This window comes from Mauremys mutica, chromosome 1 (assembly GCF_020497125.1).
Source record: "Mauremys mutica isolate MM-2020 ecotype Southern chromosome 1, ASM2049712v1, whole genome shotgun sequence".
In the NCBI taxonomy this organism is placed as follows: domain Eukaryota; kingdom Metazoa; phylum Chordata; order Testudines; family Geoemydidae; genus Mauremys; species Mauremys mutica.
In genome coordinates, this window is record NC_059072.1 from 217594713 (window position 1) to 218748145 (window position 1153433).

At 41.1% G+C, this 1153433-nt stretch overlaps 2 protein-coding genes and 2 long non-coding RNA genes across 5 annotated transcripts; 3 read left to right on the top strand and 1 right to left on the bottom strand.

The window, feature by feature from the left end:
- The first annotated feature begins 137241 nt into the window (after positions 1-137241).
- NR0B1 (nuclear receptor subfamily 0 group B member 1) lies at positions 137242-143534 on the top strand. Its single transcript, XM_045004420.1, has 2 exons — positions 137242-138394; positions 140463-143534. Exons 1-2 carry the CDS (start codon positions 137836-137838, stop codon positions 140705-140707), a joined length of 804 nt encoding a protein of 267 aa, XP_044860355.1. The 5' UTR covers positions 137242-137835; the 3' UTR covers positions 140708-143534.
- Positions 143535-334370: 190836 nt separating this feature from the next.
- Positions 334371-830109, bottom strand: IL1RAPL1 (interleukin 1 receptor accessory protein like 1). Of its 2 annotated transcripts, none has more exons than XM_045009597.1 (9): positions 829905-830109; positions 792054-792240; positions 789610-789763; positions 599913-599987; positions 385426-385558; positions 379981-380126; positions 362744-362887; positions 338928-339098; positions 334371-337609 (listed from the first exon to the last, which is right to left on the bottom strand). In XM_045009597.1, the coding sequence occupies exons 2-9, from the start codon at positions 792222-792224 to the stop codon at positions 336891-336893; spliced, it is 1713 nt and encodes a 570-aa protein (XP_044865532.1). In that variant the 5' UTR covers positions 792225-792240; positions 829905-830109; the 3' UTR covers positions 334371-336890. The 2 variants fall into 2 exon arrangements, with proteins under 2 accessions (XP_044865532.1, XP_044865523.1); XM_045009588.1 differs by lacking the exon at positions 829905-830109 and adding an exon at positions 811263-811400.
- A 230770-nt stretch (positions 830110-1060879) lies between these two features.
- Positions 1060880-1077405, top strand: LOC123368335. Its single transcript, XR_006578741.1, has 3 exons — positions 1060880-1060957; positions 1063999-1064110; positions 1077113-1077405. It is a non-coding gene; the product is annotated as an uncharacterized LOC123368335 (long non-coding RNA).
- A 13102-nt stretch (positions 1077406-1090507) lies between these two features.
- LOC123368341 lies at positions 1090508-1092527 on the top strand. The gene is made up of 3 exons (XR_006578742.1): positions 1090508-1090626; positions 1091645-1091732; positions 1092484-1092527. It is a non-coding gene; the product is annotated as an uncharacterized LOC123368341 (long non-coding RNA).
- Positions 1092528-1153433: the final 60906 nt, after the last annotated feature.

Here is a 1153433-nt window from a genome sequence, read left to right on the forward strand (position 1 = left end):
ACAAACGAACATCCTCTCATGATCTGTTAATTCATGTGAAGTGAATCCAAGACTGTACCTTAGATTTCTATAGTAATTTGGGGGGGACCTCAGGGGATTACGCCACTTGAAATAACTGTATTTTCCTTAATAATTTTTTCTTATATTACTTCTGACTTTCTCATTTACTGGCATCTTTTGGATTATAGTTTGGAGTCGGGATTTATGTGAGTGAGTACAATAAACTTTACAACAAACCAAAATAAAATAATCAGAACTAATGTTTGGAGCTGGTCCAAACCTTAAAGTTTACTTTGTACTAATAATTAGCAATTATGTTGTGATTTACATGTTCAAAGCACTGTTCAGACATTAATTAATATTAATTTTACTGCCAATAAAGTATCGTTCAGTTGTTAATATGATTTATGTCATGCATTAAGATATGGAGCAGAATATGATTGTTCTGTTTATCTATTTAAACAAACAGTACAGGATAGTACAATTATTGGCTGCCTAGAAATAAACATTTTCTAATGGTGTTAGAAACCTTGACACAAAAAGAGCTTGACAGGCTGGTCAGTATCCATAATTCCCAGTAAGCACACACTTATGGACTTTTAATTTTTGTGCTTCCTGTTTACTGTTATTATAAAGAAAATATGAGTTAGTAAATTAATATGAATATTGCCTAGCTGAAGCTCCCAAACTGCAAGATTCAGACCCAGATATTCACAATTCTTATTCTCCCTTTCTCCCTCCTGTAACGGTTAGGCCATGTCTACACTACCAATTTTTGTCGACAAAAGTGATATCAACACCCAGAAGACGACATAATAAAAATTGGAATTTCATGTTCACACTTGCTCCCTCTGTCAGCAGATCACATACACATTGGGGGCACCATTGTCAACAGTGTGAGCATTGCACTGTGGGTACCTATCCCACCCCAGTCCTGTTGATAGGTGTTGTGAGAAGGTGGAGTGGGTCACGGTGCATCTTGGGACCTGGCTAAATGTCCCATGATGCATTGCTTTGTGTCCCAGCACTCCATGGGCTTCCGGCCTTCTTTGGCAACATTTTTGCAATGGCCATTCTCTCCTGTGCACCCCAACATCTTTGTGAGAAGGGATAGACCCCGCACTGCTCTCCTATGCTCTGTTAACTGTTATGAAGACATCACGGATGGCAGTGCAGTTAATCGTCAAGTTCCTAACTGAAGAAGACTTGCAGGCACCCGACATTCTGAGTGACATGGGTAGGAGCAACTTTAGATTGGCATTCACAAAGCAGCTCATATGGCAGACCGTCGCTTTGGGGCTTGGGAAACAAGCACTGAATGGTGGGATCATAACATTATGCAGATGTGGGATGAAGAGCAGTGGCTATAGAACTTTTGGATGCAGAAAGACACCTTCCTCGAACTGTGTGCACAGCTTGCTCAAGACCTGCGGTGCAAGGACACCAGAATGAGATCTGCCATCTCAGTAGAGAAACATGTGGCAATCATTGTGTGGAAGCTGTCAACTTCAGACTGCTACTGGTCGGTTGCGAATCAATATGGAGTGGGGAAATCGATTGTTGGGAAATCGATTGTTGAAGTGTGCAGAGCAATAAATCGCATCCTGCTACGAAGAACCATGACTTTGGGAAATATGCATTAAATAGTGGACAGCTTTTCAGGAATGGGGTTCTCTCACTGTGGAGAGGTGATAGATGGTGCATGCATTCCAATTTTGGCACCAGACCACCTTGTAACAGAGTACATCAATAGGAAGGGGTACTTCTCCACGGTGTTGCAGGCGCTTGTGGATCACTGAGGATGTTTCACTGACATCAACGTGGGGTGGTGCAGGAAGGTGGATTATGCACACATCTTCAGGAACACCAGCCTGTACAGAAAGCTGCAAGCGGGAACTTTCTTTCCAAACCCGAAGATTACTGTAGGGGATTTTGAAATGCCCATAGCGATCCTGGAAGACCCAGCATACCCCTTACAGCTGTGACTCATGAAACCTTAAGCAGGACAGCTGGACAGCAGTAAGGAGAGGTTCAAGAACAGGCTGAGTAAGTGCCATATGACAGTTGAATATGCCTTTGATAGATTAAAGATGTGCTGGCGATGCCTTTATGGCAGGCTAGACTTTAACGAGGATTATATTCCAATGGTCATAGCTGCGTGCTGTACGTTGCATAATCTCTGTGACACTAAGGATGAAAGGTTTGCTCAGGGATGGAGTGCTGAGGCAGACCTCTTGGCCGCTGACTTTGAGCAGCCAGATATCAGGGCTGTCAGAGGAGCCCAGAGGGGGACCATTTGAGTCAGGGAGGCTTTGAGGCAGTACTTTGACAATGAGTACCAGTAATGTATATCTCTGTAACCAGTGTTAGTTTTCCTAGGATGCAATGGTGTCGTTTTGGGCCTTATATTCCTGCAAGACAATGATTACAATGCCTGTGCATGTACTGGCAGTGCCTGCAATCTCAATTTGTAGAAAAAATTAAAGATGATTCACCATTTAAAAAAGGGGAAAAGAGCACTCATTCTCTGCAAGGGTTGTGGTGCAGCATTCTATGGAAAACATTCTAAAATTCTCCTGCACTTTTCCACAGGTGGGAGTCATTCTAGCAGATATCTCACTGCTGAGGGTAAGCAGGGAAGCGAGGATACATCTACTCCATGCTTGTGGCACAAGCGTCAAGAAATGTGCCTGTAGGTATCAAAATTCCTACAGCTTAAGTGCAGTTGGGACTGCACAGCCTCCTCTCCCCCTATACTGAGCAGATCCAGCAACTCTACAGTGGTCCAAGCAGGAGAGCATTTGCTGCAACAAGCTGCCATGGTCACCTGGGATGATGTGATGAGACCTATCCACACTGAGCCAGCAGGAAATGGAACTTCAAAAATTCCTGGGGCTTCTACGGAGGAGGAGCAGATGGACACATACCTGGCTGCAGGGCAGTGGAGTTCAAACCGCTGACAAGAGTGGTCACAATGGGCATTGTGGGACACCTCCTGGAGGCTAATTAAAGTGATGAAATCAAGCGTGGTGTCTACACTGGAACTTTGTCAAGAAAAATGTAGAGGAAAAAGATGTAAGTCTCTCATCAAGGTGGATGTATTTAGTTACCAAAACCGGGCATCTTTCCCGACAAAAGTTGCATTGTAGTGTTTACGCATGCACTGTTTGGTCGACAAAAGGCAGTTTTAGGTGACAAAACTTGGTAGTGTAGACAAGGCCTTAGTAAAGCACTCAGGAGGCAGTCTGAAGGGAAAGAAGGCACAGCAGTTAATAATTGCAAGAATAATCAGCTCAAAGGGGTTTGCTCGAGTTTCTGGAGATCTCTAGTTTACACTGAGAATGCTCAGATCCTTTAAAAAGCATTAGCACAGTCACGCCCATATTTTTTAGCTATTCTTACTCCTCCTAAACAGTAATTAAATAGTGAATTGTGGTCTAAATAATGTGAAGTCAGTATGGGGCTGTTAAACTGTATCAACTAAAGCAAGAATGGCTTTATTTGTTAGGTCAGAACTTTAGGTTCTGGGGTAAGATCAAGCCACAAACCGCCTCTCTCACCAGTTCTGTTTAGGGTGGCCAACTTTCTAATTTGTTAAAACCAGACACTGAGTGCTGGACCCTCCCCTGCTTCCTGCTCCGCCTCTTCCTCCCAAATCCCCACTCCTTGTTCCACCTCTTCCTCTGAGGCCCCGACCCTTGTTCTTCTTCTCCATCCCCCACCATCACTCGTTGCTCTCTCCACCTCGCACCCTCTGCCAGTTGAGCAGGGCTCTGGAGGTGGGGGTGAGTGGGGCAGGGCGGAGGAGGGAGAGCCACCCTTGGGGCAGGACGGGGGAGCCACCAGTATCTCTCTCTCTGCCAGAGCCATTCCTGAGTGTGCCTCCAGGCTCCAGCAGCAGCTGCTGCTCTTCCCACCCCCAAGTGGCAGTAACCAGGGCCGGCTCCAGAGCCCAGCGGGGCAAGCACCCGCCTGGGGCGGCCCTTTCCCGGGGGGGCGGCAGGCTGGGCCGGCGGACCTGCCGCAGTCATGCCTGCGGGAGGTCCACCGGAGCCCCGGGAGCAGCGGACCTGCCGCAGGCATGACTGCGGAGGGGACGCTCGGCCGGCGGCTCCAGTGGACCTCCCGCAGGCATGACTGCGGACGGTTCGCTGGTCCCGCGGCTCGGCTGGACCTCCCGCAGGCATGCCTGCGGCAGCTCAACCGGAGCCGTCGGACCAGCGAACCGCTCGCAGCTGCGGGAGGTCCAGCCGAGCCGCGCGACCAGCGGACCCTCCGCAGTCATGCCCGCGGGAGGTCCGCTGCTCCCGCGGCTCGGGGGCGCCTCCCGGGCATGACTGCTTGGGGCGGCCGAATTTGTAGAGCCGCCCCTGGCAGTAACTGGACTTCGTTAACACTGCTGACTGAACAGTGCCAGGTCCCCTTTTCAACCAGACTTTCCGGTCAAAAACCATACACCTGGCAACCCTAGATCTGTTGCCAAAGAAAACCTTTATATAGCACCATAGCTAGGCATGACCCTAAAGTACAGAGATAGGGACAGAGTTGTAGGACTGCAGTAACTGCAATAAGCTGCTTGCTTTGCCTGTGCTTAATGTCAGCAATAAAGAGTCTGAGAAATCTGAACTCAGTTACAGTAGCATTATATTTATACAATAATAATAAGTCACTCCAGAGTGCATTTCTGGGAGATGACTGCATTGCTCTGGTGACTGAAATCTCTGATCCCTCAGCCTTATGACTCACAATGTATCTTAGTGATGTTTTAACCTTCAGAACTTTTTACTGCTTAATACACACTGTTGAGTGCAGCAACATCACACTACATAAACTTCAGAAAATTCTGAATTAAAAGCAAATCCACTTGACCCATTTGAAAACAGAAATCCTCCTTCAATTAATTCCTCATAAACACTAAAGATTGTTACACACAGGTCTCTGACATACTTGCTCCTATTGAAGGAGTTAATCATAAAAGTCTATGCCTATAAATAGAAGGATAAAAAATACATTCTTTCCCTTTTGCTTTGTTACATATTATAAAAATATATGACATAACTGAGATTCATGTAAGTAGGTTTGGAAGATTTTTCATGTTTGCTTGAACTTAAAGATATAAACAGAGTTTGGGACTAACCAAGAATGGCTTTGATATCTCAAAGTAAGTCTACATGGCAAAATATCCCCATGGCAGCGAATGGCAAAGCCCAGGTTTACAGACTTGAGCTTGTTCCACAGTGCTAAAATTAGGTGTGTAGACATTTAGGTTGAGGCTGGAGCTTGAACTCTGAAGTTCAGGGGAAGGGCTGGGTTTCCGAGCCCAAATTCCAGCCCCAGCCTGAACATCTCCCAACATACCTATTTTTAGTGCCCTCGTGTTAGCCCCAGTCAGTAGATCTGGACTCTGAGGTTCATTGCTGTGGGATTTCCCCCCCCCCTGTGTAAACATACCCTTAGGGTCCAAAGCTGCCCTCTTGACCATCTTCTAAGAGCTTTGTGCAGGGCATCTAATCAGAAAGGTATTGCAGTGGGAAGGGAAAAGAACACTTTCTTCCATTGGGCAGCTCAGATGCATGGATGGTTTAATCTTGTGGATCTGCTTGTAATGAATTTACTGGCCATCCCCCAATCCCTCCTCTACACTGTTGTAGAAAGAAGCCGCACAGAGGAGCTGCACAGAGGAGCACAGTGCAGGATTTAAGTACTGCCAATCCCAAATATCCAAACATCTTAAAGGTAGACTTAAAAATGATGAGAGTTTAAGAAGAGGAGTTGCACTGTATTTTGTTTGGTTTTTGATTTTTTCACCTACCTCCAACTTGTGTGTGATTATCTCAGGATCAAAATTCAGTCTTCAATATGCATGAATAAATGCAGACCTCTCTGCTTACTGCTCCTTACCTCCACTCATCCCTCGAGCTGGGGAACTATCATTCTATCCCTCTCTATATCCCTCCTTCTTTAGACAGGATAGAGTGACAGATGCTACACTGATGTTCTCCTTGCCTGCTCCCCCAGAGACTTCAGTCTCCCACCTGCCCCACTTCCACATTCAGTCACCTCCCACATTTCCCTCCCTTTCCCTTCACAGCCTTTTATCCACCCCATTCTCCTATTCATCTATGCTACCTTCCACTGTTCTGCTTAATTTGCCTCCAGCTCCCACACACTCCTGTGTCCCCACAGTCTGCCTCTGGCTCCTAGCCTTCCCCCGCACTCCCCGTTCTAATACATTCTTCCTTTCTGCTGCCCACACAGTTCCACTGCTGACATCTTCAGATATTCCCCTGTTCCTTGCTTGGCACTCCCATGGTGATTATTTGGCCAGCATCTTTTCTGAGTGCAGGTTGGCTTCAGTCCCCTTGGAAACAATGGGGGGGTACCTGCATCTTAACTGAAGGCAACCTCTCTAATCTAGAAAGATTAAAGAATATGGTGGCTATCTTGAGGGCAGCCTTTTGCTTCAGCCCCATTGACTGTACATAATGGGAGATATCCAAAATGGCTAATGTTAACGACAAAATTTGAGAAACTGAAGCCAGAAATTCACAAGAACCCTTTAAAAAGTGCAAAATATTGTAACAGTTGGCAACATCGGGATTTTCAAGAGCCCTCAGCATTGACAGAAGTCTGCTTCCATTGAAGTTTATGGCAAAACTCCCACTGACTTCATAATGATAGACCAGAACTCAGTGCTGTTGAAAATCCCACCCATAGAATCTTGTTTCTGATATATCAAGCACATTTTGAGAGAACTGAAAATAATTAATTTGATTTAGTACTATGTTTATTACAAGCTCCAAAGGTTAAAATGGAGGACATGACTCTCTAGATTAGATACAGTTAGTTTTGGGGCAGAAAAATAATAAAGTATTAGACTGTTGTAACTAGACAAAAAAAAATAGGGCCTCAAGTTAAACACCTAAATCCATTTTCAGGAACCCAACAGGAGCTTCTTAGTGCTTAGGACTTTTGAAAATGTAGGGTACCTTTTTAGGTGCCTAAAAGTGTATGTAGAAGCCCAAATGTAGGCACCCATTTTTAATATATACGTACAAATATCTAGAGTTCATGACAGACACTTTATAAATAACTGTATGAGCATTTTACAAGTTATTGCCATACTAGTGCCCAAAACTGCAACACTAACCATTACAAAAATGATCTTATGACAGAGACACTATGCAATGACATATTCAAGTCTATCTGTTTGACAATAAATACCAAACAGCACAGAACACAAATAATAAACAATAATAAAAGTCCTCATTCTTTACTCAGACACATTCCTTTTTAATATTTAAATAAGATTCTTCCCACTTCTAGTGAACAGGCTTTATACCCATTAAATATATGGAGAACGATCTAAAAATCTTAATCATCTTTCACGACTATCTTCTCTTTTTTTACACAGGGAAACTATGTATGATATCCAAACAGTAACAGATGGTATTAACTTTGGCCAAAGGCATGTCTAACCCAATTTCATCAGATTATTAAAAAGGGGGGCACAGTGTTTTATGAGCAAATTAATAATCATACGTGCCCTGCCACTTTACCAATATTTTAATCTTAGACATTTCATTGTTGAGAATAAAAAAAAATCATTAGTCTGGTGTGTCAGATAACGCTGGAAGGGCTCTACCGAGATTGGTAACATTGATCATAAGAAGGGGAAATCTTTTGAGGCAGGCACAATTCTTGGTGCTTGGTGGGATGGCAAGCCGGGGCAGTCCTGGCTGCACCCTTTTTCAGGATGCCAAAGCGTATTCCCTCACACCAAGTGGGGCCAACTCTGCGATTGGTCCTCCTTTGCCCTGCCAAATGTACTTTGGGGAGCAAACACTTCTGTCAATGCTAGTTTTAAGATGTAATTGCATTCCTGACTTTGGACCATGAAGAGGGGGGAAAAGGGTGAGGGAAGCCTCCTTTTCCTCCCCTGTGGATTCATACAAAACTAAACACAATCTGGCTCATACTTTTTAGTATATACATTGTAGAACGCTGCTGAGAAATCTTCATCTGGGTTCTTCAGAATGTATACTAGAAAGCCCAGGTGTGTCTATCTGCAACAGTAGTTTGTAAACTTTTGATCTTTAAATTCTCTCTGCCATTTGTTACATACCAGTATGTAACTTTTGTTTTGGTCTTAGATCTTCTTGTCTCACACAAAATCCATTCTAGCCCATGAGGTTAATGGGAAGATTTGCAAATATCCCAGTAGCTATTAACCTCTTTGCATCATTAGCAACATCAAGTGATATGATGGAGAATCACCCTAACAGAACAATAATGTAAGAATATCTATAATAAATACTTTAAAAGATATCTGACTGTAGGACAGCCATCACTAAAGTAATTTACACAAATAATGTATCCTACCTTAAAGTTATCATCTTCTGGTGGTGACTGTTTAATGCATACTAAATAAGGTTCATATTAACGTGGAATCTCTTGCTGTCAGAAGAGATTGAAAGTTCTCTTTCATCCTTGCATATGAATCAATCAATTCAGATAATGAACCTTATTGTAATTTACATTAACGCTTCAAAGTAGATTACATTTACACTCACTTTAGGCTCCTTTATGCACATGTAGATTACATTTGCACTCACTTCAGGCCTTAATGTAATTAATTATCAGGCCTGAGCTTTAGAGTAGAAAATGTATTTAGCCTCCTCAGACCTCCCTCTTGAAAGCAGTCTGTATATATCCCCTGTTATTTAAACATAAAATGTAGTGCCCATTTTCTTCACAGCGCAGCAGGTTATCATATCACAGTCTGACAGACAGCCTGCCTTTACCTCTCCTACACTGTCTCTCTGATCCTTGCAACTTGCAGCTATCTTTTCTCCAACAGCTGCTGACATGAGTAAATCAGTTGAGCTAATCATTTGCATTATTATTTTGCAGGGAGTTTGAGGCAGTCACGAGGGTCATCAGCAACATATTCCTTTCATGTACAGCAAGGGCAAGAGCTATTCAACTGACTTTCCCCAGTGGAGTTATATGCTAGTTATATTAGGCTTTACACTAGCACTTTTGTTGGTCACCATCAGGGGTGTGAAAAAAACACGCCCCCTGATTGACGTAAGTTTCACCAACAAAGTGCCAGTGTGGACAGTACTATGTTGGTGGGAGATGTTCTCCCACCGACATAGCTACCGCTACTTGTTGGCAGTGGTTTAATGATGCCAGTGGGAGAGCTTTCTTCCCTCGGCATAGAGCGGCTACACAGGAGACCTTACAATGGCAGTGCTACTGTAAGGTCCATAGTGTAAACATAGCTTTAGTGTAAGTAAGCTCAGAATGTGGTCCTAAATGGCATAGCATGGTTGACTGGCTGTTGTGAGGGGGAAAAGGGAATCTCTGCTACTCTACCCATCCCCCAGTGTTTTCTAGGAAAATGACAAGGCTTTATTTGAGTGGTGTAGAAATATGAAATGACTAAATATTAATTAGGAGAGAAAATGATAGATAGGAGTCTGACTCTTTCTACAGTACAAAAGAATAGCTATTTTAAAAAATGGCTTCCAAGTACAGCTGTATCTCCAGTGCCAAAGGAAGTTATGTCCCATATACTCAGGTAGCACAAATGTTCTTGCTGAGCCCACTTTTTAAAAAGTGGCTGCTGCTGTAGCATAGTTGGAGCTACTAATATCACTGCTAATAGAAAATTCAATCACATTGAAATGGAAGCCTCCATTCCTATATATTTAGTGAACATTTCATCTGTTCGGCAATGTTCTGGTGATATGATGTCAAATCAGCTATGGAAGACTGTACAACATAGCAAGACTAGCATATGCACAGTGGAGAGGCTTTAGAAAGTTACTGAGTAGAGGTCCAATACTGCAAATCGATAAAGGTCCCTGGGAGGTACTAAGCACCCTCAGCTCCTATTATATACCATAGAAGTCGATGCTGTGTAGCATCTTCCAGGAGTGTTCAACCCCTCGCAGAATTAGCCCCGACCCCAAAAAAGATACAGATATTTTGGTGATTAAGTAAAAATATGCAAAGCAATTCTAAAATGCTCTCCCAGTCTGTTGTTACCAATTAACACCTCTAGTCAAGGCTAAAAATAAATTTGTGTTTTTTCATCTGAAATTCATTAGGATGTTAATTAACTAATCAAATATAACCTATTGAACAAGGACACAAATTCATTCAGAGGTTCACCTTGAACAAATAACAGTTTCCTCATATCACAAAGGACTTGCAAGTACAGGAGAAAACAATATGAGAGAACTAGTGTCAGGTAGGCCATCCTCCCCATGCACTCATCACCTTTAGCTGAAAAAAGGGAGAAAAGCTGGAAAAGGTGGGTAGGGGGAAAGAGTCCTGAGACAGTATTAAATAAAGATGACACCAAAATATTTTATAGAAATTACTCTTAAAAGCTATAGAATTGTTATGAGTGGGGTGAAACCTTGTTATAGGTTGAGTTAAATCCTCATTGAGATAAAGAGTGTGTTTACACCAATCAATGTAACTGTGACAAAAGGAATGAGTGAACCCACCCAGGAGTTTTGGACTGGGTGGGCAGAGGTGATTTTTCTGGGTATTTTTCTTTCTTTTTTTTGGCAGGGTGGGGGAGAGAGGAGGAGGGAGAATAAATTAGGGAAGACAGAAGACCAGAAAGCCACACAGACAGCCTGAAGGAGCACTGGAAAGTACAGGGTATGACACTGGAAGAAGTTTGGGGAAACATTTTTGGACTGAGGGTACAGGCTGAAAAGAGTGTTTTTGGTCCTGTGAGCCAAAGCTGTTTCTTGCTATTTGATTTTTTCTGTGTTCAGAGGCATAGGACTTCATATGTTCTCTATAAATAAACAAAACTGCATAAGAGAAATGCCTGACTATGACCATTTTCTTCTCCTAACTGTAACAACCCACTAGACCTCAATTTTTGGGGTAGCCACTCAGGTCAAAAGAGGTAAGATAATTTAATGAAGAGGAATATCCTCCCCATATCATTTTTAAACCATTCTCTAGAGCCGCATTTCTCAAACTGGGGTCCGCAAGGGTACTCCAGGGAGTCTGGGGGCCCCACTGATCAACTCCTTCCCCTCCCTCCCGCAACGCCTCCCTCTCCCTCCCTCCCAATGCCCCCTGCATGCTGGGGAACATGCAGGAGGTGCTGGGAGGGAGGGGGAGGAGAGGGTGCTCAGGGGAGGGGACGGAAAGAGGCAGGGAAGAGGAGGAGTAGGGGTGCAGCGGGGGTGGGAAGAGGTGAGGTGGGGGGCATTGGGGGAAGGGGTGGAGTGGGGACAGGACCTGGGGTTGAGCAGGGAGCTTGGGGGTCTGCGACAAAATTTTAAACCAAAATGGGGGTCCTCAGGTTACTAAAGTTTGAGAACTGCTGCTCTAGAGCCACATCAGCACACAGCTGCAGCCCATATGACGTCCTCAGGGCCATTCAGTTAGTATATATATTGTGTGGATGCAGCCTGAAGCACATATAACAGAGAACTACTGCTCTAGAGTGTAATAAAGCTTTATATCCCGGCTATAGAATTCTTTAGAACTGTTTAGTGAGGGGAGGGGATTGCCTGACAATGAGGTTTGGATTCACCTGGGGAAACTGATCCAGGAGTCTCCTGACAGAGGGATGCAAGATCATAAAGTGCAGGGGTTTTCAGCCATTTTCACCAGCTCAAGCACAGAGAAACCCCTGCAAGAGCCGGGTGGGGATGAGCTCTGTCTGCCTGAACACAGATGGTCTCCCAAAGGAAGGGTGAGCTATAGTGAGGGGTATTGCATTTAGGATGTTGTTTGTTTTCTATATGATCTGTGCTTTGTTATATCTTTTGTGCATGAAAATTCCATAGTCCAAAAGATTTTGGAGTACACGCTACAACTGCTTTAAAACACCTATCTAGACTATCTGCCTATAGTAAACTCAAATAAACCAAACTGGCAATTGTGTAATATTCACTTAAAGAAAGACTCCTTGCTCCTTTATCCAAAACTTCACATCAAGGAATTACCCAGGTGTACTGGAATGGAGATTATAGGCATCGATTCAGCAATCACTGAACTTTAGGTATGTGCTTAAGTGCTTTGTTAGATTGGGGCCATAATAGGTTTATTTGGTTCTCTGAAAAGTCATTGCTTGCTTCTTCATAAAAGCATTGATCATACTGAGAGTCCGATTAAGAGAAGAGTCTTATGCAATGCACCCATGTAAGTCTCTCTCTCATAATAGACCTAATGGGAAACCATATTGCTCTAGTGGTAATTCTCAATTGCAGCTGGATAATCAGAGGACAAGAGAGCAACCCAGTCTCCAAGTCAACAAGTGACAGCTGGAAGCATAGTTTGATACCAAGAAAGGCAAGAGCTGTGCAGCTGCAGTAAGACAACTAGATAATGAGAAGGAAAAAGCTGTGCAGAGTTTGGATGTGTGCATGACGTTCAAACTCTCTCTTCATTGAATGTAAGAGTTTAAAAAAATCAAGTCCTTTGCCTTAGGAAACAGACGTTATCCCTCCCTATTAAAGAGTTACTTATAAATCTTCGAAAACTATCTCAGCTGGAAAGATGATAAACGTCCCTAACAAATGTTTTAATAAAACGAGACAGTTTGTTGGAGCAACAAAGGAAAAGGGAATAGCAGCTACAAATTTTAAATGATGGTTTGACAAGATACAATATGATGGTGCCTCAGCATTTTAGAGATAAAAGGGTCTATTTTTATCACAGTGTGCGGGAATTTATGCATATAATTCCCCTTTTGATAATTAATCCTCTGTTAGAAGGAATTAGGCATTCCTGCTCTATTGCTAACGAGAATGGTGTGCTTAATTCTTTACACATCATGTAATACATTAATTACCAAAATAAAGTTATAGCCATTGTGCTGCACATTTTGAATGCAGAGCCTCACAACTGCAGTAACCGGAAGGTTTAGTAATTGTACAAAATTGCTTATTTTAAAAAAATATATATAAATTTCAATTCCACATTACTGTGCAAGGGGCTTGGAAGATTTTACAATCTCCAAGAAAGTCTCCGTTGAAAGGTGTGTACAATGAAACATTCATGTCACTGTCATCAGCTTAAAAGGCTGTGACTGGTGACAATCCCATCAAGCTAACTACAGAACATCCCTTTCATAGTAAGTCATGCTTCCACTAGGCTGTGGAGAAACAATAGGGTTGCCAGGAATTCAGTTTTCAACTGGAAAGCCTGGTCGAAAAGGGACCCTGGCGCCTCTGGTCAGTACAGCTGACTGGGCCACTAAAAGTCTGGTTGGCCACAGTGGAGCAGGCAGGCTCCATTCCTGGCTCCGGGGAAGTGGCCAACACGTCCCTCTAGCTCCTGGGTGGAGAGGCGGCCAAGGGGGCTCTGGGCATTGCCCCCCACCGCCCTCAGGCACCGCTCTAGCACCGGCTCTGCAGCTCCCATTGGCTGGGTACCATGGCCAATGGGAACTGCGGGGGCAGTGCCTGTGGACAGATGCAGTGCGCGGAACCCCCTGGCCGTTCCTCTGCCTAGGCGCTGGAGAGCATGCTGCCGCTTCTCTGGAGCCGCATGAGGTCAGTGTGGCCCAGAGACCGCACCGTGAACCCCCTCCCACACCCCAACCCGCTGCCCCAACCCTGACCCCCCTCCCACACTCCAAACCCCTTAGCCCCAGCCCAGAGCCCCCTCCTGTATCATAGAATCATAGAATATCAGGGTTGGAAGGGACCTCAGGAGGTCATCTAGTCCAACCCCCTGCTCAAAGCAAGACCAATCCCCAACTAAATCATCCCAGCCAGGGCCTTGTCAAGCCTGACCTTAAAAACCTTTAAGGAAAGAGATTCCACCACCTCCCTAGGTAACACATTCCAGTGCTTCACCACCCTCCTAGTGAAAAAGTTTTTCCTAATATCCAACCTAAACCTCCCCCACTGCAACTTGAGACCATTCCTCCTTGTTCTGTCATCTTCTACCACTGAGAACAGTCTAGATCCATCCTCTTTGGAACCCCCCTTCAGGTAGTTGAAAGCAGCTATCAAATCCCCCCTCATTCTTCTCTTCTGCAGACTAAACAATCCCAGTTCCCTCAGCCTCTCCTCATAAGACATGTGCTCCAGCCCCTTAATCATTTTTGTTGCCCTCCGCTGGACTCTTTCCAATTTTTCCACATACTTCTTGTATTGTGGGGATCAAAACTGGACACAGTACTCCAAATGAGGCCTCACCAATTTCGAATAGAATGCCGTTAGCCTTCTTGGCAACAAGGGCACACTGTTGACTCATATCCAGCTTCTCGTCCACTGTAACCCCTAGGTCCTGTACTCCAAGCTCCTCATCCCTGTCCCTACCCCTGAGCCCATAACCCCAGCTGGAGCTCTCATCCTCTCCTACATCCCAACTTTGTGTTCCAGCCCAGAACCTGCATCCCCAGCCCAGAGCCTGTATCCCCTCCCACACCCAACCACCTGCCCCAGCCCGAAGCCCCCTCCCAAACTCCAAACTCCTCTTCCCCATCCCCCAGCCTACAGCCCACTCCTACACCCCAAACCCCTCATCCCCAACCCCCCCGAGCCTGTACCTCCAGTCGGAGCCCTCATCCCCTCCCCACACCCCAACCCCCTGCCCCAGCACTGAGCTCCGAATTCCTTGGCCCAAGGCCCCCCCCAGCCTGGAGCCCCATCCCACACCCCAACCCCTGCCCCAGACTGGTGAAAATGAGCTAGTGAGCGAGAGGGATGGAGGCAGGGGGGATGTAGTGAGTGGGGGCGGGACCTCAGAGAAGGGGCCATGGCTGGGGGGGGCACGTGGGGCAGGGGGGGTGGGGGGCAAGTGTGTTCTGTTTTCTGCAATTAGAAAGTTGGAAACCCTAAGAAACAGAGGGAGAAAGAATCACAGTCACACTTTTTCTTGTCTCAGCCTCAAAACCACTGCAGAGTAGAATGCTCGTGCCTCACCAGCCCATTGCTCAAATAGTCAACAGAAGGAAATAGTGGTATAAATTAAAACAGAAGGACTTTCTCATTTTATGAGTAGGAAGGAGCTCCTTCTAGATACAAGAAATGGTAGGTATAGAATAATTAACTAGTACTGAATTTGTAGCGGTCATATATTAAAACAATCCACCATAACAAATAAAGGATATTTGATCCCAAGAAAGCCATTCTTTTCATTTGCTGTCTGTCAACCAGCCGTGTCTTGGTTTGAAACTCAACTCCAGAAATGTGATTTCTGAAGGGTTTACGAAATGTTGCTCATCCAACTGGCAGATTAAAAGAACAGATAAGGAGAATTTAGGTTAATATTTTGGAAGGTTTTGAAAGACACAAATGGTAATTAGGTGCCTAAATGCTATTAAAATCTTAATAGTGATAATGAGTATAGTGGGAATGAAAATTTTTAATTCTGTTGTTGCCATTTTTTATATGGCAGAATGTCTTCATGAGTCTTTAATACTTATTAGCATAGGAATGGAGGCAACATTCACATTTTACACCTACTATATATCAGTGACTTTCCTCCCCATAACAAACAGTTTCTGCTTTAGGAAGAGATGAATATATACCTTTGTGAGGGTGAACAATCAGACAACAGAGTGATTCAGTGAAGACACCGGTGTGAAACAGGGCTTCATTTTATCTCCCTTGTTGTTTGGCATTGCCCTAGACAGGATAATGAAGAAGTGTTTTAACAACACAAACACAGGTATAGCATGGGCAAATGCCAGAAGACCTCACAAAGTTACAAAAACAAGCAACTTGGCAGAAAAAAAAAAGCAGGCCAAGTGGGACTCAGAATTACTTATGCTACAACAGACTTCTTTGAAAACCAGATGTCAAGCAATAACATCACATTAGAAAGCAAAAATTCAAGATACTAAAACAGTTCATCTACCCATGCAACACCATATTATCCACTGGAGACCTCAAAAAGAAAGTGACACCAAGGATAGGAAAGGCATTCACTAAACTCAGCAATGTACAGAAATCAAGAGATATACAGTCCAGAGCAAAACTGAGAATTTTAAATTAAAAATAATCTTGATGCTAACACCTGGCTGTGAGAACTGGAGAGCTACTAAAAAAATGGAGAGAAAACTAGACACCTTTGAAAATAAGTGCCTGGGAAAGATTCTGGGCATTGGTTGGAAAGACTTCATCATCAATGCAGAGAACTGAGAAATCACAAACCATTATTATGTTTCCACCAGAATCAGAAGGAAATGCTGGACATATTTGGGCCATGTACTCCGAATGGCAACATCTAAACTCCCCCATGAAACTGTCAAGTGGAAATCAACTGGTGTGAGAAAATGAAGGCACCCAAGAGAAGCCTTATGAAGAATGCTTAGCAGGAAGGGCAGAATAGTTGATCTCAACCCCATATGGCAAATGGAAGCAGCAGAGGAATGGGTGAGAGTGGTTCCTGCCCTTTGCACCCACATTGGCATGGGAAGGATGTAAGTGAGACTGCTTATATAGAGAATAAAGAAATAAAATAATAATAAAGAAGCTTTGTAGTCAGCACATATTTGTATTAGCAAGATTGCCAAGATTTTCAAAATAGATGCCTAGATTTAGACTCATAAGGCCATATTTAGGCACCTAAATAAGCAGCTTGATTTTCAGAAATAATGTAAAATACCTGGTCAACAATTTAAAAATGGGTACCTAAAGTTAGGTTCCTAAATCTATATTTAGGCACCTAAAAAGTGGCTTGATTTTTCAAAAGAGATGAGCACCCAGCAGCTCCCCCTTTAATATTGCACCTTTATCATTATGGCCACTTTCAAAGATAATGAACGAGAGGCAAATTTTGGTTGTAACATTTGCCCTCCTCCCAGTTAGTTATATCTGGTACATTTCCCCTTCTTTTCTCATCTAAAAGTAAAATGGATGCTGCCAATTTCATTTATTTTTCATTCCCTTAATTATAGAAAATCCCCTACTGAAATATGCAATGCACCACAACATGACTGTTTCTAGCAGCTGGAAAATGGTAAGATTAAAATGGCATTTGTTTCCCCTGAGATTTTTGTTTCTTCAGGGAAAGGTCAGGACCCCAAATAATAAATTTTACATTCTTATTTATTAAAAATTGTGTACTTTTTTGTATAGTGCCTTTAATAAACTTTAGCCCTGAATGCTTTACAAACCCATGCTACAGTTACAGGGTTAAGTGATGAAGGGAGAGAAAGCAAGAAATACAGCAAGAAAGAAAATGTATATTTTCTCTCAGATCCCAAAAATTATTTGTCAGACAGTATATCGTATGAATAAACCTCAATGTTCAGATTCATTATGTGATGGATATCAATTAACCAGAGGTAGTTTTGAGATATGAAATAGTAAAATTGATGATTAATTTGAAATTGTGAAGGGCAAGCTTGTCACCCATCCCATGCACCTCTGCAGTAATATGGTGTGAGTTTCCCCCTCTTATTCTCCTGCATGGGCTACCCATTATCATGGGAGGACAGCCTCTGCAAGGGTTGCTAATCTTCCCATACACACAAGCGAGTGGGAAAATTGGGCAGACAGGAGCAGGGGCAGTGATGGATGGAGCCTTGAATTAGTCCCTACCTCTACAATGAACCAGCCAGCACAGATGACCTGACATGGAGGGGGATGTACACGTAAGTAGGCATATAGCTGGTGCAGATTGCTCCTTCCCTCCCACCCTGCTCCCCTGAGGACAAAGTGGGAATCAGGGACCATATTATGACACCTGGAATCACAATATAGTTTCAGATCTGCTCCTGGGGCACCTCAGCTGCTAGAAGAGGGCCTCATCCTCTCTGATTGAACTAACCTCGTTATCTCTAGCCTGCTTCTTGCTTGCCTGCAGGGCCGGTGCAACCATTTAGGTGACCTAGGCGGTCGCCTAGGGCACTAGGATTTGGGGGGCACCATTTTCTTCAGCAGCGACCGCGGCGGCCGGATCTTTGGCCGCCCTGGTCACCACCAGCATTTAGGCAGAGGGAGCTGGGGCAGGGGAGCGCGGGGAGGGCCGCCTGCAGCAAGTAAGTGGGGGGGCAGCATGCAGGGGAACTCCCTGCCCTAGCTCACCCCTGCCCCTCCTCCTCCCAGAGCACACTGTGGCTGCTTCACTTCTCCTGCCTCCCAGGTTTGCGGCGCCAATCAGCTTAGGCGCCGCAAGCCTGGGAGGCAGGAGAAGTGAAGCAGCCACAGCGTGCTTGGGATGCTCGTGCTCGGAGCAGGGGTGAGCTGGAGCGGGGGTGGTGCCTCAGGGCGGAGGGTGGGGAGCTCCCGGGGGGGCACCTCAGGGCGGAAGGGGGGAGCTGCTGCGGGGGGGGGGGGCGCCTCAGGGCGGGGGTATAGGGGAGGCCAAGGTGGAAGTTTCGCCTAGGGCGCGAAACATCCTTGCACCAGCCCTGTATACCTGCCCCTGGAAATTTCCACTACATGCATCCAACGAAGTGGGTATTCACCCACGAAAGCTCATGCTCCAAAACGTCTGTTAGTCTATAAGGTGCCACAGGATTCTTTGCTGCTTTTACAGATCCAGACTAACACGGCTACCCCTCTGATACTTAGTACCATGAGTATGCTCCTATGAATATGTACAACACTTTGCTTTCACTTTTGAGAAGAGTCATCACAACCTGAAATATTTTCAAAGGGGGCCTGTCAAAAAAAAAAGTTTGAGAACCCCTGACCTATGCTATTTCATACATGAGTGGGGGCCCTACAAGCATGTGGCCTGAGCTAATTCAGTGATTCCCAACCTGGGTACAGGTACGCAGAGGTCTTCTAGAGGTCTTCTAGATCAACTCATCTAGCTATTTGCCTAATTTTACAAAAGGCTACATAAAAAGCACGAGCGAAGTCAGTACAAACTAAAATTTCATACAATTACTTTTTTATACTGCTCTATATACTATACACTTAAATGTAAGTATAATATTTGTTGCAATTGATTTATTTTATAATTTAATGGTAACAATGAGAAAGTAAGCAATTTTTCAGTAACAGTGTGCTGTGACACTTTTGTATGTTTATGTCTGATTTTGTAAGTAAGTAGTTTTTAAGTGAGGTGAAACTTGGGGGTATGCAAGACAAATCAGACTCTTGAAAGGGGTACAGTAGTCTGGAAAGGTTGAGAGCCACTGAGCTAATTTTATAGCTACCAAGATGTAATAGTAGCAGTAACATTAGGTATCATATATATACTAGTGTGATTTTGTTTTCCTCCATTGGTTTTCATATATTTACTTCATAGGTCCAGATAAATTCTGTGATAGTTCACTGAGCTGTGAAGCTAACTCCTGTTATAGTTCCATGTGGTGTTTCACAGGAATTACAACTCTCTTCCCAAAGTATCGTGACTGTTTAAAAATATTACTAGCTGACAGAAGTGATGTTGACAGGAGTTCTCCAAACTGCTCAGCGGCTGCTTGGCCATTCTTTGTTATTTAAATAGCAACTGTTGCTTATCTTAATTATGCCAACTGGGCCACAGCAGGTTTCTGAAAGAGCCTAGCAGAAATCTGAATGCACATGGCTTTTACCTAGGAGGAGCAGAGATGGTAGGGTGCAATGACATTTCCCTTCTACCAGATTGTTGAACCTTGGAAAGGCAGTTACCCTTGTCCCTTGAGCAGTTTGTGTGCTATGTAATTCAGGGAGTGGAAATGCATACTGACACACTTAATAAAACAGTTCAGTGTTTTTGCATGGGCTTAATTTCATTCCTCTGAGGGTTTCGCTATCTATTAATCTGAACGTACGCTTTTAGATTCTCTCTGTATTACTTCCCTTCTCTTTCTCTTATATCCCGGTCAGCATGTTGTGCAGATTCCCAAACTCTCAGAGAGTGCTTGTCACCCCCAAGAGCACATGTAGCAAGAGACTGATTAGTATTGACCGCAGGTAACAGTTGGTGCACCGCCACCGCTGTGGAGGCCTTGACAGTTCCATAACCCTCATTCCTCTGCTGTCCCCTCCCTGCCTCCCCCTAACTCCCCCCTGTTCTCCTACTTGAACAAAACATCACATCAGCATTGTTTACTGCAGGATCTCAGCCAAGGAAGTCATAAGAAGACAATAGACATATAATCTGATAACCTTGTTAGCTGGATTGAATCAGAGCTTGTAACAAGGAGAAGAGTTTAGTGAAGTGGAATAAAAGTATTACAATATTTGTTGTCAATGGCCTTTCAGCTTTGTCTTTGAAAAAGTAGCATTTCTTGTGCTTTTATTTAAGATTAAAGCCAGGCTCAAGGACACTAAACAAAACGACATGTACAAGGTCAGGCATGACTTGAGGAAAATTTTTTTTTAAAACCCACAACAAATATTTACTGGGACAGGCATAGAGTTCTTCATTGTGTACAAATTGCAGACAACACCACTGCATAAAATGTTTTGAATTTCCCTTTTCAAAATCACTGCAAGATATTCAACAACATGTAGTGTGCTCTGCTTTATTTTCTTAAGGCTAAATCAGAGCCATGAGGACGGGGGTTCAAAAGGATCCAGAAGTAGAAGCCCTGGGCCCATAAAGGCCCTTTTTAAAAAAAATAAATAAAAATAAATAAACCTTCTTGCTTTTTCTTCCATTGTGGGGCCCCAGCCGTCTCTGTTTGTGCCTCAGATGGACCATTCAGGGTCCCATTTACTGCCCTGAATTGTGTATTTGGGGCCCCGATTAGTGCCCCATATGGTGTACTCTGGGCTGCATTTATTGTCCCAAGTATACCATTAGGGGCTCCATTTAATGCTTTGTAGAGTTTATTAATATCCGCAGCACAACAAGAGAGGGTATTAGAGAGATTATTTTAGAGAAACTGAAAAAAATAGAGTTTAGATATTGCAGACAGCAGGGAACAAAACCATGGAACTAAACATGCTGCAGCATGCAAAGATGTTCAAATTCAGAATCACCCGGTAAATCAATACATGTCTTTCATCCATGTCCTGCCCACTCACTGACTCTCGTTGGAGAAGCTTCTGCAATGGTGGTTCCCCAAGTTGTTCCAGTTTCTGGAATTGTTCAAAGATTGTATTCCTGGTTTTTCACTTCTACTGGTCATTGAAAATTCATAAGACCATTACATTAGAATGCCAAAGCATAACAAGATGGTCAGCAAAGATGGTGGTAATCCACCCACAACAGAACTGGGTTGAGATTGAGGTTTATGCTGGAACTAGGGTGACCAGAACACCCGGTCAAAAAGGGACCTGGCGGCTCCAGTCAGCACCGCCGACCAGGCCATTAAAAGTCCAGTCGGCGGTGCTGTGGAGCTAAGGCAGTTTAGTCCCTACATATCCTGGCTCCGCACTGCGCCCCAGGAGCAGCCAGCAGGTCCAGCTCTTAGGTGGGGGGCCACAGGGCTCTGCGCACTGTCCCCGCCCGGAGCACCAACTCCGCACTCCAATTGGCTGGGAACTGTGGCCAATAGGAGCTGCGGGGGGCGGTGCCTGCAGGCGGGAGCTGCTTGCAGAGTCACCTGCTGCACCTCCGCCTAGGACTCAGGAGTCAGACCTGCTGGCCGCTTCCTGGGTGCAGTGTGGAATCAGGACAAGTAAGAAGCCTGCCTTAGCCCCCCTGCTGCACCGCTGACTGGGAGCCGCCAGAGGTAAGCCCGCACTCCAACCCCAAGCTGCAACCTCCAGCCTTAAGCTCCCCACAACCCGGAGCCCCCTCCTGCACCCCAAGCCCCTCATCCCCAGCCCCACCCCAAAGCCTGCATCCCCAGATGGAGCCCTCACCCCCCCTTCACTCCAACCCCCTACCCCAGCCCAGAGCCCCCTCCCACACCCTGAATCCCTCTGCCCACCCCAGAGCCTGGAGCCCCCTCCTGCACTCCAAACCCCTCATCCCCAGCCCCACCCCAGAGCCTGCACCCCCAGAGAGAGTCCTCACTCCCGAACTCCAACCCCCTGCCCCACCCCAGTGAAAGAGAATGAGGGTGGAGGAGAGCAAGCCACCGAGTGAGGGGGAATGTAGTGAACAGGGGGCAGGGCCTCGGAGAAGGGGTGGGGAAGGGAGCATGGCCTCAGGGAAGGGGCGGGGCTAGAGTGTTTTGTGCAAATAGAAAATTGGCAACCCTAGTTGGAACTTAAGTTGGAAACTGATAGCTTGCAAACAAACATTTCTGAATTTTCGTTTCTTGTTTTTCTAAGACAGTGTACCATATTGTATACAAAAAATGAACATTGTGAGCAAAACATTGTACGGTCTGGACTTGACAATCAAAGAGCTCATGGTTTACTTGGAGGCCTTCAAGAAATTTGATTGGAATTATGGTCTTCAGGGTTCACTGTATATAAGAAAGCAGCTTCTTCATGGGCTGGAACATTAGGGATGACCACACAGTTCAAAAAGAGAATATCCTGAAGGAGGAAAGAATTAATAGGTGAACTTGCAACAGACAAAGGTTTATCAATTCCCCCCCAAAATTTTGAATATGAGGTTTTCAACCCAATCTTAGATACAATATTAACACAAGCACCTGATAAGATATGTAAGTGCAATGGAGTCAGGGAAAGGTTTGCCATTTTGATGGGCAGAGAAACTGAAAACTCAGCAGCAAAGACCTGAAGAGCCACACTCGCATCTTAGGAAGCAGCTTCATTGAGGATTTAAACTCCTGATAGTTTTGAGAACAAAACTGAGCTCTTCACCAGTTTTTGAAAGCAAATCTTAAAGGGGGACATGCAAATAAAGGTGCCTATTGATCTTCTTAGCTACATTCACAAAAGGTCTTTAGAACTGAATCTCCCTAACACAGAAACAGCACTGTGTATTTTTTGCTGTCTTTGTGTAACTATGGCTGCTAATGCAAGGCATTTCAGCAAGCTAAAATTAATCAAGACCTACCTAAGAACATCTATGGGGCAGGAAAGTTTAGCAAACTGGCAGTTATCGCTATAGGGAACTTAGGAGCAAGGTAGATAGATGGGCATGAGCAGGGGCGGCTCTAGGCATTTTGCCGCCCCAAGCACGGCAGGCAGGCTGCCTTCGGCGGCTTGCCTGTGGGAGGTCCCCGGTCCCGCGAATTCGGTGGCAGCCTGCGGGAGGTCCGCCGAAGCTGCGGGACCAGTGGACCCTCCGCAGGCATGCCGCCGAAGGCAACCTGCCTGCCGCCCTCGCGGCGACCGGCAGAGTGCCCCCCGCGGCTTGCCGCCCCAAGCACGCACTTGGCATGCTGGTGCCTTGAGCCGCCCCTGGGCATGAGCTAATTAACGAGATTGCTTCAGAGAAGGCTAGGAAAGTCCATTTGTAAAAGTACCTTGTGGTGAATGCTGGGGGGGGTTTTGTGGTCGGGGATAGATTTAAGTCTTTGAACTGGGCCTGGAAGACCCTTGGCACATCACTGGGCTAAACTGTGGCTTTGCAAAAAGCCTTAAGGAGTTCCCCTGCATGCTGCCCCCCCACTTACTTGCTGCAGGCGCCCCTCCCCGCGCTCCCCTGCCCCAGCTCCCTCTGCCTAAATGCTGGTGGTGACCGGGGCGGCCAAAGATCCGGCCGCCGCGGTCGCTGCTGAAGAAAATGGTGCCCCCCAAATCCTAGTGCCCTAGGTGACCGCCTAGGTCGCCTAAATGGTTGCACCGGCCCTGCAGGCAAGCAAGAAGCAGGCTAGAGATAACGAGGTTAGTTCAATCAGAGAGGATGAGGCCCTCTTCTAGCAGCTGAGGTGCCCCAGGAGCAGATCTGAAACCATATTGTGATTCCAGGTGTCATAATATGGTCCCTGATTCCCACTTTGTCCTCAGGGGAGCAGGGTGGGAGGGAAGGAGCAATCTGCACCAGCTATATGCCTACTTACGTGTACATCCCCCTCCATGTCAGGTCATCTGTGCTGGCTGGTTCATTGGTGTGAAAACCAAGGGAGGAGAAACTGGTTTTGTAGTTGGCAAGCCATTCACAGTCTTTGTTTAATCCAGAGCTGATGGTGTCAAATTTGCAGATGAACTGAAGTGCAGCAGTTTCTCTTTGAAGTCTGGTCCTGAAGTTTTTTTGCTGCAGGATGGCCACCTTAAGATCTGCTATTTTATGGCCAGGGAAGTTGAAGTGTTCTCCTACAGGTTTTTGTATATTGCCATTCCACTCATGGTACTGTCAACCTTACTTCTGCACTGGTGCTGGCAATGGCGCAGCCTTCAGAACTGGGTGGCCGAAGCACGGCAGCTGCTGTACCCTCCCCCACTCCCGGCAATATTTTTTTGTGATCTTGCGACCCCTGCTACAATAGCCTTGCAACCCCCTTTTGGGGTGGGACCCCCAATTTCAGAAACACTGGCATTGGTGAACCTTTAAAAGTTCAGAAGTTTAGTTCAGCGTGGGTTTGAGTACTTCTCAGAACACCTTATATGAACTCTGTGAAACTCTTGGGCTTGACAAATTAGGTTATAATTATCTCAATAGCATTTTCCTCACAAAATGTCAGTTCTGACTGCTTGTTCCTGATTGGGATGGAAATATTCTACTGAAAGGATAATGTTTCTTGCAATGTATCTGCAGTTCATCTCTGAATTGACTAGTAATCTCTGGGATCAGGCAATTCAGAAGTTGGCAAATTAACTTAAAAACAAGTTTATTTCTGCATTTTAGGCAAAGGTCAGGGGAATTCATTTTATCCAGATCAGTTCATCCACCCCTAAAGTCCAGAAGGAGCTTGAGAAGAAGATACATTGCACTGCTTATATATAACTTGCTCTGATCACAGTTCTGAACCTTAAAATGATGTTGGCCAAAATGTGTTCAGGGGTGATGAGTTTTCTGAGCGCTCTGTGTGGCTCGAAACTTGTCTCTCTCACCAACAGAAGTTACTCCTATGAAAGATTTTACCTCACCCACCCTGTCTTTCTGAGCCTGCAGAGATAATTTGAAATGAGTCATTTGAGATAATTACCTGCAAGTCCTAAAGGCCCAGCCAATCCACAAACAAGGGTCTAACTGCAGGTATATAGGCTCCTAATGAAAGCAGCCACTCCAGCCTGCTCAACACCACTTCCTTGTTGCAGATACTCCCTGCTACCTAGTAGTTCTGACTGAATGTTCCTGCCCCAGCTCCAGTCTGCTCCCTCACCTGTGCTTGCTCCCACCATGGCTGGTGGCCTGGCTGTCCTGACTTCATGGGGTGCTTTTGTTGAATACAGTCAAATTAGACATGTGATGTCTAATGTAATCAAGCCAGACATGATGCTGACTAGAGCTTAGTGGTCCAGAACAAATCATATCCAGCATTATGTCAGCGAACCATGATTAAACCTAATTTGTCCTGGTCTACACTGACCATCAAGTCATGGTCAGCCTCATATCAGCTAACTCAGTCGTTCACTATCATGTTCAAATATGCTTCTATTTTTAAATGCAGACAAGTGTTTACTGCTGCACATTATCTTCTGCAAGAAAACCTTGACTTGCTTTGCCAAATTCTGCTACCATGGACATTCTGTGCCAAATTAACTTCAGTGGGATCTCAGAAGGTGTGAGGACAGGAGTTTGCCTGCTGCACTTAAAAGCGTCAGTGCAAAATTTCTGTACTGGAAGTGCTCAGTAAAGTTCTCCATAGATTTCTACAGGGAATGTCTTGAAAGATCTGCCTGAAACATTGTCTGCATGGTATTTCTTGGGAATTCCTGCTGATTGTGACAGCAGCCCAAATGAACTGTAAAGCATTTTATTTGGTTTTATATTAGAGTGGATTCAAAATTTAGTTTTCCAATAAGAGAAGGGCCAAGAAGAAGGGAGAGGATGAGCATTATAAATATAGCTCCCCATTTGTGCCTTGTTATGTTCTGAGAGGACAGTTATGAAGTAAGTTCCATTATATGACTTATCAGTATGGCTACTGTCCCTTGTCTGTTTATCATGTCTCATGAGCCTTAGCTTCTGGAACATTTTGTAAATACTCTTTATTGGGGGCATCAAACTATTTTAGATTTGTGACTCTTGAAGTTCCAAGTCTCTTGTCTATAGACTGATCACCACTCAGCTAATGCTGGGCAGGATATTTTTTCTCTTTCCACATGCCCCCCAGTTTTTGGCTTTACTTTTATCACCATAGTTATGGACTCTTTTCAGAACTTATTAGCAAGGCAAAACACCCCCTGACTTCAAAGACACTTGTGACTGAGTAACAGAAAGTGAGGAGTGCTGAATACGGCTGTCAGTGAACACAACATAAGTGACAGGTTTCAGAGTAGCAGCCGTGTTAGTCTGTATCCGCAAAAAAAACAGGAGTACTTGTGGCACCTTAAAGACTAACAAATTTATTGTAGCATGAGCTTTCGTGAGCTAAAGCTCACTTCTTCGGATGCATAGAATGGAACACACAGACAGGAGATATTTATACATACAGAGAACATGAAAAGGTGGAAGTATGCATACCAACAGGCAGAGTCTAATCAATTGAGATGAGCTATCGTTAGCAGGAGGAAAAAAAACTTTTTGAAGTGATAATTAAGATGGCCCAGAGAAGGTGTGAGGAGAACTTAACATAGGGAAATAGATTCAATTGGTGTAATGACCCAACCATTCCCAGTCTTTATTTAGACCACAGTTAATGGTATCTAGTTTGCATATTAATTCAAGTTCAGCAGTCTCTCTTTGGAGTCTGTTTTTGAAGTTTTTTTGTTGCAAAATTGCCACCTTCAAGTCTGTCACTGAGTGGTTAGGAAGGTTGAAGTGTTCTCCCACTGGTTTTTGAATGTTATGATTCCTGATGTCAGATTTGTGTCCATTTATTCTTTTGCGTAGAGACTGTCCGGTTTGGCCAATGTACATGGCAGAGGGGCCATCTACCAACGTGATATATGCCATCATGTGCCAGCAATGCCCCTCTGCCATGTACATTGGCCAAACCGGACAGTCTCTACGCAAAAGAATAAATGGACACAAATCTGACATCAGGAATCATAACATTCAAAAACCAGTGGGAGAACACTTCAACCTTCCTAACCACTCAGTGACAGACTTGAAGGTGGCAATTTTGCAACAAAAAAACTTCAAAAACAGACTCCAAAGAGAGACTGCTGAACTTGAATTAATATGCAAACTAGATACCATTAACTGTGGTCTAAATAAAGACTGGGAATGGTTGGGTCATTACACCAATTGAATCTATTTCCCTATGTTAAGTTCTCCTCACACCTTCTCTGGGCCATCTTAATTATCACTTCAAAAAGTTTTTTTTCCTCCTGCTAACGATAGCTCATCTCAATTGATTAGACTCTGCCTGTTGGTATGCATACTTCCACCTTTTCATGTTCTCTGTATGTATAAATATCTCCTGTCTGTGTGTTCCATTCTATGCATCCGAAGAAGTGAGCTTTAGCTCACGAAAGCTCATGCTACAATAAATTTGTTAGTCTTTAAGGTGCCACAAGTACTCCTGTTTTTTTTACAACATAAGTGAGTATGTTTCTGTAGTATCACTGTAGGAGAAGTGGAGAAGCAGCATGCAGGGAAATAAGAGATTACATTGAAAAAGAAAGCCATTTGAATGTCTTCAAAAACCAGAATCTGTGTATTGTATCCCACATGTAATTTATCTAGATCAGCTTTTCCAATGGACTGTAACATTTAGGAGGCTGTAAGCACGTGTAAAACAATATGCTCTGAGCATGCACAGAGGCTATGAGAAATAATAGGTCATTTGTGTCATCTTGAAACCAGAGTGGACCTTTCCCCTTTTGTACCTCTCTTTTGTACCTCTCATTTATGTTTCTACCTTTCCCCATCATGCTCTGAGAAGGAATAAAACATGTTCTAGGAAATGTATTCAGATGCCATCACTGACTAAGGCAATAAATTCCACTCTTTATTTTTAAAAACAATGTACTAAAATGTATTTTGTCTTTTTTTTTTTTGCAAATGGCAATTGTTGTGACCTACTGTAAGCTTCTTAAACATTGAACGTCTGTTCAAAAAAAGCTATGTGTTAACAAAAGCATGAAGCCCCTGACATACATCTCCTTGGGTCACATTCATTTCAGTCTTTTCAATAGCTGCCTCTGATATTATTTAGCACAACCGTCCGTCTAGCAGCCAAATACTACTTTACTTTCAGAGCAGATACAAATACACTTTTTATTGTCATTATGAATTCAATAACATTTATGGAGAGTCAAACATGATCCCTTCAATAAAAGGAATGTCAGAGTCAGAATTTTAACAGACTGAATTTTAATCTGAACTGTTAAGAATTTTTTGTTTGAAACTGTATTTTTGTTTTTTGATATTATTTCACCTTGACAACACTCATATAGCTAATCATACCAATAAAGTCTCATAGACTTGAACTAAAAACACTGCATAAAGGGACATTTTCATCAAAATGCATTAGCCAAATATGTGTAATCGTCATGGTTTGGGTAATTAGTGACCCATAACTGGAACATCAAATGCTTCAGAGTTTTTGAGTTCTCTGTTGCCTTGAAGATTTTATTTCCCATATGCTGGTGACCTACAGAGCAAGAGCTGCCCTAGAGCTCAGGAGGCAGCCCACCTAGGGAATGTCTACACTTGTGGAATCGGTTTCTCCAAGCCCGTGTTTGAACAGCCACACTGCAAAATGATGGTGCTTGGAACAGAATCACAGTAGGACTCAGGTTCTGACTCACTTCCCTCCTACCAGGGTTGTAGGACCTGGTCCTGAATACTTGCTGATCAGAGTCAGACTGATTTGTGTGTGGACAGAAAGGGGTGGGGGCGTTGGGCTCAAACTGGAGTCAGAGGCCAGGCTTAGTATGCAGTGTAGACATACCTCTAGGAGCAACACGTTTGGGAATGGGAAATTCAAGTTTTGACATACAGCTCACCAATTCACTGAAAGTTTTGTGGCAGATTTTTTCTCAAAGTATTGTTTTTGAATGGCCTACTCATTGTTGCCTGGGCAATGAGAGCTCATACATATTGCAGAAGCCCACGTTCTGCAAGGAGACACTAGGGTAAGCAGTAATATAGAAGAATTATTAAGATTCGCCTCAATAAGGAGATAAGAAATGTAGAGTATTTGGTTATCATGTCACAATGAAGTACTATGCTTCCTGGGAGTACTGATACATAGAAGTGCAGTGTGATGCACTGATTTTCTATGTAGTTTAAAACCTTTTAAAAATAAATATATGTTTATGTTGGGCATTTAGGGCCAAGTTTACTAAAGTATTTAGGTGCTTAGAGATGCAGATAGGTGGCTCCCAGAATTTTCAAAAGTGCCAAGGTAGGATAGGCACCTAACCCTCACTGATTTTAATGTTAATTAGGCATGTAAACTGCTTAGGTGTTTTTGAAAAATCTGTCTTGATCCCTGTGTAATGGGGTAGGAGGCTGCTGTGGAAATATTATATCTGATTATATTACACTCCTCTTCATCTTGCACCAGTTTCATTCTTTGCTAAAGGACAGGCCAAAGTTTGCTTTTTTCAGGACTTTTCACAAAGCATTATACAGAGTTAAAATTTTGGCTAGGATATGTAAAAAACCTGATAAGTAGGCAAGAATAGATCTCAGTCAACTTCAAAGAGAGAGAAACAAACGTTTACTGCACACAGAACATAGTGTAAGTAGTATTTTGCATATTATGAATAACTTTTAAACAAAAGCTGTTAGTAAATCTACTTATGTTCACCATACAGACTTGCCCCTTTTTTGCTGTTACATATATTTAAATAAGATTCCACTATAGTTAACAAGGAGAATTCAGCAAGAAAGAGAGAGCAGCAGAACTATTCTGCAACAAGTATATGCAGACAAAGACAAGGAAGTTATCAAAATCAGCCAGAGGAGATGAGAGAATGGATGGAAAATAATGCAAGAGAATCTGAGGAGGAATATAAAAGAAGAAATTCTAAAAAGCTTTTTCTAGTATCTAAACTTACATCACAATTCATGAATCATTGTTGCTTTGTGAAGGTTCAAGATGGTACAATTTTAACCACAGAGGAAGGACGTAGAGCCCATTGAATGGAACATTTCTAGGCTGCGCTCAGTCAACGAGAACCACATAGTGAGAGATGTGAAGAAATAGCATACTTACCTATGTCGCTAGAAGTAATGGCCTTTGAAGAAGTAACTAAGGCCATAAACCAACTGAACAGTGGTAAAGTACCAGGCTATGATAAGATAGATGCTGAAATGTTAAAAGCTGGAGAGAAAGTGATGGTGAATTACATAGTGAGGTTGTACAGAATGGTTTGGGAACAGGAGAGATTGAAGAAACGGTGTTGAGTGCAAAATTCCTAAAAATGGGGACCAGCTTATTTGTGATAACTGAAAATGGGTGACACTCCTCGCTGTATCTGAAGAAGCGTTTTGCGTTATCATTTTGAATAGAATGAAAATTGCTGCAGATAACTACTTAGGGAATAATACGCTGGATTTAATCTGCTAGGTTGTGTTCAGACAAGATTTTCACCTGGAAAACAATTTAGAAAGCCAGGAGAAGATTGTTTTTAACTTTCTTGATTTTACAAAATCCATAGTGTATACCAGGGGTTGGAAACCTTTCAGAAGTGCTGTGCCGAGTCTTCATTTATTCACTCTAATTTAAGGTTTTGCGTGCCGGTAATATATTTTAACGTTTTTAGAAGATCTCTTTCTATAAGTCTATAATATATAATTAAATTATTGTTGTATGTAAAGCAAATAAGGTTTTTAAAATGTTTAAGAAACTTCATTTAAAATTAAATTAAAATGCAGAGCCCCCCGGATTGATGGCCAGGACCCGGGCATTGTGAGTGCCACTGAAAATCAGCTCACGTGCTGCCTTCGGCACGCATGCCATAGGTTGCCTATCCTTGATGTATACAATCCCCACTTCTCTTCTCAATTGTCATAGACTTTGTGATGAGAAGCAGAGGCGGATTAAGATTTATTCAGGCACTGGGCATAAAAAACATTTGCCCCTCCTCACACTTCAGGGGCCCAGGGGTGCTGAAACTGGGGGAGGGAGTTGAAAGATCATGGCCTTCCCCACTTTTAAAAGTGGGAGGGCTATGCTCACTCACTTTTTAACAAGTGTGTATTAGCCTTGGGCAAGCGCAGAGCAGTGGTGGCAGGGACTGCACTTCGTGGTGGGGTAGCTGATCAGGCGATCAGCTCTGAAGCCACAAAGCACAGCCATTGCTAGTGGCGCCAGCCTCTTCCCGGTGTGTGTGGGGGCTGAGGTGGGTGTTAGCCCCATTTCACAATGGGCCCTGCCCCCGGCTCCTCCTCTTCCCCTGGAGACTTCACCCCCTGGCTAGGCTGGAAAGCGGAGCTGGGCCATAGTAAGAACCATCCAGAAAGACATTTCCTCCCTGTGATACATTATATAATATTAGGCATACTACACAGAAGGGTGTCAAGTATCAGAGGGGGAGCCGTGTTAGTCTGGATCTGTAAAAGCAGCAAAGAGTCCTGTGGCACCTTATAGACTAACAGACGTTTTGGAGCACGAGCTTTCATGGGTGAATGCATCCGACGAAGTGGGTATTCACCCACGAAAGCTCATGCTCCAAAACGTCTGTTAGTCTATAAGGTGCCACAGGACTCTTTGCTGCTTTTACACAGAAGGGGTTTAGGCTTTCCTCTGAAGCATCTGCCATTGACTATTGTCAAGAAGAAGACACTGGTCTGTCATGATTTGCAATTCGTATAATCCAATTCAAAATAGATTTGATAGTCAAACTCAATAGTAAAATTTAAGAAACGCTGACATTTGCTCTATTTGTTTATTGCGAAGTAGCCATAAGCAGCCACATCCTATAGCCTTTACTTGTTGATATGACTGAGTGAAGAATTTGCAGGATTTAGCTCTATACAAGTGATGGTGAAGTGAAACATCAACTATTTCTTCCAAAGAAAGATAAGCCAGATCCAACTTTTCAAATAACGTGTTTTTCATTCTTAATAAAAATGAATAGCTTGTAACTTTATTGAGAATGTGTCAACTAAGAGATCCCCAAACAAGTCTGAATGAACTTCTTATGTGCCAGGGACTTCAGAGAGTCAGAAAAATCATTATATAATTCTGACTGGCCTCTGAAGGGCTCTTATATTTACACTAGAGTCGGCATTATCTTATTTCATGCCTTAGTCTGACCTTGTTCACCTAGATACCGTAGAAAGCAACCTTATTATTTTTGCACACTGCCAAATATGTCAAGGTCACATTTAATCAATTAAAAATACTAACAAAACTCCTTTGAACAAAGTCTTCTCTCAAGAAATATTACAGTTCTCCAGTGTGTTATGCCATTTATTTTATTACTTCTGCATTTTACCTTTCAGTTCTACGTAGTCTCATTTTCATTATTCTCCCATGAGACTGCAGCCTTTGCTCTGTACTACCAGTAGGAAAGCATAAGCTGGCTTTTATATTACATCTTGTCAGAAAGCATTATTATGTAGAGTGTTTGAGCTTATTTCAATGGCTTACTCCAATTACATTTAATTCTATGTTAGGTATTGCAGAAAATATTGTTTCTGAAAACTCATACTGCATTAAACCCCTTCTATGTTCTGATAATTATTTTTCCAGTACAATACAATCATCTTTAGCATTTTGTAGAAGAAAAATAAAGCGGGAGATTTTCAAAAGCACCTAACCAATTTAGGACTTTCAATGGAACTTGTACTCCTAAATTCCAAAAGCACTTTTGAAGATCTCCCCCAAAGCTTCTGGTTTATTAGGGGTCTCCTCAACCTTTTAGAGAGATACTTCCCTCCTTGTTAGACAATGTGTAGATTCAGCCATATATCTATGTTAGGTACTTCTGTAGCCCCCATTACCATAATATCCAAGTGACTTATAATAGTTGATGCACAGAGAAACCAAGTGACTTGCCCAGAGTCACACAGGAAATGAGGGCAGAGTAGGAATTGAACCAGCATTTTTAGAGTCCCAGACTAGTGTTCTGACCATTTGTCTCATAGGCATGACTTTTCTTTCAAACCGTTGATAAAGAAATGTTAAATAGTCTCAGGAATAAAGGGCACATGATTAACACTTGTCTATTCAGACTTGCTAGAAATATTGCAATTGTCTTTTCATTCTCTAATTTGTATTGTTTTCCTTTTATGTTTACAGTTAGTCTTGTAAGCTGTAATGGGTAGTTGAAGCTGAAAGGTCCTGACTGAAGTGGTAAAGTGAGACAATGTATTAACCGTTTACTTTTTACTTATAGTTTAAAACCAACCAAAAGTTTCCTTAGGAGCACTTTACAGTTCATAACAAAAGAAAAGGGAAAGAAAATCTAATAGCAATGGTTTTGGTTTTAGTTTTCTTTCATTTTCAGTACTGAAAAATCCACACCTCTGAGAGACATAGTTAAGCTGACCTAACCCCCAGTGTAGACAGCACTAAGTCAATGGAGGAATTCTTCCATTGAACTAGCTACTGCTTCTTGGGGAGCTGGATTATGTACAGTGACAGAGAAACCCTCTCATTGGTGTAGTGTCTACTGAAGCATGATGTGGTGCAGCTGCAGCACTGCAGTTGTGCCATTGCAGTGTTAAAAGTGTAGACATAGCCTCAGAAACTGAAAAAGTTGCAGCTGACCTGTTTAGCATGGTCCAAAGTGAGGGAACAAAAAGGACTTAAATAGCTATTGTCACAAAATACGCCATCAGTCTGCATATATCTAAACATAATAAGAACATAAGAACGGCCGTACCGGGTCAGACCAAAGGTCCATCTAGCCCAGTATCTGTCTACCGACAGTGGCCAATGCCAGGTGCCACAGAGGGAGTGAACCTAACAGGCAATGATCAAGGGATCTCTCTCCTGCCATCCATCTCCATCCTGTGACAAACAGAGGCTAGGGACACCATTCCTTACCCATCCTGGCTAATAGCCATTTATGGACTTAACCACCATGAATTTAACCAGTTCTCTTTTAAACGCTGTTATAGTCCTAGCCTTCACAACCTCCTCAGGCAAGAAGTCCCACATGTTGACTGTGTGCTGTGTGAAGAAGAACTTCCTTTTATTTGTTTTAAACCTGCTGCCTATTAAACTGCCTATTACCTTTGACTGGCTTATTTCAGAATTTGGCTTGGCAGCTGCAGTGTTGCCAACTCTCATGATTTTGTCATGAGTCTCATGATAATTATTGTTTTCCTTAAAGCCCCAGCTCCTGGAGTCAAGTGGATATGGGATGATTTCAGCCTTCATTCTTAAAGAAAAAGTAAGTTTCTAGTCTTCCTGGCTGTGGAGAAAGCTTCAAAATGTGACCCCGAGTGCACATTAAAGGGACAAAGAGCAGATGGCAAATAAAAAGAACACCAAATCTATTATTTTTACATGATCTCATGATTGTAAAGACAATCTCATGGTGAGCCTGACTCATGATTTTTGAGCATTTAGGGTTGGCGATACTGCAGATGGGGCATTTCTTCACATCTAATAAAATCACTATGGAGCATGTAATTTAATCACTGCCAAGGAACTAAAGAAGATACTCATCTAGATAACCAAGCTGTACTTATTTGCTCTTTGAACCCTTCTCTACCCATGTGAAGCACAACAGAATAGATAGGCAGAAGTCACAATATTTGGATCAGGATTTCAAAAATCTAGCCTGGTGCCTTCAGATGTGAGAGAGAGAGAGAGATACTCAGCTGGTGTGAACAGGCACAGCTCTGCTGATGTCAGTAGAGCGCCAATGACTTACACCAGCCACGGGCCTGTTTTGGATTTATCCTTTTATAAATATAGGTGTCATCTGCAAAGTTTGAATGTGGGTGTGCATTATGTATTTCCATTTCAAACATCCCCAACATTCAGGAATATTTAGATCCAGGGTTTTGTTCAAGCCCATCTCTATTTAAAAACACACGAGGGGAGGTACAAAAAGAAGAAAAAACATGAAATAAATGTCATCACCATGTTTCCTTCACCAGAAAAGGATTGGACGTTCTGAAAAACTAGAAAAGTACATTTTGTTATTATCTAACCATACACTTAGCCTCCCACCTGCCTCTACTGGCCCACATGGTAATAGGAATGAACAAGAGAAGAGATAGGAAAATATATTGTATATCGCAAAGAAAAGAACACACGTCTGTGAGACTATAACAGTGCGGCATGACCCACAGCATGTTATCTCTAAAAAACGCATCCCACTCATGCAGTGACATCATAGGCATTTTCAACACCTTTTAAAATGTACACAGATCCTCTGACCTTTGACTTTGTGTGCTTTAATGAAGGAGACTTAACTCAGCAGACAGACATACAAAAATGGGCCTGTTTTTATTCTTCCTCTGGTTTTCTTTTGTTGGATATGCTTTGAAGTCAGGGAAGCACATCAGAGACTATTTTCCAGTGTGCTGCAGAAGAGACCTTCAAATTCAGAAATAAATAGTCATTGCACTGAATCACGTTAACGTTTCAGTGGAGTGCAAAGATGTTGTGGTAAAGCAACTTCAAAAGTTATGCATTAAGCCGTTCCTGAATCATGGTTCAGGCTGTCAAATTTCATAGAAAAAAAAGGCCAAAGTCACAGGATAGACAGAGGTATTGCATTTTAACTTCTACCAGTTTCCGAAAATGCCTACAAATCCCTTCAAAAATGACAACAGCTATTCCCATCTTCAATCTGTCGGTCCAGCCTTCAAGGAAACACAATCACATCTACTACGTAGCCCACAACCAGGGCTGGCTCCAGGCACCAGCTGAGGGGCGGCCAAGGGGAAGGGGCGGCACGTTGGGCTCTTCAGCAGCAATTCGGCAGCGGGTCCCTCGGTTCCTCTCGGAGGGAAGGACCTGCCGCCGAATTGCCGCTGAAGAAGAAAGTGGCGCAGTGGAGCTGTTGCCGATCACGGCTTTTTTTTTTTCTTCTCCTTCCACCGCTTGGGGCGGCAAAAACCCTGGAGCCGGCCCTGCCCACAACCACCATGAAAGCTCTGACTCTATTCCACCTCCAAGCCACAATCCCACAAAGACTGTGACGATGAGATCACGCCATTCTATTGCTCAATCCCCATGGTAAGAAATAGAACTCGAGCCTACTTCCCAATGACTGAACATGCTGTCAAATCCCCCGAAGAAGTGATCTTTCTCAGGCTAAGAACTCCCAGTGAAAATACAAAAAATAATGGTGAAATGCCAAAAATGCTTAAAATCAGAGATGTTGAGAAAAGTCGTGGTTTCTGGGATAGCATGACTCATGTTGGACCTTTATCAAAAGCCCATACATTAGAGCTAAATTGTTATTATTGCTTGTATAGCGTAGCAGCTACAGTCATGGGCCAGGACTCCACTGTGCTAGGTCATGTACAAACACAGAACAAAAAGATGGTCCCTGTCCCAAAGAATTTACAGTTTGACAAACCACATTATTCAAGTAACCATCACTTGCCAACCCCAATTTAATGGTCTAGCTGCAAAGTCTTGATCCTGAGCTGGCCAACCACTGTACCTATCCACAGCCTGATTGATGTCAGTAGGGCTCTATGTGGATGCAGTATGCTGCCCAAGTAGAGCAACCATTAATAATGAATTATTCATTGACAAATTCCACCTCATTTTCTGCTGGTAAATTGTCCATGAACAGATTGTGTTTAATCTCAGATTTATTAATTGTTTACAGTTACTTTCTGTGACTAAATCTTGGTCCATAGACTGTTCACCTGCAGTTCATTGTTACCTTTCAATATTTGCACTGTTTTGATTGGAATGTTGCTGTATGGTTGAACCTTCCTGCCAAATACATGTGCACGCCAGCATGTTCATGGAAAGTGAATACAAAAGGGTCAAAAAGGCTTCAGAAGGCCAATTCATGTACAAATGTGAACAAATATATTTACAGAGAAATGTTTGCAGCATTATTCACCTTTAATTGCAATGCTTGATTTAAGGTGGCCTGAAATAAAGCAGCAACATTTAGTATTAATTATTATTTGTATTGCAGCAGGACCCAGCAGCCCTACTGATGGACCAAAATTCCATTGTGCTAGGCACTGTACAAACAGAAGAAAAAGAGCTGCCCCAAAGCTTACAATCTAAGTAGTATGTCATAGGCAAAAAAGGACACAACAAGGCAATTGAGTCAAGCCCACATACATCAGGTCCTTATTATTAGCACTAATAGTCATCCTAGTAAATGGCACTGGTGATAACTAAGCTTCTGGAACATGTTCCTTAAGATGCTACTATTTTTTAGAGATGATTGTTATTAAACTTTTTTTCTTTTTGAGTGGGAGGGGTTAAATCCTAGTCATGGATCAAATGCCATTTAGCAAAAATGTCTGGACTATCCAAAAATAGATGGTGCTTTTGTAGAGAAGGGTTTTTTAGATGGTGCTTTTTTTTTTTTTTTTATAGAGAAGAGGGTCCTATTTTAAGGATGTGAAAAATCAGTTTGGATAAAATAGGAACTAATTTTTTTTTAAGATTAAAAAGAAGGCTGCTGTTTTGTTTGTTTTTAACATTTCCTTGCTTTTAGCACTTGATGGTTTGGACCAAAACCCAGCAAAGGAGGCTATTTGTGTTCAGAGCAAAGGACACATTTAATTGAGAGAAAGAGCTGATCACATGGGTGACAGAGCTATGATTCAGCCATACAAACAGAATATTAGTCCTACTTATATGAGTGAATTCTCTCCTTTTCCCCACACAGTCTTTCTGAAAAAAAATGTCTTCCATTCATCTTACTGTAGTGCCTGCAGACCCCCAACTGAGATCAGCATCTCATTTTGATAAGTGCCTAACAAACACTTCTTGAGGACAGTCCCTGCCTGGAGGAGCTTACAATCTAAAAGGATGTCACAGACAAAGAGGAAAGAGAGGCACGGAAAGGGAAGTAACTTGCCCAGGGTTACACAGCATGTTAAGCCTTGCCTAGAGTAAGATTTAAAGCAGTAATGTTAGCAAAAACATGCTACTATGTTTTAAGACTGGAGTAGACAAGGCACACTGTCATTAAAACATACTAAGGTGGCCAGGTTAAAGCCTGGGCGCCTTTCTGGCTTTAACTCATCCTTTTTAGCATGTGTTCACTGCTTAATTTGTGCCAGGGCTGAACCTCAGCGCCTCTAGGCTTTGCAGTTCATAGCCCTGGTACCCATGGACTTCACGCATCAGTTCTGAATGTAAAAAAATTGCTTGAGACCTGGCACCTCTTTCATTACAAATTAAGCACTGCATGTGTTCAAGTCAGAGGCCAAGATTTTCAAAACTGACTAGTTATTTTAGTTGCCTCTGGGGTTGCCAACTCTTTAATCACAAACCCAAGCACCCTTGTCCCACTCCCTGCCCCACCCCTTCTCCATCCCCCCTCCCTCCGTTGCTCGCTAAGGGAGCCTGCCTTAGCCCTGCTGCGCTGCCAGACTTTTAGCTGCCTAAAATCTCCCATTTAGGCTTCAGTAGCCTCTGGGACATAGAGCCCGATTCTGGGAGACTCCCGGCGAAACCAGGAGGGTTGGCAACCCTAGGTCACTGCCCAACTAGACACCTCTTTCAAAGGGCTTGATCTTCTGAGGACGGGAGCTCAACACTTTCTGAAAATCAGGTCTTGCAAAGCCTCTCAGGTTGGACACCCAAAAGTGAGGCACCCCAAATTATAAGTAAGTTTAAAAAAAATCTGTGTCACTGTGCCTTGTCTACACTAGACTTGTAAAACATTATAGTTAACACGTGCTAACATCACAACCTAAATCCTGCACTAGTCAAGGGCTTAGAGCTGGGATTAGAACTTGTCCCCTGACCATGTGCAGTGCTCTATCCACTATCTCAGGTGAACAAGAGTTTGGGGAAAGAAGAAACCCTCCTCCTTAGCATCAGCACTACTCAGTGATATGTACTTCTACTGTGTCTTTGGCATTAATCATAAGTAATACCACTACTATTACAGTATGAACAGACAATAGTTTTGTGATCAATTTACAGTTAGGGCTGTCATCAAATTATATTGTAAGTCCTATTTTTTAGCCCCCTGTAACTTTGGCAAAATTGATTTGGCCTGAAAAATTCAGATTGTTTATTCTGAACAGACAACTTTAACTCCACCCTTACCCCTGGCCAGAGAAGTATCCTAATAACCACAACTAATAAAAATGTTTGAGGGGCACACAGGAAAGTCGTACTGGTTTTTTGAGTCTATGTATGGAGGGTAAATAGGATAGATTGAGATTTGAGGTAGGGGGTAAAGGCAATGCTAATGGTGTGACTCGCTAATAATGGGTGGGTAAACTGAAATATGGTCTCTGGGTGAGCCTGGGGACCAACATCATATGTTGGATGGAAGACGGAGAGTTTCTCATCTATTTGACACTGGGTAGAAATATAGAGGCAGCATGAAGATTTTTTCTGAATATGCAATATAATATTTTACCTGTGTACATGTAGGTGTTTATATGAGCAATGGGTGTTGTGACAAAGTTCCTTCTCTACCTTGGTGGGTCCTGCGCTTATTGGTGGATTTGCTTGCCTCACAGATTCACCCTGTGGGTCGGGAAACAGCTCAGAGACCTTCCCCTCTAGTAGAAGCCACAGTCCAGGTCAATTCCTCCTGTGTTTGATCAGGAGTTGGGAGGTTTGGGAGGAACCTGGGCCCACCCTGTACTCCGGGTTCCAGCCCAGGGCCCTGTGGACTCCAGCTGTCTAGAGTGCCTCCTGGTACAGCTGTGCAACAGCTACAACAAACTGGGCTACTTCCCATGGCCTCCTCCCAACACCTTCTTTGTCCTTACCACCGGACCTTCCTCCTGATGTCTGATAATGCTTGTACTTCTCAATCCTCCAGCAGTATGCCTACTCACCCTCAGCTTCTTGCACACCTCTTGCTCCCAGTTCCTTGCACACACTTCCTCTCCTCTGACTCCCCCTGGCCTGACTGGAGTGAGCCCTTTTATAGCATCAGAGGGGCCTTAATTGGAGCCAGGTGCTTAACAGCCTCACCTAGGGGGGAGGGATAGCTCAGTGGTTTGAGCATTGGCTTGCTAAACCCAGAGTTGTAAATTCAATCCTTGAGGAAGCCACTTAGGGATCTGGGGCAAAAATTGGTCCTGCTAGTGAAGGCAGGGGGCTGGACTCAATGACCTTTCAACGTCCCTTCCAGTTCTAGGAGACTGGTATAACTCCAGTTATTACCTATTACTCTTAGCAGGTTAATTGGAGTCAGGTGTTCTCATTAGCCTGGAGCAGCCCCTGCTCTGGTCACTCAGGGAACAGAAAACTGCTTATTCAGTGGCCAGTATATCTCCCTTCTACTACTCTGCTGTTCCTTCCTCTGGGCGGCGTCCACTGGCTCCCTTGACGCCTTCGAGGAGCAGTGGGCGCTGTCCGGGGTTCTCTGCTCGGTGGCCCCATCAGGTTCCCTTCGTTTAGCCCTATGACCTCACTCCTGATCCTGTTTTTTCATTAATTGTCCCCCGTATTTATTTGGTATCACAGCCCTGTGGATCCTCCCGTTAGGCTGGGGGGAGGTCCTTTCACAGTGGGCAGGCTTCGCCCGCCAACTTCCTGGATACCAACAGGACTACTCTGCTGTTACCAACCAGCCTGGGTCTATCACAGTGTATTCAAATACTTATCTTCTTTTAATTATTGGGTTCCTTGCTCTTAAATGCTTAGAATTTTTTAACTGTAATATTACTTGGTATTTGATCCTAATAGCAGCCTTAACTTAAAAATGAGGAGGTTTTTTGCCTGATTATCAACACTGATAATTAAGGAGGCTTAAGTTGGCTCATAGTTTGGGTTTAGATAAGCACCTAAAAGATTAGATAATTGCTCAGGTCTGCAAAACTGTGCAGGAAATCTCACAACACATGGTTCTAAGACTTCCAATCTTTCTTGTTGATAATTAGGGCAGTTTTACTACCGGAATGCCCTTTTCTCACAATATTTCTGCACTTCCAATTCCAACTGTGGCTGGGACCAAGAAACACAGACTCACAAGCAAAAAACCACAACTATCACCACCACCATGACGCTGCTGAACTTTGAGAAAGATTTGGCAAGAGTTCTAATTATATCTGAGCCAGTTCATCCATTCCTAATCAATTTATAAAACACCTCCAAGAAAAAGACTGCTGAAGGATGGGAAAATCCAACTTGGATTACATGAAAGTTAAAAAAAATATATGTATTCCAGAAATCATCCACCCATGACATCTGTGAACCAGGAAGTATAAGAAATGATTGTCCCTGAGCAATAGCTATATGCCCTTCCCCAGGTCCAGATCCTAATATGTCAGGCTGATAGTCCCCTTGCAAAAACTGTAGGAGAAAACAATTTTCAGGATTTCTGTATTCAGACTCAAATACAATGCACAGCCCTACATCTGATAGGCATGAACTTAAAATACAGCAACATCTCAGCTTAATGTGATCACAAGCTGTGGATTGGTCTGCTAGAATTTTTAGCTGTAAACTTGAAATGCCTGAAGTGTATGATATACTTAATTTCAATAAGCTGGTGATATTGCAAAGTTTGAATTGGAAAATGATTCACTCCTGGAGACTCTTACTATACAACAGACTGCTGATAAGTCAGACATGAAAGAATTTGTAATTCAAATTAAAAACTTGCTTCAAATAAGAGATACAAATTATTGCAGCTGAAACCTGAAGATTAGTGTTTTAAACTGTGAGAAGCCAGCAAGACTATGGTGTGAAATATAAGCAATAGATCTCAAATAAATTATGAAAACATGCCACATATTGCTAGGTTCTATAGTGAAGAGAGTGCATGATTAACTACCAAAAATGCTCATAGAATAAATAAGACAGACAAATTCAAATTGACCCTACAGAACATCAAACAGAAAATGGCAGCTATTGCAGACTTCCCTTCTATCCCCTGATATGCTTCCATGGAAGCGGTGGGGAGAAGATGGCACAGGATTTGGCCTCTGCATAAATGCACCAGCAGGGAGTTCCTTTTTGACAGGGGAGGTCTCTGTCTGGCTATGCAACCAGATCACAGAATCATAGAAATATGGGTCTGGAAAGGATCTCAGGAGGTCATGTAGACCAGCCTCCTGAGCTGAAGAAGGACTTAGAGATACCTAGATGATTTCTAAAATGGGTTTGCCTAACCTGTTCTTAAAAACCTCCAATGACAGGTATTCCACAACCTTCTTAGGTAACCAGTTCTAGTTCTTAACTATCTTCATTGTTAGGATGATTTTCCTCATATCTAACCTAAATCTTCTTGGCTGTAAACTAAACCAATTACTTCTTGACCTATCCTGGGTGAACTTGGGGAAAAATTTATCACTGTCCTCTTTATAACAATCTTTTACGTATTGGAAGACTGTTATCATGTTCCTCTCTCAGCCTTTCTTTCTCTAGACAAAACATGATCAATTCTTTCAACCTTCCTTCATAAGTCTTGGTTTCTATACCTCTTATCACAGGGTTTCCCAAACTGGGGTCGCCGCTTGTGTAGGGAAAGCCACTGGCAGGCAGGGCCGGTGTGTTTACCTGGCCTGTCCGCAGGTCCAGCCGATCATAGCTCCCACTGTCCGTGGATCGCTGGAAGCGGCGCAGGCTGAGGGACTTACTGGCCACCCCTTCCAGCAGCTCCCATTGGCCTGGAGCAGCAGGGGCTTTCCCTACACAAGCGGTGACTCCTGTTTGAGAAACCCTGTCTTATCCTTTTTGTTGATCTTTCCTGGATTCGGTCCGATTTGTTCATTGGTGCCCAAAACTGGACATAGTACTCCATCTGAGGTCCCACCAGTGCTGAGTAGAGCAGAACAATTGCCTCCTGTGTCCTACTTATGATACTCTGGTTAATACATCACAGAATTACATTTGCCTTTTTCATTGTTGATTCACATTCAATTTTTTGATCCACTATAATCCCCAGAACTTTTTCAGCAGTACTGCTGCTTAGCTAGCTATTTCCAGTTTTCTATTTGCTCGTTTGATTTTTCCTTCCTAAGTGTAGCACTTTGCGCTTGTCTTTAATGAATGTCATCTTGTTGATTTCAGACCAGTTCTTCAATCAAGATAATTTTGATTTTGAATCCTGTCCTCGAAAGTGCTTGCAGCTCCTCCCAGTTTGGTGTTATCAGCAAACTTTATAAGCATATTCTCCACTCCATTATCTGAGTCATTAATGAAAATATTGAAAGGTACAAGACCCTAGACAGACCCCTGTGGGGCCCCACTTGACACATTCTTCCAGTTTGACAGCAAATCTTCTACAACTACTCTTTGGGAATGCTCTTTCAATCAGTTGTGCACCCACTTTTCAGTAATTTAATCTAGACTATATTTCTCTAGTTTGCTTACGAGAATGTCATGTGGGACTGTGTCAAAAGCCTTATTCAAGTTCAGATATATCATGTCTACTGCTTCCCCCTATCCAGTAGACTGGTCCATCTGTCAAAGAAGGACATTAAATTGCCCCTAAATTGTAGCCCCTTTGTCCTGCCTGAGTAGTGCAAAGAGGCCCTAACTCACTGAAGTATCAATTCCATAATATTTAGTATTCATTTAAAAAGTAACTATTGCTGTTGGAGTACATGGATATTATTATGTAGTTACATGGACCAAAACCCTGAACATTTTTATTTGACCACAGTATGGCCAAAAGGCAACAGAAACTGGTCTAAATTAAGAACAATTGAGGTCAATAGAAGTATGCCAGGTTAAAAGTGGGGCAAGAAAGAGGAGAATCAAGTCCAGTGTCTTTGCTGCACTGGTGATCCAAACTGGACACCTATTATAACACAGAACAGAATTCCAATGAGTTTTCCTGGTACACTGGGCATGACACTGGGCATAGTTTGAGAGTTTATGCATAGCCTGGACCCCATACTGAGGAGGATAATAGGACCACATTTGTTACTTCATTCCATACTACATAGTCATATAGCTGACCAGTAGCCAGCTACAGGTCACAGTTCAGAGGTTTCTGAAGCATCTTGCTATACTTTTCCCTGTTCTGCATCATCATAATTTCTTCAGAGCACAGAGAGGATTGTCATGTTGCTGGATCTGCCACGACTTAGAATGTGACCTTCAGAAAATCACTTAACCTCTTTGTCCCTCTCTTTCCAGGATAATGGGGATATTAATTCACCTACCTGACAGGGGTTTAAGAACTATTAGATTTTTAACAGTGCTTTGAACTCCTTAAATGAAAGATAGTTTAGAAGTGCAAATATTAATCAGACTTTGCATTTCATAGTTCTTCTGTCCAATGATATACAAAGATTTAGTTAGCATTTATTAGTGGTGTTTTACACATGGGGTAACTAAGGCACAGTTAAGGTGAAGGGACTTGCCTATGTTTATATATAGAAAATTGATGGCAAATTTGGAATAGAATATAGATTTCCTGACCTGTTGTTCTAGGTTATGATTGCCAGGGCCATTCTTTAATCATTCGAGTATTAGTGGTTTTAATTGGCTTCCCCTTCTTTCCCTTTGGGGTTTCACAAATATTGCATATTTGTCCACCTCATCTGAGTTTGGGGGACTGCCTTGCTAAGTGACATCTTCTAGCAAATAGTATAGACACTTTTTCTTAATCATCACCTCATTCCTTTAAATGTGTCTTGGGGTCATCTTGTGGAGCTTTGTTACAGTCAAGAGCCATGTAGCGTGACCAGATGTCCCGATTTTATAGGGACAGTCCCGATATTTGGAGCTTTTTCTTATATACGCACCTATTACCCTCCACCCTCTGTCCCGATTTTTCATACTTGCTGTCTGGTCACCCTAGAGCCATGATATGTGGGCACTGTATTCCTATACATAAATAATAACAACTTGATTTTGGAAATAGAGCCCTCAGTTCAGCAAGAAATGTAAACATGTGAGTAGACCCACTGAAGTCAAATTAAAGTTATGTGCATGTGTAGGTGTCTTGCTGAAATGAGGTCCGATAAATTAATTTTCATCCCTGGAGCAATGTAAAATCAATGGAAGCTTTACATTGACTTCAGAGAACTTTGGGTCAGGTCTTTCAATAGCTCAAGATTTAAAATGAATATCAAAGAGCCTGAATGAAGCAATTCTGGTTCAGTAACCTACAGGACTGAGCCTTTAATCTGCTAGACTCAAAGCAGGTGACTCAGTTTAAGATGCTATATTAGAATTTCCTGATTTATATTCACACCGACTTTTAAATTTCAAAAATTGTGTTTAACCCTTAATATTCTGCAGATGGGTATAGTCACTTGCTTTCAGATAATAGATACACTAAAAATAAAACCTTGCCTTTATTTACTTAAGTATAGCATGTTTTACTGTGTCTGCTTTTGCTGAAATAACCAATTTAAATTTAGTTTTCAGTTTATTGGGGGAGGAGGGGAAGAATGCCAATTATATTAAATAAAAAAATTGCAAAACTAAGATTTATATTTTGAAAATTCAACCTGTAGTGCTTTTAATGCGTATTCTGCAACTACCCCCCCCCCCCCCATATTGTCAAGTGCTTATTCCTAGACGAGACAATTTTCCAACAACTAACCCTACCCATAACGTGTTATATTCTGGTTAGGACAGCTTCTGCATGACTATTCCTAATGTATAATTTCCCTCCTTTTTTAAGAAAATGGATTCCCCTTTTATAACAAATGTTTTCCTGTGAAATACGCGCCTCTCCTCTCCTAATATATATATTCCCTCCCACTTAGTATGCAGGCTAAGCAGAAAAGCCAAGCGTTAAAGGCCAGATTTTCAAAGAAAGGTGCAGACAGATGGAAGCCACATGCTTTATTCTGCAGCATTTTACTTTGTTTGGCCCAAAGAAAGGGAGAGAAACGGTGGGGAAGGGATGTGGATTTTAGCTTGAGTACTCTGTCCCTCCCCAGATGTAGAGAGTGCAGGGCAGGCCAACTCAGCTAGAAGAGCCCAGAAATATCCAGAAATAGGGTGTGGCTGTTAATAGACAGGATGGTTCTGAAACTGTATAGGAAAGTTTCATTGTGGGCAATCCACCTGGCAGGTCACACCCAATAACTATCTGAGAGCAGAGGCAATCGGGGAGGCGGAAATGGGAACAGGGCTAGTTTATAAACATAGGAGTTAAAGACAGCCTTGTGCACTCAGTCCTGGCTGGATCCACTACTGAGAGCTCGGTCTGTTCTGTAGGTTGGGTCCTCATACCTGTACCACCTTGGATACAGGTAAGTGATATTCCAGCTTTAGTTACAAGGGAAGTCCTCCATTAAGATAATGTTTGGTCCACTGCAGTGTGTTTTATCGACCTAGAGAGTGAGCTGAAAGTGGAGCATTTGTGCTCAATAGGGTAGGCCTACACTGCAATAAAACACCTGCATTTGGCCTGTATCAGCTGACTAGGGCTTCCAGGGCTCGGTTTGCAAGGCTATAAAGCTGCAGTGTAGACATTTGGGTTTGGGCTGGAGCCTGGATGTCTACATTGCAATTTTATATCCTCTTGAGCCTGAGTCAGCTGACATGGGTCAGCCACAGGTCTTTTACTGCAGTGTAGACATCTGAGGCTACAGAGCCTATGGGATTTATATCTACCTATTAACGAACGGCATTAAACTGGGATTTTTGACTCCATTAAAGAGAGAATAGGGGCAGAGCTCAGTGAGGTGAGGGCTTTCATGTTCTTACCTGGCTTAGCTGGCTTTATGGGGGAAAGATAATGCCCTGTAGCATGAGAACCTTATAGAGATTCAGGGAATGGAGATTTTATTAACCGATCCCAATACCTGTACCACTTTCCAGATTTCCATTTTACCAGCAACTGAGGAGACCAGTCAACTACTAACCGAAAGGCTGCAATACTCCCTGATCCCTCAGACTATTGATTGCTGACAAGGATCTGAAGTGTTTTGTAAAGAGCTGATCCGTTGCCATTCTTCTCAAGCTCTGGAGAGTCCAGGGGACAAACACTACATATTATGGTCACACTATAAAGACTGAGAAGTCATCACTGACAAAAGATCAGAGGGGAATGTGTTTATTTGTGTGTGCTAAAGTATAGAATCAAAGATGTTACATTGGAAGACTTATTTAGGTTTACTATTTCCTGTACCTACTGGCACATGAGGCAGCCAATTATCCCCACTGCTGTCTGTCCAGAGCAAGATGTTCAATTCCATTAAAAGTTGTCTCCGGGGTGGCAGTATCCTTTCTGACTGTGCTGCAGTAGGTCATTCTTTATCATCTACATCTTCTTTTTCCCTTCAGGTGGAATCCAACTTAAGACATACCTTGTGCATCTGACATGGGGTAGCCTGATGACATGGTCAAATCTCTGTCTAATTATTGAGTCAACATCTATTGACCAGTGCAGTGCACTGCTTCCATGGTTACACAATCTCTCCAATGAATTCCCAAGATTCTTCTTAAACAACACTGGTGGAAGGCACTCAGCTTCCTGTTGTATACTTCCACCACCTACCATGTTTCCAAGGCATACAGTAGTGTTGGGAGGACAGCAGCATTGTACAGTTTCATTTTAGTGTTTAGATGTATCTTCTTACTCTTCCAGATGTTTGACAAACAGAAAAAATGATCCACTGGCTTTACCAGTCTTGCTTTCACTTTTTTAGTGAGCTGGCAATTAACAGATATTGTACTTCCAAGATAAACTATGTCATCAGTTCAGTCATAGGCTTCTCTACCAATCACTTATCCATGACCCTTGACAGCATTCTCACCTATCTCCATGGACTTGATCTTTAGCCTACTGATATGAACGCTCACTTTAGCATCTTCTACCTTTATGCCCATAGAGAGTCTTTTCATTCCATCCAAGCTGATATCCAGTATGACTATATTTCCTGCCAAATCTAAGTCTATCAGCTTCTCTTGCCCAAACAATACCAGTGTCCTCAGCAGCAGCCCTCATTCTTTTATACGCATACATGAACTGGAGTAATATTTGTTCTTTCCTCTCCTCAATACTGCCTAACACTTAATTGACCTTTCTGACTTCTGCTGCACATTAAGGGACAAAATCCTTATCAGTTGGTTGGCTGGGAATTCCCCTCGACTAAAGGGAATGAGCAGATAGCACAGACTTGGCTACCTCAGCTCTGCACAACCCTACCTCCTGGCTGGAACAGAAAGGGCATGTGTGTGTGGGGAAAATGACTGAAGTGCTGGACTGCCACTGTATTCTGTCCTGGCCTCTGAAACAGATCTTCTGAGGCCGTTGCAGCCAGGTGCAAATTATAGCAGAGCTGAGACTACTCAAAGTTGTGCCAGGTACTGAACTGGTCCATGGCCAGCCCTAGATTCCAGGAGACACTACTGTGGCATAAAGTCACCTTTGTGCTCCTCTCCCTGTTGCAATGGACACAACACCAGTGAAGGAAAGGATCTGGACCATGCAATCACAGTGTGTTTAAATCCACTCCAGACCAAGTCCTCTCAAGATAAAGAGAGTAAAGATTTAAATAACTCTTCAAGAAATGAGTGCCTCTTGAGTAGCACAGACTTATCCTAATAAGAGCACAGTTTATATCTACGATTCAGTATATTTGTCCTCTGTTTAACCACAATTATGAGGGGAGGAGAGCAAGCAAGTACCTATTTAGAATTCCAAACCATCTTACAGGATATAAAAATATTAACAACCAAGTTAAAAAAAAGTTTCACTCAACTAGAAAAAGGCTACTAGAACAATAACAGTTGGTGTATTTCCTAAACAGAGAGATGCTTGTGGAAGACTCCCTGCTCATTCACTTTATCCTGGATGTGTGATTCTTTCTCCGGTGCTCTTCTTTATTCTTTTGTAGCAATTGTCGCACTATGCGTTTTGTGTCCCCCCCACAAGAGAAGTGACTCTAACGCACCTTACTAAAGGCATGATCATTTAAACTTTTGAGTAATCCTTATGCATGTGTGGAGTCCCATTGAAGTGAATGTTTTTTAACAACCCAATATTTATATTCGTGTATATCTCATTTAGTGCAGGCATCATTTCCTGCTTTTGTGTAGTTCCATTTTCTTACAAATGCCTTCTAATTATACATTCTCTTCCACTACTAACAGTTTTAGTTTAGAAATGCCCCAAGCCCCAACAAGTTATTCATAGTGAAAATCCTGCTGCTGCTTTAATATAATTGAAAAATTACATATTTCCACTTGGAACATTTAAACTGCTTTCAGCTTTCCTGGTCACTAATACTCACAAGGCCATGTGCTATTAGTTACTAAGGTAACATGAATCAGGAAGCATAGTCACAAACCTTTCAAGGCCAATACATTTTATAATATTTAATAGAGAATGTCACATTAACCTAAAACTTGTCCAGCGCATAAAAGAATACCGGTTTGAATGACATTTTTGAAGTTTTTTTTTCTTATGAAAAAAATACTTAAAAAAAAGAAAAAATCCAAACAAGCTGGCCACAGTCTCCAATCTGCCAGGTCTAAACTGGCCTGGGCGGCCTAGAAAGTGGGGGATGCCACAGTGCCCGGGAGATGCACTGGTTCATCACATCTTCTGCATGCTCATGGTCATCAGGGCTCTTAGTGAACTTCTCAGGGAGGGCAGTAAGAGAAATACTGCATCCCCAGGCAGGGGTGAATGCCCCCTGCTGATGACGCGAAGTGTATGAACTGCATCCTCTGTATCAGTAGAGATGAGCCAAGCTCTATGACTTCAGATGAGGAGAAGCAGAACCTCCACTCTAAAACCTGATATTTGGGGCTCCCATAAAGAGTGTTTCTCTTCCTATCATAAAGGATTTTGAACTAGATTCTACTAGAGAAGATACAGTCACCAGGTGTATGACAAATGCTTAATATTCCCAACAGGAAATAACATTAGCAACCTTAATAAGAATAAATATAGTTATCCTGTCAACATGTGAATATGTCTGCAAATAGCAAAGATATTCTCTTTTGAATATCAGAGACCAACCTGAAGATATATTAACATTTCCACAAACATGGGAACTTGAATGAAGGCTTTTCCCTTACACTATGCAACTTCATTGATTGAAGAGCACCTAACAAAAATCACCTTTTGTATTCAATCACAATTTGCAGCAACAATTTATCTAGGAAAAACTCTCCCAACTTTTAATAAACAAGTTTGAGATCTAATTCCTATTATCACATCTCCAAAAAAATAAAACTAAGACTATAGTAAAGTGGTCATTGTTAGGATATAGATATTCAGGCCTGTTTGCAAAGGCCTATACTTTAAAAATTTAGGTGTATTCTTATCACTTAGCTAGTTATAGAGGTATAAAAGAAAGAATCAAAATCACTGTCTGCCGGTGTAAAGGCCTTCTCTTACTGTGACAGTCTGAGGCCTTGTTCTTAGGCTAAGCCTTTGGCTAAGCAGCAAAGGCAGCCATAAACTGCGAGGTGGATGGTCACATCCTTACATTCCAAACTAGTCATATTGAAATAAGGTGCTATTGGGCTGTTAGAAATACAATCCTGTTCTGATATTCCTATCACCTCCAGAGAAAAGAAAGAGCCTAGAAGATGTAAAAGTAAACTTAGTTTGATAGCATCCTGTCTGGCAAGAACTCACTTATCAATAGCTGGGATGTGAAATCCTTATTTCTGTATTGTTCTATCACTGTAGTCTCCACATCTGAGAAAATAATCAAAGCAGAAGGAACCTAACATTTTGTTTCAGATTCTGATGTAGGATCTCAGTATTTTACAGCCTCTGTCTTCCTGGGAGGGATGAGAGAAAAGATGGAAAATTGCCTTCACTTAAACAAGATGCAACACTTTTGCAAAAATGTGGGAAAGATGATCCACAAGCAGACACAAGTATCAGAGGGGTAGCTGTGTTAGTCTGGATCTGTGAAAAGCAACAAAAAATCCCGTGGCACCTTATAGACTAACACACGTATTGGAGCATGAGCTTTTGTGGGTGAATACCCACTTGCGTCTGACGAAGTGGGGATTGACCCACGAAAGCTTATGCTCCAATACATCTGTCAAGCATACACAAGTTTATGGAATTTGATGGGGGAACGAGTCTTTATTCCCCCCCCCCCCCCAAATAAACAGCATCACCTGTTCTTAAAATCAAAAGGCAAGGTCTCTACAAACTGGAAAATAAAGCCACATTGTTTTTCCACCTGGGGAGGTAACACTTTCTGGTACCCGACACTTGCAGCTGCCTATTGCTTGTGCCCGTCTGAGGGTTTATTGTAAATGCTTGGTTAAGATTCTGTTTACTGACTGATGGGCTGTAAAAAAAAGGATTGTGGCTATGTCATCATGCTTGTTAACTGAAGTATCAGCTCTGCTGACAGAGAAGGTCTTATATTTAAAAGCATCTAAGGATTCTGTGAGACTGAGACCTTAATTCTATTAGATTTGACTGGTTTTTAGGGACCTGTGCTGTCACAAAGTGTCTTTGCCATTTCTTCTAGCACTAGACCTTTCAGACAGCAGGAGACACATACTCTTGTTTGTCTATGGAAATATAGTCAGAAGAATTGGGTTACAGTGTGTCTCCCTGTCAAGAGAAATTTATAGCCTTTAGAGTTTCTCTCATCCAAGGCTCATTGATTCTCAAGAGACAGCTGTGACACTCCAGATGTGACCAGAATAAACTAGCACACCTACCAGTTCTGTCATGAAGTTTCTGATACTGCAGGAGGCATTGTCACTTAAGGCTTAATAGCTGAGTAAAGCACTGACACCCCAAAAGGAAACAATATTTTGCCTTGACAGATATTGATAGGAAGACAGCTGTGACTAGCCTGTTATTCTCCCTGGTTTTGGTTACCCAGGGAAAAGAGGCCAAAGCCAATGAATATGATTTAATGGTTACCATGGGCTGTGGTTTTGATTACATAGTCAGTTATTAGGGATGGAACTCTTGGTCCTGATTAAGCTCACAGAGCAAAGTTTCTATCAACTTTATCATTTGACTAGCTACGTGTCTTTTTCTAGCATGAAAGCAGGATTTTCAAGCCTGCTTCTGAAATCTTTAAAAATGATTACTGGTCAGCTAACTTGTAATCGTCAGAGAATCCTTCGGAGCAGAGTTTCCCTTCTGATCTTTTTATATATAGCTCATATTTACAAAAAACGTCCAGAAAATCATATGGAAGACTGCTTGGTTCTGGTCCACTAAACAATGGTCTGAACAGCTAGTAGGAAGCGATAAATAGGTGTCAGTCTGGCCTGTCAATGATTTTTGCCTGACGTTTCTGAGGTACCTGGAAAAGGGGAGAGAGTAACTGTGGACCTCTCCTGAAGATTTTGAATGCATCTCCCCACAAATGCTTTCATGTGATACTCAAGAAAAATTCTAGAGTTTTGCAACTGTGGAGCCAGTCAGACATCTCTGGCTTCGGGAAACTTGTAAGTGCACACTGGGCATGCTCAGTAACTTAAACACAAGTATTAGCATAGTCACTCCCATAGATTACTTCATGATTAGAGTCATGCCCATGTTAATGATATGGCAAACACAGTGAACAGTGTTGTAGTGAGAGTTGTGGATAAGACACAATTTCGTCTGAATGTGTGTCCACACTAGAAAAAAAAAAGATCTTTTTTACCATACTAGCTAACACATGGTAACTAACACATTGTAAAATCCTAGTGAGGACAAGGCAGTTTGCAGCTTTCACACATTAATATTTACCTTGACGATGCTGACTCATGTGAAAACTACAAACTGCCTTGTCTTCGCTAGGATTGTACCACATTAGTTACCATGTTTGTTAGCCAACCTCTGGAAACAACCCTACTTTTTTCCCTAGTCAAGAAAAGCTCTCACCCCTTGATCCAGGTTCCATGTGTTTGGATAATGCCTAGGACAATGGGGCCTCTTTCCTGACTGCTCTATTAAATTAACTAAAAGAAAAACAGAATAAATGCAGGTATCCAAGACTCAAAAGCATGTGACAAACTGCAGAAAGACCTACTAAAGCTAGGGGACTGGGCAACACAATTATTAGCAAAAAATGGAATGTTGACAAGTGCAAGGTAATGCATCTTGTTCCTTCCACTCTGAATGCCACATGTGCTGACAGAGTCCAAACTAATAGAATCCACTCAGGGAAGAGAGCTCTGTGTCACCGTGGACAAGTTAATACGCTGTGACGGTTCAAAAATAAACATTAGAGTCTAGACTGTATTAAGAAAAAGATGTAGAATAATACAGAAAATGTCATAACTTCTCTGTCTTTGATTGCCTCACCCCACTGTCTAATCACAGCACTTTGCTTCACATTCTGGTTCTGGAACATTCACAGTATTAATAGACAAAAGATCTTTCTGTTGCTCATCATCTCCTCCTGTCCTATACCTCCCTGCTTGCTGCTGCTCATGCACGTAGAGAGGCAGGATGGTCTTGTGGACTGGGTCTCAAGACATGTGGGTTAAAAATCCTGATTCTGCCACAGATGATCTATATGACCTTGGGCAAATCACTTAATCTGTGCCCTTAACTCACCATCTGTGTAATTGTGGTAATAATCTTTACTTTCTCCCACACATTGTCTGATTGTCTATTTAGATTGCAAGCTCTTCAAGAGAGCTCTTATTACATATATGTACAGCATTTAGAATGATGCAGTGGATCTCTAGGAAATGCTGTAGTAAAAATAAAATAATAATAATAATAATAATAATGCTTATGCTTGCATGAAGAGACATTGCTACCCAAAACAAACATGCAGATTGGTCTTGTCATTCAAATGACCAGAGAAAAAGTGAATAAAAAGGGGTTTGAGCAGCAATTTGTTACTGATTAAATATTTTCATTATTCACCCAGCTTTGCTTCTGACACATAGAATGACATTTATGTAACTTGAAAACCTTCACCAGATCATTATTAGACCCATCTGGAAAACAGATTTCCATCCTGGAAGAAACTGTTAAATTTCCCTTCATTCCAATTTGGGATGAAAAAAATCAAAATTTCTAAATTTACTATGAAATGGAAATTCCAAAATATTTTGCTTTGGTAATAGCAAACATAACTTTGATAAAGTAAAAAAATTCCAGTATCAAACATTCAATAAATATAAAATATTGAAATATGTCCAATATTAAAAAGTAAAAGCTTTAGTTTTAAAAATTAAGTCAATTTCAATGAAACAGCATTTTCCGTTAAAAGTCTGTTCTGTCTGAAAATTTTCCAACTAGATCTAGCCATGGAGGGTGTGTCTACACTGCACCCTTCTTTCAGTAGCACATAATATATGTACACACGTAGTCCCCCTATCATGGGTCTAAACAGCAATGTAGATGATGAGGCACAGCTGAGGCGAGTAAAGACACACCTGAAGGGTGTAGGTATGTATGCAAATACACAGCCTACACAGCTCGCTATTTACCCAAGTCGTGCCTCCATGTACTCTGCTATTTTTAGCAGTATAGCATCTCACTGCCTCCTTGCTGCTGGAACCTTTCCACATTGCAGGAAAAAACTCTGGCAGTGGGGAAAGGCTCTGGCTGGAGGGAGGCAGCTGGGAAAGGCTGTGGCAACCCCCCACTGCTGGACCCCTTTCATGCTGAGGGGAAAGACTGCCTCCTCCCCTCTGCCAGAGCCTTTCACTGGCTCGTGTAGCTACACACAGCAATGTGGGCATGATGTGCTTTTTCACTGCAACTTGTAGCTGCACGTACATTACATGCTTCCGCCAGTGGCATATAGTGTAGCAGAGCCTATAAGCTGGATAGATAAGTCAGGGTAAGAGGCTGGAGAGTTAAACACTGAAAGCAAATGGCCTAACCACTCAACAATGAATGGCAGTCTGGACAGATGCAGCATACTGTGGCAGCACACTTTTTAAATAGACAAAATAAAAACAACATCTCTGATGGGGAAGGGATATGGGAGAAGCCAAGACTGAAATGAAGCTGCAGTTTCGGATCAAGCTCTCCCAGGGGTTAAAGAAAGTACAGAAAAGTTAGACATTTTAAACAGAACATAACCACTTCAAGGCTGATTCTGAGGGTTTTTATATTCTGCAGAGGTACATGTAACCCTTCTGCCCCTCTGAGTTGGCAGCAACAAGGGCCGGGTTCAGTATCCAGGGGTTCCGTTTCAATAACACAATGCAAAACCGGCTCGAGCCCCCACCCAGTGACCTGGGACAATTACCTACCACCCCCCCGGGCGCCTCTAGGAGGCAATACTTCCCCACTCGCAAGCACAGAGTCCGAGTGTAGCAAAATCCTTTTAATAAAGGAAAAAAACAATGCGGCATCACGTTGGAGAGACACCACAAACAGGACTATACACAAACCATAATAAAAAAACCCACCTCCAAGTACATTTGGCACTGTCCTTTCCCCCTTAGGGTCTTAAGTCCAATCACCCCAAAGTCCAACAACCCAAGAGTCTCTGTCTCTGGTCAGTGCCACCCCAGAGTTCAAAAGTTTATCTGCAGAGTTTTACCCCCCCAGCCTGGGTGGAAATGGGGGGGGGGGCACACGCAGGGTGTTAAGGGACACCTTACATGGGCCAGGGCCGACTGCCCCGCTTCTCTGTGGAGTTCTGCTGTAGCCTTCACCATGACTGGCTCCACTCCACCAGCTGTGCCACTCCTCCAGCCAACCCATGAACCGCATCAGCCGTCCACGCGAACCGCTCCACACTGCTCACTGTTCCACGGGCTGCGCCAACGTGCTGCAGACTGCTCCGCTCTGCCAGCTGCTTAGCAATCGATCTTCAGGCTCCCCCACTCAGTGATCTCAGCTCAGTAAGCTTAGCTCTTTTAGTGATTTCAGCTTGTAGTAGAGGAGCCCCAGTGCCACCTTGGGCCAACGTGAATTCAGGTCAGCAGCCTCCAGATGGACTCCTAAAGGATTCAAAATTAGCTCTGCTCTTTAACAGTGGAGAGAGGAGGATGTGCAATTGGTGTTCCAGGCCCTCAAAAGGGGCCCATACCATCAGGTACACACACCAGTCCCCCACCTCTCTCCCTTCACTGGGTTTTGGAACCCATGTCCCTTGTCTAGCAAGTACTATTTAATGTAGGTTGAGTCATTTCTGTCATAAAGCAGTCTCATAGTTCCTCATTCACATAATTAAGGTAACAGCCCTTTTTTTTCCTTCCTGCCCCAATAACAAAGAAATTGGGGATTCCACAGTGTGAAAATAACCATCCCATGCTGCTGTGTGTTATGCTAAGTGGAGTGGGTTTACCAATGCAAATGCACATTCCTAAAATTCCTTTGCCCACTCCTCATAATGTACTACCAGATGTCAGGGTAGATCTCATCCTGACTCTGCTTACATACATATTAGATAAAAATGGTTTATGATGGACATCAGTGTGACTACACATGAGAGTACAGTACCCTTTTTTCAATGTTCTTGTAGGTCAGAAACCTTATAGTAAACATGATATGTTTGTAATAATTTTTTCCCTTAAAGCCAGAAGAAAAAAAGGTTTAGGGCAGAACATAAATATCAAGGTAGCCTCAATGAAGCAGAACAAAGAAACTTGGTTTTGAACTGAATCTAACCTGTGGCTGTACAGAAAATATGTTAAAGTGCAATTCCGCCTTCAGATACCCTTGTGCAACTCCAGCAAAGCCTGTGGGGTTACATGGGTATGTGAGGGGGCAGAGTTTCGGCCACTAGGTAGAAGTTTCTAAACCCCAGATGCACGTATCTGAAGGAGAGTACAGAGCAAGGAAGATAGCACACCTGTGGGGTGTGGGTAAGTACGCTTTAGGCTGTGGCATGGCCCATACCTGTGCCAGTGTGCCATGTGGACTGGGCAAGGAGCATGTATCAGGTCTTAAGTTTCAATAGTCCTCCACCCCAATTCTCACAGTGCAGTGAACCATCTTCTTCCTGACCCTTACCCAATCTATAAAGGTCTGGTTTTCACAGATTCATTCCCCTAATGTTTTAAAGATGATTGTCTGACAGTTCTTTTAAAAATATTTTAACTACACATTTCATCTCATATTTTTACTAAATGTTATAGTTTTGTTGACTTGTGTGTGGCTCCTCCTTCCCGAGCATGATGGACTGAAAATGTTTTCAGGTTAGGCCCCACGATTCATAGCACATGAAATTGAATGGTGTATAACTGTTTGATGCCATGATACTGCAAACAATTTTCTGACTGTCCTACACTCATACACTACCTGTTTCAGAAATATTGGCAGTTCCAAGGATAGATGTGAAAAGTGCAATTAGTGTTAGGTGCTTACAGACAGCACTACTAGTTTTCAACACAGCAGAACTCTACAACAGAAAATGGGTGGATGAACATCTTTACAGCTTAGTTTACATCAGTGTTTCCCAAACTTGGGATGCCACTTGTGTAGGGAAAGCCCCTGGCGGGCCGGGCTGGTTTGTTTACCTGCCACATCCGCAGGTCCAGCCGATCGTGGCTCCCACTGGCTGCAGATCGCTGCTCCGGGCCAATGGGAGCTGCTGGAAGCAGCGCGGGCTGAGGGACATACTGGCCTCCACTGCCAGCAGCTCCCATTGGCTTGAAGCAGCGAACCGCGGCCAATGGGAGCCGCGATTGGAAGAACCTGCAGTCAGGGCAGATAAACAAACTGGCCTGGCCCGCCAGGGGCTTTCCCTACACAAGCAGTGTCCTAGGTTTGGGAAACACTGGTTTACATGAACAGAAAATCAAAACACAATGCCAGTAACAATACATGCAATGACAGTATCTGCCTCTACCCTGTGCATAAACAAATGCTGCTCCTCTTCTCTCTCCCCGCCAAAAAACTTGATTAGTGTCTGTGAATCTGTGTATTACAAACTGGTCCAGTAACCCATGATACAGTCATCAGTCTGTTGTGAGTGGACCCAATCAGTGGGTCCCACATGTTTCTAAGCTATTTGGATCTGGATAGAGTCTAGCGCTCTCACTGTAAGGCACCGCTTGTCTGAGCCCTACCTTGATGTAGGCTGCTGCTGCTGCCCAGCCACCTTAGACCTTGAAACCAGTGACTGAGACCTCCTGAACCCCTTCAGTCACTTACAACACACTCCCCAGTCACCTGGGCTGTCGGCTCTCTGGGTGTCTCGTTTAACCCCTTTAGGAACAATGTGTCAGGTGATGAAGGAAAATAGTTGTGGCAAAGGAATTTCTTAACTACAGTCAGTAAAGAACTCAAGAGTTCCAGATCTCTGAAAACAACAAAAGTATTGATGCACCCTTCCCTAAAGATGCTATTTATTCTACCTACTTCACCTTTAGTTTCCATAGTGATGCCAACTTTTGTGACTCTTATCATGAGTCTCACAATATTAAGGAATTTTCTTGAAACCTCAGCTTCTGGAGCCCTATGATTTTATGACAAACAAAAAATATTTAGCTCTCATGGTTGCAGAGAAAATCTTGAAAACATGCCCCAAGCTCAAAACCCAGAAGGCAAATTAAATAAAAGAACAAAAAATATTTTTAAGGTATCATGATTCTTTTGAGATGACTCACAATATTTGAATGCTTGTGATACATTAATACGGATACAGATACAGAATAATTGTGTTTGTAAGTGATAAGGGAAATCAAAATCACTTCTTATCTATATGGCAAATGACTTCCGGGCCTCACTGTTTTTCAGGCATTATGATTTGGAAAATCTCCTCTCTATATATGACAAATTCCTGGAGTAAGTGTACATTATCTCTTTAAAAGATATGGTCTAGCACTACCATAAGTCATTGAACTCAGTGCAGGAAACACTAGATGAAATTCTAAGGCTTGTGTTAAGCAGGAAGTCAGGCTAAAGGATCATAGCCTTCAAACCTTAAACCAAAAAAATGTATTAATTATAGGTGGCACAGGTAGTCTTCATGAAGGTGGTCTCCCACTGTTTGGGCTGAAACTTTTCATGCTTGATTGCCTTTTAAGTTTCAGTTTAAAAGTTTCCATGGCATTTATGAGAATAAGGTTAGGGAAAAATATTGGTTTGCCCCAATTAAATTCTTAAAACCCTTTCATTAAGAATCTCTAGCACCTCCATGCTTTGAAATTTAGCATGGGGATTCCCCAGGTATCGAGGTGCACACCATGGAAAACACACCCAAATTTGGCCGTAATAAGTCTCTGAAAAAATCTTAGTTTGCACATGCCCTGTAGAGACTTGTAGAGTTTGGTTGCTAAATTCTCTTAAGATTCTGTCCCTGAGCATGCCCTGAGCATGCTCCCACCCCTCATAGCTCCTACATGCTGATTGGACTATGCATGAATCATCCCCCACATAGTGAGCGAGCATGCTCTGTCTCAGGGCTGAACGGGACTTTTCCTGTAATTGTTGCCCTTGACTACCAAGGGCCACTGTGGTTCTGGACACTGGACCTGAGAGCTGGAAGACTGTCTCCCTGTTCTGGCCCCCGGGCAGTGAGGAAGAAAAAGAATCCAGTCTTCTGTCACTTCCTAGCTGTAGAGTGCTTAAGAGGGCAACCTTAACATTCTTCTAAGGTAGTTTTTGTATGTAATATGTGTGAACAGCATAAGATGGCATTAAAAAGCAAGTAACATACCTCTCAGAGTAGTTTTATAAAAAGTGGATTGCACTTGAAGGCAAAGACTGATTTCTTCTGTCTTAAATCTGACAATGCTAGCAACGGCAGATCAATAACCAGACATTTCTGTGGCTCTCGGGTGGTGATATTGCCCATCAATGGCTATTGAAAGTCTGATCAGGTGGTAAAGGTACCCTTCAGTCTGAAAGAAGGATTGCAGTGACAATGACTGCTTTTGGGACACAGAGTAAAATTAACTTCTAGGTTATCCCCGTCAAGGACCATTAAGTTTTGAACTATGAGGGACACTGTGAACAAGTCATATTTTAACCTCCCGTGAGCACAAAGCAGGCAGGTTCTCCTCCTCGCCCCAACAAATCTGACCTTCACTGAAATTTATGTGAAGATGAAAAGGGAAAAGAAGGCTGTAGCCCTGCCAAACTCTGATGATGTGACTCACTTTAATTACTGGTATTTGGGAATTAAACGGGCTAAGGCTCTTTTGGCAGTTTGTTTCAGGAAGAATGATTTAAGTAAGCTCTAGAGTTGCAGAGTACCTCTTACAGCAGGTGTTTAGCAAGGCATTCATTTTTCTTTTTACTGAATGTCCTTGTAAGCATAATAACAATTAGGAAGCTAGGGCTTCACATCAAAATCTCCTGTTCACATTGACATTCCTTCCTGGGGCTACTTCATCACTTACAATTTTCTCAACAAGCATCTCAAATGCCAGCTTCCAAAAATTAATTTTGACCAACATTACAAGTGGATGATTTCTTTAAAAGCAGAACATCTAAGGGTACAGTGGATACACCCTCAATAGGGGCTTTTTAATTAATTGAACATCTTTTCCTGAATGTTCTCTTGAAATGAAATGAAATAATTGGAGATATACCAATCTCCTAGAACTGGAAGGGACCTTGAAAAGTCATCGAGTCCAGCCCCCTGCCTTCACTAGCAGGACCAATTTTTGCCCCAGATCCCTAAGTGGCTTCCTCAAGGATTGAACTCACAACCCTGGGTGGTTGAGTCATGTTCCAGCCAAAATAGAAAAGAGGTGCAGAAACAAAGTGCGCTCTTCTAATGCCAACTATGTGGGTGTGCTTTCTGACTTTGCTGTTTTTCTTTTTCATATTATTTTTTAAAGGGAAAGGTGAGTGACTGAGGAACAGATATAGACACTGACAATAATATTACTTGTAAGGTATCCTGAAATAATTCAATATAGTTAGGTCATATTTCATATAGTTAGGTCATATTATATTCGGTGTACAAAGAATGACCATGTATTCATTCATCTAATTTGTCTTTAAAGTTAGTGAACTGAAAAACTTTAAAAAAATATTAAAATGTTTACAATGCAAACATAAAAATAAACATCTTGTATAGACAAAGTGGTTGATAATACTAATGCCTAAGAAGAATATTCTTCAGCAGTGTAGTCAGTGCTTGTGATGCAACATCCACTTTTGCAGGAGGAAAAACAGATCCCTGAACTCAAATTTTCAAAAATAACCAAAGGAAATGCTGCTTTCCACACTTTAATGGTAAGCTCCCTGGGGCTTTTTTTTTCTTTCTTTGTACAGAGCCTAGCACAATGGAGTCTTGGTACAAAATTAGCTCTTGTAGGCACGAGAGTACTACAAATCATATTTTTGTTTGTTTTAAAATGTAATTATGTGTGTGATATTTTAGATCTATCCATAGAGTAGAACAATTTTAAAACAGTTAAAAATATATTTAGACTAAAACTTCAGTTAAAATTTTCTAAATATGCCTTGCCCAGTGAATATATTCAGAACATAAATGTTCATGGATGACTTCCATTTTTGCAGTGATATCCTCTTAGCAGCTGTTTCTCATCAAAAGGAACTTTTTCTGTGAACCATTTAAGATTCCCAAGTTATCTGTTTAATATTCCCAAATACTCTCTTCTAGTATCAGACATTTAGGATTTCAGGAACATAAAATTTCAGGGCCATATTCAATACCTGATCCTGGAATTTGAGGGCACAACTAAAGTATTCCTAACTTTAGTTTGTAACTTACGCTCCAGTAAATGCTCCAACAAGTGCAGTCAGTAATGTGCTATAATCCACAGTGATTTGCACATTGCATATCAGGTTCGAGGACAAAATCACATTTTAAGCTTGTTCATTAAAAATAATCCCATTTTATTTTCAATAAGTGAGATTCATAATTAAAGACCATTTAGAAAACTTCCTCTTAACTTCTTCCGAAGAGATAGGAGATAGTATACCTGACTGCTGTATGGCATTGTTTAATGATGGATCTACTAGTATTGTGAATGGAAAAATATATTTTTTCCACAAGCAAGTAGCACTGTTTTTAAAATGTCATGTCAGCCCATGCCAAAGGTTCAGGTACGATGGAATAAACTAGTTTAAGCTATCAACATGTAAGAGCAGAAAATGAAAGAAAAGGCCATAGGAGTAAAAAAAAAAAAGGGTGAAAGATTAAATGGATATTTTGGTAAAGAGAGAGGATAAAACAGTTTCAGAAGAATAAAAACATAATATGACAGGCTGTGTGGTTTTAAAAATATACAGGGAAGACCAGTGAAAATTATTAGTCTTTCAAAGAGGGATTTCACAGGAAATCAAAGAAATTTGCATGATGATACATAATTTTCCTGTTCTAAAAAAAATCATTCGTCTTTGGCTCCGTACTTCTAAATCTGGTTCAAGCCTCCCAGCCTGGGTAGACAGACTCATTTAGCAGAGCTTGAGGTAGCGTGCTGAAACAGTAGTGTGGATGTTGTGGTTGTGGTGAAGATTCTCCCAAGTTCAAACCTGGGGGAGGGATCCAGGTGGGCTTGAGAGGCCAAGCTGTTGTCTGAGCTGCAACATCCACACTATTATTTTCAGCACTGTCAAATTGGGAGGGTGTATCTAGTGGGGTCCCGCAGGTGTCCATCTTAGATCTGGTACTATTCAATATTTTCATTAATGACTTGAATGATGGAGTGGAGAGTATGCTTATAAAATCTGCAGACGACACCAAGCTGGGAGGCATTGCAAGCACTTTGGAGGATGGGATTAGAATTCAAAACCACATTGATACATTGGAGAATTCAACAAGATGAAACTCAATAAAGACCAGTGCAAAGTGCTGCACTTAGGAAGGAAAAAATCAAATGCACAAGTACAAAATGGAGAATAACTGGCTAGGTGGTGGTACTGCTGAAAAGGATCTGGATGTTATAGTGGATCACAAACTGAATATGAGTCAATAATGTGATGCAATTTTTAAAAAGGCTAAAATTCTGAGGTGTATTAACAGGAATGTTGTAAGTAAGGGTAGGTCCATACTTACCCGCCAGGTCGACGCGGAAAGTTCGACTTCTCGGAGTTCGAACTATCACGTCTAATCTAGACGCAATAGTTCGAACTCCGAACGCGCTCCCGTCGACTCCGGAACTCCACTACCGCGAACGGCGGTGGAGGAGTCGACGGGGGAGCCGCGGAGTTCGATCCTGCGGCGTCTGGCCAGGTAGGAAATTCAAACTAAGGTAGTTTGACTTCAGCTACGCTATTCGCGTAGCTGAAGTCGCATACCTTAGTTCGACCCCCCCCCCCCCCCCGTAGTGTAGACCAGGCCTAAGACACAGGAGGTAGTTGTCCTGCTCTACTTGGCACTGTGAGCTTCAGCTGGATGTGCCATGCTTATGAAAGATGTGGACAAACTGGAGCAAGTCCAGTAGGGAGAAATAAATATGTTAAAAGGTTTAGAAAACCTGACCTATAAGGAAAGGTTTAAAAGAAACTGGGCATATTTAATCTTGAGAGAAAAAAAGACTGAGCGGGGAACCTAAGTCTTCAAATGTGTTAAGGGCTGTTATAAAGAGGAGGAGGAATCAATTGTTCTCCATGTCCACTGAAGGTAGGATAAGAAATAATGGGCAAGGAAGATTTGCAGCAAGAGAGATTTGCATTAGATATCAGGAAAAAAATTCCAATTGTAAAGTGATCTTGAATAGGCTTTAAATGGAGGTTGTGGAATTGCCATCGCTGGAGGATTTTAAGTACAGGTCAGACAAATCACCTGCTAGGGATGGTCTAGATTTAGTTAGTCCTGCCTCTGTGCAAGGGATGGATTAGAGAACATCTCGAGGTCTCTTCCAGTCCTACATTTCTATGAGTCTACTTAATCAGCACACTAAGTAAACAGGGAATTACAAGGCAAGAGTTCATAATGTATATAAACAGAGGTAAGACGCTAGCAAAACCACACACGAAAATTCACAAATTAAACCATTGGTGCTGTGCTCCTATTAAAACAGACATCAATAATAATCTAATAATGTTCAGCAAGTACATAAAATACCAACTTTTAACTGAATTACTCCTGTACATTTCCAGTGCATTTTCTTGTTAAATAAATCACATGAATAAAAAGAACTATTGGAAAAAAGAGTGGAGGGAGAGAGAAAAGTAGAGAAAGTGAGAGATGAACATTGTAACCGGGGTTTATTGCACGTTAATTATGGATATAAATTAGGGTTGTCAATTAATCAGTTAACTCACGCGATTAACTAAAAAAAATGAATCACAATTTAAAAAATTAATAGTGATTAATCACAGTTTTAATTGCACTGTTAAACAATAGAATACTAACTGTCCATTGTATCTTTAATAATTTTTTTAAAAAGCTCCCCAAAAAACGTTATTAAGGCTAAGATTTTGTCACGCATATTTTTAGTAAAAGTCAATGACCAGTCATGAGCAATAATGAAAAATTCACAGAAGGCTGTGACCTGTCCCTGACTTTTACTAAAAATATCCATGACAACATGGGGAGCCTGAGCATCTACCATGGGCTGGGTGCTACAGGGTCCACCGCCACTGGTGGCTCCCAGCTGTGGGGGTCTCCTCTGTAGGGTGACCAGACAGCATATGTGAAAAATTGGGACGGGGTGGAGAGGTAATAGGCGCCTATATAAGAAAAAGACCCAAAAAATCTGTCATAAACAGATAGTTACGGGTTAATGCCTCTTTTACCTGTAAAGGGTTAAGAAGTTCACCTAGCCTAGCTGACACCTGACCAGAGGAACCAATGGGGGAACAAGATGTTTCAAAAGGAAGGAGGGAAGTTTCCTCCTTTGTTTAGTCAGTTTCAGCGGGAGTGAAAAAGATCAAGGAACCAGCCTCTTATCAGAGTAGTAAGTTTTAGAAAGGAATAAATAGGTTTATGTTTATTTTCTTTGTAAACTGTCTTGGTGCCATTAAGGGAATTATCAAATTGGGTATTCTTGTGTGAATTAGAATTTTTGCCCAGGGGAACATCCTGTGTTTTCAATCTATTGTCTGTGAGGTTAGCTGATATGCTGTCTCCCAGAGGGTTTATTTTTTTTCTTTCTTTTACCTTTCTTTTCTTTAATTAAAAGCCTTCTTTTTAAGAACCTGATTGATTTTTCCTTGTTTTAAGATCCAAGAGGATTGGATCTGGACTCACCAGGAATTGGTGGGGGAAAGGAGAGGGGATGGTTAAATTCTCCCTGTGTTAAGATCCAAGGGCATGGATCGGTGTTCACCAAGGACTTGGTGAGGAAGTCTCTCAAGACTATCCAAAAAAGGGAGCTAGTTTGAGAGTGGTGGCAGCGAGACCAGATCTAAGCTGGTAATTAAGCTTAGAAGTGTCCATGCAGGTCTCCACATCTGTACCCTAAAGTTCAGAAAATCTGGACATCTGGTCATCCTACTCCTCTGCCACCATGGCGGTGGGAAGCAGGCAAGGGTCCCCTCTGCTGCTGAGGTCTTTGGAAGTCACTGATTCTGTGACTTCCATGACCTCTGTGACTAAATCACAGCCTTAACCATAACTAGGGGCTGGTCTACACTAAGGGGAAAAATCGATATAAGATACGCAACTTCAGCTACGTGAATAATGTAGCTGAAGTCGAAGTATCTTATATCGATAACTTACCCGTCCTCACGGCGCGGGATCGATCTCCGGGGCTCTCCATATCGACGACGCCACCGCCGTTCGCGGTGGTGGAGTTCCGGAATCGATATAAGCGCGTTCGGGGATCGATATATCGTGTCTAGATGAGACGCGATATATCGATCCCTGAAAAATCGATCGCTACCCGCCGATACGGCGGGTAGTGTAGACGTAGCCTAGGAGTGCTTAAATAATTTATACAGTCCTTATCAAAAACTTCAATTTATCTTGTGGATAAGGGAGAAGCGGTGGATGTGGTATACATAGACTTTAGTAAGGCATTTGATACGGTCTCTCATGATATTCTTATCGATAAACTAGGCAAATACAATTTAGATGGGCTACTATAAGGTGGGTGCATAACTGGCTGGATAACCATACTCAGAGAGTAGTTGTTAATGGTTCCCAATGCTGCTGGAAAGGTATAACAAGTGGGGTTCTGCAGGGGTCTGTTTTGGGACTGGCTCTGTTCAATATCTTCATCAACGACTTAGATATTGGCATAGAAAGTACGCTTATTAAGTTTGCAGATGATACCAAACTGGGAGAGATTGCAACTGCTTTGGAGGACAGGGTCATAATTCAAAATGATCTGGACAAATTGGAGAAATGGTCTGAGGTAAACAGGATGAAGTTTAACAAAGATAAATGCAAAGTGCTCCACTAAGGAAGAAAAAATCAGTTTCACACATACAAAATGGGAAGAGACTGTCTAGGAAGGAGTACGGCAGAAAGGGATCTAAGGGTTATAGTGGACCACAAGCTAAATATGAGTCAACAGTGTGATGCTGTTGCAAAAAAAGCAAATGTGATTCTGGGATGCATTAACAGGTGTGTTGTGAGCAAGACACGAGAAGTCATTCTTCCGCTCTACTCTGCACTGGTTATGCCACAACTGGAGTATTGTGTCCAGTTCTGGGCACTGCATTTCAGGAAAGATGTGGAGAAATTGGAGAGGGTCCAGAGAAGAGCAACAAGAATGATTAAAGGTCTAGAGAACATGACCTATGAAGGAAGGCTGAAAGAATTGAGTTTGTTTAGTTTGGAAAAGAGAAGACTGAGAGGGGACATCATAGCAGTTTTCAGGTATCTAAAAGGGTGTCGTCAGGAGGAGGGAGAAAACTTGTTCACCTTTGCTTCTTGTTTTATCCTTAGAGGCTATGGGAGGTTTAGGTTGGACATTAGGAAAAAGTTCCTAACTGTCAGGGAGGTTAAACACTGGAATAAATTGCCTAGGGAGGTTGTAGAATCTCCATCTCTGGAGATATTTAAGAGTAGGTTAGATAAATGTCTATCAGGGATGGTCTAGACAGTATTTGGTCCTGCCATGAGGGCAGGGGACTGGACTCGATGACCTCTCGAGGTCCCTTCCAATCCTAGAATCTATGAATCTATGACATTTATTAAATATTTTTGGATTTTTTCAACATTTTCAAATATATTGATTTCAGTTACAACACAGAATACAAAGTGTACAGTGCTCACTTAGTTTTTATTTTTTATTACAAATATTTGCACTGTAAAAATGATAAATAAAAAATAGTATTTTTCAATTCACCTCATACAATTACTGTAGTGCAATCTCTTTATCATGAAAGTGCAACTTAGAAATGTAGATTTTTTTTGTTACATAACTGCACTCAAAAACAAAACAATGTAAAACTTCAGAGCCTACAAGTCCACTTAGTCTTACTTCTTGTTCAGCCAATTGCTAAGACAAACAAGTTTGTTTATATTTACAGGAGATAATGCTGCCCACTTTTTATTTACAATGTCACCATAAAGTGAGAACAGGCATTTACATAGGACTTTTGTAGCTGGCATTTCAAGGTATTTACGTGCCAGATATGCTAAACATTTGTATGTCTGTTCATGCTTCAGCCACCATTCCAGAGGGCATGCTGATGACACTTGTTAAAAAATAATGTGGTAATTAAATTTGTGACTTAACTCCTCGGGGGAGAATTGTATGTCTTGGGCTCTGTTTTACCTGCATTCAGCCATATATTTCATGTTATAGTAGTCTTGGATGATGACTCAGCATGTCATTTGTTTTAAAAACACTTTTGCTGCAGATTTGACAAAATGCAAAGAAGGTACAGATGTGAGATTTCTAAAGATAGCTACAGCGCTTGACCCAAGTTTTAAGAATCTACAATTCCTTCCAAAATCTGAGAGGGACAAGGTATGGAGCATGCTTTCAGAAGTCTTAAAAGAGCAACACTCTGATGTGGAAACTACAGAATCCAAACCACCCATAGAAGAAAATCAACCTTCTGCTGGTGACATCTGACTCAGATGATAAAAATGAACATGTGTCGGTCCGCACTACTTTGGATTTTTATTGAGCAGAACCCGTCGTCAACATGGATGCATATCCTCTGGAATGGTGGTTGAAGGATGAAGGGACATATGAATCTTTAGCACATCTTGCATGTAAATATCTTGCGATGCCGGCTACAACAGTGCCATGCAAATTCCTTTTCTCACTTTCAGGTGACATTGTGAATAAGAAGTGGGCAGCATTATCTCCTGCAAATGTAAACAAACTTGTTTGAATGATTGGCTGAACAAGAAATAGGACTGAATGGACTTGTAGGCTCTAAAGTTTTACATTGTTTTATTTTTTAATGCAGTTATTTTTTTTATGTAATTCTACATTTGTAAGTTCAACTTCCACGATAAAGAGATTACACTAAAGTAGTTGTATTAGGAAGATGGACATCATACCAGAAGGACTAGTTGTATTACGTGAATTGAAAAATACTATTTCTTTTGTTTTTTACAGTTCAAATATTTGTAATAAATATAAAAATAAAGTGAGCATTGTACACTTTGTATTCTGTGTTGTAATTGAAATCAATATATTTGAAAATGTAGAAAACATCAAAAAAATTTAAATAAATGGTATTCTACTATTGTTTAACGGTGCAATTAATTGCATGATTAATTGTGATACTTTTTTTAATCGTGATTAATTTTTTAATAACTTGACAGCCCTAATATAAATTCAGATTAAGTTAGGATTGTATCTACTGTAATGTTATTTTCTACATTATTTTCTGCAGTGCTCTGGTTAGGTAGGAAGTGGATTATCAAAAATGCCTCACAAGGATTTGCTGGAGAGAGAAAAGATGTCTACTTTATCTCCAGAACTGGTCATTTTCTCCACTAATAACATTTCTATATATTCATGTTGTTATCGTTGAATAGTTGGCACTTTCCCAATGTGTGATAAGTGGATGAAAAATACTCTTTCAGGAGAAAGGTCAGTATGGAGCCTCACCATTTAATGTCTGATTCTGTGAGGTGATGCTTGCTAGATGCCCTCAATTCTCATAGACTTCCATGGCCTGAGTGCAAGGGCTGCTCCTCGTGGCACTAGCTAATGGGAGAGGAGAGGATATTGGATCTCAGGTAGAGTCTGCATAAGTCTCAGTTAGGAAAATAATTTTGTTACTATTTATTACTGGGCCAAGTCCTGAGGACTTTATCCCAGACAAAATTCCATTAGCATCAATGGCTTTGTGATGTACATGCCCTCCTGCTAAGAATACAACTAAACCCACATAGTCAATTCACATAGAGTTCTAAAAGCCATCACATGGTAACAGGTTCCAAATGGAGCTACTTTCACTTTGGTGAACTAAAGATAAAAAGGAGCTATATACTATTAGTTATCCCCCAAGCCATCTAGCACCTAACAACTAACATTTTCTGGCTGAGCATGCATAGGTGATCCTTTAAAAATACTGAATTCACTTCTTATACAGCATGGTTTTAAACCCATGTTTTTTTGATAAGCACAGGGGTGGTGAGAAGGGGACTGGCCTCTGTTTATTGATACAGGGCGATGCTGAGATTTAGCCCAGTGTTTCCCAAACTGTGTTCCTCGGAACACTGGTGTTCTGCACGATGTGAATAGGTGTTCCGTGAAAGAATCATAATTAGAAAAAAAGAGTCAATAATTTTTTTTTTTAATTTTAAATTTGGCATATTTGAAGTGTAGTTTACAACTCTTTTTGAATGACTATAATTTAACATAAAACTATTTTTCCGGTTATTGATAGATCTCATATTGAATATCATGGCGTAAAGAGAATGTGGCATGCAAGCATGTTTACGTCTACCCCTTTTGGGCACATTTCACTTAGTGATGTCGTACCCTTTCCACTTGAGGCTGCGCGAACTGCAGTGGTATGCACACACCATTCTCTTTACGCCTTGCTGAATATAACATAGTCACTCAACATGTTTCAAACCTGTGGGTCTTTACCGTGTGTGCAATAAGCACAACTAAACTAGCTTCGCTCGAAACAATATAAATATTTGTGACAAACAAAATTTGACAAAAATCAGTATTTCTAAATATTGTTAAAAGCAGCAAAGAGTCCTGTGGCACCTTATAGACTAACAGACGTATTGGAGCATGAGCTTTCGTGGGTGAATACCCACTTCGTCGGATGCATGTTGTTACTAAATATTGTTACTAAACCTAATCACCATGGATTTATGGCTAAAAGAAGGAACTTTGAAATGAAAAGCAAGTTCAACTGTAGCCAAAATAAACGAGCAAAATATTGTGACACTTCAAAGTGAGGATGAACAATCGCAGTCTTTTGTTGCTGAAAAATCTGTTAGTACTTGTGAGTTATCCAAGGTGAAAGAATTTCCACCGAAGTATATCAAAAAACAAGAAGCAGGTGTTAAAAGACCGAAACGAAAGTCTGATGAAAGTTATTTGTCTTTCGGTTTTGTGTGTGTTGGAAATAAAGATGTTCCTGATGCACAGTGAGTCGTGTGCAACAAAATATTAGCAAACAGTTCATTGGCTCCTGCTAAACTTCGTAGACATTTGGAAATTAAGCATGCTGAATACAAAGACAAAGATATAAGTTTTTTCAATAGGAAGCATGACTTACTTGGAAATTGTAAACTTTCGATTATTAAAATTGCTAAAACAGACAACAAGAGGCATCTTATTGAGTAAGTTACTGTAGAGCGCTTGCCGGAGAAGCTCACATTATTGGAGAAACGCTTATCAAGCCTTGCACAAAAGATACTGTAACATGCATGTTGAGCGAGCAATATGGTAAAAAAATTGATGCTGTACAGTTGTTAAATAATATTGTTGCACACTGTATAAAGATCTTGCCAATGACATAGAAAAAGAGCTAGTTTGCCGACTGAAAATTTGCCATGAGTATTCATTGCAGCTAGATGAGCTCACTGACGTTTCAGGACTTGCTGTGCTACTAGTATTTGTCCGATATAGATTTAATAATATTATTGAAGAGGACCTGCTCTTATGCGAATCTCTGCAAAGCAATACAACTGGAGAAGAAATATTCAACTGCATCAATAATTTTATCAGAAAGCACAAAATTAGTTGGGGAAAATATATCGATCTATGTACTGACGGTGCTCGGGCAATGATCGGGAAGATGAAGGGAGCTGTAACGTGAATCATAAGTGTGGCACCAGAAAGCACTAAGAGCCATTGTGTTCTATATAGACAAGCACTTGCAGTTAAAAAAATACCAGCATATCTGAAAATTGTGCTCGATGAAGCAGTACGAATTATCAGTTTTGTCAAATCTTGACCACTTCAATCCAGGTTTTTTAAAATTTTGTGTGAGGAAGTGGGTAGTCAGCACAAAGCGCTTCTTTTACATACGATGGCTATCCAGAGGAAAAGTGCTTGTGAGGCTTTTTGAGCTTCGTGGTGAACTACTGGTATTCTTCACTTCAGATAATTCAGGACAAAAATTTAATGACTGTCTGACAAATTCCTCATGGCTAATGAGACCTGCGTATCTTGCAGATATTTTTGCAAAATTAAATGAAATTAATCTGTCATTGCAAGGAAAGAATGTGACCATTTTTACTACAATGATAAAATTTCATCATTAAAAAAGAAACTGGAATTCTGGGCATTTTCTGTAGAACAGAATTACTTTGAATGCTACTCTACAGTACATGAATTTCTGACTGAAATAAATTCTACAGTCCATGAAGAAGTTTCCAGCACCATTTTACAGCACTTACGTGACTTGCAGGCCTCTTTATTAGAATATTTTCCTACAACTACTGATGATAATGCTTGGGTTCGAAATCCGTTTGTAATTACAGCCAAACCAGTCGGCTTTACTGCACACGATTATGAAAGCCTAATTGACTCATTTCTGACTCTGATTTGAAACAAAAGTTTAAGGATCTTCTGCTGAATAATTTTTGGAGCAGCCTAATAGAAGGGTACCCTAATGTGGCTAAACGTGAAGTTTGAGTGCTCCTTCCTTTTGCTACAACTTATTTGTGTGAGACGGGATTTTCATATACTGCAACAAAAAACAAATATAGGAATAGACTTGATGCTGAGCCTGACATGAGGATTCAACTTTCTAGCATTATTCCTAATATTAAGCGAATCTGTGATAGAAAAACGCAGAAACACCAATCCCAATAAATCCAAATTTTATTTCTGTTTATAAAAATAGATTTTCCTAGTAAAAATCTAATTTGTTTGGTGTTTGTGTATATATAAAAACATTTTTTTAAAGTAGAACACCATTTTTAATTTTGACTCTTGCATTTGATTATTGTACTACTTTATATGCGTTTTCCAGCTAGAAATTGTTAGTTCAAGTTATTTTACATTTGTATTTTTGCTTTTTTTAATAAAATAAAATATATTTGAGCATAAATAACACAATTTTTTATTTGAAAACCAAATGACTACAAAATAATATTATAAATGTTCCATAATAGGTTAAAAAGTGTTCTGTGGCCAAAAAAGTTTGGGAAATGCTGATTTAGCCTAACATTGCCAGGTGCAAATGCAGATGGCCATTCTGATGACATGCTCATGATGAGAATGATTTTTTTCACAGTGGGTAATCACCTTGAATTATTCAAAGTGCTGCTTCTCCCCTCCATATCTATCACCTATTACTGCCAGTTCAGATAAGTGGGTGTTAGGTGGTCGGGACATATTTCAGGCCAAAGTGGACTTTTACACATGACTTATAAACTCCTAAAAATAAAATAGGAATTTATCATGGAAACTTCAACTACAGTGGTGCTAGTACACATCACTATAAATAATAATGAGCTCTGAACAGAGCAGCATAGTACAGCCTCCTAGTCAGAGAAGGAAACATGGATTGGAATGCCCTGGGTTGTAATGTCTGTAGAAAAATAAATACATTTTTACTGACTCCACTCCCTCCACCCCCCCAAATCTCTCTCTCTAGGTGTTTCTGTGGTATCCCCCATAGTAATATCTAAAAGAGGAATATAGTTATGTAGTACTGGAATAACACAGGGCTGGTCTACACTAAGGGGGAAAATCGATATAAGATACGCAACTTCAGCTACGTGAATAACGTAGCTGAAGTCGAAGTATCTTATATCGATCACTTACCCGTCCTCACGGCGTGGGATCGATGTCCGGGGCTCTCCATGTCGACTCCGCCACCGCCGTTCGCGGTGGTGGAGTTCCGGAATCGATAGGAGCGCGTTCGGGGATCGATATATCGCGTCTAGATGAGACGCGATATATCGATCCCTGAAAAATCGATCGCTACCCGCCGATACGGCGGGTAGTGAAGACGTAGCCACATTCTCTGCACTTATATTTGCAAGAAAAAACAAAACATCTTATTTTTGCTTCAAGTTTTGTATAAAATTAAAAACTCTTTTCTAGGCAAAGAAGTGTCATTTCGCTGCTCCACTACCCTTTTCATATTATATCTGGTACAGCTGTTCCTCATCTTCACACATTTATTCCCTTTAATCTCCTTTTCTGTAATCATCCTTAACTCTCCGTCTGTCCAGTACAACACAAAAGCTTCACTCACCAGGGCTGCAAACATTCTGCTGAACTATACATGACTGTATAAGATCTTGCAAAGGCTTCCAGTTCTTGTGGCTTCTTTGTGACAGTGTCTTTGTTCCATCTGCCAGCTTTGGGTTTTAATGAATCTTCTCTACTTTGTTGCAGCACAGGCAGTCTATTCTGGCTTTTTTCACCCTCTTGAAGATCAGAGGGGTAGCCGTGTTAGTCTGGTTCTGTAAAAGCAGCAAAGAATCCTGTGGCACCTTATAGACTAACAGACGTTTTGCAGCATGAGCTTTCGTGGGTGAATACCCACTTCTTCGGATGCAAGAAGTGGGTATTCACCCACGAAAGCTCATGCTGCAAAACGTCTGTTAGTCTATAAGGTGCCACAGGATTCTTTGCTCCTCTTGAAGATGTTCTTCACCTTGACTTATCTTAATTTCTTTGTCCATCCTGTCTTTCCATGTGATAACTTAATCTTTCCAGCTCTGTAAAGCTTGTGTTCTCTCTCTCTTTTAAAAAAGACATTTAATCTAAAGGTTTTCTCTACCTCCCAACACTGTAGTATATAATGGCTATGCAAATAAATTACTTTGGTACAGCAAGATCCACTGTGCCCTTATATAAGACAGGAGCTATACAGCTACAGAAATACCAACTAAGCTACCCCTACTGTACTTACATTTATCCACAAGTGCATGGACCCTCCATGAACATATGTCATTAACAGATAGCTGAAGATCCAAGAATGATTTCACAATATTTGCCTCTTAGAGTGTATGTTGCTGCAATGCCATTATCATTATTGCCACTTTTGAGGATGGAGGGTAAATTGAAGCATAACCCTGGAAGTATGGTGGTACTGATCACACACAGCATGCTATTCACAGGTCACTGCACACAAGTCCTCCCAAAACATCAAAATATTCTGCAGACTCTGTATATCATGTATTTATACCATTAACTATATCTCACCCACTGTGGTGCATTTCATGGTTCTAGGAGTAATTTGCCTCCATTTCACATAAAGTTGCTCCTAGCTCTATTGTTTAATCCTGTAAATCAGTAATATCAGAGCTGAAACATCTTGAAACTTAGATCTTGAGGATTTATAATTTATCCTGCACGGTCTTTTGTCAGCAGTCCTTACTGTGGGCCTAGACCTAAAGAAGTGTTAAGTGCAGCTTGAAAACTTGTCTCTTTCACCAACAGAAGTTGTTTCAACAAAAGATACTAACTCATCCACCCTGCGTCTCCATTAGGAAGGACAGACCTTTACATCACGTGTAAAGTTTACATATACAACCAGTTGCGGATTGTCTGCCTTCCCCTTATTGCAGTGAAGTGTCCCCTGAGAAAGCAACATCGCCTTTCTAAGTGCTGCTTATGTGAAGATTGGTATCTTGGCTGTTAAGACACCAAACTGAGGGTCTCCAGAGCAAAAAGCATGAACATCTGACTGTACAGGTTGGACTGCTCTTGTAGCTGCATGTTGTAACAGGTGACATCCTCTGTGGGTGAGAGAGAGAGAGAACACACACTGCACAGTGACACCTTAGAGACTAACAAATTTATTTGAGCATATGCATATAAGCTTATGCTCAAATAAATTTGTTAGTCTCTAAGGTGCCACAAGTACTCCTGTTCTTTTTGCAGATACAGACTAACATGGCTGCTACTCTGAAACACTGCACAGTGAGTCACTAACATCTTCCCCGTAGAGAGGAGAAGTTGCTTCTGAAGTGGGCAAAAAAGTCCTGATCTAAAGCCAACTGAAGCCAATAGACTCCTATTGACTTCAATTTGCTGTGGATCAGGCCCTCAAATACAGTATTCAAGAAGTTCTTGGGAGCTGATGATGATATACTAGTAGAACAGGGTGGAAGAATGATTGGACAATCATGCAGGAGCGGCGCCAGAGTTTCTGGTGCCCTAGGCAGAATTCGGGGGGCGGCATTTTGTGCGCTCCCCACAGGGCATGCAGGAGCTTCCAGTTCCACTCCCGTTGCGCTGCCAAAGAAGGGCCCTCTGCCGAAACGCTGCAGGAGACAGCGGCAGTCATTGAGCTGCTCAATTGCCTGCCTCTGTTTTCCACGGCACGTCGGCAGAAGGTCCTTGTTCGGCGGTGTGATGGGAGCAGAACTGGAAGCTCCCGAGCGCTCAGTGGGGAGCGCACAAAATGCCCCCTCCCCCAAATCCTGGCGCCCTAGGGTCACCTAATGGAAGCGCCGGCCCTGTAATCATGTAGCATTGTATAAGTCCTGGCCAGTTGGCTGAGCTAAGCGAGGTTTTACACTTTACACAAAGGCATTTCCCAGTCTGTCAGTGCCACCATAACTTTTGAATGTTCCATCCAATCAATTTAAAATAAATCAGGGAATATTCTAAGCATCCGTTGGGAGAATCCTATTGATTTGGGTGAAAACTGGAAAACAAAAAGGGGAAAAGAGAAGGAACCCCTTGCATCTGGTTAGCAGACCCAGCAGCTTCATCTACTCTGTATGATCAAAAAACTGGTTAAGAACAGAGGAATGGCCATACTGGATGTGACACTCCAGATCATCCCAGGGGAATCCTGGACTCGCAGTGGACTCTTACCCACTCCCAAAGAATGCTCAAGAGTGGTGGGGAAACTGAGGCAAGGATGACTTATAGGTGTCTAATTGTTTTGACTAGAGCTGTCTTGTCTGTCTGTCACTTGTGCTAGCTAAAGTAAAGAGTAATTGTGTTAGGAAACCTATACAAAGTCTGTGTCTATTTGCTTCAACTATCATATGTCTCTGGAGAGAAACTGGAGTGCCCCCAAGGTAGCCGTTCTGGGAAAGGATGAGCTTCGTCATCTGGATTGTCCTGAGTGGTCAGCACTGGTCCTGAGGGCCTAGGGCAGCTGGACCATGAGGTCTTGCTTCTGTGAAGGAGTAACAGACTAAATGTGTGGCCAGGAAGCAAGCCAGAGAAGAGAGGGCTGTAGCCTCTGCAGACCCAGGGAAGGTTAGAAGCACCCAAGTCTAGCAGGGGGTACTTTACAATGGCCAGGACAAAAGGTTGCAGGGAATTCCCAAAATGGAGGAGGAAGGGAGGGAAGTACACAGAGAGCTAGAGTGGGGAGAAATGCAAGAAGCCTCTGGTGTGTGCAATGTACTTAGTCTACACAATCAACAGAGTGTGCAACTGTCTAGTTAGAAATACCATCTTAATGTTATTTGTGATCTTATGACAACTCCATTCTTCATTGTCTGCTTTTCTCTATTATCTTCCGCTTCTCAATGCTGTCCGGCGTTGACTCCTACAGTACTGTTCTTCTCCATCCTATGCTTCTCTTTTTTTCATTGCATATGTTTCATCTTGTTCATGCTGTTCAATTTTTCCATCGCTGCTCCCACCCATCCATTTATGATTGCCTTTCTACTTTTCACCTGACTTTTTCCTTCTTATATATTTTGTTTCCTAAGTGGTGAAACTTTGTTTCACTTTTTTTCAAGGATTCACTCTGTTCCTCCTCCTCTTCTTCTTAGTAATTTTTCAGTCACAGCAGGGTGTCAGGGAGACAGTTATGTATAAGTATTACAAATGTAAGAAAGCTGTTAAAATTGTCACCCTTCTGAAAGCATATTGCCACCTGTGAGAACATATTATGTAGACCATATATGATTGCAATACAGTTCAAATTTCATCATGTTATAGATAAGATGTTATAGGCTCTAGCCTTGACTAGACCATTTATAAGGAATGTGACTGAAGAGACTGAGAACCTTGTCATCCCTGTATTCTATATTACACATTGTCACTCTGTCAAGTCAAATCTAATGTAAATGAATCACATTAATCAGAAAATGTGAATTTCTATTTGACAAGCTAAAGGAGCATAACATCTTCAATTAGATTAGCTACCTAAAATTAGCTACTGACACAAGCAAGTATACATGGTCAATTTGCCTGCCCAAAACTGAAAATCAAGTAAGACATATTAGATAATAGATAGCCCCAGAGTGAATGCAAGGCTGTAACTCACTCAAGGAGCTCTGCTGATGTCATATGAAACTAAAGTGAATTCAGATCTATATTCCGTTTGGGGTCATCTTTGGTCTATGATTTATAATACATATTTTAACCTTTAAACATGCAAGGATCTGTTCATCAATAATTCAGTGTTTTGGCTGCAAGGCAGTGGAAGTCAAGGACTCTTTTATAGATGCATTATTAAACCTTCTGCTGATTTGGGATCGCAAATGGGAAAAATTGACCCTTCCATTTGTCAGTCTGAGACACTGCAGAAACACAGCATTTTCTATAGGTTATCCTAAGATGATATAAATATAGCTGGGGCCAACTGGAACAATGTACTGAATACACATCCATAGGTGGGCTGTAAGCTGCAGTAGGCATTTACTATCATATCGTAAAGGTTTTCATGAACAGTCTGATTTTATACTGTCGATCTAGCTCTGATCAGAGTGAGCAAATAAGTGGCTATGTTTTGATCTGATCCTTCTCCAGCACTGAGACACAAATGAGGAACCACTAGGTTTTCCAAAAGGTCAAGTTTTCCCCCTCAAAGACAGCTTTTTTTACATCAGAGATCAAGCAAAAGGACCATTTTTCCTGTTTTTTATTAGCTAAAAACTACTCACCAAACCTGCACCAGCAAAATTGCTCCCTACAAAGCTTTACGTTTGCTTAAGCAGGTATTTACAATATGATCATAACTATTTCCGTGTGCCTGCTCATTAAGTGGCCAGATTTGAAATTATGACCCTGAAAGTCCAAGGATGGGATTTTCAAAAGTGCTCAGCATTGGTCTAACTCTGCTCCTGTTGATGTCACAATGGGAGTTTAACCATTTTCTTTAGTGAAATCAGAGTTAGGCCATCACTGAGTGCTTTTGAGAACCCCACTATAGATGTTCTGATGGCTCTTGCTCTTTTATGCCTTCTAGCCATGTTCAGGCTTTTTCAAACTGTTTTGGACCCTTTTGGCTGCTCTGTTCATCCATTCTGAAATTAAAATATGGTAAATCTGACAAAGTTTTTGCTCCACAAGCTTGTGAGATAGCAGAATACAATATATGTGAAAATGTGGTGATACCTTTTTCCCCCTGCACAAGCTGTACCTTTAAGATGCAGAAAATGCCACACGTGTTACTGGTTAGTTTGTTAATCAGCTACCAGCCTCAATTTCTTTACTTCCAACTAGCCTAGGGAGTTTCATCTTTGTTTGCCAAACTTACACAGTTAAAGCCAATCATTAGGATTTATGTAGGAGACCAAAGATGGCATTAGTAATGTAATCAGTTTGTAGCGGATCGAGACTCACCGGTGCAGTGCCTCCTGCTGGTCATCTTGGGAATTAGCTCTTGTCCAGCCCAGAGCACCCTCTGCAGGCTGGTGTCTTGCCTGGCTTAGGGCCCCCGTGTCCCTCACAGACCCCGGCGTTCCTTACCCTGGGGTTCTGCCCACTGCAGTACCCCCACATACTGGGTCTCCCCTCCCAAGGGAACCCTCAACCTTCTACACCCCCCTTGCCTCAGTGGCTACTGCCAGTTGTCATCTAGCCCCTCTCACTGGGGCAAACTGCAGTCCGTAATGGCCACTCATCATTGGCAAGGGGGTTGGACCAGCTGCGTCTGCCTATCCCCAGGCTGCCCCAGTACCTTCTTAGGACTTAACCAAGGCCTCAGCCTGGGGAGTTGCCAGGCTGGAGCTCCCCATCACCTTTGCCCTTCCCCAGCACTGATCAGCCTCAGATACCCTTGCTCCTTTGGGCAGCTAGGTTCTTCTCTTTCCAGAGAGAGAGAGAGAGAGAGAGAGAGAGAGAGAGAGAGAGAGAGAGAGAGAGAGAGAGAGAGAGAGAGTTCCTGACCCAGCTCCTCCCTCAACCCTTTTATCAGGGCCAGTTGTGGCCCGATTGACAAAGCGGCCACAGCTGCAGCCACACCCAATCAGCCTACCTTTTTCAGAAGTGGGGCAACTGCCTCGCTACACAGTTTAAGAAATCAACACACTGACTATTGGGAGCATAGATGTTTCATAAACAACTTGCCATGTAAAGTATCACATACAAGGCTGAATTGCAAGCTCCTGTGGATTCTTGCTGCAGACCAGTTACATTTCTCCTTTGTGAAGAACAGGATGAAGAAGCAAATTTTGCATATTTCAACTGTCATGGGTGTTTCTTTAAGAAAAGCAATCCGTGGACTAATTTTCTTTAAAGAGGTGGCTGATGGAGGGTTCTTCTTAAGGTGACAACAGAGACTAACCTCCTCCAACTTTACCTATTCAACTGTACCTATCCCCTGCCCCCCACTGAGAGGCAGTAGTTAGGTCAACGGAAGAATTCTAGCACAGTCAACAGAGAGGGTTAAGTCAACTTAACTCCATCTCTTGGAGATATGGATTTTTCACACCCCTGAGCAATGAAGCTGGGTCAACCTAACTTTTTATGTAGGCCAGGTCTCACTCTCCCCACATGTTCGATAGGGAGCCTGGGCACTCAACACGGGGTTGTGAATTCTACTAGGCAGTGGGGCACCTAGAAGTCCCCCTAAGGAATTCCACTCTATTTGTTCCACTTTATTTTGGACTACAATAAGCAAAGCAAGTGTAACTTTCAAGAGTTTATTAATAAAAAAGCAGCAGTTCTCACACTTTTCATATTGTGGCCCACTACTTACAATGTGCTCTACTCTCAAATGTGCCTCTGCAGCCATGACATCTTGGGGGTCCATATTCATTGTGTCTCACTATCTTCATAGAACTTTATTCTCAAGTTTGCAAGTAAAAATGTTTTTTCAAACTGCCACCTCCAGACAGACAAGCCAGTATCCAACAGACAAGCCAGTTTCTTTCCATCCATACACCATCCCCACTCACAGGGGTCTGCAGGCCAAATTAGGTCCTTGGTTACACCTGTGCAATTGAACGGTCTTAAAATTACGTCTCCATTAACATCTGTGCAAACCTACCAAAGGCTAATGCGGTCAGTTCAGGTATAACTGAAAGCACAATTTGAAGGCAATAGGATTACAAGTATGACTAAGGAGACAATTCACGCAGCATGATCCAGTTAACAGGGCCCTAGCCTGGGACTCAGGGAATCTGCGTTCTACTCCCAGCTCTGTCCGACCTTGGACAAATCATTATCTCTCTCTAACTGCATTTCCTCTCGCACCCTTTGCCAACCTTGTGAGTGTAGATTGGGGCTCTCTCTACTATGTGGTTGCACAGTACAGTCAACAATTACTTTAATACAAATAATAACAACAATGCAGAACCCCCATTAATGGCAATGATGGGCAAAATAGATTAGAAGCTCCTAGATTTATTATTATTATTATTATTATTATTTCACTTTTATGCACATTGCCTCTGAGTGTACAATTAGCATTAAATTTGAGGAAGTGGAAATATTTGGGTTGCTGGGCAGTTACGCAGTAGTGTTAAAAACAGGGTGAGTTTCATTGTCATATCAGATAAGTGACTACTCCAGGGACTTTGCAAGCTTGCTCCCTGCTAGTGGAATAATTTCTTCCAATAAATATAAGGTTATTTTGTTGTTAGATGAGAGTTGGTCTTTATTCTGGATTGAGAGTTTGGATCTAATTCAGATGTCAGTCTAATTTCTTTTCCTACTACTCCCCTCCCCTCTGGATCCTCAGAAGCCAAGATAAACCGAATTAGACTAAGTAGAACAATTTTAGAGGTGCGCTGTAAACAGGAGGTAAGTTTCAAGCCAGTGTATGTCAGTCTAAGGGAGTCTGCATGTATCCCATAGAATCCTGTACACACACACACTTAGGTGCAAGCTACACCACCATGTTAGAGTCCCATAAGATAACTGAAGGTCTTGCTCTTGGACAGATAAACTTGAGGCCATAAAGTTGCACCTAAAATGAAAAAACTTCCCATCTTCCTCCCACAAAAGTCAGAACCAAAATTGAGAAAGTTCAATAAGGACAGTCTAGAAAACACTGCATTATCTCCTTGCAAACTTAACATACCCAGCATAGGAAATACCACCTGAGGGTTTCATATATCAGTCAGGGACAGAATCTTCTGTTCTGTAGCCTGAATGGATACCTACTTTCTCCCCATCTGCAACTAACTCCCTTTACTTCCTAGAAGATTTACAGGTCTTTACATCAAGACATTCCTCCTCCTCCTTTCCTGAGAGTGAATTCCCTCAGCTGTGACAATCACTTTGATCAAATCTAGACTTCTCCCATTTCTACTATACGCTCAAACCCTCTATTAACCCATCCTTCAATGAGGTTGGCAGCTTAATTATACCTAGAAAAATCCATTCCTGGTAAGGAGGAACAAACAGAATGAAGACTTATAGATCTTAAGGCCTGAAGTTTGACTTCTTGTATAACACAGGCCATAGAACTTCACTCAGGGATTTCAGTATCAAGCCCACAACTTCTGTTTGAGTGGTCACCTCTCTTTCAGAAAGATATCCAATCTTGATTTAAATATTTAAGACGGTGGAGAATCCACTATGTGTCAAGGTAAATTGTTCCAACAGTTAATTACCCTCTCAGTTAAATTCACACCTTGTTTTTATTCTGATTTATCTACCATCACCTTGCAACCAGTAGATCTTGTGGTCACGCTGTCTGGAGAGGTTCACGAACATGACTGCCAACCTCAGGGCAGACTGTCAAAAGTAGGGCAGATCCCCAAACTGGTGGTATGTTCTATAATTAGATTTCACCAACCCAGTAACAAATGTGAACTCCTGGATCACTGTAACACTTTTTCACTATGAAGCAGGTTTTTCAGACTTCAGATCATTCTTGTAGCTCTTTTCTGAACCCTTTCTAATTTGTCAACATTCTTTCTTGAAGTGTGGACACCAGAACTGGACAGTGTACTCCAGTGATGGTCTCACTAATTGTGACAGAAAAAACCCTTCTATTCACACAGAATAGAGAGTAATAATTACAGAGAGTAATAATCTCTGTACAAAATATGCCATGTGAGGTATCATTTGGAAATGAATAACATGCAGGTCAATAATACTGTATCTTGGTAAAATGTATGTAGCAACATTATATGTAAAGTTATGAATTGCCCCTCTATGATGATGTTAGCACGTGTTCAAAACCAGACAGCCGTGTCTAAGCAAAAGTTGTTAAACAGGTCTATCCTAAACAAAGGAATGTGTGTTTATTTCAATTTACATAAGTAGTAAATGGGGTCCTCAAAGCAGCAGGGGGAGGAGATGACAGGAAATAGAATAATTTGCATTTTAGCAAACACAAGTGGGGGAGGAAAGAGCATGGAGCTTCCTTCACCTCCATACTCCATGCTGCTTTCCTCATTGTTTGGATAAACTTTGCTTTGAGGGGTAACCTTCAAAATAATCCACTTCAAATGTTGACTGGACTATAAAAGAAAGAGGCAGAGAGCTCCAAGTTATCTCTTTCACCTAAGAAGACAAAGGCACCAGCACTTTTGGGTTTCTGGGAGAGATCTTGACCAAGGAAAGGATCAGGCACCATCTTGCTGCACGAGGAAGGCCATCTTCAACAAAACCTTGAATCAAAACTTGCTAGATTAAGTTTTAGATGCATGTTTTCAGTTTTATTTGCTTCTAACCATTTCTACCTTGATCTCTTATACTCAAATTCACCTAAAACCCTATCTTCTTTTCTTTTGCTTTATTTTTAATCTAAACCAATCCAGTGTTGTGTTTAAATTGAACTGTTTGGTGTCTACAGTTAAAATACCAAATTGTTGAATATTGACTCCTAACAGAAGCACCAAATGTTAATACCTGAACTATCCAGGAGAGAGCTAGACATTGCAGAGCACCTGTGTTTTGGGAAAATCCAGGAGTAGGAGCGTGTTGGGGTTACCCTGCAACTAGTAACTCAGGCTGGTGGAAGCCAGAGTGGGGCTGTAGACAGGCTGCTGGGGTCAGAGCTGCTGAACCAAGACTGTCTAGCACACAGATACTCAAGGTGCGACCTGCATGCTAATAGGCTGGTCGTGAGCAGCCCAGTTATAAGCTACAACAACAAAGCATTCTGAGGCACCCACTGTTATGGGGCAGGTGGTAACACAACCCCTCACTGGTCTGGATTGCAGCCCAGAATGTGACACACATACAGAATAAAAATATAGTGGCTGCCCAGCTACAGAATGAGTCGTGTGGGGGCAAGGAGACAAAATATGAGGAGAGTTCTCCTGACGGTGATCAATCGCCAGTATATGTAAGGGGTGAAGAGAACAGATGCACCAAAATGCAGGATTCCAAGTCAAATCATTCCATGCTCTTAGAGAAGAAACGGAAAGCCTCCAATCGCTCACAATTTCCTTAGACTGAATTTGGCCAAGTTATTTTTTTCCTTTGTAGATACCATTGTCTACCATAATTTATCAGCACCTGGGTTAAATTGTACTGCTTGGAAAAATGGCTAAAAGAAAGTTTAAAAATCCATATATGTATAAAAATATTAAAACTAAAAAAAGACATCACATCATCATTTAGTTTTTCTTTGGCAGTGGTATGTGATCTCTTTGGAAAACTCCAGTATACACCGCAAACCATGGGAAGAATGTGACCCAAATTAAAGCCCATAGTTAATCATTCAATGGAGGTTCAGAGGACACCGGAAAACACAATGTAAAGTTTTCTTTAATCATGACGAATAGCATTTTTCATGCACTTGACTGGAAATAGAAAAGATTAATTGTATATGGGAAAAAGTACTATTTTCATTTTCCATTTCAGCATTGCAGTTTTAATTTATCATCTCTAGTAGCTTTTCTGTGTTTGTCAGTTTCACTTCTATTTTCTTAAAAGTTAATTGGAAACTGAGGTTTCAACAATTTACAACCATTTCAGGCTTCACCTTTAAACTCTTCCTTCTCTAGCCACCCTTCCCGCACCGACTGGATGAAATCATGGCTCCGTGGAAGCCAATGGCAAACCCCCCATTGATTTCAGTATGGCCAAGATTTCATCCTATGCATTAATTTGAGGTGCCATCAGCAACCTCAAAGAAACCTAGGTATATTTATTATTTGTTTTTTAATTTTTATAGGTAACAAGGGATGTTTATGCCATCTCTGTTGTTGACTGATAATGTGACATAATTATAAACGGATTGTATTATGCCCCATCAAGAAACTACATTTACATACAGTTTACACTGAGCACAAGCCTGTACTCATATATGGCATTTACATACTCATCAGAAAGGGATTGTGTGTGTGTGTAATATAAAAATAAAATACATCAAGTTAAAACGGTTTAAAAAGTCTTTCATTTTATATTTCCTAGAAAAGGAATAGGCAACATCGTGACTGGTTGCATAACATAGAACATCCCTATTTACATAATTACCAAATAGGAAAGGTGAATGGATTGCTTAACAGACCCATTCAGTTTAATTGGTTTTTGCTCTGCATGTTGCTTAGGTTACAGACGCAATTAAAATTGTATTAAGCGAAGGAGCAGTTTACTTGGATCAAAGCCAAACAATGCTTGGGACTTAGTTACTTGATCATTGTTATTAACAGAGGACAGGACACAGTGTATATTAATAATCCACGCTATTATTGTTTTTCTGGCATGTAATTTTCTCCATAACAAATATACTCCAGATATTTGTGAACTAGCAATTGATGAGAGAAATACACAAACTGTTGCAGTGAACAGCTATCTGGCTTTCGGCATCAGGCAAATGAGTCTGTGTTTGACTTACCCATTGGAAACTCAGTTGGAGCTATGAACAATATATTTTTAAATTAACAGAATCTGTTTGGATTCACTTTGAAAAAGGTTCGAATCTGATTAATTTTTTAAAAAATCATTTATCCAATCATGCTTTCTGCTCCCAGCCTTTGGAGTTTGAGAAAACTAGGATGCAGACTACTGCCTATCATGCTGATCAACATCATCTTATCACTTTTGTGTACTCCCTGCAGTTTGTCTGTATCCACCCTTTGTTGATTGTCTTGCACTTAGATTGTAAGCTCTGTGGGGCAGGGACTGTCTTTTTGTTTTGTGTTTGTAGAGCACCTAGCACAATGGTGTTCTTGGCCATAATGGAAGCTCCCAGATGCAACAACAATAAAACAGGGCTGCCCAGAGGATTCAGGGGGTCTGGGGTCTTCGGTGGCGGGGGGCCCCCCGCTTCGGCAGTAATTCAGCAGCAGGGAGTCCTTCCACTCCGGGACCCACTGCCAAAGCGTCCCGAAGACCCGCGGCGGGGAGCCCCCACCACCGAATTGCTACCGAAGACCTGGCACTTCAGCGGCGGGTCCCGGAGCGGAAGGACCCCCCGCCGCCGAATTGCCTCCGAAGACCTGGAGCGGAAGAAGCTCCAGGGGCCCGGGCCCCACAAGAGTTTTCCGGGGCCACCGGAGTGAGTGAAGGACCCCGCTCCAGGGGCCCCAAAAAACTCTCATGGGGGCTTCTGCGGGGCCCGGGGCAAATTGCCCCACTTGCCCCCTCCCCCTCCGGGCAACCCTGCAATAAAATAAGTTGATGCTAACAACAGTTAAAAAATAAACCACCATTCATTTGGGTTTTTCAATAGGAAAACCTCCAGCATCATTGTTTTTGTCCAGCCATGGTGTTCTGTAGTTTTGCTAAGAAGAACATAGAATGGTACTGAAATATTTATTTCAAATAGCCAAAGTGAACATTCAAAATATACTCAGAATGAACTGAGAACATTTTAAATGTCATATTCAGAATACAGTTTGTCCATCTACATCCACATCTGGCTCCATTTACTAGCCAGAACAGTTACAAGGGTTGCGTGAGTTATCTGAACAATAGCTCATTAAAACAATAAAACTCCCCTTAGAATTTTTGTCTACAAAAGCCTCAGTCATGCAAGGTGCAGAGCACCTTCAGCTCCCATTAAACCAGTGAGACGAGAGAACGTGCAGTACCTTGCAAGATCAGACTTTGAGATGCCAGATTTTGAAGTGCTCAGAACCCACAATTGGGCCCAGATTTTCAAAAGAGCTCAGTTTTCTTTCAAGCTCGTAACAAAAGTCCAGGAGTGAAATCATAGCCCCACTGAAGTCAGTGGGACTAGATTTGCAGAAGTGTTTAGTGCCCAGCAGCTCTCACTGTGGCACTTATGTCCAGATTTCGACAGAGTTCAACATGCAGTGTGCTGAGTTATTTTGAAAATATGGCTACTTATTTTAGTTCCTAAATGGGAGCTGAAGTCCTTTTGCAAATTCTGAGCTAACCTCACCCACGTTGGCCATTCATATATACGGGTTGGTTTCCAGAAGGGACAAGAGGAGGGTGTGACAGGTTCCCCTCAGGGTGCCAACTGGAACTTGGGTACCACTGAGCCCCCTGACCCACCAGCCTGGGCTCCCTCTCACACTGTACTGCTGTGACAAGCTACAAAGCCCTCCAGGCTGCACTTTCACCAGCATACATACAAGTAGGGACACACCCAGCAACAGTTACAAGCAGGCGCTCTGACCAGCCCCTGCATGGGAAAGCTACTCCAAAGCTCCTCAGTATGCACCCCCCTCTGGAGTAAAATTATACCGTTTTGCGCTGTACAAGGAACTGTACCGCATAAGCTCATAAAATTCATCGTCTCCCTCAATGTGGAGAGGAATATGCAACAGCCTTTTGCCCCTGAGTTATGAGTCCCACATGCTGGTTAAGATAAAGCAAAAACAAGTTTGTTAACTACAAAAGACAGATTTTAAGTGATTAGAAGTGATAGCAAACAGATCAAAGCAGATTACCTAGCAAATAAACAAAAAACGCAAATTAAGCTGAATATACTAAATAGATTGGATATGAATAACAGATTCTCACCTTAAGAGATGACACAAACAGGCTGCAGATTCTTAAGGGACAAGCTGCACTTGCTTTACAGCTTGGAATCCCCAGGTGTTTTATGCACAGGCTAAAAATCCCTTTAGCCTGGGTCCAGCACTTCCCCCAGTTCAGTCTTTGTTCCTCAAGTGTTTCCAGGAGTCTTCTTGGGTGGGGAGTGAAGAACAACTGATGATGTCACTCCCCGCCTTATATAGGTTTTGAATATGGTGGGAACCCTTTGTTTCAAAGCTTGGTTCCCAGACCCGTCTGTGGAAAAACACTAACATCCCAAAATGGAGTCTAGAGACATGTGATGTTGCAGAGAAGAAGGCTGTCTGTAGCGTTCTCAGGAAGGCTCCCTAGGTGGGAGATAAGCATCTCCTAAGGCCTATTGTTTTTTCTAAATGGCTCATTGCCCTCAATAGGCCCTTCCCTACCCAGCTACCTAGACTGAAAACATCCTGTCTAGTGTGCGTTACCCAAGTGTAACTACATTTGAAATATAGATACATAGTCAATATTCATTACTTCAGACACAAAAATGATACATGCATACAAATAGAATAATAATATTCAGCAAATCTAACCTTTTCAATGACATCTCACATGACTTATTTTGCATAAAATACATTATAATCATATCATAATAATATCATTGTGAAGAATATTGGGTGCAGTGTTGCTTCATGTTGCTACTTTTTCAGCTTTTTACTTTACTTTTAAATAATTGTAAGATTATTGATCAACTAGGAAAAGTAGATTTATTTAACCTTTCTTCATAATAATAATAATAATAATAAAAAAAATGACCTACCCTCAAATACGGATTTGAATATACACTGCACTAAAACAGCTGCTAACATTCAATTTCTGTACTCATGAGTAAGATTTTCTATAACCTTGGGAACCAGCTATGTCAGACTAGAACCAATTAATAGTAAAACATACATTCCCTTAACCTTGGCGATGAATATGCTGCATAGGAAAAATATTGTCACTTCAATTCCCTTTACGCTAACTATGGCTGAAAAAAAAATACAAGAACAATTGTACTCAATTGCCTTGTCTTATCAACCACAGTGGAAAAGAAAAGACTCACCAGCTCTTTCCTGGACAGGAGAATTTGCAGAATTAGAGCTACTGTTTTAATGTCCTGCTAGTTAGTTTCAGCATCCATGATGTTACTATGGTGTCTGATCTGCAAAAGAGATAGTAGAGGTGTAAAAAGTATGAATTGGAAATGCTAGGAAGTCAATGACTTAAGCCACATGACTCAATATCTTCCAACATGATATTTTCAACATGATGTATGAAAAATTAACTACCTTTAACACTCTAGGGAATTGTGACTAATTCCCCAGTGCACTCCACTGAAAGTCCACCTACTATGGATCTGAATGTTCTGTTGATGTTCAAGAAAACAATGAAATGCAAGGTGCAAGAGAACATAAGAATAGCCATATTGGATCAGGCCAATGGTCTATTGAGCCCAGCATCCCGTCTTCTGACAGTGGCTGTTGCCAGATGCTTCAGAGGAAATGAACAGAACAGGGCAATTTATCAAGTGATCTATCCCCTGTCATCCATTCTCAGCTTCTAGCAGTTAGAGGTTTAGGGACACCCTAGAGCATGGGAGTGCATCCCTGACCATTTTGGCAAATAGCCATTGATGGGCCTATCCTGCAGAAACTGATCTAAAACCAAGATACAATTTTGGCCTTCACAATATCCCCTGTCCACAGGTTGACTGTGTGTTGTATAAAGAAGTACTTTCTTATATTTGTTTTAAACCTGCTGCCTATTAATTTCATTGAGTGTTCTCTGGTTCTTGTGTTAGGTGAAGGTGTAAATAACACTTCATTATTCAATTTCTCCACATTATTCATGATTGTATATACCTCTATCATATCCCCCCTTAGTTGTCTCTTTTCTAAAATGAACAGTCCCAATCTTTTCTTAATCTCTCCTCCTGTGGAAGCTGTTCCATACCCTTGATTATTTTTGTTGCCCTTCTCTGAAGCTTTCCATTTTTACTATATCACTTTTGATATGAGGCCATCAGAACTGCACACTCAAGGCGTGGGTGTACCATGGATTTGTACATGGGTGTTACGATATTTTCTCTTATTACCTATCCCTTTCCTAATGGTTTCTAACATTCTGTTAGCTTTCTTGATTGCTGCTGCATGTTGGGCAGATGAGTTCAGAGAACTATCCACATTAACTCCAAGATAGTTCTTGAGTGGTAACAGCTAATTTAGACCCCATTATTTTGTATGTACAGTCGGGATTATATTTTCCAGTGTGCATTACTTTGCATTTATTAGTACTCAATTTCATCTGCCAGTTTGTGGCCCAGTCTCCAAGTTGTGAGAGATCCCTTTGTAACTCTTTGCAGTCTGTTTTGGTTTTATCTATCTTGAGTAATTTTGTATCATCTGCAAACTTTGCCACCTAACTGTTTACCCTTTTTCCAGATCATTTATACATTAAACAGCACAAGTCCCAGTTCAGATACTTCAGGGTCCCCACTATTTACCTCTCATCACTGTGAAAACTGACCATTTATTCCTACCCTTTGTTTCCTATCTTTTAACCAGTTGCCAATCCATGAGAGGAACTTTCCTCTTATCCCAGGACTGCTTACTTTTCTTAAGAGCCTTTGGTGGGGGACCTTGTCAAAGTCTTTCTGAAAGTCCAAATACACTATATCCACTGGATCATCCTTGTCCACAGATTGTTGATCCCTTTAAAGAGTTCTAGTAGATTGGTGAAGGATGATTTCCCTTTACAGAAGCCATATTGACTCTCCTCCGACATATGGTGTTCATCTGTGTGTCTGAAGTCTGTTCTTTACTATAGTATTAACTAATTTGCCTGGTACTGAAGTTAGGGTTACCAGCATCTAATTGCCATTGTCACCTCCAGAGCCTTTTTAAAAAATCAGCATTACATTAGCTACCCTCAGTCATTTGGTACAGAGGCTAAGTGATAAGTTACATGCCACACTTAGTAGTTTTTCAATTTCATATTTGAGTTCTTTCAGAACTCTTGGGTAAATACCATCTGGTCCAAGTGACTTATTACTGTTTGATTTATCAGTTTGTTCCAAAATGTCCTCTATTGACACCTCACTCTGTGGCAATTGCTCAGATTTGTCACCTAAAAATGTCTCAGGTGTAGGAATCTCCCTCACATCCTCAGCAGCATAATCTGAAAACATTCTTTTCCAGAGATATTCTGACAGGAGACATGGGGTGAGTTTAAGAAGGCTTCACCTCGTTTTACTTGCAAAGTTCTAATGTTTATCATATAATGATACCTGGAGGTTAAAAAAATGAACAAACAAATAGAGTGATACGAACATTTTTAGAAACATTTTTTGTTCTTCCTGTCTAAGTAGTTTTTTAGCCCTTTGCACCAGTTTCAGTTACTTTCAACTGACTCAACAATCCCCAGATCAGCAGTCTTTCATATTTAATCCCTACCTATAATACTCCCATTCTTTCATCCCTTCCACCCAGCACAGCAAAACTCTCCTGACTCAATTTTCTTCAAAAGAGAGGCTTTACTGTCTCTACCTCAGCTTCATGCAATTCAGCAACTTCAGCTGTTGGATAAGCCCTAGAAGTCCATTGCATCAGCTGCCATGATGATCCATTAAAGGATCAAAACAGCAACAATCACCCACACCAATAGGATCTGGAGAACTGGGGGTGGTGCGGGCAAGCCACTGAGCTGAAAACAATGAAGCATCTTGGCCACTCAGGGTATGTCTTCACTGTAATTAAAATCCCCTGGCTGGCCCATGCCAGCTGACTCAGGCTCACAGGGCTGGTTAATGGCAGTGTGGACATTTGGACTTGGGCTGGAGCTTGAGCTCTGGGACCCTCTCCCCCCCAAGTCATCTGTGTCTCCAATAAAGTTAGAATTCAATCTAACTGACAAAGTCTGAAACTCCTGCTTCTGTGGCATATCCTAACAGTGGCAGTTTGGAAAGTGCTGGGGCCCTTTCATTGATGCCTGCAGCTCTCTCCTCAGACCAGACACTATAGCAATGGTCTTGATTATGCACATGTTGGCTTTTTGAGTAGCAGTTGTAGGAGCCCCAGAAGCTGCTGGTATCCATTTAACTAGGCTTATGCTAGGGGCAAGGGTTAGAGGAACAAAGCCAAAAACAGGTTTAAAATATGTCCAAAATCACAGGAAATCCACAAACCTGAAACAGTGCAGGAGAAAGATTACAACGTGAACCACTGATAAACTGAGAAAAGATACTTTGCTAGTTTGCTGAGCAAACATCACATGGAAGTCATAGAAAACCCCGATACTGCTTATGCAAACTTATTTACTTAGTTAATCTTGTCCACAGATCTTGCACAATATGCTTGACAGGAAATGGGAGAAATGTAATGTGTTTGCCATCTATTTTCCTCTAGAATATGATTAAGCAGCACAAAATAATCTTCTCTTTCATTTTCCTTTTTCTCCCCCTGCCTGGTAATGTATCACATTCTGTGTTTCAATAGCTGAACACACAAATTCATCCGTATAGTAATTCCTCTGAAGTCTGTGGGAAGAGTTTGACCAGTAATTTGCCATAAATGTATAAAAAATGTACAAGGCAGCAAATATAGTTCAGTGAAAACAACGAGGAGTTTTTGTGGCACCTTAGAGACTAGCATAAGCTTTCGTGGGCTAGAACCCACTTCATCAGATGCATGGAGTGGAAAATACAGTAGCAGGTATAAACACACAGCACATGAAAGGGTGGGAGTCGCCTTACCAAGTGGGGGTCAGCATTAACGAGACAATTCAGTTAACGGTAGGATACCAAGAGAGGAAAAATCACTTTTGTATTGGTAATGAGAGTGGCCTGTCTGGGGCTATACCACCATTCCTCCAACCCCAAAGGGTAACGGAGTGTACTTGCCCTGCGACAAACCCATAAACCCTTATGTCTCAGGAGATGTACATAAAAGCCTTTTCTATTCTGCAGAGAAACTGCATGTATATTCATATGCAGCAGCATAACTAACCATTTGTGACATTTCACACCGGTAGGCTTTTTAGAGAAAAACAGGAATTTAGGCCCTATTTGAAGCTACTTTAGAATACCGCCCTAACTGTGGACTCACTGCCATGCACCTCTGTAACAACCTATCTTTGTAATTTATCTTTTCCACACTCTAAGCACACCTACCTAATTCTCTTGCTTTGCCAAGGTGGATATAAGTTTCCACGTTTTCTTTTCTTCCCCTGCAGAAAGTGAATTGTCTCAGAGAATGCAGGTCCTGGGTCACAAGATGAAACAAAACAAAACTCTTTTCATGCCCACTTTTTCATGTATGCAGACATCTCCTCTGTGAATTTGTTCTTTTCATGCTTGTTAATGAAATCTACATGTTTAGTGCCTTGTCCCATGATTTATTTTATCTTCAAATACAGTACAGACCCATTTACGCGCGGTAGTGCCATGCCTCCCAGTGCTACCTATTTAACACGTGACACTCGTTAACACATGGTACAGGAACGTGCTATATGTAGTGCTAAAGATTTGCTCACTAACTCACTGACATAGAAATCGACAGGAAGTGCAGAGCGGAAACGTGTTGTACATCTTTACTGCCGATGGGGGGAAGTGGGGGAAAGGGGCAGCAACATTTGCTGTGGCAGCGCTTTAAGGATCCACAAAGCACTGCCGTGGCAAAGGAACATCCTTAAAGCGCTGCCGCGGCAGCGCTTGAATGTTGCTGCCCCTTCCTCACCGCCCCCAGCCCTCGGCTGCCCTGCTGGTAGGGACCCTACCGGCAGGGCCGCCGACGTGGGGAGGCAAAAAGGTGTATTCTAGTATGAAGTCTATTTATGGCTTTTTAGCTTGTTTCTAACATGTAATTTTCCCTCTTTGGGTTTTATTAGATTTCTACTTGTGTTTTATTCTTTTTTATCATTAGGTGTGATACTGGTAGTGGGGTAAGCCATATTTTGAGCCTATGGGAACACAAATCTTTTGGCATGAGAGTGTAAGGGCGGTTCCTCAGCTAGTATAAATTGGCGTACCTCTGCTGAAGTGAATAAAGCTATGCTAGCTTACAGCAGCTGAGGATGACCGGTGAAAGCTTTGCCTGGCACTGATTTAATGAGAGCTGATTACGCATAGGTTGAAAAATAATATGGTGTTATTCCTCTCAAATAAACAGAATGACCTGGTCTGAATATAAAAGGTAACCTGTTTTTATTCCTTATCATCAGGGCCAGATTAACCTTTTGTGGGCCTGGCCCCAAACATATTGGTGGGCCCCCATGGGGGCAATGGAGCATGCTGCTGGGGGGTCGGTCCCCGGAGTGAGGAACCTGCCAGAGGCAATGGGGCATGGCATAGCAGAGGTGGCTCCATTCCTCCCATCCCAGTGCAAGGGCACTATTTACGAACCAGCAGTTGCCAGATGCACAGTGGCCTGCCCAGACTTGTGCTGCCAGCGTGCCCCTTCCCTTGGGGGCAGGCCCATGCCACACCACACAGCCCCCCTACCCAACCCCCCGCAACTCCCTATAGCCAGAGCTCTCCCGGACTCACTATGCCCAGTGCCCTCTCCCAGAACCCCCCTAAAAATGCACAGCACCTTGCACACCACCCTGCCCAGTGCCCCCCTACCCACAGCCTCACCATAACTGCCCAGCACCGCCCAGAGAAGCCCCACTCCCTAGTGCTCCAACACCCAGAGATCTTCCCCCACCCCCTCACAGCCCAGCACCCCTCCAGACTCCTCCAGAGACCCACTCCCCTGTGTCCTGTCTCTCGGCCACTCTCACCGGCCCTGCTGGGAGGCGACTGTGTCTGCCAGGCTCAGCCGGCAGTGCAGCCAAGGCTGGGCTGATGCTGGGGCTGGGAATCATTCTGTCCCTTTGCCTGGAGCGGCCCAGCCAAACCCCCAACACTGTCCGCCCCCTCTCCCCACCTGGATGAGACTGGCTAGGTTTCTGCACCAGTCCCAGGTGGCTCAGCTGTGGGGAGACAGGTGGGGCCCCACAGATGGCAGGAAGCAAAGACTTCCCAGACCAGAGCCAGAGGTGCACTGGGGTCTGGCCAAGGGGAAGAAAGGAGCAGGGGGGTGGTGTCAGAGGGCAGAGAGGAGCCCTTGGCCGGGAGGCAGGCCAAGAGGAGCAAGTGGTGGGTGGGAGGGAGCCAGCAGGGTCTCGGGGCGCAGTGCAAGTGGAGCAGGCTTGGGCCCCTTCTGAACATGGGCCCGGCTCCATGGTAACATTGAAAACCCAGCACTGTTTATCATATGTGTGGAAAACAGAGAAAGACTGATTCTAAGGTCAGTAACTGACAATCCCTGCATTTACTGCTTATACATGTAGAAAGAGACTGATTTTGAGGTCACTAACAGCAGACAAACTCTGATGTAACAGCTATACTAATTTACTATTAGACTGGGAGCGTGAGCTTTGTATGACCTTGGCAACCACTACACCATATAGTGTTTATTGACATTATATACGTGAGCAACAGGGGTAGAGACAGGTGACTCCTGCTTGCAGTGATATTTTATCTAACAATTTATGTGCAACTTATTGAAAGATAAGCATAGGCAGCCTCTGTCATGGCAAAATAAAAGGGCTGTTTTTGATTAGGAAACAGACAAGGTAAAACTACTTCATTATTTACTCATTGAAAGAAAATCAATTGCTGGAACATAATCCTATTGACAAAACCTGCACAGCCCCTTGACCTATCAGCAGCATAAACAATTACAACACTAAAATAAATAACCATTCAGACCTTGAAAAGACACACTCAGTGGCCATTTTCCTCTTAGCATTAAAGTGTCACATTGCTATTCAGTTAATGAGTATTGTTTTTGAGTAGTTTATCAAAATGAGACATAGAATTCTGATTCCGATGTTCTGCTTTTATAAAATTCTCCAGACTAAGGCCATAAAAATACACACTAGTTTCCATCTCCAGTTAATACTATGATAAATACCTGTGCTCTAGACCATACATGGTGTTGATACTTTAGGTGCAACACGGAAGCTCTCCCTTAATACATCATATTCAGTGTCTAGTTTGTATGAGCTCCAACAAGATGGTGTTGCCCACTTTTCTCAGTTGCCAGGGAGAAAAAGAGCCACAACTCTGTGTTGTTCATTACGGCACAATAACTTTGGTTATTATCCAGTCAGTGGCCTGCATCCTTGCAAAACAGAGTTGTGTGAAATATTTGATGCTAAACTATCAACACTGCCTGCTTTTTTAAATCTATATGGAGCTTCCACAAACATGTAATATTTAAATATGTTTGGAATCCATTGTATTACATGAATGATTTATGTATGCAGTGGTGTTGTAGCTGTGTTGGTCCCAGGATACTAGAGACAAGATGGGTGAGATAATGTCTCTTATTGGACCAACTTCTGTTAGGAAGTTGATCCAGTAAAAGACGTTACCTCACCCACCTTGTCTTTCATGAATGATTTATGTATTAGTATGGACCAGGATTGTATGTAACCTCTCTCTAAGGGAGAGATGGGATGTGAACCCTGGAAAGTGTTAGAACTTCAGTGGACTATGCTGAACAATGGGCCGGCCAAGGATGGACTTTTGGTACAAAACAGTATCAAATGTTTTTCCTGGGGAATCTCTAGGGAAATTCCCCACTTCCGGTTAGGAAACAATCCAGTCTTTTGAAGCTGTGCCCTGAGGAGAGGAACATTTTCTGCTGATTAACTGTTCTCAGACTCTGAAGACCAAAGGGACAAGCTGTATAAAGGAAAGACTGAACTATTCAGGTCCGTGCTAGTTCTAAACGAAGACTGTTCTGAACTTGTAACCACAGAAAAACCTGTTGGTGGAGTCTGAAGGACTGATCACCTATCAGAGCCCTTGTTGGAGTTGGGGTGATCTCTGGTAAGCCTATTAGCATGCACATAGGTTATTTTATGGTTAGAATGTTTCTTTTTCTATAATGCTTTCACCTTAAGAATAAATGCTCTTGCTTTTAAAAGGCTGTGTGGTGACTTATAACTAGGGTTGCCAACTTTTTAATCACACAAAACTGAACACCCCTGCCCCACCCCTTTCCCTGAGGCCCCGCCCCTGCCCTGGCCCTTCTCAGAGGCCCCACCACCCACTCACTCCATCCCCCCTGTGTCGCTCGTTTTCCCCCACCCTCATTTACTCGCTAATTTTCACCAGGCTGGGGTAGGGGGTTGGGGTGCAGGAGGGGATGAGGGCTCCGGCTGGGGGTGTGGGCTCCAGAGTGAGGCCAGAAATGAGGGGTTTGGAGAGCAGGAGGGGGCTTCAGGCTGGGGGAGGGGTGGCGCCAAGGGGTTTGGAGTGTGGGAGGGGGCTCTGGGCTGAGGCAGGGGGTTGGAGTGTGAGAGGGGGTACCAGCTGTGGGCTGGGGTTGTAGGTTCCAGGGTGCAGCCATAGATAAGGGGTTCAGTGTGTGGGACGGGGCTGTGGGATGAAGCAGAGGTGTGGGCTCCAGGAGGTAATTTGGGTGTGGGAGGGGGTTCAGGGTGCAAGCCCCGGGAGGAAGCTTGGGTGCGGAAGGGGGTTCTGGGCTGGGGTAGAGGGTTGGAGTGTGGGAGAGGGTGTGGGGAGCGGGCTCCAGGCAGCGCTTACCTCAGGGGCTCTGCAGTAGTGGTGACATGTCCCTCAGCTCCTAGGTATAGGGGTGACCAGGCGACTCAGCGTGGTGTGCGCTGCCTCTGCCCGCAGGCACTGCCCCTGCAGCTTCCATTGGCTATGGTTCCTGGCCAATGGGAGCTGTGGAACTGGCACTTGGGGAAGGGGCAGCGCGTGCAGCCTCCCTGGCCACCACTGCACCTAGGAGCCAGAGGGACATGTTGCTGCTTCCAGGGAGCTGCTCAGAGCTTGGCAGGGAGCCTGCCAGCCCCACCAGCCGGACTTTTAATGGCCCAGTCAGCAGTGCTGACCGGAGCCGCCAGGATCCAACTTCTGGCAATTACAGCTGTTCATAGCTGTTGAAGAGAAAACAAAGCTCAGATGTTGGCCTGTTTAGGCAGTCTGACTTGCAGGGAACAGTGTAGCAGGGAACTGTGCAGCCCGGTCACGAGGGGGAGAGAGACATGGATCTCCACCCAGAAGAGGTGACAGCTAAGGAGCTCTGAGCCTAGAGTTGGTGCCTTTGCTGGACCTTGGAGGGGGAAAACAGGTGCAGTTCCCTGAAGCGTGACAGATGAGAAGGAGGAAGTTTCAAGGGATTTAACTTTAAGCTTTAGCTCCTTAAATTGTATTGATTTATTTAACACACACAAAAATAAAAATTCCCGCCAAACAAATGTTAAGTGTTAACATCGACATTCATCTAGTTAGTTCTGTTTCTCTGCTACTTGGGGTCCAGGGTCTATAACACCACTGCCCTCACTACTGCCCACTGCTGGCTCCCGAACGCCCATTGTACACACTTGCATCTTATTTTATTGGTGCCCACAACACAATTGTGCTTTGCTTAACATCTCCTCTTCCTCTTGCTTTGTCGATGGTGTCCCTGGTAATCACTCCTTTGGTATGCTTCTAAAGACAGGCACTTGAGATGCTGTTCTGGCATCAATTCTTCATCCAAACATACTTGTTTTATTTAGGAAACTTTTCTAAAACAACAAATGGGATACTTTAGCCATAACTTCTATTGTTGATTTGTGGGTAAGGTTACTATTACCAGTTCAGATGATTAAAAAAAATAAAATCTTCCTAGTACCAGGGGCGGCTCTAGGTATTTTGCCGCCCCAAGCATGGCAGGCAGGCTGCCTTCGGCGGCTTGCCTGCGGGAGGTCCCCGGTCCCGCGGATTCGGCGGCACGCCTGCAGGAGGTCCACCGAAGCCGTGGGACCAGTGGACCCTTCGCAGGAATGCCGCCGAAGGCAACCTGCCTGCCGCCCTCGCGGCGACTGGCAGAGCACCCCCACTGTGGCTTGCCGCCCCAGGCACGCGCTTGGCGTGCTGGTGCCTGGAGCCACCCCTACCCAGTACCCCCATTTAGGAACCACCCCATGCATACACTCCATCCATCTACATAGTAGTTTCTGTCCTGAAACCAGAGCCAGACCAGACATGAGAGAAATTCTGAAAAGTCTGTATAGAATTGTTCCGAGAGGGGGACACACTAATTTGTTCCCCGCTTCCCCAAACTGAAGAGGAACCAGGGAAGTTGTATTTGCTCACACAAGTTCTTCCAATTCCTTTCCTCACCAATAATTTAAGAGCAAGATTTATTCTGAGAGAAGCATACACTGAGCAAAACTAATGTAGAGAGAGAATACCCAAGTGCGATTTTCACATTATTTAAAAACAAAAACCAACCAACCAACAAATTTAAGGAGGTAAAAAGGTGTGTTTTCTTACACAACTCCTCCCAGTGCCCTCCCCACCCCCAATGGCACCTAATGCACTAATCCCCCTCACCAGTGTCCTCCTCACCAACCATGGTCTCAGGGGCTTTCACCAGGCTGCAGCTGGTGTCCTTTGTGAGACTCAGGATAGGTTCCTGGGTAAACCAGCGTCTGTTGGATGAATGAAAACCTCTTCACATTCCCTGTGGAGAGATGTGTGCCTGTTGGAGACTATAGCACCTGCTGTACTAAAGAGACTCTCCAAGTACATGCTTGATGGTGGACAAGATGAGTGAATGACAGTCAGTTGATACAATGTTGGCCACATATCCTTCCTCAGTTGCCAATAATGAAGATGGTCTGATTCACTGGGCACTAGCAGCATATCTTGTAAATATCCCTTCATCCGCTCTGTTGCAGTAGCAGCACACTCCTCTTCCTCAAGGTGGGAAGAGGCAATGTGGACCATCAATGTGGACCATCAAAATGACCTTTTTCTCTCTTCCTCATCAGCCATGGTGGGATTCCCTTTCTGCGGCACCCTCCTCTACTGTTGAGTTGCCTCCTGATGGTAAGTAAGCTGCTGCTCATGTTCTGGAGGGCCAGATTTCAATTGCCATGTTGCTCAGTCTTTTTTTTTTTTTTTTTAAGGGATATGCTTCCCTTGGCGTCCCTCTTGCCTGACAGAAAGGAAGTCAAGATGCTTTTAAATCTGGGGTCTACATATGACGCCATCAAGTAGCGCTCCTTGTCCCTGACGGCTTGGACATGGGGAGTTCCCTGAAGGAAGACTCTTTGTGTGTGTCAGTTCTCTCTCCAGCAGACACTGCAAGGGAATTATTTGGCTGATCCTTGAATTATCCATGCTAACCAGCTATGGGGCCTCATCAGAATGCTATAGGATGTCAATTAGCTTCTTCACCAGCAGCCACTGGGAGGATGACAAGTGGAGGCTGGCATTTGTCTGTCCTACATCTATGGGCCCATAGAAGATTGTTTACAATGTGTCTCTCTGCTCATACAGATGTTCCAGCATGTAAAAGGTGGAGTTCCATACATGGCTCTAGGCTCATTGCAATCCTATTTTTACCCCTTCTGAATACACTTTGCTATGGTCTGTTGAAAATTGCTGTTGGACTTAGCTGCTGATATCATGGAAAGCATTGGTGGCATCAGCCTCGCCTCAACAGTAGACCCAGTAGCTGTTTGCTTTTCTCCTAAGCTGACCTGTTGTGACACGTGCACTCTGTGATCATGTTCCCTGTGTTTCAGCATCCCTGATGTCCACACCCTTCTGGAGCCATGGCCCAGAACGACCCTACATCCACAGAGCTGGCAAATGGCAGTGGTACATCAAATCTGAAATGTTGCCTAAGCCAGGCTGATATTTGTTTAATATGTTTTGTAGGAAGAGGTATGGGGATCATAGCTGGTAACAGTTGCTGGTGAGAGAAATGTAATGTGGGAGCACTGCCTTGTCCCTGGTGTTCCTACCAAAACCACGTCCATCAGAAATGGAGACAGTGATTTTTCCCCCACCAGGGAGCTATGACTAACAACCAAATCCTTTCCAGGATTGAGATAGCCTTGAGGAGAGGAACATTTTCTGCTCCAGAGGAGCTGCCAGCCATGGAAAAAGTGGATTCTGCTGACTGCTCCTCCTCATGAGAATATGGCTTCCTTCCCTTCCTGGGATTCATGGTGTAGAGCTTCCACCACAGCTTTGCCACTGAACCGTCCAAAACCATGAGAGCTTTTCCCAACCCAACTTGATCAGTAGAAGAATGCTGCTTCTAAGCAGCCTCATGCTGTGGTGTGCCAGTTCCGCTAACACAGCTCTCCGACAGGGGCTATCAGAGGAATGGCGCAGCAATGGTGCTTGCAGTGGGAGCAGCATCAGAAAAAAAAAGTCTCTCTCTCTCTCTTTTTTTTTTTTTGGTTTGGAAACCAGACAACTGCTGCTGCCTGCAAGTCTGACCTGAAGTCCTCCTTCTACTTCCATGCTTTCTCTTCACCTTTCAGAACAGGGGGTAGGGCAGACTTTGTAACATGAAATCAATCAATATATCCTGCTTCACAGCGGCACCTGTGATGGGGAGGGAGGTGCTGAGGTAATATCTTTAACTATTACACTCCCCCTTTTCCTGCAGCTCACTTTAACTCTTTGCTGAAGCTCAGGCCAGAGGTCTGTCTTTTAAGGACCTTTCTGAAAGCATTACACTGAGTTAAACATCAGGACTATTGTATGTAAAAACCCTGTATGTAATAACAGTTCCCAGTCAGCTTCAAAAAAAGTATCATACAGTTTCTCAGCAAACAAACATTCAGAATGCACAAAAACACTGTAAATAGTATTTGGAATATTTATAAATAATTTCTTAAACAAAAGCTATTAGGTAATAAATCTACTGGTGGTTTTTATTCTGACTTGCCCATTTTGTTGCTGTTACCTATATTTAAATGGAAGGTTTCAGTATAACATCTACACCTCTGTATTTTAGCGCACACACAAACACATTCCCTGATTATCTTCTTTCACAGATGATTTCTCAGTCTCTATAGTGTAACATAATATGTAGGTTTCAGAGTAGTAGCCATGTTAGTCTGTATCTGCAAAAAGAACAGGAGTACTTGTGGCACCTTAGACACTAACAAATTTATTTGAGCATAAGCTTTCGTGGGCTACAGCCCACGTCAGATGAAGTGGGTTGTAGCCCACAAAAGCTTATGCTCACATAAATTTGTTAGTCTCGAAGGTGCCACAAGTACTCCTGTTCATAATATGTAAGGTGGGTTTTTTGGAGCTTGACAAGAATGGCAAGATCTCAGTTCTTTTGCAGAGACTTCAGACTCCTGTCAGCAAACAGTCTGAGGATCTCCACATCTAGCTGTATTCCAGTCCTTGGGTTAATAGTTGACTGGTTTTACTCAGTTGTTCTTGAAACAGAAGTCTGTAGCCTGTATCCAAAGTGGTACAGGTACTGGGATCAGCATACAAAATATTCATTCCTGCATTTCTGTAAGGCTGTCATTCTATAGGGTATTATCTCCCTAAATCAGGCAGGAATGTGCAAATCCTCACTTCACTGAGTGCTACCCCATTCTCTCTCTCTAACTGAGATGGAATCCCAGTTTAAAGCTGTTATCCTATAGCTAATATAAGTTCCATAGGCTCTGTATCCTCTAAAAGTGACTACAGAGTGGGTCTCCCCCCAGTTCTTCCTCTTCATCCATAAAATACGCCATGGTAGACCAAGTATTATCCTAATGAAGGGCATCCTAATGGAGGACATAAGTAAACTGGAATAGCACTGACATGTATCTGAAGTGGTACAGGTATTGGGACCAGACCACACAGCAGACACATCTCTTGGTCCTTCATATATCAGCCACTGAATCCACAGAGCTGCCTTCCCCCATTGCTCTCTGATTGGCTCACCTCTTAGATGGTGATTGGGTGTGACCTGCCAGGTGGATTACCCATAATGAAGCCTTCCCGAACAGCTTCAGAAACAGCTGCTGAGCATGTCCCAGTAACTGCCACACTTTACTTTTGGATGTGTCTGGGCCTTTCCGGCTGAGTCACCCTCTCTCCCCTCCTGCATGTCTGTGGAGTCACAGAGTGCTCCAAACTAACATCCATGTGTCTTCCCCCATTGCATCTCTCCCTTTCTTTTGGGTTTAAAAAATCAAAGGCTGCAGCACAAAGCATGTTGGTTACAAACCCAGGAGCTGTGGTGATCAGAGACAGATGCACAGAGTACCTGCTACTGGGAATCTCTGTTCCATTACAGCAAAATTCACCATCACTCAACCTTGATTTCACTGACTGATTCAGTGATTGAGCCCAGCTACCAATAGAGACCCACTGCTCGCACCATCATGTCATGTGGATAAACTGAACAAGTGCCCTCTCAACCAATGAAAGAACACAGGGCAACGCGTGGACAAGGCAATCCCACTACATTACATTGAAATGGAATTTCCCCCACATTTAGTCAAAACGAAATGAGAAAGTCAACATGAAGTGAAATGATGAAGTCGAAATGAAACATGCAGGAATTTTTTCTGTCAAAATTTCATCAGAACAATATGTTTCTGCAAAACAATTCAATTTTGACAAAACAGCATGTTCTGGTAGAAAGCTATTTCATCAAAAACATTTTGACCAGCTCTATTGACTAGTTAGTTTGTAGGCTTGTAGTCTTTACTACCTGTAAAGAGTTTTCTGCAGAAGGATTTTGCACAGGGAAGGTGCTTCAGAGGAAGAGCGACAAGAATTTTAGACCCGCATATTCTTATTTTGTAGGGGAAAACACAAAAAGAGCAAAAAATGGATTAAAATGCTTCTAGCAGGCCAGCAAATCTGGAAAAAAAACATCCACAAACAAACAAGGTCTGAGGAATGGGCTTCTCCTGTGACTGTTGTAACAGTTGCAAAAGCTGCAGCAAGGGAGGTGAATTATCAAACTGCAAAATTTCAAATCATGTGTAAGTCACTAGCATTTCCAAGTCTAGGACATGGAGGTGCCTTCTGTTGATTTTCTTCCCTTCCTTAATCCTAGAATTTCCATAGAAAACCTATGGTAAGAGAACATTACGGTTTTATGGCTTAAGCATTTAGAAGTTAGAAATGACAACGTTAAGGCTGCACCTGCACCTTTAGCTCTTTGTGAGTACGAATAAATGTGAGTTAGGGCCATTCAGTTGCTCTGGTGATGTGCTATAGAATTCACAGGATTAGACTCAAGGGGCAGATATTGGATAAATGACAGAATTAGACTTGCATCACCACTACTGATTTCACACGTGAACTTCCCAAGGAGATGGAAGATCTAAAATAGCGACAGACTCCAATATGTGAAGATAAAAATAAGTTGCCCTTATGGCGCATAAGAAGAAACCTCTTAGGCTTATAGTGTATAGTATAGTGTAGTGTGTTCCAGTGAGTTGAACTTGCTGCTTGAGAAAACTGTTTCCTTGACGTAGCCAGATCAAAATTTTCCTGGCCTTGACAGAATGTACCAATTAACTAGGTGTTTATCTGCTTCCACAACCAAATTAGGGTTGTAAGGGCATGCTATCATCTCTGCTGCTGTTCTCTGCAGCGTCCTTGTCTGGCATTGTGGTGGTTCTGGCTGCACTCCCTCTCCTAGTGGAAAACATTAAATATTAGGGAATTGTTCATGTATTTGAACAATCCAAGCTTTTCCATGATGAAAATGGGGTGTATTTATTCACACCTCCACAGTCAAAACTCAATTATCTGAAAATCACATTTGTCCAAGGGCGGTCATGTTCCCCTCATATATGTTAATTTGCTCTGTAAATCCCTTCAGTGGTCTAAGATCTCATTTATCCAGTGTCCCTGTTCCATTTAGATAATTGAGTTTTGACTGTTCTTAATTAAACTAATCAACATACGATATAGAAAACAAGATCCAACAATCTGCAAAAGATTGGCTCACCTTTTTACTACACCTCAAGTAACTAACAAGTAGTTGACCACAGCAGTTTCTACACATTTCTAGTAGAGATGGGTCCAAATCAAGATCCTGAATCTGTTCACCCCTAAACTTGAGGGTGAAAGAGTCAAAAAATCCTAACTCATATACAGATCAAAATTTCACACATAGGCCCTGTCTCTGTAATGGGCAGTACCACAGCCCAGGTCCAAATAGCTTCAAACCTGGAGTAGTTACAAATCCAAATCTCAAGTCAAGTGACTCAGGCCATGCTTAAATTCTACAATTTTGTCTCTGTTTTTGCCCACTCCCCTTCTGCCCTTGCACTTTGCCCAAGCCTGACTCACTCCTTTGTACTTTTATTCTTTCAGTCATCTCTGGGCCTTCTTTCATGAGAGTTCCCCACAAACAATCTGGATCTGGGAGACCAGCGTGGTTATTTTCTTCACCACCATCACCATCACTGCCTTCAGTGACATCTGTGCTTTCAGTGGGGTCAAAAAAGTATTAATCATTGGCCTCTGAACTGGGGTTAAGTGAATAATCCCCTTACGATCTGTACTGGGACTTGCACTGTTCAATATATTCATAAACAATGGAAAATGGCATACACAGTGAGGTGGCAAAGTTTGCAGAGGATACAAAATTACTCAAGATAATTAAGTCAAAGCTGACTGTGAAGAGTTACCAAGGGATCTCACAAAACTGGGTGACTGGGCAATACAATGGCAGATGAAATTCAGTGTTGATAAGTGCAAAGTAATGCACATTGAGAAAAATAATTCCAACAATACATACTGTGGCAGAGCTCTGACCTTGCTCTGGTGGGTCCTGCGCTTCTAGGAAGTTTTTGCTAGCCTCAGTGGCTCACTGTGACCCTCCACGTAGCCCTTCTCTCTCTAGGGCCAGGGTTACAGTCTACTGAGCCCTTTTCATCATAGGCCTGCAAGGAGGTTGGTGAGAGAACTCCCACAGTTTCTGTTCAGCCTCCTGTCCTGACAGGGATCTGACTTCCCCTTCCAGGAGCTGTTCCTGTAGTGGTGGGTTGGGGGGAACCCAGGCCTGCCCTCTACTCCGGGTTCCAGCCCAGGGACCCTAATGGTAGCAGTTGTTGGCAGCCAACTTTTCACTGCCAGAGTTGCTACATTTCCCTGGGCCACTTCCCCACAGATCTCCTGCTTCTCCCTTCTTCACCCTTACTTTAGGGCTCCTTTAACGATGTTTTAGGGTGTCTTCAGTAACCAGCCCTTCAGCCGCACTTCCTCTCCTCTGGCTCCCTGACTCCCCTGCCTGACTGGAGTGAGCCCTTTTTATAGTATCAGCAGGGCCTTAATTAGAGTCAGGTGGTCACATTAACTGAATGGCCTCACCTGACTCTTTACAGCTTAATTAGAGTCAGGTGTTCTCATTAGCCTGGAGCAGCCCCTGCTCTGGTCAGTCAGGGAACAGAAAACTGTTAATCCAGTGGCCAGTATATCTGCCTTCTGCTATACCCAACTGGCCTGGGTCTATCACAATACACAATGATGGGTTCAAAATTAGCTGTTATCACTCAAGAAAGATCTTGGAGTCATTGTTCTCTGAAAATATCTGCTCACTGTGCAGTAGCAATCAAAAAAGCTAACAGAATGTTAGGAACTATTAGAAAAGGGATAGGTAATAAGACAGAAAATATCATAATGCCTCTATATAAATCCATGTCCACATCTTGAATACTGAATGCAGTTCTGGTGGCCCTACCTCAGACAGGATACAGTGGAACAAAGATGATCAAGGCTATGGAACAGATTCCATACAAGGATAGATTCAAAAAACATGGACTATTCAGTTTAGAAAAGAGATAATTAAAGTGGGACTATGATAGAGGTCTGTACAATCATGAATGGTGTGGAGAAAGTGAATAGGGAATTGTTATTTTCCACTTCACATAACACAAGAACCAGGGGTCACCCATTAAAATTACTAGGCAGCAGTTTTAAAACTGTTAATCTGTGGAACTCATTGCTAGGGATGCTATGAAGGCCAAAATTATTAGTGGGTTCAAAAAAGAATTAGCTAAGTTCATGGAGAATAGGTCCATCAATGACTATTAGCCACGATGGTCAGGGATGCACTCCCATGCTCTGGGTGTCCCTAACCCCTAACTGCCAGAAGCTGGGACTGGACGACAGGGGATAGATCACTCAAAAATTGCCCTGTTCTTTTCATTCCCCCTGAAGTATCTGGAACCAGCCACTGTTAGAAGAAAAGATACGGGACTTGATGGACCATTTGTGTCACTCAGTATGGCCATTCTTATGGTCTTATGCTGATGGTATAAAACAGGGGTTGGCAACCTCTGGCACGCGGCTCACCAGGGTAAGCAGCCTGACGGGACAAGCCAGTTTGGTTACCTGCCGCGTCCGCAGGTTCGGCCAATTGTGGCTCCCACTGGCCGCAGTTCACTGCTCCAGGCCAATGGGAGTGGTGGGAAGCGGCGGCCAGCACATCCCTTGGCCTGCGCCGCTTCCTGCCGCCCCCATTAGCCTGGAGTGGCAAACTGCAGCCAGTGGGATGCGGCAGGTAAACAAACTGGCCCGGCCCGCCAGGGTGCTTACTCTGGCGAGCTGTGTGCCCGAGGTTGCCGACCCCTGGTATAAAAGAAAGAATAGAATCTAGCTCCTACTTTTTTTCAGGTATGCTGATTCTGTAATGCTAACACAAGCCAAAAATCATACAAACGTACTGTTGTCACTAAGGTAAGCAGATATGACTGAATATATATGGAGCAGAACTGTTGAGTAAAATGGTGACTTTTTCATGTACAATACGCTCGAGAATGGAGGCTGTTTGCAACTCTGAACAAAATGTTCTTTCAAATGTTTACAATTGAATATTAACTTAATACAGCTTTGAAGCTTTACTATGCAGAAAAAAATGCTGCTTTTATCGTCTTAATTTAAATGAAACAAGCACAGAAACAGTTTCCTTACCTTGTCAAATCTTTTTTTAAACTTTCCCATTATTTTATTTATTTTTTTACATTTAACACAGTACTGTCCTGTATTTGCTTTTCTTAGTGTCTCTCCTGCTGCCTGATTGGGTACTATCAGTTCCAAATGAGGTGTGTGGTTGACTGGTCAGTTTGTATCTCTGGTGTTCATAATTCTGAGATTCTACTATAGTCATTTTTTCAAAGCAGAATTGCACCTTGAATCACACTTCTTCCAAAAAGGCCGATAAACTAGTTCTCTCCCTAAAAAAAAGTATTAAGGGAAAATGTCCATACTTTGATCAGCCACAGTGTTTTCTTTAGTCTGTAGCTCTTTGAAGGAAGGATACTTGTCTCTTCTATTCTGTACAGCACCAAACATACTCTTGGCATTCTAACATTAAATAATAGTAAGAGCTCCTACAAAGCAATTTGCAAATATTTCAATCCAATATATCCCTATCATGTATCTGGAAAACATTAGCAATGCCAGTGATGGCATATCAGAGGGACCAATAACATCGTTTGTCTAACTTAAAGGTAAAAGAAAATCTAACGAGGTGTACAGCAGCAAATTTAATAGCATGTACATATATATTATATACAACATTAATCTATTATGAGATAGGAGTAGGTCTCTAGTTTTTATCTTGAATGTTAAAATGAGAACGTTAATGAAACCAAAAAGGCATTCTAAGATCAACAACTCAGTCCTTCATAATTAATGTATCTTTTTCTTAATAAATTAAAGTTACATCATTCAGTATCAAAGTTCCACTTAGGAACTCACCACAGAATCTGTTAATTTTGAATTCCAGGCACATTTTCATTCCATTTGCTTAATGTTAAAGTTTTAGAGAAGTGACTGCACTTACAAATGGTATTCATGGGCAAACTCATTAAAGTGGACAAAACAAAACACCACTGAACCCTACATGCGCAGTCTTCTCCCATCACCTCTCTTTTTGTTGTCTTTCATTATACGTTAGTGATACTTTCCCCTCCAGATCAACAGCTTATCATCATTTATTTCAACTCCATCAACTGTATGTCAAAGCTACAAGACATGATGCTCTATTACATCTCAGGTGTGGAGATAAAGCAAGCTCAAAATGCTGAGGTTTACACTTTCTGTATGAAGTGGGGACCTGCCAAGACGTTTGGGTTTTATCCCAAACGGAAAATACTTTTGCATTTTTAAGTCTACATATCTCCTTAACTGCTATCATGAGGGATTGCTCAGAGTTGATGGCCATAGTTAGATCCTTCAGAGCTATGAAACTCCTTCACCAGCATGGTTTTATTATGGTGACCATACTGTTAACACAGTCTGAAGGCATCTGAGTCAGCTCAGTAACATCTAATTCTGCTATCTGATCAAACTGAGCTTTTACTTTTTCACTCATTGCTAATCAGTCTTTATGTGATGCACATATTTTGGGTGGCACACAGATAACTCTATCAATGTGTTATATACCTTTAATGCATCCCAGTCACTCAAACATCACTACAGACTGCACTCACGATGTTAACAGAAGTAACACCTGTTCATCAAGTCACTGCCAATTAAAAACATGAGGAGAAACAAATAGAAGCTGCAGGTGTTGGATCCACCTTAGCAGCCAAACAGCAGAAGGAACTATTTTGAGAACAAAGGGTGGTCATAAGTTAAGAAAGGCACTGGGGTTTAGTGATAGGAGTTGTTGCCAGGAGTCCAGTGAGGGGAAGAATATACCTCATGGCACTTGATAGGTTCAGATAATTTACTCTAACCTCCTCCCCTGATTCAGGGTGTGTTTTACTAATTGGGTGTATGAGTGTATGGTTGTTGCTTTTAGTTGGAATTTTTGAAAAGCAAATCAGACAAAACTTAAACATAGGGAAGATGTAACAGTAGCCACTGCAGTTAGAGGAAACCAAGCTCTGCCATGTGGTAGGACTACAGTTTACTTAAAAAACAACCACACCAAAAGCCAGTGTTTGTTTTATCTTCCTCTGTAGCAATGAGGTTCTTTGCAAGCCTTAGTAATAAGGAGTTAAAATGGTTGAAACTAAAGTTTTGGGTAAGAAGCAGTTATTTTAAAAACAGCCTGCAAGATTGATATTTTACAATAAAAAGAACATAGGGTTTCACACAATAACTTTTTTAATAATTAAGAGAAAACTGGATCAATGTCAAGGATTAAATGATACAACAGTACAAAGTTAATATTTAATTCTCCATGAAGATAATCTGTTTTTTATTCAGACCTGTACATCTAAACGAAAGAGATAAGTACTAAAGACAATGTGCAAATACAATGATATTTTACTTCTTTTTATTGCTAAAGATGTTATTGTGTGCAGATGTTTCCATAAACATAAATAGTGCTTAATGCATTTAATACCCCAAGAAACAATGCTTTGTATTACAGGAGTGTATCTGATAACCATTTTGTAGCAGCATTCTCAGTATGCCTAATAAAACATTGGAATGGTTCTAAAACTGGGAGACATTTGAGGCACTATGGTCCCCCTTCATTAATACACGATTAATTGACAGACCAAAATCTATAATATGTAATGGCAAATCTACACCACTAACCCTCAGCTGAATAGCCTAAGCAATTGTATGGCCCTTGATAACCAAGATAAATTTTAACACTTTTCCATTTTGTACATCTATGATTTTCTCCCTTTCTTTGTTTGTACTCATAATATATACTTTCCGATATAAAGAAAACGTGGTCTCTAGCCTTATGTTCTAAGATATAGAAAACACTTCAACATTAATTTAAATGTTGGTTACCTTTATAAAGATTAGATAGATGAAAGAGGTGGAAAATGGAAATAAAGGTGTCATCATTAGGAACACACAATAGGCCAAATTTAATTCACCAGTGTGAACTATTGTAATTTTCCAGGTGTCTTTCAGTGATGCACCACCATTTTTGATAAACAATGCAATTTTTTTTTTTGGAAGAGGAACATAATATTTCTATTGTCCTGGGTTTCCCTTCAGATTTTCTTATCGTGAAGTCATTTCAGTGAAGAGTGTTTTTAGTGAAAAGATCACTTGACTATTCACAGTTTCTAATGTTTCCTGTATCCATGAAACATAAAGGGCAAATTTTGTCTAATTAATTATTTGCTCTAAATAGTATTTCCTAAATTCTATTAAGTGCCCTCATGCTCCTCTTCCAAATCTTTTCTTATAACTCATTTCTTTTGGCTTCCTTTCTAATCTCCTTTCTGGCTCTAACTCTTCCTGCTCTTAAAGCTTAACATGACCCAAAACAAACCCAACAAAGTTGGAAATAAGATAAACATGAAACAAACAGAACAAATCACGTCTTTTCTGTTGAATCCCTTTCTTTGCTGGCATATGTTATGTTACAATATAGGTAATTAGGGCTGTAAGAACATCACAACTAACAGGGATCATACCAATGGACCACATCATCCATCATCCTTGGTCAGAGTGGCCATTGACAGCTGTTTCAGAGGAAAATGCTAGAAACCCCAAAGTACACCTCTATCCCGATATAACGCTATCCTTGAGAGTAAAAAAATCGTATCACGTTATAGGTGAAACCGTGTTATATCGAACTTGCTTTGATCCGCCAGAGTGCGCAGCCCCACTCCCCCTTCCCCCGGAGTGCTGCTTTACCGCATTATATCCGAATTCGTGTTATATTGGGTCGTGTTATATCGGGGTAGAGGTGTATGCAGTTATAGACTCCTTAGGGCAGTGACCTGACTTTTTATATTTTGGTAAGAGTCATACACACATACAGTGCCATATAAATAATCAATCAGCAACAATTTACTTATTTTAAAATATAAAGCATCTTCACTTTGAACAACTGTTATAGTGTAAAAACCATAGCAGAACTGCTTATATATTAAATTTCTGGACCTTTGCCCTTCTCTCATCACATCATACAGTATGACAACTGCGTAAGACATAAGCAGTGTTTGTACGGTACATTTGAAACAGTTGCACTGATGATTAAGTATCATACACTGCAGTCCAGACATATTGCTGAAACACTGTCTTGTTGTGGTAATTAAGAGCTGCAACATATTTCTTCTCACCTTACCTGCCCCAGTCATCCCCCTACTGTTCTTAGTGTAAGCAGTGACATGTCCAACAACTCTTACCTAAGTTGGCACAAGAGGATGAACTTTGAGGAAAATAGAAATAAAAAGCTCTCTCAAAGTATCTTGTTAGAGCAGCAACTGGAGCAGTGAAGCAGAGCTTTACAAGCCTCAGCCAGGAGACGCACAAACTAATTAGAACAAAAATGAATGTATTTTATGCATGGCCCACTGCATGTGCATGGACATAAAACTTAATGGTGACTTATACGTAATACGCATTTATTTGCCACGTTCCTATTATTGGAGTGTTGATTTCTTGGCTGGTGAGTGGATTTTGTTGTAATGGTATTCTACTGCAGATGAAGATTAAAGAAATGGCTCCCATTTTCTAAATGCAGTGAGAGCATAACATCTTACATAACCAGGCTCTAGCACACTCAAGGCTTTGGAGATGAAGATTTGAAATTAATCGAGTTCATGGGCGGCATCATGGTCTAATGGCTAGGACACTGGACTAGGCGTCAAGCAACCTGGGCTCTAATTCCTGGCTTTGTTGGTGACTTTGGGCAGGTGACTTCTGATTTCTGTGCCTCTGTTCCTCCTCCCACATTTTATCATGTCTATTTAGATTGTAAACTCTTCAGGGCAGGGTCGGATTTCCCTATGTTTTAGCATAGTGACCAGCATAACTGGGCTCCAATCTCAGTTGAGGCCTATAAGTGCTAGCAATAAAATGAAAAAAATAAAATGAATGAAAATAATAGACAGTTAAGACTATGGCTTATCAATGTACTATGATCTTTGATGTACATTTAGGAGGTATGCTGTTCAGTGATGAACCAGCTTCAGCTTTCATGTGCCTTTTTTCCTTCAATATGTTTACAAATTCTTCTCTAGAGAAGTAGATGTGGCAGGAATAGGGGAAAGGGTCCTCCCCAGAGCAAGGTTCCAGAACTAGAACACCAGAGCTTACATGTCTTCCATGGCTACCTATCTGGAAGTGTGAGGGAGTTTGCTGAACCACTGCAGTTTCTGCTCTTACACATGTGGAATTTGCCCAACATTTACTGATGCTATAAAAACAGGCTGGTTTGGAAGCAAAGAAGAGAAAACTGACTTAGAGACAAAGTGAAGGCAGCGATAAAAAAATAAAATAATTATATATAACAAATGGAAGAAAGGGGAAGTTTATAGTAATTAATGTAAACCAGAAGATAGAAATTGTAGAAAATTTATAAGGGAAGCAAAGGGAAGAAGGATAATTCTATGACAAGTAGTGTTAAGCACAATAAATAGGAGTTTAATTATATTAGGAACAAAAAGAATCCTAACCATAGTACTGATCCATTACTAGATGGAAATGGTAGAATTATAAATAATGAATAACATGCAGAAGTATTCAATAAATATTTCTGTTCTATATTTGGGATAAAAACAGATGATGTATTCATATCATGATGATGATGAAATACTTTCCACTCCAACAGTAACCAAGGATGATATTAAACAGCAGGTACTAAGTTAGACATTTATGACTCAGCAGGTCAAAATAACTTGCACCCAATGGTTTTAACAGATCTGGTTGAGGAGCTTGCTGGACCATTAATGTTGGCTTTCACTAAGTCTTGGAACACTGGGGAAGTTCTAGACGACTGGAAGAAATCTAATGTTGTGCCAATATTTAAAGGGGATAAATGGAATGACCTGGGGAATTATAGGCCTGCCAGTCTGACGTTGATTCCAAGACAAATAACAGAGCTGCTATTATGGGTCTTGATTAATAAGGAATTAAAGGAGAGTAATATAATTAATGCCAATCAACATGGGCTTATGGAAACTAGATCCTATCAGAATAACTTGATCTTTTTCTGATGAGATTACAAGTTTGGTTGATAGTACTGTTGATGTAATATAGCTAGACTTCTATAAGGCATTTGACTTGGCATCATGAGACATTTTGATTAAAAAACTAGAATGATATAAAATTAATATGACAGATTAAATGGATTAAAAACTGGCTAACGGATAGATGACACAAAAAATTGGGGGAGTGGTAAATAATGAAGAGGATGGGTCACTGATACAGAGTGATCTGGATTGCTTGGTAAATTGGGTGCAAGCAAACAATGTGTATTTTAAAATGGCTAAATGTAAATGTACATGTCTAGGAACAGAGAATGTAGGCCATACTACATTATAACAGGATGGTTTACTCAGTGACTCAGAGTGGGAAGCAGTGACTCAGAAAAAAAATTTCAGGCATCACAGAATCATAGAAATGTAGGAATGGAAGGGACTTTCAGAGGTCAAGCCCAGCCACTTGTGCTGAGACAGGCCCAAGTAAACCTAGGCCATCCCAGAGAGGTATTTGTCCAACCTGTTCTTAAAAACCTCCAATGATGGGGATTCCACAACCTCCTTTGGAAGTCTATTCCAGACCTTAGCAGTTAGAAAAGTTTTCCTAATATTTAACCTAAATCTCTCTTGCTGCAGATTAAGCCCATTACTTCTTGTCCTACCTTCAGCGGATATAGAGAACAACTGTTCACAGTCCTCTTTATAACAGCCCTTAACATATCTGAAGACTGTTATCAGGTTCCCCCTCCGTCTTCTTTCCTCAAAGCCGAACGTACCTCATTTTGTTTAACCTTTCCTCAAAGGTCAGGTTTTCTAAATCTGTTATCATTTTTGTTGCCCTCCTCTGAACTCTATCCAATTTCTCCACATTTTTCCTCAAGTGTGCTACCGAGAATTGGACACGATACTCCAACTGAAGCTTCACCAGCGCCAAGGAGAGTATGACACTTACCTCCCATGTCTTACATACCAAACTCCTGTTAATACAACCCAGAATATTAGCTTTGTGTGTGTGTGTGTGTGTGTGTGTGTGTGTATGTGTATGTGTGCAACTGCATCACATTGTTGATTTATGTTCAATTTGTGAACCACTGTAACCTTCGGATCCTTTTCAGCAGTACTGCCACCTAGCCAATTATTTCCCATTTTGTAGTTGTGCCTTTGATTTTTCCTTATTAAGTACCTTGTGCAAGTAAGTTGTACTTGTCTCTATTGCATTTCACCTTATTGATTTCAGACAAATTTGTGTGTGACTTTCTCAGTTTCCTCCTCTGTAAATGGGCACAACACTTACCTACCTCATGAAAGAATTGGAAGTTTTAATTTATAAATATACATAAAGTGTTTTCAAATGCTTAGATGGAAAGGCACTATGTGACCGCAAAGTATTTATGATTATTGTGTCGTTCTGCAGAATTTGAAGCCAATGGAGCTATGCCTATTTACATCAGGTGAAAAACTGGCTCAATGTTTCTAAAAATTATGTTTAAGTCTATTTAATCCACAATGATAAATGAGTAGAACCAAAAGCAAATACCATTTTCTGGTACCAAGGTGATGGGGCAATATGGTTAGATTGAAAAAAATACAGGCTTTCTGCTTTTCACAACTGTGAAATTTTTCAGTAAATAGAGGGAGAAACACCCTCTTTACTTTTATTTCTTCTCTCTGAACTCAAACAAAATGAGCTAGAGAGCAAATTCAGTGGATCCTAGCTTCTTAAAACAGCTCAGTGATACTACAATTTGTCTGTAGCACCCTGCAGGTTATGAATCTGCTTCCCATCACTCTTGCTGCCCTCATGTCTTTATCATTCCTGAAAATGACTCACATTCTGTCTTTTTTCCTGCTCAATTTCTGATTCAGTGAATTGATTCGCAGCTCTCATTTTTGAATGAAAGGATTTAAGACCATCCCCAGACTAGTAATTTGAACATCAGTGTATAGGTGAAAGCCACCTACCAGTTCAGTTTTTTAAAATGCTACTCCCATAACCACTGAAAATGGGAATTGTATTTTGATGAAACAAATGTAGAATGCATTGCACAAAGACAATTCCTGCAGAGAGAGCTTTGAGAAGATCTGTGGACTCCAGAGCAAATCAAGTGAATGGGTGTGACTATGTTGTCCACTGAAGCATGAGATCTTTTCAGAAAACATGCACCTTTTTCAGCAGTCACCATGTCATGAACTTTTCAGACCATTAGCCATGCTATGAATATGCAAGAGCTACTTCAGAAGCACTTGCATTGTTCCAGCAATATACTGACTCACTACTTGGCAAAAGGTAGGAGTCAGAGGAATCTATATTGCAAGATGCAAGGGAAATAATTATGAGACACTGTATAAATATAATGTCACTCCCTAGCAAGTGTCTATGAAATCCCAGGGAATTGCTACAATGCAAACAAAAGTTAAAGGTTAGCTTGCTTGTTGAGTCACACCATTTAAAGCTGGAACAATTTCAAAAGTCCCCAGTGCTCTCAGTAATAATTCTTAATTCTCATCACCAGGAGAAAGAGAACAAGATGCTAAGGTCATCTGGCAACACAGGTAATAAATCTCATAAAATTGGAACATGCTTCTACCAGTTTACTGAATAAGCCAACAAAACAGGTTATTATAGGGACTCCCATTTAAGGCTGAATTATGAGCAGACAATTGACTATAAATTAAATATATTGCATACAATTTTGTGAAGAAATTGAGTATGTGTGCTCCTTTCCGTGTTTAGCATAAAAAAATTGTCTCTTTTGCACAATTCAGGGAGAAAGAAAAAACCACAACTCCCCTCTCCTCCACACCACTTCTATATTCAAAGCAATTGTATGTACTAGGAAAAAGTGGACATATTCCTAGGTTTGGGCCATACAGATTCTCCCCTTCTAAGGGTAATAAATCCCAGCAGTTGGGCTATGCACCATCATGAAAGAACCTGAGTGGCCACCACACATTAAGTCCTCCGCTCAGGCTAGCTGGGACTTCATGCTGTAGTAAGAGCATGGTTATCCCCAGTGGGGAGAGGAGAGGGAAGACTTTGTGTCACTGCGGAGTCAGGTAAGGGCTAGCATAACCACTCCACGGGAATAATATCCAGCCCTTCTTAGTCAGGATACTGGGCCTGGAGGAGGAGAAAGCATTAGGGGGTAAAAAAAGGGCACATCTTTAGTGCAGATAGTGGGGCTAGTTGGGAGGAAAAAATGTGTGTTAAAATAGGTTTCGGTTGGAGACTAGATGAATCAGGTGATTGCTACTGGGATAGAGACTTGGAGCAGAAAACAGGAAAATCTGGACCAGCTCCAAAGTGCACAATAGTCCATTACAAGGATATAATTTTGTCACGGAGGTCACAGATTCTGTGACTTTAATGGGCCTTCATGAGTTCTTCAGCTTCAATCCTGGCTACAAGAGCAGGCCCCACTAGGGTGACCAGATGTCCCGATTTTATAGGGACAGTCCTGATTTTTGGGTCTTTTTCTTATATAGGTTCCTATTACGCCCCACCCCCTGTCCTGATTTTTCACACTTGCTGTCTGGTCACTCTAGCTCCCACTGCAGGAGCAGCAGCCAGGGCTAGTTCAGTCCCTAGGCCAGAGCAGCTGCCAGAGCAGCCACTGGCGGTCAGCCCTCAGCAGCTGGACTCTCAGATTATTAGTCCCACCCCTGTCGGATATTTTTAGTAAAAGTCAGGGACAAGTCAGAGACTTCTATGAATTTTTGTTGATTGCCTACAACCTGTCCATCACTTTTACTAAAAATACCCATGACAAAATCTTAACCTTAGTCATTTCCATCCAGAGGCCATTTGGTAAAATATTTCACTGTGAGAAATAACAGTGATTGGGACTTTAGTGAGTGATCCATGGAATAGATAATATAGCCTAGGGTAAAAAGCAGCCCCCCATGCCCCATTTCCATCTTCTTATCTCCCTCTAAGCCTGCCCTGTTTTTATCCCTCTCCCGGCATACACACCAGGGTCTGTGCAGAGACAGCTCTGCCACATTGGCATAGTAGTCACATGGGTGCTGCAGAGGGTTTTTCTATGCACAGATCAAGGGGGAAAGGATGTAGCCCACTCTGATGGTCTTTTAAACTCATCTTACATGTTCCTCCTAGACCTGTTAAATTGGACTGTTTCGTTGACCAACATTGCTTGACTGAACAGTCTTATGGCACCCTGGAGGTTGATGTGCCACATCCCTGACATTCATGTTCAGCCTTACTTTGGGGAAATAAACAGCCGTGCTCCTTCTTCATTAGCTTGCTTCCTGACACTAAGTTAAACATGGATATTTTCTTCTGATTTTCCAAAAGACACATACAGTATGATGTGTGCTTCAAACCACATTTCAAACTTTAATCTTTTAGGATCTTTGAATGTTAGTTTCCATCCTGTCACATGGTGTCCTTGATCCTTTTCTTATTTCTAGAATAGTCCCAGGTTTCTTCATAAGAGAGTGTTTAGAGAAGGGGTCCCCAATGCGGTGCCTGCAGGCGCCATGGCGCCCGCTGGGGGGTCTAAAGTGCACCCGCATACTGCCCAGCGGACGAGCATCTGACGAAATGCCGCCGACAAGCTGCGTCATCCAGAGGCGTCGCCACCAAAACACCGCTGATTTTCGGTGGTATTTCAGTGGTGATGCCTCTGGATGATGCTACTTGGCGGCATTTTGGCGGCGACGCCTATTGACGTTGCCGCTTGTTGGCGGAATTTCGGTGGATGCTTGTCTGCCATCACGGTCCTCCGTGGCTTGTCGTCTGGCGCCCTCCAGACGAAAAAGGTTGGGGACCACTGGTTTAGAGGTACATTTATACCTTTCATTGCCTTTGTCCTTGTGTATTTCTGTCTCCAGGTAACGGGCTGTAATTATGCCACAGAGAACTATGGGTATGTCTACACAGCAAAGAAAAATCCGTGGCTGGCCCATGCCACCTGACTTGGGCTTGTGGGGCTTGGGCTGCAAAGTGCTGTTTCATTGCTCTGTAGCTTTCTGGGCTCAAATTGGAGCCCAAGCTGTGGGATCCTCCCATCTCGCAAGGTCTGAGATCCCAGAGTCCACCCCCAGCCTGGAAGTCTACACAGCAATGAAACTGTCCTGGCAGCCTGAGCCCAAGTCAGCTGGCATGGGCCATCCACTGGTTTTAATTTGCTGTACAGACATATCCCATAAGGCCAGATCACGTTGGACTGGGATGCTGTAGTGAGCCGGCGTGGCTCCCCTCCACCCCGGAGGAGGAAGAGCCCAGTCGGAGGCCAGAGTGGGCGGAGCTAGGGAGCTCTGAGCCCGCCCCTCAAAGGGTCAGGCAGCGACCCAGAACTATAAAGGCCGGCCTTCAGAGCTCAGTAGGGCCCCAGCCACTGGAGAGAACAGACGTCCCTAGGAGAGCTCGAGACTGGGAAGCCCCTGCGGCCCAAGGCAGCTGCCCAGACTGGCCAGAGCTACCCCACGCCCGCTACCCGGGGGAGCTGCCGGAGCTACCCTGTGCCAGCTACCCGGGGGAGTTGCCGGACCTGCCAACCAGCCCCAGCCGCGACGAACCCATGCTCCTGGACCCCGCAGAGGCCGATGTCAGGACCCAGGTAGGGCCCGAGAGGGAGTACGGAAGTAGCCTGGGGGCAGCCGACCCCAGTCTGGCTGCAGCGTTACCGGAGCCTAAGTCAGTGTGTTGCGGCCAGGGTCCCCACTGACTAAGCAGCAGATCGTCAGCCACTGCTAGGGCCCCGGGCTGGGACGCAGTGGAGTGGGAGGGCCTGCGTCCCCCCTGCCACCCCATTCCTGGGTGGCAGACTCCCCCTCTCCCTGGCCTGAGGAGACCAAAGCCTGTTACTGTTGCTCAGCCCTGCCTAAGGGCCTGAGCCTCCTGACTCAGTGTTTTTTGCCCCGCCCTGACCTAGGGCCAGGCTCATAGCTGTTGATACGGCTCAGCCCTGCCTGAGGGCCTGAGCCTCCTGCCCCAGTGCTTATTGCCCCACCGGAGCTGGGGCCAGACGTAACCACAGTGCAGGCGACTACCGCAAGGGCTGCCGAGGGAGATCCCGGATGGACTATTTCCCCGGACTCATCGGTGTGTAGTGAGCCGGCGTGGCTCTCCTCCACCCCGGAGAGGGTCGAGCCCTGGTGAACCCTTGTACAGATGCATATATGGATCTCCCTTTCCCCATGCAGAAAATCAGCCTATCCCCATCTTTCCTGACCCCTACCCCAAAGGCAGCCCTCTATGGGTTAAGAGAGCTACATGTGAGGAAGAAAATAGGATGACGATGTGTATGAAATTCATCATTTCTAACAGCACTGAAAAATTAATGGAGCCTGAAGGGAGGGTCGGGCAGCCAGGGTGGATGGACCTGGCTGTAGGGAGCAAATGCAGATTCTGGGGCCCAAGGCCCCTAGTGGCTTTGCAAGAAGGCACACCCCGTTTTCTTGATGGAACAATGGGTGGAAATTCATATGTGGATCTCTACATGGAAGTTTTACTGTAGGGAGATCAGGCACGCCATCAGCAATGCAGCACAGTAGACCAAATGCCATTCTGTTAAGACAGTATAAATGCAGAGTAATTCCCCTGAAGTTAATTTGCACCATTTGAGTTGAGAGTGGCAGTTGGACCTATAAATTAGCCAACATGACTTATGCCTTTGTAATTATTCAGTATTACAAGAAACTCAAGTTTCTCGATGCTCTGTTGATGGTGAAATTGCTCTAGTGTCTATTTCTTTTGATTCTAGAAAGACAAGTTCTCAGTTTGCCCTCGTTTGTTCAGAGAAGTCAACACATACTCAATATGACTTAAGATGTTTTACAATCAAGCTGTAATTTACTGCCACTGTGGTCCAGTGCATAAAGTATTGGACTGGCAGTCAGGAGACCAGGGATGAAATCCTGGCTCTATTGAAGTCCAGGAGAGTTTTGCATTGACTTCAAGGGGGGCAGAATTTCACCGTTGGTTTCTATTTTCAGTTCTGCTCCAGTTTGGCTGTGTGACATTGAGCAAGTGATTTCATTTCTATTCCCTCTCCATGCCTTTGTCTCTCTTGTCAATTTAGATTGTAAGCAATTCAGTGCAGGAACTGTCTCTTACTCTTGTAGAGTACCTAAGCAGAATGGAACCTCAATCTTAGTTGAAGTCTTAGTTGCCATCATCGTACCAATAATAAAAAGTGGACGGTATCATTGATGTAATCCATGAGCAGTCTATATTCTCATTGGGCCCAATTGTGCAATCCTTGTGCACAGAGATGAACACTTACTCACACAAGAAGTCTTACTAAAGAGAATCTTCTTGACAGCTGTAGACAACAGTATACATTTAATATAGAAAGCTGCAGTATACAGAGACAGTATTACACTGAAAACCACAGTGTATTGAAACAGAGTACCTGTAAACCAGACAAGGCAAAACAATTTAGAATGAGTTCTCCATTCTCTCTCTCGATATTATAGCACAAATATCAGGATTATCCAGTGTTCTATTTCTGTACTAGAAACCTAGTAAGTTACGACCCCAGGCACAACAGGGTGATTCAGGAAGACAAATGCTCACAAAACTCTGGCTTTTTAGTTCTCAATTCTCAAACTTTAATAATCTCAAACACAATTTTGTCACATTTAAGCTCTTGTTTTATGATGGTATAATTATTTCAGTCATTATCAGTGACATTGTAATGGCTGTCAATCGAAACATAAGAGAGAATAACATAATGAACACTCATGGATGTATATACATCACTTGCAATACTTTAAATATTCAAGTAGCATTTGCATTGACCCTGCAATGATTTTACTGAGGCTGTTACAATGCCAGCTGTATCAACCATGCAAATGTGAAGTCTTGACTGTATTAGAGCAACAGTACTGGAGATTCTAAACATTATGAAAAATAGCCAGGGACAGTATTCTTATAGTTCTATAACATACTTTCCACATTAGGGTCCAGAAGTGTTTTATATAAACACTATATACTAGGATCACATTTTCATCAGGGAAGTGTAGCCAACCATGGCATCAAATAATTTAACACCCAGATAATTTGAGAACGGGTTTCTTTTCACCTCTGCATTCCACCAGTTCTATGCCAGTGCAATTCAATTAGTACTGACATAGTTACACTGCCTTAACATTGTGGGGAATCGGACCCTACATTCCTTTTTGACAATCAAACCGTCAAAACCAAAAAACTCAGCCTGAATCCTCACTAAAATTATCTTTTTATCTTTTTTCTTTCTCATTCTCTCTTGAATTTTGTGCTTCTCTTTTTCCTTCCTCAATCGTTCCACCAGTTTATTCTGCTAGTCTTTCCTTCTCTCACAAAACACTCTTGTTTCTGAACTTCTCTCTCTGTCTTGTACTCCAGTAGCTGCCCATTTTTTGAGTTGCAGTGGTTTTCTAGTAACCTCCATTTTCCCTTTCTTCAAAGGGCATTATATGGCCACAGGACCTGGCTGTTGCTCCCTCAAGATCTCATTAACTCTGTTCTTTCATTCACCTAGAGAAAGTTGCTAGACAATGCCCCAAGGACAGACAGGGTATATCTACACTGCAGTAAAAGATCCACGGCATGGCATGGCTAGGGTCAGCTGACTTGGGCTCACGGGGCTTGGGCTGTGGGGCTACAAAATTGCCATGTACATATTTGGGTTTGGGGTGAAATCCAGGCTTTGGGACCCCACAAGGGAGAAGGTTCCAGAGCCCAGGGTCCAGCCAGAGCCTGATAATTTACACTGCCGTTTTACAGCCCCACAGCCTGAACCTGAGTCAGCTGACACAGGCCATCTGTGGGTGTTCTTATTGCAGTGTAGACATACCCACAGAGTGCTCTATATCTGTAGTATGTCTAGCTCCTGCTTCTCCCCAGGTGTGAGAGACCAGCCTCAGTTTGGAATTCTGATACCACTAGACCATCACACTAATTCCTTCTTCTTTTTGTGTGTCTTTCCACTGTGCACCTTCCCTTGCTTCTTGTTCCCAACCCTGTGGAAGCCCTTCTGTGGGAACTCCACAAGGATCTGCCTCCACTGGTGGAAATGGGGCACGAGGACAGATGCTGTCAATAGTACCATCACTCTCCAGTCCTATAGGGAATCCCAAAGTAAGTTAAAGCTGACTGAGACCACCTTTAACTTCCATTCCAATCCACTGCAAAATGAATTCCTCTTCCCTCACGAGGGAAGATTTACAAGGCAACAACATTCAGTAAGGCCATAATAGCAAAGCTCTTTCAAGAGCTGGGTTGCTATGGGAGTCGGGGGGAAGACAAATCTCCGGAGATTCTCTGGAATCCAGAGGTGTAAGCGTCAGAACCCTTTGCAGATTCTGCAGACGACAAAAGGAAAAACTACACTCCACTAATGGAAGAAGTCACAGGAAACGCTGTTATTTTAGACTCGGTTTGACACCCTCAAAAGAGGAATTACCAGCGTAAAGGACGACTCATCCCTAGCAAAATTATTGTTAATAATAATAATAATATCTGAAATTAATTCAAAGCAAACAGCCAAGTATACTCCTGGAACATCTCTCACGTGATTGCTAGATGCTTTAGGTATTGTGGGCTACAAGCAGCTAAGTGCTCACTTCTCCGAGTTTTCACCAGAGTGTGTTTCTGAGGCACTGCAGTTCTGAGATTAAAAGTTTAATGAAATGATATGATCTGCGGTATTAAAAGTGTAGAAAGAAGAGTGGTCCTTCAGAAGAATAAAAGATTTGAACTCAAAGACCTTTTGTATGGAAGAAATATACACTGGAGTGGTCACTCAATAATGAGCTTTTAGGGTTTATTTTTCCTCTCAGAATAAACGTTATTTTTCAATTGGTATATGTAATATACATTAAACACAAGTGGCTGGTGCACAAAATAAATGGTGAGGATCATTATTTATTTCCTCAGAGAACTCGCTCCCTTCATTCTTGAAAGATAACCATGTTTTCAAAGCAAAAACCTGGAATTACCTATCAAGATGGTGACAATGTGGGGGGAAATTTTATGTAATCAGGGAGATGCATGCAGGATGGTTTGGACAGCTGGGGAAGGGAGAGAAAAAAATGCCTTCTGCTCCCTTTTCGCACTGCAACCCAGCTGATCCCTTCCTTTCCTGCCCTTTTCAGAAAGTAACATTAGAACACACTACAGAAAAGGGAGTTTGGAGGGAATAATATTTATGACCTTGTGCACTTTTTTGCTTTCTCTGGACCCCATCCTGTCACTCTGTTTTCTTCCCCACTTTTTTTTTTAAATAAGGACTCTCTCATGCTCCAAGGCTTACTATATTTCTTGCTCTTTTCTTTCTGCTTCTTTATTCTCTTATCATCTTAGTGTTCTACTTTACTCAGCTTTCTGTATTTATCTTTTCTCAATCTCTCTCATTACCATTCCTCATTTTTTACTTTACTTGTTCCTCTTATTTATTCCTGGGGGTATTGTGCATTACTGCATGTGCGCAGAATTCATGGCCCCTGCAGATTTCTTTGCTTTCCCGCAGAAAAATGACAAAGGGAAGCCACAGGAGCAATCATAGACCCCTCCCTGCCAGTGCAGGCAGGTCAATTTGGACCCTTGGAGCAGCCAGTAGAGACATAAATCACCACTGGGATGGGCAGTCATGTGTGTGTGAGAGACAGAGAGACATACATGCTGTCCCTCTTGCTCACTATTGCGGCATGCTCAGCGTGGAAGGGCAGGCTTTGGGCATGTTTCTGGGGAGGTAGGTGTGGGACAGGCTCTGTCCCCTCAGGCAAAGCAGAATATAGAAACTTGCCTGCTTAGTGAATTGTTGCCATTGTTCTTAGTTAATTCTCCAGTAGTATAAAACAGGTGTAAATGTTTTAAGGCTCTCTTATATTGCCAGAGTGGCATAAAGGAGCCTTATTCTAAAAGACAGTATGGCCTTATAAATGCTTATGGTGCTTAGTGATTAGAACTGATCTAAATTTTTGGATTGAAAAAATTTCCTGTCAAAATATGCTCCATGAACTGTTTGCTACTGACCTTTCTGGAGATGGCCAATATAAATTATGAGTTTGAGTCCCCAGCCCTTGCTTGTTCTTCAGCTGCCTATGATGTAACACTGAGCATATGACTGCATATATTTGTTGACTAATAACCAAAAGTAAGGGTTAATACTAGCTACATTATTATTAGACAGAGGGGGTTTGAGGATTTTGTCCAGTGCTTCCCACTCCTATTCTTCATCCATTGTATTGTAGCTTAAATAAATTACCAAAATAATTGAAACCAGCGTGATAATATTGCATTATTTTAACAAATAAAATATGCAGAATGTTGCAGAATTTTAAAATATTGTGCACAAAATTTTTAATGTTTTTGGTGCAGAATTCCTCCAGGAGTATTTCATACACATACTCTCACCGTAAATCTACAGTCACTTTCTTCCAAGTTCTCACTGTCCTATATCTTCTAATTTTCACTATCCATATTCCTTTCTTCTTATCCACCTTCTCACAGCTACCTGTAACTCTCTCATCCTCCCTCTTTGATGCACCCCCGCCCCACAGCAGGAGCTCATATACTATGGTAAAGGATGCAGTAAAGAGAGATAACTCCTACTTACCTCAAACACCGATACCTATGTTTCTTCACATTGCTATTATAGCGGAACCAACGAATCCTTAATATTAACCAAATGTAAAGGGGATAGGTAGCAAGACAGCCCATAATACTAGTGGAGAGTTATATACAGCAACAGAAGAGAAAATATTAGTTTGCTTTAGCTCGGTATCTTAAATGAAACAGGACAAAAAATATAGACATTAAAAGATGTAATATATTTGCCATCTTTTAATTATAAATAAAACATGATTTAAATATTATGGCATTCTCTCATGGAAGCTCTCTAATTTCTAAAATAAATTGCTTTATTTCATGGAAGAACACAATTAGCCTCTTTCTGTCTAATCAGGGTTAAATCAATAGCCTCTGGCACCCATATTGATTAGCTGAACATGAAATAGAACATGATTCTTGTTTTTTTAAGAGGAGATTTATAGTATTGTTTTGAGAGCTAATGTACTCATATTTGTAGTGATTAAAGAATTTTAAAGTGTGACAGATGGACAATGTCCTTTAATATCTTGGACAAACTCTGTGGAATTAAGATAAACTTTATCGAATTAGGTTTAATACCTTTGGGATCCATTGTATTAAAAATGCAATTGTTTACATTTATTGTAGAATGGTATATAACTTTTCTAGGGTCTTGACTAATATAAATGTTAAGAACTTCAAAGGACTTTTTGAGACAATGCATGTAAAGTGGATTTCTTGAGAAATAACTCCTGGTGAGGGGAATGAAAATGACCCACTTGGACTCCATCCATTTGAAGCTATGCCCAGAGGAGAGGAACTAATTATCTGCTAATTACCTGCTCTTTTTGTGGGGTTTTGAAGGAATGATTCAGTGAGAGCCCATGTTAGGGGTGGGGTGATCTCGAATAAGCTTATTGGCGTGCATGTAAGGGTTCTTTTATTCTCTTTAATATTTAATTTTCTCTCTAGTGCTTTTACTTTGTGCAAGCCTATTTTATTCTTAGACATGCTGTGATAATTTATAACTGGTGGCAGTCACTCTGTTATTAGTCTCTGAAGAGACGGCAAGAGAAGCTCACTTAGGCAGCCAGTTTTCGGCAGGGAACTGTTCAGCCTGGAGATACCTCTGTCAGTAGGTGGACAGATGCGTGTCTACACCCAAGAGAGGTGACCACAAGGGGAAACAGAAGCCTGAGAGTGGGTGCCCTTGGTGTACCATAGAGCAGGAGTACAGGCCCAGTAGCCCTGATCAAAGTGAACCAAGAAAAATCAGGCCTAGCAGTTCAATTTTATACACGTGAAGCAATAAATATATCAGAGGGATAAATATTAGGGAGGGAGAGGAATTATTTAAGCTTAGTACCAATGTGGACACAAGAACAAATGGATATAAACTGGCCATCAGGAAGTTTAGATTTGAAATTAGACGAAGGTTTCTAACCATCAGAGGAGTGAAGTTCTAGAACAGCCTTCCAAGGGGAGTAGTGGGGGCAAAAGACATATCTGGCTTTAAGATTAAGATTGATAAATTTATGGAGGGGATGGTATGATGGGATAGCCTAATTTTGGCAATTAACTTGGCAACTGATTATAAGCAGGTAAGTATGCCCAGTGGTCTGTGATAGGATGTTAGATGGGGTGGGATCTGAGTTACTACAGAGAATTCTTTCCTGGGTGCTGGCTGGTGAGTCTTGCCCACATGCTCAGGGTTTAACTGATCACCATATTTGGGGTCGGGAAGGAATTTTCCTTCAGGGCAGATTGGCAGAGGCCCTGGAGGTTTTTTGCCTTCCTCTGCAGCATGGGGCACGGGTCACTTGCTGGAGGATTCTCTGCAACTTGAGGTCTTCAAACCACAATTTGAGGACTTCAATAACTCAGACATAGGTTAGGGGTTTGTTACAGGAGTGGGTGGGTGAGATTCTGTGGCCTGCATTGTGCAGGAGGTCAGACTAGATGATCATAATGGTCCCTTCTGACCTTATTAAAGTCTGAGTCTAATAGCAGAGTTGGGCTCTGTCAAGTTATTTTTGCCTATTAATAAATATGGACACATTACCAAAACAACTTAGTTGTTCACGTCATTTCAGTCATGAAGAGCTTAAATATATTTCTTTTCTTTTTTCCTGTACATGCATTTTACACGCGCGCGTGTACACACACACACACACACAGAGGCCAGGTCTGAGGAGGATGAAAAAAATCACACCCCTAATCAACATAGCTATGCTGGCAAAAGACAAAGTATAGATGCAGTTCTATCGGTATTGCTTATTGTGTTTGGGGAACTAGGGTAAGCTATACCAGCAAAAGAATGGCTGGCATAGCTATCTTGGGTAGGGGTGTGATCTTTTTCACAGTCCTAATGGATATAGATATAACAGCAAAACTTCTAAGTGTAGATCATGCCTCAGTATGTGAATGTCTTTTCCAGTGCAGACAGGGCTGAATGAGAGGGTACAGTAAGATTAGATACCCCATACACATGTTCTTCGAAAAGACAGATGACTAATACAAGATTTTCTAACAAAAAATGTGACCCTGACCCTTTCACACAAAAGAAAGAAAGCAACATTATAGAAATGCAGTGGTTTACTGAATTGTGCTGTAGAACTATACAATCAATGCTACTGGAGCTCTGGTTTCCCCTTTGTCAACTCTCTGATAGATGCATAATATAATAACTCTTTTTGTGTTCACAGAGACTGCTCAGTTAAACTAGTTTCACACCACTTATTGTGTGGGGAAAGAGAGAACATTTGACTCAGCAGAGATAGATACAGATAGACACAGACACTACCCTCTAGGGCTCTGTCCATGTTAAAGAAATTTGCACTTGTATAAGTACATTAATATAGCGACACCACTGCAAACCCCAAATAGAAGCAGCTTACTTGTAGCACTAGTGCAAGCCCTGTTTTACACGTCTATGATAGGAGTTTGCACTGGTGTAGCTACATCAGTTTAGTTTCAGTGTTGCAAATTTCTCTACTCTAACAATATAGCCAATCTCATGCATTCCAAAGTCAGGAGGCCTGTGCCAAAATATCATGAGCAAGCAACTGCTTCTTCATGGATCTGGATAGAAATATTAAATAGGCAGCTAAACTGTGAAACAATCAGCCTTTGGCGGTTCACAGAATAAAGATTAGAAATGCATTTATTTTATTCTTCTAAGCAGGGGTGGCTCCAGGCACCAGCATGCCAAGCGCGTACCTGGGGCGGCACGCCGCGGAGGGCGCTCTGCCGGTCGCTGCGAGGGCGGCAGGCAGGTTGCCTTCCGCGGCGTGCCTGCAATGGGTCCGCTGGTCCTGCGGCTTTGGCGGACCTCCCGCAGGCTGCCACCGAATCCACGGGACCGGGGACCTCCCACAGGCAAGCCGGTGCTTGGGGCGGCAAGATACTTAGAGCCGCCCCTGCATGGAGTAAACATTGCAATGCAATTTCTGGGTTAAATTCAGAGCAGGGGGTGCATGGAGCATCCCCAAATATTGCGGAGGATACCTTTACAAGCATTTCCTACCCACTGGTGAGCACTCAGGAGTCTTTGAATATGAAACCACAAATATTTTTTCTATTTGGGAGCTCAAGATAAACACATATTTAGATTAAATAAATGAAATTTGCAAAACTCATATAGCATCTGAGGGGTATGGCCAACCCCACAATCTCAGTTAAATACCCTGCTTGTTGGGACCCACAATTCTTATTCACAACACAATCCTCACTCACTAGATCAGTCAGACTCCATTGTGGTTAATTGGCTCCCAGGAAGCATTTCTTGCCAGCCTGTCTGCTGCAGTCAAGCAAAGTCCACACAACCAGATCTCTCTCAGGCCTGCTGCTGCAAGGTCAGGCTCTGTGAAGTCAGCTCCTCCAGTCCTGATCCTGCCACGGTCTGGTTCCACAAAATCAGCTCCACTGCAGAAACAACCTGCAGGTCTTCGGTCAGAGATTCCTCCAGTGGATGAGTCCCCAGCAGACCTAGCCAACTCCTGACATGCTTCCTTCCCCAAAGTCCGTGGTACAGGAGGGCACATCAATTTGTGCCAAGGCTTGCTGTCAGCCCTGACACCACTTTTCATACTGGGGCGGCACCCCAGCACCTCTTCTGTCAGTGAAGTGCAAGGTGCGACCTCGCATGTACTGTATGCTATTGCTTGAGCCACAGATGCCGACTTTCTGATTTCCCTTGGGGTGCTCAACCCCTGCTCTGCCCCAGGCCCCAATCTACCCCTTCCCCCGCACTCACCACCCTCCCCCTGCCTCTTCTCACCCGTTCCACCCTCTCCCCCGAGTGCCCCCTGCCCTCGCTTCACCTCTTTCTGTCCCGCTCCTCCCCTCCCCCCAGCGCCTCCCGCCCACCACTGAACAGCTGATCAGTGGCGGATGGGAGGGAGAGGAGCTGAGGGAGGCGCTGTGGGGGAGGGGGAGAAGCTGATTGTCAGGACCTGCTGGTGGGTGCTGAGCACCCACTATTTTTTTTTCTGTGGGTGTGTGATATTATTGACACAAACTGTGACTGTATAGACCATTGTTGCAACCAAGGTAATATAGTGGCACCAAATCTTGTACAGGAGAGGTCAAGTGAGGTGTCTATAAGGAGGTTATAATTGTGCTGTCTGTGTGAACGTACCATTTTTGTGTTTAGAGTTATAAGTATTGGCTCTATACTGTCTGTATTTCAAACTTGTGCTATGCTTCTGGGTGATACCCCAGACAATGTGGCTTCAGCACTGCCTAGCCTGCTTGATGGCCCATACAACTATATAACTGACCCATTGAGAGAAGGCAAATATACCTTGTGACTCAGGAAGGCATGCAGGGACATGCCTATGGACAAAACTCTAAGGTTTTTCCATGCCATGTGCTGGGTGGCTTGTGGTTGGAACAAAGAAAGCACAAGACACATGCAAGAGACTATAAAAGGCAGCTGCATCTTCTCCATCTTGTCTTCAGTCCTGCTTCTTGCCTCTGGAGGAACTTTGCTACAAACTGAAGCTCTGAACAAAGGACTGAATGACCCATCCAAGCTGTGGATTTAATCCAGAGACTTAATTTGAACATGCAGTTTATTCCATCACTGCTATAAGCCTACAAGAACTTTGCCATTACTGTATGTAATTGATTCCATTTAACTAATTCTAGCTCTCATTTATATATCTTTCTTTTTATGAATAAACCTTTAAATTCTAAAGGATTGGCAACAGCGTAATTTGTGGGTAAGATCTAACTTGTATATTGACCTGGGTCTTGGGCCTGGTCCTTTGGGATCAAGAGAACCTTTTTTCTTTTACTGTGATATTGGTTTTCATAACCATTCGTCCCCATAACGAGTGGCACCGGTGGTGATGCTGGGAAACTGGAGTGTCTAAGGGAATTGCTTGTATGACTTATGCCAGTGGGGTGAGTCCGAAGTCCTCTCTGTTTGGCTGGTTTGGTGTGCCTTAGCAGTGGAGAACCACCAGCCTGGGGCTGTGACTGCCCTGCTCTAAGCAATTTGTCCTGAATTGATACTCTCGGTTGTGTCCCACCAGAGGCAGCACCGTTACAGGGTGCTCCAGCGCCTCTCACAAACTATGCACTGATCAGCAGGCAGATCAGGGGAGTGGCTGGAAAGTGCCACTGGTGAGTGCTCTTTTGAGGACTGTTCCAGCTGGCATAATTTATGGACCAGGGCAAAGAATCAGGAAGCTGTAACTGGTTCTCAGTTTCTCCTTTTTCTCCTTTCTGCTAGACTGTCCTGGGTTGGCTGTGCAGGGTCAAGGGATACATTCTACATTAGCCACTTCCCTAGGTCAGACAGAACCAGTCAAGCTCCTAATCTGCATTTCCTGAGCATCCTACAGCTGGGCAGGAAAATAGAGCAGCCAGAGTTACTCTCACCTCCCTCCGTAAGCAGGTGGGCAGTAGAGTTGCTGCTAAGCCATTGCAGAAAGGAAGCGAGAGCAGCTGCTTAGTGCACAGCTGGCTCATACCAGAGCTGCCTCTGGGGCTGGGAGGCATGCAAAGGAAGATGGCAATTCCTACCTCCTTCCTAGAGCAATGGGACTGACTCAAACAGGCTTCAGTTTAAAAGTTGCAGGATGTGGCCCAAGAAACACACTTTCAGCTCATAACTACAAATTTTCTTTTTAACATCCTTGCGGCCCTAGGGCTGCAGGTTGGTGTCAGGTGACCAGGACATGGGCAGTCTGCCTAGCACAGGGTTTCTCAAACTGGGGTCGCCGCTTGTGTAGGGAAAGCCCCTGGTGGGCCGGGCCGGTGTGTTTATCTGCCCTGTCCGCAGGTCCGGCCGATCGTGGCTCCCACTGGCCGCGGATCGCTGCTCTGGGCCAATGGGAGCTGCTGGAAGTGGCGTGGACTGAGAGACTTACGAGCCGCTGCTTCCAGCAGCCCCCATTGACCTGCAGCGGTGAACCGCTATTTACATGAATTCTTATGAGGAAATTAGATTCGCTTAACATCGTTTCACTTAAAGTAGCATTTTTCAGGAACATAACTACAACATTAAGCGAGGAGTTACTGTACTACTAAATATCCCCAGTGCTCAGAAGCATGCTAGATGCTTTTCAGAGGAAACAGAATATGAAGGTTTTGGGTAGCTTGCTATCTAGAATTAGACACATCATGATGAGTGCAGGGAAAATAAGGAGTGGATGAGAATTTAGCTTCTCAGCAGGTATGTGTAAATTAGTGCAGATTCCCTTAGACACTGACAGAGGTTTAAGTATTCACAATGGTCTCTAAGTTCATGTCAAGGGCAGCAGGGGTCTAGGGTGAGTCTACATTTAAAAATGTTGCCAGTACATCTGTATTGGCAAAACCCTTCCACTGTAGATGCACCTTACGCTGGCAAAAAAAAAAAAATGCTTTTGCTGGTCTAGTTTATACCAGTTCAGAGAGCGAAATAGGATACACCAGCAAACACACTTTTATGCTAGTAAAACTGCATCTACATTAGGGTTTTTGCTGGCATAGAAATATTGCAACCAATATAGCTATACTGGCAAAATTTGCAAGTGTAGACTGGCATAATGTACACATCACCTCTGAATTTGGTCCTTTTAATCTGAAGCCTACATTGTACCTTAAATGCACAGCCCTGAGCAAGGGATAATATGTAAGCTGCACTGCCTCAGGACAGGAAGGATGCTGCACTGCCTCAGGACAGGAAGGACTCTAGCCAAGGGCTTAGGGGACCAAATTCCTATTCTGCCACAGACTTCCTGTGTCATCATGGGAAAGTCAGTTAGCTTCTCTGGAACCTCAGTTGCCCAGCTGTAAAATGGGGATAAATAGCACTTCTCAACTTCACAGGGCTGTTGTGAAGATAAATTCACTAAAAATTGTGAGGCACTTGGGTACAGCAGTAATGGGGAGCATAAGTACCTGAAATGGAATAGAACAGAACTGTGCCTCAGAGACACTGCTCAGAGATAATTTTTTCCCTGCTGCCCCCTTGCTTCTGAGGGTTGGGGGGAGAATTTGTTTCTGTGTTATATCTGCAGTCAAGGCTCAGCCCCATTCCTCACCCACCTCTTCTGAGGGCCCAAATTCTATATAATCTTGCAGATTTTTAAGGGAGGCTCTTACTCTACCTTAAACCTCTGATTGTGCCTGTAGTCCAAGTCACCATCTAGAACTAAATAAGTATGATTATGGGAATCCAAGGACCCGGTCCTACAAATACTTACATATATACTTAACCGTAGTCATGTGAGGAGTCCCACTGAAGCCAATGAAACTATTGAAGTGAGTAAAGTTAAGCACATGTGTAAATTCAGGATTGGGGGTCTAAATTAACAGAACTTAAAGAAATCAGAAGAAAATATAAATTGCACCAATTTAGACCTACCCCACTATTTTCTAAGACTTCATTAGATTCATCTCTGATTTTGGCCCAAAGAATCACAAATAGAAGAGGAGAAAAAAAAAAGATATGATAACTACATTGGAAAAAACTCTAGAGAATATATGTTAGAGAACAATTGTTTCTGGCAAAGGGAATGGACTAGCTCAGGGGTACTCAAACTCGATTGCATTGTGACCCCCTTCTGACAACAAACATTACTACATGACCCCAGATGGCGGGACAAAAGCCTAAGCCCACCTGAGCTCCGCCGATCCGCGTGTGGGGGCCAAAGCCTGAGCCCCACCACTTTGGGCGGGGGGAGGGTGAGGCAAAAGGGGTCCTGTAACCTAAGCCCTGCCACCCAGGTCTGAAGCTCTCGGGCTTCGGCCCCGGGCGGTGGGGCTTGGGCTTCAGTCCTGGGCCCCAGCAAGTCTAAGCCAGCCTTGGCGATCCCATTAAAATGGGATCATGACCCACTTTGGGGTCCCAACCCACAGTTTGAGAACCGCTGGACTAGATAACCAGAAAGGCATTTTTCATATCTAACTTCTGTGATATGATGAAAATTAAGGAGAAAATTAATTACATTGTTACAAATTTGCCTTTTCTGTGTGCCTGTTGTAGAGGGTCAAATATGAAATTCTTATATCTAGTGAAGTTTTCCTTCATTGTCTTTCCACTGCAGTAACACAACATGCCTGGCCATTTATTCTCCGAGGCATGTAGTAATACATGGCCACTATTATAAGCAAATAAATAGGTCATGGACCAGGTATTTGGAAAACTGGATAAGGACTCTTGAGTCAACAATGATCTGAAATGCTGGGCAGGTGCAAAATATATGATGTCTTGGGGTTGTCAAAAATTTTAACACCTACAGAGTTACAGATCAATTCTATAGGGGCTTCTGGATAACCTAAAATTGGATAATATGCATTTGGAAAATTGGTGTTTACTCATAATAAATAACTTGAACTTATACAGTACTGCATGCAAAACATACAACCTCTTAAGCCCGAGATATTGATAGACAAAGGGATGTTTGCCCACAACTATACCCATGAATGTCCATTAAGTTGGATAAGAACCATGGGTGTAACTGAAGGCTGTCTTACCCAAGGCTTATATTTTTTCAGAAACACAAAGCATGCACTTATATTTCCTTAACAAATTATTCCTTTTATCTGAAAACAGGAATTATTTTCAAGAGGTTCATTCCCAGTTTACACTGCTCTTTAGATCAAATCAGTTACTGAGACAACAGGTGGAGAGCACCGCTTACAACAAGCAACTCCCTTTCAATCTTTTCCAATGCTCATCTAATCAATAGAACAATAGCTTACAAAGTTTCCTTCTTGTGCAGCACAGACAATGAACTCTTTATTAAATGGATTACAATATTCCCTATAGCACATAATTAACTGAAATTAGTCTGATTGAGAAAGCACAGTTACTTATGGCTCGTTCACAAAGAGAAGAAAATCAGGTTTATACAGAATATTCATCTTTCCAAAGGTGCACATTAGGTCTTCCCCTCCCCAGATTTTTGTGATGATTATTTCCTCATTACACTGATCCCCATTGGAATCAAAAGCATTGATCTTTGGAAAGTGGGGGTTAAAGTGAATACTTGTGTTAACTGGTGATATAGTTCATACGATAATCTTAGAAATGTAGGACTGGAAAATACCTTAATAAGTCATCTGCACCGAGGCAGGATTAATACATTATTAGACCATCTCTGACAGGTGTTTGTCTAACCTGTCCTTAAAAAACCTCCGATGACTGAGATTCCACAACTTCCCTAGGTAATTTGTCCCGGTGCTTAACCACCCTTACATTTTGGAAGTTTTTCCGAACGTCTAACTTAAATCTCCCTTGCTGCAATTTAAATCCAATACTTCTTGTCCATTATGTCTTCTCCAATTTGTCCACAACTTTCCCAAGTGTGGTGCTCAGAACTTGACATAGTACTCCAGCATAGTACTGTGATTTTTCCTGCCACAAGGATATTAAATTTAATTATATTATGGTCACTATTACCAAGTGTTCCAGCTATATGCACCTCTTGGACCAGATCCTGAGCTCCACTTAGGACTAAATCAAGAATTGCCTCTCCTCTGGTGCATTCCAGGACCAGCTGCTCCAAGAAGCAGTCATTTAAGGTGTCAAGAAACTTTATCTTTGCATCCCGTCCTGAGGAGACATGTACCCAGTCAACATAGGGATAATTTAAATTAATTAAATTAAATTGATACAAGAACTAGGGGTCACCAAATGAAATTAATAGGCAGCAGGTTTAAAACAAATAAAAGGAAGTTCTTCTTCACGCAGCGCACAGTCAACTTGTGGAACTCCTTACCTGAGGAGGTTGTGAAGGCTAGGACTATAACAATGTTTAAAAGGGGACTGGATAAATTCATGGTGGCTAAGTCCATAAATGGCTATTAGCCAGGATGGGTAAGAATGGTGTCCCTAGCCTCTGTTCGTCAGAGGCTGGAGATGGATGGCAGGAGAGAGATCACTTGATCATTGCCTGTTAGGTTCACTCCCTCAGGGGCACCTGGCATTGGCCACTGTCGGTAGACAGATACTGGGCTAGATGGACCTTTGGTCTGACCCGGTACGGCCTTTCTTATGTTCTTATGTTCTTAAATCCCCCCCTTATTATTATTGAGTTTTTTATTTTAATAGCCTCTCTAATCTGCCTGAGCATTTCACAGTCACTATCACCATCCTGGTCAGGTGGTTGGTAACATATCCCTACTGCTATATTCTTATTATTGGAGCATGGAATTTCTATCCATAGAGATTCTATGGTTTAGTCTGATTCATTTACGATTTTTACTACATTTGATTCTACACTTTCTTTCACATATAATGCCACTCCCCCACCAGCACGACCTGTTCTGTCCTTCCAATATATTTTGTACCCTGGTATTACTGTATCTCATTGATTATCCTCATTCCACCAAGTTTCTGTGATGCCTATTATATCAATAGCCTCATTTAATACGAGGCACTCTAGTTCATCTTATTATTTAGACTTCTAGCATTGGTATATAAGCACTTTAAAAACTTGTCTCCTGTCTGCCATTACATGATATAACGGAATGAGAATCTTTTTTATTTGACTGTTTCTGATCAGACCCTGCGTGTATTTTATCATTTTCCATTCTCTTGTTCTCACTAGGACATAGAGATTCTCTATTAATAGATCCTCCCCTAAGGGATGTCTGAACCATGTGCTTCTCTGCACCTGTTGGCTTTCCCCCAGCCCATAGTTTAAAAACTGCTCTAAGATCTTTTTAATTTGAAGTGCCAGCAATCTGCTTCCATTTTGGTTTAGGTGGAGCCCATCCTTCCTGTTTAGGCTCCCCCTTTCCCCAAAGTTTCCACAGTTCCGAATAAATCTAACCCCCTCCTCCCTACACCATCGTCTCAACCACGCAGTGAGACTCTGCAGTTCTGCTTGTCTAACTGGCCCTGTGTGTGGAACTGGGAGCATCTTTCATAAGTGCAATACTTTACATTTGTCTTTGTTGACTTTCATCCTATTTGTTTCAGACCATTTCTCCAGTTTGTCAATATCATTGTGAATTCTATTCCTGTCCTCCAAAGTGCTTGCAACCCCTCTCAGCTTGGTACTGGCTGCAAACTTTACAAGTATACTCTCTAGGCCACTATCCAAATCACGTATGACAATATTGAATAGAACCAGACCCAGGACAGACCCCTGTGGGAACCTACTCTATATGCCCTTCCAGCTTGATTGTAGTTGAGTAGGCTTTCCTGAGCAGTTATGCACCCACCTTAGAGTAGGTTTGTCTAGGCTGTATTTCCCTAGTTTATCAGAAGGTATCACTTGCTAAGTCGAGATACATGACATCTACTGTGGGGGTTCTCAAACTGGGGGTCGGGACCCCTCAGGGGGTCGTGAGATTATTGCATGGGGGGCTGTGAGCTGTCAGCCTCCACCCCAAACCCCGCTTTGCATCCAGCATTTATAATGGTGTTAAATATATTAAAAACGTTTTTAATTTTTGGGGGGGGTCACACTCAGATGCTTGCTATTTAAAAGGCGTCACCAGTACAAAAGTTTGAGAACCACTGATCTACTGCTTCCCCCCAATCCACAAGGCTTGTTACCCTGTCAAAGGAGGCTATTAGGTTGGTTTGACATGATTGATTCTTGACAAATCCATGCTGACTGTTACTTATAACCTTATCATCTAGGCGCTTACAAATTGATGGATGATTTGCTCCATTATCATTCTGGGTACTGAAGTTAAGCTGAGGGGTCTACAGTTGGGGATCTCTTCTGTCCTCCACAAGTTCTCAAAAATAAGTGCTATTGGCTCAGAGATCTCTTCAGCCAGTTCTTTAAGTATTCTAGGATGTATTTTGTCAGGTCCTGCTAACTTGAAGATATGTAAATTGTCTAAATAATTCTGAATTTGTGCTTTCTCTATTTTAGCCTCAGATCCTAGCCCATTTACACCGATGTTCATTAGGTTAGTCTCCTGATCACTACTAACCTCTTTGGTGAAAACTGAAACAAAAAAGGCATTGAACATATTTAATAATATGGCAGAAGGTGAGTTTGTGGAAGACATAATTGTTTAAGAAGACTGATGGTATGCAAACAACACAATAGGAAGATGAAATAGGTATATAAAATACATAAGTCCAGATTTACCCAAACCTGGTGAAAGGTAGTGAAATTTCAACTTCCTGTGCCAAGTTGATTGACCTTTTTGTGATGGTGGGGGTATGCCACCCCCTACCCTTTCCTTCCTCAAGGTGTCTACTGGGGGATAGCATCTTTAAATCTCACCCAGTGTGTTATAGGAGCTCTGCTGGCAGAGGCTACTGAGCCTAGTACCCACTTCCCAGCTCTGCTGTCCTCTGTACCTCATAGTGCAGGGGAGGTTGCACCCGTTTACCCCCTTCCTCAAGGAAGCTGGCCTAGAGCCTGAAGTTAATTTAGCACTGGGAATGCAAAAAATGAAGATTGGCATAAGCAGAGGCATTTCCATCATATAATTCCCCGTTGATGCCAGTGTAACACCCTATATGTATGCGCCCCATGGGCCCCCTCCTTTGGGAATTCCCCCCAGCCTTGCCTTTCCCTTAGGGAAGTCCCACCCCTGCCCGGCCCCATACCACTCCCCCGGGGAAGAGCCCCGCGGGCCTCTCCCGCAGAGGGATTGGGGGAAACTGTGCGGGGACTCTCGGGTGCGAAACTGCCTGTCTGTCAACACGTGGCCTCAGGGCTCCGGTTCCGCGCGGCGCTGGAGTCAAAGGTCCCTTCGCAAACTTGCGGATTTAACAAGCGCTGCGCTGCGCGGGGCCCCTCCCGGCGCCTGCGGGCAGAGGCAGGCGGCAGCGTCCGGCGCTCCCGGGGAGAGGCGCGGGGCAGCTCAGCCCCTCGCCCCGCCGGAAAGGGGAGGCGGGAGGAGCGGGTGTATGTGGCGTCTCCCCTCCCACCCACACACCTGAGAGCAGCGCGGGGAGCGGTCCGCGAGCAAGGCCGGAGACTACAGCCCTGAAGCCAGAGGCGACCCGGAGCCGGCAGCTCGCAGGCTCCCTCTAGCCACCGCAGCTGCAGCAGAGGAGGCGAGCGAGAGCAGCAGCAGGATTTTTTTTTCTCTCTCTCTCTCTTTTTCAGCCAGTAATGAGCGGCTGCCCCCTGGCACGGCCGAGGCACAGCGCGGCTGCACACACGGTATAAATAGGCGAGGGGACAAGCGGCGGGAGCTCCCCGGCTGGCTCAGCCCAGCAGGCAGGAGGGGACCCTCCCCCCCCGGCGCCATGGCGTGCGTGGCCGGCTGCCGCTGCTGCACGGAGCGCAGGAGGCAGAGCAGCATCCTCTACAGCATCCTCAGGAGCGAGGAGCGGCCGGAGGCAGCGCAGCAGCCGCCGCAGGCGCCCCCGGGGCCGGGCTGCTCGTGCGGCTCGCGGCGGCGGCGCGTGGCCCTGCGCAGCCCGCAGGTGGCGGGCAAGGCGGCCTCGGCCGTGCTGGTGAAGACCCTGCGCTTCGTGAAGAGCGTGCCCTGCTTCCAGGAGCTGCCGCTGGACGAGCAGCTGGTGCTGGTGCGCAGCTGCTGGGCTCCCCTGCTGGTGCTGGGGCTGGCCCAGGAGCGGGTGCACTTCGAGACGGTGGAGACCGCGGAGCCCAGCATGCTGCAGCGGATATTGACCGACCGGCGGCAGGAGCAGCAAGGGCCGCAGCACCCCCAGAGCAGCAGCCCGCAGCTGCCCTCGGCCGGCGAGATCCAGGCCATCAAAGGCTTCCTGGCCAAGTGCTGGAGCCTGGACATCAGCACCAAGGAGTACGCCTACCTCAAGGGGGCTGTGCTCTTCAACCCGGGTGAGTAACCGGGGGTGCTGCTGCCGCCGCCGCCGCCTTGGGGAAGGGGATTCCCCCTTCAGCTGCACCTCCTGGGCATTCCCCCATTTGAGCCCTTGCCGGGGGGGGGGGGTAGAAAAGAGAGCGGGAGGCAAGGGGAAACTTTTGAAAGGTGGAGCTTTTTTCTTTCTTTTTTCCTCTTGAAGGGGGCTTTGCATTACATGCATTCCGCGGAAGGAAAGGGAGGCTAGACCTGCCGCCTGCCCAGGTTTCCCCAGGATTGGCTCTTTTTGGAGAAAGCTGTCCAGGGCTGTCCCATTTTATGGGCTCAGATCAGCCTGGGGTCCTGGTTTTTTTCCTACCTCAGAGGTGGCAACCCTAGAAGAGTGGCAGATTATCTTTTTTCCCTTACTGGTCCAACCTCCCAATAATTAGAAAACTTTGGCCTAAACTACACTAGAAAATGAGGTTGGTTTAACTACATCACTCCAGCGTGTGAAAAATCCACACCTCTGAGCAGCATAGACCATAAACCAACCTAAGTCCCTGTGATTCTTCTACCTAGCTAGGGCATCTCAGGGAAGTGGATTAACTACAGCAACAGGGGAACCCCTCCTATGAGCAAAGGTAGGGTCTACATTGAAGCAGCTGTGCTGCTTTAGCATTTTAAGTGTAGACAAGCCCTTTGCATGCTTGGGGAGAGGGGAAGAATAGGAGGTGGTGCTGTGGGGTCCTTTTCAGGTAGAGAGCGCTTTGTCCAGTTTAGAGTCTGAAAGCCACTGGTACTAAATGACCTGTCTCATGTCGTGGGCAGTATACATTTATTTCTCTTTCAGCCTAGTAAAAAAAATCTCTCCTCTTTCCTGTTCGTCTAGGCATTTGATGGGGGGGTCTTTCCAGTTACAATTCATACATGACTAATAACTAGCTAGAGTGCTTTTTATTTTTTGTTAAATAATTGCCTCTGAGGATTACACTACCTGTCCACTTTCTTGGTTACAAAAGATTAATCTATAGAGGTTGGTTAGTGATAGTAATAGACTGTATTTTTCTTTCTGAACTTGCAACTTTGCAAATTCAACTGCCGCACCACAAGCCATACAGTAAGCATTATGGTTTGGTTTCTTAAAATAATCACATGGTAATTCATAACTGTGGTTAAGAAAACTTAATGGATCAAAGTGTGGTTGATAAGGTTTTCAAAATAAAAAATGAACAAATCTCAAGATTTAGAAACAGAATCTGGTTAGATTAAATGAGGAAAGCTTGTATATATGTATGCATAGTTTGTTTAAAAAGCAATATTTTTATATAATCTCACAATAAAGTGAGATGTTTGTTAGCAGTTGATTTTTATTTTTAAAACCCTACCTGAAATAGAATCGCTTGTTGTGCTCAGATATACTACTGGAATGTTTTAATTAATATTGTCAAATTTAGACCAAGAGAAAAGGTACTGAACTTGCAAACAACTCCACTCCCCTATTTTGTTTTCTTTCTAACTAAACATCCTATCACATCTTGGAGTTAACTTGCTTATCTGCAATCTGGCGCTCGTTCCAATGTAGCTGTCAGCAGGACACATTAATATGAATAGAGCATTTCCTAGTGGTCAACAAGTTATTAGCAAACGTGTTCCTTTTATTATCTTTACTATTTACATGGCATATTTGGCACCTTGAAGATCGTTACTAGTAACAGTCTGTACTGGTTGTCCATATTTTATCACCTACAAACTATATATTTTTAAAAAATATGAGTATTGGAAAATATTGTTGCAATCTAAATTTGTTGTTGCATAACTAAGATTAGCACTGCATGTCCAGAACAGCAATGTGGTGAGATTTTGGATTGCACTGGTAAAATCTGTGCATATCTACGTGCACGTTGGATATAATAAAATCTCTAGCTGAATCATTTTAATGCAGAAAGGTAATTGCATTTGGCTTGTTCCTCATCTAAGAAACTTAATATTGATGTTTATGAGTTACCAATTAGCTGGCATGCTGCAGGATGGCCAACTTCCATGAGTTGTTTTATAGATTAAAAACTTTGTAAACGGACATTTAGTTTCCTGTTTTTCTTTCAGATCTGCCAGGGCTGCAGTGTGTACAGTATATCCAGGGACTGCAGAGGGAAGCACAGCAAGCTCTAAATGAACATGTCAGACTGATTCATCGAGGGGACCAGGCCAGATTTGCCAAGCTGAATGTTGTTCTTTCCTTGCTGAGATCCATTAATGCTAACGTAATTGCTGAACTATTCTTTAAGCCCATCATTGGAACAGTGAACATGGATGACATGCTGCTGGAGATGCTTTGTGCAAAGTTATAAAGGCATGTATACAAATAAATCCACTACTAAGGAATTCCTAGGGCAGAATAGTGTAAAGTACTGTAAATAAACTAACTTATTCTTTTTACATAGATAGTATTTTTGTATTCAATAATAAAATATTCAAGTTCTGACATTTAATTTTTATTAAACTTATTGTTTTCAGAATAGGATGTACAGCCATGAAAATATATGCCTTTTAAACCATTAATGAAGAGTTTTAGTTTCCAACGTGAGATGAATATTCTCTGTCTTTGAATGAAGGTCACACTGATCTGTGTTATGTTTTCAAAATGAGCAACCCCCACTTTTCCCCAAAGCATTGTTGTTTTACGTTTTAAGACATTTATTTGGAAAGCCAAAAACAGGATAAAAGAGCGAAATTACTTTGCACATTTCAGTTACATTAAAAAAGATACCTTAGTCACAGCAGTCTTTATAGTTGAACTATGGGACTTGTCCATAACCACTGAAGTCAGTAAAGTCTTTCTGTTGACTTTATCAGACTTTGGATCAGGTCTATTGAATAGTTAAGAGACCCATTTACCTACAGGCTTGTGTACATTGGGAAATTGACCAGAATAGCTATTGCATCATATATTATTCTGCAATAGTTATTCTGGAATAGCTCCTTGTGTGGACACTATATTGTGAAATAGTCACTTTATTCTGGAATAATTAGTATGGTTCCAAAACAGAGTAATTATTCTGGACAAAAATCACTGTTCATTACCATAAAAATTACTCCATAATAGCTATTGCAGTCAATTTTTCCATGTAGACAAGCCCTTAGATAATGTGTTGCAAACATTTCAAAATTGATTAAGAGGAATTCAAATACTTCCAAAGCCTGTGGCAAAATATTAAATTTAACATATGTTGGACTTTGGGAAAAAGATCTATGGCCTGGTCTACATTGGGGGTGCGTGGGGGAGGGGGGGTTTGATTCAAGTTGAGCAACTTGAGCTACCTGAATAATGTAGCTTAAGTCGATGTACTTAGATCGACTTACTTTTGTGTCTTCACCACGGTGAGTTGACTGCTGCCGCTCCCCTGTCGACTCCGCCTGTGCCTCTTGCCAAGATGGAGTACAGGAGTCGATGGGAGAGCACTCAGGGATCAATTTATCGCGTCTAGTCTAGACATGATAAAGCGATCCCTGCTGGACCAATCACTGCCCGCCGATCTGGATGGTACTGAAGATATACCCTCGGTCTTCTAAACAAAGCAAACTCTTTACAAAGCCCCAAGAACTATTGGTAGACCACAGTTGATTTGTTTCCCCCACTAGGCATTTGCTATAAAAACTAGAATTCAGTGGGCCAAATTCTGATCTTGGTTCCACCTGTGGAAACATAAAATTACTCCACTGAAAGTATGGAGTTACTCTGGATTTACCTCACTGTTACTGCAATCAGAATCTGGTCCACTGTGCTTAGTAACCTATACATGTCTCACTTAGGTTTTAAATTCATTTTCCTTATCTGCTTGTCTTAGCATATTGACTGTGCCCTCAACATTCTTTTTGTTCCTTTTCTGCTAGTTTGTTTATATTATCAAGGACAAATCAAAGTCAGAAAATGGGGGGAAAAAAAAAAAGACTTGTTAGATCATGTAGTCCACCTTTCTGCTAATGTGAATAGTTCCCTATAGCAGATCATTCCTGTTCTCTGATCTCACCCAGTCCCAGCCCTCTGCAGAAAAAATTTAAAAGGCATATAACATTAAGGCCCCATTCCACGCTAGGACAATAACCCACTGTTGACAATGGCTGCCTACAATAAGTTCTCCTGGCCATTGAAAATGGGTTAGTTTTAATGTAGAGAGGGGAGCGAGGAAACAAGAGAACCATTTTCAACAGGGCAAGTATGATAATTATCAAAGACCATGTTGAAGGCAGTTTTGGCCAATCTATATTATTAGCGAGGCACTTCCAATTCCTGCTGAAGAGGAGAGCTGGCATGGTCAGAGGAAACATGTTGGTGACAGTCATTATTGGCAGTGGATCATTTTTCTAGTTATAATGTTAGTTTTCTTACAGATTTTTTTTGAGCTAAATACTATTTTACTAGCAAGATTTAATGACAAAGCTAACTATAATGAGGGGGTTACAATTTAAAAACTAATGCTCAAATTGTATTTCTTACAAAATGGAATTAAAAGAGACGAGGTGGGGGAGGTAATATCTTCTATTGGACCAACTTCTGTTGGTGAAAGCAACAAGCTTTCAAGCTATGCAGACCTGAAGAAACGTTCTGTGTAGCTCAAATCTTGTCTCTTTCACCAACAGAAGTTGGTCCAATAAAAGATATTACCTCACCCGCCTTGTTTCTCTAATATCCTGGGACCAACACGGCTAAAACAACACTGCAAACAAAAAAGGTAAATTAAAACATATCATGAAATGATTTTTTTTTCACCTTTAAGTGGTTTGGGTTGGGGCTTATATTGCTTCTGTTACTGTGGGCTTTCTATTTATTAAAAGGAACTCTTTCAACAAAAATAATGGTCTTGTTGGTGATTAGCCCTCACACAGCCATTCAAGGAAGATCCCATCCTATACCCACTTAGAGCTGGCTTTGTAAGGGGTGGCCGTTAGAGCTGGTTGCACTGAAAAGGGCCTCTTTAGATTGGTTTAAAATTTTCTGTTTTTCTAACAAAATTGGGAAAGAAAAACATGTTTTTGTTTTTCCTTCTCCTTGCCCTGCCAATTCTCTCCTGCTTTTCCAGTAGCAAGTGGGGGGAAAAAAGGAAGAAAATTGAGCCGAAGTGCTTCAATCTAAGCAAAGCCAATCACTGATGGAATTGAAACTTTATGTAATAACTTCTCCTAATGCCATGTGTTTTGTAAAACCTCTTTAAACCATAATGGTGTTCCTAGCTTTCATGAAAGTTATTTTGGGAGTGGAGGTGGGGGGGCAGCTCAGAGTCTTTGCTAACCCCAACCTCGGTACATCCTATTTAAGGGCCAGGGATAATCACAGCCCCCGTGCCCAGAGAACGGCAGGGACTGTTCTCTGCATTCCCCTACTGGGGCATAAATTGTCCTAAAGATGGTAGGGCGGAGGGGACAGTGTAGTAAAGGCCCCGTATCCCAACCAGCAGAGTTGGCCAGGAGGAGCAGTCTGCATCATAGACGCTGACTCTGTGGCTGGAGCACTCACGGAAAAACAAACCAAAAAAAAGTGGGTGCTCAGCACCCATCCAGCCACAGCTGTTTGGCAGCTCAGAGAAGGGCTTATGAGAGGGCAGAGAGCAGCGGCCTCAGGGAGGGGGTGGAGCAGGGGTGAGAGGAGGCAGAGCCAGAGCGGGACCTTGGGGGAGGGGGGCGGGGCCTTGTGCCAGAGCTGGGATGGAGCACCCCCCTCGGGGAAAAGTAAAACACCACCTATGGTCTGCATCCAAATGGATTATTATTTGTAGTATTATTACTGGAGTGCCAATGATCTCCAATCATGGACCAGGACCCCATTGTGCTAGGTGCTGTACAAACACAGAACAAAAAGTTCCTCCCCAAAAGAGTGATAGCATAGCTTGCACGCTACAGAGCTTTGGCAGGGGCTGTGTCTCCTTAGAGACAATCTCCTCTGGAGCTTCCTCAGGAGAGAGGTTGCTCTGCACCACTTAGTCCTGGCCTGTGTCTTAAAGGCACAGTCAGGTTTTAAGTTCCTAAGATAAACTGACAGCTAAATAGACCAACAACAATTCTGTAAAATAGTTTGTATGAACATAGAATAATTGGCTGAGTTTTCAAAGGCCTAATGCTCAAATTGCTGGAATTTCCCTGTGTCTGTTTGTATGTTCTATGGTAACTTTTGAATGCTGTATCTGATCAACAGGGCCGGCTCCAGACCCCAGCGCGCCAAGCGCGCGCGTGGGGTGGCATTTTGCCAGCAGGGCAGCAGGCGGCTCTGGCGGACCTTCCGCAGTCATGCCTGCGGGAGGTCCACTGGAGCCGCGGGACCAGCAGACCTCCTGCAGGCATAACTGCGGAGGGTTCGCTGGTCCCGCGGCTCGGGCGGACCTCCCGCAGGCACGCCTGCGGATGCTCCACCGGAGCCACGGAACCAGCGTGCCCTCCGCAGGCATGTCTGCAAGAGGTCCCCCGGAGCCGCGGGACCAGCGACCGGCAGCGCGCCCCCTGCGGCGTGCCGCCCTGCTTGGGGCGGCCAAATTCCTAGAGCCGCCCCTGCTGATCAATTCCAAAAAATATCAGGGAACATTCTAGACATCAGTGGGAAGAATGCTATAAATTTTGGGGAGGAATCGGGAAATGAGAGGCACAGGTTGCCCTTTCCTGTGGTTAGCAGATCCACAGTTTGAAGTGCCTCTCCCATTGTCTATAGATCAAAGAACTGGCTGAAGGCAGCCATTAACACCTTTCAGCATAACAATTCCCTTAGCTCATCTCTGCCCATCTTCTCAATAGAGTTTAACCTGTTGACACCTTGAATGACATCTTCTAGACAGAGAACAGTAAAGGTGGGGGGAGTGCATGCAGCCCCTAGCATGGGGGAATGGGGCACACAGGATCCCTGGCAGGAAGGCAATAGGGGGAACCTGATAGAGGGATGGGGGAGATTGGGGACACACAGAGCCTCCAGCTTGGGGGGCAAAAGGGAGAATAGAGGTCAGAGCCCCTGGGAGGGAGGGAAGAGGGAACGTGGGTACACATAGAAACCTTGGTATGGGGGAGGGGAGCACAGAATCCCTGGCAGAGGGAAGATTAGGGGACTCTGGTATGGAAGGGAATGGGGTGCACACAGAGTCCCTGCCATAGTGATGTGAGTAAGAGTCCCTGATATAGGGGAGGCAGAAATGGAAAGGCACATAGAACTCCTGTTGGGAGGGGCAGATTGCAGGACCCTGGTATGGGGAGGAAGGAGGTGAGGGAGGAACACAGAGCCCCTTCCATGGGGGTAGAAAATGGGGAACCCTGGCATATGGTAGATAGGGAAGGAGGGCACACAGAGCCCCTGCGGTGGAAAGTAGTGGGGAGAGTCAGCCATTAGCCTGAGAGATTGAGTGGGAGTTGTAGGCAGTCCCTGAATCAGAGGGGGGTCGGAGAATGGCATACAGGGACCTTGGAAGGTGTGGGGAAGGAAATGGAGGAATGCAAGGAGATCCTGGTGGGTGCAATGTGCTCTGTCTGTAGAAGCTGTGAAGTGTGCGACCCTCAAGTTGGTTTCCAAGGAAGCCCTATAAGCCAACACCTTAGAAAATTGCATGAGAGATATGTGCATGCACACTAAATGGAAACATTTAAAATGTTTCTTGCATTTATGAAAATATGACATGGCAATTTTTTTCTCCTTCACAGATTCGTCTTTTTTTTTTTTAAATGCTCTATTAAATCACTTCACTCCTTGCACAAAGAGCTTCTGTTTCCTTGTAAAGGACCAAGGCCAGTCACTTAGACAGGTATCAAAGGAACAAATGCTGTCCCCAGTTCACAAGCCTATGGCGAGTAACCAGGCTGTATGCTAGAATTTTGACAGACCTGAACACTCCATGGACACTACTGCAGCCCCAACACTGCCTACCCTTCTGTGTAGTGTGCCCTCTTCACAGGGACGGTGGGGAGGGAACAGAGAAGCATGTGACTAGAGGCACCACATAGTAGCAATCCCTATGGCATGATGGTAGAACTGCTGACCAGCAGGTGGTGACTGAGTGCAGAAGCCCACCAGAATGCTTCCCATTTAAGGGCTATGGAACTTAAACATCCTGAGTTCAAAATCACTTCATTTTACAGAATACAGGGTGAGCATAACATGAGAACAGGCCTTCTAGCTACTATTTTCTGCTCTAGCTGCAAGTGGCAGAGGAGACCTGTTGGCAGCCTAGAGGGAATTATAATAGCTGGGTCTCATGGTCATAGGGAAATGTTTCCTGTCACTTTTGAGGGAGTGGCAGCGGGATCGGGGGGAAAGACATTTTTGCACCACAGACTGACACATGACTTTCTGTAGAAAGGGCTGGGTCAGCAATAATACAATGTTTCCTAACGCAGCTCACTACTTCCAACTGAACCTCTTCTGTGAGAATACAATGAATGAGCCTTCTCATAACAGCATCCTGCACTCAGACAGACATCTACCTTACAGTAGGAATGAATCAACTCTGATGCATCCAGAAGCAATATTATAGAAACACCTGTCCAGGGCAGAGTCTAAGCCAAGTAAAAGGGCTATACCGTTAGATGTGTTGGAGATGAGCCTACTAAAAGACTTCACAAATTATATTTCAGTGTCCACATAGGCAGAGCATAGTTAATGTGTTGGTGTGGTTTTATTTTTGATTGATTGTTTGTTTTTTACAAAAAAAACTGTCGATTTTTTTTGGGAGAAGCTAGGCTCCCAAAAGAATGGCCTTTTTTATTTGTTTGGGTTTTTTTAATTATTCATGTTGTCTTGTTGACTTCATTGGGGCTATATATGTCAGATCCACAGGATTGGGCTCACAACATGTATCTAAACAGTGTTCAGACATTTTGATAAAAACAGTTTCAATGACAACACACCATTCTAATGCTAAACAATGTGGCAAAACATTGTGGGATTTTGGGGGAAACATCATCTTCTGGGCATTACAAGGATACAATCTCGTCCTTGGATATGCTTGTACTGCTCTGAAGAGCAGCTCTAGAAAAAACAAAACAAAAAAAAAACCCCAAACCCACAACAGGCTTAATTATATGGAGTGTTAGAATAATTGGAGTTGGGATACCTTTTCTAGAATGCTCCCAAAGGAACCAATATAGAAGATATTAGTTAACATTCTAATATACATATTGACATTATTCCCAGGCACATTTAAATGAATCCATTATTCTCTCCCTAACACTGGTGCCCTGAGTGCTGCTCTCCTCATAAGCACATTTTCCCAGAGCTCCCATATTTCAGACATTTCAAACTGAAAGCAGCTTTTCCACAAATTTCATTTAGCAATCCTCATGGTGACAGTCCCTGCTAGATAAAGTCACTGCTGTCCATTTTGCCCAGTAATAGCTATTGCCACCTACATCAACCTAGACACCCAGCATTTCTAGCCAGGAGTGCAATGCTAGCAATAGTGAGTTTTTAATCACAAAGTGCCACTCAGCAGGGGTTTCTCTTGGGAGATACCCTTTCCTCTGAAGAGATTTGAGAAAATAAAAATCAAAAGAAACCTCATATTTTCAGTGAACCTGGTTAAGAATGTTTCTTATAGATAAGAATTAAATGGTATTTACTCTTAATCTTCTGTTTTCTAGTTTAATGTATAACCTTTGTTCAGCTAATCTTTCCAATAGCTTATTTTAAACTTTTTTTTTTTTTGGCAGCAGTTTGCTCTTACAAATAAACTATGGACACACAACACCAACTGAGCAATATCTATTTTGCACCGAAAGAAGAGGCCATGCAAATAAAGTGTGTATTTTCTGAAAGGAGTGTGTGTAGCGCATTGAATCTGTTATAAGTTGTCATTCATTTTTGTCTGTTTAAAGACAGAAGTACTTCCTCTAGTGCAGTGCTTCTCAAAGTCAGGCTGCCGCTTGTTTAGAGAAAGCCCCTGGTGGGCCGGGCCGGTTTGTTTACCTGCTGCGTCCGCAGGTTCGGCCGATCGCGGCTCCCACTGGCCACGGTTTCGCTGCTCCAGGCCAATGGGAGCTGTGGGAAGCGGCGAACCGCAGCTAGTGGGAGCCACAATCGGCCGAACCTGCGGACACGGCAAGTAAACAAACCGGCCCGGCCCGCCAGGAGCTTTCCCTGCACAAGTGGCGGATCGGCTTTGAGAAGCACTGCTCTAGTGGACATTCTAACATTATAGTAAACATTAAAAAACGTTCAGAAAGCCATTCAGTTATTTAGCAATCTTTCACCAAGAAAAACAAAAAGATAATAATTGAGAGATGCATATAAATACTATAACAAGCCTTTTTAAAATTTGGAGAGACATTGTTAGATCAGTGAAGTACATACTGCCTCCAGCTTTGTTACACGATCAAAATTAAGCATTGTGCATTTATGATGCATACAAGATAGATTCAAAGAGTCAAAACCACTAGAGAAGCGCTAAACTGTAGATTAACTTTGACTTAAATGTCCTTAAACAAACTAGACTACTGTGGACATGAGGCGATAAGTATTTGTCCATACGGTCCAGCTTAACACCACAAAATAAGTAAAGGGCCAAATTTACTGCTGGTATAAGTGCATCTCTGTTAAAGTCAATAGAATTGTAACTGCTTATGCCAGCAATGGATGTGATCCAGAATCTTTTATACATACACACCATGGTATAGTCTTGTATGTATACAATACATATATATACACACACACTCTCTCTCTCTCATATAAATGTATATACAATACAAGCACACATTCATTAAAGTCTGTGCATGGTTACATTATCAATGTATTACAACACTAAATCCAGGCTCAACTTTAAAAAAATCCGCTTTTTTGCTGTTATGTTATCATTTACTATTTTGTCTCATACACTGTAGTGCATATCTGTATATATATCCTCCCCCTGTTCTTCAAAAAAGTTGTGGTCTCTCTCTCTCTCTCTCTCTCACACACACACACACACACACACACACACACACACACACACGCTGATGTGTACAAGATAAAACAGCAAATTATAGCAGCATAATACAGATTTTTAACAAGTTAACTCTGGAATTAGTGTAATAGTAATAACAAAACCCAATAAGATTAGCTGTATGGTTTGTGAGGTTGGAGGCTCTCTGCTGGAGAAGGAAAACTACTCCAGAAAGAGAACAAGCTAGCCAACACAATGCTGAGTCCATGCAGGCCTGCCAAAGGCACAGGAGTCCAAGCAGCAACATGCCTTGCTGGCGACAGAGAGGAACCTAGACAATCAATTATATATGAACATAAACCCACAATGGAGGTTTTTAAGAACAGGCTGGACAAATGCCCATCAGGGATGCTCTTGACTTGCTTGGTCCTGCCTCAACACAAGGGGGATGGACTAGAGGGGGACCTCTTGTCCCTTCCAGCCCTAGATTTCTATGATTCAATGATTACTAACAAGGGCAGCCAGCTTATCTCAGCATACTAAACTAATACAGCTGACCTCATACCTTTATTAGACAGATATGCAATGGAAGTTGTTAAAAAGCAATAAAAGGCATCACTAAAAATCGCTAAACCACTCTGAGTAGAGACAGATATTCAGACGGGAAACTTTTACTCTTAGGGGAGACTGATGACAGCTTTCATCCCAGGATCAGGCCCACAATTCCATTTCTCCATTTAGCCTCAAGGTTTTTCAGACCACAACTCTCTCACAATTATCTTCAGTAGGTTTATATATTTGTAATTAAATAGAACTTTGTTAACAATTTTGTTGATGATGCATAAGGAGAAAGACTTCAACGTAGTCCACTCCTTCTTAGTTGTATTGGTTTTTCAGGATTATTAGGAGTAAAAACTTATTACTTTCTCAGAAGTGAGCAATATGACTGAATACCCTTAGGGAGCAAATCTGTTCAGTAAGAAAATGCCATTTTTACCTTGAATAGAGCCGCACACTTTCATAACCAATCGTTGCAGAGTGGAACTGCATTTACATTACAGGCCAGATCTTTATCAGTGGTTAATGGTTGCCATTAGTGTCAATGGAGCTATCAGGGCCGCCCCAGGCCCCGGGCCCCACAGGGGCCCCCACAAGAATATAGTATTCTATAGTACTGCAACTTTTTTTTTTTTTATGGAAGGGGCCCTCAAAATTGCTTTGCCCCAGGCCCCCTGAATCCTCTGGGCGGCCCTGGGAGTTATGTCAATTTACAGCCACTGGAGGTTTTGTCCTTTTTTCTATCATTGGGATAAATTAAATTTAAATAATTTTGTTCCTCTATCACTTTGTCAAGCATCAACTACATCCAATTTTATGTTAAAAAAAGAAAACAATGGAAAACAGAGTAAAAGTAGAGATGACAGAAGCGATAGTAATTCTGCCTCTGGAAAGGTACCCAAGACTGAAATGAGAATTAGAACAAATTTGTGGAAGAATTCATTTTTTCTCTTCTTGACAAGCTAGTAGTAGTTTTCTTGAAAAGGGGGAAGCCACCATTTTTATTTCTTCCAAAGAACACCATTTGATATAGCCCAATTTTAAGACTGAAGTTTGATTGTAAAATATGTGCTGGAAAAAACTAACAAACAAGACATTTGTGAGGAACAGAGCACTGGTTAACAAATATGTATATTAATTATCACTCTAAATGCATACCCAGAGCCACAGTGAAATGAATGCAGTGAAAGCTTTCAATGGAGTGGAATAGATGCTCCCAGCAGTGATGTTCACAATATCTGTATTAAGCCTCAACTATGTTAGTTTAACCCATTTTTTATACACACACCCATTGACCTAAAACCACTTGCTTACTTCAAACTACAAAGCAGTACACAGTGAGTATGCTTCATCTCTCCCTTGCATTAATTTTTTACATCTAGATCCCTTCACCCAGTGTAGAAAAAGGTTCACAAATAAATAAATGGCACTACACATTCTATTTCACTAGAGGCTGATCATGCCATCCTTACACACAGAAAATGCTCACTGATTCCAGAAAAAGGAAATGATGTTCATCACTGTCCAAGTAGGGACTCATGCTGATTGGAAGATCCCAATCTATTCTATTGTCCCTGTTGGCCACCAAACCTCAATTAAATAAGGTAAAAATTAAGCACAGAAAAACCCAAATGACTTTGGATTTACCAGAGATAGCCTTGCCAGAGCAAGTGCACCACAACGTGTAAAATACCTAGGAGTGACGGTACCTAGGAAATAAAACATATGGCTGTGATTATAAATACTCATGGCAAATAAACTTAGATTTGATGAGGTGGAATGGTATGACTGGGAGGAGCAAATGGTGAAATAATTAACATACTGTGTCATGGGCTGTTTTTTTTCCCAAGCTTCTCCTTGCATTTTGTATCATCCTGTCTCAAGGAAAACAAAAAACAAAAACAAAACCCAAAAAAACCAAAACAGTCTCCAGGTGTTCCTTTGGTATGTGATGATATGAGGGAAATTAATGCTCAAATAAACAGAACTGTTGACATGACAATTTTTTTAAACATAGCTATTAAAAGCGAAGGTGAAAAATACCAAAAAAATGAAGTAATGTTGCATAGGTGTGACAGTCTATTGTAGGTTATGAATTCCAGTATATGTACATACTGTTTTTCCGTGGATATAACTTTTATAATCCATGTTTCCCATTGGATCCATTTTTTTTCTTAAATAGCTCAAGTTTATCTTTTACAAGCAATAAGACAATTTCATTTCTCTTAATACTTTTATTCTGGTTAACTACATTCCTCTAGGCAGTCATTGCTTTTGCAGCCATAGTGCAATGAACTGTGCTTATTGACTGAAGTCACAAACATTCTAAACAGCTCTATTTGTTTAATTTGGCAAATCAGAATATTTCCCCTAATACCACTGTAGTAGAATTTGTTGGGAGGAGAAATCCTCAAAATAACTCCAGCATCAATTTTTTCAAGGGCATTTTTGACACTTGAAAAATATAAAATCTTGACCAGAAAAACAATTAAGAATACCCTTTAGGGAAGATGCGTGAACTATTGCGTGTGGGCAAGATGACTGAATAGGTATTTTCAATGTCTAATTGCTATAATTCTATGAAGTGTATTATGTAAGCAATTCATTACAATATCAGCAAGTACCATTGTCTCTTTATGTATGAACTTCTTTTAATGGCTGATTTTAATGTAGCTTTTACATTTCCTTTAAAAAAAGGAAAGTGCCAAGCACCTTTCTACCATATCAGTTCAAGTGGAATTAGTATTCAGAGAAGAATATCAAAGCAGCTAGTCTCTTTTGTTTGCAACATGCACAACAAAGAATGCCTTACATCAGAAGTTAAACACTATAATTACTGCAGACCATTTACTTCACAAATAGCATGATCTTTTATATATTAGGAATATTGCAAGATTATGAACAGCACCAGGAGAGATAAAAGCAGATGATGATGGATGTTTTAGAGGCTGGCAGAATCTGCAACACAGCAGGTCTCTTCTCCCCACATTTATCCTGCAATACTTTGTCAAAGGCAGCTCTCATATGTGCTGAAGAGACCCTGGGCGTTTCAAGTCTTGGAAACGCACAGTGATGCCATCACAAGTTCATCACACTCACGTAATAAAAAGCATTCTGAACATTTTTTTTTGTCATGGAAGCTCTGTGAAAAATAGAGATTGCTGCTTGTGTTTTTCCAGAGGCCCCCACAGCTCCTTCTTACAGGGATCCTGGGCCTTACTGTAATCTCAGCCCTGCCTCCAATAACAGACTGCCATTTCCTCTGCAGAATAATTAACATCATTAAGATACTTAAGTTGCAGAACCACTAACTGTGGTGCATAACCTATCGCTTAAATTAGCCTCTGTACCAGATGATTGGAAGGTAGATAACATAACGTCTGTGTTTAAAAAAGCTTCAGAGGTGATCCTAGCAATTACACGCTAGTAAGTCTAACTTCAGTACAAGCCAAACTGGTTGAAACTATAGTAAAGAACAGAATTCTCAGACACATGTAAGAATACGGTTTGTTGGGGAAGAGTCAACACGCCTTTTGTAAAAAGAAATCCTGCCTCACCAATCTATTTGAATTCCTTGAGAGAGTCAACAAACGTGGACAAGGTTGATCCAGTGGATCCAGTGTACATTGACTTTCAGTTAGCCTTTGACAAGGTCCCTCACTGAACGCTCTTAAGCAAAGTAAGTAGTCATGGGATAACAGGGAAGATCCTCTCATGGACCAGTAACTGATTAAAAAGCCGGAAACAAAGGGTAGGAATAAAAGGTCAGTTTTCACAATGAAGAGAGGTAAATAGCGGGGTCCCCTAAGCATCTACACTGAGACCTGTGCTGTTCAGTATATTCATAAATTATCTGGAAAAGGGGGTGAACAGTGAGGTGGCAACATTTGCAGATGTGATACAAAATTACTCAAGAAAGTTAAAGTCCAAACCTGACTGCAAAGAGTTACAAAGTAGGTGACTGGGCATAAAAGTGGGTGACTGGGCAACAAAATGGTAGATGAACTTCAGTGTTGATGAGTGCAAAGTAATGCACATGGGAAAAAATAATCCCAATTTGAATTTTGTCAAGAACAAATCATGTCAAACCAACTGAATAGCTTTCTTTGACAGGGCAAGAAGCCTTGTGGATGGGGAGAAAGCAGTAGACGTGTTATATCTTGACATTAGTAAGGCTTTTGATACTCTCTATCATGACCTTCTCATAAACAAACTAGGGAAATATAGCCTAGATAGAGCTATTATAAGGTGGGTGCATAAGAGGTTGGAAAACCATTCCCAGAGAGTAGTTATCAGTGGTTCACTGTCAAACTGAAAGGGCATAATGAATGGGGTTCCCCAGGGATCAGTTCTGGGTCTGGTTCTGTTCAATATCTTCATCAATGATTTAGATAATGGCATAGATAGAAACTTATAAATTTTGCAGAACTGGAGCATTATAGGAGATGATTGTTATCCTCCTGAAAGCCAGCAAGATGACAATATCTTTTAAAGAAGCATTTGTTAGACCCTTGATTAAGGAACCTCTCTCACCACAGATAATCTTTCCAATTATCACCCCATCTATACATTTTGGGGGTAGACTGGGACTACTCAAGCAACATCTGATTAAAAATTAATTGTGTGCATTCATAAACATCTGATACATAAAGCATGAGTCTTACTGCTTCCATGCTATTTGGTATGGTTATTGTTAGCTACTGGGATTACATATTATGCAATTTGTCTTCTCCGAATGCAGTGTCAAGTGGAAAACTAACTGTGGTTTAACTGAAGTCATAAACTATGACCACAATCTAATTCCAGAATGAAAACGGTGGACCAGCAATACAGACTGACTACCAATATAGAGCTAGAGCTTTAGCTGGTTTAAATCAGCACAGCTCCGTTGATTTCAATAACTTTTAAAAGGCAGGAGAAATGGATTTCAATGGAGTTTTATCAGTTCTTTTTCATAGATTCATAAATTCCAAGGCCAGAAGGAACCATTGTGATCACCTAGCTTGACCTCCTGTATAACACAGGCCATAGACTTTCCCCCCAAATAATTCCTATAGCACGTCTTTTATAAAAACATCCAATCTTGATTTACAAACTGTCAGTGATGGAGAATCCACCACATCCTCACCACGATCATCAAGCACGCATAGTGAACTGAGGACTATTGCACCAGTCAGAGTGACCAAGGTTGTGGCATCACACCAGTCATTGTGTAGTGAAGTTCCCAAACCTGGCTCAATCCTGTGAATCCCTGAATCTCTGGGGCAGCCCCACAGGTTGCACCAGATCAGGTCAGTGTGTATATCTCTTCACTCATCAATACAGAGTTTGAGACCACAGTATACTGGAGTCTTTTTGTCCATCCTGGCAACATGGCCAAAGACCTTGCAATGCCACTTTTGAATATAATGAGTGATTGAAGGAAGGCCAGGTCTCTTTGAGACTGACATTTTGCACAAAGTGAAACCACTTCATGCTCAGGAATCGGTGCTGACAGCAGATATGAATTGCCTCTAGCCATTCCAAGTCTGCCTGTATGAGAATCCACAATGACCCTTAGTAAATTGTTCCAAGAGTTAATTACGGCTGTTAAAAATTTACCCCTTATTGTCAGTCTTTGTCTGACCCATAATGTGACTGATAGATTTTTGCACAGGAGTCACAGCACATCAAGAGCACTCCATTCTCCAGGACGTTCCAGAGTACATTACATTCGCTTTTCAGCTTTAGTGCAATGTCGCAATATAACATCACTCAGTAAAACTCTCCTTGATATCTGAAGAGCTTAACACAATCTCCCCAAAGTGGCAAATGTGTTACCAATGGATCTAATATTCCAGACTGCAAGGTAATGTTAAACCCAATTACCAAGGCATGCTGTCAGCACCTGAAAACAGCATTTTTTTTTATTATGCCGCAGAGCAGCCATCTTAATTCCCCTTCACATCATTGTCTAGTGGGTTCCACAGCAGCTTCAGAGAATGGTGTGGTTTAGGTCAAATTGTCATCTTTTGCATTCACCTTCACAGCATGCTGAAAATGCTTACAATTATGACGCAGCCTGACTCTTTATAGTTGAGGTCATAGTCAGTTTAGAGATAAACTCTAAATAAACTCTGTTTCATCTCTAAATCTGGCTTGACCTGAATTTCAGTAGCCTGGACAATTTGTAGTAATCACACACACTATCACACCAATCTGAAAGCCACATACTTTTAGATTACTCCTAGCAAATGTTTAATAAGGAAGCTCTGGCATTGTGCCATTACCACTAACTTACAAATAGCAACAGCTATTCTATAGCAACAACATTAAGCAGTGCTAACTTATCTAACTGGAAAATTCCAGAGGAAAATCAAGCAGGAAGAATATATTATAACTGCTTGCACTGGAATTTAGTCAAGCCATTAGGGCTACCACTCCTCCTACTAAAAATCATACCATGGAATTTTCAATTGGTAAGGAACTGGATTTCACCTCTCCTCTTTAAGGTAAGCCCTCTAGCAGCATACAGTGTCCCCAACCACAATGTAAGGGTATTCGTTCAGTAGTGGCCCAGAGGGAAGAGAGCTAACTCATGAGTCACCAGCACCAAATGCTGGAATGACACCTGGACATTTCTGAGGCCTTTCACCCAAACTCCAAGCAGCCCTATCCCTGTGCAGCTTGAAAGCTCTGCTGTGGTCACAGCTCAAGGCTGCAGGCCAGATCTGAAATGTGCAATATAGTTGACATTTTCTTTAATTCTGTTATTACTTAAGAACAGTCTAAGGGGCAAACCAGATAGCTTGTAATGAATTGTAGCTGAGTTAACCAGTTCAAGTTTACGCCAATTCTTTAATGTTATTAAATGTATTTGTCATGCAAGGGGTCAATGAAAAGCTCCTGACTTACTGGTTATTAATATCATTGTTAATGTAGGTGCAAGCAACTGATGCAAAGTTAAGGACATAAACTGAAATTATAATTTTTAAAATGTGTTTGCCAGTCAGCCAACCGGAAGTTACTCCACCCTAGATAGAGGAATATAGTTTTTCCCCCTGGGAGAAACTGACAAAGTGCTTTGAAAGACAATGAGAATGTATTTACATATTGCATAAATAGACCCATCAAGCTAACAAGGGGTGGAGGCAAACCTCACACTATCACAGTGTGGTGGAGATTGACAATCACATATTGGGGGAGATGGTTGGGAGATGTCCAGGTAATCTTCACGCCGGAATTCAACATTGAGAGGGAATAAAACAAAGTAAGAGAGGATACAGCCGTGGGCAGAAGAATGGACATAAGGAGGAAGGGTAGTGTAGATACCAGTCTAATAGGTGATACTGGTGGTAGAATGTCTGTGCCTAACCATGTAAAGAATGCCAGTGAAGCCAAACGGCAAAAATTAAGATGTCTGTACACTAATGCGAGGAGCCTAGGTAACAAAATGGAGGAACTAGAGCTACTGGTGCAGGAAGTGAAACCGGATATTATAGGGATAAGAGAATCATGGTGGAATAGTAGTCATGACTGGAGTACAGGTATTGAAGGCTATGTGCTGTTTAGGAAAGACAGAAATAAAGTCAAAGGTGGTGGAGTAGCATTGTGTATCAATGATGAGGTTAACTGTAAAGAAATAAGAAGTGATGGAATGGATGAGACAGAGTCTGTCTGGGCAAAAATCACATTGGGAAAGAAAGCTACTAGAGCCTCCCCGGAGATAGTGCATGGGGTGTGCTACATACCGCAGGGATCTGATTTGGATATGGATAGAGACCTCTTTAATGTTTTTAATGAAGTAAACACTAATGGGAATTGTGTGATCATGGGAGACTAACTTCCCAGATATAGACTGGAGGACAAGTGCTAGTAGCAATAATAGGGCTCTCAGATTTTTCTGGATGTGATAGCTGATAGATTTCTTCACCAAGTAGTTGAAGAACCAACAAGAGGGGATGGGAATTCCACCGTGATTTTAACAATTTCCATCCCACCATCAACCTCAGCCTAGACCAATCCACACAAGCGGTCCATTTCCTAGACACTACTGTGCTAATAAACGATGGTCACATAAATACCACCCTATACCGGAAACCCACTGACCGCTATACTTACTTACATGCCTCCAGCTTCCATCCCGGACACACCACACGATCCATTGTCTACAGCCAAGCTCTAAGATACAACCGTATTTGCTCCAATCCCTCAGACAGAGATAAACACCTACAAGATCTCTATCAAGCATTCTTAAAACTACAATACCCACCTGCTGAAGTGAAAAAACAGATTGACAGAGCAAGAAGAGTACCCAGAAGCCACCTACTACAGGACAGGCCTAAAAAAGAAAACAACAGAACGCCACTAGCCATCACCTACAGCCCCCAACTAAAACCTCTCCAGCGCATCATCAAAGATTTACAACCTATCCTTAAAGATGATCCCTCACTCTCACAGATCTTGGGAGACAGGCCAGTCCTCGCTTATAGACAGCCTCCCAACCTGAAGCAAATACTCACCAGCAACCACACACCATACAACATAAACACTAACCCAGGAACCTATCCTTGCAACAAAGCCCGATGCCAGCTCTGTCCACATATCCATTCAAGTGACACCATCATAGGACCTAATCACATCAGACACGCCATCAGGGGCTCGTACACCTGCACATCTACCAACGGGATATATGCCATCATGTGCCAGCAATGCCCCTCTGCCATGTACATTGGCCAAACCGGACAGTCTCTACGCAAAAGAATAAATGGACACAAATCTGACATCAGGAATCATAACATTCAAAAACCAGTGGGAGAACACTTCAACCTCTCTAACCATTCAGTGACAGACTTGAAGGTGGCAATTTTGCAACAAAAAAACTTCAAAAACAGACTCCAAAGAGAAACTGCTGAACTCAAATTAATATGCAAATTAGATACAATTAATACTGGCCTAAACAGAGACTGGGAATGGTTGGGTCATTACACTAATTGAATCTATTTCCCTATGTTAAGTTCTCCTCACACCTTCTATAGGCCATCTTAATTATCACTTCAAAAAGTTTATTTTCCTCCTGCTGATGATAGCTCATCTCAATTGATTAGACTTTTCCTGTTGTTATGCATACTTCCACCTTTTCATGTTCTCTGTATGTATAAATATCTCCTGTCTGTGTGTTCCATTCTATGCATCCGAAGAAGTGAGCTGTAGCTCACGAAAGCTCATGCTAAAATAAATTTGTTAGTCTTTAAGGTGCCACAAGTACTCCTGTTCTTTTTGCGGATACAGACTAACACGGCTGCTACTCTGAAACCTGTCATTTTAGATTTGGTTTTGGTGAGTAGTGAGGATCTCATAGAAGAAATGGTTGTAGGGGACAACCTTGGTTCGAGTGATCATGAGCTAATTCAGTTCAAACTAGATGGAAGGATAAACAAAAATAGATCTGGGACTAGGGTTTTTTATTTCAAAAGGGCTAACTTTAAAGAATTAAGGAAATTAGTTAGGGAAGTGGATTGGACTGAAGAACTTGTGGATCTAAAGGCGGAGGAGGCCTGGAATTACTTCAGGTCAAAGCTGCAGAAACTATCAGAAGCCTGCATCCCAAGAAAGGGGAAAAAAATCATAGGCAGGAGTTGTAGACCAAGCTGGATGAGCAAGCATCTCAGAGAGGTGATTAATAAAAAGCAGAAAGCCTACAAGGATTGGAAGATGGGCAGGATTAGCAAGGAAAGCTACCTTATTGAGGTCAGAACATGTAGGGATGAAGTGAGAAAGGGTAAAAGCCATGTAGAGTTGGATCTTGCAAAGGGAATTAAAACCAATAGTAAAAGGTTCTATAGCCATATAAATAAGAAGAAAACAAAGAAAGAAGAAGTGGGACCGCTAAACACTGAGGATGGAGTGGAGGTTAAGGATAATCTAGGCATGGCCCAATATCTAAATAAATACTTTGCCTCAGTCTTTAATAAGGCTAATGAGGCGCTTAGGGATAATGGAAGGATGACAAATGGGAATGAAGATATGGAGGTAGATATTACCACATCCGAGTTAGAAGCCAAACCCGAACAGTTTAATGGGACAAAATTGGAGGGCCCAGATAATCTTCATCCAAGAATATTAAAGGAACTGGCACATGAAATTGCAAGCCCATTAGCAAAAATTTTTAATGAATCAGTAAACTCAGGGGTTGTACTGTATGACTGGAGAATTGCTAACATAGTTCCTATTTTTAAGAAAGGGGAAAAAAGTGATCCGAATAATTATAGGCCTGTTAGTTTGACATCTGTAGTATGTAAGGTCTTGGAAAAAATTTTGAAGGAGAAATTAGTTAAAGACATTGAGGTCAATGGTAAATGGGCAAAATACAACATAGTTTTACAAAAGGTAGATCATGCCAAACCAACCTGATCTCCTTCTTTGAGAAGGTAACAGATTTTTTAGACAAAGGAAATGCAGTGGATCTAATTTACCTCGATTTCAGTAAGGCATTTGATATGGTTCCGCATGGGGAATTATTAGTTAAATTGGAAAAGATGGGGATCAATATGAAAATTGAAAGGTGGATAAGGAACTGGTTAAAGGGGAGACTACAACAGGTCATACTGAAAGGTGAACTGTCAGGCTGGAAGGAGGTTACTAGTGGAGTTCCTCAGGGATCAGTTTTGGGACCAATCTTATTTAATCTTTTTATTACTGACCTTGGCACAAAAAGCGGGAATGTACTAATAAAGTTTGCGGATGACACAAAGCTGGGAGGTATTGCTAACACAGAGAAGGACCGGGATATCATACAGGAAGATCTGGATGACCTTGTAAACTGGAGTAATAGTAATAGGATGAAATTTAATAGTGAAAAGTGCAAAGTCATGCATTTAGGGATTAATAACAAGAATTTTAGTTATAAATTGGGGACGCATCAGTAACAGAGGAGGAGAAGGACCTTGGAGTATTGGTTGATCACAGGATGACTATGAGCCGCCAATGTAATATGGCCGTTAAAAAAGCTAATGCAGTTTTAGGATGCATCAGGCGAGGTATTTCCAGCAAAGATAAGGAGGTGTTAGTACCGTTATATAAGACCTCAGGCACTGGTGAGACCTCATCTGGAATACCATGTGCAGTTCTGGTCTCCCATGTTTAAGAAGGATGAATTCAAACTGGAACAGGTTCAGAGACGGGCTACTAGGACGATCCGAGGAATGGAAAACCTCTCTTATGAAAGGAGACTCAAAGAGCTTGGCTTGTTTAGCCTAATCAAAAGAAGGTTGAGGGGGGATATGATTGCTCTTTATAAATATATCAGAGGGATTAATATCAGGGAGGGAGAGGAATTAATTAAGCTTAGTACCAATGTGGACACAAGAACAAATGGATATAAACTGGACACTAGGAAGTTTAGACTTGAAATTAGACGAAGGTTTCTAACCATTAGAGGAGTGAAGTTCTGGAACAGCCTTTCAAGGAGAGTAGTGGGGGCAAAAGACATATCTGGCTTTAAGACTACGCTTGATAAGTTTATGGAGGGGATGGTATGATGGGATAGCCTAATTTTGGCAATCAATTTAGCAATTGATCTTTGATTATCAGCAGGTAAGTATGCCAAGTGGTTTGTGATGGGATGTTAGATGGGTTGGGATCTGAGTTACTATAGATAATTCTTTCCTGGGTGCTGGCTGGTGAGTCTTGCCCACATGCTCAGGGTTTAACTGATCGCCATATTTGGGGTCAGGAAGGAATTTTCCTCCAGGGCAGATTGGCAGAGGCCCTGGAGGTTTTTTGCCTTCCTCTGCAGCATGGGGCACGGGTCACTTGCTGGAGGATTCTCTGCAGCTTGAGGTCTTCAAACCACAATTTGAGGACTTCAATAACTCAGACATAGGTTAGGGGTTTGTTACAGGAGTGGGTGGGTGAGATTCTGTGGCCTGCATCGTGCAGGAGGTCAGACTAGATGATCATAATGGTCCCTTCTGACTTTAAAGTCTATGAGTCTATATTTAATGTTCATGCAATTACACTGGAGGGGGCAGGATCTAAATAATTTGCATTTTAGCAGACAACTCCAGCAAGAAACTTCCTTCATTAGGAGACTTCATGTCACCTTCTTGACAGCTTGAATGAACTTTATCTAGGGGTAACCCTTAGAAGAACCCATTTCAAAGGGTCACTGGATTATAAAGGAGAAGGGCAAAGAAACCTCAAGATATTTATCTTTCACTTAAGACAACAAAGGTTCCAGCTCTTTGACTTTGAGGGATAGATCCTGATCCAAGAACTGGGTCAGCCATCTTGAGGAAAACATTACATGAGAATTTTACCTCTAGCTTGTTAAGTTTTTGTTGCTAGAAACTGTTTTTTTCTTCTTTTTCTATGACTTTAATCCTTATACTTGCACTCATTTAAAACTTCTCTCTTTGGAATGAAATGCTTATTTTTATGTTTAATTTAGACCAATCCAGAGCTGTGTTTGAACTGAAATCTTTAGTAACTCCAATTAAAGTAACAGACTGTTGGATATTGACAGGGCAGGTGCAAGGATGTTTCCTGCCCTAGGCGAAACTTCCACCTTGCGCACCCCCCCGAGCCCTGTGGCAGCTCTCTGCTCCCCCCTGCCCTGAGGTGTCCCCCCTGCAGCAGCTCCCCACCTCTGCACTGAGGCACCCCCCCCGTGGCAGCTCCCCCTGGCCTGGGGATCCGTGCGACAGCTCCCCGCCACAGCTCACCTCTGCTTTGCCTCCTCCCCTGAGCACGCCATCACCGCTCCACTTCTCCTGCCTCCCAGGCTTGCGGCGCCAATCAGCTGTTTGGCACCGCAAGCCTAGGAGGGAGAGAAGGAGAGCAGGGCGGAATGCTCAGGGGAGGAGGCGGAGCAGAAGTGAGCTGGGGCAGGGAGCGGTTTTCCTGCGTGCCACTGCAGGCGGCCCTTACTTGCTGCAGGTGGCCCTCCCCGCACCCCCCTGCCCCAGGTCCCTCCGCCTAAATGCCAACGACAACCAGGGCAGCCGAAGATCCGGCCGCCGCAGCCGCCGCTGAAGGACCTGAAATGCCACCCCGCAAATGCTAGCACCGCTAGGCGACCGCCTAGGTTGCCTAACGGGTTGCACTGGCCCTGGATATTGACTCTTTAGAGGAGCATAACATTTCTCTGATTGTTCAGAGACAGGACTGGACATTTCTGAACAAACATTTTGGGTAAATTTGGGCTGGAGAGAGTGTGGCACCCGCTTACTAGTTGTTAAGCAAGGCTGGGGGAGACCAATGGAAGTCTGTGATATTGCAGGCAGGCTCCTGAATCCAAAGCACTGGACCAGGGATGCCCAATACATAGACAGAGCGCATGCTTGTTGCTGACTGTGGGAGTCCCAGGCATAGAACTACTGTAGTAAAGCTTTAAGGTGCTTAAGGGTTACAGGGTAAGAGGTGACTAACTCTTCATCTGTCTGGATTGCACCCCAGAACCTAACACCTACCTCCAGAGTAAGTGACTGAAAGAATTCCATCAGTTCTATATGTTTGTAATGGTGTCCTGGTGAATTGTAGCTGACAGACTCATTGCTATAATGTTTCTGGAAATATTACCATGCTATAAATGCATGAGTTCTTTACAAGAAGCACATTACAGTCAACATTTTTTTCACTTTTACATCTGTCATTATTTAAATGGCTGAATGCAATTTCATTGAACATGGCACATTATTACAATGGAATGTTTACCACAAAAAAAGCAAATAGAAGAGGACAAAGATGCTATATCAGCAAAAGAAAAGCATAGGAAAATAAATTTATAGAGCGAGACACTCTGTTAATATTATGATGTTAGAAGAGAGACTCCAATCTCTTTCTAGTCAGCAGAAAGATTCTGTTATTAAAAAAGGCAGAATACATGGAGTTACTTTCTACAATGCACAAGTAAATACCAATGGTTGCCACCAATGGTGGCCACGTAAAAGTCAATACCAGAACTCCCACTGAGCTCAATATATCCAGGATATCACCCCCAGCTGTTAAATGTTTCATAAAGAATTCCAAGTAAGATACACAGAATTAACTCCAGCTGAGATAAGGTCAACATCTTTCCTTGAGCAAGCTGAGATATGAGAAGCAATATATTGCAAGTCCAGCCACTAGATGGGGAATGGGGTTCTGTTCAGGATGTCTCTAGGCTCTGCATGGTCCCATGTAAAGTAAACTATACAGGAGATCTCCGTCTAGCACCCTGGGGGTGTATGGTCTGTTCTACAGCTATTTAGGTAATACTGGGATCAGACTACACTGCCACAGTTGTCTTCTCTAATGCATGGCTATGAGTTGCCAAATATTCCTCTTTAGATAGAGCCAGTTGAAAATCTTTGATAAAATCATATTCTGTCAAAATAAGCAGTTCCATTATAATAAAAATGCTTCATGAAATCATCTTGCTTTTGCTGGAATTCATTTTAGAAAAAATTACCCAATGTTGAAACATCCATTTTCGGCTTTTTTGGAACAAGACACTTAGATTTTATTTTGAATTTTGTATTTTATTCTATAAATAATATAATACAAAATAAAAATGTCAAAAAAATCTAAATGAAATGTTTAACCTACTACTTTTTTTAACCTTTCCTTTGAGAATGTCTCATTTTTTTAAGAGTTCAATACAGAATAAAGCTAGTTTTTTTTAAAAAATCTCAAAATCTTTTGCAAAACAATTTTGTTCTCAGTGCAGTACTGCTCCACTGACAACAGATAACATATTTGGTAGGAGGGAAAACAGCAGAACAAAGATAATGGATTTCAAGAAGACAGACTTTAGCAAACTTAGGGAGTTGGTAGGTAACATCCCATGTAAAGCAAGCCTCAGGGAAAACAATTTCAGAGTGCTGGCAGTTGTTTAAATAGACATTAGAAAGGACACAAGAGTAAACTATCCCACTGCTTAGGAAAGATAGGAAGTATGGAAAGAGACCACTCTGGCTTAACCAGGAGATCTTCAATGATCTGAAACTCAAAAACGAGCCCTACAAAAAGTGGAAACTAGGTCAAATTAGGAAAGATGAATATAAAACACAACACCACAAGCATGTAGGGAGAACATTAGAAAGGCCACGGTGCAAAATGAGATTAAAGTAGCTAGAGACAAAAAGGGTAACAAGAAAACTTTCTACAACTACATTAGAAGCAAGAGGAAGACTAAGGACAGGGTAGGCCAGAGTTTCTCAAACAGAGGTCGCCGCTTGTGTAGGGAAAGCCACTGGCGGGCTGGGCCAGGCCGGTGTGTTTACCTGCCCCGTCCGCAGGTCCAGCCGATCGCGGCTCCCACTGGCCACGAATCACTGCTCCAGGCCAATGGGAGCTGCTGGAAGCGGCGGCCAGTAAGTCCCTCAGCCTGCGCTGCTTCCAGCAGCTCCCATTGGCCCGGAGCAGCAATCTGCGGCCAGTGGGAGCCTGCGGACGGCTGGACCTGCGGACGGGGCAGGTAAACACACCGGCCTGACCCAGAACACCAGGGGCTTTCCCTACACAAGCGGTGACCCTTGTTTGAGAAACCCTGGGGTAGGCCCATTACTCAATGAGGGGGAAAGACAACAGAAAATGAAATGGCAGAAGTGCTAAATTACCTTTTTGTTTAAGTTTTCACCAAAAGGGTTAGTAGCGATCAGACGTCTAACAGTGAAAGTCAGTGAAAATGAGGCGGAATCAGAGGCTAAAATACGGAAAGAACAAGTTAAAAATTACTTAGATAAGTTAGATGTCGTCCAGTCAGCAGGGCTTGATGAAACACGTCCTAGAATACTCAAGGAGCTGACTGAGGAGATATCTGAGCCATTAACGATTATCTTAAAAAACTCATAGGAGTTGGGAGAGATTCCAGAGGACTGGAAAAGGGCAAATGTAGTGCCAATCTATAAAAAGGGAAATAAGGACAACCTGGTGAATTACAGACAGACAGCTTAACTTCAGAACCCAGAAAGATAATGGAGCAAATAATCAAGCAATTAATTTGCAAACACTTCGAAAATAATAAGGTAATAAGTAACAGTCAGCATGGACTTGTCAAGAACAAATCATGTCAAACCAACCAAATAACCTTTTTTAACAGGGTAAGAAGCCTTGTGAATGGAAGAAGTGATAGACGTGTTATATCTTGACTTTAGTAAGACTTTTGATACTGACTTGCATGACCTTCTCATAAACAAATTAGGAAATATAGCTTAGATAGAGCCAATATAAGGTGGGTGCATAACTGGTTGGAAAACCACTCCCAGTGAGTAGTTATCAGTGGTTCACAGTCAACCTGACAGGCATATTGAGTGGGGTCCCACAGTGATCAGTCCTTGGTTGAGTTCCATTCAGTATCTTCATACATGATTTAGATAATGGCATGGAGAGGGCACTTATAAAGTTTGCGGATGATACCAAGCGTGGAGGGGTTGCAAGTGCTTTGGAGGATAGGATTAACATTCAAAATTACCCGGACAAACTGGAGGGTACAATGGTCAGCTACAATGGTCTGAAGTAAATGGATGTAATTCAATAAGGACAAATCCAAAGTACCCCACTTATGAAAAAACAATTATTTGCACCCATACAAAATGGGAAATGACTGCCTAGGAAGGAGTACTGCAAACAGGGATCTGGGGGTTATAGTGGCTCATAAGCTAAATATGAGACAACAGTGTAACACTGTTTTAAAAAAAAGTAAACAACATTCTGGGATGTATTGGGGTGCAGGAATGTTGTAAACAAGACACGAGAAGTAATTCTTCTGCTCTACACAGCTCTGATAAGGCCTCAACTAGAGTATTGCGTCCAGTTCTGGGTGCCATATTTCAGGAAAGATGTGGAAAAATTGGATCAAGGCCAGAGAAGAGCAACAAAAATGATGAAAGGTCTAGAAAACATGACTTATGAAGGGAAAATTGAAAAAAATGGGCTTGTTTAGTCTGGAGAAGACAAGACTGAGGTGGGACAATGATAACAGTTTTCAAGTACATAAAAGGTTGTTAATAAGGAGGTAGATGAAAACTTGCCCTCCTTAACCTCTGAGGACAGGACAAGAAGCAATGGGCTTAAATTGCAGCAAGCTAGGTTTAGGTTGGACATTAGGAAAAACTTCCTAACTGTCAGGGTAGTTAAGCACTGGAACAAAATGCCTAGGAAAGTTGTAGAATCTCTGTCATTGGAGGTTTTAAATAATAGGTTAGACAAACACTAGTCAGGAATGGTCTAGTTTTTAGTTCTGCCTGCAGTGCAGGGGACTGGACTAGATGACCTACTGAGGTCTCTTCCAGTCCTACACTTCTATGATTCTATGTTTGGACCACACTTTCCCTTTGATGTTCTTTTATAATTAATAAATCTTGAGTCAGCCAAGAAATTATGTTGGTCTCTTGGGCATTCAGATTCTTTTAAGGGGCTTCTCCCTCCCATATAATACCCTTCTTCTTCTTTACCACCCTGGATAGGGAATTTATGCAATATTCAACCTGGGACTAAAAAGATCCCCATGGTACAGTACTAATATTTAAATAACAACAACAACTCTTGTACTGTCCCTGCATACTGTAGCTCACCACAATGGCTTCTATTTAATTGCTCAGGGGATTTATACAATGCAATGTTAGTTAAATCACACTTTACCAAGTAGCTAACAGCAATACTTACTGTCCAAAAATTATGTGGCTCTATAGTAAACTGCTACACACATCTTTTCCTATGCTATGCTCATCCTATACTTTCAAATTAAGAAAAACCCCAATAATATGACTGTGTACAGTGTAAGAATCTAACCATTTCTTGAGCTTTTGGTACTACTACATTTCCATTTTCAGTATTTAAAGCCCTCTTAGGAAATTCTGGGACCAAGAAAAAAGATTACTAGATTAGAAATCAGAAAAATCAAAGTGTATACATTTAGGAAAACATTGACTGCTCTGGTCCAGACAATATCAAATGCAAACACCACAATGTGCCAAGCTCCACATTGTGATATACAGCATCTGGCACCAAGTTTCCTGTCAAATCCATGCACTAAGTAGTGCTATAAGACTGATCTCTTCATTTTTAATTGATAAATAGCAAAATAAAGATACTAATGCTGTATATATAGAAAATTATTTCACCATTGCTAATTAGTCAGTAGTCTTTTACCAAAAGGGGATTAAAAATCTCACTTTTCAAATTTTTTGTACTGTCAGAATATTCTCACTTGAAATGAACTTGAGATGACTACAAAGGGGCAGCTCAGTAAACATCTTGTTTTTGTATTATTCCTCCCACCCCCACAACTTACATTCCTGAAAATTGTTCCAGTGTTCAGAACACTACTCTAATGTTCCTGAGTTCTAAACACCTGCAATTTAACATTGAAAGACAACTTTACAATAGGCTAACTTCCGTCACTCAACAAAGCACTTTTAAGAAAGAATTTTTGCTTAGGAAGAAGTGAATGAGAGTAGGCAGAAGAGTTTTAACAGAAAGCGTCATTATCAGCAGTATCAGGAATGTATGCGGCCTTTTCTGAGAATCTATGACAAACTGCACTAAACAAAATGAAATGTAGACAGCACATTTTTCATATGTAGAAGGACATAGATAGAAGCTTTGTGTTGTGGAGACACTTTCTTCTTCCACACTCAAATTTAATTCATAACATCCAGCATTCAGTTAAAATTGATCAGGAGGATCAGAAGTGTCCCCTAACACTTTATTCTTGGGATCCCATTCTCTCTCCCCCCCATTTCCTTTAGGATGGTGACATAGTCCCTACTTATTCTCGGGGGAGGACAGACCTATCTGATTGATCACCTGGTGGATGCTTGTGCAATGAGCTTACTTCCAAACCCAGAGTTAACGAAGCTCCACACCACTCCAGAGGCCAAGCCTGTTAACTTTCATTTGCCTGAGTTCCCTTAAACTAGGAAGTATGTGATGCAAGTTGCCCCCATCCTCCCAAATCTGGGTCTCCGCAAGGCTATCAAGCCAGACAACTGTGATGGAGAATTTTTAGGAGAAAATGGTGAAAACAAACAGCACAGAACAGAGAAAGTGATTCATTTGAGATATATCTTAACCCAGAAAGGGATTTCTACAGCACTAAGACACTAGATGTCAGACCAGAAGGTATGCTAGCTTGTATCAAATATTTGACAGCTGAACTGTTTAAACTTTTCTGTGACAAAATGCTATATTATTACCTGAACAGATATATTTCATGCATTAGCAATAAAAATCGCTATAATTGTAAGATCCACAAACTGGTAAACAGCTTTGTTGAAATTATGCATGCAAACTTTATGGAACAGCCTATCAACCGATCATCTGCCATTTGATGCATATTAATTTTATGCTCTACTGCTTCAGCTGCTATTTCATCAGGATGTTTACTGCTATTTAAGGCTATTACTTCACAGGGAAAGAAATATTATCATTATACATACGCATATATATTTATACAGGGCCCAGCACATGTATCAAGATTAAATACAATAAGGTACTGACTACAGTGTAAAACCTTTGTGAATGTGAAGCTAACCTTACTGGTGCATTATTTTTCTCTTTGAGGTTTTTTAGTATTTTAAATAATAAAAATAGAAAAAGGCCAATATAACTTGGGATATTAATACTGATTTGTGTTATGGCTCAAGCTTTTTTTTTTTTTTTAAATGAGGATGTAATTTGATTCTCAGGTAAACTAAGGATTCATAGCACTGACTTGAGCTAGGCAAACTGGTGACAGACACTAACTCTTATCACTCACAGGTCCAGGGATAGCCTTCTATAATTTGCTGGACCTCAACCAAGAAGTAAAGTTGGTCATGTGGAATTCATAATTATAGGTATCTGATAGAAATTATTAGAAACCCACACAGCCCTAACATGGTGTCCTCCAGTCAGGGATCTGGAAATACTTTATAAACAGAATCTTGTCCTGTAATCCAAGATTCTATCTAGGCTAAAATATTTGTGGCCTTCTGAGCCATGGATACTGGCTCTGCAACGGGCCACCATGTTGAAGAAACAGGCCATCCAGCTGCATAAGTAAAATGTACATACATATGCCTTTCTATATGGTTGTGGGGGTACAGAGTTGCTTGGGGGAAGGAGAGCTTACGTACATAAGTTCTATGCCTCCTGCACACCACAAGCTGTGTTCTGGGTCAGTTCTAACCCAATAAAGAAGAGCAGCATGCAGGAGTTACGGAAGTTCTAGGGGTATCTTACACCCAGATGACTCTGTAGAGACAGGAGACAATGTTGGAGGAAAAAACAAAAAAAAATTGTGAGTGAGTGGCTGAATGCCTGATTGCTAGGAAGGAGTGGAGTTCTCTGTAATCACTGGAAAGAGGAATACTCCTACTTTTCTTCCACCCCACTTTGCTTTTGGGACTATTCCAATTGAAAAGAGGAAAGAAACTCTCAGAACCTTTTTTAATATCCATTTTTGGAGATGAGGGAGGAACAGCTGAGAAACTCTTTGGCTCAATAGGTCCCCTCTGTTACCTTCCTCCCTGAGCTAGTTACACCATTTAAAACCTCACCTCAAGAGAAGAACCCAATTAGTTGAGTACCGCTACAGCTATGTAGTCTAAGGCTTGCAGAGCCACTGTGAGCCAAGAACACCTGAGGCAAATTTGGTCTGAATAGCACAGCCATGGGGACCAATGGAAAATGATTATTTCAGTGCATGTCCGGGCTAGGGGTCCTTGAAAAAGTAGTAAGACAAATCCCTTCAAATTCTGTCTAAAGATAATTCTGCAGAAGACATGCACATAGCAGACACCTGTTCCACTTATCAGACATTCACTTAGAATATTAAGTATATTCTATGAAATAGGAGAAGATATGTTTACTGTTATCAAAAGGCATGGAGGAAATTAGTAACACCTCATTAAACAGATCAACCAGCGCAGAATCATTTCCCCAAGAGGAAGTTCTTGTCTAGTACCTTTGCTGCCAGATATTAAACCAATAAGAGAGTGGCACCTGCTCAAGCAGCATAATCAGTCACAAGGGAGCTTAACTTTTGATTTCATTTCCGTGTGTCGTATTTCGTTACCACCTTTCTCTCCCACTTCATCAGAATACACAATTTCAATGGGAATACTTCTTTTTCCTTCCAGCTTTGCAAATATTAATCAATGTTCATCAGTGACAGTCTTAAAAGTAAGGGGGGGGGCTTTGGGACAGAAGGAGAAAACAGAGATATGTTAAGCTTTTATTAAAACTGGTATTTTCTATTTTAGGAATGAAAAACAATTTAGCTTGTTAAAAAAAGGGATGTGAATTTTTTGAATTAGAAGAAAGAGGTAGCCCCTGTATGTGGAGAACTGCTCAGGAAAGGATTATATATTTTTATGTAAACGATAAAAATACCATTGAGAAAGACAAGAGAGATGGAAAAGGCAACTTTAGTGGATTGGACAGGAGAATTGAATCAAGAGTGCCTCAGTTCCAGTCCCAGGTCTGACAGCAACTTGCTGTATAACTATGGGAAAAGTAATCTAACCTCTCTGTCTCAGTTTCCTTCTTCTATAAAACAGGGACAATATTTACTTACCTCATACACTCTTAACATGCTCCATTTGCTACAATATGCTCTCTTATACAGCGCATTAAAAATCAGCACCTATATAATTCCCAAACACTAATTTCAAGACTGAACACTAGGAGGCATTGCCTCTGATATTTTTGTACAGTATCCGACCCAGTGGGCTCCTGTGATGGGGTGGCTGCCCCACACACGGAGAAGAAGGGGCTAAAAGCAGCACCAGGGAGCTGCACAGAACCCACTAATCAGGAAAGGCGTATTGAGCCCACCAATAGGGGGCAGGCTTGCTGGAGCAGCCAATCAGGGCTGGCGAGGGCCATATTGTGACGCTCTGTACCTCAGGGGAACACACTGCACCTCCATGTTCATCCTTATAATGTGATTGTGTGGTATCCAGTGCAAAGTTTGTCATGTCAGGTGTCTTCAAAGGTCATGATGCACTAAGCATTGTTGTTATAGTAATAAGTTGTAATTTCATATATATAGTTATGAGGCTGAAAATGTGTCCTTATGACTTAAAACAAGCCCAGGCAAAAACTCTCCAGGAGAAGAGGGGCAGTTCACACCTCATCAGGGCATGTATGGGACAAACCCAGCCCAGTCTCACAGGAACAAAAGATGCTGGCCAAGGCAGCAACAAAGGATCCATTGGACTCTTGTGTGAGTCACCCCCTTCCCTCGATCAGTTTGGGACTACGATGAGGTAATGCTCACCTGACTCTCAAGGGGGTGGGACAAAGCCAAGAGGGAAGAAAGAACATGATAAAAGGGGAAACATTTGCCATGCTCTCTCTTTCCTCCACCTCCATCTACAGACACCATATCAAGCGACTGAAGTACTGATCAAAGGGGAGAGCCTGGCTGAAGAGCAACCAGCCAGCCTGTGGTGAGAAGCATCTACGTTTGTAAGGGCACTGAAAGTGTTAAGATCAGCTTAGAACGCATTTTGCTTTTATTTCATTTGACCAAATCTGACTTGTTGTGCTTTGACTTATAATCAAGTAAAATTTACTTTTGTAGTTAATACATTTGTTTGTTTATTCTAACTGAAGCAGTGTGTTTGGTTTGGAGTGTGTCAGAGACTCCCCTTGGGATAACAAGCCTGGTACATATCAATTTCTTTGTTAAGTTGACAAACTCTCATAAGCTTGCAGTGTCCAGCGGACATAACTGGACACTGCAAGATAGGGTTGTGTCCGGGACCAGAGATATTGGCTAGTGTCATTCGGTTGCACAATCCAAGCAGCGGCTGGCCAAATGTGCTCACTCACATTGCTGGGAGCAGCTTATATGCCAGAGGCTGTGCGTGAACAGCCCAGAAGTGAGGGTTTTCACAGCAGAGCAGGGTAAGGCTGTCTCCCAGAGTTGAGGATTGGAGTGACCTAGCAGATCACCAGTTCATATAACACTAGGGGAACATCACACATATATAAAGGGCTGCTCAGCAGCGCAGAGGGAAGTCTCCTAGATAGAGCAGTGCTGGGCAGGGTCAGCAGAGTTCAAGGGTGAGCTGCTGGCTCACCACTGCCAGGCTGGGGCCTTGCTACACGGGCTGAGAGGGTGCTAGAACTATGGGGGAAGTGGCCCATGGAAAATAGGCAGCAAGTTGGAGGAGGGAAGTAGGAGGCTGCCAGCTATAGGATCCCTGGGTTGGGATCCAGAGTAGTGGGTGGGCCTGGGTCCCCACCCCTCCCGCCTTGCACCACACTTGCTAATGAGGAGAATGGCTGGTATCCAGACTGCAGTTTGCCCCTGAGGCGAGGGGCTGGACCTTGGACTGCAGTTGGCCACGAGGCAAGGTGGGACTAAGGACTGCTGATACTGGAATGGAGGCACAGCTGGAGGATCGTGCCCAGAAGAGGATGCCACAGTCTGGGGAGTGACACAGGTCCCAGAGTGGTGGAGACAGCAAAGCGGGAGTAACGGCGAGTAACACAGCACCGGAGGAGGGCGCCCTGTGGAAGGACTTGAGCTAATTCCAGAACCACTAGCAGGAGGTGCTATGGTGATGAGTCTTGCACCACTACAGCTCCTGAATCCCGATTGGGCCTACTTTAATATAGCTAACAATTAGCAGTAATAGTAAGGAGTGGGTGCACAAACTGAGACCACTGAGCTCTCTGTTGTAATCTTCAAAGTGTTGCACAATTTGTCCCTTACCTCTTTTTCCTCCTAATTTCTTTTAGTTCCTCCCAGCTCCCTGCCCAAATTACATGACTAAACATTCTCCTCTCACTCAACCCTGCATCTTTCTCCCTGTGTCCCTTACACTCTTCTTGTCCCAGTCTGTAAAACAGATGACGACTATTAAAACAACAGAACAAGCAATCACTGTTGAATCAGCAATGCAGAAGCTAAACATTATTACAAACATCACTTGCTTTCTGTTGCATACCATCTTTTGTAGTCCATTTAGAATGTAAGCTCTTTGGAGCAGGGACCAAGTCCTCATTTATCTGTGAAATTCCCTGCACACATCGGACTTAAATATAAATAAAATAACATAAGAACTATGACAAAAATGAAAAGAAATACAGATAGCTGAGCTATGGACTCTTGGGACCAATAAGGAGATTGCATCGTTTACATATTATGCTTACACTATATTTTATATGAGTGTTACAAACAAGAGAAAGGCATGCATCACAAATAAAGAGCTAAGATCATATACAGAGGCAGTAAAACTGTCAGATGACATGGCAATCTAAATACAGTAATAGTGATGAAAACCTGATGAGGAGGCACCCAAGGGTTTTGAATTAACTCAAATATGAAATTGCAGAATACTAACTGTACAATGTAACCTATGCTGAAACAAGCCTGTGTACCAAATGACTGGAAAGTGACTATGTAAAGCTTTTTAAAAAAGGCTCCACAGGTGATCCTGGCAATTACAGTTTGGTGAGCCTAACTTCAACACAGGCAAATTAGTAGAAACTACAGTAAAGAACAAAATTGTCACACGCAGATTAACATGAGTTGTTGTTTAATAAACAGAACACCAATGGCTCAACAATCTATTAGAATTCTGTGAGGGCGTCAACAACCATGTGGACAAGGGTGATCCACTGGCTATACTGTACTTGGACTTTCGGACAGTCTTTGAAATGGTCCCTCACCAAAGGCACTTAAGGAAATTAAGTAGACATGGGAGAAGAGGGAAGGTCTGCTCACAGATCAGAAACAGGTTAAAAGATAGGAAACAAAGGGTAGGACTAAATGATCAGTTTTCACAATGGAGAGAGGTAAACAGTGGGGACCCCCAACAATCTGTGCCAGGACCCATGTTGTTCAACATATTCATTAATAATATGGAAAAGGGAGTGAACAATGAGGGGGCAAAATTTGCAGATGACAAAATTATTCAAGATAGTTAAGGCCAAAGCTGACTGTGAAGATTTACAGGGGATTCTTACAGAACTGGGTGACTAAATGAAAGGAAACTCAACAGTGGTAAATGCAAAGTAATACACATTGGAAAAAAATAATCTCAACTATACATATACAATGTCAGGTTCCAAATTAGCTGTTACCCTCAAGACAGACATCTTGGAGTCACCATGGATAGTTTTTTCAAAATTTCAGTTCAGTGGACAGCTGCAGTCAAGAAGGGATTGATCCTTCAGTGTGCCCACACCTTGAATACTGTGTCCAGTTTTGGTCACCCCAACTCAGAAACGACATAGTGGAACTGGAAAAGCTACAGAGAAGGGCAACAAAGATGATGAAGGGTATGGAATGACTTCAGTATGAGGAGAGAGACTAGAAAGATTAGGGCTGTTCATCCTAGAAAAGAGATGACTAAGGGGGTCTATGACAGAGGTCTAGAAAATCGTGAATGCTGTGACCCCTTTCCCACAATACAAAAATCAGGGGGCACCCCATAAAATTAACAGGGAGTGGGTTTAATACAAGTAAGAGGAAGTACATTTTCACACAATGCACAATTAACCTGTGGAACTCATTGCCATTGGATGTTGTGATGACCAAAAGCATAACCAGGTTCAAAAGAGAACTAGATAAGTTCCTGGAGGATAGGTCCATCAATGGCTTTTAGCCAAAATGGTCAGGGATGCAACCCCACACTTGGGGCACCCCATATTCCCCAGAAGCTGAGAGGGGAAGCCAGGGGTGGATCACTTCAGCTATCCTGTTCTGTACTCTACACCAGAAGCTCTCATATTGGCCATTGTCAGAGATAGAATACTGGGCTAGATGGGCCATGGGTCTGACCCAGTATAGCCGTTCTTATGGAGTCTTCCCCTCCCCCCCAAAATCAGTAGAAGGTTTAGGCTTTTAATTTTATTTGCAATACTGGGTTATTTTTACCCTTTCTGTGCTCCCCATGCATAGCAAGCCTGACAGATTTTTATTATTTTATTCTGTGGAAGAGCAGAGCAGGAGAATGTTCCATAGCATAGTAACTATGCCAGTAAAATGAGAACAAAATCCTCCCCTCTGCTTCCTTTGGAAAACCACAATCTCACATTTTATACTCACATAGTTGAAATATGTAATGTGTTACATATAAAAAGAAATACCTTATACAAATGTGTGCCTATGAAACACAATACTATGCTGTTTAAGCTTACTAGTGCAGTGGAATAATAGAATTTTATACCATAGTGAGCTATATAATTCTAGTACATTTCCAAGGACATTTTTCAAGGGCCTCTCCCACTCTGGACACACTGCTGAGGATTTGGGCATACAAGCTGGAAAGGGAACAGAGTGGGGTTGTTTTTTGAAACGGTCATCTTGATACTACACCGCTACCCCGATAGAACGCTATCCTTGGGAGTCAAAAATTCTTACCGCATTATAAGTGAAACCTCATTATATCAAACTTGCTTTGATCCACAGGAGTGCACAGCCCTGCCCCCCCTGGAGAACTGCTCTACCGTGTTACATCCAAATTCGTGTTATATTGGGTCACGCTATATCAGGGTAGAGGTGTCTGGGAGGTCACCTTGACACCCGGCTACTGGCATTTTCAAAACCTCACTGCTATATGACGGCATGCTCTCAAGGCACTGCTGAATGTCAGTTTCACCCCTCATCCAAAGTTACTCAAGACACAACCATAGTTCTCCCATCAGCCACCTGTTGCTTGCTGAAACAGTACACTGTCCTGAATTAATTAAAAAAACAAAAAACCCTCACATAAGTATGGGTCAGGAGACGACTTGTTTTAAAGAGTGATATTAAAACAAGCAGTTTTTTCCTCATTTAGTGCTCAGATATTGCAGCAGGTTGAACAAGAAGCTGGGAAGAAGCAGTTTTTATGTAACAGAGTCAGCATTTTCAAAAACTTGGGCCATTGAAACTGCCATTGCAACCCCATCTAATGACTCAAGTGGGAGCTGGGATCCCAGATGATTTCCAAAGGCAATTTTTGGTCATGCTCAAACTGCCTGTGCATCCAATGGAATTTTGAGCATTGCCCATGGAATTTTCCTGGTGACTTTGGGTGAAGCAGAAATTTACCCTAGTATACATTAGCATATGCAGACTTTTGCTTTGCCTATGCTGTTCAGGCCTCAAGCCCAGTAATAAACAGTCTATTTTTAAGACACTACTGGAGACCCAGCACCCCGATTCACAATCTTATCTTGCACCTTCGAGGACCCAAGCCAGTGGGCTCTCAGATAACTTGGGCACAACCAAACACCAGCTTTGAAAAGCCCTTGCATGGCCTCTTCTTTTTGAGTGCCTATGTGGGTGCTGAAATTGCTGTCTGTGCCGTCCCAAGCTTTTGAAAACCTTGGAGAATGTTACTTAGAAAAATACTAGAGCATAACAATGCTCATCATACTAATATAATGCAATATTTGTTAAACATCAGCAGAGTGCTTTTCACTCTATACAAGCCCATATAAGTCCTTATGCTACAAGCTATGAGTTCCTCCTGGGCAACTGTGTCTTCAGTTCCCGTGGCCTTGAGTCTAATGTTTTTTAAATGAAATTTGAACGTGCACATAATTCCAGTATCAATACACCTCTTCACACAGTGGTGTACAATCTTGTCAAGAGTGAGGGGAAAAAAGATGAAAACATAATAAAAACTTAGAAAAACCCAACCAAACACACACTTACCAGCTGAAAGAAAAGAGAAGTGCAATTTGCAGCAATCACCTTCAAAATGGCTTCCTTATGGCTGCAGCCCCTTTTGTCTCCCAGATTTAAAGGGCCACCAACCAGAAAAGCAAACTGAGACATACTCTATAAAAGGGTGAACACACATAAAAGAATTCAGTGGTAATGAGGTAATGGTAAAGGAAGTCATTCTTAGCAAAAGGCTTGAATGTCTTTCTAAGGATCATTTTCCAGGTACAAATATTCTAAGGTGTGATTTGTTGGAGCATTTTAGATAACTATGTAATTTGTTTCCCTTTTGTATTATGTTTCTATATAAAAATCCAGATAATTTTGAACAGCAGCTGCTGCTTGTATTTAGCATTTACTACCACTGCATCACATCTTTCTCCAAGTGTATGGAACCCCCTCTGCATAAGTCTTTCTCCACCACCCAAAATATAGATTCTTCCCACTCTGTAGTATAGAGCCACGATTTACCCCAGAACTGTTGAGATCTTCACACAACATTTATAAATATTTCTAGCCTGAACATGACAAATGGCTCTATGACTCAAAAAACTGGTTTGAAGCTTTTGGAGGCTTTCATAGCTTGCCATTTGTTGACTGTAGTGCAATAACACAGTTGGTAAAAGGATGTTCAGGTTGTAGCCTTGTGCACAGACCACTAATAGAGTCAGTGTTTTGACAGTCTTAATTAATGGTGAATGCACACTGCTGGACAACTCCAAATCTCATTCTCATAGTATGACCCTGGAAAGACCAGAAAACACTAACTAAGTGGATTCATGGTTAGAATTCAATGACCACCAATAGCTAATATTTTATATACCATAAAATAATAAGGGGAATTTGTCACATTGATTCTGCTGGAATCATAACACTCCCCCTTTTTAAAAAAAAACAACCTTGTATTATTTTACCACCTAAGGCTGTGATCATGGGGGCCTAAATAGGTGACCTCAGCATCTGAGTAGGTACTGAAGTAAACTGGTGATGAATAATAACCTCTATGCTTACTGATCTTGTCATATAGATGTTCTTCACCAGTGATATTGGGCACAGTTATATTTTGCACATGAGAATAAGGAATGGAACCTATCTGCCACTATCTGAACTGTCAAAAGCCTCTTGTTTATGAAAAACTGGCTAATGTGTCTCTCCTTACTCTTTTCATGGCCTTGTTTCATTGTTATTGGCCTATCAATAGGCACACAATTGCAGGATGGTAATAGACTGCAGTGCAATAGTCTAGCCTTTCCCCACTGGTCTGCTGGAATGACTCCATACACTGGGTGATTTCCCATCATACTGGTAACAACAGAAAGTCCATTTTCCCAACAGGCTTTCAGTTTTTTTAGGACCATGAGAATTTGACAAATTCCTGACAGGTACCAATCCCCTGGAGAAAGAGCTGTACCACACACTTTGCAATGAAAGTAAGCTTTGTACCTGACAGCTGTGTGATGGGTTATGCCCCTTAGTGAGTCACCTGATGTGCTGAGATACCACTGAGTCTACCTGTTCTGCCAGCCTGGGCCCCCTTTAACCTGTCTTGCTGAGCCAGGCTATTAAAGCCTCCTCTAACACACACACAGGCAAGGCTACACCCAGCTGAAGATCAGCTCTGGGAAGACTCATCTTAAGGGACTAACCCTTTCCCCTTCAGTTCAGTTTTTGTTTCCAGGTCTTTTTCAGGGTTTCTTTGGGTGGGGAGGCAGAGGAGACCCCTGATGATGTCACTCCCCTGGCTTATATAGCTCTTGTGTAAGGCAGGAACCCTTTGTCTTCTAGTGGAAAACCACTGGCATTTCAAAAGGGGAGGGGTATCCAGCACCAGGTGACTCGGACTCATGTGTCTGCACTGCTGTGGCTGTCTCCAGCATCCATACGAAGACTAAGTCTTTCACAGTCCATTGTTTCTGCTAACGGCTCATTAGCCTTGTCTGGCTTTTCCATTGTTGTACCTGAAGGGCTGGTTGGGGTTAACACGCAAAGTAACACATTTGGAATACAAATACTTAGTTAATATTCCTAACTTCAGATACAGAAATGATACAGGCATACAAAGTGGATAATCACATTCAGTAAATCATAACTTTTCCAATGATATCTCACATGAGACATCTTGCATAAAAACAACGAGGAATCCAGTGTCACCTAACAAATTTATTTGGGCATAAGGTTGCATAAAGTACATCTGTTATGTCATACTCATATCATAAGCATATTTTCATAAGGAATAGGGACTGGAATGTCACAAGCTGTTTTACCCTTTTGGTGTAGTTGCATTCTACTTTTGGCTTCACCCCTCCCCCCCAAGACAAAAGAGGAAAATAGAGGGGAACGATATTAACAGTGCATATTTATTCTTGCCATAAATCCTTAATTCACAGCCTGGAAAGCCACCCCTAAAATCTGGAATGTAGTAATCTGAAATAAAAAGATTGTGTTACTTTTATGTTGTCCCTTTGCTAGCTGCCCTCTCAGTCCCTTTCCTTATTCACTTTTTTCTTTTGTCTTTCATTATTTTCTTGTGTGTCCATTCCATTGTTTGTTTTCCCTCCTTTCTTTCCCCCCTTTATCATAATTTTGTCTTCTTTTCTGCTTCTCTCTCTCCCCAGGTGCTCCCCTATTTTTTCTCTCTCCTCTTCTTCCCCCCTACTAGCCACAGATTGCCTATAGTGTATATAGTTATGGGGAGATGCTACTATTCTATTTTCTATGTACTCCACCTTTCCAAGTAAGGCTACTCCTTCATTGTCTGTTGGTGGCACTGCTGAGTCAGTACAGAGGCAGAACATTACAACATCTCTGTGCTCTTTCTGACGCATGAAGATTCTATATTTGCTTTTTCTTTGTTTATCATGTCTCTTAATTTGAAATAAAAGCCACTAACAGTAAGTCTGTGTGTATGGAAAACATGGCATTCCCTGCTTCCTACTGACCTTCTCCTTTGAATCACTCCAGGTGCCCTGGGGTGGAGCAGGGAATTGAGTCAGTGGGCTCATTTGCCAGGTGAATGCCCCAACCACTAGGCTACAGGGCATTGTAGGATGGGTCTTTCTTTCTCTCTCTCTCTCTCTCTTTCCTGCTGGAGCTGTTCCACTTGGTATAACTAATCAATATTAATTGGCTTAGAGAAAGAGTGAGAATAACAGCTCAGTGGCTAGGGCATCTGCTAGAAGACCCATGTTCAAATCCCTGCCCCACAATGGGGGGGGAGGGGTATTCAAACCCAGGTTTTCCACAGTTTGAGTGAAGGCTCTAACCTCTGGGGGTCAAGTTAATAAGAGGGACACCTTCTCTTTCTTTGGGAGAAAGGGCTTAGGTGCCTCGCTCCAGACGGTCACCTAGCTCACCTATGATTAAAGCCATCTCTTGTACAGTCCAGGCATATTGGAGCTGGTTTTAAGGTGGCCTAATATGTCTTTTTGAAAAGCATCACAGTTATTTATTAAACTCTGTATATTTCATTGATGTCAGTACAGCAAGAGTGAAATCCTGGTGCCACTGAAGTCAGTGGGAAGTTTGCTATTGGCTTCAACAGAGCGAGGATTTGACCTCAAATGAAGTCCCTCAGTGTTTCAGGAATACTTTTATATCATTTGCTTAATAAGTGCCTCTACCCATCTTGCCAAGATTTGAAGTCCCAAACATCTGACTAATTTGGGGATTAAGACCAGAAAGTAGGATACAAATAAAACAATAGTAAATGTAATGATGGGGTGAGATTTATTTCTGGACAATAAGTAATGTTTTACAATGCAGGGTTTCTGCCGTATAATATTGTAATAACACCAGGTTTGTAGTGGATAAAGGTAAATTTGGCTGTAAAGTGAGAGGCTAGTGAAGAGGTATACAACAACCATATGTACCAAGGTTAAGCTTTTAAATGTTCAAATATGCATGAGAATAACTCAGCAGCAGCAGCACGGATGAATAGACAGTATGTGAACAGAATATAGATTTTATTCTTTCAAAGACAATCTTTGAGGAATGATCCTGATAAACATATGCAGATTAAAAGCAATAATAAAGTGAACAAAAATAGAATACAGACAAAAAAATTCACAGATGTAGTTTTTTCTGAAGGTTTAACAAAATAGAAACCCATAATTTTTGTTATCTTGAAAGATGATGTAGAAATTACCAGCCCATAGATTCTGTTCCTTGTTCCCACAAAGCACCAGACCACCCTGCTTCTTTACGGACAGCCACAAGCAAGTATGAGGGACAGGATCTGTGCAACACAGCTCAAGGGGAGTGAGGGCAGAAGGTGGTTTTACAACATGTTTCAGCACTTTTGTTCTTGACTCCTGCAGGAGCCAAAATGGCCCCTGGCATAAATCATCCCCATAGGCTGCTATAATTTATGGAGGGTTGCCTATGGGCCTCAGAGCAGCCTAGAATGCACTATGCTACCTCTGCCCTGCTCCCATTCTGGCCACCAGGAGTCTAATGGACATTGTGTGTGTGGGACAGAGGGCTTTGGGCGGGGGGGGGGGGGCTCTTCTGTTGACTCTACACAGCTCCCGTCTTGGAGGAATTCTCCTCCAGTGTCAGAAACTGTGATGGGGATGGTTAGGCTTAATGGTTGGAGCTGGAGCAGTCATGCCTAGGAGTTGGAGTCAGATTCAGTAAGCCAGAGCAGAGCTGGAGCAGGACTAGGAACAGGGCTGGAGCAGAACCAAAGCAAGAGCAAGGCTGGAGCTTGCTAAGATTCATGGAGTCTGTTGCTGCTGTCAGGCAGGAGCAAGTTCCAAGCTCTGGCATGACATCAAGCAGACTGAACTGCTTTTTCTCCTGTGAGGCTTATACCCTGTGTGGGAGTCACAAGACCCGTTTCTGCCTGGTGGATTGTCTGAAGCCTAGCACAGGATTGACTCATCACCTTACACCCAGTCACTTGTGACCTCTAATTGCTGCTGAGGCTGGAACAGAAGCAGAATCAACCTCAACATTTCCATAGTTTCTTTAAGGCAGATTCAACAGAAGCATCTTCCAGTCTGGCAGAAAGCATGAAAAAGTGTAACTGTGATTGGTGTTACCGTGACTGGAAAATGGAGCAGAGGGAAAACAACCTGTGAATGTTTTCATGTTCTTCATGAATTCCATATAACTTTGATCTCTTCTGCCCATGGACTCTACTGCTTTAAGGCTCATTCATGCAGTCTTTACACACTCCCACATGCCCCTAATTGTAAGGGATAGTTTGCTTTTTAAAAGAGTCTAAGATTGGGCTAGTTATGGGAAAGAAAAAAAATAGGCTGATGCCTGTGTGTGCAAGGGAATTCACCTACAGGATTTTGTTCATGTCCGTGTGTGCTTTATGTTATTCTTAAATTTGATTCTTAAAAAAAAAATAATTTTTTTTTTACACCTGACCACTTGATGCAGCATCTCACCTCATTTAGTAATGCCCTGGAAATCTACTGGTGCATCTGTCAACCTGAATGGAATGAGGGTCTATTCACTGATCCTATGTGGGTCTATGTTTGAGAAATTTGCACAAGTATTACATTGGTACAAACTCCTTATGCAGACACACTAAGCCAATGTAAAACTGAGTTTATACCAGTAATTTTCTGGATTTAGTAGTACTGGTTATAAACACGTCTACATTAGGGATTTACAGTTGTAGGTGCACTGATTTACTTGCATCAGTGCAGTTTTCTAATGTAGACAGGGCCATTGAGTCCTCTTGGTTTAACAAATATGGTAGAGCTTGAGCACGCTTGATCATGAACTCTTGCTGATGAGCTTTACTTCAATCAAGTACAGTAGACCATTAATTCTTTTCTTTGTCTTCCCGCACATAAACCACCTAGTATTTCTTGGATTCTGGGTACAAGTGTCTTTCAGATTTCATTCTCTATAATGAATACTCATGTCTGGGATGGTTATTATGATTTGTTTCATAACAACTGTAGAATACATGGAAAGGGTCAGAAGCAGCAGCAAGAACAGCAGAGATGCTAGCTAATAAAATTAATGCAAATGCATCCCTCAGAACCAGGGGCGGCTCTAGGGATTTTGCCGCCCCAAGCACGGCAGGCAGGCTGCCTCCGGCGGCTTGCCTGCGGAGGGTCCGCTGGTCCCGCGGCTTTGGCAGACCTCCCACAGGCGCCTGCAGGAGGTCTGCCGAAGTCGCGGGACCAGCGGACCCTCCGCAGGCAAGCCGCCGGAGGCAGCCTGCCTGCTGCCCTCGCGGCGCCGGCAGAGCGTCCCCTGTGGCTTGCCGCCCCAAGCACGCGCTTGGTGTGCTGGGGCCTGGAGCCGCCCCTGCTCAGAACGCAGCAGTATTTTTAATATATTGTCTTCAGACTCTGGCATATTGACTTGTAAATTGAAGCATCGTGCTGCAAACAGTGAGGCAGAGCTTCCTTATTAATTATTGCTTCCTAACCAGGTAGGTATCCTTCATGAATTCAGTGCAGGATTTGTTTGAGATTAGCGTGATCTTAAAATCACTAGCAGGAACAAAGCCAGTAGGATGGCAGGGTTTATATACTATTGCATTTGTCTGTAGAAATAATGATTCTGTGCTAGGACTGTGTGATCTAATGATCATGTTGAGACAAATGTGAAAGTTATCAGTGGTGGTGATAATGAGAAGAAGGAGTACATGTTACAGACAGAGGAAGAGTTAAAATATTACTGTAGAGGAAGAACAGGCTTAGGCTAACCCTTGCTCTAGGGTGACTGTCAGTCCTAGCAGGCCCTCCTGAAAATATCTAGGGAGGGGAACAGGAATGCATGACCTCAAGAAGGGATTAAGTAGCCCCCAAAAAACATTAAGAGGACTTTTTCATACATCAGCTACTAGGTCCTTATCCTTCAGAAGACAGTGAAAGATAGAGTCCTGGTTCATGGCTTCAGACTGGGCCCATGAATGTCCCATGCATTTTCTATGAGAGTTCCATGCATTGTAGCTATTTTCACAATAACTTTTGCAATTCTTTCCACTCTGAAGGTCAAAAGTCAGATTTGATAGTTAAGAACCCATGTGATCAAAGTCAGAGAAAATATTCAAACAAGCCATTGTGAAATGAAATTACCGAGAGCCAATAACTAACTCACAGCCACTGGTGATGGACTGCACACCTGCTGTATGGGCTAAATATTCAAAGATCCTGACTTTATAAAGGTAAATACATTTGTAAACAAAATGTGCTCCTGTGTTTAACAGATGTATTGTTAATAAGCAACCAACAAAAGGAAGACTGATCATACGAGTCATCCCTAGCATTCACTCCACTTTCTATTAAGATTCCAAAGCTGATTATGCAATTCCCAACCCTAGTCATATTTGGGGAAAATATACACAACCAACTAGAGGGACGCTGAAGAGCTCTGAAAATTGGGCCTTCAGAAATATAGGGAGATGAACTCAGATCCAGAACGTTCCTTCTCACTCTACAGCTGTGTGAAACTCAAAATCCACTCTCCCTTACCTTCTCATATATTGATATGAGCACGGACTGTGTCCTGCAAGGTATGTCCTCCACCTCTGATGTCATCCATCTGTCTGCTAAATGGTCTGCCCTCCCATCTTTTATCTCTGGCAGTGTGGGATCTACCAAGGTGAACCTGTTCTCGCAAACCAAAGAATCCAGCTAAAGGAGAGCAGTCTCCCCGTCTGTCCTCCTCTTCATTTTAGTGTTGGCCCTACCTATGCCAGCTGTACAGGCCTGTCTGTAATTCAGGGGCCTAGTGCATCAGAGAATGTACTGCAGCAGGGACCCTGCTAGTAAGTATGCAGGTTTTATTTTGCATGTTTTATGCAAATATTAATTTTCCTTTTACCTGTGACCCCTGTTTCTCTGGAAGCCCTGTACAGCCCTCAAAGATTTTTAGGATCACCCTGCAGACAAAATATTAGTCCTGCTTCTTTAAAATAAAGAATTCCTTCTCCCTACCCACCCCCAAGCACAGGATGTGGGGCACCCTAGAAAATGACCATGGCTAGAAGAAACTCTGAATAGCACAGAATGTATTTGTAATGTCACCAAGAGATAGTCAGAGCAATACTGCAGGATTCTTTTCTTTAGAAGAATGGTTTAAGTTAAATAATAGTACAGTTACAGAATATTATCCCCATATCTGGTATTCTTCACTGATACAGTAATGTGTCCTGTAGATGGTGCTCTTCCCTCACTATTTTCACTTTCCACTGAGACATGACACTCACATGTGATGTTCCCTGAAAAAATAATTTCTGTAATGTGTATTTTGTGCATCCTGAACTGCAAACAGAAAGAGGCGATCTCCTTCAATGTGAAATTAAAAGTAAAACTGTATTAAACTTTTAAAAATAGGACTAGGGCTGTACCACATTGCTCATGCTGTTTTAATGGAGTAGCTCATCTTGGATGAGTGGAAAAAGAACTTGCAATGCCCCCAATTTGCAGTAGGATTCCCTTCCTTCTGAAAAAAAAAACAAGACAAAAAATAACTCACAGAAGCCCAGTTTTAAGACATCCATCCTTTTTACTAAAGTATAATCCTGGCAGACATAAGAAAATTTGAGTGTTCCTTTTTTTTTTTTTTTTTAAAAGGACATTAAAATAACATTTCAATGAGTGAGAGAATGGATGAATTAATGAAGCAATAACTTACAGACAAAGTAATGTAAACAGATGTGTCCTACTTCAAAACAGCAGCTCATGTTTGATCAGCCTTTCACTGGAGATGTAGAGCTGGCAAGTACTCTGGGTATTGGACAAGGAGGATTTTTCCATCTGTGTTCTCCGCCATGCGACATCGCAGTGAACAAGGCCAGATAAAGTTTAGCACAAGATTAAAAGGAGAGGAGCCTGATACTGCAGTAGTATAGTGTTTGTTTGGCCTCATAATATTTCTCGTAAACAGAGCTGGCAGTGACACTTATAGTTAAGGTTGCCTACCATTTTCCATTATAAGCCCCTGTTTTCAGTTGCTTTTTCACTTTGCCAAACTTTAACTGTTCAGGTTGAAGTTTTCCATGCTTGCCCTGTGCCTCAGGCTGTTAAAGGTAAAGTTTTTTTCTAAACCATTTTTGGACATCTCTAAAACCTTCATCCTTTGGAGAATGGACTTGCAAGCTGGCAGAGGGATAGCCCTGAGGTCACAGAGGTGTCCTTCACTTCATTATGCATATTTACCCAGATTTGAACAAATTATATGCTTCTGAAGACTGCCTTTGCACATGTTCAGTAGGGTTTATTAGAGACTTGCAGGAAAACTCTACCAATATTCCATCTGCACTGAGCATGGCCCCAACCCTTGAGAGAGCCTTACAGGTCCATTATATTAGCACAACCCTAAATGGTGCACATGCTAGGGAGCAGCTACAAAACAGGAGAAGGTGTGCTTGACAGGGGCCAAGTGGCAACCAGGAGGTACACTCTTAACATTTCTAAGGACTGATGTTAACTTTGTGGATTTCAAAGTTTTATTATTGAGCAAGGCCTCATGCATTAAGAAGCTGGAAAGCATCATGGTCCCCATTTTATAAGAGAGATGACCAAGAAGCAGCCCAAGATCACCTCTAGCAGACTGAGTAATGTAATCCAGATGTTTCCTGTGTAGTTCCCAAGCCTCATCCACTTTTCCACACAGCCTTTCAGAGTGAATGTGCCAGATCTATATGCTGTCTGATCTATATCACACTCCCAACCAGAACAAGAACTAGAATCCAATACTCCTAATTCACAACATTTCCCTGCTGTCTAGCAAATTGTTTTGTATGCCACTGGCAAACTGTCACAACCTCTCTAGTGTCTGACTAGTCCACACAAAATATAACAGCACCACTGCTATTACTTTCTCCTTTAGCTCAAGTGGTAACAATATGGGCTACAGTTGTAAAGATTAGGATTCAGACACTACTGATTACACACATGAGGAATCAGTAAACATCCCCATCATGGAATATCTGCTTTTTAGTTTGCTTTTAAAAAAAAAAAGCACCGTGGTAAGTAAACATTTACGGTTGAAAATTCAAGTGCTCAAAAGTTAAGAAATACTCAAACTTAATTTGGCTGCTTATTTTATATGAATTATGATAGTCTAATAGTCTCGACCGGGTCCTGTGAGAGGGTATGCCCAGCCCACCCTCCACCCCAAGCCCTTTGGACCTTTTCATCGGGCCCCTGCCCCGTGGACCCAATCGCCCCCCCCCCCCTTCACCGTGAGCTGGCTGCATGACTTGCAGCCGGTTCATTTCCAGACCGCACCAAGGAAACATCTATACACGCTTGTGCTCCACACCCTTCACTTCCTCACCCTTGCGTCCCGCTCCAACACAAAGGAGCGGGACCTCCTGCCACCTCTAGAAGGTGAGGAGCCCTGGTGAGCCAGCCTATACTCTGCCCTGGTCCCGAGGCCTGCCAGAGATACCAGTTGGCAGCTCCTTCCTTGGGCTGTGAGCATGGGCATGTACTTGGTGCGGTTTACCCCATCCCAGACACCTGCCCCTCCTGCGGCGTGAGGGAGACCCTGGTGCACATTTACTTGGAGTGGGCCAGGTTGCAGCCCCAATTCTGGCTCCTCACAAATATTTTGTTCTGCTTCTGGCTGCACTTTTCCCCTCACCTCCTTATATATGCACTCCCCATCCGTGGCCCCACAAAGCCACGGGACCTCCTGGTCAGCCTCCTCCTGGCCCTGGCTAAAACGGCATCTATAAAACCAGGGAGAGGAGGTTGGTCGATGGGGGTCTCCTGTGTCTGTGGGGCCTATTTCCGATCCTCTGTCCATTCACACATCCGGGCAGAGTTCCTCTGGGCAGTGTCCACTGGCTCCCTTGACGCCTTCGAGGAGCAGTGGGAGCTGTCTGGTGTTCTCTGCTCGGTGTCCCCATCAGGTTCCCTTCGTGTGACCCTTTGACCTCACTCCCGTCCCTGTTCTCTCATTAGTTGTCCTCTGGAATTATTTGGTTTCCAGGCCCTGTGGATCCTCCCCTTAGGCTGGGGGGAGGGTCCTTTAGCAGTGGGTGGGCTCTGCCCGCCCACTTCCTGGTTCCCAATAGGAACACTCTCCTGTAGCCATCTGGCCTGACCCTGTCACAGCTGGTATGACCCCATTTAATTGAATGGCACCCCACCAGTGTAAAGGAATGGAGGATCAAGCCCTGTATCTCTATAATGGGTGGTACCAGATCTGTCCAGAATCCCTACTCTAACATAATGTGGCAGTCAGCAAATATCTAGTTTTCGTGAGCTAGACAACTACATAGCATCAGAGTCTGAGGACCTGGTTCTGATCTCATGTGCAAGACAATACTACTTACCCTCCTGTTTTTACATAAAGACTATTATCCAAAGCTAGAGCATATATGTGCAGTGTGAAAAATAGGTGAAATTAATGTGAGCCCAAACAATTCACATTTTTTGTTTGGTCTAACTCTGTGTGTGTGTGTGTGTGTGTGTGTGTGTGTGTGTGTGTGTGTGTGTTGGGGGAAGCGGATTGGAGGAATGGGAACTGCAGCTATGAAAAATATGAAATATCTAGTGAATTAACTTGGTGACACCTACTCCTATATTTTCAAAATACTGTCAAGATTTTAGCTGCACAGTTGGTATTAAAGACAATGGGAAGGATGCAGCTGAAATTGAATGTGCTTTGACAAATTTACCTTCTGGAAGAAAGCAGATATCTATAGTGTTGGTTGGAGGCAGGATGAGTGATTGTGATGAAAAAACTACATAAGTTTGCTTTTAGAGTTAGGCTTTGCTCCTCTGCCATTCTCGCTGTTGCTTCCTCACCCTGAATAAAATCTATGAAGGCTTCATACTCTCTTCCTGCTTCCTTTCCTGGCACAGAATTTCCAATTGCTTCCTAATCCACCTTCACTGCCTTATGCACAGAATCCCAATGGCTTCCCCACTCCCTGATGTCCCCTACTCTACACAAAGTATCAGAGGAGTCTCTTTCCTCTCTGCACTCTTTTGTTACTTTCTTCCCCTTCACACACCTTTATTCTGCTTTTCCCACAGCTACTCCTTCCCCATTTTATTTTCCCTCCCCTACACATGCCTCCTGATGTCTTTAGCATCTCCTCTTCCCACTTCTTCCCCTGAACAATATCGCCATTGTCTCTGACATTCTTCCTTACATTCTCTATAAAGACTTACCAGGAAGAAAGAGGCGTTGTTTTGCAATCCAACACAACTGTGAGCCTTGCTGATTTGAAGTAAAATAAACTAAAAGTGATTTTTAAGTGGTGACTCTTTTTGTTCTATTGTCTATACAGAGTTCATTGTTTTAAGTGTTACTTTTGAAAGAAAAATATTAATATTCTCTACATGAAATGCTCTTAGAGAAAAAAAAAGTGCCTCATGCATAGAACAGTGGCAGACTAATACAGATGAAATTACTTCTGTTATACATAGTGAGGTATTCTGTATGGATTTTACAATGAAAATGTTCTTTTTTTTTCTCTTTCTTTTTTTTCCCTTTCCCCTCTCTTCTCTTCTCGCTCAGTCTCAACTCTCTGCTCTAAAGTTTTCTTGACCGCCCCCACCTACCTCTCTCTCTAATTCACTCAAACCTTACCCCTGCATGTGGTAGATGAGCACTTTTCTTTGTAATACTGACAGCTTTTTCTGCAACAAGCTCTGTGGTCTTCAGTAGCATTTACCCATGGGCACACTGGCTTTTAACAGGCTTATTTGTTAAAAAGCCAAATGAAATGCTCTGTGATGCTCCCAACTGAGCTTTTTTAACAAGAAGTGAAAGCCAAATGTTGGCATTGTCAAAAGGTAAGCACGATGGATAACCAAAACTGATAGAGAATAAGATTGTTAAACAAAGTAGGGGCTAGAATCTGCAGAACAACAATGGTATCAAATCTAGATCACTAGTAAAAATGAGATGTACAGCATATTTTTTTAAGTAACACATGTATGTATGGAATATGTTAAAGGCAAATAATAGACAAATATTGTCTAAGCACATAAGTTTACTGTTTTTATATACAGTATTTTACACAAGGAAAAACTGCATTAAAATATTATACAAAATTGTTTTAAATCAAATTACTGTCTGAAGGAATATAGGATTTGCTCTCCTGGATTTGACCATTTATTTATCGATCCTTATATATGTGGCATTAGCTAATATCTGAATTCAGAGGAAAGCAAAACATTTCCATAATCCATCCAGTCAGCTATACAATGCCTAGAAGTAGTGATATTGTTATTTGTAGTTTTATTTCTGTATTCTCAACAAATTAGTTTCCTTGCTGTACCTTTGATATCAATGCAAATAGTTGCACATACTGTTTCTGGCCTGAGCCTGGGAAATACCTAAGACATGATTAATTAGCCAGGTGAAAGAAACTACCCAGCTGACAAAAGTAGTCATTGGACCAAATGACCTTTTGATGTCTCAGTGCTTGAGGTCAGAGAATTTGGCATGAGATAATCTGGAATGCTAAGCAAGGATCTACAGCTACTAAAATATTCATATTCTAAAGAGAGGTTATGTCTTCACTGCAGGGAACAGTCTGCTTATACCCCATGGTAGCTAATTTCAAGATAGCTACCTTGACGTCAAATCCTAGATGAGACAAGCTGTAGATTTTACCTCAATAGCTCACCTAGAGAAACCTCAGATGGGGGCTTTAGTATTAACCCCTAGAATTTTACATTGAGTTAGCTATGTCCTTGGGGGGGCGGGGCGGGCAAGAGAAGCCAGGGTCTCTTTGGTATGGTCACTATATCTCTCAGGATCTGGAAAAGGGTATAACCCTGGTGATGGTCAATCCCAGCCTGTGGAGGTGGGCTGTGACAGTGATGCTGGTTGGTGATGATGAGACTGCCCCCACTGAATCAAGCTGCCAAGTTCTGGCAGAAATAAAAAGGCGAAGAGGGGCAGTAGCTGTGTCACATCAAAAAGTGTCCTATCAAAACAAAATCCAGTGCCAATAACCCAGACATGGACACTTCCCCTCATTTTAAGAGTCAGGTCTAAACTATTATTGTTATTATTTGTATTACCGTAGCACCCAGGAACGTGAGTCATGGCCCAGGACTCCATTGTGCTAGGTGTGGTACAAACACAGAACAAAACAGTCCCCTGTCCCTAAAGTTGCTCAAGAGCATTTCCTATGAATGCAATCACTAAAAATCAAAGAAATCCACCAATAGAAGGATTTAAATCCTGCTTTAAGGGAAGATTTAAATGCATCTTTAACTGGAGAGTTGCTATTGAAATCCCCCCCATAAGACTTAAGGTACGTCCACACTGCTCTACAGTTTAGATTGGGGATGTGTGAATAGCAGTGCACACTAAAGTGCTGCGCTCTAACTCCCCTGTGTGGTTGCTGTTGTGGATGTGAACTAAAAGGTTCCTGGTTTGCATTGACACAGTCCTGTTTGAAGAGGATTACATTAATGGAACTGAGGAACCTTTTAGTTCATGCTCCTAGAGTCCACATGGAGGAGCTACAGTGCAGCACTATCCTCACCCTTAAAAGCAGCAAAGAATCCTGTGGCACCTTATAGATTAACAGACGTTTTGGAGCATGAGCTTTCATGGGTGAATACCCACTTCGTCGGATGCAAGTAGTGGAAATTTCCAGGGGCAGGTATATATATGCAAGCAAGAAGCAAGCTAGAGATAACGAGGTTAGTACAATCAGGGAGGATGAGGCCCTGTTCTAGCAGTTGAGTGAAAACCAAGAGAGGAGAAACTGGTTCTGTAGTTGGCAAGCCATTCACAGTCTTTGTTTAATCCTGAGCTGATGGTGTCAAATTTGCAGATGAACTGGAGCTCAGCAGTTTCTCTTTGAAGTCTGGTCCTGAAGTTTTTTTGCTGCAGGATGGCCACCTTAAGATCTGCTATTGTGTGGCCAGGGAGGTTGAAGTGTTCTCCTACAGGTTTTTGTATATTGCCATTCCTAATATCTGATTTGTGTCCATTTATCCTTTTCCTTAGAGACTGTCCAGTTTGGCCGATGTACATAGCAGAGGGGCATTGCTGGCATATGATGGCATATATTACATTGGTGGACGTGCAGGTGGATGAACCAGTGATGGTGTGGCTGATCTGGTTAGGTCCTGTGATGGTGTCGCTGGTGTAGATATGTGGGCAGAGTTGGCATCGAGGTTTGTTGCATGGATTGGTTCCTGAGCTAGAGTTACTATGGTGCAGGGTGCAGTTACTGGTGAGAATATGCTTCAGGTTGGCAGGTTGTCTGTGGGCGAGGACTGGTCTGCCACCCAAGGCCTGTGAAAGTGTGGGATCATTGTCCAGAATGGGTTGTAGATCCCTGATGATGCGTTGGAGGGGTTTTAGCTGGGGACTGTATGTGATGGCCAGTGGGGTCCTGTTGGTTTCTTTCTTGGGTTTGTCTTGCAGTAGGAGGCTTCTGGGTACATGTCTGGCTTTGTTGATCTGTTTCCTTATTCCTTACTATCCTCACCCTTGTAACCCAAACTATGCGATAGCTGTAGTTGTCAGACTGTAGATTCTTTGAGGCAGGAATCATCTTTTTATGAGTGTACAGAGCCTAGCAAGGAGAGATCCTGATCCCTGAGTGGAGTCTCTAGGTACTAACACAATGCAAATCAAATAAAATAATAACAATAATACACAAATATACAGTATATGTAGTGACATACAGTCTGACCTGGTGGATTGGCTGCTCAGGAGACCTGGGTTCTATTTCTGCCACTGACACTGTTATACTGGGTGACCGCTTCATGCCTCAGTTTCCCCATCTGTAAAATGAAGATAATGACACTGACCTTGGTAAAGTGCTTGATTGACTGATTACATGTGCTGTATAAGAGCTAAGTATTATTATTCATGTGAGAAAATTACCTCATTTTGGACACTTTTTTTAAAAAAATTAATGGATAGACTACAAAATGCCATAGGCCCAATTCTCCTCTGCCACCTGTGTTAATCAGAAGTAACTCCACTGAAGTTAAAATAGAGCCCAAAGTTCACTGAAAAAAAAGGGGGGGGTTTCCATTGACTTTAATGAGCTTTGGATCAGGATCTACGTGAGAAAAGAATCAGGACCTATGTTTTTTTCTTTAAAGACTATAACAAGTACCTGCCTTATTCTGTGCATTGTGGTAGTGAGGGGTATTTAATCATTATAATGTCTCTGCCTGAACGTCCCCTCCCACCACTAGGCACCCAGGAGATACACCTGCTTGGTCTTTATTTGTTTTACTTTCCTCAAGGTATGCATGAATGTAGAATTAAGACCAGTAGCCCCTGAAGATGACTGCAAGCTCTGTAATTACAATTCAGGAAATTGAGCCTGTTAGCATAGAGCAAAGAGCAACAACTCCTAGCTTGCCTCTCCAAGAGACCCACAAATCTTTAAGACTGAAGATATAAATGTTGCGTAGGAGGTTTCCACATAAACAAAATATATATCGCCTCTAAAATCATAACTACTGCTGCAGGCCTACCAATAAAATGACAGTGACCCTTCTGGGTTTTCCATAAATCATGGCTTGAGAGATTGTACCTTAGTTTAGTATATCAGTAACTGGCATTTTAGTTAAAGGGATTTTTAAAAAGGGAAATAGAGCTATTAAAATAGTTCATCTAACGCTGAAAGACACTAAACTCCCACCCCTTGCACATGCCCAGACACTCAAGAAACTAACCTTGTTTGAATGCCATGTATATCTCTTTCCTGCTGGTAATGGCATAATGACTGTCCTGATATTTTGAAAAAAGGCAATAGATCTCAGTTGGTAAGAAGGTGGGCTTCTCAAGATTACCATTGCTTCATCTGTGCTGTGAAAACTTGCATCACTGCTGAAATAGCAGCAGTGTCAACTATAAAAAGCTATCTTCATTTTCCAAGCAATGCTTCCCAAGGTCACAATGCTTTTACATTGTACAGTAGGCCCTGGTTTCTTTCTTAGAGTACCACTGACATTCTTTAAAACTGAGATTCCGTTTCACTCTCACCATTTTACTTATCTTAATTATATCACTGAATCTCTATTAAAAAACCCCTATTGCTCCAATTCTTTTCTACATTTTATTTTAACCCTTGAAGAATTCTGTCACAAAGTTTTATGCTTTGTGAGTTAACAAGCATTACCTTGGACACTCTACCTAATAAATAGCTCGATTGCTACTTTGTGAGCAACTGAAAGAACAGATGGATATTTAGGATATGAAGAATTCCACTTTGCTAGTATTATTCCAGACAGACACATCTAATGAATGAGAACACAAAGGCATGCAGCAGCTGTCAGCTGAATACGTGCCATAGTGCAAAGCACTGCTATAAATGCATTTGAAAGATTTATGCATTTCTATTTCTATCTTGGTATTCTCTGAGTGTATTTTATTTGGAGGATAATGTAGGGGGAGAGGGAATAAGGGCTGGAAGAAAATTAGATCCCAAATAACATCACAGATTAAAGTAAAACTGCTCATGAATTATCATCCTGCATAACTGAGCTACCATAAACTCCATACTGGCCAATGGTCCATTATAGTCTACTCCACTCTGGTGGTGACACCATATTAAAAAAAAGCAGGTGGGGCTCTTTAGCTCATTGTAGCTGCATACATGTTCAGTAGTTAATGCATCTTTGAAAGTCCCCCTCAAGCAGCTGTCATGCCTGAGAGGTTATTCAGTGACATTCCACTGCTGCTTGTTTTGGAAGCCCATACTGGCATGTACACGTACTATACATTGTGAGGTAGCAGGGCACGTGCCCCTGTATGAATCATGCATCAAGATTAAATAAATAGGCTTTGAATGGTGCACAGGACTATGATATAGTAAATTTATTTCACTTTGAATTCACATTTGTCTGAAGGTGGCGGTCCTCAATGGTTGAGCCTCCACTGTTCAATTTCTATAATAAGCTTTGTTATTCAACATGTCACTGCTAAGGCATACTTAGATGAAATTTAAGTCTACTTTGAATGACTCTTTACTTGGTGGTAAATCAGATAACTAATACACACATTTGGATCCCATTTTATTCCCAGACTCATTGATATAATAGCTTTAGAAAGGTTATCTACAGTTATCTTGTCTATCAGCTGGCAGGACCGGATTGCTCTCAACATCAAACCAATATGTTTTATCTAGCCTATTCTCGAGCTCTTCTAGAGATGGTAACTCAGTGACCTCTCTTGGCAAATTGTTCTGTTGTCTAATTGACCCTGATTTTGAAATTTTTACCGCATATGTCTAATCTGAATGAAATTTCCTTCTTTAACTTTCAGGCCATTGCTCATTATATCATCCTTAACCACCTTAAATAATTCCTCCCCATCTTTTATGTTACTACTTCTCAAGTATTTAAACATGGTTATCATGTCTGCTCTTTGTCATTTTTTCTCTAAACTATACATATTCAGTTCCTTTAATCTCACTTCAGAGGTCATGCCCACTAATCCTTTTATCACTTTAGTCACCTTTATTTGCACTTTCTCTAATTTATCAATGTCTTTTTTATAGTTAGGCCAAAATAGTACACAGTCACTCAAACACTGTTGGAGGGTGAAGGGTACGGATGGGAGGACAATGTGGATATGGCTTCACAGTTTATAGCTGCTATTCTATTTGATGAAAATACTATAAAGACTTATCAGTCTACTCCTTAACTAATTAGTGAGTTTAATGAGCACTGAACCTTCAAGTGCAATGCTAGGGATCAATTAAAACATCTGTGGCAACATAATTAACTCAAAATAATGAATCAGAGAAATTCCTTGAAAAATGGCACCTTCTTCAAAAGGTACGGTAAGTATATCATTTAACATGAAACCCATGCTTAGTATTCTGATAGAATCCTTATAAGCATGATTTTATATAATATGACAAGGCTGAATTTGTAGATGTTCTGAGCAACACAAATGACTGTAGAAGGAGCAGAATGTTTCTGAATTAAGAAAGACCTCCATGACAGTCAGTACACAGAGGGCAGATTCACAGTTGGCATATGACCATACATAGAGGTCAATGAGGGAGCGGCATTCATTTATGCCAACAGTGACTGAGGCTGTAAAGTCTTAAACTTGAAAAGGAGCTACTGACATTTAATTCTTATGTCAGGGAAGGTCTTAATTTAAAGAAAAATGCCCCCCCCCCAAGGCAAAATTGTGCTAATTGCCTCTTGCTTCTGACCCTGACATTGACCTCAGTATACCATTCCTAAGTCCAATTTTTCATTGTAAAACTTGTATTTGTGGTTAAAAATTTCTCCAGACTTAAACATAAAAGGGCAGGATACTGTACTGTATTCAGCTTACTTTGGACACAGCAGAGAGAGGGAGCTCTCAGGAAGTCAGTTATCCTCCTTCATTCTTTGTCCTTTTGCCTGACCAGTGTAGAGTAGGCTGGAGGCTGCTTTTTCAAAATTATTATTTATATTGCATAGGAGCCTACTGGGTGAGGGTGCTGTACAAACACATAACAAAAAAGACAGTCTGTGCCCCCAAAAGGTTACAATCTATGTACAAGACAAGAGACAACATATGGATACAGAGAGACAGACGGGGTAATGGAAATGGCAGAGGACTGCCACGGTGTCTTCTACACTACCCACCCTACTAGCCACCAGTACAGGGGCATGATGGGGAGAATGGGGGCATGCCTGGGGCACCACAGAATCCAGCTGCCAGACAGCCCTTGGGGGCCATTGTCTGCTTCTGTAAAATGGAACAGACTTCAGGCTGGGGTCTAATATCTAGTGGTCCTGGAACTAGGGAGCACAAAGGTGACTGAACTCTGCCTTTGCCTCAAAGTGGTCCTGCAATGAGCTCAGCTCAGTCAGGTGAGAGAATCTGGTCCATAGTTCAGAGCTCACAAATGCTGTATGTATGGTAAACGTAAAGAGCATTGGCCAAATTCTTTTTGACTTCATAGGAGTTACAGCGATGGTTGTAAAAGAGGACTTGGGTCATTTGACTTTTAACAAAGGCTTTCTCTTTACAGTGTTTATAATGCAGGAATTACTGGAAGTGTAAATACACACATAACCCAAGCACAGAAGTCTTTATTGCCAATACTACTTTATAGTCTCCAGCTTCTAGGCTAGGCTGGGTGTGACATGAAAGACTCCTGTCTCTGACTCAGTACAACATTTAATTCTTTAGTATTGAAATACTTTCCACACTCCAGTATCAGAGGGGTAGCCATATTAGTCTGGATCTGTAAAAAGCAACAAAGAGTCCTGTGACACCTTATAGACTAACAGAAGTATTGGAGCATGAGCTTTCGTGGGTGAGTACCCACTTCGTCAGACGCATGCGTATTCACCCACTAAACCTTATGCTCCAATACCTCTGTTAGTCTATAAGGTGCCACAGGACTCGTCGTTGCTTTCCACACTCCCTTTCACCTTTTCTTTTTGCTGAAGTCACAATACCTGTACTAAGTTTTTGACATCACATTAACTTCCATGGAAACAAACCAGCATTAGATAAACATGGGAATATGACTTCATTGTAGGATTAAGCAAAAAATAGAAACACTCCCAAGAACCAAAACCCCCCAAACCTAGGGAAAAAGCTCTTATACAACCACAAAGAGGGTGTCTGAAATAATCATGAAGTTAATACAGAAAATAACTGGCAATTTAGTGCTTTTATAGTAAAAATGCTCCCTTTTTTTCAAGTTTGTTGAAGTATAAAAGTCCTTCTTTAAAAGAGAGTCTATATACCGCATTAATGATAGCTTGGATTACGGCAGTGCATTTGGTTTGAGTTCACATTTAAAAGAAACCATTTTGCTCCTACTGAAGTAAGGCACTCAGCCGATGTGCACCTCCTATGCTGCTGAAGTTAGCTGGCTTGACCTGACATATTTTGAGAGAGTACTGAAAACAAGAGAGGAGCAGGTAAGATAGGAGAGTCGGATCAAGGATGATTGTGTTGAGGGTCTTGTAGAAAGGCAAAGGGGGTTATTTCATGTAATTGAATAGCATTGTAACTTACAGGCAGCTTACAATAGTCATAGAAAACATAGTTGTGGCAAATCACACAGCAACAAATATTACTCTCTATTTGAAAACAACCACAATTCAGGCTAGAGTCAGAGCTCAGTGAACAGTTTTCTAGAGTCTGGAATTCTTGTGAGAGCATCTGATAAGTCAGGGCTTGTCTATATATTGAGTTTTCTGGAATAGCTCTTGTGCCTCAAATTTGCAACCTACTTTTAATACCAAATAATTTTCAAGTCCAGACAAGAACTCATATGTATTAGGAGCCTGATTCTTCTCTCATATACATCAGTTTTACAATGAAGTATATTCATTAAGTTCAGTGGAGATACTCCTGATTTAGACTCATGTAACTTAGATCTGAATCATGCCCTAAGTCACAAACAATTTGTCATTTGCCTAATAATCAAAGCGAGTGCATCCAATTAGTCTTTATTCCAAAGAGTAAAACTTTTTAAAAAACATAGAAAGCCCATCAAAATTCTGCAAAAATCCTGACTGGAATTTCCAACTGTTCTAAGGTCAAGTTCCAATATTGCTGCTGAAATGAAAGGTAATGTTTGGAACATGATCACTGTGTCATAATCTCGTTTCAAACAGAATTTGTGTGTGTCAAGCCTGGGGCTGAGCTGATACGCGTCATGGAGCAACAGAGAGGTGCATTAAGCACCAGAAATACTGAAAAGAGCCTTTCTCATCATCTCCTCTGCTAAAACGTGAAGTACTCCGGACATTTAGATCATACAGGCCATACACAAAAAAAGCTTCCTTTGATGGATTCTCTTTTCCACAAACACATGAAACCCCAATTCATGTAAATACAGTTATGTGTATATATCCAAGGAGAATAGATCTTAATTTATAAAAGAGAAGGAAAAGAGGACGTGGTGGAGTGAATATTCTTGAAACCTCAGTAGTTATTTCTTCCTCAGATTGACTCCTTTTTTTAATTGTGAACACTATGATAGCACTGTAGAGTTCCTGCTTTCACTTTTATCGAGGTCAGCTTGGCACACAAACAACTTTTTTCAAACTTGAATTTGATCTTTCTCATGCCAAGTGAGTTTTCCAAAAATCTGCACTGAGGATGGCATTCTCCCCTGTGCTGAGTGGCCAGTGCAATTATGAATTCTGTGAGCCCCTTTGAAGGTTGGAGCTGGATGTAATGTAGGCTCGTTGTGGTGGTCCTGGCACCAAACAGCCCCTTTGTGGCGGGGATGGGATGGGGTGTCGGAACCTTGCCACTCTCAAGTTCACGCGCCCATCTCTCTGTGGGTGGCCAGTTGCGGTCTAATGGTCTTCTTCCACACAATCACCCCTTGGTCGGGGTAATGGGCCTAACGGCTAGAGTCCGGGTAACTCAACCCAAACATTTGGGTGGGATGGCCCAATGGCCAGGGTCCATATAAATTGCTCCCCGCATTGGAGCAGTGCGGCCTAATGACCACAGTCCATACAATCCCCCTCGTGAGTGAGGTAGTGTGGCCTAGCAGCCGGAGTCCAAGTAACTCACCCCAAGTGTCAGGGCAGTGTGGCCTAATGGCCAGAATCCATACAATTCCTGTGGTGTGGGGCGGTGGTGGTAGGGGGAGCCAGGCCCGCCCTCTCCACCAGGTCCAGACCCAGGGTCCTGGTAGTGGCAAGTTCTCCTTGCCACCAGCTTGGCGGGGATCCGCCCGCAACATGTCAAGCATCTGTGTGGCTCTAATGCCATTTGCCTCTAAAGTTCCCCATGGTCACTTCCTACCATAAATGCTGGGTTCTGTGCTTCGGGGGGTCCTCCGGTCTGTTCCCCTCCTGTGACGTACTCCATCTGGGCATCATGTGCGTCCCAGCTTGGCTGGCCTCTGGATCCTGGTGCGCAGGCTGTCCCTCCTCGGGAGTTGGCGGCGTGCCTCCTTCCCCTCCAGTGCTCAGCCCAGACTGAGCAGCTCTTCAGGCTTTTATACCTGTTCTCCAGTTGGCGCATGCTAGCAGAGCTTCCAGGGCGTGGCTTCCTCTGCTAGGAAGGAAGGGTTAAACCCTGCGATACCAGTGTGGGGCCACTCTGCCTCGTCACATTCACCTATCGGAGGAGCCTCTGAACCCTTTCAGAGGTATCCTGATTAAACAGCCCTCTGTGTTCTTTAAACTGCAAATCCCACGATACAATGGTGGGCACTTGGTAGGATGGGACTGAGCTTCCGGGATCAGAGGCTGCTGCAAGGGGTCGGCAGCACCCATTTTATGGGCAGGAAGCTGGAACAGAGAGCTGCTGCTTCCCTTTGGGTCTGGGTCGAGGAGAAGCTGTGACACAGTCCTGTGGGTGGGTTGCTAGGGTTGAAGACACATGACTAGGGTTAAGACTACACGACAGTTGCACACTTGTTGGTGCTGAGCCCTAGCATTTGGACTCCTCCACAGCTGGGCACGAGGGCAGAAGCTGGAGACTGTCAGTTGGGCAACAGATCTGAATTTGGCCTACAAACAATTAAGGAAAAGAGTGAGTTATCCCTCGGCTCTTGTTTTCCAATATAACAACTGTTACTGCCAGCTAACACTGTGCACGCTAAGCTGGTCACAGTACAAACTTGCCTCACTCCTTGTGCCATCCAGACTGCGTTTGGTGGACTTACAGAATGCTGGCCTGAACTCCTGTTCACCCAGCATGCCAATGCAAAAGAGGGCCCAGGACTATAAGCTTAAGGGAGGCGACTCTGGCACACCCACAAATGTATACAGTGCCGGTCTTGGCGGAGGCACCACCAACTATAAATACACATAGGAGTAAGATAACTACTGCAGAGGGTGACTAGAGGATTCCACCTAATTCCCCATCTCAGCTAGGCCCCGCATGATCTCTGTTATCTTTAATGATGCAAGATTCCCAGGTAACAGGGGAGAGTTGTCTTCCTCCGAGTAACCCAGAGGAAAGGTGGGTTACATTAATTATTGCACAGGCTGTGTGTTGGGCCTCTGCACACAGAGGAATTTCACCCAGATTCAACAATCTCAGCCACCAAAAAAATTATCAGATAGTTATGGGTTTGGTCACTCTCAGAGAGGCCACATTGGAAGTGGCATCTTACAAACATTGATGCATGTATTTATTTATTTATTTATTTGTAATTGGATACAGTAAAAGTAAGTAGTCCTATTAAGTAACTAAATGACAATTTTTGAGGTTATAATAATCCTTGATGAAAGCCTTGGCACTAGGAATATCCTTATATATAAAGCAATTGGTTCAATTTAGCTTTTCATCACTTCTGATGCAGAAGGGCTCATAACACACTGGAACTGTGGCATTTCCAACAGAGCAGATGGAATTGGATGAAAATGGCGTGAAATTCCATTTAATTATATTTATGCCTGTTCTTCCTATGTTTGAGGAGTTTAGATGTTTGCCTTTCAAATTAGAACAGTGAGTTCTGTGGGAGATGATCAAATTTGGTAATATTTAATTTTAACTAAAGGAAGGATTTCTAAGTCACTTAGTTATTGAGAATGATACAATACGAAAGATTGCTCCATCTTGTGCTCCCCTCTCCACCTCACCTAAAAACAAAACATTGTGACAGCAGCACCAAATAGAGCCACACTACAGTAGGCAAGGACGTGTTGCTATTTCCATTCTAAATGTCTGCTTTTTCATGACAGTCTCCTGATCTAGCAGGACTCACAAATCACAGTGCAAACTGAGGATCTCTTGTTTTCCTGAGTAGTCCATAGACTTAAAAACAGTAAGAAAATACTGTGATCATACATTTAATTATTGTGGTAGGTGCTATACAAACATATAACAAGAGACAGTCCCTGTCCCAAGGAGCTTACGATCTAAATAGACAAGACAGACAAAGAGAACATTATTATCCCCATTTTACAGATTCAGAACTGAGGTGCAGAAAGGTGAAGTGACTAGCTCCAGGGCACACATGAAGCCTGTGGCAGAATTGAGAAGTGAACCTAGATCTCACAGTCACAGTCACAGGAACCTTTTGGTTGAAGCCTGCAGCATCCACAGGAGGAGGTTACAGCCCAGCACTTTGATGAGCATTGCTATGCACACCCCCAAATTGTGGGGCCATGTAGCCATGTCCTTCGTTATGTTTGATCATTCTGAATCATGTAAACTATAGGGAGTTGTTTCGGTTTTGTATTTTTGGAGGGTTGGTGGTGGGTATTTGTTTCATTCTTAGCCAACTGGATCTCACACTGTCTCCCTCTGTGCTCTTGGCAAATTATCTTTGGGTTTTTTTTTAAATAAATATTTTGTGTTTTATTTTACTACTTTTTAAAACTGCATCAGTTGGCATCTTTTATGAGGGTAGCTCCATTGGTTGCCAGCACATTACCGCACAATTAGGTTTGATATCTTATCAGAGGTGGGGAACACAGTAACAGCAAACTTAAAAGGGCAGATTTGAAAACAATGAGCAAAATGGTTAACATGAGGCTGAAGGGCAAAGTAATAAAATTTTAAAACCATCAAGTCAGCCTGGAGGCCATTTAAGATCATTGTAATAGAAGCACAGATGGTGCGCTTACCTCTGAGCAAGGAAACAAAAACAGGGGGAGTGAAACTGGTATGGCCAAATGGAGGATTACATAACTTGATGAGTGTTTAAAATGCAACCTTTCAAAAGTGAAAACCCTGTGCTAACGGCATAAAGAGACTGGAACATGAATTATGACAGGTACAGTAATAATGTACCAAAAGGGAAAGAAACATTCCAAACAACAAATAGCAAAATATATAAAAATAAGTGATGAAGGATGTAGAGGGAGATTTTCAAAGGCATGGAGGTATATGTCCATACTACAAACAATAAACACCCTGTCCCCGCTCCCGAACCTTCAGCAGTTAGTCTCAGAGCCTGGGTCAGCTGATTCGGACTCATGCGAGAGGACTAAAATAGCAAGGTAGACATTCCTGCTTGGGCTGGAGCCCTGTCTCCAAGCCCAACCCTCTTGCCAGGTATCAGAGCCCTACAGTTTTTGCTTTTTCCTCTGTTGTGTGAGCATTGGGATGAAACTAAAGTGTAATAAATTAAGATACGAAAGTTAAAATTTCATTGGAGGAGGCCACTGAATCAATTGCTGTGTCTGGATTTTACTTTTAAAATCAATGTAATTTCATGGTCACCATCAGCAATGTGGCTAGCTATAAAAGTTAAAACAAGATTAACCGGTTCAGAGTCACCCAGGTTTTATGACACCAGAAAGTCCCCAACAGAGGATGAAGTTGTTTCAGCCATCACTTCTGTTCTTCTGGATATGATCAACACTAAGTAGGAATAGACTGCCCAAAATGTGGGTGGCACTGGCTGGACATGGGGGGTGAACACAGAGTGTCACTTCCCCACACAGCAGCTTCTGGCAGCAGAGATTCAAAGGATTCCCTAATACCTCCAGTCAGAACTCCAAACCACCTTCTCAGGGTTGAATCATATCCAGGGACTGGCCGTGGGAGGCCCATTTGACTGAATCTGGCCCATCAACTATTAAGCTAATGATTGTGGAAATCAAGAAAGAATTCCCCAACCCCGTGCTTTTGCACAACTGGATAGATGCATTATGGGTTGTGTTCCTGGCTTTCATCCGACACATCAAGTTTTGGCCTTTGCCAGTGGTTAGTCTATGGCAATTCCTAGTTTCCTTTTCCATTTCCCAGCTACCATTTTAACTTCTTTTTTTAAGTTCCCTCCTCACCAGTTCGGTACTTCCCTTCCCTGATCTCTGTTTGCAGATCCAATTTAGAAAATGTTAAACACCAGAAATCTCACACTTTCTGCCCTCCAGATGGCAGATTCAGTACTCTTTGACCTAAGAGTGATTTCTTAGTCACGGGGCACTGTAGATGAGCTCAGCATGAGGGAGCATCAGGTACTAGGGGAGAAGCAAAAAAAGGTGAGATTAGTTCTATTTCATGTTCGTCTAAAGATTATGCTGATAGTAACTGACCCATGTTCTTGTAGATTATACAAGAGGTTGAGAACCTAGGCAACTACTGGTAAAATTCCTGCTGTGGGGAAGCCCTACTAGGGTCTGTATGCAGTGTACCAGAATAAATAGCTTGTCTTCATATGGGGCCCAGTCATGGTCCCCAATCCATGAGTAGAGGATCTGTGCAAATCTCATGCCTCCCATACGATAAGGTGACATAGCCAGCTCCACAGCGTCAGTCCCACTTTCACCCTGACTCTGTGGAGGGCTTGCTGTGTGTCAGGGGAAAGATGTGGAACCCTTCCTCCAGGTGTTGTCAGCAACAAGGGCCAGGTTCCGACAGGGGCACCTCCTAAAACTAAAACACACCACCAGCTCAAGCCCCCACCCAGAACTTCAGGGAGTGCTAAATAACTTTCCTGGGTACTCTTAATAGGCAATCCTTTCCCACTCACAAGCACTGAGTCTATGTATGAAACAGGGACAACTTAATCGGGGAAAGGGAACACAACACAAACTTGGGGAAACAAACCCACAATATATCTAAATGAACGATAAGCAAAACAGAGCTTTTGTCAGTAGACTTAACTCAGCTCCCCATTTGTTATCCAATATGCAACTATCCTTTTACCACAACATGTCCCCCTGCTCTATCCTCATGGTCTACATGTGAGTGGGTAGTGTAGTTCCAGAACACTGAGATGTGCTCAGGCAGGCCTTCCTCACCAGAATTTGGCAAAAAATTCTCTCTGCACTACACCCTGTCAAACACCCACCTCTGTGTCATCTGCTACAGAAGAGTCCTCCTAATAGATTAAGAAAGGAGAACTAGTAGTACATTAGAACCTTAAGCAGAGATCTTGCCACTGGGGGTACATTCCTTCCCACCCTTTTCCTTACTCTCAGCTCAGCATCACTATCCAACCAATTCCGAGTTTGTGTTTGGCTATGATGACTCCTAAAGTGTTGCTCAAGGAATTCTGGGTAGAGAACTTATTGTAGTTTTCTTCCCTTTGTTCACCAACAGATGACAGCAGAGAACTCTTTACCCTCTAAAATTTAAGTCTTCAGAATTTACACATGCAAGATCAGGGGTGCTGGGCAAACAAAGTTAAGAGTGTACAGGCTTGGGGTAGGGAGAGGGAGTCTCTAACAGAATGGGTCCAACAGAGAGCCCATGTGGGATGAAAGCAAGAATAGCCTTATGTTCCCCCGGATCCATGAAGTCTGAGATTGGATCTAAATCTCATTCTGCAGTGGACAAACCCTGCCTCATGGTGGAAAGCTGGGATACTCCATGAAGAGAACCTCAGAAAGATTTCCTCTCCCTTACACGTGTTATTCTCAAGAAAGAGTGATCAAGCCCATATTTATGAAGGCAAATGATCATACAAACCACAAAAATATGTAAAGAAAGTAACAAATACACTCGTACTGGGAAGCTTTTGGATATTTAAAGTCAAGGAATGGTATTTTGGGGAGGAAGGAGAAGGTTTCACTGACTCTCCTCTAAAAATCATTATCCACTATGCAGATTCCTGCAACATCTGGATACAAAGTAGCAGCTTAGGTTCAGCATATCCTTTCATTTGTGATTTACATGAGGGTTTTTTTTAGCTGAAGTTTTAGGAGGGTTCTGCCACCTGCATGCCTCTGAATTTTTAAGGTGTTCTTTGTAGCTAAAGAGGTTTGTTTTCCATAATGTCACTAATTGCTTAACTGCTTCTCAAACATTTATGCAGTTCTATGAAAAAAAATAATAGATCCCCATAGGTTTTCTGGGTTCACTTTGATCGTGCAGTGTTGATTACTTGTTTTATTTTTAATAAAGCTAGCTAAACATTGATCTGCAGTGATTAGTACTTTTATCTAAACGGATAAAACATAAATTCAATGCAACTACAATATCAGCTGCAAGATAATGTATCTCAGGGGTCAGCAACCTTTCAGCAGTGGTGTGCCGAGACTTCATTTATACACTCTAATTTAAGGCTTTGCATGCCGGTAATACATTTTAACATTTTTTAGAAGGTCTCTCTATAAGTCTATAATATATAACCAAACTACTGTTATATGTAAAGTAAACAAGGTTTTCAAAATGTTTCAGAAGCTTTATTTAAAATTAAATTAAAATCCAGATCTTATCAGTTTAGTGTGATCCTTGCCCTTGCTTTTCCTTGCTGAGTTTTCCAATGTCTGGCACGTATTTGGATACTTTAAGCTGCACATAGGCTTCTGAGTGATCACTTGTTAACTGGCTCCGAGAGGGACAGAGGACAGATTTCATGTGTGAAAATACCTGTTCACACAGGTATGTGGATCCAAATGCTGAAAGCATTGCCAACGCAATTTTCTTCAGACAGTTAAATTTCACTGGCAGGGACGTCCAGCAGGTCAGAATAGAGGCCCCATGATCTCTCTCGGTAGCTTCAAGTGCGCTTCGCAGATCCACAAACTTTGATGTCCACAATTCTGAGCTTTTTAACTGAATGAGTTGCATTTCGAAATCTTCAACACCCATCTACTGAAATATAGACAAATCCAAGTCACTTTCGTCGAACTTTTCAGGTTTAATTAGAAAAGAAAGCATTGGGCCAAATCGCTGGAAATCTTGAAATGTCAGAAAATTCTGATTCCAGTTCTTGCATGTACTTTCCGGTCTCATCGACGTTGACAGTGCAACGTGTTGATAGGTCTTTTATGAGTTGGAAGTAGCGGAAAGTAGAAGTTTGAATATCCCTGGAAAAAACTGTTAGTTTCACAACAAATGCTTTCCAGGCTTCATAAAGATCCAGAACTGTTTGCCCTGAACCCTGGAGACAGAGATTGAGTTCATTTAGGTGAGCGGTGATATCAGTTAGAAACACAAGCTTACACAGACATTTGTCATCATCCAGTTCAGGGTAATTTTGTTCTTTTTCCGACAAAAAGGCCTTGACTGCATCAAAATAGTTTACAAAGCGCACCAAAACCTTGCCATGACGTAGTCACCGAATGTTGCTGTTAGATGGGATGTTGTTATAAGCTCTGTCCATCTCTTCTAGCAGTGCTTGAAACTGTCTGAGTCAAAGCAGATCGAGCAACAAGGAAATTCACAATTCGCACCACTGTATTCATCACACTATTAAGCTCTGAATTAGAAATTTTAGCACACAGGGTTTCTTGATGGATGATGCAGTGAAATTTGACTGTCGGATGGCCAATTTGATCTTCAGGTAACTTTACAAATCCCTTCTGTTTTCTGACCATGGCAGGAGCACCATGTGTTGTCACACAAAATATTTTTCTGATGTCAACTCCTCGTTCTTCAAAATGATTTACAAAACTTTCCAGTATATCTTCTCCCTTTGTTGTGCCATGCAGGGGTTTTAGGCAACAAAGTTCCTCTTGGATTTTATCAGAAGCACAATATTTTGCAACAAATGCCAAATGTGGAACGTCGTTTATATCCACGCTCTGATCAACTGCAACACTAAATACTGCTGTGTCTTTCAATGTAGTCATCTGCTTTTCCTTAATGTTTTCTGCCATTTCACTTATGTGTCTCTCAACTGTTCTGGCAAATATGGGCAGTTCTTTCATTCTAGATATGATTGTATCTTTATTTGGCAAATCATTGAACAAAATCTCAGAACTGCTGAGAAAAACTTTTTATGTATTCCCCATCTGTAAACAGCTTTCCGTTTTTTGCAATGCACGGTGCAATCTTGTAACTTTCTTCTGTAGCTTGATTTTTACTTACACTTAAGCTTTTAAAAACACTGCTTTGCTTCTCATAGGCTGCTACTGCTTTTGATTGATTCAGTCTTGTCTGCTTCGTCAAGAAAGGTTTTCTCATGCTTCGTTTCAAAATATTATCGAACACTTGATGTGCGACAAACAACACTTTCATAACAGAAAGCACAAATAGCATGGTCCTTCTTTTCAATAAATCCAGATGTGGCTGTCCAATCAGGCTGAAATGATCAGACATCTAGCTTTGCTTTCTTAGGAGCTGCCATTTTGTCAAATGTTCCCTTCAACTCTCAGTGGGGAAAAAAATGGCGATAGAAGGCAGGCACATGGTCAAATGCAGCGTGGCCTGATAGAAGCAATTTTAAGATGGGGGTGCTGAGCTGCACCCCCTCTTGCCTTATGTGCAACCCTCACTCTCCCAGGCTGGGGACAGTGGGCCATAGTGGGGAGGCTGCAGAGCACTGATCCAAGGCCAGAAGCAGAGCCCAGGGTGGCCTGCTGGGACTCCAGGCCGGAAAGCAGGCTGAGCAAGGCTGGAGATACAGACCCCAGCTGGCAGGAGGTCAGCGGCTGGAACCTCAGATCGGCAGCTGAGGTGAGTGGAACTGGCGGCTGGCAGGGCTGGAGGCCTGGACCCTGTCTGGCAGAGGGCCTGTGCAAGGTGAGTGGGGCTGCACTGCGGGGGGGACCCCAGCTGGCAACAGGCCAGCAGCGGGAACCCCAAAGCGGCGGCACACTGAGTGGCTCAGCCTACCCCCACTATGGGGTTTCAGCCACTGGCTCCTGCCAGCCGGGGTCTCAGCCCACTGCCAGCCTGGGGTTCCTTCACCCAGGCTCGAAGCAGGCACTGAGTGGGACTGGCAGTGGGACCCCAGCTGGCAAGGGGCCAGCAGCAGGAACCCCAGAGCAGTAGCGGGCTGAGACATATCTTTGAGACTATTGTATCAACTATATATATATATATGTTATCAGTAGTTGTATTCTCACTCCATGGGGGAGAGTTGCCAAGCATCCTCCAGGAAGTAAAACCAGCAGGAAATGGTTACTACAGACCTTGAGGCAGGTACACAACTCTAGAGCAGTACCGCCCAGGAGGCGGGGTTTGCATATACTGGCTCAGACCAGGTTCAAGAGGCCCAAGAGACAAAGAAAGAGTGTGGTATAAAGGGTGAGCCTGTTCTGGCAGAGGGCTTCTCTTTCTGATTCAACAAACTGACATGAACTTTCAACCCAGGGCAAACCCCGCTGGAAGGGTTTGAAGGATGTTGAAACTTACCAGGTGACTCCTGGTAAGCTCAGCATGCATTCAAGGTTTTGTTTTGTTTTATTTCTCTTTAAAGCTTCTGTCCTTAAATAAATATACTTTGCTTTGGGAAGGCTGGTCAATCATTGGTGTTCACTAGTCCCTTGAGAGAGAGCAAAACAACAGGTGCTGGTCCAATAAACACAATGAAGCCCAGAGGGATTGCAAGACTAAATCCGCAGTCTAGAGTGAGAGGGATGCTGATTCCCTCCTCATAGAGAAGTGATGGCTGGAAGCCTAAAACCTAAAAGGACACGGAGGGGGGCAGAGGTGACAGATTATAACTAGAATGCACTTTTAACAACAGTTAGGCAATTGACCTTGCAAAAAGGATCAGCTACGCAGGCACCCAGGAAGGCAAGATAATCTGTTTGTAGCGATGAATTTAAATAAAAGATATTGCCATGAAACAAAAGGGAAAATTACAAGCATGTGACTTTGGAATTTTCAGCCTTTCCCACTTGTTAGGGGAAGGCTGGAGAAGGGGGGCCGTGCAGCCCGGAGGCAAGTCAATTGACAACACAATAAATAAGTCAATTTTTTCTTCTCAAAATAAAATGTTAACAACTATTTCTGGTGCAAGTTCCTTGCAGAGTTTGATTCTTCTGAACAAGAATGGGTTTGGGGGTTTCATGAAGCTGGGTAAAGTGTTTAAGAGTAACTAATGATTTTGAAGAAGCAGCAAAGAATCCTGTGGCACCTTATAGACTAACAGACTTTTGCAGCATGAGCTTTCGTGGGTGAATACCCACTTCTTCACTTGCATCCGAAGAAGTGGGTATTCACCCACGAAAGCTCATGCTGCAAAACGTCTGTTAGTCTATAAGGTGCCACAGGATTCTTTGCTGCTTCTACAGAACCAGACTAACACGGCTACCCCTCTGATAATGATTTTGAGTGATTCCGTTTTTGGGTGACCAACCTGAGAGACCCTAAAGGGGCCTGCTTTCACAAAGTGCTGTACCCCTGCCTACTGAACATCAGATCCTGTTAAGGTGTCTTTAGCGGGGCACCCAAAAATGGAGTCACCCCAAATCACTTGTCACTGCTGAAAATGTAGGCCATAAGTAAGGCTACAATTTAGTCATGGAGGCTGTGGAAGTCACAGAATCTGTGACTTCAGCCTGCGGTGGTCGGGAGCTGCAGGGTCCCGCGCTGCCCACAGGGGCAGGGAGCTGTAGGGTACCCCCACCACATCTGGCGGCCCAGGGAGCTCCAAGCCACTGCAGGCGGTGGAGGTACTCTGCTGCTCCCTGCCACTGTGGGCAGCAGGAAACTGCTGCAGCTCCTGGCCCTGTGGGCAACGGGGGAACCCGCAGCTCCTGGCTGCCAGGGAAACAACCGAGCTCCCAGCTGCTGTGGGCCCCTGGAGCTGCAGACAGCTCAGCTCTCAGCTGCACCCCACAGGAGCCCCCCAGTTCCCAGCCCTGTGCAGCTGCCCCTGGGTGGGGACCCAATGATCCCCATTTTGTCTGTTATTTTTAGTAAAAGTCACAGACAGGTCATGGCTTCTGTGAATTTTTCTTTATTGCACAGGACCTATCTATGACTTTTACTAAAAATAACCATGACAAAATCTTAGCCTTAGCCATAGGTGACAGTGGGAGAAAGTAAAAATGGGTTCAAGAAGGTTATAAGCATCTCCTATCTTTACTATGTTCGTAAGTAAATCTAAAGAGGCACAAGCCTGGACATCTTTGATCAAATTTCTTTACAGGACATATTCAGGGTATGTAACATATAGCATCAGAAATGCAAATAGACTTCTCAGTTTAAATTCAAAATGTGATATAAATGCCCCCCTCCCTAGCCCACAGCCTCAGAGGTGGGAATGCTTTGTCTGGGCCAGCAGGGAAAAGAAAACATTTGGCTTTAAGGATTGCACATACTCTCTTCTGGACTTGAGGAGGCAAAGGTGGCTCTGGGGCTGATCGTTGGACAGAAGGGGGCAGCATTAGCCAGCCTATTGTGTCCTTTATATGCCCTTCTCCCACCTGGGAAAAAAGTCCCCCAGAACAGAGCAGGATTAGGTTTTGGGGCTTGCCTTTGGGCATCATATTAGTCATCTTTTGGAGGCTGAGAAGGGATTTTTCCTCCCTCACCACTAGATTGGCCAGGGTGGGTGTGACATTACTGAGGGTACAAATCTGGACTGCTGAACAGCTGCCTGGGGTGCCTTTTACACTGTTTTCCTGTCAGAACATCCACTCCTGGCCCACTCACACAGCCTTCAGCATGCAAATTCATTCCCAGCTGAACACATGAGCACTCTGACCAGTCACTCATGAATTACATACAGGGCAACACTCGCAAATTCTTAGTTCCAGCCTTGTTCCCCAGAAATGCATGTCTTACACTGGCCTGCACACTAGTGAGCAATGCAAGCTCATAAAAAGTCTGTAATTTCATCAAAGAAAAATTATATATGCACCAGACCTGTTATCCCAAATCGAGTTTTCCATACACTTAATCGAAACACGCCGGTTAAGATAAACAATAAGTGTATTAACTACAGAAAGATAGTGATTACAAGTGATGATGCATAAAAGTCAAGATTGGTTACAAAAAGAAAATAAGAGAGTAAAATGCTAATACCTAACTTAACATAGTAAGTGAAGTTAAAAGTAAAAGGTTTTGTCTCACCATATGATTTGCTAAATTTCACAGACTGGTTCTCCTTTCAGCCTGGGATGCCTCATCCCTTACTTCAGTTCTTTGAGAGCCACTGATGTCATGAGCATAGAGGTGGGAGGAGGAGAGGGGAAGTCAAGTGTTTTCCTCCCTCTTTATAATCACATTTCTTGTGCTAGAAACATCCTTGCTGAGTCATGTTGACACAGAGTCCATTGTGGATGTGAGGTTTGAATCGTCTCTGTGATTAAATGTAAATTTCTTGTTTACATCTTCCCCTCTGCTGGAGGATGGCTGGTTAAGTAGGTGATAGCTCTTTAACACATTTCTGGGATGCTAGTGTGTCTTTGTCTCTGAAAAAGTGGTTTGTGGGTGTGACCCAGAATTACAACATAATTCAGTAACAGTCGTTCAGTAGAATCTTATAACTTTGCATATAGTGTCACTACACATATTGTAACAGGATAATGATATTCAGCAGATTATGACTTTTCAAATGATGATATCTTAAAAGGCATAGTTTGTACAAAATGTATCATCATTTTGTAAAAGTGGTGACCATCATAGATTATCACAGTGGGGTGGGATTTTTTAATGTCCCTCAACAGCCCAGGGTGCCAGTGGGTAAATTAGGTTGTAAAATTCAATGTGTCCCAAATTTGCAAATGTCCATTCAGAGGTGCCAGAATCTTTTTTTTTTGGGGCGGGGGGAAGTGCTGATGATGTAAACCATGTATTTGGTGTTTGTTATTATCATTTCAAGCCAGGGGGTGCGGCAGCACCCTTAATTCCAGCACCACTGTGTCCAGTGCAGGTAACTGAAACCAGAACTGGAAGTGGACTAGGAGAAGGCCTCTCTTCAAGAAGGTGCGGATTTGGGTTGGGGCTCCTAATGTCTGATACAGCAAGGATACAACTCCATTTACTCAGCCTCTTAACCCTAGTACAAAAGGGAGGGTAGTGGGGTACTAGGATCATGTCAATCAGGTGAGGGGCTGATGGCAGCCCTCCACTAAATGGTACAGATTACAAAGGAAGGATGACGTGAACTGCACAAGTGATTGCTTGATAGTTCCCAGATGTGTTACTTCATAATATTGTGGCCTAGTTAGACTGCATCCCTGGTGTCTTGACTGTCTTCCTGTGGTGTCTGGGACAATAGGGCTCTCAAGGCTCACCCTAGCCTTCCACCACAGAGCCTCCGCAATGAGCACCACTTTGACAGAGGATAAATGGGAAGTGATCCTACTTGGGAAGCATGCAACTCTGGACTGCACTCGGTCAAAAAGCAATCAGCTCCGTGTTGGCAAATATACAGTGTGGGTCACCATCATCCAGGTGTAAGAGGCCATCATGAGTATCCTACGTGTGGCAAATTGCCGGTACTGTTATGCTGGGTCTCGCGCTTTCTCTTCTTTGGAGAAGGTTCAGGGCGCCATTGCTTGCCTCTGAACCGGTATTTTTAAGTACCCCACTAGTGTCCTTGAGGAGTGGAGTGGAGAGGGAGGGACCTGGGCCCGCCCTCTTCTCCAGGTCCCAACCCAGGGGCCCTGAGGTTAGTGGTGAACCACTTGTACTGGTGGTTCCTTCCCCTGGGTTACTTCCCTCTCCTGCCCTTCAGCTTGTTGAGGGGCTTCTTGCCTTCCTTCTACACAAGCCAGGTGCCCCTTACCTAGGGTTTTTGGACTTCTCAGCCCACTGCAGCACTCTTCCAAACTTTCCTTTTGTCTCTCTTCAAAACTGTTCTCTGCTTCAACTCCTTCAGACCGCTCTCTGCTCCAACCAAACCTTCCTGCTCCAACAACCCATACTGTCTGACCAGAAGCAGGGGTTTATATCATGTGACTCACTGCTGGTACTCTAATTGGCTTCAGGTGCTCTAATTGGCTTCAGGAGCTCTAATTAATCTATAGCAAACCTTCCACCCCTTGCAGGGAATAAGGCTCCCTGCTAACACTCTCCTGCTGCCTTCTGGCCATGCTGTATCACATACTGTACAGGACTGTGACTCTTAGCAGTGGGTAAGAAATAGATGGATTCACGGAAATGGGATTCCCGAACTGTGGTGGGTTAATAGATGGGAAGAATATCCTGATTCTGTGCCTGCCTCCATCTCCCCGTCCCCCAATTTGCTTCACAAACAGAAAGGGGTACTTTTCCAGGGTTAAGCAAACATTGGTGGATAATTGCGGAAATTTCACTGATATTAGAGTTGAGTGGTCAGGGAAGAAGTATGCGGCTTGTATCTTTATATATACAGGACTTTTAGGAAAGTTGCAAGCTGAAGGAAAGATTTAATGATCATCTGATCATCAGGTGCAGGATGACTGCTGAGTGTGCATTTGGCCACTGGAGCTATCTTCCAATGAGACTGACTGTCGGCAAGTCAAATATCCCTATTGTTATTACTGCATGAGGCCAAGGGGAAAATGTTACGGCAGGGGGAGGTGGAAGGGGGGGACGGGGTTTGCAGAGGCGGAGTGGAAAGGCTGTCTGCTGATTTTGAGCAGCATGACACAAGGGTAATTACCAGAGGCAAACTGAGGTACTGTGCAGCTGAGGGAGACCTTAAGACTATGAATTTTTTGACTCTTATGAGCACTTATCGATCTGATGTTTACATTTCTGTACTACAAGACAAAGAAAATAAATCAGAGAACTTAAAAAAAACAGAACTGCATTGTGAGGTAATAAACAATGAACAAACTACTGAAAAAGAAAGTGCAAGATTCTGGCTGCTCTGGGCTGCCTCACAGGTCAGTGTATGTGTACTCACAATATAGTCTGCTTGTTGCACATGAGAGGTTGACTGGAAAGGATACTGTTGCAGGAAATTCTGTTGTATATGGTCCTGGCCGTTGGCAGAAGGAGTTGTCCATGCAGCATAATGGCTGCTGGAGTGTAGGCCTTTGGATACTGTGCTCCACAGTACTTTGGAGCATCTCAGTTTATTGTCTGAATTCCTGCATGGTGACTTGGTGCACCTCCCAAAACACCTCTCATGCTTTTTGCCTTTCCTCCAGCATGCATTCCTTCCATTCCCTGGTCTCACAGGCGCCGCACTCAGAACTCTTAAGCCACTCAGAGAAAATGTCCTTCCTTGGCCATTTCTTTTTCCTCCTCCTCATGGTCAGTCTTTCAGCACTTGGTTCTCAAGGATACCCCAGTCAAGGTCTGGTCATCAATAGCCAGCCAGCCAGCCATTGCTAGATTTATGAGGCTTGCAGACATGAAGAGATAAGTGGCACAACTCCTGAAAATGTTTTCCATAAAGATCTGCATCAAAATACAAACAGGGCCACACTTGCTACCACTTGCTTCAGGGCTGTGTAACAATAGAGAGCATGGTGAATCTAGGAGGGTATTTTTCAAATCCTCTAGCTGTGTGGGGGGGAGCTGAAGTTGGTGAGTGACTGATAAGTCTAGGGACAGTGTAGTAAACACAGATGGACAAACAAGATGAATGGGTCAAGACAAACTGGAAGCTCCAAGAGTAAAGAAGAGTGGTGGTCACTGGCTAGTTTCCTGAACCGGTCCAAGCCAAGCCCCCTGAGCCAGCAACTTACCATTTCTTTCTCTTCACTGCCTCTAAGCATAGGTGCAAGTAACTTGTTCTGAATTTGGACTTTCGACCTACCTGGAAAAACAAAATATTGTGTTCGGGGTTAGAAGACTTGCATTCAGTAAGTTTACAACGATATTTCTGCAAAATCCTGCAGTATAAATGCCCAGTTACTGGATTGTTTGCAAGCACTCTTTTGCATTTTTAATGTATTTAATTTGAATGCTCAGGTGTTGGCTGGTGTGTATTTCTTTTTCGGTTTTGAATGTACAGGAATGTATTTGCATTGTGTTGATTGTATTAGTTCCCACCCGCCTTTGAATGCATCAAAGGCTTCTGCTAAAGTACGTATTCGGGAATGCTTTTTGGTTGGTTATAGTTTTCTTACTGTCACTTTTTGACCAATACTGTCAGTGCATTCTTAAAATAAACCAGCCATTCAAAAAAATAATTCCTTTGTTCCCTGCCTGCCCCATGGTCTGCCATCATTTTGTATGGGGGTGGGGAAACAGAGAAGGGAAGGATTAAGTTTGGGGGGCTGTGAAGAAAGGAAAACGAAAGCTATGCATAAATGGGGGCTAGAAAGTAAACCTACCTGAGTCCCCATCCTCTCTTCAGTGGTTCCCTCTGGAGAAGCTCGGGTGGGTTCAACTGGGTCTTGAAGAGCTCCTGGCTCTCCATAGGCTCTGCATCCTCCACGTCTCCTCCCTCAACAGGCTTGTTGTCTGTGTTCAGTTCTGGGGTGTCTTCCTTTGGATGCTGTGACATGTCTGCTTTCATTTGCAGGTTAGTAGAAGGGTCCCTGCTTCGTCTGGCATCTAGTGCCACATAGTTCTAGCAGCTGCTCTGGAGGACACCCTTAGACTGTTTGTTGGCCTCCTTTGCCCTGTGATAAGACTACTGCAATCCTTTCCCCTTTGCCCAGCACTGGAATGCCTCCCTGTCATACCCAGCTTCAGCATTACCCCTGCAATGTCCCTTTGAACCTCTTTATTCCAGTTGGACTTCTGCAGATGGGCTTGCGCTGCTCCTTCCCCCACATCCTGAGGAAATCCAGGACTTCTTTGCAGGACTGGGCACCAATAGGTGATTTGCCTGAGGTTCTCATAACTGCAGCTTTACCTGTAGCCATACCTATGTGTTCGCAAAGATGTGCTCCTAAAGGTAGGCTATCAGGAAGACAAGAGAGGCATCTTCAAAACACTTTGAAGATTTTAAAGGCGGGGTGGGCATCCGGTCACTGTGACCCCCTAGGTATCAGAGTTCAAAAATTCAACCAGAGCAGTCACTGCTGTGGGGAGAGCAGCATTATGGGATTGTTGCTGAGGGACTGATTGAACCAGTACAGGTAAGTCAGCATCCACATAGGCATTGTGCTGGCAGAAGAGTGCTGGGAGAGGACTTAATGCCACTCAGGGAGCTGGTTCAACTTCACTGACAGGAGTTCAGGGTTTTGCACGTAGAAATCAAAATTGAGTGTGGACACATGCAAGGTTGTGCTGACAGAAGACAAGTCATACTGGTAAAACTTTGTAGCATAGACCGGGCCTTACTGTTTACATTTTATTTTATTTATTTATTTTTGCAAGCTCAGGAGTTCTTGGGATCCAGCCTGGTCTCAGTTTGCCTTCCAGATTGCATTCCCCAGTCTGCATTCCCCATGTCAGGGAAACTTTTCTCAAATCTCTACTGGTGCCTGAGACAATTACCATGTCTCAATGCTTTTTTTTGTTAGAAGACCATGGTATGAAGTCTCCTTTTGCCACAGACTGATTTCTCCCAGTCAGTGAGCCAAGCCATCTAAGGATATGTCTTCATTGCACAGTTGGCCCAGGCTCTTATCTGGGTTTTAGCCCACCCACTCATCCGCACAGAAAAACCTTTGACTTACTTTTGGGGGGTGTTTTAATCCTGGCATGGCTAGAGAAGTGGGGATTGGCATGTTGGAGCCTAAATTCTGCTTTAATTCAGGCTGGAACACATCCACTTTGCAATGAAAACATCAGCGCTCATAGTCCTCCAACGCCAGGGGTGGGAAAAATACATTTCTGTCCAGCCCGCCATGACTAACATTTCTGTCTGGCCTCCTCTGCCCCCTTGCAATCTCCAAGTCTGGGCCACTAAAAGTCCTGTGGCGCAGCGGGGCACTCAGGAAGGCTGCCTGCATGCTGTAGCCCCACGCTGCTCCCGGAAGTGGACGGCTGCTGTTGGTATGTCTCTGTGTGCCCATGGCGGGGGGGAGGTGGCTCCATGCGCTGCCCCTGCCCCTGCCCCCAGGACTGTCCTCACAGCTCCCATTGGCCAGAAACCAGCCAATGGGAACTGCGGGGGTGGTGCTTGCAGGCGTGGGCAGTGCACAGAGACTTGCCACCCCGCTCCCCTGAAGAGGCACTCAGAGACGTGCCAGCAGCAACCAGCCATTGCCGCTTCCGGGAGTGGTGTGGGGCCATAGCATGCAGGCAGCCTGCCTCAGCCCTGCTGTGCCACAGGCTTGGAGCTACCTGTGGTAAGTGCCTCCCAGCCAGAGCCTGCACCTTGCACCCCCTCCCGCACTCAACCCCCTGCCCCAGATCAGAACCCCCTCCTACACCCAAACTCCCTCCCAGAGCCCACACCCCTCACACCATCTCCTGCACCCCAACACTCTGCACCATCCCGGAGCTCACCTCCTGCACCCAAACTCTCTCCCAGACTCTGCACCCCCTCCATTAATATAGTAGAAATGTGTGGCCCGTAATGACTTTCCGAAATTCATGGATTGGCCTCCCTGCAAAAATTATTGCCCACCCCTCTCCAATGCCCTTCTGAAAATTCCCCCCAAAGGACAGAAATTTCTCTCATAACTGACTGGGAAGGAATCCTAGAACATCACAGCACAAAACACCATGGGACATGCCCACGACTACACACACAGACATGTGTAGAAACTGTGATGACACAATAATTCAGGTACGGCTCTGTTGGGAGAATGCTTACGCTCAGGCTAGATTAAACCAGATGCAAATTACCTGGATTAACTGTGAAGTGAAAACATACCCTCAGAATAAGACCCTGGGATGGTTGCTCCATTGTCTGAGAGACAAGGTGCGGGAGGTAATATCTTTTATTGGACCAACTTCTGTTAGTGAGAGAGAGAGTAGCTTTTGAGGCACACAGACCTCTTCTTCAGGTCTGTATAAGCTCAAAAGCTTGTCTCTTTCATCAACAGAAGTTGGTCCAATAAAGGACATTACCTCTCCCGTCTTTCTAATTTCCTGAGACCAACATGGGTACAACAATACTGCAAGCTCCACTGTCTGTCAGTTAGACCCATTCAGACTTAACATATTGCAATCACAAAACCTTGTGTCTGTGGAGAGTGTGTTGAAACCGTGTTCTTGCTCTGACATTTCAACATACTGTCTCAGAAACCCTATACATAGAAAACATATTTTGGAGTCAGGACCACCATTCATCACCAAGCACCCACAAATATTTGATAAAAACTAGGGCTGTCAAGTGATTAAAAAAATTAATCGTGATTAATCGTGTGATTAAAAAAATTAATCATGATTAATCACACAATTAATCGTGCTATTAATAATAGAATACCATTTATTTAAATATTGGATATTTTCTACAATTTCAAATACATTGATTTCAATTAGAACACAGAATACAAAGTGTACAGTACTCGCTTTATATTTATTTTTATTACAAATATTTGCACTGTAAAAAAGAAAAAAGAAATAGTATTTTTCAGTTCACCTAATACACGTATTGTAGTGAAATCTCTTTTCGTGAAAGCTGAACTTACAAATGTAGAATTATGTCCAAAAAACAAACAAACTCTGCATTCAAAAACAAAACAGTGTAAAACTTTAGAGCTACAAGTCCAGTCAGTCCTACTTCAGCCAATCGCTCACACAAGCAAGTTTGTTTACATTTGCAGGAGATGTAAAACAGGTAAAACAGAGCAGGAGACATACAATTCTCCCCCAAGAAGTTCAGTCATAAATTTAATTAATGCATTTTTTTTAAAATGAGCGTCATCGGCATGGAAACATGTCCTCTGGAATGGTGGCCAAAGCATGAAGGCGCATACGAATGTTTAGCATATCTGGCATGTAAATACATAGCAATGCTGGCTACAACAGTGCCATGCAAACACCTGTTCTCATTTTCAGGTGATACTGTAAATAAGAAGCGGGCAGCATTATCTTTTGTATGTGTAAATAAACTTATTTGTCTTAGTGATTGGCTGAGAAAAGAAGTCAGACTGAGTGGACTTGTAGGCTCTAACGTTTTACACTGTTTTGTTTTTGAGTGCAGTTATGTAACAAAAAAATCTACATTTGTAAGTTGCATTTTCATGATAGAGATTGCATTATGGTATTGTATGAAGTGAATTGAAAAATACTATTTCTTTTGTTTATCATTTTTACAGTACAAATATTTGTAATAAAAATAATATAAATTGAGCACTATACACTTTGTATTCTGTGTTGTAAATTGAAATCAAATATTTGAAAATGTAGAAAAACATCCAAAATATTTAATAATTTTAAATTGGTATTCTATTGTTTAACAGTGTGATTAAAACTGCAGTTAATCACAATTAATGTTTTAAATCACGATTAATTTTTGTGAGTTAATCGCATGAGTTAACTGAGATTAATTGACAGACCTAATAAAAACAAAAGAGAGAGAGGGCTGGACCCATAAGGACTGAGGATTGCTAGAAAATCAAACCCAAATATGTTCAAACCAAAAAATTCGTTCTTTAATACAACATGCATATCAGATTATCCAAACAAAATGCAGCTTCCAAACTGTCTTCTTCATCTCCATACAAAATGAAATGAATTGAATCACTTCACAATAGCATGCAAAACAAAACCCAAATAAAATCTTGCAATTGCTGACTATCTGATTGCAGACAACAATGTATCTGATTGTGACAAACTATTTAATGATGCTGTGACAAGCTATTTAATGATGCTGCCCATGCTAACAATGCACAAGAATTAGAGAAGTCATGTGCAAGACAAGCATTTGCTGATATGTTTATAGCCCTAAATGCTCTTATTGTCATTTTCAGATTTGACACTGGAATCTATCCAAAGTAGATCTTGACTATTTCGAACACAAATTAAATCCAGCTAAGAACTAGATTCTATGAGCAGAGTGTCAAGCTAGATCAGACCACTGGTGTTTTGAGTGCAGTGTCCTGCTTCTGGCAATGACTGCTGACTGATGCTTCAGGAGAACTCAAAATAAAAAATAAAAAACCATAATGCCCTTGCATGCATCCGATGAAGTGGGGCTGTAGGCCACGAAAGCTTATGCTCAAATACTTGTGGCTAAGGTGCCACAAGTACTCCTGTTCATAATGCACTTGGTTATTTGTGCAGTGCTGTATATTGAAAATTCCTGCCTCACCCCTGCAGGAATAACACATTAGGTCTGATTATCCAGGATGGTAATCATGCTTAACTACAAATGTTATTAGTCATAACATTTTTAAAACCAGCTATAGCACATGGCACCTGGAGTTCCTCCAGCAGTGAATTCCAGAAGCTCTGTGAAGAAATATTTCTTTTAGTTCATCTTACATTTACCTACCATTAATTTCATTGAGTGACTTGCATTATGGGCACAGAATAAGAGACATAACATCATGAACTGCTATATCATTGTCAAGCCATGCCATCAGCCTAGATGAACCCCCATGGCTAGGGGATCTAACTCCTAGAGACAAGGCAGAATGTAGATTCAGTTTAAATGGTCTTCTGAATTTGTGGACAAAGTATAGTCCTGAAACTGAAATTCCCTTGACTAATCCCTAATATACATCATGTTTGAATTTATGGTTCCAAAAAACAAAACAAAACAAAACCACAGTTAACAGGTTTTACTAAAGAACTGTAATTAAAGATGGGAATCAAACAAGGCTCAGATAAATTCAGCTCTACAAAAGGGACCTGAAGCTGTCATCAAGGCACACAGTACTAGAATCCTACCTTTGTATTGTTACCTACCTGTGCAGGTTTGCACTGCCACTGTGCCAAACATTCACAATGAAACCCCGAACTGAGAAATACACTTGCTTTTCAGGGTTGATTAGAAATTCAAACATCAGAATAGGTAAGAATTTGTTCGGATTCACAAACTTTTAAAATGAACATGGGTCCAATTCTCAAGCAGAGCACGTCAGTTTATGGTTTTGTGTCAAAATCTTGGAATATTTGCCATTTCACATCATTTTGACCTAAAACTGGGTGAAATTTGGCTGCTGCTTGCTTTTCACTCCTTGAAAGGTGAAACTCAGGAGATGTGAACCCAGGTGGGAAAAAAATGTACATATGAGCTGTAAAGATGGAGTTTCACCCAACTTTAGTTTGTACCACACTTTTCTAAAATTAATTTGCTAGTTAGTAAAGGAAGAAAATAATCTCATTAGGACGAAGTGACATATACACTGCCTTCCAGAGTATGAAAAATCTCATTAGGGTTCAATTTATACTGCATTATTCCAGTTTTACATCCATGTAAATCTATTGGGATAAAGAGGGTTACACCAGATAGAATAGAGCTAGAGTAATTCAATGGCGAATCAAGCCCAATGTCTCTTTCTTTTGACCCACATATAAAACTGACCATGAAAGGAGATGCAACCAATCTAGACTTTATGAAGCACCTCTAAAATACTCATTTCCCATCCTTAAAAAGAGATTGCAATTCTATTTCAAATCAGACTTGCTCGGGTTAGGAAAGCCTGATGCATATGTAATATTTTCCTATTAATAAGAACAAATTGCTACCAGAAAAGAAATAAATCAGATGGGTAATAAATTAAGGTGTTCTCTTAAGATAATGCAGAACAGGAAATGAACCTAATGGTTGTTTAAAAAAATTTAGAAAAAGTTCTCTCTGAATATATTTACGAGAGAGGTTGTTTACTATTGCTTCTTAGGATGGTCAGTTCACACAGTGGAACTGGGCCAGTGGTTGCCAAGAAAATGTTCCATCCCAGAAACAAAACACATCTGAGCGCATCTACATGATCTGTGAGATGAAGGTTAAGAGGAACCTACATGCCCACGTCGTGCACACATCTCCAGATGGAAACTCTGTCAATTACCTGGAATAAGTCAGAGCTACAATCTAGCATGGTACTGGAAGCCCGCAAATTCCTGGTCCTCTGTGACCTCAGCCTTCACATAGACAATCTCAGTGACAGAGTAGTACTTGATTTCTTGGCCTACATGGAAACCATGAGATTCTCCCAGGCAGTCTCTGGATTTACATATGCAGGCATATGTTAGATCCTAACTTCAGTTTAGAACTGGATATTGGAGAGGTTACAAACATATCACTCTCCTGGTCTGATCACCTCATTCAAACAGAGATCAGAGATTTCCTTCCTTCCTTCCAAGATGGTGAGCAACCAAAGACATCTTAACTCCCTTGGTTTTCAACTTGTCCTAGAGGTTAACACAACAGTACAATCACCTGTTGCTCCCTATCCTCTATTCCTGGGTCCCAGGCTGTGCACTCTACCCATGCCAACTGAGACAATCACCATAGTTCACACATCTGGCAGATGACGAGCAGATGCAGAAAGTTAGGCCTTGTCTACACTACAAGACTATTTCGAATCAACTTAGTTCGAATTTGTGGATTCGACCTTATGAAGTCGAATTTGTGTATCCATACTAAATACACTAATTCGAATTTCTGAGTCCACATTCATGGGGCCAGCATCGACTTTGGAAGCGGTGCACTGTGGGAAGCTATCCCACAGTTCCCGCAGTCCCCGCTGCCCATTGGAATGCTGGGTAGAGCCCCCAATGCCTGCTGGGGGGAGAAATGTGTCGAGGGTGGTTTTGGGTAAGTGTCGTCATTGAACCGTCCATCACAACCTCCCTCCCTCCCTCCTTGAAATCGCCTGCGGGCAATCTGTTCGTGCACTTTTCTGGTCAGTGACAGCGCGGACGCCACAGCACTGCAAGCATGGAGCCCGCTGCGATCATCGCCGTTTTCTCCTCCTCGCACTTTATCGTCCACCTCTTCCACAGTCAGCTGATGAGAAATTGGGCTACTTTTCAATGGTGCTGCAAGCACTGGGGGACCATAGGGGACGTTTTACAAACATCAACGTCAGGTGGCCGGGCAAGGTTCATGACGCGTGTGTTTTCAGGAACTGTGGGCTGCTCAGATGCCTGCAGGAAGGTAGTTTCTTCCCGGACCACGAAATAACTGTTGTGGATGTGCAGATGCCTATAGTCATCCTCGGGGACCCAGCCTGCCCGCTAATGCACTTGCTCATGAAGCCCTATACAGGCGCCTGGGACAGCGACAAGGAACTCTTCAAATACCAGCGAGCAGCGTGACCTGTGACTGTTCAGTTTCTTTACAGAGAAGCTGAACCTGCCCCTGTTTCTTTACCCAGTTACTGTTGACTCTCCTCTTTGGTTACATACCCCGTTCACCCTGTTACCCCCACTTCCAGCACACGTGTAAAAATAAAATACATGTCCCATTATTACTTAACAAAGGTTTCTTTATTCATGACTTTTCGTGAAAGGGTTGAAACTGGGACGCAGACTGTGCTGGGTAGGGTGTGCGGTGATGTAAAGACCGCCTCTAAACTCAAGGAATGACAGGCTCCTGCTCCTAGAGCGGTCCGCAGTGCTGGAATGCTTCTTTCAACGGAGCCTGCCATCCCTCTTTATGGAATTCTGTGTGCGGGCGGATATGTGACCTTGTGGTGGAGGAGGACGGATACAGATTCCTCAGCTGCGTGACTCAGTGGTCCCGGACAAGGACCGCTGTATAAGATCTGTAACCGCCCTCCCCTGCTGCAAAGTCACATCTCCCCCGCCCACACAGATCCTGGAAAACACTTCCCATACCGACCAGGGTGCCTACTGACTGCACCGTGTGTGTGACCCACTGCTGATCCTGCCCCCGTGTCTGTACCCTGGGAAAGGTGACTGTCCTATGCAATTAACCACCCCCTTCCCCACGCCCCCCATTCAAACACAGTCTTCTTTGAAAAAACATAATGGAAACAGTAATTAACAGCAAAGCATTTTTATTAATTAAGTAGACAGTTAGGGGATGGGACTGGGATTGGGACTACTGTGAGTCTGGAAGTGAAGGACTTCGGCAAATGTAGGGTATGAGAGCTTTTGGGTACTTGAGCACTGTGCTGTGGTGCAGTGACAGTATTCACGTCCCCGGCCGCCCCTCCTCCTGATTATTTTCGGGGAGGGGGGTATGGGACTTTGTGGCGGGGGAGTGCGGTTGCAGATACACTGCAGGGTGTCTCTGTCCTCCTGCGGTCCTGCAGAACATCCACAAGGCGCCTGAGCGTGTCCGTTTGCTCCCTCACTAGTCCAAGCAGCGTTTCAGTCGCCTGCTTCTCTTCCTCACGCCACCTCTCCTCCCGTTCGCTGTGTGAGCGCTGCCACAGAGAGACGGTCTCCCTCCACTGGCTCTGCTGGTCCGCCTCTGCTAGGTAGCAGCCCATACGTTCCTCGAACACCTTGTCCCTTGTCTTTTTCTTTCGCCGCCTAATCTTTGCCAGCCTCTGCGAGGGGGATGCTGTGTCAGGTCTGGAGACAGTGGAAGCTGTGAGATGGGAAACAGGGAGTGAATTCCTTGCAAAGATACATTTTTGCGAACAATTAACTGAGTCTAGCCTGTGTCTGTGAATTCTGGGTTGAGACCCCTGTGCCTGCTGGGGCACAAATCATTTTCGCGGTGGATTCTGGGTAAATGTCGCCAGTCATTACTTCCTCCGGGAAAGCAACAGCAGACAATCATTTCAAGCCCGTTTTCCCAGAATTGCCCTGGCATACACCATAGCATGGCAACCATGGACACTGTTTTGCCTTTTGTGTATGTCACCGTATGTGTACTAGATGCCGCTGACAGAGGCGGGCCAGCAGCGCTACACAGCAGCATGCTTTTGCTTTTGCATGACAGCTGAGATGGTTACCAGCCATATTGTACCATCTACCATACCATAAATTGGTAATAAGATGGTAATAAGATGGGCATGGTTACCTGTCCTTTTGCACTGCACCATTTGGTGCTGTCATAAGTGCCCCTGGCCGAGCAGCCAGGGGCGCAAAAGCAAAAATTGGGAATGACTCCCTGAGTCAATCCCTCCTTTTTGGTATCTAAAAATAGAATCAGTCCTGCCTAGATTATGGGCAAGTGTACTAGAGAACCACTGTATCATAGAACCAGAGAGCACAGCTGCTCTGTGTCCGATCCTGCATAAATTTGGAGCTGTATGCTATTCACAAGGGGGTGCTCCTGCAACAACACCACCTGTTCATTCCGGCCTTCCCACAGCCTTCCTGGGCTACCATACCATTGTCCCCCCACTTGTGTGATGAAGTAATAAAGAATGCAGGAATAAGACACAGTGACTTGTTTGTGAGAAATGAGTGGAAGGAAGCCTCCAGCTGCAATGATAGTCCAGGCAGGACATTAATTACTGTGGATGAAGGAGCCCATCATCCCTCTGCTAGTCCAGGGGCAATTCAATCTTTTCTTTACACAGGAAGGGTGGGGGCTGATGGAGCTCAGCCCCCTGTTGCAATGATGAGGACGGTTAACAGCCATACTGCACCATCTACCATGAAAAATTAGGGCCAGGCGCCCTTGATCAACCTCACAGATGCTAGTACGCATGGTTACCAGTCCTTTTGCACTGCCCCATGTGCCAATAGGCTGATGTTGAGGACGGATACCCATCTTTTTGTACCATCAGCCATCCATAGCGTGGGGGGAGCAAGGATGTTGGTGTTGAGTGCTGCACCATCGCGTCTATCTGCAGCATTCAGTAAAGATAGGGTGACATGTAAAAGAGTCAACAGAGGATTGTTTTCACTTCTGGTTGTGGGTGGGGTGTGTGCGCAAATTGCCGAACTATGCCCTGACCCACCGCAGACACTGTGTTTGACCCTAGAAGCATTTGGAGCTCATCCAAGAATGCAAATACTTTTCGGAGACAGCAGGAACTGTGGGATACCTTGCGTCCTCATTCCCCCCTCCCTCCATGAGCGTCCATTAAATTCTTTGGCTTTCCGTTACGCTCGTCACGCAGCTGCGTGCTGAGTCTGTGCTATGCCGTCTGTCCGTAGATTTTTTAAAAATACTTTGGACCAGGCGTAAAATTACAGTAATTACCCTAATTAGATGCAGGAGTCTCCGAGCAAGATGACCCTGAGGAGGGTCACTGAAGGAGATAGAGAGCGCATGCTGCGTGAAAGCTAGCACGAACCAGGGCCCGATGCAGCCGTGCTTGGGGAGGCAGTGCTCCCTGAGTACCTCATGAAAGCCTTGCGCGGAAAACTGTGCTACCACGGAGCACCCAATAAGGCAGCTCTCCCCAGGAACCTCCTGCTGATGCTTTTCGATTAACGCAAGGAGAGCTTCGTGGAGATCTCCAAGGATGATTTCTGTTCTATCCCCATATCTAGACAGACCTCCTTTTCACACAGTTAAGATTCCTGTTATATTAAGAATAAAAGTTAACATGGTTAAAGCACTTACCGACTGCTCCTTCCCCTGATTCAGGGTCCGGGTTAATGGCCGGGGAGGGTTGTTGGGGGATCTCCGTGACGGTGATGAATAGATCCTGGCTGTCGGGGAAACCAGCGTTGTAAGCGCTCTCGCCTGCCTCGTCCTCCACAAACCCTTCCTCATCTTCCCCGTCCGCCAACATCACCGAGGAACTGGCCGTCGACACTGTCCCATCGTCAGAGTCCACGGTCACTGGTGGGGCAGTGGTGGCAGGCTCCGTAGCGTCCGTTTGCCGCTTTGATTTTTTGGTAGCCTTGTCTGGGGTCCTTGATTTTCACACGGCGCTGCGTTGCATCCCGCCTGTATCCTCTGTCTCTCATGGCTTTGGAGACCTTCTCCTAGGTCTTCGCATTCCGTGTTTTGGAGCGCAGCTCCGAAAGCACAGACTCCTCGCCCCACACACCGATCAGATCAAAGAGTTCCCAGTCAGTCTATGCTGGGTCCCTCTTTCTATTCACAGATAACATGAACTCCTCTGCTGGAGAGCTCTGCATCGTTGCAGGTGCTGCGGAGCTCGCCCCGATGTCCAGCCAGGACGTCAGATTCAAAGTGCCCAGACAGGAAAATGAATTCAAATTTTCCCGGGTCATTTCCTGTGTGGCTGGTCAGAAAATCCAAGCTCGGACTGCTGCCCAGAGCGTCAACAGAGTGGTGCACTGTGGGATAGCTCCCGGAGCTACTAAGTTCGATTTGCATCCACACCTAGCCTAATTCGAGCTAGCCATGTCCGACAGGTGGAGTACCGAATTCGAACTAAAGAGCCTTCTAGTTCGAATTAAATGGCTTCCTGGTGTGGATGGTTGAGCGGTTAGTTCGAATTAACGCTGCTAAATTCGAATTAAAGTCCTAGTGTAGACCAGGCCTTAGAATGCAAGTGGTGCAAGAAATATCATGAATCCCTCTGCTAGCAGCACAAACCACACTTGCAAGGACTACACTACTGCATAAAGGAAGCAAATGAGCCTTCTACTCCTCTGCAATCAATGTGTCAGAATCACAGCCAGTAGAGCTGTGACAGATATTACAATTGCATGCAGTATCGCTCAGGGAGCATATTGTAAGTTTATGAATCACTGTGGGCTGGGATGGTATGCCACAAATTGTTACCAGAGCTCCTCTGGGTAAAAATGGTGGAGGTGATTAAAATGAATCACTCAGGTTGCAAACATCTGCAGAGAGGTACCACTCCCAGGGGGAGGCTTGCATATATTGCTTCAAACTGGGTTTTACACGGAACAACAGACAAAGAAAGGTCTTTTTGATATAAATAGGCTGGTTTTAACCTGACTCAGAACCTTGGTTCTGATCCAGAAAATGGACAGGGCTGCACTTTGTCCAAGGGGAGACCCAACCCTTGCAGAAGTGTTGGAAAGACTCTGGCCTACCAATGCCCTGTAAGACTGATGGGTGAGTCCTGCTATGTTTAGTGTATGTTGAAAATGTTTCTTGTTTCTATTATGTTTCCTCTGTAACGCCTTTACCTTAAGAATAAATGTGCTTGCTTTGGTAACTGCTGGCAATATATTGTTCATAGCCCTCAGAGAGAAAGCAAAGCACGGGCCTCAACCATTAGGCCCACTTTCTTGCTGGGGGTATCACAGTGTAAGGCAGTGAGACGTGCAGCCTTAAGTAACTCAGAAGGGTCCCTTCCCAGAGACAGGTGGTGCCTGGAGACCTGAAGGGGCAGGTATGGAGTGGACCACTGAGGGAGGGGGAGGAGGTGGGGATACAGGCGCAGTTACCTTGAAACTATGACATGATCTATTTCACACAGTGAGACGGCTAATCAACTCAGACTGCATAACTGAGACACCAGACCTAAGCAACAATCACTGTAAAGATCTGTCAGCATACGACACTGGTAAGATCAAGAGAATGTGTATGGAGATAACTGAGAAAGAAAATTCCACCCCAGACCAGACTGCATTATCTGCCTCACCACCTCTGACTGCATTTGTCCCCATCATACATGCTGAAGCTCAAAAAGTCTTGCAAAACATCAGAGCCACATCCTGTGAAATGGATGCATGCCCTCCTGGCATGTAAAAGACAATGAAAAATGACAGTGCACATTACTAAGGGAAATAGTCACTGTCTCCTTCCAGAGAAGAACATCTACCAAGCTCTTTGAACAATGCAGTAGTTCACCCAGTCCTCAAGACACCAGCACCCAACCCTGAAGATCTCTCCATACTATCTCCAATCTCCCTTCCTTGGACAAAATGGGAGAATGTAGTAACCACCAAAGTCCAACAAGTGACATCAGCCAACATCCTGGATGCCTTACAAGCAGGACCAACTTCTGTTGGTGAGCAAGAGAGTAACTTTTGAGCCACACAGAGCACTTCTTCAGGTCTGTGTAAGCTTGAAAGCTGCAGGCACGACTGCCTCATGCCCCTGGACACAGGTAAGGTCTCCAAGCTCATACTGCTGGACCTCTCTGTAGCTTTTGATACATTAGATAAAAAGTACTACTAATACGCCTACATGACATAGCAGAATTAGATTGCCCAGCATACAGTGGCTACAGTTGTACCTCGCTAACAAAACTCAGATAGTGATGATGAGTAACTGTTCCTCTTCTCTGAAAGCCCTCACTCACAGAGACCCATACTATTTCCACTTCAAAATCTACATGAGAGCACTGGGAGAGATGGCGAGATGCTATGGGCACAGAAGCTACCAGCATGCCAATGACACTCAACTCATGGCTGACTCATTCGCAACCATCACCTTTACTAAAATGTCAGAATGCCTCCAAGATATTAGCCCTTGGATGAAGGCTGCTGGCTCAAGCTGAACCCAGGCAAGACCAAAGTGATGTTGGTTACAGGGGAAACACTTCAAAGAACTGGCCAAGACAAACCCCAGTTCAAAGTTGTGTAAGGCCCCAGGTTGCTGTTGACTTCTCTCTGAGCTTGAATGAGCAGGTAAGGTCAATTTCCAAACATGACTTCTTTCACCTATAGCTTGCTAGGAATACAGTTGCCACCTATCTGGGTTTTACCAAGACAGTTAGTTTTTTGGCTACTGTGTCCAGGTGCCATTTAGAGTTTCCAGGTGTTCGACTTTTGACTGGAAAGTCTTGTTGAAAAGGGGACCTGGTAACTCTAAATGGCACCTGAATCAAAAGACCAGTTACCCAGGATGGGTTGGGGGGAGGTTCCGGGCCATAAACCCACACCAGCCCCTGCTCAGCCAGAGCCACCTCTTACCTGTAGGCAAACTCCTTTACATGATCCAGTGAGTGACAGGGTGAGGGGAGGAGAGGAGCAAGCAATGGGGGCAGGACCTGGAGGGAAGGGACACAGAAGGGGGCAGGGCCTTGAGGGAAGAGGCGGAGCAGGGGGTGAGGCCTCAGGGGAGGAGGCAGAACAGGTTGGGGGCTCAGGGGATGAGACAGAGCAGGTATGGGGCCTGAGGATCCAGTTACCAGCAATTAGAAAGGTGGTAACCCTAGCTAGGAAACGTCATCCCTTTCCCCTGGCAATGGCCTGGCCACAGTAATCCATGCATTTGTCACCTCCAGGCTGGATTATTGTAACTCACTGTACCTGAAGGTGAATGTGAAGATGCTGCACAGGCTCTCCTGGCATAGAAAGCAGCTGTCCACCTTTTCCATGGCCACTATGAACACATCATGCTTATGCTCAAGTCTCTCAAATTCAGTCAACTTCCGAGCCCAGTTTAAGGCCTTGATCTTAATTTTCAAAGCAATTTAGAGATCAAGCCACAGCAAGATCAAAGACTGAATTTTGATCAATGAACCACAGCTGTGCACCTCTGGGACAAGGCAGATCACACAAACTCCAGGATGAAGCATGCGAGAGATGGGAACAAAGCTTTCTCTTTCAAGGGGCTCTGGCTATGGAACACTCTTCCAGAGGAGAGAAGGCAAATCCAGAGTCTGATCATCTTTAGGAAATAGTTCAACACCTTCCTCTTTGAGACAGACTTACCACCACCAGCGACTCTCAATTAAAACACCCCCTTCTGTTCCAAAACCCCTGCCAATTCACATATGGCAGTTTGTCTGGAGCTGAGGAAAGCCTTTGGGATGGCTCCAGAAGTTATGCTGTAGCTTGCTTCTGAAGTTAAAAATGCAGCAGGAATAGATGATGGGAAGAGAGGAAGATCTGGCTTAGAACAGAATACAAAGAATACTTATAAAGAGCAAGGCAGTATGTCACCGTTAAGAAAAGTGCTTATGTGTTCTTAATTAGATAATTACAGGAAGGGTTTAGAGCAGGTGAAGAGACCCACTGTAGAATTGTAAATTCACTGATAATCACACGACCTAGGACATAGCCACAGTATAAGTTGTGTTATTAGAATAACATATGGCAAATGAAATATGCAAAAGCAATGAAGGCTACATGTCTATTCTAAACAGAAAGGTGCGAAGAGTAAGGAAGAAGAAGAAGAAGAATGAACTAGAGTGGGAATGTTTCAGACATGATCTACTGCATAAGAGTGTCCAGGGAAAGTTAATTATGGGATTATGCTGACGCTTCCATTATTTTACATACACATCCATATTCCTGATGATTGCCTGCTTTTCCATATCCTGTTTCACTGCCTCCATCGAGCACAATACCTAGAGTCAGAGGGGTGCAAATGGCTGTAGCACAGCACAATGTGTCACAATGTAGATGCCAAGGGTAATAGCATCCTGACATTTAAAGACAAATGGCACTAATTTCAGACTGACTTTGCTGGGCATCTGCTGTTATATGATCTTCAGTTCTTGTGACAGATGAAAGGAGGAGAGTACTTTAGGTACTGCATGTGCCTCTGGCTGGAGATTGCCTAAATTATAAATTTTAGTTCCTCTCTCACAGAAGCGACCTGTTAGAAATGTTGCTTTATGCACCCTCTGTGCTACTTTAAGTTTAGAATCCTGCATGCCTTTGATGTGCTGAATCAAAGAAAAAAGGCAAATAGGTTATAGAGACCATAGTGCAACAACTTTAAGAGCACTCATCAGCTAGGGGAAGACAGACAAGCACAGGGGAGTGGGCGGAAATGATACAAAGCTGACTTTGAACTTGGGTGTCCCTCCCGGCCCCCACTGCAGTCAAATGCACTCTCAGCCAGATAGTGAGCAAGGAACTGGGTTCTGATGATCATTCAACAGCACAATTATGATACCTGTAAAACCATTTACTGTACCAGTAGATAGGTTTAGAGATGGTTAAGCATCTCTGTCTAGATGCCAGTGCTGTACGTTACAGATGGGCCATGAGGTGGCTAGGCAAACCCACCGCAAACAAATGTGGAGAGAATTATAGTAGCCTTGTGCATTTCTTTGCATCTGAGCCACTCTTGACCTTGCTTGGTATTGAGCCAGCCCCAAACTATGCATTATATTGGCACAACAGGGGAATAAAGACTTCCCTATGTCTCTGCTTGGACCTGCTCCAGTTACAGTGGAGAGAGCAGTGGTGACTAGCCTGACCCTCCCTACTATGAACAAAAAGGTAGAGAATGGAAGGAGCCCAGCACCCTCCCTTTCCAATTCCTTCACTCACCACCTAGAGTAGCTGGTCATCAGCACAGTGGGAGTAAGTTGTGCTACAAAAGTGGGTGAAGTAGTTTACTTCTCCCCACTCAGAGCAAAGATGAGCAGGGGAGGAATTGTAATGATGCTACTCCTGAGGCAGTGCAGCTCTGGGGGCTCACTTAGGACAGATGGTACAGTTACAATCTAGTACCATTATGACTTTTTGCAGCTGGACTCAGATGTTCCATTTGCCAGCACACCTGGAAGAGCCCACAGAATTAACTATAGGGTTCTATGGGCAATTTTAAATAAAATGCCGACTGGAAACGGAAGCACTGTGGAGATTACCGTTTTGTAGCTCTGTCCCTGTCCATTTGATACAAAATGTCTCTTTGTAAAGCCACAACTCCTTTGCAAAGTAAATGGCAGGGCTTTCCACCCACATTGCTCAGGTGTAAATGACTGCACAGGTGCAAGGCAGAGGAGAAGCAGTTCCCAGCTGTGCACTATTCCAATACAGCAAAGCCCACCCCATGGCAATAGTGGCCTGTGTAGCTCCTTTAGCTATCCAAGTGAAATTCATGCCTGTGCAGAGGGCTAACACAAGGCTGATGCACCACTTCAGCCCTATTTTGGTGGGAGAGTTCATTTGCTTCCAAATGGACCTTTTTCTAATATTCAGAATGGCTTGATCAGCTTTATTTTAACAAATAATTTTACCTGTCCCTACTTAGTTCTTTATTTGTTTTTTAAAAGAGGTTTAATCCTAACTAAAAATTATAATGCAACCAATGAGAATTAGTGAAGCCTAAGGGTTGAACAATCACATACATAAAGGTCAGAAAATTACAACAGTTCATGTTGCTTCGCCAATATTAACTCAGCCAGGTTGCTCATCCCAGACTTTTTTACAGCCAAATTTCAGAGAACAAATTCTTATTTGGATCAGAAATTTGGCAATTTGGTATTTGGAAAAGAACTGGCTAGTCTGAAAAACAGTGACTTATCTTATTGTTTATCTCATATTACTGAGTCATTCGATTATAGACTGAAGTCAGTGGAAAAACACCACTGTAAAACCAGAGTACGGCCCAAGCCTGATTACACGAAGCAGATGTGTAGTTTAACTCATGTTAGTAGGCCTCACAGGGATCACTCAGAACATTTGCTTAAGCATTTGTAGAATCTTAACTGAGGTATCTGATTTAGTTGGTGTTGGTCCTGCTTTGAGCAGGGGGTTGGACTAGATGACCTCCTGAGGTCTCTTCCAACCCTGATATTCTATGATTTTATGATCTGGGGCAGAGAGCGTCTTTTTTGTTCTGTGCTTGTACAGCAGCTAGTGCAATGGTGGCCTGGTCTCTGGCTGGGGTACTTGGTATTAACACAATACAAATGAATAATAATTGCTCTGGTGCCTGTTCCTCCTCTGCTTTGCCCAGTTTTCCCACTAAACAGTTTGGGGGCAGGCCAGGAACATTCACCCTATGCAAAGGGTGAGAACAAAGCCAATGACCATTTAAGTCTCAATGGATCCATCTACCCAGACCGCGGCAATGAGTCTCCCAGCCTGGGTTGACAGATTCAGATTTGCAGGGCTCACGCTAGTGCTCTAAAAAGAACTGTGTACACAGCGCTCTGAAGTTGCGGCTCTGGCTCTGACCTGAGTGGGGAGGGAGGGCTTCAGAGCCTGAGCTGCAGCCCACGCTGCAGCTTCAAAGCATTGTCTACACAACTATTTTTAAGAGCACGAGCATGAGTCTGCATGCCCATGTCTGTTGACCCAGCCTGGGATACTGGCAGCTGCGGGCTGTGTAGATGTACCAAATTAGTCCAGAGGATAAAGGTTTGGGTCAATTTCTATTCAAATCAAACCTGGTCACCCATCCCTATTGCCTCTCAAGAGATGAGAGGCTCTTCAAATATCAATTCTTAACTCCCCAGTATGTTTGCATGTCACTGTCTCACTCATGCAGAATATTTTGATTTTGCAATTGCTGTTACCAGCAGAGATGAAAGTGATCAACAGACTTAGAGGAGGTCCTTGCCAGGGCTTAAATACTCATGGCTCTTGCCATACTAAGACCTTCCTGCCTCATGAAATGTTATTTATTAGTGCTGCTAACACTGGCAGAACATTCAAATATTATTTTAACCTCTCAAATGGGAAAAAAGGTATATCATGACTGAACAATATGCGTGATCTGATTCATAATGATTCTTTATTCTTTTTTTGCTTTGTGCATGTCTTTATTGAAAGCTAAAATCAAGACAATGAAAGATGTTAGGAAAGATGTTTGGGCTTTTCTTTTTTAGTGTCTTTTGAATGCACAGCACACAGCTATCCGCTAACCACCTGTGACATTCAGAACTGCAAGAGAAAAATATGATATAAATGCCAGAGGCTTGATCCTGCCCTTAGATAGCGCAGGAGAACATCACTCCTTGTTCTTTAAAATCAGATTTTAAAGGGACCTGCCCTCAACTGGGAATTGGGAACTGGGAAAACTAATAGCTAGACCCGGTGGCAGCACACATTGCTGCACTACAGGAGGTGTCACTGCACCAGTGAATTGATGCAGGAAATTTTACCTCTACCTGTTATGCTATAAATGGGGTGTTTAGTTTTAGTTGAAACTGACAATTTCCCACCACAGGAGAAATTTAAGAACACGCTTAACCCGCATCCCCACCATCACCATACTGCAAATATACTAATTTTTCCCGTTGCAGAGGTAGTGACTGAGCTCAGAAGCTCTTTCACTAGAGGTCATCCCTGGCAGAACTGGGCATCAGAGTGGGGGCACATGTTTTATGTTTTTCAAGGAAAACAATTTAAAGCAGAATGTAAACAGTTTTTATTCCTAACAATGAACAATAATTTGCATGCCCTCCTCCCTCCAAATTAGAAAGAGAAACATTAAAATCTGCATTCTAACCTAGGTGTAATACACTGTTATGGGAAATGTCAGAATGCCCTGTTATATAATCATCATTAGGCAAGACTGTTTACTCTTTGGGGGAGGGAACATCTTTTTGTTCTGTTTGCACAACACCTAGCACATCTGGTCCATGACTGTGGCTCCTCAGCACTATGGTAATACTGATAATGATTCTGTTTCACTAATACACGGATGTGCAGTGGGGGAGGTGGCATAAGGGTTAATGGAACAGTCTATCCCATAACAAAACCACTTCAGAATGAGGGCTTGGCTACACTTGAGAGTTGCAGCTCTGGTGGAGGCTTTACAGCGCTGCAACTTAGTCACCTTCCACACTTGCAAGGCACATACAGCACTGCATCTCCCTGTCTGCAGCGCTGGCTGTACTCCTGCTCTGCCTTGGATATAAGGATTGCAGCGCTGGTGATACAGCGCTGCTCCGCAAGTGTGGCCACCAAAAGCGCTGTAATTGGCCTCCAGGGTATTCGGAGGTACCTGTTCAGCCACTCTGCTCATCAGTTCGGACTCTACTGCCCTGGCCTCAGGTAACCCGCCCTTTAAATGTCCCAGGAATTTTTAAAATCCCCTTCCTGTTTGCTCAGCCAGGCGTGGAGTGCAATCAGTGAATCTTTCCAGGTGACCATGCCTCCACGTGGCAAACGAGCCCCAGCATGGAGCAATGGTGAGTTGCTGGACCTCATCAGTGTTTGGGGGGAGGAAGCTGTGCAGTCCCAGCTGTGCTCCAGCCGTAGGAATTACGATACCTTTGGGCAGGTATCAAAGGCCATGCTGGAAAGGGGCCATGACCGGGACGCACTGCAGTGCAGGATTAAAGTGAAGGAGCTGCGGAATGCCTACTGCAAAGCCCGCGAGGGAAACCGCCGCTCAGGCGCTGCCCCCATGACCTGCCGTTTTTACAAAGAGCTGGACGCGATACTTGGGGGTGACCCCACCGCCAATCCGAGGACCACGATGGACACTTCTGAGCAGGGGGGGGGAGGAGGGGGGAGAGGAGGAGGAGGGGGTGGGGGGGGAGGAAACCGAGAGTGAGGGTACTGGGGTGGGGGGAGACACCCCGGAGTCCCTGGAGGCATGCAGCCAAGAGCTCTTCTCAAGCCAGGAGGAAGATAGCCAGTCGCAGCAGCCGGTACTTGGTGAAGGACAAGCAGAGGAGCGGGTTACCAGTAAGCGGCTTCTATTTTCAGGATGGAAATTTTTCGAGGGGGGGGGGGTTTAGGGCTGCATGCATGCCTAGACGTGGAATAGCCCATTGATGTGCTCTATCACATCACGGTAATCGGCCTCAGTAATCTCTTCAAAAGTTTCAGCCAGAGCGTGGGCAATGCGCCTGCGCAAGTTTATAAGGAGAGCCACTGAGGTCCTTGTCCCAGTCAGGCTAACGCGTCTGTGCCATTGTGCCGCGAGGAGTGGGGGGACCATTGCTGCACACAGGCAAGCTGCATAGGGGCCAGGGTGGAATCCGCATTGCTGTAGAAGACTTTCCCGCTCTTCCCTGGTGACCCGCAGCAGCGAGATATCTTCCAGGATAACCTCCTGTGGAAAATGTTGGGAGACTGTTCAGTGCAGATGCCCCCTGTAGCTGTTTGCTGTCCCCAATGCACAGAAACCCCTGCACAGCCCTGAAGCCCTGAAGCAATCAGTCCCCCTTACTCACCATTTCGTGGCTCCTGTTGGGTTCTGTGTGCTCTGTTTGGTATGGGAAAAGTATGCTAAAGTGAAGACTGTAAACTCCTTCACTGTGTGGGAATTACTGTCTGGATGAGATTATGAACAATGCTACCCCTGTTAACTGTTGCCATTTTTGCCTTTCGGAAAGTGTCCTTGACTGCTGGACTGCCTGTCTCCTCGATTGCTCAAAGGCTACAAAACCTCAGGAAGAAGCCACGAAAAAGCAAAGACGACATGCTGAAAGCAGTTATGGATCAGTCTGCCAGAGAGAGTAAAAATCTGCAAGACTGGAGGGAAAGGGAAAGCAGGATCTGCCAGAGAAATGCAGCGTCCAGGAGGAAAAGCACAAAGCAGCTGATAAGCATCCTGGAGCGCCAAGCAGACTCTATCCAGTCACTCGTAGGCATGCAGGCAGAGCACTACCGTGCCGGGCCCCTCCCAGCCCAAAGCTCTTTCCCTTGTGTTCCAATGTCAGCTCCAAACCCAGCATCCAGGTTCCTACCTCCACCAGCTGCCTCCAACACCTGTACGTTCACCCACCAGCCCTGAGAACTACGACCCTTACCCTATGCACTCAACCCCCATCACCATGCAGTATTTTCATCCTGAAGTGCAGCAGTCATTGCACAGCACTCCAGACAGGACATATTCAAACCTGTGACTGTACAGTTCACCACACCACCCCCATGCCCTTTTAGGTTCCCAAAATGTTGTGTGTCGGTCAAGAAAGTTATTTTCTTTTCAATAAATGATTTCTTGTCTTTGAAAACAGTCTTTATTATTGCAGAAAGTGAAAGATACCGTAGCCCAGGAAAGAAACAGGTACTGCAAAGCATTTTAGGAAAAATAGATTCCTACTAACATTGTAATCACTGCACTTCACTCCTGTTCAAGGCAACAAACATTAGTGTTGGCTTTCAGCCTCAAATTCCTCCCTCAAGGCATCCCTAATCCTTGTAGCCCTGTGCTGGGCCTCTCTAGTAGCCCTGCTCTCTGGCTGTGCAAATTCAGACTCCAGGACTTGAACCTCGGTGGTCCATGCCTGACTGACTGTTTCACCCTTCCCTTCACAAATATTATGGAAGGTACAGCACGCGGATATAACCGCAGGGATGCTGCTTTCCCCCAAGTCTACAGAGATCTCCAGCGCCCTTTTAAACGGCCAAAAGCACACTCCACAGTCATTCGGCACCGGCTCAGCCTGTAGTTGAACCGGTCCTTGCTCCTGTCAAGCTTCCCTGTATAGGGTTTCATGAGCCAAGGCAGTAACGGGTAAGCGGAGTCTCCAAGGATCACAATGGGCATTTCGACGTCCCCTACTGTGATCTTCCTGTCTGGGAAAAAAGTCCCGGCCTGCATCTTCCTGAACAGGCCACTGTTCCAAAAGATGCGTGCATCATGCACCTTTCCAGGCCAGCCTGTGTTAATGTCTATGAAACGCCCACGGTGATCCACAAGCGCCTGGAGAACCATAGAGAAATACCCCTTCCGATTAACGTACTCGGATGCTAGGTGGGGTGGTGCCAGAATAGGAATATGCGTCCCATCTATCGCTCCTCCACAGTTAGGGAAACCCATTTGTGCAAAGCCATCCACAATGTCCTGCATGTTCCCCAGAGTCACGGTTCTTCTTAGCAGGATGTGATTAATGGTCCTGCAAACTTGCATCAAAACGATTCCAACGGTCGACTTTCCCACTCCAAACTGGTTCACGACTGATCGGTAGCTGTCTGGAGTTGCCAGCTTCCAGATTGCAATAGCCACCCGCTTCTCCACCGTCAGGGCAGCTCTCAATCTCGTGTCCTTGTGCCACAGGGTGGGGGTGAGCTCAGCACACAGTCCCATGAAAGTGGCTTTTCTCATCCGAAAGTTCTGCAGCCACTGCTTGTCATCCCAGACTTCCATGACGATGTGATCCCACCACTCAGTGCTTGTTTCCCGAGCCTCAAAGTGGCGTTCCACGGTGCTGAGCATTTCCGTGAATGCCACAAGCAATTTAGTGTCATACGCGATATCATCAGCATCATCATCGGACTCCTCACTGTCACTTTGGAGCTGAAGGAATAGCTCAACTGCCAAACGTGATGTGCTGGCGAGACTCAGCAGCATATTCCTCAGCAGCTCAGGCTCCATTTCCCACAGAAATCGCGCTGCACAGAAACCGTTGGGAGAGTCACAATGGCGCAAAACGTGGACGGAAAAACAGTGACTGCTGGGATGTGAAACGATGCATCACGGGACGTTGGGACAGGAAGTGGAATGACCCGCACCCTTCCGTCCCCTTTCCACAACCCACGGCGCCAAAATGGGATGAGGTGCTGTGTGGGATAGCTGCCCATAATGCACCACTCCCAACAGCGCTGCAAATGCTGCAAATGTGGCCACACTGCAGCGCTGGTAGCTGTCAGTGTGGCCACACACCAGCGCTTTCCCTACACAGCTGTACGAACACAGCTGTAACTCCTAGCGCTGCACATCTGCAAGTGTAGCCAAGCCCTGAGTGTGGGAAATGAAGGTCACTATTATCTTGCCCTGTGTGGTGGGGATGTTAAAATGACTGTGACTCACTCAACGCTAATTGTCTCCTCATACACAGTGTGATTCCACTGGCGATTCATTTGGTTTTATTTGTTCAGTTTTCTGAGCTGGAGATTCCAGAATACAGGCCCAATCTTGGGCTGCATTAGAGAAGCTTTGGACTGTTCTGTTGCGGCAAAACAGCCTCTTTCCAGCTGCTAGAGCAGATGTGGGCCACATCTGGCCCACGGGACCGTCCTGCCCGGCCCCTGAGCTCCTGGTCGGGGAGCCTAGGCCCCGGCCCCTCCCTCAGTGTCCCCCGCTCCCTGCAGCCACACCACCATGTGGGGCGCACTCTGGCCTGCTGCTCCCACTGGGCAGCATGGGGAGCACAGCTGGCTCTGGCCAGGTGTTGTGGTTGCGAGTTCCTGCTGCTGGTAAGGGGGTGGGGAATGGAGGGGGAGGGTCAGGTAAGGGAGCGAGAGGTCCTGGGGGGCAGTCAGGGAGGAGGGGGCAGTTGGATGGGGCGGTCACAGGGATGGGGAACAGGGAGGGTTGGGAGTGGAAGTCCCGGGGGGCCTGTCAGGGGGCGGGGATGTGGATAGAGGTCAGGAGGGAAGTCAGGGGACAGAGAGCAGGAGAGGTTGGATAAGGGGGTGGGATCCCAGGGGACAGTTAGGGTTGGGGTTAGGGTTAAGGGACAAGGAGCAGAGGGTGGTTGGATAGGGGGTGGGAGTCCCAAGGGGGGGCTCAGGGGGTGGGGGTGTGGATAGGGGTAGGGGCAGTCAGAGGACAGGAGTGGGGGGTGGGCTAGGGGGCAGGGGTCCCAGGAGGGGACATCAGGGGACAAGGAGCAGGGGGGGTTGGGGAGTGTGAGGGGGGCAGTCAGGGGGCAGGAAGTGGGAGGAGGCGGATAGGGGGCGGGAGCCAGGCTATTTGGGGAGGCACAGCCCTCCCTACCCGGCCCTCCATACAGTTGCGCAACCCCAATGTGGCCCTCGAGCCAAAAAGTTTGCCCACCCCTGTACTAGAGGGTTCCTTCTGTGTACAGGGACCTTTGGGTGGACAGACCCAAAGGAGCAGCTCCCATATGCCAGAGTAGATATGGCTGGGACTCCCTTACATACTGACCGCTCGTGGCTGCTGTATTTGAGAGATGGAAATTGGGAAGCAGAGAGAAAGAGAGAGAATGACTTAACAGGGCCATGAGAAGGGAGAAGTAAAGAGAGACAACACATATTAAATGCTGAAGGTCAACACAGGGAAGTGGAACACAGGAAAACCAAATAGGAAGGGGACACAGGCTCAGCTCAGGGGTCAGAAGTTTGACAAAGGGATAAATAAAATCAAGTCAAAGTAAGGACTCTGTCAATTTGTTATACAAATTTTCATTCATTTTCTCCATCTTCGTCCTTGAGGATCAGAGAAAAGCGGGGGTCTCGAAATCCAGGAGTTAAATATTTATTTTTTTTCTCCCCTCTTAAGAGAACAAGGTACATTTCTGGCTCTTCTGTCCTGCCCTTCTGTCTTTCCTTCTTTCTTCCTTTCTTTATACACGGTACTCTGTGTCGTTCAATGGAATTCACCCAGTGGGGCAGGAAATCCTCAGCATGATGTTAGAATTTTAAGGCTCCAAGACTATAAACTGGAGATGGTAGGGTGATACATCTCAGCCTTATGCATTTCTTTCTTGCAAAGCTGGAAGACTGAAAGTCCCTGTAACGCTGGGAATAGTACCGGTACTAGATTACTAATCAGGAAGCAAGGCCTCGGAAGCAGGTAGGTTTTCTATTATTATCATTAATGATTTGTATTACAGCAGTGCGTAGATGTCTCAACCGAGATCAGAGCACCACTGGATTAGGAAATGTACAAATACATAGTAAGAGACCATCCTGTTCCCAAGGAGCTTACAGTCTAAATAGACAAGACAGATTAAGGATGGGAGGGGAAACAATAACACAGTCAGTTAAAGTGACTTACCTGAGGTTACACAGCAGGTCAGTGGCAGAACCTTAAAATCAAAACCAAGTCTCCAAATTCCAGTTTAGTGGCCAATCCATTGGATCATGTGTTCATTTAGAACACTGCTTTCTCTGCATGTTTTAAAGGAGCACTGTCAATTAAAAAGAAAAAGGTAAATATAGTTTCAGTTACTATACAGGCCTCTGATTCCTCCTACCAATTTTGTAGTTTCACAAACCCAAGTCCCTATTTTTCAATATTATTTTCTCCTTTGTTTCTGAGTGATAGACCCACGCAAACAACATGGAAATAACCAACTGACTATACTGGGGAAAAAGTGAACCTTTTTTTTGTGGTCGGGAGGGGCGTAGTCGGGCTGTGTGGGTGGAATGAAGGGGACAAGGAGGACAGAAGAAAGACAAGAGCACAAATGCAGGTGGGACTAAGTTAGGGAGGGCCTTGAAGGAGAGGATAAAGATAGTTATATGGTAAGTGAGTACATTAATGGAGGGATCTGAAGAGGGGCCGGGTGAAATGACAACAGCAGGTGAGGTAGGTCTTTTTGCTACACATTTTGGATTGATTGGAGGGATCTACATGCATATCTTGGACACTAGAAAGAACGTTGATTTCAATAGTTAAAGAAAAAATCAGGTTGGAACAAGAGTTTTGGCAGTGTGGATGGAGAAGAATGAGGGATTTTGGAGATATTGATAGCAGTAAGTGGAAGGATTTAGTGACAGTGCTAATGGGAGAGGAAAAAGAGACAGAAGTAAAAAATTACACTAATTGTGATGCGAGGATGGGAGAGTTGCCAACGGTGATGAAGAAGGGGAAAGTTTAAGTGTATGACGTATGAATGAACTGATAGCAAAAATATAAAGTGTCAGCAAGGTCTATGGAAGCAGGAGTCTCTAGTGCATGATTTAACTTGCTGAGAGTTGTCTAAATGTTGTGGTAATTAAAGTCTAAAGTGCTGAGCTTGGGTAACATTTTAGAGAGCCACTATTCTTGCTGTAATCCCTGGTTAACAAATAAAATTCTGATTTATCTAATAATATCTGGGATTTGGGTGATTAGTAAACAGAGGAGATGGTCGTAAACACAATACACTTGAACCTCAGAAAGTTCAGCTTTTATAGTGGAAATAGCCACTTTACAGTAATCCCACTAGTACTCAGTACACATTTCATCTAATGTCCCCCTCTACCTGGTAATTAATTTTTGTTAGTCCTTAGGTAACTCCTGTTGGTTTCCAACTGTCTGATGTCCTTATCTGGAAGGCTGTCCTAGCGCTGGTCTAGAAAGCCATTCTCTATGTTTGCCATAATAAAATATTTGCTTCTTTTAACTTTCTTCTAGCTGTAATTGTGAGTCTGATTCCCTCCCACCCTCCAGGTTTGAGTGACTGAGGCCTTGTCTTAAGTCAAACTACCGGGTGAGATCATTAGCCTGCTCTGGCCCCTACCTTGTATAAGAGCTGGAATAGTGAAGAGGAGTGGTTTCCAAAATGTTTAAGCTGAGTACCCCTTCCCAAATAATGTAGTCTACTGCGTATCTCCATCTGATAATATGTCTATGAAAACAGGGGGAAAACAAGTCTGTAAGGGATAATACAATATGTTATTCACCATTATAGGATTTTTCTCACATACTGCCTAACAAGAACTTCCATACCCTTTGGGGTACATGTATTGCAGTGTGAAAACCACTGTAGAGGGACCCTAAAAGCCTTCATCTGCCTGGAAAGTAGCGTTGGGCAAGTTATTTAAGCTCTCTGCCTTAGTTTTTCATTTAAAAACATCTGGATGATAATGTGATGCTGGTAAGACAAGTGCCAGCTCTGGGCAAGGACTAGGTGTCAGCTGAGAATTGACAAACTCGCAGCCAGAAGCCAGATCAGCTCACTTGTGTGTTAGTATAGTTCAAAGTAGATGTTAAAATGTGTAAGAATGTGTTTAATGTTTAAACTTTATGAAAAACTGGTAGGCTGTTACATGCACAGTTTTAACCCTGTTATGCCATAACAGCAAACATTTGCATTGTACAGACCCCTATAACTAAGTAACCCATCAAATGAGAAAGAAGCCTTATGTAATGAATAACTTTAACAGGAAATTGCTAACTCCAACGCATGAAAACCAAATGGTCATTGTGTGTGAGATCAAAGATTTTGTTAAGCTCATTCCTCCCCCGGCTCCATGAAGAAGGGACCTGTGTGGCAACAGATGCTGCCAGCTTCATTTATAAAAGCTTCGTGAAAAGCTATAAATATGAACACAAGGAAAAATTCTTTGTGGACTGTTTGGAGTCTAACAGGGCAGAATAACCGACAGAGAAGATGGAGATCTCCAGAGTTACTCTGGGTAACCCTAAAAGTCTTTTGGAAACCTGTCAGATTCCTACATCTCTGCTACCTTTTGAAATTATAGACTGTGACTCAGCTGTACGTATATTTTACCTGCTTTAACCTCTCAATAACTCTCATTTCCTTTTTCTTAGCTAATAAACCTATAGTTTGCTAACTATAGGTTTATTACAGGGATCGGCAACCTCTGCCAGCACCGCTTCCTGCAGCCCCCATTGGCCTGGGATGGTGAACTGCAGCCAGTGGGAGCCATGATCGACTGAATCTACAGATACGGCAGGTAAACAAACTGGCCTGGCCTGCCAGGGGGCTTACCCTGGTGAGCCATGTGCCAAAGGTTGCTGATCCCTGGTTTATTAGTTAATTTAGGTAATAGGTAATAATTGGAGATATACCAATCTCCTAGAACTGGAAGGGACCTCAAAAGGTCATTGAGTCCAGTCCCCTGCCTTCACTAGCAGGACCAATTTTTGCCCCAGATCCCTAAGTGGCCCCCTCAATGATTCAACTCACACCCCTGGGTGTAGCAGACCAATGCTCAAACCACTGAACTATTCCTCTCTCCCAGTTACTATAGAACTGGCTACCAGCATTGTCTTTGGTGTGAGTTTTAGGATGCAAAGCGACCTGTGCGATTGACTGGTCTCTTGGGACTGGGTGTAGCCTGACTATTTTGTGTTTTTTGGTATAAGTGATCATTTATCATGTAGTCCAGCTTGCCTTGGTTGCAAGGTAGACTGGAGTGTCTAAGGGGACTGTCTGTGACTATATTATAAGACTTTTGGAATTCAGGTTTGGTACTGGGTTGGTGAAATCTCATTATGGAACATACCACTGGCTTGGGGTGTCTGCTTTGCTTTTGATAGTCTGCCAGCCACCCCAGATAGCGTGACAGAGAATATTTAATTGCTTTCTTCAGAGAGGTATTTTGGGAGATCAGTTATTTAATATTTGGCAAAGCATTTTGCTATGTAATTGCTAAGTATGATTATTTAGCTAAAATAAGAATGCTGGTGATCATTTGTAACCATGGGTTTGAATCTGTTTAACACTAGTTTTAATAAATTCACTTTGACAATATTTACACCACCTTTGGCAGTTTTCAAGTGGTCCCAGTGAACATTTTCCAGCATATGCTTCCAGCTCAGTCAGAGAGTCTTCTCATCTCCTAGACTGTCAGGCTGCATCTATCAGTGGCAAAGTAAGGACTTATAATTCTTCACTGGCAGTATCACTGTTGGAAGTTATAGTGCAGAGAGGGTGCAGGCATTTTTACCACCATGTAATGTAACTTCACCGCTCATTTTAGTAAAAACAATTCTCTTAAAGCATCCATATGACATAATTTATAAAGTGAGAAATAAAACCATAATGGGGTTGAGCCACTGCCGGCAATGAAAGCCTTCCCACTGATTTCAGTGGATGTTGGATCAGGTCTTCTGAGCATATTCTCCTCAGACCAGATCTTTGTCCCAAAACTACTGTTGACATCAGTGCAGCTCGACTGTATATGAATAACAAAATCTGGTTCTGTATTGTTTTGCTAGAGATTATTGTGAACAACAGAATTTGGCTCTGTGCTGAGCTCCAGATTCTGAGCAACCACACAGTTCAATACTTAGGAATGAAGTCCAAGCCCATCTCAAGTTTAGCACTATTTCTTATTACTAGTACAGGGAAAGGGAAAGGCCTTGTTTTGGCAGTAGTAATACATTACAGTATGCTGACAAAATAGCAGAACTTTAATAACCAAAGATGGGCCATAGACATCCAGGCTGTCTTGAAATCCAGACCCAGACTTTTCAGAAGTCTGGGTGTTTGAATCCTGTTTTTTTTGTGTGTAGCCCATTAGAAAGACATAGGGACCAGTGGCAACATTCAGATCAAATTCAAAGTCCAGAGGTATTCAAATCTTTTCTTCAAATGGAGGCTCATATCTACTGTATGCAAAATGTATCAGCCTGTTATGGTACATTAAATCAGTATGATGACCTGACATTGCTATCCGTGAAACTAGCTGATCGAACTCAAGGACCTGATCAAGAATGAGAAAGCAGAGAAGTGTTGGTTTTGTAAATGAAAACATGTTTTGTTCTAATAATCTTTCTTCTTCCATGTCTCCTTCCCTATTTCTAACAATAAGTTCTACAGTATGATGTGACCTGACTTTCCAGCTGTTACATTCATGATACTTGTCTTATATTTACTTAAGACGATAAGTAAAATAGCTTTCTACATTGCTTCCCAAGGAATAAGAAAGAAAGAAAGAAAGAAAGAAACAAAAACCTGAAAAAGGCAGGAGGGTGTATTTATACTTCCATGACACCAGTATAAATCAGGAGTAACTCAAATTAAATCAATGGAACTACACTGGTGTGAAGCTAGTGTGAACGAGCTCAGAATCTGGCCCAGGAAGATTAATTAACCACACACCATTTCCAGCCTGTGGCTCAGCTGCACCTCACACACAGCTCTGCAATGCTGCTGCTGCTGCTCCTGTAGTTTATGCTGTCAGCAGAACTCTCAAGAGTGAAACACAGCCCAGTGATTACACTCATTATATCTATTATCCTAGATCCAACCAGCTCAACACAGGAAAGGAAAAAAGAAAGGATGCTAATTACTCCCTGGTTATGACTGTTGTGGGGTAACAAATTCTCACTTATGTAAGAACCCTATTAGCAAAACCAACAGAAATTTAAAAAAAAATAAATTGCTGACCTTTCTCCTCCCAGAAAAATGTGTCGCTTTCAGCTTTTTAAAGATCAAAAATAGCAAAAGCAGAGCATTTCTCCTTTGTATATCTCCGCTTGCCAGCTCCATTTGTTCAGTTATGTGCTTGAATAGTGACTAATGTTGCTTCCAAAAAAACATTTATGGCTTGATAAGCCTCACAGGTCACAGCCCGTTTAGTACTTTTCCAATGGCCCATCATTATTAGTAAGCATGGGTCTGATCTGCAAACCCTTGAAATTACAGGCAATCCTTAGATGAACAGACCTATTGCAGTCAATCAGTTCGCAGGCTTTTGTCTTCTCCCTCCTCCCCTTTTTGATTCCATTACACTAATCTAACAAAGGAGATTACAGTTGAAGGCCTTGTCCACACACAAAAGTTGTACTACTTTAACTTTCCTGATACAGTAGAACCTCAGGGCTTTAGGTAGGAGGGGAGTGCCGGTTTCAGCCACAGCGCCACACTACGCCTTAAATGGCTTTTTGTATGTCCATCTCTGTTCTTACATACCAGTCGTGCTCAAGCATATCAGGGTATGGCTACACTTACGGTTTGCAGCGCTGGTAGTTTGCAGCGCTGGTCATCCAGCTGTGCAGGGCCAGCGCTGCAGTGTGGCCACACTGACAGCTACCAGTGCTGCAGTGTGGCCACATTTGCAGCATTTGCAGCGCTGTACTGAGAGGTGCATTGTGGGCAGCTATCCCACAGAGCACCTCGTCCCGTTTTGGCGCCGTTTTGGCACTGAGTATTGTGGGAAGGGGAAGGAAGTGTGTGGGTCATTCCGCTTCCTGTTCCAACGCCCCGTGGTGCATTGCTTCACTTCCCAGCAGTCACAATTTCGCCGTCCACGTTTCTTGCCATTGTGAGTGCAGCACGCTTTCAGTGTGTGAAATGGAGCCTGAGCTGCTGAGGAATTTGCTGATGACTGTCGCCAGCACATCACGTTTGGCAGTTGAGCTATTCCTTCAGCTCCAAAGTGACAGTGAGGAGTCCGATGATGATATGGATTTGCCTAAAGCGGGTGACATGAAATTGCTTGTGGCAGTAACGGAAATGCTCAGCACCGTGGAACGCCGCTTTTGGGCTCGTGAAACAAGCAGTGAGTGGTGGGATCACATTGTCATGGAAGTCTGGGATGACGAGCAGTGGCTGCAGAACTTTCGTATGAGAAAAGCCACTTTCATGGGACTGTGTGCTGAGCTCGCCCCCACCCTGCGGCGCAAGGACACAAGATTGAGAGCTGCCCTGACGGTGGAAAAGCGGGTGGCTATTGCAATCTGGAGGCTTGCAACTCCAGACAGCTACCGGTTGGTCGGGAACCAGTTTGGAGTGGGAAAGTCGACCGTTGGAATCGTGTTGATGCAAGTTTGCAGGGCCATTAATCGCATCCTGCTAAGGAGAACCGTGACTGTGGGGAACGTGCAGGACATTGTGGATGGCTTTGCAGAAATGGGTTTCCCTAACTGTGGAGGGGCAATAGATGGGACGCATATTCCTATTCTGGCACCACCCCACCTAGCCTACGAGCACATTAATCGCAAGGGGTATTTCTCTATGGTTCTCCAGGCACTTGTGGATCACCGTGGGTGTTTCATTGACATTTACACAGGCTGGCCTGGAAAAGAGCATGATGCACGCATCTTTTGGAACAGTGGCCTGTTCAGGAAGATGCAGGAAGGGACATTTTTCCCAGAACGAAAGATCACAGTAGGGGACGTTGAAATGCCCATTGTGATTTACCCATTAATGCCTTGGCTCATGAAACCCTATACAGGGAAGCTGGACAGGAGCCAGGACCGTTTCAACTACAGGCTGAGCCGATGCCGAATAACTGTGGAGTGTGCTTTCGGCCGTTTAAAGGGGCGCTGGCGGGCGCTTTATGGGAAGCTAGACTTGGGGGAAAGCAGCATCCCTGCGGTTATATCCACGTGCTGTACCCTCCATAATATTTGTGAAGGGAAGGGTGAAACATTCAGCCAGGCATGGACCAATGAGGTGCAAGTCCTGGAGGCTGAATTTGCACAGCCAGACAGCAGGGCTACTAGAGACGCCCACCACAGGGCAACAAGGATTAGGGATGCCTTGAGGGAGAAATTTGAGGCTGAAAGCCAACAGTAATGTTTTTTGCCTTGACCAGGAGTGACGTGCACTGGTTACAGTGCTTTTAAGTGCCTGTGTTTTCCTTGCTGTTTGTTACCTGTGTTTTCCTTGGGGTTTGTTATCTTTCACTTTATGCAATAATAAAAACTGTTTCATAATCAAAGAAATCATTTATTTAAAAAAAAGGAAGTAAACAGGCAGGGGGGTTGGTTGTTGAATTGTACATTCATAGTTTTGCATATGTACTGCCAGGAGTGCTGTGCACCTCAGGATTGTACTGTTGCATGGTGATGGGGGTTGAGTGCAGAGGGTAAGGGTCGTAGTTCTCTGGGCTCATAGGTGACCGTACAGGTGTCGGGGCAGCTGGTGATGGTATAGGTAAGAACCTGGATGCTGGGGAATGGGACTTGGAGCTGACATTGGTGCATAGGGGAAAGAGGTTTGGGAGGGTGGGGGTTTGGCACGGTAGTGCTCTGCCTGCATTGCTACCAGTGAATGTATACAGTCTGTTTGGCGCGCCATGAGGTTTATAAGCTGCCTCGTGGTTTTCTTCAGCGTCAACGCCTTTCTCCTGCTTTCTGTTTCCCTCCAGTGCTGCATCTTTTCTCTCCATTCCTGCGCAGTTTTATTCTCTGTTGCACACTGGTTCATAACTGCCTTCACCAAATCTTCCTTGCTTTTGTTAGGCTTCCTTCTGAGGTTTTGAAGCTTTCTTTCAGTCACTGATAAGACCGGCCCAGGACTAGTCAAGGTCACTATAAAAATACAGCAAATGATACATTTTAAGAGAGCCTGCATTGTGTATAATCTGAAGTTAGTTTCAAGTCTCACACTGTAGCATTCCTCAGACATTTCAAACACAGCTAGAGAATTCACAGCCTCCCAGAAATGGTAATGGTAATTAACCCTGGGGTTCCTGCCACGGTTTGCCTGGGCAGGGTGCTTTTTGCTTCATGGGTACACTGCCTGTTTTTGGGCTTTGTTAAAGGCAGGCAGCAAGAAGCAGTTGGGGAAACCAGCACTGCCATGTCCCTCAGGAATTAACCCTGGGATTCCTGCCGCGCTTTGCCTGGGTAGGGTGCTTTTTGCTTCATGGGTACACTGCCTGTTTTTGGGCTTTGTTAAAGGCAGGCAGCAAGCAGCAGTTGGGGAAACCAGCACTGCCATGTCCCTCAGGAATTAACCCTGGGGTTCCTGCCGCGCTTTGCCTGGGCAGGGTACTTTTTGCTTCATGGGTACACTGCCTGTTTTTGGGCTTTGTTAAAGGCAGGCAGCAAGCAGCAGTTGGGGAAACCAGCACTGCCATGTCCCTCAGGAATTAACCCTGGGGTTCCTGCCGCGCTTTGCCTGAGCAGGGTGCTTTTTGCTTCATGGGTACACTGCCTGTTTTTGGGCTTTGTTAAAGGCAGGCAGCAAGCAGCAGTTGGGGAAACCAGCACTGCCATGTCCCTCAGGAATTAACCCTGGGGTTCCTGCCGCGCTTTGCCTGGGTAGGGTGCTTTTTGCTTCATGGGTACACTGCCTGTTTTTGGGCTTTGTTAAAGGCAGGCAGGAAGCAGCAGTTGGGGAAACCAGCACTGCCATGTCTCTCAGGAATTAACCCTGGGGTTCCTGCCCTGCTTTGCGTGGGCAGGGTGCTTTTTGCTTCATGGATACACTGCCTGTTTTTGGGCTTTGTTAAAGGCAGGCAGCAAGCAGCAGTTGGGGAAACCAGCACTAAAACACTCCCTCCATTTTCCACAGGAGTTAATACTTGAAGATATCTCCCTGCTGCGGGTTACCAAAGAAGCAAGGGAGGGTCTCCTACAACAATGCGGATTCCGCCCTGGCCCCTATGCAGCTTGCCTGTGTGCATCCATGGTTCCCCCACCCCTCCTGGAACAGTGGCGCAGACGCGTTAGCCTGACTGGGACAGGGACCACACTGGCTCTCCCTTTAAACTTGGTCACGCGAATTGCCTATGCTCTTGCAGAAACTTTTGAAGAGATTACAGAGGCAGATTACCGCGACATGATAGACCACATCAATGGGATATTCCATGTCTAGGCATGCAGGCATGCAGCCATACCACCCCCCCTCCTCTCCCAAAACCTTTGCATTGCAATAAAAGCTGCTTACCTGGGACCTGCTCCTGTGATTCTTCTGCACCAAGTCCCAGGGGCTGCGACTGGCTAGCTTCCTCCTGGCTTGAGAAGAGCTCCTGACTGCATGCCTCCTGGGACTCCGGGGTGTCTTCCCCCACCACAGTAGCCTCACTGTCTGCCTCCCCCTCCCTCTCCCCCTCCTCTACCGGCTCTGAACTGTCCATCGTGGTCCTTGGATTTACAGAGGGGTCACCCCCATAAATCGCATCCAGCTCCTTGTAAAACCAGCAGGTTGTGGGGGCAGCGCCGGATCTGCGGTTCCCCTCGCGTGCTTTGCAATAGGCACTCTGCAGCTCCTTTACTTTAACCCTGCACTGCAGCGCGTCACGCTCATGGCCCCTTTCCAGCATGGCTCTTGATACCTGGGCAAAGGTATCATAATTCTTACGGCTAGAGCGCAGCTGTGCCTGCACAGATTCCTCCCCCCAAACACTGATGAGGTCCATCAGCTCGCCATTGCTCCATGCTGGGGCTCGTTTGCCACGTGGAGGCATGGTCACCTGTAAAGATTCACTGATTGCACTCCACACCTGGCTGAGCAAACAGGAAGGGGATTTTTAAAATTCCCGGGGCATTTAAAGGGCGGGTCACCTGAGGCCAGGGCAGTAGAGTCTGACCTGATGAGCAGAGTGGCTGAACAGGCATTCTGGGATACATCCTTATACCCTGGAGGCCAATCACAGTGCTGGTGTGTGGCCACACTTGATGACCAGCGCTGCAGCACCAGCGCTGGAATCCTTATTCCCCATGCTGAGTGAGGTGTACGGCCAGCGCTGCAGCCAGGGAGTTGCAGCGCTGGAAGTGCCCTGCAGGTGTGGCCACTTACTAATTGCAGCGCTGGTGGAGGCTTTCCAGCGCTGCAAATCGCCAGTGTAGCCATACCCTCAGTCAGTGCCAGTGCAGAATTCTCCCAGTGAGCTGGGTGTTTCATGGACCCACAGACTGGCTAGAGCGTGAGTGCACCAGTTATTTGCTAGATGAACTGAATATTCATTGCCAGATTCCTGAATGAGGGGAAATGGTTCAACTTTGGAATTTATTCCATCTCTCTCCTTGTGTGTACTCAAGTGGGCACGGGGAGGGCAGAGCAGGTGCTGAGATGAGCAGGGCCACCCCGGGATGGAGTCCTACTCACCCCAAACAGTCCATGCTTGTGAAAGGTGCACATTGTATTGAACAGAGGCTTGGCTGTCTCCTTTGTCCTCCTGGACAGGAACTGGAAGGCACTTAACTCCACTCTTGTTGGAATGATATAAGGGCAGGACATCAGGGCTTAGTCTCTCTCTTTGTGGAAGAGAGAGATTTCCTTTGCTAGCATGGGACACAGCAGCCCTTCGCAGGGAAGGCGAGGAGTGGCTCCACCTGCATGGAATCCGTACTGTGACTAAGGCTCTCAAAGCACTCTCTTCCCTCTAGATATGTTTAACAATGAACACTGCCAAACAGAAACGTGCATGAAATATTAATTTCACTGCCATGCATATACCTGGGCTTAACATAGCCAAAGCACTCTCGATTGCAGGTCACCAGATTCAAAGCACAAGGGGCCAAGGAAGTGCCAGAACAGTTGCTGGCAGCCCTATGGAATCTTGGTAGCTAGGAGCAATATCTGTGGTGAAGGGAGCACCTGCACCATGCACCCTTTTAGCTTACAATGGCAGTTGAAGCATTTGGGGTGGGGGACTGAGGGGTTATCCAGGGTCTGGCCTACACCAGAACCCCAAATTTGGCTGTTCAGGGTCTTGCGATAGCTAATGAGTTATCTAGGGTGGCCTTTTACTGAAGGTCTGCGGGTCATCTAGGCCCCTATTAGGGATTCATGATCTGCAGGATGTGGGATGGTTTGGGCCTGGGCTGCTGGGATACAGAGCAATATTAGGAAGCCAGTGATCTTGCAGGTCCTTCAACAATTATTTGAGGTTCTTCCTGGGTTCTACCATTTGGGGGTGTCGGGAGGGGGTGAGGGTGGACACTTCAAGGCAGCTTTTCTGTCAGTTTTCTTCAGGGCCTTTCAGCTCAGTGTGTTCCCAACAGCCAAGGGAGAGTCTTTGGGGTAGGCTCTCAAACTATAAGACATGCAGTGGAAAGGGACTGTCTACAGCTCAAGATCTGCAATCAAAACCCAATCAAATTGGGGTTGGTGAGGCTGGTGTTCTGGTGCACTGTTCCTGTGGCTCAATGGTCACCAGGTGAGAGTCCCCGGTTCGTGCAGGGTTCCTTCCTCACCGAATTCCGGTTTGTGGGCATGTTTAGGAAGAGGCTGTCATTCCTGGACCTGCCACTGTGAGAATATGGCTCCACTCATTCTGTACAGGGGCCACAACAGCAGCGGTCGAGTTGGCTCTGGGGTCCATCAGAAGTCCTGGTTATAGGGCATGGTGATCCGATCCAGGGCCTGTAAGTCTTATATGTGATTGCCTGAGGGAAGACCAATGCCGGTGGTGGGCTGTAAGCACCACAGCTTTTAACCATGTGTGCTTCCTTCTCCATGTCTGTCACACAGAATGTATCAGAACACAGCTATAACTAGGGATATAGCATTTGAGGGCACAGCATTGTGCACTGGGCTTACAGGAGAGCATGTAGCTCAGCATGCAGCCGGGACTGAAACTGGATGCGATTTTGTCTTTGCCCAGCTGATGATACATGTGCTGAGACGAGCTCATTCCTCCTTTGCAGGGCTGGTGCCCCATTATCTACCTAGGGGAGAATGACCTGGGAACACGCTCTGGGCTCCAGCTGATTTGGAAGGCCAAGTGGGATAATGGACTGCTAGTGGACATATTTGTCAGTGTGGGGATAGTATGGTTGGAGAAACTAGCCCACAGGGTATGGCAGACTGACCTCTGCCTATGAAAAAGGCAGATAGGACCCACAAGAAGGCCAACTGGAAAGTAACAGCATGGCTGGAGTCCCAAGGTGGCTCAGTTATAAGCCCAGAGTGCGGCTGAGTTTTATCAATAGGATGGAGTGCATCTCTCTGATATAAGCACCAATCTGTTCCTGGATAATCTCGGTATTGGGTTGGTTGAACTTCTAGATATCCCATGCTGATGCTGGCTCCTCCTTGTGCCAGCTGCCCATTGCAGGAACTCACTGATTGCAGCTCCAGATCAAAAAGGTAACATAATGGGAATCCTGAGGTCATCCCTTTACAAGATGGAGCCACTGAGTCTAGCCCCCTGGGACAAATGCAAACGAGGGGCTGGGGTACTGCTCAGGTGGACCGCTGCATCAATAAACTTGATGGTGGTGCTGGCTGGGGATCAAGATGCCGTCTCACCTCAATTCCCAAAAGAGGGATGGATGCTACATGGTGAATGGAGGAGCCCAGAGACCCTTGTAGTGTGATGATTGGCTCCCACTGTGGCGGGAGCCCCAAGAGTTGGTAAAGGACCAGTGGGGTGTGTGTGAATGTGCTGGGCTGTCTCTTGACAGGAACCTTGGATCTAATTTGGCTAATAAAGTTGTGTCCTAGCTAAAATCCATACTGTGTGCTTGCCTTCTTTTGTATGAAGCACCTTTGTACTTAATTTAATTGTGTCCACCACAAGGGGATTGTACCTATTAAAGCAGTGCAACTTTTTAGTGTAAAGAAGGCCAAAAATGTATACCTACATGGAAAGGGGAATAAACTATACTAGTAAAAGTCATCTTTATACCTAAATAACTATGCCTGCACTAGGGGTTACACTGATATTACTATATTGGTTTTAAATAGCCACACCAAAAACTGACAGTTACAGCTGTGAAAAAAATGTTTAGATCAAGCTGACTATATTCTATATTGTCACCTTTTTGTTGAGTGATATGTATATCAAAAGAAAAAAAAATACAATTTTTGCTTTCTAGTAGCCCTGTGATCAGAGGAGCAAAAAATCTGAGATATTTTTTGTATCCCATTGCCTTCCTTACACTTGCTGCATGTAGTTTTCACATGTGGAGGAAAAAATTTTTTTTGGAGACTGATCTAAAGAGTAATTTACTAAAAATTGATTTAAAAATCAATCCACATTCTGCTACACTAAATAAATAAGAAACAATTAATGAAACAGTCATTGCTCCTCATTGAAACAAGTCAGTAATTTATTGTTTGAAAAGTGACTAATGAGCCGGTTCCTTTCACATTATTCAAAGTACAAACAAACCAGTTTTCGTTATATAATTCAAGTAACAGCAAATGAACTACAGACTAATTTCAGCTCCCCAAATAGTTTAGTTGTATGTATAATACATGTTACAGTGGGCTGATCAAAGGTGCCAAGCACTCATAAATCCCAATAAATCAATGTTAGCTGCAGGCACTTACCACCTTTCACAATCAGTTTTTCTTAAATCTTTCAAAGGTGGAACAGGTGGGATGAAGTGGTTAAAAGTCAGGCAGTCAATATTAAACTATTATAACAGCAAATATACCTTGCCACAAATTTATACTGTCTCACCTCTGTAATCGTGCATTTCTGACACTTGGCAAGAGAATTAACTTACAAAACACTACCCATAGTAGGTAGATGGAAGAACTCTTCTGTCCACTTAGTGACATCTAGATCAGGGCTTAAGTCGGCTTATCTGTGTGTCTCATGGGTGTATATTTTTCACACCCCTGAACAATATAGCTAGGTCAACTTAAGTTTTAGGCCTTAGCATCAACTTCAGCTTTTACATGTATATAGTTTTCCATGGTGGTTACAGGTAATAGTTTAACTGAAGTGGAACACTATCCTTAATCCTCCACTGCCATTCTAAGACCTGGTCTACATGACAACATTAGGTCAACATAAGTTGCCTTGCATCAACCTAAATGTGCACGTGTCTACATTTAAATTCATCTTCCATCGATGTAAGTTCCCTGCTACGGTGACACAGTAACACCACCTCCATGAACTGCTTTGAGCCATGGTCGATGTACTGAGGTTAATGCAAGGCGAGTGTAGGCATTGCCTTTCCTATGTCAACACTAATAGTCCTCCAGCAGCTGTCCCACAATACCAGATATTGACCGCTCTGATCACAATTGTGAACTCCATTGCTCAGGGGTCAGAGAAACCAGAAGTCGCTCTTTCCCTACCCCTTTAAAACCCTGCAAATTTTTGAAATGCCTTTTCCTGATTTTCTAGCTTAGCAAGCACCCCTAGCAGCTCTCCATTATTGTGTGCAACTGCCCAGCTGACCATGCCAGCTACACGCTCCGGCCTGGAGTAGACCAGAGATATTGGATTTCCTGGGGTTGCGGGGAGAAGAGGACTAGAGGTCTGTCGCATCTTACATGCATTTAACATGCACCATTTCAGCTTTATGCAGTCGGCAATAACAACAAAAAACAAAACAAAACAAAAGCGAAAAATAACAATTAATACTGTACCTGTAGTGCGGGCGATTCTGCCTGCCATTACACTCAATGTAATTTTGACTATACGCAATTTTCACTTTACGTGCTGACTGTGGAACGTAACTGCAGCGTAAGATGCAACAGACCTGTATCTGTAGAATTGTGCATATCTATGAGTAGATTGCACAGAGGATGCAGGAGAAGGGGTACAACGGGGACTAGCAGCAGTGCCAGGTGAAAGAAAAGCAATTATGGCAGGCAAACCATAATGGCAGGCAAACCAGGGAGGCCAACAGTTGATCTAATAGTGAGTCACAAACCTGCCACTTGTACAAAGGGCTGCATGCCATCATTGGCAGGGACCCCACTAACACCCCACAGACCACAGTGGATACCTCAGAGGAGCCCAAAACTCAGATCTCTAGTGTCAACAGCAGTGCTGAAGAGGATGAGGAAGAGGAGGAGAATAGGTGACATGGAAGCAGGGGGTGTTCTAGATATGCCATGAGCCAAACCTATTCGAGACTCCACCTCAGTCCCGGAAGTCGCATACGGGTGAGCCCGATGCAGGGAAAACATGTACAAGTATTTCCTATTACAATCATTAGCAGGACACAGTTATCAACTTTTCATTAATTTATTCATACTAGAAGAGAGAGCTGTACAACGAAGAGGTAGATTTATCTACTTTTCATTCTCATTTCCTTGTCGAGTTAGGCTCGGGGGGGCATGGGGATCAGTTTGTCCCTTGAATCCTCCTGAGAGATCTCAATGAAACTTTCATGGAGGTACTCTGCAGTCTTTTCCCAAAGATTTCTAAAGATGGCAACCTTATTTCTTCCTCCATGCTAGGATGCTTTCCCACCACAGTCAGTGATAACATTGGCAGGCACCATTGAAGTAAATGGGCTAGCGGCATGCAGGCCCAGGTGGCTTTGGGACGCCAGCAGCAGCTGTGTGCTCCGTGCCATTGTTACCCTTAGGAGTGAGTTATCAGCTAAAAATCACCATTATCTGGGGGAAATGGTGCCAGCATTTAGTGCCCTTGCTGTGTACTCAGCTTCATGAAACCAAGCAATTCCCTCCTCATTTCCCTCAGCCCTGGCAGGGGCTGGTGCTGTGAGTGTTTCCATCCACAAGCACTCAGAAGAAAAAGTGTCAATTAGCATGTGTGACACTGATCCAGAAAGGGTTAAGCAACCAGCAGGCTAAATGACCCAAGTTCAAAATTTAAAGGCATATTAGGAAAGTATATAAATGGTAATTAGGGCTATTCCTTATAAATAGCTAACATAGTCATGTTAGATCAGGGATGGGCAAACTATGGCCCGCGGGCCGGATCCGGTCCTTCAGGGCTTTGGATCCGGCCCGCGGGATTACCCCTGGTGGTGCTGCGGGCCCAGCGTTGCTCTCAGAAGCAGCCCCCGGGCCAGGAGGCAAAGGGCTCCATGTGCGCACGCAGAGCCCTCTGCCACCCCCCCCACCCAGGGGCCGCAGCACTTCCTGGAGTGGTGTGGGGACAGGGCAGGCATGCAGGGAGCCCCCCTGCCCTGGCCCTGGTGTGCGCCACTGCCACCCCGGAGCCACTTTAGGTAAGCGGCACCGGGCTGGAGCTCAAACCCCTCCTGCCCCCGCCCCCCAACTTCCTGCCCTAAGCCGTCTGCCTGTACCTCGCACCCCTCCTGCACCCAACTCCCTGCCCTGAGCCCCTTTCTGCACTCCTGTGCATTCCAACCACCTGCCCTGAGCTCCCTGCTGCACCCTGCACCCCGTGCACCCCAACTCCCTGCCCTGAGCCCCATCCTGCACTCCGCACCCCTCCTGTACCCCAACCCCCTTCCCTGAGCCCCCTCTTACACTCTGCACCCCTTCTCTGCCCCAATCCCTTGTCCTGAGCCCCTTCCTCCACATCCCGCACTCCACCCGCCCTGCCCCGGCCCTGCATACAATTTCCTCACCCAGATGTGGCCCTCGCCCCAAAAAGTTTGCCCACCCCTGTGTTAGATAGACTAGAGCTTTGAAATGTAGACTTGAATTAGAAAAAGATAGTGATTGTATTTGTCTGTGTTTACCTATATCTCGTTAGTGGTTAACAATATAATCAGATGATTCCTGTCTGTTACTATAGTCTATCGATTCAGAGATTAAAAAGGAATTGTGTAATAATATCATTGTCTTTATTTCTCTTTGAAGTTTGTAGTAAACTACCTATGCAATACTTAAATGGATAATTACCTTATGCTAATCATTGCAACTAATTACCTGTGTATACATAGGAAATAGAATTTACTTCAAAGCCACAGTGTATATTACCCATTCTTCATCCAATGAATGCCTGCTGTGTTGACTATTGTCAAGAGGCTGTCAGAGCTTGCCAGAGATATATAAAAGAACTCTTGGGCCCCAGTCCTGTATCTCAGATCTGCTTAAGCTTGGTTAGGGGCAGGGCGGCTCCAGGCACCAGCACGCCAAGCGCGTGCCTGGGGAGGCAAGCCACAGGGGGCGCTCTGCCGGTCGCCGCGAGGGCGGCAGGCAGGTTGCCTTTGGCAGCATGCCTGCGGAGGGTCCACTGGTCCTGCAGCTTCGGCGGATCTCCTGCAGGCGTGCCGCTGAATCCGCGGGACCGGGGACCTCTCACAGGCAAGCTGCCAAAGGCAGCCTGCTTGCCATGCTTGGGGCAGCAAAATACCTAGAGCCGCCCCTGGTTAGGGGAAACTTGAGTCACAAGACTGGGGTCTCCAGCTCCCAGTGTGGATTACGCTGCTATTTCTCATGGAAGAATTTGTGCAGATTCTGCATATGGACAGTCTACTGGATTATAACCTATGGAACTGATTCTGAAAGAACTTTATGCAACTCACCATCTCTACTATGAAACTGACCTAAAAACTTTATTCATATCGGTATGTATAGATCTTTAATCACAATCCTCTCTCTCTTTTCTTTTAAAAAAACTTTTAGTTTAGTTAATAAGAATTGGCTGTAAGCATGTATTTGGATAAGATCTGAAATATTCATTGACCTGGTGAGTAATGTGTCCGATCCCTTGGGATTGGTAGAACTTTATATATGGTAAATAAGATTTTAAATAATCATCATCGTATTTGACTTGGCTGTCTGGGTAGGAGCCAAAGGCCAGGTTGCTTTACAGGGGCTGTGTTTTTGGTTTCTGGGTAACTAGGAAGGAATTGTAGAAGCTGTTTTGTTGCTGGCTCGGTGAATCTAATCATTATAATAACCACCACTTTTGGGGATCGTCTGTCCTATTCTTTGCAGTTTGCCGTGATTGAGCAATCTCAGTGTGGTTCCTCCAAGCGCGCAAGTCACAGCGTGGCTTTGTTAAAAACTTCAGGGGAGCAAGGGAAAGACATTCTGAACCTTGACTTTCACTTTCTGTTGTTAGTATACTGACAATGATAGCTCTGTGTGTTTTATCTGGAGCCCTTGCCTTGAGGGGTTCACCTCCACACACATAGAACTCCTGAGCCAGATGAGAAGAAAGAAGAGGGTTCAAGATGCCATGTTCAGTGAGATCCTGCAAGCCAGTGCTGTATCAGACCATGAGCAGAAAGAGCAGAAATGAGAAAAGCCCAGAGTCCCAGCAGGAAGAGGAGAGGGAGATGCACCAGGACATAATGTGGCTTCTCAGGCAGCAAACACAGATGCTGCAGACTGTTGTGGACTTACACGTTCAATAGTTATAGGCTTGTCTCCCTTTTCCAGATTTGTAGATGTACACCAAGCACCACACACTTCCTAAAAGGCTACAAAACTTCTGGGACAGGAGAGCAATGAAATAGCTAATGATGGTGCCACTGAAATTTATTTAGTTAGATGAGGGAGCGTCTCACACCTCCAAGTCATGTATGCAGCATACAACAACACTGCATGGGTTAGATTTGAAAGGTTTTTCATTGCACCCATAAGTAGTAGAAACTTAAAACCAAACAGCAGCACCAAACACCTTAGTTTCTGGAACATGGTTCTGTGCCAGCGAGTGGGGTTCTGGAGCAACTTCCACAGTTGCAGACAGGACTGTCTCTACCCATACGCAAAATATGCAGCTGCATAGGGCACAGGAAATTTGGGGCACAAAATTTCCTGGTGCCCTGCGCAGCTGAGTGCTGCTCCAGCCCCTGCCCCTGCTCTGCCCCCGCCCTGCCTCTTCTGACCCCTGCTCTGCCCCAGACCCGCCCTCACTCCACCCTTTTCCCAAAGTCCCCACCCTTCTCCGCCTCTGCTCCACCCCAGCCCCGCTTCTTCCCACCCCTGCTCTGCCCCACCCCTCACTCCCCTGAGGACTGCATGCACCGGCGGTGGGAAGTGCAGCAACCCAGCCCCAACCACGCCACCGGTGAGTTGCTGGGGAGGGTGGTTCCTCCCTGCCCTCCAAGACAGCCTCACCCCCCCACCCCGCGGAGGTCTGGGTCCCCCTCCCCACGGGGCGGGGGCGGGGGGGGGGCTGTGTAGGGCCCCAGAATGGCTAGGGTTGGCCTGGTTGCAGAGTCACTCAGTCCTGATCTCATAGTTATGCACCACTCACATAATTTGACTTACCATACCCACAGTCATAGTTCTTTAGAGTCACTCAGGAATGCCTCTCTTATTTCTCTCTCCTTGACTTCAGTAGGAATCTTGTCTGAATAAAATGTAAACAAGGATTTCAGGATCAGGACTGACGAAAATAAGACAAAAAAATAAGAACCATAAATATTTTATAATGTGAAAGTTCATAGTTCATTGAAATGTAGTGCCGCAGATTTGGGGTTTCAGTATGGAAGCCTATGCAGTGAGAAGGGTATCAGGAAGTAAACAGTAAATATAATTACTGCCTAAAATAAAAGATATTAACATAAATATTAATAGCGCATATAAACAATTGCTGTCATTCCCTTTGTCTCAGCTTTCCCCATGCTCCTTGTTCACTGCAGCCACTCTCTGTGAGGTTTGGCAGCTTTTTGCTCTGTGCTTTAGCTCAAGTATCTATTCCCCTTTGGCCTCTCACCAGTAGTCAGAAGTTTTACTTGCCTTCTAAGAAAGGACCATAGTGAATTCCCTAGGAAGAACCAGAAGCTCTTTGTGTCTTTCTATGGGTGAGATTGTGCAAACTTCTATCACATGGAGTAGTCTCTTAAGTCAGGAATAGTCCTACTGAAATCAGTGAGCCTAGAATACTACTCAAAGGTGAGTAAAGGTGGCTGAATGTGGCCCCATGTGTTTGTACAGCTTAGTGTGACCAGATGTCCCAATTTTATAGGGACAGTCCCGATTTTGGGGTCTTTTTCTTATATAGGCTCCTATTACCCCCCAGCCCGTGTCCCGATTTTTCACATTTGCTGTCTGGTCACCCTAGTACAGCTACAACACAATGAGGCCATAACCACGGGTACTACTGTAGTATAAACAGTAAATAATAAAGATGGCAGAAGTAGGTTAAAGAAAGAATGTTTATTAGACAATTGAGGAAAAAGCAGGAATCATGAGGCACTTGGATAAATTAGATTTCTGTTTCTCTGTAGTTCTTCCACACCTTGTTTTCTATCTGAGCCCCTTTGAGGAAAACTTGGGAAGCTTGATAACACCAAAGATAAGGTTTACTCCCCCTTAATTTTTCCAGAGTTCAGATTCTTCCTTTCATTCTCCTCCTCCTCCTCTTTCCCTTCCCTGGCACATCCTCGGAATTATCGTTCCTGGATTCAAAACTACAGGGACCACCTAGGAATTAACTTCCCAATACAAACTGGGATAGCCATCTGCACCTAGCTTGATACACCACCACCATGCTAAGTAGCATAAAATATATTTAGGTCTAAGACTGCACCCAGCCTCCACTAAGTAGGTCAATATGTTATGGTTACAGTTCAGTGAACAAAACACTTACATCCTTAGACTTCTGTCTCTCTCCTGGAGGCGGTCAAATCTTTCTCAGCTTCTCAATGCCCTAGTTTCTCAGACACCCACCTTTGTTGTACTCTCAGTTACCTTTGAAGATTAGGTGTCAATCCCTGCATTACCATTTTAGCCTTGAAGTCCTCTTTTTATATTACTTCCCAGACAATATCATTTCCTCAATTTCAATATCTCCATGTGAGCTTATCACTCTATTTCCTTTTCTACACATCCTACTTTTGTACATAATTTGAGTGAGCGCCACCATGTCTAGATAAGCTGTTATCATCTAGTATTTCAAAGGAACTCTCTTTGCATTTGAGAGATGCAGGCCATATCAGTTATTTAATGCTATCAGAAAGTGCACATACAATGGACTGCCTTCCCCACACACTGGTTTATCCCCTGCTGATGAAGGCCTCTTGACATTGATATGGCTGCCCTTGTCTCACAATGATATTCATATTCCTTGTCCAGACTCAGGGAGAATTCTCCACTCTTCAGGGCATACATCCCCTAACTGAATTGTTAGTGGAATCAAAGAGTCATTCCTACAAATCCTAGTCTCTTTTGACTGTCAATTCACTTCATCATGCTAGTCTTGCATGCCCTGGTGGGAAGAACTTGGTCACAGTGAAGGAGGGACAAGGGAGTCAGAGTTCAGGTCAGAGGAAGTGGTGAACAAAAATTGAGGAGAAGGATGGTGGTGAGGCCACTGATTTAAGGCTTGTCTACCCATGGAGTTATCCCAGATTAACCCCTTGTGTGAACAATCTTATTCTGGCTTCACAGTGTTAATGAGGGATAATTAACTCCAAGTTTAGAAAATAGCATTGCTGCCTGGCCTGATTTTACTGCCTTTCCAGTTAACAGATTTAGTGTGCCATTCCCTCCTCCTATTTGGGACACATTAGAGTGAGCTACAGTTCACAACCTTAGTCCGTGCTGCAGTGCCATGTAAGAATAAGGTAAGGAAAAAAACAACATAAAATACATGTATTGTGTGTAAAGCGGTTCTCTAAATCATGTTAGTAATAATTAGCTATAGTCAGCACTAGGACCCCATTTGTTGGTGGAGGATGCGTGTGGCCAATGGCTGATTTTGCTGGTAGGGGTCTGGCTGTGACTGGTTTGTCTGCATCTTGGGAGTGGCAACCCTACTGGACAAGCCCTTACTGTTCAGGCTTGGGGGCAGTTTCCATGTTTCCTCTTGCTTCTGTCCTATTAGCTTTCCTTCTTGAGTAACCAATCATCCAGCCATAGGAATGGAATTGACTCCCAAAACATGCAATATTTAGCCTAATAAACACATTTGCCTTTGATCCTCATGCAAAATATATTCAGATACTATATTAAAGAATTACAAATAAAGGCTAGTAATAACAATTACATTTACATTAAATGTGATTTTCTTTTGTACAACAACTTAGACTCTCAAAGTAACTGCAAAACAGCTCTATTTAATTAAATGGTAAGAAGAACAAGAAATCCATTTGTAATAGAGAGCTTTAAATACTGTTCCATAAGTGTTGTTCTTAATCACATTGGGTTGTACCCTATTCTATGAATAATCCCACTGAAAATACTACACATGTAATAAGTTACTACTCATCATATGGATGGATGGAAGAATAGGCCCTGGACAGTGAAATGAATGTTTTAGTGTAAATGTATAATCACACTCTGTTATACCACTGAGGATCTAATTGTTGGAAGGGCTTGTTGAGACTTTAGCCTCAGCCCTAAGCAATGGGTGGCATGTAATTATCTGCCCCAAGAAAGGGATGCTTATTCAGAGAGTCACAATTCCTTTCCTACTTCCATCCTGCTCTAAGGGAGAAGTGAGTTATGTCAACCCTTGGAAGGGTTCAGTTTACTCTCTCCCTGCACTTAGCCACTACTCTGGTTAGTGAGTAGGGGGAAAAGAAGGAAGACTGCTCCCATCCCATCCCTCTGTAGTGCTTCAGTGTAGATACTAGCTATGCCAACAGTATGGGTTCCTCTGTTGGCGTAGGGAATCCAATTTCCTGAGAGGTAGTAGCTAGGTCGATGGAAGAATTCTTTTATCAACCTAGCACTATCTACACCTAGGCTTAGGGTGGATTTTTCACACTCCAAGAGATGTAGCTATGCTGATATAAGTTCACAGTGTAGACCAGATCTCACACCCAAACTCCACAGAGGCCAAGCAAGGTGATGTGGAAGGAAAATACTCCTCTGCTTGTCTTACACAAGATGATGATGATGATCGTAACAAAATATCCCCACATTGACAGTAATCTGGACAACCCATTAACATGGCCAACAATATCAGTTCTGTGATTGTTAAAGATTGGTCAGAAAATGGATACAGCTTTTGTTAACTGAGAAATAGTACTTTTCATCTGACCCAACAAAATAATAGACAAAGGTTAACTTGCTAATCGAGAGAAGGCATCTTACTTATTGAACTTCTTAAATTAGGTAGGTATTCTGTCCTACTCTTCTTCCAGTAACTGTGATAAATCCGTGATTGATCCATACTTGCAAGTGCCAGAGTTCAGTGAGATAATGGATACCGAAGAGGGAAAATCATTTCAGGCATATGATTTAAAAGCAATTACAGGACTGAATCAAGGAGGAATTGTTAGTGAACAAGATCCTTCACAAGAAGTAGTAATTTTAGTTCAAATAACAATCCCCATAATTGTGAAATTATATTACTTCAAAGATTGAAAGAGTTTCTACCATTATAAAATCAGGTTTTAAAGTTATGGGACTTGATTCCAAAACAGTGAAGTGTGAGGAAACTTGCCTAAAGAATGCGGAAAATTTCACCAAGCTTTGTTTGTCTAAGGAGAGTTTAGCCGAAATGAATATATAAAGTGAACAACCACCCTAGATTAAAAATAAAAACTATACCACAAACAAAATAAAAGGACAAAAAAAAAGAGAGAAATAGTTAGAAATAAGGCTAATGGATTTTGTAGAAAGATTGGAAAATGCACACCTAAGAACATGTGTTAAGGACTGGAATGGGAGTAGTCTGCCTAATGACCAGGTGAGAGTCTGGCTTAGTGATTGGAGCAGAGGTGACCAGGCCTAACAGCCAGAGCCTGAATCAGGAGCCAAGTTACCAAGTCCAGAGAGTGAGCTGGAGCCAAGAGCCAGAGTATCAGCCAGAGCAGGGGCAGGAGCAGAAACCAGGAGCCAAGGGGAAGAAACCAAGAGAAGGATCCAGGAACAAGGAGCAGGAGCAAGCAAGAAACAGACCCATAAAAACAGCTGGTGTGATATGCTATAGAGGAGCCATTAACCCAGCACTGCTGCAGGATTTAAGAATGTATCTGCTGGAGTCTTCAGCCAATGAGGAGGCCAATTTCATTAGCAGAATCAGCTGAAGGCAATGAGCTGGATCTGGGTTCAGCTGTGGGTCCCTGACACCTTGGTATATGCATTTAGATATTTGGCACAGTGAAACAAGCATTGTTGCATTTATTTCAACATGCGTTGATTTGAATGTATAATCCTGTATGAGCACTCTTTGGTGCATCTACGGCTCTATTTAGATTTTGCATGCAGGCAACCAGCCTATCTGAATGTAAAATTGTTAGACTGAATATTCAAATATACTCATAACTGCTTCTCCCATGGAAGAGCTGGAATCTCCAGCACTTGAGTCATTTACAACTTGAGTGGGCAAAGAACTGGAATATATTAGAATATAGGGAACAATCCTGCACTAGCCAGGCAATGAACTAATTGACTGAACAGGTTGTTTCCATCACACATTTTTAGGAATCTGTCTGTTAAAAACCTAACAATGGCTACATGACCCTCAATGGGGTTGCTACCAAAAATGCAATTATTAAAGAAGTTTCAGTAAAGAAAAAAATGTAATAAAGTTGTTTAAGTACTATTTATCGTCTTGGTCTGTTTAGCCAGAGGATGAAAATTTAATATAACAAATGAAAGACTTACATCAGACAAGAGGTACCTCTGAGATGCCTGTCTTGGAAAAAAAGGTAATTTCCAATTTTATCTTTGGTTTGAGATCTAATGTGGGTTGCATCTAATGATTATTGAAGGCTACAGAAATGGCTTTATTGCACAGAATTTTAATTTATAAACAGGATACTGTAAAGGGTGCCCTGAAGCCTTTTAAAATGAGAACAAACCTCTTTGTTGAAGTTTCATTATTTTATGATTACAGTTGTATGTTTGTCACATGACTTCAAAGAGTTTTAGGGATTTTTCTTCTAAACATCCCAGCTAGCCTGAATGAGGCCTAATCTCACAAGCCCAGCCTTAAAAACCTCTAAAGATGGAGATTCCACCACCTCCCTAGGTAACCCATTCCAGGGTTTCACCACCCTCTTAGTGAAACAGTGTTTCCTAATATCCAACCTAGACCTCCCCCACTGCAACTTGAGACGATTGCTCCTTGGTCTGTCATTTGCCACCACTGAGAACAGCCTAGCTCCATCCTCTTTGGAACCCCCCTTCAGATAGATGAAGGCTGCTATCAAATCCCCCCTCACTCTTCTCTTCTGCAGACTAAGCAAGCCCAGTTCCCTCAGCCTCTCCTTGTAAGTCATGAGCCCCAGCCCCCTGATCATTTTCATTGCCCTCCACTGGACTCTCTCCAATTTGTCCACATCCTTTCTATAGTGGGGGGCCCAAAAATGGATGCAATACTCCAGATGGGGCCTCACCAGTGCCAAATAGAGGAGAATAATCACTTCCCTCATTCTGCTGGCAATGCTCCTACTAATGCAGCCCAATATGCCATTAGCCATCTGGGCAACAAGGGCATACTGCTGACTCATATCCAGCTTCTCATCCACTGAATCCCTAGGTCCTTTTCTGCAGAACTGCTGCTTAGCCAATCGGTCCCCAGCCTGTAGCAATGAATGGGATTCTTCCGTCCTAAGTGCAGAACTCTGCACTTGTCCTTGTTGAACATCATCAGATTTCTTTTGGCCCAGTCCTCCAATTTGTCTAGGTCACTCTGGACCCTATCCCTACCCTCCAGTGTATCTACTTCTCCCCCCCAATTTAGTGTCATCTGTGAACTTGCTGAGGGTGCAATCCATCCCATCATCCAGATCATTAATAAAGATGTTGAACAAAACAGGCCCCGGGACCGACCTCTGGAGCACTCCGCTTGATATCGGCTGCCAACTAGACATCGAGCCGTTGATCACTACCTGTTGAGCCCGACAATGTAGCCAGCTTTCTATCCATCTTATACTTCATTCATCCAATCCATACTTTTTCAGCTTGCTGGCAAGAATACTGTGGGAGACCATATCAAATGCTTTGCTAAAGTCAAGATATATCACATCCACTGCTTTCCCCATATCCACGGAGACAGTTATCTCATCATAGAAGGCAATCAGGTTGGTCAGGCATGACTTGCCCTTGGTGAATCCATGTTGACTGTTGCTGATCACCGTCCTCTCTTCCAAGTGCTTCAAAATGGTTTCCTTTAGGACTTGCTCCATGATTTTCCCAGGGACTGAGGTGAGGCTGACCTGTCTGTAGTTCCCCGGGTTCTCCTTCTTACACATTTATAACTCGACTCATCTGAGTCAAATCATTGAGCTTAATGGAATTACTCACAGAAGCAGAATTACTCACATACAGAACTATTTGCAGGTGTAGGTTCTAATATAACTTGTCCATAACTGTTTACTTATGGAATAACGTTTTTCAGAGGAGAAGATTCTTCCTAATCCACATCAGTTAGCATTTTGCTTATATTAGAAGCATAAGGGTATATATTGCTTATACAAGTCTTTATCCTTTCTAACTTAACTGAAAAAGGGAGGAGGAAAGTGTGTGTGTGTGTGTGTGTATGTGTGTGTGTGTTTGTGTTGGGGGAGAAGGCTAGAAAGAGGGGGAAAAAACCTGAAAAATTTTAATATTGATTTGAATCAAATTAAATTGAAACATTTTTCATTTTAAAAATCAAGACAACTTTTCATTTCATTCTGATGGGGAAATATCAATTTGAAAGAATACAGCAATTTTCATAAGGTTTGAAAAATGATTTATTCCAACCAAAAAAATGTTTGGTCAAAAAATTTTGACCAGTTCCAGCTCTAGTTGTTTATATAAAATGTCTAATCCTTTCAAGAATCCTGCTAAACCCGTGGTTTCAATCACCACATGACTTTCACAGATTAATGTTGTGTTGTCTAACATAATATTTTCTTTTATCGGTTTTGAATGTCACTTTACAATTTTTTAAGTCAGGATGAATAAAAGTTCCCATCTTTACACCATTAATTATATTGTACATTTTGATTATATCCTCTCTTATCCAACTCCTCTCTAAGATAAAGAGGCCCAATTTTTTAAATCTATCTTTGTGAGTTTTTCTATGCCTATAATCATTCATTCATTCGCTGATCCCCCTCTATTTCTGCCATATTATTTCTGTGATGGGATGACCAGAAGTGGAAGCAATATGCCATATGAGGCAATACTATGAATTTATATAATGATATAATATTTTCATCTCACCCATTATTAATGTATCCAAATATTTGCTTTTTTTTTTTTTTTGGTCATCACTGTGAACTGAACGGAGATTTTCACTGAGCTGGCCACAAAGATTCCAAGTCTTTTTGCTGAGTGATTACTTAATTTAAAATCCACCAGTGTGTATGAGTAATTCAAATTATTCCCTTTAATATCCGCTATCTTGCATTTATCAACACTGAATTTTTCATCTGCCATCATAATGTCCATTTATGTAGATTTGTGAGAGACATGTCTAGTTCCTTGCAGTCTCCTTTAACCCCAAAATACCTAAACAATGTTTCATCTGCAAATTTTGCCTCCTCACTGTTTGTTCCATTTTCCAGATCATTAACATTATATCTATAACACTGATACTTATATGTATTCTTGAAGCACCACTGATAATCTTTTGCCATGTAGAAAACTAGCCATTTATTTCTAGTTTGTTTTAAGTCTCTTAGTTGGTCTCTAGTAGTCCATGATAATAATCTAACTCCCTGAATAGTTTCTCATGAGGGACTTTTTCAAAAGGCTTTTGAATAAATCCTAATGATTCTAAGATGTCTGATATATTGAACAGAAGGTAAAAAATCCGAAGCTAAAAGTAATTTTGAATTAGGTCAGCAAATTCTAAACTAACTAGTTAGCTAGAATAACTCACCTAAGACAACTCCGTTACAAGGTACAGAAGAGCCATGGCTGCTGGAACATGAAAGAGTTTAAGTATTTGAAGCACATATTGACAATAAATCTTTTGTGCTGCAAATCTTTGACCCATTAATAGAAAACATCTCAGCAGATGTTTTAAAAATGAGGGTTAGGTCGGTATTGTTATAGACATGATTCTAAAAGGCTGCCGATAAGGTGCTCTGTGAGAGTCATGACAGCAACAGAGAAAATCAATCTGGAAACTGAAAAAAGATGCTAGGCTTTCTATGACTGTTCAAAGTTTAAAGACCAAACTGACCAGAAACCACTAATTTCAGTACATGAGGGGAACTGGAGAGAATCACTGAGAATATAGTGATTATTTCTTCTGACGGTATATAAATAGAGTGACCAGACATCCTGTTTTTAAAGGGACAGTCCCGTTTTTTGGGACTTTTTCTTATATAGGCACCTATTACCCCCTCACCCTCTGTCCCATTTTTTCCACAGTTGCTATCTGATAACCCTATAAATAAATATGATTTGACCTGTGACAGATCAAACTCCCTGTCCGGATCCTGAGAGACACTGGAGCCACCTGAAAAGAGTCAGCCTCAAAACCCATCATTTCTTTTATGCTTCTTGAAAGTATTCAGGAACCAGGCAGGAAGATGTTGAGAACCTTGGAGATCAAGGCAACTGGAGTAGAGTATCCTACATACCTGAACCGCCTGGGGTGTATATATCATACCTGGGCTGTCAGAGTCTCCCATGTCTACACTGCTATTTTTAGCAGTAGGAATATCCCGCTACCTCACCCCTACTGGACCCTTTCCCCACTGCCTCCCTCCCCTCCGCCAGAGTCTCTTTCTAGAGTGTCTCTCTGCAGTGCGTAGCTGTGTGCCACAGTGACAGCACTACAGCAAATAGCTCCGAGTGTTGTTGTGTCTGTACTCTACGCTGGCATAAAGTGTAGACCTAGCCAAACAGAATGAACAATGTGATGGCAGCAACAAACATGTTAGTTCCATTTTTGGAGAGGAGATGGGTAAGGAGATCAGCTAAACGGAGAGAAAAATGAAGGGAGAGGAGGGGGGACACGTAAGGGGAGAAAAGAATAAGAGAGGGAAGTGTGGAATGAGACTGAGGTGATGAAATAAGGGGGAGGGGGAGAAAGGGTTGGAGCAGACAGGCAATCAGCTCAGGGCAGAGACAGTCCAGTCAAACAACTGTACAAAGTTCTGAGAATGTCTGAAGTTCTCTGCTTTGGCTGCTGCTGCTGCTCCTGCCACCTGGAGTCTCTGGCTGGTTCCTCTCTGCAGTTTTCCCCCCACCCCCAGGGTCAAAATGCAGGCGGAGAGGAAGCACCACTTGGATCCCAGTTTCCTCAAAGGGTGTGTGTGGGGGAGGGTGTGTCTCAGGGAGAATACTGGGGTGGGGGAGGGGTACCCCTAACTGGGCCCCATATTATCCCTCCTCCCCCCACCATGTGCAGCAGTGGCTGCTTCTGCAGTTCCTCATACTGGCTGGAAGCCCTAGACTTCCAATTCCATGGGACAAGAAATACCTTGTTGATGGAACTGGTCAAAAAACTGGGAAGGATTTTTGGGTGTGAAAAATGCATCCTGTTTTCAATAAACCACTATAAACAAGGAAAGTTTTATGCCCATCCCTATAGTAGTAGTAGTACCATCCATTTTTTCATGTCTGAATATTGATGATGTTACAGTAGAAGTAGAATGTTTGGAAGCCTTCTCCATCCATTGCTAGTTTTAAGCCCTCAGCAGCTGACTTCCCAGCAGGGCCGGCTTTAGGAAGTGCAGGGCTCAATTCGAACAGTTTTGATGGGGCCCTGGCAGGGATGACTAAAAAACACATGTAAAAAAACCACATGGGGCTTGTACTCACCTGACGGTGCTCCGAGTCTTCGGCGGCACTTCAGCGGCAGGTCCTTCACTTGCTCCAGGTCTTTGGCGGCACTGAAGGACCCGCCACCAAAGTGCCGCCGAAGACCCGCCGCCGAAGTGCCACCCAAGACCCGGAGCACCGCCAGGTGAGTAAAAATTAAAAAGGCGCCGCTAGCCAGGGAAGGGATTCTCACTGGGCGCGGGGCCCTCTTAAAGCGCGGGGCCCGATTCGGGGGAATTGGTGGAATAGGCCTAAAGCTGGACTTGCTTCCCAGTGATCTGCCACACACCGTCTAGCCATCTCCTCACTGGTCAGCCTCTACTGCGATGACCCATCACCATTCCTTCCACAATAATTTTCTCAACCTTATTTCCTCCTTCATGGCCCCCTTAAGCGTATTCCATTTAGGTCTTAAGCCTCTAGTTATAGGTTTCTGCCCTGAGAAAGGTGATATTTCTCCTCATCCAGACTGGGGATTTAGGCTGCAATTCCTCCTGCAATTCACTGTGATCAACTCAGTAAGTCTGAATTTAGTTCAGCACCTGCAATAAGTCCTGTTCTCTCCCAGAGATAATGATAGGGTTGACCAGTGACCAGACAGCCTTTAAAAGCAAAGTATTTCTTCATTTATAATGAAAGCATTACAGAGAAAACCTATCTTGAAAACAACAAAACTTGTATGCATACTTACCACATAATACCTATCTACTACATAAGAACGGCCATACTGGGTCAGACCAATGGTCCATCCAGCCTAATATCCTGTCTTCCGACAGTTGCCAATACCAGATGCCTCAGAGGAAATGAACAGAACAGGGCAATTATTGAGTGGCCCAGGCCCAGCTTCAAGCAGTCAGAGAACTTAGAGACACCCAGAACATGGGGTTGTGTCCCAGACCATCTTGGCTAACAGCTACTGCTGGACCTATCCTCCATGAATTTATCTAATTATTTTTTAACCCATTTGTACTTTTGGTTTTACATCATCTCCTGGCAATGAGTTCCACAGGTTGACTGTGAATTATGTGAAGAAGTACTTCCTTATGTTTGTCTTAAACCTGCTGTCTATTAATTTAATGCGGGGGAGAGGGCTAGTTTGTGTTATGTGAAGGGGAAATAATACTTTCTTATTCACTTTCTGCACACCATTCATGATTTTATACACCTTTATCATAACCCCCCTTAGTCATCTTTTCTCTCTCTCCTTGTATGGAAACTGTTCCATACCCCTAATCATTTCTGTTGCCCTTTTCTGAACCTTTTCCAGTTCTACTATACCCTTTCTGAGATAGGGTCACCAGCACTGAACACAGTAGTCAAGGTTTGGGCTTGGATTTATATAGTGGCATTGGGATTTAGTGGCATTGGGATTGGCATTTCTGTCTTATTATCTACCCCTTTCCTAATGGTTTCTAACATTTTTAGCTTTTTTGATTGCCATTGCTTAGTGAGCAGATGTTTTCAGAGAACTATTCACGACTTGATCTTTCTGGACTGGTAACAGCTAATTTAGACCTCATCATTTTGTATGTTTAGTTGGGATTATGTTTTCCAATGTGCATTACTTTGCATTTATCAACATTGAATTTTATCTTCCCTTTTGTTGTCCATCCATCCAGTTTTGTGAGATCCCTTGGTAACTCTTTGTAGTCCACTTTGGACTTGCCTATCATCAGTAATTTTGTATCCTCTGCAAACTTTGCCACTTCACTCTTCATCCCTGTTTCCATTTTATGAATATATTGAACAGCACTGTTCTCAGTACAGATCCTTGGGATATTATTCACTAAACCCCAGTTCAGAGGCCCACAATTTATAACTTTTGACCCCACTGATAGAGATTTGTCACTGGGGGCAAAAGTTGACCTGCAGAACCTTTTGCAGCTGGCAATGATGCTGAAGAAAATAACCATGCTGGTTTCCCAGATCCAGAGTGTGTCTACGGGGAAATCTCATGAAAGAAGTCCCAGAGATGACTGAGAGAAGGAAAGTATAAAGGGAAGGGTTAGGTTTTGAGATGGGAAATGCTGCACATTGACCAAAGGTTTCAAAGTGCTTCACCCTTTCAGCAAGGCCTGTCCCTCTTGGCTACAGTGACATGTCCCTTATTGGATCTGGTGAGAGTGACACCCCCACACACACCCAATATCAGGCTGGACACTTTATACCATTCTCAGTTCTTAGTTTGGTCATCTTTAACAAGTTCAGAACAGGATATGCAGTTTCCCCTGGGGGAGGAAGTGAAGGAGAAGTGAGGCTTCCCCAGACTTATTTAACTATATACAGGTTTGCATTAAATTATCCCCAGTGATTTTATTTCCTGACTGGGCATTCATGTTTATGTGACTCCCCCATCACCTCCACTACATTGCTTGCCTTGTTTTAGGGGAAAAAAGTAACCCCTTGACACCTGGTGGGTAACAATACACGAGGAGAAGGGAAGCTGAATCACTTTTTTCAGCAAAATTAAATCTGATGTTTTCCAGTTCTTCACAATCACACAGGAAAATGTTATCACAGCTGAACATACCACAACTTCATCTGGGATCAAGCACAATAAATTCAAATGTACAAGTCATGGAGTTCCTAGGACTGTAATAATAGGTAACTGACCACAGTTCAAGAATATAAAATTCCTGGATTCTGCTAAAACTTTCAACATAAGACATCTGAGCCTAGATATATACAAACAGATGAGCAGGATGTATTAATGCATACGAGGCATAGTTCATAGAGATGAAACTGCTCCAAAAGTCAGTGGGTGCCAGTGACTATGCATATTTAGGACTACTCAACTACACAGCTGCAATGTGGAAAGTTACCAGCTAAGCTTCTGCATAGTAGACATACTCAATTATCTGACAGAGGCATAATGAAAGGATGAATAATGACTCTGTGATCTTGGCAAAGAGCTTAAACCAATCAAACCAGATAAAAAATTATGGCAGATGCCCATGACCTTCATCACAATTCAAACAAAAAGACACTGAATTTGGAAATATGGTCACCAGCCAGAACAAGCTACAGTGATTAAAGGAATGTTACCTTGTGCATATTCAGTGAGCACATAAAGATCTGCTAAATGAAGCTGAGAACAGGAATGAGGAAGAAAATGGGCAGCTAGGTGATAAGAATGATGTGAGAGCACATACTCCAGCTCAAAAAGCTTAATAGACTGATCTGATTTTGTACAATATGTGAGAGACTGAATAGATTATATATATAAAAAAAATGCCTAAGGGCACTTTGATTTACATTAGATCCAGAAAACCATTAAAGCATCCAAAAAACCAGAGACCAGCTGATAAATGTAACAATGTGGAAGATCTGATTAATTTCTGTGATCATTTGTTGGAAAATGGAAAGTGCACGCACTAAAAAGGCAAGATGTGCTATATAGTATTGAAGTTAAGCAGGATTTTAACATTTATTTAGGATTCTATGCAGTGACATACTTCCCGTTGATTCATCCAGATTCTCACACACAAGTCCAGACAGACTTTGTAAAAGTGTAAACACATCAGTGTTACTACAATTTGCTGTTTCTAGTTTTTTTAACATTTGTATCGCAGCAGTACCTAAAGTCCAATTAGGACAAGGTTGTCTAGTGCTAGCTGCTATACAAACAGAGAAAATGATGATGCCTGGCTCAGAGAGCATACAAGCTAAAAGTGATCTTGAAACCTGCCTGAGTCATTAAAGAAATAGAATATGAAAAACTGTGTCACTCTTTCCAACAGCATTAAGAAAGATCTTCTCCTGCCACTGTCTTCAACAGCATTTGCATAAAAACTCTTCACGCCTGTGAATATATGCTTAAAATTCTTCTTCCTCCTCATTAAACTGAAAACCTTATGTATTTTCATGAGGCCTCTTCACCTGTATTATTTTTCTTCTTTTTAAATGAGGAAACCTCAGCATTGCTTCATTACTTTCTCTAAGCTTTGTTAATTTAAATTCCTACACTTGTCACAAGTTTCTTCTGTTTTTCCCATACAAAGAACAGGGTACTTTCAAACTAAGACCTTGTCTTCCCACAATTTGGAAGGGTGCAAAGGAATTTCTGTAGGTGTGGCTGGCTGAGTTTCTGCTGTAAGAATTGCTTTAACACTGCTGGGATTTTACTGCATTAATGATGATGTGCTAGGGTGCCTAGAGCCTAGGATAGGTATCTTTCTATTTTTTTTTAAAATCTAATTTAGCTTGAACCCAGTTTTAAAAACTAATTTAGCTAAACAGGTGTAAAACCCTGCCTGGGCACTCTGAATTCAACTTAAACCTGGTTTATATCAATTTAGATTAATTTGACTCCTCATCAAGGAATTGACTTAGGGTATGTCTACACTGAAAGTGAAGGTATGTGTGTAGTGTGGATAGGCATACAAACACTAACTTTCATTCAGTTATGTGGATAACACTAGTAGTATAGTGTAGGGATATTAAAGAAGGGTTATATTAAACATGGTTTATATGAGAAATGATTTATTGATTTATTGTTAATTAATACTTTATAACTTAAGGTTTATGTTAGAAGTAAATTTGTGATGATTTATTGATTTATTCTTAATTGATACTTTATAACTTAAGGTTTATGTTAGAAGTAAATTTGTGATTCCCAACATTTAGCCTCTAACTTGCAAGCCACCAGCTGTGTCTGTGTGAACCCTGCTCAAAGAGATACTTGGTATAAAATTTGTTAAGCTCAAAGAAATACTTTGTATAAAACTTGTTAAACATTAATTATCTCTAAGTAAGCCAAAACAGTAGCTGTTATAGTGTATAAATAGAGACCCCCCCACCCTCTGTAAGTTTTCATCTCACTTTATCTTTGATTGTTAAAAGACAGGGAGTCTCACATAAATTGGTAACACCCCAAAAAGCAAAGAGACAGTGAAATAGATGTGATTAAGATAGAGAATGTATGTGACTGAATGGTTAGGGAGTTACCAGTCTGAAGAATTCAGTGTTGGCTGAACAAGGTGTCAAGTGGGATCAACCAGATGACCCCCGGAGGGCAAACTGGAATCCACCCACCACACCTCAAAGGAAGGAAAAACAAAACATCTAATAACATGGAGCCAGCCATCTGCTGATTGATTTAGCAACAGCAGAATGAAGCAACTCCTATCAACTAACATAGGGAAAAATCCCTATAAAACTGGACTCTAAAGAATAAGGACTTTGAGTCTATGGTTCTGATACCAACCTCCAGGAGCATCAGATGCATCTGACACAGACTCGGCTCCATCCTCATGACCAAGATACCTGGCCAGTAACTTGGCATGAGCAACATCTAGGCTGGTAACTATAACATCTATACAGAACCTGAATGAATGATTGTGTGGATGAATATGTGTGTGTGTGTGTATAAGGAATAAGTAGTAATGGAAACAAGTAGGAAAACATTGTCTTTTGTTTTGTTATGGTATTTACAATAAATGTGGCATCTTTGCCTTATCCCTCTTAATAAGATCCTGCTGGTTTTTTTTTTATTATATTGGTACAACAATAGATGTGGATGCATAGGCTTCAATACAGACTAGCAACTGGAGGACAGGCCCACTGGAGAGCCTAGGTACCAACTATGCCTGTGCCACTACGGTTGTTACCCTTGCTAACCATCACACCAGCATTTTCATTGTAGATATATCCTTAGTTTAACTTGATCATATCAAGTTAGCTTAACATCAGAATAAGCCAGGTTTAAATCCCCTTCCATTGCAACTTTGAATATGATAAAGTCTTACAGATTTACTTCAGTCTGAAGACAGCAGACAAATAAAGAGCAAATGTGAAGTATGAAATCTTGGTCTTGTTGAAGCCCAGGACCCATGAAATGACATATACTGTACCAAATTACTTTCCCTCTTTGATTCATTGGCTGTCCTGGGGCCTGTCCCAGCAATTTTACAGATATACCCCCTTATCCAGAGCTGTTCCTAAAGAGATAATTTAGCCCTTTGCAAAGAGATTCTAACTGCAGCCTCCTTTAAACTTCTTTGCTTGCTCTTACCTTTTCTTTTTGCCTCTTCAACCTACCTGACTGCTTTAGCATCTGAGAGACATAGACCACTCCTTTGCATATTCCATTTTGACTAATCCCCCAACATTAGGATCGCACACACAGTTCCCAAGGTGACTGCATTTGTAACTAAATCTATCAAACCTCTCACAGAAAATCATTCATTTTATTCCATTTCCCTTGCCAGGGATTCACCTTGCACACTTGATGTACAGAATCCCCATTTTGGTACACTAAATAAGATCAAAGCTTACACAGTCTATTCCAGATTAATTTGAAAAAACTAATCAGATCATTATGTTTTAGATGGCATCTCCTGGGAGACTTTTCTTTAGTGAACCATTATTTTACACAGTTAAAGATCCATTCAGCTAAAATAAAATCAAACTTTGGAATTTTACAGCTGGTCCACTTAAATAGACACACCACACAGGCAATTTAGGGCCAACATTTAGATTTTGTAAAAACAAACCCTTACAAAACAGAAAGCCAAACATTTTTTCTAAAAAATATGGATTTTTTACATGACAATGAAAGTGGCTATTTTTAAAAAAGGAATAACATTTCCCAGTGTTTTAAATCCAGATGTTATTGCATCCTGCTAGTGTATGAGAACTAAAAAAGGGAACCAAATTAGAAGCTCGTTATAGATATATATGCATTTTACTTCAATGTCTTAGCTGAGTGAAATGCAAGAAAAACAGAATGTGGGGCCCGATCCAGCTTCCAGATGGAGTCTTTCACTGGAAGCTGAATAAGATCCATGGTGAAGAGTAAATTGGATTTTTAAAGCTATTTTACTTTTAACAATTGAAGCTGTTAAAGACATTTGCTTTTTTTTTTAAAAGAATCTTAACTTAAGAATGTGTCTAGCCTTCCAAATCTATCAGATGTAGCTATTGAAAATTTCTGATTACTGTTATAAAAAGCTTCATAAGAACAGAGGAAAAAATAATATATTCTCAATAAGACAAGCTCATTCCATTATTTTATCTCCTTTAAGGAAATAAGTGAGTAAGTTTTCATGTTTATTCATAGCTGCTGCTTTCATTTCTTGCTTTATTATGTGTCATGTTCATGCATTATCTAGAAGTGAGAATAAAGCTTTTTTAAAAAGTTCCAATGAAAAACATGGCTACAGAACAAATGTCAAAGCTTCACCAACCAATAATTTGACCATACTCCTTCTTCGGTAAATTGTGAACTCTAGCTCAATATACTCTAGGGACAAAGGTCCTGGTTTGGGGGCTTTTTTTTTGGTTGGCTTTTTGTGTATGTGTGATTTGTATTTTGCAGACTTCAAACATATGTAAGAAAAAATAATGGGTACATTTCAAATTACATTACAGCAGTCTGGTGATTTTTGGAGTAAGAACTGATACAGCAAGAGAAATGTTCCAGGTTCATTAACATCATTGATGATTAGAACAGAGCCTGTAAATGTTTCACTTCACCCCCTCTTAACAGTTGTCTGATACATCCTTGTACATTTTCTATAATACAAAGAAGTTAGGCAATTTAACGAAGCACTTAAGCACATCCTTAACTCTAAGGATGTCACTAATTTTAACCCCATTCAGCAAAGAACTTAGACATGTACTTATCTTTATACCTATGAGTAATGCTTTGTCAAATCAGAGCTTAATTGAGTTGCCTGTGAGCTTGACAGGTTATGATTTTTACAGAGTTAACAGGGTGCACTCTGTTGTTATTTTTATTATGCCCACCAAGAGTAATTCCTTTGTAAACTAAATTGTATATAATATGGGAGGCTTGCTGGGGTGACAGAGTGCAAAAGGGCCAGAAATGTAGGCAGCCATGTTTAGTGCAGGCAAGCTGATAAGAAGTTCTGAAAGTAATAACCAATGAGAGCAAGCACTTGCATTTTTACTTTATGCAGAAATAAAGTACCATTATGCAAACTTCTGACTCTGACTGGATCATATTAGTCTTCAGAGTAAGTTAATTTGCATAGTGTATAGTTATTGAGAAAAAACCATACAGTGATTATACAATCATAACCACCTCCTCTTTTGCCAGTGAGTCAGAATGCAGGGAATTGTCTTAACCTAGAAATAAATGTACACTTGTCGGTCAGCTTTGACTAAGAATTTCATTTCAGCATAATTCAGTTTAAATGTAGGATCTTTCTGATCTACACAATTTTTTTAAAAAAACCTTGGTTTACTTATCTGAAGAGCAAGAAATATATATAGTAGTATCAGATTATTTCATTTAAATAACTGTGGAGAATAAAGGAGAAATCAGTATTACTTTGCATGATTATGGGTAGCTCAGTTTATCTGCTTGATATTATTCTGAGTGTACAGAATTAAATCAAAGGAGGTTGTTAGGGAGAGCAAACGAAACAAAAAGATGATCAGAAAAGACATCATAAGGTAAACAACTTCAAGGGAGTTAAAGGAACAATAGAAGGATCACTATTTGGGAAGATACCTTTCCAGGAAAAAAATGACATCTGTTTTGCCAAGGCGATGCATCTAGAGATCAAAAGGACCATAAACAGATTAAAGCACACCCTGGAGAAAGAAAGTGTGTGGGAATTGAGTGGGCAACAACTGCTTGAGAAGAGATACTGACAGAGAAACTGCAACAGGTCTGTCTGTCTGTCTGTCCCTCCCAGCCCAGAAGAAGAGGTACCTGGGCTGAGTGGAATTTACCAATACTTGCAAGCAAAAGGATACGGTGTGGGTAAGACCCAGTTTTTTAGGCCTTCTGTTGTTTTAACCCTTTTCTTTGCTTATGTCCTGTAGTGTGAACAAACAATATGTTAGTTTTGAAAAAAGCTGTTTGGAGTCACTTGAATCAGCTGCCGTTCACTTCCAGCAAAGGAAAGTCTCCTGCAGGGACCAAGTCCTATTGGATTAGCCGGAGGAGCCCAGTTGGTAACCAAAGACACTGCAACCCAGAGATCCAGTCTAGGAATTGTTGAACTGCAGGGTTGCACCCTTCAGAAAGGGGAAGGCTGTTGAGCCTATCACCTGAGTGGTGCTCGACAGGAACTGCAAAGGGATCTAAAGCACCTCTAACCGTGACATTAGTAAAGAGATATTGAATCCAGACAATGCATGATATAGGATACTTGTGTATGTAATTTAGAGGACATACTCGTGAAATATAACATCTAAATAACCTGGCTTCGACTCTTATCATCTACTACCACTGCCTTCTTGATAATTCAAAAATTATTGGACTAAATTTGATATACAGAATTATCAGCCCTAGGCAATAGGCTCTCTCTTTGGATTACTACCACCCAGTATAGCATAACCACACTTGCATCACCCTTTACCTTCTAAGGGGATGCGAGAAGAGGATTTTTTTTTAATAAATGTTTTATACTTTAATTTTTTTCCTTTCCTCACCTTGTAGGCAGCTAAAGACCAAATTCACTTGTGGATTTGTAGACTTTCATAATCTGGTCAGGCTCATGTATCACAAGCACTGTACAGGGAAAATAATTTTGTTCTTTTAACTCCCCTTCTAAAACTTTTCCTTTAGCGGGGAAGCTATGTAAGGCATTTAGGAAATAACATCTTCATTACAAGTGTTAATGTGACATCTTATTAATCCAGAGTTATCATTAGAAATACAAAACCCCTTGTTCTAAGCAGGGGCGGCTCTAGACATTTTGCCGCCCCAAGCACGGAGGGTCCACTGGTCCCGGGACCAGCGGACCCTCGGCAGGCAAGCCACCGAAGGCAGCCTGCCTGCCGCCCTCCCGGTGCCGGCAGAGCGCCCCCCCCCCCGCCGGCTTGCCGCCCCAGGCACGCGCTTGGAGCGCTGGTGCCTGGAGCCGCCCCTGGTTCTAAGATACTAGTGGTTTTTTCCCTTTTGATTCAGTTATATTAGCAGAATTATCTTGCCTTTTAATTGTTTCTCTTTTTTTTGTAAGGTATGAATTGTGATTGCAATTATTTGGCTTCTCCACAGGTTTTTATGCTTTTGTAAGATTATATTTGTCTCAATAATTAGGTTACTAGCAGAAAGTATATTCTCTTTATTATCAGCAAATACATTTCTGCCAGGTCTTGGGGAGTTTGTTTCCTGCTTATAGATTTTTATTTTTTTACTTCTAAACTTTAACCTAGATCAGAGAGTGATTTAATGGCTCAAAAAGGATAAAAAGTTTGTCGTCTTCTGCTATGTGGAAGCCCATTTGAGGTGGTCAAGATGCAATTCTGCGGCTTCCACAGCCTTGAATGTAGATTCTATAATACACAAGGTCATCATAATGCTTCTTTTGGGGGGATGCTGTAAAATTTTAGTACATGGTCATTAACTAGACTACCTTTACTGAGAACAATAAAATGATAGGGCCTGTACTTCTACGTGTACCATCACTACTGCATGCCCAGCACTAATATCCCTGCATATGCAGGTTAATGTTTGTAAAGCACATGCTCACACAAAGAAGTTGGTCTGAAGCCCCAATGAAAGACAGACTACACAGTGTCATGTATGTGTATATGAACCCCCTATTTGCATGTTGAAATCTAAACCTCACTGCAGAAGTAGTACTAACTGTGCTGTCACTTGAGAAGTGCAGCAGACAAGTTGCAGGCCTCATGAGACCTTGAATTTTGCTGCGTGGAATTAACAGTTGTCAAGAATTATTTATTTAACTCATCATATTGAAATGAAAGACAGGCTAAGTATTATAACCAGTGGAGCTCTGAGTTACATTATTTTTAACTTTGTTATTTACCGTCCCTTTAATGGTTCTATAGTCAATGTGGCATTCTTGAAAAATGCCAAATTGACAGCTTGGAGACTGAAGCCCTCTATTTATCCACAGTTCAAGCACAGCATGGGCACCAACAGTGCAAATCTCTCTCTATTGCCCCACAGATTGTGTGTCAGCCCATTTCTAAAGCTTTTTGAGCAAGAGGGTAGTGAAATCTCCATGCCTATCTGCGTCTTGGAATCTTTTTTTTCTAAAAAATGCCAATGAGGGTGCCAATTAGCACCAGTTGTGCTGACTGTTAGATATGCTTTATGGATTCCTGTCCACAGAAACTGCACTGAGATTTAGATTTTTTATGTGAATTTTATCCCTGTGAAAGACTTAGTGGTTTATCAGTAGTGAGGATGCAAAGGAAAATGTACTCCCTCTTAGCTTCCTGTTCTCTGGCTTTGTGTAGACAATACATTTTTAGGGAGAGGCCACATTTGCTAGTACACTTCACCTCCTTTGTGCTCTCCTGGAAAGGCTGAGGAACCAGTATTTATTGGTGAACCTACTCCAGAGAATGTATCTCATATATTTCTGTTGCTTACTGTGACACTTCCCAGGGACACCTCATCATCACTTGCTCTTAGCTTGAGGAAGTCTTGTCTATGGCTCAGCTACCTGACTCCACTAGCCCCTGGCAACACAAGCACCACCGTCAGATCTCTGCAGGCCTCTCTTGCTCAGGTTAGCAATAAGCATGCACCAACTTCGAATCCTCCAATTGTCGCTCTGGAGTGCCCAGTCCCCGTTCCACTGAACACTCTCAGAACTGTCAGCTTTGCTACTCCCAATTCCAGATCTCCGCTCTTCTTAACACACAGTATTTAGATACATTTATAATGGACAGAAGAATAAATTATCAAAGAATAGAGCAGTGTTTCTCAAACAGGGGTCGCTGCTTGTGTAGGGAAAGCCCCTGGGGGGCTGGGCCGGTGTGTTTACCTGCCCCGTCCACAGGTCTGGCCTATAGCGGCTCCCACTGGCTGCGGATCGCTGCTCCGGGTCAATGGGAGCTGCTGGAAGCGGCGCGGGCCGAGGGACACACTGGCCATTGTTAGATATACATTTACACACACACACATAATATAAAAGAAGGCTAATATAGGTAAAAAATAAAAAAAAAATTATTATTATTTTTGCTTTACCTACTCAGTGTGAAACTTGTTGCTCTGTGACGATGTGGGGTATCTTCAACAAGCACACATCCGTGTCGTGTTCAGTGTTCATCCTGGCTTGGTAGTTTGTTTTCACTGATGTCATGGCTGACCTGCACAGCCTCAGCCCCTACCCCTCCATGGGCTGGCTGAGCTGCACAGCCCCAGCTCTTCCACCATCGTTGCAGGGCTCGGGCTTCAGCTTTCTGTCCTGGGCTGCAGCGAGTCTCTGCTTGGGGGACTCCCTGAAACCTGCCACAGACCCCCCACTTGAGAACCACTGCTATGGAGGAGAGTGAACCCTGGTATCCCCCGCCCCAATCTTTGCTGTTCTGTAGAGGATCATATTTTGTTGAAAATGTTCCCACTGTCTTGATCTTTGCTGACAGAATTTCTATCCCTATCCCAGCCCTTATGGGGGGAAAAGTAAAAGGGAGTCTTTTGTTAAAATTTCAGCTTGCTATTCAGGCACTTGTAGTTGATGTATTCTTTTCCTCTAGAACTAAATAATGCTTTGAATCTGAGCTGGTTGGTTCTTTTCTTTTCCCTTCTTGTTTCAACTTTGTAATTTCCTCTGCCCTTACTTCTTTTAGGAGATTTAAAAGAAGACTTTGAAAACAAATTGAATAAGTACTTTGAAGATGAAACGTGTCATGGAACTGTTAAATTTTATTATGATTAAATTGTGTAACTACAGTGCCTATAACAACATTGTTGCACTGAAGAGTGGTCTATTTTAGACAACCAAATGCAATTTATGTGTTTTTTTGGAGTTAACCTCATCTGTGTAGTACAATGGTGTGTCAATTTTTAAGAAGGATTTGCTGAATTCTTATAGGAAAATTGTATTCTCACTGAGCAGATAAAAGCAGGAACTAGCCCTATGTTCTTTAGTCTTTTATTAAGCCCTTCTAGTGCAGAGTAGTGAAGAATACAATTAGATAAATTTAGCTTTGAAACACTTCCTTGTAGCAGACAGTACTATAGGCTAGAGGGATTCTTTTAAAACTATGCTTTAGTTTCTCCTCTAGATTATTTTTCCTATAATCAAACCTAAATTCACAGCTGAATGAATAATGATTGCAACTACTTATGCCATGCAAAAAGCTTCTATAATCAGAGTGGGTTAGTGACTGAGTGACACCTCCCACCAAGTCAGCGTGGTGAATCAATAGTCTCCCATTCAGTGACCATTGGATCAGGCACCAAGGGTATGTCTGTACTGCACTAGCAGGGTATGATTGCAGCTTGCGTAGGTGTACCAAAGCTAGCTTTAATCTATGTAGCTAGCTAGGATCCTGGAGGAGTGAAGCTGTGACAGTGCTGCACAGCCCTGCCTAGAAGGCTGGTAATTACTGACAAGGCTTGCAGTATTGCAGCTTCAGTACTCTAGTACCCAAGCTAGCTTAGGTTATCTAACCATTGACTTCAGTAGAGACAGGATTTCACCCAACACCTGGAAGACACGACTTTTTGACAGCCAGACTGATTGGGCTGCAATATCATCACCCAAAGAAAAAGTGCTGAAAGTCCCATTAGAACAATTCTGCACAGAGATTAATATGATCACTTAGCAAGTATTTTCAATTTATAACTTCTGAATATACCAGTGTTCATTTTCCCCAGAGGTAACACAGTTCATTTATCTGTCTACATGTTAAAGTTGGAGTTAAGTTCTGACACGTTCAGCCTCTGAAGACAGTTTAACAAGACATGAATAATCTGAAATGACATGCAGGGAAATTTTGTTTAAACACAGAGGAATCAATAATAGCAAAAAAGATAAATTTAAAGAAGTACAAAGAGCCTAAAGTGTGTTGTATTTATTTTCAGAGGAGACAAAAGTTACCTTCCTGATTATGAAGAGTATTTGATAAAAATGTGGCTATTTCATTCCTCTAAAATGTTGTTGGCAATAAAATGATCTTGGAAAGTTTTTGTTTTGCCACAAATAGAAACAGCCAGAACTGTTTATTTCTAGGTAGTGTTTTCTCTAGGGAGTTTTGGATGTTAGCCTATGACATTCCAGGAGCAGTAACTGACATGAAGTCCTTGGTCTGGGGACTTGTTCAAATACACTGTTTGTTGTAAAGTAAACTATGTCTGACACTTCTTCTAGGGCCATTATTATTTTTCCTTGCCATATTTGTTAGCTATTAGGTACTGAAACTGAAAAGAGAAATAGTTCCTTCATGACATTGTGTACAATCATGTGACTGAGCATGGAGGATGTGCTCTAAAACCTTCATTATCCATGAAGGAGTACAGCTATGAAATTATGTGCGCAATTCTATTATTCATCTTAAGTGATATCAGTGTTTGCTTTTGGGCTGGCAAAAGTATTCCTCCTTCAATGGCGGTTATCATGAGTGTATAGGAGATATGCACCATAATCCCTAATATGGTAGCTAGGGAGCCCCTAGGATTTCCCAGCAAGCACCTGGTTGGGAAAAGAAACATTGATCTATAATGTGTGATTACCAGGATAATGAAGGATCAACCCTAGGATATAAGGGATCTTGGCTATCTATAGGACTTGTATTATGGTCCTCCAGTCCTTGCAAGACGACATATTGAAAAGAGTGCATGAGGGATACCAGGGTCTCAGAATGCTGGCAGTGAAGTTGAATGCCAGTGTGGTAGCCCAGTATAGACTAAAAATCTAAACCACAAGGTGCAATCATGTCAGTCTTGTAGAATGACCAGAAAGACCCAGAGAATGTCTCATACAAAATTATCCAGCTGGCCTTGGGAAATATTAATTTTAGACCTGGGTAAATAAAAAGACATCTGTTTGGTAGCCCTTAAATATATCTTTTTGGAGCTGTAGACACTTCAATAGGTCACAAGAAATGTTAAGCATGGGCCAGATTCTCAGTTTGTACAAATCAGTGGAGCTGTATTGAAGTCACTGATGCTACACTAAGACATACCAGTGGAGAAACCTGCCCCCATCTGTTTCATTTTGATATTCTAGAAGAAATAGTCATTGATGACAACCCCCAGTTTGCCAATTCTGAATTCCAAGCTTTTGGGATACAGTTTAATCACCCACAAAGAAATGGCTAGGTTGAGAGATCCCATTAAGACAATTGCACACTTTGAAGACTCGGTATTTGTTCTGGACAAAGCCCCATTCAAAGCCAAAACATAACCAGATCTAGATGAATGGCTAAACCTGCATCTATAATTCATAATGATCTAACTCACAACCCTGGGTTTAGCAGGCCAATGCTCAAACCACTGAGCTATCCCCCCCGCCCACCGTTATAATGATCTATAACACTGTTCTACAGCCAAAATGCTTCTGAAAGAAATGTAGTCCAACTTTACTAATTCTGGGTCACTGAGAACGAAAATGATGCTTAAAATTGTGGATTGGCTCTAGTTTTCAAGTTATGCTATTGGGTCAGTATATATGACCCTTGACTTGGGAATAGCGGAGGATAAGTGAGTTATAAAGGGAAGGGATCTCAATTTAAACCAGAAATGACTAAAATACATCTTTGACTGGATCTATGAATAAATCTATGACTGGGTTTGGACAGTACTTGCTTTTTAGGCAAAACAATGAATGAAGCTGGTATTGCGTCATACATGATATGAATTGCATCATGTTATTCCTAGAAGTCATGGATGATGCAATCATAATGAAGCTTACATCACTCTGCTGAACAAATTGCCCTATATCAGCTCTAGAAATCATACAGTGTCGTGCTCTCTTATTTGTCAGTGTTTGATTTTGCAAAGGGACACATTTCTGTTTAGCCAAAGTGAGCAGAGATGCCTCGTACTTGTGTGAACAGTGCAGATAACTTCTGCTATGTTTGTGGTGAAGTGACTTTTGCATCACAAAAGCGCAGTCTAACCACTATGGTTAAGAAAGCCTATCACCTTTATTTTGGCTGCAAAATTGGAGATCAGGACAAGAGGTGGGCCCCACACATATGCTGCAACATTTGTGCAACAAATCTTCGCCAGTGGTTGAACAGGAAAAGGAAATCTATGCCTTTTGCAGTGCCAATGATTTGGAGAGAGCCAACAGATCATACCAGCAATTGTTACTTCTGCATGGTGCCTCCAGTTGGAAAAGGTGTGTCAAAGAAGAAAAAGTGGACTGTGCATTATCCAAACATTCCATCAGCTATACGCCCAGTACCCCACGGAGAAGGACTGCCGGTTCCTGATGCACCAGAATCATTCTCACTTGAGTCAGACGAGGAAGAGGAAGAGGATGAAACTTCTGGTCCTGAACCATCAATGTCACAGGACCCACATTTTCTCCCATCCTCCTCCTCTGAACCACAACTTATAACACAAGGTGAACTGAATGACCTTGTCAGGGATTTGGAACTACCCAAGAGTAAGGCAGAGCTGTTGGGCTCCAGACTACAGCAGTGGAATCTCCTGGCAGTTGATGTTAGAGTTTCCATGTTCCGTGACCCTCAAAAGGATCTTGTCCCATTCTTCTTCATGGAAGGTGATCTTGTAGCCTGCAACAACATCGATGGTGTGATGGCAGCCCTCAACATCGTTCACGATCCAGATAAGTGGAGACTGTTCATTGATTCATCGAAGACGAGTCTTAAAGCTGTTTTACTGCATAATGGCAATGTTTTGCCATCAATTCCAGTTGGTCATACAGTCCATATGAAGGAAACCTATGACAACATGAAACAACTTTTGAGGTGCATAAACTATGACCAACATCAGTGGCAGCTTTGTGGTGATTTGAAGGTTGTTGCTCTCTTGCTTGGTCTGCAGACTGGATACACAAAGTACTGCTATTTTCTCTGCAAATGGGATAGTCGTGCAAGAGATTCCCACTACATCAAGAAAGATTGGCCACTCCAACAGTCATTGGAGCCTGGGAGGAAAAGTGTTCAGCATCCACCACTTGTTGAATCAAGGAAGATTTTGTTACCACCCTTACACATCAAGCTGGGTCTGATGAAGAACTTTGTCAAGGCTATTGACAAAACACAAGCAGCTTTCAAGTACCTCCGTGGAAAATTTCCAAGGTTAAGTGAAGCTAAGATAAAGGAAGGTGTCTTTGTTGGTCCTCAGATTCGTGAACTTCTTCGAGATGATGCATTTGACCATGCACTGCGTGGCAAGGAAAAGATGGCATGGAAAGCCTTCCAGTTAGTGGCAATAAATTTTCTCGGAAACAACAAGGCAGACAACTACAGGTTGTTGGTGGAAAACCTCCTCAAGGCATACAAAAGCCTTGGTTGCAACATGTCACTAAAGATACATTTTTTGCACTCTCATCTAGATTTTTTTCCACCGAACTGCGGAGCAGTGAGCGACGAGCATGGCGAGCGATTTCACCAGGACATTGCAACAATGGAGAAATGCTATCAGGGCAAATGGAGCCCATCAATGCTTGCAGACTATTGCTGGACAGTGACAAGAGATGCTCCATTTAATGAATACAAGAGACAAGCCAAGAAGCGCTGAGTAGACACTGAATAGGACTAAACTATGTACATAATAGTTTTTTGCCTTTTGTTTCATAATAAATTTTATTTATATAACCTAGGTTTACAATTTATGATTAAAACTCTACTATCTACACAATATACATAAACATAAAATGTAAAAACTTAAATAACTTAGAAACAGTAGCCAATCAGTTGTTTTAATTGTCATATTTGAATTCAGCACATCAAAATACATAATAAATTGCACATTTTATCTCTGAAGCAGATGACGTCTCAAAAATTGTAGACCAGTGTAATTTATCATCACGAAATACTGTAACTTGTTAAAGATTATTTATATAGGAGCCAGGGGTGGCTCCAGGCCCCAGCACGCCAAGTGCATGCTTGGGGCGGCATGCCGCGGGGGGCGCTCTGCCAGTCACCGGGAGGGCGGCAGGCTGGGCTCCGGTGGACCTCCCACAGGCGTGCCTGTGGAGGGTCCGCTGGTCCCGCAGCTTCAGTGGAGCCGCGGGACCAGCAGACCCTCCGCAGGCACGCCTGCGGGAGGTCCACCGGAGCCACGGGACCGGCGACCAGCAGAGCGCCCCCGCAGCATGCCGCCGTGCTTGGGGTGGCGAAATATCTAGAGCCGCCCCTATTAGGAACAACAAAGGAAAAGATGTGAGCATCTACCATTTCTTGAAATATATTAGGTAGCAGGCAGGAAGAGGTAAGGGAAGATCTTAGGCTGAAGATCTATAGTCAGAGAAATAGAGTAGATTTAGAAGAAAGCGTTTTCTTTAATAACATTTTTTTTCAGTGTTAGAAGAAATTGACTATTTCTTTATCATTGTCCCAGGACTCTAACTTCACATCTCAAAAGGCTACTTGCTGAACTTGTTACGTAGATGAGAAGGGCTGGTCAAATTTTCTTTCGAAACTGTATTGACAGAAAAGTGGTGGATTTTTTTTTCTCCACAAAGGCTTTAATCAAAAATGAAACACCTAAACACTGAAAACTTTTGGTTCAGAAATACTACCACAGTACATAATGGGACTCGTAGTTCAGGTGCCTCGTACCCCCATTCTTCTGCACGAGCCAGCTGCCCTGGTTAAATTACATCTCCCATGATGCACTGTAGCAGCTCAGCAACGGGGGAGACTGTGAGGCACCAGAGGAGACATAATTAGGGCCCTACCAAATTCATGGTCCATTCTGGTCAATTTCACAGCCAGAGGGTTTAAAAATTGGTCAATTTCACAATTGCAGATGTTTACAACTGAAATTTCATGGTGCTGTAACTGTGAGGGCCCTGACCCAAAATGGGATAATGGTAGAGGGGTGAATTGCAAAGTTGTTGTGTGGGGGGGGGAGGGTCCCTAGATTGCCACCCTCACTTCTGTGCTGCCTTCCTACAGTTAGAAGAGATTCCTGGAGGTGGAGGTGGGTAGGATCTCCTCCATGATGCTGGGAGCACCCCAGCTAGGGGGCTCCTAGCTGCTACTCCATGCCAGGGACAGATTAAGACAGGGCTCCTGGCCAATTTGGGGGCCCCCAGGAAAAATGGGTGCGCCATCCCAGAAAGAAGCTCCAGGGCAGAAGTGCCTATCAGGTTACCCCGAGCCCCGGCATGAGTTGCAGGGGAAGAAGCCCCAAGCCCTGGTGCCCCAGGGGTGTGGGGAGTGGAAGCCCTGAGCCTGGGCTGCCCCAGCTGGAGCAGCAGAAGAAGCTCCCGGACCAGGCTGCAATGAGCTCTGGCAGCAGTCGCGAAGTGGAAGCCCCCAGAGGACGAAGCCCCGGGCTCAGTGCCTGGTGCTGCTACAGAAGCTGTGGGAGGGGGATGTGGGGGACAGAAGCCCGGAGCCGAGTTCCTGGGCTGCTGCAGTGCAGAAGTGAGGCTGTACCACCATCATTTCTGTGCTGCCTCTGGAAGTGGGTTTGATCTCCCGACCAAGAGTGGCTGTGTAGAGGAAGGACAACTCCTGTTCCTCCCCAGCACGGCCAGACTAGCAGCTAGGAGCCCTGGGCTCCCAGCAACGAGGGAGATCAGATTTCATGGGAGAGGGCTGATTTCACCACATTTTTCACAGCTGTGAAATTGGTAGGGCCCTAGACATAATCCAGCCAAAGAACCCTTTGTGTAGGAGGTTGGAGGCATGACACACCTGAACTATGAATCTTAAGAGGCACTGTGGTAGTATTTCCAAACAGAAAAAACTTTCAGGTTGTGATTTTTTTTTTGAACACAGAAAAGTCAAGATTTTCTAGGGTGGAAAAAGAATCCCTCATTTTCTGACAGGCTCTATTACAGAGAACTTCAATTATTAGGGCTATCAGCCTGACATCTGTCTCCAGCCTTGAATTTACATATATAAAACTGATCATAGCAGTAATTTCCATGACGCTTTCCTCCCCCCTCCCAATATAAAGAGCAAGGGAAAAAAAACCCAGTCAGTGTAGTAATTATCCTAAAACACTCTTCTCCTAACTTTTTATAATTATTTTTATATTTTTACAAAGATAAAATCAACAAATGAATTCTTTACTCCTCTCTGGTCCCCATTAAACAAAACAAAACAAAACTGTAAAATTATCATCTAATTTCTTTAAAACTTCTCTCTCTGCTGTTTTATATTTTTAAATGTTAAAGAACAGAGAACAATGAAATCAATGAACTAATTATAATAAATACTCTTCCTTTTTGTACAGTATGTGTCAGAACAACCAACATCTTCATCAAATCAAAGAACTGATTAATGTAAAAAGTAAAGACTTCCTTAAGGAGTCTTCTCTCCCTATCACTTTAGCTATCTGAAAGGAAGATATGATTCTTGTGAGATGATCTGACACCTACTTTATATTCTCAGATAAAAACTACACTAATCTAAAGTTATGTTTGAGAGCATGTATACAAGTCACTTAGGGGTAAATCACATCACACGTATTGTAACTGTCCCAAAATCAAGTACACCTCTACCCCGATATAACGCTGTCCTCGGGAGCCAAAAAATCGTACCGTGTTATAGGTGAAACCGCGTTATATCAAACTTGATTTGATCTGCAGGAATGCACATCTCCCCCCGGAGCGCTGCTTTACCGCATTATATCCGAATTCATGTTATATCGGGTGACATTATAATGTGGTAGAGGTGTATTACATCAGATTTAAAGTTAAATTTAAATAAAATCTAATCTAGGGTGTAGAAATGCACAATTAAGGCGCTCAAACTCTGTCTTGTAGGCATCCCTAATATTAAAGAGGAAAACTTTGCTTACCAGCATCACTTAGGGTATGTCTACACTACAGGATTATTCCGATTTTACAGAAACCGGTTTTTCAAAACAGATTGTATAAAGTCGAGTGCACGCGGCCACACTAAGCACATTAATTCGGCGGTGTGCGTCCATGTACCGAGGCTAGCGTCGATTTCCGGAGTGTTGCACTGTGGGTAGCTATCCTGTAGCTATCCCATAGTTCCCGCAGTCTCCCCCATCCATTGGAATTCTGGGTTGAGATCCCAATGCATGATGGGGCAAAAACAGTGTCGCGGGTGATTCTGGGTAAATGTCGTCACTCGATCTTTCCTCTGTGAAAGCAACGACAGACAATCATTTCGCGCCCTTTTTCACATGGATTGCCCTGGCAGATGCCATAGCATGGCAACCATGGAGCCTGTTTTGCCTTTTGTCACTGTCACCGTATGTGTACTGTATGCTGCTAACAGAGGCGGTACTGCAGTGCTACACAGCAGCATTCATTTGCCTTTGCAAGGTAGCAGAGACGATTACCATCCCTATTGCACCGTCTGCCATTGTAAATTGGCGATGAGATGATGGTTATCAGTCATTTTGCACAGTTTGCATTTGGAAATTGGCGATGACGGTTATCAATCCTTTTGTACCATCTGCTGCTGTCATGGGTGCTCCTGGCTAGCCTCGCTGAGGTCGCCCGGGGGTGCATGGACAAAAATGGGAATGACTTCCTGGGTCATTCCTTTCTTTCTGTTTTGTCTAGAAATAGAGTCAGTCCTGCCTAGAATATGGGGCAAGTGTACTAGAGAACCAGAGAGCACAGCTGCTCTGTGTCAGAGCCCCAGAGATCCCGCAGAAATGATGAGCTGCATGCCATTCTAGGGGGGTGCAACAACCCCACCCGTTGCTGCATGCCATTCTAGGGGGGTGCAACAACCCCACCCGTTGCTTCCCTCCTCCGACACCCCTCCTGGGCTACTGTGGCAGTGTCCCCCCATTTGTGTGATGAAGTAATAAAGAATGCAGGAATAAGAAACACTGACTTTTAGTGAGATAAAATGAGGGGGAGGCAGCCTCCCGCTGCTATGATAGTCCAGGCAGTACAGAATCTTTTCTTTAGACATGAAAGCGGGGGGGCTGATGGAGCTCAGCCCCCAGTTGCTATGATGAGGACGGTTACCAAGCCTTCTGTACCATCTGCCGGGAATGACCGGGAGTCATTCCTATTTTTACCCAGGCGCCCCCGGCCGACCTCACCGAGGCCAACCAGGAGCACTCACGGGCTGATGATGATGATGGATAGCAGTCATATTGTACCGTCTGCCACCGGGAAAGGGATGCTGGTGTTCAGCGCTGCAGCACCCCGTCTACCAGCAGCATGCAGTAGACATAGGGTGACATTGAAAAAAGGCGAAAAATGATTTTTTTCCCCTTTTCATTCGGGGGGGAGGGAGGGTGTAAATTGACGACATACACCCTGAAACACCCGGGAAAATGTTTTTGACCCTTCAGGCATTTGGAGCTCAGCCAAGAATGCAAATGCTTTTCAGAGACTGCAGGGACTGTGGGATAGCTGGAGTCCTCAGTACCCCCTGCCTCCCTCCCTGAGCGTCCATTTGATTCTTTGGCTTTCCGTTACGCTTCTCACGCAGCACTGTGCTGAGTCCCTGCTGTGGCCTCTGTCTACCATAGCCTGGAGATTTTTTCAAATGCTTTGTCATTTCGTCTTCTGTAACGAAGCTCTGATAGAACAGATTTGTCTCCCCATACAGCGATCAGATCCAGTATCTCCCGTATGGTCCATGAAATTCAAAAGTTCGCAGGGCTTTTCCTGTCTACCTGGCCAGTGCATCCGAGTTCAGATTGCTTTCCAGAGCGGTCACAATGGTGCACTGTGGGATACCGTCGATTTGCGGCCACACTAACCCTAATCCGACATGGCAATACCGATTTCAGCGCTACTCCTCTCGTCGGGGAGGAGTACAGAAATCGGTTTAAAGAGCCCTTTATATCGATATAAAGGGCCTCATTGTGTGGACGGGTGCAGGGTTAAATCAGTTTAACACTGCTAAATTCAGTTTAAACGCGTAGTGTAGACCAGGCTTTCACTCCCATTGAGAAGAATAAGCGATGACAGCCATTTTGGATGAAGGTTGTGGAATTCTCTGTAGTAAGCTACTATTCTCAGCCTTTGCTGAAGAACAACAGCAAATATGACCATTAATACTGAAAGAAGTTCTCAAAATGTAGCCTATGTATGATAGTTTTAATTATACGGGAAGCTGAAAAAGTGCATTAGTCCATTAAGATCATTCAGGAGGGAAAAATAGTCTGACACAGGGTGCTACATTTCTTAAAGGATCCACTTAAAAAGTTAATTAGTTTGAATTAAAATTAACCAATTTGCAAGTAAATTCTCAGAAAATTAATTCTGTGTTCCAAGAGTAAGTGCTGTAATTTTGGCATGGAAATACTTTTTTCCACACATGACAAAGTAGTTGAATCCTTGCTTTAAGTGCAAAATTCAACTCAGTTTTGCATCAGTTTCTACAATGGGTAAAAATGCACTTCAGCTAGAGAGGTTGAGATCCCATTAATTCCTACAATTTCTAAAGATAATTAGCAGAGAAAATCACCTATTATTTTGACAGCCACAAACAAGTATCTAATGATACTCTAACACTATATTAGTAGTAAATGTAATGTTGACTAGGTGACCCACTGGTGGGGCAGAGAAGGGCTCATTTTCTATACAGACTCAAGCAATCTGAGAATGATCTACGTGGCATGGGAATTTTCTGTCATCACCTAGAGAATAACTTGTATTGGTTACAAGCTTACAGGGGCAAGGATCTTTTCTACTTCCATGTTTGTACATTGCCTAGAACAATGGCAGCGGTGTAGTCCTGAATGGATATCTACACCGCCAGTGTGAGCTAACATGCACTGTATGTGCAAGGTCATGCTGTGCAGAGGACACCATTTTGCTCTAAAATGGCATTCTCCGTGATGTGCGAACTCACACACGGTGCTACATGAAGGTCACGCTACGTGAAAGATGCCATTTTGTGATCTGGCCCCACTACACTAGTGACCAATGGTTAAGGCCTTTAGATGGCTTCCCAGCACAAATAATACATAAATAATAATAGTAATAGGAATCTTACTTTAAAACTTAAGATTTTCTTTGAAACACAGGGTACAAACTATGTCCTCTGTACCACACTTCAAGACTCTTTGCCACTACACTTCTATACAAGTGCACTCAAAACCTCTCAAGAGCTTTAAATAGGGATTGATAAAGATCTGTTCTGTCCATACACCCATTTTATTTGACATTTTTATATAAATTGCACAAAGTGGCACCACATGGCTCTCAAATTCTGTGGAGTCAGTATTTTTTCCTCTGAGTATATTGTGCATACTATCTTTTTTTCCTCAAATGTGAAGTTATTTCCTAAATAGAAACAATTATAAAATGGTACTGACTGGGGAATATAGCACATAGAAGCTTCTAACACCTGCTATTCTCAGCATGAAGTTTATTCCTGTAATCTGTTACATTGGAAGGAGCAGGTAGGTATAAATGGCCAATTTTCAGAATGGAGAGAGGTACATAGTGGTGTCCCCCAGGGGTCTGTTCTGGGACCAGCCCTATTCAACATATTCATAAATGAGCTGGAAAAAGGGGTAAACAGTGAGGTGGCAAAATTTGCAGATGATACAAAATTACTAAAGATAGTTAAGACCCAGGCAGACTGCAAAGAGCTACAAAAGGATCTCACAAAACTAGGTGACTGGGCAACAAAATGGCAGATGAAACTGAATGCTGATAAATGCAAAGCAATGCACATTGGAAAGCATAATCCCAACTATACATATAAAATGATGGGGTTTAAATTAGCTGTTACCACTCAAGAAAGAGATCTTGGAGTCATTGTGGATCTGAAAACATCCACTCAATGTGCAGCGGCAGTGAAAAAAGTGACCAGAATGCTTGGAATAATTAAGAAAGGACTAAATAATAGGACAGAAAATATCATGGTGCCTCTATATAAATCCATGGTACGCCCACATCTTGAATACTGTGTGCAGATGTGGTCGCCCCATCTCAAAAAAAGATATATTGGAATTGGAAAAGGTTCAGAAAAGGTCAACAAAAATGATTAGGGGTATGGAATGGCTTCCATATGAGGAGAGATTAATAAGACTGGGACTTTTCAGCTTGGAAAAGAGATGGCTAGGGGGAGATATGATTGAGGTCTATAAAAGCATGATTGGTATAGAGAAAGTAGATAAGGAAGTGTTGTTTACTACTTCTTATAACACAAGAACTAGGGGTCACGAAATGAAATGAAAAGGCAGCAGGTTTAAAACAAATAAAAGGAAGTATTTCTTCACACAATGCACAGTCAACCTGTGGAACTCCTTGCCAGAAAATGTTGTGAAGGCCAAGACCATAACAGGGTTCAAAAATTCACGGAGGATAGGTCCATCAATGGCTATTAGCGAGGATGGGCAAGAATGGTGTCCCTAGTCTGTCAGAAGCTGGGAATGAACAACAGGGGATGGATCACTTGCTGATTACCTGTCCTGTTCATTCCCTCTGGGGAACGTCACACTGACCACTGTTGGCAGACAGGATACTGGGCTAGATGGACCTTATGTTCTGAAGTAATGCATGGAGATATCAGTTTTAATCCTAATCTTTTTAAAAGCACCCGTCTGGCACTAGCACAATGTCCAATCACTCTAATTTCATGAGTATACTTTTTTTATTTCATTGCAATCACATTAGCATAAACAGAGCGTGATTGACATTGATGTTTGCCAGCAGTTCATTTTAGAGGAGAACATTTTCCTGTCTGTTTCATAATATCTTTTATTTGGTAAGCACAAGGAGTGGAGTTGTAAGAAAAGATGTGCAGGAAAATGTTAATGAGAATAAGATGAATATTGTATCCAGCTTTTGTTATGTAGACAGGAGAGCCAATTTACCTCTATGTGATCTTCATGCCCTGGCAGCGCTAAGTAGTAAGATGAAACAAAGCTATTTCCTTCCTGTTTAACTAAAAGAACCTGTCACATTAATCATTAAACGTGGGTCTTTCCAAAGGGTACCAGGGTTGTCACAGATGGCTTAGCACTCTAGAATAGGGCATTTCCACCCCTTCCCCATAATACAAAATTATGTCCAGACATTAAAGTACAATTAGGTAGTTGACCACATAAATGTACACCTTCTTACTGAAGCTTTTTTAACCTTGTCTGTCTTCACTATTATCTTCTTACTTTATTGAGTAGGTAGTTTAGAACTGCACTCTATTCTAGAGCAAAGCCTCCAGTGATTTCTGTTAAGTGTTTTTTCTGTTTTGAGTCCTGCAGACCTTATACAGCCATGGGAGAGCAAACTGGACTCTATTCTACCTCCTGCTTCATTGACAAAATTGTCAGCCAGGTATTGATTGCAGAGTTTTTATGACTGACAATGAGGTAAGAAGCTGAAAGAGCATAATTTGAGTTGCAGATCCCAGGCTGAGTTTGCAGTGCCAGTACTTAGGAGGAAAAAAAGTCTGATTTAAAGTCTGGGGCAGGGAAGATGCAGAAATCATTGAAATAGCAAATATGAAGCCCAAAAGAGTCACTTTTCTGATTACAACAGCATTTTAATTGAGTTTCCAAATACTTCACACAAACAAAATGCAAAAGAAGGCTTCTAGTTTATGTATGTCTTCCTGAATGGCCTAGAATTCATTGCTGACAGTATATAGAAATGAAATGGAAAGTTTTTTCACAGCATGAAAACTGCAGATGTGGAAGGCAAGAAGCTTAGTACTAATATAGTATCATTACATTTTCTTGACCCATAAAATCTCTACAATAAATTATTTAGCTCTGAAAACTCAGAGATTTTGAAATTGACATCATCCAACAGGCACAATAAATATACTATGAATGAGAGTTTAAGTATTCTTATTTAGTTAGTACTGGTTTATTAGGCTGTGGATTTAATTGGCAAATGTTAGTGATTCATCTGAAGAATTGATTGCATAAAATGAACAATAGAGACATTAATACACATCTTAATAAATTTGTTCTTTGAGTGAACCTTAAAGTAAAGAGTCTGTTGCATAAAACTGTATCTGGAAATAAAATTGCTAAGTGTTCAGTGTGAGTGATAGGTTGTTGTTGAAAAAAAACCACAAAATGGAGTCAAAGAAGTGTCAAGTAAGTTTGTGTTGCCTAAACCTGTAGATTAGGGACGAAGTAAAAAAAAAAAAAAGTTGTCACCTCTACTTTTCAAATGAAGTATCCATATATGGACCACTAGAAAGTTATGGAAATTTATTTTATAGAATAGCATTTGGCAGAATCATAGAATATCAGGGTTGGGAGGGACCTCAGGAGGTCATCTAGTCCAACCCCCTGCTCAAAGCAAGACCAATCCCCAACTAAATTATCCCAGCCAGGTTTTTGTCAAGCCTGACCTTAAAAACCTCTAAGGAAGGAGATTCCACCACCTCCCTTGGTAACCCATTCCAGTGCTTCACCACCCTCCTAGTGAAAAAGTTTTTCTAATATCCAACCTAAACCTCCCCCACTGCAACTTGAGACCATTACTCCTTGTTCTGTCATCAGGTACCACTGAGAACAGTCTAGATCCATCCTCTTTGCAACCCCCTTTCAGGTAGTTGAAAGCAGCTATCAAATCCCCTCTCATTCTTCTCTTCTGCAGACTAAACAATCCCAGTTCCCTCAGCCTCTCCTCATAAATCATGTGCTCCAGCCCCCTAATCATTTCTGTTGCCCTTCGCTGGAAGTGTGGTGCAAGGCTTTTCTGCTATTCTTAATTTGAAATATTATAAATACTACTAGCTAGGATTAGGATTATCCCACTACCAAATGCTATGAGCCAGTGATTTACATCACACCCCTGGGCCTTCTTTTGCCTACTCCAGAAAGAGATTCTGAAGAGACCTCACCTACAAATAAAGAACCAAATGTTATCACTATCTTCATGGCTGTATCCTGAGAAACTCCTAAAACATGCATTTAATGTAGCTGCTATTCCATCCCTAGTGCATCAATATCCATCCCCACCGCCTTTCTATCTTTTGTTTAACAGCCTCACAGGATAAATCTAACTTTTCAATACTTTGCTCTGACCATTTTGGCAAGCTATAAAACAAACAACCTCAGCACACATGAACACTCTGTGCTGAGAGGGCCACCTTTGATTTAAAAACAAAACAACAACACAGAATTGTCTTCCACAGATGGGCCAGAAAATAAAATGAAGGCAATATAGCCAAATGTTTTCCCTAGTCAAGAGAGGAAAGCTGTGGTGCTGGAATGGGGTAGCTGGTCTTCTGATGTTTGCTGTGCCTGTGGTTTCCCAGCAACTAAAATGCTGCCTGTGTTTTCCTGCCTTTTGCTATTCTTGTTTCCCTCCCCTTTGTGTATGTTTGCCTTAGAATCAAATGTAACAACAAAACCTGAAGAAATAAAAGCTACCACCTAAATTAACTCTTTCTCCAGCAAAGACATCTAATATCATCTAAAAAACTATCTCACACGGATAATTTTCCTTTAAGAGGCTCTGTACAAATAATGTTGTCTATGTGCCTAGTGGCAGCAGATATCTTGCCCTTCCAGGTTAGCTTCCTGCTGGAGGAAAATTCAATGACAGAGAGTCTAGTACAGGGGTCAGCAACCTCTGGCATGGGAAGCCACGGCCAGCACATCCCTCAGCCCACACCACTTCCCGCAGCCCCCATTGGCCTGGGACAGCGAGCCGCGGTCCACCGAACCTGCCAACGCAGCAGATAAACAAACTGGCCCGGCCCGCCAGGGTGCTTACCCTGGTGAGCTGCATGCCAGAGGTTGCCGACCCCTGGTCTAGTATATTCTTAGTGTGACTTGTTTTATTGACCCTTTAACTCCAGTCCATGAACAGAGGTGGCCACAAACAGCATGTAGACACTCCTCTTTCAAGGTTTTCTACCCAAACATGAATGCCGAATTCTCAGGAGTAACTGCCTCAAGAACTGATTCTTGTTGAGCAATTAAAGCAGACAGCAAACTTCTTTGCTGTTTGACTGGGCTGTCCCAAAGAATCATAACAATGGTCATATTGGGTCAGACCAATCCTAGGTCTACTAGCCTACTATCCTAGGTCAGGATTTGCTTCAGGGGGAGTGTACAGAACAGGGCAGTTGTCATGATCCATTCCTGTCTCCTCCCCTCCACCCCCACCCCAGCTTCTTGGGCTCAGAGATTTAGGGTGACCCCGAGCATGAGATTACATCCCTGACCATCTTGGCTAATGGCCATTGATGGACTTATCCTCCATGAACTTCATTCTTTTAAAAATCCTGTTATATTTTAGCCATCACAACATCCTATGGCAATGAGCTCCACAAGTTAATTGTGCAATGTGTGAAAAAGTACTTCCTTTTGTTTGTATTAAACTCGTTGCCTATTAATTTCATAGGGAATGCCTGGTTTTGGTAAATAAAAGGGCAAATAACACTTCTCCTAAATCATTAATGGTGTAGAAAAAGTGAAGAGTGACTCTCATCTCCCGTCATAGTCATCGTTTTCTAAGATAAACAGCCCTAATCTTTCTAGTCTCTCCTTGTACATTCCAGACCCTTGACCATCTTTGTTGCCCTTCTCTGAACCTTTTCCAGTTCACTATGTCCTTTTTGAGATGGGGTGAACAGAACTGGACACAGTATTAAAGTTATGGATTTATATATGGTATTTTCTGTCTTATTTGCTATCCCTTTCCTAATAGTTCCTAACACTCTATAAGCCTTTTTGACTACTGCAGCACAATGAGTTGGAGTTTTCAGAGAACTATCCATGGTGACTCCAAGATCTTTTTCTTGAGTGGTAACAGCTCATTTAGACCCCATCATTATATACAGTTGGAATTTTTTCTTCAATGTACATTACTTTTCAATTATAGTTGAATTTCATCTGCCATTTTGTTGCCCAGTCACCCAGTTCTGTGAGATCCCCATGTTATTCTTTGCAATCAGCTTTGGACTTACAAAATTATTCCAGTTAATTTATCATCTGCAAACTTTGCCACTTCACTGTTCAACATATTAATAAATGACCTTGAAAAGGGAGTGAACAGCACAGTTCTGAGTGCAGATCCTTGGGGGACCCCTCGTTGTTTTCCTTTCACCATTGTGAAAACTGACCATTTGTTTCCTATCTTTTAACCAGAAGCTGGGTGGGGGGCATGGATCAGAGTTCCCGACATGCTCCCTGTCAGTACCTGGCCCAGGCCAGGGAACTAATGATCCAACCAGCAGACCAAATTCAGTGAATTCTGGTAATGTGCCACTGGAGGCATGTTGTGCCTATTTTAAGAAGACCAGATACTGATTCATGAGAGGACCTTCCCTCCTATCTCATGACAGCTTAGTTTCCTGAAGGGTAACACAAAATCTATTTAGAATACATAATATCTTAAAAGACTGTACAGTGCTCACATGCTAAGAAACAGAACTTGTAAGACTATACTGAGCCCCACTATAAAATAATTAAGAGAAAATAATAAAAGATGTTAAAATGAACAATTAATAATATGTGGCTGTGTTGTTTTCAAACTAATGTGGGGTCACTCATTTTTCTAGAGACTAATTTCATAGTGCAGTCAAATATATGTTGGACTAAGTTATGGCACATAGGCATAGTTCCAAGAAGAGAGAACACAGAGCTGCACTGCTCCAGAAGAGGGTCAAGGAAACACAATTCCAATTCCAAGCACGCTCAGGAAGAGGAGACTGCTAATCCCTCTGTACACTGTGGAAAAGAAACTGGGGGGAAAGTGCAGGGTGTGTGTGTACAGACATGGCCCTGCCTTCTCTCCATTCCCCTTAGAGAGATGTACACACTTGAGGGTACATGGAGAGAGCACGTTACCTGATGAGCCCTATTCTGTGCAAGTACTATCTGAGAAGAGTGTCAATGGGGAGCTGGCTTTGTCGCAGCTTTTGAAGATCGCATCATAGGACTGGAAGGGTCCTGGAGAGGTCATCTAGTCCAGTCCCCTGCACTCATGGCAGGACTAAAGTATTATCTAGACCATCCCTGACAGGTGTTTGTCTAACCTGCTCTTAAAAATCTCCAATGATGGAGATTCCACAATTTCCTGAGGCAATTTATTCTAGTGCTTAACCACCCTGACAGTTAGGAAGTTTTTCCTAATATCTAACCTAAATTGCCCTTACTGCAATTTAAGCCCATTGCTTCTTGTCCTATTGTCAGATGTTAAGGAGAGCAATTTTTCTCCCTCCTCCTTGTAACAACCTTTTAAGTTCTTAAAAACTGTTATGTCCCCTGTCAGTCTTCTCTTCTCCAGAAGAAACAAACCCATTTTTTTTCAATCTTCCCTCATAGGTCATGTTTACTAGACCTTTAATCATTTTTGTTGCTCTTCTCTGGACTTTCTCCAGTTTGTCCACATCTTTCTTGAAATGTGGCATCCAGAACTGGACACAATACTCCAGCTGAGGCCTTATGAGCACAGTGTAGAGTAGAAGAATTACTTCTCATGTATTGCTTACAACACTGCTGAGAGTACATCCCAGAATGATGTTTGCTTTTTTGAAATAGCATTACACAGTTGACTCATATTTAGCTTGTGATCCATTATGACCCCCAGATCCCTTTCTGCGGTACTCCTTCCTAGGCAGTCATTTCCCATTTTGTATGTGTGCAACTGATTGTTCCTTCCTAAGTGAAGTACTTTGCATTTGTGCTTATTGAATTTCATCCTATTTACTTCAGGCCATTTGTCCAGTTTGTCCAGATAATTTTGAATTTTAATCCTATTCTCCAAAGCACTTGCAAACCCTCACAGCTTGGTATCATCTGCAAACTTTATAAATGTACTTTCTCTGCTATTATCTAAATCATTGATGAAGATATTGAACAGAACCGGACCCAGACTTGATCCCTTTGGGATCTCACTCATTGTGCCCTTCCAGCTTGTCTGTGAACCACTGATAACTACTCTCTGGGAATGGTTTTCCAACCAGTTATGCACCCACCTTATAGTATCTCCAGCTAAGTTATAGTTCTTTACTTTGTTTATGAGAAGGTCATGAGAAACAATATCAAAAGCCTTACTAAAGTCAAGATATACTACATCTACTGCTTCCCCCCATCCACAAGGCTTATTACCCTGTCAGATAAAGCTATTAGGTTCTTGACAAATCCATGCTGAATGATACTTATCACCTTATTATTTTCTGGGTGTTTGTAAATTGATTGGTTAATAATTTGCTCCATTATTTTTATGAGCACTGAAGTAAGTTGACTGGTCTGTAATTCCCCAGGTTGGCCTTACTTCTCTTTTTATTGATTGGCACTATACTTGCCCTTTTCCAGTCCTCTCAAATCTCTCCTGTCTACCATGATTTTTCAAATATAATTGCTAATGGCTCAGATGTCTCAGTCAGATCTTTGGGTACTCTTGGATGTGCCCGTAATTGCTGAGCCAGGGCACTGATACCGTGCTTTGTGGATGTGGCGGGGCGACGACTCACCGGTGTGGTGCTTCCCTCTGGTCGTCTCAGAAATTAACTCTTTCCAGCCCGGAGTGCCCTCTGCAGGCTGGTGTCTCACCTGCTGCTGGCCCCTTTGTCTTGGGGTTCTGCCCAGCAGTAACCCCCAATCGGGGTCTCCCCTCCCTGGGGAACCCCCAACCCTCTAAACCCACCTTACATCAGTGGCTACTGCCAGTCACCATTTAGCCCCCGTTCCCTGGGGCAGACAGCAGTCTGTAAACCACTCATCATCAGCAAGGGGGGGGTTGGACCAGCTGCCTCTGCCTATTCCTGGGCTACCCCTCTGCAGCCTTAGTACCCTTTTGTGGGCACTTAACTCGGCCTGCAGCCTGGGGCTTTACTAGGCTGGAGCTCCCCAGCTCCCTCTGCCCTTCCCCAGCACTGCTCCACCTCAGGTACCCTTCTCAGCTCCCAGGCAGCTCAGTCCTTCTCCCTCTAGGGAGCTAGCGAGAGAGTGTGTCTCTTTCCTTCTGGCCCACCACCCTCTTATGAGGGCCAGCTGGGCCCCAATTGCACTGGCTACAGCTGTGGCCGCTTTCTCAATCAGCCCAGGTTCTCTCCACCACAGCCCTCTCTAGGACTGCTTTAACCCCTTCTGAGCCAGAGCGGGGTGACCACCCTGCTACAGTGGACAATAAACCTGGCTGAACCTTTGCCACCAAACTGAGACTGTGGTCTGCTGGTGCAGCTAACACCAGGGCTCCACAAACAGCATAGGAGAAATGCACAGACCCACACACAGCATTAACAACACTGATAATAAACCACTGGCATATGTGGTGACATTGGCAAAACTAAATGCTTCTAGACACGGATGAGTTTTGGAGCTTTCAGATTTCAACTTCACTATAAAATACCATCCTGGGAAAGTGAATATCGATGCAGACTATTTATCCAGGGAACCTTTAAATATGGAAGCATACATCAGAGAATGCCCATGGGAATATGATCCTGAGAGCAGTTCAGCAATGGTTCAAGCTGTGATAGACCAAAATGAGGGTCATGTGGAGTGGATTTCAGTAATTATAGCAAATTTATCTACTCTGCAAGCAAATGAATACAACATATTGATCCTGATAGGAGAAAAAATAATTTCCCATGAGCTAAAAGGTCAGCTCAAACAAGTAATCCTGCAAATGGAAGAATTACAGAGCTAAAGAAAAGCAACAACAAACTGAGTCTAGAGGAAAGAAAATGGGGATCCTATGAAGTTTTATAGTTTCTAAATGAGAGAATCCAAGTGCATATTGATTCCAATACTATTTTGAGATGCAGATAGCCTATGAGATCCAACTTGTATTCTTAGGCTGTGTAGGAATTGTATATAAAAAATTGCATGAAGAAATGGTTTACTTGGGAACAGAACGAGTAGTGAATCTAGCAAGAGACAACTTCTAATCTAAGTTGCAATAGGACAGGGATTGGCAACCTTTGGCCCCCAGGCGGGCCAGGCTGTTTTTTTTTTACTTGCTGCGTCCTCAGGTTTGGCCAATCGTGGCTCCCACTGGCTGCAGTTTGCCGCTCCAGGCAAATGGGGGCTATGGGAATTGGGAGCCAGCACATCCCTCGGCCCCCATTGGCCTGGGACGGCGAACCGCCGCCAGTGGGAGCCGTGATTGGCCAAGCCAGCGGACATGGCAGGTAAACAAACCAGCCCAGCCCACCAGGGGGCTTACCCTGGTGGGCCACAGGCCAAAGGTTGCTGATCCCTGCAACAGGAGATAGCACATCATATTGCAAAATCTGTACATGCATGAAGCAAAAAAAGTCCTATGAACCTGTCATCTCTACAGCACCCCTTGCTATATACTGTATTTGCAGTGATTACCTTTATTTGGAGAGGAGTAAAGGAGGGTCTGAATACATCTTGTTAATTGTGGATAATTTCATAAATTTTGCCTAAAGCATACCCAAAATAAGTCTGGTAAATCTGATACTGAGAAAATCTGCAGTGATCTTGCAATAAAATGTAGAGTCCCTTCAAAGATGCACCATAACCAAGAAAAAGAATTTGAGAACCAGTTGTTTAAAACAACCACACACATAAACACAACTGCAGGAATACAAAATTTTAGAACAACTCCTTATCACCCTCAAGTCAATCCAGCAGAACATTTTAACCAAAATTTACTCTCCATTTTCAGAACTCTAGAAGACTACAAGAAATTGAACTGGAGTGAGTATCTCGTAGTATATATACCAAAATTGCACAGTCAGTGACTTGACAATTTTCTTACCCTTCTTTCCTTTTGTATGGGAGACACCCAAAGATACCTATTGACTTAATATTTGGACTGAGGCCAGATCAAGACTTACCATGAACATGTTGAGTGCTGGAACATAACAGACTTCTTTCATCTTCTTTCAGATTACACAGAAAAAAAAAGTCTTTTCCCCTAGTAACTACTATGGACAGGAAAGTCAGAGGACTTGAGTTTCAACCTGGCAACCACATATTGGTGAGGAATCTGTTAGAGAGGGGAAGGTCAGGAAAATTTTAAGTATTTTGAAAGTATCAGTGTCATATACTCATTAAGAGAAAAGGAGGATAAGATAGCCACTGTATGAGGTTAAAACAAAAGATGGATCAGGACCATTCATGAAGCCGGCTAAAGCCCTGTGCCTGTGTTATTTCTGAAAAGCAAAGTCAAAAGTCAATGGGAATGATGTTTCCAAAGCAGAGGGAGTGTATTTGCAGGAAAACCTGAAGGAAATGGAGATTGTTTTGGAGGACTCTGAAAGCTCAGGAAGGATGGATTTTGGAATTAAACCCTGTAATCGGGTGCGACCAGGGCTCGACCCTCTCCGAGGGGCGGAGGGGAGCCACACCGACTCACTACACACCGTCTGGTCCGGGCAGGTCCCCAGTGGTCCTGGGGCAATAAACATAAATCCCAAGGCGCGGGCCCTCTGGCTCGGGGCTGAGCAACAATACAGAGTTAAAGGGGCTCAGGCCCTCTGCTTCAGGGCTGCGCAACAATACAGAGTCCCAAGGCTCAGACCCTTTTGGCTCAGGGCTGAGCAAAGCACGAAGTTCAGGGAGCTCAGGCCCTCTGGTTCAGGGCTGAGCAGCAGTACAGTTTAAAGGGGCCCAGCCCTTGGTTCAGGCGGGGCACCAAACGCAGAGTCACAAGGCTCAGACCCTTTTGGCTCAGGGCTGAGCAAACAATCAGTTCAGTACATATGCCCGGCTCCTAAACCTGAGCGTTGGGGTGAGAGGGAGACTGCCACCGGCGAGTGGGTGGCAGGGGGGGACACAGGCCCACCCACTCCACTGCGTCCCAGCCTGCTGACCGGTCAGTGGGGATCCTGACCGAAACACAATGACATAGGTTCGGTTATGTCTGCAGCCTGACTGGGGTCGGCTGCCCCCAGGCTACTTCTGGTCTCCCCCTCAGGGCTTACCTGGTCCGTGGCATCGGCCCCCGGCCAGTCCACCAGCATGGGCTCCTCGTGCCAGGGTTTGGTGGCAGGTCGGCAGTTCCTCAGGGAAGTCCGGCCAGGCGTACTCCGGTGGCTCCTTCGGGTAGCAGCAGGGACGGGGAGGCTCCAGCGGCTCCCCCGGGTAGTGGGCGCGGGGAAGCTCCGGGAGCTCCTCCAGGTAACAGGCATGGGGAAGCTCCGGCCAGTCTGGGCGGCTGCCCTGGGTCCTGGAGGTTTCCCAGTCTTGAGCTCCCTGCGGCACATCTGCTCCCTGCGGTGACTGGCCCCTGACTGAGCTCTGAAGCCAGCTTTTATCATTCCGGGTCGCCGCCTGACCCTTGGAGGGGCGGGCTCAATGCTCCTTGGCCCCGCCCCCTCAGGCTTCTGGCTAGGTGCTCCCTCTGCTGGGAAGGAGGGGAGCCACACCGACTCACTACAGACCACTTTCATCAGTTGACCAGCTGCCCATCCTGTTGGTACAAGACAAGATATTTTACACTGAGAAACAAGGACACCATTGAATCCTGATGTAACACCGACAGACCCTGGTCGTCAGTATGCAGGACTGAACTTGGGATCTCTTGAGCTAAATGCATGAGCCTCTACTGCATGAGCTAAAAGCCCTATGGCCCTTTGCGAAGGCTGTAGAGCAGACTCATTTTATATCTTTCTCTAAGCGGTCTCGGTGCCACTCGATGGGACAGAACACCACACCCAGGTGGTGTGTGGGTTACACTGACACACGAGTATAAGTGGGTTACATTGACACAAGCTCCAGCCACACACTGCCATCTCCAGAGAGATTGAGGCCTACTGATCTTGAACTGCATGCCAATGACACTGTTTCAGAACATTTGGAAGCAGACTGAGGCCTGGTCTACACTATGTGTTTAAACCGATTTTAGAAGCATTAAACCGATTTAACGCTGCACCCGTCCACACTAAGAGGCCCATTATATCGATATAAAGGGTTCTTTAAACCGGTTTCTGTACTCCTCCCCAACGAGAGGAGTAGCACTAATATCGGTATTAACATATCAGATTAGGGTTAGTGTGGCCGCAAATCGACGGTATTGGCCTCCGGGCGGTATCCCACAGTGCACCACTGTGACCGCTCTGGACAGCAATCTGAACTCGGATGCAGTGGCCAGGTAGACAGGAAAAGACCCGCGAACTTTAGAATATCATTTCCTGTTTGCCCAGCGTGGAGCTCCGATCAGCATGGGTTGTGATGCAGTTCCAAATCCAAAAAGAGCTCCAGCATGGACCATACGGATGTGATCGCTGTATGGGCAGACAAATCTGTTCTATCAGAGCTCCGTTACAGAAGACGAAATTCCAAAGCATTTTAAAAAAAAATCTCCAGACAAAGGCCACTCAGCACACTGCTGCTTGACAAGCATAACGGAAAGCCAAAGAATCAAATGGACGCTCATGGAGGGAGGGAGGGGGGACTGAGGACTCAAGCTATTCCACAGTTCCTGCAGTCTCCGAAAAGCATTTGCATTCTTGGCTGAGCTCCCAATGCCTGTAGGGTCAAACACATTGTCCGGGGTGTTTCAGGGCATAGCTCATCAATTTACCCCCACCCCCACCCCCAGAAGGAAAAGGGAAAAAAATCATCTCTTGACTCTTTTAAATGTCACCCTATGTGTACTGAATGCTGCTGGTAGACGCGATGCTGTGGCAGTGAACTGTAGCATCCTCGCCCCCCTCTCCTGGTACAATATGACTGATATCCATTGTCATCATCAGCCTTGTGGCAGATGGTGCAGTACAGAAGGACTGGTATCCGTCCTCATCATCAGCCCATGAGTGCTACTACTTCCCAGTAGATGGTACAGAAGGGCTGGTAACCGTCTTCATCATAGCAACAGGGGGCTGAGCTCCATCAGCCCCTGCCCTTCATGTGTAAAGAAAAGAGTCTGTTCTGCCTGGACTATCATAGCAGCGGGATGCTGGGCTCCTCTTCCCCACACTGCTTAATGTCCTGTCTGGACTATCATAGCAGCTGGAGGCTGCCTTCCCCTCATTTTATCTCACTAACAAGTCACTGTTTCTTATTCCTGCATTCTTTATTACTTCATCACACAAATGGGGGGACACTGCAACGGTAGCCCAGGAAGGCTGGGGGAGGAGGGAAGCAACAGGTGGGGTTGTTGCAGGGGCACCCCCTGTGAATGGCATGCAGCTCATCATTTCTGCAGGATCTGACACGGAGCAGCTGTGCTTTCTGGTTCTCTGATACACTGGTTCTCTAGTACACTTGCCCCATACTCTAGGCAGGACTGATTCTATTTTTAGATACCATAAAGGAGGGATTGACTCGGGGAGTCATTCCCATTTTTGTCTTTTGAGCCCCCGGCCGACCTCAGCCAGGGGCACCTATGATAGCAGCAGACAGTACAGTACAGAAGGACTGGTAACCATCATCTCATTGTCAATTTACAATGGAAGCAGATGGTACAGAACGGCTGATAACCATCTCTGCTATCATGCAAAAGCAAATGAATGCTGCTGTGTAGCTGTCAGCAGCATCTAGTACACATACGGTGACAGTGACAAAAGGCAAAACAGGCTCCAGGGTTGCCATGCTATGGCGTCTGCCAGGGCAATCCAGGGAAAAAGGGCGCGAAATGATTGTCTGCCGTTGCTTTCCCAGAGGAAGGAGTGACTGACGACATTTACCCAGAACCACCCGCGACAATGATTTTTGCCCCATCAGGCACTGGGATCTCAACCCAGAATTCAAAGGGGCGGGGGAGACTGCGGGAACTATGGGATAGCTACGGAATAGCTACCCACAGTGCAACGCTCCAGAAATCGATGCTAGCCTTGGACCTTGGACGCACACCACCGAATTAATGTGCTTAGTGTGGCCGCGTGCACTCAATTTTATACAATCAGTTTTACTAAACTGGTTTATGTAAAATCGGAATAATCCCGTAGTGTAGACGTACCCTGAGCTCAGCCAGAGTAATCAGGAGATGAGACTATCCGTAGGAAAGCCTCAAAGATAATCAGTTAGAATTCAATGACTAAAGGAGATACTGTCATATGATCATAGAATATCAGGGTTGGAAGGGACCTCAGGAGGTCATCTAGTCCAATCCCCTGCTCAAAGCAGGACCAATTCCCAACTAAATCATTCCAGCCAGGGCTTTGTCAAGCCTGCTCTTAAAAACCTCTAAGGAAGGAGATTCCACCACCTCCCTGGATAACCCATTCCAGTGCTTCACCACCCTCCTAGTGAAAACGTTTTTCCTAATATCCAACCTAAACTTCCCCCACTGCAACTTGAAACCATTGCTCCTTGTTCTGTCATCAGGTACCACTGAGAACAGTCTAGAACCATCCTCTTTGGAACCCCCTTTCAGGCAGTTGAAAGCAGCTATCAAATCCAATTTTTCCACATCCTCCTTGTAGTGTGTGGCCCAAAACTGGACACAGTACTCCAACTGAGGCCTCACCAATGTCAAATAGAGGGGAATTATCATGTCCCTCGATCTGCTGGCAATGCCCATGCTTATACAGCCCAAAATGCCGTTAGCCTTCTTGGCAACAAGGGCACACTGTTGACTCATATCCAGCTTCTCATCCACTGTGACCCCTAGGTACTTTTCTGTGGAACTGCTTCCTAGCCATTTGGTCCCTAGTCTGTAACAGTGAATGGGATTCTTCCGACCTAAGTGCAGGACTCTGCACTTCTCCTTGTTGAACCTCATCAGGTTTCTTTTGGCCCAATCCTCTAATTTGTGTAGGTCCCTCTGTAGCCTATCCCAACCCTACAGTGTATCTACCTCTTCTCCCAGTTTAGTGTCATCTGCAAACTTGCTGAGGGTGCAGTCCACGCCATCCTCCAGATCGTTAATGAAGATATTGAACAAAACCAGCCCCAGAACCGACCCTTGGGGCACTCTACTTGAAACCAGCTGCCAACTAGACATGGGGCCGTTGATCACTACCCGTTGAGCCCGACGATCTAGCCAGCTTTCTATCCACCTTATAGTCCATTCATCCAGCCCATACTTCTTTAACTTGCTGGCAAGAATACGGTGGGAGACCATATCAAAAGCTTTGCTAAAGTCAGGGAATAACAAGTCCACTGCTTTCCCCTCATCCACAGACCCAGTTATCTCCTCATAGAAGGCAATCCGGGGTGGCTCCAGGCCCTAGCACGCCAAGCGCATGCTTGGGGCAGCAAGCCACGGGGGGCGCTCTGCTGGCGCCGCGAGGGCGGCAGGCAGGCTGCCTCCGGTGGTTTGCCTGAAGAGGGTCCGCTGGTCCCGCGGATTCGGTGGACCTCCAGCAGCTGAAGCCGCGGGACCAGCAGACCCTCCGCAGGCAAACTGCCGGAGGCAGCCTGCCTGGCATGCTTGGGGCGGCAAAATCCCTAGAGCTGCCCCTGAAGGCAATTAGGTTAGTCAGGCATGACCTGCCCTTGGTGAATCAATGCTGACTGTTCCTGATCACTTTCCTCTCCTCTAAGTGCTTCAGAATTGATTCCTTGAGGACCTGCACCATGATTTTTCCAGGGACTGAGGTAAGGCTGACTGGCCTGTAGTTCCCCGGATCCTCCTCCTTCCCTTTTTTAAAGATGATCACTACATTAGCTTTTTTCCAGTCATCTGGGACCTCCCCTGATTGCCATGAGTTTTCAAAGATAATGGTCAATGGCTCTGCAATCACATCAGCCAACTCCTTTAGTACCCTTGGATGCAGCGCATCCAGCCCCATGGACTTGTGCTCGTGCAGTTTTTCTAAATAGTCCGAAACCACTTCTTTCTCCACAGAGGGCTGGTTACCTTCTCCCCATACTGTGCTGCACAGTGCAGCAGTCTGGGAGCTGACCTTGTTTGTGACGACAGAGGCAAAAAAAGCATTGAGTACACTAGCTTTCTCCACATCCTCTGTCACTAGGTTGCCTCCCTCATTCAGTAAGGGGCCCACACTTTCCTTGACTTTCTTCTTGTTGCTAACATACCTGAAGAAACCCTTCTTGTTACTCTTAACATCTCTTGCTAGCTGCAACTATAAGTGTGATTTGGCCTTCCTGATTTTACTCCTGCATGCCTGAGCAATATTTTTGTACTCCTTCCTGGTCATTTGTCCAATTTTCCATTTCTTGTAAGCTTCTTTTTTGTGTTTAAGATCAGCAAGGATTTCACTGTTAAGCCAAGCTGGTCCCCTGCCATACAGTATTTACTATTCTTTCTACACATTGGGATGGTTTTTTCCTGCTACCTCAATAAGGATTCTTTAAAATACAGCCAGTTCTCCTGGACTCCTTTCCCCCTCATGTTATTTTCCCAGGGGATCCTGCCCATCAGTTCCCTGAGGGAGTCAAAGTCTGCTTTTCTGAAGTCCAGGGTCCGTATTCTGCTGCTCTCCTTTCTTCCTTGTGTCAGGATCCTGAACTCGACCATCTCATGGTCACTGCCTCCCAGGTTCCCATCCACTTTTGCTTCCCCTACTAATTGTTCCCAGTTCGTGAGCAGCAGGTCTGGAAGAACTCTGCCCCTAGTTGGTTCCTCCAGCACTTGGACCAGGAAATTGGCCCCTACACTTTCCAAAAACTTCCTGGATTGTCTGTGCACCGCTATATTGCTCTCCCAGCAGATATCAGTGATTCAAATCTCCCATGAGAACCAGGGCCTGTGATCTTATAACTTCTGCTAGTTGCCAGAAGAAAGCCTCATTCACCTCATCCCCCGGTCTGGTGGTCTATAGCAGACTCCCACCACGACATCACCCTTGTTGCTCACACTTCTAAACTTAATCCAGAGACTCTCAGGTTTTTCTGCAGTTTCATACCGGAGCTCTGAGCAGTCATACTGCTCTCTTACATACAATGCAACTCCCTCACCTTTCCTGCCCTGCCTGAACAGTTTATATCCATCCATGACAGTACTCCAGTCATGTGAGTTATCCCACCAAGTCTCTGTTATTCCAATCACTTCATAGTTCCTTGACTGTGCCAGGACTTCTAGTTCTCCCTGCTTGTTTCCCAGGCTTCTTGAATTTGTGTATAGGCACTTAAGATAACTCGCTGATTGTTCTGCTTTCTCAGTCTGAGACAGGAGTCTTCCCCTCTTGCACTCTCCTGCTCAGGCACATCCATTGTTTGAGTAAACATGTCTACCCATGTAAAATGTTAGGGCCAATCTTTCAACAAAAGCATTAGCAGGCTAAGGATTTGGCATTTCTTAGACTCTTTATTGGCACTGTTATGTATGTCATTAATACTAACCATCTTGTCAGTTTCTAAGTTAGCATTCATTTTTGGTCCATATTCTGTAAGATAAAGAACAGTGCTGGGCATACACACTGACTACACTGGGAATTTGACAACTCTACCTGCCTTAGTAGAGCAGATAAGCACATTTCGAGGCTGACATGAAAACTTGCAGATGTTCCCTATTGGCATTGGGTTGCTGTGAGCGCTAATAGCGGGATCTCAAGGTGCTGATGATACTCCCTTGCTCTGACTGGCTTGCCATGCATGCTCCCAAGCCAGGCAGACAGTTTGCACATGCGCCCTGACTGGGTACAGTTTACAGGGAACATTGGGAAAACTAACGGGGGACAAAACACACAATCTGGCACTCTTGAATAGGACAGAAGTGGGGTAGCCCCTCCCACTGTAATTCAAGCACTGAATATCATGCTCCTGTGTTTATCGTACTGGAATCTTACCATACAGCAAGAGCGGTCTCAAATTGGGGAACCAGTAATAGGGACACCTAGAAGCAGAGGCCACATTTGAAAATGCTGTGCCTTAGGCTTAGCATTCTGTAAAATAGGGGTAGTTATAATAATTGATTAATGGCTGTAAGACTTTAAGATACTTGAATTGAAGGTGCTCTAGAAGTGCAAAGCATTATTATTCACTGCTTTAAAACCATAGGAAAGGTCATGAAAGATTCTTTTACTGAAGTTGAAAACTTCTTAAGAGTCAGATGACCTTGAAATATAAGCTAGAGGAGCAATATGTTACATACAAAGTCATCTCAGACTTAAAAAAAAATTAAGGTAATGATCTCATCTGCTACCTTCAACATTTATAATCACCTGTGAGCTCCCAAAGCAGCCATTCTAGCTGCAGCTCCCTTGAGGCGCTCCCAGAGAAAGTGTTCTCATTAGAGCTACAGCCAGAGCAGGAAACTGTCAGAGTGGACGAGTTGCTTCAGAACCTTAGGGTGACTGCAAACCAAGGTGACAGAACTGAAAATTATTTAAATATATCTTTGCTTCCCACTGGCTCTAAGTATTGCAACCTAATCTGAAATTTTGCAACACACATTGTAGTTAGCATTGTATGGCCTTTTTAATCTTCAAAACTGCGAGCAAACTATTGTTTCATATTTATAATGGTGGTGTACTGTAAGTATTATCCCTAATTTAGAGATAGAGAAACTCAGGGACGGAGAAGCTAGGTATCTTTCTCAAGACAACACAGTAAGTCAGTGGCAGATTCAAAGGAGCTTCTCACAGCATCCTCACAGAAACCACTAGACATTGTTGCTTTCTCTAATATCAACAGAGCTGATAGTATTTATTGCCCAGTTTATCTTGCTTTCTGAATCTAACAGTGACAATCCCATTAAAATACACAGGAATCCTACCAGAACCTATAAACTATTCCCCAGCCTTATCTACTAGCTCCACATACATTTACTGTATTTGTTTGTATTAATTACCATTCTTGTAATACAACTGTAGGTTCATTTTTCCTGTTGAGCAGAAATGTTTCCTTGGTAAAGTCTTTCAAAGCTACAAGGAAGGAAAAACCTCACATGTACCACAGGGAAGAGGTTAACAAGAGGTTACAAGCATGAGTGGTAAGAGCAGTCACCTCAAAGTGAAGGGGGTAAGGAACATAGGGAGTAAATAAATGTATGGTCAACCTTCTTAAAGGTTATCAATCTCAGTGCATTTTTCATTTTAATACCTACACAACTGCACCCATAAAGCCAAAGAGTCATTTTAGATCCAGTTAAGTAATATAAACAAGCCCGGTAACCTTTCATGCAAGACTCTCCTACTTCCTCAGGGAAAAAGTAAATACATAAAAGAGAGAGTAGCACAGTGTAGTAGTGTAAACATAGAACTGGGACCCTGAACCTGAGTTCTAATTCAAGCATTAAGAAGGACTCCCATTAAAGCCTAGAGCAAATCACTTGGGGCCAGATTTTGAAAGGTATTCAGGTACTTAAAGATTTGGATGGGCACTTAGTGGGAATTTCAATTGCACTGAAATCTTTAGAGGCTTAAATACTTTTACCACTCTGGCCCTTAGACACTAGTTCTGCAACTTGTTCCACACAGGCAACTTCCTTATAGTACTGTAATACAGTCAGAGGGGATCTGCACAGAGCCAGAGATCCACCCACTCAAAATCAGTTGCAGGGCTAAGGCCTTATGCTCTCAGCCTCCCAATCAGTAAAATGAGGGCAGCAACAACATGTCTTCACCAAAGAGCATTGGTTCAAAAGCCGTGGATGATAAAAAGAATATTTTTTCTTCTGTTGCTGGTGAATGATACTAAGAATAGGAGCATATTAGCTAGTTGCAATGTATAGGAAACTGTTCTTCACCATTTTCTCAGGACTAAACATGCTGAAAGCATAATATAGCTAATACAATAAAATATATAACAGTTCCAAAGGCTTTCATTCCCTCTGAATATGCAAATAAATATGCATATTTTGAAGACTAAATAATAACTGTAGTTGCCGTAGAAAAGAGACCCTCTTAGCTTAAAATAAAAACAAAAACAGAAAATATAGTTAATAGCAAACAAGTAATACAAATGAACCAACCCCAACATAGAAGAAATATCCTGACATTTTCAACAAGACTTACCTGGAAAGAGTTCAGGGCAACTTCATAGACCTGCCTCCCCAAGGATCCACCTTCATAAATGATATTTTCAGCGTAGCTGTGCTCTGAAAAGCAACTGTGACCATTTTTCAGAGTAGCAGCCGTGACCATGGTATTATGAAGGTCCAAGACAGATTTCTTGAACAAGCATGCACAATTTACTGGTAAAATTATCATTCTATTTTCCTCTCAATTCAACTGACACATCAGAGACAAACATGACTTTTCCCTTCTCCTACTTCTTCTCCTGCAATAAATGTCCCATAGGCCAAATTATGCCTTCACTTACACCTTTGCAACCCCATTGTCTTCCAGTTATGCCCCCAGTGACAGCTGCATAACCCCATTACCTTCAAATTATGCTGTTAAAGGCACCTATGTAACCCCCACTGATTTCAGCAAAATTGGACAGGTGCCACTGATTAGAATGTAGTCCACAATTATTTTGATTATTTCTGTCAAGAAATAGAATCCCCAGCACACTCCTACGCAGCTCTGTAGAGCTAACAGGAGTAAAAAGCAGCACATCTCAGATCCTTAGAAAGTTTCAATGGGAGTTAGGTGCCTAAATGCTTTTGGGGATCTGTGCCTAAAATCTGGTTTTGTCACTGAAGTCAGCAGGTATTACTTTGATTACATGCAAGAAATAGGTTTATTACATTTCAAGGTAAAACTATATTTTAAGAGTTTGATTTAATCAGACAAGAGAAAAAAAATTCCAAAATAGTGGCTGGCACTTCATCCATACGCCTCACTATGGTGCTCCCTTCTTGCCCATTTATTTTATTCAGACAGTGTCAGGTAATGAGGGCACGTGAGCAGCCTTCATTGTGACTTTCCAGGGTGAGTTAGACTGCTAGTAATGAACAAAACAAACAAACATACTTCTGTGTAAAAAGGGGATACCACCCTCACAGAGTAAACATAATTGCATTTCAAATGTGGGTTTGGCATGGCCCACGCAGAAAGTTAGGTAATAAAGTTAAAGTGAATTCAGGCAAAGATAAATTGCTTGTGCCTGATTCTATAGTGAGCATGTAAGGAAGAGATAAAGAGGCTCATAAGAATACCTTAAGTGGTATTCCTTGTGCTATATTTAATCTGCACTAGGGCAAGTTTAAACCTAAGTAAATAAGGTACAGTTTATGCTTCCCTAAAAGCAAAATGCATCTTCTGAGGCCATATGTGGAGTGTCATTCCTATCCTCTAACAAGAGTAGGGCTGGCAGTAAGGGTGACTCTTCCTGACAGTTCTTAAATTAACTGTGGCCCTGGGATGATGGCAAGTCCTCTTCTCCCCACTGCAAAGCCCCTAACCAGTTGGAAATCAGGGGACATGGCTGGCCCTTTCTGAGATGGCAATGGCCATGCTGCTTCTGAACTGAGTAAGGGCTTCAGAGAATATAATGTAAAAAACCAGTAATATAAATTCATAGACAGGATCATCTCCCTTGGGGTCTTTGTGTAGGAGAAGCCCTCCATGCACAGAGCTCTCTCTTTAGACACAGCAGTAACACCTCCATAACATCAGCATCCACATCCTGGACTCTGTGGAGAACATCCACAGACAGATAAGGGAACGCCGGGTGACTCTTGCAGAGAATCCACCTAAAAGTTACTGCAGCTTCAGGATGTAACATCTTCTATGTAGTGTGTGCCCATTCTGTGCTTGAAGCCGCCTTCCCTCTCTCTCCCCTTCTGCTGCCCCTCCCCTCTCTTTTAGGAGGAGTTCCATAGGGATCCATCATCAGTTGCTTTTTTATTTTAAATAGAAAAGGAGTCGAAGATGGAGGGTTAGTCTGGTTTTTAAGTCTGCTGTCGTTTGTCACATTTAAATCAGATCCTTGCTGTTATTTAAATATTTGTTTAAAATTTTCACCCTTCCTCAGTTTTAATTAAAAGTTATAAAACACATTTACCCAAGAGATTAGATCAGAGCCATTCCATCCTATTTAAAATCAAGAAAGCCTCTGATAAGTCCTTGAAAACCCCTTCTAGTCTGTTACATAAATCTGGATTTAGTCAGTTTTTAAAAATGCTAATTATTTGCCAGAGAGACCAAAACAACTTTTACAAAGCTATGATGTTTTACTGGATAAAAACATAAACAGTTTGTGAGGTTTTAAAAGAGAGTATTATGTACCTAATAGATTGAAACAGTTCCTTACCACATGCTCAGGCCTATGGGGTAAATATGTATTTAGGCTGCCTTCCTTTTTTTAAAAACTGCAGTTCATTTGTTCAGAAGCTATGGATACTTCTTCTTGAGCCATTGTAATCTAGTGGCTAAGTTCATATTCACTGTTTACTACAAGTAATATTATTGATTGCTCAAAAGTTTATTTTCTGTAAACATAATCAACACAAATCAAAGGTCTCACCAGTTAATGTTACATTACATTTCAAGCTCACCTCAATTCCTATGCCATACAACATTTGCTTCATAATATGCAAACATACTCCTACTGCTCAGTTTCACAACTAACTTCCCACATAGGGCCACCCACACTGCACAACTTGAATACCTCAAACACATCATCTTAAGTGGGACCTCAGCAGGCAAAAATATCTCACTGGCAGACATACTTTCCCAGTAGAAGGATATAATGTACTGCTACTACGTAAAATAATAAGAGGTTCTAATTAAGCTTGTGCACTTCAGTGACTCCTACTTTGGAGCTGGTTGATACCAAAACGTTTAGAGAAGATATTCAACAGCTTTATAACCTGAGGATTTGTTTTCAGAAGGCAATTTGTTTTCTCCCTTAACAGCACAGGATGTGTTGCCAGAAAAGGACACATCCACTGATTTGCCAGTCGATGGCAATGTTCAGTGTATGCCCAAAGAAACTATGCCCCTAGGGAGAATTTGTTATGAGGGGTGACTGAGAGGCAGCTAGAGGAGGTATCTTCTATAGACCATCTTGTGCATCTTCTTTCATGGAACTTCCTCCTCTAGTGTCTTCTCATATCTTCAAGATCATTCTCTTACCTTGTACAGCTTGGTAGTAGGTAGTATTACAGCTTGTTGGGTACAGAATGATGATTTCCACAGAATGGAATCTGTGTATGGGATCCATTTACCTGCTCTTAAAGGAAGAACCCTGCTTAATGTTCTATTGGAAAGTGAAACACCTGCAAGACCTATAGCTAAATGGCTCAAAGTTACAGCTCTTCAGACCACATCTTTAGCCATCACTTCTATTTAGATGTTAATATCACTTAGCACTGCAGTGGTTTGTACTTACCATTTATTAGCCTTTATATATGTTAAGCATAGTGTACACCATGCTAATAGCTGTTATGTGTATGATATTAATATGATATATACATATGTATGTGCTGGGAAGTTATGTTAACTGAATGTATTATACTTTTCCTACTTTTCTGTTCACCCATATCAAGTATCCCATAACACTTTGCAAAGCTGAAGTCAGTTTTGGCATTAGAAAATAGGAAGATATCAAAAACAAGATACATGAGTCGTGTGTACTAGCAAAGGTTAGGACGTGTCTCTATGCCCAACTGACTTTAAATGAGCTATCCAAAACAAAATTTTAAAAAAAACAACACGGTATACCATGGTAGCAGAAAAACAAAGTAAAAGGCTTATTGGTCAAGGCTTATTAGTCTTGGGTGACATATCAAGCACTATCTTACTTGTGAAGACCTGTACTATAACAACAAGTGGTTTGGGGAGCATATTCTGGAAGCAAACCTAATGTGTCAGTTGAACGGTGCAAGGGCTTCTCAGAGGGGTGAGATGTGTAACTCCTTGTTATGTATTGATTTGTTTTAGTTAATAAACTTGGCAAAGCTTGGTCATTTGGTTTCTTGAACATTTTAAATATACAACTGCAAGAATTAGTCAAGCAATTGGTTAACAATAGATTCATTCTGTTTTGACAGGGACATTTGATTACACACCCCTGTAAAACTCACCTACCTGTGTGCATTCCACGTTTCCCAATTGAAGCTACTCACCGCCAGCCTCTCTTCATTGATGCTCCTGGTCCTCCCGTTTCAGTTTGGCCAGAGAGCAGGTCTTCCTGGCAACTTCCCCTTGTTGTCTTCATGTTTGCAGCATCACAGTTGTTTGTGACTATATTTTTTGTTTTGTTTTTTATTTAGCAAAATACTACATCTGTACAGCTTCTGGTGCAAATAAATGGCACTCTGACTTCTATAAGCATTGTAATTTCCAATCTGGAAATGTTAAGTTTCTCTCTGCTCCAATGGCAGCCATTTTGTCAGTTTGCATAAAATATACCTGAGCATTTTATTTTTGGAATTGTGAATGCAAGAGCATAAATGGCATTCAGGTATCCTTAAACACTTAGCATATAGGCTTACAAGCAAGTATGAAAATAGGTGATGCTCACAAGCCTTTTCAAGAGCCTATGTTTCAAATGTATGCAACTCATTGAACACATAAGATGGCAAGCCTGAAACTAAACAATTATATCTTCATTAATTACACACACAAATAATCTAGGCACACTGCAATGACCTCTGAAACACAACAACTTTGTTTAACAAACAAAACGCCTTGGTGGGAAAACTGTACGAAGGGGAGCAACATGCACATGAAATAGAGGGACACTCCATAAGTTTACCAATGTTACCCATGTACTGGCCAAGATTCACATAAAAGATAGGGAAATAAATTACGAAATTATGAACAGTGGTAGGAAAGACTGAGGGATGCAGAAATAAGGTTCTAGTCTCCTGGGTTGCAGGGTCCTGGCCTATGGCATGTGTGTCATGGGATGCTGAGGAGGATAACTGTGCTATGGATGAGTGGTAATGACAGGGAGGGAGGAAGAGGGGATGCTTTTAGGGTTGTTTAAGAATTGCATTAAAAAGAAGAAGTTGGAGTTGCTTAGAGGGCAGAAATACATAAATACGTTCACTTAGGATGAACATGGCCCAGACAAATTTACTTAGGAAAATCAGAAGACAGCCATTCTCAAATGGCTGAAAACGGATGAAAGGTGGAGGGCAATCAAGACAGCCCTTGTATGCAGTCACATATATGCCTTGCCATGCCACACTAAATATTTGGTTATGTTAATTCTGTCACCTGAGAGTTCAGGTGTTAGGGCTTCAAAGGTGCACACACAGATGTGTGCACAGAGGCTACTTTTTGAATATATGTGCACGTCCTGGAGTGCAGCATGGCCTCTCTACACTGCACCACCAATGAATACTATCGCTGTAAATAGCTCACCACTGAAGCATCTGCACTATATGGTGTCAGGTGGTTTTTTCCTCTGGCAGGGGCAGGCATACAGGTTCCTATGTAACAATACCCTACTGCTGCCATGGGGCTCATGGCAGGGGGTTACCTACATCTTGCTCTTATGCCCCACTGAGGCCATTAGCAACTGGTTCCATGCTTGGGATTGGCCTATCACAGGCTGAGGTCAGGCCTGGCTGAACAAAAAGGTCATCTCTACATTCTTTTTGTACCTTCAGGAAGCAAAAGAATTAAAACAAGAATTCCAAGTCATCTGAATATGGTACCTGGCCAGACTCCAGAGGGTTCAGGGGAAACATCAACAGCTATCCTCCAATATAGGCATGCAACTCTCATTGCCTACACATTAAAGTGTTAGAGCCACAAATGATAATATTCAATGTGTGTCCATTCAGGTGATTGCAGATGCAAAGTTGTGTACCATGTGGTGGCTATGCTGAGGCCCTTTTGAAGGTTTGTTTCTAGGCGCAGTCCAGCTACCATGAATCCTTGGAAGCATTTCATTGCTAGTCATTCAATAGCAACCTCAGGCACTACTGACCTGTTTGTGAAAATTTAGCTCAGCATAGCAGAGAGAAAACATGCATTTGAGCAAAAGAATGTTCGCAATCATTGCAACCCAAAGAGAATTTTAGACCGTTGGCTATCTATCTATGTGTTGAAGATTAGGTTAGTATTGTGTGAGCTGATGATCATAAATGGAGATGACTGTAAGGAATTCAACCTCCTCTGCATTCTTTGTAGTAGAGTTAGATGCCAATATTTGGGAAGAGAGGCATATGTTGCTCTCTAAAGACAGTTCTCTCACTTTTTTCAATTTCTTCTTCTTTTCAGGTATATAGCTCCATTTAGCTGCCAAACTCATCTGGATGTGCCTGATTTTGAAAAGGTTTAACATACAATAAAGTAATTTATACATCAGTGTGCATCTCGGGGTGTGTGTCTCTGAAATTCCAAGGGATGGAGTGTAAACATGTCAAAGAAAAATAGAGCCCTTTGTGTTATTTCATCATTTTTATTAATGTCCTTTTTAATAGGAATATTTTCAAAATGAAACTAAAGCTACATAAATATTTGCTGAATGTATACTGGGTCTCATATTTCCTTTGCACTTGACATGCTGTCAGTAAACATAACTCATCCAATGTATAATGTTTATTGACATCGTACCTGGGGCAATGGATTGTGTTGGTATCAGTGAAACCATGGTCATCTGACCAGAAACTCTTCAGGGTGTTGCTTATGTCACAGATTAAAATATCATGAAAAGCAGCTACTTTAGAGACAGCGTTCACAGAGATCACTCTTGGGAATATACAGGGCAGTTTGAGTTCAAGCAGGCCCTTCAGGCTGCAGGCTCCAGCTGCAAAGTTCAGTGGTAACACTGAGTTTGTGTGATTCATTATGTGATCGTATGATGGTAGAAGTGATCTAATCCAATTGCCATTTTTTTTTAGTGGAGAAAAAAATCCTGTGATTCTCATGGATTAGCAGGATCATAGGCACCGACTTCTGGAGCACCCACAGGGAAAAATTAGTGGGTGCTTTGCACCCACTGGCAGCCAAGCTCCCCATCCCACCCTACCTCACCTCCCTTTCCACCTCCATCGCCTCCCCTGAGCACACCTCATCTCTGCTCCTCCATCTACCTCCCAGCACTTGCTGCCGCCAAACAGCTGTAGCAAGGTCCGGGAGGGAGGGAGGAGCAGCGGGAACGTCATGCGCTCAGGGGAGGGGAAGAGGCGGGGCAGGGACAGGGATTTGGGTAAGGAGTCGGGGCAGGGAGGGGGTGGAGTTGGGATGGGGACTTTGGGGAAGGGGTTGGAATGGGGCAGGAGGGGGTTGGGCAGGGGTGGAGTCAGGGTGGTGCTGGGGGCAGAGGGGGCTCGAGCACCCACCGGTGCCAATAGAAGTCGGTGCCTATGGGCAGGATATAGCATATTCTACAGCATGGCATACTGTGGCAACTGGAACGCTAGCTCATTTTATCAACTTAAACCCCTGCTGCAACAAAATGTGGAGAAATTTGATCAAGCTTCCACAAATCTATTATCAATTAGTGCATGGCTCACTGTGCTCAGCATCCTTGTTCCTGGTCCTCCACAGTTACCAGAAAGAACCAGGATGTGTTGAAGCTGGGAACTTTACAAATGTAGGCACTTCTTGGTTAGGGAGTTCTCTAGTTGCTGCTTAAGGCATGTCCTCACACTATCTGGTGTCAGAAGTGAATGAATTCCTTTCTCTAAAGGAGGTGTCATGGGAGGGGGAGAGCAAGAGCCCCAGGATGCCAGTGTAGTGGGTAAGTGGGGAAAGTGGAAAATCATGGAGGAGACCTGTGAAAGCTGCAGCAGGAGAGAGGAAGAGCCCTGTCTCCACCACACGATAGAACCCATAACACAAATGGTTCTGTTAGAGTAGATTGATTTTGGCAGCTGGCCTTGCTGGCTCCATGGATATGAATGATTCTGGATGGCTTCTGCTCTAACAGAGAAAGCCCAAAATTATCTTGTAAATTCCCTAATTTTTGCCATGGGCGATGCTGATGATGATAACTATGTGCTCTGCCCCTCACTGATGAGGAAAAGAAAGAAAACTCCAAAGTGAAAGAGACTTTTGATACCCATTTCACAGGCAGACAGAATATTATATACGAAATAGCCCAATTTAATAGGAAGTGCCTGGAACAAGGGGAAACAGCTGAGACTTTTATTACTGTAGTTCATAGTCTTGCTGAACATTGCAAATATGGATTGATTAAAAGAAGAACTAATAAGACAAAATAATTGTTTGCATAAAAGACAATAGCTTCAGTTAGGCCAAGATCTCATACTAGTAAAAGCTGAAACAAAAGGAGGAATGCAAGAAACCATAGAGAAACAGCAATGTGACTTACATTGGGGCGGGGAAGAGACTGCATCAGACCATATTGACATAGTAAATATTTATAACATAAGAACATTACACAGCTAGAGAGTGGGAGACCAAAGAACTTTAATAGGAGGTGAGGTTGGTAAAGCTGTGAAAGATGAAGCAAGACACCAAGCCACAGCTAGCAACAATGATAGGGTTGCTAGCAACACAAGGACTACAGCTAGTAGAGAAACTGAAATGCACGAATGGGGAAAAGAACCAAACCGTACAGAAGATGTATCCACATGTCTTCACAGGGTTAGGAAAGCTGTGAAGGGGCTACAAAATAAATCTGGTAGCATCAAAGACTCCTTTTTCTTTCACAGCCCCACTCCACATTCCTATATCCTTGTGAGGGAAAGCCAAAGAAGAATGAAAGAGAATGGAAGATACAGGGTTTATTTCTTAGATAGAAGAGCCAACTGTGCAGGGATGATCAAAGTACCAAAGCCCAATGGCACAATCCAGATGTGTGTGGAACTTATATAAATTAATAAAAGCATGTACAGAGAAAGAGGCATGCTTCCTATTGTTGACCAGAGATTAGCTCAGTTATCAGAAACCAAAATCTTCTTAAATTTAGATGCTACAGCCAGGCTTTTGACAAATCTCCCTTGTTAAAGAGTCTGTACTATTGACTACATTTATCACTGTGTTTGGAAGGTATTATTTCAATCATCTTACATTTGGCATGTCTTCAGCACCAGAACATGTTCAAAAGAGAATGTCTTAGATTGTGTCAGTTTTGCTTGGCAACCTTTACCATGCAGATGATGTGTTTGGTATATGGCGGAGCTAAAAATGAACACGAGGAGCGACTACATATAGTTTTGAGACGCTTCCAACAAGCCAGTCTCATTTTGAATGAAAAATATGAATTTGGTAATGAGCAGATAAAATTGGTAGGACACATAATTAGGACTCAGGGAATTCAGCTTGATTTAGAAAAACTGAAGGCATTACTCCCCTTATCTGAACCCAAAGATGTTTCTGCTGTAAGAAAATTCCTGGGCACGACAAATCCTTTTGGAAAATTCGTACCAAATTTAGCTCATCCAAAAAACCCCAAACCCCACCCTTAAGAGATCTCCTTAATGAGCCCAATATGTTGATCTGGGGTAGCCCACCACAAAACCTATTTAATAAGTAAAAAGAACTGCTGACATCACCACCTATTTTGGCATAATATTCAGTAAACTATACAATAGCAGCAGTGGCGGACATATCTTCATATGGCTTAGGAGCAGTGCTCACGTGAAAGTAGCTAAAGGGAGATCAAAGACCTGTTATCGGCACAGAAACTCATGTCATATTTGTAAGACATGGAGTTTCTGAAGTCCTCATATCTGATAATGGGCCTCAGTTACTTCTGAAACATTCCTAGAAGTTGCACAGGACTTTGATTTTGAAAGCATACTGGTTGCCCACATTAACCCCAGAGCAACAGGGAGATGGAGAGCACTGCAGACTTTAAAAACACTTCTGCAAAAAAAATGAGTGGACTTCTATAAAGCACTCCTGGCATATTGGTCAACACTGCTTGTGTCTGGACTATCTCCAGCAGATCTTTTGATGGGAAGACAGCTAAAGATGCCTTTACCTGTGCCAGCAATACAGTTGAAGCCTAAGTGGTCTCTCCTGAAGGAAATTCAAAAATCGGGTGCTGAAATAAAAATTCAGCAACAACAAAACTTCAATGTTCAGAACACAAGAAAAGCACTACCTGAATGGACATTATGGAACAAAGTTTGGCTCTAAAACTCCTTGACATTTGGAACTATTTGGAATTTGGCAGAAACTCCCAGACTCTACATTGTGGAGACTCCAAAAGGACTTCTCGGGTAGAATCTTCAGTATTTCCCAACACAACAAAGAGAGGATGTAGTCCTTGCTGGTACTCTGTCAGGAAGTGAGCCCCCTACACACACCCAACAGAATTGAGAACATGGTCTGGAAGACTGATCTGACCCCTTTGAAGACTTGATCTTTAGCCTACTGGTCAGGACTATTTAAATGCAATTGATAAGGGGACATAGCGTAAATAATTATAAGGAATTTGACGTTTTATTTGAATTGTTGTGTATATACACATTGGTTTATCTTTCATACTAAAGGGAGATGGAGGGGTGGTGTTAGCATTCCTCATCCTCCACAGTTACCAGAGAAGTCTAGGATGAGTTGCAGCAGGGATCTTAATAAACAGGGGGATTTCCAAGTTAGGAAGTTTTCTAATTGCAGCTTAAAGCATGGCTCTGTGTTTATGGCCTCACACTACAGTCCAGATTTCCATCTTACAATGATGAAAATCTGGAGCAACACCACTGAAATCAGTGAAATTACACAGATTTAAAACTGGTGAAAGTGAAAGGAGAAACAAGCCAAAAGTTTCTTACACTTTTAAAAATGGTGGGACATGGAGATTCTAAGGAGTAAAAGCCTGGAGGAGCAAAGGGGGCTGATTCTGTCTCACTTACACTGGCTTTACACTGGTATAACTACATTGAGTAGTTTATTTATTTATACTACTGCTAGTGAGAAGAGAACCAAACCCTTTGTGTTTTGTTCTGAGAACTGATGAGTGAATTCCTCCTGATCCAACCACTGAATCATGCTTATGGACCTTAAAATTGTTATCAGTCTTTTAAAACATGTTGGATGGTTGCAAGTTAGCTTTTATTTGTACAATGACAATATTGCCTTAGTTCTACTCCAGTACAGTTCCAATACAATCCAAGATTGTACTCCCACTCCACACGTGTGCACATGCACACAAACGCGCGCACACACACTCACAAGGCTATGATCTTGATTCACTACTGTGTTATTCCAATTTTATGCTGTTCAGTTATTTCAATTGCATTACACTGGCATAAACTAATGCGGGGTGAATCAAGTATTAGGGTTTTTTTTTAAATAAACTCTTCCTCAAAGTGTGAGAGACCCTCTGCTATTTATACTGCACTAGCTACTTGCTTTAATATGAAGAAATCTATAAACCTCAATCAAAAGCAATTTGGAACTGAGTAGCTATAATATTATATATATATATATATATATATATATATTAATCCTGTATGCAAACTACAGACCGAGACTGAAGGGCTAATAATAACCAATTGCACATGAAAGAAAAGCAGATATTAATACTGCTGGGTTTCCCCATTAATAGAATATACCTTGTGTTAAAAATAAATTTATATGCAAAAAACTAGACCCTCAGCTCATCTAAACTGGCACAGCTTCACTGATGCACCAACTGAAAGTCTGGCCTAGTATGTCTATAAAATAAAATGACCGAACTGGAATCTTCCTAGCTTATCCTAGATTATTATTGGCAATAACTGGACAATTGGTTTTAAAAAAAGTTTGCATACGCAACTTATTCACATAATTTTATTTTTTGTTTTTTGTTTTTTTTTGTCAGTTCACAAAAGAAGTATTTAAAGTTGTCATAACCTTGCATTTAGCCAGTGAAAGAGCAATCTTGAAAGGAAAACATTTTTACAAACTGGACATATACCCTGTTTATTTTCTCTAAAAGTTGCACGCCATAAAGCAAGTAATTTTCCAGTTTAAAACCTTCTTCAGATATTATTATACAAAAATATTCATATGCAAGTAATAAAGGGTTTTTTTTAAAACATCCAACTTTTTTTAAACCTAAAGCAAAGTTACACCAAAAGTTTTGTTGTTGTTGTTATTTTAAATCTAGACAAAGTACACCTTGTGCTTTAACAAACCTACGGCATCATGTGCTCATATACTCTTTACAAGGATTGTAGTGAGTAGGCTCATGTCTCATTATTCATTAAATTATGCAAAAAGTATATTCGGTGCAGAACTTGCCTATTTTTGTGGTTTTTGTTTCCTTTAATCTTTGTGTGTGTGCGTGCACGCACGTGTGTGTGGAAAAGTTAAGGCAAGTGCAATCAAAGTTACAAAAATCAATATCTCTATTGCTAACATGTGCAGCATTCATATTTAGTGAGTGATGTCTTTTCTCCCTTAAGAATAAAAATCAATGAAAGTACAAAATGCTAAATATGTTATACTTGTTACAACAAGCTGTGCAGTTTAAAGTATCAAACATGGTAAATTTTTTAAAAGGTGTCATATACTGTAGGATAACATAAATATGCTGTTTAAAGTAACATACATTGAAATTGGGTAACATTTCTATCATTTACCTTTTGCTTTTCAGCAGCATGTATAGCATCACTAATAAAAATGCACTCTTATCTATGGCCCCTTTTATATTATTTAACTAAATATGAATATAAGTTACTCTCATTAGGTAAAATATTTAACATTCAGTACACATAATATAGTCTGTTGCATTTCTACTTAACTATAGTGTGTCTACCTTAATTTCAGTGGGTTTGCACAAAGTGTCTAAAGAAAGAGGCAACTTCTGCAGTTTTTATTCACGTGTACTCCTATGGTAAGCCTTGGAAGGAACATATGTATTGAGCTACAGTTTATATAGCATCAGTGAAAGACACTTGAAAAAGATAGAAATTCTACATCTTTAACAAAAATAGTTAAAATAGGAAAATCATTTTTACAGGTTTTTGCTTAATCTGCATCTTTGCTGATTGTGGGTGCCGATTACAAACTCTGGGCCTGATTCTGCTTTCCTTTACACCAGTTGTACGCTGGTGTAAGTGCAGTGGAGTTCCTTCTCCTTAGGGTTAAGTATGTGTGGAAAGATGCTCCCAAAGTCCCACATGGCATCCATCTATTTCTTTCCATTAAACAATCAGAAGACTGACTGACAGGTTTGATGATAAAGTGCTTTATTCGGACTCTCATTGAGCTGTTAATTTAGTGTAGTGCACTGCACTCCCAAGTACTATTATAACTGCAATTTTTTGTTGCTATATATAATTAATTATATATATATATACACATCCAGCTCTGATTGACATGACAACTAAAGAAACTAAATCTCCTTCAGTCCAAAGACACTAAAGATGGCGCTGAGCTAGGATATTCCTCTACAGAATTTAGTTTTGTTAAATTTTAGTCACAGTTCCATTGATTTGTTAAAGTGAAGTCTGCCTAATGTCACTCCTACCACTGGCAATTAATGCATGTTTCTTGTTGTAATAAGTCTCTTTGGCCATTTTGTCTAGTTATGTATTGAACGATGCATAGTAATGGTCTCTACTTTACCTAAAATTACCTACTTATGGAAATTGTGCACAAAGGCTCCAATCCTCCAAAGGTTTATGTATGGGCTTAACTTTGTGCACTGTGAATAGTCCCAATGGGTAAAGTTAATCATGTGCATTAAGCACTCATCTTTGCAGGATTGGGGCCTTAGGATCTGACTCAAAGTGAAGTCAATAGAAAGGTTCACAGTAAATTAACTGTTAAAAAAAAAGTTGAGACATAGCATCCTATTTGCATATTAGTGTCCAGCATTACCATTTCATACAATCAAACTTCAGGGGGAAAAATGCACTCCAGTGCCACTATAATCATTATATACAATGATGGGCCTCTTGGGGCGATCAAGCAGTGATTCAAGAGAATATGGTCATCCTGTCTCCAAACCCTTTAGTATCAGTAACAAAGCTTTGTAATAAGTATCTTTCAACATTACAGGAGAGGGAAATAAAACACCTGGTGAATTTTAGGTACCCAGTGTTCTACAGAGGGGTGATCTTTGAAATCATGATCAGATCCATTGCTTGTTGCATCCAGAGGCTGATTATGCAGGTATGAAAGGGCTTAATGTGGCAAAGGGAGGCAGCGGAAACAATTAACTTTTGCTGTGAATTAAAGGTGGAGTGGGGAGCAAAACAAGCAGCCGCCTGCACAGGACAACTTCACACAACCTCTGTTCTAGAGACGTCACAAGATACGGCCTTCAAAGGGAACTACGAATAAGGAAAAGCGGGCATGTCACCCCTCCTCCCCTCCTACCCCACCCCAAAGTGAGCATGACCGGTAAGTCAGTGTACAATAAGTATCTACATGGTCAAAGTTATGTGGAATGGAACCATGGGAATGGTGCTTTGGCTTCCTTTTCCTTCCCAAATCTATCCATACCTAGCAGTGGGATCACTACAAGTTTGCCTTGGCACTGCAAGACATGCAGAGCATTTTCATGTGAGCAAAGCCATTTTACTTGGACTTAGTCTACTTTTACAGGATCAGGTTGGTACTGTTTTATTTTACAGTGCTGTGAATGATTATATGACTGGATACATATCTTTGGAGAAAAAGCACATGCAAATGCTTTTCCATTTGTTGAAACCACTTCTCTTCTTGAGAGTCTATACGTCTTGTAAAGGGTTGCATTGTTACATTTTAAATGCTTTTGCTGAGTAGAAAAGGGTTCAGTAATCTAAAATAAGAAGCATGATTTCTTTGTAATTTTTGCAAATTAGAGACAATAAGAAAGCTGTGTGGATGTTTTTCTCTTTACTTTGTATTTACATAATTGTCACCATTTGATGCTTTCTGGGTTTTAGGAAGACCAGTGTACAACATTCTAATGTGATGCTAAAGTTACATGTATAATACTAATTGTTTTAATTGTCTACTTAAAGTGTCCCTAAGTACATAATTAGAGCAGCAGTGAGCTGTTCACCACAGAATTTTAATGCTGGCAAACAATTTCTTCCAAGTTTGTAAGTTCTTTGCTGTTCACCAGTTAAGCTTGTAATGAAGATTTTTTTAATTTTTTTTTTAAAAGAACCAAACATACACACACATACACTGTTGTTTACCTGTCACACAAGCATTGTAAAACAAATTTAAAACAGGCTTCCAAACAACAGCCTACAGCATTGCTGGGGAAAACAATCTATGCTAAGAATTGAAGCTAAAACAATAAGGTAAATCATAGGCATTAGTCACCGCATCATTGTTTTATGCAGGGGTGTGTATGAATCAGAGAAAGATTACACACAGGCTTAAAAGAAAGGGATGTTACCCCAAAAGGGCACTGTTAAGACATTGGGGATGAAGAAAAGGGTGTGAATTGTGAATACGAGTACTTTTACAAATTAAAAAGCTGCTCCTGCAAGTGACATCTACTCACCCAAATAGTCCCACAGGTAAAGAATGTTCATATGAGCCAGGCTTGAAGGATGCACCTCAAGCTTTGAATTTTATCTTGAGCACTGTAGAGACTGCAAGGTAAATGAAGGGGGCGGGGTGTGGGGGCCGGAACGGAAGGAATGAAGGTTAAGATCAGGAGCAGTGAGGTGTGGTTGGAGCACAGGTTGGGAGTTATTTGTCATCATACTTTTGATGTTTTCATCTTAACTTTGTAACTTGCTGGACTCAACTATAGTGTTTACCAGGAGTACCGAAAAGACTGGGGAAGGCACAATCTGTTTCCAAGTCTCCCTGTTGCGTTGAGGGGAAAGGACCAATGCTGAGCCTATAGCTGACCTGGCATATGTCACTCAATATGCTGGTGCAGATATGCTGGCCCACTTGTTGTGGCAGATGGAACAAAGGCTCCATCTGGTTTCCACCCTGACACAAGGGAGCAAACAGGGACCTTACACCCCTTTAGTCCCTTAAGTGCAAGCCAGATGATGAGTTACCCCTCTCCCTCAGTTTGCCATCTGTAAAAATTTCCCTAGCCTCCTCTGAATAGGTTGTGGAGATTAATTAGGTAACATTTGTAATGTCCTTTGAAGATGTGCGTGTGATTATTGGGCACTTATTTTTCCTGAAGAATTGATATTTATGCTATTTATATTCAGGGATGGGGAGAAAACTAAGATTTAATTAAAAGAGGAGGTAAGATTTTAAAAAGCAAATTAACTTTATCGTGAACATTTATGTTCGACCCTTGTTATATCCGACACCAGTCAGGGAGAAAATGGCATCTGTCAAACTAAAATGAAATGAAAATCTCAGTTTAACCACCGTAGTGTGGGCCTTTCTATAAACCATGTATTGGATAGGGATTGTGTACTTCATACAACATTCAAAACTAGCTGCCAGAATTCTTGAAAGCCATGCAAACTGAACTCAACAGAAACAAAAATGTGTTAATCAAATACTGGTTGGTTATGTAAAGATGTTATTGAGGAAATTGACTATAATATGTGAGAATGCTGTTAAGCTTCTGAGTCAAGTTTCTCATTGTTACAAACAGGACAAGCCCTTAACACTATATGAATTGTTTAGGCACATTGGGGAGAGGTTTAATTTTTTTTAACCACATACTGAACTGTTAATATGGCCACATCTTTCCATTTTTTTTTTACATTTTCTGGTTACTGAGTGTGATATAATGCACTGAAGTCTTGCCTACCCAGCTCATAGACACTATTAGTACAGTACAAAGACCAGACTTGATCTCAAACAGAATTAAAAACAAAACTGCAAAGAAAAAAAATCTTAATGTTCATTTCTATTGGTTTTACTTCCAAAGGCTCTGCAGATTCTGGAACACCAACCAAAGCTCAGTTAGAGAAGCGTGATGCTGCCTTGTCCTCTATTGGTGTTATGTCCAGTGTCAATGGGGAGCTGTTCAGCAAAATAACATGCCCCAAGAGACAGCATGGTGTCAATGCTGAATTCAACCTACAAAACCAGTGATACTACTGAATCATACATGAAGGGTGTAATGCTCATTCCTCCTTCTCCACTTAATGACTATTAACAGAGCTAGAGCTGTGGCAGAGATAAACAGCTAAGGAACTTGAAACAAGCATTATGCAGGGAGATACCAAGTGTTATGAAACTGCCCATGTTTGTCTAATTCCAGCCAAACAAAGCTCCTGTTCACTTATGAAGAGGGGTAGAAATGTGGGCAGGGAGGGTAAGAATGAAAATAGTTGTTCTGGATCATGCACTAAGCCTGTTATGGAGGAAGATTCTTAGTGCCAACAAAATTTTGTCTCCCTCTATGGATTTGTGATTTTGTCTCCCTATGGATGATTCCCCAACAACTATGTGTGCTGCTGGGTTACTAGCAAATGCAAAATCATTCAGCAGTGTGCTAGATATCAGGGCTGAATTTGTGACACTGTTGATCCATCTGCAGAATGTGGCACATGCCAGTTGCTTTATGCAGGTTGGACTGAGTTGCGGCTGGACTCCATAACAGAGGATGTCCATAACCCAATTAAGAAATAGGCTGATGTTTCCCCTTCTCCTACCTTGGCTTTTATTCCATTGGCTTTTCTTAGTGTCTGCTTTATTGTAATTCTAATAAAGTTTTTCCCAGGTTTGTAGATATAACAATTTTTTTTTAAGTTTGAGAAAAAAGGAAGCCTGCTCATTGGGCCTGTTTCCCCAAAATCTCATTGCCCAATCTATAATGTAAATGGATCATTAATGCATGCAATTCAACTAAAATGTGCATTTTAATCCGATAAGTATAACAGGTTTTCTAAATATGTAGAGTCTGATTATCTGCCATTATGTAATGTCTACTTCATTTTAACAGCTGGGTGCAAACAGAAAATGCAAGAATTTTGCATCTAAGGCTAAAAAATGTGTAACCTGAGCACCAGTCCCCCTGAAAGAAAGAAAGAATGCCAGAGCGTCTTATGATGTAGACTCCTGGGGTGAAATCCTGGCCCCACGAATGTCAAGTGGGAGTTTTGTCACTGATTTCAGTGGGGGGTGGAGGAGGAGTCAGAATTTTATCCCATCGTTAGTTGTAAATACATGTTCTTTTCTGAATCATTTTTCCTGATTCTCCTCTCACTTAAACCAGTTTTTACACTGGGTTAACTTCATCAACTGCAATAGAGTTACACCGATGTAGCTGAGAGCAGAATCAAGCCCAGAGATACTTTATCTGCAAAATAATCAGCTGCATGCTGTGCAGGCCTCCCTTTCAGTAAAGCTGTGTTTGAACCTCTACAAGGGGGATGTTTATAGCGAGTTTCCATGGGGCAGGGTGAGAAAGTCCTTTAGCTTTATATCAAGGAGTAGCCTGATAAGAGAATCTTATAATGATGGAGCACCGTATCTAGATACTTCATGTGCATTGACTCCATATACATACCCACAATTAGTGACAGATGGAAACCAGGCATAATAAGTTTTGTCCAATCACCACACTACAATTTTCAAAGATAAAGTGCTTTTTTTTTAATGGCTAACCCTTGCACTTGGCTGTTGCATGCACACTTCAGACTGCATTATCAAAAACTAGAACATCTGAACAAAAAAAGGATGGAGCCTAAGCACTAGGGCAAATTAATTTTTTTTCCTTTTTATTTTGCGTTCTAACAGAACTTTTGTCAAACATAGAGCACGTGAACACATGACAGTTTCCTTCACTGTTTCTCACACAGAGCTGTTTATAGAAGAGGAATACCTGGGAGGAATGTTTCTAAAGCCATAGATAGCTTCTCCATGTATTTCTTTTTTCATTTGTTTTGTTTTTGTTTAATAATATGACAAAGCATAATAAGAAAACTTTTCTTAAATAGTGTGAATATCAAATAGTATCCATCAATCCCTGAATCATGCTATTCAAAGTGCTTAAATCTACACTAAAAATAGAACAACAAAAAAGTACCCCCAGTGTGGCTAAAGAAACACCTACCAATGCCTAGAATGTGACTGTCGCCAGGTTGTTACACTCTATAGTTATTCCACATCCCAATCTTCATCTTAAAAAATATAAAGGGGAGGGACAAGGGAAAGATTTTACAATATTTTAATTTTTCTGGGTATTGGAAGAATTTAGAATCCAGTCAAATGAAGTTAAATGCCATCAGTTCCTGGCAGGCATCTATAATATAAAATAAATAACAACCATCTTACAATCTGAAAATAATCAAATCTGTAAAGCTGTCTTGAAATTCTATCTGCCCTGGCAGCTTCATTTCCATTTTGTGGATATTTGGCACATGTCCAGGGGGACACAATTGAAATAAAGAACAGATTGTAGAAAAGGACCCGAGCGAATTGTCAGAGAAAAAAACATTTTTCAGCAAATAAAAATCAGTGCACATCCCAAAGCTCCTTTAACTGGTTATGCAGATACTGAGAATTCTTGACTGTTACAACATAATAGTCGTTCCTCAGACATTGTCAATATTGACTTACCCCCACAAACGCCCACAAACTGCAGGTTACACATTTTTGACCAATCACATCTTACTAATGAGACCAAAATATTAAAACTTGTATTTTTTTGAATATAGTGATAATAAGAATGAACAAATCACACAACATCCATTATATTGGCCAAAACCAGTCAGCTGTTATGAAAATCCCTAACAGGTAACGAGTTGCTGAAATAATTTAAAAGCTGTGCATGTTGTATTGTTGATAAAAAAAGGGGGGGAGGCAATCTTCTGCTGATGGTCATTGGGGCACCTCCACTAGTTCCATTTACGCCAGCAGAGAATATGGCCTTTTAAAAGAAAAATAATCTAACTCCACTCTTTAAATTTTCTAAAATGGAAAGTGACTTTTGCATCATTTGAATGTAAATATGGGCAAGATCTTTATTCCATTAGTTCTAGAGATATCTGAACAGGGATTTTTTTTTTAAATCTGGGAGCAATGGCACACATGTAATCTGCAATCCTCAAAGATGGAATCATGCATTAAAGACCAAACTAGTTTATTTATTTATTCAATAAACTTAATGGTTTTTAATGCTTCCATGTCCAATTTAAATATTAATATTGTATAAATAAATGTTTATTCTTACAACATTGATGTTCGTTGGTATTCATAATTTCTTTTTTTACTACCTGAGTTCTTATTTAAGTCACCTTGAAATCAATAAGGTTTTACTTATTGTAACAAGCTAAAACAAAATATAAAAATGCTCAAATGTGACTATATCATTGAAAAGTAATTACAGTGATTGGAACATTCAAATACAAGGGGAATCCATACTAAGCTGGAAAGAAATGTTTTGCTCTTACTTTTTAGAAAAATCCATTTTCTATAATACAATGTGACAAACCATAGTTGATATTTGTCCTTCTACTCCCCTTTGGTTTGGAAGCCATCCTTGTAAACCTCAACAGGATTTACTGCACTTCAACACCGATTATCTTACCTATTACCTTACTTGTTTGACAATTGCAAATAACCTCATTTGCAGAATGTAAAAGGGGGAAAAGAAAAAGTCAAATGCTTAACAAAAACAAGCATTCACACATTCACACTGTTCCAGAAGTGATCGAATTAGGGTTGTTGCTTTATATAAATAAAAGGGATACAAATCAACTCATCTGTAAAACAAAAACAAACTCTACTTTCTACACACTCTGTAGTGGTTACTGTGAGGCAATTTATACATATTGGGTATATCTTGTTGTCTGACAAGCATTTACTGGGTTAAATGTTAGATGATCAGACTGTCTGTAGTGTTACCCAGCATGGGACCATCATAAGGGGAGGCAGGAGGAAAAAGTGTTGTCATGGGATAAGTAATGAAATTGGAGCTCAGAATGACTGGCGGGGTCCTCCTAAGAACAAAGGTTCTTCACAATGGTGAAATGCAGCAGGCATGGCCTTCATGTATCAGGCTAGGCAGGCCAACAAAATGGATGGTGCTTCTGATATTAACATAGCTTCGTCCAAGCATTCCCAAGAAATGTTTAAAAAAATTCTAAAACTATACTAATGGAGCAAAAAAGATTTCCTATCTATACAACAGTCTCTTCATTTAAAAAAACCGTAATATACAAATTCCAATGACGTATAAAACAAAGTCAAAAATGTGAATGGCAAGAGACATGGGTAAAACAGGAAGACTGATGCTACAAAGAAACTGCAAAAAACATATGTACAAGACCCTGTTTTTCCTCGTATTTTATAGATTGTAATGCATGTTTAACAGCAGCAGTCGAGGATGTAGTTCCAGGCACCAGACTGCACACTTAGCTCCTACTCCAGGGGGCTGGGGTCCCCCTTTGCATTTCTGTCACCAAATGACACTTGATATACTGGTCTCTCGTGGCAAGAGGGGCAGTATCGCACTGTTTGTGTGAGCCTCATCTGGATTCTGCTCTCTGTTAGTTTTTGTCTGCGGCCGCTGCCCATTGATAAGTGTCATAGGGATGTTGCAGTAGGTATGCTGGTTACCTATTGAGGTAAGAGGCAGGGTGCCAGTAGGAGGTACATCGTATTCATAGCTTCTATAATAGTGTTTCTGGCGCATCTGTGAATGATACGTATTATGAAAGGTGGAGCGCAGATCTGGATGGGCAGTGGCAAGAGCAGTGGAGGTGGCAGCAGCCATTGAAATTGCTGAGACCGTCTGCAGTTCCCCAAAGGGCCCCTGCTCACTGACATCTAAAACCTGCTCATGTGTGATGGGTTCTATCCTCTTAAAAGGCATTTCGTACTGTAAACGTTTCCAGAATTTAGAATTCAACTTGTTGCATTTTGGTCCATGCCATTTAATGACAGTTAGAAGCTTGATGGTATGTTTCAGGGCCTCCACCTCCTGGTAGTTCATAATTCCCCGGAGTTCACTGCATTCAATTAGTATCACTTTAATTTCTCCAGTGACTAGCATGTTCCGAAGCCTGGTTTCCAGTTCGAAGATACTCCAGCCTCTCCTTACCACATAATTTGGAGTCATGACGATGATCAGTCGCTTGCTTTGGTCTACACATCGTGCCACATCTTCAATGTAGGCTATAAAAAAGACAGTTGCTCAAGATCAGTCAAAGCAAATATCTCACCCCAAAACCTCAGTAGAAACAAATGGACTAAATTCTCCTGTCCAGGAACAGCTGGCTGAACACTGAAAAGTATTGATTGCATACATTCATTCAACTCCCCCTCCCCCCACATGAATAGGTTTCTATTCCTCAGAATATTTGGGTATTGGCTAACTTTTTGTACAATACCTACATCTGCATGTGAGCAAGGCTATGCATTATCATCATCAATCTTCTGTTTTAAAAGTCATTCTGTGCGGTAACAGAACAATGACCATGTGATTTAGGGGAACCAATCATACACAATAAACTCACAAGTTACTCTTGTGTAAATTGCAGGGTTGGACCCTCAGTCTATCTTTTTTTTTTTCCAGGCATCTACAATGTTGCCTCTTGTGAATTAATGTTCAGATTATTGCAGATCTTTTCAACAACTTTGCTGCTAATGTGTCTATTTTTTTCTTTTTAAGATAAAAGATTCGTTACTGCCTTTAGTAAAAGTAAATTAGAATAATCCAGTAAGAAAGTGGCAGTTTGAAAGCTACAGGAAGCTATGGAGATGGACTTTAAAACTTCTCACTAAAGCGGTAGCTAAAATTGAGCAGGACTATGCAAACTAAACATGAACAAGTAGTAAATGAACAAAACTAAGCACTAATTAGTTAATTTTGCTCTCTGTGAAGATCTCCAGTAGCCACACCAAAAACTCATCTGCTGTGAATACTAACAGAATGCCCTGGCATATAGCATTCCTTAAAAGAGCCACACATGCATCACTCCATTGTTGTATTACTTTCAACACAAGTCTATTATCCTCCCTATAAAAAGCTTGATTTGTTTCTGGAATAAGCAAAGGGTTAAATTCTGAGTCCTTACTCAGATTTTACTCAATGCACATTCAGGGCCATGGGAATCTGTCCAAGTATCGACTGAGTTAAAACAGATTAAGGACATCAGTATTTGATTCATAGATCGAAAGGCTCCTCACCAAACCCTACAAAATACTGGCCTTGTCATGCTTTCCTGTCTATGTCTTTCCTGAACCCTACCATCTTAACTGAAAATAATACCAACCAAATACGCAAGTGATATTTTAGGGAAGAACAGAGGCAAGCCAACAAATATATTAAAAGTGTACCCCAAAAATCAGATAATTTTTTTTAAAAAAATGATAGAGAAAACTCAGAGATAAGACTCTGAGGATATTATGATAGAAAGTACATTATTGGAACATATATGTATTTTCTGTTTTCCCCATATAGGAAACACACACACGGCTGAATATAACTTACTTCCAGTGGGAATCAAATCTCTATCTGGTATGAACAACTTGTACCCATAATGCTTTTCAAGCATATCTGGTAGGATCTCAAGAGCAAATCGTTCTTCTTCCCCAGTTTCTTGATTCCACTGGTCTGGATCCACTTTGGTATAGGATAGATATGCATCATAATCTTTGTTGTCTAAAGAAAGAAAGAAAGAAAATGAGGTATTTTGACTTGATCTTCAGACAATAATATGTTTTCACTAGATAATTTTGTGTCATCAGCAAATGCCATAGATAAAGAAGCTAGTTTTCACTTCCAGATATGGGTCCTCTCATTTATCCTGCTTTGACACTGATGGAGTTATGCCTAATTTACACAGATGTAAGAGAGCCCATGGTCTTACCCTGAAGGTGATTTGTGCATATATATTTGTATGGATGGATATAAAAGCAATCATTCACCTGTTTGTTTTTTGTTTTGGTTGGTGTTATTTGAGCAGAGGGAGATAATTCCACTAAAATAAGAAATAATATAAAGCCTTTTCCTGCCTTGAGAAAAGAAAGTAAATATCTATGTTAGTGCAATATTTGCACATTTAAACACCCAAAAGTCCAGAAATGAAATAATTAAAGTTAATTAGCATGCACTGCATGTTTGTACTGCAATATCTTGGACCACCTTAATACATGCAATGCCTAATATATATACAGTGGCCAAGAACTCCCAGTCAAGCCGAACTGTGCTCAGTGCAAGACTGGAGAAGTTGATGGAGGGCAAAGATGGCTTTATGTTGTTCTAACTTAAGTCTGCTGCCTAAAGTAACTGATCTAGCACCCAGTGCCTGCTTACTCTGCCCCACATCATGGGCCCAGAAGTGTTTAGTGTAAATGCTGCGCTATGCCATCCTCAGTTTTCCCTATGCAGGATGAAGGAGGGGTAGGAGGGCAGAATGTGACCAAATATGTGCAATATAAACAAATAAAGGGCCCAATGCTGCAAAGATTTAAACACAGACGTAACTTTACTTATATGAGTAGTCTCATTGACTGTACATGAGTAAAGCTACTGACATGGTTAAGTTTTTGCAGCATTGGGCCCCAATGATGCAATTGAAATCATAATTAAAATATTATGAATTTTCTGACTTTTGAGTGTTTAAATTTGCACACTTACTGCTGCCTTAATGTAAGATTTGTATTTAATATGGTCTTTTTCATTTCAATCTGAGGGGGAAAAAAATCACCCTTTTTGGAAATTTGCTTGCTGTGCTTACTTGTAAGACTGAATGAAAGAAGCCATCATTAATTTTCATTAGGAGGTCAATAATGGCAAGTGCTCTGGAACTAATTCAGTGGAATAAGAGGTCACATTTTGATTTTTGTTGTGAAGAAAGTAGAGAAAAATCAATGGCAGGAGTAATGAAATGTTAACATCCTTTAATTCTCTGGACAGTATTATGCACCAGCCATAGAGAATATCAATTGCTTGAAAAGGAGGCTTGATTGAATATTCTACTGTGTGCCATAAGTAATGTTATATTCATTCAATGCTGATTTCAGCTATTTACTAACAACAAATCCTTTTCTCACTTTACTCCTTTTTACATTTTAACAGCTCCTGTTTAAAAAAAGCATGCAGAATGCAGACTGCCTGTCTGTACAAAATGAATATATGACATTTTACATATTGTTCTTCTCCCTTCTCCCTGTGAACTGTACACTCTATCCTCTAACATTTACAGATGATACAAATCATACCACAGCCACACTAGCAACTTTACACATATAACATTATATCAATTCCCCATTATACTCTTTTGTACTTGAGCTGCATTTTCTTCCACATTGGAATCAAATATCAAGGAGCTGTGTTTGTGTGTGTACAACAGATCAGAAGAGCTCCCTGAACTATAAACACTTTCTTCCTGGATAATTCCTTCAGTCATGCTTCACTGCAGTATTTGGAATATCAAAATTCATCAAGACAGAAACAAGTCTCATGTCACAAACCAATGGCTTGTGACTTTACTGAATGAATGAAATAGGAGGCAGAGGCTGATTATAGAGGAGAAAGCATCTGATTACACAGAAATAGGTTGTATATCTTATATTATTAATCAGCAATAAGGTAAAGAGATTATTGGAAAACTACCACAACTAGCAGTGTGAACTTTGGTAATTTTACATTAAAAAAAAAAGATATTTGATTGAAAGGCTATAGCATTACAAGTAGCAACAATAATGATACTTGCTTGAGCATGGCCATGGTACTTTAAAATTCCTTGATTGGGTATGTGACTGCATTAATTTCTCTAGGGGATACATTATAAGGCATAATGAGTATTCAGACAAACTGGTTTGAAGGCATCAGGGCATTTCCTATTGAGACAGTTTGTACATTTCTAATCTGAGGGAAATTTGTTCGCATTCTGTCATGGTTTTCTTGCTTAAATGCAACAGTGTAATATTTATTTCAATAACACCTTTCTTCTATACTGTAGAGGGTCCAGCTCCAGTGTCTCCACTGACTGCAACTAGGGTACAATTTTACAGAGAGAGACAACCAGATCACAGGTTAACTAGAACCAGGCAGGTTAAAATTAACACCTTGACTTCCTACTATAAGGCAGAAGGCATCAAGCTCGGGTCATGGAGATACACAATACCTAGTGAACGTGTGTGCAGTATTCTGCATAATGCAAGGAGCAGGCATTCCTAATAGGACTTCATTTAGAATTCAGGGTAGTATATGTTTTCAGGTTTCTATACTGTAAATTTACGTGTAGAATTCAAGAGGTACTGAAGAATTTAAAAAAACTTATTAATCTCAAATCTGATTATCTTAAACACAGACTGTCACCTTACAAGTCATCATAGCAGTTAAGACGACTGGCTCTTGGAACCTTAGTTTTTCCATTCCATGTCTTGAGGCAAGGTTCTCTCCGCTGAGGGTCTCTGGCTTTGGAAATTGCTATCCTTAATTTTGTTCTTGCTTTGCTCTTTTCTGTAATTTAGGCACCATGACAAATGTGCTGTGGATCTTAGTAAAACAGAATTTATTTTTAACTATTTGTCAGAAAGAGTGACAAACAGAAGCAATTTGATCAGGGGTCGGCAACCTCTAGCACGTGGCTCGCCAGGGTAAGCACCCTGGGGGCCGGGCCAGTTTGTTTATCTGCCGCATCGGCAAGTTCAGCTGACCGTGGCTCCCACTGGCCATTGAGGGAGGCAGGAAGTGGCGTGGATGAGGGATGTGCTGGCTGCAGCTTCCCGCCTCCCCTATTGGCCTGGGACAGCGAACCATGGCCAGTGGGAGCCACGATCGGACGAACCTGCCGACGCGGCAGATAAACAAACTGGCCCAGTCCACCAGGGTGCTTACCCTAGCGAGCCACATGCCAGAGGTTGCCAACCCCGACTTAAATAAACAGGCAACATGATTCCTTTGACTGTCCATTTTATAATTTAGAGAGACAAGGTGTGGGATGCAATATCTTTTATTGGACCAACTTCTGTTGGAGAAAGAGACACAGAGCTCTTCTTCAGGTCTGGGAAAGGTACTCAGAGTAGGAGCACCAGAAGTGCCCTAAAAGAAGTGGGGCACAGATGCCTGAACCATGGTCCCACCCCCATGCAATGCCACTGTACTGCCCCTTCTCCCCAAATCCCCAACCTCACACCATCCCTGCCCCCATACCATGTCCCTGCATCACCTCTTCCTCTGGTCTGCCTGTACTGGCATGCCTGACTAAGAGGCCATGTCTACATACAAAATTAAGTCGACCTAACTTACATCAGCATATAGCTACCGCAGTAATTACATCACTTATGTGTGTCAACACTTTGCTCCTTGTGTCAGCGGTGTATGTCGTCACCAGGATAGCTTGTATCTATTGTACTGTTACTGTGGGGCATTATAGGAAGGCTCCTGAAAGCCAGTAACAGTTTACATAAACAACGCAGTGTCTACACTGATATTGCGTCGTCCTAACTACATTGACCTTGATGTTATGCCACTCATGGATGTAGAGTTTTTAAGTTGGCATAGCTGGGCAGTTATGTTGGTGGGAGCAAAATTTAAGTTAAACACTTATAGAATCAAAGACTCGTAGGACTGGAAGGGACCTTGAGAGGTCATCTAGTCGAGTCCCTGCATTCACGACAGGTCTAAGTATTATCTAGACCATCCCTGACAGGTGTTTCTCTAACCTGCTCTTAAAAATCTCCAATGATGGAGATTCCACAATCTCCCCAGCCAATTTATTTCAGCATTTCACAACCCTGACAGGAAGTTTTTCCTAATGTCCAACCTAAACTGCCTTGCTGCAGTTTAAGCCCATTGCTTCTTGCCCTAGCCTCAAAAGTTAAGGAAAACATTTTTCTCCCTTCTCCTTGTAACAACCTTTTATATACTTGAAAACTGTTATCATGTCCCCTCTCAGTCTTCTCATCTCCAGACTAAACAGACCCATTTTTTTAATCTTCCCATGTTTTCTAGACCTTTAATCATTTTTGTTGCTCTTCTCTGGACTTTCTCCACTTTGTCCACATCTTACCTGAAATGTGGCATCCAGAACTGCACACAATACTCCAGTTGAGGCCTTATCAGAATGAAGTAGAGCAGAAGAATTACTTCTCATGTCTTGCTTACAACAGTCCTGCTAATATATCAGGGAATGATGTTTGCTTTTTTTGAAACAGTGTTACACTGTTGACTCATATATAGCTTTTGATTCACTATGACCCCCAGAACTTTCCGCAGTACTCCTTCCTAGGCAGTCATTTCCCATTTTGTATGTGTGCAACTGATTGTTCCTTCCTAAGTGGGGTACTTTACATTGTCCTTATTGAATTTCATCCTATTTACTTCAGACCATTTCACCAGTTTGCCCTGATTATTTTGAATTTTAATCCTATCCTCCAAAGCACTTGCAATCCCTACCACCGTGGTATCATCAACAAAGATTATAAGTGTACTCTCTATTCCAGTGTTTCCCAAACTTGGGACGCTGCTTGTTTAGGGAAAGCCCCATTGTCATAAACAGATAGTTAAGGGTTAAGGTCTCTTTTACCTGTAAAGGGTTAACATGCAGTACCTGATGACCACCTGACCAGAGGACCAATCAGAGACAAGATAATTTCAAATCTCTGTGGAGGGAAGCCTTTGTCTGTGTTCTTTGTTAGAGTCTCTTTTTGGATCTAAGAGAGGCCAGTCATGTCTCCAAGTTCTCCTGGAGTAGTTCCTACTATTCAATAGTGAGTATTAATTAGAAAGGCGGATTAGTCTTATAATTTGATTTCTACATTTGCAATTGTGTGTTTGCTGAAGGAAATTCTTTATTCCTGTTTGCTGTTACTTTGCTTTTACTGAGAAAGAAAGGAGGAGGAATTCTCTCCAGAGATTGATAAGTTTAGACCCTGTATATTGTTCCATCTTGGTTACAGAGACAGTGACTTTCTTTTTTTTATTCTTAATAAATTCTTTTCTATTAAGGACTTGGTTGGTTTTTCCTTGGGTGGATTCTCAGGGAAAGAGGAAGAGGGAGATATCCCTCTGTAGTTAGATCCCGGTGTCTCTCCTAGGAAAAGGGAGGGGGGAGGAAGCATGGGGGAATGGTTTATTTCTCCTGGGTGTAAGAACTCCATGGATTTGGGGCTCTTGGGATCCCCAAGGATTTTGGGGAAGGACTGTGTCCCAATCCACGTACCTGATTGGGTGGTGGCAGCTTTTACTAGATCTAAACTAGGATTTTAGTTTAGAAGAAGGATTCGTGCAGGTCCCCATATTGGAACCCAACAACTCTAAGTGGGGGTAAGACCTATGACACCCATCCACAGGTCTGGACGATCGTAGCTCCCACTGGCCGCGGTTCATCGCTCCAGGCCAATGGGAGCTGCTGGAAGTGGCGCGAGCCAAGGGACGTACTGGCCGCTGTTTCCAGCAGCTCCCATTGGCCTGGAGCAGCGAACAGCGGCCAGTGGGAGCCACAATCGGCAGGACCTGCGGATGCGGCAGGTACACAAACCGGCCCGGCCCACCAGGGACTTTCCCTAAACAAGCAGTGTCCCAAGTTTGGGAAACACTGATCTATGCCATTATCTAAATCATGGATGAAAGTATTGAACAGAACTGGACCCAGAACTGATCCCTGCATGACGCCACTCAAAATGCCCTTCCATCTTCACTGTGAACCACTGATAACTACTCTCTGGGAATGATTTTCCAACCAGTTATGCACCCACTTTATAGTATCTCCATCTAGGTTGTATTTCTCTAGTTTGTTTATGAGAAGATCATGCAAGACAGTATCAAAAGCCTTACTAAAGTCAAGATATACCATATTTACTGCTTCCCCCCATCCGCAAAGTTTGCTACCCTCTCAAAGAAAGTTATTAGGTTGACTTGGCATGATTTCTTTTTGACAAATCCATTCTGACTGTTACCTATCACCTTATTATCTTCTAAGTGTTTGAAAATTGATTGTTTAATTATTTTCTCCATTATCTTTCTGGGTACTGAAGTTAAGATGACTGGTCTGTAATTCCCCAGGCTGACCTTATTTCTCTTTGTATAGATTATCACTATATTTGCCCTTTTCTAGTCCTCTAAAATCTTTCCTGTTTTCCATGACTTTTCAGAGATAATCGCTAATGACTCAGATATCTCCTCAGTCAGCTCCTTGAGTGTTCTAGGATGTATTTTTATCAGGCCCTGGTGACTTGAAGACACTTAACTTGTCTAAGTAATTTTGAATTTGTTCTTTCCTTATTCAAGCCTCTGATCCTACCTCATTTTAACTGGCATTCACTGTTAGATGTCCAAATTGCTACTACTTGCTACTAATCTTTTTGGTGAAAGCAGAAGCAAAAAAGTCATTTAGCACTTTTGCCATTTCCATATTTTCTGTTATTCCCCCTCCCCACCCCCACACACACCATTGAGTAATGGGCCTACCCTGTTCTTGGTCTTCATCTTGCTTCTAATGTATTTGTAGAATATTTTCTTATTACCCTTTATGCCTCTAACTAGTTCAATCTCATTTTGTGCCTTGACCTTTCTAATTTTGTCCCTACATACTTGTGTTATTTGTTTATATTCATCCTTTGTAATTTGACCTTGTTTCCACTTTTTGTAGGACTCTCTTTGGAGTTTCAGATAATTGAAGATCTCCTGGTTAAGCCGGGGTGGTCTCTTGCCATACTTCCTATCTTTCCTATGCAGTAGAATAGTTTGTTCTAGTGTCCTTAATAATGTCTCTTTGAAAAAGTGCTAACTGTCTTGAACTGGTTTTCCCTTTAGACTTGCTGTGCCTGGGATCTTACCCACCAACTCCCTGAGTTTGCTAAAGTCTACCTTCTTGAAATCCATTATCTTTATTGTGCTGCTTTCCCTCCTACCATTCCTTAGAATCATGAATGTTACCATTTCATGATCACTTTCACCTAAACTGCCTTCAGCTTTCAAATTCTACTTCCCTAGTTAGGTTGACATAAGCTGCATTACATTGACCTAATTTAGTAGTGTAGACCTGGCCAGATTGTCACAATTAAACACAAGGTGGAACAGACTGTTTAGCATAAGGAATTAACACATGTTGCAAGAGACCATTCGAGATGAAGTGAGACATTAACACTTCTGCAGTCGTAGAACAAAGGAGGGATAGTGGGTTACTGAGTGTTGTAATGAGCCATAAATGCAGTGTCTTTATTGAGTTCATGGATTTTTAATATCTAGCAGAGTTATGAATTTAAACTTCCACGATCATCTTTTGAAGGTCCTATGCAGGTTTCCTTTGAGGATGAGGACAGGGAGGTCAAAGATGGAGTGATCATTTTGTGAAAAGTGTTTGCTGATCGATATGTTTTTATCTTTTATCATTTTTCTGTGAGTTCATTGGGGAGCATAATGATTGATTTGTTTCACCCACATAATTGTTATTGCAGCATTTAGTGTACTGGATGAGGTAGATCACGTTGTGATTATGTAAGACAACTGGATCACAACTGCCATGTCCCCACCAACAGTCATAGGAAAAAAGAATCAGCTCACTGCACACTCAACAGTAGGCAAAACCACACTCTTGACCATTACATTGATTGGTCAGGGGAAAAAAGACTGACTCTGAAATCCCTAACAAATATTACATCCACCGTAATCTCTCTCTCTCTCAGAGCACAGCAATACAGTCCCTGAAATACAATCACCAGACAGTGACCAAACCAGCAAACAAAGTGGGTACCATTGTATTCCTCAACCATGATGACTACCTCAATGAGGCTCTCTGATAGCATCTATTATAAAGAACTTAGAGAAGACCTCACACTACAATTCACCCAGGAATTTGAGAGTGTATTCAAATCCTTCCCCAAACAACTCCAAGAGAAACTCTACAAAATCATACCCCACAAACCCACCCCAGGGACCTTCTACATGCTTCCCAAGATACAGAAATAAGGGAATCCAGGCAGACTCATCGTATCTGGCCATGACACTCTTACTGAAGGAATACTAGGACTCATACAAACCATCCTCAAACCACTCAAGGGGCTACTTTACTCCAGTACACAACCAACTTCCTCGAGAAACTCTACAACATTAACAACCTTACTCAGAACGTCATCCTTGCCATCATGGATGTCATCTCCCTCTACGTTAACATCCTTCACCTGGGTTGCAAATCAGTTGACACAAATTCAGCACATGAAAAAACAAAAACAAAACCAAAAACCCACAGCCAAAAGCAAAACATAGAGACATGATGACAATACAATTTCTTCTTTCAAATGAGAATTTACTAATTTCTCCTCATTAGCATAAGAAGTGCTATTAAAGCTGCCATCAGTGCATCTTCAGAATGAAAATGTGATTGATTGTTGCTTGCACTTTGGCTTTAAGTATAGATTATGCCATTTCAAAGATTTGTTTTTGTGAGGCTTGCATGCATTAGTGATAAACTGAATCACAGTCATTCACTGCCTGCTTCCTCCCACGCTTAGCAGGAAAAACACCTGCTAATTACCACACAAAGACAAGGAAGCTGAAGACTTCATCTGAATCTTTTTGTTGGTAGAGATTAAAAGCAAACTCTAAATATCACCTTTATTTGTGAGAGCTCAATTTCCTTTAACTATTTGAAGATTGCTCTTTCTAATTATTTATCAGGGTAGCACACCTTGCACCATATCAAGTTGGGCTGCACAATCACATTATATTACGTGAAGTGATTCAATCGACTCAACCCTACATGACATATGACACCCTATCATAGCCCCATGCATATTTATAAACATGTAGCTGTAGAGGGGGAAATGATTACTACTATAGACATTTTTGTGAGCTCTTTATTACATGACTCATTTGAAACAACTACAAAAATAAAGCAGGCAGCGAGGCAAGTTTGAACCAGTTTGCCCTCCCCCTCTCCCCAGCATAGCTATGCAATTGAGCCCCCAGCTGCAAAGCACAAGTTCAGTGTATAGCTTACTCCATCTTAGCCTCCCTCAACCAACTCTGCCATGGCAACAGGGGATGGCGGGTGGGACGGGGAGAGAAGGTTTTCATTAGTTCCCCACAGAGGGGACCAGTAGGGAATGGGTCCAGATATAGTGTGTGTAATTTCCCTTAGGGGGCTCAAGGTATCTCCATAGAGGTCTTAGTCAGCACAAAGCAGCTTGTATCCCCGCACTCTCTGTAGCAGTGAAACATAAAGGCAAACCTCTAGGTATCATTTCTACATTCCTGGTGTAGTGGAGGCCCAACGAGATGCATATTTGTCAGCATTGTTTAAACTGGCTCTGCAAGGTCGACATTAAGGGTGAAATGCTGGCTCCACTGAGGTCAATAGGAATTTTGCTATTGATTTCAGTGGAGGCAGGATTTCACCCTAAACCTTTAAAATTGGTCATCCTAGGGTACACTTTTTGCATAATCTTCATTTCCGTTAGTGGCCATTTTAACACCCTATGCACCCCCAGTAAGTCTCCAGAGTCATTGACCATCAGAAGCTATACAAGCTTCTTGGGCTGCAGTCACAGATGCTGTTCTGATTTTAAGGGGCAAGAACCGCCTGTGTAGTAGTCATTTAAATGGCTTATTGTAACTAGATTTCATAAAACGAGACCCAAACATTATGGATCTTTTTGCATCTATTATGCCCATGTGAGTAAATGGTTATTGAGCATGTAACTATGCATCTGTATGCATTCTCTTTCAGCAACTGTACATGCAAAAGGATTTGAGCCGATGCACAAAAGTTGTCTTACACTTTTCCAGGGGCTGAATGATAGACTCTACTTGGAATGAGTGCTATTATATGCACACCTTACCTATTAACAGGTTGGCCACCATTCAGCCTCCTGTGGCTTTTGAGGATTTAAATGGCCTTAACAACTGCAGATATTTTTGCTGAATCAGGCCATAAGAATTATACTTGTGGATAAAAGTCTACAGGAATATCATTTGATGGAGTGCATGTGAGTCAGTTGGTTGTGGTCAGCCCTATTGAAGCAGACCACAAATTCTGCCGTGTGGCAGATGCAATGTACTTGACCATGAAGCTGTTAACATGGAAAAAAACAATACTGCTTGGACAAATGTCACAAGTAGCATTGCTAGGTCCAGGGTTTACTTTTAATGAACTTTACAGCTAGTTAGGCTCTTCATCTCTCTCATGTCTCCTGAAATCCTGTGGAGTAATTAATATTGACTGCAGAAACCTCTACTAGATTGAACAGAGCTGATCACATGCAGATTCCTTTGCTGCTAAATGTAGCCAGCAAGCCACTTCTGACTTTAGCAGCTGTTCCATTTCTAGATCAATGGAAAACTTGATGGATAACTAATTCTCCTCCTTCCCCAGAGTACATTTCAGCATAGTATAGATTCAGACATAACTAGGATTTCAAGAAAAGAAATAGAAATAAGAGACCAGATTCATCAATGCCATACTGATTCAAAGGCAATTTCATACAGCAAACTTTGCTATTTTTAATTACCTTGGTCGATAAGAAATTATTTAAATAGGAATTGAGAGATTTTCCCAATGATTTTAGCCATTTCAAAACAATATTAACTAGTTCTAATTTGAGTGAGCTTCATAATTTGCTAATACACCGAATGTATTGCAGGCATGTATTTTCCATCTCCCTCAACATAGTGAAGAGTGTAATTGAAATGTTTGATTGACTACATGGGCATCCGGAAAATCTAAAAGTCGTGATGAATCTTTGCAAATTTAAAAAAGTTTTCTTCCCTTAACATTTATTGAAGGCTAATAGAAAAATGAAACTCATCATGCATTTAAATAACGGCGAGTCAATTTTAGTGTTTATGAAAATAAGGGACTGTTAGCATTGGGGTAGCCGTAGTGCAAGCATGTAATGAGAAAAAATCCCTAAATATAGCAGCTCAGCTAATATACTTCCAGCTTTTTGAACAAAGACAATTATGCTAATTTATCTGGTGGCTTTGTGACACGCAACATTTGGGATTACGTTGTTTCAATAGTGACTGAGGTTTGGATTTGAACTTTGTTCTCAACTGGTTAATGGCCCTGCTACATCTTACCCCCAGCCACACACATTTAAATAGCAAGTGAACCAATTCTGCAATGAGCTTTAATGTAGTTAATTTTTTTGCTACCTTCCAATCAATTAACTCTTGAATTTTAGAAGCCTAAATCTCATGATAAATTACTAAATTACACTGCTTCTAGGGTGTTTTATATGAATACTAATATAAACCTTTTCCCTAAAAAAATGAATTTCTGAAACACAGCTGATATTGCCTGAAAACAGGTAATAATTCAGAGCAAGTGAAAATCTGGTGTAAGAGGTCTGAAAGATTAATACAGTGCCACTATTGCAAACATACAAATTTTATCATCTATATTTTTGCTGACTTGCAATTGTCAAAACTCAAATATGGCATTGATAGATACACCAGACAGAATATTATTTAATTAACAAAACCAAACCGAGTAATCTATTATTAATGGTGGATCTTTTACTGAGCTTTATTCTAATTTCATATTCCTAATGAAATTAGAAAAAAAAAACATGTTTAGATGCACTCTCAGTTGCTCTCATTAACTGTAAAAATTTAAATTAAATTCTACTTCTGAAGATTTACTACTTGTTAAATAAAATATTAGATACATTAGAGTCTTAGAAGATTGATATGAAAACCCAAACACTCCGATAAGAGTTTTAGAGTTCTAAAAACATTATGACATTTAAAAGATAGTGATATTAACTATTCTCTCTATTGCTGAAAAATGTTTACCAGTCGAATGCAAAAACTACAAAAGGAATATTACTATAAGGTATCCAAAGAATGAACATGCACTATATGCTACCTGAGTGATCTATGAAAGGTCAACAGAGACTAAACACGAGTAAAAATATTGACTGCATTATTTTTTGATGAATTAATAGACTAATGCTATTTGTGAACTGGGAGGCAGCCTTACAAGGGTGAGGTTTGCTTTGCTTTTCTGGTCACAGGTGGGTAGCGTAGGTTGAGATTTTCTCAGTTTCCTCTGTTGAAGCCATTTTTGTAGAAATAATTAAATAGTCTGTGGGCAAGAGAAAGAAAGCATCTCTATAGCCTGCTGCTTACAGCCCTCAACAAGGAGATGGGAGACCCAGGTTCATGTCCTTGTGCCAGTGACTAATTATTTATCGAAAGTGGAACAACTTTAACAGAGAGTCCCACATCAGAACACCCCACAGTCTGGTGCTTAGGGAACTCTCCTAAGAGGTGTCGGAGAGTTCCCTAAGCACCTATTCCCTTTCCCTATTCAAATCCTCTCTCCCCATCAGGGAAACAGTTGAATTGAACCTGGGTTTTCCACATCCTAGCTGAGTGCCCTAACCACTGGGCTAAACCTTATAAGGGAGGCATTACCACCTCTTCCTTTGGCCACTTTGTGAATCCAACCTTGTAATGTTTCAGGTTGAATTAAATTGTTTGTTCCACCCAAAATAGATGTTTTCAATTTCCTGAAATTAGTCAGAATTTTCAAATTCGGTTTGAATCCAATCTCTCCCCCCCTCCCCCCCCCGAACTACCAGGAATCTGAAAAAAATTGTTATTTACTGAATTAGAATGAGGAAAAAATGGTTTGGAGACACAGACCCTCAGCCTCTGTCTTGAAACAGTCTCCAATTTTCCTTAGGCTTAAAAAAAAAATGTATGGAAGGAGTACAGTCACTCATGTCCCTTCCCTAACACACAGCACTACTAACCTCAAGTTAAACCTGCTAGATTGGGTTATTCCAGTGCGATCTTCAAATCTCTCATATCTTTGAGACTACTCTGGGTTCAAAAGAACATAATAGATGCTAGGGTGACCTTTTCTATTAGAACAGTTAATCTTATAAGGAACATTACTATGATAATGTTAATTCACCCACGAAAGCTTATGCTCCAATACTTCCGTTAGTTTATAAGGTGCCACAGGACTCTTTGTTGCTTTTTACATGTCCAGACTAACATGACTAACCCTCTGATACTTATTTTTTTGTGACTTTCAGTTAAAATTATGCTTAATTGCAATAAAAAAAATTAGGGAGACACTAACAATAGAACCCATTTTTCTTTTAACCAATAAGTTTCATGGATACAAGCTACAAACCCCCATCTGCAGATATAAATTGTCATTTTACTCTTTGAATGACATTTCAAGTGCAGCCAAATGCCTAAAACTAAAAAGATTTAAAGTGAGTCAACACAGTGAGAATATAAATTTTAATTAAGAGGAGAAATCCTGTTTTTGTATAATTCTACCACTAATTCTACTACTAACTTTTGGAAGGATTAAAGCTGCATTTTTGTCTAGCTGCTTTATTTGATAAAATTTGAAATTGAGCTTCAAGAAATAACATTTCTTATTAGCAAACTGTGCCTGCAGCCAATTAGAACTCATATGCACACTTGAGGTTGTTGCTGCAGTGTTATTTCATTGGTCCCCAGGGGAGATTCTGTAATTGGGAATGTGTCACTAGCTTCAGCAACAATCGCAGAGTTGTCATACCCGTATGGCCTAATCATTAACAAAAATACTTTCCAAGATGCCTAGACCATTTACAAAAATTATATCCCAAGGTATTAATAGCTAATTTATATTAAAAGATTCTCAAAGGTGTCTTTCTTTTTTTTTCATAATGCATGGGCTTGTCTACACATGGAGTTGTTCCTGATTACCTCCACATGTTTCAGAATAAGAAGTGCCTTGTTCCTGTTCAGCTTAACTCACAAACCACAGAAGTTATTAATAACTATTGTTGACCTTCTTTTGTCTTGACAAAATCTGATGTGGATGATCCCATGTGAGCCTTGCCAGTATTTTGCTGCAGAAGTGGGGGTGAAGGAGAAGGTGCTGTAGAGAGGTGGTTTGTATAAGCAGTCCCCAGTCCCACTTCCAACAGTGATTCCAAGACAGAAACTGCCCTTCCAAGCCGTCTACGTTAAGCATTGATTTGGCTCCCAGTGCCAAAAGCAATGGAAGCTCTCCTTTCCTTGACCTTCTGAATCAATGCAAAGCCTGGTGCGTTTCTCCAAGTTGAAGCTTGAGTTAGAGAGCTGATGAGGGCAACAGAGTTCTCATTTAGAGCTGTTATATCCTCCCCTACAAAGACCCCGTCTGAAAGATGCTGCCAGGAGGCACATCCAGTGAATACGCCACACAGCGAGAAGACTGAGGCAAGAGTGGAGGGACTGTTATGAGGTGAGAGAGGGCACTCTGACCTCCTTATCATCACATGATAAGTGAATGCATAACATCTGATAGCAGTTTAGTAAGAGGACTCCCAAGCTTCACTGGTACAGAGTGGCTCGTTCTGTGGGATCTCATGGGAGTGTTACAATGTCGCACCATCCCCAACTTAGCCAACATTATTACTCTAAAAAACTGAAATTGTTTCCACTGCATCCTGACAACAATATATTGTATTGTACAATCTTAGCCAACCCATAATGACAGAGCCATAACTAGGCAGTTTAGCATTTGGGGTGAGCAAGCATTTTCACGCCTCCTATAGTTTTTTTCATAGTTTTTCTACCTCATTTTTCTGCCTCTGTGGCTTTGCGCCCTAGGTGGCTGCCCCACTCACCCCACCCATAATGGGTGTTAGTGTTTTGTGAGGATGGCTCGGAGAATAGGTGGGTTTTATAGTATTAATCTGTTTATTTGTTTATTCAGCCTTTTCTATTTCTTATATTTCTTATATTCAGTTCTCCTACCCACCTGTTCCTTTAAATAAAGCCACTCAGGGTGGGCTGATCACCTTCTGCGTTTTCACTCTTCAGTTTGAGAGTTTATTGATTCCTTTAGACTGTAAGTACTGCTCCCTCTAATTTAAATTGTTACTCTGAGTTCAGCTGAAAAGTTCGTGGATTGTACTAAAGCCTGCCCACTTTGCTCACTAACTGGGGTGTGTGACTAATGGGTCTGGGAGTAGTAAGCATACATGGACCACCTCCTCTACTTGCCTTGGGTGTGGGCCAAGGCACCGGGGGAAACTCAGTCTTCCACTGCTTCTCCTGTCCCTTCCCTCCCAATGGCCTGCAGGGTGGGGGTAGGAGGAGGCAGTCTCCCACAGCATCCAGGCTCTGATTCGGTCCTACCTGATCCTGCTGCCTGTGAATGACTGAGCTCATGACAGACCCGCATGGACCTGAGAGTAGGAAGGAGGGATCATTTCTGCCCATTGCTGGATGGTAGCCAGTTTTGCTTTGCTCAAGCCCCACCCTTCCCCACTCTTATCTGGTGAACTGGATCTCTTACTATGCCAGGTACTAAGCCTATTGCCAAATTTTGTTTTGGGGACTGGAAGGGATTTTTCCCATACAGCACAATGGCTATATGTTTTGGGTTTTTTTTTTCACTTTCCATCCAGCACCCCAGAGCGCGAGTTTTTGAATTTACATTACATTTATTGCAACTTTGGCATTTCCATTGTGGTTGGTGGGTTAAAAAAAGGGTCTGATGTGAGGTTTCTGTAACCCACTGTGCATTTCGGGCAGGGGCCCTGACCATGACATTACATGGTGAAAGGGTTTGCTTCCATGTCTAACACAGCATGGGGCTCCCCTCATCTCATCTCTCCTATATCCTGCATGCAGGAGGGGAATAGGTTGGGACTCTGGCTTCCACCCAGTGTCCCTGAGCAAGCCTGGGGGTGTAGAAGAGCATGGTCTCAGACCCACTGTAGGTTTGTACAACCCAGGGCCACTGGAACAGTTCTGATGGGTAGTGTTTCCTCATTGGTTAATAGTTTAATGAAGTCATGATATCCACATTTAACCATATTCTGGCAAGCATGTCTCACTGTTTCTGTGTCCACATCAGTATTTAGAGACTATTTCTCCAGATGGAGATACCATATGGATTTATTGCAACTGGAATCTAGTATGTAAACATCTGCTTCAGTTGAGAAATGCCTTTCATTCAGTTTAATGAATCTAAGCCTAATAATTAAAGACTTTTGCACAGAGGATGGCACTGTTATCCAGAGGCAAGATTTTCTAGGTGAAATCCTGGCATGCCTATTGACTTCAATGGGGCCAGGATTTCACTCCCTATCAAGAGAGGTGTAACATTTATATACATATATACACGCACACACATATACATATACATACAATACTTTAAATATATGTAATATATACATCTAACATATATGTATATATAATGTATATGTAAAGCATCTTTCTTTTCTTGTTTCAAGACTTTTGTATATTCAAAGAGAAGAAAGGAGAAAGAAGTTATGGAATCATCTAGCATGAAGATTTTGCATTTTTTTTTGTTGATTCGAGTATACCAATTGGTTAAGTTATTACAATTATTTTAGTAGTGGGGAAAAAAGGCAATGCTGGAGATCATTCAGTTTCTAAGGTGGCCCTTGAAAAATATAAATATTAAACCTTTTGTGTAAATATTAACTGTTAAACTAGCTTTATAGCAGGATGGAAACTGGTATGAAATCTCTCACCCTGGGATTTGTGTACTCTAGTGGCACAAGTTATGTCATACCTTGTCAAGGTAGCTTCAACTAGCAGTAGACTGTAATATTATTATACTTAGCACTTACATAGAAATCTATGTATAAGATTTTTAAAAATACTTAGACTCTTAAATCTATGATTAGGCCTGATTTTCTACATAGCCTGATTTTCAAAAGTGTTGAGCATGCAGAAGCTCCCAGTAAGCTCCTATTTTTGAAAATTTTGGGCTGTTTTTTCACAGTGTTATAGAACATTCATTAGTTCTCTTAACACTCCAAAATATAATATGTCTACAATTAGCAGATGGGTAAAATGATACAGAAAAGACTTTCCTAGGTTACAGAGCAAGTCAGTGACGGATTCAGGATTAAAAATGGAGGAATTTCTGGTTTCCAAACACATACTTTTTCCTATATTACATGCTGCCCCCTAGTAATCTTATAGAGCTCTGAAAGTTTAGGGCACAATTTCCTGGTGCAAGTGCTGGAGGAACCAACTAGGAGCAGAGCTCTTCTTGACCTGCTGCTCACAAACAGGGAAGAATTAGTAGGGCAAGCAAAAGTGGATGGGAACCTGGGAGGCAGTGATCAGGAGATGGTCGAATTCAGGATCCTAACAAAAAGAAGAAAGGAGAGCAGCAGAATACAGACCCTGGACTTCAGAAAAGCAGACTTTGACTCCCTCAGGGAACTGATGGACAGGATCCCCTCGGAGAATAACATAAGGAGGAAAAGCAGCAAAGAATCCTGTGGCACCTTATAGACTAACAGACGTTTTGCAGCATGAGCTTTCGTGGGTGAATACCCACTTCTTCGGATGCCAAGAGGAAGGAGGAAAGAAGTCCAGGAGAGCTGGCTGTATTTTGAAGAATCCTTATTGAGGTTCCAGGAACAAACCATCCTGATGTGTAGAAAGAATAGTAAATATGGCAGGTGACCAGCTTGGCTTAACAGAGAAATCCTTGCTGATCTTAAACACAAAAAAAAAGTTTACAAGAAGTGGAAGCTTGGACAAATGAAGAGGGAGGAGTATAAAAATATTGCTCAGGCATGCAGGAGTGAAATCAGGAAGGCCATATCACACTTGGAGTTGCAGCTAGCAAGAGATGTTAAGAGTAACAAGAAGGGTTTCTTCAGGTATGTTAGCAACAAGAAGAAAGTCAAGGAAAGTGTGGACCCCTTACTGAATGAGGGAGGCAACTTAGTGACAGAGGATGTGGAAAAAGCTAATGTACTCAATGCTTTTTTTGCCTCTGTCTTTATGAACAAGGTCAGCTCTCAGACTGCTGCACTGGGCAGCACAGTAAGGGGAGGAGATGACCAGCCCTCTGTGGAGAAACAAGTGGTTCAGGGTTATTTAGAAAAACTGGACGAACACAAGTCCATGAGGCCAGATGCACTGCATCCGAGGGTGCTAAAGGAGTTGGCGGATGTGATTGCAGAGCCATTGGCAATTATCTCTGAAAACTCATGGCAATTGGGGAAGGTCCCAGATGACTGGAAAAAGGCTAATGTAGTGATCATCTTTAAAAAAGGGAAGGAGGAGGATCCAGGAAACTACAGGCCAGTCAGCCTCACCTCAGTCCTTGGAAAAATCATGGAGCAGGTCCTCAAGGAATCAATTCTGAAGCACTTAGAGGAGAGGAAAGTGATCAGAAACAGTCAGCATGGATTCACCAAGGTCAAGTCATGTCTAACTAACCTAATTGCCTTCTATGATGAGATAACTGGCTCTGTGGATGAGGAGAAAGCAGTGGACATGTTATTCCTTGACTTTAGCAAAACTTTTGATACCGTCTCTCACAGTATTCTTGCCGGCAAGTTAAAGATGAATGGACTATAAGGTGGGTAGAAAGCTGGCTAGATCGTTGGGCTCAACGGGTAGTGATCAATGGCTCCATGTCTAAGTGGAGTGCCCCAAGGGTCAGTCTGGGGCCGGTTTTGTTCAATATCTTCATTAATGATCTGGAGGATGGTGTGGACTACACCCTCAGCAAGTTTGCAGATGACACTAAACTGGGAGGAGCGGTAGATACACTGGAGGGTAGGGATAGGATACAGGGGGACCTAGACAAATTAGAGGATTGGGCCAAAAGAAATCTGATGAGGTTCAACAGGACAAGTGCAGAGTCCTGCACTTAGGACGGAAGAATCCCATGCACTGCTACAGACTAGGGACCGAATGGCTAGGCAACAGTTCTGCAGAAAAGGACCTAGGGGTTATAGTGGATGAGAAACTGGATATGAGTAGACAGTGTGTCCTTGTTGCCAAGAAGGCTAATGGCATTTTGGGCTGTATAAGTAGGGGCATTGCCAGCAGATCGAGGGACATGATCATTCCCCTCTATTCGATATTGGTGAGTCCTCATCTGGAGTACTGTGTCCAGTTTTGGGCTCCACACTACAAGAAGGATGTGGAAAAATTGGAGAGAGTCCAGCGGAGGGCAACAGAAATGATTAGGGGGCTGAAGCACATGACTTTTGAGGAGAGGCTGAGGGAACTGGGATTGTTTAGTCTGCAGAAGAGAAGAGTGAGGGGGGATTTGATAGCTGCTTTCAACTACCTGAAAGGGGGTTCAAAAGAGGATGGATCTAGATGGTTCTCAGTGGTACCAGATGACAGAACAAGGAGTAATGGTCTCACGTTGCAGTGGGGGAGGTTTAGGTTGGATATTAGAAAAAAACTTTTTCACTAGTAGGGTGGTGAAGCACTGGAATGGGTTACCTAGGGAGGTGGTGGAATCTCCTTCCTTAGAGGTTTTTAAGAGCAGGCTTGACAAAGCCCTGGCTGGGCTGATTTAGTTGGGAATTGGTCCTGCTTTGAGCAGGGGGTTGGACTAGATGACCTCCTGAGGCCCCTTCCAACCCTGATATTCTATGATTCTATGAATTTCCATGTGGATAATAGCTAGAAATTGAATATTCTGAGGGCTAGGAGTTGGTCGGGGGGAGAGGGGAGAGATAGAACTGGCACTTTCAGGGGATGAGAAGTACAATGAGAGCTGCTAACTCGGGGGAGAGGCAGGGAACTGGCGATTGGGAACAAAGGTGGCTTGGGTACATGACAACAGTGAAGCATGAGGGAGATTTTTTGCTGGAGAGTCAAGAAATAAGGCCTAGTTCCTTGGGCAGGGTCATGTGGTATAATCCAAATTTGAGGTTAGAGGGAGGGATCAGCAACTGTGAAGGAACACCTGCAGTAGCTTGATAGAATTTACTGAGGTTAAGTTACACTCACCCTAAGGGTAAAAAGCTTTTCTTTCAAATACATCTTTCAATCTACCCACAATATTGCAAAGGAATCAGATTGCAATGATGAGAAAAATGAATGCAGTTTTCTTCTAAGGCTGAGAGAGAAGAGAACATGATGAGCTTTGATATCCTGCAGGACTCACTCTCCAATCAGGAAAGAAACTGAACATTGCATTTTGAGGGATATCTTCTGCTGAGAAATTGAATTGGATCTAAATTTTGGAGTGTTTGGAATCCTCTATGGATTCAGCACACTGTACAAAAAGAGCCTGTGAATACGTTAATGTTTGCTTATCTAAATGTTATGCTGAGATATGACAGAACATGATGTAAATTATGGATAATATGTGGGCACATGGCTAATGTCCCTCAGGAGATATGGATAGGGAGAATTTTGAAAAATAGCATTTTGTGGAGAGCCTCTGGAAAGAACAGTGAAGCACAATGCCTATTTGTAATAAAAACTACAAAGGACAGGAACCTATTTCTACAACATCTTCCTATACAATGTGTAAAGTTGTCATAAATAAACAGATCAGGGTTAAGGTCTCTTTTACCTGTAAAGGGTTAACATGCAGTACCTGATGACCACCTGACCAGAGGACCAATCAGAGATAAGATTTTTTCAAATCTCTGTGGAGGGAAGCTTTTGTCTGTGTTTTCTTTGTTTGTCTCAAGAACTCTTTTTGGATCTAAGAGAGGACAGTCATGTCTCCAAGTTCTCCTGGAGTAGTTTCTACTAATTAATAGTGAGTATTAATTAGAAAGGCGAATTAGTCTTATGATTTGATTTCTATATTTGCAATTGTGTGTTTGCTAAAGGAAATGCTTTATTCCTGTTTGCTGATATTGCTTTTACTGAGAAAGGGGGGAGGGGGAATTCTCTCCAGAGATTGATAAGGTTATACCCTATGAATGTCCAGCTTGGGCTCATAGAGATTCTGTATTTTCTTTTTATTCTTTAATAAATTCTTTCTTTTCTTTGGACTTGGTTAATTCCTTCTTCTGTGGAAATTCAGGGGAAGGGGAGGGGGGAAGAGACAGTTCCTCCTGGGTTTGATTCAAGCAGTTTGAATCAGGTATCTCTTTCCAGGACTAGGGAAGGGGAGGGGGGAAGTGAGTCCCTCTTTGTGTTGAGTCAAGGATTTGACTCGGTGTATATCTCTCCAAAGTGGCTAGGAGAGAGAGAGGGGGGAAGTGGGCTGCTTCCCTGTGTGTAGAGATTCAAGGGGTTTGAATCTGGGTTCCCCAGGGGAAGCTTGGGGGGCAGGCAGTGTGTCAGACACTTTAACCTGACTGGTGGCAGCGAAGGAGACCTACCCTAGGATTTTAGGGTGGGGGAATACATGCTGGTCCTCACTTTGAAACCCCCCAGTTTCAAGTGAGGGTGCAGACCATGACAAAAGTATTGGTCCATAAGGCATTTCCTTTATGTCTTCCTACATGTGCATTAATTTTGAGAACTTAAGTGAAACAGACACTTATTGTAAAAAGTCCAGCTGCAGTAACTCCCTCAGTACAATAGGTTTTTCTTTCTGCTTTTGATGTACTCCACTTTATTCAATACATTATATTTTGTTTGGCATCTCAGAGTAATATTTCATTTAGCATATTACCACAGCTAAGCACATAACATTTTCTGCTGTTTTTATTATCTAAAGAGAACATCTTCTCTACCCGCTGTAATGGCAGAATCTATTTTACTAAGAAGACTGACTTAAATAGACAATTATATTAATTTTTCCCTCTTCAAAAACCTAACTCAGTTTCTTGTTAAGACTGCTTTGTGGTTACTATTTTTAAATGGGAGATTTGATCTCAGAATGAAGTTACAAGACTAGTGTGTAATGTTTCTGACCATGTGAGTTTTCAAATTCTAGAAAGCAAGAACCGCAAGCTGGAGAAGGGTCCATACAAAAAGAGAGGAGAGTTTGCTTTGTTGGTTGGTTCCTGAGGGAAGCACGTTCTACCAAAAACCTGTGTGATGCTGAACAAGTCACAACCTCTTTACGTCTCAGTTTCCTCATCGTGAGAGTAGAAATACTAATCTATCACACTGGGGTGTCATATGAATTAACACATTAATGTTGCAAAGCATTTTGTGATCTCTCAGTAGAAGGTGACACATTGATGCAATATACTGATATATTTGTGTGTGTGTGTGTGTAGCAGGTGAGATTACTTGATTCTAATTTTGTTGTTTGGGCACTCTCTCTTTCACATCTTTGCATATTTTTATACTATAGGGAGAAGTGGGTCAACTCCTGGGGATTTTAGGTGTAATGTGCACCATCCTATGACATTACGTAGGCCCTTACAATTTTACTGCCTCTGTTCATCCTCACTGTGACAGATTTGGCTAACATCTCCCATCTCACACACATCCCACTATAAAATATAACAGGATATCATCTATCCCAGGGTTTCTCAAACAGGGGTCGCCCCTTGTGTAGGGAAAGCCCCTGGCGGGCCGGGCCGCTGTGTTTACCTGCCCCATCCACAGGTCCGGCCGATCGTGGCTCCCACTGGCCACAGATCGCTGCTCCGGGCCAATGGGAGCTGCTGGAAGTGGTGGCCAGTAAATCCCTCAGCCCGCGCCGCTTCCAGCAGCTCCCATTGGCCCGGAGCAACGATCTGCTGCCAGTGGGAGCTGCAATTGGCCGGACCTGCGGACGGGGCAGGTAAACACACCAGCCCGGCCCACCAGGGGTCTTCCCTACACAAGCAGAGACCCCTGTTTGAGAAACCCTGATCTATCCAAACCTTGTATCTTCAATAGTGGCTAACACCCTTATTTCAATAGGGTTTTAGTAAATAAGGATATAGTGTACCACACATATGGTAGCAGTCTGAAACGGCAAGAACTCTGATTGAAGGCACATAGCCTAATTAATCAAAGCCCAGTGTTCAACCTAGTTTGCTATTCAGCTGTGACACTGATTAGTGTGGTTAGAGACAAATACAAAATTTTTCTTCAGTGGTAAAAGCAAGGTATAATTCAGATATAGGTCAGTGCAAATAATGCCAATTACTATTCTTTAAACTAGGTGTCTTTGAATCACCACATCTGCAGAACAACTAGTTTAATCAACATGAGCCACTCTCTAAATAGTTAAGTAATAAACTCAAGAGCATAGACTGGTGGGTAAATTCCAAAACACGCAGTACAGTTTATCAAAACTGATCAGCTTAAACAAAGAGCAAATTGAGATTCACTTCAGCCTCTTAACATTTTGGGGGAATATAATTAGAGGAGACACTCACTTGCTTATGGGGAAGTGAAGTTCGCTTTCAATATTGATAGAATGTTTGTAATTTACATTTGGTATTGGCAGTAAAAATCTAAAAGATATAGGTGTCTCCTGGAGATCTGCAGAGCAGCAAATGCAACAGTCAAACAATCATTGCTTCTAATCTGCTGTCTAGGGATGCATTTTCAATGCAGTGCCTAATGCAGTGAGAGAAACGCCACTGATGGTTGCCGCATTGTTAACACTTCTTACTCCACAATGAAAATTAACCACTTGAAAAAAGAGCCAGGCAAATGTAGAAAGTAGGAAATATACTGAGAAGCTGCCTTACCTCCATCTAGTTCTTCAGCTCCAAAATGATTCCTGTAGAAGAGCATAATCTCAATCTTGTAACACTTGTAGATAGTCACTAAACAAACAAGCAGCAGCAGAATAGCACCAAGCCCACCAGCAAGCTCAACTGTATACATCAGCTCTGCAAAGAATTATAAAATGTAATAACCACATTCAGAACTGGAGAAAGGGTAACACTGGAGATATTTTGCAGTTTGAAGATAACAGTAGAATACAAATAGAGGATTTTGGCACTTAATTTTCCAGATTACTGATGGGACACTTTGAGAAATGTACAGATAATGCAGTTTTTCCTTTACATATATGTAAATACCCTCGTACCACATTTTAAATAGGTTATGTGAAAAATCAGTCAAGTATTTTTACTCAATGTTCTGTGCTGGGTTTAATATATATCTGTATATCACTGTTTTGTTTGCAATAGATATATTATGTCACACCCCATTCATATTTTAAGCACATATAACTGCTCTCCTTTTGTGGAGCTGAAGGCAGACACAACCCTCTTCCTCCTATCTCACACAAAATATCAGAACACACAGCTACGTTTCATGATGGGTTTCTGTCAATTGCATTAGATTAAAGATAACCATTTTACTTTTTCAAAATATAAATAAAAATGTTTGTGGGATATGAAGACAAATCATCCTGGGAACCTCAAAATCCCATTCCTCAGTTATGTGTTAATATCTTTGACACAGTTTCCTGTTCATCTGTAATTCATCTCCCCCCCACCCGTTTTTCCCTAAACAGGGAGGTCTTTGGTTTAGATGTTGCAAATCATTGCAATTTGTCAGTTCAGACATTCAGATTCAGAGCATGACCGCTTTTCCTTTGTTACATTGGACCACTGGAGATTCACATGATAGATGGTGATCATTGTCATGCAGTTGAATCCCTCAGGATGGAGAATCCAATCAAATGCAGCCATATCTGTCTGACAGCAGCAATCTCCTTGGTGATGTCATTTATCAGATAATAACAATAACCGATAGTCATCATTGTCTGTTGTTCCTACTTCCAAGAGTTGAATACTCAAGAAAGCAGAAGTAACTCTTTTGAGTCCATTTTGTTATTATTCTCACTACTTTTCAAATAAGAAATCAGAATGCAAAAAGAAAAAAAAAATAGTGCAAAGCTCCAAAGGTTTGTTAGTTATATTAAAACTAGAGAGGCTCAGTAATTTTGTATACCCCAGGAAAATCCATTAATTTTAAATATTTCTAACCTCCAGTTTTGAAGAAGGACTGGGGCAGGACTTAGAAATTGAATGGACACATTTTAGCTGATAAAAAGCCTAACTGGAAGAGAATACAGAGTTCCATAAAGTAAACTTTATATAGTGTACTACTAAGGGACACTGTGCCCTATAAAGTCTTATCCTATCTTCATAACATTTGCCTCCATTTGAGCAGCATGTACTTGGGTTAAGTAATGTAAACCCTCCTGTTATCCAGGTAAATCTTTTTGGTTATGCATATGTAATAATACATTAATATACAATTTAATTAATACAATAAAAGATTAGAGAAAAGTTCCATTTAATTTTACTATGTTCTACCAATAAATGGACACTTTTTATTATTCTGATACACACGGCTGTTAAAAAGGTTTCATTGCTCCCCAAAGGACACTAAAAGTGTAATAAAATGAAATAAAAGTATTTACATTCCAGATAATTCTTTTCTAAACTGTGGAAAAAACTCCTTTGTGTTAACATTTTTAAGACCAGTGCTTATTATTTCATACTTTCAGTACTTTTCTGGTCTGTAGGGAGGAGGATTACTTAAAAAATACAGTTTGCATAGGTTAGTAATACAATATTTTAGAAAATAAATGGAGATGGAAATTACACTACACTGGCTTACAAAGCCTGTTTGTCATTTTGCACCACAAGTGATGCAGCTGTTCAGTGGTAACCAGAATATGGGGAATTAATATGCTACATTGCTAGGTGCAAAATATACCACTTATATGCCTGCTGTTAGGATATATTAAAGGCAAGAAAAACTTTACTATTCAAAACCAAAATGTTCCCCAAAATTAACAATAGAGCGATTAAATAGAAGACACTGTATGTAGTTGTCTTTCCACGATCAACTTGCAAACTAATATGCTCTATAAAAAGTAGTACTTTGGTCAATACAGAGTCTGTTTTAAAGTACATTTTCCACTGTTGGAATTATAAACCTCTCTAGAGCAAGTACAGCATGTATAGTTATTTCCTTTTAATAAAATCAATCTGAATTCATATAGCATTGCATCATAACCATTGGCAGAGCAACACAGCAAAATTCATAAGAGCATTCACTGATCCTAAGAGTATGTCTACACTGCACCTGGAAGCAGACCTCCCAGTCCAAGTAAACAGACGGGCACTAGCTCAGTTGCTCAAGTCAGTGCTAAAAATTGCAGTGTGGCCGTTGTGGTAGTGGCACAGGCTAGCCATCTGAGTACCAGCCCGATTGACCCCCTGGATCCGTACAAAGCTTTCCTGTGCCTTGGTTTCCCCATCTATAAAATGGGGATAACGATACTGACTTCCTTAAAGCACTTTGAGACTGACCGATGAAAAGTGCTATATAATATCTGGATATTGTTATGTAGTGACCATTAACACAACACTGTAGGCAAAGGTAGCAAGACATACTTGTCTTCACACTCCATTGCTTTATTCTATCTTTTGTATTAAACTTTGGGAATGGTTGCTACAGCAAGCGTTACACTGTCTTTGAAGTGTGATGTGCTTTTTCTGCTCAAGTTCAAGTTGCCTGGAGTGGCAGCATTTTAAAAAGGTTCAGTTTCAGCACAATTCCACATCAGAGGGAGAAACAAAAAGCGCAAACCTTTTAAAATCTGTTTAGCCTTTGTGTTATGATGTTAAAATTACAAACCTTGCCCTGTTTAAGGGACTGAGACTGAATGGTGAAAATTGTAAAGGAAAATTACCAGGCAGAACCTTAGGGGAACTGGCATTCTGTTAAACGCAACAAATGAACACGTGGCAAAGAGTTACATTCAAGAGCACAGCAATCATTTAGTTACAGGCAATTAACAATAGCCCTTCAGCAGAACAAGAACGGGTCTACTCTAAGGGAAAACACATTGATTACTGCTGCAGTAGTAGATTGGTTTCTGAATAAATTGCTTCAATTTAAAATGAGATTTGCTACAAGCATTTTGACCAATGGCTACATTTTTTCTGTTTATCAGGATGGTTTGGCCAAGCAATCCAGTGAAAGAAACAGCTAATTAAAATAAAGCACATGCCCTCTCTAAACATACAGAATGATATGGCTGGTAATAAATGCACTCATTTTACACTAATCCTACTGTAATTATCAGGTGCACTTCTGGGATGTATCTTTGATCTGCACCTGGCTTTAATTTTTGATAAACCTCCTCAGCAGTGGCGCACAGGTTATTTATTTATTTACCGCATTTGTACAGAGAAGTAAATCAAAGAAAAGATGTCCCCTGAGCTTCATATCTTAGACTCATTTGGCTTCCTTTGGAGACTAGTTGTTACTCTGTATAAAATTGAGTTACTAAGTACAAATTATGCTTCAGATATTCTGGATAACTATAAGTGGATGTGAAGGAGTGTACTGCCTGTTTAAGGGACAGACTGGACCTACAGTTGGGAAAGCCTGGGGTAATCAAGAAGCCTCTGCCCTGCCCTACGATAGGCCCAGGCTATATGAAACAGAAAGAGGAAACTAAGTAAGGAAAGGGAAGTAGAAGCCAGGCAGGCTGAAGTGGGTGGTGGTTTCTCTCAAGCTCCAGGAGACCAGCCTAATTAGACTGGGAGACCTGGTGTCGTGGACATTAATTTGGGGAGCTCTGAACCTGGATGCTGAGGGGAGGACCTAACAAACTGTTTATTGTAATTGCTTCTGTCCTGAAGCCTTATTAAAACGGGGTCATTTTGTTAACGTGTGTTGGCTTCTCCTTTCCTCAGGCAAAGCTATTACCGTGAAAAATTGAGGTGGGGCACACCTGCAGCACCACACCAGGCCAAAAGGGGACACATAGGGACTGCCAACACCTTTATAGTGGACATGGGATTTTATAGCTGTGTAACTATACTACTATGTCAGGCCTCAGTCTTGAAATGACTTACACAGATTTCTTAACTTTAAGGAGTGTGAGTAATCTCATAGAAAGCAGTGGGACTACTCAGACTCTCTCAGATTAAGCATGTACGTAATTCTCTGCAGCACTGAGGCATAAGGTACCTATTTCTGTCATTTCTATATTCTTACATGATTCTGCTTATTTTGGACAATCAAGCCCCACAGCTTGTATAGGTCAGCCTATACCTCCGAAAGTGTGGGTTGAGAATTCTTATATGGATTCTAACAATAATCAATATGATTTTGAAGGGAACTATTTCAATATACTGATTAAAATTCATACCCGTTGTGTTGTAGGATAAAGCACAAGCTCTACAAAAATGGTTTTGGCAGCTGAAGTAAATAGTAACTTGTCTAATAAAGTGAATTTAGCGTAGAAAAGAAATGTTCCTGATAACGTAAGGAGAAGGTTGGCTAACAGAGGAACATTTCCTTGGGTCATATGACAGACACTCCCACTGAAAAACAGGCAGTGTTTAGAATAGGAGAAAGAGTGGCACACACACATAAAGATAAAGTTGAGCGAGGAAAAGTACATTTTTTTGCAAATAAAACATTTGGACTGTACAATAATTCATCATTTAAATGTTTGGCATATGGTAGTGCATCTTCACAGAGCATTTGAATATGCAGATATACTATTTTATACCTATCCTTTCATGTGTAATGATTTCTATGTGCCAGTAAAATCTACTCTTATTTAAGACAACTGGAATAGGTTCATAGATATTGTTACCAGTGGACAATCACTGGTGAACACCCCAGAGTATGTCCATACTACAATCAAAAGTGTGACTGAAGCATATGTAAACAGACCTGAGCTAGCTAGTTCAAACAACAATAGCAGTGAAGCTGCGGCATGATGGGTAGCAGTATGCACTGTATGAGCTCTCCCAGGACCCTGGGTATGTACTCAAGTGGCTAGCCTGTGCTGCTGCTATAGCTTCACTGACATTATTCCAGCTAGCTAGATCAAAGCTAGCACAGGTATGTCTGCATATACTGCAGTCACATCTCCGATGCAATGTAGATATACATACTGTATTCTGTCCTCAGTAAAAGCAGAGTCTGAAGAGCTTAACAAGTTGACTACTAAGTCAAGAACTACTAAGAAAACTGTTAAAACTGTAGAAAAAGAATCTGATGTACGTCCCAATTGGCAACATAGCACTGCCCTGACAGAGACCAGGAATCTGGGAGCAAGTTTAGTACTCTCGCTAAGGTTTTCCATAGAGGTGCCGTACTTCTTGGGAATGAAAAGGCCAAGAGTCTTACTGATTTATGAAACAAGGTTATAGAATGTCTTGGGTTATATATTTGGTTTCAAAATATATACTGATTAGATCTGAGATTGTGTATAATAGTGACAGCAAACTTTTTTTTCCGGGGGAGTGGGTAAATCAGAGCGAAGATCAAATGTACGCCTATGGCTGTATATAAACTATATCTAAAGTAACTGTGAATCACACTAGGAAGTCTTAGAATTGTCCAACAAACAAAGAACTTGCAGGCTTCTTAGATGACTACTAGAATTTTGTTTTTTCTACAATCATTTCTTATTTAAGAAAATAGCTGGTGATAATTCCCATTCTGTTGCTCTTTCAGAGTGAAACCTGGAAAAAAGCTTTTGCTAGCATATAAACAGATTGTCTTGTATAATATAAGATATACAAGTTTAATACATTAACAAACATAGTGTTTCAGAGTTTTATTATAATGGAGTTTTGTTTCTATTGGGAACTTACATTTTTGCCTAATTGTTGAAGTCATTAGGAACAATTAACAGACATTCTAGTGTAAAAACCTGTTAGTAACATATCTCATATGATGAGCTCCCATTTGAAATCTTGGAAGTCTTACAGAATTTCAGTACATTACGGCAGAGGGAACTATTAGACCTGTAGTTTGTTTACAGAGGTTACAAAAGGAGTTGCTCCTTCTTGTCTCACTCAAGTCTGAATAGTCAATCATCACCATCAGTCTGTGGAATATGGGCCATAATCAAGTCCTAATGACTGAAAATGTTCTTGAGATGAGCAATTTAGCTTACTTAAGCTCCTTAACTCCTAAAACAGCATTATAGTGTCATGACAGTGATGCTACCATTAAAACTTTGTCAACAGATCTGCTATGAAAGCTGAGGAACTAAACTCATAGAATACTGGAATTTTCTGGAAAATGGAATTTTAGTACCATTATAAATATGGCAAACGAAATTAAAATAATCAAAGTAAATAGAATGTTTTGAGGTCAGACACAAACCCATAGAAGACAAGTCCTGAGTTAAGCTTGCCTATGCTTCCGCAACATGCGTTATCATCCCAGTATACTGCTAGACCTATAACGAACAGGAGTGATCTTCTATTCCATATAAAGCAAACAGTGACTTAGTTGAAACACTGATGGCTTGAAGAATTCTACTGAATATTGCTCTGAATAAGATCAAACAATATTTCTTACCTGTTGTGTATATGTGTGTGTGTGTGTATATGTGTGTGTGTGTATGTGTGATCTGACTGCACAATGAGACAGTCTTTCTACTCTGGTAAGGGAACTTACAGCCAATGCCCTATTCGGATCTTTTGGGCATGCCTTCAATAGTTTATTGTTGATGATTTCCATCACTGAAAACAAAGTGGTTAAACACCCTAACCTAACTAATGAAAATTATTTTATAAAATAAATAAATAAATAAATAAACCAACAACTAATGGATTACAGGCAATCGAGGAACTGAAGGAATACAAAAAAGCCCTTCCAGGGAAGAAACGATATAAGCCCTGCAGAGGCTTTAACTATTTTACTAGGGAACACTGTAGTCAGGAGAATTAGTAACCACTGATCCTGACCTACATAATGTATGTTCTCATACATGGATATTTGCACTGGTGTAGCCAGACCATAGAAAAGAATTAACAGGTAAGACGTCTGTTCTTCTGTGGTCAGTCTGTCACCAGCACAGAAGATGTTTACTGACAAACAGCACCTCCAAATACAAACAGTAAGCACAGACCTGGGAAAGAATTTTTTTAATTTATATTTTATTATTTTTTCCCTGCGAAATAAGTGAAGAACAGAAAAAAAGGGAAGGGAGGGAAAGAAAAGGAAGGAAACCACAGGGAGGGGAAAGGAGAACGACATCTGTTTCTATCTGCCAGGAACTAATCACAGGTTTGTAAAAAGTTAGATCAAATCTTTTCAAATTTGTCTGAGGTCACTTTTCTCTGAAACGTTACCTGCTCTGCAGCTGCCAGGTCAGCCAAGTCAATGAGCCAAATTTCTATCCTTGGCGGCAGTCTGCTGTTTCATCTAAGCAATAAGAGTCATTTGGTTATAAGCACTGCTCTAGAGAACCAAGCTCTCAGTGAGCTGGAGAGCTTCCAAGATGATGGGATATATCCCAAAACACAGTTCTGGGAAGTAATTTTTAAGGAGGTATCCATTATCATATTAATCGCTTGCCTACTTCTAGCCAAAAGGACTGTATCTTGGGACAGTCCCAAAACATATGAGCCAGCTTTGCTCTCGGAGACTCTCAATTCCAGCAGCAGTCTATTTTGGCAGGGCCCATGCACTGTAACCTGTGTGGGGACCAGTGTGAATGAAATTATTTTCTGCTCAATCAACCTTAATAGTGGATCGATAGTAGAGTTTTTAATGTTTTGCAAGGCACTTCCCCATTGGCTAGAGTTCAAAGACATATACAAACCTTTGTTCCAGGCAATCTAAATTAGGCAGGGTCTTTTGGGTCAGGAAGTCATAACAGGCTATATAGCTGGTTGGATGAACCTATGAAACTTTGTTTACATCAACAACAATCCTGCAGCCTCTGGTGCTCCCAGTGCATCAAGACCAAATACGTCTTTCAAGGGATGCTTAAGCTGCAAGTAATGCCATGCAGCTGGATCAGATAGTTTGTATTCATAGAAACATAGAATCATAGGACTGGAAGGGACCTTAAGAGGTCATTTAGTTCAATCTTCTGCACTCATGGAAGGTCTAAGTATTATCTAGATCATTCCTGACAGGTGTTTGTCTAACCTGCTCTTAAAAATCTCCAGTGATGGAGATTCCACAACCTCCCTGGGCAATTTATTCCACTGCTTAACCACCTTGACAGTTAGGAAGTTTTTCCTAATATCCATAGGCACCAACTTCTGCTCACACCAGTGGGTGCTCGACCCCCCTCTGCTCTTGGCCCCACCCCGATGCCACCCCTACCCCACCCTCTCCTGCTCCTGCCCCACCTCCATTCCAACCCCTTCCCCAAAGTCCCCACCCCTGTGCACTAAGTGGAGGAGGCGGAGGCAGAGGAGGAGGAGGCGAGGTGAACTGGGGAGGGGAGCTTGGTTGCCGGTGGGTGCAGAGCACCCACTAATTTTTCCCCATGGGTGCTCCAGCCCCAGAGCACCCCCGGAGTCGGCACCTATGCTAATGTCCAACCCAAACCTCCCTTGAAGCAGTTTAAGCCCATTGCTTCTTCTCCTATCCTCAGAGATTAAGAATTTTTTTTCTCCTTCTTCCTTGTAAAAAACTTTTATATACTTGAAAACTGTTATTATGTCCCCCCTCATTCTTCTCTTTTCCAGACTAAACAAACTCAGTTTTTTCAATCTTCCTTCACGGGTCATGTTTTCTAGACCTTTAATCATTTTTGTTGCTCTTCTCTGGACTCTCTCCAATTTGTCCGCATCCTACCTGAAATGTGGCACACAGCACTGGACACAATACTCCAGTTGAGGCCTAATCAGCGTAGAATAAAGTGGAAGAATTACTTCTTGTGTCTTGCTTACAACACTCCTGCTAATACAACCCAGAATGATGTTTGGTTTTTTTGCAACAGCGTTACACTGTTGACTCATATTTTGCTTGTGGTCCACTATGACCCCCAGATCCCTTTCCGCAGTGCTCCTTCCATTTTGTATGAGTGCAACTGATTGTTCTTTCCTAAGTGGAGTACTTTGCATTTGTCCTGACTGAATTTCATCCTATTTACTTCAGACCCATTTCTCCGGTTTGTCCAGATCATTTTGAATTTTAATCCTATCTTCCAAAGCACTTGCAACCCCTCCCAGCTTGGTATCATCTGTAGACTTTATAAGTGCCCTCTCCATGCCATTATCTAAATCATTGATGAAGATATTGAACAGAACCGGACCCAGAACTGATCCCTATGGGACCCCACTTGTTATGTCCTTCGAGCATGACTGTAAACCACTGATAACTACTCACTGGGAATGGTTTTCCAACCAGTTTTGCACCCATCTTATAGTAGCTCCATTTGTCCTTGCCTCTGCTGACCAGTCCCTTTGCTTCCCTTATCAATTTTTTACAATTCTACTATTATGATTAATATTCATTACTGTCAACTTCCTCTTTCTTCCATTTGTTATATATTACTTTTATTTTTTTATAGCTGCCTTCACTTCCCCTCTAAACCAGGCCAGTTTTTTAACCACTATGGCCTTCTTCCTCAATTGTGGGCATCTAGTAAAATGTTCTGAAACAATTCCCAATTATTATTTATATTTTTATGATTAAATTCTTCCTCCCAGCTCATCTGGCTCAGAATTGTTTTTAGCTTTGTGAAATTGGCCCTTTTAAAGCACCAAGTGTATATAAATGTATTTGTACATTATAAATGTGATCAAGTCATGATCCCTGCTACCTAAGCTACCATTTATTTTTCATCTGGTGATCAGTTCCTCTTTATCTGTCACAACAAGATCTAGTACAGAATCCCCCATGTTGAATGCAACACTTTTTTCAGTTAGGAGATTGCTGTCTATGATATTTAAAAATTCCAAGGATATGCATGAGGCCTCTGGCATATGTCATATGGCAATAGTGTTGTTGGAGTGCTTGAATGGCAGAAACTGATCCTCTAAGATCAATTGACAGACCCAAATTATCCTTTTATCTATCCACCCTCTCCACATGGCTTCTTGTCAATTGTCAACAATGCAGGTTGCCCCAAAGTAGAGCATCAAAGTGAGAGAAGGGATGGAATTTAATTTTTCTAGCCAGAGGGACCCATGTTTTATAGACAATTCTGTAGGTGACATTTTATGATGAAAATGGCAATGCTCTGTATCCAGTATTCCTGCCAATGGGAAGGGCTGTAACAACTCCTGTTCCACCAGCAGCCAGGGAGGGATCAGCTTTGTTGTGTTCTGGAGCCATAAAGCTGCCTGCCAGTTGGGGAAATAGAAGCCTCCAGATGTGACTGGGAATTACAATTTACATAAAGCTAATCTAGGTCTCCTCATCTCCTCCCCTGCCCCCGAAAATATTTTTAAAAATTCACTAATTTTCCTAAAATAAAATGGAAGAATAGTAACTTGGAGATTCTGAGGATATACAGTGTCCAGGGAAACACATTCATTTTGTTAATTTTACCTGAAAGGCTATCGTTAAGGGGTCTGCCCAAATCTCTCATGATCTGGGCTAATATGGACTCTAGATTAATTTTGTCCAGATTCTCCATTTCACTGGGGATGAGGATCACTAAACATTTCAGTACATTTAGGTTACCACCTAAAATTCCAAGAAAAATGTTTTGAGGGCACAGAAGGGAGTTTGGGAACAGTCTATCACAGCGGGACCGGCCTGAGATCTCAGTGACTGGAAAAACTGTGTGCCAGAGCCATCATACTACTTTGGCTGTGTTCTGTGGTGATGTGCAATGACTCCCAAGTGGCTGCCTCACACAGCTACTCCACCAAAGCTTCTATCTCACTCTGGCCAAAAGGCATCTAAACAAATGACTCTGGATTTTTGCAAAACCCCCACTTATGTGATTTTGATATACTGTTCTTGGTCTACTTAGGGTGATCCTGGCCTGGAACCTTGTGATCCCAGTCTGCGGCCTTTGGGCAGGATGAAAATTGCCTCTGAGTTTTGAAGGAAAGATAAATCTTAAGGGCCTTTCTAATATCAAAGGGAATGAAGGATTTCCTCTTTGGGCAATGGATGAGACAGATGTCTGGAAGAGTTGTTTCCTAATAAAGGTGAAAAGCATTAGTGAGAAAAGTGCTGTAGGGCAAGTCTGATGGAGTATCTGGTGTTGGTGAAAAATATAAGAGGAATTTTAAAAAGGCAGGTAATTTACCCATTTGCTGAGCGAAGCTCGCAAGCACAAACCTTGAAGGAATTAAAATCTCTACCCAACAGTGTGAAGTGGTTTGAAGGGAATACAAAATAAGGACAAGTACTTTCTTATTCTCTAGGAGGAAGAGAGAATTTTTATCTTGTATAGGACCTGTTCTATTGTCTCCATAGGGTGGTCCAAGAGGGCCTCCATTTCTCTTATGGTTTGATCTTCAGTGGGGCTGAGCATCTACAGCTTACAGTGACTTTAATCCTGTCATTAGTGGCTAGCTCCCTATGGATGCAATACTCAGAGATACGTCCATGAGAGGTCTCATTCATTAGCCTGGAGGAAATGCAAGGATGTGCCCACATTAAGCTTCTGTTTTCCTTCTGACTTCCTCATGGAGTCCATTTAGTTTTGAGCAACTTCTGCAAGTACCTTACTTTTGCAAATAACCCATTGACACAACTAAGATTGACTGAGCTGAGTAGAATCAGAGTGGAGCAATGGCTCCTGGGAAAGGAGAAAATTGACTAAAATATCTGAATTCATGTCTCTGACCTCCAGATTTTCTCCTTGGAGGTACATATTTTCTATTCTATGTAAATATCATCTGGCTCTGAGATGCCTGATCATATGGGTTGGCCTTAATGAGCTCTTGTTTTGTTTTCACCACCAAAAACAACCACTGAAATATCTGTGATGACATTCCAATGACTTTCTTTGTCTTCTACAGTGAAGGAGCTCAGACAAATGAAGCAAAATGAAATGAAATGAAATGAAGCTCCTACATTGCTGCACTCATAGTGACCAGCACTTGGATGAATGTTCTTGGGAGTGAAGCTAGTTGAAAGGGCAGGACAGTGAACTGAAAATGATTCTGATGGATATAGATTTCAGCAAGCTAGTAGGATTTGTAGATAAAACTGATTGAGATTGAGATTGGTCGATGCTAAATTATCTCTCAGGTCCAGTGGTCTCAATTTTTTTTCTTATCAACATCAGTATAATGTCCAAAGTTTGAACAAACAACGGATCCTTTTAAACCAGGAATATCTTATTTGAAATATGCCTGCTTAAGGGTGATGCAACATTACTTTTCTGGCTAAGACTACCTGTATTTTACCTGGGAGCTTTATGTAATGTTGATCTATGTTATTTGACATTGAAGGCCAGATGATATGTGAATTGATTTTTCTGACCTATGTTGGAAAAGCATGACATACCTTATCCACCTAATTTACTGCCATCCAGGTTAAGGCTGATCTGGAGATATTAGGACAGCAGAATTGCATGACTGAGAGCTGGTAGACTTGATGCATGGCTGTCTCAGTGGATGTCATGTACAAGTGAGATATTCCCTTCAGGGCTGAAGGAGTGAACTTTACAATATGACTCCTGAATTTACTTTTGAAGTTCAGTACAAGAAAGCTGATCTTTCTGTCATCATTCTGTTGATCTAGCCCAGGGTTTCTCAAAAAGGGGAAAGCCCCTGGTGGGCCAGGCTGGTGTGTTTACCTGCCCCATCCGCAGGTCCGGCCGATCGTGGCTCCCACTGGCTGCGGATCGCTGCTCTGGGCCAATGGGAGCTGCTGGAAGCGGCGCAGGCCAAGGGACGAACTGGCCGCCGCTTCCAGCAGCTCCCAGTGACCCGGAGCAGCGATTCGTGGCCAATGGGAGCCACGGTCGGCCGGACCTGCGGACGAGGCAGGTAAACACAATGGCCAGGCCCGCTAGGGGCTTTCCCTACAGAAGCGGTGACCCCTGTTTGAGAAATCCTGATCTAGCCAGAGTTCCTTACCATCTGTATTTTCTCAGCAAGAGAACAATGTTCTGTGGATGGATGAATGAACTAGGAGTACGATGTGTAGAAAACATGAGATCCTTTCTCCAGCCTTTAGATATTAGCTGGCCCTTCTCAAGCTTCATCACTGTGAAGGCGGGTGGTACTAATACTACAGAGGTCAGCAGAATATATTATACAAAGCAACAACTACTTTTTCTCTTCTTCAATTTTCCCATTGGAAAAGTCAGTCAAAAATTGATCTTTTCCTTCTGAAAATTCGGATTTTGACAAAACTCCATTTTCCAATGGGAAAATCTTTCATGTGAAATGTTTTGACCAGCCCTAGATTATAAAGATCAAAGGGAGCAGACCAGTTATGACAGGTAAGTAAACAAACAAGCATACTGGTGTGACCGCTACTGTGGAGCAAGAATGCAGTGGGGACAGTGGGCCAAGAAGACATGCATACAAGCTGCAAAAAAGACATTGGCTATGATCTGCCATAATAAAGGGGAAAATAGCAGAGCCCTGTGTCTTCCCCACTGGCAGATGGACCACAGAAAATGTTATAATGTTAGTTTATATATTTTGCTCCTTAATAATAAAAATAAAAATGTATGACATGGTGAAACATTTGATCACTTTCTTTATGGTGTTTTGTCTGCTAAAATGCACAGCCAAAGTTTTTCCACAAGTTAATGTGCAGTTAAAGGCTATCTTGTAATTCCAAGTTACCATGTAATTAAACATCACCGTGGAAGATTTGCTCTATGACAAAAGACAGTCTCACTTTTCAGGAGATACCATTATTCAAAGATATTGTCTTATATTATATTACTTATTATATTGGCAAGCTGTGGACCTGTTTCCTTGAATTTAAACCCCACAGAAATATAATACTGCAGTGCATGATTCACACATTATATATTATAAAACAGTCTACCATTAATTAGCTTGTGCTTGGTTGTCTATCAAAATCTATTTCTGGAGGGTTCCAAAATCTAGTTGAAGATGTACCAGATTTACAAATGATAAATGATAGACACCACTGATAATAAAATCAAGAAGCAGTATCGAAGAAGCATAATTCTCTTCTCTTGGATAAAAGGAAAAGAACTTGATCTGAACAATGGTGAAGTAAAGAGGTTATGTAAGCAGAATGCAGAATGGAAGTGAGGACTCCTATGATTCTCCTCCCATCCCTTCCACTACTGATATTCTTTGTTAACTTGGGCAAGACATTTAGGCCCAGATTTTTCAAGATATTGTGAGATTGCTGTACTCAGCATTATAACGTCTAACTGATCCTAAATCCCAAAGTGCCTAAATTCCTTCTGAAAATAAGATTTAGCCCCCTAAATCACTTAAGCATCATAACGCTGAGTGCAACACTTAAATACCTTGAAAAATCTGGGCTTTAATCTCTCTGTAACTCAGTTTTCCAATGGTAAATGGGTACACTACCATCTTCACAGGGACTCTCATGCTTCACACTTGACTGATGTTTGTAGAGCACTTTGTGGTCCATAGATGATGCTGATATTATTATGAGAAATAATACTTGACTCTTACGCAGTATAGCACTTTATATTTTAAAAACACTGAACAAACACTTTCAAGTATCGTTGTGATGTAGGTAAGTAATATTATCACATTTTGCAAATAGGAAAACTGACACACAGAGGTTAAGTAACTTGATCAAGGACACACAGTGAATGGCAGAGAGAGAGTTTTGAGATCCCATCCCTGAGCTCAGTTATTCTTACCGTGATATATCTAAATGGACTCTGGCTGTACTGCACTCTATTTGCAGAGTAATTTTACCATTTTCAAGGTCTCAGAGCACTTAGTGATCTTAACCTCAGGAGATCAGCCTTCACTGAGTGAAAGTTGTTTAGAATTAAACATCCGTATGATAATATATTACAGAAAACATCTATAGTTAGAGTTACCAGAGGGGTAGTGGTTTTAAATCAATGACTACGTTGAGTGATACAACTGGAAAAGGTCTTTGTTTAACAATAAGGCTTTTCATCTTTACTTTTTTTTAAACAGTGCTATTGCATTGTATATAGAGTTTATGAAGTTTTAATCCATTGTTTATGTATCTAATAAGCATTCCAGATCCAGCATTTTTATTTGTTTAAAAAGCAAGTTGCAAAACAAAAAAATGTCAGCAATTAAAACTTAAAACCTTAAAGTACCGCTCTAGATGTCTTTTAATGTTTGGGAAGAAAATTTCCCTAATTTATTGCTAGTTACTGATTGCACCAAATAATTAGAAATTAATAAATACACATCCCTAGCAGAGACTAAATGTGGGTCTAAACAAGGAACCTAAAACAGAGTGTTGCCATGGTGATTTACAGAAAACCAAGCAAGCTGTGCAAAGCTTGTCCTTCTAGGAGACCTGAGAGACTAGTTAGAATTTTTATCTGTCACGGTTAATTTCTCATTTTACTGAAACAGTTGTCAAAGTGCAATGTATGTAGAATGCTCATGATAGTACCTTTTGCATTTTACAGACCCACTAGGGTCACTTTTCAAACAAATATTTCAGATTCACAGCTATTTTTTAAAAAGTATGCCATTTCTAACTTTTTCCTCATTGTGATGATGATTTGATTTTCTGAATATTTCTTCATATACATGTCATCACAAGGCTACATGCTATGGTTTGTTTGCTATACTGACAGCTCCATGAAGGGAGACAGGAGGAACAGAGTGAATTTGCAAAGTTTAGGCCATGTACATTGCCAGATTAAAAGGCTAGCAGTGGCAAAACTCCTACCTTGGTAGGTTATATGTAGTGTTATAGTCTTACTGTTATTGCTGATATAGAAAAGTAACAGAAAGGGAGATTATAATTAAAAAAATCTATTAAATATCAATCAATTATTGTTTTTAAACTCATCAAAACTTTGAAATTATTTATCCTAAAAGATCCGTACATTAATTTTACTATTAAATGATAACCTATGGGGTTTTATAGTGTTTACTGAATTGATCTCATCACATGGGTTCAAACACCTCTGAATAGACCCCTGCCTACCTGCTGGTTTATTAATAAACTTCAAAGACGGGCTAGCTGGTTTAGAATAATGTCCCAACTCAATACTTTTAAGAATAAATGACAAAGCACCTACTGTATAAATGCCAAGCCAAACAGATCATTTGATTATTTCTATGTTCTTACCTCTTATGAGATAAGTGCTATATCTTAGTGCAGTAGAATAGCCACAAAGCATTATTGTACTATTATTTTGGAGTGGGTGGGAAAGAAACTTAAAATGTTACTATTTTTGATAGTTTCCCTTGTGGTCCCATTTTGGATTTACGCAAACTTCTCATGTGACAAGACTAAAACTAAAGAACTGACTGCTGCCTTAATGTAAACAGACACCTGAGAAACACAGTAAGAAACTGGCTCTTTAATAAAGGGGTTAAAAATAAGCACAATAAAAAATTGACACTGGTCTTGATCTTTCATTTCTTATTCAAGCCAATGGGATTTTGTTGGAGTATGGAGAGCATCAGGCATAGCACAGGTCAAAATGGAATACATTATAGGAGATAAAGTGTGCAAGTGGACTGAGAGTCTTGTTTAGCAAAGTGCTTTCTGTCTCATCCTAATTATCTCAGTGGGAGACTGCTGTGGCCATTAGCTAGGCTCAAAGCACCTGATATCAGTGGATAGTGAAAACAGGGAGACCTTTAGCTGTTTATCTCTCAATACTCTCTCTCAGAGACCTTTGGATTAAATACATTAGAACAAAAATCTCTGCAAAATAGGGTGACTAAGAAAAGGCAGTAACTTTCCTAGTGGGATTTTTATGTACATTTTTCAACAGGAATCTATTAGCTATAACTTTTCTAATATCTGGCCTTTTTTTTTTTAAACAGAAAATGATTAAAGTTATATTACTAATTTCCTGCCCTACTAAACTTTTGTCAGTTTTCACACCCATGAGTTGTTAAATGTATCTTGTACACAGTCATTATTAAAGTGTTATTTTATTATATTTCTTGTGGTGACAACAGTGGGCTTCCCTGGTTTATTTCATAGACCTTCACAGATGCAGGGAAGCAAACAATCAGCCTCTTTGCCTGATAAAGCTAAGGGTAGCCTCTGAAGGAAAGTTTACAAATACAACATCATTACAATATACAGTAGCTATGTTAAAAAGTCATATATTTACCCCTCTTATGTAGAAGAATGCTGGCATGTCTGCGTCCATTTCCATTTTCAACATAACAGGAGTAATTTCCTAGGTCCCCTTCTTCCACCGAGTCAAGAATTAATGAGATGGAAACCTCCTGTTCTCCAAGATGTTCTTTAATAACTCTACAAAAATGAAATAATTCAGACATAAGAGTCTTTTTGTACCATGTCTGAGCATTAGATAATCATAATATAATGTTACTCACAATTCGCAGCACTCTGCATCAAACCATAGCCAAATTTGAAACCAATCTTAATTAGATTATATTATGCTCTTTTCTTCCTCACTCCTAATGAAGAGGTTTGGCTTTGTAGCTGTTAATGAGAGCTGCAGTTAATTGTCTTCCTTAAGCAGCATGATGCGCACACACTGATAATATATTGAGGGCTGGAAAGGAGACCATGATGAGAAGTTCACATGCAGCTTAAAAGTAGGATCTGATCTCTTGAAATGATGGGATATGGCGTAGGCCTGGAGAGGTTCCAAATGGTTAATTCCAGGTCGAGGGTTCTACTAACGGTATGGTCCAAGTTTTGTTTTTGTCCAAAGGCAATTTCTGAGATGCTTTGACATTTCTAAAGGAAGCAGCATGGCCATTTTTATAGTAAGAAAAATCATCACTTCATCTTTATTTTACTAAGCAGTTATAAACCAGCAGTGAAAGGGGGAACAGTTAATGTTCCCTCGGTTAATATCATTTCAAGTGGATGATAAAAGCAAGCACTTCCTGAGTAAAAACCTCTTTGGATACCACCTGTCTTCCCTTTCTACCCATTGTCCCCTCACTAGTCCCAGCACTGGTTTTAAAAAAACAACCAAGCAAACAGGAAATTGCTTCAAACGCTCATCACCCACACTATTCACATGCCTAAAGAAAATGGAAAACACTCTTCAGGGTCCTCCCTGAACAAACACAGAACCAAGCCAGTTGTGAAGAGGGTTATCACTTCTTGAAAATGTTTAAAGCCCTAAATCTCTGGATGACAGGCTGTAGGAGAGCTTTAAATAAGAAATACAGCATAGCACAATTCTATATAATCTGGTGTATTGGACTTGAACTCTGTGGAATAAAATTAGAGTACACTCGAGTGAGATATTTCTGCCTCCACCTTTCCATCACCTGTGGGAGGTGGAACATGACTTGAATAACGTTGAATGTTTGCAAGGCCTTAGTGGTTTTGATATATGGTTTCCTCTGTTACTTTAATTTGTCTGAAGATATTGAAGCTTACTTTGAGAATCAGACCAGATTAACAAGGCTATGGAGTAGCAGACCTTTTTGTAAGAGATTAAATTTAAATATGCTAACTTTAGTCTGTCATAAGTATTCATTGTGCATAACATACATATAATCTAAACTGCATATGTAATTCATTAAGAAGTTTTTGCTGTCATTTTATACTGGTAACTATATTTTAAACACACACACACATACACACACACACTCATGCATTCACACACAGAGTACTGGTTTATATACTGTATGGAAAAAGGTTCTTTTCAGACCCATGTAGATATTTTAAAATCATATTGTACAGTTAAACCCTGTTATCTCGACGGCCTAGGGGTTTGCCAAAAGCCATCGAGATAACCAATGATCGAGATAAACCCCTATCCACCCCCCCCACCCCCTCCCTGCCCCCTTACCGCGCTGCCTGCACGTGGCTGGATCCGGCAAAGCGGAGCCGGGCGGACGGGCGGACGGGCAAGCGGAGCCGGCGGGCGGGCGGCAGGCGAAGCCGGGACCAGGTATGTGGGGCGGGGACGGGCAGGGACCAGGTATGCGGGCCGGGCGGGTGGGCGGGGACAGGCAGGGACCGGGTATGCGGGGCGGGGAAGCGGGGACCGGCGGGCGGGGAAGCGGAGCCGGCGGGCGGGCGGCAGGAGAAGCCGGGACCAGGTATGTGGGGCGGGGACGGGCGGGACGGGCAGGGACCAGGTATGCGGGCCGGGCGGGCGGGCGGGGACAGGCAGGGACCGGGTATGCGGGGCGGGGAAGCGGGGACCGGCGGGCGGGGAAGCGGAGCCGGCGGGCGGGCGGCAGGAGAAGCCGGGACCAGGTATGGGCGCCGGGTACGGCCGGGGACGGGCAGGGACCAGGTATGCGGGCCGGGCGGGCGGGGACAGGCAGGGACCGGGTATGCGGGGCGGGGAAGCGGGGACCGGCGGGCGGGGAAGCGGAGCCGGCGGGCGGGCGGCAGGAGAAGCCGGGACCAGGTATGTGGGGCGGGGACGGGCGGGGACGGGCAGGGACCAGGTATGCGGGCCGGGCGGGCGGGCGGGGACAGGCAGGGACCGGGTATGCGGGGGCGGGCAGGCGGGGAAGCGGAGCTGGGCGGGCGGGTACGCGGGGAACCGCCGGGCTGGGGAGCCGGGCGGCCGGGGAACCGCGTGGCTGGGCGGCTGGTAGGGGACAGGCAGGGACCGGGCGGGAGGCGAGGCGGAGCCGGGCGGGCGGGCGGCAGGCGAGCCGGGACCAGGTATGCGGGTCCGGGCGGGCAGGCGGAGACAGGCAGGGACCGGGTATGCGGGGCGGGCAGGCGGGGAAGCGGAGCTGGGCGGGCGGGTACGCGGGGAACCGCCGGGTGGGCGAGCCGGGCGGCCGGGGAACCGCGTGGCTGGGCGGCTGGTAGGGGACAGGCAGGGACCGGGCGGGAGGCGAGGCGGAGCCGGGCGGGCGGGCGGCAGGCGAGCCGGGACCAGGTATGCGGGTCCGGGCGGGCAGGCGGAGACAGGCAGGGACCGGGTATGCGGGGGCGGGCAGGCGGGGAAGCGGAGCTGGGCGGGCGGGTACGCGGGGAACCGCCGGGCTGGGGAGCCGGGCGGCCGGGGAACCGCGTGGCTGGGCGGCTGGTAGGGGACAGGCAGGGACCGGGCGGGAGGCGAGGCGGAGCCGGGCGGGCGGGCGGCAGGCGAGCCGGGACCAGGTATGCGGGTCCGGGCGGGCAGGCGGAGACAGGCAGGGACCGGGTATGCGGGGGCGGGCAGGCGGGGAAGCGGAGCTGGGCGGGCGGGTACGCGGGGAACCGCCGGGCTGGGGAGCCGGGCGGCCGGGGAACCGCGTGGCTGGGCGGCTGGTAGGGGACAGGCAGGGACCGGGCGGGAGGCGAGGCGGAGCCGGGCGGGCGGGCGGCAGGCGAGCCGGGACCAGGTATGCGGGTCCGGGCGGGCAGGCGGAGACAGGCAGGGACCGGGTATGCGGGGGCGGGCAGGCGGGGAAGCGGAGCTGGGCGGGCGGGTACGCGGGGAACCGCCGGGCTGGGGAGCCGGGCGGCCGGGGAACCGCGTGGCTGGGCGGCTGGTAGGGGACAGGCAGGACCGGCGGGAGGCGAGGCGGAGCCGGGGCGGGCGGCAGGCGAGCCGGGACCAGGTATGCGGGTCCGGGCGGGCAGGCGGAGACAGGCAGGGACCGGGTATGCGGGGGCGGGCAGGCGGGGAAGCGGAGCTGGGCGGGCGGGTACGCGGGGAACCGCCGGGCTGGGGAGCCGGGCGGCCGGGGAACCGCGTGGCTGGGCGGCTGGTAGGGGACAGGCAGGGACCGGGCGGGAGGCGAGGCGGAGCCGGGCGGGCGGGCGGCAGGCGAGCCGGGACCAGGTATGCGGGTCCGGGCGGGCAGGCGGAGACAGGCAGGGACCGGGTATGCGGGGGCGGGCAGGCGGGGACGCGGAGCTGGGCGGGCGGGTACGGGGAACCGCCGGGCTGGGGAGCGGGCGGCCGGGGAACCGCGTGGCTGGGCGGCTGGTAGGGGACAGGCAGGGACCGGGCGGGAGGCGAGGCGGAGCCGGGCGGGCGGGCGGCAGGCGAGCCGGGACCAGGTATGCGGGTCCGGGCGGGCAGGCGGAGACAGGCAGGGACCGGGTATGCGGGGGCGGGCAGGCGGGGAAGCGGAGCTGGGCGGGCGGGTACGCGGGGAACCGCCGGGCTGGGGAGCCGGGCGGCCGGGGAACCGCGTGGCTGGGCAGCTGGGGACACGGTGGGTCGGGGACGGGCTCGAGATATTAGGGTTCTGCAAATCGACATAACAGATGAGAAACCCATAAGGCAAACAGGGCGTTTGGCGGTTCCTCTTGTAAACCGTCCACTTAATAGGGTTGGCAAGTTAACCGAGGTCGACATAAATGGGTTCCACTGTACATCAGCGGTTCTCAAACTTTAGCAACCCAAGGACCCCCATTTTGATTTACAATTTTTCGCAGACTCCCCAAGCCCCCCACTCAGCCCCAGGCCCCACCCCCACTCCACCTCTTTCCCCTAAGATCTCATCTCTGCCCCATCTCTTCCCGCCCCCGCTTCACGCCTGTCCCTCCTCTTCCCCACCTCTTTCCAGTCCCTCACCACTCCTCCCTCTCCCTCCCAGCGTTTCCTGCACTCCATGGGACAGCTGTTCCCTGGGGTGCAGGAGGCACAAGGAGGGAGGGGGAGGAGCTGATCAGCAGGGCTGTCGGCCCTGGACATGATTCCACCCCCTTCCTAGAGTACGCCCCATCCCTGTTTCTTTCCCACCCTCCCAGCGCCTCCTGCATGCCTCTCAACAGCTGTTCCCTAGCATGCAGGAGGTGCTGGGAGGGAGAAGGAGGAGTTGGGGGCGGGGAGGAATTGATGAGCAGGGCCTACAACCCCCCCAGAGTACCCTCATGGACCCCAGTTTGAGAAATGCTGTTGTACATGATTTTCTAGGGTATGTCAACCAGAGCATTCCTAATGAATAGACAACCTCAGATTAAGGCAGCACTTTTAGAAGCAACACAAGAATATGATATTCCTCCTCAAGCAGCACAGTACATAAATATTCAGCAGGCAGAAGTAGACCATATGAAAGAAAATCATGGGCACTGGAAGACAAGCAACGTTCTTAAGGTCTAGTTCTTCTGTAATAATTGAATGTAATTCCTTTCACATATAATAGGAACAATAATATTTAGAAACAAAGGCCAGCTTTTGACACTTACAACATTTTATGCTCCATGGCTTTAAAAATGTATTTATTTGTGAGCCCTGTTTCCTGACATATTTATTTCCCTTGACATCTTTTCAGTAACCTTTCGGTGTTCAATACTGCAGTGTTTTCTGTTACTTGATGAAGCCATTGTATGGATTAAAATCTGTTACATCACTGCATTCCTATGTCATTTATTCTGATTTTGTGCTAAAACTGAGATGAGAATCCTGCCAACGCCTCCACTTTCTCTGTTCCCCCTTTCCAAGTGTAATCTACTCCACAGATTCATACTGGTGTAATACCACTGAAGTCAATGGAGTTGCACTGACATGAAACAGGTGTAACAGAAGAGATCAGGCCCATAGCCTTTTCATACTCATGTTAGTAATAAAATCTATTCCTTCCTTTTACACAGTACTATTCACTTTAAAAACAAATACAGTATTAATCTTGATTGAAAGAACAAAAATGTTGCTTTTTACCTAATATCGCTTTCCCAGACCCGATTTTCATCCAAATCTTCAATAAACTTCTCTCCTTTCATCCAGTAAATTAAAGGACTGACATCTCCACTGTATCCAAAGAAAGCTCGGCAGGTTAGGTTAGCAGAATTGCCTGTTACAGAGAATTAAAGAGAATATGTTATTTCAAAATTTGAAAAAAATATTTAATTTTTGGATCTGCTGCTAGAAACCCTTTGAACTCTTATATCAATCTGCAAAAATCATTGATTTGCATATAGTCAGTTGTAGCTTAATTTCCAACCAATGTTTAACATATTCTCTGGAAACAAAAAGAAGAAACAAATTATATAGAAATAGGGTCCAATCTTGCATTTGTTCACCGAGAGTTTGGATTTACAAAGAAAGCAGGATCAAGTCCGTAACAACTTGCTAGTGTGCTGATTTGCCGAACACAAAAATAGACTAAACATCTGGCCTACTTCCACGTTTTTCTATTCAAAATAGGTACAGGTTATGAAAAAATACATTTTCAATCAAATCCGTATTTGCTTAAGTTTATAGCAGTTACTATAACAGACCCCTATGGTCTCATTGCTATTTCTACTGCCAAGATACAGCCGTTAAAAGAAGAGGTGCTTCTTCCCTGTTAAGTTAGCCCTGCTGAGAACTGTCAGTAGGCAATCATTATGTGGAAGCCAAAGGTATGACTCACATTCCCGACCCAAGCCACTTCACTGAGTTGTGAACGTCAAGTGTAATGAATAATATATGTGTGTACTTATTCTATATTTTGTGAGCCATATTTTAAAATATTAACAGAAATCCACACAAGGAAAACAGGAATGCAACATGTGCAATGTTACTAATTTAATGTTGCTGCAGGAACCTTAATGTGTACAGTTTCTGACTTGCTTTGATATGATTTGATTGTGCAACCTTAACATTGCATTAATTCAGTTTCTTTTAATTTTGCACACAGAAAAAGTGACACTTGACATATACTGTTCATGTGAAACTGACTAATTGATAACGCTGGTTAGAGTTAGACATACTGCACAAAAGGTACACTGTTCATTGTCCCCATTCACCTCCGTAAAGGCACGTTGGTCTTAGCCTGTATCTACTCTTCTGAACGATTGTGTGCTCTTTTCCCTGGCAGTGACTATTTATCTAGAATTATGTGGTGGTTTCAGGAGTAAGGGCCTGTTCTTTCTTGCATGAGGAGAGTATTATCACTGATTCTCTGGGACTGTCCCTAAATCAAGATCACCAAACTTATCTTCAATCTATGTTGTCAATTTTTAGTCTTGGGTCTCTAAAGACCAGCAGACTAACCACAATGTCTGTAATGGAGTTACAAATAGAGATGAAATAAATGGGCCTACTTGCAGAGTAAGGTATTACTCAGCATGGGTTAGTGAAGAGGATCTGATTCTTAGAGAACACATGAAATGAATAAACATTTGCACAACTTATTTCCATTTTCCTTTGGAAACAACTGCAGGATACAGTTGCAATGCTTTTTGGGGGCATCCAGGATTATATATCACCTTGTTACCCCACTGCCTCAGAGAGAGAGATATGCTGGTATTAAACTGGGTATCAGCTCCCTGTCACTCCAGTCTGTTAGCCACACAGATAATCTTCTCAGAAGCTTTTCTAACGTGTACTTTAGCTTACAGGTTAACTTTAGGTGCACCCAAATCCCCAGGCCCCCTTGAAGTGGGCTCCCCTGTAATATCCAGCCCCTGCCACTGGACACACACAGAAATTGCCAAGTTTGCTGTCTCCAAAGAGACAGTGTATCCGCCAGCCTGCTTTGCTTAATATTACACCACTGATATGAATGTACAGTAAAAAGGGAATAAGTTTATTAACTAAGGCCTGGTCTACACTAGGACTTTAATTCGAATTTAGCAGCGTTAATTCGAACTAACCGCTCAACCGTCCACACCAGGAAGCCATTTAATTCGAACTAGAGGGCTCTTTAGTTCGAATTTGGTACTCCACCCCGGCAGGTGGAGTAACGCTAAATTCGACATGGCTAGTTCGAATTAGGCTAGGTGTGGATGCAAATCGAACTTAGTAGCTCCGGGAGCTATCCCACAGTGCACCACTCTGTTGACGCTCTGGACAGCAGCCCGAGCTTGGATTCTCTGACCAGCCACACAGGAAATGACCCGCGAAAATTTGAATTCATTTTCCTGTCTGGGCGGTTTGAATCTGACGTTCTGGTTGCACATCGGGGCGAGCTCCGCAGCACCGGCAGCAATGCAGAGCTCTCCAGCAGAGGAGTTCATGTAATCTCTGAATAGAAAGAGGGACCCGGCATAGACTGACCGGGAACTCTTCGATCTGATCGGTGTGTGGGGCGAGGAGTCTGTGCTTTCGGAGCTGCGCTCCAACGAACGGAATGCAAAGACCTACGAGAAGGTCTCCAAAGCCATGATACAGACAGAGGATACAGCCGTCATGCAACGCAGCGCCGCGTGAAAATCAAGAACCCCAGACAAGGCTACCGAAAAATCAAAGCGGCCAACGGACGCTACGGAGCCTGCCACCACTGCCCCACCAGTGACCATGGACTCTGATGATGGGACAGTGTTGACGGACAGTTCCTCGACGATGTTCACGGACGGGGAAGATGAGGAAGGGTTTGTGGAGGACGAGGCAGGCGATAGCGCTTACAACGCTGGTTTCCCCGACAGCCAGGATCTCTTCATCACCGTCACGGAGATCCCCTACCAACCCTCCCCGGCCAGGAACCCGGATCCTGAATCAGGGGTAGGAGCAGTCGGTAAGTGCTTTAACCATGTTAACTTTTATTCTTAATATAACAGGAATCTGAAGTGTGTGAAAAGGAGGTCTCTGTATATATGGTGATAGAACAGAAATCCTCCTGGGAGAACGCCACGAAGCTCTCCTGCCGTTAATCGATAAGCATCAGCAGGAGGTTCCTGGGGAGACCTGCCTTATTGGGTGCTCCGTGATAGCACACTTTTCCGCGCGAGGCTTTCATGCGGTATTCAGGGAGCACTGCCTCCCAGAGCACGGCTGCATAGGTCCGTGGTTCGTGCTAGATTTCACGCAGCATGCACTCTCTATCTCCTTCAGTGCCTGTCCTCACGGTGATCTCGCTCGGAGACTCCTGCATCTAAGTAGGGGAAGAAATGTTACGTTACGCCTGGTCCAAAGTATTTTTAATAAATAAACGGACAGACGGCATAGCACAGACTCAGCATGCAGCTGCGTGACGAGCGTAACGGAAAGCCAAAGAATCAAATGGACGCTCATGGAGGGAGGGGGGAACGAGGACGCAAGGTATCCCACAGTTCCTGCTGTCTCCGAAAAGCATTTGCATTCTTGGCTGATCTCCAAATGCTTCTAGGGTCAAACACAGTGTCCGCGGTGGGTCGGGGCATAGCTCGGCAATTTACGCACCCCCCCGACCCCCAGAAGTTAAAGGGAAAACAATCCTCTGTTGACTCTTTTACATGTCACCGTATCTGTACTGAATGCTGCAGATAGACGCGATGGTGCAGCACTCAACACCAACATCCTTGCTCCCCCCACGCTATGGATGGCTGATGGTACAAAAGGATGGAAATCCATCCTCATCATCAGCCTATTGGCACATGGGGCAGTGCAAAAGGGCTGGTAACCATGACAACCGTACCAACTTGCTTGGGACCGGTCGGTCAAGGCCGCCTGTTGCTAATTTTTCATGGTAGATGGTGCAGTATGGCTGGTAACCGTCCTCATCATTGCAACAGGGGGCTGAGATCCATCAGCCCCCACCCTTCATTGTAAAAAAAAGATTCAATTGCCCCTGGACTAGCAGAGGGATGAGTGGCTCCCTCCTCCACACCCCTTAATGTCATCTCTGGACTATCATTGCAGCTGGAGGCTTCCTTCCACTCATTTCTCACAAACGACTACCTGTGTCTTATTCATGCATTCTATATTACTTCATCACACAAGTGGGGGGACAATGGTATTGGAACCCAGGAAGGCTGGGGGAAGTACGGAATGAACAGCTGGGGTTGTTTCAGGAGCACACCCTGTGAATAGCGTTCAGCTCAAAATTTATGCAGGATTGGACAGAGAGCAGCTGTGGTCTCTGGTTGTATGATACAGTGGTTCTCTAGTACACTTGCACATAATCTAGGCAGGACTGATTCTATTTTTAGATACCCAAAAAGGAGGGATTGACTCGGGGAGTCATTCCCAAATTTTGCTTTTGCGCCCCTGACAGCACCAAATGGCGCAGTGCAAAAGGACAGGTAACCATGACCATCTTATTACCGTCTTCTTACCAGTTCATGGTATGGTAGACGGTGCAGTATGCCTGGTAACCATCGCTGCTGTCATGCAAAAGCATAAGCATGCTGCTGTGTAGCGCTGCTGGTCCGCCTCTGTCAGCGGCATCTAGTACACATACGGTGACATACACAAAAGGCAAAATAGGGTCCATTGTTGCCACGCTATGGCGTGTGCCAGGGCATTTCATGGAAAATGTGATCGAAATGATTGTCTGCCCTTGCTTTCCCGGAGGAAGGAATGACTGGCGACATTTACCCAGAATCCACCGCGCAAATGATTTGTGCAACAGCAGGCACAGGGGTCTCAACAAAAAATTCACAGAGACAGCCTAGACTCAGTTAATTGTTCGCAAAAAAGTATCATTGCAAGGAATTAACTAACTGTTTCCCATCTCACAGCTTCCACTGTCTCCAGACCTTCCACAGCATCCCCCTCGCAGAGGCTGGCGAAGATTAGGCGGCGAAAGAAAAAGACAAGGGACACGATTTTCGATGAATGTGTGGGCTGCTACCTAGCCGAGGCGGACCAGCAGAGGCAGTGGAGGGAGAAAGTCTCTCTGTACCAGCGCTCACACAGCGAATGGGAGGAGAGGTGGCGTGAGGAACACAAGCAGGCGAGTCAAGCAATGCTTGTACTACTGAGGGAGCAAACGGACACGCTCCGGCGACTTGTGTATGTTCTGCAGGACCGCTGCAGGACAGAGCCCCCGGCAGTATCTCTGCAACTGCCCTCCCCCGCCACAAAGTCACATACCCCCCTCACCCTAAATAACCAGGAGGATGCCCGCCCTGGGCCGTGAATACTGTCACTGCACCCCAGCAGAGTGCTCAAGTAACCAAAAGCTCTCATACCCTACGTTTGCATAAGTCCTTCCCTTCCAGACTCAAACAAGTCCCAATCCCAGTCCCATCCCATAACTGTGTACTTAAGTAATAAAAATACTTTGCTGTTAAGTACTGTTTCCGTCATGTTTCCTCACTGAAGACTGTGTTTGAATGGGGTGCGTGGGGAAGTGCGTTGCTAATTGCATAGGACAGGCACCTTTCGCAGGGTACAGACACGGGGGCCGGATCAGCAGCGGGTAACACACACAGTGCAGTCAGCAGGCACCGTGGTCGGTATGGGAGGTGGTTTCCAGGTTCTGTGTGGGCCGTGGGGATGTGACTTTTTAGCAGGGAGAGAGCGGGTACAGATCTTATACAGCGGTCCTTGTCGTGGACCGCTGAGTCACGCAGCAGAGGAATCTGTATCCGTCCTCCTCCGCCACAAGGCCACATAGCCCCCCGCACACAGAATCCCAAAAAGGAGGGATGGCAGGCTCCGTTGAAACAAGCAGTCCGGCAATGCGGACCGCTGTAGGAGCATGAGCCTGTCATTCCTTGAGTTTAGAGGCGGTCTTTACATCAGCGCACACCCTACCCACCGCAGTCTGCGTTCCAGTTTCGACCCTTTAACGAAAAGTCATGAATAAAGAAACCTCTCCTCAGTAACAGTGTGACATGTATTTTATTTTTACACGTGTCTTGGAAGTGGAGGAAACGGGGAGAACGGGGTATTTAACCGAAGAGGAGAGTCAACAGTAACTGGGTAAAGAAACAGGGGCAGGTTCAGCTTCTCTGTAAAGAAACTGAACACTCACAGGTCACGCTGCTCGCTGCACGCTGGTATTTAAAGAGTTCCTTGTCGCTGTCCCAGGCGCCTGTATAGGGCTTCATAAGCAAGTGCATTAGCGGGCAGGCTGGGTCACCGAGGATCACTATAGGCAAATGCACATCCACAACAGTTATTTCGTGGTACGGGAAGAAACTACCTTCCAGCAGGCGTCTGAGCAGCCCACAGTTCCTGAGAACACACGCATCAGGAACCTTGCCCGGCCATACGACGTTCATGTTGGTAAAAAGGCCCCTATGGTCCCCCAGTGCTTGCAGAACCATTGAAAAGTAGCCCAATTTCTCAGCAGCTGAATGTGGAAGAGGTGGACGATAAAGTGCGAGGAGGAGAAAACGGCGAGGATCGCAGCGGGCTCCATGCTTGCAGTGCTGTGGCGTCCACGCTGTCACTGACCAGAAAAGTGCACGAACAGATTGCCCGCAGGCGCTTTCAGGGAGGGAGGGAGTGAGGGCGTGATTGACGGTTCAATGACGACAGTTACCCAAAACCACCCTCGACACATTTTTAGCAGGCATTGGGGGGAAATCCCAGAATTCAAATGGGCAGCGGGGACTGCGGGAACTGTGGGATAGCTTCCCACAGTGCACCGCTTCGAAAGTCGACGCCGGCCCCGTGAATGTGGACTCAGAAGTTCGAATTAGTGTATTTAGTGTGGATACACAAATTCGACTTCATAAGGTCGAATCCACAAATTCGAATTAAGTAGATTCGAAATAGTCCTGTAGTGTAGACAAGGCCTAAGAAGGGAGAGTCTCAGATTCAAGTGAGTATTGTGTAAGAATAATGGAAACAGCAATGGTTACAAATAAAATAATAGACTAATCATTTTAACAGGCTAAAACTTGTCTAAGATAAGTTTATCACCTAAAGCAACCTCTCAGCATGACCAGCCCCATGGGTCAGGATCCAACTTTTATGAATGCAAAAAGCATGGTCCTTTTTGCTTCCTTGCTGGTGGATAACAGAGGGGTTCTCGTCCCTTCTTATAGTCTAGCAACCTTTGAAATGGATCCTTTTGAAGTGTACTTTGAAGTGCACTAGATAAGAGCCTCCTACCCCATCACTGGTTCTCCAGGGTGCCATCACCATGCTATTTCCACTTCCCCCTGTTAATTTGTTTTTTTCTGTTCACTTTACTAGCAAATGTAACTCCTATTGAACTTGACTCACAATGCTAAGTTTACATTAGAGGTGGGGAGATAACTATGTTCCCTCCTGTCTGGAAGGAAACCTGTTTCTACCTGTGTTTGGTGTTTAAAGATTAGTATCAGTAAGTATCCATAATTCTTCATATAGTAGTTAATATACACATTTCACAGTGATAGCAATGACCAGGGTGTTACTGGCTTTCATTTGATACCTCACACAACATTCTTTATAGGTAAATATTATGACAGCAACGTGTTAGTTGTAGTGAATTTATCAGGCTTGTTAAGAGTTGCTGACAGAATGTCAACCATCAGTGAGCCTCTGTGTCACAACTGTATGATAGCCAGATGGATAATTATTTAATAAGAGTCTTAGTTATCTTATTTTCCAGGAAAACATCTGGCTACCACCCTGCTGACCTATTCACAGACCTACAAGGCATAAAACCTTGCAATCAATGTTTACATTTTTAAAGGCAAGAGTCACTTATTACCTTCTTTCAGCTGTTTGGCAAGTGGATTATCATTGGTCATTTTGTGAAAACTTACCTTCACTCAGTGCAAGGTAGCAACAGCACGCATCACAGATCACACCCTCCTAAGCATACTCAGAGAAATTCCCTGACACATGCTGTCATGGGTAGTATTGCTAAAAATGGCTATCAAGATGGCATGAGTGTCCAAATAGTTGGCACAGAGAAGAGGAGAAGGTTAATCTAATAACCAGAAAGCAAGACATGGAATTCCTGAATAATGAAGCAATTTTGGTCATCTCAGGACGACCCCATGGAACTCAGCTCTTCAGCAGGCAGGGGGTTCAGATTTTCCAAATCCTGAAATAATTTGAGTGGAATGAGTTGAGAGTTGAATTAGAAGCTCAGCTAACACAGGTCAAATACAGAATAAACTTGGTAAGCTTTCAGGCTATATCTTTGTAACTTAAACTTTCTTGATGAGTTTAGGCATCACATGTAGCTTCTCACAGCAATTCTGAAGCAGGTTTATACAAATGACCTTTTATTTTCTGCAGGATTCCTCAGCTGTCACATTTCTTTTTCCATGTCACTTACCTTGACTTTGTCTAGTTTTCTAGGAAATAGACTTTTGCTTTCTCTAAGAGTACGTTATGTACCTGATTTCAATTTCCAGGAAGTACAAGGTAAAATTAACTGTTGACTATCAGTCCCAACAGAGGGTCAGAGAGGACCAGCTGCCCCAAAATTGTCCTAGCAGAGCTTTGGCAGGAAGTTTTGGCAAGGGGAAGGACACAGATGGCGTAAAATCAGGATAATCCCTGACAATACAATTATGATAAAAACACTTGTGTGGTAATTGTGACAAGGGAGTGCCTCCTACTCATTCACATACAGCCACTGGATTTTTATTGCTCTCAAGTGGTAAGAAGACACCTCAGTTGTTTGTCTAATCCAAAATACATTTCCTTTAGCAGATAATAAGTACCACTGTGGCATTCCCCAACTTTGTCTTAAAAGTCAGAGGGCTACCTACTGAATCACCGTCACTCCAGCACCTTGGGCTTTTTCCTGGAGCTTTCCTACCAAGTACAACCCCAGTCCAATACTTGTCAGTTTATTAGATCTGATAAGACCACAGCCTGAGGTAGTTTGGCTGCTGGCCAATTTACTCCTGAAGCATCAAGGTTAGGATCCATGGGGCGCTGAGCTCCTGCAGCCAGCAGAAACCTGCTGCACTGATTTCTGTACTCATTGGGCTCATAAGCCATTTATTAGTGTATATTAAATAAATATCAACCCACAGACATTAAACACTGTATTTTGTTAAGAAAAAAAATGTGTTAGAAAAGCAAAAGTTTAAAAGACTGAGGCTTTTCCTTGACTAAATTCTGAGGGATTCCCCCCTCCCCCATGAATAAAATATTTAAGTATGCTTTTAGACACAGAATTTAAAGTTCCTATTCAATATGATATATTTACATATGGGAAATAAATGAAGAAGGTTGTACTGTCCCTTAGTAATATTGTGCAGAATATTGCTGTTGAACTAGGGCCATTAATATATCAGGTGTTCAGCTGTAAGTTCATCTATTCTTTCTATTATAGCTGAGCTTCAAAATAAACCCATTGGAAAGGTGATTAGGAGATCACTAGGAAGGATCTAATTAGAAGCTAATTAGAAGAGGTGGGAAGCTGTCAGTTGGACAATTTCACTGAGGGGTCCTTGACTCTCATATAGTCTACTTCCCTCCCTTTGCTCTGCCAGAATCTGAATTTCATAGGGGTGGACATACTATAAAATTGGTCACAGTTGGGGGATGGAGTGGGGATCCTGCAGTCTCACTGAGAGGGACATCAAGTGGTGTCAGGCTATATCTCACCCATTGCTCTCTATGGTTGCTCCTTTATCAGATTTAATCATCTTTATGGCATGCTACAGGGCTATTGGCTTTTTTTCTATAGGAGTAGGAATTTGGAGAAAGAAGATGGAGAACAGTTTGTCTGGAGAGTAGAAAGGTCTTCATGGGCTTTTGGCTTTAATAATTGGTATGTTTTAAAATTTTTGTTGAGCATAAATGATTATTAGATGAGCATGTTTGCAAATCTAAGTAAATAAACTAACTCTAGAAGATGCTTTCCCTTTAGGCAATGTAGAAAACAACCTCAGAGGTAGTAATTCTAGGCCATTCACAGTTACCCTTAAGCAATTACTTTTGTAAATGATAATTTTTTAAAGCTTTGAACAACTGTCAAACTGCATGAATAACAGTGCACATCTGACGAGTGGGCATGTTATGGTTACTTTGAATGCTGCCATCTTTAATTTTCTTGTCAATGCAGGATTATTACTGTTTTACCGTCTATCCTTTTAAAGAGTCGAAATCCATGTTTAAATTTATTAACAAGGGCATTCACCTCTCTCTCTTTCTCTCTCTTATTGCTGTAGTTTACCATGAAATCTCAAGATAATGCTGTTTCCATGTGGGTCCTCAGTAATGGTTTTACTCAAAATGTGAGATGAGAATTATTAAAGTGAGACTACTAACCGACCAGCAAATGACTCTAGAAAGGACAGACAAAAGAGAGAGAGTTAAAAAAAACCCTGGATTGTTTCACTGGCAAAGAGTGAGGCTGAATGCAGATTAAGTTGAACAAGTGGAACTTTATAAAACCTTATGCATTGCTCTGTCCATGTGGCTGAGTTTCTTCCAGCCTGACGCCTCGCATTCCCTGCTTCTCTGGTGTCCCATCAATAATAGTACATCCAGGGAACATGGGCCCTCTGTCTCCAGTTCAAATAATAATGCTACATGAATATGTTGTGCCTTTCAGTACAAGTCTTTTCTTTATGTTCAAATAAGAATAAAATAAAGAAATTTAAGAGATCACCTACAAAGCAGCAAACATCAACTGTATTTGTCTGCCTTGTCTTTAGTTCTGAAGATGAATATGTTCTTGCTTGCTTTCTGTAAAAGCTAGAATAAATTGCACTGAATGATGCTTCAGCTTTCTGTGATAACGATGCACGGTCAGCTCTAACCAATTGGGTTCAGTGTGAGGCACTTTGAAATTGATCAAAACCTTTTTGCGATCTAAAATGGGAACAATCCTTGTTATTCAGCACACTTTCTACCAGGCCAGAATGTGAGGAAGACCCTGCAACAAAATGTATTAATTTCAAATGGCAAATTCCATCAGCAGAGACAACACTTATTTTAAGTACTATATTTCTCCAATTAGCAATGTTTTGGACATTTTCAAGCTGTTGCTAGAGTAGCTCCTCTCCACTAGAGGACACTGTCTGTCTTTTTAACAACAAAACCTTTTCTTTAATCAGAAGAAATTGCCCAGAGTATAAGCTCTAATTAAAAACATCAGCATCCAGAGAACCTGCTAGTTGCAATTAGCAACTAGTGAATGTTTTGTGCTTGAGTAAAATGTCATCTTGTACGGGCAGTTTAAATTACATTTGCACCATTAGTCATTCATGTTAGAATACAGTGTGATGGCATTCGCGTTACCCTTTGATTTGATAGACTGAAGGACAACCACTTCGGGAGGAAGCAATGATAATTTGAAGATATCTTCTGAAACTACAGCTTAACGGAAACCTCAAAGGTGTGTTGGACAGCTAATGTGTTAGACAGCCATGCCCAGCATCTAGGAAAATACCAAATTCAAACTATGATCATTCTATCAAAGGTCACTGCAAGGTCTTTGCTATAGGATTTCTCATGTTGGAAATACCCTTTGGAGAGGCAGTCTTTACATTTGGTTAACTCATTCCTTATGGTTAAATATCTCTTTAGAACACATAGACAACAGGAGAGAGGGAAAGGAACCAGGAGCTTCCTTGGCATTTATAGGCTATACTATAGTTGTGAGAAGAGAGGGGTGACTCCTGACGTGGAAAAGAGATTCAGAGTGTCCAGGGAAAATACCTATGAATTTCTTCAGTGAAGTAGTGTGTTAGCTATGATGTCCCCAATCTGGAGAAATTAAGATAATCAGAGGTTACCACTCCTATTTCACATATTTTAGCCAATACAATTGTAGAAAGTGAGCTAGTGTGCTGCAGGTGACAGTGCTGATTACCAAATCTACCCAAAGAGTGGACTGCTGTCAGCTGGTACTTAACATGCTGTATAACACCACACAGTTATTTTATTTTACATTTTCCATGCTAGGGAACTCTCAGAATTCTGTATCATGTTTTTATGATGGCTATAACAGGCAGCAAGCCAATTTATTCAGAACAGAGAGACATTACACATCATATTTAGAGGATCTCAATAAAAAGACAATATTTGCCAACAAATACTTACCAAATACTACAGTTATTTCTTATTCTCAGTATAGGAAAACTGCAATATGTCAAATGCTATTGTGAGGTAAGTACTGGCTTTTTGGTGATGGCAACTGTTTGATTCCTGGTGCTATGAGAGACAGGTTTGCCTGACGTGCTAATCAGAAATGTATAATCACTTATGGTGAGAATTCCAGACTGACTATTTCCAGTGGACTAATGAAAACTTTCATAAAACCATTGTTCCTGTAAACTTAACTCTTTTGCTTAGTCTGCTTGCTACCCATCCTTTTTTACAAACAAGTATTAATATGTAAAATGACGCAAATCAATCAACAACCCATTGCAATACTGGTAGAGTTTTTCTAAATAACCCTGACCTAGAAAAAAGCATGATTTTTGATCTAAGAAATCTATGTTAATATCTCCTTAAATGAGATCTTAAATTTGTAAAAGGCTTTGCCCTAACTGAACACCCTATGACCTGCCTGAGCATTAAAACATTAGGTAACATGTAGCTCTTGTGTACACACACAACATTGACAGGTTCCAACTATAATGTTTCTGACACAACCATCCCTGGGGAGTTTAGGCACCATATACAAAATGAATGGTAACAGCTTTATACATCAGCAAGGTAACTGGGCGTTCTTCTCTATTTTAAAACCGTCTTGTCAGTGGAATATTTCCTAGTGGTGGTGTTCCACAAGGAAATCATTTGAGGGAAAAGTCCCGGGTTAGAGAGATGAGTGTTACACTGAGTCTTGCAGATGCCAAGGCCAGGACTCATTCTAAATTTCCCTGGTATCCTGTTTCATAGCTTGGAGCCCTTCAGAGAGTATGCTTTCCCCCTGGAGTGAGAGATTCAGAAACGGTACTGTCAGCTGTATCATCGTTGAAAATGGCAACTGTCAAAGCGGACTGCAGAAGGGGAAGTGATCTATGAGATTCTTGGCTCAGAATGCCATATGTCCTCTCATATACGAACATTGTCAAACTAACCTTCATTTCACTGGGGTAAGAAAAGCCCTGAACCAATAATCTTGATTTTCCTAACAGCGGGCCTCTCCACTTGTTGGCTGAATGTCATGATGATGAATTATCTGGTCAGCCAATAGCTTGCCACCCCTCTCTCCTAGCTCTTCTGAAACAGCTGCTGGAGTGGAAGACAAATATTGCACTGGTAAAGCAAGGGCTGTTGGGGGGAGGAAAGAGTCACTCCTGCAGGAGTTAAAATATGCAGGTGACCCAGCATCTAGAGCTATCTCTGGGGGGAAGTGAGAGGCTAGGAGTGGAGAAGACAACAACAGCAGTAGAAGAGAGGAAGAGGTGGAAGCATGTGCTGGTTACTGAGCTAGAACTTGGAGTTCATTTATTATGAAAAACAAGCAAGTTGTTTTCAGGGTCTGTCATTCTATCGAGGGGTTTACCATGCCACCAAATCTTTTCAATGGAATTATTGCCCCTTAATTCACAGTTGCCTATAGTTATAGCATTAGCTAGTAGCTACGTACTTACACTTGAGTTCAAACGTTTATTCTGAAACCTCTTTTTTTCAGTTGCTCATACTTTTTTCTCTAACAAATTCACCCTCTAATGAAATTTTCCATGTGAGCTCTCTCTTTTTCTCAGCCAAAACATTAATTTCTGTCATGAAAGGTCTGACATTTTTAGTTGTAGGTTATGACAAAAATACTCTCTCCACCCAGAATATTTACACTCACAACTCAAAACCATGTATGGGCCTGAATTCCAGCTTTTGCTTGCTTTGTAGCCATATTGACAGTTAAGGGTCTATGTTTGAAGAAAAGGATAACAGTGATTTAAAAAAATTGGGAGTTTTTTAAATTTTGGCCATTTCAGACGTGTTTCTCTGCATTTTCCAGATTAAAAAAAACAAACACACACAAAACATACTGTCTCTGATTCTCCCTGATAATAAGCTTCTTTGCACCACTCTGGTGGCACAAAGCAGTCAGATAGCAAGTTTAATCAGCTTCCTCCATATTCTCCTTGTGTAAGGAACTCTGCAAGTGGCAAAGTGCAAATATGACAGCACTATGGCACTTCCCCTCCTTGCTTCCAGTGCAAGGGGCTGGGGGCAGGCATGGGTGAATGGAATGTTACTATGTTCTGGCAATCCCTGGTTTGGTTCCAGAATGGTTCCCACCCTGGGGCCAGAGGCAGCCTGGTGTAGTTTAAAGAAGCCTTGAACTGGCTCTGGATTGGGAAGCTCTTTGTATGTTTCTACGGTCTTCAGTTATGTTTGATTAAACAAACAAAGAGTAATGTAATTAAATTATTCCAGAGTTAGATGTATTTATCTGAAACATACTGGTAGCTAAAATGACTTGGATTTCTGAAAAATGGCTGTGATCCAACAACAGAGCTACAGACCTGGGCTCAGAATCACGAAGCTACTCGGGCACTGTAATGCTGAGTGTTGCAACCCTAGGCACCCTGCCATCCAATAGAATTCTCAGTCCTGAGTTAGGCTCTGTAGTGAGGCGGCGTGGCTCCCCTCCACCTCGGAAGAGGAAGAGCCCAGCCGGAGGCAAGAGTGGGCGGAGCTAGGGAGCTCTGAGCCCGCCCCTTAAAGGGTCAAGTGGCAACCCGGAACTATAAAGGCCGGCCTTCAGAGCTCACTAGGGCCCCAGCTGCCGGAGAGAGCAGACAGCCCTAGGGGAGCTTGAGACTGGGAAGCTCCTGCGGCCCAAGGCAACTACCCAGACTGGCTGGAGCTACCCCATGCCTGCTACGTGGAGGAGCCGCCAGAGCTACCCCGTGCCCGCTACCCAGAGAAGCTGCCGGAGCTACCCTGGGCCAGCTACCCAGAGGAGTTGCAGGACCTGCCACCCAGCCCCAGCCGCGACGAACCCATGCTCCTGGACCCTGCAGAGGCCGACGTCAGGACCCAGGTAGGTCCTGAGGGGGAGTACGGAAGTAGCCCGGGGGCAGTTGACCCCAGTCTGGCTGCAGCGTTACTGGAGCTTATGTCAGTGTGTTGCAGCCAGGATCATCCCCACTGACTAAGCAGCGGATCGTCAGCCACTGCTAGGGCCCCGGGCTGGGACACAATGGAGTGGGAGGGCCTGCGTCCCCCCTGCTACCCCATTCCTGGGTGGCAGACTACCCCTCTCCCTGGCCTGAGGAGGCCGAAGCCTATTACTGTGCTCAGCCCTGCCTAAGGGCCTGAGCCTCCTGACTCAGTGGTTGTTGCCCCGCCCTGACCTAGGGCCGGGCTCATAGCTGTTGTTACGGCTCAGCCCTGTCTGAGGGCCTGAGCCTCCTGCCCCACAGTGCAGGCGACTACAGCAAGGGCTGCCGAAGGAGAACTTGGCCGGACTATTTCCTCGGACCCACTGGCGTGTAGTGAGCTGGCATGGCTCCCCTCCACCCCGGAGAGGGTCGAGTCCCGGTGAACACTTGTACACGTGGTACCAGAAGTGGGGATCTGATCCCTTGACCCCTGTGAGAAAGGGCCGGAGGGGGAGATCCACCCCAGAGAACCATGGAGATGGAGCATTTGTTTAAGCTGCTGGAGGAGAATCAGGAGCGGCAGCAGAACGCCCAGCTACAGCAGCAGCAGCAGGCGGCAGCTGCCCAACTCCAACATCAGCAACAGCGGGATGCTGCTCAACTCCAGCAGCAGCAGCAGCAGCAGCAGCATGCTGCTCAGCTTGAGCAGCAGCAGCAGCTTATTCAGCAGCTCGGAGCCCAGCTGCAACAGCTGGTGACAGCTTTACCGCACCCCGTAGAACCACTGCCAGGGGATGGGGCTGAGGCACCACGCCCTGCCGCCCCAGTGTGAGTAACAAAGATGGGCCCCGACGATGACCCCGAGGCATTCCTGGTAACATTCGAACGGGTGGCACTGGTCGCTGGGTGGCCCCAGGACCAATGGGCCACCCTTTTGGATCTGTACCTAACCGGGACGGCCCAGACGGCATACCGAGGGCTGGCGACGGAAGAAGCAAGGGATTATAGCCAAGTAAAGGCCACGATCTTGGATGCCTTAGATGTCAGCCAGACATATCCCTCGGGCACCTGACCTCAGCTGGTGGCCCAAGCCCTGAAGGAGGCATGTAGGCGATGGCTACAGCCAGAAACAAGCACGGCAGAGGAGGTCACGGAACAAGTCGTCCTGGAACAGTTTGTGCACACCCTACTGGCCCGAGGACGGGCCTGGGTGCTTCACCATCGGCCGGCAACGTTGGCCGCGGCCTTCTCACTGATAGAAGACTTTCTCGCGGCCAAAACACCCGTGGGGCCCGACTTTCGACCTCTAAACCCCGGGCCCGAACGCTCTAACTTTGACAGAAAAGGGGACGCCCCGACCAGGCCGCGAAATCTTGGCCGCGGGCAGGACACCCGCCCAGGGTCTCGGTTCAGACATCCAGATACTGACCCTCGGCCCGGACCGGCACCCCCCGTGCCGGGGCCCTTGAGGGCCCACCTGAGTCCCCCTAGGAGTCCGAGGGGAGCCCCCTCCAGGGGTGGCCGCTCTGAACTCGGACCCTGTTTCTGTTGTGGGAAGTCGGGACACTTGCAGCAGGACTGCAGCTTCGGGCAGGTCTGTGCTGGGGACACCCGGGCTCGGCTATCACAGGCTCCCAAGATCATGGTCCCGGTAGTTGTCGGGGACCAGGCCACCCAGGCTTTGATTGACTCTGGCTGCGGTCAGACGTTAATCCGCCAGGCTCTGGGAACGATTCACCTGCAATGCATCCATGGGGATGTCCGGCCTTACCCTAGTGCTTGTGTCCCGCTGACGGTAGCTCACGTCACAAGCTAAATCGTGGTCGGCTTAGCCCCTCGACTGGCATACCCGGTGATTCTGGGGTGGGACTGGCCCGCCTTTGAGGAGGTCCTCTGGTCGAAAGGGAAAGCGCCAGGAGGCCCTACTGGAAGAGGTGGATGGGACCCCGGGAACGGAAGCAGGGACCGAAGAAACCGATAATCCCCTGCTGGAGCCCACAGTCGAACCCCTCCTCCATACTGATTTTTGCCGTGACCAGAGGGCTGACCCTACCCTTAGCCGGGCCTATGAACAGCTCGCGGCAGTCTATGGGACCATCATTGACCCCCAGCATGCAACCCAGTGGCCCCACTTCAAACTGCGCCGGGACCGTCTCTACCGGATTGACCGTGACACCCGCACGCAGGAACTCCAAACACAGCTGCTAGTACTGCGGTGTCACCGGCGGGCCGTGATGAGACTGGCACATGACATCCCGGCGGCCGGGCATCTGGGCCATGAAAAGACCCTCACTCGGATCTTGACGCGATTCTTCTAGCCCAGTATTCACCAGGAGGTGAGGAACTATTGTAACTCCTGCCCAGAGTGCCAGTTAGCCACTCCACAGCAAGTGCCCAAGGCACCCCTGGTCCCCATGCCTATAATAGAGACACCTTTTGAATGGGTGGCCATGGACCTGGTGGGCCCGCTCCCAAAAAGTGCTTCCGGTTTCCAGTATGTCCTGGTCATCATTGACTATGCCACCCGTTTCCCCGAGGCCATTCCATTGCGGAGTACCACTGCCCGCACCATCGCGAGGGAACTGGTGAAGGTCTTTGCTCGAGTGGGCCTGCCCCGGGAGATCCTAACAGATCAAGGCACCAATTTCACCTCCAGGTTGTTACAGCAGGTCTGCGAGCTCCTGGGGGTTAAACAATTACGCGCCTCCGTATACCACCTGCAGAAGACGGGCTGGTGGAACGATTCAATCGGACCCTCAAGGAGATGCTGCGGAAGTTCCCCATGGAGGAGCTACGCCGATGGGACCAGTTACTCCCTCCCCTGCTGCTAGCCGTCCGTGAGGTACCCCAGTCATCAACCAAGTTTTCCCCATTTGAACTATTATATGGGCGCCGTCCGCGGGGCCTGTTCGACTTAATGCGGGAAACTTGGGAGCAGTCCCCCTCTCCAACCCAGGGACTCCTGAAGTATGTCCTCCAGCTGCAGGAGTACTTTGCTCAGGCTGGGGCCTTGGCTCGTGGAAACTTAAAGACTGCACAGGACAGACAGGAGCGGACTTACAACCAGGAGGCGCAGGTGCGTGACTCTGAACCTGGGGATTGGGTCCTGCTTCTCCTGCTCTCGAGCAAGTCGAAGCTACTGGCCCGTTGGCAGGGACCCTATGAGATAGCTCGGAAGTTTAGGCCCGTCACGTACGAGATCCACCAACCTGACCAATGCAAAAAGACCCAGCGATACCATGTGAATCTGCTGAACCCCTGGCGGGACCGGGAGGGCCTGCTAATCAATCCGTACCCACCCGAGTCTGAACTGGGTCCTCGCGCGCCCCAGACAGAGGATCTCGCTGTGCCTCTGCTCGGTGACACCCTTACGGAAGAGCAGCGCAAGCAGGCCAACTGTCTCCTGCAGGCTTTCCAGAGAACCTTCACAGCTCTACCTGGATACACGACCCTGGTCTATCATTCAATCCAGACCGAGCCGGGGAAGGTTATCCGGGAAACGACCAGGCTACTGCCATACCGAATGTGGCAAGAGGTAGAAGAAGAGGTACAGGCCAGGCTGGCCTTAGGAGTCAATGAGCCGTCTCAGAGTGAGTGGCGCAGCCCAGTGGTCTTGGTACCCAAGCCCGCCGGCACCCCCGGTTTTGTATAGACTTCTGGAGGGTGAATGCCATCTCCCGGTTTGACGCCTACCCGATGCCCCGCATGGACGAGCTGCTGTGCCGCCTAGGGGAGGCCCGATTCATCACCACTCTCGACCTCAGTAAAGGTACTGGCAGATCCTGCTCGATGACACCTCGAAAGAAAAGACGGCGTTTGCCACTCCGACGGGACTCTACCAGTTCACACGGATGCCTTTCGGCCTCCATGGGGCCCCGGCGACGTTCCAGCGGCTAATGGACTACGGCCCCATCGAGACTATGCGGCCGTGTATTTGGACAATGTCGTGGTCTATAGCCGCCGCTGGGAAGACCACCTGGAGTGGGTAGCAGTGGTCCTGAGGTCCCTGCGACAGGCGGGGCTGACGGCCAACCCAAAAAAATGCCGCATCGCATGGCAGGAGACCACGTATCTCGGCTATACTATTGGGGGAGGACGAGTGAAGCCCCTTGTTGGGAAAGTGCAAGCCCTGGCAGCCTGCCCAACGCCGACCATGAAACGCCACGTCCGACAGTTCCTGAGCCTTGTTGGGTACTATCGGTGGTTCATCCCCCAGTTTGCCTCCATCGCAGTGCCCTTAACAGGGCTTTTGACAAAGAACGGCCCCCCGCAAATACGGTGGTCCCCAGAATGTGAAGATGCCTTCCGGACACTCCAGACGTGCCTTTGCCAAAAGCCGGTCCTATACAGCCCAGACTTCCACCGGAGGTTCATCCTCCAGACGGATGCCTCAGAGGTGGGGCTGGGGGCTGTCCTGTCCCAAGAAGTTGATGGAGAGGACCACCTGGTTCTATATCTCAGCCGTTAATTATTTTCCCCGGGAGAAGAACTACGCCGTGGTTGAAAAAGAAGCACTGGCCATAAAGTGGGCCTGTGATGCCCTACGCTACTACCTCCTTGGGGCTCTGTTCACGCTAGTCATGGATCATGCCCCCCTCCGATGGTTGATGAAAATGAAAAATAAAAACGACCGACTCTTGTGGTGGTAACTGGCCTTACAGCCCTATGCGTTCACCGTTCAGCATAGGGCTGGCAAGGAACATGTGAATGCAGACTTCATGTCCCGCCTTGGAGGGATGGAAGAGCCTGGCCCCGACGAGCGGGAGCCAGACTTGGGGTGTGTGTGTGTGTGTGTGTAGTAAGGTGGCGTGGCTCCCCTCCACCCCGGAAGAGGAAGAGCCCAGCCGGAGGCAAGAGTGGGCGGAGCTAGGGAGCTCTGAGCCCGCCCCTCAAAGGGTCAGGCGGCGACCCGGAACTATAAAGGCCAGCCTTCAGAGCTCAGTAGGGCCCCAGCCGCCGGAGAGAGCAGACCCCCCTAGGGGAGCTCGAGACTGGGAAGCTCCTGCGGCCCAAGGCAACCGCCCAGACTGGCTGGAGCTACCCCGTGCCCGCTACCCGGAGGAGCCGCCAGAGCTACCCCGCGCCCGCTACCCGGAGGAGCTGCCGGAGCTACCCTGGGTCAGCTACCCAGAGGAGTTGCAGGACCTGCCACCCAGCCCCAGCCGCGACGAACCCATGCTCCTGGACCCTGCAGAGGCCGACGTCAGGACCCAGGTAGGTCCCGAGGGGGAGTACGGAAGTAGCCCGGGGGCAGCCGACCCCAGTCTGGCTGCAGTGTTACCGGAGCTTATGTCAGTGTGTTGCGGCCAGGGTCCCCACTGACTAAGCAGCGGATCATCAGCCGCTGCTAGGGCCCCGGGCTGGGACGCAGTGGAGTGGGAGGGCCTGCGTCCCCCCTGCTACCCCATTCCTGGGTGGCAGACTACCCCTCTCCCTGGCCTGAGGAGGCCGAAGCCTATTACTGTGCTCAGCCCTGCCTAAGGGCCTGAGCCTCCTGACTCAGTGGTTGTTGCCCCGCCCTGACCTAGGGCCAGGCTCATAGCTGTTGTCACAGTTCAGCCCTGCCTGAGGGCCTGAGCCTCCTGCCACACAGTGCAGGTGACTACCACAAGGGCTGCCGAGGGAGACCTCGGCCGGACTATTTCCCCGGACCCACCAGTGTGTAGTGAGCCGGTGTGGCTCCCCTCCACCCCGGAGAGGGTCGAGCCCCGGTGAACACTTGTCAGGCTCCCACTCCCCTGCACAGTGCCTGGGGAGCATTAGGTGCCTAAGGAAGGCATCCTAAGAAGCCAGCAAGCCAAGCAGAGAGCCACCGAAATTAGCCAGGGGTGAAATGCAGAGGCTAAGAGTATCTCTACACAACAATTAAATACTCGTGTCTGGCCAGGGTCAGCTGAGACGAGCTTGCGTGGTTTGGGCTGCGGAGCTGTAAAATTGCTGTGTAGATGTTCAACTTTGACTGAAGCCTGAGACCTAAGATCCCCTGAGGGGAGGAGGGTCCCAGAGCCTGGGATCCAGCCTGAGCCCCAACATCTACACAGCAGTGTTTAGCCCTGCAGCCCGAGTCTTGCAAAGCCAGTCGCGGCCATGCTGTAGGTCTTTTATTCCAATGTAGATGTACCCTTAGAGGCCAGTTGCACAAAAGTCCTGAGGCATCTAACTCCCATTGATCTGGGCTTTTAGCACTGGACTGACAGATAAGAGACAGGTACTTCCATCTGTTTGGGATTCTTAGCTGTGAACCCTCACCTGAAGTTAGGTTTATGTCTACACAAACAAAAACCACATCACTCATGGCAATGAGTTTCAAGCTCTACACTGCAATTAAAAACCCATGGCTGGCCCATGCCAGCTGACTTGGGCTCGGGCTCAGGGCCTGATTAATTGCGGTGTAGACATTCAGGGTCAGGACCTTCCACCTCACAGAGTCCTAAAGCCTGTGCTCCAACTCAAGTCCAAACGTCTATACTGCAATTTAACAACTCCTTAGCCCAAGCCCTGTGAGCCCAAGTGGGTTTTTAATTGCAGTGTAGACATAACCTCAAAGCCTAGGCCTACAGACTTGTCCTCACTCTACTGTGCTAAAAACAGCAGTGTAGACATTCGAGCTCAGGCTGGAGATTGGGCTTTTCTTACCTCAGTGAAAATCTCAGATAGGGCTTAAATTCTCAGAGATTATTTCCCAGAGCCCTCCATGCTCTGCCCCCATTCAGGGCTCTGGGCTTCAGCTGCAGTGCTGGGAATCTTAAGGCTTTAACCCTGTGGAGTGTGGGGTGCCAGCTGAGGCTAAGGGCTTTAGCCCAATTGGGGGGGAGAGAGGGGTAGGCACTCAGGCTTTAGTCCTGTAGGAGGCGCTGGCGCTCGGGGCTTCCACCCTGCGGGAGGTGCCAGTGCATGGGGTGCACTGGGGCTCACTGCTTCTGCTACGTGGGAGTTGCCAGGGCTCCTGAAAATATTTACTGGTGCACCACTGTGGACAGCTCCAGTTGAATTTAAGCCCTGATCCCCGGTATTGTTAACCATGTTGCACTAAGTAGCTACTGGAATTTTATGGAGACACCCCAATCCACCCTTAACTGCAATGATGGTAATTTTGTAATAAATTACACTAATAATATACTTGCTTCCTTTTTACTTTGATTTCTTTTTTCCTGTGGTGGCTGTAGGAATAATTGATTTAATTTTTTTTACCAGAGGAGTGAAAGCTCAGCAAATAAAAATGTAGGAATTTTTTGTTAACCCTAATTTTTGTTCTTCCTGAACAGAATGTAGTGGCCTTAGCTTGGTCTCTGGTGGATGCTAGTCCACATCACAAAAATCACTGAACATCAGTCACTACAATCGGCTGCAGCACCACTAAATTCCTATAGCCTCACTTTTAGATGCGCCTTTGTACTTTTGCTGCACAAGGATAAATTCAAACTCTATCCTGGATGATGATTAATAACATATTTTTCTAAAAAACAGTTCACTCTGGGGAGCTGCGGCAGACAGCTTACTTTGTCAGAGCAGCATTAAACAAGAATATCAACAGTCTTTAGGGAGTGACTTACCATGTCAATTTACATACAGGCCATCAGAGTATATAACCTCCTGTGGCTACCTCTGTCCTTGGCTAATCAACTAATTGATTTCTTCTGAGATCATATTTAATTAACAATAGCATAAAAACTGATTTGTACTGTGCTATCATATAATACGTGCTCCTTTGGAAAGAGAGATCTACTATATTTGTATACCTCTATCATTCACTATACATATCAACTGCATACGAAATGCTGAAAATTCCAGGCACATCCAGGCATTTAGCATGTTATGTGGCTTAACACGCATATGTAGGAGCCTAAAAGTCCAGCTCAATACTTAACGGGCCATTCATTTCCTTACTGTACTTTTTCCAGTTTGGATGTGCATATCACTGATCTGGGTATGTCAAAGGGGGTTATTAGACATAGGGGAAATATTTTGAAAAACAGAAATTTATGGAGTCAGGCTCCATGCTGTTTATGAATAGTTCTCTCAAAATTGGGAATTTTGGAACCTAGCAGATATTGAATTATTTTCAGGTGACCAATGGGGTAATATAAGAAGTATCTGAAACTGCAACATATAACAAGTAACAAAATCATTACCTGGCTGCCTTCCTTCAGAGATCTGAATTTTTCAGCCCCTGCCAGGTGTAGCACACAGGATGTACCCATAGTCATGCAATCCAGCCAGGGAGCCCGGACCATTGGGGAAAAGGGGGCATCAGGCACCTGAACTATAATCCCAATGAGGCGGTATGGCATCACAGGAAAATGCAGCTTACTATTGAACTGATTCAAAACAAAACATTTTAGTTCAGTTCAATTAACCAAAATATTTGTATGCAGGTCAAGCTGACCTGAAACGAAGTATTTTGGTTTGATTTTTCCGTTGCAAAATCCCTTGATTTCTCTGTAGAAAAAATGAAAGATTTGGCAGAAGTGTTTCCTATTGAAATGTCATTTTGACAGAAAATTCCAGACCAGTCTAGTGCTTATGAAAGGTGCCGGATTGACAGTCCTGTGAATTGAATTCTCTTCTTAAACACAAAACAGACATATGACAGAAGTACCAGATTTCCCTCAGTGCTCAGCAAATGTGCCCCAGCCATGGCCTGCATCGACAACCTCTAAAGATGAGAGGGTAGTTCAGACTCTGTGTCCATTCAGTCTTTGGCCTCTTAGCTTAAGCTGCCAAAAAGGATGGCAAGTGTGTGATTTGGAGGCATGTCCACTAGAAACTGCACAGATCTTCATGCCGGTCAATCAAAAGATGAGGCAATTGCTAGTTCTTATTTGTTGCATCCTCAGAAATCACTGATGTTGGTTAGCTGATTAAATCTTAGATTGGCTAAATCAGGGACTCTCAGGGACCATATTTAATTTTTTTAAAGTTCATATTAATCAGTGTTGCTAATATTTTGTCATTAACAACTCACTTTTCAGGAGATTTTAAAAATATGGTATATCAAGTAACTTGACTGCATAAAAAGTAGATTTGAATACAACTTTATTTCAAACAAACCTGTGTGATTTTTTATTACTACTCTGATTATACTATTCTGTTTCTGTATTTTTCTGCTTCTTTTAATTATCTGCATCCTTAAATTTTTCATTTGCTCCCCAAAAGAACAACTAGAAGGGTAAATGTCCAAAATATTTCTTTTCCTTCACTAAGAGAAGTTGAGAAAGAGAAAGAGTTGAGAGGAAGGTGTTAATCTACAGTCATAATAAAATGTCAGTGTGCCCTTTTCTTTTTTACAGCCCAGGGAATTATGCACAGACAAAATCAAAATTATGCAAGGAAAAATCAAAATGATGGAAAATTAAATACTTTTTTTTTAGAAATTAAATGAAATATAACACTATTTGAGCCTTCTTTAGAAATACGTGCAGGTATTTTGTATTTATAGAGACATATAACACATTTTATCATTTTACTATACTACTGTATTATTCCTTGAACAACAAAAAAAGGACCCAACAGGTGTGATTTTAAAAACGTAATGAAGTTGTTAAAGAAGGATTTGTTAAACTGAGATTCGTTATATAATCTTCAGCAAAATGACCCTTTTTTTCCAGTAAATTAGATGCTCACATCTTTTCAAAGTCCAAGTGCAAAACAAAAGACAATTAAACAGAAGAATGCTTTGAGTCCTTGAGGTATCTCAAGTACTGTGCAATGTAACAAAATTATTGTGCAGTTTATTGGGTTCTTCTCTCATACTGCTTATGAAAATATTAGCACAGTAAGTAAAAAAATAAAATAAAGCATCAATAAGACTAAACCAATGAATTTTTGTTAACATCGTATTTTTAAATTCCAAGGTTGAAATTCAGTTTGTCTTCTGAAAGAGAACACCTGCGATCACAGAGGACAAGATTGTACAGTGAGTTGCTGCGCTCAGCATCAGCTGTGTTTGTTACAGTATTCATGTATCAGAAAGCAAATGTTTTCAAATTCAGATGACGGTCAGCTGTTAGTGACCAAAACAAGGGGATGTCAATTTCCCCTGACTGTAGAGCGTTCTGGATGGCGTCGGGTGTCACCTTCCTGGTATACAAAGCAAACTCCTTTGCTGAAATATCACTGAAACCAGGAACTGAAGCATAATCCTCCTTGATGTGAGACATCACAGGAACTGTTCTGGGGTTGAAAATCCTTACGCATTTCAGGAACTTAATTATGGGCTGCCCAAGCTCAGTATCACTGATGTACTACTTCTGCTTTTCAGCCAAATAAAAGAGGTGCACCAACTTGCTTCTTTGATCAATTGTTACATTGTTGACATCTTCAGTCCTGAGAAACCTTTGAATGGTTTCCTCCAAAAACTGAATGTGTGTCTCTAAGACACACATTCAGGTCTTCCATTTTCTCAAAAGCAAAGAGAGTATATGGTCTCTGGCTTTCAAATGTACCCATTAGATCAATGATTGGCTTGCATATTTTATTGATCAAACACGACACAATCTTCAGCATTAAACATTGGATTTCATCTGACAGCACAAAGTTCCTCCAATGAATGTGGTGCAGAGTTGCCACGCACACCCATTTCTTCTTCAGCCATTGTCACGCTGGGAACTTTTTGCCTGAGGTAATATAAGGAACTCATCTTTCTGCCCTTTACCATGTAGAACAGTTGTGAGAAAGCTTTTACTGGTGCATTGACATACTTGAGTGGCTTACAAAAACTTTCTCCCACCAGATTAATTATGTGAACAAGGCATGTTACCTGGATGCTATTGGGAAGCAGTCGAGAAGTACAGTTTTATAAGCTTTTTTCATATCCGCAGAAATATGCATGTGAAAGACAACCGCATTGTTGCAAGCAATTTTGTAACTTTGCACAGTCTGAATGACCACTTGAGACACAGTACTGTGATTTGTTTTCTGCATGAAGCGCGTGTCAGCAAGATAGGAGGATACCGTCCCAGTACTGTCTTTCACCAGTGGTGCGAGTAAAATGTTAAGTACATAGCGGCCCCCATCATCAGTCATTTCATTGAATATAAGTGACACATAGTTATCCTTCACTTTGTCCTTAAGTTTATTTATCTCACTGTTGTAGACATCTGTATGATATGCATCTTGAAGCTGATAACCTCCTGGAATTGCACCACCATTCTTGACTCGAGTATTTAGAAACTGGGGTACAAAAGGGTAGTCCATTTTCGTTAACAATATATTTGCAACGGCACAAGTTAAGACCTAGTCATGGACAACATCCAAGAGCTCACATTATGGTTGTGATGAAAAATGTTGAAAGTATACACTACATTTTTTGTGATTCACCCTGCAATGCAGTTTTTCTCTTTAAATGCTTCTGTGATTTGGCCAGGTGGTTTACACTTTTCAATTTTTTCTTATGGTCCATCACACGTTTTGCAAAAGAGTTTTCTGCCATCTTCAAATACTTGTCTAGGAAAATCTTTCACTCTCTTTTTTGCTGGTATATTTGCAATGTGGGACGTTTGTCATGGTAGTTTCTGCCAAAATCAATCAATGCTCCCTTGACCCTCAGTGTGATTTGATGCTTTTCAGAGTCTTTCTCTGTTAAGGGATATTATGGAATAGTATGTGACAATGCGTGGTCATATGTTTTATGTGTAAAATTACACAGGAGCATAATTGTGTAATTCCCCAGGGTGAACTTTTTACTTGGAGTAGGTACCCACTGGAGGCTATCTCCTACTGATCTTCCTACTTTGCTGCCGACCTTTGGCACGCTTCCCTCCACCCAACTCTCATGAGTGGAAATTACACATCTGCATGCAGCTGTACTAGAAAATATCTTCAGTGTATGACAATTGTGAATACACCATTAGGAACAAAAAGAACCCTACTAACATGTGCAAGTTTGCTGCTTATTACTACATTTAAAAAGAGTCAGTACAGTAAAAGGAGTGGTCTGACACTCTGTTTGCTAAAACTGTCATGCTCCGATGCAGCTGCGCTGCTGTAGCACGTCTGGTGAAGATGCTCTATGCTGACAGGAGAGAGCTCTCATTGGTATAATTACTCCACCCTCTGCGAGAGATGGAAGTTATGTTGGCTGGAGAGTGTCTCTTATGCTGGCAGGAAAGCATTATAGCACTTAGATTGCTGTAACTTGTGTCGCTCAGAGCGGTGTCTATGTAAGTTAGATCGACATAAGCAGTAGTGTAGACCTGCCGTGAGATGTTAGCTCAGCTCATCCTCTTCCCCACTGCAGTTTCCTTCTATCACTTGGAAATAAAATTAGCACCAAATACATTTATTTTCTTGTATTTTAAATCAAGAAAACATATACTTGACTTTGAAGAATTTGGAAAATGGTAGGGCTTAAAACATAAGCAATTTATCTTCTTTAAAGCTTTCAACAAAATCATCATCTCTCTATTCTTTGTCTGGTCTATTCAATATCATTTTCATGCTGTAGCATCTGCGGCCATGCCACTGAATGTCCTGAAGAGCTGAGGAATGCTCAGGCCAAAAACTTGAGGTGAGGCAGGTATACTATCTACCCTCATTATTAGGCTAAGGCTACACTACGAGCTAGGGATTTGATTCCCCAGCTCACATATACATACTAGAGATAGCTCAGGGAGAGGTAGTGTGAGTATAAACAGTAGTGTCACTGCAGTAGCAAGGATGGCAGCAGTGGTGGCATGGCTTAGCCATGCTGATTATATACCCACCAGTTTGAGGCAGATTTGTAGTTGACATGGCTAAGCCATGCAGCTGCTGCCCACTCTACCATGGCTACCCTGCTATTTATACTCATATTAACTCTCATCAAGCTACTGTGTGTACACAGGGTGGGGAATCAGATCCCTAACTCATAGTGTACACCCAGCATTTGTTGTTTTACCCAGCACCGTAGGACTTTAAGTTACTGGTTTTATTTCAGCTACGTTTTGGAGAGCAGGTGGTTGTGATGCTTTTTAAAAGCAGCTTAAACTAAAATAATATTTTCATGTAACCATTATAAGAGGTGAGAATGCAGACAATAAATTATAATAGTGATCTTGTTTTTGACTGTCTCAGAAAGTGAAGGAGAAAAATGTTACATGTACAAATATAGAAACAGAAAACAACAGGGTTATCAATTCCCAGGTGACTGACAATAATGTTTATGTGAATTCAATGTTCACGAAGTTGTCAGACTAACAAATCTAATTATTAAAGCCAGGCACAATATAGCTTCCCTACATAGCTCTGCAGATCCATCCTGAACTGCAGGCCCATTCCTAATCCAGTCCTAGGCCACTCCTGAGCACAGACTGCCAATCATACTGACTTGTGAAATGGATTTTTAATGTGGACAGACACCCACATGGGACTGCCAAACTCATTTCCATGTGTGAAATTCTAGAGCTAGGATTTAAATCCATGTCCCTAGAATTGGAAGGTGAGCATGTTTACTCTCTGCACAACCTAAGCCATATAATGGTGTTCTTAGGTCTATGGTGTACATGTACAATTCAGACTTTGTACAGTGAATTTTGTTGACCGGATAATCCGTAAATGCTGTTAGGAAATATTAGGTAATAAATCAGTTATGGACTTTTTGAAAACTTTAGTACGGTGCTTACTCATCAATCCTTTGGCATCTAAATGGCATCCCTGCAAACACTTGCTATAATTACAAACATTTTAAAATGAACATTCTTTACAATATAGTCCATAATGACTCTCCCTGGGGACTAATGATTGCATAATTACATATTCTTAATCTGTATTATATGCTCTCAATGGATTTTAAATCCAAATTTGTTATCATATGGAGGCATCATATGGAGCCTCTACAATGACATTAATGAAAAAAAAAACCCCACCATAAACAACTCCTACCTAGTAAGGAGAGTTGAGCCACCAGTGAGGAGATTTCAAGTCTGAGACTGCTACCCAGTCCCCTTGTTCCAGCAAGGCGGAAACTCAGTCCAAGGCTTCTACGGTTAACACGCTGATCACCACTCTCAGCTTGGCCCAATCGGTGGGATAGGTCCAGAGAGGGAGCACAAAGAGTAGATAGCACGGAGTAGGGAATCCCCTGAATTTCTGACGGTTCCTGTCAAAATGTTCAGGTAAGAGCATGGTGGGGCCTGTTCAGCTGGTGGGGAAATGGCTTGGAGTGCTGCATTCCCTGCTTCTAGTTGGGGTTCTCTGCCAGGAATTGCATCACCCAAGTCTGCAGAACATGGTTCTCTGCTTGGAAATGAGCAACTCCTATAGATTTTATGCCCCGTGGAGTTCACTGGGCAATGGGATGCCCACTCCATCCATATCCCCACGGGTCATTGGGCTCGGACAGGTTAGGGAGGTCTGGCTGCCCACACACAGGCTGGGGTGTGGGCAGCCAGGGCTACTGAGTGGAGTGGGAGTCAGATGCCAGGAACCAGAGCCAAAGGTCAGAACTGTCATCAGAAGCCAAGAAATGGAGCAGGGCTGGGAACAGGCAGGAGCTAGGTCTGTCATATAGTTGGCTAGGGATCCACCTAGTTGCACAGCCAACTTTCTGGTGTCCTCTCCAGGCTTAAGTAGTGCACCTGGACCAAACAGGGACCACAGGAGCACTGCCAATCAGGCTCCCTGCATGTGGTACATCCTGTGGTGCATGAACCCACAAGGCTCCCAGACAGTCAACTGCTGCTACGCTGGAGCTGTTGGGTGATGGCATGGATACAGCAGTTGTGCAGGGATGAGCAGGCCCAGGTTCTAGATCTATGGAGCCTTACCATTTTGAAGTCTCACTCTATATAGGTTAATGTGTGGTAGAAAGGATGGGAGGTGGAAGGGTCACATACTAGTTGGCAGGAGGTGCTCAAGGGATCTGCCTTTCTGGGGTGAGAGCACAATGAGGCCTCTTGCACATTAACTAGCATAAACTAGCATAAAGATCCATAAACCCTTGCATAAGCCTTCACTAGAAGGGCTCAGTCCTTGAAGAAATTCATTTTAACATAAAGAGTTGTCCTAATGGTACAAATATCTGTCAGGGATGGGCTAGGTTTACTTGGTGCTGCCACAGTGCAGGAGGCTACTCAATGACCTCTCAGAGTCCCTTCCCACCTTACATTTCAATGATGCTATATAGCATGAAATAAGGAGTTCAAAGGGAGTTCTATCTTCAACTACTGAAATAGGAGCTGTGATATAGTCCTTTAGGACTGAGGGCAAAAATGTGGGGAAGTAGGAGATTTGGAAAGTTCCAACCAGGATTGGGAAAAGCTTCTTAGGTAGATTTAAATCCAACTAGCCCACAAAAGACTCATCCAAACAAAATGTTTTTTTTGTTTGGTTGGTTGGTAGATTTTTTGTTTTTTTTTTAACATTCCTATAACCTAGAAATGACCAAAGTTGGGTTTTAAAAAAACTTTTTCTTACAAAAAAAATAATCTCTTGAGCTAGAACTTTCTATGTCAAGTACCAGCCTGGAGCTAATTTTTATGGCTGAATCACAACCCTCTGAAAGCAACATTTATACTATGATGAAAATGCTGACAGACTCTCAACTACAGCAGTGCTAATAATAAAGAGAAAGATCATATCTCCCTCCACAGTAGCCAGTGAATGTGTCTGTTCTAACAGGACGCACATCACAAAAGTGATGCCAATAATCAGCTTCATTAGTACTTGGCAGACAAGAAACAACAGCCTTGTGCCTTCTAATGAAAGTATGCACTACAGTTAACTAAGGAGTGAAATGATGGTGGCATACAGATGGGTATGATAAAGCACAACTAGAATAGGTAAACCTGTCCAATAGAAAGTCTTACCCAACTTGCTATCTTTTATGTTCCCAATATTCCAATCTAATTACACAGACAGTTGTGACTGATAGGTTTAATGACCTGTTTTTTACTGCAATGGATTCTGAACACAATTATATTACAACTTTATTTCATAGACTGTACCCCAAAACACTTTACAGAGTTAAATTATAGGGTTCAAGAATTAAATAATAACTAATGAGAGGGAGAAATTAAGAGGCATATGCAAAGTGAGAAAAGCTGTTTCCAGATGAGAGTTAGAAGGTTAGTGAGGCAGAGAGATACAGTATCAGATGGCAGGAACTGTGTTTAGTATTTGGATGACTGAGACAGGTTTTTGGATGACACAACACGGATGCCGCTGTAAGCCAACTTGTCTGTTTGCTCTGTCTCAGTCTCTGAAACTAGTACCTGTCCTTGTGTGGGTGACAGAATCTGAGTCACCAGGAAGTGTGGTAACTTCAAGTATTCTGCTGAAGCTTAACCCTTTACAAAGGGGAGGCTTGAGCAATGTCAATTTTTTTGGTGGAGAGTGAAGGGGAAAGAGTCAGGGAAGGGCAATGCTAGACAAACAGATAAAATTAAAGCTAGAGATGGCCTGTGAAGTAGAGTGGAGAAATTCCATTGAAGGTTTCAAGAAAAACAATTTTTTGGAAATGGATTTGAAAATCTGATAGAGTAGTTTGAAGAAAAGAATGTTTGTGACTGCATTTCTAGGTGTCTGGAAAGCATTGTTCAGAGCACGTATAGTCCAGAGCTCTGGAGCTTGCGGGAGGGCATAGATATGGACGCTGCTGTAGCCAAGCTGAGGATTTCAGAAAAGGCTGAGTTAAGGCAGTTGTGTGCTAGATAACAAGAACATTTCCTCTCTGCTCAAACTAACAGTGACCCCCCTCCCCTCATTGCTTTTGTGAGCCCACAACCACACTTTAATCCCCACCTTTCCACAAGCACCCTCTCTCACGGGCAACGTTCCTTTCTACTATGGCAAAACCTTTCATGGCTTCTGGCATCCTTTAGCTCTGGGTACTGCTAGATTCAAATATCCAATGTACTGAAATTTTCCTGGTTAGAGGCAGTCTGGGATGTGTGGTGCACCAGAGAGAGCAGGATCTGGAGCCCAACATGGAACTGAGAGATATACTGGACCCTTAAAATAGGGAGTGATCAGAAAGGAATAAAGAGAAGAGGCAGGAGACTGGAGTGAGCTGTTTGAAGTCAGTGTGACAGAGAATTTTTTCCCACCTATACAAAAGGATTTGGATAATTTTACTACAGGCAAATGGCTAAGGTTTAGGACTTGGGTTTCGTTTGTTTGTTTGTTTGACCACCACCACCAATAATAATAAGTAATTAATATCTAAGATCATACATGGTGTTTTTCATCCATAGATCTCATGGCACTTTAGAAAAGAGATCAATATCAAGACTGGTTAAAGTGAATCTTTCCTAATATGGCTAATATGTTACATATTTGAAAGAAATTTAAGTTTAAGTTTGAAAAGAGCATTTGCTGAAAAAGGCAGAAGAAAAAGGTTGACATGGCATTTTCTCCATAAATTGAGATTGAGTGGAAAAAATCTGGGTTTTTTTCGTTCATTTCAGTGATGTTTCTCAAAAAAGCTATTGGTTACAGAAATGTCACTTTTATGAATAAAATGCAGTTCAGTGACACAAGGGAACAGTGACAGCAGAGAATGCAGATGAGCTGCTGTTTATATAAAGAGCTGCGTAAATCCAAAGTTTTACTGAAAAAGGACAAAAATTGTAGAATCATACCCCCTCTTTGACAAGGTGGAAAAAATGAAACGTTGAGAGGGATAATCTGAAATGAACAGGCCAAATTATTGCTTTTTGGATATTCAAAAATAAATGCATAATATCTCATGCATCGAGGAGAATTTTTACACAGCTTTGGTTATGACCCATCCATATAGACACAATTATAACAGAGAGAAAGGATGTTCACATGGTTAATACACTGGACTAGGACTTGTGACATTTGGGTTCAATTCCCATCTTTGCTACATACTTCTCCTGTGACTTTGGGGAAATCATTGAATTTGTCTGGGCCTAATTTCCTCATCCACTGGAGATAACACTAATTTTGTTTCCCATCCTTTATTTGTCTTGTCTATTTAGACAGCAAGGTCATTGGGGCAGGGGACTGTCTACCACAATGGAACCCTGAGCTTGGTAGAGGCCTCTAGCTGTACATGTAACAACAACAAATACTAATAAGTAGTCATCACATTGGTTGTTTAGGTACTTTACATAATCATCTCAGTTTCCACATCCATTATTCTATAGCAGTTACTTGTCAGTACCAGTGGGCTAAACAGGCAAAAAAAAAGGAATATTTTTATGAATAAAAGTGCCAAGTTCAGTTCACTATGGTTCATGGGGCCATATTATTTGCAAATTGAGTATTAGGGAAATAATAAATAAAAATGAATGGATAAAAATTGGAAAGTATTGTAAACAACCTGTTAATGGATCCTAGGCTAGCGTTTATAAAAATGGAACTAAGAAGGAGCGCACTGTTCATCACCTTGATCATTGTGTTTGTATGCCAGATCGCCTTCTTTCTCCTTGTCTATTTTGCATTGTAGGCCTGAATCTGCAGACACTTATGCACATGCTTAATATCCTGCGATTTCAACGGGACACCTCACATGCTTAAAATTAAGCACCCACATAGGTTTGGAGGATGGAGGTTTTAGATTGTAAATTCCGTGGAGCAGGGAATCGTCTTCCCATAGTGGGTGCACACTTAAAGTTCTATTCCTAGATATGTTACTGGTTATAGATATATTCCCTATTTTCAATACAAGGAATAACTCTGAAATGGTTACCTTTAAAAATGGAATAATATTTCTAAGTGTACACCCACATCCTGTTGGATAGAGAGCTTAGCACATTTTGGACACGATTGTCATATTAACAATGATAATAATAAAAATAATCCTAATTTATGATAATTTGGAAAGTGTTTTGTGCTTGTATTTTTATATGTAGTAGGTTATTGTATGCTATGAAGAAACAAGTGTGCTACTAGCTATTGTTCTAATCTGCATGCTGTGATTCCACGGAGCAATTCATGAACATTTATTTTGGAGAGAGAGAAATGCAAGAATTTTGCTTTTATGATGGAATCTAATTGTGCATGTGTATACAAATCAATATAGGTGTGCCTGTGCTTTATATCTACAAACACACAATATTTATTATTCTAAATGTTACCATTATTTTAGACTCTCTGATTCTGATTTCCTTCCATCAGTTGTTCATGTATAAGAACTAGCTACACTTGTTAAAGAACAAAGAGGCCTACCTACTAATGGGCCTACTGAAGCCAATGGAGTTACACAAGATTTAAATGCAGACCAAAAATTGCAGTAATAAGAAATACATAAGAAAGGCTATACTGGGTCAGCCCAGTACCCTGTCGTTCAACAGTGGCCAATGCCAGATGCTTCAAAGGGAACAGAACAGGGCAATTATCAAGTGATCCATCCCCAGTCATCCAGTCCTAGCATCAGGCAGTGAGAAGCTTACGGCTGCATACCTGGCCATCTTGGCTAATACAAATGTGAACAGACTGAAACACACACCACAAGTGGTAGAAGCAAATACCTGCACAGTCCATCTCTAATTAATGTTAATTCTAATTTGTATTCAATGGTTCTAGTGCAGGTTTCTCAAACAGGGATCGCCGCTTGTAGAGGGAAAGCCCCTGGTGGGCTGGGCCGGTGTGTTTACCTGCCCTGTCCGCAGGTCCGGCCAATCGCGGCTCCCACTGGCCGCGGATCACTGCTCCAGGCCAATGGGAGCTGCTGGAAGTGGCCAGTATGTCCCTTGGCCCGCGCCACTTCCAGCAGCTCCCATTGGCCCGGAGCAGAGATCCGCGGCCAGTGGGAGCTGCGATCAGCCAGACCTGCGGACGGGGCAGATAAACACACCGGCCCGGCCCGCCAGGGGCTTTCCCTGCACAAGCGGCAACCCCTATTTGAGAAACTCTGAACTAGTGTATCCACCATATGTTCACTCATCTCTTTCCTATGTAAGTAATTAAATACCAAAACATATGAATAAAGATACATGAACCTGAGGCACTTTGCCTACTATACCATATCTGGCTCAGATTTTCTTGCAGATATAGTAATATAAATAGTACTTCTATATTGTATTCCAATCAAACATCTTAATGTACTTTATAAATGTTACTAAATTAAATCTCACAACAACCTGGTGATTACTGATCACTGACCTTATATTATATTGAGGATAATGCATAACTGTAACATGCTTTTGTGAGTGCTGAAATCCTGGCAATATTCAACGCAAAACTCCCATTAGTCACCTAGTGCCTTCTGATATCATGGTACTATGAAGGATTGTGCTATAAACAATGCAATCTCTTATCAGCTGGCAAAATAATGCCCCTCACTACCAAGGCCCAGCCAAACAGAAATAATACTGCAACTGAATAATAGTAATGCAGCAGCAGCACTATAGTTCAGGTTGCATCACAACTTCTGTTTAAAGGTCAAACATTATCCATCCTCTAAAACTGATACGCTTCCACTAAAACTTGGTGTGTCTCAGGGAAGTAGAGGGTAGATTTAGTCACCAAATCTTGAGGTAATTAGAGCCAGGGGTTCCAGCATATGAGCCCTGAAAAAAAATAGCCATTTTCCAAAAAAATTCACCTAGCTAGGGATCAAACTACTGATGTGATGTAGGTCTCAAAGTGGCCTCAAGAGATTAATTTATACCCAGGGTAGTACACGGCACCCACTAAGTCTCTGGGGACCCACATTGTGAATGGTGTTTATTGTGCAGTCTGTGAGGATTAAGGTGTCTATGCACCAATAAAGAAAAAAAATGTGAGAGGGTTTCTATGCAGCCATTTTATGCTTGCCTGGGTTTTTCGACGGAATGTTTCAAAGTCATTGCCCCAGTGAATACCCCAACACTGATGTTTCTAGTCCAAACCTTTGAGCTCCTGTAGAAAAAGATTTAATAATGTGCTGCAAGTTGTCTCCATTTTAATATTATGTGTTTTTATTTTATAGGGAGGTTTACTGGGAACACAGCAGGACAGTCAGCAGCCAGTCTAACCAATTTTTTTGTTATGCTGGGTGGGGCGAAGCCAGAGAGAGAGGACTTTTTGTGGGAAAGGTGCAATGGCTGCAGAAGGGGTGGGAAACTGGTGGTACATAAGCCTTGGTTGTTTGAGGAAATCTGTATTTTATTAGCTCACGGGGGAGGGACGGGGTAGAGTATTGCCCAATCTTGCGGCAGAGTAATGTGATGTTTCAAAAGACACATAGTGAGGAGATTTGGAACTGACAGTCTAGGTACCTTGATTACTGAGGGAAAAGAAATATGTGCACTGCCAAGGTTGCCAATGTGTGGATTTTGGACTATTTCTGGAACACAAGGTTGCAGAAGTTTGTTGAAGAGAAAGGAGTACACCATAACATGGGGTTTACTGATTACAGACCAATTTGGGTATCAGGTGGCCTAGTTTGGCATTCTGTTTTTCCCACTCTGCTGTGGCAGAGTAAAGATATGTGTGTTATTGGGGCGTTTGGGGCATTGCTGAAAGACGGCAGAGGTAAGGTTACAGAGCAACCGTATCTGTGAATTTCCTGGTTTTCAGAAATTTGAGTTTTGTTCAACTCACCATTCTTCAAGGGGATGACCTATCACCAAGTAGCCTTAACTCTGCATTAACATAATCTTTTGGCATTGAACATATACTTATTTAAGGTTCCTATTGCTTTGAGGCAGAAGTGTGAGTTCAGTTCGATGTTGCCCCACCATGCAAGGGGTCTTATATTGGAAAGTCATCATGGGATCTTTCTTCATATCTTAGAGATGAGCAACTGGAGTTTAGGTGGATTAAACCAATGAGATACTGGACCCTTCATCTCCGGAGAGAGAGGCAGGGCCATGAAGCAAATTTCAGCACTTATAATACTACTGACTAACTTATAGTACTCCTGCCTCACAGTACCAAAGGAAGGTCTCTGCATGAATACTGCATGTCTTCTATCTTTATGCTGATGTGTGATGATCATGATATAGAAGACAGTGGCCCAGAGTAACCAGTGTATGAACTCAAATGAAAGGACCAAATATTACACTATACAAAATTCAGTAGCTGGAGAGGAATCACTACTTACAAAAACAGAAAAATAAATAACCATGCCTGCAACAAAAGATTCTATGCTTGGAGTTGGGAGATGAGTATCAAAGGCTTTCTGTCAATGTGAAATGTAGTCATAGGAATACAGGATTTAGAGATAAGTAAAGACCTTGTAAATAATCAAATCAATTTCTTTGTTAGTTCAGGATATAGTCATCTTCCTTCCCACTCACTTATCAGATATTAAACAGATACTTTATTGGAGCTTAGCCAAAAGGCCGAAAAGAAAATTCCACAATTACTTGAGAGATCTAAAGAAAAGCCAAGGCTAATGCTTTTGAATTAAATGCTTCAGAATTCAGATCACATGTTTTAGTATGCTTTTGAATTCTCTGGAATGCTTTAGTCATAATGACAGAATTAAATATATGTTCTTCATTCATCCTGTGGAGACGATTTGCCCATATGTAGTGGATACTTGTTCTTATTCTGCCCATGGCCATCTAATAAGGCAGCCCCAGTAATGGTTCCCCACTCTTCTCTGCCAGTAATCTCAGTAGTTTGGTTGGATTCTTGTAATAACCTCTGTGGGTCCCAGGCAACAATTCAGCTTAAGAACAAATTCTTTCTTACTCCTCCTCTGAGCTCACCTAGAACACCCTGGTTTCTATGAGTTAAATAAAAAAATCTGTGCAATACTTGTAAGAAAAGCCTATGATTTTTCACATCTAAAAAAGAAGAATATCCAGAGAACATAGCAACATCAGACTTGACCTATTTAGTAATACTTTCTAGCTAATTCTTATCCTCCTAAGAAAAGCAACTTAAATTAACAAAACCTTCATGTATATAAATTGCCTGCAACTATTCAGGACTGGTGCTAAAAATAAAATGAAAATCGTAATTCTGTGTGTGAGAGACTTAGCTCTGATAGCAGAGAAAGGGATCTCTTTACAAGAGGGGTAGACCAGAGTTGTCTATGGTAAAGGGGAACAGACCTATAGGGCCATCTAGTCCATCACCTGGCATTGCAGGAACATCCCCAGGCAATTCCCTACAGTATGTATTCCTTTCACTTTTGCCATCTTTAAAGCATACAGTAGATAGGAGGACTGATCTATGTCTGTGAACATACAAAGCAGTCAAATTCTTTAAAACTCTTGGTGGCAACCTCTATAATTAAATATCATTCTCTCACCACTCTCTAACGCCTCCGTCTAGAGAAAGCTGGAAAGGTAGGTGGCTAAAAGCCCACACGCATTATGTTGAAATCAGTGGGAGAAGTGGGACTCAAGTCCCTTATAACCTTATAAATTCACAAATGTACTCCCTAAAGCAAAATGTATGAGATTTGTTTCATTACTAACAGGACAATCGCAAAACCCCACTAACAATTACTGTATAGCAGGGTGTCTCAAACTTCGTTGCACCGTGACCCCCTTCTGACAACAAAAATTACTACACGACCCCGGGAAAGGGGACCAAAGCCCAAGCCCCACCGCCCAGGGCAGGGAGGCCAAAGCCAAAGCCCTGCCTCCCTGGGGGGCACCAAAGCTTGAGGGCTTCAGCCCTGGGCGGTGGGCTTTTTTGTGAGATTTTCAGTACTTCCTTCTGTTTTTGTCTGGGCAGCGTACACCTCAAACACCACCATTTCTCATAGTATTTTAGCCAGGGGAGCCTAGGTCTCAGGCCAGGAGGTTATTCTACAAGTTCAAAATACAGTGGTCATACAAGCATACAGTCATTTAAAGGCTAATATCTCATGAAACACAAGAGCTAGGGAAAAGCAGCTTGCCAATGGCATGCCGATCCTTGAAATGGTCTATGAATGCTCAGGACAGGAAAAAAGTCATGCCACCACATGTACATTTAACATACACATTGTTGTGTGTTTATATTAGAGAGGAGCGTGTGGAAGAAGTGCTCCTTGAACTTAGAGGGGCAGGTGGTGCAGAATACTTAATTCCTCTCCAAACTCTAACCTGACAAATAAGGTTAAACATACTTACCGCTATGAGTACATTGAACTAACCAAAAAGATATATCAAAATACTCAGATATGAAACAATCTAAAAGGTAATTTAGAAAAAAAAATCTCTTTGATTTTTCCAAATGCTGAGGTACTACAGAGATGATAATAACCAGGTGACATGGGCAAAAGCATACTATTTTCTCACAAATGACTGACAATGCTTAACATTAATCCAACCCACATCCACCTCTGGACATGAAATCTCATCTTCAACCTAATCAAAGTTCTGATTCCCTACAGCATTTAAGCAAGTGCTTTAATTTAAACACATGAATAATCTCATCCTTACTCAGCAAGGCCCCTAACCAGCTGAAATCAGTTAGACTACTGACATTTTTCAAGTTAAGCACGATTCATCAGTACCAAAATAGCTAAACCTCACAAACTAAGTCATTTCCTACCTCAATATCAGCATAACAATGATCGTAGCAACATAACAAAAAAACAGTGAAAATATATTCTCACTTCTTTTTCTCTACATTTAACAAATAATAGCTTAATAATTAATAATAGTAACTAACATTTATGGCATATAGCTCCTTTCTTTCACAGACTGTAGCACTGTACAAATAAATTACAAATTACAGCCTGCTTCTGCAGAGTCTTATGTATGTGCTTAATTTCAAGCACCTGAGTAGCCCCACTGAATTAGTCAGATTCCTAAAGTTAACCATGCTTGTATGTTTCACAGCCTGGGAGCCTTAAAGTATCATAATGTTGGCTTGGTACAAAATGCTGTATAGTTAAATTTATATTAGGACTTGCATTTTCAGTTACTTATAACTTTTGGCAATTTTTCCCATTTCTTCTAAAATTGTACAAGCTTTATCTCCCTACAATGCTACTATGTTTGAAAAGATTGAGTAAAATCAGTTCAACTGTTTTTGAATTCTGTGTGGGTAAAAATATATATATCTTATCCACTTAAAGTAACATTGACTTATTTTTTAAAAACAAAAACAAACAAATGTGTGCTTTATAATTGAAAAATAGCTGAACTTTACAAGTTAGACTTTTTCAAGTGGCTAGTCCAAAATGAGGCTTCACCAATAGGCTAACGTCAATAAAGATAAAATAAAATGTTACTTTAAAATAGCAGACTGAATAATAGTTCTTATCAACTTGTAGATCATATAACATTTATACTATCTTTAGAATTAAAATACTATGACATTGTCACCATTTAAAGTCAACATTTGGCAAAAATTACTGTATAATAGCATTTGATATATTGTGTTCATTGTAATTATAGGACTATCAAGTACTTTAAATTCATAATATAAGCATTAGATATGTCATCTAGGACTATTTTGTGTTGATCTTTCATTATGGAGATCTGCAACTCTGCAATTACACAGAAAAAGAAATATAGAGATTAGTGTCCTAATAGCCTTATTTGATTTCTCTTAACAATTAATTACAAAAACATACATGAATATGATACATTCAGGTTAATATTTTAAATAGTGAGAAGTCAAGGAATGAAAATACTGTCCTCGGATATGTCCACACAACTTCCATTGACTTCAAAGAAAAAATTGCACATGTGAATAGAGATTAACGCAGAGCATTATACACGCACTTCACCATCAGTAAATGCAGTAACCTCAAGACTTGAAGGCTACAGTCATTAAAAAAGCACAGGGCAGAAAGTGATGAATACTATTATCTAAACAGGGAATTTCAAGTAAACAGATCCGGCGTTAAGACTAATACTCCTAGCTGTTGTTACATTGTGGAAAAAGCACTATATTTTTTCAGGAGCACAACTGGTCAGGACTTTGTTTTATGTCTCATCTAAAACAGGAAAGAAATGAGAGTGATGAAATATGGTAGACACTACCAAAACCCTTCTGGGTATATATGCTTGCTAGTTTGATTCAGCTGTGACTGAATACAATCTCTTCATTTAAGAATCACATACAGGCTAAATAAGCATACAGTGATCTGTTGATGCTACCCAGCATTGCCCCCTTTTGATTCGTAGTCTGATGTCTCTGAGTAACTGAATTCCAACCTCTGGAAAACAGTTTCACAAGAAAGAAGGAATACAAGGAACAGCAAAAAGAAATAAAGGAGGTGTGACTGCATTTCTTACAGAAGATTCTAGGTTATGAAATGACAGTAACTACTGTGGTCAGATATTTTATAGCTCATGAAAATACATTAAAAATAAATCTGGGATAATTTTGAAGTGTGGCGAGAAATCGTATTCAAGATAAATTCTATGGGGTCAAGTTTTCAACAACCTTCATAAAAAAATACAATATGCCTCTGTGGACTTACAGTACAATAAATCTGTTATGTAACTCTCTAACCAATCATAGTCAACATTAGGAGGACTTAATAATGATTCAATACCAATTTACATTACAAGAGCCATCAGAGGTCACTCCAGTAAAGAGGTGAAATGTAATATTCTGCCTTAGCTGGGTGCTCCCTTTTATAGGATTTAAATCACAAAACTTTCACTATTCATAGGCTAGCTCTGGGGTATCATTTAGAATTAACAGTGATGGCTACTAGCTTGGAATCTGATCTCTTTGACTTACAACACTATAACTGGATGACTGGTAAAACGGAAACCCCCCACAGAATGTTCAGATAGTGGGCGAAGCACATTACCTGAGTCAAAGGCAAATGACTAACACATTCAAGGACCTGAACATTCAGACTAAGTACTAGACTATCAAACAAAATACTTAAGCAGTTGTGAGAGAATATAGCTTGTTTTACCAATTTGCTCACAGGAGAAAGCAGGTGTAATGTGTCCCTTAACTCGCCTGTGTAGACTACCAACTTCATGACAGCATGGAGGAGAAGGCGAAACAGCCTTCATGGGGCCAATACTTCCTCTCTTGCACAGGTGGTGGGTGGATAGTGGGTGGAGTCTTGACTTTGTCCCATCCAATGCACCAGGAAACACAGCTAAACCAGTGTAGAAAGACAAGTAATCTGTGCCAGGTAAAGGACTCGCACAGACTTTCACTATGGAGCAAATTAGGGCACTCAGTCGCAATTTGGTCCCGATTCCCTCCTCATCCACTTGTCTGTTATCATGCCCGACCCTCTGCTGATGCCCTGTTAAATAGCTGTGTCCTATGTAGAGCTGGTTGGGAATTTTTCAATGAAACAGTTTTATATAAGAAAATGCTGATTAGTTGAAACTAAAACACTTTGCAGGAAGGAATTGGTTTTGATGAATTTTCCATTTCAATTTTTTCCAGATTTTAGATTCACAAACATTTCTGAGATTTTGAATTTTTTGTCCTGATTCTGGGCAAGAACATTTTTTGAAATATCAGAATTTCTCACTGGATAGGAAAACCATATCCCGGCCATCTCTAGCCCTATGTAGCTCCACTGGGCACTTCATTTCCTCCTCTGAAAATTCCTTGGCAGAAGGAATTCCTCACGTCTTTGTTTTCATACTAAGCCTTTCCACTAACCAAATTCCAGGGGCCATGTCAGCAGAATAGGAAGGATTAATGTACTAGCAGCTGTGGAGAACTGGATAATTATTTTTTTTAATGAATTTGGTTACTTTCTGTGGAGTCAGATTAAAAATGGTCATTACAGAAACCAGACATGAAAAGTATAACAATGGCCTAAATAAGGAGTATCTCAGGAAACACTCCAGCACAATAGCCAGGTTTATAGTTGTGAAGAAGCAACTTGAACCTTCAATACCTGTTTTTCCAAAGCTGACGAGAGAAATCCAAGGGACCACTAAGCCATTACTTAGTGACATTAATTTCCCAGATATAGATTGGAGCACAACAGCTATTAGTAATGGTAGAACCCTGATATTCCTGGAAGTGGTGGCTGACAGATTTCTTCACCAAATAGTTACTGAACCAACAAGATGTGATGCCATTTTAGATTTAGTATTGGTAAGCAGTAAGGACGTCGTAGAAGAGCTAGTTGTAGAGGACAGTCTTGGTTGATTTTGTCACAGTAAAATGAGGCAAAATTCACAGAACACTTATGGTAAAAATGTACAAAATCAGGGTATGGTCATAGCAACAAAAATGTGTAAGAGTTTAATTATACAGTATTACAGAGTACTGTGGAGGAGTTGACACTGACCCACAGTCTGAGTGGCCTGTTGAGGTGAGTCAGGGGGTGGAGGTAGCATCTCCTCCCTGAGCCCTTCTGTGCAGGGTTGAAGTCTGAGTCCCGCCCTAGGCTGAAGCCAAAGCCCAAGCCTCACCACCCGGTAACTTAGCTTCACTAGGCCCCCGTGGCTTGGGGCCCTGGGCAATTGCCCTGTTTGCCCCCCCTACTGCTGGTCCTGGATAGAATGGTGCATTTCAAGGCATTCTTGCTTTTTTTCATGGTTAAATGGTAAAATTTGCAGATTTTGTGATAGTGGTGACCTCCATGACATAATCATATCCACACTCATGAGCTAATTCAGTTTAAACTAAATGGAAGGATAAACAAACACTAGGGTCCCTGATTTTGAAAAATAAATAAGGGAATTTGTTAGGAAAGTGGACTGGACTGAAGAACTGAAGGATCTGAATGTGGAAGAGGCTTGGAATTACTTTAAGTCAAGGCTGAAGAATCTATCTGATGCCTGAAAACCAAGGAATGCGCGGGAGTGGGGGTATTGTAGGGAACGGTTACAGACAAAACTGATGAGCAAGTATCTCATATAGGTTAAGAGAAAGCAGAAAGCCTTCAAAGAATGGAAGATGGGAAGGATCAGCAAGGAAACTTCTCTCTTAGAAGTCAGAAAGTGCTTGGCTTTTTGCAGTTCTCATTTTTCCACTACAGAGTTGGACCATGCAAAGGAAATTAAAATCAATTATAAAAAGTTCTACAGTTCTACATTCTTTCTCATAAAGAGTAAGAAAAGAAGAAGTGGGACCACTAAACACTGAGGTTGGAGTGGAGATTTAAAGATAATCTAGGTATGGCCCAACACCCTAAACAAATACTTTGCCTCAGTTTTAATGAGGATAATGAAAGCTTCTGGGTAGTGGCTGGATGGCTAATGGAAACAAGCATATGGAAATAGAAATTACCACATCTGAGGTGGAAGTCAAACTCAAACAGTTTAATGAAACCAAAAATATTAAAGCAACTGGCATGTGAAATTACAAGCCCAATAGCCAGTATTTTTAATGTATCTGTAAATATAGGGGTTTCCCCTATGCCTGGAGAATTGCTAATAGTATCTAGTTTTAAAAAAGGGAAAAAATTGATCAGGGAAACGATAGGCCAGACCTCAATTACATGCAAGGTCTTGGAACAAATTTTGAAAGAGAAAGTAGTGAAGAACATGGAGGTAAACTGTAATTGGGATAAAATACAACATAGTTTTACAAAAGGTTGATCATGGCAGACCAACCTGATCTATTTTTTTGGAGAAAATAACTGATTTATTAGACAAAGGAAATGCAGTAGATCTAATCTACCTGGATTTCAGTAAGACCTTTGATACAATTCCACATGGTAAATTACAAGTTAAATTGGAGACGATGGGGATTAATATGAGAACTGAAAGGTGGATAAGGAACTGGTTAAAGGAGAGACTACAACGGGTCTTGCTGAAAGGTGAACTGTCAGGCTGGAGGGAGGTTGTTAGTGGAGTTCCTCAGAGATCAGTATTGGGACCAACCTTATTTAACATTTTCATTAATGACCTTGGCACAAAAAGTGGGAGTGTGCTAATAAAATTTGTGGATGACAGAAAGTTTGGAGGTATTGCCAACACAGAGGAGGACCAAAATATCATACAAGAAGATTTGGATGACCTTGAAAACTGAAGTAATGGGAAAAGAATGGAATTGAAGAGTGCAAAGTGCAAGGTGTGCCCTTAGGTCTAACAAGAATTTTTGCCATTTGCCAGGGATATATCAGTTGGAAGTGATAAAGGAGGAGAAAGATCTAGGTGTGTTGGTTGATCGCAAAATGACTATGAGTCATCAAAGTGATGAGGCCATGAAAAAGGCTAATGCAATCCTAGGATGCCCCAGGCAAGGTATTTCCAGTAGAGATAGCAAAGTGTTATTGCCATTATAGAAGGCACTGATGAGACCTCAACTGGAACACTGTGTAATTCTGGTCTCCAATGCATACGAAATATTAATTCAAAGTGCAACAGATGCAGAGAAGGGCTACTAGGATGATCAGAGGAATGGAAACCCACCTTACAAGAGGAGACTCAAGGAGCTTGGCTTGTTTAGCCTCACCAAAAGAAGGCTGAGGGAAGATATGATTGCTCTCTATAAATATATCAGAGGGATAAACACCAGGAAGGAAGAGGAATTTTTTTAAATTAAGTGCCAACGTTGACATAAGAGCAAATAGATATAAATACCATCAAGTTTGAGCTTGAAATTAGATGAAGGTTTTTAAGCATCAGAGGAGTGAAGTTTGGGAACAGCCTTCCAAGGGGAGCAGCAGGGCCAAAAAAACCTAACTTGTATCAAGACTGAGCTTGATACATTTATGGAGGAGATGATATGATGAAACTGCCTACAATGACATGTGGCCTATCTATGATTGCCAGGAGCAAAACCCCCCAATGGCCGGAGATGGGACAGTACATGGGGAGGACTTGAGTTACTATAGAGAATTCTTTCCCAGATAGATCTTTCCCTGGTGGGTCTTGCTCACATGCTCAGGATTCAACTGATTGACATATGAACGATAGGGAAGGAATTTTCTCCCAGGGTCAGATTGGCAGATACCTGGGGTTTTCATCTTCCTCTGCAGGTTGGGATATGGGTCACTTGCTAGTTTAAAGTAGAGTAAATGGTGGATTCTCTGTAATGTGAAGTCTTTAAATCATGATTTGAGAGCACCAGTAACTCAGCCAGATGTTAGGGTTCTATTACAGGAGTGAGTGGGTGAGGTTTTGTGGCCTGCAATGTGGAGGAGGTCAGACTAGCTGATCACTTTGGTTCCTTTTGGACTTAAAGTCTGAGTCTATGAGTCTTCTGGGCCTAAAAAGGGGAGAGGATTTGAGTGAGCTAACTGAGATGGCAGAAGGAGTGTTAGCAAGAGCTGACAGGCTGGCAAGAAAGCATACACAGAGACAGAGAGAACATGCTGTGAGCAGGACAGTGTGTCTCTCCCAGCAAGAAGTGGGGGATAGCTGGGCTGAGGGCACTTACAAAAGGCATTGGCGAGGAAGGATTAAGGTGTAAAACAGACTCATGTATAAAGGTTTTTCACTGTTTTTCCCCCTTTACTCTATGTGCTTTGCATCTTTGGGGGAATGAATTCACAATGCTTTGGTTTGGAGATGCTGTTTTGGAGTCACTTAATCAGTTCACTCACCACAGGCCCACGCAGTGAAAGTGCTTGCACTTGCCAAATGCATTGATTCGGGCCTGTTTTGTTTAGATGGTTTTGAAACAGGGGGCTGCAGCCTAGAGACCCAGTCTAAGAGAGTCTGGACCACGTGGTTCCACTTGGAATGAGGTACAGGGAGTCAGGTCTGTCTCATCAGGAGGATGCACTTGAAAAGGAGTAAAAGGGATCTAAGGTGCAGCTCAACCTGTAGCCGTAACACCAACACTTCACTCAGTACAGGGAAAAGGTAGAGATACCCGCAGTTTCATAGTTTTAAACTTCTTTCCTCCTCTGTTGTCTTGCTGTGCTCAGATTGGGAAGTATCAAGTCTATCTTATTTCTGGCTAGAAACTTTCTCAGATAAGTTTCAGTCATGATAAAGAAAGTTAGGAGTAAGGAGAGCTTTGTTGCTTGTGTAGTTTCAGCACGGGGAGGAAAAGCTTTACTCAGAAAAGAGGCAATCGGGGACCAAAAAAAAAAAAAATCAGAAGGAATTATTTCTTCATTGTCTACCACAGAGTTTTCATCTTCGTTATCAAATGGATGAGTGAGTACAATTTGTGTCTATACAAGTGCCTGTCCAGCATTTCGGGGTATTTTTATTTCTTATAAGAGCCACTGCACAACTGAAGAAGCCTTTCTGTAACTGGAAGAAGCAATGTGCACTAGGCAGGAGCAGATACTGAGGAGGCTCAGAAATAGCAGGAACGAGGAGATTTGGCATGCACAGGAGGTTCAGCAGGGCACGGTACACTGTGGGATACAATTTTTAAGAGTAGTCTTAAAATGCCACTAAAATTTGAACAACTCAGCTCCATTGTAGCCTATTAAAGAGGCTAATAAATCCCACTGCTCACCTGTTGATACCAAAAGAGGAAATGGGATACCTGGTCCCTTGAACTTAAGATAACTTTCTGTATAAGAAAGGAGTCGGCTGTCTGACTACTTCCAAAAAGAATCTGCTGTTTGCATTGGTTTGGGGAGTGGAGAAGGAAAGTGATGAATTAAGGTAGCAGAACTATGTTGGAAACAAACTGTAAGAGAAGAACCAGAGCCTGATTAACGTGAGGAGTTAAATTGCTGTTTTGCTCTGAGAGTGGCATTGTGATGTTGCATGTTTAGTGTGCCTCACTGACTCCAGATCTAATTTTGACAGTTTACAAATAAAAAAGATGTTTTTATCTAACTTTCCAGCCATGCAAACTCACCCTGTGCCTCACTATACCAGTTTTACAGAGTCACTTTCAAAACAGAACCACACTTTGAGGAGGTCTGGTGAAGTCACAGTCTGACATTTCAGAAAAGCTCATGATAAACATCCCAGATGGATAGATATTTATCTGAATCACACCAAGTGTCTGAACCCTCTAGGCTCAACTTTCATTACTAAGGCCCTATAAAAAATGACATTATGTTTGAAATGTTTTCTGGATTTAATAGCAGTCATGCACAATGGGATAGCATTCACTATTTTAAAACATATCTATCAATCACTCAAACTTCTATGAAGGAGCTAATGGACATCAACCAAAAAAAAAATCTCAGGTAAACTTGGTCAATTGTCCTACTCTTGAAAATTTAGATGAATTTGGTGGACCAGTAAGTTCACCATCATTAATATCTAACTAGTTTTAACTTCCTAGTGACAACATTCAGTCAGGAAATCTTTTTCTTTTCTTTTTTTAAACATCCATTTGCAATTTGAGTAAGATACACACATGCTGCTTCTTGGAAAAGAAGAAACTAGGCTGCCTTTATATTTTACAGCACAAAGTTGAAATTAAATGTGCTATTTTTCACCAAAATATTGTTTCCCATTACTGCAGAAAAGTGATGGGCCTGAGGGCCTCATGCATTACAAATCTCGTGTGCTTTAAATTGCTAGTAAATCACTTGCGTTTTTGCCTTTAGTAGTTTCTGCCGAGCTCAGCGTTTATTGCTTACAGCTGAATACAGCCATCTAAATCATCCATCAGATTTTTATAACCTACTGTAGCTTTCCATTTCATACACTGAGGAACTGGCACATTTTCAGAATGGGAATGGGGGAACACAGTCTTCATACACTAAATAGTACTATATATGCAGTATGTTACATGATTTTTATAGCAAAGGGGAAAAATACCGTATCATTATATATTTCCAGACACCTAGATCTGAGAGCATTTGCACTCATTCATACACACGGAGATCTAGCTTCTGACTTTTCCTCTGAGCATCATCCTACCTGTTTACAGGGCTGGTTAAATCTTTAATTTTTTCCTGTTTTGTATGTGAGCATGTAGGTGTATTTAGTTCTCAGAAAAGGAAGGCAATTTTTTTCTGCTCTACCATTCCATCATAGGGAAGATGAACTTTCACTCACCTGTGACTATGACCTCAGGAACAAAGAAATCCAGAACTAATGTATTTGCAGATGTTTTGCATAACAGGCTATAGTTTTTCCTTGTTTTAACTCCAGCTGTCTGATTACCCCCTGGCCCAGTTACTGAATAGAGTATTCTCAGAGGCTGCAATTAACTTGTGGTTAGAGTACCTCCTTTTACTGTTATATACGATGTAACACAGTGCTCTCAGTGATACCATATTCTGAAAGGATGAAGTTCATATCTGAGCATATGGCCTGCACCAGGCCTAAGCACCACTTAACTACCATTTAACATCTCAAAATGGGACATAAAGGGAGAAGAGGCCTTGGGTGAAATCCTGGCTCCATTAAGTCAACTGCAAAACTGCCAGTGACGTCAATGGAGCCAGGATTTCACCCCTTGTGCAGACAAAATAGATCTGAACTAGATGTATTGCTGCATGCTATATCAGTGGATCTAGTTGGTTTCTTAGACTATGTATTTCTTGCCTTTCAGGTTTTTGTTGATATTTATTTTCATGTAATCCGCCATACAGTGAAAAACACCTAGCTTATTATTTAGGTTTTCTATGCTTACTCTAAACAGGATTGGATTTCAAATTCCCATATTTTATTTCTTTTCCGATACTTCATCTTATCTTTGTATATAAATAATACTCAGAGCCTGATTTCTGAATTCTAAGATCATGCTTTTCACACAAGCTTTGTATTGGTATATGAACAAATTTGGTTGTAAAATTTTGTAGAAAATGTTGCAAAATCCAGTTTAGAGACTCATCTATCACACTTTTTATGACCTGTCTTTCCATATGGTGGATTTGTTTTTTTCAGGATGGGAAATTTCAATGCATTGCTTAATCAACATCAAGTAACACTTTGCTATTTTAGAGCAGTATTTTAGGTTCATGTGGCTTTTTTTTGGTTTTGTTTTAAACCTTAACTCAGTTGCTTTCCAGGACAGCATCATCATATTTTGCATGCTCAGTAATGGTTTAGAAAAATACAAACAGGAATTAGAAAGGCCTTATAGCCAAATGCTTAGTGCATCATCTTTATATATATGATATAGTGCATATGCCCTGGGGCCAAATTCTGTTCAGTTTATGTAGCCTCATTACATTCAGTGGGATTACTTATGTGCATTGGGTAAGCAGAATTTGGGCCTGATAGTACCTGAGGTAGGACTTCTATCCTTTCCTATATTGTTTTTAAAGTTTCCCCAGCCTTACACTATAGCCTTCAGGAGTTTAGAACGAGCTATGTGGAGGGACTCAATCATAGCAATTTTAAGTTAGGTGGGATGGAATAGATGTTTTGGTACTCACTAGCAATTCCATACACTGCCCATGACTTATGCAGCCTCCCAACTCTCATGGGCAATGTATTTGGCATACTCTGCTGAGAGCCAGATCTCTTCTCTGGCCTGTGAAGGAGAGCAGCTTCCTCTCTACCATTTTTTAAGGAGGGACAAATGGAGTCATAGAATCATAGAAGATTAGGGTTGGAAGAGACCTCAGGAGATCATCTAGTTCAACCTCCCTGCTCAAAGCAGGACCAAAACCAACTATATCATCCCAGCCAGGGCTTTGTCAAGTCAGGCCTTAAAAACCTCTAAGGATGGAGATTTCACCACCTCCATAGGCAACCCATTCCAGTGCTTCACCACACTCCCAGTGAAATAGTGTTTCCTAATATCCAACCTAGACCTCCCCCACTGCAACACGAGACCATTTTTCCTTGTTCTGTCATCTGCCACCACTGAGAACAGCCAAGCTCTTTGGAACCCCTCTTTAGGTAGTTGAAGGCTGCTATCAAATCCCTGCTCACTCTTCTTTTCTGCAGACCAAACAAACCCAGTTCCCTCAGCCTCTCCTTGTAATTCATGTGCCCCAGCCCCCTGATCATTTTCATTTCCCTCCACTGGACTCTCTCCAATTTGTCCACATCCCTTCTGTAGTGGGGGGACCAAAACTGGATGCAGTACTCCAGATGTGGCCTCACCAGTGACGAATAGACACGAATAATCATTTCCCTCAACCTGCTAGCAATGCTCCTACTAATGCAGCCCAATATGCCATTAGCATTCTTGGCAACAAGGGCACGCTGCTTCTCATACACTGTAATCCCCAGGTCCTTTTCTGCAGAACTGTTGCTTAGCCAGTCGGTCCCCAGCCTGTAGCGATGAATGGGATTCTTCTGTCCCAAGTGCAGGACTCTGCACTTGTCCTTGTTGAACATCATCAGATTTCTTTTGGCCCAGTCCTCCAATTTGTCTAGGTCACTCTGGACCCTATCCCTACCCTCCAGCATATCTACCTCTCCCCACATCTCAGTGTCATCCGCGAACTTGCTGAGGGTGCAATCCATCCCATCATCCAGATTATTAATAAAGATGTTGAACAAAACCGGCCCCAGGACCAATCCCTGAGGTTATTAGATCTTAAGTAGAGTCTCATTCAGCCTAGCACTATGTCCTTTCACCATTCAGGAAGGAGCAGGGGACCCTTGCCTCTTGCTGGCTATTCAATCCTCTCCACTAGGCAGTGGGTGGAGAGGAGGACAAAGAACTAGCACTGACTCAAAGGTAGTTTAGACTAGACATTCACAATGGTCCCTTCTGGCCATAGAATCTATGTACTCCTTAATATCCTGAATACAAATCCTCCTGAATTTCTTTTATTAGGGACCGACCTGCACTCAACTTTAATTGATATTCCTTCAAACAGGAAGGATAAAATGATGATGGAGGGAAAAGGCTCCTCTACACATCCATCTGCAGGATAGGAGGGAGAAATGTTCTCAGCTGAATGGTGAATGCAAACTGAAATAATAGCTCTGAGACATGTAGCTGCTCCTTTCATTTCAGTGGGTGTTCCAATCCCACTCCTGACTGCTTTAGAACCTGTGATTGTCATGTACTTCTTGTACCCAGTAGGTTGCAGGGCTGCTACTAGTAGGTCTGGCTTCTCTATCAGATATAGACTGAGCACAAAGCATACTTCTCACAGAGATACACACTAGACGTGTTCACTATGAGATCCTTTAATGCTCTGCCAGTTATGGCTAACATTAGCTTAAATATGCTATGTAACACACCGTGTCACCTAATGGCTCAATGGCATAATGCAGTTTAGCATTCCATTACACCTCCCCCTTTAAGTTCTACATTCCTATCATTTACATAATTGACACTATCACACTGTATTTAAAGTTCAGTATGGATCATTTTGTTAAGTGTCTCTGAATTGTACTGGTTTTCTAATGACGTGACCCATGTGTATAACAACTTGGTCATGTGGCTATCCACTAGTTGCAATTACTGTCTCTGGTCTATTTGGAATCCTTGAGTCTTCTTTTTGTTCTACATCTGCCACCTGTAGAATTTGCTCTGTTGGTTGTTCTTTCTGAGGAACTTCAGATGGTTTCTGTTGAACTCTTCACTGTCAGTATCAATCACAGATGATCTGGGAACTGAATTCTTTTTCTTTACAACAAGTGGAGTTGTTCATCCTTTTTCTCCATCTAATTTGAATGAGCACCGTCACCTGGCAGTTCTCTGAGTGATGCCTGTTGTAAAAGTGTTCATAAGCTTTTTCAGCCTTTTTACATGATTTGTCTACTCTCTTCATGTCTGATCACTTTTGAGATAGATTCTTTTCCAAAGTTGGAACAGTAGTTCAACAGGTGTTGTGCTGGACTATATCAATAGTTGCTATTGTGTTGATCTGTAACTCGGAAGAGCACAAAATGGATCTTCTGCTATAGGGTATTCTTGGCTATCTGTTCAGCTCTCTCAGCCTCTCCATTCACTTGTGAATAATGTGGGCTGCTAGTAATATGACCAAAATCATATTTCGTTTAGTGACAAATTCTGCTGCAGTGAATTGTGGTCTTTGGTCTATCTCTAGAAAGCTAGAGATCAAACTATTGATGTGATATGGATCAAAATAGTTTCAATCTGATGCGTTTTACCCACTAGTTATTTGGGGGACCCAAATTGAACATTGTATTTTAAAATATGTACAGTTTTACAATGCACATGTGCCAGTACAGAAAAATAGCTAGAGGGTTTCCATCCATGACATTTTATATGCTTTAAAGCTTGACTCTTGTAAGTGCTCTGAAATCCATATGGTTACTCAGATTGCTTTGAATTTAGTGTGCCTCATGTGGGCATTAGTGATCCATTCTGGAAAATCTGACCTAGGGCTTCCCAAGCTACAGCCCCATATCAAAAATATTTTTTTCTGCTGCCTTGTACTGTTAAACTGAGAGGAACTAATGACTGGATGAATCACAGTCCTTGTTGAGACTGACTGCTGTGAACTCACCCTTTAATTAACATAACTAAGGATAAATTAATCACAAGCCCTCACCTAAGAAAAAGGAGTTTTGGACTGAGTGATTACATTCCACGCAACTTGGAATTGTCACCCATGTCTCACAAATTACAGCAAGCCCCAGCCAAACTCTTTGGGGAAAAATTTAAACATGTCAATGCTTGCTAGGAAGGGAGGTGTATTAGGGGACAGAGGAGATGGGGCCGCAGCAAAGGGAGGGTTAATGGGGAAGGGATAAATAAGAATGGAGGGGAGAGAAGGTGGGCACTTACGTGATGCAAGCATGGAAGTTGGTAGGAGTGGAGGAGTAGGACACTGGGAAGGGTGAAGTGAAGGTGAGTGGCAGGAAGCCTGGGGGAGTATAGAGGCAAGCACATATGTCACCCCACATTCTCCACTCCCATGTGGATGCCCAGATCTGGGAGGCTCTTGCCCCTCTAGGTTCTTTAGCCATATAAATAAAAAGAAAACAAGAAAAGAAGAAGTGGGACCAGTATTCACTGAGAATGGGATGGAGATAAAAGTCTAGGCATGGCCCAACACCTAAACGAATACTTTGCCTCAGTTTTTAATATGTGTAATGAGGAGTTTATGAGTAGTGGCAGGCTGGCTAATGGAAGCAAGCATATGGAAGTAGAAATTACCAATCTGAGGTGGAAGTCAAACTCAAACAGTTTAATGAACCCAAATGGGGGAGGAGGAGGTGCTGGATAATCTCCATACAATAATATTGAAGGAATGGGAACATGAAATTCAAGCCCAATAGCAAGGATTTTTAATGAATCCGTAAATGCAGGGGCTGTACCCTATGACTGGAGAATTGCTAATATACTACCTATTTTTAAGAAAGGGGAAAAAAGGGATCAGGAAACTAGTTTGACCTCAGTTGTGTGCAAAGTATTGGAACAAAGAGAAAGTAGTTAAGGACATAGAGGTAAACAGTAATTGGGATAAAATACAAAATGGTTTTACAAAAGGTAGATCATGTCTGATCTCTTTCTCTGAGAAGATAACCAATTTTCTAGACAAAGGACATGCAGGGGATCTAATATACCTGTTTTTCAGTAAGACATCGAATACAGTTCCACACGGAACTGTAGTTAAATTGGAGAAGATGGGGATTAATATGAGACTTGAAAGATGGGTAAGGAGCTGGTTAAAGGGGAGACTACAATGGGTCAAGCTGAAATGTGAACTGTCAGGGTGGAGGGAGGTTGTTAGTGAAGTTCCTCAGGGTTTCAGTCTAGGGACCAATCCTATTTAACATTTTCATTAATGACTTTGGCACAAGTGTGACATTTTGGGAGTCTGCTAATAAAATTTGTGGATGACACAAAGTTGGGAGGTATTGCCAGAATGGAGTCATACAAGAAGATTTGGATGACTTTGAAAGTTGCAGTAAAAGAAATGGAATGAAATTTAATAGTGCAAAGTCATGTACTTAGGGACTAACAATAAGAATTTTTGCTAAAGGTGGGGATGTATCAGTTGGAAGCGACAGAAAAGGGGAAAGACCTGGGTGTATTGGTTGATCACAGGATGACTATGAGCCACCAATATGATGCATCCATGAAAAAGGCTAATGCAATCCTAGGATGCATCAGGTGAATAGAGATAGTGAAATATACCATTATACAAGGCATAGGTGAGGCCTCAACTGGAACACTGTGTGCAGTTCTGGTCTCCCATGTTTAAGAAAGATGAGTTCAAAATGAAACAGGTGCACAGAAGGGCTATTATGAAGATCAAATGAATGGAGAATCTACCTTATGAGAGGAGATTTAAAGAGCTTGGCTTGTTTAGTCTAACCAAATGAAAGCTGAGGGGAGACATGCTTTCTCTCTATAAACACACTGGAGGGATAAGGGAGGGAGAGGAGATATTTAAAGTAAGTGCCAATGTTGACACTAGAACAAATGGATATAAACTGGCCATCAAACAAATTTAGACTTGAAATTAGACGAAGGTTTCTAACCATCAGAGGAGTGAAGTTCTAGAATAGCCTTCTAAGGGGGGGTGTGTGGAACCTGAGCCCCTCTTGCTGCCCCCTGTGTGAGTGCCAGGATCTGGGGGATCAATGCCCATCTGCAGGGGTTGGACCCCCTCCCTACCACCTTCATGTGAGCTGGATTCTCAGGAGACTTTCTATTGGGAGGGGGGTCTGAATCCCCCTCCTCATACCCCATTTGAGCCAAGATCTGGGGAAGTCCTGACCTTTTGGGTGGGGAGCTGAGAACAGGTATACTTCATGCATATCATTGTAATGGAATGCTAAACTGCATTATATTGTTCTGCATATTCTAGACAGTGTTATATGTGATAAACTTTATTTAAGCTATCCTTAGCTATACCTGGCAGAACATTAAAGGATCTTATAGTCAACACATCTAGTGTGAATCTCCCTGAGAAGTAAGCACTGTGGTCTATATCTGATACAGAAGCCTGACCTGGTGGTAGCTGACCTTCAACTTACCATGTACAAGAAGCACATGACATGGTGTCAGAAATAAACTAGTGATGGAGAAGAACAGAAACAGAAGGAAAACAGCAACAAAGGTCGCAGGATCTCATCAACACACCACTCTCCAATACTCCACTGAACTTCAGCTTTGACAAACCTTCACATGGACAGTTAGTAAGCAGTATTTTTCAAAATTTCAAATTGCTACAAAGCTCCACCAGGAAAGGGAGATATTCAGGTATCTCCTTTAATTTATCCTACAGGGAAGCTGCACCACTGTAGCACTTCAATGTAGATGCTACCTATGCTGATGGGAGGGGTCCTCCCATCACTGCAGTTGACCCACCTCCCCAAGAGGTGGCAGCTAGGTCGGTGGAAGAATTCTTCCATTGACTTAGTGCTGTCTACAACGGGAGTTAGGTTAAGTACATAACCGGGTCGACCTTAACCCTAGCCACAGCTATACAGATAAGCACAGCAGTCTGAACTAGTCAAGCAGCGGAACGAAAGGCTGGAGCAACATGAAAAACCTGAAACTAGCTTAGACTATGTCTGCATGTGGAATGTTGCAGCGGCACAGATGCAGCACTACAATGGCACCACTGTAGCACTTCAGTGTAGACACTCCCTATGCCGATGGGAGGGGTTCTTCCATTGCTGTAGGTAATCCATCTCCCCGAGAGGCAGTAGCTAGGTCAGTAGAAGAATTCTTCCACTGACCTAGCACTATCTACACAGGATGTTAGATCAAAACACTTTATTTCCTCCTCTCACTCCCCAGGATAGGAAGGAGGTCTTATCACTCTGGAATGTCTGACCTCAAATTTAGGTCACTTTTCTCTCCTGAAGCACAGCAAATTTCAAAGGAATCCAACTAAGCATATCATTTTTAGAAGACTTAGGTCAACCTTTAAATAGAATTTATGATGCAATGTTAACTATATTGGCACCGCTTCACCATTATAATATATACTTTCTTCACCAATTGTGAAAACAACAATTATAAATCACTGGAACCTCAGTTAGGGATCAGGTTCCCAACTGTGCTAAACACTGTACAGGCAAATAAAGATAGTACCTTCCCAAGAGAGCTTACAGGCCAGCTTATCAGAGAGGATGGCTTCAAGTGAAAAAAAAGAGTGTTATTCTGCATGTTTTTCTCTCTAATTATACCTACATCTATGCATGTGCAATTGAGTGTTTGCAGAGCATATGAGCAGATAGTGCCTCATAATTGTATGTTCTAGGTATGGGAAACATTTTAAACATGTATGAGTTATATAAATTCATATTCTCTTCAATCACTTACTGAATATAGTATGTAAGAAAAAGTATGTATATTTCTTTATTAGATAAATTACATTGAAGTTAGCGTCAATATTTAGTTCAAACTGCTTAATAAATTCACAGAGGAAAAGATAAAATTGGAAATAAATGCTTAGAGGAAACCAATTTATAGATAAAAAGGTAATTGGGAAAAGCAATGTTTCTGAAACTAACGTCTCTGAGCTGAGGTAAGAATATGTACACAAATACTTATGATTAAAGTTTTAATATTACTGGTGTGTGTTTCAGTTTATTAAAAACCTAAAGGTTTTAGAAACAAATGTGAAAACACAGACTGGTGAACCATGGCGGGTTGCTGTAGGAAAAAAACAACAACTCTAAATTGTTCAGAATAATGTCTCATTTTAAAAGCTGTGTCTGTTTTACTGTTGCTAAAATAAAACCTACCAATCATCTTGATTTGTTGACTGCAGTAGTAACCACAAATGTTCACATGGAGGAAAAAACCTCAATAAGGAGCTGAGTTAAGGGTATTAATGACAGTTGCAGTTTGGAAACTTCTAATTGCTGTTTGGAAAACATCATAATTTATCTTAGCCAGTCTATCTTTTCTTTTAGTAGTGGGGATGCTACTGCAATTCTAGATATATTATTAAAACACGAACCATTTGATTTGTTATAATTTTTGTAATTCTCAAATTAAATTTTCATTCAAAGGATTTCTGGAAAGGATAAAGAATAAGTGCTTGATCAACAGTTGGTGTAAATTAATGTAGCTCCATTCTCTTCAAGTCAACTACACCAAATGTCATCAAGAGAGATTCTCACCCTAAGAGTCAAATTCTGCCCCACATGTGCACAAAGGGATCCATAAAAGAGGTGTAATTTGGTCATAACATGAATAAAAACATTTCATACTTCTACACCAAACTATTTGTGAAATTCAATTAGTGTTGCTGTTTCTGACTTATTGCTTGTTATCCAATTTCAATATTCAGAGGCCAAATCTTGCAGATCTTATGCAGGCTAAACTCTCATTGACTTAACTGGGTGTTTTATCTAAGCAAGGCCTTCCTTATGTAGCTTCAGATGTCAAACTTTTTGCATATGTGGTCTCTGTTTGGAAGCATTCTCTTCCATCTGGGAATTGTATACCAGATTCCCACAGTATCTTCCACGTTCAACTCAACATCTTTATTACAGTCATTTTAGTTCTGTGATTTGTATATTATATTTTCAATAGTTCTGGATTGGGTTATTTATTATTTTCTTGATATTACACCTCTACCCCGATATAACATGACCCGATATAACATGAATTCAGATATAATGCGGTAAAGCAGCGCTCCGGGGGGGGGAGGGGGCAGGGCTGTGCACTCCAGTGGATCAAAGCAAGTTTGATATGACACAGTTTCACCTATAACGCGGTAAGATTTTTTTGGCTCCCAAGGACAGTGTTATATTGGGGTAGAGGTGTATATTGAAAAAAGTCTTTGTGTGTGTGAAAGATGTTTTATAAATCAATAAAAAATATGGGAAGAGAGAGAGAACCAGGTACTTTAGTTATATGTGGTAATATTATGAAATGTGTATGGATAACAAGAATAGCATGTTTTATTCCTGCCTAGGGAAACTGTAAGTGAGAATAGTGGTCACTAAAAATAATCAGCTTTTGTTATTAGGGTACTTGCTTACACCACTGCAGTTAAAGGTTTATCAGTGTAACAGTATTTATATTGAAAATGCTAAGAAAAACAGAGCCAACAAAACAGAGATAATTATTGATATCAAATAGCTTAAAACTTCATAGCCTTTAGGATCAGCCATGTGTAGTGACAAGACAGCAAATGTGAAAAAATCAGGACGGGGCTGGGTGGTAATAGGAGCCTATATAAGAAAAAGACCATAAAATCGGGGCATCTGGTCATCCTAGCCATTTACTGCAGTAGTGCCACCCCAGGAGTAGCCTCAGCCACAATTCCTTCCCTGTACCTCTAGTGCTCTATCGGGAAGTAAATCACTGCAATTACAAGGGTCAGCTTACTTTCACCCTTACACCTGACCTCTGCTAGGTAGCATATTGTGGAGGCAGAGTCAAGGCTTCATTCACTTCCCAGCTGTCTCCACCCACTTGCTTGAGATGGGAAAGTGGCCAACCTGTGGATCCTACTCTTCCCCCCCAACCCCTGCCCCACAAACTCTTGGTCACAGAAAGCTCTGTTTCCCCATGTCAGAAGAGGTAAGGGAGGTATGCTTCCTTAGAGGTCTGATGATCAAGTAGGGCTAGATTACAATCCAGCCAGAAATTGTGTTGAGGATATTTGTGGAGTAGGCCTACTCAGTAATGATCAAATACCCAAAGGTGTGCCAAACCCAAGTAAACCAATATGGCAAATGCATGCTTCATGGATGGCAGAATTCACTCACCCACAAATGACTGCCCTTGTACTTACAAGGACTAGATGAGGGGCAGGTGTGGTTGGCAGGGGTGGCTCTATGGTTTTTGCCGCCCCAAGCACAGCAGTCAGGGAGCCCTCGGCGGCGTTTCTGCGGGAGGTCCGCCGGTCACATGGGTTCGGCAGCAGTTCTACGGGTGATCTGCCAGTCCTGCGCATTCGTCATACTCACCACTGAATTGCCGCTGAAACTGTGGGATTGGCGGACCTCTCACAGAAACGCCACCGAAGGCTGCCTTACTGCCACCCTCACAGAGACTGGCAGTCCGCCTCCTGCGGCTTGCCGCCCCAAGCACGCGCTTGCTGCGCTGGTGCCTGGAGCTGCCCCTGGTGGTTGATAGAGCCACATGCTATGCCCCTGCTCATCCACTAAGCATTCCACTAAGCATTCCATGCACCAAGGGTATAAAATCCCTGACATGAGCTTGCCATATCCTGTGCCCCTGTCACCTTATGTAGCAACACTGGTCCTAATGCCCAGCAGTTCTTAACACCTGGGAGTGACTGGGGATCTGGATGGAATGAGAGAGAACAGAGGATCCCCTACATGAACAAAATGTCTCCAAATTGAGGTTTCCAGAGCTGGTTCTTCTTTGTACGTACTTTTCACCAGTGTTAACAGTTCATATTCTAGCATTTGCATGTTTGGGTCAGCAATCCACATTTTAAAACCTTTCTGCATTATTGATTTGTTCTTAATATAAGAACACAAAGGAGCCATTAAGTTATATGACCTGACTTTTTAAAAAAAATCTATTAATATTTTTGCCTTTCCAATGTACTCTCTTAGATGTGCCACTAGTGAATCAAGTTCAACAGGGCAAAAATTGAACAGCTCTTCTTACCTCCTCCCCTCTTTTTTATGGCTGATAACAACACCATGTTCCATGTCACTCAGCATCTCAACTCCCTCCTTCAAACCTTCTTTCCTGCAGTCTCCTTGGAAATCTCTCTACCAGTGCACCAGGTGCCCAGCCTCCATTCTAAAAAATCCCTCCCACTTTTTATGCAAGGCACATAAATGCTAACCTGTATAATGCTGTTACTAAGAAACCAAAAATAAATAACACAAATTAACTATGTTAGCACCATCCTCTGAATCTCTCGGGGCATACAGAACTTACCCACACCACTACAACTAAAGGTTCATCAGCATTTGTGTCCAACATATGTGTCCAATCATTGTCTGTCTGTCTGCTAAATCCTTGAGGAATGGGTGATATTTGCTTGTACATCTTGTACACCACTGAGCGCACTGTCAATTCTCTCCAAACAACAACAATGATAATATGTATCAGTCAGACTCTTAGCATGTCCTGAGTTTAGCAACACATAAAATATAAGAGCATTACAAAAGAAAGTACAACATCTGGACGATGAGACTGGGCTGCCACAAGACAGGTTGTATAGATATTAAACTGATATTAAATAAAGGATATAAGATTTAGAAAGACACATAGTTAAAAATCAAAAGTCACAGCATGAAGCAAAATATAAAACTCAAAGAGTCAAAAAACCTCTCTAATTATATATCCAAAACAAAAAGTGACAGAAGATTTACTAACAAAATAAAATAAATCTTAAAAAGTGACAGATTAAATGATCTTGTATTGGTTAGAGTTTTCTCTCTCTTTCTCTCTCTCCCCATCAACAATTCTAAAAAGCTCTTACTATAGGTGAGTATAGCACTGTTATACAGTTCCTTTTTGGAAAAAGATTGGTTTTATACACACAATCTCTCCCTGGTCCTGAGTCTCCATATCTGTCATCATTTACACCTGTGCAAAGCATTCTGAGTTGGTGGCATTTGGCTCCCATATTATAAAGCACTTCATATGACACAAGGTAGTAAAGAATCTGGCTCTCTCTCTTCTCCCAGTAGTTAACATGATTGATTTGATTGATTCATTATTTTTTCTCACTCACACAGATACAAAGAAAGCATGTCATTAAAAGCTATGGTTACATAGGCTGATTTTCAGTTCGCAACCCCTTTTGACTTTAGTGGGACCTATAGGTGCTCACAACATCCCAAAATGAAGCCACTAGTTCCAGACATCCAAAACTAAGGCCCTAGTCCTGCATGGAGCTCCATGCAGCTGGACTCCAGTGGGGCTCTGAGTGGGTGCAGGGGACCATTGCAGGATGAGAGCCCTCGTATTTTCATGTACTCATTAATAAATAAAATAAATAATAATAATAGTAATAAAAACATTTCTTCCACTAAACTTTATGTCTGCCGGGGTTGCATGAACTGACAACAACAGATCAGCTATGCTATAGTGATTTACATAAAGGTAAAGGTTTGTGGTGGTATCAGAACTATGAAATTATTTGTTTTCACAGTTTCACTGATGCTCATTTTAAAAATAGATATAATATATTAATTCAAAGAGAAAATCCCAGGCTGATACAAGAAGCTAGTGTGATTAGAATAAAATAATTTCAGGCTCTCGTAATTGGTGGGCAGTGCTTGCTGCCATAGTGGATTCCCATGGATCTGATTCTGATCTCACATCAGTTTTAAACCAGTGTAATTCCATGGACTTTTATGGAGTTACTCCTGATTTACAGAGGTATACGTGAGATCAGAACCGGACCTTGTCCCATTGAAGTTATTGGGAGTTTAGCCATTAACTTAATGGGGTAACATTTTACCCCAGGTATCTTGGCCAACTTCCCTTCCAACCTCTCTCTCTCCCCCCGGCACATCCTCCCCCCACCTCCAATCTGCCAGGATAGAGCTGTTGAAGTTATATGCTCCTGTCCTTCATAAAAGAGGTTTCTGTTGTGATATGCAATTGATGGCCTGGCCACTTGGTAAAGGAGAGACATGGAGAAGTTCCAGAAGTCTGTCTAGTCTACTTTGACTGGAATGATAATAGCCATGTCATGAATCAAGGGACTGCAAACACAAAACAAAGAGGAGAAGGTGGTGTTTTAAGAAATCTGCCAGACAAGCAAAATGGTAATAAAAGTCTTTTTCTTCTTTTCTTAGGGGAAAAAAACCCAATATAGATCTGTCTTCCTCTGACAGAATTAGATTAAGAACAAGCTTTTTTAAATTTTTGTTTCAATTTTTTAAAAATATAACAAAAGCTTTTAAAAAGTCATAATCCATCATTGTTACACAAGATTTGTGGGTTATGCCTTCAGTGACATGAGAACAATGGATTAGGATTTTTAAAAAAAATCTAATATGTATTGCTATGCAATTATTATCACCTTCCTGATATTACAAAGAAATAAATGACAGGCAGAAGTTGAGAGAATTTAAGAAGCAGACATTTTATAATTTTTATCTATTCTTCATGATCATGGTATCTCACCCAAAGAAAAGTGATGTTTTTACATTCACTCCTCTGGTTATGCCAAGGAACTTATGTTAGCAGAGGAAGATAGATGGTTAAGTGAAATAGCCTTCTGAAGCTCATGAAGCTGTTAAAGGGCTAAATAGTGCATTGTGCTCGTTGGGTGTGCTCATCTTCTCTTGACAGTTGAGAGCACTCAGCAATTTACAGGTAATGCTCAGCACTATCCTGCATCTAGTAGGTTGATCCCTGTGCTCATGCAAAGTCTAATTGAAGACTGCACAGGTGCAGGGGTTCACTTGTACAGATTCAATTATAGGTTTTAGGCCTATATTTTTCTGCTGAGACTTTTAAAAACCCATGAACAAACAACAAAACAGATAGCAATAGTTTAAAAATCTCACACATAGTACAAGAAAAAGGATATAGTACAAGTAAATACTACATACATAAGTACATAGTAAAAATAAAAGTACATAGTACAAGCAAAAGTCACACAGATGGTACAATTACAATATATATTGCAAGAGTTGAAATGGACTCTCTATTCAACAGCAGTCCTTGGTTTATAAGAGACACTGAAAATTGAATATTGCAATCTGCTAATGAGCCCACTAAGCAGGCTAATATATTAAGATATCCACTAGACAGGCTTAATGTTAAGTACCTGAATAGTTTCATTACTTCAATGGAACTATCCATGTGCTCAAAGTTTAGCATCTGCTTAAGTAGTTTGCTGGATTGGGGTCTAAGTTTGGATGGTCCTTGTATTACCACTCTTGGTTTGTTTTCCATTACTTGAATAATAATATTCCATAATAATTCAATGGATGACACCAAAGTGGATCCAATATCACTTTCAATATCTTTACCCTTATGGAAACTATCAACATTGTTTTCTCAACCTGATGACTAGTGCACATGTGAGATGAAGAATTTTTGTACTATGTGATTTTTGCGGAGACAAAAGGTAAGCATATGCTTAGGTACTCTGCTAGACTGGGTGATGGCTTCATAATACCCTATATCACCCTTGAGTAAAAAACAGACACAATATTATGTGAAAAAGGTATTTTGTTTTGCAGATTGCAAAGTCCTTTTTTACAGCTTTGAAAGATGGGGGACATTTCCCTTTTGAAGAACTGACACAAAGGACGAATGGCGTACTTACCTAGTAAAAAGAAATTTGAAATACTCTTAGCAATATTTTAAATGGTCTAGATCAGTGTTTCCCAAACTTGGGACACCGCTTGTGTAGGGAAAGCCCCTGGCGGGCTGGGCCGGTTTGTTTAGCTGCCCCATCCGCAGGAAGCGGTGGCCAATATGTCCCTCGGCCCGCGCCACTTCCAGCAGCTCCCATTGGCCTGGAGCAGCGAACTGCAGCCAGTGAGAGCCACGATCGGCCGGACCTGTGGACGGGGCAGATAAACAAACCGGCCCAGCCCGCCAGGGGCTTTCCCTACACAAGCGGTGTCCCAAGCTTGGGAAACACTGGTCTAGATAATACTGTCTTGCGTGCAGGGGACGATACTAGATGACCTCTCGAGGTCCCTTCCAGTTCTATGAATCTATGATTCTATGAAATGCATAAAAATCATCATTACTGGATATGTACTACTTATTATGCAGTAGTTTTCTAAATGGGGAGTCTATCAAGTTGTTGAATTAGTATCTGCTTATTGGAGGTTCTGATAAAGTGTTCTACTTTTTAAATTATTTGTTCATTCTTTATTTTCATTCTTCATTTTGGACCTGATCCAGCAAAGCACTTAAGCATATACTTAACTTGAACATATATATGAGTAGTACCATGACTTCAAACACATTAACTTCAATGGGGATCCCCACTCGTTTAAGGTTAAGTACATGCTTAAGTGCTTTCTTGGATTGGGACCTCAAGGATTGTTACTTCTATATGTATCTCTGTAATGTCTATGCTCCTTTTGTTCTCCTCTTTGATCTATGGATATACTCTGGGATCTGTGGATCTCAGTGCAGTTACAGTAAACAGTCAAATGTGTGGCTCTCCCACATCTGTTTGTTGTCTTGTCTTATAATGAAAGCTCTTCGGGGCAAGAGCCATAATGTGCTTGTATGTTTCCTAGTATTACTGGGTTGTGACCAAGGCATTGGTGAAATACAAACAAATAATAATAAAGCCAGTATTACCAGCCTGTTGGAATTCACTTGTTCTTTGGAAACTTTGTCATTAGTTGTGGTTAATAACCTGTTTCTGGCTTTTTATTTTAGAAATCCAGATACATAGTCTCCCATGCTGAATTACTTACATTTCATTTTTGTTCTGTTTGTCACTCCTGTTGCTTTCCCATGTCATCTTCCCATGATGTTCAGGCAGCTCACATGGGATGAGAATACTTTCCTCTCTAACTCAACACATCACTATGGTGATTTCCAGTCATTTGGTGCTACTTAGACTTTGTCATATTGGAACATTGTCTACACCAAATCTTTAAACATGTTATGTGCAAAGAACTTGCAAACAGTGGCTCTGTAAGTAACTCACAGGTTTCAAGTGGGTTTGAAATTTACCATCCTTTCTGTTAATACTATGCACATCTGCTTGAAATTGCTATTTATTTAGGAATCATATTAATTCAGTATGTGTTTACTTTGTGACATGTTTGATTCTGAATTCCAGTGTAGCAATGGCATAGTTCAAGACAAGTGAAACTTTTTTTTTCCATATTGACCGTTTGTGGGACAAAGACCCAAATGCAGACAAACAAATGTTGTCATGAATGTGGGTTCTTTTCTTTTACCCTCTCTGTAACTTTCTTTGACCTCAGTTTCAAGATGATGCTTTCTGATATCATTAATTTACAGGATTTAAAAAGTAAAAATTCATTGTAGGAGTGCTGGGTAAACTTTAGTCTATAAAGAGTGATGACTGCTTTAAGGAGATACAGCTGTTATGCTTTAGACCCAAATTTATTACCGTCTCATACACATCTGGGGCATATCTTCAGTTGGTGTAAACTGTCATAGCGTCACTGATTTCAAATATAACAATTTACACCAGCTGAGCATCTGCCTCATTGTTCTCATTTATATTACTGCAAATTGTGTACTTAGAAATACTGAATCAGAATGGTGAGGATAGCGAAAATTCTATTTATGCTACATAAATTATTTACAAATGTTTCTAACTTTCAGAAATGTTGTTTCAGGCTCACCACTAAATACATGTACTCTGTTTACTGTGGCACAAGGTCCTGTGCTCTGAGAGTCACTGACTCAAAGGTATTCACAATCCAGAAACATCAGCACAGGAAGCTTATGAACACAGCAGACTCCTGCCTGTCCCACCACTGATTACTTGAAGACTATGGTTATGGCCCTGAACCGGCTGCTTTCTGGTATAAGAGGTGTAAACATTCTTGGATTCCTACACACTTAAAGTGGCACAGGGCTTCACAAAACCTAAGATTCACATCGTCCTTTAGACGTCTCATTGTGAATCTGACCATATTGTGTTTTTGGCCTCAAGAAGCTGAGAAATACAAGTATCACTGGGAAATGGAAAGTAGGTACCTCTAACATGGTGGCAGATGGCAACTTGAGGGTAGGATGGGTGCGTCTCATCCTGCAACATTTGGAGGTGTGGGCCTGCTCTGTGCTGCAGCAGTTGGTATCTTGGGCATTATCCCATAGCTCAAAACATTATCAGCAAGCTCTGAATTTTGGTAGTTGCAGCAGTGCTGTACGTCACAGGCAGCAATTTCAAAAATGATATCTTCAACTGAGTTAACACTTTGACACCATGCACCCAGTATTATAACAACATACAGGTAAATTGAGATACACATACTATTCTTAAAATAGTACAGTTGTCTGCCACATTCTCCAAAGGCAGGTAATAGGACCAGCTTGCTTTCTTTACATGGCAATATTGGAAATACTTATTTATTTTCTGGATGGCATTTTTAGCTCACTTGAGTGAGCACTGTGGTTTGGGTACCAAAGATTGTGATTCCTCTTCTCAGTGTGGTTGGCTGACAACTGTGTTATGTATGTCGGGATCCCTACAATGGAGGAATCACAGAGAAATGCAGCAAGAATTATTAAAGGTCTGAACGGTTTGTCATATAAGAATAGATAACAATTTTAATCTGTGTAGGGTGGCTAACAAGAATGTTAGGATAACCATGCAGAGAATAAACACAATAAATTGAGGTAACTGGATTAAATTAAGCAGAAGAACATTTAGGCTGAATATCAGAAGATATTCCAAACAATGAAGCCTATTAGTTTCTCAATAACAATAGGAGAAGTCCAATCACTTCAAGTCTTAATACTGATGTGGGAAAAAATAACAGTATGTTCTCTAGGAAATAGCGATGTATTGCAAGGAGGTACCTCTCTATAATCTGAAGACTATGAATATATGATTAACCTCTGGAGGAGTGCCAAGAAAGAACTGCAGCAAATCCTATGTAATCTGTTCTCCTCACTTTCATATGCAGAGAGTCTTGAGATATTAAATTATATCTGGTGTAAAATAGTTTCACATTGAATAATCTCTATATATTGACTTTGCAATTTGTTAGAAAACAACAAATGGTGGTGGATTTAAAGTAGAAGCCAATGCTGGAAACTTCATGAATATTCACATTAAATTATCTTAATTTCCAACAGCCTCCCACCTTCCACCCCACCTGTACATTACAATTTTTATTGCTCAAGAGGTTACCCAGAACCAAGCATTGGGAATACATTCTCCCTTGAGAAATATAATTAATTACTATTGTTTCCCCCCCAAAGGATTTCACTTTCAGATCATTTATTTTCTAGTGTCACTGATGAGCTGACTGGGAAAATGAAACACTTGAGTTTAATTACCAGTTAAAATTACAGCTTTGTGAGAGGGTACTTCATCTTATACTCTTTTTATAATTGTCTCTTCTTATGATATAATATGCAGCTATGTCTGCTGACTTTCACAATGTTAACAACAACTTACTGCCATCTTTCCAGATGAAATGAGTATAAGATTACTTAAGTGTGGGTTTTGAGAGCTCTAAGCACAGTGGAATCTAGTCTCTCATGGATGCTTTCCACACATGTGAGTCTCAAGATTGGAGAATCATAAAGATAGGAAATGAACAAATACATTAACTGGACTCTTGCAATAATAATAAAATTTTGTATTAACATTGAAATTTTTATGGGTATTTTCATGACCAGATAGTAAATTTTAGCTTATAAAATAGATGAAAACATATATCAGTGAACACACAATGGTATGATCAATGGTATAATTTTTTATTAGTATTATTAATTATTATATGTCTTATCATAGCATATAGGAGACCCCCTGTCATGCATCAGAACCCCAATGCGCTAGGTGCTGTGGGAACACCAAACATAAAGACAGCCCGTTCGCCAGAGAGTTTACAACAATCTAAGAGCTTGTCTACATGGTGGGGTAATCCACACTATATTGTGCATTAATTGGCCCATGCAGACCCTGATGGTGCGCACTAAGTTTCCTCAAGTGCTTTAATTACTATGTTTAAGTGCACTACAGGATGTTTAGTGCGCACCCACAGGGTTTACATGGACCAATTAATGAACTGTGCTTTACAAATCATACCCCTGCAGTCTGCATTATCCCACTGTGTAAACAAGCAGACCTCTTTCATGACCACTGAATCCTCAGTGGAATATCTGACCCTTAGGAGTTTGACTTTTGCTGTGCTGTATGAACATTTTACATCTGGGGACAAATCTTTTTTTTTTTTGTAAATAACTGTGAGCCACAAATTATGATTATACAGATTAAATTATGAAAATTGTTCTCCATGAGATGCACAATCTATTTAACCTTGTTTTAATGTATTCTGGCAGTTCTATTTTTGTCTCTAACAAGAGACTCTCCCCTTTCAACTGTTGTAACTATTAAATCAGCCAGGATTAACTATGGACTATTTTTATTATTTTTTTGCTTGTCAGCTGTTGGGAACATATTCAGATTCTCCAGTGCCTACTTATGTCTACAGTTGTAGTCCACAATTACAGAAAAAAATACTTTGCTTAGGTTTCTACAGAAGAAACAGACACACTACTTCTAAGGCACCAAATGTTAATGTTGCTTCTCATTTGCTATCAACTTCTTCCTCAATTTCACTGAAATGACCCAAAGCCTGACTGGAGGGCTAGCAAATGCTAAAAGGACCTCATGATTGTTGTGGGTTTTGTATTTATTTATTTGATCTAATAAATAAGAAAAAGGAAGTCCTATAGTCAGTTGTAGCAAAAGGAACTTAGATATTTCGGATAGTAAATCTCATTGAAAGTAAAGTATGCCGAGTCACACTCCAGGATTTTCACTGCACTATTGTGTCTACACAGGATGTTACTTCACAGCAAGCTGGTGCATGGTAGATTCACACCCTTGCCTGCCACAGAGTACCTTGCCATGTAGACAAGCCCTTCGGCTCCTAAGTTGCTTTGTCACTTTGAAAATTTGAACAAAAGTAATGTGTGGAATTAATATTTTTATTCACTGTGAGGATGCTTGAATGTCCATTTTGGACAATAATGGGCAAGTAAGTACTCTAAGAAACCATATGTACCTACAGCAAAAAAACCCCAAAAACCAAAAAACACATACAAATCAGTGCATCTATATCAATTCCCATTTCTATATGAGTGAAATTGGGACACAATACAAAGTACAGTCCTAAAGATTAGAAATATTGAACATACCACACTACCTGTCACAAAAAAATCCTTTAAGTTAGATGTGGTTGAATCCATTCATTCTTTCTGTACTAACAATCGAAAATACAACTCTACTTCTTCTGCCCATTGAAATCCACAATGAACACTTTCTTTAATAATAAAACAGGGCTACAGTCAGACAGTTTCCCAGCTCCACATACATTGACTTTCTTTTTCCCCCCTTGAGCAGTAGTCCTCTCTCTCTCTCTTTCATGCGTGTGCGTATGAGTGTCCCCACCCCCCAGTACTTAGCTGTGACAAGAGTTCCTGAGTTATGCCTCTTTTCATTATGAGGAAGGTCAGAACTGGCCCTACAGGTAGATGATATTAAGAAATATTGTATAGCTAATCATTGGGGCTATTTATTACCATGGACTTAGTCTTCATTATTAAGCACAACCAGATACCAGAACAGTTTATTAATAATCTCATACATAATATGGTGTCTCAGAGGGCATTAGTGCAAAGAAATAACATCCCTTCAGGTTTAGATTAAAAGCTTTCTAACCAACTGAGTCTCAAGAATGCATAGTAACTTTTAACTTACAGTGCAGAAAGGAAAGATTAGGAACTGTTTGCTCTCTACTTCCAAATTGCTTTGTGTTTGACTTAATATTCTATTTCTGACTCTTTCTAAACATTCATGAAACAAAAAGTATTCCCCCTCCCCCAATTTCACCCTTGATGTACAGATTTTAACTTAGTGGTAAAATGAAAGAAAAGGAGAGACTGTATTATAGCAGATGTACCGGTATGGCGAAAACCACATTCATTACATAACCCGATCATTTATAGACGGAGATGCCAAACCTCTCCTGCCCTGCAGAGTTAGAAGGTCACATTATCAAGGTGAGAAAGGAATAGTAGTAGATCTAGTGTCTGATTCTGCCTCCTTACAGTGCTTGGTACAAAACTTAAATTTTGTTTCTTACTGCAGCAGATAACAAGACACCAGAAACCAAGGCTTGTTCTTCTAAAACAACATTATGGGTTTTTTTCTTTCAGAAAAAGGAGAAGCAGGATGACATTAACTTTATTGTTATTTATATTGTGACAACACCCAGAGCGCCCATTCAGGATCAGGGCCACACTCATTTTAGTACTATACATAGAGACAGACAGAGTCCCAGCTCCAAACAGCTGTAGTTTAAGTTAAAAAAAATCATTACATGGTGATTAAATTCAGTAACTTCCCACACTGGCTTCTAAAATATCAGAGCTCTGAACTCGAGGCAACAGATGTTGTGGGCAAAACTTAGACCCACAACTGGTTTTCTATTTTTCTTTTCTCTTCTGGAATTTAAACTGCCACCAGCTGCCATGTATTTTTGACCTGACTACCTCCCCATGTGGATCACAAAGAATGCATTTTCTTCAGCTTGGCTAACCTCACTTTAATGTGTGCTTGACACTGAGCAATACCATCATAATTAATAATTAACGCAGGTGAACTAATTCAGTCTTTCTTTCCACAATGCTTCTCTGCAATGCCCTGCAGAGGCAGCTAGCATGCCATCAAAGGCAGGGAGATGTTCGGAGACATGTAATGCCTCGTAACTTTGATAGGCAATATCCCCGACCCCATTAAGATGATAAATGTTTTAGAAGCGAAGCTGGCTGATAACTGAATTACTTCATATATCCTTGTTTACGAAATGGTAGCTTTGTGATTTTGTACAAAAGTCACCTATTAAAGAAACAGAAATTCACTTACAAGAAACAACAAACACCTTCTTCTAATCTCAAAACTATAGTTATCAATGGTCACAGGGATTGATGCTCACTCTTTTTTCATTCCTGGTCCTGCACCAGAGATTGGAAGTACTGACAACACTGTTTTGGCCTCATCAAACAGTTTCTAGCTGGGCAGATAGTGTGGTAACTAGCATGACCAAATACCCCTATTTATCCTTTGAGAATAAAAATACTTTCTCACTTATATGTCATTCACCTGTTTCTTTAAATAACTTTAGCACTGACTTTCACACTCAAAAGAAAGCCATCTTTGTCACCCCTTAAAAATATACTTTCCACTCAGTGATTTTTTTCCACTTCATGCCCAGATGAATTAATAACTGTATGGAGGAATCCAACCACTCCGGTCTGCAATAGTCTTTCCCCTGCTAGCTCTACCTGCCTCAGAGAGTTCCTTGCCATGGAAGAACCCACTATTGCAAAATGCTTTGTGACCTACTTGTCATACAAGAAGTGTGCCATGGAAAACCTTGGAGCTGAGTGTACCTCTGCTCCACCAAACATTTACCCAAAGGACTGTAATTGGTGATTCCAGTTAGGAGCTGGGGTTCTATGGGTGTAAGAACTAGGGAATGGTGCTATGAAGGTGCCTGATCTTCTCTTCAATGTGTCTGGGCTCTGTGAAAATCTGAGGTTCATGATCTGGCCCTAACATTAGAAAAAGATATATATTGGCTTTATGTGCTTTAATATGGCTAAATGTAAATGTACACACCTAGGAACAAAAAATGTAGAACATCTACAGGATGGGGGACTCCATTGTGGGAAGTAGTGACTCTGAAAAAGATTTGGGGTTGGACAATTAGCTGAATATGAGCTCTCAGTGCGATACCAGGTCCAAAAGGGTGAATTAAACCCTTGGATACATAGAGCAGAATCTTGAGTAAGAGCAGAGAGGTTATTTTATCTCTGTATTTGGCACTAGTGCTACTGTGGCTGGGATACTGTGTCCAGTTGTGTTGTCCACAGTTAAGGAAGATGATGACAAATTATAGGGGGTTCAGAGAAGAGGTACAAGAATGATTCATGGGTAAGAAAATACACCTTAAAGTAATAGACCCAAGGAGCTCAATCTATTTAGCTTAACAAAGAAAAAGTAAAGGGGTGACTTGATTACAGTTTGTGAAGTATCCATATCAGGAGCAAATATTTAATAATGGACTCTTCAATCTAGCAGAGAAAGGTGTAACATGATCTAATGGCTCTAAGTTGAAGCTAGACAAACTCAGACTGGAAGTAAGGCATACATTTTTAACAGTGAGTAATTAACCATTGGGACAGCTTGGCAAGGGCTGTGGTGAATACTCTATCACTGACAATTTTGAAATCAGTATAGGATGTTTTTTCTAAAAGAGATGCTCTAGGTATGATTGTGTTCTATGGCTTATGTTATACAGGAGGTCAGACTAGATGATCACAGTGGTCCGTTCTGGTCCTGAAATCTATGAATTCCTTGCATATATTGTGTAGCTATTACAAAGTCACATTTGTTTCAACTGGAATTTTCATACAAACTTTGAATTTTTTGTTTGCATTCCTATAATATATTCATGAAAAGAGCACAATGTAGCATAAGAACAAAAGAAGTGACATACAATAAAATAAAGACAATATAAGAGTCTGCACACAAGGTATTAATCTACTACAGTAATGGCTGAACAAACGTAAAAAGAAGCTTTAAAACTGAGACCTTAAACCCTTAAGCATTAATGTTTTCTTCTGATGCTTAAACCCACATTGAAGCAGGTAGCAAAAACAAGCTTTCACACTGCACTCTCCACAAATGACATCACATTTCAGCAGGATGGCCACCACCTGCATTAACCTGCCAATTGGAACTAAAAACTCTTGAAAAATACACAGGTTGCAGTTTATTCATAGATGCAACTTTGACAGCTTTCAGACTTCTGAGCTGGGAAAAATAGGTTACAACTTTCCTTTAAAGGTCTGCCTTACGTCCTGTAGCTAATTTTTTTAAAAAATTGGTGCCTAAACTAAGGATCCTAAATCTGTAGTTAGACACTTAAATAAATGATTTTCAAAAGTGATGAGTATCCAGTGGTTCCTATGAAAGTCAATGGGAGTTCCTGGGCATCATACAAAGATTTTCAAAAGTGACTAATGATGTTGGATGCCTCAATCTGTGGGTGCCGTACTTGAAACACCCCAAATTGCTCCTCACTTTTGAAAATAAGACTTCTTATATGGGTGCCTAAACAAGGATTGAAGAATTTAAGCACCCATTTTATTAAATATTGGCCTGTATGTGTCTGAATCCTGCTTAAGAGTTTTGTTCTCTTTGCTAGGCATGACCTGAGCTGTTGAGAAAAACTGAAATACTCCAGGTACCAATCCCCTGATTTGAACTCTGTGGGCCTGATAAAGGATGAAGTATTATCAATGGAAAATGACTGTAAATTGCTTCCATCATTTGTCTGACCGGGCCTGACTTCGCTGGCATCCAAGGCACATGGCTGGGCCTATCTATTTACATGTGCATTTCCTGAGTAAACTACATATTGTGCCTTAAGTTTATACAACACTTTACAAATGCATTCTGAGATATTTGCACTGCCCCGTCATAGGTCTCACCCCCACTCTGAACTTTAGGGTACAGATGTGGGGACCTGCATGGACACTTCTAAGCTTAATTACCAGCTTAGATCTGGTCTCACTGCCACCATCCAGAATTTCTGAGTAACTGGATTACCCCCTTTCCCCCCCAAACCTTCCCCTCCCTGGGTAGCCTTGAGAGACTCCTCCACCAATTCCCTGGTGAGGCCAGATCCAATTTCCTTGGATCTCAAAAACAAGGAAGAATTACTCCTTCCCTCTCCCTTTCCCCCCACCCCCACCAGTCCCTGGTTAGTCCAGATCCAATTCCCTTGGATTTAAAAAACACGGAAAAAAACAATCAGGTTCTTAAAAAGAAGGCTTTTAATTAAAGAAAAGAAAGGTAAAAGAAAGAAAAAAATAAATCCTCTGGGAGACAGCATACCAGCGTATCTCACAGACAATAGATTGAAAACACAGGATGTTCCCCTGGGCAGAAATCTTAATACACACAAGAATACCCAATTTGATAATTCCCTCCTAATTGCACCAAGACAAGTTACAAAAGAAAATAAACATAAATCTATTTATTCCTTTCTAAAACTTACTACTCTGATAAGAGGCTGGTTCCTTGATCTTTTCCACTCTGGCTGAAACTGAAACTGACTAAACAAAGGAAACTTCCCTCCTTCCTTTTGAAACATCTTGTTTCCCCATTGGTTTCTCTGGTCAGGTGTCAGCTAGGCTAGGTGAACTTCTTAACCCTTTAAAGGTAAAAGAGGCATTAACCCTTAACTATCTGTTTATGACAGCCCCATAGAGTTACAATATCTGTTAAACTATGATACAACAGCAGGATGTGGGGATAAATCACAATGATAAGGATGATGGCTGGCAAAATAAGCCTTTGAGGAGGGATTTGAAAGACGGGAGTGAAGGCAACTGACTGACGTGTGAGAACAGGAAGACCGTCTCAGCCCTGGGACTGGGGCATTATAGAAGGCACAAAATCAAGGATAGAAGACGACAACCAAGGAAGCAATAAGTTGATAGGATGCAAGAAAGAATGCACAGATGAAAAAGAAAACAGGGATGCAAATGTCAGAGAGATTATGTAGGGTCTAGAGTCAAGGATGAATAGCTTTAACATGATACAAAGGAGACAGGAAGTCAATAAAGGGATTCAGGGAGGCGAATGACATGATCAGAGCAATCGGAAAGGAAGTTGACTTTAGCAATTGTACTTCGGACAGATTAGAGGGGTAGTTTGACAGGTAGTGAGGCTAGATAAGTTACGTGACGCAAGGCCAGTGATGCACAGCACACGGACATACATGGATTTCAGCTGTGGAGTTATTAAGGCAACAGTGGATACTAGTGATATTAGACATAAAAGTTATATTTTATACATGCTTGAATGGGCTCAGACATTAATAAAATGTTAAAATCTTAGTGCTATTCCATCTGCAGCTTACTGCATGGCATCCTGAAATTACAGCACCGGGCCTTGTTCCAAGAACCCGGAAATAGGCACGATGAGGACAATCTGTCATCTTGAACTTTAAATTATCTTAAGTTAAACTCTTAATGGTATTTTAAAAGGGGGAGGAAGAACTGTACCTAATGATACATTACTGTACTCACTTTTCTCTATCCCTAAACTGAGACTTTTGATTAGCAGCCTATCATGAAGTCAACAATAGTAACCTTTTCTGACTGACATTTAACTCCCGCACTGATTGAGGGGGGAGGTGGGGAGGAATGTCCGTCTCTTCTGCAGATCAGCTTATCTCACCTGCTCTACGATTCCCACCCATGTACAAACCTTGCTGTTCAGCAAAGAAGGTGAGAAGAAAGGTACGCTCGATTCAGGGACTGATACATTATTCTTCTATTTTTTGATTCTCTAAAACCTGATTAAGGAGCCTAGGCAAGAGAGATAGTGCTTATCTGCAGGAATTATTGCTGTTTCTTTGTGGTCCTATTTGCTAAATGAGTGAGACAAGTTGGGGCACACTGTCTGAAGTCTCTGATGGCTACCCTGCTTCTTTGCAGTCAAAATAGCTGCAGTCTTACTCTTATAATAATGGAACCTTCCACAGGTGAAAAAAATAGAATGAACTAGGGAGGGGAGAGAAGTATCACATAAGACTATCATTTCTGCACTAAACAGAAGGCAAATGCTGAACATCAATCAGTGAGATGATTTAATTAAGATGGATATTATTTCCATATGGAAAGTTTTCAAACAGGAAAAAAGTAACATAGGGAAAAAAGTAATAAAGGGAACAGAATATTGGCCAACATGATGAAGGGCGACTTTGTAAGAAAACCATTGTCTTTCCATTTCTGGGACCAATGGCATCATCTTGCCCAAGGAAAAATATAATTAATGTGTTGGTCTTAGCCAAAGGTACTAACACATTTATAAGAAAAGCACAAAACTTACATTTAAGATTTACCTTTAATGGTAAACATTGCAGTGGATACTCTGCTGTAGGGTCAAACAGAGTGCACACCCTTTTTATACAACTTCCCTAGGATAGTATTGGGGATGATGATAGTTCTTCTGGCCTCCAAAGTTATCCAAGTATACCACAAATGAAACTCATTACAGGGGGGAGGGATAGCTCAGTGGTTTGAGCATTGGCCTGCTCAAACCACTGAGCTTGAGGGGGCCACTTAGGGATCTGGGGCAAAAATTGGTCCTGCTAGTGAAGGCAGGGGGCTGGACTTGATGATCTTTCAAGGTCCCTTCCAGTTCTAGGAGATTGGTATATCTCCAATTATTACCTATTTTTTTTATTACCGTTTTATTGATTAATCATCACATTAATCCTTGAAAGCAGCTAACATAACAGAGATCATGTCTCCCACCCTAATAAGTGCAGCCACTTATGGAAAGGAACACAGTATCTGTCTAACACTGCACAGTAAGACTACCCAAAAGGATGTGATAACTCAGTAAATACTAGCCTATACATACAGAATAGGGGACTCTATCCTGGGAAGAAGTGACTTGGAAAAATATTTTGGGTTATGGTGGATACTCAGCTCAATGTGAGCTCCCAGTCTGATGCTGTGTCCAAAACAGTTAATGTGACGCATAAGGGAAATCTTGAGTAGGAGTAGAGAGGTTATTTTACCTCTATATTTGGCATTTGTGCAACTGCTGCTGGAAACCAGATCCAGCTGTAGTGTCCACAGTTCAAGAAGGATATTGATACATTTGAGAGGGTTCAGGGAAGAGCCACGAGAATGATTAAAGGATTAAAAAAATACCTTATAGTGACAGACTCAGAGATCTCAAGTTATTTAGTTTAACAAGGAGAAGGTTAAGGGATGAGTTGATTACAGTCTATAAGTACACACCTGGTGAACCAATACTTAACAATGGGGTCTTCAATCTAGCAGGGCAAAATATAGAAAGTCGAAGCTAGACAAATTCAGACTGGAAATAAGGTGTAAATTTTTAACAGTGAAAGTAATTAACCATTGGAATAATTTACCAAGAGCTGTGGTGGATTTTCTATCACTTACAATCTTTAAACCGAGATTGGATGTTCTTCTGAAAGATACGCTGTAAGAATTATTTTTTTAGGAAGTTATATGGCCTGTGTTATACAGGATTTCCTACTAGATTATCACAGTGGTCCCTTCTGGTGTTGGAATCTATGAATCTATTAAAGAAATCCTTCAGCTGTGACAGCTTTAGCACCAGATCCTCAACTGTGAGTGAGGAGAGCGCAGCTGAGCTGGTGGAGTCAAAAGTGGCTTTAAATCCATCCCGATCTACCAGTCTGGAATTTCAGTGCCTACTCACAGCACCTGGAAGGGATGGCTACATCTGCCAGCGAATCAATATGGTGCATAGATGCCCAACTCAGCCCTTTTGCCTTAGCCATAACTTCTAATAAAGCAGCTCTAAATCACTGAAGGGTTTCTCTACATATTGCAGATCCTTCCAAGGTTGGTTAAGTCGTCTTTGGGGAAATTTTGTGCCAACACTTCAGCTCAGGATGTGGCCCTTAGATTCCTTAGTCCTCAGCTTCACCTACCTCACATTCAGAGGCAAAGGGTGCTCTAACCTGCACTGTCTGGTAATGGATTCTAGCAATTATTAAATGACAAATATCACTGCAGTGCAGCACGGTCCATACCCTACCACCAAGACATTGCTCCCTAGGCATAGGGAGAAATCAGGAGGCTTGGCTAATTATACTCCAGCTAATTACTTAGACCAGGGAATCATCAGCTGCCTATTTAGTGTAGATTTAAGGTCATTTTGGACTACTCTAATGATGCACAGGTAACGTAGCAGGAAAAAGGATCTGGTCCCTCGTGTTTACCTGTAGCTGTTACATCTTGAGGATTTATCTGTTGAATTATTGCATCCTTACGCACTGCTATCGTACGCCGTTAAGCAGCTGAACTGTTCCATCCTAGAGGTGGCTGTGCACAGTTTTAGAACTCTTGTTATTGGTCACTTTAATACTACAGAAAACAATCTGGTGAATGATGTCATTCTGAATAGGAATTATTATTGCCTTTATTAACAGGGCCCCCTCATTATTTTGTGAGATAAATTACTGAGGTAAAACAGCCTGGAGACATATAAACCAAATTCTGTTCTCTGATACACTGGAGTAAACCCAGGGTAAGTCTGGAGTAATCCACTGAATGAGCGGAATGACTTTGGGGTAACTGAAAATAGAATCTTACCCTTGTGTTCTGGTAAAACAAAGGGTACATCAGTACAGCAGTACCCACCCACCCCCAAAAGCTGGATCAACTAACCTGGACTAGGAGGGCTCATGCTATTGGGCTAAAAATAGCAGTGTAGATGTTCCTGCTTAGACTGTAGCCCAGTCTCTGAGACCTGGTGAGCGAAAAGGGTCTTGGAGCCCAGGCTACATCCTGAGCAGGAATGTCTACACTGTTATTTTTAGCCCCATAGCACAAGCCCTGCAATTCCAAATCAGTTGACCAGGCTCTGAGACTCACTACCATGGGTTTTATTTATGTATGTATTTATTGCAGTGTAGATGTACCCAAAATGTACTCATACTTACAGCAGAGTTAATCAGGAGTAACTCCACAGATGTAAAAGCAGTTACAACTGGTGTACAACCAAAGTGGGATCAGAATCTGGTCCCTGGGGTATTCATTTAAGAATAATCCCAGTCAATTTAGGAAAGCACATAGACTTACCATGAGCCCATACCCTGGAGAAAAAATATCAGAATCTACGAAATGGCAGCATCTGTCTTATCCAAACCCATGTCAGGTTTCAAGGTTAAAGCCATATTTGTGTTTTCAGTTTTTCCTCATCATAATTGGTAAGGTTATATCTATGAATATTATAATATCTAATTTGAAAAATTTCAAATAGGTTAAAAGGCAATCCATCATCATCTTTAAAATGTGATGTTAACAGCTTTATAGTTAAATTAGTCTCTGAAAAATGGATAAAGGTTGTCTTTGAAAAACCACTTTTTTATGACAAAGATAATTGAACCCATAGAGAGGAAAGCATAACCTGAAAATGATTTAGAAAATTCATCATGAAAGAGTGTCATTATACTAATTTAGAAAGAAAATCACTTTTTTATTTACCCATCTGTAATGAATTCATCTCTCTCAGGCTAAGGGAACGACAAAATGTTAACGATGAGCATGTTAAAAGTTAGGATGTAACCTTGTCACATTCTGCATAGGTCTCTGAGCAGTTCAAAAATTTTTTTCTGATGTGCTTGTAATGTGATATGAAATAATCCTTTGTAAAACCTTTTCTTTTGAAAGATAAGAAAAAAGATGTTTAGGAAAACCTGAATTCAATCCATTTGTTAGCACAGTCCTTGTTCTTTCTTTCTCTTTCTTTCCTTCTTTTCAAATATGTATTATGCAGTAAAAAATGTTCTAAGAGTTGTGAAAATTCTGCTCCACACCTAATGTGAAATAACCTAAATCAATCCTAAAAAGTAACTCTTGATCAACATGAGATGACATTACATGACAGAAGGGAAATTTGAAGGAGGATATTTCAAGTACTGTTTGTTTGTTTTTTCCAGCTCTGAATATTAGCTAAAGTTCACAATGGCTTAGATTGTTTTCAGTCTGAAATGTTTGAAAGTGATTTGTAGTCAGCACTATTAATCACTGACTATCAAAGCCAATGAGAGCATCTGAGGACTGAACAATAATAAAGTGTAACATCTGAAGTACCAGAGGTTAACTAAGCTGTGTCAAATCCTGGAACATGCAGCACTTTCTAATCAAAGTGAGCATTTAAATACCTGAAGCCACGTAACTGGTTCCTTTTGACTTTATTCAAAATGCCTGTTCATGTAAATTTGGCATTTTCTTCATTTTGACAAAGCTCAAAGCCATGAATACTTGCTCGGAGTCTGTTTTTACACTGATAAGACCTTATATAGCATCCCTGTTTTATCATTAGAAATTTAAATTTTATTTTCAGGACATGTTTAGAATTTAGACAACTTATGGGGCAAAAATATTCAACTTCTAAAACATACATTACCAACACATTAGAGGTAGAGTCCACCATGGTCCACCACTGTCACTGAATTTATGGTTTTGTTAGTATTTACATTTTATTACCATATTAATTCAGCGATAAAAGAAATTCTGCTACCTGAAAATTTGCATAAAAGAGCTCGTGTCTGGGGCATGATTTAAAATACAAGTAAGAGCAGAAATGCAGTTTTGGGGATGTAGCATTTCCATTTGTACAGTTCAAAGATTCCACTCATTATTACAAAGTTGGAAATTAGGTCTGAAAGTAGGAAATTAGGGCTGTTTCTGTTCTCACATCAGTTTTACACTAGCATAAATCGTTTACTTCAGCTGAGTTCCTCTGAATTTACATCAGCATAAGTGAAGGCAGAAAGAGGCTCACTAGCATTTGTCAGTATGCACATCCATGCACATGTCACAAAAATTGATGGTACATCACAGCAGCTTAGCAGCAGTTGAAATGTGTTAGGTTAAAGCTCAGAGCTGTTATTGTCCACGGGGCCAAAAAGACCCTTCAAGAAAAAATCACTAAATAAGTATTTGCACAACAGACCAGAAAGAGTCAAGTCAAGTAAATAAAAAGAACATTAAGAATATATAATTTGGAACTATACCTATTTACATGTTGACACCATGAATAAAAATTCACCAGAGGTCTTTAATGTCAGCTGCTAAATATTTATTTGTAAAGATAATTTTTTTAAATGCCAGTTAAAAAATCAGAGTAGTTTGCACTACAGAACTTTTGCAAAATTAGCATTAAATATCTAATATTAACTCTTAAAAGGAAGGATATCCATAGGTAAGCTGTCACCTTGTCCTTAACTGACCTTATTGTGCTTAGCTACTGTTATAGGGGTCTCTTGATCACAGATGCACTTACATAAAGTAAAATTTGAGCTGGACAATTATTCTATTTTATGTAGTTTCTTACACTGCATCCATCACAGTGTTATCAGATCTGAGGCAGAGCTAGCTGTGGCAGGGAAAAAAATTCAGATTTAACTGAATTTGCTTGGGCTAGTACCTCAAAGTTAAGTCCTTTATTGGGTCCACAAGAAATATTTATTTATTTAAAATTAGAGCTGGTCAATTTTTTTCAGAATTTCTGTTTTAGATGAAAATTTTCATAAAAACATTTAACAAAACATGTTTCCATTTTCCAACCCATTCTAACTGCTCTCTGGGTTACCCATGCATGACACACCTCTCATTTCCCTAGGGAAGGGGTTCTCAAACTGGGGGTTGAGACCCTCAGGGGGTCACAAGGTTATTACATGGGAGGTCATGAGCGGTCAGCCTCCACCCCAAACCCCACTTTGCCTCAAGCATTTATAATGGCATTACATATATAAAAATGTGTTTTAAATTGATAAGGGGGGGTCACACTCAGAGGCTTGCTAAGTGAAAGGGGTCACCAGTACAAAAGTTTGAGAAATACTGCCCTAGGGTTATGAGGGACATAATAATCAAATAACGTTATGCAATCCTACTTCAGTTCTATACGCTAGAGAAAATGCAGGACGTACAATATAAAATTCCAGGGAATTCACATCATAGACAAGGTTTCTTGAGATAAGAAATCAAAAGTTTCTTGGAACCAGACAGTATCAATGGATGTTTCAATGCAACAGGAGTAGTTAGGTTTTCCAGCTGCTTGGGCTACAGTTATAAACTGGATAGGAGTTGAAATGCTTTAACTTTACATTCATCTCAGTATTTAATGGCTAAAACAATTTCCTTAAGCTGAATACCAGCTTAAGGAAGAAACTTTGTAACATTTATAAAAATTGAGAAAACTTAGCAGGATTTATTTTGAGCAACCTCATACTGACATACTGTCATTTCTAAATGTCAGGGATTTTATGCTCAGTTCATGAATACAGATCTCATCCTCAGGGACAGTATTACTTTCTATGGCAAATCTTTACAAGTCTTAAAGAAGGAGAAAAATATCACCAGCCCCAACAACCTAAAATGACATCTCTCCTACACAATGTTTGATATCTAATAAAGAAGCCATCTGGGCTTTTTCTTGTCCGTTTTCCTTTAAAAACAAACTTTTGATGAAAGTATTTTCTTATTTCACAACAGAAGATTAATGGTCAAACTTGGTGCTCCTGATCTCAGCTGTGGATAGGGTGCTCTACATGCTGCTCATGTATGTGTGTAAAGGTGCTGCTTGCACACCCTACTTCAAGATCCAGCCCCCTAGCAATGGTTAGATTATCCTGAAGGCTGCTCTGAACTGACAGCTACCAATCAGCTCCAGTGGCCATTTATCTGGGACACTGGAACAGCTTTGTCCTGGCCATGTCCTTGTGGTTGTTGCTGGTGAACATAGGCAGCATTACAGTGGTTTTATAATACCCTAGCATTCTCCTGGAGAGAAGGAATCCAAGCCATGCTCAGGTAAGCTGGTTCTAGGGCAGCTATATGTTGTCAAACCTACCATATCATGACCAAGGATCTGGGTCAATATCTTTCAATTTGAGAAGACCAGTGTACAATTTAATTTGTACATGAGTTGCATGGACAGTGGGTTTAGGTGTCTAGGTTCACAGTTTCATGCATAGCAATGGTAAATCTCAGGTTTTTCACCCTGGTAGGTAATTAGAGTTTGAAAATAATACAAAAAAACCCAAACAAACAAAAAAAACATACAGAAACATCTACTTAGCATACAAAAGATCTTTCCCATCCTATGACATAAGATAGTACCTATCTACTTGCTTAGCTCTGAATATACAGACAAGATAAGAAACCACCTGGGGAGATTATTTCAATTAACTGCCTTTACTTGAATACACAAATTTTATCATAAATAAATGGAAAGATGAGAGAAAAAAAGATTATCACATTTATAACATGGGTATCTTTCATTTATTTTTATAACAAAGCATCATGCTTTGAAGATGTTGCACATGATACTTTTAGGTGATGCTAGTTCTAACAGGACAGATGATTGGATAGACTGAATATATATCACAATGGTTTATTGAATTAACTTGTGAGTGAAATTACATACACACATTTTTTCATTCATTATATAAATGAATGGAAAAGTACACACACACACACACATTTTTTCTTCTTTTCATCCTGAAGCATTTTTGCAGAAATGGGGAGCAATACAGCATCAACATTCATTGTTATATATGGCTTGTTCCTCCATTAAACCCAGCCTGTACACATTTCTGCACACAATGTCCTGCCGTCTGTAGGTGGTAGGCCTCTAGGTCAGATTGACCTTGGTTGTGTTTGCATTATTTTCTTTGTCAGTCTATCATCTGCTTGTTTTCTGTGGCGTCCCCACTATCATAATATTTTCAGTTGTAGCTAGTCCCATACCCTGATCTCACATGCTACTTTCCTTCTCACTTCTTCACTTGTCTTAAAGTCATTCCACTTAACACTTGCCATCTTTTGAAGAACTCTCATCTCGTCCGCTTCCAGCTTTCTGATATCAGTTTCATTTAATGCTGTTGTGTGCAAATTCTAGAATAATACTGTTAGTATGCTGGACTGATACATTTTCATTTTGATACCAAACAATGTTTTTATCCGTCCATAATTTCATCAATTTCCATGCAGCACTTGTGGTTAAGGTACATCTTCTTTTAACCTCATCCTTGATAGAACCATCAGAACTGATCAAGTTACCTAGGTACACATAAGGTTCTGCTTTTCCCATGACTTCACCCCCAATGCATTCATATCTATTATCCCTTCCAAGATCCAACCACATTTTCTTCTTGGCATTTATTACAAGTGTAAGTCAACTACATCAATTTTCTAAGGTAAAAAAGATTATCATAATTAATTCAAAAGTGCCTGCCAGTTGTATGATGTCATCTGCATAAACTAAGTAGTTTAACTGTAGCGCTCCAGATGTCAGACCCTCTAACTTGTCTGTCATTCTTAATTCTCAGTTTGAGAACATGATGAAAAGTGACAGTCATTCCATGCCTCCTTGTCTTAAACCAAACTTTGACTTGAACCAGCTGCTTAATTTTCACCAATTCTTATTGCACTACAGGAGTCTTCATAAATAACTTTTATAATGACAATTATCTTATCTGAAACTCCATCTGATTTTTCGACTTTTCATAATGCTCCCCTCCAAACTGAATCAATTGCTTTCATGAAGTTGATGAAAACAGCAAACATCTTTAATCCCTAATTCTTGCTTTTTTCCTGGAGCATGAATGCAACTTCTGCCTGGTCTGAAACCATTCTGTTCCTTGCCTACTACTTCGTCTAAAACTGGCCTTCATCTGTTTACAATTATTTTTATCATGATTTTTTCCCTCAGTATTGACAATAAGCATACACCACAATAATTATTCAGATTGTCAGGATTTGGTTTTTCAGGACTGGTACAACTAATGTCTTTAGCCAGTCATTTGGTTGTTCTTCTGTCTCCATATCTTCTTGTATATTTTTTCTAATGCTTTGAAAGCACTTGCCAGCTTTTAGCACCTTAGTTGTTATATTGTCTCTTCCTACAGCATTCCTGTTTTTAATTGCTTCACTACTATTTCTATTTTTTCTTCTGACAGTGGTTCAGAGCTCATATCCATTGCCTTGCAAATCGCACTCTTCATCTCACATGTCTAGAATGCTGGCATCAGGAAGAACTGCAGGGATCAGCACTTTGTCAGAATGCTCCTTTCATACTTCCAGCACCTCTTCGGCATTTGCTGTCAGGTCACAGATAGCACTTTTTACCACTTGCACCGTTGTCCTGATTGTGTTTCCATACAACTTAACTTTTTTTGTATATTGTTTTCATATCTTGTTTTCTTGATGCCTCCTCTAGTTGTTCAGCCTCTTCTTTTCAAGGCTTCTGCTTGTCCAATTCTTTGTGATTTCTTCACCTCTTTGTGCAATGCTTTTATTTCTTCCACTTTTTCAGAAGTCTTGACTTGTTTATAATTTTCTAGTAATGTTCTTGTTTCATTGTGTGTCCAGCTTTTCCTTGTTTGCTATCCCTTCCAGTAACTTCCTACACTATGTTTTGTAATGCGTCCTCAAGTATTTCCTGTCCAGTGAGATTTCATCACCACAAAATAATGGCCTCTAAGAGTCACTTTCTATGCATCCCTCACAGAGATATTCTTTAACTTATCAGGGTCATATCTGGCTCCAGTTGCGCTCATCTTTTTTGGATGCCAACTCTGTCCACATATCTATTCAAGTGACACCATCATAGGACCTAATCACATCAGCCACACCCTCAGGGCCTCATTCACCTGCACATCTACCAATGTGATATATGTCATCATGTGCCAGCAATGCCCCTCTGCCATGTACATTGGCCAAACCGGACAGTCTCTATGCAAAAGAATAAATGGACACAAATCTGACATCAGGAATCATAACATTCAAAAACCAGTAGGAGAACACTTCAACCTCTCTGGTCATTCAGTAATAGACTTAAAGGTGGCAATTTTGCAACAGAAAAGCTTCAAAAACAGACTCCAACAAGAAACTGCTGAACTCGTATGAATATGCAAGCTAGATACCATTAACTTTGGCTTGAATAGAGACTGGGAGTGGCTGGGTCATTACACACACTGAATCTATTTCCCCATGTTAATTATCCTCACACCTTTTTGTCAACTGTCTGAAATGGGCCATCTTGATTATCACTACAAAACATTTTTTTTCCTGCTGATAATAGCTCATCTTAATTAATTTGCCTCTTAGAGTTGTGTAGATGAGCCCTTTGTCGCTCGCACTACAAATTGGCTGGAGACCACTCTTTATCACACCAGTGCCCTTTTATTTTCCTGTCTTTTCCCGTCACCACCTATATACAGCTATATACAGTTCAGTATCAATCAGGTAGCCCCTTGGGGAACAGCTTGCTCTTCCATCAAGCTGGGATCAACAGGCCCTCACTCCTACTTCCTTCCTGCTAGCTTTATAAGCCTTCCCCCATCAAGCTCACAGGTGATTCTCTTTTAGCGCTTTAATCAGCCACACCCTGTCAGCTCTAATCTCTTCCCCTTACTGGGAGCTGACCTAGCAGGCTCTGAGCTAACAGGGGCTGGGTCAGTGCCTTTTGGCCAGCACCCTGTTACAAGTTGGTATGGCAACTTCCACTTTTTCATGTTCTCTGTATGTATAAATATCTTCTTACTGTATGTTCCATTCTATGCATCTGATGAAGTTGGCTGTAGCCTACGAAAGCTTATGCTCAAATAAATGTGTTAGTCTCTAAGGTGCCACAAGTATTCCTGTTCTTTTTGCAGATACAGACTAACACGGCTGCTACTCTGAAATCAACTTGTCAACTTCTATAGCAACCCCATCTCTGTGCTTGACTTGTCCAGTTGAATGTCCAGAGTAAAGACTGTCAACTTTCCAGTATCCAGCCAATGTGTCTCTTGTATGGCAGCAAGGAACACACACACACACTAAAATTTACAACCTAAGTTTTGAAGGTCAGTGTTGTCAAAACAAAAAACAATGAACAATGAAAACACAAAATTACATGTAAGTGGTGTTAAAAGAAAAGAAAAGAACTGTATACAGAAAAATGATGATAGTCTAGGGTTTACAGCAATTCTACTGAACAAGCTGTTTCAGAGATGTAGACAGTTAAATCTGTTTTTAATTATTTTGTTTTTTAATTAAGAAGTAAATAACCTTATTAAAAAGAATGCTCCATCTCCCAGTCAAGTTAGTTTTCTCCGAGAGAGATAATTACTACAGTCTCTGCATGAACCACAGAGCTCATTCCACCAATCAGGAAGCAAAGCAAAGGTTGGCTTATATGTTTTATATTTGGTATACTTTGACATTGCTGTTAAATTAGTTTTCCGTGGCTTAAAATATTCTTGTTAGCCAGTTGCTGTATGCATTTCATTAACTCAGAGCATAATTGATCTCATGATAAGCCCTAATGAAATTCTGTTTCTTTCAGAAGTAAATTGTCATATGCATGTGCAATGGATATTGTTTTTGAAAGTCCCTCTAGGAAGGGAGGTGGGAGAGCGTGAGGTCAACTCAGGGCATGTACAAAGTCTTAGATGATACCCCTAAACTCTAAGCTTTGCCCTATAAGACCCCTCTATCAATAAAGAATTTCTGCTGAGTTTTAACTCCATACGTTTTGGGGGCAGATAGCTTAGAATGGAACTTTATTCTCATGCCTTCCTTTCTGGTCATATTTCCCCTGGGGTGTATGGGGTTGTCAGGGAGGGGTAGTACCTCTGATAGGGGAGCATTCATACTCCTAGGAGTAGCTCATCCACTTTGGTCCCCACTTGACACCCAGCTCTCACCTGTGGCTCCAAGTAGCTGTCAGCATGCGACAGCGGCCACACCCCGGAAACCGTCTCGACTGGCGGGCTAAACCAGGTGAGGGTAGCCGATGAGTCTAAGACCCTCGGTGAGTTAGGGCCTGTCTACCCATTGCATGCGAAGGCTGGATCCGGCTGACTGAGGAAACATGGTTCAATAGTCAGGAAGGCGGTGACAGCAAGTGTTGTGGAACGCTCAAGAGCACGACAAGACACGTAGGCGTCCTGGTCATCCACTGCGCCCTGCCCTATCTCCAGCAGTCTCGACTCTTGTCCTGCCACTGGATACAGATAGGAACTGGGAAGAGAGAGTGAGGTTGACGTTGCGCAACTCTCCCTCACTTTAATCCAATTCACGCGCAAGTCTCGACATCATATCATATTATATCACATCATATCAAGTCCTGTGGTGATGGGCGAGCGACGAAGCAGCAGGTGTGGATACACTGGGAGCTGTAGCCGCGGACCTGCACACAGGCGGCTCAGGTATAATGGTCATTCCTCACTGACCGAAGCAGCGGTGGAGCTCGGCATCTTCTTGAGCAACTGAGCAGCTCTATTCAGGATTGCACTGCTCACCTCCGTAGAACGAGGAGGGGGCTAGAAAAGGTGCCCTAAACATTGCCTGCTTCACCTTACCCTGGCCAGCATACCGCGGCTGGCGGGGATCCCATAAAAGCGGTCAAACAAAAACAAAACGTAGAGTGACACCGATCACCATTGGCACATGGAATGTGCGCATGCTACTGGATAACATCATGGCAGACAGACCAGAGAGAAGAACAGCACTTGTTGCCAGAGAGCTCGCACGCTACAACATTGACATTGCAGCCCTTAGCGAAACTCGCCTTGCTAATGAAGGACAGCTGTCCGAGTCAGGCGGAGGCTATACATTCTTCTGGAGTGGCCGCAGCGGTGAAGAGCGTCGCGAATCTGGAGTTGGCTTCGCCATCAAGAATCATCTTGTTTGGAAACTTGCCAGTCCCCCCAAGGGTGTGAATGATCGTCTCATGACAATGCAGCTTCCGCTTCAAAATGGAAAAAAAGCTACTTTGAACAGCGCATACGCTCCCACAATGACCAACCCAGAGGATGTGAAGGATAAATTCTACGAAGAACTAGATGCTCTGCTATCATCAGTTCACCGCACAGACAAGCTGATCCTGCTTGGCGATTTTAATGCAAGAGTCGGATGCGATGCTGCAGCCTGGGAAGGAGTCATCAGGAAAAATGGAGTGGGAAAGTGTAACAGCAATGGTCTGTTACTGCTGGAAACTTGTGCAGCACATGACCTTCTGATCACCAATACGGTCTTCCACCTCCCTACCCGTAACAGGACTTCGTGGATGCATCCCCGTTCCAAGCACTGGCATCTGATCGACTATGTCATCATCAGGAGAAGGGACAGACAAGATGTCAGGGTTACAAAAGCTATGTGTGGCGCTGACTGCTGGACGGATCACAGGCTCATAGTATCTAAAATGAAGCTCCGTATCATGCCGAAGAGACGACCACAAGGCTGTAAGGCTCTCAAAAGGATCAACGTGTCGAAGCTGAAGAACAGCCGCATCACTGAAAATCTAGCAAAGACCTAGAGAACGAGCTTGCTGATCTTCGTATTGAGAATGATGCTGAGAGAGACTGGGAGCGATTCCGCAACACTGTCCATACAGCTGCATCGAAGGTACTGGGGCCCTCCACATGCAGGCGGCAAGACTGGTTTGATGAAAATGATGCAGAAATCCAGGCCTTACTTGCTAAGAAGCACCGCCTGCATCGCGCATATCAGAACAATCCATCCTCAGCGGCAAAGAAGACTGCCTTTATCAATGCTCGCAGAACAGTACAGAACCAACTGCGCAAAATGCGGGACTTGTGGCTGAGCGCCAAAGCAGATGAAATACAGGCATATGCGGACAGGAACGACTATAAGCAGTTCTATGAAGCCCTCAACACGCTCTATGGTGCACAGGCTTCTGGGAGCTTTCCCCTCCTGAACTCTGATGGCACTGTGCTCCTTACAGAGAAGACGCAAATTCTCCAGAGATGGGCTGAACATTTTGAAGCAGTTCTCAACTGCCCCTCAGTCATCAATGATGAGGCCATCGACAAGATGCCCCAGGTTGCAGTCAATGACTCCATGGATGCTTCACCAGAAGAGGACAAAGTGAAGAAAGCCATCAACCAGCTGTCAAGTGGCAAATCCCCAGGGTCAGATGCCATACCAGCAGAGGTGTACAAAGTCGGTGGACCAGTGCTGCTACGGAAACTCACTGAGCTGTTTCAGTCCTTCTGGAAGCAGGGATCCATTCCACAGGAATTTAGAGACGCGTCCATCATGCACCTTTATAAGAGGAAGGGCAATCGCCAGGTATGCGACAATCACCGTGGAATCTCACTGCTCTCTACAGTGGGGAAAGTTCTTGCACGGGTTTTGTTGAACTGACTGATCACTCACCTGGAGCAGGGCTTACTGCCAGAATCACAGTGCGGCTTCCGCAAGGGGCGTGGGACTATTGACATGATCTTCGCTGCGCGTCAGCTACAGGAGAAATGTCAAGAGCAGAACCGTGAACTCTACACAACTTTTGTGGACCTCACGAAAGCGTTTGATTCTGTCAGTCGCCAGGGCCTGTGGCGGATCATGTCGAAATTCGGCTGTCCAGACCGATTCATACAAATGGTATGTCAATTTCATCACGGTATGATGGCTCGTGTCCTGGATAACGGTGAAACATCTGAGTCCTTCCCAGTCACCAACAGCGTCAAGCAAGGGTGTGTTTAGCACCCACTTTGTTTAGCATGATATTCTCTGCCACTCTGACTGATGCCTTTCAACACTGCACTGAAGGAGTAGGCCTGAAGTACAGAACCGATGGGAAGCTATTCAATCTGAGGCGACTGCGTGCCATCACCAAGGTGAAGGAAACTGTACTTCGAGACTTTCTCTTTGCCGATGATTGTGCTCTGAATGCTAGTACAGAGCCAGAAATGCAAGCCAGTATGGACAAGTTTTCATCTGCATGCAACAGCTTCAGCCTCACCATTAACATCAAGAAGACTGAGGTCATGCACCAGCCAGCTCCCCACACTCTGTACTCAGAACCGTCCATCACTGTAAATGGACAGAGACTTCAGGAAGTGGACCACTTCACGTACCTGGGCAGTACCCTTTCTCGAGCAGTGTCAATCGATGAAGAAGTAAAGTGCAGAATTGCTAAAGCCAGCTCTGCATTTGGCCAATTGCGCTCCAACGTCTGGGAACGTCGAGGGATCAGCCTACCAACGAGGCTGAAGGTCTACCGAGCAGTGGTGCTTCCAACTCTGCTGTACGCCTGCGAGACGTGGACTGTCTATCGGAGTCATGCACGAAGGCTCAATCACTTCCACACTTCCTGTCTGCGAAAGCTTCTAAAAATCAGATGGCAGGACAAAGTGCCCGATACTGAAGTCCTTATCAGAGCCAGTCTGCCGTCAGTTCACACACTGCTGATGAGAGCCCAGACTAGATGGGCTGGACATGTCGTGAGAATGTCAGACGAGCGCATTCCTAAACAGCTCTTCTACGGAGAACTCGCCCAGGGAAAGCGCTCCCATGGAGGACAAAAGAAGCGGTTCAAGGACACACTGAAGACCTCTCTGAAGTCCTTTGAGATTAACACCGCCACATGGGAAACCCTCGCACTGAACCATCCAGCATGGTGCAGCCTCATTCACAGTAATACCTCTGAGGCGAGGCGTACTGCTGAGGCTGAAAGAAAGCGTGAGCTGCGCAAGTCCAGAGCTGCCCGCACATCATCGACAGTGCCATCATATGTCTGCCCAACGTGTGACAGGATGTTCCATGCCCGAATCGGACTGATCAGTCATCTTCGGACGCACAGAGTCCGGTCATCGAAAGAATGAGTTGTTCAGGTCTTCATCGACAACGATGGACGAACATCATTTCCCCTGCTTATATGGAAGCACAGGTTAGAACTGAGTTCTGATTTTCAAGGGAAACTTTGGGATGGATGGACTTTTGCTGCATAAGTTATGGTGTGAAGGAAAGGCACTGGCAGAATGACTGGTATCCACAAGATATCTGGCATTACAGACACTCCCGGGTTACGCAAACCCAGCTTACGGAAATCCAGATTTACGGAAAAAGTTCCATAAGTTCCGTAAGCTTGTTTTTTTTTCCCCGTAATTGTCGGAGATACATTCCCGACTTTTGCAAAATTTGACTTATGCAAGGCGTTCTGGAACACAATGCTTTGTAAGTCGGGGAGCTTCTGTATAATAACTCCCTGGTATTGTGACATATAATGGATCTGCTTGAAAGGAAATAAAAAAAATCTTGTGTGGTCAATGTAATGATCATCCAGAATTGCAGCTTTGAGCTCAGGGCAGGGCAAGAATTGCTACTAAGTTTCCCTCCACGATCTCAGGAGCAAAGTGCCTAAAAGAGAGAGGAAAGGTGGAGAGTGGGCAGATCTGTGGTTCTGTCTTCTATGTACAAAACCAGCAGAACTGTCGGCCGCATGGGGTATGTTGCATTCCTCAAAGGGCAGCGGAAGATCACTCTTCGCCCAGATAATCAGAGGAACTCTGGCCAGTCATGTGACTCTGGGGGGAAGAGGGGGTAAAATTTTACCTGATGCTGCACCTGCAGCACATTGACTCTGCATTGCCACCAAGGCAGGGCTGTGATTGAATGTCACCGACTTGCTCTGTGGTATTAAAGAATGCTAAAAATATTCTAAACATAACCAATTCTAATTTAGTATGCAAAGAAGTTGTACTACAAGCGAGTCTATTGTTTATGAGGGGACAAGGAATCAACAACGTTGGTCTATAATTGATGATCTATAAATATTGAACTATAACTAGGCACTGAGAAAACACAGTGATGGGTATGGTGTAAGAACTTAAGTAGAAGAGAATGGGATATTTGTTTCAGAAACATCTGTTATATTGTAGAATTGTTATGACAGAAAAACAGAAAATGCAATACATTTTAAATTAGACTTCAAAATTTTAGCCAAGCAGATTGAGTGAACAATCATTTATTTAATTTTCCTGGGAAGATTCACAGATATCACATATGTAAACTATTTCCACAATTAGGGCACTCAACACAGTATCCAAATCCATGGTATTCCAAAGACTTCATGGAAGAAATCATAAATTGTAGTGACAGTAATAGTTTCAGAATTATTTGCTTAGAACCATTGCACATATATCACAACATCATTAAAGACAAACATAAAAGAACTGTAACAAGGATACGCTATCCTCTGCCACCAAGAACCCTGTGAATACTCCAGTGGGCCTGGAGGCGGTGGAAAGAGGACCTAAACCAGAGGATGAAGTCATTGATGAAGAGATGGAGTTAGACGACAATGTGGAGCTCCCGGCAGGGTCGCCCGGTGGGCAAGGCAACCGGGAACTGTTCACTACTCCAGAAGTGTCTAGCTAGTCTCAGCAGTTGCTCTCCGGTGAGCAAGAAGCAGGAGAGGAGACACCTGGTAAGTGGCTGTGGCTTGTGTAGTGCAAAGGTGGGTTCAGGGTGTAGAAATGGACCAGGCTGGCTGTGTTTCTGGATGCTGAACACTTCCCTGTGAAGCTAGTAAGTATGGTGGGACAGGGTGTTGATGCACATCAAGGTCTCATGGGAATCCTCCAGAGAGATCTCTAGGAAAGTTTCCTGGAGGTTCTAGGTAATCCTCTGCTGAAGGTTCCTTGGCAGAGCAGCTTTGTTCCTTCCCCCATTATAGGAAACTTTTCCATGCCATTCGGCAATCACTCGTGCAGGGACCAAAGCAGCACACAGACGAGTAGCATAGGGATCAGGGCGGAAGCCACAAGCATGTAGTATATGTACCCTCACTTCCCAGCTTACCCTCAGCAGTGAGATGTCTGCTAGAATGATTCCCACCTGTGGAAAAGTGTGGGAGAATTTTAGAATTTTTTCCCTAGTTGGCTGCACCGCAACCCTTGCAGAGTCCTCTCCATGTTTTGGTGTTCATAGAGATGTATGCTTGCCAAGGGTCAGTGAGAAAGTGTTTGTTATGTTACTAGAGGTGTATTTTACTGAAATGTTTCAATACTGTGCATGAACTTAACAGTCATGCTTCTGTGCATTGTTCCTTGTGCTTCGGGACATGTGGAACACCCCACACACATGGAGACCCCGAGCGTCTCCACCAAGTAAGAAAATGCCCAAGATAGAGCAAAGAAGATGTGTTCCAGGGTTACTGCACTTCTCCAATGCCGAGAAAAGGGAGCGCAAGGAGTGGAGGGAAGCCAAAAGGCGGGACAGAGAAGAAAATCAGGAGTTTGTTAAGGATGCTACTGAGCAGATGATTAAAATCATGGAGGATCAAACGCAGACACTGAAGTCTTTAATAATGCTGCAGAGTAAGCAGATTCATGCCCACCCTCCCCTGCAGCACATTCAGAACTCTTTTCTGTGTCCCCTCCGAAACTCTGCCCACACAGTCCTTTCTGCTGTCTGGGTCTTCTGGGTCTCCCCTTCACACCACCTCCTTAGACAACTTTCAAAATGATAGCTGGACCTACACAGCTCTGAAAGTCTGCTCTTCCCTGGTACCTCCTTTCCCACCAAGCGTCTTTGTGTGTGTGTGTGTGTGTGTGTGTTTATTGTTTCTTGAGCAATAAAAGCAAAGTGAATGATAACTCATCTGTACTTGTTTCCTATAAATTGAGTAGCAGACACTATCAATACATATACAGACAGTTTAATCATTTGCTTATTGGAATGTAAGGCCCCAGATTTAACCATTGCTTCCTACAAAAATTACATGTAATATAATATTGCAGCACAAACCACAGAGATATACATTACTGTTCTCATTTTCAAAGTGCTGCCTCAAAGCATCCCTGATTCGAATTGCCCCCTTCTGGGCCTCTCTGAAAACCCTGATATTTGGCTGCAGACAAGCAATCAAAATCAGCAGCCAAGCAGTCTACCTCAACACTCCACCCTGAGCAAACCTTTCACTCTTAGCTTCACAGAGATTAAGCAATGTAAAACATGCAGCTATGACCATGGAATATTATCCTCATTAAAGTCTAACCTGCCATAAAGTCATCACCAGCGCACCTTTAATGTGCCGAAGGCACATTCAACTGTCATCCGGCACCTACTCAGCCTTGAACTTCTCCTTACTGCTGTCTAGGTTTCCTGTGTCAGGTTTCATGAGCCATGGCTGTAAGGGGTATGCTGGTCAGGATCACTATGGGTATTTCAACATCCCCCAATGTAATCTTCTGGTCAGGAAAGAAAGTCCCTGCTTGTAGCTTCCTATACAGGACAGTGTTCCTGAAGATGCATGCGTCATGCATCTTCCTGGATCACCCCGCATTAATGTCAATGAAACGCCCACGGTGACCCACAAATGCCTACAAAACCATGGAGAAGTACCCCTTCCTATTGATATACTCCGTCGCAAGGTGGTCTGGTGCCAAAATTGGAATATATGTGCTATCACCTCTCCACAGTTGGGGAAACCTATTTCTGCAAAGCCATCCACTATTTCACGCACATTTCCGAGAAGCACGGTCCTTTGTAGCAGGATGCAATTAATTTCCGTGCATTAACGCAGTGGTCGACTTCCTCACTGCAAATTGATTTGTGACCAACCAGTAGCAGTCTGGAATCACCAGCTTCCACACAGCAATTGCCACACGCTTCTCTACCGATAGGGCAACTCACGTTCTGGTGTCCTTGAGCCAAGTGCTGGGATAAGCTACACACACAGTTCCAGGAAGGTGGCTTGCTGCATCCGAAAGTTCTGTAGCCACTGCTTGTCATCCCAGACCTGCATGACGATACGATCCCACCATTCAGTGCTTGTTTCCCAAGCTCCAAAGTGATGGTCCACTGTCTGCAGATGTTCCGTGAATGCCAAAAGCAATCTAAACTTGCTCCTATCCATATCACAGAGCATGTCAGGCACTTGAATCTTATTCAGTTAGGAACATCGTGATGTCTCAGTGACAGTTATCAGAGCACAGGAGAGCAGTGTGGGATCCATCCCTTCTCACAAAGATGCCAGGGTAAACACCAAACATGGGCCATTGAAAAATGCCGTGAAAGAAAGCCAGAAGCCATGAAATGCTGGGACAGAAAACAATCCATCATGGGACACTGAGTCTGGTCCCAAGATGCACTGCAATCCACTTCACCTTCCCACAAGACCTAGCAGCAGAAGGTGTTGAGTTGGACTGTGGGACAGGAACTCTCAGTGCATTGCTCACACTGTCAATGATAGTGCCCCAACTGTGTACATGCTCTGCCGACAGAGGGAGCAAGTGTGAACATGGAATACTGATTTTTATTATAGCGCTTTTTGAGTGTCAATATGACTCTTGTTGACAAAACTCTGTAGTGTAGACAAGGCTTAAGTATCTACATTTAAGATTGCATATACTGGAGATCCCACCTCTTTTTCCAATTGAGACAAAGTGTCTTTCTCTTACCCCACATTACATTTAAAGGGCCTGATTCTCCACTCTGTTACACCAATTTTACATCAGTGTAATTGAAATTACTTTGGTGGAGTTGCACTTGCATAAAACCAGTGTAGCAGAGTGGAGTATCAGGCCCAAGGTTTCATATAAGTCGTGTATCTTCAACATGTTCTAGTTCTCACAGTGGTGGAATGTGAATAGGTCTGTCCTCTCTGCAAGTTGCTCTCCGTTCAGCCATGCAGAGTAGCCTATGAGAATCACACTTTCTGCTTTTGTCGTATTGTTTTTATATTCTCACACTCAAACTGATGAACAGGTACAATTTTTGTGGGTGCCTAACTTAAAAAAGAAAGCTTTTTTACGGGAGTAGCAAAAGCTCCATTCAGACACTCCTGGCTAGCAGGATGTGAGCTTTTGAAAGCTATCACACCACTGTAAAAGACCTAGTTACTGTCCACTGATAAATTATGGGACAGATTCTGCCCATATTAATTGTACTGGGTGGCAGAGGGAATGCTTGTGGAGTTAGGTACAACTCAGAGTGATAAGTGTGACAAAACTTGGCCACATGAATACAAATCTAGGAAGTCTGACAGCAACGTGTCTAAATTGCTCTTTATTTTGGACTTACTATAGCATTTAGGCTAAAAAGTAATAATTATTCTTCACAAGCATTGTTTTTTTAAAATTATTTTTATTATCTATTCACATGTACCAAATATATAACGTATAGGGTGCCATTAGTATACCTGAGTATACAGTAATATATCTCTCCCTCCTAAAATACTAAATTAATTTTGCTAATTGTCATATATCTCTCAATCTATTATTTCCCACTTTATTTTTTTTATGGTTCCTCTATTTAGCGTGGTAAACGCTTTCACTTATCTCCTGTTCTGCTGGGATGTGAGGCAGAGTTAAAATAAATAGAGAAAGAGATGGGCATCACTGTTTGTTGTAAAAGGATGTACAGAGAAATGAGTACAATTCTGTGTTCAGTATTTGATCCCCTGATCATACTCTTAGAACATGACATTATCTGTAGGTCTTGCAGGTCTATTAACAATCCAGATTTTCTCTTCAGTGAACAGTTGGAGCTTTCAACTTAATTTTACATTCACAAAATGGTCTCCAGTTCTTTTTACCTTATTAGTGTCTAATTCTCGCTGTGGTGGGTACTGTTTCAATACAACACAGCAGGTTTCCTCAGAGCAATGATCCACAGATAGTTAGAGAGTACTTTTATCTTAGTGCATGTATTCTGGGGGGAAAAAAATCCAGAATCTCTGGGGAGTCTGAAAAAGGCAAAAGGCAAGTCTGTGAACCCTTGAGTCATGTTGCTGAGCACTTACTCTCATGAGCAGTCCTACTGGCTTCAAAGTAAAGGACTACATGGCCAGAACATGCTCTTTGCAACAGCATGCCCTGGTGAAACTGTGGAATTTCAGATTAAATTCCAGCAGGAATTAATGCTACCACTCTCAGCATTAACTGGTGCTCTCTGGACCCAGTTGATCATTCAATAAAAGCATGACTTAGTGAGCTGTACTGTCAAGAATAGTGAGGCCTTAGGATCAACAGAGAGGCTCTATGGTTGACCTGAGATCAGCAAGATATCCCATGTTTCCCAGGACATCCATGTGGATGGACACCCATGCTCATTACTCAGGGCCCTTATAGGTCATGATGTGACTGGATGTCCATATCTTTGAAGCCACAGATATTAAATGTAACTCCCATCCCTCCCCCACACACCTTTACACAGTTTTTCACTGTTTTTCACAGTAGAGGATGATATAAGACCAATATCAGGACAATATTCATTGATTGCATTCACCTGTGACCCATTACAAAGCACATTTTTACTAAAGGTTTAAGTTGTTAGTGTCATTTTGGTCTTTAAAATCTTAGACAAAATGTGTTTTGATCTCAGTTTATAGCCAGCTCCAGTCCAAAAGCACGTTAAGAAAGGTCCAGGACTGAAAAATCATCTCAACTTTCAAAATTCCAGATATGGGAAGGAAAACATTAGGATACATACATTACAACTATCCTCTTAAAAAATGTACTATGCACAAGACTTGACTTCAGCTTTCAGTGTTGCTAATCCCTTCTGGGGCACAAATGTTACTTAAAATTAAAACAAAAGGGAAAAAATCTAACTTTGGTAGATTAATGGGGCTCCTGACAGCAAAACATATGCTAGCAAGAAATCAAAAATGTGATTTATGTTTAGAAGTCCATTTCCAATCACCTCCCAGATCACAGATCACAATAATTTTCCAAGGAAGAAGGATACAAATTGTATCACTTAAGGCATTTAAAGTAGAATATATATAAAGTACTCTAGAATATACTGTATGGAAACAATCCTATTGGCAGGAGGATGGCTTGCAGGACCTAATGGTTCTTTCTTTCTATTTCTAATGTATATGACTATATCATGACTGGGAAGCTGTGGAAACAATAGTAACAGCATGATGTATTTCAGTAATAACTATGCCCCACAAAAATTAAAATCTCCTTAAACCTAAAGTACTTTATTTCAGAATAAAGCATAAAGTGTCCTTTAAAAGAAAACCTTACAGATACTGCAGGGATTCACTGTTACATACATTATAACATATAATATTGAAATCCATTGGAAACTCTCTGATAGCCTAAAGAACCCAGACTTCACTGTTTTGGTGACACCACTTCACTAGGAAAAGGAGCAAGATGCACACATGGGATCTTCATATGCCAATAACAGGAAAATCAATATAAAAGACAGTGCAAAGGGTCACTAAGTAGTGGCAGTTGCACTGTGGCTCTGGAATCTCAAACAGAAATCCTGAGGGTCAAATGTGGAGCCCAGTCCTAAATTCTATCAATAACTTGAGACACAGTAAGAGAAAAATAAGTAAAACTGAAAAATAAATAGAGAATAAGATTTTCTTGGCACGATCCATAATATCTTTCAGTAAATAAAAACAGAGAAAGGGCAAGTTGACCTTCATGATGCTGAAGTAAAGTGGTGTGCTTTTCCTTCTTTCTTTTTATTAAATTGGAGAAATTGTTCAAGAACAATTCATCCTCATCATGAGAATTTCTGTGTAATGTGGCCAAGGTCAATGATAATTTTAATTAACTGAAACATGGAAGATGGACAAGTTAAAGCTTTTCCAAATACTTATTTTCCAGGGAAAAAAATATCCATCCATATTTAGTTTTTCTTTCCTATTTCGGACTAGCTCTCTGCTGTTTTTTCACTTGGAGGAAAAGGTGATTCAATGCATGAATTCTCACAAAGACCACACATATTTTGTATGCGCTAAAGTTTGCTGAATATTCACCAGCGGAAGCACAGACCACAGAAGCAAGCTCTCATAAAGACAGGTTTGAAATAACTCAGAAGTTGAACTGCAATGGCTCCATCTACTGGTAGGGAAGAACTAGACAGAGTCTGGACCAGTACAGAAGTATAAAGGAGTACTGATGACATACATCTCATTTTGTAGTAGTACTTTTTAAAAATGAAGATGCATTCATTACATTTTGTCTTATAAACAGAACTAATCTACAGAAAAATGGCCTATGACCATATAATATGAAAGATATTTCAAAGATACTAACCACATAGAAGAAAAGCTCTGAAAAATTATGCACCAGGAATATTTTAATACAAACTTGAACTACTGCTTAATTCTAAACAAAATTTGAATGTGCTTAGTCACATACTTTTAGTTAAATATATTTCCCCTTCAATTGGCAAAACCTATAGTATAAATCTTCCAGCTATTCCATATTCTTAAAATAATTCTATATTCTTATTTTATTAAATGGTGTATCATATCTGTGCCAAAAAGTCTTATATAAAAATACACTGAACTCATCCAAAGTGTACTACTAAGTTTCCATAGATACTCATATCATACTCAGTTCTAACTGTACAAAGCACAACGGAAAGACAGTGCACCCAAAAGCAAGTCAACTCTTGGGTACTTTCAGCTATGTAGTAAATAAAATATTTTGTAATTTTATTGGAACATCTTATGGTGCATCTTTTTCACCAAGATAGTAATCGATTTTTCGTTTAGAATTTGTTCTAAATCTGAGTAAAAGAGAACAATTCCATTTTCAGAGGGTTTAAAGTAAGCTGTACTCCTACTTTGTCTGTAAACATCTAGTGCATGGGATGAGCATGGGTTTATGCCTCTCAATTTTCAGCATATGACTAAGATTACATCACTTTTAGGAAACCCTGTGTACTGTCTTGCTACAGCCGAGTTCCCCTTGGCTGTTGCCTGGCAGAGTGCTACGCATATGTGAGGAAAGTCTAGACTTAAACATTCCAAGTGATTTGGGGTGCCTCAGTTTTTGGATACCTAGTTTGGTATATCTAAAAGGAGTCTGAGTTTTCAAAGAGCAGTTGCTCAGCACTTTCTGGAGATCAGGTCTCTTTAAGGTATCTTAAATTGGGCACCCACAGATTGAGGCACCCACATTCACTTTTGCACATTTATGCCATAATCTTTCCTGACTCCAAATGGTAGTCTGAGAACAATGGTGGTACTGCTGAAACTTTCTCAATTAATAGTGTACAAATGAAACTTCCCTCTCTCCACTTTTCCCCTTTCTGCCTTGGACTGTCTTCTATTTCCCACTCTCCCATAGGGTTTGCTTGACATAATTAAGGAAATATGTGGAAGGATGGAAGCCTGTGTTTTTGATCGTGTCTGGGTGACACTAATGTCTTTATCTGCAAGAAAGACTACCTAGAAAAGAGGGAGGAAGAGAGGGAACTTATCCCAAGATTAGGCCGCCTGAGAGAAATAACATCTTGGCAGAAGCTAGATGGGAAGAAAATGCCAGCCAATGAAACATCTCATCATCTGCTTTACAGTTTTTCAGCCCCAGTCAGACCACTAGAAGCAATAGGCAACACAGAAGACATGGAAAATACTGGAAGGGAAAGATGATTAGAATCAATTTTAGAGCAAAAGATACTGTACATAAGAATCAACAGCTAGAACAACAGAAATAATCATAATTATTAGCAGCAGCAGGTTTCACAGCAGCATCAGCTTCCAAAGCAGATGGAATTGGAGAAGTGACAATAGCAAATGGCCTGCAAAAGCACTGGTGACAGGGGCGTCTTTTGGGCTGGTCTCCAAATGCTGGACAGTAAAGGACAAAGACACATTCATTGCTAAAGCCCGGAATAAACCTTGTATAATTTACTTTTCAGTGACCTTTTAACTTCTAAGTTGCAATATGACAGCATTTCAGACATTTCAAAATTCAAATTAATATGTACATTTAAGAAAGGGACCTTGGGAAATTACATTATTTTCTGAAGCCCCTGCTGATGGAATTTTTAGCTTTCAAATGCTCTCATCCCTCAAAACAAAAATGACCTGCATGGATTCACATGTTGCTACTGCACTTTCTTGCTCGCCCTCCACCTTGTTAGAGGTGCATTGGTTTAGATTTTTCCTGTTAAGGATGAAGATGGTGCCTCTCACAAGGCAGCATTCCACTCTTTAGCTACACTTCAGATTTATTAGCACTGGGTGTTAGACCAAGCCCTGTGGTGGAACATGATCATCTGGCCTGTAGCTGGTCCAGAGGAGATAAGGTGAATCCAGAGTCTGACTATCTGTGGGAAATGTTGCAAAATCTTCATCTTTGAACAACCCTTCCCACCCTAAGAATGACAAAATACGGACCCCCCCACTTCTTCTTCCAACCCTTCCTCAAAAGAAAACAAAACAACCTTCCCCACAAAAAACCCCCAACAAAAAACATCCTTGAAAAGGGAGAAGTGTTGGAGGCTCAATGAACCTCCCTCCCTAGGGACTTTGCTGTTGATTGTATGTGGAAGGTGCTCACATACTACAGTGATGGGTGTCACTAGAAAAGTGCTAACAAGCAAGACATATTGAAACTACTGTATCATATGACTCCACTCCTTTTTCTCAGGCTGGCATCTTTGTAAAAAGTCTTCAAACATTTGGAATCCCCATCAGAAGATGCTGCCCTCTTTCTTATGGTGGTTCTACTCCAAGGGACAAATCCTGGCTAAAAAGAACTCCATAGAACAGAGCAGGCCTGAGAGTTGTGACCTTCCCTGTGTGTGCCTCTTACCGTAGAAGCAAAGATCTTGAGCTTTTAGGAACTGGCCAGAACAGAACAAGTGATAGAAGTGACCAGAGCTTCCTTTGATCCTCATTCCCTCCAGAGAAGAGGCATCCAGAGGCTCCAGTTTCTACTACTACAGACCATGTTCTGAAGTGGCTGTGTAGTTGCTTCAATCCTTACCTGCAGGTTAGGAATTCATTCATTTCAACCCTCAATGCACTTCTTATGCAAACTACATATGTGGGATGTGCGTGGAGGGGTAGGATCCTCCCCATAAGGGAAGTATTATTAGGAATTGAATGGCAATTTTGTACTATAATCTCATTCTAACATGCACTTATTTATCTATTTTATGCCAGGATGAATTAAATAAACAAACAGGTGCACAGTTGGAAGGTTAAGGACAAATGGAGAGTCAAAAGTAAGCAAATGATTCTGAGGTGATCCCATTATGCTAGCGGGACTTGTAGTTCACTACCAAGCATGATTTTGATCTTACAGACAGACAGGTTAGGTATTTCAACAATGGCATGCTGCTGAGTACTTATAGCGATGTATGACACAGAAAGTTCACAGTTATGACATTGATCAAGCACATTCAGTACATTAACTATGGAATCAGTTGTTAGAGTATTTCCCAAAAGAAGGGGCAATGGTTAAGTTCATGTGGGTCTTGACATCTTGTCATAATTCTGGGTCCTGAGAGCCATGTAAGTGAAACAACCTATTCTTTTATAGAAGGCAGAACTGTGCTGAGGCATGGTCTTGCTCGTGTTCAGTCTCACTTATACACGGTAGGATAAAGTAACGTCATCAGAGAGTATGATGGGTGGTAACTAGAATTACTGTATGTAACTACTAGTACTCAGATGATAATGACTTGACCATTCTTCCTTCTAGGACCCTTTCATGTACAATACAAGTCTTCAGACTTTATCTGTTTTCTAAAAACAGACTGCTTGGCTTTGCTGTTTGATCTGAAATAGCAGCAGAAAAATATGGTTCGCTCAACCGGTTTACTTCCTGACACTAGCCTATTTTCCAATTTTGTATTCTTTTAATTTTACAATATAATCAAGACTAGAAAATCATATTCCCACAGAGATGAGCATAATCTAAAATTGGCACAGCTAGAGTTTGCAGTGGATGCTAGAAGAGACAGAGATGCCTCATTTGCTTTTTAAAATTGATACATTGAATATAGCACATGTAGGGAAGAATTAACTAACTGTAGCAAAATGTTTTTTCTCAGCTGCTTCTCTCTGTTGGAAATCCAACTATCATATTTTAAAAAGAAAGATAATGAGAAAGACTGTAAGCTGAAAAAGGCACCATCTATCTTTAATCATTTCAATCCCAGTTTAATACAAAATATTATAAAGTAGAACATTCTTCCTTTTCCCAACTTCATATTGATATATATTCTTTTAAAATTCTATGCTATTATTTTGTTAGCAGATCCTTACAATGAACTGTTGTCATGCATGACAGCATCTGAATTATAGCAAACAAAATGCTGCAACAATTGGAAGATGAAAGTGAGTGTAAATGTGCAAACAGTCCAATGAAAAAGAATAGGAGGTAAGATATGCTGATGTGTGACAGTGCAGCCTGAAAGCCAATTATCAGACACTGAGGAGATCAGACTCATAACCTTAGTAGTAGGATGTTATCTGACACATCTGAGATCAGCAAGGTGCCACACCAATATCAGCAACCAATACCAGTCAGGGTAATCTCAAACCAGTCAAGCCAATATACCCCTTCTAAAAGTGGTACCAAGAGGTGGTTTAGGGTGTCGCTCTAAAAAGAAGCAGACAATATAGGAGTTACACATAGATTGACTAGAAACAGACAGACTCCAGGGTTTGGTTTCCTATTGAAGTTTTGTCCTGGTCTTGTCCTAGTTTCTAAGGCTCAGATAATTCAGAATACCATTCATCTCTGCTGATGGATGGACATGTCAAATAAATAAGAATTCCATACAAAGAACAAGAAAACACACTACAATAACAAATAATACAGTTTCAATTTGGAGAACTCACAGAAATATTGAAGTTAAAGATGTCTGCAGAACTGTTAGCTCCCTTATATAATTCACTAATTGATGTATGCTCAGAAGCTTGGCCCCGTTCTATCTTATTTGCACCACCATAGTGATAATAAGAGAAATGAAATCTAGCTGAATGAGCCATATGAGAATTCAGATTGTCTAAGGCGATCTCCAGGTGGTATAATGTCTCTTCTACACCATCCATTCCTGTCCCTCATGCCTGGCATAGGAAACATGCTAGTGGCCAAAGGAAGCTGCGCTCCAGTGATTCTGAACCAGTGGAATGGGCTACAGGGGAGGCTGTTACAGGTTAGATCAACCCTGAGACCGTTCTGACTTGTGCCAAGTGCTGAACTTCCCTCAGGTGGGGTGGAAAGGTGGCAAAAGCCACTTCTGGGACTTCATCTCTCTTTGGGTGCATTAAGGCTTGGCCGTCATATTTCTTTTCCAGTCGGCCCTGCTTTACTTATGTAAAAGATTTGATGGGGCTCTGTCTATAAGAAAGTCATTCAATAATGATTTTTATCCTCATTACTGAGCATCTGGACAACCCTATGCTTCATACACTATGTGTTGTTCAACACCTGCTGTAAATGAGGCGTGGGCCTCCACACTCCATCCACATTCATTAATCACTCCTGCCTCACTACCCAACCTTTGCATTGACAGTGTGCTTTTAAGTTCTTTTGCTCTGGCAATATGTGAATATTAATTCAAATATTTTTCAGTAATAATAATATTTGACACTTAGTGCCTGATATTGAAAACTCTTGTTTGCATGCATAAGGGTTAGTAGTTACTGCTTCTGGAAACTGTCCTATAAAATGAATGTAAGCTGTCCTCTATATTTAATTAAATTTTCTAATTTTAGTTGGAAGTAAACATTGGGAGTACTATGGAATACCACATTTGCTCAACATAAAGTTGTATGCAGGTAGCCTACATTAACTTCACCTGCAGTACAATGCAAACACTGTGGATTTGTATGAATTGAGCAGAAGTATATTTAATAGTATAATAAATAGACTTCTACTAAGTGATAGGTGGTGCCCAGCCTTGTGTGGGTGCACAAGGTGAATCTACCCACTGGGCACTCATGTGTGGGAGCTGCTCCCATCCAGGATCCTCAGCTACTCCCAGTGATGAGCTGCCAAAATCTTAACAACCGGTTCCCTATAAAAAGTTCTGATTTAAGGTGGGGAGTGGAGGAGAGGCCGGGGCGGGGGGAGACATACCCGTGAGGCCAGGGGCCCCTGCAGGGCCTGGGGCAAAATTGCCCCACTTGCCCCCCCCGGCAACCCTAGAGCTTGCAGCTCCCTCCCTCCTTACCTTGCCGGCAGCTCAAAGCAGCAGGACAACTCAGGAGCTCAGCTGAGCTGCCCAGCTGGTGCCGGCAGCTGGCCCCGCTGCATCTGGGGGGAAGCGGGGGAAGGGCCGGGGGAGCCTTAGCTTCCCCAGCTGGGAATCCTGGGAGCAACAGGATGGTCCGGCCCACGGACCGGAGTTCTTTGCCCACCCCCTGGCCCTTTAACAACCAGTTCTCCACGGAGGTCTAATTTTAGCAACCGGTTCTTGGGAACCTGTGGGAACCTGCTCCAGCTCACCACTGCAAATGGGAAGCTGGCCACAGAGGAGTGTGTGAGCTGCTGCTCATGAAAGGGCTGGTGCAGTGGCTGCATTACTTGGGAGTCCTGGGTGGCAAAGGGTGAGACACAGAAATAAAATATCTCCTGATGCTCCCATGGTGGGTGGTGTGGCACAGCCTTGCCAAACAGAAGGCTGTGCCTTCAGGGTGTGATGGATCCTTGTGACAATGCGGTTCTGGCAGGACCCAACTGAGAGAGCCAATTCAGGACCAATTGCTTAAACAGGGCAGTTACAGCCCAAGGCTGGGGTTTTTCCACCTCTAAGGCAAACCAAACCAGTCAGACAAAGAGGACTTTGGTTTTACCCCGCTGGCTAACCACAAGTCACAAGCAATTCCCTTAGACACTCCAGTTTCCCAGTATCACCACCAGTGCCACTTGTCCTGGGGATGAATGGTTATGAAAACCAACATCCCAATAAAAGAAAAAGGTTCTCTTGATCCCAAAGAATCAAGCCCCAGACCCAGGTCAATATACAAATCAGATCTTACCCACAAATCACGCTGTTGCCAATCCTTTAGAATCTAAAATCTAAAGGTTTATTCATAAAAGGAAAAAGACACAGATGAGAGCTAGAATTGGTTAAATGGAATCAATTACATACAGTAATGGCAATGTTCTTAGTTCAGGCTTGTAGCAGTGATGGAGTAAACTGCAGGTTCAAATCAAGTCTCTGGAACATCCCCTGCTGGGATGGGTCATTCAGTCCTTTGTTCAGAGCTTCAGTTTGTAGCAAAGTTCCTCCAGAGGTAAGAAGCAAGATTGAAGACAAGATGGAGATGAGGCATCAGCCATTTATAGGCTTTTCAAGGTGTAAGAACATTTCTTTGTTCTTACTGTGGAAAATTACAGTAAAATGGAGTCTGGAATCACATGGGCAAGTCCCTGCATACTTTGCTGAGTTACAAGGCATATCTGCCTTCTCTCTATGGGTCAGTTGTATAGCTGATGGTCCTTAATGGGCCATCAAGCAGGCTAGGCAGAGCTAACACCAACTTGTCTGGGATGTCTCCCAGAAGCATAAGTTTGAAATACAGACAGTATAGAGCCAATATTCATAACTTCAACTACAAAATGATACATGCACACAGACAGCATAATCATAACCAGCAACCCATAACCTGGTCTTAGACACCTTATATGACCCCCTTTACATAAGATTTGTGCCACAACAGGACCTTGGTTGCGACCATGTTCTATATGGTCCCAGATTATGTTAATAATGTCACAATCCTCAATGGGGAAAAATGTACTGTCTGAGAATAGGGAAGCAATTTTGCCTGATCAGCTTTACAATACAAGCAGGGGGGTGATATTTCAGGTTATGAGGCTTACCACTATCTTACTTACCAGTGTTGAAAAAGAATGAGGTTGCAAAGTGCTGCATCCTGAGAACCACACTCAGCTACTCTTACTTGTTTTCAGTGGTACCTCACGCTACATGTAGCCCCATTGATTGCAACAGGACAATATCAATTTTGTATGATGTTAAATGTTTCCATTTTGCAATTCAGGAATAAAGCTTCAATAGTTTAACCTGACAGCATTTTTTTTTAAAGTCAAAGTATTAAGCTGGTTGGGTTTATGTTGTAGGAATACAATAGACTCCAATGAAGTTACTGGCTTGGGATATATTTTGCATTCCTACAGCAGAAAATCATCTGTCTTCTTTTAAAATGAAATTTTGTGGGCTAGGTAATATATTTTATTGGACCAACAAGCTAGTATCCTGGGACCGACATGGCTACAATAATACAGCATACAATTTTGTGGGTTGTCAGTCATTATATATATATATATATATATATATATATATACATATATATATATATGTTTCCCCTTAGTAGAATAAGTAGGGAAGACAAGTCTGAAACAAAAGAGTTGCCCTTGTAAACTGTTTGCCACCCATATTCTAATCACCAAGCAGCACTGAGATATTAGCTACAATGCTCACAGCAGGGTGAATTAAGGGCCGAGTTTCAGTCTTAACTGAATTTCCCGGCTTTTGGGGATTTATGTTACAAGTCAGCCTCTTAAACATTAATTGAAGCTTGCGTCTGTGTTGAAATGTTTTGTTCGTAGAACATTAGAAATTGTAATTGATTTGCAACACCATTTTACAGCTACTAGCTTCTGGGATAATAAACCCGAGCTTAATCCTCAAGGGTTTCATTTCAATTACTGTCCATTTCACTTAGGGCTGGATTGACCCTTTGCTCAGTGTGCTTTGTGGTTTCCTTCTCCCTAACCAGTGCTCAGGGAAGGAATTGTATCTCTGAGCCATAATTCTTTCCCAGCTCCCCCCCGCCCTCCACTTGTGTGGGCATGTGCAACATGTGTATACATGTGCACGGGGCAGGGGGATCAGTAATCTGCTACTGGCACTGAGTAGTATCAAATTATTAACATCCCCCTCCCGCAATGACAGGTTGGCTGTGCTGGCCAGTGCACTAGGGATGCAGAGCCAAGGCTTCATCCACACCCTGCCCCACACCAACTAGGTATGAAATCTCTTGCTTTCCCCCTCACACTTGCAGAAGAGATATCAGAAGGCCTAATAGGGGGAAGGTTGATGTATTTCCCTTTATACAATGCACAGCTTTATAGGGTCAAACCATGTCCATCTGACTCTTAGAGCTGATCCTCAAATGCAACTGTTCAGCAGTTCACATTTTGTATTTCATGGTGTGGGAATGTTTCATGTTTGGATTTTCCCAATGTGACAATCCTGCATTTTCAACCTGTATATCATGGGGTGCCAGCCAAATCTTATAGGTGACAAGCAGCAGCATGAGCTGGCAAAACTACATTCATCATTTTGCATGTAAAGAAACAAGTGAAGCTTGTTTCAGTGTTGCAAATACATAGCAAATTTCTCCTCCACCCTGCCCCCCACTGGTGCTTTTTGCAAGTTTTTGCTGTAGGTGCTCTTTCATCGATTGAAGTAGTTTGATGAGCCATGTGAAGCTCAATGGTTTAACTTCACAGGAGATTGTATATTCACCAAATGTTATGTTTATACTAATTAAGTTTTGCTGTGAGTTTCAGGTTAGAACACGCCCACCAAAGAACAAACTGAACAGGAACTGTCAATTTATATCAGCTTCTGCACTGAAATTATGCAAAACTCTAATTTACTGCTAGATTCACAAGCTTTAGGAAAATCTTAGTCCACGGTTTACAAACTTTAAGGAACATTCTGATATACCTGAGCTGAGTTTTGAGATTGCAATGAAACCCCAAACCTAATGATAACTTTTGTGTTATTGCAAATTGTGTAGTTAACATTTTGTACAGTTTCCCTTTTTGCAGAAGAATGCAAAATGTATAACTCAGTTGTTAATTTCTGTAAACATTTCTATGGTGCTCATGGAGAATCCAAATCTGCAAATGCTCACTAAGTATAGGATTGGCAGGCATCCAATTTTCAACCAGAATATCTGGCCGAAAAGTAACCCTGGCGGCTCTGGTCAGCATTACTAACAGGGCCGCTAAAAGTCCAGTCTGTGGCATAGCAGGGCTAAGGCAAACTCCCTGCCTGCACGGCTCCTGGAAGCAGCCAGCATGTCAGGCTCTTAGGCACGGGGCAGCCAGGGAGGCTCCATCTGCTGCCCCCACCCCAAGTGCTAGCTCCGCAGCTTCTATGGCCACCAATAGGAGCTGCGGGGGCAGCACATGCTGAGCACAGAGCCCTCTGGCCCCTCCGCCTAGGAGCCATTAGAGGAGTGACGTTCTGGAACAGCCTTCCAAGGGGAGTAGTGGGGGCAAAAGACATATCTGGCTTTAAGATTAAGCTTGATAAGTTTATGGAGGGGATGGTATCATGGGATAGCCTACTTTTGGCAATTAATTTGGCAATTGATCTTTGATTATTAGCCGGTAAGTATGCCCAGTGGTCTGTGATTGGATGTTAGATTGGGTGAGATCTGAGTTGTTACAGAGAAGTCTTTCTTGGGTGCTGGCTGGTGAGTCTTGCCCACATGCTCAGGATTTAACTGATCACCATATTTGGGGTCAGGAAGGAATTTTCCTCCAGGGCAGATTGTCAGAGGGCCTCAAGGTTTTTCGCCTTCCTCTGCAGCATGGGGCAGGGGTCACTTGCTGGAGGATTCTCTGCAGCTTGAGGTCTTCAAACCACAATTTGAGGACTTCAATAACTCAGACATAGGTTAGGGGTTTGTTCCAGGAGTGGGTGAGATTCTGTGGCCTGCATTGTGCAGGAGGTCAGACTAGATGATCAGAATGGTCCCCTCTGACCTTAAAGTCTGTAAGTCTATGAGCCGGACATGCTGGCCATTTCCAGGAGCTGCCCAGCCGGAGTCCGCACCCCGAATCCCCTCATGTACCCCAACCCCCTGCCCCAGGTCAGAACCACCTTCCACATCCTAACTCCTTCCCATAGCCCAACCCCCTACCCCAGCTGCGAGCCCCCTCCTGCACTCCAAACCCCTCGACCCCAGCCTGGACACCCCTCCTGCAACCCAAACCCCTCATCCCTGGTCCCACCCCAGAGCTCATACCCCCAGCTGGAGCCCAAACTCCCCCTCATCCCAACCCCCTGCCCCAGCCCTGATCCCCCTCCTGCACTACGAACCCCTCGGCCACAGCCCCACCCCAGAACTGGTACCCCCAGCTGGACCCTGCACCCCAAGCCCTTGCACCAGCCCTGAGCTCCCTCCTGACCTCTGAACCCTTTGGCCCCAGCACAGATCCTCCTCCTGCACCCCAAACCCCTCATCCCTGGCTCCACCCCAGAGCCCCCCCCCGGCCAGAGCCCTCACCCCTCCCATATCCCAAGCCCATGCCTCAGCCTGGTGAAAGTGAGTGAGGGTGGAGGAGAGTGAGCGATGGAGGTAGGGGAGATGGAATGAGCAGGGGGTGGGGCCTCAGGTAAGGGAAGGGGGCGGGGCAAGGGTATTCGGTTTTGTGCTATTAGAGAGTTGGCAATCCTAATTAATTATGGTCTATGGAACCACTTACGCTAGTAGCCAATAATCTCATTCATACTTGTTTGTAAGAATGGGCCTGAGCATTAAAGGCAAAGAATTTCACTCCACCCAAACCAAAATTCACATATTACCCTACTAAATAGAAGCATTCACTGCTGTTAATCAGGACCTCCTCCTCCTCCAAGTACGCTGGGATTCTCATTTCTACTCTGATGATAGAACTTCTACTGACAGTGGTCAGGCAGTGTCAGAACTAAATGCAATATTCCAGCTTGCTCTGTAACATGCCTGTAAGTGCGTTAGCCAAAATTGCATTAGCCTTTTATGCAGCCACATCACCTGGCAAATTCATCTAGTTTGCTGCCCACTATTAAGACCCCAGTATAATTTTCAGGATTACTATTTACCAGATTTCCTTCCATTGATAAAGGGTTTTGGATGCTTTCATAGCAGATATACCAGGGATTTGCTTACAATTGTTTGTTATTTTGGGGCCATATTTCTAATTCCTAGGTCCCTCTTTATTATTTCTCTACATTGCTCACTACTCCTCCTATTTTGGTATCATCTATGAATTTCATTCATGTGGGTTTATTCCCTCTTCCACTTTGTTAATGAAGATGTTAATTAAGATGGTACTAAAACCAATCCCTGTGGTAACCCACTACACACTTTCCTTTAGTTCAATATGATGCTATTATCATTATATTTAGTTTATCCACCGAGTGAACAAATAAAATAGGCTGTTGCTCCTTGCTCACAAAGCTGCCCGGTACATGATTTTAGCAGAATATACTTTTAGGGTACATATGCCATACCAAATGTTTCATATTCAATTAAAATATTTTCAGTGTTATGGGTATATAAATATTTATATGCCATTAAAGCGGAACCTTCTGATCATAATTATTTTGTCTGTGTGCACACATCATGGTTTATTCAACTTGCCTTTAGTAAAAACTACCGGCATCTACTGTCAGGCCTGAAAAGGAAATGACATTTGTGAGAGCACCACTTGTCCATGTACTGCTAGCACATGTACCCTGTACCTGCGCCGAGTGTGCACATATGCCACGCTGGGCACGGGTACACACTGTGCACAGGCATATACCCACGTCCACAATACCCATTTTTGGTACGTGATGGTAGTGCTATCATCTATGGGGCAATACCCAGAGTCACGTGCATCACAAAAGACACTCTGGGAACTGCCTTGCTGTGTGTTGCTGGTACTGTACACCATCTTCACACCTTTGGAGACAGCTGCTCCTGATCGTCTCTCTGTCTTCTGCCAAACTGCACTGGAGACATAGAATTGCTACTGCTTGCAGGGGCAATGTTCATGTGGTGCAATACTGGATACAGAATGGAATCAGTCCATAAATATTTGTGACAGAGAAGACGCCTGACCTAGAGGGAGAATGAAATTCTACTGTGGCCCCAAGGAACAGACATGTTGAGTTCCAGGATTGCAATGGTATGCCCATGGGTGGACCATTGCTTCTTGTCTCAGAGAATCATCATGGTGTGGTGGGATCACATTGTCTTGGAAACCTGTAGTTCTCTTCTCCAGGAGGTTGTTATTGAGAAGAGTCCTCTAATATATATATTTTGAGAATGAGCTCCATTTCAAGGGGGGTGGAGGTAGAGAAGATATATTTATGTACAGAATCTGGGGCTGGATAAGATTAACCATGTGACAGAACAAAAAATCTCTAGAGGTATACAGATTCTAAAGAACTAGTTTGTGAATGGTAGAATCTTGTCAAAACTAATGCAATAACTTGTTAGGTTCTCTCTGTTAATAAAAACATTGTAAAGATGATGATTTATGGTGGCAGGATGCCAAATTATTCCCTCATTTCAGCATACATTTCTCCTCTGTAATGAATGCTGATCTGATTATTGTCAGGTCTTGTTGCAGGTGCTCATGCAGTTAACTCCCTAACCAAGCAACAAATTGATAGAGAAAACAACCCATTTACAATAGAAGTCTTGCTTTCCTGTTCATATGTATTTATCTTTTCTTTTTTTTTCTTTTTTTTTTAGTGAAAAGACAAGAAGATGATCATGGTGATTTAACTTCTCATGTGGCTTTCAGCCAGGGAATTTTATATATAAAAAATTGCATTGCCCCATCAAAGCCATAAATCATTCCAGCTTTCAGTTATGTGTTAGCGATTATATTCTCTGTTTTGGGGAAACTTCTTTGGGAAAATTTAAGATTTCCCAATCATTACCAAAAATGTCAAGAAAAATAATTAACAACAAACAGAAAATAAATTACTTGTTTCCTTTTACCTCATGTCTTCAGGGATAGCTGTATAGTAAGTGAATTAAGTTTTATTGGCTTTATTTTTTCATTTTATCTACATACAATAAAATCACTCTAAAGAGAATTTTAAATCCATCATTACACATCATAAAAGTGTACTGGGTGAAAAGTCATATTAGGTCATTTAGGGTTTGATTCTACAAAGTATTAAGCACTCTCAGCTGCTCCTGACTTCTTAGGGAGTTGTAGATGCTTAGCAGTCTGCCAGATTAAGCTCATAGTTCATACCCCATCCACTGCAGGGCTCTTGTTTGCATTTTATATTCTAGTCTAATTTTAAATGTCTCAAATGTTTCACCTCATCCCTGCGAGGAAGTTCTACCCTGTAACAATCATGATTTTCTATCTCTAGTTCTTATTTTCTTAATTTCATCCAATTTTATGCATCATATAGCCATGAACATGATGATACCACCTTGCTTTTTGGTTTAAATTTTATCCCAACTGTCTCAATAGTACATAAAAAAATTTTATTTAATGAGATGAAGGATTATGGGTTAATTTTCATGATAAGCAAGTGTTTATTTTTTTAATCAGCATACTTATGCAGCTGCTTGATTAGGAAAACCCACAAAGCACAAGAAGGCTTGAGATGCTGCCAAAAAATAAACATCAATCATAAACAGCTGCTACCTATTGCATGTGCTAGCTTGAGCCCTTGAACATGAACCCTCTGCAACATATAAAAGGACTGTGCACACATTAGATGATAAAATAATGCAGAACAGGGGTTCTCAAACTTCATTGCACCGCGACCCCCTTCTGACAACAAAAATTACTACACGACTCCAGAAGTGGGGAGTGAAGCCTGAGCCTGCCCAAGCTCTGCCACCCCAGGTAGGGGGACAGGGGCAAAGCCAAACCCCGAGCCCCACTGCCCTGGGCAGATGGGGTGGGTGCAAAGCTGAAGCCCTGAGGTTTTGGCTTGGCCCCTGGCAGTGGTGTTTGGGCTTCGGGCAAGTCTAAGCCAGCCCTGGCAACCCCATTAAAACAGGGTTGGGAGCCACTTTGGGGTCCCAACCCACAGTTTGAGAACCGCTGATGTAGAACCACAGCTATGCAACTTAGAAAACACTTGTTCAGCTACACGATCGGTGTCCATTAAACTACACAATTCCCTGCTACTGGTACAGTCCATGCAAATTACATATCTCCACCTAACTCATTTGAACACCCTGACTTCATAGAGTGTACCCTACTGGCAGGAAACAATCAGGATTACCATTCTATTTTATTTTTTATGTAGGATGTTTGAGTCACCATTACATATTCTGCTGTCACAAAACTACAAAAGGCAATATTATCATAGGAAAGCAAGGCAAATGCTTTCACGTTTGAGTTTTGGCTTATAAAAAATTGTGATACAGATGGAAGCATGTTTTTACATAACAGATTGATGTACTCAGTTCGACTAACAAACAAAGAGTGAACTAAGAGGTAGGAGCTTAATATGCAGGGAAAACATCTGCACGCTTGGCAACATTTTAAAAATAAAATATGATTAAAATTAACAGCATCGTTTAAATGTATGTGAGTTCATTGTAGCATTCTGCAGAATCCTTATTATTCTTATTATTAGTTGTTGTATTATCTCAGCACCTAGAAGACCTAGTCATAGACTTCATTTTGCTAGGCACTGTACAAATACAGAACAAACAGTCCTTGCCCCAGAAAGCCTGGGGAGTACAAAGAAACAGTTGGGGAGCATCGCTAGACTGTGGTCTCAGCACACCAGCAGCCTAAGCAATGTCAAATTTTTGTAGGCATCATGGCAAAGGAGCGTTTTGAAGGCGGATAATGGGTTAATTTTGTAGATGTTTAAAGGGAAAACCACCCAAGCATGAAGGACAGCATGGAAAAAGCACCAAGATGCTTGTTTGAAAATTTAACAAGTGGGTGATGGAAGCTGGCATCATGGGCTGATTGGAGGCAGGAGTCAACATTTTAATACAGATTGAGAGGTGATAGGTAGGGTGGGGATAGGCCATGAAGGGCTTTGGAAGTGAAGACAAGAAGCTTATATTTGATGTGATAGAGAACTGGCAGCTAATATAGGGATACAAAAAGAGGGGTGACATGGTCAAAGGAATGGGGTAAGAAAATGGTCTCTATAGCAGCATTTTGAATGGATGGCAAGATTGTATTAGTCAAGGTCAGAGGGAAGAATGTTGCAGTAATCAAGACAGGAAATAATGAGAGCCTGGTCAAGAGTTTTAGCTGAGAGAGTTGTCTGGATTTATGTGGGTGGTGAATGAGGGGTGTGAGCTGTTGTGAGAAGCTGTGTTTAGGGTTATTGTGGGTGCTGGTTGAGTTGGTGTGAGGAGGTTTTGAAGAACTCTGGCAGTTGGGTCAAATAATCCACCATCTGTGAAGTCTCCCTCATACAACTAATGAAATTGTGGTATGCAAATTAGCTGTAGAATAAGGGTGGTGATTGATGGAGTTACCTCTGATATCAAAATGGTGTAGAACTCTTAGTATGGCATAGATACATGCCTTGCAGTAGCTGTACAGCACACAGGTATAGTTTGTAAAGTAAAAAACGGTTGAGAACTTTTGAACTTAAAGAAAAAATCAAATATGTCTTTAAAAAACAGTTTAATCTAATTATGGACCACACACACTATAATGCACTAATCATAACTCTATTGTTATTTCATAGCGTTTGGTTGGACATATTCCTGGAGGTTTCATCACATGACATAATCTTTAATTAAAAAATAATCTTTGATTCCTGGAGACTCCAGGACAATCCTGGAGGCTTGGCAACATTAATTACTACAGTGCAACATTAAGGCTGGTTGCGTGCCCTAACTGTGCAATTCCATAATTTAACATGTTTGGATTTCTTTTAAATTTAACCCTAAATCTTAGAAAAAGTTTGTTTTTACCCTAAATTATTGATCTGTACTCTCAGTCGTAACTCCATCTAAATGTGGATTTTGTCTGGGAATATAATTAGCTAAATCATACTAATGGTAGTTGATAGCAGTCTGTTCTTTGTGCTGACTTGCTTACTGGTGGCTCTATCCATTGTGTACCTGCCTTTGAAAATTTTGCTATCATCTGAAACTTTTGACCTCAGATGATTTTGATCTCTCCAAATTGGAGGCCTCGGAATCTAACATGTGCATGAAAAAATTTGAAGGGTTGAAAGTCAGTAAAACTGACTGACTTTTTCTTGACCTCTAATGCATGTGTGCTTTTTTCAGATTCGGATTTTTTTCTGCCCTCAGTTGCCTCTAATTGAGAATAGCAAATCGCAGGAAATATGGGAATCAACTGTATCAATTAATGATTAGCCTGATACAGACTTCTGTATATAATCCATCTGTCAGCTGATTGTTCTATAATATCAGAACCCTTTGTCCACCATAAGAAGAAATGTCAGTGGAGGTACATTGTTTAGAATCGTCATGTTTTTGTTAGAATTATTATTTTTCAAAATATTGCACTAGCAAAGAAAGGGTAATGAATGCTCATCCTACTGCAGTTCGAGACAGGCTCTACCAACAGCAAACTTACATGTGTTTGTTTCTAAAGGCACCATCCTTACAGAGAAATTACAATTACGTACAATTTGGTTGGTTTAAACAACAGATGGCTGCCATCTTTTACACTTCAATTTTTATCAATATTGAATCGCCATCTGAAAGTATAATTTGTAGTACATCTTGCCTCTTCGTTGTTTTGCACAAGGGACCAATCCAGGAAGTAATAATGACTTGAATGTGAAGGATGATCATTTTGCAGCAGTTTTTTGTGTACAGATAAAGGAAAATTGGCAGTTGGAGGGGTTAGTCTGAGTTATGAGTCTCAATTGGTGACAGATTTGAGTAAATGTGAACTATGTTCACGAGAAGTTACAGAAATGTTAGTCTCTCTCTTTTGATATTGCAAAATTTAAAAGGCAGTCTTGGAGGTTAACAAATCCTAAGCTCTATATGTAAAGTCTTTAACTTAAAAAATGACTGGCATACCAAGAGCTCCTTTGAATGTCTATGTGTAACTTAGTTAGAAAGTTGAAGCAAAACTTTCAAAAGGATGCTGTTGAATCTATAGAATCTATAGAACCTACAGAGAGACCTATAATGGCAATAACCCAAATGTGCCTAAATGCAGCAAAAATATTTTGGTCCCAATTCAGTAGCTATTCCATATATGGAGCTACCATTGAAGCCTGCCGGTTCTGTGCATGCAGCAGTATCAAAACAGGGTGCTGAATTTTTATATGGAAAGAATCTAAAATTTTATCCTGAATGATAAACTTAACAAGATCCATGTTATCGTACCCTGAGGATTCCAGGCTTGCTTCCCCCCAATCCAGTGCAAAATAGTAAAAAATATAAAATGAACTCATGACTTACTCTTTGGCACTTTTCAGAGAAGCCACTAGACACTATCTCCAATATTGGCACATGTGCACAGGATTCATTACAATGAGTAACATAATTAGCTAATCTTTTTCTGTTAATATGTGCATTTTATGAAGTAGCAAGGAGCACCAGAGTGATGGTCTTTAATGCCTCATCTCTCACCATCTAGTCTGCTTATCTGAGGAAGGTACGGCTGCATTTTTTGGAAGTGTAGACACTGAATCCTGCCTATATCAGGTTCCAATGAGTTGAACAGAACTAAACTGTTGAATTGGAGGGGTGTATCGGGGATCACGGCCCGTATTTGATGGCAATAGGTCTGTATTTTAGTAAGCATTGTGTATGAAAGCTCTGCTTAGCTGTTCAGCTTAAACCTACATCCCATGTGCCCTTCTAAAGTGAACCATAAAAGGATTCACCCCTTGCACCCAGAAAGAATCTTCAGATTCTTTGGCTTTTCTTTCTCATCTCAGAACAGGGTCTGTAGGTCACATGAAAGGAGGATATGAGAAAAGGAGGGAGGGCTGCAGAGCCATGCCAGCTCTCTCTCCTGAAGATAGTATTTCTTGCAAATTTCTAATTCAGTAAGTTAAAGAAATCAATAAGTTAAGTGTGGAACTTCATTAATATCCTGAGCACACCACAGATTCTATACACCTGGTTAGCTGCAAGGCCTGCTGCTGGTACTTTTCCTCAGATGCCTTTCCATGCAGCTCTGGGAACATACATTTTGTCTCTCAGAATGTAGCCCTGCAGATACAGCACTGAGATGTACTTGCCTTGGTAACTATGGACTCAAATATTACTATGCTGTGCCAGTGAACAGTCAACAATGGTCTGAACTCTTACATTGCTACTTGTGCTTGAAATCGTGTGCGAGTTTTTAATGTCTTTCCCTTCTTTGGTTTAGGTTTAAGCATTTTCCTTCTCCCATTTATACTTAAAATTCATTAAAAGAAACTAATGAATCAAATAATCTAAGAGGCTGGAATAAGCAAATCATAAAGAGGTGTCTATTCTTCAACCATTTCTTTTGCACATTGCAGATCTACCAAGTGTTATTCATAAGCAGTTTAAGTTAAAAAATGTTTGTTATTATATGGCTGGCATCATTCACCTGAAAAATTAATAAAGACAAAGGTAAAAACAATAAGGCTGAGAAAAAAAGGGAAAATATCAGAAGTTCTTGATGGGTATAAGAAAAAAAATGATTTAGGACTTTTGAATGAGCTAAACTTAGAATACAGAAGTTATTAAGATGATTAATAATGACATGCAACTGATATTGTAATTGCCTTACTAATCATAAGGGTATTATGCAAAGTTCTTTAAAATGAACAGCATCATTTGCATGTGTGCTGTTGCTAATTAGTTTGATGCTTTGTGCTAGCAGAGTGATCACATGGCAGCAGTATATATTTAGAGGATTTGTAACAAGAGGCATTTATTAGTCTTCTAAGTTTGATAATGATGGAAGACTTGGTGATGTTTATCAGCCATTTTGAGCTCTGTGCCCTTCAGTGACTATGATAAAGCACAGCAACACATTTTCCATTGTGGTTCATATACTGTAGTGACAAGAGTCATTTGTGTAGTTAGCACAAAATAACCCACAGCACTTTGTGAAAATGACATTAAAAACCAAAAACATTGGAAACATTGACAGCTACAACATTGTTTAATGTTTCTTACTCAGTTAATAATTTCCTTGTTATCTTCTACTAACTAAAAAGAAAACGCGTGATGCCAATGTACTGTGTTACATTTAAAGGTCAATATAGACCCATTGGTATGGTTTAAGATAAAGATAACACCATCTGAAGGATGGAGTTGGCTAGAACGTATATGTGAAGAATCTGCTTGGAGCAAGCCATGGCTGGAGAGTTATTTTGAAAAAATGTAACCCAAAATATACAAACATTGTGCTGACTTTAAGAAGTTCTAAATCTACTTCAACTTTGGCAGAAAGCAGACTAACATCAAATTATATGCAAAGTAATAATAAGCATGCCTATTTAGAGTTGTTTATTGTTGCAGCATACAATATTTTAATAACTTTCATCCAGCAAATAGTGCAGAGAACATTATAGCAAGCTCATTCATTTTAATTAGTCATATTATAAATTATGCGAGTGACATCACCCCAGCTGCCTGACAGATAGTAAAATGCTGTTTTTATATTCACATGTAGATAACTGTGGGTGACAATTAAGAAAATGTTGATAAAGGAGCATATGATTACTCTTATTAACATCACACCTTAAAATCAATTGAGGAATGAGTTATACCTGCTTAAAAGGAAAACTGCTTTGAAGCCAAATAACAAAACCTTATTTTCACATGCTTGTTTTATTCCAACTGATTACTATGTGTTTAATAAATATACCATACAAACCAGTATGCAAATATACCATACAAAGCAGCAGGGAACAAAGCAGAATATTTTCCCTTTTCTGACAATTATGTGAAATGGGAATTATAACTAGGCTGTGTTTCCCTGGTGTAACAGAAGTATTGTTCTGTGTGTTCCCTCTGAACCACTCATTCAAAAAAATCTGTTAGTAGCCCCATCAAAACCTGGCTTTTTGTCAGTTCCTGATGCACCGTGTGTGTTTGCTTGTCACCCAACTGTAGAGATTAAGTTTATGAAAGATTGTGATTTGGAGATACTCCCTCATAAGGGACAGTGTTGTGAGTGTGGAAATTTGGAGATGTGCTCTGGAAGCGGACATTGGGAACATGATGTGGCTCTGGGCAGCACTTCACTACAGAAGTTCTCCAGTTTGTTATATTAAAATTTGTCATTCACGGGTATGTTATTTAATCAATCCCAAGATTGTTACACCAACCACACCCCAAAATGAGTCCAAATTAGAGAGCAGCAGTGGCCCTGCCTGGGAGTCCCTTGAAGATGGCCTTCCCCAATTCTGTGCTGACAGTTCCTCCAGTCCTAGCCGACTTACTTCCACGGGGAGCCGTAGTATTGGTTACCAGAGATTATAAAACCAGCACAACCTAAATGTTATTCTGCCCCTAAGTGTTTGCACTATCACAGAAACAAATAGAGGCCCACCAAACACAGGTCTTGACACGACATTCACGCATGCACCCTCACTGAATAATCACGTAAATCTCTATGAATGACCTCTGACTTTCTTTTTAAAAGCATGGTTAGAATCTATCACTTTGAACTTCTCATCCACTCATATTAAACCACCCTATAATCTTTTATGTATACCTAAAATCATACAACAAATTGGCCAATGGCCATACAAGCTGGAAAAGGAAAAAATGTGCGAAGCATTTCCAAATGGAGACACTTATATTAGAATTATGTGATAGTCACTGTGAATATTCATAACAATGGATACAGACTGATCTCCTATGTGGAAGCCAAGGCTAGTGTCATCACTGTCTTATTTTTCCTGCATTTAAAACCATCACACAGGAAATTACATGTGGGGTGGAACAGGAATATGGTTTTGTTCCTGTGGTAATCCCAAAACATACATGATGTAAAATTGTGTATGATCTGCCAAACGGATGTCACAAACGCTAACTAGAGTACAGAAATGAATTCTTGGTTAAGAACCCAGAATCAAACAATGATTTTTTTGCCAATGTACAATGCTAAAATGTACAGTAAGTAAAGGGACAGAATGTGGCCAGTAGCAGCACAGTGGGAGGGAGACAATTGGTGAGGAGCAGCCATGTGGCCAGAAGAGTCTTTGGAGGGGTAATGGCCGAATGTGCAGAAGGGGAAATGCAGGAAAGGGAACTCCAATACTCTTTTTGAGGGTGCAGTGTGCCAATTGCCCATGCAGGTCAGGAGACCCCCTTACTTGGGGAAACCTAGCAATTATGCTAGCACAGTGAAGTGTCTAAGGTCCCACATCAATTGTGAATGGCTTTTAGACCAGGAATGGAGAAAGCTCTCACTAGTTACTCCTGCCATACCTATACACGGACAACATTCTGCTCCAGAAGCAGGGGCGGCTCCAGGCCCCAGCACGCCAAGCGCGTGCTTGGGGCGGCATGCCGTGGGGGGCGCTCTGCTGGTCGCTGGGAGGGCGGCAGGCGGCTCTGGTGGACCTCTCGCAGGCGTGCCTGCGGAGGGTCCGCTGGTCCCACGGCTGGGGTGGAGCATCCGCAGGCATGCCTGTGGGAGGTCCACCGGAGCCGTGGGACCGGCGACCGGCAGAGCGCCCCCCGTGGCGTGCCGCCGTGCTTGGGGTGGCGAAATCGCTAGAGCCGCCCCTGTTCAGAAGCTTCACATCTCTGTGAATAATTTTTTTCTTCACTCGTTGCTCTACACATATCACTTTACTAAAATCCTGAAGCCTTGAGAGTGGACTTAAATTGTAAAGAATGTAAGCAACTTCCTTATTAATATTAATTTGCCTACTTCTCTCATTGCTAACAAATGGTACGAACAATAACTCCTAGCCATCTGCTGTAGCAGTCAGCTATCACACTGACTTTAACAGATATCCAGGAAGCTATTTCTCATGTGCAGTTTCAAACAACATAGAAAAGAAAATCATAATAAACTGTAGAACTAGATTCTCTGTGGTACACAAATGCAATGTAGTTCTAAAAGTACTCTTTATACATCTTTTTCCACTAGATGATCACTGGAAAGGAATCATCAACAATACATATAGTCTGCAGCATAGCTTCAGAAAGGAGTTACTAGGTACATTTTGCAAACAATGCACAGGAGAAGAGTGAACAAAATCCATAAAGATTCTCCTGGGTAATGTTGTAAAATATCCCTCACATTACTATGACAGACAAATCTGGGCAGTATAGTTTGTTTTTATTCTAAAGAAAGATTCCTCAGCAACAGAATCTTCTCATTATTTCAGGACTTGGACGTCAGGCTCATAGTAACAGCACTGAGGTTATTTTTCTCTGTGAGACACAGTCTCTTGTGACAACTTTTTGACAAACTGTGTCAGGATAACAAGGAATGCAGAACTGACACGGGATGATGATAATGCACCAGGATAGCCTTTTGAGTAATTACCTGATCCCAATTAAATTGTGATGGTTTAGAATATCTTAAAAGGCAGTTCAAAATTGGCATTCATTTTCCATCCTTAAAGTCCTACTCACTATGCTGCATAAAGGCCATGAAAGTAATGACTAGACCCTTGCTGCTAAGCGTTATTATTTAGTTTCCCTTCAAGCATTTACTGCGTGGGTCACTCCCAAGTTTTTCTTCTGTTCCAATATATCAGACTCAAGTATACATGTCATTTAGGCTTTATTTTTAATGTGCAACTCTCCTCAGATGACTTCAATCCTAGTTACTGCTTTGCAGAACTTCTAGAGCTGTTTGTGCTAGTTTTCCTAACAACTTTTGAATCTGGATTGTACACAGTCAAATATACTTTTGATCATAATCAGAATACAGGGGGAACTTTGGGGATGGCTATCCTTTGGTTAAAAAGAAATGCTTTGCTAATTTTGTCTCTGAAGAATTTTTGCACTAGTATTCTAGAAGTAATTTTTCAAATAAGCACATTTCATCATGCAAGTATTTTTGATTACTTTTCTGCACAAAGTACATAAATTATTTGTCCTAAAGGACTGCAACTGACAGTAAAGAGACTGTTTATTTACTTTAAAGAAAAGGATTAGCATTCAAAATATCATGGGATCTTGGATTCTCTCTCTTTTTAGTGAAAAACAAATGACTTGCATTTGAATATATGCATAACTGCTGTGTAATTATTTTGATCAGTGAAAAATAACGAATTCAGATCTACAGGAAATGTAGGCCAGAGACGGTCAGTTAATTTGTTTTTATAATTAACTGTACCTCCTATGGTTCTATCTTCTTGCTCCTCCAGAAAGAAATATTCTTGCATTTAGCATCAGTTATATACTTTCTCATTGAAGTAGAAGAAATAGGTCCTCCTAACAGCAATTCATTTTCAGTGCAAATATCAGAGAATGAGACGGTATCCAGCTATTTAGTACCAGATTGGACTCAGCTCCCAGTAGGCATGCAGTGTCAAATTGGTCAAAGCCAGCAATTCTTACTTCACTTAAGTGATGTCTAGCTATAATTTGAATTTGAAATATCAAGGACTCCAGACGTTAGCATTTATGAATGTAAGTGAACAATGCTTACTTCCTTTAAAATAAGCATGCTAACCCAGAGGAGCAGGGAAAGATGACTATTATATTTATAAAAAAAATTGAGGGATAAACAAAAAGCAATTATCAACATTGTCCAGCTATACCGAAAGAAGGACAGGAGACACTTGATATGGATTTAATCAGGCCACAACTTTATTATTAGATGTTTGGAACTACTTGGAAGATAAAAGTGTACAGTGCAGGTAAGCCCTGTTTATTTTGTAATTATCTGGGGGGCTTTTACCAGCTCCCCCTTTTTTCCATCTAGGTCCTGCCATTAAATCCATTGCCGGGACTTACCATCCATCTCCCTCGTAGGAGGGGTAAGGTGGGCTAGAAGAAGGGGGTTGGCTCCAGGGGTGAAAGTAACATAAGGGACTTACCGGTAAGCAGCACAGCTGGGATCCTGAGCAAGAGGAGGTAGGGGGCTCAACCAGAAGGGGCGGGGCTGGGGCCAGACTCCCCCAGCCATCCCTTCAGCGTGGCCCGGTGGTGATTTAATGGGCCTGGGGCTCCCGGCCGCCGCTAGTGCTACCCTGGGGCTCCAGCCCTTTAAATCGCTGCTGGAACCCCGGGGCTCCCAGCCACCACCGGTATGATTGGCTGTGTACCGGCTTTTACTGGTACGCTCTACCGGACCGTACTGGCTTACTTTCACCTCTGGTTGGCTCCCCGCCGTTCTAACCATAAGAGCCCCAAACCCGACACTGTTCCATTCCTTTAACCAGCACCTCCCCTTTAAGTCTTTTACCATGCCATTTAGGACATTGAGGGATAAACAAAAAGTAATTATCAACATTTGCATAAGATAAGTTTTTCACAAGCTTTGGCATCTAGTCTTCTTTCAAAGGGGAAAAAATTGTTTGTTAAAAATCATCCCTGCAAAAATGTGCTGGATACCACCAGATCCATTATTGGCAGGGATTGTTAATTCTTCCTTTTGAGAGGGCAGGATGCCAGCTGCCCTTAAAGTGCAATTCTGCTCTGAAAAGTTACTGTGCAAAAACAGCAGCCTCTTATTCAACAGACACTACCAAGCTGTTTTATAACTGTGTTAGCTTATGTAGTACCTATTACAATAATAATTAGGCACTGCACAATTAAAGCAACAGTTACCTGCCTTGACCCACCTTCCATAGAAACTTGTCTAACCCCAAACATCCAATTAAACCAAACTAATTCATAATAACCTGCAGTCAAAATCCTGACTGAATAGAAAGGCCTTGCTTCATGATGTACAGTGTGACAAATTCAGGCTCTGACAGGCAGGCAGGGAAGCAGGTTCCAAGGATCTTGTCGGTGGGGTTCACCACAAACATTGCCAGTCACCACCATCAGTTTAATAATTTGCTTGTTAGTTTAAAGTCAGAGGAGAAGCAGTGGCATAGCTAGGAAAGGAAAACTGGGTGGGCCCCAATTTCCGGGTGGGCGGGCAAGGTCGGAGGGGCAGGGGAAGGAGGGCACAAGGGATGGGGGACCGAAGGATGGGGGGCCCACCTGCCCGCACCCCCTTCAGCCCGCCCTTACCACTCAGTAGGCACCAGATGAGGCGGCTGCTTTTGAAGTGGTAAGAGAGTGGCCCATTAGAGACAGTTGACAAGAAGGTGTGAGTAACAGTAAGGAGAAATTAGTATTGGGAGTCTGTTTTTGAAGTTTTTTTGTTGAAGAATTGCCACTTTGAGGTCTGTTAGGTGACAAAAAAACTTCAAAAACAGACTCCAACATGAAGCGGCAGAACTGGAATTAATTTGCAAACTAGATACCACCAGATTAGGCCTGAATAAAGACTGGAAGTGGTGGGGTCATTACAAAACCTAAACTTAATTTCCCCAATACTAATTTCTCCCTACTGTTCCTCATACCTTCTTGTCAACTGTCTGTAATGGGCCATTCTCTTACCTCTTCAAAAGTTACTTTTCCTCCCTTGGTATTCTGCTGTTAATTGATCTATCTCGTTAGACTGACCTAACACTTGGTAAAGCACTCCCATCCTTTCATATATTTATACCTGCTCCTGTATTTTTTACTACATACATCGGATCAAGTGGGATCTAGCCCACGAAAGCTTATGCCCAAATAAATTTGTTAATCTCTAAGGTGCCACAGGGACTCCTCGTTTTTATTATGAAGCAGTTCACTTGGAATGACAAGTGTAGCGAGCTATCATCATCATATTCCCATAACACCTCTGGCGTTTAGGGCAGCGACAAAGCTCCTCTATTCTTGTCTGTTTCAGGCAAGTCTTTCAATGGTTCCCCAGTTGTGCCTCAGGTTTTTCAGCTCAGCTTCCACAGCTCTTTGCCATGTTGTTTTCGGGTGGCCTCATTTTCGCTTGCGTTCAGGTGTCCATCTTATTGCTACTCGGGTGATGGAATCAGTTTTGTTTTACCCAAAATAAAGTTTCATTTTATAAAAAAACTCATCCGTTTTCAGCATGTCCATGGTGTGCTGTTGGAATTCTGCTGCAAGAACAGCGTGATGTAACACATGAGTGGATACAAAACTTGGCCATTCCCCAAGAGAACATCACAGATTTTCTATCAATCACAATGTAACACACTTTGCCAGGTTTAAAGTGCCTAGCCTATTTCTGGCATAGGCTGATGTATAATCATCTGAGAGACAAGGTGGGTGAGGTAATATCTTTTATTGGAACAACTTCTGTTGGTGAAAAAGACAAGCTTTCAAGCCTCACAGAGCTCTTCTTCAGGACTGTGAAAGGTACTCCCAGCAGCACAGCTAAATGCAAGGTGGAACAGATTGTTTAGCAAAGTATTTAGCACATATTCTAAGGGCCCATTCAAAGTAGAGTGGCTCATTAACACCTCTGCCTAGTCAAAGGACAAAAAGAGTATCTAAATTTAAAAATCATAGACTGAACAAACACACTGGGTTTATGGCTTATTGCAACAATAAATAACCCACTAACTACACACCCCTTTACCTCACCCATCTTATTTTTCAAACATCCTGGGACTGACATGGATACAACTATATATAGATATAATTTGTCAATTACACTACTACTGTGTGTGGAGGGGGGAACAACTCATTTTGACTAAAATCAGATGTGATCTCCTATTCTAGAGAAATACACTTTTCTATCCAAAGCGTTTTCCACAATGTATTATTTACAATCAATCAAGTGAATCTCAGAGAAAAGGGGTTAATTTATCTTCCACATCACAAGATGGACTACTGCATGCATACCAGACCTGTCCTCTGCCCTCTGTGGCTTCTGATAGAAAACAGGGTCAAATTCAAGATCTCTGTCCATACGTTCAAAGTGCTAAATGACCTGAGGCTAACAGATTATTGAAAGCTCCAGGACGAGAACTGCAGAACATTACTCCACTCCAGATGATTTTCTCCAAGGGCTTGTCTCCACTTAATGGATCGACGCTGCAGGGGTCAATTTAGCGGGTCTAGTGAAGACCTGGTAAATCGACTGCTGATCACTCTCCCATCGACTCCAGTACTCCACCAGAATGAGAAGCATAAGGTAAGTTGATGGGAGAAACTCTCCTGTCGACCCAGTGCGGTGCAGACACTGAAATAAATCAACCTAAGGTACATCGACTCCAGCTACATGAATAACGTTATTCACGTAGCTGGAGTTGCATAACTTAGGTCGTCTTAACCCCATAATGTAGACTTCCCCTAAATGTCCTCCATGAACTCTCAGGATCTTATTTTCCCCTCCTTTATTTCTCCTGTAGGCTACCTGATATACTTCAATCTGTGGATTTTCAGACAGGTCTCCCTTTAGTTTCCCCTCAGTTGAAATTCTGAGTATGGCAGAAGGCTGACAACCCTCACTCCTCAACAGCAAAAACTTATTTGAACAACATTTCAGGCTTATTAGACATGAACATTGACCTCCCAAGTGACTGCATAATCTATTGTCCTTTCCCTCACCTTCCCCTCTTATATACATCATCATCTTGTCATCTGGTTTTGTTTATCACTGACTTAATTTAAACCCAGAAACTGCAACATTTATTCAGACAAGCAGTCCCATTGACTTCAAATACCACTCAGTGTGATCAAGGGCCCTTAGACTGTACACTTTTGGCAGGAGGGAATTTTTTATTATTTTTATTGTAAAAAGGACCATCCACATTTATAAAAGTAGTATATAAAATGCCCCCACAACAATATAAGTGGTTATTACTGAGTTATGTGAATGACATAACTGTGTCCAGTCTAGATGCTGGGTAGGCTGCCTTTCCGCACTGAAAGCTGTCTACTAGCTTTGAAAAAGACAAGAAACTGAATTTATGGCAGTGCAAACTATGAGTCATGAGCTTGCCAAAATACTGAAAGAAAATGGATGTGGTAGTTTCCAAAAAAAACAACAACCCCAAACAGTTTTGTTAGGCGGACTTAACACTGTGGTGTATATTCCCATTAATGCATACAGTGTCAGCACTATGTATAATAAAGTATCTATATAGTATCTATGATAGTATCTATATAGGCTATGATAACCAAATAGGTTCAAGTATAGCTACCTACAGAAAAACTATGGAAGTTCTTTCTTCAGAGTGGACTAGAACTGAGAATATAGGATTGAGAAATAAAACAGAGGTAAGAGAGAAAGTTGAGAAGAACACCAAAAGAAATAAAATAGGGTTATTGCTCCACAGAGAAGAAAAGATATACTTTCTCCATTAATTACGGCACTGCTTTTAAAAATAGATACATGAATGGATATAAACTTTTTTCAAGCTGCCACTTCCTTAGAGATGTCAGGTTATATTTAGCTCTGGAGCAAGCACATTGACTGCAGTAGACTTTTCACCAAGGTTGAATTACTCTCCTTGTCATTACGGGCCTAATCCAAAATTTTCATTAAATTCAGTGGGACTTCAAACTTGTCAGTGTAAAGATTGCAGGATCAGCCTTTACATTAAACTAGAAGTTGCCGCTTTGATAGGGCTGATAAAGTTACCTTTTCTTACCATGTCAGCATCTGCCCAGTTCTACTACTGTACATTAAACCATACAAATCTTGAAATTCTCCTCCAGTTGTCTAGGCATTCAGTGTGATTAGACACTAATCCTAAAGCAGTATGTCTACAGGGTAAGTATGTTAACTTCTTTTTTTAATATTTTAAAAGACAACATTTTAAATAAATAAGAAATGTCCACTTCCTCTACTTCCTACTGACCACTTCCTGTCTTCCTAGCAAGTGAAGATATATTTCTCCATAATTTCATTGAGAGGGGAAAAATGAAGGTCTTTTAAAAAAATCCTACAAATTCAGGAAAATCTGATTTATGGGTATTGCATTCCTCTACCCAATATACACAAAATGTATATTTCAGCTATGACTAACGGTGCTATTGTAACCCCTATTTTTTTTATAATGAAAAATTCTGCATTATACCAATCACATATTTTTCAGTTATAATGAATAATATATGGTATTTGGCCAAAGCCTCTATACATTTCACTCTACAAATTGCCCTTTAAACATTAGTGTTCCAGAGTATTTCCAGATATTGCAACTGATATAACCAAGATGACATTTTTTAGTTACTCTGCACCTAAACTACCAGGGTAGTAAACTCAATGGGCCACACACTGCAAGGTGGCTGACCTGCACAGAACAGAGGACAGGAAACAATGAAATAAATATGACTCAGCATTCATCTTTGCTCTTCCCAAGCCTCCCTTGGGTTCTGGAATTGCTGGTCTCACTGTGCTGTGTTAGTGTAATCTAGAGGCTATTTTAACATATATGGGCTCCGAATAGCAATGAATCCGTAGCTGAGAAACATTTTTGGGCAGGATTATCTAACCTCTTTTGTCCAGTCATGCCTATTTTTCCAAGCTAAGCTTGCAGCAAGGAGAGGAAGAGGCTAAAAGTCTCAAAGTTGTCTCAACATAACTAGAAGAAAAACTCTTAAATTGGGATGATCCCTTCCTGGGTCCATTGAGGCCAGATCCTGCCAATAGTCTCACCTGAGAATGTGGCAGCTGGATTTTTATTTGAAGGAGGGTTTTGTGAGTTTGGAATTTCTCCTGTTCTGTAATGGAACAAAAAGAAATTCCCATGAACTCACTTTTTAAACAAAAATTGCATTTGGGGTCAATCAAAACATTTCACTCTGACAAACTGAAAACGTTTCATTGAGACATTAATTTTTTTTCCATTCTATATTATAATTTATAATAGCCAATTTTAAAATATTGAAATTAAAAGTCATTTAGAAATAGGAATTTGAAATTTTCCTTTCCAAAAGCATTATGAGGTGACCGAGACTGGATATTTTTCAGCGGAGACCATCCCATCAATTCACATAATGTTTTTATCTTTTGTGTATAATTCGTCTCTCTGTCTTAATACAGCCTAAAAATCTTATTCCTTTTAGTGTAACACTTCACATTGAGCTGGCATTTTCATAGCCACCTTCTGGCCTAAGGGTAGAATTTTCAAAAGCACCTCAGTTCCATTGAAAGTCAGAAACGTTGGTTCCTAACTCACATAGGTGTTGTTGAATATTTTACCTTTTTTTTTTCCTGAGAGTTTCCATCTATTTCAGGGCCTTTCATCCTGGACTGTCTTCATTCCACCATCATATTGCCAAGTTTCTTGGATGATACCCATTTCACTTCTACTCTGGCTACTAATCCACCTCCTTTGGGATTAGAGGTAATTTTAGAGAGGTAATGGGTAGGGCACTGGATTTGAAGTCAGGAGACCTGGGTTCTATTCCCAGCTTTGCTGTGTGATTCTGGACAAGTCACTTCCCCTATTTGTAACTCAGTTTCCCCATCTGTAAAGTTGGGATAATACTTACTTCCTTTTGTAAAGGGCTTTGAGATGTATGGGTAAAAAGTATTATAGAAGAAAACCAGGAGAGTCATTTGTGCTTCAGAGGCTGGGGGAACAAGGATCTAGCTCAGGGGTCGGCAACCGGTGGCTCGCGGCTCACCAGGGTAAGCACCCTGGTGGGCCAGCCCGGTTTGTTTATCTGCCGCGTCGGCAAGTTCGGCCGATCGCGGCTCCCACTGGCCGTGGTTCGCGGTCCCAGGCCAATGCGGGAGGCAGGAAGCGGCGCGAGCCGAGGGATGTTCTGGCCGCGGCTTCCTGCCTCCCGCATTGGCCTGGGACCGCGAACCGCGGCCAGTGGGAGCCGCGATCGGCCGAACTTGCCGACGTGGCAGATAAACAAACCGGGCCGGCCCGCCAGGGTGCTTACCCTGGCGAGCCGCGAGCCACCAGTTGCCGACCCCTGATCTAGCTCCACATATAAGCTTATTTCCCCTCCTTCCAAAAGGCCCCCATTAGCACCATGTTTTATTCCATAAAAACATGTGGGCCTAGCTGTGTCTCTCCCCAGTGCTTCTGAGTCCAGTCTCCCCAATATGTGATGTCTGTCCCCAACTTCCAGCAGACCTTTCCTTCCCCCAAATTGGCTGACAGATGGACTCTGACTCTTTCCATGCACTCCAGGCCATGAGGGAGGAGACCTGTTAGTGCAACCTGTAGGAAGGAAACTGGTCTTTTCCCTCGTTACCGCTCCTGGCTGAATCTGGTGCAGCCTCTATCTATCCCTGACCTGAGTTTAGAACTGGTCACAAAACAGAATATTTTAAAATGTTAAATGCTGTTTGTTTTGAAGTATTTGAAAATAACCAATTTTTCATTTCTCAAAAAATGTTGTGAAATATGTACAAAAACCTTTTCAGTTTGAGGTTTTTCTCCCCCCATTTTCTTCTGTTTTCATTTTTGCCTGGGTAAGTAAAAAAGAAACAAAAAACAAGGTGGGAGGGGGGGCGGGAGAAAACTCCCAAACAGAAAACAATAAAAATTGAACACTTTTTAATTTTCATACATAAAGGGAAAATTCTGGAAAAAAATAAATTTTGCAATGTTTCATTTTATAAACAATTTAACGCCATACTGAGTCTTTGCTGCCCAGCTGTTAGGTGGCTCCACAGGGGAGTGGAGTGCGTAGATTACTGCTACTACTGCAGAAAGCAGTACTTTAGGGGCTGTGCTTCTTCATTTCCCCTCTGTGATGCTCAAAGTTTTCCCCCGTCGGGGGCTGGGGGGAGGATCTTCCTGTTACGCCCTCTTAATGACTGTGAGTACACCCAGGAACAATGAGCTTGAGGCCCACATAGAATTCCTGTCTTCACTGTACACACCTGAAGTCTAATTGACATTGGGTGTATGCAGCTATTTTACTCCTTTTGTATAGTTCCTTTTCTCCTTGACACTTCCAAACATGTATTCACTGTATCAATACCCCAAATGTGAATTAAATGCAAACTCAGAGAGAGAGTGTGCGTGCACAGATGCACATGCCTTTCAAACCCTCATAAAGGGAAGATTTTTAAAAAAAGATAGCAGAAACCTTAACTTCTAAATCGGGTGAAATTTTCATTGACTCCCAAGGCAGTTTAGCCTGACATAGGACTGTAGTGTTTAGCCCCATATATTTAAATTTTTGTTATGATATAATAGGAACAATGATAGCTTTGGTGTTTAATGACTTAAAAAAGCTATTTACTGCTTCATATTCTATTACCACAAATCTTATCCTTTAATTAATTCTCTGCCATACAGTTATATGAAAAATGTTTTATGAAGTCTTTGTTAGCTGAAATAGATTATTTGTATGAACATTCTGAGACAATAAAAGAAAAAGTCATATATTTTATGTCAGAATTATTTATATGATTAAGCATTGTTGGATTTCAATAACAGGCTTATTTGACATGACCCCTAATCAGTTTGCATAATTGTTATCTCAGTTAAGTAACTGTACAAAGAATTACATGTGCAGGTTTGGTGTCCTCTCACTTTTTCCCATGTTACAAGATTTTATTCCCCCAAGGTGGCAGTTGCCAGGAAACAGTGACTATGACTGTAGAAATGAATGTATTTGATTTGAATCTCACAGGTAGAGCTAGAAAACAAAATGCCGTATGATAACTAAGCTGAGGAGCAGATGGGGGGAATAAATATTTATTTATGAAATTACAATGGAAATATATATAATTGATTGTCTCCCTCTTCCCCGTCCCATGTATGTTGCTTGTCGTCTTGGGCTCTACCCCTGCCAGCACTTAGGGATGTGTGTAACTTCACTCATAGTAGTCCGATTGATGGTAGTACTCACATGGGAAAATTATGCCCATACTTAAGTGTTTTCAGGATCAGGGCTCTAGAGTATAAGCTCTTTGGGGAAGAGCACTAGCACAATGAAGCTGCCAAACTGTAATATTAAATCATAATAATGTTCTACAAATATTGATACAGGAAGGCTCAAAATATGGAACTTCATTTTATTGTGGAAATCGGTAACTGCTTAAGTTTTTATATGTAAACAAACTTGTAAAATATATCTTAATCAATAAAACTTGTTACGCAAGATAGCTATACTGGATTCCTGATAAATGACAGATAATTAACTGGGACATCTGCTAGTGAACAGACCCAATGCAATATTTTTTGTATGACTGTGAGAACAGCTACCCATGTAATGGCATACCAATACAGACGAAGTTCAAATACATCCTACTTACTTTCTTTTTTAAAAAGTAGTCAGTGCATGTTATTTCTGGCTAAGGAAGATGTATTTCCCTCCTGCACCCACTCAAAACACACCTAGATTTTGGTCATAGAGGGAGGAGAAAAATTAATTTGTTATACCAACTGTTGATCACGTATTTGCAGAAGCATGAGGCTTAAGTATTAATTCATTAGCTATAATAAGCTATCTGTCTTGCTCCTGTCCTGGGGCAGTGCATTTCACAGATTATTTTAGCAAATCAAAATATTTTCAAAACATAAATATATATATAATTAATATGAGCACACTATAAATTAGCTGCTTTTTAATATTATTGAAAATAAGTAATATTAAATACCCTTTGGGGTATTATCTACATTTTACAGAGTAGAAGACTGCAGAGAGATGCAGGTGTCAATTATGGGCAGCATTTACTGGACCCAAGTAATATGGGATGGAAGTAAAGAGCCCACCCTTTAATTAAGCCTGTATAATCTGAAAAAAATCCAGTGATAGAGATTCCACCATGTCCCTTGGAAGCCTGTTCCAGTATTAGAAAGTTTTTCATAATATCTAACCTAAATCTCCCTTTCAGCAGATTAAGCCATCTGCTTTTTATTTTACCTTGTATGGTTCACGGAGAACAATTGATAATCCTCCTCTTTATAACAGCCCTTTTCGTATTTGAAGACTGTTATCAGTTTTCTTTTCTCAACACTAAAAAGACCCAGCTGTGTTAATCTTTCCTTATGTCCTGCCTTAGCATGGGAAGATGGACTAGATGACATCCTGAGGTCCCTTCTAGCCCTCCTTTTCTATGATTCTAGAAGGGTTGGCCAGGATCATAGCCCAGGTGCTTGGCAGAGCACGACAGCTGCTATGGAGATTGTTTCCTCATTCCTGATGGGTACTGGGAAAGGTAGGAAGTAGGCAGAGCCATTGATTCTTCCCTACTACATACCAGCAAGCAGAGGTGGCTGCTTTGCTGGCAAGGGAAGGGAGTATGAGGTTTATGCACTCTTCCACACACTAAGGCAGTTCAGGAGGCATTCCCCTGTGGTGATATGCACGTCCTCCAAGTAGAGATGTGTCTCACAAGCACAATCGAGCCTTAAGTGACTTTCCCAAGGTCAAATACCAAGTTGGTGGCAGAACTTGGACTAGAATTCATGAATTTTTAAATCACATCCTTGTACTTGTTCCTCTAAACCACACCACCAGAAATAAGTGCAAACAAAAAACTAACTAAATAAATCAACAGGTTTGTAGTCTTTAGAGTAAGCTCTGCCACGGGGGGCCACCGTCAAGGTAGTCACAGGGTAAGCCTAGCAACTGTGACCGTGTTCTTTTCATATATTTGTTATTCCAAAGCATCAGTGTAAGAGATTGTCATTTTCTATCACATAAGAATATCAGCTGTGCTCTAGACAACTTTGCAGAGGGTTCTTTTATTGACTTAAAATATCATATCAGGATAGATCTGAATTCCATCTCAAGAAAACCCCCATGAGAATCAAGGAATCCTTCGAGCAAACCTTTGCCAAACAGTTCATTTTAACAAAATACAATTGGTGGCTGTTAAGAATCCATTTAGCAGAGATATGAACTATAGGGTTCATTGGTTCTCTGTGTACTGTTTACAGCTGTGGGCTAAATTGCTTTAAACTGGATATAACTAAAATTAAAAATGGAAGAAAGTAAATTAATAAGCATGTATGTGAGTATACCTTACATATATCTTATGCATATACACACACATTGTACAGGTTTATTAATTTACTTTAAAATTATTTTAATTGTATGAAATGTAAAACAATTTAGCCTATGACAGTGAATGATAATACAAAGCTATATAAACACATATACTTAATGAAACAGTTGAGATGAGAACGTAACCTTAAATGACTGCCCAAATCTTATTTTTCTCCTCTCCCCCTCATTCTCACACCATTGCTTGCTATCATCAATGCATAATAATAAAATATTGTATAACAATTTTCATATGTAGCTCTCAAAACACTTTACAAAAGAGGTTGGTATCATTATCCCCATTTTACAGATTGGGAAACTGAGAGATGAAATGGCTTGCCCAGAGTCAACCAGCAGGCCAATGGCAGAGCCAAGCATACAATCCAGGTCTCCTGCATCCCAGTCCAGTGTTCTATCCACTAGATCACACTGCCTCCCACATACTCACATTTCTCTAAATCATGGTCCCTGACCCTGCAATGTGTTTCACATGGAACATAGAGGTCTGCTTGTGTGGAGTACTGGGTCTTTTGTTTGTAAGCTCCTTAGGTCAAGAACCATGGGGGAAATCCTGGCCCACTGAAGTCAATGGGAGTTATGCCATTGACTTCAATGTCTTTTTTTTTAACTGTTTGTAAGATGCCTAACATACTGCTTTCTGGCAGCAGTGTATTATTGTAACTAACAATAAGGGGCTATACTAATTCACCAAGGCATATGTTTTTTCCATGATTTAGCCATGAGATACTCTAGTGACATAAATAGCAGTTACCCAGGCAGCCTTATTCAGTCCAGCTAGGGTGAACTTTCCTACTCAGGGAAATTTCTGTTTTCTTAGCATATGCCACAATAACAAGCTTGTGAATTCTTTCATTAATTTTTCCATCTACAGCGTACAATTACTGTGGCACAATTGTATGACACAATTTAATCAATCTGCTTCTGCTGAAAAACTCTGAATGGATTTGACTTTAATAATTTGGTTATGCAGGTGTGCTGAAGTGAAGTAGATGTGGTCATGATGAGAGTGTGGGGGAAAGGCTGAGGGAGAAGGGCTTTCATATGATTCAGTGCCTCCTTCCATCAGCTAGTCTGAAGGATGCAGATGTCAAAAGCATTCTTAGTCCAAGATGGAAAATCACCTGCTCACTTGCCACATTCACTTAGATTCAGAGCAATCCATTTCTATATTTATTCCTGTTTATAATTAAAACTAGAATTGTATTTACAAAAGGAGCCAAGACACTAGAATACTTGATAGTGATGATACATTAATTTACCAGTGGTAAGACCCAAGGATATGTTCTGTAGAATTTCTTAGGTATTAATTTAGTATTTTAATTTGATGTTGCTCACAGACATTTGATGCGATAAAATGTGCTTAGAGAGAGCGTTCTGCTTTAGAAGAAACTAAATACAACCTTTAGTTAATTTAATAAAAGAAACAGTGTTTTTTAAATCTCCCTTTTATTTAAAATCACAATGTCTTTGTAGTTGGCAAAATGCCCACTGCACCAGAAAGGTCTCTAATTCAACACCGACAAAATGGTGCGGTTTTGCACTTTTATTGAGCTGGTAGAGGAAAACACCGGTTTTCACTGACAGGGAAAATAAAATCTGCTGTTTGGCTGAAATCATGCCTTCTTGGTGTTATCAATAAAGAGTGCCCCCCTTAAATGGATAGTCAGACAAATTGAACCTATTAATTATGGAAGGTTGGACAAACTGTACCTTCCTCTGTGAAAAATGGATACTTATTTTTTTCTTCTTTTAAATGTTAGAAAACAGCTGGTCTCTAAAATTGTCTCCAGCCAAAAAAAAATCAGCAGCAAGTGTGAACTACTTTCCTGTATTCTGTTCTTCCTCAATTTCTAATTGTGACTATTCAAATTATAAAAAATTATTAAGCACAAGCATTTTTGTCTCTTTTTAAAATAAGGAAATTAAATACAAGGGAAAGATTAAAGCAATTTTTCATTTGTACATGTAAAACAAAGTCAGGAAATGATACAAATGTCTTTCCTGCACACTGTCTGTATTCAAAGGTGCAATCTACACTTATCAATGTAAACAGAATTATATTTAATGAGAAAAACAGGAACATAATTTACTTCAGACACTGGGCTAGACTGTGGCTGATCATGTTGGTGGGTAGTGATAGATAACAGCCGAGGAACCATGCAGCATCAAGGACCCCACAGGAATTTAGACTTAGAATTTTGCTGCAAATTGAACACTGAAGAGGGAGCTCTGACATCCTTTCACAGGATGCAATGGGCACCTTGTGCCATGTCACTCACTCAGCTTCTTCCTCTTTGAAAAACAGACTAGACTAACTTCCTCAAAGAGATTCAGCTCAGATACAATGGTGTTGGAAAGTGGGATTAACCCTTGTGTACAATAAACCCAACAGCTAGTCGGTGACATATCTGGGCTGGTGCAAACCCCTACCATGGGCAAGGAAACCTGATGTACACTGCAGGAGCTTATGTTGGCTTCAAGCAGAAGTAAACACCACCAGTCATGGATTTCCTTGTCTATCCGCAGGATTTCAACCTGAGCAGATACATTGGGGCCTGGACACTGGTTGCTGGAAACAGGGCAAAATTCCATTGTCTCGGACATGCCAGAAGAATGAGAAGATGCGGTTTAATTAGGCTGTAAATATTTTAATTTACCCCATCTAGGAACTACCCAGCAATATGTTGTACAATGAAGGTCATCATTCCTTCCTCACTAGGTTCCACCTCTTTTCTGTTGTCCCTCCTGCTAGGCCTTCCAAATTCTGGTCCCAGCTTCCTGCTGGGACCTTATCACCCTTTCCTTGTAACCAGGTTAAAAGGTTGAGAAAAGAGGGTTACTTCTTGCTGTACCAGACATTAGGAACCCCAACTTCACTCCCAAAGTTTCTTTAGGGGATGTCTTCCCCCCTAAATCCACCTTTAAATCCAATTAATCAGACCACCCATGGGCCACCTTCACTGAACACCTGCCACCAGGAGGTGCCAGCAATTAGCTTGACTGCCTCTCTTTACCCCCCAGCTGCATTCCTAGATAGTTAACAAATTCCCTTCCTAACATCAGCCAAATATCAGTTCTTTTGTTCCCATTTAACCAGAGAATCCCACACCACTCCTTGAGATTGTGGGGCTTGCAACTTAGGCAAGGTCTACAATATAAAACCCTAAGATATGACTGATATTGGTTATAAAGATATGACTGTTATGGTCAGATAAATACATTCCTCAAAGGAGAATGTCCTGAAGCAGAAAGACGAAGATTCTTTTCTGATAAGGTCTGGTGTGGTACCATAACTACAGCTGGTTTGAAGTTTGAGGAAAAATGCTGATTTGTCAAAACCAAAACTTTTTGAGGGAAGGTGTCGGGTTTGACAAAAGGTCTCCCTGGTCAAAACTAGAGAGAGAGCTACCACTAATTAGCAGCCTGGTGGTTATAACCCAAGTATGGATCTCCCTCTCTAGTTTTTCATTTAAAAAACAAAAGTTCTTGGTTTCATCCCCATGTGGAATGGGAAAACTTTTTGAAATCTCAGAAGGGGACAGGAAAATAGTTTCCCATCCAGCTCTAACCGTAATGGTACTTTTAACTTTTTCTCGCTAAACAAAGTTTGCCATTAGCTTGCAAAATATTTTAATAGATTTCATGAAGGCCAGCTAACGTATCTGTTCTCTGTAGGTATATTAAAAGTCTATATTTGATGACCCATAGTGACTGCAGTAATTCACTTTTGTGATAATATGGTCTAACTTTTGTGTGGAAGAGGAGTCCCCTCAATCTTTTTGCAGGAGCTATGTAAAAGAAATAAAACGACAGACCGATTACTGCTTGTGGGCTAGGAGAGACTGCAGTTTGTGCTCAGGAGAGGACCAAGGCACAGAGAGATGAACTGATTGAGAGTCAACTACATCCTGGCATACAAAATGTTAGCTACCTACACACAAATTCACAAGGTCCTGATCCTAAAATCAGATCCATGAAGGTGGACCCTTTTGCTTGAACTTATGAACCCATACAGCAGGGTGCAGTTTCACTGAAGTCAGATGGGATTTAAACATGTAGATCCCTGTATCGAAGCACATCTGATTTTATGCTTGGAATCTAAGCAAGAAAGAATTAGGATATTAAAATGTGGAGTATATCACATCTCATCATTACTCTATTTTCATGATGGTATTTAATGAACGATAGTATGATAGCAGCCTTAATTTTCAGTATCTCAAATACTGTCGGGTCAGTCCAGACCCTTCAGCTTATTAAATTAAAGTCTCGTCTACACTAGCAAAGTTTTGCTGATATAGTTATTTGCCTTCTAGAGTGAGCACTGCTTACACCAATTCTCCAACCAAAAGTAAGATATATCAGCAAAAGCACTTTTGTGCTGGTACAATTGCATCTATCCTAGGGCTTTTGCTGATATGAAAAATGTCATAAAACAATCTCACTCCAAAAGTGATACTATACTGGCAAAGTTTCTATGTAGACCAGGTCTTAACTATGTATTAAGTTTACTTCAAATAAGAAAGAAAGGAATTACCTAGAGCAAGTTCCTCTTCAAAGTCCAGTGAAAAAAGATAAATATTCAAGCTTTACCTGAGATGTAATATTGCTAACAATTCCTCTCTTTTTGAGAACAGAAGAGCCACTTATTTTGTTTAAGTTGCATAACAAAAACAAATACATTTGGCTTTACTAGATTCCCCAACTACAAATTCTCCAGTGAATTCATCACTAACAATTAATAGGCTGGAATTCTGCCAAAGTAGTAATTAACTTACAAATACAAAAAAGTCTCCTAAATAGAACCATGGCTATGACAATCACATGCACTATAATTATTAAAGGTGACCTGCAAATGAAAATGACATCCACTTCAGCATCGCATGCTCACACTAGCCTAGCTAAAATGGGTATTCAAGCACATTACATAAAAAAAAAAAAGACTGTTTTTTCCATCAGGCTCTGAAACATCTATCTTCACCTATGGTCAACAAGGGAAAATCCTGGGCCTAGTCTATATTGCCTTAAGGGTCATGTTAGCACCAAATGTCTGCAGTCCGTGCACTGGTGAGATTGATCCAGGGAATGGTTGGCCCTATGCATAATGCAACATGGGGAGAAGGAGTGGTAAGGAATTCAAACCTCTGAGGCAGAAAGTATTTAAAAACTCATGCAAATTAGCTTAATGACCACTCCTCAACACCCTGAGCAGCTCGAAAGGAATGTGGATCCAGGCTCCTGCCCCAAAACTGGGACTATGTGACTGCTTGGTGTATGTGTGTCGGGGTCAGTCCAGCCACAGGGCCACAGTAACTCCAGCAAGGGGAAGATGGAGATGGGGAAATCATCTGCAGACAAATGGTTACCTTGCAAAGAGGGCTTCCAACAACCCTGGGGACCTCTTTCCCACTTCCTCCCAATGATCTCATTCGATTTATATTTTTCTTGCTCTGAAAACTTGTTTCAGAGCTATCACTATCACTATCGGTGGGTAGTGATCGCTCTATCGGGGATCGATGTATTGCATCTTGTCTAGACGCGATACATCGTTCCCCGAACGCGCTCCCCGTCGATTCCAGAACTCCACCAGGGTGAGAGGTGGAAGTGGAGTTGATGGGGGAGTGGCAGCCATCGATCTCGCACCACAAGGATGCGAAGTAAGTCAATCTAAGTTGATCTAAGATACGTTGTCTTCAGCTACACTATTCTCGTAGCTGAAGTTGCATATCTTAGATCGATCCCCCCCCAGTGTAGACCAGGCTTTTGAGTAGCATAGCCCATTCAGTGTCTCCTTGCCTGTTAGAAAAACTGCTTGGAAAATCTTCAACAGAACACACAGATTCATTGAAATAGAATTATTTCACAGGAACATGTTGATTTCAATGGCATTTTCAATGGAAAAAAGTCAATGAATCATTTTGGCTCTCATCTTGTTTTGATAAAGTCAAAATGTTTTGTTTGGATAGGTAAAATATTTCATTTTCTTTCAAATTTATATCATATTTAAATATTAATTTCACATTCTATTATTAAACTTAATGTTATATAATAAGTTAAAAATTAAATCTAAAACAACATTTTTACTTGATGAAAATGAGACTTTTCACCTTACCAAAAGGTAATGTTTCAATATTATTGAAATGAAGTGATGCAGCATTATGAAACAAAATGTTCTAATGGGCCCAGATAGAAAATTTTGGAATTTTTGTTTCAGGGATCATTTTGAAATTTGGGCTTTTCATTCTGATTTAGAAAAAACTGTTCTTTCAGAATTTCCTGTTGAAGGGAAATCATGATTACTGACCAGCTCTACCTGTCATTCATTTTCTGAACAACCCACTCTACAGCATAACCCAAAACCTATATATCTAGGTACATATATGGCCTTCATCACCCTAGTGCTTCAGTGATTCAGAAATAATAATCAAACTTTCTTTACAATATCCCTGTGACATGTGGAGGAAGTTTTGTCTTTCCCATTTTACAGATAGAGATCTGAGGCACAAAGAGATTGAGTGATTTGCCCAAGGTCACGGAGGAAATCTGTGGCAAAGCTGAGAACTGAATGCAGATCTCTCAGTTCAATTGCTTACTCAAATCATCACTACCCTTATTTCAACAATCCCCATCTCACATGTGGTACGGCAGTGAGGCTGGGCAGAGTTGCACACTGCACTGGGAAAGGGTTGAGCTGATGTGATCTGTGAATAGGTTGAAGGAAGGGACAGGAATAGATTTTTCCTTGTCTAATTCTGCTAGAATTAATTGGATAGGCCAGGCCAGTACAAATGCCTGAAATGAATGAGGCTTTTCCCAGTTCTATGTTTTCACACTCATCATGTTATATTTTAAGGGTATGACTATGCTGGAATAAAAGACTTGCAACAAAGCTGGCCCTGATCAGCTGCCTGGGGCTTGGACTGCTGGGCTAAAAAAATTCTGTGTGGATGTATGGGCTCTGCAGGATCCCAGGGCTCAGGCTCTAGCCCAAGACCAAATGTTTACATAATAATTTTACAGCCCTGCAACCTTAGCCCCAAGAGCCCAAGTCAACTGACCCTGGCCAGCAGCAGGTGTTTAATTCCTGTGTAGCCATACCCTAACAGTACTAAAGTACATACACAGAGAATGAATTTAACATTTTTTTCTTGTAATTACATATTTATAAGAGTAAATTGATATTTTCATCTCAAGTATTATAGCTTGATAAAAAACATCAAATATAAAATAGGTCGGCAAAACCTTCACAAGTTTCTTGGAACTCAAGTGATTTTCAGAATGACTATTTAGATGCAGAAGTGCTTTGTTGATTGCTAAAGGGCAAGAATAAGCTGCAAAATATGCTTAACTGTCTAATTGCTTCTTATGTTTTATGGCAACCCCCCAGTGTGGAACTACTACACTCTTACATAACATAATTTACTTCTGGACAACATGGAAACAACAGATTGTTCACATGATTATTGCCTCACTAGTAGTAATTGGTGAAGCAAAAAGCTTATTCTGTCATTTGCAATGTTGTTGTAGCCATGTTGGTCCCAGGATATAAGAGAGATGAAATGGGTGAGATAATATATGTTATTGGACAACTTCTCCAGATCTGGGAAGCACTAATGCTTATCTCTCTCACCAACAGAAGTTGGTCCAATAAAGGATATTACCTCACTCACCACGTCTGTTCTATCATTTGACATTTTCACATTTAAATTTAGAAGTATACAATGAAGAGTTGAGCAAGATATGGATATGAAAATAATTAATGTAAATAATTATTAATAAATCACAGTAGCATTTTTTTCATTCTTCTCAGCACAAAAGTAATTTTTACTTTAAAACATAACTTGGTCATATTTAAGTTACCAGAATATAAGAATATGATTTTCATGCTTTATGCAATGTGGATGTTCCCTTTTTCATTTGACATGGATAACTTTAAAAAATTGCATTGCTTTAAAATTTCATATTTGTCAGGTGCATAGTTCTCACTCAGGAATATGTGCTTTGCTAAAATTGAAAAAGGACTGGTTGAACGTGACGTTAACTGACTGAACAAATATACTGTCCATGCTTAGTATACTGTTTTCTCCTACTTATAGAAACATAAATCTATTGGTGATCTTTATGAATATGAACTCCAGCTCAAAAGTATCCCAGTACATGAAGTTATACCCATTGTATGACAGTGCTGCATTTACTCCAATGATTAAATGTTGAAAAAGCACCTTTATTTTGATTTGTGATTAATAAAATCATTTGTTAAACAAAGTGCATATACTGATCATTTCTGTAGTACCTACTGTGATGTCCCAAAGAGAGAATTATAACTTCAGAAGGGGAATAAACTACAGGAACTAATAAATTCGTAAAAGAGACAGAGTCTGCTGTTAGTATAGTAAGGGTGAATGAGAAAAGAGATACAGACAAAAATGTGGTAATCAGAATTGTTTGTAATGTTTTCCTACAATTCTTCAAGAGGTGCCAGCAGATTTTTAAGAATTTTCAAAAGTTGTAGACAAAATATGTGTGGTCTAGTAAATACCATCACCTTCATTTCACGGAATATCAATTGTCAAATGTTTTCTCAGAAATACAAACATTACAAGGCTATAATTCAGCTGCAGAGTTGTTTTAGAAATGTGACATTATCACCTGTCTGCTGCTTTTTCTTTAGGTAGCTTGCATAAAATTTTGAATGCCTTTCCATGATACAGCAAAGAATCCTGTGGCACCTTATAGACTAACAGATGTTTTGCAGCATGAGCTTTCGTGGGTGAATACCCACTTCTTCGGATGCAAGCAGTGGCATGATACAGCGTTCACAAAACAATTTTCCATAAAGTAGCTAGCATTATATCAAAAATGAATGGTTCTTTGCTCTGCAATTATGCAAGTGATGTTTCCATAATTAGTGTAGAAGACTGTAAAGCATTAAACAATGGTGTGAATGAGAACCTACTTAAGGCTCATCATGCTCCCAGAGAAGCTGTTCAGCCACCTGTAAAAAACAGAGGCGTTCCAATTTCAAATGTATGGCTCACTGCTTCTGCTGTCTTTGAAGATAACATTCTTGAGGGTCAACATATTTCCTTGTTATGTCAGAGCTTGCCAGAGCATGGGGATAGCAATTTCATAATTCATAAAGCAGACATCCATCCTATGTGGGATCCATCCTCTCTGGTTCCTCACTTGTTATTAACTATACAGCCTGAATGGAATTTAGGATTTGTACTGGGTCTTTGAAGAATTTCTAAGTATACATGGAAAAGAGTCACAATCCACTTTTGAGATATAGGTATACAAAAGTTGGATGAAATTAAACCTTTTATTAAATTCACTTCTTTTACAAAATTGGTCTTTTGATACTGTGACATGGAAGCTCTTCCATCACAGCAATGTTTAAAGATGAAAAGTCCCTTGCTGTATTAATATTATCTTTCATTCCTTCTGCTCCCCGCCGCCCTTTGGGACTTATTGGACAGAGTCAGAGTTAAAATCCCAACAAAACATAATGTTATATTCTGAATGGTGGTTTCTTTTCCTGTGAAAGAGTAACAACTGAGCTATAGAGACTCTTAGCAAAATATAACCACAGTGACCACATAACACCTGAATAAGAAAATTTAGCTTGGAGGACCTTTAAGAAAAGAAAGTCCAAAAATATTTGAGAGGGATGAAACCAATAAAGTCCTATGCAACTTACTCTAAACATCCATAACATTTACCTGAAAAGGTACCCTTTATATAATTTTTGAACCATTCTATAGAATTCTATAGCAAGAATATAATTTCCATTAAATTCTATAAAATCTACAGGACTTTTACCTAAGTGGTAAATGCACCTTCCACATAGCGTAAAATGGCTCTTTCTGGATATAGAATGACTTTTTTGGGGTTTCATACTGATCAATGGGATTAATTGGTGTGTTCTTGCTTTATGTATTATTATTATTATTATTCATAACATCTGATTGGTTTATACAATGATGTACCGACAAGACAGAAGACAGTCCCTGCTTTGATAGGTACAGTACACTCTCCTAAACATATTTATCCAATTGTTTAAAAATCAAAGGCAATTAATGGATCCCGTTATCATGAAGTTACTGAACTGATTTTGTGGCTTTCCTGTTCATAAAAAATTAAAAGTTTAGTTGACAGGCAATCTTTAACACTATGCCTTTGATAAAGACTAACTAGTATTCTAATAAATTACAACTGGATATGCCACAACTTTTCAAATCATAACACAGACACAAGATATTGCCTGAAACAAGATCCATGTATTCTCACTGCATCAAACTTTTATTTTCTAAATTTGAACAGGTTGTTCCAAAAATCAGAACCACGCCTGGATTTTCCCATCTCAGACTGACACACTGTGTAACCCCTCACAGACAGAAGCATTTTAAAATGATATTGTTGTCTCTGACATTGCACTGTGGCTCAGGCTATAAAGTTTGTACCATGCAAAGTATCCAAAGCTTGTGCTAAGAGATTGAATGATCTATGGGAAGATGATCTAACTGAATTATTTAAAATCAGCATTTTCCTGCATGTTTACCCTTAAATCCTATATTTAAGCAACCACCTGATTTTTCTGATCTTTTATGGACACCGTTTCTAAACCAAAGCAATGGCTAGCCTGTTCTTCAAACTGAAATAGAAGTTGTGAACTTGTAGAAAGGAAAAAGGAAAACAAGTTAGAAACTAACACAAATTGCCTCTATTATAGGAAAGGGAACTAAGGTTAGAAGGAAATAAATGCTGTATTCAAGACCCAAGAAATTGCAACAGAAACAAAAATTCTAAGTGAAAAGGTACTGAATGCTCAAGTAAATGGGAGGATGAGCTGCTGATCCTCAAAGACTGTGGCTCAGCTCCACCAGCTCTGTAGCTACCAATCATGGCCAGTCGTGGCCCATGAGCAAGTCTGATAACCCGGCCAATTACAATTTTTGTCCCTATCAAAGTTTCAGCTGTTGCCTGCACACTGCTTCAGAACAGAATTTTAAGTATTGCAAAAGGACGGGTTGGGGGAAAGCTGTGTTTAGGGAATAAATACGTGTCTTATACTGCCTTGCATCTTATGTAGGCATCTTTGACCTCACTCCTGTCCCTGTTAGCTCATTAGTTGTCCCCCAGAATTATTTGGTTTCCAGGCCCTGTGGAGGCCTGGGGGAGGGTCCTTCTGCCCGTCCACTTCCTGGTTCCCAATAGGACCTTATGTAGTTACTTTCTCTTAAAGGAGTGCAAACTAAGTGTAAATTGTACCAAGTCAGAATTCTACAACTGGTATGAGTGGAGTATTTTATACCCACTTTGCATAAGTGTAATTGAGTATAATAGGTATGTGGCCATGGAAAATTAGGCCCCAAATCTACATTTTCTTTCATTTGATCCTGATTATGAGAGTTAATAGAAAGAGGGCAGTGCATCGCTAAAAGGAGGCATTTGTGGAGAGAACACTGAAACTTCAAGGTTCTAGCCTGATACATATTGAGCTTTCTACTGTACAAAGAAAACTAAATACCTCCTGGGATGGACAGGCACACAGTGAATCACTTGCAGAAAATTATCAAGGCCGAACATTTGCAGAGAGACTCAGTAGGCAAAGACTGAAAAGGAACCTATGAAGTTAGAGAGTATTGATATTTTTCTTTATTTGATAAGCATGTGAATCAATTTTTGAAAATTATGTTGAACATGTTCACATGCTTGAAATGTATTGCATGATTATTAGGGCTGTCAATTAATCACAGTTAATGCATGTTATTAACGCAAAACAAATTAACAAGTTATTTTTTTAACGAACATTAATCACACATCTCTGGAGACGGGACTCTGTGGCAACCGGGCAGGGAGGGAGGCACTGGCTGCAGCAGCGAGCAGGAGGCGCATGGGGACAGATTCTCGAAATGCCTCCTGATTTCTGGGAGCGGGTCTCATGCCCCCTCCCCACTGATTTGTTTTACATGGAGGGAAGGAATAAGGGCAGTCACTAGCAGCCACAAGGACGTGAAGCAGGGAAAGGGCACTTCGGAGCTGCCTCTACAGGACCCCATCCCCTGGGTGACTCCAGAGGTCTCCCCCACCTCATGCTGCACTAATCAATCATGATCCTGCGGGTGCCTTGGGAGAGCCAGTTAAACACCTTCCAAGGGGGAGAGAGGGGGAGAGAGGGGAACCTGGCCCCCTGATGCCTGCACCATCCCCTCCCTTTTTGGTGGGCGGGGGGGGAGGGGCAACTGCCCAAGGGCCATGCTCAAGGGGGCATCCACTCTGTGTCTCTGCGGCAGGGGCGCCCATCCTCCTACCACACACTGCTGCTCCCACTTCCTCCTCCCCCACCCATGGAGCTGCCCCTGGCCAAGCTGCTCCAGACCAATTAAAACTGCGATTAATCAACTATTTTGTATCTCATGATTAATCAAAATTAATATTTGTAATTGTTTGACAGCCCTAATGATTATGTTTCTTATTAATCTACATGACTGATGTTGAGATTTAAGTAGTTATTTACTAAACTTCATAAAAGCTATAATTATTTTGGCATATACAAGACAGAATGTCACTGACACTCTTCCAATACTGAGAGATTTCTATGGTTATGCAAATATATTTTTAAAACTAGTCTCATTACTAGAAAACCAATTTTCTCTCTTCAAACCCCCCTTTAACACATCATGGATAGCTATATGTGGTTGACATTTATCCCGTAGATTTGTTCTCTGAGGATTACCTAACCGTGATCACCATTAAAAAGTCAACATTTGTCAATAACAATGAATTTCCTCAGTTTTCTGAAGTCTTATAAACTCTCAAAATCCATGCAGTACCTATTGTAGATTATGAATACAAAGGTGAACTCCCTTCAATAAGGGAAAGCAAGCTATAGATTATTTTAATTAAAGTGTTTTTTTCCCCGATGCATTGTTATCTAGTGATTAGAACAGGGGAAAGATAGCCAGGACTCAGTTCTATTTTCAAGCACTGCAACACTGGGCAAGTAGCTTAACTTCTCTGGGCTTGTTCACCCATCTGTAAAATGGGTATATTAATTCCTACATACAGTACTTTACAGGGTGCTGTGAGCCTTTAGTACTTGTGAGTGATCTTGGATGAAAAGTTTTATAACAGTGCAGAATATTTTTATCACCTATAATCAGAATAATGTTTCAAACATACGCTATATGCCTTGGGGGTATTATGTTGTCTTATATTTTCAAACGACTATCAGAAGGTGAAGACACAATCCAACAGTAATAGGGATTGTACTGAGCATTCAGCAAGAGAAGAGCAATGTGTGATCTCAGGAGAGGGCAAGGATAGGATGACTAACAACATCACTGTAGTCAGTCAGTCTTATACAAAATATCTGTCAGGACTCTATTAACAGACATTTGCAGCCTGTGGATAAGAAAGACATGTTCTGTCCCTCTTCTTGGCTACTGTCTCATTTAAGTTAGGAGCAATGTAATTTATATTTGGTATTTTCCACCATGCTCAACCTTGCTTTAGTTTAAGCAAAAATGAGGCTCTCTCACAGTATCCTTAAAGCTTTCCACAAAAGGGGTCAATCAGAGATTGGGAAAACTGGGAAAACTGCCCCCAATTTTCAGGTTAAATGTGCAGTTACAGTTTTTTCCCCTGTCCCTCTTTACTCTGTATGGTTTGATTTATGCTGTGTGCCTGGAGCCAAACTCTCTGTCATAAGTTTGACTTTAAAAAGCCTGTCTGTGGGTTGCACTCTTATTCTATGAAACATATGATATACATTTGGAAACCCCATATGGCCCTAGTGAGTTGTTCAGGTGTCTACTGAAATATATCGTCCTCTCCAGCTGTCACAATTGCCAAATCTTGTGTTTCCTTTCCTCCTTTCTCAGGTAATCTCTTTTCGCATATTCTGCATGTGATACAATATAATTATGTACAAAGAGTTAATGAATGTAGCACTAATGTCTCAAGAACCATGGCTCCTATAAGAAATTGCATCCAGTTAAACTGGTACATCACTTTTCTAGTGAGCACTGTGCTTGTGAAATCTTAATGGAGAACCTTGAGCATAAGTATCAAAATATAACAACCTGTGTGACCATCAAATAGCTCTGTTACGTGTATGATGATGAAAAGGCCAGGAGCTTCCATTTCTCGGGTTAAGGAACATTCCATCATTAATCCATTATACTATGCTCTATAACTGGTAATTTACTCACAGGTTTTTCAGTTTATTGAATGAGAGGGGGAGGAGTGTTCCTGTGGCATGGCCAGCATGACTATAAACATCTTAAGTATCTGGCACTATATTTGTCTTTCTGTGTAACGGAGTCCACTCACCACTTGGGGTCCCCTTGAGCACAGGGGTGGTATAGGATCTCCTCGTTGTGCTAGCATCCCCTGTTGATAGTCACTGAGGTGGTTTCCCTGTCAGTTAACTCAGCCCTCTGGCCGGGTCACACTCTTTAGTCCACCCTCCTGGGATCCCAGTTGTCTCAACTAAAAGTCTAAAATATCCTTAACAGAAACAAAATCTATCTTCTTTCTCTGGGGCTATTCTTTAGCCAGTCCTCAGTTCACTCTGCTGCCCCCTTGCTGGGTTCAACTATCCTTGTAAAGGGCTTGTACATCCCCTTGTTGGGGTAGGTGAGAGAACCCAGGCCCACCCTCAACTCCAGGTTCCAGTCTAGGAAATTGCACTGTATGGCTAGGTAGGATCTGCTACCCATACTGCAGTTTTCCCTGGACCACTTCCTATATCACCTCTTTACTTCTCTGATGGGACTTCCGGTCTCTCTGCTGTTTTAGTCAGGGTCCCTTCCAGGCCTCCCTACTGGAAGAGCTTTCCTCTCCGCGCTCTCTCTCTCTTTACTCAGGGCTCTGCAAGGGCCTCCTTCTTCTCCTCGTGTTTTATGGTGAGTCAACTTGGAATACAAAGATGGAAAAACATCAACTACCAGGCAAATTAAAATTAGGTGCATACCAATCTCGTTAACTGCAGCAATCATCCTTCCCCCACCCCTTTGCTTGAAATAGGGCACTCCAAGAACATTTCTCAGCTTGGCGCAGCCTCTGTCACATATATTTAAACCTTAGTATTTCCTGATAGTATCTAAACCACTTTGTATTCCAAGTTGAATAAAACAAGTATCTGCATTTAGCTCTAACCCTTCCATTTGGTTTTGAACTAGGCTGTCCTATAGAAAATTAAACACAACAATTTTAGCCACAAGACAAAACACCACAAGGACATAGACACAGAACACAATTTCTATTGTGCCAGTAAATGCATGGTATGTTGAATTGCTCTTTAGCTGGCATTAACTTTCTCTAATTTTCTAAAAGACAAAAACATATTCCTACCCCTTCTGGGGTGATCAGTCATTTTCTTATACAAATACCCTTGCTGATTACAGGCAAGACAGAGGAATTACCCCCATATTTTTTTGTGTTTGCATTTGCAAAGTTTGGCTGCCCAGTGCGACCCTGGAGACAGTGTGGTTTGGGGACGCTGAAGTGCCAAGGACTGACTGCCTGGACCCATGCATCTCACTGCAAAAGGCTCCTCCACCTTGAGATGACCCTCCGACTGTCCTGCCTTTTGATTCTTTTCCTCCTTCTGGACAGCAGGAGAAAAGGAAAAGGTGAAGTGCTGGTAACCTCTCCCTTGTCCACTAACAGAACCACCATACATTCACCATCTGCTGGAGGAACCCAGTTATTACAGGGTCACGTGCTGGTAAGGTAACCTCTCCCCTGTATGATGCTGAACCATAACTGTTCCAAGAAAGAAGAAGAAGAAGGTATGTTCATTCCACTGAAATTGCCAAAGTCCAGGGATTCTTGACTACAAAAGGCATTAAGAATTGGCCCTGGTGGAAGAGATGGAGTATTGTAACCTGGAAGGGAGGAACTAGTGGGAACTGTGCTTGGGACTGTGGTATTGAGTGGTGGTTTGGGTTTATTCTGGGGACTGGGCTCTGTGCTTTCAGACAAGTACCTTCAGCACGTATAGCCCTCCCTAATTGGCTTTCAGATGATGAATACCAAAGGCAACCACTGCCCCCGCCATTATCCTCACTACCATTACCACCCCTATAACACATCCTAATATAGACAATACTGTATACTCTTATGAAACCAAATGGCAAAGGCCCTTACACCTTAGTGATCCCTATGGGATGGTCCCAATAGTGCAGCAGCAATTTGGAACATTTACAAAGGCCAACCATGTGATGAGAAATTAGAGCAACTGGAAAAGGCCACAGGTCTTATTACTGGAATACAGTTAACCCAAGTACAGGCTGGGGTTGGTGAATTACATGTTATTTCTGCCCTTAGCTCAATGACCCAGAAGCTGTTGACAGATGGTATTCAATATCACTGAAGCAGGAAAGGAATTGCAGTGGGATCTGGCATGTTTAGGAAAAGGGATTTTCTGAATGACCAGTTTATGGCCATTCGGAGTGATCTCGAGCATCAGGTGTGGCCTACTGCCCTTACAGTGCTTCAGGAATGCCATCTGATTTGTGGCCATGGAGACATACTTGGGAGATTTTCTGGGTGGAAGTGCAGATGTTCGCAGTACTCCTTCCAAGCATACAGGCTGGTTGGAGGGGTGTGGGCTTCCACGTACTGAATCCTGCTGGGTCCATGGGGAGGATGCATGTGGGATTGGATAATTCACCGAGACATTTGGGAAATTAAACTACCTGGTATGCCTAATCGATTTATAGTCAGTGCTCCTAGAATAACACCTGACATTTGGATAAGGATAGGGAGTCTATGGACACTCTGGCTGTTAAAACCCCCACAACTTCCGTGTGTACATAAACTGAAGCCCGGAGAAGTTGTCACTGTTTATGACAACGTTTGTTGGGAGTGTACGGGACAAGGAATTACTCTGATAGGACACCTGCTTTTCCAAGCTAATGATAGTTTTGTATATGTTAAGGCCACCACTTTGCAAGACATACATTTTAATCTCACCACTGCTGCAAGCAATAATATCATTTATTGGCCTGCAGATAGAATTCTACAATCAGCCCTTAGGTTCCAGATACCTTTTAATTGAACTGTCTTGGCACCTGATTGATTCCAAAATTTGCTTTTACTCCTACAGAGGTTCAGAGAATTTCTGAATTACAAGGGCAAATTCATATGCTCCAAAATATATATCAAATTGAAAAGTATGCTTTTCTTACAGCCTATAGAGTGTCTCTTTTATGTACTAAGTATAATGTATTGTGTTCTGTGACTAAGGTTGTACAGCAACCCCATTATATTATTACAATTGGAATGTTAATGCTTTTATTGTTGTTTAGTTTAGGGTTAGGTTATTGTTGTTGTAAAGGATGTACTAATAATAACACCTTCCATGTTCATACTAACCATGCTTTGTTGTATGAAGGTTGTACCATGTAAGCTAGAGTCAGAAATACAAGGTTTGATGAAAATGGAGGTTTAAAATTGATAGTTGTGCTAGAAGCACAAAATGGGGGAGTGTGGAAGTTGGGAAAAGAGCAGACATCTTAGGGTACGTCTACACTACAAGACTATTTCGAATCTACTTAATTCGAATTTGTGGAATCGACCTTATGAAGTCGAATTTGTGTATCCACACTAAATACACTAATTCGACTGTCTGAGTCCACAGTAACGGGGCCAGCGTCGACTTTGGAAGCGGTGCACTGTGGGCAGCTATCCCACAGTTCCCGCAGTCCCCGCTTCCCATTGGAATGCTGGGTAGAGCCCCCAATGTCTTCTGGGGGAAAAATGTGTCGAGGGTGGTTTTGGGTAACTGTCGTCATTCAACCGTCACTCCCGCCCTCTCTCCTTGAAAGCGCCGGCAGGAACTCTGTTCGTGCACTTTTCTGGTCAGTGACAGCGCGGACGCCACAGCACTGCGAGCATGGAGCCCGCTGCGATCATCGCTGCACTTATGGCCGTTGTCAACTCCTCACACCTTATCGTCCACCTCTTCCACAGTCAGCTGCTGAGAAATCGGGCGAGGAGGCTCCGGCAGCGCGGTGAGGACAGGAAGTCACAGAGTGGCACAGACCTCTCACAAAGCAGGGTACGCCGCGCAGTGGAGATCATGGTGGCAATGGGTCAAGTTCATGGTGTGGAACGGCGATTCTGGGCCCAGGAAACAAGCATGGACTGGTGGGACCGCACAGTGCTGCAGGTCTGGGATGAATCACAGTGGCTGCGAAACTTCAGGATGCGTAAGGGCACTTTCCTTGAACTCTGTGACTTGCTGTCCCCTGCCCTGAAGCGCCAAGACACCCGGATGCGAGCAGCCCTGACTGTGCAGAAGCGAGTGGCCATAGCCCTCTGGAAACTTGCAACGCCAGACAGCTACCGGTCAGTAGTGAACCACTTTGGCGTGGGCAAATCTACCGTAGGGCTTGCTGTGATTCAAGTAGCCCACGCAATCGTTGAGCAACTGCTCTCAAAGGTAGTGACCCTGGGAAACGTCCAGGTCGTCATAGATGGCTTCGGCACGATGGGATTCCCAAACTGCGATGGGGCTATAGATGGGACTCACATCCCTATCCTGGGACCGGCCCACCAGGCCAGCGAGTACATTAACCGAAAGGGCTACTTTTCTATGGTGCTGCAAGCACTGGTGGACCATAGGGGACGTTTTACCAACATCTACGTCGGGTGGCCGGGCAAGGTTCATGACGCGCGTGTGTTCAGGAACTCTGGTCTGTTTAAACGCCTCCAGGCAGGTATTTTCTTCCCGGACCACAAAATAACGGTTGGGGATGTGCAGATGCCTACAGGTTTCAGAGTAGCAGCCGTGTTAGTCTGTATCCGCAAAAAAAACAGGAGTACTTGTGGCACCTTAAAGACTAACAAATTTATTGTAGCATGAGCTTTCGTGAGCTAAAGCTCACTTCTTCGGATGCATAGAATGGAACACACAGACAGGAGATATTTATACATACAGAGAACATGAAAAGGTGGAAGTATGCATACCAACAGGCAGAGTCTAATCAATTGAGATGAGCTATCGTTAGCAGGAGGAAAAAAAACTTTTTGAAGTGATAATTAAGATGGCCCATAGAAGGTGTGAGGAGAACTTAACATAGGGAAATAGATTCAATTGGTGTAATGACCCAACCATTCCCAGTCTTTATTTAGACCACAGTTAATGGTATCTAGTTTGCATATTAATTCAAGTTCAGCAGTCTCTCTTTGGAGTCTGTTTTTGAAGTTTTTTTGTTGCAAAATTGCCACCTTCAAGTCTGTCACTGAGTGGTTAGGAAGGTTGAAGTGTTCTCCCACTGGTTTTTGAATGTTATGATTCCTGATGTCAGATTTGTGTCCATTTATTCTTTTGCGTAGAGACTGTCCGGTTTGGCCAATGTACATGGCAGAGGGGCATTGCTGGCACATGATGGCATATATCACGTTGGTAGATGTGCAGGTGTACGAGCCCCTGATGGTGTGTCTGATGTGATTAGGTCCTGTGATGGTGTCACTTGAATGGATATGTGGACAGAGCTGGCATCGGGCTTTATTGCAAGGATAGGTCAATGCCCCTCTGCCATGTACATTGGCCAAACCGGACAGTCTCTACGCAAAAGAATAAATGGACACAAATCTGACATCAGGAATCATAACATTCAAAAACCAGTGGGAGAACACTTCAACCTTCCTAACCACTCAGTGACAGACTTGAAGGTGGCAATTTTGCAACAAAAAAACTTCAAAAACAGACTCCAAAGAGAGACTGCTGAACTTGAATTAATATGCAAACTAGATACCATTAACTGTGGTCTAAATAAAGACTGGGAATGGTTGGGTCATTACACCAATTGAATCTATTTCCCTATGTTAAGTTCTCCTCACACCTTCTATGGGCCATCTTAATTATCACTTCAAAAAGTTTTTTTTCCTCCTGCTAACGATAGCTCATCTCAATTGATTAGACTCTGCCTGTTGGTATGCATACTTCCACCTTTTCATGTTCTCTGTATGTATAAATATCTCCTGTCTGTGTGTTCCATTCTATGCATCCGAAGAAGTGAGCTTTAGCTCACGAAAGCTCATGCTACAATAAATTTGTTAGTCTTTAAGGTGCCACAAGTACTCCTGTTTTTTTTGCAGATGCCTACAGTGATCCTCGGGGACCCAGCCTACCCGCTAATGCCCTGGCTCATGAAGCCCTATACAGGCGCCTTGGACAGTGAGAAGGAGCTCTTCTCTGGCTGAGCAAGTGCAGAATGGTGGTGGAGTGTGCTTTCGGACGTCTCAAGGGGAGATGGCGGAGCTTACTGACTCGCTTGGACCTCAGCAAAAAAAATATCCCCATTGTTATTGCTGCTTGCTGTGTGCTCCACAATCTCTGTGAGAGCAAGGGGGAGACCTTTATGGCGGGATGGGAGGTTGAGGCAAATCGCCTGGCTGCTGATTACGCTCAGCCAGACAGCCGTGCCGATAGAAGATCCCAGCAGGAAGCGCTGTGCATCCGGGAGGCTTTGAAAGCTAGGTTCCTCGGAGAGCAGGGTAACCTATGACTCTCCAGTTGATTTACAGAGAAGCTGAACCTGAGCCTGTTTCAGTGACTGTTGACTTTGATCTGCGGTTACATACCCCGTTCTCCAGGTTTCCCCCTTCCAACACACGTTTTAAAATAAATTTAATGGAACACTGATTATTAACAAAGTTTTCTTTAATTATGAATTCCTGTTCAAGGGTTGAAACATGGACGCAGACTGTGGTGGGTACGGTGTGCACTGATGTACAGACCGCTTCTACACTAGAGGAATGACAGGCTCCTGCTCCTACAGCGGTCTCTGGGGGGAGGACGGTTGCAGGTGGGTGTGCAGGAAGGGGTGGGTTTGCAGGAAGGGGTGAGGGGTGCCGTCTTTGGGACGGAGTTTGGATGCAGGCTCTGGGCTGGGGGTTGGGGCGTAGGAAGGGGTGAGGGGTGTGTGGGAAGGGTGAGTATGTGTCCGTGGATGAGGGCTCTTGCTGGGGCTCAGGGCATCAGAGAGGCTCGTGGCTAGGGTGGAAGGGCATGTTAAGGGCAGCCTGCCTTGCCATTTGTGGATGGCAGGCGCTAGGACCCTGGGGCAGCATACACCTCACAGACTGACCCGGGGCAGCATACACCTCACAGACTGACCCTGGTGCCTAGTGACTGCAGTCTGTGTGTGTCCTGCTGTTGATCCTGCCCCCAAGTCTGTACCCTGGTAATGGAGGCTGTCCTATGCAATTAAAAAACCCCTCGCCCCCCTTCACACAAAGTCTTCTGACAAGGAAAACGTGACGGAAACAGTGAATAACAACAAACTACTCTTAATACTCAACTACACAGTGGGGGGATGAAACTTGGATTTGGGACTGGGTGATCCAGGAAGGGAAGCACTTCTCAAAATTTATGGCATGAGAGCTGTTTGGTACATGAGCGCTCTGCTGGGGTGGAGTGACAGTTTTCACGGCTCCTAGCGCCCCTCCTTCTTGTGATTTTGGGTGAGGGGGGGACAGGACTTTGTGGCGGGGGAGGGCGGTTGCAGATACAGTTCAGGGGGGCTCTCTCCTCCTGCCTGCGGTCCTGCAGAACATCTACAAGGCGCCGGAGAGTGTCCGTTTGCTCCCTCATTAGCCCAAGCAGCGTTTGAGTCGCCTGCTGGTCTTCCTGCCGCCACCTGTCCTCCCGTTCGCTGTGTGAGCGCTGGTGCTGACATAGGGTCTCCCTCCACTGTCTCTGCTCGGCCACCTCGGCTCTGGAGCAGGCCATCAGTTCCGAGAACATGTCGTCCCTAGTCTTTTTCTTTCGCCGCCTAATCTGCGCCAGCCTTTGTGAGGGGGAAGCCGGGGCAGTTCGTGAAAGAGCCACAGCTGTGTGATGGGGAAAAGGAAGTGATTTCCTTGAAAAGATACATGTTTGCGAACACTGAACACAGTCTAGTCAGTTTCTGTGAACAAGACCATACAGGGCACCTAGTCTCACGAGCTCTCAGGACAAGTTCGAGATTTCGGAATACGCTTTCATTGGCTGCGGTCGTGCACAGGAGATCGGACAAGCGGGGCGGTACAGCTGAATCCGTGTAGCAGCCAGGCCTGGTAAGCACTACACTATAGGCTGCTTAACAGTTAATGGATAGCTGTGCCCTCCCGCTGAAGGCAATCTGGAAAGCATAAAGTCTGACCCTGTTCCAGCCCCTCGCGGCTGTGCCCGGGAAAGATCACTGTATGCTTTTCCTCTGCGGCCTCCAACACGTGGCTGTTAAACGAAGGTCATTGCTATGCAAAGTAAAAGTCAAGCATTCACAATAGTAACAGTACACTAATTGCCCTAATTAGATGCAGCAGTCGCCGAACGAGATTACCCTGAGGCAGGTCACTCAGAGAGAGAGAGAGAGGATGCTGCGAGAATCCCTGCACAGACCAGGACCGTATACTGCCATGCTGGTGGAGGCAATGATTCCGCTGTACATTAGGATGGCCTGGCGTGGAAGAGTGTGCTTCCACGGAGCACCAAATAAGGCACCTCTCCCCAGGAATCTCCTGCGGAGACTTTTCGAGCTGCTCTACGAGAGCTTCGTGGAAGTGTCCCAGGAGGATTTCTGTTCCATCCTTATATGTGTGGACCTTCTTTTTATATAGTTTTATAGGGAAAAGTTTTTATATAGTTTTTATACATTTTTTATTCCTGTTTTTTAAAAAATAAATGTTTCCATGTTTATAGCACTTACCGACTGATCCTTCCCCTGATTCGGAGTCCGGGTTAATGGCCGGGGAGGGTTGGTAGGGGATCTCTGTGAGGGTGATGAAGAGATCCTGGCTGTCGGGGAAAGCAGTATTGTAAGCGCTGTCGCCTGCGTCGTCCTCCACAAACCCTTCCTCATCTTCCCCATCGGCGAACATCGCCGAGGAACTGCCCGTCGACACTATGCCATCCTCAGAGTCCATGGTCACTGGTGGGGCAGTGGTGGCAGACCCACCTAGAATGGCATGCAGTGCCTTGTAGAAGCGGCATGTCTGGGGCTGGGCTCCGGAGCGTCCGTTTGCCGCTCTGACTTTTTGGTAGCCTTGTCTCAGGTCCTTGATTTTCACGCGGCACTGCGTTGTATCCCGGCTGTATCCTCTGAGTGCCATGGCTTTGGAGACCTTCTCATAGGTCTTTGCATTCCATTTGTTGGAGCGCAGCTCCGAAAGTACAGACTCATCGCCCCACACAGCGATCAGATCCAGGACTTCCCGGTCTGTCCATGCTGGGGACCTCTTTCTATTCTGGGATTGCATGGACTCCTCTGCTGGAGAGCTCTGCATCGTTGCAGGTGCTGCTGAGCTCGCCCCGATGTCCAACCAGGACATGAGATTCAAAGTGCCCAGACAGGAAAAGGAATTCAAATTTTCCCGGTGCTTTTCCTGTGTGGCTGGTCAGAGAATCCAAGCTTGGACTGCTGTCCAGAGCGTCAACAGAGTGGTGCACTGTGGGATAGCTCCCGGAGCTACTAAGTTCGATTTGCATCCACACATAGTCTAATTCGAGATAGCCATGTCGAATTTAGCGCTACTCCCCTCGTCGGGGTGGAGTACCGAATTCGAACTAAAGAGCCCTCTAGGTCGAATTAAACGGCTTCTTGGTGTGGACGGTTGAGCGGTTAATTCGAATTAACGCTGCTAAATTCGATTTAAAGTCCTGGTGTAGACCAGGCCTTAATCTTCCAGGAAGAGCAAGAGTCAGGCTAACTCTAGCAGCTAATAACGCAAGACATCCAAGCAGGGCCTGGGCGAGTGGAAAAGAACTGTAAGAGATGCTGTTTTTTGACCTTCTGTTAGATAAGAATAGAATGCAGACTATAGCAGAAATTGCTGAGAAAAGTAAGATATCAGAAAAGAATATGTATAAACAAAATGCAGTTGTTGATCATTACTGTATGTCACAAAAGGTATAAATGCTTGCCTTAATTGTTTATCTAATGTCTTGGGAGGGGAACCCCTGCCTGTGAGTACTCTCCCCTTGCAAGTGTTAAAGAAAATAAAGCTGCCTCCGGCATGTTGCAACCAACCTCAGAGTGAGAACTCGTTTTACTCCCACAAGGCTGACTTACTGAGAATATGACTGACAAACACTGGACACCATAGATTAATTCTTGAATTAAGTCTTTCACCTTTCTCAATAATCTTAAAGAATTGCAATATCGGCTTTAAAAAAACAACAACAACAACAAAAAAACAGGGCCATATTTTCCTGATGCTCTTACTTGGTGTTGTATACCAAAAAAATGGTACTTTATGGTCTGTATGTTTTTCATATAAATATCCCCCTTTCAATGGCATCTTGCTCCCTGCAGTCTCTTTTTATACAGGAATCACCCGATTCCTCTCAGGAGAGGCCCATCCCGTAATCAGGGTTGGCTTAGCCCCAGGGTCTCCGGCTCACATGGCAAGGCATCCTGTTACAGTGTATGTGTGTAGACTATCAGAATAAGATAAATACTTAAAAATAACATGAAAAAATGGATGCAGATTTATCAATGCGCGTATTTACCCCATGATGTGAACAGAGACAAATGGTTAATTTTTATCTTTTCCATATTCTGGAAGGAAAAACAAACCACAGAAAAAAACACTTTCCTTCGGGTAAAAGTAATCAGATAACTTTTTTTTGCCAAATTGCAGCGACAACTGGTTTTCAAGTTGTGAATTTTTAACTTAAGGAAAATGTGGCAATTGTCAGTGATTATGCAACATCTTTGACAAACTTCAAATGTTCTCTCTGCCAGGAAGTGTCTTTTCAGTTTAACCTCAAAATGTCAAAATCTCTCTGATACCTAAGTTTCCCTGGCTCCCCTCTCCCAGTGAAGTCTGTTCATGGTGCAGGAAGAAAAGAAGAGAAAGATTTAACCTACAAAAGAATGTGTCTAAGGATAGATATTCTGAAATTGATTTTAAAAGCAAAGTTATTGTTCTCTTGAGGTTTCTTTTTCTGTATTACGTTCAATAGTGACTATGAGATAAAGTACAAGACCAGCTAAACTGTTACACACAACTACACCGACATCTGCTGGAAAAGTAATATATCCAAAGTGCCCAATAAGTTATTGGAATGTACTGAGGACAAATGTCTTGTTTCAGAAGGTAGAGGAAGTAATCAGGGGGAGAGTCATAATTAGATTTGATTGTGGAGAGAAGAATTGGGTTTGAGTCTGAAGGCTGAAGACAATTTGGGTGAAAGTGATCATTTAATGATACAAAACTAAATCTCTTGGTTAATAGATTTCGTTAAAAAAAAAAAAACGAACAACAAAAGCTAAATTTTTTGGTGTTTTGCTCTAATTGCCAGGAGCCCGAAGTGTGCACTTCAGTTTCAACAGTTGAATACTGTTGTCAGCTAAGACATCACAGTAGTTGGACACAATTACCTATTTAATTAGTCTTCTTTCAGTGTGGCAATGAATGAAAGTATTCATCTCAACGTTTAGACACGGGGGAAAGCAAGGCCAACAGTCAATGATACCATCTCAGATTATTTTATTCTTATTTATAATGAAGCCAACTTTGCTTCTGGTCCGTTTTTGTTATATAGTTAATTCATGACCACAATAAAATAAAAGGGGAAAATACATTAAAGAGCTACTTTTTCCATGAGCGATCCCAGAATTCATTCTGTTTAAGATTTTATTTTGAAATGAAACAAAAGTGACGAACATTTTGAGCACTAACCCAGCTTTCCTACTGCCTAGCTTTATTCTGGAACCTTGGTCTAACAGACAATGTGGTGCCATTAATGAACAAACAAGATACTAAAGAATTTACTATTAATCTCTTCTCTTCAGTAAAATGTTTTATAGTCCATATATTAGAAACAAGGGTAATTTTTATGTAGTTGATTTGGATTTTTCATCTGCAGTGCATAAGCTGCAGGATCTGGTGCAGGCTACCTCTGACATACAGTGCTAGTTTCCTATTGTGGAAAAAAACCCTGTGGGTATTCATTGGAACATAATTTGCAATTGAAATTCAGTGAAATCAATTTAGTTAAGCAGATTTACACAAGCTGAGCAGAGCTGGGCAAATTTTTTTCAGAGAATTTGTTTATCCACTGAAAAAATGCAGTTTTGGGTTGATTGTAACTATTTGTGCCTTTGACATGAATTAACTGAATAGGTTAGGACAATTTTTGTTTCAGAATAGATGAGGACAGGTACCACACACAAAACTGGAGGATGTAATGGCGGTATCCCTCTTATACGCAATAGTCCAGTCTTAGGGCACTCACCTGGGATGTGGGAGACCAGGTTCATATCTCTGCTCTAGAGTTTGCCATCTCCCTAGGTGAGCACCAGGCTATAGGGTCATTCTTGTTTTCACTGACTCAATGACTATTAAAGTACTTTATACAAAGTGGTCTAGCTTCAAACAGGGAGGTTTATTTAAGAGTATAAAGTTACTCACACTGTCCCTCCAACCAAGAGTCACAAGCTCAACCCCGAAGCAATCATTCTAAGGGCTGGTGGAGACTGTATTAATGGCAAAATCGATATTCTCCATGACAGAGTGTAAGTGTGTGTGCACAGATGACTAAGGGAGGGTGTGTGTGTAGATTTTCTTAACAACTTTGGTGAAAGGCTATAAATATATTGTTGGGCACGTGTCACCGTCACTGGTTAGCTACAAATGTGTTGCTCCTGATCAAGTGGGAGAACAATTACTCTCTAAGTACATAAAGAGCTACAGAGGTTTGGCATGCAAACAGATAATTATACACAAGGATAATAAATACAAGGATGAATGTGACTTAATCCAGGATCTTGGTGAATTAAATTTTAATAAACACCAAATCAATATAAGTCCTAATATCAACAGCAAAGTGATGTGATGCTAAACGTTGGTCTAAGGACACATGGCTATCAAGCATGGAATCCCCTCACAATTAACTCTGCAGGAGAGGAAGGGATTGCATATGTAAAACAAATATATAAATAGTGGATATACGTATTCCTTATTCAAGTTGGGCAGATACTGAAATAGCCAGTAAGTGTCTTGCTCATGGCTTCTGAGGAGGGGTGTGGTGTCAATGTTTGAAGAAGTATAATTTTGGATTAGGATTTAAAAGTGACTGGCTCCCACCAACAAGACCATATTTCATGACTTTAGAAAATAAGGAAGAAGGAAAACCTACATTGGAAGAGAGTGTGTTAAAACACACACGTGAATTTAACATAGAATAATTAGCATGAACAAAAAAGCAGCTCATTGTGCAGGGAAAGCAGGAAGATACCAGTAGTGCAGGAATCTCGAGGTTTTATTAAATGGAGGACAAACAGGACAGATGACATCCATTTCTTATATGTAACATCTGTGTAACCTATATTTATGAAATGACAGTTGGAAAAGAAAAGGCACCAGCTGAAACAGAACAGATTAAATATGTTTCTAAATAACCTAGTTCATAGATGGTGAAATCTTGACTGATCATCTGTTGTCAGTCAGTATGAGATAAAAAATAACAGGAGGGGGGCACATTCAGAACTGGGAAGCAGGGTTCTTCACTGTCCCCCTGTCCCTAATCCTGTTGCCTAACCCTGCCAGTGCCAACCTTACCTCCTGTGCTTCCTATACATATCTTCTGATGCCCTCTGACTGTGAAAGGAGCAGAAATGGAGAAAGAGAAGGGCTGTCCTCCAGTAACCATACTACAGTTCATAAGAATGGATCCTTAACCTAAGTTACAGGACCAGGAGGACTGTTGGAATTCAATTCTTCTCCCTTACATTATGCCCCATGCCTCCACAGCCCCACTCCCTCCTGCTCTCTGTCCACAATTCCAATCATTGATATTTATCCATGTCAACAGGTAAAAGTGGACCAAGATACCAGTTCTGGTATCATATGGAAGTGGGTTGTTTCAGGAGGACATAGGCACAAATTGAGCTATGCAGTGGAATGGGGAAGAAACCTGGCAGTTCTTGGACTCACGTGGAGTGGTGAGGGGGAAATGGAGAAGGAGTGAGAGAGAGAGGCTGTGTGCAGATGTTATGCAACATTTGCAATTTCATTTGTTAAAGCAGCAAAGAGACCTGTGGCACCTTATAGACTTACAGACGTATTGGATCATGAGCTTTTGTGGGTGAATACCCACTTCGTCGGACGCTCATGCTCCAATACATCTGTTAGTCTATAAGGTGCCACAGGACTCTGCTGCTTTTACAGATCCAGACTAACACGGCTACCCTTCTGATACTTAATTTCATTTGTTGTTATCCACCTATTAGTTGCAGAGATTGTCAGCTACATCAAGTCATTACTATTATTTGTAACTATTTATAGTATAGTTGCACCCGCAGGCCCCCGATTGGATTGTTGCCCTATTGTGCTGGGATCTGTAGAACCACAGAAAAGAGACAATTCCCTTGATAGTCTTAATGATATTCACTATGGCTAAGAAAAGAGCATCAGACCATACAGTGTTTGTACCAGGGTTTCTGCAAAGTTCTCATTTTATGCATTGCCCATGTTTCACTCACCAGAGTGTAGAGAACTTCACAATAAATTAACCATTATTAGAAATCAAAAGAGCAAACTTCTTTTTCAAAAGAACAAACTGATCTCTAACAATGGAGTATTCCAAATGTTCTCTCTTTTCTTTTCCTTGCTAAACCCTGCAATGAAATAATTGAAACTTCATGCATAATCAGCAAATTGAGAGGTAATATAAACCCCTTGATGGAAAACAATACATCTTATATGCAAAACTCCCAGCACAAATGCCAGAAATCCTACAAGAATGAGGCATTTTACATTTTTACTATTAATGTGATTTATAGGACAATCATTCTTCTTAACGAAGGCAAAATTGGATTGAAAACTGGAAAGGCACTAAAAAACAAAGCAGCAAACATTACTCTGAGTAAATGTTCTGCTTCTGCAATATTTGTGTGCATGCGTGGTTATGTTTAAGTGTCAATGAAGTACACTTCAAAACTTAAGACCTTCTTCACCAGAGTGAAAAACTGCCTTGTCTGTCTTTAATTAGAATCCTGTCTGTAATAAAAGGATAGTCACTCGAGTCATGACCCTGAATTATAAAAAAAAAAAAAACAACCAAAAAACATCACTCAGTACAAAGTCTGTAAACCTTTTCTTACTCATCCATTAAAGTGTTCCTTAAAAGAAAATAGGCACATGCCAGATATGTATTGCAGCTTTTCCTTTAATAACCAGCTCTCATGACCAGAAGACAGAACCCACACAACTGACACAGAGATAAATGAGCTGCAACTAAAAAGGTCACTCATTTTCTTAAGGTTGAATTTGCCATGACAAATTTAACAGGAACATTTTTTACTACAGTGAAATCCTGATTATTCATACTTGACTTAAGCTCTAAGAATAATACTCAATTGTTGTTCATTCTCTCATCCATTAATTTATATTTTGAATGGCTTAATTATCTGCATGGCACTTGGCCATGACTCTAAATGCCCAATCCAAGGACCATCAAAGTCAGTGGGAATATTTCCATTGATTTCAGTGGGTTTTGGATCACATCCTTCCATTCTAAACTCCACGGTACAGGAACCTTGTTACTCTACATCAGGGTTTCTCAAACAGGGGTCGCCGCTTGTGCAGGGAAAGCTCCTGGCGGGCCGATGTGCTTACCTGCCCCGTCCGCAAGTCCGGCCAATCGCGGCTCCCACTGGCCACGGATCGCTGCTCCAGGCCAATGGGAGCTGCTGGAAGTGGCGCGGACTGAGGGACTTACTGGTCCGGGCCGAGGGACTTACTGGCCGCCGCTTCCAGCAGCTCTCATTGGCCTGGAACAGCGATCCATGGCCATTGGGAGCCGTGATCGGCCGGACCTGCGGACGGGGCAGGTAAACACACCGGCCCGGCCCACTAGGAGCTTTCCCTACACAAGCGGCGACCCCTGTTTGAAAAACCCTGCTCTACATGTTAGCCCTCTAACTGGGAAGGGTTAGAAAGAAACGTCCCTTGTGGTCAAGTTATTCTATATTTCCCTCTGATTTGCTGTGCTTCACCACTATCCTGCTTCTTGGTGAAAGGCACCCAATCAGAGCTGCTCCATGTGCTAAGGGGCATCTTCTTCATTTGGAATAGGCAAAGCTCTCTCTCTCACTCCCTCCTCCCCCACATCATAAAGGTCTGGGAGCACTCCTGAAATGCTCAGCCCTATGCTCCCCAGCTGGCTCTGCACCTCTTCTTCACCAGCTCCCAGGGCTATTCCCTCCTGATCCCACCCCTCCTCATCCAGGACAAAGAGGGGAGTGTTTGGGTTAGATTAATTCATTGGAGGATTCCTGTGTTTGGAGAGACAGCAGAACAAATTACTTTGGGTGTGTGGGGACAGAGCAATTAATCGGGAGATAGAATTAGAGTTCTTGGTGGTGGGGTCGATGAAAGCTTCCAGCACTTCTCCTTCGTGTAGGGTGCAGGTTTCAACAGTACAGGGAATGCATGGCAGCTCCCAACTCATTGGGCTGAAGGCCCATGCACCCACTCTAAGATCCTGCCCAGGCTGGGGATTTGGTACAATTACTCCCGTCAGTGGCCAACCATTGGTATAACTGTACTGGCATAACCTTTCATAGAGACAGGTCCAGCAACTATTAGCATTTCTGGAATTTATATCAGCTTGAAACCATTGGATAAGCTTCATTTGTAGAAATAGCAGCTTTGCCTGCCTATATTAGGGGTTGTAGTGGTATAACTACATCTATTGCAGTTCCCAGGAGAAATCCCTAGTCTAGACAAGGCCTTGTTAAGTGTATGCACATTTAAAATCTAGTTATTTTTTACCTGAATACACTGACATGTATAAGTGAGAGTTAGCCACCCACAGAGTTCCATTTTCCCTGTCTCCAGAGCTTTGTCTCAGCCTTGAGCTCAGTGTGCTATGTACATCATCCACCCCCAGCCAGGAGCAGGGAGCCTGCAAAAAAGTTAATGCAGCCTAAGACTGCCTTAATTTTTCCATGACAGCTCTTCCTTCTCCCCCTGTTTAACCTCCTTTTTGGAAACTGCTGGAAGGAGGAGTTCCTCTCAGTGCAGCTCCAATGCAGAGCAGGGCACCGAGGCCTGAGACCTCTGGCCTTCACTAGATCTCAGGAGGATCCACTGTAGTTGGAGACCAAACCTCTGATTATTGTGCAGGGACTGAGACAAAAATAGAGGAGAAATGTAGACACACAGAGTTAAAAAAAGACTTCTAATCTAAGTATAATATTATTCTATGTATAGCTATGAGTTACAACATTATGCATCTGGGATTACAGGGGATTTTATTAAGATGTGTGTCACTGAAGTGTGATAGTCAATAGCAGTGATGCTCTTTTTGCTAGGGTAAATCGTTTAGTAAATCTCATTTTACATAAGCTATTTTCATTCAATTGTATTAAATGCTCAGTATTGGTGTACTTTTTTTTAAGAAAGAATTTTGCACATCTCAGAAATGTGAAGCTTTAAAATTTATTGCCAAATTTACTGTAATGAGTAGTTGTCCTTTTCTTTATGTGAAGAGTTGCTTATTTTCTTTTTAAATTTCAGAGTGCCTGTCTGAAGCAAATGGGTACAGTTTTACTTTATGGATAACAACATAACCAATACTGGAGTGAGATTATGTGCCAGATTATGTACCATCAAATGATATATTTCTATGTCTCACAGTGGTCATCTCATTACTTTGTAGAATCAAGGTACTTCAACAAGTGCCCCAAGCCTGCATAATGAAACTGAGTCCTAGATTTTGCAATACTCAGGTTAAGCTGATGGATGAATACGGACACATATAGTGATATAACTCTCAAATGACTCTGTGTTGTGGATGCTAAAGAGCACAAGTTATTCCATCTCAGGCTGACATTCATTTTCACTAAGGACTAGACTGTCACAGCCTTTCAGACTTAGCCTGCTCAGATTATGACTGTTTCTGTGGAACGGAGAGTGGGGAGGGAGGCTATTCATCTGATATTCTCCCTCCTTGAGCAAATGGTCAGAGAGGCCTGAGGAGTGGGAGAAGCCTTTGCTATGTATCCTCACACTTGCCAGATAAAGTATCTGGCCAGGTGCACAGGGGAGTAAGTCACTCCATGAGAAAAGGGAGAAGTCATTTACTCCCAATCCAGAGTAGGGGATGGAGAAGCAGAGGAACTGTGACCCGCTCAGAGAGACAGTTCATTCTCTGGTCTGCTCCTGATACACCCTGATCTGTACTCAGGGCAGATTGTAAAATTACAATCTAATCCTAAACATTGCTTTTTCTAGAGTATGGTAATTGTATGATGTCACTCAGTGTTGAATACACCACATTGTGTATTAAGAGATGCAAATTTATATGACAGAGTGGTCAGGAGATTTGCCCTTTTCGTATGACAGTATCATGAGGGTTTAGTTTATACATTTCAGCATGTTTTAGATACATGTTGTTTTGCTTAATTGGAACATTGGAATTGCCATAGTGGATTGGATTTATGGCCCATCTAGTTCAATATCCTGTCTCCCACAGTGGCCAGCATGAGATGCCTCAGAAGAAGAAGCAAGAAACCCTACATTAGGCAAATGTGAGATAATCTGTGAATACTTCTAATTAGAGATTGGCATAACCACTGAAGCATGAGGTTTAATATCTCTTGCAATAGTTAATGCTAATAGAATTTTGGAACTGTGGATATTCTTGTTATTGGTTTAGCTGTCCAATTCTTCTTGTATTCTGGTGTGAAAAACTGCAATAACTGAGATGTATACAAGTGAAAGGCTGTGCATGTGATCATTTTTAAAGTACTTAAGCCTCCCCATTTTTGATAATTTTAATTTTAATAATTTGCTCAAGGAAGATACTGGAATGGCATTACTCAAGACTGAAGATCTTTCTTTATATGTGCAGCTTGGGATTTGCAAACTTCCTCATGTCAACTCATAAAACAAGCTTTATTTTTTCCCTTTAAGTGAAAAATGAAAGAGAAAATTGGCTTAGACAGTTACCAATAGCAATGGTGTAGTTAGGATTTTATGTATTTTTTAAAGGAATTGAGATTCCCCCCCTGACAAAGCCTGGTCATAGATCTCAAATGTGTGCTTTTGTTTTTCTATTTATTTTTAAACACACTTGCAGAACATATACATACACACAAGTGTGTGTGTGTGTGTGTGTGATGTATATAGACACAGATTCACCTTTATCAATGTAACCCTTCTGACAGGTGTAGTTGGCAGCAAAAAGGGCTGGGTTCACTATCTAGGGGGTCATCTTAACAATAAGAAACAGAATTATTTTGAGCCCCCACCAGGTAATCTGGGAAAACTTAACACCACCGCTGGCCACCTCAAAGAGGCATTACTCTCCCTCTCATAAGTCTGTGTAAAACAAAAGAACTTCTCATACAAGGGAAAGGGAACCAAGCGGTAGTTTAGGAAGACACCACAGCCACATTCAAAAGCATGCAACTGTACGGAAAAACTCCACCCCACAGTGCATTGAGCAATGTCCTTTGCCTCAGTTTCCCACCTTGCAGTGGGAAAGTCTGACAAACTAATGTCTCTTTAACATGTCATCCCCCTTCTCTCTCTGCTGCACCCCATTCACAGTTGGCTGTGCTTGGTTAGTGAAGACCCAGAGTTCAAAGGTGTATTTATAGGGGTTCACCTCCTACCTCAGAAAGGGGTGTTGGATCAAGCAGTTGTTTGCAGCTGCCTCTGCTGCTTTTCTCTGCCGCTGCTGGCCAGTACAACCTCTGCATTCCCTTTCCTTTCACCACTGTCCCAACACCAGCTCTAAGTTGTAGCCCCTAGAGCTGCTTATCAGTGATTTCAGCTCTGGTAGTCACTGAACAGAAACACCGACTGTCCATTGAGTCCATTTAGCTCTGTCTTTAAACAATGGAGACGGGAAGGTCAAATGATATCTAGGACTCTTTGGGTAGAGTCCACACCACCAGGTAGGAAAACCTGTCCCCATCCCCGCTCTCCTTTACTGGGCTTTGGCATCCCTCCCCTGCTTAGTGAGTGAGTTCAGTTTAGGGTGATCAGGGCAGGCTGAATACAGTTCTGCTGCCTTTTCCTTGTACAATAAGAACAACATTTCAGTACCCCTGCTCTCAATACTAACATGATTTGTAACCCAACACCAGCCAAAAGTGATCATTTTAGCAAAGCAGATCCACCATGTTGTGCATCGAGGCGGAGTAGGCATGTCAAGACAAACACAGTCTGTTCCTGAAGTCTTTTCCCCCAGCTCCATCCTAGATGTTAGGGGAGAGCTCATTCAGATCCTGCTTGCATAAACACACACTTTGATTTTTTGCAAATGTGTTCATTAGTCTAACACTATATGCATATACTGTATTTCAGCCTACAGGTTATTCACAAATCTAAACATCAATGCAAACTCATAGTTTTTATCTGAAGAAATTTTCACACTTTTTCTTCAGTATTTACTCAGCTCTACTTGGAGCTTTAAGAAAATCTACAGGTAAATAACACACACAGAACTGAACCTTCTGAGTAATCCACTTCTCTCGAGATTCTGTAACCATTGTTTTGCCTTCCACAGACTGTGGAGGAACATCTCTCTGAAAAGATTTCTCTTGTCCTTTCTAAATTAAGTACTTTGCAGAATATACTGACACACATGTCCTGACCACAGATTTACAAAGTCTGTTGACACTGGGTATGCAAAGACTTATGCTCAGATTCCATACCTGTGAGTAATCTGGCTACTAAAATTACAGAGTAAGCCATTCTTTGACGTAGATGAAAATAATCGAATTTTGGATTTATATAGTGCTTTTCATGTAAGGATTTCTAAGTGCTTTACAAACAATTATTTCTCAAAAGCACCCTATGATGTAGCTAAGAAGTAATTCTCATGCTGACAGACTGATGGTGAAGTACAAGGAATAAACAAGACAATACTGGTCAGCAAGCTAGGCAAGGGTCTCAGCAGACTGACCATTGTCAAGGGTTTTTTTTTAGGCATCATGGCAAAGGAGATTTTAAAGAAGGGATCTGAAGGAAGATAATGAGGTAGCATTGCAGATATTTATGGGGAGGTCCTTCCCAAGCACAAAGGACAGCAGGGGAGAACACACAAAGATGTTAAATTTTCAAACAATCAAATGGGTAATAGAGACTGGTGTCATGGGCTGATTGGAGTGGACATTGACATTTCAATAGTGATGTTAGGCAGTGTGGGGATAGGTCACAAAGGGCTTTGAAGTGAAGAAAAACATCATATGTTTGGTAAAGCAGAGAAGAGAGAGCCAGTGCAACGATTCAAAGGGAGAGCTCACTTGGTCAAAGTAACAGACTAGAAGAATGATCTTTGCTGCAGCATTCTGGAGAGAGATAAGCAGGGTGAAATTGATAAATGTAGGCAGGCTGTTCAGGTACCACTAAATACCTCCAAGGACATGGTTAACTTAACCTTCCCAATAATAAAAATATATACTTTCAAACTGCAATGCCTAAAATAAGACCAGAAAATGACTGCCTGAGAATGGGTCCAAAATGTTTCATCAATATGTAACACTCACTGCAATTACATGCAGGAGAATCATCACAAGAAGTGATAAAAGGAAAAAGGATCATTAACTGTAATTCAGAATTTTCTCTCTCTACTAGATTTCCAAACCCATATTAAGTTAATCAAATGTTATTGTTTTTGGCAGAATGATTGAGCATGTTACATAATATGCGGGACTGGTAGCACTGCCTGTTATAAAGGTTGCCTGACACTTCCCATTATAAGACTCTTTTTAGTTACTTATAACTTTGCCAACTGACATTTGGGCTGATATTTTCCATTCTAGGTATTTCCTCAGCCATTTTTTTTAATTTCCAGCCAAAACAGTTAAGCAGTTTCTGAGAATGGGGCTGAGAACAAATATGTTGTTCAAAGTTAAAAAATTCTGCCAAACTTTTATTTGAAATGCTCTAGTGCCCCCGCCCCATGCTTTGGATTAGGGGCTTGAAATTTGGAAGGAGAGTGACTTTTGCGTGAAGTATGGGCAAAGAGATTGGGATTGGGTGTAGGGAGGGTAAGAGATGGGGAGTTAGGGAGAGACTGGGACTCAAATAACAAGCCTAGAGAGGGAGATTAGGACTGGCTGGGCAAGTAGACATTGGACTATGGTGAGAAGCCTGAGGAGCAGAGACTAGGACTGGGGCAAGGAGCCAGGAGAAGATAAGAGATAGGACTATGAGAGGGGCAGGTTGGAGGTAATGGAATTTGTCAAGTATAGGAAGAACAAGCAGAAGAATCATTGCCCATTTGAGCACCCTCCGTCCAGATCCTGGAATAGAATGCAAGATTCCTGAGCCTCACCCTTCATCTGCTGTCAGCAAATATCTGTGAATATCTGGCAAAGTGTCTGTCTCTCATTCCTATTAAGTGTTGGTCCACACACAGGATCACAGCCTACCACTGTGATCAGTTACTGTACTAGCTCAAGTAGCAGAGCCTAAACGGTGGTTATAAAGGCTCTGTCATAGGGTGGACTGTGCCTGGGGAGCCTTCCTGCAGCAGATCATGGTATGACAGGGGCACCCGCTTCAGTTACCACTTCACTCTTTCCTAGAGATAGTCCAAAATAGCTTTCCCAAAACCTATAGCTCTTGTATGATTTATTACAAAAGAAAACCCTGTGCACATACACCATAACAGAAGTCCCCCAACCATAATCCAGAATTTCCCAGCACAGTCCAAACAGTACACTCAACCTTCAGATGCCAAGAGACCATCAATACCCCAGGTACATCCCTGGTGTCTCTCACCACACACCAACTGTCCAGTAATCTCCAGCATCTCTCACCAGGCTCATTTACCAGGTGTGGCTCTGGCATCTGTCACCCTGGCTCACAGCCAGCTTTCAGCCCTCTCCAGCAAGCATCTCTCACAGCTGCTCTCAGCCTTCAGCCCTCTCTGGCCAGGACTCTCAGGTCAGCCTGCCTACTGGTCTCCAAGCCCTCAGTCCTTTTCCACCTCCTGACTCTGGCTCATAAGGGTCAGCAGACTAGCCCTTCCATTGGCTTCTTATTCCCAGGAAAGGTCTGCTGAGCTTTTTGCTGCTTTCCCTGGATACCTAATCCAACCTCCTGATCTCTGGCAGTTCCTACCTGGCAATCTTCTAACTAAACCCATCTGTTGTCAGGCTCTCCCATTAACATGACCCAGGTGTCCTCTCTTAAAACCCAATTGGGGGCAGCTGAGGAGTCACAAGTGCACTGGACTCCACTCCTTCCTAAAAGGGGCAATCACACTGTAACAGGCTCCAAGCTTGCTGATGAGCAATGTGGCGGGCAGAAATGCCATATGATGATATTTCTGTTTGTTCAGGGTTTTTTTTTCTGGTTTGCTCCTTTATAAAAACTAGGAAATTGCACACAAAACGTTACTTTAAAAAGAACATTATTGAAGTTGAAAAGTCAAGCACTCAAAAGTTAGGAAATGCCATTATTATGGTTGCCTGTGAGTGATGTTTTATAAATATGTCAGACTAGATTTTACACATAGGTACATTGAGGCAGAGAGGTTATGTAACTTGCCTAAAGCCATACTGTAAGTTAGTGACACTGCTGTGAACTGAATTTAAGAGTCTTGACTACCATGCTCTCACTTTTGTGGAAGCAGTTTGCCAAACAAAGGCCTGATTGACACTGAAAAGTAGTGTCAGTCTAGTTATGTCAGTCAGGAGTGTGAAAAAAAATACCATCTGACTAGTATAACTATGCAAACATACCACTCCCTCCCAGTGTAGATGCAACAATGTTGCTGGAAGATGGCTTCTGTTGACACAGCTCAAAACCTTTGGAGGCAACATCTACACTATGGGACTATGACAACCCATCCATGCCAGTATAGTCTCTAATGTAGACATAACTAAAGACATTAAACTGAAGCCACCATGGATGTAGAGGCTCTCTACACAAACATCCCACACACAGATGGAATACAAGCTGTCAGGAACAGTATCCCTGATGATGCCACAGCACAACTGGTTGCTGAGCTCTGTGTCTTTATCCTCACACACAACTATTTCAAATTTGATGACAATATAGATCTCAAGATCAATGGCACCACTATGGGCATCCGCATGGCCCCACAATATGCCAATATTTTTATGGCTGACCTGGAACAACGCTTCCTCAGCTCCCGTCCACTCACGCCCCTTCTCTACCTACGCTACATTGATGGCATCATCATCATCTGGAACCATGGGAAGGAGACTCTGGAAAAATTCCACTCGATTTCAACAGCTTCCACCCCACCATCAACCTCAGCCTGGACCAATCTACACGAGAGGTTCACTTCCTAGACACCACGGTGCAAATAAGTGATGGTCACATTAACACCACCCTATACCGAAAACCTACTGACCGCTATGCCTACCTTCATGCCTCCAGCTTCCATCCCGGGCACACCACAAGATCCATTGTCTACAGCCAAGCATTGAGGTACAACCGTATCTGCTCTAACCCCTCAGGCAGAGACCAACACCTACAAAATCTCCACCAAGCATTCTCAAAACTACAGTACCCACACGAGGAAATAAGGAAACAGATCAACAGAGCCAGACGTGTACCCAGAAGCCTCCTACTGCAAGACAAACCCAAGAAAGAAACCAACAGGACTCCACTGGCCATCACATACAGTTCCCAGCTAAAACCCCTCCAACGCATCATCAGGGATCTACAACCCACCCTGGACAATGATCCCACACTTTCACAGGCCTTGGGTGGCAGGCCAGTCCTCGCCCACAGACAACCTGCCAACCCGAAGCATATTCTCACCAGTAACTGCACACCGCACCATAGTAACTCTAGCTCAGGAACCAATCCATGCAACAAATCTCGATGCCAACTCTGCCCACATATCTACATCAGCGACACCATCACAGGACCTAACCAGATCAGCCACACCATCACCAGTTCATTCACCTGCACGTCCACCAATATAATATATGCCATCATATGCCAGCAATGCCCCTCTGCTATGTACATCAGCCAAACTGGACAGTCTCTACGGAAAAGGATAAATGGACACAAATCAGATATTAGGAATGGCAAAAACCTGTAGGAGAACACTTCAACCTCCCTGGCCACACAATAGCAGACCTTAAGGTGGCCATCCTGCAGCAAAAAAACTTCAGGACCAGACTTCAAAGAGAAACTGCTGAGCTTCAGTTCATCTGCAAATTTGACACCATCAGCTCAGGATTAAACAAAGACTGTGAATGATTTGGAGGATGGTGTGAACTGCACCCTTAGCAAGTTTGCAGATGACACTAAACTGGGAGGAGTGGTTGATACGCTGGAGGGTAGGGATAGGATACAGAGGGACCTAGACAAATTAGAGGATTGGGCCAAAAGAAATATGATGAGGTTCAACAAGGACAAGTGCAGAGTCCTGCACTTAGGACGGAAGAATCCCATGCACTGCTACAGACTAGGGACCGAATGGCTGGGCAGCAGTTCTGCAGAAAAGGACCTAGGGGTTACAGTGGACGAAAAGCTGAATATGAGTCAACAGTGTGCCCTTGTTGCCAAGAAGGCTAATGGCATTTTGGGTTGTATAAGTAGGGGCATTTCCAGCAGATCGAGGGATGTGATCATTCCCCTCTACTCAGCACTGGTGAGGCCTCATTTGGAGTACTTTGTCCAGTTTTGGGCCCCACACTACAAGAAGGATGTGGACAAATTGGAGAGAGTCCAGCGGAGGGCAACAAAAATGAGTAGGGGGCTGGAGCACATGACTTATGAGGAGAGGCTGAGGGAACTGGGATTGTTTAGTCTGCAGAAGAGAAGAATGAGGGGGGATTTGATAGCTGCTTTCAACTACCTGAAAGGAAGTTCCAAAGAGGATGGATCTAGACTGTTCTCAGTGGTAGAAGATGACAGAACAAGGAGGAATGGTCTCAAGTTGCAGAGGGGGAGGTTTAGGTTGGACATTAGGAAAAACTTTTTCACTAGTAGGGTGGTGAAGAACTGGAATGGGTTACCTAGGGAGGTAGTGGAATCTCCTTCCTTAGATGTTTTTAAGGTCAGGCTTGACAAAGCCCTGGCTGGGATGATTTAGTTGGGTTTGGTCCTGCTTTGAGCAGGGGGTTGGACTAGATGACCTCCTGAGGTCCCTTCCAACCCTGAGATTCTATGATTCTATGAATGGCTTGCCAATTACAGAACCAGTTTCTCCTCCCTTGGTTTTCACACCTCAACTGCTAGAACAGGGCCTCATCCTCCCTGATTGAACTAACCTCGTTATCTCTAGCTTGCTTCTTGCTTGCATATATATATATACCTGCCCCTGGAAATTTGCACTACTTGCATCCGACGAAGTGGATATTCACCCATGAAAGCTCATGCTCCAAAACGTCTGTTAGTCTATAAGGTGCTACAGGATTCTTTGCTGCTTTTAAAGAAATTAAGAAATTGCCAAGTGACACAAACAAAAACAAATGATTTCTACTTCTCAATACTTTAAATATTTCCTGTACAACATCATAGTAAAAATTTGAATTGGATATGTTAATGATATTAATGACAGTGTCGGTTTTTTCATTTCATGCTACAAAATAAGGATGAAGTGTGTGGTTTAGAAATTTAATCTCAGGCATCTTGCAATACTGTGTTGAAATGAAATTGGTACCCATTATGTCCAAGCAGTAAAAGTAGAGTTAAAGTAATCGTTCTGGTGAAACATATAGGAACAAGATACAATCTCCCATAACCCTGACAAAGCCTTTCAAAGCATAAAAAATTAACAAAACTTTTGAAAAACAAGAGAATTTTCTTTACTGACATGGCTATGGATGTAGTTTCCTGGTCAGAGTCAAAATGAAATTGGAATGGGTGGTGGACAACTGGTGGTTTTGTGATGTGAACACATATTTCACTAGGTACTAAAGTATAGGCCACCAGAGATCTGTCAAATGGCTTCTCACCCAATACAAGTAATCTCTAAGTAAAAAATATCTATTACAAAGAAAAATGAACCAACCAGCCAGCTGTAACAAGTTGGGATGTAAATTCCACTGCTTTTAAAAATAGTTGTTGTTTGAGTTTTAAGGGACAAATTTTTGAGACTCACATTTGTGGTGATTTAGAATATTCATTTTTAAATCTCTACTAGAGGTGACAGAAATAAAAGAAGAGATCTAATATCCTCTGTGTCCTATCACAAAATTGTGTGCTCTAGTTAGAGGTCAGTTTCCTCCTCTCACCCCTTTCACTCTTCTCATTCAAATTCTTAATTTATGGATAACGGGGGGAAATGGTTTTTGAGCTCAGGGAAATCATCTTTGGGGGATGGAAGAATGTTTGAGGAACTTGAAAGCATAATGCAATGCAACAAGAAATTGACTATGCATCTTCAAGGAAGTATGATAGAACAAGTATTCTAGGTGCTTTGATTGTTAACATTTTATCATGACCAGCAGGTGCTGCTATGAAGCCATTAACAGGGGAAGGGCTGGTTAGATACAATGAGTATTGGGTTTACAGAGGAAGATTATGTACAAAATGATAAAGGAAGCAATCCTTCACCCATAAAGATAACCCATAAGTAATTGACCTATATAGAATAATTTAATCAGTTACATTTTACCTAAAATATTTATTCTAAAGGGAAATGACTTTTAGTTTATATCTATTTATGTATACACCAAAACATGCTTAAGAGCAACATGTGGGGGCTCACATTCACAGTGTCTGTGCCAATATCTTTAACTAGCAGAACATGGAAGATGAAAAATATTCTGTCAGCATCATAAGCTTTATCAATATTAAATAATAAAAATACCTCTTACACAATTATAATTAAGTGTTTACAGTATAATTTTTCAAGTAAAATTGAAGGGAATATATAATTTATCATTTTCACCGTCATTTATATTCTTACTTACACTGACATTCATATGTCATTTAGACTTGTAATGGATACTACAATAAGATAAATCAAGATAAAACAGGGTTAATTTAATATTTTCATGCTATGGAGAATATTTAAAAGGACATCTCCCCCAAAAAATAGCTAGAAATTTGACAGCCCTCGCTTAATTTTGCTCGTCTTTTTGAGTCTGTGTTAATTTCTAGGAAACACATCACATTTCCTGTTCATTCACATTATGCTTCTATGACAAAGTCAGTGAACATCAAAAATGTGTGTGCTTTTTATATTTAGTTGCACTTGTAAATGTTGTGTAATGGCATGGCACCCACCTCTCATGAATGCCCTTTCTGGTCAGGTGTCTCTGAGGTCTTTAAATAGTCCCAGCCATGGTATCAGGCCACACCCCCAGGGCTTCCTTTCCTGGAGGCAATGTTTTCATCCTCTTTGATCTGTTCTGGCCCCAGTTCTTCATCTGAGTCTCTTAACAGTTCAGATCCCCTTCTGGGAGCTACTTTCTGTCCAATTGTAGGCTGCTTCCCTAGTGGCATATGTGCAGGGGTGTTGCAGGCCAACCCACTACTCTGGGTTCCAGCCCAGAGCCCTCACAATAGCAGCCATGTGCCACTATCCCTTTAACTAAAACACTTTCACTTCCCTGGGCCACTTCCCCATGACCCCAGCCTTTGACAAAGCTTCACCTTTACATCAGGGCTCATCTAAGTTCAGGCCCAATGGCCAGCAATGAGCTCTTTTTCTTGCTGTCCTGGTTCCTACCAGCACTGAACTGTCCCTGGTGCTGCTGTTCCCTTTGGCCAGCCAGGAGCACCATCAGTATGGAACTGTTTGTCTCTGGCACTGCAGCTCCTTTTATTTGGCTCTCCTGGGCCCTGACTGGCTGCTCCCTGCAGCCTCTCTGATTGACTGCTTTCCCTGAAGCCACTCTAGGCTGCTTGGAGAATGCCTCTACTGCTTCTTTCCTGGAACAGTTCTGGCAGGACACTGAGGCCCCATCAAGGGACCTCTGGGCCTAGTCCACCCTGGATTTATTTTACTTCAATAGACCATGAATGTTTAGAAATGTTTTCTTGTTTTTCTACAATTAAATTGATTGGCAGAAAACTTTAGCAGATTGGAAGATTTTACCATTTTAATTACAAAATGTTTGTTTCTGAATAAAAACATATCCAAAGAGAATTTTTAATTTATTGTGTTTTCTCTTTTGATTGCATTATCATTTGTCTTTCAGCTTTAGAAGGCCTGACTATTCTGGCTAAAAAAAATGCAGCATTCCTAGATTCTTTACTATAATAGTTAAATTTGATAATTTAGAGATCAAAGGGGTCTATTACTTCCTCAATGTACATTTAAAGCTCCTGTAAACATAAACTGAAATTGTGCATATATAAAGGGGAGATGAGACTCTTACATTTGGAGTTCTAAAGCAAATTTAAAGATATATAGACATCACCTTGCATCAATGTTAATGAGAGTCATATATGAAGAACAGAAAATCATTGAGGCTGAAACTATAGAAATACATATAAAAGTCTAGAAAATAAAACTTTATGAGAGTATTCTTTGCTGGGGATTGGGAGAGGGTTGATATCCACTTCTCTCAATTCCCCTGCTCCCGTCCTCCCATCAAAAAAAAAAAAAAAAGAGGCAGGCTGAAAGGTGTACATGCTAGAATAGTTGCTGCTGCCCATCTATATGCCTGGCCAGTAGCCTATTCTTTGGCCCACCTTAAAATTCATTTCTACTCAACCTATTTGAAGTGGCTTCCAAGCACTTCCCTAGTTGACAGGGAATGCTGCACTCTCCTCCCCCCATGTCTGCCCTCCCCTCCAAAAGAGTATCACATAACTTTCCTGGTATGGAAGGCCTTGAGTCTCTCTGAAAAGAAGTGAATTTCACCCAGAGCACATAGCTCTCATTGATGTAAGAGGGTATGAGCCATAAAGCCTGTGTCTACGTGACGTCATTCCTGTGTCATCGTGATTGTAATGCTACTGTGTTGATGCACATACTTCAATTTGTTGCTTTGTCACTATACAGGGCCAAATTTTGTTCCCTAGTTGTATAGCAAGGAGTGTATTTGTTCTGCATCACCCCAGCTTACTTTGAACTCCCTGGGCCTTGCAAAGGAACGAGTGACGTGGCTGTGTGGCCTTTCTGCAGAAGGGCTATGTGAGGGGCTTATGATGGGTGGCAGATGCATTCAAAGATGCATGGCCAACATTTCTTATTGGCCCGCCACACAAGCTGTACGTGGACACATAACTGAATGGCCACTCAGAAGATGAAGGACAAGGAATCCAAAATCCCTGTGCTGCAGAGTAGTGTAGCACACTCAGCATCAGCCTGTGGGAGAGATGAGTAAAAAGAGGTGGGTCTGGGAAATAGTGGAGGCCTGACCCACAGACCAAACCCCCGTTACTGGGGCCCAGTGCAATAAAACCATACAAGTCATCAGCTAAGCCCCACATAAGAAGCATCAGGAATAAAACTCAGGACGTTTGGTTACCAAAGTTTAGGCTACTACCAGCTGAGCATAAATAGTTCTCCCTTTCTGGCAGTTGTAATAGGTCTCTTATCTACCCTATGGGTCAGCCACTAATGGACGACACACTAAACCAGTACATTACAAAAAGCAGGCAGATATGTTATTACAGTCTGTGGGTTCTATTAACTGTGCTGATGCTACCTTTCCCACCACCAGGTTTGCGGGAGAAAAGTCTATGCCCCATAAAGTCTCATGAGAAAGTTTTTTTACTCACGCATTAAGCAAGAGAAATCACTTCAATAATAAGGATTTGGCTTACAGTTTGTAATGGGCTCTGGGAACCACTGAACTGGCCTGCATAGATGCGTTATACTAAATCACAATGCAATTTATTATCAATGCAAAATTACTTAGAGATGCAGCGTACAACATGTTTAAATATCATAAAGCCTAACTGTACAATCCATATTATTCTTAATCATTTCAGGCCAGTCACTATAATATTTTGGTCACTCTTTGCAAAGTATAAAGCAAAATCCTGTACATGCAAATGTTTTTGGCCCATAATGAAAGAACATTTCTGAAGTCTGTTTTGATTATGTTATCTTTGTAAGCAGCATGCAGGGAATTTTTCTCAGCTATTCAGTTCCATGTTGCAGGGCAAGACTTCCATCTATTAAATAGTTAAATGATATACTCACTACCTAGCAACGATATGCACTGAAGTATCCAGCAATAAACACTAACTTGTCTGCTTGTCCAGATATGCCCTCTAATCTTATTGTTTGCATTTGGTGTACATTTATTCTTATTCTACCTGTTATTTAGCCTGCCCCCACCGAAAGTTAGCAATTCCATTTGTAGACAACATAGTAAATATGGTCCCACAAGTTTTTTTTAGTCTTGCTAGCCTTGTTGCCTGTCTAACTTACAGATTTGTCAACTCTCTCTACCACCTCTGCAGGAAACAGAGAAATGATGATTGAAACATTCTAGCTACCTTTTTTTGTTCTGCCAGGGGGAAAAAATCTTTAGCATTCTCCGATGTTCAAGTAGCTATTCAATGATCTTATGTTCTCTGAAACATAGCAACATTACATTACAAAAGATTCCAGCAGACACTGATCTTGTTTCTTCACTAGCTAGCTCATATAGCTTTAGGTTAAAGTGAATTCCGGAATAGCTTAAACTGTCTTTCACATATATGTCTTTCAAACTATGAGCCCACATTTTCAAATCTTACATGGGACCAGATTCTAAAACCCTTATTCATAGTCTCTTAAGTATCTTAGTATCAAAAATAGTATCTTAATTCTTTACTAGTTACATTGAAAACAATGGGACTATATGAAAATGTTTACTGTTTAAGGAATGTGGTCCATAAGTAGTCCTACTAATTCAATCTTTGTTAAATAGATTTTCTTTTATTGAATGCCTCTACATCCTAAGACTGTCTATACTGTAGATGAAAATATTAAAAGCAATTATTTTTATGTTGTTCTTTTTTTAATTCAAAGAAAAAATACTATTTTTCTGAATTTAAATATGTCTGTAAAATTATGACGACTAATACATCAAGAGTCTTAACAATTTTCAAATTCTGAATCTAAACTATCTGTGTGCTTCTTTGAAAATATGTTCACTCTCTGTATGACATACTGACTTTTCTGAAATATTTAGCTATGCACATTGGGCCTGGTCTACACACAATTTTTGTACTGATTTAATATTTATTAATATGGTTAAAGCTGTACAATGGACATAGTTACACTGGTAGAAAGATACTTATACTGCCATAGTTTATTTCCATAAATTTAGAAGATCTTCATATAAGTATGGCACCTTAACACTAGAATAATTTATTCCATACTACGGGATTCTACCATTTTAAATATATCACTTTCTAAACCAATATAGTTAAAGAGGTACAAAAACAAGTCCTGATGTATATGCTGAGGGAGAGTGATATATGACAGTGTGATGTGGTATAAACGTTTTATTGCATGAGTGGCTGCATTATTTAAAGGTGGTGAATATACCACACAAATAAATGGAGACTAAGCACAAATTATGTACAGAACAGTTTCCTATTTTACAGATACAAACTTCATGTTGGGACCTTGTACTGAATACAATTTCTGTGTAATTTGATCCTTATAGCTGAATAGTAAAACAATATCAAACAGTGATTCATTCTTCTGCCATGGTATTGCTTTGCTGAGATATGAAAATGTCTGAAATAGGCAGTCAGATAAAGGTTTTAAGCAATGTGTTTTGTTACATTAACAATCCTTTTCTGATTATATTCTACAATACAGTTACGAGGCTCTTTACCAGTATCATTAACACTTAAGTCAATATTGTTTATGGTTATTCTACTTCAGGGGTGAAAGTAGAGCCGAAGACTTACTGGTACAGGGACTGGCTCCAGCCGCCGGAAGGGATGGGGCCCCAGGTGGAAGGGATGGGGATGGGAGTCAGCATCCCCCAACTAGCCCTTCCACGCTGCCTGGCCCACGCTGCCCGGGGCTCCAGTTGCAATTTAAAGGGCCCAGAACCCCAGGGCAGTGGATCCTTTTGCCCCCCAAGTTGGCAGCCGGAAGGGTGGGGGGGGACAAAAGGGACAACGACATTCAGCAGCGCTTTAAGCAGGATCCTTTGTTGCAGCAGCACTTTAATGTCGCTGTCCCTTTTGCACCCCCTTGTTGGCAGCCCTGCCGGTAGGGACCCGGCAGGGTCACCGATGGGGGCCACCAAAGGGGCAGCGCTTCAATTTCAGCTGGGTACGGGCCGGTACTGGCGGACACTTTTTACCGATACGCCATACCAGCCCATACCACCTTGCTTTCACCCTTGTTCTACCTAGAATAAAGCATCCATTCGTAATGTTTACAGCTTGGTAGTTGCTTTTTGGTTTTCTAGTTCTACGAAACCATTCTTCAATCCCTACACAGATGGCCCAGTGAACCTGGTCCACCATTGCATACCCTAAATGCCACTTGCTTCCCTAGACAGAAGGAGCATCAGTAATTCCCTCTCCTCCTAAAAAGAGTTCCATGTTTCTCCCCCTGCCACAGGGATTCCAGCCCTACATGGGGGAAAGAGGGAAGTTTCTGTCCCATGCTGTGCCCCCAGAGGGTGGGAGTGGATTGCCTAGTAAGGATGGTTGAAAATGATCCTTCAAACCTGTTTTTCAGTTGAAAATTGAGTTTTTGACTAAACAATTTTGTGTGCATGCACACATAAGCATGCATGAAGTGTTTGCTTTCCACAGAAAATTAAAATTTTTCTTTGAAAAACCAAATGACCAAATCTGAAATACCAGCCAAAAAATTTCTCCTCGATGGGCCAGGTTGTCTAGCTGCACTGCATCTCCCATGATGCAACTGTCTCCCATCACCATGAGGGGAGACCTTATTGCATCTTGGGAGATGTAGTGTAACCAGGGAGCCAAACCTACATAGAAGAATAGCAGGATGAGGCACCCAAATGGCAACTCCTAGGAAGCATTATGGCAGCATTTCCAAATTGAAATATTTTTATTTTAGGCCAAAATATTTCAGTTTGCACCAAAAAATTGAAGTTTTCTGTGGAAAAATAATTCCAACCAGCTCTAATGCTGAGACCATGTCCAGAGTTCAAAGGGGTGAGGATGCCAACCTGGCTTCTATTATTAATATTATATTTGCCATTTGCCATATTATGTTTTTTTGCCCAGATAAGTGTAAATGTAACCGTAGAGTCGTGCACCTATAGACCAACATTCAGAAGATTGCTCTCAAGACAAGTATCATAACAAGATTGGATAAAAAGCAAAGACACAGAACCATTAAACATATGTAACCATAAAGTAAAAAACTTGCACTCTTATGTCTTGAATATTTTTCCAGGTTGAAATACTAGGCCAGCTGAAAAAATGTGTTTAAAATATTGATGAGAACAATCAGATAGCGCTGCCAGTTTAATGGTAGCATGTCTAAGCAAACAAGAGTAATAAAGTAGAATAGTAAAATCTTCCAATGAGCATACAGAAATTCTCTGAAATTCTTTCTGCTAAGGAGAAATAGATATTGATGACTGAGTTTTCTAATTCAGTTTTTTCTTTCATAACAAAGAAAGAAGCATTAATATTGCATTCAAGTTCATGGATTTAATATTAATTTTTCATTTATCTTCATACAGAGAGAGCACAGAAAAAAGTACCAAAAAGGAATACACCTCAGGAAAATAACTGTTACATAACTGGCGAATTTATTGTAAAGCTACGTTGGATTTGTTTTGATTTATAGTTGTGGTACATGTTGTTTATTTCTAAGGTAGCATTTATATTTATTACACCAGAAAATCTGTCATTGTACTGTATTGTGAATTTGGAAGTTATTCAGAAAAGTCAAAATTTAACAGATCTGAATAATGCTGAACAAAGATTTTCTGTTGTCTTTAGGTGTGATTATTTATTTATTTATTTCACTGGCATTATCAGAGAGCAAGATTGCCAGTGTGGAGAGTTTTTTTAATTCTTTTTCTTTTAGTTACATCTATTTTCACTTGTGTGTACTTGCACAAGTTAGGAATCTTCCACTGTCTTGTTTCAGGAGATGTTTAAGTGGACAGAAGGTGGGAAATGAATAATGTTATCCAGAAGCAGCAGTACTTTTTTGGCACCCACAGACAAAAACAGAGATGAAGTGTTTCATTTCCAGAACATCTGATTTAAAGTAAAATCTGTTATGTCCCCATGCATTCATCATAATTTTCTGCCAACTTGAAAAAAGAAATGCTCAGTGGACTGTGCAAGGACACAGCATTGTGTGTTGATTATATAAATCTGAAAATGAAATGTGCTTTTTGACATTTAAGGAAAAACAAACACTTTATTTTAATTTCCATCTGGAAAGAAATGAAAACGTGGAACAACACTAATATAGGTGATAAAATGTTCCTACAAAATGTTCTTAACTTTTCTACCCAATTTAAAAGAGCACAAGAGCTGCCATGTAAATAAGCTGAACTACACATCATTTCTAATTAATAGCCCAGGACTGTAGTGCATTCCCAAATGAAACATTTAGTTAAAATGGAGTAAGGTTGAACAGTAATTTAAAGTTAAAAATATATACTTTACAAGAATGCTATTGTAATTAGAAACAAACTACTTTAGGAACCCAGGAAATTCAGAGCTAAGATTAAATGTATAAGAAACTCATATATATTAAATAATGGAGGTACCCAAACAACCTTAACTCTGTCCCTGGAGTAATGCCATGAGACAGCAGGGGAGAACCCTCTGAGACATATCTATCTATCCATAACAGTTTATCTCATGAATGACTAGAATTGTACAGTGGCTGTGCAATTTCCAGTCCTCACTCAGCTAGCAGACTGCACCCAATGAGACAGGAATCTTCAACAGTGAGTAGGAGCTGAGTTTGTGTTTTGAAGATACAAGGTCAGTAACTTGGCCCTCCCATTGGTGCGGGCACTCAGACTCTTGTATTTTCAAAACTTCTTTTCAATATCCTGATGTTCTTCCTAGCTCTTGGCATGTATTTTATTTTTAAAGACTTTAAACCCTCTCCTCTCATATGCTCTTCTAGACACTTCATTAATCCTTTCATGTGGCACCTGTGATACAATGGGTCAATATGGCAACTGCACCAACTTATGAATATCTAGAAAAAGTACAAAGTGGCTATATACTGTTTGATATATGGCAGTGATATTACTGCCACTTTCACGGTCCATACTGAAAAGTTGTAAACAAGGGATGTAATGCAAATCTGATGCCACTTACCACAAAAGAGGACCCCAAATGAATATCTTTTTGAGGAAAATCCCCTCTGTATCTGAGCCTGTATTCTTCACTCGTTCACACCTGACAGACATCCAGGGCCAGATCTAGGGTTGCCAACTTTCTACTCGCACAAAACCGAACACCCTTGCCTGGCCCCTGCTATGCCCCTCGTCAGAAGCCCCACCTCTTCTCAGAGGCCCTGCCCTGGCTCAGTCCATCCCCCCTCCCTCTGTCGCTCACTCTCCCCACCCTCACTCACTCATTTTCACCGGGCTGGCTCAGGGGGTCGGGATGCGGGAGGGGGTGAGGGCTCCGGCTCTGGGGTGGGGGATCTGGGGTGGGGCTGGGAATGAGGAGTTTGGGGAGCAGGAGAGTACTCCAGGCTGGGATCGAGGGGTTTGGATAGTGGGAGTGGGATCAGGGCTGGGGCAGGGGGTTGGAGTGCAGGAGGGGATAAGGGGTGCAGGTTCTGGGCAGCGCTTACCTCAGGCAGCTCCTAGAAGCTGCGCATGTCCCCCCTCCAGCTCCTACATGAAGGCACGGCTCTGCACACTGCCCTGTCTGCAGGCGCCACCCCTGTATCTCCCATTGGCTGCCGTTCCCGGCCAATGGGAGCTGCAGAGCTGTCACTTGGGGCGGGGGCAGCACACGGAGCCCCCAGGATGCCTCGATGCCTAGGAGCTGGAGAGGGGACATGCCACTGCTTCCAGGAGCCACACAGAGCCACAGCAGGCAGGGAGCCTGCCTTAGCCCCACTGCACTGTCAACCAGACTTTTAACGGCCCAGTCAGTGGTGTTGACTAGAGCTGCCAGGGTCGCTTTTCGACCAGGCAAACTGGAAACCTGGCAACCCTGGAAAACTGTCATAACTCCATTGAAGTCGATGGAGCAATGTAAATCACACCAGCTGAGGGTCTGCTTCTGAGACTACAAACTGTGGTAACATCTTATCCCTTCTTGATGTCTGGGTTTTGGTAAAGGGGTAGGCAGGTGCCTTCATCTGAGAAATTGGAAGAAACTAGACACTGGGGACACTATCATATTCTTGCAGTCATACAGATCAAGATGAAAAAAATGAAGAGACCAAATGAACAAATCAGATTCCTTAATGTCCTAGATTCCACATGGGAGTGCCTTCACCATGTGATGCACCATCTGCAAGGCTTGCTCTGGAGCTATTTAAAAGAGTGATTTCTGATTACTTCAATTTCAAGCCACTGCAAGTTTCTCTAAGGGCTCTAGCAAATTTATAAGCAGTGACAAATGTTACTGACAAATTTGCCTCTAGTTTAATGGAGAAATTATCCCATCTCACCACAGCAGACTGGGTTAAGATAGATAAGAGTCAGAATTAACCAATACCTCAGTGAGTGAGTTCTGAATGAGGGACTTCCCATCCCCATTCTGAGAACAGTTACTCTGATCACAGACACTAGACTCACATTATTTAAACGCTTGAGAGCCTGTGTGCACACATTCAAATAAAGATGTGGTTCCGTATTTTGTGAACCTCTCCTGCACAGAGAAGGGGGCAGAGGGATATGTTAGTTCTGTTGCCTTGAAGTCAAAGGGATATATTTCTATATGACCTGTGAGTGCTGGGCAGGATGTGTCTCATTGGAATGAAAAATTAAAACCATGGACACAGCCATTGTCTGCCAGCCCCCGTGACTGGTCATGGCAATAACCATAATCTCTGAAGAGTGATCTATGAATATGTAAAAGCAGCAAAGAGTCCTGTGGCACCTTATAGACTAACAGACGTTTTGGAGCATGAGCTTTCATGGGCGAATACCCACTTCGCCGGATGCATATGAATATGGTTTAGTTAAAGATATCACCCTTAAAATCCCCCCTAAATGTGGCTTCCACTGACATGTCCCATCTTCCTTCCCTCCATTTGCCAAGACAGCAAGGCTGAGTAAGAACAAAGGAGCCTTGTTTTTGCCCCCTGGCTATAAGAAAGACACAGGTTTCTAAAAGGAATGAGTTTCCCAGGAGAGACACCTTAAAGGAGCTTTCTTGAGCTGAAAAGCATGAGTCTGCAGTACTAGGCAAAAAACAGTATATTCACTAGATACATATAAGTCTGCTTTCTGGGACTCATCCTGTGTGGCTGTAAATTACCAGGCTTTGGTTAGGTCATGCAGCCAGGGCATTAGAGAATGTAGCTGGGTGGTGGAGATATAGACAAGGGGGGCACAGTGTATCCTAATGATTTAGGGCATGCTCTGAGGCTCACTGCTGCAAAAGGGGAACTATGAACAAGTTTTTGAGAGTAGCCGTGAGAAGCAGCACTACTGGAGCACACAGAAGTAATGGGGGAAGTGACAGAAAGGACAGGAAGGAGAAGGAGGAGGGAACGAAAAGAAAAAAATAAAACATCTCCAGTGTTTAAATAAGCACAACATGAGATCTATAGTGGAGGCTCCCACACTCTTCCTGCCACAGAGTGACTTGGGTGAGTGGTGTAGCTGGGCATGGCAGGGCAAGAGAAGATATTAAAGAAAGCTGAGTAGATTATTAGCTATGATGCTGGGATCTAATGTATACACACACATGCACAAATACACAAACATTAAACACTTATTCTGAAAAAAGTCAATATCTACAATGTATTTGTAACTTTCCACTTTATGAGTTAAAAGACTAACGAGTACTTTCAACCATAGAAATAGCCATCTTATGTGAAAAAATACCAAGACAGAGCAGTGGGGTTAAGCACTTAATTATGATCTGCTGTCTTGTTAGACTGACAGAATATCCTACACACAGCAGTGTCTACTATGGATATGCTTCAGGGGGCAGCTTGGGATTCTTGCTTCCTAGACCATGATGACTGGCAATATTGTAGATCGGTTCCTGTGTTCTCTTACAGAGAATGGGAATGTGATGGAGTAGGGAGGGACTGTTTTCAAGATGATGGTCCATGCAGCAGTATTGCTGTCAGCCGCAGATCTTTACATTCCTATGTCTAGCTTAAGGTATACAAACTTCAAGAAACTCTGCCCGCGCTGAATTCAGGTAAGGGTCAGACTAGATGACTGGTGCCTTAAGTCAGGCTGCACCATATACGGTTGAGAGCAATATTTTGCTTTAGGATTTCACTTAACTTTAAAGAAAAGATGCCAACAGAAATATGTTCTTTGTCACACTGATAGGCAAAGAAGTTATTTATATCCCTGACATACAAACCATAGGAAGCAAGTATCCTGGAACATGTTCTGTGTGTTGTTAAAATGAACAGGATTTCAGCAGTGCACGTGGGGAAGCATTGTTTTAAATGCAAAGGGACAGAAGTGAACAGCCATTTTTTTCTTGGGAGGCAGCATGCCCACAGCGTACGTGCTTCTGTGACCCTCCCTTCTACCTTTAGTGCTCTGCATAGTTTCTTGTCCCCAGTGTTCCCAGAGCCAGCTGTATGGGTGGAAATTCTAATTCCTTTTGACGCCTTTTGCACTCTTTGCCTGAAGAAGCAGAGTACAGCACGCTGCTTTGTTTAGGCTTGAATACAAAAGGTGAAATCCGCAACTCTTTTTTGCTTGCAGCTCCTGCTACATATATTCATCCCTCACTATTTAAAAATCAGACAACGAGATCACAACAAGCATATATGTGCACAAAGGGCTTGATATTTACCCTACACAACAGAGAAAGAACTATATGTGCCAAGACTTTAAAAATGCAGAGATTGTTATACATATTTAATTGAACCTTATTTCCTAATTGCATTTTAAAAGAACTTCCATCCGAGGACATTACCTGATTACCTGGTTGCATTGAACTAGCTGAAGCTTCCCATTGTGCATCTGTACACCATGCCTCTCTGATGTAGTCATTTATCTCTGTTAAAGGTCTTTTTCTGGCAACATAGTGATTAATGAAAAAGAGGTAGGTAGTTAAATATTTAGCTTTTATGTCACTACAACCTTGACAGAGTCCTGTAACAACCACACAGACTACAAAGCCCTTTGAAATGTTACATTTATAAAATGATTTTCTGAACATTCCCAGCAATTAAAAAATGAAAAAGATCAATTGATTTATATACTGTGAATGCACTGGCGAGTGTAGAGAACTTATTGATTATTTCAGATTATCCAGCTACATATAAATCAGTATGACAGGGAGCTAAATCCTTTACCAGTAAATACACTATGTACCACAGTACTTTATTTTTAACCCTTAAAATGATAAAGAAAAATTCTGCAGAATCATAGAAGTAAATGGGAAGTATCTATGATCTTCTGTCATCTTTTTTTCCTGGATCAACTTTTTTAAAGTTACGTATTTATTTTTTATTAAAAGAGTGTGAAAGATGCTATATTTCCCATTCTACACACAGACATCCTTTATTTAGCCAAACAAAACATTCTTTTGCTTCATCTTACTGCTCTGCCAGTATGCCTCAGTATGGTCCTGAAAGGGTCTTCTATATAGATAAAATAATAGTTTGTTTTATATTCCCACACAAACCCTTTGCCTTTCTTCACAAATGTCAGCTGTGGTAGTAGTTTTATGATGCGGCCCTATGCAAAAACTTTTGGCCATTGTCTTTTCAGTTAAATTCATATTAGTGACCTAGAGGCAAAAAGACTCCATAGCCTATTAACTTTAAATAAAATGACAGTCCTTGAAAATGCCAAGGTTTATACTAATACAGCTCTGCTGAAATGAGGATTAACATGAAACCCTTACTTTATAATTCTTAAATATCAGGTAGTAAATTGCATCTGACGTTAACTTAAAAGCAACACTCTATCCAAAAATACAATAAATTCCTATCCTGAATTGATATTAACTCATACCTCTCTGGGAAGCCTATGGGGTAATTCAAGGAAAACACCATTCAGCTAACCCAGTAGACTAACACAGAGAAAAATCTCTCAGATACTGATATTTATGGCACAGATTCCTCATGTTCACTATACTGTATATAAGCGTACAGTTGCTAAAGGGCAAACATGCAATAGCTATGGATGCGGCAGAGTTTCACTGGAAAGAAGCTAAATCATGCTTCAGGGTAGGTTTTAGTCATGAGCAGCCACACTCACAAATCTTACATGATAGAAATAAGCTTAAATCTGACAATGGATGGTTAAGATAAAAGCATCTGGAAATGCCAAAGCTGCAAAGGCCAAATGAAATGTACCCTATTAATAATCCTCAAAAGACAGAGCTCTTATTGATCAATTTGTTTTCAGGAATTACAGTAATTTTTCAGTACCTCAGACTTACAGATACTTACATTATTAAGATCAGTTTAAGACTCCAGTATAAACATTACTCTGCTGAATAACTAAAACCAGGCATGGTCATAGTATAATTAAGAAATCAATACACATTTCCTGCTCCAGTGCAGAGTCAGGATTCATTTATTAGTAGAATTGTATTAACATTCTGCAAATCAGAATAAAAGAACCACAATTCACCAATATGGAAAGAGGATTACTAGCAGATTGCATGCTTCATAGCTTCTGTAGGACAAGCTCATTGCATATACCAGGGCTCCTTGTATCCCTATATTCCTCTTGGCCACAATTTCCCTCCATGGCACTCTCTTAATCCCCTGTATTTCAGGAACTCCCTGCAACTTCCCGTACTCCCTCCCTCATGCCAGACACTCTATGTGCCCCACCCCATTCCTGCTCCACCACATGCCAGAAGCTCTGTTGTTTCCTTACTCCCCTATCATTGTCTCCCCTTCCCCACCATGTGAGAGGCGTCCCCACCCTCCCACTGTCTCCCCTATGCCAGGGGACTTGTGTTCTCTTTCCCACATGCCCACCATACTGGAGACTGTGTGACTGCCCCACCCCTTTCCTCCATGCCAGAGGCTTTCTGTGATATTACTCCCTAATGCCCGGGGTTCTGTTGAATTCCATGTTCCCCTATCTCCATGCCATTTCATCCATAATTCTTCCCCTCCTCATACCAGAGGCTCTTTGTGGCCCCCCCGCTTTCTCCATGCCTCCCATACCAGTCTGTGTAACCCTCACATAAACTTTTCCCCTCATGCTGGGGGCTTTGTATGCCCCCATGCCCACACAACCCTCCATGCCAGGGACAGCAGATGCCAGGGGCTCTGAGTACACCCCTTCTGCCCCCCCATGTCCTCCACCACAGCAGCAGGGTATCGTGTGTCCCTCTTTATCCCTTTGCGGTTTTTCAGTTTTCACCAAAATCAACCACTGATGGATAAACAATTTGGAACTGGTTGGATGTGGTTGTGACAGGCTGTGCCCCTTTTACAAGACTATGAAATATTTTGTACAAATCATGCCTTGTGAGGTATCATCTTTAAACTCATAATTTGCTGCTCATTATTGTCCTGGTACAATATATATATCAACATTATATGTAAAGCTATACATTCTATTGTATGACATGATTGAGATATGTTCCAAGTTTAGAAAATCAGTCACAAACCAGAGACAAAAGGTAAGCTGATGCCTCAGCCAGGCGTCAACAGAATCAAATGGACCATCACACGGGCAAGTGGCCATTCTTTAGCAGGAAAAAGGGTGTGAGTGAAAAATATGCATCTTGGCAAACAAACAACTGGAGGTTCCTGTCTCCACAACTTTCTGTCTCCTGACCTCCAGGTGGAGATAATTCTCAAAGAAAAGGAAAAAGTATAATAATAGGGATCAGATGCCCCAAGTTATTCCTCCCTTTCTCTCTACCCATAGTAGCCACAACATCTGAAGAAAAGAAACAGTTTTGGACTGAGGGATTGATCCTATCTGAAAGAAATTCAGCCAATAAGACTGCTGAAGCATATAATAAAAGAGAGACCAGACCCTTTGCTTTGAATTCATTTAGCTTGTTTAGTTGGGTATGAATTGTGCTTTACTTTTATTTTCTTGTAACCAAATTCTGACTTTTATGCCTCTTTATTTGTAATCACTTAAAATCTATTTTTGGAGTTAATAAACTTGTTTTATTGTTTTATCTAAACTAGAGTTCTTGGACTGATGTTTTTGGGAACCTCCATTTGAGATAACAGGATTTGTGCATATCATTTTCTATTAATAAAATGACTGACCTTATATGAGCTTGTGTTGTCCTGGAGTGTGCTGGGTAGTACAAGACACATTTCTGGGGGGAGGTCTGGGCCAGTGACTATGCTGATGTTGCCCTGCAGTGTAATTCAAGAGTGGCTGGCCATAGCACTCATACAATATAGCTGGGAGTAATTTACATGCTGGAGGCTGTGTGAGAGCAGACCAGGTTCTCACAACAAAGCAGTGTAAAAGGCTCCCCCAGGATGGCAGGAAGCAGCCCAGGGGAATTAGACAGTGGACCGGTGAGTGAGTCGAAACCTTTCAGTAAGAGCCTTTCCCGCTGACTCTGTGGCCTGCACTACAGCCACCAACAGGCTGGGCTGGGGTCTGGTAGAGAGGGAGGGCCCGGACTCCCCCGTGCCTGGCAGTGGCCACTAGACCTTACTGCCCTGTTGACAAGGGCTCATTTATTGACTTTGGCCACTAGGCCTTACTACCCTGTGGACAGGGACAAATGTAGTGACTTGGGCCACCCTGCGAGAAGGGGCAGATTTCCTGACTCTGGCCATCAGGCTCTACTGCTCTGCAAGGAGGGGATAAATTATTGACTTGGGCCACTAGGCCTTACTGCCCTGCGAGAAGGAGCGGATTTCCCAACTCTGGCCATTGGGCCTTATTGCGCTGCGAAAAGGGGTGAGATTATTGACTTGAGCCACTAGGCCTTACTGTCCCGTGAAAAGGGGTGGATTGACCTACACTAGCCTCTAGGCCTTACTGCCCAGTCGACAAGGGCGAATTTATGGACTCTGGCGACTAGGCCATACCACCCTGCTGATAAGGGTGAGCGTATGGACTCGGACTGAGAGGGACGTAGACGTAAGATACATATGCCCCCCACCCATTCCCTAACAGAGGCCGGCGCACTCATCCTGCACACGATGGGGTTTCCCCCAACCCTCTCACAGTTGGCTTCTCCTCCCTCTTCTGTAGCGACTACATGTTTCACCATCTCTTAGAGTGGTGCAGTAGCTGTATTGCTTCATCCAGGATTCCTGGAGGCATTGGATTAAATCATTGCCTCAGTGAAGTCAAGGGAAGTTTTCCTATTGACTTCAAAAGGGCCATAAATTCATCCATTTTGCCTATGACGTGTGTTCTAATGCAACAAGTAAGCCTTAAGTATTTTTCCCAAATAAAAAAATCTTATCCAGAGGAGAAACCTAATCCGATTTTAACAGTACTGGGAAACTCACCCTGACCTGGAGCTGTCCTATGATAATTTATAAATACTGCATGTTGGCATGGTTATTGGGGGGCTTATCAATATATTGGTCTAATTCAACAGGAGTCTGTCTGGAAAAAATGGCAGCAAACTATGAGTTGTTAAGGGACAATGCCGGAACTATTAGTTTTGATGATTATCTCCAGCTGTCCAAGCTACCTATAGAACTGGCTTTGACTAGAAAAGAAAAAGGTCTGAACACAGAAGGACAAAAGAATGCTGGTAGGAGTCAAAAGGTTCCTCACTCAGAGAAATTGTAGTTGTTTGTGGTAAGCAAGTTGAGACACTGGACCCTGTTGTGGGTGTCTGAAGTACATAGGTTATCATGGTAAGTCTAGCTAAAATAGACACATTAAAGAATCCTGTGGCACCTTATAGACTAACAGATGTTTTTGCAGCATGAGCTTTCGTGGGTGAATACCCACTTCTTCGGATGCCGTATTCACCCATGAAAGCTCATGCTGCAAAAACATCTGTTAGTCTATAAGGTGCCACAGGATTCTTTACTGCTTCTACAGAACCAGACTAACACGGCTACCCCTCTGATACTAAAATAGACACATGTCGACTTTTGTTTCAAAATGCTATTTTTCCTAGTGTTTTATTCCTGCTGTTAAAATAAACAAGATTTTGGTTTGAAGAAGGCTGTTTGATCTCTATATACCTCTGGTCACGGACTCCTGAAGGGAAGAACTGAAGGTGCCAAACCTAGTTGGACTTGCAGGATAACAATGGTGGATACACAGGGCACTGTAGCTTGGGGCTCAGTCACAGTGTGAGAATTGCAAAATTCTACCAAGAGATAGGAAAAGGCATGAAGCCTAACACCTGAGGGGGTGCACACAGACCTCAGAGGAGCAGCTAGCCCTGTAACCATGACAACTTCAAATGTATCATATTTTAAAGGGACACTATCAATTTAAAAATAATATATTATTCAAAAACAATTTCTTACCTACATTTCTTAGATTATGTAAACTAAGACATTTAAAAATCAAATTTTCCAAAATTTAGGCTGTTTGTTTACTTTTTACTTGAAGAATAAAATTGGACTAGCAATAACCACTTCTGCAGTTAGTCAGACTTTAATGACTCTCCCTTTCTGATATACATACACACCCAAGGCTGTAATGTCTGTGTTGCAAACACTGCAGGGGATTATTTTTTAGATGTCTTTCTTTTAATTCCTGTGAAACAAAATACAGAAACATCGATTATGGTCTCCTGTTTCTTATATTTTGGGGCAAATTTGACACAAGTACGGTCCCTTTAGGCACAAAAGCTAAATAAATATAATATAAACATTTAACTGCATGAAATTTTCTCTGAAGACAAGCATATACTATGACCTGTGCTGTGTGTTTTATTAACATATTAACAGCTTCCTCTCACAGAGAGAGTTCATTAATCACAAGAATTTACCTGCATGTAAATGCTCCAGGAAAATCTAATAAGAAAACATAACAGAATTTCCTGTATGATGCTATATGATGATAATACAAGGAGGAGTATCTAAGGCCTTTGTGCTAATGATGGTGGAGGGAATGTATTTCAGTGTGGTTTTTTGGCATGCTGCTATTTACATGCCACTATTTACAGTCTCCTCCCAAGCCATTTTAAGTATCATTTTCAAGCACTTTCCTGGTAGCTGTTATTCTTGTTATCTTCACCTTACTGACCATGTTAAAAGCTTCTGGAAGCCAACCTCAGTTACTCTTCTTTTTTCCTCCCATGTACCATTCTACTAGAGGTTTCATCGGTAATTTTCTTAAAACCCACATACAACACACGCACCTATTGCACTTATGAACAGATTTCCACAAACCATGAAAACTGATGATAGGCACAAGAAAAGTGCACAGTAGTAGCAATGGACTAACCAATGACATAATAAAGGTTAAAACCTGTAAATCATGAACACAGTGGATAGGGGAAGCACTCAGCCCCTACAAGAGATTGACTGCCCCGATGCTCTCTTTTAATCTATCCTAACTGATACTCTGTCTCTAGCCACATAAGAAGCTTAAGGAGAACTGGGTTTGTGAGGAAGGGTGGATGAAAAAGCTGCCTATATGAATGGCTAGTCTCAGAATAGGAACAGTGGGGATGTACAAATGCTGGATTGAAAGAGTCAAAAACTCTAGGGAAAAACAAAAACTACCGAACTACTAAAATGACTAATTTAGAAGCATTTCAGTGTGATGTTTCCCTAAAAGACAGTCATATAAAACCAAAAAATAATATGCAATCCTGAAATTATATAGATAGATGGATGCTCTTGAGATGTGCTGTCCAAATAAAATGGGTCTATGAGCACAATGAATCAAAGTCAGCATATATTTTTATATAACACAGCAATAACACAACAGGAGGAACAATCCTTTTTCTAAGATTGGTTTTCTCATGTCACTCAGATGAGCAAGTGAAAGGATTCCTGGATCTCATCAAGGCTACAGCAGAGGGCTCTGTTTGTGAAGATCTACATATTGTCTCTAAAAATAAAATTCCTGACACTAAATGGTTAAAAGAATGAAAACCTACAAATAAAAATATCTGCTGAAATTAAAACCATCTCAGAAATTTTATGAACCCCTACAATTATCACTAAAAAAAAATCAGCCTTTTAAAAGTATTTGCTAGTTGTTTTCAATTGCACTGATTATGTATATTTATATAGAAAAGAAAGAATCCTATCCCAGTAAGTTATATATTGATATAAATAAGCACAAAAAAGTTGGAGTATGTGCAACTAATAAACAAAATTAACTGAAAATCAAATTACAATGTTGATAAGACTAAAACTTCTTTCTTCATTATTGTTACAATTTATTCCTATCTCTCAAATTTTCTTCATTGGATAATTAGTTAATTAACAAGCTGTCCAACGAATTGTTTAATTTCAAACAAAAACAAAATAATTAACAATAGAAATTAGCTTTTTATCTATGTAGTCTGTTCTGTATTAACAAATCATGATAAATAACATACTCATCTCAATTTACATCAGTATTTTAATGAACAAAACAATTCCAAAATATGAAAATGTGAAAACTCTAGGTGAGTTCTACAGTATATAACTTAGCTGGGGTTTGCAATAACAAAATGCATTCTGTCATGTATATCTATTCATATATAAAATATCAGAATATTTCCATGCATTTAATATTCTAGGTTACCACAGAGCTACTATGCACTATGTCACTGGACACCTAATTTACAAGTTATTAGCTTTTAAAGTAAATTTTGAGGTGAATGTCTGGTACTTTTGAAAATACTGAACGTATAGCACTAGATAAAATCAGACAAGCAGCGTTTACACTTTTCTACATAGCTCTGCCAATGCATTACAGCTCCCATATTGTAGATCTGCCACATTCTTAAGCAAATTTGCTAAAATGGCTTGTTGCTGTGGCAGGTCAAAGTAACAATGACCATGGAGTTTATAAAAACAGGAAAGAAAGCTCCCCTGAAAGCGGTGCTTTTTCAGTCTGCCATACAAGGCACTACAAAGAAATTAAAGTCTTTTTAAAAACTGGTTCAGACCCTCTTTAGTTGGATCTGCCTAAAAACCATTTCAAAATCAAAATATAGAAAATCAGGTTTCTGTTAATAGGAGAGTCTCAGTAGCACAGCCTGCTTCCTTCCAGGTGTCCCTTCATCTGAGAAAAGCGTAGGGTTTATATATTCCCTTATTTCTTAGGCAGCCTTGCTCCACGTTCCCCTGTAGCCTTAGATCTCAAAGAGAACTACCCTGAGCATGAAGCAACTCATCAGACAAGAGAGGGGACTTTCAATTCCTCATGCAACTCCCATATAATCATTCAGCCATATGGGTTTTCTTCCCAAGCCACAACTTGCCTCCCACTTTCTGTCCCTTAGTGACCGTGTCTCCTTTTCCATAGGTATATTTTAAGAGGCAGTATCTGGAACAGGATACGTCTGGCCCCGGAGGATTACCTCACAAATCTTAAAGTGACAGTACACTGTGTTACAGCTTTATAATGTATCCATCTACTAGAGACTAGAATAACATCCCTATATTCATGGACTCCAACAAATTCCAAAGCTTGCTAAAAGACAGCAGCACCCCACCCCTGTGAGGAGGAGTTGGGGACCTAGTGAAACATTACCATTCTACACTGGCCATGGCCACTGATATGCTGACCCCCCAAAAGGTCCTTTTCCCCCATTGTTCACACAAATCTCCTTGGTTGTCTGACACCCTGTGCTGGATGAAGAGAGGGATGGAAACCCAAGCACCAATGGTGGAAAACAAAAGTTGATTCAGGCAAAATGAAACATAATGAATTCCTCAAAGCCTTTGCTGAGGCTGTATTGCAAGCCAAGAGAATCTTCCTATTGGGCTACAATGAGGCTGCCAAATCCCACCCCAGGAGTTATCCTGAGTAAACCACTTCATTAATTCTGAATACCTTCAACATGCATCAGAGCTGAGAACCAAGCACTATGAAGAACTATCATACACATTCAGGAAGGTGTTTCAAACAGCTTGGGTCCACCTTGCCTATACTCTCTAACCAACAGCCAACCTGCATTCACAGAGTTCAGTACTTTCACTCATCAAGAAGTTCTGGAAATCCTAAAGGAGACTCAATCCAAGATTTGTGACTCTGACCCTTGCCTTCCTGACTTGTGAAGCAGAGTCACAAACAACTGGTGCCACTCCTTACAATAGGCAATACATCATTCAAAGAAGGAATGTTCCTTTCCTCCTTCTATCACTCAGTAGTCTGACCAACACTGAAGAAACCCACCCTGGATACTTCAGTCCTAGCCAACTACAGCCCAGCATCAAACCTCCCATTCCTGAGCAAGTTCACAGAGAAACTCACAAAAGACCAACTACAAGCTTATCTAACTGGAACTCACATTCTAGATTCAGCACAATCTGGATTCAGGTCAGGACATGGAAATGAAACTGGCTGGCATTGATAGATGACCTCCTTCTGCCAATGGACAGTGGATGGATATCCTCTCTCACCCTCCTGGACTTCTCTACAGAATTCAACACTGTTGACCATGAGATTCTGCTGTATCACCTGAGAGAGGTGCATTAACATGACAGAGTATGCATTAACATGGTCTGAGTTCTTGCTGGAAGGACCAATGAGCAGTGATGGGAAACTGCATTTCCACCACTAGACCTTTCAGCTGTGGATTTCCACAAGGATCAATTCTTTCTTTCTGGTCCTTTTCAGTATGTACATGCAGCCACCCTGTGAGCTAATTGGACAATTTGGATGAAAATGCCACACACCACCACATCACTACCACCAAAGATGGCCTTGGATGAGATCACTGCAAGGATGCAGTTGGCTAAAACTGAATCAGAGCAAGACAGAGGTGATGTTGGTGGGAAAAGGAAAGAATTCTGAAGAGCTTACAGCTATGGTGCAGTCTCTATTGGTTGAAGATAGCACAATGGGTTCATTTAGATCCTAGTCTAGCAGTACTCTAAGATTCCTCATTGACACTGAGCTCTCACATAGCAGCATGCATGAGTAATACTTTCTGCCATCACCTTTTGGCTAGGAAACTCTGCCCCATTCTAGCAGACAAAGACCTGACCTTGGTTATTCATGCTCTTGTCACCTCATAACTGGATTACAGCAATGAAGTATTCCTGGGCATGAATTCTAAGAAAACTCCAATTAGTTCAGAATGCTGCAGCAGATCTTCTGAGCAACACAAGTTACTGCAAACATAAGAAACCTGTCCCCTGCTCTCTACTGAGATGGTCGAGTTCAGGATCCTGACAAAAGGAAGAAAGGAGAGTAGCAGAATATGGACTCTGGACTTCAGAAAAGCAGACTTTGATTCTCTCGGGGAACTGATGGGCAGGATCCCCTGGGAGGCTAATAGGAGAGGGAAAGGAGTCCAGGAGAGCTGGCTTTATTTTAAAGAAACCTCATTGAGGGCACAGGAACAAACTGTCCTGATGTGCAGAAAGAATAGCAAATATGGCAGGTGACCAGCTTGGCTTAGCAGAGAAATCTTCAGTGAGCTAAAACACAAAAAGGAAGCTTACAAGAAGTGGAAACTTGGACAGATGACTGGTTAGGAGTATAAAAATTTTGCTCGAGCATGCAGGGCAGGGCCGCCCAGAGGATTCCGGGGGCCCGGGGTCTTCGGCGGCGGGGGGGGCCTTCTGTTCCAGGACCCGCCGCCGAAGTGCCCCGAAGACCCGCGGTGGGGGCCCCCCCCCGCCGCCGAATTACCGCCAAAGCCGGACCCGCGGCCGAAGTGCAGCCCGGTCTTCGGTGGTAATTCGGCGGAGGGGGGCCCCCACCGCGGGTCTTCGGGGCACTTCAGCGGCAGGTCCCGGAAGGGAAGGGCCCCCCGCCGCCGAATTACCGCCGAAGACCGAGCTGAACTTCGGCGGCGGGTCCCGCTCCATCTTCGGCGGTAATTCGCCAGCGGGTGGTCCTTCTGCCCCGGAGCGGAAGGACCCCCCGCCGGCGAAGACCGGGAGCAGAAGAAGCTCCTGCGCCCGGCCCCGCAAGAGTTTTCCGGGCCCCCTGGAGTGAGTGAAGAACCCCGCTTCAGGGCCCCCGAAAAACTCTGGTGGGGGCCCCTGTGGGGCTCGGGGCCTGGGGCAAATTGCCCCTCTTGCCCCCCCTTCTGGGCGGCCCTGATGCAGGGGTGTAATCAGTAAGGCCAAAGCACAATCGGAGATGCAGCTAGCAAGGGATGTGAAGGGTAACAAGAAGGTTTTCTACAGGTATGTTAGCAAGAAGGAGGTGGTCAGGGAAAGTGTGGGACCTGTACTGAATGGGGGAGGCAACCTAGTAACAGATGAGGTGGAAAAAGCTGAAGTATTCAATGCTTTTTTTGCCCCAGTCTTCACAGACAAGGTCAGCGCCAATACTGCTGCATTGGGCATCACAGTATGGGGAGGAGGTGAGCAGCCTTCAGTGGTGAAAAAACAGGTTAAGGACTATTTAGAAAATCTGAACATGCACAAGTCTATGGGGCCGGATGCAATGCATCCAACGGTGTTGAGGGAGTTGGCTGATATGATTGCAGAGCCATCAGCCATTATCTTTGAAAACTTGTGGCTATTGCGGGAGGTCCTGGGTGATTGGAAAAAGGCAAATATAGTGCCCATCTTTAAAAAAGGGAAGAAGGAGAATCTGGGGAACTATAGACCAGTCAGCCTCACCTCAGTCCCCAGAAAAAATCATGGACCTCAAGAATCACGCCCTCAAGAAATCCATTTTGAAGCACTTGGAGGATAGGAAGGAAGATATGCTGGAGGGTAGGGATAGGGTCCAGCATGACCTGGACAAATTGGAGGATTGGGCCAAAAGAAATCTGATGAGGTTCAACAAGGAAAAGTGCAGAGTCCTGCACTTAGGACGGAAACCCCCCAGGCATGGCTACAGGCTGGGGACTGACTGGCTAAGCAGCAGCTCAACAGAAAAGGACCTGGGGATTATAGTGGATGAGAAGCTGGATATCAGTCAACAGTGTGTCCTTGTTGCCAAGAAGGCTAACGGCATACTGGGCTGCATTGCCAGCAGATCGAGGGAAGTGATTATTCCCCTCTGTTCGGCACTGGTAAGGCCACATCCAGAGTATTGCGTCCGGTGTTGGATTATAGAAAGGATGTCGACAAATTGGAGAGAATCCGGTGGACAGCAATGAAAATGATTAGGGGGCTGGAGCACATGACTTATGAGGAGAGGCTGAGGGGACTGGGGTTATTTAGTCTGCAGAAGAAAAAAGTGAGGGGGAGGGGATAGCTCAGTGGTTTCAGCATTGGCCTGCTAAACCCAAAGTTGTGAGTTTAATCCTTGAGGAGGCCATTTAGGGATCTGGGGCAAAAATCTGCACTGGAATGGGTTACCTAGGGAGGTGGTGGAGTCTCCATCCTTAGAAGTTTTTAAGGCCCTGTTTGAAAAGCCTGTCTGGGATGTTTAGTTGGGGTTGGTCCTGCTTTGAGCAGGGAATTGGACTAGATGACCTCCTCAGGTGTCTTCCAACCCAAATCTTCTATGATTCTATACTCTGGCTTCCATTAGAATTACAAATCAGGTTCAAGGTCTCGGTCCTTATCTTCAAAGCATTCCATGACCTGGGCCCTGGATATCTGAGAGTATGTCTACACAAACTGCGGCAGTGAGCGTCCCAGCCTGGGTTGACAGGCTCAGAATAGCAAGACTTACATTAGTGCTCTAAAAACAGCTGTATACAGAGAGCTTTGAAGTTGCAGTTCAGGCTGGAACTCAGGCTCTGAAGCCTAGGGAGGATCAGGGGGCTTCAGAACCCAAACTCCAGCCCAAGCTGCAATGTCAAAGCACTGTGTACACAGCTATTTTTAGAGTGCTAGAATCATACTTGTTAGCCCTTATCTGTGAACCCAGCCTGGGAGGCTCATTGCCACAGGATGTGTAGACATCATGTAAAAGGCCATCTAAAGCTCCACGATGAAGACTGTGGTCAACAATTAACACTCCTCTGACTCAATGGAACTCTCAACAATAAGAGTAAAGCTTGTATGTGTAGGGGACACATCTCTCTCTAGGGAAAGTCCAAGACTGTGGAATGAAGGTCCCCAGAAACTAAGGACCATCACAAAGCTCACCACCTTCCATTCCATTTCTTTGACCTTGCCTTCTCTTACGTAAACACACAGCAATAGCTATATTTGTATTAAAAAAAATAAAAGACACACTACCAAAAGAAGACACTCCACTGCAGATGCTCCTCCCCCTGGAGAGAGGATGAGAATAAACAACACATGACAGATGTGTAGTCATATTGCTTAATGCACTATTAGAAGGTGCTCAGATATCACAGTGATGAGCGCAGTATGAAAACCTGAACAGAATAGAATAGAATACTCATTGTACCCTGAGCTAGACTTGGAACTGTTATCTTTAGTAGCTGATGCATTACCACGTGCATCAATGTACCACTGGTACATACATTATTTGAAGTTTACTCTGGGCAGCCAACTCACACCTATTCCGGGTACATTTCATTTCCTTCAGTATAATCTAAAACAATTTTAGACTTGGGCCCTGATCCTGCAAACACTTTCACACATCAGTCACTTTTTTCAGCAGAGTAGTCCCATTAACTTGACTACTCATGTGAGCAGAGTCACTTGTGTGTGTAAGTGTTCGCCAAGTCAGACACTCAAGAAAGCATTGGGAGACTGAAAATTATACATTGGATATGGAATGCAGGATAAAAGATCAATATTGTAACATTCGCCATCACCCATGAAGCAAAGTAGATTGTGGTTGCTCCATTTGTAAATTCACTCCTCTTTATTAGTATAGCACTTCTACATTCTGTGATGTAATGCCTTCTGGGGACAGAGGTCCTCTAATTGTGACTTCACTGGGATGAAATGCAGCGGTTGAAGGAAACCAGGAAAAGGCAGAATTACAAAACCCCTCTGCTTAAATAGTTTAAATTATAACAGATTTATAAGTATCTTTAGTATCAATTCCTAAAGGAATCATAAAATTAGTGCTGAGAAGTTGGTTCTTCTATCATTTTTAAAGAGGAGAAATGCACTATGCATACTTTAAAGAGCCCCATGGAAAAAAAAAATCAAACCCTGATGCATTATTCAAAAATACAAACATTTTTTAATTCAAATGAAGCATCTAGAAAAAGATGTGAAAGGACTAAACCATTTGATTTTTCAGTTTCCATATGCCATCTTTTTTGGCCACAATGTTAGGTGGGGTTAGTTTGATTTTTTTGGGGTCTCTCTATATATTTTTTCTGAATTATTTTTAATTTGGCTTAATTAAAGCATAGTTTTGAGTATTTGCTGTAGTGAGTATGAATTTCTTGCATAGTGAACTCCCGCTTGATATATATTCCTTGCTAAGTAAGACTTTTTCCAGTTCTCCTTTATACAAACATTTTCAAAGATTTTACAGATTAGTTACTCTAATGAGTGTGCAACAATTTCTACATACAGTGTGTTGCTATTTTAACAAACTAATTGATACACTTATATTCCAAAAAAGTGAAATAAACACTAGGAACCAGTGCTGATATCCCACACAAGGTTCTATGAATATGGAAGCCCTGAATTAAGTGCCAAATCCTGGTCTCATTGATTTCTCTCCCCCTCCCACATCTCCACAGTACTGGAGTGTTTCCTTTGAGCTCAATGGGGTTAGGATTTCACCTTAGTGGCGTATGTTGCATTTAGGTTCTTGTATGTGCAGTCTACATTAATGAGAATTTTAAGCAATAACACTCAGGTCACACCTATTTTTCCTGTATGAAGCCATGAAAAAAATGGAACTCCTCATCTGATTTCATCATCATCACACCTCAGAGAAAAGGGGGGGAAATAAAGAGGAAAAACAGTGAAGTCTTTAAAAAAATCCTTTTGCTTTGAACAATCTAAGGCATTACTGAATAGATTCAAGCTACAAAACACTCCAATGATAATAGATATTCAGATTCAAGATCTGGACTTGAGCTACTGTAAAGATAAGGCAATTTGGATTCTGCTCTCCTCAGGTCTAACCCATAGTTCAGGGGTCCAGAAAGCCACAGCTTTGGTTCAGACTCATCTAACATAACATAGGTAATGGATGATTATTTTAAAACATTATATTTACATTCACAACTACAATTAGCACTACTGCAATACTATGATAAAGCTACTCTACATGTCATAGAATGAACAATGGTCAAGATCTCTCCCTGAATCAAGTAGCATTATGTAAAGTCAAGTGAAATTAATGTACCTTTTTGGCTTGGAAGTACCTAAAATACTGAAAAGCAGATAACCAAAACTGGATAATTGGTGAACTGGGCACTCACAGTGTTAACTATCTGTACTATAAATATTTTAAATTTTCATAAAGTATTATAAAAGCAAAGAAACAAAGCACAAATCCTATGAAACTATAAAACTCGTGTTCATAATATGAAATGTTTTATGTACGTTGGCAAATTTAAATAATTTTAAGTAAACAAAGCTTTTAAAAATATCAATATTGGTAGCCCAGCTACCAAAATTTATCCTGTAGAAGAAAACTATAAATGGATGCCTCAGGAACATTTTAATTACATTTAGCTCCAAACAAACTTTTCACCAAAATAGCAAAATTCAAAAATGTGAAAACCAGCCACGTACTAAATAATTAGCACCATTCAAAATTCCCATAGCTGCAGATGGATTTTCCAACATGAAACCCTTTTGTATATATAGCAACCCTAATAGTAGTACAAAGCACCTGATAGATACAAAAGCATGTTCAACTACAGAATCTTGTAGCTTGTAAAATCACTCCAAATTTAAACTTCACAAACAGATGCTAATCTCAACTCTTCAGTGCTGGCAAGTGGTTATTGTTGTACAATTGGAGAGCAGACTGCTCCTAAGGAAAAAAGCAAGAATTACTGGTACTTTCACTGATAGCCAAAATAAGCTATTTAGGTCAGTTTTACATGTGGAGATTAATGCTGTTCACAGGAGACCTTTAACTCCAGTGCAGGATATTACAGACTAAATTAATAGTGACTAGTCATTAATCAGAAATATTTGGGACACAAAACTTAAATTTGATTTTTAGATTTCTTGGTTAACACATTACTTTGAGGTTTTACACAGTATTTTTATGCAACATTATTAATGATGATTATTACCGTATTTTTCCGTGTATAAGACTATACTTTTTCCTAAAATCCTTAGACTAAAAATTGAGGGTAGTCTTATACACAGAAGTAAGCCCCCTGTTCCCTGCCTTCTGACCCCCCCAACCCCTATCCATCCCCCCACCCCCTAAGTCCCCTGCCCTCTCTCCAACACTCCCTCCCTGCCCCCTTACCGCGCTGCCTGCACGTGGCTGGCGGCTCCGGCGAAGCGGGACCGGGTAAGCGGGGCCGGGCGGCCAGGGAAGCGGGACCGGGGCTGAGGCCGGGCGGCCAGCGAAGCGGGACCGGGGAAGCGGGGCTGGGCGGCCGTGGACGGGGACCCGGAGCTGGGCGGCCAAAGAAGCGGGGACGGGTAAGCGGGGACGGGCGGCCAGGGAAGCGGGACCGGGGAAGCGGGGCCGGGCGGCTGGCGAAGCGGGGCCGGGCGGCTGGCGAAGCGGGGCCGGGCGGCCGGGGAAGCGGAGCCGGGGAAGCGGGGCCGGGCGGCCGGGGAAGCGGAGCCGGGGAAGTGGGGCCGGGCGGCCGGGGAAGCGGGGCCCGGCGGCCGGGGAAGCGGGACCGGGCGGCCGGGGAAGCGGGACCGGGCGGCCGGGGAAGCGGGACCGGGCGGCCAGGGAAGCGGGGCCCGGCGGCCGTGCCGGGCGGCCAGGGAAGCGGAGCCGGGGAAGCAGGACCAAGGAGCCGGGCGGCCGGGGAGCCGGGGAGCGGGCGGCCGGGGATGCGGGGCAGGAGTCGCGCAGCTGGGGAGCGGGTGGCTGGGGACGCGGGGAGCCGGGGAGCCGGACGGGCGGCAGGAGTCGGGCGGCCGGGGAGGGACGCGGCAGGAGCCGGGCAGGGCCGCCACCGGAGACCAGCTGGGGTGCATGGCCCTCCTCGTCCCCTCTACCCCTATCTCCGCGTCCTCTTCCTGGGCCTGAGCGGCAAAGTCAGGGGGGGACAGCTGCAGCGCGGCTGGAGGGCAAAGAAAACAAAACAAAAAAAACCTGGGGCATGGCCGGAGCGGCAAAGCAGGAGGGGGAAAAAAAACAAAACAAAACAAAAAACCTGAATTTGGGGTTAGAAAAGTGGGGGGCGTCTTATACATGGGGGCGTCTTATACACGGAAAAATACGGGTATTATTATTGTAATTTTACCAGGTAATGCCTCTAGATGTTTCAACACTAGACATTTGTCCTGATGAAGTATCCAGATATAATTCAGAAACACTCAATGCAGCTTCAAGCCAAAAACCAAGGCAAAATGATTGCAGAACAATCATGTTCCTGATGTTTGGAATTTACAAGATTATGGGCTTTATTAGTACCATTTTAAAGGATGTCAATCATGTACAGTATGTGCCTACTTCTAAATTGCATTACATATTATATGGCATTCTATATTTTATTAGGGTTTTGCTTTTGATCATTTGCTATATGCTGCAGTCTCCAACCAAAAAAATCTTGCAAAAGGTTTGCTGCGTCAGATTGTGTTTTACTATGCTGATCTGAGATAGCAGAGTTTTGGATTATGCAAGTAAACTTCAGATAAGAATCCAAACTTCTGGATGCTTAACCAAACCAAACTCAAATTTGAAACTTTTTGAGGTTCATTCACTAATAGCAGAAATCACAGGCTTCTCTACCCTTCTCTCCATTCAAAATTATGTGGGAATTTACCTTTATTATTGATCTTTATGAAGATTAAGGTGTTGATCTTGATAAGAAATCATGTAGCAGTCTGAAGTAGGAAGTTGCAGTACATTCAGGCTGCACTATTTATGACTAACAAAGGATTAAATTTACACCAATGGAGAGAGCTTGCTCAGACCCTATGAACCACATATTAAAGCTTGAAAAGAATCACCCATGATGAATTAAAAAAAATAGTTTATTCCTCCCAGCAGGTTAAGATTCCCAGAAAAAAAACACTTTATTAAAGTGAGGTTAATGTTGGAAAGACCAGATCAGTATGAATACATTTATAGAAACTCAAACATTAGAAAGTATAAGGAGTACTTGTGGCACCTTAGAGACTAACAAATTTATTTGAGCATAAGCTTTTGTGAGCTAAACCCCACTTCATCGGACGCATGCAGTGGAAAATACAGTAGGAAGATATATATACACAGAGAACATGAACAAATGGGTGTTGCCATACTAACTATAACGAGAGTAATCAATTAAGGTGGACTATTATCAGCAGGAGAAAAAAAAATTGGAGTGATAATCAGGATGGCCCATTTCCAACTGTTGACAAGAAGGTGTGAGTAACAGTGGGGGGGGGGAAATAGCATGGGGAAATAGTTTTTACTTTGTGTAATGACTCATCCATTCCCAGTCTTTATTCAAGCCTAATTTAATGGTGTCCAGTTTGAAAATTAATTCCAATTCTGCAGTTTCTCGTGGTATAGTGAAGCATACCATTTTAGGGTATAACTAGAACTAGGTGGTTGAGGGACCAGGGAAGGATAGTTTAGCTAACATGTTCACTAACTAACTCTGACCTACCTTTTAGTATATAGGCTTGTTTGTCAGCCTGAGATAGAATTTTAGGTTTGATCTTTTTATATGCTTATTTCTTATGCTAATATGTGTGAACAAAGACAACGTGTGTGTTGCTTCTGCCTAGTCAGATGGATTTGTTAGTACAATGGGAACAGATAAGGGATAGAGCAGTTAAATTGTTACAGGGCATAGTGAGAGTGTCTGAGTGTAATGAATGGGAATGTTCTTAATGTTTTCTCTGAATACTGGGTGGGTGCCTGTGACACAGTAGGGAGTGGGGAGTATTGACCTGGGAAGTTTGGAGGGCAGTTTTACTGGGACTGTCTGCATTGGGGATGGGAAACTTTCCTTGAGGGAAGATTCCTGAGCATGTAACATGAGAACCCAGGACGGGGGTTGTAGATCAGGTGACCTCCTGGCCCGGGAAAGAGACAAAGGCAGAGGTGGGGCTGGAGAGTTTCAGTTTTGGGGCTGGCTGGGAGAATGGAGGGGAGGTCAGATAGACCTCCTGGCCTCCCCTGGCCCCTGTTTATGCCTACAAGCTCTGGTTTGGACTGTGTTCCCGTCGTCTAATAAACCTTCTGTTCTACTGTCTGGCTGAGAGTCACGGTGAATCGCAGGAAGCTGGAGGTGCAGGGCCTTGTCTCCCCCAAATTCCGTGACACTGAGCACACGTTAAGATTGTCTCAACCTCTATCTCAAGGCCAGGTCAAGCAACCAGTCAGACGTAGCAAGGGGGGATTGGGGAGGGGAAGGTATAAAACACTAAAAGACCAAAGAAATTCCTGTCCTTGACTTTAGCACAACCTCACTCCTCACCCTTCCCATGGGATATGAAAGGGGTGGGACTGTGGGCGTGCATTGCAGGTATATTTGGGCCTGCTAAGAAGGAGGAGGTAGAAATGGGAATGGGGAGGGGGGAATGGGGAACTGAGACACAGGCAAGGCTCTGTGGTGTCAGAGCTGGGAATGGGGATATGGGGTAAATGCTCTGCGGGGTCAGATCTGGGAACGAAACACAGGGAAACAGACTCTGCCGGCATGTAGAGCTATGGATATGCTTGTTTGGAACTAACCCCAGTAAACATTGCATTGCCTACACTTCGGACTTCTGGTCTTCTGCTTTCTGTCTGTGTGACAAGAACCAGGGGACGGGGTGAAGGGAAAGCCCTTTAACACTACCTATGATCTTTGTCTTAATGTAGATGCAGGTTACCGTCTATTACCTCTACTTAGCTGGTTAAGATTTACCTTAGTTTACGCTGCAACTTGACAGTGCTCAAGCGTAAAGATGTTTGGGTCTACAAATAGCCTGTGAAATACTCTTAACTCCTAATTCTGTACTCCTGTACAGACCCTTAGTGATTCCAATCTCCCATATTCATTTTTGTTCCCTTTTCAACTATTTTGTTAAAGGTGTTACTGCCGTGTCAAGGATATTTCATGAGATCTTTAAGAAGATCAAACTCTATGTCTCACACTTTGAATGGCCACTGCATTTCTACACAAGTGGAGTATCAAAAATAGTAATACTGATTTTGAAAATTAGATTTTTTGTCTTTCCTGTTGACTGTATTTGACAATAAAAAAGTTGGAGTTAGCACAACCACTGTGCAATCAAGAGTAAATTATTGTAGTTTTTGTAATTACTGTTTAAATTAAATACTATTTTAAGGTGGGGAAAAGGTATTTCTGAGATTCTGATTTTCTCAGGATATAAGGTAGTTTGAGTACCTTCAACATTCATTTCCATATTTCCAAACTGTCTCCCACTTTCTGTTTTTACTATAGTAATTTGTTCTAAAACTAATTCTGATGAACAGTACATAAATATGCTAAAACCTGCTATTATTCTAAATAATAATAATAATATACATATTATAATAATATTCAGAAATAAAAGGCTAATTGCTGGTGCTTCCTGTTCACAGGTACCCAGTGCAAGTAATCATGCAACAGGTGGACTGTTTCCCTGATGCAACAAAATTGGAAGTGGGTTAGGAGAAGGCATCTCTTAAAGGAGGTGGGGAATGGGACTGTGGCTTCTAAAGTCTGTAGAGTGTGGAGACAATACTCTCTTCCCCTACCTGGTGGAACAGATAGGAGGGATGACCTTTTCCAGATGAGTTATTGCCAGATAGTTTCCAGATGTGTTATTAATAAAGTTGTGATCTAGTTAAATCATATTCCTGATGTCTTGCCTTTCTTTCTGTGGTGTCCAGGCCAAAGGTACCTGGTAGTGCATGCTCAATGTGGCTGAGAAGAGTTAGGGTTGTCCAGTGACTGGTTCTTGACCGTAACACCCTCTTGAAAAGGGATCCTGGCCGCTCCGGTCAGGATTGCTGACCAGCCTGTTAAAAGTCCGGTTTGTGGTGCAGCGGGGCTAAGGCAAGCTCCCTAAGGCAGGGATGGAGTGAGTGGGGGGGAAGGCCTCAGAGAAGGGGTGGGGTCTCAGGGGAGGGGCAGGGCAGAGGCGGGGCAAGGGTGTTCGGTTTTGTGTGAGTAGAAAGTTGTCAACCCTAAGAGGAGTTCATACTAACAGCAGAGAGTGCTACTAGCATTGAACCACTATGAAAATAAGCACCTTTAAAAATTGCTTCAGCTTTAATAATGATAGGTGTTAAATAATAAAAGGTAACTTTTAAATATATATTAAAATGACGATGATTTTTTTTCCCTTTAACAGCATTGTTACGTTATTCAGGTGCATTGCATGAAAATCGTTTTCATTCATTTTAATTGAGTACTAGAACAGAGGCACTTTTTATTTATGTATTTATTTATATCATTTCTGATTAGACTAGTTAAGAAGTACTTTTCTCATTAACAAGACCAATTTCTGTGGAAGATTTAATAAAATACATTGTGATATAAATGGACCATTAATCTCCTTCCTCTGAAGCTTGACCTTTGGGAATTCTTTACATCTCTCTTTTAGAAACAATATGTTAGAAACAGTGTTAGCATCTTTTTGTGTGTTTTAAAAGAAAAGAAAAAGAGCCCCAATTCATCATTAATTCATTTTTATAGGAAAAAAATACTTTTCAGACCAACAAGGGAGAACAAACTGTTGGGCTATAGAAGTAATTTTTACCGATGGACTAATCAAAAGATTAGTTCAGATAAGGAAGAAAAATGTGGCTTCTTACTCAAACAGTTATCTGAAATGTTTTGGTTGTTCAGAGAGTGCTGGAAATCATGCAAGAACAGGTTATTTCATCATTATTTTTTTTGACTATTTCCTGCTTTCAATTTCTCTGACAATGCTACAAGTATAGCATTTTTTTCTGCAGAAATTTGGCAATTGAACATACAGTTCTGGGTAAGACCACCAAATGGATAATGTGGGAGAAAAACAATAACTACAAAAAAACAAGGAAAAAAAACCTAACTAACTTTTTCTGTCCTTTTTCTGTTTCAGTTAATTTTTTATTAAAAATTGTGGCTGAAGTTTCAATCTATTTTTATGAGCTACTGTGCCAATCCTCAACAAATTGTCTACTGTGAATACATGTGTTCTGTACTGTTCCAGAGGAGAGCACTATATTTAGAATAAAACCAGGCATTACAGGGACAGCTGCTTATTTAAAGAATAAGAGAGAAAAAGACAAGACAATTATTTAAAAATGCCAGCTAATATTGTAAGCTATTATTGACAGAGGAACAGGTTAAACTTTGGATCTGAGTCTTATAGTAGACTTTCAATTTAGCCTGAATTATTTGGGATAGAAATCAGTGTATGACAACATTAAAAGTCATCTGAAATGTTAAAAATATCCACTGTAATCTGAAATTCTAGGATTTTGTTTGTATAACAGATAATTTCAGTGAATTCAGGAAGTTCTGAGCTGATGAGAGTGTTTGGGAAATCAGTTCTGATTTCTTAGAGGTGCGTGGGATTTTATTTGGGGGTGAGGGTGTTGTCTATGAATTTTAATTAAATAATGCATTCTCAAAAGCGTAATATGATTTTAATAGACAAATTAATGTTCACTTTCTTGTTATTCTAAAACACAATAATAATGATACAAAATAATCTATTTAAAAAGCACCTCTCCCACTTAAAAGTACTCAGGGTGCCGAACAATAATCATAAAAGCTATTTCCCATTAACTAATAAAAAGAACACGCCAAATTCCATAAAATTACAAATATTTGGGTAAACAAAAAACAATATGAACAGAACAATAGAACAGCAACCGTGATAGTAATTTAAAAAGTGAAGAGAGAAGAAACGAAACAGATTTCAGGAGAAATGAAGTTCCACATCATAGGGGCTACCACAACCAAAGCGCCACTGCTTACTGACGTTTAGGGGCAATGGCAGAATCCCTTAAGCACAAGGTGGTATGTGAGCACAAAAACCCAACAGGCAAGGGCTCAAGGAGGAGGTCTTGAATATAACCAGGGCCAGTCCCATTCAGAACTTTTAAAAACCAAATCAAAGGCTAATTTAAACTGAATTCACCATTAATATGCAACCAATGTAAAGAATGCAAAAGCGAGCTGAATATAATCACAGTAGCTCAAATCCATGAGGAATTGTGCAGCTGCATTCTCAACAAGGTGCAAGTAGAAGATCAGTCGTGCTGATAAATCCAGCATAGCGGGAATTACAAATGCCTGACTCATATAAATTGGAAGAATGAATATTTTCACATGGACAGCCTAAAAATAATGTTTTTGCTCCCCAACCTTTACAGTTGCCTCCAAAAATCATCTCACCCATCTTTTTCTTTAAGTGAAAGAAAACCAACCACTATCTATGCTTCTCCTAAAACAGCCTGTAGCTCTACAATATTAATTTCAACTGGGTTTCTCAGCATGGGAAGAGACTCTGACATTCAGACTTGAATGTCAGCTGTTTCAATCTCTCTGTGATACCGGAGTCAAATGGATAAGTGGCAGGATTCCAGCCTTAAAAATGAGTAATGTATTTACTTAATTTTAAATATGTGAATCGTCTTCCTGAAGTCAATGAGACTAGTCATGTGATTTAAGTCAAACAATGCTAAACTTTAGCAGGATAAGGACCTTCAGTTTGAAGATAGTCATTCAACACAGTTTCAATCTCACCATTGCACCCTTACGGCATTCACATGCTTTTTGTATAGGTGCTTAAGTAATTAATTAATATAGTTACTGTAGGCTGGTTAGACAAGCCAAGCCATTATCACTTCAGATTAATTTATGGTCACTCCTCCCAATTTGTATGTGGAATTGACATTTTCAAGTTAATCCTTTCACTTTCATCCGCAACTATTTAGTCTTTTGAAAAATGCCTTTTCCATAACCAGGCACTTCACAAATTATTCATTCTATTTCTTAGAACTTTAAGAAATCAAATATATGATTAATCCTAAAAATCAGAGACAAAAAGCCACTATCTAGCCATTAATAATTACACTCTTTTTTAATTAATCTCATCAATATAGTACATTTAGCAAAGAGAGCGACAAAAAGAAAAAAAATCAATTTTTCCCCCAATGATATTTCTGAAAGCAACATTAGTCAGGAAGGCTGTTTTGCAGAGTTATTTTGGACTATACTCCCCTGGCTTTTCATGGAACTGAGAGAAGAACCATACACAATATCATATACTCATGGGTACTTATGTGACATTATGCATGAAAGCAATGCCTCCAGAAATCAATACTTCAAGGAATTGCATTACAAGTGTAGGGGTGCGTGTGTATGTATTTCAACACCTTAAAGTCCCTTAACCAGCAATTCCCAATCTCACCATTTTTACATTTATTAAAATGAAGGGGCACTAAATACTGCTAGTGTCCGGCATAGCACGGACAAGCACAGTACAAAACTCTCTGCCAATGAACTTCAGTCCTAATTTGCAAGACTTCTACTTCTCTTATTTTAGATCTCTCCTCAACAGTATCTCCTTAACATTATTCAGTGCTGCCTTTTTTTTTTTTTGGGTCAACAAATGTCTGCCACTTATCCAGGCTAAACCACCCAGGGGCGGCTCTAGAAATCAGGCTGCCCCAAGCAGCGCGGTGCGCTGCGCCGCCCTTCCCCGGTCCTGCGGCGGGTCCCCTCTTCCCGCGGCTCCGGTTAAGCTCCCGCAGGCATGACTGCGGCGGGTGCCGTGGTCCCGCGGCTCCGGTTGACCTGCCGCAGGCATGCCTGCGGGAGCTCAACCGGAGCCGCGGGACGAGTGCCCCCTCCGCAGTCATGCCTGCGGCAGGTCCGGTCGTCCCGGGGCTCCGGTTGACCTGCCGCAGGCATGACTGTGGCAGGTCCGCCGGCCCAGCCTCCCGCCCTCCCCGGCGGCAGGGGACGCCCCCTACATTTTGCCGCCCTAGGCACCAGCTTGTTTTGCTGGTGCCTAGAGCCGCCCCTGAAACCACCAAACTCAATTCCATTTGTGTTCACAGATGAAATGATAGAACATCTGTCAACCCATTAGACAATTTGTTTGCCTTTAGACACCGCCCACCATAATTCTAAACTGCATGTTACTTCCCAAGACCAACACTGGTCAGACTGAGAAAAGGAGAAAGATGCTCACTCCACTGATGAATTCCTCTACATTGTCCTGGGTAAGATAGTTAATTCCAAACCCTCTTAAATAGTGGTATATTAGAATAACCGGACACTTTTATATTAACGTCTCACTTTTATATTAACTTCTCACTGTCTGTTGGCTGATTTGTGGGCATCACAAGTATTTATAATTACAAAATGTCATTGTGGATTTATAGTTAAACCCCAAAGCAAAAGAACTCTTGTAGAGGAATTGGATTAAAGTGCAATAAACTCTGCATTTATAATTTTACACTGAATCTTAATTACTCACTGAATCATAAATATGTATATTAGATAAACATGTTGTAAAAGTAAAAGTACATATATATGATTTAAATCCCTGTGACTCAGAGATCAATATTAGGATGATACACCAAACTCAACTAACATTGTCCATACATTGAGAATCCTGTAATACACATGTTATAAGTGTTAATTAACCAATGATTATTATTCATAATAATAATATTCTTATGGCAATTGTGCAACACATTTTTTATTGAACCCAGGCGTAGTGGTGACAAAACACTAATGTTCTTTCATGTCTTTCAGGTAAACTTTAATATCATCATCAACCATTAACACAAAGGATGACATCAGCACAATTTACTGAACAGCATGACATGATTGCTACTTACCTAGCTGGGTCTCCTGAATCATCAGCTTACTTTCCAAAGGGTGCAAAAGCTTTGGTGGTTTATCTGTTAGTGGTGCTGGGGGGAAAAAAGCATACAAATATAATTATTCTGAATATTACATATTATACAATAGTGTTTGATTTTTACCTATGCCAGCTAATATCTCTTAATTTGTGTGCATTTTTAATTAAATAATGTACTTCCAGATGTTATGATGGGTACGTTGTTTTCTAACTGTAAAATAAATACATCACTTATAAATACCATTTTTCGTACTCAAGGTACTATTTAGAGCTTGTCATACATTTTTCTGACCAAAAATATTTGTCTTTTTCAAACTTTTCACAAACATTTATCAACATCATAGACATTTTCTGTTTTTCAGAAAAAATCCATGACAATTTTATAGATGTTTAATAATTATTTTAATGAAAATGGTGTGAGAGAACGTATTTGTTTACTGAAACCACAATTTTCAGTAAGCAAAGATGTTTGATAATGATTTTCAACACAATTTTGACAAAAATTAGAACATTAATAAAATTAGTCAATGACACTTTTAAGCAAAGTCAGAAAATGGGTCAGTTCTTGAAATCTGTGAAACGGAAATAGTTTACAAGTGTCAAGATTGTCCACAAAAGTGTTCTTCCATTTTTAGTCTCCCCTAGTACTACCTTAGAGCAGTTAGACTTATATTTAGGCATTTTCAAGATATGCAGTAAGGTCTGATTCTGTAAGTTTCTATAAATCTCTTCCAAGGTGCTATATGAGCAAAGTCAGCGAGAGCTGATGGTTTTTGGCACCTGGTACAAAGGTGCTTATCAACTTGCAGGATTGATCCCTAACATACTATCTTCATATACATTGTTTTCTTTTGCAAGAACAAAGCTCAAATGTCAAATCATGCAGCTAAACTGATGGTCATGTTATTCAAATTATTCATCTACAGCTTAAATGACAGAATCCACGTTAATTATTATTGTTATTGTAAATACGTCTTGCCTTTACTGATCTCTGACCAACAGAAACATGAGTTAAAAATAGAAAAATAGCAAGTGAATTTTTTTCCAATATCAGCAATATATGTCCATCGAAAAGCCTTACTTTCACTTTTGTAGTCATCCAGAAATTCTATGTTCCTTTACTTTTTAACCATAATTTGTATTAGCGTCTTTAATAGATATTATGGGCTGTCATTGATTTGAAGTACATTTGACACGACTCTATAATCTTCGTTCAATCTAATTTGTCAAAAACACCACTCCTGCCCCCACATCAAGTTGGCACTATGCACATGGATGTATGTGTGTTTCCTACTAAATCTGCTCACCTTGTCAGCTGACCTATGGCAGCAGTATTTTAGATAATCATTTAGCCACTTTGCCTTCTGTGACAAAGTGGGACTGTTCTTAATGTTTCCTCTGAATACTGTGTGGGTGCCTCAGTTTCCCCTAAGTCTCCAGTGTGCATAAATTGCCGACACTTTGTATCCTAGCAACAAATGGCTGGGGCCCTTCCCCCCTTGCAAGGGGATGGCTAAAGGTAAACAGAGATCAGGTGATCTCCTGGCCCAGAAAAGAGACAAAGGCCAGAAAGGAGGGGCTGGAGGGGGGGTTTCAGTTTGGAGCTGGCTGGGGATGGGAAATGAGGGCAGACAGGGTTGTCTGCCTCGCTGGGCCCCAGAATGGACCCGGATGAGGGGTCCAGTTCTCTGTACCTACAAGCTCTGTTTTAGACCGTGTTCCTGTCATCGAATAAACCTCTGTTTTACTGGCTGGCTAAGAGTCACGTCTGACTGCGAAACGAAGTGGGGGTGCGTGCAGGACCTTCTGGCTTCCCCAGGACACCGCCTGGGCGGACTCGCTGTGGGAAGTGCATGGAGGGGCATATGCTGAATGCTCCAAGGTCAGACCCAGGAAGGTGAAGCCATGTGAGCTTCTTGCCCTGAAGACAGTCTGCTCCAAGGGAGAGGAGGCTCCCCAAAGTCCTGACTGGCTTTGTGGGGAGTAGTTCCAGAGCATCACCCAGGGACTCCGTGACACCTTCATTATGCTTTTTTGAGCTCTCTGATTGAAATATCCATGTCCCCTGAAATCCACCATACCAATTTCAACTCTGCAGCAAGTACAGAATTGATCAGTTAAGCTCTGTCAGGAGCACAAACCAGTCCGGTTGGATATCTGGAATGTTAACCCAGGCATCACTGTTTAGGCATTGGATCAAAGTCTTTATATCTTTAAAAAAATCAAAAGAACTGAAGCTGATTCACAAGCTCACTGCTGTCCCTTCCAACAACAGTACTACTTTTCACAAGTGGATTTTGCACTCACAAGGTTAGACCTCTGAGGCAGCCCACAGTTGTGAAAAGGTTTTAGGCACTTTACTGGAATTCAACTTACTTTTGTATTTGTTGAATATGAATATATATCTTGACTCTCTCTCTCTCTTTTGGAAGGGGGGAAAGTGGGTGGTAGGAGAAGGGAATTAAGTTTCTGGGATAGGAGTTTTCTTAACTAATAATATTGATTTAAACTACAAAGATAGTCATTCACATTTAACATCTCTTTAAAGACTCATAAGTCTGTCACCTTTCAGAGAGTGTCCACTCTGTCATTTAAATGTGGATTTGCCGTTTGGTCACTCTTAACTTAATGCCCATTTATCAGATAATGTTTCTTGAGCCATTGTTGTTCTCAATCTCTTTTAATATTCTTCAAAGCAAACAAAGTTCTCTCATACCAATTTCCTAGTGTAGCAATAACTACTCTGCTCAGGGGTGTGAAAAATGTACGCCCCTGATTGTCACAGTTAAACTGACTTAACCCCTGATGTAGACAGAGTTAGATTTATGGGAGAATTCTCCTTTTGACCTAGCTACTGCCTCCCAGGGAGTACCTACATTGACAGAAAAAGCCCTCCCATCGTCATAGGTAACCTCTTCACTGAAGCACTGCAGCGGCACCACTGCAGAGCTTTAAGTGTAGACAAACCCATAGTCACTGGTAAAGTTAATCTGAGTTCAAAAGCATATGAGTTAGAGAACAACAGATCCCATTTCTTTTTTCTTTTTTTAAACAAAGTGCTACATTACTTCCCTGAGGCCTTGGACCTAAGGTGGCAGCTTTCTGTAAATATCCATAGCTACAGATGATCACTTTTAGCTAACCAGGGATTAGGGGTGTTAATCTCATAAAACCCTGTCATACCCCCGTTAATCTCATAAAACCCATTGTGTCCAGTGTCATTTACCTAAAGCATCAGGCTTGCTTACAGGAGCTCTAGGGTTATGAGAGAAGATGCTGTTTTAATATATATGTTTTAATATTCTTTTAACTTCTATTTAATAATTGTGGCCATTGCTGTTACAAATCAACCGTAGATGATAACTCTGTTGTATGGCCATTTTAAGGTGATAAATTCAGCAGCCAAAGTCTGTGGTCAGTCAAGTTTGAAACTCATCATTTAATGGGGTAACCACAATGCAATGAACTCTTCTGCCTCAATTTTGGGTCAAGTTCCAATCTCTTCATGTTACTCCACACGGAAATTCCCTATGGCCTAGGGAACCCCATACTACTCAAAACTGAAGCCTCCAGCATCATAACATGCTGGAGATATGAGGGGGTTTATGCCTGGAGCACTCTCCCTTTCAGCTATTCTTGGCTGCAGAGCAGCCAATAGGTGGCTGAAGGAAACCACTACAAATTAGAACAGGAAAGGCAAGAAAGTGAAATTTGAGCAACTTTGTATACTTTATTTTAAAATGTTATCAGCCAGATTTTCCAAGATAGATTGTGCTCTGCCAGGCCTTAACTTCAGTATGCATCAAGTATGCATAATTCTCTGAAAATCATGTTCCAAAAGGTAAACATGCCTTTCTGGCAATATTTTCCCATGGATTAAGAGAGGTTAGAAGACTGAGATAGCCTCTAACAATTTTTTGCAATCCTTGGTGAGTTTAAAAGCTCTGTAATGGAGCTATGTGCATCTTAGAAGTTACATTCTGTCTTGCTCCAGCCCAGCAATACTACAGTTTACCTAAGGAAAAAGCCCTTGGGATGGATTCTTAACTGGATGGACAGACTATCCATGAGGCCAAAACATAACATGCTGGAGATATGAGGGGGTTTATGCCTGGAGCACTCTGCCTTTCAGCTATTCTTGGCTGCAGAGCAGCCAATAGGTGGCTGAAGGAAACCACTACAAATTAGAACAGGAAAGGCAAGAAAGTGAAATTTGAGCAACTTTGTATACTTTATTTTAAAATGTTATCAGCCAGATTTTCCAAGATAGATTGTGCTCTGCCAGGCCTTAACTTCAGTATGCATCAAGTATGCATAATTCTCTGAAAATCATGTTCCAAAAGGTAAACATGCCTTTCTGGCAATATTTTCCCATGGATTAAGAGAGGTTAGAAGACTGAGATAGCCTCTAACAATTTTTTGCAATCCTTGGTGAGTTTAAAAGCTCTGTAATGGAGCTATGTGCATCTTAGATGTTACATTCTGTCTTGCTCCAGCCCAGCAATACTACAGTTTACCTAAGGAAAAAGCCCTTGGGATGGATTCTTAACTGGATGGACAGACTATCCATGAGGCCAAAACATTTGAACAATTTCTATTGTACACCATTTTCTGGCAGGTAAACTGATGCAGAGATGCCAGATAATTAACCTGATATCACAAAACAATACAATTTGCATAAATCCTGACGCCCAGTCCTCTAACCAAACAACATTTTCTCCCATGAAACTTCACAAACCAAGTGAAACTCACAAAACCTATATTTTTAACTGGTTTCTAAAGCAGATTAAGCACTTTATTTTCTAATTTATAAAGTTTGCTTCCAAACAATATCCATCAACTGCTATAAATTTTTGCAGCATATCATTAAATCTTAATAAAATATAAAACACAAAGCATTTTTTCTGTATCAGTTTTACAAATAAGACCTTTTTTTTCTTTTCTCCCTTTATATTTAATAGCTATCCCAAGAGTTATGATAAAGTCATGAGAGATGACACCACTAATTAATGACCTTTAGCAGTAGCTGTAATGTAAAGAAATGCTTTGAATTACAATTAAATTAGAACGTACACCAGGAAATTTCCATGGACAGCCCTTTTCTACATGCCTTGAATTGGTATTACAAAGTTTGTTATTTTATGGTAAAAAACAGTGGCCAAACAGGACTTCACAGCTGTCAATTGTTATTAACATGCTGCACACCATGGTCCCTTGAAACATCTTGGGGGCCAAATTCAGATTTCTCCTTCCCCAAAAGCACAGACTACCCCTACCCAACTGAACTATCAGAGAATCTCCATTATGCTTACAGGGATGATTGCACATAGCTGAGCAGTAAGGGCTGTGGTAGTCATTCACACATAGCTTGTGATCGTGTGTTTGAATTAGAGATTTCTCCTAGCTCAGCTTCTCACTTTGACACAGGCTCATTTGTCTTTTGTTCATGATTGCACAGTCCATTTTTGGGGTAATGACTCTGGTGTCACAGATACAATATTAGGACTTCACTGCAGGACTGAATAGGAGGAGGAAAAAAAGGGAGCCATAAGCTTAAGGGGAAGTATTCCCACACTTTGAATTCTAAGGTAATTCTAAGGTAATGCATCTCCCCTCTTCTTGAAACCCTCACCTCCCTCCCTGTGTCCTCCCCTCTCTTGAAACAAACATGTTATGGCCCTACCCAAGCAGGTAGGCAGTCTCATGTTCCCCAACCACATTGCCTACTTTCTAGCTAGCCTTTTCAACATGGAGTTCTTGCTCAGCAGCCAGTAAAGCCTTGCTCTCTGCTGTTTCCTGGCATGAGACAGGAAAAACAATCTGGGAGCATGGAAGGAGTAGGGCAAGGTGCACACAGCAGCATAGGAGAAGAGAGTTTTGTTCAGTAAAGGGGAAGCAATGGATGCAGTCTCCAGATCCAGATGCTCCTCCTTATTATAGTGTCTGCTACAGAGAGGAAGCCAAGGCTCATGCTCTAGGAAGTGACCAGTCCTGGGGGTATAAAATACCTCAGGAGTTACTGCTATCCTAAAGGTTATATACAAATACCTTTCATAAGCAGCAATTATGGTATAGAAAAGTAAAAGAAAGAAATGAAACTTTAACAGGTAAATATCTGAAAGTCATTTCTTTCAAAAATGTGCACAGTATGAAAGTATCCGTTAAAGTAAAATATTATGAACAATGCGCAGGTCTCACCACTGATAAGCCATCACTTATCAAAAGTTACTACACACAACAATAGCCAAGATATTGCAGTTTATTTCTACTGTAAGTACAGGATGTGGGGGGGGGGGAGAGAACAGCAGAATCTCAGATATTATTGTGTAGCAACGTGCAAAATGTTCATTTACAAAAAATGTTGACTGCTGTAAAAAAGGTAATGTAGTAATACATTTTCTCTCAATTATAGGAAACTGCAGGAATGTTAATGACATGGGGACCGATCCTACAAACACTCGGGTCTGTGCTTAAAACTACTCATGTGAGTAATACTATTTAAGTCAGTGGGACTATTCATGTGAGTACAATGAACCATGTGTGTGTTTGCAGGATAGGAACTTAAGTTTAAATCAGGCAATGTAATGCAAATTCTCCTTTTGGTTATAAATGCACAACCCCCCTAAATCAAAGGGTAACACTGATAGAACAGAACAGATTTTGGCTTACTGTGTCCGTTTTCCTATATCCTTCAAAAAAAAGAAAATATGTAATCATTTCTTGAGACTAAAACTTAATTTGGATTCCATTTCTCAGTTACAACTGGACTGGTTTTCATGTAGATTAATAGACTCTAAGGTTGGAAGGGACCACTGTGATCATTTAGGCAGAATTCTTGAATAGCAAAGGCCACTGAACTTCCCCAAAATAATTCTGAGAGCATATCTTCTAGGAAAATATCCAATCCTGATTTAAAAATTGTCTCTGATGGACACTCCACCATAACTTGGTAAATTATTCCAATAGCTAATTACTCTCACCATTAAAAATTTGCAACTTACTTCCAAGTCTGAATTTGTCAAGCTTCAACTTCCATCCATTGGATCACTCTATACCTTTCTCTGCTAGACTGAAGAGCCTATTATTAAATATTTGTTTTCCCTGTAGGTAATTATAGACCAGGGATCGGCAACCTTCGGCCCGCAGCTCGCCAACCTTCGGCCCAGGGCCTGCCAGTTTGTTTACCTGCCATGTCTGCAGATTTGGCCGATCACAGTTCCCAGTGGCCGTGGTTCGCCACTCCAGGCCAATGGGGCATTGGGAAGTGGCGGTCAGCACATCCCTTGGCTTGCACCATTTCCCACAGCCCCCATTGGCATGGGATGGTGAACCGTGGCCAGTGGGAGCCGCGATTTGCCAAACCTGCAGACACAGAAGGGAAACAAACCGGCCCGGCCCACCAGGGTGCTTATCCTGGTGTGCCGCGTGCCAAAGGTTGCCGATCCCTGTTATAGACTGTAATGGAGTCACACGTTAACTTTCTCTTTGGTAAACTAAATAGATTGAGCTTCTTGAGTCTATCACCGTAAGACATGTTTTCTAATCCTTTAATTATCCCCATGAACCCTCTCTAAATTTTCAACATCCTTCTTGAAATGTGGGCACTAGAACTGGACAGTGTTCCAGCAGTGGTCATACATGTAACAACTCTACTCCTACACAAGATTTCCCTGTTGATGTATCCCAGGATTGCATTAGCTCTTTTGGCCACAGAATCACACTGGGAGCTCATGTTCAGCTACATCTCCACTTCCTAATCTTTTTCAAAGTCCCTGCTTCCCTGGATGCAGTCTCCCATCCTGTAAATATGACCTATATTCTTTGTTCTCAGATATATAATTTATCTTTAGCTATATTAAACACATATTGTTTGCTTGCACCCAGTTTACCATGAGACCCAGAGCCCACTGAATCAGTCCTCTTCATTATTTCCCACTTCCCAGTTTTAGTGTCATCTGTGAACTTTATCAGTGATGATTTTATGTTTTCTTCTTGTTCATTAATAAAGATATTAAATAGCATAGGGCCAAGAACCAATCCCTGCAGGATCCCACTGGAAACAGACCATTCAATGGCTATTCCTGGTTTATAGTTACTTTTTGAGACCTGTCAGTTAGCCAGTTTTTATTCTATTTAATGTGTACCATATTAATTATATATCACTCTAGTTTTTTAAACAAAATGGCATGCAGCACCAAGTCAAATGCTGTACACAAGTCTAAGTATATTAAGTCAACACTATTACCTTTGTCAACCAAAATTGTAATATCAAAAAAGACATCAAATGAGGTTAACAGTATCTGTTTTCCAGAAATGCATGTTGATTTGCATTAATTACATTACTGTCCTTTAGTTCATTATTAATCAAGTCCCATATCAGACACTCTATTCTCTTGCCTGAGATCGAGGTCAGGCTGACAGACCTATAATTACCCACATCACTCCATTTATCCTTTTTAAAAAATGACAAATTAGCTTTCTTCCAGTTTTGTGGAATGTCCCCAGGGCTATAAGACCTATTGAAAATCAACATTAATGGTCCAATGAGCATCTCAGTCAGTTCTTTTAAATCATTTGGATAAAGCTGATTTTAAATAAGTCTGTCTTTAGTAACTTCTATTTAGCATCCTCCACAGATACTAGTGGAATGCAAAGAGTATTATCATCACCATAGGATGAGACTGCATCATCTGTTTTCTCCCAAATACAGACAGAAAAAAAATATTGAACACCTCTTCCTTTTCTGCAATATTATTGATTATTTTATCATTTCCATCTGAAAAGAACCAATACCATTGCAAGGATTATTTTTGTTAAAATATATTTTTAAAACTCCTTCTTATCATCCGCAACTCTGCCAGCCATAGATTTCTCCTAGTACCTCTTGGCTTCCCTTATCAATTTTCTACAATTTTTCTTTTCTGATTTATATTCAGTCCTATCAACTTCCCCTTTCTTATATATATTATTTTGTACAGCTGCCTTAACTTTTCCTCTAAACCATTATTTTCCCCACCAGCATAGCCTTCTTCCTCAGTTGTGGGATTCTGGCTTTTGGGGTATCTAGTGTTCCTAAATGATTCCTAATAATTATTCACATTTTTCTGATTTAATTCTTCTCCTAGCTGATTTGGCTCATAACTGTTTTCAGCACTGTGAACTGGTCTAGACTTTGTTCTGTTTGTACATTGTAAATGTGATCAAGTCATTATCACTTGTACCTAAGTTAACTTTAAATTTAAGTTCTGTGATCAGTTTGTCTTCATCTGTCCAGACAAAGTCTAATAAAGTCTAATACAGAATTAGATAAACACTTTTTGAGTTAGGAAACCATCACCTATAATGTTTAGAAATTCGAAGGATGTTTTAGTACTGGCAGCATGAGAACTCCAGCATGTCTCTCTCAAATTGAAGTCCCCCATAATCAGAGATTTTTTTCTTTTTCCCTACACATTGTAGATAGGTGAGTAAGCATGTGGGCATCCTTTTCTCTAGTGCAATTTGGTGGTCGGTAGCAGACAGCAACTAGTAACCCATCTTGTGCTTTATCTGTTAGGGCATGGATCCATAAACGATCAAGATCATATTCTTCAAGGTTATCCATGACTCAGAATACCATTTTTGACAGAGTGCCACTCCCCCTCTTTTGCCCACTCATCCCTTCCTAAATAGGTTATTATAATTGATTTTAAATATTCCAATTGTGTGAAACATACCACCAGTTTCAATTATAGCAACTAGATCAAATTTATGGTCATAAATGAGCAATTCCAATTCTTATTCCTCTTATTTGTTACCCAGGCATCTAACATTAGTATATAGGAAATTAAAAATAATTCTTCTCTTCTTCTCCTTTTTTTTGGTTTTGTTCTTCAACATCTTGATTTTGTGCTGAGTGCTCATATCTTCCTTCTTTTAACCCTTTCCTTTTGCTATTATTTTAACCCCCTCCAAACTATTCTAGCCAGCCTGTCCACAGGAAGATTGGTCCCTTGCTACTGAGGTGGATGCCATTGAAACTATAGAAGATAGACCAAAGTTACACAAAACAAAAGCCCTGCATCCTACACCATGTACCTAATCGAATCTTCTGCCTTCTGTCTTCCTTTGCTTGTGGGATAGGAAGAATCCCAGAGAAAATTGTTTGGATATTATTATTCTTCAGTATGCCTCTGAGTTCTGTGTAGTCATCTGATATCCTGTCAATAATGCTGATACAAACTGTCACCAATGGCTCCTCACCCATAGACTTCAGAAGCCTATCCAGGCTAAGAGTGGCATTTTGTATTCTGGTTCTGGGAAGGCAACACTCTATCCTCTAAATCTCTCCCTTCCCTTAGATCTGCTGGATCTTGAGATGTATCTTCCATAGTTTCTACACTGAGGACCTGGTATCAATTTGAAACTTCTAGTTGCATGGAATTCCTGATGATTCTCTTGTCACTGGTGACCAGAGTCTCTCCTCAACTATCTCCAATCATGTAGAATGCCACCGTGACCTCCTGCCCCTAGTAGTTAGGAACCACCAGACCGTCTCTCTGACTTCCTTTCTATCCCATTTCTTTGTGGCCAGATCCATTCTTCCTTGAGCCTGGGGTACTGGTGTTTCCTGAACCTGATTGCTTAGGAAGTCCTTAACTTCTGATTCTTAGTAGTGTCTCAACTTGCCCATCCAATCCAATAATCTTTTTCCTCTAGTACAGGCACTAATGTACATTTCATGTACAGGAAGTCTCTTCTGTCTTCAGTAAGGAAAGAGAACATGTCACATCTGATGCAGGTCACCACCACCACTGTTCCATTGCTGTCCATCTTGATATCACACTTAGTGCTGAACTTAGAAGGAAAACCTCTTATGCTCCCTTTCCAAACTTCCATGTTAACTGCCTGTGTTCATAGTTCTTGAGTGTGCCTAACAAATGACTTTTTTATATCAAGTCTTCTCTGCTTAGCTTAGCTCAGCTCCGCTCCTTACTACCAGGGGGCAATTAGCTAATCAGAGACTTCAAACAGCTGGGTTGATTGACGGTCCAAGAACTATAACTTTGCAGCCTTTAGCAAGGGACTGATCAAAGGTCCAAGGGCTATATATAGGGCTATATAAAAGTGCCAAGGGCTGCATAAGAGCAACATTTATAATTGAACAAACCTGAAATGGACAGCCCAACAACCTACTAATAATGTTCTGCAACACTGCCTGGGGAAGCCTGGTTCCATTATTGAATCCAGCATTTCACAGATAGGTCAGCTGCATGCAGAGACATCTTAGAGGTGGCATGTTAAGCTGCAATAAAATTATTGGTAATGGGACCTAATGTGATTTAGTTATCTCCGTGTCTGATTTAAGATTTGCTAACATGATCTGAAAAAGCTCTGATACACCATGTATTTAGAGAGAATTCTGTCTCTGCCTTTAATGTCCATATTTCTCATCACCTCCTTCCTTTAAAAAATAATCAGAGATATTTGAGGAAAACAGGATTATTGTTTCTTAACAGTTCATCTGCTCCTGCTGCTTCTTTCCCACCTGAAGTCATAATCCTTTCTTTGTGACATCAAAAATTGCTTCTGCAATAACAGTTCTGATGTTGCAAATGGAAGGTAGGGAAGCAGCAGCAGGAGTAGATGAACCATTAAGAAACAAAGATTCTGTTATCATGCAAATGTCTATAGCAATAAAAATCTGGAAAGAGAAATACAACATGTACAACAAGGATGCAGGAATATTTCTAAACAGTGATTCACAAAATTTTAAGTAAATATGGCTCCTAATGACCAAGGGCAGATAGGGTACTGGGGGACAGGAGCACATTTCCAACCAGATGTTGGGTTTTTCATTATCGGCTAATCTCTAATTGAAGCTGACATGACATTTGAGCCAACCTATGAATTCAGGGAAGCTGCACGTATTGCTTTTTTTTTTCCTATTAGCCTTCTTGAACATATACAGCAATTCTCCGTGGCTCAAGAGAAAGGCTCAAATAATCAAAATGCTGCCATCACAAACTATAGTAAAGTCTTGAAATAAAATAAAATAAAACATAGGACTCCTAGCATATGTAGTTAAAATAGAACAATGGAATATCAACCCAACATCTTGACAGGATCAGTCTGCCCATGTGACAGATTTGCATTTAGATCTTAAAAAAGAAAAAGTATTTTATCTCAAAAGACTTTTAGTTGCAGAACAAAATCAAAAGTGAGAGCACAATTCTACTCTCAGATCCACATGGCTGATCTCACCTTTAATATTTTGATTTTCCTACATACAAAGAACTCCAAAAGCAGGAACAGCAGGATGGTGGTATTGGAATCTACCACGTAGCTCTGAGAAAAGATTTTTGCTCTAAAGAATGTCCTGTTCTGCTGTATTCTATTATATTCTAGTTCCTATACTGCTCCTATTACCCAGGTATCAGAGAACCTATTAACTAACTGAGTGAGAAATGTTGAGAACGGATGGCTGGTTGCCACAGGCGCTTCCTTAAAATGTGTGTGCGCATCCACATACATGGTGCCATAAAGCTGAAATAGTGGCATTGTAATAATAATCATATTAATAATTGCTATAGATGAAAACCTCTGCTGTAAGGTAAATACTCCAGTCCAATAAACTACAATATCTACTTCGGAATATGACTAATCTCTCGGATAGACTGTAAAAAGCAATGTCCAAGTTGTAAACAAGCAAGAAAGAAATTCCTCTTTAAATAGGAATGTTTTAACAGTTTCTATATGTTTAAAACAGTTAATGATATGTTTAATAGCAACGTTACTTAAAGGGCCTGGCTCAGACGTAGAGATGAATAATGGGTGTAAATTATGCCCATTTGTGAAAAAAAGAGTCATTTTCAAGGATGTTGATTCAAATTGGGATTCACTGATGCAGAATTGGACAGGTATAAATACTTGACATAATGAGTGGGCTGGCCAAAGTGATCTTTCAGATGTTTTTACCACTCCCATCACTGTGCACAAAAGAGACGACAAAGGGAGATATGACAGAGGTCTATGAAATCATGACTGGTGTGGAGAAAGTAAATAAGGAAGTGTTATTTACTCTCTCTCATAATACAAGAACTAGGGGTCATCAAATGAAATTAATAGGCAGCAGGTTTAAAACAAACAAAATGAAGTATTTCTTCACACAATGCCCAGTCAATCTGTGGAACTCTTTGCCAGAGGATGTTGTGAAGACTATAAGAAGGTTCAAAAAAAGAACTAGGTAAATTCATGGAGGATAGGTCTATCAATGCCTATTAGCCATGATGGGCAGGGATGATGTCCCTAGCCTCTGTTTACCAGAAGCTAGGAATGGAATGGACGCCGGGGGAGAGATCATTTGATGATTACCTGTTCTGTTTATTCCCTTTGAAGCACCTGGTAATGGCCACTGTCGGAAGACAGGATACTGGGCTAGATGGACCTTCGATCTGACCCAATATGGCCATTCTTATGTTCTTATGTGCATATAAGATTGAAATCCTCAAACGGAAGTGAGACTTACAACCTTATCTAAACCTTATAAGTGGCTTTTACACAGACTTTAATTTTCTCTCTTCTCTCTCTTCCAAAGTACTGGTAATACTTTTTTCCTATCTTCCTATTTTCAGTCTTCTCTCACACATAACAATAACAATGGAAGTAGTGGTTTAAATACAAAGAAAAAAAAAGGAAATGTTGTTTTGTGGAGGTTATGCCCTGAGGCTCAACCTTAGCTCATAGAAGGGAGTCAGCCCTGTGCTGGCTGCCGAAAAGGCTCTTTCTAGCTCCCTCTTGTCGTCTTCTATCTCATACAAGTTTCATGGTGTCTTAGGGATGTGTATGCACTGAAATTCCTTTGTACAAACATGGCACAATATAACCAGCCTCTGGCATGTGGCTCGCCAGGGTAAGCACCCTGGCAGGCCAGGCCAGTTTGTTTACCTGCCGCGTCCGCAGGTTCGGCTGACCGCAGCTCCCACTGGTCGCGGTTCACCGTCCCAGGCCAATGGGGGCGTCAGGAAGTGGCGCGGGAGAGGGATGTGCTGGCCGCAGCTTCCCACCACCCCCATTGGCCTGGGATGGCGAACCGCGGCCAGTGGGAGCCGCGGTCGGCTGAACCTGCCAACGTGGCAGGTAAACAAACTGGCCTGGCCCACCAGAGTGCTTACCCTGGCGAGCCATGTGCCAGAGGTTGCCAACCCCTGATATAAACATATCAGTACTTTTTTACATCTTCCCTACCTGGTTTCTAAAGGTGTGACTCAAGAATTGACCAAAGTTGGATTGTGGCACTGCTAGTGGATATATGGAACAATAAAAGACATGGAAAGACAAGAAAGCAATGCAAAAAAAAAAAAAAAGAAAGAAAAAAAGAAAAGAAAAAAAAGAAAAAAAACAAGCCACAAAACAAAACAAAGAAACCCCACATCTTAATTGAGGTAGGAAAGGCAACAATATATCCTGAAGTTCTTTGTTTAGGAGAACATCTGTCCAGTGATATTCAACCACATCAGGTGAAATTATGCTACGGCTTTGCCTAATACATCCTGGATATTCCAGTTACTGTGGAGGAGGTAACTTTAGGGCCCAGTTCTGCTGTTCTTACATTTGGAAAACTCCTACTCACTTCCATGGGAGTTTGTTCTGGGTAAGGATTGCAGGGTAGGCCCTAAGAAGAGCATTCAAAGTTTACAGGATTAGAGCCTGTGTCACCATCTCTTGTTTCTCGTGTTGTTTGGACTTTTTGCCTGATAGAATATGACATAATTGTGCTGTGGCATCTCTCTACTAGATCTTCTCCCATCAAGTATTTTCTAAGTTTGAGCATGCGATCCACATGTCAATTAAAAATGCATTATACCTTATATATTCATATACACCTTTGCAGAGTATAAAGGGTCATAAAACGCTACCATTCTTTGCTGCTTTTACCATTCTCTTACTACTTTGTACGGGTGTATGTGACTAGACAAGGTGCAAGACCAGCATTTTAATAATGGCTGTTCTTTCTTGTCCAAATACTGAGTTGCCCCTTTGCTTAGCTGTCTGTTGTAAGTTCTTACCACATTGTTTGGGAATGAAACTCTTGGTTATTTCTGCTTTTTTCCTGGGTCTGCTGTCTATCACAGTCTTTATCACTGTGTAGGAACAACAGGCGCAAATGGAAGTAAAATATTGATTTTTCAATTTTCTTTGCTATAGCATGATTGCTGCACAAAGGGGAAAGGAAGAACATTTCTTTTGTGGTATTGTGTAACTCTGCCAGCCCATATAAAGGAGTTCTGGAGAACTTTATGTGGCCCAAGATCTCTACTTTGGCCACTTTTTATGCATATATATTTTCAGTAAATAACTGTAGAATTTTTTTGTCTTCCCTTGTGTCCATATATTATGTCATGAACATCAAAACGTAAGAATGGCCATACTGGGTCAGACCAATGATCCACCTAGCACAGGGATCGACAACCTTTGGCACATGGCCTGGCAGGGTAAGCCCCCTGGCAGGCCAGGACAGTTTACCTGCTGCATCCATAGGTTCGACAGATCACGGCTCCCACTGGCCACAGTTCGCTGCTCCAGGCCAATGAGGGCTGCGGGAAGCAGCGCAGGCCGGGGGATGTGCTGGCTGCCGCTTCCCGCAGGGTGCTTACCCTGGCGAGCTGCATGCCAAAGATTGTCGACCCTGACCTAGCACAATAACCTGTTTTCTGACATCAGCCGCTGGCAGATGCTTCAGAGGGAATGAGCAGAACAGGGTAATTATCAAGTGATCCACCCCTGTTATCCAGTCCCATTTTCTGGCAGAGGTTTAGGAACACCCAGAGCACGTTTGAATCCCTGACCATCTTGGTTACCAGCCATTGAGGGGCCTATCCTTCATGAACTTATCTATTCTTTTTTGAACTCAGTCATACTTTTGGCCTTCACAACATCCCCTGGCAACAAGTTCTGCATCATCACATATTCTGTATTTACCATCCCTGGGACTGCTTTGTCCACCCAGTACTTCCATATTATCCTTTAAATTTTCTCTATTTATAAAATATTGAACACAGTTATCACAGAGTTAAGCCCTCCCTAATTAAACCAAACTTCATACTATTTTCTTTGCAACATTAAAATAATGACTATTCAACTATCCATTTTTGATGACTCCCAAGAAATCCTTTCTGCATAGTCTTCAGGTAATTATACAGGTATCTGAGCTCTCTTGTTCAGTTTCACTTCTTCTATTGCCAGTATGTTCTCTAGTCTTTCGTCTTTCCTTTTCCTATCATCCTGTTCTTGGGTTTCACTATCTGCCAAGATTTTTTCAGAAACTTATCTATAGTTACTACCCCTGGAATTTCCTCTTATATGTTTGTGATTTGGATTTCTCGCCCAAGCAACTACAGTGTGTATTCCCCTTAAGGTCTTTTAATGTATAATATTTATTTTTGAAGCTGAACAAGAGTTTAAAATCCCTATCTGTAGCACATTTCTGCCCTCCTGAGTGGTGCTGTGATTTCCCTCAGCTCTCTCCTTTTTAAAGTTAGGGCAGAAAATGATCTTGGAAAAACTGAAGCTTGTGGCCTTTGAGTATAAGCTCTGGATGTTCTCCAGCTTTTTTCATGCTTCTAATAATGATGACATTTCACAATGAGATCTCTCCGTCTGTTATGAGGCCCAGGTGGAGGAATAGTACCCTTTCTCTTCTGTCTACTTTCAACTCTTCTGGAGAGCTCAGATTTAACAACTTTGCAATTCAAGTTTTACATACCAGATTTTATTCTCTCTATCCACATTTTCCAGGAACCCCTTAATCACATTCCTTCTTGCTCTGTTTTCTGTATCATTTAATTTAAGTTTCATCTTTTTCCCACTCTCCCTGCTTCACTAGGGCCATACCATTCTGCAACTCAGTCTCTCACTTGTTTCTTCTAAGCCAGTTTCTAACACAGTAACTCAATTTTCTAAGTCAGTACCATCCTTCATTATGGCTAGAATATTTGGCATCAGGTCATTTCACACGGCCTTAAATTCAGAGATCAATTCCTTAAATGTCCGTCCTGGTGGCCAGCTGATTCTATCCGGTCCTGTCATTTTGGCCGCCATATCCTCAACTGGAGTCAAAGAGGGATCCCAGTCACCACCATGTGAGCCTGAAATACTCTTCTTTTAAAAATGAGATTATTTGGGAGTGTCCATCCTCTGCAACTTAAGCTCTGCTTCCTTGGTTTAGGGGGTCAATGGACACAGATTACTTTGCTATCCACTCAGAGTTTAAGGTTCAGGCAGCCATTTAGTCCAGTCCCCATAATTTGAACTGTACACTAGTGGGACTATTTGGTTATGAAGGAACATTTCATGTTATTTTGTCTTTTCATATTTTTTTAAACACACAGCAGCTGTTTGCAGCTGCTAAGGGGTGAAATGGCAGAATAAATCCTAGGAGAGATTGATTCGTGGCCAGCTATGGGAAATGGGCAAAGGTGTATGATAAATTGAATCAGACAGCTCCACAATTGATCACATAGATGTCACTGCCACCACGTGAATGCACATGGTTTAACCTGGTAGAAGTCTAGCCAAAGGGATTTTAACTGGGCGCAATTGTTGTCCAAAACTCTATTTGACGGACCTTGGTAGTAGTTTCTCTTCAGTCCCCATAGAACTTTTCTATTTTACCTGGTTGTATGGCATCAAAATCTATCATATTGCATTGTTTTAAAAGCTATTACCAAGAAATATTAATCCCCAAAAGGAAAAATGTGCCTAGGAGCAATAGGACCTGGCACCTCTTAAATAAAACTCGATATACACATCAAATTAATATGGTGAATGCTGTTATATTACTTCTGATATCAGTGCGTATCCAGTGCGTTACTTGGCAACAAACTGAGATCAGACATTGTAAGAATTTGCTCTGCAAATATGCTACCAGAACTGGTGGTTACACAACTGTAAATTTATTCCCAATTGCACAGTGAGGTATTGCAACACAGAGCCACAATGTCTAAATACCTTTAAAAATCTGGGCCTAAATCTTCAATCTAAATCTCATGCTTCAAAATTCCTAGATCATTTAGCAAATGGGACATAGACACTTTTGAAAATGTTACCCTTAGGGCCAGATTTACAAAGGTATTCAGGGAAAGATAGATACATAGGCACTTTTGAAAATCCTACTAAGATATCTAACTCCCATTGCAAGTCATTTTTTTAGCAGATCAGTCATTGAAAAAACAAAACCCACTTTTTTTGGTTTTCAATTTTTAATGGAGAAATTCAAACATTTCTGTGGAAACCAGACACTTTCCATGAAAAATGTTGTTTAGTCAAAAACCTTATTTTTTGGGTCAAGAACAGTTTAGGTGGAAAAATGTTGAACAACACTCTTACCTGTGGATAAGAAATCAGTGACACAGAATCTGTGTATAAAGTCTACATCTATATTCCAGTCCTGACACAGAGAACTGACTGTTTCTCTGACCAGTTCAAATGTGCACGACCTGCCACTTTGTTCTAGTAGTTTTGGAGGAGGAGGATTACACTTTTCAATATTATTCAGATGGCAATAAAACAAAACCTATTAACCTAGATGGAATGATAGCAGACTAATGAAACCTCCTTCTTGTAAATACTAAACAAATGCTATAGCAGAAGTTATTCTTATTGGGGAAAAAAATACAGCATTACGTATATTTCAGCTTTTATAATATTGAAAGTGATGATTATTGAGGAAGTTGGAAAAATTGTATCTCCAGCAGCTGTGAAGTTTGTTCCCAGCAAATATTTCAGCTTAGTAAGTTTCTATGCCCAGTGTTGTTAGAACAAGTAAATTGGCAGCAAATAACTGTGGGAAGTGTCTATTTGATTATGACAACAAAAGCTCCATTTGGGCAGACAAAGATGCAAATAAATATTATTATGCAGGGGTCGAAACCACCTCTTCACTAATGCATGGATTTTCCCTAGAAGTGATTGGCCCCAGTGGAGGCCTCCACATTTGATTATCTTAAATAGTCAGAAATAAAATAGGCATCTATGATTAGGTGATGTTTAGGCAGTACTGCTAAAATAGCCTCAGGACACACACCACTGCACAAGACAAAACAACCCATGAGGAAGGGAGCCTCTGCGCTCGACAGTTAACTGTATCCTCTTCCTCCCACAACATCCTTCCAAAGTAAACAAACAAACAACAACAACAACAATTTTTGCTCTAAACAACTGTGACTTTTGGCATTGTGTGTGTGAGAAAAATGGGCATATTTTAGAGTTTAGTGATGAATGTATGTGCTCACCTCTAATAATACTTCTAATAATAAATATTATTTTGCATTTCCACTAACAGCCTTAAACTATGAGGGGGCAGATTTTTAAAGGTATTTAGATGCCTAATGGGATTTTTAAACGTGCCTAGGTACCTAATTCCTATTAAAATCAAGAGGACGTATGTGCCTATCTGCATCTTTAGGAACTTAAACACCTTTAAAAATCTGGTCCTAGATGCTTTCCTAAGAGAAAAGAAGGAACCATCACAGCCCAGGGGAGATCACAGTATAAAGACAGAGTGTAGGGAGATGGGTTACAAGATAATATAAGGTTAAGTTTTAAGAAAAGCTTTTTCCCCCATTACCCTTTCCCCAAAATAGGATATATAAATTAGTCCAATTATTCTCCATACTTGTCAGTACAATTTATCTAGTTTCCCTGAAGGCGTCACATGGGAGCTCTCTCACTTCTACATTATAATACTATCAAACTCAATTTGGCATATTTTTCAGTATCATGGGTAATATCCGCTTGGACTTCAGAAGCTACAATAGGTCCTTCTCATAATTCGCTCATGAATATGCAACTGTGCAAGGACACTTACAGTAAGTGTGTCAGACCAATGCCCAAGGCATGTGGCAGTGCTGTGTTTCAACTCAAGCTCAAAAACAATAAAGAATAATAGTTAGTACATTCCTGTAAATTGAGTTATGCTAATTTAAATTCTCCATGCACGTGTCTAACAGACATTGTCAAAGCACCATGATAACTATATAGATTTGATCACCAAGCAGCAAACTATAAGCTGCAATGTGACAAAAAATAGTATCTCAGCTAGCATGGCTAGAAAGCTGAATACAGTGTAGTACCTCAAAGCAAGTCTAAATAATAACTGAGCAGACTAACCACAGTCTGACATATTTCCAGTGGTGGAAATTGTAGCAATAGAGAAACAACAACAAATTAGGAAACTCAAACTTGAGAATCACTTGTTTGTTAATCAAATATGCCATTTTCAAAGTCTGTATGTCAGAGAGAAAAATAATGTTTTGTTTTCTTTTAAATAAGCAACAGAGGAGAAACAATTGCAATGCTCATATTTTTACTTAGTGAAATTAGTGACTATATAAATTCCAAATGCTTATAGCATGTTTAAAGTGTTCCCCATTATCATTCTTTTTGGGTATTTACTGTAATAGAACACAAGGGATTTACTAAATTCATGTGGGAGTCAAATGCAAATCTATATGTACATATTTATTTTGCCTATGTATTTCAAAAGCATTCATCAATATGCTGTAAGTCAGGGGTTCTCAAACTGGGGGTCGGGACTCCTCAGGGGGGTCATGAGCTGTCAACCTCCACCCCAAATCCCGCTTTGCCTCCAGCATTTATAATAGTATTAAATATATTAAAAAGTGTTTTTAATTTATATGAGGGGTCACACTCAGAGGCTTGCTATGTGAAAGGAGTCACCAGTAAAAAAAGTTTGAGAGCCACTGCTGTAAGTTAAGCATTATTCAACTACACTGTCCTCTTCTGATATCCTTTTCAGAGTTATGTTTTATTTATCACAGCAACAAAACAAAGAAACAGACAATAAAAAATAATATAAAACAGAAATACTATCCTGTATTTCAGCTCTGGTGAACAACTAGCCTTCAAAAGTGAGGAAGTTTCAAGCAATCAAAAAATCAGTAAGCAGGAAATCAGAACAATTTTAAGACACTGAAAAACTCTGGATCTGTGCCACAATCATTTACTACCAGAACAACCATTGTTGGAGCAGGGGGGGTTGAGGAAGGAGATCACAGTGACTAGGAAAGGAATATATATATTCCTTTTGTTTGTTTGTTTTAATCTCTCTCCTGTACTCTTCTGGTTTTATTTTCATGTGCCATAACAACTAACATATTCTGATGCCTGTGAATTACATGCACATGATATAGTGACCTGTGCAGAAGTTACCCAGAGAAATCCCAGATCAGATTATTTCTGAGGATTTAGGCCAGCCCAGGACACCTTGTTGCCACTAGGTGTGGCTTCCTGTGCCCTATTGGAAAATCTCTCTCTCAATTCAACATCCTGCCTCTCCTTTCTATCCACTGCAGCAGACCCTTGCTGGAGAAGCAATAATTTAGTCCTAAATATTTAACAAGAATATATTACATATTTACCAAGTGACTGGATTAGTGCAGTGGAAGAAACCTTAACCTTTGGAATTGCCTGGCCTTTTGTACTTGATTTATCAAACCAACAGTGTTCTATTAATGGAATTTTTGTATTTAATTTCTTTGGTTATGTTTGGGTGGGGGAGGGAAATAAGTCAGGCCAAGTCTATTCTGTTTGCAGAGTTTGTAATTCTCTGAACAGAACCTATCCATCTTGCAGAGTTTGTCTTTATGAAGAAATCCTGTGAACTGATTAAAAGAGAGGAGTCCTTAACTCAGTCATCCAAAATAATGGAAATCAGCATTTATTTTAGCTTTCCTAATACACGTGTGAAAGCGCCAATTAGAAAAACATTCAGAACTTTAAAAATTCTGAACTAATTTCTTCAAATCTCCTTTTTTGGGGGAGTGGGCTGGGGTGGAGAGATGAGGGGTAATTTTCCTTGAGTGCTATCAAGCCAGTCAGTTTCAATGTTTCCAGTTTCAGCTATTTCTGATTCTAAAAACGCTTCTGATTAAAATGTGGGGTAAGCAGTAGGATTTTTGTTGTTATTGTTGTTGTTCCATGATCATATAACTCAAAAATAACTAATTTCCCTGAAGTTTCCCCAAGAAATTCATTTTATTGTTGAGACCAGGCATGGCAAATTTAACTCCAAGTTAACTCCTCTCAGCTACTAAAGGAGTCCAGTGACTCCTTTTTCTGACTTTCATCCCAATGTCTCCTATTCCCACCATTCCAGTATTTCAGCATTCTGCATACTGCCTTTTAAACTCAGTTTAAGATGCCTAAAACCCAGGCAGAAAAATAAGAATGTCAGTCCGAACCATTAAATCCAGAGCAACTGGTGGCTCAAGTGCCACAGCGTAACCACACTAACTACATCAGAAAAAGCAATTACTGTAGTGTGGGGAAGTTAGAGCGTGAATTGAAATTAATTTAGTTCAGCAAAAATTCTTGCAGAGAGCTTTTTTTTAGTTTTTACAAATGTGTTGTTTTTTTCACAAATTCATCACAGAACATCTAGGATGTGTGGGCATTTTAGACATTTTTTTCCAGGAGTGTGCACTGGTATGCAAAATACAAAAATGAGAAAATCGTCAAGATTGCTGGAGAGACCTTCCAGTTCATAATATATTTATGAGATTCCTTATTATTAACTATTTTCTTTAATAAATTAAGCTGTGGTTTTTTTATTTTTTATAGTTCATAACTTGGTCATGAACATTTTCTCAGGATTGAAGTTTTACCATAAAAGAATTTATCCAAGGTAAATTGTCTTGCAAACCTTTTCTAAAATATTCTTTTGCCCACTTAACTTTCTAGAGAGAAAATAGACAATTTCTCATGCTAAGGAAAAGCTGAAAATTTGCATCATTTTTTTAAAAAGCTGACATCTACACGGCTGCTTTTATGTGATAGCCAAATTATTAACAGTTGAACATTGGCTACTGTGTTCAGGATCATTTAGAATATGTTTTAGTTTTCAGTAATGACTTCTTACAATAGACTATCTTAATTAACAATTTTAGGAAGTGTCATGAGAAACTGTCACAGAAAAATTCAGATCAGTCACAGGCTATCAAGTAATTTGCATGCGTTTTACAATTTCACTTGTGTTGTATGTACTGTAGGAGTTATTAGCAGACTTGTGATTATAGATTTTCCTAATGTTTATTAAATACTAGTTTCTTTAGTTTGCAGATATTCTTTGGTTGTCCTGTTTTTAGCTGTACTCCTGTTATTGCAATTCTTTTTTACTGCTTATATTTGTTGTTTACACTGGAAAAATAGGAATAAAAAATTAAAGATAGCTTTATAGTACACAAGATACCACAACAACTGAAATGGATAAACACACCTTTGTACATTTTTCTAAAGCAGAGCAGACGAAGTAGACTAAAGAACATATACCAAGTGACCATATCCCTTTCGCATCCAAAGAAAAGAGGAGAGACAAAAAGAAATAAAATAGACAAGGACAGAAAGAAGTATAGTAACAGTAAGAGAAATAGTAGATGAGACAAAAGACGAGAGAGGTGGTACAACAGCAAAGACTGCCCCAAATTCCTGTCCTTCCTACCCTCAGTTGAAAATCCCCACAAAAACTCCCCCTCAACATACACACCCCCCCTTACATGTTTCAGTCACTTTTCTGTAAAATATTTTCCTCTTTTCAGAACCTCTGTCTCTATCTTAGGGTAGGTCTACACTTAAAATGCTGCATCAGCACAGCTGCACCAACACAGCTGCTCTGCTGTAGTGCTTTAATAAAGATGCTCCATGCGAATGGGAGAGAGTGCTCTTGTTGGCGTAGTTAATTCACCTCCCAGAGAGGTGGTGGCTTTGTTGACAGGAAAAGCATTGTAGTTATATCGATATAGGTCTGTAGTGTAGAACAGACCTTACGCTTGGTCTACACTAGGAACTTATGTTGGTAAAACAACGTCACTCAGGGGTGTGAAAAAATCAACCTAACCCACAGTGTAGACATTACTATGTCAGCAGAAGAGCTTCTCTTGTTGACAGTTATCACCTCTTGCATTGTCATTAAAGTGCTACAGTAGCATATCTGCATTGGCGCATCTGCACTGATACAGAGTTTTAAGTGTAGACCTGCCCTCAGTTACCCTTGAAGAATCCTACTGAAGTAACTGCATAGCCAGTGCACAGTCAGGTTATGGCTTAAGGAAATACACATCAAATAGACTGTATTCTAGATGTTGGCCAGTTTTACTACTTTGGCTCTACTGTTACTAGCAATGTAGCTCTTGATGCTGAGCTTGCTAGTAGAATTGACAAAGCAGCCAGGAACTTTGGTCTTTTGCAAGATAGAGCCTGGACCAATAACAATCTACTCTTCTACATGGATGACTTATGCCAAACATACAAAAAGACTAAAGAATTTGCATATCAGATAAATCAAATTCTTTGAATAAGATAGCAAGAAATGGTGACAAATGTAGCAGTGTGAAATTGGGCCAGTATGTCATTCATGGAATGTTGATTAGTAAGAAAAGGCTCAGGTGACTTGGACTTGTCAAGCAAATGCCAGATTACAAGATCTCAAAGACTATGCTGTACTCTGAAGCTTGCAAAGGGTCTAGAAAGAGAGGCAGTTCACTGTGCAGATTGCAGGATGCTTGTAAAGATTATTTAGTATCCTTTGGAATCTCTGTGGATGATTGAAAAAGGAGTGCAGAATGCCACTCTGGGTGGCAAAATCAGCTTGTAGATGAAGCAAGGCATTGTGAGGCAGACTGGATCAAGCTCTGTGATGACCGGCGTCAGAGGAGAAAAGACTCTGCTGCTCAGATGCAGATCATTGCTAGTACATGGGTGCATCCTACCTATGTATGGGACTGTCACTCACGCATCAGACTCAACAGTCATCAAAGAACTCATCAGCGCATCCACCATGCTCTGTAAAGAGCAACAGTGCCATTGATTGACACATCAAATTCAAAACAAAACCAAAATGTATAATGCAAAAGTAGCCATTTCACTGAAATAATGAATCAAGAAAAATCTGGAAGGTGCAAATTTGCACAAAGTGGAAAAAAACTGGTTGCAAAATTTTACCAAAAATATATATTTCTTAGAGCTCTGGTTTGGAGATGCATTCAGAGTAAGGACAATATTTTATGAATCTTAACTATGAATTTCTGGGTTTCTTTTGTGGGTTTTAGTCAAACACTTAACATTAGTAAATGCAGTTTTCTGTGTGATTTAATTAGCTATAATCATACTGAACTATTTAAAGTGGATACCCATGATGCATGACATGTCTTTTCAAATAGGTGTACAATTATTGTGGAAATGAATGTAATAGTAGCATCCACTAGCCCCAGGCAATTACAATTACAAGAAGTGCTTGTTTAGTTAAAGGTCACAATCTCATGTCTTGAATTTGCCTGTAATACTCCTGTCATTGTACAAGTTCTAACAATGAAGGCATATTTTTAACAACCATGATCTAAGAATTTAACTTAAGAACTAAACTTAAAAACAAAATGTATAATTTCCATGTACTTTTGAACACTTTAGTGGTTATTTTTATATTATATATATAGAAACAAATGAAAAGTTAAGATTAAGCATTTACTAATCTTATTTGTATAATCAAACATTTTACACCTTTACCTTTGGATATCTTTTCTGAGTAATGTTACATTGTGCCAATTTTCAGAAACCCTAATGATAAGGTAATGATAATTTTAGTACCCTTTGAATTGCTAAGATTTTTCAGATGACCCCTCAAAAATTGCATTCATCCTTAAATTCCTCCCCACTGTCTCTTGATTAACTCGCTCACATTTTGCTGGAGGCTACTAGCATGGCGCCTTTGCCTCTCGAGGAAAAGCTTTGGAAGTGGTTTTCAGTACAGTTCAAGTCAAATTAATCAAGCGCTGTTGCCCTTCCTCCATCCACCCACTGTGTATTAGTGACCTGGTTCCTGAAGCCAGATTTTTTTTTCCAGAAACTAGCTTTCTAGTTTGCACTGTAACACATTACAGCTGCACTGATGTAACATAATTAGTCACTTTTACATTTACTGCCAGTAAGTTGTCAAACAGCATTTGGTACTTTAAAAAAAGTGGAGAATTGTAAGGGCATCGTAAAACAATAAGAAGATCACACAGATAATGATTTTTAGTTACTATAGGAACTCCTTGATGAATATGGAAACTGAGTTAGTTCTCCTAAAGCACGTAGTAGGTGGCAATGCTTTATGTAGAGTTTGTGGATTTTGTAGTGGAAAAAAACCACTTCCTATATACCGATAACCCCTTTTGCACACAAAATATCTACATGTGTCTATGAATGATTGACATGGGTCCTTCAGTAAATATTATGTCAAATGTTTGATAAATACTAGAGACAGATCAGTGTAAACAAATTGCATGCAATTTCCATCAATTTACACAATAACTGTTTAATAAATTAATGAGTTTGGAGCTGGTCATTGACCAACTGTTATTTCAATTCCTCCTTTGACTGCTGATGTGATGAAATTCCACAAGCCTCTTAAACATAGCAAAAAAACCAACAACCAAAAACAAAAACCAAACACCACTATGCTTTAGAGATGAGAAGAAAGTCATTTTAGAATAGTTTGGCCAAACTATGTAAAAGAATATAGAATTATTATAGTGGAATTACTATGATGTCCTGGTTTACTTCTGAATTTTGAATAAATTGCCCAAGTGAGGCATTCAGGCTTTAGGTAAAACTTTTGAAGGGATGCAGGATTAAAATTCTGAGACCTGACTAATAAATTGGAAGCGCATGGCAGCTTGCTTGTTGTTTATGGATGTAGGAGAAGTAGAATGCACAGTGTTATGTTTAACCACAATACTGTATCAGATGCCAGTGTCAACATTTGAATTAGTACTGTAACTTTACTATTCTCCTGGACAAATAAAAAGAAGAGGAGGAGGAAGCAGGTAAGTAGACTAGAGGACTTACAGAGTGAACAAAATCTCCATACTGCCAAACTCCGTCACTGGAACAGCCATACTGGATCAGACCAGTGGTGAGCAACCTGTGGCCCACGGGCCGCATGAGGCCCATCAGGGTAATCTGATTGTGGGCCGCCAGACATTTTGCTGACATTGATCCAGTGGCCGCAGTTCACTGTTCCCCACCAACAGGAGCTGTGGGAAGTGGCGGCCAGCACGTCCCTGTGGCCCACCGCTTCCCTCAGCTCCCATTGGCCGAGAATGGCAAACCATGGCCATTGGGAGCTGCGGGGGACTGTGCCTGCGGATGGTCAATGTCAGCAAAATGTCTCACGGCCTGCAATCAGATTACCCTAATGGGCCGCACGTGGCCTGCAGGCCGCAGGTTGCCCACCACTGATCTAGTAGAACATCCTCTTAGATAGTGGCCAATGCCTTCTGCTTCAGATGAAGAAACCCTGCAGTATGTAGTTTTCTCAGAGAAAGTTTACTTCTGCCCCCTGATAGTTACAAATTGGTTTATAACCCAAAGCTTGAAGGTTTCTATCTATTCTATACTATTATAACTGGGTGTTCTTGCTACCCATATAAATGTCTAATCGTTTTCTGAGTCCCGGTGAGCTTCTGACCTCAACAATGTCGTGTGGCCATGAGTTTCACAAGCAAGTTGTGCTTTGTATAGAAAAAAAAAGCATTTACCAGTTCTGAATTTGCTATCTTTGAATTTCATTAGATATCCCTTATTCTTCCATTATGAGATGAAGTGAACAAAAATTCATGGTTTACCTTCTCTATACTACTGATTATCTTTTACACTTTTATCATGTCCCCTTATTTGTCTCCTCTCCAAGGTAAACGATCCCAATCTTTTCAATACCTCTTCATATGAGAATTTTTTCACATCCCCAATCTTTCTCACTGCCTGTTTCTGAACCTTATGAGACAAGGAAAACAAAACCAAACACAGTATTCTAGATGAGTCTGAACCATTGATTTAGATAATGGTTTTATCATATTTTCTATATTATCATCCATCCCAGCACATTTCCAAATATATTCAATACTTTTTGAACTTAAATGATTGTCCCGGCACTTGTCTTTATATTGCTCTTTTGAATCTTTAGTGGTAGTTTTCAAACAAGGGAATAGTGTTCTTAGTAACCAAATTAATGAGCATTTTGGTTGGTTCTATTCTTTGTGCAATTAAATCAAAATGTTATGTACTTTTTCATGAAAACACCATACATGTCTAGCTCATTTTCCCTAACACCCAACTGTTGACTCATATGCAAACATATTATAATGAATAATATTCTACTGCTTCCTTGTTGGTAAAAATAAAATGAGAACAAGTAATACAGATTAAGCTTCTTTTAGAAATAATTGATAATGGCATTTGAATGCTCTTTTACCCCACAATGCAAATTATTACACAGAATATATTCCCTTTCAGCACAAGAATCTATCATCTCTATTTTCTATAAAAAGTAGGCTCACTGAATGACGTATCAAACTACTATTGCATCTTGGATTTGCTTCTCTTAGACATCAAAAACAAACAGTGTTTTTGTGTCAATGTACATTTTGTTTATACACTTGGATGGTGTACATTATGGTAATATACAAGTAAGACTAAGTTTGTGAAAGATATCAAAACAATTGTTCCATTAGAAACTAGTGACAACTGAGCTATTCTAGTCAGGTTTTTAAATCACACCCATCACTATGGTATTGGAATATCTGAGCTCATTTGGAACTGTTGTGAAAAGGATCTGAATGAATTGTTCAAAACATTATTCATTTGAACTGGAAAATAATTTCAATTTATCTATATTTCCAAATTTTCCATGCTCACATTCAAATATTTGAACTTCACTGACCTCAATAGTCACAAAAAGTGCATTTTTATATTAAGTGCTTGAACCTTCACCAAAAGCAATTTTAAAATTGTGTAACTAATCTGGGTTAAGCAACAATGAGACTTGTGAATCTGATACATTTACAATTTGTGATTAATCTGATGAGAAACATTTACTCAGGGAACAAATTTGTGAACATATTTGAGTAACAAATACATATTAAAAAGAAAAAGCTGTTATGTGATAATTTGTTCTTCTCCTATTATCTAGGTTAGCCATTCCAACATTAGACTGCCTTCCTTCTCTGTTGCTAGAGGAGGCAGGAGAAGTACTGTCAATTAAGGGTTTTGGCTTGCTCTTCTTCTAGGAAAAATAAAAACAGTTAGGTCGCTTCCAAAGGTGAAACATACTGTGAGAATGCTACATATCAGTATTAAAACTTTGATAATTTCCCCCCAAGTTCCTTACCTAAGCGTAGGAGACAGAAATGTCAAATGTAAGTGAAACATTGAACAGTTAAGTGGCAGAATGATGAATCTGGATGCCCAGAAAAGAAAGCTCAGGTAACACATTGCCCTTTGCTATTCAAGCTCACTATATCCATATTGAGATATTTATAGCAGTGAAAGCACCAGAGATGGCTCCCATAATTATGTACACAATAGAGAGATTGCATTAATACTACTGTAGCTCCAGTTCGTGTTACACCCTTCTGTCAAAGTTGACACCTGCAGGGGCTTGTATAGCCAATTTGTAGTAGCAGGAAAATGTATTTAATGAACCATCTAGCCACTTTGCCAATTTCTTTATATGATGAAGGGGACTTTTCAGTCCCTGAAAAGACAACTGCCCTTCTCTGATTTGCAGGGATGACTTTGGATGGTAAAAGCCTTTTTTGTAGGCTTCTTTGAAACAATTTTTTTTCCAGCTAAACCTTTGTTATTTTGTTTCCCATGAATGCCGGATGATATAAAATGAATAGGGATAGAGCTTGTCATAAACAGATAGTTAAGGGTTAATGTCTCTTTTACCTGTAAAGGGTTAAGAAGCTCAGTAAACCTGGCTGACACCTGACCAGAGGACCAATAAGGGGACAAGATACTTTCAAATCTTGGTGGAGGGAAGTCTTTTGTTTGTGCTCTTTGTTTTGGGGGTTGTTCGCTCTTGGGACAAAGAGGGACCAGACATCAATCCAGGCTCTCCAAATCTTTCTGAATCAGTCTCTCATGTTTCAAACTTGTAAGTAATAGCCAGGCAAGGCATGTTAGTCTTATTTTTGTTTTCTCAACTTGTAAATGTTCCTTTTTGCTGAGAGGATTTTACCTCTGTTTGCTGTAACTTTGAACCTAAGGCTAGAGGGGGTTCCTCTGTGCTATATGAATCTGATTACCCTGTAAAGTATTTTCCATCCTGATTTTACAGAGATAATTTTTACCTTTCTTTCTTTAATTAAAAGCTTTCTTTTTAAGAACCTGATTGATTTTTTTCTTGTGTTAAGATCCAAGGGGATTGGATCTGGACTCACCAGGAATTGGTGGGGGAAGGGAGAGGGGATGGTTAAATTCTCCTTCTGTTAAGATGCAAGGGATTGGATCGGTGTTCACCAGGAACTTGATGAAAAAGCCTCTCAAGGCTGCCCAGGGAGGGGAAGGTTTCGGGGGACAGAAAGTGATCCAGATACTGAAATTTCTGGATGGTGGCAATGTTACCAGATCTAAGCTAGTAATTAAGCTTAGAAGTGTCGATGCAGGTCCCCACATCTGTACCCTAAAGTTCAGAGTGGGGGAGGAACCCATGACATGGTGAGCAGCGGTGAGGGATTTTTTAGGAACCAAAAGCCAGTAGGATTTTTTTCTCTCCTTTCTAGCTGCTTAAAAAGCAGCCTGAAGGCAGAGGTGTTAAGTTTTTTTTAACAAGGGTCTTTGTTAAGAGGAGGCTTCAAGCTGTGAGCAAGTAGCCAGCAAAAGGAATTTACAAGCTGAATTGTTTTCTTTCTTTCTACCTCTCGGGTATAGCTAGTTAGAAAGTCTCCAAGCACCAAGCAGCCCTGAGCTGAGTGCATCCCTGAGCTGAGTGCATCCCAGTTTCAGTGAAGTGCAGAGGGGTGTGGCCAGCACAAGAAAGCAGGAAAATGAGTACTAGTGGAGCAACTAACAAACTAGAACTGGCTAGGCTGGAAGCAACAGAGAAAGACAACAAACATAAGAGATGGGTGGAACTAAAACAATTGGAAATTAATGCAGAAATAGCCAGGGAAGAAGCGGCCCACAAGAGAGCTATGGAGATGAAACAAAAAGAGATGGAGATGAAACATAAAGAGATGGAGAAGAGGGAAAAAGAGAGAAAGCATGAACTGGAATTAGCAAGGACTAAGCAGGATGTACCAGCCAACCCTAACAACCCTTCTCCAGGTACTGTTTCCCATCCCAGAAAATTCCCCACCTACAAGGCAGGTGATGATACTGAGGCCTTCTTAGAAAATTTTGAAAGGGCCTGCCTTGGGTACAGCGTCTCTGCAGACCAGTACATGATAGAGCTGAGGCCACAGCTCAGGGGACCCTTAGCTGAGGTGGTGGCTGAAATGCCTAAGGAACACATGAACAATTATAAACTTTTTCAAACCAAGGCCAGAATCAGAATGGGGCTAACACCTGAGCATGCCCGTCGGCGGTTCAGAGCCCTAAGGTGGAAACCAGATGTGTCATTTACCCGACACGCCTACCACATTGGAAAGAATTGGGAGGCCTGGATATCAGGAGCAAGTGCTAACTCTCTGGAAAAGCTGTCCTTCCTAATGCAAATGGAGCAGTTCTTAGAGGGTGTTCCTGAGGAAATAGAAAGGTACATCCTAGATGGGAAGCCTAAAACTGTAACCGAGGCGGGGGAGATTGGAGCCAGATGGGTGGAAGTGGCAGAAAAGAAAAAAAACTACTAGCAAGGGGAGTGAATATCAGAGGGGGCAAACTGAAAATAAACCCTATCAGCGGGGGCAACCCAAGACCCCACCTACAACCCAAGGAAAGCCCCAGACACCCTATTGTCCCACCTCACCAGCCTCCAGCAACCCACCTCGACCCAGTGACCAGTCAGCTGGGTGATGTTTTAAATGTAATGAACTGGGACATATAAAGGCCCACTGCCCCCCAAACCCCAACTGATTACAGTTCTTTACACCACAATCACACCAAAGATCCCCAGGCCCAGATGCCTCTCAAATACCCTCGGAGCAAAGGGAAAACTTGAAAGTGGGCGGAAAGAAGGTCATTGCGTGGAGAGACACTGGGGCACAAGTGTCAGCTATCCACCAATCCTTAGGGACCCCAAATTCATCAACCCAGAGGCCCAAGTGACAATTCACCCATTCATGCCAAAATCTGTAAACTTGCCTAAGCTGAGTTGCCTGTCCAGTACAAGGGCTGGTCAGGAATGTGGACTTTTGCAGTCTATGAAAATTATCCCATCCCCATGCTACTGGGGGAAGACTTGGCCAAACATGTGAAGCTGGCCAAGAGAGTGGGAATGGTCAGACGCAGCCATGCCAAGCAAGCTTCCACACCCATCCCTGTTCCTGAGCCATCCACAAGGGTCCCGTCTGTGTTACCAGAGACCCAGACCGAGGTGGTGGAACCGGATCCCCTGCCAACAACTGAAACAGCCATAGTGCATCCAGTCCCAGAACCGGAACTGGAAAAGCAACCAGCACTAGAACCATTGCCAACACTGACTCCAGCGCTTGCAAGCCCATCTACAACTCCAACGCCAGAGGGCACCAGCGGGCCTGAACTGGCAGAAGCAGCAGACAACCCTACCCAAGAGGCTCAGCCAGAGCCTGAAATATCACATAGTGCACCAGCGGAAAGCGGTTCACAATCAACGAAAACAACCTCATCATCTACATCGCTTCCACAGGGACCAAGCCCAAGTCCACAGTCTAAGGAGGAGCTGGTGTCTCTAGCATCAAGGGAACAGTTCCAGGCTGAGCAGGAAGCAGATGACAGCCTTCAGAAAGCTTGGGTGGCGGCATGGAGCACCCAGCCGCCTCTCAACTCTTCTAACCGATCCCGGTTTGTTGTAGAACAAGGACTTTTATACAAGGAGATTCTTTCTGGTGGACACCAGGAAGACTGGCATCCTCAAAGACAGTTGGTAGTTCCAACTAAGTACCAGGTAAAGCTCTTGAGCTTATCCCATCATCATCCCAGTGGTCATTCCGGGGTGAACAGAACGAAGGACTGGTTGGGGAAGTCTTTCCACTGGGAGGGAATGGGCAAGGACGTTGCTAATTATGTCCGGTCTTGTGAGGTGTGCCAACGAGTGGGAAAGCCCCAAGACCAGGTCAAAGCCCCTTTCCAGCCACTCCCCATAATTGAGGTCCCATTTCAGTGAGTAGCTGTGGATATTCTGGGTCCTTTCCCAAAGAAGACCCCCAGAGGAAAGCAGTACATACTGACTTTCATGGATTTTGCTACCCGATGGCCGGAAGCAGTAGACCTAAGCAACACCAGGCTAAAAGTGTGTGCCAGGCCTCAGCAGACATTTTTGCCAGGGTAGGTTGGCCCTCCGACATCCTTACCGATTCGGGAACTAATTTGCTGGCAGGGACCATGAAAAATCTGTGGGAAGCTCATGGGGTGAATCACTTGGTTGCCACCCCTTACCACCATCAAACCAATGGCCTGGTGGAGAGGTTTAATGGAACTTTGGGGGCCATGATACGTAAATTCGTAAATGAACACTCCAATGATTGGGACCTAGTGTTGCAGCAGTTGCTTTTTGCCTACAGGGCTGTACCACATCCCAGTTTAGGATTTTCACCATTCGAACTTGTGTATGGCCACGAGGTTAAGGGGCCATTACAGTTGGTGAAGCAGCAATGGGAGGGGTTTACGCCTTCTCCAGGAACTAACATTCTAGACTTTGTAAGCAACCTACAAAGAACCCTCCAACACTCTTTAGCCCTTGCTAAAGAAAACCTAAAGGATTCTCAGGAGGAGCAAAAGACCTGGTATGATAAACATACCAGAGAGCGTTCCTTCAAAGTAGGGGACCAGGTTATGGTCTTAAAGGTGCTACAGGCCCATAAGATGGAAGCATCATGGAAAGGGCCATTCACGGTCCAAGAGCGCCTGGGAGCTGTCAACTATCTCATAGCATTCCCCACCTCAACCCTAAAGCCTAAAGTGTACCATGTTAATTCTCTAAAGCCCTTTTACTCCAGAGACTTAAAGTTTTGTCAGTTTACAGTCCAGGGAGGAGATGACGCTGAGTTGCCTGAAGGTGTCTACTACGACGGAAAAATGACGGAAAAATGGCTGAGAACATTGGCGCGAAGCTAGTGCACAGCTCCTTGATCTGTTGCTGCTGCAGACCTTCCAGGGTTGTGGAGAGGTTAACCTCTTCCACAACTCTGGAAGGTCTGCAGCAGCAACAGATCAAGGAGCTGTGCACTAGCTTCGCGCCAATGTTCTCAGCCACTCCAGGACAGACTGAACGGGCATACCACTCCATTGACACAGGTAATGCTCACCCAATTAGAACCCCACCCTACCGGGTGTCTCCTCATGCCCAAGTTGCTATAACACGGGAGATCCAAAACATGCTACAGATGGGTATAATCCGCCCCTCTAACAGTGCATGGGCATCTCCAGTGGTTCTAGTTCCCAAACCAGAAGGGGAAATACGCTTTTGCGTGGACTACCGTAAGCTAAATGCTGTAACTCGTCCCGACAACTATCCAATGCCACGCACTGATGAGCTATTGGAGAAGTTGGGATGTGCCCAGCTCATCTCTACATTAGACTTAACCAAGGGGTACTGGCAAGTACCACTAGATGAACCCGCCAAAGAAAGGTCAGCCTTCATCACCCATGCAGGGGTGTATGAATTTAATGTGCTTCCTTTCAGGCTGCAAAATGCACCCGCCACCTTCCAAAGACTTGTAGATGGTCTCCTAGCAGGATTGGGAGAATCTGCAGTTGCCTACCTCGATGATGTGGCCATTTTTTCTGATTCATGGGCAGAACACCTGGAGCACCTGAAAAAAGTCTTTGAGTGCATTTAAGGCTAAAAAGTGTCAAATAGGCCAAAACAGAGTGACTTACCTTGGACACCAGGTGGGTCAAGGGACTATAAATCCCCTACAGGCCAAGGTGAATGCTATCCAAAAATGGCCTGTCCCAAAGTAAAAAAAATAGGTCCAATCCTTCTTAGGCTTGGCTGGATATTACAGGCAATTTGTACCATACTACAGCCAAATCGCTGCCCCACTAACAGACCTGACCAGAAAGACACAGCCAAATGCAATTAAGTGGACCGATGAGTGTCAGAAGGCCTTTAACCAGCCTAAGGCGACACTCATGTCTGACCATGTGCTAAGGGCCCAAGACTTTGACAAACCCTTCCTAGTAACCACAGATGTGTCTGAGCGTGGTGTAGGAGCAGTTTTAATGCAGGAAGGACTGGATCAATAATTTCATCCTGTCGTATTTCTCAGCAAGAAACTGTCTGAGAGGGAAAGCCACTGGTCCATCAGTGAAAAAGAATGCTACGCCATTGTGTATGCCCTGGAAAAGCTACGCCCAGACGTTTGGGGACAGCGTTTCCAGCTACAAACCAACCAGGCTGCACTAAAGTGGCTTCATACTGCCAAGGGAAACAACAAAAAACTTCTTCGATGGAGTTTAGCTCTCCAAGATTTTGATTTCGAAATGCAACACATTTCAGGAGCTTCTAACAAAGTAGCTGATGCACTCTCCCATGAAAGTTTCCCAGAATCAACTGGTTAAAAATTGTCCCTGAAATGTGAAAAATCTTGTAGTTTTACATAATTAGTAGTATATGTAAAGGTGCATGTGTTTTATTAATCTGTTTATTCTAAAGTTCTAGGAAGAAATCACTGCCAGTGTGGTTCCACACTGTCTGAGATTTGGGGGGGGCGTGTCATAAACAGATAGTTAAGGGTTAATGTCTCTTTTACCTGTAAAGGGTTAAGAAGCTCAGTAAACCTGGCTGACACCTGACCAGAGGACCAATAAGGGGACAAGATACTTTCAAATCTTGGTGGAGGGAAGTCTTTTGTTTGTGCTCTTTGTTTTGGGGGATGTTCGCTCTTGGGACTAAGAGGGACCAGACATCAATCCAGGCTCTCCAAATCTTTCTGAATCAGTCTCTCATGGTTTAAACTTGTAAGTAATAGCCAGGCAAAGCGTTAGTCTTATTTTTGTTTTCTCAACTTGTAAATGTTCCTTTTTGCTGAGAGGATTTTACTTCTGTTTGCTGTAACTTTGAACCTAAGGCTAGAGGGGGTTCCTCTGGGCTATATGAATCTGATTACCCTGTAAAGTATTTTCCATCCTGATTTTACAGAGATAATTTTTACCTTTCTTTCTTTAATTAAAAGCTTTCTTTTTAAGAACCTGATTGATTTTTTCCTTGTGTTAAGATCCAAGAGGATTGGATCTGGACTCACCAGGAATTGGTGGGGGAAGAGAGGGAGGATGGTTAAATTCTCCTTCTGTTAAGATGCAAGGGGTTGGATCGGCGTTCACTAGGAACTTGGTGAAAAAGCCTCTCAAGGCTGCCCAGGGAGGGGAAGGTTTTGGGGGAACAAAAAGTGATCCAGACACTGAAATTTCTGGATGGTGGCAGTGTTACCAGATCTAAGCTAGTAATTAAGCTTAGAAGTGTCCATGCAGGTCCCCACATCTGTACCCTAAAGTTCGGGGTGGGGGAGGAACCTTGATAGAGCTCATGAATGAGAGAGATACACTGATAAGACACATTTTGATTGCTTTGTGGACATGCAATATTTGGCATTGTTTTTCTCCCAAATGTACTGGCTTAAGGGAGAATATGTGGAGAAATTATATATGAAAGGAAGAGGTCACTTTGGTATGAATAACCACCCTGCACCATTCACAACTGTCCTTGTTATATTTTCTGTTGTCCACAGGCTGGGGGAGGGTCCTTTAGCCAAGGGCGGGCTTGCACCCGCTCACCTCCTTGGAACCCAACAAGATCTTTAAGTGGGGGGTGGTATTTGGCTGGTTGGCTGAATGAAGGGAACAGTGCTGGGATATGGGTGGGGGAGATGAAAACTGTTGCAAAAGGGGACAGCATGGTTGGTGACTCATCATCTAGAAATGCAGGGTTTAAAAGAGGCAGCCCTGTGCCTGAAGCTCCCTTTTACACAGAGCAGTCTGAAGCAGGACCCACTTTGCTCACCTTTACATGGTAAAATACCAGGTTTTGTCAAGACCTGCTGTGGGCATTGCACTAGCCACCCCTTTTTAGGGGGAGCTGGGAAGGAATTTATCCCTTACCACCATATTGGCTTGGATGCAGTTGGGTTTTTTTCACCTTCCGCACAGCGGGTTCAAGAACAGGGCTGGTGCAACCATTTAGGCAACCTAGGATTGGGGGGTGCCATTTTCTTCGTCAGCGACCGCGGTGGCCGGATCTTCGGATGCCCCGGTTGCCGCTGGCATTTAGGCAGAGGGAGCTGAGGCAGGGGAGCGCGGGGAGGGCCTCCTGCAGCAAATAAGGGGGGCGGCTCGCAGGGGAACGCCCCGCCCCAGCTCACCCCTGCCCCGCCTCCTCCCTGAGCACACCGTGGCTGCTTCACTTCTCCCGCCTCCCAGGCTTGCGGTGCTTAAGCTGATTGGCGCCACAAGCCTGGGAGGCGGGAGAAGTGAAGCAGCCACGGCGTGCTCGGGGTGCTCGTGCTCGTTTGCGGAGCAGGGGTGAGCTGGGGCAGGGAGGTGCCTCAGGGCGGAGGGTGGGGAGCTGCCGCAGAGGGGCACCTAGGGCGCAAAACATCCTTGCACTGGCCCTGTTCAGGAAGGGCTCTGTTTATGCATGGCATGACGGGCAGTAGCCCCTATGTCACAACTCATTATTTAAGTGTAGGGCAGATGTCCAGCACACTTTCTCCATAAGAAAAGTATACAGTGACTGGATAAATGTATTGGAAAAGGACTTGAAAAGAGGTGTTCGTTAAAGGAATGAATAGGGGGCAGTCGGGGACTCCTGTGATTGGTACGGCAGGGAGCCAACCCCGCATTCTTATAGCTCACCTTAACCCTCCTGTGAGGGGGGTGGATGGTAAGGTCCTGGCAATGGATTTGCTGGAGGGACCTGGATGGAAAAAGAGGGGGAGATGGTAAAAGCCCCCCAGGTAATTACAGAATAAACATGGAGTTACCTCCACTGTACACTTTTATATGCCGGATAGTCCCAGACATCTAATAATAAAGTTGCGGCCTAATTAAACCCATGTCAAATGTCTCCTGCCCTTCTTTTGGTATAATCAGACAATGCTGGAAGCACCACTTTGTTGGAATGGAAGGTGCAGTATATGTATGCATATGAAAATGTCAGTCGTGTTTCTAAGCACCTCATCTTTAAATGCTTAACAAGAGCCACCTGAATAGCTAGGTTTCTTGTTAAACATTTTAAATGGACAGTTTTTTTTTCTTAAGGCAGAAGATTGATTTCTAATCACCAGTCACACTGTATTAAACTTTAAAAATGTTACGCAGATTAGGTGAGTAGTTTAAACTTGATGAGACATACTTCAATCATTAAGCCCTTATCAGAAAGCAGGAGAGCATTATACTGTCATTCATTCATCAACAGGTTGGAGCTGGATACAATAGCATATGCCTTAAATACAATTTACTTGATTGCCTTCACATTTGCTGCAATATATTACGCATGGATTTCATTCATTTAATGGCATAATTAGATGCCAGCAGCCTTTGATGTTTGCCATAGATAGTAAATTATTAAAACTATAAGAGATATCCTTGTTTTTGAACAATATCTCTAAAACAGCTATCCCAAATGAAGCAGTACAGCTGAAAGATGACTATGACATCTTTATCAAGTTTATTTTACAGGTTGAACCTCTGTGGTTGTAACGCTGTTGTATCCCATAAAAAGGCTATATTAAACTCCACTGAAAATCATTGCCATGGAAACAAAAAAGTTAATACTTTCATATCAACATAGCTATTTTCTTAACCTAAATCTAGGGAAAAAACTATTTTAAAAAAATTCTGCAAAGTTAACTAAATTAGCTGTTCTATGCAAGCTTAACTAAGAGTTATTTGCACCGACTTCAGACTTTGCAATAAATGTAGGAAATTAATGTTATCTTTCATTCTTATAGATAGGTATTTTTCTAATTAGTTCAAGGGTGCCTTCCAGTATATTTTATAGCTTATTAAAATAGTCTAATATCTTCATACAATATGTGTAAGTACTCAAGTGGCTGCACTACCTGTCAGCAAATTAGGTCTTCAGCCATTTTATTTTCAGAGTATTGTAAAATTATTTAGGCATGCAATGGCAAATTAAAGGAGGTGAAGATGGATAGTAAAAATGTAGGGGCTTGTTCGCCCCCTAACCACCATTGCTGGGAATGAGTATGACTCCTGGGAGAAGAGGCCCCAGAATTTCAAACCGATTGATATGCAAGTAGGTAGGGGGTGTGGTCAGTACAAGCATGCAAATCAACTCTTCAAAGACATTTTAGGGGAGCAATGGTCATTCCCATTGAGGCAATTCTAGACCAGTGAGACCCATGGCTATCATCAGTAAAGAAATACGTTGGCCACAACTTACTAAAACGCAGCAGCAACATCTTGATTCATAGTGTACAGTTTCAAAACCTCTTCTATAATTTGGCCTAAGAGGAAGCACATTGGCAAGGTTCACAGAGCAAATGTATACACAGGACTCTATTAACCAGTTTATTTCTTATCCTGAAGGAGCTAAATTTAGAAAAAACTTAAAACTAGAAGAATATTCTGGGTCTTTCATAAGCAGATTTGATGAGTCAAACACAAAGGAACTCCACTTAGCCGGTGTGTATATACATTTACATATATAGAAAAAGCCCATACACTTTACAACCTTTTCATGATACCTGTTTTTTGAGATCAGCAATTTATCAAGATGATTCAACAGAGAACCAGCCATATATTTTGTTCTTTAGTTGTGCAGCTGTAATACACCTTGAATACAGCATGGAAGACGTTGACCCTAATATATACATTCTAGAACCTAAAGAAAACTTGCTCAGCCTCAAAACATGAATGTCAGGCTCTGAAAACTTATTGTTAAAGAACAGAACTGTCATTTCAAATGTCACACTTTGAGTATGTAAATTATATTCACCTTATCAAATCATCCACCATACACTGCATTATGATTATGGATAAGTGAACTGAATCAGATACAATAAGAAATGCCCCAGTAAATTTTCAACTAACATTCTAATTGAAATTTTGGAGATGGAAATAAATCTGGTTATGTTGGATACTTGTTATTTTCCTCTAAACTCTGGATTCTAGCCTAACCAGAAGTTGGAAGAGTTTAAAATTACAGGCACAAGCCCGTTCTTCCAGGATTTCTATATCAATTTTGCAGATGCAGGAGGTTTAGAAGACCATCAGGTAAGCACTCATGCCAAGATTTTTAAAAGTATTTAGGCATTGTGGCACTCAGGGTTGCAGTGCCTAGTTGATTTAGATGTGTAAACATTTTCAAAAGGTATTAAGGCATTTAGGGGGCAAAATCCAATTGACAGTAAATGGGATTTAGGTTCTAGAGACAAGCCCTGCGTGGTTCCCACAAATGTAGATCAACCCTGTTCATCTCTCCCAGCTACCAAATAATGGTTATCATAGGGGCTTAGCCCCACAGTTTCATATCTGAAAAAGATTTTCCGAGAGTAAGTGCAAAGCTCATCTGTAGGAACATCAGACTTCTCTCTCCACTTCTCACCCCTCCAAAAAGCCAGAATAAAAGAAATGAGAGGTAACTCTGAAGACTAGCCCCTTCTTCAAACCACTCAAATGAAAGGCCCAATTCTACACTCATAGAATTTAAGTTTATGATTGTGAAACAATTAACATCATGCACACAGGATTGGGGCTGAGATGAATGAAAATGTAGCAAGTGGATGAAGCACACAAATGGAGTGGGTGGGAGGGAAACAAAGTAGCTGTAAAATGTAAGTTATTATACTATTTTGTATTTTTTTATTTCTAGGATTTTCTTAAGAGTTGAAGTCACACAATTTTGAAGATATGAGAATAATTTTTTTTCTGAAAGCGTTTCAGATGACTACCAATGGAACACAAACAGCCCTCATTTGTAAGCCATAACACTTAATAAGGTGTGCATTTGTATGCCAACAAATGCACACCTCGGATGTGCTGAGAAGCAAAGCGTAGCAGAGTGGGTCACACATTAGCTTTGTGAATTCTTGCATTTTTTGAGAGCATTAATTAGCTAATGATTTTGAAGTGTTTTGAAAGTTAAAGTGCCACAAGAGAACTAGTTACCATTATAATTATTAAATTAATTATACTTTTATAAACCAATGTGAAATACACGTGTATATAATTTAAAAAGTAGGTCTTCAAAAAAGTATTTCTTTGGAACATTCTAATTGTGACTTAGAAATCAGATGAGTAAATGACACTGCAAGTCAACAAACACAGTAGAATCTTAGAGTTACGAACACCTCGGGAACGGAGGTTGTTTGTAATTCTGAAATGTTCGTAACTCTGAACAAAACATTATTGTTTTTCTTTCAAATGTTTACAACTGAACATTGACCTAACACAGCTTTGAAACTTTATTATGCAGAAGAAAAATGCTGCTTTTCCTTTATTTATTTTCATTAGTAGTTTATGTTTAAACACAGTACTGTACTGTATTTGTTTTTTTGCTGTTGTTTTTTGTTTCTGCTACTGCCTGATTATGTATGTCCGGTTCCAAATGAGGTGTGTGGTTGACTGGTCAGTTCGTAACTCTGGTGTTCAGAACTCTAAGGTTCTACTGTAATAACAAGGAATAACAAGGAAGCATCCTCCGGGTCTTCCATTGTATTTAATTTAGTCAATCTACTGGGCTAGTAATAGGACAGGGATTATGTTCTCTTCTCTGTCCTGTACAGCACAAAGTTCATCACCAGCACTTAAATGTTATATGAAAATTACGCCCAGGAAAGAGGACAGGATACATATTCAGGCCCATATGATAAGTATAACTCATACTACACCTAATGAAGGATAAGACAACCGTGCAGCATGGGGAATTTAAAGTAGTATTATGTCTCTGCCCAGAAACAGATGTCTGATTTATACCTCTAAGCTTCCTGAAAAGCATGAATATTAATACAGCACTATATTACAGGCACCATTGGTTTGTTTATCATTCGCAAACCAAAGGGACTTTCCTACATGCTGCCATTTTTTATCTTAAAAAAATATCACAGCAATTAAGCTCCTAAAACTGTAAGCTATCTTGGGTCACATGGCATAAATAGGTCTTAAATGAATAAAATTACTCATGTGCATAGGTCTTGGAAGGTCCAGGCCATTTGGTTTTACTGCATCTTGTAGGCTACTGTCATAATTAGACTTGGGAAAACCAGGCTATCCAACAGGACTGTATGTGTATATGTACAGTGGCCATCATCCAGATGTCACTATTTAGTACACTATGGTATTTGAGACTGCAATTACCGCCAGAGTCCAAACTGAAGAAAATACACCCCGGTATCTGATGACATCACTGTCACAATGGGGTTCTGATGGTCAAGCCAACTACTGCTGGAGGTGCTGGGGAAAAAGTCTTCCTGCTCCTAAAGAGCTAGTTCCACATGAGGGAGCTTCTGGTTTACCTCCCCGAAGCCTATGTTGTTAAGGGAGGGAGTCTCTTTACAGACTGCCCTGGTAAATGAATCTGTATCCCACTCTGGACCTCAGGTGGGGTATCCCAGGCTGGACCTCCCCACACTGTTATTTCAGCCCAAGTTCCTTGCCTCCTTCTGAGGGGAAGATTTTCTGCTTCTGGGACTGTTTTTACTTCAACAGTTCCTGCTCTGCCGCCTCTCAACCAAGTTGCTTTGCCAGGAGGTAGGGAGTGTTTGTAGTGTTTCAGGGTCCCCTGAAATCTGAATTTTCATTGGACAGGTTCACTTTATAATATTTTAACTGTATTGTTAGCAATAGATTCAGAATGAATTATAAAACATTTCTTTCCTTGTGGGTTTTCACTTTGCAGCCTCTTGTTCTGAGCTAATATTACATACCAGCCCTCGCTGTCAGAATCTATATCAGTATCCATTGCAATAACATCTGGAAAAGAAACATTAGCCCTTGTATATTTAGCCTTGCACATAGGTTGGTAATTCACATTCCCAGTTGCACAGAAAAATGGATTCAGCACTTTGGAAAGAGGACAGATCGAATGCTTGACAGTAATTTTCACAGCAATCTGTATTTTTCTTTCCATAAATGAGTATGTATGGCAATCTTCCTATACTGATAATATTTTATTGTTATTGAAGTAGGTTTTTGCCTTTCAGTAATCTGACAGTGTTCTTATAAATGACCATTTCAATTTAGAGAGCTGTGATCCGACCACAGTTTAGATAGAAGATCCTGAAGACATAGAAGTATGGTGTTGTTTCTGACTATTCTGCCTCTCTCTTCTTAGACTATGCTTAATGGGTATTTAAGTGTCAGACTAGTAGCTTCACTTGGGGTATCTGTACCTCTATACATTTTTCCCCAAAACTGGCTTCATTAAGACACATCACTTAATTATATTAAGAACATAGGAACCATCATATTGGATTGGAAAAATGGTCCACTGATGTAGTAGCTAACCTTAATGATTACGTAATATTGTTATGCAATCATTCCTATGATGCTACAGCATTCATGTATTCATACCATTTTGTGAAAGTGTGATGCGGTGTATCAACCCCACACTAGGTCTCCAAGAGTTAATGAGAGCCTGTGGGCTCAATCAGCCTCACCTCAGTACACCAGCAGTAGGTGTCAAGCCTGGCAAGAGGTGTTAAAAGGGCTAAACCTGGCTATTATTTGTCTGGCCAAGAAAGAGAGCGGATGTCTGGGTCTCACTCAGTGAGAGAAGCCTGGCTGGTGTCAGGGAGATGAGCTGGACTGCTGGCAGACAGAGCCTCCCTGAAGGAAGATAAGCCTGCAACAGGGAGTCCAAAGCAGTTGGGATGGAATAACGGAAAGTAAATCCACCCAGGACTCTGCGTGATGGTGGAGGGGCCTGCAGGGAGCCAGATGACTCCTGTTGAGTCAGGCACAGCCCAGCGAGGGAAGTAGAGAAAAATCTCCTGAAGCAGAACGAGCTGGATAATAGAATGTGCTCAGACACTCGGCAGAGAGCCTGTGGAAGAGGGCTAGGGGGAGTGGAGTTAGTACACTGGGAGCCCAGGAAGAGGCTGAGGCAAAATCCCAAGATGAGGCAATGTAGGAAGTGGTCCCTGGAGGGAGGTGAGGAAAGGCCTGGGTTTCCCTACCAGCCCACCAAGGAAAGTGGATTAGAACCCTTGCAGCAAGGGATAAGGATCACTGAGCACCCCGCTACCACTACTCCTCGTGAGCTTGGACTTGGTCTGAGGGTCCAACATGAACCTGAAGGACTATTAGTTGTTGGACTATTGGCTTACCCCAGAAGAACTGGGCCTCGCTGGTGGTCTGAATGCAAGAATAAGCAGACCATCACAAGGCCGGCACAGCTGTTAGCAGAGGGCGTTAAAAGAGGACAGCCTCCTGTGCCACACCAGTTACCAGAAGGCTCACATTCATAAGTGAGTTTTTGTTCCCCCTCATCTCTATTAAACTTACCTAGCCCGTATACTTGATAGTGCAAGTCAATACATTTCCAGTGCTTCAGCCAGTTGGATTTTAACTGCCTTTGGCAGTTCACCACATATACTGAATAAGATACAAGGGGATAATTCTTTCATGTTGGAAATCACTGATACACAAAACATCCATCAACTTCTCATCTTTAGTCATATCTTATCTTAAGGATTTCAGTTTCATACACATGGAACTCACAAAGAGGATTATTTGATCTGACTTCCACTGACACCAAACATTAGAAATGGCCTTGTCTAACAGTAGCAAATGTGACATAAGGGTCCAAAGGACAGCATTTTTTTCTTGGGCCTATTATATGTGCTGGAGAAGAAATGTGTTTAAGAATGTGGAAGAAATTGAAATATTGTTTCCTCAGTGAGCTGGTTTGGAAAAATGGTCTCAAACATTAGAATGGAAGCTTAGGGGAAAGAGAGCCAGGAGTCCTAACTGGGAAGGATGACTTATCAACTGGGATGAGTTTCAGTTAGAGTGGAATGCAAAAACAATTTACAGTCTGTGGGAGAGCAGACACAAGAGTAGGAATGACCAGCGACAATTAGGATGGATGGAGAGAGAAATAGCAGCAAAGCTACGTAGGAAGGACAGAAAGAAAGAAAAAGAATGAGGTGGAGAGGTACTAGATTCAACCTATCAAGGAGAAGAAACAAGTAGTAACTATATCTTAAGGCATATGAGTGTGTCAGTGAGTGAGAGAACCTAAAAAGGAAAAAGTAACAATGTCTTTATAACCGTGGGGCGGGGGCTTAACAGGTACATTACTATATAGCACCTCCAATGCTATATAGACACATACCTAGGTTCTGATAATTTCTACCCTACTTTTTCTGATGCCATGGAGGTGGGTGGTTCCTTTTATTGAGGAACATACTTCAAAAGACTCAGATTTGGCTGGATAAATAAAAAAACAACAAAAAAAAGAGTTGCTCAGCCATACTTCTTGAACCTGAAAAACTGGACCCCAAATCTTGCCAGAACAGGTTCTACCACAAGATGAACAGAACATTTTGCTTCCTGCCAGGCTGGAAACACCACAACAGCAGTATTTCAGCATTTCCTACAATATTTCAGCATTTTTCTTTTCAGTCCCAATTTGCTTACCTATTTAGATATTAGTCATTGGTTGTTTAGGGATCTTCATTAGGTGTCTTGGCACTAAGGCACTTGGTGAAATTAGTCATTTGGAATTATGAGGGTGAAGTAGTAACACAGTTTTAGCTTTGCTGCTTTTTCCTTGTGAAAAAGGAATATTGGCACTATGGGAATCCCACAGCCCCCATTACCATTTTTGTTTATTGTGGTTTACAGGAGCAGCAGTTTGTGTTATGAATCACATTTTTCCATTTGCTGAATGGCTATAACATATCAGTTCATAACTTCTAGATTTGACTGTCTATCACACCGAATGCTCAATAACGCATACAAAGTAGCTTCAAAATACAGTCCTCATCCGAGGGAGGCCTTCTAGAAAACAAAGTTGTATTTTTTAAAAATTTATTTCTAGCTCTTTGAAGCAAAGAAGCTCTAAACAGATCTCCTACTGTTTTTCCTATTAACTTAGATTGGAGATATTGATACCAGCTGTGAACTAATAGGTCTGGGAGACATATGACAGATCTTTGCCAAGTTCAGTGGTAGGGCAGGTATTTCAGTGATACTGGAGCCCTGTTGACAATACATTAACAGTGGCTATTTTTAAGCAAATATGGGTTTACAAGCTTGATATGAGAATATCCATTTTTTTCTGCTATACTATTTATATTGTTAGAAGAAAATGTCTCAGTATCTGGCACAAAGGTAATGGCAACAACCCTTTCATTCACTGAATACATCCATTTCTGACTCCATGGAATTTCTGTTAAAAATCTTGTTGGACAGTACCTGTGGTATAATATATGGGATCACTGTATTCAGCAAATGTGCAGTACCCCAACATTTGAGTAATTTAAGATAAATTTAATTTAAATTTAGAATGGTCATATTACTTATGAATTAAGTGGGGAGAACAAGCCCACACTGGCATAACGATAGCCAGTCTATCTCTAGGTCTTTTTCATTTTTAACTTCTATTTTAAACAATTGGGGAAACAATACTACAGAGAAGTGCCAGACTGAAAGACAAGACTGTAAAAATGACACATCATAGAATCATAGAATCTCAGGGTTGGAAGAGACCTCAGGAGGTCATCTAGTCCAACCCCCTGCTCAAAGCAGGACCAAACCCAACTAAATCAACTAAATCATCCCAGTCAGGCTAAATCATCCCAGCCAGAAATGGGATGTCACTGTCATCACAAAGCTGAGTCCTGTATAAACCCTTACAGTAGAACAGCTACTCACCAAGAGCGGGAAATTACTAATTCCAACAAACAAAAAACCAATCAACCAAATAACCCTTGCATCCGACGAAGTGGGTATTCACCCACGAAAGCTCATGCTCCAATACGTCTGTTAGTCTATAAAGTGCCACAGGACTCTTTGCTGCTTTTACAGATCCAGACTAACATGGCTACCCCTCTGATACAAATAACCCTAGCAACTCTTTAATAGCCAACAACTTGAAAAGAGTTTGCTGGAAACACAAGTGTATGAAATTACACCAAGCACATGATCTGAATATTTCCTGTAAATTTCAGTTGCATTCCTTGCTGTATTTATAATTGGACCTCGAATATTTGTTACCTATAAGTGTCTTTGTCTGTGTTGTGTGTAATATCAATAAAGAGGGATTGTGAACTAGTACTTTCATGGAATGTTATGAGCAATATTAAGTTCTTTCCAAAGTGCACTGTAACTTAACAGTTACAGTTACTGAAATTCTAAATCTGGAGTCTCCCTCTGGTATTCTTAGTGCTCTTGAAAAAAAACACTTGAGTTTCACAAGTCAGTCAGTACTTGTACACAGTACACATATTTCAAAAGCTGACTTGAAATTAGAACTGCAATTTTGCCTACATGGTCATCTGAACATATTGTCATGCATAAAAATCCAAATTTGCAAATGCAATGAGCATTTTCAAGAGAGCTAGTCAGGATTTTTTCAACAAAATATTTATGTTGAAACAGATTTTATTTTATTTTTTTTATTTTTTTCTGGAAAGGGTTGGTTGTGTGAAAACTTTCGTTAGGAAGGGTTCTCAGGTCCAGGAGGGAATTTCTAATCAAAATGAGAGAGAGAGACCACCTACCCCACAATAGCCAACTGATTAGGATATTCATCTGGGAGGTGAAAGGCAAGTTGAAGCCCCTGCTCTCCCTGATAACCACTTGCCTATTCTGGGATCTCTCTCTTCTTCTCCACCTCCCCCCAACCCCAACCTGTGAAACACCTCAAAAGGTCATTCTGATAAGAAATGGAAAGTTTGTGAAATCACAATTTTTTTTTCAGGATTTCCCCCCGCTCAGCTCTAATTTGCAAGTCATGCAGCCACCTACCAACTTCATGGTGCATGCTTAATTTTTGGGGGGGCAGGAGATGGCATAAAACTACGAACATATTTTAAGAGATTGGCTTGAGGCCTCTGAAAAAGAAGCCATATATAATCCAAAAAAGGGACAAGTGAATAGGGGCACATCCAAGAAAAGGATACTCATTACCCTAATAATTTCAAATATATCTCAGATTTCTTTGGTTTTCAAAGGAGCCTAAGGGAAAAGCCCCAGGAAAATTTGAATTCCTTTTCCTGTCTGGCCAGTTTGAATCTCATTTCATGTTTGGACATCGTGGCGAGCTCAGCAGCACTGGCAGCGATGCAGAGCTCTCCAGCAGAGGAGTCCATGCAATCTCAGAATAGAAAGAGGGCCCCAGCATGGACTGACCGGGAAGTCTTGGATCTGATCGCTGTGTGGGGCGATGAGTCTGTGCTTTCGGAGCTGCGCTCCAAAAAACGGAATGCAAAGACCTACGAGAAGGTCTCCAAAGCCATGGCAGACAGAGGATACAGCCGGGATACAACGCAGTGCCGCGTGAAAATCAAGGACCTGAGACAAGACTACCAAAAAATCAAAGCGGCAAACGGACGCTCCGGATCCCAGCCCCAGACATGCCGCTTCTACGAGGCACTGCATGCCATTCTCGGTGGGTCTGCCACCACTGCCCCACCAGTGTGCGTGGACTCTGACGATGGGATAGTGTCGACGGCCGGTTCCTCGGTGATGTTCGCGGACGGGGAAGATGAGGAAGGGTTTGTGGAGGATGAGGCAGGCGACAACGCTTACAACGCTGGTTTCCCCGACAGCCAGGATCTCTTCATCACCCTCACAGAGATCCCCTACCAACCCTCCCTGGGCGTTAACCCGGACCCTGAATCATGGGAAGGATCAGTCGGTAAGTGCATTAAACATGTAAACATTTATTTTTAATGTAACAGGAATCTGAACTATGTGAAAAGAAGGTCAATATATATGGGGATAGATCAGAAATCCTCTTGGGAGATCTCCACAAAGCTCTCCTGGAGGTAATCGAAAAGCCCACGCATGAGGTTCCTGGGGAGAGCTGCCTTATCGGGTGCGCCGTGGTAGGACACTTTTCCGTGCAAGGCTATCATCAGGTACTCTGGGAGCATTGCCTCCACGAGCATGGCAGCATAGGCCCCTGGTTTGTGCTGGCTTTCACGCAGCATGCACTCTCTATCGCTGTCAGTGATCCTCCTCAGGGTGATCTCGCTCGGCGATTCCTGCATTGAATTAGGGTAATTAGGGTAATGTTAGTATTGGGAATGCTTCACTCTTCCTTTGCATAACGATAAGCGTCGGTTTACAGCCACGTGGTGGAGGATGCAGAGGGGCAGCACACAGGGATCTTTCCCGGGGACAGCCGCGAGGGGGTGGAACAGGGGCAGAGTTCATGCTTTCCGGATTGCCTGCAGCAGGAGGGCACTGCTATTCATTAAGTTTTAAGCAGCCAAAAGTCTACGGCTTACCATGCCGGCCTGCTCCACGGATTCTGCTGTCCTGCCCCGCTTGTCTGATCTCCAGTGCAAGACCCCAGGCAATGAATGCGAAGGCCGAAAATTCGAACTTGTCCTGAGTGCGCATGAGATAGGTGCTGTGCATGGTCTTGTTCACAGAGACAGACTAGACTATGTTCATTGTTCGCAAAAATGTATCTTTGTAAGGAATTCACTCCCTTTTTCCCATCACACAGCTGCGACTGTCTCCAGACCTGCCCCAGCATCCCCCTCACAGAGGCTGGCGCAGATTAGGCGGCGAAAGAAAAGGACACGGGACGAGATGTTTGCTGAACTTATGGGCTGCTCCCGAGCCGAGGCGGCCCAGCAGAGCCAGTGGAGGGAGAACCTCTCTCAGTACCAGCGCTCACACAGCGAACGGGAGGACAGGTGGCGTCAAGAGGACCAGCAGGCGACTCAAATGCTGCTTGGACTAATGAGGGAGGAAACGGACACGCTCAGGCACCTTGTGGATGTTCTGCAGGACCGCAGGCAGGAGGACAGAGCCCCCCTGCAGTGTATCTGCAACCGCCCTCCCCCGCCACAAAGTCCCATACCCCCCTCACCCAAAGTAACAAGAAGGAGGGGCGCCAGGGGCCGTGAAAACCATCACTCCACCCCTGCAGAGTGCTCAATTACCCAAAAGCTCTCATTCCCTAAATTTTGAGAAGTCCTTCCCTTCCTGACTCACCCAAGCCCCAATCCCAGTTTCATCCCCTTACTGTCTAGTTGATTATTAAAAATACTTTGCTGTTAATTACTGTTTCCGTCATGTTCTTGTACAGAAGACTGTGTTTGAAGCGGGGGGAAGGGGGTTGGTAATTGCATAGGATAGTCACCTTTACCAGGGTACAGACACGGGGGCAGGATCAGCAGCAGGTCACACACAGAGTGCAGTCACTAGGCACCCGGGTCACTCTGGGAGGTGTATGCTGCCCCAGGGTCCGAACGCCTGGCATCCACAAATGGCAAGGCAGGCTGCCCTTACCATGCCCTTCCACCCTAGCCATGAACCTCTCTGATGCCCTGAGCCCCAGCCAGAGCCATCATCCCCCTACACCTACTCACCCTTCCCACACACCCCTCACCCCTTCCTGCAAACCCACCCCTTCCTGCACACCCTCCTGTAACCGTCCTCCCCCCAGAGACTACTGTAGGAGCAGGAGCCTGTCAGTCCTCGAGTGTAGAAGCGGTCTGTACATCACTGCACACCGTACCCACCACAGTCTGCGTCCCTGTTTGAACCCTTTAACGCGAATTCGTTAGTAAAGAAAACTTTGTTAATTAAAAATGTTCCAATAACTTTATTTTTAAACGTCTGTTGGAAGGGGGGAAACCTGGTGAACGGGGTATGTAACCGCTGAAAAAAGTCAATAGTAACTGAAACAGGGGCAGGTTCAGCTTCTTTGTAAAGAGACTGGACAGTCATAGGTTACCCTGCTCGCTTAGGAACCTAGCTTTCAAAGCCTCCCGGATGCACAGCGCTTCCCGCTGGGCTCTTCTAATCGCACGGCTGTCTGGCTGAGCATAATCAGCAGCCAGGCGATTTGCCTCAACCTCCCATCCCGCCATAAAGGTCTCCCCCTTGCTCTCACAGAGATTGTGGAGCACACAGCAAGCTGCAATAACAATGGGGATATTGGTTTCGCTGAGATCCGAGCAAGTCAGTAAGCTCCTCCATCTCCCCTTGAGACGTCTGAAAGCACACTCCACCACCATTCTGCACTTGCTCAGCCGGTAGTTGAAGAGCTCCTTGTCACTGTCCAGGGCGCCTGTATAGGGTTTCATGAGCCAGGGCATTAGCGGGGGTAGGCTGGGTCCCCGAGGATCACTGTAGGCATCTGCACATCCCCAACAGTTATTTTGTGGTCCGGGAAGAAACTACTTTCCTGCAGGCGTCTAAACAGACCAGAGTTCCTGAAAACACGCGCGTCATGAACCTTGCCTGGCCACCCGACGTAGATGTTGGTAAAACGTCCCCTATGGTCCACCAGTGCTTGCAGCACCATTGAAAAGTAGCCCTTTCGGTTAATATACTGGCTGGCCTGGTGGGCCGGTCCCAGGATAGGGATGTGAGTGCCATCTATAGCCCCACCGCAGTTTGGGAATGCCATCGCGGCGAAGCCATCTATGACGACCTGGACGTTTCCCAGGGTCACTACCTTTGAGAGCAGTAGGTCAACGATTGCGTGGGCTACTTGCATCACAGCAACCCCCACGGTAAATTTCCCCACGCCAAAGTGGTTCGCTACTGACCGGTAGCTGTCTGGGGTTGCAAGTTTCCAGAGGGCTATGGCCACTCGCTTCTGCACAGTCAGGGCTGCTCGCATCCGGGTGTCCTGGCGCTTCAGGGCAGGGGACAGCAAGTCACACAATTCAAGGAAAGTGCCCTTATGCATCCTGAAGTTTCGCAGCCACTGTGATTCATCCCAGACCTGCAGCACTATGCGGTCCCACCAGTCCGTGCTTGTTTCCCGGGCCCAGAATCGCCATTCCAGAGCATGAACATGACCCATTGCCACCATGATGTTCACCATGTGGGGTCCCGTGCTTTGTGAGAGGTCTGTGCCACTCTCACACTTCATGTCCTCACCGCGCTGCCGGAGCCTCCTCGCCCAATTTCTCAGCAGCTGACTGTGGAATAGGTGGACGATAAGGTGCGAGGAGTTGACAACGGCCATAAGTGCAGCGATGATCGCAGCGGGCTCCATGCTCGCAGTGCTGTGGCGTCCACGCTGTCACTGACCAGAAAAGTGCGCGAACAGATTTTCTGCCAGCGCTTTCAGGGAGGGAGGGTGGGAGTGACGGTTGTATGACGACAGTTACCCAAAACCACCCTCGACACATTTTTTTCCCCCAGCAGGCATTGGGGGCTCGCCCCAGAATTCCAATGGGCAGCGAGGACTGCAGAAACTGTGGGATAGCTGCCCACAGTGCACCGCTTTCAATGTCGACGCTTGCCCTGTTAGTGTGGACTCACAAAGTCGAATTACTGTCCTTAGTGTGGATACACACGTTCGACTTTGGAAGGTCGATTCCAGAAATTCGAGTTAAGTTAAATCGAACTACTCTGGTAGTGTAGACATACCCTAAGTACCAAAGTAGCCTTTACTGAAATAATATTTTGCAACTACTGATAGTGATATAGATTTCTTTTAGCAATTCAGACTAACTTGCTGCAAATGTTCGTTGCAGTTCTGCAAGAACGGTGGACTAGGAAATCAATCTTCCACGCTGACTTGAGGGATGGTAAACATTATCGTAAAAGATGTGCTGAATTATGGCACATGTCCTTTCTGTATTGATATCAGCAGGTCCTGTGGTCAGACCCTGGTCCAAAATCCATTGAAATCATTGAGAAACTCTATCAAACTTTAAAATATCTTAGGGTAATCTGTTAAAAGGAAAAGGACAGAACAAAAGATCGATTCTAAGGCTAAGACACACAATGAAGTCACAACAAAATAAAATCCAATCCTGAACTCTGTTTTCAAGTAGTGCTAGATGCCTAAATCATGGTGAGGATAGTCTTGTGTGTAAGGTGGAAGCCTGCACAAACCTATTATACTGAGAAGAGGCAAGACACTGGAGTTTCCAGAATTACCATGGGATGTTTAGATATCATGCAGATAAACTGGTTGGATATTACTTTGGTTTAAAGGCTCAGATGATGGTTTATTTAATTACTGGGGCACTTCCCTCTCTTTCAATCACAGTTCTAGTAACAAATCATGCGAAATAAAATGCTAAACCAAGTCTAGTCCACTTTACAACCTTGAAGTAAAGATAAAATTAACAAAGATGCCTTCGTACATTTGACTTTCATCACTCTCTTCACTCACCATAATTATATGAAATATGGAAGCAATAAAGCCAACAACTCCTATTCTACAGAGCTTTTTCTATTATCATGACTTTTTACAGAGTCTTTCAATAAGCTTTACTACCAGCCATGAGGACAGCATCTCTTCTGGCCTCTTAAAATATATATATCTGTCTAATTTCCCAAATTATTGGATCTCTGTAATTGACTTTCATAATTAGCACAGTTTTACTAAAATGAATGAATCACTTTTACAATTTCATCAGACCTCCTTTGATATTTTCATGCTTTGTATCACTCATTACAGCCTACCCATCTAAAAACACAGCAACTATTTGATGTGGCTTTCTCTAGTATAATGCTGCTGATAAGCAGTGAGCCTGCAGGAAGAATATAAAGTTCATGGATGGTAATTCTTTACTTCAAGGTAATAAAGAAATGTATCTGGTTCAGCTGGTTTGAGTGGCCCATCATGCCGTTGTATAGACAATCAGCTGGCAAAGGCACAGTTCCTGGGAGCCTGCAGGGTTGATAGTCAGACCAGTGGACCAGAAGTGTCACTGTGTACACTGTAAGTGTATAAAAATGAAATAAAGAAATTGAGAGGAAACAGGAAATTTGAATGAAAAAAAAAATTTGACAACCCCCCTTTTTTTTTTTTTACAAAATACTATCAAAACCCTCCAACTACCTCTTCACCTTTTTGAAGAAATTATTTCCAGCTTTACTTTAACTGAAAATTAACTTTTTGAATTTTTTGACCAGCTCTGTCCCACCCACTGACAGACGAGCTTGTTATCATCAGTTGAAATGAACTAGAATATATCCAGTTCCTCTGGCTGCTCTTATTGCACTTAGCATTACCACAAAAATTATTGAAATTAGCCTTAAGGTAATCCAAAAGGTAGGGAAGTGTTGTGTTTGTTCACCACCACACTTCTGGAGCCCATCACAGTACTATACAAATTGTATTTTAATACACAATAGTGTCTTTCACAAATTCTTCACAAAACAACACATTATGGTAGTGTCCACAAAGCTGGAAGTAACTCAGATACCTCAACACCTGATATATTTAAATGTAAATTCATGCCCAGCCTCCTAAGGGTATCTTGCCTGCAGCAAAGTCTGGAAATTTGGTCCTACTCTAATACTGGATGACAAGTGTGAGGGATGGGCGGTGGGAGGGGGAGGCAAGCAGCTAGTTCCTGATGTAGAATAGTGCTGCCAAAAAAAGAGTTTATAAGGCTTTCCCTTGGATATGCCCCCTTCCACCAAGCCAGTAGGGCATGCTAGGGACATGTGCACAGCTCTACCTGCAGGGCCCAAAAGGGTGCAAAATGCCCACAGGGAGTGGGGGGCGGGGGAGGAAGAGGAGTGAAATAGGAATATCCCATGGGTGTCTTTCCCCTACTGTCCTAGACAAAGTTTCCCAATACTGAAGCTTTAGTGAGTGGGTGACATTTGAAATTTCATGGAAAATGGCACTCATGAGATTACCAGTCCAATGTTACCATTTGATTACTAATTCAAGATCTACAACTTATCCTGAAAGATGATCTCTCACTCTCACAGATCTTGGGAGACAGACTAGTCCTCGCTTACAGACAGCCCCCCAACCTGAAGCAAATACTCACCAGCAACCACACACCACACAACAAAAACACTAACCCAGGAACCTATCCTTGTAACAAAGCTGGATGCCAACTCTGTCCACATATCTATTCAAGTGACACCATCATAGGACCTAATCACATCAACTATGCCATCAGGGGCTCATTCACCTGCACATCTATCAATGTGATATATGCAATCATGTGCCAGCAATGCCCCTCTGCCATGTACATTGGCCAAACTGGACAGTCTCTATGCAAAAGAATAAATGGACACTAATCTGACATCAGGAATCATAACGTTCAAAAACCAGTAAGAGAACACTTCAACCTCTCTGGTCACTCAATAACAGACTTAAAGGTGGCAATTTTGCAACAGAAAAGCTTCAAAAACAGACTCCAACGAGAAACTGCTGAACTTGAATTAATATGCAAACTAGATACCATTAATTTAGGCTTGAATAGAGACTGGGAATCACTGAATCATTACACAGATTGAATCTATTTCTACATGTTAAGTAAGCCTCACACCTCTTGTCAACTGTCTGAAATGGGTCATCTTGATTATCACTACAGAAGGGTTTTTTCCTCCTGCTGATATTTGTTCATCGTAATTAGCTAGCCTCTTAGAATTGATATGGCTACTTCCACCTTTTCATGTTCTGTATGAACATATATATATCCTTACTATAAGTTCCATTCTATGCATCCGATGAAGTGGGCTGTAGCCCACGAAAGCTTATGCTCAAATAAATTTGTTAGTCTCTAAGGTTCCACAAGTACTCCTGTTCTTTTTGCAGATACAGACTAACACGGCTGCTACTCAGAAACCTGTCCAATTTTGTAGATCTATTACACCTGGATAGTTCAGATAAGCATTCCAAATAGTGGATGCTTTTCTGAACTAAATCTCTCTGACATGTTGAAGAATAATATAATTATCTAAACACAAGGTACCGAATTTGCAACTTTTTTCACAGACTAGAGAGAAGGAAAGAAGCACATATTTAAGAAGAGGTTATAGTAAAAACAATTTTGCCTCCACTGCAACAGATAAAAAGCAAACGAAAACAGCCAATTCAGAACAGGTTCAGCACTAATTTCTTTGGACAAACAAACTGTTATGGGTGACCTCATGTGATAGGGTATCCACCCACACCAAAGTGGAAAGGGTTAATGGAGGCCCTATGAGCCAATTAACCTAGTAGATTGAAGGCTAAGAAGAAAGCCCTGATTAGAGGAAAAGGGTCACCTGTGCAGGAACAGGCAGGGCCTGTAAAAAGCCAGGTAGCTGGCTGCAGACAGGGGTGGCTGATACTGAGAAAGGCTGCAGGGAAGTAGGCTGCAGTCACGCCCTGAGTGGCCTGACAAATCATTTTATTTGAAGAAAAAAAGAAGTATTGGTCAACCAGAAACTATTCATGAATATGACAGAAATAGTTTTGGTCATTCAGAAAATGGCCAGAGGAGGACAAACAGGTGGTAGTGCTGCCGTGTTCCTCCTTCCACCCCCTTTATAACTGGATGGGATGTGAGAAACCTATGTTTGAATCTCTGCTCTGGAACAGGGAGGATGTGTTGCCATATATATTAAAAATGTATACACTTGGACTGAGGTTGTTGAAAGTCTCTCGGTAAGGATAAAAGGGGTAAAAAACAAGGGTGATGTCATGGTAGGAGTCTACTACAGACCACCTAACCAGAAGAAGAGGTGGATGAAGCTTTTTTAAAAAACTAAGAAAATCAATCAAAGCACAGGACTTGGTGGTGATGGGAGACTTCAATTACCCAGACATCTGTTGGGAAAATAACACGGCAGGGCACACATATCCAACAAATTCTTGGAATGTATTGGAGACAAAAAAAAAATTCAGACATTGCAGAAAGTTATTAGGGGAGAGACTGTTGTAGATTTGATTTTGAGGAATAAGGAGGCACTGGATGAGAATTTGAAAGTGGAAGGCAGCTTAAGTGAAAGTGATTGTGAAATTGTAGAGTTAATGATTCTAAGGAATGGTAGGAGGGAAAGCAGCACAATAAAGATAATGGATTTCAAGAAGGAATACTTTAGCAAAGTCAGGAGTTGTTAGGTTAGATCCCATGGGAAGCAATTCTAAGAGGAAAAACAGTTCAAGAGTTGGCAGTTTTTCAAAGAGAAATTATTAAGGGCACAAGAGCAAACTATCCAGTGAGTAGGAAAGATGGGAAGTAGGGCAAAAGATCACCATGGCTTAACCATGAGATCTTCAATAATCTAAAACTCAAAAACAGAGTCCTACCAAAAGTGGAAACTAGGTCAGATTACAGAGGATGAATATAAACAAATAACACAAGTATGCAGGGACAAAATTAGAAAGGCCAAGGCACAAAATGAGATTAAACTAGCTAGAGACATAAAGGATAACAAGAAAACATTCTACAAATACATTAGAAGCAAGAGGAAGAGCAAAGACAGAGTAGGCCTGTTACTCAGTGTTGGGGGGGGGGGGACAGTAACAAAAAATGTGAAAATGGCAGAAGTGTTAAATGACATTTTTGTTTCAGTGTTCAGTGACTGGACATCTAACATGGTGAATGCCAGTGAAAATGAGTTAGGATCAAGGCTAAAATAAGAAAAGAACAAATTAAAAAATACTTAGACTAGTTAGACATCTTCAAGTCACCGGGGCCTGATGAAATACATTCTAGAATACTCAGAGGAGGTATCTGAGCCATTAGTGATTATCTTTGAAAAGTCATGGGAGACGGCAGAGGACTGGAAAAGGGCACATCTATAAAAAGGGAAATAAGGATAATCGGGGGAATTACAGACCAGTCAGCTTAACTTCAGTACCCGGAAAGATAACGGAGCAAATAATTAACCAATTAATTTGCAAACACCTAGAGGATAATAAGGTGATAAGTAAGAGTCAGCATGAATTTGTCGAGAACAAATTATGTCAAGTCAACCTAATAGCTTTCTTTGACAGGGTAACAAGCCTTGTGGATATAGGGGAAGCAGTAGATGTGGTATATATTGACTTTCATAAGGCTTTTTATACTGTTTTGCATGACCTTCTCATAAACAAACTAGGGAAATACAACCTAGATGGAGATACTATAAGGTGGGTGCATAACTGGTTGAAAAACCATTTTCAGAGAGTAGTTATCAATGGTTCACAGTCAAGATGGAAGAGCAAATCAAGTGGAGTCCCATAGGGATCAGTTCTGGTTCCAAGTTCAGTATCTTCAGCAATGATTTAGATAATGGCATAGAGAGTACACTTATAAAGTTTGTGGATGATACCAAGCTGGGAGAGTTTGCAAGTGCTTTGTAGGGTAGGATTAAAATGTAAAGTGATCTGGACAAACTGAAGAAATGGTCTGAAGTAAATAGGATGAAATTCAATAAGGACAAATGCAAAGTACTCCACATAGGAAGAAACAATCAGTTGCACACATAAAAATGGGAAATGACTGCCTATGTAGGAGTACTGCAGAAAGGGATGTGAGGGTCACAGTGAATCATAGGCTAAATGAGTCAACAGTGTAACACTATTGCAAAAAATCCAATAATCATTCTGGAGTGTTGTAAGCAAGACACAAGAAACAATTCTTCCACTCTACTTCACATTGATTAAGCCTCAACTGGAGTATTGTGCCCAGTTCTGGGTGCCACACTTCAGGAAAGATGTGGAGAAATTGGAGAAAGTCCAAAGAAGAGCAACAAAAATTATTAAAGGTCTAAGAAAACATGAACTATGAGGGAAGACTGAAAAAAAATGGGGTTGTTTAGTCTGGAGAAAAGAAGACAGAGGGGACATGAAACAATTTTCAAGTACATAGAAGATTGTTACAGGAGGAGGGATAAAAATTGTTCTCAACCTCTGAGGATAGGACAAGAAGCAATAGGCTTAAATTGCAGCAAGGGCTGTTTAGGTTGGACATTTGGAAAAAAATTCCTGTCAGGGTAGTTAAGCACTGGAATAAACTGCCTAGAGAGGTTGTGGAATCTCCATCATGGGAGGTTTTTAAGAGACAGTTACACAAACACCTGCCAGGGACATCCCCCATGAGTGCAGGAGACTGGACTAGACTGACCTCTCAAGGTCCCTTCCAGTCCTATGAGTCTATGAAACAGACTTTTCCGATCCACAGACAATTCAAAAGATTTTTTTGAATTGTCACAGCTGAAAAATCGGTTATTCATACAACTCTATTAATTAGATGATTATTAATGGCACATTTTTGGACATACGACAAATAAATCCTTATTTCTATGAGTACAGTGTTTAAGGCAGGGATCAGAAACCTTTGGTTCACAGCTTGCCAGAGTAAGCACCCTTGCAGGTTAGGCCAGTTTGTTTACCTGCCACGTCTGCAGGTTCGGCCAATCGCGGCTCCCACTGGCTGCGGTTAGCTCTCCCAGGCCAGTCAGGGCTGTGGGAAGTGGTGCGGGCCGAGGGATGTTCTGGCCACCGCCTCCTACCGCCTCCATTGGCCTGAAGCGGTGAACCATGGCCAGTGGGAGCCATGATCGACTGAACTTGCAGACACGGCAAGTAAACAAACCGTCTGGGCCCGCCAGGGTGCTTCTTACCCCAGCAGGCCGCGTGCCAAAGGTTGCCGATCCCTGGTTTAAGGGGATAGCCAAAGAAATTCTACTTCTCTAAACTCAAAGATTTTATATATTTGTTCCATTAGCTGTGTATATATTTATTTAGTTTGAATGATCAGTCGCTAAATATATTCTTTTTCTTTTAAGCCCCAGAGCTAGAAGGCTTAAAAGAAAAAGAAGCTCTCTGCTCCCCACAAGGGGGAAAAAAACAGCTGTGACTGCCTTAATTTACATTTTACAATTTCACCCCATTGTATATATGTTTAGTGTTTCATGTTATAGGGTTTGGAGTTTGTGTTCTTTTTTTTTAAATGAAATATTAAGAGGGAGAAACTGGGAAAGGAATAGCCTGGGAAAAGTAGATCACTCTGAGGTGACAGGTAACAGACTGATTCAGTAGTGTATCTCTGTTGGAGTCACTTGGACAAATGAATTTCCCTTTTAACTGCAGCCCAAAAGTGACCATGCTCCTGCAGCAGCAGCAGCTATGTATGGAAAATGCATTTAAGGAAATGGAACATTAGGATGAACCAGGCACATCAACAAGAGCACTGGAAAAAACATGTGCCCCAGCTGCATGCGCTGAGTGTTCTGTCTGGCAAATGGTGTTGAAATAATCTTTTAACCCCTTTTCCACCCTGTCATCAGCACGGCTCTGCATGCCATTTCTCTCCAATTACAAATAATCACTTTGAGCCTTACTGGCTCTTTTACAGCTTTGCTTTAAGTTCTTTGCTTGTCTCCATGCCAACAAAAATGAATGAGTCTGTCTAGGACTGTTGCCATAGTGGCAGCAGAGAAACCCCAAATGCATCATGGAACATTGGAGCCATGTTAGAAAGCAATCACATTGGTGTGACTTTGTATGTACTGTGTAATTAAGAGTTATTTAGCTTACATAAAGGGGAAAAAATTCTATTTTCATTTTCTCTTGGAAATTGATTGTGCTAGAACACAACACATAGAAGCTAAACAATAGAATCTAACAATGGCAGTTCTCTCTAGCTCTATCTTCGTGCCACTTCCCTGTCAGTACTTATAGATCTCTGCAGATGAATAGAGAATAGAGAATTGCAGAGACAAATTCATCCCATAGTGAAAATGGTGAATGAAGGGCTCCCTCCCTGCCCTGCCCAATGTCCCCACAATCTTCCCTCCCAATTTACAACCATTTAGACCATTTGCCAATGGTGCAACTATAATGAAGGTGAATTTTTCCTACATTATAAACAGATTTATTTTGTAAGCTTTGTAGCAGGGACAGTGTCTTTGTTTTCTGTTTGTACAATGCAGCACTCATAGGCACTACCGCAATTGAAATAATAAATATGACTAATGACAAAATAGTATACAGTACATACAGTAAGCAAGAACAAAATACATATCTGCAAATGATAATTTTGGGGTTGTTTGAATCCTATTGCCACTACTAATTCTGGGTCTAGCAGGGCTGAGAGGACACAACTCACTTTATCTCACTTAAGGAGAATCTCTCTTATCAGTTGGGAATACTCATGTTGTTTTTCTCTCTTGTTGATCACCTTAACACTTTAAATAGCCACAGGTGAGGAGCTGTCTCAGATCTTCATGCTTCAGAGATGAATTTTTATTTTTTTCTTCCCATGAACATTGTTATCACATGGGTGATGATGTTTATTAAACATATATATTTTTTAAAAGAAATGGATATCAGCGTGTAATTAAAAGTATTCTTTTTGTCGTTTTTAGAGAGAGCTGTCTTGGGTCTCAAAAGGAGGAAATTAGTTGTCTTTTGTTATTGTTATTTAAGATATGGAACAAGTGAAAATATTTTCTCTTACGTTTAAATGTACTCATTGTAGGCCCTGATCTAAAGCTAATTAAGGTCAATGGATAGACTCCCATTGATTCCAGTCAGCTATTGTTCAGGGTCATAGGCTCTTACACTGCAAACTTTAACATCAGTGCATAGTCCCAATGAACTCAATTGAATCATGTGCTTTAGCGTTTGTCGGATCAGGGCCAGAGAGTCAGATCCTCAGCTGTGCAGGAGCAGTTGTGCCAACACAAATTATAAACAGAGCCAAGCAAAGAAATTGGCAATAGTAAATTCACCAAAAATGAATTTTTTAGGGCAATGAAACTATTTGTGAATTTTGTTTTAATTGAAAAAATAATTTTGGCCAATATACTCCCCTCCATCCCCCCCCAGAAAACAAAACATTCAAAATATTGAAATGGTTCATCTAACAAATGTCAACATGAATTGTTTCAACATTTTTCCCTTGAACTGACATTTTCAAAACAAAATGTAGATTTGGAAAAATTGCTTAAAATCAACATTTCATTCCCAAAATGTCATTTCTAATCTCCATTTAAAATGTTTTGTTTGCTCTAAATGTGCCCCAGTTCTTAAAGAGCATCCCCTCCCCCAGCTTTCATTTCATTGAAAGAAACTGAGGAAAAAAATCAGTTTTTGTTCATAACAACCCCCTTCTCCCCCACCAAGGTCAGCCACCAAACCAAAACAATCAGTTAGTCACAGTGCTCCAAGGTTGTAGAGAAGTTTTTAAACTAGGAAATGGAGGAAAGCCGACTGCTGCAGAGGAGCGTGTGGATCGGACACAGACTTCTCTTAGGGGAGAGTCTGATGATAGAGAATCTCCAGGTTATAGTCAGGAGCAGAGGACTGAAAAGTATAATGTAAGGTCCGGATCAGATGATAAACAGTCACATAAAAAAGAATCTGGCACATCAGAAAAAGGCAGGCTAATAAACAGGGACAAGTTTTTAAAGTGCTTGTACACAAATGCCAGAAGTCTAAATAATAAGGTGGGTGAACTAGAGTGCCTTGTGATAAAGGAGGATATAGATATAATAGGCATCACAGAAACCTGGTGGACTGAGAGCAACCAATGGGACACAATCATTCTGGGGTACAAAATATATCGGAAGGACAGAACAGGTCGTGCAGGGGGAGGAGTGGCACTATATGTGAAAGAAAGTGTAGATTCAAATGAAGTAAAAATCTTAAGCGAATCCACATGTTCCATAGAGTCTCTATGGATAGAGATTTCATGCTCTAGTAAAAATATAACATTAGGGATCTATTATCGACCACCTGACCAGGACAGTAATAGTGATGATGAAATACTAAGGGAAATTAGAGAGGCTATCAAAATCAAGAACCCAATAATAGTGGGGGATTTCAATTATCCCCATATTAACTGGGAACATTTCACTTCAGGATGAAATGCAGAGATAAAATTTCTCGATACTTTAAATGACTGCTTCATGGAGCAGCTGGTACGGGAACCCACAAGGGGAGAGGCTCCTGAGTGGAGCGCAGGAGCTGGTCCAAGAGGTAACTATAGCAGGACCGCTTGGAAATAGTGACCATAATACAATAGCATTCAACATCCCTGTGGTGGGAAGAACATCTCAACTGCCCAACACTGTGGCCTTTAATTTCAAAAGGGGGAACTATACAAAAATGAGGGGGTTAGTTAGACAAAAGTTAAAAGGTACAGTGACTAAAGTGAAATCCCTGCAAGTTGCATGGGCCCTTTTTAAAGACACCATAATAGAGGCCCAACTTCAATGTATACCCCAAATTAAGAAAAACAGTAAAAGAACTAAAAAAGAGCCACCGTGGCTTAACAACCATGTAAAAGAAGCAGTGAGAGATAAAAAGACTTCCTTTAAAAAGTGGAAGTCAAATCCTAGTGAGGCAAATAGAAAGGAGCACAAACACTGCCAACTTAAATGCAAGAGTGTAATAAGAAAAGCCAAAGAGGAGTTTGAAGAACGGCTAGCCAAAAACTCCAAAGGTAATAACAAAATGTTTTTTAAGTACATCAGAAGCAGGAAGCCTGCTAAACAACCAGTGGGGCCCCTTGATGATCAAAATACAAAAGGAGCGCTTAAAGACGATAAAGTCATTGCGGAGAAACTAAATGGATTCTTTGCTTCAGTCTTCACGGCTGAGGATGTTAGGGAGATTCCCAAACCTGAGCTGGCTTTTGTAGGTGACAAATCTGAGGAACTGTCACAGATTGAAGTGTCACTAGAGGAGGTTTTGGAATTAATTGATAAACTCAACATTAACAAGTCACCGGGACCAGATGGCATTCACCCAAGAGTTCTGAAAGAACTCAAATGTGAAGTTGCGGAACTATTAACTAAGGTTTGTAACCTGTCCTTTAAATCGGCTTCGGTACCCAATGACTGGAAGTTAGCTAATGTAACGCCAATATTTAAAAAGGGCTCTAGGGGTGATCCCGGCAATTACAGACCGGTAAGTCTAACGTCGGTACCGGGCAAATTAGTTGAAACAATAGTAAAGAATAAAATTGTCAGACACATAGATAAACATAGTCAACATGGTTTCTGTAAAGGGAAATCGTGTCTTACTAATCTATTAGAATTCTTTGAAGGGGTCAACAAACATGTGGACAAGGGAGATCCGGTGGACATAGTGTACTTGGATTTCCAGAAAGCCTTTGACAAGGTCCCTCACCAAAGGCTCTTACGTAAATTAAGCTGTCATGGGATAAAAGGGAAGGTCCTTTCATGGATTGAGAACTGGTTAAAGGACAGGGAACAAAGGGTAGGAATTAATGGTAAATTCTCAGAATGGAGAGGTGTAACTAGTGGTGTTTCCCAAGGGTCAGTCCTCGGACCAATCCTATTCAATTTATTCATAAATGATCTGGAGAAAGGGGTAAACAGTGAGGTGGCCAAGTTTGCAGATAATACTAAACTTCTCAAGATAGTTAAGACCAAAGCAGATTGTGAAGAACTTCAAAAAGATCTCACAAAACTAAGTGATTGGGCAACAAAATGGCAAATGAAATTCAATGTGGATAAATGTAAAGTAATGCACATTGGAAAAAATAACCCCAACTATACATACAACATGATGGGGGCTAACTTAGCTACAACGAGTCAGGAAAAAGATCTTGGCGTCATCGTGGATAGTTCTCTGAAGATGTCCACGCAGTGTGCAGAGGCGGTCAAAAAAGCAAACAGGATGTTAGGAATCATTAAAAAGGGGATAGAGAATAAGACTGAGACTATATTATTGCCCTTATATAAATCCATGGTACGCCCACATCTCGAATACTGTGTACAGATGTGGTCTCTCACCTCAAAAAAGATATTCTAGCACTAGAAAAGGTTCAGAAAAGGGCAACTAAAATGATTAGGGGTTTAGAGAGAGTCCCATATGAGGAAAGATTAAAGAGGCTAGGACTCTTCAGCTTGGAAAAGAGAAGACTAAGGGGGGATATGATAGAGGTATATAAAATCATGAGTGATGTTGAGAAAGTGGATAAGGAAAAGTTATTTACTTATTCCCATAATACAAGAACTAGGGGTCACCAAATGAAATTAATAGGCAGCAGGTTTAAAACAAATAAAAGGAAGTTCTTCTTCACGCAGCGCACAGTCAACTTGTGGAACTCCTTACCTGAGGAGGTTGTGAAGGCTAGGACTATAACAATGTTTAAAAGGGGACTGGATAAATTCATGGTGGCTAAGTCCATAAATGGCTATTAGCCAGAATGGGTAAGAATGGTGTCCCTAGCCTCTGTTCGTCAGAGGATGGAGATGGATGGCAGGAGAGAGATCACTTGATCATTACCTGTTAGATTCACTCCCTCTGGGGCACCTGGCATTGGCCACTGTCGGTAGACAGATACTGGGCTAGATGGACCTTTGGTCTGACCTGGTACGGCCTCTCTTATGTTCTTATGTAATTAAACTTTTGTGTGAGAGAGAAAGGCAGAGAGCTACGGCACTAACAACAAAATCTACGTACAAAGCTTAACTCCTATTTTAAAATGTTTTTGCCTGGGACTGATAACAGCGGTTCCTTTATTCTAAATGTACTTACTTTGGGCAATTGTATCTCTTGGCCTGTGTGCCCCGTGTGGACTACCCAGACCTTAGTTTTTGGATGTGCAGAGATAAATGGATGCCGGGTACTCCCCCTTGAGAAGGGCTGGTGAAGGGTAGGGAATGAATTGATGTCCTGAAATCTAAAGAACTATATGCCCCTCTGTGACACATGGCTAGAAAGGGTTAAAGAGCTTGTAGTCTGAATGACCCAAAGCCCACCATTAAAGTCATGTTAGAGAGGTATGTGAATGATAATTAGGGCCATTCATGCTGAATAGGCTAGAACTTTGAAATACAAATCTATATTGTTAGAAATAATACTAATTGTGGGTATCTTAGATGCTACCCATAAACAGACACTTCCTATCTGTCACTATAACTATTGATTCAGAGATCTAAAGGGAATATTAATATTTGGATGAATCTTGGGTAAAATAATGTCATTGTCTATATGTCTCTTTGAAGTTTGTAATAGACTGTCTAGTGGATAAATTGCCCTATGTTAATTTGTGTAACTTATTACTGGTGGTGTTTAGAAAGCAAAAAGGTTACATCAAAAACCTGTTGGTCAAGTGGATGCTAGAACACTGTATAAAAGACCCTTGAGTCCTGATTTTGTCATCTCAGATCTGCTTAAGCTTCATTGGGGAAGTTTAAGTTGCAAGACAGAGGTCCCAGTTATGCTGGTGTAATGCTGACAGACCCTGGTCATCGGTGGACGGGATCAAACTGGGGACCTCTGGAGCGTAGTGCATGAGCTAAAAGCTAAGTGGCTCTTAGCTAAGGCTGTAGAGCAGACTCATTTAGCTCTCTCTAAGTGGTTGGTCTTGGTACTACTAGATGGGACAGAACACCACACCCAGAAGGTGTGTAGGTTACACCAGTTCACCCTGAATATGATATTTGGAGATTGGACTATCACCTATGAACTGAATTCTAAAGGAACTCTTTGCAACTACAAAGCTCACCTTCTCCGCTATGTTTCAGAGTAGCAGCCGTGTTAGTCTGTATCTGCAATAAGAACAGGAGTATTTGTGGCACCTTAGAGACTAACACATTTATTTGAGCATAAGTTTTCATGGGCTACAGCCCTCTTCATCAGATGCATAGAATGGAACATATATATATATACACACACACACACACACACATATATATACATACACACACACACAAATATACACATATATATACACACATATACACACACACATACAGAGAATATGAAAAGGTGGAAGTTGCCATACCAACTCTAAGAGGCTAATTAATTAAGATGAGCTATTATCAGCAAGAGAAAAAAAAACTTTTGTAGTGATAATCAAGATGGCCCATTTCATACAGTTAACAAAAAGGTGTGAGGATACTTAATATGGGGAAATAGATTCAATTTGTGTAATGACCCAGCCATTCCCAATCTCTATTCAAGCCAAAGTTAAAGGTATCTAGTTTGCATATTAATTCAAGTTCAGCAGTTTCTCATTGGAGTCTGTTTCTGAAGCTTTTTTGTTGCAAAATTGCCACCTTTATGCAGTGCTTCTATATCGTGATGCCAACTTTTCCCAACCTAGTGCTAAAAATTTCCCAAATCTGGTGAAATTCCCAGATAAAGTTTTTTTTACAGTGCTTCTATATCCTGGGAAATTTCCCAAAACCTGGGAATTTGAGAGTAAAATGTTTCAACTTGGGAAATTGGGAATTTTTATTCAAAACATTTTACTCAAAAATTCCCAGGTTTTGGGAAATTTCCCAGGATATAGAAGCACCGCCTTTAAGTCTGTTACTGAGTGACCAGAGAGGTTATAGTGTACTCCTACTGGTTTTTGAATGTTATGATTCCTGATGTCAGGTTTGTGTCCATTTATTCTTTTGCGTAGAGACTGTCCGATTTGGCCAATATATATGGCAGAGGGACATTTCTGGCACATGATGGCATAGATCACATTGGTAGATATGCAGGTGAACGAGCCCCTGATGGTGTGGCTGATGTGATTAGGTCCTATGATGGTGTCACTTGAATAGATGTGTCTACAAGTCCACCTAAATTTATTAGTCTCTAAAGTGCCACAAGTAGTCCTGTTCATCTCTGTTATGAATCTGAACCTCAATGGATTTTGAACTCATGTCTGTATGTATATTGATCTTTGAACCATACTTTTTTTCTTTTGTTTTTTTAATAAATTTTATTTTAGTTCATAAGAACTGGCTGTAGTGTGTATTTGGTGAAGATCAGAAACATTAATTAACCTGAGAGGTAATGTGTCCAATCCTTTGGGATTGGTAGAAGCTTTTCTTTTATATGATGAAATAAGATTTACAGAAATTTTCATCATATTTAATGTGGGTACCTGGATGGAGGCCTGAGGCTGGATCACTTTAAGGGAACTGTATGTATACATAAATATTACAGCAGATCCTCAGCTGGTATAGCTCTAACCTGTAGGCAATATACAATAACCATATAATTATTACTAGACAGGAGCAGTTCTAGATTACATTAAACTAATTTTTAAGGACATATTTTCATTGTTCCCCGCCCAGGTAATCACTATCGGGCAGAGTTAAGGCTGCTTATGTGGCCTAGTTGTGCATTCCCAAACCCTAATTTCTTAATTTCTTTTAAATTTAACCTGAACTCTGAACTTCTGTAGTTTGCAATGCTTGGTTTTAGGATAATTACAACATCCTAGTATTGAATGTGTTTTACCTTTAAGTTATTGATAGATACTCAAACTAAATTCTATCATAACATTTTTTCTTGAAATATAATATATATATTCCATATTTTTATATGTAAGCAGTAAAACATGCAACAGAGTGTGCATTTTTCCATTAAGAGACACCATGTGCTCCAATTAATAAGGGGTTTTTAACAAGTTGCTATGACATTTATCAATTATTTTAAAATAATTTAGATCAGGGGTCGGCAACCTTTCAGAAGTGGTGTGCCGAGTCTTCATTTATTCACTCTAATTTAAGGTTTTGCGTGCCAGTAATACATTTTAACAGTTTTAGAAGGTCTCTTTCTATAAGTCTAGAGTATATAACTAAACTATTGTTGTATGTAAAGTAAATAAGGTTTTTAAAATGTTTAAGAAATTTCATTTAAAATTAAATTAAAATGCAGCACCCCTCAGATCACTAGCCAGGACCCAGGCAGTGTGAGTGCCACTGAAAATCAGCTCGTGTGCCACCTTCGGCATGCATGCCATAGGTTGCCTACCCCTGATTTAGATAGCTGTAAAATTTTTCTAATTGCTTTATTTTAGCAATCATTACTGATGCATTTATAGCTGTTACCTATATAAAAGTGTCATCTTATTAAATAGTAATAAAATGAATGTCCTTCTAACTGGGAAATAAACTGCCAAGAACAGTCAGAATAATACCCTATTCTAATACCAATAGTGACAGACATCACTTATTTTACTATCCCCAAAACTCACTGGCTTCAGAAGTCCCCGATTCACTCCATACGGGTACTTCACTATTCAAGTTGCTTCCTGTTCACACTGATCACCGCAAAGAGCTACACTGAAACAGGCACCCCAAGATCTGTGTGCATCTCAACATGAAGTTTGAAAATTGAAATAAAAGCCTTACTGAGGAATTTTAAATACCAGCAAACCCTTTAAAGAGGCTGAATTAATATGAGACACCTAAATTAAATTTGTAATCCAAAGAATTTTGCTGAGAATAATGTAGATTGTGATGAGTACAGCAGAATGGTAAAGAAAATTTCTCTTTCAGTTTGAATGGTGTATCTAGAATGCAGAGGTAAAGCAACTAAGAAGATTGATTTTCCATTCCAACAATGAGGCAATAGCAACAGGTCTCAGACAGAATCTTTGAAAAATGCAATCAGAAACAATTGCAGGTTTGGATGCATTGGTAAGCAATAAGGTCATGTGGAGGCAGACTTAAATGACAATCTTATACCCTTTGTTAATTTAGATTAGTTGCTCCTCTGGTAACTGTTAGCAGTACCGCTGATACCCTCTTCCATGTCTCAAGATCATTATGTACTTTATCCACTCTAGCAAGCCAGATGTTCAAACTCACAGGAAGTCTGTGAGCTATTTGACTCCTATATCATTCATGGTCAGTCAGTCCCAATGGCAACTGGGAAGGAGAAAAGAACACTGTTCCTCTGATAGAAGAAAATATTAGAGCTTGAAGAGAGAAACTTTAAAAGTTTGAAAAAGATGTAATCAGGGAAGGCTAGGCAGCTTTGGAAAGGATAACTCACACTTGCATGTTTGGGGCAGGATACTTTCATTCAGCTCCTCCAGAAATATTGTTGATCACACAAATACCCAAGTAGGTATTACAACTGTCTCCTTTTATCAAGTAGTCCTTTATTTGGGTGAAAAGAAAACAAAAGAAAAAGAGAAAAGAGAAGAAAGGAAAAGAAAAGCCACACAGCCACAAGAGCAAAGCTTTAAATAAAACAATCAGTTTACAAGCAGACTTGATTTCTGCATTCAATCAAATAAGACTTTATTCCTAATATAGGTTTTAAAGCAGAAGCTTTGCTGACCAATTATAAATTCACATGGCATGTGTTTATTTGTTTCATTTCTATTCATGAGGGCAGTGATTGGAAGCAATTACATACAACAGTTATCCAAAATGAAAAGCCACAGTATGAAAGGAGCAGATCACCCACTGCCTTTAAATAAACACTGCATTTTTATGTATCTGGATGTATATTGGCATATTGGTTACTGTACCTTAGGTTACAAAGTGTAGAACCCAGTTCCATGCATATACTGTAGTTCTTGTTCTGGCTGAAAACTGCAAATGTTCTCATGGCCATCATTAAAAACACACAGGAAAGGAAGGGATAGATACTATGAGGCATAGTAACCTTCTCTCACGTTCACTTCCAGAAGACCGTGTTCCAATAGCTGCCCAGAGGATTTGGAAGGGGCAGTGCCTTTTGATATGGTATCTATCCCCCTTCCCTTCTCTTGTGCTTTTAAAGATGGCCAGCGAGTAAAAAGCTGAAAGCCAACAGAATGGGGAAGAGATTATATGAACATTTGCCCACAGATGCAGCAACAATCCAGATAAAAGAAATATTGAAAAATTGTGGCAGTGCCAGCCTTCCAGCAGGGAAAAGCCGTACGTTTTCTTGTCATGCTTAGGCTGGCTTTAAGAGACCAAGTCATACTGAATCCCAATAAAACTAAGACCGTACAGACATGCCTTGCTCCTTCCTTTCAAAATACTCAAGGCTAAGGAAGAACTCAGGGCTTATGTCAGAAACCATTCCCCCCCCCCAAAATCCAAGGGGTTCACATTAACAACATTTTATGCAGACTTCTGGCCAGATGGGAAAGGACAGTATTTCACATACACCAACATTTCTAAAAGGACCATGCGGAATGAGGAGTGCAATGGGGTCAATGACAGTGCAGTAGCTAAAAAGGCTACTGTGCAGTTTTGCACATTCTCTGTGGGTGTAGTGTGGCTATATCTTGTTTATCCTGAAAGTAAAGGACAATAGATTTTAGTGATGACTGAGGGGTTAGTAATAGTGAATAGGGAGGAGAGATTTGCAGGATGGGGGGGAGGCTGTTGGGGGGCACTGGGCAGATAAGGACAGGGATCTTGTTCCATAAGAGGGGGCAGCTTGACGGAAAGGATACATCTCATGATGAGACAAGAGTAAGGAAGGAATAAGGCAAGAGCATTAGGAAAAGCATAGGGAATGTGAAGGAACATAGGTCAGGACAGTATCTGAAATCGTGAGCAGGGGAGCCAAGCCAAAGAGGACACACGGAGCGGTGGAATCAGATGTTGATAATTGTGTGGGACAAGAGGAACAAACTAGATCTATACCAAAGCTAGAGTAAAAGGAGAAGGGAACCTGGGGTAAATATAAACAATGATAGGCTCAAGTTATACAATTCAGATTTGAATCCAAATTTTTATAAAAAATCTAAGTTTGGCTCTAGGTTTATCATTAGACCTATTGTTATACAGACAGCTAGTAGAGTCCTCTATATTTGGATGGCCTAACACTTTTGGCTATAAACTATCCTTGAGACCTGTTTGAGAAGCTTTAACCTCTCCTTTGCAGCAGGCCATTGATATTAAGCAAGGCTAACACCTTGGGTCTAAAGGCACGGCTTTCACTTGTCCCATGAAATTACATTCAGGTTTGACTGAGGTATATACTGTTAGAAATCACCATATCCCTTCTCCCACTTGTGTTTCTCAGAAAAGTTTTGGCAGCCTTCCATAATAATAACTGTATGTGAACATTCCAAAAGAACCTGGCCTATGCAGTCACCAAATCACAAAGCAGCAGTGCTTGGTGGACTGAGAACCCACTGTTGGATCTGGCCCAGAAACTCAGAGGTACATGCCCTGCCTCTTGGGATACCATATACTGCAGAACCTCCCCCCAGATCCTGGGAAGAAGGAGGTAGCTGTGCTTCAGAGCTACACCCTTCAAACCCTGATGATGATGACAGGGGGATTGTTACAGTTCTACATAATGTTTTACCTTTATAGTTTTCATTTTAAAACAATGCAGGTTGCAAAATGCAGGTTGCTATATAGGTTGCAAAATCAAGCACTTAAAAGTTAGGAAATACCAGCTTTGTGGTTGCTTGTGCAACCTTAGTTCTGCCCCCTTCTGTGTATGCATTACTATCCCATTTTAATTAAATGATCACATTCTTTTTTTCCATAGGACTCCTGACTTATTCAGTGCCTAGGATGCAATTCACGAGGGAGAAAAAATAATGTTTCACAGATATTCCCTAATTTTTGAATGCTTGAATTTTCAACCTAAATCATTTCATTTTAATATAGGTGTTTTGGTGTGATTCTGTTTGTTTGTTTTTATGTAATAAAGATTTTCAATTTAGCAATATTCCTAATTTGGATTTAGACTGAGTCCCACTCCTCCAAATATATGTTCAGTCTCTGGGTTTCAGGCCCCCCTCCAGACATCAGCGTTGTATATTTCCCCTTGCCTTTCATTTGTGCAGCTGGAATAATATAGTTCAAATAATACATACCCTGGAGTTTTCCAGCTCTTTGTGGGCAGCAGCCTAAATCACTAAATTTAAACATGTGCTTCAGCCCAATATATTTCTCCATCTCTTTTCTCAAGAGAGACATAAGACTGAAGTGGCATGGAAACAGAATTACCTCTCAGCAATATGTGGAACATGTGCATGTCTTGTTGAAGACTGTGATCACAGAGGGCATTGTGTAAAGGAGTAGACCCTTAACCTAATTCAAAATACAATATGCAGCAACACAATGTTTTTGCAGACTATGGACTTAACCGTTTGTAATCCAATCTTAAAATATTGCAGAAACGTCTTAATTGTGACAAACCTCTCAACCACAATTGATTTTCATTCATTAAATTGTAGTGCATGTGTTCAGAAGAAAGAAAGGAAGGAATAAATTAAAGTCAAGAACTACAGTTGACTAGGGTGGAATCAATGACAGTCAAGTAGTAACTAAAATTTGTTTAATTTCTCCACCTTTGATTTTACACTAACTGAGCATCTGCTGTCCACAAATGTTAAAATAATAATCTTTTTAAATGCATAGTAGTGAGTACATCCTTCTAAAGAATGATTGCTGGGAGACATACTGAAGCAAAGTTGAAATTAAGAGAACTGTACATAGAAAGAGTTCAAACACATTAAGATTTCTCGATAAGTAAAGTGAACAGAAATGTCACCAAAGGATTTTCTCATAATGAATAAGTGGAATCTTTCCAAGACATAAATCTCACAGTACTTGACATCAGCTGTAATTTTTCAAGTTCCAGTCTAATTTATCTTGTGTTAATTATACATCGCTCTGGTAGGGTAAATAACAACCATTAAATTGTTCTACAAGATAGTGACATTGCTGTGTCCTCAATGCAAACTCACAATGCCTTCAGACACTTGCATTTGAAAGATCTTGCTGAGAAGTTAGTTAAATGCCCACACATAACCATGGTAACAATGAACATGTTGATCAAGCTAACAGGTTCAGAATTAGAAATCTGTCTTTAGCAGACACTTCTAGCCCTAAATAAATAGCTTGATATTTTTATAGGAATAAGTTAATTAAGAAAAGGTTAATATTCAAATCAGAACCTAATTTGCATATATGTTATATATAGATACATCAAAATGCAATTGTGTAAGTTGTTAAGATATAATTGCAGACTTTATGTTCTGTTGCAGTGGAATAGATCATAAAATGCAAAATGGAAAGAAAAAGTGTCTAAAATTATGTTTACAACTTAGAACTTAATGCTTTCAGACATTAACTTTAAGAGGCTTAATTGAGTTATTTTCCCTAACAGTTTTTCTACAGTTTGGATAGAGAAATCTGTGGCTTGCCTATCCTGTGCTTCTCTGGTGTTTCATTAGCTTTTCATACAAATGGCCCTGTCTCACTAGCATTGTTGTTTACCTCACCTCATGACATGCTGTATTGTTTACAAGGACATAATCAACATTTTATGTAGAGTAAGGCTACTAATGGAATGCATGCTGTCTTGATTATGTCATCACTAGTACTGTATTTACAATAAGCCATGAAACTGCTACACAATTCTTAATATAATTGCTACAATGCTGCACTTCATTACTTCAGTAAGTAGTTTCCCAAGGCATTAGTCTGTGGATTTGAGATTCCAAAAATTTATTTACTCTGGTTTTGGTCTAGTAAGATAACAATGGACTTTACTTCTTTTACTCTCCAAAGGAATCAAATCTCAGGATAGTAAGAATACATAGCACATACACCACATAAGCATGATTTTTGGTTATTGGCTGCCTATACAGCTCACTCCAAGGCATACAAGTGACCAAGGGAAAATATTTAAAGAGATTCACACTTATACTGTAATTTTCAAATACAGAAATTTTCTGTTGATGTTAAATGAAATGAAGGCAGCCTTGTGAAACAAATACATTCTAATGATTTTGCTGTACAATCAAAACATGTTTTATATTGTACCTGCCATTTGTTGATTTACAGTATGAAGTAAGCCATTATAACACAATTCTGTTAGAGTATTGGTCAGAATTCCAGGGTATCATTTTTTTCTGTATTTACATATGGAATGAGGAAATATTTTATCATCAAAATCTTTGTAGTTTTTCAGGAAAACATAAACAGAGTATATTTAGCCATTTAAATTGTTTTCATGCTCAAAGGGATCATCAAAGTCAAGATGAGCTTGGTCACAAGACCATTAGGTTTGGATCTAAAGAGCCTGAAACCAAAGATTACTGAGGGTTTGTCCACAGAGTGTGGTATTGCATATTACAGGGCTGTGATTCAAAGCTCCCTAATATGCTGTCTGCTAGCCAGCCCATATAGAGCCTGCTAGTGCACTCTAAAAGTTCCCTAGTGTGCTTTAATGCAGTACTGTTTGAAAGTAAATCAACTCAAGGCTGAGCATCTTTCCTGACCAACCTTTCTTCTAACCTTCTTTTAGCAGGGAGCTTTAGAGAGGGTTGTGGTGAGAAAACTTCAGCACTATATGTAGTTCCGAGATATTCTTGACTGTTCTCAGCAGAAATGTAACTGGCCACATTGGTTTGTGGCTCTCTCATGATGAACAAAGGTCTGGCATTCACATCGGTGTTTTTTCATATATTCATCATGGAATACTGTTATGACATGACTGTGGACCTCAGCAAGGGTAGGTAGCACTGCTCCATTCCTTCTATGCTAGCAATCCCAGATGGTAATAGTAGGTTACTTGCTCATCTGCCCAGAGGACTCCCATGTGCACAGCCTCAAGGCTATATCCTGCCACCTTTCCAATCAAAGTTTATTTGAGGTTGCTAGAGTAAATAAGGAGAGGGTTTTAACTGCAGTGTTGTCAATGTGCTGATGACTCAACTTTATATATAAAGTTAATTATACTCAGTTGGTTTTATCTCTTTGCCTTCCCACTGTTTGGGCATGAGTTCAGCTTGCATTAGAAACCAGCTGCTTCAAAATGAATCTGGAGAAGACTGAGATGACGCTGGGTGGCTGTTGAAGGCCAAAGAATGTGGTTTTGGCCCTTTTTTTCTGGGAGTTTGACTAGCTCCAGTAGACGACAACAATTTGGGGATCATGCTAGATAGATCCTTGGATACTTCTGGCAGCAGTAGCCCGATAGTTTTCCTTCCAGCTTTGCTTGGTGAGGAGGTTGTGGAATTTACTCTTAGATGTGGAAAAATGGCCATTAGGGCTGGTTGAACATTTTATCATCTTGGACATTTTATACTTTTTGTTGTGGACATGGAAACAATGAGGCATATATACTATAGTGTGCTTAAATATTGAGATCATATTAAAGGTATGAACTAATGGAGAACAACATCAGGGCCATCCCAGTGTGAAAGCCAACAGCGCTGGGATTTCAAACCTGGGGTAGTTAGGAGGGCAGTGCCCCTCACGCTCTGAGGCCTGACTGGAAACCATAAGTAGAAGGCAGAATCTCAACCCATTCCCCTCCTCTAAGTTGATGAGAGGTAAGATGAGGGAAACCACATGTTGTGGCAAGATGTAGCAGCACAGAGAATGTGGGGAGTTGAACAAGAAAGAAGCAACATCCTCCCCTTCTCTCACATTACACACAGTACAGGCCATTGGGAGGAGAGATCCAGAAGACACACAGCATTGCCCCAGCTTCTCCTGCTTCAGATCTCTTCTCCCCTACTTGCGGGAGGGAGGGAGGGAGGCTGTCTCCATTGCTTCTGTACCCATCAGAGAGACACTCTTTTAAGCCAGACAAACATTTTCAACCAAAACATGAACTGAACTTCCAAGAAAACAACAAGAACAAAAAAAATTATGGAGAGTGTCTCCACAGAATACTAAAGACAGGAAAACTTTGAATTTTTGACCCCATATTGGTTTTTGGCTGAAAATTTCAGTTTTCAGCAGTTTTGGGCCACAGAAATCTCAGAGTATTTTATTCTCTTAAATTTTGCATGTGGAATCTGTATCAGGGCTGTGCAGAGAACCCAATACACTAAAATTTCAAAGATAACCCAGCTATAATTTTCTATATACAGAACCCTAGATTTGCCTGTGCAAGTAAAAAGAGTATTTTCTCAAATCAGTTATGCAGAAATTACAGTGAGAATTGGATGTCTAGCTTCCTTAAATCCCAGCCTTGATGTCTAACCAGTTTGCCTGCACAAATCTGTTTGTACATTCAAAATGTTTTGCACAGGAGAATGTGAGTGGAACCTTAAAGGCCAGATTGAGAACCATTTACAATTTTTTTTCCCAAAAAGCACTCAATTTGTTTGATTCAAAATGTGGGTAGGAATTATAGTATTAAAAATAGTAGAAATAAAAAATAAATAATTCTTCTACCCAACCAGTGGGGAGGTCAGAGTGGGGAGAAGGAGGAAACACTTCACAGGGCCAGTCCACCCTGGTAGAGCATAAAAGCCACAACTCCCTCCCAAAATATACATATTAAATCTCAAAACATGTGTGCAGCCACACACTGGTGGTGGCAAGATCTTGGGCCATCCTTCCATAAAATCTTAATGTGCTTTGGTATAGTAAAGACATGCATGTATTGTTCTAAACAAACAGGAATTATGACCCTTCTGACCAAAAGGGTGGACAATCTCACACCACTGTCAAGTTCATTAATATCTATTTCATGAAGTCTTGTGCAGCTGCTCTGGCCTGCTTGGGAGAGAGAGCCACAAGTTCCACTGGACATGGTGCACACTAACCCAACAATGGAATGGAGCAGCCAAAATTTACACACTCAATTAAAAAACAAGGTCCTGTTGCTTCTGGCGCTTACACAGACTTCACACTGGATTTCAGTGCAATGTTACTCAGAAGAGGTTGGCAGCAGGAGCATACGCGTCGAGTTCTATGGGCCCGTGGAGCCCAGGCCCCACCAATAATCCCGAGGGTGGGCCCAGCTCCACCAATGTTTGGGCCCCAGGCCCTGTGCTCCGGGGGTCCCCGCGCCAGCAATGTGGGCGCTCTTACCTCAGCGGCAGCTCTCCCCAGCCCCGGAGAGGCTTCGGGGCTGACTTGGCTCACAGCCCATTGGCCGGGAACCCCAGCCAATGGGAGCTGCTGGGGGCGGTGCCGGAGCTGCCTGGCCGCGCCTCCACACCAGGGAGGGGGAGGGAGCCACAGGCAGCGGCTCTCAGCCCTGGGCAGAGCAGCAGCAGGGTCTGTCGCTGCCAGACAGACACAGCCGGTGAGCTCTGGGGGCAGCCAGACACACACACACAGCTTGCGGGGGGGCTGTGGGACAGACAGACACAGCCAGGGATGATGGAGACAGACACACACAAGGACACAGCTGGGGGTTGTGGGCAGGGCCAGCTCTAGGTTTTTTGCTGTCCCCCTTCCCAGCCCTGGGCTCCCCCCGTACCCTCCTGCTGCCCCAGCCCTGGGCTCTCCCCCCACCCACCCACATCCCCTGTCACCCCAGCACTGGGCTTCCCCCTTTCCTCCCCACCAGTGCCCTCCCTCCACCCTGCTGCTGCCCTAGCCCTGGGCTCCCCACACCAGTGCCCCCCCCACACCTCCTTCCGCCCCAGCCCTGGGTCACTGGTAACTCGCTCCCAGGGTGGGTCGTTCAGCCGGAATTTTGGATGTGCACAAAACACAGACAGGATTGGTTCCCATATGCTTACAGAGCTGCAGTAAAGTGGAACAATTTTCAGCTTGTGTGATTGGAGGATATCTGGATGCATATTATAAGACTGTCCTCCATAAATGAGGGAAAGTTGAGGAGCCTTTATTATTCTTTTGTTCCACTCCTTCTTTCTATGGGGAATTTGCCAATGCAATCTCACTGTCTTCCTTTCAAACAAACAAAAAGGCAATGGCTGTTGAAAGTAGCAATTCCAGTGCTAATAAGCATTTCTTGCTCAATTTTATCCTACTTTTTCTACAGCAAGTTACAGTGGATCAGTATATTTGATTTGGGAGAAATGAAGTAAAAGCTGCCCAAACGGAGCTTGAATTTTGAGGTGTTCAAATCTGGAAGGCAGGTGCTGGGGGTGGAAGAGGGCTGTGGGCTCCCTGGGGGAGCATGGCAGCAACTGCCTGGAGCTGCACGGAGCCAAACATGCTGGTCTGAGTGGCATAGTAAGCACTTTGGGGGTTGGAGAAGGGGTAGGAGGTTCCGGGGGGCAGTCAAGGGACAAGGAGCAGGGGGGGTTGGATGGGGCAGAGGTTCAGAGGGGCAGTCAGGGGACAGGCAGCAATTGGATAGGCATGGGAGTCCAGGAGGTTTATCTCCCACCCCCAGCACCTGCCTTCCAGATTTGAACACCTCAAAATTCAAGCTCCATTTGGGCAGCTTTTACTTCATTTCTCCCAAATCAGTTTCCCCTGCAAGGTGCCAACTGAAGGTGCTGGAAAACAGAGAGATCGGGTGGCCTCCTAATGCCTGGAAAAGAGACAAAGGCCAGAGGAGGGAGTGTCAGTGCCTGTGCGGACTTCTGGGAAGTGCATGGTGTGGAAGGGGATGCTGTGATGCTTTGGAACAACTCCATACAAAGCCAGTCAGGACTCTGGGGGAGCCTCCTCTCTCGGAGCATACTGTCTCCAGGGCAAGAAGCTTACACCTTCCTGGGTCTGACCTCAGAGCATTCAGCCCTTCCACATCATGCACTTTCCACAGTCTGCCCAGGCGGGTCCTGGGGCAACCAGAGGTCCCTGCACCCCAACTCCGCAGTCAGATGTGACTCTCAACCAGACAGTAAAACAGAAGGTTTGCAGGTAAATATGCCCAATGGTCTGGGATGAGATCTGAGTTACTACAGAGAATTCTTTCTTGGGTGCTGGCTGGTGAGTCTTGCCCACATGCTCAGGGTTTAACTGATCACCATATTTGGGGTCGGGAAGGAATTTTCTTCCAGGGCAGATTGGCAGAGGTCCTGGAGGTTTGTTGCCTTCCTCTGCAGCGTGGGGCACTGGTCACTTGCTGGAGGATTCTCTGCACCTTGAGGTCTTTAAACCACGATTTGAGGACTTCAATAATTAAGACATAGGTTAGAGGTTTGTTACAGGAGTGGGTGGGTGAGATTCTGTGGGCTGTATTGTGCAGGAGGTCAGACTAGATGATCATAATGGTCCCTTCTGACCTTAAAGTCTATGAGTCTATGAGATGACGGGAACACAGTTTAAACAGAGCTTGTTGGTACAGAAAACAGAACCCCTCTGTCAGGTCTATCTTAGGGGGTGGGGAGCCCAGAACCAAGTTCTGGGTCTCTCCCCATTTCCCCAGCCAGCTCCAAACTGACACTCCCTCCTCTGGCCTCTGTGTCTCTTCCGGACAAGGAGGCCACCTGATCTCTTTGTCCCCAACACCTTCAGTTGGCATCTTGCAGGGGAAACTGAGGCACCCACACAGTATTCAGAGAAAATATTAACATTCCCACTTCATCACAACAAGTGCAACAAAATATAATACTGTATATTGAAGTAGGCAAGTGCTGCTTCTGACTTTCCACTTTTAATTGACCCTTGTAATCTTGTGGCACTGACGCGTTATAGCTTCATTTCATATCGGCTTACAGGGCGGGAGCGGGGGGGGGGACCACCATTTTGGGCCCCACCAAAAATTATACAAACCTGCCGCCTATGAGCAGGAGTGCTGGAACAATTTTTATAGTGGGAGTGCTACTGATGGAAACCATGTATTTGGTTGTTATTACTACCTCAAGCCTGGCCATGCGGCAGCACCACTGGTTGCCAGCACAACCATGGCAGTAAAAGATGAAAAGGAAAGTTGAATATTTAAGGTCTTTATATCATCCCCATGTTATCCAAGTGCTTCATGATCTGTAATGTAGTTATCTTCACAACAGTGATGAAGTAAGGAATTAATATTGTTTCCATTTTACAAATGGGTAACTGTGGCACAGAGAAACTAATTGCCCAAAGTCATACAGGAAGTATGTAGCACAGAAGGAACTGAACCCAGGGCTCCCAAGTCCTATACTAGTGCCTTAACCACTGGACAATTCTTCCTCTCAAGAGTGCTAAAACTTGAACTTCCATGTCTTTTGTATTAGTCACTTATGGGCTGTGAGCCTAAATCCATTAAAGTCAATGGAAAGTATCTCAAACTTCAACAGAAACCTGAAGCATACAATCCTTGGACATGACTGACATCTTGATCATGGTAGGGGAAAAAGAAAGAAAACAAACATGTACCATAGTGTGATTGGTTTGTACTTCAACTGACCTTATTGATCATATGTCAGAAAAAAATCAGTAACTGGAGATGTTCTGACAAAACATTTTTGAACAAAGTGCTCGTTGAATAACCTTTTTTCTATCAAATGCCAATGAACAATTTAAGAAGCCACACAAACTTGGCACTAACTGGAGATAGTGAAGATGCTGTTTGAATAAGAACTAAAATAAATTGCAAATGGAGTTTAAGAAAAAGGGATTTTAAAAATATGTATCTATTGGAAAAATCAACTGCTGTTATCCTTAGAAATTCCTCCTCCTCTTTTTCCACCACCAAATCTGGTCAAGAGTGGCAACACGCAGGGCTGTTCACCTTCCCCCAGCTACAAGGTTATGTGCACACACTCCCTATGCAGTGTATGAAACTGCTGTAAAGGAAAGGTGAGTGGGGATGTAAAGAGACATGAGGCACCAGAATGAAATGATAGAGGAAAAGAAATCTGACTGTTATATTTAGTTAGGATTAAACTCTGGCATATAGTAATTGCAGAGGAGATGTCAGAGCCTCCTTTTACAGTTTTGGTACAGAGGTTATAAGTGAGAGTTTATGGGTAGTTCCTGGGCCCCTTTCTGTAGCAAGCATGTCGGGTAAGATGGAAAAGTGATGATGACTGATAGGAAGCAGCAGTAAAATGTATAAAACAAAATCATTTATTAGTAGGAAAACAAACACACCAACAAAGCCATAACTAACAACTACCTAAAATCCCCTCTCTATAGGACTTCATATCTGGAGGATATTAATTATTGCCTAATCTCAGTCATCCCACCTAATTAGAGCATCTATTTGAAGTGAATGTGGGGTATCTGCTGCTTTTGCTTTAAACAATGGAATAACCATACTGCCTTAGTTCCTGCTGATTGAGTATTACTGCACCTGAGACTCCTTAAATTAGTCACAGCTGGGGTGACTGGAGCTTAATGAAAGGCGATTGTCAAGAAGTGGCTGGCAGAGTCAGTCTCTCCTCTGGTTTAAACTAGAGCAAACAAGTGCTGTTACTCCTTCAGGCTTTCATGAGTTGTGAAATAAACTAAATGCTTTCTATTTTCATTGCAAGACATTGCAATCTCCTCCTAACTTTAGTTCAGCAGCAGTCACACGGGTACATATATTTTATATAACATCTATATTCACTTTTATACATGCATGCACACACACCCCATTTAAAAAAAAGAAAGAAAGAAAATTCCCGGAGTAAAGAAGAAACCAGAAAGACAACTCCAGGGGATTGGAGATGGCAAAAAACAGGATTCCATCAAGAAAACTAAGACCTTGCATCTCCGTGCGTACAAGCACACTCTTGCTCTTGCACAGGTTCCCATGCACTTTGGCTCCATGCAAGCACTGAGATCTTCCTACACATATACAGTTATAGGACCATGGTATAAAAACATAGTACCCCTATTTATTGAACAGATATCCCCTATCTACAATAGCATTATAATATACAAATGTGAGTTGTCTGTGAAATGAACTCCTTCCTGCTTTGTAAATAAATGCTTAACTAAATCTATAAATAATTTTAACGGAGTACTACACATACACTTTAAATTCCCTATGGGTTAGAGAATTTTAGGCACATGAGGTACTATATTAATTTAAGAATTAGATTTACTAAGACATTTATTAAACAGTATATGAACACTGAAATGTGTGGGGAAAAGTCCTCAGTAATGTAAAACATCCACAGATAAAAGGATTAAATTAATACACATGAAAAATGAATCAGTATTATAAGCTTCAGAGTAAGATTTCCATGGCTGATAAAGACTTTTTATTGGTGCTCATATGGCCTTGTCTGCTCAGGAAGAGTAGGTTATTTTTCTCTCTCTGGTCACATGGTAGCAAAACAACAGAAATCATTGCGAAAGGCCAATCCTACCCTCCCACCACCAAAAACCCACCTTTTGGATTCAGAAATCCTCTTTCTGGGCACTGATTAGATGTTCCTTTCTGCCTGTCACCCAGTAGAATGCCACTGATGTTGGCCTCAGTCTTTTGTTTACGTTACCTGATGCCCTCCAGTCCTACTCCGCCTATGGAGTGAACAGCAGCAGTTATCCATTAGATTTTTAGTTTATGAGTGGCAGGGTTGCAGTTGCTGTCACCACCAGTGCTCCTCTCTTCTTTAAACATTTCAATAGTGGGGTCCAGCCTTTTGACAAGCAGATGATCTGGTGGTCCCTTCTTGCCTTAAATGCTATGATTCTATGTTTCAATTTTGACCAGTTTTTATTTAAAACTTTTTTTAAACCTATAGTAATCTTAACTTTTCAAAAACAATGTGTATAATTGGAAAAACCAGATGGTCTTGGTTTTGAAATAAAATATTTAGACAATTTTGAATTTTCTTCAAGGGCTTTTTTTTTCTTTCTCTTTTTAAGTCTATTTAACCTTTCTCTTGAAAAGTTCTGGTTTAGTCTAATCAGCATTTTCTGACAGAAAAATGTTTTGTCAAAAAATCCCCAATAAACACTATATTGTTGTCTATTTGCATTCAGAATTCACAATATTCTTCTTGCATCAAAGCTGCTAACACTGTGCTTAGCCAGGTGGCTATCAGAGGTTGAGAATTAAATTGTTTTATGCATATGTTTTGAGAATTAATGACTAGAGAAGAAAAAAACTAGTACAATGGCAAAGCATTAATATCACAGACTTCTAATACCAATTAGAAGAGTACAAAATTTAACATTTATTGTTAGAAAGGCATGATGATTTCATTGTATATATGCATTTCAAAAGCCCAAAACACAGCTCTCCATTGAGCCAGAAAGACAAGCTAATTATAAATCTAGGTTCTGCACAAAAAGAGAAAATATTTCATTTTCTCTCCTTTTGTTACCCCATACTAGATAAAAGAAAGGAATATTTCCATTTTCATATAAAGCTTTTCAACAGAACAGTCCCCTAGATAAACAACTTACCCTCTTCATTATTAACTAAGAATTCCAATAGATATCTTCCAGGACTGTTACATACTATTCATTTTAAAGCAGTTTCCATCTATGAAATGAATTATTGGAAATAAAAACTCTGTAATGACATTTTTTGAAACCTCTTTAAGAGCCATGGCAAACATATTATTGCATTCATGGCATGTAAAATTTAATTCTCATTGGACTTCAACTGTGGCTTCATCTGCATAGTAATAACCTTTTCTTTTCACCAGTGCAGCTCCTCACCAAGGTTTTTAACTGGTTTGCTTTTAAAAATACTGCCTTTAGATGGTTGCTTGCAGATTTAAAATAATTTTGTCTAAAAAGTGCAAAATAAATGTACTCATGAAAACAGTGGTAAACTTCTCAGATGGAAGAAAAGGGCCAGAAAGAAGAGAGAAATTTCCTGCAATCATATGAACTTGTTTTTTTAAGCCTTTTTTTATTAAGACTGCTAAGTTGTTTTCTTCAGGAAACTGAACTCTGCCAAAAATGGAAAATGTGGGGGTAAAATCAAGTATCTTCCTCCCTCTTTTTTTTTTTTTAAATATCTCTGGAAACCTGTTTATGGGTTCAAAGCATCCTAACACCGGATCTTCTCTTTGTACTCCCACTGTCCAGAACTAAATGTGTTAACTCATCCAGATCTCACATATACCTCAAATTTATATATTTATTTAAATTTATAAAATTTCCTGTAAGTGCCCATTCCATAAATTAAACTAATTGTACAGAAGATAATACGACTGCTCACCCCACGTTGACACATTAAAAATAGCCACCAGTTAATAAGAGGACCATAAAATAAAACCATATGGCTAATTGGCTCCCTGAGGCATTTAAAAAAACAAAAACAAAAACAGGGGAGGGTGGGGAACCCACACAAATATATCTAATGGTGAATTCAAGAGAGACAACTATAAATGCAAGACCATGTGTACACTCTCAATAAAATATAATGACTCCCAATCAGAATGTAGTCTAGAGAAAAACCTTGCTAACTGAAAAAACTGCTTCTTTTATAGTTGAACCGGCTGATTCTGTCCACTGGCATTCAGATGCATTTTACTAAATAAATAAATGCACAGGTAAATGGGATGCAAAATTCACCCACCACCAAAAGAAAATGACCAAAGCTCATTTCATATACAGTATAGGTAAGTGGTCCTGAACAGAATAAAACTTGTGAGGACTTTGATAACCATGATATAACCACCAGGCAGCATTCACATTTTGGATGAATATTATGATGAACACCACAGAAGTTTGCTCAGTTTAAGAACAGCCAAACCATGTCTGACAGATTTGGACACTAATAGCACCTGCTGATTTAAATCACTAACAGACTTATATAGAGATAAATATTACAGTAAGGCAGAGGATGTGTGTTTATATGTTTATATATAAACTCCAGCCACTTCCCAAACAGTGTTAAAGTACTTGTTTCAATGCTGTGGTTCCAGAACATTAAAATCCCTCAGTCTCAAAACTATTTGTACAACTGAGACGCTGTTGTAGAAACTATGAGAAGTTTCTTTAAATATGGAGTCAAGTATCAGAGGGGTAGCTGTGTTAGTCTGGATCTGTAAAAGCAGCAAAGAGTCCTGTGGCACCTTATAGACTAACAGATGTATTGGAGCATGAGCTTTCATGGGTGAATACCCACTTTGTCTGTTAGTCTATAAAGTGCCACAGGACTCTTTGCTGCTTTTAAATATGGAATTATTCAACCTTCATTCCTTCTTGTTTTGGGACATCTCAATGTCAAAACATATCCTGGTGCTAAACAATGGTGCACAGTGAACTTTTGTCTCAATCTCTTCTTGAAGACAAAGACAGACAGCACATTAAAACATTATTTCCTGATGCTCAGTGTTTACATTTCTATTATTTTTGTGCCCTTGTAAATTCTTCCCCCACAAGGATACCATTGGTCTGCATCACTAGCACATTGTAGGCATGAATATAACATAGACGAGCAACTGACAGCATTGTGCTACATCAGTAGTATCATTGCACTGAAATGCGAAAAAAGGAGAAGCTTTCACTGCCTCCACAACTTGAAGTTTTAGATCTTTCGCCATGTCATCGATGCAACGTTTCATGGAATTGTCGGAAAGGGAAATTTCCAATATTTTTTTCTTGCTTTCGGCACCAAGCGCAATATCAGCTGTTTTCAACAAGCAAGGCTTCACAAGAGTTTCTCCTATTATGTGCATTTTCTTGGCTTTAGTGATGAGCAATGACAGTTCATAAGATGCTTCTACCACTTTCGCCAATGCTTGATGTGTCCAGCTTCAAGCGTTTTAAATTCTGAAGTTTTGCAGCAAAAAACTCTTTTGGTTTGTCTTTCAAAGTGCTGTGGTTCTTTGTCAAGTGTCGCTCAAGATGACTAGGTCTCAAGGTATCACTGCCTAGAACTGTGTGGCATACTACACATTGAGGATGATTGATCCCATTTTTTTCCATGACGGTGAAACCATACTTAATGTAGCCTTTGTCGTACTTTCTTTTCTTAATACTAATAAAAAAAAAATCTATAAAAATAAATTTCCTGATTCGTGAATAATAATGGCCGTAAGTTAATTTGAGTTATCACAAATGTTTATTTACTACTACTATTACGTACGGATGCATGCTGTCCTATATATACAACCCACCACCAGTCCGGCAAGTAGCCAGTTTTGTGCGGTGAGTGGTGAAGATAACCACTCCCATGTTAGAACAGTGTTGCGAGTGAGCTAGGAAGTTTTTAAAAGTTCCATTGCTTTCTACATCGTTCTTTGGCCTCCTTAACAAACCGAAATGGCACTCCTACACGTCAAAAGGCAAAAAAAAAATAAAAAATATTCACATTCCGTGGTATGAAATTTGAAAACATTGCAGTTATATACTTTTATTTATAGTTGTATTTTTATTATAATTGTACTTTATGTTATACATTTATTCTTGTCTACTTATATTCATAATCAAAAACAAGAAGATTGTTAATACTTTATTGTAGTTAAATAATATAGGCCAGTAATTGGACAATTTTATGAATAGTTATTATGTATACAGAATATGTATAATTTATTGTCTGTTGGTCTATTAAATAAATAATAAATACATAAATAAATAAATGTTATGCTGATAAAAAATGTTATGAAAATTTCACAGCCTCGCGCCCCCACTTGGAATTTCTTCATGCCCCCCAGTTTGGGAACTGATACGCTAAACATTCACCCTAAGGCGTTTTTAAGTGGGCACCCAAACAATTGAGATGCCTATAATTATTCATCATTTTTTAAAACTCTTGACCGTTGTTTCTAATTAATCTTGGCTTAAGATATATACTGACCAATTTCCATTGGCAGTTCCTGGAGTCAAAAAGAGCTGATAAAATGATGAAATCAGTGTTCCAGCAAATCCTTAAAACAGTTGCTATTTCATCACTTTGGGCCTGAAGGAGAAGTAAGCCAAACTACTACAGGTCAATAGACGGGGGTTACTTTTTGAGCTTTAAAAAATGCATACGTTTACATTAGCAGCTACAATATAAGAGATTAAAGGAAAGGAAAATAATTCTTTGCACATTACTTTCAAAGCAATGTAAATGAGTATGGGCTCAATTCTGACACCATTAATCACTTTGAGCTTTATCTTACTCGGGTTTCAATAGGATTACTTGTGAAATAAGATACAAGTCATCTTAAGAATGGTAGAATCTGCTAGAATCTGGCACTAAATAAGCATTTACTATTAATCATCAATTCAAACAAGTATATTACTTTCTTGATGTGTATTTATATGCCTGACTTTGATGCATATGCAAATCTCATAATTCATCAAGACGCAAATATATCTCCAAACGATAGGGAAAATGGTTTGAGTTCTTTAAAAATGGAAAGAACACGTTTTGTCAGCCACATTACACTCAATGAATTCCATAGGTCTTAGTGTGGATGATCTTCCACATGACATACACTGTATGCTGATATGACAGCACAGAATAGCAGATGAGAATGAAGCATAATCAGTTGTGCTTGTTTCTTGCTTAACCTTTAAAGATAGTTTTCTTTTTTTTCTGAATTTTTGGAGTGGTTGTTTTATTACTTTTTGTTAGAAAGCCCCAGATCCCTGGTTAACATTTGATCCCCATCTCTTAGTATGTCAAGTAGAGGAAAACTCTGGACAAATAGAGTCAGAGTTTAAGGCCAGAAGGGACTACCAGGTTATTTAGTCTGAGCCCCTGTATATCACAGGCCACCAACACCTGCACACCAAATCCAACTAATCACACTTTACTAAACTAGTATTTTAACATATCCATAAAATAACTCTGTGTATGTGCGTACGCATGGAAGATATTATGAACTATATTACAATATAGCTATTCATTCCACAATAAAGAACTAAAGCGGGGGTTGGCTAAGCACTTACATTGGCTGCTGGTGGTAGAAAGACTTTTCATTTAGCATCTAGTCTCCCAGGGAATGAAAGAGGAAGGTATTTTTGAGTATACTATAAATGAGACAAAATGAAGACACTGTAAATGGATTTTGGGTTTTATCTTAGTTTAACATTCTATCCTGCTCCCTCCTCTGACACAGCTTCACAGTATTATTTTTTGTGAATAAAATAATGTCAAGTTTAGGGAGAATATTATTGTACAACAAGGGTCTTAATCAAGGGATTTCAGTGAATTGGAACTAAGTTGGTTAAATAGATATTAGGTAATACGGAATTACAGTAAGGGCAGAAAAAAGGAAAATCAGTCTTTCCACTGCACTGGTTTTGTTGATTTTGATTAAGGTAATACCAAACATAGCATTTTTCTGTAATAATAATTCCTATACCCTTCGAGTAGACATTTGGAAAGGTCAGAGTGTATTCATACAACAGTACAGTAATCTGCTATTGATACAAACCCTGAGCATACGATTTGACATGCAGTTTTCTCAAGAGTATACCATTCACAATTATGAAACTGTTTAGGACAACATAACCTATTTGAAGGGTCTTGAGACACATCTTCATTGAGGCCTAATACTTCCAAATTGAGTGGAAAAGGGGCCATGAACAATACTATACAGTAGGGATTGCATTTGTTTAAAAACATTAGAATCACGAATAAAGGCACATGGGAGAAAGAATGTAATTACCCTTTATGAGTTAAGTTAAAAAAGCTAGACTCAAGAGAAGTTACTTTTAGACAGCACAGAGACTGCTTATTATGTTCTTTATTCAGTGGAAAAAATACATCATTCAAGTCCCTCATGTGGTGTGTCACGCTGAAAACTTACAGACAAGGCCTCTCGTATTATGCAGTAAACTGGAACCAAATTCTGTGACAAGGTCCTTGGATTCTGTACTACTCTGCTATGCCAGTCTGGAAGTTCTACAGTCATTGCATTTAAGTTAAAACGAAGATTTTGAAATGAATTAAATATGAAAATTAGTAATTCAATGAAGAGGCTTAAGCCCCTGTCATTTATTTTTATATTGAATTCAGTTGATATTACAATTTTCAATTGATATATTAAATTCACTGTAGACACATTCTGTTTTCATTATGCTGCCAGTTTTTAGTGTGATAAAGATGATGTCGGGGGAAGCGGGAGGTTTTGGCTGGCTAGGAAACAGTTTGTCTTTTTGGGAGCCCTCCCCCTTGGGAGGTATGGGAGGCAGTTTGGGCAATGCGGAAGACGCACATTAGCTCTATGATTCTGTTACAGTGATAAGCAGCAAAACAGTGTGCAATGTTGACATTTGAGATATCACCTATAGGTTTCAGAGTAAGCGATTCATTGAGATAAATAGAGGAAAGTTACAGGTCTCAGATACGCATCTCAGCTTGTGCTTGGCTAATGTTTTCAGATTCACAAGCAGGAGGGCTATACTTTTGTGTTAAATGAAAACTAGAGCACACTTCTGTGATGAGGGGAGGATTCCACAGCAAATTTGGTTGCAACAGAATCATGAAGACATGAAAACTGGTACGTCCTGAAGACAACCTAATGGCATCGAGCAAGCTCTGTTCAAATGCCAAGCCCAGTTGTGAGGGGCAGGGGTGGAAAACATTCTTCTTTAATCATAGTAAAAGTCAAAAGCATCAACAAGATGTTAACATCTGGAGTCGGGCACACTAAAGTGAGTTCTTCAAAGACAACCATCCTAGCACAAGTAGTCCATTCCCAGAACCTCATGTTTCCTCATCAAGGCCTAGATAGTCTTTCCCATTCAGTTGGCTTCCAAACATTTTCTTAATTCATCATGGAGGGGAAAATATGCACAGCTGGGTCCCTGGCTTTTCTTTACCAGGGAAACCAGGTACCAGTCTCACTGCTCATTGAGCAGATGAACATACAGTATCTTGAGTTTTCCTCCCCCTCAGCGAAGCCCTGTATCTCATCTCTTCAATGCAGTTCTAAGACATCTTACATGCAGTTTCTTCCAGATCTCTAGCAAGGAGGCCAATGAGCTCTCTGAAACCTGTTTCCTCTCCAACAACAGAGATTCCATAACCTGTCTCAAAAGCCTAGTCCAGTGTTTACTATCTTTATAATTAGTATGTTTTTCCTAATATCTATCCCAGATTGGTCTTGCTGCAGATTAAGCCAGTTACTTCTTGTCCTACTCTCATTGAACACAGAGAACAATGGACCACTGTCCCTTTTATAATAGCCCTTAATATATTTGAAGATCACTGTTCCCTTCACAATCTTCTTTTCTCAAAACTATATATGGCCAGGGTTTTTTTACCCTTTCCCCATAGGTCAGGTTTTCTAAATGATTTATCATTTGTGTTGGTCTCCTCTGGACTCTTCCCAATTTGTTCACATCTTTGCCAATAACTGGGCATAGTACTCCAGGTGAGGCCTCAACAGTGCTGAGTTGAGTGGGACTCCAGGATTTTACTGTGACTCTCTTGTTAATATACCCCAGAATGATATTAGTCTTTTTCACAATTGCATCACATTGTTGACTCATTCAGTTGTGATCCACTATAATCCTCAGATCCCTCTCAGCAGTACTACTGCCGTGCCATTTATTCCCATTTTGTAATTGTGCATTTGATTTTTCATGCAAAACTCTATGAAACAAGAATTCTTAATTTCAAACAACTCTAGGGCTATGTCTACATGACAACTGAACAACAAAACTTTTCTCTCTCAGAGGTGTTAAAAAACACCTCCCCAAAAGACAAAAAAGTTTTGCTGATGACAAGTGCCAGTGTGAACAGCGCTTTGTCGGCAGGAGCACTCTACTGCTGACAAAGATAACATCGCTTGTTGGGGGTGGAAGTTTTTTGTTGGCAGGAGAGACGACAAATAGCAGCTACACTGCACACCTTTTAGCGGCACGGCTGTAGCGACACAGGTGTGTCGCTAAAAGCTGCATAGTGTAGACATAGACTAGATAACACAGACAGAATGTGAGATGAAAAAGCAGAGGATGGAAACCAAACAGCTTGTATTAAACTCCCTCTAGTGGAACAATAAGAGCAATGGAACACCACGTGGCCTTATAGATTCACCTAGCCTAGCTCGACATAATCACTGATTCCTTAGTAGTAAGGCAAGGGAAGCGTAGTACTTTGCCCTTGTCTTTATCAAATTTCATCTTGTTGATTTCAGACCAATTCTCAGATTTGTTAAGATCCTTTTGAATTCTAATAATGTACTGCAAAGTGCTAACAACCTGTCCCAGCTTGGTGTCATCCACAGATGTTTGAAGCACATTCGCCATTCCATTATCAAAATCATTAAGGAAAATATTGACTAGTACTGAACTCACACCATACAACATAAACACTAACCCAGGAACCTATCCTTGCAACAAAGCCCGATGCCAGCTCTGTCCACATATCCATTCAAGTGACACCATCATAGGACCTAATCACATCAGACACGCCATCAGGGGCTCGTACACCTGCACATCTACCAACGTGATATATGCCATCATGTGCCATCAATGCCCCTCTGCCATGTACATTGGCCAAACCGGACAGTCTGTACGCAAAAGAATAAATGGACACAAATCTGACATCAGGAATCATAACATTCAAAAACCAGTGGGAGAACACTTCAACCTCTCTAACCACTCAGTGACAGAATTGAAGGTGGCAATTTTGCAACAAAAAACCTTCAAAAACAGACTCCAAAGAGAAACTGCTGAACTTGAATTAATATGCAAACTAGATACTATTAACTGTGGCCTAAACAAAGACTGGGAATGGTTGGGTCATTACACCAATTGAATCTATTTCCCTATGTTAAGTTCTCCTCACACCTTCTATGGGCCATCTTAATTATCACTTCAAAAAGTTTTTTTTCCTCCTGCTGATGATAGCTCATCTCAATTGATTAGACTCTGCCTGTTGGTATGCATACTTCCACCTTTTCATGTCCTCTGTATGTATAAATATCCCCTGTCTGTGTGTTCCATTCTATGCATCCGAAGAAGTGAGCTGCAGCTCACGAAAGCTCATGCTAAAATAAATTTGTTAGTCTTTAAGGTGCCACAAGTACTCCTGTTCTTTTTGCTAGATCAGGTGTCTGTAGTCAGAAATCAGAGCCAAGGTTCAGCACAGGAGTCAGAGACAAAGTCAGCAATGAGGAATTGGAGCCATGGATCAGGACCAGGTTACCTGGAGTGAGGCAAGACTGGGGACCAAGACAAGAACAGTGCTGTGTCCAAGGCAGGAATGGGGCTGGAAACAATGAGGCACAGAAACCATCACAGCCATGGTTTGAGTAGCCACTGAACTACTGCTGTTGTGGGACTTGTGGAAGAGCCAGTCTGCTGAGTCTTCCTGCCAATCAGGCAGCCTAGTACACAGCAGATGCACTCATTAAGTTGCCTGGAGGCAGGCTCTGCTGCAGGTCCTGTTTCCTGGCACACCCCATTTATAGTCATTCCACCTAGACCAAATTTTCCTAGTTTGCTTATGCTCTCATGTGGGACTGTCCCAAAAGCCTTACTAAAATCAAGATATAGCACATCTACTGCTTCCCCCCATCCATTAGGCCAGTAATGCTCTCAAAGAAGGAAATTACATTGGTTTGGCATGATTCATTTTGACAAATCCATGGTGGCTATTACTGATATCCCTCGTTTTGCCTATCCACAAGATCTTACTTCCTTTACCCCTGTAAAAAAACTGTGCACTTCAAAAAAATTAGGATAGTGGTTTTAGCAGGTAGTCTATGCCACCAAATTGATTATTGTGATATTTAGTTATCTGTATGCATGTTTCCATGCAGGCTTATGCATACAATGTCATATAAGTCCATATAAGAGGTTATCTTTGGTATTCAGAGCTTTCATTGAATACACAAAACAGTGCTAAAAATACAGTTTAATTACCTTCTGATGTTCCACAATTGATGGACCATTTGTTTCAGGGATTAGCTATCATAATATGTTAAAAATATTCTAACGTTTCTACTGGAACACGTGACTCAGCTGCTTTAATATGCACATTTTGCTGAAACAGCACAATTAATTATCTTCAGAAAAGTGCACAATTTAAAGAGCAGAATCTGCTTTTGATCACCACTCTGAAAGCTTCATTAGCACATTTTTATTCAGAGCTGCAGCTGCTTCTCTTTAGTGGTTGAAAGTAATCAAACTGTAAACTCATACTTCTGAAGACTATAAAGCAGCATCAAAGTATCAATATATTTTTGCTGTAGGTTTAAGGCACACTCTAAGGAATAGAGTGTATAATTTTCCTTATAATATACACACTGTTCACAGCAATGACAGTTAATTAACAAGTCACAAACAAAAGTAAATATTTGTAGTGATTACAAAATAAGAATTGCTTACTCAAAGCATAAAAAAAACTGCCAGGAAAATAACAGAAGTTACCACGTACATGACAGAAAGGCCCTGTAAATGAGGCAAATGACTCTCTTTAAATTATGTTTTTATCTTCATTTGGATCACTAATGTGTAACCTATGATAGATTGCAATTTATCATCTAAAACCTACTCTAATTGTTAGTTGTCATCTGTTGGCTGATTTGAGCTACCTGCATAATTGTGACTTGGAAAAACAAATAGAGTGGTCAAACAGAATGTGAATTGCAAGGCAATCTAAGTACCTATATGGCTCCAGTCACCATGTAACTATGTACAATATGGTAGCAAAAATGCCAATGAGATCTTGGAGTGCACAAAAGTAGCATTACGTCACAGACCGGAAAGAAAATTGTCCTTTATGAGGCACTGGTGAGACCAAATAAAATGGATTCAATTGTAAATTCCACACTGCATAAAACAAAATTGATAAACAGTGGAGGAAATTCATAGTAAAGCATCATGCCAAAGTCCCTGACCTGCTGAAAGGACGGTTATTGCAGCTCTTTAAGAGTGAGAAAAGACGCAGGAGTCCAGGAGTAAAGGAAGAAGGGCAATCTTAGGCCTTGCAACTGGGCTGCTGTAGTACCTGTAGTATAGACGCTTCCTACAGTGAAGGAAGAGGATTTTCTATCTGTAACGTTATCTGATTAAAATATGACCACGTGAATCATTCTTGCTAGTGTGGAAGTAGAGAAAGAACTGACAGGGATTTGTAGGGGATCTTAATGCATGACAGTCTCTGTTAGCAAGAGTTCAACTAACTGTAACCCTAATAACGCAAGATTTGTAGAAGCGAGGATTGTGTGAGGCGAGTGGAAAAGAACTGTGTGAGAAGTTGTTTCAACCTCGTGTAGATAATGTGCAGATAATACAAAACGTAGACTGGAGTCTTTTAAGTGAGAAAAACAAGATATCAGGATGACCTATGTATAAACAAAATGCAGCTGTTGCTTATTATTATTTGTAACAAAAGTATAAATGCTTGCTGTAATTGTTTACCTGTTGAGAGACCTGCCTAGGAAGGAGAGACCCTATGTCCTAGTGCACTCTTTCCCTGCTGTAGCTGCTAAACAGAATAAAGTATCTGACTTTGCTGTATCCAAACAAATAAATGAGAACTCTGTTATTCTCTGACACTACCATGGTTATATAGTTGCAACAAATCTTGTACAACGTATGTCAAGTAAGGTGTCTATGGAAAGGTTATAATTTGCTGAATATGATTATGCTATTTGTATGCATGTATCATTTTTGTATTTGCAGTTATGAGTATTGGCTCTACATCTGGATTTCTAATGTTTTCTCCTGGGTAGCACCCACAAAATATTTAGCCAGCACATTGTGAAGGGACTATTTAAGTTGAATGGCCTATTAAGGAACCATTAACTCACAATGGACCATGAGATATACCCATCTATACTTAATGGACTTTTCTGTGAATGTTCCATCTGGAGTATAGGTAATGGATTTTGCTGTGACTAAGCAAAATCATGCATTGACATGTGACTTGCCCATGTGACCCCAAACACCATCTCGCTACCTGTAATTTTCCACAGTAAGAACAATGGGTTTCCCTTCATTTGAGAGAAGCTATAAAAGACACTGAAAACATCTCCATTTTGCCTCTTTCCTATTCAAACCTCTGGACTATGCACTTATACTAATGGGACCATTCTAACCAAAGGACTGAGGACCTCCCAATGATTTAGAAGCAATCAGAAACTTAACAAGCCAGCAGTTTATTCCATTACTGCTACAAGCCTGATCCAACAACTTTACATGATTCCTTTAACTAACGTATCTGATTCCTTTAACTAATTTTAATCCACCCCTTTCTTTCTTTTTATAAATAAACCTTTTGATTTTAGATACTAAAGGATTGGCAACATCATGATTATTGGGTAAGATCTAAGTTATATATTGATGTGGGTGTGTGACTGGTCCTTTGCGATCAGAAGAACCTTTTGTTTGATGAAATTGGTTTTAAATATCTTTAAGTCTAGTGTTTTTGGTGGCTATACAAGGACTGGAATGCCTAAGGAGACTGATGTTCTGACTTCTTGTTAACCAGTGTGGTGAAACAGCAGCTTACTTTTCTTGCTGGTTCGGTATATCTTAGAGTAGAATGAACACCAGTTTTTGGCTGTATTTGCCCTATTTCTCAGCAGTTTGTCCTGAATTTGGCATTCTCAGTTGTGACCTACGGGGAGACAGTAATACCATCACTGTAGTTAATCCATCTTTTCAGCAGCAGTAGCTAGGTTAATGGATGGATTTTTCCACTGATCTACCTGCATCTATACCAGGGGAATAGGTCAGCTTAACTATGGCATTCAGAGGGTATGAATATTTTAAGTGTAGAGCAGGCCTCCTTTCTTAAACTGCCTGAACGGTAGGTGGTTATTCCAAATTGAAACCTTTGTTTTTATAGAGAGTTTGTGAGACAGAGCTATGTTCAGGTGAAAAGACTCAATAGGAAAGGAGCTGCTGAGAAGAGAGAGAAAACAACATAACCAGACAAAAGCAAATCAGAAGAAATCAAAAGTATTTAAAAAGTGGTGTTAAAGTGTTAATACTATAAAACAAGTATTACATTAGCAGCTTAGAGGATTGTCATTTTGGTGTTCAGATGTAATAGATAAGGTAAGATTTAAGGCAAAGAAAACTGCAGTAAGGTCACATTCCATCTGCTAAAATATCTCCGAAGACATAGAACAGGAATGATAAATACATTTTGTTGCTGTGCATTATTTTACCTGACAAAGTGTTTGCTTCCTTTCAAAATCTTTCAAGATAATCCCTCGCAATTGGAAACTTTTAGCTAACTAAGAAAAGGTGACCACCTCAACAGCAAAGCACAAACAAGAGTGCTTGTGAATCCATCATGTTTAAGGCTGATGATTGCAAAATTGCAAAACATCAGCAGAATTCTGTACTGTCAGTAAACTTAGCTGAGCTGATAGCAGCTAGCCATGTAAAATAGTGTAGTGTGTTAATAAATAATAAAACTGTTTCATTTATTTGAAAGTCTGATTTCTTTCTGCTCCTTGCCTTTCCCACTCCAAAATTAAATAAGTACCTGTGTATAAGAAGTAAGACCGGTATACATCTTCACCATCCACATAGCCATGTGACTTAAAGCTAAGTATATGCTTAAGTGCTTTTATGGATCAAGGCCTCAGTCCCTCCATGTTATACTGGGACTTGAATGATGAAAAAACATTAAGAGAACTGAATATGTAATATGTAATATCATGACTTGGCCAAATGATGGCATGAGGGAATGAGGAATGATGTTGTTATGTATTAATCCCTGAGAGATGTAATCCTCAGAAAAAGAGTGGGAATTTTTTTGGGTGGCCCAAAACTCAATCAGGAATAATGGGATGTAACTAAGCAAAGAGAAATTTAGGTTCAGTATCAGGGAAAGAATTATAAACAGTGAAATGTATACAATACCAGTAGTGCAAGTTTGCTTTGGAGATCGGTGTGGCATGCACACATGCATATGTATCTATCTTGTGTATGTGCATGCACATGTGTAATGCCTTAAGTTTTATTTTTGCCAGTCTCAGTAATGTCTAAGCTGTTTTTTGCTCAAATTTAAAAAATGTGCTAGCTGGCAGAGACCAGTCCAGAATATTTCAGGCTGAAAGGTGAACATTTGAGGATTTTATAATAAGTAACTGAAAATGGAAATAGGCTACTTTTACTACTGTTAAGTGCTATATCTATAACAGTTTTTCTAACCTAGTAGCACTTTCTTGCAAGCACTTACTCAAGTGAGTAGTCATTATTCACAACAATAGTTCAATCAACTTCTGTGGAATTAATCAAAAGAGTAAAGATTACTCGAGTAAAAGTTCACAGCTCTTCAGCTAGTGAGGGGGGTCTATTAATAAAATAGATGCATCAACAGTGAAAGAAAGTCTTCCCTACCAGTCCCCCCAAACCTATTTTCAAACTGTTAGTATGTGGTTCCGTTCCACCAAACTGTCACAAGGGGTGCCTACATTGTAGTGCCCCCTCTGCTGACCTAGTGTAGTGCTGCAGGCATTTCCTGCCTCAGTTTCTCTTCTCTCAAGGCCTCTGACTCCACACAGTCCAAAGGAGTATAAGACTAAATTCCCCTGCTGAAGTTTGACTTTTATTTCAAGTTTATTTGAATTTCATGAAGTCTCTCCCTTTGGGTTCTGGGGTTCCACAGCCCACCTCCTGAGGGCCTGTGGTCTACAGCAGCGTCCCTCCCTTAGGACAGCTTTTCTCCCTGCAACTGAGCCCTGATGGTCTTATATCAGGCCCAGTGCTCATTATCCAATCAACTGCCTAGATGGGAGCCTTAAATTAACTCATCATGGGTGGCCTGGACCTGCATTCCTCTTACAAGGGCCAGCAGCCCAGTGTTGCTGCCTAATACAAGACAATTTTTTTTCAGATGCTATTAAAATAAGCCATATAATTAAAAAAAGCGATTTGGAAGAAACATTTTATTATTCCCACATTCTAGTAGATGCCAGGCCCCATAAAGCGGAGCAGTAACACTGAGGGACGATCACAAACACAGTAGATTGGTCCTCCCAAAATCCTTCATCTCATTCTGTCACTCAGGCAGTACTCCCATTTCTTTAACATGCAGAAATCTGCACGCGGAGCACAACAAGTTCACATATGATCAGCTGATGTGCTAATGTAAAATAGCAGCAAGAGGTACTCGTAACTGCTATTCCTTTGAGAAAATTATAAGTAATGAATGGGGAGCTATTTAATTAAAAATGAACTCTTCGTGGTTATGCATGATTAAATTTGCAGGCCAATAAAGATTAACATTTAGCATTTGCTTGTTTTAATGATGCTCCAAGGGTCTATAGAACTGTTTAAGAACAACAGCTATTCCTGTGACTAAGAGTTAACACTGTTACAGTGACAAATCTGGATTTACTTTTGCACTGACTCTCAGAGGAGAGTCTGTAAGATAAAGTATTGAGGGCATTCAAAACACAAAACACCACTTTGATAAAGTACCTTTTTAAAAATCATAATATTTTTCAAAGATAGTTTTGGCCTTTCATTTTCCATGACATTTTCCTTTGATTAAATAATAACAAAATAATTGCGCCAGATTTTCAACAGGACAATTTTACCAATACGTGTTTAGTCTGGGTTTACATGTGGAAATCCTAACTTGCTCAGATGAATTGGGGAAATGTGAATGCAATATTGGAAAATTTGGCCCATTATCTTATTATTTAATCTGAGACATATTACACTGGCATTTTATGCATGTTTAGCGCTAAAATGTTGAATAACCTGATGTGACACAAAATAGATTAAAGGGGAAAGAACAACTATGTACTTAAGTATTTATACCTTGACCTAATGGCAGGCTTACTAAGCGAGCAGGCTTGTAATTTAGAAACAAAGATAAAGACTTAAATATATTCACAAAGAAACCCCCATTAGAACTATTCATGTGTGTAGGTCAAAGTCTCTGTACTTCTGAGCAGAAAAGTTTAGAATTACCTTACCCCATAGTTGTAGCATTCCAATTTCAAGGCTTTTTTGTTTAGTTTCCAGTATTTTGCAGCACAGCTTATCATAGTTTTAAAACTCAAAAATGACTTAAGGAATTTCTCCCAAATGTATCTTAAAAAACCATGAACAAAACAAACACACACACACACACACTGTCTATGTACACATTTGAAAGAAGAAAAGAAGAAAACAACAGCAAGTGAAAACAGAATTATAAGGGAGAAGAGCATGCAACCTAAACTAATGTGTTTTCACTGTGAGTGCTGTACAATTATAATTTTAACACAGTATTTAAATATTCAATTAGATTAATTCACATTTTAACAGATAAAGTTGCAACTTCAGGTAACTTCAATGAAAGCTTTTTAAATCTAGAAATGTGACATTTGGTTTGATTAAAATAATATACCCACATTCTCACATAAAACTGGAACCAGAATGAGCCTGTGAAACTTATTTTCAAGGCTTAAAGAAACTGAATTAATTTTCTCCCTCAATCTCTGCACTTCCCGGTTTCTGGAATAATTTGAGAAAATCTGTTCCTGGCTGAAACTCAGAAGCATTGGAAGTGTTGTAGGGAACATAAAGTCTGGAAAGTCAAATGTGAAAGTATAATTAATAGGGCCAAAAATAATTTAAAGAGCAACTAGCAAAAGATAAAAATTAACTTTTGTTTTAAAGTACATCAGAAGCAGGAAGCCTGCCAAACAATCAGTGAGGCCACTGTGAGGAAGCTAAATGAATAAGGAAGCATTATTTACCCCTTCAGCTAACACAAAGACCAAGGGTCACCCTTTGAAATTAATAAGCAGCAAGTTTAAACAAACACAAGGAAGTTCTTCATCATACTACACACAGTTAACCTGTGGAACTTATTGCCAAGGTATGTTGTGAAAGCCAAAATTATTATTGAGTTCAAAAAAGAATTAGATTAATTCATGGAGGATTGGTCAATCTATGGCTATTAGCCAAGATGGCCAGGGACACAACCCCATGCTCTGGGTGTCCATAAATCTCTGACCACTGGAAGCTGAGACTGAATGACAGCCATCACTCGCTTCATAATTGCCCTGTTCTAGCCATTCCCTCAGAAGCATCTGGCACTAGTCACTGTCGGAAGACAGGATAGGATAGATCCGTGGTTCTCAACCCACAGCCCAATCAGCACACAGCTGCGGCCCATGTGACATCCTCAGGGCCACACAAGTAGCAAATATATATATATATATATATATATATATGGTGTGGATGCAGCCCACATAACCTGTAGAGAGCTGCATATATGGCTCACAATGAGAACCACTGGACTAGATGGACTATTATTCTGACACAGTGTAGCCATTCATATGTTTTTAAGCTTGATCTTATCAGATTTCCATATCTTTTGATCATTTATTTGAACTTACTTTCAAACCTTGTAAGTTTTGCCCATCACTAACAACAACTGTCTGTGACAGAAATATCTGTTAATTCCTCACCATGGTTTATGGAGAAAAAAACCAATACATATACTCTCTTCTTATCTCTGTTAATTCTGAATGGCAATCAGCTTTCCAAAAGACACACATTTTTCCTCTCAGTGTGATGAAATCACTCAAGAAATACTAATGCTGATAAGCTATCACATCACTAAATAGATTCAGAAAGATTGTCAAATAGTGAGGACATTTTTGGAGACTAGAGAACTGAAGGAGTATACATGTCACTCAGCAACTCAGATAGGAAAATTTCAGAGGCTGCATACAGCTGTATGCTCAACCGTGCAGTGTGGTCTCTGACTACCTTTGCAAGATTCTACCCCCTAAGGTGATGAGGGAGTTCAAACAGAAATTATTTTCATAAAGTTACAGATATCACCCAAACCTTTACTTTCTGTCACATCTTAGATAGTAAATAGACTTTACCATGGGTGTACAGCATTCATCTTGAGAAGTTATTTCACTTAGATGTCTGAAGCTGAATTTAGACATAGCTTTAGGTAACAAATGTTATGCTTACCAGAATATTTTCCATAATTTAATTTTGTAAATCTTTCTACCCATTTCCTACTGCTTTAAGTTATATAAGTATGTAGGTTACAGACTTAGTGGGGCTCACTTTCTAGATGGATCCTACCAGGACTCTACATTTTACTTACCAGTATTTCTCATGGCTTTCATATTATAGACAGACTCTATATGCGGCATGAAAGACAGAGTCATTTGAATTGGAATGGGCTTCTCATCAGTCATCTAGTTCATCCCTCTGCATCATGGCAGGATAGATTTCATTATTCCTGATAGATGACTGTTAAGCCTAGCTTTGAATATCTTCAATGATAGTGATTCTACATACTTAACCTTCTTTGGCAGCCTGATTTATTGGCAAACTATTCTTATAGTTATGAAGTTATTCTTAACATTTAACCAAAATTTCCCTCCTGCAGCTCAAGCCCATGGCTTCTCTATTGCACTCATTGAAAAATGAAAGCAATTGATCCTTCCATTGTTTATCGTGTGATTTTTCAGTCTATTTTCCATAGGGAAAACATTAGTTTAAACACTCATCACAGTTCTTATTTTTCCAAATCTTTTACCATTTTTGTTGTTTCTCAGAATTATCTCCAATTTTTCTATATGCTTACTTTTAAATGTGGTGACAAAAGTTGAACTCAGAATTATAGCTGATGCTTTGAGATGAATAGAGACTGAAAATGCAAACAGTATATAAAAGTATTCATGTGCTGAATTTTAGCATGCAACCTGATTAACCCAATGTATAACTCTGGAAAAAGTTAATAAGTCTATAAATGCAGAGGGTATTGTACATGGAGAAAGATTGTAAAATAAAAACAAAATTGGTTCTCTGATGATCTCATTCAACCTCTGTGTCAACAATGAAAGCCAGCCAGTATGGCAAGATGAGAGGTTCATCTTCACAGTTGTTCTTCTGTATGAGAGAGATATGGTAGTAACTTCACAGTTAAGGTGGACAGATAATTTCTAATCTATATAGTATGGATAGGCTTGGAAGGATTAGATTTTTAATCAGTAAATGTCAAATGTCAATTTTATAGTATACACAAATGGATAAAAAGTATTTTCATCAATGATAACTGTAATTTATAGTAGGCAAAGTAAGAGAACTTAGAGTTTGATTTAAGGCTACTTACTTCATCTATTTTGAAATATGATGTTGCCAATGTGTTTTAACAGTTATAAAGCTTTAGCTTTTTGAATCTCAGTGTCTATTGTCATTAATTATGGTCTGTCCACCCATTGTTTCCTGCAACTGTGAAAATTTAAATTGATAAAAAAAAATGCTTAGCCGCTATAATTCTGTGCAACTGTGAACATTTAAATAATAAAAATGCTTAAATACAAACATTGATCGTCATAAATATGAAAAAAATGAAATCTGCCAAGCCTAAATATGTACACGCCAGATCCTCAGCCTGTGTAAGCTGGCACACTTTTACTGAAATCAATTGAGCTATGCCAATTGTACCAGCTGTGGAGCTCGCATTCCTACCCAACAATACAATGCTAAGGGCTGGTCTACACTAGAAAGTTAGGTCAACCCAGCTATGTCGCTCAGTCCTTGAGAAACATAGTTAAGCCAACCTAAGCCATAGCATAGATAGTGCTAGGTCAACAGAACTGTTCTGTCACCCTAGCTACCGCCTCTCGGGAGGGGCATGTGCAAGAATAAAATTTGACAGCTTTTGGAGGGGCCCCAAGGAGCTCACTCTCCTCACCATGTTCTGTGCCATGTTCTGTGCCCCTGCTTGCCTCCCCCCCTGTGAACACCCCTGCCTCTTGGGGAGGTGGATTTACCTCAATAGAAAGAACCCGTTCCATTGCTATGGTGTCTACACTACAGCACTGCAGCTGTGTTGCTGTAACGTTTCTAGTGTAGCTGTACCCTGACTCTGGTACTGAGAACAGAAGCTTGATCAGGTGTGAATTTTAAAATTAAAGACTTCCACATATTTAATCCAAAGGCGGCCCACACTTATATTTTTGCCTGCAGACGTGCAATGTGTTAACAACTAAGTATAGAAATAATTGTGTATAAGAAAGATCCTGATGAGTCTGAACATTTTAGCTTTGTGTTCCCTACAGTTATCATTCATTTACATTCATTTGTTAGCCATTCCCCTTAGATGCGTGTCCAGCATGGCACTTAAGTCCATGCTTAAATATCAGCATATAAATAGTAGAAATATAAATTCTGCATTTTACTTACTTATTCGTCATTACTAGAGATATGACAGTAATTGAAAATGTTATAACAAAGTTGCTAAGATATAAAAATTTAAAAAAATACATCATATTAAGGTGCTCATATTTCTCCACTGAGTTGGCTTAGTGACTCTGTATTTAAGTCACTTAACTGTAACATTAGACAATCTTTTATGTTAAAGCAGAAGTCCCTTTCAGATGTTATGGGTATCCATTGTTTGAAGCACAGATCCTAGGTGCTTTTGAGTAACATCTACTCTCCCGTGTGACAGACGAGCATGTCCTTGAAAAATAATTGCATCCCAAACTCATTAAAGTTAACAGAAAAATCTTGTCTACATTATGCAATTTGCCTGTTCCTGACAATAGGTGTCAACAACAGGTACAGTTGAACTGGTGCTGACAGGGCCACCGAGAGTGGGTTCGGGCCCTGGTGAAAAAAAATGCCCCCCCCCCCCCCCCCCCCCCCAGCAAGGGTGGACTGGCTAAACAGGGCCGATGAAGCCAGGGAAGCCGGGCCCCGGGCTCCCTTCCAGACTGCCGGGCCCCGGTAATTTGTACCGGCTTTCTCCCCCTCTCGTCAGCCCCGGGTGCTGAGGGTTTTGTTGCAAATGTAGCCAAGCACAAACAGTGCCTGCCATCATTTCGGTTACCATGGGAAAAACCTGCTAGAACTCTACAAGTCTAAAACCTTGTCTTTAAGGATTTTGAACAGTACTTTAGAAATCGGGAAAACATTTGCTCTATTTCCTAATGCACCGATAATCAGTAAGTGTTAGCTTATAATATTATTTCCTTCTTGCAATTATGGCAGAATGGTGTCAGACTGCTTGACAGTCAGGCATGTCATGATTTACTTTTTAATGATTTATGTAATTTGTGACTATTTTCTAATATTGATCTCTGTGAAGGAACAGCAGCACTGGGGCTATCCCTACAGTAACTTCAGCATGCATGGATAGGCCACTAACCCTCTTCCATACTTTTCTTCATTGTCTGATCTGATGGTGACTCAGCACTGGTGTATGTGGAGGAAGGGTGGTGGGGAAGCAAAGATGAAACTTAAAAGGAATTCAGTTATTCGGTATTCAGGGCAATTCAGCCTTCTCTTTGCTCCCAGCTTGTTTCCCTTTACCCCACTAATCCCATATGTGTTGTTTACCTCTTCCTTGGCTGCCAACTTCTATACCTCAGAATGCTTTCCCTATATGTTACTCTCAGGGTGATTGAACAGGTGCATACACAAAGCCTACTTTGGAGTAAGGGATATAAAAGCCAGCTGGCAGATGCTGGAATTGGAAATGCTGAATAGGAGAGAAGGGCATTTGGCACTCAGGAAAGGAAGAGAATTACACAATAATACATACCCACATGACTGCGCACAGATATTAAACTTGAGCCAGTATTTTGTATGTACAGAACAGGAGCTGTGCAGTTAACAAAGGGCAAGTAAAGTGAGAGTCTAATGTGCTGCAAATTACTGCTAAAACATAATCTACAGCAAAAACTTAAAGGGATCCTGAAAATTTATGTAATTTGCTCTACTGCGTAAAACCAACAAAAAGGCGGGAGAAGATAGGTCCCATATTACTTAGTGCGCTAAACAATACAAATAAGATCTAGATTCTCCTTTGCTGAGCAATAGGCAACCAATATAGCTGTGGAGCATAGTCACTCTTGTGGGTGGAAGCACTTGAGTAGTCAGACATCTGCCCTCCACCATAGCTGTAATTTGCAAATGGTTTTCAAGTATAGTATCAAATAAAGTGGATTATCCAGATTCTGATGAGTATTCCACTGTTAAATCTGAGAACACCTGCACTTTATAACAACATCTTAAAGGGGATTCAGATAATCAAAAATCAGTTTAAAGGACTACTTTATGAGAGCATTAACTTCTTAATTCTAAATTCAGAGGAAACACTGCAGATTTTGCAACTATATCTATGGCTGTACAACAAGAAAACACTGTCATATACCATACACAGAAATTACAAATAAACCAGTATTTGAACCATGCATTTGGAATGGAGTTGTGGTATTTTATTAGAGTTGCTACTTCCTCATACACAATGAGTAGGGGGGGATTCCAAGTTCACTGGCAGCCAATAGCTATCTTGGTTTAATTGGAAATTCATGAAAACATTATTGTTGAACGTACAACCAATAACTGCTACAGTTTCATTGTCATGCAGGGTCTCAGAAATGTAGTTCTGAAGCCCTTTTTGGCCTAATCACTTTTGCCACAGGGCTTTAATATTGCTAAAATACTGGAGATATAAAAACAGTTTCCCAAGGAAAATGCAACATTACTTGCAACATTTAAAACTAGACTGCACAAAAAGCAATAGAAAAGACAACTGGGGTTCGATCCAAAGCCCATTGAAGTTAATGGAAAGACTCCATGCCCCTTTGGAACAATCTTGCACTGGCTGCAAGAAGGATACACTGTGTCCTTCTGAGTGTGTTCTCTAACTATAATAACTCCATTTACTCTTCAACCTGAAATAGCCAGAAATGTAATAAGAAAAGTCACCTTTGTTAAGTTTACAGTATTTCCAGGTTTCAACCAGCATTTTTGTGGTAATATTTCTTGTCCAGAATTTGCGGAGATGTGTGAAAGTTAAAATAAAGACATAAAACCTTTTCTACCTCTAAAAGGGTACGGGCTTAGTTTATGTACACTTCTAACCAGTGTCTCAGACTCTAAGTGTATTCCCTTCTGAGCTCAGGAAAAGTTAACTGAAAACATAATTCTCTGAGTAAATCCACTTACTCTTTAAACCCAGATATAAAGCTAACCTAGACATCCCGCTAATCTAGAAACTCCTGGACACCAAGGGCTTCCCAAAGAACATGACAGACATGCTGTCTGGCAAAGTTATTAATACCTGAAGGCTCATTGTCCTGGGCAATTCAGCATCCATCTAGACAATGTTACTAGCTCCTTTGTTCTAGTGGATAGCTAGAAATCTCCTATACATACTCCCAATTGGGTTGCTATTAGATAAGCATGAAACCTTCTACACAGCCAATAATTGTGGATTGGATCCACTGGGGAATCCTCCTGTCCAGATTAAATGACTTCTTCAATCAACAAAGTGAAGGTAACTGTTCTTCAACCTCCATAGTCCCCACCTACAGACACTTTTGGAAGACTCATCTTCTCCATATTATTCACTAGTGAAGTTGGTCAGAAAAAAAAAAGAAAAGAGAAAACAGTGAAACTCTTCAAATCATTTTATCTAAACTAATTTAAAACTGCTTTTTCGAAAACAAAAACATGAAAAACAGTGATTAGGAAGTGTTGCTAAGAGATGGATAAAATATTAATATTGATGAAAAATTGTAACAAACATTTTAAACATTGATTTTTTATGAAAATGTTCAAAAAGGGTATTTTTGATAAAAATGCATTTGAAAAAGTTCAAACTACTTCTACTCAATATTGTGGGGGTTTAAGACAACAAAAGTATTCAGACAACATGTAGGTCTGTATCTGTTTTGCATAAATGTAAAAGGAGAAAGATATGGCTTTGATGAAATTAATATCTGGATGAAAAACAGCTAAATGGAAATGAAACCAGGCATAGTTGAGGTAACACTGGTAGGAAGAAGAGGAAGCACTTTGAAGAATTTCTCTCTGTTATATCACCACCACCACCACTGAACATATCTACCCTCCGGTTAAATCAATCTGCAGCCTTATGTTTCTTTTAGATTCCTCAGTGATAAAGTATGCTCATGTAGCCTTGAGAGCCAAACACACTTGCTTCCACATGACCGACCATCCCATCTTATCAGACAGAGTTCTGGCCAAGTCATGCCTTTGTAACCTCCAGGCTTGATTATTACTATTCATTACATATAGGTATGAAAGCACCCATCCTGAAAAAGTTCCAACAAAATACAGCAGTCCATCTGCTTAGCAACATAAGTTATTGTGAACACATTGTACCTCTGTCCCAATTGCATTCAGAGTTCAGTTCAAAGTCTTTGTTCTGACATTCAAGGCCTACTGTGATATTTGCCTTAGCTACCCAATAGATCACCTCTCTCTGCAACCAAGACCTCCAAGGCAGCTATATTTCAAATGGAATAAAGAAACCGGTGACCAGTGGGGGAGTCCAATGAGTGCTGGAGACAATTTACATGGAAGTTGGATCTAAACTATGAAACTCATTGTAAGGGACCAGGACATAGGCTGTCTGGCGTCACAATCACAGCTGGGCTTGAGTGAACACATCAGAGATTTTAGTCAGTGAATAGAGATTGGAGGAATTGCTAGAGCAGGGTTCAGTAAGCAAGAATTGGGGCTGAAGTTGGAGACCGGAGATCAAAGGTTGTACCAGGCTGGAATCAGAAGGCTAGTCAGGCTGGGATCAGGAGATGAGGTGAGGTCTGGAGTCACAACAGGCCCAAAGCCTGTGTTGTTGCCCAGACAACTGCTTGGAGCACTCTCCAGGTTAAATAGGATGGTTGGCTAACGAGAGGCCTGTAGGGTACTGTCATTCTGGCTTTCTTGGGTGGTATTTCCTGCAGCCCCTATTCGCCACAGTATTCCCTAAACTTGACTCTGCATGGTGGCACTGTGAGAACATTACCCATCCTAGAGTCTGCAGACCCTGGTTCTAGTCTCTACATCCTTACACTTCTTAAGAGTTCTCTTAAGAAATAAGAATGACCACAACTTTCAGAACTAAATACAAAACTCACTTCTTCATTGTATCTTTTCCTCAAGACATTCTTTACACAGACAAAACCCAGCCACTCCCTCACACATAAACAATCAAGCTATTTCTTCCTCACTTTTAATACTGGTGAGGTGCTCAGATATACAGTGATGGGGGCCATGCAGTTGAATTGAGCTAAGGTTGATTTTGATTGTCACAAGACAGTTCTCCCATTCCCCGTTCTCTCTGCAAATTAAGAGAGGTTTCCAAAATCTGTAGTTTTAAAAGGTTAAGTGTGGTCGAACATATCCTTGTCCAAGTCCATGTTTAACTGGCCTACGTGGTGCAGAAATGAAGACAAGATAGCATAGTAAATCATTTAGCACTTTATTACTTAAATCAGAGATATGTAGCATTTAAGAGGTTTATCACATATATAGGTCATAAAACCACTTAATTTCAAGAGCTGTAATCCAGTATATAGGAAACAAACCCCCCCCTCCCCAAGTAACAATTGATGAAGAACGATAGCCTGCAAAGTTCTGAATTTAGTACTGAATAACTGAAAACCATACCTGACTGTCAGAAAGCCTTATCTGAGAATAGAACTGGTCAGAAATAAACTGTTTTGTCAGAAAATGCTGGTTCGTTGAATCTATCATTTTTCATGAAAGTGGGTTGGAGTCTATGAATTTTCACCAAATTACAGACGAGGTTCCAACAGAAAACTGCCTGATTCCCTGCCTCTTCACCCGGTGGGCAGCTGGTAAGTTCTACTATGTGGACTGGGAACAGGAACCCCAAGCTTCCAGAGTTCACAGCTCTGTGGGGACCCAGGTTTCTAGGATCCTTGGCTCAAGGGCAGCCCTACTGTACAGATTGACTCAGGACCCTGCTTTTCCAAGGCCCACAACTCCGGGGAAGACCTGCCATATGGACAGTCTCAGGATTAGGAACCCCAGGGCTTCCTGATTCCTTGGCCAACTGGCTCCCCGGGAGGTCCACTTGGAAATTGCAGGCCCTGGGAGCCCTGGCAGCTGCCAAGTAAAATTGACATTCAGTTTCACTCAGCAACTGCTGGTCTCAGGGAGCAAATTTCATTTCAGAAACTCCACGTATTACGTTTCTGAAACTAAGATTTCCAGCTCTCGAAAACTGCCAAAGAAACTTGATTTCTTTCCAACTGATAACAAAAACAAGCTTTAAAATGCCAATAATTTCCCACAAATCTGAAATCCTGGTTTTCAGCCAGCTCTTCTTGAAAAGAAGAGGCACCATCTAATGGTTTGAACATAGAATTAAGAAGGTGGAATTCCTTAATTCGAATTCTGGTTCAGACATCAACTCCTTTTTTTAGCTTTGAGTAATTCACTTAACTCTTAGTGTATATAGCACTTCTAACCTTCAAAGTGTTTTATATAAATTTAGGCAGACAGATTAAGTATCATTATTATTAGGTAGAAATTGAGAAAAATCTTGGAGACTCAGACAAATAATAACTGTAGTTGAGATTTTTTTATTAGACAGAGATAACTGTACAAATTAAATGGACCACACTACATATGAAATGTTCTTTTCACTGTTCATGTGCTTATCAAATTGTGTTATTTAAAGAAGGCTGATAAAAAACTGCTACCTGTGTATTCTCATGAATATAAGCATCAAAATACTGTTCAAACAAATCTGGGAGTATTTTAGTTATACAATTCTCATAATATGCTTCAATAAACTTAATACTAGCCAGTCTAACATACAAGGTCTATTAATGTAAGCTGCTTACATTAATACAAAGTTTGGATGTTGATAGAGTAATTATCTCTCCCAATCAATTTCAGTTCTTGTTTTCTTTGAGATAAGCAATAAAACTGCTAATAACTTCAGCATCCTGATAGGATTTTCAAAGAAAAAGAAAGGAACAGGGAAATCTAACAAAACAGGTAATCAGTTGTCCATTAACTGTGCTGTGATTTTTTTTTCCTTTCAGCAACATTTGGCACTGAAAACATTGGGGAAAATATATGTGGAAATCTAATATTATATTTCCTAACTTGAATATATATGGCCTTATATAGCAAGGCAAATATTTCTTAATGTAATTTGGGGAAAAAAAGCTGCCAGATATCCAGATGTGTACACTCCAAAAGAGTGTTGTTGGGATATGTCCAAATCTCACATGAGTACTCTAGTCAAATATTGGAAAATGCCTTCAATTTTTTTCCTGAAGGAGACTAGAAAAAATTCAGTGAGTGTTAATTTTATTATGTATACTTTCTTGCAGGCACTACATAGTATACGCAGAAATACAAGAGAGATCCCCACCAGCAGGGATTTAAAAGCTAATATTTCATATGACAGATCAAGGGATGAACCAAACAAATAGATTCTATGCTTAGGGAAAGCATAGCTGGGCAAACAGTAAGACTATGCAGTTACTCAGTAAAGGTTAGTGTACATTACGATGTTTTGAAGGCACCCTGAAAAAATTAGTTTTAAACAGAGATTTGAATAAGATAAAAACAACGAGGAGTCCTTGTGGCACTTTAGAGATTAACACATGTATTTGGGCGTAAGCTTTCATGGGCTAGAGCCCACTTCATCAGATGCATGAAGTTAAAATACAGGAGCAGATATAAACACATGAAAGGATAGGGGTTGTTTTACTAAGTGTGAGATCAGTGGTATCCTGCTGTTAATTGATTTATCTCGTTAGACTTTTTGTTGTGTTTGTTTATAATGGGACTCCAGTCTCTGATTTGGATCTCTAAACACTACTGCGTAGAAATATTAAATAATAATAGCCACCCACCATGAAAGCTGGACCACACTACTTGTATCTAATGAAATGGAAACAAAGAGCGAAGTGTCATCAACATATTGATGGCACTGTAATATAAGCTGCCATATTCTCTAGAGATCATTACCTTTTACTAAAAAATGGTACTGTATTGTACCTGTTAATTCAGCATATATTCACTCAATGAGTATACTGTCAATATATATCTTTCAAAAAAGATCTTTTTTCTTTGTCATATATTGGATAACATAGTCAATGACTATTTAAACAATGAAATACAACCAGAATTTAACAAGAAATGATCCTGAACCTTATAAAGATAAATGTCTACAATAAATGAGCATACTGCTAAATACAGCTTTACAGCACATCAAGATCAATACAATAATTAATGTTCTTAATTTACCATTTTTGTCATCTAGTCAGATTGCAGTGACATACAGCTTTTGTTCAGAGGAAAATTAACTATCACATACATTATTTTTTTTAATACAGAGAATAATGCAACCAAATTGAAACAGAACAAAAGACTATAGATAGATACCAAAAGCAAACTTTGTTTATGAATGATTAACAGCTATATGAATTTTAGCTGGAGACTATCATTCCAAAAAGAGGGAAGAAATCTCCACAACAGATATGAAAAAAATGTATGTCAAAAATCTTCCCTTAAAATGCCCTGTTAATTATGGGGTATTGTTGTGCATATTAATTAGCTTCAGCAGCTACTCTTCACTCAATGTTCTCATTATAATTTAAGAACGAGCTACTTTTAATCAAACAGGTGTAAGCGTACAAGATGCTGAGGAGAGTGATTTTATTTGGATATGTCATGCCACAAGCTAGAAACATGCAAACATCTAGGAGCTGATATTCTATTGCATAACCTTATTGAACAGGGGAAAAAAGGAATGTAATAAGAAAATATAAACAGTACAGCCTCCAAAGATAAAGCCCATCACAATGTATTCTACAGAATATTGATCTTTGGGAGCAGCTTTATTTATTATTTTATTAAACCTAGATTCTTAGTATCTTTTCTGTGCATTGCAATAGGGCAGTAGACACACACCAAAACAGTAAGCAATTCTGTTTGAAAAGCCAAGATGGATAAAGCTATAAGCCTGTTTTTTCCTCCCTTCCTCCCACTGAGACCATTTTAATGTGGTTCCTAAATCTTCACTCCATCTCATCTAAATCCTTTAGGTTAATCCATCAGAAGCAGTTTATTCTGAAACTGATAGCATATTCCACCTTGGATTTAGGTGTCTATAATAGTCTATTTCAACTGAAAGGCAGGAATGAGAAATACTAGTTTATAGAAAGGTTATATTCTGAAAAGATGTCAGTACAATACTTCATAAGCTATACACTCAAGATATGTATTTATATTACTATCACACAAACTGCATTAGTTATTGTTTGCCTATGAAAACAAATGGAATTCTCTGAATAGATATAAACAAAGCTAATAGCCTGTCACACTTAAGTATAAGAGAAGTCATGGCCTGGGAAAAAAAAGGCAAGAACAACACATTTATAGTAAAAAAAATTCCAAAGATCATTATCTGTATTATTTGAATGAATAGTAGTTTTTGTTGTTGTTTTGCCTCACAGTAGCCATGTTTGTGTTCTACAATAAAAAACGTGCTCAGATAAATTAATTTTACGTGGCCATTGTCAAGTATGCATCTTACCAGGTTAAGATGATACCTCTGAGTCATTTAAGCATCCTTAGCACACTTCGATGTAAATCAAACATTCAGACTTAAGTAGGAAAGCACAGTTTCTATGCTGCCTGTCATCTTCCATAATTTGATTAAAAAACTTGACTGGTGGGAGTCAATATGCTGAACAGTAGAAACAAATAGATGCTTGAAGACAATGAATAACGCTCTCTCACAGCCTATTGAAACTAGGTGTTTGGGATTACTTTTCAAACTTTCAAAAATTCCATTAGCTCAGCTGTGATCACTGTTTAAAATAAGCTAATCAAAGTTTAAACAAGTCAGATTGTGTAATTTCTGTAACATTTACCAGATTTTATTTTTAATCTTGATTATATGTGGTAAAACACGTTGTACTGTAAATGCTAATATAAAATGATTTAATATCATTGAAGTAGTAGGTCTGTTTAGGAACTTGCACATTACCAGCAAAGCATGCAGGCAGACAGCTCCCTACTCCCACATTATATTAGCTTCAATCTAAAGGAAAAATAAATTCACATTCTAAAACAATGTGTCTTCTACAGTTTGCGGTGTTTTCATGCTAACACTAAGGCTATATACATACTCTGTATGAGTCTATTATAATATTCTGCACACTATCTTTGGCCTATATATACCAAGGAAAATTCTCTGTGTATATGGCCTCTAGTGTCTGAGGAGCCTATGCACTCTATTAGATCATTACTTTACTCTTTAAAAACATAGGATAATGTTTATCAGCAGGCCTCCCCTTTTCTGTTACTTCTATAATTAACAGACAGGCATTTTCAGAGTCACCCTACAAAAACAAATTCACATGTTCATGCAAAGGAGAACACAAAGGAGAGTAATTTTAGTTAATATGGTATGATTTTGCTATTATTGGAACCAAAACAGTTTTGAAAAAGGATAAAACTTAACCCAACAGCTTCTTTTTAAAAACTTTATGCTGCTTGTTATTCCACATGATAATGGACCAAACTCCACCCTTCAGACTAGCACACATGTGCTTCAATATTGTAGAGCTAGATTTTAGCTTTGGGTACCACTCTGAGCAAAGGAGGATGCAAATACTACACCCCCTCAAGAGTAGTTTCAGAATACACTCTGACACCAGGATACACCTCTCTTTAATGGCACAATTCCCTGCACTTTGCTCTGAAGGGAGGAATGAGGATTAGTAAACTGCTAGTGATCTATACCCAAACAAATTACAACCCCGACATGGTATGCTGGCTGGCCTATAGTAGTGAATAGGAACAGCTATATTAATTATGCTTACCACACCCCACCCTTGGGCCACCAACAATTATTCCTGCGCACTTGCTTTCATATGCATAAAACATGTGACCCATACTCTCACCCATAGTCTTCAGCTAAAAAAGGCCCTTCTATGGCTCCTGTTGAGAAGGGTTTTGTCAGAAGACAGAATCAGGGTATTCAACTTTCCCCCTAAATTATCACTGCTGAATGCAGGTTTTCCTGCAGGTCACAATACATCAAATTTGCATCAACATATGGATTGCATAAGTCCAAAAAAGTAAATAAGTATGTAGAAAAGAGCACCTACCACCAATCTCTCCTTTGAACACGGTCATCTAAAAATAGGAATTTAGGATTCCTATAATGGAACTGACCTGCTGTCCATCTTCTCTTGTATTTTGTTTCCAACAATGACCATTGTCCAATTAATCAAAGGAAAGTCAAATCCCCCATTCCAATTTATTAATACTCGACACGACTGGGTTATACTAGACCACATGGGAAAATTTCTGATGCCAGATAATATTCTGGTTATGACCAAAATAATGAAGATTAGACAGCATAAAGATTTCAGCAGTTATCAGTGTACAGTAGGAACAAAACAACAAATACCGTGCAAGTTACCTTACTGGAAATATTTTATTCTAAAAGTATGTCTTATTAACGCATATATAGGCCTTTAAAGACTTCACAGAAGTGATGCCATCCACATTTAATATATATGAGATAGTATCTGAAATTAGTGTAGTCAATTCTGGAAATACTGAAAGCTTACTTAAATAAATGTATAGAGCATGTTGCCCTAAGTGACAAGAGAAACTGCAAAAGCAAAGTTAATTTTTACTGCACGTACAGCATAAAAGAAGATTGCTATATTCTATTTTTAGATGACATCTGCAAAGACTCCAAGATATGTTGGAACAGAGGAGATGTGTCCCTCAGCCAGTTAAGGGTTTCATATCCTTAATGTACAATTTTATTTAAAAAAGAAAAATCTTTGGGCAATGGCTACTTCATTATACATTTGTTCTTCATGTCACCCTCTGCCTCCTCCTTTGCAAAAGTGAATCAAAAGGTTGGGAATACGTTGTAAGGCTCTTTTGAAGGATATCAGAAATAGACCAGCGAATCACAGCAGAGCCTGTCCTTTAAACATGATGGAGTTCCTTGACTGGAAGGTGTCAAGTAAAAAACTTTGGAGAGAGCAGAAAAAACTGAGTGTATAATGCAACTACTGGATTTTTTAAGAATCAAGGTTAGACATTTTGCCTGCAAGTCTTAGCACCTCCTGCAGCTCTTCTAAAGCCAGTTGTTGCAAAGACTGAAACCCTTAGCTTGCAAACACACAAATTGTAAAAATACAGTTACAAATTAAACTTAAGGTTGAGAAGAACCAAATATCCTATAAATAAGGGTATCTCACTGAAAATTCTCATAATTGCAACCTGAATGTATAAAAAATATTTCCCCCTTTGTTTTTAGAAAAACATTCAAATAGATATATACTTAATTTGAAAAGAAATCACTGAAGATACACAAAATATTGCAAATTTTATTCCTGGGGCACTAGTAAAACAAGGTATTATACAGAAATGATTCTAGACAGGACAGCCTTCTCCTTGCCTTAAGTATGAATATTTAGAATTGCTAAGATCAGAAGCAACATCAAAGTCTGTATTCGTAATGTGAGTAGTTCATCAACTACATGGTGTTGTCTGTTTGACAAAACACCTGTGTGGTAGTTATGTCTGGTAGAGAATTGAAATGTATTATTCTTGAATCTGCACAATGTCTGGAAACCAGAGGGAATTCATGTGGCCTCACACTGTTTAACAGGTATATTTAAAAAGAAATTCTGAAATGACAAATAGCTTTCTAAGATGCAACATCCATCACAGATAATCACCACCCTTCACTTTAAGCAGGGACGGGTTTGTCTGGCAGGCCGGTAGAAGAAGGCAATGCTTCCTGGATTGGGGGAAGAGGGGAGCCGTAAAACTACTGAAAGAGCAGTCAACGTGGTGGATGACTCACCACCTAGGAATGAGGGGTTTAAAAAGGTCAGTCTGGGCCTGGCCCCTCCCCTCATCACTCGGAGCAGGCTGGGCAGCAGAATCTGGTGCATGGCTTGCGGCAGGACCACATGGAACCCAACATGTGAAGCAGCATGACTCCAGAAGCAGGGAGAAGGGTGAGCTCAGGAAAACAGGGGGCTGTTATAGGGTGACCAGATGTCCCGATTTTATAGGGACAGTCCCGATTTTGGGGTCTTTTCCTTATATAGGCTCCTATTACCCCCCACCCCGTCTCGATTTTTCACACTTGCTGTCTGGTCACCCTAGGCTGTTTCCCCCTGGCCCCAGAGACAGGGAAGGGCAGGCAAAGGCAAATTACACAGAAAGGGGACAGTGGAAAGAAAGAACCTCCTGCCCCAAGTTCTTCCACCCACAGGCAGGCTGGAAGCTGCAATGGGGGAGGGTGAATTTGCAAGCAACACTAGGCAGCATCTGAAACAATCATCAACATGCATGGGGGAAGAGGGGAATGAGGCAAGGAAATTTAAGTGTTTCATGTACAAGCCATGCTGCAAGTGGATGTATGAGGTTGCAATTCTTTCTGGCTCAGGTTGCTGCTCAGGTGCCTGTAGCTTCGCTGGAAAGGGGACAAGCGAAGGCAGCAGCTGCAGCACAGGGCAGTCCCAATGGAGACCAAGGGCTGGAAGGGCAGACAGTATTGCAGCAGGGGCAAAGGGGGGCAGTCACAAATATGGGGGCTGCTAATGCCCGGGGGCTGGGGGTGTTTAATATCCCAAGACATAACCCAAGGCAGCCTCATGGACTGAGGAAGGGAAATGACTGAAGGGACGCATCCAGGGGTGAGCTGGAGCTGGTTCGCACCGGTTCGCACGAACCCGTTGTTAAATTTTGAAGCGGTTTTAGAACCGCTTGTTAACTAGCTTCCCTGCGAGGGAAGCTTTGATGGGCTTTGCCTGGGAAGCCTGTAATTCCTCCTCCCGGCCGCCGGGGGGCGCTGCGCTGTGCTGCGAGAGCCATGTGAGCTGCCTCCTGGCCCTGTTGCTGCTCCTGCTCTTTGGACCTCTGGCCCTGGGGCTCCGGCTGCGGCTGCTGCTCCCAGCCCCCCCCCCCCGTGTGAGTGTCTGCGCCCCTCCCCCGCCTTCCCTGCCCACAGCCAGCCCCAGCCACCCCCTGCCCCCAGCCGCCCCCTGCCCCCAGCCGCCCCCTGCCCCCAGCCGCCCACAGCCAGCCCCTGCCCCCAGCCACCCCCTGCCTGCAGCCACCCCCTGCCCGCAGCCACCCGCAGCCCGCCCGTCTGCATCACCTGCCCACAGCCAGCCCGTGTCACTCCCTGCCTCCAGCTAGCCCTGCCCCACGCCCCTATCTGCAGCCAGCCCCACATCCACTGGTGCCCTGCAGTTCCCAGGGCAGTAACCCTGCACACCTGCTTTAATGGGGGGGGGGCAGGGAGCAGCTGGGACCCACACATGTGCACACCCTAGAGTGACCAGACAGCAAGTGTGAAAAATCGGGACGGGGTGAGGGGTAATAGGAGCCTATATAAGAAAAAGACCCCAAAATTGAGACTGTCCCTGATCACCACCCACACATGTGAAACGGAGCTCATTTCTAGTTCAGCCCCATCTTTTTAAAAAAGAACTTTAGGTAGGGTTAAAATACATCTGTATTTTCCTGGACATGTCAGGCTTTTCGGTTCTTAATCACCTCCTGGGAAAATATGGACGTATGGTAACCCTATTGGTACAAAAAATACATGCTGTCGCACATCCCTTAAATCAGAACTTTTTATAGGGAACCCGTTGTTAAATCAGAACTTTTTATAGGGAACCCGTTGTTAAGATTTTGGCAGCTCATCACTGGACGCATCCACACATGCAGGTTGGCAGGCTGTGTGCATTAATGGGGTAGTCAGTGGAGCTGTGAAGCAAATAGTCAGTGAAGATGTTTCTGAGGTTCTCTCTACAGCATTACAGTGCTTCCAAAGGGCACAAGGTCACCTAGAACCAGGATGTTCTCCTCCACCAAACACAAGGGACGGCGCTAATGCTGATCCCAGGGGTGAGTGTGATCTGAACCACACCAAGGTTGGTGGCATGGGTGGCAGAGGTGGTATCCGGCCTTCCAGCCTGGAAAGGGGTGGCAGTTGTGGGGGCCACTGCCAGGTGCAGGGACCATGCTCAACCAGTCACTCAGAGACTTCACCTGAGGGAGACAGGAGTCAGCTTATTGGGGTAGTAAATACTCTGGGCCCAGGAGTGGAAGGTCCAGAAACCACACCTTCAGTGTGGGCACTAATGGTATTACACAGCTGCTGCAAGCTAATTTGCATTTACTACAGCAGCTTCAGGCAGCTAGGTGTTTGGGTTCTGCACAGGGTCACAGGGCAGGCCCAGCATGGGCTCAAGTTTGGGCAGCAGGACGGGGCAGGCCCCGGGGGCAAGGGTAGCTAAGCCCCTGTTGGAAACAAAGTCCCTGGGCACATGGGGACTCATCAACCATCAGGGCATGTAACCTCATGGGACAGAGTAGAGACTGCCGGGGGGTCTCTGGAGGAGCAGGGCTCTGCGGAACTTCCTCCATGCAGTCCTCAGTATGGTTATGCCCGGGTGGCTGACCCGATGGGAGTTCACCTACTCAGTACAACTAAATATAAAATCCTGAGAGGCAAATACGTGGATATGTCCCTAGTGCATAGGGAGGTGTGACAGACAGTAAACATGGGCAAGGCAAGCAAAATAGCGAACAGCCCAACAGGCCAAGGGTGCCTAGAACATGAGAAAATTGGGAGACTGCTTTCCTCATATATGCGATGTTATAGTGCAGGCCTACCCACAGAGGAGCCCTGCCTTTGTTAAGTATACAGATATAATTAGTCAGCCACACAATATGTTTGAGGGCATGTCCTGGTTTAATTATAATTAGCAGTTATAATTAAGGGCAGCAAAACAAACTGGGATAAGGTGGCATCACACACTGTGGTTGCTGTGGATGACACCAAAGGCACCAGACGTTTGTTCATACTGCAGCAAATTCTGGAGGGGCCCCAAGCACGTAACAGTATTTGCTGGGCATTTAATGATGGTGGTTATCTACCCCTGTAGATTAAAGGCATGTTTGCAAGATGACTACTGCCGGCAATTATATTTCGTCAAGGCTATGCCCATGGGCTGTTCAGTATTCTCTGCAGCTTTTCAGAAATTCAGTACTATGTTGTACTGGGCAGTGGTGTGGTCAGCGGGACTAAACCAAGTAGTGCATTATTTGGATTTTTTTTTGTTCACCTGCGGCACCTGAACTTTACTTGCAGGGTTGTTTCCCTGTTTTGTGCCCGGCAGGCAGCGGCAATGGCTGGCATAGCCAGGCCACACCATTACATACCAGTCACTAGACATATGAAGGAGCATGTGAGGGTGTGGAAAAGTTTTCTGAGTCAATTTAATGGGGTATTATTGTGGAGGGAGCAATGGTTATTACAAAGGGGGTTAAAATCCACTCAGATGCAGCAAGGGTGCATGTTTTGGGGTGTTTTATCAAGGCATATGGCATACACAAAATGGCCCACCACCTGGACACAAAACAGGGTTGTGCGTGACATGACCTTCTTGGAATTTTTCCCCATTTTAGTTGTGGTGGTCATTTGGGGATCAGAGATGGCTAATCATAGAATATCAGGGTAGGAAGGGACCTCAGGAGGTCATATAGTCCAACCCCCTGTTCAAAACAGGACCAATCCCCAACTAAATTTTCCCAGCCAGGGCTTTATCAAGTGTGACCTTAAAAACCTCTTAAAAAACTCTAATATAAGGATGTGCTTCTGCTGTGACAACATGGCAGTGGTACAGGTTATCAATCGCCAAACTTCCAGATCGCACAGGGTTATGAAGTTGGTAAGGGTGTTTGTTCTACAATGCTTAACCTTCAACATCTGTTTTTCTTCCAAGCACGTGCAAGACATGGATAATGGCATAGCAGACTCCTTGTCTCATTTCCATTTTGACAGATTTCATGAGCTTACAATAGGAGCTAGCCGTGAACCAGAGCACATGCCGCAGGCTCTCTGGAACCATGGAATGTGATGTGGTCAGCGGAATGGAGATTTTTGATTCCAGCTTACAAGTTATTTATTTCATTTTTTTTAAGGAGTCTTGTCAATTCAAGGATCCAGAGAATGGGTTGCCTATGCGACGCTCTGTGGAGTGCAGTTGTTTGTTGCAGTACCGACTCAAGGTGCACCTTAATGATCACACATGGGACAATGGCTCCTTTATCTCCAGTAGTGCTGCTAGGCAAAAGGCCATTTAGAGATGTCTGGGAACCCGGCTGGGTGTGGGGAGGAGGCAGACAAGCTAATGGCTGGCACCTCCTTGTGGCAGATGTTCAGTGTAGGTACTCCATAAATTAAGGCACAAAAGAACCGAAAAATGGCTTGGAAAAGGAATTAAGGAGAGGTGCTTGATAATTGAGCAAGCTGGGGGGAGTTGGGGACTCCTATGATTGGTATAGCAGGGAGCCAACCCCCCATCATTATAGTCCACTTTAACCCCTCCTACAAGGGGGCGTGGTCAGTAAGGTCCCGGCCAGGGAATTGCTGGAGGTACCTGGCCCCGGCAAGAAAGGAGGGAACTGGATGAAAAGGGCAGGGGTTAGTAAGCTCCCAGCAGTGAATCTGCTGGAAGGACATGAATTTTGCACCTGCACTGTACACATTTTATCTGCTGGGTTAGTCCCAGACATCTGTCTAATAATAAAGTTGCAGACTGATTAAACCCATATCTAATGTCTCCTGTCATTCTTTCGGCATAGCCAGACAACATCCTAATGCAGAATTATTATATACTATATTAATCTAAAATACTGCAAATTACATAGCTCACATACAGCACCATGCAGCTAAAAGACATAGCTTTCTTGTTTGCAATGGCAAGTTTGCAAGTTGCAGCAAAAAATATATTTTCTTCATTTCAACTTGACAAAATGAAGAAAAGATTATCTAGTGTATTTACCCCCTACATACAATTTCTTCTGTGAAAAGAATTTAATGAAAGTTTTAGAAGACTTTTCTTCAACTGAACTGAAGAATTCAAATAATCCACCTACTAAATATTGTAATTTGTCAAGATTTGGTTCCTGGTGCATGGAGCATACCTGTCAAATAACACCAAAAGTTATAGCTGTCATGTTGTTTGTCCTAGCTTTTTCATAGTTGTATTGCTTATCTCCAGCCAACAGCAAATCGATCAATTAATAAAAGATAGGTGAAGAGGGGGAAATGATAGATTTAAAAAGAGTGGTGCATGTCATCTTATCTACTTTTCTTTATGAAAAATGTCTAACAAAATATATCTTCACAGTTTGTAAAGTGTTGAGATAGCAAGTGGATTTTGACAACAATAACTTGTTATAGAAATATTTTCTTCAACATCACTCCAGAAAGTATCTATGACACGGATTCACAAGACTCAGTGATGTTGGCCTGATGTTTAGGTCAAGGAAAACATTCCATTAATTAGTTGTCCTCTGGGGTGCCTTTCACAGGATAAGCATTGCCATTGTTTTTTAATCTGTGCTGTTGAGTTTAGGTTCAATGACAGGCACATCGGAGGATCAACAATCATTGTAACAAAAACAAGTGTTGTACTTGATCTGAAAGGAAGGCCAATACTACTAAGTCTGTCTGGTGAATGGAAACTCAGTGTCAGACCTTTATGTTGGTGACTGAATATTTGAAATGAACAAGCATACACTTATTTCTACACCTCATCAGCATAACAGTGGCTCCAGCCATTCCTATCCAGCACATCTTACAGAGTGTGAATAGAAAACTACTCCTTCTCTTGGAAGGCCCTAATTTGCAGGACATTACAGGGATCCATATTATTCCCACTTTTCAATATCTACATAACATCCCTGGGAAAGATAGAGAGAAACCACTGGCTCGGCCGTCAACAATATATTAACAAACACAATTGTTTAGCTCATTTACCACCAATGATCCACCATCATTGCTATTAAGATGTCAGAGCATCTATAAGAAATTCAGATTGAAGGCAAAAAATCAAAGTAATGATGGGTGAAAGTTGGAAATGCTTTGAAGAATGAGCCAAGACAATGCTCCCACTTTCCATAGAAGGCATATAAAATCCCCATTCATCAAAGTGGCAAGAACTGTGTAAACATGATTCACCTCCAGCTCACTAGAAAACTTCACCCCTTCTTCCCAGAAAGGGGTCTGGCCAGAGTGATCCATACTTTGACTTCAGGCTAGATTACTAAAATTTACTGTATCTGAAGCTGGATGTGAACCAGATGGTACAGAATGCAGCTGCCCTCATTCTTTGTGCGCTAGACCACCATGAGCACACTATGTCCCATGCTGAAGTCCATTCTTTGGCTCTCAGGCAATTTCAGAAAACAATTTAACTCCTTGTTCTTAATCCTCAAAAAACAAGCCACAGCTACACTGAGGACTGAATTTCAGCCTATTGACCACCAACACAGTTGTGCTCCTCTAGCACAATGCAGATTATAAAACCCAAATCAAATTATGTTGGAGCTGAGTGCAAAGCATTTTCATTCAAGTGGATTTGGCTATGAAATGAAATTCCACAGTGACTTGAGCAAAGGCAGACTCTTACCATCTTTAGGAAACAATTCTAAAAATAGAAGCCTTTCAAATGTAGCAAAAAAATTGCACCTGCAACACTGATGTGCCATCCACCTGGACCCCTAAAAAAATAACTCTAGAAACATGAAAACAAGTCAGTCAACCAACTAACCAAAAAACATTACCTCAAACTGATTTTTTTACCCAAAGAGGAAGAAGGAGCCATAGTATCCATGAAATCCAATAGGGACTCTTCTACTGCTATTGATTTTACAGAGAAAGCACTCCGATATTATGATGACTGATCACACAGTAAATATAGATAGAACTAGGGTATATATTAATATACATGTGCACATGTACATGTACATGGATAAATATGTATTACATAGACACGTTTTACATCAAACACAGTCATTGCCATTAAAGATGGGCCCAAATGAAAACCTGAAACTGAATACCCCCAAGATCTGGGAAATTTTGGATCTTGATCTAAATGTTGTGGTCCGATACATCAGTTTTTAGAATATATGGTTTCATATAAATGGAGATATTTATACTAAAAGATTCAAACTATTTTGTGAGGCGAAGGAGGGAGAATAATCCTTTGACATTAACTAGGAGAAAGATGGGAGTCACTGGTCCCATTCCTGGTCAGCGGTGGACTGGCACAGGGTTAAGTAAGAGGCTTCCGCAAATGCACATTTGCTGTTCCTACACAAATGGAAAATAAATTAGAAAGTTATCTGTTATTGTCTAGAAAATTTACTGACATCTGGAGTAATAGGAGTACTTTACAATCCACATTATTGCGTATTTATAGAGTCATGTAAAGGCCATAGAAACCTTCTAAACTGAGCATCCACAGTGTTTCCAATGGTTAGAGAATGTGCTGATTTATAATAAATTAAATACTTTTAATATGTTAGCAAAGATTGAAGTAACTGATTTTTTTAAACAAAATTGACTATTGATGCAAAAGGCAGGTTAGGTTAAAAACAAAATTAATTCAGCCATATAACAGTCCAATGAAACCCAAGTCACAAATGGAAAAACGTTGTTCAAATTGGAGTTTTCATAAACTGTTTTTGACTCCTACTGCACAAAGATTACAGAATTTAGAATTAAACTGTCCTTCTGCTAAATCTTTAGATCACATCAGACTGTCACACAGATTAATAGGAAGAACATTCAGATATTTGTACTAGGAGTATAAAATGTATTAGATAACCTAAACTCTTCCAAAGTTATAAAAACCATCACCTAACCAGTACATTTTTTTCGGTAATTAAAACAATAAATCTGAATAAAATCACGTTGTATCACATTTACCATAGCATTTTCACAGATTTCTACAAAAAGGTAGTACAATGCAATGGCCGTTTGGCCCTTTCATAGAAATATAGGACTGGAAGGGGCCTCAAGAACTCATCAAGTCAAGCTCCCTATGCTGAGACAGGCCCACGCAAACTTAGTCCAACCTGGACAGTTATTTCCCCAACACCTGTTTGTCTTTGTTTATTTAGACATGTACAAAACAAACAACAAATAATTCATCAGGTTTATGAATTACTGTATTGATGGGAACATTAAAATAGAGTGGAAAATGTAGAAGAATGGATAACAGGGTTGTGACAGAGTGAAGCTAGCCTTTGCAGGTTCCTGCTACACCCTGTCCCAACAAGCAGGAATGTGGGAGTAATCAAGCAGCAAAGTCTTCCAGGCCTGCCTAGAGAGGCCTTTCTGGAGCAGCTATCTTGGAAACTACAGATACCCGGTCCTCCAATGCCTAGAAGGGCTAGTGACAGCCAATCAGATCCCAGCAGCCTCAGCCAAAAGTGGCTTCAGGGCCATAGCAGGCTGGAACCGGAGGGCAGGGAAGTGGACTCCTCTCTGGAGAAAGAAGCTTGTAGACTAACCAGAGTTTATCTCTGGCTGGATTTACAGAGCTGGATTTGCAGGGAGCCAAGGACCTGAGAATCTGGGCCCTGAGCTAAGGGTAAAGATAAAGAGGCCAGATGGAAAGAGGCCCAGGGAAGTAGCAGCAATAAATTGGAATGAGCAATATGTGGTTGTTGTGAATAGGATTCCTGGGTTGCAACCCTGAGTAGTGAGTGGGCCCAGATTCCACAACTGGCCACAAAGCAAAGTGACATAAATCCCAAAAAAGTGGGGACAGACCTAACTTAAGCCTCAAGAGTGGGGCAGGGCTTGTTTGGAAGCCTTATTGAAGGGTTGAATTTACAGAACTTGGTGAGTGACTTTATTTTGTTAGACTCTTGTTACCCCGGAAGTGGTTTACTTTGACTTCGTGACCTAGCCAGAGAGCCAAGTTACTGAAAATCCACCAAATGAGGTCAACAACCTAAAGGGGAGGAAAAGGACTACAGTATACACCCAGCTGTAAGGAGGTGCTCAAGAGGGCAGAATCCCCTTTACAATGATGTGACGGAACTAGTAGGTAAGCTTCTGATTGTTTAGCAGAAATAAAGTCAAATGAAGTGACAAAAGGAAAGGCAAGCTTGTATTGGAAAAGAACTCCCGGCCCATACTGGATTTCAATAGTAATGATAATCTCAATACTCATACTATTGCTCCAAGATAGTGACAGTGGATTGATTTCGAAACCAATAGCCACACTTAGCCCTCCACACAAACTAAATTACTGTTTTCAGGCTCTCTCTCTACAAGTACGCATTACTGTGTTAACTCACTGTCTTTCCATGGCAACTCTTTGCAAGCATCCCTTTTAAGTCAAATACACTGTATTTGCTTGTCAGACAATAGAGTTGGTCAAAGAGTATTTGTCAAATAAGTTATTCAACAATTTTTTTTGTTTTACAATATTTAATCAGCCTGTCAAATACAATTTGTCAAATTATTAGATGAGTAACTGCAATATGGTAATATTTGTAAAATAATGTATTCAACTTTTTAAAAATATTTGTGTAGTCTAGCCCAGTAGTTCTCAGATTGTGGGTCGGGAACCCAAAGTGGGTCACAACCCCATTTTAATGGAGTTGCCGGGACTGGTGTTAGACATGCTGTGGCCTGAGGCCAAAGCTTGAGCCCCATCAACCGGTGACGGGGGCTTCAGCCCTGAGTGACAGGGCTCAGGTTACATGCCTCCCACCTGGGGCTGAAGCCCTTGGTCTTGGGCCAGTGGGGCTTGGTCTTAGGCTTTCAGCAGGGGTTGGGCAGTCTCAGGCTTCAGTCCCCCCTGCTGGGGTCACGTCAGAAGGGGATCACAGTGCAGTGAAGTTTTGAGAATCCCTGGTCTAGCCATTACTCACCTATCCTGTAGTGTGAAAGTGGAAAATTATGGTACGTGTGCTTGCAAGGAACAAAAGTATGGTGAAAGGGAAATCACTGCACACACAAACCTCTGAACTTATAGATCTATCTACTGCACAGAAATAATGTAATACATTTTGCTAATCTTTTAGTCTGGAATTCCCCGCATGCAGAGGGACACTACCACTTAAAAACCGTGGAGTTTTCAATCCTCCCCTCTCTGACAGATAGATCCAAACTCATGCCTTACCTAAGCTGTCCTCCTACAGCTTTTGGGGAGTCAGGAATTCACCCAGACCCATTCCAACACCTTGATCAGTAAACAGATCAAGTACCCCTCCAACATCAGCCCTCCAGTCACTGATCAGTGGCCTCCTTCCCTTTGCACGCTGATGGATTTTTGCATGTACTGCAAGCAAAGGGGTCATGCTTAGGTTGTTTCCTAGACCTCTCCTAATCCCCGAGCTCAGACTCTTGCCAGCTTTGTCCCTGCAGCACTCTGAAACACCCACTCCACTCCCTCAGCTTCACAGCCTGAGCTGCAGTGCAAGATTGAATGTCTCTGTGCAGTAGAGCAAGCCCCACAGGCCAGGGTCTATAGATCCAGGCTCTGAGGCTTGCTGCTCGTTTGTGTGTGTGTGTGTGTGTGTGTGTGTGTGTGTGTTTGCCATGCAGACATGCCTTAAGTCTTTACAGGGTAGAGGACTCTGGCTTAAATGGGACACAAGTGGCACATAGGTCTCATGCAGACCCTGTCAATTTAGCCTTAATCAAAATAAGATGCATTGTAATACTTTCATATTCATAAATACAGCCAGTCCAAATTTCTGTCAGTCAAAATTTGACTCATAATATTGCAAAAAACACACTATTTTCTGACCAATTTTAAAGCTGGTTAAAATTTTCTGCTGACATTATATTTTGTTTAATAGGAAGTACCATACTGATGCAGTTTAATGGTGACTGTCAACATTTTCAGTCTTCAGCTACCTTTTACAGGGGTCATATGTAATAGTCATAAAAGTCTGCCACACAGTAGAATGTGGCATACAAGGTCTCAGTCTGGTAGCGACATTTTTTTTTCTCTAGGACTTTAAAACAACAAATAAAATTGATGAGTGATTACAGAAGTCTTTTGCACCACTATGATGAAATGGCTTGCTATACTAAATTTGGCATATTGTCTCTTAATAACTAAGGTAAGACATGAAGAAAGTAATTACTTTGTTTAGAAATGTGGTTTACTCTACAAATATATTAACTCTCTTCCCCAACAAAATAAATTTTCATGAGGATATTTTGGCAGTTGATCTTCAAGATGGCAATTGATGTACAAGATATGTACAATTTAGAATTAACAAAGTAACTTTTGTTTAGAATTAACAAAATAACCGTTATCATGTATCTGCTTTAGATAACCACATTGGAAAGACATGTGTAGCAACCTCTTTACAGCTTGAGAAAGTTGAAACAACTGTTAACCTTATTATCATTTTTAATATATTTCCATTACTATGTACTAGAATTTAGATAGAAGTTGACTGAAAGATTCTACCCTACATCGGTTTAACTCACTTTGGGAATCCTTTGTTTTGACAGTGTCTATCATCATAAGAATAGGTAACCTATAAAGTAAATGTTAGATTCTATTTTAGAATAACTTCAAGAAGTAACTGTTTAATGTCTCTCGTTTTAACAACAAAATCCAGTCTAGATCTACTTGTAAATTATAATATTGTAGCCTCTCCCTTTCATCTATCCATATTCCTCCATCTAGACAGGTACATAAAGTTTATAAAATACACATACAGGCAAGAAACTCCTTTGAATAGGAATCCTTTGTTTTGAACATGTGCAAAATATTACAGTTCTCAATAATATTAGACAAGAAAAATCTCTTCAATCCTACAATATTACATGGATTGAGGAAATTAAATATAAGTTTTTGTTGTTTTAGCTTTTTCAAACTGTATAGAAGTGCTTATCTTCTTTAATATTGTATAGCCATACAATATTGTAAGACTGAACAGGAGTTTCTTGCCTGTATGTGTATTTTATAAACTTTATGTACCTGTCTAGATGGAGGAATATGGATAGATGAAAGGGAGAGGCTACAATATTATAATTTACAAGTAGATCTAGACTGGATTTTGTTGTTAAAACGAGAGACATTAAACAGTTACTTCTTGAAGTTATTCTAAAATAGAATCTAACATTTACTTTATAGGTTACCTATTCTTATGATGATAGACACTGTCAAAAAAGTAAGAACGATGAACAGAAAATACTTGTTATCTACTAGATATCTATAGAATAATGGTTTATCTTAATGAATGAATGTGCATATGCTTTGTTGGTCTACACGCTAATGAGATCAAGATCCATTTTTATTAATATGTATAGCAATCAGAAATGTGTTGTACATATGTATTTTGTTATCCCACTGAGTTACTACAACATCTTGTTATCCCACTGAGTTACTACAACATCATCTTTTGAAATGAGACACAGCCAGGACCTCACTGATGTTAGTTCTTAAATACATTTCTGGGGAAAAAAAAAGGTATTACGTTTTAAATGGGGAAAAAAAAATCAGCATTTACTGAACAGGAATAGGAACAACATATCTACAAATTCTGTTAATCTACTTGGTTCCAGTATCCAGGAATATTACACAGAAACTTTTTCTTGGTGCTGCTATTGCTGATATTTTTTCTTGTACCAGCTCAAACAAGATATACCTCCTCATTTTTGTGCATACTGTAGCATTTGATCTGCCTCTTGTTTGACAATCAAAACAGGAATTAGAAGGGGAATTACCAATTACCTAACATTTGTCCCACCTTAAGACATAATATATAGGACAGAACTCTCCTCTGGATGCTGAATATACATTTTTACTTTAGATAAACTAAACATTTTTGTTGGTTTACTCTTTTAAACCAATAGCCACTAACTAAGCATAAGCCTGTGGTATTTTTCATATGAAGCCACAGAAGATGTGTAGTATCAGACACCCATTCCAGCAGTTTAAAGTCAGTGCTTTACACTGCCGTGCAAGAGTCCGAGGTTTAGGTCTTTGTCCTGCCCAGCAAACACTGAGACTTTATACTGAGCCCCTGGTTTGAAAGGGAAAACTATACATTATCCAAGTAAGTCTGGAACTGCAGGGTTGAGATGATAGATTACATCATGGGAAAAGTCATGGGAAAATAAGGGATCCTAGGCCCTGGCAAAGAAATAGTAGTTTCAGAGAAGATGAAAGGTGTGCACTGACACCGCTCCAACCCTGCAGTGGTCTGCTTCTTCTTGCAACTCATACCTCTGACCAAGTCACATAGAGTCTATACTGCACACATTTTTTCAGCAGTGTGTAGAATACATATAGGTGTCGCTCACTAGAATGGGTATAAATAGTAGTTTAGCTGGTGAGCAAGGGCTTGAGAGTAGAATAAAGATACATCTGAAGAGTGTGGGTATATTTCAAAGGACAGCCTACCACAGCCCTCTACTAATCCAAAGTGTCTCAGTCTACCCTGCTATTTTTAGCCGAGTAGTGTCCTACTGCCTCTCTGATGCTGGAACTTTTCCCCACCACAGATCAAAAACTCTAGCAGCAAGGAGACAGTGGGGAAAGGCTAAGCCTTTCCCTGCCACTTCCTCTACACCACAGCCTTTCACTGACTGTCAGTGGTGTGCAGTATAAACGTAGCCATAGATTCCCACCCCTTCTGGGCTAACCCAATAGTTAACAAAACCCAGTCTGTTCTCTATGCACTGGGCCTTTGATCACTGTCTGAAATCACTAGTCCTTACCTGGTATCATGGGGTTTTAGTAGTCCTTACCACTTATCGTGGATTTCAGCTCTGCTTTCCTCAGTGGCCAGTAGGTAAACCCAGGCCTTCCTTCTCCAGTGAGTTCTAGTGGACCCTCTAATAAGCAGTCAAGGCCTGACTACACACACCCATGGTTGCCTTCCTGGACCACTTCCTATTTTGCCTTCTTGGGCCTTTGCCCAGCCTCTTTCTGAGTTCACGGTGTATCAGCTGTGCTCTCTCTGCCGCCTTCATAACACTTTCTGCTATCCAACTGGTTCTGCTGCTGCAACTGGTTTTCTACTCCCTCGTCAGGGCAGTCTGTGTCTCAGCAGGAGTCTTCCAGCTCCCTGCAGCTTCTCTACCAGTACGGAAAATCCTGAAAGGGCTCACTTCCTGCAACTTTCCTTCCCCATTGCCATGGGCTGCCTACTGCAGGTGTACCTTCTGTCAGAGAGGCGCTGACTGCCAGCAACCTAGCCCAGCTCCCTGACTCCACCCAGGCTTCTCTTGCTGAAAGGAAGCTGCAGATCGCCTCTTCTTCCTGGTCAGCCCCTACCTGAGACAGGTTCAGCCCTTTTAACTCTTTCCTTGACATAGAATCATAGACTTTAAGGTCAGAAGGGACCATTATGATAATCTAGTCTGACCTCCTGCACAACGCAGGCCACAGAATCTCCTCTATCAAACCTGCGTCTAAGCCATTGAAGTCCTCAAATCATGGTTTAAAGACTTCAAGATGCAGAGAATCTTCCAGCAAATGATGCATGCCCCATGCTGCAGAGGAAGGCAAAACCCCCCCAGGGCATTTGCCAATTTGCCCTGGAGGAAAATTGCTTCCTGACCCCAAATATGGCGATCAACTAAACCCTGAGCATGTGGGCAAGACTCACCAGCCAGATACCCAGGAAAGAATTCTCTGTAGTAACTCAGATCCCATCCCATCTAACATCCCATCACAAGCCATTAGGCATATTTACTGCTAATAGTTAAAGACCAATTAATTGCCAGAATTAGGCTATCCCATTATACCATCCCCTCCATAAACTTATCAAGCTTAGTCTTGAAGCCAGACATGTCTTTTGCCCCCACTACTCCCCTTGGAAGGCTGTTCCAGAACTTGACTCCTCTGATGGTTAGAAACCTTCATCTAATTCCAAGTCTAAACTTCCTGATGATCAGTGGTCTTGTTCTTGTGGCCACATTGGTACTGAACTTAAATAATTCCTCTCCCTCCCTGGTATTTATTCCTCTGATATATTTATAGAGGGCATTCATATCTCCCCTCAACCTTCTTTTGGTTAGGTTAAACAAGGCAAGCTCTTTGAGTCTCCTTTCATACGATAGGTTTTCCATTCCTTGGATCATCCTAGTAGCCCTTCTCTGTACCTGTTCCACTTTGAATTCATCCTTCTTAAACATGGGAGACTAGAACTGCACACAATATTCCAGATGAGGTCTCACCAGTGCCTTGTATAATGGTACTAACACCTCCTTATCTCTAACTGGAAATACCTCGCCTGATGCATCCCAAGACTGCATTAGCTTTTTTAACGGCCATATCACATTGGCAGCTCATAGTCATCTTGTGATCAACCAATACTCCGAGGTCCTTCTCCTCTGTTACTTCCAACTGAAGCATCCCCAGTTTATAACAATAATTCTTGTTAATAATCCGTAAATGCATGACCTTGCACTTTTCACTATTAAATTTCATCCTATTACTATTACTCCAGTTTACAAGGTCATCCAGATCTTCCTGTATGATATCCCGGTCCTTCTCTGTATTGGCAATACCTCCCAGCTTTGTCTCATCCTCAAACTTTATTAGTACATTCCCACTTTTGTGCCAAGGTCAGTAATAAAAAGATTAAATAAGATTGGTCCCAAAACCGAGCCCTGAGGAACTCCACTAGTAACCTCCCTCCAGCCTGACAGTTCACCTTTCAGTACAACCCGTTGTAGTCTCCCCTTTAACCAGTTCCTTATCCACCTTTCAATTTTCATATTGATCCCCATCTTTTCCAATTTAGCTAATAATTCCCCATGTGGAACCGTATCAAATGCCTTACTGAAATCAAGGTAAATTAGATCCACTGTGTTTCCTTTGTCTAAAAAAGCTGTTACCTTCTCAAAGAATGAAGGTGTAGCTGAGTGAGGCAAATTGAGCTCTATGACTCTCATTAACCCCATAGTCCCAGTCTGGGGTTGGTACACCCTATCACAAAACCATCAGATAATGACTTTCAGTCTCTATTGGTGATCTGTAGGAGAAAGATTGTATATCCCATTATCAATTATCTGACAATCTTTCGCCCTTAAGTATTACTCTGTATGAGTAACCAATAGTGTAATAATCTTATCTGCACACTGCTGGCAGCTGTGGGTTGATATTTACACATTGATGCAATTAATGCCGAAAGAGTCCTCATATTTCAATATATTTAAAAATGTCTTTACTAAACAAAAAAGGTTAACATTAATTGACAAATGACCATCATTTGATAAAATGATTAGCGATTTGTTCACTTCCATTAAGGGGAGCATACGGTTTCTGGAATAATCATTTAGTCATCTGCTGATTTCTAAACATTTCAGTTCAGTTTCTACTATCTATTTAATGTCAAACATCTGTCCCGGAATGCTTAATTCAATGACACAATGTTTTGAAAAATGGGTAAAGTGTAAACAGTCTGAGTCAGACAAAGTCATTTGATCACTCTTCATTTCAGATTGGTTGTTAGCATGCATTTCTAAACCCACTGTGCAAAACATTGTACAGCTCATAATGCTTCATCTCAGAAACCATCCAAATTAGCTTCACTTCTTTTTTTAAAAAATTGCACAAATGGTGCATATATATCACAATATTTATCCATTCATTTAGATTTATAACATGAAAAAAGAGTTTTATCTTGGGTGCCTGTGACATAATATTAGAAAATGCAATAAAGATTAAAAAAAAAAAGAGATGTGTCTACACTACTCCACTCCTCCAAACCAAAAAATACCTAGAGAGCTCAAATCAAGCAATACCCTACCAGAACATACCTACTAATACCAACCTTTACCATGCTTCTCCCACCACAAAATCCTCAGTAAGGAGATGAGTCTTGTAGGATGACCTGAGCATCAACAAATTGAGGTTATTTTGGATCAAGATTGCAACATTGAGGACTCTTCTCAGAAAATACCTTGCTGATTCCTTCTCTTTTATGCCAGAGGTGCTATGGCTCAAGTAATTCCACTGACCTCAAAGTAGAAGTATGATGTTGTCTCAAACAAGTAGGTACCTGGCCATTGATGGTTTTATCAAAACCAACAGCTTAATTCTACCTGGAAATCAGTAGGCAGCCAGTGCAGATCCTGGAACACCATATAAAGTCAGTAGTGTGACTCACTACTCAGGCTTCAGTTTCCAGGTAAATTTAAGGTGTAACTCAATGTAGAAAGGACTTCAGCAATCTAATATTGAGAGCACAAAAAGGGCCCCTACATCCTGAAGTTATTTCAGGGCCCTCCAAATTATTGTGTTTGGGAAGGAAAAACCCTAAGTGTAACTTTGTCTAATAAACCAGCGTTGACTGCTTTTTAATCTGGCCAGGAAATCAGCCTAGATTTGCCTCCCTATCCTGCATCTGTCATCGGGTTGTTAGCCCCCCCAAAAACTTACAAGGATAAGGTAAACATAAAATAATAGCTTTATTTATAAAATGTTAAGAACTTCCAAGCTATCACTATAGAGGACCAAATACAAACACAGTTGCAGCTGTAACAACCAGGGGTTGAATGCCCTGACCCAGAACTATATACAGGACAGGTGATCCGTTTTGTCTGTACCTGAATTGTAAGCTTCTTGGGGCAGGGAGTCACCCCCCCCCACTTCCCTGTTTAAAGCACGAAGCACACTTTTAGAGACTGATAATCATAGAGTTAATAAGTAATGAATTCTGCACAAGAAATGTCAAAGCCTTTCTTTTTTCTAGGTCCTAGAGTTTTGCACTCCCCGATCCTCCATCCTTTTTGACTTGCTATCATAGGTCAACATTTTCCCTGAATAAATACAGCCACTAAAGAAGTAGTATATGCATTCTTAAAAAAATTGTGCCATCTGGAATGTCTGAAATTTACTTCTAGTTCATCAGGGGTTAGATCCCAAAACTGAAATCAATGGAGTTTTGACTATTAACATCGGCTGAGGATCTGGTCCTAGATCTTTATTTTTCAGAAAATATTTCTCCTCTTATGAATTTTTTTCCCTCTTTTGGAGAGGGGAGAAAATGAAGCTGAACTCTTATGCATCCATTTATAAAAATCATTCAAAGTACAGCAACATTAACATTCATTATTTAAGCTGGTTCAAAAGTAGTAAAAAAGCCAAATCAAGTCTAGGCACAGTTTTCATGGAGAAAATTCTGCATATTAAATAAGAGTGCATTTCTGAGATTTATTCCTAAGGTTACATTGAAAAAAAAACCCTTTATCTGAATAACACTGATGTTTCTACCTAAGAGTTAATGGGGCATGTATATTTTGACAAAACACCAAAGGATAGACTAAAGTTTGGTGTGCAAGAAATAGAAGATATATTTTGTTCTTGTCATTTTTAATGGGAGGTCAAATGAAGAGTATGTCAAAGTTCATATCATGCACGGGGGTTGAAGAACACAGAATAGGTTCTTCAATTTATTCCACTGGACACTCTATAAAATTACATACATATTTCAATAGATATTCGGAGAGATTGTCAACATTTTAATAAAAAAAGACATACGATAGTTTATGATTTAAAGAGTTTTAGTTCACAGAGAACATTAATGGTATTAAATTCATTGGTACTTTCCTATCATCTTTAAGCAGAAGGATTATAGCAAAAGAAATAATTTTTTCCATTCCTTATCTACAGGCTCACAGGGAGAGGACTATGGCAGACCTAATTATATTCACAATGAACTCACAGAAGAGTGGTGCAGAGGTGAAATTTTCATTAAAACAATTACTCATATCTCCATATGCTAATTCATATACAGATACTACTAAACTGTAGAGTAGGGAGTTTCTAAAATACGTATCAACTGTATCTGAGTGCTAATGAGCATTCTGAATACTTGTCATTAGAAGGCATGTACTAGGAGTCTTGGTAACTCTCAATGACAGAGGAAGAGGCACACACAGATAGTCAACCTCCAAATTAAATTCAAAGCATGACATTTTTACCCATTAGCCACAGGTAAGTAGAAACAATGTGACATAAAATGTCACAAGCAAGGTACTCCAGTTGAATACATAGGCCATTACCTTTCTAATGATATGGTAGGCAGCAATGCAGCATGAGATGATGTTGCTCATTCTATAGAACCATGCCACATGGAGAATTTTCAAAAAGTAATTTGCATAAAAGGAAAAAAAATGATATAAAACTAAGGCTATATGAGAAACTACATGAGAAAAGCTTTAAGTCTATTTTTTTTAAAGAATAAGGAAGAAGACTCTACAACTGATAAATATTTAACTTCTGAAAATGTATAAGACTTACCAATGTGTTTGAGGTTTTTTTGTTTAATAACTGGCAGGTGAAAAAAAGACAATACTTTACCCATATTTCTTGAGGAAAATTTAGTGAGGGCTAATATTTCAAGGCAGTCTATCAATTTTTATCATATTTGAAGTTCAGCTCTAGTGTTTATCTTCTCATTGACATGACCAGCACATTACAAATTTTAGCATCTCTCTTCAAATCTAATAATCTTCTTTTCAGCCTGGTTGATATTGTAAAATGTACTGCAAGCTTCTTTTTTTTTAATAAATTCCAATGAGTCAATGTACGTTTTTCTTACAGAATGTCAGGGCTTTATGCTAGTCAACAGAATACAAGGAATATGTTTATTTTTGTAAACATTATTAAAATATGTTGACTTAAAAAAAAAAAATTGTTGTAAGATACCAAAAAACTGAAGGAAATCCATGTCTTTATCCACTATCCATCAACTGAAAATCTGCTTATGAAATACCAGAACTGAAGATGGAAGGCCGTGCATGAACAATTTTAAACAAATATGGACAATATCAGCTAATTAACTATATATTAGATACAATAATTGTGGGCATGATAGTAATGTATACGTGAGATATATTAAATAGAGAAGACAATTGATAGGTCTTTTGCAATTTTTTAAAAAGATTTTCATTATTGTCAAAACCAAACAAAAAACCTAGAGTGTCCATGGGGGGGACTGAGGGAGGGGGCACCATAGCGCTTGTTTTAATTGTTCTTTATAGCAGATAGTATTGTTATTAGCTTTTGTTTCTTGTACTGCTACATACTTATTACATTTCAGGGCAGTGATCAGCTCTGGTTGCTGATTAATTCTCCAGCTTTTTTTTTTTTAACTAGACCATTAAACTTCTTTATTAGTACTTTAGTACCTGATGCTACAAAATGCTTATGCACATGCTTAACTTTAAAGCCACTAAAAACCCAGTGGGACCAGTCACATGCTTAGAATTACACGTGTGTAAGTATTTACAGGAATAGGCTATTTTAGCACCTTGCAGGACTGAGTTTTAACGAAGATTAGCACATTCTCATCCCTGACAAAGATATATCTGTATTACCTAAATAATTTGTGTTGTGAGAGGATAAAACAGATATTAAAATGCCAATAATAAAACTTAGATTGATTTGCATTCCATTTCTACTATAGTTCCTTAATTTTGTCTTGTAACAGATAAGCAAAAAAGGAGTTGTCTGAAAGCTGTAATATACACATAACATGGACATCCAGATTTCCTTAATATAGTGGCCATCGACGTGTAAAAAAAATCAACTTAATTAGCACTCAAATGTTACTGTGACCAACGAGATCAAACTGATGATGTGGCACATTATTTGGATTAACAACAACCTCCCCCCACCATTTCACAGCACAACTAATATATACTTTCACATCATGTAATCTAACTGTTTTTCACTCCGGCTGAATATTAGCTGCTTGCTCTGAATCTTATCACCCTCCCTCTTTGAGGGCCACAAGTTCTGACCTTGGCCCATGACCCCAAGGACCATCACCAAAATCCCAAGTCTTTAACCTCTGAGGAACTGTTCATTTTATTATTTTTAACCGCACTGGAAACCAGCCACAGCCAATGACTAGCTGGATTGCATGTTCCCAGTCACAACTCCTGACCAATCCTTTCCCAGACATTCCATTACCATAGGTCAGAGCCTCCATCTGACAAACTTGTTACATCATCCTCGAAAAATTAGGCCAATGGTAACAGATGTATCACTGAACAATCTGTCTCCAGAAATATCCCTGTGACCTCTCTATTCACTTTCTTCCAACCCTTCTCCGTGCTGGCTGAGTCCGTGGCTTCCCACCAAACCCACTTTGGAAACATTTCTGACCATACTAACCTAACCTCTGTCCATGACTGCCTGATCAAGTGACAAACTTCTGGATTCTATTCCTTAAATTGAGTTCCTTACAGCCCCTGAGATCATTATTCCCAAGCTGAAAGGTCAGGATTGGGAAGCAGATCTCCATTGATCATCAGTGAGTGAAGTGTCATGAGCTGATCTCACTGTATGCCTGGATCTGCTGAGCCACTGGATGCAAACAGCTTGGACCCTGAAGCTCAACTGAGATCCGCCTGCCAACCTGGCTGCCCTCTTGTGGGCCCAATGCCTGCAAATCCAAATATTGGGTACACTCTGAATGCCCCCTGAAAAAAAAGTGCATTTGGGCAGTCACATTTTACTGTTTATAGCCTCTCTCCCTGCACCCTAACTTAGGTGACCAGGCCCTCAGAGTCTGAGGGTATGTTTACACTGCAATTAGATATTCATGGCTGGCCCCCACCAACTGACTTGGGCTTGCAGGGCACTGGTTAAGGGGCTGTTTAATAGTGGTGTAGACATTCTGGATTGGGCTGCAGCTTGAGTTCTGGGATCCTCACAGGGTACTAGAACCTGCTCTCCAACACAAGTCCAAACATCTACACTTCGATTAAACAGCCTCTTAGCCCGAGACAGAGTCATCTGGGATCGGCCAGCTGCAGGTTTTTAATTGCAGAGTAGACATACCCTGAGGGGCAACCAAGTGCTTAACTAGTCCCACAGCTGTCATGAATCAAGGTTCCAGAGTGGTTGCAGTATCACCTGTGATCCCAGCTGGTCAATGGGGCTAGTTCCCAGAATCTGTCATCCTGAAATTCAGATAGAGTATTATCATCATTCCTGGGATGCAGATCTCTGAATAAGAAATTCAGTGAAGGAAGAGAGGGGGGTGGTTCCAAGTGGAATGGGGTGGGGCAGGACACAATGCAAACAGGATTCCAAACTAGCCTTTTCTCTCAGCCTCTTACACCATACCTTATTTTTGCCACAGAAGACCCTCTTTGTGGCCTCACTATAAACTAGAAATAAGTCAGTATTCCACTTCTATCCACTTGGGGATGACTAATTTACTGCAGATAAATGTTACTGCTTATAAGTGATAAAATACTTTAATTACAAGCTGAAATTCTGCTTCAGTGGAGTCCAGCTATGCCTCCCTCACCTCAAAAACAATATTGCACTTTAACAACAAACTCTACATTAAAAAAGCAACCCTACCTATTTTGAATAATTAAGTGATCTAACTATTTTCCTGCTGCTGTAACCCTTCATCACTCATTGTCTGGCTATGCCGAAAGAAGGACAGGAGACATATTGACATGGGTTTAATCAGGCCCCAACTTTATTATTAGATGTCTGGGACTACTGACAGATAATAGTGCACAGTGTAGGTAACCCCATGTTTATTTTATTTCATAATTACCCGTCTTTTACCAGCTCCCTCACTTTTCCCAAGCTGGGACCTTACCATTCACCCCCGCACCTCGTATGAGGGTTAAGGTGGGCTCTAAGAATGAGGGGTTGGCTCCCTGACATACCAATCAGAGGAGTTCCAACAACCCCCCGTTTGTTCCTTCAAGTCTTTTCTTAAGCCATTTATCTCATCACTGTATACCTTTCTTATGGAGTACCTGCACTGAACATCCGCCCTACACTTAAATAATGAACTGCGACATATGGCCTACTGTCCGTCATGCCATGCATGAACAAAGCCCTTCCTGAAACCTGCTGTGGGGAAGGTGAAAACCCCCCCAACTGCACCGAAGCCAATATGGTGGTAAGGGAAAAATTCCTTCCCAGCCCCCCTAAAAAAGGGGTGGCTACCATAATGCTCACAGCAGGTGATGATCAAACTTGGTATTTTACCACCTAAAAGGGAGGGTGGATCTTGCTTCAGCCTTGATCCATGTAAAAAGGAAGGGTTCAGGTGCTGAGTCGACTCTTGTAAACCCTGCATTCCAAGGGAGTGAGTCAGCGACCATACTGACCTCTTTTTTGCAGCAGTTTTCATCTCCTCCCACCCGCCATAAAGCACTGTTCCCTTCAGTTGGCCAGCCAGCCAAACACCCCCACACACACACTTAAAGGTGCAGGGGGGTCATTATCATTCTACCTGATTTACTCGATCCAACGAATCTTAATTTTGCCAACTTGTTTTGTTCTGGAATAGAAATATGCAGTTGGAGGCACACTGTTGATTTTGTATATTGTTTATTATAAAGTTATGCATGTACATAAGTCTTCTCAGGAGAAGAGGCCTTACAAAGATATTGAGTCCCTGGATAGAATAAACTATGCTAGAGTTCTGTATGTTTTCTTGTAATTTTATGCACTTGTTGGTGCACTAGAAGAACATATTCTGAATAACTGATCTTTGTAGTGTTAAGTGTCCTGATCTTAGAAGTATACTTAGAAATTGTAAGTTGATAAATAATAGTACCCTAGATGATGGGTAACATTTTCAAAAGCATTTATGTGACTTATGAGCATGAGTCCCATTGTTTTTCAGACTCTCATCAATGTGTCATTAGAAATAGGATTATATTTTTGGGGGCAGGGAAGAAAGGTGGTGCAATTGACCAAACAGAAAAAAAAATGTTTAGAGAAATACTTTTGAAGTATTCTGAAACTTTTTAAAAAAGATATTGCCAAGAAAAAAGAGTAATTCAAGAAATCAGTGAAAAGTTTCCTTTGCATCATTTTTACATCTGTAAAACAACTGCACAGAAAATTAAGATCTATTAGATATGTACAATAAATGCTACAAATTAGTTGATAAATAAATTAGATTTAGCATATTGAGCTTGTCTTTCACTCCCAGGCAGGCTGGGGAAGAGAGCACTTTGGAGGAAACATCTGGTGTTGTCCTCAGTAAATCACTTTGACCTACATATGAGAAAGGAATTATAAGATGCAATGCTGCTGAATTGGAGCAAGGGTTTGCTTTTTATGCCTTTCCTAATGTTACAAAGGGTGTGAAAAAGATTTTAAAAAAAACAAAAAAAAACCCCAGGCTACAGGGGGATTGCTGACTCCAGCCATCATCAGCATGAAAGAGAGTTCCTGCAGCCCAAATATAAATATATGGGATTTAATGGAAGAAAATGGAGGAATCCCAGAGGAAACCCTCTCAGGTAAATAGAGGTATTGACAAATGGCAGCAGAAAACACATTAGAAAGCATAGCCATAACATTTATGTCAAATCCCCTCTCTCTGTATTAGAAAGTAATATATGTGGCTAGTTCAAACACATCTACAGAGGTTTTTGAGACTGGCTGGAATGGAAAAGATTCATGAGTAGCCCATACAAGCTCTGGATAGACTTCACCACCGTTGTGTTCTGTGACTGAACTGGGACTGTCAGCACCAGCTCCAGATCTTGCTAGGGGCTGCGCCTCCCCAATGGGGACAACAATGAGAATTATTAAGGTATTTTCTATAAGCAGGAGAAATAATTATAAGGTATCCATTCTGCTGTGGATTCCAGATAAGAATTTGAGAAGGATCACAGGGTTACAACTTGAGACTATATAATGAAAATGGTTTCAGTGAGAATTCACTTTATATTTTTGTTAAAATACTTTTAACACAAATGGATGAATGTGTGTCTTTGCTGCCAGATGAGATATTAGACTAACAGTCAATTTAGTCTCTAAAAGACTCTTAGAATTCCATTTGACACTATTATTATTTGGCCATTTTTTGATCAGCAAGTCATTCCACTTCTTCACAAAGGTTAGCAAGGCTGTAGTATATATTTAGGATGATAAACTAATCACCTCATAGAAATAATACACCCCTACCTCGATATAATGCAACCCGATATAACATGAATTCGGATATAATGCAGTAAAGCAGTGCTCGGGGGGGCAGGGGGGGCTGTGCACTTCGGTGGATCAAAGCAAGTTCGATATAACACGGTTTCACCTATAACACGGTAAGATTTTTTGGCTTCCGAGGACAGCGTTATATCGAGGTAGAGGTGTATTAAAAATACTCTTACTGTAATATTAGTATGGTGTTTGCAGTTTGTAAAGCATTACAGTTCAGGTTTATTATTGTTTTAATAAATGGGAGAAGGGAAACCATAGTTCTTAAGTTTATGTAGTAACAGTAATAAAATGTTATATTCATTACAGAGGTTTGAGACTAGAGATAGCATCCCTCAAATCCCCCCATCTTTGTCCCTCAAATTAGATTTTGCCCTTACACCACCAACATACCCTCAAAAAAAAAAATAAATCCCCAAATGTCACTTTGCAGCATTCAACCCATTAGCAAGTTTCTCCATTCTGAAAATATGTTCATTTCTTTTGGGCATGCTCACCAGAAGCTGTTTCTGTGGTGTGGTCAAAAGTGTCCTACACCCATTTTACCTAATAAGTAATATTGGGATCATACAGAATATTTTTGTTTCATATGTTATTCACAGAGTCAGACCCTCAGCTATTGTCAAGGAGCATACAGCAGAACTTGTGTGCACACAAATACCTGCCTATAAAGGTGACCCAGTTCGAAGGTCTAGTCTTCCTGCTGTTTTTGAATCACCTGCAGGGTATTGTATTATACACCAGCTACTAATGTCTCCCATAGGATAAACCATGCATCCTAGCCATGTTTCCTGTGCTGGCAGCAGGGATGGGGTATGGTGGCGTAGGAGCCGTTACTTCATCAGAGAAGTGTCACACAGAGAAGTGACCTTCCTGGGACTAGCTGTGCTAGCTATGGGACCAGATACTCACAACAATGCAATGCTAAGTGGCCACAATCACCAGACACTCCAGCTAATAATATCTAGTTTCTTATTCACCTGGTTATTAGAGAGTAAAGTCAAAGAAAATGCATCAAATCTTCCCTCTCTTACAACTGAATTTTTATTATTTCAGGAGGAAAAAAATAACTCACATACCGAGTTACTGATTTCAACATTTACAAGTTTAAAACAAACAAGCAAACAAACAAATCCCCACAACTCCTGCCTCCCACCAAACCAAACATTGCTATGAATTCTGCTTCAGGAGATTTAACAGATTGCCAGTAACTGTAAAGACATTAGGGAGTCTCATACTTATGAGCCCGGGACCAAACATTCATGCTGGGACCTAAACTCATAATTTTTGCAATCTGGTTTATCCCAGTCAGGGATATACACTGTATTTTTTCCTAGAAGGCAGCTGTGAAGGAGAAAACAGCTGAGAATGTGAAATAAGAGTTCAGTTGTTAACCACAAAATTGATGCTGTCTAAAGAAAATCTAAAATGTGTGTAACTGCAGCGACAAATAGCAGTTTGCAGAATAATGACCAAAATCCAGCATTGTGGTATCTGCCATCTAACTTCCGCATCTACATTGTTTTGCTACAGAAAACCTGACTACTGTATGTTAACTAATCACGATAAAGAAACAATGAAATAGTATTTGCATAAAAGATAGCACATCATAGTAGTCCTAATCTCCACCTAAACAATTTAAAACATGACAGGGTGGAAAGAAGAGTGCACAATGAATACCGCTTGCAAATGATACACCTTGTTTCTCTGTCTCTCATTTCCGCTGCCTCTTTTTTGGGTGGTAAATTATCTATCTGAAATCATTATGACTGACAAGAGAAAAGAAATGGAGATGAACTCAAATTTTGTTCTTTACTCCACCTTTTATTGTGGAATATATATTACATCATTTAAGAGACCTACACATTTAACATTCCTTTTGTAGAGGAATTTCAATGTTGTAAGAAGATTACAGTGTTGCTAGCTAGGAAACAGCTAGAGATGGCCTGTCATAGTTTGCAAGGCTGTTGAGTGGAAGTCTTTAAGAAAATATGTACTGTCCAGTTCTGAGTGTGTCTTTGCACTTCATTTCAGTGGAATTAATCAGAAAACCTAGTTGGAGAAATTTGTTATGAGGATGTGCATAAAATATGCCTTGTTTATTAACTCATAACATACTTGTTATTGTTGCTACTACTACGAAGAGTAAGTTTATTTGAAGTCCTAAAGTCCTTCACTTTAGCCCCCAAATTGTCCGAGAAAAACTCAGTTCTTGCTTTTTGTTTGGGTGCAGCAGAGTCAGATACTTTATTCTGTTTAGCAGCTACAACAGAGAGAGAGAGAGAGAGAGTGCACTAGGACATAGGGTTTCCCCTTTTTAGACAGGTCTCTCAACAGGTAAACAATTACAGCAGCATTTATACTTTTATTACAGACAATAATAAGCAACAGCTGCATTTTGTATACAAAAGTCATCCTAATATTTTGGTTTTTTTTACTTAAAAAACTCCAGTTTATGTTTCATATTATTTACACAAGGTCAAAAAAAAACTTCTTACACAGTTTTTTTTCCACTCGCCTCATACAATCCTTGCTTTTACAAATCTTGCATTATTAAAATTACAATTAGCCTAACTTTTGCTAACAAAAACTATTATGCATTAAAATCCCGTACAAATTCCTATTAATTCTTTCTATACTTCCACAACTTTGTGAACGCCAAGATGATAGGCATATTACCTTAGTAGACCTATCTGTGCACCAGTGTTTAAATCTGCACCATGTCATAATATAAATGCTGTTGCATGTTCGCTTGATGACTGTGAGGTATTTATTGGGATGGGACTAAATCTTCCTTGATTAGTGTAGTCATTTTTGTAACTTTGCTGTCAGGCTTAATTGTTGTGCACCTTTTGGTTTCTGTGTTTATATTGTCTTTGGATAGTAGTCTTATGAGACAAAATGCTGAAATATTGATGATGTTTCAATATCCATGTCCCATTGGCCCGAATGGTATTATTACAATTACTTTCTCCTGGTCTTTATGAGCGATATCAAGGGTACGGAGAAAAAAAAAGAGAAGGAAATTCATAAAATTGGGACCCTTATTCCAATTCTATAACAATCCATCTAACTGCTAATTCCATCCTTGTTTGGTAAGAACTTGACATGCTTGATCGTTGTTGCTCAGTACAAAATACTCTTTTCAGTTTCCTGTATTTGGTGGCCTCTAGCCTGAAAACCTTTTTTTCTTTTCTTCTGAAGGCTCCATTCCCCCATCTGTCTGACTCGGCAAACTAATCAAACAGTTGCTCTCTGGTCACTCTGTTTCTGACTAACTCCACTGAACTATGTGTTCTCTATCTTGTCTGGTTTGGTCCTCCTGAAATGCTTCAAGGTTCCCTTATCCCTCTGAGGTGTTTCTAGGTGTCTCCATTATTTTACTGATCTTTCAGAGACTAATATCTAGATGTATTTACTTCTGTGCAGAAACTATAATCAGAGCCATATCCTGATGTCAATATGTCACAAAAATCAATTCTAATGAGCACCTCCGCTTTCTTACAGCCTGATCCAACGCTCACTGCAGTGTGTGTCTTTCCACTGATTTCAACACTCTGTGGATCAGGGCCCCAATGATGGGGTGTATAAACCCTGCAGTGGATCTGAAGGGGTTAAGGAGCTACTCTGGGCCCAGGTGTCCCTGGCTTGCCCCACCTGCAGAGTATGTTCCTGCTGGAGGTGGAACTTAAAAGACAGCTCAGAAGGGGTCTGACAGGGTAGGGAGAGAGTCCTATCCTGAGAGCTCCTGGGAAGGGTGCTATGGAAGGGTGCTTTGCCTTTTCCCAAAGAGGGAGCACCTTCCTGCAGGTCCAAGATGGGCTAAAGGGTCAATTATTCTCCTTTTCTTTTACTATGTGGAAACAAACTGTAAGACTTTGGCAAGAGAATGGGTGGAAGGAAGTGGCTGAGGGAGACAGCCTTAAGGCACTCTGGCGGTGGGGTGGGACACTGGTGCCTTTTACAGGTCCCTGAGCCAGAGCCCGGTGAACTAGGAGGGCCCAGGCTTCCCTATCAACCTCTCTCATTACAAAGGGCTCAAAACCCTCCTATACAGACTCTCTCTTGGGGAAGGAAGGAAACAGTGGAGACCTCTAGAACCTCACTGCTGGGGTAGACACCCGCAGGAGTAAATAGATACCACTGATGCTGTCCTTCCCCCACCCAATTCTGAGGGTGGGGGACCTCATATCTTCCTTGGGATTTCATCACTCCAGGGAAAGAGAAGACTGATTGGTGAACTGACAGGAGGGTTGAGTCAACACCCAACAAAAGACGGTCCATCACAGGGCATGACTGTGGCCCAGGGAAAATATTGGAGATTGAGTGAGCAGAAGACTAGACCCCTAATCACTAGGATATGCCATCAGTGACCACATCCCATCACACTTCCCTTGAGGCTGCTTGATTGGATAAGATTTTAAGTCATGTCTCTTTTGAATTCTATGTGGAAAAAGAAATACTTTCCCACTGAGACACTTTAGTGAAAATCCAAAATGATTCTGTCAAAGTAACAAACCAGAATCAGGGCCTGCATTTATGACTACCCACTGATGTAAAAATCTTTGTGAATGGTTTACCTGGCTCTTCTTTACACTAATTACAAATCTTAATGTGTCCCACTAACTTAATATTTATAACACTGCTAGCCTTCAAGATTCCCTGCCCTGAGCTTTTAGGATGTTTAATAGAAATGGGTACACATTTATGCCTGCCTTTTTCACCACACACTTGATTATTGTGGAAATCGAATGCTTAAAATACTCTTGGGGAGATGGTCAGCTCAACTCTTCTAATGATAATGCTTGTGTTGGTGGAAAACTGGCAGGAATTTTATGAGAACGTCAATATGCTTCTAAAAGCTCCTGATCTTTCACAACACAAACAGTAAATATCCTGAACCCTGCAACTCTGAGGCTGTATCTTGGGGATTATTCCACACACAGATCTAGGATTATATTACAAATGAAACGTTTCAAGCATTTTGATTTCTGTTTGATGGTGTGTCATTCTGTGCTCCTGAAAAATTAATTTTATACTTCTACACTTTTCCTTCAAATTACCCAGTTTTAATAGTGTACAAATTAGATATGCCTGAGGAAGCACTTTTTACTTATCATAATAAATTGCATCATCACAAAAAATGTTTTCTGTTACAGAAAAAAAATTAAAATTTATTAAGGAAGAATACAAAAAGCTCAGTCATAGAAAGACCAGTTAAATCAATATAGATATAAAATTACTAAAATAGTTATGTATCGGGGGTAGCCGTGTTAGTCTGTATCAGGGCCTCCCAGGAGGCGCAAAGGGGGCAATTTGCCCCAGGTCCCGGGCTCCGCAGGGGTCCCCACGAGAATGGCTGAGGCTCCCTCCCCGGCCCGACCCCGCCTCCGCCCCTCTCCCGGAGCCTCAGCACATCCAGGAGCTTCTGGACAGCTGCAACGTGGCTCTGGCGGGGCCCCTGAGCCCCACCCCACTCCGAGCCGCATGGTAAAGGGGCGGGGCTGCGAGCTCCAGGCTGAGCTCAGCTCCCTCCTTCATTTAAAATTAGCCACTGGGGGAGGGATCACATGAGAAGAGCAATATCCTTCCCAACCCTACCAAGGGAGACCCCCCCCCTACATTCCCTGAGGCTCCAGAGGGGTTAATTCAGTGGTTCTCAAACTTTTATATTGGTGAACCCTTTCACATAGCAAATCTCAGAGTGTGACCCCCCCCCCTTATAAATTAAAAACACTTTTTAATATATTTAACACTATTATAAATGCTGGAGGCAAAGCGGGGTTTGAGGTGGAGGCTGACAGCTTGCAACCCCCCAGTAATAACCTTGTGACCCCCTGAGTAATAACCTCATATGGGGTCCTGACCCCCAGTTTGAGAACCTCTGGGTTAATTTAATTTTAGCACCCTGTGTCCATTCACATACATGGGCTATTTTGAGCATTTCAGTTTTCACAACATAGGCTCATCCCAGATTCTGGAACAAGCTCAAATGTTCAGTTCGTGGAGTATGTACATAAGCTACACCAAAGACTAATGCACAGTAACGGTCTCCAGTTTGTGAGGGACCCCATGGAGCCAGGCTCTAGGAAACAAATAAATGCATGGAGGTTAAGTCCATTAATGGCTGTTAGCCAGGATGGGTAAGGAATGGTGTCCCTAGCCTCTGTTTGTCAGAGGGTGGACATGGATGGCAGGAGAGAGATCACTTGATCATTACCTGTTAGGTTTACTCCCTCTGGGGCACTTGGCATTGTCCATTGTCAGTAGACAGGATACTGGGCTGGATGGACCTTTGGTTTGACCCAGTATGGCTGTTCTTATGTTCTAACCTAAATGAACCCAAAGTTATGGAGTCAAGGAAGCCAGCAGAGTATCAGAAACCTGGAAAAATCTGACTGGATGGGCTCAGGCATTTGGTCACAAGCTGAGGTGGTTCAAAAGTTTTGGATTTTTTTTAAGCAGAATTTTTTTATTGTTTCTTTAAACAATCAAACACAGCAAGCAACAAATATTTGGCCACACACTTCTGAAACCCCAAACCATATTCAGGTTTTGGCAGACTAATTTCAGCTTTTCAATTAAAAAAAAACACAACAAATTTTGAAGGAAAGCAGACATTGTCTGTGATTTTTTTCTGCTTTTTTTAAAAACCCCTAGTTTTCGATCCAGAAAAAGTTTTGACGGAAAATATTTGTCCAACCCTTTTAATGAGCTTTAGTGCCCTTTAGCACTAGCTGATGCCGAGAACCAGTGATACCTTGGTAAAGATGTTTTCTGAAAACTGGGTTTGTGCCGAGATGCAGACAGTTTATTTTTCCCAGGGCCGCCCGTGGGTGCGGAGCAAGTGGGGCAACTTGCGCTGGGCCCCACAGGGGCCCCCACGAGAATATGGTATTGTATAGCATTGCCATTTTTTTTATGGAAGGAGCCCCCGAAATTGCTTTGCGCCCGGCCCCCTGAATCCTCTGGGCAGCCCTGGTCTGTATCCACAAAAACAACAAGGAGAACACTTCAGCCTCCCTGAGCATTCTGTAACAGATTTAAAAGTAGCCATACTTGAACAAAAAAAAGTTCAGAAACAGACTTCAAAGAGAAACTGCAGAACTAAAATTCACTTGCAAATTTAACACCATTAATTTGGGCTTGAATAGGGACTGGGGGTGGCTGGCTCACTACAAAAGCAACTTTCCCTCTTCTGGTATTGACACCTCCTCATCAATTATTGGGAGTGGACTACACCCATCATGATTGAATTGCCCCTGTTAACATTGGTTCTCCACTTGGAAGGTAACTTCATGTGTCAGTATAATAATGCCTGCATCTGTAATTTTCACTCCATGCATCTGAAGAAGTGAGTTTTTTACCCACGAAAGCTTATGCTCATATAAATCTGTTAGCCTTTAAGATGCCACCAGACTCCTTGTTGTTAAAATAGTTATAAATCAATTAGCAAACATGGGAGAGGAGAATCACATGACAGATCTTATCAAATTTGATCACATGAAAAGGTAATGATTTCCCCAAGATAACTTCCTTTGGATCATATTATCCTTATACACAGAAAATACTTTTTGAAATGACTCACTGCTATATACGAATCTTGGTTTACAAAGACAAATTCCTACCATTTACCTCAGCAGACACAAAATCTTCTGAAAGGTTCTGGAATTATGTCGCAGAAGCCTGTGGCGGACAGAACTTCAATCATTCTCCCATGATGAGGAATGATTCACTGCTGAGAAAAATTCTAGAGGATGTGGTTAATGGATGTTAAAATGTTAAACGGGGTGCACAGCTGAGAAACTAATGGTATTTTGTTTTGCATACTGCATCTTTAAATTTCAAAGAATTTCCCCTGTGTGGAGAGTTTAGCAGCATCTTCATTTTCATAAGAGGCCACAAACACACACACAGATTTTATTTTTGTTCTTTCTTGTTTCATAAATAAAAAAAAAACAAGTATTTCTAAGAGCGTAAATCTTTGTTTTGTTCATTATATCTGGGAAACATAATGAGTAAGCATTGTTATGTTCTTTTAAAACGTTTGAGATCTTTAGAAAAGAGGGGCATAAAGCAGAGACTACTACTCATTGTTTTACATATATTTAGTTCACCCCTAGTCATACAAATGCTATGTCATTTTAGATGCAAGGTCTTTGCTCAATATGTCCACATAGATTAACAGTAATATTATATAGCTGCTACAGCAAGTCAAAATATCACCACTTGTTTATCCAACATAATGCTACTATCACTTAACATTTGAGACCCAACATACAATCAGAAAATAACTGTTGGGATTCCTGTCTGCTTACAAATTGACAGAGATGAAGATGGTAAGATAAAAAAGACTTACTGTTTATTAAAACATTGTGTGTCAATGTAACAACAGAGCTGGGAAAAAAAAAATCACAGACTGTGACAATCCCCCAGGGTGGACTCTGGATTGTGGAACCACTGTGACCCCTTTAACTCTCCTTCCCAGGCTGTGTCCTACACTGCTATGCTAGTGAACAGCAAACCCCTTCAGGCTTTGTTCTCACACAGCCATCAGCAGTTAGAGGCACACTCAGCTAAGTTGCATGATTGCTCTCCCAAGCCACTCCTGAATTGTATACAGGGAAACACCAGCAAATGCCCCACTCTCAGACCCAGCCTTGCACCCCAGAAATGTGCATCTTACACTGCTCAAGACTCTCTTAAGAAATGCAAGCACATTAATTAGTTCAATGCTCCATCAAAGGGTAGTGGACATGCATTAACTTTTGTAACCTGAGTAGATTCCCCAAACTTTAATCAAAAGCACACTGGCTTAGATAAAACATTAGAATAAGTTTATTAACTAAAGAAAGATATGTTTTAAGAAATTTATAAGTGGTATAGGCATATTGGTTACAAAAAGAAATAATAGATATAATTGCAGTCTAATTCCTAATCTTTATCATGCTAAGTCACATTTGAAGTAATAAGGTTTCTCTTACCCAAAAACCTACAGAATCTGTGCTAACTGGAAAGCTTTTCCAAGTAGGACCACTCCTCCCAGGAGGAGAGGTGAAATGGTTATGTCATTGCCCCTTATTTTATACTCTCCTCCAGGTGCTGTGTCATGGAGGTTAGGATATACTATTTCATTTGTTTATCTTTTTTACAGTGTAAGTATTTGTACTAAAAATAACAATATAAAGTGAGCACTGTATACTTTATATTCTGTGTTGTAATTGAAATCAGTATATTTGAAAATGTATAAAAACATCTAAAATATGTATAATAAATTCAAACTGCTATTCTATTATTGTTTAACCGTGCAATTAAAACTGTGATTAATATTGACTTTTTAAAAATCTAGTTAATTTGTTTTGCATTAATCACATTCTAACTGCAATTAACTGATAGCCCTAATAAGAAGTTAATAATTCTATCACTACTAGTTATCTAACTTTACATTTCAATTCTGAATTAACAGTAGGAAACTGATGGACAGATAGATGCTAAGATGATAGGCATACAAAATGAAATCCTAGCTTGCATGTTACAAATATGCACCATTACAAGTGTCCTTTCCTTTGCTACTAGAGCTGTCATTCCTGTATATGCCACATAAAAGAAAAAAAAATCTAATAAGGAAATGTGTTTAATATTTGCTGTACATAAACATGTAGAGATTTAAGATTGTATTATTTGCAAAGGTTGTAATTTTAGTTACTATTTAAAAATAAATCCTCGAGTTTGGGGAAGATAAACAGTAATTTAAAATGATTCTAAGCTTTCTGTTTTATTAAAAAAAACAGTGCTACTGTATTTTATTGTATCATTGCTGGCTGTCTCATAGTTACATGGCCTGTATCAGAAATGGGATTTGAAACAAGAACTTTTGCAATTAAAATCCAATTTCTCTCCAATATCTCCAAATCCTGTAAGCTTTTCTTATTACAAATTATCCTGTTATACTAATTTTAAATTTTGAAGGGGCCAACATTTTTTTCAAAACATGTTATTTAAAAGATTTTACAAATTTAAATATTAAAGATTATCAAACTTCTCCCCACCCTCCCCAAATATGATCAATAACAATAATCCTCTCCCTTTTTGAGCTCTAGTGACCACACTGATTAACCTTGGCATCTGGACTGCATCTTTCACTTGAGTTTAAGAACTAAAAACCAGTGTAAACTCAAATTGATGCCAGCTTTTGGCAACAGAGCTTGTGATAGCAGGGACTGCTGCTTAATTAGATCCTGGTGGTTCTTCATAATTCCCATAGATAGGATGCAGCTAATGAATGCAAATGCTATCAATCAAGTCAGATATATGTAGTTTAACATATTAGTCGCTGGTCTTGCATACGGATTGGTGCAGGTGAATCCACTGTTCGACATAGACCCCTTTGCCTTCACTGGGGCTCCAGGTAAAAGTATGGAGCTTCTGATGTACATAAAAAATTCCTGAGTATAAGAAAATAAGTGAGTTCTGGACATCTCCATTTCAATTTCTAAAGACTCATCTATTCCTCTGGCTTAATCCTTACCTCAAGTCAAAATAAGTGATGGGCAAACCCCCAAGGATCCTGATATTTAGTTTGGGCTTGCAATGTAAATTCAGATGCTCAGAGAATGGCATATAACAATATAAAACTTCAATGTGGCTCTGCATGATCACAGTTGTTTGCCCACACATTATACTTTGCCAGATTGGGAGCTAAGTGTTTGTTTTAAAGGAATTTTGCACAGACAAAAATAATACTATTACTGCTACTAATACACTACATTGGTCAGCATTCAAAACTCATCATTTATTAATAGTTTCCACACAGTAATCTCTCAGTAATTTCCTATTCTCAGTATGAGGGGAAATTGTTACAGCTCTGATACCACTATGTGGCAACCACAGGAACCCACTGCCAAATTATTTGCTCACTGTGATGTTATTTTTATGGCAGCATTTTTATGTATGTGCATATTTTTATATCTTTGAGAGCTGTGCCCATGCTAGGTATCAAGATGTAAAATGTCCCGTCTCTTGCTTTAAAGTCACACTGCCTCACTGCATGTTGAACTATGTTTATACCTTAAACAAAATAATCTTAAACCACAAATAAAAGGATTGAATAATCTGATAAATGATCCAGTAATCTGAGGTTTTATCCATGTCACGTTATCTTTAAGCATTCATTTATTGCTATATGCAGCTCACCCTAGTCATGTAGTATGATACTCAGTCCATACCGAGGAACTGTTGCATTTCTGAATAGCCTCTGTGGCAGCCTCCTTGATTTCTACAGTTTTCTTGGCACTTGATCAGTAATAATTGCCCTCCCCCCATTTTATATTTTTCCAATGGTTTAATCTCTCTAACTGATAACATTACTGTTTATCAGGCTAAAAAGAACCTTAATTTGTCAACCTTAACCCTCATTTAACAAAAAACAAACAAACAAAAAATAGTGAAAATTTCTCTTCTACACAGACACTTTCTTTCTGGTTCATCTTTCCCAAATCATTATGTATATGTTGGTAATATTTCTGGTTTCATCAGGGAGCAAAAATACTTTTGAAACAAGAAAAAGGCTCTCAAAAGAACACCTGGGGCCTAACTTCATGTACTTAACTTTTCTAGACCCCTAGATTTTTTTTTCTTATCTTACAAGTATTTCTAGACTATATCTACCAGATAAAGGTTGCTTTCTTTTAAGAGGATAGATCTGTGCCATTTTAGAGACATCCTTTCCATTAATTAATTTTTATCCTTTCCACACCTCTATACAGAGGTGTTTCCTCAACTTATTTTTAACAGTTTAAAAAGTGACCTCTCTTTTTCAGTGCAATAGAAAATATTGCTCCACCTTTATTATGATCAATAGCTGACAGACAGGGCCGGCTCCAGCGTTTTTGCTGCCCCGAACAGCGGAAAAAAAGAAAAGAAAAAGCCACGATCGGCGACACTTCGGCGGCAGCTCTCCTGCCACCGCTTCATTCTTCGGCGGCAAGTCTTTTCCTCCTAGAGGGACTGAGGGACCCGCACCTGGTTGCTGCGCTGGTGCCTGGAACCAGCCCTGCTGACAGAGGAAGACAATGCTGCATATACTTCATGGCTCGCAAAGGCCCAGATGAGAGACAGAGCAAGTTGCTTTTGCACTGCTGACATCATAGTATGGGTAAAATCATGATTCCACTGAAGACAGTTGCAACTCCCAATGACCTTAATAGGACTAAAATTTCCCACAGTTGAGTATTTTGTCAATGCAAGATCTCTGTCATACGAATAGTACAACAGTATCCATTATTACAAGATTCTACAAATGTATATCTAGGGTATTATTTTAAAACTGTGACCATATAATGAAACACTAAAATCATAATCCATATCAAAAAGAGCACAGAATGTACAACCTTAACTTCATCATTTCTTAAATTTGTAATAAATGTATAAACCACAGAATGAACTAGTTCAATAAAGGTGAAAAATAAATTTCTAAGAAGTCTATAATATATTCACCGGAGCTGCATTTCTGCATGTATAGTAATAAAACAATAAACAAAACAAAACTGGAAGATCAAGACTATTTGTGCAGCTTAAAAAGAAATGGGAGGATTTGGAATTCTAAATCAGAACATCAAAGACATCCCAGAATGTAGTGTTAATTCAACAAGGGCTGTTTTCTAGAAGTCAGTGAGGCTGACTGTTAAACAGGGCCGGTGCAAACATTTAGGCGACCTAGGCGGTTGCCTAGGGCACTGGCATTTGGGGGGGCGCCATTTTCTTCGGCAGCGACCGCGACGGCCGGATCTTCGGCCGCCCCGATCGCTGCCGGCATTTAGGCAGAGGGAGCTGGGGCAGGGGAGCACGGAGAGGGCCGCCTGCAGCAAGTAAGGGGGGAGGGGAGGGTTGGCACGCAGGGGAACTCCCCACCCAAGCTCACCCCTGCCCCGCCTCCTCCCCAAGCACGCTGTGTCTGCTTCACTTTTCCTGCCTCCCAGGCTTGTGGCGCCAATCAATTTAGGCGCCGCAAGCCTGGGAGGCAGGAGAAGTGAAGTGACCACGGCATGCTTGGGGTGCTCATGCCGGAGCAGGGGTGAGCTGGGGAGGGGAGGGTGCCTCAGGGCGGAGGGTGGTGGGTGGGGAGCTGCCGCAAGGGGGGCGTCTCAGGGTGGGGTGGGGGAAGCTGCCACGGGGGGGGCCCTCAGGGTAAGGGTGCGGGGGGGGGCAAGGTGGAAGTTTCACCTAGGGCGCGAAACATCCTTGCATTGGCCCTGCTGTTAAAAAGTCTTAAGTTAGCCTTCACAGGCACAAATAACTGAGTGTAGCACCTACAGTGTAACTGCTGTTTGTAGTCACAATAAAGGTAGATCACTAACTGACCTCATAATTATTTCTAGGATGAAAATCTGAGCCATTTCTCAATATCTGACCCAGTATTATAAGATCAGGAAAAAACAGAAGTAGTGCTGGATATCTCAGCTAGTACCAGATTGTGGAATGTGATTGGGAAAGTAACACAAATGGTAAATCTAAAATATGCTGAGGTTGGCTAGTGCCTGGCAAGCTAGTGCCCATAGAAGGCAGTATTGGGTGAAGGTAGGCTGCTTTTTTCCTGCTTTGTCACGTCATTACAAAGTCTGCTCTCCTTCCCTTTTGGTTTAGTGGTTGCATGGGTAGCATAAGATTCAACTCTTCACACATGTAGGCAGTTGTGTTTTGTGTTTCTGGATCTCATGTGTTTTTGCAGTTGTCCATTTATTCAAATAATATTGGGACAGTTAACCAATTGCATAGGCTGTGCCCCATGGAAACAATTCACTCACTCTGAGAACAAGAATTGTGTTTCACTTCATAATGACTTGCTTCACAGGATCACAACTTGGGGCAGTTTGTTCAGGCAGCAGTGTTTGGATTCTCTTTCACTTGGTTAGAGCTACTGGGGATAAGAAGGAAATCTTCCAGCCTTACTTCCAGCTGCATTTTTCTGTGGATTTCTAAGGATGCCTGAGCTCTCGCAGCAAGGTTCAAAGTTTCCTGGTGCAGTAGCTTGCTTGGCTAGCTCCTGGAATTGTGCTAGCAAACAAAGGCCTTCATTGATTAGACCTTGAACAGTTAAGTTGTTCTAGCTTCTGACTTCTCTTAGCCTGTCACTTTGGCCAGGAAAGGATGTCATTAGGCGTTACCTTGGTTTTTAAAGTTATAATAAAGATAACATAAAATTAACCAATTTTTATTTTGGGGTGGGGGGATAAAGTGTTGTGTTATAAAGGGTTAGAAAAATCAACTTCATTGCCTGAACATCCATAAAGTAGTGCTCCTTTACATAGTACTCCTTTTTATAAGGATCTGACCCCCTATCTTACAACTGCAAAACACCAGGCATCTGGTGTTTTATAAAATAATATCTGACACAGGAAGCCAAGAACATCAAGCAGGCACAAGTGTCCTGATCATACCAACCGAGTTGCTCAAATACAAAAAACTAAGACTGAGCATTCCTCCAGGCCAATGTCAAGTGTAAGAATATGGACATTGTCAGCATCTCAAATAGACTGGTGCCAAATGGGACAACTGGCCCAAAGAAAGTCTCTCAAGAGGACATGGTCATAGAGCCAACTACATCCTTTCTGAGCCAAGACACCATTTAAAAATATATATCTATCTTGCTATAACATGCCAAAATCTTTTTTTCACCTTAGAATAGCTACCTAATAAGGCAGGCTAAAAATAGAAGTTTAAAAATGGAAATAAACATGTTTAGTTTTAAATGAAATGATCTCTCGTGAATGGCATCACAGTATCAGCACAGGGAACTGAAGTCCTTTAGTTCTCTACAATTCATACAGCAAAAGAGTAAGCTTCTCTCTACTCTTCTGATAATGTACTTCAGGGATCATTTTTAAGGTGAGACTGGTAACTCAGTATCCATAGCTATTCAGTTCTCATTTTCTCCACTGAGATTACCAGCAAGGGTACCAATTAGTGCTAACTGTAATGGTGCTTTTTATGATCTGGGTACTTATCAGACAGGAATTAGAAGGAGACCAGACAGTTAATTTATAAAGACCAAACAGTCAACAGAGATTAGTGTATTTTGGTTACGATCAACCCAAATCATCTTTGAACAGATGAGCTAAAGTGAAGAGCTTGGTCTTCTATTAATCAAAGGCTCTGTCTCCTATTATGCTTTTGAGTCCCCATGTGCCCCCAGGACACATGGCAATGTCAGAAACTAAAGACTTTTTTAAAAGGGGGAGGGGAGATATTTTAGATACAAGTTTAGAGATCTCCTGCAAGTTGCTGCTATTGTAATACTACAGCAGTGCCAGTAGCTCACTGCTTCTAACACTGGAACCACATCCAACATAATTGAGATAAGGACCAGACATTTGTGCAGAAGAGGATATACTACCTGTCTCAGAAGAGTGGCTAACAAAAAAATAGCCCTCAAAGGGTATTCACAACACAGGCAGCAATGTTGCATCACACTGAAGAAATATGTAGCTCAACATGTGATATAATTGTGAAGATATTATTTTATGCACCACTCTTGTTACAGATTTTAATCACCAGGATGCATTACTGAGGTTCTGTGGATCTTAGTGCTGCAATGTGCTCTGAGCTCTCTTACATGTACCTCAATTCTGAATTTCCTTAATTTGGTGGGTATAAGTCCTCAGTTAGCATGTTATTTTCACATACTGTTGTGGTTTTGTGTTCCATTGATCAAGGCACAGTATATATTATGTTTCATAAAAAGAACTGAAAGCATTCTATTTAATTTCTCTCACCATATAAAAAAGGGGACATAAATCTCCCAGGAAGAAAACAAGCCACTAGTAAGCAAACATTAAACAGCTGACTGATAATGTAAGAGATCACTTTTTCACAGGTGATCTATGAAAACAGATTAAAAATACTCTTAGCACTTATCTAGTCTTCTTGCTGAGACTTTATATGGATGTTTTTTGAAGCTAAACATGAATTCAACATCTAACTGAATAGAATACTAGGCATATGGCATCAGATTTCTAAGGGCACTATTCAGGTAGGTAGTCATTAAACACTGTGATTTATAAAAGCAAAACCCGCACTTACATTTGACAGAGCAAATCAAAGGCTTTACTCATTTCATGAAGCTTAGGGGGACTTTTTGACAGAGTTGTGACAAAACATTTCTTTAATAAAACCACATTAAACATCTAATGAAAGCTATTCCAGTGTAAATAAAAGTACTCGCATTACAAAATGTGTACTCTTTTTCTTAAGTCTTGCTATAGGTAATGATGTGCAGGTTCTCTTCAGCCGTAGAAATATCAATATCAGATGCTTTCAGCTTTGCATGCTTTTCTTTAATGGCACTTATTTAAAAACAAAATAAAACCACCTTGCCATATTAAACAGTAGTGGTCCAAAGTTGTACATGTTACAATAGCAGCTTGGTACTTTACCATCCTTCCTTTCTTTAAAAAAAAAACAAAACAAATAAAAAATATTATGGCAATGATTTACAGGTATATTTTCAAACAGAAGATTAGATAATGTTCTTGCATTTATAGGGTTTAGGTGACAGATTGAGTTTAGAAAGCAAAGTTGATGATATCAATGCTATTATGTAAATGTAGAGAATTTGAATATGAGAAAAATGTTGGTATCTCCTATTTTGTAGCTAGAATTCATCTCCTGCTACTCACAACTTTAGTACATACTTGATGGTGGTGAAAAGCACATTCCTTGAGGTTCCTCCTTGAAGTACTGCTTTGGCTAGGAGGTACTTTTAGAATAAGAATTTGCAGGACTGGAAAATGGCAATATCACATTCTTGTATTTCAGAGAAAAATATTACAGAATGGTAGTTTGCTTGCTTGGATAGTGCATGATTTAGAAAATCTGAAATACATATGCATCTCATTCTGTGAGCAAATATCTCTTCTATAGATAACAGCAGCCAACATTTATATGGTGTCTTTCATCTTGTAGACTGCAGACTGCACATATTCCCAGACAAAATGTTTGGTGTATACAACTAAAAGCAGCATATTCCTGCCTACAGCCATTAAGTTTACTTCAGGAAATTTCAATGATATTTCCCATTCTAGTACTTGAAGGTAGTGAAGGTAAATGTTCACACCATTTTTTTAATGTCATTAATTTTAATTAGAAGAAAAGTTATTTTTGAGATTACATTGTCATTTGAAACATCATTTTGTATTGTGGGGGTTTCCCCTGGAAACAGAACTACTGTTGTGGGTTGGAGGATCCCTATTTCCAAACCTCATCAGGAGTAGCAATATGAAGTATATTCAGCGAAGGTTTGAGCTCATGCATTCCACACAGTGGAATGATAGATGTAGAGTTTGAGTCTGCTAGTTCAGGACTCTTTAACACTTTTTCTTTGAAGCTGGCATTGTATTGTCCAGAAGCAGTGCCTTCATGTTTAAAAAGTCAGTCTCTAGCCCTTATGGGTGTGGACAAAACCTTGAAAATGTGAAGCGCATGTAATCATTGCAGTGTGGAATGCCAGAATCTGCAGAGCCTGAAACAACAGCTCTGAGAGGTTTATATCTATCTATTGATCTATCAAAAAATGGGCAACTCGGATGTTCAGTGATCGCAAAGTAAAAGTCAACATTATGAACTATTTGACTGCTATTAAAATATGCAAGAAAGTAGGACTGCAGATTTGCACAATATCTTGTGAGTGACAATGTGCCATTTTGATGCCACAAGTGGATGATATTTGGAAGAGTATATGAAGGGCAATATGCGAGATGATGGAGTCTCTAGTCATCAGGAGGAACTGGCTAGGGTGGATTTGTGCTCCTTTATGTAAATCAAGGATAGCTCCCTGTTGTATCAGTTAGTTCTTCACATAATGTTGGTCTATTGTGCCAAACATGCCTGTCCCCTAAAAGTTCTTTGTGTCAGTCCTTAATCATAGAATCACAGAATCATAGAATATTGGGGTTGGAAGGGACCTCAGGACGTCATCTAGTCCAACCCCCTGCTCAAAGCAGGACCAATCCCCAACTAAATCATCCAAGCCAGGGCTTTGTCAAGCCTGCCCTTAAAAACCTCTAAGGAAGGAGATTCCACCACCTCCCTAGGTAACCCATTCCAGTGTTTCACCACCCTCCTAGTGGAAAAGTTTTTCCTAATATCCAACCTAAACCTCCCCCACTGAAACTTGAGACCATTACTCCTTGTTCTGTCATCTGCTACCACTGAGAACAGTCTAGATCCATCCTCTTTGGAACCCCCTTTCAGGTAGTTGAAAGCAGCTATCAAATCCCCCCTCATTCTTCTCTTCTGCAGACTAAACAATCCCAGTTCCTTCAGCCTCCTAATCACTTTTGTTGCCTTCCGCTGGACTCTTTCCAATTTTTTTTCACATCCTCTTGTAGTGTGGGGCCCAAAACTGGACACAGTACTCAAAAAGAGGCCTCACCAATGTTGAATCGAGGGATGTGATCTATTTGCTGGCAATGCCCCTACTTATACAGCCCAAAATGCCTTTAGCCTTCTTGGCAACAAGGGCACACTGTCGACTCAAATCCAGCTTCTCTTCCACTGTAACCCCTAGGTTCTTTTCTGCAGAACTGCTGCCCAGCCTTTCGGTCCCTAGCCTGTAGCAGTGCATGGGATTCTTCTGTCCTAAGAGCAGGACTCTGCAATTCTCCTTGTTGAACCTCATCAGATTTCTTTTGGCCTAATCCTCTAATTTTTCTAGGTCCCTCTGTATCCTATCCCTACCCTCCAGCATATCTACCACTCCTCCCAGTTTAATGTCATCTGCAAATTTTCTGAGGGTGCAGTCCACACCATGCTCCAGATCATTAATGAAGATATTGAACAACAACCGCCCCAGGACTGACCCTTGGGGCACTTCACTTGATACTGGCTGCCAACTAGACATGGAGACATCACCACCCATTGAGCCCGATGATCTAGCCAGCTTTCCATCCACCTTGTAGTCTATTCATTCAGGCCTCTTCTTGAGTAATGTGTCCAGTTGCTGGCAAGAATACTGTGGGAGATCGTATCAAAAGCTTTGCTAAAGTCAAGGAATAACACCTACACTGCTTTCCCCTCATTCACAGAGCCAGTTATCTTGTCATAGAAGGCAATTAGGTTAGTCAGGCATGACTTGCCCTGGGTGAATCCATGCTGACTGTTCCTGATCACTTTCCTTTCCTCTAAGTGCTTCAGAATTGATTCCTTGAGGACCTGCTCCATGATTTTTCCAGGGACTGAGGTGAGGCTGACTGGCCTATAGTTAATCAGATGCATTAACCAAAACTGCTTTTGGTTTCAGTTGTGACTTATAAACCTCTACTTCGATATAATGCTGTCCTTGAGAGCCAAAAAAATCTTACCACTTTATAGGTGAAACCGTGTTATATTGAACTTGCTTTGATCCACTGGAGTGTGCAGCCCTGCCCCCGTGGAGCACTGCTTTACTCCGTTATATCCAAATTCGTGTTATATCGGGTGGCATTATATTGAGGTAGCGGTGTACTTGTAATAAAATTGATAAAGTGCAGGCATTGGGTGAACTTTTGGAGCTATATATTAATCAATATATTGTAAGAAGTTCTTAGCTCACATAACTATTCAAGTATTTAAATGTCTCTACCTTTGTCTCCAACCCAGATTAGTAGATAACAGCATTTTTCCTCCTCAACTCTGGATTTTAGGTGACCTTTAAAAGGAGCTCTGAATGCTATTCAAATGTCTTACCCCGGAAGGTTCATGATTGCCCAGTGGATGTGTGGCTGAATTCCAGCACATTACACACTATTGGCCAGTTGTCCTTTCCCCTGGTTATGCCGAAAGAAGGACAGGAGGGTTAAGGTGAGCTATAAGAATGGGTATAACTCCTGCCTTACCAATCATAGGAGTCCCCAACCACCCCTTGTTTATTCCTTTAATTAACACCTCTTTTAAAGTCCTTTTCCAAGCCATTTATCTGGTCACTGTATATCTTTCTTGTGGAGTACCTGCACTGGACATCGGCCCTACACTTAAATAATGAGTTGCGACATATGGCCTATCAGCCATCATGCCATGCATGAACAGAGCCCTTCCTGAACCCGCTGTGAGGAAGGCGAAACCCCCCCTCAACTGCACCCAAGCCAATATGGTGGTAAGGAAAAATTTCCTTCCCAGCCCCTCAAATAAAGGGGTGGCTAGTGTAATGCCCACAACAGGTGTTGACAAAACCTGGTATTTTACCACCTAAAAGGGAGGGAGGGTGGTCTTGCCTCAGCCTTAGTCTGTGTAAAAAGAAAGGCTCCCAGCACTGTGCTGCTGCTTTTCAAACCCTGCAGTCCCATTGGATGAGTCAGTGACCACTCTGCCCCCTTTGCAGCAGTTTTCATCTCCCCCCAGCCAAAAGCACTGTTCCCTTCACTCGGCCAGACCAGCCAAATCCTGCACTGCTTAAAGGTGCAGGGCAGTCATTCTTGGGCTGCTTCTGGTACCATGTGATGTTTTTATTTGCTTGCATGTATATAACCTATATGAAGCAGCATAAAAATTATTCCAGTCAGATCGACTCAGGTAGTGAACACATTTCACTAGTGATATACACATCTTCTAAAACCAGCGAAATCATAACTAATTCAATATTTTTTCACCAGGGTGTGTCTACTTATACAGTCAATTAAACAGAACTTATGGAGTGAAATCAAAGTTTTACACAATGTAAGGAAAGTTGAGAGTTGCAACAATCTTAACTATAGCCATAATAATACTGTATCTTCTCAAGCTTTCACTTCTTTAATTATTGCTTATAGCAGCTGATTCTGCTGGTTTTCCATAAACTCTGTTCCATCTTCTATAAATCAATTACACCCAAATAAAAGGAGCCTAAGCATATTCATTTCACTTACCATGTTTGCTTTAATAGAATGTCAACAAGTTTTTTCAGTCTCATAGAACTCCACGACACTTTATCATATAAAGCCAATGAAAGATTTTATTAGCTATGGCTGCTGTTGCCACTTACATTGGCAGATGTATGCACATTTTCTTTAAATACTTTTCTGCCTTTGGGTTTCTTCATCTTGTCCTTTAGCATCTGGCAGGTAAGAAGTGGTGCAGATTCTCATTGAAACAAACCAGAAAGAGAGGTCTGTATAAGCTCCAGCCAAACAAAGTTAGCCCAGTGAAAGATATTACCTCACCCATCTTGTCCCTCAAACAAACCTGTAGTCAGTGTTCCTGTAAATAATTACTGCCTTCCTCATTCAGCTTTTTTGTTTGTTTTTTATCTGATATCAGCCCCGAACATATGCATGGAGGTGTTCTGCTTTATCTTAGACAAAACTTCTGACACTGTATTGCCCAGCAACTCCAAACACCTGCTGATTTCCTGCACTGGGTAGAAGATGAGAGCTTCCACACACTCCTTTGAATTTGAATGTGATTCCATATAAAACTTTCTCAAACAAGGTATCTGTATCTGAAATGGAGCTTCTGCTCATTTGACCATGGAATCTTGCTTAAGCTCCAACTCCCACTAGAGGGAAATGACAGAAAATTATCTCGTGTTAGGAGAAAAGGGTGTGGCATTACCACAAGCACTCAGGCTGCTCCCTTCTCTCCCATAACAGCTTTCTAGCAGTGTGTTTTATTTTATGCGTATACCGGTTCTGAGTGCTAATTTTCCTCTCTCCCATAAGAGCAAGCCTGATGTGGCCTGTTGACTACACATTTATTGGTCCAAGGATCTACACCACTTCTTATTTGGTATCATTTAAAGGGTAAGGTGAATTATCCAAACCCACAGTATGCTCAGATACAGCTTATTTTATTGAATAATGTCCATTTGTATTATTCTAAACGTGAAGAATGGTAAGAGTTTAAATATTCTGGACCAGTGCTTCAATCTTTTTTTTCTTAAACAGTACTGTACTTTCAATTAAAATTCCTATACTACAGTATGCAACATATAAAACTCAAAAGATAGTCATAGAATCTGCCATGTGGCTAGCCGTATGAACATATTTTGTTAGCCAAAAATGATAAGACCTAGTTAAATATACAAATACGCAATTTATTTCAGAACCTTACAGGTAATGCCTAACCAGTATATAAAGAATAAGTAGCTTGACTTCCAAAACCAAATATAAACTGTAACATTCCCTGCTCCTCCCACCAAAAAAGTAAAAGGGGGAAGTGAAATGGAAGCAGACAACTTCTGTAACAACAGTGTTTCGGTGTTTCTAATTATCTGATAAGGATACGGTTAATATTTTCTGAAATCCACAAAAGCATCAGTCATACTCCTATATAATAGCATAACAAAATGTAGTTTTCTAGTGCCTTCGATAGCATATGTGCAGCATAGCCATCTCATAATGAACTGACTTATAGGCCTCAAAATGCTTCTTTCACTAGTCTTACAGCTCCACATTCAAATATTACAATATGTATAGCCTGACATACATCTTTCATTCAGTGCAAAATCATTTTTATATACATGGATTTCTCAATGTCCTTTTTACAAATTTTGTCAATGCTGCTATATTTCCTTTTAGAGTGGCCAGGATGTGGAGGAGAGGACAGTAAACTAGCCACTTGCCATGAGGGCTGTGAATTGCAGGGACATGAATAATCCTAAATAGCTCACAATTCAGGTACATTAAAATATTTCACTTTTTGTATTTGAGGCTTTTTTATTTCTTCAGCCCTTTCAAAGGAGCCATTTGATGAAGCTGAAACACCACACTGTATAATTCAGGGTACTTTCATCATCCAGGACTCAAACTATCATTTTTTATTACACTGACCTTATATGTGGCTTATTGGCACACAAAAATATTGCTCGAGGGGGAACACCACAAATACTTGGATCTAGGGATGAGCCAAAACTGAAAGCTCAAGTCTGAACCAATTCCAGGGGGTGGAGAAACCCTGGGGATTTAAACCTGTCCCTTATAGTTTGGGTTCTGGATTGGACCCACAATAGGAAGGGGCCTATTTTTCTTCTCAAGTGGTTAAAATTATCAGAATAATATTATCATTATCCACTGTTTACATTACAGTATTGTCTAAAGATTGGAATCATGCTAAAAGTTGTATTGCACTGGATACTACATAAACACAAGCCTGGACACCTTACCATCTCTCAGCTGATTTCATGAGATGTTATCTGTGTTGGACAGAACTCTTGTGAGAATAAATCTGAACCTGAAACATAGCTCATATTCAGCTTCTGAATCAAAATATCAGCCTGTTTATCTAATTTCTCCTTTAGCATCACACACAAGTAGAAAACACATACATCCTTACTAGACAGAGCTCATTTAGCCTCCAAAATACATGTGTATAACTTCTCTTTCAAACTGAATTCTTTTCTGCAATAATTTACTTACTAAAAACTACTCCCTTCTACTTGTGAAATTCTCAGACTATATAAGCCTCGATTCATCATTTCTGTATTGACTCAATACTGCTTTTTCAATCAAGGTAATGCAAGTTTCCTGTCCATTGGTAATGTGACTCAGTCAGTTTAGTAGGGGAACAGGGGAAGCTGGCATATTTTTTTTTTCAAACTCTTTGAATGGCTATCCAAACAGTCAGCAATTAAAAAGAGTCCTTTATTTGGTTCATTTATGTATTTATTATTTTTGCAATACAAGGTGATTTTTTTTCAAAACAAATATATAAAACACAAACAAACAAAAAACCACTTTACCACAAATGAACAGCATGGAAAGTAGCCAATAAGTAGCCAATAAACATAAGTTTAAATAAAATATTTTTTTTTCTGAAATAGTATTTTAAGTAACCCAGGAGTCTGTCAGTTTAAATTTACAGATAGCACTTTCCCTCAAGCTACATAAACCACAGCGTAAAGTAAGGGAAATATGTTTCAGTCGTTTATGGTTTCCATTCACCCCTCAATAGATATGTTTTTCTGAGCAGAACTTATAAATCACTGTCCTGTCTATTTTGTGTGCACATCAAAGATCCTATGACATTACTGGAGGTGCTCAGATACCACAGTGATGAGGGCAGTATAAGAAAGTGTATAGAGCAGAATGGAATAGAATTTGGTGTGGGAGAGATGATCTGTGCTACAATATTAAATAAAAGGAATATGTTGGGTTAAAGTACATGTATAAAAGCATTTTAAAATTACATTGGCATCTCTCAAGGCAGCATAATTTCTCCAGCTACCTTCCTCCCTCGATCTTTTGAGCCCATCTTCATCAGCATAATTGAACCAGGTGGGCCTGATTCAGATCATAGGATGTGCACATATATTTTATATGCACGTGACAGCAGGAGAGAGAGAGAGAATGAGAAATCATTCTTGTGACATTCAGTGCAACTAGCCTTACTCATGTTTTCCAAACCTTTCTCTGTCTTAACGCTGATTACCACTTTTTTCTTACAAGTTAATTGTCAGCCCTGAAATATCATCAAAATAGATAATGAGACATTTAGAACAACCACAGTCTGGCAGCAATGGTTTTGTTTTGCTTCTTCCTGCAGGTATCAGAAAGGGCAGTACCCTGCAAAACCCAATTTGTTGGTAAAAATCGGGCTTCAAAATGCTTTGGCAGCCCATATGGTAATAAGCCTATTTCTATGCAAATAATCTTATTGCTATTCATTTTTGCCCTCTCTCATGAACCACTTTTTGAATTCTGAAAGATAGTTCAGGAATTCTGAAAAAAAGAAGTATTTTGGAAAAACAAAACAAAAAAAACAGCCATCTTCCCCCCACCCCCGAGCATCAGAAATGCCAACCAGGGTGTGGCTTTGAGGGGGCAGGAGCACTGGAAACATCGCAGTAGGGAGCAACTGACACCGTATTCTACACCCCCCCCTCCTTTCTCTTCTTCCTCCTTCCCCTTTGCTTTCATTGCATTGGGGCAGTTCCTTCTCTCTTCCCCCTGTCATCCCCACTCCCTTTTCTTCGTTGTGCTGCAGGGCACGGAGGGGGAAGCAATCATATGCTGCATCCGGGCTCAGACTCTGAGAACTATATTACTGAGGTAACCAACCCAAATGATCTGCTAGGGCTGTTCCAAGGTAGATTTTAACTGGCTCTAATGGCCCAGGTGGATTATAAAATTGAGTGTTGTTAAGGACAGGCCCCTGGTGCTGGGCGTGGTGCTGGGGCCAGGAGATTGGCTCTGATCTGGAGGTGCTAGAGGGGGATGGGTGTTGCTACTTTTTTCAGCCAGGTAGCCAGTATGAGCTCCAAACCTCTATCTACTTGATGGATCTCTGATGATGCCAGGGATTCAGGGTTTTTTCCACACATGGTTAAACTGGCAAACTGCTGTGTGGTTTTTTTCAATCTTCCACACAGTATCCAGCTGGTCCAGTTTGGGGTGTTTAAATTACAATTGTCATAACTTTGGCAGGTTACAATCTGGTTTGTGGGTTAGAAAGAATCTGATGTGAGGTCCTGTAACTCAGTCCATTGCTTGGGCATTGATCCTGAGTGTGGCAATACATGATGAGGTTTTCGCTATGTCTTGTGAAGCTTGCGGCTTACCTCTTCTAGACTCTGACTTCCAGAAAGGGTCCCTGAGCAGGTTGGAGAGTATAGAAGGGGCCTGTCCTTAACAACACTCAATTTTATAATCCACCTGGGCCATTAGAGCCAGTTGAAATCTACCTTGGAACAGCCCTAGCAGATCATTTGGGTTGGTTACCCCAGTAATATAGTACTTTTAAAAAAAGTTGAAGCCTTTACCTTTATTCACATATAGTTTCTGTTTTATTGTTTCTGTTGTCAACATTGATGAACCACAACTCACTACTCAAGGTTACTTTGCCTTTACTCCCATCTACATTCCATCCTATTGTCAATAACCTTGTTACAAGAAAAAAAAAAGCTGCTAGAGATGATGTAGCCACATACACAATAGTGAATTCAATGACCAAAGGAAAACTTCACTTCTTTTATTGTAGATTATCCCTTTCTAACAAAATGCAGGAAGTATATGGGTTCACCTAGTGTTATAAATAAGGTATAATGCAGTTTTGCTGCCAAAACAAAATAGTTATAGAAAATGTTTTAAATAACTTAATGAAACATGTCACATGCCTGTCAACAGTTGTACCATAAGATAGTAGAAATGATATTACAAATCTATTGTTTATCTTAGAGATCATTATATAATAATGAAACATTGCATCAGATGTTCCAGTACTCATAAAGACATAAAACCTGTAAACTACAAATGTGAATCTGAGACACTAGCATGCAGCAGGTCACACTCAATGAACTTCTACTGGTCTTCTATGGCTTGCACAAACCTATTCTAAGAAATATAGACATCTATCTGTGAAGTTGTTGACTACTATCTACATGAAGGATTGTGTACATGTACTTTCTTCCAGTGTCTGTGCAGAAATACCATGAACTTATTTAACAAGAGGGGGAGGGGGAATGAGAAGAGAGATATTTTGAAGATGATGAAATTGACAGACATTCATATACTTCAGCTCTCTTTTTTCCATCTTTTATAAAGGCAAAAGAATATGACGGAAATCCACTGATTTCTATCATTTCTCAATCTTGTTTCCATGAATTCATATCTCATATTTTCAAATTAATGCAGTTCTGGATCTGAATTAAGTACACCAAAGTGAGGGGAAAAACTATACAAAAGGAATGAAAAATGTCATTGCTGGTTCCAATTTCTTTCCCATATTCAAACAATTACCATATGTTATCAACTTCCCAACAGAAGAACAAAATAATATGGCAATATTATTTTCCTATGCTAAACCCTTACTAAGATAAGTGAAAAAAACATAGAAAATGATGATATGATTTAAATTCTTTCATTCCCACTTCTTTTCATATACACTTCCATTTTAAATATAAACGTCGGAGAAAAACTGTACTAGCATGAGTATATTTGTAGAAGAAGAAGAAAAAAGTAATACATAAATAAATAGGAAATTCTTAGAGAAAACATACTTTAAACTATTGACACATTTTGGTATGTTGGCTATGCTACTTATTTTAAAGCTGTACCTACATTTCGTACATTCGCATGTACATATACAACCCTACATAAATGCTCAAAAATATTGTATATTGGTTGGAATATACTTTGGAAATATTGACAAAAGGACCATATGGTATTGTGCTCTTAGGCCTCAATTCAGGAAAGCATCTCTATTCAGGCCAATACTTAAGCACACATTTAATTGTTATCCCAAAGAAAGCTGCACTTAAGCAAGTTGGAAATACTTAATGGACTCAGGACTTTATGTAGCTAATGTCACAGTTTCAGGGCAACTGCACCTGTATTGCCCCCGCCCCCTCCATGGTCCACTCCAGGAGTTCCCAGTCAGGTCTCAGGTCTCCAGCTATCACCTGTGTCTGAATAGGGATCCTAGTCTAACCAGCTGGTTCTAAGGCTGCACATACAATCATACACTGTGCTATCCCCAACAAGCCAGTCTGCCTAAAGGCCAGCACCTGTTCTTTGCTCCCACTCCCCACGGGCTACTCTAGCAGTTACAAGTTACAGCACAGCTCTTTCTAAGCAAACACATTTACTCTTACGGTAAAAGCATTTCAGAGAAAACATATAAAAGGGTAAACAGATTTACACACCCACTAAACATATCAGGAGTCATCCATCAATCTTCAGGGGCCCTAGTAGGCTGAAGTCTTTTCAGCAAATTCTGCGAGGGTTGGGGGCCCCCTCTGGACCTAAGGCACTGTCAGTTTGCTGGATCAGAAAGAAGGCCCTGTGTCAGTTCAAGCTCATCCTTTTAGACCGAAAGCCCTTTCTGTGTCTCCTAGTCTCTGGAAAACCCAGCTTGAAACATGTTATGCAAACCACTCCAGGGGTGGTACTCTCTAGCATTGTTCAGTCTCAAGGACTCACCTTAACCATCCCACTCCTCCTGCCCCAATTTTTAGTTCCTGTAGGAGCTGTGATAACCCTCATCCCATGGAACAGAACACACATAGAAACCATTAATAGTTTTAATTCAATACAGTCCCCAAAAGATATTGCATGGGATTGCAATAGCTGTCAGAACTAATTTTTCCCCTGTGGCTTTGTCTACAGATCATTACAACAGACTTTGTTAATTATACTGCTCTGCAGATGCAAATAGGCTATACATCTCTCCATCAGATGGAGTTTGATCAGATGGAGTTTGATTGTTCTGATCCTGAACGAAAAAAGTCAATGGGTGCTCTGACACTGGCTTTAATGAACATAGGACCAAGCTCTTTGCCAAGTCAGTCATACTGTATAACAGGGGTTCTCAAACTGGGGGCCGGGACCCCTCAGGGGGTCGTGAGGTTATTACATGGGGGGGGGGGTCACGAGCTGTCAGCCTCCACCCCAAACCCCGCTTTGCCTCCAGCATTTATAATGGTGTTAAATATATTTTTAAAAGTGTTTTTAATTTATAAGGGGGGCTGCACTCAGAGGCTTGCTGTGTGAAAGGGGTCACCAGTACAAAAGTCTGAGAACCACTGCATATAAGATCATGAAGAACATCTGCTTCAGCCAGATCTGATATCCCACTCTGCATTTTACTTGGGTGCATTTCCCCATTCATGTTTTTAAAGGATAAAAAAAGGATGCCACATTCAATGTGTATAGTCACTGTAAGGCTATTATCTTTTTACTGCCCTACAACTTGAAATTGGTATTTTAAAAAATGTCTATTTTTAAAAAAAAATTATACATTACTTTGGGATTTTCCTAAGGAAATACATGAGAACAAGTAATAACTAAAAACCTAAAGTGATTATGTAGCTTCCAATTTTCAAGATTTACCAGTGGTGGGTTGTTGTTGGGTTTTTTGGCCTATTTTCACTTGTTTTGACTTAATATACATTAAGATCTTTCATAACATATAAATCCAAATACACACAGGTGAAATCTTGGCCTCACTGACATCAATGACAAAACAACTATGGACTTCAAATGAGTCAGGATTTCATCCAAAATTCTGACTCTGAAACAAAGCCAAAGGTGACTTATTTTCAAACTCATGCTGATACACCAGTTATTATTCCCCTTAGTCATAAATTAAACAAACATTAAGTTAATTGACACTTTGGGACATATGCACAGGAAAAAAAACTTGATTGCTGCTCAAAATATTTCTATTTTACAAACCTTATGGTACTCCCTTTATCTGTATTAAAAGACCATCACTCCATAAGATCTGTGGCTTTTTGGTAGAGATGGATGAATACTTCAAAAATGTTTGCACAATAATTTAGTTAAGTAAACCTCTTTCAGTAACAAGTAAGGTCATATCTCCAAAGCTAGATTTTACCAATGAATTCTGGATTAGAACACAACTTTTTTTAAAACAATGTATCCTTCCTTCATTTGAGAATAGTCCTCAAGCAGCTTATATTTTTTTTCAAATGTATGTGTCACCTGAACTACTTGCTAAATACTGTTTATGATTAATTCTTTTTGTGTAGATTGTTTGTGAGCAATTCACGGTCAGAATTTGATTAGAGCTAGTCAAAATATTCTAATTATTTGCTTGAAAGATGATGTTTTTGTAAATGTCCCTTAGTGTAAATATTTCTTTAGAATATTCAAGGGAAGTTAACATAAAATGGGCACAAACACAATTATAGTTATTTTTAATTCAAAAGAATATTTGTGGAACATTTTGATGTACTCATCACAACAGTATTGGTTATAGAACCAGGTATGAGCTATAAACCACAAATGTTTTGTGAAACATTATCTTTAAGCACACGTGTCAGTCCCTGACTATTCATCAGAGCACATACTTTAGTGTTTTGCTGAATCAAGATCTCAGAGAGCTGGGAGAAAAATGTATTAAAAATCATTATTTTATTTGGGCTGAGTTTCCTTCAGGTAGAAGTTTCTTCTCATTTGGGTTAGGATCATATACTTACTTTTTCAAATTAAAATTTTGTCTTAAATGTGTGTGTGTGTTTAGCATTTGACTTGTTCCCAACAATCCCTGAATATACAGGGATTAAGAAATTCCTTCCTGAATATGTTCAATAGAGTATATCTGATTTAGTTGATGAGATATGCCACGGAGGAGGAATTTATTAGATAACAAAGATAAGTCTCCATTTTGTTTCTTCGTCTAATTCATGTGACTGTACCCGAAAGAGATGAGCAGAAGGACAAGCATTTTGGAACTTTGGGCAAATAAGAGTTGAGGTTGGGTTTTGTGTGTGCATAATTAAATGCAGAAACTCATTTTCCAGTCACAGTCACCAAGAAGACAGAAACCATGTCTCTGGAATCTCTGAATACACCATGTACTATATATATATATATATATACACACACACACACACACACACACACACACACACTATATATATTCAAAGTCCCTCCACAGTCACTCATTTAACCCCTGAACATAGTATATCTGTGGACAGAATTTAGTGTTATGCTATTATTACAATTAGTGATGGGCAATTTTCAAATGTTTCAGAGATTTCAATAAACATCCAATAGGTTATTGATCACTAGAACCAGATGGTATTTACACCCCAAGAATTTTGAAGCAACACACATATATGGAATTGCAGAACTACTAACTGTAGTATGCAACCTACTGCTTAAATAAGTCTTTGTACCAGATGACTAGAGGGTAGCTAAAATAATGCTGATTTTTAAAAAAGTCTTCAGAGGCAATCCTGATGAGCTTATCTTCAGCAAATCGGCTGAAGCTATATTAAAGAACAAAATTATCAGACAAACATGATATGTTGGGGAAAAGTCAACATGGCTTTGATAAAGGGAAATAATGTCTCACCAGTCAATTAGAATGCTTTGAGGGAGTCAACAAGCAAGGGTGATTCAGTGGATATAATATACTTAGACTTGCAGAAAGCTTTTGACAAGTTCTCTCACCAAAGACTCTTAAGCAAAGTAAGCTGTCATGGCATAAGAGGGAACGTCCTGTCATGCATCAGTAACGGGTTATAAGATAGGAAACACAGGGCAGGAATAAATGTTCAGTTTTTACAATGGAGAGAGGTAAATAGTGGTGTCCCCAAAGGATCTGTACTGGGGCCAGTGCTGTTCAACATATTCATAAATGATCTGGAAAAGGATGTGAAAAGTGAGGTGGAAAAAATTGCAGGTGATACAAAATTACTCAAGATAATTAAGTCTAAAGGTATGTCTACACTACGGGATTATTCCGATTTTACAGAAACCGTTTTTTAAAAACAGATTGTATAAAGTCGAGTGCATGCGGCCACACTAAGCACATTAATTCGGCGGTGTGCGTCCACGTACCGAGGCTAGCGTCGATTTCCGGAGCGTTGCACTGTGGGTAGCTATCCCATAGTTCCTGCAGTGTCCCCCGCCCATTGGAATTCTAGGTTGAGATCCCAATGTAAAAACAATGTCGAGGGTGATTCTGGGTAAATGTCGTCACTCAATACTTCCTCCGTGAAAGCAATGGCAGACCATCATTTCGCACCCTTTTTCCCTGGCAGACGCCATAGCCTGGCAACCATGCAGCCCGTTTAGCCTTTTGTTACTGTCACTGTATGTGTACTGGATGCCGCTGACAGATGCGGTACTGCAGTGCTACACAGCAGCATTCATTTACCTTTGCAAGGTAACAGAGACGGTTACCAGCTATAGCACCATCTGCAATTGGAAATTGGCGATGAGATGACGGTTATCAGTCCTTTTGTACCTTCTGCTGCTGTCATGGGTGCTCCTGGCTGGCCTCGCTGAGGTCGGCCGGGGGCGTATGGACAAAAATAGGAATAACTCCCCAGGTCATTCCCTTCTTTATGTTTTGTCTAAAAATAGAGTCAGTCCTGCCTAGAATATGGGGCAAGTGTACTAGAGAACCAGAGAGCACAGCCGCTCCGTGTCAGAGCCCCAGAGATCCCGCAGAAATGATGAGCTGCATGCCATTCTAGGGGGAGCCCCTGCAACAACTCCACCCGTTGCTTCCCTCCTCCCCCAACCCTCCTGGGCTACCCTGGCAGTGTTCCCCGATTTGTGTGATGAAGTAATAAAGAATGCAGGTATAAAAAACACTGACTTTTTAGTGAGATAAAATGAGGGGGAGGCAGCCTGCCGCTGCTATGATAGTCCAGGCAGTACAGAATCTTCATTAGACATGAAAGGGGTGGGGCGCTGATGGAACTCAGCCTCAAGCTGCTATGATAAGGACGGTTACCAAGCCTTTTGTACCGTGTGCCGGGAATGACCAGGAGTCATTCCCATTTTTGCCCAGGCACCCCCGGCCGACCTCACCAAGGCCAGCCAGTCATGGGATGATGATGAGGACGGATAAGTAATTTTGCACCGTCTGCCACCGGGGAGGGGAGGGGATGCTGCTGTTCAGCGCTGCAGCACCCCGTCTACCAGCAGCATGCAGTAGACATAGGGTGACATTGAAAAAAGGCGAGAAACTATTTTTTCCCTTTTCTTTCGGGGTGGGGCGAAGGGGGTAAATTGACGACATATACCCTGAACCACCTGGGAAAATGTTTTTGACCCTTCAGGCATTGGGAGCTCAGCCAAGAATGCAAATGCTTTTGGGAGACTGCGGGGACTGTGGGATAGCTGGAGTCCTCAGTCTCCCCTCCCTCCCTCCCTCCCTCCCTCCATGAGCGTCCATTTGATTCTTTGGCTTTCCGTTACGCTTGTCACGCAACAGCGTGCTGAGTTCCTGCTGTGGACTCTGTCTATCATAGCCTGGAGATTTTTTCAAATGCTTTGGCATTTCGTCTTCTGTAACGGAGCTCTGATATAACAGATTTGTCTCCCCATACAGTGATCAGATCCAGTATCTCCCGTATGGTCCATGCTGGAGCTCTTTTTGGATTTGGGACTGCATCGCCACCCATGCTGATCAGAGCTCCACGCTGGGCAAACAGGAAATGAAATTCAAAAGTTCGCAGGGCTTTTCCTGTCTACCTGGCCAGTGCATCCGAGTTCAGATTGATTTCCAGAGCGGTCACAATGGTGCACTGTGGGATACCGCCCAGAGGCCAATACCGTCGAATTGCGGCTACATTAACCCTAATCCGACATGGCAATACCGATTTCAGCGCTACTCCCCTGGTTGGGGAGGAGTACAGAAATCGATTTTAAGAGTCCTTTATATCGATATAAAGGGCTTCGTTGTGTGGATGGGTGCAGGGTTAATTCGGTTCAACACTGCTAAATTCAGTATAAACGCGTAGTGTAGACCAGGCCTAAAGCTGACTGTGAAGAATTGCAAAGGGATCACTAAACTGGGTGATTGGACAACAAAAGGGAAGATGAATTTCAATGTTGATAAATACAAAGAAAAGCACACTGGAAAAAAATAATGCCAACTATACATACGAAATGATGGGATCTAAATTAGTTATCACCCAAGAAAGAGATCTTGAAGTCATTGTGGATAGTTCTCTGAAAACATCCACTCAATGTGCAGCGGCAGTCAAAAAGCTAACAGAACGTGAAAAAACCATTAGGAAAGGGGTAGGTGATAAAACAGAAAATATCATAATGCCACAATTTAAATTCAGGGTGTGCCAACATTTGGAATACTGTGTGGAGTTATGATCCTCCCTATCTCAAAAAAGATATATTAGAATTGGAAAAAATACAGAGAAAGGCAACAAACATGATTAGGGACATTGAACAGTTTCCATAAGAGAGATTAAAAAGACGACTGTTCAGCTTAAAAAAGAGATAATTAAGGGGGGATTGGATAGAGGTCTATAAAGTCATGAATGGTATGGAGAAAGTGAATAAGGAAGTATTATTTACCCTTCACATAATACAAGAACTAGGCATCACCCTCTGAAATTAATAGGCAGCAGGTTTAAAAACAAACAGAGGGAAACATTTCTGCACACGACATACAGCCAGTTTGTGGAGGATAGCTACATGCACAGATGCAAGCCCTTGCTCCTTGTGTCCCTAAACCTCCAATTGCCAGAAACAAGGCAATGGTCTGACCCAGTATGGTGGTTCTTATCTAAAACTTACTCCAACCTCTTGAGTGCGATTAATTGGTTGCAAGTCTCAGCTGGTTGCAAATCTCATACGTTCTGCTACTGATAGGACAGGAAAATCACATTGATAGCCCTTTTTCTCGTTGTGGTGTATGGTTTGTGTGTGTTTGGTTCCCCCTTCAAAACCCCGCCCCCGGACTGCTTCTGACACGAGACAGAACAGCGAAGTGCAAAGATGTGCAAAAGTAACTCTTTAATCTGGTTGACCAAACAATTTTAAATATCAAAAGTTCAGTTCAATTCTGGTTGAGTTTGGGGTGTAAATTTGGATCTCTTCTCATTTTAGCCCAACTGTTTCACCAGTCCCAATTTCAACATTTAATAATAGGAGATTTTCAAGCAGCAATATTATTTTAAAGGATTTCATTTAAAAAAAACAACCCTGCATATGATAATAATTTACTCTTGACAATATGTGTCCTAAGCTTTCAGACCTTATGTACAGATGTGTTTGCATGCTGACAGAATCTAGTTCCACAAAAAGGCTCAAATACTGTGCTGTGCAGCTGTGCTATATGCACACAATCACCTGAATACTTTAAACACCTTATTTATTGTTTATTAAAATGCAGTCCCACATTACTCCATTGGGAGTATTCTGTACTCTGTACAGTTCAATTATCTACAGTTTTCTAAGAAGGGGAGGAGAAATGATAAATGATACTATAGGACAGTGTTGCATTAGCATACTCAAACGAAACAAAAATAAAATAAAGTCTTCTGATTCCATAGGAATAATTCAAAACTTTAACATCAAATATCATTTAACTACATATTAAAAGGTTGCTTAATAGGCACCTTGGGTGTCTTAGGAATGGGTTTATTTAATTTTTGAAATATCTTATTCAGTTTGTGGGTTATTAGCCCAGTACATCTTTAGTATTCTTCAACACCACTTGATAGCTACTATATTTTATATATACACTGGTTTCTTCCAGTTTGTGAAATAAATCTGACCTTACCGACTGACTTTATTGTTATACCAATAAAGCACAAGAACATCTAATTAGAAATCTTATGTTTTAAAGTTTCAGTTTGAGTCTTGAATAGATATAAACTAACTCAGACAAATATGACTCTTCAATGGCATCCAGAAACAGCATTTCTCTAAATAGTTTGAAAGTAATGCTGAAAAACCTTTTGGGCACATATGTATTTGTGCCTCTCGGCTTTAACTTGACACAGAAAATGCAGCATATGCTTATGAACATAGCCATCATTTTGCCAACCATCAAGTTATGAATGAAAATAAAAATAACGGTAGCACAAATGAGGGTCTGTTTACCTAGAAATACACTTGCATGTCTGCTCTGTGGTAGTATTTACAAAAAATCAATTTCCTCATCTTTGGTCAAATAAAGAACTACAACTAAATCTGCTACTGACATTTTATTAGCACTTTGCAAATAATAAATCCCTTTAACTTTCATCCACATCATAATGTCAATACTATTGGTAGTGAATAAGACACTTTGTTTAAGAAAAGAGAGTTCACCCAATGAAAAATCAATTATGTGGCTCCGCTGGACCTGAAAGTATAACTGTTATAACTCAGATATATTTGTTCACTACATTGAGTGACATTCATGAACACTGTTTCAGGTTTGCAGGTCCCTTGAATGCAGTGGTATATTGCAGATAAGGATGGCACAAATCTGCTTTTTTGGTCCTTCAAACTAACTGGAGTATTCTGGGTTCAAAAATGTCCTAATAAAATGAAGCTATCATAGGTTTTGTTCCATTTTAATACTAGTCACAAAACAACCTATACACCCAATCATTTAATGCCCTATCAGTGAGAGCGGATGCCCTGTGGCTATGTGAAAGGAAGTGGGTAGTAGGAATCACACTCAGTAAGACCATCGATCAGGATTAGGGTGGCAATAGTGATGGCAATTTCACTTAAGCAGAAATCAAGACCTGGAATAGATTTAAACCTGGAGGAGAGTGGGACCAGATAATCGAAGAAGAGGAGGCATTATAGACAAGGAAGAGAATACAATGTAAAATTAATAAGACTCTAAAAAGACTCAGCTTATAATAGGAATAACAAATCATTAATTGCATCACAGAGGTAAAGAGACCAGAGGGTCATCATCAGCAAAACCAAATCATCCTTCTTTGCAAATTTGCCAAAGGTGTTTTTAATACACATTTTCTACATATAACCAGTAACATGCATCTCATTACATTTGGTCTTTTTTTTTTCAGTAAGGTACATAGATCCCTGCGTGTAGTTTTCTGCATATGAATCTGGGATGTATATGCTGCTACAGCATTATACAAGTACATTAACTGAACATTTATAGAGAAGCTTTTTCATCAAATCTGTGCAGAATGTTCTGATTATTATTTCTCAAATGCACATAGGGTTTTAATTTAGCCCCTTGTTTTAGGCACATAGAAATGATTGCTCTATAAAGAAGATCACTAATTTCTAGCTACTCTTTATCCAGGAATTTGTTATACCTAGAAGGCTTTAGTGCATTACCAGAAGTGTTGGGATGATTTTATGAGCATCCTGCTTTCATAATAACTCTATTGTTTGCTTTAGATTTTATTACTCTTTTCACAGAATAATAATTGTACACTAAATATAATCTCTCTCTCAATATACTGTAGAGCTGAATTAAATGCATGATAACTGTGCATCAGGTTAATTAACAAAAGGAATAACCATCAACCCTGATAATTATAGGATCAGCCGGTGCATCTGTCCAGGACTGAATGGTTAGTTCCTGCCATTAAATGCAGAAACTGAACATATTTAGTCTGTTCTCCAGTTCCAAAAGCTGGGGTGGGGGAGGGAAGGGGAGTAATCTACTCTTCAATATTTATTTTTTGGTACTTAATACCTACATGAAATAAATAAATGAAAGAGTTATATAATCAAGACTGATTATGAGCTAAAGTCACTGAAACAGATTTTTTGCATTTCAGGAACTAAAACAAAACAAAACGAACAAGCAAAACCTAAATTCACAACATTTCAGAAAAAAAAATGAACCATAGATTTTCCATCATTCAACTGGAATATAGATCAGTACAAACTGATTAAACTTGAACATCCCTTCCTTCCCCACAAAAAATATCCCATAAATAGCTGTTTAAAAATCACCTAAATTACGTACGGTCCAAATCTAACCAACTGTAACACTAGGGAATATCACTGCATTGTAAATATTTTTGTTTAAAATTTTATGTTTAAGACTAATCACCAATTTAAAAAACAAAACAAAACAAAAAACCCACTACATCCCAGCAATGTTTTTCTTGTGCTGAGAAGATAAAGTCTGTCAGACAGCCAAGAGAACAGAAGTTAACCAACAAACCCTATCACTAGATCAGCAATGATATAGGCTGTGATGCTGATGTGATAACCAGCAGCAGAAAAAGCTTTTTGCTGATAGTCCATAACAAATCAGAAAAAAAAGAAGTTTTTTATCAGATAGAAAAGAACAAACTGGTAGGGAAAGGCATTTAAAATAGTTGTGAGCAAATTAAAGACCACTAAAGGACATCTTTATGTTCAAGGTGTTTCTTTGGCTTTCCTGTGTGAGCATGCTTAGAGGACTGAGCCTAAAATCACATTGATTTAAATGTGACTGTGGGTTTGAGCCAACAGTGTGCTCAGGACTGGGACTCCCTGACTATTTCAAATACTTTAAAAAATTGCATGTACAGTGAATAAGTAAATACATTAATTTAGGCTGAAAAACTCATGATTCACCAATTCACACATTTGCATCAGCTCAATTCTTGGTCTCGATGAGATTAAATGGTGACCCAGAGTATGGTAATAATTGCAGGTGCCGGTCAGTTATATATGCAAATACTTTTATCGATAAAAACAAATTATCAGCATTTGGTAACAGGGATGAACCACAGGTCAGGATTACAGATTTTACATCTCTCGGTGTTACTAAAGCCAGTGGATGGAATCCTAGCTCTACTGAAGTCAATGGCAAACCCCCCATGCAATTCAATGGGGCTAGGATTTCACGGAGCATCATTATTCTTTCAATTAATGGAAATGTTCAGACCTGAGCCTAATAGTGTTTAGATTTAAGGCTCAACCAAGCATATACTTATGCAAATGAGTGACTTGAGTCACATGAATGGGCCCTATGAAGTCAATGGGACTATGAATGTGAGTGAAATTACTTGTACGCATACAGTGTTTGCAGGATCTGGTCATTATATTGCATATGAAGCAAGGACTAAAATATGAAGTATACTGAGGTTAGTTTACATGTTTCCCACGCTGAAGTTTTGGCTTTGTCTTGCAGTCAATTAGCAAATTGAAGTGTACAGGAATTTAAAGTTTGAGCTATAGGCCATTGTACTGTAGCTGAAAGAATAAGTTCACAAAGATGGTGATTTTGCACATTTGAAAAAAAAGCCATGGAGAATTTTTTTTTTTTTAATTTTTTTGCTGGTGTTGCTGAAATACACCATGAAATATTTTGCAGCATTGAAAGTCAAAGTGTACTTGGTTTGCTGTGATGTGCTTTTCTTGAGATAGATCTTAACCAGAGCCAAATCCCTTTGAGAGATGCCTGCGGAAAGCTGATAAAAACTGAGGGCCACATACAGACACCTTTACTTGTGTACCTTACACTATTGATTCCAATGGGACTACTCCTCAAGAATAAGGCACTATTTTATGTAACAGAAATTGAAAAAAGACTTCATGATTAAGGCCCAGGTGATTAGCTCTGATATCATTTGCAAAGGTACTAGTACTTCTTACTCTTAACTGAATGCAAAAAAATGCATTGATGTAATGCTAAAAATCACAAAAGGCCAGGCTGGAATTGCATATGTTAATGTTTAACAGAAAAGCTGATAGGGCTCGATTGCATATCCTGTATGTTTTATAGTATACATTTTACAGGAGAGACTTGATCTTGCAGAAGAATCCACTGCATAGCCCCTTATGCCCAGGTTGATTCCCTTTGACTTCAATGGGACTTCATGCTAATAAGACGGATCTGCACTTGCAGATACCTTTGTAAGATGGGCACAATGAGGTATAATATTAAATTAAACATTTAAAGAATAAATCAGGACCAGAAAGTGTTTATGGCCCATGTTGTGTTCCTTGGCCCAAGTTAACCATAATATCTAATTTTGGACTGTTGCTAGGAATTAGAAACATGTATTTATTTTTTTTAATTCCAATTAATAAATAATTTGCGTGATGCTATTCAATCTGAAGGTATAAATGTTCACAAAAGCTCTAATATATAGCAGGTTTTCCTTTTTAGATAAACCTATGACACAAAACCCAGCAAAACCAAGTGTTTTGTTTAAGTGAATATTTACTGGTTTCAGAGTAGCAGCCGTGTTAGTCTGTATCCGCAAAAAAAAAAAACAGGAGTACTTGTGGAAAAGAAGCCCTCGAGGAATTCCACCGAGATTTTAACAATTTCCATCCCACCATCAACCTCAGCCTAGACCAATCCACACAAGCGGTCCATTTCCTAGACACTACTGTGCTAATAAACGATGGTCACATAAATACCACCCTATACCGGAAACCCACTGACCGCTATACTTACTTACATGCCTCCAGCTTCCATCCCGGACACACCACACGATCCATTGTCTACAGCCAAGCTCTAAGATACAACCGTATTTGCTCCAATCCCTCGGACAGAGATAAACACCTACAAGATCTCTATCAAGCATTCTTAAACCTACAATACCCACCTGCTGAAGTGAAAAAACAGATTGACAGAGCCAGAAGAGTACCCAGAAGCCACCTACTACAGGACAGGCCTAAAAAAGAAAATAACAGAACACCACTAGCCATCACCTACAGCCCCCAACTAAAACCTCTCCAGCGCATCATCAAAGATTTACAACCTATCCTTAAAGATGATCCCTCACTCTCACAGATCTTGGGAGACAGGCCAGTCCTTGCTTATAGACAGCCTCCCAACCTGAAGCAAATACTCACCAGCAACCGCACACCATACAACAAACACTAACCCAGGAACCTATCCTTGCAATAAAGCCCGATGCCAGCTCTGTCCACATATCCATTCAAGTGACACCATCACAGGACCTAATCACATCAGACACACCATCAGGGGCTCGTACACCTGCACATCTACCAACGTGATATATGCCATCATGTGCCAGCAATGCCCCTCTGCCATGTACATTGGCCAAACCGGACAGTCTCTACGCAAAAGAATAAATGGACACAAATCTGACATCAGGAATCATAACATTCAAAAACCAGTGGGAGAACACTTCAACCTTCCTAACCACTCAGTGACAGACTTGAAGGTGGCAATTTTGCAACAAAAAAACTTCAAAAACAGACTCCAAAGAGAGACTGCTGAACTTGAATTAATATGCAAACTAGATACCATTAACTGTGGTCTTAATAAAGACTGGGAATGGTTGGGTCATTACACCAACTGAATCTATTTCCCTATGTTAAGTTCTCCTCACACCTTCTATGGGCCATCTTAATTATCACTTCAAAAAGTTTTTTTTCCTCCTGCTAACGATAGCTCATCTCAATTGATTAGACTCTGCCTGTTGGTATGCATACTTCCACCTTTTCATGTTCTCTGTATGTATAAATATCTCCTGTCTGTGTGTTCCATTCTATGCATCCGAAGAAGTGAGCTTTAGCTCACGAAAGCTCATGCTACAATAAATTTGTTAGTCTTTAAGGTGCCACAAGTACTCCTGAATATTTACTGTTTGTGATATGCTATAAGAATAAAAAAATATCTAATTTATAATTTTCAATTTAGATAACACTTTCTAAAACAGATGTCACTGGAAGAAGGAAATTGATTCCGATTTCTTAGACAGTAGCACATTTCTGATAGGAGATAGAGATCTTTTCACCAGCACTAAAGAAAAATAAAAGGGAAAGGAAAATAAATATGTCCTCTCAGGAGAGGTATTATCTGACATAAATTTACTTTATACTACTCCAAAGGGTACATAAAGTAAATTAACAATTATTCTCAGTAAGGAACAGGCACTAAGTAGTGACTGAAGATGTGAGCCTTCTACCAATAAATTTTAAAAAATACAAAACTAGTGCTATTAAACAGAGATTTTCTTGTATAACTACTACGTTCACCACTAAATACACTACGCATTTTAAAAGTACCTCTAGAGCAAATTCTCAGTCTGGTTTGAAAAAAAAATATATTTGTATTTAAACTCCCAAATCAGAGATTGCACCACAGCCTTTGATTCCACTTCTGCTTTGAGATGCGCTTTAACTTCAGAGCAGCAGCAGTGAGAGCACAGTTCACATTAGTAGGTTGGGACTTTGACAGTGATTCCCCATCAGAAGTCTGCTCGGTGTGGGAGAGAAAGGAGGGCTGCACTGCATAGAAGAAGAGTAGAAGGACATAAGGTTCACTACCTGCTGTCTGCTGGGAAGATGTGGGTTTAGGCAGAAACACGGAGGTAAGGAAGCTGAGTCACCATTAAAAATAAATAAATAAATCAGTCTTAGGAGGATTTGTACCTGAGCAGCTCTGGAGGCTGCTGCTCCATTTCCCACATTACTAGTGTCAGCTCACAACACGCAGGCCCCATTCATCCATCAAAATGTTTGTGAAGATGTTCCACCTTCCACAAATCAAGGGAACGCATAATTGGAACTACAATTAGTCACCAGCTGGAAGGAAGGAAGGAGGAGCCTAGAGCAGTCAGATGTAAAATGACTGCCCTAAGGATGCAGCTGTTCCCCCTTCCTGGACATAAATAACCAGCTATTCAAAAGAGTATGTTGGCAAAGGGTCCTACAAGATGCTGACCCGAGCAATTCAGTGATGACCAGACAACCACAGAGAGAACAGCTTCTAGGGAAACAGTTGAATTCCCAACTTTCTGAGGGCCTGTGTGGAAGAAACAGGATAGTGGTGTTCTCTTCAAGGCTCTGCCACAGACTTCTGAGTGACATAAAGCAAGTCACTTAAACCCCTCCATACCTCGTATTAGTGAGGATAATAATACTTCCTTACCTCATGGAAACATAATGCTTATTTCACTAATGATCACATGATGCACAGAAACTATAGTGGTAAGTACCAGAGAAATATGTATAACTAACATAGAAAAGTGCTTTTGAAGTCGTATAGGAAAAGAGGATTTAATTTATTTTCACTATAAATATGAATTACAGCATCTGTCCTTCATTTATGTGAATGTGTATACTTCTGTGATATCTAGTAAGGAAGGTAAAGTTGACATAATAAGCGTAATAATAGAAGGTGATCTTTTAAAGCTCTTACAAGTTAACTTCAAGTGTACCTAATCTTACTTATTATATTTCCAAGTCATCACACTTTATCTGCTCCATTTACATGTATGGCTAATATTTCTTTTACTAGGAGAGCAATGTACCCCTGTCTTAATACTGTCATTTATTACCAGTCAAGAAGCTTTCAAGAAAATCTAAATTTTTACTATGCTTTCAAAATATTTAGATTTTGCAGTGTGTATACACACACAACCTTTTGTGGGCCCAGCACCAAACATATTTGTGGACCCCCATGGAGGCAATGGAGCATGGTGTGGGGAGGTCAGTACCCAAAGTAAGGGGCTAGCCAGGGGGAATGGGGCATGGCATGGCATGGCAGGGACGGCCCCAGTCCGCCCAGCCCAGTGCGAGGGCACTATTTACAAACTAGCAGTTGTCAGACGCACAGTGGCCTGCCCGGCCCTGTGCTGCTAGTGTGCCCCTTCCCCTCGGGGGCGGCCCATGCTGCACCACATAGCCCTCTCTCCCAACACCCCCCAGAGCCCCCCCGGTCTCCTCCACAAATGCACAGCACGCTGCTCAACACCACCCCTGCCCAGTGCCCCCCACCCACAACCCCACCACAACTGCCCAAGACCCCCCACAGAACCCCCACTCCCTAGTGCCCCAACACACATCTTCCCCACTCCCACACATCTTCCCCACTCCCCTACACCCTGTGTCATAAATATAAAGGGAAGGGTAACAACCTTTATGTACGCAGTAACATAAAATCCCTCCTGGCCAGAGGTACAGAATCACTTACCTGTAAGAGGTTAATCAGCACCTGACCAGAAGGACCAATGGGGAAAGAAGATACTTTAAAATGGGGGGGGCGTTTGTTTGTGCTCTCTTTGTTTGTTCCCTCTCGGGACAGAGAGAGAGACCAAGAAGGTAAACCAGCTCCTAAAAAGATACATCTAAGGCCTGGTCTACACTGGAGGGGGGGGGTCAAACTAAGGTATGCAACTTCAGCTACGAATAGCGTAGCTGAAGTCGAACTACCTTAGTTCGAGTTACTTACCCGTCCTCACGGCGCGGGATCGAAGTCCGCGGCTCCCCCGTCGACTCCGCCACCGCCGTTCGTGGTAGTGGAGTTCCGGAGTTGACGGGAGCGCGTTCGGAGTTCGATATATCGCGTCTAGATGAGACGCGATATATCGAACTCCGAGAATTCAATTGCTACCCGCCGATCCGGCGGGTAGTGAAGACGTACCCTAAAATTACAAAAATTATAAGTAAAGGCAAGGAAATGAATTAGATTCTCTTTTGTTTTAGCTTGTGAATTTCTCCTATGCTAAGAGGTAGTTTATTCCTGTTTTTAGAAATGTGAAGCTAAGACCAGAGGGGAGTCCTCTGTGTTTTAAATCTTTTTATCACCCTGCAAAGTGATATCCCTTACATCCTGATTTTGCAAGTTTGGTTCTTTTACTTTTTTCTTTATAATAAAGTTCTTCTTTTAAGAATCTGGTTGATTTTTAGTGTCCTAAAAACCAAAGGATTTGGTCTGTGCTCACTTTGTTAATCTATTGGTTAGTATATTATTCTCAAGCCTCCCCTGGAATGGGGGTGAAAGGGCTTGGGGGGATATTTTGGGGAAACAGGGACTCCAAGTGGTCCTTTTCCTGAATCTTTGGGCAGGTCTACACTAAGGGCGGGGGTCGAACTAGGGTACACAAGTTCAGCTACGTGAATAGCGTAGCTGAACTCGAAGTACCCTAGTTCGAACTACTTACCCGTCCAGATGCCGCGGGATCGAAGTCCGCGGCTCCAAGGTCGACTCCGCCACCGCCGTTTGCAGTGGTGGAGTACCGGAGTCGACCGGAGCACGCGGGGAGTTCGAACTATCGCGTCCAGATTAGACGCGATAGTTCGAACTCCGAGAAGTCAAACTCACCGCGTCGACCCGGCAGGTAAGTGTAGACTAGCCCTTTGTCTAAATTACTTGGTGATGGCACTAATACCATCCAAGGACAAGGAAAGGATTTGTGCCTTGGGAAAGTTTTTAACCTAAGCTGGTACTTATAAGCTTAGGGGGTCTTTCATGCTGGTCCCCACATCTGTACCCCAGAGTTCAGAGTGAGGAGGGAACCCTGACACCCTGCCTCCTGGTCACATTCATTGGCCCTGCTGGGAGGTGACTGTCTGCCAGGCTAAGCTGGCAGCGCAGTCAGGGCTGGTCCCACGGTGGGGAATCGCTCCAGCCCCTTGGGAGTGGTGCGATCAGCCAGGCCAGGGCCTGCCCCAGCTGGGCTCCCTGAGGACCCACTTGTCTGGAGAGGTCCAGCCAAGCCAAGCCCCACCCCCCACCAGCTGAGACTTGAGACTAGCCAGGCTTCTGCACCAGTTCCAGGCAGCTCAGTTCCAGGGAGACAGGCAGCGCCCTGCAGGTGGTGGGAAGCAGAGACTGCCTGGAGCCAGAGGTGCACTGGGGTCTGGCCAGGGGGCAGAGAGAAGCCGGGGGATGGGGACAGGGATGGAGTGGAGCCCTCTGCCAGCTGGTGGGCAGACTGCGAGGAGAAAGTGGTGGGTAGGGGAGCCAGCAGGGTCTTGGGCCCCAGCCTGCTCCGCTTGCACTGTGCCCCCTTCTGAGCATGGGCCTGGCTCCATGGCACCACTGGCACCGGACACAGAGTGCCTTGATATCATATTTCCTCAACTAGTCTTACTACTGTAGTATCTAAGGCCCAGATCCTCCAAGGTATTTAGGTGCATAAGGCACCTAAATATCTTGGAGGATCTGGGCCTTTATGCCTCACAATTTTTAATGTGTTATTTTCCTGACACTCTTGTAAGGTAGGGAAATGATAATATTCCCATTTTACAGATGGTAAATGAGGTACAGAGAGGCTAAGTGATTTTCCCAAGGTGACAGAGGAAGTCTGTGGCAGAGCAGGAATTAGGTCCTCCAAGTTCTAGGTTAGTGCCTAACCACTGGATCATCTTTCCTACCCCTTTTCAGCCAGCAAAAGTTCATCATCCTCTGGAGGTCTAAACAACTTTGTTGTTTCATTATAGAACAGAATAGTGTACAGAATACTGAATTTAGATACAGGAAAGATCAGTTAGAACATACACATTTCATTTTAAAATGTTGTTCTTATTAAGTAACTTCATCTGCATAAAACTAGATTTCCAATAGCCCTATAATGTGAAAGATGGCTTTCACTGTAAATTGTTCACAGCTGACCTATTCATTCTAAAATGACGCTAGCTGCCAAAGCCTTTTTTTACCCTGTCGTTCTAATCTGGGCTGTGGACAGCCAAAATGGAATGAAAATTTTATGTAAATAAATTTGGCCAAAACTTCCTGCAATTATGTTTCTCCACCCACTGCCTGATTCACCTGGCTGTTAGATGAGAAAAAAACAAAGCATTGTGTGTGCGTGTGTTTTGTTTTAATCCACTTCTGCATTTGATTTAACATAGCCACCCTGTCGCCAGCCAGATGACCACCCCTTTTTTGTAGCATTCACTATTTGACTTGATAATAGGAAAAGGTATTAATATAAAGGCCTAGGTCTTTATCCTCAGCTTCAATGGAATTATAATGATTTATTCCAGTTGAGCATCTGGCTCATGGATTTCACATAGCACATTCTGCACTGGATGGAAATACAATATACCCCAGGAGAGTTCTTCCCACCACAGAGAGAGGCAGGAAGCCTAATAGACAATATTTATTAAACATGAATACATACAAACACACAACCACCAGAAAATAACCACACATTCTCTGCATCAGAATATGGAAAAACAGGCAGAGGAATAGTTGTAGAGTATGGAGAGTCACTAGTTTCCAGCTAGATGTGCTAACCTTACATAATAAGCCTGGTTTTGAAAATACAAACTGTAAAACTAAAGCAATCTGCATGGGTGAAGGATATCTGGAACGTTTGGGACAAGTCAGGCAAAGCATCTGGTAAACATGGGGTGTAGGTGGGGGGTTGTCTCATAAGCTCTACTCTCATTGCGTTCACTTTCTGAACACCTCCATAATTTTGGATTTGGCTACTTGTAAGTCACAAATGTCTTGGCATAGAAACTTTGTGTTAGAACTGGTTCCTCTGGCTAGTTTCTGGGGGAGGTAGACTTGTTAATGGAATTAGCTGTCAGTAGTGGTTTCCATATACATACCAAACTTCAGGAGTTTATAAATGATGCAGGGTGATAAAGAGGGGAAGAATAGGCAAGGATGAAAGGAGTCGCAAGGAGGAAGAGTGAGAGGATAAAAGGGACATATCAGTGAAGAAAAGGGACCCATCTATCAGTCTAGAAGTTGGCCCACACATATATTCACTTGATATGCCCTACCTCTATATAACTCTCTTCCCCTAGGGTGGGGGAGTGCTTTTAGCTAGTTCATTTATAGCTAATTTAGTAAAAGGTGTCAACTTTATGTTTTTAATCAGGATGGGACATTTATTCTCTGACTCCCGAATTCAAGTCTAAACTATTTTTAAACCCAACAGAAATAATCTCACATAAATTGCAATGTATGTCACTTGGAAAATAAACTCTTTTTCATCAGTACATAAACAGAACATAAAACATTTAATGTCAGCATGTCTTCCTACCAAACACAGTCACAAGTCAAATAATAATATAACATGGTTACTGACCAGAGCCTATGGCATGTATTAAAAGAAGAAAACTGATGATAATGCCAGTGTATCTATTTCTTTAGCTTAGTCACATAAAATATAAAGACAACATGTAGAAATTCAGTGATACCAAAACAAATAAACTTGCTAAGATGCTCTGCAAAAAATTGGTTCTTACATCTTCCCTGGTTGTCAGATACAAAAATCATGCAGTTCTCTTCTCTTGATCTCATTCATTTTTAAACACTTCAAAAGTGACCCAAGTCTCTTCTTGAGTGGTCACACTTTAATTTAACATTAAGTATAGAGCTTTTCCCCAGCAACTACAGAACTGACTAATGCATATTCTTTATCACAAATTATGTGAGTGCATATCTTCATACTGCTTTTATTTTTTTTTCCTTTTGTGGTAGCTGTAGTTTTAATCTGCTTCAAACAACACTGCACACCAAATTTGCCAGTAAGATATATTTTTGATGTGGAAGCACCATTCCAAAGTGATTGAGAGAATACCGGAGGGTTGAAAGATTATGTACTACTCAAGTGCATACATCATACATTGAGAAGATAATTGGCAGCCTTATTTTGGAGTAAATTAACTACAGCACTACTCTATCTCTGCTCTCCTTCATGAGAGTCAAACAGTATATTGATATTTACTGTTAGCATAATCACTAGAGAGTAATTGCCTGCTTCTAGTCACCAAATAAATCAATTTCATATACAAGAAAAAATATGAAGAGAAACTGGATATTGTGCTTAAAGAAAACATGATTGATTATCTGAATTTCTCTCAAATCAACACACGGTATGATTTCCAGATATATAACTGACTAATCTAATAAGTGGAAATTACAAATCATGAGGTTTACGTTTAGCTTCTCATATTTTGGGTGGAAGCGGTACAAGATGGACGATACTGAGATTCATGAGCACATAAGAAAACAAATTTCCCATATACTCAGAAATGTTTCCACAATTTCTGATCGAGGCATACAATAAACACAGTAATTAACTGCCAGATGTGATATACATTTATATATTGGACTTATCCTGACATGGATATTCCTGCTCTAAGATTTTTTTTTATATGTTCTGTTCCTACTCCAAACACATTGCCACTAGCTTCTTTTTTTTGGTGTTGCTGAGACAACTAAGAATCTATTTCACCTTCAATCCACAGGGAAAACCTAAACTTTGCCCACTATTATGGAATGCTGCATTGGAAATGACATGCAATGCACTGCAATCTGAAGATCCAAGATATAGCACCTATATCATCATCTCCCAATATTACCAGATAATTATTGAAATCAATTCAATATAATTTTTCCTTGGATAGCGCTGTGCCATATTCTTTCTAAATTAGGGCAGGCCCTTGTGATACTGAGGTTTGGAAAGGAGGGAACGGTTGGACTAGCCCTTATGCAGCAAGGATGTTTTCTGTAATAGAATACATTGCTATTACCATGTGTGTGGGATCAAACCATGATGTAACTTGTGTAGGAACATTGAAGGTTTTAATGTAAATGTAATGTAAATTACATTAAAAGCATCTTTTCTCCTGTCACCAATGTTATGTTTCAGAAGTTATAGCCATTATAGTTTTTTGTTTTGTTTTGTTTTTTGTTTTTTTTTAATTAGAACTAGAGCTAGATGAATATGGAATACATGGAGTGAAATTCTGGCCTTAATGAAATCAGTGTGAATTTGCCATTGACTTCAATGGGATCAGGATTTCACCGTTGGTATTCACAGGTGTGCACAATATGTTTGTCTGCTGGATGGTTGCACAGGTGAGCCTGATGGAGAAGAATCATGGTTGTATTCCTGTGGAAGGTCCTTTTAGAATGATGCCGCTCTGACATAGCAACATCAGTTCTAGAAGTGTTGCATTCAAAAGGCAGCATTCCACACACAAATATAGTGGGCTCCATCATGTTATTTTCTGCCATAAATAGTGTAGATTCCAAGCTACGTATTCTACCAAAACACTGAACACCCTCCCCCATTTCCCATTCAGAAACCTGAGCTGCCCACAGGTCTCTAAAACAGGCCCAAACCTAGACCTCGTTCAGAACGCTGTGGACACCAATTGGAACTTTGTAAGATTGTTTGGTCACATCACCTACTCAAGGATAAATAACAATCATCAAAACTTTTGTCTCCGGCTAAGTAGTTGCAATGCATATCACAAGTGACCTAAAACAAAAAAAAGGCAATGTCTTTCTTTACAATATCAGAAAAAGATATTAGGAACCTATAATTACCTGTAACTGTTAATTCTGTAGTTCTTCTGACAACAAAGATTCCATATTTTAACTCACAAGTGTAATTTCCAATGTCATCTTCTCTAACCTCCCGGATGATGAGTGTGTCCTTTTTGAACACAATACTCGGTCTCCATGTTTTTGCCTTGCATTCCTGTTCAAAGACAATATAATACACCCATGATTGAAGTCCTTGTATTTAAATGTGTTGATTATTGACAACAAGTCAAAGAGCCTAGGAAATGGCTTAAATAATTACTTATGATAGCTCACATACACTAAGTCACCCAAATATTCTACTTCATTGAGTCCCAGGAGAACTGTCTGGATGCCAGAAAGACAGGGGATTTATTCCCTTAATGATGATCTGAAGTAATATTGTTAAAGAGTTCCTATTCTTCCTATCTAATTAATATTGTCTCTGGGACTATTACATATACAGAAAACTTCATTATGTTAATGACAGCTAGAGGACATGGGAAGTCATTGTAAAACAATAATTAATCAAAAAGGAGGGAAGCAGGAGCAAATGAGAAAACAAGGAGGAAGCAAGTCGCATCTCCATACCTGAAATCATCTTAGAATTTGCTTTGAAAGGTTTTACTTATCAATGATCTTACTATTGACTCAATGAAATAACGCAATGTCTAATTTGTACTATTTATATATACAAAATAATGTGTCCCAATTTTAATTGCTACTGATAAAATTGTATATGTTTCATTCTTGCTGAAATACATTCTTATTTTGTTGTTTAATAAGTGGGCCCATCTGCTAGGTTGAAATTTGTTATGGTCTAAGAGTGTGTGATGTGTTGGCAGTTTTTACTGGTTCCCCTCTTATTGTTATTTTCTCTCTCTCTCTCTTTTTTTTAATTGTCTTATTAGATTGCAGATAATGAAAATAAAACACGATATAGCTGCATGCTTTTGGCTATTTTTAAGGTTTTTCCAAACTTCTTCATCTTTTTAAGAAATAAGTTACAGGCCAATGGACTAATGTCCTTGAGACTTTTGATGTACAGTACAAAATAATCTGCTCATTTTGCCCAGCATAGCAGCTTGCTGTGCATATAGCATATAGGCTAGTTTTGTAAATGTCATTCGGACTATTTGTTAGAATAGAAATATGTCCATGCACATGATATCCCACAATCGTCTTTTATGAATCTTTGCAATCTAGCAAGGGAAAATAATTTTTGACATTTTAAATCCTTAGATAAATATTCTATTACATATTTTAAATCTTAAATAGCATATTTCAGATGAAGCTACTAGTTGGGCTACATAATTATTACCCTACATTTTCAGAGGCAGTGGCTCAGCCAGAATCCTTCTAGATCATAATTCTTTATAATCACTGGACAATACAATGTTATGTACCCTATTTACAAGTACTCATAGTGAGGCTAGGTACATCTGTGTGTTTTTATAATTAGAAAGCATAGTGAAATATGTTTCAACTGGAAAATTATTCCTGTGTACACAAACTTATTTCAGATTTACTTATGAGATAAGAACTATTTTGGTTTATCCAGTAACTAGAGTACATTAAAGAATAGATCCTACAAGGTGCAAAGTGCCTTCTGCAACATGTTGAGCACCCTCAGTTCCAACTGCAGTCAATGGGAGCTGCATTTAACAAGTACCTCGCAGAACCCGGGCCTAAATACTCTCCAGAAAAGCAAATTAATGCACAATGTTGAAATAAAGTTATCAATAAACCATAGAAAAATATAGAAAATTAGGTTTCACTTAAAGTTTCCATCTGGGACATTGTTGTTTCCCTTTTCTTCCCATAATTGTGCAAACAATGGGCAGATCACACTCCTTAAACATGAGTTTTTATTCTTGGAGAGATTTGAAATTTTAATGTTATTGAAAACATGGGATTCTTGTTGAATTGTATGAGATACAATTTAAATTGTGCACACAGGTAAAAAATGTGCACAGCTTCTTCAAATAATGTTTTCTCTTCGTATCTTTCTGAGTGAATTTCATGTTTGGAAATTGAGGGTTCTACTAGCACAAGCTTGAATCTGGCATAGTGCAGACAATTGCTGTGTCTGCTTTCACACCCAGCCTTACCAATGTGTATCATATCAGACCACCCTGGTAACATTTTCAGTTGAAAGAGGACCACCAATTATTTGGTTGTTTTGTGATACAGCTAGATGGGAATAGGAAGATACCAAATAAGGAGTTTTCAACATTACCTAAGAAAGCATTTGAAACCTTGTCTCCACAGCTAAAAAGCTTGTACATTAAAACACTTTACTATCTAGTTCCTTTTTCATCCTATCCCTCCTTGTCTTATTATTAATGCATCTTAAATCCATCCAAGCTGTATATCATGTCCAGATAAAATGCTGAGATTATTGAAAATGCAGCAGAACTTGACATAATATTTTGTTGAAGGCAACAGACGTTTTCTGTATTCCTTACCTTATACCACAGGATTTCAGGCTCTCTATAGGGAATTAAAAAATCCTCTATGTCAGGGCATGAGATTTCCTTGCTTTTGCTAAGTTCAGCTTTTTCAAAGTACTTCATCTTTGAATTGTAGCAGAGTCCAGTGTCATTTTCACCCACTGTCAGCGAGATGGATACTTTCATACAGTAAGTAGAGTTTCTGTAATATAACACAAATAAAAATAATGGCTCCACTGTGAAAAATAAATTCCAGTCACATAATTGTTTTTGATACAGTTATTTTCATTGTAGGCAAGAGAGAGAAATCAAACTATTCTTGCTTTATGTATTGTGTGTGTAGTCCTTAGTTATTCAGGATAGGATCTTCTCTTTCCAATCCCCACCTCAACCCACTACATTTTAATGTAATGACAATAACTGGCCTGAATTCATGAACGAACCTTTTCCTTTCCTTTCCTCTGAATTCCCTTGCCTACATCATTATAGTCCATACTGTTTATTGGCGGGCAACTTCCTCCTAAGTAAAGGCCAAGAAAAGCTTCATGCACTAACCAGCAAAGCACCATAATCATCCTTCTGCCAAACACTATTACAACAGCTCTCTGGGGTGAACAAATCAGTTTACTGCACATCAGCCTAGTGTCAAATTGGAACTTCCGGCATCACACCATGAACTGGAGTGTCAGCCCCCCTGATTCATCAAATGTAAGCAGGTTTTCAAGTGAAGCAGTAATTAAAAATATAGTTTTAAACATCATTTGATTAAAAATCAGCCTTGTGGTCTTTCACCCCATAGAAAACAGTTTAATCTCAGTGTATTTTAAACTAGAGGACTACCAGTTTGTTTACCTTAGCCTCTCATCCCCATATTCCCAGGACAAAATGTTACCCCTGCATTATCCTCAGCTTTCATTAGCTTGGGCTCTGCCCTGCAACTTATTACTTTCCTTTGGTGGACATATGTTGACATGCCAGACACCCAGAGACTGGGGAACATTGTTCTGATTTCCTCATTTCACTATGTACTTTAATTAGTCTCAAAGACAAAATGACTTGAAAGGATTTATTTTTTTTCATTTTGGGTTTCCAGATGGGCAGGATGAGAATGTCTAAGGTTGAGTACTCTCTAGGAGTATACTGTGACAGTGCAAGCATATTCCCCTACTGTTCTTTAAATGCATTTGACCCCTAATCTGCTGAAAGTGGCTCCTGCTGAGAGCACTAAGACATTTTTCCTTTACTTATTTTCACTCTCAGACTCTGTGAGATGACTGCTGATTTACAAGAGTCTAGTGTGTATCTAGCATTGCAGACTCTCAAAGATAGCTGCATTTTCAGATTGCCTTTAGATGGCTTAATATCTGTTTACTCTCTCTGTTTATCAGGAAATGATTAAAAGGCTAAAAGTAAGGGAAATAGCATACAAAGAACACCACAGCCTCATTTCTAGAAGAAAATGTAAACCTCAAAGGCACTATTTATTAATTACTAATAAGAATATCATTTCTGGAAGTGCAGTACTTCTGTCAATGGTCTTAAATCATGCATGTCTTTTCTGGGCAGGAAAGGCAACAAATATAAAATATCTTCCCCAGAATGGAGTCAACTTGCACTCCCATCCTTGGAGCTATCTGATACTTCCTGTTTATACTTGTGACTGGAGTTGGTAAAACTACTGTATCCATAGCAAACAATTTAATTATTGAATATAGATCATTCCTAAATCACAAATTGTCCTAAGCTGTGACCTAAGTCTGGCGATATTGGCATTTTTTTTTCTTTTCTGATTGGATGACCTAACCTTTGTCAGAAGAAGGGGGCCAAAGCTATTCACCGGCGGATGGCTTTTCTCACTGCCACTGTGGGAGTATGCTACTGGGAGACAGGTAGAAGGAGATAAGCAGACCTGGGGAATTTAATTAGTACATGTCTCCACAAGGGAGTATTATGTTGCATATATCACCCCATGATTTGAAAATTCCTTCCTAACAGAGACAGAAGGGAAAATCACTTAACCTGTAATTCTGCTTCTCTAAAGACACCAGCTAGGCAGGACTCTCACTCTTGGTTCACATCTCTCTGGAACACATCATCCTGTCTAAGAGTTATTTTTTTCCTTCCAAGATAGGCCTGATCAAGAGCCCTGTCCTGCTGAGCATATGCCAACATCGGAACAATCCAGCTGGTTCCCTTCTGACTCTGGTCAGTACAGGAAATGGTATCTCTAAGCTTAAACCAGTGCAACTGCCCTAGCCAGTTAGGGTCGAGTACTCTTTCTGGTCTATGTTCACAATAACCTGGGTTGCTACAGATCACACTTTTTTTCATTATTTTCTCTAAGGTTCCTTTTGAGGCAAGTCTGAGGTTTCATCCTCCTAACTAGTCATTTCCGTGGCTCCCAGCAGAAAGCACCATGGGGACTTTCATGTCAGCTAAAGTCTGGACTTTTAAACTCCTTTCATGATATTCTGGGCAGAAAATGCAATGAGGAAGACCTCTACATTTTATGATCCTGTTTAGGATGTATCCTAGTCTGTGTGTATCTGGTTTGAGGAAAGATGTGGCACCTCAGTGACTCAAAGTTTAGTGCATAAGCACTTCAGATGAAACTGAGTCCATCGGCTCAGATAGCAGATAGGGTTCCAAAGTGCTGATGCAGTTATGAAGTGCCAAGCTCAGAGTCCAAGGTGCTGACATGTCCAGGCTGGGACACTTAGACAACTGGATTCTATGATGTAGGGTCCCTCAAAAGCACTTTCTGCTGGGAGTTCGAAGCAGCATAAAAAGGAGCATAAAGCTTTAGCTTCCTTCACATGACATGAAGAACAAGAGTACTTGTGGCACCTTAGAGACTAACAAATTTATTTCAGCATGAGCTTTCGTGAGCTATAGCTCACTTCTTCGGATGCATTTCCCTATATGTCTTTTCCATCGTGAGCCTGAATAGTAACAGCACTGACAAGGGGGCTCATATGGCACTCTGCCAGGAGCCCAGGTTGCATCCAGGCCGGTCTGGCTGTAAGGAACTGTAGAGAAAACAGAACAAAATAAAATGATGTGAGCCAAAGAAAACCAGGTTACAGGACTCAGAGAACCAGAAAAAGATGAAAAATCAGTCAGTCCCTAATGGCCTGAGGCAGTTAGATCTGCAAGGCAGCAACTCCAGTGGGGAGGTGGTTTGTTGGCTGATGGCAGCTGGACTAGAAGTAGGTGGAGCCCATGAGCTAAGAAAATGTGTATCACGTAGCAGAACCTTCAAGTTAGACAACACGTGCCTCAGAGGGTCAAGAATCTTAGAACTAGGAGATTTTCACTGGAGGTACTAGAGCAAACAGAATCCTGTATCACTGGTAACTTTAGAGAAAGTTTATATTCTACTGGAGACCAGATTGTATTTTTTCGAATAGAACAGTTATTGTATTTACTTTTGTTTTTCATTCTTCACAAGGTAACTGCATTTTGTGCAACTTCTGTATTCAGCAATAAAAGAATGAGTTTCTACTGTTTCAGCTAAAGCATTAAATTCTGTAATGCAAACCAGTCACAGACTGACACATCACTGTTCCCCTCTGGTGTTCTCTGGAGAGTTTTGCATGGACTTGTTTTAAGCCATGAGGACACATTTTCAGCCTCATAACTAAATACATGAAAATACAACCTATAAGATTAGTATAATATTACTATACCAACAATTACTATAACAACAATGCTCAGTGCATCATGAGCCTTCCAAAGACACCCGGCATGACAAACTTTGCATTGGATACCACACAATCATTTTATAAGGATCAACATGTGGGTGCAGGGTGTTCCTCCCGAGATACAGAGCGCCACAATCACATTTGTGGCCCAGCCACCAGAGAGGGATGAAAACCGGACACTGGGCTGGAGTGGGTTACAGATATAACTGCACAGTCCTATTTGCAAAGGCTGCATATCTTTATCTTTCTCATTCATCTCCATGGCAAGTCTCTGGTAAGGGGCTTAGGGAACTATGTTAACTGTCATTCCATATATAACAATATTTTATAAAGCCTTTTTGGGGCAGAAACTATATCTAGTTCTATATTTGTACAGCTCATAGCCCAGCAAGGCAAATATGCTGATCAGGTCATCTGTCTGCTACTGTTAAATAAATGTTAAAGAAAAATATCTAGCAAGTATATTGATTCATTTTCCCAGGCTGTATTTTCTGCCATCTATAGCTATTCAGTAGAATTACCGTGTTCAGTCCTAGTTGCAAAGGGAGCAGACACACACCCTTGTCCAACTCACTGCAATAGCACTAGACTTCTGGCCACACATTTTGGGAACACTGTCAATGACTCTGTTAATCTTCCCACCCCATATTCCACTCCAGCTTTAACTGCACTTTTGTGGCACTCTTTTTTGTGCCTTTGCTGCTTTACTACTTCATCCTTTTTCCATCGGTGGTGTTTAATTTCCTTAGATATACACCCAGCAGTGTGCAGAGAGAACAATAAATACCAAAGGCTTGTTCATACAGGCCACGACCACGAAAGGATTTCCACAAACCATCCACTCATTCTCTATCATTTAGAGCCCATAACATCTTGACTGTTAATTGCTGCCTGATTCATCTAAATGTTTCTTGGTCGGGATATATATAGCACATTGCATGTGCTACATTACCTCTAAATTTTGACCCTGACGTGCGTGTGATAGAGAAGGAAAGGGACATGGAGGTGGGGTGAAGGAGGAGGGGAGGAGGACACTAGGGCTGTATGTGAGCTCTGGATGGGGACCTGGGAGAACAGGTAACTGTGCATGTGTGGGTGAAGGGAGGAACACGGGATACTGGAAGGCAGGAGGGAACACCGGGAAAAGTTGTTTAAGATAGGAGGTGTCTGGATGGGAATAAACAGAGTAGAGAAAACCTGTGCTTTTATGAATCATGGGTACAGTCATAGTTCAAACGCCATCTCCTGAGAATAGCACAGGACCCACCACCATGTCCTCACCATTTCTGCTTTGTTTGGGATTTTGGATGTGGTGGTGTTTTATTTTTTGCTATTCTGCTCCTCTGCTAAAATCTATCTCCTTCCCTTCCAGCTCCCAAGCTCTCAAGGTGCATTCCCGATGGTTATACATTCATACCTAGTGTGACTAGGCAGATATATACAAATTCACACAAGTAGTTGTAATTTTCTCTTTCCACAACCACCTTGTGTGAATGTTCACAGAGAGCAAATACAAGAGATAATGAATAGTGTTAAACAGAATTTGCAATGTTTGTGAATAACTTTCTCCACTACTTGCCCATTTTTACCCATGACATCTATAGGTCATATTTCATATCATAATATCTGGATGCACAACATGGATAGAAGCGTAATGCTTTTCAGATCACAATATTTCTCTTATATCTGAAGCAGATGTACAGGTTTAGATTTTAGCTTTCACCAGCAAGATTCCAGTGTTTGGAAGTGAGGAGCTTGTCATAAGACTTTTTAGTAGAATGCTCTGTTGTCATATCATGTGATTGTTTTGTGGCACTCTAACGCTGGGAAATGAAATCTAGATGGAGCTACTATAAGGTGGGTGCAAAACGGGTTGGAAAACCATTCCCAGAAAGTCGTTATCAGTGGTTCACAGTCACGATGGAAGGACATAACAAGTGGGGTCCCACAGGAATCAGTTCTGTTCAATATCTTCATCGATGATTTAGATAATGGCATAGAGAGAGTACACTTATAAAGTTTGCAGATGATACCAAGCTGTGAGAGGTTGCAAGTGCTTTAGAGGATGGGATTAAAATTCAAAATGATCTGGACAAACTGGAGAAATGGTCTGAAGTAAATAGGATGAAATTCAATAAGGACAAATGCAAAGTACTCCACTTAGGAAAGAACAATCAGTTGCACACACACAAAATGGGAAATGACTGCCTAGGAAGAAGGACTGCAGAAAGGAATTTGAGGGTCATATTGGACAAGCAGCTAAATATGAGTCAACAGTGTAACGCAGTTGCAAAAAAGTGATCTTTCTGGGACGTATTAGCAAGAGTGTTGTAAGCAAGACACGAGAAGTAATTCTGCTTTACTCTATATTGATTAGGCCTCAATTGGAGCATTGTGTCCAGGTCTGGGTGTCACATTTCAGGAAAGATGTGGACAAATTGGAGAAAGTCCAGAGAAGAGCAACAAAAATGACTAAAGGTATAGAAAACATGACCTATGAGGGAAGATTGAAAAAATTGGGTTTGTTTAGTCTGGAAAGGAGAAGACTGAGAAGGGGACATGATAGCAGTTTTCAAGTACATAGAAGGTTGTTACAAGGAGGAGGGAGAAAATTGTTTTTCTTAACCTTTGAGGATAGGCCAAGAAGCAATAAGCTTAAATTGCAGCAAGGGAGGTTTAGGTGGGACATTAGGAAAAACTTCCTCTTAGGGTGGTTAAGCACTGGAATAAATTGCCTAGGGAGGTTGTGGAATTTCCATTATTGGAGATTTTTAAGAGCAGGTTAGACATATATCTTGGTCTGGATAAAACCTAGTCCTTCGATGAGTGCAGGGGACTGGACTAGATGACCTCTCAAGGTCCCTTCCAGTCCTATGATTGTCTCACAAAGCCTCTGTAACTCTGCCCATTAAAAAAAGAAAGACGATAAATAAATATTGCAATGACTGAATGGGCAGCCTCTGTCATATTCCCAAATAGCGTGTGGACAAAACCCTGGGGGTGACATTGATCTAGGTAATTAAATTCAGTAACTTAAAGTGAACTGTCAAATGTGCCTTGTTTTCTGACAATATGATTGATATAATTTCCAGCATGCGGTTTGGAACAGATAAGCACATTCAGGGCACAGGTTGCATTCTTCTTTCGTAGAAAGTGGTTGGCATATTGTGGACATTGCAAGAAATAAGAAATAATAACATTTAATTTAACAGAAAATCATAACAGGATAAATAGAATTTGAAATATCACAGAATAAAGGGAAACTTCTCAAGACTGCTAGGCCTAAACATTTAAACTACCTTGTCAATATTTATAGTTGACAGTATGTGAAGGATTCAAACCAGGATATTTTTTCTTAAGACATTTGCAATATAGCATTCCAAAATAATCACAGACACTAATGCTTTTTACACTGTCATCTGCATAAGTTTTTCCCTCCCATTGTGACATTATATCTAGGGCAGGGAATACACACAAAGTTCACTAATATTTGTGTGAGGTTTTAAAATAAGTTCACTGACTGCATTTGAAGCCCTTTTGTGGCACACTCTCAGCTAATATAAATAGTCATAGTTTCCCTGATTTCATTGAAGTTACAACAATTTACACCATCTGAGGGGCTGTCCCCTAGTGTTTACTTTCTGTGAATAGTCTAACTAATGAGTTTATTGGCTGGAATGTTTACCATAACCTAAACATTTAAGCAAGTATTTCCAGAAAGCAAAGACTTATACTCACCCAGTCATAAAATGATGTGTCCAATGAAAGCATTTTTGAAATGCTGACATTCAAAAAATGAACGATTTATTACAAATCATCCAACCTCTAATATGGTGCTCTTTGCTTTGAGTTTTGTTTTTAAGGTGCTTGCTACAAAAAGTAAAAAAACAAAAAAAATGGGGTAATATGGTAAAGCACTGTTTTCTAAGAATTTTCAACAAATGTTAATAAATTATAAAATTCTCAGTGTCCTCTAAAGCAGTTTAAGGAATCTTCCAGAGTTACTGGTTTCAACTCAGTGACTGTATTGTTCATACTATGATGTTAGTATAGGATAGAGTAAAATCTATCATCTATTTACTTTGTCCTTATTTTAGTATTAAAGTACTCCCCCAGGATTTAAAATAGAAACAAAAAGCACCTTTTATTCCATCAAAGCAAAAATAAATTGATTGATTTGATCTGCCTTCCTTAGACCATGTTTTCTTCCTTCACTTGTTTTTTTGTGAAAAACATAGTGATTTATGTGGGCAATGAGGTGCAAAGGCATATTTTAATATTAAAAGACATGGTTCTCTGCCAGTTTGCTCCACCAAAATTAATGGAGTTGCCTCAGCACAAAACTGGAGAAACAGGCCAAGAGTGTCTATTAGCAACAGTCAAGGAGTAGTTGCAGAACTACTAACTGTGGTATGTATCCTATCACTTAAATCAGCTTCTGTACCAGATAAGTGGAGAATAGCTAATGTGATACCAATTTTTTTAAAAAGGCTTCAGAGGCAATCCTGGCAATTGCCTAACTTCAGTACCAGGCAAATTGGTTGAAACTATAGTAAATAACTGAATTATTAGACACCTAAATGAACATGATTTGTTGGGGAAGAGTTAGCATGGCTTTTGTGAAGGGCAATCGTGCAGCACCAATGTATTAGAATTCTTTGAGGGGGCCAACAAATATCTGGTCAAGGATGATCTAGTAGATATAATGTATTTGGACCTTCAGAAAGTCTTTGACAAGGTTCCTCACTAAAGGGTCTTAAAGTAAGCTCTCATGGGATAAGAGGGAAGATCCTCTCATGCACCCTCTCGCTGCTTAAAAGATAGGAAACAACGGGTAGGAATAAATGGTCAGTTTTCAGAATGGAGAAAGGTAAATAGTGATGTCCTCAGGGGTCTGTACTGGGACCAGTACTGTTCAACATATTCATAAAAGGATCTTGGAAAAGGCGCAAACAGTGAGGTGTCAAATTTTGTTAATGATACAAAATTACCCAAGATAGTTAAATCCAAAGCAGACAGTGAAGAATTACAAAGCAATCTGACAAAACTGGGTGACTGGGCATCAAAATAGCATATGAAATTCATTGTTCCTAAATGCAAAGGAATGCATATTGGAAAACCTAATCCCAACAATATATGCCAAATGATGGGGTCTAAATTAGCTGTTACCACTCAAGAAAGAGAGCTTGTAGTTATTGTGGATAGTTCTCTGAAAACATCTGCTCAATGTGCAGTGGCAGTCAAAAAAGCTAACAATGTTTAGAATCATTAGGAAAGGGATAGCTAACAAGACGATAAATATCATAATGCTACTATATAAATCCATGGTACACCCACACCATGAATATTCTGTGCAGTTCTGGTCATCCCTTCTCAAAAAAAGATATATTAGAAATTAAAAAGGTACAGAGAAGGTCAACAAAATGATTAAGGGTATGGAACAGCTTCCCTATGAGGAAAGATTAAAAGGACTGGGACTGTACAGCTAGGAAGAGAGATGACTAAGGGGGAGATTATAGAGATCTATAAATCATGAATGGTATGGAGAAAGTGAATAGGGAAATGTTATTTACCCCTTCACATAATATAAGAACCAGGAGTCACCCACTGAAATTAATGGGCAGCAAATTGAAAACAAACAAAAGGAAGTACTTCTTCACACAATGTACAAGAAGCCTGTGGAACTCATAGCAGGGGATGTTGTGAAGGACAAAACTATAATTGTGTTAAAAAAAGAACTAGAAACATTCATGGAGGATAGATCCATCAAAGCTTATTAGCCAAGATGTTGGGCTAAATGGACCATTGGTTTGACCCACTATGGTCATTCTTATGTTCTTATAGTTGTAGTACTTTGCTAATGCTTCTATTCCTTGGCTTCTTGGCTGGGTATTTCTTTTTCCTATAAGTAAGCACTGGAATTTGGTAGGGCCTTACAGCTTTTTAGAGCAGACTATGGTGATGGTTTCTTTTTGACATGTAGTATAGGAAGTTTTTCTGTCTGTCTTGAGAAGAAACTGGTCGAACCAGGATTCATGGTTGGGAGTTCTTGTGCCTTTTACCTATCCCGAGGGTATAGTCCAGGCAACATGTCTGGGTCCCTGCCAGTGGTAAACATAACATGGAGAGTTTAGATAGTAAGCTTGGGATTGTCATATCAAAGAAGCTGTCTGCATTGCTAGTGACATTTCCCAAGATTATGAGTTTTGTCTGTATCATCAATATGTCAAAAACTGTAGCCACTATTAGTTTGTCTAGGAAGACTTGGATATCTTTAGACAAACGTATTAGCCGGGTGCCCAAGTTAGGCTTGTCTCTCAGCTCAATCAAAGGATTGTAGTACAGTAATACTACTTTTACTTAGAGTTGGCTGGAATTTTTCTGAAGCAAAATATTTTGCCAAATCTATTACATACACAACAAAACTTTCATTGAAATATAGGCAGTTTTCCTTTTGAAACCTGTCAGCATTTCAGGATCCACAGGTCCAGCAGGGAGCTCATCAGTCCATCCAGAGTCCTGGCTGGAGTTGGGACTCTCATGGCTGGAGCCAGGACTCTGGGGATGCCAAAACTAGTGCTCTGCGGGCTGGCAGGGTTTTCATTCTACGGCAGTAGCACTGGGAGCTCCAGCTGGAGGTGGGATTCTCAGGGCTGGGAGGATCTGCGGCAGGGAGTCTGCCAGGACGCTAAGGGCTGGGCCACCACCCTGCTATGGTTAAACTGACAAGAGAGTGTCACTTTCAAATCTTTTCTTTTGGGAATACCATGTTTCAGTGTTTCCAAAAAAAAAAAAATGGGTTTGTGTGTGGGGGTGGGGGTGGGGGAGAGAATCTTCAGTTCACGAGAAATTTGATTTAGATTTGCTTTCATTCCAGTTCAGAACAAAAATCAAATTGCAAAATTCCAAAATATCTTGTGACATGAAACCCTCAAGTTTCAACCAGCTCTACTTTTAATCCCTGATTTTTCCAACTAGAGGTTGGATTGGAAGCACACAAGGAGCCTGGAGATGTATCTAACTGGCATAAAGTGGAATCTAGTTAGAGTACTGCATGCTAGGACCCACGCTTTCATGAATAGACACAGACTGTATTGTAGTGTTCCATGCAATACCTCTTAAATATAAAATCATCAAGATATTTAGAGGAGTGAAAACTTTAAGTGAAAGATAGTAAAGCTCAGGAGTCAGCTAGTGTTTCTTCATTAATTTAAGACCAGCTTACCTCTGTCTTTTTGACATTTTAATTTCCTTGTGTTTCTCTTACAGTTTTGAATATATGAAGCCACAAAACTAACATCTTTAAGGCACTATAAAAAGACACTACCCATTAGTATGATAGAGAAGCTGTAACAATGACACATACCTTCTGTAGCAAGAAATTGAGACTGAAAACCAACAATAATAGTAAATAAAACAAAGCACTTGGAGTCTCTTTACACACAAATCTAGTGTATTTATTTCCACCACAGCAGAGTTGCCTATGTACCAAGTAGAAGCAAAAGGAACAGGAAGGTATTACCCTCCATGGACATAAATTCTGTCACAGGATTGTGGCATTTAATCAAACAAGTTGTCAATTACAGTACTGTGAAAAAAAAAGTGGTCTGAGTGGTAGGCTATAAAGAAACATTGCTGACTAGTGCATTTTTTATAAATAGTTATTAGTAGAGATCTATGCAAGTTTTCCATGAAATAGTGGAAATACAACAGTAAACAGAGTTTACCAGGTTGGTTTAACTAACCTGTTTTAACTCATGAGCTAAATAGGTAACCCCCCAGGACAACAATAAATGGAGAGCAACATCACCTGATCAGAAGAGACAGAGAGAAATACATAGAGGATAGTTTCATAAAATGTTTCAATTTTGTTTTGCTTTTATTTGGTTATGTGCTGTATTCTGGCCCACTGAATCTCTCTCTGATCAGTTGGACACTGTGCCTAAAACATTCTTGCTTAAATTTAAAATTTTGCACTTATACCCTAGGCAACCTACTCTGGTTGAATATGGGGCATTTATATTACTTGCTAACTTTAGAAAGGGTTGGAGGCAACATTTTTAGCATTGTAATAGGTTAAATAAAAGGATGAAATCATCTCAGGTATTTCCAAACATTGAAGTGTTAAGAGATTACATAAAGATTCTGTATTTGGCCTAAATCCAGATGATTTGATGACTCAGGAATATCTAGCCTGCTTACACGAATCTTATCAATTTCCACAACCATACTTCTGGAAATGATGTCACAACATGGGTGAACAGTAGCTCGCTGTTGCTATTCCACTCCCAGAAATACAACCTTTAGAGACAAAGTTTCAAAAATGATGTGAAAGGAAATTTTTCCTCCCTCAATGTTTTCACAGGAAAAGTGGATTTTTCTAGAAGTCACAGACATCTGAGTGGGGAACTTCTAGGCATTACCCACATCTGGATGGATTTGATAGGAAATTTCAATTCTTGACCATCTCTATTTTTACTATTAAGGTCAATTGTTATTACACAAACTGTAAAATGGCACTAGACAAAATCCATCCAGAAATGTTAAGTCTACACAATGCAGAAATACTCTTCCCTCAGGAAGTCTTTTGGTGTAAGAGATATAAGTAGTATATTTACTGCTATTTTATTCAATTTTGTTTATAACATTGTTATAACACATAGTGTTTAATAAAAGAAGGACCATTATAAGCAATTTTCCTCCTGTTAATTGATGCCTCTAATACATGTAATTCCAGGGGGAAGTCAGGGTTTGTGGCCACAAAACTGGTAGAAATCTCAGTGTCTTTGTCAATATTTTACCATTACTAATATAATAGAGGTTCAACCAAGCTATTAACTTTTTATGTTTATAAATAGAAGAAAGAGCAATTAATATGAATTAACCTTATTTCATTACAGACACATATGGATAATGAAGATGATCATCTAAAATGTTTTCACCTGATAATAATTCATGAATACCAGGTTTTGTTCCAATGCTTATCACTAACTAGGATTATTTATTGGATGCTGTGAAAGGCTAACACTTACATCTAAAGCATTAAGAGCACTGTTCATTTAAACTCAGCTAAATACAATGGTAGTGTTATTAATATTAACAAAACAATGCTAGTAATTGTCATCTGCCTGTAATTAAAATAAATAGCTAACGCTGCCAGCACTTGAAACCCTTATGGAACTAACTATTAAGCTTAATACAGAAGACAGGAGGTATATAACATCTATTGATCTACAAATTTATACTGTAGCAGTCTGGAGCCTAAGGGGCAGAGAGATCCAGAAAATCAAGGATCTTTTTATGAAACATTTCCTCTTTTCCAAAAACCTCTACAGAAACAACAAGGAGTGCGGTGGCACTTTAAAGACTAACAGATTTATTTGGGCTTAAGTTTTTTTTGGGTAAAAATCCCACTTCTTCAGATGCACCTGGCGGGTTTTTTACCCACAAAAGCTTATGCCTGAATAAATCTGTTAGTCTTTAAGGTGCCACTGCACTCCTTGTTGTTTTTGTGGATACAGATTAATACAGGTACCCCTGATACCTGATCTTAAACTCTAGACACCTTACTTTGTTAGCACCCAAAGCAGTCATAATTCAGCTTTAAGGGGCTTGCTTAGGAAAATTGTCAGTGGGTAACCTGTAGAGTATAAGCCTCTCAACTGATTATTATTTTTATAATGGCCTTACAGATTTTTATTTCTTCCTTTGTCCCCCTCACATAATGATGGAACCTAATTGGTGTGCTGGTCAGCTTTGCTCCTCATCTTAACTTCTGAAGATGGCCCAAGTCAGAGTCTAGTGTAGAAAAATGCAGAATCCATTTAGATTATGTTCTAGTGCCTCAGGTGAAGCTGTTGTTCTTTTTATTAAATAAATATTAAAGTACTGAAAGTATATGCAATGCAGTAATGAGAAGGAACAGGCAACAGTACTTTAGACAAAAAAATGCATCTAAAATCCCATTGTTTTTGAAACAGGTAAGTGGAGGTGGAGGAGGAGGAGGAAGGGGGAAAAAAGAAAAAGCACACACACTGAGTACATGTGAATGAGAAGGGAAGGTGAAAGAGAATGTGTGTGCGTGCCCTCGTGTTATAAGAGCACAGAAAGGTTCGATCTGATGGCTCTGAAGTAGGGGGTCCAGAGAGATTGAAGGAAACACTGCTTTTCTCCTCTTCTGTGAGCACCACGTTGTGGCTATGCCCTATTTCCATAACAGTGTGCACAAGTCCCACAAGATATTTGTTTTAATTAGCACATTCATATTAATCACACCGGAAGTACTGAGCTATTTTATTGTATGCTTCATTTCTCAGAAGCGGTCACTTTAAAGCTCTCTCCTCTCCTAAAAGAATAGGTACACACAGTGTAATCCTGAACTCCCCCTTGTCCTCATCAACTGAAGAGGATGTCAGGTTTATACAATGTAGTCCCTCACTGATTGTAATATTTGCTGATAGGCAAGGAGCACCTATGCCTTGCTCCAACTTCCACTCTTAAAGTGCTTGTGTTTAAAGAAGCTACTGATTTGGAATTTTTATTGATGCTGTGATACAAAGAATTGCCTTTAGAAAGCAGACATTTTCCCTTTATACGACTCAAAAGTAATCATTAAGGCTTCCCTTGTGAGTAAATCAGTAAGATTTTTTTCTTGTATTACACAGCACTCTCTTGCTCTCTGACTCATTAAAAGTCTGATTCAAACTCATTCTTTTTGAAGGCACTAGATTCAAGATAACATTGGTTCCCATATAAAATTTCAATTCCTCAAAAAAAAGAAAAAAGAAAAAAAGAAAGAAATGCTAAAGTATACTATGAAAACACACCACATTGGGAAGATCTTCAAATGTCAATTACCCCAACGCTCAAATGATTAAAATAAAGTGGAATTCCATCATTTCTCCACAAAACTTTTTAGCAGAAGTTAGGGTTTAGTAATAAAAAATTCAAAGCAAATTTCCCAGTACACACAATTTTTGTAATCTCTCGTATGGGTTCACTGGAGACTCAGATACACATAGAACTGAATCTGTTGGAGCACGTGTATGAGATTGGAGGTAACATGCACACAAATATTATTATTGTACATAGACATTATATATTGTGCAGAAAGATATGATTACTGAAAGCAATTTGCCATTAAAAAAAGGATTTTAATGGAAAGCTGCTCTTGGGAATTACACTTACATCTGGGACATTTGCAAAAGCACCACAGCTAACTTTAACTACAGCATCAGTCAAGAAGCTAAGACACTATGCATAGTCTGCATGGTGAGTGAAAGTATGGAATTACAGCCACTTGTAACTGGCCTGAATTTGGCCTAGTATGTTCATAGTGCCCAAATGTGTAAAATACAGAGTTCAGTAATTTGACAATGTTTGTGTCAGTCACAAGAACATTTCACCAAAGGTCCCTGTAATCGAGAAATCACCACAGAAGAAAAGCAGGCTCAGGGAGGCAGAAAAAGGTTAAACCAGAAAGATATCCTAATACCACCAAATCCCTTCCCCAAGGAAGTTCCACATGGATTCCTCAGATAGGAGAAGGAGAAGGAGAAACCCAGTGGCAGGATCAGGGGCGGCTCTACGAATTTGGCCTCCCCAAGCAGGGCGGCATGCCGCAGGGGGAGCGCTGCCGGTCCCGCGGCTGTGGGGGACCTGTTGCAGACGCGCCTGCGGAGGGTGCGCTGGGAGGGCGGCAGGCGGCTCCGGCAGACCTTCCACAGGCATGACTGCGGGAGGTCCACCCGAGCCGCGGGACCAGCGAACCCTCCGCAGTCATGCCTGCGGGAGGTCCGCTGGTCCGCGGCTCCGGTGGACCTCCCGCAGGCATGACTGCGGAAGGTCCTCCAGAGCCGCCTGCCGCCCTGCCAGCAAAATGCCGCCCCAAGCACACGCTTGGCGCGCTGGGGTCTGGAGCCGGCCCTGGGCAGGATGTACAATGTGGAGTTGGTTCCCTCCATCCTTCTACCAACTACACCACAGAGATAAAAACATTAACCCTTTAATACCTTAGGGTAAAACTCCTCTTTAAAGACAACCTCCTCTGGACTCAGGAGAAGATATCAGTGCCTGCTTTCTGCTGGGAGAGACCTTCTTGATCCACTTGAGTGAGATCAAAGGACTGCAAATTTAAAACCTCACTTATATCACATGCTGGCAGAAATGTAGTGCTGCAGTCTCGAACATCAATACCAGTTTCTGGGGAGTTTATTATTTATCTTCCACTTTCCCATTATGAGTGGCTGGTGCTCATATCACTTTGCTTCCCTAGTAACCAGGATGGAGCTAAAGCGGGAATACTGTTTTAATGGTTTAAATAGAAAGGAAACAGACAGAGTAAACATGAATTGGCAGAGGATCTGATCGAAGCCAGATGGCCATAAAAAATGGTCTCTATTGCCTGGGCAAAGCAGTTCAAGCCAGAGTGCCTACGCAAAAATGGGTTCTTATGAAGGAGTATTTACTACCTGGTTTGTTACATACAGAGGTACTGGAACAACTGTACAACTGGGACATCCTATACAGTGATTCAATCTACTTTTTATATAACTTAAATGGAAAAACACTCATTTTGGAAATAAAGTAGTTTGCTGAGTGGCCTCTCTGTCTCCTTTCAGTCCACATGCTGAAGCAATATGAGTATAAACAAAAGTTCCCAACCTTCAGGTGAAGTGTGAAAGTTTCTGTACCTTTGTGTCATACGCTAAACTAGCTTCTTTTGTTAAACAGTTGGTACAATACATCAAGCAAATTACCAATTGTTATATCATCAGTGGAGAGGGGATACATTAATATTTTGACCTAATTAGAACAATTTGTACTTCTCTGCATAGGGTGATACTGTAATGGAACATGAGAGACCAAAAAGTATCTCTTAGAGTTGTCATTGGAGGACAGTATTTATTTTGAATATTCTGGGGACAAAAATATGGATATAAAGAAGATGCCTATAGAATCCTTCCCATACCTCTTTCTGAAACATAAAATTGGAGGAGAGTGAGGATGTTAGGCCTCCTCCCAATATTTCAAAAGAAAAAAAAATCAAGCAGGCCACCTCAGGTTCTATGTAGTATCCAGATGCCACCACTCAACCCCAGGAAGTTTGTGATTGTCCTCTGAGACCACTTTAAAATGAATATATAACCTATCCTTAGTGATGCTTATGACCACCTATTGTTTGATATATTCAACACGTTTTTAGACACTCATTTTCCTAGACTGATTTGGCAATTCACAGGCCAGTTATTCTCTTCCTTTGGAAGTAGGACTAGAGAGGGGGAAATCAATCCCTCTTGGATGGTATGAAGCCCTACAAATAAAATTAAAAACTGCTCTGCATTTCCTGTGTACATCTAGGACTGGAAGTGGAAATACCAGAGTCCTGTGAAAACACTTGTTTTGTGGTAGTCCCTTCCCTAATGGCAAATTAGAAACTACTGGGGGGATGGAGAAGACAGGGAAATAAATAACCCTGATCTAATGAGGTTTACACTCTGAGTTTTTATAATAATGGAAAAATCCTGAAGTTCTTAATAGAGATTTTACACAAGTAAAATACATATAAGAATTCCAGCATTTGACTCAATATATTTTATAATTTTTGTGTGTCTTCCATCCAAGGATCTCAAAGTACCTCCCAATAGTTAATACATTTAACCTCACAATATTCTCTTTGAGATGTTATTTTATCCCCATGTTGCTTATTGGGGACAGGAAAGTTAAGTGAATGTCCCAAGATCTCACCCAAGATGCCATTCTTCTTACATGAACATTCTAAATGATATATTACAGATGTGCCTGAAGATGTTATAAATTTTAAAATACATCAGAGCTAGGAATAGAGTATTGTTGAAAAAGAAATTCCAGCTAAATTAGGATACCAACACAAGCAAATTACTGCATTCCATATTTTGTGGTATGACCCAATCAGAACGTGACACGTTTGAGAAGTCAGACTAGTCTGTAACTACATGCATATGAAACTGCATTCTTTGTCTCTCCCTCTGCAAACAAGTCAGAGATATAAAATAAATAGGCTGTAGGATCTTCAGCTGCCCCAATGAGCAGAGCAGTGTGAGTGTGAAGCACAGAAGGGTGCTGGAAACCATGATGACATCTTTTCATTCCTTAGCTTGGTTATCAACACCTTGCTACTGTTTATAATCCTCAGAAGGTTGACTCATCCAGTGTGTCTGGAAATGAAAATCCAAATCCATGTAGATTGTGAACAGCAGTAATAAGAATGGAGAAGGCATACCTAAGTGGACAGGTTCAAGTGATTTTACCTAACTGGGGCTGTACAAAACATGTCCATTTCTTGAGCTTTGACAAACATACCAGTGGGTTAGCTTTTCACATTCGAATCTCACATTCTTAGCTTTTCACATCCTAAAATACACCATGTGGTAAATACAGAAAAACTCATACTGTTACTGCCTAGGCACAGTGTTATTAAGCATTGGCTTAAAACCTAGTCACAAGATTGTATAATAAAAATAAGTGAATAAAGAACTACGCTGCCCAAAAGCACTTAAATCTCAGTGAGTGTGAAGCTTAATCTAGTTTATCCTTTACTTGCCAGCCTACTAATGTACTTCAGTCAGAAATCCCTTGACAAACCTGAGACTGAAAGCATAATAAGAGCTTGTACATTTTATATTCATTAAACATTTTGATATATTTTTATTTATTGTGTTCCCATTCTAATTTGTTTTAAATGTCTGGACACTAAGAACAATTTATACTATATGCCTCTTTTTTTTTTTAAATCTCTTGCCATATTTATTTAGCTAAAAGCATCCTATTCTTGACACTGCCCTGATCAGTCTAAAAATGACAGTGTAATACCAGCAGAGGAGATACTACTTTTTGGTCCTTTCTGCCATCTCTGATGGCTTTTTATATAAAAGTTAAAGGTCTTCTGGAAAATTTTTTAAGAGATTAGAGAATAATATTTGTGGCCTGGCCAAGATTCACTATTCTTAGGTATCCAGTTTGTAGAATAATGGCAGACTAAAGACCCCAGAAACCCCCTACTTCAAGACCTTTTCCATGGGGTTAGCTTTATTTAAATAACAGAAGATACAACTAGAGCTGGGTGAATCATTCAGTTCACTGTCAGTTTCAAAAAAAAAAAAAAAGTCATTTTTGGTTAACCCTACACCAAATATTTTCAACATTTCCTTTTGCTTTTGAGCATTTTTTAAAAAATAAGAATAAAAATAGAGATAATTTCAAATAAAAAAGGTCTATGAATCAAAAAGTTGAAATGTTTCATTTTGGAATTTGTTTTTTTTCCCCCATCAAAACAATTTGCCAATATTAACAAAAATTTTCAAAAATGTTAGGTTGACTCAAACCTGCATTTTTTCACCAAAGAGGTTTCAGTTGAAAGATTCTGCCCAGCTCTAGAAATAACCTCGGCCCAATAAACTCAAAATACAAATTATCTGAAGCTTTCCCATCTTCTACCATTTAGTAGACCTTCCTGGATACTATTCACAGTCCTCACACTCACTTCTCCCACAGCTTCTTAGCTCTCCCCTCTTGAGTCTTCTTCCAAGCCAGCTCTGCCTCTCACAGTTGTCTGCCTCTCAGGCCTTCTGCTGGACTAGTGTGGAACACCAACTCCTAGATCTTTCCTGGCTCCTGAGTCTCTCCCTCATAAAGGTCAGCTGCTTGTATTTAGAGCAGGCACCATTTGTAAGCTTCAGTCATGTGACCCTCCCCCCCACCCTCAGAGGGTATTAAACTGATAAGAACAGATACAACTTTAGATAATGCTTTCCCAGCCAGAAGGCCTCTACACTGCAATAAAATGCCCCTGGCATGGCTGTGGTTAGGCCCTGGTCAGCTGACTCAGGCTAACAGCACTTAGTTTGTAAGGCTATAAAATTGCTCTGTAGGTATTCAGGCTCAAGCTGGTATTCAGGCTCTGAGACCCTCCCCGCTTCCAGGGTCTCAGATCCTTGGCTCTAGTCTGAGCCCTAAAGTCTACATTGCTATTTTTAGAAGGATGTGTCTGTCTTTATTTCTCCTTTTTTGGGGGGGAGGAGGGTGTTGTTTGTTTATTTTTAAATCAGGCTTATGGCGAGAAATTAGCTTCAACCACAGTTATGGAGCAACTACCACTACTCCATAATATCAAAGTTATCTGTGTAACTTCTCTCTTTTTTAGTCTTTCTGGAAGAGACAAATAACTATAATATATTTCCTTTTCCAATTACTGAAAGAGAAAGGGGCAACATGATAACACTGAGATCTTAACTGATGATGCAGATTGTAATATGCCAATTAAAATATGTACTGAGGGCTTTGTTGAGCTGGATTTATGGATGCCATATTCAAAGTTTTAGAGGGGAAATGTATACAACACTTTTTCTGAATTATAAGCATTTTTTGTTGGTCAGACTTCATGAATGAAATCCTAACCATGTTGAAATGAGTGGCAAAGCTCCCATTGACTTCAGTAGGGCCAGGTTCATCCTACATATGGGCATGATTAGTGGTAGAGATGGCATTCTCTCATTTCTTATTATGAAACCATATGCCTGAAAATAACATTTGATTCTCACAAATTCATCTACTCCTACTTTTAAGACCCACATGAAGTTATAATCCTCCTTTGGTTGCACCATAAAAATTTCCACTTGTGATGTCTCATAATAATAATGAAACAGCAGTTGGAACAGTTGAATTCTTAAACAAAGATCATATTCTCATGCAAATATACTTAAACATAAAGGACAAGAGGACAGAACTATGGAATTCTGAGTACATGCTATTTTGTATGTGTTTATACTTTGCATACATATATATGAAGTATATGCAGACTTGTTTCTAAATAAAATATTTTGTCTGGTTTTTAACTGAGAATTGTGGATGAGTGTCGGAAAGGGGATCCATAGCCACAAAGGGGTTGCTTGCATAACCGATTCAGGTTTAGGAATAAAGAACAGAACTCAGAAGTATTTTCAGATATATTGTAATGGAAAAGGAAGCCTCTGTTTTAACGTGTGAGATATTTTATACAGAACAATATTATCCTGAGAATGATTCAGCATGACAGCAATCAGACAGAGAGCTAAGCAATCCAATCTATTCCTATGGAAAGAAAATAGTTTTAAAACCAAAGTAATCTTCACATGATAATAAATGCTCACAGAAAAACAGAGCATGAAATACATTTTCCTGTTTTGCTATATGTTCTTTCTCTCTGTAAATATTTCTGAATGAATAATAATGATTGCTCTGCTACACTTTAAAGTTGGGCAGGAGAGAACACAGAAGTGCATTTTATTTTGCTGTTCCTTTTACAACTGAGGGTTGCAACTAGTATCAACCATGGGAAGAGGAAGAGAAACATAAAAATTGGATTCTTCCTGGTTCCTGCAGCTTCTCCCTGCAAAAGGCCCAGATAAGCCAAACTACCTGGTAGTGACTTATTTCCTGAAGATGCTACTTCTGGAAGGTGAGTCTTCTGAGACATACTTCTCACATGAGTAATTCTACTGTAATTTGTGGAAGAGGGGCCATTTCCCAAGTTCATACTGTTAGCTGATACTGTATCATGAGTAGCAAAATATCCACCACCTATATCATTGTACTCAAAATTTTCCGGAGATTGTTAAAACCATCTGTAGAATTCAGAATATTGAGTAATAACATGTGCTAACTAGGGAGAGCCAGAGTCATTAAAAACTTCACCTGGCTTCACACCACAGTGTTCTGCTTGACGCTATACAAACCCATTAAAATCCATTTTCCAAACACCTTATTTTTTCAGAAATTAGACCCAAAGTTACCACAAAATAACTCATTGCTTTACACAGAGAAACTATGTAGTAATGATTATCTTCCTTTCCAGTCACCTTCACTCTTTTAAGCTTCTGAGCTCTTCTTAAGGCAGAAACTCTGCATCCTGATCTCCAAAAGCCAGTGCAGATTCACTTTTAATTACATTTCATTGCTAAAGTTTCCTTCTCAGCAGGGTCCAGGCTTTTGGCAGTTCAGCTGACATTACTATATTCTACTTTGACTCCTGTGAGTGACTCCAGGCTTCATCTCATGTCTCATCTATGCTCTGCCTGGAACAGTGTTCCTGATTCTGTAAATCCTGCAGCCACACCCACCTCCTCTAAACCCCTCATAAAAATGACCTCTTTCCATTAGTTGGCTCTCTGTGATTCTCTCAAGCAATGTTTCTCAAGGCTGCTATAAAATAAAAAAGTAAGAGTAGAAAAGCAGGATGGAAGAGAGGAAGAGAGGAAATGAGGGAAACAATACAGGTTAAGGAGTACCGGAAGATAAAAGTGGAACCAGCAAGGGTAAAATAAAAGAGGCAAGAACAGATATCCGTAACACTTCTCCAGAGCTATGGCAGGGAGCTAGGGAGTCAGTGGATTTATTAAGAGCGAAGCTTCACTGAGGACTTATCTTTTTTTCTGATGGAGTGTTCTCTGTAAAGATCTGTCCTAGTCATAGACCTGGGTTTCTAGTTAATTCAGAGATGTCTTCATGATGATTTATATACATGTAAATATTTTATCTTCCAGGATATTCTGAGTCTAGCCAGGTGCTGCAGAGAATAATGGATTGTTGCTGGGGGGTTTTAAAACAAGCCAGATGTTTTATTGTATTCCAGAATGTCTAGCATTAGTTTAGTGACTAGTTTAGTGACAAGGTGGGTGAGGTGATATCTTTTATTGGACCAACTTATAACTTTTAACCCATTGATTAAGGCAGTCATGTGGGATGCAGGAGACACTCCTGCCTCGTAGGTGAGTGCCCTATCAGATTATTGGAATACTGGGTCTTTCTCAGTCTCGGCTATTGAAGCTGTTCCACTTTGTATAAACCTTTTTGAACGAATGACTTGAACTTGTGTCTCCATCATCCCAGGCAAGTCTCTAACCATTAGGATATAAAGCCATTCTTCCTTTCTGGCCCAATGACTATTGAAGTATTTTATACAAAATGGAACAGCTTCAACAGAACAGATTGACAGAATATCACCTTATAGCCTGGTGATCAGGTCACTCCCTTTGGAGGGGTTACTCAAGTCCCTGCTCCAGAATAGGAATCTTAACCTTTGTCTCCGACATCCCCAGTAAATACCCTAATCACTGAGCTAAATATGAGAAAGGAGGCACCCTCCAAAAAGATCCGGCATTTTTTGGCATATAAATTATTACTTGGAAATAATTTCACCTTGTTCTAGTTATGTGTCTTGGTATTTTGGTATATATTTATATAGCATACTGTAGATGGTTATATTTGTCCTCTACTGTATTGATACATATAACAGTGCTGATTCTGGCTACCAAATCAATTTGTGATTTTATGCCATACCAGACACAAGTGTGTCTTTTCAAAGGTCATCAGACTGCTTGCCACAGGAAGAACGGCCTTTTATGGATTCTTTGTGGCTCATATGTAGATCATCAGTTCCATCCACAGTGTTGGGTGGAGCAGCCTACAGCACATGCTCCTTAGGCTACACCGCATACTTGCTGTGGTACTGGCACCCTTCATCACTGGAGTGGATTTTATTCCTTTGGCTACTGTACAATTTTACAGTACATGTTGTGCTGAGTTGCTAGAGTTTGGTCTATAGAACTAATAATCTAGTATATTTGGCAAAATTGAAAGGTGTTAGTGGGACTAATAACCCCAAAATACACGTCATCCCACATCTGTTCAGCAGCAACTCACCTGTTATTGGGGAAGCAGTACAGACTACTCTATAATTAAAGGGACTAAACAGGGCCCTACCAAATTCACCGTTCACTTGGGTCAATTTCATGGCCACAGGGTCTTAAAATTGGTCAATTTCAGATGTTTACATCTGAAATTTCATGGTAATGGTGGGGGTCCCAAAGCTGTTGTAGGTGGGTTGCAGGCAGGGCTGGCTCTAGGTTTTTTGCCACCCCAAGCAAAAAAAAAAATTGGCTGCCCCCACCCCAGCCCTGAGCTCCTCCCGCACACCACTGCCGTCCCAGCTCTGGGCCTCCCCCGATCTGCACCCCCCTGCTGCCCCAGCCCTGGGCTCTCCCCCGCAACCTGCACCCCCTGCCACCCCAGCCCTGGGCTCTCCTCCCCCCCCCCCCCGTGCTGCCCCAGCTCTGGGCTCCTCCTTTCCCCCTCACCAGTGCCCCCCACCCACCCACCCCCTGCCGCCCCAGCCTTGGGCTCTGCCCCCTCCACCCGCACCCCCTGCCGCCCCAGCCCTGGGCTCTCCTCCCCTCACCTGCACCCTCCTTCCGCCCCAGCCCTGGGTCACTGGTAACTTGCTCCCAGGGCGGGTCATTCAGCAGGAATTTTGGATGTGCACAGAACAGACAGGACTGGTTCCCATATGTTTACAGAGCTGCAGTAAAGTGGAACAATTTTCAGCTCGTGTGATTGGAGGATATCTGGATGCATCTTATAAGACTGTCCTCCATAAATGAGGAAAAGTTGAGGTGCCTTTATTATTCTTTTGTTCCACTCTTTCTTTCTATGGGGAATTTGCCAATGCAATATCACTGTCTTCCTTTTAAACAAATAAAACTATATAAAAAAAAAGGCAATGGCTGTTGAAAATAGCAATTCCAGTCCTAAAAACCACCGGGAAGATATTTCTTGCTCAATTTTATCCTACTTTTTCTACAGCAAATTACAGTGGATCAGTATATTTGATTTGGGAGAAATGAAGTAACAGCTGCCCAAATTGAACTTGAGCACTCCTGAATTTTGAGGTGTTCAAATCTGGAAGGCAGGTGCTAGATTCTCTTTCTGAATATTAGCTAAATCTGGAAAGGAAAAGTCAGTTTCTGCTTCCATGGCTCAGAGGTGGAAATCCTCCTACGTGCCTGGTACTGTATCTAAAGCTGCCGAAGTCCCCTAGCAGAGCCTCCCCTCCCTTACTTATCATTTTAAATTCTAGTGGAATCCACATACCTCCCTTGCTAGGCTTCAGACCTAGAGGGGCACTGTCCATTTAGTCCACCCAATTCCTTCTTTGGGGGCTGCAAAGTGAGGTCACACCAGTATCCCTAATCCAGTCTGGGGATGTCTTCTGAAGGGGACATCCTTGGGCACACTTGTTCCCCATTCACAGTGCCACCCCGCTCTAGCAGTGAGCTCTCCATTCACAGCAAGCTGCAGCATGAGGTTTCATACTACCTCCCCTTCCCTTTCCTGTTGATAGCGGCCAAGGGAATGCAGTTCTTTCCCTGCTCCAGGGCTGGCTCTATAGGCAGGGAGCTAACCAAGGAACTACAGCTCCCAGGGCTCCCTGTTGGTTCTCAGCTCCCAGGCTGGAACCCTGCCAGCTGCTGCCCCTGCAAATGGGCTGCCCCAAGTAGCTGCTTGCTTTGCCTAGAGCCGCCCCTGGTTGCAGGGTTGCCATACTCACTTCTGTACTGCCTTCAGAGCTCAGCTCTGAAGGGAGCAGGTGCGGAGTTTCCTTCAGCTGGAGGAGGCTCCCATCTCACCAGTACTGCTGGGAATACCCCAGCCAGGGGCTCCTAGCTGATAGTCAGGGTCAGTGGTGGATTAACGTATGGGCCAATTTGAAAAATGGGTGCCCCAGCCCTGGCAGGAGTTGCGAGGGGCAGCAGCCCTGAGCTCGGGCACCCTGAGCCCCAGCTGGAGCCATGGGGCAGGAGGAAGCCTGGAGCTCAGGCAGGAGCTGCGGGGAGTGAAAGCCCCGAGTCCCGGCTTGAGCCACGGGGGGGATAGCCTCCAGCCCAGTTGCCCTGAGCTCCTAGCAGGAGCTGCAGGGGGTGGAAGGAGCCCTGGGAGGAGGGAGGGAAGAGCAGAAGCCCTGGAGATCAAGCACTCAGAGCCTGGGTAGGAGCTGACGGGGGGTGAGAGGGTGGTGTGTGGGTGACAGCAGCCCTGAATCTCGGGCATCCCAAGCCCGTGGGGGCTGCCCTGAGCTGGGCAGGAACCAGGGGGGGATGGCAGCGGGTGGAAGCCCCATGAAAGGGCTGCAGGGGGAGGGTGGAAGCTCTGGAACTAGGATGCCCTGAGCCACAGGAGGAGCCCTGGGAAGCAGCAGGCACAAGCCTGGGTGCCCCAAGCCCCGGCCAGAGCCATGGGGGGTGGCAGCCCGGAGCACAGCTCTGGGATTGCTGCGGTGCAGAAGGTGGTACCACCTTCACTTCTGCACTGCCTGTGGAGGCGGGTCTGATCTCCAAGATAACAGCCATGCAGGGGAAAGACAAATCCTGTTCCTCTCCAGCCCGACTGATTTCGGGGAGATCAGATTTTACAGGGAAGTGCTTATTTCACAGTCTGTCACATGTTTTTCACAGCTGTTAAAGTGGTAGGGCCTTAATTATAAAAAACTTCTTGAAGCTTCTTTTTTTTTTGAGAGCGAGAGAGAGAGGCTCTAGGACCTCGATTGTTTGCAGAAGTCCTTTGAAATTTGGCAAAGAGGAAGCCCTCTGCTAGAGAAGTGCCTTTTCTTTGTAACATGAAATTCCATTCAGGTTTTGCAAACAGTTGCAAATCACTATTCCCTTCTTTTGATTGCAAACCTCTGGAAAATTTTGGCACTGAGAATGCCCAGGGTCACAAAGAGGTTGGGGCCGGGGGGGATAAAATCAGCAACTGAGTCCACCATCCTTCCTTCTCCCCACCTGGGAATTGAAGGGCCAGGTTGGGTGCTGTGCAGAGCGAGGCCACCTCACATTCAGCCTACAGAGGGTGGGCCCAGCTCCTCAGGGTTGCAGCACTACTCAGTTTTGATGCAACTATCCCTCCTTTGATGGAGGGGAGACTGGTTAATACCTGAGTGGCACTACAACCCCACATGCCAGGTCACAACACCACTCATTCAAATTCCACGGGATATGGGGCTCTCTAAAATGGAGCGGGGGGCGGCTGGGGTAAACTGTCCCTTTTGTCCCCCCTGGCAACTCTGGGAATGTCTGGGAAATGTTGAAGCAACTGGTGTAGTAGTAGGGAAAGAAAGGGCAGGCTACACCTGACCAACCCTGGGACCCAATACAGGGTCCTCTCTGGGATAACAGCCTTCTCTTGGTGTAAAATAACATAGTGCTGTTGTTCATGTAGTAGCAGTCTGAACTGTACAGGTGGATATTATGAGCTCAAACCCTGATGATGTCGGGGTGTAGTACTGTGTGCTTGCATATAACCAAATTTTATTTTTACCTTAAAACACATCTAGAAAATTACTTTAAAATACTAAGTTAAAAGAACATTATTGAGTTTGCAATGTCAACCACTCAAGAGTTAGGATATGCCAGATTTATAGTTGTCCACAAAACCTTAATTCTGCCCCATTGTGCATATGCTTTCTGTTACAATCTTTAATTATACAATCACATTTTTGCACCCCTGCCTCATTTAGCACACAGAATAGACACTAAAAGAGGCAAAATTAAGGTGCCATGGGAAATGTTAAATCTAGCATTTCCTAATTTTTGCGTACTTGACATGTCAACCTAAGTAAAGTTATTTTAATACATGCAATATATATTTTTAATGGATAAACCTCACTGAAACCTTGTACACCAAGCTTCACCTTGAAGCAATTTTCACAATAAAGTTATTAAAAAAAAAAAGAGAGAAAATAAGGGATTTTGATGGAAAGTGTAACAGACCTCTGGCTGTAGCACCCCTGTAACATCATTCTTTTATCACTTGCCCTCATTCCAATTTTAATAAGCACTCTTATCTTTTTATGTTCATCCCATAGAAATTAAGCAGCAATGCAAATGCCATCCCCATTTTTATAATACTGACTCTTACAAAACTGTATTAAAGTCAGCAAAATATATATTTGTTAAATCATCAATATATCTGTCATATTGTCAATAAAATCTATAGTGTCAGCAGAATAAGAGTGTTCATACTGTATTTATGTATTTGTATATTTTATAAGCAAGGGAAGATGATTAGTTCCACCACAAATTCAGATGAAGAAATGGATTTTGAAAGCTCAAATTGTTTGAATACTGTAAGAACAGAATTAATGAATATTTGTTTGAGTTCCAAATGGATATTCTATTTTTAATTTTACTCAATTTTAGACAAACATTTAGCCATATGGGATTTTATTCATACAAATATTTTGGAATGATTTTTTTCTCATCTGAATACCTATACCCTTCTGCAAAAAAGGGTATTTTTGAATGAAGAGGAATATTGATGTTCATTATTGCATAATCTCTTCTTAAAACATTTCAGACATCCAATCATGGAACAGAAAAAACACCATATGACTTATAGGCATAACCAACTACACATAATGTATAATGAACTGCATATTAACAACCTTTAATATATAATTATTCATCCAAAATAGTTGGTGAAAACATAGGTATAACAAATACATTGGTACAGATCCGTTCATCCATCTCCATCTCAGGTACTTATATGCCTCCTATTACCATAGCATCTGAGCACCTCACAATTTTAAATGTATTTTGCCAACACCTCTGGAAGGTAGGAAAATGCTACTATCCCCATTTTACAGAGAGGGAACTGAGACAGAGAAACCAACTAACTTTCCCACGGTGACACAAGAATGCTGGACCTTTCTTCTTCAGGTTCAATTCAAATAGAGATAAAGCTGTATTCCTGATTTATTTTTAGCCAATTAATTTGATCAGCCCTCATGAGAATCTCATTTTTAACCATTTGTTCAGATTTTATAGCTGTTTTTTTCATAGTGATACAAAATAGACCAGTGAGATCAGTGGGAAAACTGCAAGGAGAAAATAAGTCCAGCAGTAGTCTGAGAAACAGCAACTGATTCTGTCGCCAACAGCAATTTATAAGGGTAAATGCAGACTGGAACAAACAGGCAACTACAGAGGAAATAGTTAAAGTCACCATTGGTACTCAAAGTCACTTTGAACATTAAAGGTGTGCAAAGCACAGATTACTTTTTCTGCTGGATATTCTCCACAGGTATGTTATTAGTCCTAATGTCCTCCTCCGATATTAAAAAACAAACAACAACAACAACTACTCTGTTTTAGAAAACCTATTATAAATTGTAATCTTTGGAGAATATATAAATGGAGTAATACAGGTATTTTGCATGAATCTCTATAGCTTTAATAAGAGAGAGAGAGAACATCAATAGCTAGCTATTGTAGTAGGTTAGTGCACTACATATCTAAATTACGCCTTAGGAGGATACACAAGAAAATGAGTTTGGTGGTCTCATGCTAGTCCCCAGACATGCACATAAAAAGAAAATTCTAGTGTAGAACTGAGCATGACTGCAAGGCTTTGCTCAGAAAATTCCCAGACTGCAATAACAGGGGAACAATTGGTTTTGACGGTTGTGATCAAGGTGCACTAGCATAGAGTGCTCAGTAGGGAGAGTGCTTGTAGACTATGAGCCCACCATGCCTGGCTTAAGCCAAGACTAATTCCTTCAAACTATTCAAGTCAGTATTTAAAAAAAAAAAAACCCTAACATTTGCAATTTTCCCTTTAATATAATTAAGGTTTTTTGTCATTCATTGTTGTAATCAGTCTCTGCTTCCTAAACAATCATATTCTTCTCTGCTGGGCCTACACTCACTTTTTTTTTATTACACTGGGCCAAGAGCAAAAACATTTTGAACGCAATGCCTGTCTGTCATGTAAAAAGGCTGTATAGAAAGAAAAAAAATGAAACAGGTTTTAAATAGTACCTGTCATCTTTATGAGATCCCAACAGGCTTTATAGGGCACTTTGAGTAACCGCGCAGACAAAGCCAAATTGCCAGTATGCACCAAACAATAGCTCACACATAGCCTCAGAAACAAGGATTTGAGTTATTGATAGACAGAATATTGGTTGTATGTCAGTATCTCTTCAACTTCCACCTGGGCAACTAGCAAAAAGAGGCAGACGAGAATTTTGTTCAATGTCTCAGTCAAAAGACATCACTTCTAACAATAGCACAGTACTCCTTAGTACTGCAGTGCAGTATCAGGATTTAAACACATTTTTCTCCTCTACAAAACATCCATTTCATTCCAGCTGAGAAATATGTAGAGCTTATTAAAAACAAGGAGAAGCTGCACTGTTCTGTGGTGGTGCTAGCACTGCCCACCTCTCTGGAGATAGCTGCATTTCGCTGAAAGCAAGTAATCCCTGTTCAGAGCATATAGTCTGACATGAGTTTTAGGATTAAGGGGGCTGAACAGGACATGTTCTTAAATATAGAAACAAAAGCCAAATGGTTCAAAAGTGACTAGTTGTTTTGGGAGCCCAACCAACTGAGACACCTTAAAGGGCCTTCATTTTCAGGAGGATGGTACTAGCACTTTCTGAAAATCAGTTCCCTTTAAAGTGTTTTAAGTTAGATACCCCAATATTGATGTACACAAAGTCACCAGTTAAGTTTTTGAAAATCTGGACCAAAAGATTTTCTCTGTATGTACAATTTACAAATGTGTATCGTTCTTTGATATGTCATTTTTAAATAGGATGGCCAATTTTGGGGGACATATTCCTGGAGGTTTCATCACATGACAATCTTTAATTAAATATTAATATTAAAATCCTGGGGAATCCAGAATAATCCTGTAGAGTTGGCAATCCTATTTTTAAACCCAGTCTCACATATGACATCACATTCCAGATATATTGAATGTTAAATGGTGCATGTTGCTCTTTATGTATCGGAATGTATTGCTGTGGTTTGTTATTCGTAGTGTCCAAAGGCTTCAGTCAAGATCAGTGTCTCATGGTGTTTGGTGCTGTGGACAAACACATAGGAATACACAATCACTGATGTGAAGAGCTTATGTCCTAAAAAAAAGATATGAAGCCTCAGCCCTAGCAAAGGATGGCAGAAAGGAATACAGCACAAAAACAAAGTGATCAGGATGATGATGATGCTCAACCTGGCTTGTTAATTCCATTTCTTCTTTTCTAAAATTGAAATTTATTTTAACTTGTTTTTATTTTTTATTGCAGAAAAGCAAGAGGAAGAGACTAAATAGGAAGAAAGGAGTGGGTTACAGAAAGTGGAAATGGGAGAGAAGAAAAAGATAGCAAGATCAGACTGAAAGGAGCATGGAGGATAGAAAGAATCAGACTGGCAGTGGAGAAATACCATGCAGTAGGATGCATGCAGGTCTGTTGTGGGCTTTAGCATGATATTGTTCAAAGCATTCCTGATTTGAACTAAACAGAAGTTTTTCCACTGACTTCAGCAGACTTGGGTCTGGGGGTATGGGCCAAAAGTGTAAAAAGCTATCAGAGAAATTAGATGGTTTATTGAAGAGAAAGTGCATGGTATCTTCAATTCTCTGAGACTACTGTTCAGTGTTGTTTCTGAGATTCCTGTTCTGAAGCTTTCAATAGTCTGCCACTAAATTGAATCAACACATTTTGCTATAACTGAGAGAAAACCACTTTCTTGGCATATTGTGATGGGGAACATGATTGCTGAGGGAATCTATTTACCTAACTAAAATATTTGTGCCAATCCACACAAATATTGTACCTAGACACAATCTCCCCCTCTTTAAAACATGTGTCAGAAGAGCCAGGGACAGAGCTTCTATAGCAAAACTTCAGCAGATATTTAGAAACATTCTGGAGCACAAACATTGCCAAGCTTTGGAAAATGTACATTCATTTAAGAATTCTGAAATCATGTGACTATTTTTACCAATTAAACTGCCTTTTGCAGTTACAACAAAAATGTCATGTTCTTCCCCATTGCCACACACGCATTGCAGGAAGTCATGGGAAATACAATATCATTTGATTTAACTTTTTATGTAAAGTTTGCACAGACTTGTTTGTTATAAATGGCTCCCACAGTATTTCACCTAATCCAGAATCACTTCTGTTGACTTCTGTGTTTCAACCAGCTTGACTCCAGGAAGAGAGGCAGCCTAGAATGGGAGTCCTTTAAAATCAATTTCAGGCTTTAAGGGTAGATGTTAAATCAGTTTATAAAGTCAGTCATTAAAAGGAAGCCACATAGCTTCTATTTCAGACAGGTAGGCACATGATCTATTTGGAACAGGTGGCAGACAATTTCTACGAGGAGACTTGGGAACACATTTCCCAGAAACTGTGAACAGTTTTTAAAGTAAAAATTAAGTTGGTGCCATGTGAGACACAGATGAAGAGCAGGTTTTCTTTTTTAATAGCATAACTAGATTCTGAAATTAAGCTCAATATGTAGGGAAGAGCCAGCACAGATGTCATGCCCTTGAAATAAACACACATTTTAAGCCTTGTTCCATGCCAAGACAAGGAAAATGCTGTGCCTAGAGAATTCCTTCTTTCCAGCGAAATGGAACAAGACAGGTTTAAGAGGAAAAATTACCCACTTTTTGAGACTTATTTCCTGTGTCAACTTTGAGAAAACAGCTGCTACTCAAATTGCCTACATATGGTGCTCACTAAGACAAAATGTGCTTCTTCAGACATAGGACCTATTATAGTACATTACCTTGTGATATATTTTGATGTTATAGCATATTTTTATTTATTTCTTCAATTTGCTTTTTAAAAAAAGCCTATTCCAGGCTCCAGGCACTTTTAGGGATGTTTAAAATATAGAAAACTAAGACTTAACAGTCACCCAAAACAGTGATTTGCTGATCTAAATGAACCCCCAACTCTCAGATATATAAATCATCCCAAAATAATAATCTACTTTATCCAATCAACCAATATCTCCCACCATCCTCCTCATTTAAAGTCCAGCAAAACAGAAGAGCTTCATAGCATATCTTGGACGATTACAAGTTGGGTTCCGACAGAACAAGCAACTTCCAGAGGTAAGGTCCTTCAATGAAAATACCCTGTAATCAGCCCTATCCCTTTCAGATATTGAATTTGCAGTTCAACTTGGAATTCAAGCTCTTCCACTCTTTGTAGCTGCAGCAGCATTGTAGGTAGCCAAGACCTAAAGCATTTAGGACATTATAGATCCAAAACCAACATCTTAAATTCTACCAAGAATTCAATTAGAAACCAGTGCAGACTATGGAGCAGAAATGTAATGTGTTCTCTGTGGGAAAGAAATGTTCAATGCAAGGACCACCACAAAAGGAAAATGTGGCCTACTTGATAAAGCACTGGCCTACAACTCATGAAAGTTGGTTTCTATTCCCATCTCTCTTTGCAATGCACAATGCCTCCCAGGGCTTCTCTGCGGAGGTCTGGTTCCTCTGAAGCAGTCCTGGTCAGCCACAGGCACATGCTTCCAAGTATCTTTCTTTTCTAGTGCCAAGAGAATGTCGGAAGAGTTATTTTTCCCTCTTCCCCTCCCCGCAGCCTCTCAAACTCCAGTTCAAATGCCTGTAACAGGGTAGAAGACCCGTTAACTGAAATCAGGTCCATGTCTCTTGTCCCAATCCCGGGGTATCTTAGTTTGGCATAGTACCCCTAGGAGTTATAAATGAGAGAGCCAGAGGAAGCCAAGTGTTTAGAGATGATAGGGAGAGAGAGAGAGCGCACACACAAGTGTTCACAGCCACACTCACAAAAAGAACACAGCTGGGTTTAGAGCTTCAGGGAGGAGATGCCTCTGAAGGAAGGAGCGGCGTGAGTATAGGTCTAGTGAGCACTAGAACTAGATCAGGCTGGTGAAAGCAGAAGACAGTCAGGGGGTCATCTACAAAAGTCAGTAGGCCAGAGAGCTTTGACTAAAGAGGACTGAAGCTGAAAGCTGTAGAGGAAGATGCCTGATGGCTCTCAGAGCTGGCCAGCTGAAGCCAGAGAAGGAATGATGAAGGGCTGAGTTTGCTGATGTCTTCGGGCAAGACCTAGAATCAAACCTGAGGAGGAAACATGCAGGAGAAAGAGTGGGGGTGAGAAGTGGTAAGAAATGCTGGTGCTGTACTAGAGAGCCAGAGTGTGGTAAAAGATGCTAGAGCAGTACTTGCCGTATTGATGAACTACTGGAACTTGAAAGAGTGAACTTATTGCTTGGGATTTCTGAGTTATGGTTGTGGGGCTCTGAAAGAAAGGGAAAACTGAGGCTGTGCAGTGGTTGTACCACAGCCTCCCACAGGACGGCACCCCAGGTGGGGCCACTCTTTTACAAATGGTGGAGAATGTGCACAGATGATCGGGACCCTGGGAAGAGAGGAGCTGCAAGTGCTGGGAAGAGGGAAATCGAGTGAAAGGGCTGCTTGCAGGGCACTCTGAAGCTATGAGGAGTGCTCTGGAGATGGCTGCACTATGACAATGGCCCACAGGCTTTACCATCACTTTATCTAGCTTTCTTCAGGCTCAGGACACTCTGGTTCTGGTTCCAGACCTCCCAGGCTTCTCTCAGCCTTTAACCCAAGAAAGGAAATTGCTGGGCACCTGTCTCCTGGGTCTCCTCCCTGGTTTGTTTCTATACTGACATGTGTGCCTTGCTTTATAAAGCTCCTTCCCAAGTGGGTTTGATCACTTTTTATAACAAACACCCCTCCAGAATACCATCCAGTGGCCTAACTGGGCTCAGGCCCCTATTAATATGTGGTTAGCCAGCCTAGGGGTGTGTATACCTCATCACACATCTCCAGAAGTTTCCAAAATATCTTACAGAGCACAGCTTGTGATGATAATGGGATGTGTAACTAAAAGTGAGGTGCACAACTAAAAGAAAAGGGTTCACTCCCCATTTTGCCAAGTGCGGATGCAAAAGGAAGCTCAGCCACAGTTGCTACTAGAACAATCTGACCTCTGAATAGTGAACATGAGTACCTATTACATTGTGGTGAAAGCATAAGTAAGGGGCACAGAAAGCATGTTTTTAAAATAGTACAGGCAAGATACAAAATGTTTTCCTTACTAGCAAAATATAATTGTGCTGGAAATCCTGACTAACTTATTCTTTACCTGAAAAGTGAGAGTTGAGCCATAAGTTTTTAGGGTTTTTGAATAGATTTCTATGTAAGTACATTCTACAAGCAAATCTAATTCTATGAAGAAATTTGTCCACATACTGATAATCTTAAGTATACAAGAGAGTGTTTTTTCTTTAATATGACTAGTTTTTCGAAAACCTTCATTAATGTCAATACAATGTTGTTATAAACAGACATAACACCATGACAAATGTAAATCATTATATAAATTATGTTCAAATTCCATATGTTGCTATGTATTATGCAGTGTTTTAATACAGAATAATTAAAATACTTTATAGAGTCAGTTGTGCTAAGAAGGACAAATGTACCATTCACATTCATTTCAGGTGGGCAAGTACTAACCCATGTCAAGTCTGATGCAACCATTAAACTCTAACATTTTTAAATATAATGTTTACACTTGATTATGCTACAAAATGGAATCTTTTGCTTTTAGAGCACATAGATTAAAAACAGTTACTTATAACATATATGTCACAGCTTCAGACTAAATGCACATGTATTTCCCCCTCCATGGTCTTTGAGGGCACCCACTTAAGGCGTGCAGCTCCCAGACATCACTTCTTTTGGGTAGAGTTCCGCATCTGAAAACTGGGGTTTTAAAGGCTGCACAGCTCCCTGCCTTACACTGTGATATTCCTAGTGTAGTGGGGCAGTTGCCCCACTTTGGCAGAGGAGGGATTAAAGCAGAACCTATGCAGAACCTGGCCAATCAGAGAAGGGCAAAAAGGCAGCCAATCAGGGCCAGGCTGGGACCTATATAAAGGCTACAAAGCAGAGGAGATGACAGTCTCTTCCTGACAAGGAAGGGAGAAGGACTGTGTCTCTGTAGACAGAGCACCTAGGCTAGAGCAGTGCTGGGCAGGCTCAGGGGAGCAGAGAGCGAGCTCCGGCCTGTTACCTGCCAGGCGGTGGCCCCTGATGAAAAGGGCCAAGAAGGTGCACGGGCCCAGGGGAAGTGGCCCAGGGTACACAGGGAGAAGAGGGGATTGAAGGAGGGCAGTGGGAGGCTGCCACTAGAGTCCCTGGGTTGGGACCCAGAGTAGCGGGAGGGCCTGGGTCCTTCCCTTCCCTCTTATACCATACCTTACTATGGAGGAGCATGGCTGATGGACTGTGCCATGTCCCTGAGGCAAGGGACTAGACTTTGGGGTGGCAGGTGGCCACAAAGGCAGGTGCAGACTGAGGACTGCTGATACCCCCAGAGTGGGGGGAGAATAGAGCAGGGGCACAGCTGGAGGGCTGTGTTCAAAAGAGGATGCCGCAAGCCAGGGAGCAACCTGGGTTCCAGACAGTGCAGCCGAGCAGACAACAGCAAAGACACCACCTGCAAAGGGCACACCACAGCTGAATGAGCTAACTCCCAGAGCAAGCCAGTAGCAGATGCATTGGTGGTGAGTCTGTGCTCCATTACACCTAGCAAGCCAGTCTTCCTAAAGGCCAGTGCCTGTGCTTTGCTTTCTCTGTGAGGGATATGACTGTTGGATTGCTAGCAATTATAAGTTATCAGAGAGCTATTTCTAAACAAGCCATTTATTCTTAAGGTAAAAGCATTTGAGAGAGAACATATAAAAATAACAAAATTTCTTATATATATATGCAAAAACCTTACCAGAGATCTCCCATCAGTCTTATGGGGCCCTGGTAGACAACCCTTCTGCAAAGGTTGGTAGCCCTTAGACAGAATGTCCTATCCATTTGCTGGCTCAGCCTGGATCAGTTTAAATGCAGCCATTTTATACCAAAAAGCCATTTCTTTGTCTTCTTAATCTCTGGAAACCCAGTGTGAAACAGAATATGCAAAGTTCCCCAGGGGATAGTACCTCTCTGGAAGTGTTTACAACATGAGCAATTCACCTTAATACTCCAACACCTACACTGTTTTAGTTCCTGAAGGAGCTGTGGTAACCCTCCCATATGGGAGTAGAACACAATCATACATACAATCCCTAGCCCATAAGCAACATAAACTTAATACAATATGTTTCCCCAAAGATACTGTATGTTGCTATAAATATAAATAGACTAATTAAAAAACAACCCATAATCCTCTTTTGTTTGGTCTATGCCACAAGATAATTACCAATGATGGGGTTATGCACCCTCACCTTTAGCCTGGAAGAATAGCAGATATTGTGGATAATTATCTTATGGTAGGTAACACATAGGTAGTCAAATTGTAAAAGTAACAGCAGTATGAATATCTAAAAGGCATATTAACCTGCACAAGACACTAGCACTTCCCATAACTTTGTTAGGCCTACTATACTTATTATAACTTAAGTGGGACTCGATCAGACACTTCAGAACTTTGTTGTCTACAATGTACTATCAACCAGCTTGTTTTCATATTTTGCAAGCTACCAGTAAAAGGTGAAGGCTTTTTAACACCTCTAAATGAAGCACTTGAAAATGGCTACTACACATGCATAGTAACTTTGTTCATAAAATGCCAAATATGCATATTTGAATAACTTCATGATGGATATATAAAGTAGACTGAGATTTTACAATAAACCATAATGGCTCAGAACAGAACACACATTTTAAAAAATGTATTAATGTATAATTTACATGATACATTGCACCATTATGGTTTATGGAGTAAATAATAAAACATTACAATTTGTCTTTATATTCATTTCCATACGAACTTAATAGTCATTGTGAAACAGATCATTGGACCATCTAAACCAGAATCATGTATCTCAAAGTAGCCAATGCTGGAATGTGTGAAACCCTTATAATGTGTCCTTTCGTATAACACTGTAGGAGAGTTGGTATCCTATCCAATCTAGTGATTAGATAATTCCCACATGCATGTCCAGGGGTAGGTCTTAATTATCTTTTAATTCTAGCAAAGTGCACTTATGGATGCTATTTTTATTGGTATAACAGACTAGTTTTCTAAATGATCTGGGAAACTTACAATGTTTAAATAGCAGCAAGTTCTACAGATATTTTCCCCCACTGCACTCTAACACATTTTTTCTCTTTCTTTAATTTATTCTCTTATCACAATCAGGGCAATAAATATTTCTATGCTGTTAAACATTAAGGTCCACTTCCACAAATGGATGTAGGTGCCTACATTGAGATTAATGCGCCACCTGATCCAAAAAATTCCCCTCAGTTGCCGCCTAAACCAGTAGGCACTTAAACTGCAAAAGTCCCCAAGGCAACTAAGAGTCTGCCTCTGGGCACGCATGCTGCTGCATCAGACAAATGTCTGGGTGCTTATCTCATGCCTAAGCTGCAGAATGATCCTCAAACCAGGTGAAGATACACGTTGTTTCAGCTATCTCACCTGTGGGGCCAGATCCAGTAGGTTTGCTCTGAGTATGCCTCACTCCCCACAAAATAGAGGAGGCCTCCTTTATAGCTTATAGCCCAGGGATTAGGGCACTCGTGCAAGATGTGGATGTTTCAGTTCCCCCATCTGATGAGGAGAAATAATTTGAACAGGGATCTCCCACTTCTCAAGCAAATGCCCTAACCACTGTGCAACAGGAATAATCTGATGTGGGTGGTGTTGTGTATTTGGTTGTCATGGTTTTTGTTGCTATGGCAACTGAGTTAGATTATTATGGGTTAGCTCAGCCGGTTTCAACCAGCTGAGTGAGCTCTCTGTATATCTGTAAATAAAATGGAGGTTTTGGTTAGCTGCCTGCTCTCTGGCCTCAAGTGATTGCTTCCTACACCGGCTGCCCCAAGGATATAACACTGGCGACGAGGGTGGGATTCGGTGCTGCTCCAGTAACAGAAGGAAGTAGAAGTTAAGGTAAAGAACAAACAAACAAAAAAAGCTGCTTGTTTGCACTGACTGTGAAAGTGAAACTAAAAATCATGGCTACTCTGACCAGGCCCCTGGAGCCTTTTGATGAGAATACAGAGCAGTGGCATGTGTATACTGAGCGATTTGAGCTTTTTGGTATTGCAAATGACATTACAGAAGCGAAGAAGGTGCCAATATTCTTAACTGTTGTAGGGGCTAAAACCTACTCTCTGCTACGCAGCTTACTACACCCTGTTAAGCCTGAGACTAAATCTTACAGTGACATTGTGGAAATCCTGGGGTCTCATTTCTCCCCAAAACCACTGGTAATTGCTGAAAGATATAGGTTCCACAAAAGAGACCAAAAGGAAGATGAAACAGTTGTGCAATTTGTAGCCATTTTAAAAAAGCTAGCAGAACACTGTGAATTTAAAGAGATGTTAAATGATGCCCTGCGTGACAGGTTAGTGTGTGGCCTCTGCAGTGAAGCTATACGGAAGCGCCTACTGACAGAGGCTCAGCTTACCTTACAGAAGGCTGTTGATATTGCTGTCTCCATGGAACTGGCTACAAGAGAGGCACAATACATCGGTGCATCCCCTAGGGTGCAAAAAGTGTCACAAGAACTGACCCACAAAACGGTGCAGAGTCAAGAATGTTACCGCTGTGGTAAGCTGGGTCACCAGGCATCAGAATGCTGGTGTAAGGACCTGGTGTGTCGACACTGTGGCAAAATGGGACACATTGAGTATGCCTGTAAACAAAAGAAAAAGAGGCCTGTGGTCTGGCCGACAAAAAGAGGAACCTTGCATACCCTAGAGCAGACACAGGATGATCAAGGTGACACCTCCTCACAAGAGGAAGTGCCACTGCATGTTTTGTCTTTGGCAGCGGGCTCACACGAATACTGGGTAACCCCTTTATTGGAGGGCAAACCTATACGCATGGAACTAGACACCGGTGCAGCTGTCTCGCTGGTTCCTGAGACTGTGTATAGGGAAAAGCTACAGCATCTTCCGCTTAAGGCAACAAAAACTGTTCTGAAGACGTATACAGGTGAAGCTGTGCCCATGTTGGGCACTATTGATGTTAAGGTGGAGCTCAATGGACAGGCGGCTAAATTGCCACTGTTTGTGGTGAGAGGTGACTACCCAGCCTTAATGGGTAGGTCTTGGCTTGGGAAGATTCAACTGAACTGGGCAGAAGTGCACCGGATGACTAAAGAAGAAACCAGTCTAACCCCTATTCTAAGGAAACATGCTGCTGTTTTTGGAGATGATTTGGGAAGTATGAAGGGAATCACTGTGACATTGAACATTAAACCTGACAGTCCACCAAAATATCTGAAAGCCCGAACTGTGCCATATGCCATCAGGCCAAAAGTTGAAGCAGACCTGGAGCGCCTGGTCACCAATGGAGTCCTAATACCAGTTACCCATAGCTCATGGGCCACTCCTATTGTTCCAATCGTGAAGAAAGATGGCTCTCTCCGGATTTGCGGTGATTTTAAAGTCACTGTCAACCCAGTGTTGTGTGCAGAGCAATACCCGCTTCCCCGCATCGATGACCTCTTCGCAGGCCTGGCTGGGGGACAAAAGTTCAGTAAGACTGATCTGAGTCAAGCATATTTACAGATGCACGTCGATGAAAAGTCCCAAGAGCTGTTGACTATTGTGACTCATAAGGGGCTTTATCGATACTGTCGCCTACCCTTCGGAATAACATCTGCTCCCGCCCTGTTCCAGAGGGCTATGGACCAGATCTTGTGTGGCTTGGCAGGAGTTCAGTGCTATCTGGATGATATCCTGGTCACTGGAAGAAATGAAGAGGATCACTTAAAGAATTTAGAGGCTACCCTACAAAGACTGGAAGAGTATGGCCTACGAGTTCGCAAAGACAAGTGTGAATTCTTCAAGCCCTCTGTTGAATATTTGGGACACATCATTGATTCTGCAGGTCTTCATAAGGCCCCTGCAAAAGTTAAAGCTATTGTGGAGGCTCCCCCACCTCGAAATGTAAGCCAGCTGCGCTCGTTTCTAGGACTCCTGAACTATTATGGAAAGTTCATCTCACAGTTAGTCACACTGCTAAAACCACTTCATGAGCTCCTTGGGCAGAACAAGGCCTGGAAGTGGACTGAAGCCTGTGATGTTGCGTTTAACAAAGCTAAGGATGCATTGCTAAATTCTGAAGTTCTAACGCACTTTGATCCATCCTTACCACTGCAATTGGCCTGCGATGCCTCCCCTTATGGAGTGGGAGCAGTCGTGTCACATATTATGCCTTCAGGAGAAGAGAGACCTATTGCTTTTGCTTCACGCACTCTAAGCAAAGCAGAAACTAACTATGCCCAAATCGAACGTGAGGCATTAGGAATTGTTTTTGGAATTCGGAAGTTTCATCAGTACCTGTTTGGGCGAAAATTTACTCTTCTCACAGACCATCAACCTCTGACATCAATTTTTGGACCCTACACAGGCATTCCCCCATTAGCTGCTAGTCGTATGCAACGTTGGGCATTGTTACTTTCAGCACACACATATGAAATCAAATATCGGAAATCCACTCTGCACGGCAATGCAGATGGCCTCTCAAGGTTGCCTTTGCCGGTCAAACACCAAGATAGTGCCCAAAAGGAAATCTTCTACTTTGAACAGGTAGAGAATACACCCATCACTGCTACTCAGATAAAGAAGGCAACTCGCGTTGACCCAGTATTGTCCCACGTTATGGACCTGGTGATGCATGGAAAATCTCGACAAACCTCTCCGATCTCATCCGACCTTGTTCCCTACATGTCCAAGCGGACGGAGTTATCGGTCCAATCTGGTTGTTTGTTGTGGGGGAGACGTGTCATTATTCCACCACCACTGAGATCACAGATGTTAGAACAGCTACATTCCGGTCACTGTGGAATAGTGCGCATGAAGGAAATTGCACGAAGCTATTTTTGGTGGCCTGGACTGGACAGCACTATTGAAGAGAAGGCAAAAGCTTGTATGTCATGTCAGGGTGTGAGGAATGCACCCCAGTGGGCACCCCTACACCCATGGGACTGGCCTGAAAACCCGTGGCAACGTATTCACGTTGACTTTGCTGGCCCCCTTGAAGGAAGCATGTTCTTGGTGGCAATAGATGCCCATTCTAAATGGCCAGAAGTCTCTATAATGCAGTCCACTTCTGCAGAGAGTACTATCCAAAAACTACGAGGACTCTTTAGTCGTTTTGGTCTGCCAGAACAACTTGTGAGCGACAACGGACCGCAGTTCGTTTCTCAGGAGTTTCAAAATTTTATGAAGGCAAATGGGATACACCACATCACGTCAGCACCATATCATCTGTCCACCAACGGATTAGCTGAAAGATTTGTGCAGACAATGAAAAACGCTTTGAAATCAGCAAGGGGACAACACTCCATTCAAAAGCGTCTGGATACCTTTTTACTTTCCTACAGAAACACACCTCATGCTACGACCCACGCATCTCCGGCCTTTCTAATGATGGGACGACAGCTGTGCACTTGCTTTGATCTGCTGAAACCTTCTGAACCCCGACAAATTGTGCAACATCAGCAGCAATATCAAGTCATCAGACGGGCACCCAGAGCAAAAGACCGAACCTTTAGCCCGGGACAGCCAGTTTTGGCTCGGAATTATACTTCCAGAGCTAAATGGGTTCCGGCCACAGTCATCACTCAAACAGGACCTGTTTCCTACACAGTCCGGACTGCAGAGAATCTTACCTGGCGGCGACATGTAGATCAGCTGTTGCCAGGTCATGCCAGTCCTCAGGACCCATCTGCAGTTGAGGGGTCTGACTTCACCTCTTCTGGTGAGGAACCGAATCACGAGTGACCTGTTTCTGACTGTTCTCCTCCATTACTGCCGGCGGCTGAGATACCCCTTTGCCCAGCACGAGCTGATACCACCTCCTCACCTGTTCGTGCTGCGGACCCTGAGCCCCTAGTGCTTTAGGGTGCAATAACACCAGAAGTTCGCCGTAATCCACCTAGAGACAGAAGGCCTCCTCATCGGCTGGATCTTTAGCTAGGGCGAACCCACGGTTATGGGGCAAAATAATCCCCAGGGTTTAGCCGGGAATGGAGGCAGTCTACCCTCCTTCTCTAGTCTAGTGTGTGTTTTATTTAGGGGATGTTCTTATTAGGGGGGGAGGAATATGTTGTGTATTTGGTTGTCATGGTTTTTGTTGCTATGGCAACTGAGTTAGATTATTATGGGTTAGCTCAGCCGGTTTCAACCAGCTGAGTGAGCTCTCTGTATATCTGTAAATAAAATGGAGGTTTTGGTTAGCTGCCTGCTCTCTGGCCTCAAGTGATTGCTTCCTACACCGGGTGCCCCAAGGATATAACAGGTGGGTCTCTCAATCTCTTCTGTTGAAGCTGTTCTACTTTGTACACATACTTAAATAACTGAATACACATTGGGCCAGAAAGAGTTAGACTCTGTAGTCCAATGTCACTGAGAAGTGGAAAACCCCCCTTTTCCCACATAAGAAACAGGAAGCTATTGTAACAGGGTCTCCCCACAGAGTCCCTGTGTGAGTGCCATAACCACTGGGCTAAAGGTCGCAAGGGAGGCTTTTCCCCTCTCCCTCTCCTCTTGGCAATGTTTTGTGGAGCAAAGCATGCACTGCTGTCTTTCCCGCAAGAAATGGTTTAGGCACCTGACTCCAGGAGAGGGTTCCTGGTTGTGGATCCCAAGCACAGATAGGTGCCCTCCTCCAGCCCAGTGGAGCTTAGACACATAGCATCCTGAGAGGTGCAAGACTTAGGCACACCACTCTCTTTGGCATCTACTATTGGCTAGCTTAGGCAACTCCCCAACTAATATGCTGACTTTTGTGGGATCCCATTCTCTGGTGCCTATCTCTCCCCATGCATTGTATAGGAGCCTAGGGTCAGAATTCAGGGTTTGTGGAGTCCACTGGGTAAGCTAGGCACGTAAAAGTTAGGTGCTGAAACAATTAGCATTGCAGCACTGACGTCCCTTTGTGAACCTGGGCCTAAGGTTGCAATTTTTTTTTAAATAAAAAATAAATACAAAAATTAAGTTTCCTCTAACACATTAGACATTGCACATGCAATATAAAATGTTTTCTATATGTTAAATATATAGATTAATATGTTTGTGTAGCCAAATCCACTCTGCATACGTACTTTAATATTTTCTTTTTAAACTAAATTCCATTTTAACAGTTGTAGTAATATCATGAAGACACCTTGTTTTCCTTTTTTTTTTAATTAAATGAGAAAATACTGTCCTGAGCAATAATTCTAGCATTTAAATGGCCCTAATTTGGCTTTGAATTTCTCCCTTCACTGACCTGATTGCCATGGGAGAGAAGTTAGTTGTTGCCACCTCTGCTGTTGCTCTATTTTGAACAGATACAGTTTTCTGCAATGTTGCTTAGGGGAAGCTGCTGTATAACTGTTTACTGTATAAAGTGAGACCACTATATTTTCCCAGCAAACACACTTATTTTAAAATCAGTTCTGAAGAATATTCCAGAATGCCAACAAAAATGGCAGAACCCCTAAAATGAGTTGAAAAATCCACAATTCTCTCCTGGAACATTTACAATTACTGTAATGTAAAATTGCGCCAGCAGTATCCTGAAAATAACAACATCTGTCTATTACAGTAGGTGGAGAAAATATAATTGTAATATTACAATGGAGGCAGAGCTTCATCAGGCTCTGAAAAACTTACCAACTAAACAGACATCAGTAGGCTATCTTTGAACATGTCCCAAAGCAATTTTTCAATTACTTCTAACCTTTTCATGTTAATCCCCTGCTTTCTGCCCACATCTAATAAAGGCTTAAGGAGACTGTAGCTATAGGCTGAGGATAACTTTAATTTGGCAAAGCTGCAATACTAGTACAGTTTCAGACCACTACTGTTATCCTCCCATCTTTGTAAGTCTTTACTTTATGGCTTTAGCATGACCACACACTTTTTACATTTGGAAAACATACAGCTTGTGGGAGGACTATGAAAAACAAATGGCACAGATTGCTGGTTTTATACATGTCAGGGCAACATTCTATCATCATCACACTAACCTTTGATATTTTCATGTATAATTTTACTTCAAGGCCATGAAAGAACATGGAATTTTAGGCAATCACTGAATGACTTTTTTTCAGCAGCAGTGGCAGCAGCAGCAGCAGTCCAGGGAAGGAGCCCTCTAGCCAGCAGCAGCAGCAGCCAAAGAAGGGAGAAGGAGCTCCAGCCAGCAAGGCAGCCAGAGAAGGGGGAGCGCTCCAGCCAGCCAGCAGGGCAGCCCAAGCAGACAGAGCGCTCCCGGTATCTATTGGATTTCCGGGAAGCCTGCCCAATGCTAAAGGATCCCCCCCAGCCTAAGGGGAGGATCTACAGGACCTCAGAAACCCACTAATTTCGGGGGACAACTAATAAAAGAACAGGGACAGGAGTGCGGTCTAGCAGTAAGGCATTCTTGTTTTTGTGGTCACTGATGAGATGAAAGTGTTTGTTATGACTGATAATGTAGATCAGAGTTCCTGTGGTTCTGAGTGCACTGGTACAATAAGAGTTTATATTTTTTAGTGGCCTTAGCTATGCATTTCCATACGTTGAGATATTTGAGTTTCTTTTAAGTTCAACCACAACTACTGAGTACTGTGCAAAATATGCTCCCTATACACCCACCACAGTATGATACTTTCTCCCCAAAAGCCTTCAGACAGAATGGACTTTGCAGCATTCACTGAAGTACAAAATATTCATGCCATTTTGGACCAAGTCAGGAGAGTGAAGTCAAATGTCTCAGGTTCCTCATTTAAAAAAAAATCCCTGCCAGCAGCTCTTTCTCTAGTACACTGAGAAGGATCAAGTCTAAGCACCTCTGCTGATCACAGACGTTGCCCAATGGCACAGGCATAGAGGCAGTCTCTCGGATAAGCAAGTCCCAGATCATTTAGAGCTATACAAGTCAATACCAAAACCTTAAACTCCAACATGAATTCTACAGGCAGCAAGTGCAAAGCACCGAACATTGCTATCCCAGGCTCAAGACAAGAAACTCCACTTAATAACTGAGCTGCCACCCTTTCCACTAGTTTCAGTTTCTAAGATAATTTAAGAAGGTAGCTGAATCATGGAACTAGAGTCAGAGGATCCATGTTCCTTTGAGGGAACTGTTATTGACAGGATACCAGTGGAACCAGAAACATGGAGAGATAGGCTGGAAGCAATTCAGTCACATGGACATGTCAGTCCACATGATTTAATAAAGTTTCACTTGCTCAACTGAATGTGCATTCAACATCACATTTTGTGAATGAAACAGCAGCCCCATGTAAAGGTAGTTCATTGCAGTTGTCTAACCTTGAGGGTACAGGGGCAGGAAAAATGGCATCAAGGTAATGTCTGCAACTTACTGGTCATGCATAGGGAACGCTCCTGGAGATCTGCAGAGAGACAGGGTGGGTGAGGTCATATCTTTTATTGGACCAATGTCTGTTGGTGAGAGAGACAAGCTTTCAAGTCACATGGAGCTCTTTCTCATGTCTCTCTCACCAACAGATGTTGGTCCAATAGAAGATATTGCCTAACCCACCTTGTCTCTAATATCCTGGGACTGACATGGGTATAACTACACTGCATTCATGCAGATCTTCGGACTGTCTGGCTTCTGATTTTATTATGGGTGCAATTCAAGTTCTTGAGATGGATCTATATAACCCTATGGCTAAGATTTTCAACAAAACCATACCTAGGCACCTACATAAAAGTAGCCTGATTTTCAGAGGTGCTGAACACCCCAACTTCTTTTCTCCTCAGGTTCTTACACAACCCTTATCACCATAGTACCTTAATGGCTTTCAGAAGTGCATTAAATTGGTGTGGCTAACATCTTTCATGTATGGTTTGTTCTTTCCCCAGGGAGAAGATGGTACGTGCAGTCTAACATTATGTTTTGCTTCTTCTTTTTTTCAATGGAAGTAGGAGATATTGAGCATCTTTGAAAATCAGATCTATTTTATTTAGGTGCCTAAGTACAGAATGAGGTGTCTGGCTTTAGGTGTCTAAGGCCCTGATGCTACGAACACTTAGTTTAGTTAGTGGGACAACATACATGCCTAATGTTAAGCAGATGTTAAAGTCTTTGCAAGATTTGGTCCCTAGTCTGAAAACTGTGGCCTATATATTTTTCATGCTTTTTCATATATTTTTCATATTTTTAAGAGACAATGTCTTCCACTGATCATCATTTGAGAGGAAGGAAAGTCCAATGAACAGGGTGCTAGCCTAGGACTCAGGGGACCTGGGTCAAATCCTTACTCTGCCACAAACTTATTTTGTGATGTTAATCTCTCTGTGCCTCAGTTCCCCCTCTATAAAATGGGGATAATAGGCTTTCTCTACTTTGCAAAGGATAAATTAACTAAAATATATGAGATACTCAGATACTATGGTACTGAGTACCATATTAAGAAGACAGACAGTGCGGGTCCCAGCGTGTCTAACTCAGCATGACTGGAAGCGGGGTCTCTTTGGAGCAGACTAGAATTAGAGACTCTGGAATCTGTTTCCCATGTAGATTCAACACAGCACAATGAGCTACTCACTTTACTCAGGCTTTTAAAGAGGATGGGGACGAGTTTAATTCAGTTGACATTTGTCAATATGTTTGTGTAGCACTGATGTTTTTAATTGGTCTAAATGGGCCCAGAGGTTTGACAATAGGGACTTCTTTATAAATCAATAAATACACAGAACAGTTTATAAATCAATATAAACATAGAACTTAAATATATATTTTAAAGATATAATAAAACATATATAGATTAGGGATTTTAATTGACCCTAATTAATTAAAATTGTCCTTTGTGTGGGGAAAGTGACTGATGGTGTGGAAGAGTGGGAAGCAAATACAGCCTTATAAAGCTGTAAAAGTTAGTAATTTATGTTTCACAGTCCCAAACAGCCACAATCCAAACATTACAGAGAATGTCAAAGCCTTTAAAACATGCATATAAAGGTTAACTTGCATGTTACTGGAAAGACATCTTCAAAGGAACTCAGATATGTTAGTTGTCCATATCATATTTTTTACCCAATATTTGTGTATGGCCTGAGGAAGATTAATCAAAATACAGTTGAGAGATTAAGAAATATCACTCCAGTGGAGAAGTGTTAGTCACCTTCTCATCCTCACCATCTCCCAAATGTATTCACCAAAGGGTGTCAAGCATTCAATTAAGCACCTTACGTGACCATGCCAGACACAAAGTAGAAGCCATAATAGTTTTTCAATCCATGGCACTTGGAAATTAAAAGTCATAAGCAGTCTGCTAAACACAATAAATCTCCCATTGACTTACTGGGCCTTGGATCAGGCTCAGTGAATATATACAAATATTTTTTCAGTGTTTAATGTAGAAATAAAATAAACACATATAACCAAAAAAAGGTAAATAAATAAATAAATAAACCCTCAATGTTCCTGCAGTTTAAAGGAGAGGATATAGTTGTTAAGTAATCAGAACCGGGGACTGATATGCACGAGTGGAGATGTGCGAACCCCACCAGGTCCACTTCACAGTAGCATTGCTGAACTGCTTCAGCGGGAATAGTTTGCATAGTTTTATGACATCTAGTTTCACCTAGAATTCAAAACACTAATACCAAACCAAGATAAAACTGGCAAGTGTAATAAGATTCATCTCCAAAACAGTAAGACTAATCAATGTCATTATTACAAAAAAAATGGAAGAAAAACAGTGGTTAACATTGATGCTTTCTGGCAAATATTTCAGTGAATGCTTTCTTTTTTCTGACTTGTATCCTGCAAATAACTAAAAGATTCAGGAAAAAAAAATGCAAATACTAGCCGGTTCTTCTGGTGGATTCCAAAATAAGAAAGCTAAGAGTACTTTTGCATTGCATTTGAAGGTGTAAGAGAGTTGTAGGTGGAGTCCTACCTTCTATTCCTGCCTCTTCAAATGATTTGCTGAATAACACCAGGGAAATTATTTAACATCTCTGTGTCTCAGTTTCCCAAGTGTAAAATGAGGACATCAATACCAGCATATTTCATTCCATAGGCGCTGACTTTTATGTTTCCTGGTGGGTGCTCTACCCCCGCTTTGTCCCGAGGCCCTGCCCTCACTCCCCCTCATCCTGCCCCTGCTCCACCCCTTCCCCGAGGCTCCATCCTCGCACCACCCCTCCTATGAAGCCCCCCCGCCTGCTCGCTGCTCACAGCTCTCCACCCTCCCACAAGCACCTCCCGCCAGCCGCCAAACAGCTAATCAGTTGGTGGCCCTATCAAACAGCGATGGCTGATGGGTGCTGAACATGCCCTATTTTTTTTCCCCATGGTTGCTTGAGTCCCAGAGCAGCCATAGAGTAGGCACCTATGCTTCATATATATATATATATATATGAATTAATGCTTGTCAAGAACTTACAGATTCACATGTGAAAGATACTGCAAATGCAAATATTATTAGTGGTGATTATTATTATTAACCCAAACTATTCATTCCTCATTTGCCATTAAACCTTTTAATAGCAATAAGTGTTAGGAAAGATCTTCTACTATTACCAAGATCTTGTTAGTAGCAGCAATTTGCATGTTATTACAAGTGCCATGCATACCATGTCATATTTACACTATTCATAACTTTTTTAGCTGAGACAATCGGTGCTTTGACCTGAAGGCCTACATTTCCAAGAGTCTTTAGATATTGTGTTCTTCATTTTATGGGTGCTCAACTTAAGACACTTTATAGGGGACTGATTTTCAGAAAGTGCTGAGCACCTTTCCCTCTGCACATCATGCCCCTTTAAGGCTGAGCACCCAGAAGGTAAAGCATGCCAAATAATTAGCCACTTTTAAAAATGTAGACCTTCCAAGCATTATGTATCATGTTTCCCCAGCTAACATAAAACATCAGTACCAGAGAAATTTTTGGCCATCTGTTGAATTTCATTTGAGTATTTTTCTCCTTTCTTGGGTAATGTAATATACTAAGATTGATAAACTAGCCATTTGCAGTTTGACAAGGGAGAATGTTGTAATTAATTAAAATCCTAATAAACATTTAGCAATACAAACTGAATGTACTTAAGAAAATAATATCTATTCTGGGCCAAAGTTCAGAGTACCCTAAGTGAAGGCAGACTTTAGCTCATTGTGTGCATTAGAGCTTGTGTTTAAATACAGCTTTCCATGAAATAGGGCTGAAAGGAAATATCTTCTGTAACCTTTGTTGAGATATGATCATGAAAGATGAAAACAAAAAGCAAAACAATTCTCAAAAAAAATCTCCCAAAACACTTCATAGTAACCTCTGTTATGAAGAGTTAGTTGAAGTTTAAAACTTCAAGTGAAATTTACCCTAGAGAACCTATTCACCGGGGAATTAAAAATTAACTAAAGCCTGTAAATCTTATCTAGCAGTGCAAACAAGCTAGAACATTACCAGGGTTACCATTCATTTATTGCATCTATATTATAGATTTTCTATATACAGTTTCCCAAAATCGTATAGAGTAATCACATGCTGTACCCAGTCCCATAAGTCTGTACATAACATTAAAAGGAAAGATTCCCATTGTATGCATTTAAATTCTCACTCTCCTTCCCTAGAAGCAAAACAAAAACAGCTACATCAATTCCTTGTTCTTCATGAGGTAGCCATTCAATGCTGGGTTAAACCTTCCTATTTGTTAAAGTATATTCAGTATTAAATTGGACACTTAAGTTTATGTTGCATAATTAGGGTCAGATTGTCATTGTTCACTGTCTTTTTTTGTGGGTACATTATTAAGTAATGGAGTTCTAATAGCCAATGCATTGCTCCTCTAAATGTTGAGAATGAACTCCTTTTCTCTAACTCATGATATAAAAACAAAATTTAGACTGACTTCTCCTCTGAAAATAACGAGTGCAGTCTTAATAAAAGCAAATGACTAGTATTAATTTTAAAATTCAAATTCAGCTGATAAAAATATTGCCAACATCAAATAATGAAGATGCCATTTTTCTCCAACCCAGAACAAATTACTATAAATAACCTGGATAAAACAAAGATTGCCAATGTAGTGAGACATATGAGTTGCCAAAAGCAGGTTAGAACTAGATACCTTAGCAGCAGCATGTATGTTCATATTTAATTTTAACTTACACAAATGCACTTTAGAAAAGGGCAGGTTACAACACATTTTACAGTGGTAAATCAATGGAATTTGGGGAAAACAAAAAACCTGTGGAGAAGCAAGTTAATTATCAACATTCTTTCAAATGTTTAGCTAGAAAAGCTTTCCACAAATACAATAGGATTAGCTTTCTTTAAATGGAAGTGTGACATTGGTTCAGTACCTCAAAAACATTTGGTTGTGCTATTAAATCTGTACATATGAAAGAAAAAGTAGCTCATAGTAGTCAAGATAAACTGGTATAGGCATAAATTGTTCAAAAAACTGAATATTATTAGAACATAATTTCAACCAAAACCAAATTAATTTGTCCTAAAAAGATGCAAATTGAACATTCACTTGAATACAGAACGAGCATAAAATTAAGTTGTAACTAGATATAAATGGGGAGAGCTTTAACTCTTCTCTGGCCCTCTTATCTGGGTCAAAGAGCCAAAGTAACATAAATGGGCTGTATAAAATGTCCACATAGGATTCCCCTAGTGCAAGTACTACAGAAAACTATATGAATTCTCTTTCAAGACCCTGCATAGAGGACTTACTGGGGCAGGTGGCGTGTGCCTGTCATGTGGCCATAGAATGCAGCATTGGGGATAATCTGGGTAATGTTGAAGTTTGTTGGGCAGCCTGGGGAGGCTGCTGGAACTTAGAGAGGCCTCCAGGGCATAGGTGCTGAAATTGGGATGCTGGGGGTGCTGCTGCATCCCGTGTCTTGAAGAGATTTCCATCATACAGGGTTTACAGTTTGGTTTGATGGCTCTCAGCACCACCCACTCCCCATACAAATTGTTCCAGCACCCCTCCTCCAGAGTGGACTAAATTATGCTGAGGACTTCTCCAGTCCCTGAAATATCACAGATTGGGAAGATGCAAAGGTAGCTTAAAGCCATTTTAGCTGCCCCTCATTCTGAGCTACAAATTCTATGCTGAGCCTCTTAGAAGTACAGCATGAAATCTCACTCCGAATCTCTAAATTCTGGAGGCTGAGAGCAAATCATCCTAGAACTCTGCTCAGTACACTGCCTCATCATAGGATACTGGGTCCAGGTCACAAAGTCTCAGTCCTTATTTTCAAAGCACTCCACAGAACTAGCCCTAGATATTTTAGAGAAGGCCTCTTTCTTTGTGACAAAGATCTCACTTGCAGCTGTGTTCCTCAGGGCCTATGAAGCTGCCAACCTCAAGCTTGAAGGTTGTGAGAGTGGTATACAGGACTTTCTTTGTAATAGTGAAGACTTTTGGACTTAATTTCCACAGGATTGCTGAATGAGCACACATTTCAATATCTTCAGGATAAAGCTCCTTTGAGTGAAAGAAGCAAAACTCATTTGATTTAACTTTTCCAGCTATGCAACTAAAAGCAGAATAAAAAAATAAAATAAAAAGAGGAAGTGGATGAAAACTATATAAGGCGAAGAAGTTAAAAAAAAAAAGATGAAAGGAGGGGGGAGAAGAGTGAGGAGAAAGGAGAAAGAAATGCAATTACCTGACTGCAATTGGAGAATCCAGGAAGAAAACTAGGCCACATGCCATTTGTGGATTTATTTTTAACTTCCTAGAAGGCGCTCAGCAACTATGGTGATTGCCCCATTTTAAAAACTGGGATTGATTGATAGAAATGTGTTCTTTAACCAGAGAGTGCATGACTTAACAGCAGATCCCGTCATTCAACATTTGTAACACTGAAGGACAGTAGACGATTCTTTACCCCTAAGAAGAGTCATTAAATTAGATCAGAGAATAAAGTCACAGAGAAGTCAGTGATCTCAGTAACAACCATTTCCTGGAAAACGAATTAGTGATGGTAAGGAAGGGAATTCATGATCAAAGTGTCTAAAGGTGAAGACTTAAAGTCATGTCTTTGAGGATATAGGGTAAAGAGCCTGGGCTTGTGTGCACAGTGAGAAGCAGTGACTGATCAAGCAGATGGTCCCAAGCTAAAGACACTGATTAACACATTAGTGGACAACTTATTCTTAGACAGAGCCAGCAGAGTAAGGGGGCACTGCTCATTTTGCTCTGCACCCTCAGGAAGTCCCTTCAAATACCAAAACAGTCACAGGCCTTATTCCCTTCCAATCAGGAAAGGAGACATGACAGCCCTTAGGCCTTTGGGTCTCAACTTCTTAGCATGAGGAGGGGAAAGATGTAAAGAAAAAAAATCTACACAACTCCTTAAATGCCAACCTTTCTGGGGAATGGAGAGAAGAATGCCAACCTCCATAAAACAGTGAGGGAAAGCTAGGCTGGAAATAGAACTTCGACACGCACTTTTCTCCTTGTCTCTTAAATCTCTAACCTTAGATTGGAGGAGGGGGCAGAGAAAGGATCCTCATCAGAGTCCCAGTATCAATTTAATTCTGTCTTCATTTTAAAAATCCTACCACTGTAATAACAAGACTCCCACACAGACTTGACACACATTATTTTGTTCCCAAAGGATCAAAGTTATGCATCCTGCATCCCACCTTTGACACAGCCAACTGCTGAGACTCTCTCCTTTACCCTTCACATTTTTTTTTCTTTTCTGCCCATATCAGATGATTCCAGGTCGTTCCACACCTCGCTTCAACAGTACTACCATCACAAGGGACACAAGGTTTCTAGCATCAAAATAGGCCCAATAAAGGAATCGATGCACATTCCTAGAGATCCCAGCCCCGTGTAGACAGAGTCATGCTAATGGGTCTCAAGCTCGTGTGCCAAAAGTATCTGTATGGACACTGTGGCTCCAGTGGAGACTTGGGCGGGGCTAGTCAAGCTCAAGCCTACGTGGGTGGGGTTAAGCTCGGGAGGCTAACCAGAGTTTCTTCTGGAGCCGCAATGTCCACACAGCTGTTTTTAGAGTGCTAACTCAAGCCCCATTAGCAAGAGTCTGTCAGTGTGGGTTGGGAGGCTCATCCCATCTTCCCTGTAGACATACTCAAAGATGCTTACAAATCCATAAACAATTCATTTAAATTTCCATGTTTCATTAGTTAACAACATGCAATATTTTTAGCTATGGATACTAACAGCTTGTAAATCTGCACTGGAAAACACAATTATTGCAATGAATATCTAACTTCTTTAAAAAAGATGTAAAAGTCAACATTTGATCATTTTATTCTAGCCAGATTTTATTAACATTATAATAATGTTAAACATTACTGTCATTAACAGTGAACAAGAAGAAATAAGAATTGTCGTTTCAATACTATAATATTGTTCCTGTGCTAAAACAAAAGTCTTATTTTGTGAGCATCTTTTATGTAATGTTGATGCTTTTCATAGTATATTGATTGATTTATAACATGAAGCCACCCAAGAGGCTCGCCACAGATGTACAAAGGATTAAAGATGACAGAGATACAGACACTTGACAAATGAAATGAAAATTCTGGTCCCCAAATATATGCTTCTCTCTCTCAAGCAAAACCTAAGGGGCATGAGTAGTCTTACATTTGCCCTAAAGGTTAACAGACTTGGATCTTGATTGAACAATAGGGAAAGCAAATGCCAGGTCTAAGGGCCATCCACAGGCACAAGATGTTCAAGGACTGTTGCACCATTGCTGTAAAACTGGTGCAGATGTGAACAATTTCCCCATGTTCTTGAACTCTTGCTCTTTGGCATAGGTTTTGATGGCAACAGCACAAGTTCGTTTTTGGACAAATCACATAATATAAAAATACTTGAAAGAACTGATACTGTAATCTGGTAGAAAGAAATGTATTGGGTTTCAGGAGAATAGCAGTATCTATCACTGGAAGGATACGATATTTCTATTGGTTTGGGACAAAATTGAACAACTGAAAGAACAATTTTAATCCTCAGGTTCTAGTAGCGGCCCTCAAAATCAGTCTATTTTTTCTTTTTACCTTTTTTGAATCATCTGAGTAATTGAAAATGAGACTGATATCAACTGATCAAAATATATGCAAACACACAGTGCTCACAGTTAAATATATATTTAATTTGATATGGACAAAAAGTTTGACAAGTAAGTTCTAAGGATTTGTAGTAATTACTTTATGTATTTGCCCTAAGTATTCCCATTAACTATGATAGGCAATTTCAATGCAAATCTTTGGAGACACTTATTTTTGTATGCCTTTATAATGCTGATTTCATGGGAGATTATGATGACAAAACACTTAACATTCAAGTCTTAGAAGACCCAGTGGTAATGCTAATACAATGTAATTTAGGACAGTTCAGTTCAAATGCAGCAGCTGGCTGTCAGTGAGGTCTTGTGGTTTACCCAGTTTAGCTGCTGGGTTAATAGAGGCACACTGAGGTCAAGTGACTTGCTTGAAATCACCCAGTCAGAGGCTCAGTCAGAATTAGAACCCAGGACTATCCTGCTCTGTGCCTTTCATTTGTCCAATAGGGGAAAAAAAGAAAAGAAAAAAAAATGCAACAGATATAAAGACATTATTAAAACCCTACCAATGGAAATCAGTATACTGAATTAAAAATAACTATTGGGCACAAAAATTATATTGTACACTTATTATATAAACTCACCACAGCAAGGCAGGCACTATACAGATCCCTTGCATTTAAAAAGAAGCACTGCTTCTTCATCTGCCAACTGTTAGGAGATCAATGCAAAATATATCCTAAAGCAATATGGAACAGGGACACTTAACAAGAAAATGGCTGAACACAGTTTATGTATTTATTCTGCCAAAAAGCAGAAATGTCAACAGTTTATGTATTTATTACTAGATAAAAGTACTTATCTAGTAATTTAGGTGACTTTATAATTTTATAAATACACAAACATTAAACTGGGTCAGTGTGTATATTACATAGATATAGATAATTCAAAAAAAAGCCTGCCAGTTTGTCACAAAATAAACTCCCCTCCTTCAGTTCCACCACATATACCAATCAGCTGCCTGAACCCTCCAAAAGAAGTTCTAGTAATATAGACACTGCAAGATAATGTTCATTGGAAAGAATAATCTGAACATTTCATACACATGATGGAATCTAAATTAGCTGTAATTGCTCAGGAAAAAGACCTAGGAGTCACTGGGAAAAGCTCAATGTGCAGCTGCTGTCCAAAATGTAAAGAAGATGCTAAGTTTTATGAAAGTGAGAAAGAGAGAATAATAAATGGATAGCACATTTTCAGTGAATACTCAGAGTGACTAGGACTGAACAATCTCAAGCGTTTCAGAAGAGAACAATGAAAATGATTAAATGCACAGAAAGACTTTTATTTATGTGAAAAGAGAATAAAAAGGTTAGGGATATTTAGTTTTGAGGGGACTGTTGACTGAATGGTATTCTCAGTTGGAACTATCTGAAACCTGGCTGATTCAATTAACCACCAAGGGGGCAGACCAGCAAAAACAGGTCCTTAGTTCTGATGGGAAATGTGCAACTTCATCCCAAAACAGAAGTGGCAACAGAGTATCCGTGACACTGTTGCCAATCCCCACAAGAAACCCATTACAAGAGTAGGACTAGCTTTTTGTGCCAAGCCAAAAGAGCAGACCTGCCACAAACATTGCGCAAACTAAAAGTAAAAAAGTAACAAGGGTGTGTGGTGGTGGTAGTGAAATGGGGCAAAAAAAAAAGATGTGTGCAATCTTAGTCTTTCAGAGTCGGTAATCAAACTTGCCATGGAGAGGTTTTTTTCATGTGTAGGGTGGGGGAATGCAAACATGGGTGAAAACTTGGAGGTGCTCAAGGAGAAATGGGCAATCAAGGTTGGAGCTGATGGCTCAACAAATCAGTGGATGCAATAGACAGGGTAGAACTAAATGGTGAAAGACCTGAAAGGGAAAGACAAGGAGCTTTGGTGCCATAGAGGAGAGGGAGCCCATGGAGAAGCTTAAAGAGGGAGTGAATGGTCAGAGCAACAAGCCAGCCAGATAAACCTGGCAGCAACATTTTGAATGAATGGTAGATGAGTCACACGATTGATGTCAAGGCAAGAGAGAAGGAGATTACCATTATCAAGGTGAAGGAAGATGAGGGTCTATTATGAGACAAGAGTCTAACAAGAGTCTATTATGTAGATAGAAATGGTAAGACATGCATATGGCCTGGATATGTGGATCAAGAGAGAAGGTTGAGTCAAAGAGGTCACCCAAATTAAGGCCAAGAGTGAGTGGGAGGATGGTGCTGTTGTCTATGAGGAAGGAGAAACCAGGGAAAAGTAAAGGGTTGGGCTGTGAGTGTGGAGACCAAATTCTCTGTTTTTGGCATGTTGAACTTAAGTTGCCAGCTGGACATCCACAAAAAGATTCCAGAAATATGGGATGAGATTCAGGACTGGATTGATGGGAACAAGTCTTTAGTAGAGAGGTAGATTTGCATATAATCAACAATAAGATGATATATAAAACTATGATTGTGGATAAGAGCACAATGAATTGAGGTGTAGATAAAGAAAAGCAAGGGAGGCAGGACTGAAGCTTTGGGGATGTCCACAATAAGAAGGAGGACCTTCCAAAGAAAGATCAGAGTGGTAAAACAAAAACCAAGAGAGCCAAAGGAAGGCAGGATTTCAAGATGCTGAGAGCAGTCAGTGTTTTAAAAAAATACTGAATGATCAAGGAAGTATGGAGTAGAGACACTGGGACTTGACCAGGAAGAGGTCTTTTGAGATAGCGAAACTGATGATAGCAGTTTCAGTGGAATGGAGAGGATCAAGAAAGGAGCTGGAGGATAGGAAATGAAGGCAGCAATTATAGACATCCTGTTGAATATATTTGTAAGTGAAGAAAAGCAAGAAGATGAGGCACTAGTTGAAAAGACAAGCAATGGGATGTTTGTTTGTTTTTTCATGATGGGGGATACTAAAACATTCCTGTATTGTGAGGAGCAGGAGGCGCAAAAGGTTGTGGAGAAGGAGGAGTGAAAGTGGGAGTAAGTGAGACTGGATAGGATGGAATCACTGTGGGATGTGAAGGAGTTAGAGAAGAAGAGCAGAGAAGAAATGTCAATGTTGTTGATGCAGGAGAAGGAGAAGAGAATAGTAGGACTAGAAGGAGGAAGTGAGAACGGGGAAACAGGAGGAGGAGGAATTCATGTCAGATCTGGTCAATTTTCTCTTTGAAAATGTCAATGAGATGCTGAGTAGAAAGAAGAGTGAGGGAAGTGAGGGCAGTATTTAAGGAAAATGTTGAAAGTAGTAAATAGATGGCTGGGTTTGTGGAAATGGGATTTAATCAAAGTGGGGAAGGGTAGAGTTATTTAGCTAAGAAAATGGCAGAATTGAAGGAGGCAGGGAACAAAAAATGCAGTAGAGAAAAACTGTGGTCACAGGTCTTCAACCAAAAATGCTCTCCTGTATGCGGGAGCAGATATTGGGGATTGGCAGATAAGATCTTGTGAGGTGGGAAAGAGGAGTAATATAGTAGCACCAAGAAGCCCCCAATGAAAATAAGACTCCCCCATTGTGTTGGACTTTGTGCAAACATAAAATAGAAGACAGTCTCTGACCTAAACAGCACACAATCTAAGACACAATTTGGGAAGCATCTATATTCAGGAAAGCACTTACGTATGATTAATTTTAAGCAAGTTTTAAGTCCCTATGAAGATACATGGGCTTTAAGCATTTGCGTAAGTGATTTTTTTTAATAGAGAAAAACACATCCTTTTCTGAAATGGGGCTTAAACAGGGACTAAGCATAAGAGATGATAATAGAAACAAGAGCATTGGGAGGAGAAGATAAAGGTGACAGCAGATTGGAACGTGAGACCTTGCTGATTGGGCCAATAAAAAAGAGAGGATAGTATCAAAATCTAGAGTATAAGACATCACTTAGTCCATCCCATGCTTTGCTGCACATTGGGCTACCCACATTTGCCATCCTTGCCTGCCCTTCTCTCCAAATCTTTCCATTTCATGTTGAGGTGCTTGATGTCATTTAGAACTGTTTGTTTCCATGTTATTCACGGTCTTCCTTTCTTTCTTCTTGCATTTTCTGGCTTCCATTCAAGGGCAGCATTTGGTAAGATTTTTTTGTTTCCATTCTCAATACATGTCCCAGCCACTGATGTCTTCTTGTGTAGATTATTTGTGAGAAGGTGCCTGGTCCAGTAATTTTTCTGATTTCTTCATTTGTCTTCCTATCTCTATATGTTATTCCCAATAGTCTTCTCAGACATTTGTGATAAAATGCATCCAGCTTTGGGTATCTTTCTTGGTAAGTTGCCATGTCTCATTGCTATATGTTGTGATGGCGATATCAATTGCTTTGTACACATTCAGTTTTGTCTTGAGGGAGATGTTTTTGAATTGCCAGATGTTTTTGAGTCTCCCAAATGCAGTGTTTGCCTTCCCAATTCTTCTTCTTATTATTTCCTTGGAGCTGGTACCATCTTGGCTGAGGGTACTTCCAAGATACATAAAATTGTCCACCTTCTCCAATTTCTCTTCAATTTTGATTTCTGTCCCTAGAGTCCCCGTTAACATGACTTTGCATTGTATCTCAAATCTATCTTCTTCATTACTTCTTTTACTTGGTTTGTGCATTTTTATAATCTATTGGCATCTTTGTTGATAAGAGGGATGTCATCAGCAAAGTCTAGATCAGATAGCCTCGAATTGTTCCATTTTAGGCCATATGTATCACTGTCACACCGTTTTAATCCATAGTGGATGACTAGCATAAACAAAAAAGAAGACAGAATGCACCTCTGCCTTACACCTGTCTTGATGCTGAATGGATTACTCAATCCATTTTCCATTTTAATGCCAGCATTTTGAGTTGGCGTAGAATGCCTTCATAATGTGGATTCATTTTGTTGAATAAATAGAAGACACCTTCGTTTAAACCCAGAATTAATTAGGGAAACAAGAGCCTTGTAGTATATCATAAAGGGATCTCCTAAACTCTTCAAATTTGAGTTAGCAGGAGAGTGCTGACTGAAGGATCTGGAGAGTGGTCAGTGGCAGAAAACCAGAGGCTTTATCAATGATGTTTTTCAGCATCTCCCCCAATATATAAATGTGTTTAAATATTTGTATACAACAGTGGGAAATGACAAATGCCAACAATAAAGCCCATTATTTTCCAGTATACTATGTGTATACAACAGGAGATGGATGACAAATACTCTACCAAATCCTCACATTTGCAGAAGTATTTAAAAAAAGAAAACTCAAAATACCTCACAGAGGTTGATGATAAATATGACAAACAATAAATTCTATTTTCAAAATTCAGGAAACAAATGCTGGAATAACAGGATGACGGTGCACAGATTGGAAGTATCGATGACCTAAAACACAAAGAGTTGAGCTGTTGGTGAACAGATTCTTTTCTTAAAGTCCTTACTAAAGGCTTGAAAATTAGTTTGCCGAGAGAAAATTCCCAAGGTCAAAAGTTGAACTCCATATCAATCAGTACTTTGAGAGGAATTATGCGTATTAAGGCATAAATGAGAAAAATATAGATTCATCAAAGAAAATTGTGGCTGGGAAACTAGAGGAAAGCAAGGCAAAGTCTTTTACAAAGAAGGGAGGATATCATCTTTCTTTAAAATAAAAAGATATATTTACCCACTGCAAGTGTCAATGGGGCAAGAAAATAAAAAACAAAAAATATTAAAGTGAAAACTTAAGACAGAGAACCTCATAAGTAAAGGAAACAACCATGTCATTTATTTCAGTCTATGATAAAAGACTGACAGCCCATTCTAGCCAACTCTGACTTTCTGATTTCCCTTGAGTGACAGGCAATGCTTGCTAATGTGTTATGTATATTATCAGCTCATTGTACGCTTACACATATGCCCTTCAACACTTATTTCTTGCAATAGCTTTTATTTCATTTTAAGAAAAAAAATCCAACTTTGTGTGAACAATGATATAACATTCATGAAAACCCATCAATCGCTGTATAAGTCTGAAGCTCATGACTGAAATTGTACAGTCATTCTTCCTTTGACAATCCATTAACAGGCTTCAGAAGAAAGTTCCAAGAAAAAATGCCTTTCAATATTCTTTAGGGATTTCCTATTTTCATTTCTTCAGTGCTAAAACACCCTACAGTGCTAGAATCCTTAAATAATGCTCTTGCTTGAAAGCGTAATCTATAAATTACAGTTAATTAACACTTAAAGGTAAAAGAGGAATACTGACAATTATATTATGCAACATTTTAAGCAAGAACTACTTTCTTATCCTTTAGAAATCAATAATTAATTCACTACTCAATAATTAATTCATTAATGAGGCAAAGAAAAAGTAATAAAGATATAACCACAGTCTTCCACTTCTGAATTTGCTGTATTAATAGATATTAGAACTAGTCAGGAATTTTCTGTTGAAATGATTTTTCAATAAATGATTCAGTTTCTGAAAAAGTAAAATTCTGATTTCCCAGTGGAATATTTTATTTTGGGTTGGTTTGACCTGAATTAAACCAAAACATTTTATTTTTGAGTCAACTCAAAATTAAACTGCATCTGCCTAAGATGTCATGGTCCCTCATGAGTTGTAGTGCAGGTGCTGAATTATCTCCTATGAGTTGGGTTTCTTGGACAGTAAGCATCTCAAATGAGGCACTATAGCCTCCCCTCTCTCCATGGGGTTAGTGTATCATTGGCGTCATATGACTGTGGTGCATTGTGGGACACGTGGTCCAACCAGAGAGACTGGCCCATAGGGAAGCATAATGGCATGAGGTGCCCAACCTACAACTCTTATGAGGCATCATAGCACCTGATTCAGAGGCAATTAAATATCAAACAGGCATGAACCTAGGCATTTTGATTCACCTGAACACACTGAAATGAAACATTTTGATTCTGGAATGGTGAAAAGGTTAATTTTGAACAAAAAATGTCAAAATGTTAAGAATTTTGGGGGAACAAACTGTTCTATGAAATATTATTCTATTGACTTGTTTCAGGACAAATCCTGTGAGACAGAAATTCTGATTTTCACTCAATTCTAATACAAAGAGCTGAGAATACACAGAATACATCTATATTTTCTATATATGTTCCCTCTCTTTCTGTATCTGATACAGATACATACACAAATTCCATTAATACAAATTATATTAGAGAGTGCTAAGGTTGCCCATAAATACTCTAAAGTTAGGATAAGTGAAGTATGATCCTGAGTGTGCTAACCTGAATTTGTGTATTACATTTTGAAAACTTTAATGTGTCCACACTTTAAATAATCTGATACAATTTTCCCAAATATTCATAATATTGTTTGACACTCAATTTCTTCCAGTTTACAAAACTGTCCATTATTGGGTACCTACATGCCAAAATGTAAAGTTAAGCCATTTTGGAGAAAACAATAGACCAATATTTTTGCACTGGAAAATATTTTTTGTATTTTAATGTCTTTGATAACTCAAATGTCTGAATGTTTTTCGCCTAACATAAAACAATTACTTTCCCTCTCTTCTTCCCTACTTTTCTGTCTTCTCTTTGGGGTGCTTGTCTGTCTGTGTTTGGAAGAGATCAACTATGACAAATTTAAGCCCAAAAAGTGAATGTTCCAGAAAAGTGAAAATGGGTCTGAAAATGGTGATGTTTTATGATAATTGTTTTTCATATTTAATAGATGGTCTTCCCCCACAGCATCTTCATGCATTTGAAGATTCCAGGCAGACTCTTTTTACTGGGACTTGATGCAACTCTCTCTTTTTTTCCTAAGGAAGATATGGAATTTTCTAGCATCTGGGAATACATCTTCCAAGACTTTTCTTGGCTGCACATTCTTCCATAGTTTTCTATGTAGATCTTGATACTCGTGATTGGAATGAAATTTTATACTCTGTACAGAGTCCTACTTATTAACCTTTTATAAGGTCCCAATTGTATTTCAATATGCATTCTCATATCTGGTCTTGAGTAGCTAAACAAGAAATATCAGCTTTACAGAGCTTACATTCAAGTTTGGCTGTGTTACTGTCACTTATTAGAAGACTTGTCTCTTTCCCTCCCACCCTTGCCTTACTCATTCTGTTTTTGTAGTGATATAAAAGAGAGCTCTCGTGACAAATAAGAAGAAAATAGCTGATTTTAAATATTGACTGACCTGCCAAGTCAGCTCACAGAGCTAGCAGTGCAGGTTCATTTGCATGACTGTAGGGGTAATCAGGTAACTATTCAAATTCATCATAATTTCTGAGGACAAAACCATTTCAAATAACTTCAGAAGAGCGGAATAGCACAAATTGATTCTAGATTAAGTATTAATCATACATTTATTCACGATTCTGAATCTTGTTGCTTGAAACTGGCTTCAATGGTAGAGGTCCTTACTTTGAGATGACCCGTTGTATGAAACATCCTAATAGTACAGTCTTAACTGTAAAATGAATCAAGTGTTACAATAGTCTGAGGGCTTGCCTACATGGTGTGTTAGCGCACACCAGCTGGGGTTTAAATTGTAGGGAGCATCCGTGTGCTAACTGTCTGTGTGCACGCTGGTGGCATGCACTGAACATTTCCAAGTGATTATTGATGTAGTTCTGTTTGAAACAACACTAACTTCAATGTAGATTCACCAACTTAAAACTAAAGTAGCATTGTTGTGAATCCAGTCCCAAGAGTTTTGTCTATATGACTAAAACAAAAAATACCTGATTCTTTAAGCATCACCATAAGAACATTACAGATTTCAAATCTCCAGCATGCTTTAAGATTTCATTTTAAGACTATTGCAACTACTGTTTAAGGTATTTGTAGGATTTTCCATTATTCAGGGTGTATTAGAAAGTTGAGACTCTCAGTTTTAGGCGGGTCACATTTAGGGCCTGTGAAATGGTTCATTAACCATTTCTTTAGAAACATTTTGCACTCGACAAGTCATAGGAAATATGCTGACAGTCAGTTTTCAATATGTCGAGTTCAGAGGGCATTCTACGTTTATGTCTTTGGGGGAACCACATGAAGTTGGAAAAGTTTTATAAATATCACCTTATGCACTCAGATCCAGAGCTCTCTGATTTACAGCAGCTGGGAACTGGCACATAACATTTAGAAAGAAAGGAAATAAGATAAAGTGGTTTTTTTGGTGAGAAAATAGTCACATAGGGAATATGAGCAGTATTGATGACCACAAGGATACAAATAACATGAGTCAGGCCCATCAAATGATGATATTTGCTTAAAAATCATGTGACTAACAAAATAAATAAATATATTTGGGGTTCATTTATTTACTTCTGGATTTTGAGCCTTTAGGGAGCTCTCAGGTCAGTCACATTGACAAGCTTTTATCTGCAACCAGGAGGGCTAGAAACTTACTGTTTTTTTAAAAAAAGCTAAAAGTTTCATATCCATTACACTTGACACCAGGAGCTGGGATTTGAATAAAAAAATATTGTGAAGCTCATGTTAATATCCTGAGAGTTGGCAACACTGCGTAAGGTTACCGTTTACTGGAATAGTTCTACTTATCGTCTCAAAGTTTTGATACTTTGAGAATGGGAAAATAGCATCAGGATTGACTGATTATTAGGAATTTGTTCATAAAGTTGGCTTTATTATTGTCATCATATAAAGTATTAAGTTATTTGTAATACACATAGGCTAATTTGGAAAACAATGGAAACAATATCCTGTCACAGGATAGGATTTTGTTTTAAGATGATGTCATACAAGGTAGGAAGCATTATGTTGGCTGGGTGTGTCAAGACTGCATATACTGCTGAAGAAAAGTAGAAGTTCAGAAATCTCTCCCCCTCTGTGACCCTAACGATATCCCAATGAGGCTCAATTATATCTGGTAGTGGGGTTCAGCTGGCCTGACCAGGTGCATGCACCCCAACTCATTAATGTCATAACTTGTATCTAAATGGTGTCATGTCAGATATCAGCAGAAAACTACTGATCATTAACATGGTGTCTGTATGGAGAACAAATTTGAAAATTACAAATATATTGGGAATTACATTATTAAAGTGCCTCTGCCAGGCAGGGCTAAAATTACCCCAGACTGGACAAAGGAATGGTGAAAGGTATTTCTAAGGTACATTGAGAAACAATGGGAATGCAATTTACATAGAAGGTAACACAGGACCATCAAGCCAACAAGGGGAGGAGATAACCACTCAGCATCACAACAGGGGGGCAGATTGCAGGAAACAGATCAATTTGCATTTTAGAAAACACCAGCAGGGGAAGAAAGTAGCATGAAACTTTGTTTATCAGGAGACTCCATGTTGCTGTCCTCACTGCTTGAATGAACTTTACTTCGGGGGGTGGGGGGGCAGTAACCTTCAGAATAATTCATTTCAAAGATTCAGTGGACTATAAAAAGAGGGGCAGAGACCCTTTCACCCAAGCTATCTTTCACCCAAGAAGAAAAAGGAACCAAGCATTTTGGACTTCGTGGGAGATCCTGACCAGAGCGGTGGTCAGCCATCTTGCCAAAAGGCAAAGAGATAAGGAAACTATCTTGAACAACGACTAACTTTTTTTCATTGAGGCTTAACCTCTAGAAAGCATTTTTCTCCTTTATTTGCTTGTAACCATTTCTAAATCTGTCCTTCATATTTGAACTCACTTAAAATCCTATGTTCTTTTGATAATAAACGTGTTTTACTTTTATCTAAACCACACAGTGCTGTGTTTGAACTGAAATGATAGTTAACTCTAGTTAAAGTGATAAGCTGTGAATTGTGTGTTAAACTTTGAATTAGAGGAGCAAACAAACCTCATTATTACTCTGAATGGTTCAGGAAAGGCTAGACATTGCAGATCACATGGTTTTGGGAAAATTCAGGACTAGGTGGTGTTGGGGTCATCTTGCCAGATATAAACACAGGTGGTGTATGCCAGAGTGCAACAAACAGGCTGCTGGAATTAGAATTGCTGCGTCAGAACTGCTAAACACACACCTGCTCAGTATGTGCTTTTTCTACTGGCCATCAGTGCCCAGGCTATGAACCACAGCAGCAGAGAATGTAAGGGTTACAGGTCAGAAAGTGACACAACCCATTACTGGTCTGTATTGCACCCCAGAATGTGACACCCTCCTATGCACAGTTCTGATATATTCTTAGAAAAATTTGTTATTTGATAAGTTGCCCCAGACTTTCCTCTCATTTGTCCAAACACAACAATGATTTTTGCTTACAATCTTTTACATTTGAAATATCCTCCGAAAAGTTTTACTATAAGTAAATTAGGCTGCTTATTCTGAAACACAGACTGAAGATCAGAGATGTGAGAAGATCAGAGAATATGTCAGAAGACTTAAGATCAGAGACTAATGAGGTAAACGCAGCATAATTACTACATGATTATTATGGTACTATAAATCTCACACTGTAGTTCTCATGTTTATTTAATTGTGATGTGGGACTATCAGTACAAATCAGATATTCAAGTTGTTTCTTGAAAATTGAATACTCCTGTTTCACTTAAAAATATTACTTTAGCTATATTACAATAGCTATATTACAATAGCAGATTGTATGAAATTATGATGCCAAACCAAGATCCGTGGGAAACCAAGATCCTGGATGTGATGGGCCACTGACTTACTGCACAATTTTGGACAAGTAATTTCATGTGTGTCTGTGGCAGGGAACCTGCTGCAGCAGTGTCAGTCTCCTAGTAATAAACAGGACACAGCTGTTCCTGGGAGGGGCTGTATGATAGATTGCAATTCCCAGTTGGTAGAGGGGTGAAGCTAGCTACTACTGGAGCCAGCAGCAGCCAGAGCTTGTGGGCTGCTGAACGTGTTCCACACCCATAGCTGTGTTTGGGCCTGCTCTCTGTCCCAGTTCCTGCTGTTGCTCCAGCCCAGCTTGCTCTTGTGCCCATTTCAATTCCTGTCCTTCCCCATCCTTGACACCCTGTCTCCACTTCCTGATCATGTCTCTGGCTCACCCACTGGCTCTGGCTTGTGACCCCCGGCTTTGACCCTCAGTTTTGCTTTTGACTACACCTAGGGTTGCCAATTTTCTAATCACCAAAAACCAAACACCCTTTCCCCAGCCCTGCTTTGCCCCCAGTCACTCCATTCCCCCCTCCCTCCATCACTCGCTCACCCCCACCCTCACTCACTCTTTTTCACCAGGCTGGGTCAAGGATTTGGGGTGCAGGCTCCAGCTGGGGGCTCTGGGTTGGGGATGGGGATGAGGGAGTTGGGGTACAGGAGGGGGCTCCAGGATGGGAGTGGGGTGGGGCTAAGGAGTTCTGAGTGTGCTCTCGGCTGAGGCAGGAGATTGGGGTATGGGAGGGGGTACATGATCTGGGCTAGGGATGTGGGCTCTGGTGTGGGGCCAGAAATGAGGGGTTCAGGATGTCGGAGGGGGCTCGGGTTGGAGTGCGGAAGGGGTATGGGGTTCAGGCTCTGAGAGGGAGTTTGGGTGTGGGAAGGGGCTTGGGGTGGGGCAGGGGTTGGGGCATGGGATTGGGGTTCAGGAGAAGGTTTGAGATGCAGGCTTTGGGTGGCACTGACTTCAGGTGGCTCCCAGAAGCAGCAACATGTCCCTCCAGCTCCTAGGTGGAGGTGCGGACAGGAAGACTCAACATCCCGTGCTCTGCCCTTGCCTGCAGGCACCATCCCTTCAGCTCCCATTGTCCACGGTTCCCGGCCAATGGGAGCTGCGGCGCCGCTGCTTGGGGCAGGGGCAGCGTGCAGAGCCCCCATGGACGCCCCTACATCAAGGAGCCAGAGGGACATGCTGGCCACTTCCCAGGAACCACGCTGAGCCGGTAGGGAGCCTGCCAGCCCCGCACCAACCAGAGTTTTAATGGCACAGTCAGCAGCTGCTAGGGTCCCTTTTCGACCCGGCGTTCCGGTCAAAAACCAGATACCTGACAACCCAAACTACACCTCCAAGAAGCCCATGGTGCTGATTCTTGACTCCAGCTCAGCTCTGATCTAACCTCCAGGCCTGCCCACTACCATGGCTCTGACCATTAGGTATCACTGTCCATGTCCCAATTGTGATCCTGACAGTTTGCCTCTGTTCCCCTTCCACTCATCATTTTTCCTTGGGTAGGCTGTTGGCCATCAGGACAGTCTCCCACTCTGTGACAGATTCTCAGCTAATGTAAAAGGTCATAGCTCCACTGACTTCAATGGAGTTATTAAGAGACTTTTCACCAGCTGTCCTCTACTCTTTGTGTTAGTACAGTTTTTAGCCTAATGGAACTTTGAGTGCTACTGTAAGAGAAATAAATAATAATAATTAGAACTTTTCACCACATCACATACTCTTGTTTCAGTGTTGTCTAGTTTACATCTGCGTGTAGGGAAGGAAATTGTGTGAATTATTGTGGGTTGAGTTCTGCTGGATGCTAGGGCATACGCTACTATTTAATATTATTTTTGTTCTTATACTTGTATCACTGGTGCCTAGAGTATTGGATAGGTGCCCATTTTTATTCTTTTATCATCCTGATAAATAAATTCATTAATACTTATGGCAAGATTGTCAGTTTCAGTCAGAAGCTGCAGTTAATCAAAAACTTTAAAATGTGCAGATTTGTTTTAAACATTCCATAGTTACAGCTCGTGGATTTACATCAACTAGTAGCCTATAGTGATTTTAGTTTTTTGTCTCCATAAATCCACCCACTACTACCTTACTTCAGCACTGCTGCTGATGGCAACACTGCCTTCAGATCTGGGCAGCTAGAGAGCTGCGGCTGCTGACTGGAAGCCCAGCTATGAAGGCAGAACTGGGCCCTCAGTTAGCAGCCACCACTCTCTGGCCACCCAGCTCTGAAGGCAGCAGCACAGAAGTAAGCATGGCAATACCATACCACACCATCCTTCCTTCTGCGTCGCTGCTGGTGGGGCACTGCCTTCAGAGGCAGTGCAGAAGTAAGGGTGGCAAATCCGTGACCCCCCCTAAAATAACCTTGCAACCCCCTGCAACTCCCTTTTGGGTCAGGGGCCCCGATTTGAAAAATGCAGGTCTCCCCCATGAAATCTGTATAGTGTAGGTTAAAAGCACACAAAAGACCAGATTTCTTCAAGGGAGACCAGATTTCATAGTCTGTGATGCATTTTTCATGGCCGTGAATTTCGAAGGGCCCTAGGTATGTGTAGCTGTATGCTGAAGACTGAATCCATACTGTGGTGTCTATCTACACATGGCAGTGGATGCCTCTGGCAGAGGGGAGGCAGCAGAGAGTTGTTGGAACATTTCCCAATTGCCTTCCCACTCCCAGAGCCTTTCTCCATAACTAGAGTCTTTCACTGAGGCAGGGAAAGACTCCAGAAGCTGCCTACAGCAAAGAAAGGCTCCAGCAACGGGGAGCTGCCATGGGGAAAAACTCTAGCAGCAGGATACCACACTGCTTAAAATACCATTGTAGATGTGGGAGGCACTGTTGGGTGTGTAGAGAGCCATGTAAGGTATATACCATAAGGTTCTATCTTGTCTTTATTCTACTTACCTAAGAAGTGCCTTAATATTTAACTCTATTTACACCTGTGCTGGTGTGTGTGTGCAATGTATGTACTCTACACTCTGCCATAAGTAGAGACGTAGCCTTGATATATGGTATGGTAGAAGAATCTTCCTTTTTTAATATTACAAGCTATGCATTTTTATCTTATTGTATTCTGAAGCCTTGGCATTTGCTTTGGCTTCTACACTGATATGGTAAAGGGATAACAGTCATAGTGAAAGGGTATACTAAGCAATAAATAGCATTGGCAGTTGATTAAATACCGGAGCAAAGCTGAGGCATTTAATCAGTGCATAAGCTTTTTATTGCCTGGACATTCCAATATCAAGAGAGCTATTGCTATTAGAATGAAAATAAAACAAAACTGTTTCAGGCAATGCAATCTTACAAAAAGAAGCCACAATATCTTTCCTGAAGAGGTTTAGTACTGTGGTATGATGGTGATGTGACTCATAATCTCTAATATTTTCCAGTGTTGGGTTTAAAAAGTGAAAAGAAAAGTATTTTACTGTTGTACATGTGGAATGTCAATAGACTAGCTTTGGGACAAGACTAGATCTTTGTGGGGCCCCAGTATGAACAACCCTGTGGATGATTGTTCCCCTTTTACAATTATTTCTTGTGATCTAACTGGTTTTCAATCCTTTAAATTTATTTAAAGCAGTAGTTGTGTGTGCACAGAATCTAGGCCAGTGGTTCTCAACCTACTTACCATTGTGGGCCACATATGCAGCTCTCTGTGTTATGTGGGTCACATCCACACTGCATGTAGCTGTATGGCTCTGAGGATGTCACATGCACCACAGCCGTGTGCTGATTCACCCACACGTGGCTGCAGGTTGAGAACCACTAATCTAGATGCTACCATAATATAAATGACAACAACAATTCACCCTTCTCTTGGGTAATTCTACAAACTGAGTATTATTGAAATATACAGTCCACTGGGTATCATCTGTATTTAAATTAACTCTATTCATTAAATGTTTTCTTCTATTAAACTATATCATCATTAAGTAAAAATCTGTTTGAAGCTTTGGGTGGACAATAGATAATTTTGGAAAAACTGATTTTCAGATAAATGGGACATCACTGCCTACCACGCTCTGAAGTCTCCAGTGGAGGGGTACAAAATGAGGGATTTTAGTTTGGAATAATGTGGTTGTAGAAGGGAAGACTCCCCACTGTCGTGGCCCTGTGTGGCTGGGCATGGCAGCTCATTCATCATCTAATGCCTCCTGCTGACAGCTACTCTGGTTCTCCAGTGGTCTCTCTTCTCGTGACTCTGACCACTAGCTGGGTCACTTTAAAGTTTGTCCCCTTCTGGGGCATCAGCATCCCAAACAGTGTCCCGCAGCTTTTACCAGATCTAAACTAGGATTTTAGTTTAGAGGAGTCCATGCAGGTCCCCATTTTGGAACCCAACAGCTCTAAGTGGGGGTGAGACCTATGACATGGTGGCAGCGGTGGGATGCTGGGGTAATGGACTGTATTCTATTTGGGTTCTTGGGGCATTTGGCCTTTATATGTCCCAGTTCATTACATTTAAAACATCGCCCTGCTGACGGGTCACTGGGCCGAGGAGGATTACTGGAGACTGGTGAGGTAGAAGAATAGGTAGTTTGCGGCTGTCCTTGGGTTGTGGGTCTGGGCTTGATTGGCCCTCGATGGTAGGGTTTAGTGTCGGTGTGTACCCTGTGGGATTCGCTCCCCTTGACAGTAGCTTTCGTGGTTTCTGCCACTGCCATCCATTTGGCTCCAATCTCCCCTGCCTCAGTGAGAGTTTTTGATTTTCCATCTTGTATGTAGCGTCTAATACTCTCAGGAACACCATCCAAGAATTGCTCCATCAGTATCAGGAGGTTTAGTTCGTCCATAGTGTTAACATTAGCTCCTGACAACCAGGAAAAATACTGCTTTTCAAGATAGTAGGCGTGTTTTGGAAATGACACCTCTGGTTTCCATTTCTGGGCTCTGAAACGCTGACGGGCGTGATCAGAGGTTATGCCCATTCTGTATCTGGCCTTGGTTAGGAACAGTTTATAGTCGTTCATTTTGTCCTTAGGCATTTCAGCTGCCACCTCTGATAAGTCTCCGCAGAGCTGTGACCTCAGCTCTACCATGTACTGGTTTTCAGGGATGCTGTACCCAATGCAGGCCCTTTCAAAGTTTTCTAAGAAGGCCTCAACGTCATCACCTGTCCTGTAGGTGGGGAATTTCTTGGGATGGGGAACAGTGGCTGGAGAAGGGTTGTTGGGTTGGGCTGGAACAGGTGGGGTAGCCCGTGCTATTTCCAGTTCTTTTTGTCTTGTTTCCAGTTTAGATGCGTTCTTGGCACTCATTGTTTCTGTTTTCTGGTGTTGGCCACACCCCTCTGCAGTCAGGGAATTTTCTGTGTGGCTTGCTGGTGTTGCTTTCTGGTGCTGGCCACACCCCTCTGCAGTCAGGGAATGTACTGTGTTGCTTGCTTCAGTTCCTAACCCTGTCTATCATCGACTAAACAAAGAGAAATCAAATCTATTGTTTTGCAAATTGTGTTCTGCGGGAGTGACTGTTCACAGCCACTGACTGTGCTTTTGACCGAGAAAGAAAAAAATTTTTTTTCCCCCTCCACCCAAGAGTAAGACAAACTGGTTTAACCAGTGTCTCTCGCCCTTGCTAAGTAGCTCTCAGTATGGGGTCTCCTGTAACAAAGCCTTGCCAGAAAACCCTCATTCCCTCCAGCCAACATAGCTGAAAATTCCTTCTAACCCTGAAAAACTGCTTTAAACCCCCTTTGGTAGAAAAGCCTTGCCTCCGTATGGCTCTCAGGTTCGTCACCGCTGCCAACCATGTCATAGGTCTCACCCCCACTTAGAGCTGTTGGGTTCCAAAATGGGGACCTGCATGGACTCCTCTAAACTAAAATCCTAGTTTAGATCTGGTAAAAGCTGCCACCACCCAATAATGTACGTGTACTGGGACACAGTCCTTCCCCAAAATCCTTGGGGATCCCAAGAGCCCCAAATCCATGGAGTTCTTACACCTAGGAGAAATAAACCATTCCCCCCTGCTTCCTCCCCCCTCCCTTTTCCTAGGAGAGATACCGGGATCCAACTACAGAGGGATGCCGTCCTCCTCCCTCCTCCCCTTTCCCTGAGAATTCACCCAAGGAAAGATCAACCAAGTCCTTAACAGAAAAGATTTATTAAAGAATAAAAAGAAAGTAACTGTCTCTGTAATACCAAGATGGAACAATACACAGGGTCTAAACTTATCAATCTCTGGAGAGAATCCCCCCTCCTTTCTTTCTCAGTAAAAGCAATAACAGTACAGAATTAAAGAAATTATATAGCAAAACACAGAATTGCAAATACAGAAATAAAAGTATAAGAATACTAGTTCCTTGCAAATACTCACTAGCTTGAATAGAAGAATTTATTGCAGAAACCTGGGAGGACTTGATTAAGATGTCTGGACTCCCTTAACTCCCAAGAGAGACTCTCTAAAAAACAAAGAACAGAAAAAAAAACTTCCCTCCACAGGGATTTGAAAATATCTTGTCCCTGATTGGTCCTCTGGTCAGGTGTTCACAGGTACTGCTTGTTAACCCTTTACAGGTAGAAAAAAACCTTAACCTTTAACTAACTGTTTATGACACCATGAAACACTGGTGACTGATGTTTTCCACACCTACAGAGCTCTTCTAACATTTAACTCTTCTGTCACAGTAGTGGCCACAGCATTTCTCCCAAAAGCAAACTCAAAAGCAAACCACAACAAAAGCAACTTCTGCCCCCTTCTTCGAGCTTACACTTTTAATCCATCCTGGGTGCTCTCCATTCTTCTATAAAATCCTGACTCTTAGAGTTACCTCTCTGGAACCTTGCTTCTACTCTGGATCCTCCACGCTCATCTACCCCCAAAGCCATCTATCTGTGGTTGGCCTTCTCTCACTCCAGATGTCTCCTTCACTTCTGCTGTCCTTTCCCACCAGGGCCCATCCCAGGGTGTAAATTCCTTCCTGAAGCTCTTCCTCAGTTGATCACCTTCCTGGGTTTTCTTTCCTGGAGGTCCAGGTCCTGCCTTTTGTCAGAATTCAGAACCACAGCATGCTCCACCCCAGGGTCTTCTCTGTATCACTACCAGTTCTACCTTCTATTACTCAGATTGAGATGACAGAGTTCTTTCCACTCTCCCTGCAGCCCCGTTCTGCTCCAGACTTCCTTTCTTTATAGTAATCGCCCTGCTCCTTCTCCAGTGGGGCTTCATCTTTAATTAATTGCCTATAAGGTCCATATTAACCCTTTCAAAGCCAGGATATGATATATACCCCATCAAAAGGATTTTAATTTATTATCATGTACAGTTAAATGCAATGCATTATCTCTGATCTTAATGTATTCACAATGGGACAAAGTAAATCATCAAAGTCTATTGTCAGCAAGAAATTACTGAGTATTTATGTATCAGAGGGGTAGCCGTGTTAGTCTGGATCTGTAAAAGCAGCAAAGAGTCCTGTGGCACCTTACAGACTAACAGATGTATTGGAGCATGAGCTTTCGTGGGTGAGTATTTATGGTTATTTTGTTTCTATGGTGAATATAAAAAGACCTTTAAGGCAAGGTTAAAGGATACATATGTTGTATTTATGGTTTACTTATAGCCTAATACAAAATCATTAAGGCTAAAATCAGTATAAGCAATAAAACAGGGATCTTAAAGCAGCCTACTCTCACTCCTCTGTAGCAGATTTACACATTCCAAGAACTGAGTTAGGGAATACCTGTAGTTTGATTCCACTTTGGTGTGGCTTTAACATTTTCCAACTTCTTACCAGGTGATACTCAGATTCCAGTGGTTTGGAATCAACATCATTAAAAAATAGAATTGAGAGTGTTCTAGGCAACTTTCTGAAGGGTTCATATAGAATTCTTGATTAAACCTATATATCACTAACAAGTAGCTGACCAGCTTAACCCTAGTCTTGTTTATCTATAGCCTTGTTTTTAATGACCTTCCTCCATATTACTTGTTCCAGAAAGTGCAAGAACAGAAATGTTAGTCACTGGGAAACTCTGAGGGTGGAGTTTTCAGGGGTTAGAACCCACTTATCATGGTGTGTGCAGAAAATAGGGAGATACACCTCTACCCCGATATAACACAGTCCTCGGGAGCCAAAAATCCCTACTGCATTATAGGTGAAACCCTGTTATAGGTGATTTAAAGAGCCCAGGCTCCCCACAGCGGCCAGAGCTCCGAGCCCTTTAAAGCACCACCGGAGCCCCGCTGCCAGAGTCCTGGGGTAGCGATGGCAGGGCTCCAGTGGTGATTTAAAGAGCTCTGGGCTCTGGCTGCTGCAGGGAGCCCTGGGCCCTTTAAATTGCTGGGCGAGCCCCGCTGCCGCAGCCCCGGGGTATTAGCGGCAGGGATCCATCGGTGATTTATAGGTCCTGTGGCTCCCCACAACAGCCGAAGCCCCGGGTCCTTTAAAGTGCCACCCGAGCCCTGCTGCTGGAGCCCTGGGGTTACCGTGCTATATGCAAACCTGTGTTATATCGGGTCACGTTATATCAGGGTAGAGGTGTATACTGCCTCCTCTCTTGGGGTAATGTATGCCTGCAAGGGTGCATGTGTGGAGCTTCTTCAAGCACAGTGACTCTGATTATGACTAACACTTGCAAAAGCCATGCAGGAATGAGTGAAGATAGTTGTCTTCTTCCCATGCCCACACAAGTGCACACAGATAACCTGGCCTCTGTACTTGCATAAGGAACTAATTAATATGAAGGCAAAGAAGCAAACATGCATGTTAAACAAACCATTAAGAGTATATCCTTTCTTTGCTACCAAATCTAGTTCTGCTTCCTCTACTATTGCAGATATTAATGCTAAACTTTGGTACTACATATACCTTCCTGAACCTGTACAATCTCTAATGAATGGATATGTAACTACTGTATAATAAATACCTGTAACTTATTTCATGAAATTTAGAATTTTTAAGAGCATTTCAATTTATATGCCTAGTCTGTTTGCTTTATTTTGCTTTCCGCCAGGTAACTAAATATGTGGATGACAATAAATATATTACCTGATTTGCACTATTTTAATAGAGTCACAATATTTTCAATATGGAAATACTTTTTTGGTGTATTCTGTTAATGATTGCATATCAAAGCTCCTAAGTTTCCTCTACACTGAAAAGAGACCTTGCTAACTTAGTTAAACTTTAATAATTCTCCAAAAAAATTAAAAGTGCAAATGAAACAAAACAAAACATAACAAAAAACCTCTCCAACCTTTAGTCACTGGTATGCACTGCTAGTAAAGTGCAAGATAGGTTGTATACCCTGAATTTGACTTCTTTGCTCACTAGCTTCGTTGCAATATAAACATCACTCTAAACATGCAAAACATGAAAAATACTGATGTATGAATTCCCATACGTTACACTGCATTTTTAGGCATCTGGAAGCAGATTTTCCCCCTCTGTGCTGTGAACAAATCCGGTCATTGCTGTAGGTTTTTTTTTTTTAATATATATATACGACAAATAATAGAAGTTGTTGTCCTAGTAACACTGAGTCTATTTCATTTAAAAAGAAAATAACCTCCAAGATGCAAAGCAAGTAAAATAACTGGTAGCATGTAAATATCCAGATTCAACTTCTATTTACTGTAATATATCTAGCTGCAAAACTGGTCTAACATGCAGATATTTGACTTCTTCATGGAAGCCAATAAAAACTCACCAAAATAGGAAGTCAGTCACACATTGGACCATACCATACATTCAAATTATTATTACATTTGAATTACTAGGATAGAATTACTCTTACAGATGTTGTTATTAAAAGAAAGAATCCGCAGTCATTACCACACTGTTGCAATTAAATTTTACAGCAGTATTTCCTGTGGTAAAAAGTAATTACCCTAGTTTAATAAAGGTTGATTTTTGATTGGCAACAACTATAACTGCATGAACTGCAAGTAGCTTTTTCCCCCCATTAAAACTAATGTTCTAAAGGAGAAATTAAATTGGAGTTCCAAAAAAAAAAAGTCGACTTCCCAAGAAGTGAAGACAAGTGAAAAGTAGCTTTCACTGGATTTAGTTACAGTTAAAGTGATATAAGCAATGTTAGCTCTGTTCTCTTTTGCAAACACATTATGCTATGGGCTTCCTGCAGAACCCTACCTCATTAACTGCAAACTATCAAGTATTTTTTTTCCATTATTCATGGACATTCATGTCTGCCATAGCCACAGGTCAGCTAGGAAGCACGTGGTACTAGATTTTTCCAGGACCAGGATTCCAGTTGTCCCACACAGAAAGCATGTTCCAGGATCCTTGCTCTAGCTTTTATGTTTGCCAAGTTCTATGAGATCTTTTTGATAGAAGAAAGTACTACAGACTAACTGACTTTTTAAAAGGTAGCTAGAAGGGACCTGACCCACTAGAACTGAAAACTACATTGTAAAGGATAAAAATGTGTATTTTGACACTATTCTGTGGCAACATACTGTCTTTTACTACCAAATTTAGTAAGCAGCACAAAACTATCCCTGAATACTGTAGAAGTCACATTTTCAAAGTCTGTCAAACCAACACTGCTATAGAAATGTAATTTGCAGACTGAATATAAACTTATTATTTTAGATATGATAATATTTAAAAAGGAGAGAAGAATTTTCTAGATTTTCTGTCCAAGCGGATGTGATTTTATTTTTCCTTTGCCAATTTTTCACACCCAACAAACACCCATGAAACATGATTAAAAGTCTGAGGCTTTTTCCAGTAAGGAATAGGTAAAAGTTTACAACAACCCCCTAAATAAATTATATATTATTAAATATAAAGTTATTTTATTGCCCTAATTAAAAAAATCATTTTCCTTTTGGTGAACAATCTGGGTGTTTAACAAAGGCCTCTCTTTTTATGCATGCCCTGTGAATGACTACACCTGGCTATGAGGTTATTGCTGAGACTCCCATGGATTTAGAACCATTGCTGGAAATTAAAGAGCCTGTCCTGAACACGTATCTCTCTCCATTTAAGAAAACTAGTCCTCATAGAAAATGGAGCAATGTTTCAAGAGCAAGGGGCAATGTTTCTTGCCAGACAGCTGATCTAACAGTTTTCTGAAAAATGAATTGGTAACAGACCTAAATTTTAGAGGGCATTCCCTAATCTCATAAAGCAATCTATACTGCATTTTGGCTTCAAGATTTGAAAGTCAAACAGAAAAAAAACAATTTATGCTGATTTGCAATTTAAATGTTCACAAATGAACTGGAGTGTTTACTGCCGATTTACACTGTAATATTATTTTAGATGATTATTGCAGGTGATTCTTTACTCATTCCTACTGTGGAATGAAGCAATGGCAACACAGCTGTCAGCAGAATAAGGAACTGTCTCCCTCAAAACCTGAAGGGGGAGGAAAAAAAACCAAACTACTGTTCTGAGAGAGGCTACTATAGCACGTTGCAGCCGGCATTCTGCAATTTGAAAATCAAGCACATCCTCACATCCTTTACAGAATGCCCAGATTGTATTTACCTAGGGATTATTAGTCTATTGATTCCCACATGGTGGCCTAGGAGAATAATGGAACAACTCAGAATGCTGGAGATCTCTTTGTGTGACCCATTAATTACCACAGCTCACGGAGGGGTCTTAAAAAGGAGAAGGATTAAATACTTCTCCATTATAAATTATGAGACTTAATCAGTTTGTTAATAGTCTTTACAATTCTTCTTTAACCTCCAATACTACTCACCCTGGGGCAAAATGTAAAATGAGTATGAAATGAGACAAGAAGTCAAAGCCAGTGTATAAGTTATATCAAACAAAAGCAAACGCACCCTTTCCATCTTAACACACAAATACCACACACACCATTTTATATTTGTATATTTATATTACATACAAAACCAGAATGTTAAAGTTGGAAAATCAAGCATTTCAAAGTCAGGAAATGCCAGAATTAAAGTTGCCTGTTCAACTTTAGTTTGACGCTCTTGTGCGGATGCATTATGACTAGGCTTGGAAGGATGCCTTTTCATTGGTATATGTCGGTAAACGTCAGTTTCACCATATGCACACAAACTGACAAAAATTACTTCTATCAGCAATAATTGAAACTTACAGTAAGGCAAAGTAAGAAAAATGCTGCTTGAGAATTTATTAGAGTTTAATTTAAGGATATTTACTTTGTATATTTTGACATGTGATATTGATAATTTGTGTTTTAACAGTAATACATCTTTAGCTTTTTGAATCCCAATGTCTATTGTCATTAAATAATTATTGTCTCACTCCTCCTATGGATAGACCTCTTCATAATCTTTTGCAAATGAAAATTTAAATTGATAAATATAGGAAAAATGCTTAAAATAAATATTGATATTATCTGTTGCAATTATAAAAAAAATAAAAATCACATTCTGCCAAACATAATTATGATACAGTATTTAATTACATGATCACCCCTGAGGGTCTGCAGTGCTCATTGAATGGGTAGCTGTTGACTCTTTCTTTTTATCTTCAACATTCACTGTGTGGCCCCAGGCCTCAGTTATTGCACACTATCCACATCCTGCACTGAATATAAAACTTTTAGTTTTCTCATGGGCTTTTGTATGCTGCTCTTATTATAATATCTGCGGTATTCAGAAATGTTCATCTTTCAAGCTGAAATGTTTCGGGTCTTGTCTCTTTCTGAAGATAATTTTCCTTTTTTAATGTTTGAGTCAAAATGGTTCACCATTTGTATACACAAAGGGATTAGAGCTATGTCTTCACTGCAGAGTTAATACAAGTTGTCTATACTCTTAATTTAGTCTAGCTCAAGTGAGAACAGCCACACTTTGAAATAACCATCACTCAGCACAGGGTGATTGTGTTAGGAGATGCAGAGTTGTGTTAACTTAAACTGTAGCCTATATCCTGTAACGGGACAGCCAACTTGAACTAAAAGCAACACCACACTCAAGGTATGTGTGACTGGAACTTGATTTAGGGGCAATATTTAAATTAACTCTGCAGGGAAGACAAGACCTGTGATTGCTTTGTCTCCACAAGAGAAGGAGAGAGATTTAATTTTATTGCGGAGTCACCAGCACAATTAGTGCTACAGTGGCAGGTTTGGGAAGCTGAGGCTGCCTAGAAATTTGAAAGACTGGAAATTCATTTTTATGAGAAGTTCTGCTACATTGTTTCACAAGACTGATGTAAAAGTTTTGCCACCAAAAGCAGCCTGCTTAATTAGATGCAGGAGCATCCATCCAATGCCACTCCACCCCTTCCATCCATGGTAGTCAGAGCCTGGTCCTGTATTGCCAAGAGACTTTTGAATTTTTTTTGACTTTACACCAAAAAGACCTTATAGTGGACTTACTTCCTGGGACATGTTATCTTGATACGTTTGGTCTACCTCTTTTAATGCTTAAATGCTAGTGCAAGAGTGAGAGAAAGCATACTACCATAAATGCAACCCACAACTGCTTGAACATACTTCCAATCCTGTGTTGTCAGGCATTTGTAAGCTTTTGTTAATAATACACACATACAGCAGTGTGTTTTACAATTAATCTCTGCTAAGATGCTTTTCCCCACTTGGAATCCATCTTGGATCCCCATGCAGATGTGAGAAGAAGTGTGGGGTAGATACAAAGGGGAATGCTGGTTGTCTGCCCAGCAGGGAACATAGACACACCCTTGCTGGATGCCGGATGGGAAGGATGGTGATTTTGCATGCACCACAGGGATTGGAAGGTGTGACAATAGCTGCAGCTTGCTATGTGGATATCAGAGGGGGAGGCAAAAAGGGGAGAAATTTGTCCTGCCCTGAAGGGAACATACAAGCAGCATTAACAGAGATGGGGGTGATAGTACCCGTATCCTGAAAGGAAGATACAAGTGGCATTTCTTAAATCCATCTTCCATCAGAAAACAGATTGGTCTTACACACACAATGGGCCCTTTATGTCATATCCTGCCAAATATAACTAAAATGGTGAATCAAGTCCTTGCCTGGCTGAGGAGATCCTTTCTCAGCTTCCTCCCTGTCCCATTTCTCCAGTCTGTTCCTCTACCTCCTTCTCAGAGTCTTGGGTTTGAGCAGTGTGGCTGTGGTCTCCCGTTGACAGCTTGCCCTGCATTTAGTCGTCCTCAGGTTCTCTGTGGTCAGTCATCCACAAACTTCTTCAGGGTGTAAACAGGCTCCATTCTTGAAGTATTGGAGAGCACCTAGACAAACTGCTCCTGCAGTAGCTCTTCAGGCTTTTACTAGACTAGAAGTTGTGATCCTTTGCCTGGTGGTACAGTATCTCTAGATATTTGATTTTGTCCCAAAACTGGTGTCAATACAGTGGATCCCTTCCTCAGATAGATTTGGATTATGTACTGTTATAACACTGCTGTTTTGAGGTCTTGGATCCAAAATCTTATGTCCTATTGGAATCACACCAGAACAGAATAAAATGCTTGGTGTCAGCCACAGGCTAACTTGCCTCATGCTGAGGAAGAAGTTTCTACTCAGTCACCATTGACTGAACTAAAGTGCAGAATCAGAGCTAAAATGTCATACAAAGAGGGGTCTAAACATTCAAGTGGGTATTTATATGGCATGGAGATAACTTCTGGTTATGAGATTGGGAGGATAGACACAACAAATATACCTGAGCAGCAATTTAGGGAAGACATTGTGAAACTCCTAGCACTCAAGTGAACTGTAGCCGAGTCCCTGCTGAATTACTAACTTGAGCATCAGCAACAGTCCAGCATCACCCAAGCTCAAAGCACCACTTACCACAAGCTAGACTGTGTGCAGATGCAAGTAGGGTTGAGGGGAACACTAGAGTTATGCTGCAGTGAAGACATTATCTAATTAACAGTTGTGCAGCTAAAACAATAAAGCTTAGCTTATGAAACCTCAAGAGACTCCTGCTGAGCCATAATACATTATATTATGCCATCTCTGAAGAACATCTTAAATTGGACCTTTGTACCTTATCTTTTAATATATTTCCCTTATGCTTGAGAGGTAGAAACAATTTGTTTGAGAAAAGTAGTTTTCTAGCCTTCTATTGTTTATTCTTTTCATTTATTGGAGCAATCAAAAAAACATATTCTGTATGTCCCCAAACATTGTTAATATAGTGTCCAGAGAAATATTCAGTACAAGGAAGTTTCTGCTTTAAATGTCACACACACACACACACACACACACACACACACACACACACACACACACACACACTCAACAGTTCCATAGCATACTCCCAAGCAAAAGGAATAAATAATTATTTGGGGGGGGTTGGCTGCCAGAGACAAATGCAATCCATGTTTAACAGAGATCAGTCCAAAATAGTTGCCCAAAGTCTCCTTATATTTTTTGTCAGACCTCTCAACTAGCTTGTGCTAATGTAGTATGCAAGGTGTGACTAACAGCAAATTGTCAGAAAAAAATATTTGTGTTTGAAATTTAACTGATGTGAAATTCATTACTACATGGGAGAACACTTTCTCTAACCTACTTTCATGTTTCTGAACATTACATACTAAAAAAAACATTAAAAGAACTTCTGATTATCAGTCCCCACAGTTTCAAATTGGGTACTTGGAAAATGAGGAACACACAATTAGTGACCACTTGTGAAAAGTTTGGAATAAGTGACTTGCCCAGCATCTATAGGAACTTGGTTGCAGACACAGAGCTAGAGTCCAAATCCCCAGGGCAACATTCAACTATCTTAACAATGAGACTGTGCCTTTTCCCTTTCTGCAATCCTCTGCCTCATTCAGCACACACCTTCCCACTTCTGCAACAAATAAAGCAGGGGTTCCTCCAAGCAACAGCCTGTGTTACTATACAACCCAGATTCATTCCCAGAGCATGGTCAATCTTTCACAATGAATGAGGAATAAATAGTAGTGGATCATGTAATTAAAGATTGAATGATAATGCATAAACACAAGTGGGCCAAATTAGGTTTGTACAGACAACCTTGCCCTCAGGTCATCTTCTCTTTAGGCTCTGAAGGCAAATACACCTCCAAGTACTCCTTGGATAGATCCAACCTCAGTTTTGCACTGTTGCCCCAAACCATAATAATAACTTATCAACTTGCAGTACTGGGTAAACATCAATATGGAAATAGCATTGGCTTTCCTTTCTCTATAGTGGCGATGTCTGAGCAGTTGTGATTGTCAGTGTGTCAAATCTTGTAAATCACTAGGAGACATTACTGAAAATTTCTTTACCCTCACAGATTTCAGACAATCATCCTGACCGGATATATTTATTCCAATGTAGACATGCTTCAAAATTAGTCATTCTACAGTTAAAGCAGAGCTGGCCAAATAATTCATTGTGAAATATGTTCATTGCAAATCTTGACATTTTTCATCAAAGAATTATTAGTGATTTTTTTTTATTCTACCACCGGCTGTAACTAAAGTCAGCAATGATCTCCCTAAATCAATGGCTTTAGAACACTGTAATAAAAACATATTTTACTGCTCCTCTTCAACCACATCAGACTTAACCTTCCTGTTACTGACTTGAGAGTCCTGCATGACTGCCTCTCCCTACTTATCTCGCCTCATGAAGTTTCAAGTCCTCCGCATCTCTTTTACTCTGCCAGTGATGCTACCCTGTTTTCCCATTTGTCACCTTATTACACCAATACAGTTTCTTCAGCCGCGTTACCCCTTATAAATGAAAGGCCCTTTCTGGGCTCATCTGCCAGCCCCTCTAACTCTCTCCACATTCAAGTCCCTCCTGAAGATTTATCTCTGTCACAATGCAGATAAGAAACTCGCTAATTGAAGTTGTCAGTCATGAGGAGTAACTTAGGTATAATTTCCATGTTCCTTCCTTCCTTCCTTCCATCCACCCACCAATATACACATAGAGAATAATGTTTGTATTCATTAACAAGTATATCTTTATAACTGAGTATCTGTTGCTTTTGTTCCTCCTATTCACTGTCTGGATTGTGAGAATTTTGAATTAAAGTTCATATCTTCTTCTGTGCTTGGAAGTGCTCAGGTACAGTGTGGGTTATTATTAGCCAAAGACTTTTGATTTAGCGAGGCATAAATTACTCCTCCAATTAACCCCCAGCATGTGTATCAAATGTAGTAGTGTCTGTCAACTGGATTGCAGGACAGGACATTGACTGTTTTGGTGGCCTAGGGAAGTCATTTAACCTTTTTGTGCTTCACTTTAATTGCCTATTTCACAGGGGTGTTGAAATGTCTAATGTAATCACTTTGAAGATGAAAAAGTATTATTTAAGTGCTAAATATTATCATTATTATTATCACCAAAGCAATCATACATAGCCTTTCCATTAGTAGCATTAGAGGACATTGCCTTGTGGATCTATATTCAGAACTCTGTTTTTGCTAATACTCTTCCAGCTCAATATGTTTTCTGATCTGTAATTATGGGAAGAAATGGGATAAACTAATAGTTACATTAAAAGAGGAATCAGGATTGTCTAATTTTAAGAACCCTTGTAACAATGAAAAGAATTGAAACTTAGAAGCCTCATCAATACAAACCACTTGAACATTATTTATGGTCAGAATTAGAATCAGATTTTTTTTGGTGGAGCCTTGACGTTTGAAGGAAAAAATATATATATTAAAAATATTCTTTCCAATGATGTTATTCTGATCGCCTGAAACGGATATTCTACAGGACAATGCATTTAATCCTCACCTTTGTTAGCACATCTCATTTTGGCAAAGTATTGTATTGTTCTTTAAACAGTACAAATTGCCAATGAGTTGAACAGTCTTGTCAAATCCTAAGCATTTAAAAATTATGTCAGGCCTCAAAATTAAAGATATTTTTAAAAAATATTAATTGAGGGCTCCTTTTTTTTCCTCATCTCCTTATTTTTTTAGCTTTTAGCGTTCAGTCAGGTCACACACCCCAGCTTTTCTCTGTAACCACGAGGGCTAAGCATTCCCTTCTATTTTAAAAACAAATTCTGAGATTCTACTATATTTCTGATATAGGCATTGGACTCTAGGAAATGAGGATTTAAGAAAAAACACAAAATATCTCAAGACTCACAAAAAATGAACAGAATTGGCAACACTTGAGTGAAGTTTCCAACTTCTAATTATTTATTTTTTCTCACCATCTTAGAGTCTGGCTCATTTCCTGGGCTATTGTTTGTTATCTTTTTTGTCACCTTCTGTTTCTCAGTGTTTGGGGTTTTTTTTTTTTTTTTTTGATAATTTCTGATGATCAGGATTTCATCTAACCTCTGTCTAAATGGCCCTTAAACAATTTGTTCTTGATTTCTTTTCTTTGCTCCTTTCTCCTTATTTGTAAATTATCTCTGTGCCTTTGATTTATATGTGCTTAATTTTCTCTTGTTTGCCTTTCCCCAAACCAATCTTTGACATTTGTAATATCCTTCCCATTGGAATTTGCTTTGCCTGTTTGGTCTCATAAAGCCTGAATCTGTGGAACTTCAGGGCACAGTTCCCGTCCTATCTCAGTAGCAGACTCAGGGCACAGTTCCCGTCCTATCTCAGTAGCAGACTCAGAATATGAAAATTGTTTTTTTGGCTAGAGCAGGAAGGAGGAGGCAAAGGTGGAAGAAAGTGGAGCAGGGGCCTTAAGCTACTGGGGTCTTCACAGGCTGGGGGAGCTCCCTTCCCCAACTCCCCTGTGTTGTGAACAGTGATGGTAGGACACAGCCTATTCCCTCTCATTTCCCCCTTCCCCTTTTGGAAATCACTGTCTGCAGCTGGGCTTTCTCTCTCGGGGAAGCGGGGAGAGAAGCAGTGCTCGGAGCAGCAGCAAGGACCCTCCTTATGGCAGCATCAAGGAAGCCCTGCAGAAAGACAGGATTGGCCTATATCAATGCTATTTTATGTGGGTAGCCTGAATTAATTGTACTAGGGTTTGGTGAGTAATGGTACTGGAGTAGAGTTTGGTGGCTCAGTTAATTACATTGAGGTTGGTCTTGGTGTGTAGGGGCTGAGTTAATTGCAGGGGAAACCAGTGGATGGTCTAAATTCATTTTCCTGGAGGCAACCTTGAGAAATACCTCCCTTCCCTCTCCAGGTCCCTTCACCATTGTGCCTCAAGAGAAGCCAAGGAAGGGACATTCTCTTCAGTTTCCCCACCCCATATCCCCATTCAACCTGGGCAGAGACCTTTTCTTCAATTTGAATCTCATCTGTAAAAGTGTACTGCTCTCTCTCATGATTTCATTGAGAGTCACTTGATACTTGGTGTTTTTCTTAAAGCTCTATTTCCTGGAGTCAGATAATTCATGAGAATTTCAGTTTTTCCTTCTTTTTCTAAAAAAGGGAAGTTTCTAACTCATGTTTGTGAAGAAACTTTGAAAATGTGAACCTTAAATACTAAAAACGATAAGATAAATACAAAAGAAGTAAAAATGTATTACTTAAAAATATATAAATATTAAGCAAATCTCATGGATTTTGGTGGATTTGACTTGTGATCTTTGAACATTTGGGGTTGACAAGAATATATAACACTGATTTAATGAGCTCATGCTATTTAGTTCTGAAACAACTTTTCAAACATATTTTATCCTTAAAAATATAATCTGTCAATTATGCCACAACATACAACAAAATGCAGGTGTTCTACATTTTGGTTGATTGGCACACAATTGGATGGTTTATGTCACACACTGGCAGGTCTGAAATCTTGAAGGTATGCTTATTGTATGTGCTTTAAACTTTAAAGTGGTCTGCTCATTTGTGTAAAATTACATCTTTTCAGGATCAAGGCCTAATCTGAAACAAAACATAAAAAGTGAACATAAACAATTTGTAAGAGTATGATAAAATTATGAGTAAATTTATCTCTGAAGGTAATACAAAATCAAAATAATTATTTTAAACCTGTGATAATCATCTTACTTCTTTTCTCTCTCTTCTTTTTTTTTCCTTTCTGCTAGCACTCAAGAACTTGTCATAATTTTCCTTTTCATTGCATTATCTCCCAAATGTGCAGGTGACAACATTTATCGCTCCACCATGTAAATGTCCTGACAGGTAACTTGCAAGCATTTGCTTGTTTCATCATAACTATTCAGTATTTCCCAATCCCACCTGATGTACAATTCCTGTTTTTTTTTTTAAATAACAATAATACCTAGCTGTTATATAGCACTTGTGATCTGTAGATCTCAACGCACTTTACAAAGGAGGTCTACCATATTCCCATTTTACAGATGGGAAAACTGAGGTACAGGGAGGGACATAACTTGCCCAAGGTCAACCAGCAGGCCACTGGTTGAGTTGGGATTTGAACCCATGTATCCTGAATCCCAGTCCAGTGCCCAGTCCAGCTTTTAGCCACAGGAAAATTTCAAGATTCGCCATAAAAGTGGATTTAGAAATAGAAAGGAGTAAGCATGATATTGCTATTCCAAATATTCTCCAGGTTTACAAAATGATCAAAATTGAAAATATATTACACATCAAACTAGTTGGTACAGTTTACTGGTTTAATAATAGAAATATATGTACATGCATGTAATATCCTTTTAAAATCCTTGCCTAAATGAAATGGCAGACAATAAAAAGGTAAAGGTGAATTATTACCTTGTGCTGCTAATTTCATCTTTTTATTAAAAATGACAATCTGCAGGAAAATTTTCAACTTTAATTTTAAATGTACAAAGTTTAATAGTTTGCTACTGCAGTCACATTGTTATTTTCTCATCTGTTAATATGTAAGCAGCATGTTTGAAATCTCATAACTAACCTTTACTGTGTCAGCCTCATATCAATTCTTGCACAACGTATCCACAACTTGAATTTGCACATTCTGAAGGTCTCTGTTCAAAAGGTAGGTATCAGACTGATCATTAAAGAGTGAATCTGGTTGCCCTTATTTTAAAAAGTCTACTAAAGACATCAATACTTTCTGGATTTAACTTACCAGTAATTAATTTTGTTTTCCATCTGATGTGGGGACATATGATAGGACATCTTTGTTTTCCATTATTTGATATAATATATGATCCCTGCTCCCAAGATGGATTATTTCATTTACAGTAGATGGAGCTGGCTGAAAAAATGTCACTTAAATGTTTCTCTGGCTGAAATGAGCCATTTTGAAAAATAAAATAAAAATAAATAAAAAAAAGGTTTTGCGGCAACATTGGCTTAGATGAAAACTACATTGGGAAGGTTTCTTAGGTCCAACTTGGAATATTTGGTCAAAATGGGAGAGAGCCTGGTCTTAGCAAGTGAAAAATCAGGACTCCCTATATGGTCTTGAACCTGCATCTCCCAGACAATTGCCTTAATCACAGGGCTACTGGCTGTTGCAGGTTAGAGGAAGGCAAGAGAGGGAAGGTATCTGTTCATCTGTCTCTTTACTGTTTATTAGTGAAAAATCCTGAAAAGTAATTTTTATTCTGTGTTGGAACAAAAAACTAATTCTGGAACTGTAATAATTTTTAATTAAACAGAATTGTAGTTTCCTATCTATCCCTAACAGTTGAGTCTGAAATAGTCCAATACTTCTTTCCTTTAATAAGTGGTCAACCCCATTTCTTACTAGAAATAAAATCAGCTACTGTAACTTACAGATGATACACATTTTTTCTGAAGATTCCAGTTCTACAAGATCAGCCATCACAAACAGACTATATTAGGAAACTGAGCTGAATTTTGTATAGAATAACTTCTGCCATGTCAGTGGGAAATTATTTTTTTAATTACTGGAGCAAAGCAGAAATGTGACAATGAATACAAAGGAGGTAAAGCCTGCACAACTAAAAAGAATATTAAAATCCTAATGTACTAGCAAGACATTGACACAATTTGCAGGATAATCTCTATTTTATTCCATTGATTCCCTTAAGAAATTATGATCTCTGTAGTAAAGTAATTAACATTAAAAGAAAACTGGTATCAGATAAAGAACTCTTGCAAGAATTTCTTTCTTGGTCCATGACTATGGGAATCTGTCTCTTCAACTCCACTAAAACTGGCTCTACCAGTGGCTTTTGCATAGTCACTTCACTGTCCCTTTACACTCATCTCTTTTCTCCTCCAATATTACATCCATTCCCAAATCCTGCATAATAATTACTACTGAAAATATTACTTTCTTCTCTACCCCATCCCTATATTTCATTTATTCTTTGGTGATCTTTCACTTCTACCTGCTTCTCAGCTTCCTGTTCTTCAGTTTATTAAGACATTACTGCTAAAATTATCTTCTCCCACTACAAAGAACGCATCACTCCCTTATCAAATCTCTTCTGTGATTTTCCTTTTCCACACAAAATTTCCATTCTCAAATTTCCTTTTATTTGTTTTAAACCTGCTGCCTATTAATTTCATTTGGTGACCCCATTCTTGTGTTATGAAAAGCAGTAAAAACTCTTTCTAATCTACTTTCTCTACATCAGTCATGATTTTATAGACTTCAATCATATCTCCCCTTAGACGTCGCTTTTCCAAGATGAAAAGTTCCAGTCTTATTAATCTCTCCTCATATGTAAGCCATTCCATAGCCCTAATAATTTTTGTTGCTCTTTTCTGAACTTTTTCCAATTCCAATATATCTTTTTTGAGATGGGACGACCACATCTGCACACAGTATGCAAGGGCGTACCACGGATTTATATAGAGGCAACATGATATTTTCTGTCCTATTATCTATCCCTTTCTTAATTATTCCCAGCATTCTGTTTGCTTTTTTGACTGCTGCAGAACATTGAGTTGATGTTTTCAGAGAACTATCCACAATAACTCCAAGATCTTTCTTTAGTGGTAACAGCTAATGGAAACCCCATTACTTTATATGTATAGTTAGGATTATGCTTTCCAATGTGTATTACTTTGCATTTATCAGCATTAAATTTCATGGGCCATTTTGTTGCCCAGTCACCCGGTTTTGAGAGATCCTTTTGTAGCTCTTTGCAGTCTGCCTGGGTCTTAACTATCTTGAGTACTTTTGTATCATCTGCAAATTTTGCCACTTCACTGCTTACCCCTTTTTCCAGCTCATTTATGAATATGTTGAATAGGACTGGTCCCAGAACAGACCCCTGCGGGACACCACTATTTACCTCTCTCCATTCTGAAAACTGACCATTTATACCTACCCTTTGTTTCCTATCTTTTAATCAGTTACCAATCAATGAGAGCACCTTCCCTCTGATCCCGGGGCAGCTTACTTTGCGTAAGAGCCTTCGGTGAGGCACCTTGTCAAAGGCTTTCTGAAAATCTAAGTATATTATATCCACTGGATCCCCTTGGTCCACATGCTTCTTGACCGCCTCCAAAAATTATAGTAGATTGGTGAGGCATGATTTCCCTTTACTAAAACCATGTTGACTCTTCCTCAATAAATTATGTTCATCTATATGTCTGACAATATTGTTCTTTATTATAGTTTCACCCAGTTTGCCCAGTACTGAAGTCAGGCTTACAGGCCTGTAATTGCTGGGATCACCTCTGGAGCCCTTTTTAAAAATTGGTGTCACATTAGCTATCCTCTAGTCATCTGGTGGTTCTGCAATTTCACATTTGAGTTCCTTCAGAACTCTTGGGTGAATACCATAGGGTCTTGGTGACTTATTGCTGTTTAATTTATCAATTTGTTCCCAAATCTCCTCTAATGATACCTGAATTTGGTACTGTTCCTCAGATTTGTCACCTAAAAAGAATGGCTCAGGTTTGGGAATCTCCCTCACATCCTCAGCCGTTAAGACGATGCAAATAATTCATTTAGTTTCTCGGCAATGGCCTTATCATCCTTGAGTGCTCCTTTAGCACCTCGATCATCCAGTGGCCCCACTGGTTGTTTAGCAGGCTTCCTGCTTCTGATGTACTTAAAAAAGAATTGCTATTACTTTTTGAGTCTTTCGCTAACTTCCTCAAATTCTTTTTTGGCCTTCCTAATTGTATTTTTACACTTCATTTGCCAGTGTGTATGCTCCTTTCTATTTTCCTCATTAGGATTTAACTTCTACTTTTTAAAGGATGCCTTTTTACCTCTCACTGCTTCTTTTACTTTGTTGTTTAGCCACGGTGGTTCTTTTTTTGGTTATCTTACTATGTTTTTTAATTTGATGTATACATTTAAGTTGAGACTCTATTATGGTGTCTTTAAAAAGTTTCCATGCAGCTTGCAGAGATTTCATTTTTGGCACTATACTCTTTAAATTCTGTTTAACTAACCTCCTCATTTCTGTGTAGTTCCCCTTTCTGAAATTAAATGCTACAGTCTTAGGCCACTGTGATGTTTTTCCTGCCACAGGGATATTAAATGTAATTATATTATGGTCACTATTACCAAGCCGTCCAGCTATATTCACCTCTTAGAGCAGATCCTGTGCTCCCCTTAGGACTAAATCAAGAATTGCCTCTCCCCTGGTGGGTTCCAGGACCAGCTGCTCCACGAAGCAGTCATTTAAGGTGTCAAGAAACTTTATCTCTGTATCCCATCCTGAGGTGAAAGATACCCAGTCAATATGGGATAATTGAAATCCCCCATTATTATTGAGTTTTTATTTTTTATTTTAATAGCCTCTCTAATCTCTGTGAGAATTTCACAGTCACTATCATCATCCTGGTCAGGTAGTTGGTCATATATACAAGAGGTGTTTATTTAAACAAGCCACAAAAATTGTTTTTTCTCAATGTTCACAATTTTTCAATAAAATACTATCTTTGAGCACAGCAACAAAAAAACAAATTAGATAAGCAAGCTTACTTTAACATAACTAGGGCCATACAATAAAACAGAGGGACACGTGGTAGTACACGTGGTAGTACACGTGGTTTAGGTTCCAAAGCTCAAATGCTCAGGATTTATGAGATGTATAAAAATTATAAGATATTTGCATAAGAGGATACCAAGGCCTGTCCTACACTACAGAGTTAGGTTGACATAAGGCAGCTTAAGTCAACCCAACTCTGTCAGTGTCTACATTACAATGGTGCCCTGGCCAATGTAAGTCACCACGACATCAACTTAATAACTCCACCTTAGTGAGAGGCATAGCGCTTAGGTCGATACAGTTCGGGGAACACAATGTCTGTGTAGAAACTGCATTACTTACATTGCCAGTTGGCTGTCAGCTGCATGTGGGGCTGGCAGCTGAAGCCCCGCCATCCACACAGTGTTGACAGCTGGAGTTGTGAGCCCAGTGAAGGGCCAAATTTCACAGCAGGGAGCCTACCAACTGTGAAATTGACATTATTGTCAGTTTCATGGCTGCTATTTTTTCACATTTCCTTTCTGGCTCTGGCTGTCTGCTTCCAGGCTGGGGGTTCCAGCTATGAGAGGCATGTTTAGTTTGGAAAAGAGGATAATGAGATTAAGGGGAGACACGATAGTGGTCTTCACATACTTGAAAGGTTGCCATAAAAAAATGATGGAGAAAAAATGTTCTCTCTTGCCACAGAGAGCAGGATAAGACACAAGACATGGGGTCAAACTTCAGCTTAGCAGATATAGATTAAATTTCAGGAAACACTTCCTTGCTGTCAGAACAGTAGGACAATGGAACAGACTGCCTAGGGAGGTTGTGGAAGCTCCTTCACCAGAGATTTTCAAAAGGAGGCTGGATAGCCATCTGTCTTGGATGGTTTAGACACAAATCCTGCATCTTGGCAGGGGGTTAGACTAGATGACTTCTGTGGTCCCTTCTAACCTTATGGTTCTATGATTCTATGATTACGACCAGGGCAGTATTTTTGGTATAATTTTTTTGAGCTTTCAGGATCAGCAAGCTAGTACCTGGGTCCTGTAGGGACTCTACTGCAAGGGTTTTGGAACTGTAGAATATACATTGGCAGTGGCAAGCAGTTATATTAAACTTGTGAAAGTCAAAGATGGATCAAGGAGGCTTTGGCATATCCATTATCCTATGGGAGGGTGGCAAGCCTGGCCTCTGCCCAGGGGAGGCTTTGAGGGCACACATGGCAATAAGACTGGGAAGGGATGGGCCCCTCTTTATGCAGTGATGGGAGTCCCCTCACAACATATCTGTTTGTTATGGTGTTGAGACAGGGACTGATGAGGCTGAGGTTTCCAGCCCATGAATTTGGTTCCCATGCATTCAGGTTTGGGAAGATAACAGCAGTGACACAGCCAGGTATGGGAGCTGGGGCAATTGAAGCAATTGGGTGTTGGCATTTGAAAGCACATAGAATGTATGCGAGTCCCCAGTGGAGAGTCAGCATTATTTTTTTTATTGTGTTCTTATTCCAGATGTGGGAAGATGGGCCAAGCAGATGGTGGTGTGGATCTGTGGGCACAGTATTGTTCACTGGGTGCATAAGTGGACATTCAGGTTGCCTGAGGATTCACAGCTGGGGCTCAGTGATGATGTGATCCTGATCTGGCACAGAACAAGGGGCATATTACAGGACCAGTTGATGCCACTTCTATACACTGTGGGGGCTCATCAGAATGCACCATATATAGTAGTGGCATACCTTGGAGAAAATGATTTAGGAATTTGTAAAGGGGAAGCCTTAATGCTCAGAGTTAAGAGGGACTTGTGGCAGATCCTGGAACTTTTTCCAGGAGTAAAAACTGTGTGGTGAAACATCCTTCAATGCAGGGTGTGGCAGAGAGCTGTGAAGCCCCCTCCCACCCCCAGTTTGATAAAACTAGGAGGTATATGAATAGGGTCATGGCCAAATTCATGGGGATCATAAGGGAGGTTGGTAATTTTGCATCCTGACATAGTATACGGGGCAACAGAATTATTTAGGGGGAATGAGGTTCACCTGTCAGACTTGGGCACAGACACATTTTTGGCTGATATTAAAGGAGGCAGTGAGAGATGTCTGGGAACCCTGCTGGGTATGTGGGGGAGACAGCCAAGCTAATTGCTGGTGCCTCCTTGTGGTGGATGTCCAGTGCAGGTACTATGAAGGGAGGGGATACAGAGATCAAATGGATGGTTTGGTAAAGCATTTAAAGGTGTTTGTTAAAGGAGCAGAATAGGAAGATGTTCAGGGAACCTCTGACTAGCACGGCAGAAAGCCAAACACCCCCTCCTCTATAGCCCACCTTAATCCTCATTTGGGCTGGCTGGGGACCAAGATACAAGGTTTGAGGTGGGGGCGGGGGCTGACGGAAGTCCCCAAGTAGATATTGAAATGATTATGGAGTTACCTGCACTGTACTCTTTAATCTGCCGGGTACTTCCAGACATCTAATAATAAAGTTGTGGCATAATTAAGCCATACTGAGTATCTCCTGTCCTCCTTCTGGTATAGCCAGACACGGAGAATAATGTAAACAGGTATCATAGTAACAAGTCGTTGCAAGAAGAGGGATGCAGAGTTTGAAAAGATAATACTGATTATTGATTGCTATCACAGAAATAATATAAGTTGTAATTCAAGCACAAACTCTTACAAGTATCTACACAGCATAATGACAATGTATAAAATTCTTGTCTGTCTACATAAAAGGCTATTTTTTCTTAGCAGCTGTACATTAATGAGTCACCGTGCAGTAATAATGAACAAAAAGTTCATGATCTAGAGCGACAGACTTGATCCTGGAACTGAAAAGGTAAGGTTTTTAAATAAAAAATCTGAGAATTCTTCAGAAATACATTCTTTCAACAATAGTGCAATCTGGCAAACAGAATAGATAACAGCGTGATGGAATATCCACTGTAAGCCTTTATTTTCTACAGCTTTCAACTGCCTCAGGGTCGCAATGCAGAACACAGGTCACAGCACATGAATGTACTTTTATGTAAGATAAAATCTGTTTACTTTTTTTAGATGTATAAGGCTGCTACAAAATAATAGGTGGTATGCATCATTACTGTATAGGTCTAACAGTCTTCTCAATGCTACTAATGTGATGGTGATCAAGGAAGATAGCCACAGGGAGAGCAAGCCTTCTCCTCCACTTCCAGCCCAATCTGGTGACCTCTCCATCTTCCCTCCAGGAAGCATTAACTTGGTGGAAGGTATCTATAGCCTGCTTGTGTGAAGCAGATTAATTGACCATAGCAAAAGGTATTGCAAAATGTTGATGATGCTGTGCATGTTTCTTATGGCTGGCAGCATTTACTGAAGGGCAAGAATGGAAAGTTGGAGAGGATTGATGTTGCAAGCATAGGAGAGGGGAGTGAGAGGATGTGGATGTGTGTGCGCATGTGCATGCACACACTCACACAAGCACCAATCTTTAGCTCCTGAGGTGAAGTGAAGTGAGTCAGACTGGCAAAGAACTGTCCTCAACAAAGTGGGAAGAGGCATTCCACTTGGGATCAGATTATTCACTTCTGCTAGCACATCCTTTTGGGAGTTTACTCAAACCATGTATCTAAACATTTATATAAAGTACTTCACTTATCACCATATCTATATACTCACAATTCAGTATCCCGGTTGCTCTATTCCTTCTGCAAGCTGAGAAATTTCTTTTCCTCACTGTTTACATAAGGATCAGGGGTACAGAACTGGGATAGGATACCAGCAGAGGAGAGGAGAGCAGTTGCAAAGGGCAAAGCAAATGGTAAACCCTGGGCCACGCCACCCCTTCTTCCTATGTCTCGAATTGGAGGAAAGCTGTATGTAGTTTTTCTAAAGCTCATCTTCCTTACTTACCTGTTTATCTGTTCTTCCTGCTCTGATATGTGCATTTCTGATGGCCCAGGGACTTGTCAACCATCAGTTTCTGTTCTCTACTTCTGTTGCTTTTAACAACAAGAGGCAACCTCCTTCCAGAGGTTATGAGAAAATTGTTTCCAGTGATTCCCTCCCTTCCTCCCCAGCAATTTAACTCCTCTTCTACTCTGTGATAGGACTTTATTCACTAATGGATCATTGAGCCTTTGTCCCCCAAGACATATGGCAAGTAAAAGACCACAAATGTCAGAGCAAGAATGGATGTGGCAAGAGGGGAACTCTTAAGACTATTTGTGACACGCAGTTGGGAGTAGGAGCCTACTAACACCATTGACGTGATTCAAGTACTGCCAAAGCAATATATCTGATGGACAGAGAGGACAAGCTGCATTCCAACTTACATTTTAGTTCTCATGGAGGAGTAAGTGTGCAAGGAATTTGAAGTCAAAGTCAAGATCTCTTCCTGAGTTATGAGTTCTCCTTAAATAAGAACTCATTTGCTATAGTCAGCAATGTGATTTCTCCAACACTGTCATTTTTGAGCTTTAGAACTCAAAAAGTTGGGTTATTTTCTTTAAACTTTTTAAAAAGCTTCACTTGTAGCACAGTGTTTTTCCCTGGTCCATACAGTATTCAAAACAGTGCAAGTAGTTGCACTATGATCATGAGTGTATCACCATGCGTCCCCTTTGCCTTAACTGAGCTGCTCAGTACTGGGTCCTAAAGTAAGCTTGGCATCATTGTGGAATTGTTTTAGAGACCCTTTGAACAAGAACAAAGAATCTTAAAACACACACACACACACACACACACACAGAGATAGTCCACTGTTCTTCTTGGCAAAAATCACGGACAAGCCTACATATGCCTCTCCAGATTCTACAGCTCACGCTGCCTCCTGGCACCACCTACAGGACAGCAGCACAGAATGTTCTAGTAGTTTCAGTGGTGACGGCAGTAACAGAGCTGTCATGGTGGTGCAGTTTTTTCTAGCTATTTCAACAGTGATAGCTTTGGAAAAGCTGCTAGAGGCTCACTGAATTTTTCTGCACTGCTTCACCTCAAAATCTCAGATATTTTTTGTAAACTTATGTTGTTAAGACCATTAGTTCATAACGTGAGAATTTAGGAGAGGAGGCATTCACTGAGTAATTCACTGTTTTGTTCTTTGATTGTTTTGCCTCACATTACATTCTCTAATAAGGTCACTGAAGTACTGTTTATATTAACTTTTGGGGTCCAAATTTACAAACTCTTATTATTGGGTGTAGAGCATATTATCATAATTAGTCCCACTGATTTTAAATGCTAATAGGCTTTATACCTGACAATAAAAGATTTCAGGATTTGAGCAAAAAGGCCATTATTTATCTGCCCTCTATCCACACACACACACAACTCCTGTTGATATCCAGCAGAGTTTATGGGTGTTTCAAGAGTAGCATTTCATCCCAAGTAAATTATATGAAGTTCTTAACCATCATAAACAAAATCTATTTTAAAAGGTGCATTAATACAGGCTACTAGGATACAAACATAATAGTTTTCTAGGAGTTTTAATGTTTATCACATACAGTGGCTCATGATAAAAACAAGCATTTACTACAGTGTTATGTGAAAATAACTGTGCTTCCCCTCTGCAAGCAGGTTTTTTTTTATTTGCATCATTTTAATTTATCTGTAAAAATAATTCTATATTGAAGATAAGTGGGTGGCCAGATGGTCTCTATTTTCTATGTGGAGCTGGAAACAATACATCAGCATGACCTATCAGAAATGCAGAAAGAAGTGGAACATTCATCTCCAAGATAAGAAAGAGAACTATGCTTGATTTTGTGATAATGGGGTTTAATAATACACGGTGCTGAGCACCTTTGGAAGGTACCCAGCATCCTAAGCTCCCAATGCAGGACTGAGCCAGTGACAGTTATAGAAGGGTGCATATACTGTAAACTTTTAATGAGTTTGCTTTGATTGCATTTAAACCCATTTTTAATTCACTTTATAAAAATATTCTAGTGAATTAGTTATTGGCAAAACATTTTGCAAAAATCTGTCTCTACAAAGGTAATATTGGAGAAAATGTGTAGAAAATAAATTCTGAATTTGTTAACAAACAATTACACTAGAAACCTCATTCTCATAGTTATGCACATCCAAACAGGGAACTGTATCATGACTGATATGTCCAATAAAAACTAACCAATAGACTTCAAATTTTGAATATAAATCTACAAACTAAAATTATAAATTATACAGCAAATAATTTTGAATATTGAATACTTTCAAGAAAAACCTAAGTTATTCATGAAACATTCACAATTCAGTATTAGGAGCAATAATTCTACTGTGTTTCACTGTATTCAAGCATATTTTTTTTTAAAAAGTACCTTATAACACATGCGTAAAGACCGCTGTCTTGCACCACTGTTGGCCGAAACCAAATAGAATCCTCTTCTTTACTCATTCTAGTTCCATCAAAAGCTATAGGTTCCTCAAAATCTCCAGGTCCAGAGCTTTTGTACCACATCAAACTAAGGCCAGCACTTTGTGCTAGAGAGTAATTTGCTCTGATATAGCCATAAAATAATGCACATTTTATACGAACAGGCTCTCCTACTAGAACTTGATACTTCTTGTAATCCACCGACCAGTCAGTGCATCCATCAGCTAAAAGAAAAGAAAAAGAGAAATAAATGTGTATGTGTGTGTGTATGTATATATATATATATATATAAACAGAGGCTTCAGCCAACTAAATACAGTAGCAGCCTAATAGCAGAGCTGCAGTTTAAAGTTACACAGCTGGGGTAAAAACACTCTATCTTACACCATTCCCATTGAAACATCGAGCAGCACTATTAATGTTTAAGTACCATGCAAAACTTGCCTTTTTTTTTTCTTTTTTGCTATTAACACCATTTTTCTACTGTGTAGAAAAGAGTTATTAGATGAACTTATGGTAAATCTTGATAATTCCTATGATATATATGCAATTATTGTTTTTCTCTACTGTGTAACTTTAAAGTGAATTATTATAAAATATTTGAATTAAATTAGTGTAACATGGTGGCCATCTGGCACAGAAGGTGTCATAATCAGTGAATTGCATTAATCAAATCCCTTCAATTTAACAATATAAATGAAAGAAGGAAATTATTCAGTCTCAGAAGATGATAGGACAAGGAGCAATGGCCTGAAGCTAAAAAAGGAAAAGTTTAAGTTAGATCTTAGAGAAAAAAAAGTTCTTAACAGTACTGGTGATTGTGCAGCAGGACAGAGTATTAGGAAAAAATGATTCAAGGCATCCTCACTTGATAAATGAAGGAACAGGTTAGATAAAATGTTCCCAGGAAATCCTGAGCTTCCCATGCTACAAAATGCTGGGGATGAGATAGTATGACCTGTGTTTGGTATTTTACTGTTCCTGCTACCAGTAATTCTGTACTTCAGTTTTCATAAAATGCTAAGCACAGACTAAACTCTCAGTCAAAGTTAATGCTATCCAATCATAACTGCAACATAAATGAACAAAGTAACTCTTCAGGACAGAATCTATCAATTAGACTTGCTCAAAAAAGAAAGGGTTTGGGTTTGTTTTTATTTTCATGGGAAATGTTGACTTTCTACCAAAAAACCTCTCAAACTTTAAAAAATGGTATGCCAATAAAAATTAAAAACTTTCAAGGTGAACAGACACTTGCAAATAACTGTTTACTCAAAAACTCAATTTTTGTCACAAAACCCTTTTGTCAGAAAATGTACAACTAGCCTTACTATCTATTGCCATGTATTTGTAGAATGCCAGATTAAAAAAAAATTGGGAGAAAAGCCTTTTTTTTTTAAAAATCATTTTTAAGAGTCCACAGATAAATAATAAAATATAAATATTTGTTATAAATGTAAAGGAGTATATATTACATATAGTCAAATGTTATGATGATATGAACATATAAAGCATGACATAGTAGTATAACTGCTGCCCAACATTGTCAATACAGTACAAGACAATATTAGAATCAGGGTGTGTAAGGAATGGCCATCCATATAGTGAAATATTCCATATTGTTCATGGATGAATTAGTTTCCTTATCTAATTTTCGGGGCGGCCAGAGGGTGTTCCATTTTCAGATAACCCAAAGAGTCCATCCCTTCCCCCTGCCAAAAAAAATCATCCCTGCCAGAGGCCTAAATCAGGCAAGATTCAGTATTGCAGAAGAGATGAGTTTGTGATACAATACATAAATGTTTTTTTTTTAAAGTCCCATATCTTGGAAATCTGCAGAAGTTGGAATGGGAGCTTTATACAATTTAGAGGGGGCATATGCCCAGTTTTCCAGCAGGGCCCCAGCATTCACATCTACTGATTTTAGAATGAATTTCCATTTCCGATAGCTCCAGCCTTTACCTTACTGAGCACCATAAATCTGTCGGCTTGGAAACCCAGAAATAATCAGTAAATTAAAATGCATCTTTAAGCAGTGTTAACTCCATTATATAAGTTATTAGGTAACCGCTTCCTCATGTTAGTTCATTATCAGATTGTAATTTTGACCTTTACTATTTAATTTAGTTTGTATGCTTTTGGTTTATAATGCCACTCTATTAGCCTTGGTTTCTCTCTCAGGACCTTCAATTTTAGTGACGCCAGATCCCTTGAACATGATGAATCCATGGAAACATACTGTGAAAGAATACTTATTCCACTACATATTTTTGTTTGTGTTGAATGGAGGATCAGCTATGCAGAGCACTTAACCTTGATTTATTTCAGTTTAGAATTCCCCATGGAAAAAATACCAAGACAATACATGTATTTGTGTCACTTGCAATCTAGTTGAGTGAGCTTAGTCAAATGTGTTGGAAGGTAAAATACACTCATATGCAAAAAGAGGAGTTAACTATTACATGAATGAATGCTTTTAAAATTCAGGAGATGGAGTATTAAAGGAGTATTAAAAATAAATTGGCTGTACAAATATTCTACTTGCAATGAAGCTAAGTGAAACTATTACTGCATATATAAAAATGATATTTCTAAGACAACAAACAAAACCTGAAAAGCTTAAATGCAGACTGTTTTTCTGTATTTTGCTCTATTGCTGTTTGCTGTAAAGCACAAATATTATTTAAGTATTTATTACTTACATTGTAATATAACTACAGATTTATATTTGGTAGTTTTATTGTAATTTTGGAAATAACAGATGGTACTGAATGCACCATGAACAGAGCATGTTACACTAATTTTCTGAAGAGTGTACTGACTTCTTGTTAGTTTCTGGATTTGATTGAGCTTCTTGGTGTTGATCTAAAGTTTTACATGACTTGAGTTCTGGCTACTTGAGAAAATAGCTCTTTATATATGTCACAACAACTGGGATTAGCTAGGATGCTTCTTCTGATTGTGCCTAGATTTAAACATCTGGTAGTTGGAGTCAAAACTCCCAGTTTTGAGACTTATTTCCCCCCACTGGTCTGAAATAGCCTGTCTGTTGAAATTCAGGGCACAATGTAAGACCCAACCATTCCCTCGGGCTTTGAGAGTATAGCCAAATTCCGGTTTGCCAGTTGAGGTGGGAAAACTTGAAAATAAATCCTTAGAATTTCAGTGGAAATTTACAGTTGAAAATCCAGAACCAATCACACACTTCTATATGTTCTGGATCTTGGTTAGATCTGAAAAGAGACTGGGGAATACCTTCCAGTTCGGATGGACTCAAAATCAACTCACAGCTCTTCTCAAAATGTCTCCACTATCTAAATATAATTCCAATCTTAGTCCTAGCCCTGACTGAGCCTCAAGTCAAAACTCAGATGAGAATGACTGTGGTTCTGAAGAAAGGGCATGGGGCTGACAGGAATCTTTGGTTCTGCTCCTCTCTCTGCCACAGACTTGTTCCTCAGTTCCAATATGTAAAATGGGATAATGATCGTTACCATTGTTTGTAAAAAGAGCTTTGAGATCTCTTGATCTATACATGCTAAGATTCATTGCTGAGTTTATCAATAAACCCGATTAGAAATCAGATCACCACCTCATGAGATTATTTCTGTTTACAGTAAACTTAATGCTACCAGAATATGCGATATTCAAAGGGGAGGAGCATTACCGAAAAATGCCTTGCTATTTCAGAATTTTTTTAAGTGGACAAAAAATGCTAAAATTTTAATTCCCTTCAAAAACCAGCATCTTAGTGCCTGGGTGATATCACCAGTTTATTTCTCATTCTCTCTCTTTCTTGCCTTGTTTTACTGGAAAATGCAATAACAAATTTGGATGCTGATTTGTCTATAAGATTTTGTGCTGCACGGCTGTATAGTCCCACTTTGTATAAAGACTCAAGAAGAGATCCTAACTGAGTGAAGTTTAAGCTTGAAGAGATAGTGTATTGCCTGCAAAGCAATTTTCAAAATGTAGCATTTTTCAAAGTTTCCTGATGGATTAACCATAATTCCCATCAACAAAAAAACAAAACAAAATGAAACTCTTCCTCATATTTTGAGTTGATAAGAGGTTCACCACTAGAGGCAATATGTCAGAGTTTTGTTGTCAAATAGCATCACAGAATTACTGGTTGCAGAAACACATGCATATAATGTACTGACAACAGGGGATTAGTATTTTTACAGTCAACAAAAAACACCTAGATTCTTCTTAATCAGATTGATCCTTTCTGAGATCAATTAATTATTTATATTTTATCTTCCTCTATTGAAAAATGTTCTGACTTGTCACTGGACAGTTAAAGAACATAAGACAATTTTAGGATTTGTCTTCTGAAAAAAGCAACTGGAATAGCTCCCCATATGAACACTTTTATTCTGAAATATGAATGTCTACACACAAACTATTCTAGCATAGCTATGGTGCTTTAAATTCATACCATACCTTAATCCAAAACAACTGTGAAGCACAGACAAGCCCTTAGGTTTCCAAAAACATTGTGTATATATCTATAGACACATATAAATGCATCATATCAAAGTGAAACTTCTGAATTTACATACTTATGATGCATAGAGACTGATTACCTGTGTGGTAACTCCTAAAGTGGTTGTCAAACGTTTAAAATCAGAATATCATCCCTGAGAAAACTACAAGTCAGTTCAGAGACAAAAAATGAACAAAGAAAGCATATACACTTGGATAAATTCAAATATAGCCACTACTATTCTCAACATAGATAAAAGTAGTAAGAGAACCCCCACTAATATTGTCATACACTCCACCTTTTTCCTATCAAAAGTTCATATTAAAAATATGTTTGGTTGTTTTATTAGACTTAAACTATAAGTAAATAATTTCCCAAACACATTAACAACCCAGGAAAATATGCATAACGGCATCAGAATTTATCCAATTGTAAAATTCGGTTGATTACTGATAATGCATTAAGGTACAGAGCTGTAGAATCACGGTCCACACTAAGCTTAAGGAAATATATTTGTCCCTTTTTCATCTGTGCTTTTAATGTGTGTGAGTGTGTGTGAGAGAGAGAAAGAGAGAGACAGAGAGAGCGCTGTTCTGATTTTGTTCTTTCTTACACCAATTTTACACCAATTTAACTCTACCAACACTTCTATTCAAGTCAGTTGTAGCTGCATTAAGCTCATTTCAGCTGGGAGGGACTGTAAATATGTTAAACATAAGATGTGGGATACTCCACTCTGCTCAAGTGTAATACCAATAGGTCTGGATCTATGAGAAGGTGAAAATGGGTTTTTGACAGAAGGTTTAAAGCACTCATGCCAGGATGGAATTGTCTATTCCATTAGGGATTTTTTTACTGGTACTAATAGTGATATTTTAGCAGGCAATCATCTATCTGTATTTGAGATATCGTAGTGATAGGGTAATACAATAGATAAAGAAATATACACAGAGAAATCGACAAATATACTTAACAGATACTTAAAAAGGGGACTTGCTAAAATGCACGTCAAGAAAGATCTGATGAAGTACACTTACCATGACTAAGAACAGCTGGAGGCATTTAAACAGATTAGAAAAGTTTTTCTTCTCCACTGAGAATTTGTACATATTTAGTTAAAGTAAAATAATTCTAGGTATATGAGGGTCAGATTCTTCTATACAATTCACATGAGGTGACATAGGGTTGCCAATTTTGGTTGGATGTATTCCTGGAGATTTCAGCACATGACATATTCTTTAATTAAAGATTGATCTTTAATTCCTGGAGACTGCAGGCCAATCCTGGAAGGTTGGCAACCCTAGGTGACACCTTACTTGAAGAATACTCTCACTGAAATCCATGGGAATTAGTCCTGGTGCACACATAACTGCAGCACATAGGGATGTATTTTCAAAGGCACAAGTATCAATTACATGCCTAACTCCCATTGAAAAACAGTGGGAGTTAGGCACCCAACTGACATTTCTGTTTGAAAAAATATCCTATACTTAATAACTTCACTGGGACTTACTAAAGCACACACTTAACTTAAGTGCCTTCCTAAATAAGGGTGGATTAAAGCAGATGCTTAAAGTTAAGCAGGTGCTTACATGCTTTGCTGAATCCCCTTCAAAGACACTACTCAGAAGAGTAATGCAGCATGCAGAATGCTATTTGTGCCACTGAGATATGTTCTCAATTTTGGCCCACTTCTGCTTTGATCATATGCTTTTCTCTTCTTTATCTTTCAATACACTTTGTAAAATCAGATCCAGTGTTACCCTTCTTTGTATATGACAACAATGATCACAGCATCACACAATCAATACATACATTCATGCTGGCAGAAAACAATTATGACAAATAAATATGTACTGAGGATTTTCTCAAGCTTGAGCCTTTCTCTGTCTATATTTCTATTATCACTCCATCAAGCAATCACATATTTATTTTATAAATTGAAAAATACTTGAATAATTCAACAGCCTTGAAATTTCAGAGCTGCATTCAACTGAGTGGCTGTACTCCCTGATCTCCATTTTAATATGCTGCCAGTTATTGCTACTCATAATAGCACAATACAGGGACCATTCACTCAGTTATTTCCTCGAATGGCTTCAGAGTATGAAGTAAACCACATACTACATCACTGTCCTTATAATGAGATCGTTCTGGTGGATAAACAAACTCCCTGCAGGCCCTACCTACTGATAGGACCCAGTGAACCAAATATTTAACACTTCTAAGAGCATCCTCCCTGCCATTTCTCAGGATTGTATGCATCATTTTCAAGGGAAAATTTGATGCAGAGAAGTAGAAAATTGAGCTACTGACTTGTGAGTCCATTGCCACAACCTGCCATAGCAACAAAACCTCAATTCAATTTCTGGTTCTTGTGAAGTAATAGAGGTGCCCACGTTTCCAGTATGATTTTGGAAATCTAAATTCCTGTTATATACTACTAATGTAGGTATGCCATTATGTGAAAACCACACTTTCAAAGAGAGAGTTTCTAGCAATAACCCACACTTCCTAAAACTGCATCTGCAATTTTTTTTAAAGATGTGTATTAAAAAAGATTTCCATCCCCCCTCCCCCCAATTTTTTTTAACACATTGGGATTATTTAACAAGAAATCCATAAACTTTTAGGAATTCATGCTGGAACACTTTCACATTTAAAGCACATTTTCTAATCAGCATTGTTATCACATAGCAAATTCTGGAAAGGTAAAACTAGCAGTATATCCTGAGGCATCTCCTGTACCTTTTTCAGGTTGTTTCCTTTAGTTATTTCAATTAGAAAAAAACAAACGTTAAAAAGGGAGGTGGAGGGAATGCTCTCAAAAGAATAGTGCTTGAACACAGTGTGCTCAACAAAATACTTGAACCGATTAGCCATCCACCCACTTCATCTAGTGTCTGTGTTCTGATTATATTACAAATTCTGGATTGTGCTATTTTTTCTTACAATATCATTCTAATTGATGGTAACAATAATAATCTCCTCCCCAAATGCAGGAAAATAGGGCTCAGAAATGTAACAGACATTGATAGGCTTAGAATGAGAAAGGAATGTGATCAAGGTATTTTTTTTTAAATAAAACGTTGTGTTGTCATACTGTATTTTTTTTTAAAAAGTTTCAATATGAAATTGGAAACATGAAAAGAGTGATGTATCATTGATGCTAATAATTTAAAATGACAGTCAACTACATTTTATATATGATTTAGTTCCTTTTGGAGTAATATTGTTTTCATAGCTTTGAGCATTAGTAGGCTTAGCACGTTCATTCCAAGCTCCTATCTTCATTTTGCTTCTATCTCAAAAATTACATTTGGGGTTGAAATTTCTCATGGTTGAGTTTCATTCCAAAAGTGTGTGTTGTCTATATTTTTAAGAGAGGTATGTAAAAATATTCTAAATATTTTCAGTTGTTAAGAAATGCTTCAGTTACATTTCCCCACACAATTCCCTATTTTTCAGTCAGTTGAATGTTTAAAACATTAGATTTGGCCCTTTAAGAGGACTAATAAGTGCATTTGCTATATGTAGGGGGAAGAAAGGTGAAGAAATAAACCTGAAAGTTGTGAGTGTTTGCAAACAGTTAATTTAAAATGCTTCATTCATTATTTTCCTTGACTCCCAAGTGAAGGACTAGAATGATCACAAGTGTAGATAGTTGATTGATTGAACTAGAACAGAGACAGGTGAAAAGACCTCTATGCCTAACATGTTTATAATATATGCTCTACTCACTGAAGAATTTGGGTCTTTCACCCTGGACAGGCCCTGCTCGAGATCACACCTCTGAAACAGTAACCCCACTTAACTCATCACTTGTACTATGATCTATAAAATCGGAAAGTTCATGATAGAACAAACTAGATAAGTGACGAAAGCTGTATCAGTCATCAGAGGGAAAACGGCAGCCTGCTAGAGTGCATAAGGTCTGAATACACTTCTCCCCTCAAACAGGTTTCTCCGTACCCAGAACTCCCACCCTACTCTGTGCCACAGGCCAATAGTGTCTCTTCTTTGACATCCTTCCATAAGGTTCAGCAGTAAAGAGTCAATATTAATATATTTTAAGGAAAGAATTTCCTTGTCATTACCTCCACTGGCCTCCTACTTTGTGTGGTTGCATGTGCCTGTCTTGTTGGAATTGTATGTCTTCAGGTCAGGGACTGTCTGCATTTGGTATCCTATCACTGGTACTTAACAAATAATAAAGAACAAAAACCAACAGTTTCTGAGGTTTTTTTACTTTAAAATCTGACATTTGGCTCTCACTAGGAATTTGAACCCATGCCCACTGGAGAGTGGCTAGGGATCTAGACTTGCTGATTCTTGTCTATCTATTTTAGAGAGTTGGGATGGGGGTAACTGGCTAAAATTCTATGCTCTGTATTGTACAGGAGTCACATGAGATCTAATGGTCCCTTCTGGCTTTAAAAATCTATGATTCTCTTAAGCGTCTTGCCTACAGATAGTGCTCTACATTGTTATATGAAACACTAGGCTTTGATTTGTGCTGCCCACAGTGCCCTCCCTGGGGCTTCAAATGACAACAACAAAATCACTAACCTACAGGCACACTGTAAAACTATGGACAGCAACTCTGCTACTTCCTATAAACTAATCAAGGTTGGACTAGCTCAGGTCTTGGAAGGGACTTCTCCAAGCAAGAGAGGAACATAGAATCAGAAATGTAGAACTATATAGGTCATCGAGCCCAGTCCCCTGCATGGAGGTAGGACGAAGTATTAGCTAGATCATCCCTGGCTCTTTTTTAAAACCTCCAGCGACAGAGATTCCACAACCTCCCTAGATAATTTGTTTTAGTGCTTAACTACTTTTACAATTAGAAAGTTTTTTCCAAATGTCTAATCTAATTCTCTCTTGCTGTAATTTAATGCCATTACTTCTTGTCCTGTCCTCAGGGGTTAAGGAGAACAATTTATCACCTTTCTGTTTTATGTACATGAAGATTGTTATCATGTCCACCCCTCAGTCTTCTCTTCTCCAGACTAAAAAAAACCCCTTTCATCATTTTTGTTGCTCTGCTCTGGACTTTCTCCACATCTTTCCCAAAGAGTGGTGCCCAGAACTGGATCCAGTGCTGCAGTTGAGACCTTATCAGTGCTGAATAGGGTGGAAGAAATACTTTTTGCATCTTGCTTACAATGTCCTAAAATATTTGACACATCCCAAAATGATGTTCACTTTTTTTGCAGCAGTATTGCATTGTTGACTCAAATTTAGTTTGTGATTCACTATAACTCTCAGACCCTTTTATGCAGTATTCCTTCCTAGACAGTGCTTTCTCATTTTGTATTTGTGCCATTGATTTTTCCTTCCTAATTGTGATACTTTGCATTTGTCCTTATTGAATTTCATCTTATTTCAGACCATTTGCCCAGTTTGTCAAGACCATTTTGAATTCTAATCCTGTCCCCTAAAGTGCTTGCAATCCTTCCTATTGTAGTATTGTGCAAACTTTACAAGGGTAATATATATTGCATTATTTAAATCATTTATGAAGATATTGAATAGAACTGGACCCAGTACAGATCCCTTTAGGACCTCAATCTATATGCCCTTCCAGCTTGATTGTGAACCATTGGTAATTACTCTGAGTATGCTTTTCTAACTAGATGAACATCCATGTTACAAGAAATTAATCTAGGCTATATTTATATAGTTTGGTTATGAGAAGATCATTTGAGACAACATAAAAAACCTTACTAAAATCAAGATATATCACCTCTACTGATTTCCCCTTATCCACAAGGCTGTCAAAGAAGTATATTAGGTATTGGTTTACCATGATTTGTTATTGAGAAATCCATGTTGACTGATACTTATAACCTTATTTTCTTTTAGGTGCCTACAAACTGATTGTTTGATTACTTGTTCCATTATCTTTCCAGGTACCAAAGTTAAACTGACTAGTCTATAGTTTCCCGAGTTATCCTTATTCTCCTTTTTTATAGATAAGAACTATATTTGCCCTTTCCTAGGCTGCTAAGATCTCTCCCATCCTCCACAAGTTCTCAAAGATAAGCATACACGTGTATCTTTTGTATAGCAGATTACAACCATTTGCTACAACTGTAATTGTACTCCTCAGTTCTCAGAGTCTGCTGCAGTCCAATGTATTAACTGTAATTTATGAAGGAGATTTTCAAAGACAAAAATAGGCTCTAAGGTGCCCATCCCATCAAATTTCAATAGCAGTTCAGCACTGAATTGCCCTTTAGGCCTTTGAAAATCTCCTCCTACATGTCAAATACAAGAATGAGGAACACCTCAATAATTACCACAAAAGGCAAGGAATAGTTGGAGCCGAGAATGGCCATGCTATTTTTGTAGGGCACAACAGCAGGGCAAGCCTTTGGTGCCCATGAACCCCAACCCTCGTTTTGAAGGCCTATAAATGTCAAAGCTAATCTCGGCTTTCTACAGGCATACACACACACACATACACCCTTACATGCACACTCTCCCTTAGCCACCCAGAACTGCCACTTATGGTGTTAGCCTCATCACAAACTCCTTCCCAGGTAGGGTGACCAGACAGCAACTGTGAAAAATCAGGACGGGGGTGGGGAATAATAGGCGCCTATATAAGAAAAAGACCCAAAAATTGGGGCTGCCCCAATAAAATCGGGACATCTGGTCACCCTATCCCCAGAAAGCTGCCTATGGCCAAACAAGCAGCTCCACTGAGCAGCCAGTGTGCATTCTAGCCAAAAGGAAAGCATGTGAGAAGACACATCAGTGATATGAGAAACAGCCTGTTGGAGAGGAACAAGTGTGGGAGTGAGACTTAGGGACCACTGTATTTTAATCCCAGTTTTGAAACTGACTGCCCTGTGCTGTGTTAGTTAAGTCACTAGGTTTCCACATTTAACAATGCTATGGGATATGGGTCTCAGTGTTTCCATGTCCACATAAAATGAATCAATTATTCATGGGACTGCTCCTAAAAACAATAGTAAACACGACTGTTTGCCTAGTGGGGTAAAGTAGTTCATTTTGTTACGGGGTGGGGACAGAGGTGAAAGTAAGCTGGTACGACTCGGTACGGCGTACTCTGCAGCTGGTAGATCCGGCAGTGATTTAAAGGCCCCGGGGCTACCAGCTGCCACTACCGCATCCAGAACCTGGGGCCCTTTAAATCTGGATTTAAAAGACCCGAGGCTCTAAGGCCCCACCTCTTCCGGTTGAGGCCATGCCTTTCCAGTTGAACCCCGGGACACTGCTCAGGACTCCGGCGTACCGGTAAGTCCTTTAAGTTACTTCCACCCCTGGGCGGGGAGATGGGTGAAAAAAACATTTCTGGAGAGTTAACATAAAAGCTGTGCTTAACACATCTGGGAGATGGATCCTCCAGATAGATCGCTTCAGTGACTTCATACAAGTGAGTCAGAGAGATATAAGCCACAGAATTATTGCTGATATGAAATACATTTGTGTCAGAGGATGATGTTTATTCAACTCAAAGTCAAAGTGCAAAAAGTTGGTAGCTCTAAAATTGTTCAATAATGTCATTAATATGTATATAGACATGCAGTGTGATTGTCTACAGTGAGGGTGGCCAACTTGAGCTTGAGAAGGAGCCAATGTACATTGCCAAAGAGCCACAGTAAATGTCATCAGCTCTCCATCAGCTCCCGCCCCCCACTCCCAGCGCCTCCCACCCACCGGCAGCCCCGCCAATCAGCACCTCTTCCTCCCTCCCCACACCTCCTGATCAGCTGTTTTGTGGCACGCAGGAGGCTCTGGGGGGGGAGGGGGAAGGAGCGAGGGCACGGCAGGCTCAGGGGAGGGGGTGGAAAGGGGTGAAGTGGGGGCAGGGCCTGTGGCAGAGCCAGGGGTTGAGCAGTGAGCATCCCCTGACACATTGGAAAATTGGTGCCTGTAGCTCCAGCCCCAGAGTCAGTGCCTATACAAGGAGCCGCATAGTAACGTCTGAAGAGCCGCGTGTGGCTCCAGAGCCACAGGTTGGCCACCCCTGGTCTACAGTAACATACAACATTGTATTAAATACACATTTATATTTCATAATTTATTTCCACTGTTACTGTATGAATGATAGTACTACTTGATAAATACTTGAAAATATTAGTTTTACTAAAGGTCAATCATATCTTCAATGGTACTATTTGTAAGCTCTCATTAAACTTGCATTAATTACACAAAACTCCCTTTGACTTAACTGGGCTCATCTAATTACGGATAATAAGATTTGTCTCTGTGTTATATTTCACAGTGAGCCCTGCTGTACTCTAAATACATATTTTTTTTTAATTAATGGGACAAAGTATTATGTGACGTTGCCAGAGCAAATATTCAAATGATCTTAAATGGTAACGGTGAAATGAGTGCATGTCTCTACTTTATTTGATTAACTGTGTGTGTGTTTGTACACATCGAGGCCTAGAAAGTAATTAAAGTTTTCATGCGTAGAAAAACGATGTCAATATTTGCATCAACATATTAATGTGAAATTTACAATGTGGTTATAAATTAGTTTTGAAAGGATTTGTGGTAATTATTAGTGTTATTTTATGCTCTCTACAAACATCTGAAAAGTAATACTTGAGACAAGAACCCACTTCAGTTCCTACTACAGCCATACTAGAGTAAGCTGCAGGGGCAGAAGCACTTCATAAGGCTGAGCATGGTAGCTAGGCAGCTAAGGTTCCATAGCAGGTAGTGCACAGGTGCTAGGAAACCCCAGTGATTTCATAGCTACCCCATTAAGCCTGGTGGTGAGTCATAAATGTTACAGCTACTACTGCTCTATCTAGCAAATAAGTGAAGCTGGAGTGTGTTTCCCCTGCTTCTGATCTGCCTAGATACAGAGAGGGTCAGACTAGGATCTCGTTTACACTAGCATAAATCTGGAGCAAGCAATTAAAGATTGATGAGGACACAGCAGCCAAATGAGGACAGACATGCATGGAATGAAGTGGCAGGCTGCAACTTTTATTAAACTTTAACACAGGGAAGGGATGTAACCTGCCCATGACTCTTACTCTATTATACCAGACATGTAATTGGTTCCAGTGTAGGGTTTATAGGGCTCCCTAACATATAACCTGTTAACTGGCACCAGGGTTAGAGGCTAGGTAACCCATAATGTGAGTGGCTCTCCTCAGCCTACCTCCCCAAGAATCAGCTCTCTCTGAGTCCCAGGACCATCTCTCCTGCAGAGGGGACAGAAGGTGCAGCAGGGTGGGGACCTCAGCCCATGAGGGCCTCAATTCTGACTTTCCCGACAAAGGCCACAAAGTTTCACCCTATCACACGAGCCCAAGGCCCATCACCAAAATCCCAGGTCTTTTACCTCTGGGAACTGTTCATTTCAATCTCTTAATCACATTGGAAACTGGCTGCAAGTGGCTGTGAATGAACACCACCACCCTAGTACTTCAATAAGGTACTAAGCAGATTCCTACTTTACCCACTGTAGCTTGAAGGTGCTGCGAGGAAAGCAAAAAAACCCTCCCCGGTCCTCCACCAATTGGCCCCTGGAAGAAAAGCTTCCTTCCTAATCCATTAAACTGGTGATAGATGCTGCAGGTCTAGCCTGTCTGGTCGGGTTGCCATTGCTAGTTCAGGTGGGCTGCTGGAAAAGAGCCAGCAGAGGCTCCACATGGCCCTCACACTGGGCTAAATCCTGGGAATGGGGATGGTGGCCTTGAGCACCCCTCTCCCAGCTAGCCAATGGGTTCCAAAGACTCCTAGTGGGAGGAGCTACCTATTGTCTTTTGGCAAGTGTCTTCCTCCCTTGCTACTGGAACTGTCTTCCTTTCACCACTGGCCCCTCAAGTTACCCCACCTGTTGATGGGGATAGGTGGCATTTAGGAAAAACTAGCCATCTCTTCAACATGAGAAATGCCCAATTTTCTTTACCTGTAAAAATATAAAAAATTCCTTGTGACGAGCTGCACTAGCTAACAACAACAAAAACACCTATATCTGGAGATGCTGCACTTTGAGAGCCATTTCATCAACATCGACTACATAATACTGCATAAGAACTTGGGGGGGAATCCTGGACCCATTGACATCAAATAGAGTTTTGCCATTGACTTCAATGGGGCCAGAATTTCTCCCCAACATTTACAGAGAGACGACTGGCTGGCACTACAGGGCTGTGGTTTCTTCTCACCTAACACTAATATGGCTACTTTCAGTCTCAGCCTTGCTGCCTGACACTTGCCAGGAAAACAACACAATACTTGTATTATTAAGGATTAACTATTCTGGTGCTTAAAGTGTGTATTAAAATAACAATAATAGTAATGTCCAAATCACACAAGCACAGGGGGTAGGTGGAGGGGATATTTTTCATTTCCTATGGTGACATCTATCAGAAAGTAAAAGTTTCAGTGTGAATCTGTCAGCAGCAAAAGCAATTAATGGTATTTTTGATATGCTTACCCGCAGACACCAATCTAGAAACATTACTGCAGCAATTAGAGGATATGTACTAATGTGAAAATAAAAGAACAAGCCATTGCCAGTCCAAAATGTGTTATATTGAGTGGGTCTCCTTTTATGTGCAATGACTGTTAATTTAATTAATGCTGAATGCATAATGTAAGAAAAACAGAAAAGAAAAATAAACTATTTAAACTATGTTTTAGTGCCAACAGTTACAAAACCACAGATTGACTATGTTTACAAAAAAGGCTTGTCTATGTGTATTGTATGCAGGGATAATTGAATGTTTCTTAAACTTTTAGAGACAGATCAGATTTGTTTGTGCACTAATCACACAGCAATTCATTTCTAATTAAAGAGGTATTATGCTGTAATTGTTTATTAATATATGTTCCCTTCTTGCAGATGCCACCAGCCAGAAAAGAAGGCTATTTATTTCCAATAGAAACTTCTTAAAAACTCTAGCAAGGAACGATAATACATACCTGAAATTTGAAGTGAAAGATCTATCAACAACCATGTATCTACGAGGTAAGTATTATGAAAAGTCATTGTACTTCTCTGTACATTTCTTGACTTTAGAAGAATTCATCTTCCCATAACATCTAGATTCCCTTCCTTTTTTGCCCTGATAAACATATTAAGTCTGGGAAGCAAAGCTTATGAAAGACATACTAAATCTGTGAAGCTTTGCTCCCAATATCAATTCACATGCCACTTGGCATTCCTTCCGATCCTACGTTCTTTATGTTTGATAAGCTTTCTCAAGTAACCTACAAAGAGATAGAGGCCATTGGGATAATATAGTGGATTGATACTGTAATCTCATTAGGCAAAAGAAATGAGAAACACTGTTACTTTAGTGGAAATATATGAGAAGAAAGGCTTTATTTTATTTTTATTTTTTTTACCAAAGCTTACTTTAAAGTTTAGCAGGCATACTTAGGCTAAAGTGGAGTGTACTGAAATCTAGGCTAGGATTTTTGAAGACACCTCAGTGAGTTAAAAGAACAGGAGTACTTGTGGCACCTTAGAGACTAACAAATTTATTTCACCATGAGCTTTCGTGAGCTACAGCTCACTTCTTCGGATGCATCTAAGTGAATTAGGTGCCCAAATCACATTGAAATTCAAAGGGAGTTAGGTTAATAACTTTGAAAACAATAGCTCTAGTCTTCCGCTGATTGATAAATCAATGCAATTAGCTCCCCCTAAAAACAAATCAAAACACATTAGTGTAAATCAGTTACCACAATAAAGACATTCAGTTTATTGTTGAACTGTCTTGAAACAAAATGTTTTGGGTTAGTTAAACAAACCAAAAAGATTCACTCCCGGTTTGGAGATGAAGATACTGCTGGACTCCAAACTGGATGCATATCAGCACTGGGGATTGCTATTTCATGAGGAATATCTTTCTCTCCTGCTGTTTATTTTACTGTATAGCAGTGTGATGCCATTCAATTTTGTGTGAACCACACTACTTCATCAATCAGTAATGTAACAATATCAATTATTGGGGAATGAGGCACTAGAAGTGTCCAGCATTATGATGTGTATTATATTTTGACACTTAGCTTCAATTTTAATTCACTGCATATGCCTCGGTGATACCAAAAGCAATTTTGTCTGTATATTTGATTGAGGCTGAATTTTTATTTAATTTTATATTGAAGTGTGATTCTTTACCATTCATTTTAGAACAAATTGTCATTTCCTGAGAAATATCACATCTTCCAACACCACATCAATGTTTCAGTAACAACGGTGACAAAAACCAGACACTAATAATGATCGCACTTCTAAAGAAAGAGTCCTGCAGTCTCCAAGTAAAGCTCTTCAGTTGTCCAAGGAATGGACATTTTTATAAAGGGTGTCAATGAAGTTAGAGTTGGTGGTAGAACAACCTTATATCCTAGGTTTCCTTACGACAGTTTTAGTGAGTGATGCTTCACTCTGTTTGATCCCTATGCAGCTTTTATAATACCTCAAATGCACAGAGGTAAAGAAAATGCTGGTATATATTGTAACTTGACAGAGATGAAACAGTTTTTGATCTGTGATTATTTAAAATTTCCTTAGAGGTTGCTCAATTCAATGTGTAATCCCTCTTCTATCCAGATCCTTTCCCTCCCCACCACACCATTTATTTATTAAAGGTGGGTGTTGCTGCAGTTTGGGTAAAGAGCTGATGAGACTCTGAAGTCCCATATTGTAAACTGGAGGCCTGCCAGCTCAAGGGTCACTGGAGTCAGAGACTGATGCTAACAACACAGGAAATCTAATTTGGAATTTACAAATGGAAGCTTGGATCTCCAGTGTGTGCTCGTGTCTATAGAAAAAATGTTATTATGACATTCAGTGTCAGCATGGTGCCTGTGGTATACCATTGTCAAGCAAAGCTTTGTTTTGCATCCCAGCTTCCATTAGTCTTCAGAGAGGCACATAAATGACAACATTTATAATGTACTGAGTAGCAGGGTTGAGTTAAGCAGAAAAATAACTGTTTTTTAAAACTCGCCTTTATTTCCCCCTGTTGGCTTGTATAAGACAAAAAGAATTGTCATTTCTAAGTATTTTTATTACAGTAATGCCCAAAGGCCCACACAGGATCAGGGCCTAACCATGCTATGAGTTTTACAAATACACAGGAAGACCATGATCCCTGGCCTGAGGAGTTTACAGTCTATTTATGTGACCATCAGGGAAGAAACTGAATGCCACCCCAGATTTGTTGATTATTTTTTTGGCCTAGAAATGCAGATTATGTGTTCTATTCATGCTTGAGTTTTTAAATGAGAATTTCTGAGTGCACTGTTATTGTTTTTATAATTTGTATTATCGTATTGTATTATTGTAGTGTTTAGGATCTCTAGTCACACACAGATACACACTGTGCTAGGTGCTGCATGAATACAGAAGAAAAAGGTGGTTCCTGTACCTGACAGCTTACGCTCTAGGTATAAGACAAAAGACCACAGATAGTTACACATAGATGGGAGAGTACAAGAAAACAATGAGAATAGTGGTCTCATCTCATCAGCAGCCTAACTGATGTTTTTTGTAGAAAACTAGAGTTGTATGGAGGGTTTTGGAGGAGGATAATGAGGTGCCTTTGTGGATGATTATAGGGAGCTCCTCCAAAGTGCGAGGGGCAGCATGGGAGAAGGCATGAAGGTGTTCATTTGAAAGTATGCCAGCCTCCATTGCTCATGTTATCATGGTCCAGAGTCAGGACTTGACATCACAATACTGAATCAGAAATAATATTTGGGGTGGGGATAGGCCATGAAGGACTCGGGGCTAGGAAAATGACTTTTGAAGCACCGTGGATATAAGAAGGGCAAGATTGTTTTTGTCAAGGCCAGAGAAAAGTAAGTTGCAGTAATCAAGATGTGAGATGATGAGAACCTGAACGTGAGTTTTACCTGTGGAGCTGTACAGGGAAGGCTGTATTTATAGATGTTATGCAGAAAGACTTGGCAAGTTTTAAATATAGCCCAGATATAAGAACCTATAATGAAGTCCGAGTCCAAGATGATGCCCCAGTTTATGGGCCTGAGTGTTAGGCAGGATGGAGGTATTGTCCATAGTGATCAAGAAAGGAGGTAGAGGGACAAATTTTGGGGGAGAAGATTACAAAGCTCTGTTTTAGCCATGTTAAGCTTGAGCTGATGACTAGACATCAGTGAGAGGATGTCAGAGAGACAGTCTACATTTTTCATTTGGACAGAAGGTCTGGAGCACAGAGGTCGCTCTGTGAGCTATCAGCACAGCATAGAGGTGGTAGTGGTATTTGTGTTTGTGGATCAGATTACCCAGAGATAAAGTGTAGCAACAGAAGATATGTCAAGGACACAAACTGGAGGAACCCTCAGAGAAAGCTGAAGGGGGAATGAAGAGCGTGTTAGGGCATTCGGAGGGCCAGGCAGGCTAGCGGTTAGTTCACCTTACTTTTGTGTCTCTGTCAGGGATGGTAGAGGTGCTTGGTTTCTGACCTAGGCTAGGAGCATTTGGACCTCCACCTATGTCTGGACCTTTGTCCTTAAGAGGGTCAGGATAGGGGGGCCTGGGCCCTCTATCTACATTGGGTTCAAATCCAGGGCCCTGTGGGAAGTGAAACTGGCAGAGTCCTTCCTGAAAAGAGTCTAATTCTAAGTCTGTTCTCAAATGGGGTGCTGGTTGGGGAAGGCTCTGCTCTGTGATCCTCTCTCAGCCTTCTATCTGGCTCCTTAGAGGAGGAGTCCTCTCTCCTGCAGCCTCCCCACACTCTTGGTCTGGGGTTCTGGGCTCTCTTTAACTCACTCCTCCAGCTGGTGCATGCTTGGCAGACCTGGAGAGGTGGGACTACCCGGGTCCAGAATTACCTTTTAACCCTTCCTGGCCCAGTGTGGGGATTGAATAAGTCATCACAAAGAAGAATATCTGAAGGGGCAGTAGAGAGGTAGGAGGAGACACAGGAGAGGACCAGATTGCAAGAAGAGCACAGTTAATGTTGTCAAAAGTCGCATGTCTATCTTTTGATTGCAGGGTTTTATACTGCTACCCATCTCCGCAGTATCTGAGCAATTTCACATAAAATCAGTAGAAGAGTGAAGTTCTTCCTGGATTTCCTGAAGTCTCTGACACACCTTCATTTTCTGGGTATACAAAGGCTGCTTGGCGTACAAACTCTGCACTACAGTTATTGTGGTGTGTGTCTATGTATGAGAGAGAGAGAGTGTATGTGTGTGTAACTTTCAGGTTTCACTTTGCTTGTTTTTGGTGGGGAGAGGGGTTGGGAGAGGCAGGTACAAAAAGTGTCAGTGCTATGAATGTCATTACTGTTTTGGTGAAAAGGAGAGAGGCTAGAGAAGGGCTCACACTGCTGAATCCAGATCCAGATATGGATTTATAACACTTCACCTGTTGGGCATGTGACATAATGGAATTTTGGCTGGACACAATCTCGACCTCTGATACTTCTAGGGGTTCAGGAGGATAACTGGGAAGCAAAGACACTGACTCCGTGGGTGCACCCATGGGAAAAAGAAAAAATGAGAGCTCAGCACCCATTGTCAGCCCTGCAAAATTGGCTCCTCCCTCTCCCTCCCAGCGCCTCTGGCCTGCCGCGATCGGCTGTTCCATAGCATGCAGGAGGCACTAGGGGAGAGGAGGGGAAGGGGAGGACTGGGGGCAGGAAAAAGTGGGAAGGTGTGAAAAGAGGCAGGGTGGGCAGAGGCAGGATGGGGTGGGGTGGGGGTGGGGCCGGGGCAGAGCAAAGGCGGGAAGAAGGGCTTGGAGGAAGAGATAGAAGTGGGGCTTGAGGTGGAGTGGGGATCGAGCACTCCTCAGGATCTGAGTAAGTCAGCGCCTATGCTGGGAAGATAATTTTGCGCAGACTTATAAGATGACCTTGGATTTGATTTTTGATTCAATATGAAAATAATTTTGTCATTTTTAATATATCAATGTCTTCAGTGGGCACCTCCACTAATGATGGGCTCAACTGTGGCCTACTTTAGTGGTGGTGTGGAGCTACACTGCACTGGCAGGGCAGCAGAATGCCTCCTATAGATCCCTGGTGAGTAAAAGGAAACATGGTCATGGCTACACCTGCTTATAAGGTGCATCATAGTGCCAGGGGTGGCTCCAGGCACCAGCGCAGCAAGCGTGTGCCTGGGGCGGCAAGCCGCAGGGGGTGGTCTGCCGGTCGCTCTGAGGGCGGCAGTCAGGCCACCTTCCACGGCGTTTCTGCAGGAGGTCCGCCGGTCCTCCAGTTTCGGCGGCAATTTGGCGGTGGGTACGCCGAAGGCATGGGACCGGCAGATCACCTGCAGTACCGCCGCCGAATCCGCATGACCAGTGGACCTCCCGCAGAAACGCCGCCGAAGGCTGCCTGATTGCCGTGCTTGGGGGGGCAAAAAACAGAGTTGCCCCTGCATAATGCCATATAATGTGGGTCCCATGTTACCAGGTGATGCAGAGGGAGGAGGGACAATGGTTCCATAAGCTCTCCGATCCTGCACTTTCATCTTAAGAAGTAGTTTGTCCTTCTGAGTCCATGCTTTCCTGAGCAGAGGAGCTACAATTGTATTTTGCCCCCATGTAAGGTATTGTATAGCTCACAGCCCCTTCATGATATTGACTAGAGATTTTTTTCCCCTTCTGTACTGTTTTTTCTTAGTATTTAGCACTCAATGCCATTCCTTATCCATGCATGTAATAATAAATTAGTACCACTAATGGCTATTCCTCTGGTGTGTTCTTTTTGCACCTAGTCTAAGCACTATCAGGATAGAAAAGAAATCCGTTTCTCATTTGACATTTTAGCTTTTAACCTGGGTCCGCAAACAGGTGGAATAATAATATTTACTAAACTCTCCTAGTTTATTGCAGTTTTCTTAATGTCCATGGAAATGTCTGTGATAATATTTTTTTCCTGAGTACCATTTTGTACACTGCTGTACTGCAATGTGTATGTAAACTCAGCTCTTATAAGGGTTACTGACAGTGTTATTATCACTCTTTCATGGAAGGCTCAGTCTTTTATGGGAATAACATACCGAATAAACCCATTTACCCATTTTGGGTCACTTAACCACAGCAAATAAAGTCTTCCACAAACATCAAAAAGATTCTATTAAAAAGCACAGATTGATCTGATGCTTAAATTAAGCATTCTGTTAGCAGTTCCATTCCTCTCAGCTACCTTTTAAGTGTAATGTTGGAAAAGCTTCACTAAAGGATTAATTTTGTTTATAAAAACTCACAGCATGCTGTCCAATGTTACAAGCAGCATTTTAGAATAATGAAAATAGAGCATGAGACAGCTTTTGTGTGACAACTGTAAATCAGTACTTTAATATTGCACTAACCATGAAGACTAGGCAGTGGAAAAAAAGCATTCCCTGTATGTATGTTGTATGCGTGAAAGCACACTGTATGGCATATGGCATATTATTTTACACATATAACAGAGCAAATACATTGGATGAGGCACAGAAGTATTCATGCCATGATTTTCACATTCCCCTTCCCCCTCTCCCACCAAACCGAGGAGTTTTCTTGTTTTCAGATTTCAGATTTCTCAGAGTTCATTTTGTTAATGGAGAAAAGAAAGGCTTTTTTTTTAAATTGCAGGGATTGAAAATTCAAAATTTAATTACAAAACCTGCATGATTATATATGTTCTCTAGATGACATGACATTTTGTATTATGGAGGTATTGTTAGCAACACCATGGTTAAGACTGCATTGAGATTTGCACTTAAAGCAGGATTAAAATCCCTCTCTTTCACACTTCATTGATTGAATTTAGTTTCTAGATTTAACACAACAACTTTTCAGAGCAGAGCTGAATTTTCTATTCTATTTTTATATAACATTTACTTTTTTTTTTCTAAACAGAGGGAAGTGTGATTTTAAAAGATCCCTTTATGATTTCCCCCTTTGTTCCCCTAAGAATCAGTGAGTTAAGGGTTCTTTGTACCCAAAGAGTGACAGAGACCCAACCTTCAAACCTCACACATACATACACAGTCCCACCTCTCATAGGCCACTTATCAAAATGTTCCATTATTCCACTGCATAACCATACCATAATTTAGCTCCACAAGGAAAAGTGTTGGAATTACCCAGACCCAACAGCTGTTTTCCTTGCTCTCCTACTGCTCCTTTTCGCAATGTCCGACAAACACCATCATCACTCCTAACTAGAGCTAGTCACAGAAACTTTGATGAAACCACATTCCATTGGAATATTCAGTTCCAACAAATCAAAGCCCTCTGCAAAACTGCAAAAATGCCTTAACTATTTTGAGAAATGGTGATTTTGCCAGAATTTCATTTTAAACCGCAACTGGGGAAGAAAAGTTCAAAACAGAACAACCACTTTACACATACAACCTCATCTCCAACCTTATACTTTTAACACTAGATAAACTAATAAAACATAACACATTATACCACTGCACATGTCTACAGCAAATAAATCTTAACTTAGCTGAAGTTGCATATTGTGCATGAAGAGTACCTTCTGCATGGATTTTCTCACTAACCTTATGAAGTTTGCAGTTTAGAAAGTTGCATTCATATGTGGTTAACCTAGTTATAAAGTACAGATTGCACATGAATTCTGGCAAGAGGAGGAGGGAGACATGCAATTTGCTGGTACCTGCTGGTGGCAGGTGCCCAATGCAGGTGCTTATTCAATAGTGAGTTGGTTTCCTTGATAAATCAGAATTGGAAGCGGATTAGAAGACAAGAAGCTGGTAATGGGGCTGGAGCTCCTAATTAGTGCTACAGTAAGGAAACAATCCACTCTTCCCCACCGCCTTAACCCTCAGAGGAGGGAGGGATGTGGAGGTTTCAACAATGGTGCTAGGACCAGGTTAACGGGGATGGTGGTGGTTGGGGGCTGGCAGCAGCCCTCCACCAAGTGGAATGGTCTACAATAGAAAGGATGACCTGCTCTGTACAAGTTATTGCCAGATAGTCCCCAGATGTGTTATATAATGAAGTTACAGCCTAATTATATCATATTCTGGTGTCTTGTCTTTCTTTCTGAAGTGTCTGCAACAAGGGCTGCTGAGCTTGTAAGGTGAAAAATGTTAGGGAAGCCTCTTTGCAAGATTTGCAGTCTGATAAATTCCCCACCCTGATATACTTCAGCATCTGTGCAGGTCATAAGGTTTTCTTGAAATGCAAGACCTCTTAAGGGACAAGGCACTTTGATGTCCTCCAGCCAAAGAGACCCAGGGTGAGGGAATTAAAATGCACTATTTTCAATTTGTTGCAACTCATCTAAGAACTGAACAGTGAAACTTCTCTTTGTTCCTCCCTATCCTATGTTTTTCTATTACAAATAAAAAGCCTTGGATGTTTCATACAAAAAAAAATCATTTGCCTTTTCGGAGAGATTGAGCACCCAATTCTTCATTTGAATTCAAAGGGAGTTGCAGGTGCTCAGTATGTTCTACACTCAGTTAAAGAGTCCACTCATTCTCACCTGCCACACATTATATTTATAAAGAAATGGAATCAAGTTTTCAGAAGTGACTAGCGATTTTGGGTGCCCAAATTGAGATCTTTAGATGCCCATGAAATAGTCAGAGGGTGGATGCTCTGTACTTTCTGAAAAATCAGGCTCAAGTTTGTCTCTCAAGTTTGGAAAAAGGATACTGAAACACCCAGAATCACTAGTCCGTTTGGTAAATTTAGACCACATTGTAAAAGTGTGATATTATGGTTATTTCAATCCAGATTACCTAATTCTCATATCACAAACAAAGGATTATATCTGCTGGAGAGAAAAAGCAGAATGAGCAGCTTCAGAAGTAAGGATACTAAATATCAAGAAATGAATGATTGACAAAAAATTAAAAGGGATAAGATCAACATTCCACAGAATAATATTTTTTTCAAAGTTTTCCATGAGTTGTCAATAGAAGCATATTTTAAATTTAAATTATGTAAAAAATGCAATTTTCTACTACTCATAGATAATTTGTGATGTTATAATGTTCATTCATCTAAATCAAGGAGCCAAACATAAGAAGGGGTGGAGAAGGGAGAGAACAAACACAATTTAAACCACTACATGAAGCAAAATTACTTTAAACAAAAATTCACACTGTGTACATGAGTGCAGAAATGAAACTGAAGGTTCCACAACTAAAAAATAAAAAGCATTCATTTCAGCTAGGAAGCAAAGCATACTATGACAAATTTCCCTTAGGTACAGCCTCTTTCATTATACCCAATATAACACAGCCAATTATTGTGCAGCACCATCTGTTTCCTCAGACCTGCGTCTCGCAGGTTGGAAAGGCTGTTTTACCTCCTTTCTGGATCTGTTAAATTTATCTCAGACGCAGTGGAGAAAGAGCATGTAAACTGCTGTTGCAGGAAAAATGGACATATCCTGATTATTACAATATAATAGGCATTACTCAATGATCAAATTAATTATTTTCTTCCACGGATCAGGTGTCCAGCTATAAAATAACTAATACTAATACACCTACTCATAAGCATATTTGTAGCATACAGATGATCTTTTATTAATAGAACCTAGTATTTTATCCTTTGAATATAAATTCTGAAACTTGGAATATTGTAACTTTCCAAAAAGAACCTACAAAACATCAATATTAAAAATAACCATTATAGGCCAATCCTGCCATGGAAAACAGCCTTCATCAAATTTATTAAAATTATAACATTGAATGGAAAAGTATTTTCAGTCACTCCATGACAATGCAGGATCGTACATTATAGCGTATTCTTGAGTGCTTTGTCCAGTCTAATTATAAATGACTCAAGTGAGGAGCTTTCACCACTGCCTTTGGGAAAGTATTTCACCATTTCTCAAAATAGTTAAGGCATTTTCCTTTGCTTAATTTCCTTCCGTTACTCCTACTTACGATTCAGAACTAGAAACTATGGCTGCTATTTGAAAGAACTTGAGACCACTCAAAGAGAGTGTCAAATTGATTATACCCTATATAGAAGATTATGTTCCAATTAGGTCATTATGATATATTATTAAAATTTTGTAGCAATTGGAAAAGTACAGAACACAGAGACAGTGTGCAACAGTGGATCCCAAAATAACAATTTGGAATAATAAAAAGAGAGACACTTACAGAAACAAGGCAAGCAAAATATTGTGGGCAATGAGTTTTCAATATGGTACATGGGAAAGTCAGATGACTCAGATGTAACCGTAAAAGTGATATAACTGGAATTCCCAGTTCTCTATAGAAAGCACAGAAAATGAACACATATCTACCCTTAATATTATTGCCCATTTAGCTGAACGATAGCTCAAAGTCAGGCTTTTTGTTTCAATGAGAAACTACTGACCAAGTCAGTGCATTTTTTTAAGACCTTGTGTACACTGGCGGCAGCATGTAGGGTACAGGCATTACACATGTACTCACATACTGCAGTGAAAGCCAGGTGGCATCCATCCTGTGGTATGCAGCTACACACAGAGGTGAAGGGCTCCGACAGACAGGAGGCAGCAGACTATTACACTGCTAAAAACAGCAGTGTAGATGAGGGAGAAACTGTTGGGCATGTAGACAGCCTTGAAGGTTATATACCATATGTCTGCCCCCTCTCATAGCAGCTGTGCATAGAGGTTTAGGGAATCGGGTTTCAGGTTTTTCCTACTGTCGGCAGGAGACAGTATGGGGGGGCAGGATTTTGCTTCACCCCCCCCCCCCAGGTTAGTCTCTCTGGGACAGGGAGATGGAGAGCAATCAAGCCTTGCACAGGTAGATAGAGGCCTGATGTTTGGTCCAGGGTGAGCCAAGGGCAGGATACCTTCAAGGGTGAAGGGCTGGGGGAGCCTGGGGTAGTGTGTTTGATTATCAAAGGCAGCCTATCAAGCTTGGGGAAGGGGGCACTCCAGGTGAAGCACTCACCCAGGCAAGTGAGCTGGCTGTGTTTGATGGTGGGACAATCAGGAGGGATTTGATACAAGTAATCAGGTATGGATACAAGTATTGTGTCTGAAGTTGTTTCCACAGCATTACAGGCCATACAAAGTGTAATGGATTGCCAAGAGCCAGGACATTCCACTCAGGTGATTGCAATAGAGGAAAGAGACGCTGAGGGCTAGGGTGAATTAAATCAACAGTGGATAAAGGTTCCTGATTTCATTTTCAGATGCACACACTTCTGGGAGCTGGCAGCAGAAGCCACCAGCGCTATGGAACCCTTGCGTAGAATGGTTGTCAGTATGGTACAGAGATCAGTTGTTCCACGCTCATGACAGGGCTGTGAGAGAAGTTTTAATGGTTTCACACAATTTCAGGATCAGGAAGGCTGGTCAGCAATATGGCCTATTACAGAGGAACAGGTGCTGTGGCACATGCTCCTTGGCAACCCATCAACTGCTGTCTTCCACAATCTCAAATTGCCTTTCTGCCATTACATTCATCAATAGGCTAAATGGTTATCCTTATCCTTGCAGTGTTTTTTTAGTTCAAATGTTTTTGGCAGGTTGGTCACGTACTGGTGAGTCCAGGGAGGATTCCCGTCGTCCAATCACAGTTTTCATGCTCAGGGATCTCATGCAGATCCTTGGCGCCATCTGTCACAGTGGATGGGAGGCGGCCTTGTTCAGGGCAGCATTCCTGATAGCATTTTTTGGTGAGCTAGTACCTGATCAGTGAGCTAGTACCTGAGTCCATTAGGGACTGTACAGAAAGGGCTTTGGAACTCCATGATATACAATGGCATGTGCATTCAGTGATACTATACTTGCGTAGATCAAAGATGGATCAAGCTGGCCAGGGGGGAATTTGTTATTCTCCAGGAGGGTGGTGAGCCTGTGGTCTGCCTCGTTCAGGCTTTGAAGGTCTACATGGTGACATGGTGAAAGGAGGAAGCCCACTTTTTATGCACAGTGACGGGAATACCTCACAGCATATCAATTTGTTACCGTGTTCAGACGGGGGCTGACGAGGTTGGGTCTGCCAGCCCATAAATTTGGTTCCCACTCATTCAGAATTGTGGCAGCAATGGCAGCAGCGCAGCTAGGTATGAGAGCAGAGGCTATTCAGGCAATCGGGCATTGGCATTCGGACGCGTACTGAACGTATGTAAGACCTCAGGCAGTAAATCAGCCTTAATTTGTTGTAATCTCATTACAGATGTTGGATGAACGGCCATGCAGATGGTTGTGTGGCTCTGCAGGCACAGTATTGTCTTTTGGGCACATAGGCACACATCCAAGTTGCCTGAGGATTCGCAGCTGGGATTCAGTGGTGAAGCAGTACTCAGTTGGCATGCAAAGAGGAGCATGTTATGGGATCAGCTGATACCGCTGTTGTATGCTGTGCGGGCCAGTCAGTGGCCACCACATATAATTGTGGTATACCTTGGGGGAAATGATTTGGGAATGCTTAAAGGCAGGGAACTAATGCTCAGAGCAAAGAGGAACTGATTCTTGAAATTTTTCCAGGAGTTAACACTGTATGGTCAGACATGCTTCAGTGAAGGGTCTGGCTGGGAGCTATGAGCCTCCTCCCTCTCCTCCCTCTCCTCCCCCCCACCCCGCCCCCCCCGCCCCGGGTGGACAAGGCAAGGAGGTATGTGAACAGAGAATGTGGCCAAATTCCTTGGGACCCTAGGAGAGGCAGTAATTTCACATACTGGCATAGTACATGGGGCACCGGAGTTGTTTCAGAAGGATGGGGTTCACCTGTCAGACTTAGGCACTGTCATGTTTTTCACTGATATAAAAGAGGGTATGAGGAGATGTCTGGGAACCCAACTTGGTTTGGGGAGGAGGCAGCCAAGTTAATGGCTGGATGGGGGGAATGGAGGGTAAGGTCTTGGATTTGCTGGAGGGACTTGGATGGAAAAAGAGGAGGAGCTGGTAAAAGCCCCCCAGGTAATTATGGAATAAACATGAGGCTACCTGCACTGTACACTTGTATCTGCCGGGTAGTCTCAGACAGCTAATAATAAAGCTGCAGCCTGATTAAACCCATGCCTCCTGTCCTTCTTTCAGTACAGCCAGACAATATTCACATCTCCTCTTTCACTAAACAAAACAGACAACTCTCTTTTTGCAGAAGCCTCCGGCCAGGCACACTTACTCTATCCCAGGAAATAGATTTCTTGCCTCTGTTTCTTTCTAAGGATGCACACAGACTCACAGCAAAACAAAGGCTCTCCTGCAGATTCCCACTCAACAGTTTTGTCTCAGGTCTCATCCCCGGAGATTGAAATCCCCATTAGTCCTCTGGGCTCATGATGATCTTGCTAGATTGCTCCAGGCATCCACCCCTCTGCTGTTTTTTGCTACACAAATCAGTTTCACTTAGGTGCTTTAACATATCTATTTTCTTTAACAAGGTCTGTAATTGTCTTTGCTTTCAGTACCCCAATGATTGTCCATTAACACCTCCTTCATAACAGAATTTCAATAAGTTTGTGGAACAATTTATCCCTTTTGCCATCCCCCTAATGTAAACAATCCCTTTCTACCATGATCACAGCAGAGCCAGAATCAGGATTTTGAAGAAATTTTGTGAAGAAGCTCTCTGGAGGCCTTCTGAAGCTCATTGACTCATTTCATGTTAAAAAGAGAAAGATGATCTTGGTGTCACAATCGGTCTCCAGAGGAGGGAGAAGATGAGCCCCAACTTTTGTGCTGCAGTCCTTGCATAACTGCCAACATTTCAAACTGTTTTAAGGGTCAATTCTCCTAATGAACAAGGGAAAGTTGTGTCATTCGTAACTGAGGCAGCACTATTCCTCCCTGACGCTACTTGATCGTGAGTTCCCCTCCTCCCACAAGCGAAGAATGTTGTGACTTTTGACCAGTCTCCAAAGGCCAACTCTAAGCTCTGTATGTCATATTTACAGGATTGGAGACTCTATCACTGGGAAGCAGCGACTATGAAAAAAAATTAGGGTTGTATTAGAAAATCAGCTAACCATGAGCTCCCAAAGCGACGTTGTGGTCAAAAAGACTAATGCAATCCTCAGATGCATCAACAGGCCAATGTGGGCAGCAGGAAGCCACGGCCAGCACATCCCTCGGCCTGCGCCGCTTCCCGCAGCTTCCCGCAGACCCCATTGGCCTGAAGCAGCGAACCGCAGCCATTGGGAGCTGCGATCGGCCAAACCTGCGGACGTGGCAGGTAAACAAACTGGCTCAGCCCACCAGGATGCTTACCCTGGCGAGATGCATGCCAGAGGTTGCCAACCCTTGTATTAGAAAAACATCCAATCTTTATTCTTAAAAAATGGTCAGTGAAGGATAATCCACCATAACCATTGGTAAATTACTCCAATGGTCAATTACCCTGGCGGGCCACGTGCCAGAGGTTGCCTACCCCTGTTATAATACATACACACACACACACACACACACACACAATTATTTTGGGGGAGTTCTATGGCCTGTTTTATATATGCGGTTCAAATAGATCAACACAATGGTGCTTGGAATCTATGGTCTGTCAAGCAGGACCATGAGTAACTGAGATCTTTAAAAAAAATAGCTGATAAACTTTCATCACTAATGATTAATGTATGTTATATGAAAACTATTCCTGAAACTAAAAGGGGACAGAAACAACCACTACTGTTTTTCCTAAATGAAAGCAGAGATTAGCCTTGACATAAAAACTTGTATGGTAATGAAGACACACTCACCCTTCCAGTATGATTTAGAAGAAATCAGAGCACAGACAACCAAACAAAGGGCTATGTATGTGGCATTTCATATTTGTCAGTTTGTATAAAACAGCTCAAAATTCAGACAAAAAAGATCAGATCCATTTTATCCACCGAGAAACAAATTAACATCAATACAGAAACCACTACTGTACTGCACTCTTTCTCCTTCTTTTTAACTCCCACTCCAATTTCATTCCATTTTAAATTCCTACTCAATTGTATTTTTCTGAATAGTGAACCACTCAGGGAATGCAACTCTGACCTGTATGTCTGTATGTTTTCTAGTTAGTGGAAGAAATATATATATTTTCAGGGAGGTGTTCTAGCCAAGACAAATACAACATAAAACTAAGTGATTCTCATTATTAGGCCTGCTTTGTCAGATATGGGATTTCAGAGTCCCTGAATTCAGTAATAATATTATCTGTTATAGAAGATAAGGCAAACAAGTGTTAATTAAACTTCTGGACAACAGCCAAGCTATCATTGCTGAAACAAACAAGAAAGGCAAGGGTATGATTTTAAATATATTCCATTTAAATATATGTTGCTTCTTTTTTTTACTTTGCCAGACCTTTTAGGTTTTAGTGACATGATCAAAAGAGTTTAAAAAACACAATGATACTTAATGATAAGGCATAGAGTCATAGAATTTCAGGCCAAAAGAGACCACCAGATCATCTAGTCTGATCTCTTGTATATCACAGGCTACCAGTGCCAGCCAGGACATGCACACTAAACCCAATAACCAAAATTAGAACAAAGTGCTACAATCCACATTAGATAATTCTATTATGTGCCACTGGCAGAGAAAAGAGGAACCAAGGTGGACCAGTGCCAGAGGCCACCACAATGGCAGGAAAAATGATTAAGTGTTTGGACCATGTTTAGAGATTGTTTATAAAGAACTAGAATTTAGTTTAGTAGTACTGCTCAGGTTAGAATATAAATTGCTACACAACAAGGAGGCAATTTCTAGAAATAATTAAGGGACCTCAGTGATGTCATTACATTACTCTTTAGAGATAAACTGCCAGAAAAGGATATTTATATGTACCCTTTGCTACTGATCAATGTAATGAAATTAGCTATTGAGAAGTTCTGTTCTGAGTGACACCTGCTACCTGTAGTAGTAGTAAGTTAAAGGTAAATGAAATAGAATATAATAAATGAGGATAGAGACTGTGTAGTTAATCAGTTAGTGAAAACGCTGCATAACATGCATATATTCATTAGAAAATGGCTACATCACTGGAAGATCTATGACATACAAGTTTTGATATCTACCTGAGTGGAGAGATTATAATTTGGTGACTGGATGAGTTCTGTGGCATAAAGAGTGCTGTCTCTGAATAAGGTGGTAGAGAAAGTAGTTTATTGTTCTGAATATCCAGTCAGGGACTGATTTTAACACATTTGTTCAAAGTAACCTTTTTTGTTCCAGGGAGCTATGGTCTCTTTAGGCCCACTGAAGACAGAGCTGGATACTTTATCAGCCCACGCAACAGGTGGAGTACAGTGAGAAATATTTGCATTTCTCTTAGTAGAACATTCATCCAAAACTGCCACTTCACACACACATAGTATATGAAATTATCTGTGCAAGTAGCTTGTTTAAAATGAATAACTTCCAAGTAAATTCCACACCAGTAGCATTCATCAATGCACTTCACTCTGCAAACAGTGGGATATTCAGACAACATACATGAATAATTAAAGAAAGCACAAAGGTAGGCAGAGAACAAGATGGAAAAAAATCAGAATCATTACCAGGTCATTCATGCAAAACCTAAAACATTATCTGAAAAGCCAGTATTCAGATCCAGGATTTGATCAAAGAAGTGATTAATATGGACAGCTATACTGTACTATACTATAGTTAAACTGCTGCTACTGTTGATACCAAAGGTGATAGTCTTGAAGCAGTACCACAGTACTCCTATTTATTAAAGAATGGATTATTCTTTGGACGGAGTGTAAAAGTTTCCTTTCTCCTTGGACAATCTTGTCTTGTTTACTAGAAAAAATGAATTCTTCATTTGTCTTTGATTTCTCCTTTGACCTTCTAACAGGTACCAAAGCAGTGACACAGACCAAGATCATACTTATATCGTCATAACTAGCAGCAGAGGCTTTAACTATCCAAAATATCACAATATTATTTATTCTTTAACTCTTTCTAAAATTGACACTTTGACCAAATGTCATCATAGTTTTCTGAATTTATTTATAGAGAAACATATTGAATTTTATAATTCTTATTTTGATTAGTAAAGAACTGCATGCTGTCCAATTTTCTAGCTAATAGAAATAAAATCTCTGCCTTTTATTGCACCACAATTGATTGCCACATGACCTGTATTGTCCACAACAACTTAAAAAGCTGCCAGTCACCAATGCAAATGTTTTTAACGGACAGATAATAGTTACTAAACTTAGAAATAAAATATGCTACATGAAACCATTTTGATCTTAGTAATTGCCTTAATTTTTGATCCTTTCTTTTTTTGGTCTACTATGTAAGTGTTGTCCTTACATATTAATCATGATGTTATCATGAGATAACACAGTACACAGAGTACAGAGAGCCCTCAAGGAATCAACCAAATGAATACAGGATAATGAATCCCAGGAAGAGTTGCTGGAACTACAATCTTTCATTTAATTGCAATATAGAGATTCCCCCTATTTCACTAAAGTTTCACAAGTTTTTTCTCAGGTTGCCATTATAGTAACATCTGGTAACATTTCCCTTCATGATATCTCAGCACAAAATGCTTGAAATATTCCAATTAGATCAAAATGTGTGAGAGTTACCAAAGTACTGTTTGGAAAACTATCAACATCTTTAAAGTGTTTTTAAATAGAAAATAACATTTACCTTCCTTGTGGTATTTTGGAACATAAGCATTGCTATACTAGATGAGATCAATGATCCATCTATCCCAGTATCCGGTCTCTAACAGAGTCCAGCTTCAGAGAAATAAAAATAATACAAAAAAAACCAAAAAACAAAAGAGACCTCACAGAAAACAGATTTGCTGTAATCTGCATCCCTGTGAAGGTTTTATCCAATTCCTGATAGTCAGAGATTGTTTTTAACCCAAAGACATAACAGTTCTCCCTTTCAATACTCTTTGTTATTATTAACAATTATAACTGTGGATATTTTGAACAAAAGGTTAAATTAATGAAGTCAGGCTTCCAGAATAGTTTAGTGTCCAGTAGCAATTATTTGTGCTGCCAGCTGGGGTCCTGGATAGATTCAGTTTCTGGAACTTGTCATCTACAATGGACTAGGGGTGTTAGGGAATCAGTTTCTCAGACCCTAAGAGAAGTGTCTTGTGTTGTTCAACAGAATGCACTAAGGGTAACAATTTTTAAAATGACTAAATGACTTAGGCATTTAACAGCCTAAATCCCACTGATGTGGATACAGCAGCAAAATGAGGACAGACATGCATGGAATTGAGCGGCAGGCTGCAAGTTTTATTAAACTTTTAGCACAACGGAGGGGCACTACCCCGCCCAGCATCCATACTCCCCCCTATGCCAGGCATTTAATTGGTTCCAGTGCAGTGATTACAGGGCTCCTTCCCATATAACCCATTAACTGGTGCCAGGGTTACAGGGCTCCTTACCATATAATCCATAACCTCAGCTCTCTCTGATTCCTAGAACCTTCTTCCCCGCAAAGAGGACAGAGCGTGCAGCAGGGTGGTGACACTGGACTGTGAGCGTCAGAAAGTCTCAACGTATCATTTGACCTCAAGGCTCATCACCAAAATCCCAGGTCTTTCTGTGAATGAACAACACCAGCCCAGTACCTCAGTGAGATACTAAGCACGTTCCTACTTAACCTACTGTTAAGCCATGTTGGCCCATGGAAGAAAAACTTCCTTCCCGACTCCCTAAACTGGTGATAGCCCACAGCATCTGTCAGGTCAGGTTCCCAATCCTAGTTCAGGTGGGCTGCTGGAACAGATTTGACAGGGACTCCACATGGCCCCTGCACTAGGCTAAATCCTGGGAGCTGGGGAATGCTGGGAAGTTGGCACTTCTCTCCCCCAGGTGGCCAACAGGTGCCAGAGAGTTGCAGGGGGTGGAGTTATTTATTGTCCCTTGGCAAATGTCTCCCTCCCTTATCACTGGGACAGTACCTCTTTTGCCGCTGCCCACCTCAATTGCCCTCACCCGTTGATGCGGGTGGACGGCATTTGACATAGTCTTCTCAGTGATTTTTGAAAATTGAATTTAGGTACCTACATCACTTAGGAGCTTTGAAAATGTTTATCCTAAGTCTCATTAAGGAATAGTATTGATGAGTTCCAGTAGGAATTCTGCCCAGTCCTCCTCATGAGAGAAAAAATTAGGGCTGTTACAGTGGGTCTTCTCCACTGCACTGCAGTAGTAATTTTCACCCATAAATAAATAAATAATCTTTTTTCCTAATGAAAGTAGGTTTAGTGTCAAAAGCCATAAACCTGATCCTGAGCTATTGAAATCAATGGTAATTTTGCCACTGACTTCAAAAGAACTGGTTCCAGCCATCTGTAAATTAGTGCTGAATAGCTAATGGATGCCACCCTATCTCCCTGAACAGTTACTGCAGTGCCTGTTATTCATTAGTTATCTTGGACTCCATCTGTGTAAATGCAAAGCTTTCCATTGATTAGCATGGCACCCATTTTCCAGATTTTTTTTTTTAGGAAGTCACTGGATTTCCAGTAATGTCCAATAATGATCAAAGTCACTGGTTAACCAGAAAAATGACAACTACATTATTGACAGTCTTTACAAGAATATATCTGTATGTAAATTCTGTACATCTGCAGTATTAGCATCTTAGATCAAATGACGCACAAGAATGAGTGAAAAATCAACACTTAAATGCTCTCTCATCTGACAGAGACTGAATGCATTTAACAGAGCCTGTGATTAATGAAGGGTGTGTGGAGGGGGAGAGTAGCTCCCTTTATGGACACCAAACCAGCCAGTTACCTATAAAATTCCTCTTAGTAGCTGTTCTCTACTTGCTTTACCTGTAAAGGGTTAACAAGCCACAGGTAAAAGGAAAGGAATGGGCACCTGACCAAAAGAGCCAATGGGAGGGCTAGAACTTTTTAAAATGGGGAAAATACTTCCCTTTGTCTGTGTGTTGTGGTTCTCTGGAGAGAGGGGAACAGGGAGCAGTTAGGCTGTGAGAACCTTTAAGCCAGGTATGAAAAACTATCAGATCGTACCTAAAAATTGCTTATCTGAACCCCAGAAATGTCAGTACATTAGGGAATGTCTAGGAAGACACAATTAGGGTTATTTCTTTTATTTTTTATTGGCTTGTGGACTCCTCTGTGCTAACAGCAAATGCTTTTTGTTTTGCTTGTAACCTTTACCTGGACCTCAAGAAGATTATTCTTGATGTTTAAATTTTATAAGTGGGTATTTTTAAATCTAGCAAAACCCTAAGTTCCAAATGTATTTTCTTTCTTTTTGTTTTTAATAATTTTTTTTTTAAGAATAGGATTGGATTTTGGGTGTCCTAAAAGGTTTGTGCATATGTTGTTAAATTAGCTGGTGGCAACAGATAATTTCCTTTGTTTTTCTTTTTCAGCTCTTCCCTAGAGCAGTGGTGAAAGGGCTTGAGGGTACCCCACAGGAAGGAATTCCCAAGTGTGCCTTTCTGGTTTCAAAGGGTGTTTTTTTTTGTTTGTTTTTGTTTTTTCATTTGGGTGGTGGCAGCATCTACCTATCCAAGTCAGAGAGAAACTGTAACCTTGGGAGTTTAATACAAGCTTGTGGAGTGGCCAGTATTAATCTTAAAATCCTTGTGGTCCCCACCATCTGCACTCATAGTGCAAGAGTGGGAAATCAGCCTTGACAGGGCCGTTAACATACTTAAAGTTAAACATATGCATGCACATTTGTAGAATGGTATTTAGTGTAGATTATATTCAACTTCCCCCTCCCATTCCTTTTTTTTTTTTTTTTTTTTTAAGAAACATTGCTAGACATCTTGGAGATGTGCTGGTACCAGCACCCTCCATCTGGAATGCAACAGCGGTCTCGTGAATGGTAGCTGGCATTTAAGTTCTAAGGGCAGAGACTATCTGTCTTGTGGTAGTACCTCTACTTTGTCTCTTGCTTGTCTCATGAGTAATAAACATGTCATACTGTAGTTTAGTGAAGAAATCACAATAATCCTTCCCCTCTTTTACTAAAAAGTCCCATTTTCAGAAACTCTTACTAGGGTCAGAATTACCAAGCCACCATGGCACAATACACAATAGTTTCCAGCAGTAGCTATTTATAATTCAAAAGATTCATTAGATGTATATTATACAGATATTAATAGGTTTTAGCTCAACCCTTCCCCACCCCCAAAAGAAGGCGGCAGTGTTAAAACTGTGAAATTAAGCACACAGAAGTCCTGGGATTCAAAAACTGAAAGCTTTCACCCCAATACTAACTCTGCCAAATGAGTTTTTTTGGCAAGGGACTCTCTTTTTGTTCTGTGTTTATACAGCACCTATCACAATGGGGTCCTGCTGCACAACTGCGGCTCCTCGCACGCAATACAAATAAATAATAATAGCAGCACATATTTACCATTCTCTATCTCTGTATCCTCTGTTAAATTTAAACCATGTATTACTTTTAAGGACACTTCATCTACACATTAATTAAAATACACAAGTTATGCATGAAGGCAAAAGCTAACTTTGTGGCAAAAAAACCTTCAATTTTTGAAATTTTTTGAATTTTGAAGGCTTGATTGATCAAATTCATCGGTACATTAATGACAGCTTTTGTAAGATGTTATATTATGGAGGCATCAGTAGAGACACCATAGTTAAGACTGCATTGAGATTTGCAGTTACAGCAGGATTAAAATTCTTCTATTTCATACTTCAGTGATTGAAATTAGTCTCCAAATTTAATGCAATAACTCTTCAGAAGATAACTGCATATTCCATAATACTTATTTGCTAAAATATTAACTAATTTGTAGAGGGACTATTTCAAAATGATTCTTTTCTGAATATTTTCTGACACCCTGACTGGTTTTGTCCCACTGTAACTCAACAATAACCATCAGTACAAATTCCAAACTTCATACACCTATATGTACAATCTCAGACGCAGAACACATTTCAATCTTAAACTCAACCAAAAGAAGAGGTATTACCAATACTCCTTGTCAATTTGTCAAGCTTCATAAAGATGACCTGATGGAACTAACCAGATCTTTCCATTCTATATAACTTCCACCTTCCTTTAGTAGCACTACTATTTGGTCTTCCCCCATAGTTCCTCACTTCAGTTCTTCTTAATTCCTTTTCCTACTATAACAATGTTGAAGTGCATTTCCAGCCATCATAATAATTACAAATCAAGTAAATCCAACATTTATCCTTCAAACCTCCTCTAAAACTACTATGTCAGGAAAGCTACATAAATCAGCTAATTAATGGTGGCTAGATTGAGGGGTAGAAGCAGATAACTGGTACCTTTTTTGTATTTAAAATAATAAAAGTAAAGTTATATTATAAAGGTATATTTTATGCTATCCCTCTGCTCCCACACTTCATATGGCATTTGTCCTCTTGGACTGTAAACTGTTCAAGGCAAGAACATATGTATTTGTACAGCACCTAGAACAAATGTGGTCCAATCCTGACTGAAGATTCTGCAAGCTAGTGTCAGGGACTTTAACTTTAACAGCCAAGTTCGTTGTCTGACCGCAGAGAGACAGGCAACACCAGCAAGGTCCGATTAAAAGTTTTTTATTGACAAGTGCACGTGTCAGTAAAAGAACAGCTCGTATCCGAAGAGAACCAGCCGCCCCTTTACAGCTTAGTATTAGCTTATATAGACAGTTTTATTACGTTATAGATTATTTACTTGAGCAACCCACCCCCTTTGTTTAACAACTAGAAATTAGACACCTTTTAATATATACGCATGCTTCGTTTTTACAATATTGAATTGTTAATATTTTAACAAGCGCCAAAAGTTAGGAATGTTAGGCAGTTAAAGTTAGAGTCAGAACTGTAGGATAGTGTTTTTTATTAGTTCTTTAAACACTGTGTTTAACATAACACAGCTGGTACCAGGCCTAACACTAGTATAATATAAATACTAAAAAGTAATAACAAGTAACATCCCAGATCAACCTCAAGTCACATCTCACACCAACCAAACATCTCAGTACGCAAACACTCTCAAAGATCCCTCTGCTAAACAACAAACTCTCAATTCCAACCTATATCCAACCACAGTATGTAAATCTGGTACCTTACATCTATAATCAGAGTTCAGCAAGATTAAGAGAAAGTGTGTGTGTGGGCTGGTCTACACTAAGGGGAAAAATCGATATAAGATACGCAACTTCAGCTACGTGAATAACGTAGCTGAAGTCGAAGTATCTTATATCGATAACTTACCCGTCCTCACGGCGCGGGATCAATCTCCAGGGCTCTCCATATCGACGCCGCCACCGCCGTTCGCGGTGGTGGAGTTCCGGAATCGATATAAGCGTGTTCGGGGATCGATATATCGCGTCTAGATGAGACGCGATATATCGATCCCTGAAAAATCGATCGCTACCCGCCGATACGGCGGGTAGTGTAGACGTAGCCTGTGAGTGTTTGTTCATCCAGTGGTAAAGTCTACAAACTATTATTTGTAAATAAAAGAAAGAGCAAAGGTTGTGCATTTGAATAGGAACAAGAAGAACTGGATGTGGTGATTGTTGTTTAACTTCCACATATCCTATTTTGTCATTTAAAGGGCTGATAAAAATTAATTTAAAAATAAAAAATTATTCACATGTACCACAGTCTAAATGTTCTTCATAAAAACTTTGGTAATTTTACCAAATTATTGTCAAACACACTTTAATCTATGGTTTAATGTTTCTGTACCAAGAATTCTATCTATGCTTGAAAGAACTAGTTGTTTGCAAGCCAAATCTAATTTGTGTCATATTTCCATTAGCAAGGCCTTGAATGTTTGCCAACACTATCTTAACTGCATATTCAATAAGCTTCTTTCTGCCAGACTGACAGGATCCTACCTGGTAGGGTTACCAGTGGTTTATTAAATACACAGACATTCAAAATGAGGTGATACTGTGTTTGACAGTTTCTGCAAACTGACATTTTCATTTGCTTGGTTTCTTGTAACAACCCATCGTGCAGATATATTACTTGCTGAAACCTCATAAAAATACAGTTTCTCCTTGGGCAGAAAGCATGAATTTATAATCAAGCTTACACACCAGCCCCTTTCTGTTTAGCAGAAAGAATGTTTCCATAGAGTAAAAACAGACTCTTTTCACTACATAATACCATATGTGTGAACAGCAAAGCAGGCAAGCAAGCAAACAAAAAACAAAACCCAAGCAAGCAAACACTTTGCCTTTAATATCACTCTTTTATCATATAATAAAAGTTTTGTCCTGCATGGGTATTTTTTACATTAGAAATGTGAGGTTCCAGCTTGCTAGTCTTGCCTAGAGCTAGAGGATCAAGAATCAATTAACCAGGGGCAGGGAAGCACAGTTCCTTCAGTCCTTCTACCCACACCAGGTATGTCATATCACTCACTCCTCCCTGACCTCAAGCGCCTGCTACTCCCATGCCTTCCATATTTTTCCTATTTTATTGCAACCATACCTCACCTCAGTCTGTGAAGCTGACCTAAGGACAAGAGGGTGCCACCCAAAATCACATTTGTTTGTGCATCGCAAAGACTTCTTTTGGAAAAATGTTGAAGACAGACTATCAAATGAGGTTAACATTCGAGCAGTGGCACTCAAAGGCCTCCACTATAGGAGAGAGGACTGAGTCTAATTTAGTGAGAACTTCAGCTTAGGTTTCAGTTTTCTGTGATATCATCCAAACACTGCCAAAGTCCCCCAAGAGAAATCAGGAACTGTTTAACTGTGCTTCCTTTGATTTCACGTAGTTGGTTTTAACCTATAAATCCCTAAAGGGTGTGCGGCCTCGAGAGATGGCCTCTTTCCCTGTTATGTACTGCCACAATCTATAGCCGTAGAGCTGTTGGAGCTGGAGCTCTTTCAGTATAAATGAGATGGAACTGATGACATGGCACTGTTAGTGAGAAGTCCTCTATCTGGAGTTAGCTGCCCCCTGGTACACCTCTACCTTGATATAACGCGACCTGATATAACACGAATTCAGATATAACGCGGAAAAGCAGCGCTCCGTGTGGGGGCTGCGCACTCCAGTGGATCAAAGCAAGTTCGATATAACGTTGCTTCACCTATAACGCGGTAAGATTTTTTGGCTCCCAAGGACAGCATTATATCAAGGTAGAGGTGTATCTGCCAGACCCCATATTTGTTAACCACCCAGACATGCTGCGAAGTCCAATTTCCAGACCAGTGATGAAGGTTAATATTTCAGACCAATCCTTCATTTGTTTATATTGTGATTTTTAATTTATGGGCTAGGCACCTGGAGCACTGGGTGGACATCTACAATTATATAATTTGAATAAGTAAATAGATACAATTTCTAATGTCTCAGTTCTTTTTCTTTGGGGGAAAAACATTGAGAAGGTTGTGGCAGGAACTTCAACAGCATTGAGTCTTTAAGCCTGGGCTTAGACTATAGTTTGTCATATTGGTTTACTATATCTTCCTGCTTAGATGAAGATCAGATTCCACTTTGATTGTGGATGTGTCAACTTCTTCCACACTGTTGTCCATGTGGTGTTGACTCATCTGTGGTTCCAAGCAAAAAGTAGACAGAATTCTTCTTGAGAGGCTCTGTTCTTTTCTTCCCAAGACATCCACAGAGTAATATGAGGCAGTTCTTCCATTGTGTTCTACCATGCAATTTATCATAGATTTCTTTTCTATTCTGTCACCCATTCTGTTCAAAGTGTACATCTGTTTCCCTTGGGCAAACAGGATATCACCTTCGCTCCAAGGTATACATTATATGAACATCCTGGACAATTGACTGAATTAACCAACTTGCACAGACCAAAAAGCTATCAAACAGTAAGCCACACAGAGTCTCATTAGAGACAAAAGCCTTTCACCTGAGTTGTCCAGTCCCCCAAACTGAAATAAATGCCACTGATTTTGCACATAATGAAAATAAAGTGGTAAGAACAAATGAGTATGAATTCAGTTTAGAGCATCTCTTCAGCACTTAACTGTTTGTTTTTGTTTTTTGCTGTGCAGGCAGGCATTTGTTCAGCCTAAAAGAAATGATTCTGCTGGAAATCATCTCACCCTGCACAGAGACAGCATAATTTTCATCTTTTTCAAGTAATAGTCAGGGCTATTTTGCTTTCAGAAAGTAATTATCTGACAACAAATCAATCTCCTATTTATGTTATAGGCTGAATAGTATGATTTTCTGGAAGCACACAAGTGCAAGGAAACTAAAATGTATTAATTGACTTTTTCATACTAGGCATAAAATGTAAGCCTTACAACCTCAAGATGGAGACTTTTGTTAGGGCTGGTGGGAAAAAGGATAGTAGCTTCTTTAAAGGTCCCCCCACTTGGGAGTTGGGAGGAGCTAATACCTGGGGAGAGGAGAAAGTATCACCTGAGCTGGTGAGCAGGCATGTCAGTCTCAGGTAAGCCACTGATCTTGCACATCTGGGGGAGGGTATATAAATCCTGCCCTCCCAGACCATGACCACCTTTATCCCCAGCCAGCCTCCTACTCTTGGGATTAACACAGGATTGGGTGTTTTGGTCTACAGAGGGTCCCGTTCTGTGCAGCTGAAAGATTTAGGGTGGATTTAGGGAGAAGACTTCCCCTAAGAAGCTGGGAAATGGGGTTGGGGCTCCTAACATCTGGTACAATGAGGAGCTCCAGCCCCTTAACCCCGGTTCAAGGGGAGGAAGTGAGGTTCTAGGAACAAGCCGGGACCAGCTGGGGAGGACACTGGGGGTTGAGGGTGATAGCAGCCCTCCATCAGGTGGCAATGATTATGAAGGAAGGATGATGTGTATCTTGAGTTATTGCCAATTAGAACCCAGACAAATAATAAAGTTGCAGCCTAATTATACCCTCCCTTGCATCTTGTCTGTCTTTCCTTGTTTCTGGGACAATATATATCATGTAAAAGCCTCTGTCTTATTCTGTTGCCAGAGATTTTCCATTTGACATGATTAGTGCAAGTGGAGGACAGAGAATTGTAATCTTATTCTGAAGTTTGATATAAACAAGGTCACTGTGTAAATCCGAACATAACAACTTCTGTTCTGAGGGGAAAAAAATAAGTCTTAGTGTGATACTATAAAGTTAATTGGGCCACTGGGAAAAGCTATCTCAGGTAAATGGCTACACTAGATGTTTCTTTACTACCATGTATAGATTTTCTTCTCCTTTGAATGCATCAGTTTGGGTTATATTTTCTCTTGGAGACTCACATTTAAATAATGCATAAAGTTTCTCTTCTTTTATACAATATCAATACAACATGCAAGAGTTCGGCAAGACGTTCTTGCCGGGAAATGAATATCTGGCTCAGCTGTACAAGACTCAGATGACAAACAGTGATGTTTTCCCCAGAAGAGTGCTAATCAGCACAGGCTGTTTTTATGCAGTGTACAGGCCGCTGCTCTTGTTGCCGCTGCACCACTCTCACATAATATGGGAACTTGATTATACTAGATATTTAAGCTCTCATGTAACATCTGTGTACATACAATCATGCAAGAAGTTTAAAGCTTTAAAACATTTTTATGCCTAACTGAAAAGGTATAGAGCCTCTGCACCTTCAGTATTGCAAAGTATTAACATTGGATTGTATCACAATTTCAGGACAGGAAATAACATTCCATCTGAGAAGGCAGAGACAATAGCAAAGAAGAATAAATCTTCCACAATCAGCAGCAATTAGACAGTTGCTCTCCCTCCAACCCATAAACACTAGTCCCTACTGAAAATTCAACTTGGAATTTTTGAAAGGCTTTAAAATCTAGTCAATATTCTGGTTTGTATGGAGTAAACCACATCTGAAACTGTCACCCTCAAATACTCACTTTGCTGTCCAGGGTGAGGATTCAATGGAGTGGCTGGAAAAAGGCTCTCCTGATGGAGCCAGGCATTGGAGCATCTACCCCACTGCCTCCATGGAGTGCTTGGCCTCTGCTTTTCCCTCTTTAGTCTTGAGATTATAGCCTCAGTGTCTTTCATAGCTTGAGACTCCCTCACATAACTCAGGTGAGGAAGGGGACAGAGACGGTGGCTATCCAGGCAAGTCCCTTAGTTGGAGGTTTAAGGATGAGTGAAACTGGGGTCTTACTGATTTCTGTTATGTCTAAGGTCAGTGTGGCCATCTTGAATTTGGCACTGTAACCCCCTGCTGGGTAATGTTGCATTACTTTTTCCTCAGATCAAGTAAATGGTTAATGAATTAAGTTGCAGCCACCACATTTAACCCACATTTCTGAGCCTCATTACATTCATAGTGAGATCAATGCACATTTATATCTGCTTTAAAATATTAGTAAACATGCAGAACTTATATTATGCAAAGCCATTGTTATTGGTGTTCTGTGCTTGAATTTTGGGATGTCATCATGCCGTACCCCTGCTTTTTAAGTTGGAGGATATTAACTTTTTCACTTGCTTATATGGAGCACTGGCTACAACTCTTTAAGGGATGTGGCTCTAAACACATGATTATAAAGTGACCCCACACTAAATAAAAATATGCCATCTTTGACTCATCCAAGGTGCAAACTGGAAGTTGTGAAATCAAAGGATGATCTTTTGCAACCAGTATCTGCAGTATTTAAGCACAGCTGAGTGAATTAGGGCACAGAGCCCTCTTAACTTTGATTTCATTTGCTTCTGTCACCATCATAATGTTTTATTTAAACTTAGTTTTAGTACGTTAGAAAATGAATGGCAGCTTAGATGCACACTGCAAAATGAACAGAGGCAATATGTAAAACAGACATTGTCAAAAATATACCCCATACAGTATCTGTTTCCTTACCCACCCAAAATAGAAAATATGGGATATATTTGCTTAAGATAATTATTTCTGTGGAAGAAGTGATTAAGATGATGACTTTGTGACTGACTTTCAGAGGCCATATATACATAATGGGAAGCTGGGGGTGGGGCGAAGCAATGTGTCAGAAAAAAGGCAGTATAATAGAGTAATCTCCACAGAATAAAATATCTGCATATTTTCTATAGAAAAACAAGGACGTATTGTGAAACACAGTATCTGTGAAAGACAGTAAATAGTCCTAGTTTCAAGGGCTTCCTTGAAGCATATATGTTAAATTAAAAGTAAGGAGTTGCAAAGATATCCTGGACATAAAATATAGTGATTAAGCACTAATTCCAGACATTTCCAGAATACCTGTTTATTAGGGTTTATTTTTCCTTTCTTAACTGTGGTATACTGGCTAAATTCCAACTATATTTATTATATTTTGGCATCCTATAATTTCTCCTGCAGCTTCAGTTGGATATGATATTTTGCCCCCACTTTCTGCACTGAACTGTTCCGCTGCTGTCTACTGTTAAACATCAACTGCACTGTGCCGAGAGGCAACTGCATATTCCAGTGGTTGGATGAGTAATCCATATATATCTCATTCCTATAGTATAGATGTTTTAGTAGGCTTAAGTTAATGTTTACGCAATTTGAGATCCTCAGATGAAAGGTTCTCCAATAAAAGCAGAAAATATTATGATAATTATATGCTGCACTCCCCTGTTTGATATATAGGTGTTGCACTAACCCACTTCAGTACTCTAATCTATCACATTCAAGGCCAAATTCTAGTACACTCAGGTTGTGAAGCACCTTACTTCACAAGTAGTTCTAGGGAGGGAGTGTATCAGAATCTGGCATTAAGAATTTCTGTTTAAAGTGGTACATATTTATAGATCTTGTATACCTCTGAAACCAAAGTAGCACCAGTCAGTCATCATCAATTATGTGCAACACCAGGAAAACCAGGCACCACAACTACCAAAGGAGTAGTATCTCCTACAGTACAACCATGCTTTAATATGGCTGCCTCTCAACCCCTTGAGCATTGCTCTATTGTAGTTGTCATCAGAACAGAAGCCCCAGGTAGACGTCTTATCTTCAAATAGGAAGTGGAAGCAGGAGCTAGATACGCACTTAAAAATATTTACTTAGTTTTTAAAAGTATTGAAAAATGTACTGAAAATCCTTTCTTTGCCTTCCCCCCTGCACTGACCTCTCTGACCTCTTCTTGTCTGTCCTTAGACTGTATGCTCCTTGGGGAAAGGAAGAGTATATGGAAAGCACTTAGCACATTGTTGGCTCTAACACCAACAAATTAACAATAACTCAAATCTCCATAAAAAGAACAGGAGTACTTGTGGCACCTTAGAGACTAACAAATTTATTTGAGCATAAGCTTCATTGGATGCATGCAGTGGAAAATACAGTAGGAAGATATATATATATATATATACACACACACAGAACATGAAACAATGGGTGTTACCATACACGTTCTAACGAGAGTGATCAGTTAAGGTGAGCTATTACCAGCAGGAGAGAAAAAAAAAAGGTCGATTTGCAGCAGTTGACAAGAAGTTGTGAGGAACGGGGGGAGGAGAGGAATAAACATGGGGAAATAGTTTTACTTTGTGTAATGATCCATCCACTCCCAGTCTTTATTCAAACCTAATTTAATGGTGTCCATTTTGAAAATTAATTCCAATTCAGCAGTCTCTCATTGGAGTCTGTTTTTGAAGTTTTTTTGTGTAATATTGCGACTTTTAGTGACCATCGAGGTTGAAGTGTTCTCCGACTGGTTTTTTAATGTTATAATTCTTGACATCTGATTTGTGTCCATTTATTCTTTTACATATAAACTGTCTGGTTTGGCCAATGTACATGGCAGATGATGGCATATATCACACTGGTAGATGTGCAGGTGACACTTCCAAGTATTTCAGTGTTGGAAAGCGAGCAAACACTTTGTCCTTAATTTGTTTTGAAAACACGACTAACTTGGCTTTGAAACCTGTCACACTAGAATACAATTTGTGTACAAACACATTCTTTCCTTGCAGGTTTACATTAAGTTCATTTAAGTGTGCCAGGATATCCACATCAAAAGTGAGGTTGCACACCTAGTTTGAATTCTTTAATTCAGGGAAATCATTTTCTTTCCCCTGCATCTCCAGCAAAGTACTAATTTCATCTCTGATCTCCCACACTCACTGCAATACTTTTCCTAGGCTGACCCAGTGGACATTTGTATGATAAAGTAAGTCCTGGGGTTCAGCGTCAGTGTCTTCAAGAAGGGAAATGAATTTCCGATGATTAAGTCCCCTCACTGTTTCATAGGTCACTATTTTCACTACTGTGTGAACAACATGATCCATGTCCAGGACAGTTTGCAGAGGGCCTCCTGATGTATAATGCAATGCAGAAAAATCACCTCTTTATTGGGGTCATCTTCTTATACTTTATCCTGAATTCTTTTTAAAAGTCCTATGTTTTTCCATGTTAAATTTGATGATCCATCTGTGGTTACATTTGCCAGTTTACTCCAGGGGAGCTTCAGATGTTCAAGGCACTCAGACACCCTCTCGTATAAATCCAATCCCTTAGTTTGTGCCTTTCATTGATTCCATTGATAAAAATTCCTCTGTGATTTAAAATTAGTCGTCAATTCCTCTGACAAAAATCAGTAACTGTGCTGTGTCCTCAATGTCAGTGCTGTCATCGAGAGCTAATGAAAATAATGTAAAGCCCTGTGCTTTCTCGTTGGACTCAGAAGCCAAATGTTCATCAATCACTTCTACACAACGAGTAACAGTTCTCTGTGACAAACTAATGTTCTCAAATTTGTTTTGGTATTCCGGGCACAGCATGCCAGAAACCTCAACCATGCATTCTTTCAAAAACCCCACTTCAGCAAAAGGCTTATTTTGTTTAGCGATTTTAAAAACCAGAATGTAACTTGCCTTTGTAATGACTTCCTGAATTGCAGATTGTCACACATAAATATTTTGCGGAGTTTTTAAGTTTGTGGCGAGTTGCTCAGCTTTTCTTGCCCTTTCCTCAGTTGTTAAATTGCTGCCATAATTAGGATGTTTCGTTGAAAAATGGCGATTCAAGTTGTACTCCTTGAACACCGCGATGCTCAGCCTTTGAGTTCACATTTGTGAAAAAATATTTGGTATTCCATTCCATTCTGTGTTGAAAACCTGACACTCATTGTCCACGTTTCTTCTTTTTTTGCAGCATTCATTTTTGAAAGGGAAAAGAAAATCCGAACTGCTGCCCTTATTTCAAACTGCTGTTTTACAAGATGGCATGCACTGTGGGGGAAAAACTGGGCCCTCTCTTTGGTCTGGATTTCTTGGACGTCAGCACCCCTGACAATTCTGAGCCATAGCACTCTATCCCAGAATCCATGTGGACAAGAAGAGACAGGCGTAAAATCACATGTAAATTTCTGCCCCAGCCTTCCCCCAAAAATGTTCTTACTGTTGTACTTTGAGTTCTGTTTGCATAGTGGTGTTCATTAAAAGTTTGTATCTAATAAGGGATGTTACCTTGGTGTGGCATAAGAACATAAGAACGGCCGTACCGGGTCAGACCAAAGGTCCATCTAGCCCAGTATCTGTCTACCGACAGTGGCCAATGCCAGGTGCCCCAGAGGGAGTGAACCTAACAGGCAATGATCAAGTGATCTCTCTCCTGCCATCCATCTCCATCCTCTGACGAACAGAGGCTAGGGACACCATTCTTACCCATCCTAGCTAATAGCCATTTATGGACTTAGCCACCATGAATTTATCCAGTCCCCTTTTAAACATTGTTATAGTCCTAGCCTTCACAACCTCCTCAGGTAAGGAGTTCCACAAGTTGACTATGCGCTGCATGAAGAAGAACTTCCTTTTATTTGTTTTAAATAAAACGTGGCGAGAGGACTCATGGGGTGCGGCACGTGAGGGGCTTCACGGGGTGGTATTAGGGACTCCTATGGGCCCTGCTAGCGGTGCGCCACGTGTGGAGGAACCCAGACGGGAGCAGCTGCAGCACTGGGCGGTTTCTCTCCACTTGAGGCTCTTGGGGGGGAGCCATAGGAAACTGTGAGGGGATTTGGCACGCTGATGCATAGAGGTGGTGAGGTCATACCTGTGCAATGTGGCGTTTTGAATGCAGAATCTTCCCCAAAGATGGTGCTCAAAATGAACTGCTCATCACTGAGGAGTGCTGGGCAGAGCACAGCAAGCCCCTGGTCATGCTCCATCGGAGCTCCAGGTGAAGAACAGCAACCCCCCCCCCGGTCCTGCTCTCCGGGCAGAAGCGCAAGGTGGAGCGTGGCAAGCCCATGGCCCCGCTCCCCCGGCCGGAATACAGCAAGCCCCTGGTCCCACTCTCCCTGCCGGTGTGAAACAAACCTGCTGGTCCTGCTTCCCCGGCCGTAGTGTTGGGCAGAGCGTGGCAAACCCCGGCCTCACTCTCCCTGCCAGAGTGCAGCAAGCTCCCGGCCCCGTTCCCCAAGTGGAATTTGTGGGCCAGATAAAAATGGCCTGCGGGCCGTAGTTTGCCCACCCCTGCACTAGAACCTACTGCTAGATTTCTGAAAGATCCAGAATGGTATAAGTATTCTGAATTGACTTGTATAGGTGGTACACTGGATTTTGATAGGTACATTTTCATAAAGATAGCCCTATTATTGCACTTGCACTCAAGCTGTGGATGGAAACCCGAGTACTTAAATCACCTATTAGCTGAATGAGAGTTAAAGTCAGGTAATAAGAAACATCAGTATCCCGATTTTTGCCTGGAATTAATTTTATGGATTAAAAAATGCAGGGCAAAAGGAAAGCAGGTTCTCAGCCTGATAAAAAATGTTCTCTTCTAAGAAGTATAGTATAACCTCCATTCATCTGATGATAAAAAACTTCCATCCCATTTGCTATATTTTATCAAAATGCTAAATCCTGGAAGTTGTAAAGTCCGAACTCTCACACCTCAGAAAATAGCTGTACTTTAATACTTTGATGGAATACAATTCCCTAAATCTCGCAACCCAAGGATAAAAGGTAATGTTATAATAAATTTTGTGTGCAACCAGTAAAGGGCTCACTGGATTCTGCGATTATTTTTCTCTTTAAGTATAATATAGAATTGGAAAAGTATTTTGACGAGGATGTATGTGGCATGTAGCCTCATTACAAACTGGTATTTACCTTTAAATGTTGTTTTCTAAATAAATAGATGTATCCTTGTCTTCCAATCTATCATTTTATTTTGCTTTGGGTTTCTGATCACTCATGCTTTATCTATCAGTTGACTTTGTGCTAAGCAACTCTATCTGATATCTTCCTTTTCTCTTAAATTTCAATGGAAATGTGAAATGATCAGATACAGCGATTCTGTTCTTCAGTGCACTCATACATAAACACTGGCAATATTCTAAACACCATATTGTTCCCCTTCCCAGAACTATAGATAAAACACCTAAATTAATTCTTAAGAAAAAAAGAAATGAGTTCTTATCCAAAGATTGGATTTCAGCAAAAAAGGCTCCACCCAATCTAGGATCATAGGCTGCAATGAAATCAGCTTCAATCATCCTCTCACAAGTAGCCCCACCTTCTGCTAACCAGTTGAGAACTATGGTAGCAGGATAGAGCTAAACTCAATTTAAACTCTTGAACCTACCATAGTCTATTTCAGGTGTAGGCAACCTATGGCACATGTGCCAAAGGCGGCATGCGAGCTGATTTTTGGTGGCACTCACACTGCCCAGGAATTGGCCACCAGGCCAGGGGGCTCTGAATTTTAATTTAATTTTAAATGAAGCTTCTTAAACATTTTAAAAACCTTATTTACTTTACATACAATAATAGTTTAGTTATATATTATGGACTTGTAGAAAGAGACCTTCTAAAAACATTAAAATGTATTACTGGCACGCGAAACCTTAAATTAGAGTGAATAAATGAAGACTCGGCACACCACTTCTGAAAGGTTGCCGACCAACTCCTTTTCTATATATCACTTGAGTGTCCATAGATCTGTAAAGAAATCACCTTTCAGATCCTGATTCAAATATCCTTATATTGCCAGAGCTTACAGGAAAACCAGAGTTTCTGGAGAACTCAAAACCAGATAAAGAGAAATTTTTATATTAGTACACATCTCTCTGCTCTTGACTTTGGGGCAGACTTAAAAACTTTCCAGGTGAAAAGGTCTTCTTGACAAACCAACTGGTCAGTTATCTCCTCAGAACACTTAACAGAATTCTACTCTCTCCCTTTAAGATACAGATTTATTTCATCCTACCCATGGAACAGGGAGGCGGTGAGACAAAGGCCAAGGTCTGTCCTTGAAACTTTTGCTGGTATAGCAATATTGATTAAAGGTGTGATTGTTTTAGGATATTTTTATAATGGCAAAAGCTCTAGTGTAGATGTGGTTATAAAAGTGGGGGAAAGGGTTCTTGCTGGTATAATTTATTTTGTTCAGGGAACAGGTGTAAACTATTCTGGCTAAAGTACTCTTTGGCCAGTGTAAACTTCGTCTGCACTAGGAGGGTTTGCTGAGATAGCTATAAAGACAAAGCATCTCTAGTGCAGAATAAGGCTAAATTCACAGACATCAAAGTTGTAGTCCTGGTTCTTGAGGAAGAATATTTATAGTTGTGCTTTCTTATACACAGTATCATAAAGGACAGAGGCCTTTTTTTCTAGAGAGTGATTTGATGATCCTCAAATGTTTTGCTACTTTTCAACATTTCAAGGTGGAGAAAATCTGATCTATCACAGGGGAGATTGAACTGGATGAGTTCTTGGCTTCCACAGATTTAAGAAAAACATAATGGGATATTATGGTTGTTCTACAGAACCCGTTAATCCTACATTTGCTAGTGTGGACAGACAGCTAATATTCATCATAAACTTGTTTCATTTCAACTCACCTACGGCAAGTTTTTTCCCCTTCACAATGACTAGATTATCTGGAAATCCCATTTGATACCCCCAAGTTTCAGTCCAAGTGCACAAGATGGGGATATCTTTCTAGATCTGTTTCCCTCATTCGAAGCCTCCTGAAGTTCTGCACCAGATGTCTTCTCAATTGCCTGGTCAGGGTGTCTCTTTCTTCCCCCTCTTTCCTTCATTGCCTGCTCTGTGTGGAAGGGCAAAGCAGACAAGGCAATCCATTGTCCCTGACTTTCTTCATCTATTATAGTATTCAAGCTTCTTGAATTCAAGAATCTTCTCACTCTGCTATATCTCCTATTTCAGCATGTGATTTTTCCCTAACTATGGAAAGATTCACTCCATGGTTCATAAAACAGGAGTCCTCTTTGGGTTTTGGAGAAGGTTGTGATTAAAATACTACTACAGTCCCACTGGCCTTTTCTCTAGAGTAAAATACCTCAAGAGTGGGGGGCACATTTTTAAGACACTGTTCTTACAAGGGGGTGAAAGAATACTACGTGCTCATATTTTTTCAAGTATAAAGTAGACAGACGTTTCCCTCTATTTCTTTCTCACTCTATTTTTGACCCAAGAAGATTTGTGTGGCACACTTTGAGTTGTGGAATGAGATTTTCAGAGGAACCTCAGGGAGTTGTGCTCCCAACCCAGTGGGATTTGAGTACTTGACTCCCTTGCCATCTTTTGAAAATCTGATTCATGGCTCTTAAGTAATTATCTTCATAAATCACTAGAGCTGAGGACACCCGCTTGTTTGCCTTGTTTTGTTTCAGCAGCCCAAGAATGCCAGAAAGCATTCACTCTGTTTAAGCTAATTACATCTCTGTGTATTAACAGTTCTGCATTGCTGTGATTTAAGGCTTATTCTGCTTAGAGCATGTTGGCCTCGAGGTCTGTGATAATTCTGTTTTCTCATGAAAAAATTCACCTGGAAGATGTCTAGTGACCTGGCCACACCTGTCCCTGACATTACTGGATAAATGAAGATGCATCCAGTGACTCAGTCACTACATATATGTAGCATTATGTTAGGATGTGTACTGTCCCTTTAAATCAGGACAGGGTTGAGCAATCTGAGCAATATTCTAGAAGGAGCTCTACAGTGAAGCAGAGAGACAGATGATAGTTCTCAAGATGATACAGTTGTCCATAGTAAAATAAAGCTTCTTGTGTTCAGTGGTGGAAGAAAACAAATCTGTGGCTCTTCATTATTGCCGCATGAAACACCACTCCAGTCTTGCCCTACACTGGTCACCTCCATGATTATTTTTTTCCCTTAGAGTTTAGATTAATTTGGGTTATTTCGAGGCACACAGTATATGGTTGCAGATTGGTGCAGTAAAGGAAGATTTGTTCTTGCCTCCAAAATGTTTATCACTACTAATTATCTCCACTGATCTGAAAGCCCACCCAATTATTTATCTTGTACAGGGGAAAACTTCATTTAAAATTAAATTAAAATGCAGAGCCCCCCGGACCGGTGGCCAGGACCCGGGCACTGTGAGTGCCACTGAAAATCAGCTCGTGTGCCGCCTTTGGCACGCATGCCATAGGTTGCCTACCCCTGCTATAAAGCCTGGTCCTCAAGAACCCAGTATGTCACGTTAAGGAGTGTGGAAACATGACAATGACTTAGACCGAAAGTTATTATGGCAGGTTCAGACCAAAATCTCTCTCCTCTCAGGAGAAAAGAGGACAATATCATAATAGACAAAGACATATTATGAAGGAATGTTGAGGGTAAGCAAAGATTCTAAGTTTCCCTTGTACTCTTGAATTCATAGGGAACTTCTTGCTCCTGCATCTGTAACTAAGAATTTTATGCCTGTGAACAGAGAGCAGCCATGATGTCTGAAATGTATTTATTCATTTAAAAAAAAAAAGGAAAGAAAAAGATGTCACTTGCTGTCTCTCTTCCACGGTGGTGACGTATGCTAGAAGCCTTGATCTTTTTGCAGTCTGGAAGACGAGGGCAGAAACGACTTGAAAGGAGCTCACAGGGGAAAGGTAGAAGTATTAACAGCTGGGGTCTGAAGTATGTGAAGAATTTCTTCCACTCAATGCCTCCTCTGCCCCAACCTCACACATGCATCTGAAGATCTGATTTAGGTGCCTGATTCGATAGGGATTAACTTTAATAGATCTCAGGAACTCTTGGGCTTCCATTTTGCCTGCAACTGTGTCTTGTTTCTGCCAGAGTTTGACCTTCAACGTTGACCAAAGAATTCTCCCAGTGTTGACTCTGTAAGGAAGCCCTCGGTGGACCTCACTAACCACGTAGGGCATAGTCACTTTTCTAAATATGAAGCACTTCCACCCTTGCCTTTTCTCCACAGATGCCATATAAAATACAGATGCATCTGAATACTCTAAAAGTAGAGCAAAGAAGACATAGAAGGGATGCTGGGTGCAGAAATTACTCTAACTGGGTCATGTAGCTAGAGCAATCTTATGACTGAAGAGGACACAAAACAGTTTTTAAGTTTTCAAATGTCCTTGAAGTAGATCTCCTTTTATTTTATTTCTGTATTATATTCCATCAGTCTAACTATACTACACTTGTTTAAAACTAGATTAAGTTCTCAAAATAGCCATTTATTTTTCTATTTTGACAAAATCCTTATATTTTGCTTTTGACACATTTTATGGAAACAAACAAACAAAGAAAAAAGCAATTTCAAGGGTCAATCATCCTAGGCTGTACAATGTTATTTAAATAGGTCATTCTGTTGGAAACAGAAATTGTCCTCTTATAATGCAGTTGCCACATTGGTATTGTGTTGTCTTGGACTATTATATTCAATATTTTTGTTAGTTCAGTGACGGAGTGGTCACCATTAAAAAAACTTCAGTTTTGCCTTTGTATGAAGATAGCTATTTTGATATTCACTGTATTTCCTATGCTTACAATAGACCAAGGACTACAATAAATGTTGAAATACTATAGCAATATCAGTTATTTGCAAAGACAATAGTAGGCATTCTAATTTGATCAAAATAGATTTCGTCCATATATTCCGGCTTTTCTTGGTATTTCAATGTTGGGCTTTTTGGGGGTTTTTTGAAGAAAATATAGACCATGAACATATTTTAATAAAGTATTTATCCACAGTTAGATAATGACAAATGATGGCAAACTGATGGCAAATACAAACACTCACAAATAATTTTCGAGTAAATAGCAAATGTTTTGCTAATAAGTTTTTGAGTTATTTAAAAATGACCCCTTATGGATATTTTATGGTAAGTCCAAGCACCTTTTTTTCATATCCCCCTACCAAGTAAACTAAGATTTTAATCTTGTTTTCTATGGCAAAATCTAAGATGTAGGCTAATATTAATACAATATATATTCTATTTAAGAATAAATAGTCATAAATGTTTCTATTTATATCACAATGAGTGGCAAGGCACCTCTTCTCTCTCGCCAGCCTTAGCATTTCTCCCCTCTGGCGATGGTGGGCCTGGGGTAATCAGTCTCACTCAGACAGGGTTTGCCTTCCCCCTTTGGTGCTCACTTGGTTGTGTCATCAGGGTAGGCCTGAGGGTAAGCCTAAGTGTGCTCCTTCCCCACTCAAAAAAGAGAAATAGTCCCAGAGACCCATAAGTCCCATAAGTCCCTAGACATTCTAGGGCTAACATATCTGCTTTCCATTACCATCTTGCAGCCATATGGCCTGACTTTATCACAAATGTTAATGAGAGTGTATTTTTAAGACAAATATGGTTGTCAAACTGGTGACCTTGAATTTAAGCTTCCTTCAAAAAATGATCAATTTATAGATATGCTCTTGCAATCTGATTCATGCAGGTGGATCCTTATGTCCCACAGAATGTTTTGAAGTTAATAGGCTCTACATAGGTGCAGGGCTTCTCAGAATGTAAGATCTAGAATATTATTTTTAAACACAAAAGAACTTGGCAAGCGACCTATGTAATTTTAATCAGAGTAGTTACAAGGGACTGACACTATACTTTGTTTTTAAATCAACCCATGTATCACCTAAGCATTGTGAGAACTGCAGTACTATGCTTTCCACAGTGGATATCCCACTGACAAATGATTTAAATATAGTCTGATTATTGCCCTTAGTTGTAACTAAACTTGGCATTATTGAACATAATGTTGAATTCAGAATTTCTCAGTGAGAAAAAATAATGCTGGGCACTTTTAGGACCACTATTATTTCGATGTAGGTTTGGCCGTTTGTGCTTCAATTGCCCAGTTTGAAAGTATTACTGCAGAGAATCTATTCAAATTAAACTGCCATTGCACACCTATATAATTGGGAAAAAATGCCCATTGAATTATAACAGTAGGCTTCAGACTCAACATCCCACTTCAATTGTTTCAGGTAAGATAGCTCTACATTGCACATTTTTTAAAAGTACCTTAATAGCGAAAGTTCCTTTTTAAAGAAAAAAGGAATGCTTGGATTCTTCAGAATGTGAATCTTTCTCTGTCACGAGGACCTAGATAAATACATCAAGCAGACCATGAGTTTGACATCCCATCTCTGCAGGGTAAAATCATGCTCTTGAGTTAAAACATCTGATTCTAGCTCATGCCTTGAAGTAATAATTCAATGGTCAATTCTCCTTTTCTTCTCCTTATCTAGGAAACAACGACAGTACTTAAAACATGCCCCATGATGGCACCATAAAGATCTGGAACACTGCTTCCCTTGATGCGAGGCAGAAAGCTTGGTGTCAGTGTAGTAATATGTGGAGATTAATCTGTTCAACCACATGTGGGATCCTCAGCAATATGAACAGTTATATAGCCTCCTAATGCCTGACCTTAAACAGTTCTTGACACTACTGTCAAGTTGACTATTAAAAGGAGCTGGATAGAACAGCTCACAACAACATGCTTAACACGTGCTGTCTATTCCTTCTGCAAAATTATTTAATTTCATTCAAGAGAATTACACTCCTAATTTCTTTCTTTAGAAACAGCAAAGAATCCTGTGGCACCTTATAGACTAACAGACGTTTTGCAGCATGAGCTTTCGTGGGTGAATACCCACTTCTTCGGATGCAAGTGGTGGAAATTTCCTGGGGCAGGTATATATAAGCAAGCAAGAAGCAAGCTAGAGATAACGAGGTTAGATCAATCAGGGTGGATGAGGCCCTGTTCTAGCAGTTGAGGTGTGAAAACCAAGGGAGGAGAAACTGGTTCTGTAATTGGCAAGCCATTCAGAACCAGTTTCTCCTCCCTTGGTTTTCACACCTCAACTGCTAGAACAGGGCCTCATCCACCCTGATTGATCTAACCTCGTTATCTCTAGCTTGCTTCTTGCTTGCTTATATATACCTGCCCCAGGAAATTTCCACCACTTGCATCCGAAGAAGTGGGTATTCACCCACAAAAGCTCATGCTGCAAAACGTCTGTTAGTCTATAAGGTGCCACAGGATTCTTTGCTGCTTCTACAGAACCAGACTAACACGGCTACCCCTCTGATACTTTCTTTAGAAAATTCACAAACACATAACTAATATTCAGAATCTCTTCAAAATGACTTGTTATAAACAATGCTCTAGAAAAAATTACCTCAAGATAAATTACTACAATTAAAAATTTAGTAAAGTGTTTCATGCACCTATTTAAAATACACATATTGTTCCGTGCTCTAATTCTGTCCTCCCTCTTCCTTAAATGGAAGGATTTTCTCTCTCTGCATCCATTAGAATCATTGAAGACTAGGGTTGGAAGTGACCTCAGGTGGTCATCTAGTCCAACCCCCGGCTCAAAGCAGGACCAACCCCAGCTAATCATCCCTGCCAGGGCTTTGTCAAGCCGGTCTTAAAAACCTCTAAGGATAGAGATTCCACCACCTCCTCAGGTAAACCATTGCTGTACTTAATATCCAACCCAGATATCTCCCATTGCAACTTGAGACCATTGTTCCTTGTTCTGTCATCTGCCACCACTGAGAACAGCCCAGCTCCGTCCTTTTTGGAACTCCCCTTCAAGCAGTTGAAGGCTGCTATCAAATCCCCCCTCGCTCTTCTCTTCTGCCGACTGAATAAGCCCAGTTCCTTCAGCCTCTCCTCATAAGTCATGTGCCCCAGCCCCCTAATCATTTTTGTTGCCCTCCGTTGGACTCTCTCCAATTTATCCACATTCTTTCTGTAGTGGGGGGCCCAAAGATGGATGCAATATTCCAGATGTGGCCTCACCAGGGCCCAATAGAGGAGAATAATCACTTCCCTCGATCTGCTGGCAATGCTCTTACTAATGCAGCCAAAAATGTCGTTAGCCTTCTTGGCAACAAGGGAACGCTGCTGACTCATATCCATCTTCTCGTCCACTATAATCCCCAGTTTTCTGCAGAACTGCTGCTTAGCTGAGTTGGTCCCCAGCCCAATGCAGTGCATGGGATTTTTCCATCCTGAGTGCAGGACTCTGCACTTGTCCTCGTTGAACCTCATCAGATTTCTTTTGGCCCAATTCTTCAATGTGTCCACATCACTCTGCACCCTATCCCTACCCTCCAGCGTAGCTACCTCTCCCCCCATCTTAGTGTTATCTGGGAACTTGCTGAGGGTGCACTCCATCCCATTATCCAAATCATTAAAACTGGCCCCAGGATCGACCCCTGGAGCACTCTGCTCGATACCAGCTGCCAAGTAGACATTTGTTGAGCACTATCCATTGAGCTCGATGATCTAGTCAGCTTTCTATCCCCTTATAGTCCATTTATCCAATCCATACTTTTTTAACTTGCTGGCAAGAATACTGTGGGGGACCCTATCAAAAGTTTTGCTAAAGTCGAGGTATATCACGTCCATTGCTTTCCCTATATCCACAGAGCCATTTATCTCATCATAGAAGGCAATCAGGTTGGTCAGGCATGACTTGCCCTTGGTGAATCTATGTTGACTGTTCTGGATCACATTTATTTATGTTCAGATTTTTTTTGAAGATCAACCAAAGCTTTCAGGTCTTTACAATAATCACTACTAGAGGCCATTTTGAATTCTGTTGTGACGAACAAGTCTTCATAGCCACTTTAGGAAATGTAAAATGAAAAAATGTGCTGGTAAAATCCAAGGAGAGTCTTCCAACCCACCCCAGTGAAGCAAATGGGTTAATGCTTCAATAATATCTTTGTACAAGAAGGCAGCCCCCTTTACTTTAAGATGTGATTTTCTTCTTAGTTACACTGATTAGATCAGGGATCGGCAACCTTTGGCACGTGGCCTGCCTGGCTCCCACTGGCCACGGCGGGAAGTGGTGGCAAGAACATCCCTCGGCTCATGCCACTTCTCACCACCCCCATTGGCCTGGAGCGGCGAACTGTGGCCAGTGGGAGCCACGATCAGCCGAACCTGCAGATGCGGCAGGTAAACAAACTGGCCCGCCAGGATGCTTACCCTGGTGGGCCACGTGCCAATGGTTGCCAGTCCTGGATTAGATATTTATCTATTATTAATTCAATAAAGTCAGTCCAGATTTAACCCAATCTAAGAGAGAAGAGGCTAAGCGCCTACCTATCTGGTAATGGAAAGGCACTAGTTCCTTCATAGTTGAGATTTAGGCTGCCTTCCCATTTTATTGGATGAGGTGAGTGAGGTAATACCTTTTATTGAACCAGTTTCCTGTTAGTGAAAGAAGCTTCTGAGCAGGGCCGCCTGGGGGGGGGAGGGAGGGGTGGCAAGTGGGGCAATTTGCCCCGGGCCCCGCAGGGACCCCCACGAGAATATAGTATTCTATAGTATTGCACCTTTTTTTATGGAAAGGGCCCCCGAAATTGCTTTGCCCCAGGCCCCTGAATCCTCTGGGCGGCCCTGCTTCTGAGTTTACACAAAGATCTTCTTTAGATACCGAGAGTTGAAAAAGAGCCCTGTGGAAGCTCAGAAGCTAGGTCATCAACAAAAGTTGGCCCACTAAAAGATATGACCTCACCCACCTTGTCTCTCTAATATCTTAGGCAAAACACGGCTTCAACACTGCTTCCCATTTTCTGTCACTCTATTTCTACACAGCTCGGGTAGATGTACACTCACAATCTTTGATTGAGCTAGCACACTAAAAATATCAGAGTAGCAGTGGAGGTGTGGGTGTTGGCATGCCTCTAGATAAGTATTTGGGTGGCTATACTGTGCTGCCATGGCTATACTGTTACTTTTATCATGCTAGCTTGATCAAAGCTAGTGTGTGGATATCTAACCAAGTTGGAAATTACATCTCTAGCTGCAATGTAGATGTACCCTCATTAAGATTCTGACTCCAAACTTTATCATAACCAAACTAATCCACCTGGAAATTTCAAATGCCAGATCTTAACGTAAGTGAAGGTTTTTTTTGTCCTGCATGGTTTGGCAAAAATTGAACAACTCATTTGAATAAAATGAATTCAGAGGATTCAAAAATAAAGGGCCTTCCCTTTTGAAATATTTCCCTAACTGGCTCCTCAGAATTACAAAATGGCTTGGCCAAAAAAAGCTATATTTGTTTTAGTCTTCTTGTGCTTTTTTTCTTTAAACTAATTTTGAAATCTGGATAGAATTACTTATATAACTCGTTGGAAATGTTTCAAAATATTTTGATTAAAACATAACAAAAATGCATTTTCCCACCAAAAATGTTTTCTTACCAACTGTAATTTTTTTTCTCACGTTGTTCATGTGCCCAATAAAGGCTGCATGGTAGATGTACATGTTTAAAGCATACTTCAGACTGAAGCACACTTAACATGAAGAATAATGTTTTAAGTTGATTATGCTTATTCAGTAACTCATTAAAAAACTGTTTGGGTGAAATAAAGGTATTGGTAGCTTATAGCTTATAGGTGAAGTCAGGGAAGCACTTGAAAACTGGCTAAGATCTGGTTAATAGCTAAGAAATATTAATTACCATTCTGCTGGAACAATGGCCAACTGTGGTGAGACCAGAGGGAGGGTAATTTATTTTAATAAAGTCGGGGAAGGTTTTTTCTTTCTTTCTTTTCTTCTTCAAGCTATTGTAACCCTATTGCAGAGCAATGATACTTTAGATAATTTTCAAATTTAAATTCGAGTTTCCAGAAGAAATGTTTGCTGTATTTGATTTTCATCCACCTTTTATTTATGGTACCTTCACTGAGCTGTATGAAATGCACTGTCAGGAAGATTAGTTTTATTTAGTATCAGTGGATCTTCTGAGAAGAATGTGAATTATTAAGAGGCTCAGAAAAATGCTGATCACGCAAGTCTCTCAGTTTTACCTGCCGCAATGTTCTCTCTAAATTCACAATCTGGTTTTTCCTTCCACTATGCTCACAATAAAAATCTCCTTCTGACCTTAAATCCTTTTAACTACATTTTTTTTCTGAATTATATTTATTGTAATAGCAGCACACACAACAAAGTACATTATTATTATAGGATCACTCATCACTAACAGATATTGGATGATATCTCAATACTATCACAGTACAATAAGGAGGGGCAAGGGAGTTCTAACCTACATACACCTCTAAAAAAAGTTTTTTTGTTTTTTTTAAATTAACCTACAGCTTCCATCAAAGGACCAGAACAATTTGTGAATGTTCATGTATTTGGATGCAGCATCTTATTTCCTCTCATTTAGTACATAATTTAGGCCCTTATCAATGAAGCTGGTAAATATGAGTACTAGTTATATGCTAGAATTTCCACTCTGAAAATATTTGTACATCTGTGTAATACTCAAGGCGAGCTACTGCATATTTCAACCACAATTAAACTGAGATCTGACATTTAAAATTTTCATGTAGCTGCAACAAGCTCCCAGCTACCCACTAGCAACAGGCACTAGGCCTCTCTGCTTGCTAATGAGCAGCACACTTTGTTTCTACTGAGAGCTATGGGTGAACAAAGGGAAAACCCTCAGATTGTTCAGAAAATTATTTTGTTGTTTTAATCCTCTCAAGTGTTGCTTTAGGGCAGTGGTAGGGTTAAATGCCTGTGACGATTGGGATAGAAAGGGAGATTTCAAAATGGAAAGAGAATATCTATTCACAATTTATAATCTGGTCTTTAGGGAATTATCACAATATGTTCTCAACAGTATATCAAATGTACTTACAAAAATTGATGCCAGCAAGATCCAACAAAGGTTATTTTAAATATGTAGGCAATTTGGAACATGAGTTTAAAATAGACTCTCAAGGATGGTAGCTTCAGTGACTTATACATACCTCTAATGGATGAAGGTTAAAATGACATAAAGAGAAGACGACTCTGCTTTTTCATTATATATCTCCTCCCATTTTAAGTCTCCTTTTAATGTGGTTCCCCATTACTGTCATGCAGCCTCTGTTTAGGAGGACTAAAGGAGACTCCATCTATCAGTACACATCAGTGTTACTTTTTTAATATTGAGGCATGGGATGCTAGAGAATGACACTGGAGGGATTAAAGAATGATGCCCAGTACTGAAAATGCAGTCATCAGATCCCCTCCACTCATGCCAGGCATAAGTCTGAATATCAAGGTTTCTCCTCTCCCTTGTTAAATTTGCAACAAGAGACATTAATGGGCTCAACAGATAGAAGCCTCATTTTATCCCAGAGGATGTGTGATTGGGATAAAAGCTCTTGCAAAGAATGAGATTTTAAAATGGTAGTAATTTTAACAAGATAAGCATACTAGGGGTCCTACTCTCGTCTGTTTCATTCATTACTAATCTACCAGGACAGACGTGACTCATCTTCTGTACAATGGTATGTTTATTAATTTTGTAGAAAAGATCAAATAGTTTGAGTTTGATATCTTGCTCCCATGTTTTCATTTTAGTGGTATTAGCAATTATATAAATCCTACAACAAAGAGTTATTCATGGGGTGCTCATTTATAGTGTATTTACTCAGAATGCTCCTTTAATTAATGGCCAGTTCACAGAGATATTTAGGTTGAATTAATAAAATAACACCCTATTTTTTGGATAAGCTTCTTTTATACAGAATTCTCTCCCTCTGCCCCCCACATTTTTGCAAACAAGGAATGTGATGGATCTCTCACCCTTCTCAAGCCATATCCTTGGTCTCTGCTTAGTCCCCTTGCACTAACAGAATGGCACAGGCACCTTAATTACCCTCAGAAGAGCTGTTGAGAATTCCTAAATTGTGGGGAAATCCTGGGCTCCTCCGCCACAGTGTCAGGGGTGTGTTGGGTATAATAAGCCACATTGAGGGGTACAGTGGAACAGTTCTGTAGCCAAGATTAGGTGGTGTCTGCCCCTCACTGCAACTCAGCCGAGCCAAGTGGGAGCCCAAGATAGACTGAGGACTCTGCCTTTATTGTGGTCAACTTGTGCAAGTTCCTTCACTGTGCTGTAACAACACACTTCTACCAGCAGGGGTTTCCCAGAAGCAGCAATAGTAAGAAGAGCCCCTGTTAGAATGGCTCCATGCTTCCAAAGGAACTGGAGAGGGCAGGAGGCAGGGGACAGTCTGGAGGTACAGGGTCCCCCCAAATAATTTCCTCTGAGTTTCAGATGACTCCCCCCAAAATCTGCACAGATCTCAAGAAATCCACAGATTTTGAGAGTTGAACCCAATGACACTTCTTATCAGGGGAACCTCACCTCCTTCCTCCTCACTAGCAAGGGAAGTGAATGCTAAAACTGATCAGAAAATGTCCATCGCACCCACTCCCATGGAAAAAAAATGATTTTTCAGTGAAAAATTGAAAGCTGGTTACTTTTGTCCAAAAATGATTTTATTTTTTATTCAGAAAGGCCACTGGGGTGTTCCACGGGAATCGTATGTCAGATGCCCACATTCTCCTCTGTAGAGTGGGTTTCCTGGCCACACAACATCTTTCATTTTGCACCTACATCTCTCCTCTTGTCCCTAGCCACAATGCATCATGGGAATTGTAGTCCAGCCAGAAAACCCAACACATAGAATAGATGGGACATGAGGTACAACTTCAACTACAACTACAACTTCCACAAGGAATCATGGTGATATTTCCAAAGGAATATCTTTCAGTTTTGACTGAAATATTTAAGGTTGTAGTTGCCAAACAAATTTTTTTCAGTTTGTGGGCATTTTCTTTTGCTATGAAAAGTTGAATTCCCCCACAAGAGATTTTGTTTAGTCAAACCCCTAATTTTCCATAAACAAATACTTTCACTAGTAATTTTTTGACCAGTCCTAGTGTGTCCACATTATACATATTAGGCTGAATCTCAGGAAGTTTAAAAATACACTATATAAATTATTCTCATACAGGTGGAAACAAAGCACAGAATTAGAAAAGTTTGATGAAAGAAGGGATCGCAACCTTTGGCATGCGGCTTGCCAGGGTAAGCCCCCTGGTGGGCCAGGCCAGTTTGTTTGCCTGCCGCATCCGCAGCTTCGGCTGATTGCGGCTTCCACTGGCCACGGTTCGCCGTCCCAGGCGAATGGGGGCTGCGGGAAGCAGCAGCCAGCACACCCCTCGGCCCATGCCGCTTCCCACCTCCCCCATTGGCCTGGAGCATCGAACCACGACCAGTGGGAGCCATAATAGGCTGAACCTGTGGATGCAACAGGTAAATAACTGGCCCGGCCCACCAGGGTGCTTACCCTGGCGAGCCGCGTGCCAAAGTTGCCGATCCCTGGACTAAAGCATCACACACCAGTTTGGTTTCACAAACACGTCTTTTTAGGCAAATGAGGAAGGGGTGTGTAGGCTGTCAGCATGCTGACAGAGAAAGATGCTGTGACAGATTAGGCTGCAGAAGGCAGTCTATTTAACTCAGCCAGCAATGTGATTAACTGGGCTGAGGGATACTGTTACAAACTGGCAAGGAAAGCTTAAAGTGGAGATGAGGCCCATGCAGGGGCGGCTCTAGCAATTGCGCCACCCCAAGCAGGGCAGCACGCTGCGGGGGGCGCTCTGGCGGTCGCCAGTCCCGCGGCTCCGGCGGAGCCTCCGCAGGCATGCCTGCAGGAGGTCCACCGGAGCCACGTGCCGCCCTCCCGGCGGCATGCCGTCCCAAGCGCATGCTTAGGACGCTGGGGTCTAGAGCCGGCCCTGGGCCCATGCATATAGGCCCTTTGTAGTTTTAACCCTTGGGTCTGCATGCCATGTACCTTTGGGTGAAGGAATAACAATCCATTGTTTTGAGAAATCTGTTTCTTTGTTATTGAAATCTTATTTGTGTTAGTGGCTCTGGGAGGAACAGGGTTTACAAGGGCCAAACCTGGTTTTGCCAGTCAGGTGGTAAATAGTCAGGGGGCCTGCAGCCCAGAGATCCAGTCTAAAGTGGTAGGATTACGTGATTCCAGAGTGAGGTATACTCGAAATGGACCTAATGAAGACTAAAGCACAGCACCCCCTGTAACCATGACCCTGGACATGTATTATTATGCTCTTTGAAGAACTGTATGTTGTTCATTATGGTGTTTATGCTATAAACTAATTCCTAAGTATCATTGACTCATATTCCTAAACATGCCGAGTTAAAAACTTTTACAGACAGAGAAGAAACTACAATTTCCACATCAGGTACAAGATACCTCACCTTGCGTGCTACTGCTTATTTATTAGATATAATGTAACTACGGAGGCTATAACTATTTTGCACCAAAAACATTATTTATAAAGAGAGATTTCTAAATAATTTGTTCTGCATGCTACAGCTGTGGATATGTGAAGGCAACAAACATTTAAGTCCTGGGCCCTCTGTGTTTGCTAACATGGTGCAGAAATAAGCTGTCATATTTAATCAGAGACATTAGCATGGAAGATGTGCTGGTAAAGCTGAATGTTAAGAAACAATGCTAGTAGCCAGATGGGGTCAGGTTGACATACATTTTTAAGTCTGATTTACTGAGCATATGATTTATGTCTGTTCTGTTTAAATCAATAAGGACAAATATTGTTTATCAAACCTGACATAAAAAAACAGAAAAGGTTTCACTATGCAATGCTATTTACTGATGCACAATATAGTCTGATAGTGTAGTTTAACTAGGGCTGTTTCACACAACGCTTTTTAAAAAAAACCTGGAAGTGGATTGGAGATTTCTTTCAATGCAAATGGTAAAAAAACAAAATAAAAAACCAATTATGGCTTGACCTTGTGTTCACTAAAGTCAATGAGAAAACTCCCATTGACTTCAGTGGTTCAGGATAAGGCATTTAGTGCCAGTGTTAAGTTCCTATGTACGAGGATTTAAAACAGATGAGCTTCAACTAAGACTTCAAGAGAATTCATTCTGTTTTCCTTTTGGTTTTTGTATATCTTGCATTGTTCCTGGCCTCTTCAGTTTTCATGCTGAGATTTTATGCTCACCTTGGGTAGTTTAGAAATTTCTAAATTATTGTGACCATGGGGGGGTTAATTTTAAATTCATGTGGCTCACAAGTTCTACTCATTATGGAGCTTCAGGCAATCATTTCATTGACTGAGGTCTGCTTTCATTGTTCTGCCTTGCTTTCAGTTAAACTTAATGCACCTAAAAAATTCCATTTAAATACAAATTGTTTAAAATAGATTTTTAAACAACAGCATGTTTCATAGCTGATTTCTTAAAGCAGTTATTTGTGTTTCCAGAGAGAGAGTTTTGATTTCTGCCTAATTCCACAATTGTAAATTAAGATTAAAATTTTAATATATTTTCTAAAGGGATTTTGGAGAATCAGATCTCTAATAAAAATTCTTCCCTCTTTATAACTTGTTAATATTTCTGTGAGAAATGTTCCTACTCTGTTAAAAATTAAAAGGAAAAAATAATCTATTTAAGAAAATCCTTGAGTTCAGTTGCAACTTTTAGCTAAAATGAAATATTTTTCAAGTGGCATATTGGGAAAGAACATGCAAATTAAAACATTTGTATCAGTTTAAGCAATTAAAAAAATGAAACATAGAAAGGTCTATGAACATTAGGTCTACAAATGGCAGGTAGTTCAGCAAGGACCCTGAGAATGGCTAATTTAACATTTTTTTTAAAAGCAGGAATGGACAGAGTATAAAGACAATATACAAAGAATTACACCAAACGATTCCAGAAGTGGTTGGGTCTAGAGACTTTCCACACACATCCTGGGCTAGCTGAGCACTGGAATTAATCTGGTGTAATTTACAACACACTGGTAATAGCTCCAATTGAATATTAGAGCATCCAGGAATGGTCAAGGTATAGTGATGCTTCAGGGCATCCATATATAAGCCTTGTTTCAGGAAAGTATTCTTGACCACTTAAGCAAGCACCGGACTTAATGGAGTGTTTAAAACTAAGCATATGTTTAATTTATTTCCTAAGGCACCTAAATAAGTGGCCTGATTTTCAAAGATGCTGAGTCCCCTGGAAGTTACTCAATGGAGCCCTGCTTGGCTGAAAAGATGCTTCTGGACAGAGCAGAATCAGAGCCCACATGTGTAGATATATGTAATTCAATTAGCAGACAGCAGTAATGAATTTGGAAGAAAAGAAAAATGTCAATGTTAGGGTCAAGTATATTGTAAAACAAAATGTTGCAAGGAGGAGATCAGCCAATTTATTGTCCTGAGCCATGCTCTTTACTCAGTAAAAACAGCTGAGCAAGTAAGGGAGAACAGCAGTTGGTGCTGATGAAGTATGTTGGTGTGAAGAGTCAAGGAAGCAGAAGAGAGTCAATAAGCATCTAAGAGTTCAGCTTTCTGTGAACACAGAAAACAAGCAAGTAGCTAAACAAATCCAAAATACAGTTAGTATGTGAAGCCACAGTCACTTCAGTAACCCTGGCTAACATGGAGAGCTGCTCCTTCTCAGGTGGAATGCTCCATTGGGGCTTCAGTTTAATATGTACTCATGACTACACTACAGTCACTACTATATTATAAAGTATTGTCCTAAATATTTATAACTGAACTTGTTTAACACTTGTTAAAATAAATGATGCTATGCACTTGTTGTGAGGCAATGTCCTTGATTTTTTATCAGGTTTCATTTATTCATTAATTCACCCATTGTAAGTCTGCACTATGTCTCCCCCCATCATTTATGCATTACAGAAAGGCTCTAATATACTCTGAACAGCCTTTATTTATAGATAAAACAAGTTTTAAAAGTTTTAATTCATGCATAATCTATTATTTTAGGCCTATTCATAAAAATATATATTTTTTCATCATACAAGTCAGATGGAGAATTCCACTTCTCTTTATTAAATGGTAGGAAATGTCTTGGCAGGTGACTCTTAATTATTTTGCATTAATTAACAGTTTCATCACTAATGCTAAATACTGTATCCTGAAAAAGCATGCTCAGCATATCAGAAAGCACAGTTATGACAATATGATCAATCATAGCCCACTTTTTATTCTGGCAAGTAATGGACACACAAAGAAATAGACATTTATTTTATTTTTACCTGTCTGGATGACATATCAATAGCAAAGAATGCAAAGGAAATTAAATTTAGTCTTGGCAAAAACAATTTCTGTCTCCTGAAAAAGAAAGGATGTTTCTTCTATTTTTGAAAAAAATCAAAATGTGATTCCACTGGACTCCCAGATTCCATCTCGCAGAGATTAGACATTTTACAGAAAAATATTATTTGTATATAGATGTTCTATTTAATTTCCCAGGACAACTGAGTAAAACGATTGTGGAGTCACTGTAAAATACAGAAATTGCATCAAGTCTTTTCTTCTAATATGTAATATGTAATTTCTATGCATAATATATAAAATCACCTCTTTGGGGGAGGGTTAGAAAGAGGCATGGAAAGAAGAATGATATTGCCTTCAGCTTCTCATCAACCATGTGAGTAAACACATAGTCATAGAATCTGAAAATAATACATGACAATCAGGGAAAGCTGGCTGGGATGGCGCAACACAGCTAATGGTGTATAGGGGAAGTCACTATAGGATATCTGTTCATAAGATTGATTGAGATCACAGAACTGATACTGCGTTTTTGGGGAACTACTGGCTGATCATCACTGCATGTGTATCAACCTACCAATGTAGGCCAGTGGCAACTACTGCCCAAAATACCTGGTAGGGTTCAGGTAGTTCTCTCTCCTCCCCCTCCTGAGTTGACCATAGTTTCAAAGTGAAAAACTGAAACTCTGAAGTCAGGAGGTCAGAGGAACATATTTTGTTGAGTGATAAGGGAGGTTGGTAGGGAAATGGGAAGAAAAAGTATGCCTCTTCCCTCACCTAGCCCTCAAACCCTTTCTGTGATAAAAAAGCATGGCTATGTTACAATGACGAGCATGGTGGAAGAACACAATGGGATTTCCCCCAATTACTTTGCCTTTTTTACTCACCAGAAATTCAAAGTTTTCATTAAACAAACAAAAGCTTGTATTCCCTGCTCTGTGCATCATATGTACTGCAGGGCCAGAAGTCCCCAAGTGCAGATAATTATACTGCAGCCACAAGGAACTGGAGCAGCTCAAGCCCCCTGTGGCTGCAGAGTCTCCAGTGGCAGCAGATAGTGCTGCACTATATAGTACATTAACCTCACCACGCAATTGAGACATTATTGGCGGGATTAGCCCAATTAGCCTCTTCTGACTAGCAGCCCTTGACATAACTATTTATATGACTCTCATTACTCTAGTGTCTGAGCACCTAGAATAGCTTTCAGCTGACCTATAAAACACACTTTAAGAGCATTTTTCACTGCGTGCCATAATCTCCATTACTGCTTGTGTAAATGATCATAACAAATATTTTATCTGGTAAAGTTAGCCTCCAACTGCTCTGAGAATATGCAGAAGATGATAATTTTCTCAAATGTATTATTTATTCATTTTTATTTGATTAATAGTTTTTCAATTGTTTATTCTATGGGCTGATTGTAAGGATCTGGCATCCATGCTGTGTTGCTTAGTTTTGATTGGTCAGGCAAATTGCTTGGTATTTTTCTTTTTCCCTGATTGGATGTGCATGGAAGAACTCCTGATACAAATATCTGCATGTGTGAATTTAACATTTGGTTTCCACAACCACTCAGGTATACAATCTGAAATTTATTCTCTGAATTTTTTTGCAAATAAAACTTGATTACCCTATTACTTGCAAACAAAGGGGCACAAGCAAGGCTGAAGTGAATTATTTAAGCAAGTTTAAATAATAATTGCAGGGAACATTTTGCATTGTTTGTCCAGCTCAGATGCTCATCCCTCAAATGAAAGGTTAGCTGTTACAAGACCAGCTAGACACAGGGAAGAAAATGGGATAAGTGAAAAACTACCAATTCCTCCTGAAGTCCAAGTGGGATGGCTTGTGTCTCACTAGCAATGGAAGTGTATATACTGCTGAATGTGCACTGAAAGGTATGTGATTGCCATATAAAACAGTGGTACTCAGCCTTTTCCATACTGAGATGCACCCTATTCCCTTACTAGGAATCCCTCCTCCCATCTAGCCGGGATACATTCTCCTCTCCTTCCTCCACTTAGCAATACAAGAAGGACAGAGTGGTAATGAGTCCTCTATAGATTATGAATCTCAAGTTGAGAACCCATAACCAAATACATATTATGCACTTTTTGACTGAATTTTTCATTCCTGTCATCAGTGTTAGTACTGTTTATTAAACATGTAATTGTTTTTTGTTTTTTTTTAAATAAGGGAAATATTTATGGAAATACTAGGCAAACTCTACAACATATTGTAAAATATACTATTCATTAAATTAATAAATGATGTTTGCATAGTATTGTCTGAACATATTCAGCATATTTACATTTTTGTGTATCTTTTGCCCTTCTGCACATTTACAATAATTATTATATAAATATTGACTGAACAGATGTTTTTGCTTATGGTGCGCAATTTCAGCAGTGCTGCAATACTGATTACAAATTACCTGCTTTCAGAATGTAATCAGAAAAATAGAAATCCATATCATTAGAACAACAAAAAGAAGCAGATATAACACCTTCAGTTTTGTGGAGGTTTTGTCACATGCTCAGCAAATATTTTATTGAATTTTAAAATTAGAGATTTACTAAACTAAATATATCTATCCATCCCTCCTCCCATGTAAGAAAGGAATAAATTATGGAGACACTTATGGAAGTTATAACACGTAGCTGGAGCGCTGCTCTTGCATGGAGCCATATTGACTTCTATGCAGGCACAGCATTCCACCCATGTACTGTCAACTGCAGATTCAAGGTCTACCTTATCCATTCTTTCGAAACATCATATGTGGAATCCTATGCCCATTGAAAGCAATGACAAATCTCCCATTGACTTCAACAGGCCCAGGATTTCAACCCAAATATGGATACTATTTGGGTCAAATAGCTATTTGGAATTTTCATAGCCTCAACATCGTTCTGTGTTGAGAGCATCCTGATCCAAAACAGCTGCATGAATAGCCTTAAAGTAAAATGCTCTACAGTCTGATAAGAGAAACTAAAATTAGCACAATGCTCTTTGACATCTGAAAGCAGAGAATTGTCTTCTAATGGCCTTACTGCACACTGGTAAGGGGGGGGGGGGGGGAATCCCTTATTCATACCAAAATAGCTCAATTACCATGGGATGGCATGAATTTTTATTCACCATAACTTCTCTATACCCACTCCCTCAATAATGCTGCTATGAGAACATGGAAAATCTTAGCAAACTGCATCCTCTGAGGAAACATGTCATACCTTTGAACCCCATCAATTACTCTGTCTCTGCTACTGTCGATGATGAGAGCATGAGTTCTTAAACAGAACTGATTTTCATTACATTATTTATTGTCTTTTTTTAATATTACTCTTTCTGCCTTTCCAGAAGCAGTAGACTGTGCTTTTGACTTCCACTGTGGTAGGAAAAACAGTCCTTAAAACTCAAGCAGAAATAGTGCTGATTGATCTTCCCTCCAGTATCTGTGAGGTTAATGAAAAATGGCTTTAGGGAACATGACAGTGATGAAACCAGATTAATAAAGTGTTACACAAATTCTGTTTTGGAAACAGGAGTTGTGTGTTCATCTAGCAATATTTGTTATGATAGCACCTGCAAGCATGGCTTCAGCTAGGGCCCCCTTAGCATTTTCTTATTTTCCAGGATTCATAAGCTTTCTGTAAAAGTTGACCCTAAGCCAAAAATTGTCATTAAATACTAGAAGATTAATTTTATGTTATTAATTTAATTCCATAAAATTAAATACAATGAGGCTCTTTTAAGTTATTGGAAGTGAGGAATTGTTTTCTTTCTTTCTTTCTTTCTTTCTTTCTTTCTTTCTTTCTTTCTTTCTTTCTTTCTTTCTTTCTTTCAGTACCTAATGAATTAATCACTGGATCTCTCTCCTTGTTAGTTTTCTATGGGATTCAGACAAACTCTCACTGAAGGTAAAATACCAACTCCACAGCCATCTTGTTTAATGTGAAGCGGATAAGAAGAAAATAAAATGCTGGCACTAAGTGTATTGGTGTTTTCATTGGTTGACTTGAGGACATGAGTGGAAAAGACAATTTGCTTCACAATCTGCATGAATGTGGGTGAGTTCTGAAATGGCTGACAATATATGGGAGCATTGGATCAGCTTTGGGAAGGAAACTTGCACTGGAAGAAAGGCAGAGGAAATTAGTATTTCAACAGTATCCAGCACAATGCACATATGTTCAATCTCAAAAAAAAAAAAGAATTACATCTTGTATGAATCACTTGTGCAAGTTGGAGGAGATGATAGCTGAAAGGCTCTTTCAAGATCTCAGACAAAGATGTCGTGTGTTTCTCGTATGTGACAATAGGTATGTCTATTGTACTTTGCTTAGCACACATCATAACAATAAGTGAATTTAATAAAATGGCGCCACTTTCATTCAAAACTTCAGAAAAACTAAATTCCACCCTGCCCCATCCCAGAGCCCCCTGCTGCATCCTGAACCCCTCATTTCTGGCCCCATCTCAGAGCCCACACTCCCAGTTAGAACCCTCAACCCCCTCCTGCACCCCAAACCTCTGCCCCAGCCCAGTGAAAGTGAGTGAACTAACTAAACTAAACTAAACTAAAATTAGCACAATGCTCTTTGACATCTGAAAGCAGAGAATTGTCTTCTAATGGCCTTACTGCACACTGGTAGGGGGGGGGGAAATCCCTTATTCATACCAAAATAGCTCAATTACCATGGGATGGCATGAATTTTTATTCACCATAACTTCTCTATACCCACTCCCTCAATAATGCTGCTATGAGAACATGGAAAATCTTAGCAAACTGCATCCTCTCAAAAACGAAACATCCTTCAGAAAAACTAAATTCCACCCTGCCCCATCCCAGAGCCCCCTGCTGCATCCTGAACCCCTCATTTCTGGCCCCATCTCAGAGCCCACACTCCCAGTTAGAACCCTCAACCCCCTCCTGCACCCCAAACCTCTGCCCCAGCCCAGTGAAAGTGAGTGAGGGTGGGGAGAGTGAGCCACTGAGGGAGGGGGAATGTAGTGAGTGAGGGGCAGGGCCTTGGGGGAAGGGGTGGGGCTAGAGTGTTCGGTTTTGTGCGATTAGAAAGTTGACAACCCTACCAGGCAACTTTGTTATCAGAATAACACTGGGGAGGGCTTTTATGATAGACATTCGTTTAAACAAATATCTTACTTAAAGAAAACCTCACAAGAATCCTTTAATAATATTTAATAAACACTAAAACATGTCTCCCATCTGCAGTACAACTCAAAACTTGTTTTAATTCTCCCAAAGGCCTAAACTTTCTCTAAAGATGAAATATGTGAACAGCTACATAACAGCTAATTACTCCATTTCCTCCTGCAAATGAATAATATTTTCCAGAATAATCCAAAGGCCAATATCACAAATAACCAGAAATGAGATGGGATAAATAATGTATCTACCCTACATCTTAACTTCATAACTAAATGAAAAATACATAGCTATGGCTTTTAATTGGTTGAAGGGAAGGGGGAAGAGTAACTTTTGTGCTGCTGCTACTCACCCTCTCATGCAGGTAAGAAGAAACTGGGCAGAACATTGACTCTGTCCTCTCCTGCTCTCCACTACACAAATCAGAACAGCTGCGCCAGCACAGCAAGAGAACTAATCTGCTGCTGGTCTAGAGCAATAGTCAATTACTTCCTCAGTGGAACAAAATGGGAAGCCCAACAGGAAATTGTCACAATTCCCTTCTTGGCCCAGACCAGGTACAAATACATGCTGACCCCTATTATGAGTTGAGAATAAACACTCATTCCAGTTCTAAGAAAATAATAAAGCAAGATGTAGGCACACAGTAACTGGAAGGTCATTTTTTTATTACATAATACTAAAGTGAGCACAAAGGTCTTGGAAGAGCTGTAGTAACTTTAAAAAATTAATCTATATTATAAAAATGACTGCATTAACAACCATGCAAGAGTGAAATATTTCAGGGGGGAAATAGAAACAAACTCTTCCATTAGCTGTTCACAAGATGTTTTCAAGAAAGTGGGTCATTAGCATTAGAGCTGTGAAGAAGCCAAAATGTTCTTCCTGGGGAACATGTTGGTTTCCAAAAATGTGGCATTTGGAATCACATTTCCAAGTCCTTCCACGGGGGAAGGAAATTAAAATAAATACATTTTGGAAGAACTAAAACTGTACTTTTCAAAAAAATCTGGACTGAATGGGAAGCCAAGCCTACAAACTGTGTAGCCCTCTCACCTAGCAGGTCAGCAGTCCAGGGAGCCAGCTCACCAAGGAGCCAGTTGCCCTGCTCCCAGGTAGCCCAGAGAGGAGGGGAACTGAGCTGCCTGCAGATCCAGCTGCCTGGAAAGCTACATGCCCCCAGGGCCGCCCAGAGGATTCCGGGGGCCCGGGGTCTTCGGCGGCGGGGGGGGCCCTTCCGTTCCGGGACTGGCCGCCAAAGTGCCCCGAAGACCCGCGGCGGGAGCCCCCCGCTGCCGAATTACCGCCGAAGCGGGACCGCCGCCGAAGCGCAGCCCGGTCTTCGGCGGTAATTCGGTGGCGGGGGGGGGGTCCCCGCCGCGGGCCTTCCGGGCCCTTAGGCGGCGGGTCCCGGAACAGAAGGGGCCCACCGCCGCCGAAGACCGGGCTGCGCTTCGGCGGCGGCGGGTCCCGCCCCCGGCGGGTCCCAGCCCCGGCCCCGACGGGTCCCGCTCCTCCCATCCGCCCCGGTCCCGGCCTCTTACCAAGCGCGTCTCCGGCGGGGCCTGAGCTCCGTCCCGCTCAGAGCCGCGTGGTAAGGGGGCGGGGCTGGGAGCTCCACGCCGAGTGGAGGCAGCTGCCCCGCCCCCTCCCCACGCCGCTCTGAGCAGGGCGGGGCTCAGGCCCCGTTGGAGCTCCCAGCCCCGCCCCGCTCACCACGCGTCTCTGAGCGGGACGGAGCTCAGGCCCCGCCGGAGACGTGCTCGGTAAGAGGCTGGGGCTGGGGCCGGGGCCGGAACCGGGACCGGGGCGGGACCGGGACCGTCTCTGAGCGGGGCGGGGCTCAGGGGCCCCGCTGGAGACGCTGAGGCTCCAGGAGAGGGGCGGAGGCGGGAGCCTCCGCTCTTCTCTTGGGGGCCCCTGCGGAGCCCGGGGCCCGGGGCAAATTGCCCCCTTTGCCCCCCCCTCTGGGCGGCCCTGCATGCCCCTGGCTGCCTGGAAGCCCATGAGGCAGGCTGCTAGTTACTTCGATGATCCCAAGGAGATTAGAATCCCAATAGCCTGCCAGGCAGGCAGTAAATGAAGCCAGCCAGCCAAGGAGCTGGGCTGCTCAGGATGCCAAGTAGCTGGGGAGCAAGCCAGCAGTGGAGTCGGCCTCCTGACTACCAGGAAAAAGAATGAGGAGTACTTGTGTCACCTTACAGACTAACAAAGTACTCCTCATTCTTTTTGCTGATACAGACTAAGATGGCTACCACTCCGAAACCTGACTACCTGGTAGCCTATGCAGCCTGAGCAGCTTGGCAGCCCCAAAGGCGGGCTACCAGAGATCTTAGTGAGCCTGGCAGCTCACCGGGCAGGCTGCCAAGGGATGGGGAAGACAGAGGAACCTTGAAGCCAGGTAGGCGGTGAACTCACAAAGCTGGGCCAGCCAAGAAGCCTACTCTCCAGCTAGCGGGCCAGTTGGAAGACCTGATGGCATGATGGCCAGCCTGCCTGTCTTCATGGTTTCCATCACAAATTTTGACAGAATCAACACATTCCTGCGGAACCCTTCAATTCTGCTGACTTACATTTCCTGACAGAAAACTTGTTTTACAGGAAATTTTTTCGATCAGTTCTTGTTAGAGTACATCAAAATATGCTTACATTTCTATGCACAATTAGTTGATTCACACCAACCCCTGAAACTGCGTCTCCTCTGGATCCATGCTTCCAGTAATACATTCTAGATTTTATTTGGATGTACACACATACATTTATATGGCCCCCAACGCTGCAGTATCTGAGCAACTCTCAAGCTTTAAAAAGAGGAATAATTAAGAATCTGTCTCAGTCTTCCTGCTTCCCCAGAATTAATCTGATTAGTCCTAAGTTATTTTTTGTTTATTATTGTGTATGAATGGGTGTGAAGGCATTGTTGGAGAAAAGCTAAACTGAAGAAATGAGTTTTGCAGTGTGTTCTTAAAAAGGCAAGGTCCACGGTCATTATTGTCACTTGTAAAACTGAGATCTACCATATAATTCTAGCTCCTGTGAAAATTGTGTGCACTGCATTCATGAGCCTCTATATTGGAAAGTCAAGGAGACAGAAGCTCTTTCTCAAATTGATGGGGGCTTATCTAGGGATTTGACTATCAGGAGAAAGACCTTGAATTGGATTCTGTATTTGATAGTGCAGAGATCATGACACTGAGGCATGTGTTCTCTGTTACCTGCGTTGCTTAACAGACATTTTACTACATTATGTACCAGTTAGTCAGGTGTGATAAGAAGAGCCAAATGTAAATGGCAATGGATATTTTTTGTGACCATGGCTATTTAAGTATCCATTAATACTAAGAAGTCAAAAATGACACAGTCTGAAGAGAATTAAATAGAATAGGAATGTGTGGGTATAATTTGCCCTGATGAGTATTTATTGTTTATTTGCATGAGAAAGAAAGAAATTACCTTAACTTTCAGATCCAAAGCAGAAATTGCACTTAGGAAAAAATAATTTTACTTATGTATTTCATAAATTTGATCTGAAAACACCCGATACACAAATGTGAAAGCCAACAGTCATGTTGTTACAGAGCCACTTTTTAGATTGAAGCCACACTTTGAATGCACTACAGCTACCAAGGCTACAAACCCTTTGCTCTGTGAAGTATTTATTATAAATGAACAAAGACCCAAATTCATTAAACTTTAAATTGACAAAACAATTTTCATCAATTTTTAAAAGAGAAAAAGTAGCATTAAAAATAAACCAGTGCTTAACAAGGAAAGAAAGAAAAGAAAACCCTCTTATAATTTACAAAAGACAGCCAGAAATTTACAAAAAACAGTCTGATCATTGTTTGAGCTTTCTAATCTCATGACTTCACTGTGCCTGTCTCTCAAATACCCTATCAGGCTCTCATGTAAACATTAATAACAATGTTTGTTTTTTTAAAAGACAAAGCTAGAAGTTGCCTTTAATATATTTGGTTACAATGTATTTTTAAAAAGTTTTCTAAATAAATGTTAAATTTATATAATATGAGAAAATGGGACTAGAATAGACCTGAACAGCTAATTTGGAATCATTGCTGTCTAGTATGTGAAGAAATCTATTTAGCAGCAAAATAACTCTAGACTTGTGAATGACACAAATCCAAAAGGAACAGACTGTTGCTCCCTAGGAGATCAATCAGTTTAGTAGAAATATCTGTAGCAGGAATCAATACTACAGATAGATATGCCACAAATATTAGGAGGTGGCAGATAAATAGGGATCTCATGCAATCAGTTAACTCCCCACCCCCACCCCCAGCCTCAGAACACTAAGTTCCTTGACTATCAGCGTGTAAGCTCAAATCTTATAGTTAGGACAAGCTGTGCTCAACATAGTACAGGGTAATGAAGAGGGGTGATAAACTGTCACTTTGCTGTCCCAAATGACTTCCCAAATGAGTAGTTTTAGTTCATCAACATTCAACCATGCCCCCTATACCTAAGACTGGGAGAGAGGTGGTGTGGAGTTGCTAAAGGGAGAAAGGAGCCAATTGCATTGATTGCCTGCTAATTGAGACTGAAAACCTCAGTCTCAGTCTCACTGCAAGCAAAGGCTCTGACCCTGCAAATGCAATGTCTGGGAGCAGTCCAATTGAAATCAGTCGGACTACATTTGTGAGCAAATTTACTCATAAATTTAAGGGTTTGCAAGATTACACCCAAAACTTCTTTCAAAGTATACAGTAATTGGACACAAACCCCAAAATAACTCCTACATAACCAAAATTAAGTAACCTCTCTGTGTGAAAGTATCTGAAATTTCTGTAATTATTAAAAAGTTAACCTGCAGTATGATAGCATGAACAGTGGAGTGTGAATTGGTGTATCCACTCTGCAGTTTTAAAATATGTCTCATTACGATGCATCACTACCTGTATGTAATTTACTATAGACCCAATTTTCTCTCTACTTCCTTATATAGAAATCAGAGAGACTTATGGTTTCCCCCCTGCCTTGTTTCAGTTTAAAGAGGACACACAAGATTTATCTATAAATATTATAGTATTAATAAACTATATGTGCAGACTGAGAGAATACTTTATATAGTATGTTATGTTCTTTAAGAACATCACTTTACTGCACATCTTTCAGGAGTTTAAGCTTAGTGCAGAATATTTGGGGGTGGGCAGCTGCTGTCTGGTTTTTACATATATTCCTAGGAATTCAGTAGTCGCATAACAGTTATGTTCCCAAAACCAAGCAGAGGCAAAGGAAAATAACACCCTGAATTATTGTGCTTAATACTATAAACTTTATGGAAACGCAATCTATAATAGAATCTAACTACAGTCCAAGTCAGCAGATTAAAATACTTTAATGCAAACTGAACTGACAATAAATTTGTCTGATAAAGAATGAAAATTAAAATTGCAATCTTGGCAATAGTTGCATATAATTTGCATATCCATTATTCATTTCCTTAGCATGTTGTTGGACTAAATGCCTAATGCAAAAATTCTTATATATTCTCTCTCTCACAAATACACATGCAGAGCTACCTACATATGTAGTGTAATGGTAATATTAACATGCCTTAAGTAAAGAGGCCTAAATGTCATCATTTTACTATAAAATTATAATTATTGCAGAACTCCATAAAATCTTCACAATGCGCAAAAAAATGTGTCATTCAGAGCAATGATCAATTTGATAAATAACTCTTTATAAGAAAAAGGACATCTATCTTGTAATGTTATAAATGAATAGATTCTGAAAATGCTATATTATGCACACAGAAAAAGGTTGTATTTTTTTTAAAAAGAATGAAGTTATCAAATTGGTTATGTTCTATGTTTCTTCAGTCCACACTAGATCTTGTTTTCATAATATCCTAACTAATGCTCCAAGATATAGATCTATATGCAATTATAAATTGTGGCAGCTGGCAGTTGTCAGAGAGAAACAGATAATCCTGGTTCCTTTCTACAAAACCCTAAAATCTATTTTATTTTATTTTTTCAGTCAGATTCTGAGTGTCATCTAAAGAAAACAATTTGATAGTATAGGAGTGAAAATCAGTCTGTGACATAAGACATTCCAAATGGAAAAGCATACAACTCCCCTATTTATGGATATTTCAAGACAACAGAGCTATCCAAGGAAACTCTTCTACATATTCCATCATTTTAATACATTTATTATTTTTTCCCATCTTTAAAAGTTCTCTTCTGCTCAAAATGAGGGTTCCCCTCCCTCCCTTTTTCAACGGGATGTGGCTTTGTAATGCCTGTTTCATGTACAATTAAAAAATGTTAGTAATGCCTATGGGTAAATTGTTTTCATTAAGCAATTACATAATCCAGATTCTGGCATGACATTGCACCCACAGTCATGCTGTGAACTGTAGCCATTTTAAGCTGGGATCTCTTCAGAGCTCATAGTTACATAATGACAGAGCTTAGCCAATACTTTGAGGAGAGTGGTCATTTTTCTCTTTCCAAAACTGAACATAAACCTGGTGTTACCAAGTACTGTGCTACTGAGGATGTTGGATGAAACCCTGCCCCCCTTGATGTCAGGAGTTTTGCCCTTGACTTAAACAGGGCTAGGATTTTACCAGTTGTCTTTCAGATGACACATTACATTGAGATCCTAATCATTTGGGGTCATAAAAGACCTCTGGACACTTCTTTTACTGCAAAGCACATCAGGGTAGCTGCAGAAAATTCTGCTTCTCCGGTGCATGATTTTACTTTTTGCTTTCAAATATTTTTGTGCACTTGGTTTATTTTATTAATATAGTGTCATAGTCACAGGCCACTGCACATAATACAACAAATACGCATTTTAAATTGACACTCGTTCAAAAAACACAAACTAATTTTAAAACACAAAATAAAAACCACATGATTATCTGAGACCAATAGGATGGCAATCCATTTAACAAAAACATTGTCAATACATAGCAAATATTCTAATTTCTGAGATGATGTGATAAAAGGCATCTGGGCCAGGAATAGAGATAACCATTTATTTCTCGGGTGGGAGTAAAAGTGACAAGATAATAAGAAGTGTTGTAAGTCTTTAACCTGGCCAGACCTGATGGACAAAAATGATTTAAGTTTTTCAATACCAGCATATATCCCTCCCAAACTGGCCACCTGCTTGGTTTGGAAACAGACACCTGTGAAGGCCCCCTTTAAAATACAGTTGTTGAAAGTATCTAAATATTTCTCATAACAATAGATAATCTTAAAATGAGAAAGCCAAGGAAACATATTTGTTGTATGAACAGCTGCAATATCCAGATCTCTTCTGTTCTGAGCTTAATTAATGTTTTCATACTTTTTTGGATAGCCTTAACCAAGTCAAGCTCCTACAAGAACCAAAAAATGGAGGGCAGTGAACTTGTAAAAGCCAAAGGAACTTCAGAGTATATATCTTGTTGACTTGATCCTCCAGATGTAAACTTAGAAGGCACTGTTGAGTCATATGCTGAATACAGAGCCAATAATTTTTATAAAGGCATTAGGCTTTGGTCAAAATAGCACATTTCACTACCTCTGGCCTCAGTAAAACAGTTGGGGTGTAATTTTGGAGGCTGAGCATTCTGCTTAAAATTGTGTGCCATGCCAACCCTAACTAAGAGTGGTGCAGAAATTTGGAACTGTAATATGTAGAATTTAGGCACACACTTCAGTTGTGAAAACTAAGAGCTGGTGTGATTAGATTGACCCTATGAAACTCAACACTGCTTTCATAGAATTTAAGGCTTTATTCTTTACCTTCTCTATGTCTTTATCTCACTTGCCAATATAAGTAAAACATATCTAAATGGGGGGAAATCCTGACCTGTTCGCTTAATGACCACCAATCCATGTATGCGTCCAAAGACAATTACTTCAGTTTTCTGACAGTTTATGGGCAGGTACTCCCACTAGCATAAGCAGCTCAAGTCCTTTAACATATGCTTCAAGTCCAGGGAAGTTTGGGACAGCAGAACCATGTAAAGAAGGACTAACACAAATCTGTTCCTAATTTGGGAAGGGAAATATTGCAGCCCTCCTAAAGTCACCACAACCACATTAGTAAAAAATGAAAAAGGAAAGGGGCCAATAAGCAACTCTGATGGACACCTTTTGTGATAGATACAGGGTCAATTAGCTCACCCAGACCACTGTAAAGGGATATCAAGAGATAAAGGATCCTAAGGTCTATGCCAGCCCTCTCAAGTTTCTTCCAGAGATGTCCTCTGTCAATAGAATCAAGAGCCAATCTCAGGTCGACAAAATCAGAACAAAATTCTGAGATCAGACAAAGTAGTTATCAATGGTAGAGCAGCCATTCCAGAAACCAGTTCATTACTCAGGAAATAAATTACAATTCTCTGCACAGTCCTCTAATCTGGTGTATTTTTTTAAAATCACATTTAAGAGACTAATTGGCAGATAATTCCCAGGATAATTTCTGTCATTTTTTATAAAGTGAAACAATAATACCTTGGCCGTACCAGAGTGGTATTACTAAAAAGTTTTGTTAACACATGGACCCACCAAAAACTTCTGCTGGAAATGTACACAGAGATAAAGATTTGTATACCTTTATCTCTGTAATATTGGATTTCACATTTTATCAGAGTACTACAATTACAGTGGAAGTGCATTATTCATAGATTATAAAACCATAAGAGCTTTGTGATAATCTAGTCTAGTCTAATCTCTTATATTACACAGGAGACAGGACTTTCCTCGAATATTTCCTGTTTGATTGAGAACATATCTTTTAGAAAAACATCTAATTTCTAATACTGATTTTAAAATTTCCAGTGATAGAGAATCCATCACAGTGGTTGATAAGTCGTTCCAATGGTTAATTACCCTCACTGTTAAGAAATTGGTTCTTTTTTCTAGTCTAAATTTGTCTAGCTTCAACTTCCAGTCATTGGATATTATTATACTTTTGTCTGCTGGACTGAATAGTTCTCTGGCATCATCAATTATCAAATTTCAATTCCCGATATAGGTGATCTTAACCTTCATTTGATGAGATTAATAGATTGAATTCCTTGAGTCTCTAGGCGTATTTTCTAACTATATAATCATTCTTGTGACTGAATCCCCACTAATTTTTTAACATTCCTCTTCAATTGTGGGCACCAGGATAGGACACAATATTCTAGTAGCAGGCACACCTGTGCCAAACATAGAGGTAATATAACTTCTCTACTCCTATCTGATATTCCCGTTTATACACCCAAGGGGTGCATTAGCCTTTTTGGTCACAGCATCACACTGGGAGCTCATGTTCAGCTGATTATCTACCATGGCCCCCAAGTCATTTTCAGAGTAACTGTTTTCCAGGATAGAGTCCCCCTGCTCCTGTAACTACAGCCTGTATTCTCTGTTCCTAGATGTATGACTTTACATTTGGCCATTTTGAAATACATATTGTTTGCTAGCACCCAGTTTACCAAGCTAACTTATTTGCCAAACCAAGCCACAACTTTGGCAGTGAGCTACCAATCCAAACATACTAGTATGTCTATTGAATGTATCTGTTTTATTTATTCACATATACCCTCTATTCTTTTGTGTGTCCAATCTGAAAAAAGTGGACAGGAAAAATATTCATAGTTTAAGCACTGAAGTGAGAAGCAAATAAGACAAAAATGTTAAAAAATATGTAAAGAAAGAAAGGCTTATGTTGAATAGTATTTTACTTCACTGGACTACTTACAGTAAAAGGTGTTAGCAGGGGCGGCTCTAATAATTTGGCCGCCCCAAGCACGGCGGCATGCATCAGGAGGCGTGCTGCCGGTCGCCGGTCCTGCGGCTCCGGGGGACCTCTTGCAGACGTGTCTGCGGAGGGTGCGCTCGTCCCGCGGCTCCAGTGGAGTATCCGCAGACATGCCTGCGGGAGGTCCACACGAGCCGCGGGACCACCGAACCCTCCGCAGTCATGCCTGCGGGAGGTCCACCCAAGCCGCGGAACCAGCGGACCCTCCGCAGTCATGCCTGCAGGAGGTCCGCTGGTCCTGCAGCTCCGGTGGACCTCCCGCAGACATGACTGCGGAAGGTCCGCTGGAGCCGCCTGCCGCCCTGCCGGCAAAATGCCGCCTCAAGCGCACGCTTGGCGCACTGGAGTCTGGAGCCGGCCCTGGGTGTTAGCATGAGTAAGAATATCAGAATTTGGCATATAATGTTCATTACCCTTAAATATTATTTATTTCAATGTGAACTATTATCTTTGCGATTGATAAAGATTTTCCTCTGTTGAAAAGCTACTGAAGCTATTTCCTAGGTATGGAATGTAATTATTTTTATTTATTACTGTTTATTGAAGAGAAATTAAGACTAGTATGCACAGGTATCCTATATCGTATTTTATGTTGAAACTTGGAGTAAGGAAAACATATTCAATTGAAATCCCAGAAATATATATACAGATTACTTTTCTAAAATCCTTATAAGGTACGCATAATGTATAGGATTTGTGTATTTCCTATGAATATCTGAGGAAATGTAATAGCATCAGCATCTACTAGCATCCTGGCAAGGCACAGGTTGTAGAATATTTTTTCCCATTATAACTGATGAAATGCTTAAACCTAGGGGTATAAATTTCATGCTATATGGCCAATGCCTTTCATTTACCTTCTGCCACTGCTAAAGCTTCCTGAGATGACATTTATCCAGAGACCAGCTCTGAAAGTAGGATGAGTAAGATGTGCTCCAGAGGTAAATTTGAAATTCAGTATATGATAATACTATAACAACTGACGTGTGAAGCAGAAGGAATAAGCCAAATACATTATGCAATAGGACAGATCAGCAAAAGGATGTATATGAGACTCAAAAATAACATTATCGTATGTTTAGCAATATACTTGTGGTATTTGTTTTGTTGAATTTTTCATAGTACTCTACGTCGCCGGAACTGAGATCTTTTGTTTCATCCCCACTATGTTATAGTTAGGCTATTGTGATAGATGCTAAATAGTTGGATAGAACAAATATTGGCATATGTGGTACATTCCACTGTTTATTCTTTTCTGTAATTGCACTGGCCACAAGACTACTATGATAGCTTTGAATGGGGATAGATGACATAGTATGACCAGAAAGACCTCTGTATTCAGTATAACATATAAATAACTATTCAAGATCAGATCAATCATCCATTTACTCAAATGTCCAGTCTCAGATAGTAGCCAGTACCAGATGTTTCACAGGAAAGTAACAAGAACACCCTGTACTGGTCAGTTATGGAGTAACTTGCTATAGGATAAGTCGATTCTTAACCATTGCTGGTTAGTAGATGGCTTACACCATGAATTAGGTTTATGTTCCGTCTATTTTTTTTAAACCTATCTAATGTAACTGTGGATGGTCTCATCATCCATATAAATATCCAATCCTGTTCTGAACCCTTCTATAAGAAGTTGGCTTCTTTGATAACTTGTGGCAGAGAGCTTTGCCGGACAATTATGCATCATTAACCTAAGTCTAAAACTGAGATGTTTCTAGTCTTTAGGACATATTGGACAGTTACCAAGTTAGCATTTCTGGGGAAAGCGATGGACGATTAGCTGAAAACTATTTTGGATGTTTAATGCCATTAAAAACATTCAGAACAGAATTTTATATTAATAGAAGAGCAGAGCAAAAACAATATTGTACATATTTAGCCTCTTCTTCAGCTCATGGAATGACTAAGTAGTTTGTGATTTCCTTGAATTTACCCAAATTTTCTTTGTCCTGTAACTCTATGGCTTAACTACAGAAATTGCTGTTAATACAGTATTTAATATTCACATCCCTATTCATGATGGGTGAATGGTTTTGTTTCCCACTTGGATGAGCAAAATGCTTATACTCAGTGGGAGAGACTAAAGCAGACAATCTCAAAGTAGGCTTTGAATCTCTAATGGTAAGTAGCAGTTTAGAGAGTGAAAGCAAATAAACAGGGGTTAGAGTATTAAAAAATGAATTAAACTTTATCCTTACAGGGACATATAGGTCTTGTCTAAGACATTATTTCTAGAAAAAAAATAGACTGTCAGCTTTATTGACTAAGTGCAGAGTTTACATTCACTTTCCTCTCCTCCTCACAATTATATAAAGTAACTGCATGAAGCCCTCAGATACAGGGACATTTACTATAAAGTTATTTTGGCATGATGAGCTGCAACCTTTCGATAACAGCATGGATCTCTTTGTCTTGCATAATACACTCAGGACTTGTGTACACTTGAGACTTAATTCAGATTATGTTAGGATGTGAATTTAAAATGCAATAGCTATTTCTGAATAACTCCACGCATAGACAGACCCTTAGGTTTGAGGATACCAGCTAAGCAATTTGCTGGCAAAAATCTATACGCATCTGGAGGCATCTAGTCTTTTCAAGAGGGTTAGATATATTAGATGAAATTTAGGCCACCACGGAGTGGGGGCTTATAGACTCACAAATACAATGTGATTGGGAGGCCAGGGTATTTAGTGTTCGCATTGGTTAGAATTGAGCCAATCATTTAGAGACTACTGGTGGTTTGGCTGCAGGAGTTCTAAATTTGTCAGTTCAAGATATGTGCAGCTTTTGCATTAGGGTGCATAAGGAATCATTCTGGTGGCTGCTTGGGTGTCCCACTCTGGAGTGTCTAGTGGTGCAGTATAACAGAACAGTGAATTGGGACATAGCAATTGTGCATGCAGAGATTTCACTTTCATTTTTGCTGCCATCTTGTGGCTGCACCAAATAAATACCAAAAGGAGAACCCTGTTAGTTCTCTGAAGAAGGGAATAAGAGCATGTATCTCCTCAAATGTTAGCTTTCAACGATCCTTTGTCCTTCAGCACTGGTTAGTTGTGTACTGTAGGTTAAAGTTTTGGCTGATTTTATCATTTTACTTTTAACTGGGAAATGTTTTCCTTCTTCTCTTTATTGCAATGGGACATTTGTTTCTGTTATATCTCTAAAATAAAGATTAATGCCATTACAATTATAAAGCTCACATAGGATTAATGTGTGTGAATAAAACTCAAAAGCTTTTAAAATCTAGAAGCCATGAAGTTCTATAAAACATTAAATTATGCATTTCAGAATTCCCCTTGTAATATTTGTTTTCTTTTCTCTGAGACCTAATGCCCTATCTCACACCAGTCAGGCCAACTGAAGAAAGGAAATCTCTAATGGTAGATAAGGTGGGTGTTCTGCAGTATTTTAATCTGTTAATGGTGGGTTTTGGGATAAATACTATGCATTACATTTTGTATGCTGTATGAACACACACATGCAAATAAATGCCATAGCCTGAAGCTTTTTCATCTTTCAAGAAACACTATATGGATCCCACTATTTCCTCTCCTGTTCCTGACTGCTTTAGAACACACAGCTACTGCTGGCTATCAATTCCATGATTACCACACAAAGAGTTAATGTAGAGAGGCACTAAAGGTATAAAGTTCTTATTCAAGTACCATTACATGAAAATAATATGTCGATATATATTACTGGCTCAGAAGCATCTTCAGACTATTTACAGGGATGTCAATAGTGCACATTCGTAGCATCTTTGGATACAAAGTATGTTGGAGTAAATCAGATTCTCTTCTCAGTCCCCATACTCTCTTTTATTTCTTTCTCTAACCTTCACAATGCTTCTCTGAGAGCACACAGTATGTGGTTGTTCTTTGTGTTCCTACCCTATATAAACTGTAGCTCTCAATTCCAAATATGTTATAAATAATATGAAAGAAAACACCTCAAAAAGACCTATTCTAGCTTTTATTCTGCAGGACAGAAGTGCTTCTGTAGAAATAATGTTGCCCCTCATACATTTGTACAGCTTTATCACCTTATTCCTCTCCTTTCATTCTTATAGAAACAATACAAATGAAAACAAAAACAAAAAAGAAAAATACACAATACAGAAACAAACCATCAATGCTCCAAAATTTAGTTCTTTTATTTGTAAAGTCCTTAGAATCAGCATGCCTCAACTCAACCATCTTGAAATGAGTAGCTATGGTGTTTAATTAACATATGACATTTCTATTAAGACAGAGATTCTTTGGCTTGCCAGATACTTCTGTCCTTTGCCCTCTGGGTGTGTCAGCCACAAGATGACTCTTTACCTATTGCCCAGTAATTATAACTGAGCTGTGAAAAGTTTAAGAGAGAGGTAACAGAGAATAAGTGGTCATGCAGGTCATAGGCTTCATATTTGTAGTATTGGGCATGGTTGAAGGGGATTAAGTAAAATGATAGTCCTCTTCTAGCGGACAGCTGAGAAGGTAAGAGGCAGAAGCATCTCACAAGAGCCATACAATCTTGTCTTAGCAGAAGTGCAATATGGTAATTGAGCATATTATCAAAATTTAGGACTCCATTTTCCTAAGGTTGCTGAAGTTAAGCATGCTGATTCTAAGGAATTTTTCTTCCAAAATAAAAGAGCAAAGATGCTTTTGAATTTCCTCGTAGAAGAAAAAAAGAAAAATTAGAAAGATAAGAGGATGAGCAATACTCTTCTTATAGAGTCACATCTACCCCATCAATGTAAAGTCAAAGGAGATTATTCTGAGGAGATGTTTTAAAGTTAAAATCCCTGATATTAGCCCTGAAAATATCACTTAAGTATACAATGAACTTGTAACTACAGCTCTTTTATTTTTTCAGTTGACACATTTTATGAAAAATGGCACTTTTTTTTTAAGAAACCTAAAATTTTTGCCAAAAAAAAAATGTTTTGAAAATTTCTGGGTTTTCATCAAAACAAAAATTTTGACTTTTTGTTCTTTTTTCCGCATTATCCCTATTTTTCATATATTCTTTTCTGTTACTTAATGAATATAATGAATGGTGTCTAGGGATTTATTTAAAAAAAAAAAAAGAAAAAAGCCAGCCTAACTTTTTTTCTCAGATTTCCTCAGTGTTGGAAAAAGGTAGAGTTAAAAAAAAGAAATAAATAAAAGAAAGGAAAAATGAATCTCTGTAACTCTGCCACTCTAGCATTTCAAAATTTGGAAAAGTTTTGAAAAGAAACATGGCATGAGAGATACAGATTATTTTTTTCCTTTTGGCACTCTGTAACTTTTCCCAAATTGAGAAAGTTTTGAAAAGTTAAAGAATTGCAAAAGGGAAAGTGAAATGAAGAAAAAGTGAAAAATTAAAAAGTGGGTGGGGAGCACCAAACGCTGGAAATTGCTTTTTGTTTTGTGTTTGGTTTTTTTGCAGTCAGTGGCAAAAAAGAAAAAAAATAGGGGAAGGGAGACATGAAGAAAAAGATTGAGAGAAACAGGGGGAAACAAAAATTAAGCATTTCAGAACTGATGTTGGCAAAAGAAAAAAAAAGTAGAAATTGCTTTCATTTCAAACCCAGTGAAACAGAAGTGACTTCATCTTATTTTTTTTCCCAAAATTGTCTTTCCACTTTCTTTAAACTTTGAATATAATGAAACAGTTCCTTAGTTGATTAGTCTTAAAGCAGAACTCAAAATGGCCAAAATAAATAAATAAAAAATCACATGCACCGGAGCTGCACAACAATAAATAAGTTTGGTTCTTATATTTTTTAATGATTTCAGAAAATGTTATATCTTTGGTGTTATAAACACTGGTAAACACGAGACTGTACTTCACACTTCTTTATTCCCTGGGCAGTCTCTTAATATGTGACATGCTTCACCATTTCCTCCTCCCCCTCCCATTAGCTCTTCAAATTGGACAGCTTCAAAATTTACAAAAGACCTAGCACAAAACAAAATTTATATTCTCAGTATCATCTGGGAACATTACTTAGAGAAACATTTCCAAAACCACCTGCAGAAGAACATAGGCAAAATGTTTTAGAGCTGTGAATTTACCCAAGAAATCAATATTATTACTAAAGCTTCCCTACACTTATTGGTCTCTTTAGTCATGTTAAAATTGGGCCTTCTGCAGACTGCTACAGACTCGACATTTCAAAGGTATGTAAATGTGTGTGTGTGTGTGTACACACACAAACTGTTGCAAAGGACATTTTCCTTAATCCAAAAGAAACTTCTAAATTGAGCACTAGCTTCATCCCATGAACACTAATGGCTCAAAGAAGGAAATCTATACTCTTAAGTACTATTTGTTAAAAAAATATTGTGAAATTTGTTGAATATATTTTACATAAGGAGATAAAGCTGGTTAATATTTAGGTTTTAGACTTATCCATTCATGCTATTTGACAACCTGCTTTATTTTACATACTGTGTCCCTAATCAAAAGTACTTAATGCATGCAATTTTTAGCACAATTAGTCCCATTTAAATCTAAATGTACTGATGTATTTTCAGGATTTGTTTTTTGTTTTATATATTACTAAGTATTTTTTTAAAAGAATAAACAGTATACTGGACATATATGAAGGTAAAACAATAAGAACATCTACCTTTTTCTTGTTTGAATAACTTCTCTATGCACAGATTTTTTTGATATTAAAAATGTGTTAATGAAGCGAGTTGGAAAAACAAGCCCATTGTTTGTGATAGAATACAATACATTGCAGTCTACCATATTTCAGTTGGTACTTTTTAGCTGAATTTAATCTTTGCACAGTTCTACACATTAAGTGCCTCACACAGAACACAAAGAATCAACGGTGGCCACCTGAGGTTTATGATAAATATCTAATGAGAGAAGCAATCAGGATAAATCATGATGAGCGACCAAGTTATTTATCTTGGCTTCTGTTGACATTCATAATCCAAGGGCAGCTATGGTTTACTCTATTTTATGCCACAAAAAGTGTTGTAAGTAAAAACATGACATTTTTATTATTATTAAATAGAATCAAGGATATTGGTCATAAATGAGCTCTCATTCCAAACAGACCCTTTAGTAATGTAAAAATCCTAAGCATTAGATAGAGCAGCTTCTGTAGTTTTCTGTCCAAAGGGAAAACTCTCCCGCCCCAGTTTGTGAAGCAAAAGAAAACATATTATGTGAGTTAGAGGACAGCTAAAAAAAAAAAAAAGTAAAATAAGCATTTAAATAAGCAAGTAAAATAACACATACAGTTCACTACTTGAAAGTGAAGCACATGATTGAGTGTTTTGCTGAATTAGATCCTTAATGAAAAGGATGTTGCTCAGCTGTCGGGAAAAGGGAAAATTTCAGTTTAAGACATTAGGGCAAACACCTACTTTTACAAATAGCGCCATGAGATGTTTAACACATACACACATCCAAGAGACACTTATTACCTAAACCACATACAAATAAATATCACATAAGGAAGAGGTCAGTGCAATCTGTTGAGATTTGAATTTATGGTCCTGAAAAGGGGTGAAATCCTGGGAGTTTTGCCACTGACTTCAATGGGGCCAGGTTTTCACCCTTTATGTGTTCCAAACCTTATTTATTTCACGTTATGTTCAGGTCCATGCTGGAACACTGTAGTATCCAGTTGCATCCCAAACATTAATGAGTTTATTCTCAACCACCCTCCTCCAGTGAGGTAGTGAAATATTATTCTCATTTTACAGATCTGGAACTAAAGCACAGAGAGATTAAGGTTAAACACACACACATGCGTGCGCACACACACGGGGTCCACTAGTTAGCCCTGATTTTCAGAGGTGCTGCACTGAGTTCAACTGGAGTTGTGGATGTTCTGCACTCTGAAAATCAGGCCCAAAATATCTCAAGTTGGGCATCTAAAATGTGTGTTACTCATTAGACACTTTCAAAGGGGTTAATCTAAGAAATTTGCTCAAGGTCACACAAGAAGTCTGTGGCTGAAACCAGATCTCCTTACTCTCAATTCCAGCACGTGAGCTGCAAGGTCATCCCTCTCTTCATAGATTACTAAATTAACTCCTCCAGCAAAACAGTAGAATAAAACATTGCCACAGGCTAATGGTCTCCAGAGCCAGCTAAGAGCTGTTTCCAAAGTGCAGTCACATGTGGTACATGTTCCTCCAGCACCTGCACTACTGGGACTGGGAGCAGTAGCAATCAAGTGCATATTCATTTTACGAGGAAGAAGATGGAATAGGTGAGAATAGCAAGAACTTCATCAAGAGTGGGAATCTCTTGTGGGATGGAAAGCGGGAGAGAAAAGAATGAGGAAAGGGGTGTCCCGTAGGGGATTTTCATACTTAGGGAAAAACAAGCTATGATTAACTTTCTACTGGTTGATAAATCTGAGTATAGTGCCATCACTATTGTTATGACTGTGCTGTTACTTTTCTATTATCTCAAATGGTTGACGCAGATGGAAACATTTTGCCTGATAATGCAGTAAGATTACAATTATTCACTGTCCTGTTATTGACCTGCTGTGCTCCGACTGGATGAGACATAGATTGGGTTAAATTTATCCCAACTGCAACACAGGAATGATTATAGCCCACTGTGTACATCAACTGATGAGAGAACAGATGACTAGTGAAAAGTAGTTCTTAAAATCATTCTGCAGATGTAAAGTGCAGGTGTAGTAATATATATGAGAGTTTATAAAACAGACGAGTTACAAGGTTAACTTTGATTTTATTAGAAATCAATAAAGAACACGTACTTGACCAGTTGCATGAAAATAAACATATGACAGGAGGCATGTAATGTTATTGATCAAGAAGTCTGTGCTTAAAATTAGTATTTTTCTTCCTTACTACCTTTTAATATGATTGTAAGTACTTCTGTATACATTGGAACTTAAATATGCAACAGGAAAGTTAATTTTCATAATACTTCTTACTATGAATTTTAGTCAGTTATATTAGTAATTATATTTTTAAAATTCTAATAAAATTATGTGTTAGTTCATAAAAAATAAAATGCCATAAATTCTTGATGGCTAATCCTCATATGTCAATTTATATGATACTGTTGCAGTTGATATGGAATATTGCTGTATTTTCAAAAGAGATTTTAGGGTTGCGTTGTTTCTTTTCACAGTAGTGTACATTTGGAATTTAATTTGAGCTTTTCCAAAATACATCCAAAATCATGGCGATCGGGGGAGGGCCCGGATGACTGGAAAAAAGCTAATGTAGTGCCCATCTTTAAAAAAGGGAAGAAGGAAGATCCAGGGAACTACAGGCCAGTCAGTCTCATCTCAGTCCCTGGAAAAATCATGGAACAGGTCCTCAAGGAATCAATCCTGAACCACTTAAAGGAGGGGAAAGTGATCAGGAACAGTCAGCATGGATTCACCAAGGGCAAGTCATGCCTGACTAACCTAATTGCCTTCTATGACGAGATAACCGGCTCTGTGGATGAGGGGAAAGCAGTGGATGTACTATTTCTGGACTTTAGCAAAGCTTTTGATACAGTCTCCCACAGTATTCTTGCCAGCAAGTTAAAGAAGTATGGGCTGGATGAATGGACGGTAAGGTGGATAGAAAACTGGCTAGATGGTCAGACTCAATGGGTAGTGATCAATGGTTCCATGTCTAGTTGGCAGCCGGTATCAAGTGGAGTGCCCCAAGGGTCGGTGCTGGGGCCGGTTTTATTCAATATCTTCATTAACGATCTGGAGGATGGTGTGGACTGCACCCTTAGCAAGTTTGCAGATGACACTAAACTGGGAGGAGTGGTTGATACGCTGGAGGGTAGGGCTAGGATACAGAGGGACCTAGACAAATTAGAGGATTGGGCCAAAAGAAATATGATGAGGTTCAACAAGGACAAGTGCAGAGTCCTGCACTTAGGACGGAAGAATCCCATGCACTGCTACAGACTAGGGACCGAATGGCTGGGCAGCAGTTCTGCAGAAAAGGACCTAGGGGTTACGGTGGACGAAAAGCTGAATATGAGTCAACAGTGTGCCCTTGTTGCCAAGAAGGCTAATGGCATTTTGGGTTGTATAAGTAGGGGCATTTCCAGCAGATCAAGGGATGTGATCATTCCCCTCTACTCAGCACTGGTGAGGCCTCATTTGGAGTACTGTGTCCAGTTTTGGGCCCCACACTACAAGAAGGATGTGGATAAATTGGAGAGAGTCCAGCGGAGGGCAACAAAAATGATTAGGGGGCTGGAGCACATGACTTATGAGGAGAGGCTGAGGGAACTGGGATTGTTTAGTCTGCAGAAGAGAAGAATGAGGGGGGATTTGATAGCTGCTTTTAACTACCTGAAAGGGGGTTCCAAAGAGGATGGATCTAGACTGTTCTCAGTGGTAGAAGATGACAGAACAAGGAGTAATGGTCTCAAGTTGCAGAGGGGGAGGTTTAGGCTGGATATTAGGAAAAACTTTTTCACTAGTAGGGTGGTGAAGAACTGGAATGGGTTACCTAGGGAGGTAGTGGAATCTCCTTCCTTAGAGGTTTTTAAGGTCAGGCTTGACAAAGCCCTGGCTGGGATGATTTAGTTGGGTTTGGTCCTGCTTTGAGCAGGGGGGTTGGACTAGATGACCTCCTGAGGTCCCTTCCAACCCTGAGATTCTATGATTCTATTATTCTATTTTTTACTAGCTAGCCACCAATTGATCTGTAATTAAACAATCATACAAGGGATTTTTTTTAACCTCTCTGACTTCACTGGGTACTATGTTTGTGTTTGAGAGAATTATTGCTTAAGCTTGCAGCTTTTTTTAAAGTCTCCTTACTTGCAGCTAAGACATCTGAGCATCAAACCTGTCATCCCAAATCATTCTCTGCCTTAGTGACTGGAAATATCACCTAATATGAAGCAATATGCTCAATATAGTCAAAAAGGGGGGTTATAGAATCCTTTTGAAGAGGTTACTGATAATGCCCTTAAAGTGGTTTTCTATAAAAGCAATTTCGGATAAGCACTTCCACCACCAAAACTAAATACAGTAGCTAACTTCTATAACGAAATTCTCCTACAGCCTGGGAACCAAAATAAACAAAGCTGTAGTTCTGTTGTGTGATAGCACAGCACCAGTGACTTAATATATATATATATATTACCTTTAATTTCCCCCTTATTTAATAGATTTCAGATTATTATTTTTTAATTTCAGTTTGTGTATGATGGTTAAAAAGTAAACAAGTCCTAACTTTTCCTTTATTTCACCTGTTGCTATAGCTAAGGATGTGGCAGAGCTAAGCAGGATTTGGCATCACAAGCCAGCCAGTGGGGTCACTTGCCTCAGTAGCTCTTTGTTCACCACGGGAAGCAAAGAAAGCTTTGCAAAATGTTCTCTCTCTTGCAGAAATTAGCCTCTCATTATCCAAGAAGGGCAACTTCTGTCAATCTGATGAAGATCATGGAAATGTAATACAACAAACTGGGACGCAAACTCTGCAGCTGGATCTATGCAGAAAGATGCCTGTGCATGGAACATCATTGTTTTCTCCCAAGATTGCAAGATCTGGACCCAGGCTCAACATAGGAACAGAGGAGTAGCAGAAACATGTGATCATGAATTTAATTCTCAAGCATCTCTTGCATCAAAAACCAAAACAAGAATACCTCATATACTCCCCAACAGAAAGATGAGATAGTATTTTAAAGGAGACTATGGTATGCAAGTATGTTTCCCACACTCGGAGCTCTAAACTATAGTGCCTTTCTTAGGCAAGTCTGAAATGGAAAACTATTTTTATAGTAATCTATTTATCATTTACATTAAGAATAGATATTCATAGACTTTTTCAGACAATAGTAAAGTTCTCAACTCTGCTTCCAGAATTTAAATAGTTTTAGTGAAAGATTTTTAAGGAAGAATAATGAACCAACAACATGTATTTCTGTTCAGTCAATGTTTTGTAGAGTAAAAAGGGAGGTAGGTCTTTTCCCAAAACTCTACTCTTGGATTCTGCAAAGGTAGATACACTCTTGGAATTGTAGTAAATAGAGTAGTTATTACTAAGATGAATACATTGCCATGAAAAGATTGCTTCTTTTCATGGAAAGATTTTAAAAGCCATTACTTCTGCTCAGCAATCTGGATAAAATTTATCTTAGGAAAGGATTTAATTTTAGAAGTTGCTATACTTGGAATGCTGGCTAACCAGGTGCCAGCTCATGCCAAGGCCCTTAGGCCTCACTGAACACTGACAAATGCATAGCTGGAAATCTGTCTGGCTCACCTGTGTGTTGGCATTGTTAAAATAGATGTTAAGGTTATAAGAATGTGTTTGGTGTGTAGATTTTTCTGAAATGTTTGTAGGATGCTGCATGTATTGATCTCACTTATAACATCTGTATTACATGGTATACATGTTATATTGAATGTTTGCATTGTAAACCTCTGTAATTGTGCAACTCTCCAAACATAAAATAAGCATTAATTAATGTAAAGTGCTGGTCCTGCACACAAGAAGGCCCATTAAAACCAAATAAGCCATTGTGAAACATTAAAGGACAAAGACTTTGTTGATTGCTCTGCCCCGACTCCCATGAACAAGGGGCATGCACAAACACTTTCCCCATCATTTTGAACTCTGGGTGAAGGGAATAAAAATCCCTGAGCAGATGTAACTTTATCCCTATGCTGCTTGGAATTTGGAGATGACAATATTTCTAAGCATAAGCAGATGATCACCAAGATACTTGGCCTGGGTTAGCTCTAGAGGACATAGAAATATTTCATATCAGCAGTTTCTATTACCTTGTGGAACTTAAGACTAAGTCATTTATGTGTTATGTTTACCTGCTTCAACCTGGTAAATAACTCTTATTTCTTTTTCTTTGTTAACAAATCTTTAGTTAGTTTATTATAGGATTGACTACAAGCATTGTCTGGTGTGAGGCCTACAATACAATTGATCCTGGGTAAGTTACTGGTCCATTGGGACTGGAAGTAACCCAAATATTATTGTATTTTTTTTGGTGTAAGGGACCATATATCACAAAGGCAAGTTTGCCTGGGTGACAAGATAGACTGGTTTTTTTAATGTTATAATTCCTGATGTCAGGTTTGTGTCCATTTATTCTTTTGCGTAGAGACTGTCCAGTTTGGCCAATGTACTTGGCCAAGGGGCATTGCTGGCACATGATGGCATATATCACATTGGTAGATGTACATGTGAACGAGGCCCCTGATGGTGTGGATGATATGGTTAGAGCCTATGATGGTGTCCCTGGAATAGATATGTGGACAGAGTTGGCACAGGGGTTTGTTGCAGGGTTTGGTTCCTGGGTTGGTGTTTTTGTTGTGTGTGTAGTTGCTGGTGAGTATTTGCTTCAGGTTGGGGGGCTGTTTGTAAGCGAGGACTGGCCTGTCTCCCAAGATCTGTGAGAGTGAGGGATCGTCCTTCAGGATAAGTTGTAGATCCTTGATGATGCACTGGAGAGGTTTTAGTTAGGGGTTGTAGGTGATGGCTAGTGGTGTTCTGTTACTTTCTTTGTTGGGCCTGTCTTGTAGTAGGTGACTTCTGGGTGCCCTTCTGGCTCTGTCAGTCTGTTTCTTCACTTCACCAGGTGGGTATTGTAGTTTTAAGAATGCTTGATAGAAATCCTGTAGGTGTTTGTCTCTGTCTGAGGGATCGGAGCAAATGCGGTTGTATCTGAGAGCTTGGCTGTAGACAATGGATCATGTGATGTGTCTGGATGAAACCTGGAGGCACATATAGGTAAGTATAGCGGTCAATAGGTTTCTGGTATAAGGTGGTGTTTATGTGACCATCGCTTATTAGCACGGTAGTGCCTAGGAAGTGGACCTATTGTGTGAACTGGTCCAGGCTGAGGTTGATGGTGGGGTGAAAAATGTTGAAATCCTGGTGGAATTCCTCAAGGGCCTCCATCCCATGGGTCCGGATGAGGAAGATGTCACCAATGTAGCACAAGTAGAGTAGGGGTGTTAGGGGACAAGAGCTGAGGAAGCATTGTTCTAAGTCAGCCATAAAAAAGTTGGCATACTGTGGGGCCACGCAGGTACCCATAGCAGTCCTGCTGACTTGAAGGTTTAAATTGTCCCCAAATCTGAAATAGTTGTGGGTGAGGACAAAGTCACAAAGTTAAGCCACCAGGCTTGCTGTGATAGTATTGGGGATGCTATTCCTGATGTCTTGTAGTCCATTTGTGTGTGAAATGTTCGTGTAGAGAGCTTCTACATCCATAGTAGCTAGGATGGTGTTTTCTGGAAGATCACCAATGGATTGTAGTTTCCTCAGGAAGTCAGCGGTGTTTCGAAGATAGCTAGGAGTGCTGGTAGCATAGGGTTAGAAGAGAGAGTCCAAATAGCCAGATAATCCTGCTGTCAGGTGCCAATGCCTGAGATGACGGGGCATCCAGTTTTCCCAGGTTTATGGATTTTGGGGTGTGTCCGTGTAGATTTCTTCCTGTGCTTCTTTAGGGAGTCTCTTGAGCAGATGGTTTAATTTCTTTTGGTAATCCTCAGTGGGGTCAGAGGGTAATGGCATGTAGAATGTGGTGTCAGAGAGTGTCTAGCAGGCTATCGTTCATATTCCGACATATTCATGATGACTACAGCACCTGCTTTGTCAGCCTTTTTTACTATAATGTCAGAGTTGTTTCTGACGCTGTTGATGGTGGTGTGTTCTGCACTGCTGAGGTTATGGTGCAAGTGATGCTGCTTTTCCACAATTTCAGCCCATCCACATCAGTGGAAGCGCTCTGTGTAGAAGTCAGTTCTGTTGTTTTGACCTTCAGGAAGAGTCCACGCAGAATCCTTCTTTTTGTAGTGTTGGTAGGAAGCTTTCTGTGGGTTAGTATGCTGTTCAGTGGTGAGTTGGAAATATTTCTTGAGTCGGAGATGTCGAAAGTAGGATTCTAGGTCACCACAGAACTGTATCATGTTTGTGGGGGTGGTGGGGCAGAAGGAGAGGCCCCGAGATACGACAGACTCTTCTGCTGGGGTAAGAGTATAGCTGGACAGATTAACAATATTGTTGGATGAGTTAAGGGAACCACTGTTGTGGCTCCTTGTGGCATGTAGGATTTTAGATAGTTTAGTGTCCTTTTAATTCTGTAGAGAAGCAAAGTGTGTGTTGTAAATGGCTTCTCTAGTTTTTGTAAAGTCCAGCCACAAGGGAGTTTATGTGGAAGGTTAGTTGTGGAGCTACTCCAGACAGTTGGACAATGCTTTTTTGCTGGGCAATTTCATTTTATTTGTATGCATTAGATGCAAGAGAGTTTGGACTGCTGAAATCATTAGATACATGGGGCCACAGTTTACTTTTTCTTGGCTAGTTATTTCAAGTGTTTATGAGTAAAGCTACATTTTAGTCATGGGTATTTTTAGTAAAAGTCATGGACAGGTCACAGGCAGTAAACAAAAATTCATGGCCTGTGTCCTGTCCATGACTTGTACTATATACCCCTAGCTAAAACTTGGGTTCTCTGGGGCACGGGACCAGGAGTGCTGCAAGTGCTCGGGGGGAGGGGGGAGAGGTGGCCCGGGATCCCCACTGCTGCTGCTGGGGGTAGGGTGGGGTTGGTAGGCTCTCTACCCAGCTCCGCATGGCTCCCTGGAAGTGGCAACATGTCCCTTGTCTCCTAGGTGGAGGGACTGAGGTCTCCATGCACTGCCCCCGCCCCAAACCCTGGCTCTGGAGCTCCCATTGGCCGGAAACCCATTGGCGAAAAACCTGCGGGTGGAGACTACCACAGCAGCGGCCAGTGCGGCTGGCCCAGGGGCTGCCCAAGCTACTTAGGCAGTGCCTGGGCCTGCCACACCAGCTGCTGCAGAAGTCCCGGAGGTCTCGAAAAGTCACGGAATCCGTGACCTCCGTGACAGACTCACAACCATATTTATGAGTAATCCTACTGCCTCCTCAAACAAATCTTTTCCTGCTCTCTCTGGAATGTTTGTTCTTTTCTAACAAACTCACCATTATTCATGTTTCCTTCTCTCACTTCCTTAACCACATCCACTTTTCTGAAACCTGGGTCTTCCACATAGACACTGCCTGCAAAGCTGCACCCTCTCATCAGGGCCGGCTCCAGACCCCAGCGCGCCAAGCAGGCGCGTGGGGCGGCATTGTCGGGGCAGGGCGGCATTTGGCTCCAGCGGACCTTCCGCAGTCATGCCTGCGGGAGGTCCACCGGAGCCCGGGACGAGCGGACCTGCCGCAGGCATGACTGCGGAGGGTCCCCTCTTCCTGCGGCTCCGCTTGAGCTCCCGCAGGCATGACTGCGGCGGGGACGCTGGTCCTGCGGCTCGGACGGAGCTCCCGCAGGCATGCCTGCGGATGTTCCACTGGAGCCGCGAACCAGCGCCCCCGCCGCAGACACTTCTGCCCCGGCCGCGGGACCAGGGAAGGGCGGCACAGCGCGCTGCCCTGCTTGGGGCGCCGTAATTTATAGAGCCGCCCCTGCCTCTCATGACATCCTTTTCTTTTCTCAAGTCCAGATCCTTAGAGAACCATCTAGAACAGGTGCTTTGGATTTGAGTGCTTACTCTTTCGCTTTTGACATTTTCAGCCCTACCTGTTCCCCCTCCTTTAAACTCAATTTCATCAGATTTTTCTATTATAAATTTAGCTCTTATTTAACCACCTTCTTTACACTTTCCCTTCCACCTTCATTGTTCTCTTTCTTTCTCTCATTTTCATCTTTCAGTCTCTCACCTTCACTCTCAATGAAGAGAGTTTTGAAGTTGGCATCCCATGTGAATCCTTATCCTCCTCATTTCCCAATGTAATCAGTAAACTGAGCTAGCTTTGGAATAGCTCTGGTGCTGGGACTGCCTTAAATAAATTGGCCTAATTAAGAAAAAAATATAGCAAAGAACTTTATCACTTGCTGAAGTGTACATAAGATGCTCTAGCACTGAGATGAGCTCACCTGAGCCCACCCAAACAATTCAGAATGTTTTAGGAGTTTAACAGCTGGGCCCCAGCTAGCTAATTCTCCTCTACTTAATCCCTTTTTGAAAGCACTTTAGCTGACAATTTGCTTCATTTTAAGTTTTTATGGCATCTGGTTTGGTTTAAGACTAACAGTGTCATAGATTCAATGTGACTGTGCCTGTATTCCTCCTTCCTGGTCCACTCCAGGAGTGTCCAGTCACCTTTTAGTTCTCCAGCTGTCACCAGTCTCTGGGAAGGTACCTATGTTCCACTCTCTCTGGACTGGGGTTTTTAAGACTGAACAGCCCCCTGCCATACACTGTGATATCCCTAGCAAGGCAGTCTGAGGACAATGACTGTGTTTTACCAGTGATCACACAGCTCTTTCTCAGAAGAGCACATTTATTTTAAGGATAAAAAAGCAGAGAGAGAAAACATTAAAAAAAATGAAAGTTCCTACATGCTTACCAAACATACCTGGTCTCATCCATCAGGGTCCTAGAAAGCCAAAGTCTTTCCAACCTTTCAGCAATGGTTGTGGTCCCCCTAGGATCCAAGATCCTGTCTTTGTTGAATCAAAAGGAAGACTCCAAGTCTTCCCAAACTCAAATTTATATCCCAAGTTCTTTCTTTGTTATGCCTTTCTTCTAGGATTGCACTGAACCAACATATGAAAACCACCTAGTGACTGGTACTTCTCTGGATCTGTTTATAATCTCAGGAATATTTTTAGTTCCCGGAGGTGCTGCGGTAATCACCCCTCCTCTCTGCCATGGAGTTGCATATAATCCCTGGCCCATAATGATAATAAAACATTAATAAATGTATCCCCAAAGATACTTCATGTGCTTGCAATATCTGTTACAAACAGGTCCTTATATATACAATGTATTTATCTGAGTTAATCTCAGGTAGTTGAAGGCTTTGGTGGTCTTAAGGCATGGGTGTATTCCAACAAGTGACTTTCTAAAAATGATAGTGTGGGGTTCCCCGTCCACTGGGATTTCAGCGATTTACTTCCTTTCAAATAGGCTCAATTTACAAGTTAAACAAATCAAAACAATAGCTGCTTTTTCTAACTGTTAGCTTTGAAATCCAGGTTGGGACTTCAAATTAAGATATTTATGGTTCATTGCCAGTAAAAAGACATTATGCATGGTAAATTCTGTCCTCACTTACACATGAATAACTCATTGTGTTCAAATTATGCCCTCATTCATATCTTTGCAACACAATCTTCTTCAGTGAGGTTGCACAGAGACAACCTGCAAAGAGAACTGCATTAACAATATTTTTCATCATTACTGAGCTGGGGAAAAAATCCATTTTGTTCTCCCTGACCTGAAGTAGACCTATGGGGCTGACAGTGCAGTAACAAGTAGTAATTTAAAAAAAAAAGTTTTTTTCACTATGTAAGCAGATGTGAGAGAATATATGCAATGAGCAGATCTGCTATGAAGGGGATATTTTTACATAATCACTTTTCAGAATAGAACCACACATCAAATTGGTTGAAGATGGTGCAACACAATTAAGCTATTTTAATTCAGTTAAACCCTTCACTCAGTTAAACCATTTTAAATCCTTAAAAAGGCATATAAATTGCTTTAGGAGTTTAATGCAACTCAAAATGTGGTTCTACTCTGAGAAAGTGACTATATATGTTTTGCTCATTCCTATTTAATTGAAATGAAATGTGTGCATACAGATTCATATTATACCTGCTCACATAAAAGACTAAACTATTTGTACTTTATTTTATAATATTTTTAATTTTTACTCTAATAGACCAGCATAGTTCATTCAAATATGGGATTGTCAGCTTTATTCTTTTTAGATTTATGGATATTAATAGATGATTTAATAATTCATCTTCTATTCTACATAGGTTCTTAAAGCACGTTCCTCCCCGTAAGATCTTCCAATGGTAAAGCAAAATTCAGACAATTACATGTGTACAGGGTCATTGAAACCAAAGGGCAAACCAGGATCATAATCTGAAGACAATGGTGCTCTACAGATGAAATTGAGGGTATAATTTGGCTTGGTTATTTATTCCTGGTAGTGACTGTCATATTTTTCGATATGAAAAGAACAATCAAATACTTTCACTCTGAATGACTTATTTGAAACTAAGCCAAACAATGAGAGAACAAAAGTAAATCATCCGTGAGAGAAAACACTGTCTCTCTCCTCTGTGAAAACCTTGCTCTGAACACAAAATGGCTGCCCGCCTCTGTAGACAACAGAATCCTGAGAAACCAGACACAGGACAAAACACTGATAACCAAACATACCATAATGATTTGAAAGCTAAAAACAAATACAGCTTGACTATCAGTTCCTACGCTGCTTTTCAGGAATGGCAACTAGAAACTTCCTAATTTTGCTTGTAAACTTGAACAACTTTGTTCTGGAAGTCACTGAGATGCAACAGATATGGAATCCCACAATACCATTTTAGCATTCACACGTTTTAGAGAAGAATTACCAATGAGCAGTGAATCATGTCTGAGTGTTGAAGCCAGCAGCATTCTAAACTGCTTTAATATTAAGGGGTCCTAAAAAAATTCCAGAGAACTTATGTGAAAAATCTGTTTCCAAAATTCTAATATGACAAAAATACCAAATCGATTTTCTCGATATTTTTCTCCCTCAACAATCCAGGATAGAGCCCCTCAAATAATACACAAGTGATTTGCAAATATTTGCACTAATAAAAAATCATAGTGCTTTGCACTCATATTTTATTCATCTCTATTGTCCCAGTTATGATTGTGACTTTAATGACACCTCTTTATACATTTCAGGCACAACCAGATTTTTTTTTCTATGAAGAACGAACTGTCAAATGACTCTTTATGCACAAAACAACTTTATAACTTGAGTTGAATTAACACCTTGTGGACAAGTTCTCCTCTAATGGTTCATACTTTTGTAACTTTTCAAATACTTCTTCACTCTCACTGAAAACAAGGCACTACATAATTAGAGGGAAGCAAAAAACAAACAAACAAACAAAAAAAGCACACCTCTCATCAGGAATCTTTGTCAGTTGACATCCAAGATTCACTATGCTAATTTCTGTATAACTTCTGTAATGTTGCCTGATCCATTAAGTGTGTGTTTGCTGTATTGATTAATAAGAAAAGCCAATTCACACTCTAGTTCAACAGAGTTCTGCTTCATGACCAGCCCCAGAAATATTAGAATTATTACCAGGACCCCTATGTGTACAAGAGAAACAATTACACTTAGGAATGGTGTTCTTCCCTTGTAATATTTTTATTATCACAGTTAGCAAAAGCATAAACAGTCCAAACCAGCAAAGTAGATGTAATACAGAATGGTCCAATGTCTGAGCATCCATATACTGACACCATCCCTTGACCATCATTGTCATCATAACCAGCCACCATCATTCTGGTCTCTCCCTAGGCACATAGGCTGGGATACAGCTTCTCTAGATTGTTATGCCTAATGTATACTCAGCAGGGATTTCAGCCCCTTTTCCTTATCTGTATATCCTTCCTTCCACAGGTTACTTAGCCTTTGACCTTAAACTTATTAGCGTACACTTCAATTAGTTACCATGGCATTTTTGTGGTGAACATCTGCTGATGTTCCCAACATAAACTATCTAACGCTGGTATAAATTGTCATCTTGTGGTTGCCTGTCAGCAATTTAGCAACACCTACTATCTTGTGATTATAGTCGTTTGTATGTTAGCTGTCAAGTTTTTAGGCTTTGGGCCTTAGTGAGTTTGGCTAGGCTGTTGTCTTTTCAGGCTTGAGACCTGTAAGCTTTTGCATTACTGCCTTAATCCATTCCTGAATCTTCCCTACTTATACCTATAGGCTACAGTCGTGTTCCTTCCTCTGTGACTGAGACCATCCTGCAGTAATACCTCTTCGTGTCTGTCTCTCTAGTAATGAGTACAACACTCAGCACTATGAAATATGGGGAAAGAAGGCTAATGAACTATTAGAGATACAATCCTCTGGATGTAACATAATATGGGTTACTCTTTTGTGTATCAAAAGCACTTTTGGAATAGAGTAGGAGCTAAACCTAATTGTCCTACTTAAATTTCTTTCTCAGCAGAAAAATGTCCTAATGTCCAAGGTTGTGTGATAATTATTTTGAATCCATAATGGTTGTATGAACGTACCAGTTTTTAGTTAGTTTCTTTGCCAAATTCTTTGGAATCTCTTATAGTTATGAACATTTTCTTTATTCAACCACATTCTATCTATTGTTGTCTGTATTTTTATAGTGCATTTCTTAAATACTTTCCAGTTATCATGCACTGGCAATGCCAGAGATTCATAAATGATTTCTGACAGTGACATAATAATGATGAAGACAAAAAAGCCTGGGTTTGTTTTTTAGTTGATTGAAAGGCAGATGTTTAGGGTGATTGGCATAGCACATACAATGCCAAGTTTTACTGAAAGTTTAAAAGGGAAGGAAGGGTTCTTGTCAGACAAAAATGACCTTGAAAGCTGCCAGCTCAACCAGACATTGTAAGCAAGGTATAATTTTCCTTTACTTTTTCACCTGAGTGCCTTTTGGAGACTGCATGTCACAGTTTTAGAAAAGTTAAACCCTAAGCTGTGTCTTGTTTTTTTGCTTTGGCCAGTGTTCTCAAAATGTAGCAAAATTTATACTTTTAACTTCTTTTATGAGTGTTCCCAGAGACATAATGACAGTCACTACCTCTGTGGCCCCACTTAAGGAGAAATGCCAGGCATTTAGTATGAATTAATTACTAATAACTGAGGACCAGATCCTGGTACCCTTATTCTCATTGAGTAGCTTCTTAGTCCTCAAATGGTCACTCTTATTTCAATGGAACTGGTTTCAATGGAGTAAGCTACTATTCCATATGAATAAAGGGCATCAGAATGTGCGCCAGACTGTGCTAAAAATCAGGCACAAAAATGCTGATTAAGAAAACATGAGACGTATTATTTAACTGGTTAAAATAATTACATAATGTACTCATAGTCTACTCAAACTCACCTATCATTCTACAACTCCTTTCAAGAAAAGTGTTGCCCCGCATCATAAATTTGTGTTATACTGGCCTAAAATGTAGTCTTTTAGTGTAACATTTTTTTTTTATTTTTAATGCCTATTGAACATGTGTAGTGTCTTCCCTTAAAGGGTTGATACTTTGGCCTTAATAGATAAATATTGCTACCTCAGGTTTTGCCTATATATGTGTGTGTGTGTGTGTGTGTGTGTGTGTAATAACAGGCAACACAGTACTGTAAACATGGAGCTAATATTATTTAGTTGTCTACAAACTTCATCCTGCTACTTCTTGTGCACAAATAAACTGCTGCCTCTATGCAAGACTTCACTGAGTCATTGGGGTTCCATAGGGACACAGCTGTCTGGCTGCAGGATTGAAGATCTGAATCAATTTTTTCAGACTGATCAGTGGTGAAGCAGGATTGCTGTAGACTACTGGCCGTATGGATTCCCTGCTCCCAACCCTGACACAACCTTTATAGTCCTTAGGTCACTCCCAAATACCTTGAAAACATGGTGGTTTAAAACACAGACCAGTCCTACAATCTGTGACACTAGGTCTGAGAAACTTTCTGTTGCCTTTGAAAAAACAACAGGACAAAGTTTTGCTCCGAAAATTAAGTTCCAAAAGGCTTCAAAATCAAAATTAAAATGTCACTTAACTGTATTTTCCATTTCTTTTAAACACTATGGTATAATAATGATTGCTGTATTTTTTGGTTTGAATGTCTTGGAAATAAAATTATTTATCCAGATTCCTCAATATGCTCCAGCTGCTTTTGCACCATTCTGGTGACATGAACCAGTTGGAATATTCTGCTGAATTGAACTAATATTTTTTTTCTCCTCAATCTGTAAACAAGTGTCATATTTTCTAAATTAAGTTATCTATTAATATTCTGGGTAAACTCCATTGTTTAGTATGTATTACAGTTACTGTAAGGGATTAAAACAAGCAATACCTCAATTAATAAGAAGGTTGAGGACTAGATTCTTAATAATAATCCTGATTTTAGAAAGAGCAATTACTAAACATCCATAGCTTAGTTTGTCTAAAATGTGTGCCATCTGTCCCTTGCATGGATACTAAACAATGCAAACTACTGGCTTTGACATCACTCCTGTACAACATGTGCTTCTTTTTACATACAAAAATGGAATACCTTAATCAGAAAATCAGATTATTTACTCTCCAGTATTTTTTGTATTATTTTCTGGCTCTGGTTCCATGACAATAATCCTTTCAGAAAACTAGCTAATAAAGAAACTTTTCTCCAGTCCATTAAATAATCTCTTTACAATGTTATGGATGATAAATGAAAAATTTTATTTTAGACACTTGTCAGGAAAACATTTATTTATACTTTATCCAAGGGCAGATTACTTTTAAAATGACAGTGCAAACTGTCCATAACTTTGTTGAGCTTGCTTTTACCCTGAGAATGGACAAAAGATGGCAGCACATACTTTGTGCCAGCACATACTATGTGACCTCACCTTTTGTAACCTATGGGTCAAATTCAGTACACATTTTAGTCATAGGGAAGGCTCCTATTGACGTTGGTGGTGCAGAACTGTGCCCCAAAAGATCATATATTTTCTGTATATCGCTGAAAGTTTCTGTATCACCTGCCCCACCTGTACATTGTAGAGGTTGGAGCACGGGGCAGAAATGAGAGAACAATTCTCGTCCCTTCCCTCCCTCACAACAAGCAAACAATATGATTTGATTTGACAAGCGTATCCTCAGCTATGTTGCATTTAAATAATGTATTTTTAATTATAAACAATGAAAAAAATGTTTATTTTGTTGTTTTTTTAAAGCTCCCAAAATAGGAAGGCTACATGGCTAGCACAAAAACAGAATAGCAATCCTCTAGGCCCCAAGCAACATATTCCATAGCTTTTCACTCATCATTTTAACTGGATTGTGTGGTGCAAAATGAGTGACAATGAACCATCACAGTAAGACATGAAACTAATTCTAACTAATTTGTTTAAAATAAGGGATGGCCAGGCTGTTGCAACGTGGAGTGGCTGAAGGTGTGTACAGTTTCAGTCTTTTGAGCAATGTAGGTAATTGAAGACAGTCACCCATCTGATAACAGCCCACTTAATTAAACCTTTCCCATCAAAATATACAAATATTATAAATATTGAAGTTAGTCCATTTTTCACTATTACTCCAAAATCAAGCTCAATCAGAAGAGAAGTCTAATGATAACTCCCCACTGTTCCAAACAAGCTCTGAGGCATGAAGGATTTTGTTATTGTTGTTCCTTTTCTTCCCAAACATAATTTTCTTATTTGTGACAGGACAGTCTGGACAGAGGATTAGAGCTTTATTCCAGCATTTACCTTCCCTCCCCTTCTTATCTGTTATTGCTCTTTCTATCTACTGCGACAAGCAAGGAAATTCGAACGCTTACTGTTACAGCTTGAGCTGCACCTATTGTAGTAAGACACCGGTTTAACCCTCACTACACAATAAAGAAATTTTACCGGCTTCTGGCTACTTTTTTGTCAGGTGGAGTGGGACAAATAATCCAAAATGGAGGACAGAGGTTTTATAAGGTCATGTCTTCCCACCAGGAAGGGTTATACTAATTAAGGGCACAACTGGGATCTATTCATACACCATTAGCTCTGATTGCAGCCAGTCTAGATGACTCTGGAGAAGGGAAATCCAATGACATCAAGCTGCTTCTTTTTGGTTGGTGAAGGCTTCTTGGTTTTTTTTAAGTAGTCTGGTAATGTATGCAAAGCTACCATGAGCTGCAGGCACTCTGTATCTCTGAAAATCTGATCACTTTTATTTAGGTGGCTAAAGACAGATTTTAAGGATTTAGGTATTCCAGTGCTGAGTGTTGCAATGCCTAATTTTACACATCCTGAAAATCACTGGAATCCCCAAAGCCTCAGTTAGGCACCTAGCCTTCCCTATGCAATACAGGGGGAGAGATAAGCACCTTAAAAAGGGATTTACAAAGAAGCCAGCACTCTAGGCAAGGCGCTTCCTAAGTTAGCCAGTGGGAGATGCTGATGAGAGCAGTGTGTCTTAAGCCCTGCCCATCACATAGAGTCTGGGCTGCAAGAAGGCACTTATCTCTGCTTGCGATGCTCAGTGGGGAGCTCCTCTCCTAGAGTCAGGCATTTTTTGTAAGAATGATTTAGGCACCTGACTTATTCCACACAAAACAGCCCAGGGGAGAAGCCCTCCCTTATATAATGTTTAGCCTGGTGATTAGATTACTCACTTAGAATGCCAGAGATGCAGGTTCAATTCCTCCCTCTGCCTGATAAGAAGAAGCAATTTGAACAGGACTCTCCCACATCTCAGAAGAGTTACCTAACCACTGGACTATGGGACTCTTTTGATCTCTCTAGTTGAAGCCATTCCACTTTGTATTAAACAATTGGAATAGAGAGGGAACGATTCTGTAGTTCAGTGGGAAGGGTATGATCCTGCTCCTCCTCCAGGAGACTGAACCAGGATCTCCTACATTCTGTGGGAGCACCCTAACCACTAGACTACAGGTAATAATGGACGCTTCCTCCCCAACAATCCATTTTGTGTGGAGTTAAGTGTGCTCAGCACATTCCCACCAGATTGGATCCCACAGGAAATATAGGTGGGAGAACACCTATTTAATTGTCAATTGAGGATTGCACTGGTGCTTAAGTGTGAGATACATGTCTGGGCACCTCTCTGATTAATCACTGTGCATGCCCAGAGGCAGAAACATAGGCACCTAGAGGACTTTTACAATGACAACTCATGAGTTTAGCTGTCCACAGGATTAGGCAGCAGCCAAGCAGGAGTTTTGTGGATCACTGTGTTTCCTGAAACTGGCACTTTAGAATCTAAAGCTGGGCTTTAGGCACCTAAGTTTCTTGGTGGATTTGGCGTTAAGTGCTTATGTTTTGATACCCAGACTTGGAAATTCTGGCCATAATTAAGCTGTATACAGCATGTGTTTCCTTTTAAAATTTTCTCATGTGCCTGTTTTTCAATTTAATACAATAAGGGTTTTAAGGCAAGGATGCTTCGGACCAATGCAACATGGCATGCTTACCAATTGCCACATTTTATTGGAGGGATAATTCCTGGTTTTTGAGCCAATAGTCTTTTCTTCTCCCCTCTTCCCCTACCCCCAGTGTCCCTCTAGAAACCCTTCCCATTCCAATGGGTTTAAAAGTTAAAAGGGGTATTCTTACTTTTCTTCTCTATATGTCCCCATCTAGAGCTTTCAAATGTTGGCAAGTATGTCCCAGGATATTGCAAATATCTAAAATTTCCTGATTTTTTTATCAATAAGGGGGGAAAATCTGAAGAGAGATGATCCTCATTATTTGTGAGAAATAAACACACCTTTCCTCTGACAATCAATACACCATAGATTTATTTTACTGTTACCCTCATATCAGTGGATGACCGTAAGTGGTTCAAAAATGCAGAAAAAAACAATAGTGAGAAGGGAAGGAGAACGTGTCTAGCGCTCAGCCGTCTCCCACAAACAAAACAATTACAAATCTATTTCATTTCAGGTTGGGGGAGGAGGGAGGGAGCAGCAATGAAAGTATCTAAATGTTTGCCCTCAGAAGAGACTGCTGTGCTATTTCCCTTACCTTCTTTCTTAGTGAAGAAGGCTTTAAACTAGTTCCAAAGGGAGCAGGTGACAAAAACCCACAGGTAAGCATAAAAAGGGGAACTTAACAAAGGGCTAGAATGTGTGTGGGGAACATGGAAATTTACAATAGTGTCAGAGGAGCAACAAGAGGGAAATCAGTGAGGGAATCTGCTCAATGCCATACACAAATGCAAGGAGTATAGGGAAAACAGGAAGAAATAGAAGTATTAATACATAAGTTAAATTATGACAATTGGAGTCTTGGTGGAATAAGTCTCATGAATGGAATGTTGTTATAGAGGGGCAGAGCTTGTTCAGGAAGGATGGGCATGATAAAAAGTGTTGCATTATACATCAAGAATATGTACACTTATTCTGAGGTCTAGAAGGAGGTGAGAGGCAGGCCAGTTGAAAGTCTGTAGGTAAAGAGAAAAGGGGTAAAAAAAAAATCTGGAGTGATGTCATGTAGGGGTCTGCTATAGACCACCAACTCAGGAAGAGACATAGTTGAGGCATATCTAGATAAAATAATATATATGAGGCATATCACAAATAACAGAAATAGCCAAAGCACAATACCTGGTAATAATGGGGGACTTTAGCTATCCAGATATCTGTGGAAAAATTAATGTAGCATAACACAAAATTTCCAAGGTCTTGGAAACTTTTTGCTTCAGAATTTGGAGGAAGTAAGCAGGGGTACATCCATTCTAGACTTGATTCTGACCTAAAGGGAGCAATTGGCAGCAAATCTAAAGATGGAAGGCAATTTGAGTGACAGTGACCATAAAGTGGCAGATTTCATGATTCTAAGAAAAGGAAAGAGTGAGAACAGCAGAATAAGTACAGTGGTTTTCAAAAAAGCAAATTTTAACAAACTCAGAGAACTGGCAGGTAAGGTCCCATGGGAAGAAAATCTAAGGAAAAAAGGCATTCAGGAGATATGGCAGTTTCTCAAGGAGATAATATTAATGGCACAACTGAAAACTATCCTGATTCAAAGGAAAGATAGGAAGAATAGTAACCGGACATTTATGGATCCATCAGGAGCTCTTTAATGATCTGAAAACCCAAAAGGAATCTTGCAAAAAGTAGGAACACGAACAAATTGCTAATGCAGAGTACAAAAAAATAGCACACAAGGACAAAATCAGAAAGGCAAAGGCATAAAATGAGCATGGTACATAAAGGGAAATAATAATAGCTTCTTTAAATAGATTAGGAGCAAGAGAAAGATGAAGGAAAGTGTAAGTCATCTACTTACTTACTTAGTGGAGAAGGAGAGCTAAAAGCTGATGACGTCAAGAACGATGAGGTGTTTAATGCCTATTTTGCTTCAATGTTCACTAAGGAGGTTAGTGGTGACTGGAACAGGGCAAACATAGTACTTATTTTTAATAAGAGGAACAAAGAGGACCCAGGGAATTATAGACCAGTCAGCCAAACTTCAATACCTAGAAAGATGCTGGAACAAATAATTAAACAATCAATTTGTAAGCACCTAGAGGATAATAGGGTTGGTTAGAAGAAATAGCCACCATGGATTTGTCAAAAACAAATGACAAATCAACCTAATTTCCTTCTTTGACATGGTTACTGGCCTAGTGTATAGGGAGAACAAATAGACATGCTAGGTCTTGATTTTAGTAAGGCTTTTGACACAGTCCCACATGACATTATCATAAGCAAACTAGTGAAATGTGGTGTAGATGAAATTACTGTAGGGTGGGTACACAACTGGTTGAAAAACCATATTCAAAGAGCAGTTATGGATGGTATCCTGTCAAACTAAGAGGGCATATCTAGTGGAGTCTTGCAGTGGTCAGGCTCAGAATTATTCAATATTTTCACTAATGACTTGGATAATGGAAATTTGTAGATGACATGAAAGTGGAAGGTGTGGCAAGCACTTTAGAAGACACATTAGCAGTCAAAAGGAGAATTGGTCTGAATTCAACAAGATGAAATTCAGTAAAGATAAGTGCAGAGTACTATACTTAGGAAGGAAAAATCAAATGAAAACTATAAAATGGGGAATAAATGAGTAGGAGGTAGTACAGCTGAAAAGGTCCTGGGGGTTATAGCAGATCACAAATTTAATATGAGTCAACAGTGTGATACAGTTGCATTTTGGGGTCTATTAACAGAAGTGTTGTTTGTAAGTCATGGGAGGTACTTATCCTGCTCTACTCAGCACCGCTCTACTCACTTGGAGTACTTTGTCCAGTTGTGGGCACCACAATTTAGGAAAGATGTGAACAAACTGGAAGGAGTCCACAGGACAGCAACACAAATGATAAACAGTTTTGAAAACCTGACCTATGAGGAAAGGTTAAAAAACCTGCCATGTTAGTCTTGAGAAAAGAAAACATAGAGGGGAACCTGATAGTCTTCAAATATGTTAATGGCTGTTAAAAAGAGAATCGGTGGTGGGGAATGCCAATTGTTCTCCATGACCACTGAAGGAAAGACAAGAAGTAATGGGCTTAATCTGCAGCAAGGGAAATTTAGGTTAGATATTAGGAAAAACTGTCTAACTATAAGGTTAGTTAAGCTCTGGAATCAGCTGCTAAGTGAGGCTGTGGAATCCCCATCACTGCAGGTTTTTAAGAACAGGTTAGACAAATGTCTGTCAGGGATGGTCTACAATACATTTACTTGGTCCTTCCCTAGCACAGAGGCTGCTCTTGACTCCTCAAGATCCCTTCCAGCCATACATATCTATGATTCTTTTATTTTGTACACCAACCCACGGTGTAACAAGACTATTCTGTTTTGGTTTTTTTTTAAGAGAAACCTTCAGGTTTTGTGCAAGATTAATGAAATTCCACATTCTAGAGAAAAGGTTTAAAACAATAAAACAAAAACTCCCCAACAACTTTGGTGAAGAGATTTGAGTTGCATTTTTCATCCCCTTGAATATGTCTAGGTCCTTGGTGCTCATGAGGGGATTATCTAGTAACCACCAAGAAAGAGACATTGTTCTGCTTTTGCTCTGCTTAAAAAGGATCTATTTAACGAATGCCAATATGAGATTAAGAACTGTTGTAAATGAGGGCCAGTGGGAGGGAGTGAAAAGCATTGAGCAGAGAATGTGTGGGTATTTGTTTTAATACACTAAAGCCAATTCTCAGCATGGAGCCTGCAATGGCATTGCTTGTTGAAACACTGCCGAGATAGATACAGCACTTCAGACCAAGTCGACTCCAGGAAAACAAAAACAATTATTTATTTGCCACGAGAGGTTATTGTGCACTTTCATTATTGAAATCTAAACAGCAAAAATAGAGTACAAGTAGTGATAAGAAAACTCATAATGTGTTATCAATTATAGGAGACACAAACTTATGGCTGATGCCTGTGCCCTAAAATAAAGAAAGAATGAGTTTTTTCTAATATGTGGTTCCTCCCCAAAACACACACACACACACACACACACACACAAACACACACCACTATCTTCTTTTTTCCTTCTTTAGATTGTGGTGCCTACATCTTTTTTTTTCAGTTCAGTATGTGTCATTTTATGCAGAACCTGAGCAGGACCAGATTTAGGCATAGACTTTGTGCATAAGTCCCCAGCTCCTGGAGTTATGTGATTACATCCATCTTGGCTTTCAAGGGGCAGTGGAGTAATAACCACTAAAAATAAATTTCTAGCCCTCATGGTTTCAAATATGAAAAAAGCTTTAAAGCATAACTCACATGTAACCAATGCAGAACACATCTTCCTGAGTCTGCAGGCAGCCTGATACAAATGGCTCTGAAAAATATATATCCTTCTCTGTACATCTCCAAGACACACTGCTCTGGGAGACTAATGCCATCCCAACAGAGGACGGTGCATAGCTATTGAAGAAGAGTGAGATGGACCTGGATCATTCACCCAAGCAGATACATCCCAGTAACTGAGGTAAGTAGTGTGGGCTCTCCATGCTCCTTAAGAGAGGAGGGGCCCCTGGTGCCACTTCCAAGGAAAGAAAGGGTCTCCCCATCATAATACCTGACTCTCTGGGCAGGTAGGATATCCCCTGATACTGATACTCTAAGTGGGGGATGTGGTCATCAGGGCAGAGTCACAGAGGGTGTCCATATTGTTGTGTCTAGGGCCCCAGTTTGCCTTATTCTGGCCATGAATTTATGCCCATTCAGTGTAACATAAAATATACTGTTTACTTTAAAACCAGACAAGCATTATAGATACATATGCACTACATAACATACTACTACCTTTGAGAATAGTGGTTGGTTTTTTTCTCCATTGCATGTGTGTGAAATGTTATTATTTGTGCTTTATACATTGATTTTTGTTAAGCCTATGAGTAAAACATTATAGGGTGAATTCTCAAAAGTGGACTAGCCATTCAATTTTGCTGGTGTGAATAATTTGTGTATGCAATCAGCATTGCATATAAACATCAGCTACTCAGTTTGCATCAATAACCTTTATACATGCAAATCATTATAGATATAAGTTTGGAGGCCAGCTCGGAAGCCCATTTTACCATATATAATTTAAATTGTCCATTTCTCTTTATGAGCCAAATCATGTCAACTTCTCCAGAGTATGGCATGACCAAAATACAACATAAAATGCACAATTTTATCTCCCAGTGATTTCACTGATCTCTTTGCAAAGTCCTTTTACTGAGACTTTGTATGAGGCAGTAGAATTTTACCCTAAGCTGTTAGAAATCTAAAATTTCAAAGGAGGTTTGAATTTTTAAAGGTACATTCATGTAATAGATGTGCCCCAGCTTACTTTTCATATTTGTACTTTGGAGGCATTTCCTTTTTAGTGTCTCCATGCATATTTATTATGTTTGTAAACAGTAATCTGCTTATCATGCCTGTATTTATCTGCAGACACAGAACATGCAGAATTAACAATAAAGAAAACTATGACAGATTGAGAAGGATAAACAGTATTTGACAATTCAATTGCAAAAGTCAATGGACCTCAGTTTATATGCCAGACACCACATACGCTTACACTGGAGCTGAAGTAAAAAAAAAAAGCATATGGACACACGGCAGATAAATTAGGCCTGCCAACATCTACAAAGACAGCAAATTAGAGGGGATTTTTCCACACAGCCAAATGCTAGTCTTTCAGTGCAATCCCGTCTGAATTGAAACCGATCACACAGAAATCCATGATGTGATTAAAAACAAACATATTTAAATATGATATTTCATAGAAAACAGAGCCCTCAGACAAAAAGTCCTCATTAACAATACCCTAATGAATGGATAATTGAATCTACTTCAGCACAGAGAGCCTGCTATCTCTCTCCCTTTCTTTCCCCCATGATCAGCTGGAGCAGAATAATACCTGGCTGACTGTATAGCCTTCCTTTTCTAGGCAAGGAAAAATGTATACTACCTGACATAACACCAGCTTCCCTAATGCCAAGCTTCAATTTAATTATAAAAGGAGAAGGGATGCTGAAAAGACTGATGTGTCAGTAACCGTCAAGATCATTAAATCCAATCCCTAAAAACAAAATGTTGAGTCATTTTCAGAAGCCCATAAATGGAATGGCTCCCGGCCTTTATCAAACTCATTTTGAATAAGTGCCAAGTCTAGCTCTGCTCATCAAGTACAGCAATCTGCTTGCATAAAAATTAAAGATGCAGAAAAGTGTTTGTGCCTCTGGTGAAGAAAAAGGCTGAAGAACTGTAGCTTGTGAGCTGACAGCCATTATGCAGGTAGTCTCAGTCTTCATCCCAGGCTTGAATGAACTCATTAGGTTGTGTAGCTCCCAAGTGCACAGCATTTTGATTTCTAGATCCACTGACAAATCCACATAGACCCTCCAAAATCCAAATGAAGAACCACCAGAGCGGTCCTTTGGGGCCATCTGCCTGTCCCAAGTCAGGGTAAAGGAGGAGGGTTGGGCGTGGGGCTAGCAACCCCACCCTGTAAAAAATCAACTTGCTACAGAAACGCCAACAATAGAGATAACAGAGACTTTTATCCTGGAAAAGAAGGGTCTTCAACTCAAAGACGCATGACACTGGGTGGTGAAAGCCGTGAGGAAGCCACTAAGCCGATCATAAAAATGGGCTATACCTGGAACCAGCTAGAGCAAATGGCCCAGGATAGAGGACTCTGGAGATCTGTGGTTGGCGGCCCATACCCCGACTGGGGTGACGGGCATTAGTAGTAGTAGTGATTTATATGAGAAAACTTCTTACACCATGGTAAGAACTTATACAAAGAGCAGCCAAAGGAAACCATATGCAATGTATAATGAGTTTCACTGACAAAACTCTGGAACTATGCTACATATTCTTGAGCACAATCTACTGGCACCTTATCTGTTAACTATTTACACACACACACACAAACACACACTCACCCTCCTCCTTTACAGAGAATTGTAGAAGCATCAGGCCTACATCATCTAGTAAAATGTTAAGAATTTTGGTTTTGTTAATAAAAACAGACTATGGCAGTAAATGTTCTAAATGTTGTGCTCAAATGTTAGCACAAATAATATGTGTATATTTGCAGGTAATGCAAAATGAGGATACTAATCCATATATACTAACCTCATAAAAATGAAGGGAAAGTCGATACATTTTTGTCACCAATAAGATCTGTAAATGGCATGTGTTCATCTGTAAATGGCATGTGATAATATACTGATCCAGCATCTCTAGACAACTGACACCTACAACTAAGAAAATTACAGTTTCTACAATCTTATAAATAGCAGTAATCACCCTTATTAACTGCTAAAATGTGGCTAGAAGATTGAATTACATAGCAATTCTTAACAAAGCTCAAAATGTTAGATAGCATGGGGTATTCTCGCTAAGACACTAGCTATGATATTATGAAATTGGATATCATTTGATAAATATACAAATATTCCATTTTTTATCTTTATGACAAATATTAACATTCTGAAGCCAGCTTCAGCAAAAAATCTGAGTCTATAACTTTTTAAACAACTTTCTTACTGAACACACAATATTGACACAATAATAATCTAAGAAGCTACCTTTACTAGCACTGAAAGATTGATCTAAGACATGATATAATATCAGTTCTAGAACATACAGAGTATGTCCAAAGAGATTTCTGGCTCATGCTCAAAATGAAAACATCGTAATATGCAAATCATTTATTTTCTTAAAAAAGAAATGAAGATGTGATTAGAACTACACGCTTAATTCATACATAAAGCACTTGATGTTTTCAATCCTGCCTACAACTCTACTTGCCTTTCCTTCTACACCTCCAGCCATCCCTTGTCCTTTTTTCATGGTGCTCCTGAAGCCAGGAAAGCCTAATCAATATATGGCAGGTCCTCTCCCTCCTCTCCTTCATATCACTTTTTCCTTCTGTAAAACCCACTAATTCTATGAAACATACTAGCAATAACATCCCCACAGTATTTTCTGGTTGTTCACAGTACATCTAGGTTATAAACATTCTGGTGCAAGGATTTTGTTTTGCATTGTTTTCTTTAGCATATTATACTTATTTTAAGTAGCATGTAAAATTACAGTAGTAGATATCTACATATGTAATTCATCCAAAATATAGTAAATTATCCAGTTATTTCTGTTTAGAAGCTGCTTTTCAAATATCTCAAATATCTTATTTACTTTTTCAAATTTGCATACTAATTATTGTTTTTATATGTATGGTTATGCAATATTTCGGTATGTTAAACAAAAATATTAAACACTATAGTACAGGAGTTTGGAGATACGTACCAAATTGTTCCATATGTGCTAAATGAAAAAGAACCAGGAGGACACGTGACTAAACATCCTACTATAAACTTTGAAATTTCCCTTTCAAACTCTTTTACAGGCAATATCTGTTTGGTAATACAAATAGGGTCCTGCTCTATGAACTATAATAATAATAATAATAATAATAATAATAATTAATAATTAATAGTAGTAGCCGGAGCCCTCTGACACCTCTGACACCATTCACTAGTGTTCTGAGAGTCAGAGATGGGGACACAAGGGCCTAGTAAGGCCAATGGGAAGGCTTCTGCATGGGATGATGTGGACAAGCAGTTTGCTGAGCCAAGAATGAATCAGGGCTGCTCAGTCCTTCAGTGAGAGGGGACAGCAGGACTCAGAGACAAATAAACTAGGTGTAATTTCAGTTTTGAGTTCAGGAAATAAGAGATAAGAGAGAACACCTTAGGGCATCTGTGATTAATTACTACTCCCCAAAAAGAGAGTCTTCCAACTGCTGTAGTATCTAGTGCCTGGGTCAGGCAGTTCCAATCCTGCAGAAACCAGGGTCCAAAGTGGAAGAGATCTGACCTGGCACTGTGTATTGAGAGCCAGCTGAGACCTCCACAGCATTGCAGATCAGGAAGACAGAAAAGGTCCCTGTCCCATCTAGGGGCAAAGAGGGGCTTTTTTAATTTAATTTTATTTTATTTTATTTTTTTCCATTTATTTAAGCTACTCATCATTCACAGTGCTGCAGTATTCACTTCCAGCCACCTTCCTGGGAAGCTTCTGAGTGTTGGGAGGTGGAAAATTTGCTGATGTGTTAGCATTCATAGTGCCCCTTACCCCTTTCCTTCTCCAGATCCTATTTTCTTGCTCCTGGTATTCCCTTGCTGAGGTTTGTGTTGATATACTTCACTGTTTCTTGAATATGCCTTGCAGCAGTGGTAGCATTATTCATTTTCTCAAGTGACAGCACTCTTGTGTCTCTGGCACTGTGAGGAGTCACTAGGTGTCACAAAAAAGAACCCAGGATCTAATCAATGTAAGGAGAGGGAAGAACCCTCTCCAAATAGCAAACACCAAGGAGGAGGCTTAATACACACCCCTGGGAAGGGGCTACATCAATATAATAGATTCACAGCATTTGGGCCAGAAGGGGCTGTTAGATCATTCAATCTGACTCTTGTGTATCACTGGTCATTACATTTCACCAATGTACCCCTATATTCAGTTCAATAACTTGTGTTTGAAGAAGGCATAATTTGTTTTTTGGATAAAGCATATCTTCCAGTAAGGCACCAATCTTGGTCTGAAGACAACTAGAACATAAGAGGAAAAGAAAAGAAGATTGGCTGTACTAGGTCAGACCAATGATCCATCTAGCAAAGTATCCTGTCTTCCAACAGTGGCCAGTGCCAGATGCTTCAGAGAGAATAAACAGACCAGGGGACTCATCCAGTGATACATCCTCTGTCACCCAGTTCCAGCATCTGGCAGACAGAGGTTTAGGGACACCCAGAGCATGGGGTTGCATCCCTGACCAGCCTGGCTAATAGATACATTCATGGAGGAGACATCCATCGATGGCTAATTCTTTTTGGAACCAGGTTATAGTTTTTTGTCTTCACAACATCCCATGGCAAGGAGTTCCGCAAGTTGATTATGCATTATGTGAAGAAGCTATATGAAGAGATGGAGAATCCACCAGCATATTTAATAGTTTGTTCCAATGGTTAATTACATCACTGTTAAAAATGTGTGCCATATTTTTAATATTAATTTATATGATTTCAGCTTCCAACTTTGACAAGGTCCTTCACCAAAGGCTCTTACACAAAGTAAGCCACCTCGGGATAAGAGGGAAGATGCTCTCATGGACTGGTAATTGGTTAAAGGATAGGAAACAAAGGGTAGGTATAAATGTTCAGTTTTCAGAATGGAAAGAGATAAATAGTGGTCTGTTCTGGGACCAGCCCTATTCAACATATTCATAAATGATCTGGAAAAAGGGGTAAACAGTGAGGTGGCAAAATCTGCAGATGATACAAAGTTACTAAAGATAGTTAAGACCCAGGCTGACTGCGAAGAGCTACAAAAGGATCTCTCAAAACTGTGTGACTGTGCAACAAAATGGTACTAACTCAGCCCCTGTTAGCTCAGAGTCTGCTAGCTCAGCTCCCAGTAAGGGGAAGAGATTAGAGCTGACAGACTGTGGCTGATTAAAGCCCTAAAGGCGAGACACCTGTGAGCTTGATGGAGGAAGGCCTATAAAGCTAGCAGGAAGGAAGTAGGAGGGGAGGAACAGGAAAGTGAGGAGTGAGGGCCTGTAGCTCCCAGCTAGCTGTAACAGCAATCTGTTCCCCAAGGGGCTACCTGCCTGATAGCAAACTGTATACAGCTGTATATACATGATGGTGGGAAAATAGAAGGAAATAAAAGGGCACTGGTGTTTGAAAGAGTGGTCTCCCGCGAATTTGTGCAGTAGAGCAATGAAGAGCACGTCTACAGGGAGATGACATTTAATGTTGATAAATGCAAAGTAGTGCACATTGGAAAGCATAATCCCAACTATATATATAAAATGATGGGGTCTAAATTAGTTGTTACCACTCAAGAAAGAGATCTTGGAGTTATTGTGGATAGTTCTCTGAAAACATCCACTCAATGTGCAGCAGTAGTAAAAAAAGTGAACAGAATGCTAGAAATAATTCAGAAAGGGATAGATAATAGGACAGAAAATATCATGTTGCCTCTTTATAAATCCATGGTATGCCCACATCTTGAATACTGTGTGCAGATGTGGTCGCCCCATCTCAAAAATATATATTGGAATTGGAAAAGGTCCAGAAAAGTTCAATAACAATGATTAGGGGTATGGAATGGCTTCTGTATGAGGAGAGATTAATAAGATTGGGACATTTCATCTTGGAAAAGAGACAGCTAAGGGGAGATATTATTGAGGTCTATAAAATCATCACTAGAGTAGAGAAAGTAGATCAGGAAGTGTTGTTGTTTAGGCCAAGACCATAAAAGGGTTAAAAAAAGAACGAATCATGGAGGATAGGTCCATCAATGGCTATTAGCCAGGATGGGCAGGAATGGTGTCCCTAGCCCAGGGATCGGCAACGTCTGACATGCAGCTTGCCAGGATAAGCACCCTGGCAGACCGGGCCAGTTTGTTTACCTGCCACGTTGGCAGGTTCGGCCAATCGCAGCTCCCACTGGCCACGGTTTGCCATCCCAGACCAATGAGGGTGATGGGAAGCTGCGGCCAGCACATCCCTCGCCCTTGCCATTTCCTGCCGCCCCCATTGGCCTGGGACAGCGAACCGCAGCTAGTGGGAGCCACGGTCCGCCAAACCTGCCGACACGGCAGGTAAACAAACTGGCCTGGCCCGCCAGGATGCTTACCCTGGCGAGCCGCAGGCCAGAGGTTGCCGACCCGTGCCCTAGTCTATGTTTCCCAGAAGCTGGGAATCAGCAACAGGGGATGGATCACTTGCTGATTACCTGTTCTGTTCATTCCTTCTGGAGGCACCTGGCACTGGCCACTGTCAGAAGACAGGATACTGGGCTAGATAGACCTATGGTCTGACCCAACGGCCATTCTTATGTTCTTATGATTCTTGCTATGCCTTTCTCTACTAGTTTAAAAGCCCTTCAGTACCCTGTATTTTCTCCCTGTGAAGGTACTCATACACTGATCATGTCATGGCTCTCAATCTTCCTTCTGATAAGCCAAACAGATTGAGCTGTTTAAGATCTTCAATCTAAGGTTATTTCTCCCATCCTTCACATTATTTTTGTGCCTTTTTTTCTGCACTCTCTCCTATTTGTCAACATACCTTTTAAAATGTGAACACCAGAAGAAGAGACAGTATTCCAGTACCAGTCTCACAAAAGCCATATACAGAGGTACAAATCACCCTGCCTATATCTATTCACCACATCCCTGTTTATACAAGGAGTACACTAGCCGTTTTTTGCTACAGCATTACACTGGGAATTTATATTGAATTGCTTATCCACAGGCCTTTCATTTTTGCTTTTTATTTTGATTAAAATTTCCTGGAATTGATCCATGTTTTACAAAAAATTAGTGAAAAAAATAGAGAAAAATAAGAGCATTGAAAATAAAAGCAGTTTAATGTGTGGTTTACTTCATGGACAGCACATTACCAGTATGTACACATATGCATGTACACATGTGGGTGTGCATCTTCCTCTGCATTGCTCTATTTAAACAGACATTTACATATAGACTAATTTATTATTACCGCAAGAAACATATTTGATTTACTCAACAATAAGTATTTGCATGTACATGAGTGGTCCAAAATTCATGTGAAAAACCCAAATAATAGCTTTTGCAAAACACTGGGATTTCTTAGTAAAACAAAATTAAACTGAAAACCACAAAGGCTGAAAACAAAGGACCTTACTTATTCACAATGACCCCTAAATGCTATTACATAATCTATAGTGAATTCAATGGCAACTTAGCCATTAACCTCAATGGGATTTTACAGGAGTCAAATAGTTAAGGAGTAAAGTGATTAATGCCCTGATCCTGCAAAGAGTTATGCACATGCTCAACTTAATCCACTGCAAAAAGTGAATGGGACTATGCACTGCATAAAGTTAAACACATCAGTAAATATATAGTGCAGGATCAGTAAATCGCTTCATTTTCAGTTTAAACCTATTTTTACCTAAAAAATCCTGTTTTTTCAAAAAGTATTATTTTTTTTTCTGATTTTCACCCAACTTTTGTATCCTTCACATATATAACAAACAACTTGTTTTATTAGGAAAATGCAATATATTGCATGAGATATATGTATTCTGATATGTATATGCAATGCTGTCTGTTGAAGTAAGGCTGTGTATTAGTCTAGAACAGGGGTTGGCAACCTGCGGCTCCCGGCTCGCCAGGGTAAGCACCCTGGCGGGCCGGCCCGGTTTGTTTATCTGCCGCGTCGGCAACTTCGGCCAATCGCGGCTCCCACTGGCCGTGGTTCGCGGTCCCAGGCCAATGCGGGAGGCAGGAAGCCGCGGCCAGAACATCCCTCGGCTCGCGCCGCTTCCTGCCTCCCGCATTGGCCTGGGACCGCGAACCGCGGCCAGTGGGAGCCGCAATCGGCCAAAGTTGCCGACGCGGCAGATAAACAAACCGGGCCGGCCCGCCAGGGTGCTTACCCTGGCGAGCCGGGAGCCGCAGGTTGCCGACCCCTGGTCTAGAACACACATAATAAACAAACAGATACGCATGCAGGCTCTGAAGTGCGTGTACATCTGCACATATTGATAAATCTCCTGCCCACCATATACACATGTCAAGCTATCAGCAGATAACGGGTTAAAGATCTGAAACTCAAAAATGGGAAGAAAATGAAAATCTGTCAGAATACATTTCAGAACACAAGGACGAAAAGGATGCTGTTGAGTGTATGTTCTCCAAATGTTATGGCCCCGTTATTAAATGTAAATATTTATAGGCTAATAGTTCTAAGTCTACAACAGTAAACTGTTTATTCACATGAAAAGTTTTATCTGGGGATTAGAGATATATTGCTTTCTTAATCTTAGCAGTGGCATTGTGTTCTGAGTTCTGTTTTAGTTCTGCAGCAAACCACATTGAATTCCATTCATCAAAGCATTAATCTACTGAATACATTTTTCCTCTGTCTTTCTGTCCACCAAAATAAACCCTGATATTTATCCAGAACAATTATTAATAGTTCTTTGCACTGATTTTTTACCTGCTTTTGTTGTTGTAGTAATAAACACCAATAACTTCCCAGGAAAAAATAAACAAAATAAACACCAAAAACAAAGGACTCTAAGGATTGGGAATTTAGGATGGAATTTTAAATTGTTCAGCATACCTTCATCATTAGCCATTTAAAATTCTGCCTTAAATGGAATATGAATTCCAATGAATAATATTGAATTCCAGTATAAAAAGATTATCTAAAGCTAGTCAAAAATATTCTAATAAAATATTTTCCAAATGAAAATGTGGTTTAGTAAAAATCAAAATTTCCTGTAAAGCAAATGTCAATTTAAATTAAATGTTTTTTATTATATGATTAGGAAAATCAAAATGAGAATTATTGAAACTGTCATTTTGAAATGAGATGTGAGAATAAACATTTTAACTTTATTTTTTAAAAAAGCAACAACACTTTTTGACCATTTCCAGTTGAAAAAAGTAAAACCAACCAACCACTAACAAAAAAAAGTGAACAAAATGTTTTATTCATGTGTATTCTCACTTTTTATATGTTTTCCAACTTTTCCTAGTAGAAAAAAAGGGGGATTTAAAAAAAAAAAAAAGGAAGAAAACTGAGGGGAAATTCTGCAAATCCCCAGTCCACAATGGACAACTGTAAATTAAGCACACGATAAAGGCTCATTTGAATCTCATTCAAATCTCATTTGAATAAGAGTTCGTGTACAGCAAATGCTTTTATTGTGCCCCGTGTTATAACCAAATAAATGACCAACAAAATCATTTTCAGCTTTGACAGATCAGTAAACAAAAAGATGTGTCATGCTGGAATCTAGATTGCCACATCTACTATACCCTCATATGCCATATGAAAAAATAACATGAAGTCACTAGCAATCAGAGAAACTAATGAATAGTTTGAAAGGTCACTATTACTCTATTGAATAAGCTGATATACAGTGAGGCCTGACAGTTTCAGGGCACCAGGAATTTTAGTGGGGACAGCCCCACCAATTGAATAGTGTTGATTTTGTTACAGCTGCATTTAAAAACAAACAGGGGTTTTCAACCTATGAACTAAATGGGGGAGGAGGTTAAGTAGAGGTCAGAACCATCCTCCATTCTTCTCCTTTTCTTAGACTTTCAATACAAAAAATCAAAACAATTATGTTCCTATCACTTATGGTTGCAGAGAGAACCTGAGAAACATGAAGCAAACAACCAATGGAGTGATGTGTTAGGCGTGCTAGTGATAATGTGCGATTCAGGCCTATGTTTTCACCTGAGATAGAATTTTAGGTCTTCTTTGTCCGTTTGACTCTTGATACACCTATTCTTATTAATATGTGTGAACAAAGGACGAAGACACTGTGTATGTTGCTTCTGCCTAGCCAGGTGGGTTTGTTAGTAAAATGGGAACAGATAAGAATGGTTAAAGTGTTACTGGGCATGGTGGGAGTATAATATACGAGCGCACACTTTAAGACAGCCTCAACTCCTATCTCAAGGTAAGGTCAAGCAACCTGTTGGGAGGGGCAAGGGGTGATTGGGTGGAAGGTATAAAACACTAAAAGCCCAAAGAAATGCCTGTCCCTGACCATAGCATGACCTCACTCCTCACCCCTCCCATGGAATACAAAAGAGATGGCACAAAGACTCCAGACTCATGCCCCCGCCCCAAATGGAACATGACCACAAATTGTAAGGGGTGGGACCAAGGGCGTGGCTTTCCCCTGCTAAGTAGGGGAGAGAACGGGACACTGGGAAACCAGGCTCTGCAGTTATGGACATGGTTGCTGAAAACTAACCCCAATAAACATCACATTGCCTGCAGCTTGGACTTCTAGTCTTCTGCTTTCTGTCTGTGTGACAAGAACTAGGGGAGAGGGTTAAGGGAAAGCCCTCTAACATGATGCCTGCCTGAATCTGCAGAGAGAGTGAAACAATAGCTCTAAGAGATATCAAATTGTGTTATCCATGTTAATAAAGCCATGTGGAAAATGCAGTGTGTGGGCATATGATTTGTTATTTTTCCAATATGCCATGGAATTTAGCATTCTTTGCCACAGAATTTGTCATTTTGCTGCAGCCAGGTACCAAACTGTTTTATCTCCCTGCCCTGCTGGGACTTGCATCTCTGGCTTTCTTCATGAAGAGCCATGACCACTCTGCCCATCATATTGCTAAATGGGGAGGGGGAGGTGAAGGGAGAGTATTGGGGCAGTTTCACTATGGGAAAGATGCTCCTGTTATGCAAAAGACTGAGACTTTTTAAAAATAATGATAAATTCCCCCTAACAGATAGGTGCTTTTTTGAAACATCTCATTGTAGGATCAATGATACAAAATAAGCTTAATGTCACAAGTTGAATCGCTATTTTATGGATAAAATTCTTAGCACCAGTGTCAACATTATTGTGGATGTTCTCCACTCCCTTAACAAAATTGCTATGTAAAAACTCCCTAAGAACTCTCTTATGTTCCAAAGATGAACCACTGCTAATTTATCTGCAGTACACAGTGCATGTTCTCTGTTTTGCTTTGTGAAAGGGCTCCATTAGAGACAGTCTACTGCATAAGTAAGGAATATTTTCCCTGCTCCACACATTTTTGTCCTTACTTTTATATTCTCTGTCTTTAATTAAATATGTCATAGACTTATGAACCCAACAAAGTGGGAATATTAAAATAAAAGAAAATAGTGATTTTTTTTGCCCTGTGGATTTTCCCTGAGCTTACCCCAGTCTATTAAAAATTCAACAGGATTGTTATTTGTCTTTTGCCATATGGCCTCTCTCACCATTTCAGCAGGGGGAATCTCTCTCTGGATTTTCAAGACTGTGTAATGTGTGCTCTTTGAACTGCTGCTAAAATGAGGTTAACTTCCTGTTTTAAGTACCAAAACTCAATGAATGCGTCAAAGTGTGTCAAAATAAGAGACTGGGGAGGTTCTAAATTAAGAAAGTCAAAAATGGGGAAATTCCCACAAAACACCAGACATTTGGAGTGGGGGCAAGGTTCAATCTTAGAGTAGGAGAGACTTGCACAGAGAGGTGAAAAGTAGGGCATCCAGTTGAAGAAGGAAGCAAGAATAGGTGTTTTTCTCAGTCAAAGATGGGGAGGGATTTACTGGAATAATTTTGTAATCTGCATATTAGAGATCCAGGTTCCAAAAAAGATTCTGACTGAACAGTATAATATGTGTGCCAAGAAGTACCAATAGCCAGTCTATCCTACTCCACTATATTTCACTACTTAATGTGGTCACTTCATTCTTAATTCATTTTATTGTACTTAGAAGTAGGTATTGGGTAAGGGTCTTACAACAGTGCATAACTGCAACACCTAGGTTAGAATACTATAATATTTATGAACGTTGGGATGAATGAGGCAATGACACTGTGCTTTTGACATTCTTGCTATTGCCCAGATCAGAAGATCTTGTTTTAATATTGGTTTCCGTTTATTTTACTTTCAATCTACATGGAGAGTTAGATAAAGTCTGAGTCTGCCTGGAGGGAAAACAGTTCGTACTTTACTATCTATTATTACTATCTATTTCTTGCTTGGGTGTTTGGGACCAGTTTGAAGAAAGCCTTGTTTTGACATCTAGTGTATTAGGATAGGGTTGAAGAAATATTCTCCACATCTGTAACTGCCTTAAAGTGGAATGATCCAGTGTTTTGTTTGTCTTTTGCTTGACACTCTGGCCTATTTTTTCTGTTATCCGTGGCTACAATCTGGACTGTATTCTTCCGACCCATTTTCCTATGCAAAGTTAAAAATTATACTTAAATCACTCTAGATATAAACTGGCCTGTAACTGACTCCACAATTTTGTTTCTGTTTGTGCATCAGGATCGGGAGGCAGAAGAGATCATCACTGAGGTTATACATTTATAACGGAAATGGGAATATGCCCTTTTGTAGGGTCTTTTGTAGTTAGAATATCTTCTGGCAGTTTGAAAGCACACTAATTTACTCTTTGCAAAGATCTAACAGGATGAAAATAGTTGCTGCAATAAACATAGTTTAATGCTGCTGTTTGAATAGCTCAGAAAATGCTACCTGCTGCCCGGTATACAATGCTGCTCCATATATGTGATCCCAATAATGTATCATTGCCCAAAAGTGAATGAGTTAAAAAAATACAGCTATCACTAGGGAAACTTCTTCATTTTAAATTGCTTTGATTGTATAACACATTCCTAGTATATCTCAAACTGAACTAGATTACAGATAAATGTCATTTTTTGCTGAGTCTGCCCCAGTCTTGCTAGCGATCTATTTGGATAAGTTAATTTCTTGCTCTATTTGATTTTACTCTGCTTTGGCAAATGAAACAATGAAAAGCTCTCATCTATCTCCCTTAATCCTTTCTTTATGAAATATGCGTATTTTGATACTTTGATATATCTAATATTGATATGACCTTACCTCTCAGGCATGTTCAGATATGTAATGAACTTTAAACCAGGAGGAAAATGACATTTTTAATACTCTGTTGTTGGCAGATGACTTCAAGAATGAAGTGTGCAAAAGCAAGAGCAACTAGTCTGATCTGAGCTTCATCTGCACACTGAAACTGCTTCTCCCTCCAGAAATTGAATGCTTCAGATAAATGTTTCCCCAACTTCTAAAATGCAACTTACCTCCCCAAGTTGCAGAGGACCAGAAATTATAGTATCCCAATGATTTAATCTCACTGTTTTATAGAAATCATTATAATTCTCCCAAAGCCAGACATTTCAGCCAGTCTGTGTAACAGCACCATTTGATTAGGAACAATCCAGCTGACTGTGGGTGTTACAGATTCACTAGGCTTCCAGACTGCCCTCTAACCTATCCCCGCCCCAGCCTTGTTCAGGGCTGCTTCAGCCTTGTTCATATGCTTTTCTGACCTTACTTCAGCCCTGTTCCTGACATGCTCCAGCCCTGCACTATTCTCCTGTCCCCCAGATCCTTGGATTGACTCCAAACTGACTGCGACACTTACTTAGCCTGCACCAAGACTCTGACTATCACCATGATTTGGCTTGTCAAAAAACTTTGACCCCAGTTCTGACCCACAGCTTGTCCCCAGCTTCCACTTTCAACACAGCCCTTGACCCAGTCCTGATTTTATATCTGGCTTTGACCCTTGGTACCTGTTTTTGACCACTGCTCCAACCACCAGACATGACTACCCTGAATCCTGATCCTGACCCTTATCATAGGGATAATGAACTTAATCCCTTTTAATTACCTAAATTTAACTCCCAGCACCTTTCATAATAATCTATATCACTGAAATTAACTTATTACATAACCACAGGTTGAATCAGAACCACTCCTTAAAGTAAATCCAGTACAAACCTCAGGAGATCAGATATCCTTGTATCCAAATGGTGAATTACCTTGTGGTTCTCATGATTATCACCCATCTTATGAAAGAACTCCCTACCTACAAATTGTCTACCTAGAATAAATATGTTCTCTTCTGGAGGAACTTCTGTCAATGAAATAAGCCTCTTCTATCATGAAGTATGTGTCTGCATTAACAGAAATCATCCTTCCTTGACCTCCGGACATATTTTTTCCTTTTTCCTTAACAGGGGCTTCCTGGACTGGATAAAAAGAAGCAGCCAGTTCTTAGATAAGTAGGGCATTAAATACATCCACCAATTTATCTCTAACTTCCAATTTACTTTAACACATAGTGCTGTTAGTTTTCCCTCTTTTTGTCCAGCAAGTTTTTTTATTTTCAGATACCCAACTCACTCAGTCAATGTCTATAACTCACACCAAATTCTTTTTAAATAATTCTCACTTTGTTTCACTCCTTCTGGCAACTTAGTTTTAGCTTGTGTGGGGCAGTAAGGTGGGAAGGGCTGTTGGCAGGGGGAAGAAGATTACTCTGATAACTTATGCCTGAAGAGAAAAGTACCATGTATCAATCTGAAAAAATTGTGGGGATTGTTTTTTCCACATTCTGATTCCTTTTTGACAACTCTGTTTCCATCAAAGTTTGGCTTCTTTGTGTTTCTTTACAGAGAACATTTTTACCATCTTCCTTTAAAAAGACTGATAAGATCGAAAGGGTCAAATTCCAATGAAAAATGGGTCAACATTCAATTCCATTTTCTGAGGGGAGCTAAGATCACCATCATACGTTTCTCTTATATGCACACATCTTATTTGCCTTCTTTCACTCTCCCCTATCTGCCCCTTAATGTCAAAAGGATGATGTTCTCCTATCTCTCTCATTAATCATCTTTGACATTCAGTTAAGAGCCTTATCCATGGCAATCTTTTTGTAGTGTTCTCTAGTTTGTCTTCACCTCCCCATAGAAAAGGGAAATGGTGTCTTTAACACTGCGATCCAAAGATATAGTGTGGTATACTCTTTTGATCCCTAAATGTATTTTCTGTGAGGGTCTTCATTATATTTCATCTTGCCAACTCACACTGTCCAAGATTACAACAAAGCAATCTGCAGAATGATGGACAGAAGAAGTGTTCACCTTGCAGTGGCATGAAAATGGCTGACATTGTGATCATCATCATCATCATCATCCTCTCTTCAAATTAATTTCAAACAATTCCATTACACTTCAAATTGCTCTTGCACATAACATTCTTTTTTTTAGCAATCAAGTAAATTGGGTAAATTAGTTGAAAGAAGAAACGTTATTGCACACCACCTGCATGGCTGTTTTAAAAAGGTCTTAAGACAGAAGAGAGAATTCTCATAAGATACCACTGAGCAAACTTCAGATATAACATAGGTTACTTAATTCTTCTAAAATTCTGAATGACTCTGCTTAGTTTAAAGTGCTCTCTAATCACTGGTGGGGTTACCTCGCTATGCTTGTGAAATGTCTTAAAATACTGCACTGGAATATGTTTTCTTAGATTAAAGAATAATGTATAAGTGTATGAACAAAAAGCAGTGTCCAAATGTTTTTTTTAACCTTGTGTCCAGAATTACAGTGGAAATAATCATGGGATTCCAGAGAGAGGGGAAAAAAAATCTGGTAATACTCTGTGAAATTCAACAGCAAAAGCTAGTTTTTTGTTAATTGATATAGTATGTTTTCTTAACATTGCTGATTACAGTTATGCAAATATTGCATTTTGTAAATATTCATTTGATTTTCTTTACCAACTCACCTTGATTAGGTTTGCAGACCTTTGTGTTCCCAAGCTACAATATTCTAGTAAACAAGTTTGCTAGTAGGAATATCTGCTGAAGCAACAACATTTTGCAGAATATTGATTGAAAACAAAAATTTATATTCTTATTGGCAAGTACTCATACCAAAACTAGGCTTCTAAGAGCTATACTTACCAAACCAGGGATAGCATGTGATCGAAACATAGGTACTCAAACAGCTTAAATTTCTATTTTTGACTGTCAAAGAAGGGAAGTAATTCTCAAAGCAAAAAAGTTCAGTCATAGATATGCTCAGATAAAATATTTTTCAAATAACGTTGGTCAAACAAATTTCTGAAAATTATGATCTGTTCACAGATAGTCTGATAACAGAAAAAAAGGCTAAATTTGGCAAAGTGTGTATTTTCAATAATTTGACCAGCTCTGCTGAACCACTAGTCTTTCATCAATTGTCAGAAAAAAAGACTGATGAGTGAAGATATGGGACATATCTACAGTTCTGGATGAGGACTGGAATAAAGTCAAAACACAATATTTTAAAAACAAGAAATATTGGATAATGAGACAGTGCCCAGTATTTGAGAATGTTCTCTCCTGCTCAAAACCATTGCCCCATTGCATTTTCCTCCCTACCTAATGAAATCTATGAGTGGAATTTAGGCTCCTAAATGCCTAAGTCACTTTTCAAAATGGGTCTAGAGTGCTTATTTTACCCATTGTCTACACATATGGTTTTTGACATGTATTTAACAAGGATCTAACATGTTTAAGCTTCTTGTTGAAGGAAAGAATATCTTTCTTTGGATTACTATTGTTTTTTAGTCTGGTCATCTCAGAAAAACACAGATGAGATTATTAAAGCTTTATGTGATGGTTAAAAGAGTTTGGGGAAGTTTAAAAATATCTATTTTTTTCTAAAGCATTATTTTACCTCTTATATATCACTACCCACAGGCACCAGCACTCCTTGTGAATCAAATAACCAGCATTTATAATATTTTGCTTTGTAACGGTTTTATCTAACTTCATTTGTATTTCAAGAGTGGGATTTCCCATGTGTGTATGTCTGTGCCAACATCAATTGTTGGCAACCATCAATCCAGTGTTGCATTTTGACATATTCTGTTCACATTGGTTATATAAACACACTGCTTGGATGAAGTAAAATGCAATTAAATAAAAGGCACAATGTGCATAACTAAGTGAAAAGTAGAGCTGTTTGAATAGTCTTTGGTGATTGAATTTGTCAGCAAATGTCTCTGTTTTCTTGAATCATTTATTCACTAAATATTTTTTCAGCATTATTTGAATGTCTAGTGTTAACCTGTTGGAGGCATATAGGACATGTGAAATATAAAAGTGAATAAGAATATTGCTGCATCAGCCAGGCTTATTGGAAGATGGAAGACCTTTTTCATTCCTCTTGTGAAAGACATTTTATATCTACTGCACCTTAACATCAAGTGAATGTTATGGAAAACATAATCCATACTAAAACTAACTGAAGTAAAGAGCACCAGCAGTGACTCATTCCATGATGATGTAAGTCATAACCTTTCACTAGCCCACTCCTAAACAATATTGTCAATTATTCTTATCACCCAAGGCACCAAATTAATATGACTAACTACACAGTGACTTAAGAGACCCTTATGGTACAATGTGCAATTTATACACACACACACACACACACACTTAAATGCACATTGTACCATAAGAGTCTCTTAAGTATATGTATATAGCATATGGACTGTAATTCATACTATTGCTACTGCCAATTTCCACAAAAATTACACTAGAACAGCAAAGACAACTATAATATATCCTCTCCACAGAAAAAAAGGAACACTATTTCATATAAAATTCTTTCTCATTATGGACCTATCAAAATGTCATTAAACTACCGCAGTGGGAAGCAGCACAGCCAGGCAGCATTACTGAAGGAATCCTTATGGAGCATGCTTATTAAATAAGAAAATAATGTTGAATACTGAATTGGAATCTAAAATTCATCTTACACTGAAGATTTGCATAAGGCACCACAGAATAGATGCACAGCATAACTCAGCAACTGAACCATTTCTGAAGTGTTTTTGGCTTCCCGATTTAACTAAAGTGGTGTCAGTTACTAAAATGGGAGAGGTATTTCAGAATTAAGCATCACTTTAGAAATATGCAGCCATTTCAAAACTTAGTGACCCGTGGCATATTAAATCATGAACATTTTGACCTTTGATCCATGAAATAATGCATCTTTTGTGTAATACTGTTGGGCAGCGTCTGCCTAAAACTATGTGCACTAGGACATAAATTACAGATTAGAACGAGGAAGACTTGTAAAATATGAATGGTCAGTTATAGGGGATACTGAACACTAACAGGGGAAAAAAGTATGCATCACTTAATGAAAAATTGATAATACAGAATACAGTTATTTACTAAAAATATGAATAAAATGTTTACCCTGTCTAAAAAATATAGTGCTGTTGATAATGTTCAGTTCAAGGCTGACATGAGCTACTGAGAGATGAAAAGGTAGGATTCCAAGTTCAATTTTACATTAAGCCATTGTGTGCCCAAGCAACTGCAAATGCAGGGGCTACATTTATTACATAATAGAAACCCTGCTTGTGTGGGGTTAATTATACCTTTAAAAAGGCAGAATAAATTAGGGGGAAGGAAGGAAGGAAGGAAGGAAAAGCACTGTCTTTGCAGGGGCACATGGAGGCAACATGCACTGGGATCACAGGCAAGTGGGAGGTGTTCCTTGCTACACATATTTAAAAGGTGTAGCAACTTCTCCTCCCCTACAGCTACCCAAGTGCTATCTAGTAAGGATAAGTGGTGGGAGGAAGTTGATGCCATTCTCATGATCTTGCCTGGCCTGGAAGCACTACCTGCTTCAGTTCTCCAGCAAGCACTAGCTCCCTGGGCATGCATCCATACACAATGTTCACTGGAGCACTAGGAACAAAATTATGGCTACTTGCTGTGTAGGCATTCTAGGAAGAAATGGAAGGATTCCTTGGACACACTTCCTATTCTACCACATCCACATGGGACAGGAACAACTTCCCCATTTATTTCTGACTGGTTGGCAATTTTTTGATGAAACTATTTTCATCAGAAAATGGTCAGTTGTTGAAACTGAAATGATTAGCGGAACTGTGCTGGTTTTGATAAAATGCTTATTGCAAAGTTTCTCAGCTGTGGGATGGAATTTCTGGTCATCTCCCTTTAGAACTCAGTGCTTTTGAATTATTCTCCTTGTTGCCTAAGTCATGAAACTGCAAGTTTCTCAGCAAACTGCTGTTAGAATTAACTTAGCTACAACAGACTATAGAAGGAAATGCCAGGAAAGATTTAAAGGAAACAAGACTGCAGCCTTTTCATCTGGTGAAAAAGTTAACTGTCAGGATAGCTAAGACCATGGAAGTTGCTTGAGGGAGGTTGCAATTGTGATTGCAACTTAGGGTGACCAGATGCCTCAGTTTTATAGGGACAGTCCCGATATCTGGGGCTTTTTCTTACATAGGCTCCTATTATCCCCCACCCCCTGTCCTGATTTTTCACACTTGCTATCTGGTCACTCTATTGCAGCTATTTAAGTATTAGTCATGTTCTAGTAGGTTTGTTTGTTTGTTGGGAGGGAGAGATGGACCCTTTAATGGTTTCTGCTCACCACTGACTGATGCCACAAGGTTGTTTCCAATGGATTTGTCAACTGGTAATTTGCAAAATAAGTAGATGAAGTGATGCAGTATGATATGTGACACTATAGCATAGGAAGCTCATATAAAATAAAAAAATTAATCAAATTAATAATAAAATAATCAAATCAGCCAGAAAGGAACTCATTTTGGAGGACTTAAACACCTCTGTTACTTTAAATATTTCAAATAGGGTCTAGGATTGGCATGAATATTAACAGATCATGTATGGTCACAGACTCATACAATAAAAAATACAATACCATTTCCATTGGAATCTCACCAGACTGGGATAAGGGAGACTATGTGTTGGCATTGTCAGACTTTGCAAAATATCCTGCTGCCTATACTGTGGGCATGCTTCATGAATAAAGCATATGGGGAGGTGAAATCAGAATTCAATCCATTAATTTAAATGGGAGTTAGTCACCTAGGCATTCTGAAAATCCTACTATGCTCCTATCTGCATCTTTAAGGCACCTGAATGATACCTTTAAATATCTGGCCCTCTCTGACTACCAAGAACTCTGGCTTTTGTGCACTTCAATAGTGGCTACAAAACTTGAGAGCTGGAAGGCCTGCCTAAAGAGGACTTTCCTTGTTAACTCTGTGAACTTTGCCTTGGAAAGGGTTGTGCACAATATGAAAACACGAGGTCTTTATTCCTTGGCTTGTATATACAATGATTTATTATTACACCCTGTACCCTCTGTATCACACTTCCACATCACATGTTTTTTTAATAACTATATACACCACTTCTCCTTCACTCCTGTCTTTCTTCCTCTTTTCCCACTGTCAGTTTTCTTTCATTTTTCCCCTTTCCTGAAAACCACAGCCTTTTCTTCTTTGGATTGATTGTACAGTTTGATATCTATCTAAAATGTAATAATCTATAGCCAAATATGTTAAACACTTGAAATATTAGATTATCAAAAAAATCCTTCATTCAAAGACAAAAGAAAGCTTGTGGCTTGTACCTGACTTTAAAAAAAACCTCTCTGAAATATCACATTTCAATAAATGTAATGCCTTTTGCATACATTATTCATAGGAATACAGAAGTGTTATTAAGATGCACATATCCTTTGTGTTTGCTAAACAGACAACCAGTCTGGGTTACATAAAAGGCTTTTTGAATCTGGTAATGCTCTGCTGCCTGAAGATCCTAAAACAATAAAATATCTAATGATTTATGGACCAAAAGAGCTTGAAGAACGTCCACAGAATATAGAGAAGAATGAACTCTGGTAAAGAAGGTTGACAAAGATGTATGAAATCAAGGCATTTTTCTTCCTGGTAGACAAAGTACAACATTTTTTCTTATAAACAGGAATTTCATCATATCTCTGGTCAACTTGGTGATATCCCCCAACCTTGATAAAAAAGTCTACAATAGTCCTGAAAAATAAGCACAGAACACTAAATCAAGGATTCTTCATGGATGCAGATTGTATTCTAAGGCTATCAAATATTGTTTGAGAAGTATATTCCTACTTTCTTTTCTATCTGCATTTAGCTGAAACAGAGTGATCTAGAGACGTATGCAAAACATGCATGTTAACCTTAAAAATGTCACAGAGATTTCAACTACTAAGGCTAGAATAAAATAATAGCTTGCAATATACTTTAACATATGTTTCAGAAAACCAATATGGAAAAAATAAAAATCAGCCTTAAACTTTACCCACATAGGATCGGATCCAACACAGCATTTAAGCACATGAATAGCCCAACCAAAGTTAACTCACACCCACATGGTTAACATTGTCCATGTTCATAAGTACTTTACTGGATTTGGACTCAGCTTAATTAAAGCTGAATACTTATCCAAATCTGAAAAAGCCGCTACCCCAGGATCCCAAAATCTCTTGAACTTTATTATTAAAATTGAAAAGCCCAGCAAATGTGACGTCCTTAGAGCTAGACCCCAAAGTGAGTTGGATTGCAAGGTCATAATCTGGGCCTTTCATTAGCAGCCTCTAAGGGAGAGGGAGTTGATGAAAAAAAGGGAGCCTGGAGAAAAGTGTGTGGGAAATATAGAGATTCCCACAACTCTTGGCACTGAAGTCAGTAGGGTCAGGATTATTTCCTATGTATTATACTATCCCCTTAGGCACAGGATCACATCTAGGATGGTGCAAAGTTGTCCTGCCTCTGGGAGCGTTCTGACATAATCCCTTTCCACCCAGCCATTTAGATGGTGCAGCCTGTTTCCCCTCATCAATCCATCCTGTGTGTGCCTGTTGTGGCACAACCTTAGCCAACCTTCCCTCTTTGAAGTAGCAAAGAATCCTGTGGCACCTTATAGACTAACAGACGTTTTGCAGCATGAGCTTTCGTGGGTGAATGCCCACTTCATCGGATGCAAGAGTGGAAAAGTAACTTCCATTCCTTGGGGTGCTATGAGACAGCAGTCATTGTGAGCCCCACATATCACGGACTACTACTGTGTAAGGCAACACAAAGCTTCCTTGCAACATTTCCTGTCTCCACATACACATACAGGCCTGGCACAATCTAGGCCTCTGTGTCTTAATAAGAGAACACTAAGTTCAAAAGATCAAAGGATATCAAAGTTTCAGGAAGATTTACGGTACACTTTCTTCATCAACTCTCTCATTTACATCAATGAGGTCAGGAACAAAGTCCCTCTATTTTTTAATAGTAATATAAAAATTACATACACAGATTCTCTTTCTCTCTCTCACACACACACACACACACACACGGCTGTGGAAGCACTTAAGACAAGTGTCTCGGTGGGTTAATGTACTTGTTGCTCATCTCCTGAGTCCAAATACTACTGTAAATTAGGTCACGAGTATTTGATGGTTGTTTCCTATCACCCATTTTTTGCACATCACAAAATTGGCATGTTTGGTCATCTTTGCTTAACAGAGACAGAAAGGGATTGGAACACAAAGGGTAACTCAGAGTGGAGATGATGAGCATAAGCAAAAGTGTGTGTGAAGTTTGAACATCTGTCTGATTGATGCTTGGTCGTACATGGCCACTCAGGGTGTATAGAGGTACCGTAAGCATATGGCTTCACAGGACTTACCTAGCCCCCAGCTCCATGCATGAAAGAGAGCAGGGCTGAGGACCCAATACAGGCCCCCTCATGAGGAAGTGATGGGGAAAGGCAGAGCTAAGTCATAGTTCCACCCCTCACTTCTCTACTGGCTATGTCTGGCAATGGTCCATGTCACACAAACAGGTGCTATGGACATTATAGCTCTGAGCCAGTCCTCTTTCTGAAGCTTCCCTGGCACAGAGCAGCTTTGCACCAGCCCTTGCCCAGGGCCATGAACTCTCAAGCTAGCCCTAAAAAAATAAGAACTTGTGATTTTTCCTGGTAATTAGTTTTGATTCAGTTGCAGGATTAGGGTGATTTACTGGGATGTTTCCTGGGAGGCTCCAGGACTTGCAGTCCCTGTAAGACTGCTCCAACCAGTGGGAGATTAACCACACATCCATTGGAACTACAGATCTGAGCCCAGGGACCAATATAGTGTAGATCCATAGATCCACTGAAGGCTGGAAGAGAGGTGAGTGTCACTGCAAAAAACTGAAAGCAGAAAGTGAAAGAGGTGGAGAATCATGCTGAGGAAGCTGTGCTCTATTCAGACTCTTGAATTAGAAATTAACAGGATAACTGGTTATGCATTATGGGGCATGAACTGAAACCTATTCAAATACCAGAAGCAGCACTAAATTCAAAACACAAAGCTAAAAGAGAAAGGAGGAGAATGGTTGAGTTCACAGTGGGAGTCCAATTTGAGTCCAAACACTGAGGCAGCTGGGTCCACTAAAGAATTACATGAATTGGTGAAGATACTAGCCTTCAGATGACAGGGTTGGATGGAAAAGACCATTCCCGTCCTGCCCAGACCTTGGAGGAGATAGTGGGTAGAAGCAGCATGAGCTCCTTTGCCACTACACCTCTCAGAGGCCCTGGTCTGTTTTCCCTAAAGTCCTTTGTCTCTTCTTTCCTATGATATTCAGATACCAGTGATCTTTGAGACTAGATGCTATATGTATGACTTTCCAAGTACTGATCTTTATTTGTTCAGTAATAAACCTACAATTGAAGCACACAAAAACAAAGTACTATAATTTAAAAGACTATTGTACTTGCTTGTTTTCAATACTACTTCTTACGCATGTATGAATGAAATCTTTATTTCTATATACTTCATTGCAAATATACCCAATGGGAATCAAATAAACAAACAACAAGAATAGTTCTATATTGCAGATTTTGTTTTATATAGTTTACAAGGTTACAAATATCTTCATGTGCATTTTTTTTTCTTAATCAGTCTTAGCAGCTGCATAATAGGAGATAGCTATTCTTTCCCTTTGGGGCGGGAGACAGGACAAGGTGACCTACAAAGGGCATTTATCCCAAAGCAGTTCAACTATACAAACAAAAATCAATAGTTTAACCAACATCATTTGTTATCTTAGGACACTTAGAAGTTGTTTTTGGTAATCTGGAATAGTAGCAATAAAAAAAATCATTTATAAACTTTTGCATATTAAATATGTAGTGACGATTGATACAATTTATAGAGGATAAATAAAACATGCATGTTATTCCTTTGACAGAGTAAAGCACAAACCATATTCTAACATGATAATTTATCTTCAGTGTAAAAGTAACCTCTTGGATTTCCCACAAGAATTTGTAAGCAAAAACCAGAGGTCAACTTCCAGGGTAAATTTGATCTGAGTGTTAAATGTAAGAAGGATTAGTATTAGAAAATATAATGTCAATACAATATTTTGGTTCATAGAGGAAAGTAAGGATTAAAGCACAGGTTTCCGAGGAAAAGTGTTTGTTTGGAGTACAAAAATCAACATATATAAAAAAGGAATAGCATTTCTAAAGCTATGGGATAGACAAAGCCAGCTATGCATTTTTAAAATAACTTGATGAAATGTACTTATATGCTGGCCATTTATAATCTTTCATAATAAAATAGAATAATAATTAATAATACCCTGTATTTTCATCTCATAGGAGATTTTTAAGTACTTTAGAATAAGTAATGTTTACACCAAATACATATGGACAAGATCATCTGATTTACAATCAAATATTTGCTTATGCATTCGAATTATCAGGTCAGGTGAGCTTTATTTTTTTAATTTATTTTTTGCTATATGTTTGGACAGCCAGAGTCATTACTTTGGATAAATTTCAGGTTTCAGAGTAGCAGCCGTGTTAGTCTGTATCCGCAAAAAAAAACAGGAGTACTTGTGGCACCTTAAAGACTAACAAATTTATTTTAGCATGAGCTTTCGTGAGCTAAAGTACTCCTGTTTTTTTTGGATAAATTGTTCAATATCAGCCACAAATACCCAGTATGGGAATAAGTCCATAGGTCTCTTTTCTATGCCCATCCCCCAAAGGAGTTTAAATGACCTTTTAAAGGAGAATAGTCAAAGGCACCTTCAATTATGTTGTTTAAAAAGGCACTACACTACAATATGCACTACTTTAAAAAAGTAAGAGCAGTTTGACACAGACTGTGGCTTTGCTCTGTTCCAGAGCACATCCATATACCTTCATGTCCTTCCAAGCAGACAGGAAATGTAGGTGGAGGAGGAAAGAGACCATCTTCCCTTTCAGCAGCCAGAATGGGGTAGGAAACCAGTGTCCTATAATGTTGAGTAAGGTCACAAAGCAGCACAAAATAATTACAAAATGATGTTACTTCTGAGATTGCATTGCAATATTTGTGTCATGGAATTGCATCAATACATGATGACAGTGAGTTACAAAGACACAAAACCACAATATGAGCATGACAGCTTAAAGCCACTGGGCAATTATTTTGTGGCTTTCTGTAACTCTATTCACTGGAAAAGTGACTCTCCAGTTGTCCAAGGCTGAGTGCTGCTACTTTATATAGTACGTGTTTAAAAAACTATAATTGAGAGGCTATCCAGTAATTCCATCATTCTGCAGCCTTCTCTGACCCTACCCTGCATCTACTGTCAAAACAAAAATAGATAAAAATATTTCTGCTGTAAATCACTTTTCTCTGTACTAACTGCAGGAAAAAAAATAAACTCATTCCTTGAAGAAAAGTGTAGTTTTTGTTACTTATCCTTCATTTTCCCATCACTCCGTAAAACTGATTGACATTTAGTAAGCCATCAGCTGTCGTCTCACCTACCTCATTATTTGTAAAGGATGTTGAAATATGTTTCAGTAGTGAGCATGTCACCTTTACAAAGTGGTAATTCATAAACTGTTGCATACATTCAAGTGATATCACTAATATCACTCTTGCATCATGCACTAAAGTGTGATTGATTTTTTTTTCAATATAATACCAAGCAGCATTAAAAAGCCTGCATGGATAAAATTAAATATATGAGTTAAATTTGCTGTACAATGGTTTTTGTTTCTCAATATGAAATCTCTTCTAATGTCTCTTTGGAAAGAAAGTGCATAGTAACATAGAAATACAGGAATTGCTATCAGACCAATCTAGTTCAGTCCTGGTGCAAAAAGTGGCCAGTTCCAGCTATTTCAGAGGAAGTATCTGTACATTAGGCATTTCTGGGATAATCTACACCTAAGATATTTTCCTCCTAAATTCCCAACAGAGAGACTTGCTTTTGCCCTGCAGCTGGAGCATTAACATATTTTCAAAGCACCTGTCTAGTTTTAAAAAAATATTTACATTACATCTGTAGACATTCTTATTATCAGTATTAATGGTTAATCTTTTTTTTTTAAATGTCTGCTATGATGTATTTCAGCAAAAAGTTCCACAGGGAAATTGTACATTGTGTGTGGGGAAAAAATCCTTTTGTCAATTTTGAGTTTTCCACTTTTTATCTGCATTAAATATCCATCTTTTCCTTGCACTATGAGAAAGGGTAAAGAAAATTTCCCAGTGCCCCTTTTAGATATCATTTTTTTTGTATACTTTTATCACACACTCTGCCTAAGGTAAACTGTCACAATCTTCTCAGGCTTCCTTCACATGAGTTTTTCCTTCCCCCAGTCACTCTCATCACATGCCTCTGAAACCTTATTATATCTGCTATATCCTTTCTGAAATGAGGTGAGGACATACCATTAATTCTTACACTGGCAGGATAATATTTTCCATATTATTCATCATCACATTTATGCATGCTTCCTGTACAGGAAGACACTGCCAGGTTAAGTTTTCTTCAGCATGCTGACGGTCCTTCTCATCGACCGAAAGTTTATTAGGTGGCATGATGGCATAATGTGCATATCACACAGTATGCAATTTCCAAATTTATCATTTCAAATGGAGGACAGGCAATTGATATGAATTTGGAATTTGGAAGAAATTGCACATTAAAAATAATTAACTTAAATGGCAATGTAATAATTGAAAGACACCATTATAATGCCAGGTTATGTGCATAGTGATGTCTGAAATAGTATGGTAAATAGCTTAGAGGCAAATTAAATATTAACACCTGGTTTGATAGTATAAATTTTAAGATAATTGATACATTATCTTGACACTAATATAACTCAGCATCTCAGATTTCAGACTGGAAATTTTATAAACTCAATGTTCTGTTAAATTCACTAATCTAATACATTAAGTTTGTAGCTCTTAACTCAGATCACCAATGATTTCATAAATCAAAGTCCTTCCAACATTTCTATGGACTACACTGGGACTTTAGGCACAGCTCTGAGCCAGAGATGGTGAGGAAGTTATACTACTGCAGTGTTGTCCCAGGAGGCATTCTAAATCGGAGGCACACTGCCTCCCCTGCTTACTCCTTCCTGTAGGCGATATTCATTAGCTGCTGGTTTAGGCCAGCAGTAAATTATGACAACCTTTGCTCATTCTCAGCTGTGTTGGTCAACAGTAAGAGAGGATGAAGCCACGGCTCAGCACCAGTTCACAGCTTCACCTTGGGAGAGAGTACATGGGAATGGAGCACCTACTTACTCCTCTGTGCCCAGACCCCAATATGGACTGTAAAGGAATTTCTTACTCCCTTGCTAAGACATGTAGTGCAAGTCATAGTCTAGCTTTAAACATGGTCCAGAGGTTAGTGGTTGAGAAACCTGCATCCTAATTCTAACTCTGTCAATTACTTGGTATATAACCTTTTGCACATCTCTCACTTTCCTAATATGTAAAACAGGAATAACATCAAATGTATCTCAGAAAGGCATACTGAGTAACTCAATGATTTCTGAAGAGTTTTGAGAACCTGAGACCAAAGACTCTTAGATGTTAAATACTATTATAATTACAAAATAATTATAGGTAATAATACTAACTTTTTTATATTATAATTGGTACATACCCTGGTGGAAACAAAAATGTGCCTTTTGAGCAACTGTCCTAATTACTTGAGATTCATAGGAATGCATAGTGCTGGGAGATTTTTGATTTGCTATTAAAATAGGCCTATGTGATGTATAAAAATAGGTTCTTTCTGGGTATGCACACAGTAATACAATAAAAATAAAGGAAGCATAATAAATAAAACATGAATGAATTTTAAAAACTGTGCTAAAATATGTTTTATTTCATAATACAGTAAATACAGCATGGAAAAACTGAAGTAAAACAAAAGGCTCACAAAGTAGGACAGCTCTGACAGCATATATTAAGTCACTCCTGTGAACAACAATGAATAGACTTTAGAGCTAGACCAACTGTTGTTTCACTAAATCAGGACAACTGCTCCATTTATCCGTTGCTTTCCACAGACATACCCATTTTGCTGTTACTTTATCCTCCTACCTTTCTTTTGTCTGTTTCTTCCATGTGTTGTATCTTGATGCTGAGCTTTCTGGGACTGCCACAGAATCTAGCATAATGAGGCCCTGATCCTTCACTGGAGTCTATAAGGTACCGAAACGAAAGCAGCACCAGGGCTGCAGCATTGGTGTGGTTACAGATTTACGTTACTTAAATGTTTTCTGCTATAGAATGGAGGCACTGAACTGTATCATTCACTAGCCTAAATAGTGGAGTAAGACTGCATCTTGCTTCTGATTCAATGATGGCATTGACCTTCACTGCCCCCACCAATCCTTGAATTCTATAGGAATTATGGCCACATGGCTAGACATTGGGTGTAAAAAAAAGAGAGCGAGAACAAGTCAGAAACTCATTCTTATGTTCAAATTTTGAGACGAGAGTCATGTGCAGTAAGTCTAAAACCTCAGAGGTACAGTCCAATTATGAAGAATAAAATATAATTTGATTTAATACAGTGTCTTTCAGACTTAAGATATCCCAAAGCACTTGTCAAAGCATTGTGTTAGATACCTCACTACTTGTGACTGTGTAGGCAAACAGCAACAGCTCTACACTGAGCATTTTCACACACACATATGGACAGTAGAAATGATGTTTTCATAGCATAACTGTTAAATAGGACCTGTGGCTTTCCTTCAATATATGTCACAATACCTTACATTTCTACCTGGACAGCCAGTATACATCAAGGGATGCATTTCTCTTTCAGGGATGGCTCTCTCAGAATACCACTCTGGTGTTAGTGCTGGGTATGGGCCAACATACCAATAGAGTTGACTGAACCAATGACTTTCCATTAGTTAATGGTAGCAGAACAAGGAGACTGGACAATAATGGGTCTGGACAATATTTTTATTACACTACAGTGAATATGTAGGAAAATGGTCATCAAGGGGTTAACTGAGCTATCCCATTTATTATGGGATGGAGACATAATCCACCCTTCCTTACTTCCTTCTTAGTCAGTGGGAGTTTCCGCTCCCCCTTGCACACCCTTGTAATGTAGCAAGTTCCCAGCCTGCAAGCCTGTGAAGAGACTTATTTTTTATTGCACTGAGCAGTCTTTTTGCAAAAGAACGCTACTTAGTTTTGTATTAACATTTGCTAAGATAGTGAAGAAATCAAAGCAATTGTTTAAGACTTACTTACACAATAGGTACCCACAAGTGGCAGTCTCCTATGCCATGGTTTGAGCTCCTGTTATACTCTGTATCACTGAAGGACAAACCCAGCCTCAGCCGAATAACACTGCAATTGCACAGCTTGTGTTTCTCATCTTACTGTGGGAATCTATTTTTTTCACAATTGGCTGCTGCTACCCCTTTCATTAACTAGAATGGAAGATAGCTGCCTTCTTTAATATAGAGTAAACCTCACAGCTAAGAGCATTTTAGGAGCTTGTCATTTATTTTTAAAAAGGAATTTGCTTAATTTTAGGCCACATTCCAGCTTTTGAAATTTAAATTTAGATCTGTAAAATAATGTCTAATCATATTTGCATTTTTTTTTCCATAAATAAAGTGACATTTTCTTTCTTCCGCATAAACAGTGATTCTCAATAATGTGTCACAGAAGGTAATGCTGCCACTACCCTCCCTAAGGTGCAAATAAATATACCACCCACAGGTCTCTGGGTTAAAGGCCTCCAACCACAGCTGTGTTAAAGAATTAAGTCAATCTGAAAAGCAAGCTACTCACTAAACTGTTACCATGAATATTAAAACCACACAATCAGCCTAGGTTCAAGCAGACTATAACAATATCCAAGGACAGCATTCCAAACAACTTCCTTCCTGCCATGTGTGTGTGTGTGTGTGTGTGTAAGTGTGTGTGTGTGAGAGAGAGAGAGACCCTGTAATATTGTAGGTATTTTTTGTTATGCTTATTGCCACATAGTGGCCAATGTGAGACTAGCTATTTACTGGTAGAAGCCCCAAGGCTATAGTGAGTATCATTCAGGGTCCTGGAAGTGTATGAGGAAGTTTGTTGTAGTTGGAGGCTGAGTAATTTTCTGTGTGAACCTGTGTACTGGAAGGAAACATCTCCTTTTTCAGTTCTAATCTGTTTTGGGTCTTCATATACTACAGCCCTCTAGTGCTGACGCCTCATATTTATTTCCAGTTATGAGGCCTGTCTCTCTCTCAGCACCACTACCACTGGTGAAGTAACCAACATCGATTTCAGCTCTTTCCTCCATTTCATACTGGAAACCCAGTCACAATTTTGAAATACTGGGTTAGGGCACTTCCTTACACATAGCAGTAGGGTCATAATAAAAAAAAGCTGTAAAAATAAATACTTATAAAAAGATAGGGTGACCAGAGAGCAAATGTGAAAATTCAGGACAGGGGATGGGGGGAAATAGGTGCCTATATAAGACAAAGCCCCAAATATTAGGACTGCCCTGAAAATCGGAACATCTGGTCATCCTATCAAAGATATGTGGCCAATAAGCCTCATGATGCTTAAATAGTTTTCCTGTCAGCACTGGGGAAAACATTTTGATCTGAGGAAAAAATGATAAACAGTTAGAACAAGTGAATAATGTTGTCCTTCTGGGATATCCTTGCAAAGGTAAAGGGAGGAGAAACACACATGCATACTGTGGTCGTTGGCCAAGTAAATTTGCCAAAGGGAAAATCCTTTCCCCAAACCATATATGGTGATTTGCAACTAATCAAAGACCAGCACAACAATGGTCACTGCATATCCAAAGTGTGTCACCTAAAACTGACTTATTTACTTGGATCTCTATCTTGGATTCTATTAAAGAGTAAATAGTAAGTATTTTATTATTAATATCAGACTTGAAAAGATATGCATTAAAACAGTTAATCAAAGTTGGCTTAGGACTAGACTGTAACTTGGGCTAGATTCTCAGAAATAGTTCAGTTCCTGTTTAGGTGCCTCCATGAATAAGCCAGATTTTCAAAGAAGCTTTGTTGCTCTTGATGAGAGCTGCTGAATGCTGAGAACTTTGGAAAATCTGGTCCTTTCATGGGAGGAGGGATAGCTCAGTGGTTTGAGCATTGGCCTCCTAAACCCAGGGTTGTAAATTCAATCCTTGAGGGGGCCACTTAGGGATCTGGGGCAAAATCAGTACTTGGTCCTGCTAGTGAAGGCAGAGGGCTGGACTCAATGACCTTTTCGGGTCCTTTCCAGTTCTATGAGATAGTTTTGTAGTTTCCAATGAATTGTCTGCACTCTGCCAGTTCCAAATTGCATAAGAATTTGGAGTCAAGCAATTGTGGTTCTCTTCCCACTGATTTCTTGGTCAAATCTGTCTGTAGTTCAGTTTCCAAATTTGCAAACAGGGGATACTACTACTTCCCTAACTCTCAGCAGTGTTTTGGGTCTTAATGCTCTTCAAAATCCTTAGAAGGAAGAAGATACAAAAATTCAAAGTAGTAGAATTATTACAAGTTCATCTGGGTCTGACTCTCAGTTTTTATGGTAGATTTGTTACTTAAAAGAAAAATGATGCACATTTAGCCAGGACTAGGGTGACCAGATAGCAACTGTGAAAAAACGGGACAGGGGGTGGCGGATAATAGGTGCATATAAAAAAATCCCCCCAAAATGGGACTGTCCCTTTAAAAACAGGACGGCTGGTCACCCTAGCCAGGACAAGTATCTAGGATAATATTTAAAGACTAAATATTTTCTCTTCATATTGTATGTAGAAACATATTTTCATATTGTATTTTGAAATCAATCAGTCTTTGAGTCTTCCACTCTTGACAAGTTAATTGATCTGTAAAACAAATTGTTTCATCTATATTTTAAAAATATATTTGTGGTAAGAAAGAATGGCTGATACTGAAGTGATTTCCAAGCCACCCCATACACCCAAAGCTCCCACAAATTGTGATTCAGTCTTAATATGACCACCTAAATAGGTAAACAATTACCTAGATAATTATCCAGCCTAATGTAGTTGAGAAGCAATAAAAATCACAAGAGGCAAAGAAGAACAAACAAAAAGAAATTCAGCACATTATCATGGTAATGCTATTTCCCCAATTGAAACTCATTGAGTGGATTGATCCTGGTTGCTAGAATTAAGCAACACTGCACTGTCAAGAATGGGGCAGTCCATCATACAATTTTATGTATGTAATTTTAATTACATTTTATGTAGCTCCATCTCCTTTTGTGCTTTCAGGCATGTTGTCACACATGGGCAATGAAATCTAAATATTTTGCAACTTGTTGTCAATCATAAAGTGAAATAAAATATATGTTATAAAGAGCGTCAGAGAAAGTTTATATCATCAGTTACTTCTATAGTCTTCTAGCACTGATGAATAATGGCCTGTAAAGCAATGGTGGGGGGAAGGGAAGAAACCGTCTACATTTGGAGATGTGATTGCTAATAGAATCTTATGCAGTGTCTCACACTCCACAGTTCACATATTAAAATTTCACATATTCCATTTTACAGCAAAACATAACAAACCTGTGATCATCTCTAATCAGCCACCTAGAATGAGTTATCAGCATTGTCATTGAGTTATCATTAATTCATCAGGACAACCTACAAATGTGAGGTGTGTTTTTTTTATATATATATATCCATGGTGTGGGTTCAAAAAGCATTTATGTAAAAGTACAAATTGAGCATGTACAAATTTGGGAAAGCCTCCTATATGGACACTTGTCTGAACATCTAGCACATTTGCTGTGCATGCACTTTTCAGTTTGAATTGAGTTTCTACCATTCGCTGTATGACATTGAGCAACTTGTTTGTGACTCATTTTCCCCTGTTGAAAAAATGGGATAACATTACTGACTAGTCTACTGAACCAGCATGCTGGGACTACTAGTTAACATTTGTAATGCCTGTTGAAAGTTTACAGTGTTCGAGACTAGTTATTATAGCTAGAGTGACAAGCAAGGGATTTTCAAAGGCACAAAAGGGAGTTTTGGTATTCAACTGAAAGTCAATGGGAGTTGGGTGCCTAGCCCCGTTCTGTGAAAATCTCCCCATAATCATTAATTTACGAAACTCTTACCTGCTGACAAAGAGAGTTAATGTGGGAAAGCGCGGTGGTCTACTTTGTCTTTTTTTTTTTTTAAACATGGTTTCAATTAAATAATGTTTAAAACCAGGAGGTGTGGTTTTCTATCACACTGTGATATTTGGGAGAAATAGGCAAACATTAAAACTAATTATATTAATTAGGGTATAAATGTGAACATGATAAAATATAAGATCATTATTTACTGTAGCCACCAAGAAGTGTTCTCATCTATGACCGCAGGGCATCCATCTATACAAATGCCAGTATTCTTTTTCTGTTCTATACAGAAATTACCACGGCCAAATTGGCTAACACTTGGTTCAAAAGATAGTGTTTACTTCTTAGGCTTGTCTTTAAATTTGATAAAGTAAAAATCTACATCAGAAAACAGCTGTACCTTAGCTAGTCACATGACTTATGCTTGTTAGATGCAATGAAGAGTTTGAGGAAGCAAGGAGAAAGTTTGGTATGAAAACCTATGTGTTGGGAAAAGAGTTGATGCCATTCTGTTGAACAATAGTGGAAAATCAGTTTAACATCCTACTTGGCACTAAGCTATTTAGAGATGTCAACAAATATATTTATCTTGCTAGTGAGATTACCTGGAACAACTGCAATGTTGAGATGCAGAGAACAATTATTTTGGACAAAACTGCTTTTGGAGATCTAAAACTCATCTAAACACAAGCACTTTGAAGTGTACATTGAGTAAAGACATGTAGGACAGGCTTCTTAAATATTTTGTGGTATGGCACTAAAAAACTCATGCTGGAGTCCAAAGATGAACACCAGCTGCTGACAATGGAGATGGATGCTAAATACTGTATATACAGATAATCACCTTGAGAGGTCATATAGTTCAGTCCTCTGCATCTAGACCAGTGTTTCTCAAAGTCGGGCCACCGTTTGTGCAGGGAAAGCCCCTGGCAGTCCGGGCTGGTTTGCTTACCTGCTGCGTCCGCAGTTTTGGCCAATCGTGGCTCCCACTGGCCGTGGTTCACTGCTCCAAGCCAATTGGGGCTGCAGGAAGTGGCGCAGGCTGAGGGATGTGCTGGCTGCCCTTCCTGAAGCCCCCATTAGCCTGGAGCAGCGATCCGCAGCCAGTGGGAGCCGCAATCAGCCGAACCTGCAGACACGGCAGGTAAACAAACAGGCTCATACTGCCAAGGGCTTTCCCTGAACAAGTGGTGGACTGGCTTTGAGAAGCACTGATCTAGACCATTCCTGACAGGTGTTTGTCTAACCTGCTCTTAAAAATCTCCAATGATGGAGATTCCACAACTTCCCTAGGCAATATATTCCAGTGCTTAACTACCCTGACAGTTAGGAAGTCTTTCCTAATGTCTAGCCTAAACCTCCCTTGTTGCAATTTAAATCCGTTGCTTTTTTTTTCTATTGTCAGAGATTAAGAAGAACATTTTTTCTCACTCCTCCTTATAACAATCTTTTATGTACTTGAGAACTTGATTGCATCTCCCCTCTCAGTCTTCTCTTTTCCAGACCAAACAATAAATAATAGAAGTGTACTGTATGTCTCTACCTGAGCATTCAAGTTTGGACAATATGTCATGCACCCAAGGGAATTTACTGATTCAGTTCTTGCAGCATTTTGGCAAAGCAAGTATTCTCACATTTGGCATGGTTCAAGTCAGTTCCTTGTTTTCTTACTTCATTGTACTTTGACATCATCCAGAGTGAAGGGAAGTCTGCAGCATAAAAACATGATGCTGTGGAAATTTAAATGTAGCAAACATCAGCAGGTTGGTAGGAAAAATTGGTAGGTTTTCTGTCCCTTCTGCTACTATTGTTTTTAAAAATATAGGGCCAGAGTCTGTCCTAACATTAATTTCAGTGTGAGTTGTGTGGAAGTATCTGAAAGCAGACTTTTGCTCAGACGGCCTAGTTTAACATTGGTTTGTTTTCTACAGACTCTCATTGCTATGATGTACTGTATGCAGTAAATCAGTATATGTTAGTTATAGCATAACACTAAATTGTGTCTGAATGAATGTAGTATATTAAGATAGTGTTTTGCTGAAGGATTTTAATAGCCTTTGCAAAACAAGAATAGACTTTTTTTAAATGAACATATTGCCACTCAATGTAAATGCACCCACGAGTAAAAGAAGGAAAAAATATTCACTCTGTAGGTTGAAATATATGAATAAAGTAAAAAGAATAGAAAATGAGAGGCTCACAGAAAAAAAAGACAAAGATGGTGGAAAAATAGTGCTCTTCAGGTTTACTTTGACAGAGTGCTAGCAGTTTATCTCCTTTTATCCAATGCGTTTAGTGCATATGTTTTCACAACTGCCAGCTGATAAACTGTGGGGTTTTGTTCTGTTCTGTTCTGTTCCAATAGTCTAGCCAATTTAGCAGTCCCAGCAAGAAAACAAAAATCGTTTGGAGAATGTCAGGAGCTGTCAAAATGAATAAAAACAGCTACATGTTTCTTCTGATCATGAAGAAGCAAACAAACACAATAATAATAAAAAGTCCACCTTCCTAGTGGACTCTTATCTCATGCTGGTTATAGTACTTTTGAACTAAGTGACCCATTGTGGCTCATGTGAAGTATCTCTTCAGGCTGCAGCATCCTAGGGACGGATTCTCCAGAGAAATACATTATGTGTTCCTCCTCCACAGTCACTAGAATTTTATTTACAATGTGATCATTCCTCATTATCATCATTCCAAAATCAAATAAATGATCATCCTGGAAATAATTATTAATGATTAAAATACAAGCAATTTATAAATATCATATTTTGGTATTCTTTCCATATATGCAGGCTTTCAATAGAAACTGAAAAGTCAGTAATTACCCCTGAAAGTCTTCATTATCTCATTTTGAACTGTAACTGATAGCTTAAAGAGTTTTGGTGATTCCAGCTGGAGAGAAAATGAAAACTGTACTGGGTAAAAATTATTCTCGGAGAGAAGGGCAGTACAAGTCCTGTACTCCACTCAGGTCTTTAAAGTATGGGCTATCTTTACAAATGGGAAGAGACCCAGGCTTTGGTTTTTCGGGTGCAAGCTAGAAGTCTTCTCCTGCAATGTGTTGACTCAATGCCTTCTGAAAAGTGCTTCAGCACTCTCCCGTCAAGCACCTTGCTGGTTTGTGCCCTACAGCCACACATTCTGGTCCCACTTCTTGGCACCCACAAAGTGGATTGCAGGCACAACTCTCAATGAGTGCACTTTTAGTTAGCTCAGTTGCACCCACAGATGCAAAGTCAGAGGAGCTAGTACTCAGATTTGCATCTGCAGTTCAACTGCAGGAGTTTATTTTGCAGGCACAATTTCCACCTACAAAATGTGGCCATCATCTGGCCCTAAATAAAATCAGTACAGAAGAGGATACTGAATATCGAAACCTAGCTGGATTTAAATTAAATTGAGGTTGAAGGCTTAGCTGTGGGTACAGTAGCTCTTAAAGATTTAAAGAACAAACAGCATGTTATCAGAGTACTGTACGTGTCACCCATTTATTTTAATTTCACTTGTACCCTCAGACAGAAGGGAAGGGCTAAGTGGAATGTTTAGAAAATAAAGCATAATGTTTTGGTTTTGCTGAATAACTATAGACAAGGCCAGGGCAAAAAAGAGAAAGAAAGCCTACAGTAAATAAAGGTCTTTTGGGGAGATGAGAAGACAAGGCAATTGACCATATGGCTGAAGAAGTGTTTCATTTTTCCTCAGATTAATGTATCGAGTTTGTGGAATATACACTGCAGTGTTCTTTATCATTTGTCCTATGTTTTAATACTGGCAAACATGTTTGACAAGTCGAAGAATGAATGCACATCAGAAAATTGTATTAAACTGCATGAAAGTCTTAAGATTCTAGCCAGCTATGCATTACAATGATACCGATATGCATTACAATTATACCAAGCTGATTTGGTACCTTTGGAATAATAGACAGGCTACTAAAATGTATCTAAACCACCTTGACAATGCATAAACCTAATCCAGGTCTTTATGGCATTTAAGCACAATGGTCTTGGAGGACCTGCTGCATAAAAATTATATTGTATTTGATTAAAATTATATTAAGCCTGTATTTATTTACCTAGATTTGGATGTGCACATGTCAAAATATTTACCTGGTGAGGAAGAGATTCATATATGCCTGAAAGAAGATGAGAGGAAAAAGGCAAAGGCAGAGGAAGAAACCCAATTAGTTACAGCAAATTTATTTCTGTTACCAAACTAAAGATTGTCTAAGTGGGTGACATAACAACAAACATGATTTTTACATATTTATTTATTTAAGATGCCATGAAGTTTCGCTAATTTTCTGTCCCATTATATTTCAATTTCTTATCATTGGACTTTTCATTTCAGTCTTTAAGCAAAAATGCTACATTACTGTGAACAGATGCTCTAGAGTATTTCAGTCCTGACCTGACACAGGGAATACTGTGAATCATATGAATCCTCATGCATTTTCTAGCCCAATTTTGAAAACTCAAGAGATCTGGATCGCTCAGATAAGGTTATCCAAGTATCCAAACTTTTGGCGGTGATCATCTGAACTGAATTGCCAAACTTTTTGAGGTTTACTAGTTGCTGTCCCAAAATATCTTCAAACTTCAAAATATTTGGTGCATAATTTATCCAAAGCAACTTCAAACTTCTGTGAGCAGCACTTACAGCAAATCACTGCATAGTAAGTCTCACTGATCTTGACAGCATTACATGAGCCATATTAATATTTTGATGTGGTTGAATTGTTCAGAAAGAGCTCTCTAGTGCATTAGGCACAAGTATATAACATCTTTTCCCTCCAAGTACTTTTTCCTTTTAAATTAAGGCATAAAAGTTACCAAGGTCATTTCTAAATAAGCTTCAGCTTTTCACTAAAAATATGTTCCTATATTCTGTTTTGCAGAACTTAAAACAGAACCATATACTAAAGTCAAAATAAGTGTTCACTCTGTAAATGCAAACAAACATGTTTAATTGAGAAAACAAAACAAAAATTCCCATGTCATTCACCATCAGTATTTATCCTTCTGCCCATATATGATGGGGATAGCGAGTGCCATATAAATACTTAGATGAATGCACAGACTCACATTGGCAGTGTCATTAACACATAACATTCACACTCAATACTTGAAAACCTATATTTAAACAAATTGTTTTAAAAAGTAAATAATGTTCCCTTCATTTGATCCCTTCTTGGTTGATTCATTTGCTTTTAGTTGCCAGTGGATAAAATAATTAATTGATATAATTTATTTGGACGTTACTAAAGTCTTTGACAAAAGTCCTCACAAGCGGCTATTATGGAAAATTCAGTAATCAGGAGGTTAGACGTGAACTTCTGTAATTGGTCAGAAACTAGATAATAAACAGAAAAAAAGGAAGTAGGAATAAATAGTTTTGATATTTGCAAAAGATCAGCAGTGATTCCATATTGAGATTGGTGTTTAATATTTATTAGTGAGCTAGGAAAATGGCTAATAGTGAAGTAACAAATTGGTAGGTGACACCAAACTATTTCAGTTATTCAGATCTAGAGATGACTGTGAGAAATGTTGGTGGGACAGAGGAATGGGCAGCAACATAGCAAGTGAAATTAATTGTTGACCAATACAAGGCAATGTTCATTGGAGAGGAATAAGCTTAACTGCTCATACATATTACTGGGTTGTAAATTAACTGGAACTGCTCAAGAACAAGCCTTGGTCCTTGTGAATAGCTCCGTGAAATCAGATGAAATGTATAGTTGTGGCATATTTAAAAAAAAGTAGGATTAGACCTGTTCAGGAATTTTCTGATTAAATTATTTTGATCAGAAGATACCAATTGATAGAACCCAAATGTTTTTGCTGGAAAGGGTCAGTTTCAATGAAACTTTATCTGGGAATGGTTTCTCATGACTAAGATGGAATTTCTGGTCAAAATCAGAGCACTCTTAAAATAGCCAAATAGCTTCATGGTTAGGGCATTTAGTTGAGATGTGGGAGATGCAAATTCAAGTACCTACTCTGCATGATTTGGAACAGACCCTTGAAGCTAGGTCTCCTGCCAGGCTTTTGGCTATTCTGGGATGGATCCATCTTTCCTATTTGAGCTGTTTGAATCTCTCTCTAGCCAACATTCATTGAGCTAGAGCTAGACTGGCTTTATAGCCTACTGGTTAGGGCACCCCCCTGGTATTCAAGACACAGATTCAAGTCCATCAGATTGTTTACTATTTATGCATATTATTTATCCAATAGGAGATACTGAGAGCACTTTATAGCAGCACAGTCCAAAGCCTGGAGGTTGAGTTCTCACCTAGAAAGCAGGAGACCAAACTTTAAGTCTCTGTCCCAAATAAGGCAGAATGGGGACTAAACACCGGGTTACTCTTGTCTCTCACTCTGTATTTTTTGTGAATTTTTTTGAAAAGTCTCAATGTGGAACAGGAAACGTTTTGTAATCTTGAAAGTTTTTGCTCAGCTCTATATAGGGGATGCATAAAGAATGGGACAGAATATAATATTGAAAATATTATAATACAATTACATAAATCAATGGTATGTCCTCATCTGGAATATGATACTCTTGTCAAGGTATAGTAAAAATAGGAATGATCCAGTAACAGGTGATATGAATGAAGAGGCATGGGAAAACTTATGTGTGAAAAGGAACACACAATTGTTACTGCTTAGTTTAGAGAAAAGATTAATCAGAAGGTGCATAATGGAAGAATACAACCTAGTGAAGCTATAATATAAGTCACTACTCCTACTTACCCTCTCTAATAATACAAGAAAATGTGTCTATTCACTGAAATAAAAAGACAATTATTTAAAAATTGAAGAAAAAATATATTTACTTCCACATGTAATTAACCTGAGGAACTTATTACAACAAGAGATCATTGAGGCCAATGACAGAAAAACTATACATTTTTATGGATAGTAACATAAACCACAGTTACATTAATAGTTTTTTTTAAGGGAGGGATATAAACTCATGCTTTAGATTACAGGACAACCACTAAAGGTAAAATTTTCAAAAATGCCTTAGGGTATATCTATACTGAGCCTTGGTGTGGGCTTACCAGCCCTGTTAGACACATACACACTTGCTCTGCTCTAACTACTGTACTAAAAATAGCAGTGTAGCACAAGCGTGTCAGACTAGCTACTGGAATATGTACCCAGGAGGTCTAGATAGATTTATACTCAGGAAGCCAGTCTGAGCTGCCATCCCTTGCTTCCCTCTGCTGTACTGCAATGTTTAGCATGCTAGCTCAAGTGGAGCTAGCACATCTGCCTACCTGATCCAGGAAGCAGGCTCCCAGCTGCAGTGTAGCTGTACTCAAAGTGACATACGAGCTTAAGTCCCATTTTCAAAATGGACTTAGACATTTTGGGGGCAGATCTTAAAAGGTGTTTAGGAACCTACAATGCAGAGAGGGGCCTAGTCATTTTCAAAGCATCTAAGTGATCTGCATCTTTAGATGTCTAAAAACCTTGAAACAATCTGAAGAAGCCTCAGTCCTATTGCCTTTCTCTTAGACTTAGGTTCCTAAGTACCTAAATCACTATTGAAAATGGGATTTAGATTTCTAAATCACGAAGACACATATGAAAATTTTATTCAAAGTGACAAAGAAATAGGAAGAAATTTCTCCTATGGACAGACTATTCCATAATTTTCCGGTAGGTAGTTTCTTGCACCTGTCTGTGAAGAATGACCCCTTAGAGCCAAGATATCAGCCCCAAGTCTTATCTGGTATCTCAGCGTCTATATTTTTCATAGAAACTGGAATAAATACAATAAGTGCCAGGTGATTTAGATCTTTTAAAACCTCTGTTAAATACCTACCTCCAACATTTGTGGTTTCTTGTGGTTCCATACAGGAACAGAAATGGATCATTTAATGTGGATTTATCAGGAGCCATCAAAAACTAAAAGCTTTGCAGAAGTATCAGTCATTGCAAGACTGGGTATAGGAAAATAAGGGAGGCCATAAACTGACTAAATCACCACTAACTGCAGGATAAGCGGGATAGATCAATGTATATATCTTTTAAAGACAGGTGATGCACCATTATATAATCAAAGAAAGAAAGTTCCATGCCCATACCTGAAATTATTTTCCATTTATAATGAACCTTATGGGGAGTCAAAGTGTGGTTACAAATTTTGCTTGAACACTGAGCATAATACTCTGTAGGGACCCAGTATAGCCAGCTGAACTTCTGAAGAATTAATTGCTAGTTGATTTAATCAAAGTTAATATTGTCTTGTTGTTTTCTTAATTACAGAGGTCATAAATCTGACTTTGCACTAAGAAAAAGCAGGATAAAATCCTTAATGTTTGAAATACGAAGGATTAACTGGAGAGCAGAAAGACCAAGAAATCTGAGGAAAATGATTGAAGAAATACATATCAAAGTAAATAAGAACTGCCAGCGGTGGGCACTAACTAAGGGAAATTTACAAGGAAAAATGTGTATCTGTAGCACAGATTCTAAACTGTGGAGAAACAGCTCATTTCATGACAAACTGCTCAACAGAAGATCCAGGATGTATAACTGCAGAACAACAATCATTTTTGTTTCAGACAGGAGAACAAGGGATTTGCAGACATTCTGGGAAACTAAGAAATAAAATGGAAAGCTCAAAGATCCTTTCTCCACCTACAGCTTGCCTCCCTCATGTCAGTGATGTTAGAAAAGCAAAATGAAGAAATATGCTGGCACACACAGAGACCAGACATCATGGAGCTCATTACACCATCCTTTTTTTTTTTTTTTTTAACTGTGAAAGTAAACTACCATTATACAACAAAGTCTGGAAATATGGTTAAACTAGTTCTGGTTGTAAATTGATATTTTCTGCAGACATTGCCAGTTTTTCAGCCAACATTCCCTGCCCAAGAGACCCCTGGCGTGTGGTTTTCTCTCTTCATCAGAAAGCTGGGAAATTTTGTGTAACAAAATATATTTTTGAAAAAAAAAATCTGGAAAAATAAAAGTAAAAATAAAAAATCCATTGAAAAATGTTGGACAGAGAAATTTTGGCCAGCTCTGGTTACAAAAAGGGATCTAATAACACATTACCATCTTGTAATGCAGATGGCACTGTAGTCACTTTCCTAACCTGTAATAAAGCACTAGATATGTCAAGCCATACATTATATGTAAAGGAAAAGCCCTTTTAGTTTGTCTGTTTATACACTCTTCTATAGCTGTAGTACCTGAGCACTATCTGAACATTAATTAATTTGTCCTCACACTTCCCCACTGAGCTATCATACGGATATTTTAATACAGATGGGGCTCTAGGTCACAAGGGGATTAAGCATTTTACCCAAGCCCCAAAAGAAAGTCTCCTGAGTTCCACAAGATCATAATTGCCTCCTGTTTGGTTCAGGAACTAAACTGTGGATCAGCATCTAGCAGACCTTTCGGGAGAAGAGTAGGCAGACAATCTGAATTGGAGCTAAGAAGGAGAGAGTAGGAATCACCAACCATTGTTCAAGGTCAAGTCCTTCTCTTATGACATGACTGGTCTCTAGGAGTGAGTGGAAGTGCAACTGGTTCCTCTTTTGTTTGCTGTCAGCCTGCATTCAGCTTGACAGCATGGCTACTGCTGATCTGCTGAGAGCAGGTAGCACCAGACTCGGGGGGGGGGGGGGGGGGGAAAGAATATGTGAGGAAGGCCTGGGGCCAAAGAGCAGCTGTGGAAGTAGTGTTCCTTGCTCTGTCCTCAGCCCAGACTCCCTCATGCTCTTCCAGTCATGGGATTTCCCATTGCTAAATATGACTCAACTTTGTGAGAAAAAGGACTCTCTTCTGTCCCTCTCCAGCCTGTAGCTCAGATCCATGAATCCTGCCTTAATGCACCCTTATATGGAGGCATATAGGGAGCTTTCCCTTCATGGAAATGAGAAATAAGAGGACCTGCTCTCTTTGAGCAGAGACCCTGTGTTCTGGACTGTGATTAGATACATTTACATCATTTTTTTTTACTGGGGGTGTATGTAGGGCCATCATTTGTGAATTCTATTATTTTTTTATATATTTAGATAACAGTCACCTCAAGGCTTCTACTTTCCTAAGTAATATCTTTTCTTATTTTTAGCTTTAACACCAACACAATACTGATTGATTGGTACATATATCCAGGACCTGGGCAGTGATTGCTGTTCTGTTGTAATTCCTGAAATGGTTTATTGATGGCTTTGTTAAGAAAGATTGGTGCCCCCAGGGTAAGTGCTTAAAAGGGCTTGGATGCTTTCATTTTTCACTCTTTATATCTACATCTCTTTTCATGGTGTTGTATTATAAAACTATTTAATGCAAGATGAATATTGCTGGTCCCGCTGGCACAATGTAAAGCATTGGATTTACTAAAAAATCAATACCTTTATTCCAAATGAATTCAGTGCTCACAAAATATATTCGATTGACAGCACTTGAAAGTGAAAGCCTACATTTATCCACAAAACAGCAATGTGGACTTACTTATCATGCCCCATCAATGGGGTTCAATTCTGGTCCTAAGGATCACGCTTAAGGTAGAAAGGATGATTCATCTGAATGCACAGTCAATCCTTGGTATCTCAACTGAGAATTCCACAAGGGTGCTGAAACATCTGTGAAGGTAGTTTTTTATAACACAGACTGAGATGAGCCTGATTTCAAACTGAGCACTGAGCAGCCACCAGGTGGTGGTAACTTTCAGTAACTGTTAATTTGGGCCGGATCTAAGGGTGAAAGGTCTATATCTTCTACCGTTCTTCTACTCATCAAATACATTAATAGAGATTTCAGGAATTTACCAAAGATAATCTCATTAGAATTCTGTGACTAACTCTCAGTAGCACTGTAGATGTGCAGACTCAGGGTAAATCTTAACATCAAAGGCCATTTTAAACACAAATTACAAGAGAGTTTAATAATTATTGTGAAGCACCTTAACCTAAGGGACAGAATAAACTTTCTTCATAGAATGCTGATCCTAGGGGGAATATGTGAAAAGACTGAAAAAAGTAACGTGACAAAATAATCGAAGGAAAAAGCATTGCAATAACTTAATTTCAGAGGCTGAAGTGGAAAAGAAGATTTAAAGATACAGCTTTGTGGATCAGTTTCAAGCTCTAATTTCTCTCGCTCTTGCTAAGATGAAGAACTAACTAGAAACAAACAAACAAACAAAAACATTGTAAAGACAGAAAAACAGTTCAACAGGGTTCTTGCTTTAAAGTCAGGAAAATGTGGCTTGCAGGTCAAATGTAGCAATTATTTTTGACCCTCAAAATGGAACAGAGACAGTAAAGTCATTGGCCATACTACTCAAGCTTGGCCTAGAGGGCTGACAATTAGCGTTACAAAAACATTTCAGTCTTTATTTCCAATTGTCAAATTAAATGCAAAGTAGTGAGAATGTGCAGAATGCCTAGAAAATATATACCTTGACATCCCACTTATAAGCACTCAACCAAGCTGATCCATTGCCAAAAGAAGTGGCAAATGATATAAATGCTATAAAATCATGAATGTTTATGGAAGTGGTGGAGCTGAATGTTAGCAACCAGTTACAATACAATTTATAGATTAGTAAAGTAGTTAAGGACCATTAACAGCATCTAATCTGGCATTGATCATAGAATTGTACCCAGTTATTCCTACATTGAGCCCAGTGAGTTGTTGGGAAGTAGGAATCCATCCATCCATTGTACTAAGACCTTCAGTTGTCACTGGTGAGTGTCCTCCTTACAAATTTGATCCAAAATGTAATCTGAGACAAAGTAAGGTATAGCCCAATCACTGGGCAAGTGATTGCAGCCTTTTTAGGTACTGTGATGGATGCCTGCACCCAGTGATAACTGGGAGGAATGGGAAGCTGAATTTGGGAAGCAGATAATTAGAAATCACACTAGTGTCAGTATAAGGGAAGATAATCACTGTGATTTTCAAAAGAAATCTTACAGTGGGTGTTGGGCTCCTTTGAAAAGTCCAGCCAATCCCCTTAGCTATAAGCATTGTATATAGTTGCACAGAACCACCATCACATTCCCTGTCAAGATCCTCTTGACTTTTGCTGAAATACCTAAGAAAGCAGTCAGAGCTTAATGGCTCAACTGACAGGTAGTTAGGTAAAGTTGATATTTATTTATATTATTACAAAACTAAAGCACAAATGTAGTCAAATAAAAATGTAGTTATATAGTTGACTGTCTCCCTTTCCTCACCTTTTGTAAGTTGCTCATCTTCTTATTAGGACAGAAGCCATTTTCTCTGTATGTACAGCACCAAAGACATCAAGACCCTGATCTCCAGGCATATTATGAATTATATACTAAAATACTGCAGTACTTGAAAGAACAAAACATCATCCTGCAATGCTAATGGAAAGTGCAGATACTGATTTAAGCAGAAGGATGCACGCCGATCGATAGTTATTAAATGTGAGCTAAGTATTATAAGGACAATGCATTCTAATGATATGCTAGCATAAGCAGTTGGCATCTGACTCCAAGTGATGAATACAATAAAAAAGCAATTCACACACTATTTACTTGGGTAATTAGCACAGAATTTTCAGAGTGGTAGCTGTGTTAGTCTATATCAGCAAAAACAATGAGGAGTCCTTGTGGCACCTTAGAGACTAACAAATTAATTTGGGGATAAGCTTTCGTGGGCTAGAACCCACTTCATCAGATGCATGAAGTGAAAACTCAGACAGCACATGGGACAGAGCTCGCTGGAGTCCATATTATCAGACTTCCTTTGATAGACCATTGTTTTGTGGTGCCTGCTGTGTGTTCAAGAGGACACCAGTTTGGAGTATTCAGCCAATGCCCACCTTCATTTTTATGTCTGCAGTGCCTTTTCATTCTGCAGCACAGATCAGTGACACGTATTTTAAAGCTAGCAGAAGCAGATTTATATTACACATCCTTTTGTTTATTTATTTCCTCCCTGCACCACGTGTGAGTGCGTATGAAACATACGGCACTAGTCTCTGACCCAAACCCATCCCCATCCTTTTTTTTCTCTTTGTCATAGTGACATGTCCTCTCAAAGGCGTTGTACTATACGGACAAGAGGAACAAAGCCATCTGATATAGTGCAAGAATCTAGTACATATGAATGTACGTCAGGATGCTGAAGCTTTGCTAATAAAGCAGGATTCAACCAGTACATTTGTGTATGTGTATACTTGCTTTCTATTACACAGCAAAACGGATGATGAGGTTATTGAATGTGTACCAAGAAAAAGAAAAGAAATCCAGTACAAAGAGGCATGACAAATCCATAGTCACACAACACAATATAAAAAAAAATAACTGCCTCAGCCTTCTCGGGGAAGAAAAAAGGCACCTCTATAAACTCTAATGTAAGATTCCATGTTGGGGGTGAAGGTCAAGCCTGCAAAGTGGAATTCCTACAATGGGAATTGAGAGCACTCGGCATCCTGCATGAATGCTTAGTACTCTGAAGGGTTAAGTCCAAATGCATAGATCGCTTGATTTGTAAGCACAGTGGCCATTTGTGTTGAGGAAAAAGGAGGCTAACAGCAACTATGTGTGCAGCCATCTTTGTGGTCAGCCATAGTACACCTTCTAGCCAAGAATCTAATGGGAAAAGACTGTATCTTGCTTCTATTTAAGTCACCAGGTGTATGTTATTGACTCCAACAAGCTGAAGATCAAGACTTTTAAGAGGAAAGAAATAGCATTAACTTTAAAAAAAAACCTGAAAGAAAACAACATAAAAGGGAAAAGGTAGAATGTACAAAATGCAACAGTACACCCAGCAGTATGGTATGGTCAGTGTCTTTATTCCAGTCTTGCCTGTTCTTATGATTTTATAATGAGACTTACTGGGATGAGTTACATAACCCCTGTACCAGACAAGAAGTAGTTACAGAGCAGCTTTGGGCTCAGGCAGCCCCTTCCCATCACATCTGTGAGGCATATCAGTCTTGGAAGAGGAGCCTTAATAAAGGAGAAGGCCCATGCTGGGGAGGTGGACAGACCTCTGATCCTCAGCTCCCAGAAAGGAGTTCAGCAGAGCACCAAGCTACCTTGGGTTGTCTGTGAGCACAGAGCAGTAGAAGAGATGTCGGCAGGTCTCTGGTAGGACACAGAAGCTGATGTTTGTTCTTTATTTCTGTTAATTTAGTTTCCTTACCTTTGTTATGTTGAGAACTGGAAGAAGGGTCTTGCCCCTAAGACAGACCCCCACTGAGAATACAAGGCCCTTGAGGAGAATGTAGGAAGTAGCTCAGGGGAGAAGCAAGACGTCTGAGCAGACAGACCCTAACCACTTCTACAAGGGTCCCTAGAGAAGCCAGGGTAGAAGGAGAGGCTGGGTTCTCCTACAGCCTCATCCAGAAGACTAGCAGGAAGACACCAGGCACAGGATCAATCATCCAGAAGGGCGATTGACCATAGACCCAAGCAGTTGATCCGGTGTGAGGTCCTGGAACTACTAGGAGAAAATCCTGGTTTACCTCAAAGGGGGGAGCCCAAAAGTGACCCAGAGAGAGGGCCAAGTCACAAGGAAAAAGGAGACCAATGATGGACTTGATCGGCAGGACTACTGAGGAAAAATCCTGCAATGCTGCAGTCATCCACATGGTGGCACAGTGGCTGGCGAGTGAATTTGTGACCAGTTATTTGGTGTTTTTCTTAAAGATCCAACTCCTTGAGTCATGAGAAACTCATATTGTAAAGGTAAGTTTTTAACCCTCATTCTTGCAGGAAAGAGCTTGAAAATGTGAACACTAACGGCTCAGAAGGCAAAAATAAACCCTGTACAATGTATTATTTTAAAGTACTCATTTTAAGCCATTATCAGAGGTGGGAGGGTGACTGTAGCAGGGTGGACCCTGCTCCTGCCCGGAGGGGCTTAAAATGCTGCCTGACAGGGCTTGAGAGGGGTGGCTCTGGAAGCTGGGCTGATTAAAGAAGTGGCTGCAGCTGGGGCCACGCCCCAAACTGAAGCCCTGGGGCTTATAAGAGGCAGGGAAGCCAGAGCACAGACAGTCTCTCTCTGCCTTCAGAGAGGGATGGGCCTGGCTGCTTATGAGCAGAGGTAAAGTACCTGGGTGAAGCAGGGCTGGGAACAGGCTGAGGAGCTAGGGAAGCTTCAGCCTGGAAAGCCCCAGGCTGCGGCCTAGCAAAGGGCCAAAGGTACTGGGGGTTGCAGAGGGCAGCCCAGGGGTAGGACAAAGCAGCAGGTCCAAACCCCTATTGTCTGTGATGAGTGGGCTGATACTGCAGTCTGCCCCAGAGTGTGGGGCTAGACCATGACTGTCAGTGGCCACTACTGAGGCAAAGTGGGGATAGTAGGGTGGGGGTTCCCCTGGGAGGGGAAGACCCTATTATAGTAAAAGGGGCACCGGGTCCTGGGAGGGACACGGCGCCGATAGTAAAAAGGGGGATCACCGGCCTGCAGAGGGCGCTCCGCGCTGAAAAGAGCCACTTCCCCAGGAAAACCAGCAGGAGGCGCCGCGGCGGTGAGTCAACCCGTTTACAGTGACTTATGAATTTTTCATGCTTGAGGTTGGCAATGATGCAGCTGTTACCAGTATTTAAGTCATGAGAAAGGAGCAATTTCTCAACAATGTCAGATATGGACAAGAAGATTCAGAAATATCTTGGATGGACTTGAAACCAGAAGTCTAAAATGTCACAGACACATCTATTAAATCATGGTTTGGGTATGAAAAACAGTGCACAGACGGGTTGTACGGTAAAGCTTAAGACCACCATGTTTCAAATTACTCACAAGTGATCTGGTAGTTCATATCCCCAAACTAGAACACACTTAACTTGTCTAGCATTTGGAAATAGGAGCCATACGTGGCAAGGGAAAACTTGATGTCTAGCTCAGGTGACAGAATTCAAAACCAAGAAGGAAAAAGGACAAATCATCCATTATGGATGAGGCAAACACATTGACAAGTTGTGAGAACTTCAGGTTAATCAGGACATGAGGATTCCCACTAGAATGAAGCTGGTCATGCAGTGTAGTTGTAGTCATGTTGGTCCTGATATTAGAGAGACTAGATGGATAAGGTTGTCTCTCTCACCAAAAGAAGTAGGTCCAATAAAAGATATGACCTCACCCACCTTGTCTCTCTAATAAAGCTGGTCACACATTTATCTGAATGGAGGACAGCTCACAGCTTGTCAGAACTGTGATGCTCTGCAACAGAACTGAAATGAGTATGTAGAGGCATTCATTACCCAGAAGCAAAAAAATAATTGACACAGACCACCTGCTAACAGAACATCAGCAGAAATGTAATAAGCTTCAATTTGCAGAAGAAAAAACAGCACACTGTCACCAAGACAAACAGATACTACAAAACATTTAGTTTCTAGAAGGTTTCATAAAGAATTGGGGGCCTTGAAATCTGTGAACTGTATACAAAAGAAAGCTCAATCTATTTTAGGTATTTACACAGTGCTAGTCACCATGGGACTTACGCTGGATACTTTTCTCTGTACACATCTTAGATAATATTTTTTACCTCAAGGTTCCCAAGACACAGACAAGGTTTTCATCTCAAGGCCAAAAGACCAAAACATCACTTGATCTTAGCCAAAAGGCCGAGAAGCTCGATTGGCAGATGCATTTTGAATATGTACATTTGGAAGAAGAGTGCATAAAGAGTGAGATTGAGGAGAATAAATTGGAAATCAAAGTGAAAAAGCTAGAAGTCAGCAATAAGGTAGAATCCACACTTCAGACTGCTGAAGACTGAAAATAAAGTGTTTGAAAAAAAGATCTCACTCATTTACAGCGGGCGGGAGGGAGGATGGGGGGAGGGGTAGAGGGAAATTGGGATTTCCTGAATAGGAGAATTAAAAAAAAATAGTATTCAACTATGCAAGTTACCAGAGTCCCAGAGAAGATCCCATAATAAATGTAGACAAAGGAAAATAAAGTAGTTTTGGAAGAACTCTGAATGTGTACTGCAGTACAAAGGAAAGAAAAATCAAGAAGAGGAATATATCCTGCTTTCCATCCAGGAACAGTACAAAAAACAGCCAAGCAAAACATAGAAGAAAAAGTTGTACTAAACTAGAGTTACGTGAGAAATTGTTTTCCCGGCCCATGAAAATATTCAGGATATCAAACATGTTTCTTATTCATTTTGAAATGTTTTGGTTTTAACCATTTTTTTATTTTTTAAAGTTTTTTCTTATTCTAATAACTTAAATTTGAAACAAAGTTGTTTCAGTCTAGGAAACTAGAATTATTTATTTTGAAAGTGTCAACACATTTTTCAAAAGTGTGTTAAAAACGTTGTCAAAACCAACCTTTCCCCAACTAAATGTTTTGGTTTTGATGAACCAACATTTTCTGATAAACATTTTGTTAAATAATTCCCTAACAACTCTGTACAAAACCACCACAATTCCAGGAAAGCTACTGATGGAAAATGCCTCAGGATCATCACAGGCAACTAAAACCTTTTAGAAAGCAATCCTTCACACACATGAATATTAAAGAGGACAAAGAACCTCCAGCATATATAAACAGCAAGACTACTGGGGAAGGTCTTCAGGATGGGGGAGAGGGGGCAGAGCCTCATGTGATGTAAATCAGTGAGAGTCAAGGGGATCTTGCCACTTTAAACCAGCTGGGGATCTAACCCAGTAATGCTGTCATACATTTGAGAAAAAGGACTAGATTAGCCCATTGGGTTAGCGTAAAGATGTGTCCCTTTAAAATCACCATCCTGTAAGAATACCAGCACCGCCAACAGTCAAATCTAGTGCAAGAGCTATTTATTAGCGTCTGCAGTAGTCTCGTCATCTGTACTAAGAAAATCAGGTTAAACCTGTATCTGTGTATCACAGGATTTTCTTTCAACAAGACAGCATTTTTGTTCTTTCTGTCACAGGGTGCTAAGGAATCTCCTTCTGACTTCAGTGGGGATTAGTTACTTAAAGGTGTGACACCCCCTTCTGCCACTTATTCTCACACCCTGCCACCTCTCTCTCTCTCTCTCTCTCTCTCTGATTCAGGGTCCTCTTTCTTTATGGCTTAGCTCTCCAGACAGTTCACTCAAGTCATCCCCTTCCAGAGCATCAAAGTCTCTCTATACAAGATAGCAGTCTTTTCTCCACTGCCCAGACTGTGTCACTTCCCCAGCAGCTGGTAGGGGAACCCAGGCCCTCCCTCTAACTTTAGATTTCAGCAACTAGCAACTGTGGTCTATTTTCTCCATACCCTGTTTCTATTTTCCTGGACTCCTACCTACGTCATCTGGCTCCCCTATCTGGGTCTATCAGCCCAAACTCCCTCCTCAAAGAGAGTAACTGCAGACTATTTAACTCTGTAGCCCCAAACACACTCCCTTCTCACAGAGAGTGACTTAATATTACTTCCCGGCAGTCCCTTTCTGCTGCCAACCTCCTGGCTTTATACCAGCCCCGCCTGTTCCTTTTTAGCTGGCTTCTTCATCAGTCAGCCTTTCAATCCTTGGCTCTCCCCCAGGTGCAGTCTATCAGGTTAATTAATCTAATTTAACCTGCTTCGCCTTGTGTGGGGTGAACACCTTATCATACCTTCCTCTGACATTTGTTCCTCTCTTGAACTCTTCTGCATACTCTGCTCTAGTAACTGAAGCAGCATTCTAGTACTGGCTTTTTTGCATAAATTGCACACAGGCTGCAATATTCTGAAGTTATACATGTGTAAGCATAATTTGGATGCATTTCTTCAAACAGTGGAATTTTACACCCTTTTTGGCACTGTCACTGTGCACAGTGGATGGGGATGAGAGAGGCAACAAGAGCATCCTTGATGATTAGGCTACTTTTTCCCCCCTGTAGTGCAATCCATATGGGTACCAGAAATGTGGGGGAACCATCCCCCAGTACTTTTTAAACAGGGGGCTGTGTCCCTACCACTTTTGAGAACCTGGACTCATCGGGTGCACAACTAGGGTGGGGGAAGAGGGCCCAGCACTTCTTTATCCCCTGACCCTGACCATTGCTGGGTGGTGTACTGGCAGAGCCCCTTCCCTGCTGGCATGATAGAAGGGTGACTGAGTCACATTTGAGCAAGCAGCATAGTGACCTAGCACATGAGTCTCAATGCCACTCAATTTGGCCTCTGTTGGTTGCTTCCTCCCACACACACACACTTTTACAGACTTTCCAGCACCCAGGGGTGCCATATTCCATTCTTCTGTGCCTTCCTTAGGAACTACCTGAAACTTTGAACATTAATAACACAGAGATGAAACCAGTGAAAATGTGTTAGATTGAAATGTGGCCTTAAAATAAATATTCAAGATGTTCTAAAACAGGATTGCTCAAACAGGTGTTGCCGCCTGTGTAGGGAAAGCGCCTGGTGGGCCGGGCCAGTGTGTTTACCTGCCCTGTCTGCAGGTCCTGCTGATCGCGGCTCCCACTGGCCGCGGATTGCTGCTCTGGGCCAATGGGAGCTGCTGGAAGCGGCGGCCAGTAAGTCCCTCGGCCCGTGCCATTTCCAGCAGCTCCCATTGGCCCGGAGCAGAGATCTGTGGCCAGTGGGAGCCGCGATTGGCCGGACCTGCGGACGGGGCAGGTAAACACACCAGCCCGGCCCGCCAGGGGCTTTCCCTATACAAGCGGTGACCCTTGTTTGAGAAACCCTGTTCTAAAATCAGATGAATAATATACTTTGTGGGCATCTTGAATCCTAATGAAAAAAAAATAGCACTTTTTATAATTCATTAACTGAACACTGATGGCCAATGTACATATGATAAGGGATGACACGGATCCTGTCATTAAAGGAAGCTCTTGCTGAGACTTCAACAGAGTTACATAAACTGGCATGGCAAGAATAGCAAGAACTTCTATTCAAATCCAAAGCGAAACTTTTGATACATTTTAACACATTTTTATCTCATTTTCATATGCTTCTTAATTGAGTTCTGTTCTGGAAGTAGCTCTTACACATTCAGTTTCTCTTCCCTGAATGGAAGTAAAAAGTATGAGACTTGGCATACAGAAAATAAGTGTCATTCACTCAAGAATTGTCCCCAGTTCACTGCTCCAACTATCTCCTGTGAGCAAATGCACCTAACACACCTCAAAATACGATTTGTGAGGTATCATTTCAAAACTAATAACCTGCTGGTCAATAATAACATGGTGAAAGGTGTGTAGCAACATTTATATTTAAAGTTATGAACATAACCTGAAATTATGACTGAAATGTGTTTACCCAACAAGTCTGGGGAGTGGGTAAACCAGTTTCTAGAAGACAAAGGATAAGCTCTAGCTAGATGTCATCAAAGTTGATTAGCAAACACTCACAAGTGGCCATTCTTTGGCAATGAAGGGAGGCAGGGACAGATAAATTTGCATTTTAATAAACAACACACACACACACACACACACACACACAAACACCCCTAAGATGACAAAGGAAGCAGCCTTTAGACTTTGGGAGTGGTTCTGACCTGAGAATTTGGTCAGCTTGTTACTCGGATTATTTGGTAAAAATGTAACCTTGAACCAAGTCTAGTCTGTTAAGTTTTAGTTACTAGAAAGCATTTATCTTTATTTCTCTTGCAACCATTTCTGATTTTAATAACTTTTACTTGCACTCACTTAAAATCTATCTCTGTAGATAAATAAACTTGTTTTATTCTTTATGTCAAAATTAATCCAGTGTTGTGTTTAAACCGAATTGTTTGGTAACTCAAATTAAAGAAGAGCTTTAATTTCTCAGAGCTATCTTCCCCATTCTTTAGTTCTCTAAATTCAGCCTCTTATCAATGCAGTCCTGAAACTAAAGTGACCCATCTGGACTTCTACTTTCATGAGTCTGATTTCTGGCTGTATAGCATGTCACATGTTTTTTAATCAATAACATCTGTTGTTATATATTGACCCCTTAAAGGGGAAATGGATCTAAAATATCTGAACTCTCCAGGAGAGGATTGGACAGTGCAGAACATAAGTTTTGGGGAGAAATTTCAGACTGACAGTGTGTTGTGGTCACTCTGCAAGTAGCAAACCAGGCTGATGGAATCCAGAATGTAACTGGAGAGTGGCTGGCAGGCTGCAGCTATACAAAGACACTCAAGTTTGTTACCTGCATGCTGGAAGGCTGTTTGTGAGTAGCCCAGGTGGGAGCTACAGCACCACAGCATTATGAGTCACCCAAGTTTACAGGGGAGGTGGTAACACAGCCCCTCATTGGTCTGAATTGCACCCCAGATTGTGATATCCTCTTCCCTTGTTGTTTTTTTGGAGGGGGGTTACTTTTAAATAATCTTTTTTCAGTAGCTTGACTCAAACAGCAATATTCCATAGCAAAACTGTATTTCCAGACAAATCAACATAACATGGCCTTAACTCTCTCCTAATCTGGCTGTTCTCAGAGCTACCTTCCCCATCATTTAGTTCTCTAGATTCAGAGGAACTGTCAGCCTTTTATCAGTGCAGTCTTGAAAGTAAAGTGACCTATCAGGTCTTCCGCTCGCATGAGTCTGATTTCTGGCTGTATAGCATGTCACATGTTTTGTAATCAATAACACTTGTTGTTATGCAAGCTAAACTACAAGGAACTTCCTACTACAGGGGTAAACATTCAAGTGTGAAGGGGACAGAGCTTTCTCAGGAGCTGAACTGATGTGGAACAAACTCCCAGAGGAACAAAGGATGATCAGAAACCTCACCACTTTTGTCTCCAATTACAAGGTGAACTTCTTTGACCTACCTTCTGTAACATAAACACCATCTCTAACATAAACACAGAGCAGCACGTACATCTGAAGAAGAAAAAAAACAAAAACAAAAACTAAGAGAAAAACCTGCCAAAACTACTGAGCTAGACTACCCACACAGTTCCCCATGAGGAAAGGATGATGGTGAGAATAAATCAGGTATGACAGATGTCAGTCACATTGCTCTGAGCACTATTGGAAGCTGAGAGCTGTAGTTGAGAATAACCAGATGAAGAAGAATTTTATCATTCAGAAGATCAGTGGGCTCAGCCTCTCCAGACCCCATGCACAACTTCCACAGAAGTAAGGCCCTCTCTCTAGCATGAGAACAGAGGTTTGGATAGAAGCACAGAAATACATCTGGGGAATCTACTCATCAAGTGAAAAGCAAAATAAAACTGTGGACAATTTAATTCAGAAAAGAAAAGGATCTGTCACATAAAGCAAAGAGTTCAGTTTAAAATTAATGAAGATGTGGAAAGGACTTTGTAAATACTGAACCCTGTCTACAGTAATTACTGTTATTTTTAAATAAATTATAGAATTAGAGGAAAATAAATTGTAATTAATTAGTAATTAAGGGAACCTCAGTTGCTAAGAAAATAAAAATAGTATAAGTTGTGAAGCAGCCTCAGAACAACTGTCACCTCAATATAAGACTCAGTCAAGGAAAGATAGTTAAACTAACAATTGTAAAGGATTTCTTTTATATTGGACCTCATGTTGAAATTGACATTGACTTTCAGTAAAAAATATATTAATGAAATATAAGATCTGAATATTGGCAGAGTTTTATTAAAGGTAGGAGAGAAGTATGAATATAAAGTATAAAATGACTTGAGACAGCAATTTGATTGGCTTTTTGATGTGCCTTGATGCATATTATGCTGAATGAAATTGTCTTCAACACTCAGAGGACAGGAATATTGTACAATTACTGAAATGTGACCATACGATTCTCTGCATTTTCATAGGAATTACCATGATGTATCAAACGCAAACCAACTAGTCGAGTATCCTATCTCTGACACTGGCAAGAAACAGATACTTCAGAGGAAGAAACAAGGTGCCATATAGTGGATAATTGTGGACTAGCCTGCCTAGAGAGGTCATGTCATTTTAGCCCTGACATTTAGTGGCTGACTTATTCCCAGAAGCATGACGGTTTATATCTTGAACCATGAAAGATGTAAACCCGCTTCCTTCAAATCATAAACCAAATCTAACAGGTATTAAAAGAAACTTGCTCCACAGATAAGCTATTCCATAACAGCTCACTACCCGGTTTCCTTGATCTTCCTCTGAAATCTACCATACTTACCAACATCAAAGAAAGAATACTCGACTAGATAGACCACAGGTCTGGGGTACTCTGGGATTGCAGTTTCTGTATTTCTGTGTGATGTAGAGAATTATGTGGTTATGCTCCAGTAAATATACAGCATCCTTGCAACAAGAAGGCCAACTATGGTGATGGCTCATAGTTTGTGGATGCATGTCAACAAGGGACTGACTAAGACTGCCAGGTCACACCACTGACCTGTGTTTAGAATTTTCAAACTGTTTACTGGAACCAAAGATGTCACCTCAGCTGCTAACTCCATCTAGTGGAGGCCAAAAACAGAAAGGAAAATTTTCAGTCCAACATAATACTAAGTTAAAAGTCTCTCCTTACGTTATTGTTATATTGAAATTCTTTTTAAAAAAAGCCCTTTCAATTAAAGAGAATGGGTTGTGTTTTTTGTTTGTTTGTTTTGTTTTTGTTTGTTTTTTTAAAAGGGCTGTCAAACTGATGGAAGAAAACTGTTTATAAAACAATATATATATATAATTTGACTCCTTCTTCCCAATCGTAATTCAGGGTTCTTCCCCCTACGTTCTATTTCTTATTACCTGTTAACAGCCTATAGTATCACACTTCTCTTCCCTCCTTATTTTCTTAAGATGATTTATTTTCTCTAATCTCAGTTAATTTTCTTAAGCAATGCATAATAATATTATTAATAATACTTAGCATTTGCAACACTTTTTCGGATAGTTTTCTATTCTGTTCTATGGGATATTTCCTTAGCAAATATGAGGCAAAGCCAAGACAAATAGTAGGGGAAATTGTAAAGTTAAGGGAATAAATGCAAAGAAAAATAATTACATTAAAACTAATATGATTTTTTCCTGTTGAATGAGCACTAGTGGTACAATGAATGTAGATTCATACATATGTGCTCCTTTAATGTCAACATATATCAGAGAAAATGCCACTTTTGACAGTCATTGAGTCAACAGCTGATCCCCTCCTCCACACAAACTAAAGAATACAGTATTTTCAGTAGATAGCAATATTAGTCACTGTTACTGTTTCTCTTAATCAGTTTCTATCACTATTTATCCACTTCTCTAACCATGACAAATACATATGTAACAAATTGGGGTTCTCTGTGCCACTTCTGAGCTATGGATTTTATGAAATTGTATCCTGAAATTACTGTTTTTTGGAAAAACCTATATGTATGTGGCTCCACCATGAGTTAGCATAGGTTTGTGTCGTGTCTCTGCAAGCAAGAGACAATGGTGAGTGATCAGCACTTAGCAATAGTCTACTCAGCAATAGTCTACCTTGGGACATAGAGCAAATTCAATCTGGGAGAAGATATTTCCCCCTTTTGTACGAAATAGGTGGGGAGGGGAGAATTGGGAGAAAGGGAAAGTTACCAGGAGGAGAACAAAAGAACCAGGTAACCCCAATGGGAATCTATAAAGGGATTTACATTCGGTAACTGGAGAGAGAGCCATTTTGCACCAGATTAAAATAAGGGAGGCTGCTGCAGGGACAAGGTGTGGAAGGACCCTGACTGACTGGCAGAACACAGACGATCTCCCAAGGATTCCCAAACGAAGGGTGAGCTAGTAAGGGACATTGTGTTTAGGATGTTTAATTGTTTTGTATGATCTGTATCCTCCTGTGCACCACCCGATCAAATATAAAAGAGCATAAAGTTGTTCGATTATACAAAGTGTGCGTTGTCTGCTTCACAGCTCCTGCATGCTCCTCAGGGTTAAACTGTAAACCAGAAGCTTCACACCAGGGCGAGGTGTGTTTAAGTACTGGAGAGTCCGAAGGGTAAGTGCTGACCCCAGGTGGCTGGTCAGTCAGTTCCAACATGAGGTTCTGCACCCTGAGTGTGTTCAGACTCCAGGAGTTTGAAACACCCCAAGGATCCAGACCACATGGCTTGGATTCAGTTCACAGCAGTCCAATTGGGTGGCCCGGAAAGGCTGCTCACTAGGATTTGTGACTACATAAAATTAAGAATTGTGTTAATTAATTCTATTCATTAGATGTCCAAATGGGAACAACAGCTCATGTATAGGTACCACATCTTCATTAGAAATATTTAATGAATCTGCTGTAGTTACTCTGTTCTGGATGAGGCGGCTCCAGCTACTAAAGTGAGAGTCATGTTATGCATTCAACATTTCAGTTATGGATTTTATAGTATATTCAATTTCTTCTGAAATCAGTTATTGAACTGAGATTCTGAAAAAAAAGAAACTATAGAAATACATAAATCTTAGAGGAATTTTGGAATCTATTACAAACTTTACAGTGCCCTGAAACAAAGCATTTTTCCTTTTGGCAAAATATTGTTGGCCCAAACCAATGCCCCTTGATGTCAATGAGAGTCTTTCAATGTACCTCTTTGGGCATTAGATCAGTCCCACTCCAATAAGACAGCTAGTGGAGGTGGTGTATTTACTTCCTGTTCTGTCGTTTAGCAATATCAACTTCAGGGCAGTAATTTAAAAGGTACATGTACATTTTTCTGGATCAAAAGTGTTAATTTAAAAGGCTTTTCACTTGGAAGCAGAAAATTCACTACACGTTTTTCTCCTTTCTAATAGGAGCTATTGATATGGTCCATTGTTCCCTTGTGAAAAGAGTCCAATTTGAAAATTATAATACCAAACAGCTTTAGACATACAACATTACAAAACCAGGGATGGAGTAGGTTTACTTTGTCCTGCCTCAGTGTAGGGCGGAGGTGGGCAAACTACAGCCCATGGGCTACGTCCGGCCCGCGGGAGCCTCCTGCCTAGCCCCTGAGCTCCTGGCACGGGAGGCTAGCCCCCCCCTGCTGTTCCCCCTCCCCCCACAGCCTCAGCTCACCCCGCCGCTGGCACAATGCTCTGGGCGGTGGGGCTGTGAGCTCCTGGGGCAGCGTAGCTGCAAAGCCTGGGCCTGACCCTGTGCTCTGTGCTGCGCGGTGGCGTGGCTGGCTCCAGCTGGGCAGCGCGGCTGCCTGTCATGGTGCTCTGGGTGGCGCAGCTGTAGCGCCGCCAGCCACTGGTTCTCCAGGCAGCATGGTAAGCGGGAAGGGAGCAGGGGGGGTTGGATAGAGGGCAGTGGAGTTCAAGGTGGTGGTCAGGGGGCAGGGATGTGAATGGAGGCTGGGGTCTCCAGGGGGCAGTCAGGAAGGAGCGGGGGGTTGGATGGGGAGGCGGGGGACAGTCAGGGCAGAGGTTCCAGGGGCAGTCAGGGAGAAGAGGTGGTTAGATGGGGCAGGTGTCCCTGGGGGGGGCAGTCAGGAATGAGAGGAGGGGTTGGATTGGTGGTGGGGGCAATCAGGGGCATAGAGGTGGTCAGGGGACAGGGAGAAGGGGTGGTTGGATGGGGAAGGGGTCCCTGAGGGAGCCGTCAGGAATGAGAGGAGGGGTTGGATGGGTGGCAGGGGGCAGTCAGGGGTGGGGATTACGGGGGCAGTCGGGAACAGGGAGTTGGATGGGGCAGGAGTCCTGGGGGGCATCAGGGGGTGAGAAGCTGGAGGGGTTGGATAGGGGGCTGGTCTGGGCCATGCCTGGCTGTTTGGGGAGGCACAGCCTCCGCTAACCGGCCCTCCAAACAATTTGGAAACCCAATGCGGCTCTCAGACCAAAAAGTTTGCCTGCCCCAGTGTAGGGACTTGATTTGATCACCTTTCCAGGTTCCATCCAGCCTATATTTCTATGAATATATTGTTTTTCTTTTGTTTCTATATTTTGTGTTTTAATGTGAATGCGGTGCTCATAAAAGTTGCTGGACTGACAGCTCTGGAGACTTAAGTCCTTTCCAAGATACAGAAGTGGCAGTGCAGAATAGGCATTCTTGCCAACATGTTTTAAACTGGACCTGCAGAAACCACCTGCCCGCCCCCAGAAGTGACAGACTAGCTCAATGTCCATACTTTTTCTCTGCTGAGACAGCCAACTAGGAGGCCAATTGTGATTTTAGCTTTCATTATGTGGATGAAGGTCCATAAGGAATGGTCTAAGGCTGCTAAGTCATTTTACAGGGTTAGCTTTGAACAGGTAATCTAAATATCCTCCCTTTTGCATCACCGATAACCTGAACCATTCAGGTTCTCAACAGTTTAATAACTTGAGAAATAAAAGACTATTTAAATATTAAAGCCATCCAATCCATTTATGGCAGATTGTGAAATTCTGAGGTTTAGGTTTACCTTCTATTTTCTGAAACAGTTTGGCCTTCTCAATGTGTTATTTGTGTATTTGAACATTTTCCCTTACCTAGTGTACAATTAACTATCTTAGCTAAAAAATTACTCAAGTGCATCGAAGCCTGGCATACAGAACTCATCTGACATTCACAGAAGTGACCAGATCAACATCTTAAACACATTAAAGAGAAAATCTAACTCACCATCAAATATTCAAAAGCACAAACTAAATTTATCAGTATTAAGATGATGTTAGGATCGCACACACACAAACATTCACACATAACAGAACAGGAACTAAGATATGATGGTGTGTACCACAAAGTGTTTGATGCATCTTGCTGGAGACCACACCACCCTGTTGCATCCTGCCTGAAGAAGGTGTTCTTTTGGGAGGAAGACAGAAGAAGTTTAGACCTCCAAAAGCTGACTAGAGAGGCCACCCAGTCTCAGCTGCTGGTGAAATCTGAGAGAATGGTTTCTCCAGTAGTTAGAAGGGCTAGGCAGTCAATCAAGGACCATCAGACAACATGAAAAAGAGCTGGCTGTTTCTGGGGTACCGTTCTGGGTAGAGACCGCAGATGAGAGAAAGGGTTACTACTGTCGTAATGCAAAAGCCCAGTCATGTCAGGAGTCTACCTCTAACTGCTCCTTTTGGTTGTGCTAGATGTGGAATTTAAAGCCAACATAGCCATCTTGAGTTTAACACTGAATGACTGCTGTAATATCAAAGGGAACTTGTGTTGTGTGATGCTCCACTGATAGACTTGTGACATGAGGTAAAAGGAAAAATATTTCCCATTTTATCTTTTATTTATACAATACCAAAAATATACAAAACCACCATGATTAAATATATATATAACATGTAACAATCTGTAACTTGAATTCTACTTCATTCAAAGTAGAGTTTAATTATACTGTAACTCCTCGCTTAAAGTCATCCTGGTTAACATTGTTTCATTGTTACATTGCTGATCAATTAGAAAACATGCTCGTTTAAAGTTGTGCAATGCTCCCTTATAATGTTGTTTGGCAGACGCCTGCTTTGTCCACTGCTTGCAGAAAGAGCAGCTCGTTGGAGCTAACTGGTGGGAGCTTGGAATCAGGGTGGACCGGCAGCCCTCCCATCAGCTTCCCACTCCCCTAAGTTCCCTGTGCAGCAGCTGCCCAGCAGGCTAGCAATTGCAGTTGTCCCTCCCCCCACTGCCATGTGCTGCTCCTGCCCTCTGCCTTGCAGCTGCTCCCCGGGACTCCTGCTTGCTGTGTGTGGGGGGGAGGGGAGGAAGAGGGGGGCTGTCAGGGTGCCCCCCGCTCCTGCACCCCACTTACCCCATCTTCCATAGAGCAGGGGGGACACATAACAGGGATCAGGACAGAGGGAGTTTGCCAGCAGCAGCAGCTGAGGTCTCAGCAAGATGATCTAATTAACAAGGCAGTGTACTTAAAGGGGAACTATGCATCTCTCTCTCACACACACACAGTGTGATGTCTGTGATGCTCTCTCCTCTCCCTCCATTCCTGCTGCCTTGTAGACTGTAAGAGTTAACCCTTGAGGGCTCAGCCAATTGCTAGTTCATCATTTAGCAGTAAGGCAGTCCCTGGAAAATATCCCACCCTCTGACTCCTCCACCTCAACCAAGCTTCAGAATCATCATCATTGTGTACCAGTATTAAATTGTTTGTTTAAAACTTATACTGTGTGTGTGTATACATATATATTCCCTGGAACCTAACACCCCCCCCATTTTAATTAATTCTTATGGGGAAATTGGATTCGCTTAACATCGTTTTGCTTAAAATCACATTTTTCAGGAACATAACTACAACGTTAAGTGAGGAGTTACTGTATATGAGTTCACAATAAACAGGTTTCAGTGCATGTATGAACGCACAATATTTCACTATATACTTTTAAGTAGAGCTCAAGTCTCAGATTGTTTCAGTATACATATGAATTGCAGTTTTGCTTAAGAACAGATTTATGCTTTTAGTGTTCTATGAAAATATGACTTCATTATTATAGGAATCCTGCACATGTATTTAAAAACATGCTGATCGCTGAGTTCTGTAATGAATTGACTGGTTGGGAAATATGCCACATATGCACTATAAATAGGTTGGCAGAACTCAATTTTTATTTTTGGTATAATTTCAATATAAATGTTTATTTTTAAGTATCTTTCCTCTTTTCATCCAATTAAACTTTCACAATGGTTCTGCAAAATTCTGCGTTTTAATCATTTTATTTTTTATTTATTTTTATTTATTTCACAATTTCAGGAAATTATGGGCCGGATCAGACAAAAGGAGGTGGTCAGACAATAATTATTTAATGACAGATGCTGAAATACAAAAAGCTAAAGCTTTACAATAGTTATAACAAATTGTCAATGTCACATGTCAAAGAATATAAATATCCAATAATCAAGCTCTGATAACTTCTCAAGCAGCATTTTTTTTTTGGCCTATCTGTAGATTTCTATTATTATTGATGGAATTTGTTTTTGCCAGTTTGTGTGTGTAAGGTGAAATCAATGTTTACCAATAAAAATGTAATCCCAGCCTATTAATAATTCTTCTTTAACACATGAAGAAAAGTGACACATTAAGCCCTCTGCAAGGTCTAACACATTCTCTTTCTATCTCTTCCTCTCATTCACCAGCCTCAGAATAATTTTATTAAAATGCTGTTAACTTTTTAGAAAAGTGGAACTGGAGTGTGAGCACCCAGGTTCTCTGGAGGGACTGTTATTGACAGGCCAGGGAAACAGGAAATGTGAGGAGTTAGCCTGAAACAACTCAGCCACATGAGCAGAGCAGTTTATAGGGCTTAATACACTTGAACAACATTACCTGTATTCAGCATCATTCTTTACAAATTATTATTCTTTTAAGTTAGTGATGTGAAGCCAAGGAATTTTGATGCCACCATCTTGAATGTTATAGTAATACTGGATAGAAGAGCTTTCCGCCCGTCCTCCATGACAGGATATTTTTAAAATAATTATTTGTTAAGAATTGTTTTTATATAGAATAAAAACAATCAGGATATTCCCAGGTTTAGAAAAAGACCTAATATTTATTATACTAATTTAATGTCTTGATTTTGAATGCTCACTATGGACTAATATAAGTGCATACAGCTGTACTTCCAGCATGAATGCCTGTAAGAAATGTCATCCGACAGCCTATGATTAACATTTAATTAAAACCTGTTTTATATTCCTCTTCTCCTCTGCCTTGTTCACCTTTCCCATTTCCAGATGTTCAGCACCGGCTGCGATTGGCCATGGTCAGTGCCACTCCTTGAAAGCCAATAGATGGTGCTCTTGCACTTAGCAGCTCTGTCTTAAAATGTTAACCATGCTTCCTCTACCATGCAAATGAAACCTTTGTGATCTCTATGGGCAGATAAAGATGAAGACACTTTAAAGAAGGTGTCCTGTGTAAGTTTTCAGCATTTTGCTTGTAAAATGTAGCCTTGCTTTGTTCTGTTACTTCAGAAGATGTCCGATTTCTTGCAACTTTTTTGCAATGATAGAGCATTAGTGCTCCCTATCTCACTCTCTGTTTCTCTCTCTTTAATTTAAGCAAACCTGAAGCAGTATAATCTCAGTTGGAGTTTTTGGTTTTGGCCACGGAGTGTATATCAAGAATGGGGGGTGGAATGATTGCTTTTAGACCCATCAAGCACCTTTTCCTTCAGTCATGCCAGCCACAGGGAAGATGGTGGTGTACGGGGCTCTATGCCATTAGACTATCTCTCCACCCAAAAGTGACACTCCTATGGCCAGCTATGCCAGTTCTAAGACTGTGTAAAGCAATCAGAATACAGCTGAGTATCCGGGCCTATATGCAATCCCAATTCATAGGACCTAAAGCGAAATTGAATTTTTGTTCAGTTTAGGCAATATCTTCCCCTTAGGGCCTTTCTCGTTTAATTAAACTATACCTACAGGGAAACAGAGGTAAGATGGTTGCTGGTGGTCAATATGATAATAATGATAAGCAACTTCTCTGTTATTCAAATGCAAAATCTGAAAGCGCTATTAGTGTCTATGTTGCAGGTAATCTAGATCTAAATTCACAAACATCTGGTCTCTTAGATAAAGAGCCTTTCATGTAAGAAGTTCTTTTATTCTGATGTAACATCCTGTGATGATTGTAGCTGCACTAGCACTGCTAACATGCAACAGTTAACCAGAGGATAATTGGATATATGCTTGAAAAATCATCTTTAAATAGTGACTGACAAATGCCAAGAAGTTCAAAATATCAAGCGTAATACACTTTCCATTATTAAATGTCTCACCCATGTATAAAACAACATAATCCCTACTCCTAAATGTTTGCAATCTAACAAGAAATATGATCTAATAATGAATTCTGTCCTTCATTCAGTTTTAATTGTAACTTGGATTTTTCTTTAGAGGATAAATTTGTATTAAGGACACTGAACATTGCTTAATTCTCAATGCAATGCAAGCCCTCCTTTTAAAAATCTTGGTCAATGTTAAATTACCTGAAACTGTATTTTTTCAGTGTTGTTGGCTGGCTGCTGTTTCATAGACTGAATTTTCTGTATTGATTGTTTGCATTGTATTGAAGTAGGCTGGCATAAGATTTTATGATTGCTGTCCCCCTGGGACATGCATAGAAACAAGACTTGTATCTCATCACAAGGCTAATAATGTGAGGAAAAAAACCTTTTAAATAGATAAATGCACAGCTGAAGTGTCAACTTGAGACTTAGCTTTGAATGCCCTCATTTTTTTGAGTCCAGCACAATTTTAAACATAGGAATTGTTGGTGCTTAATGTTTATAAGACACAAAATCTGCTGTTATCAGAGTGACGTGCCTAATAAAAGCCAAGGTGGGTGAGGTAATATCTTTTCTTGGACCAAATTGCAGTGAGAGAAACAAGCTTTCAAGCTCACACAGAGCTCTTCATCAGGTCTGGGAAATGTACTCAGAGAGCTGCAGATAAATATAAGATGGAACAGATTTAACTCGAAAGCTTGTCTCTCTTACCACCAGAAGTTGGTCCAAGAAAAGATATTACCTCATCCACCTTGTTCCTCTAATATATTGAGACCAACACGTCTACAACAAGACCGCATACACAAATAAGTCAGTGATTAGTATATTATGCAGGACAAGATTAAACACCTCTTCTCCAATTCCTCACTCCCAACTTGACATGAACATTCAGATTACAATTGTCACTTGCAAAATTCAGTCCTTGGCTCAGAGAGAGAACTGTAGTAAACATATGTGTATATGCTATTAGAAAGCAAATGGTTGCCTCAATACTAAAACTATATTTTTTATTATTAATAATGGTAGCCATAGGAATACATACACAGAAACAGTCAGTATGGTGATAACAAGAAAGAAACTATGTGTGTTGGTTTTGAAACAACTGGAACACTTGGTTATTCAGAAATGCTCAAAATTAACTAATAAGAGATAATCACTTAAGTATGTGTAACCCACACACCTCCTGGGTGTGGTGTTCAGTCCTATCTAGTGGCACCAAGACCACTTAATGAGAGAGAGAAAACAAGTTGACTTTTAGCTCATGCAGTAGAGGCTCATGCACTAAGCTCCAGAGATCCCGGGTTCGAGCCTGCCTACCAACGACTGGGGTTTGTCAGTGTTACAAGCGGAGGCTCATCCTGGATTTCAACTGGGAAGTCTCTGAAGTTCTGGATGCGCTTCCTCAGCTAGGGGAAGTATGTAACCCACACACCTTCTGGGTGTGATGTTCGGTCCCATCTAGTGGCACTGAGACCACTTAAAGAGAGAGATAAACTGAATCTGCTCTACAGCCTTAGCTAACAGCCAGTCGTCTTTTAGCTCATGCACTAAGCTCCAGAGGTCCCCAGTTCGATCCTGCTTTAATGTTTAGAATGCATACATCCAAACAGCAGGATGATATTTCTGGGATAGGAAAGTGTCCATTCTTTCCATTCAGATCTTAAATTTAGATTTATTAAAAATACCAGTATAAAAAGTACAAAATGTAAGGAACCTTTTTACTCCCTTGTGCCAGGTATGTCCCCTGCCACACATAGGGGCCAGGAAGTGGGCGGAGTCTTGACTTGGTTCTCCCTCCCACCCTCTCACCACATCATATTGGGAAGTTTAGTCATACCAGAGATAGAGCTACCCTGGTTTACTCCCTCACTGTAGTGGGAACCTGTTTAATCTCACAACAGAACATATAGTCATAATATAATCCATAATGAGGATTAAGCAGGATTAACATGTAAATGGTAATCAGAAAATAACTAGCTGGAGCAGTGAGTTACTCACTCTCATCTGGAGATTCACATCTATGGAAATATCCTATCAATTTAGTATGATACCTTCATAAGGGTTCTCCAGAAATGTTGGAGCATTCTATATAAATTATTAAACTACTTATTTTAAAAGAGAATTATATCCTTTCTATAGATTTTTGATGCAGCCATGAAAAAAGACAAATGTAATCCTAGAATGTATCAGCTGACATGTTTCCGGTACAGGAAAAGAAATATTAATACCATTGTATTAGTCACTGATACAACCTCACTGAGAATACTATGTATAATTCTGGTCACTCATGTTCAAGAAACCTGAATTCAAACTTGGGCATGTTCAGAGAAGGACTACTAGGATGATCAGGGGAATTGAGAACCTATTTTATGAAATGATACTAAGGCCTGGTCTACACTGGGGGTAGGGAGATCGATCTAAGATACGCAACTTCAGGTACGAGAATAGTGTTGCTGAAATCAACATATATTAGATCGACTTAGATTGACTTACTTTGCATCCTCACGGTGTGGGATCGATGGCTGCTGCTCCCTTGTTGACTCCGTTTCCACCTCTCGCCCTGGTGGAGTTCTGGATTCGATAGGGAGCGCGTTCGGGGATTAATGTATCACGTCTTGACGAGACGTGATACATCGATCTCCAATAGATTGATCACTACCTGCCGATCCGGAAAATAGCAGAGCTATTTAAGCTAAAAGACAATGTTGGCAAAAGAACAAATAGGTATAAATTGACTCTGAACAATTTATGCTGGAAATTAGAAGGTTTCTAAGCAGGTGAGGAGTGAGGTTCTGGATCTTTCTAAAGGGAGCCTGGGTAACAAACAAGAGGAATTGGGATTGCTCATTTATGAGCATAGGTTTAATTGAGTTGGTATTACTGAAACTTGGCTGGATGAGTCCCATGGTTGGAATGTTAAAATCAATGGTTACAATGGGGTGTGCCACTTTATATTGAAAATGGCATAACCTATTTCCGAGTCACCAATAACTGAGAAGAAAATAAGCTTCAATGCTTATTGATCTATGTCCTAACAGATGAAGCCCAAGATGGGGTAATACTTGGTGTCTGCCAAAGGTCACCATATCACACTACACGACAGGTTACTTATGCAACCATCTATAATGTGTAGGAAAAAAGGCTGTGTGACCACAGGGGACTTCAGTTTGAGTGACATGTGCTGGAGGTCTCCTGCTGCCAGCACTAAAACATCCTTGACATTTCTAAATATTATAGATGACAATTTCCTAACTCAAAAAGTGTCACATCCAACATGAGGGAATTCTATATTAGAACTCATCTTGACAGATACAGACAAACTGATCACAGAATTTAAAATTAAATGTGACTTAGGTACAAGTGCTTATGACTTGATCACATTTAAAATGTACAAACAGAATAAAATCCATATCAGTGATATATATAAGTTTGAGTGTAACTTGAGTAGTAACTTCCTCTTTAATAGTCTCATTGAAAGCAATGGGACCATTAACCAAGAAATGCACTGCTCAATGTGAGTAAGGATATTAGAATCTTCCTTTAAAAAAATAAGTAGTTGAAAAAAATTCAAAATTTAGTTGAACTATACCAGAAACGACAGGGCCAAATCTGAAACCATCTCTCTCATTGTTATTGTTGTTAAGGATTTTTTATGAGACAGAAAAATTATAAATCCTTATTGACCTTCAGTTATTTCAAGCATAGTTCCCATGATTAATTTAAAACATATTAAAGTGACTGAAAACTAATACCATCATTTTGAAAAGGTGAAACGGTGAAAATTCAAGTTTATTTAGTAATACAAAAATAGTTACAAGTTCTCACTTTGTTAGCACAGAAATTCTTTTGCTTCATTAACTGAAAAATACTTCAAGTATGACTTGCAGCTGTCCCCTGAGATACCATTTCCCTGCAGCATTCAATATTTTAAGGGCCAGAGAACAAGACCAAACACATTTCAAAGCAATTTCTGTATAAAAATATTCCTTGATCCTTTCGTGGCTTAAAGAATGAGATTTGGGAGTTGTTATTTCTGCTTCATTAGCAAAGCCATCATAGTACTTCAGTGAATTGTGATAGTCCAGCATTAGCAAAGAAAATTGAAACATCTTAAGTCCATTAGGTTTCAATGTAAAATATCCTGGTACTTCTTCCTAAATTTAAAGTTTTGTGAAAGAAAAGCAGTACATTTCTCCCCCTCTTATAAAGGATCATCAGAGGACTAAAATAGTAGGGTCACTTGGGTTTTTTTTTGGTTCTTTATTCAAAAGGCCCTAAAAGTACAGAATGCTGAAAAAAGTTTTTTTTTTCATTTAATTAATTTCATATTTTTGCAAAGACAGGAACAATTCAAATCTTAAATTATCTTGAATGTTCTCCTCAGAGATCTTTAAAAAAAATCTAGTAGTGCAGTTGTATCATACATATACTTAAGATGCATTTGGGGTTCCCTCCAATAGATTAAAGAAAATGCCTGGAGGCTGTGTTCTGAAGACATTTCCTTAACTTACAATTTAAGGGTCATATAATTGCTCCCAGTCTAAGTTTGGAAGAGATCTCAATAGAAGTTCTGCCTGAAGACTGAATAAAGAATATAGATTTAATTTGTATCAGAGTATGCAAATTTTGCCTGCACAAATTTGTTTGCATGTCAAGTAAAGTGCTGACACTATATCTGACCCTGGCAACCCAGGAAACATAGTACAGGAAATATCAAGAGAAAGCCTTATTTAGTTGTGATTTCTAGTCCAGTAAGCATTTAAACTTTTGGAGGTATATTACAAACTTTTGGTGTCTGGCCATGAATAATTTAGATCCATTTGAACTATAGAAGTTCTCAATCTATACCAGAGATTCTCAGCCTTTGATCAGCCACCACACCGAAACCACCACCTTTTTCTCTCATAACCTCTTGTACCAGATTCCTTAGTACTCAGTATCCTGAAATTCTTTGCACTTTTAGCCAACCTCCCACCAAAGAGCTACAGTAAAACAGAACAGCAAGGTTTTAATTTCATTGTATTTATTCCCTCAACACTTTTACATATGTGAGGAATTCAACAATTTCAGATCACATCTGTGGCCTGGTCTACACTACGCGTTTAAACCGAATTTAGCAGCATTAAACCGAATTAACCCTGTACCCGTCCACACAACAAAGCCCTTTATATCGATATAAAGGGCTCTTTAAACCGATTTCTGTACTCCTCCCTGATGAGAGGAGTAGCGCTGAAATCGGCATTGCCATGTCGGATTAAGGTTAGTGTGGCCGCAATTTGACGGTATTAGCCTCCGGTGGTATCCCACAGTGCACCATTGTGACCGCTCTGGAAAGCAATTTGAACTCGGATGCACTGGCCAGGTAGACAGGAAAAGCCCCGCAAACTTTTGAATTTCATTTCCTGTTTGCCCAGCGTGGAGCTCTGAGCAGCATGGGTGGCGAAGAAGCCCAAATCCAAAAAGAGCTCCAGCATGGACCGTACAGGAGATACTGAATCTGATCGCTGTATGGGGAGACAAATCTGTTCTGAGCTCCGTTACAGAAGACGACATGCCAAAGCATTTGAAAAAATCTCCAGGCTATGATAGACAGAGGCCACAGCAGGGACTCAGCACAGTGCTGCGTGACAAGCGTAACGGAAAGCCAAAGAATCAAATGGACGCTCATGGAGGGAGGGAGGGGGTATTGAGGACTCCAGCTATCCCACAGTCCCCGCAGTCTCCAAAAAGCATTTGCATTCTTGGCTGAGCTCCCAATGCCTGAAGGGTCAAAAACATTTTCCTGGGTGTTTCAGGGTGTATGTCGTCAATTTACACCCTTCCCCCCCCCCCCCCCGAAAGAAAAGGGATAAAAATTGTTTCTCGCCTTTTTTTCAATGTCACCCTATGTCTACTGCATGCTGCTGGTAGACGGGGTGCTGCAGTGCTGAACACCAGCATCCCCTTCCCAGTGGCAGACGGTGCAAAATGGCTGGTATCCATCGTCATCATCAACCTGTGAGCGCTCCTGGCTGGCCTCGGTGAGGTCTGCTGGGGGCGCCTGGGTAAAAATGGGAATGACTCCCGGTCATTCCCGGCAGACGGTACAGAAGGCTTGGTAACCATCCTCATCATAGCAGCTGGAGGCTGAGCTCCATCAGCCCCCTCCCTTTCATGTCTAAAGAAGATTCTGTACACCCTGGACTATCATAGCAGTGGGAGGCTGCACTCCTCTCCCCCCACCCTTTAATATCCTGCCTGGACTATCATAGCAGCTGGAGGCTGCCTCCCCCTCATTTTATCTCACTAAAAAGTCAGTGTTTCTTATTCCTGCATTCTTTATTACTTCATCACACAAATGGGGGGACACTGCCATGGTAGCCCAGGAGGGTTGGGGGAGGAGGGAAGCAACGGGTGTTGTTGTTGCAGGGGCACCCCCTAGAATGGCATGCAGCTCATCATTTCTGCGGGATCTCTAGGACTCTGACCTGGAGCAGCTGTGCTCTCTGGTTCTCTAGTACACTTGCCCCATATTCTAGGCAGGACTGACTCTATTTTTAGATAAAACATAAAGAAGGGAATGACCCGGGGAGTCATTCCCATTTTTGTCCATGCGCCCCCGGCCGACCTCAGCGAGGCCAGCCAGGAGCACCCATGACAGCAGCAGATGGTACAAAAGGATTGATAACCGTCATCGCCAATTTCCAAATGCAAACGCTGCAAAATGACCGATAACCATCATCTCATCGCCAATTTACAATGGCAGACGGTGCAATACGGATGGTAACCCTCTCTGCTACCTTGCAAAGGCAAATGAATGCTGCTGTGTAGCACTGCAGTACCGCCTCTGTCAGCAGCATCCAGTACACATACGGTCACAGTGACAAAAGGCAAAACAGGCTCCATGGTTTACATGCTATGGCGTCTGCCACGGCAATCCAGGGAAAAAGGGTGCGAAATGATTGTCTGCCGTTGCTCTCACGGAGGAAGGATTGAGTGACATTTACCCAGAATCACCTGCGACACTGTTTTTGCCCCATCATGCATTGGGATCTCACCCCAGAATTCCAATGGGCGGGGGAGACTGCGGGAACTATGGGATAGCTACGGGATAGCTACCCCACAGTGCAATGCTCCAGAAATCGACGCTAGCCTCGGTACATGGACGCACACCGCCGAATTAATGTGCTTAGTGTGACTTTATACAATCTGTTTTAAAAAAATGGTTTCTGTAAAATCGGAATAATCCCGTAGTGCAGACATACCCTGTGATTCCCTCCTCTGTCCTCTGTTTCTTCTCCACATTTCCACACAATCTTCTTTCCCCTTTAATTTCTCCCATTTTCCTTACATTTCCCCCTCTCCTCACCTTTTTTTTCAGTCCCTCCTTCATGTCTCCCCTGCTCCCCTCTCAGTGTTCCCTCACTTTGGGTATGTAATCTCCGTAGTTGTAAACTCTTCCTCTATGACCAAAAGCTGTCTCCCTGATAAATAGCTTCCTCCAGAATCACTGAGGTAATAGATCACAGGGCTAGAAGGAGGAAAATATATCAATTTCCAAATAAAAAAAATCCTTAAACAAAAGCACAACATAAATTTATAGTTATAACTTTACAGTTCCCTTGTTGATGCTTGGAAAACGGTCTTTTGAGGAGGCCCAAGAGCAAACCCACACTTACTTGGGCCCATCCCTTCACCATTTTCTTTCTGTTTCCTCTCCTTCCAGTTACTTTTTTGCTTTCTGCTTTACTACTGGTGCTACTGGTAAACTCCTTCTGGCAGAACTTGGCAAGGGCATGTACCTTGAAGAAATCAGTGAAACTGACTATATATGGACTGCTGTCAAATGCACAAACAAATTAACAATTTTAAAAGAAACATTTAAATCATTAATCCCTTTCAGTTAGAGCAATCTTAGGGTTCACTTTTACAGAAAATACTGATAGACGTATGATTCCAAGTTGACGGAGTCCCTTTCAACTTTGAAAACAAAGAAACACAAATATATTTAGTTAATGACGAACATTTCTGAAAGATATAAGCATCGTTATTATCAAAAGGTTACATCTTTCTTTGTTGTTTGTCCCCTTACTGTTTCAGCATATCTCCAAAATGTTGCTCTTCCTTTCCTATTTTTTGTGGCTCTTTTTCCTTTATCTTTATACTCGGAAGTTGCTAGTTTGCGCTTGTCTTAAATATTAGTACTTTACAACTTTGCCCCTTATCTGTGAATTTAAATTACAAGCATCAGGCAAAAGGGCTGATCTTTGTGCTACTATAAGCTGCTACTCCTGCCACTGTGCTCCATCAAGTGTTACATTGCTTTTCACAACCTGCTCATGGCTAGTGTACAAAAAAATGGTTGACTGGTTAGGAAAACAATTTTACTGTTGTTTTGAATCCAATTATATTGCCAGTGTGGAAGAATCAAGAGTTCCTGGGTCCAATCACTGCTTTTTGATTGTAAAAATGTATCAGGATGAAATGATTATTCAAGACATAACTTTATGTTAGACTTTTATTACATGCAGGTAAAAAAAAATCAAAGTTGTTCTCATAACGACCTGAAAAATCAGAGACTAGTGAAATGTGTAGTCATGCCCCAATTTCAGTGCTCCCATGCTGAAGTCAGCATATAATATCTCATACAGTGGAGAATGCTGAGATGCCAACCTGTCAAAGACTAAATCAGGGATTATCTTGTGATGGCTTCTATCCTTTTGAACAAGACTCCCTTTGGCAGTTTGCCAAGCAGTTGCTTTGGTGCATATTTTCTTGTCTTTTGGGAGACAGACAGACGTCATGAACTGCCAACTGCTTGTGAGACTTTTAGGATTGCAATTCTTCTTTCTTTTCTTGCATATTAACTCTCTCTATTATTTCCTTACATGATAAATGTGCTCTTTCCTTTCTTGTTTTTGTAACTGCCATAAATAATACTGAGTAAAAAGCTAAATCTTTATTTCTTTTGACTCTGTACACCACAAACCGTACTTTTGTAATGCTTAACACTGCTGATGCAGAGTCTTGTCTATACTACACCAGAAACTAATACATGTTGTCAGGGGCACCTTATGGTACAAATATATAGTCTCTGGAGTATGATGGAAGAGATCAAAAAAGTGAAGCAGAGTTGTTCTTTCACTTCCACTGCAAATGGGAAATTCCTAATATACTCTAAGAGATGTGTCCACACCCAAGCCCCCCCATGGTATTTGTTATTCATGTTTTCCAGAGTATTTTTTCCCTGCAGTGGTAAGAACTTTACCTCTTTTATGGAGGAACAGTACAATAACTTCCAGCAGCAAGAGATGATCAGTGCAATTTTCTTTGCTTATGAGGTGCACAGATTTTTCAAACACATACTGATCCAGCTGACAGTCTTCTATCAAAAATGTAATCATTTGAGTTATAGTATTCTTTTACTTGATTTGTAATGGATAGCCAGTGAATCCCATGTTCTGCCTTCCTTTAATAGCCAAAGACTTCATTCAAGAACACCCACAACAGCCTTTCAAGTACAACAGTGGAGTAGGCAGACAGCATTAAAGGCTCATCAACACCCGTCAAGAAAAGAAGCCAGTATCCTAGAGACTTCTCAGAGGAAGCATGTACACCATGGGGGTGGACTAATCGCGTCCAAGCAAAGATCTTTCCAGAAAGCTGGAAGAAAATATAAAAGAGGAGAAGCGACATGATCACTTGGCTTCTCTCTCCTCCCTCCTCTCAACTCAACACCCGGAAGAAACGTCTGGAGGTCAAAGACTTTGAATGCGGGAAAGGGGTCCCAGCCTAGCAGTCGGTGGATTGAGGAACTGAAATCTGTTTATACCATCTGTCAGGGTGAGAGACTGCTTGATTCAAATCCTGTTTTGTTTGTAGAACTTAGACTGTGAATTTATTTTTTATTTCTTAGGTAAACAACTTTGATCTCTACGCTTGCTACTTATAATCACTTAAAATCTATCTTTCTGTAGTTAATAAATCTGTTTTATATTTTACCTAAAACAGTGTGTTTTGGTTGAAGTGCTTGGAAAATCTCAGCTCAGTTTACAAAGGCTAGTGTGTGTCCATTCCACACTGAGGGAGTGGAGAATTTAATGAACTTACATTGGTAAAGCTTCTGACCAGTGCAACACATAAAAATTCTGGGATGCAAGGCTAGGGAGATGAGGGGAATTGGCTGGAGTCTCCCCTTTAATGGTTCATCGGTGTCTGGGAGAGATCATTCATGTAACTGGGTTGTGTGTGTCTGTGTAAGTGCAGAACCTGCCAGAGGTATGTGGCTTGACACAGCGTCACAGGCACCCCAGGTTGGAGGGAGAGAGGGCTCAGCAGTCCCATAGTCCAGGTTACACCCCAGGGATCCCGTCACAGGGGGATAAACACCAGCAAATTTGGATGCTTATCCAAACCTTCAAGTTCTGTTCCCAGCTCTATCAATAAACTTGCTGAATGCTCTTGAGCAAAGCACTTATTCTCTCTGGACCAGCTGTGGATTTGGCCCAGAATGTTTCCTCACCTGTAGAAAGATCATAACAACATCTGCTCCCCTCTTTAAAGCACTCTGAGATCAACAAAGGAAAATGCTATAGAAGTGCTAGTTATTATTATTATATTTTTATGTTTTGAGGTAAATTTTCAAAAGCACCTAAGTGATTTAGGATTGAAGGACCGAAGGACCAGATTTTCTAAGGAGTTTAGGTGTCTAAAGATGCAGATAAATGCTTAGAGTGATTTTTCACCTAAACACTAAGATTTCAATGGGAATTAGACACCTACCCTGCTTTTCAAAATCCCTCCAGGAACAATTTCAAATATTTACAAAGGCTAGTGTGTGTCCATTCCTCACTGAGGGAGTAGAGAATTTAATGAACTTACATTGGTAAGGCTTCTGACCAGTGCAACTCATAAAAATTCTGGGATGCAAGGCTAGGGTACAGATAGGCACCCACAAAAGAAATTAAGTGAGCTAGGTGCCTAACTTCCATTAACTTGCAAAGAAACTTAGGCACTCACATTTTAATCTTCTACATGCATTCCTTTTTAAGATAAGCAAATTTTATGGATAAAAATCACACATATATTGCTATCAATATAGGGCAAAATGCTAACAGTCTTCACTCAGGAAAAACTCCTATTGACATCATAGGGAAGATAGCCTGAAACTGACTTGCCGGAGTTGGTCTAGAACTTTAAATTTTACTTTGTTTGTGGAAAAAATACACTTTGTAGACAATATGGATTCTCTTAGGTCATCCTTCCTTGTAAGGGAAAGGCTTTTATAATGCAAGAGTTGTCTTGAAAATGATTGATTCATGGTGGAGCCCTCACAGACCAGTGAATTGAAATTCCCATAATTATAGATTTACATAACAGACCACAATAGCTCCAAGGAGCTGTTACAATTAATTGTGTCAATTCCCTTAAATATTTTTTTTCATTTTTCATTACACTTTTTTAAATTAATCAGCAAGCCCTATCATTGTGGGTTCAACCAATGGATAATAAATCAAAGTCCATTATCACATAGAAGTTACAATGAAGGAGACTGTGGCTACCAGTCCCTTCAGTTCCTTATGGATTTGCAGTACAACAATGTGGCATTTATTCCATATTACCTTTTGGAGACAAATTGTGCATGCTTGCAAAACATTCAGATGAAAGACATAGTATAGAACTAGTTTTTAAAAAAAAAATAATTTGTGTGAATCATAGGATTCCACATACACTATTGACATGTGCAGATTTTCAGAGATGCTGAGGACCTATAGTTTCCATTGACTCCAATTCCTCTGGAAATTAGGCCAATACCACCCAGCAATAATAATATCAAAGTGTCATGGATCTAGGATTAGTCCCCTCCACCCGCACCCCCCCACACACAAAAGGGTTTGTTTTTGGTGGCTCTAATCTGAGAGTACATTTGCAGTGTTTTAAACTGTTATTCCACATATCATCCATCTTTATGAAACCATCATTACACAAAAAGTAATATTTCATGACATGATGCAAATTTTAAATGTTCCTTTTGTGCTTAGTGTACTATAAGTCATTATGAAAAAATAAATATTGTTGTATCAAAACAACCCAATTTCTTCTTCTCTCTACAGTGAAAATACAGTTTAATGGAAATATACTTGTATCTTAAGGAAAATTATAACTGCCATTCTTCCAAAAAGTCCTTGATAATTTTTTTTATTTTATTTCTACAGATTTAGAGATGCTTAAATATTAGATTTGTTATAACAATTTACAATCTCATAAATTGAAGCTACGGGATGTCTACAAGGTTGTCTGTGGTACCTCTAGTTATTGCAAGTGTGTGAATATTCATATTTCCAAGGTATCTTTTTGCATCTTATTTGAATTGATTTACTCCCGTATCAACTTTCTTAAATAAATGCTGTGAAAACAACTTCAATAATGTCCTCTGTAAAATGATTGGTGTAGTAGAGGTTGCCTAGTTTCTACAAGCAAATATTTGAAAAAATCACTTCTCAAATATTTCTATTAATCTCCAGATTTTGATATTTGTATCTGCTATTAGAATAAAGACATTATGCTCTTCTTTAAAACAAGTCTGTCATTATGAGTTATGTCAAATTAAGGCTCTTCTATTCTCAGCAGGATGTTCACCAGAGATTTGTACTCTGGCAAGCAAGAAATTCTAGACTTTCCTAATAATCCAGGCTCTGCCTTTCCATTCAACTCTCATAACAATGCATTTGCAAAAAGTTAGGAAGTGAGCCACAGTAATACATTTCAAGATGCCATGGATCCAGTGGAAGCACCACGAGACACACTCTCTTCTGTTGTATGTTAGCTCTGAGCACATCACTTTTTTGCTTTGCCTACCAGTTTCAAATGTCACTTGCCTCCTTAGCTTGGATGGAAAGATAAGATAGGGTCTCAGTGAGGAATAGCATTAAAACACTATTCCATAGCACAAAAAGACAGAAGTATGCAGAAAATGCCAAATCAACAGGAATATGACATAGAGGTGATCAGATTGAAATTCTCTGCAAAGAGCCAATAAAATCAATGGAATTGCTACCTTTTACCCCAGTAGAGAATGTGGCCCATCTCATTTTATAGTTAGGAGATACATTTTAGGGTTGCTAGCAATTTGCTATGGGTTGGAGAATGAAGATCAAGTCTTCATGAGCTGAAGAGATGGGGGAGGGGAAGAAAAAGAATAATCAGGAAGGTACAAATAAAAGGAAAAACAGACATTGGAAGCTCATGCAGCAGAAGAATTAGATGCATTGCAAGTTGTAGAAGACTAGGGAACGAGTAAGCCTCCCAAAGAGACACATGCACTTACCCCATTGTTTATGTTCATAAAAGAGGCAGAGCTTGCATATTATCCAAAGGTTCTTTGATATGAAAGTAAGAAAAGCCCTACACAAATGTACTATGCAAGACTGGTTCTTACAGATCAGATAAAGGCTGATATTGACCCTGTCAGCATTACAGCTGGGGTGACACTTTGTCAAGGATGAAATGATCTTGAGCAATTTTTGTTAAGGCATTAGGGAACATTGCTCCCTGAAGTAACTCCAGTAAATTCAGTGGAGCTACACCAGTGATGAATTTATATTATTAAAGTAAATACACCTTCCTTCAAAAACAATAATGAAGGTTGTTTTGCTCCATCATTTTATCATTGTCTTAAAAATGTAGCTAGTGTTAGCAACTTCTCAGTCTCAACTCTTCTTTAAGTCTCAGGTGTCTTTCTCTTCAATTCCAAGGTCACTGTGCATTGTGCTGCGCCAGGTTTGTTTCAAGAATTTTTTTCCCCTAAGGCTGTTTTAGAGCCTAATATAATATACAGAGCTATACCTATCTCATAGAGCTGGAAGGGACCTTGGAAGGTCATTGAGTCCAGTCCCCTGCATTCACTAGCAGAACTAAGTACTGTCCCTGACATTTATTTATATATTTATTGGTGCCCCAGATCCCTACATGGCCTTCTCAAGGATTGAACTACTCACAACCCTGGGTTTAACAGGCCAATGCTCAAACCACTGAACTGTCCCTCCCCTCTCCAGGGTCATCCAGAGAAAGCTAGCTTTTAGTGATCTTCTGCACTAAAAGTTCTGCATCGTGGAGATTTCAATTGATTTTCCTACTCTTAGCATGTAAAAATCCTGACAGTGTGGCAGTGACACTCACAGTATCAAGGTGACACTGAAACATTCCATTTATGCTCATGTCCAAGCAAAAGGAAGGATTTGTACTGTGGGTAGACAACTGCTAGCCAATACAGACACCTTTTAAAGGACTTTTTTACATGCTCACAGTTTAAAAATGAAGAGTGACAGAATCTCCCTGTCTTTCATTTATACTTGTTAATATAACAAGTTCATACCAGCAGTGCACTGTCTCAAGATGGTACAATTATTCACACAAGATTGCTGCCTTTAACTAAACAGCTGAATCTAAGACTTCTCTACCATTCAAGCTTTACTGTGAAGGTTTGGAGGTAATGAATGTACAAAATGTTTGTGTAAAGTTATACCCTGGAGGATAGACTTTGTGTATGTGTGTAAAATATGTATTATCGGAGGAATGGTAGTGACCCTATATTTTGTTTGTCTAATCCTTTCTATTAAAAAAAAAAAGTGATCCTGTACCTCTGTGGTATGCAACATGACTGAAATTTTGTAGAGGGTTGACCCTCATGTTTAGAGCAGAGCCTTTTGCAGACCCCATAGATAACCATTCATATTTGACAAAATTCCATGCTGTAAAAATTGTCATTGTCTGTGTGTGGGGGGAATATAGCATGTGATCATGTAAATAAAGACTGTATTATAATGACTATGCATGGCAGAGGAGGGTGAATTATGGTTGCACAAGCATTTCCTAACTTTGAAGTGCTTGACTTGGTGACTTTAATAATGTGTGGGTGTTCTTTTGTTTGTTTTGGAGGGTTTTCAGGATATTGTCTCTCTCCAAGTACTTAATTTCTCTTCCCAATTGAGGGTCTATGAGTGCACTTTTGATCTAATTAGTAGAACAGAGCACAGAGTTTCAGCTGCTAGGATAGGACATTGTCTCCCGTCAAAGAACCAACTCAGCAAGACAGAGTAGAGTGGGAGTGGGAGAGACTACAGGCCAAAATCCACCAGCTATTCAACATAAGAGGAGCGCAGCAGACAAACTCTGTGGATGGACAGTTGTCAAACAATACATAAAGAGGGAACCTCAAGCAGAGACTGCTGGTAGGAATCTATTTTGTTCTGCGGTGGGAGCATGCTCCCCTCACTGCTGATTCCTTTCCCTCTCTTCTACAAATAAAGTTGCAGGGAATAAGAGAGAAGATGGATGTGGAGAGAAAGCTGCTCCTAGTGGGCAAAGGACACAGCTTCTGCCAGAAATTCTAGCCTGAGGTAGCTGAGATTAAAAGCTCTTATGTTGAACCTGCTGTGGCTTGTGAGAAGCAGCAGGCAGGCTTGGCACTGCTTATGCCATCTTGGCTTGCTCTCTTCTACTTCTTAGACCTACTGCAGTAGAGGGTTTTCATTCCCAATTAGCAGAAAGGCTATGGTTTCTCCTTCTACTGTCCCATTTATCTAAATGGACTCTGAAGAGGAAGAGAAGTGACATTGTTTTTACATGAGACAGTGTCTCAGTCTAGCAGATAGGACACTATCTGTTCTGGTTTGCTAGTGACAGCATCAAAGTGGTGTCCTCAGTCTGACTTTAATCAAGGAGTGAAGAAAGAGTCTGGGGGAAGCTGGAAGTTGAAGCTAGACAAATTCTGGTGTAGATTTTTTAACAGTGAGAGTAATTAACTATTGGGACAATTTACCCATGTCATCACTAACAATTTTTAAATCAAGATTGGATGTTTTTCTCTAAACAATATGCTCTAAGAATTACAAACTTTAATCTATAAATTAAATTTTGTTTCTTCCCAAAAACCATGCCATGCTTAAGTTGCATGGTTGGGAGTATAATTATTCTTCATCAGAATAGTCCTTGCACATTGCCAGTTGGTGATGAGGGGAAGAGAAAGTTAATCCAGTTCTTATTGAACCTGGATTTAAAAAAAAAATAGCTATTTTGAGGATGTCAGACACATGGTTTTTAGCTCCATGGAATCAGTCAGAGTGAGACTGAGGGAAGAGGTGTTGGAAAGATGACATAAGCTTTTCTATCTCAAGCTGCTTTCAGATGAAAATGGTCCCATGGCCTTGTTGAGATTCCTGCCGAATAACTTGGCAGAATGAGGAGCCAAGATCTGTGGCAGTTCATATATATTGTGAAAGGCATATTCAATTTAACTCTGGGAAATTTCATTGTCTATATTTGGCACAAATTCTAAATGGAGGAGATCAGTAATTATGCTAAAGTTTAAAATTAAATGTCCTGATGGTTTGATCTCTTGAAATATTTTTGCTTTTCACACAGTTTATATTGCTCAAACCTTGGTTTGAATAAGATGTTTGAACCATTGGTGCAAATATAGCAAACCCGTTCCAACAGAATAAAAGTTTATTTTTAACCTGCCTATAAAACAGAGTTCTGAAGTTATCTGATGGTAAAATTGCTTTTTGCCTAGTTTCGCCCCAATCTGCTTATTTTATAATATTAACTGCCCTGATTTTTTTAACACAGAGATAAGGTTGCATACTGGTGCCTCGAACCCTTCCAGAATGTTGACTACCAGCTATATTAATTTCTCTGAAACCAGGAAATGAAGAATTTGAGTAATGAGAACTTAAAACTCTGAAAACCATAAAATATAAAGTTAAGATATATGCCACCTGTGTAAGGCAAGCATAGATCTGTCCTCTGAGTAGTGCCCCAGTATTATTATTTTCTGTCAGTATTATTATCGGCATATCATGCTATGCACTGTGCAAATACAGAACAAAACAGTCCTTACTCCTAGGGGTTTACAATCAAAGAGAAAACAGATGGCTACAGACAGAGAAGTACAAGCCAACAATGAGACATTATAAGTTAGCATCATAAGTAGTGGTCAGCATGTCAATAACACACATGCTAGTACCATAACCTTACGGATTATATAAAATTCTTCAGAGCAGAGCATGTGAGTACTGTAGGACAAGATCTAATACATTCCCTTTGCTAAAACAAAGCTCAGGTCTAGGTCCGGTGTAGGAAACAGGAATAATGTATGCTTGATGTACACTCATGGTAAGCCTATTCCAAATGAACCACCTCACACTTGCTAAATGTTATCACGCCTTCATCCTTGCCAGAGAATTCCTTCTGAGATATTGTCTTAATCTACTACTAACTAATCCCTGGAGACCATTGCTATGTATGCCACCAGATTGCTGACTGTCACCATGGCAAGATTCCTGTGCACCTCTACTGACACAGCCTATAGAATTCAGCACTGAAAAAGAGGCACTCTTGATTCTTCAGGTTACACATTCACCTTTCCTCAGCTCTACCAAGCTGCTCCAAAAATCCCTCCACCATTCACAATGAATATAGCGAGAAAGCATGCAGACAAATGCTCATATTCACAAACAATGGCATAGTCTCTTAGTTCTTCCTCTTATCTACTTATAAATTCATAGATTTTTTTAAAGGCAGAAATGACTATGAGATCATCTAGTTTGATCTCCTCTATAACACACACCATACAATTTCATCTATTTAAACATGTACTGAGCCTAACAACATGTGATTGCGTAAAGCATCTTCCAGTAAAGCATCAAGTCTTGATTTGAAGGCTACAAGACAAGAATAAATCACCACTTTGCTTGGTAATTTTAACTTTTCACGATCCTTATTGAACTCTGATCTAAGGTTGTACTGGGGGAGGAGGTACCCAGGTGGGGGCGGGGGCAGGCCTCTTCACTTTGAATTTCCTGGTTTTCACATTCTGGAAGGGCACAAGGCACCACCGGGCAACCTTAACTTTTTGGGGGCATTTAATAAAATCATGTGCTTTGGGCTCAAATTCACAACCCATCACCACTCTACGGAGTGCTGCCATTTAAATGTCCTGTGGTAACCAAATGCACCACCGGCTTTGATGACTGGTGTGTGTGAGTTCCCTTCCTGCTTATTGCTTCCTGCTCCCTGTTTTCTGTTTGTTTCCTGGTTCCTGTTCCCTGAACTAAGTGTTCCTGTTCACCTGTGTGTGATTGACCAATCAAAACATGTAATAAACATGAACCAGTTAAGTTAGCAGTCATCTGAACAAAACAAAATAGTCCAAATGGCAGATATTTAGCTTCAGGCCCAGAGTTGCTGCAGACACAGAACACTATGTACATACACACACACACAGGTGAACTGGAACACTTAGTTCAGGGAACAGGAAATTCCTGGTGTGAATAATATATAAGGGGGCAGGGAAAGTGGCTCAGACATCCCCCTTCCTGAGGGACAGGGCCCTGAGATCCCACATCGGGGAGGGGAGGAAAGCAGGGAGAGGGGCTCAACCTTATCTATGGTGGGGATCCCCTATAATTATTACTATAATAATAATAATAATAATTCATTGTATGTTTCTGTTAATGGTCAAATGTGCACATACAGATGTACAAGGAACAGCACAGCAATTAATTTCATTCCCAGACGCTGAATACATACATCTTTCATGGGGTGAGGAGAAGAGAGCTGCACTTTCACATCTTTTTCAGATCTCACGTTATGAACATTGGTTTAGTAGTCAATAAAAACCGAACAGGACTCCTGAAACTCATTGGTGCTAATGCTGAATCTGTCAGTGAGTGAAGTAGCTGCAGAGCAACATGACGTGCTGAGGGAGCTATTTCTACAATTTTCCCATCACCTGTCAGCCAGAGTTTGAAGGGTGTATCAGAATCTTGAACCTGGTTCCCCTGTAGACTATTAGTAGCTCGTGCCATTGCTGCAGCAGTCAGTGCTGATGTGCAATGTCCATAATTTGTAAAACAAATAAATGAATCCATCTTTTGGTGTCTTCTCAGCCAAAAATACCTATGTATTCCTCATCTAGCAGTGTATAGAATCTTTTTCAGTTCCTTTTTAAAACCATAGGTATCATGCACATGTATGTCTCATTTTTGTTTATGCATGATTTTATACTTATTTCCAATCCACTAAGAACAGAATCTATTGTATTGCAAAGTTACATAGAACCAGAAAGACCATAGGGTCATTATACCTGGAACTTTTTGATGTGTGCTTGCCTGATCCTGATATAACTATTTTGTGCTTCATACTGTTTTTCAATATGTTTGTTTCCTTGTTTTGTCCAGGATTTTACAGCTTACATCATATATTTGCACACAGTTATACACAAAGACACATTTTAGCATTCAAGTGGCTCCCAGTTAGTTAATTTTTCAGATAACTAATAAACTGGCACCAAACATTTGCAGGCAGGAAGAATTTCATATCTGTCTTTTAGAGGTATATTTTCCAAAGGCCAACATCTCTCTCAAAGGTACAAGTGTCAACCACGAAATATGAAAATCACTTTTTTGCAGGCACAAAAAAATTGAGACCAGGCCTCAACCCTTATGAAAATATATCGGAGCAACATACCGAGAACAACCATTTGATAAATACTATTTCTTAGAGAACCAGTAAAACCTGACAACTCCAAACAGGCTTCTCAAAGGATTTACCTCCCTCCATAGTGACCTATCAGTTAGGCCCCTGGAATTTTTCTAGGCTACCTTAGAGATTATGGAGATCTCTAAGGTCTTCCTAAATTCCTTTTCAAATAGAGCTTGGTGGGAAACTGTTTACCCATCCTGTGAGACTTTTCAAGATTTCAACATTTTTCCTGTTCTGAGTGGGACAAAAAGTCAACATGTTTTTCATGAACCAATCATCCAAACATTTTTTTTCTTTAGATTGGGTCAATTGAAAGGTTTTGTTTCAGTTTAAACCTTTTATTATTTGAAAGCATAAATGTACTGTTTTAAAACAAAGTCATTTAAAATTAAAAAAAAACTGTCCCCCCCGCAAAATGCTTTGAATTGGGAGATTTATCAAAATTGACCCTTTCCTGCTACCAGTTTTGGTTTCAACAAATCAGCATTTTCTGACCAAAAAGCATTTAATTGTTAAGCTCCCAGATGGCTCTATTTCTAAATTCTCCCTGCTCTCTCCCTTGGCCTAATCCAGACTCAGTGAGTTTTTTCCTGTTATATGATAACATTAAACTCTAACTGTTCAACCCAGTCAAATAAGAAAGACACTGCTCATGTTATTGAGAGGACCAGATGGTTCTGAGGCTTGGTATAGGAATATAAAGCTTTTCACCTCCACATCACGAATATATATGAATCTTGCTCAGGTTGATAGTGACTAAAAAGACCATTTCAAAAAAGCAATAAGATAGTAAAAATTAAGTCTAGAAGATTTGTGATTATATACTGACTTTGCATTTATTAATGCATGGAAAATCTTCCCACATGAAGAGAGAGTGAAAAGACAGGAACTGTTACTTCAGAGAGGAGATGTATACTTTGATCATGTCCCTTCTTATCTAAGAAATGAATAGTATAAAGAAGGTAGATCAGTAACTTCTTATCCTCCCTCATGACACAAGAGAAAGGGGAAATTCAATGGAATTTAAGGTGGGAAATTCAAAACTGATAAAAGGAAATACTTTTTCATACAATGCAATTAGCTTTTGAAACTAATTGAGACTAAGACCTTAGCAGGATTTTAAAAAGTGCTAGATATTTATATGCTAATAAGAAGATCCATAGCCATACACATTTACAAAGTAAAAAAGAGTTTTGAAGAGTAAAGAAGAGTTTATATGCCCTCAAGAATTGGCATATAAACCAGCCTGTAATTGGGGGTTGGGAAGAAATTTTCATGAGGGCAACTTATCCCACAGCTGCCTACTGGAGGGTTTCTTAATCTAAAGGGTATTGGACAATCTCTGAGAAACAGGATACTGGACTGGAGAGACCACTGGTAGAAACTAGTAGGTCAATTCCTATGTTCCTAGCCTTGTTTGCAATCATAGCAGTGAGGCTAAGAACTGAATGAGACATGGAAAATAACTGGCCTCTTTAACCACCCCAAGAGATGACTTCCCAAAGGTCAGGCATGTTGAGGAACATTGGCAGGGCAACACTCTTCTGCTGTCAAGTCTGTAAACCTGTTCTGTGGACAGTCAGAAGGAGTCAATCTCTTGGGCAGCTATCAGTCTGGAAACTTTCATGAACATTATATTCATTTGCATTTAAAACAGCAAAGAAAAGAGCTTAGGAAAAACAGAAGCTCCCACAGTGTGGGTTTTTCTGTTTTGTTTTTTGTTCTTGGATAATTATTTTGCATATGACCAGTCAAGGTGAAAAAGAGACTCTTTGGGAGCTATTTCAAAAGTATAACAAAACTTATAAAATACTTTTTTTCTTCATTTGGTTGTCTTAGGGTTAATGATAGTGGCAACTGTATATGTGTATTAAGGGCAAAAAAGACTACTTATTTCCTTGGGACTTAAACCACATAGGCTTATATCTTTAACACTGTTTTTCCAGCAGCTCCACTGTGAAGTTTTAGCAAAACTTTCTTTCCCCAATCAAAGCCCCAGAGACAGCCTTTAAACTTTCCATCTCAACATTTACAGGCTGAGTGCTTTTGCTAACTATTTCATCCTCCAGAACATCTAGTCTCTCATCAAGTTTTGTTCATCTTGATGCAGGCTTGCATTAATTTTTACCCACAGCTTGTTCTCCAGGGATTTAATAGCTGACAACATAGTTCTCAAGAAGATGTCGGGGTAACATGCATTTCAGGAGAAAAAATTTACATTACAAATAGCAAAGTTTCAGGAGATGAGAGAGTGTCTTGTATTGAGTGTGTAGTCTCCCTTTTATATGGATTTACTTTTAAAACCTTTATCCCAAGCTCTAGGTGCTTGTAAAAAATATCATAGTACATTAATCTACCCAACCCTCTCTTAAACCAATCCTATTTCTTCTTATAAACCACCCATCAAATCCATTTATTACAAAAAAATGACTTCTGTAATACTCTCCTGAATCAGGGAAAGCCTGGACAGTGTTACACCATTACCTAAAGAAAATAAGATCTGGGTTCTGTTAAAACAAAATAGACACAAGCTAGAAATTCTAGAATCCAAAACCCCAAGCTCCCAAAACTATTATTGTCTCCACCATTTTAAAACAGCGAGGTGATACCTCACACACTTCTGATTGCAATTATGATTGTATCCCAACCTATTTATGTCTTTTTGTCAAAATTGAAAAAAAGAATCTACCACAACTACCACACTGTAAACGTGAGTAATGCATTCTGGGCCAACTCCCTCAACTATGTCACAATTACATAATTCCATTTTATAAATGTGTATGGCATTGTATTATCAGCCAGAAAAACAGTGAACCAATAAATTATTGCATAGCTTGGACTGGCTTATTCCAATTAGCCAGAATTTGGCAATTTTTTGTCACAGTTATTCTATAAAAAATGCAGTTTCTGCAAAATCAATATTTGCCAGGAAAAAAGTTTTAATTTTGCTGATTTTTTAATTTTTTTTTTTTGCATGTTTCTCTTTCTATGGACTGGGCCACTGAGCTTCCCTGGAAAATCAATTTTGTTATTGTTCTTTGTGGCCTGGGCTCTGTGACCAGACTACATGTCCCATGATGCATTATGGTCTCTCTTCTGGTTGAACAACCATGGGAGTCCCATAACCATCATGATTAAGGCTACGATTTAGTCATGGAGGTCGCAAAAGTCACGGAATCTGTGACTTCCAGCTACCTCTGTGACTTCACCCTGTGGTGGTTGGGAGCTGCAGGGTACACCACCATGTTGTTCAGACTGGAGAGACTGCTTCCCTTAGTAACCTGTACCTGCCTGGGGATCAGCTGGGTGGGACCTTTCCTATGGATTGGCTGAACCCTGAAGCTAACTGATAACTCATTTCTCTCAAATAGGCTCAGAGGTAACTCAGGGATGAGTCATCACAGGAAGTAGTAGGATATGTGGTGTCATAGACTACCATGGAGAAAGGTAGGCCCAGCACTTTTTCTTTTTTTTTGCCATCCCCTTCCCAGTGTAAAAGGATCTGAATAATAAATTTTAATATAATAGGTACAGGAAATTCTCTCTCCTTAATGAAAGTTCCAACTGTGCAATGTTGTCAGTTGATTCAGGGCTGTGACACCACCAAACCACCCAACTGTCTGATCAGAACATGGCTTTGGGCAATCAGTGTCTCCACCAGACTCTAATATGACACAAAGCAGCTTCCTCTTATTCCAATCATGCCCTCTTCTATTTTTCAATTGCTTTGATTAAAATAAGCAGTTGATCTTTTTATCCCTGTGGTTATCAGAGTGCACACAGTATCACAGCTTGCACGGCACATGATAGCTGTTATAGTATAATGCCAGTGACAATATCTGAGTAATAACCTTTAGTATAGTCATCTTTAATTATCACTTGGGTCTTCTTGTTGTTTTCCTCTTATTCTGGATCTTGGGTCTTGTGATAATTAAATAATATCTTTCTATAGTCAGTGACTGAATTATCCTAATACTGATTTAAATAATACAAATTGAGGAAAATTAAATGTGGAATCTATATTATTTGTAATATAAATATTTTCTCTATACAGGTGTTGATCAAATTAAACATGGGTTTAAATTAACAAGTGATTGAATTAGGTGAAAATTGAAATATACAGTAAAACTTCATGCTTTATAATGAGGGTTTTTATTTTTGGGAGAGAATTGTTGTAATGACACTGCTTCTATCTTTTCCATTTTAAAAACAAAGGGAATGGGATGAGACTTGAAGGAAGAAGAAAGGGTGCTAGGGCAGCTGGAAGACAGTATTTCAATTCAGCAAAGCAAAGCAAAGAACATATACTTAAGTTCACTTCTATTCAGTAAAGCACTTACTTTTGCTGAACAGGGATGGACATCATGTGCTAGCTATTTTCCTAGCTACTGTTTCACTGCTGTTGACATAAATAGGATTAAAATAATAGCTATTAGCGGTAATTTCAATCTATCTCACATTCTAGATTCCTGCACGGTGAAGATTCTGGTCAATACCCAAACCTTCAATCCAGAATGGACTTAGGGGTTAAAGAAAGAAGGGATCTTTACCTGGTAACCATACTTTTGTTTTTGCTCAGGTTGGATCTTTAACTTTTTATTATTGACCTCTGTTTTCCACACATTCACGTGCTTTTGCGGAAGTATGGACTTTTTAAATAAGAAAAGCCAACAGCTGGGATGTGTGAACGCCCCTGTCCAAATGTGCAGACACCCATCCCTTTCTATTTAAGGAAGCATGAGATATCTTAGCCTCGGGAACAAATGGTTTGATTCCTGTGTTCGGGAAGAGACCTGGCAGCACCTGCAACCGCCAGTCTCCCAGAACATTCAAGAACTTGCTTCAGAAAGATATCCTATTTGCATATTCAGCACATCCTTCTCTTACCAGTTTTGCAGCCACTTTCAGAATTATGGCAATAGAACTTCATAAGTACGAGCCTTGTTCAGTAGACCAGGAAGTGCACATTTGCCAGCTGTAACTGGACATGTTTTAAGAGACAATATTATTCCCTGGAAAACTTAAGAAAAATCCACATTTGTTTAAATCCCACACTACACAGCAGATGTGGTTTGCGAATGTAGTCAAATTTCTTTATGAATTGTGAGTAATAGCCATAATCTGACTTTCATGTGAAACCTTGGATTTGCTTATTAACAGCTGTAATACTTAAGAAGCATTTCCTTGCAGGTATAAAACCAAACTCATTTACAATAATAAAATAAGTCATGAAGGTTGCTGAGCAGAACAGCTGAGAAGCAATTTGATCAAGGAATCTCATCTTTGTTTTTCCCTTTCTGCTAGAGACAAAATGAGACTGCAATAAAATCCACAACACAAGGAAAATTAAGATGTGTTTGGTAAACTAATTAGTCCTCCAGCTCTGCAAATTAGGTACATATACAATTACTTTATATAGCAAATGATGAGAGTTTAGATAGCCTCAGTATAATGATTTATACAGGTAGGGCCTGTGTGCTAAGAAAATGATTAAAGAAGGGCAGGGGTGGTTTTTTTTCTAGCAAATAGTTAGTTATTGGGAGAATAAACTAACTAACTAAATATTTTTAAGTAGTTTTGGTGAAACTATTTGAAAATTTGAAACAATAATTTCAGCCAAGCAAAACTTTTTTTTTTCAGAGTAAATTGTTCTCTTTCTCCAAATCAGGCAGAAATAAAATTTGAATTTACATCTCGTATCTCCCCACCCCCAAGTGAGTGCTTTAATCACTCTATCTCTGGCACAGTGAATATCTATTACTAAAAAGTGAAACAGCATAAATAGGGGAGATGTAGAACCCTCTACTGCAAAATACCCCATAGTCTGGTGATTACAATACTCATCAGAAGGAGGGGTGACCTGAGTTCAAGTCCCTGCTCCAGACTAGGTATTCAAACCTGAGTCTCCTACATCCTAATAAGTTCCCTTTCCATGGGCCCAGAGATCAGGACCACATGGAAATATGTTACAGAGATTAAACCAATGAGGTTCCTTAGAAAGGTAATAGATCTCTATATAAGTTGCCCCAAAAACCTAAATGGACAGATGTTCAAATAGTATAAATTGGTGCCGCTTCATTGAGTCAATGGTTCTATGTCAGTTTATGTATAAGAATCTGATCTTGTAGAATTTAAGAGCATGATATCCTTTCTGTAGATATTTTGGAAATACAGAATTGTAGATTAGGGACATGATTTTATGTTAAAAGTGGAGAGTGTTTCAAAACCCATAGAAATGTTATAATTTGCTATTAAATTCCACAGAACTCTTCCATGATGAGGGACTCTCTAGAGCACTGTCTAGAGTACTCTTGTTTGAATAGAGCCCCACCATGCTCTGTATGCAGCCCCCTTCTTATAAATAGCTCCCCGTCTACAGATTCTCTACCGACAGGTGGGTTGGGCACGATCCTGGGTGAAGGAGCTGGAGAGGGGACCAGTGGAGAAGCATTGCAAGTAGTAGCTGCCACATCAGGAATTGATAGGTGGGGCCGGGAGATTGTGGGTATGTCAGAAAACGAGGGAAGGGGGAGAATGTAAGGGTCATTTGGGGGAGAGGGGGCGTGGAGGGCAGAGATATAAAGATGGATATATACATCTACTATTCCTCAAAGTAAACAGCATACTGCTCCAATGTGCTCAACTGACTGAATTCTTCTATTTTTCTTTTCCATTAAGTTTAAGGATATGTGACTATGCTATCAGTCCCAAAACCTCTTTCTCTGTATATTGCTTTATGTTGTCTGGTTATACTAATAAGTGGACTTATTTGGTTGGTAATAAAAGCTTTCATTTTTCTCTGTGATGTATTCCATCAATCTCCCGCTAAACAAGAAAGTTCTGTTTAGCCACCTATCAAGGAAAGAATCTGTGCTAAAATGTTTATTAGTAGTGCTGGTACAAACACTTGCAATAATTAATCAGGCTCTACAGTTTGTGGGTGTTGGTGACCTGTAATATATAGAAGGTCAGATTAAATTCTGGACTTACATTTTATGATTAAATTATATGCAGAATGCAAGGGTGACATCCTGGCCTCATTCAAGCCAATGAGCTCTTTGCCCTTGATTTCAATGGAGCCAGGGTTTCACCCTAGGTAATGACACTACATTTTTCCATCTGAGAAAATGTCTGACACTGGGCATTGACAGATTAGGGAAGGGTAGGGTATGTAAACATTATCAGCAGTGGTTTCATAGCAATAAAAATCCATCCATTTGATTTGCAGCTTTTTCAAATATTATTGTATTCTGTAGAATATGCTTTCATTTTCTTAAAAGGGGAATATAGCTCCAGTCTTTTTGGTTGAGGACGGAAGTGCATTCATTTGTATGGCGTATCTTACTAAAGCTGGTGTCAAACAGGAACAAAAATACTGATAGCATGAACAAAGGAAAGAAAGATATCTAGTCTTAAAGGGATGTTACTTTCAAATTTCACTTGAGGCTATTTAAATCAGGGTTTCTCAAACAGGGGTCACTGCTTATATAGGGAAAGCCCCTGGCGGGCCGGGCTGGTGTGTTTACCTGCCCCGTCCACAGGTCCGGCCGATTGCGGCTCCCACTGGCTGCGGATCACTGCTCCGGGCCAATGGGAGCTGCTGGAAGTGGCGGCCAGTAGGTCCCTGAGCCCACACCACTTCCGGCAGGTCTCATTGGCCCGGAAAGGCATCATAGTACATTTTCTGTTTTCCTTTACCCAGTGTTTTATACTTCAGTAAAGAGCATGCTGTAGTATTGCTTTAAAAAAACAGCTTCAAAAAGGATAATTATATCTCTCTTCAAGATAGGTGGTTAACTAAAACGCATTGTCGTTATTGAAGAATTTGCTTGTGTATCAGCAAATCTTATTTTGAGAGTAAGAGAAGGGTTATTTTTCTAATATTCAATATTGTACTACTTCACACCACCAAAATAAGATTGCTCAGGTGGATGCTGGGTAAGACAAGAACTGATAAACTATGTAATGAAATGGTATGAACCATGATGTAGGTAACTCCCCTCATGGAAAAGCTGTGGGAGTATCAACTGAGATGATTGATCATGGGAGAGAACAAGATGTGAGATCTGTTTGTCAGAGAGTGAAAGATCTAGTAGTCACATGACAAAAGACCATGAGAAAGACCCAGATAAAAGTGGTTTTACATACTGAAGGAGGACAATGAGAAAGTCAATATCAGCCTGTAAGATGCACTCAACAGAAATGCTTGGAGATGAAAAACAAGAGCGGCCAACCCCAAGTAATGGCACAAAGCAAAAGTGAAAAAGAAGATTAAGACATAGATTCAATATTGTATGTGTGCATATATATAATACATTCACCTTTATAAGATCATATATATGTATACACATTATGTGAGCCAAACTAGAAAAAGGTAGACACTAATGAGCACACATTGTTAAAGAATTGACCTATTGTACTGTCAGTACAACTCAACAAATCTGGTTTCCAGGAAGATACACTGCTTCACCTCTCAGTCAAAAAGTACAGAACTTTGCAAATCACACTGAATACATTCTATTAACTAAGAAAATGGGACAATCAATATGTCTGATTTAGATTAAGTAAAACACAACCAAAATAGAATTTAAAAAACACTAATTGAGGTTAACGTTGGCTATGGCCTGAAAGACAGACCTGCAAGATGCAGTTCCGTGCTATTCAGATGATAAGCATTCATATGTGGGAAAGTGTAAAGAAAAGATCATTATGGTTTATGAAAAATATTTCATCAACTATTAAAATATGTGATGCTGTATTTATGATCACTGACAGTATATCTTTAAGTACATATTAGGAAATAATGGTTTAATAAGATAAAGGCTTTTCAACAAAACTTCTATGGCAACATGCAGGAACAGTACATTTCTTTCACTGTCAAGGAACTTTCCCATCTGTCTAACTGATCCAAAACAATCTAACATGTACAAAAAGTTCAGCCATATGTGATACTGAATGTGATATTGTAAAAAAAAAGAAGTCATTTTAAAAATGAGCTAGACATTTAAAAATTGACAAGTTGCACAAAACACAGTGGGTCAGATCTGTGGGTCCAGCTGAGCAGTTCTCAGTTCAGGACTCAAGAGTGTTGGAAGAAAGGTGACTGTATACCTTTTTTTGCATTATTCTGATCCCTGGAGTAGTTTGGTCCTCACAGTAAGACAAGTCAGCCCCAGGGCTACTCTAAATTGTGCTGGGTGGTAATGGTGTCTCAGGAACTTACCCTGCCCTAAGATCCCCAAAGCCCACAGCATGCTTCAGCAATGCTTCCCATTCTAGCCAGGGGCTCCCTCATGCCAGAGGTATCCCTAACTACCTTGGTAGGGAAGGTTTTTGACTCTTCATCCCATCACAATCTGTCTGTATACAACAATTTTGGCCTATTTAGTAATAACTTGATGTCCTTTCTCCAATTCAGAGCTGTAATGTATGTCCATGAAATGGGATGAATAGAAAAGCAGAAGAATAAGCTACCCCTTATGTGTCATGTTTAACAACACTAATTAAATGGCCACACCTTTTCTAACCAGCCTTTAAAAATAAATAGCTATTGCATCATTAGTTTAGCTATTCTTTTAGTAACTTAACTTTGCTGAACACAAGCCATATTTTGAATCAGATTGCATTTATCCTGGTCATCATCAAAAGAAGATGTTCTGCTCCAGATATAGTAAAAACTGTATTCTTTTTCACTTAAAAATATTTGTCAATTAGTTTAACATACTCAATTGCAGCATCAAAAGTGTTTAGCCATTTCTAAGTGTCTTGGAAGTAGAGTTCAATGATTCTCAGTGGTCATTTTCCTAAATCAATAAGATTACAAAGTTGTAAACCTAGTTGTACAAGAATAGTTCTGTTTGAATTTTCCAGGAAGTTGTATATGTAATTTTAGTTAAGGGTGTGGGTTTGGGTGGGTATTTCTCTTAGGTGGCCATATGATTTTACACAGTAAAATATTTTAAGCAATATATAGTACATATTCAATTTCGGAATTTTTGTTTATGTGTTAGCTGCTATTGTTAGACAATAACATAATTTCTAAATCTTTTCCTTTTTCTAACTGGCATGTTAGATACAATTACTGAGAATAATGCTATCTTAAGAACTCAGAATGCAATGTGAGGCTGAACCAGCGCCTGAAAACTAAATGGAAAAGTGGATCCATTCAGATTACCAATATGAAAATAGACCTTAACAATGCCACCTCTAGAAATATTAAGTTATTTCAAGGTAATGGCAAGCTAAATAATTAAAACTCTGACCTTTTCCAATGTTCACACCACTGAGTGTGAAACTTCTCACATTACATTTTACTGTATTTCTCATGGATTAGGTCATACAGTTTTAAAGCCTAGAGCTAAAAAATGTACATCCTTTTATCTGCTGGAACACTGTGAGGTCAGTAGGTATGTATGTGTGGAAGGGGAGGAATACTGTAAAAGAGCCTAAATATAAATGTGGAGCTAGGGTTTCTTATGTGTTTTGGGTTTTTTTTTATTTTGGGTCATGAAAGTTGACAGATTTTAGTTGTTCCTAAAAAATGAATGCTTCATCAAACTTTTCCCCTGACCCAAATTATTTTAATCTTTTTTTAAAAAATCCAAAACTAACTCAGAATCAAACCCTTCAGCAACTATTTAATATGCATGTATAACCCCGACAGATCCTCGTAGGTGAGATTGAACCTGGGACCTCTGGAGCTAAATGCATGAGTCTCTAAGTCAGGGGCTGGCAACCTCTGCACGTGGCTCGCCAAGGTAATCTCCCTGGTGGGCCAGGCCAGTTTGTTTACCTGCCGCATCTGCAGGTTTGGCCGATCGCAGCTCCCACTGGCCGCGGTTTACCGCTCCAGACTAATGGGGGCTGAGGGAAGTGGCATGGGCCGAAGTATGTGCTGGCCATGGCTTCCTACAGCCCCCATTGACCTGGCTTACCCTGGCGAGCTGTGTGCCAGAGGTTGCCAACCCCTGCTCAATTACATGATCTAAAAGCCACATGGCTGTTAGCTAAGGCTGTAGCAGAGTCATTACTCTTGAAGTGATCTTGGTGTCACTGGATGGGGACATAGCACCACACCCAAGAGATGTGAGGGTTACACATGCACAGTGAAAAGGAGAAAGACAGGAACATAAGAACAGCCATACTGGGTCAGACCAAAGGTCCATCTAGCCCAGTATCCTATCTTCCGACAGTGGCCAATGCCAGATGTCCTAAAGGGAATAAACATAACAGGTAATCATCGGGTGATTGATCCCCTGTCGTCCATTCCCAGCTTCTGGCAAAGAGAGGCTAGGGACACCATCCCTGCCCATCCTGGCTAAATGTCATTGATGGACCTATCCTCCATAAGTTATCTAGTTCTTTTTTGAACCCTGTTATGGTCTTGGCCTTCACAACATCCTCTGGCAAGGGATTCCACAGGTCGATTGTGTTTTGTGTAAAAAAAAAAATCATTCTATTTGTTTTAAACATGCTGCCTATTAATTTCATTTGAACCCCTAGTTCTTGTGTTATGAGAAGGAGTAAATAACACCTCCTTATTTACTTTCTCTGCACCAGTCATGATTTTATAGACCTCTATCATATTTCCCTCCCCCATCCCCCACCTCGATCATCTCTTTTCCAAGCTGAAAAGGAAAGTTTCACTTTCAAACTTCCAAGGGAATATTAAATAACAGTAAGAATTTAAAAAGTATCTTGAGAAAGAACTCCCCCTTTTAAAATATCACTGCTGAGGATAAAAGTAACTCTGCTAAGAAAGAACAGCCTGAAACTTTGTCTGAATTAAAATTAACTTTATTGCCACTAAACACAACATTTTCAGAAAAAAATCCATGTGATCAAAGTCTCCGTAGGGTTAAAGAAATCCTTTCCCATAAGGATGCAGACATGTTTTCCTCAGTTGTTCTACTGAAAAGAAACAGGTTTCTGCCTGATACACTAATGACAACTACTACTGAATAAAAGAGGACTGCATTCCTGACAAGTTCCTGTAGTCAATAATTAGTCAAATCCTCATCCTAAAAATAAAATAAAAAATATGAATTTATTTCCATCCAACATCCTACATGCTAATTTGGGCTCAAGTTATTTTCCTGAGAAAGAAGGGTTTGATGGAAGAAATACTAATTGCTTTTCCCATCTCTGGACTGTGTCATGGGGACACCTTAATTAACGTCAATTAACATCAATTAACGTCTCTGTGCCTCATTTACTCCCTCTGTAAAATAGGAACACAGATTATTTCTATACTTTTGTAAAAATTGAGGTCTATGCATGAAAAGTTCTCAGTATTATTTTCATTATCATCTGCAATGAAATGGTATCCATAGTAGTAATTTCCAAAGTAGATGGTGCCATTACTGGCCCATTAGCAGTTCTCTGGTTTGAATTCAACTACTAACTGCACAATTTCAAAATATAACATATTATGCCTATATCAGATGTTCTTAAAATATAAATGTTATGCATGATTGCTAAGGTTAGCTTCTGTTTTAAAAATGCCTAATAGCTTATTTGCCTTGAAGAAAACAGGAAAATCTATTCTAGTTCTATTAAGTTAAATTCCAAAACAGTGAACAGCTGAATCTTTTAGATCTTTATTTGGCATGAGTATATTTGCCAGTTTTAACTGTTTCCCATGTAAAGAACACAGGAAAGCAATTCTATGGGTAATTTACTGGACTTTAAAAGATGGAGAATCATTTGTGTAATCTCCACTCCACTCTACCTTTTCTTTTTAGTCCAGTAGAATATTGTAGAGTTGCTAGCATTGTGCATCCCCATTTGCCTAGAGAAGGATGCAGTTAAATATGTTTTGATGAAAGTTTATTTTTAGAGAGATCAGTAAGATCTGCTTCTTTAGAGAATGAAGGTGCTAATCCTTTTGTAACAATGATTCAAGCTTGATATTTTTCATATAATTTTAAATGGAAATATATTTTGTTTTGTAATGTTCTTACTTATTATGGTGCCCTTACATTGTATCATCATTTTTACAGAAGCAAGACATTGATGAAAGACAAAGCACTACAGAACAAAATATCCTTTGAAGATCATACCTTTGGCAATGTACACCAGTTTATTAGAAATGTGTCAGTAAGGGGCCTGAATTAGCAGCACTTTGACCTCTGGGCCAAGAAGACATGAGGACTTGGGCTTATGCCCAATGATAGGACAATAACATGCAGGAAAAGTTCTTTTCTTTTCAGATGTCTTTTAGATGAGATATTAAACTGAGTGCTCTTGAAGCTGTCCTGATGGAAGTTATAAGCATGACCCCAAATTTTCAGACTTGCATGCCTAAGGTGAAGCAGCTATATCCAGATGGCTTTAAGTACCAAACTTTTCCCAGCTGCATTTGAAAATATTGTTGATGGTGCTTTGCCCTGGTATGTTGGCCAACCATAACAGAAGAGATTTTAATATCCAGTTATGTTCATATTATATTGCTGAAGCACAGAATGTCTGTCCAATTTGCCTGCAGTCATTAAAGAAATACTATCTAATGCTTTTCAATACCTGAAGTGTAATAAATTCAATAAAAAACATATTTTGGTCTATAAATAACATGCACACACTTAATAACATATTTCGTTATTAAGGATTCCTAAAGTGCTTAAAAATCTAGACTATCCATAGGAATCCCTTCATTTACTACTGAAATGCAGAGTGGCTGCCGTTTAACAGTTCACAGCAACATCCCACTTCCTTGCTTATGCTGTAGTGTGGAAAATGTTGTATTCAGCTGAGATTACAAGGAGAATTAGAAAGATAGAAGATAGTCACTCAGGAGATCTGGGGAATAAAACTACTAATCGCATGAAAAGTGCAACAGGATATTTAGTGACTTCAAATAGTTAATGACTCAATTTTACATCTCATCCAAACAGAAACACCTACAACATCATAGTGTCCTCTAAATAGTTCTGTACTGATTCAAGACAAAGAGCATACCTATTTAATCTAGACTATACCTAAGTGTTCATAGCTGAGCACCTATCCAATCTGAATCCAGCTGCCTCTGCTTCAGTTGTGAACACTTGTAGGATGGGTCACACAGTATGATCTCTCCTGATTCATGTTTGAAATAGCTTTAGAAGGAAGCATAGTGTTTACAGGACTACAGGTAATATTGTGAAACTGATAAAACAAAACATGTCTTCTCATAGGTATTCTCCTATGCATAAATATACTTACTGAGTTTTAGCAACTATATTTAGAAGAAACCCAGATACAGGAATTCCAAATTTCCAAAGAAACTAGTCTCTAACAAAAACGAACCTCTCAGGTCAGATTGCATCTAACAAACACTAATCACTTTTTTATGTGGATAAATCTCATTAAGCTTCCTGCTTCCTTTTATTTGTCTACAGCTACAGCATCAAAATGACTGTCACAAGAAAAAAAAATTAAACAAGGAAATACTGAAAATAAATAAAATACATAAATAAAAATGAGCAGTATAAATGTGAGATATTGGTCAAGTTAAATTTCATGAGTTAAACTGCTCCTCTTAAATGGTAAATGTCAGAAGTTTGCCCATATTTACTGTAAGTGAGAAAATATATTTGATGGTATTTTGATATGATGTGTTCTCCACTCCATTTCTGTTACATCAAAGATGCTATGTTTGCCGTCCCAGGTGCTATCATTTTCTATTTGATCCACACCAGTCAATTCAGTTACTGGTGTTTAAATGGTAGTTTACAGCAGTATGTCCCCACAATAAAAGCTATAGTGAGACAGGCAGCTGGGCATATCCTGATAGCATGGATGACTTTTTATAATCAATGCCATAGAAATCCATATTTATTAATTTTTAGCTGCACAATCTGAGTCAAGTACTTCATTTCATAGGTATTTTCTTTGGCAGCCCATTTTCTGAGCTGCATTTGAAAATAATTTGTAATATGGCTACAACAGTTCGGGAGTACAAAACAGTATTTTTTTCTTGAGTAATATTCTTTACCATATTTTAAACTATGGGGGGGAAAATCCCAAAGGGCAGCATTTGACAACATTAAATTAAACAACTTCTTGAGTTAGTTGTTTTGTAGAATGGCTTTGCCTACCAGATCAATGTTCTGAAGTGAGATATGGCTCCCTGCTGACTTGACTTTTGCCTTCACCTTATTCCTCTAACCATCAGCCCCATGGCACACAGTATGCATTGTTCACTACTTCTGCAATAAAGTTGCTAGGTCAACATTATTCTACTTGACATTAATGAATAATCATGGACAGAATCTTACTATTTGCAAGCAGGGATAAAATGTTAATAGTTTGTCCCTATTGTGTTTTACAACACACCACTGTTGCATATTATGTTTAATTTGATGGTGTAGAATTTTGTATTAAATATGTGTAACAAGGTGCAAAAAAAAGGAGGGTCATATGAATAACTTACACTTTTTACCTATTGTACTTTTAGTATCTTTATTTTTTTCTTATTTTCATAGGACATAAAATAAATATATCATTTGTGAAATACTTAGATATACCATTTATACAGTTGTTTTTAGACTAAATACTATAATTACAATGGCTTATTTTTATTATATTGTATTATAGGAAGGGCTGGTAGCATCACTTAAGGTAAATCAACACTTCCCATTCAGAAAATCATAGAAATGTATGGCTGGAAAGGACCTTGAGAAGTCACCTAATATAATGCTCTGCATGGAGGCAGATCAAGTATACCAAGACCATCCCTGACAGGTGCTTGTCTAACTTGTGCTTAAAACCCTCCAATGACAGGGATTCCACAATCTCCCTTGGAAGATTATTGCAGAGCTTAACTATCCTTATAGTTAGAAAGATTTTCCTAATGTTTAACTGAAATCTCCCTTGCTGCAAATTATGCCCATCTCTTCTTGTGCTGCCTTCAGTGGATATGGCTCTTTGTAACAGCTAGAGTGACCAGACAGCAAGTATGAAAAATCAGGACAGGGGCTGGGGGGTAATATAAGAAAAAGCCACAAAAGCCACAAAAATCAGGACTGTCCCTATAAAATTGGGACATCTGGTCACCTAGTAACAGCTCTTAACATATTTGAAACTGTTCACACTTAACTGTTATCAGTTCCCCACCCCGTTGTCTTTTCTCAAGATTAACATGCCTAGTGCTTTTTAAAAATCATTCTTCAGAGGCCTGGTTTTCTAAATCTTTTATAAGTTTTGTTGCTCTTCCCTCAACTCTCTCCAGTTATTCCCTATTGTGCATTTGATTTTTCCTTCCAAAGTGGAGTATGTTGCACTTCCCTTTACTGAATGTCATCTTCTTGAATTCAGACCAATTCTCCAATTCATGAAGGTCCTTTTGAAGTCTAATCATGTCCACCAATAGGCTTACAACACTTCTCAATTTTGTAAACGTACACTCCATTCTTTTATTCCAATCATTAATGAAAATATTGACTAGTACTAGGCCCAGGACCAAGCCCTGCAGTACCCCACTAGATATGCCTTCCCAATTTGACAAGGAATCACTGATAACTACTCTTTGAGTACAGTCTTTCAACCAGTTGTGCACCCACCTTATAGCAATTTCATCTAGACCACATTTTTCTAATTTGCTTATGAGACTATCATGTAGGACAAAAGGATTAAAAAAAATCAAGATATAGCATGTCTACAGCTTCCTCTTATCCACCAGGCCAGTAACCCTGTCAAACAAGGAAATTAGACTGGTTTAGCATGATTTGTTCCTGTTCTGACAAATCCACGCTGGCTATTACTTATAACCCTATTATCGTCTAGAAGCTTACAAACTGATTATTTAATAATTTGTTCCAGTACCTTTCTGGGTATTGAAGTTAGTCTGACTGATCTATAATTCCCCAGGTCTGGTTTGTTCCCCTTTTAAAAATAGGTACTACGTTTGCCCTTCTTGAATCCCCTGGGACCTCACCCATCCTCCATGAGTTCTCAAAGATAATTGCTAGTAGTTCTGAGATTGCTTTAGCTAGTTCCTTAAGTACCCCAGGGTGAATTTCATCAGGCCTGCTGACTTGAACACATCTAAATTATCTAAATATTCTTTAACCAGTTCTTAGCCTCTTTTGGCTTGTGTTCCTTTCCACTAATTGTTCATATTTTAAGACAGTTTCAATTGCTTTTAAAATTGTCAAAATTTAACCATTTTAGCAGAAGTTTTCCATTCTGGGTGTCTGCCTTGGGCTGATATTTTTGGTGGGTTTTTTTAGGAGGCAGCCAAAATGGTCCAATAGTTTCTGAGAACCAGACTAAGGATAATGCATTGTTTTGCCCATGTTAAAAAAATTCTTGAGACCATTTCTCTGAAATGTTCTTTTGCCGCCATGCTTTGGAGTATGGATTTGAAATTTGGTAGGGGTTGCCTTTTGTTTAATGGATGTGCCTTTTGCCATTCCCATGAAATATGGGCAATTTATAATCATGAAACAAGGGGGGAGAACAGATTGGATGAAGAACCCGTAGAGGAGACTAGTAACCACTATGAGTGAGACAGACTGAATGAGGATGTTGACTATATTATGTGAAGAAGACTTATTTATGTTTGTTTTAAACCAGCTGCCTGTTAATGTAATTGGGTGACCCCTAGTTTTTGTGTTATGTGAAGGGGTAAATAACATCTCTATATTCTCCATACCATTCATGATTTTATAAACCTCTATCATATCCCCCCTTAACTGTCCCTTTTCTAACAAGGACAGTCCCAGTCCTTAATCTCTCCCCATTTGGAGCCTGCCCCATACTCCGAATCACTTTTTGAACTTATCTTTACCTTTTCCAATTCTAATGCATCTTTTTTTTTAAGATGGGGTGAACAGAACTGTATACAGTATTCTAGATGTGGGTGTCTCATGGATCTATGTATTGGCATTATAGACATTTTCTATTTTATTATGTGTCCCTTTCCTAATAGTTCCTAACATTCTGTTAGCCTTTTTGACTGCCACTGCATATTGAGCAGATGTTTTCAGAGAACTATCCACAATGAGAATGGATGAACTATCTATGACAACGACTCCTTCATGAGGGCTTGTATATTGTTCCATTGCTAATTAGCTAAAGGGGCACCACCTGGTGTACCTGATTGCTCTCAGGTATAGCTCACAAGGTCATCATGAACCAATTATGCCCTAATTCTTCTATGGGTCATTGGCCTCATGACAGGTTGTTAAAGGCACAGAAATTAAAAACAAAACAAAACAAAACAACAACATAGAAGGGGTGTGTTTAGAACTCATGAGGTTTCTGACTCATAACTCAGGACACCTACCCTAGAATTAAGAGTATTTTTTTATGTTTATTGATTGTAACAAGGATACTATACTTTCCCACTTCACAGGCCTGTCACAGGTATCATTAATGAATGTTTGTAAAGCACCCTGAGATATCTCAATGTATCTCAAAGAGTTTTCAATGGAAATGGGTATTTTTGACACATTTTTGTGAAAAATGTCAATATAAAAAATTCATTCATTCTATATATTTTTATTGAAAATGAATTTTGTATCAAAACTAGGTGTTCAATAATCTATTCTGAAAACATTTTTATAAGAAATTTTAAAACAAAATTCTGAAAAATGGGCTCATTTTGAAAGGCTTTAAAAAAATCAAACATTTAAAAGTTTGGGGCAACTAGTTTTTCATTTTTCAGCCAGCTGTATTTATTACTACATGCATCTTATCACCTGAAAATTATAGTCTATTAAAAGGTAAAGAAGGCTGAGGCATATTTTAGAGCTTGCAGAATTTTCAAATTATTTTCTATATACAGTACTTGGAAAGGTTGCTTTGTCTAAGCTCTTGTATCCAAACACTTCATCAAAGGAAACTAAATGTTAAGTAATAAACTGTAATTAGATATCCAGACTGGTAACAATAATGGATGCAAAAAGTAAAACAAATTATAATATAATCACCAAAGCAAGGCACACTGTAAATGAAAGAATTGTGTTAAAGATGTTGAATTGGGAACATTAGCAAAGGTTGAGAGAGCATAATTTAAAAGAATAAAAAAACCCAAAAAACTAAAGACGGCCACTTTGCAAATATAATCTCCCTGATACCATTAACAATATCTACTATGACTTTGCAAGTGAGATCCAAGGGAACTGATTTCCACATTCAAGATCAGGCAATCATATTTCTCCCTGACGGGCAGTGAGGTGAATCAGTGCAGCAATGTACCAGTCATTCCGGCATGAAATCCAGGCTCACACAAAGTTTTAAGTGGATGTCATATGGAGTCCAAATGTTTGTGAGTCTATAGGTTGCTGGGGGTTTAACATCAATTCTTGAGTCTAAACATAATGGAGCAATTCTTTCTAATATAAGCAGCAAAGAATCCTGTGGCACCTTATAGACTAACAGACGTTTTGCAGCATGAGCTTTCGTGGGTGAATACCCACTTCTTCGGATGCAAGTAGTGGAAATTTCCAGGGGCAGGTTTATATATGCAAGCAAGAAGCAAGCTAGAGATAACGAGGTTAGTTCAATCAGGGAGGATGAGGCCCTGTTCTAGCAGTTGAGTGAAAACCAAGGGAGGAGAAACTGGTTCTGTAGTTGGCAAGCCATTCACAGTCTTTGTTTAATCCTGAGCTGATGGTGTCAAATTTGCAGATGAACTGGAGCTCAGCAGTTTCTCTTTGAAGTCTGGTCCTGAAGTTTTTTTGCTGCAGGATGGCCACCTTAAGATCTGCTATTGTGTGGCCAGGGAGGTTGAAGTGTTCTCCTACAGGTTTTTGTATATTGCCATTCCTAATATCTGATTTGTGTCCATTTATCCTTTTCCTTAGAGACTGTCCAGTTTGGCCGATGTACATAGCAGAGGGGCATTGCTGGCATATGATGGCATATATTACATTGGTGGATGTGCAGGTGAATGAACCGGTGATGGTGTGGCTGATCTGGTTAGGTCCTGTGATGGTGTCGCTGGTGTAGATATGTGGGCAGAATTGGCATCGAGGTTTGTTGCATGGATTGGTTCCTGAGTTAGAGTTACTATGGTGCAGTGTGCAGTTACTGGTGAGAATATGCTTCAGGTTGGCAGGTTGTCTGTGGGCGAGGACTGGCATGCCACCCAAGGCCTGTGAAAGTGTGGGATCATTGTCCAGGATGGGTTGTAGTTCCCTGATGATGCGCTGGAGGGGTTTTAGCTGGGGACTGTATGTGATGGCCAGTGGAGTCCTGTTGGTTTCTTTCTTGGGTTTGTCTTGCAGTAGGAGGCTTCTGGGTACACGTCTGGCTCTGTTGATCTGTTTCCTTATTTCCTTGTGCGGGTACTGTAGTTTTGAGAATGCTTGGTGGAGATTTTGTAGGTGTTGGTCTCTGTCTGTGGGGTTAGAGCAGATGCGGTTGTACCTCAGTGCTTGGCTGTAGACAATGGATCTTGTGGTGTGCCCGGGATGGAAGCTGGAGGCATGAAGGTAGGCATAGCGGTCGGTAGGTTTTCGGTATAGGGTGGTGTTAATGTGACCATCAATTATTTGCACCGTAGTGTCTAGGAAGTGGACCTCCCGTGTAGATTGGTCCAGGCTGAGGTTGATGGGGGGTGGAAGCTGTTGAAATCGTGGTGGAATTTTTCCAGAGTCTCCTTCCCATGGGTCCAGATGATGAAGATGTCATCAATGTAGTGTAGGTAGAGAAGGGGCGTGAGTGGACGGGAGCTGAGGAATTGTTGTTCCAGGTCAGCCATAAAAATATTGGCATATTGTGGGGCCATGCGGGTGCCCATATCGGTGCCACTGATCTGGAGATATATATTGTCATCAAATTTGAAATAGTTGTGTGTGAGGATAAAGGCACAGAGCTCAGCAACCAGTTGTGCTGTGGCATCATCAGGGATACTGTTCCTGACAGCTTGTATTCCATCAGCGTGTGGGATGTTTGTGTAGAGAGCCTCTACATCCATGGTGGCCAGGATGGTGTTTTCTGGAAGGTCACCAATGCATTGTAGTTTCCTCAGGAAATCAGTGGTGTCACAGAGATAGCTGGGAGTGCTGGTGGCATAGGGTCTGAGTAGAGAGTCCACATATCCAGACAGTCCTTCAGTGAGAGTTCCAATGCCCGAGATGATGGGGCGTCCAGGATTTCCAGGTTTGTGGATTTTGGGCAGTAGATAGAATAGCCCTGGTCGGGGCTCTAAGGGTATGTTGATTTGTTCCGGTGTTGGTGTAGGGAGTGTCCTGAGTAGATGGTGCAGTTTCTTAGTGTATTCCTCAGTGGGATCTGAGGGAAGTGGCAATATACAAAAACCTGTAGGAGAACACTTCAACCTCCCTGGCCACACAATAGCAGATCTTAAGGTGGCCATCCTGCAGCAAAAAAAACTTCAGGACCAGACTTCAAAGAGAAACTGCTGAGCTCCAGTTCATCTGCAAATTTGACACCATCAGCTCAGGATTAAACAAAGACTGTGAATGGCTTGCCAACTACAGAACCAGTTTCTCCTCCCTTGGTTTTCACTCAACTGCTAGAACAGGGCCTCATCCTCCCTGATTGAACTAACCTTGTTATCTCTAGCTTGCTTCTTGCTTGCATATATAAACCTGCCCCTGGAAATTTCCACTATTTGCATCCGAAGAAGTGGGTATTCACCCACGAAAGCTCATGCTGCAAAACGTCTGTTAGTCTATAAGGTGCCACAGGATTCTTTGCTGCTTCTACAGAACCAGACTAACACGGCTACCCCTCTGATTCTTTCTAATATGAAATAAGTCTGATTCACTGGCCTGGTTCTGCTCAATGTAGATTTTTATGTTTTGTTTCAATCAAATTTTATCTGACAAAAGATACCAGAATAGTTATATAATAAATACAGTACAATAGTACTTTGCAGATTAGATGCTGAAGCAGAACTCTCTCCGTCACAGAGTAATAGAGTAATTATTAATTATTATTATTATTATTACTATTCCATTTCTTATGGTCAGGAAATACAAAAGTACTTTAACTGAATCTACTGGGAAATTTATACTCCTTTCTCTTTGAATGAGCATAACTAACTAAAACACTCTTCTAGAAGAGGTGTGAGAATTGTGGCAAGGCCTTATAGTGCCAGGGCAGAATGATAGAAAATAAGGGATACATTTTGTTAATTAAAATATTAACATTAAATTATGTACAGTGAATGAGTTTGGGTAGGGTAATATTTATGCCAAGGCTTTGACCTAGCCTTTGTTGGCCTGAGTGTTGGATTGCCTATTTCTCTTATGTAGGCATGCTTAAATAATGGTCACAGCTGACAGAATAAAGGTGATGTTTTGTTCATGGAATGTATTGTGTTGGAAGATGTAAATAAGAGGAAGTTAATCAGTACAGTAAAACACAGAAAATACATACTAAAAAAGTCCCTACACTAGAGAAAAAAACAGAACTATGATGACATGAAGACATGACAACATAAAAATAATGTAGACAGGAAAAGTTATGAAAACTGAAGCTTGTGCATACATAGTATATAGGTCACATAGGACACAATGCTTGACTTTGACTGGAAGAAAGCTAATGAATATGTAATATGAGAAGGCAATGATCCTAATGAACAAGTCAGAGAAATAATGGGCTAGTAACTAAAGGAATGAGACTGAAGGAGAATGCCAAGCCAAAAAGAGAGATTGCTATCATGAAGTTGAGGAGAGATTTCTGGAATTGGGAAATTTCCCTGGAATTGGGACCCTAACTGTTCCTTCTATCTGTTTTTTGTATGTCATAAATATATGATCAGGAACTGTAAGTAACAACAATTCTGTCTGAAAATTTATAAATAAAGAGAAACATTAATTAAGCCTAAATTGGGTGGATGTGTGCCTCAATTTCCCACCTTACATGCATTTATGTGATGAACTGGTAAACGTGTCTCGTGTGAAAAATGAAAGAGTGTATTTCATATCTCTAGTATAGCCAAATTCTTTAGGATATCAGGATGGATGAGCAATTACCTTCACAATTTCAACCCAATTTCAACCTTATTCCATTGCTATGCTACTTCATTTTGACTCATTGAAGCAGACAGAAAGAGAGCATCAACCTTACTCACTACACAGAGGACAGGTTGTGTAGTTTTAAATTAAGAAAAGTGACCAAATAACATTAGCCACATACATTACACAACAGTAACTGTCATCATAATATATACAGGAATCCTATAACTTTTTTTGTATTTGGCAATTACCAGACATAATGAACATTTATAAAGTTCTAGGAAAGGTTATCCTTTGGGCTAGCAGGATTTGTCACAAGCATGTGACAAATAGTCAGTGCTTTATTGCTTCAGGCTTATTGCCTGCTTTAGGCAAACACTTTGCTCTGTAATGTGATATTCAGTTAATACCTGAAGCCCAAGTTAGAAACCTGGGTTGACAATTGAAACATCATCTATTAAGATCAGTTGGGTTGCAGTTACAGTGAAGCTGATTTTAGCTAGAATTTGGAGGCCTGTACTTGAAAAGTAAATTGGCCTATAGCTGGCACATTCCTCCAAGCATTTATCTTCCTGTGAGACCAGAAATTATATTAACACTTCACAATGGACTAGAGTGCAGTGAGGGTTGGAAGACTCTAACTAGGTTCTGAGCCATTTGGAGCTTGAGGGCCATAACATATTCAGTCAGGCCCCATTGCTTTGCCACTCTTCAGTTTGTGGGTTGCCTGATTTTCATTCCAATATATTGTGATCCAGCCCTCCAGCTTTATACTCCTGGGATAAATAGAACTTTAACTTAAAAATACTTTTTTGGGGGCAGAGGTGGGGGATGGAGTTGAGAGTGTAACTTACAACTTGAACTTATACAACTACTACTAACATTGAAGAATTCTATCTAAAAATTGTTCTAAGTTAGTCAAAAAAAATGTCCACTATTACTCCCTTAGGCCCAGTCCAGAAAAGCACTTCAGCATGTGAAATATTCCAATGAAGTCAATGAAACTACCCATGCACTTAAAATTAAGTGCTTTGCTGGATTAAGCATTAATGCAGACAATCAATTTACTTCATATTTGCTTTTTCCATTGTCACTTCAACATCCCCGTGACTTTCTTTTAGGACTAGTGGAAAAATTTCTTCCAAAGCTCATTTACAATGAAAAATTAGAATTTTAACTAGACAAAAATTTTGGAAAGTATCCATTTTCATTGAAAAATGATTTTTTGTCAGACAATTGAAAAATAAACTTTCTAGTTTTGAGTATATTTTATCTGAAATTTTTAAACTTTTAGAAACAAAATTGAATATATATATTAGTTTTGGGCTGTTTAGCAAAGAGTTTTAATAATTTTCCATGCAAAACCCCACTTTTTGACAAGTTCTATTTTGCTTGTTAAGATAACTGCACACAGTATTTTTGTACCTTCTCAGGAACTCCACCAATCTTCACTAACTGTTGGAGGTCCTTTTTAAACCAGGCTGGTTTAATTATGTCCATATTCCAAACTCTCAATATGTTTTCCCAGCTTAAGAACTTTCACTTTCTCAAGATTTCTTCATATTTTTGCATAGTATCTTATTAACCGTACATTTTATAATTCAGGGGTTGACAAGCTAATAGCCATATACAACCATAAAACAGTGCCAAAAACACAACTAACCAGAGAGACTAATATAATATATATTTTCTACTGCTCTGCAACAAAGGCACATATAAATCAAGCCCTATGCATCCTTGAGAAGTTTAAAAAATATATTTCTTAAAGCAGATTCTGCAGTTGACCCTAGGTCACAATATAATATAAAGCTATTATAGTTTGATGCACCATAAAAGAACTAGGGCAAGAAAAATATTATGATTTGTAAGAGAGGACTCCCAGATTTCTAGCTTTGTTGGATTAGACACTTACTTTAAAACCATGCTTTGTAACCCCCATACTGGAATTTCAGATTGATTTTTTCACAGCCAATATCTCAAGATCTGTTGGCAGAAACCAACACTCTAATACACTTCTCTTGCTCCCCTGCACAGATCATGGATAGCGGTGTAGAGAGGAGAGCAGCTATTGTATGTTACTATATTGCTTGCACCAGATAACTTCACATGGGCACCTCTCCCCCAACCAGCCCCACTCCACCACACAGAAACCTTGGTGGTTAAGGGGAATGTTTTGGGATGGGTATATGTCAGTTACTTGCAAACAAGCAGCAATGTGTATCTATTCCCACTGAAACTGATGGGAGAAAGGAAGCAGGAAACCAGAGTTGTGAGAAGGTAAATTTTTGTGCAGTGATGTCTCAGCTGTTTTCAGGCATTCTGGGACCTTAGGTAGACAAATGAGTTCCTGGGCAAAGCCAGGAGTGTCACTTTGGCTTTGTCAACACTTTTCATTCCCATATCATGTAGATGTACTTGTGCTAGCTCTGATTGAGTTAGCATGCTAAAAATAGTGGTGTAACCACAATAGCATTGGTAGTGGAGAGCGATGGCATGAGCTATCCATCCTGAGTACAAACCTGCCTGGACCCCATGAGTACATACTCAGGAAGCTAATCCAAGTTGCTGCTTCCTGCTGTCCATGCTACCACTACTATTTTTAGTATTCTAGCTTGATGAGAAGTAGCACAAGTATGTCTATATGAGCGGGGAATCAAATCCCTTGGTTATTTGCACTGCTGAGGCTAGGGAAGAAGTGGAGATCATAAACACATAGAGACAACAAGAAGTAACCCATCCTGGCACATTAAACACTCTTTTTAAAACAGTATACTGAACACTTTAATCTGTGTGTACTCAAAATTTGGATACGCTTTTGTCAGGTCAGACAAGACTTATGAAAATAAACATTTGAATATGTAGAAAGGTCCACATTCACGGGTTCCACTCTGCATGTGCACGTGCTTCTTTGAAAATCTGGCCCTTGATCACCATATCTGGTGGTCAATGAGATATTGAGTTTAGCAGCCATGTGGAAATGACTGATGGTGGATAACTAGTGGACTAATGACTAGTTAGTGGATTAACACAAATGCTTTCATGACTAGTAAACTTCTACAATTACCAACTAATGATCAGACAAGTCAATTTGATGGCAAAATATTCAATCCCTGTTGTTTTAAATACTTTATCTCTCTGTTTTTCTCAAATATTTGAATTCTATGTTCCATTAGCAAAACCATGTATGCTCAATTACTGATCACAACTGTGTCCTTCAAGGAAGCATTTATCATTTCTGTGAACAGATACATACCTCCTTCTGGGTGTATTCTTGCACTACATTCAATGTACTGTATAATATATTACCTTAGTGCAACATGACAAAATATTAACTGGAAAAAAAGAATGTATTTCCCAAGATAAATTCTGAAAATCATAAATGCAACAGAGTATAATTTAACTTAGTAGCCACTAACAAACTGGCTACCAATTAATGTTGGGTCCACATTAAATATTTCCCTGGAGTAACCTTTTCATCAGCAAAATCTGTCTTTGATCGCCTCCTGATCTTCAAATAATTTTCTTGGCATGAATGTTGAGAATGCATACTTTCTAATCTCTAAATTGTCAAAAGATACACAGATGCAGTTTCATTTATGCCACTGAAGGTAATTCTGGACTAGCTGTACAAAATATTGAAAGCCATATGATTTCAAGACAAATCAAAGTATAAAGGAATAATCTACTGCCTTTTTGACAGGGACACAAACAATGAGCAGCACACAGTCACATTCTGCCTACAAATGTAACATCTGTAGCAAACATATGGAGCTGCCATGGAAGAAAAGCTGCTAGGTTTGTGGAGAGAGACCCTAATCAAAGTGATTGATGCTGAATGTGATGCAGAAATTCAGCAGATCTCCTTTTTGAAGGAAGACACTCCGGAGATAAATACAAAAAACTGTAATAAATGGGACAGGCTGCAACACCTGTAATACCCCAAGGATGAATGTTAATATACTTTTGAGATATGTTAGCCATGAATCATTTCCCCTAGTACTATATATAGAAAATATAAAGTAAAAAATGAAATATTCTTGCTAAGGTAGCGTTACCACATATTCACCCAAAGAAGAATTATAATTATTAATTAATTATAATTATATTATATTATATTATAATGTCTATAGTTAGCCATTAGGATGTTAGATTGTTTTACACTAGCTTTTTATCTTGTCGTGGTAGCAAGGAATTGTTTTATCAGTTGCCTGTTGTATAAAGAAGTTGAAATACAATCATTTAACAGGATTCAAAACTAGGACTTAATCTAATACATTAAATATTAAAGACCAGATTCTGCTATTCTGAAAAATACCTATGTGTGGGAGGAGTCACACTGAAGTCAAGGAACAAGGTATTACTTAATATGTGTAACCATGGGAAAATCTGACCCCAAATGTTATAACAAGCTATAAACATTAAAAAAACCCAAACATACTTGGAATGATTATTACAAATGCAGAGAAAGCAAACAAATATTAACCTTGGAATTTTCTTTAGCTCCACTTTGGGATAAAATAAAGGTATTCCTCTGTGATGAGCCAAGTCGGTAAGCGATATGCAAGTCTCCCCTCAGGCCTGATTAGAAATGCCACTGCTATTCCAGTCATTTGACCTCTTGAGCAGGAATTGTATGTTCTGTCAAATGGTCTGGCATATGTGTTTCATATGGTTAAATGTTCAATATGGGCAAATGCAGGACTACAAATTATGTATCACTTGTGACCTAAGCAAAATGTAAACCTCAGGGTGAATCTTGGCCCCATCAAAGGAATAGAAATTTTGCCATTGACTGCAATGGGGCCAGGATTTTACTCCTAGAGATTAGAGTTGGGGATAGGAGAAGGAAGACTTGAGGTTACATTAATGGCTTCACCAATCACCTGTGGGCAGTCACTTCACCTCTCACTTTCCTTAACTACAAAATGGGGATAATGATACTTTCCCAGCTTCAGAGAAAAGCCATGCAAGGTATTATTAATTAATTATAATTTTATTAATGAATTGGTAGTGTACTCTATTAGCTACTAAACCAAAGGTCTGAGACAGCATTCCTTACTCAGGTAATACTCCCCTTTACCTTAACAAAGAGATTTGCCTGAATACATTTTGCAGATTGGCAAGACCAATGAGTCAGGTGACTGGTTTTCTTCCAGCAATTGTTTTTTTTTCTTTATTCCTTTATCATTATATCCAGCTCTAACGGGCTGTGGGCCCCTCACTGAAACTTAGTGGGTTTTTTGGTTGGCCCTCTCCAATACCAAAGAAAGGGGAAAGGCTAAAGAGAAATCAGGATCCTGAGACTGACAGTCCCCGGGGTCAATGGGGAGAGGCCAATGTTCCAAGTCCGCTTGATTAACAGGGCAGGCCAGCCAATGAGGGAGTCAGGAACCCGGGGGCCCATCCTCTGTGTGAGCTGGAACTGCCTAAACCAGAGCTGGGCAGAACTAAGGGGAGAGCTGCAGCAGCCCCAGCTGAACTGGAGGCAGAGCAGAAGCAGCCACAACTGGACAGCCCAGAAGGCAGAATTGGGCTGGAGCCAGAGCAGCAGAGCTGAGCCAGAGGAGGAAGAACTGGGAGTTGGAGCAGCCTGTAGCCGGGGAGCTTGAGAAGTAAAGACCAGCCACACCGACAGGGAGCCTGGGCTGTGCTACAGCAGAGAACTGTGGGGCCAGAGCCAGGATCACAGACACCAGCTGTGCCACAAGTAATACTGGAGCTGAGAGCAATGAGTGGCTGGGAAGAGAGAGGTGGAGACCCTGGGCAGAGAGGGCCCAGCGCAGGGAGATGTTGCTAGAGAAGAGAGCCTGGAAGGCTGGACTGGAGGTGAGGGACGTGAGCCCAACAGGAGAGCCAATACTGGGGAGAAGTGTCCCTGCTACCTAGAACCTGAGGATGTGTGACCACTGCCACAGCAGGTGTCTTCCCCACAGTATCAGCACAGCTCAGCCTACTCCTTGGAGAGACACCTGGGATGAGCGAAGAATAAGCTGTGAACTTTGCTTAAATTGCAGAGACTGTTGCTTATGGTGTCCCCATGCCCACAGCGTGAGATTTCTTGTTTCCTTTAACTTTTTCCATCATTTTCCTTATTTTTCTTAAGGTTTCTCTTTAATACATTGTATTTGGTTTGAACTTAAAGTAGTGATCAGTGGGTCAGAGAAGTGACTGGTCTGGAAAGAGTACCCAGCTGTGGGGGCACTCTGTCCTAAGTGACCACAACAAGACGGGGGTTAAGTGTCCCAGGAATCCTAGGCCCAACCTTGTCAGGGTTATGGTTTTAGGTCGGATATTAGGAAAAATGTTTTCACTAGGAGGGTGGTGAAGCACTGGAATGGGTTACCTAGGGAGGAGGTGGAATCTCCTTCCTTAGAGGTTTTTAAGGTCAGGTTTGACAAAGCCCTGGCTGGGATGATTTAGATGGGTTTGGTCCTGCTTTGAGCAGGGGGTTGGACTAGATGACCTCCTGAGGTCCCTTCCAACCCTGATATTCTATGATTCTATGAGGACTCTGCCACAAAGGAGAGTAGAAGGGGAGTCCTCAAGGCCAAGTTTAGGCATTTAGGTAAAGGGCAGGGCAGGGGGAAGGGGCGGCACGTCAGGCTCTTCAGCGGCAATTCGGCACCAGGTTCCTCGGTCCCACTCGGAGGGAAGGATCTGCCACTGAATTGCCGCCGAAGAAGAAAGCAGCGCGGTGGAGCTACTGACGAATTGCCGCCGATCGCAATTGCAGCTTTTTTTTTTCCCCCACCGCTTGGGGTGGCAAAAACCCTGAAGCTAGGCCCTGGGAGTTGGAGCAAGGACTCAGATCCTTTTGCTATCTGATTCCACTGGGGTAGTGCAGAAGCCAAGAAAGTTCCCCACAAGAGCGGGGACCATTCCCCCACTTACACAGCCAAATAAGCAGGAATGTATTTCTTTTGGGGTGTATAATCAACCACATGGGATCTATGAAAAGTCATTTCCACAGACATTTGGACAACTTGTACTTCAGACTTTGCTACGGTTTTAGTTTCAATCATATATAAAATAGCCATAAGCTGTTACTCAATAATTACCTAATTTTCACAAAAACCAAAATGAGTTAGCGTAAATGTTTAAATAATGTGACAAATGCACATTCAGTTCATATAAAGGCAAACAGATGAACTATGGCTCCAAGAAAGTAATGTTCTATGTACCACCAAATCCTTGGAGGCTGCTAGTTTGCATGCATATTTATTGTTCTATTAATAATAATGGCTTATAGGTGTAAAAAAAAATTGTTATAAACTACTAGAAAATGGCTAAGCACAGCTAATGATTTTATACTTTAAGCACTGGGGATATATGATTGACATTATGCTACAAAATCTGAAAATATTAAAGCTATTATTCTGAGTTAAGCCAGAAAATGTCTGCAACAGTTCAAATAATAACAAAAATATATTACCAGTAAATATAAATTAAGGTAAAAATAAATTAGGCATTGGAGTTTCATGGTAAGTTTCCTTGCTATCACAGACTAGAAATATCTGTTTTTCCTCCTCCTTCTATTTTTTTTCCAATCCCTGCTCGATTTTACTAGAAAATGTTATGTAAACTAGTCTCTCACCAAAAAAAACAAAACAAAAAAAAACACCTTTAATGATATTTGTTACCTCATGCAAATGAAGTGAGCTGTAAAATATTACAAGCACATAAGTACAAATCCATGATGCTAATTCGGGAACTATTAGAGATTTATTTTTTAATATAAAACAGAAGAAAACAGTTTTAATGGGTTATTCAGAGTAAATAATTAAGTACGTACACATTCAAATAATAAATAAAATCCACAATAAATAGAAAAGCATATTTGCAGACCAAAATAAACTGGCAATGAATCCCATAACCAAAGGACTACTAATTTTATCATTTCAATACTATTCAGTCTAGAGTATTGTACCTGAAACTCTAAAACTCAACAATTAATTATTTCAATTATCATGGTTATTTAAGAATGGATCTACAGTAAACATTCTCTTACTTTAATGCTGCTAAAATTTCCCTGTGGCCTGTATAATTTCCTTGTACTGTGGATTTTCTGTTTTAACTACCTTTCTGATTCTAACAGAGATCATACTAGTGGTAGCTGACCACCTCCTCTCCTCCCTCACAGCCCCCCCAAAAAGGTGTTTGTGCTGACAATTCCACATCTAAAATGGATCCATTCTTGAGATTCCATTGTAGATATGTCAGATTGGCAGAATTTAATTTTGTGTGTCTCTCTGTGTATACTTTCAATGGATAATATCAATGTTTGTTTTTAAGCATTTTTTAATTAATTTAAATATCCACAGGTATGGGAAATTATAGGGATAGGATCAGACAATTATTTAATGAGTGTGAATATTGAGATCCAAAAAGTTTAAGGTTTATAAACCATTAATATACAAATTGTCAGTTCACCTGTCAAAATATACAAAATAAATACCCTTAAATCAACAAACCCTACCTCTTTTTACTATTCATTTACTAGTCCCTTTGTAACAAGCCTTATTCAGAAGTCTAAATCACTGAATTTTGACTCTAATAAGATCTCAAGCACCATTTTCTTAATTTGCCTATCTGTACATTTTGATTATTATCGATGGAATTATTTTTTGTTGATTTGTGTGCATGTAAGGTAAAATTGACGTTTACCAATAAAAACTGAATCCTTCCAAGCCTATAGATATGTTATGTCAAAGAAAAACTTTTAGAAGAATCTGTACCTATGGATGAACATCTCTCCATTTAAATTGCTGTACTGGTAAAAATGAGTAACCATGTAAAACTGGCACTTTCCTATACAGCACATCCATGCCTCCTTCTGTTGTCTGAGTCATCTCTGCTGAGTTAACTGATCTTGTAAATGCTGAATGCTGTCAAATCCTGAAGTGAATAAGATTTGATGGTGCTCAACACCTTTATAGTATATTTTATTCAGGTTCTTATAATGTTCCTATCATCATAGTATCTGAATGGCTGGAGTTTTTAAATAGCTGTGTACTCCTGTTTAGCAATGTAGAGCAAATAAGGAGTGTCTCAGAGACTGAACTGGGTTTATTTTTATACTTGCAGTGCTCAGGTATTGTCAACAAAATTATGGAATAAGACTCTGATCCTGAAAATACTGAACTCTTCTTACTGTTACGCAGGTGTATAAGTGTTTGTAGGATTGGAAATGTAGCTAGATCAAAGGTAGCCTGGGTACATCTACAGGTGCTGCACTCATACTCCCCAATTGCAGCGTGGACATACCAGTACTCTAAATTCTACCTGCAGAACCTCCACTACTGCAGATGATGTGCAAGTTAGAGCACAGATTGATTTTCTTCTCCCAGACTGAATTTCCATGCAAACAGTTAGAATCCCTTCCCACCTCACTAGCTTTTTTTTTTTTGCTTGTCCTCTGAGCTAATCCGATACAGAGTGAATGAAAGACTAAACAAATATGGAACTCCACATAGACATTTCTATTGTCACCTTTCGTGGTATAACTATGCTGATACATGTATTGAAAGCAACTGTTTTGTGATTTCACAAACTTGTTAATCACATACCAGTCTCATTGCTGTTGAGACATATTTGCTTTCAAAGGGTGCATGCTGGGGGAGCAGCAAAGGGGTTATTTTTTCTTACCAGATTTTTACTCGATGCTCTACGCAGTTACCTCATTATAAGTCTTTTAACATGTCTTACATTTTAAAAAGAAAACTGATAACTTGCCTATGTCCTGAACCTTTAACATTTGTGATAAAAGATATCCATGCCAGTGCCCATATTTTTGCTTTCGCTCAGCAGGAACATGTTTACAGATATGACTACAAAAGTTATACATTTGCAGGGATTTTTCTTGTACTTTAATACTCATCTTAACATAATTAAGTATTTTATTTAGGCCTCAATATGGAATTCCTATGTATGCTCAGGCTGTGTGCCTAACTTGTTGCACATAAAGGGCTAGATTCTGCTTGTCCTTACTTGAGCATACAGGAGAGGAAAAAGATCAAGGAGTTTCCCCTCTGTTCCTCCTGTGGCCAAGTGAGGTCTGGTCAGAACTGCAGCCACAGTACAGGTCTTGTGAGCACTGGGATGAAACTGAGATGCTTTGATTAGCTCACAAACATTTCACAAAGAAAAGAGGCAATAGTCAGCTAATAAATTAATCATTATTTTATTTTTATTTATTCTGCACATAAAATAGAGTGTCCCACCCTTGTATATACAACACAGACTTTAATTACTCCCAGAACCTAATGCTCTGGTAGAAGCAAAGCTATAACTAAATTTACTCCACCCCAGTCTGTCTCCTGCAACTGAGGTCCTTACAGATTCCTCCCTCTCACCTCCCCTGGTTTCTATACTAGTATGTCTCTGGTGTTTCTGATGGACTGCAACATGGAATTATGCCTTGGGGAGAGAAGCTGCCTCTAGGATGAGTACATTTCAGACCCTTTATAATTATGCATTAGGAATTATTTGCTGATTTCTACTGTAAATAGCTGCCTTTCTCAAGAAATCCTCTTCTGGCCAACACAAAGAGTGGTGTTGATGGTCTCTTCAGGAAAACAGGTGCAGCCCATCTCAGCTGGAAAGGTTACTATGATGCAGGGTCTTTAAGGATAGCAGTGGGAAGAAATTCACAGGAAAATCTAAGGAGAACTCACCCGACAAAATAAAGGATGCATATGATTGTAAGAGCTATAATAGCTACTAAGATTTATAATAATGTAGCACAATTTCCATGTCATAGTTTAGGGCAACTGCACCTGCATTTCCACTCCATGGTCCATGGTCCACTCCACTCCATGGTCCCTCAAGGCCATTCACTCTAGATTCTAGATTGCCAGCAGTTACCACACAGCTCTTTCTATGCAAGCACATTTATTCTTATGGTAGAAGCATTACAGAGAAAACATATTAAATATAATAAGTTTCCATATGCATGCTAAAAGCTTACCAGAGATCCACCATAGGGCCTCAATAGGCCTCAAAGTCCTTCAAACCCCTCCCAGGAACAACTGGGACTTCCCTTGGACAGAAGTTCCTGTCTGTTTGCTGGATCAGAACAAAGGCCTGAGGCAGTTTAACCTCAGGCTATTTATACCAAAGTCCTTTCTTTGCCTCTTGGTCTCTGGAGAATATAGTTTTAAATGATATATTTGAGACATATTCTGCATCAGAGTGACATTTAGATACTTTATAAGCATGATGTTAGAGGCTAGAACAGAAAGGTGTAGATATTATATTGGAAAGAATAGGCAAAAGTAAAGGAACTAGCATTGAAGGAGTTAAACTTTATGGTCATTTAACATTTAACCACTCAGTAGCCACCTATCCAGCTAGTGCTAGCTGACAACTGCCTCCCCTCAGATGTTTTAAAAAGATATATAATGAAGTGTCCTCCAATACCTTCCTCCCCATACTTCAAGTCTAAATCTATTTGACAGGAACAAGGAAGACGAGCAGCTGATCTGCTCAGAAGCACAGTTAAAGACAATAAATTAGCTCTCTGCTGAAGCACAGAAACATAAACATACACAGTCAGATCTTGTAAAACAATGAGTGCTTGCAAGAAACAAACATGCTGATAGTAGCATGAGTTAAAGGAGGTGGCAGGAAACCTCACAATAAATTGACTGCTTAACACAACATCTGAAGATGCTGACACATATAACTAATAATGGCTGGTAAATCTGCAAACTGATGACTAAGCAGATGCCTGACAACTTTGGAAAGGAAGATTTATCCCTCATTTGCCTAAGATGTAGAGATAAATATAACAGAGTGAGATTTAATGCTCCTAGGTGAAGAAGCACCTGCTTATTTATAAGCCTCACAATCCTCAATAGCTTTTACTCAGGATGAAGTAGTTACTACAACAGTGTTGTTAACAGTGAGCATAGTAGGCAACCTGAATTCTTTTTCTTCCAAGTAAAACATACTTACTATTGTCTAGAACAACACAGTCAACTTTTTTTTTCTTTTCAAATTGTATGCAGAGAATATTAATCATTTACCTCTACCTATCAACACCATTTTCACCTTAATAGTATCTCAGGATATTTAATAATTACACAAATCCAATGAGTCTTCTAAATCAAGGCTGGTCTCTGGTTGTGTAACTCCTACTGCTGACTTGGAAGCTAGGATTTGTGTTTGTGTGTGTGTTTATTTTATTGTGGGAAAGCCAAGGCAAAGTAATGAATGTTACATGTTGGGTTAGATCCACAAAGGGATTTAAGTGCCTAACTGCCACTTTCAATGCCAAAGTCCAAAACTTAGATCCTCAAAACAGTTTACTGGCTGAACAATGCAGTTGGGTTGGCCAAAGCTATTTGCCTATTTGACACAAATTTGATAAATATGGCCAAAACTGTTTTTTTTTTGGTTGCGGGGGAGGGAATTTGGATACTATTTATGAAGAAGGAGGTGGCCATAGTGGTACTCTCCTTACAGTTATTGGGCCAGAGAAACTGTGTGAGAATGACTCTATAGTTCAGCGGTTAGGGCACACAACCTGGGATGTGGGAGTCCCTGTTCCAGGGACTATTTAAGCATTTATACACAGTAGAAAAGCTTCAACAGGAATCATAGAATCATAGAATCTCAGGGTTGGAAGGGACCTCAGGAGGTCATCTAGTCCAACCCCCTGCTCAAAGCAGGACCAAACCCAACTAAATCATCCCAGCCAGGGCTTTGTCAAGCCTGACCTTAAAAACCTCTAAGGAAGGAGATTCCACCACCTCCCTAAGTAACCCATTCCAGTTCTTCACCACCCTACTAGTGAAAAAGTTTTTCCTAATATCCAACCTAAACCTCCCCCTCTGCAACTTGAGACCATTACTCCTTGTTCTGTCATCTTCTACCACTGAGAACAGTCTAGATCCATCCTCTTTGGAACCCCCTTTCAGGTAGTTGAAAGCAGCTATCAAATCCCCCCTCATTCTTCTCTTCTGCAGGCTAAACAATCCCAGTTCCCTCAGCCTCTCCTCATAAGTCATGTGTTCCAGCCCCCTAGTCATTTTTGTTGCCCTCCGCTGGACTCTCTCCAATTTATCCACATCCTTCTTGTAGTGTGGGGCCCAAAACTGGACACAGTACTCCAGATGAGGCCTCACCAGTGCTGAATAGAGGGGAATGATCACATCCCTCGATCTGCTGGAAATGCCCCTACTTATACAACCCAAAATGCCATTAGCCTTCTTGGCAACAAGGGCACACTGTTGACTCATATTCAGCTTTTCGTCCACCGTAACCCCTAGCTCCTTTTCTGCAGAACTGCTGCCCAGCCATTCGGTCCCTAGTCAGTAGCAGTGCATGGGATTCTTCCGTCCTAAGTGCAGGACTCTGCACTTGTCCTTGTTGAACCTCATCATATTTCTTTTGGCCCAATCCTCTAATTTGTCTAGGTCCCTCTGTATCCTAGCCCTACCCTCCAACATAGAAACCCACCCCGGAATATCTCATAACCCAGTGGGCTCCCACATCCTGTATAACTGCTCTAACCCCCAGGCTAACAGTTATAAGGAGGGTACTTACATCAATGGGACAATACTGTAGTGAGTACACAGATATAATTAGGTTGACATAAACTACCTTACGTTGACCTAACTGTGTAGTATAAACCAGACCTCAATCCCTTTTGTGGATCTATCCCTTTTTTGCCTCAAAGGCCACAAAATCTGTGTTCATACTGTTTTGAAGAAGCAAGTTCCACAGCCACAGGCCACTCTTGGATGCAGAGATGATCCATACCTGCTGATAGTGGGGGGTGCAGACTGAGGGTAGTGGCTTCAGCAGATGTTACTGAGTATGCTTAGTCCATGTAAGCTCACTCGGTACAAGTCAAGCAGCAACCCTGCGTGCCCCCCATGCATCATTTCTGCTCGGAAGTCTGTTCTGTAATAACTTGGGTTGAGCTCATTGAGGGATTTGCAGATCAGGATATAATTAAGGTCCCCAATTTAACCTCTTCCTAGATTCATAGATTCCAAAACCAGCAGGGACCTCCTGCATGATACAAGCTATAGAACTTCCCCCAAATAAGCAAATTCACAGGCATGTTTTCCATCCTCCACTCTGACCTTTCAACACTTTTAACCACTTCAGTCTTTTTAAGTCACCCCCTCTCTACCTGAGCTTTTAAGATTGTGCGCCGGATTAGTCTACTACTTCTAGGACCAATCTCTCAGTGACTTCCTTGACAACTTCACTTCTGCTATACTATCAGCATCCTGCAGACACCTCTCTTTGGCCTGCCCTCTTCTCCTTCTACACCTTATTCTTGGATGTCCTCAACTATACTAATGATCTCAGTTATGCCCTGACCTTCCATTCTGCCACTGTCTTTCAGACATCAATTAATGAATCTCCCATTGATCATTTAAAATCAACAGGGAAAAAAGTGAGAACTTTTACTCCCTCTGAAGTCCTCCCTTCCTAGCTCTATCCTGGCTGTGATCTGCATACTTCTCTCCAAATGGCTTCATGTAAATATTTATTTGAGACTATTTGAACACACAGTAGTTTACAGTGGTATTCTCAGTGTGTGCGTGTGGGGGGAATTCTGAAAATACAGTTTGTTCAATTATAAAGGCCTTTGGAGTCTCAGGTTGGTCCAGCTGATATACTGATAACTATAGTTCTTAGGTCCCTATTGATATGCAGCTGGGAATAGTCTATATGGAATAAGGTGTGAGGCAATCATAACTAACTATTTGACTTCCATATTCTATCCATTTCTCCTAGCCCTTGTCTTTTTTATATATTTAGGTCAGAGACCATGTACGTCTTATATATCTTGGGCACTACCTGCGAACCATATATACATTTTGTGCACTACTGTTGAATCTATAGTTATTACTATCACTACTTCTCCTAAAATGATGATGTTGCCTTCATTGTAAAAGTAGCCTTACAGTATATCCAGGATATTGATCTCATTGGGGCAACTTTTGCAAGTCATTAAAAATCCCATTGCAGTAATAATTACATACACATATCAAAGGAAGAATGAACCCATTTGTTAGAATACTTCTCAATTTAGACTGTCTTATATTTTAATGTACAGTGCATTGTACATGTTACATTTTCCAACTGGACTCCCGCAAGTGAGATCAGAGACATATTGGTGATGTAGATGTATTCATACAAATTAGGAATGGGATCATATCAATCTTCAGATTTTTGTTCTGATTCACAGCTTAAATCTCTCTCACTCACTAATGGGTCCAATCTAAAGAAAGTTAGAAAAGTTTGGAATTGGATCCTAATTTGTACCACTAAGTTTGGAGTAGAATATTGTTTGACATATTCCAGCAATATGAAGTTCTGATCTAAACTACTGATTTAGGCTTCTCTTCAATATGAATATGAATCTCAAATTGCTACAATGAAACATGAAAACTAACAGATCTCACCTTGGAAAGAAGAAATTATAGAGCTGGGATTTTGGGTATCTGTCAAAGTTTTTGCAACATAGATTCAAAATATATAGGTCTCAGAAATATTGAGAAAACTACATGAAATTTTCTTACCAGAAAGTTCAATATAAGCAGATTTTCTGACCATACATTACTCTTCTCTTGTTTTCATTTTTCTGCTACTGCCACACTGAATTTGTAGAAAAAACTGATGTAAAGAAAATGCAACCCTCTAGGTCTGCCTGTATAGGTGAGATTGCAAACCAGAAGCCACTGATTAATTTTGAAACAGAGTGACCATTAACCCATAAATTAGGGTTAATCCTGTTCCCATTGAAATGAAGGAAAATATTCTTTAGTGGGAGCAGAGTTAGCCCCAAGTTTGACTAATATCTAGTAACTACAAGATGAGACTTTCTATGGAGTACTATCTCAGAGTTATTAAGTATTGTTGTCTTTTTTATATATGAAATTAGCCACATTGAGATTTGCAACCTGACTTGTGTAAACAAATATAAAGATAATTACTTAATTGAGATAATTAATTAACTTATTTGTCATTACAGATTTTGGACAAATGAGACTTTTCATTTATGACAGTTTTTGACAATGTGCAATCTGTATTGCAACAGTACAGAGATCATTACTACTCATTTTTAGCCACAAATATAAGTCATACTACTGAATATATCAAAACCTTTAAAGCCTATTAATTAGTAACACTGGCAGTTGTGTGATATCTTATTGCCATTCATCAAACAGCTTTATTTTGGTTTGAAAGGATATAACTAAAGGGCTTTTTTTTCCCCCATCACTCTTCATTTGCAACCTCACACAGAGACAAACCCACACATAATATGGCCTCATTGACGGAATGAGTGTATCTGAAACAAACAAATTATGTTTGTAAGATAATGTTTTATCAGTTTGTGACAGCAAAATGGCCAATTTTTTAAACCCAGTATTGGAAGATGATGTATAGCACAGGAGCAAAAACAAGTGACTTATGTTGAAATAGCATTATAAATCTTAAATTTCTTTTTATGCAATATTAAGTGTGATTAATATCTGCAGGTAAAATCAAATCACAAATTCAGCTTTGCAATGAAACAGATGCTTAAATTAATAAACAGAGATATTCCTCTTTATTTCCACCAGAAAGGATCTCCCGGGAGTTTTCTTCACTTTGTATATTCAGTAATTTATTACAGCATTTTTTAAACACCTAAATTCAAAGCACAGTAAGAATCTGGAGCCAGCCAAATGGCCCAGTAGTTATACTATATTTTACAAATAAGGATCTAAACCTGATTGCAAATATTGTCCCTCTCTCACTCCTTGGTTAGCATAGCTTAAGAGCTCTAATAATCTGTGGTAACACATGTAGACCAAGGTTTTCAATTAACTCATATGGTACATGTGAATTAATGGGACAGAACTCACAATCTTCATCTCCAAAGGAACTTTCAGGGCAATCTCTATTAGCTGTCAGTAGTAGTCTGGTTTATTTATTATATGTGGGAACTGTACAGCCAGTCCCTGATCTTTTGTCACACTACAAATAATCAGATGATCCTCCTTTCAAACCCACCAAGAGCAGAGAAAATAATTTCAGTCTGATAAACACTTGACTAGGACTGTCATTCCATTCAACACAGGGCACATATATACATATAAAATTGCACACATATTCATATACAATCTCTACATGTACTGTACAGATCAGTGGTTCCCAAACTTGTTCCGCTGCTTGTGCAGGGAAAGCCCCTGGTGGGCTGGGCCAGTTTGTTTACCTGCCGTGTCCACAGGTTCGGCTGATCACAGCTTCCTGTAGCTACAGTTCGCTGCTCAAGGCCAATGTGAGCTGCTGGAAGCGGCACAGGCCAAGGGACATACTGGCTGCCTCTTCCAGCAGCTCTTGTTGGCCTGGAGCAGCAAACCAAGCCACTGGGAGCCACGATCAGACGAACCTGCGGACGTGGCAGGTACACAAACCAGCCTGGCCCACTAGGGGCTTTCCCTGCACAAGCAGCGGAACAAGTTTGGGAACCACTGATCTAGTGGATTGAGCATGGGATTGGTAGCCAGGAAGTCTAAAGTCCTAATCTTGACTGCTATTGTCTCACTGCTTGGCCTTGGGCAAGACACTCAAACTTCCTGTGCCTCAGTTCCTCATCTGTAACACAAACATATTGATGCTACTCTACACAGTTTACATGACATTGCAATTAATGTAGTATTTGCAGGGTGCTCTGAAAAGTAAAAGTGCTCTTGAGAATGTGATTTGCAGAGAGTATGAGCATCAAGACATTTAAAAAAAACACAGGGTGAGTGTGGGGGTGAGGGCAATCAAATACTTTACCCAATAGGAGTGATGTGCAGTGTTTGAGGGGGAGAAACAGTTTGAGAAATGCCAGGCATTCTATAAAGCGGGGAGAGGACTGGGGGAAGGTTACCACCATCAAGTGTTGACCATAAAAGTCTGAATATTATAGCAAGGTTTATTTAAGTTAATCTTACAAAAAACAACCAACTGGCAGAAAAGAAAAGTTGTTCCTTAATTCAGAATTGATTTTCTTTGCTTGCTGGACAAGCAAACACTATAACACAAAGTTCTCTTCCTGTTTTGTAGCCATGTAGGGACTCCAGGGGAAACATTGGCAATGTGTTTCATAAGTCTTCTTGTAGTAAATATGGTAGCCAATGCCAATGTGGTAATCCCAGGATCCTACTGGACGTTGTGCTAGAGTTCTAAAGTCCAAGATGTTGACTGAGAAAATAGGGTGTGTAGCTAGTAGAGGATTTCTGTTATGAGATAAGCAGGACAAAAATAATGTTCATTTGAATGGTTAAAACTGTCTAGTGCTTAGATGTGTCTAAATGGTTCTGGATTTATACTGATTAAAATCTAGATTAAAAATACATCAGTGTGTCTGGAAAGCAATTTTATAGCTTTAAGTATTGTGTCTGCCATGAAAATATTTTGTTCCCACAAATCCAAAAAAATCCCAAAGATTTTCAAGTGACCATCAAAGGCTGAAAAAGAAGAATGCTTTTCCAAGAAATTCAACTCCTTATTGTATTAATCATATTTACAAATAATACTGCATTGCATTTTATAGCGGTTTAACATTTTCTCATTATGAACACTAATAAAATATACCCTTATAGTGCACTCCATATAGACCAGTTCATTTTAAAGAGTCTAAACTTGCTTCTCTTAAGAAAGGTAGAAATCACAAATATGTCCAAGTATCAGCAAATTTGTTTCACATTTTTGTACTGCTATTTAACCTAGCTGCTAGGTTCTAGCAAATGCAAACTAGAAGTATTTTGAATACATATGCAGCACATGAGAAAACACAGCATTGTATATAAACTACTGAGCCCTATTGGAGAACTTCTATTAGCAGTAATTTTATAATGAGTAAGTTTGACATGCCAAGGATCTTCCGTCTCATGAGGGGCAATGATGATTTCCACAAGATTGTATTTATTAACAAATTTTCAGGGGACCAAATGAGACTGTCTCCATGCTTATGGGAAGAAACAACTCCAGCATTATTCACTAAGTGGCAAATCCTGGCCATCTTCACCCTCAGCAAACTGGACCTGAAAGCCAATAAAACTAGTGCTATTCCACTTTGCAGGACTAAAGGGAAGAGGCAGGATACAGGAAGTATCCTGCACACCTGCATGACAGAGCTGTGCTCTGCAGGTCTCCATGTGAGAGAGTGCACAGGGAGATTTGGGGGAGGGGGTAGATCATTCTGTGGCAGAAGCAGAGTCACAGCTGATGGATCTATTACTTAGGGTCCACCCACACTAGAGCTGGGAAGCGTAAAGATATATATGCTAGTTCTGATTGAGGTAGTGCACTAAAAATAGCAGTGAAGCCACAGGCTATCTGCCCCAAGTACTTACCAAGGATTCCAGATGGGACTGTACTAGGGGCAACTACCCTGTCCTGCCACCTGTTCAGCTGCTATTTGTTATCATTCCAGTTTGATCAGAGAGCAGGAATTATATCCTCAGCTCCAGTGCAGAGATACCCTGTGTAGATCTCCATCCCCTTATTACCCTCTGGACACTCCCTGTTTATTCAGGAGAACATTTAATCTAGCATATGAATCATGTCACTATATTTTCCAGTAATTCCTGCCTGTGGATGGGATTAGATTTTAGTTCATCTTTTTCCACATCTTGCATTCTCTTGCTTGTTGCCCTGTTATCTACTCCTCCTGTAGCATGTCACTCATTAACCTCTCTGACTTTTCTGTTTACACTGTTGTCTCACCTGTCTCTCATAGATTCCATGGGATTTCCCCTCTTTTCCCTAACTATGAAGCATTTCAGTCTCTTTTCCAACTACTTTGTCTGTTCTAGTCCTATTAATCCCCAGCCTTGGCTCCCCTCTTTGCCTTAATTATCTCACCCCACCCCCTCGCTCTCATTAGGTTAAATGCCTCTGGAGGGATCCTGATACAATGCAGGCTTCCTTCACTATAAACACTTTCTTCATGTGGTCCTTCCTGCCTGGCTCCTTGTTAAGCTAACCTACTCCTCCTTTTCCATTCCCAGGTCTCCAATACCCACCAACTCGTCTCTCTTTTTAATTCTCTATTCAAACCCTGCTTTTCCCTCTATACTCAGGAGCTTAGAAATTGCTTTAAAATATAAAAGTGATGGCAATTCTTTCTCATCTGTTTCTGCCATTTCCTTCTATCCCTTTTACTACCATTTCCTTTTCAAATAGACCTTGAATTTGTCCTTAGCCCCCTCCTTTTCTTCCTTGGATGAGCTCATCCACACCTATACATTCAGTTACCACCTTAATACTAATGACACAAAATAAGTGTTTACCAAAAATTTCTCCCGCCGTGCTGAAGTTTTTATAACTGCCTATGTCTCCAATAGCTCCTTAGGGATACTCTTTAGTTCCTCAAACTAAAGTAGGTCTAAAATTAGCCTGTCGTGTCTCTTCTCTTCTCTCATTACAAATGACAATACTCCCATTTTCCAGGCTTCTCAAGATTGCAACCATGGGACTCTCTTCAATTTCAAAATCTCTATTCTAACCAAATCCTGTCACTTCTCCATGTATATCATCTCCAAAATATGTCCTTTCCTCTGCATTCCTGCTGTTAAAATGGCTTCTGCCTGCATCTCAGTACTTGTCTTTTACTACCCCATATATTATGCTCTGTCAGCTTAATCTATGCCTAGTCTCATTTCCTACTCAAGTCTCCATAGTGTATTCTTGTGGTTTCCTATATCTGGAGCAGCCTCCCACCTCCAATGTGTCAATGAATCTTTGTCTCTGCTTCAAACCCCTCTTACTAATCCACTTCATATGTATATAAATTAGAAGTACTGCAACATCCCGTCCCCCTGCTCTCTTATCTCTCCCTCACAATCCTTTAATTAACCCCACATTATAGCGAATCTCCACAATAAGTATCCATTTTATTAAAAACCCTTGGAACTATGAGGACATGAGCCATGGTTAAATGCTCAGCTGCTGATTCTAAGTTATATCCCCTTTCCCCTCATTTGTCTGTATTAGTCTGTGTAGACTGCAAACTCTTCATGGCAGGGACCTGTCTTCTTATACATCTGTAAGGAACCACGCACAACAGTGATGTAAAAATACTATAAATAATAATAATAAAACACCATGAGACATATTCTCTGCTGGTGTGAGTCCACTAGAACAAGACCTATGCCCCCATTCCCTTGATATTTTTCCATCTGCTTTGTTGACCTTAGCAGCAACTGGCTTCTTTTCTAGGTGCACAAATCAGCACTTTTCAGATACAGATTTCAAGGTGATTATCCTTAAAAGTTTATACAGTTACCAGTATTCCAAGCTGTTTAAAATATCTTGAAGGTACTGAACGTCTCCTCCAATTGTACTGAGTTCCCCAGATACCACTGAAATCTATGGATCTTGTGCAGTTATATAGAACACGTATGTCTAAGAGACTTTTTGGTATCCATAGTCACAAAAATATGCAGAACATTTTCAGCTGATGCACTGCTCTAAGATGCCAAATTAGATGCAGTGTACCTAAGCATCACCTGGCACATCTGAATTTTACAATACATTTTTTTTAAAAACCACTAGAAGTGTCAATAGTATGAAAAGCTGTATCATAATTTAATCTGGGGCATACCTGAAGAAATATCCTCTGAAACAATTATTTCACTGTTTTCAATCCAACACTTCATTTGAAAGTAGTTCCCCCAAGACTAAATTACAGAGTATTTGCATCATCTCTCTGCCTGATAACTAAAACTAATTTAAAAATCCATAAATTCAAAGCACCTTGTAAATTGTCAATAAGGCATCAGATACTTCCCTTAATATAGTTTACACGTTGCAGTAATTTCATTTACTGCTTTGTGGTTTTTGTGGGGGAAGGAAAAGAATAGCAAAAGCATAAGTGATAAAATCCACGTCTACATTTTTCTATTATTTTAGTACTACCAGAAAATAATATCTAATGGTGGCCTCATTCTTTTAATTCATTATTATTTGGCATGAATTTCAGAAACTTGGAATTATTATAACAAAGTGGATTTTAAGTATCAGAGGGGTAGCCGTGTTAGTCTGGATCTGTAAAAGCAGCAAAGAGTCCTGTGGCACCTTATAGACTAACAGATGTATTGGAGCATGAGCTTTCGTGCGCATGCATCCGACGAAGTGGGTATTCACCCACAAAAGCTCATGCTCCAATATGTCTGTTAGTCTATAAAGGTGCCACAGGACTCTTTGCTGCTTTTAAAGTGGATTTTATACTTCTTGTTAGTAAACTAAATAAAGTTCTCCAAATTTTATTTTTCTAGTTGCAAGTTCTAAATTAATATTATATCACCATAGTGGTACTCAACACCTCCACAAACAATATCTATTTTAAGAATAAGTAGGCATGATATTGGAATATAAAAATCTGAACTGTTTGATGATGATTACATTTTGACAGCAAACATTTTCAATCCATTTTGAAAATAAAAACTTTATTTGTAATTTAGATTCTTGTCTATAAGAACCAGCCATATGGATTTATGACTGCTGTTCATGTCTTCCTGAGCTGACATAAAGGGATCCCTTAAAAGATGAATTTTTGGAAGTGAATTCACCTTGTATCAAGGCACTTTCTCCTTCATAAAGAACAATCTGCTGAAAATAAACTGACTAAGCCCAGTGAACACTTATTTTGAAAATTATACACATACTCATATATGAAGATGAAACTTAAGCTCTCTACTGACAAATATTGCCATGTTTCTTTGATGAATCTTAGGATTAGAGTCTGTCCCAAGATGTGTCTGTGTGGCTCCCATTGAAGTCAATGAAAGCTGTGTGTGCATCTGAAAATGGAAGTGTACCTTCATAATTGGTAAGTGAAATAGTTTGAAGATGCTAAACATATATATTAGAAAGTTTCTGGTTCCACTTCAAACAAACCTAGACAGACAGTCCCAGGTGGGATAAAAGCAAGAATCAGTAAATATAATCCTGTTCACCCACACTAATAGCCCACATCAGAAAGAGAGAGTTGACATCTGAACAACTTTTGGTGAAAGGAGTGCCACCTGCCTTATCATTAGATTTATAAGTGTAAAGATCTTTATGCAACCCAGGATGAGTATACCTCCCTCTGGTATGAAGCAGGGTATTGTTTTATCAATTATATAATTTCAGCACCACCTGAGACACATAGAAATTGTAAGCCTAAAACTATTTTTGATCTTATTTTGACGTCAAAAAAATACTGCTAAACCTATGATTTTTTTTAATATGAATCCCTACTAAACATCCACAGAAAACCAATCCCTCTCCTTCCAGGAAAAAGAAGGGGCAGGGATTAAACTAGTATTTACCTCTTTATTAGTGTTAGCTAAAGACAAGAGTGGACTGAAAGTCAAATGCAGACTGGGAAAAGAGATGGTGGCTTTTTCAATGGGAGCTGTATCAGCTCCTTAAGGCCCTGATCCTGTAACTCACTGGGGCTCTGTGTGAGTACAAGGGGGTGTCCAGGGAGAAAGTGAGGTGGAGACCTGGGGCCAGGGGTGGCTCTAGGAATTTTGCTGCCCCAAGCACGTGCTTGCGGGAGGTCCGCCAAAGCCGCGGGACCAACGGACCCTCCGCAGGCAAGCCGCCGAGGGCAGCCTGCTTGCCGCCCTCATGGCGCCGGTAGAGCGCCCCCCACAGCTTGCCGCCCCAAGCACCCGCTTGGAGTGCTGGGGCCTGGAGCCGCCCCTGCCTGGGGCCTAATACTTTTCCTTCACATGAATGCAACTAAGTTATTTATAGGATTGACCATCATTATGGATAATTAAGGGTGAGGAGAAGAAACCTTGTTGTAAATAGGGGCCATTTTGAGAAAGCTATGAAATAGTGCTATTCTATGTGACCTATCATCATCTTGTTGTAAAAGGTGAGGGGAAAGGTCAGTGTGTAGCACACACAAATGTTAAACTTCATACATTAAATCCTGACTCCACTGATGTCAATGAAAAAAACTCCCATTGACTTCAACTAGGCAAGGATTTCTCCCTATTAAACAAAGGTACAATCAGAAGGATGTAAATTTATTGTCTTGGTTGTGTTAGCTCGTCCATCACCATCAAGATTCCCAGCTAAAATAATTACCAAGTAAAAGTAGAAAATGTGACTGTGAAAGTAGTTCTCAAGCCATTTAATGCACAGAATTTGTAGTTGTTCCTATTAGTAAAATATGCTAGATTACACACATTTTGGGGTTTGTACATTCAACATACCACATATTTCAAGTGCTATATAAATAATAGGGTATCTAAATTTTGAGTTAATTTTCATAAAAGACAACAGGGTTTTGCCTTCTATATTTGGTGCTTTGAAGCCTCATTATGATAAACAAATTAATCATTTGGCATATTTATTGGCTTCCAAATAACTATTTCTGTGGAGTTGTGTGTCTTGCTATGATACCTGCTTATTTGGAAGCGGTAGCTTTGAAGCAGGTAGATTTCATAGTTGCTATAGAGGCCTGCTCCTAGTCCTAAATTCAGCAGAGTTTTTGCAGTCAACTTCCATGCAAGCAGCATCAGAGCCCAAAGGCTTGATCCTGTTCTATTCTAGACAATGGTGGGGTTTTTTATTGACTTGAATGGAAGCAGGATCAAGCCCTAAATGAGCACACTATTGAAATGGATTTTACTAACACTGATGGCATTTTAAAATATTTTGTATATTTTGCATAAACAGATCATTAATACAGAAACACAACAAAGTGAAATGTAGTCATTTACATCACCACCTTCCTAAAAAGGATATGCATGTTTCAAAACTTAATAGGTGATTTGTACTCAAAATACATAGCCTCACCTTTTCTTACATAATGTATCCTGTTCTAATTCCTAAAAATAAAGCTAGTGGCTCAAAGGCACTAAACGAAGCCTTCCACCACTAAAGTTTTTTATTTGTACAGAAAAAAATTAAGAGCTGGATGCTCTATTTCTTTCCATTTGCAGATGCATAAAGCAGTCATTTTAGAAAATGAACACTTTGTTAAATTTATAGCTGGTGTGTTTTCATTTTAGCTTAATCTCTGCTGGCGCAGCATAAACATACTATGTTTACACTGCGCCTACTGCAAAGCACACCCAGCAAATTTTCCCTTGGCTGACAAAAGGAAAGAGAAAAGCCTTCCTTTTCGTATGAACTACATTCTAGAGACCATAATATATTTGCATAATTTTACATAATCAAAAATATCATAAAAAGTAAAACGAATAAAGCAATAACGTTTTTGTTTCAATTAACAGCTGGGTACCTGAACACAGAACAGCTTATTCCTAGTATTTGCTGATTGATGACAACTTTACTGTTAAAAAAAAACAAGGAGTCCGGTGGCATATTATTGTTGGTTTTGTGGATACAGACTAACATGGCTAACCCCTGAATTTTACTGTTGATATTGTCAGGGTCATAATGCATTTTGACAAAATGATTAAACAGACAGACAGCTGTCCTTTTTGGTATAAAGAAAGCTAAAACCTTACATCAGCTGGAATCTTTGGAAATCCCTTTTGCAGTGCCTCTGTTGCAACTTTACGAAATTATCTTGATGAACTGATTATGGTAACTAGATGCTGGATGCCATTTGTTTCTGTAAAAGAAAATCTCTCTTTCAGCTTCCACATGTGAAGAATGATTATGTTCTAAATAGTTATAATAAATAGGTATTATTGCTGAAAAACCTTCATAATTTGGATAATCCTTTGAAGATCAGTATAATCATTTTCGCAACATGCTGCTACTGCTGCTTTTAAAACACCGATCAGAAAAAAAACCACATTTAAGAACAGTGTTAATGTTTGGATAAAAGACTAAAAGTTAAGCAGAGGCTGGTATGGCATCCTCAACTCACTGTTGTATGGGGACAAAAGTTTCAACAGATGTTAAGGATGGAGTCAATTTTAACAAAGTTTTCCTGACCATTGTCAGTGTGTCTTACACAATGTTATGCATAAGGATCCTGTAAATTGTTCCACAAAGAAACCCCAGGGTCCGATGGTAGGAGGAAGTTTGTAGGGGGGCCCTAGTCTGTATTTAATTTATCCTATCTTCTCCTTGTAGCCTATAGGCATCTTCCTCATCCATGACTAAGGCCTTGGAGATCTGTAGAGACTGCATTACAGAAGTACGAGTTGGGCAAGAGATTTGCAGTATAGATTAGAGAAGCTAATATTGTCCTGAAACTGGGAATAGCCTTTATCTTTGCTTATTAATGTGCTTGCAAATCATATAATTCATTTGTTTACAACAGGTAACAGTTTCAAAAAAACTATATTTTGTAACTTCTAAACAGTCTTTCTCCTCATTATGTTGCTGTTTCTGGTTCACTGTGCTAGGGTAGGATGGGATTTTATTAGTTAAATCTACTTATCTATATAAATCAGTGGTAATGTCAAAACTCAAAAGAAAAGAGAAAAATATAATCTCACAAACAACTTCTAAACAGTAATCATTGTATTTGCAACTATAAAACAGTAAAGCTGCATCTGTCTAGACAACATAAAATATCAAGGGTAATTAATTTATTTTACACAGCTGGTCACTATGTTTGTTTGTCTCTATGTTTACTGATGAAGTTCAAGGTATGTTAAGCAAATCCTCTTCCTCATCAACAGATTCACTCAAGGGGTCTCTCTCTCTCTAAACAACAACAACAAAAACACCTAACTAACTAAACATCTGCATCTACAAAATTTCAACGCTAGCAACAAACCTCTCAGGTATGTGTCTCCACTACTGTTCAAGGTTACAAGAAGTTTAAAAACAAATATATGAAGATATCATGCCCAGACAGCAGAGTTTTATTTAGGGAGGGAAATCATTTTAATCTCTTCTGTTATCTGGAAAGGTAGGAATCTTATTGTGCTTATATTTTAAGCTATTTTCACAGTTACTAGAAAGTAACTGTTTCTTTACCCAACAAGGATAAAGACTAAAATCAGTACTGAGCCACTTTATATGGCACAAAACCTTTCTCTGAGGCAACAGTAGCCACTGAGCAGTTTTGGCTGTATTTTCAAAGGATGAATTTCTATTTGTAGATAAATTTTGTACTTATGGTGGTTTTTTTTAATTAGGATATGATAGGTTTTATCAATTCATAGCTTATAAAGTCACAAGGGACCATTGTGATCATCTAGTGAGACCTGAATAATACAGGCCATAGGACTTCCCTGCATTAATACCTCTTTCAACTAGGACATATCCTATAGAAAAAATATCCAATTGTGATTTTTAAATTTTCCAGTGATAGAGAATCCACCACAATCCTTGGGAAGTTGTTCCCATGATTATACCCTCACTGTTAAATATATGCACCTTATTTCTAGTCTGAATTTATCTAGCTTTATCTTTCAGCCATCAGAGCTTGTTATACCTTTGTCAGATATTTTAAGAGCGCTCTATTATCAATTGTCTGTTCCCATGTATGTACTTCTAGACTGTGATCTAGTCACCCCTTAACCTTCTCTTTGTTAATCTAAACAGATTGAGTTCCTTGAGTTTTTCATTATAAGACATGTTTTCTAATCATTTGATCATTCTCGTGGCCATTTAAACCTGCTCCAATTTACCAATATGATTTTTGAATTGTGGATACCAGCAATGTATTCCAGTAGGGATCATATCAGTGTCATAAAGAGTTTATAGGTCCAAGGATTGTATTACCCTTCTGACCACAGCCCCACACTGGGATGTTATGTTCAGCTGATTATCCACCACAATTATCAAGTCTTTTTTGAGAATCGCTCTTCCCAGGATGGAGTCCCCATCCATTAAGGATGGCCTACATACTTTATATTTGCCAGTATTAAAACACTTACTGTTTGTTTGCATCCAGCTTACCAAGCAATCCAGATCACTCAGTGTTAGTGATCTGTTCTCTTCATTATTTACCACTTTCCTAATTGTTGTGTCATCTGCAAACTTTATTAAGTTATCATTTCATGTTTTCTTTGAGGTGATTGATAAAAATGCATGAGATAAAGTCCAATCCTGAAATCTCTTTCAGGAAAAAAAAATGTCCTGCATAGTCTACAAGATCTTTGCTTATGATGATTGCTAGGAGACCATAATTGAGACAGTATGGTTTCTATTAACATTCACAGGATTTTTTTTTCATTCTTTCCTATAGATGTAGTTTCTCTAATAATTAATGAGTTGAATTTTCAGCATTATTAACTTCAATATGAAAGTACTTTCCGTTAATTAGGTGATTATCCATACCAAATACCCACTGTACCTAATTCTATTTTTAGAAATATCCTCATGTCTTGATTCCATTAGGGAAGAACAGGTTTTCTTTTAATAGCTAGATTATTGTTAGATTATTACGCTTAGATAGTCAGAACAATTTTGTTCTGAACAGAATGTGTGACAAATAGCCACTTGAGTAGATTTTCATGTGTACTTTCCAATAACAGCATAAAAATAGAATAAGCAGATGCTTATCTTGAATTGTTTGCCTCTGCATCATTCTTTACCACAGGCTTGATTGAAGTCATAAAACTGTTCTACTGTGTTTTGTTGAGGTGACACACTGAGTATGTTCTAAAATGGATGCCCGGGAGGCCTTTTGTTTCTTGCAAGAAGGAATCAGTTAAATTTTCCCACCTTGTTAGGATCCTCAGATCTTTGGGGATTGGAGTTTGAACAAAAATATGGTCACATGGGACTATCCAGGATGTGCATCCCATAGAAGAATGTATTCCTGGGGGAAAGAAGAGGCAACTGCTTAAGGCTAAAGGGGAGAAACAAGAACAGCTCCAGGGGAAAATGAGGAAGACTGTAGAGCTTTTGGTATTTGCTATTTGCTATTTCCTTTTCTTAACTTGCTAATCTTCCATTGACAGCCCACAGCCCACAAGTTTCTATTGATCTAAGCCTGGGATAGCTTCTCCCAATATGTCTCCAGTTGACAAAATTGATGGATCTGAGTTCAGCTGTCTTTTTTTTTATTGACAATAAATAAATAAGTAAAGCCTGACCTCATTCTTCAACATTTATTTTTAGGTTAAAAAATACACAAGAAAAAACACATTAATTTCTCTGATAAATATATTTTAAAATTTTTATCCAGGTCTACAGTAGGAGTTCTTTGAAGATATAGCTATACCAGTACTATACTGGCAAAGTGCACCTAGTGTGATGCAGCTTATATTGTAAAACCATGCTTTTGGTGTTATAGCTTATTCCAACACAGCTATGCTGGCAGAAATTCATCATGTAGACATGGCCTTATACTAGTACTATGGGAGATTACTTTAAATATAAGGGGTTCCAAAGGGTAACATTGCCCAAATGTAAAACATAATATCCTTCCAGTAATTTTATTCTAATAAAATACTGCAGTTGAGCAGCATTAAGTACTAGTCATTGGCACCTTAGAAGTAGTCAGGATAGATAATTTGCACCAAAAATGTTTTCAATGGATTTTACCTCTTTGCATTTATGGACTATGCACAGGTGAATCACAATTTATTTGACACGGTCTGTACTTTCAGTTTATTAATCTTAAAAAATATATACTCTATGGAAAGATCACAAATACCCTAAATTAAACCTTAGCTGATTACTGGTGATTATCCATGTACATTACATGACATTTCTATTCACTAATAGAACAGTTATAAAGTATACAAGTACTTCTGGCTTTAATTCTTGGTGGTATAAATTTAAAGTTTGGTTTTAGTGAACACTAAGGCAAGCAACTTTGAAATTTACTTCCTATGAACATTTAAAGCTTGCCTATTGAATATTCACAGATTGAACACAAAAAGGGTGTGAGATAATTGAAATAGATCATTTAAGAACATTAGGGAATGCTTACACCAAAATGACAGTATTAAAAAAAAAATCCTGAAGCAAGTGACATTGCTAACCAGACTGCTGAAGTGAGCAATATTGCATATGTTATGTCTGATCGTGATTTCCTTTCTCGTGTAAATTTCCCATTGAAGCCTGAATAAGGAGCTCGGGATCCAGCGTTATACAAGAATTCACTTTCCATCAGAAGGAAATATGAATAATGAGAATATCTGTAGTTCAGTTTAGGTCTGGTGTAAAGAATAGAATTGCATCCATTCCCATAAGATCTGAGTCCATTATTATTATTTGTATTGTGGCAGTGACAGGGAGCACGTGTCCTGGACCAGAATTCCATAGCACTAATGCTATACAAACACATAACAAGTTCAGGCCATAGTCTGTATTTCTAATTTTTTTAGTGAATAATAGATCACAAAGACAACACTCTATATTCCTAATATTCTGCTGTAGATCTTATATTTTTGTTATCATGATTCTAACTTGACTCAATGTTGTCTCTTCAAATCTTTATTTAAATAACAATATACTTATATAGCATACAAAATATATTTTTAGAGAGAACAGAAAGTGTGAGAGAGCAAGAGAGAGAAGCAACTTCTGAGGTATTACTCAAATAGAATTTTATTTCCAAATGTGGTAAAATAATTCTGTCAGGCTGAGACTTAGTCAACTAAGCTGAAGCCCACAAAGAATTTGTAAACCTGAGCTGTAAAACCCTGTTTGTTTTTTGTTTTGGGTTTTTTTTTTTAAATAATGGAATTGTCCACATAGACTTACCTAAAGTGGTTAGAAAAGAGCTACTATAAATGTTGTCTAATAATAAAGAAAAGGTGTGGCTAGTGTGGCCTCGGAATAAATAAATCTGCACATTCTTTTGCCAGAGTTAACAGTCACCAAGGGCCTAGTCTGTCTGAAGGACACATTCTCAGTGGCAAGACAACAAGATAATAAATTACTTTACTGATGTATAATTGCTTATAAATCTAGTAGTACTAGCAGCCTGACTATACTGTATTTTACCAGCAGATTAGCTGACTGTTTAGTTCATGTTAAATCTGGGAGACTGGAAACCACAGGGAATATGTCCTTCCACCCATAACCATTCATCTTCAAGTCCATGAAATCTATAGGGTGAAGTGACCAGAAGTCTCTCTCTATCTGTTTAGGCCTCAATTCATCAAATCAAATAAACACATGCTTAAGTCCATACATAATCAACCAAGCAATTAATCAACTGGTTAACATTAAACATGCGGTTAATATTAAATCTGTGCTTAATTACTTTGCTGAATTGGGCTGTAGTACTTAGACCAGATGAATTAGTGGTTTTGGTCCAGTTGAAAGGGGTCAGCTATGTACATTAATGATTACTAGCACAATTGTTACCCATGTGCATGGCCTTAGCAAAAAGCGAAGGCACTGAATGGGTACAGAGGGAAGTGATCTCGTCTGAAAAAAATGGGGTGCACTGACAAACGGCTGCAGTATTTGTTGTATGGTTAAACGGGAGGACTGCAGTATTCAGGATGTCCCTCTCAAGCACTGAATGGACTTAAAAGTCAGAATAATTGTAATTAATTTTTAAAAGCTTGACAGCACAAGACTGGTTGAAGCAGCAAATGCAGTAGTGATAGAGAGGAAAAGTTTGCAATTATTGTACAGGCTACAGCTCTGCAAGTATAGCTAACTGTTACATATCCTGACTTCAGAAGTTATACGCTGTAGGAAATACAATATGATCCATTAGACACTAATGTTAGAAAACTTTTAAATAGGCTAATATTAAAGTGGTTAAAGAACACATTGCCTTTGGAAGTTAATCAGGTAAATGCCACTTATTTCAAATATAAGTACTTCCTTTTAAACTAACAGTGTATTCACCAAGGAGACATTGCATAGATCTTTGTACAGTATTAATCAAAAGTACCTATTTGGAGGCTAGATTATTATTAATAATAGCTAAATTTACACTTTATTAAACCTATATTTTTAGCTAGAGGATAAAACCTTTCAAGACTTCATTCAGGTCAAGCAGTAAGCAGTGACAAACTGGCACATCCATTTCCTTGCATGACTGACTATCAGAGCTTGTTGTTATGACTATTGATGTTCTGACCTTTTTCTAGGTTATATGTCAATCATATCTTATTCCCATAAATATCCTCACAGTACTATGAAGCTCATTGGAACAACTATTACTAATTCATAAAAGTGAGGTTTATTTAGTCAACTTGGAAATAATAGGCATTATTAACAACTCTTTCTGACTACTACATATACTTAAATATTAAGCATTGTGTAATAAGCATTTACATGCTTCATTAGAAGTTAGTCACTAGATTATAGTTCTCAGTTGTGTTAAATGCAAAATGTTCTTATAGCTAGCCAAGTGACAAGGCAGCATAGTACCTTGTAGCTATAGGTCTAGAGTTAGAGTTTGCCAGAAAACCATAATTATTCCTCAGAAAAAAACCCCTCTTTTGAAATTTTCCCACTGTGAAATTCCAGTTTCCCCACAGGATATTTTGAAAAGTCACTTCCCCCCACTTTCCTTCAGTTTCCCAAGATTTTGCTGTAGGGAAAGATCAATAAATTGTACGAAATGTGGAAAACCCCACTTTTCACACTTTGTTACTGGTTTCCCACTTAGAAAAAGTTGGGAAACTAAGAAAGTGTAGGAAAGTGGGGAAACACTTTTCAAAATTATTGAAGATAGTTAAGTGCAAATATGACTGCGAAGAGTTACAAAGAGATCTCGCAAAACTGGGTTACTTGGCAACAAACTGGCAAATAATATTAATTGTTGATAAATGCAAAGTAGCACACACTGGAAATTATAATTCCAACTATACATACAAAATGATGGGGTCTAAATTAGCTGTTTCCACTCAAGAAAGAGATCTTGGAGTCATCATGGATAACTCTCTGAAAACGATCTGCTCATTGTGCAGCAAAGGTAACAAAGGCTAACAGAATGTTAGGAAACATTAAGAAATGGATGGATAATAAAACAGAAAAATATTATAATGCCACCCTATAAATCCAGGGTATGTCCACACCTTAAATGTGCATGCAGTTCTGGTCACCCCATCTGAAAAAAGATACATCTTCTTCCATATGGAAATAGCAATATTTAAAAGTTAATAGAAAGTTCTGAAATCAAATTGAGGGCTCCAGGAAATAAAAAATGCACCTTTACTCTACCTCCTCATAATGCATGTGTCCTGTGTAGCCCCAGAACCATACAGTAGCAGCCATTTTGCTTGTGGGAAAAAAGAGTGAGAGGTGGCAAGCAATTTCATAGAGAGTAGCTCACTTTCACATGCAGATAGACTGAAGGGACATGGCAGCCATATTGCTTGCATCAGGTCAATTGTCAGTAATAGGAGATGGTGGCCATCTTGAAAAATGGAAAATTCACGAGTTGGCAGACTTTCATCATGTGTTCACAAGACAAGTAAATCGCTCCCCATACAAAACAAATCACAGTAAAATTGTAAGAATTGGCAATGCTGTAACAGATACATCAGATTTTGTTGATCATTTGACAGCAGTAATAAATGATGAAGAATCCGGGTTTAGACTCTTCTCAATGCATTTATTTGATCTCATTAACACTACTGGGTTTTATCATAATGTGTGGGGTAAAGTCTCACTAACATACAGTATGTACTTGTAAAGCATATCTATAATTATCACAGTTAAAGAGATTGCATTTAACACAGCTGGTAAACATTTGGTTTAATCAACATGCAGGGTAAACTCTCCTCATTTCTCCCAGATAATTGTTAGTTGCTCTACATTTTCAGATTGTCTCTTTCCCCACAGACAGTTTTTGTGTGGGTGAAATATTAGTTATTCCCACCATTCTCTGTGCTGCAGTTATGATAATACAGACTATATAGAGATAGTGTAATGTCCTAAATATTTGTAATTGTAGAAATCAGAAAGTATTTACCTGAGTCTGACTCTAAGAGAAAAATAGAAGCAAATATCATTAAAGTACTTCTCCATTGCTACATATTTCTGAAACTGATAAACACCAATGGCAATTCCACATTGGTACTGTGGCGGGGAGGTTAATGTACATGGCATGTTTTACAAATTGTGTTATAGTGGGGGAAAGCCATCAGAATATGGGAGAAAATAAATAATGTACAAATATTTTCTATGAATTTAAGCCGAAATCAAGAAGCCAAGTTAAGGTCAGAACTGAAGTCAGGGTCAAAAACCCAAGCGAAAGGTGGAAGCCTGACTCAGAATCAGGGCAGGGATGCAAGGACTAGATAGAAGTGGACTAGACTGAAGTGGGGAAATATCAAGGCTGGAGCAGGGAGTGAAAGTGAGAGTAGGGCAAGTGCAGCTGTGGGCGCGGTACATATTGAGCAGCCACGGGGCTGTTGCCACTGCAAGGCTCAAGCAGTGATTAATTTGTAATGAAAGAGGAGCCAGGGCTCAAGCAATTTTTTTACATTCACAACTAATGAAGCAAACCCATACATGCCAGGGCTGTGAACTGCCAAGCCTAGTGGTGCTGGGATTCAGCCCTGACAAGCTCTGGCACAAATTAAGCAACAGGCTCACGTAGCAGACTGCTGGTTCCCCTACCCAGTCAGGAAGCATGGCCATTTGGAGAAGGCTCACTGGGTCGAGCTGAGCTTCCTATGCTGCCTAGTGACCAGACTGGGAGTCTACTGGGCACCTGACAGTGGGGATGGGAAGTTGTGTGTTTATAAGTTGTGGCTCTGTCGGTCTGGGGCAACAGAACAGGATTTTCATTGTATAGGAAATACATCACTTCTACAGTCTTAGAAGCCCCAGAAAACAGAATAGAATTTACTCTGGATAGATGAAGATAGCTAATTTTCAGAGATTCATATGATGGAAAACAAACCTCTCTCTCCTAAAAGAACGAGGAGTATTTGTGGCACCTTAGAGACTAACACGTTTATTTGAGCATAAGCTTTCGTGGGCTAAAACCCACTTCATCGGATGCATGCTAGAATTACTTTTAAAAGTTCACATGCTCAGTTCCATTTGCCATCAGATATGGGATATGAAGGAACCCCAAATGCTGCCAGTAAATCTGTTTATAGGAGTGGATATCAAATATTTAATTTTAATTTTTTTAACTTTAGAATGAAACCAATTAAGGGACTTTTGTGATCCCCAAACAAAAAGAGCAGCTGTTTTATGTATCTTTAAAAATGAAGGGGAAAGAGAAACCAGTAAGGTTTTCTCAAATGCTTATAGCTCTACTTAAAATTCACTAAAAGGATGTTCAAACATCTTTCTAAGTATTAAATACATGGGCCGTGAGCTCATTTTGCAAAGTTACCAAGGTAATAAAAATGGTAATGCAAAAGGAAATTATCTTATATTAGTATAAAATTCAGCTCTTCCAGTACTGCACAGACACCTTATCATTACTATTATACAGCCAATGACATAAGAGTTTTATGCCATGTGATTACAGAACAGTGTAGTCCATTTTTATTACTAACAGTTTGTAATAGAAGCTCAAACACAATATTATAGAATTACTTTTTCTAATGTCTACAATACAGATTTTACTTCTAAGAATATTTTTCAGTAACAATAAAAAGGGTTTCCTTACCTGGTAATAGGAAAATGTATCTATTGCTTCAGTCACTGAGAATTTGATATAGTAATGACTGATAGCAGAATTTGATCACACAAACTCACTATTGCTATAAAAATATACTGCAACCGATATTTTATTGGATGAATTTAATATACATATTTGAATTTTCTGGAACTATTTTTGTTCAAGGTTATGGATTTTTGCAAGTATTTTTGTTTGTTTGTTTGTTTGTTTTAAATGTAACTTTATGGCTTGATTACTACTTGTCTTTCAATTATTCACTATTTTCTTCTTGAACTGTGTTGTTTTTCTTCAATTGATCAGTGCAACTACATTATATTTGTTTATTTTCCTGACAGAATGAGTGCATGTTCTGCATGAAGTTCTAGCATGAATGCTTGTAAATATAAACTTAAACACTGTTGTCCACAAATATTTCTGTATGTGACTTTGAAATGTATCTTCTGCAAACATTTATAGTAGTATTATTATATTACAGTAGTGCCGAGAGGCCTTAACTGGGATGGGAATCCTATCATGTTAAGCATTATACAAACTCCTAGGAAGGGACAGTGCCTACTCTAAAGAACTTCCAGTCCAAATAGATAAAGGGAGGACACAATGAAATCAAGTGATTTTCCCACGAATACAGAGCAGGTCAGCGGTAAAAGTGAGATTTGAATTCAGATATCCCCAGTCCGAGTCACTTACCTTTGCTACTACACACCGATGCACCTCATTCATATGTATGTTTGAAAAAAGCAAATACAAAGTAGGTGCGTCAATAGCCAAAGCAAATATTACCTTTTCAAACAAATTATTATTAAATATTAATTATTATTATTATTTCATTATTATTATTCTAAACAGACCATGCTAGTTCATTCTGGAACAGCTATTGAATGTTGAAAGGCATCTACTGCCATAGAAAGCATCTGCCTTGCCTTTTTAGACAATTTATAGTATTCCATAGTATACTTTCTACTATATGTAGGGCTGTCAAATGATTATTTTTTCAATCATAATTAATCACACTGTTAATAATAGAATACCATTTATTTAAATATTTTTGCATGTTTTCTGTTATCAAATATATTGATTTCAAGTATAACAAGATATAAAGTATACAGTGCTCACTTTATATTTATTATTTATTACAAATATTTGAACTCTAAAAAACAAAAGGAATTGCATTTTTCAATTCACCCAATACAAGTACTGTAGTGCAATCTCTTTATCATGAAAGTTTAACTTTAAAATGTAGAATTATGTACACAAAACTGCATTCAAAAATAAAATAATGTAAAACTTAAGGGTACGTCTACACTACAAGACTATTTCGATTCATCTTAATTCGAATTTCTGGAATCGACCTAATGAAGTCGAAGTTGTGTATCCACAATAAATACACTAATTCGACTGTGTGAGTCCACAGTAACGGGCGAAGCGTCGACTTTGGAAGCGGTGCACTGTGGGAAGCTATCCCACAGTTCCCGCACTCCCCGCCGCCCATTGGAATGCTGGGATTTCCCACCAATGCATGCTGGGGGGGGGGGGAAATTGTGTGGAGGGTGGTTTTGGGTAACTGTCATCATTGAACCGTCAATCACGCCCAGCATCCCTCCCTGAAAGCGCCAGCTGGCAATCTGTTCGTGCACTTTTCTTCTCAGTGACAACGCGGGCGCCACAGCACTGCGAGCACGGATCCCGCTGCAGTTGTGGCCGCTGTCAGCTCCTCGCAACTTATCGTCCACCTCTTCCGCAGTCAGCTGCTGAGAAATTTGCCTAATTTTCAATGGTGCTGCGAGCAGTGGTGGACCATGGGGGACGTTTTACCAACATCAACGTCGGGTGGCCAGGCAAAGTTCATGACGCGCGTGTTTTCAGGAACTCTGGTCTGCTTAGACGCCTGCAGGAAGGTAGTTTCTTCCCGGACCACAAAATAACGCTTGGGATGTGCAGATGCCCATACTGATCTTAGGGGACCCAGCCTACCCGCTAATGCCCTGGCTCGTCACGCCCTGTGCAGGCACCTTGCACAGCGACAAGTAACTCTTCAAGTACCAGCGAGCAGTGAGCAGCGTGAACTGTGACTGTTCAGTTTCTTCACAGAGAAGCTGAACCTGCCCCTGTTTCTTTACCAAGTTACTGTTGACTAGCCTCTGCAGTTACATACCCCGTCCACCCCGCTTCCCCAACTTCTAACACACATTTAAAAATTAAAGTACGTGCTCCACTGTAGCTTTACAACGGTGTCTTTATTGATGACTTTGCGTTAAAGGGTTGAAACTGGGACGCACACTGTGCTGGGTAGGGTGTGTGGTCATGTAAAGACCGCCTCTAAAGTCGAGGTTTGACATGCTCCCGTTCCCAGACCGGTCAGCAGTGCCGGACTGGTTGTTTCAACGGATCCTGCCATCCCTCCTTTTTGGGACTCTGTGTGCGGGGGCTATGTGGCCTTGTTGCGGGGGAGGACGGATACAGATTCCTCTGCTGCGTGGCTCTGCGGTCCATTACAGGGACCGTTGCATGACATCTGTAACCCCCCTCCCCCGCTACAAATGCACGTACCACCCCCAACGACAGAAAACCTGCAAACCACCTCCCATACCAGCTAACCGCCTACTGACTGCACTGTGTGTGTGACATGCTGCTGATCCAGCCCCCGTCTCTGTACCCTGCTAAAGGTGACTGTCCTATGCATTACACTACCCCCTCAACCACCCAACGACCCACCCAAGACATCTAACACAGCGTTGTGTAAAAAACCATGACGGAAAAAGTAAGTAACAGAAAACTACTTTTAATAATCAAGAACACAGTAAGGGAAGGACTTTTCAAAATGTAGTAACTGATAGCTTTTGGGTAATTTAACACTGTCCTGTGGTGCAGTGACAGTTTTCACGGCCCCTGGTGACCCTCCTTCTTGTTATTTTTGATGAGGGGGGGATTGGAGTTTGAGGCGGGGGTGGGCGGTTGCAGATACTGTGCAGGGGGGCTCTGTCTTCCTGCCTGCGGTCCTGCAGAACATCGACAAGGCGCCTGAGCGTGTCCGTTTGCTCCCTCATTAGTCCAAGCAGCATTTGAGTCGCCTGCTGGTCCTCCTGACGCCACCTGTCCTCCCGTTCGCAGAGTGAGCGGTGCTGCTGACTGAGGTTCTCCCTCCACTGGCTCTGCTGGTCCACCTCAGCTCTGGAGCAGCCCATAAGTTCAGCAAACATCTCGTCCCTTGTCTTTTTCTTACGCCTTCTAGTTTGCGCCATCATCTGTGAGGGGCATGGTGCATCAGGTCGTGATACAGTTGCACCTGTGTGATGTCAAAAAGATAGTGAATTTCTTACAATGATACATTTTTTAAACAAAGAAACATAGTCTACTCATTGTCTGTGAACAAGAGCATACACAACACCTGTCTCATGCGCACTCACTAATGGAAAGTTCGATTTCTCTGAATGCGCTTTCATTGCCTGGGGTATTGGGCTGCAGATCAGAGAACCTTTGCAGGAAAGAAGAATTCGTGTAGCAGCAAGGCATGGTAAGCCAAACACTTTTGGATTCATAGAAGTGAATGTACAGCTCTGTCCTCTTGATGCAGGCAATCCTGAAAGCATAAACTCGGCCCCTGTTGCACCCCTCGCGGCTGTTCACTGGGAAAGATCCCTGTATGCTGCCACTCTGTAGACTGCAGCACGTGGCTGTTAAGTGAGGCTTCTTGTTATGCAAAGGAACAGTTAAGCGCTCCCATTACTAATAGTACCCCAATTACTCTAATTTCATGCAGGAGTGTGCAAGAGAGATCACCCTGAGGAGAGTCTCACGGGCAGAGAGAGCGCGCATGCTGGAAGAAAGCCACCACAACCCAGGGGCCTACTCTGCCATGCTCGTGAGGGCAATGGTCCCGGAGTTCCAGCTTATAGCATGGAAAGGCAAAGTGTGCTACCTCGGGGCACACGATAAGCTAGCTCTGCCAAGGAACCTCCTGCATAGACTTTCAGATTACCTCCAGGAGAGTTTCCTGGAGATATCTTATGAAGATAAAAGTTCCATCCCCCTGTATGTAGACCTTCTGTTCTCCTAATGTCTCTCCCTGTTTAATTACTAAAAAAATGTTAACTCGTTGTTCTTAGCTGCTTTTAATAAATAAATGTTAACTTGTTTAAAGCACTTACGGACTGATCCTTCTCCCAATTCAGGGTCCGTGGTAACGGCTGGGGAGGGTTGGTAGGGGATCTCAGTGAGGGTGAGGAAGAGATCCTGGCTGTCGGGGAAAGCGCCGTCGACTGCCTCGTCCTCCTCATCTTCCCCGTCCACGAACATCTCCGAGGAACAGTCCGTCGACACTATCCCATCCTCAGAGTCCACGCACACTGGTGGGGCAGTGGTGGCAGACCCACCGAGAATGGCATGCAGTTGTAGCCCTGAGGATTAATCTGTTGGTCTGTATAAAATGTCTTTTTGATAAAAGTGTGTAGGCTGCATAGATTAATAGAATTTGCAATAAGCTGTAATGAAGATACCTAGAAATTTCTAGACCAGACATCCTGGCCTATTTCCTCTGTGACGCTGAAAGCAAGCTTTAAGACCCTTACTCAGAAAAGTAATAATAGGAGACAAACCTACGCAAATGTCTAGGGACTTTTTGAATGTTTACTAACCTTTCACCTAGTTAGGGTACAAAGGAGGGTATTTTTGACCACAAATGTAACACATACACTCGCAAGCTATCATTAGTACGCACACAAAAGGTCAGCCAATGAAAACAGGTACCCTCACCTTTCCATGGGAGAAAGACAAATTTGGGCATAGAAGGAAGGATTTCTCCCTATAAAAAGGGTGATAATCCACCATTAGGCAGGTGATACACCCATCCTTCTATTCTCCATCGCCTCACCCTGCCTACACCTACGAAAGCTGTCAACTACTGATAAGTCGTAGTGTTCTGTCCTTTCACAGCTGTAAGTATGAAATAATTCTTAATTTCTACTTCACCTCTACAGCATCTATGCTAAGAAGGGTTTAATTCATAACCAGTTTCTTTATAATTATACTTCCTCTAGCAGAGGTGTGAAATTCACTCTAGTACTATTTGCTGCAAAGTGCATTAGAACTGTGTAATATCATATCATATCTCTTAAAGAACTGTGATATTTTGTAACTTTGTAATCAAACTGCTTTTAACATTTTACATTTACTTCTTGTTTTATTGATTTTAAATAAAAGGTCTTGTTTGACTAAACTCTGTCTCAGTGTAATTTCCTGTTATACCCCAATCTCCTTGTATTAAATTCTGTGAAGCCTGATTCAAGACGAACTTTTATCTTCTGATCACACATATTGGCGAGCCATACCCATATTATTAATATCTATCAATTATTACTAACATTATTAATTAATTAGAAAATTAATTATTAAATACAACTAAATTAAGTGGATAAATTCCACTGTCCCTACTAACCCTCCCCAAATCAGGCAACACAGTGCCTCGTAGAAGCGGCATGTCTGGGGCTGGGCTCCGGAGCGTCCGTTTGCCGCTCTGAGTTTCTGGTAGCCTTGTCTCAGCTCTTTGACTTTCACGCGGCACTGCATTGCATCCCGGCTGTATCCTCTGTCTCTCATGGCTTTGGAGACCTTCTCGAAGGTCTTTGCATTCCGTTTGCTGGAGCGCAGCTCCGAAAGCACAGACACATCACCCCACACAGCAATCAGATCCGAGACTTCCCGGTCAGTCCATGCTGGGGACCTCTTTCTAGTCTGAGATTGCCTGGACTCCTCTGCTGGAGAGCTCTGCATCGTTGCCGGTGCTGCTGAGCTCGCCCCGATGAGCAACCAGGAAATGTGATTCAAACTGTCCATATAGGAAAAGGAATTCAAATTTTCCCGGGGCATTTCCTGTGCGGCTGGTCAGAGCATCCAAGCTCCGACTGGCGTCCAGAGCATCAACAGAGTGTTGCACTGTGGGATAGCTCCCGGAGCTACTAAGATCGATTAGCATCCACACCTAGCCTAATTCGACATAGCCATGTCGAATTTAGCGCTACTCCCCTTGTCGAGGTGGAGTACCGAAGTCGAACTAAGGAGCCCTCTATGTCGAATTAAATGGCTTCCTGGTGTGGACGGGTGCACGCTTAATTCGATTTAACGCTGCTAAATTCGATTTAAAGAGCTAGTGTGGACCAGCCCTTAGAGCCTCCAAGTCCACTCAGTCCTACTTCTTGTTCAGCTGATTGCTCAGACAGACATGTTTGTTTACATTTTCAGGAGATAATGCTGCCCGTTTCTTGTTTACAATGGCACCTGAAAGTGAGAACAGGCATTCACATGGCACTATTGTAGCCAGCGTTGCAAGATATTGTGATAGACCCAGGCCAGTTGAGAACAGCAGAGTAGTCCTATTTGGTATCCAGGAAGTGGGCGGGCAAAGCCCGCCCACTGCTAAAGGACCCCCCCCCAGCCTAAGGGGAGGATCCACAGGTCTGGGATACTAACTAAGTACGTGGGACAACCAATGAAAAAAACAGGATCAGGAGTGAGGTCCTAGGGCTAAACGAAGGGAACCTGATGGGGACACCGAGCAGAGAACCCCAGACAACGCCCACTGCTCCTCGAAGGCGTCAAGGGAGCCAGCGGACGCCACCCAGAGGAAGGAACAGCAAAGTAGTAGAAGGGAGATATACTGGCCACTGGATAAGCAGTTTTCTGTTCCCTGAGTGACCAGAACAGGGGCTGCTCCAGGCTAATGAGAACACCTGACTCCAATTAACCTGCTAAAAGTCAAGTGAGGCTGTTAAGCACCTGACTCTAATTAAGGCCCCTCTGATGCTATAAAAGGGCTCATTCCAGTCAGGCCAAAGGGAGCCAGAGGAGAGGAAGTACGTGCGAGGAATTGGGAGCAAGAGGTGTGCAAGAAGCTAAGAGTGAGTAGGCATACTGCTGGAGGACTGAGAAGTACAAGTGTTATCAGACATCAGGAGGAAGGTCCGGTGGTGAGGACAAAGGTGTTGGGAGGAGGCCCTGGGGAAGTAGCCCAGGAGGCACTCTAGACAGCTGCAGTCCACAGGGCCCTGGGCTGGAACTCAGAGTAGAGGGCGGGCCCGGGTTCCCCCTAAACCTCCCAACTCCTGATCAAACAGAGGAGGAACTTTGTCACAATATTTACATGCAAGAGATTCATATGTCCCTTCATGCTTCAACCACCATTCCAGAGGACATGCGTCCATGCTGATGATGGGTTGTGCTTGATTACAGTCCAAAGCAGTGCAGACCAACACATGTTCATTTTCATTATCTAAGTCAGATGCCATCAGCAGAAGGTTGATTTTCTACTTTGGTGGTTTGGGTTCTGTATTTTCCACATCAGAGTGTTGCTCTTCTAAGACTTCTGAAAACAAGCTCCACACCTCGTCCCTCTCAGATTTTGGAAGGCACTTCACATTCTTAAACTTTGGGTCAAATGCTGTAGCTATCTTTAGAACTCTCATATTGGTTCTTTCCTGGCATTTTTGTCAAATCTGCAGCAAAAGTGTTCTTAAAATGAACATGTGCTGAGTTATTATCCGAGACTACTATACCATGAAATATATGGCAAAATGTGGGTAAAATAGAACTGGAAAAATACAATTCTCCCCCAAGGAGTTCAGTCACAAATGTAATTAACACATTTTTTTAAATGAGCATTATCAGCATGGAAGCATGTTCTCTGGAATGTTGGCTGAAGCATGAAGAGGCATATGAATGTTTAGCATATCTGGCAATGCTGGCTACAAAAGTCCCATGCAAATGCTTGTTCTCACTTTCTGGTGACATTTTAAATAAGAAGTTGGCAGAATTATCTTCCGTAAATGTAAACAAACTTGTTTATCTTAGTGATTGGCTGAACAAGAAGTAGGACTGAGTGGACTTGTAGGCGCTGAAGT

Bases quoted from the DNA above. Each gene is read 5' to 3' on its own strand.
- NR0B1 (XM_045004420.1), top strand. From the start codon at position 137,836: ATGGCGTGCGTGGCCGGCTGCCGCTGCTGCACGGAGCGCAGGAGGCAG. The intron at 138,395-140,462 runs GTGAGTAACCGG...TTTTTCTTTCAG, and splicing joins GGCTGTGCTCTTCAACCCGG to ATCTGCCAGGGCTGCAGTGT.
- IL1RAPL1 (XM_045009597.1), bottom strand. From the start codon at position 792,224: ATGAAAGTATCCATCTCGCTGACAGTGGGTGAAAATGACACTGGACTC. The intron at 385,559-599,912 runs GTAAGTAGCAAT...TCTCTGTAACAG, and splicing joins GATTCAGGAGACCCAGCTAG to GCAATTCTGCTAACCTAACC. The intron at 362,888-379,980 runs GTAAATATATGA...AATTCTTTGCAG, and splicing joins CATTCTTCTACATAAGAGGG to AGCTGATGTATACAGTTGAG.